At 48.3% G+C, this 1,111,315-nt stretch overlaps 1 protein-coding gene, 1 non-coding gene and 1 pseudogene across 4 annotated transcripts; all 3 read left to right on the top strand.

Moving 5' to 3' along the window:
- Positions 1-226,968: 226,968 nt before the first annotated feature.
- abcc4 (ATP binding cassette subfamily C member 4 (PEL blood group)) lies at positions 226,969-969,653 on the top strand. 3 transcript variants are annotated; one of them, XM_072476236.1, is made up of 31 exons: positions 226,969-227,102; positions 273,421-273,531; positions 289,664-289,784; positions 295,255-295,479; positions 307,555-307,644; positions 312,303-312,466; positions 334,829-334,954; positions 374,115-374,364; positions 400,731-400,835; positions 469,468-469,557; positions 484,159-484,350; positions 518,800-518,894; positions 532,342-532,428; positions 583,132-583,228; positions 589,135-589,341; positions 596,008-596,148; positions 627,516-627,553; positions 634,911-635,008; positions 639,332-639,478; positions 712,867-712,946; positions 762,259-762,409; positions 763,990-764,109; positions 778,410-778,520; positions 798,226-798,326; positions 800,146-800,337; positions 802,019-802,174; positions 864,823-864,912; positions 879,003-879,175; positions 906,363-906,468; positions 914,241-914,375; positions 966,840-969,653. In XM_072476236.1, exons 1-31 carry the CDS (start codon positions 227,029-227,031, stop codon positions 966,945-966,947), a joined length of 3,981 nt encoding a protein of 1,326 aa, XP_072332337.1. In that variant the 5' UTR covers positions 226,969-227,028; the 3' UTR covers positions 966,948-969,653. The 3 variants fall into 3 exon arrangements, with proteins under 3 accessions (XP_072332337.1, XP_072332338.1, XP_072332339.1); XM_072476237.1 differs by lacking the exon at positions 532,342-532,428; XM_072476238.1 differs by lacking the exon at positions 273,421-273,531 and having other exon boundaries at positions 226,994-227,102.
- On the top strand, positions 483,665-483,737 carry trnam-cau (transfer RNA methionine (anticodon CAU)). Its single transcript has one exon. It is a non-coding gene; the product is annotated as a tRNA-Met (tRNA).
- On the top strand, positions 939,041-965,184 carry LOC140391698 (probable ATP-dependent RNA helicase DDX5 pseudogene; annotated as a pseudogene).
- Positions 969,654-1,111,315: the final 141,662 nt, after the last annotated feature.

Genomic DNA, 1,111,315 nt, shown 5'->3' with positions numbered 1-1,111,315 from the left:
TTAAATGGAAATAATGGCACTGCAGACTCAGTTTTCGCAAGGGCATGTGAAGCCCTTACAAAGGGAGAAAGAGGAGGGCTTTCAATAGGAGGGCCTTACCACCTCGGGTCATCTGGGATCACTTCGCCTACACCCACCTGCAAAAAACAGTGGATTTGGCGTTTGCAATTCACCAAAGAGGTGGTCAGAGCGGGACCTCTGCCTGGAACCAGACATGCAACCTCAGACCAGACTGAAGACTGTGATGCAGTGGCCACTGAAGTGACTGTGGCCCAGGTTTTTTTTTCACAAGCAGAACCCCTCCAGATGGAACAAGAGACATAGAAAACATCTCACTTATCCATGATGCAGTGTGCTATCAACTGCACATACGTGACTTTTTAGGGACTGCAACTTAATGGCGAGATGTACCAAAACTGTAAAGTCCAGGATTCATTTAATGTGCAGTTGGACTCTGGTGAATGTCTGTGACCCTGACAGCAGTCATACTTCATTCAGCCTGTGCCAATCCACTGTTCCAGCAATCTGTCAGCCATCACGCTGAACCAGAGGGTGTCTGCATGGCAACAAGGACTATTCATTCTACACCTGACTGGTGAATCCCTCCACGGTATAATGACATGTGGCTGACAGTCACAAAAATGAGGACCATGCTGCCATCACACAAACTCAGTCCATCACACGAACCTGCCTCCCATCCATTGACTCCATCTACACCTCCCGCTGCCTGGGAAAGCGGGCAGCATAATCAAAGACCCTTCCCACCCGGCTTACTCACTCTTCCAACTTCTTCCATATTTAGGAGATACAGAAGTCTGAGAACACGCACGAACAGACTCAAAACCAGCTTCTTCAAAACCCGCTGTTACCAGACTCCAAAATGACCCTCTTATGGACTGACCTCATTAACACTACACCCCTGTATGTTTCACCTAATGCCGGTGCTTATGTAGTTATATTGTGTACCTTGTGTTGCCCTATTATGTATTTTCTTTTATTTCCTTTTCTTTACATGTGCTTAATGATCTGTTGAGCTGCTCGCAGAAAAATACTTTTCACTGTACCTCGGTGCACGTGGCAATAAACAAATCCAATCCAATCCACAAGGAATGTCCTTAAGCTGACCACCCGAAGACTGGAGCAGGGGAATCACGTGATACAGACACAGGAATAGTCATGTTCCCATGAGCTCTGGCACTGCTAATTTTTTTATCCTAATGCACAGCTCATAATAACTGTACATTCCATGTGATGTCCTTGGAACATTTTTAGGGGATTATTGATGACATAGTGTCAAGAAAAGGAGCAATCAATGGGACTCGTGGCAGTGTTGGACCCTCGGCATGGTGTTGAGGAACAGGGTCTGGGCCCTGTGCTCCCAAAGGCATTGCAGGAGATGACTGCAAACATTAGAATCATAGAATCATAGAATATACAGTGCAGAAGGAGGCCATTCGGCCCATCATGTCTGCACCGGCCCTTGGAAAGTGCACCCCACTTAAGCCCACACCTCCCTATGCCTGTAACCCAGTAACCCCACCTATCATCAAAGTTATAGATGATAAATTCAGCACATTGACACAGAATATTAATGTTCACTGGGATGAACTGCAGAACACCAGCAAGAGGCTCAGTGCGGTGGAAGATAGAATGCTACTTCTTCAGTTCAGGCTTGACTGCAATCCTCAGAGAATGAGCTACGTGGCATATCAGGTATCTTGATGGGTCTGGAAACCGGGGCCAGAAAAGAATATCCATGTGATCGGTTTTCCAGAGGGAACTGAAGACAGGATCCCGTTAAATCTTTTGAAGGCTGGACTTCCGGTGGTGGCCATGGAATAGGAGGTCGCAATTTTGGTAGCTCCCGCTTGTGATGGATCTTTTGGACCCTTTTCCCCGACTTTTTTGAATTTTATTTGAAAAATCGGGAGTGGATAGGATAGCGAGGAGGAATCCCACACCAATATATGGAGACGTGGACCAGAAGTGGTTGTATAAGAAGGAAGAATTGAGTAGAGAAGGCATGTGCAAAACCCACAGCAGAGAAAAACATGGCGGAGGGGCAGGGTACTGGCTCAGCGGCCCAATGGTCAACGGAGCAGCTGGTGAAATTTATTCAGGAGGGCTTCGCCAAGCAAAAGGAGGAAGGGTTAGACCCGATCAAGACATCGATAGACCAGGTGGAGCAGGGGCTGGAAGCCCAAGGTCGGGTGATCCAGAAGGTTGAAGAGAAGGTGGTTGTGCGCGAGGAACACCTAACTGAGCTGGAGTTACAGCTGGGACTGATGAGGGATCAGCAGAAAAGGCTGCAAGAGAAGGTGGAGGACCTGGAGAACAGGTCCCGTCGACAAAACTTGAGGATCGCCGGCCCCCCTGAGGGCTGCGAGGGAACGGGCGCAAGGGCCTATGTGGCGAATATGCTCGAGAAGTTATGTGTGATGGGGTGTTTTTTTTTCATAGAATTTACAGTGCAGAAGGAGGCCATTCAGCCCATCGAGTCTGCACCGGCTCGTGGAAAGAGCACCCTACCCAAGGTCAACACCTCCGCCCTATCCCCATAACCCAGTAACCCCACGCAACACTAAGGGCAATTTTGGACACTAAGGGCAATTTAGCATGGCCAATCCACCTAACCTGCACATCTTTGGACTGTGGGAGGAAATCGGAGGACCCGGAGGAAACCCACGTACACACGGGGAGGATGTGCAGACTCTGCACAAACAGTGACCCAAGCCGGAATCGAACCTGGGACCCTGGAGCTGTGAAGCAATTGTGCTATCCACAATGCTACCGTGCTGCCCTTCTCGACCCTTGGAAAGTGGATAGAGCGTACAGAACGCTTGCGATGTGACCGCATGTGAAAGAGCCGCCGAGGGCGATGGTGGTGCAAATGCACCGGTTCCTGGATAAGGAACAGATTTTGCGGTGGGCCAAGCAGACATGGAGCTGCAAGTGGAGAACAGCATGCTGCGTATCTACCAGGACCAGGGTGCGGATCAGGCCAAAAGAAGAGCGGGATTCAACTGAGTAAAATTGGCCCTTTTCAAGAAGAATGTGAAGTTTGGGCTACTACATCCAGCTCGTTTATGGGTCACTCTTGAAGATCAGGAACTCTATTTTGAGTCGCCGGACAAGATGATGGACTTTATTAAAAGTAAAGGGCTGGCAGGTGACTGTGGACACTGAATTCTTGGGATGGGTAATGCTGTATCGATTTTGTTAAAGTTATTCTCGCTTTTGAACTGTATGAGAAATATTGATTCTTGGGCTGTTACTCAGTTTTGTAAGTTAACCTGGTGCTGCTGGAGGAAGGGTGGATGGATCTTCTTGTCAAATACTGCGTGTCCTTGATATGTATTTCCCTGTCAGGCAGGGAGGAAATGGTCGAGTGAGGGAACCATGGTTTACAAAAGAGGTTGAATGTCTTGTCAAGAGGAAGAAGGGGGCTTATGTAAGGATGAGACAACAAGGTTCAGTTAGGGCACTTGAGGGATACAAGATAGCAAGGAAGGAGCTCAAGAAAGGGCTTAGGAGAGCTAGGAGGGGGCATGAGAAGTCCTTGGCGGGTAGGATCAAGGAAAACCCCAAGGCTTTTTACACTTATGTGAGGAATAAAAGAATGACCAAGGTGAAGTTAGGGCCGGTCAAGGACAGTAGTAGGAACGTATGCATGGAGTCTGAAGATGTAGGAGAGGCCCTAAATGAATACTTTTCTTCAGTGTTCACAAAGGAGAGGGGCCATGTTGTTGAGGAGGATAGTGCGATACAGGCTGGTAGGCTGGAGGAGGTAGATATTTAGAAGGAAGATGTGTTAGAAATTTTGAGAAGCCTGAGGATAGATAAGTGCTTTGGGCCTGATGGGATATATCCTAGGATTCTTTGGGAGGCGAGGGATGAGATTGAAGAGCCTTTGGCTTTGATCTTTATGTCCTCACTGTCTACAGGAATAGTGCCAGAAGACTGGAGAGAGGCGAATATTGTCCCCTTGTTCAAGAAAAGGAATAGGTATAACCCTGGGAATTATAGGCCGGCTAGTCTCACTTCAGTCATAGGTCAATTATTGGAAAGGGTCCTGAGGGATAGGATTTATGATCATTTGGAAAGATACAGTTTAATCTAGGATAGTCAGCACGGATTTGAACATAGAAAATAGAACATCGAACATTACAGCGCAGTACAGGCCCTTCGGCCATCGATGTTGCGCCAACCTGTGAAACCACTCTAAAGCCCATCTACACTATTCCCTTATCGTCCATATGTCTATCCAATGACCATTTGAATGCCCTTAGTGTTGGCGAGTCCACTACTGTTGCAGGCAGGGCATTCCACGCCCTTACTACTCTCTGAGTAAAGAACCTTCCTCTGACATCTGTCCTATATCAATCTCCCCTCAATTTAAAGCTATGTCCCCTCGTGCTAGACATCACCATCCGAGGAAATAGGCTCTCACTGTCCACCCTATCCAATCCTCTGATCATCTTGTATGCCTCAATTAGTCACCTCTTAACCTCCTTCTCTCTAATGAAAACAGCCTCAAGTCCCTCAGCCTTTCCTCCATACCAGGCAACATTCTGGTAAATCTCCTCTGCACACTTTCCAATGCTTCCACATCCTTCCTATAATGCGGCGACCAGAATTGCACGCAATATTCCAAATGCGGCCGCACCAGAATTTTGTACAGCTGCAACATGACCTCATGGCTCCAAAACTCAATCCCTCTACCAATAAAAGTTAACACACCGTACGCCTTCTTAACAACCCTCTCCTCCCTAGCTTCCCAGAGAATCCTAAGATCAATCCCATCCAGCCCATGGGACTTATCGATTTTCACACTTTCCAGAATTGCTAACACCTCCTCCTTATGAACCTCAAGCCCTTCTAGTCTAGTAGCCTGAATCTCAGTATTCTCCTCGACAACATTGTCTTTTTCCTGTGTGAATACTGATGAAAAATATTCATTTAGCACCTCTCCTATCTCCTTGGACTCCAAGCACAACTTCCCACTACTATCCTTGACTGGCCCTACTCTTACCCTTGTCATCCGTTTATTCCTGACATTCTATGACGGGCAGCACGGTAGCCTTGTGGATAGCACAATTGCTTCACAGCTCCAGGGTCCCAGGTTCGATTTCGGCTTGGGTCACTGTCTGTGCGGAGTCTGCACATCCTCCCCGTGTGTGCGTGGGTTTCCTCCGGGTGCTCCGGTTTCCTCCCACAGTCCAAAGATGTGCAGGTTAGGTGGATTGGCCATGATAAATTGCCCTTAGTGTCCAAAATTGCCCTTAGTGTTGGGTGGGGTTACTGGGTTATGGGGATAGGGTGGCGGTGTTGATCTTGGGTAGGGTGCTCTTTCCAAGAGCCGGTGCAGACTCGATGGGCCGAATGGCCTCCTTCTGCACTGTAAATTCTATGAAATCTATGAAATCTATCGAAAACTTTAGGGTTATCCTTGATCCTACCTGCCAAAGACTTCTCATGTCCCCTCCTGACTCTTCTTAGCTCTCTCTTTAGTCCTTCCTAGCTAACTTGTAACTCTCGACCACCCTAACTGAACCTTCATGTCTCATCTTTACATAAGCCTCCTTCTTCCTCTTGACAAGTGTTTTGACTGCTTTAGTAAACCACGGTTCCCTTGCTCGACCACTTCCTCCCTGCCTGACAGGTACATACTTATCAAGGACACGCGATAGCTCTTCCTTGAACAAGCTCCACATTTCCATTGTGGCCATCCCATGCAGTTTTCCTCTCCATCCGATGCATCCTAAGTCATGCCTCATCGCATCATAATTGCCTTTCCCCCAGATATAACTCTTGCCCTGCGGCATATACTTATCCCTTTCCACAACTAAAGTAAACGTAATCGAATTGTGGTCACTATCACCAAAGTGCTCACCTACCTCCAAATCTAACACCTGTCCTGGTTCATTACCCAGTACCAAATCCAATATGGCCTTGCATCTCATTTGCCTATCTACATACTGTGTCAGGAAACCCTCCTGCACACATTGGACAAAAACAGACCCATCTAAAGTACTCGAACTATCGCGTTTCCAGTCAATATTTGGAAAGTTAAAGTCCCCCATAATGCTTTCGCTCCTATCCAGAATCATCTTTGCAATCCTTTCCTCTAAATCTCTGCAACCTTTCGGAGGCCCATAGAAAGCCCCTAACAGGGTGACCTCTCCTTTCCTGTTTCTAACATCAGCCCATACTACCTCATCAAATGTTCTTTCTGCCACCGTAATACTGTCCTTGACTAACAATGCCACCCCTCCCCCTCTTTTACCACCTTCCCTGAGCTTACTGAAATACCTAAACCCTGGCACCTGCAACAACCATTCCTGTCCCTGCTCTATCCATGTCTCCGAAATGGCCACAACATCGAAGTCCCAGGTACCAACCCATGCCGCAAGTTCACCCACCTTATTCCGGATGCTCCTGGCATTGAAGAAGACATACTTTAAGCCACCTTCCTGCCTGCCAGTACACTCCTGCAACTTTGAAACCTTACTCATGACCTCACTACTCTCAACCTCCTGTATACTGGAGCTACAATTCAGGTTCTCAAGCCCCTGCTGAACTAGTTTAAACCCTCCCAAAGAGCATTAGCAAATTTCCCCCCCCCCCCCGGATATTGGTACCCCTCTGGTCCAGGTGTAGACCATCCCGTTTGTAGCGGTCCCACCGACCCCAGAATGAGCCCCAATTATCCAGAAATCTGAAACCCTCCCTCCTGCACCATCCCTGTAGCCACGTGGTCAACTCCTCTCTCTCCCTATTCCTCGTCTCACTATCACGTGGCACGGGTAACAACCCAGAGATAATAACTCTGTTTGTCCTTGATCTAAGCTTCCACCCTAGCTCCCTGAATTCCTGCCTTACATCCCTATCCTTCTTCCTATGTCGTTGGTACTCATGTGGACCATGACTTGGGGCTGCTCCCCCTCCCCCTTAAGGATCCCGAAAACACGATCCGAGACATCACGCACCCTGGCACCTGGCAGGCAACACACCAACCGCGAGTCTCTCTCGTTCCCACAGAATCTCCTATCTATCCCCCTAACTATGGAGTCTCCAATGACTAATGCTCTACTCCTCTCCCCCCCTTCCCTTCTGAGCCACAGGGACAGACTCTGTGCCAGAGACTTGTACCCCATGGCTTACCCCGGTAAGTCCCCCCCCCCCACCCCCACAACAGTATCCAAAGCGGTATACTTGTTACTAAGGGGTATGACCACAGGGGATCCCTGTACTGACTGCTTCCTTCTAGCCCCTCTCCCCGTCACCCATCTATCTTTATTCTTCGGAGTAACTACATCCCTGAAACTCCTATCTATGAGAACCTCTGCCTCCCGAATGATCCGAAGTTCATCCAGCTCCAGCTCCAGTTCCCTAACGCGATTTCTCAGGAGCTGGAGATGGGTGCACGTCCCACAGATGAAATTAGCAGGGACACTGACGGTGTCCCTCACCTCAAACATTCTGCAGGAGGAACATTGCACTACCTTCCCTGCCATCCCCTGTAGATGAAAAGAGAAAAAGAAAGAAAGAGCTTACCTGTGGCGATTTTCAGAGTATCGGAAGATCCGGGAGTCCAGGGGGTGAGAGAGGCTGACGTCTTGGCCTTTGCCTCCTTGGTAGCCCGGAGACGGATTGTTATGGGCCAGGGTTTACAGAACCCCAAAGTGTATCATGGAGTTCACCTGATCCACAACTTTTAATAGATTGTGGTATGGGGAGCACATGGCCCACTCTACAGGTGTGGTACAGCAGAAATGGAAAAGTAATTTTTAAAGCAAAACAATGTTTATTCTATGAACTCAAGTTAACCTTTTTGAAACATACAGTGAACATCTTAGCAACCACCAATTCAAATACAACCCCCAAAGAATACAACACTAAGTAATCCTGAAAAACATCCCAAACAACATTCAGAAGACAGAAGAAACACCTTTTAACAGAAGCACATTAGGTTTACATTCACTACTGAGAACATTTATAATTCTGAATTCACCAAATGATCAAGAGATAGTCTTTTCATGGCAGAGAGATCAACAATGCACCTGCTCTGCCTGGCTTCAGCTCCAACTCTGAAAACGAAACGTAAACACACCCTGCAGCAAACAACCTAAAACAAAAGTTAAAAAGCAGACAGACAGCCGAGCTCCACCCACACTCTGACATCACTGAAAAACACCCATTTCCTAAAGGTACATTTCTTAAACACCCATTTCTTAAAGGTACTCTCACATGACATCTCCCCCGCAAGAAAAAATCCCCATCAACTTTAAGATGGTTTCATTTTTCACCTTTTCACTATCCTTTAAGAAATGCACACAGTAAATATACTTTTTCGTTTCAAACAACACACGCCATGCCAGTCGACACGGAAGGGCTTGGCGTCTCGCCAACCGGCACCGAAGGGCTCCCGCCCGCCGGCGCGAGTTGGCGCATGCGTGAGAGCACCAGTGTGTGCTGGCGTCATCCCTGCGCATATGCAGGGGGTTCTTCTCAGCACCGGCCATGGTGGAGGTTGACAGCGGGCGTTGCGGATGGAAAGAGTGCCCCCACGGCACAGGCCCGCCCGTGGATCGGTGGGCGCCGATCACGGGCCAGGCCACCACCCTTCGGGGCCAGATCCCCTCGCTCTCCTCCCCCCCCCCCCCCGAGGCTCTGCAGGCCGCCCGTGGAGCCAGGTCCCGCCGGTAAGGACCTGTTGTGATTTACGCCAGCGGGACCGACCGAAAACAGGCAACCACTCGGCCCATCGCAGGCCAGTGAATCGCCGGGGGGGGGGGGGGGTGCTGCCAATGGCACCCGACCGGCGCGGCGCGATTCTCGCCCCCACCAAAACCCCTGTGCCAGAGTATTCGGCAGCTGGCGGGGGCGGAATTCACGCCGCCTCCCGGCAACTCTCCGACCCAGCGGGGGGTCGGAGAATCCCACCCATAGTCTTTTCATGGCAGAGAGATCAACAGTACACCTGCTCTGTCTGGCTTCAGCTCCAACACTGAAAACAAAACTAAAACACACCCTGCAGCAAACAGCCTAAAATGATGCAGCCCAGCTCCATCCACACTCTGACACCACTGATAAACACCCATTTCTTAAAGGTACATTTCTTAAACACCCATTTCTTAAAGGTACTCTCATTCAACAGGATATTGTTGGTGTGGAGGGACTCGAAGCCCCCGAATTCAGAGATCTGGCTTTGTGTCATGAATTGGTTTCTCAGACAGGAGAAAATAAAGTTCGTCCTGAGAGTATCAATGCTAATGTTCGTCCGTAGGTGGCAGCCGTTTGTCGACTTCTTTGGAGAAAACTAACTGTCAGCAAAAGGTGGGTGGAGGGGGGGAGTTAGATTATTGTTTAGAAGAGGTGGGACTTGCACTATGTTTATATTTGTACTTGTGGTGTTATTATTATAAAATTATAAATGCCTTAATAAAATGTTTTTCAAAAAAAAACAATCTTTTGATTGCTGGCTGCCAAGTTTTTTTTTTAAACCAAGAAAAGAAGACAGGATGGATCAGGCTTGAAGGGGTGCAGCACATTCTATCCTCATGGCCTAGGGACAACCATCATCCATGGCTTATTATCATAAGTTTCCATACCTTCAGGGACCGCCAGAGAGTTTTGGAGACTGCCAGATGGAGCTTGGCTCTATGATGGGGCAAAAGTCTTATTCTTCGAGGACATTTTGGCGGTGAAATCACTAAGGCTTCGATATGTTCAGGAAGTGTTTGAAAGCTGTTGGAATTCAGTATGCCGTGCACTACCCTGATGTCCTGACGGTCATCCTGGTGGGATGAGACTTCAGCATTTTTAGAATTTGTTGAAGTCAGTAATCCTGGACTGTACCCCCTGTAATCACTTCCTTGTGTTGATCCTGTATTTGCTTTTTCATGTTGACGGGGCAATCCTGTGACTGAGCCAGAAGGCGAATTTCATCATATCCTGCAGTTTGTCGTGAATCGTTGAATGTATCCCCTGTAATTACATCTCTTAACTGATCTGGTTATGTGATTTATCACACTGACAGGGGCAATCCTATGAGTGAACATGATAGTGAATCTTCACTGATATCCTGTTATCCTGATATTCTGATGGGTTCAAGAGCACTCGTTCAACCTAACCCCTGTAATATCAACACTTAATTGATCCTGTTACATGATTCATCACATTGACAGTAGCAATCCTGGGGCTGGTTTAGCTCACATTCCATGTGATGTCCTTGGATATATGGTTTGTGATGCAGAGCAAGGCCAACAGTGCTGGTTCAATTCCAGCTCAGTTTCTGATCAATGGTAACCCCCAGGATGTTGATTGTGAGGATTCAGCGATGGTAATGCCATTGAATGGCCGTGGGCGATGGTTATCTCTTGTAGGAGATAGTCATTGACTGGCACTTTTGTGGCATGAATGTAACTTACCATTTGTCAGCCCAAGCCTGGATATTGTCCAGGTCTTGCAGCATTTGGACATAGACTGCTTCATTATCTGAGGAGTCACGAATGGTGCTGAACACTGTGCAGTCATCCGCAAACACCCCCACTTCTGACTTCATGATGGAAGGGAGGTCATTGATGAAGCGGCTGAAGATGGTTGGGCCGAGGTCACTAGCCTGAGGAACTCCTGCAGTGATGTCCTGGAACTGGGATGATTGACCTCCAACCACCACAACCATCTTTGTGCCAGGTGTGACTCCAACCAGCGGAAGTTTTCCCCCTGATTCCCATTGACACCAGTTTTGCTACGGCTCCTTGATGCCACCTTGATGTCAAGGGCAGTCACCCTCAGCTCACCTCTGCCATTCAGCTCTTTTGCTCATGTTTGAACCAAGGCTGTAATGAGGTCAGGAGCTGAGTGATCCTGGTGGAAACTAAACTGAGCATTAGTAAGCAGGTTGTTGCTGAGTAAGTGCCGCTTGATAACACTGTTGATAAATCTTCCATCACTTTGCTGATGATGGAGAGTAGACTGATAGGGCGTAATTGGCTAGATTGGACTTGTTCCCTTTCTTGTGTACAGGACATAACCTGGGCAATTTTCCACATTGCCGGGTAGCTGCCAATGTTGTAGCTGTACTAGAGCAGCTTGGCTAGGGGTGCGGCACGTTCTGGAGCACAAGTCTTCAGTACTATTGCCGGAATATTGTCAGGGCCCATAGTCCTTGCAGTATCCAGTGACTTCAGCCACTTCTTGATATCATGTGGAGTGAATCATATTTGCTGAAGACTGACATCTGTGATGCTGGGGACCTCCGAAGGAGACCGAGATGGATCATCCACTCGGCACTTTCGGCAGAAGATTGTTGCGAATGCCTCAGCCTTGCCTTTTGCACATACGTGCTGGGCTTCTTCATCAATGAGGGTGGGAATATTTGTGGAGCCTCCTCCTCCAGCGAGTTGTTTAAAAGTCCACCACCATTCACGGCTGGATGTGGCAGGACTGCAAAGCTTAGATCTGATGCGTTGGTTGTGGAATAACTTAGCTCTGTCTATTACTTGCTGCTTATGCTGTTTGGCACACAAGTAGTCCTGTGTTGTAGCTTCACCAGGTTGACACCTCATTTTTCGGTATGCTCTCCTGCACTCATCATTGAACCAGAATTGACCCCCTGGCTTGGTGGTAATGGTAAAGTGTGGGCAGCACGGTAGCATAGTGGTTATCACAATTGCTTCACAGGTCCAGGGTTCCAGGTTTGATTCCCGGCTTGGGTCACTGTCTGTGCGGAGTCTGCACGTTCTCTCCGTGTCTGCGTGGGTTTCCTCCGGGTGCTCCGGTTTCCTCCCACAGTCCAAAGATGTGCAGGTTAGGTGGATTGGCCATGATAAATTGCCCTTAGTGTCCAAATTTGTCCTATGTGTTGGGTGGGGTTACTGGGTTATGGGGATAGGGTGGAGGTGTGGGCTTGGGTAGGGTGCTCTTCCAAGAGCCGGTGCAGACTCGATGGGCCGAATGGCCTCCTTCTGCACTGTAAATGCTATGAAATATGTCGGGCCATTAGTTTGCAGATTGTGGTTGAATATAATTCTGCTGCTGTTGATGGCCCACAGCACCTCATGGATGCCCAATTTTGAGTTGGTAGATCACGGTGGTGATCATAGTGATCATGATGGAGGGTATCCTCAGTGTGAAGACAGGACTTTGTCTCCACAAGGACTGTGCGGTGGTCACTTCTACCAATACTGTCATGGACAGATGCATCTGCAGCAGGCAGATTAGTGAGGATGAGGTAAAGTATGTTTTTCCGTCGTGTTTGTTCCCTCACCACCTGCTGCAGTCCCAGTCTAGCAGCTTTAGGACCCAGCCAGCTGTGGTGGTACTTACATTGAAGTTCACCACCCAGAGTATATTCTGCACCCTTGCCACCCTCTGTGCTTCCTCCAAGTGGTGTTCAACATTTCATCAGCTGATGGTGACAGGTAGGTGGTAATCAGCAGGAGGTTTCCTTGCCCATGTTAGACCTGAAGCCATGAGACTTCATGGGGTCCAGAGTTGATGTTGAGGACTCCCCGACTGTATACCACTGTGCCGTCACCTCTGCTGGTCTGTCCTGCCGGTTTCATTCCTTTTTTGTGTTTTTGTCGCAATTGAATACAACTGAGTGGTTTGCTGGCCATTTCAGAGGGCATTTAATAATCAGTAGTTGCTGTAGTATTGCTGTGGGTTTGTCGTTAAATGTCGGCCAGACCAGGTAAGGATGGCAGAGTTTCTTCCCGAAAGGACATTAGTGAACCAGATGGGTTTTTACAATCTACAATGGTTTCACAGTCATGGTGGGATTCAAACCCGGGTCCCCAGACCATAATACTGGGTCTCTGGATTACTAGTCCAGTGACAATACCACTACACCACCGGATCCCCATGATATGTACGTCACCAGAATACCTACTCCAGGTAGTTGTCCTTTGGAAACAATAGCTCGGTCTTGTACATCTGTATCATTTTGCCGATTACATCCTTGTCCTGTTCCTCAAAACTGTAAAAGATATTAGTATACCAGGTATAGACTGCCTTATCAGCTTCAATTAACTGTTCAGATTCTGAAAGTTTGTAATCAATCCAAATTCACTGTGGTGAAAGGATCTTAATAGTTTGACGACGATGTTGGAGTATCACTGTCTTACCATCACACCATATCACTCTACCCAGACTTTCCCCCTCAGTGGAATTCTCCATCGGCGGGATCTTCCGGTCTGCCGGCAGCGCACCCACGCCCACGAGTTTCCCTACAGCGTGAGGCGGCCACAATGGGAAACCCCATTGGCCTCTTGTGGGAACAGAGAATCCCGCTGCCGGAAAGGGAGTGCCGCACCGGAAAACATGGCTGCCGAGCAGAGAATCCCACCCCCTATCTATTATAGTTTATCACAGGAAGTTTTATATCACACCATAAGGCTCACTAAATTTTCAACTAAACATCCAACAATGTCTTCTCCAAAATCTCCAACGTGTTTATTCTAATGGAGTGAAGGAAAACTGGAAGGAGCTGAAGACAGCCATCTTGTCAAGCTGTGACGAAGCCATCAGCTACAAGATCAGGAAACACCAAGACTGGTTCAACGAGAATGACTGCACCATCCAAGACCTCATTGAGAAGAATAGGAAAGCTCTCCGTGCCTAACAAACAACATAAGAGAAGACAAAGAGGAGAGCTTGTCAATTAGCCAAAGCAGAGATACAAAGAAGAAATAGGGAAATCAAGAACCAGTGATGGACTGAGAAAGCTAAGGAGCTGCAACTCCTCATTGACAAGCATAACACGCTTCAGAACCACCAAGGCAATGTATGGACCTCGCACCTTTGGCCTCAAACCAGTGTACAGAAAGGACGGACCTTCTTGAGAGACAGAGAAGACATAGACCATAATACAACCGTAGGTTAAGACGTGTTTCAGGAAATACCACAACTTCCCATCAAAGATGATCCCACTAAGCATGGACTAAGTTAAAGCCACCATTAAACAAGCGAAGAATGGAGTGGATGGGATACCAGCTGAGATTTTCAAACTTGGATGAGAAAAGATCATCCTTCATCTCCATCAGCTGTTTCTGAAAATCTGGGACAGGGAGGAAATTCCGACTGAGCTCAGGGATGCCGTCATTGTCACCATCATCAAGAAACAGTAAGAAGTCTTACAACACCAGGTTAAAGTGCAACAAGTTTGTTTCAAATCACTAACTTTCGGAGCGCAGCTCCTTCCTCAGGTGAATCCACAGGAGCTGTGCTCCGAAAGCTAGTGATTCAAAACAAACCTGTTGGACTTTAACTTGTGCTGTAAGACTTCTTACTGTGCCCACCCCAGTCCAACATCGGCATCTCCACATCTTCAAGAAAGGAGAAAAAGAGGACTCTGGGAACTACTGAGGAATCTCTCCATTGCCAGGAAGATCTTCACCCGAATCCTCGCTAGCTGCCTTCTCCCAGTTTCTGTAGATATCCCTCCGGAAAGCCAGTGTGGCTTCCAACCAAACTGTGGAGCACTGAACATGATTTTCACTGCTTGGCAGCTTCAAGAGAAATGCCAGGAGCTACATCAACCACTCTGCATGGCCTTCATCAAAGTGACCAAAGTTTTTGACTCAGTCATAGAATCACAGAATTTACAGTGCAGAAGGAGGCCATTCAGCCCATCGAGTCTGCACCGGCTTTGGAAAGAGCACCCTACACAAGCCCACACCTCCACCCTATCCCCATAACCCAGTAACCTCTCCCCACACGAAGGGCAATTTTGGACACTAAGGACAATTTATCATGGCCAATCCACCTAACCTGCACATCTTTGGACTGTGGGAGGAAACCGGAGCACCCGGAGGAAACCCACGCACACACAGGGAGAACTTGCAGACTCCGCACAGGCAGTGACCCAAGCCGGAAATCGAACCTGGGACCCTGGAGCTGTTAAGCAATTGTGCTAACCACTATGCTACCGTGCTGCCCTAAATTGGTAAGTGCAATGGAAGGTTCTGTCAAAGGTCGGGTGTTCAGAGAAATTCATCAGCATCAAGATGCCAGTGGCAGTCCTCACTAACGGAAATTAGACAGACACCTTCGAGGTCAAGACAGGAGTCAAGCAGGGACGTAGTATCGCCCCCACCCTTTTCTACATCTTCATCACCAACATCCTTCACCTTGTCAAGAACAAGCTTCCCATTGGAGTGGACATGGTCAACAGGATGGACGGAAAACCTTTCAACTACAACAGGTTGAAATCCAAGAAGAAAATGTACTTGCATCGCTTGTGAAACTTCAGCATGCAGACAACATTGCCATCTCTGCTCTCTCAGAAGAGATTGTTGTCTGTAAATTATCAGACACTTTGACCAGTTTATTACTAAAATGTTTTACCCAGGTGCCCTTATTGGCAAGATGAATAAAGGACAGACACAGGTTCACCAGTTGAACCCAATTTTTTCCCCACAATTTTCTCACTCACACAAAATATGACGCAGACTTATCGCTGAGCTTGAGAAATTATCCACACTGAGTGAAGGAAGCTGGATAGGCTACGATCACTTGATGTGGATATCTTCTCTGGGCCCGGAACTCAGGGTACCTTCTTCTTGTGATGGTTGTGCCTGGGGGACTCCCAGGTTATCATAGAACATAGAACAGTACAGCACAGTACAGACCCTTCCGCCCACAATGTTGTGCCAACCATTTATCCGAATCTAAGATCAACCTAACCTACACCCTTTCAATTTACTGCTGTACATTAGCCTATCCAAGAATCGCTTAATTGTCCCTAATGACTCTGACTCCACCACCTCCGCTTGCAGTGCATTCTACGCACCCACCATTCTCTGTGTGAAGAACCTACCTCTGACATCTCCCCTAAATCTTCCACCAATCACCTTAAAATTATGTCCCCTCGTGACAGCCATTTCCACTGTTATGGGTCTGGGTTTACAGAACCCCAAAGTGTTTCATGGAGTTCAACCAACCAACAACTTTTAATAGATTGTGGTTTGGGAAGCACAGGGCGTGCTCTCCAGGTGTGATACAGCAGAAATGGACAAATGGTTTTTAAAACGAAACAATGTTTATTCTATGAACTCAAGTTAACCTTTTAAAAACAAACATTGAATATCTTAACACCCATTACTTCAAAGATAACCCCAAAAGACTACAACGCTAAATAATCCTTCAAACTGTTCCTTTAAACATCCAAAAGACTTCAAAGCTTCAAAAATAAGAACACACCAGGTTACATTCAATATATTTATAGTCTTTGGATTGCAGACATCAACAGACCAGCTCTGTGTTTCTTCCTGCAGCTCTCAGCAAAACACATAGACACTCCCAGCTTTCTCCTCAAACTGAAACCAAAAGCAGAAGTGAGCTCAGCTCCCCCCACCCTCTGACATCACTTCAGTAATATGATCAGCTCCATTTCTTACAGGTACATTGCTTAAACATCCATTTCTTAAAGGTACTCTGACATGACACCACCCTGGGGAAAAGTCTCTGGCTATCCATTCTATCCATGCTTCTCAACACCTCAAGTCACCTCTCTTGCTTCTTTGCTCCAGTGAGAAATCTTCACTGAAGATCTATTCCGATGTTCCTTCTTTCATATTGGTTCTGCGAGCACTGAGTCATAGGTATATGCCCACACCTGTCCTCTAATACTATTGTCCCATCCAAACTTAAACTCGTTAATTGGTATAAACAGGATACTCCTGTTCAGCAGGTTGATTCAATTAAGAGCAATTGTCCTCTGAAATACTCTTGTCTAACTAACTATTAGCTCATTATGGAGTCTGATGGCCTCTTTGCTTGTCCTGCGACAAAGCTAATCACATTTGTCTGGAGGTAATTACATATTCATAGCATGGTCTTGTTCTTTTGTGTAAATTTGAGTAGGTAATCATGAAGTCCACATAGCGATAATGAGCTTATGTGTTGACTTGAGTGCTCTTGCAGATGGCCAGTATTAATTCCAGCCAGTGCCTCATTTGGCGGTTTCTGTTCTGGGCCTATAGGTCTTATCAGCCTGTTCCTAATTCCACTTTCCCCCCTCTGATCCCATCAGTGTAAACACATGGGAGCACTTGTTTGGACAACCCTATTTCCCAGAGTGATTCAGAAATACATACTTTCTGTACAATATTCAAAGCTTATTCAATTATATTTTTATCTATTTAGAAACCAATTCATATGTCTCATTGCCGATTCCACATTTAATTAATCTTCCATTTGCCTTTTCCCATCTTTTAAACATAATCATCGTAAAAGTTTGATATACTGCAACAAGAACAACAACAATAATATCAAGATGTAATATGCCCTGTATCCACATTAGAGCCCCGATTCCAAATATCGTCCCACCAAGTTGTTTCCTTTATCTGTTTGATGTTATTATTAATCTCATGTTTCCTGTTCCACCTAAATAAATACCTTGTATACCCTTTTTAACCTTTTTTTCAGGGTAGCACAAGTGGCTAGCATTGTGGCTTGACAGCTCCAGGTTTCCAGGTTCGATTCCCCGCTGGGACACTGTCTGTGCAGAGTCTGCACATTCTCCCCGTGTCTGTGTGGGTTTCCTCCGGGTGCTCTGGTTTCCTCCCACAGTCCAAAGACATGCAGGTTAGGTGGATTGACCATGCTAAATTGCCTGCCCTTGGTGTCCAAAAAGGTTGGGAGGAGTTGTTGGGTTGTGGGGCTAGGGTGGAAGTGAGGGCTTGGGTAGGTCTGTGCAGATTTGATGGGCTGAATGGCCTCCTTCTGCACTGTATATTCTATGTTATGTCCTCAATTGTCCAGGCAACAACTTTCTGTAAGATAGTTCTTTTTATATTCTTGCCCTTTCTCTTCCAGTAACGTTCAGCTTGACTTTTGATTATTTAGGTATGCCTATGTCCCATATATCCTGCTTTTTAACATGTTTTGTTTGTGTGACAGCAGTCATTTTAAACCTAAATTCTCAACAGTCATAGCTCAAGCCTTTTGTCTCTGTTAGTATACCCAAGCTAGGTGCCCTGAAGGTTTAACTGACTCAATTCAGGTAAAAGCAACTTAAATTAATTTTCATGCCACCTTAAATTGTAGAGGTGACTCCTCCATTATCTCATCATTGTTCTCGACTCTTCTTTCTTAGTTCATGAGTGGCGTGACCTGCACGAACACTATATTTTATTCCTCTAATGTTTTGACTCCCATTCCGTAACTCCAGATAATTAAGTGATGGAAGAATCCTACCATCTGTTGCAGCTTCATTGACACTCCCAAATTTAACATTATCTCCCCACCTGTAGATCACCTCATTCATGAACACATAAATAGCCCTTATCCTTGTACAGAAGGTCATTAATTTCTAAACTATATTCGCAGTTAAGTACAGAGAATTTAAACAACGGATTTTACATGTTCATGTATTCATTGTAGCATCTACTCAGTATGGGTAATACACAAAATTAAACAAATCTTACATCTATAAAATATCCTAGATTCAAATGGTGACATCGTAAGCTGAAAATGTTTAATGTATCTCTTTTTGAACAACAAAGGGGTTTTGGAACTCAAAAACCCATGCAGACTAACTCCTATTTCCCTTTATTTGTCAAAAATTAAAATTTGTTTATTATCCCCTTTTATATGAGTTGCTATTTTCATTCAATTTATTTAATCAATTAGATCTCAAGAGCAATTATATCCCAGCATGGTAGTTTTAAGGAAACAGTCAAATTATCAGACCTACAATTGGTGTGTAAGTTAAGTGTAACTAATCACAAACACTTTAAGGATGGATTGGATTTGTTTGTTGTCACGTGCACCAAGGTGCAGTGAAAAGTATTTTTCTGCGAGCAGCTCAACAGATCATTAAGTACATGAAAAGAAAAGGAAATAAAAGAAAATACATAATAGGGCAACACCAGGTACACAATGTAACTACATAACTCCAGCATCGGGTGAAGCATACAGGGGTGTAGTGATGTCAGTCCATAAGAGGGTCGATTAGGAGTCTGGTAACAGTGGGGAAGAACCTGTTTTTGAGTCTCTTTGTTGCGTGTTCTCAGACTTTTGTATCTCCTGCCCGATGCAATTAGTTGGAAGAGTGAGTAAGCTGGGTGGGAGAGGTCTTTGATTATTCTGCCCGCTTTCCCCAGGCAGCAGGAGGTGTAGATGGAGTCAATGGATGGGAGGCAGGTTCGTGTGATGGACTGGGCTGTGTTCACAACTCTCTGAAGTTTCTTGCGGTCTTGGGCCGGCCGAGCAATTGCCATACCAGGCTGTGATGCAGCCTTATAAGGGCTGGTTTAGCTCAGTGGGCTAGACAGCTGGTTTGTGATGCCAATTAAGGCCAGCAGCATGGATTCAATTCCCGTACCAGCTTACCCGAACAGGCGCCGGAATGTGGCGACTAGGGGCTTTTCACGTAACTTCATACTTGTGATAATAAAGGCTTATTATTAGATAGGATTCTTTTCAATGGTGCATCTGTAAAAGTTGTTAAGAGTTCATGTGGACATGCCGAATTTCCTTAGTTTCCTGAGGAAGTACAAGCGCTGCTGTGCTTTCTTGGTGGTAGCGTCGATGTGGGTGGACGAGGACAGATTTTTGGAGATGTGCACCCCTAGGAATTTGAAACTGCTAACCATCTCCACCTCGGCCCCGTTGATGCAGACAGGGGTGTGTACAGTACTTTGCTGACTGAAGTCACAGCTCTTTAGTTTTGCTGGCATTGAGGGATAGATTGTTGTCACTGCACCACTCCACTAGGTTCTCTATCTCCCTCCTGTATTCTGACTCGTCATTATTCGAGATCCGGCCCACTATGGTCGTATCGTCAGCAAACTTGTAGATGGAGTTGGAACCAAATTTTGCCACGCAATCGTGTGTGTACAGGGAGTATAGTAGGGGGCTAAGTACGCAGTCTTGTGGGGCCCCGGTATTGAGGACTATTGTGGAGGAGGTGTTGTTTATTCTTACTGATTGAGGTCTGTGGGTTAGGAAGTCTAGGATCCAGTTGCAGAGTGAGGAGCCAAGTCCTAGGTTTTGGAGCTTTGTTATGAGCTTGGCTGGGATTATGGTGTTGAAGGTGGAGCTGTAGTCAATTTACTTAAAGGGGCAAATGCTAAGTCTGAATGAGTTAACTCTTTCCACAAATGGCAAAGCCTTGAGGTCCCGATTGTCACTATGTTGCGATAAATCAATCTTGGGAAGTCTTGAAGCTGCGGTGACACATGATTCGTCTGTATTTAATACCGTGGGCAGCACAGTAGCACAGTGGTTAGCACAGTTGTTTCACAGTTCCAGGGTCTCAGGTTCGATTCCCGGCTCGGTTCACTGTCTGTGCGGAGTCTGCACGTTCTCCCCGTGTCTGCATGGGTTTACTCCGGGTGCTCCGGTTTCCTCCCACAGTCCAAAGATGTGCAGGTTAGGTGGATTGGTCATGCTAAATTGTCCTTAGTGTCCAAAAAGTTTCGGTGGGGTTACTGGGTTACGGAGATTGGGTGGAGGTGTGGGATGTTCTTTCCAAGGGTTGATGCAGACTCGGTAGGCTGAATGTCCTCCTCTGCACTGTAAATTCTATGTAAAAACAAAAGCGCAATGATACACTCAGCTTGGAGCCAAATATGTTAATTTGATCTAGACGTATCTGTCAATTTAAAAGAATATTAAAATCCATAATCTTCACCATATGAAAATTCCCAGTCAGCAAATTAGATGGCCAATGAACTTATAAAGAAAATAGTGAAATCTCTATCAGTTGGAAAAACAGATCCAAAGTTTTCAAATGCAGTTACATCATCACTGCCCTTAACAAAAGAGGGAGCTGAGCACATGGGCTCCTTAAATAAAGAACGCTGTCTTCAAATTCCAATTTAGATTCCTTTTTTTTCAATTTGAGCTAAGAGCACCCAGGATTATGCTAAACTCAAACTAATCATTGTCAAATTCCAATTTATACACTTTGATTTTTTTTTTTACTTTCTGAGAATTGTGTTTCAAGTAAGTTCCACGATGTTGATCATTATTACTCTATTTTAAAGGAATTTCAAAGACTGACCGTGTTTCAAATTATACTTTTAATCCAATTTATTACACCCATTTGATATAAAACTCAGTTTTACAAAATCATAATTTAGGGAAAACAACATTAACACTGTCATGTGAGAGTACATTTAAGACATGGATGTTTAAGCAATGTACCTTTCAGAAAACAGTGATGTCAGAGAGTGGGTGGAGCTGAGGTCAGATCAGCCATTTTGCAGTTTAGTTTTCGAACATAGAACATAGAACATTACAGCGCAGTACAGGCCCTTCGGACCTCAATGTTGCGCCGACCTATGAAACCACTCTAAAGCCCATCTACACTATTCCCTTATCGTCCATGTGTCTATCCAATGACCATTTGAATGCCCTTAGTGTTGGCAAGTCCACTACTGTTGCAGGCAGGGCATTCCACGCCCTTACTACCCTCTGAGTAAAGAACCTACCTCTGACATTTGTCTTATATCTATCTCCCCTCAATTTAAATCTATGTCCCCTCGTGCTAGGCATCACCATCCGAGGAAAAAGACTCTCACTGTCCACCATATCCAATCCTCTGATCATCTTGTATGCCTCAATTAAGTCACCTCTTAACCTTCTTCTCTCTAACAAAAACAGCCTCAAGTCCCTCAGCCTTTCCTCATAAGATCTTCCCTCCATACCAGGCAACATTCTGGTAAATCTCCTCTGCACCCTTTCCAATGCTTCCACATCCTTCCTATAATGCGGTGACCAGAACTGTACGCAATACTCCAAATGCGGCTGCACCAGAGTGTTGTATATCTGCAACATGACCTCATGGCTCCGAAACTCAATCCCTCTACCAATAAAAGCTAACATACCGTACGCCTTCTTAACAACTCTCTCAACCTGGGTGGCAACTTTCAGGGATCTATGTACATGGACACCGAGATCTCTTTGCTCATCCACACTGCCACAAATCTTACCATTAGCCCAGTACTCTGTCTTCCTGTTATTCCTTCCAAAATGAATCACCTCACACTTTGAAGGGAGCTGGATCTCTGCCATGAAAGATTATCTCTGGATCATTTGGGTGATTTAAACTCATAATAGTAAAGCCTTTAACCTGATGTGATTCTGTTTAAACGTGTTAAGTCTCTTGGAAGTTTGAAGGAACATTTTGAGGAATTATTTACTGTTGTAATATTTTCTGAGTTATCTTTGAAGTAAGGGATATTAAGAGATCCAATGTTTATTGAAGATGTTAAGTTGAGTTCATGGAATAAACATTGTTTTGTGTTTAAAAACCCACATGTCGATAATTGTAATCCCACACCGAGGGAACAAGCCGTGGGCGAGGAAAAGCAACAAATACATTAAAGGGAGAGGTTGGTTGAACTCCATGATACATTTTGGGGTTCTGAAAACGCCTCGCCCATAACAAAACATTAAAGTTAGAAACCCAACAAAGGAAATCCACACAATGGGTGGGATTCTCTGATCCGGAGGCGAAGTGTTGACGCCGACGGAAACGCCATCCCATTTCTCGATGGCCTCAGGATCAGCAATTCTGGTCGCGACAGGGCGGCTGATCCTGGTGTTAACTGGGTGCTGCGGGGTCCACGCATGCACAGTGGCACCGGCGCCAATGCATGCATGCACAGTGGCACCGCCGCCAACGTGCACATGCGCAGTGGCTCCCTTCTCCGCGCTGGCGCCGACGCAACATGGCGTAGAGATAAAGGGGCCGGCGTGGAAGAAAAGAGGCTCCCAGCCTGAGGCCAGCCTGCCGATCGGTGGGCCCCGATCGCGGGCCAGGCCACAATGGAGCCCCCCCCCCACCCCCCAGGGTCACTCCCCCCTCCCCCTCCCCCCCACAGACCGCCACCGGACCCTTCCACATCGAGGTCCCGCTGGCTGAGAGCAGATTAGGGGGGTGGGAAAACGAGCTGTCGTCCAGAAGCCAGTGACGTGAGTAGTGAGGTACTGAGGAGGGTATCAAGGTCGCAGGTGTGTACCGGTAGACAGGAAGGTGGGTTGAAGTGTGTCTACTTCAATGCAAGGAGAATCCGGAATAAGGTAGATGAACTTGGAGTGTGGATTGGTACCTGGGACTACGATGTTGTGGGCATTAAGGAGACCTTCTTTGAGAAGGTGACTGAACAGGTAGACAAGGGTAGAGCAGTTGATGTGGTGTATATGGATTTCAGCAAAGCGTTTGATAAGGTTCCCCACGGTAGGCTATTGCAGAAAATACGGAGGCTGGGGATTGAGGGTGATTTAGAGATGTGGATCAGAAATTGGCTAGCTGAAAGAAGACAGAGGGTGGTGGTTGATGGGAAATGTTCAGAATGGAGTTCTGTCACAAGTGGAGTACCACAAGGATCTGTTCTGGGGCCGTTGCTGTTTGTCATTTTTATCAATGACCTAGAGGAAGGCGCAGAAGGGTGGGTGAGTAAATTTGCAGACGATACTAAAGTCGGTGGTGTTGTCGATAGTGTGGAAGGAAGTAGCAGGTTACAGAGGGATATAGATAAGCTGCAGTGCTGGGCTGAGAGGTGGCAAATGGAGTTTAATGTAGAGAAGTGTGAGGTGATTCACTTTGGAAGGAAAAACAGGAATGTGGAATATTTGGCTAATGGAAAAGTTCTTGAAAGTGTGGATGAGCAGAGGGATCTAGGTGTCCATGTACATAGATCCCTGAAAGTTGCCACCCAGGTTGATAGGGTGGTGAAGAAGGCCTATGGAGTGTTGGCCTTTATTGGTAGAGGGATTGAGTTCCGGAGTCAGGAGGTCATGTTGCAGCTGTACAGAACTCTGGGACGGCCGCATTTGGAGTATTGCGTACAGTTCTGGTCACCGCATTATAGGAAGGACGTGGAGGCTTTGGAACGGGTGCAGAGGAGATTTACTAGGATGTTGCCTGGTATGGAGGGAAAATCTTATGAGGAAAGGCTGATGGACTTGAGGTTGTTTTCGTTAGAGAGAAGAAGGTTAAGAGGAGACTTAATAGAGGCATACAAAATGATCAGAGGGATAGATAGGGTGGACAGTGAGAGCCTTCTCCCGCGGATGGAAATGGCTAGCACGAGGGGACATAGCCTTAAACTGAGGGGTAATAGATATAGGACAGAGGTCAGGGGTAGGTTCTTTACGCAAAGAGTAGTGAGGCCGTGGAATGCCCTACCTGCTACAGTAGTGAACTCGCCAACATTGAGGGCATTTAAAAGTTTATTGGATAAACATATGGATGATAATGGTATAGTGTAGGTTAGATGGCTTTTGTTTCGGTGCACATCGTGGGCCGAAGGGCCTATACTGCGCTGTATTGTTCTATGTCTATGTTCTATGTTAGAACAGGGACAGGAATGGTTATTGGAAGTTCCGGGGTCTAGATGTTTCAGTAAGAGCAGGGAAGGTGGTAAAAGAGGTGGAGGAGTAGTATTGTTAATCAAGGATAGTTTAACGGCTGCAGAAAGGCAGTTCGAGGGGGATATACCTACTGAGGTAATATGGGCTGAAGTTAGAAATAGGAAAGGAGCGGTCACGTTGTTAGGAGTTTTCTATAGGCCCCCAAATAGTAATAGAGATGTGGAGGAAGAAATTGCAAAACAGATTATGGATAGGTGTGGAGGTTACAGGGTAGTTGTCATGGGTGACTTTAACTTTCCAAATATTGATTGGAACCTCTATAGGTCGAACAGTTCGGGTGGGCAGTTTTTGTACAGTGTGTGCAGGAGAGTTTCCTGACACAATACGTGGATAGGCCAACAAGAGGTGGGGCCACATTGGATTTGGTACTGGGTAATGAACCAGGCCAAGTGTTAGATTTGTTTGTGGGAGAGCACTTTGGAGATAGTGACCACAATTCGGTGTCTTTCCCTATTGCAATGGAGAGGAATAGGGCCATACGGCAGGGCAAGTTTTATAATTGGGGGAGGGGTAATTATGATGCAATTAGGCAAGAATTAGGGAGCATAAGATGGGAACAGAAACTGTCATGGAAAGGCACAAATGAAAAGTGGAGCTTGTTCAAGGAACAAATACTGCGTGTCCTTGATAGGTATGTCCCTGTCAGGCAGGGAGGAAATGGCTGTGTGAGGGAACCATGGTTCACAAAAGAGGTTGAATGTCTTGTCAAGAGGAAAAAGGAAACTTCTGTAAGGATGAGAAAACAAGGTTCAGTTGGGTCGCTTAAGGGTTACAAGGTAGCAAGGAATGAGCTAAAAAAAGGGCTTAGGAGAGCTGGGGGGGCTGGGGGGGCGGGGGGGGCATGAGAAGTCCTTGGCGGGTCGGATCAAGGAAAACCCCAAGGCTTTTTACTTTTATGTGAGAAATAAAAGAATGACCAGGGTGGGGATAGGACCGGTCAAGGACAGTAGTGGGAACTTGTGCATGGAGTCAGAATAGGTAGGAGAGGTGTTGAATGAATAATTTTCTTCAGTGTTGACCAAGGAGAGGGGCCATGTTTTTGAGGATGAGAATGTGATACAGGCGGGTAGGCTGGAGGAGGTAGATGTTCTGAGGAAGGATATATTAGCAATTTTGAAAAACCTTAGGGTCGACAAGTCCCGTGGGCCAGATGGGATGTATCCTAGGATTCTTTGGGTGGCAAGGGATGGGATTGCAGATCCTTTGGCTTTGATCTTTGGGTCCTCATTGTCCACGGGGATAGTACCAGAGGACTGGAGAGTGGTGAATGTTGTTCCTCTGTTCAAGAAAGGGAATAGGAATGACCCTGGTGATTGTAGGCCGGCTAGTCTTACTTCGGTGGTTGGTAAGTTAATGCAAAAGGACCTGAAGGATAGGATTTATGACCATTTGGAAAGATGCAGCTTAACCCGGGATAGTCAACACGGATTTGTGAAGGGTAAGTCTTGCCTCACAAATTTGATTGAATTCTTTGAGGAGGTTACTAGGTGTGTAGATGAATGTAGAGCAGTTGATGTCGTATACATGGATTTTAGTAAGGCGTTTGACAAGGTTCTCCATGGTCGGCTCATGAAGAAAGTAAGGAGGTGTGGGATAGAGGGAAATTTGGCCAATTGGATAAGGAACTGGCTATCACATGGAAGACAGAGAGTTGTGGTGGATGGAAAATTTTCAGACTGGCGACCAGTTACCAGCGGTGTACCACAGGGATCAGTGCTGGGTCCTCTGCTATTGGTGATTTTTATCAATGACTTGGAGGAGGGGGCTGAAGGGTGGGTCAGTAAATTTGCTGATGACACCAAGATTGGTGGAATAGTGGATGAGGTGGAGGGCTGTTGTAGGCTGCAAAGAGACATTGATAGGATGCAGAGCTGGCCGAAAAATGGCAGATAGAGTTTAACCCTGATAAGTGCGAGGTGATTCATTTTGGTTTAAAAAATTTGAATGCGGATTACAGGGTCAACGGCAGGATTCTGAGGAATGTGGAGGAACAGAGAGATCTTGGGGTTCATGTCCATAGATCTCTGAAGGTTGCCACTCAAGTGGACAGAGCCGTGAAGAAGGCCTATAGTGTGTTAATGTTTATTAACAGGGGGCTTGAGTTTAAGAGCCGTGGGGTTATGCTGCAACTGTACAGGACCCTGGTGAGACCACATTTGGAGTATTGTGTGCAGTTCTGGTCACCTCACTATAGGAAGGATGTGGAAGCATTGGAAAGGGTGCAAAGGAGATTTACCAGGATGCTGCCTGGTTTGCAGGATAGGTCTTATGAGGAAAGGTTGAGGGAGCTAGGGCTTTTCTCTTTGGAGCGGAGGAGGACGAGAGGCGACTTAATAGAGGTTTATAAGATGAGGGGGATAGATAGAGTGGACGTTCATTGACTATTTCCTCAGGTGGATGTAGCTGTTACAAGGGGGCATAACTATAAGGTTCAGGGTGGGAGATATAGGAGGGATGTCCGAGGTAGGTTCTTTACTCAGAGAGTGGTTAGGGCGTGGAATGGACTGCCTGCTGTGATAGTGGAGTCGGACACTTTCGGAACTTTCAAGCGGTTATTGGATAGGCACATGGAGCACACCAGGATGACAGGGAGTGGGATAGCTTGATCTTGGTTTCGAACAAGGCTCGGCACAACATCGAGGGCTGAAGGGCCTGTTCTGTGCTGCACTGTCCTCTGTATGTTCCATGTTACAACGGCGCCGGCGGGACTCGGGTTTTTTGCAACGACCGCTCGGCTCATCCCGGGCAGACAATCAGCAGGGGTGCCGCGTAGAGCTGCCCCCGACCGGCGCCGCGCTGACCATGCCGGTGCCAATGGCAAGAGCGGAGAATCGAGTCCCGGCGTTGGGGTGGCGTGGCGCGATTCGCGCCGGTCACGGGGATTCTCCGTCCCGGCCCCGGGCTGAGAGAATCCCGCCCAATGTCTTTATTAAACACACACACATTCATTCATTCACGGAGGCCTCCGCTCAAACAAAGGGAATTCAAAGCATGTTACTTCCATTCAATCTCAAAAAACTGAAAATCAAACTAGAATTTTCAAAGAAAGCAAAGGAAGCGGATTAAGACAGTCGTCTTCATTCTTCTTTCTTCGAAAACTGTAACTAAACTCAAACAAAAAGGTAAATTTTCTAGCAAATATACATACAGTACGTTTAGCACTCAGCTGCAGCCACAGAGGCTGCCCTTCCATTGCCCTTTCGAACAATTGCCTTAACAACTGCTCTAATCATTTTGTCACAGCTTATACTGCTCCTCAATCAACCTCATTTAAAATCCAACGACATACATGCATTAAACAAGCAACTTTACAATAGCTAGCAAAGTCAGGCGACAGAGGGTTAACTCAATGACTCAGGGTAGGAAAAATCACTCACACTAACAGACAAACAGCATCTTAACAAAAACATTCTTTTTTGTCAGCTGCTCTGAATGAGTTGATTAAAGTCTGCAGATATCTTTTAACCTTCTATTCAGTAAAACCAATCATTTCCCCAATTTCTTTTCAATATGTGTTCAGAATATATAGTAATTCAAACTCTTTTCCAAATTGTTAATTTAGCTTTTCCAAACTCAAAAGCCATGGGCGGGATTCTCCAATGTCCCCATGGCAGCGTCAAAATGCTGGTGAATCACTCTGGACTTTCCTGCAGCGCCCGCCCCGTGGCACATGGTGGACTCACACCGCAGAGTGGCACCAGAAATGTAGGCCCCCTCGAGGTCGCGCGCGCCCGCGGGTCAGTGACACCCAATCGCCCCCCTGGCCGTCCGTGAGGCCCCCCCCCCCCCCCCCCCCCCGGTGATCGATCCCCCCCGCCCTCCACCAGGGTGATCGCGGACTGAGTCCGCAGCCGCCATCGGCCGTTCCCGACAGCCAATATGTGGTTAGAAATATGCCGTCGGGATCTCGGTCAGTTTTGCTCGGAGAATCGCAGGGGGGCCTCTGTCAATTCTCCGTTGAGTGGCGGCGGACCGTATTTCGGCGTAAACGCCCATTCTCCACCCCCGCGCCAATCACGATTTCAGCGCGGAGTTTCGGAGAAATCCAGCCCCATCTCTCCCCAATCCATAGTCCCATTGTCATTATCCGTCTCTTGATTCCTTGAAGCACACTTTAGACTGAGAGTGGAGACTCTCCAGACTGGAAACTTGAACCTCTTTCTCAAACACGTCTGACATTACGGTGCTTCCTGAGCACCGATTTTCACACTGACTTCTCCTAAAACCTATAGACCAAGACTCATGTCTTTCTTTTTTTCCTCGGGATAATCCCTGACTATCTGGAGCACAAATTTCCACACTGACTTCTTGTAAAATTCATAGCCCCCTGTGGTGGTATGTATTAGGGGTAATACGGTACACCACGTGTCGACAGGCTATTGGTGGAGGGATGCCAGGTCCTGATAGGATCTGCCACCTACTGGACTCCACCCAGAAATGCCGGTATAAGAACCCAGTTTTTCCCTCCATTTCCCTCAGCAGCTGCATTCTGTAACCACGCTGCTGGGGATAAAGTTCTGCTTAATAAAGCCTTCAATTGACATTACCTCAACCAGCCTCGCGTCATATTGACGGTGCTACAATTTATTAAGCAGAATTTAAATTGAAGGAAACAACGTGGGAACATGGAGCTCCGAATCACCCCGGAGTACCTGCGCATCGCACCCCAAGCAGCTAACTCGGCCTCTATCTTCAAACACTGGATGGCATGCTTTGAGGGCTACCTCCGAACGGCCCCCGGCACACCGACTGACGAACAAAAGATGCAGGTCCTCTATTCCAGGGTGAGTCCTGACGTCTACTCCCTTATCGAGGACGAGGACGGTTTCACCGATGCCATCGCCGCGCTGAAGGATATCTACATCCGGCCCGCCAACCAGGTTTTTGCTCACTACCAGCTCGCCACACAACGGCAATTTCCGGGGGAATCGCTGAACGAGTTTTATAACGCCCTGCAGATCCTGGGTCGAAACTGCAACTGCCCGGCGGTAACAGCGAGTGAACACACAGAGCTCCTGTCCGCGATGCGTATGTGGCAGGTTTGGCCTCTTCCCAGATCCGGCAGAGGCTTCTGGAGAAAGAATCTCTGGGACTTACAGAAGCTCGGGCCCTGGCGGCATCCCTTGATGTGGCCTCGCGTAACGCCCGCGCCTACGCCCCCGACCGCACTACAGCCCCTTGGGCTCCGTGGACCCCCGCTGCAGTCGACTCTCCGACACCCCCCCCACCCCCGCAAACCTGCACGGCCAAAACACCAGACCAACCGGGGGGGCCCCGCTGCTATTTTTGCGGCCAGCCGAAACACCCTCGGCAGCGATGCCCGGCCCGCGCGGCTACCTGCAAAAGCTGCGGGAAGAAGGGCCACTACGCGACGGCGTGCAAGTCCCGCGGGGTCGCCGCTATCTCCGGGGAAGAAACGGGACCACAGACCCAGCCCCCCCAGCGATCCACGTGTGACCAACGGACGCCGCCATTTTGGATCCCGGACGCCACGAGGGAGAGACGGGCGCCGCCATTTTGTCCACCCCCGACCGCGCTCGACCCGTGGACGCCGCCATCTTGGCTGAAGGACCCCGACACAGACAGCCACATACTGCCTGATTACGATGCTCAACTTCAACAACCACGTCTGGCTTCGACGACCCTCGACCAGTCGCGACCCCGGACGCTCCAGACTGCAACCACTACAGTCCTAGTGAATGGCTATGAGACTCTGGGAGCACGGAGAGCTTCATTCATCCGGACACGGTAAGGCGTTGTTCCCTCGTAATTCGGCCAAGCACCCAGAAAATTTTCCTGGCGGCGGGATCCCACTCCATTCAGATCACGGGGTTCTGCATCGCTAACCTAACGGTGCAGGGGAGGGAGTTCCGAAATTACCGGCTGTATGTCCTCCCCCATCTCTGTGCGCCCACACTCCTAGGGTTAGACTTCCAATGCAACCTCCAGAGTTTAACATTTAAATTTGGCGGCCCTATACCCCCACTGACTGTCTGCGGCCTCACGACCCTCAAGGTTGAACCGCCTTCCTTGTTTGCGAACCTCACCCCGGATTGCAAACCCGTCGCCACAAGAAGCAGACGGTACAGCGCCCAGGACCGAGCATTTATCCGGTCCGAAGTCCAGAGGCTGCTGAAGGAAGGCATCATCCAGGCTAGCAACAGTCCCTGGAGAGCCCAGGTGGTAGTTGTTAAGACCGGGGAGAAACAGAGGATGGTCATCGACTATAGTCAGACCATCAACAGGTACACTCAGCGAGATGCGTACCCTCTCCCCTGCATATCCGAAATGGTCAATCGGATTTTTCCACGGTCTTTTCCACCGTGGACCTCAGGTCCGCCTACCACCAGCTCCCCATCCGTCCCGGTGACCGCAACTATACTGTCTTCGACGCAGACGGGCGGTTATACCACTTTTTAAGGGTTCCATTCGGCGTCACGAACCGAGTCTCGGTCTTCCAACAAGAGATGGACCGAATGGTTGACCAGCACGGTTTACGGGCCACGTCCCCGTATCTCGACAACGTCACCATCTGCGGCCATGACCAGCAGGACCACGACGCCAATCTCCAAAAATTCCTCCAGACCGCTCACGCCCTGAACCTCACTTACAACAAAGAAAAATGCGTGTTCCGCACCGATCGTCTAGCCATCCTGGGCTACGTAGTGCGTAATGGAGTGATAGGCCCCGACTCTGAACGCATGCGCCCCCTCATGGAGTTCCCTCTCCCCCACTGTGCCAAAGCCCTGAAACGTTGCCTGGGCTTCTTTTCTTATTACGCCCAATGGGTCCCCCAGTACGCAGACAAAGCCCGTGCACTAATCCAGTCCACTACTTTTCCCCTGACAACAGAGGCATGCCAGGCCTTTAGCCGCATCAAAACGGATATCGCAAAGGCCACGATGCGCGCCATCGACGAGTACCTCCCCTTCCAGGTCGAGAGCGACGCATCGGATGTAGCTCTGGCGGCCACCCTCAACCAAGCAGGCAGACCCGTGGCCTTCTCTCGAACCCTCCACGCTTCAGAAATCCGCCACTCCTCAGTGGAAAAGGAGGCACAAACAATAGTGGAAGCTGTGCGACACTGGAGGCATTACCTGGCCGGTAGGAGATTCACTCTCCTCACTGACCAACGGTCGGTTGCCTTCATGTTCGATAATGCACAGCGGTGCAAGATCAAGAACGACAAGATCTTGTGGTGGAGGATCGAACTCTCCACCTTCAATTATGAGATCTTGTATCGTCCCGGAAAGCTGAACGAGCCATCCGATGCCCTATCTCGCGGCACATGTGCCAATGTACAAGTGGACCATCTACAAGCCCTCCACGAGGACCTCTGCCACCCGGGGGTCACTCGTTTCTACCACTTCCTTAAGGCCTGCAACCTCCCTTACTCCGTCGAGGACGTCCGAACAGTCACCAGAAACTGCCAGATCTGCACTGAGTGCAAACCGCACTTTTTCAGGCCAGATAGAGCACACCTGGTTAAGGCCTCTCGACCCTTTGAACGCCTCAGTTTGGATTTCAAAGGCCCCCTCCCCTCCACCGATCGCAACGCGTACTTCCTGAACGTCGTTGACGAATACTCCCGTTTCCCTTTCGCCATCCCCTGCCCCGACATGACCGCCTCCACGGTCATTAAAGCCCTCGGTACCATTTTTACACGGTTCGGTTTCCCCGACTATATCCATAGCGACAGGGGGTCCTCCTTCATTTTTAAAAAAAATATATTTTATTCAAGATTTTTTGGCCAAACATAACAGTTCGTAGTGTTTCTGTTCAACAACAATAAAGCAATATAAATAACAGTGGCCAGTTTTAAACAAATAAATATATAATATATGAACAGAAACAAAAACCAAACTAAATGGCAACTGCCTGGTCAAGAATAAATACTCTCCAAAGATGCAATCCAACAGTCCAATATACATTACCTAAAACAAGTGCCTATACATATACAATAACATCCCTGAGAGTCCGTCCGATTCCTCCCCCCCCCCCCCTCCCCCTCCCCCCGGGTTGCTGCAGTTGTCTTCTTCTTTTCCATTCCCTCTATCTTTATGTGAGGTAGTCGACGAACGGTTGCCACCGCCTGGTGAACCCTTGAGCCAAACCCCTTAATACGAACTTAATCTGTTCTAACTTTATAAACCCTGCCATGTCGTTTATCCAGGTCTCCACACCCGGGGGTTTGGCTTCCTTCCACATTAACAATATCCTGCGCCGGGCTACTAGGGACGCAAAGGCCAAAACATCAGCCTCTCTCGCCGCCTGCACTCCCGGCTCTTCTGCAACCCCAAATATAGCCAACCCCCAGCTTGGTTCAACCTGGACCCCCACCACCTTCGAAAGCACCTTTGCCACCCCCACCCAAAACCCCTGTAGTGCCGGGCATGACCAGAACATGTGGGTGTGATTCGCTGGGCCTCTCGAGCATCTCGCACACCTATCCTCTACCCCAAAAAATTTACTGAGCCGTGCTCCAGTCATATGCGCCCTGTGTAACACCTTAAATTGTATCAGGCTTAGCCTGGCACACGAGGACGATGAGTTTACCCTACGTAGGGCATCAGCCCACAGCCCCTCCTCAATCTCCTCCCCCAGCTCTTCTTCCCATTTCCCTTTCAGCTCATCTACCATGATATCCCCCTCGTCCCTCATTTCCCTATATATGTCCGACACCTTACCATCCCCCACCCATGTCTCTGAGATCACTCTATCCTGCACCTCCTGCGTCGGGAGCTGCGGGAATTCCCTCACCTGTTGCCTCGCAAAAGCCCTCAGTTGCATATACCGAAATGCATTCCCTTGGGGCAACCCATATTTTTCCGTCAGCGCTCCCAGACTCGCAAACGTCCCATCTACGAACAGATCTCTCAATTGTGCTACCCCAGCTCTTTGCCATGCTCCAAATCCTCCATCCATTCTCCCCGGAACAAACCTATGGTTATTTCTTATCGGGGACCGCACCGAGGCTCCCATCTTTCCCCTATGCCGTCTCCACTGCCCCCAAATTTTCAATGTAACCACCACCACCGGGCTTGTGGTGTATTTCTTCGGTGAGAACGGCAGCGGCGCCGTCACCATAGCTTGTAGGCTAGTCCCACTGCAGGACGCCCTCTCCAATCTCTTCCACGCCGCTCCCTCCTCTTCTCCCATCCACTTACACACCATTGAAATATTGGCGGCCCAGTAGTACTCACTTAGGCTCGGTAGTGCCTTCCCCCCCCTGTCCCTACTACGCTGCAGATATCCCCTCCTCACTCTCGGGGTCTTCCCGGCCCACACAAAACTCATAATACTCTTCTCGATTCTTTTGAAAAAAGCCTTCGTGACCACCACCGGGAGGCACTGAAACACAAAAAGGAATCTCGGGAGGACCACCATTTTAACCGCCTGCACCCCACCTGCCAGTCACAGGGACACCATGTCCCATCTCTTAAAGTCCTCCTCCATCTGTTCCACCAACCGCGTTAAATTAAGCCTATGTAATGTACCCCAATTCTTGGCTATCTGGATCCCCAAATACCGAAAGTCCCTTGTTACCTTCCTCAACGGTAAATCCTCTATTTCTTTGCTCTGTTCCCCTGGATGCACCACAAACAACTCACTTTTCCCCTTGTTCAATTTATACCCTGAAAAATCCCCAAACTCCCCAAGTATCCGCATTATCTCTGGCATCCCCTCCGCCGGGTCCGCCACATATAGCAACAAATCATCCGCATACAGAGATACCCGGTGTTCTTCTCCTCCCCTGAGTACTCCCCTCCACTTCCTGGAACTCCTCAATGCTATGGCCAGGGGCTCAATCGCCAGTGCAAACAATAACGGGGACAGAGGACATCCCTGCCTCGTCCCTCTATGGAGCCGAAAATAATCAGACCCCCGTCCATTCGTGACCATGCTCGCCATCGGGGCCCTATACAGCAACTGTACCCATCTGACATACCCATCTCCAAAGCCAAATCTCCTCAGCACCTCCCACAAATAATCCCACTCCACTCTATCAAATGCTTTCTCGGCATCCATCGCCACCACTATCTCCGCTTCCCCCTCTGGTGGGGGCATCATCATTACCCCTAGCAGCCTCCGTATATTTGTATTCAGCTGTCTCCCCTTCACAAACCCAGTTTGGTCCTCATGAACCACCCCCGGGACACAATCCTCTATCCTCATTGCCATTACCTTGGCCAGAATCTTAGCGTCCGCATTCAGGAGGGAAATAGGCCTATAGGACCCGCATTGCAGCGGGTCTTTTTCCCTTCTTTAGGAGGAGCGATATCGTTGCCTCTGACATAGTCGGCGGCAGCTGCCCCCTTTCCCTCGCCTCATTAAAGGTTCTCATCAGTAGCGGGGCCAGCAAGTCCATATATTTCCTATAGAATTCAACTGGGAACCCGTCTGGTCCCGGGGCCTTCCCCGCCTGCATGCTCCCAATCCCTTTCACTACTTCCTCCGTCTCAATCTGTGCTCCCAGTCCCGCCCTCTCCTGCTCCTCCACCTTAGGAAATTCCAGCTGATCCAGAAAGCACATCATTCTCTCCTTCCCATCCGGGGGCTGAGCTTCATATAATCTTTCATAAAATGCCTTGAACACTCCATTCACTCTCTCCGCTCCCCGCTCCATCTCTCCCTCCTCATCTCTCACCCCCCCTATCTCCCTCGCTGCTCCCCTTTTCCTCAGTTGGTGGGCCAGCAACCTGCTTGCCTTCTCCCCATATTCGTACTGTACACCCTGTGCCTTCCTCCATTGTGCCTCTGCATTACCCGTAGTCAACAAGTCAAATTCTACATGTAGCCTTTGCCTTTCCCTGTACAGTCCCTCCTCCGGTGCCTCCGCATATTGTCTGTCCACCCTCAGAAGTTCTTTCAACAACCGCTCCCTTTCCCCACCCTCCTGCTTTCCTTTATGTGCCCTAATAGATATCAGCTCCCCTCTAACCACTGCCTTCAGCGCCTCCCAGACCACTCCCACCTGAACCTCCCCATTATCATTGAGTTCCAAGTACCTTTCAATACACCCCCTCACCCTTAAACACACCCCCTCATCTGCCAATAATCCCATGTCCATTCTCCAGGGTGGACGCTGTTCTTTTTCCTCCCCTATCTCCAGGTCCACCCAATGTGGAGCGTGGTCCGAGGTAGCTATAGCCGTGTACTCCGTCCCCGTCACCTTCGGCATCAGTGCCCTTCCCAAAACAAAAAAGTCTATCCGTGAATAAACTTTGTGGACATAGGAGAAAAACGAAAACTCCTTACTCCTAGGTCTACTAAATCTCCAGGGGTCTACTCCTCCCATCTGCTCCATAAAGTCCTTAAGCACCCTAGCTGCAGCCGGCCTCCTTCCGGTCCTGGACCTCGATCTGTCCAGCCCTGGGTCCAGCACCGTGTTAAAATCTCCACCCATTACCCACCTCCCCACCTCTAGGTCCGGGATACGTCCTAACATACGCCTCATAAAGTTGGTGTCATCCCAGTTCGGGGCATATACGTTCATTAAGACCACCGCCTCCCCTTGCAATTTGCCACTCACCATCACGTATCTGCCCCCACTATCCGCCACTATGGTCTTTGCCTCAAACATTACCCGCTTCCCCACTAGTATAGCCACCCCCCTGTTTTTTGCGTCTAGCCCCGAATGAAACACCTGCCCCACCCATCCTTTGCGTAGTCTGACCTGGTCTATCAGTTTCAGATGCGTCTCCTGCAGCATAACCACATCTGCCTTAAGTTTCTTTAGGTGTGCGAGTACCCGTGCCCTCTTTATCGGCCCGTTCAGCCTCACATTCCACGTGATCAGCCGGGTTGGGGGGCTCTTTACCCCCCCCCCCCCCCCCCCCCCCCCCCCCCTTGTCGACTAGCCATCGCCTTTTTCAATCCAGCTCCTCACCCGGTTCACACGTAGCCGTATCTCCCCCCAACGGCGCCATCCCGCCCCGACCACCCCACCCCATACCAGCTCCCCTTTCTCCCCAGCAGCAGCAACCCAGTTAACCCCCCCTTCCCCCGCTAGATCCCTCACTAGCATAATTGCACCCCCCATGTTGCTCCCAGAAGTCAGCAAACTCTCGGCTTCCCCCCGTGACCTCGGCTCCCACTGTGCGAGGCCCCCTCCTTCCTGCTTCCCTGTTCCCGCCATGATTACCATAGCGCGGGAACAAAGCCCGCGCTTCCCATTTGGCCCCGCCCCCAATGGCCGGCGCCCCCAGCTCCTCATCCTCCCTCCCCCCCTATGGGGAAGAGAGAAAAGTTACAGGGTCGCAGGATTGACAACTTGGGAAATCATCTCTTCCCCCTTTTCCCCCTCTTCACCCCACATATTCGCCCCACCACTTTGTCCCAAACGTTCTTTTTCTAGCCCGCTTATTCCAGTTTCTCCTCGACAATAAATGTCCACGCCTCTTCTGCTGTTTCAAAGTAGTGGTGTTTCCCTTGATGTGTGACCCACAGTCTTGCCGGCTGCAGCATTCCAAATTTAACCTTCCTTTTGTGCAGCACCGCCTTGGCCCGATTAAAGCTTGCCTTCCTTCTCGCCACCTCCGCACTCCAATCTTGATATATGCGGATCACCGCGGTCTCCCACCTACTGCTCCGAGTTTTCTTTGCCCATCTGAGGACCATCTCTCTGTCCTTATATCGGTGAAATCTCACCACTATGGCTCGAGGAATTTCTCCAGCCCTCGGTCTTCGCGCCATAACTCGATAGGCTCCCTCCACCTCCAACGGGCCCGTCGGGGCCTCCGATCCCATTAACGAGTGTAGCATCGTGCTCACATATGCCCCGACGTCCGCCCCTTCTGCACCTTCGGGAAGACCAAGAATCCTTAAATTCTTCCTCCTCGCATTATTCTCCAGCACTTCCAGCCTTTCCACACACCTTTTGTGTTGTGCCTCGTGCATCTCTGTCTTCATCACCAGGCCCTGTATGTCGTCCTCATTCTCAGCAGCCTTTGCCTTCACGACCCGAAGCTCCTGCTCCTGGGTCTTTTGCTCCTCCTTTAGCCCTTCAATCGCCTGTAATATCGGGGCCAGCAGCTCCTTCTTCATCTCCTTTTTAAGTTCTTCCACGCAACGCCGCAGGAACTCTTGTTGGTCAGGGCCCCATATTAAACTGCCTCCTTCCGACGCCATCTTGCTTTGTGCCTGCCTTCCTGGCCGCTGCTCTAGAGGATCCACCGCAATCCGGCCACTTTCCTCTCCTTTTTCCATTCGTGTCCAGGGGGGATTCCCTTCTGGTTTACCGCACAGTGTTTTTAGCCGTTAAAATTGCCGTTGGGGCTCCTATTAAGAGCCCAAAAGTCCTTTCCACCGGGAGCTGCCGAAACGTGCGACTTAGCTGGTCATCGCCGCACCCAGGAACTGGGGTCCTCCTTCATGAGTGACGAGCTGCGTCAATTCCTGCTCAGCAGGGGCATAGCCTCGAGCAGGACGACCAGTTACAACCCCCGGGGGAACGGGCAGGTAGAAAGGGAGAATGGGACGGTCTGGAAGGCCGTCCTGCTGGCCCTCCGGTCTAGGAGCCTCCCAATTTCCCGCTGGCAGGAAGTCCTCCCGGATGCTCTTCACTCTATCCGGTCCCTGCTGTGCACCACCACGAATCAAACGCCTCACGTCATGCTTCTTTCCTAGGACGTCATCCTCTGGAACGCCACTTCCGACCTGGCTAGCAGCTCCGGGACCCATTCTGCTCCGGAAACATGTGCAGGCGCACAAGTCAGATCCGTTGGTGGAACGGGTGCATCTCCTTCACGCCAACCCGCAATACGCCTATGTGGAGTACCCCGATGGCCGACAGGACATGGTCTCCCTGCGAGATCTGGCGCCCGCCGGAGCTACCCACACCCCCCCAACGCCAATCACCACCTCCTCACTCCCGCCGGTTCATCCCGCAGCCACCCCCTTCCCGGGGGGGTTCGGTTCTCCTCCCAGACCCGCCCAGGAGTAAGGACAAAGGGGACAGCGCTACGCTCCCAGAGTCGACGGGACTCGAGCCAGCGCCATCACCACCACGCCCGAGACGATCGCAAAGGACGACCAGGGCGCCCATCCGGCTCATCGAATCACTTTAACTCTCAACGTTTTCAGTTATTGTGTCTTGTTATAGTTATGGCATCATGCCGACCCTGTTTGGCCCGTTGGCCCAGTTGAAGCGATAATTTTGTGTTTTGTTCAAAGTTACGGCACAGTACCGACTCTGTAAACCCCCACCACCATGCGAACCACCATCCCGCCGGGGTTTTTTCAACAAGGGGTGAATGTGGTGGTATGTATTAGGGATAATACGGTACACCATGTGTCGACAGGCTATTGGTGGAGGGATGCCAGGTCCTGATAGGATCTGCCACCTACTGGACTCCACCCAGAAATGCCGGTATAAGAACCCAGATTTTCCCTCCATTTCACTCAGCAGCTGCATTCTGTAACCACGCTGCTGGGGATAAAGTTCTGCTTAATAAAGCCTTCAATTGACATTACCTCAACCTGCCTCACATCATATTGACAGTGCTACCCCCCCTCCCCCTTTTGACACATAGGATCCCTCCAAGAGCCTTTTGTCACTGGCCACCTTGCACAAGGTGGTTCAAATATCCTTTCCCTATTCCGAGACTTCTTTGCCTCCCAGACCTTTGCTTTTTTGTTCATTTCTTTGAACTGTTTCTCTGCTAATTCTACCGCTTACTACTTATCAGTACAAGGACGAAAAACATGCCGGATTTACTTAAGTACTAATAAACCTGCTGACTACAGGGCAGTTAACGCTACCAAATAGTACAGGAGGGGTTTGGGTAAACCAGCCACCACCCGATGAGAGGAACATTGATGCAACCATGCTGCGCTTATTAACCTCGAGGGTCCGTACCCTATTATTGACCTTTGTGTCCTGGACCCTTGCTAGTTTACTGTAGTACTTGACCCACGTTGATCATTTCTGATTGAGGTGCCTTCTCAATGTCTCTCTCACTCTGGGTACTCTGCCATTTCTCTACTCTTTACTTATTCTCTCTCCCTAGACTTCGTAGCGCATGTGTGGGAATCGACCAGGGTTGGAGTACAGTTTTCACTAAATTCTGTCCCACAGAGTTTACCCAACTCCCTTGACTATCCTCATTCTGACGACATAGTTTGTTCACCTCATGTTACAGACACCTGGTTTATGGCCCAATTTGTGGTCAGATGCCTGTACTCTCGTCCACCCACTTGAATCCTGGCTATCACATGGGGCAACTGCCCTCTTAATTCAGACTCAGGCTGTATGTTGGAGAATATAAAGTTGGAGGGCTCAAATTCAAAGCAACTAGGTCAATTCTTATCGAAGACCACCCAGAAGGATGCCAATGTCTGGATATTATTCAACACTTTGACCAGTGTATGACTGAAACGTTTTAGCCAAGTCCCCTGAGATGAATAAAGCACAGATACAGCTTCACTGGTTTACCGAAATTTATTCACAATTCTCTCACTCACACAAAATATTACTCAGCTTCACAGCTGAGCTCTAGCTTTACTCGCACTTAGTGAAGATGTTTGACCAGGCTATGTTCACTCGATGTGAATATCTTTTCTGGGCCCAGAATCCAGGGTGTCTTCTTCTTGAGATGGTTGTGCCTGGGAGACTCCCAGGTTATGGCTGAAGATCTGTTTCGATATTCCTTCTTTTATACTGGCTCTGCTAGCATTGAGTCATCGGTATACGCCCACTCCTGGCCTGAACTCTATTGTCCCATCCAGGCTCAAACTCGTTAATGGGAATAAACAGGAAACCCCTGTTCAGCCAGGGTGCTTTAATCAAGATCCATTGTCCTCTGAAACACTCTTGTCTGACCAGCTATTAGTCCATAATGGAGTTGATGGCCTCTTTGTTTGTCCTGCTACAAAGTTGATCACCTGTGTCTGGACGTTTGTTACATATTCATAGGATGGTCTTATTGTTTTGTGTAATCGTGAGTGGGTAATCACAAAATCAATATAGAAATAATGGGTTTATTTGTTGACTTGAGTGCTCCTGCAGATGGCCAGTATTGAATCCAGCCAGGATTAATTTGACAGTTTGAAATTTGAAATTTGACAGTTTCTGTTCTGGGCCAATGGGCCATGGCAGACTGTTCTCAGTATCACAAGACCCTCCAACCATAATTGCCACCTTCACTGAAGCAGACCAAATAATCAGCCTCAACCTCAAGAAGGCTCAAGTCCTTTACCAACCCAGAACAAGGTCCAGTCTCTTCATGATCAATGGAAAAACCCTACCAATCATGAAACATTTTCCCTACCTGGGGAGGCACGTCTCAACTAAGGCTGACATCGATGCAGAGACCCAACATTGTTACAATCCACAAGCTTTAGACACCAAGGACGAGAGTCTTTGATGACTGCAACATTTGTGATGACACCAAGATCCTCGTGTACAAGGCAGTCATCCTCCCAACTCGTCTGTATGGCTCAGAAACTTGGACTACGTACAGACGCCACCTCAAAGCCCTGCAGAGGGATCATCAATGCTGCCTGAGATGGGTTCTCTGCATCGGCTGGGAGGGCAGGAGTACTAACATCAACATCCTTGAAGGAACCAAGAGCGCCAGCATCGAGGCCATGATCATCCAAAACCAACCCCGCTAGGCCGGTCACATGGTTAGGATGTCAGTGTCCTCGACTGTCAAAGCAAATCTTCTTCGCCCAGCTCAAGGAAGGCTCCTGAACAAGAAGAGGACAAAGGAAGTGCTCCAGAGTAACAATTTAAAAAACCCAGACCCAGCCTTGCAACAGACAACCCCCACACACAGAACCCTCCTCGGGGGACCGACCACACTACCCCCCAGCCCGACCGGATCCCTCTTCCTGCTGCAAGCTGATCCGACTCCCCATCCCGGTGCAAGCCAGACCAAGACCCACCCCCTCCCAGTCTGACACCCCCTCCCTTCCGGACTGACACCCCCCTACGGTCCGACCCTCCCCCACCTCTTGGACTTATACACCTCCCCCCCCCCCCCCCCCCCTTCGGGACTGACCCTTCCTCCAATCTGACCATACCTTCCAGTCCTGGAAACCCATCCTTCTGTCCAATGCCCCCACCTCTCCCGGACTGAACCCCGCTATGGTTGACCCGACCCCCCGCCCTCCCGGACTGACACCCCCGCTCCCCCTCTGGTCCGACACCCTCTCCCCCCTATCTGACCCTCTCCGGTTTCACTCCTCCCCTCCTGCTTGACCCCCCAGTCCAACCTCTCCCTATCCACCCCGACTCCCCCATCTCCAGTCCGACCTGACACCTCCCCCTCTTCCCCCCCCCCACTTTTATCACTTACCTTTTAATTGTCCCTTTAATCACCTCCTTTACGGCAGCTAGTGCCATCAAAAGTGGGCATTTTTGACCTCTCAGCGCCCCAGTTACTCCACGCTACCCCTGTCTCACCCAGCTTGAGTGAGGAAGGTTGGGAGAGATAGAGGCTTCGAAATCCCAGGGTGGGTTAGTGCGTCGAAAGTGGCAATCTGACGGAAATTGCCACTCTGAGAAAGGTATGGGCCATTATTTGCAATGTCCTGACTTCTGTCCTTACCTTATATCACTGCAGAAAGACTGAATCTGATTTCCATGTTTCATTGTGCCAATGGAGAACTTACAATGGGACGTGGTGGTGTCCTCCAATACATTTTACCAAAGTCACATTGTTTTCACTTGCCTTTTCGATGTTGTATACTCATTATAAACCACATCTGCATCCTTTTTAAGATTTGTCATCTGTGGCAAGAAGAATAAGAATATTATATGTGACTTAAAGAGAATTTGCTTTTGTCCCTGCGATTCTGATGCCAATAATACTTCTTCAACATGCTGAGTAGAAATATCAGATTTTGCTAAGGCGATGCAATAATGCTTTGATTGGTTGATCTGCAGATCCACTGACTTTCCAAAAAGGGATTCTACAGGGTAGAAGGAAGCCATTCAGCCCATCGTGTCTGCACCAACCCTCTGAAAGAGCACTCTTGCAAGGTCCACTCTCCTACCCACCCCGCCCCATCACCGTAACCTAACCTGCACATCCCTGGTTCTAAAGGGGCAATTTAGCAAGGCCATTCCACCTAACCTGTCCATCTTTGGACTGTGGGAGGAAACCGGAGCACCCAGAGGAAACCTATACAGGCACTGGGGGAAAGTGCAAACTCCACACAGACCGTGACCCAAGGCTGGAATTGAACCCGGGTCCCTGGCGTTGTGAGCTTGCCGTGTTAAACAATTACTTCAGCATATTCCACGTCCAGTTTATTTTGTCTTTTTCAAGGGTATCTCACTAGATCCTCCATATGTACTAATACAATGCTTTACTTCAGCTGCTCTGCATGGAATCTCCTGTCTTTTCAGGGACCTCAATGTATTGTCATCCCTGAATCTGAAATAAATAGAACTCCTTGACTTTATTTCAATCCTTACTACTGACTGATTCGAATGTTATTTATGTTCACTCTGTTCCACACACTGTCAATATCAAATAACATGGCACAATTAAATGAATCCAAGACTGAAACACTCATTTTCAGACTATAACTTCTCGTGACGAGTACAATTCTCCTTCGACTGATCATTTTGAAGTTCCAAATTCTGTGTCATGCGTTGCTTTGAAAACCATGCTGTTCTCTTTGGGCAGTTCATCGCATAATAATATTATTATACCTGAAGCATCTGTTAAATTGTTTCCTGAGGTTTATTCATCTATTAGTGCAACTCCAGCCCTGTTGTCTGCCAGATATACGAAAAGTACTTTCAGCTCCATTCCTTCTGGCTGTAACCTCTCTGTGTATTGATATCCGTGACCTGTATTTGAACGATCTTGCAAGGCTGCAACCATCAAAAGTCCTCTGGCCTTCGTGACACTGCACAAAGTCCCATCAAAGCTGTTGGCAGTGACTCCTTCCCCAGGAATCTTTTAAAGCAGTAGGTATTTGATGCTGAGAACCAAATGTCAGTTAAAGACTAGAAGACTCCTTTTGTGACCATAAGACCAGATGATGTAGGAGCAGAATTAGGCCATTCAGCCCATCATGTCTGCTCCAACATCTGATATGTTTCTCATCCCCATTCTCCTGCCTTCTCCCCATAATCCCGATCTCCTTATTAATCAAGAACCTATCTCTATCTATTTTAAAGACTTCTGTGGCAATGAGTTCCACAGATTCACCAACCTCTGGCTGAAGGAATTCCTACTCATCTCAGTTTTAAAGGATTGTCCCTTCAGCACGGTAGCACAAGTGGCTAGCATTGTGGCTTCACAGCGCCAGGGTCCCAGGTTCGACTCCCCGCTGGGTCACGGTCTGTGCGGAGTCTGCACCTTCTCCCCGTGTCTGTGTGGGTTTCCTCTGGGTGCTCCAGTTTCCTCCCACAGTCCAAAGACGTGCAGGTTAGGTGGATTGGCCATGCTAAATTGCCCTTTGTGTCCAAAAAAGGTTAGGCGGGGTTATTGGGTTACGGGGATAGGGTAGAAGTGAGGGCTTAAGTGGGTCAGTGCAGACTCGATGGGCCGAATGTATGTTTTATGTTCAGTCTGAGTGCCCTCGGGTTCCAGTCTCTCCTACCAGTGGAAACATCCTCTCCATGTCCACTCTATCCAGGCCTCAGTATTCTGTAAGTTTCAATGAGATCCCCCCTCATCCTTCTAAACTCCAATGGGTACAGACCCTGAGTCCTTAACCACTCCTCATACGACAAACCCTTTATTCCAGGGATCATTCTTGTGAACTTCCTCTGACCCTTTCCAAGGCCAGCACATCCTTCCTTAGATCCGGGGCCCAAAACTGCTCACAATACTCCAAATGGGGCCTGACCAGTACATCCATGCTCCTAAATGTGAGTACAGACAGAATATCCAAATTGAATCTCTGCAATCATTTATATTGTCTGTTAAAGTTGAGGATATATCCCTCGATGGTATGACCATCCATCTTTCAATATCTATTAAAGTCTGACCATGCCTTATATTTGTGTAAGAGATGCACCGTTCTTCTAAATGTTATCCGCAACCAATGGATCATATCGAAGCTCTGCAGGCCTTCCACATCCAGTCATGAATGATTGTGGATGCTGAAACAACTCACTGGAGGAGGGGGCTCCACAAATATCCCCATCCTCAATGATGATGGAGCCCAGCACATCAGTGCAAAAGACAAAGCTAAAGCATTTTCAACAATCTTCGGCCGGAAGTGCTGAATGGATGGTCCATCTCTGCCTCCTCCTGAGGTCCTCAGCATCACTGATACCAGTCTTCAGCCAATTCGATTCACTTCATGCAAAAATGGCTGAAGGCATTGGATACTGCAAAGTCTGTGGGCCCTGAAAATATTCCAGGAAAAGTACTGAAGGCTTGTGATTCAGAACTTGCCATGCCCCTAACAAGCTGTTCCAGTACAGCTACAAAATTGGCATCTACCCGGAAATGTAAAGAATTGCCCAGGTATGTCCTGTCCACAAAAAGCAAAACTTATCCGACCCAGCCAACTACCGCCCCATCAGTCTACTCTCAATCATCACAGATGGTTGGGGTCATCAGCAGTACAATAATGGTGCTTAGCAATAACCTGTTCACTGACACTCAGTTTGGGTCATTCACTTAGCTCCTGACCTCAACAGCCTTTGTTCAAACATGGACAGAGTTGCTATTCTTGACATTTGCCGTACCAGCCTCCCTGAACAGGCGCCGGAATGTGGCGACTAGGGGCTTTTCACAGTAACTTAATTGAAGCCTACTTGTGACAATAAGCGATTTATATTATATTATATTAAGGCAGCATTTGACAGTGTTGCATCAAAGAGCCCTAGCAAAGATGGAGTCAATGGAAATCAGGGAAAACTCTCCTCTGGTGGAATCATGCCTGGCACAAAGGAAGATAGTTGTGGTTGTTGGAGATCCATCATGTCAGTTCCACAAAATGGAAAATCCAAACACTCATCAGTATCCAATTGATGATCAGCCAGTCACAAAATTCTGATTTTACTTTGAGGATGATTTTTTTTCTCTTCAAAGGCTTCTTGGGATGTGGAATACTCTTCCCCTGAAACCAGCGAGGCTGGGTTATTGAATTTATTTAAGGCAGGGCTAGACAGATTTTTGATAAACAAAGGAGTCAAAGGTTATGGGGGCAGATGGCAAAGTGAACTTGAGGCTGTATTCAACGGCAGAGCAGACTCAAAGGACTGAAAGGTTTACTTCTGTTCCTAAGTCCTATGTTTGGTAAGGACAAAACATGTGCAGATATCCACTTCATTTATCCACCCATCATAAAGTTTGGATTCGGAGAACATCAATGAGTAATCACACCCTGACAATTTACACTTGCTTTCAACCATTCTTCACAAAAGTCATCAATTGTTTCCATGGCAGATGGAAGTTGAGTTTCCTTGCTCCTGGATTTATAGAATCCATAAAATCCCCACAGTGCGGAAGAAGGCCATTGGCAGGTTAGGGGGCATTTTGGTGCGGTATGGTGTTACATTGGTTTGCACTGCTGCCTCACAGCACCAAGGACCCAGATTCAATTCCGGCCTTGGGTGACTACGTGGTGTTTGCACATTCTCCCCATGTCTGAGTGGGTTTCCTCTGGGTGCTCCGGGTTCCTACCACATTCCAAAGTTGTGCAGGTTAGGTGGATTAGCCATGCTAAATTTCCCTTTGATGTTAAAGATGTGCACGGTGGTGGAGTTACAGGAATAGAGTGGAGGATTGGGAATAGGTAGGGTGCTCTTTCAGAGGGTTGGTGCAGACCCAGTGGGCTGATTGGCCTCCTTGTGCACTGTAAGAATTCTGTGGAATTCTGATTACAAACTTCTGTCTGGAAAAAAAATCTTGTTTCCAATCTTCACCTTTAGGCAACCATCCACCAAATCCCATCACTGCAGATGGTGAAATTTGAATTCAATAAAAATCTGGAATTTTAAAAAGTCTAATGATGACTATGAAACCATTGTCGGTTCACTAATGCCCTTCAGGAAAGGAAATCTGCCGTCCTTACCTGGCCTGGCCTACATGTGACTCCAGACCCACAGCAATGTGGTTGACTCTTAACTGCCCCTTCAAGGGCAATTACGGATGGGCAATAAATGCTGACCCAGCCTGTGACACCCACGTCCCATGAACGAATAAAAAAAACTTAATCAATGATTTCCACCTGTATATCCTGAACAATAATAATGCAAATAATATCCACTTTCTCTTCCATATTTTCTCCTTGCATAAACACCTGTTAAAACATTTAAGGCAACATTCTGTATTTTTTTTCAAAAGACATAACAGAGATGCAGAGCTACAGCTGTGTGTCAATTGTGTTTAGATATTCTTTTTTGGAATTTTCCTCTAATGTTTTTATCAATGCTATAACAACAACTTGTATTTACATAGAACCTTTAACATAATAGACAAGTACATTACAAGAATACGATAAAGCAAAATTTGGCATTGAGTCACATGCGGTGATATTTGGACAGTTGACCAAAAGCTTGGTCAAAGAGGTAAGTTTTAAAGAATACCTTAAATAAGGGAAGAGAAATAAGTGGAAAGGTTTATGGAGGGAATTCCAAAACTTATGGCCCAGGCAGCTGAAGACAAGGAGCAATTCGATTTGGGAATTCTGAAGTGGCCAAATGTAGAATATCACAGAGGGTTGTGACGTTTAAGGGGCATCTTGACAAATGCATGAATAGGATGGGAATAGAGGGATATGGACCCTGGAAGTGCAGAAGGTTTTAGGTTAGACAGGCAGCATGGTCGGCACAGGCTTGGAGGGCCGAACGGCCTGTTCCAGTGCTGTACTTTTCTTTGTTCTTTGGTTGTGGGGCAGATTACAGAGATGGGAAGGAGTGAGGCCATGGAGGGATTTAAAAACAAGGCTGAGAATCTTAAAATAGAGGCATTGCTTGATTGGGAACGAATGTTGGTGAGGAGGCACAGAGGTGATAGGAGAACATGAGTTGCTGCAAGTAAAGACATAGACAGCAGAGTTCTGCCCAGCTGATGTGGAAAAGGAAATCCATTGCAGGATGTGTGGAATTGTTGCTTACTTAGCAGAATATATTAACCCAGAATACATTAACATTGATGCATAAAGCACTATCGTGATTAATGTTTTGAAAATATGTAGCTAACAGAAAGGTTAATCTGTTTTCTACCAGCAAAAATGTCAATGTGCTCTGGGAAGGTCCATTGAACAATTTTATCTCCTGCAGTGCAATGTTAAATAGGTTTGAAACTAAGTTAATAATTCTCACTGGATGACTCTGCAAACAAAATGAAAGATGACCCACATTTTCCTTCACCGGTTAAGGAAAATACAGCTCCTCGTATTTCAGTTTGTTCACAGACTCATCCACACAAAAGTATTAAATTTGTAGCAAAAGTAGGAAAATAATAATAAGTTGAAGCCTTTTGCTACATTCCCTACCAGACAAAGAACAAAGAAAAAAGAACAATACAGCACAGGCCCTTCGGCCATCCAAGCCTGGTCCGACCATGGTACCTGCCTAAACTAAAACCGTATGCACTTACGGAGTCCATATCAATCAAAGAACAAAGAAAAGTACAGCACAGGAACAGGCCCTTCGGCCCTCCAAGCCCATGCCGACCATGCTGCCAGACTAAACTACAATCTTCTACACTTCCTGGGTCCAAATCCCTCTATTCCCGTCCTATTCATGTATTTGTCAAGATGCCCCTTTAATGTCACTATCGTCCCTGCTTCCACCACCTCCTCCGGTAGCGAGTTCCAGGCACCACTACCCTCTGTGTAAAAAACGTGCCTCATACATCTACTCTAAACCTTGCCCCTCTCACCTTAAACCTATGCCCCCTAGTAATTGACCCCTCTACCCTGGGGAAAAGCTTCTGACTATCCACTCTGTCTATGCCCCTCATAATTTTGTAGACCTCTATCAGGTCGGCCCTCAACCTCCGTCGTTCCAGTGAGAACAAACCGAGTTTATTCAACCCCTCCTCATAGCTAATGCCCTCCATCCCAGGCAACATTCTGGTAAATCTCTTCTGCACCCTCTCTAAAGCCTCCACATCCTTCTGGTAGTGTGGCGACCAGAATTGAACACTATACTCCAAGTGTGGCCTAACTAAGGTTCTATACTGCTGCAACATGACTTGCCAATTCTTATACTCAATGCCCCGGCCAATGAAGGCAAGCATGCCGTATGCCTTCTTGACTACCTTCTCCACCTGTGTTGCCCCTTTCAGTGACCTATGGACCTGTACACCTAGATCTCTTTGACTTTCAATACTCTTGAGGGTTCTACCATTCACTGTATATTCCCTACCTGCATTAGACCTTCCAAAATGCATTACCTCACATTTGTCCGGACGAAACTCCATCTGCCATCTCTCCGCCTAAGTCTCCAAACAATCTAAATCCTGCTGTATTCTCTGACAGTCCTCATCGCTATCCGAAATTCCACCAACCTTTGTGTCGTCTGCAAACTTACTAATCAGACCAGTTACATTTTCCTCCAAATCATTTATATATGCTACAAACAGCAAAGGTCCCAGCACTGATCCCTGCGGAACACATTGATTACATAGAATTTACAGTGCAGAAGGAGGCCATTCAGCCCATCGAGCCTGCACCGGCCCCTGGAAAGAGCACCCCCATTTTAAGCCCAGAACTCCGCCCCATACCCGTAACCCAGCAACCCCACCCAACCCCTTTGGACACTAAGGGCAATTTATCATGGCCAATCCACCTAACCTGCACATCTTTGGACTGTGGAGGAAACCGGAGCACCGGAGGAAACCCACGCAGACACGGGGAGAATGTGCAGACTCCGCACAGACAGTGACCCAAGCCGGGAATCGAACCTGGGACCCTGGAGCTGCGAAGTGACAATGCTAACCACTGTGCTGCTAACACCACTAGTCACAGCCCTCCAATTAGAAAAGCATCCTTCCATTGCTACTCTCTGCCTTCTATGACCTAGCCAGTTCTGTATCCACCTTGCCAGCTCACCCCTGATCCCGTGTGACTTCACCTTTTGTACTAGTCTACCATGAGGGACCTTACTGAAGTCCATATAAACAACATCCACTGCCCTACCTGCATCAATCATCTTTGTGACCTCTTCGAAAAACTCTATCAAGTTAGTGAGACACGACCTCCTCTTCACAAAACCATGCTGCCTCTCACTCATATGTCCATTTGCTTCCAAATGGGAGTAGATCCTGTCTCGAAGAATTCTCTCCAGTAATTTCCCTACCACTGTCGTAAGGTTCACCGGCCTGTAGTTCCCTGGATTATCCTTGCTACCCTTCTTAAATAGAGGAACAACATTGGCTATTCTCCAGTCCTCCGGGACATCACCTGAAGACAGTGAGGAGCCAAAGATTTCTGTCAAGGCCTCAGCAATTTCCTCTCCAGCCTCCTTCAGTATTCTGGGGTCGATCCCATCAGGCCCTGGGGACTTATCTACCTTAATATTTTTCAAGATGCCCAACACCTCGTCTTTTTGGATCTCAATGCGACCCAGGCTATCTAGACACCCCTCTCCAGACACAACATCTACCAATTCCTTCTCTTTAGTGAATACTGATGCAAAGTATTAATTTAGTACCTCGCCCATTTCCCCTGGCTCCACACATAGATTCACTTGCCTATGCTTCAGTGGGCCAACCCTTTCCCTGGATACCCTCTTGCTTTTTATGTACGTGTAAAAAGCCTTGGGATTTTCCTTAACCCTATTTGCCAATGACTTTTCGTGACCCCTTCTAGCCCTCCTGACTCCTTGCTTAAGTTCCTTCCTACTTTCCTTATATTCCACACAGGCTTCGTCTGTTCCCAGCCTTTTAGCCCTGACAAATGCCTCCTTTTTCTTTTTGACGAAGCCTACAATATCTCTCGTTATCCAAGGTTCCCGAGAATTGCCGTATTTATCCTTCTTCCTCACAGGAACATGCCAGTCCTGAATTACTTTCAACTGACACTTGAAAGCCTCCCACGTGTCAGATGTTGATTTACCCTCAAACATCCGCCCCCAATCTAGATTCTTCAGTTCCTGCCTAATATTGTTACAATTAGCCTTCCCCCAATTTAGCACATTCACCCTAGGACCACTCTTATCCTTGTCCACCAGTACTTTAAAACTTACTGAATTGTGCTCACTGTTCCCGAAATGCTCCCCACTGAAACTTCTACCACCTGGCCGAGCACATTCCCCAATACCAGGTCCAGTACCACCCCTTCCCTAGTTGGACTGTCTACATATTGTTTTAAGAAGCCCTCCTGGATGCTCCTTACAAACTCTGCCCCGTCTAAGCCCCTGGCACTGAGTGAGTCCCAGTCAATATTGGGGAAGTTGAAGTCTCCCATCACAACAACCCTGTTATTTTTACTCTTTTCCAAAATCTGTCTACCTATCTGCTCCTCTATCTCCCACTGGCTGTTGGGAGGCCTGTAGTAAACCCCCAACATTGTCACTGCAATTCCTGATCTTTACCCATATAGCCTCACTGCCCTCTGAGGTGTCCTCCCGCAGTACAGCTGTGATATCCTCCCTAACCAGTAGCGTAGCTCCGCCACCCCTTTTACAGCCCCCTCTATCCCACCTGAAACATCTAACTCCTGGAACATTTAGCTGCCAATTCTGCCCTTCCCTCAACCAGGTCTCTGGAATGGCAACAACATCATAGTTCAAAGTACTAATACAAGCTCTAAGTTCATCTGCCTTACCCGTAATACTTCTTGCATTAAAACATATGCACTTCACGCCACCAGACCCGCTTTGTTCACCCTGTCTGCTCTGCCTCAGAGCCAGACTGACCCTATTCCCTAGTTCTCCCTCAATGCTCTCACCTTCTGACCTATTGCTCCTGTGCCCACCCCGCTGCCATACTAGTTTAAACCCTCCCTTCTTCTCCCTATCCATTCCCACCCTATTCATATATTTGTCTAGGTGCCCCTTAAATGCCGCTATCGTACCTGCTCCCACCACCTCCCCAGGCAGCGCATTCCATATATTTACCACCCTCTGTGTAAAAAACATGCCTCGCACATCTGTTCGAAACTTTTTCCCACACACTTTAAACCTTTGTTCCCTAGTACTTGACCTCAATTTAATTCTCCCTGCCTCTTCCCCTCATGTAAATGCCAATGGGCCATATTTCCGTGGGGCCCAGCCAATTTCCCACATTATGTTAATTTTGTTCACTGTGTCCACTATTCTGAGGGAACACCATGGTGGTACAGTTAGCACTGCTGCCTCACAGTGCCAGGATCCCAGGTTCAATTTGGATCTTGGGTGGCTGTCTGTGTGGAGATTGTAATTTCTCTCCGTGTCTGCGTGGGTTTCCTCCGGCTGCTCCAGTTTCCCCCCACCGTCCAAAGATGTGGAGGTTAGGTAGATTGGCCATGCCAAATTTTCCCCTTAATGTTCAAAGATGTGCAGGTTAGGTGGGGTTACAGAGACAGGGCAGGGGAGTGGGCCTAGGTAGGGTACTCTTTCAGAGGGTTGGTGCAGACCCGATGGGCCAAATTGCTTTCTTCTGCACTGTAGGGATTCTATGAAAGGTTGCAATAGGCTTTGGGGCAATATCAATTTGTCCATCAATAGAAGAAGTGAATCATAATAATAGATCCTCATCCTCCATAAGAGCCTAAAACGAATGTCTTTGTCAGAGTCATCTGAAACCGAGCCTAAAACAATCCTTTTTCCTTCTTGGGGTTTCTTCTGCCTTAACTGGCTGGCCTCTTCTGAAATGGTGAGCTGGAAGTGGGGATTCAACTGGAAGTTCTCCTGGATAGAAATAGAATCACAGAATTGTTATGGTGCAGAAGGAGGCCATTTGGCACATTGTGTCTGCTCTGGTTCTCCAACTGAGCATTACGACTAAGTGCCATCCCCCTGTCTTTTCCCCGTAACCCGGAATATTGTTTTGATTCAGATAATAATCTAATGCCCACTTCAATGTCTTGACTGAACCTGCATGCACCAAGCTTCCACGCCATGCATTGCAGAACTGAACCATTCACTCTTCTCACATCACGTTTGTTTCTTTTGCAAATCGCTTGAAATCTGTGCCCTCTCGTACTCAATCCTTTTACGAGTGGGAACAACTTCTCCTGTTTACTCTAGAGAACAATCCCAACCTCTCCAGCCTATCCTCATAATTGAAGTGTCTCATCCCTGGAACCATTCTTGCAAATCTCTTGTGTGCTCTCTGCAAAGCATTCACATCCTGCCCAAAATGAAACAGCCAGATCAGTAAACAACACTCCAGCTAAGCTCAGACTAGTGTCTTATACAAATTCAGCATAACCTCCTCGTTCTTGTCGTCTGGGCCACTATTGATAAAGTCCAGGATACTATATTGTTTTTTAACTGCTCTCCACCTGTCCTGCCACCTTCGTTTTTCAAAATATTTTTATTCAAGGCATTTTCATACATACAAACAGAACTAGAAGAACAACCAAACAATTCAGCAAACAACCAACACCCCACTCCCCTCCTGCTCCCCTGACGCCAACCCCCTCCTCAGATCCCACCTCTTCCATTTCAAATCTTCTTCAAGAAATCAATAAACAGCTTCCACCTCCGGGTGAACCCATCCTCGGCCCCCTCAAGGTGAACTTAACCTTCTCCAGCCTCAGGAATTCTGCCAGGTTGCTCACCCAGACACCTGCTTTCGCCAGCTCTGAGACCCGCACAAGAGCAAAACCGTCTCCGAGCTATCAGGGAAACACATCGGCCTCTCTTACCTCTGGACTCCCGGGTCTTCCGGCACCCCAAATATTGCCACCTCTGGACTCGGGACCACCTCCACACCCAGTATCTTGGATATCATGTCCGAGAACCTCTGCCAGAAACCCCTCAGTCTTGGACACACCCAGAACATGTGGATATGATTCGAGCCCCCCCCCCCCCCCCACACCTATCCTCTACCCCCTAAAAGAACTTACCCAACCTCGCCACCGTCATATGAGTCCTATGCACCACTTAGAAGTGGATGAGGCATAACCTCACACATGACAAGGATGCATTCACCCTCTGCAAGTTATAGAATTTTCAATACAGAAGGAGGCCATTTGGCCCATCGAGTCTAAACCGGCCCCTGAAAAAGCACCTCACCTAAGCCCACTCCTCCACCTATCCCCGTAACCCAGCAACCCCACATAACCTTTGGACACTACAGGGCAATTTAGCATGGCCAATCCACCTAACCCACACATCTTTGGACTATGGGAGGAAATCGGAGCACCCGGGCGAAACCCACGCAGACACGGGGAGAACGCGCAGACTCCACACAGGCAGTGACCCAAGCCGGGAATCGAACGCGGGTCCCCGGCGCTGTGAAGCAACAGTGCTAACCACTGTGCTACCGTGCCGCCATACCCACCCACGTCTCAGTCCTCACCTCCCCTCTTAACTCCTCCTCTCATTTCCTCTTAATACCCCCCAGCAAGTCTCCCTCCACTCCATCAACTCCTTCTCGACATCCGACATCTTCCACTCCCCTATTTCATCCTTCAACAGCACCTTATTCTGCATTCCCAGGAAAGGATGGCACCTCTCTTCTTATAAAGCCCTGAACCTGCAGGTACCTAAAGCTATTCCCCCTGGGAAACCCATACACTTCCTCCAGGTCCTCCAACTCTGCAAATTTGTCCCCTATAAACAAATTGCCAAAAAGCTCAATCTCCACCTGCTGCCACCCCCGAAGCCTCATGCCCAGCCGTGCCGCTGCAAACCTGTGGTTATTTCAGATCAGCGCCCGCACCAAGGCTCCCTCCAGCCCCGGATTCCGCCGCCAATTCCCCTACACCCATATGGCCGACACCACCACTGGCTCACTGAGTGCCTGGCTGGCGAGAATGGCAAAGGCGCCAACAGCAAAGCCCTTAAACATGTACCCCTACATGATGCCGCCTCCATCCATCCACACGCTGACCCCTCCCCCACAGCCCATTTCCTATCATAGAAATATTCACCACCCAATAATAATTCATCATATCGGCAATGGCAGCCCCTCCCGTCCCCGCTCCAAGAAAACATTTCTAACCTGCCCAGCCCACAAATACCCAGAGATCAGCCCATCGACCTTCCTAAAAAACTACGTGGGGACAAAGATTGGGAAATTCTGGAATACAAACCAGAAACATTGCCAGAACCATCATTTTTACTGTCTGCAACCCCCACTATTGACGGCGGGAGTACATCCCACCTCTTAAAGACCCCCTTAACCTGCTCCACCAACCGAATCAGGTTCAGTTTATGCAACTGCGTCCAACTTCACATTACCTGGATAGCCAAATACCGAAAACTCACCCCCACCATCCTAAACAGCAGTTCCCCGAGTCTCCTCTCCTCCTCTCTAGCCTCAATCGGGAACACCTCGCTTTTTCCCATATACAATTTGTATCCCGAAAACCAGCCAAATTCCCCAGGACCCCTATGATGCCTTCAATGCTGCCCACCGGGTCTGAACTATACAGTAGCAGATCTTCCACATACAATGAGACCCTGTGCACGAGGCCCTAAGCACCATTGCCAGCAGCTCCAACGCCAAGGCGAAAAGCAACGGGGAGATTGAGTACCCCTGCCTCGTCCCACAATGCAACCCAAAATACCGCAAATGCACTCGGTTCGTCTGCATGCTCGCGACCGGTGCCTTATATAACAGCCAGATCCAATCTACAAACCCCTGCCTAAACCCCAGCACCTCCAAACAATATGCCCTCTTCACCCAATCAAACACCTTCTCCACATCCATCGCCACCACTACCTCCACCTCCTGCGCTGCCAAAGGCATCATGATTAGATTAAGCAGCCTTCTCACATACGCCGACAGCTACCTCCCCTTCACAAAACCCATTTGATCTTCCCCTATCACCCCCGGGGCACAGTCCTCAATTTGCAAAGCCAACACCTTCGCCAATAGCTTGGTTTCCACGTTCAATAGTAATATTGGGCCGTACGACCCACACTGCTCCAGATCCTTAATCTTTTTTAAAATCAAAGAGATGGAAGCCTGCGACCATGTAGGCGGGAGATCCCCCTTCTCCCTTGCTTCATTATACGCCCTCACCAGCAGTAAACCCAGGTCCGTCCCAAATTCTGCCGGGGAACCGTCTGGTCCCCCGGAAGACCCTGGCCTACCCTGCCTGCATCATTCCCACACCATTCATCACCTCCCTCAGCCCAACTAATCCTTCCTCCACTTTGGGAAACACTAACTCAGTTAGGTTCCCCTCCTCCCAGGTTCGGGGCTCCAGCTCGTAGAGCCTCCTACAAAATGCCTCAAACACCCCATTCACCCACTCCGGGTCCATCATCACCTTGTCCTTATCATCCCTTACTCTGCTAATCTCCCTCGCCACCTGTTGCTTTCTCAGTTGAAGGGCCAAGATCCAAATCGGCTTTTCCCCATACTCATACACTGTCTCACCGCCTTCCCCGTAGAAACTAATCTAAACTCCGTCTGCCTCTCCTTCAACAGCCCTGCCTCTGGTGCCTCCGAGTATCTCCTATCTACCTTCAAAATCCCGTCCACCAAACTAGCCCTCTCTTCTTGCCCCGTTTTCTCCCTATGCGTCCAAAATGATATGAACTATCCCGACTACCGCCTTGCCTGATGGCCATGACCTCCCCCATGTCGTTTAGCTCCACATAGCCATGAATGGCTGCCCTCACCTGTTCACACACCTCCTTATCCGCCAGCAATCCCACATTCAGCCTCCACTGCGGGCACTGCCCCCCCCCCCACTTGCCCCGGGTACTGCCCCACCCTACCCCACTCTGGGCCACTCGCAAATCCATGCAATGTGACGCATGGCCAGAAACCACAATAACTGAATACTCCGAGTCGGCCAGCCCCTCCAGCAACGTCTTGTCCAACACAAAAAATTAACTCCGGGAGTACATAAGGTGCACATGAAAGAAATATGAAAACTCCTTTGCCCTCAGCCTCCCAAACTTCCACGGGTCCACCCCTTCCCATGCACACCATAAACCCCCTCAGCTCCTTCACCACTGACTCGACCGGTCCAAGTTTGGATCTATGACTGTATTAAAATCCCCCCCATAATCAACCGATGCTAGTCCAAATGCGGAATCTTCCCAAACACCCGGCTATGAAGTTTACATCATCACAGTTCAGGGCATAGACGTTTACTAGAACCAACGGCATCCCCTCCAACCTCCCATTAACCATCAAAGCTCCAGGAGAATAAGGGGGCCGAGGTGAGTGCAGTGACCATCACTAAGGAGAAGGTTCTGGGGAGACTGGAAGGTCTGAAGGTGGATAAATAACCTGGACCTGATGGACTACACCCCAGGGTTCTAAAAGGGATAGCTGAGGAGATTGTGGAGGCATTAGTGAGGCATTAGGAGTCTGCACATCCTCCCCGTGTGTGCGTGGGTTTCCTCCGGGTGCTCTGGTTTCCTCCCACAGTCCAAAGATGTGCAGGTTAGGTGGATTGGCCATGATAAATTGCCCTTAGTGTCCAAAATTGCCCTTAGTGTCGGGTGGAGGTGTTGACCTTGGGTAGGGTGCTCTTTCCAAGAGCTGGTGCAGACTCAATGGGCCAAATGGCCTCCTTCTGCACTGTAAATTCTATGATAATCTATGATTAATCTAGGACAAAGGTTCGGCACAACGTCGTGGGCCGAAGGGCCTGTTCTGTGCTGTATTTTCCTATGTTCTATGTTCTATTAGTGATGATCTTTCTGGAATCACTGGATGCAGAGGACTGGAAAGTGGCTAATGTAACACCGCGGTTTAAGAAGGGAGGGAGGCAGAAGACAGGAAATTATAGGCCGGTTAGTCTGACTTCGGTCATTGGTAAATTTTTAGAGTCCATTATTAAAGATGAAGTTGCGGAGTACTTGGAAGTTCATGGTAAAATAGGACTGAGTCAGCATGGCTTCGTCAAGGGGAGGACATGCCTGACAAATCTGTTAGAGTTCTTTGAGGAAGTAACAAGGAAGTTAGACAAAGGAGAACCAGTGGATGTGATTTATTTAGATTTCCAAAAGGCCTTTGACAAGGTGCCGCGTAGGAGACTGTTAAATAAGTTAAGAGCCCATGGTGTTAAGGGTAAGATCCTGGCATGGATAGAGGATTGGCTGACTGGCAGAAGGCAGAGAGTGGGGATAAAGGGGTCTTTTTCAGGATGGCAGCCGGTGACTAGTGGTGTGCCTCAGGGGGCTGTCTGGGGCCACAACTTTTCACAATGTACATCAATGATCTGGAAGAAGGTACTGAAGGCACTGTTGCTAAGTTTGCAGATGATACAAAGATCTGTAGAGGGACAGGTAGTATTCAGGAAGCAGGCAGGCAGAAGGATTTGGACAGGCTAGGAGAGTGGGCAAAGAAGTGGCAGATGGAATACAATGTGGAAAAGTGTGAGGTCATGCACTTTGGAAGGAGAAATGGAGGCATAGACTATTTTCTAAATGGGGAAATGCTGAGGAAATCAGAAGCACAAAGCGACTTGGGAGTTCTTGTTCATGATTCTCTTAATGTTAACATGCAAGTTCAGTTGGCAGTTAGGAAGGCAAATGAAATGTTAGCATTCATGTCGAGAGGGCTGGAATACAAGACCAGGGATGTACTTTTGAGGCTATATAAGATTCTGGTCAGACCCCATTTGGAATATTGTGAGCAGTTTTGGGCCCCGTGTCTAAGGAAAGATGGAAAGGGTCCAGAGGAGGTTCACAAGATTGATCCCTGGAATGAAGAGCTTGTCGTGTGAGGAACGGTTGAGGACTCTGGGTCTATATTCGTTGGAGTTTAGAAGGATGAGGGGGGATCTTATTGAAACTTACAGGATACTGCGAGGCCCAGGTAGAGTAGACATGGAGAGGATGTTTCCACTTGTTGGAAAATTTAGAAGTAGAGGACTCAATCTCAGACTAAAGGGACGATCCTTTAAAACAGAGATGAGGAGGAATTTCTTCAGCAAGAGGGTGGTGAACCTGTGGAACTCTTTGCCGCAGAAGGCTGTGGAGGCCAAATTACTGAGTGTCTTTCAGACCGAGATATAGGGCGGGATTCTCCCGTACCCGGCGGGGCGGGGGGTCCCGGTGGGACGGAGTGGCGTGAACCACAGGCCGGCCCGCGGATCAGTGGGCCCCGATCGCGGGCCAGGCCACCATGGAGGCACCCCCCGGAGCCTGATCACCCCAGCGGTCCCCCCAGGACCCTGGAGCCCACCCGTGGCGCCAGGTCCCGCCGGTAAGGGACCAACTCTAATTTACGCCGGCAGGACTTGCATAGAACAAGCGGGACTTTGGCCCATCACGGGTCGGAGAATCGCCGGGGGGGGGGGGCCGCCGACTGGCGCGGCGCGATTCCCGCCCCCGCTGAATCTCTGGCGTCGGAGAATTCGGCAGGGGCGAGATTCACGCCGACCACCGACAATTCTCCGGCCCGGCGGGGGGTCGTAGAATCCCACCCATCTCGTTTCTTGAGCAATAAGGGAATCAGGTGTTATGGGGAGAAGGCAGGAGAATGGGAATGAGAAAACTATCAGCCATGATTGGAATGGCGGAGCAGACTCAATGGGCCGAGTGGCCTAATTCTGCTCCTATGTCTTCTGGTCTTATGGATCCCCCAAAGACTGTCCACCATCTACAAGGTACAAGTCAGGTGTATCATAGAATACTCACCACTTGCCTGGATGAGTGCCGCTCCAACAACATTCAAGAAGCTCAACACCATCCGGGACAAAGCAGACCGCTTGATTTCTCCCCCTTCCACAAACATTCAAACCCTCCACCACTGACGAACAGTGGTCGCCATGTGTACCGTCTACAAGGTAGACTGCAGTAACTCACCAAGGTTCCCCATACCAGCACCTTCCAAACCCATGACCACTACCATCTAGAAGGACAAGAGCAGCAGATACCTGGGAACTCCACCATCTGGAGGCTGCCCTCCAAGCCACTCAACATCCTGACTTGGATATATATCACCTATCCTTCACTATCATTGGGGCAACATCAGGGAACTGCCTCCCTAACAGCACATTAAGTGTACCTACACCTCAGGCAGCAGTTCAAGAAGGCAAACCTTCTGAAGGGCAACTAGGAAAGGGCAATAAATGCTGGCCTGACCAGCGACGTCCACATCCTGTCAATGAATTTTTTAAAATGATCCTCCAGCGAACGGGCACCTGTGATCTAACCGGCTCCCCAGCGAGCAGTCACATGAAGCTAGCGCTATGGCTGCTGTGGGGATTGGAGGAGGTGAGTAACCTTCTTTGAATCCGAGCAATCAGCCCGGGGGTACTGGGGCACCACTCGGGGCTGACTGCTACATCCAGATGCTTGTGATGACCTCAGCATGTGTCCTCTAGTGATCCGAGGCTTGGAAGACCCAAGCCTGATAAGGGCCTAAGCGCCCTTGGTGGCTTATGCTACAAGGGTAGGTGTGGTCAATGGCAGAGGGGACTGTGAGCAGCTCCACACCCATGGGTACTGTGAGTGAAGGCCCCCAAGATGTCCGGATTATGCTCATTCTCCTTGTGCGTGCTTGAAGGCCCCAGCCTGACTCCTGCAGGAGATGGTGCACCTGGATGGAGAGTGTAGCCATCTGGGATGGCCATTTACAACTCGGGACAGAGAAACTCGCAAAGCCTAGCGGGTAAAATGGACAAGGCAAGACTCAGACAGGCTCAGAGCCTGAAATGTATATTTGCAAGCAAGAAGTCCAGACGGTATCGGAACTCCTACCAATTAGCATTTTAATGGGGCCGATTAGCATTTGATGGCCCATCTTCACCAAAACAAAGGACTGGTACTCGTGCAACCGGTACAGTACCAGACATTTCAGGGCCACTCCCTGTTCAGGGGAGGCGTAAACAACAGAGTCAGTGACCGCTTGGGACATGCCCAGCCATCCAGATCCCCGCCCACTTATTGGTTAGGAATCGAACATAGTGATCGGGGATCACCCAATTAGTGGGGTCCAAACTGAAGGACCCCCCAAAAGAGCGCGAAAACCCTCCAAGCATAAGAAGAGAGCCTGCCAAATGTTCGTCCTCTCTTGGATCTGGCGCCCCGGCTACGATCATCTCCAATAGCAGCACCACCAGAAGCAAGTCAAGTTCAACGCTCGCTCTCAGACGGATGAGCCTAGCTGAGCAGCAGTTACATCTCCAGACTCGATAGATCCAGAATCGAACAGCGGCCACTGTTCCCCTGACCTAAGCCGGGTGCATGAAGTTAAATACAGGTTGTCTTAGTCGATAGGTGTAGTTAACTCGTAGTATTTATGTTGCATTACTAATTGTGTGTAAATAAAGTACCCTTGACCTTGAATTAACTAACTCGTGTTTGGCTCTTTGATCGATAGCCGGTTGAACCTTGTGGTGGTATCGTTTGATACCTGGCGACTCTGAGCATTCGGACATAGACATCAAAAGAAAGGAGGGCAAACTCACTGATTGCCATAATTGGAACAGAGCCATAGGAAAAGACAGAGAAAACGAAGCACACAGTTATTGGTGACTCCGACGGGACTCGACCCAGAAGTGACCGTGTCACTCCGAGAGAACCCACAAAAGCATTTGAATTAGAATCCAAATTAGCAAAGTAAAAGAAACCACAAGCGAAACCAGCATCGATCAAACCTCCAGAATTCGGAAGTGTGTAATTTGCATGCGTCCTAACAAAGGGATATAAGGTAAACTCGATAGAGTTTGTTGCCCATTACCACGTAGCGCAGGGTCACCACGGATAGACCAACCAAGTTTTGTGTATACAACCCCATTAACTATCGCCCAGTTAAGGGATGCCCGCGATAAGATAGAGACTTTCCACCCCACATCAGACCCACATCACTTTTTTGAGTTAGTGAAGCAACAGGCCCTCATGTACTGTTTAGACAAAAAGGAAGAGGTAAAGCTCATAGTTATGTGCCTTGACCCGTCAGTTAGTTCAGCCCTTCCCGACCCACAAAATGTAGGAGGAGGTAGCCTCCAAGAGATGAAAACAGCCATTTTAGACGCCATTGGCTACAATCGAGGAGACCCGGTAGAAGAACTCAACAGGTGCAGACAGAAAAAGGAAGAGCATCCAACAGCGTTTGCTGGATGCCTCTGGATCCACTTTACTGTTGTCTTTGGTGAGTTAGCCCACGCCCGTTTATCAGCAGACGATACGGCCAAATGGACCCATACGCTAGTATCCCATGTCACAGAGGCAGGACAGAAGGCATGTGCCAGTTACGTCCTCTCAGACCCGGCACTCAATGAAGTGTGGGTTCTGAAACGCTTGTCGAGAGCTTGGGAACAGTCTGTACATAGAAAGACAGAGCAGGAGAGAACAGACGCCACAATGAATCCAGTAAGGGCACACCAAGACCCCGCATGGGTAAATGAAGGCAGAGGTACAGCGCAGCACCCTAAAGCACAGGAATGATATAATTGTGGACAGAAAGGACATTACGCACGAGAATGTCAAGCCCGCCCGAAGCAGCAAAGGAATCAGCACACAAGCGCCGCCCCCAAGAAACAATGCCAGACCCATCCACAGTGTTAGCGCCCAACCAGATAATTCGGCCATGAATGGCACCAATTGATGGTGTTCGGGCTCCCCAACTTGGGTCTGCGATACCCTTTGGGATAAGTCCTGAAAACCGGTAGTTGCAGGCACAGTCCGGGGACACCCTGTAGAGTTCCTTTGGGACACAGGAGGGTCCCGAATCACATTAAACTCCTCCATCATGTACCAGAGAGAGATATGGCCTGCTACGGACACCATATCCCTTAGTGGCTTTACAGGTCACCTCCAGCAGGGACACATCACAGCCCCTGTGGACGTGCAGATTGGCAATATTCAAACAAAACACTCGGTTGTTTTAGTAGATTTGCCCCAGGCAGCAGAACACATCCTGGACATAGATTTCATGAGTGCACTCAAGCTTTCATTCGACCCAGTTAACAGATGTGTATGGAAAATGGCTAGAGCAGCACAAACCCCTGCCACGCTCACAGTAGGAGACTAGGCACACAGGATTAGCTCAGTAGGACAGTACTGGTTTGATCCACAAACCATTACCACAGACAAATCAGTTAGAGAGGTCTTGAAAAGACATAAAGCAGCATTTGCCCAGCACAAGCACGACTGCGGCAAAATCCCAGGAGTGGTTAACATTACAGGTTCCGATCCTAAGCCCCAGAAACAGTACGACTTCCCCCAGCAAGCCAAGGGAGAGATAGCCAAGTGTCGTAGAAATCATAATAAAGACAAATTCCTCGAGGTTCGATTTAAGGAAATTTATTTACACAAATATATTTGCGGAGAGAGAGCGTTCCAGCTACAAAAGCCATTGCACTGCACTCTGAGATTCGATTGAAGACAGCATGTTTTTATAATCTGAAGTAAACAGGCATGTTTATATTAAATAGACCTTGGAAAGTACAGACGATGAAATACGTAGTATGTATGTTCTTGCTTTGTTATCTTTCAGAGGACAATGTGTTTTCATAATAAGGCCGAAATCAGAATATTTCAGCAGTATTTCATTTATGTTAATTTCCCTTCCACAATTCCCTCCTTGTTGATCTTTTGATCAACACGTTTTAGTAAATTATCGTGTCCTCCTTGGAGAAGGGTGGTTTGTAATGTAAGGGGAACGGACGTATGACAGTTCCCTGCATGTTATGAGCCTGGTAGCAAGGAGGCAAGGTGGCTAGGGCTGTTCCCGTATTCGTACAATAAAAATATCTTGCGCAACATTAAAACAGTAACCATACGACAATCAAGATTACAATGGCGATTATAATCCAGAACACGATCCTCTGTCCTGACGATCCTACCATCCAAACCCAAAGTCCCATCCCTCATTTTCGTGTAATCTTGTCACCTCTCTACAAATGTGATCCACCAGGTTATCAGGGATGTATGTGCAACAGTCACTTCCAATCAGGGTACAAGTGCCTCCCTTTTCAGCTAACAAGGAATTAAGAGCCATTCTATTCTGCAGGGCAACCGCTCTCATAGCAACCATCTCAGTTTCTATCTGGTTTCCAGCTTCTGCAGTGTCATTAGTTGCCTGCTCAAGGATGTCGCGTAGTTCGCGTAGTTCGTATGCATTCGTGGCTATTCCTTATGGTGGTATCATTATTCCCAGCATTTGTGCCCATGTCATAATACTTTGTGTCGTCCTGTGATGGAGATGGTCCTGCAGTTGCTGGACGTGATGTACATAAGGGACTACCTATCCCAAATAGCAGGAGCCTTCCCAATTTTCTGGTAACCTTACGTCCACAGATCAAATACGTGCCGTTATATGCAGTCAGGTTTCCTTTACTATCAGTCATCATTCGTCTAATCGGATCCCCTTCCCAGGAGCCTCCACTAGTTTGATTTTCAACTCCTGACCAATCAAAGTTGAATAGTCCTTTAGCTGTAAGGTGATTGCCAATTCAAGGTCTGATCACACTGACTCGTGCCTACTGAGTGGGTCCCATATGTTTTATGATTCTTAAAGCATATACTTCCTTTTGGGACTCCAGTATAATTGGGAAGGATCAACCAGGGCAGTTGACTTGGTACATTAAACAATGGCCCCCACCATTCCTCAAACATATTCATATCTTAACCAGCTAATCTCCAATCTAACATATTCTGTGTATCTTCACCACGTCCTGTAATATTTTGTCCTAGAGCCCATTCTGCTATCTCTTTACTGGTGAATGGGATCGGTCGCACAGGGAAGGCCTCCCCTGAGCATCTGGGAATTTGTGTACAAACCCAACAAGAAGGGAAGTGAAATTAACATAAATGAAATACTGCTGGAATATTCTGGTTTCGGCCTTATTCTGAAAACACATTGTCCTCCGAAAGATAACAAAGCCAAGGGCAAGAGCATACGTACTACGTATTTCATCGTACGTACTTTCCAAGGTCTATTTAATATAAACATGCCTGTTTACTTCAGATTATAAAAACATGCTGTCTTCAATCGAATCTCAGAGTGCAGTGCACTAGCTTTTGCAGCTGGAACACTCTCTCTCCGCAAATATATTTGCGTAAATAAATTTCCTTAAATCGAACCTCGAGGAATTTGTCTTTATTATGATTTCCATGACAAATTGGCGTAATCATTGCAGCTTCCCTAATTTAATGGGAAGTGAACCCCGAAACGAATCTCTAAACAGGACTCTCTCAGCTGAAAGAGAAAGAGCCATAGCACGACCCTAGCTGAAAGGGGTGTCTGCGGCTCGGCAGCCTTAATTACTGGCCAGTGACTCATGCTAGGAGAGTTATCTTAATGAATAAATGGATGATAGCTGTATGGGAAGAAAAAGGTGCCTTAGAGACTAAAACATTTTTTTTTAAGTCTTTGAGGTTCGTGAAATGATAAACACCAGTGTGTGCTGCCTGTAGTATTTGTACATGATTTCCACGGTCGTTGTTATTTTTATGTATATGTTCTAAAGTATTTTGCAGAAGGAACGATGAGCAATAAACTCGACGCCCCCTCACGGGTCGTCCCGAAGCCTCGGTAAAGAGATCCAGAGCGAGAAAGAAGGTGAACTCTTTAAAGAGGACAGATAAGGGAGTCAAAATTAGTAAGAAAATGAAAAGAAACAATCGTAAAGCAACGGAGTGAGGCATGAAAACCTATATGTCCCGCATAGGAATCTAATGAAGCTGACCCCCTCTCAAAACAAAAAACAGGAGAGTAAAAGTAAATAGAAGATTAAGGTAAAACCATAACAGATGGGTTCCTGTAGAAAAAGGAATTCAGATTTGTGTGTGAGATAAGGCTAATGGTTAACTATGATATTTGTGAGCTGTGAGAATCTGTGTGTTTTGTTTAACCAATTAATTTTAGTCAAACCATGAAGTGCTGAGTGGGTTGTATTTTTTATCGTCTGTCATTGTGAGTCAGAGTCAGAGATTATAACTTTAGTGATTTTTATTGAGATTTCTCTAATGAACGGAAACATTGGAAATTACGATCAGTTAAAAAGAAAGAAAGTGCCTTTACGAATAAAAGTAATTGAAAAGAATACGTTTTTAGATTACGTGAAAAGACGTAAATGGCATCATGCCAAGTTCTCCGCCCCTTAGATTCTGCAGGAAACATTAATCATTTCAGCAGACAGTTGATCTTTTCTGAATTGGCAAAGAAAAAATATACGTCTCTAAGAATAGCTAATGCCTATAAAATCAATCATTGGAAATTGACTTAGCTGTGTGCTATTGATAGCCCCCTCCCAGGGGGTGTTTTGCTGCTTCTAAAATGGTGCATCTTGGTCAGCTTTGAAGAATGGGATTGCAGTCCCACCCAGCATAAATGGGGGCTCGGTTCCCAATAATGATAATCATTTGAATGAAGGAAATGAGCCCCTCAAACAATGGTTAGCAAATAGAGGGAAAGAGGCTATCATGCAAGGGGCCAAGAAGCATTTAACCCCCAGGAAGGATGTACCCCACCTAGCGACAGCTGACCCTATTAGGTAGACAGACACTCTGCAAATTAGGAGCGGTAATACATTGCATTGATAATGGAATGTTTATAGAACTGTATCAAATACGAGCTCACCAGCTGCAAAATTTAATAACTTCTGAGCCTGTGCCCGATCGCTCTGTGTCTGTGTTGTATGCTGACAGCTGAACGTTAACCCTTACAGTACCACTGTTAAAAAAAAATTTAAACTGCAGGAAGTCTTACAAAAGATTAATGACCCTTGGGCATAGCTATTAAAACACCTGATAGAGTCCAGATGAGAGAATATAGTGACCCACTGCACGGCTTGGTATGCTCGTGAGGATGAGCACACAAACAATTTACAAACACAAAGTCACTAAGGAAAGCAGACCTCATATCACTCCTTTTTATTTTTCGGTGTTGTGGGATTAGGAATGTTAGTACAATTGACCTATAGTCAGAGGGACCTTTTTAGGATGGGTTTAACTTCAGAACCCTATTTAACATTGGCCACTAATGCAAAGCAAATAGGAGAAGTGATCAAAGAGGCCAAAGGAAAAAAGTAATACATGGGATTTATATTGAAATGGACGGACGAAATTGCCTGATAGAATTTTATGGCAAACAGGAGGGCAAAGTGACCTGGAAAGAAGAGCAATGGCCCACTACATTTGAAAGACAACAACCTCCCCGAGAGAGCCAGCATTTACTCCCTTCCACAACAAGCTAATCCAAATGTTATTGAATCAAGGAGTGATTCGACCCGTAGCATCGACGAATAATGCCCCGATATGGCCAGTAAGAAAACCAGATGGTTCATGGTGACTGACCATTGACTACAGGGAATTGAACAAAGTGACCCCCTTAGCAGCCCCCACCGTTGCTACGAGTCCCGAGACCATGTTAAAATAGGGACACCAGTTGAAATTTTTCACGGTATTGGGCATCAGCATTGGCTTTTGGTCCATACCACTGGACAAAGCATGCCAGTATAAATTTGCGTTCACTTTCCAGGGACAGCAGTACACATGGACGTGCCTTCCACAAGGCTTCCACAACTCCCCCTCCATCTTTCACAGACAATTGGCGAATGGCGTATCTAAATTTTCCCGCCCTGAATGCTTTGTTCAGTATGTGGACGACTTGCTCCTACAGACTGACACCAAGGAAGAGCACATTTTGCTTCTTTCTGAACTGTTAGGACCACTCACAACAATTAGATGCGAAATTAACCCCAAGAAGGCCCAAATCCTCCAGGAAAAAGTCACATATTTAGGTACGGTCATCACGCATGGGAAGCGTGAAATAGAACATAAACGCATAGATTCCATTGTAAAATTGCCTTTGCCCCAGAACGTTACAGCACTCCGGTCATCTTTAGGACTGGTTGGATATTGTAGAAATCACATCGACGGATTCGCCACAAAAGCAGCCCCGCTTTCCGAGCTCCTAAAGAAACAAGGCCCATGGAAATGGCTCCCACAGCAAACGGATGCAGTAGATGCATTGAAACGCACCCTGAGCACTGCCCCCGCTTTGCAAGCCCCAGATCCACACTCCCCATACGCGACCACCGACCGAACCCTTTTGGCTGTACTCCTGCAGGAAAGGCACGATCATTTAGGATCCGTATCCTATGCCTCACGAGTCTTAGATCCAGTGGAACAAGGATTTTCCGCTTGCGAGAGGCACCTGTTAGCAGTTTTCTGGGCGGTACAGTACTTCTCGTACATAACCGGACTCAACCTTGTAACCATTTTGACCGAGCACAGCTTTTATTGGACGGCAGACTAAAAGACGGCACAGTAAGTCAAATTTGAGCAGCGCGATGGACCCTACTCCTACAGGGACGCGACATTACTGTAAAACGGACAAAAACGCACACGTTTCTGGACGATAATTTGCACTACGCAGGAACCCCACATGAGTGCGAGATCATAGCCCCCAAGCACAGCACAGGCCCCTTTGTTCCCAAGTCTGTACCAAATAAGACAGGTATCCGACCACAGACGACCCAGCCCACAGACAAAGCATTGAGAATTTATGTAGATGGCTCCTCTACAGTCCTTGATGGAAAAAGGATCACAGGATATGGGATTTATGTAGAGGATGCGCAGGGACGCGCTTCAGAAGAAATTGCTTTAAAGTTGCCTGGACACTTAGGTTCGCAGGCAGCCGAGTTAGCGGCCATTGCCTACATTGTCCAGCACCCCGATTCGTTCCCAACCCCAGCAGACATATATTCAGACAGTTTGTACATCTGCAACAGCCTAACAGAATTCCTACCACTGTGGGAATCTAGAGGATGTATTTCCGCCGATGGAAAACCTCTACCCTCGGCCCCATTACTCAAACATATCCTTCAGACAGCTAAAGGCAGGAAATATGGCATAATTAAAGTACAAAGTCACCATCGTTCCTCCCCACCCGGTAACGTGAAAGCTGACGCCCTAGCGAAGGCAGGCTCACGACATGGCCACTTTTGGCAACCCCCCGAGAGTGCCCCAGTACACGCAGTTCAGGTCTCACAGACCAACATCCAAGACTTAGCCCAGGCACAGAAGGAAGACGAGGCATTGAAGGAAATTTTAAAAGGAAACTTCCCAGCTCCCTACGAAAAGTTTAGGAATTCTTTAACGATCCATGAGGGAATCGTTTTAAAAGATGGCATTTATGTAGTCCCCACCCAGGACAGGAATGAGATCATTTGTAAATTCCATGACGGTCATGGACACCAAGGGATAGAATCCACCCTTGCCCACCTCAGACCGCTCTGCTGGTGACCTGATTTAAAAACCGACGTATCCCATTACGTTGTAAATTACTTGATTTGTGCACAGAACAACCCCGATAGGTATGCGAAAAAATCCCAGCTACGACACACCTGCTCTGTAAATGGCCCGTGGACAAACCTTCAGTTAGATTATATTGGTCCCCTCCCCCCTGCAGAAATGGATACAAATATGTGTTGGTGGTAATCGACACATTTACGAAATGGGTAGAAGCTTTCCCCTCGAGAACAAATACAGCCAAGGCCACGGTAAAGATCTTAACCGAGAAAATTTATAATAGATGGGGACTCCCCCGTAGCATTGAGTCGGACCAAGGTTCGCACTTTACAGGGTTTTGGAAAATGTTATGAACCTTTTTGGTATGAAGCAAAAGTTCCACATTGCCTATCACCCGCAGTCCAGCGCCATCGTGGAACGCATCAACTGGACACTGAAGGCCACACTTAGAAAAACGGTGCAGCAGCACAACACAACAGGGGACACTGGTCACCGCCCTACCCGGGGATTCCACCCATTCTTGCCCTGCTGCGGATCATACGCACCCCATTTGGAGAATTGTTTTTGAAACTCTTTTGCTGTTCTTTTTCATCCCTGTGGCTTAAAGAATGCATTTTACCACAACTTTTGCCCCTTTCGCACTGATGTTTATTAGGAACACGGTGTCGAGTTCGACAGGATATACCCCCCATATCCTCATGACCGGACGACCCATGGAGGGTACCGAGTATTAATTTGGACTTGATTTGGCCAGCTGCGCAGTCACCACCCTGACCCATGAGAAAGCAGTCCAGCACATGGTAGAAAATATTAAAGCAGCACAGCTCGCTGCAGTTGTTCAACTAGGCGCTAAACAAAAGCAGAGTAAGGTCTGCTTTGATAAGACAGTACACCCAGCAGAGTATACAGTCGGACAGCAAGTGATGATCACCTTATACGACCGCAGCTCATTCCTCTCCCCTAAATTTGCAACCCTATTCGATCTCGGACAAAGTAAGCCCCTCAGTTTATAAAATCACATATCCGAGCGGAAAATCAGGATGGTTCCATGTAAACCAGCTGACGGTTTATGGAACGCAGTGCAGCCACTCGCACCACCTCTCATTGGCGATGGCAGACCACCCACTGACAACCCAATCCCCCCCTCCCCCAGCAGCGACAGCACGTCCACAGACACGACCTTGACCCCGCCCCCAGAATCAAATTTCACCCTGACGCTTGATTCGGCTGCTAGCGACAGCGACAGCGACTGCATAACTGAAGCCCCTGAGAGACCCGAACACAGCACACACAGACAGTACAACCCCAGAGACCCCGGCCACGATATGTTCAGCCCCTTTGAGACGATTTATTTGCCCACACCGGAACCTGACCCACCATCCGTCGATAGCGACAACCCTCTTGCCCAGACCGCCCGACGGAACATGAAACACTGGCACCGTGATAATTCCTGTCGTCTGACATGGAATGACAAAATGGACCCCACATCGGCATACGCCGCTTAATAGAAAAACCCCATGCACGAGTATGGCACCCGGGAGATGGTGATGACTCCGAGTCTGATTCCCACCATGGTAAGCCCTTTGAAACCCTTTTCGGAATGGAACCTTGAGGTGTCCAGATGATGAGAGTCAGGAACCAATTGAGATTTACGGTGTTCTATACTCTGATGGAACCTGCCCGTTTTTATATTTAGTTTGTTTTAAATGTTGTACGTTCTCTCTTGTACGATTTTGTGTGTCGGCCTCACGGACACTTTCTTAACTACTCTTCTGACGCCACATGGCAGTTAAAGAAACAAGTTTGTTGGAGCCCATATATTTCCAAATTCTTACCGCTCTTGGAAGGTCACTCAGGCAGTGGAGTAACGGCACTGGTCACCGCCCTACCCGGGGATTCCACCCATTCTTGCCCTGCTGCGGATCATACGCACCCCATTTGGAGAATTGTTTTTGAAACTCTTTTGCTGTTCTTTTTCATCCCTGTGGTTTAAAGAATGCATTTTACCACAACTTTTGCCCCTTTCCGGCGACCCTTCGGTTGCTATCCCCCCACCTATTATTTACATGTCAGAAACACTTAGTTGGAAAAGCGAGTTTGCAGAGGACGGAGAAATTGTCCGCCCACTCAGCCCATCAAACACAGGCTGCGAGAGTGCTCGCACTGTGACAGAATTTTTTTCGGATGTCTTGTCTCCAAAATGATTGTTTAAAAGAAAAAAAAAATGAGGGAGTCACATATGGTGAGGATTCTAATGGGAAATTGGCGTAAGGAGAAACAGACAGACAAACGAGATGTGAAGCAACAAGATAATGACAGATATTATGCTTGTTCCCCTAGGAAGATACAAAGATACTTACAGACGGAGAAAAGCCCGAACAACATGAAGACGGACCTGATTGTCATAATATACACCATATATCATGGTGCAGACAGACACTGATGGACACACTTTTCAAATTACCCGGAGGTGATACGGTTGCACGACATCACATCGTCTGCAGTCATCCGTGCCTGTAAGGACACCTTTGCTCGACACAGCATCCCACTCATGGTGATGTTGGACAATGGCCCCTGCTTCAATTTTGCACATGTGACATCCAGTCCCCTGTACCCCCAATCCAACGGCAAAGCAGAGAAGGGCGTCGACATAGTCAAACGGCTCCACTGCAAGGCTGCCGATGCTGGATCCGATTTCTACCTCGCCTTGCTGGCCTATCGCTCCGCCCCACTGTCCACTGGCCTGTCGCCAGCCCAGCTGCTCATGGGTCGCACCCTGAGGACGACGGTGCCATCCATTCATGTCCCAGACCTCGACCATGTTCCGGTCCTTCGACAGATGCAGCTGTCTTGTGCACAGCACAAGGCGGCTCATGGCTCCCGTGCAGCTGGTCTCCCTGCTCTGGCTCCATCTTCCGGATGGTGGCTGGTCTGCAACCGCTGTGGTCCTTCGGCAGGTGGCCCCCCCCGCTCGTTCCTGGTTCGTCTACCGGATGGCTCCATTCTGCACCGCAATCGACGTGCCCTTCGTCTCGTTCCGCGCTCGCTACATGATCCTCCACTGTCACCTTGCCCTCCTGCTGACCCTGCCATGGACTATGCAGTGATCCCTGTCACTCTGCATCCTCCTCACTCTGACGCAGTCCAGCCCACTCCTCAGCCGGCAGCTCCCGACCCACCCTTGAGGCGGTCAACCAGAATTCATCGCCCACCTCAGAGACTTAATTTGTGAACTTTGTGGGCTTATGGACTTTCTGATTTGTTCTGTTCTTCCGTTTACTCGTTTACATGGTTTGTATATAATGTTCATCTCGTTATTCTTGTGACATACTGTTTTTCTGCACCAGGCACCTTCCCATGTAAATGGGTTAGTTATCATGTACATAGTCCTGTAAATATTTCGCACATACGTAGTCAGGGACATTCTCACCATACACTATTTATTGCCACACAGGTACATTTTTTTATAAAAGGGGGGATGTCATAATATACACCATATATCATGGTGCAGACACACACTGATGGACACACACCGGGACCAATCAACACACAACACCGCAGCCAATCACCAGTTAGAGCACACGCACTATAAAGACAGGGGGCATCAGAGTTCCCGTTCATTCGAGCTGCAGCTAGCTAGGAGGACAGAGCTCACAGCCTGCAACACAGACATTCACCATGTGCTGAGTACATCAACTGGTTAGGACAAGGCAAAGGTCTTTAGTTAAAGCTAGCATCGTGTTAACCCACTGTCACGAGTATGTTAAACAGTTAATGATTCAATAAAATAGTGTTGAACTATTTCAAGTGTTGGTGACCTGTATGTGTTCCACGGATCCAGAACACCCAACACAACACTGATGATCTACATCATGATCGTCGCTGGAACAGTACAGTTGCTCGCGTTACCTACCTCTACCTCCCTCACCACACAGGCCCCGAACACGACTACCCAACACAACACCCCCAGCCGGACACTACACCACACATAGACCCAGCCACCGATACCCCCACATGGTGTGAGAATCTCATTAAATGGTACTCCCTGTCATACACAGTGGAAGCCTTACTAGTGATAGCCATATTGTGCAGTGTCATCCAGACAATTAGATTTCGGAAATGGCGAAGGAGAGCCTCCCGCCCTCCTGTATACACATTTAGAGTTCCTTTCCCTGGACTCCAGCAAACCCCACACTCTTTCTGAACCTTTCTCTTTAATAAATTCCGCGGTTGTTGTTTCGTTAATAAACCTTATTTTTCTGTATATGAATGTTAGTGATAAGAAGAAATGTGATGTTGCTATTGGATTATTTGTGTTGTAAGATAAGTTCTTTGATTGTTAAATAGCAGCATGAGTGTAGTCTAGTTACAGACAGTTAGAGGTTCCCTTTTTTATTATTTACAAGGAGAATGGAATATAGGATTGAATGTTAAATGGCCCCCGTAGGAATTTTTAGATATGTGTTCTATTAGGGAAATTTAGGTAAATGTTTTGGCCCATAGGACAGAGTAGGATAGAACCTGCCCTTGATTGAGGGTACCCGGCATTTCAGAGAACAGGAGAAGACCCAGTATTGTGATCCTTCACACTTCGCGTTGAGGGTCAAGAGGATGGAGTGTAGCGATCTGGGATGGCCACCTACAACTAGGGACAGAGAAACTCGCAAAGCCTAGCGGGTAAAATGGACAAGACAAGACTCAGGCAGGCTCAGAGCCTGAAATGTAAATTTGCAAGCAAGAAGTCCAGACGGTATCGAAACTCCGACCAATTAGCATTTTGATGGACCGATTAGCATTTGATGGCCCATCTCCACCAAGACAAAGGACTGGTACTTGAGCGACCGGTACAGTCCCAGACATTTCGGTGCCACTCCCTGTTCAGGGGAAACGTAAACAACAGGGTCAATGACCGCTTGGGACATGCCCAGTCATCCAGATCCCCGCCCACTTATTGGTTAGGAATCGAACAGAGTGATCAAGGATCACCCAATTAGTGGGGCCCAAACTGAAGGACAGCCCAAAAGAGAGCGAAAACCCCCAAGTTTAAGAAGAGAGTCGCCATATGTTCGTCCTCTCTTGGATCTGGCGCCCCGGCTACGACCATTTCCCAAGTGCAGCACCACCAGAAGTAAGTCCAAGTTCAACTCTCGCTCCCAGACGGATGAGCCTAGCTGAGCAGCAGTTACTCCTTCGGACTCGATAGATCCAGAATCGAACAGCGGACACTGTTTCTCTGACCTAAGCCGGATGCCTGAAGTTAAGTACAGGTTGTGTTAGTCGATAGGTGTAGTTAACTTGACCTTGAACTAACTAACTGGTGTTTGGCTCTTTGATCGATAGCTGGTTGAACCTTGTGGTGGTATCATTTGATACCTGGCGACTCTGAGCATTAGAACATAGATATCAAAAGGGGGGCAAACTCACTGATTGCCACAATTGGAACAGAGCCATAGGAATGGACAGAGAAAAAGAAGCACAACAAGGTCAAGGTGCCTCCTCCCCATGTCGGGAAGGTCCTGATGGTGCCTACCAGGATGTTTAGCCCTGGGATGCAGGGCCAAGTGCAAATCTGGCAAGATCAGTTGTACCAAGGTATCAGGGTAGTTGTCAACCTTCCCATAATGACCTTGAGGAGCTTTCATGTTGGAGTCACAATATCAGACAGAATGCAGACAGACTCCTCCATCGTTCGCACTAGTCTGTTGAGAGACTGCTGACTCACTGCCTAATGCTCCGCTGCCTGTCATATCTCCAGCCGCTTCCAGAGTCTCATAATCTGACTGGGACTGAGCAGATGCCTAGAATTCAGCAGCCCTCTGTGTGTTAAGGACCTGGGCTATCCCTGTTTCCAACTGTTGCGGGGACAAGTCAATGAGGTGTTCTCAGGAAAGTGACCCAAGTGTTCTCAGCGCAGCCAACGGCAGGTCCAACGCTAATCTCAGCACAGCCCACTGCAGGCCCACGCTGTTCTCAGCACAGCCCACTGCAGGCCCACGCTGTTCTCAGCACAGCCCACTGCAGGTCCACGCTGTTCTCAGCACAGCCCACTGCAGGCCCACGCTGTTCTCAGCACAGCCCACTGCAGGCCCACGCTGTTCTCAGCACAGGTCCACTGCAGGCTCATGCTGTTCTCAGCACAGGTCCGCTGCAGGCCCACGCTGTTCTCAGCACAGCCCACTGCAGGCTCACGCTGTTCTCAGCACAGGTCCACTGCAGGCCCACGCTGTTCTCAACACAGCCCACTGCAGGCTCACGCTGTTCTCAGCACAGGTCCACTGCAGGCCCACGCTGCACTCAGCACAGCCCACTGCAGGCCCACGCTGCACTCAGCACAGCCCACTGCAGGCCCACGCTGTTCTCAGCACAGGTCCGCTGCAGGCCCACGCTGTTCTCAGCACAGCCCACTGCAGGCCCACACTGTTCTCAGCACAGGTCCACTGCAGGCCCACGCAGCTCTCAGCACAGCCCACTGCAGGCCCACACTGCTCTCAGCACAGCCCACTGCAGGCCCACACTGTTCTCAGCACAGCCCACTGCAGGTCCACGCTGTTCTCAGCACAGCCCACTGCAGGCCCACACTGTTCTCAGCACAGCCCACTGCAGGTCCACGCTGTTCTCAGCACAGCCCACTGCAGGCCCACGCTGTTCTCAGCACAGCCCACTGCAGGCCCCGCTGTTCTCAGTACAGCCCACTGCAGGCCCACGCTGTTCTCAGCACAGCCCACTGCAGGCCCACGCTGTTCTCAGCACAGCCCACTGCAGGTCCACGCTGCTCTCAGTACAGCCCACTGCAGGCCCACACTGTTCTCAGCACAGCCCACTGCAGGCCCACGCTGTTCTCAGCACAGCCCACTGCAGGTCCACGCTGCACTCAGCACAGGTCCACTGCAGGCCCACGCTGCACTCAGCACAGCCCCCTGCAGGCCCACGCTGCACTCAGCACAGGTCCACTGCAGGCCCCGCTGTTCTCAGCACAGCCCACTGCAGGCCCCGCTGTTCTCAGTACAGCCCACTGCAGGCCCACACTGTTCTCAGCACAGCCCACTGCAGGCCCACACTGTTCTCAGCACAGCCCACTGCAGGTCCACGCTGTTCTCAGCACAGCCCACTGCAGGCCCACGCTGTTCTCAGCACAGGTCCACTGCAGGCCCACGCTGTTCACAGCACAGGTTCACTGCAGGCCCACGCTGTTCTCAGCACAGCCCACTGCAGGCCCACGCTGTTCTCAGCACAGGTCCACTGCAGGCCCACGCTGTTCTCAGCACAGGTTCACTGCAGGCCCACGCTGTTCTCAGCACAGGTTCACTACAGGCCCACGCTGTTCTCAGCACAGGTTCACTGCAGGCCCACGCTGTTCTCAGCACAGCCCACTACAGGCCCACGCCGTTCTCAGCACAGCCCACTGCAGGCCCACGCTGTTCTCAGCACAGGTTCACTACAGGCCCACGCTGCACTCAGCACAGCCCACTGCAGGCCCACGCTGCACTCAGCACAGCCCACTGCAGGCCCACGCTGCACTCAGCACAGCCCACTGCAGGCCCATGCTGCACTCAGCACATGTCCACTGCAGGCCCCGCTGTTCTCAGTACAGCCCACTGCAGGCCCCGCTGTTCTCAGCACAGCCCACTGCAGGCCCACGCTGCACTCAGCACAGCCCACTGCAGGCCCACGCTGCACTCAGCACAGCCCACTGCAGGCCCACGCTGCTCTCAGCACAGCCCACTGCAGGCCCACGCTGTTCTCAGCACAGCCCACTGCAGGCCCACGCTGTTCTCAGCACAGCCCACTGCAGGCCCTCGCTGTTCTCAGCACAGCCCACTGCAGGCCCACGCTGCACTCAGCACAGCCCACTGCAGGCCCCGCTGTTCTCAGTACAGCCCACTGCAGGCCCACGCTGTTCTCAGCACAGGTCCACTGCAGGCCCACGCTGCACTCAGCACAGCCCACTGCAGGCCCACGCTGTTCTCAGCACAGCCCACTGCAGGCCCACGCTGTTCTCAGCACAGGTCCACTGCAGGCCCACGCTGCACTCAGCACAGCCCACTGCAGGCCCACGCTGTTCTCAGCACAGCCCCCTGCAGGCCCACGCTGTTCTCAGCACAGCCCACTGCAGGCCCACGCTGCACTCAGCACAGCCCACTGCAGGCCCCGCTGTTCTCAGTACAGCACACTGCAGGCCCACGCTGCACTCAGCACAGCCCACTGCAGGCCCACGCTGTTCTCAGCACAGGTCCACTGCAGGCCCACGCTGTTCTCAGCACAGCCCACGGCAGGTCCACGCCGTTCTCAGCACAGCCCACTGCAGGCCCACGCTGTTCTCAGCACAGCCCACTGCAGGCCCACGCTGCACTCAGCACAGCCCACTGCAGGCCCACGCTGTTCTCAGTACAGCCCACTGCAGGCCCACGCTGCACTCAGCACAGCCCACTGCAGGCCCACGCTGTTCTCAGCACAGCCCACTGCAGGCCCACGCTGCACTCAGCACATGTCCACTGCAGGCCCACGCTGCTCTCAGTACAGCCCACTGCAGGCCCCGCTGTTCTCAGCACATGTCCACTGCAGGCCCACGCTGTTCTCAGCACAGGTCCACTGCAGGCCCACGCTGTTCTCAGCACAGGTCCACTGCAGGCCCACGCTGATCTCAGCACATGTCCACTGCAGGCCCTCGCCGTTCTCAGCACATGTCCACTGCAGGCCCACGCTGCACTCAGCACAGCCCACTGCAGGCCCACGCTGCACTCAGCACAGCCCACTGCAGGCCCACGCTGCACTCAGCACAGCCCACTGCAGGCCCACGCTGCACTCAGCACAGCCCACTGCAGGCCCACGCTGTTCTCAGCACAGCCCACTGCAGGCCCACGCTGTTCTCAGCACAGCCCACTGCAGGCCCACGCTGCACTCAGCACAGCCCACTGCAGGCCCACGCTGTTCTCAGCACAGCCCACTGCAGGCCCACGCTGCACTCAGCACAGCCCACTGCAGGCCCACGCTGTTCTCAGCACAGCCCACTGCAGGCCCACGCTGCACTCAGCACAGCCCACTGCAGGCCCACGCTGCACTCAGCACAGCCCACTGCAGGCCCACGCTGCACTCAGCACAGCCCACTGCAGGCCCCGCTGTTCTCAGCACAGCCCCCTGCAGGCCCACGCTGCACTCAGCACAGCCCACTGCAGGCCCACGCTGTTCTCAGCACAGCCCCCTGCAGGCCCACGCTGCACTCAGCACAGCCCACTGCAGGCCCACGCTGCACTCAGCACAGCCCACTGCAGGCCCACGCTGCACTCAGCACAGCCCACTGCAGGCCCCGCTGTTCTCAGCACAGCCCACTGCAGGCCCTCGCCGTTCTCAGCACATGTCCACTGCAGGCCCTCGCTGTTCTCAGCACATGCCCACTGCAGGCCCACGCTGTTCTCAGCACAGCCCACTGCAGGCCCACGCAGCTCACAGCACAGCCCACTGCAGGCCCACGCTGTTCTCAGCACAGGTTCACTGCAGGCCCACGCTGTTCTCAGCACAGGTCCATTGCAGGTCAATGCTGTTCTCAACACAGGTCCGCTGCAGGCCCACGCTGTTCTCAGCACAGCCCACTGCAGGCCCACGCTGTTCTCAGCACAGCCCTCTGCAGGCCCACGCTGTTGTCAGCACAGCCCACTGTAGGCCCACGCTGTTCTCAGCACAGGTTCACTGCAGGCCCACGCTGATCTCAGCACAGGTTCACTGCAGGCCCACGCTGCACTCAACACAGGTCCGCTGCAGGCCCACGCTGTTCTCAGTACAGCCCACTACTGTCCCACGCTGTTCTCAGCACAGGTCCACTGTAGGCCCACATTGTTCTCAGTACAGCCCACTGCAGGCCCACGCTGCACTCAGCACAGCCCACTGCAGGCCCACGCTGTTCTCAGCACAGGTTCACTGCAGGCCCACGCTGTTCTCAGCACAGGTTCACTGCAGGCCCACGCTGTTCTCAGCAAAGCCCACTGCAGGCCCACGCTGTTCTCAGCACAGGTTCACTGCAGGCCCACGCTGTTCTCAGCACAGGTCCACTGCAGGTCTATGCTGTTCTCAACACAGGTCCGCTGCAGGCCCACACTGCTCTCAGTACAGCCCACTGCAGGCCCACGCTGTTCTCAGTACAGCCCACTGCAGGCCCACGCTGTTCTCAGTACAGCCCACTGCAGGCCCACGCTGTTCTCAGCACAGCCCACTGCAGGCCCCGCTGTTCTCAGCACAGGTTCACTGCAGGCCCCGCTGTTCTCAGTACAGCCCACTGCAGGCCCCGCTGTTCTCAGTACAGGTTCACTGTAGGCCCACGCTGTTCTCAGTACAGCCCACTGCAGGCCCACGCTGTTCTCAGCACAGGTTCACTGCAGGCCCACGCTGTTCTCAGTACAGGCCACTGCAGGCCCACGCTGCACTCAGCACAGCCCACTGCAGGCCCACGCTGTTCTCAGTACAGCCCACTGCAGGCCCACGCTGCACTCAGCACAGCCCACTGCAGGCCCTCGCCGTTCTCAGCACATGTCCACTGCCGGCCCACGCTGTTCTCAGCACAGCCCACTGCAGGCCCACGCTGTTCTCAGCACATGTCCACTGCAGGCCCACGCTGCACTCAGCACAGCCCACTGCAGGCCCTCGCCGTTCTCAGCACATGTCCACTGCAGGCCCACGCTGCTCTCAGTACAGCCCACTGCAGGCCCCGCTGTTCTCAGCACATGTCCACTGCAGGCCCACGCTGTTCTCAGCACAGGTCCACTGCAGGCCCACGCTGTTCTCAGCACAGGTCCACTGCAGGCCCACGCTGATCTCAGCACATGTCCACTGCAGGCCCTCGCCGTTCTCAGCACATGTCCACTGCAGGCCCACGCTGCACTCAGCACAGCCCACTGCAGGCCCACGCTGCACTCAGCACAGCCCACTGCAGGCCCACGCTGCACTCAGCACAGCCCACTGCAGGCCCACGCTGCACTCAGCACAGCCCACTGCAGGCCCACGCTGCACTCAGCACAGCCCACTGCAGGCCCACGCTGCACTCAGCACATGTCCACTGCAGGCCCACGCTGCACTCAGCACAGCCCACTGCAGGCCCACGCTGCACTCAGCACAGCCCACTGCAGGCCCACGCTGCACTCAGCACAGCCCACTGCAGGCCCACGCTGCACTCAGCACAGCCCACTGCAGGCCCACGCTGTTCTCAGCACAGCCCACTGCAGGCCCACGCTGCACTCAGCACAGCCCACTGCAGGCCCACGCTGCACTCAGCACAGCCCACTGCAGGCCCACGCTGCACTCAGCACAGCCCACTGCAGGCCCACGCTGTTCTCAGCACAGCCCACTGCAGGCCCACGCTGTTCTCAGCACAGCCCACTGCAGGCCCACGCTGTTCTCAGCACAGCCCACTGCAGGCCCCGCTGTTCTCAGCACAGCCCACTGCAGGCCCCGCTGTTCTCAGTACAGCACACTGCAGGCCCACGCTGCACTCAGCACAGCCCACTGCAGGCCCACGCTGTTCTCAGCACAGGTCCACTGCAGGCCCACGCTGTTCTCAGCACAGCCCACGGCAGGTCCACGCCGTTCTCAGCACAGCCCACTGCAGGCCCACGCTGTTCTCAGCACAGCCCACTGCAGGCCCACGCTGCACTCAGCACAGCCCACTGCAGGCCCACGCTGTTCTCAGTACAGCCCACTGCAGGCCCACGCTGCACTCAGCACAGCCCACTGCAGGCCCACGCTGTTGTCAGCACAGCCCACTGCAGGCCCACGCTGCACTCAGCACATGTCCACTGCAGGCCCACGCTGCTCTCAGTACAGCCCACTGCAGGCCCCGCTGTTCTCAGCACATGTCCACTGCAGGCCCACGCTGTTCTCAGCACAGGTCCACTGCAGGCCCACGCTGTTCTCAGCACAGGTCCACTGCAGGCCCAGGCTGATCTCAGCACATGTCCACTGCAGGCCCTCGCCGTTCTCAGCACATGTCCACTGCAGGCCCACGCTGCACTCAGCACAGCCCACTGCAGGCCCACGCTGCACTCAGCACAGCCCACTGCAGGCCCACGCTGCACTCAGCACAGCCCACTGCAGGCCCACGCTGCACTCAGCACAGCCCACTGCAGGCCCACGCTGTTCTCAGCACAGCCCACTGCAGGCCCACGCTGTTCTCAGCACAGCCCACTGCAGGCCCACGCTGCACTCAGCACAGCCCACTGCAGGCCCACGCTGTTCTCAGCACAGCCCACTGCAGGCCCACGCTGCACTCAGCACAGCCCACTGCAGGCCCACGCTGTTCTCAGCACAGCCCACTGCAGGCCCACGCTGCACTCAGCACAGCCCACTGCTGGCCCACGCTGCACTCAGCACAGCCCACTGCAGGCCCACGCTGCACTCAGCACAGCCCACTGCAGGCCCCGCTGTTCTCAGCACAGCCCCCTGCAGGCCCACGCTGCACTCAGCACAGCCCACTGCAGGCCCACGCTGTTCTCAGCACAGCCCCCTGCAGGCCCACGCTGCACTCAGCACAGCCCACTGCAGGCACACGCTGCACTCAGAACAGCCCACTGCAGGCCCACGCTGCACTCAGCACAGCCCACTGCAGGCCCCGCTGTTCTCAGCACAGCCCACTGCAGGCCCTCGCCGTTCTCAGCACATGTCCACTGCAGGCCCTCGCTGTTCTGAGCACATGCCCACTGCAGGCCCACGCTGTTCTCAGCACAGCCCACTGCAGGCCCACGCAGCTCACAGCACAGCCCACTGCAGGCCCACGCTGTTCTCAGCACAGGTTCACTGCAGGCCCACGCTGTTCTCAGCACAGGTCCATTGCAGGTCAATGCTGTTCTCAACACAGGTCCGCTGCAGGCCCACGCTGTTCTCAGCACAGCCCACTGCAGGCCCACGCTGTTCTCAGCACAGCCCTCTGCAGGCCCACGCTGTTGTCAGCACAGCCCACTGTAGGCCCACGCTGTTCTCAGCACAGGTTCACTGCAGGCCCACGCTGATCTCAGCACAGGTTCACTGCAGGCCCACGCTGCACTCAACACAGGTCTGCTGCAGGCCCACGCTGTTCTCAGTACAGCCCACTACTGTCCCACGCTGTTCTCAGCACAGGTTCACTGTAGGCCCACATTGTTCTCAGTACAGCCCACTGCAGGCCCACGCTGCACTCAGCACAGCCCACTGCAGGCCCACGCTGTTCTCAGCACAGGTTCACTGCAGGCCCACGCTGTTCTCAGCACAGGTTCACTGCAGGCCCACGCTGTTCTCAGCAAAGCCCACTGCAGGCCCACGCTGTTCTCAGCACAGGTTCACTGCAGGCCCACGCTGTTCTCAGCACAGGTCCACTGCAGGTCTATGCTGTTCTCAACACAGGTCCGCTGCAGGCCCACACTGCTCTCAGTACAGCCCACTGCAGGCCCACGCTGTTCTCAGTACAGCCCACTGCAGGCCCACGCTGTTCTCAGTACAGCCCACTGCAGGCCCACGCTGTTCTCAGCACAGCCGACTGCAGGCCCCGCTGTTCTCAGCACAGGTTCACTGCAGGCCCCGCTGTTCTCAGTACAGCCCACTGCAGGCCCCGCTGTTCTCAGTACAGGTTCACTGTAGGCCCACGCTGTTCTCAGTACAGCCCACTGCAGGCCCACGCTGTTCTCAGCACAGGTTCACTGCAGGCCCACGCTGTTCTCAGTACAGGCCACTGCAGGCCCACGCTGCACTCAGCACAGCCCACTGCAGGCCCACGCTGTTCTCAGTACAGCCCACTGCAGGCCCACGCTGCACTCAGCACAGCCCACTGCAGGCCCTCGCCGTTCTCAGCACATGTCCACTGCAGGCCCACGCTGTTCTCAGCACAGCCCACTGCAGGCCCACGCTGTTCTCAGCACATGTCCACTGCAGGCCCACGCTGCACTCAGCACAGCCCACTGCAGGCCCTCGCCGTTCTCAGCACATGTCCACTGCAGGCCCACGCTGCTCTCAGTACAGCCCACTGCAGGCCCCGCTGTTCTCAGCACATGTCCACTGCAGGCCCACGCTGTTCTCAGCACAGGTCCACTGCAGGCCCACGCTGTTCTCAGCACAGGTCCACTGCAGGCCCACGCTGATCTCAGCACATGTCCACTGCAGGCCCTCGCCGTTCTCAGCACATGTCCACTGCAGGCCCACGCTGCACTCAGCACAGCCCACTGCAGGCCCACGCTGCACTCAGCACAGCCCACTGCAGGCCCACGCTGCACTCAGCACAGCCCACTGCAGGCCCACGCTGCACTCAGCACAGCCCACTGCAGGCCCACGCTGCACTCAGCACAGCCCACTGCAGGCCCACGCTGCACTCAGCACATGTCCACTGCAGGCCCACGCTGCACTCAGCACAGCCCACTGCAGGCCCACGCTGCACTCAGCACAGCCCACTGCAGGCCCACGCTGCACTCAGCACAGCCCACTGCAGGCCCACGCTGCACTCAGCACAGCCCACTGCAGGCCCACGCTGTTCTCAGCACAGCCCACTGCAGGCCCACGCTGCACTCAGCACAGCCCACTGCAGGCCCACGCTGCACTCAGCACAGCCCACTGCAGGCCCACGCTGCACTCAGCACAGCCCACTGCAGGCCCACGCTGTTCTCAGCACAGCCCACTGCAGGCCCACGCTGCACTCTGCACAGCCCACTGCAGGCCCACGCTGTTCTCAGCACAGCCCACTGCAGGCCCACGCTGCACTCTGCACAGCCCACTGCAGGCCCACGCTGTTCTCAGCACAGCCCACTGCAGGCCCACGCTGTTCTCAGCACAGCCCACTGCAGGCCCCGCTGTTCTCAGCACAGCCCACTGCAGGCCCCGCTGTTCTCAGCACAGCCCACTGCAGGCCCACGCTGTTCTCAGCACAGCCCACTGCAGGCCCTCGCCGTTCTCAGCATATGTCCACTGCAGGCCCACGCTGTTCTCAGCACAGCCCACTGCAGGCCCACGCAGCTCTCAGCACAGCCCACTGCAGGCCCACGCTTTTCTCAGCACAGGTTCACTGCAGGCCCACGCTGTTCTCAGCACAGGTCCACTGCAGGTCAATGCTGTTCTCAACACAGGTCCGCTGCAGGCCCACGCTGTTCTCAGCACAGCCCACTGCAGGCCCACGCTGTTCTCAGCACAGCCCTCTGCAGGCCCACGCTGTTCTCAGCACAGCCCACTGTAGGCCCACGCTGTTCTCAGCACAGGTTCACTGCAGGCCCACGCTGCACTCAACACAGGTCCGCTGCAGGCCCACGCTGTTCTCAGTACAGCCCACTACTGTCCCACGCTGTTCTCAGCACAGGTTCACTGTAGGCCCACATTGTTCTCAGTACAGCCCACTGCAGGCCCACGCTGCACTCAGCACAGCCCACTGCAGGCCCACGCTGTTCTCAGCACAGGTTCACTGCAGGCCCACGCTGTTCTCAGCACAGGTTCACTGCAGGCCCACGCTGTTCTCAGCACAGGTTCACTGCAGGCCCACGCTGTTCTCAGCAAAGCCCACTGCAGGCCCACGCTGTTCTCAGCACAGGTTCACTGCAGGCCCACGCTGTTCTCAGCACAGGTCCACTGCAGGTCTATGCTGTTCTCAACACAGGTCCGCTGCAGGCCCACACTGCTCTCAGTACAGCCCACTGCAGGCCCACGCTGTTCTCAGCACAGCCCACTGCAGGCCCCGCTGTTCTCAGCACAGGTTCACTGCAGGCCCCGCTGTTCTCAGTACAGCCCACTGCAGGCCCCGCTGTTCTCAGTACAGGTTCACTGTAGGCCCACGCTGTTCTCAGTACAGCCCACTGCAGGCCCACGCTGTTCTCAGCACAGGTTCACTGCAGGCCCACGCTGTTCTCAGTACAGGCCACTGCAGGCCCACGTTGTTCTCAGTACAGCCCACTGCAGGCCCACGCTGTTCTCAGCACAGGTCCACTGCAGGCCCTCGCTGTTCTCAACACAGGTCCACTGCAGGCCCTCGCTGTTCTCAACACAGGTCCACTGCAGGCCCTCGCTGTTCTCAACACAGGTCCACTGCAGGCCCTCGCTGTTCTCAACACAGGTCCACTGCAGGCCCACGCTGTTCTCAACACAGGTCCACTGCAGGCCCCGCTGTTCTCAGCACAGGACCATGGCAGGCCCACGCTGTTCTCAGCGCAGCACACTGCAGGCCCACGCTGCACTCAACACAGGTCCACTGCAGGCCCACGCTGTTCTCAGCGCAGCACACTGCAGGCCCACGCTGCACTCAACACAGGTCCACTGCAGGCCCACGCTGTTTTCAGCACAGGTCCACTGCAGGCCCACGCTGCACTCAACACAGGTCCACTGCAGGCCCACGCTGTTCTCAACACAGGTCCACTGCAGGCCCTCGCTGTTCTCAACACAGGTCCACTGCAGGCCCCGCTGTTCTCAGCACAGGACCATGGCAGGCCCACGCTGTTCTCAGCGCAGCACACTGCAGGCCCACGCTGCACTCAACACAGGTCCACTGCAGGCCCACGCTGTTTTCAGCACAGGTCCACTGCAGGCCCACGCTGCACTCAACACAGGTCCACTGCAGGCCCACGCTGTTCTCAACACAGGTCCACTGCAGGCCCTCGCTGTTCTCAGCACAGGTCCACTGCAGGCCCACGCTGTTCTCAGCGCAGCACACTGCAGGCCCACGCTGTTCTCAGCACAGGTCCACTGCAGGTCCCGCTGTTCTCAGCACATGTCCACTGCAGGCCCACGCTGTTCTCAGCACAGCCCACTGCAGGCCCACGCTGTTTTCAGCACAAGTCCACTGCAGGCCCTCGCTGTTCTCAACACAGCACACTGCAGGCCCCGCTGTTCTCACTGCAGCCCACTGCAGGCCCACGCTGTTCTCAGCGCAGCCCACTGCAGGCCCACGCTGCACTCAACACAGGTCCACTGCAGGCCCACGCTGTTCTCAGCACAGGTCCACTGCAGGCCCACGCTGCACTCAACACAGGTCCACTGCAGGCCAACGCTGTTTTCAGCACAGGTCCACTGCAGGCCCACGCTGTTTTCAGCACAGGTCCACTGCAGGCCCACGCTGTTCTCAGCGCAGCACACTGCAGGCCCACGCTGCACTCAACACAGGTCCACTGCAGGTCCCGCTGTTCTCAGCACATGTCCACTGCAGGCCCACGCTGTTTTCAGCACAGGTCCACTGCAGGCCCACGCTGTTTTCAGCACAGGTCCACTGCAGGCCCACGCTGTTCTCAGCGCAGCACACTGCAGGCCCACGCTGTTCTCTGCACAGGTTCACTACTTTGCATTGACCACCGCCAGTACCAAGGTAACAAGGAGCAATCTCTGCACTAAAACAGGTCTAAGGCCCACCCAATATTAGACCTCATGTTGTGGATGCTCCATCTTTGATTTCATAGAATTTACAGTGCAGAAGGAGGCCATTTGGCCCATCGAATCTGCACCGGCTCTTGGAAAGAGCACCCTACCCAAGGTCAACACCTCCACCCCCTCCCCATAACCCAGTCACCCCACCCAACACTAAGGGCAATTTTGGACACTAAGGGCAATTTATCATGGCCAATCCACCTAACCTGCACATCTTTGGACTGTGGGAGGAAACCGGAGCACCCGGAGGAAACCCACGCACACACGGGGAGGATGTGCAGACTCCGCACAGACAGTGACGCAAGCCGGAATCGAACCTGGGACCCTGGAGCTGTGAAGCAACTGTGCTATCCACAATGATACCGTGCTGCCCTAAGGAAGAAAAGGAACCCCCAACTAAATGCCCAAAACAGGGCATGGGGAGGACAAATGACAAACGGGGGGATAGGACGGAGAGGACAACACTCACGTGGAAAAAGCAGATTACGGCCCTTTGTAAAGTAAGGGACCCAGGAAAGAACAAATTGAGAGGGGGAGGGGGGGGGGGGGGGGGAGGATGGGGGGAACCAAGGAGGGAGGGGAGAGGAGATCAATACAGAGGAAAATGACTTGTATATTGTAACTGACACAATTATCCTTATTGAATGTTCTGTGTATAAAATGTAAAAACTTCAATAAAAGCATTAAAAAAAAATAATGAATAGTGGAGCAGGCTCGAAGGGCTCAATGGCCGAGTTGGCTGCTGGTATCCTGTTAGACCTTTCAATCTTGCAACTCGCCAGCAGGAAATCACATTGGCATCAAACCTGATTGCTAATTAGTGGTGTTCACAAGGCAGCCCTCAGCTTGCCAGAGACTCCAGGGTGAGAACACCAATGTTCTGCTATAGTGGCGTGCCACTACTGATGTGCTTTACCACTCTGCTGGGGCAGTCCGATTCCTGCCTCCATATCCAAGCTGGTCATCATGGACAACAGTGTGCTGCTGAACCCATGGACCCTCCTGTCTCACCGAGTTGGATCAGTAATGTGCCTGGGGTTGGGAAGGAAGGGGTCTTCTTTCCCCTGGTGCCACACACCTGTGTAAACCTGGACAGCACTGTGCTGTGGGACCCATACAGTCACCACAACAGAGTTCCAGGCTTTGACTGGGGGTGGAGTGCGAGGTGAGGTGAGACCGTGGTGGGTGGGACCTAACAAAGACAAGGGGGTCAATGTGGAAGGAGAGCTGTGCAAGGAGTGGGGACAGCACGTGGGCTCATGATGGCATGCAAAGTGGCAAGGAGTTGATGAAGAAAATGAACACAGGAAGTCAGTGGGAAGACCAAGGGGAGGGAAACTGGACCCCCGACAAGGCTGAACGAAAATCTCACGAACAAGGAGGTCAAAGGGATATCACATAGTTTACTGAAAGGGGTGCACAAAGAATCCAGATGTGTTTGATAGATGTCCAAGTGGGGCATGGACGCCTTACAGGTGGTGGGATTGGGGGAGGGGAGGGTGGTTGAATCAAGGAATGGACTTCTTCCTGAAGCTGCTAACCTTTTCCCTCTGGACTGCTGACATCCTGCATGGTCTGGTGAGAAACGAAGAGAAAATGCTGGAAAATCTCAGCAGGTCTGGCAGCATCTGTAGCAAGAGAAAAGAGACACGAAACATTAGCTCTTTTCTCTCCCGACAGATGCTGCCAGACCTGCTGAGATTTTCCAGCATTTTCTCTTTGTTTCAGATTCCAGCATCCGCAGTAATTTGCTTTTATGGTCTGGTGAGCACAGGTGGGCTGGAGAGAGTGATATGAGTGCTGGATTGGTATCTAAATATAGTCCTGGAAGCATCGAACCCGCCAGCTGACAGCAGGTGGGCCAATCAGCTGCCAGGTGATTCTGAGGAGAACGTGCTTGTGCATAATTAATGATGTTTCAAGTGCAGAATCTGACGTGGGATCCTGCTATTCTGGTCAGAGGAACAGGCGCCACCGGAACCACCCGCCAAAAATGGGAGAATTCTGCCCTAATGTCATATTAGATACAGGGCGAAATTCTCCGGAAACGGCGCGATGTCCGCCGACTGGCACCCAACACGGCGCAAATCAGATGGGCATCGCGCCGCCCCAAAGGTGCGGAATGCTCCGCATCTTTGGGGGCCGAGCCCCAACATTGAGGGGCTAGGTCGGCGCCGGACGAATCTAAGCCCCGCCGGTGGCGGAAAAGGCCTTTGGTGCCCCGCCAGCTGGCGCGGAAATGACATCTCCGGGCGGCGCATGCGCAGGAGCGTTAGCGGCCGCTCACGGCATTCCCGCGCATGCGCAGTGGAGGGAGTCTCTTCCGCCTCCGCCATGGTGGAGACCGTGGCGGAGGCGGAAGGGAAAGAGTGCCCCCACGGCACAGGCCCGCCCGCGGATAGGTGGGCCCCAATCGCGGGCCAGGCCACCGTGGGGGCACACCTCGGGGCCAGATGGGCCCGCACCCCCCCCCAGGACCCCGGAGCCCGCCCACGCCGCCTGGTCCCGCCGGTAAGGTAGGTGGTTTAATTTACGCCGGCGGGACAGGCATTTTAGCGGCGGGACTTCGGCCCATCCGGGCCGGAGAATCGAGCGGGGAGGGCCCGCCAACCGGCGCGGCGCGATACCCGCCCCCGCCGAATATCCGGTGGTGGAGACTTCGGCAACCGGCGGGGGTTTGCTACTGACACACGGGAGGGATTAAACTAGTATGGCAGGGGGGTGAGTACCGGAGAAATAGGCCAGAAGGTGAAAGCATTGAGGGAGAACAAGGGAATAGGGCCATTATGGCTCTGAGGAAGAGCAGACAGGGAGATGTTGCTGAAAACAGCGGGTCTGGTGGCCTGAAGTGCATATGTTTTAATGCAAGAAGTATTACAGGTAAGGCAGATGAGCTTAGATTAGTACTTGGAACTATGATGTTGTTGCCATTATAGAGACCTGGTTGAGGGAAGGACAGGATTGGCAGCTAAACGTTCCAGGATTTAGATGTTTCAGGCGGGATAGAGGGGGATGTAAAAGGGGTGGCGGAGTTGCACTACTGGTTAGGGAGAATATCACAGCTGTACTACGGGAGGACACCTTAGAGGGCAGCGAGGATATATGGGTAGAGATCACGAATAAGAAGGATGCAGTCACAATGTTGGGGGTTTACTACAGGCCTCCCAACATCCAGCGGGAGATGGAGGAGCAGATAGGTAGACAGATTTTGGAAACGAGTAAAAACAACAGGGTTGTTGTGATGGGAGACTTCAACTCCCCTAATATTGACTGGGACTCACTTAGTGCTAGGGGCTTGGACGGGGCAGAGTTTGTAAGGAGCATCCAGGAGGGCTTCTTAAAACGATATGTAGACAGTCCAACTAGGGAAGGGGCTGTACTGGACCTGGTATTGGGGAATGAACCCGGCCAGTTGGAAGAAGTTTCAGTAGGGGAGCATTTCGGGACCAGTGACCACAATTCAGTAAGTTTTAAAGTGCTGGTGGACAAGGATAAGCGTGGTCCTAGGGTGAATGTGCTAAATTGGGGGAAGGCTAATTATAACAATTTTAGGTGGGAACTGAAGAACCTAGATTGGGGGAGGATGTTTGAGGGCAAATCAACATCAGACATGTGGGAGGCTTTCAAATGTCAGTTGAAAGGAATTCAGGACCGGCATGTTCCTGTGTGGAAGAAAGATAAATGCGGCAAATTTCGGGAACCTTGGATAACAAGAGATATTGTTGGCCTCGTCAAAAAGAAAAAGGAGGCATTTGTCAGGGCTAGAAGGCTGGGAACAGACAAAGCCTGTGTGGAATATAAGGAAAGTAGGAAGGAACTGAAGCAAGGAGTCAGGAGGGCTAGAAGGGATCGCGAAAAGTCATTGGCAACTAGGATTAAGGAAAATCCCAAGGCTTTTTACACATACATAAAAAGCAAGAGGGCAGCCAGGGAAAGGGTTGGCCCACTGAAGGATAGGCAAGGGAATCTATGTGTGGAGCCAGAGGAAATGGGTGAGGTACTAAATGAATACTTTGCATCAGTATTCACCAAAGAGAAGGAATTGGTGGATGTTGAGTCTGGAGAAGGGTGTGTAGATAGCCTGGGTCACATTGAGATCCAAAAAGACAAGGTGTTGGGCGTCTTGAAAAATATTAAGGTAGATAAGTCCCCAGGGCCTGATGGGATCTACCCCAGAATACTGAAGGAGGCTAGAGAGGAAATTGCTGAGGCTTTGACAGAAATCTTTGGATCCTCACTGTCTTCAGGTGATGTCCCGGAGGACTGGAGAATAGCCAATGTTGTTCCTCTGTTTAAGGAGGGTAGCAAGGATAATCCAGGGAACTACAGGCCAGTGAGCCTTATGGACGTATTAGTGAGAGGCAGCATAGTTTTGTGAAGGGGAGGTCGTGTCTCACTAACTTGATGGAGTTTTTCGAAGAGGTCACAAAGTTGATTGATGCAGGTATCGCAGTGGATGTTGACAAGGTCCCTCATGGTAGACTGGTACAAAAGGTGAAGTCACACGGTATCAGGGGTGAGCTGGCAAGGTGGATGCAGAACTGGCTAGGTCATAGAAGGCAGGGAGTAGGAATGGAAGGGTGCTTTTCTAATTGGAGAGCAGTGACTAGTGGTGTTCCACAGGGATCAGTGCTGGGACCTTTGCTGTTCGTAGCATATATAAATGATTTGGAGGAAAATGCAACTGATCTGATTAGTAAGTTTGCAGACGGATAGCGATGAGGACTGTCAGAGGATACAGCAGGATTTACATCGTTTGGAGACTTGGGCGGGGAGATGGCAGATGAAGTTTAAACCGGACAAATGTGAGGTAATGCATTTTGGAAGTTCTAATGCAGGTAGGGTAGAACCTACAGTGAATGGTAGAACCCTCAAGAGTATTGAAAGTCAGAGAGATCTAGGTGTACAGGTCCACAGGTCACTGAAAGGGGCAACACAGGTGGAGAAGGTAGTCAAGAAGGCATACGGCTTGCTTGCATTCATTGGCCGGGGCATTGAGTATAAGAATTGTCAAGTCATGTTGCAGCTGTTTCGAACCTTAGTTAAGCCACACTTGGAGTATAGTGTTCAATTCTGGTCGCCACACTACCAGAAGGATGTGGAGGCTTTAGAGAGGGTGCAGAAGAGATTTACCAGGATGTTGCTTGGTATGGAGGGCATTAGCTATGAGGAGCGGTTGAATAAACTCAGTTTGTTCTCACTGGAACAACGGAGGTTGAGGGGCGACCTGATAGAGGTCTACAAAATTATGAAGGGCATAGACAGAGTGGATAGTCAGAGGCTTTTCCCCAGGGTAGAGGGGTCAATTACTAGGAGGCATAGGTTTCAGGTGCGAGGGGCAAGGTTTAGAGTAGATGTACGAGACAAGTTTTTTACACAGAGGGTAGTGGGTACCTGGAACTCGCTATCGGAGGAGGTGGTGGAAGTAGGGACGATAGTGACATTTAAGGGGCATCTTGACAAATACATGAATAGGATAGGAATAGAGGGATACGGACCCAGGAAGTGTAGAAGATTGTAGTTTAGTAAAGGAGGCTGGTCCTGCTCCAGGTGAAAGGCCTGAGCTCCTCTGGGAGGGGGTCCGTCTGCCACTGACCGAACAGGAGTCCGGAACATTTGGCCTCATGGCAGAGGACGCGTCGGAGTACAAAGCTTGGCACTCTCACATCCTCCGCAGGTCAGCAGGGTCGGTGAACATAAGGAGCACGTCATCAGCGTAAGCCGAGAGGACCACCCCAATGCCTGACCCATGCAGAACCAGTCCTGAAAACCTCCGCTGCAGGAGGCGCAGGAAAGGCTCCACGTAAATAGAATAGAGTTGGCCAGACAAAGGGCAGCCCTGACGCACTTCTCTCCCAAAGCGAAGGGCTGCCAAAAGGGACGCATTAACATTAACAAGACACTGTGGCAGTGTGCAGAAGTCAGATCTGGAAAACAAAATGCGGCCCGAACCAGATGCTTGTAGAGTCCCGAATAAATATTTGTGATCCATCCTGTCGAATGCCTTGTCCTGATCAAGGGACAGATCAGCCTTCTGGGAATGATGGACCAGGTCCTAGACCAGATGGATGTTGTCGGGGATTGTGTGGCCCGGGACCGTGTCGGAGTCAGGGTGGATCATGTATTACAGCATGGTGCCAAGGTGCAAACACATCGTCTTGGCAAAGGTCTTGTAGTCCATGCTGAGGAGCGAGAACGGCCACCAGTTTTTAAGGTGGCAGGTCCCGCAGCGCGCCCTTCTTGTAATAATCTTTATTATTGTCACAAGTAGGCTTACATTAACACTGCAATGAAGTTACTGTGAAAAGTCATTAGTCACCATATGCCGGCGCCTGTTCGGAAACACGGAGGGAGAATTCAAAATGGCCAATTCACCTAACAGCATGTCTTTTGGGACTTGTGGGAGGAAACCGGAGCACCCGGAGGAAACCCATGCAGACACGAGGAGAGCGTGCAGACTCTGCAGTTGCAGTGACCCAAGAGGGACGCAAACCTGGGACCCTGGCGTTGTGAAGCAACAGTGCTACCCACTGAGCCACCATGCCTTCAGGAGACATGGACAGAATCCCTTTGTTTTGAAAGAGAAAGAGAAAAAAAGAGAGGATATCCCAGAGGTATAGAAGACCAACAGATTGGTAATATTGGGGGACTTTAATTGTTAAAATATCAATTGGGATAATTGTTAGAGTAAAAGGGAGATAAGGTTGAGGAATTCTTTCAGGAAAGGGCCCCTGACCAGTAATGTTTTTGACCTAACTAGCAATGAGGCATTGCTGAAACCGAGTGCCGGGGAATCAGGTGGGTCAAATGGGCCAAGTGTCTGTGGTGGAACATTTGGGTAAGAATGATTATTGTATTATAAGGTTTAGGTGAGTAGTGGAGGAGAGCAAGGTGCAACTTAATGAAGTACTTCTAAACTGGAAGAGGGCTAACTGCAATCGGAGGAGTAAAACGGAACCAAAGACTGACAGGATAAACAATAGTGCAACAATGGGTGATTTTTAAGGAAGAAATGTTTCAGATATCGCTAGGTATATTCCAATAAATGGGGAAGTTAATAAGTAAATGGGGAAATTAAAATAGGTGCCTTGGCTAACAAGGGAGATAGGTTTTGATGAAACAAAATCACAGGGTGTATGATGCATGCCGCAATTGCTTCAAGCGAGAACCAGGCCGAATGCGATAAGTTGAGAGGGAAGTGAAGAGGAAAATGCAAATGGCAAAAAGTCTAAGAATAGAATGGCGGTTGATATAAAAGGTAACCCAATAATCCCCTCCCAGAATGTAAATAGTAAGTAGGTAGTAAGAGATGGAACAGGGTCTATTAAGGAAAAAGAAGGTGATACATGTTTTGAGGTACAGGGCAAGTCTAGAACATTTAATGAACACTTGGCATCAGTATTTGCTCAGGAAGAGGAAATATCAGCAACTAATGGGGTGAAAATTGATTAGAAGGACGCATTGATTCGAAGGACGCATTGGAAAGGCTGACAGTGCTCGAAGTTGATAAGTCACCTGGTGTGGGTGGTTTGCATCCCAGGTTGCTCCGAGAGGTCAGGGTGGAGATGGCAGAAGGTCGTGCCATAATCTTCCAATCTGCCCTAGATATGGGGGTGGTTTTCTCGAGGTTTAAAAAGTGGTAAATGTGACACTCCTACTCAAGAAGGGTGTAAGAACATTTGTGGTATCTATAGGCTGGTCAGTGGATAAGATTTTAACAACAATAACAAAGGTGGAAAAGTTTTTTTTAAAAATATTTTTATCAGGGTATTTACAAGTTTTTATAATAATAACAATAACAATGACATAAACATGGTATAATGAATGTTTCCCTCCCATCCCAATCTTCAGCATCCCAACCATAAAACAAATCCGCCCCCCCCCCCCACTCCCCCCCCCCCCCTTCTTTGGAATACTGCATCTGCTGACATTTAAATTTTCCCCCAGAAAGTCGACGAACGGCTGCCACCTCCGGGTCAACCCAACCATTGACCCTCTTAAGGCGAACTTTATTTTCTCGAGACTGAGAAACCCAGCCATGTCACTAACCCAGGTCTCCACACTCGGGGGCTTCAAGTTACTCCACATTAATAAGATCCGTCTCCGGGCTACCAGGGAGGCAAAGGCCAAGACATCAGCCTCTTTCGTCCCTGAACTCCCGGATCTTCCGACACTCCAAAGATCGCCACCTCCGGACTCGGCAACACCCGTGTTTTTAGTGCCGTGTGTGGTGATATACATCACTGTAAGTACACAAAGCGTTAATGTACATACACTACACCTAGCTAGACACTAGAGGGAGCACCAGAGACATGACACACAGACAGTCAACCAATAGGTCAGTAAGATAGGACATGACCAATGGTCATTCACGGAACCCACCATCCAGCTTACCCGGTACAAACCGATGATTATTATAAATCGGGGTCCAAACCGATGCTCCCTCCACTCTCTTATATCTCCTCCACTGCCCCCAGATTCTCAAAGCCGCCATCACCACCGGACGTGTGGAGTGTCGGGCCGGCGAGAACGGAAGTGGTGCCGTTATCAGTGCTCCCAAACTGGTGTCTTTCCATGACGCCACCTCCATCTGCTCCAATACCGACCCCTCCCCATTACCCACTTCCTAATCATGGCTATATTAGCCACCCAGTAGTAATTGCAAAAGTTCGGCAGCGCCAACCCACCCTCCCCTGACTTCGCTCCAGCAACACTTTCTTCACTCGCGGGGTTTTACCCGCACAAACAAAGCCCGAAATAATTTTATTCACCCTCTTGAAAAAGGCCTTTGGGATGAAGATGGGGAGGCACTGAAAGACAAACAGAAATCTGGGGAGGACCGTCATTTTCACGGTCTGTGACCCTCCCCGTCAGTGATAGCGGGAGCATGTCCCATCTCTTAAAGTCCCCTTTCATTTGTTCTACCAGCCGGGATAGGTTTAACTTGTGCAGTGCCTCCCATTCCCGGGCCACCCGGATTCCCAGATACCGAAAGCTCTTTCCTACCATTCTAAGTGACATCTCTCCCAGTCTCTTCTCCTGCCCCCTTGCCAGGATCGCGAACATCTCGCTTTTCCCCATGTTCAATTTATACCCCGAAAAATGGCAAATTCCCCCAGGATTGGCATTACTTCCCCCATCCCCTCCAACGGGTCTGAAATATGCAAGAGCAGGTAATTTGCGTAAGGCACACCCGGTGCTCCAACCACCCCTCCCCCCCCCCCCCCCCCCCCCCCGCCGGCCCCGAACCAGCCCTTTCCAGTTCCTAGAGGCTCTTAACGCCATGGCCAATGGCTTTATGGCCAGAGCAAACAATAATGGGGAGAGAGGGCACCCTTGCCTCGTCCCTCGGTGTAGTTTAAAATACCCCGACCTCAGCCGGTTCGTACGCACACTCGCTACTGGTGCCTGAAGAGCAACCGCACCCAGTCAATAAAACCCTCACTAAACCCAAACCTTCCCAGCTCCTCCCACAGGTAATTCCACTCCACCCAATCAAAAGCCTTTTCCGCATCCATCGCTACCACCACCTCCGCCTCCTCTCCTTCTGAGGGCATCATAATAACATTTAAAAGCCTTCCAACATTGGCCTTGAGTTGCCTGCCCTTTACAAATCCCGTCTGGTCTTCCCCTATCACTCCCTATCAGTCCTCTATCCTTGTGGTCAGTATCTTAGCCAGCAGTTTGGCGTCCACATTCAGTAGAGAAATTGGCCTGTATGACACGCATTGCTCCGGATCCTTTTTCCGTTTCAGGATCAATGAAATCGAGGCCTGCGACATTGTTGGGGGGAGGACTCCCTTCTCTCTTGCTTCATTAAATGTCGTCACCAGCAGTGGGCTCAAAATTTCTGATAACTTCTTATAGAATTCCACCGGATAGCCGTCAGGCCCCGGGGCCTTGCCCGACTGCAGGCCCTCCAACCCCTCAATTATTTCTTCAAACTCATTTGGGGCTCCCAGCCCTTCCACCAGGTCCGCCTCCACCCTCGGGAACCTCAACTGATCCAAAAACTGCCTTATCCCCTCCACCCCAGCTGGGGGTTCCGACTCATATAATTTACTGTAAAAGTCCTAAAACACCTCATTCACCCCCGCTGTGTCCAGGACAGTATTCCCGTCTCTACTCTTTACTTTCCCTACCTCCCTGGCCGCCTCCCTTTTCCTGAGCTGGTGTGCCAACATTCTGCTTGCCTTTTCCCTGTACTCATAAATCCCCCCCCCTTGCCTTCCTCAACTGTTCCACCGCTTTCCCTGCAGTCAACAGCCCAAACCCCGCCTGTAACCTCCGCCACTCCCTCAGTAGCCCCGCGTCCGGGGCCTCCGAGTATCTCCTGTCCACCTGCAGTATCTCCTCCACTAATCTATCCCTCTCAGCCCGTTCCGCCTTTCTCTGTGGGCCCGTATAGAGATCAATTCCCCTCTGACCACTGTCTTCAAAGCTTCCCAAACTGTCGCTGCGGAGACCTCCCCTGTATCATTTGTTTCCAGGTAGTTCTGGATGGACTTGTTAACCCGCCCACAAATCGCTTTGTCCGCTAGCAACCCCGTATCCAGTCTCCACAGCGGGCGTTGCCCTCTCTCCACACTAACCCATAGACCCACCCAATGTGGGGGCATGATCCAACACTGCGATTGCCACGTACTCAGTTTCCACCACCTTTGTTATTAGCGCCCTGCTCAGAACAAAAAGTCAATGCGAGAGTATACCTTGTGGACATGGGAGAAAAAGGAAAACTCCTTCGCCCTTGGCCGTGCAAACCTCCATGAGTCTACTCCCCCCATCTGTTCCCTAAACCCCTTTAATTCCTTTGCCGCAGCCAGCCTCCTCCCTGTCCTGGATTTTGACTGGTCCAATTCCGGATCAATGACTGTGTTAAAATCTCCCCCCATAATCAGGTTCTGTGACTCTAAGTCTGGGATCTTACCTAACACCCACCTCATAATTTCCACATCGTCCCAATTCAGAGCATCTATGTTCATGAATACCACCCACAACCCCTCCAGCTTCCCACTCACCATTATGTGCCGACCCCCCTTGTCTGACACGATACTCCCTGTCTCGAATGCCACTCGTTTATTGATCAAGATCGCTACCCCCCTGGTCTTTGAGTCCAGCCCTGAGTGGAATACTTGGCCAACCCACCCCTTTCTCAATCTCGTCTGGTCTGTAACCTTTAGGTATGTCTCTTGTAGCATTTCCACTTCCGCCTTCAGCCCCCTCAAACGCGCGAACATGCGAGCCCTCTTGACCGGCCCATTCAACCCCTGACGTTCCATGTAATCAGCCTGGTCGGGGGGCTTCCACTCCCCCCCCCCCCCCCCCCCCCCCCCGGCGCGCCCCACCCCTCCCCTCCCCCGCCGACAAGCCATCACCCTTTTTAGGACAGCCTCCAGCTCGCGCCCTCCGCCTCCTAGAGCTCCCCTCGGGCATTCGCCGTTCCCGACCTCCCATTTGTCCCCCAGTAACAGTTCCTACCCTGTCAGCAAAGCAGCTCCCTCCTCTCCTAGCAACAGCACTAGAAACCCGAAACCCAAGTCAATCTCCAGCTTAACACCTGATCACCCCCCACTACGTTTCCGAGAGTCAGCTGACCCCTGCTGACTTTTTAAAAATAAATTCAGAATACCCAATTATTTTTTCCAATTAAGGGGCAATTTAGCGTGGCCAATCCACCTACCCTACACATCTTTGGGTTGTGGGGGCGAAACCCATGCAGACACAAGGAGAACGTGCAAACTCCACACGGACAGGGCCGGGATTCGAACCCGGGTCCTCAGCGCCGTAGGCAGCAATGCTAACCACTGTGCCACCATGCTGCCCCGACCCATGCTGACTTGATAGCACCCGCCCATGGCACCAAGCAGTCTGTCTCCCCATTGTTCTCTCCCCTCTCACCCCACTTGGACAAACATATTCAAAGCATCACATTCCCCAGTAAACAAACATCAGAAAAAAACAGTGAAGAAACAGCCACGTTAGAAAGAAAAACACAAAATCCAAACCAGCCCCAAAGACCACCTTCCCTCTAACAAACTCCCTGCAAGACAAAGTTAACTTCAGCCCCTTATTACACATAACACTACTTATACTTATACATCCCAGCACAACAAATCGCCACCACAGTCGTCTCCAAGTCTTCAGTGTCTTTTAGTTCACTTTTTTCTTGAATAAAAGTCTATACTTCGTCTGGTGTTTCAAAGTAGAAGTCCCGTTCCTCATGTGTGACCCACAGATGGGATGGGTACAACATCCCGAACTTCACCCCCTTCTTAAAGAGGGGTGTTTTTGCCCGATTAAACCCAGCTCGCCTCTTGGCCAAATCCGAGCCCAGGTCCTGATAAATGCACAGCTCACAATTCTCCCACTTGCTGCTCCGTTCTTTCTTGGCCCACCGCAGAACGTGTTCCTTGTCCAGGAACCGGTAAAAGCGTACCACCATCGCCATTTGGCGGCTTGTTTGCTCGGAGGTTCTTTGCGAGGGCTCTGTGCGCTCTATCCACTTCCAGGGGCTGAGGGAAGGCCTCAGCCCCCATCAATTTCTCTAACATGTCCATCACATAAGCCCTCGCATCCGATCCCTCACTGCCTTCAGGGAGGCCGACAATTCTAAGATTCTGCCTCCTGGACCTATTCTCCAGGTCCTCCAGCTTCTCCTGCATTCTTCTCGGGCGGTCATTCATCATCTCCACCTTGGTCTCAGTTATGTATTCCTCATGCTCGGACACCTTTTTCTCCACCTCCTGGATCGCTCTTCCGTGGGTCTCTTGATTCTGCACCACTTGATCAATCGAAGCCTTAATCGGGTCTAGCGTGTCCTTCTTCAGCTTGGCGAAGCAATCATTGAAAAACTTCACCAACTGCTCCGTCGACCACTGTGCCGTCTCCCCGCAGCCCTTGCTCTCCGCCATGCTTTCCCGCGTTGCCAGCTCTGCTCATGTCTTCCTTATAGAACTTTGTCTTCTCACACAGACACTTCTGGTCCAATTCTCCATACACCGGAGGGGGATTTCTCCTTACTGTCCCACTCTTCACCGATTTATCCCATAAAATCCCCCCCAAAACGGGGGAAAAAGGTCCAAAGGTCCGTCACAGGCAGGAGCTATCAAATGTGCGACCTACTCCTCCATGGCCACCACCAGAAGTGACAAAGGGGGAAAAGTGAAGCCGTTTGGAGAGGTTTGGATAATTAAGGAGAGTCTGTATAATTTGTTAAAGGCATATTGTGTTTGAATAAGCTAATGTTTTGGTGGTGTGCCAAAGAAGGTTGATGAAAGAAATGTTATCTATATGGATTTAGAATCATAGTATTGTCATGAGAATGTCACTTTAAGAGTGGTTTGGCTGCTCATGTTACTGCAGTGATGTCAGAGTGTGGGTGGAGCTGAGCTCTGGCTCTGCTTTTAGTTTCACTTTGAGAAAAGCTTGTGTGTGCCTGTGTTTATTTGGTTTCTTTTCAGTGTTGGAACTGAGGCCAGCCAAAGCAGGTGTACTGTTGTTCTCTCTGCCATGAAAAGACTATCTCTTGATCAATTGGTGAATTCAGAATTATAAATGTTCTCAGTAGTGAATTGAAACCTGATGTGCTTCTGTTAAAAGGTGTTTCATTTGTCTTCTGGATGTTGTTTGGGAAGTTATTAAGGATAACTTAGTGTTGTATTCTTTGGGGGATGCATTTGAATTAATGATTGCTAAGATGTTCACTGTAAGTTTTAAAAAGGTGTCATGTGAGAGTACCTTTAAGAAATGGATGTTTAATCAATGTACCTTTAAGAAATGGAGCTGATCATATTACTGAAGTGATGTCAGAGGGTGGGGGAGCTGAGCTCACTTCTGCTTTTTGAGTTTCAGTTTGAGAACGCAGATGGGAGTGTCTGTGTGTTTTGCTGTGAGCTGCAGGAAGAAACACAGAGCTGGTCTGTTGATTTCTGCAATCCAAAGACTATAAATATATTTAATGTAACCTAATGTGCTCCTATTTTTGAAGATTTAAAGTCTTTTGGATGTTTAAAGGAACAGTTTGAAGGATTATTTAGTGTTGTAGTCTTTTAGGGTTATCTTTGAAGCAATGGGTGTTAAGATATTCAATGTTTGTTTTAAAAGGTTAATTCGAGTTCATAGGGAACTTCCGGTTGCGGCTATGCCTGGGTAGGTCGCATGGTCGGCAATTCCTGCCAATAACGGACTTTTGGGCCCTTTTAAGGAGCTCCAGTGGCACTTGGACGACGATTCCCGGTGTGGGAAGGAAGCAGTGAGGTTCCCCAGCACTCTATGGAGTGGACCAGGACCGGAGCAGTCAAAAAACTGGCACTAGAGAAGAGAGGAGAAGGGGCGCGAAAAAGCAAGATGGCGGCAGGCGAGGACCAGGCAGCGTGGGCTCAGTGGTCTCGGGAGCAGCAGGAGGTTTTGAGAAGCTGCTTTGCGGAATTGAAGGTGGAGATGTTGGCCCCTATGAAGGCGTCGATTGAAAGGCTGGTGGAGACCCAGAAGATGCAGGGGATGGTGATAAAGGAGGTGCCTCTGATAATGAGGATGAGATCCTGGGCCTGGCTGTCAAAGTGGAAGCGCACGAGGCGCTGCATAAAAAATGGCAGGAGAAGTTCGAGGACCTGGAGAATAGGTCGAGGAGGAAGAACCTGCGGATTCTGGGTCTCCCTGAGGGCGTGGAGGGGTCGGATGCTGGGGCGTATGTGGCTACGATGCTGAGTACGCTGATGGGCACGGGAGCTTTCCCGAGGTCCCTGGAGCTGGATGGGGCCTGGCTCCAAGTGCCACTGGAGCGCACAGGGTCCTGGCGAGGAGGCCGAGCGCGAATAAGCCACCGAGGGCCGTGGTGGTGAGGTTCCACCGCTTCACCGACAGGGAGTGTGTCCTGCGATGGGCGAAGAAGGAACGGAGCAGTCGGTGGGAGAATGCCGAAATCCGCACCTATCAGGACTGGAGTGCAGAGCTGGCCAAGGAGCGGGCAGGGTTCAACCGGGCCAAGGCGGTTCTCCACGGAAAGGGGGTGAAGTTCGGGCTGTTACAGCCGGTGCGGCTGTGGGTCACATATCAGGACCGTCACCACTATTTTGATACGCCAGATGAGGAGTGGACCTTTAGCAAAAATGAGAAGTTGGACTCAAATTAATGGTTTGTAGCATGTTATGGGGGATGCTGGGGAGTGGGAGGGGGCGATGTTTTCTCTTTATGTGGGCTTGTTGGGGGGGGGTTCCCCTGTGTTTTCTTGGGGTTGTGTGGACCTGTGGCCCTGGGCCTTCGGGGATTGGGGTGAGGCTGCAGGTGGAAGGAGCTGCGCCACAGGGGGCGGGAGCGGCCCAGGCAGGGATCGCGGGCTTTTTCCCGCGGAAAGGGGGGGTGGGGCCCGAGGCGGGGGGCGGTACTGGCTTGGTGTCCACATTGGTGTATCGGGGGGTAGAGGGGGGGGACTTTGGCCACCCCACTTTATCATAGAATTTACAGTGCAGAAGGAGGCCATTCGGCCCATCGAGTATGCACCGGCTCTTGGAAAGAGCACCCTACCCAAAGTCAACACCGCCACCCTATCCCCATATCCCAGTAACCCCACCCAACACTAAGGGCAATTTTAGACACTAAGGGCAATTTATCATGGCCAATCCACCTAACCTGCACATCTTTGGACTGTGGGAGGAAACCGGAGCACCCGGAGGAAACCCACGCACACACGGGGAGGATGTGCAGACTCCGCACAGACAGTGACCCAAGCCGGAATCGAACCTGGGACCCTGGAGCTGTGAAGCAATTGTGCTATCCACAATGCTACCGTGCTGCCCCTATCAGGACCCTATTTAGTGGGGGAAGGGCTGGAGACTTCGAGAGGGAATCCAATAGGGGGATCGGAGACAGAGGCGGGAGCGGCCGGGGTCAGCAGGAGTCAGCTGACTTACGGGAGTGCAATGGGGGAGCAGGGGGTTAAGCAGTTGCTTGGCCGGGGGAGGGGTGGGTTAGGGGGGGGGTAACTGGGTTGCTGCTGTGCTGATTGCGGGGGCGTTGAAGGTAAGAGGGAGAGTCGGGGCGGGGAGCCTCCGCCTGGGGGGCTGGAGAGTGCGGGAGGCGCGGTCACTTGGCTGGCCTAAAAAAGGAGATGGCTAGTCAGCAGGGGGGGGGGGGGGAGGGGCGTGTAGTCCCCCAAACCGACTGATCACGTGGAACGTGAGAGGCTTGAATGGGCCGGTCAAGAGGACCCGGGTGTTTGCGCACTTAAAGGGGCTAAAGGCAGACGTAACCATGTTACAGGAGACGCACCTAAAGATCGCGGATCAGACCAGGCTGAGGAAGGGATGGGTGGGGCAGGTTTTTCACTCTGGGCTGGACGTGAAAAACAGGGGGGGTCGCAATCCTGGTGAGCAAGCGGGTGGCATTTGAGGCGGTGGGTATTGTGGCGGATAAAGAGGGTCGATATGTGATGGTGAGTGGCAGGCTGCAGGGGGCCCAGGTGGTGCTGGTGAATATGTATGCCCCAAACTGGGACGATGCAGGGTTCATGAATGTTGAGTCAGATCCCGGATCTGGAGGCAGGTAATCTGATAATGGGGGGACTTCAACACGGTACTGGACCCGGCATTAGATCGGGCTAGGTCGAGGTCGGGTAAGAGGTCGGCAGTGGCCAAGGCCCTGAGGGGTTTATGGATCAGATGGGGGGGAGTGGATCCGTGGAGGTTTGCCAGGCCAAGGGCGAGGGAGTTCTCCTTCTTTCATCGAGAATTAATTTCATAGAATTTACAGTGCAGAAGGAGGCCATTCGGCCCATCGAGTCTGCACTGGCTCTTGGAAAGAGCACCCTACCCAAGGTCAACACCGCCACCCTATCCCCATAACCCAGTAACCCCACCCAACATTAAGGGCAATTTTGGACACGAAGGGCAACTTATCATGGCCAATCCAACTAACCTGCACGTCTTTGGACTGTGGGAGAAAACCGTAGCACCCGGAGGAAACCCACGCACACATGGGAAGGATGTGCAGACTCCGCACAGACAGTGACCCAAGCCGGAATCGAACATGGGAGCCTGGAGCTGTGAAGCAATTGTGCAAACCACAATGCTACCGTGCTTCTTCTCCCATGTGCACAAGGCCTACTCGTGAATATACTTTTTTGTGGTAAGCAGGGCACTGATCCCGAGAGTGGAAGTGGCGGAGTGTTCGGTCATTGCGATTTCGGATCAGGCCCCGCACTGGGTGGTGCTGGAGTTGGGGGAGGAGAGGGGCCAGCGCCCGTTGTGGCGAATGGATGTGGGACTGCTGGCGGACGAGGAGGTTTGTGGGCGGGTTCGGGGGTGCATCCAAAGATATGTGGAGGCCAATGATAATGGGGAGGTGTCGGTGAGTGTGGTCTGGGAGGCGCTGAAGGCAGGGGTCAGGGGGGAGCTAATTTCAATCAGGGCTCACAGGGAGAAGAGGGAGAGGATGGAGAGGGAGAGATTGGTGGGGGAGATACTGAGGGTGGATAGGAGATACGCGGAATCCCCCGAAGAGGGGCTGCTGAGGGAGCGCCGGAGCCTCCAAATGGAGTTTAACTTGCTGACCACGGGGAAAGCTGAGGCCCAGTGGAGGAGGGTACAGGGAGCAGTGTATGAGTATGGGGAGAAGGCGAGTCGGATGTTGGCGCATCAGCTGCAGAGGAGGGAGGCAGCTAGGGAGATTGGGGGAGTCAGAGATAGAGGGGGGAACACGGTGCAGAGTCCAGCTAAAATAAACAAGGTCTTTAGGGACTTTTATGGTAAGTTGTACAAGTCAGAACCCCCGGAGGGGGGGGGAGAATGCGGCAGTTCCTGGACCAACTGAGGTTCCCAAGGGTGGAGGAAGGATGGGTAGAGGGTTTGGGGGCCCCGATCGAGATGGAGGAGCTAGTTAAGGGGTTGGGGAGTATGCAGGCGAACAAGGCCCCGGAACCGGATGGGTTCCCGGTTGAGTTCTACAGGAAGTTCTCGGAGCTGTTGGGCCCGTTGTTGCTGAGAACCTTTAATGAGGCGAAGGAAAAGGGAATCCTTCCCCCGACGATGTCGTAGGCTTTGATCTCGGTATTCCTCAAGCAGGATAAGGACCCGCTGCAGTGTGGCTCTTATAGGCCGATTTCGCTCCTCAAAGTGGATGCCAAGCTGTTGGCAAATATTTTGGCCACCAGGATTGAGGATTGTGTCCCGTAAGTGATACATGAGAACCAGACGGGGTTTGTGAAGGGCAGGCAGCTGAACACGAACGTGCGGAGGCTCCTGAATGTGATTATGATGCCGTCGGAGGGGGGGGATGCAGAAGTGATAGCGGCAATGGACGCGGAGAAGGTCTTTGACCGGGTGGAGTGGGAGTACCTGTGGGAGGTGGTAGGCAGATTTGGGTTCGGGGAGGAGTTCATAAGGTGGGTTAAATTGCTGCACCAGGCCCTGGTGGCAAGTGTATCGACGAACCGGCTGCGGTCAGGGTATTTTAGGTTGTACCGTGGAACGAGGCAGGTGTGCCCTTTGTCTCCCCTGCTCTTTGCCCTGGCGATTGAGCTGCTGGCCATGACGTTGAGGGAGTCCAGAAACTGGAGGGGGTTGGTTTGGCGGGGGGGGGGGGGGGGGGGGGAGCACCGTGTCTCACTATATGCGGATGACCTGCTGCTGTACATTGCGGATCCAATGGAGGGGATGGGGGAGGTCATGCAGACTCTTAGGGTGGGCAGCGAATGTGTCTATGATTCGGAAGTGGGAAATGGAGGGAGAGGGGGCGGCATGGAAAAGGATAGAGGCAGCGTCCTGTATTGGTACTAGCCTGGAGGCATTGGTAACGGAACTGTTGCTGCTTCCGCCGACGCAGAATACCTCGAGCCCGGTGGTGGCAGTGACATTGAGGATTTGGGGCAGTGGAGACGGCATAGTGGGGAGGTAGAGGCCTTAGTCTGGGCTCTGATACAGTACAACCATAGGTTCGTTCCAGGTAGGATAGATGGTGGGTTCCTAAGCTGGCACGGGCGGGAATTAAAAGGATGGGGGATTTATTCATCGATGGGACTTTTGCCAGTCTGAGGGCGCTGGAGGAGAAATTTGGGTTACCTCCGGGAAATGCCTTTAGGTATATGCAGGTTCTGGCGTTTGTGAGAAAGCAGGTAGGGGAATTCCCGCTGCTGCCTGCCCGAAGGATACAGGACAGGGTGGTTTCGGGCGTGAGGGTCGGGGAGGGTAAGATATTGGAGATATACCAGGAGCTGCAGGAGGCAGAGGAAGCCTCGGTGGAGGAGCTGAAGGGCAAGTGGGAGGAGGAGCTGGGTGACGAGCTCGATGAGGGTCTGTGGGCTGACGCCCTGGGCAGGGTCAATTCCTCCTCATCTTGCGCCAGGCTCAGCCTGATCCAGTTTAAAGTGGTGCACTGGGCGCATATGACAGGGGCGAGAATGAGTATGTTTTTTGGGGTAGAAGACATGTGCGTGAGGTGTTCAGGGAGCCCAGCAAACCACGCCCATATGTTTTGGACATGCCCGGCACTTACAGAATTTTGGAAGGGCTTCGCAAAGGCTATGTCCAAGGTCTTGGATATTCGGGTAAAACCGAGCTGGGGGGTAGCGATATTTGGGATATCGGACGATCCGGGAGTGCAGGAGTCGAAAGAGGCCGGAGTTCTGCCTTTGCCTCCTTGGTAGCCCGGAGACGGCTCTTGTTAATGTGGAGGAACGTGAAGCCCGCAAGCATAGAGGCTTGGGTCAGTGACATGGCGGGGTTTCTTAGGTTGGTGAAGATAAAGTTTGCCTTGCGAGGGTCCTTGCAGGGGTTCTCCGGGCGGTGGCAACCGTTCCTTGACTTTCTCGTGGAACGTTAGAACAAAGAACAAAGAAATGTACAGCACAGGAACAGGCCCTTCGGCCCTCCAAGCCCGTGCCGACCATACTGCCCGACTAAACTACAATCTTCTACACTTCCTGGGTCCGTATCCTTCTATTCCCATCCTATTCATATATTTGTCAAGATGCCCCTTAAATGTCCCTATCGTCCCTGCTTCCACTACCTCCTCCGGTAGCGAGTTCCAGGCACCCACTACCCTCTGCGTAAAAAACTTGCCTCGTACATCTACTCTAAACCTTGCCCCTCTCACCTTAAACCTATGCTCCCTAGTAATTGACCCCTCTACCCTGGGGAAAAGCCTCTGACTATCCACTCTGTCTATGCCCCTCATAATTTTGTATACCTTTATCAGGTCTCCCCTCAACCTCCTTCGTTCCAGTGAGAACAAACCGAGTTTATTCAATCGCTCCTCATAGCTTATGCCCTCCATACCAGGCAACATTCTGGTAAATCTCTTCTGCACCCTCTCTAAAGCCTCCACATCCTTCTGGTAGTGTGGCGACCAGAATTGAACACTATACTCCAAGTGTGGCCTAACTAAGGTTCTATACAGCTGCAACATGACTTGCCAATTCTTATACTCAATGCCCCGGCCAATGAAGGCAAGCATGCCGTATGCCTTCTTGACTACCTTCTCCACCTGTGTTGCCCCTTTCAATGACCTGTGGACCTGTACTCCTAGATCTCTTTGACTTTCAGAGGGCAAATCAACATCTGACATGTGGGAGGCTTTCAAGTGTCAGTTGATAGGAATACAGGACAGGCATGTTCCTGTGAGGAAGAAAGACAAATACGGCAATTTTCGGGAACCTTGGATGACGAATGATATTGTAGGCCTCGTCAAAAAGAAAAAGGAGGCATTTGTCAGGGCTAAAAGGCTGGGAACAGACGAAGCCTGTGTGGCATATAAGGAAAGTAGGAAGGAACTTAAGCAGGGAGTCAGGAGGGCTAGAAGGGGTCATGAAAAGTCATTGGCAAATAGGGTTAAGGAAAATCCCAAGGCTTTTTACACTTACATAAAAAGCAAGAGGGTAGCCAGGGAAAGGGTTGGCCCACTGAAGGATAGGCAAGGGAATCTATGTGTGGAGCCAGAGGAAATGGGCGAGGTACTAAATGAATACTTTGCATCAGTATTCACCAAAGAGAAGGAATTGGTAGATGTTGAGTCTGGAGAAGGGGGTGTAGATAGCCTGGGTCACATTGTGATCCAAAAAGACGAGGTGTTGGGTGTCTTAAAAAATATTAAGGTAGATAAGTCCCCAGGGCCGGATGGGATCTACCCCAGAATACTGAAGGAGGCTGGAGAGGAAATTGCTGAGGCCTTGACAGAAATCTTTGGATCCTCGCTGTCTTCAGGGGATGTCCCGGAGGACTGGAGAATAGCCAATGTTGTTCCTCTGTTTAAGAAGGGTGGCAGGGATAATCCCGGGAACTACAGGCCGGTGAGCCTTACTTCAGTGGTAGGGAAATTACTGGAGAGAATTCTTCGAGACAGGATCTACTCCCATTTGGAAGCAAATGGACGTATTAGTGAGAGGCAGCACGGTTTTGTGAAGGGGAGGTCGTGTCTCACTAACTTGATCGAGTTTTTCGAGGAGGTCACTAAGATGATTGATGCAGGTAGGGCAGTAGATGTTGTCTATATGGACTTCAGTAAGGCCTTTGACAAGGTCCCTCATGGTAGACTAGTACAAAAGGTGAAGTCACACGGGATCAGGGGTGAACTGGCAAGGTGGATACAGAACTGGCTAGGCCATAGAAGGCAGAGGGTAGCAATGGAGGGATGCTTTTCTAATTGGAGGGCTGTGACCAGTGGTGTTCCACAGGGATCAGTGCTGGGACCTTTGCTCTTTGTAGTATATATAAATGATTTGGAGGAAAATGTAACTGGTCTGATTAGTAAGTTTGCAGACGACACAAAGGTTGGTGGAATTGCGGATAGCGATGAGGACTGTCTGAGGATACAGCAGGATTTAGATTGTCTGGAGACTTGGGCGGAGAGATGGCAGATGGAGTTTAACCTGGACAAATGTGAGGTAATGCATTTTGGAAGGGCTAATGCAGGTAGGGAATATACAGTGAATGGTAGAACCCTCAAGAGTATTGAAAGTCAAAGAGATCTAGGAGTACAGGTCCACAGATCACTGAAAGGGGCTACACAGGTGGAGAAGGTAGTCAAGAAGGCATACGGCATGCTTGCCTTCATTGGCCGGGGCATTGAGTATAAGAATTGGCAAGTCATGTTGCAGCTGTATAGAACCTTAGTTAGGCCACACTTGGAGTATAGTGTTCAATTCTGGTCGCCACACTACCAGAAGGATGTGGAGGCTTTAGAGAGGGTGCAGAAGAGATTTACCAGAATGTTGCCTGGTATGGAGGGCATAAGCTATGAGGAGCGATTGAATAAACTCGGTTTGTTCTCACTGGAACGAAGGAGGTTGAGGGGCGACCTGATAGAGGTATACAAAATTATGAGGGGCATAGACAGAGTGGATAGTCAGAGGCTTTTCCCCAGGGTAGAGGGGTCAATTACTAGGGGGCATAGGTTTAAGGTGAGAGGGGCAAAGTTTAGAGTAGATGTACGAGGCAAGTTTTTTACGCAGAGGGTAGTGGGTGCCTGGAACTCACTACCGGAGGAGGTAGTGGAGGCAGGGACGATAGGGACATTTAAGGGGCATCTTGACAAATATATGAATAGGATGGGAATAGAAGGATACGGACCCAGGAAGTGTAGAAGATTGTAGTTTAGTCGGGCAGTATGGTCGGCACGGGCTTGGAGGGCCGAAGGGCCTGTTCCTGTGCTGTACATTTCTTTGTTCTTTGTTCTTTGTAATACTCTTGAAAGTTAGGTGGAGGTCAGCAGCAGCAGCAACTCAGAGGTGGGGGGTGGGGGGCTGATTTATTTTTCTTTTTGTAAGGGGCGCATGCCCCATTTTGCTTTGAGATGGGTGTTAAATTGTTAATCGTTTAGAGGGTTAAGTTGTTTTGTTTTGTTGGTATATTGCTCTGTTTTCTTTGTATTATTTTCCTTTTGGAGTGTTTTGTAAACATTATTGAAAAACCTTGAATAAAAACATTTTTTTAAAGAACAACTTGAGTTCATAGAATAAACATTGTTTTGTTTTAAAAACCACTTGTCCATTTTTGCTGTATCACATCTGGAGAGTACGCCGTGTGCTTCCCACACAACAATCTATTAAAAGTTGTGGGTCGGTTGAACTCTATGAAACACTTTGGGGTTCTGTAAACGCGGACCCATAACAAAGGTTAACTTGGGTTCACAGGATAAACATTGTTTTGCTTTAAAAAATACTTTTCCATTTCTGCTGTACCACAGCTGTAGATTAGGCCGTGTGCTCCCCATACCACAATCTATTAAATGTTGTGGGTCAGGTGTGTAGCCATCTGGGATGACCACTTCCAGAATACAAAATGGACATTTGCAAAGATTGCAGGGAAAAATGGACAATGTTAAGAAAGCGGGCAGGCACAGAACCTGTCTGAATATTGGAGCCGTTGCTCCCAGACAAGACCGAAACTGTAGGTCCATTAGCATATGGATGGCCCATCTCCGGGAACAAAGGGAGATACTTAAGTAACTGATCTGGCTCCAGGCCTCGCGACGCCAGTTCCCCAAACCGAAAGCACAAACAAAGCCAGGCCAATGGCCACCTAAGACCAGCCCAGCCATCAGGGCACCCACCCCTTTATTGGTCAAGATCAATACGAGTGATCAAGATACGGCCCAATTAATTGGGGCCAAGTTCAAGGCCCGCCCAGAAGGCCCCTTCAGGTATAAGAAGAAGGGCCCAAGAGAGAATCGCTCTCTTGGACTTGGCGCTCACAGCAGAGAGACCCGTCCACCAGCTGCACCAGAAGCAAATAAGTCCAAGGTCAACGCTCGCTACCAGACGGACGACCTTAGCTCTTTCCCCTCTACCACTTCGACCCCAGCAACCTCAGATCCGAACAACGGCCATTGTTCCTCTGACTGAGTTGGCGCCCAAAGCTAAGTATAGGCTTTAGCAGTAGTGATAGTTTAGTCTGTAGTATTTTGTGCATGAGTAGATATTATTGTGTGTGTAAATAAATAGTATTGACTTTGAACTAACTAACTGGTGTATTGGCTCTTTTGATCAATATTCGGGTTTGAACCTTGTGGCAGTATCGAAAGATACCTGGCGACTCTAGAGGAAACATAATTAGGATTAAGGAAGGCGACCATATTGACCGCCATATTCAGAGCCAACCAAAGAGAGCAACAGGTGAACTCCATGATACACTTTGGGGTTCTCTAAACCCTGGCCCGTAACAGTATTCCTACTGTGCAGAATCGACTGGATTGCTCTATGGCAGGGTTCTTCAAACTTTGTTTCCGAGGACCCATTTTTACCAAATGGCCGACCTTCGGGACTCACGCCGGCTGACCTTCAGGACCCATGCCAGCCGACCTTCGGGACTCACACCGGCCGACCTTCGGGACCCACACCTTCCGACCTGCAGGACCCACGACGGCTGACCTTTGCGACCCACCATTTTCTCTTACCTTGTTTGCTGCTGACAAAATGGAGGAATCACAATCGCGCCCAAAGCCCGTGGTGTCAACGTTCTGGCGGCGTGGCCTGCTCTCTGCCTCCTTACAGGCAGCGACATTACATTAAATTTATTTAAAAACTCTTCTCCTACGTCTCCGATTGCGCAAGTTCGCGCGCAACAGCCGGCTTTTAACAACCTTATTGAGTTCTTTGAGAAGGTGACTGAACAGGTAGACGAGGGTAGAGCAGTTGATGTGGTGTATATGGATTTCAGCAAAGCGTTTGATAAGGTTCCCCACGGTAGGCTATTGCAAAAAATACGGAGGCTGGGGATTAAGGGTGATTTAGAGATGTGGATCAGAAATTGGCTAGCTGAAAGAAGACAGAGGGTGGTGGTTGATGGGAAATGTTCAGAATGGAGTACAGTCACAAGTGGAGTACCACAAGGATCTGTTCTGGGGCCGTTGCTGTTTGTCATTTTTATCAATGACCTAGAGGAAGGCGCAGAAGGGTGGGTGAGTAAATTTGCAGACGATACTAAAGTCGGTGGTGTTGTCGATAGTGTGGAAGGATGTAGAAGGTTACAGAGGGATATAGATAAGCTGCAGAGCTGGGCTGAGAGGTGGCAAATGGAGTTTAATGTAGAGAAGTGTGAGGTGATTCACTTTGGAAGGAATAACAGGAATGCGGAATATTTGGCTAATGGTAAAGTTCTTGAAAGTGTGGATGAGCAGAGGGATCTAGGTGTCCATGTACATAGATCCCTGAAAGTTGCCACCCAGGTTGATAGGGTTGTGAAGAAGGCCTATGGAGTGTTGGCCTTTATTGGTAGAGGGATTGAGTTCCGGAGTCGGGAGGTCATGTTGCAGCTGTACAGAACTCTGGTACGGCCGCATTTGGAGTATTGCGTACAGTTCTGGTCACCGCATTATAGGAAGGACGTGGAGGCTTTGGAGCGGGTGCAGAGGAGATTTACCAGGATGTTGCCTGGTATGGAGGGAAAATCTTATGAGGAAAGGCTGATGGACTTGAGGTTGTTTTCGTTGGAGAGAAGAAGGTTAAGAGGAGACTTAATAGAGGCATACAAAATGATCAGGGGGTTGGATAGGGTGGACAGTGAGAGCCTTCTCCCGCGGATGGATATGGCTGGCACGAGGGGACATAACTTTAAACTGAGGGGTAATAGATATAGGACAGAGGTCAGAGGTAGGTTCTTTACGCAAAGAGTAGTGAGGCCGTGGAATGCCCTACCTGCAACAGTAGTGAACTCGCCAACATTGAGGGCATTTAAAAGTTTATTGGATAAACATATGGATGATAATGGCATAGTGTAGGTTAGATGGCTTTTGTTTCGGTGCAACATCGTGGGCCGAAGGGCCTGTACTGCGCTGTATTGTTCTATGTTCTATGTTCTAATGCTGGCTGCGAGCGGCCATCAAAATGACTGCCGCAACCATATTAAAAAATGCGGGCGCACCGCGCATGCATGCCTGCTCATTGGTGCACATGTGCAGAACCACGATCTGGAAATGAAAAGGCGGTCGATTCTGGACACTCTGACCCCCGGGGCCTCACAAAGGTGAAGACGCTGGAGTCAGAATGGAGAGTCCACCAAACGTCCACCAAGTCAAAGAACTCTACCAGGTTCCTTAACTTCACCACAGCATGAGAGCCGCACTGTGTACCAAGGCGGTCCTTTGTCTCAAGGGTGCAATTAAAATACCACCACCGGACGAAGCCCGCGGCAATGGTGCCAAGATAACTGGACACATGCTCGAAAAGAGCCATCTGCTGCTGGCCAGCCTCGGGAGTAAAGACATTCACAAAGTGAAGTAGCTCCCCCACTTTGCGGACTATCAGGTGCAGCAACCGGCCTGGAACTGGCTCCTTGACCTCCAGGATCTCTGGCTGAAAATGTGGGGCCAACAAAATAGCCACCCCGCCTAAACGTGAGGTCAGGTGACTCATGTAGATCCCCCTTCGCCACTCCAGGTTCTATGTAGCTTTGTCTCCCGGAGTGCTGAGAAGGGCTTCGTGCAGGAAGCACACCACATTCTTGCCTTCCCGGAGGACTGAGAAGTTCTGGAACCTGCGAAGCACGTCCCTGCTGCCGTTGATGTTGAGGCTGGCTATGGTCACCTCCATGTGAGCAGTAAGGTGCCACATCCACCATCTCCTTTTTCATTCTCGGAGGGAGCAGAGGAGCGCGTGCCCCCCCACTTCCTCTGGAGCGCGGCGAGGAAAGATTTTTGCCAGCGCTGCTCAGTCGTGATCGCGTCTCCCGCATCTTTAACTTAGACGCGGGAAGAGTTAATGAGTAGCGCCATGTGCTACCACCGGTCGAAGGCTAGCTGCACTCGGTTTTGGTGACCAAAATGGCGTATTGCATATAGAAAATCCCGGAGATCCTCTCGAGGGATGAGGGGCGACTCGGTGTCAGGCACGAGGGAGTCCACCGCCTCGCTACAGATGGACCCAAAATCATCCCCCGTGTTCCCCACCGAGCAGCTGTTCCCAGGCAGTCACCTTCTGAGACTGAGCCCCCCGGCATATTGAGTGTGGCGGATGGCACGGACCAACCAACTAGCCCTGGTCTGCCTCAAACCCACCCCCCGGATCATCGAGAGATGGGTTCCTCGCAGGCTCCTCTCGGGGAACTGGGCCAGAGGGAGGCGGTGACGCAGACCCCTGCTCCTCTTGCGAAACTGGATATATCCGGGAATAATTCCAGGAAAAGCTCCAGAATGGAGATGGAAGCGCCCAGCGTCAGAGGCTGGGCGGAGAGGGGGGCGCTCCACGCCACCACCGCCCAACGATCCTGAGGTCAGGGAGCTGCTGCTGCCCTCCTGTGTTGTGAGAACGAATGCCTCCGGGGTGCAAACTTGCACCGGGTGGAACGAGCAATCATCTCAGCAGTACGAGTTCTGATTGCTCAGTAAGGTGTTACTAAAAGAGTAACATGACAATGAAACTCAATTCAACTTCAGAGAGGTTAAGGAGTTTGTTGAATAGTATAGCTCATTACCCGAGGCCCACAATTCTATAGAAAGCTATGCCTACTCCCAGTCCCACGCTGCTCCGAGGCATCCTGCCCAGGTGCTGTGACAGCTCACGGGTGAATACATGCTTCTCTTTGTCAGTTTTCTTGTGGGGGCGGGTTGTGATGCTGAGGGGCAGGAGTTAGGGCGCTACCCTCTCCACACCGGGAGGGGTCATGATGTTTTGCTCCCCTGCACCGAGGAAACCTCCTTCCTCGCATCGCCCCCCTCCCCACTTCCCTCAACGCCTGGCTCCCGGGATGTGACTTCGCTGATCTATGCACCAGCTCGGGGTCACGCGCATCACCGCGACCCCACTTGTTCATCCGCGCTGTAGCGACGCCGGGCTCAGTACTTGATACTGTGACGTCAATGGGCCCCAGATGAGGTGGAGTGTCCGCGGAGCACGGTGAGTCAGTAGCCCCCAAGCCGGTGTTCCAGAGCGCGGGTTCTCTAGGGCAATGGGGTCAGGGGTGTCTGGGCCGGTCCCCGCCTCACCTTCTTACAGGCCTTGCGGTCTTGCGGATGCCATCCCTCCTCCACGCCAGCACCTGATTGGTTTGCAGGCACCAGCGTGGTGTCCCTCATGAAGGTGGGGTAGTAAGGTCAATGGAGCGGAAGGGGGTGTCCATGGTGGCCTTAGAGATGAGGCAATTCTTTCACACATGCCCCACCTTCTGGCAGGATTTGAGAGCCACAACAATCATCTCAGCAGTACGAGTTCTGATTGCTCAGTAAGGTGTTACTAAAAGAGTAACATGACAATGAAACTCAATTCAACTTCAGAGAGGTTTAGGAGTTTGTTGAATAGTATAGCTCATTACCCGAGGACCATGATTCTATAGAAAGCTATGCCTAGATGGTCAAGAGAACTGTCATGAAATGTCAAGAGGTAAAGGAATACCCGAATCTTGTCTTTTTGTCACTCTGATCTGTCATGTGAGAGTACCTTTAAGAAATGGTTGTTTAAGCAATGTACCTTTAAGAAAACAGTGATGTCAGAGAGTGGGTGGAGCTGAGCTCAGTTCAAACATTTTGAAGTTTCAGTTTTGAGGAAAAGAGCTGGGTGTCTGTGTTTTGCAGTGAGCTGGATCTGCTGGACCTGCTGTGATCTCTGCCATGAAAGACTATCTCTGAACTCATAATTTAACCCGATGTGTTTCTGTTTAAAGGTGTTAAGTCTCATGGATGTTGAAAGGGATAACTGAAGGATTATTTAGTGGTGTAATATTTCTGGGGTTACCTTTGAAGTAAGGGGTGTTAAGAGATCCAATGTTTATTTAAGAGGTTAAGTTGAGTTCATGAAATAAACATTGTTTTGTGTTTAAAAACCCACGTGTCCATAATTGTAATATCACACCTGGAGAACAAGCCGCGTGCTTCAAAAGCAACAATCCATTAAAGGGAGAGGTTGGTTGAACTCCATGATACATTTTGTGGTTCTGAAAACACCTCGCCCGTGACAGATCTACACATCTCAAGGATGACGTGAATTTCCCCATGGAACTACTCCGTTGCAGGAAGTACGAAACAACTTTACTAAGTAAGATACTCCCTCCGAGTCAGAGGAGACTGTAAGACAGCTGTTCACTCATGCGAAGGAAGTAAAAGTCTTGGGAAGCATGCCAAATCCTTGCTTGAGTTGTTGAGGGAACAAACAGTCCGAGTGTGTGATCTTATCATGAAAAATTGGAACCCAGCAAAAATTGTTTTGGAAGTTGAGATTCCAAGGTCATACTTCATCAAGACTGAAAGCAGAAAAGAGTATAAACAACAGCAGCAGCATCACTAACAAACGGAGACAACATCATCAGTCTCACTAACAGCAGTGCAACATCAACAAAGTCACCAGCAAGTGACATCAAGCACAACTCCAACAACACCAAGGCCAACATTCACAACACCACCAGTACAGCGTACCAACTCACCACTGAGAGTGGTGATTACCATATCCATGAGGCGGAGGCAAAGCATCCTACCACCCAAGTGATATCATGAATAATGCTTTTGAGAAAAGAAAATAAAGTACAAAAGAAACTGGGGTGTTCAGTTTAATTCTAAAAGTCAATTATTAATCCTCTCTAGTTTAGACATAATGACCCATAACATCTGAACTCTGGGTTGTAATAGAAACATAGAAAATAGGAGCGGGAGTAGGCCATTCGGCCCTTTGGGCCTGCTGTACTAATCATACCCCCCCCCCCCCACCCCACCCTGCCCCCCACTATAGGAATGATGTGCAGAGGTGATTTACCAGAATGGTTCCAGGGATGAGGGATTTTAGCTACAAGGTTAGCTTGGAGAAACTGAGGTTGTCTCCTTGGAGCTTGTAACCTGCCAGGGACATGGAAGCAGAGATAACCAATGATTTCAAAAGAAAATTGGATGGACCTGAGGGAAAGCAAACATGAAACGCACAGGGAACAAAGAACAAAGAAAAAGTACAGCAGAGGAACAGGCCCTTCGGCCCTCCAAACCTGTACTGACCATGCTGCCCATTTAACCTAAAACCTTCTACACTTCAGGGGTCCATATCCCTCTATTCCTATCCTATTCATGTCAAGATGCCCCTTAAACATCACTATCGTACCTGCTTCCACCACCTCCTCAGGCAGCGAGTTCCAGGCACCCACTAACCTCTGTGTAAAAAAACATTCCTCGCACATCTCTAAACTTTGCACCTCGCAGCTTAAACCTCTGCCCCCTAGTAATTGATTCTTCTACCCTGGGAAAAAGCTTGTGACTGTCCACTCTGTCCATGCCCCTCATAATTTTGTAGGGAATAGAACTGATGAGATAGTTTTAATGAGCCAGGATTTACATGATGGGCCGAATTGCCTTGTTCTGTACCATACTAGCTCGATGACTTTTGGACTAACACCAATATTATCTTCTTCACAAGAGAGTTATCTGCGTTTAGAATGGAAATCATGGCAGAGTGGGAGAGATATAAACCCTGGAATCATTTAAGAAACAACCAGATACAGCAATCCAGAAAGTATCAGGTCATTCTAGGGTCTTGTGATCTTGGATAATAATAACAGCTGCTATCAACTAAACATTATGAGTATGTTACAAATACACAAATGATTATTTTGAATTATTTTCAATGTCACTGCCAGTCAGCCTTGAATTTCGTCCTGTTTGTTACTACTAGTGCACGACTAAAGTATTAAGTATTTTTAAAAAAATTTTATACAACATTTTAAAACAAGACTATGGCCACGATTCAGTGGCCTCATCGCAAGAACGCAATGGGGCTGGTAAATAGCAGGAGGCACCAAAACCGAGAACCACGCGCGCTGGGCACCAAACCGCTAGCGATGCAACCGGCCCGTTCCCATAGACAAAATCAGGATCACGCTATAGCCTGGCGACAAACCTATAATCACCACTTAAGCCCGATTGTCATACAATTAACGGGAGTCACCCCATATCCAACGCCTCCCGTGATGCAACCGCCTCATCAGCAAGTGGGCATGCTAGCGGTGATTAGGCCTCCTTTTAAAAAATGTGAACTTGACGGGAGGCTGCTGCGAGGACTCTAGGAGGCGAATAGCCACCTTCGCTCACAGGCAGTGAGCCGAGGAACACTGGACTTGCTACCCCTGTGCTCGGAGGCGGCAACTTGTGAGTCCAGCCTCGATTAAGGTGGGCTGCCATGGGGGGTGGGGGGATAGAAGCTGGTATGCAGGGGGTATCTGCTGGAGGAGTGCAACCGCACACGAGTCCACCACCCCTGGATTGTGTGTACCCATTCCATGGCAACCTTAGTCCCTGCCTGTCTGCCCTATCGACCACCTACCGACCATCCATAACCCCAATCGACTGCGGAGGCCTCTGCCTGTGCGGCTGAGGATGTTGCTTCCAAGGAATTGGTAATCATAATTAAGTGAGCATTTCTCACATCCAAAGTATATTCCCATAGATGGGCGTGCCATGTAGCATGTGGGGGTTATTGCCTGGCATCCCAATCAGACCGTGATGCCTGGACATTGTGCCTGGACATTGCAGGATGCAACACCATGGACGCAGCAGCCAACATCTGAACACCCAGGGGATGGACCCCAGCCCCGGGGACATGTCTGTGGCTGGAGGGTGGGCAAGTGAAACGAGGAGGGGACCTGCGTTCGGTCCAGTCAACGTTATATGTGGGTGTCTGGGGTACAGGGTCTGGGGACTGGTGAGCAGAGACCCCGTTGCAGCCGGGTGTTTGTGGGCAAGGTTGCTGGGTGAGGAGGGGAGGGGGGGGGGGGGAGCCAGGGAGTGCCCCATCATCGCCTGCTTCACATAGGAAGTGGCCTAGTCCGTCAGCGCAACCCTCTCTCCTTCCACCCCCCATCTCTCTGCACCTTCACCATCCTCCCCTACCACCACCACCCCCCTCTATTTCCCACAGGGTCTGTGTTACAACAATCCAGGGTTCTGGGACTGTGTTGGCACTGTTAGTGGGTTGCTGCCAAGGGCACGGGGTGGGTGAGGGGGGCGGGTGATGATAACCTGCAGTGAGCTGATCGCTGGAGCTCCTCAATCTGTCTCACAGTCTGACCCCTGCCTGACTGGCGTCGTCAGAGGGGTGGAACTCAGAGGAACCGGTGGCCACCGTTGCAACTCCATTGAATGGGCCCGAGTTGGCAAACAACGCCCCCTGCTCCTGGTCGGTCCACACATGGCCCTGGGATTCACCTCGGAAAGGAGGGGCAGCTGGATTGAGCCCCTGCTGCCCCTGCATCCTCAGGGTCAGCTATCCCTGGCAACTCCCAGATGTCTGCAGCATGGTATCGTCGCCCTCATCAAGGACGTCCTGCAGCACCTCATCAAGGTCCTCCTGGTACTGGGTAACATCCTCCAGCGGGTCGGACATTCTATCGAGGCCCTCAGCATGGCTGACACCAACTGAGCCACACCGTGGACACCTCCACTCATCCTAATGACGTCGGGCAACGAGGCTCTCCATTGGGGTCATTGCCTTGGTGCCATGAATTGCCGGCACCGACCCCTGCGTCCATAGCCTCTGGGACTCCTCCAATCAGCTATGGACCTGCTGGAGACTCGCTGACACTCCTCTCTGAATATAATCTACATCAGCTTCCGGTAAACCTGGTCCAGAGATTCAGCACCTGACTGAGTCCCAGCTGGGTCCTGGGATTCAGCAGGCCTCCAACTGTTGCCCCGCCTGGGCTTTACTGCCTCCAGCTGATGTACATCAGTAACTGAGGTGCTCACCAGGTTGCGCCCTAGAAGCCTGACCAGTATCGTTGCCCACTGAGGTGCGTGTATCTGCACTGGTGGAGGGTGGGGATGACAGCTGTTACGCATCGCCCCAGAGAATTGCGGGGTCTGTAGCCGCGTATGCGCACGGTGGCGGCCTGCAGCGGCCACTCGCAGACCTAGCCTGCAAAATAGTCCTCCTCTTCAGCCGGGTCGCATGCCCTGGACCGCCCCACCACAGTGCCCCCAGCCCTGAATAATGTCCCTGCTGCCTGTAGAACGGCCCTCCCCGACTGTGGCAGCGCTGGACTGAGTCTGCAGGCGCCACGCTGAGTTCCCAACGGATGAGACCACATGTGTCCCACGTCGTCAGGAACGGGCTTGTCAGTGCAGAGAGGGAAGCGCCCTGACCCCTGCTCCTCGGCCGGCAGGGGGCGGAGCATCAGGGGCAGGCCTCAGGCAATGGCCTGAGGCCGTGGATACGTGGCGCGAGATGGTGTAGGAGGGAGGTGTTCAGATCTTTGGGACATGGGAACCGGTTCTGGGGGCGGTGGGACCATTACAAATCAGATGGTCTACACCTGGGCAGGACTGGAACCAATGTCCTAGGGGGTGCTTTTGCTAACACTGTTGGGGAGGTTTTAAACTAATGTGGCAGGGGGATGGGAACCAGATTAAGAAGTTAGAGGTCAGTAAAGAGGCAGCAACTAAAGCCAGCAAGGTACTAGATAATAAACTCAATGTGACTAAGGAGAAGAGTAGACAGGGAAGAGATGATGAAAGTAAAGGGACAGGTGGTCTGAGGTGCATTTGTTTTACTGCGAGAAGTGTAGCAGGTAAGGCAGATGAACTTAGGGCTTGGATTAGTACCTGGGAATATGATGTTATTGGTATTACTGCGACTTGGTTGAGGGAAGGGCAAGACTGGCAACTAAATATCCCAGGGGATAGATGCTTCAGGAGGGATAGAGAGGGAGGTAAAAGGGGTGGAGGAGTTGCATTACTGGCCAGAGATGATATCACAGCTGTGATTAAGGAGGGCACGATGGAGGATTCGAGCAATGAGGCAATATGGGCAGAGCTAAGAAATAGGAACATTGTTGGGACTTTACTACAGGCCTCCCAAAAGCGAGCGTGAAGTAGAGGTACAAATATGTCTACAGATTATAGAAAAATGTAGGAGCAATAGGGTGGTCATGATGGGAGATTTTAACTTCCCCAACATTGAATGGGACTCATGTAGTGTTGGAGGCGTAGATGGAGCAGAATTTGTAAGGAGCATCCAGGAGAGTTTTTTCGAGCAGTATGTAAATAGTCCAACTCGGGAAGGGGCCATACTGGACCTGGTATTGGGGAATGATCCCGGCCAGGTGGTTGAAGTTTCAGTCGGTGATTACTTTGGGAATAGCAATCACAATTCGGTAAGTTTTAGAATACTCATGGACAAAGACGAGAGTGGTCCTAAAGGAAGAGTGCTAAATTGGGGCAAGGCCAAGTGTAACAAAATTCGGCAGGAGCTAGGGAATGTGGATTGGGAGCTGTCATTTAAGGGTAAATCCACATTTGAAATGTGGGAGTCTTTTAAGGAAAGGTTGATTAGAGTGCTGGACAGACATGTCCCTGTGAAAATGAGGGATAGAAATGGCAAGATTAGGGAACCATGGATGATGGGTGGAATTGTGAGACTAGCTAAGATGAAAAAGGAAGCATACATAAGATCTAGGCGACTTAAAACTGATGAAGCTTTGGAGGAATATCGGGAAAGTAGGACAAATCTCAAACGCGCAATAAAGAGGTCGAAAAGGGGGCATGAAATATCTTTGGCTAACAGGGTTAAGGAAACTCCCAAAGCCTTTTATTCGTATATAAGGAGCAAGAGGGTAACGAGAGAAAGGATTGGCCCACTCAAAGACAGAAGTGGGAATTTATGCGTGGAGTCAGAGGAAATGGGTGAGATTCTTAATGAGTACTTTGCATCGGTATTCACCAATGAGAGGGACATGACGGATGTTGACGCTAGGGATGAATGTTTAAATACTCTAGGTCAAGTCGGCATAAGGAATGGGGAGGTTTTGGGTATTCTAAAAGGCATTAAGGTGGACAAGTCCCCAGGTCCGGATGGGATCTATCACAGGTTTCTGAGGGAAGCTAAGGACGAAATAGCTGGGGCCTTAACAGATATCTTTGCAGCATCCTTGAGCACGGGTGAGGTCCCGAAGGACTGGAGAATTGCTAATATTGTCCCTTTGTTTAAGAAGGGTAGCAGGGATAATCGAGGGAATTATAGACCTGTGAGCTTGACGTCAGTGGTAGGCAAACTGTTGGAGAAGATACTGAGGGATAGGATCTATTCACATTTGGAAGAAAATAGACTTATCAGTGATAGGCAGGATGGTTTTGTGTAGGGAAGGTCATGTCTTACAAACCTAATAGAATTCTTTGAGGAAGTGACAAAGTTAATTGATGAGGGAAGGGCTGTAAATGTCATATACATGGACTTCAGTAAGGCGTTTGATAAAGTTTCCCATGGCAGGTTGATGGAAAAAGTGAAGTTGTATGGGGTTCAGGGTGTACTAGCTAGATGGATAAAGAACTAGCTGGGCAACAGGAAACAGAGAGTAGTAGTGGAAGGGAGTGTCTCAAAATGGAGAAAGGTGACTAGTGGTGTTCCACAGGGATCCATGCTCGGACCACTGTTGTTTGTGATATACATAAATGATCTGGACGAAGGAATAGGTGGTCTGATTAGCAAGTTTGCAGATGATACTAAGATTGGTGGAGTTGCAGATAGCGAGGAGGACTGTCAGAGAATACAGCAAAATATAGATAGATTGGAGAGTTGGGCAGAGAAATGGCAGATGGAGTTCAATCCAGGCAAATGCGAGGTGATGCATTTTGGAAGATCTGATTCAAGAGCGGACTATACGGTCAATGGAAGAGTCCTGGGGAAAATTGATGTGCAGAGAGATCTGGGAGTTCGGTCCATTGTAACCTGAAGGTGGCATCGCAGGTCGATAGATTAGTCAAGAAGGCATACAGCATGCTTGCCTTCATCGGACAGGATATTGAGTACAAGAGTCCGCAGGTCATGTTACAGTTGTATAGGACTTTGGTTAGGCCACATTTGGAATACTTTGTGCAGTTCTGGTCGCCACATTACCAGAAGGATGTGGATGCTTTAGAGAGGGTACAGAGGAGGTACACCAGGATGTTGCCTGGTATGGAGGGTGCTAGCTATGAAGAAAGGTTGAGTAGATTAGGATTGTTTTCGTTGGAAAGACGGAGGTTGAGGGGGAACCTGATTGAGGTCTACAAAATTCTGAGAGGTATGGACAGGGTGGATAGCAACAAGCTTTTTCCAAGAGTGGGGGTGTCAATTACAAGGGGTCACGATTTCAAGGTGAGAGGGGGAAAGTTTAAGGGAGATGTGCGTGGAAATCTTTTTACGCAGAGGGTGGTGGGTGCCTGGAACGCTTTGCCAGCGGAGGTGGTAGAGATGGGCACGATAGCATCATTCAAGATGCATCTAGACAGATATATGAACGGGTGGGGAACAGAGGGAAGTAGATCCTTAGAAAATAGGTGACAGGTTTACATAAAGGATCTGGATCGGCGCAGGCTGGGAGGGCCGAAGAGCCTGTTCCTGTGCTGTAAATGTTCTTTGTTCTTTATTCAGATCAGGGAAAAAGATAAAGAGAGAGAGTTTAAACTTCAGAAAATGACCATGAAACATGACAGTCAGTTCAAATTGGCAGACATAAAGGGAAACGTACAGTTGAATAATAGTGATGAGGATAGTGAGTAAGAGCGTCAAAGTCGAAGTCTTGGTGGGGATCTATTTAAATATGTCCAAGCATTGCCAAGGTTTGACGAGAAGGAGGTAGAAGCCTTTTTCATTTCAGTTGAGAAGGTGTCTAAACAAATGAAATGGCCACAGGACATGTGGGTATTACTGATTCAAACAAAGCTGATCGGTAGAGCTGGTGAAGTGTTTGCATCTCTACCGGAAGAGGTATCTGGGATGTATGAGGAGGTGAAAAAATCCATCTTGGGTGCATATGAACTAGTGCCTGAAGCCGACAGACAAAGGTTTAGAAATTTAAGGAAAGAATTTGGTCAAACATACATGGGAGTTTGAAAGTCTCAAACACAGTGATTATGATAGGTGGATAAAGGCTTTGAAAATAGACCAAACATATGAAGCTCTCAGAGAAATTATACTTTTGGAGGAGTTTAAAAATTAAATTCCTGATGTAGTGAGAACTCATGTGGAAGAGCAGAGAGTTAAAACTGCGAGATTAGCAGCAGTAATGGCAGATGGTTATGCATTAGTTCATAAATCAAAGCTTGGTTTCCAACATCAGTTTCAGCCTGTGAGGGATAGAAACTGGGAACATGAGAAATACTCAAGTGGCAAAGGTAAAGGTGATCTGATGGGAGATAATAAGGAGAGTGTACCTCAGACTAAAAAGAAATCCAGGACGGTGGAAAAGAAATGAAAAATTTCAAATATTTTCACTGTAATAAACTAGGCCATGTAAAGTGACAGTGTTGGTGGTTGAAGAAAAGCACTGGGAAGGCTGATGTGGTAAAACAGGTTAAGACAGTGGGGTTTGTTAAAGTGGTAAAGGAAATCCCAAGTGAAGCGAAGGAGGTGCAAAAGATTGTATCGCCCGATCAAGAGGTGATTGATAAGAAGGTGCCAGATCTCTTTGAAGAATTTACTTGTGTGAGTAAAGTTTATTCATGTGTATCAGGAGGAGCAGGTAAAGAAGTCACAATTTTAAGAGATATGGGAGCTAGTCAATCTTTAATGGTAAGAGATGAAGAGTTATGTAGTTTGGGAAGAATATTGCCAGAAAAGGTGGTAATATGTGGAATTCAGAGTGAGAGGAGTAGTGTTCCATTATATAAGGTAAGGTTGGAAAGTCCAGTGAAGAGTGGTGAAGTGGTAGTGGGAGTAATAGAGAAACTATCTTGTACAGGAATACAGTTTATCTTGGGTAATGATCGCTGGATCGCAGGTGGGAGTGATGCCTACTGTGGTTGATAAGCCAGTGGAAAATTAGACAACTGAAGTGTTGAAGAATGAATATCCTGGGTTTTTATCCGGATTGTGTAGTAACAAGGTCGCAAAGTCACAGGTTAAGACAAGAGGAGAGATGAAAGAGTGAAGATGAAGTTGAAGTGCAATTATCAGAAACAATTTTTTTTTCTAAATGTATTTTTTTTCAAAAATATTTTTTTTCTCCTTTTTCACATTTTCTCCTACCTTTACACCCAGCAACAATAAACAATAATCAGTAACAAATATGTCAATCACCATACCAATAAGAATGACCCCATCCTCCCACCAAACCCCAAACATTAGCCCGCATGTTCACATAAACAAATGACACAAAGGAATCACCCATCGTCACCATTAACACACACCGCCCCCTCCCACCAGCCCTCCCAACCACCCCCCCCCCAACTAACGTTCGATGTTATCCAGTTCTTGAAAGTGCAAAATGAATAATACCCATGAATTGTAGAACTCCTCCATCCTTCCCCTCAGTTCAGGCATAACCTTACGAAGAGTCAAGAATTCCAACAGGTCCTCCCGCCACGCCAGGGCACCGCGTTGAGAGGTTGCTCTCCATCCCAACAGGATCCGCCTTCAGGCGATCAACAAGGCGAAGGGTACAACATCTGCCTCCGCACCCGTTTCCAACCCTGGCTGGTCCAACACCACGAATATGGCCAGTTTCACGTGCACACTTTAGAAATTACCCTAAAAACCTTCCAGTAGTCCTCGAGCTTTGGACAGGACCAAAACATATGAACATGATTAGCGGGGCCTCCCCCGCAACGTTCTCATACATCTTCTACTTCTTCAAAGAATCGGTTCATCCTCGCCCTCGTGTGGTGTGCTCTCTATACCACCTTCAGCTGTATCAGCCCCAACTTCACGCACGAGGTCGAGGCATTCACTCTCCGGAGCACCTCACACCAGAACCCCTCCTCCATCTCCTCTCCCAACTCTTCCTCCCACTTTGTTTTGATCCCTTCCAGTGGTGCCTTCTCCTCTTCCAAAATAGCTGACACTACCCCTTTTCCAGTCCCCCTGTCGTCAGCACCTCCTCCAGCAATGTGGAGGCCGGCTCCACCGGGAAGCCCTGTATCTCCTTTCTGGCAAAATCGCGAACCTGCATGTATCTAAACATTTCCCCCTGCTCCAGCCCATACTTCGCTTCCAGCTCCTTCAGTCCTGCAAACCGACCCCTAAGAAACAAATCTTTTAGCGTCTTAACCCCTTTCTCCTCCCATTTCTGAAAATTTCCATCCCACCTCCCTGGCTCAAATCTGTGGTTCCCCCGAATCGGCATTTCCCTTGACCCTGCCCCCAACCCAAAGTGTTGGCGGAACTGCCTCCAAATTCTCAATGAAGCTATTATTACCGGATTCCCTGAGTATTTCCCCGGGGCCATCGGGAGTGGTGCTGTTGCTAGTGCTTTCAATCCCGACCCCCTGCACAAACTCTCCTCCATTCTGACCCACTGGGAATCAACCCCTCCGACCCAGCTGCGCACCTTCTCCGTATCCGCCACCCAGTAGTACTACATCAGGTTCGCAAGACCCAAACCCCCTGCCTGCCTTCCCCTCTGTAGCAGCACCTTTCTAACTCTGGCCACCTTCCCTCCCCATATGAACAAAATAATCCTTCCCTCAATCTCTCTGAAAAAAGCCTTTGGACGGAAAATGAGCAGGCATTGAAAAATAAACAGAAATCGTGGCAACACGTTCATTCGAATCACCTGTACCTGACCCGCCAGTAACAGAGGAAGGCCACCCCACCTTGGCAGATCAGCTTTCACTCTCCCTACCAAACTAGAAATGTTGTACCTGCCGAGCCCCCCCCACTCCCGGGTAACCAGCACCCCCAGGTATCTAAAGTGAGTCCCTGCCCTATGGAATGGCACTCCCCCACCCCTGCCCCCACCCCTGGCCGAGACACAAAATACTCACTCTTGTCGAGATTTAATTTGTATCCCGAGAAAGACCCAAACAGTCGAAGCGATAAATGTATTTTATTGGGTTTTTGAATAAAGTACCATTATGTACACAAAATAGAATGCATGTATATATACATAGAAGAGAACACACACAAAAAACAAAACAAGCAACAACAAACAAAAAAAAAGTTAGAATAAAATAACTGGTCGGGTATTATGTGCTGGCTCAACAACAGCAGCTCTGTACAATTAGCAGTATTATTTTTAGCACATAAGTAGGCATCTGTTTGTGCGGTGGGGGGGGGGGGTGGGAGAGGAACTGGGGGGGTACATATACATTTGGGCGTCGGGGAAACAATTACAGAACAATTACAGAGGGCAATACGCGAATGGATCTGGTGTTGGTGTTGTCGCTTGCTTCTCCTGGATGGTTTTCACTGCTGTTGTCGTCTCGCGGTCCCCTCCGCTTCAGCCGTTCATCCCATCTCTCGCCCAGATTTTCCTTGTTCTCTGCTCCTGTAGATGTCAAGTTTGTTATTGTTTCCCGTGCCCTCCTTCCGGCTGTCATTGCCTTGCACCCCCCCCCCCCACCTCACTGGTTCCCCTCTATTGTTCCCGGTCTCATAAACATAACATAAGAACTAGGAGCAGGAGTAGGCCACCTGGCCCCTCGAGCCTGCTCCACCATTCAATGAGATCATGGCTGATCTTTTGTGGACTCAGCTCCACTTTCCGGCCCGAACACCATAACCCTTAATCCCTTTATTCTTCAAAAAACTATCTATCTTTATCTTAAAACCATTTAATGAAGGAGCTTCTACTGCTTCACTGGGCAAGGAATTCCATAGATTCACAACCCTTTGGGTGAAGAAGTTCCTCCTAAACTCAGTCCTGAATCTAGTTCCCCTTACTTTGAGGCTGTGCCCCCTAGTTCTGCTTTCACCCGCCAGTGGAAACAACCTGCCCGCATCTCTCCTATCTATTCTCTTCATAATCTTATATGTTTCTATAAGATCCCCCCTCATCCTTCTAAATTCCAACGAGTACAGTCCCAGTCTACTCAACCTCTCCTCGTAATCCAACCCCTTCAGCTCTGGGATTAACCTAGTGAATCTCCTCTGCACACCCTCCAGTGCCAGTACGTCCTTTCTCAAGTAAGGAGACCAAAACTGAACACAATACTCCAGGTGTGGCCTCACTAACACCTTATACAATTGCAGCATAACCTCCCTAGTCTTAAACTCCATCCCTCTAGCAATGAAGGACAAAATTCCATTTGCCTTCTTAATCACCTGTTGCACCTGTAAACCAACTTTTTGCGACTCATGCACTAGCACACCCAGGTCTCTCTGCACAGCAGCATGTTTTAATATTTTATCATTTAAATAATAATCCCTTTTGCTGTTATTCCTACCAAAATGGATAATCACACATTTGTCAACATTGTATTCCGTCTGCCAGACCCTAGCCCATTCACTTAGCCTATCAAAATCCCTCTGCAGACTTCCAGTATCCTCTGCACTTTTTGCTTTACCACTTATCTTAGTGGCGTCTGCAAACTTGGACACATTGCCCTTGGTCCCCAACTCCAAATCATCTATGTAAATTGTGAACAGTTGTGGGCCCAACACTGATCCCTGAGGGACACCACTAGCTACGGATTGCCAACCAGAGAAACACCCATTAATCCCCACTCTTTGTTTTCTATTAATTAACCAATCCTCTATCCATGCTACTACTTTCCCCTTAATGCCATGCATCTTTATCTTATGCAGTAACCTTTTGTGTGGCACCTTGTCAAAGGCTTTCTGGAAATCCAGATATACCACATCCATTGGCTCCCCGTTATCTACCGCACTGTTAATGTCCTCAAAAAATTCCACTAAATTAGTGAGGCACGACCTGCCCTTTATGAACCCATGCTGCGTCTGCCCAATGGGATAATTTCCATCCAGATGCCTCGCTATTTCTTCCTTGATGATAGATTCCAGCATCTTCCCTACTACTGAAGTTAAGCTCACTGGCCTATAATTACCCGCTTTCTGCCTACCTCCTTTTTTAAACAGTGGTGTCACGTTTGCTAATTTCCAATCCGCCGGGACCACCCCAGAGTCTAGTGAATTTTGGTAAATTATCATAGTGCATTTGCAATTTCCCTAGTCATCTCTTTTAGCACTCTGGGATGCATTCCATCAGGTCCAGGAGACTTGTCTACCTTTAGCCCCATTAGCTTGCCCATCACTACCTCCTTGGTGATAACAATCCTCTCAAGGTCCTCACCTGTCATAGCCTCATTTCCATCAGTCACTGGCATGTTATTTGTGTCTTCCACTATGAAGACCGACCCAAAAAACCTGTTCAGTTCCTCAGCCATTTCCTCATCTTCCATTATTAAATCTCCCTTCACATCCTCTAAAGGACCAATATTTACCTGAGCCACTCTTTTCTGTTTTATATATTTGTAGAAACTTTTACTATCTGTTTTTATATTCTGAGCAAGTTTACTCTCATAATCTATCTTACTCTTTTTTATAGCTTTTTTAGTAGCTTTCTGTTGCCCCCTAAAGATTTCCCAGTCCTCTAGTCTCCCACTGATCTCTGCTACTTTGTATGTTTTTTCCTTCAATTTGATACTCTCCCTTATTTCCTTAGATATCCACGGTCAATTTCCCCTCTTTTTACCGTCCTTCCTTTTTGTTGGTATAAACCTTTGCTGAGCACTGTGAAAAATCACTTGGAAGGTTCTCCACTGGTCCTCAACTGTTTCACCATAAAGTCTTTGCTCCCAGTCTACCTTAGCTAGTTCTTCTCTCATCCCATTGTAATCTCCTTTGTTTAAGCACAAAACAGGCTCGAAGGGCCAGATGGCCTACTCCTGCTCCTAGTTCTTATGTTTATCTAATTGCAATCTCCTTTGTTTGAGCACAAACCACGAGTTTTTGATTTTACCTTCTCACCCTCCATCTGTATTTTCAATTCCACCATATTGTGATCGCTCCTTCCGAGAGGATCCCGAACTATGAGATCCTGAATCAATCCTGTCTCATTACACAGGACCAGATCTAGGACCGCTTGTTCCCTCATAGGTTCCATTACATACTGTTCTAGGAAACTATCGCGGATACATTCTATAAACTCCTCCTCAAGGCTGCCTTGACCGACCTGGTTAATCCAATCGACATGTAGATTAAAATCCCCCATGATAACTGCTGTACCATTTCTACATGCATCAGTTATTTCTTTGTTTATTACCTGCCCCACCATAATGTTACTATTTGGTGGCCTATAGACTACTCCTATCAGTGACATTTTTGCCTCACTATTCCTGATTTCCACCCAAATGGATTCAACCTTATCCTCCATAGCACCGATGTCATCCCTTACTGTTGCCCGGATGTCATCCTTAAATAACAGAGCTACACCACCTCCCTTACCCTCCACTCTGTCCTTCCGAATAGTTTGATACCCTCGGATATTTAACTCCCAGTCGTGACCATCCTTTAACCATGTTTCAGTAATGATTTGCGCCATCAACTCATTTACCTTATTCCGAATATTACAAGCATTCAGGTAAAGCACACTTATGTTGGCGTTTTTACCTCTATTCTGAATCTTAACACTTCGATCAGTAACCTCTCCTAAGTTATATTTCCACTTAACCTTTCTCCTAATTTTCCTTGTCGTTGAACCCATATCTTCATGTAACAACCTGCCGCGTCGCTTACCATTAATGTTTTCACTTCCCGTTTTATTCCTTTTAGTATTCCTGGTCCTATTCACTGAGCTCCCCTCAGTCACGGTACCTTGCACTGTCGTCCTTTTTGATTTTTGACTATGGCTTCTCTGCCTTACACTTTCCCCCTTACTGCCTTTTGTTTCTGTCCCTGTTTTACTACCTTCCAACTTCCTGCACGGTTCCCATCCCCCTGCCACATTAGTTTAAACTCGCCCCAACAGCTCTAGCAAACACCCCCCCAGGACATCGGTTCCAGTCCTGCATAGGTGCAGACCGTCCGGTTTGTACTGGTCCCACCTCCTCCAGAACCGGTTCCAATGTCCCAGGAATTTGAATCCCTCCCTCTTGCACCATCTCTCGAGCCACGCATTCATCCTATCTATCCTGACATTCCTACTCTGACTAGCTCGTCAGCACTGGTAGCAATCCTGAGATTACTACCTTTGAGGTCCTACTTTTTAGTTTGACTCCTAACTCCCTAAATTCAGCTTGTAGGACCTCGTCCCGTTTTGTACCTCTATCGTTGGTGCCTATGTGCACCACGACAGCTGGCTGTTCACCCTCCCCCCCCCCCAGAATGTCCTGCAACCGCTCCGAGACATCCTTGACCCTTGCACCAGGGAGGCAACATAGCATCCTGTAGTCTCGATTGCGTCCGCAGAACCGCCTGTCTATTCCCCTTACAATTGAGTCCCTATCACTATAGCCCTGCCATTCTTCTTCCTGCCCAGCTGCGCAGCAGAGCCAGCCATGGTGCCATGAACCTGGCTGCTGCTGCCTTCCCCTGGTGAGCCATCTCCCTCAACAGTATCCAAAGCGGTATATCTGTTTTGCAGGGAGATGACCGCAGAGGACACCTGCACTGCCTTCCTACTCTTGCTCTGTCTTTTGGTCACCCATTTTCTATCTTCCTCAGTACCTTTCACCTGCGGTGTGACCAACTCGCTAAACGTGCTATCCACGACGTCCTCAGCATCGCGGATGCTCCAAAGTGAGTCCATCCGCAGCTCCAGAGCCATCAAGCCGTCTAACAGGAGCTGCAACTGGACACACTTCTTGCACGTGAAAGAGCCAGGGACAGTGGACGTGTCCCTTAGCTCCCACATCGCACACGAGGAGCATGACACGGGTCTGAGATCTCCTGCCATGTCTTAAACCTTCGGTTAACTTCAACAATTACAATTTACCAAAAAAAATTAAATAAACAAACAACGAAGAAAAAAATATATATCAATATACCAATGAAAAGAAAAAGAAAACAGAAACACCACTTACCAGCCACTGACCTCCGGCCTTCCTCTTGAACTTCACAGCGGTTGTTTTTTTGGTTAGAGTAGGGGGTAGGGAGGGAAACGGGTTTAAGTGTCACTTGACAACAGCTCCTCCACAAACTACCTTCAAATTAGGGTGCCCACGACGGAGGTATGCAAATTTCCCTTGCAACAAACTCGGTTTGTTCTCACTGGAACGAAGGAGGTTGAGGGGCGACCTGATAGAGGTATACAAAATTATGAGGGGCATAGACAGAGTGGATAGTCAGAGGCTTTTCCCCAGGGTAGAGGGGTCAATTACTAGGGGGCATAGGTTTAAGGTGAGAGGGGCAAAGTTTAGAGTAGATGTACGAGGCAAGTTTTTTACGCAGAGGATAGTGGGTGCCTGGAACTCACTACCGGAGGAGGTAGTGGAAGCAGGGACGATAGGGACATTTAAGGCGCATCTTGACAAATATATGAATAGGATGGGAATAGAAGGATACGGACCCAGGAAGTGTAGAAGATTGTAGTTTAGTCGGGCAGTATGGTCGGCACGGGCTTGGAGGGCCAAAGGGCCTGTTCCTGTGCTGTACATTTCTTTGTTCTTTGTTAACACCAATCAGCAGCTCTGCTCTACTGCCCTCTGCTGGATGCTTGTCTTCACTCGAACAGCTAGGGTCTTTAGCTCAGGTACACCTTCAATTTAGGGTGACCACGACGGAGATATGCAAATTTCCCTTGCAACACCAATCAGCAGCTCTGCTCTACTGCTCTCTGCTGGATGCTTGTCTTCACTCGAACAGCTAGGGTCTTTAGCTCAGGTACACGTTCAATTTAGGGTGACCACGACGGAGGTATGCAAATTTCCCTTGCAACACCAATCAGCAGCTCTGCTCTACTGCCCTCTGCTGGATCCTCCTGTCTCCTCCCTCTTCCACCCCCTCCCCCCCCCCCCCCCCTCCCCCCAACCCCCCTACTCCTGCGGTTCGCATTTCTTTTCTCTTAGGTTTAGCTGCTATCCCCCCCCTCCAAACCCCCCCCCCCCCGGTCTATCCCTCCCTCCCCCACCTTGGCTACTTTCCCCAGATTCTTGGCTACCTGGCTATTCTTCAGCTTGTTCGTTGGCCACAAACAGATCCCGGAACAATTGGGTGAATGGCTCCCACATTCTGTGGAAGCCGTCGTCTGACCCTCGGATGGCGAATTTGACTTTTTCCATTTGGAAAGATTCTGAGAGGTCGGATAACCAGTCTGCAGCTTTGGGTGGTGCTGCTGACCGCCAGCCGAACAGGATTCTACAGCGGGTGATCAGGGAGGCAAAGGCAAGGGCGTCCGCCCTCCTCCCCAGGAATAGATCTGGCTGGTCTGATACCCCGAAGACCGCCACTTTCGGGCATGGCTCCACCCTCATCCCCACCACTTTGGGCATTGCCTCGAAGAAGGCTGTCCAGTACCCCACAAGTCTGGGGCAAGACCAGGCATGGTTAGAAACGATTTTTGATCAGATGGTTGAAAAAGAACAAGAACAGGTGGAGGATGAGGCGGATATTTAAGTTCACGATAATTGGCAGAGTTACAACAGAAAGATATAGAAATAAAACGGATGTATCAGAAAGCATATATGGAAGAGTGTTATTACCGTAAAAGTGATGTCTTGATGAGAAAATGGAGACCTTTATGGAAGCAGACGGATGAAAAGTGGGCAGAAGTTCATCAAGTAGTATTTCCGGTATGGTATAGAAAGGAGGTGTTGCGAGTTGCACATGAGGTACAAGTGGGAGGTCATTTGGGAATAAGGAAAACTCAAGCTAAAATCTAGAAACATTTTTATTGGCCTGGACTACATAAAGATGTAGTTAAATTTTGTCAATCATGTCACACATGTCAAGTGATAGGGAAACCTCAAGCAGGGATAAAACCAGCACCCTTAATACCCATTCCAGCATTTGAGGAACCTTTTACAAGGGTCCTAATTGATTGTGTGGGACCGCTTCCTAAAACGAAAAGTGGAATCAATATCTTTTGACGATAATGGATGTGTCATTCCAGTAGATAATATTACAGCTAAAAAGATTGTGGAGGAGTTACTTAATTATTTACTAGATATGGACTACCCACAGAAATACAATCGGATCAAGGGTCAAATTTTACCTCAAGGTTATTCAAAGAAGTTATGGACAGTTTAGGAATCAAACAATTTAAATCAACTGCGCATCATCCAGAATCGCAGGGAGCGTTAGAAAGGTGGCATCAGACATTAAAGACAATGTTGAGGGCATATTGTCAAGATTATCCAGTTGATTGGGATAAAGGAATTCCATTCGTACTGTTTGCAATGAGGGATGCACCTAATGAGTCAACCAAATTCAGTCCTTTGAAATGAAATGAAAATGAAAATCGCTTATTGTCACAAGTCGGCTTCAAATGAAATTACTGTGAAAAGCCCCTAGTCGCCACATGGAACTAATGTTTGGGCATGAGGTAAGAGGACCACTAAATTTGATTAAGGAAAAATTGGTGAGTGAGAAATCAGAAATTACATTATTGGATTACGTGTCAAATTTTAGGGAACGATTAAATAGAGCAGGTGAATTGGCTAGACAACATTTAAAAGTTGCACAACATGTGACGAAACATGTAGCGGACAAGAAATCCAAAATCCGTAGTTTTGCCATTGGAGATAAAGTTTTAGTGTTGTTACCAGTGGTAGGTGAACCTTTAAAAGCAAGGTTTTGCGGACCTTATCAGATTGAAAGGAAATTAAGTGAGGTGAATTATGTGGTACAAACACCAGGTAGAAGGAAGACTCACCGAGTCTGTCATGTGAATATGCTTAAAAGATACTTTGAAATGGAAGGAGACAAAAAGGAGGAGGTTTTAATGATTTTAACTCAAAGTGACGAATCAAATCCAGATGACGGTGAATTTTACATACCTCAAATTAAATTGGAAAATGAGGATGTTCTTAAAAATTGGGATAAATTGTTGAGTGTGCCTTCCAGAGGAAAACAAACTGACCGGAAAGAATTATTGATATCATGGAATGCTGTTACAATCAAACAACATCCATATAGACTTAACCCCTTAAAATTGGCACAGGTTAACAAAGCGATTGAGAGTATGCTTATGAATGGCATAATTGAAGTGTGTTGCAGCCAATGGAGCTCACCCATAGTGATGGTACCTAAACCGGACGGTAGCCAACGGTTGTGTGTGGACTATAGAAAGGTTAGAATGGACTCTTATCCTAAACCACGTTTGGAGGCTTGCATTGAGAAAGTGGGACAATCAGCTTTTATTTCCAGATTGGATTTACTGAAAGGTTACTGGCAGGTACCTTTATCCGAAAGGGCGAAGGAGATTTCTGCGTTTGTGACTCCAGATGGTATATACCAATTCAAAGTTATGCCATTTGGCATGAAACCCACCCCAGCCACATTTCAACGGTTAACGAACAAAATTGTTTCAGGATTACCCAATTGTGCGGAATACATCGCCGATCTGGTAAATTTCAGCCAGACATGGAAAGAACATTTAAAACATCTGATAGAGTTATTCGATCGACTTCAGGAGGTGGGTTTGGTGGTAATCCTAGCCAAAAGTGAATTTGGAAAGGCCCAAGTCACTTTCTTTGGCCATACAGACGGATAGGGTCGAATGGTCACACGGGATGTGAAACCAACAGTTATTGAGGAGTTTTCAATACCCTCAAGACGAAGGGAAATAATGCGATTTCTTGGCATGAGTGGATTTGATCGAACATTGGTGAAAAGTTTTTGTAGCGTTGTTGCTCCATCTGATAGACTTGCTGAAGAAACGTTGAACATTTCAGTGGTCAGCGGACTTTCAACAGGCATTTGACTGCCCGAAATCTGTGATAACCAATGCTCCAGTGTTGGAGAATTGCAAGGGTCTCTATGATTAGATTGAACTAAAATATCTGACTTTAAAGGGAAATGCCGAGGCGTAGGGAAATGGACGGATGGTGCGAAGACCTTCTTGTCCAAAGACACTGTCAATCGAGAAGGATTTCAGTTGGAGGAAGAACAAAAATGGACTATATTATTATACCTGTTTGCGTGTGTTGTTTTTTTAAATGAAAAAGTATATTTATTGTGTGCATTTCTTAAAGGATAGTGAAAAGGTGAAAAATGAAACCATCTTGAAGTTGATGGTTTATTTATTTTTTTCTTGGGGGGAGGTGTCATGAAAGAGTACCTGAAAGAAATGGGTGTTTAAGAAATGCACCTTTAAGAAATGGGTGTTTATCAGTGATGTCAGAGTGTGGGTGGAGCTGGGCTGTCTGTCAGCTTTTTACTTTCGTTTTAGGCTGCTTGCTGCAGCGTGTGTTTTAGTTTCATTTTCAGAGCTAGATAGCTGCAGTCACAGCCAGAAGGGGTATTAGTCTCTCTCTCTGTAATCTAAAGAATGTAAATCAATCCTTTGATGATTTAAAACAAATAACTGCTCCCAGTAGTGACATTAACCTGATGTGCTTCTGTTCAAAGGATTTTTAAAGTCTTATGGATGTTAAAGTCTTATGGATGGGGCAGCACGGCAGCATTGTGGCTAGCACAATTGCTTCACAGCTCCAGGGTCCCAGGTTCAATTCCCCGCTGGATCAGTGTATGTGCGGAGTCTGCACATCCTCCCCGTGTGTGCGTGGGTTTCCTCCGGGTGCTCCGGTTTCCTCCCACAGTCCAAAGATGTGCAGGTTAGGTGGATTGGCCATGATAAATTGCCCTTAGTGTCCAAAATTGCCCTTAGTGTTGGGTGGAGTTACTGGGTTATGGGGATAGTTGACCTTGGGTAGGGTGCTCTTTCCAAGAGCCGGTGCAGACTCGATGGGCCGAATGGCCTCCTTCTGCACTGTAAATTCTATGATAATCTATGATAAAAGGCAAGCTTAAAGGATAACTTAGTGTTGTATTCTTTGGGGGTTGTATTTGAATTAATGGTTGCTAAGATGTTCTCTGTATGTTTTAAAAAGGTTAACTTGAGTTCATAGAATAAACATTGTTTTGCTTCAAAAAATACTTTTCCATTTCTGCTGTACCACACCTGTAGAGTGGGCCGTGTGCTCCCCATACCACAATCTATTAAAAGATGTGGGTCAGGTGAACTCAATGATACACTTTGGGGTTCTCTAAACCCTGGCCCATAACACAAGTGAAAAGATCCAGAGTCCTAGGGAGGGTGTTTGCAAGTGCTGTTGGGGAGGGTTTAAACTAATGTGGTCGGGGGATGGGAACCAATGCAGGAAGTCGGTGGGAAGTAAAACGGGGCCATAAGCAAAAAGCAGTGAGGGGGAAAGTGTAAGGCAGAGAGGCCACAGTCAAAAATCAAAAAGGGCCACAGTACAGGGTACAGTGACTGAGGGGAGCTCAGTGAATTGGCCCAGTAATACTAAAAGGAATAAAACAGGAAGTAAAAACATGAATGGAAAGCAAAGCAGCAGGTTACATGAAGATATGGGTTCAACGATAAGGAAAATTAGGAGAAAGGTTAAGAGGAAATATAACTTAGGAGAGGTTACTGATCGAGGTGTTAAGATTCAAAACGGAGGTATAAAAGCCAACATAAGAGTCCTTTACCTGAATGCTCATAGTATTCGGAATAAGGTAAATGAGTTGATGGCGCAAATCATCGTGAATGACAATGATTTAGTGGCCATTACTGAAACATGGTTAAAGGATGGTCACGACTTGGATCTACATATCCAAGGGTATCAAACTATTCGGAAGGACAGAGTGGATGGTAAGGGAGGTGGTGTAGCTCTATTATTTAAGGATGAGATCAGTGCTATGGAGGATGAGGTTGAATCCAGTCGGGTGGAAATCAGGACTAGTAAGGGGGAAAAGTCACTGATAAGAGTAGTCTATAGGCCACCAAATAGTAACATTACAGTGTGATAGGCAATAAACAAAGAAATAACTGATGCATGTAGAAATGGTACAGCAGTTAGCATGGGGGATTTTAATCTACATGTCGATTGGTTTAACCAAGTCGGTCAAGGCAGCCTTGAGGAGGGGTTTGTAGAATGTATCTGCAATAGTTTCCTAGAAGGGCAGCCCGGTAGCATTGTGGATAGCACAATTGCTTCACAGCTCCAGGGTCCCAGGTTCGATTCCAGCTTGGATCACTATCTGTGCGGAGTCTGCACATCCTCCCCGTGTGTGCGTTGGTTTCCTCCGGGTGCTCCGGTTTCCTCCCACAGTCCAAAGATGTGCAGGTTAGGTGGATTGGCCATGATAAACTGCCCATAGTGTTCAAAATTGCCCTTAGTGTTGGGTGGGGTTACTGGGTTATGGGGATAGGGTGGCGGTGTTGACCTTGGGTAGGGTGCTCTTTCCAAGAGCCGGTGCAGACTCGATGGGCCGAATGGCCTCCTTCTGCACAGTTGATTCTATGATTCTATGAACAGTATGTAATGGAAGCTACGAGGGAACAAGCAATCCTAGATCTGGTCCTGTGTAATGAGACAGGATTAATTAATGATCTCATAGTTAGGGATCCTCTCGGAAGGAGCGATCACAATATGGTGGAATTTAAAATACAGATGGAGGGTGAGAAGGTAAAATCAAAAACTCGTGGTTTGTGCTCAAACAAAGGAGATTGCAATTAGATAAACATAAGAACTAGGAGCAGGATTAGGCCATCTGGCCCTTCGAGCCTGCTCTGCCATTCAATGAGATTGTGACTGATCGTTTGTGGACTCAGCTCCACTTTCCCACCCGAACACCATAACCGTTTATTCCTTTATTCTTCAAAAAAAATCTATCTTTACCTTGAAAACATTCAATGAAGGAGCCTCAAACGCTTCACTGGGTAGGGAATTTACAACCTTTTGTGTGAAGAAGTTCCTCCTCAGATCAGTCCTAAATCTACTTCCGCTTATTTTGAGGCTATTACCCCTAGTTCTGCTTTCACCCGCCAGTGGAAACAACCTGCCCGCATCTATCCTATCTATTCCCTTCATAATTTTATATGTTTCCATAAGATCCCCCCACATCCTTCTAAATTCGAACAAGTACAGTCCCAGTCTACTCAACCTCTCCTCGTAATCCAACCCCCTCAACTCTGGGATTAACCTAGTGAATCTCCTCTGCACACCCTCCAGTGCCAGTACGTGCTTTCTCAGGTAAGGAGACCAAAACTGAACACAATACTCCAGGTGTGGCCTCACTAACGCCTAACACCTTATATAGTAGCAGCATAACTTCCCTAGTCTTAAACTCTATCCCTCTAGCGATGAAGGACAAAACTCCATTTGGCTTCTTTTTTTAAAAAAATATTTTAAAAAAAAATATTTTATTAAACTTTTCAAACAGAATTTTTCCACTTTACAAATCAACATAAAAATAGCACAATAACTGATCAATAACATTATTTGAATTAAATAGTGAACTAACAAAGTAACAAAAAACAGTGCTCCCATATCGTTTATCCAGGCCTCCACGCCGGGGGGTTTCGCTTTCTTCCACATGAGTAAGATCCTTCGCTGGGCAATCAGGGACGCAAAGGCCAGAATATCGGCCTCTTTCGCCTCCTGCGCTCCCGGCTCTTCCGCTACCCCAAATATAGCCAACCCCCAGCCTGGCTTGACCCGGACCTTCACCACCTTTGAGATCACCTTTGCCACTCCACTCCAGTACTCATCCAGTGCCGGACACGACCAGAACATATGTGTGTGGTTCGCCGAGCTTCCCGAGCACCTCCCACACCTGTCCTCCACTCCGAAGAACCTGCTCAGTCTTGCTCCCATCATATGTGCTCTATGTAGAACCTTAAATTGTATCAGGCTAAGCCTGGCACACAAAGACGAGGAATTTACCCTGCTTAGGGCATCAGCCCCTCCCACAGACCCTCCTCAATCTCCTCTCCCAGCTCTTCTTCCCATTTTCCCTTCAGCTCCTCTACCAGCGCCTCCCCCTCGTCTCTCATCTCCCGGTATATTTCAGACACTTTGCCCTCCCCGACCCATACCCCGGAAATCACTCTATCTTGGATCCCCTGTGTCGGGAGCAGCGGAAATTCCCTCACCTGTTGCCTCGTAAACGCCCTCACTTGCATGTATCTAAAATCATTCCTGGGGGGCAACTCATACTTTTCCTCCAGTGCTCCCAGGCTCGCAAACGTCCCATCTATAAACAAATCTCTCAGTCTCCTAATTCCTGCCCGTTGCCAGCTCTGGAACCCTCCGTCCATCTTTCCTGGGCCAAACCTATGGTTGTTCCTGATCGGGGACCACACCGAGGCACCCGTCACCCCCCTGTGTCGCCTCCACTGCCCCCAGATCCTTAAGGTTGCCACCACCACTGGGTTTGTGGTATACCTTTTCGGGGAGAGCGGCAGCGGCGTTGTCACCAGCGCCTTTAGGCTCGTTCCCTTACAGGACGCCATCTCCAGCCTCTTCCACGCTGCCCCCTCTCCCTCCCTCATCCACTTACAAACCATCGCCACATTGGCGGCCCAATAGTAGTCGTCCAGGTTCGGCAACGCCAGTCCCCCTCTGTCCCTGCTACGCTGCAGGAACCCCCTCCTCACCCTCGGGGTCTTCCCTGCCCACACAAAGCTCATAACGCTTCTGTCTATTTTCTTGAAAAAGGCCTTCGTGATCAGACTGAGGAGACATTGAAACACAAAAAGAAACCTTGGGAGAACCATCATTTTTACCGCCTGCACTCTGCCCGCCAATGAGAGCAGCAGCATATCCCACCTCTTGAAATCCTCCTCCATCTGCTCCACCAGCCGTGTCAGATTAAGTTTGTGTAGAGTTCCCCAGCTCCTAGCTACCTGAATCCCCAAATATCGGAAGCTCCTTAACGGCATGGCGTCTATTCCTCTTCCCTGGTCCCCAGGGGGTATTACAAAAAGCTCACTCTTCCCCATATTTAGCCTGTATCCCGAAAAATCTCCAAACTCCCTCGATATCTGCATAACCTCTGTCATCCCCTCTACAGGATCCGCCACATATAGCCGTAGGTCATCTGCGTAGAGTGACACGCCACATTCCTCTCCCCCTCTAACCACCCCCCTCCATTTCTTAGAGCCTCTCAACGCTATGGCCAGTGGTTCAATTGCCAACGCGAACAGTGATGGGGACAGGGGACACCCCTGCCTTGTTCCCCTATGTAATCGAAAATACCCCGATCTTTGCCGGTTTGTGACTACACTTGCCACTGGGGCCCCATATAGGAGTCTGACCCATCTGACAAACCCCTCCCCGAACCCAAACCTCCTCAACACCTCCCATAAATACTCCCATTCTACCCTATCGAATGCCTTCTCCGCATCCATCGCCACCACTATCTCTGCCTCCCCCTCCGCTGGGGGCATCATTATCACCCCCAACAGCCGTCAAACGTTGACATTCAGTTGTATCCCCTTTACAAACCCTGTCTGGTCTTCATGCACCACCCCCGGGACACAATCCTCAATCCTCGTCGCCAGCACTTTTGCCAGCAGCTTGGCGTCTACATTTAGGAGTGAGATAGGCCTATATGACCCGCATTTCAGCGGATCTTTATCCCGCTTCAGGATTAGTGATATCGTCACCTCCGACATTGTCGGGGGTAGAGTCCCCCCTTCTCTGGCTTCGGTAAAGGTTCTCGCCAGCAGCAAGTCCACATATTTCCTGTAAAATTCCACCGGGAACCCATCTGGTCCCGGGGCCTTCCCTGCCTGCATATTCCCCAGCCCTTTCGTCACCTCATCCACCTCAATTGGCGCCCCCAGACCTGCTACCTCCTGCTCCTCCACCCTCGGAAACCTTAGTTGGTCCAGAAACTGTTGCATTCGCACTTTTCCCTTCGGGGGTTGGGATTTACATAGCCTCTCATAAAAGGTCTTAAACACCTCATTTACCTTCCCTGCTCTCCGTTCCATAGTTCCCGTTTCATCCCTAACTCCCCCAATCTCCCTCGCCGCTATCCTCTTGCGAAGTTGGTGGGCCAGCAGCCGGCTCGCCTTTTCCCCATACTCATATCTCATCCCCTGTGCCTTCCTCCACTGTGCCTCTGCCTTTCCTGTGGTCAGCAGGTCAAACTCCATCTGAAGTCTTCGCCTCTCTCTATATAGTCCTTCATCCGGGGCCTCTGCATATCTTTTATCCACCCTCAAAATCTCCCCAACTAATCTCTCCCTTTCTCTTCCCTCTTGTTCCTCCTTGTGAGCTCTAATGGAGATCAACTCTCCCCTAACCACCGCCTTCAGCGCTTCCCATACTACCCCCACCTGGACCTCACCATCGTCATTAGCCTCCAGGTACTTCTCAATACATCCCCGCACCATTCCACAGACCCCCTCATCCGCCAATAGTCCCACATCCAGTCGCCAGAGTGGGCGCTGCTCCCTCTCCTCTCCTAATTCCAGATCCACCCAGTGCGGGGCATGGTCTGAAACGGTTATGGCCGAGTACTCCGTTCCTGCCACCTTCGAGGTCAGTGCCCTGCTCAAAACAAATAAATCTATCCGGGAGTATACCTTGTGGACATGGGGGAAAAAGGAAAACTCTTTGGCCAATGGCCAAGCAAATCTCTACGGATCAGCCGTGGAGGTTGCTCAAATGCTCCATGAACCCCCTAAGCACCTTGGCCGCTGTCGGTCTTCTTCCGGTCCTGGATCTAGACTGGTCTAGCCCTGGATCCAGCACAGTAATGAAGTCCCCCCCCCCCCATTACCAGGCTTCCCACCTCCAGGTCCGGGATACGTCCCAGCATCCGCTTCATAAATCCCGCGTTATCCCAATTCGGGGCATATACATTTACCAGCACGACCTCCTTTCCCTGCAATCTACCACTCACCATCACGTATCTACCCCTGTTATCCACCACTATATTCCTAGCCTCGAACGACATCCGTTTCCCCACCAATATCGCCACCCCCCTATTTTTCGTGTCCAACCCTGAGTGGAACACCTGTCCCACCCACTTTCCTTAACCTAACCTGATCTGCCACCTTCAGATGCGTCTCCTGAAGCATGACTACATCCGCCTTCATTCTTTTTAAGTGCGCGAACACTAGGGCCCTCTTCATAGGCCCATTCAGGCCCCTCACATTCCACGTAATCAGCCGGATTGGGGGGCCACCCGCCCCCCCTCCCCCCCCCCCCCCCGCCAATGAGCCATCCCCTATTCTAGGCCAGCCCCCCGTCCGGGTCCTGCGCACCCACCCATCCCCCAGGCGGCGCCTTCCCGTCCCGACCACCTCTTCTCTTGCCAGCTTCCCCTTGCTCTCAGCAGCAGCAACCCAGTTAGTCGTCGTCGTCCCCCCCCACCCGCTAGATCCCCATCTAGCATGGTTACTCCCCCCATGATGCTTCCGAAAGTCAGCTAACTCTAACTGACCCCGGCTTCCCCCGTTCTCTCCTTGACCCCCACTGTGCGTGGAACTCTCTTCCTTCCTGCGCCTATCTTCCCACCATCATCTCCATAGCGCGTGAAAAACCCCGCGCTTTCCTATCGGCCCCGCCCCCTATGGCGCAGCTCCCCCATTCCCCATCCTCCCTCTCAGTCCCTTTTTCCACTGTCGCCCACATTTCTCCGTGTCCCCCCACCAAGAGGAGAAAAATTCCCCGTCTATCGTTTCAATACTATAAACCTCCCATTCCCCAATTTACACTTCTGTACCACAACCTCGTTGTCTCCCCCCCAACATCAGTCTCTCAGTTCTAGTCCAGTTTCTCTTCTTGGATGAAGGTCCATGCCTCATCCGACGTTTCGAAGTAGTAGTGCTTGCCCTGGTGCGTGACCCACAATCGCGCCGGCTGCAGCATCCCAAACTTTACTTTCTTCTTGTGAAGCGCCGCCTTGGCCCGATTAAAACTCACTCTCCTTCTCGCCACCTCCACGCTCCAGTCCTGATGCACTCGTATCACCGCATTCTCCCACCTGCTACTCCGTACCTTCTTGGCCCAGCTCAAGACAGCCTCTCTGTCCGTGAAGCGGTGAAATCTCACCACTATCGCCCTTGGTAGTTCTCCAGCCTTTGGTCTTCTCACAAGGACCCGGTGAGCCCCTTCCACCTCCAGGGGGCCCGAGAGGGCCTCAGCTCCCATTAGCGTATGGAGCATCGTGCTCACATAAGCCCCAACGTCAGCTCCCTCCATTCCTTCGGGGAGACCTAGAATCCGGAGGTTCTTCCTCCTTGAGCTGTTCTCCAGGGCTTCGAGCCTTTCGATACACCTCTTATGTAGCGCCTCATGCATCTCCGTTTTTACCACAAGGCCCTGTATCTCATCCTCGTTTTCGGCTGCCTTTGCCTTCACCCCACGGGTAATCCACTGTAAGGATTCTATGATTCTATTCTAACAGGGGAAAGTCATGGAGAGTATCAACTCCACGGAGGCGGGGAAAGTGCCGGGCCCTGATTGATTCCCGGTGGACTTCTACAAAAAATTTGCACCAGCATTGGCCCCATACTTGCGCGAGATGTTCGCAGATTCACTAATAAGAGGCACTGTCTCACGAACACTGGCTTAGGCCTCAATATCGCTGATATCCAAAAAGGACTGAGTGCAGGACCTGCAAAGTTGAAGCCCACTTCCACTCTCCCTCCCACCCGCTGGCAGGGAGAATACAGACAATCAAAATGAACATTCTGCCCAGGTTCCTCTTCCTGTTTAGGTCTCTCCCGATCTACATACCCAAGGCCTGCTTCAACACAGTCGACAAACTAATCATGGCGTTTGTGTCAGGCGGGGGGTGGGGGGTGGAGTGGGGGAGGGGGGTGGGGTTGCCCGAAGACCGAGACCCCGTTTGTGACGCCGAAGGGGACCCAGAGGAAGTGGAAGAGGCGGCCGTCTGCCTCAAAGGCCGTGTAGTGGCGGTCCCCCGGGCGGATTGGGAGCTGGTGGTATGCAGACTTCAGATCCACCGTGGAGAACACCCGGTAGTGTGCGATCTGGTTAATCATGTCTGCGATCTGGGGAAGGGGGTACGCATCGAGGGGAGTGTACCAGTTTATGGTTTGGCTGTAATCTACAAACATCCGGTTCTTTTCCCCGGTCCTGACGACCACCACCTGAGCTCCCAAGGGGCTATTGCTGGCCACGATGCTTCCCTCCGGCAAGAGTCGCTGGACCTTGGACCAGATAAAAGTCCTATCCTGGATCTGGTGGCGACTGGTTTACAGTCGGCGGTGTTGCTCTGTTTCTCTGGTTCTAATATGCCGGTCAATGTGGTCGCCTTCTTTAATGCTAATTATGTTTGCTTTAGAATCGGCAGGTATCTCTCGATACCGCTACAAGGTTCAAACCCGAATACTGATCAAAAGAGCAATACACCAGTTAGTTAGTTCAAAGTCAATACTATTTATTTACACACACAGTAACATCTACACATGCACAAAGTACCACAAACTAAACTATCTCTAACGCCTACGCCTATACTTGGCTTCGGGTGCCCACTCAGTCAGAGGAACAATGGTCATTGTTCAGATCTGAGGTTGTTGGGTTCGAAATGTTCAAGTGAAGACAGGCATCCAGCAGAGGGCAGTAGAGCGGAGCTGCTGATTGGCCGTTGCAGGGGAAATTTGCATACGTCCGTGTGCTCACCCTAACTTGGAGGTGTACCTGAACAAGAGACCCTAGCTGTTCAAGTGAAGACAAGCATCCAGCAGAGGGCAATAGAGCAGAGCTGCTGATTGGCTGTTGCAGGGGAAATTTGCATACGTCCGTGTACACACCCTAACTTGGAGGCGTACCTGAACAAGAGACCCTAGCTGTTCGAGTGAAGACAAGCATCCAGCAGAGGGCAGTAGAGTGGAGCTGCTGATTGGCCGTTGCAGGGGAAATTTGCATACGTCCGTGTGCTCACCCTAACTTGGAGGCGTACCTGAACAAGAGACCCTAGCTGTTCAAGTGAAGACAAGCATCCAGCAGAGGGCAGTAGAGCAGAGCTGCTGATTGGCCGTTGCAGGGGAAATTTGCATACGTCCGTGTGCTCACCCTAACTTGGAGGTGTACCTGAACAAGAGACCCTAGCTGTTCAAGTGAAAACAAGCATCCAGCAGAGGGCAATAGAGCAGAGCTGCTGATTGGCTGTTGCAGGGGAAATTTGCATACGTCCGTGTGCACACCCTAACTTGGAGGCGTACCTGAACAAGAGACCCTAGCTGTTCAAGTGAAGACAAGCATCCAGCAGAGGGCAGTAGAGTGGAGCTGCTGATTGGCCGTTGCAGGGGAAATTTGCATAAGGCCGCGTGCTCACCCTAACTTGGAGGCGAACCTGAATAAGAGACCCTAGCTGTTCAAGTGATGACAAGCATCCAGCAGAGGGCAGTAGAGCGGAGCTGCTGATTAGCCGTTGCAGGGGAAATTTGCATACGTCCGTGTGCTCACCCTAACTTGGAGGTGGTTTGTGGAGGAGCTCTTGTCAAGTGACACTTAAACCCGAAACATTTCTTCAGTGTTTCCCTCCCTATCCCCTCCTCTAACCAAAAAAAACCAACCGCTGTAAGGATCAAGAGGAAGGCTCGAGGGCAGGTAGAAGTGGAAAGTTGAACCATGACGTCACAGCCTGCAGGTAAGGGATTGGCTGGTGACTGGCAAGTAGTTTTTATTTATTTTCCCTCAGGTGTTTCGTGCGGGGCGCAGAGGTTGCTGAGTGAGTGCTTGCTGAGAAGGGGAGTGAATAACAGGGAAGCTCTTTCTTTCTTTCTTTTATCTAGAGGGGATGACAGGGAAGGTAGTGCAATGTTCCTCCTGCAGAATGTTTGAGGTGAGGGACGCCGTCAGTGTCCCTGCTGATTTCATCTGTGGGAAGTGCACCCATCTCCAGCTCCTCAGAAACCGCGTTAGGGAACTGGAGTTGGATGAACTTCGGATCATTCGGGAGGCAGAGGTGGCCATAGATAGAAGCTTCAGGGATGTAGTTACTCCGAAGAATAAAGATAGATGGGTGATGGTGAGAGGGGCTGTGGCCGTTCACCTTAGTAACAAGTATACCGCTTTGGATACTGTTGGGTGGGGGGGACTTACCAGGGTTAAGCCATGGGGTACAGGTCTCTGGCACAGAGTCTGTCCCTGTTGCTCAGATGGGAAGGGGGGAGAGGAGTAGAGCAGTAGTCATTGGAGACTCCATAGTTAGGGGGATAGATAGGAGATTCTGTGGGAACGAGAGAGACTCACGGTTGGTGTGTTGCCTCCCAGGTGCCAGGGTGCGTGATGTCTCGGATCGTGTTTTCGGGATCCTTAAGGGGGAGGGGGAGCAGCCCCAAGTCGTGGTCCACATAGGTACCAACGACATAGGTAGGAAAAGGGATGGGGATGTAAGGCAGGAATTCAGGGAGGTAGGGTGGAAACTTAGATCCAGGACAAACAGAGTTATTACCTCTGGGTTGTTACCCGTGTCACGTGATAGCGAGACGAGGAATACGGAGCGAGAGGAGTTGAACACGTGGCTACAGGGATGGTGCAGGAGGGAGGGTTTCAGATTTCTGGATAATTGGGGCTCATTCTGGGGTCGGTGGGACCTCTACAAACGGGATGGTCTACACCTGGACCTGAGGGGTACCAATATTCTGGGGGGGAAATTTGCTAATGCTCTTTGGGAGGGTTTAAACTAGATCAGCAGGGGCTTGGGAACCTGAATACAGTAGACAGGAGGTTGAGAGTAGTGAGATGATGAGTAGGGTTTCAAAGTTGCAGGAGTGTACCGTCAGGCAGGAAGGTGGTTTAAAGTGTGTCTTCTTCAATGCCAGGAGCATCCGGAATAAGGTGGGTGAACTTGCGGTGTGGGTTGGTACCTGGGTATTCGATGTTGTGGCCATTTCGGAGACATGGAGAGAGCAGGGGCAGGAATGGTTGTTGCAGGTGCCGGATTCAGATATTTCAGCAAGCTCAGGGAAGGTGGTAAAAGAGGGAGAGGGGTGGCATTGTTAGTCAAGGACAGTATTACGGTGGCAGAAAGGACGTTGGATGAGGACTCGTCTACTGAGGGAGTATGGGCTGAGGTTAGAAACAGGGAAGGAGAGGTCACCCTGTTAGGGGTTTTCTATAGGCCTCCGAAAGGTTCCAGAGATGTAGAGGGGAGGATTGCAAAGATGATTATGGATAGGAGCGAAAGCAACAGGTTAGTTGTTATGGGGGACTTTCACTTTCCAAATATTGATTGGAAATGCTATAGTTCGAGTATATTAGATGGGTCCGTTTTTGTCCAATGTGTGCAGGAGGGTTTCCTGACACAGTATGTAGACAGGCCGACGAGAGGCGAGGCCATATTGGATTTGGTACTGGGTAATGAACCAGGACAGGTGTTAGATTTGGAGGTAGGTGAGCACTTTGGTGATAGTGACCACAATTCGATTACGTTTACTTTAGTGATGGAAAGGGATAGGTATATACCACAGGGCAAGAGTTATATCTGGGGAAAGGCAATTATGATGCGATGAGGCAAGACTTAGGATACATCGGATGGAGAGGAAAACTGCAGGGGATGGGCTCAATGGAAATGTGGAGCTTGTTCAAGGAACAGCTACTGCGTGTCCTTGATAAGTATGTACCTGTCAGGCAGGGAGGAAGTGCTCGAGTGAGGGAACCGTGGTTTACTAAAGCAGTCGAAACACTTGTCAAGAGGAAGAAGGAGACTTATGTAAAGATGAGACATGAAGGTTCAGTTAGGGCGCTCGCGCGTTACAAGTTAGCTAGGAAGGACCTAAAGAGAGAGCTAAGAAGAGCCAGGAGGGGACATGAGAAGTCTTTGGCAGGTAGGATCAAGGATAACCCTAAAGCTTTCTATAGATATGTCAGGAATAAAAGAATGACTAGGGTAAGAGTAGGGCCAGTCAAGGACAGTAGTGGGAAGTTGTGCTTGGAGTCCGAGGAGATAGGAGAGGTGCTAAATGAATATTTTTCGACAGTATTCACACAGGAAAAAGACAATGTTGACGAGGAGAATACTGAGATTCAGGCTACTTGACTAGAAGGGCTTGAGGTTCATAAGGAGGAGGTGTTAGCAATTCTGGAAAGTGTGAAAATAGATAAGTCACCTGGGCCGGATGGGATTTATCCTAGGATTCTCTGGGAAGCTAGGGAGGAGATTGCTGAGCCTTTGGCCTTGATCTTTAAGTCATCTTTGTCTTCAGGAATAGTGCCAGAAGACTGGAGGATAGCAAATGTTGTCCCCTTGTTCAAGAAGGGGAGTAGCGATAACCCCGGTAACTATAGACCAGTGAGCCTTACTTCTGTTGTGGGAAAAATCTTGGAAAGGTTTATAAGAGATAGGATGTATAATCATCTGGAAAGGAATAATTTGATTAGAGATAGTCAACACGGTTTTGTGAAGGGTAGGTCGTGCCTCACAAACCTTATATAGAGTTCTTTGAGAAGGTGACCAATCAGGTGGTTGAGGGTAAAGCAGTTGATGCGGTGTATATGGATTTCAGTAAAGCGTTTGATAAGGTTCCCCCTGGTAGGCTACTGCAGAAAATACGGAGGCATGGGATTCAGGGTGATTTAGCAGTTTGGATCAGAAATTGGCTAGCTGGAAGAGGAAGGGTGGTGGTTGATGGGAAATGTTCAGACTGGAGTCCAGTTACTAGTGGTGTACAACAAGGATCTGTTTTGGGGTAACTGCTGTTTGTCGTTTTTATAAATGACCTGGAGGAGGGTGTAGAAGGATGGGTGAGTAAATTTTCAGATGACATTAAAGTCGGTGGAGTTGTGGATAGTGCGGAAGGATGTTACAAGTTACAGAGGGACATAGATAAGCTGCAGCGCTGGGCTGAGAGGTGGCAAATGGAGTTTAATGCAGAAAAGTGTGAGGTGATTCGTTTTGGAAGGAATAACAGGAAGACTGAGTACTGGGCTAATGGTAAGATTCTTGGCAGTGTGGATGAGCAGAGAGATCTCGGTGTCCATGTACATAGATCCCTGAAAGTTGCCACCCAGGTTGAGAGGGTTGTTAAGAAGGCGTACGGTGTTATAGCTGTTATTGGTAGAGGGATCGAGTTTAGGAGCCATGAGGTCATGTTGTAGCTATACAACACTCTGGTGCGGCCGCATTTAGAGTATTGCATGCAATTCTGGTCGCCGCATTATAGGAAGGATGTGGAAGCATTGGAAAGGGTGCAGAGGAGATTTACCAGAATGTTGCCTGGTATGGAGGGAAGATCTTATGAGGAAAGGCTGAGGGACTTGAAGCTGTTTTCGTTAGAGAGAAGAAGGTTAAGAGGTGACTTAATTGAGGCATACAAGATGATCAGAGGATTGGATAGGGTGGGCAGTGAGAGCCTTTTTCCTTGGATGGTGATGTCTAGCACGAGGGGACATAGCTTTAAACTGAGGGGAGATAGATATAAGACAGATGTCAGAGGTAGGTTCTTTACTCAGAGAGTAGTAAGGGCGTGGAATGCCCTGCCTGCAACAGTAGTGGACTCGCCAACACTAAGGGCATTCAAATGGTCATTAGAGAGACATGGACGATAAGGGAATAGTGTAGATGTGCTTTAGAGTGGTTTCACAGGTCGGCGCAACATCGAGGGCCGAAGGGCCTGTATTGCACTGTAATGTTCTATGTTCTATGTTCTAATTAATTAATCTTTATTATTGTCACAAGTAGGCTTGCAATGAAGTTACGTTGAAAAGCCCCTAGTCGCCACACTCCGGCACCTGTTCGAGTACACGGAGGGAGAATTCAGAATGTCTAATTCACCTAACAAGCACATCTTTCGGGACTTGTGGGATGAAACCGGAGCACCCGGAGGAAACCCACGCAGAGACGGGGAGAACGTTCAGACTCCGCACAGACAGTGACCCAAGCCGAGAATCAAACCCGGGTCCCTGGCCCTGTGAGGTAAAGGTGCTACCGTGCTCAGTGGTTGCTTCTCACATCTGTGTTTGTCCTGATATTAATTCCAACTTGATTAAACATGCTTCAAATTCTAAAATATACTCTATCGTATGAAAGATTTTTCCAAAGAACCAGAGTCCAAGAACTACCATTCATACTTTATAGCTTGTTACAAATTGAATCATTTCCAGGAACAAATTTATAGTCATGTTTCTCCATTCATTTTTTTATTGTAAATGCTCACAAAGATAGTTTCTACAATTCGAAGATGGCTCAGGAAACAATGTTAAATCTGCAGTTGGAAAACATCTTGTGGACTTGTTCTTCAGAAAAGTCCCAAGATCACTAACCATCAGTTTAGGAAATTAGGTTGGGTAAAAATTGACTTGGTCGCTTGCACTTTGATATGCTTACATTTTATTTTATTGTAACACCGCCCGCCCCCTTTCTCCACGCATTTACACATGAAATGCTTTGTTCTGATTATTTATTACAACATGCACTTTGCTGGGTTACCCTATTGAACCCAATTCAAAAGCCAAAAAATAGAAAACAGGGATTCAATAATCAGTTAAAGTGTCCTTACAGTTACGCTTTGTTAATTATAATTGTAACTGATGTGTTAGAACAGGATTTCCCAATTTCTGTCATACAGACCCATCTCACTGCTAAACGCAGATGCCAAAATACTGGCAAAAAGCTAAAAGGCGAGAAGACTGCGTACCAGAGGTGGTCGCAGAGGACCAGACGGGCTTTGTCAAAGATAGACAGCCAACATAGAACATAGAACGATACAGCGCAGTACAGGCCCTTCGGCCCACGATGTTGCACCGACATGGGAAGTCAAAAAACAAAAGCCATCTAACCTACACTATGCCATTATCATCCATATGCTTATCCAATAAACTTTTAAATGCCCTCAATGTTGGCGAGTTCACTACTGTTGCAGGTAGGGCATTCCACGGCCTCACCACTCTTTGCGTAAAGAACCTACCTCTGACCTCTGTCCTATATCTATTACCCCTCAGTTTAAAGCTATGTCCCCTCGTGCTAGCCATTTTCATCCGCGGGAGAAGGCTCTCCCTGTCCACCCTATCTAACCCCCTGATCATTTTGTATGCCTCTATTAAGTCTCCTCTTAACCTTCTTCTCTCTAACGAAAACAACCTCAAGTCCATCAGCATTTCCTCATAAGATTTTCCCTCCATACATCCTGGTAAATCTCCTCTGCACCCGCTCCAAAGCTTCCACGTCCTTCCTATAATGCGGTGACCAGAACTGTACGCAATACTCCAAATGCGGCCGTACCAGAGTTTTGTACAGCTGCAACATGGCCTCATGACTCCGGAACTCAATCCCTCTACCAATAAAGGCCAACACTCCATAGGCCTTCTTCACAACCCTATCAACCTGGGTGGCAACTTTCAGGGATCTATGTACATGGACACCGAGATACCTCTGCTCATCCACACTTCCAAGAACTTTACAATTAGCCAAATATTCCGCATTCCTGTTATTCCTTCCAAAGTGAATCACCTCACACTTCTTGACATTAAACTCCATTTGCCACCTCTCAGCCCAGCTCTGCAGCTTATCTATGTCCCTCTGTAACCTGCTACATCCTTCCGCACTGCCGACAACACCACTGACATTAGTGTCATCTGCAAATTTACTCACCCACCCTTCTGCGCCCTCCTCTAGGTCATTGATAAAAATTGCAAACAGAAACGGCCCCAGAACAGATCCTTGTGGTACGCCACTTGTAACTGAACTCCATTCTGAACATTTCCCATCAACCACCACCCTCTGTCTTCTTTCAGCTAGCCAATTTCTGATCCACATCTCTAAATCACCCTCAATCCCCAGCCTCCGTATTTTCTGCAATAGCCTACCGTGGGGAACCTTATCAAACGCTTTACTGAAATCCATATACACCACATCAACAGCTCTACCCTCGTCTACCTGTTCAGTCACCTTCTCAAAGAACTCAATAAGGTTCGTGAGGCATGACCTACCCTTCACAAAGCCATGCTGACTATCCCTAATCATATTATTCCTATCTGGATGATTATAAATCTTGTCTCCTATAATCTCCTCCAAGACTTTACCAACAACAGACGTGAGGCTCACTGGTCTATAGTTGCCGGGGTTGTCTCTACTCCCCTTCTTGAACAAAGGGACCACATTTGCTATCCTCCAGTCCTCTGGCACTATCCCTGTAGCCAATGATGACATAAAAATCAAAGCCAAAGGCCCAGCAATCTCTTCCCTGGCTTCCCAGAGAATCCTAGGATAAATCCAATCAGGCCCCGGGGACTTATCTATTTTAAGCCTGTCCAGAATTGCCAACACCTCTTCCCTACGTACCTCAATGCCATCTATTCTAATAGCCTGGGTCTCAGCATTCTCCTCCACAACATTCTCTTTTTCCTGAGTGAATACTGACGAAAAATATTCATTTAGTATCTCGCCTATCTCTTCAGACACCACACACAACTTCCCATCCCTGTCCTTGACTGGCCCTACTCTTACCCTAGTCATTCTTTTATTCCTGACATACCTATAGAAAGCTTTTGGGTTTTCCTTGATCCTACCTGCCAAATACTTCTCATGTACCCTCCTTGCTCGTCTTAGCTCTCTCTTTAGATCCTTCCTCGCTACCTTGTAACTATCAAGCGCCCCATCTGTAACTTCACTCCTCATCTTCACATAGGCCTCCTTCTTCCTCTTAACAAGAGATTCCACTTCTTTGGTAAACCACGGTTCCCTCGCTCGACGCCTTCCTCCCTGCCTGACCGGTACGTACTTATCAAGAACACGCAGTAGCTGTTCCTTAAACAAGTTCCACATATCCAGTGTGCCCAACACTTGCAGCCTACTTCTCCAACCTATCCCCCCCAAGTCATGTCTAATGGCATCATAATTGCCGTTCCCCCAGCTATAACTCTTGCCCTGCGGGGTATACTTATCCCTTTCCATCACTAACGTAAACGTCACCGAATTGTGGTCACTGTCCCCAAAGTGCTCACCTACCTCCAAATCTAACACCTGGCCTGGTTCATTACCCAAAACCAAATCCAATGTGGCCTCTCCTCTTGTTGGCCTGTCAACATATTGTGTCAGGAAACCCTCCTGCACACATTGTACAAAAAACGACCCATCTAATGTACTTTAACTATATCTTTTCCAGTCAATATTTGGAAAGTTAAAGTCTCACATAATAACTACCCTGTTACTTTCGCTCTTATCCAGAATCATCTTCGCCATCCTTTCCTCTACATCCCTAGAACTATTTGGAGGCCTATAGAAAACTCCCAACAGGGTGACCTCTCCTTTCCTGTTTCTAACCTCAGCCCATACTACCTCGGAAGAAGAGTCCCCATCTAGCATCCTCTCCGCCACTGTAATACTGTTTTTGACTAGCAGAGCCACACCTCTCCCTCTTTTGCCTCCTTCTCTGAGCTTAATAAAACACCTAAACCCCGGAACCTGCAACAACCATTCCTGTCCCTGCTCTATCCATGTCTCCGAAATGGCCACAACATCGATGTCCCAGGTACCAACCCATGCTGACAGTTCCCCTACCTTATTTTGTATACTCCTGGCATTGAAGTAGACACATTTCAAACCACCTACCTGAACACTGGCCCCCTCCTGCGAAGTCAATTCTGTGCTCCTGACCTCTATCCTCTCAATCTCTCGTACACTAAAACTACAATCCAGGTTCCCATGCCCCTGCTGTATTAGTTTAAACCCCCCCAAAGAGCACTAACAAATCCCCCCCCCAGGATATTTGTGCCCCTCAGGTTCAGATGTAGACCATCCTGTCTGTAGAGGTCCCACCTTCCCCAGAAAGAGCTCCAGTTATCCAGAAATCTGAATCCCTCCCGCCTGCACCATCCCTGTAGCCACGTGTTTAATTGCTCTCTCTCCCTATTCCTCATCTCATTATCACGTGGCACGGGCAACAACCCAGAGATAACAACTCTGTTTGTTCTCGTTCTGAGCTTCCATCCTAGCTCCCTGAAAGCCTGCCTGACATCCTTGTCCCCTTTCCTACCTATGTCGTTAGTGCCAATGTGGACCACGACTTGGGGCTGCTCCCCCTCCCCCTTAAGGACCCGGAAAACACGATCCGAGACATCACGTACCTTTGCACCTGGGAGGCAACATACCAAACGTGAGTCTCTCTCGCTCCCACAAAATCTCCTATCTGTGACCCTGACTATCGAGTCCCGAATTACTAATGCTCTGCTCCTCTCCTCCCTTCTCTTCTGAGCAACAGGGACAGACACCGTGCCAGAGGCCCATACCCCATGGCTTACCCCTGGTAAGTCCCCCCCCCCCACAAGTATCCAAAGTGGTATACTTGTTACTCAGGGGAACGACCGCAGGGGATCCCTGCACTGACTGCTTCTTCCCAGTCCCTCTTACAGTTACCCATCTATCTCCAATCTTTGGTGTAACTAATTCCCTGAAGCTGCTATCTATGACCCCCTCTGCCTCCCGAATGATCCGAAGTTCATCCAACTCCAGCTCCAGTTCCCTAACTCGGTCTTGGAGGAGCTGGAGATGGCTGTACTTCCTGCATGTAAAATCAACAGGGACACTAACGGCATCCCTCACCTCAAACATCCTGCAGGAGGAACATTGCACTCCCTTCCCTGCCATCCCTCTAACCTCCAATCAAGATCTAGTTAATAAATAAATAAAAAATATAATAATAATATGGCACTTACCTCACACCAATGGGTCTTATTATTAGGTTAGAGGAGGAGGGTGGGTTGGAGACACTACACGTGTAGTGTCTCGGGTTTGCTCTCCACCAGAATTTATTGGTTGGGGGGGAGGCCTTCCCAGAAGTCCGCGGGTCGAACCTCCGGTTCCCGCCTTATATTAAAAAAAATGTAAGAAAATAAAACAGAAAAAGAAGAACAGAAACGGGACCAGGTAAGTGTTTTTAAAGTAAAAACCTACCTCCCAGAAGTCCCTTGCGCACCGCTCCCGCCGAAATCCAAAGGCCTGCTCCTGCAAAGGTAAGTGCTTTTAAAGTAAAAACCTACCTCCCAGCAGTCCCTTGTGCACCGCTCCCGCCAAAATCCAAAGGCCTGCTCCTGCAAAGGTAAGTGCTTTCAAAGTAAAAACTTACCTCCCAGAAGGCCCTTGCGCACCGCTCCCGCCAAAATCCAAAGGCCTGCTCCTGCAAAGGTAAGTGCTTTTAAAGTAAACCTTGAACATCAGGTGCCTGCTGAACGTGATAATGACCCCATCCGGGGAGAGAACACCAATGGTGATCGTCTCCCTGGACAAAGAAAAGGCCTTCGACAGGGTCGAATGGAAATACCTCATAGAGGTACTGGAGCAGTTCGGGCTTGGAACAGGATTCACCTCCTGGGTAAAGCTCCTATACAATGCTCCCATGGCGAGCGTACGGACAAACAACACCAACTCCCGATACTTCCAGCTGCACAGGGGCACCAGACAAGGATGCCCACTGTCCCCGCTGCTGTTCGCTCTGGCGATCGAGCCATTAGCAATTGCTCTCAGAGCAGCAAAAAGCTGGAGGGGGATCTGAAGGGGCAGCAGAGAGCACAGAGTCTCACTTTATGCAGATGACCTGCTCCTCTACATTTCGGACCCACAAAGCAGCATGGATGGAATCATCGCGCTCCTGAAAGAGTTTGGCCCCTTCTCGAGCTACAAACTCAACATGAGCAAAAGCGAGATCTTCCCGGTACACCCACAAGTAGGGGCAGCACTAATGGAACTGCCGTTTAAACAAGCCCGATACAAATTCCGCTACCTGGGGATCCAAATAGCCCATGACTGGAAAGAGATCCACAAATGGAACCTCACCAGTCGGATAGAGGAAGTAAAAAAGGACCTGCAAAGATGGAACACACTCCCACTCTCCCTCGCGGGGAGAGTCCAGACAATCAAAATGAACGTGCTGCCCAGGTACCTCTTCCTACTTCGATCTATCCTGATCTACATCCCCAAGGCCTTTTTCAAAGCTCTAGACAAACTAATCATGGGGCGTTCGTATGGGAAGGGGGGGGGGAAGAATGCTAGGATCCCAAAGAAGGTCCTACAAAAAACAAAATCCAGCGGGGGGCTAGCCCTCCCAACTCCCAAACCTACAATTCTACCACTGGGCGGCGACGGCCGAGCGAATAAGGGGATAGATCAAGGAGCCAGAAACCGAGTGGATGCGCGCGGAGGAGGCCTCCTGCAAGGGGACCTCCCTCCGGGCCCTCGCCACGGCGGCACTCCCATCCCCACCCAAAAAACACTCCAGCAGCCCGGTGGTGATAGCCACCCTCCAGTCCTGGAACAAACTACGGCAGCAATTTGGCCTGATCAAAATGTCGGACAAAGCTCCCATCTGCAACAAACATAGGTTCACACCAGCGCTGACTGACGCCCCCTTTAAAAAGTGGGGACAGGACGGAGGGACACTGACAGTCAGGGGCCTATACACGGACGGCAGGATCGCAACAATCGACGAACTGACAGAGAAATTCCAGCCAGTCAGGGGGAACAAGCTAAGGTACCTGCAACTCAAAAACTTTCCTACGAAAGGAGACAAGGACGTACCCACAGCCGCCACAACAGACATTACTGGAAGAGTTACTGGATGCAAGCATACTAGATAAAGGGAACAGTAGCAAAATGTATGAACGACTGGTAGAAAGGGCCAACACCGTACTGGACGCAACAAGAAGGAAATGGGAGGAAGACCTGGGGATTGAAATAGGGTGGGGACTCTGGAGCGAAGCACTGCATAGGGTCAACTCCACCTCCACGTACGCATGGCTCAGCCTGATGCAAGTAAAAGTGGTACATAGAGCCCACTTAACAAGAACTCGAATGAGTAGGTTCGTCCCGGAGGTGAAGGACAGATGATAACGGTGCCAAGGAGGCCTGGCCAACCACGCCCACATAGATCATAGAGTTTACAGTGCCTAAGGAGGCCATTTGGCCCTTCGAGTCTGCATTGGCCCTTGGAAAGAGCACCCTACTTAACCCACCTCACCTAACCTCATTTTGGACACTAATGGCAATTTAGCATGGTCGATCCACCTAACCTGCACATCTTTGGACTGTGGGAGGAAACCGGAGCACCCGGAGGAAACCCACGCAGACACCGAGAGGAGGTGCAGACTCCGCACAGACAGTGACCCAGCCGGGAATCAAACCTGGGACCATGGAGCTGTGAAGCAACTGTGCTAACCACTGTGCTACCATATTCTGGCCTTGCCCCAGACTTGATGGGTACTGGACAGCCTTCTTCGAGGCAATGTCCAAAGTGATGGAGCCACGCCCGAAAGTGGCGGTTTCGGGGTATCAGAACAGCCAGATCTATTCATGGGGAGGTGGGCGGACGCCCTTGCCTTTACTTCCCTGATCGCCCGCTCAGCAGCACCACCCAAAGCTGCAGACTGGCTGTCCGACCTCTCAGAATCTCTCCAAATGGAGAAAATTAAATTTGCCATTCGAGGGTCAGAAGACGGTTTCCACAGAACGTGGGAGCCATTCACCCAATTGTTCCGGGACCTATTTGTGGCCAATGAACAAGCAGAAATAGCCAAGTAGCCACGAATCAGGGGAAAGTAGCCAAGGCGTGAGTTGGAGGGAAAGACCCCGGGGGGGTGCAGGAACAGCTAAACCTGGGGGAAAAGAAAGGTGAACCACAGGGGAGGAGGAGAAGGGGGTGGGGGGGTAGAATTGGGGGAAGGGGCTGGAAGTGGGAAGAAGGAGGAGACAGAGAACAATAGAGGGGACCCAGAGAGGGGGGGGAAGCGGGGGAATGATAGCCGGAAGGAGAGCATGGGAAACGACCACAAACTTGGCAAATACTGTAACAGAGAGCAAGAAAATACGGGAGAAAGACGGGACGAACGGCCAAAGCGGAGGTGAACGACAACGGCAGCGAAAACCGTCCGCGAGAAGCAAGTAACAACACCGACACCAGAGCCATTCTCGTCTTGCCCTCTGTGTATTGGACATAACTGGGCAGCACGGTAGCATTGTGGATAGCACAATTGCTTCACAGCACCAGGGTCCCAGGTTCGATTCCAGCTTGGGTCACTGTCTCTGTGGAGTCTGCACATCCTCCCCGTGTGTGCGTGGATTTCCTCCGGGTGCTCCGGTTTCCTCCCACAGTCCAAAGATGTGCAGGTTAGGTGGATTGGCCATGATAAAATTGCCCTTCGTGTCCAAAATTGCCGTTAGTGTTGGGTGGGGTTACTGGGTTATGGGGATCGGGTGGAGATGTTGACCTTGGGTAGGGTGCTCTTTCCAAGAGCCGGTGCAGTCTCGATGGGCCGAATGGCCTCCATCTGCACTGTAAATTCTATGTTAATCTATGTATGTTAATCTATAACTAATGTAATTGTTTCTCCGGCACCCAAATGTATACATACCTCCCCAGTTCCCCCCCCGCAAACATGTGTCTACTTATTTGTTAAACGTAATATTGCTAACTATACAGAGTTGCTGTTTTTGAGCTGGTGTACAATGTCCCACCAGTTTGTTTTTATATATTTCATTCTGTGTACATAACTGTAAATATACTATGTTCAAAAACATAATAAAAAACATTTTTTTTAAACCCCACCCAACCTTTTTGGATATTAAGGGCAATTTAGCATGGTCAATCCAGCTAACTTGCAATCTTTGGACTGTGGGAGGAAACCGGAGCATCCAGAGGAAACTCACACAGCCACGGCGAGAACGTGTAGACTCCACACAGACAGTGACCCAAGCCAGGAATCGAACCTGGGACCCTGGAGCTATGAAGCAACTGTGCTAACCACTGTACTACTGTGCCGCCCTTACAAGCTCAAGTGGCAATTTGGAGTAACTGAAGTCACATTCCTCGGTGACAAGCTCTCATCGCATGGCATCGAATCTGACAAGGCCAAAATCCAAGCAATTCTCAACATGCCAAAACCACACGACAAGAAAGTGATGGGTGTGATCAATTTTATAGGGAAATTCATTCCAAACCAGTCAGCAAAAACAACACATCTACATGATCTCCTGCATAAGACAACGGATTTCGCTGAGACTGAGTAATATGTGCTAGAGTGGAAGAAACTCAAGGCTTCACGAACCACCATGCCAGTTCTCACATTTTTTGACCCATCTAAACAGATTAAAGTGTCAACAGACGCATTGAAAGATGGTCTTGGAGCAGCTCCTCTGCAACTCGAGCATGACAATTGGAAACCAGTCGCATATGCATCACGATCCATGACGACAACACAGCAGAGGTTCGCTCAAATCGAAAAATAATGCCTGGGTTTAGTTGTAGGCTTGGAGAAATTCCATGGCTATGTCTATGGGCTTCAAACTTTCACAGTCGAGACAGATCATCGTCCTTTGGTTAACATCATCACGAAGGATCTCAACCAAATGTCTCCACGCATTCAGAGATTGATGATGAAGTTACAACGCTATACCTTCAATCTCATCTATACGGCAGGCAAATATTTGTTACTAGCAGACTGTTATAACCTGCCTGCTTACCATTGGCTGGGGACTAATGACAATCCCACAATCCTGTGGGAGTATGAGCTTCCTCAATGAGGGGGGCGGAGAAACCATTAGTAAACTCCATGTATAAATAAAGCTGGCCAGTTTGGAACCAGCAAGAAGGAGTGTGCAGCAAGGGAAGTTGCTGCTGCTGTTATATATATATATATATATATGTTATTGTAAATAAATGTTATTACTTTGTATCCTTAAAACTCGTGCCAGATTCTTCGTGGCCCTCACAAAACAGACGCATCATCGAGAGTGCCGATACAAAATACGAAATTGCTGAAGATGTGGATCTGCATGTCAATCTTATTTCCACACTACTACCAGTATCAGATACAAAACTACGTGAGATCCAAGAAGAGACTAGGAAGGATCAAACTCTTCAAGAGGTGATGTAAGGTTTTCGGGCAATTTGGCTTTTTTTTTTGGACTGTTCAAGAGTAAAATCCAGAGACTGGAACATAACCAAATTTCCCAGCAGGCTTGGCCTGCTGAGCTGGGTAGGTGTATGGATACTTACAAACCCCCCCCCCCAGGAGCTACAAGGAAGAAGGAGCCAGACAACTAGATAAGTTTTAAAACACAGAGACAAAGGGGCATGGTAATACAAAGGGGCCTGCCTGCAAGCAGGACAATGGGATGGTCATAGCCCCATGCAGATGTAAATGACTTTGCCTCCACCAGAGCAGAATCCAATCAACAATCAACACCCCATCAACATAGCGAGGTGAGAATAGCAGCGATCTCCGGAGCAGATGGAAGACTTTGAAAATCTGCACAAGAGAGCTTAACCTCGTTATCCCAAAAGGCAGACTGTCTGGGCTTAGTATATTGCGCTGGAAAAGCCCCTTGAAGATAAACGGTAGAAAAAAACAAGTTGGAGGCGGACCTGGGGGAGGTACTCCAATCTTGACAGAAGCCACCGGCAGGAACTCACTGGGTGGAGGGGGCGGAGTTGGCACCAAATTCAAATCGGGACAGGTCTGCCTGGCTGGAAGGAGCGGACCTGCGAGGAGAACTCGGATGTCGACAAGTCTGCCCAGCTCAAAGGGGGCGGGACCAGCGGGAACTTCAAACCTTACCAATTCAATGCATAAGGGGCTGGCCGAACACAGGAAAAAGCCAGGTAAAACAATATAAAAGGGGCTGTGTTTCGATTGAGGGTCTGTTGGCTTGACATCTCCACCTTCAACTTGACCTCCTGCTCCAGCCGCAGCCTTGGACTGTAAGTACCCTGCTGCAGCTTGCAAAACTCCCTTGACTTTGATACTGGTTGAGGCTTTGGGGCAGGGGGCATGATTTGTGTTTTGTACCGTTGCTAAAATTGTGTAACAATAAGATTTTACGTTGTGTCCGTTATAGTACTTCCTGAATAGACATAGTTTGTGTTAGAGCTTAAGATTTTATTATAATTTATTCTGTTTGATGATTTTGACCTGGGTTTTGCAATAAACCTCGATTTGCTGATAATTGGAGTCGTTTAAATTCTTCAATCTCTCACCAGCGATCTCTGACCAAGTCATTGTTAAGATATTCCTCACCTTAATTCCGGGGTTGAGAATCTGGGGTCATCTTGAACGATTCGAACCCGTTCACTCAGGACAGGCTGCTGGTTAGGTAATAAACAGCAGTGTCCTATTCTCTCTCTTGGGAAAGCTACTCCAGCGAAGTAGGAACCGGGTGGGTGTTGTACCACCGGCAAGAGAGAGAATCACCTGGGCATTGGTGGGGGTCTGGATATCTGTGTAATATAAGCCTCAGGCTTCCGGTTAGGGATAAACGGCCGGCTTGATTCATTGCTCTCCCGCGGAGGTGTCCCAGTGCGGCATCCCCTGGCTTCTGAAGTCTCAGTGCCAGCTGGAGGGAGACACACACAGATACTCAAACCCAAGATATCGGCCCAGTAGTGGAGTAGCAAAGATGGAACCCTCTACAATGGCGACCGCGGCAGGAGCCCGGTGGTTTGGAGTATGTGACTTGGCAGAGGGGGTGAGGGAACAAAGTAAAATGGAGGAGAGAATCTCCTCATATATGTGGCAAAAGGTCAACCTCACCAAACCTTGGGTCTCAGAGCTAATCAATGCGGAGCGACCTGTAATGGCGGCGGCCGCATGGACAGAAAGTAAGGCACACAAAAGGCACTTGGAGAAGGCAGTGTGGCTGGTCTGCTTGTCCCAGCAGGTAGCCAAAACAGAGCGAAGGGTCGCAGAATTAGAGCAGGAGTTGGGAGAAGTTAGGGCCAGCGCAGGGGACAGCGCTAGCGCAGCTGAACGACTGCGGGAGGAATTGGCAGAAATGAAACAGGGCAGCCTACAGGAAAGCGAGTCTAACCGGTGCGAGAAGGAATATCCCCACTGCCAGATAGTGGAGGGTAAGACAAAGGAATGGAGGCTCCAGGAACTCTATGCTCGGAGTACAGAGCAGTGTAGGAAGCTGGAGGGGAAGTCCCGGGACATCCAGGCAGCGTACCGAGTGGCTCGCGAGGAAGTAGGGGACTGTGCTCACGGGCCGTGCCAGGCACGGATAACGGAGTTGGAGGAGACCTTGTCCAAGGTCAGGGGACAGGTACACCTGGTAGGTCCAGGGGGGCTCCCAAGGGGCAAGGTGCTCCTCGCAGCGGATGATTCCCCAAAGGCCAAGGGGAATAGACCGCCTCCTGAGGCGCCGGGATTGTGTCCGGGTCGGCAGGGGGGGATCGGACTGCACGTTCAGGGGCAAGTCCAAGGGGGGTCGGCAGGGTACCCCCAGCTGGCGGCGTGCCCGCCTGGTTTCGTATGTGGGTCCCCATGGGATGGGGACAGACCGCTGCCTGGGATGCCGGTGATGGGGCCGGGTCAGCAGGTAGGGTTCGGACCGCCCAGTCAGGGGCAGGTCCAAGGGGGGTCAGTGGTGTATCCCCAGATAGCGGCGTCTCCTATATGGGTAGTTAGCCAGGGGACAGGGGGGCTACCCAATGGGGCAGGAGAGCTGGACGCCTGGGAGACGGAGGAGCAGGAACCCCAGGTAGGGCAGATGTGCCCTGTCAGGCAGAGAAGGTATGGTCCCCCAACGGGGCTGGCAAATAGGGGACTGGTTGAGGGCGACATTATCATTCCTCATGGGGCATCCGCGCTCAGGGGGATGGTGGCCCACGTTCCCAGGCTAACTCCAAAAGGGGATTGGTCGCTTCAGTTTATGGAGGTGGAGCAGGCAGCCAGCATTAATGACTGTGACGAGGGGGAGCAGGTAAGGATGCTCCTGATGACCCTAGATGCACAGCTATGCAGGGCAGTGACCTCCGGGAATGGGGGAAGACCTGACACATGGGCGGCAGCACAGACTGCTGTGCTGGAGGCAATGGGATTGAATCTGGGGAGCCCTTTCATGAGGGTGGGGGAAACCAAGCAGCAACCAGGGGAATCTCCCACTATGTTCGCAGACAGGCTGTGGATTGTCTATGTGGAGGCATGCGGGGTTCCCGCGGATAGACAGAATTTAGGGGAGAGAACAGCCCACTGGCTAAAGACCCCAGTAGCCAACTGTCTCCCTAACGTTAGGGCAAAAGTCGAACACTGGTTCGACCCGCAGACCCCGGCCCTTAATGAGGCAGAGGTCCTTAGGGAACTCACCCTCGCATATCGCAATGGGGAGAAGAGTGAGGAAAAGCCCCTTAAGGGTAAGGTGCATGAAATCGCGCCAGCACCCCCTAAGAGAGAGTGGAAGCATGAGGGCACCTGGACCTCCGACAAGAGACCGGTATGCTACGGGTGTGGTAAGGCCGGGCATTTCAAGGGGGAGTGTGAGAACCCTAGCAAGGAGGAGAGGGCTCCCGTAGTAGAGAGTCAGACCCCGGCGGCAGGAGCAGCTGCCCCGGAAACCATCGATTTAAAAAAACTTTTAGCCTTTTTGCAGAGCCTAGCAGCTGGGTCGGGACAGGTGGCAATGGCAACGGGCCAGGACCTGCCCGCACCCACACCACAAGAACCCGTATGACTACCCAGGGAGCAGCCTCAGGAAAAAGGGAGCGCAGGGGTAGTTCTAGCCCCAGACCCTGGTCCGGTCCAGGTGCAGGGTCCCATTCTGGAGGCTGCCTCAGTGGCTATTTGCAGTTTAAATCCCTTAAGGTGGGACCCATGCGAACGCCACATCAGTCAATTTAAATTGTTCCACCCCATAAGGGCAAGAAAGAGCAAGTTGGAGGGAAGACTGGGGGGTGGTAGTGGAGAAACCCCCCGTAGAATTAACGACGGTGGGGGAGGTCCCTGACTCCACGGTCACACAACCGGTGACAAGGTGCTGTCCCGAAGGGGCAGTCCCAAAGAAACCGACAGTGCTGCAAGCACCCAGCCCAGGGACAGTAATGATTCCCAAGCCCTTACCTGTGGGTCAGGTGGCCTGCCTTAGTATAGAGGCTAGGGAATCACCTTGGGCTTGGGAACCATCCAGGGGACGAAGGAGCAATCGGGTCTCCAAGCCCCCGGTAAGATGGTCCCCAGTAGAAGGGAACGGTGAGGGATGTAGGACATTATCCAGTGCTGCCACAGGTAGCCCAGTCTCCGGAGGGAGCAGAAAGGGATCCCCGAACCCCTTTGGGGAAGGAGAGGCAAGGGGCAGTCCGGACCCCCGGGAGGGGGAGGTCTGGCCCGAGCCGTTGGTCCAAACAGGTGAACAGCCCCAGTATAGCGGGGTCCAGTTTTAATTTGGCCACCCGGAGACGGGTGGCATTGTATATATCATTTTCCCCCTGCTAGTTCTAATTAGTGTTCAGTGGTGTGTGGGTTATTTAGGATCATGGGATCACAGAAGCGCATAATACAGTAATATAATGAATGAACAGCAGGCACTAGGACCCTGGTGGAGCCGGGCTGTGGACACAGAACCACAGACAGGCTGCGGCAATTTCATGTCGATTTCCCAACTTCAAAGCGGGAGCTGCTGCTGCCGCTGGATAGAAGCCATGTACTTTAAGGTAGTGTAGCGCACAAAGACTCCGTGAGACGAATAGAGTGAAGTCGATGAGGCTTTATGAAGCGTGTCTGTTCCCCCGCAGCTCGATAGTAAACTGGCCTGCAGGGGAAGACTCCGGCTTCTTATACTCCGCCTTCAGGGCGGAGCTAGAGGTCAACGGCCAACCAGGACCCGGGATCTGTCAGCCAATGACATTAGGGCTTCCAGTCCCACATGACCCCCAATATATACTACCACATTCACTCCTTGTCAAAAATGAACCCGGCGGGGTGATGCTTCGTATGGTGGTAAGGGTTTACAGGGCTGGTCCTGGGAGGAAAAAAAACATTCACATGGCAATACAGTATTGTACACTTTTGTCCTGTTGCAACTATTTACAGAGGGTATAGGAAGAAAAGCAAAATGTTCTTGTGGAAAGTCCATATTTAGTTTTAGATCGACGCCACGAGTCGGTCGGATGGTCTGGTCGTCCGTGTCGATCGCCTCGGCCCCGGTGGTGGTGGTGCTTGTACCGGTGTTGTCGCCTCCAGGAGCCTTACGGTTTCAGCTTGGGCTTTATTCTTTGTCGGTGCTGAGGGGAGGGGAACCGATCCTCCTGGGAAGGGGGCGGTCGCGGGGTGCGGCGGTGGCAGGAAGGGGGGGGGTTGGGTTGATGGTGTCGGGGGGGTGTGCGTGTTGCCGGCAGGCGCCAGATCCCGCAGGGAGACCGTGTCCTGTCGGCCGTCGGGGTACTCCACGTAGGCGTACTGGGGGTTCGCGTGGAGGAGGTGAACCCTTTCGACCAACGGGTCCGCCTTATGTGCCCGCACATGCTTTCGGAGCAGGATGGGTCCTCGGGCCGCCAGCCAGGTCGGCAGCGACGTTCCAGAGGAGGACCTCCTAGGGAAAACAAGGAGACGCTCATGAGGCGATTGATTAGTGCTCGTACATAATAACGACCGGATGGAGTGGAGAGCGTCCGGGAGGACCTCCTGCCACCGTGAAACTGGGAGGTCCCTGGACCGTAGGGCCAGTAGGACGGCCTTCCAGACCGTGCCGTTCTCCCTCTCTACTTGCCCGTTCTCCCGGGAGTTGTAGCTGGTCGTCCTGCTTGAGGCTATGCCCTTGCTGAGCAGGAACTGGCGCAGCTCGTCACTCATGAAAGAGGACCCCCTGTCGCTGTGGACGTATGCGGGGTAACCGAACAGTGTGAAGATGCTGTTCAGGGCTTTAATGACTGTGGCCGCGGTCATGTCAGAACAGGGAATGGCAAAAGGGAAGCGGGAGTATTCGTCCACCACATTTAGAAAATATGCGTTGCGGTCGGTGGAGGGGAGGGGCCCTTTGAAATCGAGACTGAGGCGTTCAAAGGGGCGGGAAGCCTTAATCAGGTGCGCTCCATCCGGCCTGAAAAAATGCGGCTTGCATTCCGCGCAGATGTGGCAGTCCCTTGTGACTGTACGGACCTCCTCTAAAGAGTATGGGATTGCGGGACTTGATGAAGTGGTAAAACCGAGTGACCCCCGGGTGGCAGAGGTCCTCGTGGAGGGTTTGGAGGCGGTTAATTTGTGCGTTGGCACATGTGCCGCGGGATAGGGCATCGGACGGCTCGTTCAGCTTTCCGGGACAATACAAAATCTCATAGTTGAAGGTGGAGAGCTCGATCCTCCACCTTAAGATCTTGTCGTTTTTGATTTTGCCTCGCTGTGCATTATCGAACATGAAGGCTACCGAGCGTTGGTCAGTGAGGAGAGTGAATCTCCTGCCGGCCAGGTAATGCCTCCAATGTCGCACAGCTTCCACTATGGCTTGCCTTCCTTTTCTACTGAAGAGTGGGGGATTTCTGAGGCGTGGAGGGTCCGGAAGAAAAAGGCCACGGGTCTGCCCGCTTGGTTAAGGGTGGCCGCTAGAGCTACGTCGGAGGCGTCGCTCTCGACCTGGAAGGGGAGGGACTCGTCGATGGCGCACATCGTGGCCTTTGCGACATCCGCTTTGATGCGGCTCAAGGCCTGGCAAGCCTCTGTCGACAGAGGGAAAGTCGTGGCCTGTATTAGGGGGCGGGCCTTGTCTGCGTACTGGGGGACCCACTGGGCGTAGTATGAAAAGAACCCCAGGCAGCGTTTCAGGGCTTTTGGGCAGTGCGGGAGGGGAAATTCCATGAGTGCGCGCATACGTTCGGGGTCGGGGCCTATTATCCCATTGCGCACTACGTAGCCCAGAATGGCTAGCCGATCGGTGCTAAAAACGCACTTGTCCTCGTTGTACGTGAGGTTCAAGGCTTTGGCGGTCTGGAGGAATTTTTGGAGGTTGGCGTCGTGGTCCTGCTGATCGTGGCCGCAGATGGTTACATTGTCGAGACACGGGAATGTGGCCCGCAACCCATGTTGATCAACCATTCGGTCCATCTCCCGTTGGAAGACCGAGACCCAGTTTGTGACGCCAAAAGGGACCCGTAGGAAATGGTATAATCGCCCGTCTGCCTCGAAGGCTGTGTACTTGCGGTCACTTGGGCGGATGGGGAGCTGATGGTAGGCGGACTTGAGGTCCACGGTGGAGAAGACTTTATATTGGGCAATCCGGTTGACCATGTCGGATATGCGGGGGAGAGGGTACGCGTCTAGTTGTGTGTACCTGTTGATGGTCTGGCTATAGTCAATGACCATCCTTTGTTTCTCCCCTGTCTTCACTACTACCACCTGCGCTCTCCAGGGACTATTGCTGGCCTGGATTATGCCCTCCTTTAGTAGCCGCTGGACTTCGGACCGAATGAAGGTCCGGTCCTGGGCGCTGTACCGTCTGCTCCTAGTGGCGACGGGTTTGCAATCTGGGGTGAGGTTCGCAAACAAGGACGGGGGTTGCACCTTGAGGGTTGCGAGGCCGCAGATAGTGAGTGGGGGTATTGGGCCGCCGAATTTGAACGTAAGGCTCTGTAGATTGCATTGGAAATCTAATCCCAGCAAGGTGGGGGTACAGAGTTGGGGAAGGACGTTTAGTTTGTAGTTTTTGAACTCCCTCCCCTGCACCTCTATGCAGAATCCCTGGATCTGTACGGAGTGGGATCCTGCAGCTAGGGAAATCTTTTGTGCGCTGGGATAGGTGGTCAAGGAACAGCGTCTTACCGTGTCGGGGTGTATAAAGCTCTCCGTGCTCCCGGAGTCGACTAGGCATGGCGTCTCGTGGCCGTTTATTAGCACCGTTGTCATCGTCGTCTGGAGTGTCCGGGGCCGAGCTTGATCGAGCGTAATTGAAGCGAGACGTGGTTGTAGTAGTGGAGTGGGGTCCGTTGTTGCCGTCCAAGATGGCGTCGGGGATGGACAAAATGGCCGCCCCCATACATCGCACGTGGCTGGGGGGTCACAAGATGGTGGCGGGGTGGACAAAATGGCCGCCCCCACGCGTCGTACAGGTCTGGGGCGGTCCAAGATGGCGGCGCCCCTCCTCCCCTCGTGGTGGCCGGGACCCAAAATGGCGGCGTCTGTGGGTCGCACATGGTGCGCTGGGGGGGCTGGGGAGCGCTAGGACCGCGAGCGCTAGGACTGCGCGGAGCTCCCTCACCGGGGACAGCGGTGGTCGGGGCCCAAGTAGGTGGCGCCAGCGGGTCAGGCGTTTGGACCGCGCAAGCCTGTGGGGTGTCCGTGGGGGGGTAGGGGGTTTGCCGCGACGGGTACGTACGGGGCCCAATGGGCTGCCGCGCGGTCGGGGCCGTAGGTGCGGGTATTACGCGCGGCCACGTCTAGGGAGGCTGATAGGGCCCGTGCCTCTGAGAGTCCTAGCGACTCTTTTTCTAGAAGTCTTTGGCGGATTTGGGAGGATTGCATACCTGCCACAAAAGCATCGCGCATTAACATGTCCGTGTGTTCGTTTGCGTTCACCGATGGGCAGCTGCAGGCTCGTCCCAAAATCAGCAGCGCGGCATAGAATTCGTCCATCGATTCTCCGGGAGCTTGCCGTCTCGTCGCGAGCTGGTAGCGAGCGTAGATTTGGTTAACTGGGCGGACATAGAGACTTTTCAGTGCTGCGAACGCCGTCTGGAAATCCTCCGCGTCTTCGATGAGGGAGAAAATCTCCGTGCTCACCCTCGAGTGCAGGACCTGCAGTTTTTGGTCTTCTGTGACCCGGCCGGTGGTCGTTCTGAGGTAGGCCTCGAAGCAAGTCTGCCAGTGCTTGAAGGCTGCTGCCGCGTTCACTGCGTGGGGGCTGATCCTCAGGCATTCCGGAATGATCCTGAGCTCCATAGTCCTTTTTAGGCACGCTTAATAAATTGTAGCGCACAAAGACTCGGTGAGACGAATAGAGTGAAGTCGATGAGGCTTTATTAAGCGTGTCTGTTCCCCCGCAGCTCGATAGTAAACTGGCCTGCGGGGGAAGACTCCGGCTTCTTATACTCCGCCTTCAGGGCGGAGCTAGAGGTCAACGGCCAACCAGGACCCGGGATCTGTCAGCCAATGACATTAGGGCTTCCAGTCCCACATGACCCCCAATACATACTACCACAGGTAGGTAGTTCTGTAGAGGCAAGGATGTGTTTTGTCTGTTTTACAGATGGGGCACCCGACGATGTGGAGCTTGCTGATGATCTTGGCGATGGTGGGACCGCGAGAACTCCGCAGAGGCGAGACAGAAGAGTCCTTTGTCTATGGGTGCTCTGGCGGCAGAGCCCCTCTTGTCACTACCGGACAGGGAGACCAGGTGGCCACAGAGCAGACCCGCTACTCACACCTGGGGAGGTGGCCTGGATGGCTGGGGTCGAACTCGACCAGGTACTCCAGCCACCAGAGCTTCACCTATGGAGAGGCCTCTGTACTCTGCGAAGAGATACAGGTGGCGACTGACCGGGTTAGGGTGACTGAGGGCAGGCGGGTGTGTTTAACCTGTAAGGGGGACGTTCCTTTGGGGAGATGGTGGTGGCCCAGGAAGCTGAGCCTGGACATGAGGGATCGGTCCTCGGACTGGGAACGCCTGGACAACAACACCTACCGGACCATCACGGGGTCACCGGGTAGGATCACCGTTTTCTGGGATAAGTGGTGGGCTTATGACCAGGGCATTTATTTGTGTTTATGGGGGTCTGCCAAGGCATGTCCACAAGGGGCATCGATCACTTTTGTAAGGTGGTGGCAGAACCCAGGGAACGGGATGAATTGACCGCAGTGGGGAGGGATGTGTAACGCCCAGGGAAGGGATGACTGTAAAAGCTACCGAACTGCTGGTTCAGGTAAAGAGACCCCTGCCCACAGCCCAACCAATCGACCCTCACAACTGTCCGATCACCACCAGGGGGCCTGAGAATGGTTTAGTGTTTGTCCCCACAAAGAAAATGTTGTACCAGGGGGTACATTATGCTGTCGCCTCAGTTGTATTGAATCTCTTAGCTGCAGGTATCGACGACGGAGGAAAATGAAGAGCCTTCAACGGGCTTTTGGGAAGAAGCGAAGTGCAGCCCAGAAAAGAGGATCATTAGTGTAATAAAGAGATTCAAATGTAAATGGTTGTATGGATTCGCATGTTTCAGTTATTTGATTGTGGTGTATGTACAGGGACCCTTACGTTTGGGGTTCCGGTGAAATGTGTGTGTATGTTACTGTGTGTTTAAATTAAGTATGGTCTTGTCTTTCCCTTTCAATGAAATTAGGGGTAGCCTAGATTAAGGGAACTGTCTTGGGACTTGTAGTTTCGCAGGTTGTTGAGGGGGGTGCCTGCGGTCCACACAAAAGGAAATGATTGCCCTTCACCTGTGTCGATATGGTCCAAGCAGGTAGGGACGTATTGAAGGGGCATCTGTAAGGTTTTCGGGCAAATCGGCCTTTTTTTTGGACTGTTCAAGAGTAAAATCCAGAGACTGGAACATAACCAAATTTCCCAGCAGGCTTGGCCTTCTGAGCTGGGTAGGTGTATGGATACTTACAAACCCCCCCCCCCCAGGAGCTACAAGGAAGAAGGAGCCAGACAACTAGATAAGTTTTAAAACACAGAGACAAAGGGGCATGGTAATACAAAGGGGCCTGCCTGCAAGCAGGACAATGGGATGGTCATAGCCCCATGCAGATGTAAATGACTTTGCCTCCACCAGAGCAGAATCCAATCAACACCCCATCAACATAGCGAGATGAGAATAGCAGCGATATCCGGAGCAGATGGAAGACTTTGAAAATCTTCACAAGAGAGCTTAACCTTATTATCCCAAAAGGCAGACTGTCTGGGCTTAGTATATTGCGCTGGAAAAGCCCCTTGAAGATAAATGGTAGAAAAAACCAAGTTGGAGGCGGACCTGGGGGAGGTACTCCAATCTTGACAGAAGCCACCGGCAGGAACTCACTGGGTGGAGGGGGCGGAGTCGGCGCCAAATTCAAATCGGGACAGGTCTGCCTGGCTGGAAGGAGCGGACCTGCGAGGAGAACCCGGAAGTCGACAAGTCTGCCCGTCTCAAAGGGGGCGAGACCAGCGGGAACTTTAAACCTTACCAATTCAATGCAAAAGGGGCTGGCCGAACACAGGAAAAAGCCAGGTAAAACAATATAAAAGGGGCTGTGTTTCGATTGAGGGTCTGTTGGCTTGACCTCTCCACCTTCAACTTGACCTCCTGCTCCAGCCGCAGCCTTGGACTGTAAGTACCCTGCAGCAGCTTGCAAAACTCCCTTGACTTTGATAGTGGTTGAGGCTTTGGGGCAGGGGGCTTGATTTGTGTTTTGGGCCCTTGCTAAAATTGTGTAACAATAAGATTTTACGTTGTGTCCGTTATAGTACTTCCTGAATAGACATAGTTTGTGTTAGAGCTTAAGATTTTATTATAATTTATTCTGTTTGATGATTTTGACCTGGGTTTTGCAATAAACCTCGATTTGCTGATAATTGGAGTTGTTTAAATTCTTCAATCTCTCACCAGCGATCTCTGACCAAGTCATTGTTAAGATATTCCTCACCTTAATTCCGGGGTCGAGAATCTGGGGTCATCTTGAACGATTCGAACCCGTTCACTCAGGACAGGCTGCTGGTTAGGTAATAAACAGCAGTGTCCTATTCTCTCTCTTGGGAAAGTTACTCCAGCGAAGTAGGAACCGGGTGGGTGTTGTACCACCGGCAAGAGAGAGAATTTCACCCACCGACAGCCCCTGCATGCCGCTCCCGCCAAAAACTCCAAGTGCTGCTCTGCGGAGAGGCGGAATAGACTCGGACTGTTTTTATCAGTACAACGGAGGTTAAGGAGTGACCTGATAGAGGTCTATAAGATTATGAGGGGCATGGTTAGAATGGATGGGCATACACTCTTTCTCAGGGTGGAAGGGTCAGTCACTAGGGAGCATAGGTTTAAGGTCCGTAGGGCAAAGTTTAGAGGAGATGTGCGAGGCAGGTTTTTTACACAGAGGGTGTTGAATACCTGGAACGCGTTGCCAGGGGAGTTTGTAGAAGCAGATACATTAACGTTGTCAAAAAGGCACCTTGACAAATAGAACATAGAACATAGATCAGGGATAGTCAGCATGGCTTTGTGAAGGGTAGGTCATGCCTCACAAACCTTATTGAGTTCTTTGAGAAGGTGACTGAACAGGTAGATGAGGGTAGAGCAGTTGATGTGGTGTATATGGATTTCAGCAAAGCGTTTGATAAGGTTCCCCACGGTGGGCTATTGCAGAAAATACGGAGGCTGGGGATTGAGGGTGATTTAGAGATGTGGATCAGAAATTGGCGAGCTGAAAGAAGACAGAGGGTGGTGGTTGATGGGAAATGTTCAGAATGGAGTACAGTCACAAGTGGAGTACCACAAGAATCTGTTCTGGGGCCGTTGCTGTTTGTCATTTTTATCAATGACCTAGAGGAAGGCGCAGAAGGGTGGGTGAGTAAATTTGCAGACGATACTAAAGTCGGTGGTGTTGTCGATAGTGTGGAAGGATGTAGCAGGTTACAGAGGGATATAGATAAGCTGCAGAGCTGGGCTGAGAGGTGGCAAATGGAGTTTAATGTAGAGAAGTGTGAGATGATTCACTTTGGAAGGAATAACAGGAATGCGGAATATTTGGCTAATGGTAAAGTTCTTGAAAGTGTGGATGAGCAGAGGGATCTAGGTGTCCATGTACATAGATCCCTGAAAGTTGCCACCCAGGTTGATAGGGTTGTGAAGAAGGCCTATGGAGTGTTGGCCTTTATTGATAGAGGGATTGAGTTCCGGAATCGGGAGGTCATGTTGCAGCTGTACAGAACTCTGGTACGGCCGCATTTGGAGTATTGCGTACAGTTCTGGTCACCGCATTATAGGAAGGACGTGGAGGCTTTGGAGCGGGTGCAGAGGAGATTTACCAGGATGTTGCCTGGTATGGAGGGAAAATCTTATGAGGAAAGGCTGATGGACTTGAGGTTGTTTTCGTTGGAGAGAAGAAGGTTAAGAGGAGACTTAATAGAGGCATACAAAATGATCAGGGGGTTGGATAGGGTGGACAGTGAGAGCCTTCTCCCGCGGATGGAAATGGCTGGCACGAGGGGACAAAACTTTAAACTGAGGGGTAATAGATATAGGACAGAGGTCAGAGGTAGGTTCTTTACGCAAAGAGTAGTGAGGCCGTGGAATTCCCTACCTGCTACAGTAGTGAACTCGCCAACATTGAGGGCATTTAAAAGTTTATTGGATAAACATATGGATGATAATGGCATAGTGTAGGTTAGATGGCTTTTGTTTCGGTGCAACATCGTGGGCCGAAGGGCCTGTACTGCGCTGTATTGTTCTATGTTCTATGTTCTATGTAATCACCTGGGCATTGGTGGGGGTCTGGATATCTGTGTGATATAAGCCTCAGGCTTCCGGTTAGGGATAAACGGCCGGCTTGATTCATTGCTCTCTCCCGCGGAGGTGTCCCAGTGCGGCATCCCCTGGCCTCTGAAGTTTCAGTGCCAGCTGGAGGGAGACACACACAGATACTCAAACCCCAGATATCGGCCCAGTAGTGGAGTAGCAAAGATGGAACCCTCTACAGTGATGAGAAACATCAACTCAAAATGGCCCAGTGGTCAATGTATTGAGTTCTGCAATATAAGATCTGAACCCAGTCTCATTAATGGAGTGGTACTTTGTTTAAACACCATAGTTATACCTCAATCTCTTCGCAAGGATGTACTTAAGGGGATACATGAAGGACACCTAGGGATTGAGAAGTGCAAATGGAGAGCCTGTGACTCTTTTTACTGGCCAGGTATAAACCAGGATATTGACAGGATGGTCAGTTGGTGTGACACATGCCAGGTGCATCAAAGAAGAACAAAGAACAATACAGCACAGGAATAGGCCCTTCGGCCCTCCAAGCCTGTACCTGTCATGATACTAACCTTGGTCAAAACCCTCAGCACTTCCTTGTGCTGTATCCCTCTCTGCCCATCCTATCCATGTATTTGTCAAGGCAGGAAGTGCAGCCATCTCCAGCTCCTCCAAGACCGAGTTAGGGAACTGGAGCTGGAGTTGGATGAACTTCAGATCATTCGGGAGGCAGAGGGGGTCATAGACAGCAGCTTCAGGGAATTAGTTACACCAAAGATTGGAGATAGATGGGTAACTGTAAGAGGGACTGGGAAGAAATAGTCAGTGCAGGGATCGCCTACGGTCGTTCCCCTGAGTAACAAGTATACCGCTTTGGATACTTGTGGGGGGGGGACTTACCAGGGGTAAGCCATGGGGTACGGGCTTCTGGCACGGAGTCTGTCCCTGTTGCTCAGAAGGGAAGGGGGGAGAGGAGCAGAGCATTAGTAATTGGGGACTCGATAGTCAGGGGCACAGATAGGAGATTTTGTGGGAGTGAGAGAGACTCACGTTTGGTATGTTGCCTCCCAGGTGCAAGGGTACGTGATGTCTCGGATCGTGTTTTCCGGGTCCTTAAGGGGGAGCGGGAGCAGCCCCAAGTCATGGTCCACATTGGCACGAACGACATAGGTAGGAAAGGGGACAAGGATGCCAGGCAGGCTTTCAGGGAGCTAGGATGGAAGCTCAGAACGAGAACAAACAGAGTTGTTATCTCTGGGTTGTTGCCCGTGCCACGTGATAATGAGATGAGGAATAGGGAGAGAGAGCAATTAAACACGTGGCTACAGGGATGGTGCAGGCGGGAGGGATTCAGATTTCTGGATAACTGGGGTTCTTTCTGGGGAAGGTGGGACCTCTACAGACAGGATGGTCTACATCTGAACCTGAGGGGCACAAATATCCTGGGGGGGAGATTTGTTAGTGCTCTTTGGGGGGGTTTAAACTAATGCAGCAGGGGCATGGGAACCTGGATTGTAGTTTTAGTGTACGGGAGAATGAGAGTATAGAGGTCAGGAGCACAGATTTGACGTCGCAGGAGGGGGCCAGTGTTCAGGGAGGTGGTTTGAAGTGTGTCTACTTCAATGCCAGGAGTATACGAAATAAGGTAGGGGAACTGTCAGCATGGGTTGGTACCTGGGACTTCGATGTTGTGGCCATTTCGGAGACATGGATAGAGCAGGGACAGGAATGGATGTTGCAGGTTCCGGGGTTTAGGTGTTTTAGTAAGCTCAGAGAAGGAGGCAAAAGAGGGGGAGGTGTGGCGCTGCTAGTCAAGAGGAGTATTACGGTGGCGGAGAGGATGCTAGATGGGGACTCTTCTTCCGAGGTAGTATGGGCTGAGGTTAGAAACAGGAAAGGAGAGGTCACCCTGTTGGGAGTTTTCTATAGGCCTCCAAATATTTCTAGGGATGTAGAGGAAAGGATGGCGAAGATGATTCTGGATAAGAGCGAAAGTAACAGGGTAGTTATTATGGGAGACTTTAACTTTCCAAATATTGACTGGAAAAGATATAGTTCAAGTACATTAGATGGGTCGTTTTTTGTACAATGTGTGCAGGAGGGTTTCCTGACACAGTATGTTGACAGGCCAACAAGAGGTGAGGCCACTTTGGATTTGGTTTTGGGTAATGAACCAGGCCAGGTGTTAGATTTGGAGGTAGGTGAGCACTTTGGGGACAGTGACCACAATTCGGTGACGTTTACGTTAGTGATGGAAAGGGATAAGTATACACCGCAGGGCAAGAGTTATAGCTGGGGGAAGGGCAATTATGATGCCATTAGACATGACTTGGGGGGGATAGGTTGGAGAAGTAGGCTGCAAGTGTTGGGCACACTGGATAAGTGGAGCTTGTTCAAGGAACAGCTACTGCGTGTTCTTGATAAGTACGTACCGGTCAGGCAGGGAGGAAGGCGTCAAGCGAGGGAACCGTGGTTTACCAAAGAAGTGGAATCTCTTGTTAAGAGGAAGAAGGAGGCCTATGTGAAGATGAGGTGTGAAGTTTCAGTTGGGGCGATGGATAGTTACAAGGTCGCGAGGAAGGATCTAAAGAGAGGGCTTAGACGAGCAAGGAGGGGACATGAGAAGTATTTGGCAGGTAGGATCAAGGAAAACGCAAAAGCTTTCTATAGGTATGTCAGGAATAAAAGAATGACTAGGGTAAGAGTAGGGCCAGTCAAGGACAGGGATGGGAAGTTGTGTGTGGAGTCTGAAGAGATCGGCGAGATACTAAATGAATATTTTTTGTCAGTATTCATTCAGGAAGACTTCCGGTTGCGGCGGGGATGAGCTCGCCGCACGTTTCGGCGGCTCCAGCTCCGACGGATCTTCGGGCTCTTTTAAGAGCCCCAACGGGTACTTTGCCGGATGAAAAACCCGGTGTGAGGTGCGTGGGAAGGGAGTCCCCCCCGAACGACGGAGGGAAAAACCGGCGGCGGCGGCTGCAGCCCGAAGAATCTTCAACCACAAGGTCAGAGGGAGTGGAGAACAAAATGGCGGCGGAGAAATCGCAGGCGACATGGGGGCTTGAGCAGGATGAAGTAGTGAGACGGTGCGTGGATCTGCTGAAGAAGGAGGTACTGACCCCGATGTTACGATGAGGGGCTTAAGGAGACTTTAAAGACCCAGGAGACTGAGCTTCGCGTGGTGGAGCAGAAGGTGTCAGGTATTGAGGACGAGATCCTGGGCCTGGCGGTTAAGACTCAGACGCACGAGGCACTTCATAAAAAGTGTGCTGACAGAATTGAGGCCCTTGAAAATGGAGCGCGAAGGAAGAACCTTAGGATACTAGGTCTCCCGGAGGGTGTGGAAGGAGTGGACTGTGGAGCGTACGCAAGTAAGATGCTGAGCTCACTGATGGGTGCTGAGGCCCCTGCGGGCCCCATGGAGGTGGAGTGGGCAAATCGGATCCCGGCGAGAAGACCAAAAGCGGGAGAACCACCGAGGGCGATAATCGTGCGATTCTACCGCCTTAAGGACAGAGAAGAGGTCCTGAGATGGGCTAAAAAGGTGCGGAGTAGCAGATGGGAGAATGCTGTGGTAAGGATATACCAGGATTGGAGTGCGGAGGTGGCGAGAAGGAGGGCGAGCTTCAACCGAGCCAAAGAGGTTTTGCACAAAAGGAAGGTGAAGTTTGGGATGCTGCAGCCGGCAAGACTATGGGTTACGTATCAGGAGAGACACTATTATTTCGAGACGGCGGAGGAAGCATGGTCCTTCATCAATGAAGAGAAACTGGACCGGAACTGAGGGACTGATGCTGCAGGGAACTGTTATTGTTGTTATTGTTATTGTTATTGATAATGTGATGGTGAAAGTTAATCGAGAAGTAAACAGGGAAGGGGGGGATACTGGGGAAATGTGGGCGCCGGTGAGGGGGGATAGGCGGGACATAGTCGGAGAATGGGGAAGGAGAGGGGGAGGGGGAAGGGAGCTGCGCCATAAGAGGCGGGTCAGGTAAAGGGATGTTCCCGCGCCAGAAAGAATAAGGCGGGAAAACAGGTGCAAGGCGGATGGGAGTTCCCTCACACCGGGGGGGGGTCGAGGAGCGAGCAGGAGTAGCCGGGGTCAGTTGAAGTCAGCTGACTGACGGAAGTGATATGGGGGGAGCAATCAAGCTAGATAGGGATCTAGCGGGGGGGGGGGGGACAACTGGGTTGCTGCTGCGGAAATCCAAAAGGAAATGGCTAAAGAGTGGGTGGTCGGGGGGGGGGAGTGCGACGCTGGGGGAGCGAGCGGGAGCGCGGAGGCGGGATATGGGACTGGCCTAGAGAAGGTAATGGCTAGTCGACACGGGAGGGGGGCAGGTAGCCCCCCAGTGAGGCTGATCACGTGGAACGTGAGAGGCCTGAATGGACCGATAAAAAGGGCCCGAGCGCTCGCGCATTTGAAAGGACGAAGGGCAGACGTGGTTATGCTCCAAGAGACGCACCAAAAGGTGGCGGACCAAGTTAGGCTAAGGAAAGGATGGGCGGGACAGGTGTTCCACTCAGGACTGGACGCAAAGAACAGAGGGGTGGCCATTTTGGTGGGGAAACGGGTAGCATTCGAAGCAAAGAACATTGTAGCAGATAGTGGAGGTAGATATATAATGGTGAGTGGTAGGCTGGAGGGAATGGAGGTCGTGTTGGTTAATGTGTATGCCCAAATTGGGATGATGCGGGGTTCATGAGACGGATGCTGGGGTGTATTCCGGACCTGGAGGCAGGAAATTTGATTTTAGGAGGGGACTTCAATACGGTGCTGGACCCGGGGCTAGATAGATCCAGCTCAAGGACCGGAAGAAGGCCGGCAGCGGCCAAGGTACTTAAGGGGTTTATGGACCAAATGGGGGGAGTGGATCCATGGCGATTTCTTAGACCCAGGGCTAGGGAGTATTCCTTCTTCTCCCACGTCCATAAAGTGTACTCCCGGATAGATTTTTTTGTTTTAGGAAGGTCGTTGATCTCTAGGGTGGAAGAAGCTGAATACTCAGCCATAGCGGTTTCGGACCATGCCCCACATTGGGTGGACCTGGAAGTAGGAGAGGACAGGGAGCAGAGAACACTCTGGCGATTAGATGTGGGACTGATGGCGGATGAAGGAGTGTGTGCAAGAGTGAGGGGGTGTATTGAGAGATACCTGGAGGTCAATGACGACGGCGAGGTCCCTGTGGGAGTGGTCTGGGAAGCACTAAAAGCGGTGGTCAGAGGAGAGCTGATTTCTATTGGGGCCCACAAAAGGAAAACAGAGGCCAAGGAAAGGGATAGATTACTGGGGGAGATTTTAAGGGTGGACAGGGAATTTGCAGAGACCCCGGAGGAGGAGTTGTACAGGGAGAGGAGACGACTCCAGACCGAGTTTGACCTTCTGACCACCAGAAAGGCGGAGGTACTGTGGAGGAAGGCACAGGGGAGGAGGTATGAATATGGGGAAAAGGCTAGTCGCCTGTTGGCGCACCAACTGCGAAAGAGGGCAGCAGCGAGGGAGATAGGAGGAATTAGGGATGAAAGGGGAGACACTGTGCGAAGGGCAGGAAAGATAAATGAGGTGTTTAAGACCTTTTATGAGGAACTGTATAGGTCTCAGCCCCCAGAGGGAGAGGAGGGGATGCAGCAGTTCCTGGACCAATTGAGGTTCCCGAAAGTGGAGGAGCAGGCGGTGGCAGGCCTGGGGGCGCCGATTGAGGTGAACGAGGTTATTAAGGGACTGGGAAGCATGCAAGCAGGGAAGGCCCCGGGGCCGGACGGGTTCCCGATGGAATTCTACAGAAAATATGTGGACTTGTTGGCCCCGTTGTTGGCGAGGACGTTCAATGAGGCCAGGGAAGGGGGGACTCTACCCCCGACGATGTCGGAGGCGACGATATCGCTAATTTTGAAGAGGGACAAAGATCCGTTGCAGTGCGGGTCCTATAGACCTATTTCACTATTGAACGTGGACGCCAAATTGCTGGCAAAGGTGCTGGCATCGAGGATAGAGGACTGTGTCCCAGGGGTGGTGCACGAAGACCAGACAGGGTTCGTAAAAGGGAGACAATTGAATGTTAACGTGCGACGACTATTAGGGGTGATAATGATGCCCTCAGTGGAGGGGGAGGCAGAGATAGTGGCGGCAATGGACGCAGAGAAGGCATTTGATAGGGTGGAGTGGGAATATTTATGGGAAGTGTTAAGGAGGTTTGGGTTTGGGAACGGGTTTATTCGCTGGGTTAGACTACTTTATGGGGCACCAACGGCAAGCGTAGTTACAGGTCGACATAGATCGGAGTATTTCCGATTATATAGGGGAACAAGACAGGGATGCCCGCTGTCTCCATTGTTGTTTGCATTGGCAATTGAACCTCTGGCCATGGCGTTGAGAGACTCCAGGAAATGGAGAGGGGTGACTAGAGGGGGAGAAGAACACCGAGTCTCGTTATACGCGGATGACCTATTGTTATACGTGTCGGACCCAGTGGGAGGGATGATAGAGGTTATGCGAATTTTGAGGAGGTTCGGGGAATTTTCGGGGTATAGGTTAAACATGGGCAAGAGTGAATTATTTGTGATACATCCAGGGGACCAGAGTAGAGAGATAGAAGGCTTACCGCTAAGGAAAGTGGAAAGAAACTTCCGATACTTGGGGATTCAGATCGCTAGGAGCTGGGGAACCTTGCACAGACTTAATCTGACACGGCTGGTAGAACAAATGGAGGAGGACTTAAAGAGGTGGGACATGCAGCCTTTATCGCTGGCGGGCAGGGTGCAAGCAATTAAGATGATGGTCCTCCCGAGGTTCTTATTTGTATTTCAATGTCTCCCTATTTTAATCACCAGGACCTTTTTTAATAAGATAGGAGCATTACGAGCTTTGTGTGGGCAGGGAAAGTTCCGAGAGTAAGGAGGGGGTTCCTTCAGCGCAGTAGGGACAGAGGAGGACTGGCACTACCGAACTTGGGAGATTACTATTGGGCCGCCAATGTGGCAATGATACGTAGATGGATGATGAGGGAGCGGCGTGGAAAAGGCTGGAGAGAAGGTCCTGTAAAGGGACGAGTCTAGAGGCGCTGGTGACGGCACCGCTACCGTTCTCACCTAAAAAGTACACCACAAACCCAGTGGTGGCGGTAACACTGAACATATGGGGACAGTGGAGGCGACAGAGAGGGGTGCGGGGAGCCCTGGTGGGGTCCCCTATCAGGAACAACCATAGGTTCGCCCCAGGAAGAATGGATGGAGGATTTCAGAGCTGGTACCAGTTGGGAATTAGGAAGGTGGGAGATTTATTCATAGATGGGACTTTTGCGAGCTTAGGAGCACTGGAGGAAAAGTATAAGTTACCCCGGGGAAATTTCTTGAGATATATGCAGGTGAGGGCGTTTACTAGACAACAGGTGAGGGAATTTCCGCGGCTCCTGACACAGGGGATACAGGACAGGGTGCTTTCAGGGGTGTGGGTCGGAGAGGGCAAGGTGTCAGAGATTTACAGAGAGATGAGGGAAGAGGGGGAGGAGTCGGTGGGCGAACTAAAAGAAAAGTGGAAAGAAGAACTAGGGAGGAGATAGAGGAGGGTATGTGGGCTGATGCCCTAAGCAGGGTAAACTCCTCTTCCTCATGCGCCAGGCTTAGCCTGATTCAATTTAAGGTGCTACATAGAGCACACATAACGGGGGCAAGATTGAGCAGGTTCTTTGGAGTGGAGAACAGATGTGGGAGGTGTGGCGGGAGCCCGGCAAACCACGCACATATGTTTTGGGCGTGCCCGGCACTGGTAGGATATTGGAAGGGAGTGACGGGAGTGATCTCGCAGGTGGTGAATGCCCGGGTCAAACCAAGCTGGGGGTTAGCTCTATTTGGAGTTGCGGAAGAGCCGGGAGTGCAGGAGGCGAAAGAGGCCGATGTCGTGGCCTTTGCGTCCCTCGTAGCCCGGCGCAGGATCCTACTCATGTGGAAGGAGGCGAAACCCCCCGGACTGGATGCCTGGGTAAACGATATGGCGGGGTTTATTAAACTGGAGCAGATAAAGTTTGCCCTGAGAGGATCGGCTCAAGGGTTCACCAGGCGGTGGCAGCCATTTCTCGACTACCTAGGGGAACGTTAGAGGGAAGACAGATGACCAGCAGCAGCAACCCAGGGGGAGGGGGGGGGGGGGGGGGGAGGAGGTTTAGTTGAGTATAGGTCAATAGAGTATGAGGTTTTGTTACTTGTGTATTATTATTATTATTGTTAAAAAGTTAAACATTTCTGTTTTGTTATCGTTTCGTTTGTTTTGTAAGCGGGAAAAATGTTGCTCAGGGAAAAAATTTTCAATAAAATATATATTTTTTAAAAAGTATTCACTCAGGAAAAAGATAACGTTGTGGAGGAGAATGCTGAGACCCAGGCTATTAGAATAGATGGCATTCAGGTATGTAGGGAAGAGGTGTTGGCAATTCTGGACAGGCTGAAAATAGATAAGTCCCCGGGGCCTGATGGGATTTATCCTAGGATTCTCTGGGAAGCCAGGGAAGAGATTGCTGGGCCTTTGGCTTTGATTTTTATGTCATCATTGGCTACAGGAATAGTGCCAGAGGACTGGAGGACAGCAAATGTGGTCCCTTTGTTCAAAAAGGGGAGTAGAGACAACCCCGGCAACTATAGACCGGTGAGCCTCACGTCTGTTGTGGGTAAAGTCTTGGAGGGGATTATAAGAGACAAGATTTATAATCATCTAGATAGGAATAATATGATTAGGGATAGTCAGCATGGCTTTGTGAAGGGTAGGTCATGCCTCACAAACCTTATTGAGTTCTTTGAGATGGTGACTGAACAGGTAGATGAGGGTAGAGCAGTTGATGTGGTGTATATGGATTTCAGTAAAGCGTTTGATAAGGTTCCCCGCGGTAGGCTATTGCAGAAAATACGGAGGCTGGGGATTGAGGGTGATTTAGAGATGAGGATCAGAAATTGGCTAGCTGAAAGAAGACAGAGGGTGGTGGTTGATGGGAAATGTTCAGAATGGAGTTCAGTTACAAGTGGCGTACCACAAGGATCTGTTCTGGGGCCGTTGCTGTTTGTCATTTTTATCAATGACCTAGAGGAGGGCGCAGAAGGGTGGGTGAGTAAATTTGCAGACGACACTAAAGTCGGTGGTGTTATCGACAGTGCGGAAGGGTGTAGCAGGTTACAGAGGGACATAGATAAGCTGCAGAGCTGGCCTGAGAGGTGGCAAATGGAGTTTAATGTAGAGAAGTGTGAGGTGATTCACTTTGGAAGGAATAACAGGAATGCGGAATATTTGGCCAATGGTAAAGTTCTTGGAAGTGTGGATGAGCAGAGGGATCTAGGTGTCCATATACATAGATCCCTGAAAGTTGCCACCCAGGTTGATAGGGTTGTGAAGAAGGCCTATGGAGTGTTGGCCTTTATTGGTAGAGGGATTGAGTTCCGGAATCGGGAGGTCATGTTGCAGCTGTACAAAACTCTGGTACGGCCGCATTTGGAGTATCGCGTACAGTTCTGGTCACCGCATTATAGGAAGGACGTGGAAGCTTTGGAGCGGGTGCAGAGGAGATTTACCAGGATGTTGCCTGGTATGGAGGGAAAATCTTATGAGGAAAGGCTGATGGACTTGAGGTTGTTTTCGTTAGAGAGAAGAAGGTTAAGAGGAGACTTAATAGAGGCATACAAAATGATCAGGGGGTAGATAGGGTGGACAGTGAGAGCCTTCTCCCGAGGATGGAAATGGCTAGCACGAGGGGACATAGCTTTAAACTGAGGGGTAATAGATCTCGGACAGAGGTCAGAGGTAGGTTCTTTACGCAAAGAGTGGTGAGGCCGTGGAATGCCCTACCTGCAACAGTAGTGTACTCGCCAACATTGAGGGCATTTAAAAGTTTATTGGATAAGCATATGGATGATAATGGCATAGTGTAGGTTAGATGGCTTTTGTTTCGGTGCAACATCGTGGGCCGAAGGGCCTGTACTGCGCTGTATCGTTCTATGTTCTATAGCTAACATCCTCCAGATCAGGCAACATCCTGGTAAACCTCCTCTGCATCCTCTCCAAAGTCTCCACATCCTTCTGCCAGTGTGGCGACCAGAATTGTGCGCAATATTCCATGTGCAGCCTTACCAAGGTCCTATACAACTGCAGCATTACTTGACAGTTTTTTTTTTGCAAGCAAACAAGAAAATCTATGCAAATATCTGATTTGCCTACAGCACCATGGCAGAAAGTAGCTATGAACCTCTTTCACCTACGAGGGAAAGACTATTTAATTTGCATAACTATTTCTCAAACTATCCTGAAATTGCTTTAATGTCAAGCACAACGGCAAGCAGTGTAATACTGCATACCAAGTCAAATTTTGCTAGACACGGAATTCCTCAATTCACCGTGAGTGACAATGGTCCTTGTTTTAGCTGTAATGCGTGGCAACACTTCACAGTCACATATGATTTCAATCATGTCCCATCAAGTCCATTGTACCCACAAGCCAATGGCAAAGTCGTAAAAGGTGTACATATTGTTCAGCAATTGTTGAAGAAGGCAATGGACAGCCAATTTGATCCATATCTCGCATCATTGAGTTACAGAGCATCACCATTGTTACATGGTAGATTGCCAGCAAAGTTACTCATGAATAGTAGGTTGCGTACCACACTTCAATACTTGGAAAAGAAGGAGGAGAATGCAGTGGTACTGCAAGAAATGCAAAACATTGAAGCAAAACAAAGCAGTTCTATGATAGAGTGTCTAGAACTTTACCACCTCTGGATAGTGATGACATTGTGAAAATAGAAGATTCAGGCAATTGGTCGAGAAAAGCCATTATACTTGAAAAGGTAGCACCTCATTCCAACAATGTACAGACAGAGGGTGGGTTGGTTTTAAGAAGAAATAGTTACGTGCTCTTGAAAACTAGAGAAGACTTTCACAACAAAGTGATGGATGGTGAATCCATGTCAGAGTCAAAGTCAGTTGCAGTGTCAGATAGTTCAGCAGTTGCTAAGCATGAGAATGTCATGAAGAACATTGAATTGACAAATTCTGAGCAGCAAGGTCAAACTTTGAGACAATCAACCAGAGTCAGAAGAAAACCTGATTGACTCAATTTGTCGATTTGGACTATTTGTACATATTATTCTTGCTGTTCTTGTGTGTATGTGGATTATATTTTTTTTAATATATACTGTTTGACTTATAAGCTAACACTATCACATGTAAATATACTGAAGATAATGCATTAATTTATTCCTTCAAAGGAAAGGGAATGCAGTGATAGCATGGTTGTGTTGTAATTCACCGACTGACCACTAGGAGTCTCATTAGTATATAAGTGAATGGTAAAGCCAGCAGCCAAAGCTTACATTGTTAGCCACCCTAACCTGTTCCCACCTCAGCAGACATACACTCAGATAGTAGGTATGTTTGCAACAGTTTAATGGACTTCATGCCCCTATGAGAAGCAAGGGGATTCGTCTCAGCAGATGGGAAACCTCTATTAAGATTCATTTTCCAGGCCGTCCAAGGCTGAGAGTATGACATAATTAAAGTCAAGGCCCACCATCCCAGCTCCCCATTTGCCAATATTAGGGCGGACGAACTAGCCAAATGGGGAACTCGAGAAGAAGACTTTGGCAACCCACGGTTACTGAACATATTGAAGTTGTAACTGTCAGACAGACCAAGGTTGAAGAACTCAAACAGGCCCAAATTAGTGACCAGGATCTGAAGCAGATTCAGGAAGGGGCACGCCCTGCTCCTTTGAAAAATGGCGGAAGACCATCACTGTCCAGGACGGGCGAGTCTTCAAAGACGGCTTACATGTAGTTCTGATCAGAGACCGCAGTCAAATTATTTTTCAAAATCATGATGTCTAGGGCCATCTAGGGGCAGGGACCACAATTGAGTGAGTTAAAGGATTGTGCTGGTGGCCAACTCGAGAACAAGATGTACGACACTATGTCAAAAATTGTATAATATGCACACAGAACAATCCTGACAAGGACACTCACAGAGGGGAACTGAGTCACACCCATCATGTGGAAGGGCCCTGGACGAACTTACAGATTGACTTTACTGGCCCTCTATCACCCGGTGTGGGAGGTTACAAGTACAACCTGGTCGTTGTAGACACTTTTAATGGTGGAGGCCTCTCCCACCCGCACTAATACAGCCAAGATCACGGCTGACATCCTAGTGCAACACATATTCACCAGGTGGGGTCTTCCCCGCAGCATCGACTCTGACCAGGGTACCCATTTCACAGCCTAGGTAATGCAACGAGTGATGGGATTATTTGGGGTAAAACAACAGTTCCACATTGCATACCACCCTCAGTCCAACGGGATTGAGGAAAGGATGAACCGCACCCTTAAAGACATGGGGCGGGATTATCGGCTGGCTGATGCCAAAATCGCGTTTGGGCGGAGAATAATTTCCGATGCTAAAATCACAGCGGGTGCCGTTTTGACGCCAAATCGCAATTCTCCGTCACCTCGACAGTGGCGTCAATTCAGAGTCTGGGGGTGTGCAGGTTAGGTGAATTGCCCCTTAGTCTCCAAAAGGTTAGGTGGGGTTGCTGGGTTACTGGGATAGGGTGGAAGTTTGGGCTTAGGTAGGGTGTTCTTTCCAAGGGCCGGTGCAGAATCGATGGGTCGAATGGCCTCCTTCTGCACTGTAAATTCCATGATTCCAAAGAAATTTCTATTCGTGGAGAATTTGGTTTTCCATGACCAAGTGGTAGGGCGTGATTCTCCAGCCTCATTACGCTCTTGCTCAAGCGAAACGAGGCCGGTGAATAGCGGGAGAGGCCAAAACCGAGAACCACGCCAGGTGCCAAACAGTTTGTGATGCAAGCGGCCCGCTCCCATAGGCGAAATTGGGATCTCGCCGTAGCATGGCGACATACCAATTATCACCACTTAAGCCCTATTTCCATACAATTAATGAGAGCCACCCAGTATCCAACGGCCTTCCGTCATTCATCGGCCACCCCAGCAAGTGGTCACGCTGGCCCTGATTAGTACTCCTTTTGAAAAATGTGAACCTGGAGGAAGGGCTCCATTGGGGACCGGAGGAGGTGAGTAGCCATCTTTGCTCACAGAGAAAGAGCCGGAGGTGCTGGGGAGTGGGCCTAGGTAAGAACAAAGAACAAAGAACAAAGAAATGTACAGCACAAGAACAGGCCCTTCGGCCCTCCAAGCCTGTGCCGACCATGCTGCCCGTCTAAACTAAAATCTTCTACACTTCCGGGGAGCGTATCCCTCTAATCCCATCCTATTCATGTATGTCAAGGTGCCCCTTAAATGTCACTATTGTCCCTGCTTCCACCACCTCATCCGGCAGCGAGTTCCAGGCACCCACTACCCTCTGTGTAAAGAACTTGCCTCGTACATCTCCTCTAAACCTTGCCCCTCGCACCTTAAACCTATGCCCCCTAGTAATTGACCCCTCTACCCTGGGAAAAAGTCTCTGACTATCCACTCTGTCTATGCCCCTCATAATTTTGTAGACGTCTATCAGGTTGTCCCTCAACCTTCTTCGTTCCAGTGAGAAAAAACCAAGTTTATTCAACCTCTCCTCATAGCTAATGCCCTCCATACCAGACAACATTCTGGTAAATCTCTTCTGCACCCTCTCTAAAGCCTCCACATCCTTCTGGTAGTGTGGCAACCAGAATTGAACACTATACTCCAAGTGTGGGCTAACTAAGGTTCAATACAACTGCAACATGACTTGCCAATTTTTATACTCAATGCCCCAGCCAATGAAGGCCGGCATGCCGTATGCCTTCTTGACTACCTTCTCCTCCTGTGTTGCCCCTTTCAGTGACCAGTCAACCTGTACACCAAGATCTCTCTGACTGTCAATACTCTTCAGGGTTCTACCATTCACTGTATATTCCCTACCTGTATTAGACCTTCCAAAATGCATCACCTCACATTTGTCCGAATTAAACTCCATCTGCCATCTCGCCGCCCAAGTCTCCAAACGATCTAAATCCTGCTGTATCCTCTGAAAGTCCTCATCGCGATCCGCAATTCCACCAACCCTTGTGTCGTCCGCAAACTTACTAATCAGACCAGTTACATTTTCCTCCAAATCATTTATATATACTACAAACAGCAAAGGTCCCAGCACTAATCCCTGCGGACCACTAGTCACAGCCCTCCAATCAGAAAAGCACCCTTCCATTGCTACTCTCTGCCTTCTATGACCTAGCCAGTTCTGTATCCATCTTGCCAGCTCACCTCTTATCCTGTGTGACTTCACCTTTTGTACCAGGCTACCATGAGGGAACTTGTCAAAGGCCTTACTGACGTCCATATAGACAACATCCACTGCCCTACCTGCATCAATCGTCTTTGTGACCTCCTCGAAAAACTCTCTGAAGTTAGTGAGACACGACCTCCCCTTCACAAAACCGTGCTGCCTCTCGCTAATACAACCCCTTGCTTCCAAATGGGAATAGATCCTGTCTCGAAGAATTCTCTCCAGTAATTTCCCTACCACTGACGTAAGGCTCAATGGCCTGAAGTTCCCTGGATTATCCTTGCTATCCTTCTTAAACAAAGGAACAACATTGGCTATTCTCCAGTCCTCCGGGACATCACCTGAAGACAGTGAGGATCCAAAGATTTCTGTCAAGGCCTCAGCAATTTCCTCTCCAGCCTCCTTCAGTATTCTGGGGTAGATCCCATCAGGCCCTAGGGGACTTATCTACCATAATATTTTTTAAGACGCCCAATACTTCGTCTTTTTGGATCTCAATGTGACCCAGGCTATCTACACACCCTTCTCCAGACTCAACATCTACCAATTTCTTCTCTTTGGTGAATACTGATGCAAAGTATTCATTTAGTACCTCGCCCATTTCCTCTGGCTCCACACATAGATTCCCTTGCCTATCCTTCAGTGGGCCAACCCTTTCCCTGGCTACCCTCTTGCTTTTTATGTACGTGTAAAAAGCCTTGGGACTTTCCTTAACCCTATTTGCCAATGATTTTTCGTGTCCCCTTCTAGACCTCCCCTTCACAAAACCATGCTGCCTCTCACTAATACGTCCATTTGCTTCCAAATGGGAGTAGATCCTGTCTCGAAGAATTCTCTCCAGTAATTTCCCTACCACTGAAGTAAGGCTCACCGGCCTGTAGTTCCCTGGATTATCCTTGCTCCCCTTCTTAAACAGAGGAACAACATTGGCTATTCTCCAGTCCTCCGGGACATCACCTGAAGACAGTGAGGATCCAAAGATTTCTGTCAAGGCCTCAGCAATTTCCTCTCTTGCTTCCTTCAGTATTCTGGGGTAGATCCCATCAGTGTTAGACGTTTTAGTTGCTGTGAAATGAAGAGTCTAAAATTCTTGATCCTTTTCACCAAACACCATTTATTTCCCTTCCACAGCCTCTTCACAAAACTCTTAACAACACACCACCTGACAGAGGCCACCTGAAGCCCCTTTATATATCAGTGTCAATTAATGGATACTTAACATAAATGAGACAACTAATTGCAATGTCTCTTAACCCATTACTTAACAATCAGGCCCTGGGGACTTATCCACCTTAATATTTTTCAAGATGCCCAACACCGAGTAAGGTGCTCTTTCAGAGGCTTGATGCAGCCTCGATGGGCCGAATGGTTTCCTTCGGCACTGTAGGAATACTATGATTCTATGTACCACCTGGTATGCTAATGTAGTTGGCTACTGGAAGTACAGGAGTGTGTCACCAGCTCAGAGAGATAAGTATATTCTAGGTAAATCCCTCACCAAGTCTGATGGGTCTCACCCCCACAACCCATAAGATGTGCAGGGTAGGTGGATTAGCCACGCTAAATTGCCTCTTAATTGGGTACTCTCAATTTTCTTTTAAATCTTTCAGCCTAGCATTGAGAAGAGACCCAGTCAGTCCCCTTCAAGTCTACATTATCTCATAAAAAAACACAGGGATGGATTGTCCGCTGGCGGGATTCTCCGTTGCGCCGGCAGCACGACCACGCCGGGGGATTTCCCGACGCATGGGGCTGCCCACAATGGGAATCGCCATTGGCTGGCTGGCGGGATGGTGAATCACGTGCCCACTGGGGTGCGCTGGTGCGGCGGGACGGACAATCCCACCCAATGTATTCTGCTTGAGTTAATATTGTTTCTTCCTTTGTGTTATTGCGAGAAGGGATGAATTCAGCAATGACCTCTATTAAAGAAGCCCAGCACCAGGGAAGTAACCTTTTCAGCTTCCCAACATAATAAATATTTTGCCACATTAAGGGTACGATTCTAAGGAAAAGTTTGTGAGTGTGGTAGCGAGCGGGAATTGCCACAAGTTTCCGGGCGCTTGGCCGAACGAGGTCGGCAACGCTATTCAACATTAATTGATCCACGTGACAAAGCTTCACGGGCTTCTCGCCACAAATGAAGGCTCACCAACTGATTCGTCGGTACTATGCTCGCCAGTCACCCACTAACAAGGTCGGCAGCACTTAAGCAGCACTTTCTCAGCCAACCCCAGCCAGCTGGCAATAATGGCTCCAAGGAGACGAGCCCCAAGAGTCAGGGATGCAGATATGGGGAAGCTCCTCGACACAGTGGAGGGCAGGAGGGATGTCCTGCTCCCCCAAGGATCCTGGACAAGGTGGTCAGCTGTCAGAGCGGGGAGTGTGACCAGGAAGTTTGACCTTCAGTGCTGGAAAAAGGTCAACGACCAACACTGGGTAGCACGAGTGAGTAGACACTAATGCGCCCCCCCTCCCCTCAAGGGAGCATCCACCCCCTAACTGCCCTTGTGACTTCCAACCCTCTCTCCACCCCCTCTCCCTTCAACCCTCCCCACCCCAACCCTCCCTTCACCCCCCCTTCCCACCACTATGAATCACGCGTGTGGCTAACGATACCCCCTCTGTGTCTCCTGAGGAGAAGCTCTCACATAATCGTCAGGAGAGGGCCCAGACTGGCAGAGGTGTGCTGGACTTAAGAATCCTCACCTCCTTTGAGGAATGTGCCCTGGAGGTGACCGAGGACAGATCGGTCACCCACACGGAGACTGGCGGCACTGCAGAGGTGAAGAACCCTCAGGGTCCACCCAGGGGACCTATCAAACGTGAGCAGTGATTGCCTTTCTGATTGACCCATCCCTCCCACTGACCACATGTCCATTCTCCAGCAGGTCTTCCAGCCGATGGTGCTGGCCTATCCCAGATGCCCCCTCTCTGACTCCCACGAGACCACCTCGGAAGAGAGCTCCGAGGATGCCACCGTTATAGTCGCGTCACAGCTGTCATCCCCAGCCTCCACCAACGCAAATACACGTAGCTCGTGGGAAATGTGTGTGGACAGGCTTCGAAAGTACAATCTAGTGAGCACCACATTGCTGATGATGCACATCTGGTGGAGGCAGACCCCCAGGCGAGACAGCAATTGGAGGGCTGCTGGATCCCAGGACCCAGCTGGGTCCTAGCCTGATGCCGAGCCTGTGGTACAGAGGTAACCAGAGCTAATGCAGGCGATAGGGAGCAGCTGGGACATTCAGAGGGAGATGTCAGCATTACTCCAGCAGATCCATAGCCGTTTGGAGGACTCCCAGAGGCTATGTGTGCAGGATATATCGGCAGCAATGCGGGGCACCTAGGCTAAGACTGCGAGGGTGGCGCCTGCATTGGAAGGCCTGGTGCATGACATCAACACCATTACTGAAGGCTTCAAGGCGTTGGGCAGTCGGTGACAACCATGGCTGAGGGTCTCGGCAGAATGTCCAACTCGCTGGGGGATGTCACCCAGTACCAGGCTAACCTTAATGAGGTTCCAAGGACATGTCCCGCGCTCAGATGGGCATCGCTGAGGCACTGTGGAGCTTGTACCAGTCGCAGGTGGGCATTGCTGAGGCGCTGCAGAGCATGGCCCAGTCACTGAAGAGCATCGCCTGGTGCATCGACACGATGGTGCAGACCATGAGGAACCACCAGAGCTGGCAGAGCCAAACATGCAGGGCATGAACCCCTCCATCCCAATGTGAACCCCAGGGTCCTATGGGCACTGACCGGGAGAAGGAGGCGCTGGGCACCACCCTAGACCCATCCAATGGAATGGCGACGGTGGCCACCAGCTACCCAGAGTTCCACCCCTCTGCTGAGGCCGCGTCTTGAAGTCAGCGCACGGGACAGGGCGGCACGGCTGTGCATGTGCCACTGACAAGTGAGCCGGGAATCTCCAGCCCCAGAGCCTCCAGAGAACGCCCGCCAGTGCATCGAAGGCCACAGGACGAGGTAGGCAGCTGGCTGGCTCCGCCTCAGGTGTGCATCCTGGGGAAATACCTAGATGTAGTGGTAGAGCTAGGAGGGCCAAGCACGTTGAGGAGCACTGAGGGCACTGGTGGAGGGGGGGGGGGGGGATTGGAGGGGTGGGGGAGTGGCACCATCAAGAGTGGGGAATTGTAAAACACATTCAAAATCCTTGTGCACAACCATCATGATGCCTCTGTCACTTTCTTCCGCAATGCGGGCTGACCTCCAATCCCCAGGCCCATCTCTACAGGCATCACCCCCTCCCCGTGCCCACCCACACTTCGGACACGGCCATGTCCCCGGAACTGTGTCCCATTTCCTGGGTGTTCGGATATTGGCTGCTGCGTGTGTGGTGCTGCCTCCCGCAGTTTTCAGGCACAGTGTCCATGCATCCAGGTGTGATTGGGATATTGGGCAATGACTCTCACATGCTACATGGCCTGCCCACCCACGGGAATCCACTTGGGATGTGTTAAATGCTCACTTAACCACGATTGCCAATTCCCTATTAGCGATAGCCTTCAGCCACACGGTCAGAGGCCACGGCAGTCAGTGGGGGTTATGCGTGGTCGTTGGGGCAGACGGGCAGGGACAAGAGTTGCCACCAGAACGGATAAACGATCCAGGGGTTTGTATAGTAGTGCTGCGAGCGGTTGCCCCTCCCAACGCCTCCCATCCACCCTCCTTTGGCAACCCACTCCTGCGGTGGGTCCCCTATCCCCAGCCGAGGATCCCCAACCCCCCACCAAGCACTGGGTGGCAAGCCCAGCAACCTCCGGCTCTTTCTCGGTGAGCAAAGATGGCTACTCACCTCCTCAGGTCCCCAAAGAAGCCCTTCCACCAGGTTCACATTTTTCAAAAGGAGTACTAATCGGGGCCAGCGTGACAACTTGCTGGGGTGGCCGATGAATGACGGAAGGCTGTTGGATACTGGGTGACTCTCATTAATTGTATGGAAACAGGGCTTAAATGGTGATAATTGGTTTGTCGCCATGCTACGGCGAGATCCCAATTTTGCCTATGGAAGCGGGCCGCTTGCATCACAAACTGTTTGGCACCTGGCATGGTTCTCGTTTTTGGCCTCTCCCGCTATTCACCGACCTCATTTCACTTGAGCAAGAGCATAAATGAGGCTGGAGAATCGCACCCTAAGACTTCGACATGTAAAACCAAATTCTCCACGAATAGAGATTTCTTTGGAATCATAGAATTTACAGTGCAGAAGGAGCCCATTCGGCCCATCGATTCTGCACCGGCCCTTAGAAAGGACACCCTACCTAAGCCCAAACTTCCACCCTATCCCAGTAACCCAGCAACCCCACCTAACCTTTTGGACACTAAGGGGCAATTCACCTAACCTGCACACCCCCAGACTGTGGAAGGAAACCGGAGCACCCGGAGGAAACCTACGCAGACACGGGGAGAAAGTGCAAACTCCACACAGACAGTCACCCGAGGCTGGAATTGAACCCACTTCCCTAGAGCTGTGTGCCACCGTGCCGCCCTATATGTTTTGTCAGTCCCTTCATTTATCATCTCACTGGAACGAAGGAGGTTGAGGGGAGACCTGATAGAGGTATACAAAATTATGAGGGGCATTGACAGAGTGGATAGTCAGAGGCTTTTCCCCAGGGTAGAGGGGTCAATTACTAGGGGGCACAGATTTAAGGTGAGAGGGGCAAGGTTTAGAGTAGATGTACGAGGCAAGTTTTTTACGCAGAGGCTAGTGGGTGCCTGGAACTCGCTACCGGAGGAGGTAGTGGAAGCAGGGACGATAGGGACATTTAAGGGGCATCTTGACAACTATATGAATAGGATGGGAACAGAAGGATACGGACCCAGGAAGTGTAGAAGATTGTAGTTTAGTCGGGCAGCATGGTCGGCACGGGCTTGAAGGGCCTGTTCCTGTGCTGTACATTTCTTTGTCTTTGTTGTTCTTTGTTATCCTATCTGAGGCATAATCACAATACCTAAAATTAGCTATGTATATTGTGAAACAATTATGTGGTCAGAAGTTCACGGTGTAACTTTATTCAATAGGTAGGATGGCAGGGAAAAGATAGTTGAGGGTGCATTCACACATTTCTCCCTTACTCAACATATTGAGAAGTTTGGGATTTAATCAATAGCAGTATTTCTAAGATGACATCCAATTTCCATGTGGGAATTTCATTGCACAGAACCTAGCATTGTAACTTTACAGCACTCAGAAAGCTCTCTCCATGTTGTCCCATTTCCCATACTTCCTTATTTGTTCTTTATTTCTGATAGGAAAAGTATGGGAACATTCCACGTCCTAACAATCCCTCAATTCATATTGTTATGGGCCCGGGTTTAGAGAACCCCAAAGTGTATCATGGAGTTCACCTGACCCATGACTTTTACCAGATTGTGGTATGGGGAGCACACGGCCCACTCTACAGATGTGGTATAGCAGAAATTGAAAAGTATTTTTTAAAGCAAAACAATGTTTATTCTATGAACACAAGTTAACCTTTTTAAGACATAGTGAACATCTTAGCAACCATTAATTCAAATACAACCCCCAAAGAATACAACACTAAGTAATCCTTAAGCTTTCCTTTTAACATCCATAAGACTTTAAAAACACTTTGAACAGAAGCACATCAGGTTTAAATTCACTACTGAGGACAGTTATCACTCTGAATTCACCAAATGATCAAGAGATAGTCTTTACATGGCAGAGAGAATAATATTACACCTTCCATGGCAGACGGCAGCTCCAACACTGAAACAAAACCAAAAAACAGACACACCCAAGCTTTTCTCAAAGTGAAACTAAAAGCTGATAGACAGCCCAGCTCCACCCACACTCTGACATCACTGCAATAATAAACACCCATTCCTTAAAGGTACACCCACTACAGTTATTCTATAAAACATCCATTTCTTAAAGGTACTGTCACATGACACCCTAAAATTTGACACGTCATCCAATAATGTAATTTCCGATTTTTCCTTAATCAATTTAAGTGGTCCTCTTACCTCATGACCAAAAATTAGTTCAAAAGGACTAAATTTGGGAGCCTAAAGGGCAGGGTGGACGACCAGGAAAACCGCTCAAGAAGACAAAATGTCAGGATAGTGGGCCTACCAGAGAGGATCAAGGGTAAAAACCGCACGGCCTACGTGGCCATGATGCTGGGATACATAGTAGGGAGAACAAAGAACAAAGAACAAAGCAAATTACAGAACAGGAACAGTCCTTCGGCCCTCCCAGCCTGCGCCGATCCAGATCCTTTATCTAAACCTGTCACCTATTTTCCAAGGATCTACTTCCCTCTGTTCCCCGCCCATTCATATATCTGTCTAGATGCATCTTGAATGATGCTATCGTGCCCGCCTCTACCACCTCCGCTGGCAAAGCGTTCCAGGCACTCACCACCCTCTGCGTAAAAAACTTTCCACGCACACCTCCCTTAAACTTTCCCCCTCTCACCTTGAAATTGTGACCCCTTGTAATTGACACCCCCACGCCTGGAAAAAGCTTGTTTTTATGCACCCTGTCTATACCTCTCATAATTTTGTAGACCTCAATCAGGTCCCCCCCTCAACCTCCGTCTTTCCAACGAAAACAATCCTAATCTGCTCAACCTTTCTTCATAGCTAGCACCCTCCACACCAGGCAGAATCCTGGTGAACCTCCTCTGCACCCTCTCTTCAGCAGCCACATCTTTCTGGTAATGTGGCGACCAGAACTGCACGCAGTATTCCAAATGTGGCCTAACCAAAGTCCTATACAACTGTAACATGACCTGCCGACTCTTGTAATCAATACCCCGTTCGATGAAGGCAAGCATGCTGTATGCCTTCTTGGCCACTCTATCGACCTGCGTTGCCACCTTCAGGGTACAATGGACCTGAACTCCCAGATCTCTCTGTACATCAATTTTCCCCAGGACTCTTCCATTGACCGTATAGTCCGCTCTTGAATTAGATCTTCCAAAATGCATCACCTCGCATTTGCCTGGATTGAACTCCATCTGCCATTTCTCTGCCCAACTCTCCAATCTATCTATATTTTGCTGCATTCTCTGACAGTCCTCCTCGCTATCTGCAACTCCACCAATCTTAGTATCATCTGCAAACTTGCTCATCAGATCACCTATACCTTCGTCCAGATCATTTATGTGTATCACAAACAACAGTGGTCCGAGCACGGATCCCTGTGGAACACCACTAGTCACCTTTCTCCATTTTGAGACACTCCCTTCCACCACTACTCTCTGTCTCCTGTTGCCCAGCCAGTTCTTTATCCATCTAGCTAGTACACCCTGAACCCCATACGACTTCACTTTTTCCATCAACCTGCCATGGGAAACTTTCCCCAACCCACCAGAAATGGACAGAGCGCACCGGTCGCTGCGCCCGAAACCCAGGGCGGGGGAACACCCGAGGGCAGTTATAGCCAAACTGCACCGGTACAAAGACAGGGAAACAATCCTGCACTGGGCCAGGCAAAACAGAACCTACAAATGGGAAGGACACCTCATTAGAGTGTACGGAGACATTGGGGCAGACCTCGCCAGGAGACGGGCCAAATTCAACAGAGCGAAAGCAGCCCTTCACAGGAACAATGTGCGCTTTGGTATGCTGTACCCAGCGAAACTCTGGGGTCACATACCAAGAAAGAGAGTATTTCTTTACAGCCCCCGCCAACGCAAACAAATTTATCGAGGAACACGGGCTGGAAAACCAACAGTGAGGGTAGAAACACGTGGCCCCTGGCAAGGGGAAACAACACGCCGATGGCGGTGGGTGGGAGTGGGGGATGGGTGGGGGGGGGAAGGGGTGAGGCAATGCCAGGACCCCCCGCCCCCGCCCCCACCATGGTGAGCACACCCTGAACAAAAAGCAAACCACTACCCAACGAACTGCCATAGGTGGGAAACCAGGCTCCAGCATGAGGGTATGAGAGTAGCGGAGAAGGGTGAGCAAACAGGGGAATTGCAGGGTAGGTGGGGGAAGAGCGGGCAGAAACACGTAGACACTGGGCAGGGGAGAAGCGAGACAGTAACTCCCTAGAGTGGGGTCGCCGCACTAGCAAGAAAGCTAGCACCGGGGACATGCAAAAAAGCAGGGCCGCAGCGCGCCCCCAACAGAGGGAACGGCGCCAGGCAGGGGGAGGGGGGGGTGACCACTCAACAGAGGCGGAGAGCAAATGGGATAGGAGCAGGGGAAAGAGGGACAAAGGAGGGATATAAGGGAGAGGGGGAGAAAGGGGGAGGAAAGGGAGAGACGGAGGGGAGAGTGTCACAGGGGGAGGGACGACACAGGGAAGGAGGGACAAACAAGGCTAGAAAAGGAAGAGGGCTACAGAGTGCCACAACCAAGGGCTGGGAACAAGGAATCCCTGCAAGCATCCATCCAGTACGGCCTCTGGGCGAAGGGAGACCCCAGAGTGAAAGGGGCTACCCGCGTGGTGACACAGCTGGCGACCATGGCGGGGGTCCCCTGGACGGAGTGAAACCCCGGAGTGCAGGGACCCGACCGCATGGAGAGAGCAGTGACAGCAGCCATCCTGGACGGCCCCCTAACAAGGGGGAACCTCGGAGGGCAGGGGCGCGTCCACCAGGTGAATATGGTTACGCCCACAGGAGCGAGGGGACAGAAGCCCCCCACCAGGATAGTCACTTGGAACGTAAGGGGACTCAACGACCCAGTGAAAAGATCCAGAGTCCTCAACCACCTAAGAAACATGAAGGCAGACATAATCTTCCTTCAAGAGACGCACCTGAGAGAGCAGGACCGACTGCAGGTAAGAAAGGGCTGGGTGGACAGACCTACCATTCCTGCTATGGAACAAGGGCCAGGGGGTGGCGATATTGATCAGCAAATGGACGATGTTTAGGGCGACAAAGACGGTTACGGACCCAGGGAGATGGTCATGGTTAGCGGGACCCTGGATGGGGCACCGTTAGTACTAGTTAACGTGTATGCGCCCAACTGGAACGACCCGAGCTTCATCAAGTAGACCATGGCACAAATCCCTGACATAGCGATGCACCGTCTAATCATGGCGGAGGTGGGGGGCCTTCAACTGTGTACAGGACCCAACGACTGACAGATCAAATCCCAAGAGGGGGAAAACCTCAAACATGGCAAGAGAACTCAGTCACTTTGTGGAACAGATGGGAGCAGTTGACCCCTGGAGGTTCACCCACCTAGGGGAGAAGGAGTTCTCCTTCTTCTCCCCAGTACACAACGTATACACCAGAATTGACTTCTTTGTGGTGGGGAAAATGGTGCTTCCAGGGATATACAAGGTGGAACACTCTGCAATTGTGATATCAGGCCATGTTCCACACTACATGGACGTGAGGCTGGAGACGGGCAGGGCCCAGCGCCCCACATGGAGGTTGGACATTGCCCTACTAGCAGACAAGGCTTTCAACAAAAAGATATCGCAGGCCATAGCAGAGTACATGGAGAACAACCAGAACAGGGAGGTCTCACCCTCCACGATCTGGGAAGCGCTAAAGGCTGTACTAAGAGGGGAAATCATCGCTTTCAAAACGCGAAGAGATAGGGAGGAAAGGGCGGCTAGGCAGCAGCTGGTCGACTCCATACTGGAGGTAGACCGTAAATACTCCGAGGCCCCGACCGTAGAGCTCCTGGCGGAGAGGAAACAGTTACATAGGAACTTTGATCTGCTTTCCACCAGGAAAGCAGTGCTTCAACTCCGCCAAGCACGTGGGACCTGTACGAACACAGAGACAAGGCCAGCCGCCTGCTGGCACACCAGCTGAGAAAGCAGGCAGCCACCAGAGAAATTGCACAAATCAGGAATACTAGAGGCGCATTACAAACAGAGCCAGAAAAGATCAACAAAGCATTCAGGGCCTTCTACCAAGGGCTGTACACCTCAGAGCCCCCAATGGGGGAGTCCGGGATGAAACAGTTCCTTGATGGACTGGACATTCCAGTCAAGGGGGAGGGCAGAAAACGGGGCCTGGAAGCACCACTAGCACTGGGACAGATCATGGACAGCATAAGCTCCATGCAGGCGGGGAAGGCACCGGGACCAGGCGGATTCCCGGCGGACTTCTACAAAAGATTTGTGACAGCACTGGCCCTGCACCTGCGGGAGATGTTCACAGACTCGCTAGCGAGGGGCACACTGCCACCCACGCTAGCACAGGCCTCAATCTCGCTGATACCGAAGAAAGATAAAGACCCAACGGAATGTGGGTCATACAGACCCATCTCACTGCTGAATGCAGATGCCAAAATACTGGCCAAAATCCTAGCCAAAAGGCTAGAAGACTGAATGCCAGAAGTGGTCGCAGAGGACCAGACGGGCTTTGTCTAAGGTAGACAGCTTACTTTGAACATCAGGCGCCTGCTGGACGGGATAATGACCCCCTCCGAGGAGACAATACCAGAGGTGATCGTCTCCCTAGATGCAAAAAAGACCTTCAACAGGGTTGAATGGAAATACCTCATAGAGGTACTGGAGTGGTTCGGGCTTGGAACAGGATTCACCTCCTGGGTAAAACTCCTATACAACGCTCCCATGACGAGCGTACGGACAAACAACACCAGCCCCCGATACTTCCAGCTGTACAGGGGCACCAGACAAGGCTGCCCACTGTCCCCGCTGCTGTTCGCCCTCGCGATCGAGCCACTAGCAATTGCGCTCAGAGCGGCAAAAAAGCTGGAGGGGGATCCGAAGGCGCTGTGGTAGTCACCACTGTTGTATTATATTGTATATATGGGTATTATAGTAAGGCCCCTGTACTACAGGTACGGGGGTAGATCCCTGCCTGCTGGCTCCGCCCAGGAGGCGGAGTATAAATGTGTGTGCTCTCCGAACTGCAGCCATTTTGTAAGCTGCTGTAGGAGGCCACAGATCCCTGTGTAATAAAGCCTCGATTACATTCTACTCTCGTCTCATGGTAATTGATAGTACATCAGGGGAGGCAGAGAGCACAGAGTCTCACTCTATGCGGATGACCTGCTCCTCTACATCTCGGACCCACAAAGCAGCATGGATGGAATCATCGCGCTCCTGAAAGAGTTTGGCCCCTTCTCTTGCTCCAAACTCAACATGAGCAAAAGCGAGATCTTCCTGGTTCACCCACAATTAGGTGGGACAGCATTAACGGGACTGCCGTTTAAACAAGCCCGACACAAATTCCGCTACCTGGGGATCCAAATAGCCCATGACTGGAAAGGGATCCACAAATGGAACCTCACCAGTCTGACAGAGGAAGAAAAAAAGTCCAGTAAAGATGGAACACACTCCCACTCTCCCTCGCGGGGAGAGTCCAGACAATCAAAATGAACGTGCTGCCCAGGTACCTCTTCCTACTTAGATCTATCCCGATCTACATTCCCAAGGCCTTTTTCAAAGCACTAGACAAACGAATCATGGCATTCGTATGGGGGTGGAAGAATGCTAGGATCCCAAAGAAGGTCCTACAAAAACCAAAATCAAGGGGAGGGCTAGCCCTCCCAAACCTACAATTCTACCACTGGGCGGTGACGGCCGAGCGAATAAGGGGATGGATCAAGGAGCCAGAAGCCGAGTTGAAGAGGCCTCCTGTAAGGGGACCTCCCTCCGGGCCCTCGCCATGGCGGCACTCCCATCCCTACCCAAAAAACACTCCAGCAGCCCGGTGGTGATAGCCACCCTCCAGTCCTGGAACCAACTACGGCAGCAATTTGGCCTGACTAAAATGTCAGACAAAGCTCCCATCTGCAACAAACATAGATTCACACCAGCGCTGACTGACGCCACCTTCAAAAGGTGGAGACAGGACGAGGGGACACTGACAGTCAGGGACCTATACACCGACGGCAGGATCGCGACACCGGACAAACTGACAGAGAAATTCCAGCTAGCCAGGGGGAACGAGCTAAGGTACCTGCAACTCAAAAACTTCCTACGAAAGGAGACAAGGACTTACCCACAACCACCACGACAGACATTACTGGAAGAGTTACTGGACGCAAGCATATTAGAGAGAGGAAACTGTAGCGACATGAACGACCGACTGGTAGAAAAGGCCGACACCGTACTGGACGCACCCAAGAAAGAAATGGGAGGAGGACCTGGGGATCGAGATAGGGTGGGGACTCTGGAGCGAAGCACTGCATACGGCCAACTCCACCTCCACCTGTGCAAGGCTCAGCCTGACGCAACTAAATGTGGTACATAGAGCCCACTTAACAAGAACTCGTATGAGTAGGTTCTTCCCGGAGGTGCAGGATAGATGTGAGCGGTGCCAAGGAGGCCCGGCCAACCACACCCACCTGTTCTGGTCTTGCCCCAGACTTGTGGAGTACTGGACAGCCTTCTTCGAGGCAATGTCCAAGGTGGTGGGGTGAGGGTGGAGCCATGCCCGAAAGTGGCGGTCTTCGGGGTTTCAGACCAGCCAGATCTATTTCTGGGGAGGAGGGCAGACGCCCTTGCCTTTGCCTCCCTGAGCGCCCGCTGCAGAATCCTGTTCGGCTGGCGGTCAGCAGCATCACCCAAAGCTTCAGACTGGCTGTCCGACCTCTCGGAATCTCTCCAAATGGAGAAAATTAAAATTGCCACCCGAGGGTCAGACGACGGCTTCCACAGAACGTGGAAGCCATTCATCCAATTGTTCAGGGACTTGTTTGTGGCCAACAAACAAGTAGAAGTATAGCCAGGCAGCCAGGAACCAGGGGAAAGCAGCCAAAGCATGAGAGGGAGAGATAGACTGAGGGAGAGGGGGCGGGGGACAAATCAATCTAAGACGAAGGAAAGGCGAACCACGGGGGGGGGGGGGGGGGGCGGAAGGAAGAGACAGGGAACAATAGAGGAGAGCCAGGCAGGTGGGGGAGGGGGAGGAGGGGGGAGGCAGAGGCAGGGAAACGTTAACCAACTTGACATCCACAGGAACAGAGAAAAAGGAGAATACAGGCGGAAGACGGGAGGGCCGGCTGAAGCAGCAGCGTGCACGAGAAGACAACGGCGGAGAAATCCGTCCGGGAGAACCGAGGGGCAACACCGACACCAGACCCATTCGTGGATTGCCCTCCGGAATTGTCTCGCCGGCACAAACAAATGCCTACATATATATTTATATATCATATCCTGTGTACATAATGGCAAATATACGCTGTTCAAAAATCCAATAAAAAACATTTATAAAAAAAAGGACTGAATTTGGTTGACCCATTAGGTACATCCCTAATTGCAAACAGTATGAATTAAATTCCTTTATCCCAATCCTCTGGATAATCTTGACAATAAGCCCTCAACATTGTCTTTCATGTCTGATGCCACTTTTCTAACGCTCCCTGCGATTCTGGATGGTACGCAGTTGATTTACATTGTTTTATTCCTAAGCTATCCATAACTTCATTGAATAACCTTGTGGTAAAATTTGATCCTTGATCCGACTGTATTTCTGTGGGTAGTCCATATCTCGTAAAGAATTCAAGTAACTCCTCTACAATCTTTTTAGCTGTAATATTACGTACTGGAATGGCCTCTGGAAACATCCATTAATGGACACATCCATTATCGTCAAAAGATATTGATTCCCACTTATCGTTTTAGGAAGCGGTCCTACGCAATCAATTAGGACCCTTGCAAAAGGTTCCTCAAATGCTGGAATGGGTATTAAGGGCGCTGGTTTTATCACTGCTTGAGGTTCCCTATCACTTGACAAAATGTAACTACATCTTTATGTAGTCCAGGCCAATTAAAATGTTTCTGGATTTTAGCTTGAGTTTTCCTTATTCCCAAACGACCTCCCACTGGTACCTCATGTGCAACTCGCAACACCTCCTTTCTATACCCTACCGGCAATACTACTTGATGAACTTCTGCCTACTTTTCATCCGCCTGCATATGTAAAGGTCTCCATTTTCTCATCAAGACATCACTTTTACGGTATTAACACTTTGGTATACACTCATATTCCTCTTCCGTGTATGCTTTCTGATGCATCCGTTTTATTTCTACATCTTTCTGTTGTAACTCTTCCAATTTTCCTGAACTAAAAATATCCACCTCATCCTCCACCTGTTCTTGTTCTTTTTCAACCATCTGATCAAAAATTGTTTCTGTTAATTGCACTTCCACTTCATCTTCACTCTTTGATTTCTCCTCTTGTCTTAACCTGTGACTTTGCAACATTGTCACTACACAATCTGGAAAAATCCCAGGTTATCGTCCTTCAACACTTCAGTTGTCTGATTTTCCACAGGCTTATCAACCACAGTAGGCATCACTCCCACCTGTGATCCAGCTATATCATTACCCAAGATAAACTGTATTCCTGGACAAGATAGTTTCTCGATTACTCCTACTACCACTTCACCACTCTTCACTGGACTTTTCAACATCACCTTATATAATGGAACACTACTCCTCTCACCCTGAATTCCACATATTACCACCTTTTCTGGCAATATTCTTCCCAAACTATATAACTCCTCATCTCTAACCATTAAAGATTGACTAGCTCCAGTATCTGCTAATATTGTGACTTCTTTACCTACTCATCCTGATACACATGAGTAAACTTTACCCACTGTTATAGGCCAGGGTTTAGAGAACCCCAAAGTAGATCATGGAGTTCACCTGAACCACAAGTTTTAATAGATTGTGGAATGGGGAACACACGGGCCACTCTACAGGTGTGGTACAGCAGAAATGAAAAAGTATTTTTTATAGCAAAACAATGTTTATTCTATGAACTTAAGTTAACCTTTTTCAAACATACAGTGAACATCTTAGCAACCATTAATTCAAATACAACCCCCAAAGAATACAACACTAAGTAATCCTTTGAGCTTTCCTTTTAACGTCCATAAGACTTTAAAAAAACTTTCAACAGAAGCACATCAGGTTTAAATTCACTACTGAGAACAGTTATCACTCTGAATTCACCAAATGATCAAGAGATAGCCTTTACATGGCAGAGAGAACATTACACCTTCTGTGGCTGACTGCAGCTCCAACACTGAAACAAAACCAAAAAAACCAGACACAGTCAAGCTTTTCTCAAAGTGAAACTGAAAGCTGACAGACAGCCCAGCTCCACCCACATTCTGACATCACTGCAGTAATAAACACCCATTTCTTAAAGGTACACCCACTACAGTTATTCTATAAAAACACCCATTTCGTAAAGGTACTCTCACATGACAATATGTCATAGAATCTTAGAATTTACAGTGCAGAAGGAGGCCATTGGGCTCATCGAGTCTGCACCGGCCCTTGGAAAGAGCACCCTACATAAGACCACACCTCCACCCTACCCCGTAACCCCACCTAACCTTTTTGGACACTAAGTGCAATTTAGCACGGCCAATCCACCTAACCTGCACATCTTTGGACTGTAGGAAGAAACCGGAGCACCCGGAGGAAACCCATGCACACACGGGGAGAACGTACAGACTCCGCACAGATAATGAACAAGCCGGGAATCGAACCTGGGACCCTGGAGCTGTGAAGCAACAGTGCTAACCCCTGTGCTATCGTGCCGCCCATCAATATATCAATAGTCATTGTATCATCATTTTTCATTTGGTTGAGAAAAGTATTGCCTCAATTAGTTCCCTGCTATTAAGAATGCGTTCCATTTTCAGATATAACGGTTTCAAAATTGAGACTGGGTTGTGCTGGATGATGGAAATAAGTTACAGTGAAGAAAGATAAAGATAATTGCATATATAAAGCTCACTAACTGTAAATCCGCCTCTGATGTAAGGATCAAACCAGGTCAGAAAAAGTGAAATGTCGCTATATTTACTGAATGAAAATTCTCCCCCAAAAAGCTGATTAAACCGCTTGAACTCCATGGAATAAATTCAGAATTTTAAGACTATTGTCACAAGTTTGGCGAGCTTGTTCGGTTTGATATTAATTCCGGGAAGTTTCACTGATGAACGAACACAGCGGGAGAAACTTGATCAGTGATTAAAACCCGGCTAAAAGGTTCTAGTGCAAGCTGAAATGGTGGGTGCAATTTAACGGGGAAAATTCGAAGTGCCGTGTCCGACACAACTTCCCAGGTGTTTGCCAGCGGCTGAGCTGGCGACACCGCGACCCGTATTTAATGGCACTTAGTGTGGGAAATGAACTCCTAAGATCTTCACGAAGGAAATGGCTGTCCCACCAGCTGAATCGCCTGGACCGGCCCTGGCAACTCCACGCTAACAAGGGAAAGCTGCTCATAACGCTCCCTCTGAACACACTCCAGTTGGCACAAAGCCATGGCACCACATAGACCTGCTCCATGCTTCGGGGATGCCAACCTGGCCAGGCTGCTGGATGCCATGATGGCGAGATGGGACACCCCGTTCCCCCGAGGGGGTTGGAGGATCTGCCACAGGGCCGGCAATGCCGCCCGGGATGCAGTGGCAGCAGCCGTCAGTGCAAGAAGCGTGATCAGGAGGACCATTATCCAGTGCAGGAAGAAGACCAACGACAGCCACCGGGCCGCACGGGTACGTTGACACTGGCCCCCTGGCATCGATCCAGCTTGCCACCGCCTTGACAATCCCCCCTGGCTTTACCCCCCAACAATTCGGCGGCTGGCACCTCGCAACACCCGTGCCCCAGCACACTGTGGCACAATTGCTTCTTGCTGAGAAGCGGTGCCCGCACATAACCTAGATTCCCCCTGATGCATCAAGCGTGCAGTTCAGAATATCCATTCTTTCTGCCCACAGGAAACGTTAGCCCATAATAGGTGGGAAAGGGTCAGAGGGCGGTGAGGTTCCGGATATCAGTGCTCCAACCCACTATGAGAAAAGGGCCCTGGGGATCGTGCAGTTGGCCGAGTATAGAGCAGTCACTGTCAGATAGATTGGCCTGTGCCGCAGAGATGAGGATTCACTGCCCCTCCACCCAGATGATCTGACTCGTCAGTTATTCACGTCAAACAAAGTGGTCCTTCCCTCTCACTGACCACATGTCCATTCTTTCGCAGTGTCTCCATCTGATGGTAAGATGTCTTACAACACCAGGTTAAAGTCCAACAGGTTTGTTTCGATGTCACTAGCTTTCGGAGCGCTGCTCTGGTGTCAACAACCCCCCCCCCCATCACCCCCCCATTCAGAGAACACCTCAGAGAGCTCCAAGGATGCCACCATTGAGGCGTAACAGCTATCACCCCCACCTTCCACCAGCGCAGAGACATATACCTCAGTGGGCAACAGCAATGTACAGGCTCCTGGGAGCACCACACAATTGCTGATGCACATTAGGTAGAGGCAGGTACATCCAAGAGAGTCAGCAGTCGCAAGCCAACACTCAGCTGAGTGGATAAAGTTATTCCGGAGCTAATACAGACACTAGGGCATGGCCATGAGTTACAGGAGGGGATGTCAGCGACACTCCGGTTAGTGCATAGCCATTGGAGGGGTCCTAAAGGCTACGGGTGCAAGAGAAGATGCCAGCAATGCATGGCACTGAGGCGCACCATCTGTAGTTCGGGAAAATGAGGGTTTTGAATGTTCACAATAAAACCATGTGTAGCCATCTCAGTTGGCTACCTGCAAATGACCATGGGAATTATGGCCAACCCAGGACTCAGACAGACTCAGAGCTTGTGTGTGTATTTGCAACCCAGATAGCTAGACGCAATCGAAACCCCCGCTCATTTGCATTCTAATGGCCCATTTCCCCAGAACAAAAGAACTGTAATCAGGTAACCGATACAGATACAGACTAATCGGCGCCACTCCCTATACTCAGGGAGCTCAAACAGCCAAGGTCAATGACCGCTCAGGACACTCCCAGCCATCAAGGCACCCACCCCTTTATTGGCCAAAATCAAAGGCAGTGATCGAAGCCTGTCGAATTATTGGATCCAAGTTAAGGACCGCCCCAAAGAGCGCAAAATCCCAAAGGGATAAGAAGAGACACAGCCATGTGCTCGGTCTCTCTTGGATCCGGCCTATGCCAACCCAAGTGCAGCATAACGACCAGACAGACAAGTTCAAGACCAATGATCGCTACCAGACGGATGAGCCCAGCAGAAACAGAGCCACTTCTTCCACCCAGCCACGCAATAGAGCCGGTTGCCCTGATGTTAAGTATAGGTTATTGTAGTTGTTAGGTGTAGTTTAACTTGTAGTGTTTTGTGTTGCATGTCGAAGTAATCCTTGTGTGTAAATAAACCATCTTTGAACTTGAACTGACTAACTGGTTGTGTGGTCCTTTGATCGACATCCGGTAAAGCCTTGTGGTGGTATCATTTGATACCTGGCGACTCTATAGAGCATCATGCTGAGTGCTGAATTTGGTGCTTTTTGAGTGCGATAGTGAGAGTTTGGTGACCGAGGGAGTATAAGGCTTCATTTTTATCTAAAGTTTAGTCTTTCTTTTATTTAGTTAATTAACTTAAAAGTTGCTGTTTGGTTTAGAAGAAGGTGAATTTTCAATCAGCTTTAAACAGGCTTCTACTTCTAGGCACTTGCAGCTGGAGTTTGTTAATTAGTTAATTGGATTAGGCCAGTTTTTCAGAGGCTAGATTCACAGTATAAAAGTGATCCCCTACAGTGCAGACTTTGTTTGCACTGAGTGCTGAATTTGGTGCTTTTTGAGTGCGATAGTGAGAGTTTGGTGACCGAGGGAGTTAAGTGAGGAGGGAGTAAGGTGCTCCTTTCATTTTGTTTCCGACATTTCCGCAAAGAGTGCGAAGCGAGCCAGGAGTTTACAGGAAGTGTAGCTGACTGGGAGCAGAGTCGGAGGGCGGAGATCTAGTTAGTCCACACAGCAGCTATATTCTTTAAGGTAAGAGGGGATGGAGGCTAGGCCAGTTACATGCTCCTCCTGTAGGATGTGGGTGGTGAGGGATACCACCGGTGTCCCCACTGACTATACCTGCGGGAAGTGCACCCAACTTCAGCTCCTCAAAGACCGTGTTAGGGAACTGGAGCTGAAGCTGGATGAACTTCGGATCATCCGGGAGGCAGAGGGGGTGATTGAGAAGAGTTACAGGGAGGTAACCACACCCAAGGTACAGGACAAGAATAGCTGGGTTACAGTCAGGGGGAAAAAAACAAACAGGCAGACAGTGCAGGGATCCCTCGTGGCCGTTCCCCTTCAAAACAAGTATACCGTTTTGGATGCTGTTGGGGGGGATGACCTACCGGGGGAAGGCCCTAGCGGTCAGGTCTCTGGCACGGAGTCTGGCTCTGGGGCTCAGAAGGGAAGGGGGGAGAATAGAAAAGCAATAGTCGTAGGAGATTCAATGGTTAGGGGAATAGATAGGAGATTCTGTGGTCGCGAGCGAGACTCCCGGAAGGTATGTTGTCTCCCGGGTGCCAGGGCCAGGGATGTCTCAGATCGTGTCTTCAGGATCCTTAAGGGGGAGGGTGAACAGCCAGAAGTCGTGGTGCACATTGGTACCAATGACATAGGTAGGAAAAGGGGTGTGGAGGTAATAAACAAGTTTAGGGAGTTAGGCTGGAAGTTGAAAGCCAGGACAGACAGAGTTGTCATCTCTGGTTTGTTGCCGGTGCCACGTGATAGCGAGGCTAGGAATAGGGAGAGAGTGCAGTTGAACACGTGGCTGCAGGAATGGTGTAGGAGGGAGGGCTTCAGGTATTTGGATAATTGGAGCGCATTCTGGGGAAGGTGGGACCTGTACAAGCAGGACGGGTTGCATCTGAACCAGAGGGGCACCAATATCCTGGGAGGGAGGTTTGCTAGTACTCTTTGGGAGGGTTTAAACTAATTTGGCAGGGGAATGGGAACCGGATTTGTAGTCCAGCAACTAAGGTAGCCGATATTCAGGACGCCAAAGCATGTAATGAGGCAGTGGGGAAGGGAACACTGACAAAGGAGAGTATTTGCAGGCACGGAGATGGGTTGAAGTGTGTATACTTCAACGCAAGAAGCATCAGGAATAAGGTGGGTGAACTTAAGGCATGGATCGGTACATGGGACTACGATGTGGTGGCCATCACGGAAACTTGGATAGAAGAGGGGCAGAAATGGTTGTTGGAGGTCCCTGGTTATAGATGTTTCAATAAGATTAGGGAGGGTGGTAAAAGAGGTGGGGGGGTGGCATTATTAATTAGAGATAGTATAACAGCTGCAGAAAGGCAGTTCGAGGAGTATCACCCTATTGAGGTAGTATGGGTTGAAGTCAGAAATAGGAAAGGAGCAGTCACCTTGTTAGGAGTTTTCTATAGGCCCCCCAATAGTAACAGAGATGTGGAGGAACAGATTGGGAAACAGATTTTGGAAAGGTGCAGAAGTCATAGGGTAGTAGTCATGGGCGACTTTAACTTCCCAAATATTGAGTGGAAACTCCTTAGATCAAATAGTTTGGATGGGGTGGTGTTTGTGCAGTGTGTCCAGGATGCTTTTCTAACACAGTATGTAGATTGTCCGACCAGAGGTGGGGCAATATTGGATTTAGTACTGGGTAATGAACCAGGGCAAGTGATAGATTTGTTAGTGGGGGAGCATTTTGGAGATAGTGACCACAATTCTGTGACTTTCACTTTAGTAATGGAGAGGGATAGGTACTTGCAACAGGGCAAGGTTTACAATTGGGGGAAGGGTAAATACGATGTTGTCAGACAAGAATTGAAGTGCATAAGTTGGGAACATAGGCTGGCAGGGAAGGACACAAGTGAAATGTGGAACTTGTTCAAGGAACAGGTGCTACGTGTCCTTGATATGTATGTCCCTGTCAGGCAGGGAAGAGATGGTCGAGTGAGGGAACCATGGTTGACAAGAGAGGTTGGATGTCTTGTTAAGAGGAAAAAGGTGACTTATGTAAGGCTGAGGAAACAAGGTTCAGACAGGGCATTGGAGGGATACAAGATAGCCAGGAGGGAACTGAAGAAAGGGATTAGGAGAGCTAAGAGAGGGCATGAACAATCTTTGGCGGGTAGGATCAAGGAAAACCCCAAGGCCTTTTACACATATGTGAGAAATATGAGAATGACTAGAGCGAGGGTAGGTCCGATCAAGGACAGTAGCGGGAGATTGTGTATTGAGTCTGAAGAGATAGGAGAGGTCTTGAATGAGTATTTTTCTTCTGTATTTACAAATGAGAGGGGCGATATTGTTGGAGAGGACAGTGTGAAACAGATTGGTAAGCTCGAGGAAATACTTGTCAGGAAGGAAGATGTGTTGGGCATTTTGAAAAACTTGAGGATAGACAAGTCCCCCGGGCCTGACGGGATATATCCAAGGATTCTATGGGAAGCAAGAGATGAAATTGCAGAGCCGTTGGCAATGATCTTTTCGTCCTCACTGTCAACAGGGGTGGTACCAGGGGATTGGAGAGTGGCGAATGTCGTGCCCCTGTTCAAAAAAGGAACTAGGGATAACCCTGGGAATTACAGGCCAGTTAGTCTTACTTCGGTGGTAGGCAAAGTAATGGAAAGGGTACTGAAGGATAGGATTTCTGAGCATCTGGAAAGACACTGCTTGATTAGGGATAGTCAGCACGGATTTGTGAGGGGTAGGTCTTGCCTTACAAATCTTATTGAATTCTTTGAGGAGGTGACCAAGCATGTGGATGAAGGTAAAGCAGTGGATGTAGTGTACATGGATTTTAGTAAGGCATTTGATAAAGTTCCCCATGGTAGGCTTATGCAGAAAGTAAGGAGGCATGGGATAGTGGGAAATTTGGCCAGTTGGATAACGAACTGGCTAACCGATAGAAGTCAGAGAGTGGTGGTGGATGGCAAATATTCAACCTGGATCCCAGTTACCAGTGGCGTACCGCAGGGATCAGTTCTGGGTCCTCTGCTGTTTGTGATTTTCATTAATGACTTGGATGAGGGAGTTGAAGGGTGGGTCAGTAAATTTGCAGACGATACGAAGATTGGTGGAGTTGTGGATAGTAAGGAGGGCTGTTGTCGGCTGCAAAGAGACATAGATAGGATGCAGAGCTGGGCTGAGAAGTGGCAGATGGAGTTTAACCCTGAAAAGTGTGAGGTTGTCCATTTTGGAAGCACAAATATGAATGCGGAATATAGGGTTAACGGTAGAGTTCTTGGCAATGTGGAGGAGCAGAGAGATCTTGGGGTCTATGTTCATACATCTTTGAAAGTTGCCACTCAAGTGGATAGAGCTGTGAAGAAGGCCGATGGTGTGCTCGCGTTCATTTACAGAGGGATTGAATTTAAGAGCCGTGAGGTGATGATGCAGCTGTACAAAACTTTGGTAAGGCCACATTTGGAGTACTGTGTACAGTTCTGGTCGCCTCATTTTAGGAAGGATGTGGAAGCTCTGGAAAAGGTGCAAAGAAGATTTACCAGGATGTTGCCTGGAATGGAGAGTAGATCTTACGAGGAAAGGTTGAGGGTGCTAGGCCTTTTCTCATTAGAGCGGAGAAGGATGAGGGGCGACTTGATAGAGGTTTATAAGATGATCAGGGGAATAGATAGAGTAGACAGTCAGAGACTTTTTCCCCGGGTGGAACACACCATTAAAAGGGGACATAAATTTAAGGTGAAAGGTGGAAGATATAGGAGGGATATCAGAGGTAGGTTCTTTACCCAGAGAGTAGTGGGGGCATGGAATGCACTGCCTGTGGAAGTAGTTGAGTCGGAAACATTAGGGACCTTCAAGCAGCTATTGGATAGGTACATGGATGACGGTAAAATGATATAGTGTAGATTTATTTGTTCTTAAGGGCAGCACGGTAGCATTGTGGATAGCGCAATTGCTTCACAGCTCCATGGTCCCAGGTTCGATTCCGGCTTGGGTCATTGTCTGTGCGGAGTCTGCACGTCCTCCCCGTGTCTGCGTGGGTTTCCTCCGGGTGCTCCGGTTTCCTCCCACAGTCCAAAGATGTGCGGGTTAGGTGAATTGGCCAATGATAAATTGCCCTTAATGTCCAAATTGCCCTTGGTGTTGGGTGGAGGTGTTGAGTTTGGGTATGGTGCTCTTTCCAAGAGCCGGTGCAGACTCAAAGGGCCGAATGGCCTCCTTCTGCACTGTAAATTCAATGATAATCTATGATTAATCTAGGACAAAGGTTCGGCACAACATCGTGGGCCGAAGGGCCTGTTCTGTGCTGTATTTTCTATGTTCTATGTTCATTATTAATTGGCAACATTATTGGTGCCGATTGGCAACACGTTACACCTGATACATGCAAAACATCTGTCATGGTTTTCCTCACAGTGGGCTGGCCTGCACACCCACCCCCTGTTGCCCTCTGCTCCCCCGCCCCTTCCTAGATCAGGAGCTTCCGATGCAGACCACATGCAGGTGGTGGGTGTGATCGTGCTGTCAGCAGAATGACAGGAGTCCTATGGCATGGACCAGTCATTTGTAAGTTTAGGGTTGCTGCGTGTAATGAGGATCACGGAGCGATTGGTCACAGTGAACCCGATTGCGGGAAGAAGTGCCCAATGGCCACGACCGTCTTTTAAAAATGCCGACCGCGACTGGCTTTCAAGAATGCTGGCTGTCCCGTGCACGTGTGCCCCTCAGCCGGATCTAACAGTTTGCAGGGTCAGAGCTCAGCGGGGCAGATTGCTTCTTCCTGATGTCAGCGCACTGTCCCAGGACCAGATTTTTGTTAAATCAAGGGAGTCTTCTCACCAGAAGAAACTAGAGAGAGCAGGCCACGTGCCCTGTACACTGACATCACGTTCTCTGTGTGCAAAATCACGGAGGAGAAATTCCTCCCTTTTGTAGCTGCCAGCAAGCAAGCTCCAGGACTGAGTGAAGAACTGAAGATGGATGATTTTGTAATAAAGAAAGAGACAGCCAGAGCCACAAACAGGTCAGGATCTCACAATTGAATCTGCTGGTGAGAGCTTTTCAGGAGAGTCCATGGCCGACAAAGCAGTGCTGGAGTGAGCTGTATCCATAGCTCCAGGGCCTCGGGTGAACGAACAATTCAGAAGAAACTGAAATCGTGGACAAATGAGGAGAAAGATGAATTCTTGAGGTGTGGCATTGTTAATTTTGCCAATGCCAGTCAGGTTGCAAAGCTCATGTGTATGTTATACGCAGGGAAGTACTGCCAAAGAAAGTTTAAAACCCTCAAAACGTCAAAGGCATTTGAAGACTAAGCCTGGCAAGTTCGAGGACAAAGCTCTTGATTTTTTGCAAAGGATGCAGCGAGAATTAAATCATCAGCGAAGTCCTTAGCAGAAATGTAACATTGAATGACAAAGCAAGTGAGATTGTGAGGACCAAGCAGGCTCATCTGTTGCATTAATGGAAAGCAATAATGGTGCGAAGTTCGGGCGGCGTGGGTCGCAAAGGTCGACCAGCATGGGTCGTGAACGTTGGCCAGCGTGGGTCGTAAAGGTTGGCTGGCGAGCATCTCGCAGGTCGGCCGGTGTGGGTCGCGAAGGTCGGCCGATGTGGGTCGCGAAGGTCGGCCGGTGTGGGTCGCGAAGGTCGGCCGGTGTGGATCGCGAAGGTCGGCCGGTGTGGGTCGCAAAGATCGGCCGGTATGGGTCGCGAAGGTCGGCTGGTATGGGTCGCGAAGGTCGGCCGGTGTGGGTCGCGAAGGTCGGCCGGTGTGGGTCGCGAAGATCGGCCGGTATGGGTCGCGAAGGTCGGCCGGTGTGGGTCGCGAAGGTCGGCCGGTGTGGGTCGCGAAGGTCGGCCGGTGTGGGTCGCGAAGGTCGGCCGGTGTGGGTCTCAAAGGTTGGCCGGTGTGGGTCGCGAAGGTCGGCCGGTGTGGGTCGCGAAGGTCGGCCAGTGTGGGTCGCGAAGGTCGGCCGGTGTGGGTCGCGAAGGTGGGCCGGTGTGGGTCGCAAAGGCCGGCCGGTGTGGGTTACAAAGATCGGCTGGCGAGCGTCCCGAAGGTCGACCGATTGGTAAAAGTGGGTCCTGGGAAAAAAGGTTTGAAAAAGTCGGATAGAACGAGGAGCACTAGAGCTTACCACACGGCACGTTATCGTTATTCTTCTGCCTTTATATTGATCCGCTAACAGTAACAAACAACAAAGAACAAAGAAAATTACAGCACAGGAACAGGCCCTTCGACCCTCCCAGCCTGCGCCAATCCAGATCCTTTATCTCAACCTGTTGCCTATTTTCCAAGGATCTACTTCCCTCTGTTCCCCGCCCGTTCATATATCTGTCTAGATGCATCTTAAATGATGCTATCGTGCCCGCCTCTACCACCTCCGCTGGCAAAGCGTTCCAGGCACCCACCACCCTCTGCGTGAAAAACCTTCCACGCACATCTCCCTTAAACTTTCCCCCTCTCACCTTGAAATCGTGACCCCTTGTAATTGACACCCCAACTCTTGGAAAAAGCTTGTTGCTATCCACGCTGTCCATACCTCTCAGAATTTTGTAGACCTCGATCAGGTCCCCCCTCAATCTCCGTCTTTCCAACGAAAACAATTCTAATCTACTCAACCTTTCTTCATAGCTAGCACCCTCCATACCAGGCAACATCTTGGTGAACCTCCTCTGCACCCTCTCTAAAGCATCCACATCCTTCTGGTAATGTGGCGACCAGAACTGCACGCAGTATTCCAAATGTGGCCTAACCAAAGTCCTATACAACTGTAACATGACCTGCCGACTCTTGGACTCAATACCCCGTCCGATGAAGGCAAGCATGCTGTATGCCTTCTTGACCACTCTATCGACCTGCGTTGCCACCTTCAGGGTACAATGGACCTGAATTCCCAGATCTCTCTGTACATCAATTTTCCCCAGGACTCTTCCATTGACCGTATAGTCCGCTCTGGAATTGGATCTTCCAAAATGCATCACCTCGCATTTGCCTGGATTGAACTCCATCTGCCATTTCTCTGCCCAACTCTCCAATCTATCTATATTTTGCTGTATTCTCTGACAGTCCCCCTTGCTATCTGCAACTCCACCAATCTTAGTATCATCTGCACACTTGATAATCAGACCACCTATACCTTCGTCCAGATCATTCATGTATATCACAAACAGCAGTGGTCCGAGCACGGATCCTTGTGGAACACCACTAGTCACCTTTCTCCATTTTGAGACACTCCCTTCCACCACTACTCTCTGTCTCCTGTTGCCCAGCCAGTTCTTTATCCATCTAGCTAGTACATCACGAACCCCATGCGACTTCACTTTTTCCATTAACCTACCATGGGAAACTTTATCAAACGCCTTACTGAAGTCCATGTATATGACATCTACAGCCCTTCCCTCATCAATCAACTTTGTCACTTCCTCAAAGAATTCTATTGGGTTTGTAAGACTTGAACTTCCCTGCACAAAACCATGCTGCCTATCACTGATAAGTCTATTTTCTTCCAAATGTGAATAGATCCTATCCCTCAGTATCTTCTCCAACAGTTTGCCTACCACTGACGTAACGGCACAGGCCTAGCACCCTGGACTGATGTTACACTGGGAGGGTGGAACAGGGTAGTCTGGGAGTGGGGGGGGGGCAGGGTCTGTGTGTGTGGGAGGGTCAGGGAGGACGTGGAAAGGAGGGTCTGGGGGAAGGGAGGGATCAGGGGGAAGGGAGTGATTTGGACGCTTCCCATGAGCTGACGGATGAAGCCTTGTCCTATGAGAATCAGGCGATGACGTGGGCCTCCCATGTCCTCCGGGCATGTCGGACCCTCGTTGCCACCTGTCCTCCAGCTGCTCACGCAAGTTCTTCCTTGGCTCATCCTCCAACCCTCCTGGTCCGGGCCCTTCTCATCCTCCTCTGATGAGGCTACATGTCCATCCTGCTCCAGCATGTCGCCTTACTGCTTTGGCAGGTTGTGGAGGGTGTAGCAGACCACCACAAAGCTGGTGGGTGTACTGCAGTGCACCACCAGAGTGATCTAGGCATCAGAAGCGCATTTAAAAAGTATCTGGATGAGTATTTGGCAAGTCATAACATTGAAGGATATGGGCCAGGTTGTTGCATTAGCTAGGCAGGTCAGGAGTTTTTCATGCATTGGTGCAGACTCGATGGGCCGAAGTGCCTGTTCTACACTGTATTATTCTGTGGTTCTGTGATTTTGAGCAGTCCGATGCAACGCTCAATGACAGCATGGGTGGCCGGCCGCATGGGCATCGTTATATCGGGTCTCTGCATTGGTCTCTGGCCTCCACACTGGCGTTATCAGCCCTAAGAGTCAACCTGTCATCCTAGGATGATCCTTGAAGACGCTGGGGATCTCCGAGAGTCCCAGGATGTAGCTGTCATGCACGTTCCTGGAAAGCATCCAGAGGAGGTGATGGTTGCACATGAGTCGAACATTCAGCGAGTGGAACGTCTTCCTGTTAATGCATTGTGCTCCCTGGTGTCCTGGTGCACACAAGGCAGCATATGTGCCAAATATCCCCGGACTTGGGGCATCCCAGCAAAGTTAGAGAATCCTGCAGCCCGGGCATCTTGATGGGCATGATCCAGCTCAACGTTTATATCGTCAGCTGCACAAGCATACAAGGCACCTGTGACTTCACGGATGCACTTGTGGGCTGTAGCTTGTGATATGCCGCATTAGTCCCTGCTCGAGCCCTGGAATGAACCGGTCAAATAAAGGTTGAGGGCTGCGATGACCTTCACAGCCACTGGGAGTGGGTGTCCTCCTCCACGGTGTGCCAAGCCTGCAAGGACATGGAAGATGTGCCACACCATCTCTGTGATGAGATGGAGCCTCCTGTGGCACATGCTGTCCGTCATCTTCTCGAACGACCAAGGATGCCTGGCGCCCCCCTCTGGGTCTCTCCCTGGCCTGATGGGCGGCTGGATTAGCTGGGTGTGCGACGGCCCCCTGCACATGGGGTGTCGACGCGAGCCAGCATCGAAACTGCTGCTGACTTCTCTGGCATCTAGCCGCCTGGGCTGACACCAGCACTGTGAAGGCTACCACTGCGGGGTAAATAACACCATCCATTTTGTTATATCTGTAAGGAAGTGGAGAATGTGAGAGACCGACAATGAGTTAGGGCCTCCAACCCAGGACCCTCGAATCCCACAAGCCTCCTCCACCCTTCTGTTCTGTGCCTTCGGTCCGAGTGCCATCCATCAAGCCAGTTGTGCTCACTTTGTACCTCTCACCCCCTCGGCCAGGGCGACCCCCCCGACCGATGGCACCCAGTCTCCCGACAAGGCTCTCCCCTCCCCTGGATGCCCCCCCATTTCAAGTAGGAGTGCTAAATGGCACCCTGTGATCTCTCGCAGAGGAAACAGTTAGTTCTCGGGAGGCTGTTAGATTGGGCTTCCATCTCACTAATGAGATGGAGATTATCCTTAATTGGTGACACAGTAAAAAAGTCTCACAACACCAGGTTAAAGTCCAACAGATTTATTTGAAATCATATGCTTTCGGAGCGGCACTCCTTCATGAGGTGAAGTGGAGGCAGGTTGACAATGACAGCACATATATAGGAGAGACAGAATTGCAAGATAATTACAGATTGGAATGTGAAAAATGGTTGCAATATGGATCTTTATAGGAACAAACAGTGTGAGTGGAGTGAGGGATAATCACAGGTAACTGAGGTATGAATTGTCTCAAGCCAGGACAGTTAGTAAGATTCTGCAAACCCGAGCAGTATGGTGGTGGTTACATGTAATGTGACATGAACCCGAGATCCCGGTTGAGGCCGTCTTCATGTGTGCGGAACTTGGTTACCAGTTTCTGCTCAACGATTCTGCATTGTTGTGTGTCTTGAAAACCACCTTGGAGAATGTTTACCGGAAGATTGGAGGCTGAATGTCTTTGACTGCTGAAATGTACCCTGACTGGAACGGAACACTCCTGCCTGCCGATTGTGGCGCGGTGTCCGGTAATCCATTATCGTAGCGTCTGCATGGTTTCGCCGATGTACCACACCTCATCCTTTCCTGCAGTGTATGAGGTAGACAACGTTGGCATGAGTATGTACCGTGTACCTGGTGGGTGGTGTTCTCACATGTAATGGTGGTATCCACGTCGATCATCCGGCATGTCTTGCAGAGTTTGCCGTGGCAGGGTTGTGTGGTGTCGTGGTCACTGTTCTCCTGAAGATTAGGTAGTTTGCTGCAAACAATCGTTTCTGTTTGAGGTTAGGCGATTGTTTGAATGCAAGTAGTAGAGCTGTGGGGCTGTCCTTGGTGAGATGTTTGCCGTTATCATGTTGACATGTTGAATGCTCTGATGAAGATGTCGTAGTTTCTCCACTCTGGGGAAGTACTGGACGATTAAGTTGTGTCTGTCCCATGGACACTAAGGGCAATTTAGCATGGCCAACCCACCTAACCTGCACATCTGCGCATTTGTTCCGATGATGCCACTTTCCAAAATGGTGCTTCGAAAATGTGTTCCTTCTTCCTCAATCGTGATTTCCCACCTACAGTTTTTGACAGGGCCCTCAACAGTGTGCGGTCCATCTCCTGCGTCACTAAAGGAAACTTTAATTTAAGGGAATCTTCACCTGTCGAACTACGCCAAGTTTGGGGGAAGCTTAGTTGATGAATCAAGTCCTGGCGCAATACGACAAGTTATAAGATTTGTACTATTTGTAGACTGTGTTAAGTTGTTCGATTCCTTGTATTATTCGACTGTGTAAAGTTGAAGGAATTTATATCATCTCTGCTATTCGGTTATCAGTAGCACTTTGCGAATACTGGAACTCAGCAGAAATTTGCAGTATAAACTCCTCAGGTGCCAAAAAGAATTGTTTTATTTGTAGTCGCTTGATTACAATTTGAAAGTCATTTAAAAGGCAATTCGTAGACAATTCGAAGCTTTCAGAGAATTACAGACATTATCTTTCTTTGCTTAGGCAGGCAGCTCGAAAGTAACTTTTAAAAGGTCAAAGTCTGGCAATGAAACATGAAGAGAGAGAGAAAGCTAATCTTCAGCTAAACTCAAACTCAAAGTCAAAAGTGGACTAACATCACTGACACAGACTGTTAGACTGACAACCCCCAAAAGACATAAACCTAAAATCTAAAACTAAACCAAACCTAAAATGGAGACTATAAAGGGCAAAACTGACTAAACTAACAGAAAGACATCTCCTCAACACACACACCCCCAAAGACAATACACTACAGACAACACACTTTCAAAGACAATAAAACCTAAAATGGCGGGGAGGAACTTTTCAGTTATACACTTTCATATCTGTCTTAAATCGTCTAATTACACCCCAATATAATCCTAATTGGTTTGGGTTAGACTCAAACACATTTGATTTGATGGCAAACCGTCCATCTTCAATGTCCAACATCAGCTTTTCTGACCTAGCTGTTATCTGCATTGTGAACAATGGTGCATTCATGTTGCTGTGTATTCAATCCCTTGACCTTGACAATTAGCACAAGACAGTGTCATTATCTTGAAAATATGCATTTGCCAGAACAACGGACTTCAGTAAAAGTGAATTATGCTGTATAAATGGGTATTTAAAACTGGGGCTCAACATTTATGCTTAAACAGCTATCTTTTACCTATACTAGTTGTATTTGAAATACTTGGCTTCTACAGTCACTACCCTCGTCCCTCCCCTCTCTCCCAGAACAAGGATAGAGTCCCCCTCATTCTCACATTTCATTCCACCAGCCTCCGTATGCAAAGCATAATCCTCTGCCACCACCAAACACATCTTCCCTTCACTCCCTCTATCAGCATTCCGCAGAGACCGTTCCCTCCGAGATAATCTAGTCCACTCCTTCACCATACCCAGTACCTCTCCCATGGCACCTTCCCATGCAATCGCAGAAGGTGTAACACCTGCCTCTTTACCTCTTCCATGATTAACATCCGAGGCCCAAAACACTCATTCCAGGTTAAGCAGTGTTTCACTTGCATCTCTTCCAATTTGATCTACTGCATTCACTGCTCCCAATGTAGTCTCCTCTATATCGGAGAGACCAAACGCAGACTGGGTGATCGCTTTGCTGAGCATCTTCGGTCTGTGCGCATTCAGAACCCCGACCTTCCCGTTGCTTGCCATTTTAACAAAAGTCCCTGATCCCATGCCCACATGTCCATTCTTGGCCTGCTGCAATGTTCCAGTGAAGCTCAACGCAAACTGGAGGAACAACATCTCATCTTCCGGTTAGGCACGCTACAGCCTTCCGGCCTGAACATCGAATTCAACAACTTCAGATGATCAGCTCTACCCCACCACGACCCATTTGTTTTCATCCCATTTCATTTTAACTGTCTTTTACCATTTCTTTCTTTCTTAATATATATTTAATCTCCCCCCCCCACCCCGCAATCTTATCCACCTTTCCTTAACCTTTCTCCTCTCTGCTTCCCCCTTCCCCTCCCCCCACATCTACAGTTCACCCTCTGATGTTAGTTTCTCTGCTGTTTGGCCTTTCATATCTTTTGTTCTCTCTGGGGACTGCCATTAGCGCTCTTTCCCCTTGGTTTCTGTGTCCATTAGCATCCGGTTTCCCTGGGTTTCTGTGGCTATGACTCATCTTTCATTCTCACTCCACAGTATAAATATTTCCCACTTTCTCTGTCTGTTAGCTTTGACAAAGAGTCATTGGACTCAAAACTTTCGCTCTTTTCGCTCCCGACAGATGATGCCAGACCTGCTGAGATTTTCCAGCATTTTCTTTTTGGGTTTTTTCTGCACATCTTTGAAATGTGGGAGGAAACCCAGGTACTAACGGTACTATTGGTACTAACGACATAGGCAGGAAGGGGCATGAGGTCCTGCAGCAGGAGTTCAGGGAGCTAGGCAGAAAGTTAAAAGACAGGACCTCGAGGGTTGTAATCTCGGGATTACTCCCTGTGCCACGTGCCAGTGAGGCTAGAAATAGGAAGATAGAGCAGCTAAACACGTGGCTAAACAGCTGGTGTAGGAGGGAGGGTTTCCATTATCTGGACCACTGGGAGCTCTTCCGGGGCAGGTGTGACCTGTATAAGAAGGACCGGTTGCATCTAAACCGGAGAGGCATAAATATCCTGGCCGCGAGGTTTGCTAGTGTCACACAGGAGGGTTTAAACTAGTATGGCAGGGGGGTGGACACGGGAGCAATAGGTCAGAAGGTGAGAGCATTGAGGGAGAACTAGGGAATAGGGACAGTGTGGCTCTGAGGCAGAGCAGACAGGGAGAAGTTGCTGAACACAGCGGGTCTGGTGGCCTGAAGTGCATATGTTTTAATGCAAGAAGTATTACGGGTAAGGCAGATGAACTTAGAGCTTGGATTAGTACTTGGAACTATGATGTTGTTGCCATTACAGAGACCTGGTTGAGGGAAGGGCAGGATTGGCAGCTAAACGTTCCAGGATTTAGATGTTTCAGGCGGGATAGAGGGGGATGTAAAAGGGGAGGCGGAGTTGCGCTACTGGTTCGGGAGAATATCACAGCTGTACTGCGGGAGGACACCTCAGAGGGCAGTGAGGCTATATGAGTAGAGATCAGGAATAAGAAGGGTGCAGTCACAATGTTGGGGGTTTACTACAGGCCTCCCAACAGCCAGCGGGAGATAGAGGAACAGATAGGTAGACAGATTTTGGAAAAGAGTAAAAACAACAGGGTTGTGGTGATGGGAGACTTCAACTTCCCCAATATTGACTGGGACTCACTGAGTGCCAGGGGCTTAGATGGGGCGGAGTTTGTAAGGAGCATCCAGGAGGGCTTCTTAAAACAATATGTAGACAGTCCAACTAGGGGAGGGGCGGTACTGGACCTGGTATTGGGGAATGAGCCCGGCCAGGTGGTAGATGTTTCAGTAGGGGAGCATTTCGGTAACAGTGACCACAATTCAGTAAGTTTTAAAGTACTGGTGGACAAGGATAAGAGTGGTCCTCGGATGAATGTGCTAAATTGGGGGAAGGTTAATTATAACAATATTAGGCGGGAACTGAAGAACATAGATTGGGGGCGGATGTTTGAGGGCAAATCAACATCTGACATGTGGGAGGCTTTCAAGTGGCAGTTGAAAGGAATTCAGGACTGGCATGTTCCTGTGAGGAAGAAGGATAAATACGGCAATTTTCGGGAACCTTGGATGACGAGAGATATTGTAGGCCTCGTCAAAAAGAAAAAGGAGGCATTTGTCAGGGCTAAAAGGCTGGGAACAGACGAAGCCTGCGTGGAATATAAGGAAAGTAGGAAGGAACTTAAGCAAGGAGTCAGGAGGGCTAGAAGGGGTCACGAAAAGTCATTGGCAAATAGGGTTAAGGAAAATCCCAAGGCTTTTTACACGTACATAAAAAGCAAGAGGGTAGCCAGGGAAAGGGTTGGCCCACTGAAGGATAGGCAAGGGAATCTATGTGTGGAGCCAGAGGAAATGGGCGAGGTACTAAATGAATACTTTGCATCAGTATTCACCAAAGAGAAGAAATTGGTAGATGTTGAGTCTGGAGAAGGGTGTGTAGATAGCCTGGGTCACATTGAGATCCAAAAAGACGAGGTGTTGGGTGTCTTAAAAAATATTAAGGTAGATAAGTCTCCAGGGCCTGATGGGATCTACCCCAGAATACTGAAGGAGGCTGGAGAGGAAATTGCTGAGGCCTTGACAGAAATCTTTGGATCCTCGCTGTCTTCAGGGGATGTCCCGGAGGACTGGAGAATAGCCAATGTTGTTCCTCTGTTTAAGAAGGGTAGCAAGGATAATCGCGGGAACTACAGGCCGGTGAGCCTTACTTCAGTGGTAGGGAAATTACTGGAGAGAATTCTTCGAGACAGGATCTACTCCCATTTGGAAGCAAATGGACGTATTAGTGAGAGGCAGCACGGTTTTGTGAAGGGGAGGTCGTGTCTCACTAACTTGATAGAGTTTTTCGAGGAGGTCACTAAGATGATTGATGCAGGTAGGGCAGTGGATGTTGTCTATATGGACTTCAGTAAGGCCTTTGACAAGGTCCCTCATGGTAGACTAGTACAAAAGGTGAAGTCACACGGGATCAGGGGTGAGCTGGCAAGGTGGATACAGAACTGGCTAGGCCATAGAAGGCAGAGAGTAGCAATGGAAGGATGCTTTTCTAATTGGAGGGCTGTGACCAGTGGTGTTCCACAGGGATCAGTGCTGGGACCTTTGCTGTTTGTAGTATATATAAATGATTTGGAGGAAAATATAACTGGTCTGATTAGTAAGTTTGCAGACGACACAAAGGTTGGTGGAATTGCGGATAGCGATGAGGACTGTCGGAGGATACAGCAGGATTTAGATTGTTTGGAGACTTGGGCGGAGAGATGGCAGATGGAGTTTAATCCGGACAAATGTGAGGTAATGCATTTTGGAAGGTCTAATGCAGGTAGGGAATATACAGTGAATGGTAGAACCCTCAAGAGTATTGAAAGTCAAAGAGATCTAGGAGTACATGTCCACAGGTCATTGAAAGGGGCAACACAGGTGGAGAAGGTAGTCAAGAAGGCATACGGCATGCTTGCCTTCATTGGCCGGGGCATTGAGTATAAGAATTGGCAAGTCATGTTGCAGCTGTATAGAACCTTAGTTAGGCCACACTTGGAGTATAGTGTTCAATTCTGGTCGCCACACTACCAGAAGGATGTGGAGGCTTTAGAGAGGGTGCAGAAGAGATTTACCAGAATGTTGCCTGGTATGGAGGGCATTAGCTATGAGGAGCGGTTGAATAAACGCGGTTTGTTCTCACTGGAACGAAGGAGGTTGAGGGGAGACCTGATAGAGGTATACAAAATTATGAGGGGCATAGACAGAGTGGATAGTCAGAGGCATTTTCCCCAGGGTAGAGGGGTCAATTACTAGGGGGCATAGGTTTAAGGTGAGAGGGGCAAGGTTTAGAGTAGATGTACGAGGCAAGTTTTTTACGCAGAGGGTAGTGGGTGCCTGGAACTCGCTACCGGAGGAGGTGGTGGAAGCAGGGACGATAGTGACATTTAAGGGGCATCTTGACAAATACATGAATAGGATGGGAATAGAGGGATATGGTCCCAGGAAGTGTAGAAGATTGTAGTTTAGTCGGGCAGCATGGTCGGCACAGGCTTGGAGGGCCGAAGGGCCTGTTCCTGTGCTGTACATTTCTTTGTTCTTTGTTCTTTGTTCACCCGGAGGAAACCCACACAGACACGGGGAGAATGTGCAGACTTCGCACAGACAGTGGCACAACGTTACCCGCTGTTGTGTTATGTACTCTAGAACCCAGAACATAGAACAGAGAACATTACAGCGCAGTACAGGCCCTTCGGCCCTCGATGTTGCGCCGACCTGTGAAACCACTCTAAAGCCCATCTACACTATTCCCTTATCATCCATATGTCTATCCAATGACCATTTGAATGCCCTTAGTGTTGGCGAGTCCACTACTGTTGCAGGCAGGGCATTCCACACCCTTACCACTCTCTGAGTAAAGAACCTGCCTCTGACATTTGTCCGATATCTATCTCCCCTCAGTTTAAAGTTATGTCCCCTCCTGCTAGACATCACCATCCAAGGAAAAAGGCTCTCAATGTCCACCCTATCCAATCCTCTGTTCATCTTGTATGCCTCAATTAAGTCACCTCTTAACCTTCTTCTCTCTAACAAAAACAGCCTCAAGTCCCTCAGCCTTTCCTCATAAGATCTTCCCTCCATACCAGGCAACATTCTGGTAAATCTCCTCTGCACCCTTTCCAATGCTTCCACATCCTTCCTATAATGCGGCGACCAGAATTGCATGCAATACTCCAAATGCGGCCGCACCAGAGTTTTGTACAGCTGCAACATGACCTCACCTCCGAAACTCAATCCCTCTACCAATAAAAGCTAACATACCATACGCCTTCTTAACAACCCTCTCAACCTGGGTGGCAACTTTCAGGGATCTATGTACATGGACACCGAGATCTCTCTGCTCATCCACATTGCCAAGAATCTTACCATTAACCCAGTACTCAGTCTTCCTGTTATTCCTTCCAAAATGAATCACCTCACACTTTTCTGCATTAAACTCCATTTGCCACCACTCAGCCCAGCGCTGCAGCTTATCTATGTCCCTCTGTAACTTGTAACATCCTTCCGCACTGTCCACAACTCCACCGACTTTAGTGTCATCTGCAAATTTACTCACCCATCCTTCTACGCCCTCCTCCAGGTCATTTATAAAAATGTCCCCAAAACAGATCCTTGTTGTACACCACTAGTAACTGGACTCCAGTCTGAACATTTCCCATCAACCACCACCCTTTGTCTTCTTCCAGCTAGCCAATTTCTGATCCAAACTGCTAAATCACCCTGAATCCCAGTAGCCTACCATGGGGAACCTTATCAAACGCTTTACTGAAATCCATATACACCACATCAACTGCTTTACCCTCATCCACCTGTTTGGTCACCTTCTCAAAGAACTCAATAAAGTTTGTGAGGCACGACCTATCCTTCACAAAACCGTGTTGACTATCTCTAATCACATTATTCCTTTCCAGATGATTATACATCCTATCTCTTATAAACCTTTCCAAGATTTTGCCCACAACAGAAGTACCCTTAACTGGTCTATTGTTACCGGGGTTGTCTCTATTTTCCTTCTTGAACAAGGGGACAACATTTGCTATCCTCCAGTCTTCTGGCACTATTCCTATAGACAAAGATGACATAAAGATCAAAGCCAAAGGCTCAGCAATCTCCTCCCTAGCTTCTCAGAGATTCCTAGGATAAATCCCATCCGGCCCAGGTGACCTATCTATTTTTACACTTTCCAGAATTGCTAACACCTCCTTCTTATGAACCTCAAGCCCTTCTAGTCTAGAAGCCTGAATCTCAGTATTCTCCCCGACAATACTATCTTTTTCCTGTGTGAATACTGACAAAAAATATTCATTTCGCACCTCTCCTATCTCCTCGGACTCCACGCACAACTTCCCGCTACTGTCCTTGACTGGCCCTACTCTTACCCTAGTCATTCTTTTATTCCTGGCATATCTATAGAAAGCTTTAGGGTTATCCTTGATCCTACCTGCCAAAGACTTCTCATGTCCCCTCCTCGCTCTTCTTAGCTCTCTCTTTAGGTCCTTCCTAGCTAACTTGTAACTCTCGAGCGCGCTAACTGAACCTTCATGTCTCATCTTTACATAAGCCTCCTTCTTCCTCTTGACAAGTGTTTTGACTGCTTTAGTAAACCATGGTTCCCTTGCTCGACCACTTCCTCCCTGCCTGACAGGTACATACTTATCAAGGACACGCAGTAGCTGTTCCGTGAACAAGCTCCACATTTCCATTGTGCCCACCCCCTGCAGTTTTCCTCTCCATCCGATGCATCTTGCCTCATCGCATCACAATTGCATTTCCCCCAGATATAACTCTTGCCCTGCGGTACATACCTATCCCTTTCCATCACTAAAGTAAATGTAATCGAATTGTGGTCACTATCACCAAAGTGCTCACCTACCTCCAAATCTAACACCTGTCCTGGTTCATTACCTAGTACCAAATCCAAAATGGCCTCGCCTCTCGTTGGCCTATCTACATACTGTGTCAGGAAACCCTCTTGCACACATTGGACAAAAACGGACCCATCTAAAGTACTCAAACTATAGCGTTTCCAGTCAATATTTGGAAAGTGAAAGTCCCCCATAACAACTACCTTGTTGCTTTCGCTCCTATCCAGAAGCATCTTTGCAATCCTTTCCTCTACATCTCTGGAACTTTTCGGAGGCCTATAGAAAACCCCTAACAGGGTGACCTCTCCTTTCCTGTTTCTAACCTCAGCCCATACTACCTCAGTAGACGAGTCCTCATCAAACGTCCTTTCTGCCACCGTAACACTGTCCTTGACTAACGATGCCACCCCTCCCCCTCTTTTACCACCTTCCCTGAGCTTACTGAAATATCTAAACCCCGGCACCTGCAACAACCATTCCTGTCCCTGCTCTATCCATGTCTCCGAAATGGCCACAACATCGAAGTCCCATGTACCAACCTGTGTGAATACTGACAAAAAATATTCATTTCGCCCCTCTCCTATCTCCTCGTTCACCCACCTCATTCCGGATGCTCCAGGCATTGAAGAAGACACACTTTAAACCACCTTCCTGCCTGCCGGTACACTCCTGCAACTTTGAAACCTTACTCATGACCTCACTACTCTCAACCTCCTGTATACTGGAGCTACAATTCAGGTTCCCAATCCCCTGCTGAACTAGTTTAAACCCTCCCAAAGAGCATTAGCAAATTCCCCCTCCCCCCAGATATTGGTACCCCTCTGGTCCAGGTGTAGACTATCCCGTTTGTAGAGGTCCCACTGACCCCAGAATGAGCCCCAATTATCCAGAAATCTGAAACCCTCCCTCCTGCACCATCCCTGTAGCCACGTGTTCAACTCCTCTCTCTCCCTATTCCTCGTCTCGCTAGCACGTGGCACTGGTAACAATCCAGAGATAATAACTCTGTTTTTCCTAGATCTAAGTTTCCATCCTAGCTCCCTCAATTCCTGCCTTACATCCCTATCCCTTTTCCTACCTATGTCATTGGTACCTATGTGGACCACGACTTGGAGCTGTTCCCCCTCCTCCTTAAGGATACCGAAAACACGATCCGAGACATCACAGACCCTGGCACCTGGGAGGCAACACACCAACCGCGAGTCTCTCTCATTCCCTCTGGGATAACACAGGCTGCAACTCGATGCAGCTTTGACCAAAATATACTCCAGACTTTGAAGTAAGTTCAATGTGATTTATTGAACCATTAGCACAGTTCTCTCTGAGTTCGACTCTCCTGCTAATCTTGCTATAGTAACTCAGTGTAACTAACCAGACTGCTCTAAGCCAAGTGGTGGGTGTGCTGCTTCTGATCTGCCCCTGTCCTACTCTCTAAGTATCGCCTGTGGAAAGAGAGAGGGCATGTGTGCCCTGCCCTTACATCTGGGTTGTGTAATGCCCCCTTGTGATACTGTCACCTCTGGGTGTCCTGACTCCCCATTGGTCGTGTCCTATTCTATGTGTTCATTAGCTGTATGTCTGCATGTCATTATGTCTCTGGTGCTCCCTCTAGTGTTTACTTAGTCGTAGCGTATTTACATTAACCCCTTGTGTATTTACAGTGATGCACATCACCACGCCCGCAAGCCCACGGATAACGTCACGATGCTCCACTTCTCCAGTTTCCATCATGCAGATTGACTCTCCACAGTAGCAAAAAGAGTTTTTGCACCATCTTCGTGGCTGGTTGCCTAGCTTTATTTCTTTGGGAAATGATTGGTTGACAGAGAGCCCACGCAATGTCCCCGCTGCGGGGGGTAACACGCGACAGGTGGACACGCCAGCTCGCGCGCGTTCGGCGCCGCCGGGTCAGAGACGGGAGCGCGCGCTGGGTGATCTTGCAGCCGGAGCGTGTGCCCGCCCCGCGCTCGCGCACAGGGAGCTCACTCGCTGCTCCACACAAACCGCTGGGCCGGCGAACATGGAGCCCGTCCACAGAGAGGAAAACCCAAACCCGCTGGCGACGGCCAACATCTTCTCCAGTGTCTTTTTCTGGTAAGTAAGTTTTGTGGACAGGATAGTTTTGTTTTTTTCTCTCCCACGCCCCGATCAAGGTGCACTATTAATTTCAATGTCGCTTTGTCAGTGTGGTGGCGTTTAGAATGTTTCTTTACCTGAGGGGCGGACTGACAAGTTGTCAGTTGTCATTGTGCCTGGCCCGCTGTATTGTGCCTGGCTCTCGCTGTATTGTGCCTGGCCCGCTGTATTGTGCCTGGCCCGCTGTATTGTGCCCGGCTCTCGCTGTATTGTGCCTGGCCCGCTGTATTGTGCCTGGCCCGCTGTATTGTGCCTGGCCCGCTGTATTGTGCCTGGCCCGCTGTATTGTGCCCGGCTCTCGCTGTATTGTGCCTGGCCCGCTGTATTGTGCCTGGCCCGCTGTATTGTGCCCGGCTCTCGCTGTATTGTGCCCGGCTCTCGCTGTATTGTGCCCGGCTCTCGCTGTATTGTGCCCGGCTCTCGCTGTATTGTGCCTGGCCCGCTGTATTGTGCCCGGCTCTCGCTGTATTGTGCCCGGCTCTCGCTGTATTGTGCCTGGCCCGCTGTATTGTGCCTGGCCCGCTGTATTGTGCCTGGCCCGCTGTATTGTGCCCGGCTCTCGCTGTATTGTGCCTGGCCCGCTGTATTGTGCCCGGCTCTCGCTGTATTGTGCCCGGCTCTCGCTGTATTGTGCCTGGCCCGCTGTATTGTGCCCGGCTCTCGCTGTATTGTGCCTGGCCCGCTGTATTGTGCCTGGCCCGCTGTATTGTGCCCGGCTCTCGCTGTATTGTGCCTGGCTCTCGCTGCCACCTCTTGCTTTCCAGTGACAGGCCCCAGGATCGTGCCCGCTGTCCGCGGCAGTGTTGAGTTTCCCCCCCATCAGGGTCTGTGCCGGGTCTCCTCCGCCTGTCAATCAGGCCGCGGATTCTCACTGAGCAGCATCCTCTCCAGGGTGAAGGAGAGGGGCACCCTCACCCCCCCCCCCTCCCTCCCTCACCTCCCTCCCTCCCCCCTCTCCCTCCCTCACCCCCCCTCCATCCCTCACCCCCCCTCCCCTCCTCACCCCCCCCTCCCTCCCCCCTCCCTCACCCCCCCTCCCCCTCCCTCACCCCCCCTCCCCCTCCCTCACCCCCCCTCCCCCTCCCTCACCCCCCCTCCCCCTCCCTCACCCCCCCTCCCCCTCCCTCACCCCCCCTCCCCCCTCCCTCACCCCCTCCATCCCTCACCCCCCCCTCCCTCCCTCCCTCCCTCCCCCCCCCTCCCCCCCTTACCCCCCTCCCTCCTCCCTTACCCCCCTCCTCCCCTACCCCCCCTCCCCTACCCCCCTCCTGTATGTGAAATTTCTGCCTGATTCCGAAAATTATGAGGGCGTTTTTCATGACTCGTCCTGTGAAATGGGAGCCTTGATCGGACTCTATACTGTGCGGGAGGCCCCATCTTGTAAAGGTGTGCTGTGTTAATAGTTTAGCTGTTGTCTTGGCTGTATTCATTCTCGATGGAAAAGCTTCACCCATTTTGTGAAGGTGTTGATGACGACCGACGCATACTTATAACTATTTCTGCAGGGGGGTAGGGGTCCTATGTAGTCTATCTGCAAATTCGTCCAGGGGCCATTAATGGGGTGGGTGTGACTAAGCTGAGCCTTTCTTGCATATCTGTCCGGATTGTTCTGGGCACAGATCAAGCAATTTTCAATGTAGTGAGTAACATCGGCTTTTAAATCAGGCCACCAGCAGAGCGGTCTGAGGTGGGCTAGGGTGGGTTCAATGCCTTGGTGTCCATGATTGTCATGGACCTGACAAATAATTTGGTTCCTGTCCATGCTGGGAACTACATAAATGCCTTCTTTTAAAATCACACCGTCGTGTGTGGTGGTTGTGTTTTTAAACTTGTCGTACGGGGCTGGGAAGGTTCCTTTTAAAACTTCCCTGAGTTTTTCATTTTCCTTCTGTGCCTTTGCTAGATCCTGAATGTTGGTCTGTGAGACCTGAATCGCGTGTACTGGGGTGCCCTCGGGGAGGGGGTTCCAAAAGTAACCATGTCTGGAACCTGCCTTCGCTAGGGCTTCTGCTTTAACGTTACCGGGGGGGGGGGGGGGGGAAGTACGGTGATGACTGCAAACCTTAACGCTGCCATATTTTCTATTTTTAGCTGTCTCTAGGATATGTCGGAGTAATGGGGCTGAGGGTAGGGGCTTTCCGTCTGCAGAAACAAATCCTCTAGTTTCCCACAGGGATAGGAATTCCGTTAAGCTGTTACAGACATATAAGCTGTCCGAATAGAAGTCTGCTGGGGTCGGAAACGAGTCAGGGTGGTCTACAATGTACGCTCTGGCTGCCAGTTCTGCTGCCTGTGAGCCTAGATGTCCTGGCAACTTTAGTGAAATCTCATCTAGGGCGCATCCCTGCGCGTCCTCTACATAAATACTGCAACCGGTAATTCTCTTTCCGTTCAAAACTGTGGAGGAGCCATCCACATAAATTTTCAGGGGTCTCTGGGGTGTATTACCTGCTTTCCTGGGAGCTGACTTGGGTATAAATGGGCCTGTGTTGTGTTTTGTGGTGATGATCTCACACTCTTGTGGGGTACCTGCATATTGCAAATTATCGGCTCGGAAGACGTGAGTGTTGGTTGTTTTGACTGTAAAGTCCCGTCCCTGCAAAAGAAGGGTCCAACGGGCTGCGCGGATTTGGCTGACTGTGCCATCTTTAAGTCGACCATCTAATAATAGCTGTGTTGGGGTGTGTTCAGTGAGAATGATGATGGGGTTGAGTCCTGTAATGTAGGCGAAGTACTGTACTGCCCAAACAACTGCGAACAGGTGCCTTTTGCAGGCAGAAAATCATCGCTCGACAATATCTAACACGCGTGAGACATATGCCACGGGGTGTAATTGGTCATGGCGTTCCTGGAGGAGTACGGCGAAAGGGTTCGGTCGGTGCTTGCAACTTCAGTTGTGTACGGGGAAAGTGGATCTGGGACCTGTGCTGAGGGCTCTTTTTAAAGCATCCACGGCATCCGTGTGCTGTGGGAGCCATTCCCAAGGTGCAAGCTTCTTGAGAAGGTCGGATCGGGGCGCTGCTTTTGTGGCGAAACCGTCGATATGGTTTCGGCAGTAGCTAACCAGTCCTAAAATTGACCGGAGGGCTGAGACATTATGGGGAAGGGGCAATTTGACGATGGAGTCAATTCTCTTTTGCTCGATCTCGCGTTTACCATGTGTGATTACTGTACCCAAGTAAATCACTTTTTCCTGCAAAATCTGGGCCTTCTTGGGGTTGACTTTACATTCAATTTCTTTTAGGAGTGCTAGGATGTGCTCTCCCTTTGTGTCTGTCTGTAGTAGCAGGTCATCTACATACTGGACCAGGCCATCGGGGCGGGAAAATCTTGCTAGTCCATTTGCCAGCTGTCGGTGGAAAATGGAGGGGTAATTGTGGAAGCTTTGTGGGAAGCACGTCCACGTATTAGTGTCCCTGGAATGTAAATGGCCTGTTTGAGCATGGTCTCGGGACTCGTGGCTACGGTGGGGGCTGCTTCTGGGGTTACTTTGTTTAGTTTCCGGTAATCAATGGTCAGTCGCCATGATCCATCGGGTTTCCTGACGGGCCAAATTGGTGCGTTGTTTGTGGAGGCTACTGATCTGAGTACACCTTGATCAAGAAGACTCTCTATTCTCCCTCTGCCTCTTGGGGAAAACCATACTGCTTTTGGGGTCTGGGGTCGGGACCTGTAATATTCACCAAGCCAGCCATTTTGCCACAGTCATGCTTGTGCTGTGCAAATGCTCCTTTGTGTTGCTGCAGGACTTCCCTAACCTGTTTGTCCTGACTAATGGCTCGCGGGTCGAACCAGAAGTCTCCTACTGAGCTAATCCTGTTTTCATAGTCTCCAACTGTGAGCGTGGCGGGGGCTCGTGCTGCCTTTGCCATTCTCCAAACACATTTATTAACTGGTTCAAAAGAGAGGTTGTGGGAGCTCATAAAATCGATTCATAGGATGTGTTCAGTTGTCTGGGGTAGATCGACCAAAACTACGTGGTGTTTAGTTGTGATGTTCCCTATTTGTATCGCTACAGGGGCTGTGATGTGTTCTTGTCGTAAATGACCTGTAAAGCCGCTGAGTGTGATGGTGTCTGTTGTGGGCCACGTGTCTCGCTGAAACATCGTGGAGGAATAGTGTGGTGCGGGACCCTCCTGTGTCCCAAAGAAATTCTACGGGGTGTCCATGGACTTTGCCTGCTACGACCGGTCTACCGGACTTGTCCCAAAGGGTGTCGCAGACCCAAATTGGGGAGCCCAAATACCTCAGTCGGTGCCGTTCATGTCTATGTTCTCTGAACGGGCGGTAACGCTATGGATTGGCTTTGCCCTATTCTTATTTAGGGTGATTGTCTGCTGCTTTTGGGGCCCATTGCACTCTCATGCAAAGTGTCCTAATTGTCCACAGTTGTAGTATTCCTGGGGTTTTGGCTGTGGTGGGCTGTTCCTGCCCTAATTTACCCATGCGGGGTTCTGGTGCGCTTTAACTGGATTCATGTCTGCCTGCTGTTCCTCGGGTTTTGCAAATGCGGTTTTGCCTTGGACTGATTGTTCCCAAGTGCGGGACAATCTTTTAAAAACCCATTTCTCGTTGTGGGCCTCGGCTGATGGGTCGTAATTTGCGCAAGCTCTCAGTCCTGCCTCTGTCGCATGAGAGACTAGGATTCAAGTCCATTTGGCCATATTATCTGCGGACAAATGGGCACGGGCTAACTCTCCGAAAACACACAGTTAAATATACTCATGCACAAAAACTACAGACTAAACTATCACTGCTGCTAAAGCCTATGCTTAGCTTTGGGCACCCACTCAGTCAGAGGAACAATGGCCGTTGTTAGGTTCTGAGGCTGCTGGGGTTGAAGTGGTGAAGGGGAACAGCTAAGATCGTCTGTCTGGTAGCGTGCGTTGACCTTGGACTTACTTGTTCTGGTGCAGCTGTTGGGCAGGTCTCTCCTTGGTGAGAGCTGGAGCCAAGAGAACGATTCTCTCTTGGGGCATCCTTCTTATACCCAAAAGGGGCTTCGCGTGCTTTTGGGCGGGCCTTGAACTTGGCCCCAATTAATTGGGCCATTTCTGAATAATTCCTATCGATTTCCTCCAATAAAGGGGTGGGTGCCCTGATGGCTGGGCGTGTCCTAGGTGGCCGTTGGCCTTGCTTTGTTCTGGTCTCCGCTGGCGCCGGGGTGTCTGCCTTGGGTATTGTTTACTTAAATGTTACTCTTTTGTCCCCGGAGATGGCTCATTAGTATGGCTTTGCAGTTTTGGTCTTGTCTGGGAGCTGCGGCTCCAATCAACAGACAAACCCTGCACCTGCTTGCTTTCTCAGTATTGTCCATTTTCCCTGCAATCTTTGCAAAGTGTCCTTTTGTAATCGGGAAGTGGCCATCCCAGATGGCTACACCCCCTCACCCATTCCAACCTCCTTCCAACTTTCTGCCCTTCACTCCATCAGGTCTAACCCCGACTTTGTCTTCAGACCTGCCGACAAAGGGGGTGCTATTGTCGCCTGGCGTACTGACCTAAACCTCGCAGAGGCTGAGCGCCAACTCTCAGATATTCCTCCTACCTCCCCCTGGATCATGACCAGATCACTAAACATCAAGCCATTATCTCCAACACCGTTAGTGACCTAATTTCCTCCAGATGCCTTCCCCCTATGACTTCCGTAGGTTTCATAGTTGGCCGCAGAAAAATACTTTTCACTGTACTTCGGTACATGTGACAATAAATCAAATCAAATCTTCTTTTACTTCCCAAATTGTAAAGAGAACAAAAAATATGAACGGCCAAACAGTAGAGAAACTAACATCAGAGGGCGCAACAGATGTAATGTTGTGGCTATTAGCACCTCGTTTCCCTGGGTTTCTGTGGCTATGACTCATCTTTCATTCTCATTCCACAGTATAAATATTTCCCACTTTCTCGGTCTGATAGCTTTGACAAAGGGTCATTTGTTCTCAAAATGTCAACTCTTTTCACTCCCTACAGATGCTGCCAGACCTGCTGAAATTTTCCAGCATTTTCTCTTTGATAGCAAATGAATTTCAAAATAGATAAGTGTGATATTACAATTTGGGAAGTAAAAGAAGATTTGATTTGATTTATTGTCACATGTACCGAAGTACAGTGAAAAGTATTTTTCTGCGACCGAGGAACGTACACAGTACGTACATAGTAGGCACAAGAATAATCAACAGAGATCATTGATAAATGGTACATCGCCTAAACAGTGATTGGTTACAGTGCGGAACAAGGGGTCAAACAAAGCAAATACATGAGCAGGAGCAGCATAGGGCGTTGTGAATAGTGTTCTTACAGGGAACAGGTCAGTCCGAGTGGGGGTCGTTGAGGAGTCTTGTAGCTGTGGGGAAAAAGCTGTTCCTATGTCTGGATGTGCGAGTCTTCAGACTTCTGTACCTTCTGCCTGATGGAAGGGTCTGGAGAAGGCAATGTCTGGGTGGGAGGGGTCTCTGATAATGCTGTCTGCCTTCCTGAGGCAGCGGGAGGTGTATACAGAGTCAATGTGGGGGTGACAGGTTTGTGTGATGCGTTGGGCTGAGTTCACCACAGTCTGCTGTTTCTTGCAATCTTGGACCGAGCAGTTGCCATACCAGGCTGTGATGCAGCTGGATAGGATGCTCTCTATCACACATCTGTAGAGCTTTGTGAGAGTCAATGCAGACATGCCTAATTTCTTTAGCTTCCGTAGGAAGTAGAGACATTGTTGGGCTTTCTTGACTGTTGCATCAACGTGAGTGGACCAGGACAGACTGTTGGTGATGGTGACCACCAGGAACTTAAAGCTATCGACCATCTCCACTTGGGAGCCATTGATGCAGACGGGAGTGTGTGTTGTGCTGCGCTTCCTGAAGTCAATGATCAGTTCCTTGGTCCTTCCAACATTTAGAGAGAGGTTGTTTTCGGTACACCGTGCAATCAAGCAATCCCTTCTGTAGTCTGATTCGTCTTTGTTTGAAGTTCCTCCCTACCTTCCTTTTGCTACTCTCAGTAACGATGAGGTCCTACTTTTTAAACTTACTCCCTAGCTCCTGAAAATCTGATTGTAGGACATAAATATTTGCCCTCTCTATGCCGTTGGTACCAGCGTATACTGCAACTACTGGTTCACTACCGTGCCCTGCAGAATATCTGTACACTTGCTGTAATGTCCTTTGCAAAGCAATGGGATTTGGAGAAGAACAAAGCTAGCTACCACCAGTAATAAAACAACCACCAAGAAATCAGTGATTACTTTTACACTATGTGGGATTCATGCAGGATCATAGATCATAGAATTTACAGTGCAGAATATAATGAGCATCGATGTTCCTCTCAGACCTCCTGTCAAGAATGTGGGAAGTTAATGAGATTATCAGTGAATTTGAGATGAAAATAAAATACAAACTAGTCATAAGACGAGCAGGCATAGAGAAATAATGAGATGCAATTTTCCCAGTAGCAAGATCAGAAGGAGTCTAGGGATATTAAGGTGCTGATGACCATCTCGGAGGTTTTACAAATGCTAACTTTGTTTTAAAAAAAATATTTTTATTAGGGTATTTGCAAGTTTTTATAATAATAACAATAACAACGACAAACATGGTACAATAAGCATTTCCACCCTCATCCCAATCATCACACCACCCAACAATAGAACAACAGTCTTTCTCTCCCCCCCCGCCCCCACTTTTGGAATTCTGCTTCTGCTGACATTTTAATTTTCCCCGAGAAAGTCGACGAACGGCTGCCACCTCCGGGTGAACCCTACCATTGACCCTCTCTTAAGGCAAACTTTATTTTCTCGAGACTGAGAAACCCAGCCATGTCACTAACCCAGGTCTCTGCACACTCGGGGGTTTTGAGCCCCTCCACATTAATAAGATCCGTCTCCGGGCTACCAGGGAGGCAAAGGCCAAGACGTCGGCCTCTTTCGCCCCTAAACTCACGGCTCTTCCGATACTCCAAAGATCGCCACCTCCGGACTCGGCACCAGCCTGATTTGAGTACCGTGGACATTGCCTTAGCGAAACCCTGCCAAAACCCTCTAAGCTTCGGGCATGCCCAAAACATGTGGACATGATTTGCTGGGCTTCCCTCACACCTTGCACACCTGTCCTATACCCAAAAAAAACTTGCTCATCCGGGCCACAGTCATGTGTGCCCGGTGGACTACCTTGAACTGTATCAGGCTAAGCCTGGCACATGATGAGGATGTGTTAACCCTGCTTAGGGCCTCCGCCCACAGATGCATCTCTATTTCTCCTCGTATCTCGTCTTCCCACTTGCCCTGAAGGTCCTCTATCGGAGTTTCCGCCGATTCCTAAAATTCCTGGTAGATATCTGATACCTTCCCCTCTCCCACCCGGGCACTGGAGACGACTCTGTCCTGTATCCCCTGTGACGGCAGCAGCGGGAAGGCCGGAACCTGTCTTTTCAAGAGGTTTCCGCACCTGCAGATACCTAAACCTATTCCCTGCTGGCAGTTCAAATATATCCTCCAAGGCTTTCACGCTGGGGAAGCACCCGTCTATAAATAGATCCCCCATCCTCCTAATTCCTGCCCTCTGCCGTCTCCGGAACCCACCACCCAGCCTACCCGGTGCAAACCCATGATTATTATAAATCGGGGTCCAAACCGATGCTCCCTCCACTCTCTTATATCTCCTCTACTGCCCCCAGATTCTCAGAGCCGCCAACACCACCGGACTTGTGGAGTGTCGGGCCGGCGAGAACGGGACAGGTGCCGTCATCAGTGCTCCCAAACTTGTGTCTTTACATGACGCTGCCTCCATCCGCTCCCACACCGGCCCCTCCCCCACTACTCACTTCCTAATCATGGCTATATTAGCCTCCCAGTAGTCATTGCAAAATTTCATCAGCGCCAACCCACCCTCCCCCCCCCCCCGACTTCACTCCAGCAACATCTTCCTCACTCGCGGCGTTTTACCTCCCCACACGAAGCCCAAAATAACCTTATTTACCCATTTAAAAAAGGCCCTCTGGATGAAGATGGGGAGGCACTGAAAGACAAACAGAAATCTGGGGAGGACCGTCATTTTCACGGTCTGTACCCTCCCCGCCAGTGATAGCAGGAGCATGTCCCATCTCTTAAAGTCCCCTTTCATTTGTTCTACCAGCCGGGATAGGTTTAACTTGTGCAGTGCCTCCCATTCCCGGGCCACCTGGATTCCCAGATACCGAAAGCTCCTTCCTACCATTCTAAACGGCAGCTCTCCCAGTCTTCTCTCTGCCCTCTTGCCTGGATCACGAACACCTCACTTTTCCCCATGTTGAATTTATACCCCGAAAAATGACCAAATTCCCCGAGGATCCGCATAACCTCCCCCATCCCCTCCAACGGGTCTGAAATGTACAAGAGCAGGTCATCTGCGTAAAGCTAAACCCGGTGCGCCAACCCCCCGTACCAGCCCTTTCCAGTTCCTAGAGGCTCTTAACGCCATGGCCAAATGGCTCTATGGCCGGAGCAAACAGTAGCGGAGAGAGGGGCAACCCTGCCTCGTCCCTCGATGTAGTTTAAAATACCCCGACCTCAGCCGGTTCGTACGCAGACGCGCAACTGGTACCTGATAGAACAACCGCACCCAGTCAATGAATCCCTCATCAAACCCAAACCTTCCCAGCACTTCCCACAGGTAATCCCACTCCACCTGATCAAAAGCCTTCTCCGCATTCATCGCTACCACCACCTCCATCTCCCCTCCTTCTGAGGGCATCATAATAACATTTAAAAGCCTTCGAACATTGACCGTGAGTTGCCTTCCCTTTACAAATCCCGTCTGGTCTTCCCCCCATCAGCCCCCGGGACACAATCCTCTATCCTTTTGGCCAGTATCTTATCCAGCAGTTTGGCGTCCACATTCAGTAGAGAAATTGGCCTGTATGACCCGCATTGCTCCAGATCCTTCTCCCGTTTCAGGATCAATGAAATCGAGGCCTGCGACATTGTTGGGGTGAGGACTACCTTCTCCCTTGCTTCATTAAATGTCCTCACCAGCAGTGTGCCCATTATCTGAAAACTTCTTTTAGAATTCCACCGGGTAGCCATCCGGCCCCGGGGCCTTGCCCGACTGCATGCCCTCCAGCCCCTCAATTATTTCCTCAATTTCAATTGGGGCTCCCAGCCCTTCCACCAGATCCTCATCCACCCTCGGGAACCTCAACTGACCCAAAGACTGCCTCATCCCCTCCACCCCAGCCGGGGGTTCCGACTCATATAATTTGCTGTAAAGGTCCTTAAACACCTCATTCACCTCCACTGGGTCCAGGACCGTGATCCCACTCTACGCTTTACTCTCCCTATCTCCCTGGCCGCCTCCCTTTTTCTGAGCTGGTGAGCTAACATTCTGCTTACCTTTTCCCCATACTCATGGATCACCCCCTTTGCCTTCCTCAGCTGTTTCACCGCTTTCCCTGTAGTCAACAGCCCAAACGTCACCTGTAATCTCCACCGCTCCCTCAGTAGCCCCACGTCGATGGCCTCCGAGTATCTCCTGTCCATCTTGACTATCTCCTCAACTAACCTATCCCTCTTAGCCCGTTCCACCGTTTCCCTGTGGGCCCTCTGACCACTGTCTTCGAAGCTTCCCAAACCGTTGTTGCAGAGACCTCCCTGTATCACTTGTTTCCAGGTAGTTTGGGATGGACTTGTTCACCCGCCCACAGATCGCTTCCTCTGCTAACAACCCCACATCCAGCCTCCATAGCGGGAGTTGTCCTCTCTCCAAACTAACCCGTATATCCACCCAATGTGGGGCAAGATCCGACACTGCGATTGCCGAGTGCTCAGTATCCACCACCCCCGGTGTCATAATATGCACCCATGCACATCATGAGATAAAAGCAGGCAGTGACAGACACCCAGGTGAGCCAATCAATATACAGAACAGAACACGACCAATCATAAGACAGGACACCAGAGGGGGACTTCCAACTATAAAACACAGGATGCATCAGCGCTCTGCCTCTTTCCACTGGTGACCACTGTAGTGACAGTCAGGGTGTACAAATCATTCAACACCTTCTACGCGTGGATCAGAGCTCGCCTGGTCTAGATAGTTAATGTTAGTTTACTTTGAGTAGTAGAGAGTCAACCCACAGGCAGCTGTGTGCTTTGTTACTGAAGTTCAATAAATCTTATATTGAACCAACGCCTACGTTTGATGTATACTTGATCAGTTAACTGTATTGTGTACAGACCGTGTTGCCCCAGGGTGAACAACATGACATGATACCAGAAATGGCTACTGCTTCTAAGTAATTTATCTTCGAAAATTCACTGACGACCAGCAACTGCCTTCCAGCGGCATGGAAAAGACCCAGGCACCTCCGCCGCTCCGGATCTCCGGGACCCTTGGCGCCAACTGGCGGGTCTACAAGCAGAAATTCAGTCTATACATTGACGCCTCAGGCCTCGAAACTGCCTCCGATTCCCAAAAAATCGCACTGCTGCTGTCTACCGCGGGGGACCAGGCCATCCAAATCTTTAATTTGCTCACTTTTGCCGACGGTGAAGACAAGACCAAGTTCAAGACCGGTCTTAGCGAAATTCGACAGTCACTATGAGGCCGAGACAAACGAAAGCTTCGAGCGTTATGTCTTCCAGCAGCGCATTCAGGGTAAGGAGGAGCCTTTTCAGTCTTTTCTCACTCATCTTCGCATCCTAGCACAATCCTGCAACTACGGAGACACCGCTGACTCCCTCATCAGGGATCAGATTGTGTTTCGCGACCCTGCCAGTGGCCATTGAGACATACAAAGTCCACGAACAAACGAAAGGTCGCTATTCCTGCCTTAAGTCGCCAGAGCAGGACCAACGTGCCTCCCACGAGGCTGAGTGTGTACAGGCCATCACTCGAATGTGGGGCCTGAGCATCGATGAAGGCGCCCATTTTGCACCCTTTTCCAGGGGTCCCATGCAAGCGCACCACGGTCGGGAAAATGAAGTGGCTGAAGACTACACTGCACAGGTGCTAGCGGCGGCTGACCGCACTGCGCATGTGCGACGACGCGGCACCGCCCATTTAAAGCTGCAATGCCCTGCAAGAGGCAAGCGGTGTCTCAACTGCAAGAAGCTTGGCCATTATGCGGCTTTGTGCAGATCTGTACCTCCAACAGGGGCCAGCGATCCCAGTTTCAACGTAGATGAGTTCGCAGTGTGCAGCAAGGGCTGCTCGACTTGGAACCGGATCCCGTCACCGATCCAGACGACGACTGCTCGGAGCCCCCTTATCGACTGGGCATCATCACCATGCATGACAAGGCCTCCTCGCATTTACCAACACACACACCCATCCTGAACGTGGATTATGCGGACGAGTGGCGTGCCGTAGTACAAGTCAACAATTGTAGCATCCGGTTCAAGCTGGACACCGGTGCTTCGGCCAATCTAATATCCCAAGCATATCTTGCTCTTATCCAAAGGCAGCCTACCATTCTTCCTCTGGCCTGCCAGTTGCTCGACTACAATGGGAATGCCATCATGGCATTAGGGTCCTGTCACCTGCAGGTATCCAACAGGGCGATCAAGGCCACTCTGCGGTTTGAGATCGTCAAGCCCGGTAAGGCTTCTCTGCTTGGTGCCCATGCATGCAAGCTACTCCATCTCGTTCAGCGTGTATATGCCGTGTCCTGTGCCAACAGCACTCTTCAAGCCGACAATGAGGAGCTACTATTGCAATACCCGGATGTGTTCAGTGGGATGGGTACGCTGCTCTACCGCTATAAAATTCTGCTCCGGCCTGATGCGACGCCTGTCATTCATGCGCCATGCCGGGTGCTGGCGCCCATCAAGGACCCTCTGCTGTAGCGGGTCATACATCACCTCACATTGTTTTTCCTTTTTTAGTGGTTTGTAAAAATTATATTTTGAATAAAAACAAATTTAAAAAAGAAATACATCACCTCACAAATGGCTGGCAGAAAGGGCAATGCCCCCAATACTCGAATGTAAAGGATAACATAACTGTTGTTGAGGGGATCCTCCTGAAATTGGATCGCATCATAATTCCGCGCAGCCTCCAGAGCTTGGTGCTGACGCAGATACACAAGGGACACCTGGGTATTGAGAGGTGCAGACGCAGGGCCCGGCAGGCTGTCTACTGGCCCGGCATCAATGAGGATATCTCAAACATGGTCCTCAATTGCATGACCTGCCAGCGCTTCCAGCCCAAAGAAACGCTCCACCAGCATGAGATCGTGACCTCTTCATGGTCTAAGGTCGGAGTGGACCTTTTTCACGCCAACTGGGCGTGACTACGTCCTGATAATTGATTACTTCTCCAGTTACCCCGAGGTAGTGAAACTGTCGGACCTAACATACAGGGCCGTCATCAAGGCTTGCAAAGAGGCATTCGCCAGGCGTGGAATCCCGCTCACGGTCATGAGCGACAACGGTCCCTGTTTCTATAGTCAAGAATGGTCCAACTTCGCAAAGCAATACCACTTCCAGCACATCACCTCGAGCCCGCATTACCCGCAATCTAATGAGCAGGTTGAAAAAGGGGTCCATATCGTGAAGCAAATGCTCTGTAAGGCTGCGGTCTCGGCTTCGGACTTTAATCTTGCTCTTCTGGCATACAGGGCAACCACTCTGTCCAACGGTATGTCTCCGGCACAGCTACTTATCGTAACCTGCTGACGACTGTTCCGGCCATTCATGTACCTGACCTGGATCACCTTCCGGTGCTGCAAAAGATGCAGCAGATCAGAACCTGGCAGAAGCTGACATATGATGCTCCCGCTACGGATCTGCCGGTGCTCTCTGTGAAGGACGCTGTTGGCATCAAGTTGCCTGGTGGAGGCTGGTCAGCTCCAGCTGTTGTTGTTCGACAGGCTGCTCCCAGGTCGTTTGTGATTCGCATGGCTGATGGATCTATTGTGAGGCGTAACAGAAGGGCACTACGCAAACTTGCCTGCCCACCACCGGATCTCACTTTCCCAGATGTCGTTCTGCCCTATCCGGACACCTCGCTCCACGAGGCCACTAATCTGGCTGCATGGCAACTGGTCAAGACACCATCATCTCCGCCTCCACCTCTCAGGCAGTCCACAAGAATCCAACGACAGCCTCAACGACTGGACTTATAAATAGTTCCTTTGTATATATGTTATGTTTCTGCACGCTAGACACCTTACATGTACATATCCATCCACTCACCAATTGCTGTATATAGTTTCTCTTGTAAATGTCGTTTCTGCTCTAAGCAGCCAACAATTTTATAAAAAAGGGGGATGGCATAATATGCACCCATGCACATCATGAGGTAAAAGCAGGCAGTTACAGACACCCAGGTGAGCCAATCAATATACAGAACAAAACACGACCAGTCACAAGACAGGACACCAGAGGGGGGCTTCCAACTATAAAACACACAAGGCATCAGCGCTCTGCCTCTTTCCACTGGTGACCACTTTAGTGACAGTCAGGGTGTACAAATCGTTCAACACCTACTACACGTGGATCAGAGCTAGCGTGGTCTAGATAGTTAATGTTAGTTTACTTCGAGTAGTAGAGTCAACCCACAGGCAGGTGTGTGCTTTGTTACTGAAGTTCAATAAATCTTATTGAAACAATGCCTACGTTTGGTGTATGCTTGATCAGTTAACTGCATCGTGTGCAGTCTGTGTTACCCCAGGGTGAACAACACAACAGCTGGTATTAGAGCCCTGCTCAGAATCAAAAAGTTAGTGCGAGAGTATACCTTGTGGACATAGGAGAAAAATTTCTGGTATCCTTTGCCCTTGGCCGTGCAAACCTCCATGGGTCTACCCCCCCCCCACACACACACACACATCTATTCCATGTTAAAATCTCCCCCCATGATTAAGTTATGTGACTCTGGGATGTTACCTAACACCCGCCTCATTAATTCCACATCGTCCAATTCAGAACATATACGTTTATGAGTACTACCCGCACCCCCTCCAGCTTCCCACTCACCATTATGTACCGACCCCCCGTGTCAACGACACGATTCTCCCTGCCACGAATATCACCTGTTTATTAATCAAAATCGCCCCCCCCCCCCCCCCCCGCTCTTTGAGTCCAGCCCTGAGTGGAATACTTGGCCAACCCCCCCCCCCCCCCCACGTGCCCGGCCTCCTTGAGCCATCCCTCAGGCATTCGCCATTCCCGACCTCCCATTTTCCCCCTGGTAGCAGTTCCTCCCCTGTCAGCAAAGCAGCTCCCCCCCCCCCCTCCGGTAGCCAGAAACCCAACCCCCCATATCAAGCTCAAGCTTAACACCTGCTCGCCCCCCACTGTGCTTCCGTGAGTCGGCTGACCTAGCCGACTTGATAGCTCCCACCCATGGCGCCAAACAGTCTGCCTCCCCTTTGTTCTCTCACCACTCCCCCCGCCCCCCACTGTGCTTCCGTGAGTCAGCTGACCTAGCCGACTTGAAAGCTCCCAGCCATGGCACCAAACAGTCTGCCTCCCCATTGTTCTCTCACCACTCCCCCCCCACCACACACACACACACACACACACGGACATACATATTCAAAGCATCACATTCCCCAGTAAATAAACATCAGAAAAAACAGTGGAAAAACAACCACATAAAAAACAACCACAGAAACCACCCCCCCCTCCACCCAGCTCATAAGACAAAGTTAACTTTAGCCATCGAAACAGACCCTTATTGCACATAACACTACTTATTCAAACCAGCACAAAAGTGATTGTCGATAAATCGCCACTGCAATACTCTCCCCAAGGATTCCGTGTCTTAAGCTCACATCCAGTCTTTTTTCCTTGATGAAAGTCAATGCATTATCTGGTGTTTCGAAATAAAAATCCCGTTCCTCATGTGACTCACAGACACGCTGGGTACAACATCCTGAGCTTCACCCCCTTCTTAAAGAGGGACGATTTTGCCCGATTTAAACCCAACTTGCCTCTTGGCCAAATCCGCGCCCAGGTCTTGATAAATGCGCAGCTCACAGTTCTCTCACTTGCTGCTCCGTTCTTTCTTGGCCCACCGCAGAATGTGTTCCTTGTCCAGGAATCGGTGCAAACGTACCACCATCGCCCGCGGCGGCTCATTCGCTCGGGGCTTCTTCGCGAGGGCTCTGTGCGCCCTATCCACTTCCAGGGGCCGAGGGAATGCCTCAGCCCCATCAGCTTCTCCAGCATATTCGTCACATAGGCTCTCGCATCCGATCCCTCACTGCTCTCAGGGAGGTCGACAGTTCTCAGGTTCTGCCTCCTGTTCTCCAGGTCCTCCAGCTTCTCCTGCATTCTTTTCTGGTGGTTATTCATCATCTCCACCTTGGTCTCCAGCACAGTTAGGTACTCCTCGTGCTCGAACACCTTTTTCTCCATCTCCTGGATCGCACGTCCGTGGGTTTCTTAATTCTGCACCACCTGATCAATCAAAGCCTTGATCGGGTCCAGCGTGTCTTTCTTAAGCTTGGCGAAGCAATCTTCAAAAAACTTCACCAGTTGCTCTGTCGACCACTGCGCCGTCTCCCCGCAGCCCTGCTTCTCCGCCATGCTTTCCCGCGTTGCCAGCTGTGCTCGCGTCTTCTTTGTAGACCTTTGTCTTCTCACACGGCCACTTCTGGTCCACTTCTCCTTACACCGGAGGGGGATTTCGCCTCAACGTCTCACTCTCCCCCGATTTATCCAATAAAATCTGGAAAAAAACAGGAGAGAAAGGTCCAAATGTCCGTCACAGGAGGGAGCTATCAAATGTGTGATCTACTCCTCCATGGCCACCACCGGAAGTCACAAATGGTAACTTCTAAAAGCAAGGAATTTGAATGAGGTAGACTGCAGAATCCACAGAGGGGATTATCAAAGGGACTGAACAGCATAACTGTTTTACCTTTCATTGGGAGGCAGGCTAATTTCAATCCAACAGGTCAACTGGCAGTTTCATCTCTGATCCAAGCCATAGAGCCTACTCTTACTAACATTTAGAGCCATGGAGAATTGACAAAACTCTCTCCTGAAACGTCAGTTTTGTCATTTTCCCAGACTTGGTCATCTAAGCGGTGTTGTATGCAACTATTAACTGGATTTGACCTGTAGTGTTATTAAAATTGGATGTTGTTTTGGAAAAGGGGTAGCTCAGTGAATTCTGGGCATAGGCATATTTTGGGAACAAGAGATAAAACGATGTGCTAGTTATTCATATGTGTTAGTATCATAGTGTCGTATTTTGTCGTGTTTTTTTTCTTTTAATAAATATTCTTTCGTAATTGATTGCACGATTGCCCTGGTTCCTCACTGGACTGTATATTGTTCTGGAGGATAGCAAATGTTGTCCCCTTGTTCAAGAAGGGGAGTAGAGATAACCCTGGTAACTATAGACCAGTGAACCTTACTTCTGTTGTGGGAACAATCTTGGAAAGGTTTATAAGAGATAGGATGTATAATCATCTGGAAAGGAATAATTTGATTAAAGATAGTCAACACGGTTTTGTGTAGGGTAGGTCGTCTCTCACAAACCTTCTAGAGTTCTTTGAGAAGGTGACAAAGCAGTTGATGTGGTGTATATGGATTTCAGTAAAACGTTTGATAAGGTTCCCCACGGTAGGCTACTGCAGAAAATACAGAGGCATGGCATTCAGGGTGATTTAGCAGTTTGGATCAGAAATTGGCTAGCTGGAAGAAGACAAAGGGTGGTGGTTGATGGGAAATGTTCAGACTGGAGTGCAGTTACTAGTGGTGTACCACAAGGATCTGTTTTGGGGCCACTGCTGTTTGTCATTTTTATAAATGACCTGGAGGAGGGCGTAGAAGGATGGGTGAGTAAATTTGCAGATGACACTAATGTCAGTGGAGTTGTGGACAGTGCGGAAGGATGTTACAAAGGGACATAGATAAGCTGCAGCGCTGGGCTGAAAGGTGGCAAATGGAGTTTAATGCAGAAAAGTGTGAGGTGATGCATTTTGGAAGGAATAACAGGAAGACATAATCCCTGAAAGTTGCTACCCAGGTTGAGAGGGTTGTTAAGAAGGCGTACGGTGTGTTGGATTGGATTTGTTTATTGTCACGTGTACCGAGGTACAGTGAAAAGTATTTTTCTGCGAGCAGCTCAACAGATCCTTAAGTACATGAGAAGAAAAGGGAATAAAAGAAAATACATAATAGGGCAACACAACATATACAATGTAACTACAAAAGCACTGGCATCGGATGAAGATAAAAGAGAGAGACGGCTTCCGGGTGCGGCGATGACCAGCTGAGTCGCACGTTTCGGCAGCTCCCAGTGAAACGGACTTTTGGGCTCTTGATAGGAGCCCCAACGGCAATTTTGACGGCTAAAAACACTGTGCGGTAAACCAGAAGGGAATCCCCCCTGGATACGGATGAAAAAAGGAGGAGAAAGTGGCCGGATTGCAGTGGATCCTTTAGAACAGCGGCAAGGAAGGCAAGCAAAAACCAAGATGGCGTCGGAAGGTGGCAGTTTAACATGGGGCCCTGAACAACAAGAGTTCTTGAAATGCTGTGTGGAAGAGCTCAAAAAGGAAATGAAGAAAGAGCTGTTGGCCCCGATACTACAGGCGATCGAAGGGCTAAAGGAGGAACAAAAGACCCAGGAGCGGGAGCTTCGGGTCGTGAAGGCAAAGGCAGCCGAGAATGAGGACGACATACAGGGCCTGGTGGTGAAGACGGAGACGCATGAGGCACATCAGAAACGATGTGTGGAAAGGTTGGAGGCACTGGAGAACAACGCAAGGAGGAACAACCTGAGGATTCTTGGTCTTCCTGAAGGTGCGGAGGGAGCGGACGTCGGGGCATATGTGAGCACGATGCTGCACTCGTTAATGGGAGCGGAGGCCCCGGCGGGTCCGTTGGAGGTGGAGGGAGCATACCGGGTGATGGCGCGAGGACCGAGAGCAGGAGAAATTCCCAGAGCCATAGTGGTGAGATTCCTCCGTTTTAAGGATAGAGAAATGGTCCTTAGATGGGCAAAGAAAACTCGGAGCAGTAAATGGGAGAACGCGGTGATCCGCGTTTATCAAGACTGGAGTGCGGAGGTGGCGAGAAGGAGGGCGAGCTTTAATCGGGCCAAGGCGGTGCTTCATAAAAAGAAGATAAAATTTGGAATGCTGCAACCGGCAAGACTGTGGGTCACATATCGAGGGAGGCACCACTACTTTGAGACGGCGGATGAAGCGTGGACTTTTATTGTGGAAGAAAAACTGGAATGAGCGGGTTATTAAAAAGAACGTTTGAACAAAGTGGTGGGGCGAATGTGGGGGGCGAAGAGGGGGGTTAAAAAGGGGGGAAAGAGGAGTTTTATGTACTAATCCTGCGATGTGGTAACTTTTCTCTCTTCCACAGGTGGTGATGGGGGGAGGTGGAGGAGATGGGGCGTTGGCCATTGGGGGCGGGGCCAAGGGAGAAGGCTTGGTTCCCGCTCTATGATAATCATGGCGGGAATAGAGAAGCAGGAAGGAGGGGGCGTCGCACGGTGCGAGCCGAGGTCACGGGGGGAAGCCGAGGTCGGCCAGAGTTTGCTGACTTCTGGGAGCAACATGGGGGGAGTAATTACGCTAGCGGGGGATCTAGCGGGGGGGGGGGGGTGGGAGGGGGGAATTACTGGGTTGCTGCTGCTGGGGAGAGGGGGGAGCTGGTATGGGAGGGGATGGACGGGGGGGCACCGCCTGGGGGAGATACAGCTGTGTGGGAACCGGGTGAGGAGCTGGAAAAAGGGGATGGCTAATCGACAAGGGGGGGGGGGGGGGGGGGGGAGGGTAGGAAGCCCCCCAACCCGGCTGATCACGTGGAACGTGAGAGGGCTGAACGGGCCGATAAAGAGGGCACGGGTACTCGCACACCTTAAGAAACTTAAGGCAGATGTGGTTATGTTACAGGAAACGCACCTGAAACTGATAGACCAGGTTAGGCTTCGCAAAGGATGGGTGGGGCAGGTGTTCCATTCGGGGCTAGATGCGAAAAACAGGGGGGTGGCTATATTAGTGGGGAAGCGGGTAATGTTCGAGGCAAAGATTATAGTGGCGGATAACGGGGGCAGATACGTGATGGTGAGTGGCAAACTACAGGGGGAGACGGTGGTTTTGGTAAACGTATATGCCCCGAACTGGGATGATACCAATTTTATGAGGCGGATGCTAGGACGCATTCCGGACCGAGAGATGGGAAAGCTGATAATGGGGGGAGATTTTAATACGGTGTTGGAACCAGGGCTGGATAGGTCGAAGTCCAGGACTGGAAGGAGGCCGGCAGCAGCCAAGGTACTTAAAGATTTTATGGAGCAGATGGGAGGTGTAGACCCGTGGAGATTTAGCAGACCTAGGAGTAAGGAGTTCTCGTTTTTCTCCTATGTCCATAAAGTCTACTCGCGAATAGACTTTTTTGTGCTGGGAAGGGCGTTGATCCCGAAGGTGAGGGGAACGGAGTATACGGCTATAGCCATTTCGGATCACGCTCCACACTGGGTAGACTTGGAGATAGGGGAGGAAACAGGAGGGCGCCCACCCTGGAGAATGGACATGGGACTAATGGCAGACGAGGGGGTGTGTCTAAGGGTGAGGGGGTGCATTGAAAAGTACTTGGAACTCAATGATAATGGGGAGGTCCAGGTGGGAGTGGTCTGGGAGGCGCTGAAGGCAGTGGTTAGAGGGGAGCTGATATCAATAAGGGCACATAAAGGGAAGCAGGAGAGTAAGGAACGGGAGCGGTTGCTGCAAGAACTTTTGAGGGTGGACAGACAATATGCGGAAGCACCGGAGGAGGGACTGTACAGGGAAAGGCAAAGGCTACATGTAGAATTTGACTTGCTGACTACGGGCACTGCAGAGGCACAATGGAGGAAGGCACAGGGTGTACAGTACGAATATGGGGAGAAGGCGAGCAGGTTGCTGGCACACCAATTGAGGAAAAGGGGAGCAGCGAGGGAAATAGGGGGAGTGAGGGATGAGGAAGGAGAGATGGAGCGGGGAGCGGAGAGAGTGAATGGAGTGTTCAAGACATTTTATAAAAAATTATATGAAGCTCAACCCCCGGATGGGAGGGAGAGAATGATGGGCTTCTTGGATCGGCTGGAATTTCCCAAGGTGGAAGAGCAGGAAAGGGTGGGACTGGGAGCACAGATCGAGGTAGAAGAAGTGGTGAAAGGAATTAGGAGCATGCAGGCGGGAAAGGCCCCGGGACCGGATGGATTCACAGTCGAATTCTATAGAAAATATGTGGACTTGCTCGCCCCGGTATTGACGAGGACCTTTAATGAGGCAAAGGAAAGGGGACAACTGCCCCCGACTATGTCTGAAGCAACGATATCGCTTCTCTTAAAGAAGGAAAAGGACCCGCTACAATGCGGGTCCTATAGACCTATTTCCCTCCTAAATGTAGATGCCAAGATCCTGGCCAAGGTAATGGCAATGAGAATAGAGGAATGTGTCCCGGGGGTGGTCCACGAGGACCAAACTGGGTTTGTGAAGGGGAGACAGCTGAACACGAATATACGGAGGCTGTTAGGGGTAATGATGATGCCCCCACCAGAGGGGGAAACGGAGATAGTAGTGGCGATGGATGCCGAGAAAGCATTTGATAGAGTGGAGTGGGATTATTTGTGGGAGGTGTTGAGGAGATTTGGTTTTGGAGAGGGGTATGTTAGATGGGTGCAGCTGTTGTATAGGGCCCCGATGGCGAGCGTGGTCACGAATGGACGGGGATCTGCATATTTTCGGCTCCATAGAGGGAAAAGGCAGGGATGCCCTCTGTCCCCATTATTGTTTGCACTGGCGATTGAGCCCCTGGCGATAGCGTTGAGGGGTTCCAAGAAGTGGAGGGGAGTACTTAGAGGAGGAGAAGAACACCGGGTATCTTTGTATGCGGACGATTTGCTACTATACGTGGCAGACCCGGCGGAGGGGATGCCAGAAATAATGCGGATACTTGGGGAGTTGGGGATTTTTCAGGGTATAAATTGAACATGGGGAAAAGTGAGTTGTTTGTGGTGCATCCAGGGGAGCAGAGTAGAGAAATAGAGGACCTACCGTTGAGGAAGGTAACAAGGGACTTTCGTTACCTGGGGATCCAGATAGCCAAGAATTGGGGCACATTGCATAGGTTAAATTTAACGCGGTTGGTGGAACAAATGGAGGAGGATTTCAAGAGATGGGATATGGTATCCCTGTCACTGGCAGGGAGGGTGCAGGCGGTTAAGATGGGGGTCCTCCCGAGATTCCTCTTTGTGTTTCAGTGCCTCCCGGTGGTGATCACGAAGGCTTTTTTAAAAAGGATTGAAAAGAGCATCATGGGTTTTGTGTGGGCCGGGAAGACCCCGAGAGTGAGGAAGGGATTCTTACAGCGTAGCAGGGATAGGGAGGGGGGCTGGCACTACCGAGCCTAAGTGAGTATTATTGGGCCGCTAATATTTCAATGGTGAGTAAGTGGATGGGAGAGGAGGAGGGAGCGGCGTGGAAGAGATTAGAGAGGGCGTCCTGTAGGGGGACTAGCCTACAGGCTATGGTGACAGCCCCTTTGCCGTTCTCACCGAGGAACTACACCACAAGCCCGGTGGTGGTGGCTACACTGAAGATTTGGGGACAGTGGAGACGGCATAGGGGAAAGACTGGAGCCTTGGGGGGGTCCCCGATAAGAAACAACCATAGGTTTGCCCCGGGGGGAATGGATGGGGGATATGGAATGTGGCAAAGAGCAGGAATAACGCAACTGAAAGATCTGTTTGTGGATGGGAAGTTCGCGAGTCTGGGAGCGCTGACCGAGAAATATGGGTTGCCCCAAGGGAATGCATTCAGGTATATGCAACTGAGGGCTTTTGCGAGGCAACAGGTGAGGGAATTCCCGCAGCTCCCGACACAAGAGGTGCAGGACAGAGTGATCTCAAAGACATGGGTGGGGGATGGTAAGGTGTCATATATATATAGGGAAATGAGGGACGAAGGGGAGACTATGGTAGATGAACTAAAAGGGAAATGGGAAGAAGAGCTGGGGGAGGAGATCGAGGAGGGGCTGTGGGCAGATGCCCTAAGCAGGGTAAACTCGTCGTCCTCGTGTGCCAGGCTAAGCCTGATTCAGTTTAAGGTATTACACAGGGCGCATATGACTGGAGCACGGCTCAGTAAATTTTTTGGGGTGGAGGATAGGTGTGCGAGGTGCTCGAGAAGCCCAGCGAATCATACCCATATGTTTTGGTCATGCCCGGCACGACAGGGGTTTTGGATGGGGGTGACAAAGGTGCTTTCAAAAGTAGTGGGGGTCCGAGTCGAACCAAGCTGGGGGTTGGCTATATTTGGGGTTGCACAAGAGCCGGGAGTGCAGGAGGCGAGAGAGGCCGATGTTTTGGCCTTTGCGTCCCTAGTAGCCCGGCGCAGGATATTGTTAATGTGGAAAGAAGCCAAGCCCCCGGGGGTGGAGACCTGGATAAATGACATGGCAGGGTTTATAAAGCTAGAGCGGATTAAGTTCGTTCTAAGGGGGTCGGCTCAAGGGTTCACCAGGCGGTGGCAACCGTTCGTTGAATACCTCGCAGAAAGAGAGATGGAATGGAAAAAAGAAGGCAGCAGCAGCAGCCCAGGATCGGGGGGGAGGGGGGGGGGGGGGGAGGAGGAACCAGAAGGACTCTCAGGGTTGTTAATATATACTGTATAATATGTATAGGTCGTTGCTACAGATAATTATATATTGGACTGTTAAATTATATTTTTGGAGAGTGTTACTTGTGATAAGGCAGTTGCCAATTAGGGTTAGTTTTCATTTTTGTTATTTATTATTTATTCATTTTTTTTTGTTTATAAAATAGGTCATTGTTATAATATTGTGTAAAGGATGCACAATGTACTGTGTTGGTTGACCAAAAATTTTCAATAAAATATTTATCAAAAAAAGAAGATAAAAGAGAGAGGTTAGTAATAATGTTAGGTTTAGAATTAATTTTTAAAAGATTAGAACGAGTATAAGTTAAGTAAAAAGTTGATCTGTTTGTGAGAGTTCGCAGAGAGTTGCCTCGCTCCGGCACCATCTTGGTAAAGCCTTTTAGCTTTTATTGGTAGAGGGATTGAGTTTAGGAGCCGTGAGGTCATGTTGCAGCTACACAACACTCTGGTGCCGCCGCATTTGGAGCATTGCGTGCAATTCTGGTCACGACATTATAGGAAGGATGTGGAAGCATTGGAAAGGGTGCAATTTACCAGAATATTGCCTGGTATGGAGGGAAGATCTTATGAGGAAAGGCTGAGGGACTTGAGGCTGTTTTCGTTAGAGAGAAGAAGGTTAAGAGGTGACTTAATTGAGGCATACAAGATGATCAGAGGATTGGATAGGGTGGACAGTGAGAACCTTTTTCCTCGGATGGTGATGTCTAGCACGAGGGGACATACCTTTAAATTGAGGGGAGATAGATATAAGACAGATGTCAGAGGTAGGTTCTTTACTCCGAGAGTAGTAAGGGCGTGGAATGCCCTGCCTGCAACAGTAGTGGACTCGCCAACACTAAGGACATTCAAATGGTCATTGGATAGACATATGGACAATAAGGGAATAGTGTAGATGGGCTTTAGGGTGGTTTCACAGGTCGGCGCAACATCGAGGGCCGAAGGGCCTGTACTGCGCTGTAATGTTCTATGTTCTCTCACAGTAATTCCAAACAAATATGCACCACTAAGAACCAATGTTTCAAGTTATTCTTCAGGGTTTTGGGACACTCGCAGTAACACCCGTGTTTCAAGTTATCCTTCGGGGTTTTGGGGCACTTGCAGTAACATCATCAGGGCTCTTAACTCTTCCATCTTTCCTCATCTCTTCTCCCACGTGTATCTATTTTGTTCCCTCAATCACTCCCTATGGTAGTAAGTTCCACATTCACAGAAGTTTCTTTTGAACTCCCAAATTGATTTTGTTCTGGTGACCATCTTATATTGGTGGCCTGTGGTTTTGCTCTTCTTCAAGCTATCAATGCTTTACAATGAGATGAGGTTTCCTGATCAGTTCAACATTGGGTTTTAAGGAAGCAAAAGTTTCTAATGCTGTTTTAAGCATTTATTATTTTCTTCACTATCAGAAGGAGAGAAACCTGTGCCAGATAGAAAATACATGCAGTCAAAGAAAATCACTTGCATGTCATAGGCCGGGATTCTCCCCAAACCGGCGGGCGGGCCGCACCGGCGGCAAAGAGTAGCGTGAACCACTCCGGCGTCGGGCCGCCTGGAAGTTGCGGAATCCTGGCCGGCGCTGGAGTGGTTGGTGCCGCGCCAAACGGCCTCCGCCGGCCAGTGTGTACTGGCGCATGCGCAGAACCGCTGGCATGATCCCTGCGCATGCGCAGGGGGTTTCATCTCCGCACTGGCCTTGGTGGAGCTTTACAGAGGCCGGCGCGGAGGGAAAGAGTGCCTCCACGGCACAGGCCCGCCCGCAGATTGGTGGGCCCCGATCGCGGGCCAGGCCACAGTGGGGGCTCCCCCCAGGGCCAAAACCCCCCCCGGTGATTCTCCGACCAGGTGGGGGGTCGGAGAATCCCGCCCATAATCTTCCATCAAGGCTTCATAAGAACATACATAAGAACATAAGAACTAGGAACAGGAGTAGGCCATCTGACCCCTCGAGCCTGCTCCGCCATTCAATGAGATCATGGCTGATCTTTGTGGACTCAGCTCCACTCTCCGGCCCGTACACCATATCCCCGAATCCCTTTATTCTTTAGAAAGATATCTACCTTTTCTTAAAAACGTTTAAAGAAGGAGCCTCAACTGCTTCACTGGACAAGGAATTCCAGAGATTCACAACCCTTTGGGTGAAGAAGTTCCTCCTAAACTCTGTCCTAAATCTACTTCCCCTTATTTTGAGGCTATGCCCCCTAGTTCTGCTTTCCCCAACCAGTGGAAACAACCTGCCTGCATCTATCCTATCTATTCCCTTCATAATTTTATATGTTTCAATAAGATCCCCCCCGCATCCTTCTAAACTCCAATGAGTACAGTCCCAGTCTACTCAACCTCTCGTCATAATCTAATCCCCTCAACTCTGGGATCAACCTAGTGAATCTCCTCTGCACTCCCTCCAGTGCCAATATGTCCTTTCTCAGGTAAGGAGACCAAAACTGAACACAATACTCCAGATGCGGCCTCACCAACACCCTATACAATTGCAGCATAACCTCCCTAGTCTTGAACTCCACCCCTCTAGCAATGAAAGACAAAACTCGATTAGCCTTCTTAATCACCTGTTGCACCTGCACACCAACTTTTTGCGACTCGTGCACCAGCACACCCAGGTCCCTCTGCACAGCAGCCTGTTTTAACATCTTACCGTTTAAATAATAATCCATTCTGCTATTATTCCTCCCAAAATGGATAGCCTCACACTTGGCAATATTGAATTCCATCTGCCAGACCCTAGCCCATTCACCTAACCTATCCAAATCCTTCTGCAGACTTCCGGTATCCTCTGCACTTTTTGCTTTACCACTCATCTTACTGTCGTCTGCAAACTTTGACACATTGCACTTGGTCCCCAACTCCAAATCGTCTATGTAAATTGTGAACAACTGCGGGCCCAACACTGATCCTTGAGGGACCCCAAGGCCTCCTTCGTGATTACAATCATCTCAAGGTCCTCACCTATCATATCTTTATTTCCATCAGTCACTGGCATGTTATTTGTGTCTTCCACTGTGAAGACTGACCCAAAAAACCTGTTCAGCTCCTAAGCCGTTTCTCCGTCTCCTATTATTAAATCTCCCTTCTCATCTTCCAAAGGACCAATATTTACCTTAGCCACTCTTTTTTGTCTTATATATTTGTAGAAGCTTTTACTATCTGCTTTCATGTTCTGAGCCAGTTTACTTTCATAGTCTACCTTACTCATCTTTATAGCTTTTTTGGTAGCTTTCTGTGGTCCCCTAAAGACTTCCCAGTCCTCTAGTCTCCCACTAATTTTTGCCACTTTGTATGTTTTTTCCTTCAATTTGATACTCTCCCTCACCTCCTTAGATATCCACGGTCGATTTTTCCCCTTTCTACCGTCTTTCTTTTTTGTCGGTATGAACCTTTCCTGAACACTGTGAAAGCTCGCTCGGAAGGTTCTCCACTGTTCCTCAACTGCTTCACCATGAAGTCTTTGCTCCCAGTCTACCTTGGCTAGTTCTTCTCTCATCCCATTGTAATCGCCTTTGTTTAAGCACAAAACACTCGTGTTTGATTTTACCTTGTCATCCTCCAACTGTATTTTAAATTCCATCATATTGTGGTCGCTCCTTCCAAGAGGATCCTGAACTATGAGATCATTAATCAATCCTGCCTCATTACACAGGACCAGATCTAGGACCGCTTGTTCCCTTGTAGGTTCCATTACATACTGTTCCAGGAAATTATCCCGGACACATTCTATAAACTCCTCCTCAAGGCTGCCTTTACCAACCTGGTTAAACCAATCGACATGCAGATTAAAATCTCCCTTGATAACAGCTGTACCATTTCTACATGCATCCGTTATTTCTTTGCTTATTGCCTGCCCTACCATCCTGTTACTATTTGGTGGCCAGACTACTCCTATCAGTGACCTTTTCGCCTTACTATTCCTGATTTCCACCCAAATTGATTCAACCTTGTCCTCCATAGCACCAATATCATCCCTTACTATTGCCTGGATGCCATGCTTAAACAACAAAGCTACACCACCGCCCTTACCGTCCATTCTATCCTTTCGTATAGTCTGATACCCTTCGATATTTAACTCCCAGTCGTGACCATCTTTTAACCATGTTTCAGTAATGGCCACTAAATCATAGTCATTCACGATAATTTGCGCCATCAACTCATTCACCTTATTCCGTATACTACGAGCATTCAGGTAAAGTACACTTATGCTGTTTTTTATGTCTTTGTTATGAATCCTAACACCTTGATCAGTAACTTTTCGCAAATTACTTTTCCTCTTACCCTTTCTCCTAATTTTCCTTGTCTTTGAACCCATATCTCTACATAATAACCTGTCACGTAACCTGCTGCCTTGCTCTCCATTAACCATTATACTGTCCATAGCTTTACCCTTCCCTTCACCCTCAACTTGCTAGTTTAAAGTCCTTGTGACCAACCTATTTATCCTATTCGCTAGAACACTGGTCCCAGAATGGTTCAGGTGAAGACCGTCCCAACGGTACAGGTCCCTCCTGCCCCAGTACTGATGCCAATGCCCCATGAAATGGAATCCCTCTTTCCCGCACCACTGCTTTAGCCACGTGTTAACTTCCCTAATTTTCTCAACCCTATGCCAATTGGCACGTGGCTCGGGTAGTAATCCAGAGATTATAACCTGCTCTTTAATTTAGTCCCTAGTGTTTGATAATCCCCAAACAGGTCCTCTTTCCTAGTCTCACCTATGTTGTTAGTCCCAACGTGGACCACAACAACTGGATCCTCCCCCTCCCTCTCCAAAATTCTTTCAAGCCGAGCATAGATGTCCCTCACCCTGGCACCGGGCAGGCAACATACCATGCGGCACTCACGATCTGGCTTACAAAGGATGCCATCAATCCCCCTAATTATAGAATCCCCTACAACTACCACTTGTCTTTTTGCTCCCCCCTCTTGAATGGCTTGAATGACCACGGTGCAGTGGTCAGTCAACGCATCCTCCCTACAGCCCTCTTCCTCATCCACACAGGGAGCAAGTACCTCATACCTGTTGGACAAGGTCAAGGGCTGCGGCTCCTCAACTCCTAAACTCAGGATCCCCCTACCTGCCTCCCTTGCAGTCACACCACTCTGTCCCTGACCACTGACCAAATTAACAGTACTTATTCTACCGGGTGTGACTGCCTCCTGAAACAAAGCGTCCAGGTAATTTTCCCCCTCCCTGATGTGCCGCAGTGTGTGCAGCTCGGTCTCCAGCTCATCAATTCTGAGCTGAAGTTCCTCGAGCAGGCAACACTTGCTGCAGATGTGGTCACTGACGGTCTGAATGGGATCCACCAGTTCCATCATCATACAGCAACAGCACATCACCTGTCCAGCCATATTCAACTAGTTAATTAATTTAAATAATTAAAAAAACATTTTTTTTTATACAACCTCAAGGATAAACCCGAACACCAACAAAAACACAGCCCTCTGTCGCCACTCACCCGAACTCAGTTATTCACCTAAACTCAGATGCACTCTGTTCCAATCAGCACTGCTTGTCTAAAGGCACTCCTGGCACACCTTTTGTACCCTGCCTGATTTCCAATGAGCCAATAGGCCCGCCCCAGGAAGTGAAATCTCCAACTGCCACTCTACCTGTAAACTAAGCACTTTTAAATATGCACTCACCTCGCCCAGCAACTCTGCAGCCTGTGGCCTGCTCCAGGAACTGAAGTCTCTTTTAAATATGCACTCACCTCTCCCAGCAACCCTGTAGCCTGTGGCCTGCTCCAGGAACTGAAGTCTCTTTTAAATATGCACTCACCTCTCCCAGCAACCCTGCAGCCTGTGGCCTGCTCCAGGAACTGAAGTCTCTTTTAAATATGCACTCACCTCTCCCAGCAACCCTGTAGCCTGTGGCCTGCTCCAGGAACTGAAGTCTCTTTTAAATATGCACTCACCTCTCCCAGCAACCCTGCAGCCTGTGGCCTGCTCCAGGAACTGAAGTCTCTTTTAAATATGCACGCACCTCTCCCAGCAACCCTGCAGCCTGTGGCCTGCTCCAGGAACTGAAGTCTCTTTTAAATATGCACTCACCTCTCCCAGCAACCCTGCAGCCTGTGGCCTGCTCCAGGAACTGAAGTCTCTTTTAAATATGCACTCACCTCTCCCAGCAACCCTGCAGCCTGTGGCCTGCTCCAGGAACTGAAGTCTCTTTTAAATATGCACTCACCTCTCCCAGCATCCCTGCAGCCTGTGGCCTGCTCCAGGAACTGAAGTCTCTTTTTCTGCAGATTAGCTCTTGCTTAAAAAGTGGTCTACAATGACATCCCACATCTCACCTCCAACACACATTCACTGAAAGTAACAGCCAGTTCTCCCAGGATAGTTCTAAGAACGAACAACAGGTTTTAAAGCAGCTTTTGAAGAGCAACTGCACTTGATATCCTGACCACACCCCTTGGCCAGCATACTTCCTGCGGAGTATTGCAATTTTATGTAAATGAGATTACCTTGTGTTGTTTATAGCCTGAGGTTAGTTTACTGAAAGGAATGTCATTTGGTGTCTTGAGGGGCAACACACCTTTGCACTGAATCATACACTGGAACAAGTGTATTTTTCCTTTTCAAAAAAAAACTCATTTTTAATGGGTTAAACTATTGAATTAAAGTTATGTATGATTATATCTGCATGAAGGAATTTTATTGATTTTCAAAATCATTTTGTTTGCAGATCAGATTTCTAAGTACCTTTGTTCTAGTTCTTCAGAAGCTTTTAGCCTGGTTGCTTATCATTGTACAATTAAGTTTCAAAGTTCAAGGCGAAGAACCTTTGCATTAATAATGTTAAATTTGTGAGCTGGGGAAAGAACATTAAATCCATGCTTTTAAAAAGATCTTTAATAAAGGAGAATTGTGTTGACGCTTGAACTCAAAGTCTATTTATTTAATTCCCAGTTTCTGAGCTTGGCTGGAAGAGGTTGAGAAGTGCTGCCTAGCAGCAGTTACAAAACAACCTCCCCCTCAGGTACTTGCAAAGATGTTATTGAGAGCATGGTGTACATCAAATCCTCCTTTTCTCTCTACTGTGCCCAAGTAACTGGCCTAAGCCAAGTTTTTCTACTCTATAAAGCAAGTTCCTAAAAATTAGGGAGATGTGTCTCCGCTCCAGTTATTAATAATCAACCTCCGTATTCGCCGCAGCATCTTGCTTACAATGTTCCCTTATTTGCATTCTTTGTTGGTTTACAAGGCCACTTACTTTTCTGGCCAAGTGCATTTGCTTGCCCAGTTCTTCCAGACACTGCCTGATTTTCTTTTTGCTTCCACATTATCACCACTTTTTCTGCCTGCCTCTGGTGTCTGCCTGCCTCTGGTGTCTGGCGTAAGTGGGATGCCTGGGATTAACTTTGAATCCTCACTTTTTTACTCTAATCTTTTGAGCATTGAATACACATCATGTAATCATTATCCCCACAGGAGCAATGGTAGTATGAGCGGTGATCAACATTTGCTCAGGATCACAATGCAGTAACAGCAAACACTCATGCAGCTCTTTATAAATTGTTGCAGCAAGTCTATACTCACAAATGGGGCTGGATTATGGTGAGGGTGGGCTCCCCATGCCCCGATGTAAACATCAGGAGCAAACCTGCCTCCAGTTGGATGGCTTGTCCAGCGAATTCCCGGGGGGCGGGGGTGGAATTCCGGGGAGGGAGGGAAGGGAATTCCCGGGGGGGGGGGGGGGGGGGGAAAGGGAATTCCGGGGGAGGGGTGAAAGCAAATTGAATCCCTCCCCCTCCGGAGAAGGCTGCTCATAACCGCCAGGAGTGGGAGAAGACTGACTGCCAGACCTGCGGCACCTCATCTTGGCCAAGCTGAGGGCCCTGGACGTAGTCGGCAGCCCGGAAAAAGGGAGATCACCGAAGTGGAGCTTGGGCGAAGAAGTGAGACCCCGCTCAGTTGCGGTTCCCCATGATAGGTATGTCAAGCCCCTCACCCCGACGCCACCCTCACCCCGACGTCACTCTCACCCCATGCGCAGTCTAATCATCCAACTTGCCTTGTGTCTTACACCATCTACTGGGGATGGGGCGGGTCCATCAGGCGTCCCCCACCCCCAGCCAGTTCCACAGCCGGAGTTTCCCCATGAGCCGGGCACCAACGGTTAAAGCAGCTCGGACACCAGCCCTCTGACCGAGACTCAGGAGACCCGGGAGCTCGGGTTGGAGGATGATAGTGATTTTCCGTCACTGCTGTCTCCAACAACCTCCACCATCCCAGAGACGCTTGTCTCGTTTGGGCACGTTAGTGAAGAATCTCCTGGGACACTTTCTGGATCCCACCACAAAGCTGATCCAGTACAGCAGGTGGTGATAGGAACTCCCCAGGCGGCGGACAATCGAAGGGAAGGCCGACCCGAGGAACTTGCTGCCATCCAGACGGGTCTCGAGCTTCTGGAACAAACAGTCCCATCTCTTGTGGAGATGCAGAGCCACGGACTGCATGAGGGTTGTCGGCAAACATCCAGCACCTGCAGGTGCAGTTGGAGGAGTTCAACCGAGCGTGGTGGAATAGGAGGTGGTGCCGACCAATCATGCTACCCAGGCCAACACCGCACAGGTGGCGTCCGCGGTGGAGGCATTGGGGGCGAGGTCCAGTCACAGCAGGCCATGGCTGGGAACGTCGACTGCATTGCCCAGGCACTGCCTGACGTGGCGTAGTCACAGAGTGGGGTGGCCCAGTCCCAGAGGAAGCTGGCGTAGTCACTGGTTGATGTGACACATACCCAGAAGGTGGTGGCACAGTTGCAGCATGATGTGGCGCAGTCCCAGACGGAGATGGTCCGCTCCCTGTACTCCATGGCCGCGGGTTTGCAGACCTAGTCAAGACCAGAGCGGACCTCCAGGACTGGCAGCACCAGGTGGTGGGGGAACCTCTGGAGTTAGCTCTGCTCGCACTCCCATCCCATGGAGTAGCCCAGGGGCCATTGGGCACCCTGAGGGAGGAGGAGGAGGTGGTTGGGACTGTGCCGGTGTCTCCCGCAGAGGAGATGCCGGAAGGCCGCAGCACCTCGGACATCCCCCTGGTGCATCTGGTGGGCAGGGGGCAGAATGGGGCAGCATCACACCACCTGAGCAGCAGCCGGCCCCATCCAGGCTGGGTCGCCCCAGAAGATGCGCACCAATGAGGGCCCAGGTCTCAGGGCAGGAATTACAGCAGGAAGCCTCACTCCTGCTGTACCATCTGGAGAACCACCTAGATGTAGTGTTAGGGCCCGTAAGGCCCTAAGGCCCCGTAAGGAGTTTTCTGTTGACCGCCCAATAGCAGCAGAGAGATAGAGGAACAGATCTTAGAAAGGTGCAGAAGTAACAGAGTTGTTTTCATGGTTGACTTCAACTTCCCTAATATTGACTGGAAGCTCCTTACTGCAAATGGTTTGGATGGTGCAGATTTTGTCAGGTGTATACTGGAAGATTTCCTGACTCAATATGTAGATAGACTGACTAGGGGGGAGGCCATATTGGACTTGGTGCTCGGCAACGAACCAGGCCAGGTGTCAGATGTCTCGGTCGGAAAGCATTTTGGTGACGGTGACCACAACTCATAGAATCATAGAATTTACAGTGCAGAAGGAGGCCATTCGGCCCATCGAGTCTGCACCGGCTCTTGGAAAGAGCACCCTACCCAAGGTCCACACCTCCACCCTATCCCAATAACCCAGTAACCCCACCCAACACTAAGGGCAATTTTGGACACTATGGGCAATTTAGCATGGCCAATCCACCTAACCCGCACATCTTTGGACTGTGGGAGGAAACCGGAGCACCCGGAGGAAACCCACGCACACACGGGGAGGATGTGCAGACTCCGCACAGACAGTGACCCAAGCCGGAATCGAACCTGGGACCCTGGAGCTGTGAAGCATTTGTGCTATCCACAATGCTACCGTGCTGCCCACTGTTTGACCTTTACCATAGTCATGGAGAGGGATAGGAAAAGACCGCATGGGAAGGTATTTAATTGGGGGAGGGAAAATTATACTGCCAATAGACAGGAGCTGAGGAGCATAAAGTGGGAACAATTGTTCTTTGGGAAATGCACAACAGTAATGTGGGGATTGTTTAAGGAGCACATGCTGCCAGTGCTGAATAGTTTTGTCCCACTGAGACGAGGAAGGAATGGTAAGGCGAAGGAGCCTTGGATGACGAGAAGTGGAGCTGTTGTGGGCCAGGGTTTGGAGAACCCCAAAGTGTATCATTGAGTTCACCTGACCCACAACTTTTAATAGATTGTGGTATGGGGAGCACACGGCCCACTCTACAGGTGTGGTACAGCAGAAATGGAAAAAGTATTTTTGAAAGCAAAACATATTCTATGAACTCAAGTTAACCTTTTTAAAAATACAGTGAACATCTTGGCAACCATCAATTCAAATACAACCCCCAAAGAATTACAACACTAAGTAATCCGTAAACTGTCCTTTTACCAGAAGACTTTATAAAAAACCTTGAAACAGAAAGACATCAGGTTAAAGTCACTACTGCGAGCAGTTATTAGTTTTAAATCACCAAAGGACCGATGTACATTCTTTAGATTACAGAGGGAAACTCTAATACACCGACTGGCTGTGACTGCAGCTATCCAGCTCTGAAAACGAAACTAAAACACACCCTGCAGCACACGGCCTTCAACTTCAAGATGGTTTCATTTTTCATCTTTTCACCAACCTTTAAGAAATGCACTCAGTAAATATACTTTTTGTTTCAAAAAACAACACACGCAAACAGGTGTAATAATATAGTCCATTTTTCTTTCTGCCTCCAACTGAAACTGCTTCCGTTCATCACATTCGTAACAAAGCAACGGCTATCATGTTCTCTTGTCCTGCCACATGTACTATTTTTAAATGAAATGGCTGTAACAAACTCCAGCGAAACAGCCTTACATTGTTATTCCGGAATCGCTCCAAAAACGTCAATGGATTATGATCTGTATATATAATGGTGTCAGATGGATTGCTGGTCACATCAATGTGAAAATGTTGCAAAGCTAGCACCAAACTCAACGTCTCCTTCTCAATCGTTGAATACCTTTTCTGGTGAGAATTCAATTTCTTTGAAAAATTACCAATAGGCCGCTCTAGCCCTTCGTCGACGTCTTGTAGAAGCACCGCACCTACACCCACATCACTCGCATCAACCGCCATTTTGAATGGTTTGGTATAATTTGGGATGACTATCACAGGAGCAGTAGTTAACACAGCCTTCAGACCATCAAATAAATGCCTGTTGACACTCCGCTGTCCAGTGGAATTTGTTACGCTTCTTGAGCAAGTCCGTCAGTGGAGCGACCACACTACTGAAATTCGGTACAAATTTCCGGTAAAATCCACTCATACCAAGAAATCGCATTATTTCCCGTCATGTCGATGGTATCGGAAACTCTCCAATAACTTTTGCTTTCACATCCCGTGGGACCATTCGACCCCATCCGATTGTATGGCCAAGAAAAGTGACTTGGGCTTTTCCAAATTTACTTTTGACTAGGTTTATCACTAAACCCGCCTCCTGAATTTTAACGAATAACTCCATCAAATGTTTTAAATGTTCTTTCCATGTCTTGCTGAAAATTACCAGATCATCGATGTATACCGCACAATTGGGTAATCCTGAAAAAACTTTGTTAGTTAACCGTTGAAATGTGGCTGGGGCGTTTTTCATGCCAAATGGCACAACTTAGAATTGGTATATACCATCTGGAGTCACAAACGCAGAAATCTCCCTCGCCCTTTCGGATAAAGGTACCTGCCAGTAACCTTTAAGTAAATCCAGTTTGGAAATAAAAGTTGATTGTTCCATTTTCTCAATGCAATCCTCCAAACGTGGGACAGGATAAGAGTCCGTTCTTGTAACTGCATTAACCTTTCTATTGTCCACACATAACCATTGGGTACCGTCTGGTTTAGGTACCATGACTATGGGTGAGCTCCATTGGCTGCAACCCACTTCAATTATGCCATTTTTAAGCATACTCTCAATCTCTTTGTTAACCTGTGCCAATTTTAAAGGATTAAGTCTGTATGGATGTTGTTTGATTGGAACATCATTTCCCACATCTACATCATGTGTTGCATTTTAGTACTTCCCAATTTATCTCTACAAACTTGCCCACGTGATATCAATAACTCTTTCAGGTCAGTCCATTTTTCCTCTGGAAGGTAACTCAACAATTTATCCCAATTTTTATGAACATCCTCATTTTCCAATCCAAATTCACAGTCATCTGGATTTGGTTCGTCACTTTGAGTTAGAATCATTAAAACCTCCTTTTTCTCTCCTTCCCTTTCAAAGGTCCTTTTAAGCATATTCACATGACACACTCGGTGAGCCTTCCTTCTATCTGGTGTTTTTACCACATAATTCACCTCACTTAATTTCCTTTCAATCTGATAAGGTCCACAAAAGGTCCACCTACCACTGGCAACAACACTAAAACTTATCTCCACAGGCAACACTACGAATTTTGGATTACTTGTCCGCTACCCGTTTTATCGCATTTTGTGCACCTTTTAAATGTTGTCTAGCCAATTCACCTGCTCTGTTTAATCGTTCCTTAAAATTTGACATGTAATCCAATAATGCAATTTCCGATTTCTCACTCACCAATTTTTCCTTAATCAATTTAAGTGTTCCTCTTACCTCATGACCAAAAATTAGTTCAAAAGGAGTAAATTTGGTTGATTCATTAGGTGCATCCGTAATTGCAAACAGTACGAATGGAATTCCTTTATCCCAATGCTCTGGATAATCTTGACAATAAGCCCTCAACATTGTCTTTAATGTCTGATGCCACCTTTCTAACGCTCCCTGCGATTCTGGATGGTAAGCAGTTGATTTAAATTGTTTTATTCCTCAGCTATTTATAACTTCTTTGAATAACCTCGAGGTAAAATTTGATCCTTGATCCGATTGTATTTCTGTGGGTAGTCCATATCTAGTAAAGAATTTAAGTAACTTCTCCACAATCTTTTTAGCTGTAATATTATGTACTGGAATGGCCTCTGAAAACCTGGTAGACACATCAATTGTAGTCAAAAGATATTGATTCCCACTTTTTGTTTTAGGAAGCAGACCTATGCAATCAATTAGGACACTTGTAAAAGGTTCCTCAAATGCTGGAATGTATATTAAGGGCGCTGCTTTTATCACTGCTTGAGGTTTGCCTATCACTTGACATGTGTGACATGATTGACAAAATTTAACTACATCTTTATGTAGTCCAGGCCAATAAAAATGTTTCTGGATTTTAGCTTGAGTTTTCCTTATTCCCAAATGACCTCCCACTGGTACCTCATGTGCAATTCGCAACACCTCCTTTCTATACCCGACCTGCGATGCTACTTGATGAACTTCTGCCCACTTTTCATCCGCCTGCATATGTAAAGGTCTCCATTTTCTCATCAAGACATCACTTTTACGGTAATAACACTCTGGTATACACGCAGATTCCTCTTCCGTGTATGCTTTCTGATATATCCGTTTTATGTGTACATCTGTTTGTTGTAACTTCGCCAATTTTCCTAAACTAAAAATATCCGCCACATCCTCCACCTGTTCTTGTTCTTTTTCAACCATCTGATCAAAAATTGTTTCTGATAATTGCACTTCAACGTCACCTTCACTCTTTGATTTTGCCTCTTGTCTTAACCTGTGACTTTGCGACCTTGTTACTACACAATCCGGAAAAATCCCAGGATATTCGTCCTTCAACACTTCTGATTTTCTAACGTTGTCTGATTTTCCACTGGCTTATCAACCACAGTAGGCATCATTCCCACCTGCAATCTAGCTGTATCATTACCCAAGATAAACTGTATTCCTGGACAAGATAGTCCTATTCTCCTTCTCCACTTCACCACTCTTCACTGGACTTTCCAACCTTACCTTATATAATGGAACACTACTCCTCTCACCCTGAATTCCACATATTACCACCTTTTCTGGCAACATTCTTCCCAAACTACATAACTCCTCATCTTTTGCCATTAAAGATTGACTAGCTCCCGTATCTCTTAAAATTGTGACTTCTTTACCTACTCCTACTGATACACATGAGTAAACTTTACCCACACAAGTAAATTATTTGAAGAGATCTGGCACCTTCTTATCAAACACCTCTTGATCAGGCTGTACAATCTTTTGCACCTCCTTCGCTTCACTTGGGCTTTCCTTTACCACTTTAACAAACCCCACTGTCTTATCCTGTTTTGCCACATCAGCCTTCCCAGTGCTTTTCTTCAACCACCAACACTGTGACTTTACATGGCCTAGTTTATTCCAGTGAAAACATTTGAAACTGTTCATTTCTTTTCCACCCTCCTGGATTTTCTTTTTTAATCTGAGGTACACTCTCCTTATTATCTCCCATCAGATCACCTTTACTTTTTCCACTTGAATATTTCTCATGTCCCCAGTTTCTATCCCTCACAGGCTGAAACTGATGTCGGAAACCAAGCTTTGATTTATGAACTAATTCATAATCATCTGCCATTTCTACTGCTAATCTCTGTTTTAACCCTCTGTTCTTCCAGATGAGTTCGCACTACATCAGGAATTGAATTTTTAAATTCCTCCAAAAGTATAATTTCTGTGAGAGCTTCATACATTTTGTATATTTTCAAAGCCCTTATCCACCTATCAAAATTACTCTGTTTGATCCTTTCAAACTCCATGTACGTTTGACCAAATTCTTTACTTTAATTTCTAAACCTTTGTCTGTAGGCTCCAGGCACTAGTTCATATGCACCTAAGATGGATTTTTTCACCTCCTCATATGACCCAGATACCTCTTCTGGTAGTGATGCAAACTAACCCTACCTACCAGCTTTGTCTGAATCAGTAATTGCTGCATGTCCTGTGGCTATTACATTTGTTTAGCGAACTTCTCAAATGAAATGAAGAAGGCTTCTATCTCCTTCTCGTAATACCTTGGCAATGCTTGGACATATTTAAATAGATTGCCACCAAGCCTTCGACTTTGACGCTCTTTCTCACTATCCTCAGCACTATCAGCCAACTGTACGTTTCCCTTTACGTCTGTCAATTTTAACTGACTGTCATGTTTCATGGCCATTTTCTTAAGTTCAAACTCTCTCTCTTTATCCTTTTCCCTGATCTGTATCTCCCTTTCTCTTTCTTTTTGTTCTGCTAGGGCTATTTTTTCCTGTCTCCTTCTCTCTCTTTCCTCTCTCTCTCTCCCTCTTTCTTTTTCCTCTCTCTCTTTCGTATTCATCTGCTTTAATGCTTTCTCATATTCCATTTGTTTAATTTGTAACTGAAGTCTTGCCATTTCCAATGAGTCAAACTGTATCTCAGGCAACTTTAAATGTTTAGCCACCACCATTATTACCTCATCTTTTCACATTTTGTCAGCAATGTTTTTGCCAAATCTAACAGTCTGCTTTTATTCTCTGTCTGTAAGGTACTGCGTGTGACCTTCTCCACCCCATAAACTTCAGAGCCTCTGAAAGAGCCATTATCCACAACACACTCCCTACTTGATACCACATCTGAAAAGCAACCACAATATGCTCATCCCTCACCATCTTTAAGTTCACAAAGCCAATCCAATAGATCGACTTTTATCCCGGACAAGCTCCCAATTTTTTATGGGCCAGGGTTTAGAGAACCCCAAAGTGTATCATGGAGTTCACCTGACCCACAACTTTTAATAGATTGTAGTATGGGGAGCACACGGCCCACTCTACAGCTGTGGTACAGCAGAAATGGAAAAAGTATTTTTTAAAGCAAAACAATATTTATTATATGAATTCAAGTTAACCTTTTAAAACAAACAGTGAACATCTTAGCAACCATTAATTCAAATACAACCCCCAATGGATACAACACTAAGTAATCCGTAAGCTGTCCTTTTGACATCCAGAAGATTTTTAAAAAAACTCCTTTAAACAGAAGCACATCAGGTTAAAGTCACTACTGCGAGCAGTTATTAGTTTTAAATCACCAAAGGATCGATTTACATTCTATTGATTACAGAGGGAGACTCTAATACACCTACTGGCTGTCACTGCAGCTATCCAACTCTGAAAACGAAACTAAAACACATCCTGCAGCAAACTGCCTAAAACAAAAGTAAAAATCTGACAGACAGCACAGCTCCACCCAGTCTCTGACATCACTGCAGTAATAAACACCCATTTCTTAAAGGTACTCTCACTACAGATATTTATATGCACACCCATTTATAAACACCCATTTCTTACAGGTACTCTCACATGACAGAGCTCCTAGTGAAGAGGAAGAGGGAAGCTTACATAAGGTTGAGGAAGCAAGGATCTGACTCTGCTCTAGAGGGTTACAAGGTAGCCAGGAAGGAACTCAAAAATGGACCGAGGAGAGCTAGAAGGGGGCATGAAAAAGCCCTGGCGGGAAGGATTAGGAAAACCCCCAAGACGTTGTACACTTATGTGAGAAATAAAAGGATGATCAGAGTGAGTGTAGGGCCGATCAGGGATAGTAGAGGGAACTTGTGCCTGGTGTCTGAGGAGATGGGGGAGGCCCTAAATGAATACTTTGCTTCACTAGAGAGAGGGACCTTGTTGCCCATGACAACAGTATGAACCAGGTTCATAGACTCAAAACAAGTTGATATTAAGGAGGATGTGCTGGAAATTTTGAAAAACATCAAGATAGATAAGTCCCCTGGGCCAGGCGGGATATACCCAAGGTTAATAACGGGAAGCGAGGGAGGAGATTGCTGCGCCTTTGGTGATTATCTTTGCGTCCTAACTCTCCACTGGAGTAGTACCGGATGATTGGAGGGAGCCGTATGTTGCTCCCCTGTTCAAGAAGGGGAATAGGGAAATTCCTGGGAATTACAGACCCATCAGTGGTGAGCAAAATATTGGAAAGGATTCTGAGAGATAGGATTAATGATTATTTAGAAAAACATAGTTTGATTAAAGATAGTCAGCATAGCTTTGTGAGGGGCAGGTCATGCCTCACAAGCCTCGTTGAATTCTTTGAGGATGTGATGAGACACATTGATGAAGGTCGGGCAATGGATGTGGTGTATATGGATTTCAGTAAAGCATTTGATAAGCTTCCCCATGGTGGGCTCATTCAGAAAGTTAGGGGGCATGGGATACAGGGAAATTTGGCTGTCAGGATCCAGAATTGGCTGGCCGAAAGAAGACAGCGAGTGGTCGTGGATGGAAAGTATTCCGCCTGGAGGTCGGTGACCAGTGGTGTCCCGCAGGGATCTGTTCTGGGACCTCTGCGCTTTGTGGTTTTTATAAATGACTTGAATGAGGAAGTGGAAGAGTGGGTTAATAAGTTTGCCGATGACCCGAAGGTTGGGTGAGTTGTTAGATGTTGTTGAGGGTTGTTGCAGATTACAACAGGACATTGACAGGATGCAGAGCTGGTCTGAGAAGTGGCAGATGGAGTTCAACCTCGATAAATGTGAAGTGATTCATTTTGTAAGGTCAAATTTGAATGCTGAATACAGGGTTAAAGGCAGGATTCTTGGAAGTGTGGAGGAACAGAGGAATCTTGGGGTCGACGGATATAGATCCCTCAAAGTTGCCACCCAGGTTGATAGGGTTGTTAAGAAGGCGTATGGTGTGTTGACTTTCATTAACAGGGGGGTTAGGTTTAAAAGCTGCAAGGTTTTGCTGCAGCTTTATAAAACCCTAGTTAGACCACACTTGGAATATTGTGTCCAGTTCTGGTCGCCTCATTATAGGAAGGATGTGGATGCTTTGGAGAGGGTACAGAGGAGATTTACCAGGATCCTGCCTGGAATGGAGGACATGTCTTATGAAAAAAGATTGCGGGAGCTAGGGCTTTTCTCACTGGAGTGAAGAAGGAAGAGAGGTGACTTGATAGAGGTGTACAAGGTGATGAGAGGCGTGGATAGAGTGGATAGCCAGAGACTTTTCCCCAGGGCGGAAATGGCTGTCACGAGGGAACATAGCTTTTAAGGTGATTGGAGGAAGGTGTAGGGGAGATGTCAGAGGTAGGTTCTTTACACAGAGTGGTGGGTGCGTGGAATGCACTGCCAACAGAGGTGGTGGAGTCATTGTCATTAGGGACATTTAAGCGACTCTTGGACAGGCACATGGACAGCAGTAAATTGAAGGGGTATAGGTTATGTTGACCTTAAATTAGGATAAATAGTCGGCACAATATCATGGGCCGAAGGGCCTGTACTGTACTGTTCTATGTTCTATGTAAAATCCCTTTCGGTTTGTGTAGACCGGCAAGTCATCTGCAGGTGTTCATAGGGAGATGTGCATCCCGTCGATCACCCCCTGGACCCGTGCATTCCCGTGATGGCGGCGAACCCCGCTGCCCGGGCATCCTGGTAGGCTTGGTCCACAAAACAATGGATGTATTGTGCCGCCTGGGAATGTGGGGCCTCCGTGAGGGCGCGGATGCACCTGTAAGATCCCGGAGAGATCCTCTATCGGCGCCTGGAAGGACCTGTGGGGTAAGGGTTCAGGGCAACTGTCACCTTGATTGCAACCAGGAGTGGGTGTCCTCCCCCATAGCCCTACAGTGCCAAGTATGCCATCATCTGGCTGAAATGTCGCACTGTCTCTTTGCTCAGCCGGAGTCTTAAATGGCATGGCCACTGCGGCAGGTCCTCAAACGACGGGCGGTGCCGGCACACGTGAGGCCTCAAGCACCTCCTCATCCTCGGCCTGTTGCGCTGCCGGCTCTCCAACCTGGGCGACTGCCACCTGTCCCTCTGCAGCAGGCTCTGCTGCTGCCTGTTCCGCTGCTGCATGCTCGACTGCTGCAGATTTCTCCTCCTCTCTGAGCAGTGCCCGCTCTTACAGCCACAGGGCATCCCCCAAGGCTGCGGCGACTAGCAGGAAGACCACTATTGCTGGTTGAATTCCAAAACCATTGTCTGCAGGGGGTGAAAGGCTGACATATTAGCATGGTGCAAACCCCGGTGCCCAACCAGGTGCATCAGGCTATATGTTGGCCCCAGTCTGCCCCCTCGTCACTAAGCCCCCCCCCCCCAACCTCCCATCCCCGCTCTCTTGGCACTCTCGAGGTCTCTGGATCTGGCGCCTGCCCAGAATGCCAGGGGTACCATCAGTAGGCACTACCCTTGGCAGGGGTATGCACCGCGTCTCCTGTAAGGGCTACTGTGGGTGTTGCCCTGGGTGGGCCGCCGGCAGGTGGCGGCGTGTGGCGGAGGGTGGGGTGCGGGGTGAGGCACCCATGTGGCTGGTTTCACTGCAGAACTCAGGGACAAGGTGGTTGGTCAGTGGATGCGCAGCAAAATGGCCCCGGTAATGGCGGTCCATGCTTGGACACTGCCCCAGTCTCGTGTGGTGTCCCCCCGGCATCTCGGTCTGTTCCTCCTCTCTCTCTTCCTCACCCCCAACCCACACCCCAGCCAGCATGGCCAGTGTTTGACTCGGCAACCCACAATCACTCCTCTCTGTGTTCCACCTCCTCTCTCTCTCCTTCAACAGCCACTGCCACTTTAATGATTTTTGAAAGCACGAGTGAACCGCGCCGTCAGAAAATTGACCCATCAGAGGAGAAGAATCGTGGAAGTCTTGGAGAATACCTGTCGGGCCCACTAATGATATGCAAACAGTGTTTACTGTATGTGCATTCTGGTATGCATTGACACTGCTGTCGAGGTGGTGGAGAATCCCGATTTGGCATCAAATCGGCGCCCACCACGATTTTGACGTTGGAACCTATTCTCCGCCCGATCGCGTTTCGCGATTTTGGTGTCAGCAAACTGAGAATCGTGCCTGTTAATTTTCTCACTGAGAGACTTGAATTATCACAGGTGAGGCTTCCGCCCTGCTTCAGGAGGGAGTCCCACCTCTTGGAGCTGCTGACCAATCAGAGGCTGACAGCTCTACAATATCAGCAGAGATGCTCTCCAACTTATACACAAGTCCAGGATTTTGCAATGGCCAGTATGGCAGGCCTTGGCGAGGGGGGTCCGGGAGCATGATGGACAAGGGAACCGGGAGGGTGTGGGTGAGGAGAGGAATGGGGAAGTATGGAATGAAAACTGTGACCTGTAGGTCTGGCTATCAATTGGCATTGGGGAGTGGAAAAGAAGCACTTTGTCTTTCACTGGGCAGAGGCGTGCTGGCTCAAACCTTCTGGGCTGCACAATGGGTGCTGACCTATCCTGCACCATGTAACATCTGAGCAACAGTGGGATGAGGTGCTTGTTCACTTAAGATCCTCAGTTGGGCCATGGGCAGAGAGCCTACCTGATGCCTTCCCTGCTGCTTGCTATTTATGGTGGGAACAGGTAGTCTAGTGGCTGTCAGGCTGGCAGTGGGTATGCCACTGATTGTAAAATGCTCTACTTTATGCATCCTACTTTCCTGCCTGTGGGTGGCCCAGAAAGTCCAGCCCATGGACCTATTGCCCTTATTCAGCATTGATGTACAGGAGAACCTACTGAGATCTATATGCTTGCTTGGCTTGGCCCCTTGTTTTCCCTGACTTAATACAAATCCTGATAGCCAAAATGCAGTGGATGCTAGACAGAGACAAAGCATAAAATGCTGAAACACTGAGCTAACCTTTTAAACATTCATTGAAAAATAGAATACTGCAGATGCTGGAAATCTGAAAAAAACACAGAAAATGCTGGAAGGAGAACTCAGCAGGTTAGGCATTTGTGTGGAGATAGTTAATGTTTCCGGTCTCTGATCTTTCAGCAGACCATTAACTCTGTTTCTCTCCTCTCTGATGTTGCCTGACTATTGAGTGTTGTCAACATGTTTTGCTTTTTTACTGCAGATGGTGTTCATGCAGACATGGTGTGCGCCCTTTTAATCACTTTAAATATTTAAATAAATGTTCCTTTGCCTTTCCAGTGTAAAAAGACCTTGCTCTCAGTCCTATCATGATAACAAAGGGCTTTTAAACTAGTGCTAATTGGGTGAACCTTTTTTAGAGCTTATAATTATGTAGCTTGCGGACCAAAACTGGAATGTATTCCAGGTGAGGCCTAACCATGATCTGGTACAAAGACTCTGGGATTCTGTTTATTTTGTATTGGATATGTCTCAACTGACTGACTGGTCGCAGTCCTCCTATCAGACATTCATAAGTCCATACTTCACTCCAAATACTTGGGCCTAAAATATAGGTTGACACTCCAGTTCAGTACTGATTTGTGACCAGCCTTGACGCAGGTGTTGAATTCCATTGAGATTTCAAACCATCTGCCCGTTCAAAAGATGAAATTGAAAAATTCATGGCACGATTCAAAGAAACGATGGGAGGATTTCCCAGCCTTCTAGTTAACATTTATTCCCCAGCCTTCTAGTTAACATTTATTCCCAGCCCCAGTCACCAAAAGAGATCGATCACTCACTAGTACTTTTTGATGTGTAGATGCCAGCGTTGGACTGGGGTGAGCACAGTAAGAAGTCTTATAACACCAGGTTAAAGTCCAACAGGTTTGTTTCAAATCACTAGCTTTCGGAGCACTGCTCCTTCCTCCTACCCATTCACCTGAGGAAGGAGCAGTGCTCCGAAAGCTAGTACTTTTTGGGCATCATGTTGTGCAAAGTTTCTTCATAGCGTCTGCTTATATAACTGCAGTGATTACACTTCAGTAGTCATTCATGGGCTATGAGGAGCTTCGGATGTTGTGGCAATGTAATGGAATGATAAATAAGTATTTGTGTTGTTGCATTGTTCACTTCTGTAGTGTTACGAGAGGATGGTGTTAGGAACTTGGGTCCAGAAATGGGATCGAAGAGGCAGTAAGCAATTTAGGGGTTAACAGGTAAAAACTGCTAGCACGGAGTCAGAGGGGTGCACCCACTCCTGGCCAGAGTTACATTGTTTCATTCAGACTTAAACTTGTTAGTGGGAATACACAGGATGCACCTGTTCAGCCAGAGTGATCCACTTGAGATCCATTGTCCTTCACTCTTGTTTGACCATCCATTAGTTCATTACAGAGTCTGATGACTTCTTTTGTCTGTAAGTGGGAGATTAGTTGCGGATCATAGCATGGCTTTGTTCTTTTGTATAAAAAGTAGTGCAAAATCAGACAGCCAAGGTAATGATAATGGGTTCAAATCTGACACCCCAGGAGAGAACCTTTGTTTGACGGACTGGGCAGAACTCACAGAGAGAAAGAATCCTGTTTCAACAGATAGAGGAGAAGGATTTGAAAAGCCACAGAGAAAGGTCGTGGAAAGCTGTTCCAGAGACGGGTTTCGAATAGGGTTCTGAAGGAACTTCACTAAGAGAAGATAAATTGTTTTCTAAATGCAAGAATCACCTTTGCCTGCCTGAAGTGGAATGGGAGCTGCATGTTCCTTTGAAGTGCTGTTTAATGGGAGCTTGTTTGTTATGGTTAAAAAATTACATTCATCTGTTATTGTCAGGGCTGAAGTTTTAAAGTTTAAATATTGTTTTTCTTTTGTTTTGATGAAGTATGTTTATAAAATAATCAAGTCCTATTTCTTATGTTATCACTCCTGGAACAAATCGATCTTTTAGTGCTGCATTAAAACTAGCTCTGGTCCAGTAGCTTAGCCACTGCTGAGAGCTGACCAGGCGTCCATATCAGAACAATAACTCAACAATATGAAAAGAGCAAGTATGTGATTAAGACAGACATAATTCAATTATATTGCAAGTTGAATCATTTTATTTTTGACTTTGCAGTTGGTTAAATCCACTGTTTCGAATTGGATATAAAAGGAGACTAGAGGAAAATGATTTGTACAAAGTGCTTCCAGAAGATGGATCAGCGAAATTAGGAGAAGAACTCCAGAGGTATTTCTATTTTGTGCTCTACTCCCTTGAATTGCACACATGCACATTCAGCGTCAATATGACCAACACATTTATTAGACTAGGGGTTTGTCATTGTACACAATAACAGATGTGTATTTGTAAGTTTGGATAATAAAATGTGTTCACTTTGGTGGCCATAATGTCTGAGTTCCAGGGCAGTGTAAGAGGGGGGGGACACACCAAAGATGCGATGAGGAACCCTGATCCTTCACTCCTAAATCGTTGGCTTTGAAAGCAGACCAAGGCAGGCCAGCAGCACGGTTCAATTCCCGTACCAGCCTCCCTGAACAGGCGCCGGAATGTGGCGACTAGGGGCTTTTCACAGTAACTTCATTTGAAGCCTACTTGTGAAAATAAGCGATTTTCATTTCATTTCATTTCACCCATGGAAGTTCCCAGGTAAGTTTTGCACAGCCTGGGAACTTCCCCAGGGCAATTGCCTTTCACTGGGAACTATCTGAAAATGTGATTTTTAATCACAATTTGTGGTATGTCAATAGATACCCGGAAAATGTTAGGACTAAAGCCAGGGAACAGACCTACACTGGCCCTCATGGGACTCCACACACACCTCCTGACCACTCCCCTCAAGTCTAACCCATTCACCTTCTCCCTGACCTGTCACCGATCGTTAAACTTAACTTACCTGTTTTACGGCATCTAATGTCAGAAAAAAATGGGGCATGGCCTCCTTGCGTGGAACTGAGCTGCCCTCGACCTTTCACCCGGGGGGGGGGGGGGGGGGGCTGCTGCAGTGCCCAGCTCTTGCCTGGCCTGAGTCAGAATGTTGGGGCGAGATAGGATTGAAAACATTTCAGGTCTTAGTATTGAGTATTAATCATGTCAGACAGTGTTAGTGAAGAGCTTTGTTCAACTATGTTGTGAAGTTGGAGCAGGACTTGACTGTGTGATAGCAGTAGATTTTCCACATGAATTCACGCTGTTAACATACATTTGAAATTTTGGACATATTGCCCTCAAATTTCCATGTGCTGGAGATGTTGGATGGTGATTTCACACATGTATAGTTTTACAACATTACAAAAGTAGTAGTAGCAGCATTTCAGATGGCATGACAATTTCCTGCATTCCAGTCATAACTTAAAATTATTTGTGGTAAGTAATATAAATAAATAACAATTTTTAGCCATTCTGAGTGATATAGGCTGTGTCCATTGTGATTACAACTTTAAAAAAAATCTTTCTTTTGGCATTTCTCATATTTATAAACAGTTGTACATATGCATTACATTGTTCTTGCCCACGCTAATTTACTTTATTGTACAGAGAGGTTCAACTGACCCTATGTACATTTTGTTGCCCTCTGGATTCCACCCCCCTTCCCCATTGTCCCTTTGACTTCAGCTGTGTTTTTCTTTTATTTTCCAGGAAAAGGGGGGAGGTAGCTCCCTGCCCCCCTCCCTCCTCTTCTCTTGAGTTTTACCCACCTTCCTTCCTGCCGTCTCTCTCTATCTCTCTCTCTCTTCCCCCCCCCCCCTCCCGGTTGCACAGTCCTTTGGTTCCTCATCTATCTTGGTTTTTTTATTCTTAGCTTGCTCCTCGTTGCTGGCCTCGAACAGGTTTTGGAACAGGTGGACAAACTGCCCCCAAGTATCCAGGAAGCCTTCCTGTGACCCTCGGATGGCATACTTAATCTTCTCCAGGTGGAAAAATTCGGAAAGGTCAGCGAGCCAGTCTGCAGCCGTGGGTGGTGCTGCTGATCGCCAGCCGAGCAGGATTCTCCGGCGTGCGATAAGGGAAGGGAAAGCAAGGGCGTTAGCCCCATTCCCTCGGTGTAGCTCTGGCTGCTCCAAAACCCCGAAGATTGCCAATAGTGGGCATGGCTTCATCCTCATCCCCACAACCTTGGACATTGCCTCGGACAAGGCTGTCCAGAATCCAGCAAGATTGGGATATGTCCAAAACATGGTGTGGTTGGCCGGGCCCCTCTGCCACCATTCACATTTGTCCTCCACCTCTGGGAAGAACATGCTGCTCATTTGGGTTCTGGTCAGGTGCGCTCTGTGCACCACTTTGAGCTGCATTAGGCTTAGCCTTGCGCAGGAGGAGGTGGAGTTAGCCCTGCTCAGTGCTTCGCTCCAGAGTCCCCATCCTACCTCTGTCCCCAGTTCGTTCTCACATTTTTATCTAGTCTCGTCCAGTGGTGTTCGAGTTCAGTACAGTAGTTGTCTGTATATTTTGCCACATAGCCCCACTTCTCGTTGCTTGTGCCTATCAGGTCCTCTAGTAGTGTGGTTTCTGGGGCGCCGGGGTACCTTACTGTCTCTTTGCGGAGGAAGTGTTTTATTTGGAGGTGTCTCATTTCCTGCCCTTTTGCTAGTTTCCACTTCCTCGTCAGTTCATCCAGTGTCACCAGTCTGCACCCCACGTAGAAGTCCCCGACCGTCAGCGTTCCCCCGCCCCGCCTCCATCTTTTGAAGGTGGTATCTAGCATAGCTGTTGGGAATCTGTTATTGCCACAGATGGGGGCCATGGGGAACATTTTAGTTATCCCAAAGTGTTGTCTCAGCTGGGTCCACGTTCTCAGCGTGGCCGCTACCACTGGGCTCATTGTGTTGAGGATGGGACTGCTGCTGTAGCCAGGGCCTGGAGGGTCGTTCCTTTACAGGATGCCTCCTCCATCTGTACCCAATCTGTGCCGGGTTCTTGTATACATCCCCTCACTCTTTCTGTCGTTGCTGCCCAGTGGTAGTATTGTAGATTTGGTAAAGCCAAGCCCCCTTTGATTTTCCTTCTTTGTAGTGTCGGTTTGGGAATTCTCAGGTTCTTACTCCCCCCACACAAACACCATGATTAGACTGTCTACATTTTGGAAAAAGGCCTTGGGGCTGAAGATCGGTATGGATCTAAACAGGAAGAGGAACCTTGGCAGTATGTTCATCTTGATCATCTGCACTCTCCCCGCCGTGATTACAAATTTTACGCTGACTTTGACTAAGTCGTCACTGTTACAGAACAGTGACAAACTGATCTTGCTAGAGTATTTTCCTGTTTGCACTGGCATATTGTCAATAGAGGTGTCAGTGCGAGATCCATGTGCCGGCAGAGTAGAACATTAATTAGTTAATCCCCTGTATTGAGCCCAACTCCCCTCCACAGAGCAAAGATATTAGGGGGAAATTTTGTCCCTACAATTGGCAGAAGGGGCAGCAGTTAACAGTTAAAAACTAACAAATTCCCCACCCATTTCTAAATAAACTATTTGCATAATGTGTCCGTGCCCTACGCACAAGGGCACCAGACACTACCCACCTTTTAAACATATTCAAATCGGGTCCCATGGTTGGGAAGCTGATTTAAATTAAGCGTTGGTTAACGTTTGATTCCCTAGCATTTTTGGGGAGTTATTTCTGCTTTCTCCTGTGAAGACTGAACTAAACTATTTGTTTAATTACTCCACCATTTCCTTGTTCTTCATCATCAATTCTTCCGTTTCAGACTTTATATGCCTCCTCTTTGGATCTAATACTAGCCCAATTTATTTTGTTAGCCCTGGTGGAGCACTTTACCTGTTGTTATTTTGCACCAGAAAGACATTTATAACTGTTGAAATGCAGTACTGCTGTTCTCTCTGCCATTAAAAGACTATCTCTTGATCATTTGGTGAATTCAGAATTATAAATGTTCTCAGTAGTGAATGTAAAACTAATGTGCTTCTGTTAAAAGATGTTTCTTTTGTCTTGATGTTGTTTGGGAAGTTAATAAGCATTACTTAGTGTTGTATTCTTTGGGGGTTGTATTTGAATTAATGGTTTTTGCAACCATTAATGATGTTCACTATGTTTTAAAAAAGTTAACTTGAGTTCATAGGATAAACATTGTTTTACTTTAAAAATACTTTTCCATTTCTGCTCTACCACACCTGTTGAGTGGGCCATGTGCTCCCCATACCACAATCTATTAAAAGTTGTGAGTCAGGTGAACTCCATGATACACTTTGGGGTTCTCTAAAGCCTGGCCCATAACAAATTGGGGGCTCGTCTGGGATAAAAGTCTATCTATTGGATTGGCTTTGTGAACTTAAAGATGGTGAGGGGTGAGCATATTGTGGGCGCTTTTCAAGTGTGGTATTATAGTTTAAGTAGGGAGTGTGTTGTGGATAATGGCTCTTTCAGAGGCTCTGAAGTTTTTGGGGGTGGAGACAGTCACACGCAGTACCCTACAGACAGAGACAAAAAGCAGACTGTTAGATTTGGCAAAAACATTGCAGTTAACATTATCTGACAAAATGCGAAAAGATGAGGTAATTATGGCAGTGACTAAGCATTTAAAGTTGCCTGAGATACAGTTTGACTCATTGGAAATGGCAAAAATTCAGTTACAAATTAAACAAATGGAACATGAGAAAGAATTAAAGCAGCTAGAATACGAAAGAGATAGAGAGGAAAAAGAAAGAGAGAGAATGGAAAACGAAAAGGAGAGAAAAAGGAGGTTTTAATGATTCTAACTCACAGTGACGAACCAAGTCCAGATGACTGTGAATTTGACATACCTCAAATTAAATTGGAAAATGAGGATGTTCTTAAAAATTGGGATAAATTGTTCAATTGCCTTCCAGAGGAAAAACGGACTGACCTGAAAGAGTTATTGATATCACATAGGCATATTTGTGGAGATAAATTGGGAAATACTAAAATGGCTATCCATGATGTAGATGTGGAAATGCTGTTCCAATCAAACAACATCCATATAGATTTAACTCTTTAAAATTGGCACAGGTTAACAAAGAGATTGAGAGTATGCTTAAAAATGGCATAATTGAAGTGGGTTGCAGCCAATGGAGCTCACCCATAGTGATGGTGCCTAAACCAGACGGTACCCAATGGTTGTGTGTGGATTATAGAAAGGTTAATGCAGTTACAAGAACAGACTCTTATCCTATCCCACGTTTGGAGGACTGCATTGAGATAGTGGGACAATCAGCTTTTATTTCCAAACTGGATTTACTTAAGGTTACTGGCAGGTACCTTTATCCAAAAGGATGAAGGAGATTTCAGCTTTTGTGACTCCAGATGGTTGATACCAATTCAAAGTTATGCCATTTGGCATGAAAAACGCCCCAGCCACATTTCAACGGTTAACTAACAAAATAGTTTCAGGATTACCCAAATGTGCGGTATACATCGACGACCTGGTAAATTTCAGCCAGACTTGGAAAGAACATTTAAAACATCTGATGGAGTTATTCGATCGACTTCAGGAGGCGGGTTTGGTGATAAACCTAGCCAAAAGTGAATTTGGAAAAGCCCAAGTCACTTTCCTTGAGGAGTTTCTGATAACCTCGAGAATAATGGAAATAATGCTATTTCTTGGCATGAGTGGGTTTGATCGAACATTGGTGAAAAATGTTTGTAGCGTGGTTGCTCCACTGATGGACTTGCTGAAGAAACGTCGAAAATTTCAGTGGACAGCGGACTTTCAACAGGCAATTGACTGCCTGAAAGCTGTGATAATCAATGCTCATGTGTTGGAGAATTGCAAGAGACTCTGTGATCAGATTGAACTAAAGTATCTGACTTTAAAGAGAAATGCTGAGGAATCGAGAAATGGAGGAATCGTGCAGAGACCTTTTTGTTCAAAGAGACTGTCAATCGAGAAGGATTCCAGTTGGAGGAAAAACAAAAAATATATTGTTGCACCTGTTTGTGTGTGGTTTTTTTTTAAACAAAAAAGTATATTTACTGTGTGCATTTCTTAAAGGATAGTGAAAACGTGAAAAATGAAACCATCTTGAAGTTGATGGTTTATTTTTTTTCTTGGGGGGAGGTGTCATGTGAGAGTACCTTTAAGAAATGGGTGTGTATATAAATATCTGTAGTGAGAGTACCTTTAAAAATTGGGTGTTTATTACTGCACTGATGTCAGAGAGTGGGTGGAGCTGGCCTGCCTGTCATCTTTTTACTTTACTTTTAGGCTGTTTGCTGCAGGGTGTGTTTTAGTTTCGTTTTCAGAGCTGGATATCTGAAGTCACAGCCAGAAGGGGTATTAATCTCTCTGTAATCTAAAAAACTGTAAATCGATCCTTTGGTGATTTAAAACTAATAACTGCTCTCAGTAGTGACTTTAACCTGATGTGCTTCTGTTAAAGGTTTTGTTTTTAAGTCTTATGGATGTTAAAAGGAAAGCTTAAAGGATTACTTAGTGTTGTATTCTTTGAGGGTTGTATTTGAATTAGTGATTGCTAAGATGTTCACTATGTTTTAAAAAGGTTAACTTGAATTCATAGATTGAACATTGTTTTGCTTTAAAAAATACTTTTTCCATTTCTACTGCACCACACCTGTAGAGTGGGCCGTGTGCTCCCCATACCACAATCTATTAAATGTTGTGGGTCAGGTGAACTCCATGATACACTTTGGGGTTATCTAAACCATGGCCCATAACACCCACCCAGGTACTGGAAACTACTCTATCCTGTATACGCCATGGCGGCAACAGCGGAAAGGCCGGCATCTGTTTTCTCAGGAAGTCTCGCACCTGCAAATACCTAAAACCATTCCCTGCTGGCAATTTAAATTTATCCTCCAAAGCTTTCAAGCTGGGAAAGCTCCCGTCTTTAAATAGATCCCCCATCCTTCTAGTTCCTGCCCTCTGCCAACTCCGGAACCCACCATCTTGCCTACCTGGTACAAACCTGTGGTTATTATAAATCGGGGTCCAAATCAATGCTCCCTCCACTCTTTTATATTTCCTCCATTGCCCCCAGATCCTCAGAGCTGCCACTACCACCAGACTTGTGGAATATCGGACCGGCGAGAACAGCAGAGATGCCGTTACCAGGGACCCCAAACTTGTGTCTTTTCTTGATGCCACCTCCATCCGCTCCCATGCCGAACCCCCCCCCCCCTCCCCACGCCACTATCCAATCCCTAATCATGGCTATATTAGCCGCCCAGTAGTAGTTGCAGAAGTTTGGCAGCGCCAACCCACCCTCCCCCCTACTGCGCTCTAGCAACACTTTCTTCACTCGCGGAGTTTTACTTGCATACACAAAGCCTAAAATAATCTTATTCACCCACTTGAAAAAGGCCTTAGGATTGAAGATAGGGAGGCACTGAAAAACAAACTGAAATCTGGGGAGGACCGTCATTTTCACGGTCTGTACCCTCCCCGCCAGTGATAGCGGGAGCATATCCCATCTCTTAAAGTCCCCTTCCATTTGTTCTACCAACCGGGATAGGTTTAACTTGTGCAGTACCTTCCATTCTTGGGCCACCTGGATTCCCAGATATCGAAAGCTCTTCCCTACCAATCTAAGCGGCAGCTCTCCCAGTCTCCTCTCCTGTCCTCTTGCCTTGATGGCAGACATCTTGCGAATGTCTTGCGAATTAACCCATGGTCAATTTATACCCCAATTTATACCTCAGCCGGTTTGTTCACTACTGGTGCCTGATAGAGCGTTCGCTACTGGTGCCTGATAGAGCAATCGCACCCAGTCACTAAAGCCCTCACCAAACCCAAACCTTCCCAGCGCCTCCCTCAGGCAATTCCACTCCTCCCGATGAAAAGCCTTCTCCGCATCCATCGCTACCACCACCACCGCCTCCTCTCCTTCTGAGGGCATCATAATAACATTGAGAAGCCTTCGAATATTGGCCTTGAGTTGCTTGCCCTGAACAAATCCCGTCTGGTCTTCCCCTATCACCCCCGGGACACAGTACTCTAACCATGTGGCCAGTATCTTAGCCAGCAGTTTGGCATCCACATTCAGTAGAGAAATCGGCCTGTATGACCCGCATTGCTCCGAATCCTTCTCCCGTTTCACGATCGATGACATTGAGGCCTGCGACATTGTTGGGGGGAGGACTCCCTTCTCTCTTGCTTCATTAAATGTCCTCACCAGCAGTGGGCTCAATATCTCTGAAAACTTCTTATAGAATTCCACCGGGTAGCCGTCAGGCCCCAGGACCTTGCCCGACTGCATGCCCTCCAGCCCCTTGATTATTTCCTCAATCTCAATTGGGACTCCGCCCTTCCACCGGGTCCTCCTCCACCCTCGGGAACCACAACTGATCCAAAAACTGCCTCAATCCCTCCACCCCAGCCGGGGGTTCCGTCTCATATAATTTACTGTAAAAGTCCAAAAACACCTCATTCACCCCCACTGTGTCCAGGACAGTATTACCATCTCTATTCGTTACCTATCTCCCTAGCCGACTCTCTTTTCCTGAGCTGGTGCGCCAACATTCTGCATGCCTTTTCCGTGTAGTCATAGATCGCCCCCCCTTGCCTTCCTCAACTGTTCCACTGCTTTCCCTGTGGTCAACAGCCCAAACTCGGCGGAGTAACCTCCGCCGCTCCCTCAGTAGCCCCGCGTCCGGGGCCTCTGAGTATCTCCTGTCCACCTGGAGTATCTCCTCCACTACCCTATCCCTCTCCGCCTGTTCCACCTTTTCTTTGTGGGCCCGTATCAAGATTAATTTCACTCTGACTACTGCCTTCAAGGCTTCCCAAACCGTCGCTGGAGAGACCTCCCCCATATCATTTGTTTCCAAGTAGTTCTGGATGGACTTGTTAACCTGCCCACAAATCGCTTCGTCCGCTTGCAACCCCACATCCAGTCTTCATAGTGGGCGTTGCCCTCTCTCCACACTAACCCGTAGATTCACCCATGTGGGGCATGATCCGACACTGCGATTGCCGAGTGCTCAGTATCCACCAACTTCGGTATTAGCGCCCTGATCAGGACAAAAAAGTCGATGCGAGAGTATACCTTGTAGACATGTGAGAAAAAGGAAAACTCCTTCGTCCTCGGCCGTGCAAACCTCCATGGGCCTACTCCCCCCATCTGTTCCATAAAACCCTTCAATTCCTTTGCTGCAGCCGGCCTCATCCCTGTCCTGGATTTTGACTGGTCCAATTCCAGATCAATGACTTAATTGAAGTCCCCTCCCATAATCAGGTTATGTGACTCTAAGTCTGGGATCTTACATAACACCCGCCTCATAAATTCCACATCGTCCCAATTCGGAGCAGATATGTTCACAAGTACCACTCGCACCCCTTCCAACTTCCCACTCACCATTATGTACCTACCCCCCCTTGTCTGACACGATTCTCCCTGCCTCGAATGCCACTCGGTTGCTGATCAAGATCGCTACCCCCCCTAGTCTTTGAGTCCAGTCCTGAGGGGAACACTTGGCTCACCCACCCCTTCCTCAATCTCGTCTGGTCTGTAACCTTTAGGTGTGTCTCTTGTAGCATTGCCACGACTGCCATGAGCCCCCTCAAATGCGCGAACACGCGAGCCCTCTTGACTGGCCCATTCAGTCCTCTAACATTCCATGTGATCAGCTGGACATGGGGCTTTCAACCCCCCCCCCCCCCCCCCCCCCGCCCCCTCCCGTGCCGACTAGCCATCATCCTTTTTAGGCTAGCCTCGAGCTCGCGGCCTCCGCTTCCTCGAGTCCCCATTCGGGCAGCCGCCGTTTCCGACCTCTCATTTGTCCCCTAGTAACAGTTCCTCCCTGTCAGCAAAGCAGCAACACCACCAGAAACCCAATCCGTCAAGTCAAGCTCCAGCTTAACACCTGCTCACTGCGCCTCCGAGAGTCAGCTGACCCATGCTGACCTGATGGCGCCCGTCCCTGGCACCAAGCAGTCTGTCTCCCTATTGTTCTCTCCCCTCTCCCCCCACATGAATAAACATTTTAAAAGCATCGCATTTCCCAGTAAACAAACATCAGAAAAAAGTGAACATAGAACATAGAAAATACAGCACAGAACAGGCCCTTCGGCCCACGATGTTGTGCCGAACCTTTGTCCTAGATTAATCATAGATTATCATTGAATTTACAGTGCAGAAGGAGGCCATTCGGCCCTTTGAGTCTGCACCGGCTCTTGGAAAGAGCATCCTACCCAAACTCAACACCTCCACCCAACACCAAGGGCAATTTTGGACACTAAGGGCAATTTATCATGGCCAATCCACCTAACCTGCACATCTTTGGACTGTGGGAGGAAACCGGAGCACCCGGAGGAAACCCACGCACACACGGAGAGGATGTGCAGACTCCGCACAGACAGTGACCCAAGCCGGAATCGAACTTGGGACCCTGGAGCTGTGAAGCAATTGTGCTATCCACAATGCTACCGTGCTGCCCTTAAGAATAAAAAAATCTACACTCTATCATTTTACCGTAATCCATGTACCTATCCAATAGATGCTTGAAGGTCCCTAATGTTTCCGACTCAACTACTTCCACAGGCAGTGCATCCCATGCCTCCACTACTCTCTGGGTAAAGAACCTACCTCTGATATCCCTCCTATATCTTCCACCTTTCACCTTAAATTTATGTCCCCTTGTAATGGTTTGTTCCACCCGGGGAAAAAGTCTCTGACTGTCTACTCTATCTATTCCCCTGATCATCTTATAAACCTCTATCAAGTCGCCCCTCATCCTTCTCCGTTCTAATGAGAAAAGGCCTAGCACCCTCAACCTTTCCTCGTAAGACCTACTCTCCATACCAGGCAACATCCTGGTAAATCTTCTTTGCACCTTTTCCAAAGCTTCCACATCCTTCCTAAAATGAGGCGACCAGAACTGTACACAGTACTCCAAATGTGGCCTTACCAAAGTTTTGTACAGCTGCATCATCACTTCACGGCTCTTAAATTCAATCCCTCTGTTAATGAACGTGAGCACACCATAGGCCTTCGTCACAGCTCTATCCACTTGAGTGGCAACTTTCAAAGATGTATGAACATAGACCCCAAGATCTCTCTGCTCCTCCACATTGCCAAGAACTCTACCGTTAACCCTGTATTCCGCATTCATATTTGTCCTTCCAAAATGGACAACCTCACACTTTTCAGGGTTAAACTCCATCTGCCACTTCTCAGCCCAGCTCTGCATCCTATCTATGTCTCTTTGCAGCCGACAACAGCCCTCCTTACTATCCACAACTCCACCAATCTTCGTATCGTCTGCAAATTTGCTGACCCACCCTTCAACTCCCTCATCCAAGTCATTAATGAAAATCACAAACAGCAGAGGACCCAGAACTGATCCCTGCGGTACGCCACTGGTAACTGGGATCCAGGCTGAATATTTGCCATCCAACACCACTCTCTGACTTCTATCGGTTAGCCAGTTCGTTATCCAACTGGCCAAATTTCCCACTATCCCATGCCTCCTTACTTTCTGCAGAAGTCTACCATGGGGAACCTTATCAAATGCCTTACTAAAACCCATGTACACTACATCCACTGCTTTACCTTCATCCACATGCTTGATCACCTCCTCAAAGAATTCAATAAGACTTGTAAGGCAAGACCTACCCCTCACAAATCCGTGCTGACTATCCCTAATCAAGCAGTGTCTTACCAGATGCTCAGTCTGAAGAAACAGTCACTTTAGAAAAATAGTCACCCGAAAAGCAGAACCAAATTAAAAGCCCATCCCCCACTCTAACCAGCTCCCTGCAAGACAAAGCAACCTTTAACCATCCACACAGCGCATTATTTCACATAGCACTACTTAAATTTATACAACCCAGCACAACAAATTGCCGCCATAGTATTTCTTTAATAACGGTCCATACTTCGTCTGGCGTTTCAAAGTAGAAGTCCCATTCCTCATGTGTGACCCACAGACGTGCTGGGTACAGCATCCCAAACTTCACCCCCTTAAAGAGGGTTGTTTTTGCCCGATTGAACCCAGCTCGCCTCTTGGCCAAATCCGCTCCCAGGTCCTGATAGATGCACAACTCCCAGTTCTCCCACTTGCTGCTCCGTTCTTTCTTGGTCCACCGCAAAACGTGTTCCTTGTCCATGAAACAGTGAAAACGTACCACCATCGCCCTCGGCGGCTCATTCGCCCGGGGCTACCTTGCGAGGGCTCTGTGCACCCTGTCCAATTCCAGCGTCCGAGGGAACGCCCCAGCCCCCATCAACTTCGCCAACATGTCCGTCACATAAGCCCGCGCATCCGATCCCTCACTGCCTTCAGGGAGGCCAACAATTCTGAGATTCTGCCTCCTGGACCTATTCTCCAGGTCCTCCAGCTTCTCCTGCATTCTTTTCTGACGATCGTTCATCATCCCCACCTTGTTTTCCAACACGGTTATGTGCTTCTCGTGCTCGGACAACTTTTGTTCGACCTCCTGGATCGCTCTCCCGTGAGTTTCCTGATTCTGAACCACTTGATCAATTGAAGCCTTAATCGGGTCCATTGTGTCCTTCTTCAGCTTGGCGAAGCAATTCTCGAAAAACTTCACCAGCTGCTCCGTCGACCACTGTGCGTCTCCCCATGGCCCTGCTGGCCCGCCATGCTGTCCCGTGTTACCAGCTCTACTTGCGTCTCCCTTATAGGACTTTATCGTCTCACACGGCCATTTCTGGTCCAATTCTCCATACACCGGAGGAGGATTTCTCCTTATTGTCTCACTCTTCACCGATTTATCCCATAACATCCGGAAAAAAACGGGGGAATTATATCCAAAAGACCTTTACAGGCGGGAGCTATCAAATGTCCGACCTACTCCTCCATGGACGCCACCGGTAGTCTTGGCAGTCGTTTTTTAACACCATGTTGGCGATCTTAAGTATTGAGCTGAAGCCCTGTCCTTTAGTGGCTATTTTTGGAGCTTCGGATGTGGCTGAGTTGCCGAAGGGTGCGGGGCCGGATGTCCTTGCCTTCGTCTTGTTGGTGGTGCGGGGACACATCCTGCTGGGTTGGAAGCTAGCCGTGTGCTTCGACATGGTTAGGGGATTTGATGGAATATTTGCACCTCAAAGGTCAAATACACCATGAGGGGGAGTACTGAAAGGTTCTACTGGCGCTGGCAGCGATCTATATTGTGTTTCAGAGTGTTGGTCACTTAGTTGTTAAGGGGGTAGGAGGAAGAAGGAGGGCGTAAAAAAGCCAGGGGAGAGGTGAATGCACGGGGTGGGGGGGGGGGGGGGGGGGGTGGGCTGGTGATGAACGGTCATTTTTTTTGGTTTCTAGTTCAGGGTTGTTGTTTGCATTTTTTGTAATTTTGTATAAAATGTAAAAACTTTAATAAAACATTTTCAAGTAAAACTGTTGAGATTCTTATTTACATCTACTTGAATATGCATAGCAGACATTTACGATTAAGGGTTCACATTTGCAATTCTCCAGTCCTCTGGTATCACCCCGTGTCTAAAAGTGGAAGATTATCCCAGATAAATCAGGAATATAAAGCTCGTCTCAGCAATGGTGACCGTGACACTATCATCGATTGTCATGAAAACCCATTTGGTTCACTAATGTTCTTCAGGGTAGGAAATCTATCATCCTTATCCAGTCTAGCCTACATATGTCTCTAGTTCCATGGTTAGCTCTTGACTGCCTTCTGAAATAGTCTAGCAAGCCACTCAATTCCAGGCCAAGTAGGGATGGGTCGCAGATGTTGCCAGGGACACCCACATCCCATGAAATAATAAAAAAAGTGCTTCAGTTCACAAACTGATTCTGAAATATGAACATTGATTGAAGGCATCAGAAAAATCTCTTTTTCAGTTGTGCTGTTAAGCAGACTTGATGGGCCGAATGGCCTAATTCTGCTCCTATATCTTATGAACTTATAAAGCTGTCTTTGTGCATTTTCTGGGGAATTATTTTGCAACCCACCTTTCTATCATGACCATGGAGATAGAAACATAGAAAATAGGAAGAGGCGGAGTAGGCAGCACGGTAGCACAAGTGGATAGCACTGTGGCTTCACAATGGCAGGGTCCCAGGTTCGATTCCCCATTGGGTCACTGTCTGTGTGGAGTCTGCACGTTCTCCCCGTGTCTGCGTGGGTTTCCTCTGGATGCTCCGGTTTCCTCCCACAGTCCAAAGACGTGCAGGTTAGGTGGATTGGCCATGATAAATTGCCCTTCGTGACCAAAAATGTTAGGAGGGGTTATTGGGTTACCGGGGATAGGGTGGAGGTGAGGGCTTAAGTCGGTTGGTGCAGACTCGATGGGCCGAATGGCCTCCTGCACTGTATGTTCTATGTACTATGCATTATGAGGCCATTCGGCCCTTCGAATCTGTTCCACCATTCATTATGATCATGGCTGTACGTCGAACTCCGTAGCTTAATCCTGCCTTCCCCCCCCAATTGTTGGAATTTCCATATGAGAGGCTGCAGAACACTTTGGATAGTGGAAGGGTGGTGGGGTGGGAGGGAATACTTGGGTCCATTGGGTTTCAGGAACTCTAACGTAGCAATATCTAGATTAATCTGTGTGTCACAAGCTAGTGAGTATATCAGTGGTAGGATAAGTCATGGCTGGAGAAATGGTCCAGGAAGGAGGACTTCAAGTTTCCTGCGGTGGAAACTGAGTCATTAAATGTTTTCAAGAAGGAGATGGATAGATACATTTCGAATTGAAAAAAAAATCAGGTTAAGGGAGTGGGCAACAGGTGGGAAGGTGGATTTGAAGCCAGGAAGAGATCAGGCATGGTCTAATTGAATGGCGGAGCAGCTCAAAGGGCTGAATTGTCTACTTTTGCTCCTAATTCCTATGTACCTATGATCAGAAGGGAAGGGACATTTCAAGTGGACAACTTGCACCTGTCTGCAGTGCTGACTCCAATGCCCCCACAGAACAATTTCTATTGTTGTGGGGGAGGGTTTAAACTGACTTGGTATAGGGACTGCATTAGTATGAAGCATAGAAGAGAAACAAGTTAAACAGAAGACTGGGAGGGACGAACGGCATGAAAGTAAATGAGAATTCAGAAATATGAAGGATCAACTGAGGAAAGGTGCAAGGTCCTCTTAAAGTGAAATAAAAAAAGAAAATTCTAACAAAACTCGGCAGGTCTGGCAGCATCTCTTGAGAGAGAAACTGTGGGGATAGAAAACAGCGTTTCAAGTCTGTATGACTCTTCAGAGATAAAGAGAGGAGAAATGTGATAGATTTTATACTGTTAAGAGAGAGGGGGAGCAAAGTAGATCAGGGATATGTGGGAGCTCAGGAAAAAAATGATAAACCTCCCATGGGCACAAGATAAAGGGATTGTTAATGGTAGTGTTAATGACTAAAGAAGGTACAGAGAGTGGTACAAAGGTAAGATAGCAGAATGTGTTAATCGCAAAACAAAGGTCAGTGCTTTGTAAAAGTAAAACTTAAGAATAAGTAATAGATGGCACGAGTGGGTGGGTCATGCTTGCTGACTAAGTGAAGATGTTCTGCAAAGTGGTCACCCAGTCTGTGTTTAGTCACAGAATCACAGAATAATACAGTGCAGAAGAGGCCCTTCAGCCCATTGAGTCTGCACAGATGCATGAAAGACATCCGACCTGCATCTGACCTGCCTACCTAATCCCATTTGCCAGCACTTGCCCCGTAGCCTTGAATGTTTATGATGGGCCAAGTGCTCATCCAGGTACTTCTTAAGGGATGTGAGACAACCCACCTCTACCGCTCTCACAGGCAGTGCATTCCAGACCGGCACCACCTCTGAGTAAAAAAAGTTTTCCCTCAAATCCCCCCTAAACCTTCTGCCCCTTACCTTTGAACTTGTGTCCCCTGACCCTTCAACTAAAGGGAACAGCTGCTCCCTATGCACCCTGTCCATGCCCCTCATAATCCTGCACACCTCGATTAGTTCCAATATACCAGAAATCTAAAAGCCTCCCTCCTGTATCTTTGTTCCAGCCAAACATTCATCTGCTCTATCCTCCTATTTCTATACTCACTAGTGTGTGACACTGAGCAATCTGGAGACTCCACAATGTAGAGGGGACCGCATTGGGGACAGTGAATACAGCACGCCAAATTGAAAAAGGTGCATGTGGAACTCTGCTTCACCTGAAAGGAGTGTTTGGAGCTTTGAATGTTGATGAGGAGGTAAAGGGGCAGGTGTTCCACTTTCTGCAATTGCATGGAACGGGGATGAAGAGTTGGGGTGATGGAGGAGTGGACCAGGGTGTCCCAGAGGGAACGGTCAAATTTTCACATCTGAGTCCCATGGAGTTTGATGTTACTGGAGACCTTCAACAAATTGTGACAGCAGTTTATATTTTGATTTATTTTCATGCCATAAAATTAAATTTGACATAAAATGTCGAAATGATTTGAGAACTGCAGGTATTATTACTTTTTCTCTCTTTTTTGTTTGTCCAGACATTGGGACAAAGAAGTCCAGAAGGCGAAAAACCAAGCTCGAATCCCCCATCTTACAAAGGCCATTTTAAAATGTTTCTGGAAACCGTATATTATTTTGGGGGCATTCACATTTTTAGAGGTAATTATAAGTCTTTTTGTTGAATAATGTATTTATTTGTTCAGGAGTTACTATGTTGTTCTCCTGGCCTGGTTGGAAAATTAGGTGTCCTGATTTTTAAGGTCAACAGCTTCAAATTATGAGTGCCCCAAAACAGACGTGCTGACTTCTCTGTTTGGTTCAGAAAATTTTGCTATTGTATAACCTTTTATCCATGCTTCTTTAGTTGCTGTTACTGTGTTACAATTTACCAAGTTGCCCCAATGTAATGCTTTCAATAATAGCATTTGGTGAAGAAGCAACGTGATTATTACCAAAAATCTGTGTCTCTTCCAATTTCTTTTCTTGCTTTCAATTTCCCTGCAAAATTACTCTGCTTTTTTCTGCGCTGTACATTCTATTTGACACAACCACACTATCATCGAATCATAGAATTTACAGTGCAGAAGGAGGCCATTCAACCCATCGAGTCTGCACCGACCCTTGGAAAGAGCACCCCACTTAAGCTCACACCTCCACCCCATCGGCGGAACCCAGTAACCCCACCCAACATTTTGGACACGAAGGGGCAATTTAGCATGGCCAATGCACTAAGCCTGCACATCTTTGGACTGTGGGAGGAAACCAGAGCACCCGGAGGAAACCCACGCAGACACGGGGAGAAAGTGCAAACTCCACACAGTCACCTGAGGCCGGAATTGAACCTGGGACCCTGGAGCTGTGAGGCAGCAGTACTAACCACTGTGCCACCGTGCCAAAAACCATGTTAATGCTAATTTCCAAGCAAGCATAATTATCTAAATTATCATCTTTATTTTAGCTCTTATTTTGTTTCACGTTATTTTATAGCATTTTACCCATTTCTGATTTTTTTAAATTTTGAAATAATGAGGAAGGGCATATGGGGCAGGACACCATTGCTAATAAGGGTGACAGAGATGACCGGGTGAATTGGGAAGTAAAAGCTGGATAGAGGCAAGCGATAGGTGGAGAGATTGACAAAGATGTCGTGGACAAAAAGACAAAACAAATGTAAATGGTGGTGAGTATGGCTGAGAAGGATGCTGATAGTGGCATATTAGAAGGTCAGAATGTGTTAATGACAGAACAGAGGCAAATGGTATGTTGGGGGACAACCTGGAATAGGGAACAGATGGTCCTCGAGAGTTGGTTTGGGTGGGAGAAGGGTAGACAATGGTAAGGGAAAAATAAATCGATGAAGGAAATGATAGAGATAAAAATGGGGTGAGGGTGGAAGAGAAAGTTCACAGTGTAACGTTGTTGAACTCAATGTTAATTCCAAAGGCTGTAACTTTCCTAATGGGGAGTTGAGGTGCTTTTCCTCCAGTTTGCACTGGGCTTCACTGGCCATTGCAGCACGTCATGGACAGTCATGTGGACATGAGAGCAAGATGGTGTGTTGAAAAGGCAAGCAACAGGAAGGTCTAGGTTCTGCTTGTGGGTGGACCAAAGGTGTTCTGCGAAGTAGTCACTTAGTCTGTGTTTAGTCTCTTCAATGTAGAGTAGACCACATTAGGAGCTATTGGGAGCAATAGACCAGATTGAAGGAGGTGTATGTGAAGCATTGCCTCACCTGAAAAGAGTGCTGAGGCCCTTGAATGATGAGCAGCAAGGAGATAAAGGGGCAGGTGCAGTGGGAAGATGTTGAGGTGTTGGGGGTGATGGAGGAGTGGACCAGAGTATCCCGAGGGAACGGTCCCTGCGATATGCTGACGGGGAGTTAGGGGACGATGTGTTTGGTGGTGGCATAATGCTGGAGTTGGTGGAACTGGCAGCAGAGGATGATCCTTTGAATGTGTTCCAAATCTCAACCTATTTTCAGGTTGTCTAGAACTTTTTGAAAAGTTATCCAGACTCGAAGCATCACTCTGTTCTCTCCACAGATGCTGTTAGACCTGCTGAGATTGTCCAGTATTTTATTTTGAAAATATTTTAATTGTAATTTATACCAAAAATTCACAACACTATGCAATAATGACACTCAAATCAAAAATTGCAAGCAACAAGAGTAGCATGAATCCCAATGCAGGAATATAACCTCGAATAACAACAATCAACCCCCCCACTAACAGGGACCAGCTCTTTAAGTGCAAAATAACAGCCGCCATCTACGATTGAACCCCTCGATCGGCCCCCTCACTGAAAACCTAACCTTCTTGAGGTACAGAAATTCCAATAAATCACCCAGCCATGCTGCGGCACTGGGTGACGTCACCTGCCTCCGGCTCAACAAGATCCGTCGTTGGGCTAACGCATCGCCCTCACCCCCCGCCCTCAACTCCGGCTGGTTCAACACCCCAAATAAAGCAACTAATCCACATGGTTTTAAGTCAACCTTCAGGATTGCCGATATGGTGCTGAAACAAAACCCCCAAAAACCCACCAGCTTGGGACAGGACCAGAACATGTGCGTGTGGTGAGCAAGCCCCTCTGAGCACCACTCACTTTTATCCTTGACCCCCTCAAAAAATTGACTCATCCTGGCCCTGCTGAGGTGCACCCTAAACACCACCTTGAGTTGTATTGAATTCAGTGTGGCACTGGATGATGTAGCATTCACCCTATGGGTAATCTCGCTCCATACTTCCTCTTCCAGAATAGGTCCCAGCTCCTCCTCCCACCTGACCGTCACTTCTTCCTGCTCTTCGCCCAAAATTCACCCATATATCCTGGAAGTGCAGCCCTCCTCCGACGCCGCACACAAGCGTATCCTGTCCCACAGGATAGACGGTGGCGCCACCAGGAATGTCAAATACCCGCCAGACAAAATGCTGCACCTGAAAATACCTGATCATATTTGATGCCCCCAAACCCTGCTTTCTCCTTCAACTTATACAAACTCGAGAACCGCCTCTCCTGTAACAGGTCTTTCACCCTCACCAGCCCTTTGCCTCCCCATCCCTCGAAGTTGCATCCAATTTCGCCAGCTCAAACAAATGGTTCCTATAGATAGGGGGCGGGATTCTTCCATTCAACAGCAGAGTGTCAATACCGTTGGAAACGGCATCAAGTTTCATGACAGCGTGAACGTGCCACTGGGAGTACCGATTCTGGCCCCTACAGGGGGCCAGCACGGCGCTGGAGCGGTTCACACCGCTCCAGCCTCCCATCCCGGTGCGAACTGTGCAACGCGCCAACCCGCGCATGTGCAGTGGCACCGGCGTCAACGAGGACATGCGCAGTGGTTCACGCCACTCCAGCCTCCCATTCCGGCGCGAACTGTGCGCCGCGGGATCCGTGCATGCGCAGTGGCACCAGCATCAACGAAGACATGCGCAGTGGCGCCGGCGCCAACCTGAGCAGGTGCGGTGGCCTCCCTCAATGCGCCGGCCCCGACGCAACATGGCGCGGGAGTTCAGGGGCCGGTGCATAAGAAAATAGGCCTGGGGAGCGAGAGGACGACCTGCCGATCGGTGGGCCCCGATCGCAGGCCAGGCCCCATCGGAGGCCCCCCCCCACCACCAGGCCCCTCTCTGAACCTAGGAGAGTTCCTGCCGGCTACGACCAGGTGAGGATGGCGCTGGTGGGACTCCGCATTTTTTGAGCAGTCGCTCGGCCCATCCAGGCCGGAGAATCGGCGGCCCGGCCACGTAGAGCGGCCCGCGGAGAATCGCTTGCCAGCGTCGGGACTGGGAGAATCCGGCCTGGCCGCGGGGCTGGGAGAATCCCACTTTGGCACCGCCCTCAGCTTAATGTTGGTGGAATTGCCGCTATATCTATACCGTAAAAACTACCACCGAATTCACAAGAGTATTTCGCTGGAGTATGTGGCAGAGACGCTGTCCAGCGCTTCCACACCTGTCCCTGCTTCTTTTACTTTAAACCCTCCCCAACCGCTCTAACAAATGATCCCCTAAGGACATCAGTCCTGGTCCTGCACTGGTTGTACTGGTCCCACCTCCCCCAGAACTGGTCCCAATGTCCCAGGGATCTGAAACGTTCCCCCTCACACCATCTCTTCAGCTATGTATTCATCGGATATATCCTGCTATTTCTGCTCTGACCAGCATGTGGCACTGGTAGTAATCCTGAAATCGCTACCTTCGAGGTCCTACTTTTCAACTTGCTCCCTAACATCCTATATTCTGCTTTTAGGATCTCATTCTTTTTTTTTTGCCTATGTTGTTTGTACCAATGTGTACCACGACCACTGGCTGTTCCCCCTTCCCCCTCTAGGCGTAACGAGGACCAGGAAAGAGGGACCAGGGACTCTAGGGTAATTGATAAAATTTGATTTTAAGTGACTTCCACTTCCTGGAGTCTTGTTTGCGGCCACAGAAATGCCTTTCTCCTTATGCAATTGAATCCCCTATAAAAGTTGTATTCCCACACTTCTTACTCCTCCCCTATGCAGCAGAGCCAACTGTGGTGCAACAAATTTGGCCGCTTCTGCTTTCCCCTGATAGGCCATTCCGCCCAACAGTATTGAAAGTGATATATCTGTTTTTCAGTGGAATGAGCACAGGAGATTCGTGCACTGCCTGCCTAGTCCTCTTGCTCTGCCTGGTGGTCACCAATTCTTTCCTGCCAGTGGAGTCTTAGCTTGTGGTGTGGCCACATCTCTATATTTGATATCTATGATGCTCTCCGCCTTGCGGATTCTCCACAGTGTCCCCAGTCGCCACTCCAGCTCTAAACCCTAGCCTTTCCAGGAGCTGCACTTGAGACACTTCTTGCTCACATGCTGGCCTGAAATGTTCCTAGCCTCCCACATAGAACAGGAGGAACACATCACAGCTTTGAGCAGTCCTGCCATGACTTACCGCTCTAAATAAAACCTTTTGGAAGTCACTTAAAATCAAACGATATCAATTACCCTAGGGTCCTTCTACCCTGGTCCTCGTTACTACAGATTGTAGACCTTACAGACTGTAGACCACAAAACATAGACTTTACAAATTATAAGTGATAAAAGTCGTAAATACTTACCTGACCGTACTTGCCCAATCAGCTCCTTCCACAAGCCCTTTGTCACTTTTGAATCCTGATATCACTTTCGGAGTTTCAAACTCCAATCTAGCACTCTGCTCCCAGTCTCGCTTTTGCTTGTGCTCTTTTATCCTCCCGGCTTTACTTTCCTCCTCTCTGCTTTGCTCTCCATTTGGAAGAGGTTGGTAATGAAAGAAAATTTATTCGATAGAGAAAAATGAATCTCTATAGTTCTCCTACGTTTTCTTCCAGATACAAGCTGATGGGGATTGAGGAAATGCAAGAAAAATGTTTTGAACATGTTCTCTGAAATTTACAATTCGTGGATTTGACATTACAAATTAAATGTTCATTATCTAACAACACAAACCAATGTCTGTGACAGTATTTGTATATTCAGAAGTAATTCTATTCGGTTTTGCCTTGAGATTTACAAAGAAACTTGAATCTTTGTCATAACTGTATTGGTCGCTTTTTGATTATTTTCCAAAATTTGAGAGTTCATCAAATTGTACTGTTAATTTGATCTTTTCTTTTTTAGGAAATAATAAGAATTGCTCAACCTATTATGTTAGGAAAAATTATTAATTACTTTGAAAACTACAATCCAGAAGATACAGAAGCTTACAAAGTTGCCTTTGGCTATGCTGCTGGTATAACACTTTGCACATTATTTTTGGCAATTCTACATCATCTGTATTTCTTTCATGTACAAAGGACTGGAATGAAACTAAGAGTAGCAATGTGTCATATGATTTACAGAAAGGTAAGTTCATTGCTTTTAATAATTGACGCTCTTTCTGGAGGTGTAAAGCTTGGAAATGTTGAATGTTAGTTCGGCCACACTTGGAATATAGTGTTCCATTCTGGTCGCCACACTAGCAGAATGATGTGGAGGCTTTGGAGAGAGTACCGAAGAGGTTTATCAGGATGTTTCTTGGTATGGAGGGGCATTAGCTATGAGGAGAGATTGGATAAACTGGGCTTGTTCTCACTGGAACGACGGAGGTTGAGTGGTAACCTGATAAAAGTCTACAAAATTATGAGGGGCATGGACAGAGTGGACAGTCAGAAGCATTTTCCCTCGGTGGAAGTCAATTACTACGGGACATAGGTTTAAAGTGCAAGGGGCAAAGTTTAGAAGAGATGTGCGAGGGAAGCTTTTTACACAGAGGGTAGTGGAAACCTGGAACTCGCTACTGGAGGAGGTGGTGGGAGCAGGTACGATAGTGACGCTTGACAAGGGCGTCTTGACAAACACATGGATAGGATGAGAATAGAGGGATACAGACCTCGGAAGTGTAGAAGGTTTTAGGTTAGACAGGCAACACGGTCGGCACAGTCCTGGAGGGCCGAAGGGCCTGTTCCTGTGCTGTATTTTTCTTTGCTGTTTGTTCTTTGTTTGATATATTCATGTGATAGGGATGGGAATACACTGCTACACGAACAACATAAATTTAACTAAGGGGCTATGGAAGGGTGCTGCCTCTTTTTCCTCCCCAGCTCGGATACTTATGCCAGACTTTCTGGCAGATGCTTGAGGTATAACGTAGTCACCTATCACCCTACACAAAGTTTGCCACATTATTTCTGACCTGGGTCTATTGTTTAAACATAACTTTTCTTGTGTTAGTTAATCCTTGGAAATGTTTTTGTTGTCCTTGGACCTTCACAAAATGCATGATGGTGGGATTGGATGTTTTTAAAAAATGTATCCACCTGATAACCCGTAGACACAACAGCTGGAAACATCTGGAAGAATCCACGTGAGGACTGAAAGCTAAAAACCTTTGTGTGCAAAAATATATTTGAAGTTACATTTTTCAAAGCTTTTAATTGATAAGATCATAGTTTCAAAGATTTATACGGGTTCAGTTACTGAGCTGATGCTTGTGGAACCTCGTCTTGTAAAAGTTACTATATCTTGTGTCACAACACCATGGGCCAGTGCACAGTCAATTCCAACCCCACTTGACCCGGGGTCGCAACTGAGGTGAAATAAAAGTTACTTAAATATACAATGTCTTTGGTTTGATCCCAACGTACAACCACCGGGTTGGCAAATTTTAACACAAATAACCTTTTACTATTGAACATTAATTAGTATTAAACAGGCAACAAATTAACTGGTTAACTACAGTCTAATTCTCCACCCCCTTCCTAATGCTCCCCACATATATATAATACATATATTAGAACATAGAACATTACAGCGCAGTACAGGCCCATCGGACCTCGATATTGCATTGACCTGTGAAACCACTCTAAAGCCCATCTACACTATTCCCTTATCGTCCATATGTCTATCCAATGACCATTTGAATGCCCTTAGTGTTGGCGAGTCCACTACTGTTGCAGGTAGGGCATTCCACGCCCTTACTACCCTCTGAGTAAAGAACCTACCTCTGACATCTGTCTTATATCTTTCTCCCCTCAATTTAAAGCTATGTCCCCTCGTTCTAGACATCACCATCCGAGGAAAAAGGCCCTCACTGTCCACCCTATCCAATCCTCTGATCATCTTGTATGCCTCAATTAAGTCACCTCTTAACCTTCTTCTCTCTAATGAAAACAGCCTCAAGTCCCTCAGCCTTCCCTCAAAAGATCCTCCCTCCATACCAGGCAACATTCTGGTAAATCTCCTCTGCACCCTTTCCAATGCTTCCACATCCTTCCTATAATGCGGCGACCAGAATTGCTCGCAATACTCCAAATGCGGCCGCACCAGAGTTCTGTACAGCTGCAACATGACCTCATGGCTCCGAAACTCAATCCCTCTACCAATAAAAGCTAACACACCACACGCCTTCTTAACAACCCTCTCAACCTGGGTGGCAACTTTCAAGGATCTATGTACATGGACACCGAGATCTCTCTGCTCATCCACACTACCAAGAATCTTACCATTAGCCCAGTACTCTGTCTTCCTGTTATTCCTTCCAAAATGAATCACCTCAAACTTTTCTGCATTAAACTCCATTTGCCACCTCTCAGCCCAGCGCTGCAGCTTATCTATATCCCTCTGTAACTTGTAACATCCTTCCGCATTGTCCACAACTCCACCGACTTTAGTGTCATCTGCAAATTTACTCACCCATCCTTCTACGCCCTCCTCCAGGTCATTTATAAAAATGACAAACAGCAGTGGCCCCAAAACAGATCCTTGTGGTACACCACTAGTAACTGGACTCCAGTCTGACCATTTCCCATCAACCACCCATTGTCTTCTTCCATCTAGCCAATTTCTGATCCAAACTGCTAAATCACCCTGAATGCCATGCCTCTGTATTTTCTGCAGTAGCCTACCGTGGGGAACCTTATCAAACGCTTTACTGAAATCCACATACACCACATAAACTGCTTTACCCTCATCCACCTGTTTGGTCACCTTCTCAAAGAACTCAATAAGGTTTGTGAGGCACGACCTACCCTTCACAAAACCGTGTTGACTATCTCTAATCAAATTATTCCTTTCCAGATGATTATACATCCTATCTCTTCTAAACCTTTCCAAGACTTTGCCCACAACAGAAGTAAGGCTCACTGGTCCATAGTTACCGGGGTTGTCTCTACCCCCCTTGAACAAGAGGACAACATTTGCTGTCCTTAGGTCTTCTGGCACTATTCCTGTACACAAAGATGACATCAAAGCCAAATGCTCAGCAATCTCCTCCCTGGCTTCCCAGAGAATCATAGGACAAATCCCATCCGGCCCAGGGGACTTATCTATTTTCACACTTTCCAGAATTGCTAACATCTCCTCCTTATGAAGCTCAAGCCCTTCTAGTCTAGTAGCCTGAATCTCCGTTGTCTCCTCGACACCATTGTCTTTTTCCTGTGTGAATACTGACGAAAAATATTCATTTAGCACCTCTCCTCTCTCCTCGGACTCCACGCACAACTTCCCACTACTGTCTCTGACTGGCCCGACTCTTACCCTCGTCGTTATTTTATTCCTGACTTATCTATAGAAAGCTTTACGGTTATCCTTGATCCTACCTGCCAAAGACTTCTCATGTCCCCTCCTGGCTCTTCTTAGCTCTCTCTTTAGGTCCTTCCTAGCTAACTTGTAACTCTCGAGCGCCCTAACTGAACCTTCATGTCTCATCTTTAAATAAGCCTCCTTCTTCCTCTTGACAAGTGTTTCGACTGCTTTAGTAAACCACGGTTCCCTCGCTCGACCAATTCCTCCCTGCCTGACAGGTACATACTTATCAAGGACACGCAGTAGCTGTTCCTTGAACAAGCTCCACATTTCCATTGTGCCCATCCCCTGCAGTTTTCCTCTCCATCCAATGCATCCTAAGTCTTGCCTCATTGCATCATAATTGCCTTTCCCCCAGATATAACTCTTGCCCTGCGGTATATACCTATGCCTTTCCATCACTAAAGTAAACATAATCGAATTGTGGTCACTATCGCCAAAGTGCTCACCTACCTCCAAATCGAACACCTGTCCTGGTTCATTACCCAGTACCAAATCCAGTATGGCCTCGCCTCTCGTTGGCCTATCTACATACTGTGTCAGGAAACCCTCCTGCACACATTGGACAAAAACGGACCCATCTGAAGTACTTGAACTATAGCGTTTCCAGTCAATGTTTAGAAAGTTAAAGTCCCCCATAACAACTACCCTGTTGCTTTCGCTCCTATCCAGAAGCATATTTGCAATCCTTTCCTCTACATCTCTGGAACGTTTCGGAGGCCTATAGAAAACCCCTAACAGGGTGACCTCTCCTTTCCTGTTTCTAACCTCAGCCCATACTACCTCAGTAGACGAGTCCTCATCAAACGTCCTTTCTGCCACCGTAATACTGTCCTTGACTAACAATGCCACCCCTCCCCCTCTTTTACCACCTTCCCTGAGCTTACTGAAATATCTAAACCCCGGCACCTGCAACAACCATTCCTGTCCCTGCTCTATCCATGTCTCTGAAATGGCCACAACATCGAAGTCCCAGGTACCAACCCATGCCGCAAGTTCACCCACCTCATTCTGGATGCTCCTGGCATTGAAGAAGACACACTTTAAACCACCTTCCTGCCTGCCGGCACACTCCTGCAACTTTGAAACCTTACTCAAGACCTCACTACTCTCAACCTCCTGTATACTGGAGCTACAATTCAGGTTCCCAATCCCCTGCTGAACTAGTTTAAACCCTCCCGAAGAGCATTAGCAAATTTCCCCCTCAGGTTATTGGTACCCCTCTGGTCCAGGTGTAGACCATCCCGTTTGTAGAGGTCCCACCGACCCCAGAATGAGCCCCAATTATCCAGAAATCTGAAACCCTCCCTCCTGCACCATCCCTGTAGCCACGTGTTCAACTCCTCTCTCTCCCTATTCCTCATCACCGCTATCACGTGGCACGGGTAACAACCCAGAGATAATTACTCTGTCCTAGATCTAAGTTTCCACCCTAGCTCCCTGAATTCCTGCCTTACATCCCTATCCCTTTTCCTACCTATGTCGTTGGTACCTATGTGGACCACGACTTGGGGCAGCTCCCCCTCCCCTTAAGGATCCCGAAAACACGATCCGAGACATATTACTTACACATGTACACTCACAAGCCCAGACAACATAGAGGGAAAGGGTGGTGGAGAGGGAAGAAATAATGATAAAAGGTAAAAGATAGGAATCTTTGACTTCAGATGGGATGTATTCCAGTTCGATTCTTTCTCCAGTTTAGGTCTTCAGTTGGATGTTATCTTTTCCTTCTGCTTGTCTTTATTGTAGACTCACAGAGACAGCAGGCAGACAGCAACCAAGGGAAAAGGAGAAACCACCGTTTCTTTCTTCAAAAGTCTTGTGTCTTCCGCTGGGTTTTGTCCGAAAAAACCCCACCTGGCAGGAACCATTCGCTGTCTGTTGTCAGGCAGAACACTGTCCCTGGTCACCCCATTGGGCGCCAGCCTATCAATTGAACCAAATCCCTCCAATCTGCTGAGTGCCAGAATGTCTGGGAATTCCTTTCCCAAATACAAATCTTGACGACACAATGTTCTAGTTGTCAGCGATTTGTAACTTTGAATTCTGTACTTCCTCCGCTCGACTTAAAATTATTAACTATTCCATGACCAAAAAAAAGATAAAATAAAAGCAATGGGAACAAATGGAAATCAAAAGGAAGGACTCAAACACAAAGGAGACCTTAGAGGGATGAAACCTCATTAGAAGGACATTTCGTCAGGTATGTAACACAAATCACAAAACACACATCCTTCCCTTCCCACTATACAAGTTCTCCTGTTCTTATATTTACAATTAAACTGCATTTAACCCCATGAAAATGCATCCGCAATAATATTGTCCCTTCTAGATATCTACAATTTTAACATCAAAAGGTTGCAACACTAAATTCCCTGAGGAACAATTTTGCATTCCGGGTTTTACGTTTTTCTATAAACGCAAGAGGAATATGGTCAGTATAGACTAGTCTATGTTCATTATTGTGCTGCCATAAACTCAAAATGCCAAAGGGTTTGTAGCAATGCTAAGGCTTCCTTCTCGCTGGTGAAGTACTTTCTTTGGCACTGACTTAGTTTTTTTGAAAAGTATCCTACCGGCTTCTCTCTTCCTGCTTCATCATCCTGTAACAACGCTACTTCCACCCCCGGTCACTGACTTCCAGGGCCATTAAAAAAGTTTTGGCATAATCAGGTTCGCTTATCAATCTGGCCCTCAATTTCTCAAACTCTTTTTGGCTTTCTGGAGGTCATACCATCTTTGCTAGCTTCTGCAATATATTGGCAAAGGTACTGCAATAGTACTGAAGTAAGGTACAAATTTTCTATAAAACCTGCACATGCCTAGGAGTCTGTATCTCCCGTTTCATTTTGGGAACTGGGAACACAAGTAACACCCTTTGGCAGTTCTGGGTACCAGCTGTCCCACAATATGTCTTAAGTAGGTCACTTTTGCTTTAAGCAAACTCGCTCTCGGCCAAATTGATAACTAAATTGGCCAACTTCAGTTGTTTAAATAACTCCTCCAAATGTTCTACATGCACTTTTATGTGTCACTGGGCACTATGACGTCCAAATAGACCACACAGTTAGGCACCCTAACCACTACTTGTACATTAGTTGTTGAAATGTGACTGAATCGTAGAAACCCTACAGTGCAGAAGGAGACCATTCTGCCCATCGAGTCTGCACCAATCTTCTGCAAGAACACCCAACTAGGCCGCGCCCCACCCTACCCCCGCACCCCACCTATCCTTTTGGACACTAAGGGCAATTGATCATGGCCAATCCACCTAACCACAGCTTTGGACTGTGGGAGTAAACCAGTGCAGTCGGAGGAAATCTACGCAGACACTGGGAGAATGCGCAAACTCCACACAGTCACCCAAGGTTGGAATTGAACCCGTGACTCTGGTGCTGTGAGGCAGCAGTACCTCATCTCCAGCTTGGAATGTTCTGGACCTGGTATGTTTGTCTTCCCACATCTTTATTCTTAACTTAAAATCTTTAAATGCTCTTGCGCTAGCTGAGTAGCTCCTGTGGGTCTGTTCAGAAATGTGGACATGCAGTCCAATATTGAGGATTTGTCCTTTACTTTTAGTACGTTCCCTTTCATCAATTTTAATGGGCCCTCTATTTCATGGGAATAAACCAATTAAAATGGGCTAAACCCAGTTGATGCATTCAGAGAATCCCTGGCGGCAAATAGTAAAAAATTCATTACCTTGTCCCAATCTCTTGCATATTCATGCAAATAGGCCCTAATCATGGTTCTGAGAGTCTGATGATATCCCTTCAAAGCTTGTGGGTGATGGGTGGTCGACTTTAGTTGCTTAGGACCTCAACTACAAATTACGTCCTGGAAAATTTTAGACATGTTAGAGCCCTGGTCAGATTGTACTTCTCAGGGCAGGCCCTAGCGTGTGAAAAACTGCGTCAACTTTTCCACTACAACCTTAGCTTTAATTCTAAAGGTGTAGCTTCCAGAAATCAGGTAGTCATATCCATAACTGTAAGAATGAACTGATGCCCTGCCTTCGTTTTAGGCAATGCTCCTACACAATCTACAAATACATGACGAAATGGTTCTACAGACACTGGACACTGGTATGGGTTTTAAAGGTGTTGGTTTAATTCCATGTTGTGGTCTACCGACTGCCCGACAAGTATGACCGGTTTTACAGAATTGCACTACATTCCTGTGCATCTGATGAACAACTGCCCATTCATCATCTGTAGATCTATGAGGTTGTCTCCACTTCCTCATCAGTATTCCGCTCCTTACGTAATAGCACTCTGGAACCGCCTCAATTTCAACTTCATGACAGCTGACTGTGCTTGCGATCTGCCTCCTGGACCTCAATTCATGATGTCCTACCAAACAGTTCCTCGGAATTATCCTCATCCTCAAGGATAGTTTTGGTTATTCCACCATGTGATTGGTGAACTATGTTTAGCATTGCCCTGGTCACATCACACATGACGGAAAAATATCTGGAAACCGTTCCTGTATCTGTTGTGTTTCCTTATCTTTCCTCAGACTCTCTGTAATCATGGGTGAAGCTATAACCTTTGCTCCTGCCAAATAATTCCCCCAAAGTAAGTCTTTTCCGTCCACTGGTAACTTCTTATCCACTCTAACGACTACTGGACCTGATCATAAATCACACTCCAATTGTACTTTATTCAATTGGGGCGTCATGGTGGCACAGTGCTTAACACTGCTGCTTCATAGCACCAGGGATCCGGGTTCAATTCTGACCATGGGTCTGTGTGGAGTTTGCAATTTCTCTCCTTGTCTGCGTGGAATTCCTCCGGGTGCTCTAGTTTCCGCTCATAATCCAAAAATATGTGCAGGTTAGGTGGGGTTATAACGATTGGGTGGGGGAGTGGGTCTGGGGAGTGGGCCTCGTTAGCGTGCTCTTTCAGAAAGTTGTTGCAGATTTGATGGGCCGAATAGCCTCCTATACTGTAACAGTTCTGTGGAACTGGGATATAATCTCCACTTATCCCATTCACTGAGCACCTTAGCTATCATTGAACTCCGGAGGGAAAACCTAATCCCTCTCCAGTAGAGTTTACGTAGCACATGTGTCCCTTAAAATAGTTATGGGCTTGGCTACATCACTTGACGAAAATATGGTGATCTTCCCGTTAGATAAAAACTTTGCATATCTTTCATTTACCTCATTCATCACACCTCGGGTCGCCGAGTTCTACTTAGAACTACAGTTTGCCCTGTAGTGTTCTCCACTTTTGTTCCTATTAAGATCCAGGAGGCCGAGCGGTAAGGTGAACAACGGGAAATCAATCAGGGTATCCCTGTGGGCCTCGTGGGGATTATTACAGTTCCCTTTTCATAATCGAACTTGTGAACCCTGACATGTGCCGTGGACTTTCATCGCAACTTCCAACATGCTGAATGAACATGTCTCACCTTATTGCAATGGTAACACCTAGTTTTTCGAGTTTCATCTTCACCCTTAGTACTTCTCTCAGAGCATCAAAGATAGTTTGAACTCTCAATGCTCGTATCCATCTATCAAAATTGTTCTGCTTAACCCTTTCAAATTCAACATGTTGTCATGTGAGGGTACCTTTAAAACATGGATATTTAAGCAATGTATCTTTAAGAAAACAGTGATGTCAGAGAGTGGGTGGAGCTGGGCTTTAGGTCAGCCATTTTGGCAGGTTTTTAGTTTCAGTTTAAAAACAGCTTGTGGGTGTCTGTGTGTTTCCAGAGAGCTGCAAGTTTTAAAAACAGCTTGTGTGTGTCTGTGTTTGCAGTGAGCTGTGGTGTCTGCCATAAAAGACCATCTCTGGGTCATTTGGGTGATTTAAACTTATAATAATGAAGCCTTTAACCTGATGTGATTTTGTTTAAAGGTGTTAAGTCTCTTGGAAGTTTGAAGGAACATTTTAAGGAGTTATTTACTGTTGCAATATTTTCTGTGTTATCTTTGAAGAAAGGGGTGTTAAGAGATCCAATGTTTATTTAAGATGTTAAGTTGAGTTCATGGAATAAACAGTGTTTTGTGTTTAAAAACCCACGTGTCCATAATTGTAATCCCACACCTAGGGAAAAAGCCGTGTGCTAGGAAAAGCAACAAATCCATTAAAGGGACAGGTTGGTTGAACTCCATGATACATTTTGGGGTTCTGAAAACGCCTCACCCATAACAATGCCTATCCCAGCTGTTTCTTTAAATTGCCTAAATGATCCGGAAGTAATTTGTATGCACACAGTATAGCCTTATTTTACCTCGTCGTAATTGTTAGATATCCCGGTCTCTGACAGGCAAGCATCAACTTCCTGTGCCTGTCCCAATTAACTTTGTATGGGTAATCATAGAATCCCTACAGTGCAGAAGAAGACTATTCTGCACATTGAGTCTGCACCGATCTTCTGCAAGAGCACCCAACCAGGCCACGCCGCACCCTATCCCCATAACCCCACCTATCGCTTTAGACACTTAAGGGGCAATTTAGCATGTCCAATCCACGATCCAGCACATCTTTGGACTGTGGGAGTAAACCGGAGCACCCAGAGGAAACCCACGCAGACAATGGGAGAAAGTGCAAACTCCACATAGGCAGTCAACCAAGTTTGGGACCAAACCCGGGCCACTGTTGCTGAGGCAGCAGTGCTAACCACTGTGCCTCCTTGCTGCTTTTCCACTTTTCTTCCCCCACTGCATTTGGGTTTCAATTTTCTCAAATGCCATGAAGAATGCCTCTATTTGGTCAGGCATGTAAGCATATCCCCACTGGGTTCTGTTCCAGGGTTAAATTCCCCTCTAACTCCTGGCAGCTCACTTTTAATTTCCAGTGATTTAAGCTGGAACACTCTCTTCTGTTTTTCCCTCTGAATCCAACTTCTTCATTTTAAATGCTCTTTGGAACTTATTATTTTCTCGCATCTCCAACTCGATTTCCATTTTTTAAAGTATCCTCTCGTGCTAGTACTGTAATCGAATTATCTCCAGCCCGGTTTCCCCATCAGGAAATGTCTCTGATGCTACACTCCTTTGACTGCTTGCTCCTGGTATCTCCTGTGTTTCTAACAGACACATCTCTGCCTTCTTGGCGTTAGTTGGCACCTCTATTTTTAATTCATTTCCCAATTCAATTAAGTTGTCTTTTCAAAATCCTTGTAAATAAACCGCAGGTAGGTCCTCCACCTGAATAAAAGCTTCCAGAGCCATTCTGTTGTGCTATTGGAATGTTGCCGCCTCTTTAATAAATACTGTACCCCAAATTTTTACCGTTCCAAAAATCCCAGGACCAAGCCCCCAAATTATGTCACGGTAGCACAAGTGACTAGCACTGTGGCTTCACAGCGCCAGGGTCTCAGGTTCGATTCACCGCTGGGTCACTATCTGTGCGGAGAATGCACGTTCTCCCCGTGTCTGTGTGGGTTTCCTCGGGTGTTCCGGTTTCATCCCACAGTCCAGAGACATGCAGGTTAGGTGGATTGGCCATGATAAATTGCCCTTCGTGACCAAACGGGTTGGGAGGGGTTGTTGGGTTGCGGAGATAGGGTGGAGGTGAGGGCTTGAGTGGGTCGATGCGGACGTGAAGGGCCGAATGGTCTCCTTCTGCACTGTGTATTCTATGTTCTAACACCATGCTAATGCGTGGATAATTCCAGCTCCACTTGACCCAGTGGTCGCAACACAGGTGCAATTAAAGTGACTTAAATATCCAATGTCTTTGGTTTTATCCTGATTAAGTACATCACCAGGTTTGTAAATGTTAACACAAATAACCTTGTTTTTCAACCGTAATTAGTATTAAGTAGGCAGAAATGCAACTGATTAATTTTTACCGTCTAATTCCCAACCCCCTCTTTCTGATGCACTCCACTCTATTTACATACACACTGACATACACACTGACAACATTGAGCCACGGAGAGGGAAGAAAATAATGATGAAAAATAAAAGATTGGGATCTTTGACTTCAGATGGGATGTCTTCCAGTTAGATTCTTTCTTTACTTTAGGTCTTAAATTGGATGTTTTCTTTTCCTTCAGCTTGTAATAGTTTTGACTGTAGACTTACAGAAACAGAGAGTCAGTAGTCAAGCGAGAGGGAGAAAACACAGCTTCTTTCTTTGAGGGTCTTGTCTTTTCTGCTGGGGTCGCTCCGAAAAAGCCCATTATGATTGGCCATGCTAGGTTGCCACTTAATACCCAGTTTTTGGATAGTGTGGAGTGGCCCAGGGGTGTTTAAGCGGGTAGAGTGTCCATTCGAAGTGTCGGTGCAGACGCAAAGGGCAGAATTACCTCCTTCTGCACTGTAGGGATTCTATGATTATATGATAACCAGTCGCTGTCTGTTGTCAGGCGGAACACTGTCCGTGGCCACCCCATTGGCTGCCAGCCAACCAATCAAACCAAATATCTCTCCAATCTTCTAGGTGCCAGAAAGTCTGGGATTTCCTTTCCCAAATACAAAACTTGAGGACATAACGTTCCAGTTGTCAAGCTACTTGAAACTTTGAATTCTGTACTTCCCCCGCTCGATTGATAGGTATATCTCCATTAACGATCCCCGAAACGAAAGAAGTAGTAACAATAAAATAAATGCAATGGGAACAATGGGAAATCAAAAGGAAGGACTCTTAACAATTACTGGTCGAGGGATACTTGAATTTGTCTCTTGTGCACTCGCAATTGCGAATCACAATTTCCTATCTGATGCCTTTCAATTACACCTCATGGGAGTAGATCTCACAAATAACAATGTGCCAAAATAGGTACATTTGCTGACATTAATGCAAGAAGTAGTGAATGCAACTAAATAACAAAACCCTTGTTATTTACAAACTCTCTGTTGACATTAATTTAGAATAATATCATTGTATATTTCAGGCACTTCGTCTCAGCAATGTTGCACTGGCAAAAACGACGACAGGTCAGATAGTAAATCTGTTGTCCAATGATGTAAACAAGTTTGATCAGGTAATTAGTACTTATGTGATGATTGGGAGTGGGTGGGGAATGTCACCATTCATCATTATTCTATCCTCCCGCATGTCAGTGCAGGCAGTCTTCCTAGTTTGAAAAACAATTACATTTTGGACACTACATATATTATGAATGTTTTGTATAATTAAAGATGAATAAAATAAATAACATACAAACTGAATTGGGGACCTATCAAACGTGCTCTCAACAATATGAGCACAGTAAGAAGTCTTACACCAGGTTAAAGTCCAACAGGTTTGTTTCAGGTGAAGCAGGAGCAGTGCTCTGAAAGCTGGTGATTTGAAACTAACCTGTTGGACTTTAACCTGGTGTTGTAAGACTTCTTACTGTGCTCACCCCAGTCCAATGCTGGCATCTCCACATCATCAACAGTATGTGTAAGACAACTTGTAAAACATAAAGATCTGAATCTTCCGGTTAAGGGCAATTCTGAGCACATTGGTGCATTAATTCTCCTGTGTTGATGCTACTGCGCATTTCTACCGGGAGCTTCTGACCCCGCATGTCAAAGAAATGCACAGTTCAATGTTCTCTGGAGGATTCCGTTGGAGTGGGGTAGAGTTGGAACTCATGGCACTAGCTGCCATATTCTGGAAAGCGGCACAGCCTCACTGCGCCAGGGACCTGGGTTCAATTCTGATCTTGGGTAACTGTCAGTATGGAGTTTGCACATTTTCCCCATGTCTGTGTGGGTTTCCTCCGGGTTCCTCCACAGTCCAAACATGTGCAGGTAAGGTAGATTGGCCAAGCGAAATTGCCTCTTAATGTCCAGGGAGGTGTGGGCTAGGTGGGGTTATGGGTAGAGGGTGGGGAATTAGGCCTAGGTAGGGTGTTCTTTCAGCGGGCTTGTGAAGACTCAATGGAATGAATGACCTCCTGCACTGCAGGGATTCTGTGAATATTAGTAAATTGGTGAGGTGAGTGGTGAACAGTTAGTTGAATTGCCTGTTGGTTAGTCAGGTGGGCGGAGAGATGGCAGATGGAGTTTAACCTGGACAAATGTGAGGTAATGCATTTTGGAAGGGCTAATGCAGGTAGGGAATATACAGTGAATGGTAGAACCCTCAAGAGTATTGAAAGTCAAAGAGATCTAGGAGTACAGGTCCACAGATCACTGAAAGGGGCTACACAGGTGGAGAAGGTAGTCAAGAAGGCATACGGCATGCTTGCCTTCATTGGCCGGGGCATTGAGTATAAGAATTGGCAAGTCATGTTGCAGCTGTATAGAACCTTAGTTAGGCCACACTTGGAGTATAGTGTTCAATTCTGGTCGCCACACTACCAGAAGGATGTGGAGGCTTTAGAGAGGGTGCAGAAGAGATTTACCAGAATGTTGCCTGGTATGGAGGGCATAAGCTATGAGGAGCGATTGAATAAACTCGGTTTGTTCTCACTGGAACGAAGGAGGTTGAGGGGCGACCTGATAGAGGCATACAAAATTATGAGGGGCATAGACAGTGGATAGTCAGAGGCTTTTCCCCAGGGTAGAGGGGTCAATTACTAGGGGGCATAGGTTTAAGGTGAGAGGGGCAAAGTTTAGAGTAGATGTACGAGGCAAGTTTTTTACGCAGAGGGTAGTGGGTGCCTGGAACTCACTACCGGAGGAGGTAGTGGAAGCAGGGACGATAGGGACATTTAAGGGGCATCTTGATAAATATATGAATAGGATGGGAATAGAAGGATACGGACCCAGGAAGTGTAGAAGATTGTAGTTTAGTCGGGCAGTATGGTCGGCACGGGCTTGGAGGGCCGAAGGGCCTGTTCCTGTGCTGTACATTTCTTTGTTCTTTGTTCTTTGTTCTTTGTTCAGGTCTGGTTGGGGGCAGGGGTGGATGGTGGTTGGATCTAGTCATAGATAAGTGGGATAGACCGGTCTGATTAGGGGCTGCAGTATGACCCAGTCAAGGGAAGGGAGGAGCGTGTGTTGGCGGTAGTTGGGGGTTGATATTTTTGGATCGGGGAAGGGGGGTGGGGGTCGGTGGGTGTATTTAGTCCAGCTGTAGGGTGGGGTATGATCAAGTCTGGTCAGGAGGGGTAGTTAGGTGGTGGGGTCGGTTGTAGAATTATCCAGGTCTTAGACTAGGTTTTAACATGTCTAACATTTCCTAGGCAGCTATCCAGGTCTTGTGCATTTAATCCAAGTTTCAGTTGGAGAGATTCACAGAGGATTGTGAGGAGCAGGGAATTTCCCATTGGGAGTTTAAACTTCCCAGGCAATACCCACGGAGATCCATGAGTCAGGACTTGCGTCTTATGTCTGGTCTTTGGATTCGAGACTGGAAAATGTGGGCACACGTCACTGGATCTTGGCGGTTGAATGTTGGTAAAACTGTACATTGCATATTATGTTTTACGAGACTGTAACGCACTTTGTTGCATGAATCTTACCCGACAACAAGTGACTCTTATTAATCGCTCCCATTGTCACTGAACTAGATTAGCTTTGTGTCTCTGACGTGCTGAACTCAAATATGGGCTGCATGATAGCACAGTGGTTAGCACTGTTGCTTCACAGCTCCAGAGTTCCAGGTTTGATTCCCGGCACTGTCTATGTGGAGTTCGCACGCTCTGCCCATGTCTGCATGGGTTTCCTCTGGCTGCTCCGATTTCCTCCCACAGTCCGAAGGTGTGCAGGTTAGGTGGATTGGCCAGGCTGAATTGCCCTTAGTGTCCAAAAAAAAAGTTAGGAGGGGTTAATGGATGACGGGGATAGGGTGGAGGCGTCGGCTTAAGTAGGATGCTCTTCCAACGGCCGGTGCAGACTTGATGGGCCGAATAGTAAACTGCACAGTAAATTCTATGATGATTCAAAGCCCAAGTCAAAGACCATGGGACCCAAGGCAAAGTGAGCCAAAATTGGCTCAGAGCAAGAGCTAATGGTCCGTGCTCATTTTTGTGACTGAATGGCTGTTGCTATTAAGGTTTCACAGGGTTCAGTATCATGCCTTGATTTTTGTGGTAAATATAAATGATATGGACTTGAATGTAGGGGTACGATTAAGACGTTTCTAGCCAGTCGTTAATTGAACATGTCGTTAATAATAAAGAATAAAACTGGACTGCATGAAAATATCAATGGACTAGTCAGGTCAGTGAGACAGTGGCAAAGAGGATTCAATGCTGAGAAGTGTGAAGTCATGCACACGGTAGTACAGTCGCTTCACAGCTCCAGGATCCCAGTTTTGATTCTCGGCTTGGTTCACTGTCTATGTGGAGTTCGCACTTTCTCCCCATGTCTGCGTGGGTTTCCTCCGGGTGCACCGGTTTCCTCCCACAGTCCAAAGTTGTGAAGGTTAGATGGATTGGCCATGCTAAATTGCCCTTAGTGTCAAAAATGATTGGGTGGGCTTATTGGGTTACGGGGATAGGGTGGAGGGTGCCCTTTCCAAGGGCCGGTGCAGACTCGATGGGCCGAATGGCCTCCTGCACTGTAAATTCTATGATTTGGGGCAGCCTAGCAAGGCAAAGAATCCACAATAAACGGTAGCAAATTGAGAAATGAAGAGGAAAAAGATATCTTGTCCACAAATCCCTGAAAGTGGCTGCAAAGGTAGATTACATAGTCGGTACTTATCGTTGTTAGTTGAAGCATCGATTAGAAAAGCTGGAACATTATGGTGGCACTGTATAAAACACTATTTATGCCACAGCTGGAGTATTGCATGAATTTCTAGTCACTGTACTATAGGATAGAGGGCTAGAGGGGAAATTTATGAGCATGTTAACTGGTTTGGAGAATTTTCATTTGAAGGAAAGATTGTATAGACTAGTGTTGTTTTCTTTAGAAGAGAGGAGACTGAGGCAGTCGTAACTGAAGTATATAAAATTATGATGAGAGTGGATAGGAGGTCCTGATCTCCTTGGTTGAGGGGATCCATAACAAGCAGCATAGATTTGAGGACAGAGGGAAGAGGTTTGGAATCGATTCAAGGAATTGGAACTTGATGTTTGAAAGAACGGTAGAAGCAGAAACCCTCATGACATTTAAAAGGTAATTGGATAAACACTCGACATACCGTAACCAAAAGCTGAAAAGTAGGATTAAGCTGGAAGGCTACTTGTGAGCAGCACAGACACGCTGGGCTGAATGACCTCTTTCCATGCTGTAAATATGTATGATTTAGTGATTTCTGCAATTACTAATTGCTCCGCTATCATCTCCAGACTTGTGTAAGGGGGTCAAAGCTGCTTTATTCTAGACATTAATACTTGGTGAATAAATTATCCATGGTGCGAGTGAGCGGGAAATCGGATTTGATTTATTTAAAAGGATGCAACAAATTATCTATCTGAAAATTGGATTTTTTTTCTAAACACAGGGATTTTAGGGACCTTTAACATATTAATCAGGGATTTTTAACATATTAATTCTTAACATAATATTTTGAATCTGTGACTTGAAATATCTACTGCAAACATGAGGGCTTAAATGTTTGTCTAAAATTTATTTTAAGCTTGCTAAGTGCTTGTGTGCTATTATATCAGTGCAATTTTAGTGCCTATGTTGTTAGTTTACCAAATTGGGTGTCTTTATATTATAATATTGTGTGTAATTTTCCTCCTAAATTATAGGTTTTCTAAAATATTCTTAATTTTTAATGCTGCATATATTTTATTCCAACTGTTAAAAGGTAACCATATTCCTGCATTTTCTATGGGTTGGACCATTGCAGGCCATTGCAGTGGTGGCACTACTCTGGCAGGAAATAGGACCATCTTGCATGGCTGGAATGGCTGTATTACTTATCCTGATGCCCACACAAACCATTTTTGGAAAGTGGTTTTCAGTGCTGAGGTATGATCATTTTACAAAAGCCTTCTTTCAAAATTGTGGGTTTTGGAGGGGATTACTGATTGTATATTTTTTGATTTATATCGGAATTTGTTTCTAGATTATTTTCACATTTGAGTAAACTTTTTATACTGCCTCTATTTGCATTGAAGTTTTCATCTTCAAATCACTCTTTTTTTTTTGTATATTCATTCTTGGGATGTGGGTATTTCTGACAAATCCAATATATATTGCTCAGCCCTGTTTTCTCTTGAAGAAGTTGTGATGGGCTTTCTTCTTGAGCTTCTGCAGTCCTTGTAGTGAACGAAGGTGGACCTATGAATTCCATTAAGTACTGAGTTACAGCAAGGAATTTTACAGTCGGTTGTATGAGTCGGAGCCCCCAGCTGTAGTGGAGGGGATGAGGCAATTCTTGGAGGGTTTGGAGTTTCCGAAGGTGGAAGAAGGGTTGTTGGTAGGGTTCTGTGAGCCCTGATCGGGATTATGGAAGTAGTCGAGGGATTGGAGGCCATGCAGTCGGGCAAGGCCCCGGGACCGGACGGATAACCAGTGGAGTTTTACAAGAGGTTTTCTGGGGTGCTGGGTCCGCTGCTGGTGAGGGCATTTAATGAGGCTAGGGAGCGGGGGGTTCTTCCCCCAACAATGTCACCGGTTTCGATCTCATTGATCCTGGAGCGGGAGAAGGACCCAGAACAATGCGGGTCATACAGACCATTCTCCCTCCTAAATGTTGACACCAAATTGCTGGCCAAGATTTTGGCCCCGAGAATAGAGGATTGTGTTCCGGGGGTGATCGGGAGGACCAGGTGAATATGTTAAAGGAAGGCAGCTAATGGTTAATGTTAGAAGGCTCTTGAATGTCATCATGATGTCCTCTGAGGGGAGAGAGGTGGAGGTGGTGGTCGCTGTGGACGTGGAGAAGGCCTTCGACCGGGTGGAATGGAAGTATTTGTTGGCAGTCCTGGGGTGGTTTGGGTTTGGGTGGGGTTTTGTAGACTGGGTCCGGTTGCTGTACCAGGCACCGGCGGTGAGTGTGCGGACGAACCGGGTGAGTTTGGAATGTTTCCGACTGAACCGGGGACGAGGCAGAGTGTCCACTCTCACCACTGTTGTTTGCCTTGGCTACAGAACCATTGAGAGCGTCATAGGATTGGAAGGGGCTAGTCCGAGGGGGAGGCGACGGTGGAACACAGGTCTCTTGTGTGCGGACGACCTATTCCTGTATATTTCTGACCCCTTCAGGGGGATGGGAGAGATTATGAGAGATTAGGGGATTTTGGCTGGTTCTTGGGTTACAAATTGAAAATGGGAAAAAGTGAGTTTTTTATGATACAGTTGAGGGGGCAGGAGAGGAGGTTGGGGGAGTTGCCGTTTAAAGTGGTGGGAGGGAGTTTTCGATACTTGGGAATTCAGGTGGCACGGGGGTGGGAGCAGTTACATAAATTAAATCTGTCCGGTTAGTTGAGCAAATGAAGGAAGACATTCGGAGGTGGGACAGGCTCCCGTTGTCACTGGAGGGGAGGGTACAGACCGTAAAGATGATGGTTCTCCCGAGATTTTTGTTTGTTTTCCAGTGTCTCCCTATTTTTATACCAAAGGCCTTTTTTAAGCTGGTTAATGCGGTGATCTCTGGGTTTGTATGGGCGGCTAAAATCCCGCGAGTCAGGAAAGTGCTGCTGGAGCGGAGCCGAGGTGGGAGGGTTGGCCCTGCCGAACCTTAGGAATTACTACTGCGTGCAAATATACCCATGATCAGGAAGTGGATAGTGGGGGAGGGGTCGGTATGGGAGCGGGTGGAGGCGGCATTATGTAGGGGCACAAGTTTAGGAGCACTGGTAACGGCACCTCTGCTGTTCTCGCCGGCCCGGTACTCTACAAGCCCGGTGGTGGTGGTGGCTCTGAGAGTATGGGGTCGGTGACGGAGTATATGGGAGTGGAGGGAGCGTCGATGTGGGCTCCAATTTGTGGCAATCCCCGGTTTGTCCTGGGGAGATTGGATGGGAGGGTTTCAGAGGTAGCAGAGAGCAGATATTGAGAGGCTGGGGGACCAGTTTATTGGCGGGAGCTTTCCTTATTTGGAGGAGGATATCCAATTGCTGGATGGGAATGGGTTTCGCTATCTGCAGGTAAGGTACTTTGTGCGAAGGCAGGTTTCGACCTTTCCGCTTCTACCACACCGGGGATACAGGATAGGGTAGTTTCTAAAACGGAGGTGGGGGAGGGGAAGGTCTCGGAAATTTATAAAGAGTTTATGGAGTGGGAGGGAACCCTGATAGGGGAGGTAAAGCGCAAATGGGTAAATGAGCTAGAGTGGGTCTGTGGGAGGTTGCTCTGAGTCGAGTCAACATGTCCTAATCAGGTGCCAGGCTCAGCCTGATTCAATTCAAGGTGGTTCACCGGGCACACATGATGGTGGCGCGGATGAGCAGGTTTTTGGGGATGGGGGACAGGTGTGTAGGAGGGCCCGCAAATCATGTCCACGTGTTTTGGGCATGTCCAAAGGTTAGGGGATTGCGGCAGGGCTTTGCGGATGTCATGTCCACGGTGCTAAAAACGAGGGTGACAGCGAGTCCAGAGGTGGTGATTTTTGGAGTGTCGGAAGACCCGGGAGTCCAGGGGGCGAGAGAGGCTGGCGTTTTGGCCTTTGCCTCCTTGGTAGCCCAGAGACAGATCCTATTACCGTGGAGGGACTCAGAGCCCCCAAAGTCAGGGGTATGGGTGAGCGACATGGCGGGGTTTCTCAGGCTTGAGAAAATTAAGTTCGCCCTGAGAGGATCAATGTTAGGGTTCGTTCGGAGGTGGCAGCTGTTTATCGACTTCTTCGGGGAAAATTAAACTGGTATCAGATACAATAAAGGGGGGGTTGAGGGAATGAGGGGGGTAGGGGGAGTTAGTTCAGTTTAGTTTAGGCGGGATCAGCGAGAGGAGATGGAGGGACTTGGGAATTTTGTGTGTTGTTGGTGGGGGGGGGGGGGTGTTACAGATTTATGTTTACATTTGTATTTGTATCTTTTGTTGTTATTAAACCATAAATGCCTTTATAAAATGTTTGTTAAACAAAAAAAGTACTGAGTTCCAGAATTACATCCCAGCAGCCATGAAAGGTATGAATTTATTTAAATTAGTGGACTGGAACAGATGATTGCTTAAACCCGCCCTCCGCTGTGAGCTGACCTCCCAATGCAAAACTGACAAACTAAATTTTGATAGGTTCTGCCAAGAGCTGGAGGATGAACTCCATCCAAGTGAAGTCCCTTCATGAGCTTGCTGTCAGCTTGTTAAGGGCCAGTTTTGAATAATTTGTAAGACACAGGATCCACAGAGTTCTTAGCCAATGATGTTAAGTAATGGGTGAAGAGACATTGCAATTAGTTGTCTCATTTATGTTAAGTATCCATGAATTGACACTGATATGTAAAGGGGCTTCAGGTGGCCTCTGTCAGGTGGTGTGTTGTTGAGAGTTTTGAGCAGAGTCTGTGGAAGTGAAATAAATGATGTTTGGTGAAAAGGAACAAGAACTTTAGACTCTTCATATCACAGCAACTAAAACGTCTCACAATTGGTAGCAGCGGATGATTGCTGTGTAAATGTGAAGGGTTGAAAGATACAACTTTTCCAGATCAAACCAAGGAGTGAGTGAGAAAAGGAAAAAAAAAGGGATATATGATGAACCGAGGATAAAGATGGCTGGATATGACTATCCTCCCTTATTTTCTGAAAGGTAATCGTACGACCAATGGAGATTATGTGGACTAAAGTAACTGCTTTGGGAAAGAGAAAACAAGGTATGGCATTGGCTCTTTCTCTACCATATGGCAGTAAAATCCGAAACAAAGTGCTTTCTGAGCTGGAATTGGAAGAGTTAGACTCAGGAGAAGGTCTGGAGACTTTATTACATTATATGGATAAGATTTATAAGAAAGATGACTTGTTAAGTGCGTATGAAGCATGGTCGGATTTTGATACGTTCTGGAAAATGGAGGATATCTCCATGGAAGACTATATAATGGAATTTGGCAGACTATATAAAAGGCTGAAGAAACACAATCTGGAATTTCTACAGTCTGTGTTGGCCTTTAAATTATTGACTGTGCTAGAGTGAGCAACATGGATAGGCTCCTGGTTTTGACAGGAGTTCAGTTTACTGATAAGGGTACCTTATTCGAACAGATGACAAAAGCTTTACAAAAGTTTCTGGGGAAACATCGATTCTGATGACCCAAATAGGTCCGCCTGCAATAAGGCAGCATATGGAAGATACACTAGTAACAGGATGGCTCAAGACTATAGACGGAGACCGAGACCAGGAAATTATGAAGACAGAAACCCAGTTAGAACCTACAATAGAAAGATGAACCCCAGAAATGCACGGGGCATGATAAATCGATGTTTTCAATGTGACTCTCAATACCATTATGCTTTCAACTGTCCAACTCGTTATGATAGTGTTTGAAGCGACACATGACATGGAAGAGTCAGAAGAGGAAAAAGATAGTGACCAGAAAGAAGGCATTGTCCTATTGGCAAGCAGTTTTACGCCGGTAATGAGGGTGTTGGTTGCAGAATCCTTCAACTGTGCTGTATTGGACAGTGGCTGCATATCTACTGTGTGTGGAATTGACTGGTTAAAATGTTACCTGGACTCTTTGAATGCTGAAAATCGTAACAAGGTTAAGGAATTTGAAAGTTCCACAAGTTTCAGGTTTGGGAATGATAATACTCTGAAGTCGCTGAAAAGAGTGGTGATCCCTTGCAATATTGCCGGAGTGAATCATTTCATTAGCACGGATGTTGTATCAAGTGAGATACCTTTGCTTCTGAGCAGACCGTCAGTAAAGAAAGCACACATGCAACTTGATATGGAGCAGGATAAGGCAACAGTTTTTGGAAAGACGGTGGACTTAAAATTTACACAGTCGGGACACTATTGTATTCCATTACTGACAAATAATTTTTCAAGTGGAGTGGTTAAGGATGTGTTAATGGCAGTTGAAAATGGGACTTTAGCTGATAAAAAGCTTGTGGTATTAAAACTGCATAGGCAATTTGCACATCCGTCTCCTCGGAGGCTGAAAAATTTATTAAAGGATGCAGGGGTAAGGGATGACGACTATATTAAACTGATAGAACAGGTTAGTGACCGCTGTGATGTTTGTAGGAAGTACAGAAGGACACCAGCACGACCGATAGTAACCCTACCTTTGGCCAGGGATTTTAATGACATTGTGGCCATGGACCTTAAGATCTGGGATAAAGGAAATAATATATTTATTTTGCATTTTGTAGATTTAGCAATCAGATTTAGTCAATCAACGATTGTACGAAGTAAAGAAAAGAGAGTAATTCTGGATCAAATCGTGGAAAAATGGATAGGGACAGGAATGGGTCCACCGGCAAAATTCCTGACTGACAATGGGGGAGAATTTGCTAATGATGAGTTTACGGATATGTGTGAAAACATGAATATCAGAGTTATGAATACGGCTGCAGAAAGCCCGTTTAGTAATGGTGTCTGTGAAAGAAATCATGCTGTCATCAATGTCATGCTTCAGAAAATTTTGGCAGATCGACCAAATTGCAGGTTAAATTCAGCTTTAGTGTGGGCAGTACATGCAAAGAATTCATTGCAGATGGTTGGGGGCTATAGTCCTTATCAATTAGTGTTTGGTAGAAATCCTAAAATTCCGTCCATTTTGGATGACCAGCCTCCAGCTTGGGAGGGGACTACAATTAGCTCTGGTTTTGCTGAACATTTAAATGCATGACATCGCAGTAGAAAAGCTTTTTTGGAAGCAGAAGTCTCAAAGAATTCGCAGAGCTTTAAGACATAACGTACGCCATCAGATACCGTTTTTCAGCAATGAGGCATGGTATACGATAAGAGAGACAATTCTAATGAATGGAAAGGCCCAGGGAAGATCATAGGCATAGATGGCAAAACAATTATTTTGCAACATGGTAATCAAACTGTTAGGGTCCATTCATCAAGGATAATGGGTACAGATTACAAATTTTCAAATTTAGACAGAGCAGACAGACATGACGAGGAACCAGAGTCATCTGGTACGCATGTGTTACAGAACTATGAGGACTAATTAACTGATATAGACAGGGTTTCTGTGGAGGAACACACCACTTCTGGTGAATTAAAACAGGCCATTTTTCTGAAAGGGCAACTGCCAAAAGTTGGTACAAAAGTGACATACTTGCCTGAAGGGTCTAGTCAATGGAAGGATGCAACTGTTATTAGTAGAACAGGGAAGGCCATTGGAAAGTATAAACATTGGTTGAATGTACAGCATTCAGGGGAAGGAGTCAAGACAATGGAAAACGAAGTTCAAAAATGGAGGGCACAGAAACGCAGTGCCAGTTCAGATAGTACTGAACTGGTGAGGTAGACAGACTAGACTGGACGTGAGTTTTGATGTCTTAGAGTTGAGTACAAAAATGAATGATCCCAAAGTGGAAGACATAAGAAGAGCAAATAAAGCGTTGGCCGAACTAAAAATGCAGGAGTGTGTTTTGAGGTTCCCGGTTTTAGGTGACCTTAAGCACTTGAAACTCATAGTTTATAGTGATGCGTCCTACGCAAATTTATGTGATAGGGTTTCAAGCGCAGGAGGTTTTATAATTTTCCTTTTGGGGAACAATGGTAAATGTTGCCCACTTCTGTGGGAAACAAAGAAAATAAGGAGAGTGGTAAAAAGCACTTTGGCTGCCGAGTTGTTAAGCCTTGTAGAGGCGCTGGATATGGCCTTTTATATAAGTATGATATTGACAGAAATTTTGGGATTAGGGGATTTGGGTAATATACCTATTGACTGTCACATTGACAATAAATCCCTGTGGGAAAATGTGCACTCTACAAAAAGTGTCAATGAAAAGAGGTTACGGATAGACATCGCAAGTTTGAAGCAGATGTTGGACAGAGGGGAAATAACAAAAAATAAATGGGTCGACAGGAGCTATCAACTGTCAGACTGTTTTACGAAAAGAGGGGCGAGTTCACAGAAACTTTTGGATATTGTTAATGAAGGGCGCTTGTTTCTATGACTTTTTTTTCTTTCTCGTCCAAACAAAAAAAAAGGGGGGAAATCATGTGTGTTTTTGAGTTTCTTGAAATTTTGTTTTCACCTAATTATTTTTTTTTCTCCAAGGAAGGGGCGACTGTTAAGTAATGGATTAAGAGACATTGCAATTAGTTGTCTCATTTATGTTAAGTATCCATTAATTGACACTGATATGTTAAGAGTTAAGAGTTTTGAGTAGAGACTGTGGAAGTGAAATAAATGATGTTTGGTGAAAAGGAACAAGAACTTTAGACTCTTCATATCACAGCAACTAAAATGGCTAACAAATGATAGGGAGGAGCAGGCACAAACATGGAGCGAGCAAGCCAAAACGGAGGGGCAGCAACAAGAGACACCATTCATAGAATCATATAAACCCTACAGTGCAGAAGGAGGCCAAAGCCCATCGATTCGGCACCGACCCTCACGGCCAATCCACCCAAACCTACACATCTTTGGACACTAAGGGACAATTTAGCGTGGCCAATCCACCTACCCTACACATCTTTGGGTTGTGGGGGCGAAACCCACGCAGACACGGGGAGAATGTGCAAACTCCACACGGACAGTGACCCAGAGCCGGGATCGAACCTGGGACCTCAGCGCCATGAGACAGCAGTGCTAACCACTGTGCCACCGTGCTGCCCCTCTGCCAGAAGCTTTACGGTTGGGGTCACTGAGTATCTCTGGTCCATCTCCAGTATGGAGTTGACTAGTTAGACCATAAGACATAGGAGCAGAATTAGGCCACTTGGCCCATCCAGTCAGCTCCATTATTCTATCATGGCTGATATGTTTCTCATCCCCATTCTCCTGCCTTCTTCCCATAACCCCTTAATCATCAATAACCTATCCATCTCTGTCTTGACGACACTGTGATTTGGTCCACAGCCTTCTGCGGCAAAGAGTTCCACAGATTCACCACCCGCTGGCTGAAGAAATTCCTCCTCTTCTCTGTTTTAAAGGATCGTCCCTTCAATCTGAGGCTGTGCCCTCCGGTTCTAGTTTTTCCAACAAGTGGAAACCCCTTCTCCATGTCCACGCTATCCAGGCCTCACAGTATCCTGTAAGTTTCAATAAGGTCCCCCCCTCATCCTTCTAAACTCCAACGAGTACAGACCCAGAGCCCTCAAACCCTCATATGACGAGCTCTTCATTCCAGTTGTTGCATAGCTGCCCTCTCCTTCCTGCTCTGCGTGCTTTGTATGTGATAATCTCTCCTCGAATCACAGCCTTCCGCACCTCCCCCATTCTGGTCATTGTCAACATACCTGCCTACGGCCTGTGATATTGTTTTGCAAAATGCCTTATCGGCCAATAGGACCATGTCCAATCTACATGCAGGGCGATAGGTCCGGCCCATCTCCAGCCTCACATTCATGTAGTGCGGATCATGGTCGGAGATTATGATTGCAGAGTATTCCGCTCTTATTATCCCTGGAAACACCGAATTCCCCACTACAAAGAAATCAATCCTCATGTAGACCCTGTGTACCTGGGAGAAGGAGAACTCTTTCTCCTCTTGGTATGTAAACCTCCATGGGTCTACTGCCCCTATCTATTCCATGAAAGTACCTAGTTCCGTCGCCATGTTTGATGTATTCCCCGATTTGGGGTTTGACCTGTCTGTCCGTGGGTCTCCCCCCATGATGAGTCGATGTGTGTCTGTTTGTCTATATCAGGAATTTCCACTATGGTCTTCACCTATGGAGTGTATTGTTAACAAGGACTACTGGTGCCCCTTCCGCTGACCATGACGTACCGTTCCCCTGGGTCCGTAACCATCCTTGTCACTGTAAACACCGTCCTCTTATTTAGTAGTATGGCTACCCCCCTAGCCCTTGTTCCGTAGCACGAATGGTATGTCTTTCTCACCTTTCTCACCCGCACTCGATCGTTCTCCCTCAGGTGTGTCTCTTGGAGGAATACTATGTCTGCCTGAATACTTTTCAAGCGGGCGAAGACTCTGGATCTTTTGCTCAGCCGTTAAGTCCTCTGACGTTCCAGGTGACTATCCTGATGGGGTGGTTTTGTATCCCCACTCCTGCGGGGTCAACCATACTTACCTTGTGGATGCACTCCGTGGTTTCCCTTTGTTAGGGGGCCATCCAAGGTGGCCACGGTCACCATATTTCTCATGAGGCCGGGCCCCTGCACTCCGGGGTTTCCCTTTGTCCAGGGACCATCCAAGATGGCCATCGACGATGTGTTAGACATGTGGGTGAGCACCTGCACTCCAAACAAACTCCTTTGTTTGTGGACCCTCCAGAGTGGGTGCTTGCGATACCTTTGTGTTCCTTGCTGCCATGTGCGATCTGTCGTAGCCAGCCTAGCACCCCCCCCCACTTGTCCTTTTGTTCTCCCGATGAGTCGCTTCCCCCCCTCCTCGCCCTTTCCACAGCCACCCCCCCCCCCTATTCATGTGAGGTCTTGCCTCACAAATTTGATTGAATTCTTTGAGGAGGTAACTAAGTGTGTAGATGAAGGTAGAGCAGTTGATGTTGTACACATGTATTTTAGTAAGGCGTTTGATAAGGTTCCCCATGGTCGGCTCATGAAGAAAGTAAGGAGGTGTGGGATAGAGGGAAATTTGGCCAATTGGATAAGTAACTGGCTATCACATAGAAGACAGAGGGTGGTGGTGGATGGAAAATTTTCAGACTGGAGACCAGTTACCAGCGGTGTACCACAGGGATCAGTGCTGGGTCCTCTGCTATTTGTGATATTTATCAATGACTTGGAGGAGGGGGCTGAAGGGTGGGTCAGTAAATTTGCTGATGACACCAAGATTGGTGGAGTAGTGGATGAGGTGGAGGGCTGTTGTAGATGCAAAGAGACAGCAGAGCTGGGCCGAAAAATGGCAGATGGGGTTTAACCCTGATAAGTGCGAGGTGATTCATTTTGGTAGAAAAAATTTGAATGCGGATTACAGGGTCATCGGCAGGGTTCTGAGGAATGTGGAGGAACAGAGAGATCTTGGGGTTCATGTCCACAGATCTCTGAAGGTTGCCACTCAAGTGGATAGAGCTGTGAGGAAGGCTTTTTGAGTTTAAGAGCCGCGGGGTTATGCTGCAGCTATACATGACCCTGGTGAGACCACATTTGGAGTATTGTGTGCAGTTCTGGTCACCTCATTATAGGAAGAATGTGGAAGCATTGGAAAGGGTGCAAAGGAGATTTACCAGGATGCTGCCTGGTTTGCAGGATAGGTCTTATGAGGAAAAGTAGAGGGAGCTAGGGCTTTTCTCTTTGGAGCAGAGGAGGATGAGAGGTGACTTAATAGAGGTTTATAAAATAATGAGGGGGATAGATTGAGTGGACGTTCAGAGACTATTTCCTCAGGTGGATGTAGCTGTTACAAGGGGGCATAACTATAAGATTCAGGGTGGGAGATATAGGAGGGATGTCTGAGGTAGGTTCTTTACTCCGAGAGTGGTTAGGTTGTGGAATGGACTGGCTGCTGTGATAGTGGAGTCGGACACTTTAGGAACTTTCAAGCGGTTATTGGATAGGCACATGGAGCACACCAGAATGACAGGGAGTGGGATAGCTTGATCTTGGTTTCGGACAGTCCCCTCGAGGGCTGATGCTGTTCCTACATCCCATTTAAAATTGCGCTGTACTGTTCTATGTTCTATTCTCCCTGTTTGCAGTGTTCTCCCCGCTGTCGCCAGGCGCCCTCTCCCCGGCGGCCACCTCCCCTCACCCATACCTTCTGGCGCTAGCTTACCCGCTAGCTGGGGTCAGTCTAAACCTCCCCTTTGCCACTGCATGTCTGTTTTCCCCCTCCTCTTCCTCACTCCCCTCTTGTGCCTTGTTGGGGGTGGGGGTGGTGGTGGTGGTGGGGGGTGGGGGGGGGGGGGGGGGGAGAGACCTCTGTGTGAGGCCTGGTGGGCCCTCTCGGTCAGGCATCGCCCCGTCTCCTCGATTCATCTGTCCAGGTTTTTGCTGCCTTTTCCATCCTTTTGCCCCCTGGAGTTGCTGTTACTCAGCATATCTAGTCCTGGTGTTGGAAGAGGATGAGGGCTGTTTGCAGGATAATTTGTGCCTAAAGTGCCAAATTCCAACTTTTCAGGAGGAGAGCCACCTTTCGTGTGGCTGCTGAGCACATACCCATCACCGGAACTCATCTTTGAAAGTATGGCGGTGGGACGGGATTCCATCTGGGTTCCCACCTTCCCCGAACTGGGGAGGAGGTGGGGTGGGGTGGTTCCCGGCGTGTTGCTGTAGTGCCTCTTCCTCTCACTGCAGCACTGTGCGTGGAGGGGCTGTACATCTTCAAGGCAGGACTTCCACCCCAGTGAGAATGCAAGTCCAACCTTCTGCGGTCAATGCTGAGCCCCTGCCATTCTAAACATAGATCTTGCTGTTCCTACATCCCATTTGAAGTTGTAGCATTTACTTTATGTTCTCAATATTCCTTCCGAAGTAAATCTCTTTGCACTTCTGCTTTAAATCTACTCTCCCCTGTGGCTATTTCAGCAATTTGTCCTCAAAGCATGTTACCATCCTTCTCATTATTTGCTACAATTCTTAGTTTTGTAGCATCTACTTGCTTTGAACTGAAATCCCCTGCCAGGTCATTCATCAAAAAAGAGAATTGGTCGCAGCATCGACCACTGGAGGAAACCGCTGCATACTTCCTTCTGATCTGGAAAAACAACCATTCAGCACTACTCTGCTTTCTGTTCCTTTGCTAATTTTGCAAAACAGTCTGCTATGTAGTATTTTTATGCTTTTCTGAATGTTCATGTACATATTAAACACAATTCTCTCAGTCAATGTCTACTTTACTCTATAAATGGATGTGTAGGGTACAAAACCAAAGAAGTTCTGTGTTATGATTCCCGTGGAGACCGATAACTTTTAAAAAGGTATTTAAGTTCCCAGTGACCAGCTTAAAGGAATTGCCCAATTGATTTCAACATCGACTAAACATTACAGAGTTAGCAGGTAATATTCTAAATTCCAGAAACGATAACCGTATTAATATCTTAACATGACTAATAGCCCCACACTGCATATCTGCTGTACAGTATGCTTTCCGTATGAATTACAGGCCAGAATTTTTTCAGCCACTCTCACTGGTGAGATAGAACAAAGAACAATACAGCACAGGAACAGGCCCTTTGCCCTTCCAAGCCTGTACCGGTCATGATACCAACCTTTGCCAAAACCCTCAGCACTTCTTTGTGCTGTATCCCTCTATACCCATCCTATCCATGTGTTTGTCAAGATACCTTTTGAATGCCGTTAATGTATCTGCTTTCACAACCTCCCCTGGCAACGCGTTCCAGGTACTCGTCACCCTATGGGAAAAAATCCTGCGTCACAATCTAAACTTTGCCCCACGGACCTTAAACCTATGCCCCCTGGTGACTAACCCTCCATCCTAGGAACGAGTGCCTACCCATCCACTCTATCCATGCCCCTCATAATCTTGTAGACCTCCATCAGGTCACCCCTCAACTTCCAACTTTCTAATGAAAACAGTCCGTCTATTCAGCCTCTCCACATACCTAACACCCTCCAGACCAGGCAACATCCTGGTAAACCTCCTCTGCACCCTCTCCAAGGACTTCACATCATTCTGGTAGTGTGGCATCTAGACTTATGCGCAATATCCCAAGTGCGGCCTTACCAAGGTTGTATACAATTGTAGCATGACTTGCCAGTTTTTGTACTCGATGCCCCATCCAATGAAGGCAAGCATTCCGTATGCTTTCTTAACTGCCTTGTCCACTTGTGTTGCCACCTTCAAAGATCTATGGACCTACGTGCCCAGATCACTCTGACTTTCTATATTCCTAAGAGTTTCGCTATTTTCGGTATATTTCCCTCTATGTTACACCTACCAAAATGCATTACCTCACATTTATCCGGATTAAACTCCATTTGCCATTCCTCTGCCCAAATCTCCAACCTACCTTTGTCCTGCTGTATCTTCTGACAATCCTCAAACACTATCTGCCACTCCACCAACCTTGGTGTCATCCGCGAACTTGCTAATCAGACCAGCTACATTTTCCTCCAAATTGTTTATGTATACTACAAACAACAGAGGCCCCAGCACAGATTCCTGTGGAACACCACTCGTCACAACCTCCATTCAAAAAAACACCCTTCTACTGCTACCCTTTGCCTTCTGTATCCATCTTACCACCTCGCCTCCGATCCCGTGGGACTTCACCTTTTGTATCAGTCTACCATGAGGCACCTTGTCAAAGACTTTACTGAAGTCCATGTAAACACATCCACCGCCCTCCCCTCATCAATCAATCTTTGTCACCTCCTCAAAAAACTCGATCAGGTTAGTGAGGCACGACCTTCCCTTCACAAAACCATGCTGTCTTGCTTATGTGTCCATTTGTTTCCAAATGGGTATAAATCCTGTCCCTCAGAATTCTCTTCAATAATTTACCAACGTGAGACAACTATTATTTCCAGGATTATCCCGGGCATATCGAAGTCGCTGGACATTTGGCTGGCCCAGTGAGGTAGGGCATAAAATTCCCAGCCACAGTTTTTATAGAAAATAATCCACAATCACCCACAGCTTCTAATGAGTTCACATATCCCTATTTCCTGGAATCATCAAGTTGAATCATTGTCAAAAGAAATCCTGAACTAACTGAGCAGTAAGGATCACTCCGGTGACGGGGATGTGCCGAGTAGTCACACATCAGGTGGCTCTCCCCCATAAGATAGGTTTATCCCGGAGGTAGAGGACGAATGAACAGGTTATTCCCGCAGGTAGAGGATGAATGTGAACGGTGCCAGGGAGGCCCGGCCAACCACAGACTTGTCAGGTTTTGGACAGCCGCCCTTGAGGCAATGTCCAAAGTTGTGGGGGTAAGAATGGAGCCATGCCCAAGAGTGGCAATCTTCGGGGTATCGGACCAGCAGAACTATTCACGGGGAAGAGGGCCAACACCCTTGCCTTTCTAATTGCCCTATCGACTGGCGATCAGCAACACCACCCACAGCTGCAGACTGACTGGCAAACCTGTCGGAATTTCTCCACCTAGAGAAGATCAAGTTCACCATCTGAGGGTCAGAATATGGTTTCCACATACATGGACTCCATTCACCAACTTGTCCCAAGACCTGTTAGCCAACAGCCATTAGAGCAGCGGGTCGGGGGGGGGGGGGGGCGCACACAGGAGCCAAAGGGACCACAGGAAAGGTTGTGGGGGTGGAAGCTACGAGAAAAAGGAAGGGGAGGCCGGAAAACGACCGACACAGGGCCTAGAACAAGACCACAAGAAATGGAATCCCCAAGGGAATGCCGAAAATAGGACAGCGAGAGGCGGGGAAGGGGCGTGCTCAAATGACGAGGGGGGGGTGGGAGGGAAGGAAAGGGCACAGCCCACATGTAAATAGCAGATAACTGCCCATTGTACAGTGAAGGGCCCAGTAAAGGACCCTGTAACAACGATTGAAGGGGTGGGGGGGGGGGGTTCGGCAAAATCCAAGGGGGTGGGAGGAGGGGGATCGGCAAAATCCAAGGGGGTGGGAAGGAGGGGAGATCGGCAAAATCCAAGGGGGTGGGGAGGAGGGAAGATCGGCAAAATCCAGGGGAGTGGGGGAGGAGGGGGGATCGGCGCAGAGGTTACCAAATGTATAGTGTATAATATGTGAGAACTTCAATAAAAACACTTTTTAAAAACAGGGTCACTCAGCGATTCTCTCCTCCCAGTCTTACCAGGGCAAATTTGCCATTCATAGATTATCATAGAATCTACAGTGCAGTAGGAGGCCATTTGGCCCATCAAGTCTGCACCGGCCTTTGGAAGCCCACACCTTCACCCTATCCCCGTAACCCAGTAACCCCACCTAAACCTGACGGACACTAAGGGCAATTTAGCACGGCCAATCCACCTAACCTACACATCTTTGGACTGTGGGAGGAAACCGGCGCACCCGGATGAAACCCATGCAGACACGGGGAGAACATGCAGACTCCGCACAGACAGCGACCCAAGACGGGAATCAAACCCGGGTTCCTGGCGCTGTGAGGCAGCAATGCTAACCACTGTGCGACCCTGCCACCCATTCTTTTAAATAAACTTAAATTCTCTTTGACCAGATGCTATCTTCATTCCTATTTCCTGCCTGGTAGCTCGCATTGGACCTGTTCTGCAGAAAAGGGGGCTTTTCTTCTCTGCTGACCACACAAGCTGCATACTTTAGTTTCTGTGAAGTTTCTCTCTCTCTCTCTCTCTCTCTTACTGCCCAAAACTCTGATATAGAAAATCTGTCCACAACCGTTATTGTTACCCCGCCTTTGTTTTCAGGTAGATTGTTCTCCGTAAATGTCAACCTGGGACCCTGGTCTCCATGGTAAACAGGCCATAAGGGCTTGTTGTTCAGCAGGACTCCTAGTAGATCATATGACTCCATTTTCCCTTGAATTGTGGAACCAATCCAAAACGTTATCAACTTATAAATCAATCACTGGTTAGGCCCCAGCTGGGATATTGCGACCAGTTCTGGGCACCACCCTTTCGGAGATGTCAAGGTATTTTAGAGGATGCAAGTTTACCTGAATTATACTAAGGAGGTGGGATTTGAGTTATATGGATAGGCTACAGAAACTGGAGATGTTTCCCTTAGAGCAGACAAGGGCCGATTTGATACAGGTGTTCAAAAGCTTTTTTAAAGATTAGGGGCTGAATTTTCCCCTTCAAGGCGGAAATTCAGGCCATTTGTCAACGTTATGCTTCCACCTCCTAATTCACCCCGCCCAGCACCATATTTTCTCCTCCGAGTCGGGGGCAAGTTGAGTTGGGGTCACTGACTCCCAAAGCAGGCCCAAGGTGGAAAGAGGGGTAGGTGGGTACCAAAGCAGGCAGATTTGATGTAAAGGTTAAAGAACAGTCCTGATGGATTTCATCCTAGATTTTTAAAAGAAGTGGCTGGCGAGATAGTTTTTAAAAAATATTTTTATTCCATAAATTTTCAACATTTCTACAATTTGCAACAACCCAACACACATCCTAACCCACAAGCCCCCCTCCCCCCCCCCACTCCCTCCCCCACCAATCAACGGTATCCAACTCCGCAAAATTAACAAACCCCAACAATTGTAGAACCCATCATCCCTTAAGAGCAAATTTCATTTCTTCCAGTGTCAAAACCCCCAACAGGTACTCGCGCCACATCGAGGTACAGGGTGGAGAAGCTGACCTTCACCCCAACAAGACCCGCTTGCAAGCAATCAACGAGGCGAAGGCTGAAAGATCTTCCCCCGCACCTGCCGCTCCGTCTGGTCCGAAACCCCTAATATGGCTTCCAGTGTCCACCTCACACTGGCTGTCAAACTTGTCCAGGATGGTCTGAAACTTTGTCTTGTCCTGGTCTTCGGCGAAGTGAAATGAGTTGAATATTTCCAAGGCGTGATCACCCGCTGTGGTGAGGAAAAGAGCTATCTACCGTGCATCAGACGCACCATTGAGGTCTGATGCTTCGACGTAAAGCTGAACTTTCTGCGTGAATGTCCGCTAGTTGGCACTGAGATTGCCGGAGGTCCTGAGCTGGTGAGGAGCCTTAATCTTTTCCATTGTGCCGGTATACATTTACTGGTCGTCACGGATCTTGCTGAGTTGAACTAACTATATTGAACAGACTCCTGGTATCATGTTGTGTTATGTAATTTGGAGTAACACAAGCTGCCACTTGATGCAGTTTTGAGTGAAAGATGCTCCAGACTTTGAAGTGAGTTCACTGTGTTTTATTGAACTATTAGCACAGTTCTCAATGAGTTCGACTCTCTGCTAATCTAAATGTAGTAACTCAGTCTAACTGAACCAGCCTTGATCTAAGGCATGTGCTGGGGTGTGATGCTGAGGATACACCCTGTCTCACTCTGTAGATGTTGGTCTGTGGAAAGAGGCGGGGTATGAGTGCCTCATCCCTTTTATAGTGAGATACCACCCCTGAGTGTCCTTACTGCTCATTGATCGTGTCCTATTTTACGTGTTCATTAGCTGCATGTTTGCATATCATGACAGCATCCTCCACCTCTTCGAACAGTCGGCTCATCCTGGACTTTGTAAGGTGTGCCCTGTACACTACCTTCAGATGTATCAGCCCCTGCCTTGCGCATGAAGTTGAGGCATTTGCCCTCTGCAGCACCTCACACCACAATCCCTTATCCAGCGCTGCCCCCAACTCTTCCTCCCACTTCGTCGTAACCCCCTCCATGGACATCCCGACCTCCAACAAAATCCTCACTTAAATCGGCAAAACAACCCCCCTCTCCAATCGCTCGCTGACAGCACCGCCTCCAGCAATGAACAGGCAGGCGCTATCGGGAAGGTCAGGAAGACCTTTCTCACAAAGTCCCGCACCGCATGTACCTGGAACCCTTCGCCCCCACCAGCCCAAACTTCTCGCCTAGCTCCTCCAGACTTACAAATCACACTCCTAGGATCAGATCCTTAATTTCCGTGATCCCCTTCTCTTCCCAATCTTGGAACCTCACATCCACCCTCCCTGCTTAAACCCATGATTTTCCCCTAATCTGCATCCCCCTTGACCCAGCTCCCAACCTAAAATGCTGCCGAAACTTGCCTTGAGATCTTCAGCTTGACAACCACCACTGGACTCGCCGAGTAATTCCCTGGGGCCATTGGGAGTGGCACCATTACCTGCACCCACAACCCTGACCCCCTGCAAGAGCCCACCTCCATCCTCACCCACAAAGCCCTCCCCTCCCTATTCCATCCCTAAATCGTCTCTGCATTTGCCGCACACTAATAATACTCAGTATCCCCTTCCTAATCCTATCCACCCTCCCCGCCCAAACAAACAAGGAGATCAGCCTGTCTACCCACCTAAAAAAACGATAACCAGAATCACGGCAAAACATTCATCTTTACTGTCTGTACCCGGCTCGCCAACGACCGAGGGAGATTGTCCCTCCTCAGTAAGTCAGCCTTCACCCACCCCATCAAGCTAATGAAATTGAACTTCCGGAGCCCTGCCCAACCCGGGGCTATCTGCACCCCCAAATACCTAAAGTGAGTCGCTGCCCCCCGCTCCCACTCCTGGACAGGAGACCGACCTTTTCCTAAATTCCACCTCCTCCATGATAGTCCTCAATACGCAAGGCTGCGTACTTAGCCCCCTACAATACTCCCTATACACATAGACTGCATGGCAAAATGTTCCAACTCCATCTACAAGTTTGCTGACAACACGGCCATAGTGGGTCGGATCTTGAACAATGAAGAGTCAGAATACAGGAGGGAGTTAGAGAACCTAGTGGAGTGGTGTAATGACAAAAGTCGATCCCTTAATGCCAGAAAAACGAAAGAGCTGGTCATTGACTTCAGGAAGCAAAGTACTGTACACACTCCTGGCAGCATCAATGGGGCCGGGATGGAGATGGTTGACAACTTCAAATTCCTAGGTGTGCACATCACCAAAAATCTGTCCTGGTCCACCCACGTCGATGCTACCACCAAGAAAGCACGGTAGCATTGTGGATAGCACAATTGCTTCACAGCTCCAGGGTCCCGGGTTCGATTCCGGCTTGGGTCACTGTCTGTGCGTAGTCTGCACATCCCCGTGTGTGCGTGGGTTTCCTCCGGGTGCTCCGGTTTCATCCCACAGTCCAAAGATGTGCAGGTTAGGTGGATTGCCCTTAGTGTCCAAAATTGCCCTTAGTGTTGGGTGGGGTTACTGGGTTATGGGGATAGGGTGGAGGTGTTGACCTTGGATAGGGTGCTCTTTCCAAGAGCCGGTGCAGACTCGATGGGCCGAATGGCCTCCTGCACTGTAAATTCTATGAAATCTATGAAAGCACAAAAGTGCCTGTACTTCCTCAGGAATCTAAGGAAATTCGGCATGTCCACACTGACTCTTACCAACCTTTACGGATGCACCATAGAAAGCATCCTATCTGGCTGCATCACAGCGTGGTATGGCAACTGCTCGGCCCAGGACCGCAAGAAACTTCAGGGAATCGTGAACACCGCTCAGTCCATCACACAAACCTGCCTCCCATCCACTGACTCTGTCTACACCTGCTGCCTTGGGAAAGCGGGCAGCATAATCAAAGACCCCTCCCACCTGGCTTACTCAAAATTTCTTCCATCGGGTAGGAGATACAAAAGTCTCAGAACATGCATGAACAGATTCAAAAATAGCTTCTTCCCCATTGTTACCAGACTCCTTAACGACCCTCTTATGGACTGACCTGATTAATGCTGCACTCCTGTATGCTTTACCCGATGCCAGTGTCTATGTATTTACATTGTGTACCTTGTGTTGCCATGATATGTATTTTCTTTTCTTTCCATATACTAAATGAACTGTTTGAGCTGCTCGCAGAAAAAATACTTTTCACTGTATCCTGGTACACGTGACAATAAACAAATCTATCCATCAATCCAAATTCAATTTGTGCCCCGAAAACGTCCCAAATCTCTGAAGCAACCCCATTATGCTGCCCACTGAAGAGCTCGGCTCTGAACTATACAACAACAAGTCATGTGCATATAAGGACACCCTCCACCCCCCACTATCCCCTACCACAGCCCTGAGCTCCTCAGCGCAATGGCCAAGGGCTCTATAGCCAATGCAAACAGAAGGGAGGGGGGGCAGGGGGCATCCCTACCTCATACCCCAATGCAATGCAAAGTACCCTGAATTCAGACTATTAGTGCGCACACTAGTCATCGGCTCCTTGTATAACAGCTGCACCCTCACCACAAACTTCGGCCCAAACCCAAATTTCTCCAACACCGTCATCAAATAATTCCACTGTACCCGATCAAATGCCTTCTCCGCATGTAAAGCCACCACCACCTCCGTCTCCCTTCTCTTTGCTGGAGAAAGCACCATATTCAACAGTCTCATATTCAAGGACTACTGTCTGCCCTTTACGAACCCTGTCTGATCCTTCCCAACCATCTTCGGAAGGCATCCCTCCAACTTTAATGCCAACAGCTTTTGCCAATATCTTGGCGTCTACATTCAGCAGACATATGGGCCTGTACGACCCACACTCCACCGGGTCCTTGTCAGTCCTTAAGCAACAACGAGATGGAGGCCATCGTTTGTGGCTAGATATCCCTGTCTTTCGCGTCTTCGAACATTCCCAACGTTCAACAGCGCCAGCCTATCCTTAGATCTTTTCTAAAATTCGACTGGGAACCCATCCGGCCCCGCCCCCTTTCCTCCCTGCATCCTCCCGATTGCCACCTTCACCTCTTCCACCCCCAGTGGCTCCCCAACCGTGTCCTCTCCACCTCCCTCAACCTTGGGCACTCTAACCCACCCAGAAACTCCCTCATCTCCCTCTCCTCCTCAGGAGGTGCTGACTTATAACAAGGCCCTATAGAACTCCACAAACACCTTATTAATCTGTTCCAGAGCCACCACCACCTCCCCCAACCTATCCCTGCACCCAAACTATCTCCCCTCGCCTCCCTACAGAGCTGACCTGCCAACATACTTCTCCCCTTCTCAATTGATGCACCGCTTTCTCCGTGGCCAAAATGTCAAACCTCACCTGCAACTCCTTCCTCTTTGCCAGGAGCCCCATGTCAGGGTCCCCCGCGTACTTCCCATTCGCCTCCAAAATCTCTCTCAGTTGCTGGCGTTTCTTGCTCTCCTCCCTATCCACCTTGGCCTTAAACAAGGTCACCGCCCCCTCACCACCGCCTTCAGAGCCTCCCAAACCACCGACCGTGCAACACCCCCCCCGTGTGATTGAACCCCACATGCTCCTCAATCATCTTCCCTAACTTGAACCCCATATACTCCTCAATCATCTCCCCTATCTTGTCACAGAACCTCCAAACCGCCAACAACCCCACATCCATCCTCCACCCTGGCTTCTGGGCTGCCCCCTTCTCAATGCCACGTCCATCCAATGCAGAGCGTGATCCGAGGTCACAATTGCCAAGTACTCTGTCCTCTTAAATCCGCCCAACACCGGATTAGTGAGATAGTTGATGCGATGGTTTTAATTTTCCAAAATTTCCTAGATACAAAGGAGGTTCCATTAGATTGAAAAATAGTGAATGTAATTCCTTTATTCAAAAAGAGAGGGAAAGAGAAAGCAGTAAACTACAGGCCAGGTCACATAACATCTGTCATAGGCAAAATGTTAGAAGCTGTATAAAATAGTTAAGCAGGGCAGATCAAAAAATTCAAGGTGAAAATGATATTTCACCAATTTATTGGGGTTCTTTGAAGAAGTGACATGTGCTGTGGATAAAGGGGAAAAATAAAATCTCATGGTGTAGGAGGTAACATATGGGCATGGTTAGAAGATTGGCTAGCTAACAGGAAGCAAAGTAGGCATAAATTGGTCTTTTTTTTCTGTTTGGCAAGGTATCCACTGTGCCACTGTCCCTTTGAAGAATAAAGCCCTGTCTTTAATCACTGCATAAAAACATGCTTAAATTAACATAAAGCATCAAATTATAACTTCTGGAGTTGACAACAACTTTTAAATTTAGCTATCAGAAGGGTCTTGATTCATGAACCTCTGACCTGACATGATTGACACTGATTTCAGAAACCCACATACCTCACCGAAAATTTCAATCTCAATGAAATTACAAAATTGAGGTCAGCATCAATTTAGGAGCATAGATTTAGGAACAGAGTGGGCCATTCAGCCCTTCAAGCCTGCTCTGCCATTCAATAAGATGGCTCATCTGGTCTTAACTCCACTTTCCTGTCATGCATGTCCCGAAGTCTGTTTTCGTGATTGGTCAAAATGGCATCCAGCAGGAATCAGATTTTCAGCCCCCTGACTGTTTTCCCCTCACCCAATGTTAGGATGACAAAATCTAACCCGAAATAATGGGGAAATTGTTTCTACTTGTTGAAGGGTCTGCAACCAGATGGCACAGATTTAAGGATACTGGTAAAAGAACCAGAGGTGCCATGAGGAAAAGAGAATTGCAAAGCGAGCTGTTATCAATGGAATGTATGCATGAAAGGATAATGGCAGCAGATTCATTGGTAACGTTCAGAAGAGAATTGGATAAATGCTTGAAGCAATATGTTTTCAGGACTTTGAGGAAAGGGTCGGGTAATAGGATTAAATCAGTCGTGTTTTCTAAGAGCTCGCACAGGCGTGATGGACCAAACTACCTCCTTTGCTGCTTTCTATCATTCAGTTATGAGAAGTATGTTTGTATAAATGTATCAGAACTGTTTCAAGATTCATGTTTTTCTATCATTCCTGAAGATTAATAAGCTATTACAAATAATTTTTAAAATAGATTTGGTTTACTTAAATGTCAACACTTCACTGAACTCTTCGTAGGGGCAAAACTGCAGTACTGACCGATAACAGAATTCGTACCATGAATGAGGTTATATCAGGAATGCGAATCATCAAGATGTATGCGTGGGAAAAGCCCTTTACAAATTTGATTGCTCAAATTCGAAGGTAAGATTTTTTTTACAATATGCACTTTAACCTATTCAGTCCAAATGCATGGGACCAAGTTATTTCTGAATTTCAGAATTTTCAGGGTTATAGAATTAAGTTGGAATTCCTCACCACGAGCACGTTAAACAGAAAACACTTTAGATATAAATGTTTACCTGAAAGAGAAAACAATAATAAAACATTATAAAGTAATAATAAAAGTTGTTTTACCTATCCAAATACTGCATCTTCCATGTTCTACTCCCAAAGTACTGTGCTAAAGTGATTCCATGAGTTGCTTGGATCTGCACAAAAAAAACTCCTGACAACTGGTGTTCCTGATCAAATTATTTCAGGACTGGAGAGTGTAAGATTTTGATAATGGTATTAATTTTTAGGGTTTGTTGTGTAGTATGTAACATCAATGGATTTTTATATTTAAGCACATTCTAAATGAAATGGGCAGGTTGAACTTATATTCGGGGCAATGGTCAGTCAAGGCAGTTGGGATTCTTTACAGGAAGGCTGCTGTTTGTTGTTTTATTACTAAATTAATTAAGAGTTTTTTGTTCATCTTCGAAGAAATGGTAAAAAGGTTGATTGACCTTTGACTAAACCCATGCATTAAACCCATGCATTGATTCAATAGTTATTTCTAGGGAAGAACATCTGTATGAGAGGGAAACTGTTCTTTCAGTTTTGTCATTATGATAGGACATGTTTTTAACATTTGTTCTTAATGGTTTTAGTGTTTGAAGAAATGTGAACATTTTTTCCCCTGGGACCCACTTTTGCCAACTGGCCGACCTTCAGAATCCACGGCGGTCAGTCTTCATGACCCACGCTGGCTGACCTTCGTGACACACACCACGTTCGCTTACATTTAATGCGAAAATGCGAAAGGGGAGCCTGCTGGTCTTCTTGATCTCACTCCAATCAGGTTCACCGGAGGAGAGGGCAATGTGCATACACTAAAAAGATGATTATTATTAGGTGCAGACTTTAGCTAGTTTATTTGTGCCGTTTTCATCTTTATGAGAACGGAAAATCCAACCTCGCATGTAGGTCGCTGTGAATACATACCAACTGGATACTCCTGCAGAGATGCTATCCAGAATGTTGACTTGGTGTGTTTTTAATGTGTTGTCATGGTCAGGTACAACAGCTTAGTCTTTTCATTTGGAGTCATCTGTAGTTAATAATTGGCTCTGGGATCTCAACCTTCAAAGGAATTTTTCACTCACCACTTCTCTTTCAAAATCTGAAACTTCGCCTCTCATTTGCCAGTACTTCCCTGCAAATAACACACATGGGCTTTGTATCCTTATTTGCATTGGCACAATAATTGACAAAACCATACCTCAATAAATCATCTTTATGCTGTCCTGTGTTAAGTTTCTTCCTTGTAGGCTGTTCTCCAGAGGCTCTGGACCTCTGTGCAGAGCGAACACTAGCACTGCTCGTTCCTGCAGTGGATTCTCCTGTGCAGCGCTCTTCGGTTTCAGATGTGAGATCCTGGCCATTAGGTACACTGCCTACTTGTGAGTCTGGCCGTCTCTTTCTTGTAACAAAATTATCCATCTTCATAGTCCTCTTACCTTGCTTGCTAGCAGCTAGAAAATGGACGAAGCTCTCATCTGCGATTCGGCGCCAAAAGCACATACGTACAGGGCCCTTGACGTCAAGTGTACATGCAGGATGTGTGACTTGCTCACTGCTGCCGCTTATGGTCAGAAGACTGCACATTTTGATCTAATTTAAAAGCCGGCAGTGGCCGTGTGGTTTTATAGGTATTACGGTACCTGATAGGCTAAAGCACCATTGGTGGAAACTGTATGCTTTCTATTGGTTAGAATGTATGATAGCTCCGCCCTGATAGGCGGGGTATAAGAACCCGTGCCGCCCCAGCAGCCTTCATTCTGTACCTGAGCTGCTGGGGGAAACATCTAGCTTATTAAAGCCTTCAGTTGGACTACAACCTTGCTTTAGTGGTCATTGATCGTGCATCAATTTAATAAGCTAGTTTTTTTAAGAAGAAAGGATGGAGCTCCGAATCAAGCCGGTGTGTCTGCAACTTAGCCCCCACGCGTCAAACTCAGCGGCTATCTTTAAGCACTGGCTGGCGTGCTTTAAAGGGTAACTCGAGACAGCTGAAAACGCCCCACGGGGGAGTAGAAACTGCACGTTCTGCACTCAAGGGTGAGCCCGGGGATTTACACCCTCATCGAGGAAGCGGAAGACTTCGATGCAGCAATAGAGCTGCTAAAAGGACACTATATTCTCCCGGTAAACCAGGTCTACGCCCGGCATCTGCTTGCAACAAGGCGACAAACCCTTGGGGAATCGCTGGAGGAATTCTACCGTGCACTCCTGGTGTTGGGCAGAAGCTGCGGCTGCCCGCACGTTTCGGCGAGCGAACACACGGAACTCTTAATCCGCTTTCGTGGCAGGTCTGCTAGCGTCACAAATCCGCCAGCGCCTGTTAGAAAAGGACACCCTGGGTCTCAGGGAGGCACGGGCCCTTGCAGGCTCCCTGGACGTGGCCTCCAGGAACGCCCGCGCTTACATTCCCGAACATTCCCGAACGCGCGGCAGCCCCCTGGGCAGCGTGGAACCCCTCCGCAGCCGACCCCGAGACTTCCCCCATTCCCCCCCAGGCCTGCGCTACAAGGCGACCTGGCAACCCCGAGGGGCCCTGCTGCTACTTTTGTGGGTAGGCCACGCACCCCCGCCAGCACTGCCCGGCCTGCGCATCCACCTGCAAGGGATGCGGCAAAAAGGGCCATTTCGTGGAGGTATGTCAGGCCTGGGCGGTTGCCGCGGTCACCGGCGGCGAATGAGGACCGCAACCACTAACTTCTCCACGGGCCCCGTGCGGCCAGCGGTCGCCACCATCTTCATATTCCAGGGCCACGTGCGGGCCCCGGGCACCGCCATCTTGTTCCGCGGACGCCAAGTTGGAGGGATGGGCGCCGCCATTTTGTGCACCCCCAGCCACGTGCGGCCAATGGGAGACGCCATCTTGGATGAACCCCAAGGACCCCAGCTCGGCTGACCACGCACTGCCCGAGAGAACTCTCAACTGCTGCGATTAGCCTCGGTGACTGGATCAGTCTCGGCCTCGAACTCTCTTTACTGCTACGACGACCGCATTCATCAACGGGCACGAGACGTCCTGCCTCATCGACTCTGGGAGCACAGAGAGCTTCATACACCCTGACACGGTAAGGCGCTGTTCTCTCCTCATCCACCCCATTAATCAAAAAATCTCCCTGGCTTCCGGTTCACACTCAGTGGAGATAAAGGGGTTTTGTGTAGCAAACCTCACAGTCCAGGGAAGGGAGTTCAAAAACTTCAGTCTCTACGTCCTTCTCCACCTCTGCGCGGGTACACTCCTGGGTTTAGACTTCCAGTGTAACCTTCAAAGTCTGACCTTCCAATTCGGCAGCCCTATACCCCCCCCTTACTGTCTGCGGCCTCACGACCCTTAAGGTCGACCCGCCTTCCCTGTTTGCGAACCTCACCCCAGATTGCAAACCCATCGCCACCAGGAGCAGACGCTACAGTGCCCAGGACCAGATCTTTATTAGGTCAGAGGTCCAAAGGCTACTGAGGGAAGGGGTCATTGAAGCCAGTAACAGCCCCTGGAGAGCTCAAGTAGTGGTGGTAAAGACTGGGGAGAAGCATAGGATGGTCATCAACTACAGTCAGACCATCAACAGGTTTACGCAGCTGGACGAGTACCCTCTCCCCCGGATATCTGACCTGGTAAACAGGATCATGCATTATAAGGTCTTCTCCACGGTGGATCTCAAGTCCGCCTACCACCCGCTCCTCATCTGCACTAGTGACCGCAAATACACTGCCTTCGAGGCAGATGGGCGGCTCTATCACTTAAGGGTTCCCTTCGGTGTCACCAACGGGGTCTCGGACTTCCAGCGCGAGATGGACCGAACGGTTGACCGGTACGGTTTACGAGCAACATTCCCGTATCTCGATAATGTCACCATCTGCGGCCATGACCAGCAGGACCATGACACCAACCTCTGAAAAATTTTCCAGACCGCTAAAATCCTGAACCTTATATACAACAAGGATAAATTCGTGTTTAGCACCGACCGTCTAGCCATCCTCGGCTACGTAGTGCGAAATGGAGTTATAGGCCCCCTACCCTGAACGCATGCGCCCCATTATGGAGTTCCCCCTCCCTCACTGCTCCAAGGCCTAGGGTTTTTTAGCTGCTACGCCCAGTGGGTTCCCAACTACGCGAACAAGGCCTGTCCCCTGATCCAATCCACAGCTTTTCCCCTGTCGATAGAGGCCCGCCAGGCCTTCAGCCGCATCAAAGCAGACATTGCAAAGGCCACGATGCATGCCATCGACAAATCCCTCCCCTTACAGGTCGGGAGCGATGTGTCCGACGTAGCTCTGGCGGCCACCCTCAACCAAGCGGGCAGACCCGTTGCCTTCTTCTCTTGTACCCTCCATGCTTCCGAAATCCACCTCTCCTCAGTCGAAAAGGAGGCCCAGGCCATAGTAGAAGCTGTACGACATTGGAGGCATTACCTGGCCGGCAGGAGATTCACTCTCCTCACTGACCAACGGTCGGTTGCTTTCATGTTTGAACATGCACAGCGGGCAAGATAAAAAAAACGACAAGATCTTGCGGTGGAGGACCAAACTCTCCACCTACAACTACGAGATCTTGTATCGTCCTGGGAAGCTAAACGAGCCTCCTGATGCCCTGTCCCGCGGCACATGTGCCACCGCACAAGTGGACCGCCTCCGAGCCCTCCACGTGGACCTCTGCCACCCGGGGGTCACTTGCTTTTTCCATTTTGTCAAGACCCGCAACCTGCCCTACTCCATCGAGGAGGTCAGGACAGCCACCAGGGACTGCCAAATCTGCGCGGAGTGCAAACCGCACTTCTACCGACCAGAGAAAGCGCACCTGATAAAGGCTTCCCGTCCCTTTGAACGCCTCAGCATGGACTTCAAAGGCCCCCTCCCCTCCAGCGACCGCAACACGTGATTGACGAGTACTCCCGGTTACCATTCGCCATCCCCTGCCCCGACATGACCGCAACCACCGTCATCAAGGCCCTCCATAGCATCTTTGCACTGTTCGGGTTCCCCACTTACATACACAGTGATAGGGGGTCCTCCTTTATGAGCGACGAACTGCGTCAATTCCTGCTCAGCAAAGGCATTGCCTCGAGCAGGGCGACCAGTTACAACCCCCGGGGTAACGGACAGGTAGAGAGGGAGAACGGAACGGTCTGGAAGACCGTCCTACTAGCCCTACGGTCCAGGAATCTCCCAGTCTCCCGCTGGCAGGACGTCCTCCCGGATGCCCTCCACTCCATCTGGTCACTGCTTTGTACGACCACCAATCCGACACCTCACGAACGTCTCCTTTTCTTCCCCAGGAAGTCCTCCTCTGGGACCTCGCTCCCAACCTGGCTGGCAGCACCCGGACCCATCCTGCTCCGAAAACACGTGCGGGCGCACAAGTCGGACCCGTTGGTCGAGAGGGTCCATCTGCTCCATGCTAACCCCCAGTACTCCTACGGTCTCCTGCCGGAATCCCACGCACATTACAGCCGCCAGTCCCACCCTCCCCTCCACCGCAGCACCTTACAGGAGGATCGGTCCTTCCACCGGCCCCGTCTAGGCCCCCCCACCCACCGATGCACCCCGCAGGCGCTCCCTTCCCAGGTCAACCGTTTTCCCCACCAGCGCCGTCTAGGGATGCCGAAGCTGCCACGGATATCGAAGCCACGCTCCCGGAGTCACAGATGCCCGAGCCTCCACCGGAGGCTCCGACGATCGCAGAGGACGACCAGGGCCCCCGATCGACTGATTGCTTCATTTTAATTGTAATCTGTAAATATAAACCATCGAATGTACATAGCTATCAGAATTGTAAATAGTTACTAAACACTGTACGGAGGTATTATGGTACCTCCATAACTAATTTTAAAATATTGCCATGTTTTGTAGTTTCAGGCCACCACCCCCGCCGGACTCTTTTTTTTTTTTTAACAGGGGGTGAATGTGGTATTATAGGTATTACGGTACCTGATAGGCTAAAGCACCATTGGTGGAAACTGTATGCTTTCTATTGGTTAGTATGTATGATAGCTCCGCCCTGATAGGCGGGGTATAAGAACCCGTGCTGCCCCTTCATTCTGTACCTGAGCTGCTGGGGGAAACATCTAGCTTATGTTGGACTACAACCTCGCTTTAGTGGTCATTTATCGTGCATCAGGCCGTAATTCTCAATTTAACTGCTGTTGGTGGCCGTTGGGCACTTCTCCCATGATTGGGACCACCGTGGGAATGCCGTGATCGATCGCTCCGTGAACTTTCCAACGCCTGGTTGCGACCCTGATCTACATGACTCTAGTTACAGATGTGGGCGTGACATGAGAATGACTCGCAGCCTAAGCCAATGGAAGAGGTGACATTGGACTGTTTCCAAAAAAGGGATTCCAGAATAATAGGAAGTTGGGATAAAAGTTGGAAAATTGGAATCTTTTTTAGCAGTGTGTTACCATGACACCTGGGGTATGACCTTTCTGGCACAGTTCAAAATCACTTTAAAGAGAAGAAAGACATCACGTGTGCTGGCGATACTCAAGACGTTCTTGGAACATGAGGGATAAGAGACTTCTGTGTTGTCTTCACTTTTATTGTTAAGTATGTGTAAAATCGTAATAAATTCTACTTCATTCAGAAATGCTAATTATTTGTACCTTGTTAGGTCAGGCACAATTGAGGTTCCTTTGGTTCAAAATTAGGATTTTGGAACTTGGAAATTTTAATTAGCAGGGTTTTATATCTCAAAATCCTAAAATCTTACAAGGGGATAAAGTGTATTACCATTTACTCATTAATTAAATATTATCAGATAATCCGAGTCATTTTATATCAAAATTGTTTATGAAGGGTATCTTATCTGATAGCTGGTTTATAAAATTAATAGTCTAGGCAATAAACACAGGCTAATGTTATATTATGCATATAATATTTTGTGTGAAACATCTGTTCCAATAACTGGATTTTGCAATTATTAAAAGGCTGTGCGACAATCAGGACAATAGCAGCCATTAGTTCATTCATATGCTTGTTCCTGAAGTTCCTAAAAATGACAAGCGGTGATGTGCGAGTATTGAATCTGAGGTTTATTAATCACCTGACTTCAGATCTGAACAGTTTTATAATCGGTTGGACGATATAACCAATGCTTACTGCTCTTCTGGAAGCTTTTCCAATGTCTTTCAACCTCTCGGCATATCTCATCTTGCTGGAAATAGTACTCCATTTTCAAAGGGCTCTTTCCTTTTCCCCTTTCTCTTCCCCCACATCCCTACCCCCTTTCAACAATGTTCAGTGAACATCTATTTTCGCCGGAAACTTTAGAAGGGACAACACCCAGGGTTACCTTGCAGGGAAAGGGAAGTTTCTGTTACACATTAATAAAAAGGAAGGGAAATTCCATTTTTTTGTCAGTATTTGTATTTTTTCTAGAATACAATCCAAATCCATACTTTGAGATCAGTCTCCTTTTGGAGGTGAAATCTGTGTTTCTGAGAGAGAGCAAAGACCCAAGTTATTGACGTCTTATGAGTACGAGCATCTTTCAAATGAAAAACACAACTCCATATCAACATAATCACGAAAACAAAAGCAAAATACAACCGAAAAATGTCTGGAAACATTTGCGGAGTGAGAAAAAGAGTTAATGTTGCAGTTTATTAACAATCCATTGGCATTGGTTGCCAGTGTAAAGTCTCAAGGAAAGAGACGGGAATGGAAAGCAAGGGAGGAAAGTATAAATGGAAGGTTTGTGGTATGTTAGAAGGCAGAAGTTGAAGAAACCGTTGTCATGGTCTCCGTAGAAATTGTTAAAGTTTAAAGAGAAATTTGAACAGCCAGTTGGTTACTGAAAAAATTAAGCCACAAGATTCCACATTTTAAAACAAATGAATTTAACCATACAAGAATTATGTAAAGCAAAGACTAAATGAACACGCTTCGGTAATTGCGTACACTTTGTATCAAAATGCATAATAAACACAACCATGGATACTTTAGATTAAAACCCTCAACTGGATCTTCCCTTTTAGACTAAGTCCCTCCCTTTCCACAGAGTCTTTTGCAACTTATCGGACTTTTGGAGGTGGTCATCTTTCTTGGGACCAACAACAAACTATTCCACAGCTGACTTGTAAGGTGTGGAACTCCGCCAAAGCCTGAACTTCAAGTTCAATTCCTGCGATTCCAACAAAAGAAAATAGAAACAGCCCTGGTTTCTAATAGCTTTATTCTGTTGGTCTCGTCGGTGAAAAAATCCATCTTAGGTGCATATGAACTAGTGCCTGAAGCCTACAGACAAAGGTTTAGAAATGTAAGGAAAGAACCTGGTCAAACATACAGTGAGTTTGAAAGTATCAAACAGAGTAATTTTGATAGGTGGATAAGGGCTTTGAAAATAGACGTATGAAGCTCTCCGAGAAATTATACTTTTGGAGGAGTTTAAAAATTCAATTCCTGATGTAGTGAGAACTCATGTGGAAGAGCAGAGGGTTAAAACTGCGAGGTTAGCAGCCGAAATGGCAGATGATTATGAATTAGTTCATAAATCAAAGCTTGGTTTCCGACATCAGTTTCAGCCTGTGAAGGATAGAAACGGGGGAAAAGAGAAAAACTCAAGTGGGAGAGATAAAGGAGATCTGATGGGAGATAATAAGGAGAGTATACCTCAGATTAAAAAGGAAATTCAGGAGGGTGGAAGAGAAATGAAATATTTCAAATGTTTTCACTGTAATAATCTAGGCCATGTAAAGTCACAGTGTTGGTGGTTGAAGAAAAGCACTGGGAAGGCTGATGTGATAAAACAGGATAAGTCAGTGTGGTTTGTAAAAGGAGTAGGTAAAGAAGTCACAATTTTAAGAGATACGGGAGCTAGTCAATCTTTGATGGTAAGAGATGAGGAGTTATGTAGTTTGGGAGGAATATTGCCAGAAAAGGTGGACATATGTGGAATTCAGGGTCAGAGTAGTGTTCCATTATATAAGGTAAGGTTGGAAAGTCCAGTGAGTGGTGAGGTGGCAGTAGGAGTAATGGAGAAATTATCTTATCCAGGAATACAGTTTATCTTGGGTAATGATATAGCTGGATCGCAGGTGGGAGTGATGCCTACTGTGGTTGATAAGCCAGTGGAAAATCAGACAACTGAAGTGTTGAAGGATGAATATCCTAGGATTTTTCCAGATTGTGTCACAAAGAAGAGAAATCAAAGAGTAAAGATAAAGTTGAAGTTCAATTATCAGAAACGATTTTTGATCAGATGGTTGGAAAAGAACAGGAACAGGTGGAGGACGCGGCGGGTATTTTTAGTTCAGGAAAAGTGGCGGAGTTACAGAAAGATGTAGAAATAAAATGGATGTATCAGAAAGCATACACGGAAGAGGAATCTGAGTATATACCATAATGTTATTACCGTAAAAATGATGTCTTGATGAGAAAATGGAGACCTTTACATATGCCGAAGAGAGAGAGGGACCGGAACGCAGCGAGTGCAACTTGGGATTCAGGTAGGTGTTTAAACTTGCCCCAGATTCCAGCGGCCTTCATTTTTCGGAGCGGGCGAGAGAGAGGGAGCCCGAGTGCAGCTTGTGATTCAGGTAGGTGTTTAAACTTGCCCCCAGATTCCAGCGGCCTTCATTATTTGGAGAGAGAGAGAGGGAGCCGGAGCGTAGCGAGTGCAGCTTGGGATTCAGGTATGTGTTTAAACTTGCCCCCAGGTTCCAGCGGCCTTCATTTCCGGGAGCGGGAGAGAGAGGGGTAGCCGGAGCGCAGCGAGTGCAGCTTGGGATTCAGGTAGGTGTTTAAACTTGCCCCCAGCTTCCAGCGGCCTTCATTTTTTGGAGCGGGAGAGAGAGAGGGAGCCCGAGTGCAGCTTCGGAATCAGGTAGGTGCTTAAGTGTTTGATTTTTACCTCTGTTTAAGTTGGGCGGTTGCTAAACCCGAGATACTACACTTGTTGTATCTCCCACCCTTCCACCTCCTCTAACCTAAGGGGGTGAGTGAATATCAGGTAAGCTCTCTCTTTTCTTTTTCTTTTATCTGCAAGTTATAGCTTCAGATTTTCGGCGGGAGCAGTGGCCAGGGGTCTGTCGGGAAGGCAAGTTTATCCTTTATAAACTTACCTTGCAGGAGAAGCGGCCTTCAGATTTTCGGCGGGAGCAGTGGCCAGGGGTCTGTCGGGAAGGTAAGTAGCTGGGAGAAATTTAACTCTTCCTGGGTTGGTAAGTATTGTGATTGGGAAGTAAAATCCTTATTCCTTTCACTTATTCATTATTTGATATTATATTTGTAATCTGTTAAGGTAAAGTGTAAAAATAGCAGGAGATCCCAGACCCGTGTTATGCTCCGCGTGCTCAATGTGGGAGTTCAGGGACGCGGCCCATGACCCTGACTCCTTCATGTGCAGGACGTGTGTCCAGCTGCAGCTCCTGTTAGACCGCATGACGGCTCTGGAGCTGCGGATGGACTCACTTTGGAGCATCCGCGATGCTGAGGAGGTCGTGGATAGCACGTTCAGTGAGTTGGTCACACCGCAGATTAGGGTTGGTGAGGGAGACCGGGAATGGGTGACCAAAAGGCAGAGAAAGAGCAGGAAGGCAGTGCAGGTGTCCCCTGCGGTCATCTCCCTCCAAAACAGGTATACCGTTTTGGATACTGTTGGGGCAGATGACTCACCAGGGGAAGGCAGTAGTAGCCAGGCTCATGGCACCATAGCTGGCTCTGCGGCACAGAAGGATGGGAAAAAGACTGGCAGGGCTATAGTCATAGGGGATTCACTCGTAAGGGGAGTAGACAGGCGTTCCTGTGGTCGAAAACGAGATTCCCGAATGGTATATTGCCTCCCGGGTGCACGGGCCAGGGATGTCTCAGATCGGCTGCAGCGGAGGGTGAACAGCCAGTTGTCGTGGTGCATATAGGCACCAACGATATAGGTAAAAAACGGGATGAGGTCCTACAATCAGAATTTAGGGAGTTAGGAGATAAGTTTAAAATGTAGGACCTCAAAGGTAGTAATCTCAGGATTGCTACCAGTGCAACGAGACAGTCAGAGTAGAAATTCAAGAATAGTCAGAATGAATACGTGGCTTGAGAGATGGTGCAGGAGGGAGGGATTCAGATTTTTGGGACATTGGAACCGGTTCTGCGGGCGGTGGGACCATTACAAATCGGATGGTCTACACTTGGGCAGGACTGGAACCAATGTCCTAGGGGGTGCTTTTGCTAACACAGTTGGGGAGGTTTTACACTAATGTGGCAGGGGGATGGGAACCAGATTAGGAAATTAGAGGTCAGTAAAGAGGCAGCAACTAAAGCCAGTAAGGTACTAGATAATAAACTCAATGTGACTAACGGGAAGAGTAGACAGGGAAGAGATGATAAACGCAAAGGGACAGGTGGTCTGAGGTGCATTTGTTTCAATGCGAGAAGTGTAACAGGTAAAGCAGGTGGATTTAGGGCTTGGATTAGTACCTGGGAATATGATATTGGTATTACTGAGACTTGGTTGAGGGAAGGGCAAGACTGGCAACTAAATATCCCAGGGTATAGATGCTTCAGGAGGGATAGAGAGGGGGGTAAAAGGGGTGGAGGAGTTGGATTACTGGTCAGAGATGATATCACAGCTATGATTAAGGAGGGCACGATGGAGGATTCGAGCACTGAGGCAATATGGGTAGAGCTAAGAAATAGGAAGGGTGCAGTAACATTGTTGGGACTTTACTACAGGCCTCCCAAAAGCGAGCGTGAATTAGAGGTACAAATATGTCTACAGATTATAGAAAAATGTAGGAGCAATAGGGTGGTCGTGATGGGAGATTTTAACTTCCCCAGCATTGAATGGGACTCATGTCGTGTTGGAGGCGTCGATGGAGCAGAATTTGTAAGGAGCATCCAGGAGAGTTTTTTAGAGCAGTATGTATATAGTCCAACTCTGGAAGGGACCATACTGGACCTGGTATTGGGGAATGATCCCGGCCAGGTGGTTGAAGTTTCAGTCGGTGATTACTTTGGGAATAGCGATCACAATTCCATAAGTTTTAGAATACTCATGGACAAAGACGAGAGTGGCCCTAAAGAAAGAGTGCTAAATTGGGGAAAGGCCAAGTATAACAAAATTCGGCAGGAGCTAGGGAATGTGGATTGGGAGCAGCTTTTTAAGGGTAAATCCACATTTGAAATGTGGGAGTCTTTTAAGGAAAGGTTGATTAGAGTGCAGGACAGACATCTCCCTATGAAAATGAGGGGTAGAAATGGCAAGATGAGGGAACCATGGATGACGGATGGAATTGTGAGACTAGCTTAGATGAAAAAAGGAAGCAAAAATAAGATCTAGGGGACTTAAACCTGATGAAGCTTTGGAGGCATATCGGGAGAGTAGGACAAATCTCAAACGCGCAATAAAGAGGTCTAAAAGGGGTCATGAAATATCTTTGGCTAACAGGGTTAAGGAAAATCCCAAAGCCTTTTATTCGTATTCATAGAATTTACAGTGCAGAAGGAGCTCCTATGTAAGGAGCAAGAGGGTAACTAGAGAAAGGATTGGCCCACTCAAAGACAAAAGAGGGAATTTATGCGTGGAGTCAGAGGAAATGGGTGAGATTCTTAATGAGTGCTTTGCATCGGTATTCACCAAGGAGAGGGACATGACGGATGTTGAGGCTAAGGATGGATGTTTAAATACTCTAGGTCAAGTCGGCATAAGGGAGGGGGAAGTTTTGGGTATTCTAAAAGGCATTAAGGTGGACAAGTCCCCAGGTCTGGATGGGGTCTATCCCAGGTTACTGAGGGAGGCGAGGGAAGAAATAGCTGGGGCCTTAACAGATATCTTTGCAGCACCCTTGAGCACGGGTGAGGTCCCGGAGGACTGGAGAATTGCTAATGTTGTCCCTTTGTTTAAGAAGGATAGCAGGGATAATCCAGGGAATTATAGACCTGTGAGCTTGACGTCAGTGGTAGGCAAACTGTTGGAGAAGATACTGAGGGATAGGATCTATTCACATTTGGAAGAAAATAGACTTATCAGTGATAGGCAGCATGGTTTTGTGCAGGGAAGGTCATGTCTTACAAACCTAATAGAATTCTTTGAAGAAGTGACAACGTTAATTGATGAGGGAAGGGCTGTAGATGTCATATACATGGACTTCAGTAAGGCGTTTGATAAAGTTTCCCATGGCAGGTTGATGGAAAAAGTGAAGTTGTATGGGGTTCAGGGTGTACTAGATAGATGGATAAAGAACTGGCTGGGCAACAGGAGACGGAGAGTAGTGGTGGAAGGGAGTGTCTCAAAATGGAGAAAGGTGACTCGAGGTGTTCCACAGGGATCTGTGCTCAGACCACTGTTGTTTGTGATATACATAAATGATCTGGATGAAGGTATAGGTGGCCTGATTAGCAAGTTTGCAGATGATACTAAGATTGGTGGAGTTGCAGATAGCGAGTAGGACTGTCAGAGAATACAGCAAAATATGAATAGATTATCAGAGAATTTACAGTGCAGAAGGAGGCCATTCAGCCCATCGAGTCTGCACCGGCTCTTGGAAAGAGCACCCTACCCAAGGTCAACACCTCCACCCTATCCCCACAACCCAGTAACCCCACCCAACACTAAAGGCAATTTTGGACACTAAGGGCAATTTATCATGGCCAATCCACCTAACCTGCACATCTTTGGACTGTGGGAGGAAACCGGAGCACCCGGAGGAAAGCCAGTCACACACGGGGAGGATGTGCTGACTCCGCACAGACAGTGACCCAAGCCGGAATCGAACCTGGGACCCTGGAGCTGTGAAGCAATTGTGTGATCCACAATGCTACCGTGCTGCCCCATATAACATTTAAAATCACAAATAGGGGAAAATAAACACCTTCACCCAAACGCCACCCCAAAAGAAACCCTCCCTCCCCCACCTCCCCTCCCCTGGACTGCTGTTGCTGCTGACCTCCTCCTAACGCTCCGCAAGATAGTGTAGGAACAGTTGCCACCTCCTGAGGAACCCTTGCACAGACCCTCGCCAGGCAAAATTTATCCTCTCCAGCTTGACGAACCCTGCCATGTCATTGATCCAAGCTTCCACACTAGGGGGCTTCGCATTTTTCCATCGTAGCAAAATCCTACGCCGGGCTACCAGGGACGCAAAGGCCAGAATACCGGCCTCTTTCGCCTCCTGCACTCCCAGCTCGTCCGATACCCCAAATAATGCTAATCCCCAGCTCGGCTTGACCCGGGCGTTCACCACCTTGGACATAGTCCTCGCAAAACCCATCCAGCGCCGGGCATGACATATGGATGTGGTTTGCCGGGCTCCCCAAGCACCTCCCACATCTGTCCTCCACCCCAAAGAACCTACTCAACCTCGCCCCTGTCATATGCGCTCTGAGTAACTTTGAACTGTATTAGGCTGAGCCTGGCGCAAGAGGAGGAAGAATTAACCCGACCCAGGGCATCAGCCCACAGACCCTCATCTATCTCCTCCCCAAGCTCCTTCTCCCACTTGCCCTTTAACTCCTCCACCAAGGCCTCCTCCTCTTCCTTCATCTCCTGGTAAATCGCCGAAACCTTGCCTTCTCCAACCCATACACCCGAAATCACCCTGTCCTGAATCCCACGTGCCGGAAGCAGCGGGAATTCCCTCACCTGCTGCCTCACAAACGCCCTCACTTGCATGTACCTGAAAGCGTTTCCCGGGGGTAGTCCAAACTTCTCCTCCAGCGCCCCTAGGCTCGCAGACGTCCCATCGATGAACAGGTCCCCCATTCTTCTAATCCCTGCCCGATGCCCGCTCCAAAACCCCCCATCTATCCTTCCCGTGACGAACCGATGATTCTCCCGAATCGGGGACGAAACAGAGGCTCCCGCCTCACCCCTGTGTCGCCTCCACTGCCCCCAGATCTTCAGCGTCACCGCCACCACCGGACTCGTGGTGTACCTTGTCGGTGAGAGCGGCAGCGGTGCCGTCACCACTGCACTCAGGCTCGTGCCCACACAGGACGCCATCTCTAGCCTCTTCCATGCCGCCCCCTCTCCCTCCAGTACCCACTTACGGATCATCGCCACATTGGCTGCCCAATAATAGCCACACAAATTCGGCAGCGCCAGCCCGCCCCCCTGTCCCTGCTACACTCCAGAAACACTCTCTTCACCCTCGGGGTCTTATTCGCCCACACAAATCCCATGATGCTCCTGCTTACACGTTTGAAAAAGGCCTTGGAGTTCAAAATGGGAAGGCACTGGAACACAAAGAGAAACCTCGGGAGGACCGTCATTTTGACCGACTGCACCTTGCCCGCTGGTGAGAGCATATGGAGAGCAGGGGCAGCATATCCCATCTTTTAAAATCCTCCACCATCTGCTCCACCAACCGTGTCAAATTGAGCTTGTGCAAAGCCCCCCAACACCGAGCTACTTGGATCCTTGGGTATCGAAAGCTCCTTTCCGCCCTCTTCAGCGGTAGCTCGTCTATCCCCCTTCCCTGGTCCCCTGAATGCACTACAAAGAGCTCACTCTTCCCTACGTTGAGTTTATACCCCGAAAAGTCCCCAAACTCCCCAAGGATCTGCATGACCTCCGCCATCCCCTCCACTGGATCCGCAACATACAACAACAAGTCATCGGCATACAACGACACCCGGTGTGTCGCCCCCCCCCCCCCCCCCCCCCCGGACCAATCCCCTCCATTTCCTGGACTCCCTCAGTGCCATGGCTAGGGCTCAATTGCCAGTGCAAACAAGGGGGATAAGGGGTACCCCTGCCTCGTCCCCCGGTACAGCCGAAAGTACTCCGACCTCCGCCGGCTCATAGCCACACTCGCCACCGGGGCTCTATATAGCAGCCTGACCCAACTGATGAAACCCTCCCCGAACCAAAACCTCCGCAACACTTCCCAAAGGTACTCCCACTCCACCTGATCAAAGGCCTTCTCCGCGTCCATAGCTGCCTCTACCTCCACTTCCCCCTCCACCGAGGGCATCATAATCACAGGGAATTTTCCTTCTTTTCCCACGTCCATAGAGCAACACTTCCCTTCGCACATTTGTATTTAGCTGCCTACCCTTCACAAATCCTTCGGCAGCAACTTAGCGTCAACATTGAGGAGCGAGATCGGTCTATACGACCCACATTGCAATGGATCCTTGTCCCGCTTCAAGATCAAAGAAATCAGCGCCCTGGACATTGTCGGGGGCAAGGTCCCCCCCTTCCCTCGCCTTATTAAAAGTCCTCACTAGCAAAGGGCCCAGCAGATCCACGTATTTCCTGCACATTTCAACCGGGAACCCATCCGGCCCCGGGGCCTTCCCCGCCTGCATGCTCCCCAATCCTTTAACCAGCTCCTCTAGCCCAATCGGCGCCCCCAAACCAGCCACCTCCTCCACCCTCGAGAACCTCAGCTGATCTAGGAATCGTCGCATCCCCTCCTCCCCCGCTGGGGGCTCAGACCTGTACAGATCCCCATCGAAGTCCCTAAATACCTCGTTTATTCTCACCGCACTCCGCACCGTATTCCCCCCTTTATCCTTAATTCCACCAATCCCCCTCGCTGCCTCCCTCTTACGAAGCTGATGTGCCAGCATCTGACTTGCCTTCTCCCCATACTCGTACGTCGCCCCCTGCGCTTTCCTCCACTGTGCCTCTGCTTTCCCCGTGGTCAACCGGTCGAATTCCGTCTGGAGGTTCCGTCGCTCCCTAAAGTAGCCCCTCCTCGGGGGCCTCTGCATACCTCCTGTACAGCCTTAAAATCTCCCCCACCAACCTCTCCCTCCCCTCTCTTCTCCCTGTGGTCCCTAATGGAGATTAGCTCTCCCTTGACCACCACCTTCAACGCCTCCCAGACTACCCCCACCTGCACCTCCCCGTTGTCGTTGGCCTCCAAGTATCTTTCAATACACCCCCGCACCTGCCCGCACACCCCCTCATCCGCCAACAGTCCCACATCGAGGCGCCACAGCGGGCGCTGGTCCCTCTCCTCCCCCAAACTCCAGCTCCACCCAATGCGGGGCGTAGTCCGCTTCCTACCTCCAGATCCGAAATCCTACCCAGCATGCGTTTCATAAATCTGGCATCCTCCCAATTCGGGGCATATACATTCACCAGTACCATCCGCACCCCCTGCAACCTACCACTCACCATCACCCTTATCCACGACGATATTCAGTGCCTCGAACGACACCCGCTTCCCCACCAGTATTGCAACCCCACTGTTCTTCACATCCAGCCCTGAATGAAAGAACTGCCCTACCCATCCCTTTCTCAGCCTAACCTGATCTGCCACCTTCAGATGTTCTCCTGGAGCATAATCACGTCTGCCTTCAGTCCCTTTTATTGCGCGAACACCCGGGCCCTGTTGACCGGCCCGTTCAGACCCCTCACATTCCAAGTTATCAGCCGGTTTGGGGGGCTACTGCCGACTAGCCATCTCCTTTTCTAGGCCAGCCACGTGCCTGCGCCTCCCGCACCCTCCAGTCCCCCAGGCGGCGGACTCCCGCCCCGACTACCTCTCCTACTTCCAGCTCCCCTTTGGCCAATGCAGCAGCAACCCAGCCACCCCCCCCCCCCCCCCCCCCCCGCTAGATCCTCATCTAGCTTTTTGCTCCCCCCATGAAACTCCCGTAAGTCAGCTGACTCCTGCTGACCCCGGCCTCTCCCGCCATTCCATCGACCCCACAGTGTGAGAATTCCCCCACCCCTTGGCAGTCAGTGTGCGCTCCTCTCCAGCACCTCCCTTCCCCCTGGCCCCGCCCCCATCCTTCCCTAAAGCGGTTAGTGCGCTTTCCTGAGCCGGCCCCGCCCCCTCTGGTGCAGCTCCTTTTTGCGGCCTTCCCCAACTCCCCATCCACGGGCCTCCACCCCCCCTCTTCCTCCGCGGGGCCCTGCCCCTCCAACACCGACGCCCACACTCTCCCACAGCCCCCACATCAAATCCATTCACCCATCCCCACCCAGCACTCGAAACAAAAAAAACATTCCCCAAACACAGTAAACATCCCCCCACGCCAAACCCTCAGTTTGAGTCCAACTTTTCAATCTGGATAAAGTTCCATGCCTCATCAGGCGTTTCAAAATGGTGGTGCCGATCTTGGAACGTGACCCACAATCGCGCTGGCTGCAGCATCCCGAACTTCACCCCCTTCCGATGGAGAACGCCTTAGCCCGGTTAAAACCAGCCCTCTTTCTCGCCACCTCCGCACTCCAGTCCTGGTAAATTCAGATCTCCGTGTTCTCCCACTTGCTGCTCCGCTCTTTTTTGGCCCATCTCAGGACACACTCTCTGTCCATAAAGCAGTGGAACCTCACCACTACAGCCCTTGGCGGCTCGTTGGCTTTGGGTCTCCTTGCCAGGACCCGATAAGCCCCATCCAGCTCCAGGGGCCTCGGGAAAGCTCCCGCGCCCATCAGCAAATTGAGCATCGTGCTCATATATGCCCCGGCATTGGGCCCCTCCACTCCTTCAGGGAGACCCAGAATCTGAAGATTCTTCCTCCTCGACCTATTCTCCAGGTCCTCAAATTTTTCCGCCCACCTCTTGTGCAGCGCCTCCACCTTCACCGCCAGGCCCAAGATCTCGTCCTCGTTCTCCGAGGCTTTTTGCCTCACCTCCCGGATCGCTGCCCCTTGGGCCTTCTGGGTCTCCACAAGCTTCTCAATCGCCGCCTTCATTGGCGCCAGCATTTCTGTCCTCAGCTCCCCAAAGCAGCGTTTAAGAAACTCCTGCTGCTCCTGCGACCACTGCGCCTACGCTGCTTGGTCTCTACCCGCCGCCATCTTGCTTTTCCTCACTCGCACTTTCCGCTGCACCAGGATCACTTTTATAACCACTCCACTCCTGGTCCAATCCATATAATGTCGGGGGGACCTTGCAGCACGGTAGCATTGTGGATAGCACAATTGCTTCACAGCTCCAGGGTCCCAGGTTCAATTCCCGGCTTGGGTCACTGTCTGTGTGGAGTCTGCACATTCTCCCCGTGTGTGCGTGGGTTTCCTCCGGGTGCTCCGGTTTCCTCCCACAGTCCAAAGATGTGCAGGTTAGGTGGATTGGCCATGATAAATTGCCCTTCGTGTCCAAAATTGCCTTTAGTGTTGGGTGGGGTTGCTGGGTTATGGGGATATGGTGGAGGTGTTGACCTTGGGTAGGGTGCTCTTTCCAAGAGCCGGTGCAGACTCGATGGGCCGAATAGCCTCCTTCTGCACTGTAAATTCTATGAAATTCCCACACTGGAAGCCGCCGAACGATTGCCGTTGGGGCCCCTCTGAAGAGCGCAAAAGTCCGTTCCCGGCAGGAGCTGCCGAACGTGCGACCTACCTAGGCATAGCCGCAACCGGAAGTCTACTGTGGACATTTATTAAAAACATAATAGACAAGTTAATCCTGTTGACAGGGACAGTCTATACTGCATATTGCATTCACAATCACTGCCCATGTTACTAAGCAGCTAACAGCAAGAGACAGGAGTTGGTCAAATATGGACAGTCAGTTTTCTCCTTGAATCTCATCACCTGTTTACCAATTTAGTGTATGTAACAGAATTTTTCATTCTTGTTTAGTTTTTGCTGGTTCATTCTGCTGCACTGGCCCAACTGGGTTGTCAAGATCCAACTTTCTATGTAGTTATTAACTTCTCCCATTACAGTAGGGTTTATTTCCACTTTGTTATGCATATAATAAATCATCAGAGATCTCCAATAATCGGTGTTGTTTTAAGAGTCACAAAAGACTCTTTTAGAAGAGAATAATAAGCCAGTGTAGAATTTGGGGCACCTTGGATGAAACAACATTACAAATGAATTAAAAGCAAGATGCAAAAGTGCTGGAAAATAGTCCTCAACACCAGGCCCCCGCAAGGATGTGTACTCAGTCCTCTACTGCTACACACACACACACACACACACACACACACAACTGTGTGGCAAGATTCAACTTCAATTCAAGCTATACGTTTGCAGATGATACGACTGGTGAGTGGTATCTCAAACAATGATGAATCAGACTACAAAAAAGGAGATAGATCACTTGGTTGCAGCATGATGTACTGAAAACAACCTCTCTCTAAATGTTGGCAAAACCAAGAAACTGATGATCGACTTCAGCAAACGTAGCGCTCCCCCCCACCCCCCCACCCCCAGATCTCAATGGAAACATTTCAACATTATTTTGTGCAGGTTTTTCAGGTAGATTCCCATAGGCTCCCTCTATCCAAATTACACTTTTTTGGGCCCCGAGGAGTTTCTCACCAGTTTAACCCACACTTGAATCTTTTTCAGCACTGGGGAGCTCACTCAAGCGGTCAGGTCACCATTTTCAAAGGTTCCCCTGGTCTCTAAGTGAGCATGTGCCCACCCCCCCCCCCCCCCCCCCAATCCATGTGCTATGACCCCCCTCCTGTGAGGACATACCGCTATGGGTCCCTGGAGCCCCCACCTCTTCAGGCACCCGCCAACCGCCCAGAGGCCCCTACTTACTTGCCCTGCACGCACCCCCACCCTTCAAATACCCCCCCTTCCTTTCATCAGCATAGCCCCCCTCAGGCCCTGACACTTGGCAGTGCCACCCTGGCACCCAGGCATCCTTGCACTGCCACCTTAGCATTGTTCCTGCCAGCTTGGCGACAATTAGGCGACAACTGTTGCCCCTTGACAAAGCCAATCTGGTCCTCAGAGACCTCCTCTGGAACACACCCCTCCATGCGCCTCACCAGGACCTTTGCTATCACCTTCACATCAGTGTTCAGCAAGGATATGGACCCATAACACCCACGTTGCAGTGGATCCTTATCCTTCTTCGGGATCAGGGAGATGGACGCCTGCACCAGCATGGCTGGCAATTCCCCACGCAACAAAGAATCATTGTACATCCTCCTAAATGTGGTGCCAATAATGCAGCAAAATCCTTATAAAATTCCACCAGAAAGTCACCAGACCCAGTGCTTTCCCCAATTGCAAAGAACATTATCTTCATTATCTTCTGCAGTCCCAACGGCACCTCCAACCTTGTTCCCTCTCCTTCTCCACCACCGGAAGATTCAGCCAGCCTACAAATTGCTCCATCGCGGAATCCTCCACAATGGGCTTGGATTTCTATAGCCCCGATAAAGTGCCTCAAATGTTCCATTGATTTTGTCTGGAGCTGTCACACCCCACACCCATAATCTGGGCTCTCAGGCAGCCGCCTGTCTTCTCAACTGGTGAGCTACCGGACTGATGGCCTTCTCTCCATACAGAATACACTCAGTGTGTGACACAGCTGGCTCTGTGCCTTCCCTGTCGATACCAAATCGAACTCCACCTGCAACCTGTTCCTCTCTGTGGTGTTGGGTGTTCTAACACACAGAAGAGCCAACACAGTTGCATATGGTACAACACTTGTTTATTTAAACTCACTATTTACAACTTGGTCTTTGCACTCTGCACGTGGGGGGCTCCCTGCTTGTGGTGTTTCAACAGCTCTTTCATGCTTCCTTCTCCCCAGACCTACTGACCTCCAGGTGTCGTGCTCGTGCTTTTTATGTGGTTGGTGTTCTTGTCTGTGATTGGTTGTGGTGTTGTGTACTCTGATTTGCCTGTTAGTGTGTCCATCATGATGTGTGTGTTTGAATATCATGACATCCCCCCTTTTTACAAAGATATGTGCCTACGTGGTAATAAATATGATCGTGACGTGAGTGCATCTAAGAGTGTGTGTGTGTCGTGTGCAGCATGTGTCTATGACGGAACTATGTACATGGGGCGATGTCGAGTGCGTCACATGAATCCAGTTGTACCATAACATAACAGAAATTCGAACGAGAGAAGAAGAAAAAAAATTTTGAACAGTTGTCCAGTCAGACGACATCTGGAACGATAAACAACAACAGGTTATCATGTAAAATTGTCCAACTTATTAAACATATGAACTGTATTATAAGTCCATTCTAATGGGTTTGCGACGAATTCGGGTTGACCGCCTTAAGGGTGGATCAAGAACCACCGGCTGCTGTGCAGGCATGGCCATGGGTGGCGATGGAAAGGGCGTGATGTGCGGCAGCTCCACAAAGTCATCCTCGGAAGCCTGTTGAGGATCTGGCGTGTTGTGTGGCTGTGAACGTGGAAGTCGGCGAAGGGCGCGCCGATTGCGGCGACGCACGGAACCATCCGGCATGCGAACCAGGAACGAGCGGGGAGCCACTTGTCGGAGGACTTCGGCCGGTGCTGACCAGCCACCATACGGTTGATGGACGCGTACTTTGTCTCCGGAGGACAGGGGGGGCAGGTCCGTCGCTCGTGTGTCGTACCGACCTTTCTGGCGATCACGCTGCAGTTGCATGTCCCGAAGAACCGCCTCATGGTCTGTTGTCGGTGCCAGGACGGAAGGTACCGTCGTCCTGAGGGAGCGACCCATTAGTAGCTGCGCTGGCGAGAGGCCCGTGGATAACGGGGCCGATCGATAGGCCAGCAAGGCAAGGTTAAAGTCCGATCCGGCATCAGCCGCCTTGCACAGGAGCCGCTTTGCGATGTGGACACCCTTTTCAGCCTTCCCGTTCGATTGTGGATGCAGAGGGCTGGATGTCACATGAGTGAAACCATATGCTGCGGCAAAGGACGACCATTCACGGCTGGCAAAACAAGGTCCATTGTCTGACATGACAGTCCTTGGAATGCCATGGCGAGCAAACGTTTCCTTGCAGGCCCCAATGACTGCGGACGACGTCAGATCATGGAGAGGCATGACTTCCGGGTAGTTTGAGAAGTAGTCTATAATAACAATGTAATCTCTGCCGAGCGCGTGAAATAGGTCAACACCCACCTTCGCCCAGGGGGACGTCACCATCTCGTGTGGTAGAAGTGTTTCCGGAGGTTGCGCCGGCTGAAACCTCTGACAGGTTGTGCAGTTGAGCACCATGTTGGCTATGTCTTCATTAATACCCGGCCAATATACCGCCGCCCGGGCCCTTCGTCTGCATTTTTCGACACCCAGGTGGCCTTCGTGTAGTTGACGAAGAATCATCTGGCGCACACTGTGTGGAATGACGATCCTATGCGATTTCATAAGGACCCCGTCTATATTGGTGAGATCATCTCGCACATTGTAAAACTGGGGGCACTGCCCTTTTAGCCACCCTTCCGTCATGTGGCGCATCACTCGCTGCAGCAGAGGGTCAGTCGCCGTCTCTGCGCGTATGTGGGCCAGACAAGGATCATCAGCTGGCATATTTGCTGCTGTCAGAGTCACGTGTGCCTCAATTTGACGCACGAACCCCTCCGCATCTGGTGGTGTGCTCACTGCTCGGGAAAGAGTGTCCGCCACTATGAGTTCCTTCCCCGGAGTGTAGATCAGTTCAAAATCGTACCTCCTGAGTTTGAGTAAGATGCGCTGGAGGCGAGGAGTCATGTCGTTCAGGTCTTTGTTAATGATGTTGACCAGGGGGCGGTGGTCAGTTTCGACCGTGAATCGTGGCAGGCCATACACATAGTCGTGGAACTTGTCCAGTCCAGTTAACAAGCCCAGGCATTCTTTTTCGATTTGCGCGTAGCGCTGTTCGGTAGGGGTCATGGCTCGTGAGGCATACGCAACCGGGGCCCATGATGACGTGCTGTCTTTTTGCAGGAGTACCGCTCCAATACCAGATTGGCTGGCGTCTGTTGAGATCTTTGTAGGGCGAGTCGCGTCAAAGAAGGCCAGCACTGGTGCCGTGACCAGTTTGTGCTTGAGCTCCTCCCATTCCTGCTGATGCGACTGGTGCCAGTTGAATTCCGTCGATTTTTTTACGAGATGGCGCATGTTTGTTGTATGAGAAGCCAGGTTGGGAATGAACTTCCCAAGGAAGTTGACCATGCCCAGGAATCTTAAGACAGCCTTCTTGTCAGCCGGTCGTGGCATGGCTGTGATGGCGCTAACCTTGTCTGCATCGGGACGGACCCCGGACCTTGAGATGTGGTCCCCGAGGAATTTCAGCTCCGTCTGGCCGAAAGCACACTTCGCACGGTTGAGACGCAGGCCATTTTGCCGTATGCGGGTGAAGACACGTCGAAGACGATGCATGTGTTCCTGCGGAGTGGTGGACCAAATGATGATATCGTCCACATATACACGTACCCCTTCGATGCCTTCCATCATCTGCTCCATAATGCGGTGGAATACTTCAGATGCCGAAATGATGCCGAATGGCATCCGGTTGTAGCAGAATCTGCCAAAAGGGGTGTTGAATGTGCATAGTCTTCGGCTGGCCGGGTCCAGTTGGATCTGCCAGAATCCTTTGGACGCATCCAATTTAGTGAATATGTTGGCTCGCGCCATCTCGCTGGTGAGGTCTTCTCGTTTTGGGATGGGATAGTGTTCCCGCATGATGTTGTTGTTCAGATCTTTTGGATCTATACATATACGGAGCTCGCCAGAGGGCTTCTTTACACAGACCATGGAGCTGACCCATGGCGTGGGCTCCGTGACCTTGGATAGGACCCCTTGGTCCTGAAGAATCTGCAGTTGTGCCTTGAGGCGGTCTTTGAGAGGCGCAGGAACCCTGCGAGGTGCGTGAACGACAGGGATGGCGTCCGGTCTGAGTCGAATCTTGTACGTGTGTGGCAATGTCCCCATGCCTTCAAAAACCTCCTGGTTGTGAGCGAGGAGGGAATGGAGATTCGCGTGGAACTCAGCATCCGGGAAGTCGGATATCTCATCTGGAGAGAGAGACATGATGCGCTGTACCAGGTGAAGGACCTTACACGCTTGTGCGCCCAGTAACGAGTCCTTTGATGAGCCCACAACTTCGAAGGGGAGTGTGGCCGTGTACCCCTTGTGAGTCACCTGTAGCTGGCAAGATCCTGCGGACGGGATAACGTTCCCGTTATAGTCAACCATCTTAAGCCGGGATGGTGTGATGAGTGGTTTGACCTTCATGGCCTGGACTGCAGAGTAAGCAATCAGGTTGGCGGATGCGCCGGTGTCCAGACGGAAGGCGACGCGCGATCGGTTGACCGTCAGGGTGGCACACCACTCATCGTCTGGATTGATGGCATTGACCTTGTTGACATCAATGACGGCAACTCTGAAGTCATCCTGGTCATCTGCATCACTTAACTGGAAGTCTTGATGCGTGGGCTGGACGGTCCTGACTCGTGTGCGAGGTTGTCGAGGATGCGCCGGATCCATGGGTTGAGCCGCACGACAGCGGGCTGCGTAGTGGCCTATCATGGCACATCTGTTGCACTGTTGGTATTTTGCAGGACATTGCCCTTTTAAGTGTAGACCTCCACACTTGCTGCACGTCATGACGTCACGGCGTTCGTTGCGCCACTGCGCATGCGCAGTGCGATCTTGCGGTGGGCGCGCCTGCGCAGTGCGTCCCTCGTTGTGGCCGTTATTCTTGGCGCGCACCTGCGCGGGAGACCGCGAAAAGCGCGGGAAGCGGCCGCTGTCGTCCGGGCCGTGGGGCGGGAAGAAATCGACGGCCTGGATGCGTTCAACGTCGTGGGCGGCCTGGCTTGCCGATTCGACGGCTGGGGACCCCCTCCGTGCCAACTCGGACGCCTGAAATCGGGCAAAACGGCAGGTCGCATTTTCATGGAGGACACAGGCTTCCACAGCAGACGCTAAGGTGAGGCTCTTTATTTTAAGAAGCTGCTGGCGTAGGCCACTGGAGGCAACGCCAAAAACAATCTGGTCCCTGATCATGGACTCTGTGGTGGTGCCGTAACCGCAGGACTGCGCTAGAATCCGGAGGTGCGTCAAAAAGGGTTGAAAAAGCTCCTCCTTACCTTGCAGGCGTTGCTGAAAGATGTATCTTTCGAAAGTTTCGTTTACTTCAGTTTGAAAGTGCTGGTCCATTTTGAGGATGACCGTGTCATATTTGGCCTGGTTTTCGCCTTCCTCGAACACCAGTGAATTAAAGACATCATTTGGGTGGGGGCCTGCGTAGAAGAGGAGCATTGCAATCTTCGAATCATCCGAGACATTCTGTTTTTCGGTGGCACGGATGTACAGGTCAAATCGCTGCCTGTAGAGCTTCCAGTTGGTGCCTAGGTTCCCCGTGACTTGCATCGGCTGCGGTTTGCCGGTGTGGTCCATGTCCAGAATGGCAGGTTGGTAGGCAGGTATCGATCCACTCCTGTACCATGTGGTGTTGGGTGTTCTAACACACAGAAGAGCCAACACAGTTGCATATGGTACAACACTTGTTTATTTAAACTCACTATTTACAACTTGGTCTTTGCACTCTGCACGTGGGGGGCTCCCTGCTTGTGGTGTTTCAACAGCTCTTTCATGCTTCCTTCTCCCCAGACCTACTGACCTCCAGGTGTCGTGCTCGTGCTTTTTATGTGGTTGGTGTTCTTGTCTGTGATTGGTTGTGGTGTTGTGTACTCTGATTTGCCTGTTAGTGTGTCCATCATGATGTGTGTGTTTGAATATCATGACACTCTCCACTAACATCTATTTTGTCGGGGCTGCTGGTCCACTTCCAAAATAGAATCGACCAACCTCTGCCTTTTCATCCTCTCAACATGATCCCTGTGGGCCTTATGTGAAACTACCTCCTCTCTGATCACCACCTTCAGTGACTCCCAAAACATGGAGGGCGAAACCTCCCAATTCTGGTTGAAGTCTACATAGCTTTTAAGGCCGAGGCTACCTTTTTAAAAAAAAAAAATATAAATTTAGAGTACCCAATTCATTTTTCCAATTAAGGGGCAATTTAGCGTGGCCAATCCACCTACACTGCACATCTTCGGGTTGTGGGGGCGAAACCCACGCAAACACGGGGAGAATGTGCTAACTCCACACGGACAGTGACCCAGAGCCAGGATCGAACCTGGGACCTCGCCGCCGTGAGGCTGCAGTTCTAACCCACTGCGCCACCATGCTGCCCTCAAGGCTACCTTCTTGCAAAACATCTTGTCTGCCAGGAGCACCAAAGCTAATCTCCACAGAGGACCCTGAGCTCAAGTTGTCTCTAACCTCACATCCACAAATGTTGCACATGGTTCAATTCCGCCTCCACAGTCCCGGGGAGTATCGATTTCTCCACCATGAAAAATCTATTCGGGAGCATACCTGATTGGAGAGTTGGGCAGAGAAATGGCAGATGGAGTTCAATCCACGCAAATGCGAGGTGATGCATTTTGGAAGATCTAATTCAAGAGCGGACTGTATGGTCAATGGAAGAGTCCTGGGAAAAATTGATGTACAGAGAGATCTGGGAGTTCAGGTCCATTGTACCCTGAAGGTGGCAACGCAGGTCGATAGAGTGGTCAAGAAGGCATACAGCATGCTTGCCTTCATCGGACGGGGTATTGTGTACAAGAGTCAGGTCATGTTGCAGTTGTAAAGGACTTTGGTTAGGCCTGCATTGCGCTGGTCAAGGAGACGCAGCCTGAGTGAGTGAGCCACAAACAGGGTGAGAATTTGGTAATTTGGTGCAGTGAGGTAATTCGGTGAAGAGTGGGAGAAGGTGCTTTTTCCCGACTGTTTTGTTCTCTCTCTTTCTTCGGGCCTAATTTTGGGAGCCGTTCGGAGGAGGAGGAGCAGTCTCTGTGAGTATAAAAAACCTAACGGTAACTTCCTGTTTTCCAGTTCTCCCCCCCCCCCCCCCCCCCCCCCCCCAAAGTGACGTCAGAGGGAAGCTGTGATCTGATTGGTTAATAGCAAATCTGCCCCAAATTTAAAAAAAAAAACACCGCTAAACTCGTAAACTTAAATTAAACTAATTAATTAATGAGTGATGGCTGGTCAGGTGATGTGCTTGAGCTGCTTGATGTGGGAGTTGGCAGATCCCATTGCGAGCTGCAGCGACCATATCTGCAATAAGTGTTGGCTGCTCGAAGAGCTCCGGCTCAGAGTTGATGAGCTGGAGTCTGAGCTTCAAACACTGAGGCACATCCGGGAGGGGGAAACTTACCTGGACACTGTGTTTCAGGAGGCAGTCACACCTGTCAGAGTAAGTAGTTTAAATCCTGCCAGTGGCCAGGGACAGCAGGGTGTGACTGCAAATCAGGCAGGTAAAGGGAACCTGCAGTCAGGAACTCAGGAGCCTCAGCCCTTGACCCTGTCCAACAGGTATGAGGCACTTGCTCCCTGTGTGGATGGCGAACAGGGCTGCAGGAAGGATGAGTCAGCTGACCAAGGCATCATGGTTCAGCAGGCCATTCAAGGGGAGGGAGTAAATAGGCAAGTTGTAGGGGATTCTATTATCAGGGGGATAGATAGTATCCTTTGTGAGCAGGATAAAGAGTCCCGCATGGTATGTTGCCTGCCCGGTGCTAGGGTGCGGGACATCGCTGACCGGCTTGAAAGGATACTGGAGTGCGAGGGGGAGGATCCAGTTGTTGTGGTCCATGTCGGTACCAACAACATAGGCAAGTCTAGAAAAGAGGACCTGTTTAGAGATTATAAAGAGCTAGGATTCAAATTAAAAAACAGGTCCTCAAGGGTCATAATCTCCGGATTACTGCCCGAGCCACGTGCAAATTGGCATAGGGAGGCAAGAATAAGGGAAGTTAACACGTGGCTGAAAGATTGGTGTGGGAAAGAGGGGTTCCTTTTCATGGGACACTGGCATCAGTTTTGGGACAGGGGGGACCTATACCGTTGGGATAGTCTCCACCTGAACCGAGCTGGGACCAGTGTTCTGGCGAAAAGAGTAAATAGGGTGGTCAATAGGACTTTAAACTAGAGATTGTGGGGGAAGGGAAAGTCAGGGAACCAAGAGGTGAAGTAATCAGTGGGAAGCATAGCTGCTTAGGAATACAAAAAAGCACGAAAAGACAGAACTCAGGAGAGGTTACGATAGTCCCCATCCCACAAAATATGACACAGTGTATGGAAAGGCTCAGTAAACCAAGGTCCAACACACTAAGAAAACAAAAAGGGACGGTCAATAGAGAATTAAAGGTGCTATATTTAAATGCACGCAGTGTACGGAACAAGGTAGATGAGCTTGTGGCCCAGATTGTGACTGGCAGGTATGATGTGGTAGGCATCACAGAGACGTGGTTACAGGGAGTTCAGGACTGGCATTTAAACATCCAGGGATTCACAACCTATCGAAAAGACAAGAGAGGTGGGCAGAGGGGGTGGGGTTGCCTTGTTAATTAGGAATGAAATTAAATCAATAGCATTAAACAACATAGGGTCAGATGATGTGGAGTCTGTGTGGATAGAGTTGAGGAACCACAAAGGCAAAAAAACCATAATGGGAGTTATGCACAGGCCTCCTAACAGTGGTCAGGACCAGGGGCACAAAATGCACCACGAAATAGAAAGTGCATGTCAGAAAGGCAAGGTCACAGTGATCATGGGGGACTTCAATATGCAGGTGGACTGGGAAAATAATGCTTCCAGTGGACCCAAGGAAAGGGAAAGCCCAGGAGGGCTTTTTGGAACAGCTTGTGATGGAGCCCACAAGGGAACAGGCCATTCTGGACTTAGTGTTATGTAATGAGCCAGACTTGATTAAAGATCTTAAAGTAAGGGAGCACTTAGGAGGCAGTGATCATAATATGGTAGAATTCAATCTCCAATTTGAAAGAAAGAAGGTAGAATCAGATGTAAAGGTGTTACAGTTAAATAAAGGTAACTACAGGGGCATGAGGGAGGAACTGACGAAAATCGACTGGGAGCAGAGCCTAGTGGGAAAGACAGTAGAACAGCAATGGCAGGAGTTTCTGGGAGTAATTGAGGACACAGTACAGAGGTTCATCCCAAAGAAAAGAAAGGTTATCAGAGGGGGGATTAGGCAGCCATGGCTGACAAAGGAAGTTAGGGAATGCATCAAAGCAAAAGAGAGAGCCTATAATGTGGCAAAGAGTAGTGGGAAGTCAGAAGATTGGGAACGCTACAAAAACAAACAGAGGATAACAAAGAGAGAAATAAGGAAAGAGAGGATCAATTATGAAGGTAGGCTAGCCAGTAACATTAGGAATGATAGTAAAAGTTTCTTTAAATACACTAAAAACAAATGGGAGGCAAAAGTAGACATTGGGCCGCTCCAAAATGACGCTGGTAATCTAGTGATGGGAGACAAGGAAATAGCTGAGGAACTAAATAAGTACTTTGCGTCAGTCTTCACAGTAGAAGACATGAGTAATATCCCAACAATTCAGGAGAGTCAGGGGGCAGAGTTGAATATGGTAGCCATTACAAAGGAGAAAGTGCTAGAGAAACTAAGGGGTCTAAAAGTTGATAAATCTCCGGGCCCAGATGGACTACATCCTAGAGTTCTAAAGGAGATAGCTGAAGAAATAGTGGAGGCGTTAGTTATGATCTTTCAAAAGTCACTGGAGTCAGGGAAAGTCTCAGAGGATTGGAAAATCGCAGTTGTAAACCCCCTGTTCAAGAAGGGAACAAGGAAAAAGATGGAAAATTATAGGCCAATTAGCCTAACCTCGGTTGTTGGCAAGATTCCATTGTTAAGGATGAGATTTCTAAATTCTTGGAAGTGCAGGGTCGGATTAGGACAAGTCAGCATGGATTTAGTAAGGGGAGGTTGTGCCTGACAAACCTGTTCGAGTTCTTTGAAGAGATAACAAATAGGTTAGCCCAAGGAGAGCCAATGGATGTTATCTATCTTGACTTCCAAAAGGCCTTTGATAAGGTGCCTCACGGGAGACTGCTGAGTAAAATAAGGGCCCATGGTATTCGAGGCATGGATTGATGATTAGCTGTCAGGCAGAAGGCAGAGAGTTGGGATAAAAGATTCTTTTAAGGAATGGCAACCGGTGACGAGTGGTGTCCCGCAGGGTTCAGTGTTGGGGCCACAGCTGTTCTCTTTATATATTAACGATCTAGATGACGGGACTGGGGGCATTCTGGCTAAGTTTGCCGATGATACAAAGATAGGTGGAGGGGCAGGTAGTATTGAGGAGGTGGGGAGGCTGCAGAAAGATTTAGACAGTTTAGGAGAGTGGTCCAAGAAATGGCTGATGAAATTCAACGTGGGCAAGTGCGAGGTCTTGCACTTTGGAAAAAAGAAAGAATAGAGGCATGGACTATTTTCTAAACGGTGACAAAATTCATAATGCTGAAGTGCAAAAGGACTTGGGAGTCCTAGTCCAGGATTCTCTAAAGGTAAACTTGCAGGTTGAGTCCGTAATTAAGAAAGCAAATGCAATGTTGTCATTTATCTCAAGAGGCTTGGAATATAAAAGCAGAGATGTACTTCTGAAGCTTTATAAAGCATTAGTTAGGCCCCATTTAGAATACTGTGAGCAATTTTGGGCCCCACACCTCAGGAAGGACATACTGGCACTGGAGCGGGTCCAGCGGAGATTCTCACGGATGATCCCAGGAATGGTAGGCCTAACATACGATGAACGTCTGAGGATCCTGGGATTATATTCATTGGAGTTTAGGAGGTCGAGGGGAGATCTAATAGAAACTTACAAGATAATGAATGGCTTAGATAGGGTGGACGTAGGGAAGTTGTTTCCATTAGCAGGGGAGACTAGGACCCGGGGGCACAGCCTTAGAATAAAAGAGAGTCACTTTAGAACAGAGATGAGGAGAAATTTCTTCAGCCAGAGAGTGGTGGGTCTGTGGAATTCATTGCCACAGAGGGCGGGGGAGGCCGGGACGTTGAGTGTCTTTAAGACAGAAGTTGATAAATTCTTGATTTCTCGAGGAATTAAGGGCTATGGAGAGAGAGCGGGTAAATGGAGTTGAAATCAGCCATGATTGAATGGTGGCGTGGACTCGATGGGCCGAATGGCCTTACTTCCGCTCCTCTGTCTTATGGTCTTATGGAATATTGCGCGCAGTTCTGGTCGCCACATTGCCAGAAGGATGTGGATGCTTTAGAGAGGGTGCAGACGAGGTTCACCAGGATGTTGCCTAGTATGAGGGTGCTAGCTATGAAGAAAGGTTGAGTCGATTAGGATTGTTTTCGTTGGAAAGACTGAGGTTGAGGGGGGACCTGACTGAGGTCTACAAAATTATGAGAGGTATGGACAGGGTGGATAGCAACAAGCTTTTTCCAAGAGTGGGGGTGTCATTTACAAGGGGTCACGATTTCAAGGTGAGAGGGGGAAAGTTTAAGGGAGATGTGCATGGAAAGTTTTTTACCCAGAGGGTGGTGGGTGCCTGGAACGCTTTGCCAGCGGAGGTGGTAGAGGCGGGCACAATAGAATAATTTAAGATGCATCTAGACAGATATATGAACGGGCGGGGAACAGAGGGAAGTAGATCCTTGGAAAATAGGTGACAGGTTTAGATAAAGGATCTGGATTGGCGCCGGCTGGGAGGGCCGAAGGGCCTGTTCCTGTGCTGTAATTTTCTTTGTTCTTTGTTATGCAGGCGGATGAAAAGTAGGCAGAAGTTCATCAAGCAGTATTGCCGGTAGGGTACAGAAAGGAGGTGTTGCGAGTTGCACATGAGGTATCAGTGGGAGGTCATTTGGGAGTAAGGACAACTCAAATTAAGATACAAAAACAATTTTTATTGTCTGGACGACATAAAGATGTAGTAAAATTTTGTCGATCATGTCACACATGTCAAGTTATAGGAAAACCTCAAACAGTGATAAAGCCAGCGCCCTTAATACTCATTCCAGCATTTGAGGAACCTTTTACAAGGGTCTTAATTGATTGTGTAGGACTGCTTTTTAAAACAAAAAGTGGGAATCAATATCTTTTGACGATAATGGATGTGTCAACTAGGTTTCTAGAGGCCATTCCAGTATGAAATATTACAGCTAAAACGATTGTGGAGGAGTTACTTACTAGATATGGACGACCTCAAGATTATCCAAAGAAGTTATGGATAGCTTAGGAATAAAACAATTTAAATCAACTGCATATCATCCAGAATCGCAGGGAGCGTTAGAAAGGTGGCATCAGACATTAAAGACAATGTTGAGGGCTTATTGTCAAGATTATCCAGTGGAATACGTGTCAAGTTTTAGAGAACGATTAAATAGAGCAGGGGAATTGGCTAAACAACATTTAAAGGTTGCACAAAATGTGATGAAACGGGTAACGACAAGAAAACAAATTTCGTAGTTTTGCCAGTGAAGATAAAGTTTTAGTATTGTTACCAGTAGTTGGTGAACCTTTTAAAACAAGGATTTGTGGACCTTATCAAATTGAAAGGAAATTAAGTGAGGTGAATTATGTAGTAAGAACGCCAGATAGAAGGAAGGAAGACTCACTGAGTGTGTAATGTGAATATGCTTACAAGGTACTTTGAAAGGGAAGGAGAGCAAAAGGAGGCGGTTTTAATGATTCTAACTCAAAAGCGATGAACCAAATCCAGATGACTTTGAATTTGACATCCCTCAAATTAAATTGGAAAGCGAGGATGTTCGTAAAAAGGATAAATTGTTGAGTTACCTTCCAGAAGAAAAACAAAATGACCTGAAAGAGTTATTGATATCACGTGGGCACGTTTGTAGAGATAAATTGGGAAATACTAAAATGGCTATACATGATGTAGATGTGTGAAATGCTGTTCCAATTAAACAACATCCGTATAGACTTAACCCTTTAAAATTGGCACAGGTTAACCAGGAAATTGAAAGTATGCTTAAAAACGGCATAATTGAAGTGGGTTGCAGCTAATGGAGCTCATCCATCGTGATGGTACCAAAACCGGACGGTACCCAACGGTTGTGTGTGGACTGTAGAAAGGTTAATTCAGTCACAAGAACTGACTCTTATCCTATCCCACATTTGGAGGATTGCATCGAGAAGGTGGGACAATCAGCTTGTATTTCCAAACTGGATTTACTTAAAGGTTACTGGCAGGTACCTTTATCCGAAAGGGCAAAGAAAATTTCAGCTTTTGTGACTCCAGATGGTATATACCAATTCAAAGTTATGCCATTATAACCCCCCAGCCGCATTTCAACGGTTAACTAATAAAGTTGTTTCAGGTTTACCCAAATGTGCGGGATACATCGACGATCTGGTAATTTTCAGTCAGACATGGAAAGAACATTTAAAGCATCTGATGGAGTTATTCGATCGACTTCAGGAGCGGGTTTGGTGGTAAACCTAGCCAACAGTGAATTTGGAAAAGCCCAAGTCACTTTCCTTGGCCACACAATCGGACAGGGTCGAATGGTCTCACGGGATGGGAAAACAAAATTATTGGCGAGTTTCCAATACCCTCGACACGAAGGGAAATAATGCGATTTCTTGGCATGAGTGGGTTTTACCAGAAATTTGTGCCGAACTTTAGCAGTGTTGTTGCTGCACTGATGGACTGGCTGAAGAAACGTAGCAAATTTAAGTGGACAGTGGAGTGTCAACAGGCATTTGACTGTCTGAAGACAGTGTTAACCAATGCTCCTGTGTTGGAGAATTACAAGGGGCTCTGTGATCAGATTGAACTAAAGTATCTGACTTTAAGAGAAATGCCGAGGCTTCGAGAAATGGATGGATCGTGCAGAGACCTTCTTGTCCAAAGAGACTGGCAATCAAGAGGGATTCCAGTTGGAGGAAGAAGAACTAAAATGGACTATGTTATTCTACCTGTTTGCGTGTTTTGTTTTGTGAAACGAAAAAGTATTTCACTGTCCGTATTTCTTAAAGGAACGTGAAATGGTGAAAAATGAAACATCTTAAAGTTGATGGGTTTTTTTTTTCTTGGGGGGAGGTGTCAGATGGATGTACCTTAAAGAAATGGGCATTTATCAAATAGCTGCAGTGATGTCAGTGTGTGGTGGAGCTAGACTGTCTGTCTGGTTTTTACTTTCGTTTTGAGCTGGCAGCTGCAGTGTGTTTAGTTTCGTTTTCAGAGTTGGAGAGCTGTATGTAAACGAAGCAGATGTGTGTATTGATCTTTCTCTCTACTAGTTAAAGAATGTCTCCAAATCACTTGATGATTTCAAAGTAATACCTGTTTATGTAGAGAATTTAAACCTGCTGTCTTCATTTACAAAGGGTTTAACATACGGATGTTGTTTGGGAAGTTATTAAGGGTGATCTATAGAGTACTGTATCTTTTTGGGGGGTGGTCAGGGTTGGTAGCTGAAGAACTGTTTACTGTGTGTTTTTAGAATGTTAACTGGATTCATAGAATAAACATTGTTTTTTAAAAAAAAATTCTTTTAGTTCTCTGTTGCATCACTCCTGTAAAGTGGGCCCTTGTGCTCCGCATAACCAAAATCTATTAAAAGTTGTGGGTCAGGTGAACTCCATAATATACTTTGGTGTTCTCTAAACCCTGGCCCATAATAATATTTACAAGAACCAGCGGTATCCCTTCCAGGGTCCCGCTAACCATCACATGTCATCCCCCTGGATCCGTTACAGTGTTTGTCGCTGTAAAGGCTGTCGTTTAGTTGAACAGTATGGCCAGCCCCTTGTACTCTGTCGAAGTACGCCTGGTACGTCTGCCCGCAGCGTTTCCTTACCCTCAGTTGGTCCTTTTCCTTCAGTTGCGTCTCCGACCAGTTTCCCAAGCATCCTTATGACGTATTCCCTCGGTTCCTGCCCTCTGCATCGTCCGGTAGCCCGACAATATTCAGATTCTGTCAATGGGACCTGTTCTCCTCATCGTTGACATTCCCCTTGAGTGCTTTCAGGGTTGTTACCAACCTTGCCACCTTGACTTCAAATGAGGCAATCCGCTCGACCTGGTTGGTGGTCGTTTTCTGCAGGTCACGCTTTTGGGCCTCCAGACTCCGTTCCGTTCTGTCCATGGCTTCCTTTATGGAGGCCAGTGCGGTTTCTATTGCTGGCTTCATGGCCTATATAAGGTCCTCCTTTATTGAGTCTTGACTGTTATCAAGAGGAGCTCCATCAGTTGCTCCATTGATGGGTAGGCCAGCGTTTTGTGTTAGCGACCCTCAAGATCTGCCATGCTCCGCTTTGTTTCACCCCGTGTATCTCCTCCCTCCTGTCCCGACTTTTGATGTTTCAGCTCTGCGGCTGGTTCGACGGCGTTTCGGTCGGTTGGGTATTAGTTGGGGGTTTGGGGGGGGGGGGGGGGGGGGGGTGAGGCTGGGGGGAGTTCTGTATCCGTGTGACGGGTTAAAAGAGCCTGGTGAGAAGTTCCCAAGAGAGAACCACCTTTCATGCGACCATTCGGCTCCGGGCTGCCACCCAGTGGAAATCAGATTTCCAGCAGTAGTTTTCAAAAGAGATATATATTTGAAAAAGATAAATTGGCAGACCGATGGAAAAAGAGATGGGAAGTGAGACTAACTTCGTAGCTCTCTGTTAGCGAGTACTTTGTGCTGACTTGTCTCTTTCTGTGAAGTTTGATTCTGAATCTATGAAATCGGTTTGGAGTGTTTCCGGTTCAGAATGTGGCATGAATGGGAGGGGGGGCAGGAGATAAGAGATAAAGGGTGATGGGGTTAAGAGGATTGTTCGGAGTGGCATCCAAAATGCACATTCAGAATGAATTTGGAGGGAATTCAGATCACACATTGGTGAAGAGTTGTAGACACCGATTGTGGGTCGTAAGGGAGAATTTCCCTTAATCCAGCTGCCTTCCACCAGATAGATGAAAAAATAGTCAGTCCACTTAATATAATATCTGAGAACCACCTGTTAGCTCGAGGTGCATAGCTTCGCTGAATCAACAACATCACAAAGCACTTAATTATTCAAAGAAAGGTTCATACCTTTAATAAAGGATGTCCTTCTGCCCTTTTATGAAGTGAATCTTCCTTCTGTGGGTCTGGTGCCTAAATAATTGGTAGTCCCTGGTCTGTGCTGATTTCCTCATGTTTTCCAGGGCAAAGATGCCCATCCCATTTCGAACAAGAGTAGTGCTGCACAACATTATGGAGGGTAATTTGGTGTTTGCAAAACAAAAGCAAGGAGTTCATTTTAAATTTATTAGAGGGTTTAGGTCGCAGTTGGAATATTGTTTTGGGCACTTAAAATAGAATGCAGCATAAATTCATTATAACTGGAGCTTGCAGTTTGCCAACTTAATTGATTTATGCTCCTTGCTTTAGTGTACAGGCAGTTGGGCTTTTAAATATTACCAGTTTCAGCCCCGAATATTTCTGGCACTTGATGATCAGACATCCAACCATGGTGTCTTGATTTAGCTTGATCATTATTTTGAGGGTATTAATCCTTTTTTTTCACTTGATGTCGTGATTGCATTCACTGCCTCAGGAAATTCCCTCCACATGACCTGAAACAACTTACGACCCTTCCATTCTAACTGACTTTCCCCTCAAACCCTTAATTCAGATAGTAAGACATCTGTGGATGTATCTGCGAATCTGGGAGACCTTGCTGCTGCCCGCCTCGAGGTTGCTGCTTTCAGTCTTTGTAACCAGCTCTCTGAAAACAGAGGCACTCGCTTTAGCTACACTGGGCGCGATTCTCTGGCTCCCCCGTGGCGTGTTTCTTGGCGACCCACCATTGGCCGGCAGCGGGATCCTTTGGTCCTGTCGCTGTCAACGGGATTTCCCATTGAATCCACCCAACGCTGCCGTGTGCCATTGGCGCGACCGGAAGATCCTGCTGCTGTAAATAGCAGTAAGATCTCGCCCAATATTTTATTCCCACAGCAGCATCTCATAGAATCCCTACAGTGCAGAAGGAGGCCTTTAGCCCATCGGTTCTGCACCGACCCTCTGAAAGAGCACCCCACCTAGCGGCAATTTAACATGTCCAATCTACCTAACTTGCACATCTTTGGACTGTGGGAAGAAACTGGAGCACCTGGAGGAAACCCACGCAGACACGGAGAAAATGTGCCAACTCCACGCAGTCACCTGATGTCGAAATCAAGCCCGGGTCTCTGGCGCTGTGAGACACCAGTGCTAACCACTGTGCCGCTGTGCTGCCCTTTGTGCTTTAATTGATGCTAACCCAATGAAGGACAGATTACTATTCCTAACTCGCCTTGTATCCGTAATTAAGGTCCTTGAGGCTAGTGACAATAGCCTAGGTATAAATCCCACCCCACTATTAATCCACCAATTGGAGTAAAATCCAGGCCACACAGAGGAGGAATGTTTTCCTTTCTTTAAATCTGTTAGCCTTTCACAATGGAAATAACAATTCAATAAGGACAGAGTGGAACGATCAATTATGATTCCTCTTTGATCATGATTCAGTGACCCTTGCTGCTGAAAATGGGTGTTTGATGGGTAGGAACAGAATCAAGTTTGGTTATAATTTCCTACCCACAATGTAGTTTTAAGTTTAGCAGACGGATGAGAAACTGCTATTTAAACAGGATAGCTAGTGCACTTCGTGGAATCATATCTCAGTAAGAGTCATTGGGCGGGATTCTCCCATTCGGCGGCAGAGTCTCCACGCCACCGGAAACACCGTCGCGTTTCACGACGGCGTGAACGGGCCGCTGGGAGTACCGATTCTGGCACCTATAGGGGGCCAGCACGGCGCTGGAGCGGTTCACGCAGCTCCAGCCTCCCATCCCGGCGCGAACTGTGTGACTCGCTAACCCGCGCATGTGCAGTGGCACCGGCGTCAATGAGGACATGTGCAGTGGCGCCGGCGCCAACCCACGTATGCGTGGTGGCTTCCCTCAACGCGCCGGCCCCGACGCAACATGGCGAGGGAGTTCAGGGGCCGCCCCCTGACCCTGCGCGGTGAGTTCCCACCGGCTGTGACCAGCTATGGACGGCACTGGCGGGACTCTGCCTTTTTAGAGCGGCCGCTCGGCCCATACGGGCCGGAGAATCGGCAGCCCAGCCGTGTAGAGCGGCCCCCAACCGGTGCCGCGCCTATGGCGCCTCGCGTGCCGGCATAAGGGTGGCGTGGCACGGTTGCGGGGATTATCCGGCCCGGTGCGGGGCTGGGAGAATCCCGCCCAAAGATTTGTGTTGAGGGAAATTGGAGGAGATAAAGAAGAAAACAGTTTGTAGTTTTGGAGCATTGTAGTATTCAAAATTTAGTGTTATTCTTCTGATAGATAATTTGCAGCATATTAGTAAAGTTGATCATTTGTATTCTCCTTTGTATAATGGCTGGGAAGTATAACCTTTATGTTTTCATAAAAAATGCGAAATACTTACAATTTCATTGGTGTATCTAAACAAGTATTTAAACAAAATAAAACACTAATTCACTGAAACACAAAGCCCAGGTTGTTTACAGTAGAGGACATCAGATGAATAAAACCTTTCATGTGAACTAGCAAACAAATTATTGTGTGAAGAAAACAAATGGTGCTTGTATTCTGCATTTCAGGAAGGAGATTGCCAAGGTTCTGCAAAGTTCTTATCTACGTGCCTTGAACATGGCCTCATTCTTTACTGCTAGCAAGATGATCTTGTTTTTTACCTTCCTGGTGTACGTGCTACTTGGCAACACTATCACAGCAAGTCGTGTGTTTGTCACAGTTTCGTTGTACAGTGCTGTGAGACTCACAGTCACCCTGTTTTTCCCAGCAGCTATTCAAACAGCTTCTGAGGGATTAATCAGCATAAGAAGGATAAAGGTACGTACAAGTATTGAAAAATAATTTTGATGCCAGTTTGATAAATAATTTTGATGCCGGTTTGTTTATTTTGACACCGGAAGTTCTATTACTTCAGTGAATTTTCTTTTTTTTAAAAAATACATTTTGTTGCAAACGCATATTGAAATAAAAAGTTACACCACATAACCAATCTGAGAAACAGGCTTCCCAACAATGAACAATTCGAACAAATTTTTAACCCCAGCGCGCGACGAGCAACTCCTCAAACACAGTCACAACCATCCCCCACCTTACCTCAAACCCCTCTACTGAATCCCTAAGCTCGCACTTTCTTTTTTCCAGATGCAGGAAGTCATGCAAGTCACCCAACTAGGCCCTACCCCTGGTGGCGCTGTTGACCGCCACTCCAGTAAGACTTGTCGCTGGGCAATCTGAAAGGCGAAGGCCACAACATCGGCCTTCCTCCCCTCCATGAGCCCCGGCTTCTCCGAGATCCCAAATATCGCCACCAAAGGATCCGGCTACACATCCCCCCCCCCCCCCCCCCCCCCCCCCCCCGCGCCCCCATCCTTGCTAGGCCGCAAACACTCCCGCCCAGAATCTCTTCAACTTTTTCCTGCCCCAGAACATGGACGTGTGATTCGCTGGCCCCGCCCACACCTCTCACTCATATGCCACCCCCTGGAAGAACACACTCATTCTTGCCCAAGCCATATGTACCCTGTGTACAACCTTAAACTATCAGGCTCATCCTTGACACAAGGAGGTTGCGTTTACCCTGCGCAATGCCTCACTTCATACTCTCCAATTGATCTTCCCTCCCAACTCCTCTTCCCATTTCTCCTTGATCTTCACCACCTGCTCACCTCCCTGCTCTCTCAGCCATCTGTATGTATCTCCAATTATACCCTCCACTTCCACATCCGGAAGCAGCAGTCGTTCTAGCAGGGTGTACCTCGGCAACCTAGGGAACCCCTTCCAAACCTTCTGTGCAAGGTCCCTCACCTGCAGGTACCTGAACTCCCTCCCTCTCGGGTGCTCTTCCTTCTCCCTCAGCTCCTCCAAACTGGCAGACCCTTCCTCCAGATATAAATCCCTAACCTGGCCAGCCCCACTTCCCTCCACCTCCTATACATGCTATACGTGCTCAAGCCCGTGTTTCTCATACAACGGTGTTAACACCGACATCCCGATCATCCTAAGATGCCTCCTCAACTGGTGCCAAATCTTCACCGTGGACTGCACCACTGGGCTCCCTGAATACCTACTTGAGCTATTGGCAATGCTGCCGTCACCATAGCCCTTAAGCTGGACCCCTTACAAGATTCCTTCTCCATCCTATCCCATTGTACTGTCTCTCCTTCCCACTATCGCCACACCTTTTCTGCATTCGCCGGCCATTAAAAATGAAGCTGGTTCGGCAAAGTCACCCCCCGCCCCTGCTGCCTCTGGCTCTGTAACAGGGTCCTCCTTGGCACCTTCCCCACCCATACAAAGTCCAAAATAATCGTGTCCAATTTCTCATAAAAAGGCCTTCGGTATAAAGATCGGGAGTGTCTGGAAAATGAACAGGAAACTCGGCAGAATATTCATCTTTACCACTTGGACCCTCCCCGCCAAAGTCAATTGCAGTGTATCCCACCTCAAGATCATTCTGGCCTCCTCCACTTGTGGAGCATTGTCCATTCCCTCGTTACCTGAATCCCCAGGTATCTGAACCTATCCCTAGCCACCTTAAAAGCCACCCCCCCCCCCCCCCCCCACATTGGCTTGCAGTCCCAACTCATTCACTGGGAACTCTTCGCTTTTCCCTTACATTCAGCTTCCCCGAGAACACCTCAAACCTCCCCAACAGGCCCATGATCCTCGCCAAGCTCCCCAGCGGGTCCAAAACATACAATAGCAGGTCGTCGGCGCAGAGCGACACCCAATGCTCCTTCTGTCCTCTCATAATCCCTGGCCACTCTGCCGACCCCCTAGGAGCTATTGCCAAAGGCTCTATAGCCAGTGCAAACAACAGCGAAGACAGCGGTCACCCCTGCCTTGTTCCCCTGTGCAATTTGAAATTCCATGAGCTCTTGCCTTTCATCCGTACACTCGCCATCAGTGCCACATATAGCAAGCCACAAACCATGGTCCAAATCCAAACTTTCCCAGAACCTCAAACAAGTATCGCCACTCTACCTGATCAAATGCTTTCTCCATGTCTTTCGACATCACTACCTCTGGTACCTGGGTTCCCGACGGATTCATGACTACATTTAAAAACACCCTAGTATTGCTCGAGAGCTGTCTGCCTTTTACGAAGCCTATTTGGTCCTCCGCAACCATCCCCGGGACATGACCCTCCATCCTTCCTGCCAACAGCTTAGCTCTTTCATGTCTGTATTAACAGCGATATGGGCCTATATATCTCACACTCCACTCGGTCCTTCCCCTTTTTTGGGATTAATGTGATCGTTGCTTGCGTCATTGTCTCCGGCAGCTCCCCCTTCTCCAGCGCCTCGTTAAACGTCCCCAGGAGATGCGGTGCTGAGTCCGCCGCAGACTCCTTTTAGAATTCTGCCGGATATCCATCCAGCCCCGGAGCCTTCCCCAACATCATACCCCTTATACTAACCAGTATCTCCCTGAGCGCCAGGGGCTACTCTAGCGCCTGCCTCTTTTCCTCCTCCAGCTGAGGAAACTCCAGTTCATCTAAGAACCGTCCCATGCCCCCCTCTTCTCCCCCTCGAGTCCACCCTGTACAATTCCTTGTAATCATCCCTAAACTCCTCATTTATCATCCGACACTGCATCCCTTGCCCCAGCCTGTATCTTCACTATTTCCCTAGACGTGGCCTGCCTCTGCAGCTGATGGGCTAACTTTCGACTCGCCTTCTCCCTATACTCATACTGCACCTCTCTTGCCCAACTTGGCTGCCCTACCGCCCTCCCCGTTGTCAGCCTATCAATTTGCCCCTGTAACTTTTTCCTTGTCAATCCCTCCATGGTGTGTATTCCCTATCGAGTACTCCCTATCCACCTCCACTATCTCGTTCATTGCACCGTCATATTCCTCCCTCACCCTATCCGCATGAGCCTTGAACGAGATCATTTTCCACCGGTCAACCGGTTTTAGCGCTTCCTAAAAAGTGGCCTCCCATACTGATTCAACTCATAATACTTAATCGGCACCCGAACCTTTTAACAAAAGCCTCTACCTGCCAACAACCCTGAATCAAACCCCCACCCCAGCCTCTGCTCTCGTCGCGGTCTAAGCCGAATCTTGACCCAGTGGAGATCATGGTCTGAAATTACTATCCTTGCGTGCTCTGCCCCGTCCACCCAACCAAAATCGCCCAGCTCACCACAAATAGTCAATTCTGGAATACACCTTATAGACATGTGAAAAAAAGGAATACTTCCTTCCCCCCAGGTACTTAAAGCGCCACGGATCCACCATACCCCATCCTTTCCGTAAATCCACCCAGCTCCTTTGCCATTCGTACCCTACCCATCAACCTGGGGCTCGACCTATCAACCCTCGGCTCTAGGACACAGTTAAAATATCCTCCCGTACTCAACTGGTGCGTGGCCAAGCCCGGGATTGCTGCCAGCAATTCCTTCATAAAACCTTCATCAACCAAATTTGGTGCATGCACATTTACCAACACCACCGATACGCCACTCACAATCACGCACCTCTCACCCGGATCCCTCACTTCCCTCGCACTCACAAACCCCATTATCTTGTTCATAAAAATTGCCACTCCTCGTAACTTTGAATCAAATCCAGAGTCGAAAACCTACCCGATCCAGCTCTTCCTTAAGCTAACCTGGTCTTTCACACGGTGGTGTGTCTCCTGAGAAAGACCGCTTCTGCTTTCAAGCTCTTGAGATGCGGAAACGCCCGTGATCTTTTAACTGGTCCATTGAGCCCACGCACGTTCCACGTTAACAGCCTTAATGGAGGCTTGCGCCTCCATTCCCTCTACCGTCCGTCATCTCCCCGTTTAACTCCAGCCCCGTTAATGCAACCCTCTACCTAACCCATCCAAGATGGCCTCCTTCTCTGCCTCTGACCGTGCCTTTTCTCCCCTCTTGCCACGTCACTTCAACCTCCCCATCGCCCCTCCCACCCCCATGGCCACCTCTCTCGGCCTCCTCTCTTCCCCCCCCCCCCCCCCCCCCCCCCCCTGCTCCTCCACTCAGGGAAGAAGGCTCCTTGCTGACCTTGCCCTCCCCACCCAAGCAGAGACTCATTCTGTACTCTAGGTTACCTTCCCCGAGAGCAAACAAACAAGAGACAAAACATAACCAGCCCCATGAAACAAGTGGGGTGGGGAATTGCGACATCCATCCCTACATAAACTTTTCACCCCTGCCATCCTTTACCAACACAACAGTAAACAACAATCCCGAAAATGAACCCTCTCCAGATCGGAGGAAGAGAAAACCCCCTATCCCTACCCACACTTCAACCATATTCCCAACCTTTACAAAATGGCAGCACCCCAGTTCCCCAGAATTGTTCAACTCAATTCTCCCCCAGTTTATGTTCCTTGATGAAGTCCCCGGCCACTTCTGGGGTCTCAAAATAATACACCCGGCCTTCAAGCGTCACCCATAACTTCGCCGGGTAGAGCACCCTAAACCTGATCTACCGCCGATACAGTACCGCTTTGGCCTTGTTGAACCCTGCACGGCGTTTTGCCAACTCGGCTCCAATGTCCTGATATATTCGGACCTTATTCCCCCCACATTCACCGGTGCGTTTCTCCTTGGCCCAACGCAAGATCTTCTTTCTCCACAAATTTGTGGTGTCTCACGATCATCTAGGCTTCTGTCTCAGAGTCCTGTGTGCTCTGTCCACTTCAGGGGCTTTGTCCAGCAACCCCTCTGCCACCAACACCACCAGCCTCTTTGACACATACCTCGTGGCACTTACACGTTCCACTTCTTCAAGTAGGCCCAGTATCCGCAAGTTCTGTCTCCTCAAACTGTTTTCCTGCTCCTCCACCTTTGCCCACAACGTCTTGCAAAGGTCTCCTAAGAGCCCTACCTCTGCCTCCAGCGCCGCCACCCGATCGCTGTGATCTGAGAACACACTTTCGATCTCTCAGACCTGAGACCTCTGCACCTCCAAACATTTCTCCTCCTGCTCCTTCGAGTTCTTCAGGGGTGCCACAGCCCCTTCGATGGCCTTCGAGTGATCCTCCTGCATCTTCTTCCTCTCAGGGCGCATTCCTCCTTAATAAAGGACATCAACTGCGCCAACTGGGACTTTTGCAACTTGCACATGCAGTTCCCCCTCCGCCATCCTTCTATTGGCTGCTGCGCCACAGGTTTCGTCCAACTCCTTGGCCAGGTTTCTCACCATCTTCTGCCGGGTTTGGTGACCAGCGGACATACCACTCCCGGGGGAAACTACTCCGACCTTCAATTACACCTTTTTGTCAAAATTCCACCCAATATTGGGTAAAAAATGCCCTTTCCTATGCCTTCGAGCAGGAGCTGCCCTGTGTGCGACCACTCATACCATGGCCGCCACCGGAAGTTTAATTCGGTGCATCTTCATGTTCAAGGTTCAGAATATTAATGAAAGGAAATAGAACACTCGTCATTTAAGACATTTGATCCCAACATTTGGTGATTAAAAATATTGGGCTGCAACTTCTGGGCTCTCCAGCATCGGATTTGCGGGGGGCATCCGAAAGATGCGCTGGGGAATCCCTCTCGGAAGTTCCCAAGTAAGCATTTTAATGACAATTATCCAGAAGTGCCAACTTCTTCAGGGCAATTGCGTTGGGCTGGGAACCATCTGACAAAGAGATTTAAATAGCTAACTTTGATTGGTTCCATCAGGGTCACTCAGAAAATGTTAGAAGAAATAAAACCTCTTCTAATTTCTGCAAAACTGTATTAACCAACCTGACAGTTCCCCATTCAGGACTCTCCCCACACCCCCGACCCCGAACTTGTGAGCCCGACTCTCAACCCAAACTTGTGGGTCCGACTGGACTCTGCCTGACCCGACCCCCTCCTCCTCACCGATGTCCAATACACCTCCCTTTTCCTGATGTCCAGCCACACCCAACCCCCCTGATCTGACCCCACCTAGACCTCAAATCCCCCCATCCCCCAAACCCTATCCACTTACCTGAGAGCCTTGCCTTTTCCATCACCTGTCTGTTTCAATCACACCTTTAAACCGGCCTGCTTTATGGCAGCTAGTGCAATGAAAAAGGAGCATGCCCTTTTCACTCCGACTCTGTTAGACTTTGCGATGGGCCTCGGTGAAAGCTGCGTTGCCTGAACCTTGCCTGTCCTGAGCCAGGAATGCTGGGCAACACACACATAGAAGATATTTTGGTGCAACTAACTGGATACAGAGTGGAATCCAACACTGTTGCCACTCCTAGGAGATTATGGCCCATAAAATACTCTGGGAACAAAATGTTATGGGAAGTAATAAAATACCTTTTGGGAACAGGTACTTGACAAGACCATTCAGCTCCTCAAAGCCTATTCCACCACTCTGGCAGATTTTGCCAGATCTGCATCTGAACTCCATTTGCCTACCTTGGTTCGATATTCCTACTACCCTTATTTTAAAATCTTTTTATTCTCCACATTTTCATCAAACAAACAACAAAAGAGAAACAAACAAAGCAACAATCCCAAGAAACAGCCCATCAATATACAGTGTGATACATCAATTTATACATTGCATAAATAAGTTGACAACAAAACAGTGAAAAGCAAACCCAACCTCCCCCCAGTGTTCAATGGCAACAAGTTCCCGAAATGCATGATAAACAATCCCATGGATTGTAGAACCCCTCCTTCGCCCCCCCTTCGCTTACATTTTACCTTTTCCAGGGTCAAGAATTCCAGTAGGTCTCCCCGCCACGCCGAGAAGCTGACCTCCAACCAGCAGGACCCGTCTCCGGGCAATCACCCAGCAGGACCCGTCTCCGGGCAATCACCCAGCAGGACCCGCCTCCGGGCAATCACCCAGCAGGACCCGTCTCTGGGCAATCACCCAGCAGGACCCGTCTCCGGGCAATCAGTGATGCGAAGGCTAAAACATCTGACCCCGCACCCACCTGCAGCTCGGGCCGGTCCAACACCACAAAAATGGGCTTTAAGGGACCTGGTTCCAAGTGCACATGATGCTAACGCCGTCCCTCCAATACCTCTCCAACTTCGGGCAGGACCAAAACATATGTACATGGTTTGTGGGACCCCTCCCACTCTGCTCACAGAAATCCTTCACCCCTCAAAGAGCCGACTCATCCTTGCTTTCGTGAGGTGTGCCCTAAACATGACCTTCAGTTGTATAAGTCCCAACTTCGCGCTGAGGTTGAGGCATTTACCCTTCGTAGCACCTCATACCAGAGACCTTCTTCCATTACCTCTCCCAACTCTTCTTCCCACTTGGACTTAACCCCCTTCCATGGACATTACCCTGCTCCAGAATCATCCCATAAATCGCCGACACCACTCCTTCTCCAACGCCCCTGCCGACGATACCTCCTGCAACAATGAGGGTGCCTGCGTTACAGGGAAGCTCGGAAACTCCTTCCTTACAAAGTCTTGGAGCTGCAGGTACTTAAACCCTCCCCTTGTGCCAGTCCGTACTTTTCCCCCAACTCCTCCAACCTTGCAAAACATCCTCCCAGGAACAGGTCTTATATTACCTTGATCCCCCTCTCCTCCCAACTCCAAAACCTCTCTCCCAGCCTCCCCGGCTCAAACCAGTGATTTCCCCTAACCGGCATCTCCCTTGACCCAGCCCCCAACGTAAAGTGCTATCTCAACTGCCCCCAGATCTTCAGCGTTGCCACCACCAATGGGCCCCCAGAGTACTTGCATGGCGCCATCGGAAGCAGCGCTGTTGACCACGCCCTCAACCCCAAACCCCTGCACAAACCTTCCTCCATCTTAACCCACCGGAACCGGCTGTGGGACTGGCTAGGGTGGGGGACGGCAGATGGATCCACCCCATCTCCTGCAGGTCCTGTAAGACACAAAACAATATGCATGGTTAGATCGCGGGCCGGGGTGGATGATGGAGTGTGGGGGTGCGATGGTGTAAGGTGAGGGTAGGGGTGCGGGTGGTGTAGAGTGAGCATGGTGTGGAGGGGGGGGGGTTGGCACACGTGTCATGGGGAACCACAACTAAGTGGGGTCTCACGTCCTCGCTCGTAGCCGAGCACCACCTTGACGACCTCCCTTTCCCTCGGGCTGCCGGCCCTGTTCAGGGCACTCTGCTCGGCCATAGTGAGTGGTCGCATGTCTGGCAGTCCCTTTCCTGTCTTCTCCCACTCCCGGCAGTTGTGCGTGGCCATCTCCCAGGAGGTGGGGGGGGGGAGGAGAAACAAAAGACGACAGTGTTAGACAGTCCGACGCATGCAGGGGGTGGGCAGCTGGTGGCCTCAGTGGCCAGGGCACCCGGCCATGGGGGTCAGTATGGGTGCCGGCATGTGGGGCAGCTGGGGGTTCGGCCACCCTCCGGGTTGGGGAGGGGTAGCGTTATGGTGTGTGGGATGGGGGTTCGTGCCGGGGTGCACAGTCCTGACTACTCACCCTGGCCACCTTGAGGAGGTTGTGCTGTTACCTCCGGCACTGCTGTCCAGTCCAGATAGTGTTGCTGGTGGCGCTGACCGCCTCTGCCACCTTTGCCCAGGCACAATGAACGGCGGCAGCTGGCAGCCTCCTTCATGGGCTGGGTACAGGATCACCCTCCTCTCCTCCACCGTGTCCATAAGGGTCTCCAGCTCGGCATCGGTGAAAAAGGGTGCCGCTTTCCTTGCTGCCATCTTGTTGGCTGGGATGGTGTGTGTGGAGAGTTAATAGTCTGAAGCTTGTCTGCCTCCTGAGTGTCAATTGCCAATCCGGGACCAGTTTTTCTGTCGTGAATGTCCATGAATTCCGCATTGGTGTCAACAGTCAGTCTCAGAAACGGAGAATCCCACCCGTGATGCTCCATTACATCATTCAAGTTATTAATCGACATAATGAAAAGCTGAGGCCCTGATACCGATCCCTTGGGGACACCATTAATCATGTCATATCAGAAACTAATGTTCAAAATCATTTTTTAAAAAATAAAGTACCCAATTCATTTTTTTTTTCAATTAAGGGGCACTCGAGATGAGTGTTTACTGCAGCGAGTAGTGATGACCTAGAACTTACTGCCTGAAAGGCTGGTGGGAATTGAGTCAATAATAACTTCCATGAAGAGAATTGAATAAATACTTGAGAGGATGAAAGATTTGCAGGGTTGTGGGGATAGGACAGTGAATGGGACTAATTAGATATCTCCCAAGTGCATGCACAATGGGCCAATGGCCATCTCCTGTGCTATATCATTCTATGATTCTATAAGGTGACACAGTGCTGCATTGCTGCCTCACAGCGCCAGAGACCTGGGTGTGATTACGGCCTTGGTTGACTGTTTCCCCAGGTGCAGTCCAAAGATGTGCAAGTTACATGGATTTGCCATGCTAACGTGCCCCTTAGTGTCCAGGGATGTGCAGGTTAGGTGGGATTACAGGGATAAGGTGGGGGAGTTGGCCTCGGTAGGTTGCTCTTTCAGATGACTGCTGCAAACTCGATGGGCCGAATGGCCTCCTTCTGCACTGTAGGGATTCTATGGATAAAACTTATATCAATGTACAGCGCAAAAAATAAAGAAAATGTGACAGGACTATGAGAGAAAAGCAACATCTGGGCATACAGAAAGGTTTGCCCAAATTAAGAGTTTTGTGCATAAATGACTCGTCTAAGAAATAAAATAAATGAGTTGGAAGCACATTCAGCTTAAAGGATATGACAAAATAGTTGTTACATGAACAGTGCATGACTTGGAGCTAAATATTCTAAACAGTAGGATCTTGAGTAAGGAAGTGTGATAGCAATATTGATTTGTTAAAAAGCTCAATTCTAACATTAAAAAGAAAGTGATCTCACAGTGGAACTGCTTTAGGGGGAATTGAGGAATATCAAAGGATGCAATCCCCAGTGGGATTGGTCTGTAGAGCTTCTGATACCATTGATGCAGTGGAAAGGCAGCTAAAAGGCATGAATTTGGTGCTTTCGAGAAATATATATTTTAGAATTTATAGGAGAATAGGTCATACAATATTTAAGCCAGAACTGGTCAACCATTTGATGTATAGAGAATGTCATGTGAATAATTGAATAATGTAAATGATATGATCATAATATTATTGAATTCGACATTGGGTTGGAGGGGGAGAATAGTGAGTCAGAAATTGAGATTTTAAATTTATTAAGGGAAACGCCGAGATTAGCTTTCTGAACATTGAACAATTGATCTGTTGTTGAGGACTATGCTAAACAGCATGCGTGCAACTTCACAATAGTTTTGCAACACAAGTTCACTGATGAATCATCTGACGACAGCTCAAAGGACAGAAACAATATTCCTCTCCTGAGGGAGTTCACGAGGTGCAAACAGATATGCTTTATCCACTTATCACGAAGGGGTGGTATCCATGAACCAAATAGTGCGCACCTTGTATCACATTGAATTGATAACACACAAACAGGCCATTCAGCCCAGGTTCATAAAGTTTGGAGTATCTACAACATATTTAATGCTCTGCATGAGCCTCCTCCCATTCTACTTCTGAACATACCAACATATCCTTCTGTTCCATTCTCTCTCGTGTACTTATCTAGCTTTCCTTTGAATGAAACTATACTATTTACCTCAAGTACTCCGTGGTTGATTAAAGACAAGGTTTCATGTAATTATAACCAGTGACCAGCCATTACTATTTCAGACTGAAATAATAGGGCACTTAAAATGTTTTAATTGGCAACTTTGAAATTCATGTTAATTATAGGATCATAGAATCCCTACAGTGCAGAAGGAGGCCATTCGGCCCATCGGGTCTGAACCATCCCTCTGAAAGAGCACTCCGTTCAAGCCCACTCCCCTGAAGAAAACCCATGCAGTCACTGGAGAATGAGCAAACTCCAGAAAGACTGTGACCCAAGGCCAGAATTGAACTCTGACCCCTGACGCTGTGAGGCAGCAGTGCTAACCATACATGTGTCTGTCTGTTTTTACAGTAGATATTTTAAGTGGTGGGGGGGCTGTACAGAGATTCATTGTTGCCAACCTACTTTGAATTTAAAATAAACTGCCTCCACTTAGGTTAAGTAGCTTAAGAGTACAAAATAGTTGTCTTTTTCATCTGCTAAAGAAGTAGCAATCTTATCCAAACTCGAAGTCACTTAAGTGAACACGTTGAAAACACAAACATATTGCACTAAATAATTTTGGAATCTCAATTAGAGGTGCAATGTTCCCGCGTTACTCAATATATTGGTATATGTAACCCAGTGTTGTATATACAACCTGTATCCCTGCTTCAAATCGCAGGGGATAAGAGTTCCAGCATAAGTAGTTCACTTGGACAATGAACTTGTTAATGGAATTAGATATTGTAAAAGTCTTGAGTAGAGCACGTGCTAGTCAAATAGTGCTTCTACATCAGTGAACCTTACACACCATTGAGTGAGAGTTGATTAAGTGCGACCTCTGGGAAGATAGGGAAAGATAGATAGTCTCTGGCTAGGCGGAGATAACAAGTCCAGCTCCGGGTGAAAGGGATAATGTAAACAAGACTGGAATTTAAGCAAAGTTCTATGTACATAGCTAACAGTGTATAAACATAGTGGAAATCTGTGACTTGATAGAGTGTTGTTTCTGGGGTCTCTCTCTGAGATAGTGCTGTTCATGCATGCTTGAATAAACGATCGGAAACCTGTCCCGGAGTCTCCTATAGTTAATTTGTAGAGGTCCACCACAACAAACTCAACTTTACTGAAAGCTAGCTGCCAAGCTGCTAAAAGACGACCTTTATTGTCAGCGAGGCTCACCAAAAGGCTTGACGCAGTGCTGTATGGAAGCAGCCCTGTTCATCTGACCGGCCCAGTCTTATTAGGACCATCTTTTTAAGAGTTGGGTCCAAGAAACTCATGTTTCCATTCTGCATTAAGGGAACCTAAAAAAGATCATTTTGGTGTATGTGGTGAAGCAGAGTGTTTCAATGTGTTCTGCCCTGGGACAATAGTTTTTTTATTTTGTTCCACACTTGGAGAATTTCAGAACTTGGGTGCTATGTAGTGATCAAGTGTGTTCCTAGAAGGCTTGAGGCTTCCTGGTTGTTGTTGATGTCCTATACCAGTAGTTGTCTTGTCATTTTGGGTGTAAGGCTATGAAAAATTGACTGCTGTTGACAGCAGATCTGTATGCAAAAATTAAAGGTAGGAATGGTAATTTTGGGAGTTGAATGTGGTACCATTAAGGCACTGTTGATGAAGGCAAATTAGTGGAGGACATGAAAAAGATGTAGGCATGACTGTGACTGCAACGGGCAGATTTTCATGAGAAGATTCCCTTGCTGTCTGTGTGTTTAACGTGATATGAAAGGATTTCTCTTGCAATCTCTTGAATTCTGCACGTTTTATGGTCATCTTCCTGAGCTATGTGAGTTTTGTTGAAATGCTTTCTTGTCTGAATTTGACTCGTTACCTTAAACAACAAATCATGCATGCATACATATTGTTGTAACAATGCAGGTATATGTCTTTATTGAGGCACTATACTCGCTCCCACATTTATCGAATGGCAGAGCGACTTGAGTGGCCCTGATCTCCTGGACATTGAGGAATTTGGGTAAATGTAGGCTCATTCCCACATACTTTGGTCTTTATTGAAGTATAGAATAGAACATAGAACAGTACAGCAGAGAACAGGCCCTTCGGCCCTCGATGTTGTGCCGAGCTTTGTCCGAAACCAAGATCAAGCTATCCCACTCCCTGTCATTGTGGTGAGCTCCAAGTGCCTATCCAATAACCGCTTGAAAGTTCCGAAAGTGTCTGACTCCACTAACACAGCAGGCAGTCCATTCCACACCCTAACCACTCTGAGTAAAGAACCTACCTCGGACATCCCTCTGATATTTCCCACCCTGAACCATATAGTTATGCCCCCTTGTAGCAGCTACATCCACCTGAGGAAATAGTCTCTGATCATCCACTCTGTCTATCCCCCTCATCATCTTATAAACCTCTATTCCGTCGCCTCTCATCCTCCTCCGCTCCAAAGAGAAAAGCCCTAGCTCCCTCAACCTTTCCTCATAAGACCTACCCTCCAAACCAGGCAGCATCCTGGTAAATCTCCTTTGCACCCTTTCCAATGCTTCCACATCCTTCCTATAGTGAGGTGACCAGAACTGCAGACAATACTCCAAATGTGGTCTCACCAGGGTCATGTACAGTTGCAGCATAACCCCATGGCTCTTAAACTCAAGCCCCCTGTTAATAAACGCTAACACACTATAGGCCTTCTTCACTGCTCTATCCACTTGAGTGACAACCTTCAGAGATCTGTGGACATGAACCCCAAGATCCCTCTGTTCCTCCACATTCCTCAGAACCCTGCCGTTGACCCTGTAATCCGCATTCTTTCTACCAAAATGAATCACCTCGCACTTATCAGGGTTAAACTCCATCTGCCATTTTTCGGCCCAGCTCTGCATCCTATCAATGTCCCTTTGCAGCCTACAACAGCCCTCCACCTCATCCACTACTCCGCCAATCTTGGTGTCATCAGCAAATTTACTGACCCACTCTTCAGTCCCCTCCTCCAAGTCATTGATAAAAATCACAAATAGCAGAGGACCCAGCACTGATCCCTGTAGTACACCGCTGGTAATTGGTCTCCAGTCTGAAAAATTTCCATCCACCACCACCCTCTGTCTTCTATGTGACAGCCAGTTACTTATCCAATTGGCCAAATTTCCCTCTATCCCACACCTCCTTACTTTCTTCATGAGCCAACCATGGGGAACCTTATCCATGTATACAACATCAACTGCTCTATCTTCATCTACACACCAGTTACCTCCTCAAAGAATTCAATCAAATTTGTGAGGCAAGACTTACCCTTCATGAATCCGTGTTGACTATCCCGGATTAAGCTGCATCTTTCCAAATGGTCATAAATCCTATCCTTCGGCCTTTTCCATTAACTTACCGACAACCGAAGTAAGCCTAACCGGCCTATAATTACCAGGGTCATTCCTATTCCCTTTGTTGAACAGCGGAACAACATTCGCCACTCTCCAATCCTCTGGCACTATCCTCGTGGACAGTGAGGACCCAAAGATCAAAGCCAAAGGCTCTGCAATCCCATCCCTTGCCTCCCAAAGAATCCTAGGATACATCCCATCTGGCCCAGGGGACTTGTTGACCCTAAGGTTTTTCAAAATTGCTAATACATCCTCCCTCAGAACATCTACCTCCTCCAGCCTACCCGCCTGTATCACACTCTCATCCTCAAAAACATGGCCCCTCTCCTTGGTGAACACGGAAGAAAAGTATTCATTCAACGCCTCTCCTATCTCTTCTGATTCCATGCACAAGTTCCCACTACTTCCTTGTATCCTTCCTACAGTTCTCAATATTTGCAGGTTTTGCCCTCTGCAGAATTTGAAATTGTGTCCTGCACCCAAGTCTATGTCAAATTATGGCTGGAAAAGCCGTCGTCTTGGTATTGATTCTTGGAGAACCCCAGTGCCCACACCTACCCGGGGGCTATAGGCTAAACACTGGAAATTTGGATTAGTGTAGTCGGGTCTTTGTTGACCGGCATGGACATGAAGGGCCGAATGGCATCCTTCAGTGCTTTAAATGTCTATGAATCTACGCATACCTTTCTCCAGTCCGATAAACAAAGTTCACCGCTACTCTGTTTCCTTTCACTCCAACACCTTATCAATGCTGCAATTTCCCCTTACCATGGGTGTCAGTTTTGTTGGCAAGTCCATTATGTAGCATTTCATCCAAAGTCTTTTCGAACTCCATATACACCACATTAATCATATTAACCTTACCACCCATCTCTAAGCTTATCAAAAATCTCATCTTTAGGACTTCCGGTGGCGGCCATGGAGTAAGTGGTTGCACATTTGGTGGCTCCTGCTTGAGGCGAATGGTTTAGTCCTTGTTACCTGTTCACGGGGGTGTTTGCTGGTACAAAGTGCAGGAAGTGACAGAGCTAAGGATTCTTTATCCTTTTCTCTTAGGGATAGGGGGTGGGATGCTGACGGAGTTGGTTGGTGCAGTTGTTTAAGGGGTGACGGCGGCGGACATCTTGGGGAAACCCTAGGAAGGCGCCGGCATGGACCTGGGGGAGCTGGTTGAAGCGCAGATGCAGTTGACCAGACGGGAGGGTGGTTGGGACCGAGTATTGGGCGACACGGTGGCACAGTGATTAGCACTGCTGCCTCAAAGCTCCAGGTTCAATTCTGGCCTCGGCTGACTGTGGAGTTTGCACTTCCCGTGTCTGCGTGGGTTTCCTCCGGGTGCTCCGGTCTCCTACAATCAAAAGATGTGCAGGTTAGGTGGATTGGCCATGCTAAATTGCTCCTTAGTGTCCAAAGGTTAGGTGGAGTTATGGGGATAGGGTGGAGGAGTGGGCTTAAGTAGGGTGATCTTTCAGTGGGTGGGTGCAGACTCGATGGGCGGAATGGCCTCCTTCTGCAGTGTAAATTCTATGATTCCGCGATCTTGGTGTCAAACCATGCGCCACACTGGGTGAACTTACAGGTGGAGGGGGAAAGCTCCCGGAGGCGCAGTGGGAATTGGGTGTGGTCAACAAGGAGGTCAGTGAGAAGATAGGAGCGGCTATCCGGAACTATGCGGAGCATAATAAGACAGCGGAGGTCTCTGCGGCTACGCTGTGGTAGGCGTTGAAATGATGTGGAGATGCCGGTGTTGGACTGGGGTGGGCACAGTAAGAAGCCTTACAACACCAGGTTAAAAGGCCAACAGGTTTGTTTCGAATCACTAGCTTTTGGAGCGCAGCTCCTTCCTCAGGTGAATGAAGAGGTGGGTTTCAGAACCACATATATTGACAAATTCAATGATGCAAGACGATACTTTGAATGCGAGACTTTGCAGGTAGTCAAGTCTTTACAGGTCCAGACTGGGATAATAACAGGTTAAAGAGGTGTGAATTGTCTCAAGCCAGGACAGTTGGTGGGATTTCGCAAGCCCAGGCCAGATGGTGGGGGGGGTGAATGTAATGTGACATGAATCGAAGGTCCTGGTTGACGTACTCATGCTTGCGGAACTTGGCTATCAGTTTCTGCTCGGCGATTCTGCATTGTCGCGCATCTTGAATGCCGCCTTGAGGAACGCTTACCCGAAGGTCAGAGTCTGAATGCCCTTTACTGCTGAAGTGTTCCCCGACTGGAAGGGAACATTCCTGCCTGCCGATTGTTGTGTGATATACGTTCATTGGTTGTCGCAGCGTCTGCATGGTCTCGTTAATATATCACAATTCAAGACATCCTTTCCTGCAGCGTATGAGGTAGACAACATTGGCCGAGACACACGAGTATGTACCGCTTACCTGGTGGGTGGTGTCCTCCCATGCAATGGTGGTTCCCATGTCGATTATCGGGCACGTCTTGCAGAGTTTGCCATGGCAGGGTTGTGTGGTGTCGTGTTCTCTGTTCTCCTGAAGGCTGGGTAGTTTGCTGTAAACAATGGTCTGTTTGAGGTTCCGCGGTTGTTTGAAGGCAAGTAGTGGGGGTTTGGGGATGGCCTTAGCAAGATGTTCATCTTCATCGATGATATGTTGAAGGCTACGAAGATGATGTCGTAGTTCCTCCGCTCCGGGGAAGTACTGGACTAAGAAGGGTATTCTGTCGGTTGTGTCCCGTGTTTGTCTTCTGAGGAGGTCGGTGCGGGTTTTTGCTGTGGCGCGTTGGAACTGTCGATTGATGAGTCGTGCGCCACATCCCGTTCTTACGAGGGCGTCTTTCAGTGTCTGTAGATGTCTGTTATGTTCCTCCTCGCCTGTGTAAACGCAGGGCTTATCCATAGGGGATGGCTTCTTTCATGTGTTTTGGAGAAGTGGGGCATTGTGAGGTTATCCGTGGGCTTGCGGTAAAGCGAAGTGCTGAGGTGACCGTCCTTGATGAAAATGAATGTGTCCAAGAATGCAATTGATTCTGGAGAGTAGTCCATGATGAGTCTGATGGTGGGATGGGACTTATTAATGTCATCATGAAAGCAGTGGTTAGAGGGGAGTTTATTTCAATTAGGACACATAAAGTGAGGGCGGAGGGGGCAGAGAGCATGAGGCTGGTGGAGGCCATTCTGGCGATGGACCGCAGATACCCGGCGCCTGAGGAGGCGCAGCTGAAGGAGAGGCAGAAGCCCCAAATGGAGTTTGGGCAAGAGTCGATGGGGGAGGCGGTGGGTTAACTACGCAAGGCCAGAGGGACAGTCTGAGAGTATACCGGAAGGCGAGCAGGATGCTCACTCATCAGCTGAGGAAGCAGGCAGCAGCGAGGGAGATCGGGCGGATGAGGGACGGGGGGAAAGCTGTTAACTGAGCCGTGGGAGGCAAATGGGGTGTTTGAGGCTTTTCAATCAGAAATTGTCCAGTTCGGAGCCTCTGGTGGAGGATGAGGGCATGGCACGGTGTCTGGAGGGGCTGGAGTTCCCGAGGGTGGATGAGGCGAGGGTACTTTTTTCAACAAATATATAAAACAAAAAAGAGTGGCTAAGGTAAATATTGTTCCTTTCGAGGATGAGAAGGGAGATTTAACAATGGGAGATGAGGAAATGGCTGAGGAACTGAACAGGTCTTTTGGGTCAGCTTTCACAGTGGAAGACACAAATAACATGCCAGTGACTGATGGAAATGAGGTTATGACAGGTGAGGACCTTGAGACAAGTGTTATCACTAAGGAGGTAGTGATGGGCAAGCTAATGGGGCTAAAGGTACTATCCCAGGGTACTAAAAGAGATGGCGAGGGAAATTGCAAATGCACGAGTGATAATTTACCAAAATTCACTAGACTCTGGGGTGGTCCCAGCGGATTGGAAAATAGCAAACGTGACACCACTGTTTCAAAAAGGAGGTAGGCAGAAAGCTTGTAATTATAGCTAAACTTCGGTAGTAGGGAAGATGCTGGAATCTATCATCAAGGAAGAAATAGCGAGGCATCTGGATAGAAATTGTCCCATTGGACAGATGCAGCATGGGTTCATAAAGGGCAGGTCATGCCAAACTAATTTAGTGGAATTTTTTGAGGATATTACCAGTGCGGTAGAAAACGGGGAGCCAATGGATGTGGTATATCTGGATTTCCAGAAATCTTTTGACAGGGTGTCACACAAAAGATTGCTGTATAAGATAAAGATGCATGGCATTAAGAGCAAAGTAGTAGCATGGATAGAGGATTGGTTAATTAATAGAAAGCAAAGAGAGGGGATTAATGGGTGTTCCTCTGGTTGGCAATCAGTAGCTAGTGGTGTACCTTAGGGATCACTGTTGGGCCCACAATTGTTCACAACTTACATAGATGATTTGGAGTTGGGGACCAAGTGCAATGTGTCCAAGTTTGCAGACGACACTAAGATGAGTGGTAAAGCAAAAAGTGCAGAGGACACTGGAAGTCTGCAGAGGGATTTGGATAGTTTAAGTGAATGGGCTAGGGTCTGGCAGATGGAATGCAATGTTGACAAATGTGAGGTTATCCATTTTGGTAGGAACTACAGCAGAAGGGATTATTATTTAAATGATAAAATATTAAAACATGCTACTGTGCAGAGGGACCTGGGTGTCCGAGTGCAAGAGTCGTAAAAAGTTGGTTTACAGGTGCAACAGGTGATTAGGAAGGCAAATGAATGGAGGCTTGTCCTTCATTGCTAGAGGGATGGAGTTGAAGACTAGATGTGGGCAGGTTGTTTCCACTGGCGGGTGAAAGCAGAACTAGGGGGCTTAGTCTCAAAATAAGGAGCAGTAGATTTAGGACTGAGTTTAGGAGGAACTTCTTCACCCAAAGGGTTCTGAATCTATGGAATTCCTTGCCCAGTGAAGCAGTTGTGGCTCCTTCATTGAATGTTTTCAAGATTAAGATAAATATTTTTTTGAAGAATAAAGGATTAAAGGGTTATGGTATTCTGGTGGAAAGTTGAGCTGAGTCCACAAAAGATCAGCCATGATCTCATTGAATGATGGAGCAGGCTCGAAAGGCCAGATGGCGCACTCCTGCTCCTAGTTCTTATGTTCTTACAGGGGCTGAGGGCTCCGATTGGACTGGTGGGAGGTGATGGATTGAATGTGGGCAGCACGGTAGCATTGTGGATAGCACAATTGCTTCACAGCTCCAGGGTCCCAGGTTCGATTCCGGCTTGGGTCACTGTCTGTGTGGAGTCTGCACATCCTCCCCATGTGTGCGTGGGTTTCCTCCGGGTGCTCCGGTTTCCTCCCACAGTCCAAAGATGTGCGGGTTAGGTGGATTGGACATGATAAATTGCCCTTTGAAGATTGGAGAGTGGCGAATGTTTGGGGTTGCAGGGGAGCTGGGAGTGCAGGAGGCGAAAGAGGCCGGTATTCTGGCCTTTGCGTCCCTGGTAGCCCGACGAAGGATTCTTCTTCAGTGGAGGGATGCGAGGCCCCCAAGGGTGGAATCCTGGATCAACGATGTCTTGAGAAGTGTGCATATTACAGAGGAGGAGGTGCTGGAAGTCTTAAAGCGCATCAAGGTAGATAAATCCCTGGGACCTGATGAAATGTATCCCGGGATGTTGTGGGAGGCTAGGGAGGAAATTGCGGGTCCCCTAACAGAGATATTTGATTCATCGGCAGCCACAGGTGAGGTGCCTGAAGATTGGAGAGTAGCGAATGTTGTGCCCTTGTTTAAGAAGGGCAGCAGGGAAAAGCCTGGGAACTACAGACCGGTGAGCCTAACGTCTGTAGTAGGTAAGTTGCTAGAAGGTATTCTGAGAGACAGGATCTACAAGCATTTAGAGAGGCAAGGACTGATTCGGGGCAGTCAGCATGGCTTTGTGCGTGGAAAATCATGTCTCACTAATTTGATTGAGTTTTTTTGAGGGGGTGACCAAGAAGGTAGATGAGGGCAGTGCAGTAGACGTTGTCTACATGGACTTTAGCAAAGCCTTTGACAAGGTACCGCATGGTAGGTTGTTGCAGAAGGTTAAAGCTCACGGGATCCAGGGTGAGGTTGCCAATTGGATTCAAAATTGGCTGGACGACAGAAGACAGAGGGTGGTTGTAGAGGGTTGTTTTTCAAACTGGAGGCCTGTGACCAGTGGTGTGCCTCAGGGATCGGTGCTGGGTCCACTGTTATTTGTGATTTATATTAATGATTTGGATGAGAATTTAGGAGGCATGGTTAGTAAGTTTGCAGATGACACCAAGATTGGTGGCACAGTGGATAGTGAAGAAGGTTATCTAGGATTGCAACGGGATCTTGATCAATTAGGCCAGTGGGCCGACGAATGGCAGATGGAGTTTAATTTAGATAAATGTGAGGTGATGCATTTTGGCAGATCGAATCAGGCCAGGACCTACTCAGTTAATGGTATGGCGTTGGGGAGAGTTATAGAACAAAGAGATCTAGGAGTACAGGTTCATAGCTCCTTGAAGGTGGAGTCGCAGGTGGACAGGGTGGTGAAGAAGGCATTCGGCATGCTTGGTTTCATTGGTCAGAACATTGAATACAGGAGTTGGGACGTCTTGTTGAAGTTGTACAAGACATTGGTACGGCCACACTTGGAATACTGTGTGCAGTTCTGGTCACCCTATTATAGAAAGGATATTATTAAACTAGAAAGAGTGCAGAAAAGATTTACTAGGATGTTGCCGGGACTTGATGGTTTGAGTTATAAGGAGAGGCTGGATAGACTGGGACTTTTTTGCCTGGAGCGTAGGAGGCTTAGGGGTGATCTTATAGAGGTCTATAAAATAATGAGGGGCATAGATAAGGTAGACAGTCAACATCTTTTCCCAAAGGTAGGGGAGTCTAAAACTAGAAGGCATAGGTTTAAGGTGAGAGGGGAGAGATTCAGAAGGGCCCAGAGGGGCAATTTCTTCACTCAGAGGGTAGTGAGTGTCTGGAATGGGCTGCCAGAGGTAGTAGTAGAGGCGGGTACAATTGTGTCTTTTAAAAAGCATTTAGATAGTTACATGGGTAAGATGGGTATAGAGGGTTATGGGCCAAGTGCGGGCAACTGGGACTAGCTTAATGGTAAAAACTGGGCGGCATGGACTGGTTGGGCCGAAGGACCTGTTTCCATGCTGTAAACTTCTATGATTCTATAATGCTACCGTGCTCCCGTAGACTCAGGGCCTGAACGAAAGGCCATTTGTTCCATTGACCTGGTGAGCCAGTCCAAAGCTACGTATAGGTCTGTTAGTTATAGAGATAGTTTATTAAGTAGAATTTATGCATGAGTAGCGATTGATTGTGTATAATAAATCTGTTTTGATTTGAATCTTACTAATTGGTGTGTTGAGTTATTGATCATTATTTGAACTTGAACCTCGTGGCGGTATCATAAAGATATCTGGCGACTCTAGAGCAAAGGTTATAAAACAGAGCCAATTGAACCAACCAAAACAAAAACTTTCACCAACTCTTTCCAATCTGACCCAAAGTTGCATCCGTGTTCTCAATTTCAGTGTGATGGCTTATGTTCACGACAACCAGTTGTACTTCTATTTCCATACCATTGGTAGTGGGTGCCTGGAACTTGCTGCCGGAGGAGGTGGTGGAAGCAAGGTCGATAGTGACGTTTAAGGGTGTCTTGACAAATACATGAACAGGATGGGAATAGAGGGATACGGACCCCAGATGTGTAAAAGAGTTTAGTTTAGACGGGCAGCATGGTCGGCACAGGCTTGGAGAGCGGAAGGGCCTGTTCCTGTGCTGTAGTTTTCTTTGTTCTTTGTATGTAAAGGAGCAGTCAGCATAACTGACTATATCCAGTTCTGTGGTGTAGTTGAGAATGGTCATGACCACCATTTACATGAAGCCATGGAGAGAACAGGAAAGTTGGGATTATGCTAAATCCAGGTAAACACAATTGTGAAGGTGACAGAATGCCAGTGGTCGTATGGGAGCTTCCTGAACTACTTTCATTGTTGAAAATAGACATTAAAAAGACTGTTTAGGTGACTGCTGAAGGTTGGGTGACTGTTACAAATTCAACAATACCTGAAAAACTTCTGAAAAGTTCCCAATTGAATGATCCTGGGTGGTGGCGTCCTCTTTGAATGGACACGCCCAATGGAACTCTTCTGTGAAATTCACACCTGCCATTGTTCATGGTTCACTCCAAACTCAACATTAAAAAAAAAAAATTTAGAATACCCAATTAATTTTTTCCAATTAAGGGGCAATATAGCGTGGCCAATTCACCCACTCTGCACATCTTTGGGTTGTGGGGGTGAAACCCACGCAAATACGGGGAGAATGTGCAAACTCCACACAGACAGTGACCCAGAGCCGGGATCGAACCTGGGACCTCAGCGCCGTGAGGCAGCAGGGCTAACCCACTGCACCACCGTGCTGCCCTCCAAACTCAACATTAATGAACTTCCAGACTACATGTCTCCAAGTTTGAAATTTAACAAATTTAACCTGCAGGAAACCAGTTAACTACAAGTGGGTATGAATGGCCATCATCTACCTCCATTGTATGGACAATATTAGTTGATCATGTGACTGAAGCTAGCTTATGATACTAAAACCGTTTATTAGTTGGGGCAGCACGGTGGCACAGTGGTTAACACTGCTGCCTCGCTGCGCCGAGGTCCCAGGTTTGATCCCGGCTGTGGGTCACTGTCCGTGTGGAGTTTGCACATTCTCCCCGTGCCTGCGTGGGTTTCGCCCCCACAACCCAAAGATGTGCAGGTTTGGTGGATTGGCCACGCTAATTTGCCTCTTAATTGGAAAAAATGAATTGTGTACTCTAGATTTAGAAAGAAAACAACCTCTTTAAGTCTAAAAACCAGAGAGAAACAGTCAGTTTGCAAAGAATATCACCTGTCGACCAAGGCAAAAGTAAAGCTTTTTTGTAAATTTGGAGGCTATTGTATGAAAAAGTCTCCCAGACTGATTCCAAGACTCCCTGTGAAGAAGATCCTCAAATGACAAACTTTGTGATCTACTGAACATCCATCTCTTTGAGGGAATCCTCCAATAACCCTGACATTCAACTCCAGATTTTGAAACTGCCTAAACTACTCTTTTGGAGTGAAATGCCTCTTTTCAGGAACCACAATGATTGTTATCCTGCGATGAGCCAAGTATATGAACTCTTCTTTTCTTTATAACTTGTAAAAGTGCATATTCTCTTTAACTGTATCTTTCTCAAATGTGTTCGCATGAGTTAGCGCTGGGTATATGTGTGAATAAATAAGCTTCATTATTTAAACTCAAAAAAGCTTGTTGCTGTTATTCAAATTGTCTATGCACCCTGGGCTATGAGAAACACATATACCTTTTCCTAAAAGCATACTGATTACAGTCAGTAAGGGACACGGTTACAAGGGTTTTTACTGTTCTCTCTCGTCCCTGTCTATAATAGAGACCCTCCCGTACAAGTATTTCTTCTTGGAAAAATGCCATTTTGTCTAATTTATCAAGACACTGGATTTATGTACCGCTCCTGGTTGGTTTGAAGGGAAGGGGCATATAAAATTCCACAGGTGGCGTTCCCATCATCTATCCTGGTGTGTCTGAAATTTTACAGAGGGTGGGGGAGGAATTTGGTCTGCCCTTGGGTCTATTGGGGCTCTTAAGTGGCCAATTAATTCCCCCATGTCATGGGGGAAGCCCAGTAGCTTTAGCTGAGCTGGGGTGCTCCTTTGTGAGCCCACGAGAGGCATCTCCCCTCCCCTCAGGTAATTTCTGTAGCCATCTGGGATGGCCACTTTCAGCATATAAAATGGACACTCGCAGAGCATACAGGGAAAAATGGACAATGCAAATTAACAAGCAGGCACAGAGCCTGAATGTGTATTTAGAAGACAGACTGCAGACAGAACCGAAACTCTTGGCCGATTTGCACATTGATGGCCCTTCTCCGATAAACAAAAGACTAGTGCTCAGGTAGCCGATACCGTCCCAGACATTCCGGCGCCACTACCTCAGCAGGAAGATACAAACAAATCAAGGCCAACGACCACTTAGGACACGCCCAGCCATCAAGGCACCCGCCCCTTTATTGGCTCAGATCGATGGCGGTGATCGAGAAGCTGCCCAATTGATTGAGACCAAGTTTAAGGCCCGCCTAAAAGTGCACGAAGCCCCCCGAGTATAAGAAGGAACCCCGCCATGTGTTCGCTCTCTTGGAATCGGCTCTTAACTGGAGAGACCCCTCCACCTGCACCACCAGAAGCAGGTTCAGGTTCAATGCTCGCTACCAGACGGACGACCATAGCTATACTCCTGCTACCTCTTCGAACCCAACAGCCTCAGATCCGAACAACGGCCACTGTTCCTCTGACCTACCGTGGGCAGCACGGTAGCATTGTGGATAGCACAATTGCTTCACAGCTCCAGGGTCCCAGGTTCAATTCTGGCTTGGGTCACTGTCTGTGCGGAGTCTGCATATCCTCCCCGTGTGTGCGTGGGGTTCCTCCGGGTGCTCCGGTTTCCTCCCACAGTCCAAAGATGTGCAGGTTAGGTGGATTGGACATGATAAATTGCCCTTAGTGTCCAAAATTGCCCTTAGTGTTGGGTTACTGGGTTATGGGGATAGGGTGGAGGTGTTGAACTTGGGTAGGGTGTTCTTTCCAAGAGCCGGTGCAGACTCGATGGGTTGAATGGCCTCCTTCTGCACTGTAAATTCTATGATATAAGTGGGCACCCGAAGTTAAGTATAGGTGTTAGTGATAGACATAGTTTAGCCTGTAGTGTTGTTGTGCATGAGTAAATCATACTGTGTGTAAATAAAATACCATTGACTTTGAACTAACTAACTGGTGTATTGGCTCTTTGATCGGTATTCGGTTGAACCTTGTGGCGGTATCAAGAGATACCTGGAGACTCTGAAAGCATATTCATAATTAAGATTAAGAAAAGCTCCCAGCTAGCACTGCTGAGACGACAGAGTTGTCGGCTGTTATGGGCCAGGGTTTAGAGAACCCCAAAGTGTATCATGGAGTTCACCTGACCCATAACTTTTACTAGATTGTGGTATGGGGAGCATAAGGCCCACTCTACAGGTGTGGTACAGCAGAAATGGAAAAGTATTTTTGAAAGCAAAACCATGTTTATTCTATGAACTCAAGTTAACCATTTTAAAACATACAGTGAACATCTTAGCAACCATTAATTCAAATACAACCCCCAAAGAATACTAAGTAATCCTTTAAGCTTTCCTTTTAACGTCCATAAGACTTAAAACACCTTTTACCAGAAGCACATCAGGTTAAAGTCACTACTGTTATTAGTTTTAAATCACCAGGATCGATTTACATTCTTTAGATTACAGAGAGTGATTCATACACCTTCTGGCTGTGACTGCAGCTATCCAGCTCTGAAAACGAAACTAAAACATACACTGCAGCAAACAGCCTAATACAAAAGTAAAAAGCTGACGGACAGCCCAGCTCTACCCACACTCTGACATCACTGATAAACACCCATTTCTTAAAGGTACATTTCTTACACCCATTTCTTAAAGGTACATTTCTTAAACACCCATTTCTTAAAGGTACTCTCACATGACAGGCCATGCAATTGCTTGGCAGCTCTCTAGAACAGGACTGCCTTCTGAGAAAGAATGGAAGTCTTGCCTTAGAGCAATTAAAGTTGTTCACAGCATTAGCTTGCTGAAGAATAGCAATCGGGATCATGGACAGGCTCTCTTCCAACATTTTAGCCAACTGGGTATGGGGAACATGGCACACCACAAAATTCAACGCAGTGAAATAGAAGGACATTGCATTAAAATATAAGCTGGTGCACAAGGGATACTTTTAATGAATGTAGAGGAAAGAAAAGGTCCTTCATTCTGTCTTGATGGTGACCCAGGTTGAAGAAAGTGAAAATGTGTATCTGTTTGCAATATGTCCCCCATTTTATTAAGCACTGCAAATGAGAATAATGCAAAGCATAAGCTAGTTTAGATACATTAATTCCTACATTATGTTATTGTAACAAAATCAAATTCGGAAAAAGGTTACTTTCGCAGACACTGTTCTTCGGTTTGGTATTTAGAAGATGAGTGAAAAAGAGGTGATAAATTGGCTTCAGGAGAATTAATGGATTTGTGAACTGCAGGCCATGAATTTGTGATTTATGGATTCATGGAATTAATGGATTTGTGAATAAGGGCATGAATTCCAAAACATTGGAAGCTCAGTGACCTGTTAAGTCAGGAGAGCTGAATATTTGGAATGGACCTTTTCAGTTTCAAGTGTTTATTTTGTCAACATTTCTACTTTCCCATTCCATGTATGAAATGGTTTTGTCACAATGTTAATCGATTTTGATTTTATTTTGTTTCTTTGATAGGCATTCTTGATTCTCGAAGAAATTAAAAAACCCAATGAGGATGTGTATACCTGTGAAAGCAATTATTCAGTCCACGTACAGGATCTCACGTGCTTTTGGGACAAGGTAATTTGATTAAATAATATGCAAGCATTTTTTGTCTTAATCTTTTTCATACGCTAAAATATGTTTAATATTGACAATTTCCTTTTTCTTAAGTGAGACACGTTTGGATTACGTGGAGATGATCAAATTTTGCTGCTAGAAAATAACCAAATGAATTAATGTATAGTAAATAAAGTTACACCATTCTCTTTCCTCCCAGAAAAGATTCTCAGCTTGTAGCATCAAATTAGGAAGCAGAAAGGGTTGGAAGTATCGCCAATGCAAAATACTTACTTTTCCAATAATTAAAGATGCTATCTCCTGCCTACATTTACATTGGAACCAAAGTAGCCCTTTGAGCCTGTTCAGCGATTATCTTTTTGTGGCCTCAGCTACACTTTCGCGTCTGCGCTCCCACCTCTCTCCCCACATTTCTTGATTGTCTTGCCTGCCAAAAACTCTGCCTTGAATAAATTCAAAGACCCAGCCTGAACTAATTCCTAGGGAAGAGAATTTCAAATACCAGTGATCCTTTGGAAGAAACAGTTTCTCCTCATCTCCGTCTGAAAAGGGAGACTGCTTTTTAAATTAACATTCCCTAGTTTTAGTCTTCCTCCACAAGAGGAAATATCCTCTGAATATCCACTCGGTAAAATCTCCTCAGAATTTTATATATTTCAGTACAATCACCTCTCATTCTCCTGAACTCCAATGGTAATAGGCCTAATCTGCTTACCCTTTCTTTATAAGACAACCCCTTCATCCCAAGAATGAGTCCAATGAACCCTCCTTGAACTGCTTTCGGGAACCTTGGATGACGAGTGATATTGTAGGTCTCGTCAAAAAGAAAAAGGAGGCATTTGTCAGGGCTAAAAGGCTGGGAACAGACGAAGCCTGTGTGGCATATAAGGAAAGTAGGAAGGAACTTAAGCAAGGAGTCAGGAGGCCTAGAAGGGGTCATGAAAAGTCATTGGCAAATAGGGTTAAGGAAAATCCCAAGGCTTTTTACACGTACATAAAAAGCAAGAGGGTAGCCAGGGAAAGGGTTGGCCCACTGAAGGATAGGCAAGGGAATCTATGTGCGGAGCCAGAGGAAATGGGCGAGGTACTAAATGAATACTTTGCATCAGTATTCACCAAAGAGAAGGAATTGGTAGATGTTGAGTCTGGAGAAGGGGGTGTAGATAGCCTGGGTCACATTGTGATCCAAAAAGACGAGGTGTTGGGTGTCTTAAAAAAATATTAAGGTAGATAAGTCCCCAGGGCCTGATGGGATCTACCCCAGAATACTGAAGGAGGCTGGAGAGGAAATTGCTGAGGCCTTGACAGAAATCTTTGGATCCTCGCTGTCTTCAGGGGATGTCCCGGAGGACTGGAGAATAGCCAATGTTGTTCCTCTGTTTAAGAAGGGTAGCAAGGATAATCCCGGGAACTACAGGCCGGTGAGCCTTACTTCAGTGGTAGGGAAATTACTGGAGAGAATTCTTCGAGACAGGATCTACTCCCATTTGGAAGCAAATGTACGTATTAGTGAGAGGCAGCACGGTTTTGTGAAGGGGAGGTCGTGTCTCACTAACTTGATAGAGTTTTTCGAGGAGGTCACTAAGATGATTGATGCAGGTAGGGCAGTAGATGTTGTCTATATGGACTTCAGTAAGGCCTTTGACAAGGTCCCTCATGGTAGACTAGTACAAAAGGTGAAGTCACACGGGATCAGGGGTGAACTGGCAAGGTGGATACAGACTGGCTAGGCCATAGAAGGCAGAGGGTAGCAATGGAGGGATGCTTTTCTAATTGGAGGGCTGTGACCAGTGGTGTTCCACAGGGATCAGTGTTGGGACCTTTGCTGTTTGTAGTATATATAAATGATTTGGAGGAAAATGTAACTGGTCTGATTAGTAAGTTTGCAGACGACACAAAGGTTGGTGGAATTGCGGATAGCGATGAGGACTGTCTGAGGATACAGCAGGATTTAGATTGTCTGGAGACTTGGGCGGAGAGATGGCAGATGGAGTTTAATCCGGACCAATGTGAGGTAATGCATTTTGGAAGGGCTAATGCAGGTAGGGAATATACAGTGAATGGTAGAACCCTCAAGAGTATTGAAAGTCAAAGAGATCTAGGAGTACAGGTCCACAGGTCATTGAAAGGGGCAACACAGGTGGAGAAGGTAGTCAAGAAGGCATACGGCATGCTTGCCTTCATTGGCCGGGGCATTGAGTATAAGAATTGGCAAGTCATGTTGCAGCTGTATAGAACCTTAGTTAGGCCACACTTGGAGTATAGTGTTCAATTCTGGTCGCCACACTACCAGAAGGATGTGGAGGCTTTAGAGAGGGTGCAGAAGAGATTTACCAGAATGTTGCCTGGTATGGAGGGCATAAGCTATGAGGAGCGATTGAATAAACTCGGTTTGTTCTCACTGGAACGAAGGAGGTTGAGGGGCGACCTGATAGAGGTATACAAAATTATGAGGGGCATAGACAGAGTGGATAGTCAGAGGCTTTTCCCCAGGGTAGAGGGGTCAATTACTAGGGGGCATAGGTTTAAGGTGAGAGGGGCAAGGTTTAGAGTAGATGTACGAGGCAAGTTTTTTACGCAGAGGGTAGTGGGTGCCTGGAACTCGCTACCGGAGGAGGTAGTGGAAGCAGGGACGATAGGTACATTTAAGGGGCATCTTGACAAATATATGAATAGGATGGGAATAGAAGGATACGGACCCAGGAAGTGTAGAAGATTGTAGTTTAGTCGGGCAGTATGGTCGGCACGGGCTTGGAGGGCCGAAGGGCCTGTTCCTGTGCTGTACATTTCTTTGTTCTTTGTTTGCTTCTAAAACAATTGTATCTTTTTTAAATAAGGCGTCAGAACTGCTCACAATAATCAGATGTAGACTCACCAAGACTCTGTACAGCTATAGTAAAGCTTCCCTATTTTTATATGCCATTTTTAATGCAATATGCACGGTAGCACAGTGATTAGCACAGTTGCGTCACAGCTCCAGAGACATGGATTTGATTCCTGGCTTGGGTCACTGTCGGAATGGAGTTTCCTCCGGGTGCTCTGGTTTCCTCCCACAGTCCAAAGATGTGCAGGTTAGGTGTATTGGCCATGCTAAATTGCCCTTAGTGTCCAAAAAGGTTAGGTGGGATTACTGGGTTATGTGGATAGGGTGGAGGCCTGGGTTTAAGTGGGATGCTCTTTCCAAGGGCCAGTGCAGACTCGATGGGCCAATTGGGCACAGGGCTAAATCGCTGGCTTTGAAAGCAGACCAAGGCAGGCCAGCAGCACGGTTCAATTCCCGTACCAGCCTCCCCGAACAGGTGCCGGATGTGGCGACTAGGGGCTTTTCACAGTAACTTCATTTGAAGCCGACTTGTGACAAGCGATTTTCATTTCATTTCATTTTATTTCTGCATTTAAATTCTCTGATTCTATGAAATTCCATTTGGTTTCCCAATAATGTGTTGTATCTGCATACTAATTATGTGATTCATGTACCTGGACACCAACATGCCTCGATAACACCGAATTCTGAAATCTTTCTCCATTTCATTAGCATACTGCTTTTCTATTCTTCCTGCCAAAGTACAATTTAACATTTACTCACCTTGTACTCCATTTGCCAAATTTTTGCTCACTCAAAGAACAAAGAATAATACATCACATGAACAGGCCCTTCGGACCTCCAAGCCTGTACCGGTCATGATACCAACCTTTGCCAAAACCCCCAGCACTTCTTTGTGCCGTATCCCTCTATGCCCATCCTATCCATGTGTTTGTCAAGATGCCATTTGAGTGCCGTTAATGTATCTGCTTCCTCAATCTCCCCTGGCAACATGTTCCAGGCACTCACCACCCTCTGCATAAAGAACCTGCCTTGCACATCTTCTCTAAACGTTACCCCACCCACCTTAAACCTATGTCCCCTGGTGACTGACTCCTCCACCCTGGGAAAGAGTGCCTGCCCATCCACTCTATCCATGCCCCTCATAATCTTGTAGACCTCTACCAGGTCACCCCTCAACCTCCGTCTTTCTAATGAAAACAGTCCGAGTCTATTCAGCCTCTCCACCTAGCTAACACCTTGCAGACCAGGCAACATCCTGGTAAACCTCCTCTGCACCCTCTTCAAAGCTCCACGTCCTTCTGGTATTGTGGCAACCAGAATTGTGCACAATATTCCAAGTGCGGCCTTACCAAGGTTTTATACAACTGTAGCATGACTTGGCAGTTTTTATACTCATTGCCCTGTCCAATGAAGGCAAGCATTCCGTATGCTTTCTTGACTATCTTGTCCACTTGTGTTGGCACCTTCAAAGATTTGTGGACTTGCACGCCCAGATCTCTCTGACTTTCTATATTCCTAAGTGTTTTGCCATTTACGATATATTTGCCCTCTATATTAGACCCACTAAAATGCATGACCTCACATTTGTCCGGATTAAACTTAATTTGCCTTTTCTCTGCCCAAATCTCTAACCTATCTATGTCCTGCTGTATCCTCTGATAATCCTCAAAACCATCTGCCATTCCACCAACCTTCGTGTCATCCGCAAACTTACTCATCAGACTGGCTACATTTTCCTCCAAATCGTTTATGTACACTACAAACAACAGAGGCCCAAGCACCGATCTATGTGGAACACCACTAGTCACAACCTTCCATCCAGAAAAGCACCCTTCTACTGCTACCCTTTGCCTTCTGTGATCGAGCCAATTCTGTAACCATCTTACCATCGCAGCTCTGATCCCGTGTGACTTCACCTTTTGTACCAGTCTGCGATGAGGCACCTTGTCAAAGAATTTACTGAAGTTCATGTAAACAACATCCATCGCCCTCCCCTCATCAATCATCTTTGCCACCTCCTCAAAAAAGTTAGTGATGCACAACCTCCCCTTCACAAAACCATGCTTATGAGTCCATTTGTTTTCAAATGGGTATAAATCCTGTCCCTGAGAATTCTCTCCAATAATTTACCTACTACCAACGTGAGGATCACCGGCCTATAGTTTCCAGGATTATCCCTGCTACCTTTCTTAAACAGCGCATTAGCTATTCTCCAGTCCTCACCTGTAGCCAATGAGGATACAACGATGTCAGTCAAGGCTCTAGCAATTTCCTCCTTTGCTTCTCTCAGAATTCTGGGGTAAATCCCATCCGGCCCAAGAGATTTATCTATCTTAATAACTTTTAAAAGACCCAATACCTCTTTTTCGACATGTACAGACTATCCGCATACCCTACCCAAGAATCATCTTCCACAAAGTTCCTTTCTTTAGTGAACACTGATGAAAGCACTCATTTAGTACCTCGCCCATTTCCTCTTGCTCAACACATTGATTCCCCCCACTGTCCTTAAGTGGTCCAATCCTTTCCCTGGCCACCCTCTTGCTTTTTACATATGAATAAAAAGCTTGGGATTCACCTTAATCCTACTTGCCAAGGACCTTTCATGACCCCTCCCAGCCCTTCTAATTTCCCGCTTCAGTACCGCCCTACTTTCTTTATACTCCTCAAGTGTTTTGACTGTCCCCACCTTCTTGAACGTACAAAAGTCTCCTTTTTCTTTTTGACGAGGCTCACACTATCCCTCATTATCCAAGGCTCCCTAAACTTTCCATACTTCGTTCTCTCAGGAACTTAACTTTCCTGAATCCTAATCAACTGTCGCTTGAAAGACTCCCACATGTCCAATGTTGATTCATCCGCACCCAATCCAAATTCTTCAATTCCTGTCTAATGTTATCGTAATTTGCCTTTCCCCAGTTTAGAACATAGAACATAGAAAATACAGCACAGGCCCTTCGGCCCACGATGTTGTGCCGAACCTTTGTCCTAGATTAATCATAGATTATCATTGAATTTACAGTGCAGAAGGAGGCCATTCGGCCCTTTGAGTCTGCACCGGCTCCTGGAAAGAGCACCCTACCCAAACTCAACACCTCCACCCAACACCAAGGGCAATTTTGGACATTAAGGGCAATTTATCATTGGCCAATTCACCTAACCTGCACATCTTTGGACTGTGGGAGGAAACCGGAGCACCCGGAGGAAACCCACGCAGACACGGGGAGGACGTGCAGACTCCGCACAGACAGTGACCCAAGCCGGAATCGTTCCTGGGACCCTGGAGCTGTGAAGCATTGTGCTATCCACAATGCTACCGTGCTGCCCTTAAGAACAAATAAATCTACACTATATCATTTTACCGTAATCCATGTACCTATCCAATAGCTGCTTGAAGGTCCCTAATGTTTCCGACTCAACTACTTCCACAGGCAGTGCATTCCATGCCCCCACTACTCTCTGGGTAAAGAACCTACCTCTGATATCCCTCCTATATCTTCCACCTTTCACCTTAAATTTATGTCCCCTTGTAATGGTTTGTTCCACCCGGGGAAAAAGTCTCTGACTGTCTACTCTATCTATTCCCCTGATCATTTTATAAACCTCTATCAAGTCGCCCCTCATCCTTCTCCGTTCTAATGAGAAAAGGCCTAGCACCCTCAACCTTTCCTCGTAAGAACTACTCTCCATTCCAGGCAACATCCTGGTAAATCTTCTTTGCACCTTTTCCAAAGCTTCCACATCCTTTGCACCTTAACGTGAGGGTTACCCTCATCCCTGTCCAAAAGTACCCTAAAACTTAAAGAATTGTGGTCACTGCTCCCAAAATATTCCCCTACTGAAACCTCAACCACCTGTCCAGGTTCATTCCCCAATACCAGATCCAGTACTGCCCCTTCCCTAGTTGGACGATCTACACATTGCATCAAGATGGCTTCCTGGATACACCTTACAAACTCTGTCTCATCCAAACCCCTAGCACTAAGTTAATCCCAGTCAATACAGGGGAAATTAAAATCCCCTACCACAACTCTGTTACTTTTGCACCTATCCAAAATCTCTCTATCTATCTGCTCCTCTATCTCTCGCTGGATGTTGGGAGGGCCTGTAATAAACCCCCAACATTGTGATTGCCCCCTTCCTGTTTCTGTGAAAGCCACAACATCGTAATTCCAAATACTAATAAGTGCTCTAAGTTCATCTGCCTTACTCGCTATCCTTCTGGCGTTGAAACAAACCACTGCGTTTGAGCAGACAGGATGATGTTGTTTTCTTATTTTTGTTCTCTATTAACCCTTCAGTTATTACAACTTCTAAGCTAACGCTCTGGTTCCCACCCCCCCTGCCATACTAGTTTAAATCCCCCCGAGTGACCCTGGCAAATCTCCCAGCCAGGTGGTGCCCCTCCAGTTTAGATGCAACCCATCCTTCTTGTACAGGTCATACCTGCCCCGGAAGAGATCCCAGTGGTCCAGAAATCTGAAACCCTCCCTCCTACAGCACCAGTTTAGCTACGTGTTTTGCTGCACTATCCTCCTATTCCTAGCCTCACTAGCACGTGGCACAGGGAGTAATCCTGAGATTACAAACCTAGAGTTCCTGCTTTTTAGCTTACTGCCTAACTCCCTGAACTCCTTCTGCAGGACCTCATCACTCATCCTGCCTATGTTGTTAGTACCTATGTGTACTACTTCCTCTGGCTGTTCACCCTCCCCCTTCAGGATGTCCTGTGTTTGTTCAGAGACATCCTTGACTCTGGCACCAGGGAGGCAACACACCATCCTGGAGTCTCTTTCCCATCCACAGAAGCATTTACCTGTGCCACTTATTATAGAATCCCCTGTAACTATCGCTCTCCTGCACTTTGCTCTCCCCTGCTGAGAAACAGAGCCAGTTGTGGTGCCACTGTTCTGGCTGCTGTTGTTTTCCCCGATAGGCTATCCCCCTCAACAGTATCCAGAACACTATACTTGTTAGAGTGGGGAGCAGCCACAGGGGCCTGCACTGCCTGCCCTTTCTAGCGATCACCTATCTGTCTGCCTGCACCTTAGGTGTGACCACGTCTCTATACTCGTATCGATGATGCTTTCCACCACCTGCATGCTCCTAAGTGCATCCAACTGCTGCTCCAACCGAACCACACGGTCTGTGAGGAGCTGCCATTGGTTACACTTCCTGCAGACGTAGTTGACCGAAACGCTGGAAGCGTCATGGATCTCCCACATCACTTAACCTGTCTATATCTCTTTGTAGACTCTATTTCGCCGTGACATCTTACTTTCCTATCTGTCCTGGTGTCATCGGAAAATTTAGTTGCCATACATTCACTCCCTTCATCCAAGTCATCGAAAGATTGTAAATGTTTGAGGATGCAGCACTAATCCCTGTGGCACTGCATTATTTACAGCTTGGCAATCTGAAGTAATCTGTTTAGCCCTTCTCTCTGCTTCCTGTTAGCCAGCCAATCCTTTATCCTTGCTCATATGTTTACCCCTTACACCATGTGTTCTTATCTTGTGTAGTAATTTTGATGTGGTACCTTATGAAATGGCTTTTGAAAATTCAAATAAAGCATGTCTACTGATTCCCCTTGTATGTTGCTTTGTTAAGAACATTTACAGTTTAGTTAAACACTACTTCCCTCGCCACGTTGGCTGTGCTTGATCAAATCGTGATTATCCCAGTATCCTGCTAGAACCTCCTTAATAATGAATTCTAGCAGACATTTGCTAACTGGCCTATAGTTTCCTGCTTTCTGTCTCCCTTCTCTTTGGAATAACGGTGTTATGTCAGCTATTTTCCAATTTGCTGGAACCTTTCCAGAATGTTAGGAATTTGGGAAGATTTTAACCAATGCAACTGCTATCTGTGCTGCCACTTTTAATACCCTGGGACCCATAAATCTAAAACTGGGGACTTGTCAGTCTTTCGGTCTAATAATTTCTCTCGCACACTTTCCAGTGGTTAGCACTGCTGCCTCACAGCTCCAGTGTCCTGGGTTCAATTCCGGCCTCAGGTGACTGTATGGAGTTTGCACTTTCTCCCCGTGTCTGTGTGGGTTTCCTCCGGGTGCTCAGGTTTCCTCCCACAGTCCAAATATGTGCAGGTTAGGTGGATTGGCCATGCTAAATTGCCCTTAGTGTCCAACAGGTTAGGTGGGGTTATGGGGATGGGGTGAAGACGTGGGCATAACAGGGGTGCTCTTTCCAAGGACCCGTGCTGACTCAATTGGCAGAATGGCCTCCTTCTGCACTGTAAATTCTATGATTCTATCAATCTTTAAGAGACAGTGATTTGAACAGAAATATAGAGATGATTCTGCATATTGGTTTCTTCACTTAGTCAAGACATCATATTTATCATGAACTATGTAGAACCTTTGAATACTGTAAATACATTTGAAGATCCTCAGCAATTTTTAATATCATGCATAATAATTACAAATAAATGTGTACGGGAAATATTGTGGATGCAATAAAAACAGAAAATGCTGTAAATATTCAACATCTGTGGAAGGAGAACCAGGGTTAACATTTCAGTGTGATGACCTTTGATCAGAACTGATGGAAAAGAAAGTTGTCAACTCAAATATTTACATGTCTTGGATGGAGCTGTTTTTTCACAGCTAGGCATAATCATTTAAAAACAATACCAGAATGCAGATAAATGTATGTGTGGGAACAAAGATGAAAAGCTGGCATGACCACCTGTCGTGAAAGAAAATGGTTTGCATTTTAAATAAAAATGAGTACTTTAGAGAAAATTATTTTCAGAAAATTATGTTCTTTAAATATTTTCAATTAAGTAGAAAAAAAACATCATGGTAAAATAATGTTGACTTCCAGTAATTGGAATTATTTTCTTGTGTTTCATAGATAATTATGGATAACTCATTTTAACTATTTAGTCAACTGATTATTTCCGAGGAGAGTCAGTGATTCAGAATACTTTGTTTTCTGTTTTGTGCATTATGAATATAGTCAAGTTTATGAGATGATCAAGTTTACCAAAGAAAGTTATTAAAGTTCTTCTTGTAAGTATTTAACTGTGGTTTTATAGTTAGCCTGATAAAACTTAGACAGGAGTAGACCATTCAGACCCTTCAGTCAGATTGTGGCTGATCCGAACCTCAACTCTTATTTGTTTCATGTTTCTTGATAGGCTCCCTTGATAAAATCCTGGGTCTTAAAAATGTTATTAGTCGCCATCGGTGTCAAGGGAGTCTGCCCCTGGGCTTATGGGGGCAGGGGGTGGGTGGCTGGGTGCCTCAGCATCCAGGGGTTGGCCATGCCACCCCTTGAATCATATGTAAATATAACAGGCGCAACTCCTGCTCCTGCCTGGTCTGTCCCACCGACCACCCATAACTCTGGCCGCGCAGCTGAATGCTATTGCTAATAGAGAATTAGCAACCGTAGTAAAGTGAGCACTTCACAGCTCCCAAGGGCATTCTCATATGTAGGTGTGCTATGTCGCAGGTGGGAGATATTGCCTAGCATCCCAATCGGATGGTGAGGTCTGGACACAGTGCCTGAACATTGGAGGACCCAACACCACGGATTCAGCGGCCAACATCCGAACACCCATGGGCTGGGCCTCAGCACTGGGGACATTTCCATGACCAGGGGGTGGGGGGGTGTACCGGGGAGGGAACCAGCACCCGGTCCAGGTAATGTTATGGATGGGTGTCTGGGCTACTGGGTCTAGGGATATGTGGGCAAGGTGGGTTGGATGGAATGGCACCCTGAGGGATGGAAGGGGATGTTAGGGAGGGTCAGCCATGGCGTCCTGGGTGGAAAACACTGCTGGTTGTTAGTCTCTCACCCTCACTGATTCCTTAAAGATATTACACGAGCTGGTTGAGATCTTGGACCCTGTAGAGGTTGCCTTCACGGTGCTGCTGGCAGGGTACGCAGCCAGACGCCGGAGAAGACAGAGGCAGCAGGGTCGACACACTCTCCAGGCGGCGGCCCATGTGCATGGCCCCGCCCCACACCCCGAGGACGGCTGCGCATCAGGCTACAGTGGGACCCAGAGGGGGAGGCCGGTGACAGCCCAAGGTGTACAGGCATCGCTAGTTTTTGAATAGGTGACAGACTGGGTGTGCTGCAGGAGGCTCTGCCTCAACAAGGGTACTATGCAGCACCTGTGCCATGTCCTTGCAGAGGCGGAGGAGGATACCTGCTCCCAGTGGCCATTAAGGCCACTGCATCCCTTAACTTTTATGCCTCAGGATCATTCCAGGCCTTGAGCAGGGACTTGTGCGGCATTTAATAAGCTGCAGCCCACAAGTGCATCCGTTAGGTCACGGATGCCTTGTTTGCCGAGGAAGTTAACTTTATAAACTTTGACCTGGACCAGGCCCAACAAGATGCCCAGGCAGGAGGATTCTGCACTATCGCAGGGATGCCCCAATTCCAGGGGGTGATAGATGACATGCATGTTGCCGCGCGTGCTGGGGCGCCAGGGAGTGCCCTACATCAACAGGAAAGACTTCAAGTCCCTGAACATCCAATTCATGTGCAACCACAACATGAGGATCATGCACGTGTATGCACACTTCCCAAGAGCGTGCATGACAGCTACATCCTGGGGCAGTCGGAGATCCCCGGACTCTTCGAGGACCAGCCCAGGATGTCCGGTTGATCTCTTGGGGGACAAGGGGTTCGAGCTGAGACCTGGCTGATGACGCCAGAATGGAGGCCGAAGACCGATGCGGAGACCTGATATTACGAGGCCCATGCGGCCGAAGGGCCCTGACCCGCTTGCCAGCAGCACATGCATCGCCGTGCCATCCTATTCTAGCGGCTGACTGCAAGACGCGCTGTTGCCGGAGTGTAGTGGGGAGGGATACTCGAGGGAACTGATAGCCACTGTCGATGCTGGCAGGGTCCAGGGGGTCACCTCAGGATCTAGGGGCAGCTGGATTGAGCACCGGCTCCCCCTGCGACATCTGGCTCTGCCAGCCTTGGCAACTCTCCAAAGTCTGCACTATGGTGTGAACACCCTTGGTGATGCTCCTCAATGACTGGGACATGCTTTGGAGCCCCCTGGCAAGGTCCACCTGAGTTCAGGCATGTTCCCCCAGCGACCAAGATATGCTCTGGAATGCCTCGGCAATGCCCATCTCAGACTGCACATGCTTCGGAAAGGTTCACCTGGGACAGGGACACATACCCCAGTCCCTCGGACATAGTGTTGAGGCCCTCAACCATGGTCGTTAGTCACTGAGCCTTGCCTTGCACACCTCCACTCATGCTGCTAATGTCGTGCACCAGGCATTCCACTGTGGTTGCCCCCCACCCAAACAGCACATCTTGGAGTAAACGGCTGGTATAGGGATACTGAGAGAGCATTGTGAGCCCTACGCCTCTTTCATCATGTAATGGGGGGGGGGGGGGGGGGGGGGTGCAAGCGAGGTAGGTGCCAATTCATCAATGGAGAGGGGGGGAGGGGGGGAACCGGAGGCGGGGTCCCGGCAAGGTGGGGGGGGAACGTGGGGTCCCGGAGAGGGGGGGTAGGCGGGGTCGGGGGAGCTGGAGGCGGGTCTCGGCAAGGGGGGGGAAAGAGCCGGAGGCCGACAAGGGGAAGAGTCAGAGGAGGGGTCCTGGCGAGAGGGGGGGGGGGAGAGCTGGAGGCGGGGTCCCGGCAAGGGGGGGGGAGAAGGGGAGACGGAGGCGGGGTCCTGGCAAGGGGGGTGGGCAGCTGGAGGCGGGGCCCCGGTGAGTGGGGGGGGGGGGGAAGGAGCCGGAGGAGGGGTCCCGGCGATGGTGGGGAGGAGGGGGAGAACCAGAGGAGAGGTTCCGGCGATGGGGGTGGGGGGAGAGTGGGAGGTGGGGTCCCGGCGAGGGGGCGAGAGAGAGCCGGAGGTGGGGTCCTGACGAGGTGTGGGAGGGGGGAGGGAGGAGGAGAGCCGGAGGAGGAGTCCTGGCGAGAGGGGGGGTGGGGGGTGGAGGAGAGCCGGAGGAGGAGTCTCGGTGAGAGGGGGGAGGGAGGACCATGAGGTTCGCACGTGGCTCATTCTCATGTGTCACTCCTGAAATCCGGGGTGGGATTCTCCTGTAACTGGCCGGATGGCCCGATGCCGGCGCCAAGAGCGGCACAAACCACTCCGGCGTTGGGCCAACCAGAAGGTGTGGAGTCCTCCGCACTTCCGGAGGCTAGGTCGCGCCGGAGGTGTTGGCGCCGCGGCAGCTGGCGCCAAAGGGCCGGTGCGAGTTGGCGCATGCACAGAACTGCCAGCGTGTTTCCTGCGCATGTGCAGGGGATTCTTCTCCGCGCCAGCCATGGCGAAATCCTACAGAGGCTAGCGTTGGAAGGAAAGAGTGCCCCCATGGCACAGGCCCGCTCGCAGATCGGTGGGCCCCAACCAACTTCACTTGGCGGCCACTTGTTCCCCCCCACCCGCGAGTATGACACTGGTCATCTTGGTGACATGGGGAGGTACTGAGAGAGTGAGCCGAACCAGAGGGACGGACAGATTGAGGAGTGTGTGTTTGTGTGTGTGGGGGAGAGAGGGGATGGAGAGAGGGGGGAGAGAGGAGGAGAGTGTGCGGGGGAACAGGAGGAGTGGGGTGGGGGGGAACCTCATCCATGCGGCCTGGTGGAGGCAATTGATCATCTTATGGCACTTTCTTAAGACCTTTCTCCTCCTATGTTATTTCAAGTATTTAGCAGATAATACACATTGGCTTCCTCCACCAATTTGCATTTCATTCATTAAGTTTCACTTGCCATTTCTCCATCCACTGATTGAACTGGTAAAGGTCCTTTGGAATTTGTGTGGCTTGCTATTGATTATTTGCTCCCAATTTCATGTGCAAATTTGGACACTTCGGAATAATTTCTTCTTCCAAACTAGTTACGCAGAAGTGTAAACACCAGGAACATCAGCACTGAATTTTGTGGCACTGCATTGATAGCTGGCTGTCATCCAACAATCCTGTGCACTACTACTTGCTGAATCAATCCATTTTAATTCAGCCTTATCCACCCCAGGGCTTCGACTTTATGTGAGACTGTGTTAAAATTTTCTTGAAATCCAGATAGATAACATATCTGCCCTAAACCCTCAGCATGTTCTCTCAAAGAAATCTTTTTTTTTTAATTTAGTGTCCAATTCTATTTTCCAATTGAGGGGCAATTTAGCATGGCCAATCCACCTACCCTGCACATCTTTGGGTTGTGGGGAAAACGGGGAGAATGTGCAAACTCCACAAGGACAGTGACCCAGAGCCGGGATCGAAGTGTGACCTTGGAGCTGTGAGGCAGCAGTACTATCCACTACGCCACTGTGCTGCCCACCTCAAAGAAATCTAATAAATGAGTCAAAAACGACCTGCCTCTCCTAAAATCATGCTGTTTCTGATTAGCTCATGCTCTTCAAGATGCTCCCTTGGCTTACAGGTCAGCAATTTGTTTGTGCATCTCCTAACATTTGTTTTTGGGGATGGTAGTGACATTTTTGATTGCCAACACCCGTTGGCAGCGCCCCCCCCCCCCCGGCGATTCTCCGGCCCCCCGCGATGGGCCTGTTCCGTGGAGGCACTCTATTCCTCCGCGCCAGCCGCTGTAACAGTCCGTGATGACCGGCACGCTGGACACTGCTGTTACAAGGAAGGGACATTACAGTCAAACGTACCAAGACCCACTCATTTCTAGCCGACAATCTCCAATATGCAGGGACCCCACATGAGTGCCAGATCATAGCAGCCCAACACCACACAGGACCCTTTATTCCAAGTATCACTACACCCACGTGCAGGCAGGAAAACACAGGATTCCCAATCTACAGGGAACGCTTAAAAAATTTATGTGGACAGTTTCTCCATGATAGAAAATGGAAAGAGAATAACTGGTTGTGGAATTTATGTAGAAGATGCGCAGGGACACGCATTAGAAGAAATCTGTTTAAAATTGCCCGGCCACCTAGGTTCACAAACAGCAGAACTCGCATCCATAGCATATGTAGTGCAACACCCAAATTATTCCCAACCCCCGCAGACATACATTCGGACAGTCTATATGTATGCAATAATTTGACAGAATTCCTGCTCCTGTGGGAATCTAGAGGATTTGTTTCAGCCGATGGAAAACCCCTACCCTCTGCTCCGTTGTTAAAGCATATTCTTAGGACAGTCTCAGACCACACGTACGGTATAATTAAAGTGAGAAGCCATCATCGTTCCTCCCCACCAGGTAATGTAAAGGCAGGCACCCTAGCCAAGGCAGGGTCACACCATGGTCACTTTTGGCAGCCCCCCGAAAGCGAACTGATACACGCAGTCCAGGTTTCCCAGACCAATATTGAGGATCTAGCCCAGGCCCAAAAGGCAGACGACACACTCAAACAGATTTTAGACGGCAACTTCCCAGCCCCCTACGATAAATGGAAGGACTCAACTGATGGTACAGGACAGCATAGTTTTAAAAGACGGAATTTATGTGGTCCCACCCAGGACAGAAACCAGCTCATTTACCGGTTTCATGACGGACACGGTCATCAGGGGATAGACAATACCATTGTCCATTTAAGACCATTGTGTTGGTGGCCCAATTTAAAAACCGATGTAACACATTATGTAGAGAATTGTATTACCTGCGCACAAAACAATCCAGAACGATACACAAAGAAAGGACAATTACGCCACACCCAACCTGTTAATGGCCCCTGGACAAATTTGCAACTCGACTACATTGGCCCCCTCCCCCCTTGCATAAATGGTTTCAAATATGTGCTAGTTGTAATCGACACCTTTACTAAATGGGTAGAAGCATTTCCCTCACGGACAAACACAGCAAAGGCCACCGCTTAGATATTGACCCAAGAGATATTTACACGCTGGGGTCTCCCCCGCAGCATTGAGTCAGACCAAGGTTCCCACTTCATGTCGACGTAACCCTTGTGTGTAACGAAACCATCTTTGAACTTGAACTGACTAACTGGTTGTGTGGTTATTTGACCGATATACGGGAAAGCCTTGTGGTTCAGTAAGAGAAATAGAAACACCCACAGTATTGGTGACGCTGTTGGGACATAACATCATATCATAAAAAGAGCCTCAGTATCATATTGCGACTCTAAAGAGCAACATTATTGGTGACGCTGGTGGGATAGTATTCCGATTGGCAACAGCACCCTCACCTCGAGGTCAGAAGTTTGCGGACTCTTGCCTGATATTGCATTGCACTACGAAGAGAGTTTTCATAGAATCCCTATAGCGCAGAAGGAGGCCATTCAGCCAATCAAGTCTGCATCAACCATTCAAAACACCACCCTACACAGGCCCAATCCCCACTCTATTCCTGTGGGCAGCACGGTAGCATTGTGGTTAGCACTATGGCTTCATAACACCACGGTCCCAGGTTCAATTCCCTGCTTGGGTCACTGCCTGTGCGGATTCTGCACGTGTCTGCGTGGGTTTCCACTGGATCCTCCCACAAGTCCCGAAAGACGTGCTATTAGGTAATTTGGACATTCTGAATTCTTGCTCTGTGTACTCGAATAGGAGCTGTACTGTGGCGAATAGGGGTTTTTCACAGTAATTTCATTGCAGTGTTAATGTAAGCCTACTTGTGACAATAAAGATTATTATTATAACCCAACCTAGCCTTTGGACACTTAAGGGCAATTTAGCATGGCCAATCCACCTCACCACATCTTTGGACTGTGGGAGAAAAGCAGAGCACCCAGAGGAAACCCATGCTGACATGGGGAGAACTTTTAAATTCCACAAAATCACCCGAGGCCAGAATTGAACTCGGGTCCCTGGCGCTGTGAGGCAGCAGTGCTAACCACTGTTAAACCAATGACTTCCCTGCCTTCAGGGTGGATTAGTTTAGATCTCATTGTTGTCTGTGGGACCCTGTTGTGTGCAAATTGGCGACCAAATTCTCATTCATTACAACAGTGGCCAGGATTCAAAGGTTTTTTGCCGATGGAGTATAAAGAAAGTAGGAAGGTACTTAAGCGGAAAAAAGGGCTGGGAGGGGTCATGAAATGCCCTTGGCAAACAGGATTAAGGTGAATCCCAAAGAGGGTGGCCAAGGAAAGGATTGGACCACTTAAGGACAATGGGGGGGGGGGTCCATTTGTTGTGCCAGAGGAAATGGGCAAGGTACTTTGCATCAGTGTTCACCAAGAAAAGGACTTTGTGGAAGATGATTCTTGGGTATGGTGTGTGGATAGTCTGGATCATGTTGACATCAAAAAGGAGGAGGTATTGGGTGTTTTAAAAGACATTAAGGTAGATAAGCCTCCTGGACCGGATGGGATTTACCCTAGAATGCAGAGGGAAGCAAGGGAGGAAATTGCTGGGGCCTTGACTGACATCTTTGTATCCTCATTGGCTACGTGTGATATCCCAGAGGACTGGGGAATAGCTAATGTGGTACCCTGTTTAAGAAAGGTAGCAGGAATAATACTGGAAACTATAGGACGGTGAGCCTCACGTCGGTAGCAGGTAAATTATTGGAGAGAATTCTCAGGGACAGGATTTGTACCCATTTGGAAACAAATGGACTCATTAGCGATAGACAGCATGGTTTTGTGAAGGGGAGGTCGTGCCTCATTAACTTGATCAAATTTTTTGAGGAGGTGACAAAGCTGATTGATATGGGGCGGGCGGTGGATGTTGCATGGACTTCAGTAAAGTCTTTGACAAGGTGCCTCATGGCAGACAGGTACAAATAGTGAAGTCACACGGGATCACATGTGAGTTGGCAAGATGGATATAGAACTGACTCGGTCACAGAAGTATCATGTGAGAGTACCTTTAAGAAATGGGTGTTTATTACTGCAGTGGTGTCAGAGAGTGGGTGGAGCTGGGCTGTCTGACAGCTTTTGACTTTTATTTTAGGCTGTTTGCTGCAGGGTGTTATTTTAGTTTCGTTTTCTGAGCTGGATAGCTGCAATCACAGCCAGAAGGTGTATTAGAGTCTCCCTCTGTAATCTAAAGAATGTAAATCGTTTCTTTGGTGATTTACAACTAATAACTGCTCGTAGTAGTGACTTTAACCTGATGTGCTTCTGTTTAAAGGTTTTTTTTCTTTAAGTCTTCTGGATGTTAAAAGGACAGCTTACGGATTACTTAGTGTTGAATTCTTTGGGGGTTGTATTTGAATTAATGGTTGCTAAGATGTTCACTGTTTGTTTTAAAAAGGTTAACTTGAATTCATAGAATAAACATTTTTTTGCTTAAAAAAATACTTTTCCATTTCTGCTGTACCACACCTGTAGAGTGGGCCGTGTGCTCCCCAGACCACAATCTATTAAAAGTTGTGGGTCAGATGAACTCCATGATACACTTTGGCCCAATTTATTCTCTATGGGTTCTCTAAACCCTGGCTCATAACAGAAGGCAGAGGGTAGCAGGAGAAGGGTGTTTTTCTGAATTGAAGGTTGTGGCTGGTGGTGTTCCACAGGGATTGGTGCCTGGGCCTCTTGTTGTTTGTAGTATACATAAACGATTTGGAGGAAAATGTAGCTGATCTGATTAGTAAGTTCACGGATGATACCAAAGTTGGTGGAGTGGCAGACGGTATTGAGGATTGTCAGAGGATACAGCAGAACCTAGATAGGTTGGAGACTTGGGCAGCGAAATGGAAAATAGGGTTTGATCTGGACAAATGTGAGGGAATGCCATTTTGATAGGTCGAGCATAGAGGGGAAAAATATAATAAATGGCAAAACTCTTGGGAATATAGAAAGTCCGAGAGATCAGGGCGTGCAGGTCCACAGACCTTTGAAAGTGGCAACATAAGTGGACAAGGTAGTCAAGAAAGCCTATGGAATGCTTGCATTAATTGGACTGGGCATTGAGTATAAAAACTGGCAAGTCATGCTGCAGTTGTACATGCTCACCTGATGAAGGAGCAGTGCTCCGAAAGCTAGTGTTTGAAACAAACCTGTTGGAGTTTAACCTGGTGTTGTAAGACTTCTTACTGTGCTCACTCAAGTCCAACGCCGGCATCTCCACATCACAGTTGTATAGAACCTTGGTAAGACCACACTTGGAATATTGCGCACAATTCTGGTCCAGCGGAAGGATGTGGAGGTTTTGGAGAGGGTACGGAGGAGGTTTACCAGGATGTTGCCTGGTCTGGAGAGTTTTAGCTATGCGGAGAGGCTGAATAGACTCTTTTCATTAGAATGACGGATGTTGAGGGGAGACCTGATCGAGGTTTAAAAGAATATGAGGGACATGGATAGAGTGGATGGGCAGGCCCTCTTTCCCAGGGTGGAGGGGGCAGTCACTCGGGGGCATAGGTTTAAGGTCTGAGGGGAAAAGTTTAGAGGCAGATTTTTTACATAGAGGGTGGTGAGTACCTCGAACGTGCTGCAAGGGGAGGTTGTGGAAGCAGGTACATAAACGGAATTCAAAACGCATCTCGACACATACATGGATAGAATGGGTATAGAGGGATACAACACAAGGAAGTGCTGAGGGATTTGCCAAGGGTGGTATAACAGGTACAGGCCTGATGGGCCGAAGAGCTTGTTGCTTTGCTGTATTGTTCTTTGTTCTTTGAGGGAGAGACCAGGGGCGGGATTCTCCCCTCCCCGGCAGGGCGGGGGGCCCCGGCGGGCAGAGTGGCGTGAACCACTCCGGCGTCGGGCCGCCCCAAAGGTGCGGACACCTCCGCTCCTTCAGGGGCTAGGCCCTCCCCGGAGTGGTTGGCGCCCCGCCGGCCGGCGGGATAGAGGCTCAGTGCCACGCCAACTGGTGCCGAAGGGCCTCCGCCGGCCAGCGCTGGCGTCATCCCGGTGCATGCGCAGAGGGATTCGCTTCCGCATCGGGAATGGCGGAAGACCACAGCCTCTGGTGCGGAACAATAGAGTGCCCCCACTGCACAGGCCCGCCCGCGGATCGTTGGGCCTCGACCGCGGGCCAGGCCACCATGGGGGCACCTCCTGGGGCCAGATCCCCCCTCGACCCCCCTGGGGTCGAGTACCTCGTCGGTAAGGGACCTACTCTAATTTACGCCGGTGGGACCGGCTACAGACGGGCGGCACTTCGGCCCATCGCGGGCCGGAGAATTCAGGCGGCCCAGCGCCCATTGAGTCCTGCCGGACCCCGCCATTCTCCGAGGTGGGCGGCGAGACTCAAGCCGGGTTGGTTTTTGGGGGGCGGGAGAATTGGGAGGATGGTGGGGGCGGGATTCACGCCGACCTCCGGCAATTCTCCCACCCGGCGGGGGCTCGGAGAATCCCGCCACATATCTTGCCTCAGGGGGGAGGTGTTGTAATGGACTTGGTTCTTCTTCAGGTTTAGGCTAAGACCAATTCTTCGGTATGCTCCTGTGAAGGCGTCAAGCATGACTTGGAGATTCTCTTCTGAGAGAATGGAGATGGCAATGTCATCCACATACTGAAGTTTCATGAGTGATGTCAGTGTCGTTTTCTGTCTATTCAGGCAATATCCACTCCAATGGGACCCTTGTTCTTGATGAGGCAAAGGATGGTTGCGATGAAGATGGAGGAAAGGGTGGGTGCGATGGCACATAGCTGGTTGACTCCAGTCTTGACCTCAAGGTCTATCGGGAGGACTGTCCTCGATATCTTGTCATGGAGGATGCATACAGCACAGAAACCGGTCCTTCGGCCCACCATGTCTATGCCGACCATCAAATACCAATCCATACTAATCCCATTTATCAGCACTTGGTCCATAGCCTACTATGCCTTGAAGATTTAAGTGCTCGTTTCCTCAGGTCTCCATTAAACCAGTTACTCCTCACCATAAACCTATGCTGTCTGTTCTTAGACACCTCTGCCTTGGGGAAAAGATTCTTACGATCTACACTATCGATGCCGCTCATAATTTTGTATACCTCTATCAGATTGCCCCTCAGCCTTCTGCACCAGGGAAAACAAACCCAGCCTATTGAGTCTCCTCATAGCTGAAACTTTTCATCCCAGGCAAAATCCTGGTGAATCTCCTCTGCACCCCCTTCAGTGCAATCATGTCCTTCCAATGGTATGGCGACCAGAACTGCACATAATATTCAATCCTAACCAATTGGCCTAACCAATGTTTTATAAAGTTGCACCAAGACCTCCCTGCTCCTATATTCTATGCCCCGGCTATTGAAGGTAGCATTCCGTATGCTTTCTTCACTCCCCTGTCAACCTGTGCTGCCACCTTCAGGGATCCATGAACTTGTACACCAAGGTCCCTATGTGATCACTCCCTGGTTATTTACCTTTCATTGTGTCTATCCTAATTAAACCTCCCAAAATGCATCACATTACATTTATCAGGATTAAATTCCATCTGCTGTTGCTCTGCCCAACTTCTCAGCTGATCAATATCCGTCTGTAGCCTAAGACCACTCCTCACTATCAACAACACCACTAATTTGGAGGATGTTGGGGGATGTTGGTGAATTAAACCGGCCTTTGACAGGGTCTTCCATAGCACTTCCTGATTACCAAAAGCCTTGGTCAGATCGATGAAGTCCATGTAGAGTGGTTAATGTTTCTCCTGGCCTTTCCGTTGAAATTGAAGTTGTCGAACAGTGAAAATCATGTTCATTGTGCCAATTTGGTTTCCACTAGCTTTCTGGAAGAATGTCTGCAGAGATTGGGAGATGGCCGCTAGCATTGATTAGGGTAATGATCTTTGCGGTGATGGAGCACAGTGGTAGCACAGTTGGTTCACAGCGCCAGTGATCCAGGCTTGATTCTGGCCTTGAGTGACAGTCTGTGTGGAGTTTGCCCATTCTCTCTGTGTCTGCCCGGGTTTCCACTGGACTCCGGCTTCCTCCCACAGTCCAAATATGTGAAGGTTAGGTGGATTGGCCATGCAATATTGCCCCTTAGTGTCCAAAGATGTGCAGGTTAGGTGAGGTTACCGGGATAGGGCCGGGAAGGGGACCTGGGTAGGGTGCTCTTTCAGAGATACAGACTTGATGGGCCGAATGGCCTCCTTCTGCACTGCAGGAACTGTATGGATTCTATAGTAGGGAGATTCTTCGGTAGTTCCCACAGTCCAATTTGTCTCCTTTTTTGAAGATGGTGGCGATGATTGGCAAATAAAAAGTAGTATCGAAGTATCACCAATGGCACTTTTCTTTCGTCTGACACTTAAAAAAATAAATTTAGAGTACCAAATTAATTTTTTACAATTAAGGGGTAATTTCGGGTGGCCAATCCACCTACACTGCACATCTTTTGGTTGAGGGGGCAAAACCCTTGCAAACACGGAAAGAAGCATGGTAGCACAGTGGGTAGCACAGTTGCTTCACAGCTCCAGGATTCCAGGTTCGATTTCCAGCTTGTGTCACTGTCTGTGCGGAGTCTGCACATTCTCCCTGTGTCTGCGTGGGTTTTCTCCGGGTGCTCCGTTCCTTCCACAAGTCCCAAAAGGTCTGCAGTTAGGTGAATTGGACATTCTAAATTCTCCCTCTGTGACCCGAACAGTTGCCAAAATGTGGCGACTAGGAGCTTTTCACAGTAACTTCATTGTTAGTGTAAGCCTACTGTGACAATAATAGATTATTATTATGTGCAAACTCCACACGGACAGTAATCCAGAGCCGGGATCGAACCTGGGACCATGGTATCGTGAGGCAGCAATGCTCACCACTACGCCACTTCTGACACTTTCAGAATACTCGCCAGACACCCAAGAATCTACTTGCTGTTTAATAGCATCAGAGTGATGTGCATTCAGAAGAAGCTTTTACTTCCCTTGCATATTATGATGTACAGTTTACTTCCCAACTTCTCTGAGGCTTTTGCTGACCCTGCTGTTCCTTAGTGTCTTACCATAAATTCTTACTCCATTTTCTTGTGTTATGAGATCAGAATGAAAAAACATTGTGCAATATATTTTTCTAATTACTTAGCTTTTTATTTTTATCTGAGACTTGTTCAGTCTTTGGCACCCTTCCCATGATAATTGAAGTAAAGTTGTTTTATGGGATGCTTGGCGTGTTTGGAGAACTCGTTAAGCCAATCTTTCATTAACTTGCAGCTGTTAATCTGCCTCCATAAAAAGACTGACGTTTGTCTAGTTTGCACACTTGTATTGTAGAATCTTCCAATGGATCAACTTCCAACAATGCTGAACAGAGGATAATGCTTCCAACCTGATGTTGAAAAGATTACCTTAAATGTTAAAGCTCCGATGTGATTGCGTTGTTGTGATTATCCATGGGACGCAACATCCCCATAAAAATTGGTGCATGAGATGAAAGGATAATGAACATCCAAATGCCACTATTCAAATGTTATGATCATTCTTAGCTAAGGTTAATATGCAAATAAGATTAATTAAATATATATATCGAGGCGGAGTGTAAAAAGATTGAATTGTGTTCACATTTACGCCTGATCGCAGTTGAATAGAATTGTTATCTTATGCTGTTGTGATTTCTGAAATTTGGAGATATTCGATATGATTCCTTCTTTTGCTATTCTACCATTGTAAACAGAATCTTTAACAATTGAACTGAGCAGTGCATATTGATGTTTGAGAAGTAAATATTTACTCATTTTAACAAATGCAGAAAATGAAACTTGTGCAGCTTTCATAACAAGAAAGATAATCTTAGGAGGTTTTCAGGTGAAGTAAATAGTGGCAGAGAAAGCAGTGCTGGTAAAAGTTGAAGTCCTCTTCACCCTTCCCTATTCCGGCAGTCCAGTGCTTTTGCTCACACTTTTTCTAATATGTTGTTTTGTGGATCTCCATTAAAAATTGAACATATATAAAAATATGAAAGCTGCAGATAATTTTGTATTTGAAAGGAAATCTTTCTACTCAGTGTGATGGCTACATCAGCAGGAAGCAAATTCTAAAATGTGCATTGTTCTCTTATATCAGGCATTAATTTATATCCATCGCTATAAGATGTGAAAAGTTGATTGACGAATTTCATTGTGCCATGACACATACACTGAAATTAACAAATATTTCTGTTTTTGCAGTTCTGCAATAGCGGATTATGGTACAAGTAGGTATGGCCTTGTTTCACTGCTTTACTCACTTTTGCACAGCAGAAATTCCACCAAGAAGTGATGATTGCTTTGAGGGTTTAATGTTATGGACCAGGGTTTAGAGAATCCCAAAGTGTATCATGGAGTTCACCTGACCCACAACTTTGAATAGATTGTGGTATGGGAAGCACACGGCCCACTCTCCACGTATGGTGCAGCAGAAATTTAAAAGTAACTTTTAAAGTAAAACAATGTTTATTCTATGAACTCAGTTACTCTTTTTAAAACATACAGTGAACATCTCAGCAACCATCAATTCAAATACACTCCCCAAAGAATACAACATTCTAAGTAATACTTAAACTTTCCTTTTAACATCCATAAGACAACAAAAACCTTTTAACAGAATCACGTCAGGTTTAAATTCTCTACTGAAAGCAGTTATCACTCTGAATTCGAAATTATACCTTCCTTGGCTGGCTTCAGCTCCAACACTAAAACGAAACCAAACACCCCCCCCCCCAAGCTTTTCCTCAAAGCGAAACTAAAAGCTGACACATAGCCCAGCTCCACCCACACTCTGACATCACTGCAATAACTTAAGCAGACAAACATTTCTTAAAGTGACGTTCACTATTCGATAAACAGCCATTGCTTAAAGATACTCTCAAATGACACCACCCCCAAGAAAAAAAAAATAAACCATCAACTTGAAGATGGTTTCATTTTCACCTTTTCACTTTCCTTTAAGAAATATGGACAGTGAATATACATTTTTTTTTAACAAAACAAAACACGCAAACATTTATAATAATATAGTCCATTTTAGTTCTTCTTCCTCCAACTGGAATCCCTCTCGATTGACAGTCTCTTTGAACAAGAAGGTCTCTGCACTTCTCTATGCCTCGGCATTCCTCTTTAAAGTCAGATACTTTAGTTCAGTCTGATCGCAGAGTCCCTTGTAATTCTCCAACACAGGAGCATTATTTATCACAGCTTTCAGGCAGTCAAATGCCTGTTGAAATTCCACTGTCCACTGAAATTTTCGATGTTTATTCAGGAAGTCCATCAGTGGCGCAATCATGCTCCAAAGATTTGGCACAAATGTTCGATCAAATCCATTCATCCCAAGAGATTCCATTATTTCCCTTCGTCTCGAGGGTATTCAAGACTCCTCAATAACTGTTGATGGAAAATTTTCAGACTGGAGACCAGTTACCAGCGGTGTACCACAGGGATCAGTGCTGGGTCTTCTGCTATTTGTGATTTTTATCAATGACTTGGAGGAGGGGGCTGAAGGGTGGGTCAGTAAATTTGCTGATGATACCAAGATTGGTGGAGTAGTGGATGAGGTGGAGGGCTGTTGTAGGCTGCAAAGAGACATTGATAGGATGCAGAGCTGGGCCGAAAAATGGCAGATGGAGTTTAACCCTGATAAGTGCGAGGTGATTCATTTTGGTAGAAAACATTTGAATGCGGATTACAGGGTCAGGCAGGGTTCTGAGGAATGTGGAGGAACAGAGAGATCTTGGGGTTCGTGTCCACAGATCTCTGAAGGTTGCCACTCAAGTGGATAGAGCCGTGAAGAAGGCTGATAGTGTGTTTGCGTTTATTTACAGAGGGGCTTGAGTTTAAGAGCGGGGGTTATGCTGCAACTATACATGACCCTGGTGAGACCACATTTGGAGTATTGTGTGCAGTTCTGGTCACCTCACTACAGGAAGGATGTGGAAGCATTGGAAAGGGTGCAGATGAGATTAACCAGGATGCTGCCTGGTTTGCATAATAGGTCTTATGAGGAAAGGTTGAGGGAGCTCGGGCTTTTCTCTTTGGAGCGGAGGAGGATGAGAGGCGACTTAATAGAGGTTTATAAGATAATGAGGAGGATAGATAGAGTGGACATTCAGAGACTATTTCCTCGGGTGGATGTAGCTGTTACAAGGGGAAATAACTATAAGATTCAGGGTGGGAGATATAGGAGGGATGTCCGAGGTAGGTTCTTTACTCAGAGAGTGGTTAGGGTGTGAACAAAGAACAAAGAAAAGTACAGCACAGGAACAGGCCCTTCGGCCTTCCAATACCGTGCCGACCATGCTGCCTGACTAAACTACAATCTTCGACACTTCCTGGGTCCGTATCCCTCTTTTCCCATCCTATTCATGTATTTGTCAAGATGTCCCTCAAATGTCACTATCGTCCCTGCTTCCACCACCACCTCCGGTAGCGAGTTCCAGGCACCCACTACCCTCTGTGTAAAAAAACTTGCCTCGTACATCTACTCTAAACCTTGCCCCTCGCACCTTAAACCTATGCCCCCTTGTAATTGACCCCTCTACCCTGGGGAAAAGCCTCTGACTATCCACTCTGTCTATGCCCCTCATAATTTTGTAGACCTCTATCAGGTCGCCCCTCAACCTCCGTCGTTCCAGTGAGAACAAACCGAGTTTACTCAACTGCCCCTCATAGCTAATGCCCTCCATACCAGGCAACATTCTGGTAAATCTCTTCTGCACCCTCTCTAAAGCCTCCACATCCTTCTGGTAGTGTGGCGACCAGAATTGAACACTAAACTCCAAGTGTGGCCTAACTAAGGTTCTATACAGTTGCAACATGACTTGCCAATTCTTATACTCAATGCCCCGGCCAATGGAGGCAAGCATGCCGTATGTCTTCTTGACTACCTTCTCCACCTGTGTTGCCCCTTTCAGTGACCTGTACACCTAGATCTCTCTGACTTTCAATACTCTTGAGGGTTCTCCCATTCACTGCATATTCCCTACCTGCATTAGACCTTCCAAAATGCATTACCTCACATTTGTCCGGACGAAACTCCATCTGCCATCTCTCCGCCCAAGTCTCCAAACAATCTAAATCCTGCTGCATCCTCTGACAGTCCTCATCGCGATTGACGATTCCACCAACCTTTGTGTCGTCTGCAAACTTACTAATCAGACCAGTTACATTTTCCTTCAAATAATTTATATATAGTACAAACAGCAAAGGTCCGAGCACTGATCCCTGCGGAACACCACTAGTCACAGCCCTCCAATTTGAAAAGCATCCTTCAATTGCTACTCTCTGCCTTCTATGACCTAGCCAGTTCTGTATCCACCTTGCCAGCTCACCCCTGATCCCGTGTGACTTCACCTTTTGTACTAGTCTACCATGAGGTACCTTGTCAAAGGCCTTACTGATGTCCATATAGACAACATCCACTGCCCTACCTGCATTAATCATCTTTGTGACCTCCTCGAAAAACTCGATCAAGTTAGTGAGACACGACCTCCCCTTCACAAAACCATGCTGCCTCTCACAAAAACGTCCATTTGCTTCCAAATGGGAGTAGATCCTGTCTCAAAGAATTCTCTCCAGTAATTTCCCGATCACTGAAGTAAGGCTCACCAGCCTGTAGTTCCCTGGATTATGCTTGCTACCCTTCTTAAACAGAGGAACAACATTGGCTATTCTCCAGTCCTCCGGGACATCACCTGAAGACAGTGAGGATCCAAAGATTTCTGTCAAGGCCTCAGCAATTTCCTCTCCAGCCTCCTTCAGTATTCTGGGGTAGATCCCATCAGGCCCTGGGGAACCATCTACCTTAATATTTTTCAAGATGCCCAACACTTCGTCTTTTTGATCTCAATGTGACCCAGGCTATCTACACACCCTTCTCTTGACTCAACATCTACCAATTCCTTCTCTTTAGTGGATACTGATGCAAAGTATTCATTTAGTACCTCGCCCATTTCCTCTGGCTCCACACATAGATTCCCTTGCCTATCCTTCAGTGGGCCAACCCTTTCCCTGGCTACCCTCTTGCTTTTTATGTATGTGTAAAAAGCCTTGGGATTTTCCTTAACCCTATTTTCCAATGACTTTTCGTGACCCCTTCTAGCCCTCCTGACTCCTTGCTTAAGTTCCTTCCTACTTTCCTTATATTCCACACATGCTTCGTCTGTTCCCAGCCTTGTAGCCCTGACAAATGCCTCCTTTTTCTTTTTGACGAGGCCTACAATATCTCTCGTTATCCAAGGTTCCTGAAAATTGCCGTATTTATCCTTCTTCCTCACAGGAACATGCCGGTCCTGAATTCCTTTCAACTGACACTTGAAAGCCTCCCACATGACAGATATTGATTTACCCTCAAACATCCGCCCCCAACTAGGTTCTTCAGTTCCCGCGTAATATTGTTATAATTAGCCTTCCCCCAATTTAGCACATTCACCCTAGGGCACTCTTATCCTTGTCCACCAGCACTTTAAAACCTACTGAATTGTGGTCACTGTTCCCGAAATGCTCCCCTACTGAAACTTCTACCACCTGGCCGGGCTCATTCCCCAATACCAGGTCCAGTACAGCCCTTCCCTAGTTGGACTGTCTACATATTGCTTTCAGAAGCCCTCCTGGATGCTCCTTACAAACTCTGCCCCATCTAAACCCCTGGCACTAAGTGAGTCCCAGTCAATATTGGGGAAGTTTAAGTCTCCCATCACAACAACCCTGTTGGTTTTACTCTTTTCCAAAATCTGTCTACCTATCTGCTCCTCTATCTCCCGCTGGCTGTTGGGAGGCCTGTAGTAAACCCCCAACATTGTGACTGCACCCTTCTTATTCCTGATCTCTACCCATATAGCCTCACTGCCCTCTGAGGTGTCCTCCCGTAGTACAGCTGTGATATTCTCCCGAACCAGTAGCCAACTTCGCCACCCCTTTTACATCCCCCTCTATCCCGCCTGAAACATCTAAATCTTGGAACGTTTAGCTGCCAATCCTGCCCTTCCCTCAACCAGGTCTCTGTAATGGCAACAACATCACAGTTTCAAGTACTAATCCAAGCTCTAAGTTCATCTGCCTTACCCTTAATACTTCTTGCATTAAAACATATGTACTTCAGGCCACCAGACCCGCTGTGTTCAGCAACTTCACCCTGTCTGCTCTGCCTCAGAGCCATACTGGCCCTATTCCCTAGTTCTCCCTCAGTACTCTCACCTTCTGACCTATTGCTCCCGTGCCCACCCCCCTGCCATACTAGTTTAAACCCTCCCGTGTGACACTAGCAAACCTCGCGGCCAGGATATTTATGCCTCTCCAGTTTAGATGCAACCCGTCCTTATATAGGTCACATCTGCCCCGGAAGAGCTCCCAGTGGTCCAGATAACGGAAACCCTCTCTCCTACACCAGCTGTTTAGCCATGTTTTTAGCTGCTCTATCTTCCTATTTCTAGCCTCACTGGCACGTGGCACAGGGAGTAATCCCGAGATTACAACCCTAGAGGTCCTGCCTTTTAACTTTCTGCCTAGCTCCCTGAACTCCTGCTGCAGGACCTCATGCCCCTTCCTGCCTATGTCGTTAGTACCAATATGTACAACGACCTCTGCCTGTTTGCCCTCCCCCTTCAGGATGCCCTCTACCCGTTCGGAGACATCCTGGACCCTGGCACCAGGGAGGCAACATACCATCCTGGAGTCTCTTTCAAGTCCACAGAAGCACCTATCTGTGCCCCTGACTATAGAGTCCCCTGTGACTATTGCTCTTCTGCCCTGTGACCCTCCCTTCTGAACATCAGAGCCAGCTGTGGTGCCGCTGCTCCGGCTGCTGCTGCTTTCCCCTGATAGGCTATCCCCCTCGACAGTATCCAAAGAGGTATACCTGTTCGAGAGGGGGACAACCACAGGGGATTCCTGCACTGACTGCCTGCCCTTTCAGGTGGTCACCCATTTCTCTGCCTGCACCTTGGATGTGACCACATTTATATAACTGCTATCTATGACGCTTTCCGCCACCTGCATGCTCCTAAGTGCATCCAACTGCCGCTCCAACCGAACCATGCGGTCTGTGAGGAGCTCCAGTTGGGTGCATTTTCTGCAGATGAGGCCATCCGGGACGCTGGAAGCCTCCCGGACCTGCCACATCTCATAGTCAGAGCACTGCACCCCTCTCATTGACATTGCGTCAATTAATTAGTAAATTAAATTAAAAAGTTTTTTTTTTAAGTTACTGTTAACTATATGTTTCCTAGCACTAGATTTGTACTATCAATGTGAAAACTAAATACAGTACTCTCCGATCTCTGGCTTAGAAACACCTCTAAATTATAATTAAGTAATTATGTTTAATTAGTTTACCAATGCTTAATTTTTAAAATTTAGTGCAGATTCCCAACCAGCCAATCAGGTCACAGCTTTTCCGTGATGTCACTTCAATTCCCCCCCCCCACACACACACACAATTTGAAAAGGTAATAAAAGTAAAAATCACTTACTTACCTTCTGAGGGTCTCAGATGCTCTCAGGTTCTCTCCCTGCTGATTAAAAGTTACAGGCCAGAAGAAAGAGAGAGAACAAAACAGTGGGGACAAAGCACCTTCTCCCACTCTGCACCGAATTACCCCACTGCACCAAATTACCAAGTTCCAAATTCCCACTCTGGATGTGTCTCACTCAGGCTGTGTCTCTTTGACCTGCGCAATGCGCAGGACTGCCTGCTGTGATAGTGGAGTCGGACACTTTAGGAACTTTCAAGCGGTTATTGGATAAGCACATGGAGGACACCAGAATGACAGGGTGTGGGACAGCTTGATCTTGGTTTCGGCCAATGCTCGGCACAACATCGAGGGCCGACGGGCCTGTTCTGTGCTGTACTGTTCTAAATCTATGTCTATGTCACATCCCGTGGGACCATTTGACCCTGTCCAATTGTGTGGCCAAGGAAAGTGACTTGGGCTTTTCCAAATTCACTTTTGGCTAGATTTACCACCAATCCCCTCCTCCTGAAGTCGATCGAATAACTCCATCAGATGTTTTAAATGTCCGTTCCATGTCTGGCTGAAAATTACCAGATCGTCAATGTATACCGCACAATTGGCTAATACCGAAACAACTTTGTTCGTTAACCATTGAAATGTGGCTGGGGCGTTTTTCATGCTAAATGGCATAACTTTGTATTGGTATGTACCATCTGGAGTCACAAAAGCTGAAATCTCCTTCGCCCTGTCGGATAAAGGTACCTACCAGTAACCTTTAAGTAAATCCAATTTGGAAACAAAATCTGATTGTCCCACTTTCTCAATGCAATCGTCCAAACATGGGATAGGATAAGAGTCCATTCTTGTAACTGCATTAACCTTTCTATAGTCCACACACAACAGTTGGGTACCGTCCGGTTTTGGTACCATCACGATGGGTGAGCTCCATTGGCTGCAACCCACTTCAATTATGCCATTTTTAAGCATACTCTCAATCTCTTTGTTAACCTCTGCCAATTTTAAAGGGTTAAGTCTGTATGGATGTTGTTTTATTGGAACACCATCTCCCACATCTATATCATGTCTCGCCATTTCATCTTCCCAATTTATCTCCACAACTTGCCCATGTGATATCAATAACTCTTTCAGGTCAGTTTGTTTTTCTCCTGGAAGGTAACTCAACAATTTATCCCAATTTTTAAGAACATCCTTGTTTTCCAATTTAATTTGAGGTATGTAAAATTCCAAGTCATCTGGGTTTGATTCATCGCTTTTGAGTTATAATCATTAAAACCTCCTCCTTTTTCTCTCCTTCCCTTTCAAAGTACCATTTAAGCATATTCACATGACACACTCGGTGCTTTTTCCTTTGATCTGGCGTTCTTACCACATAATTCACTTCACTTCATTTCCTTTCAATCTGATTCGGTCCACAAAACCTTGCTTTTAAAGGTTCACCTACCACTGGTAACAACACAAAAACTTTATCTCCACTGGCAAAAGTACGAACTTTGGATTTCTTGTGCGCGACCCGTTTCATCACATGTTGTGCAACTTTTAAATGTTGTCCAGTCAATTCACTTGCTCTGTTTAATCTTTCCCTAAAATTTGACACATAATCCAATTATGTAATTTCCGATTTCTCAATCACCAATTTTTCCTTAATCAATTTAAGTGTCCTCTTACCTCATGACCAAAAATTAGTTCAAAAGGACTGAATTTGGTTGACTCATCAGGTACATCCCTAATTGCAAACAGTACAAACGGAATTCCTTTATCCCAATCCTCTGGATAATCCTGACAATAAGCCTTCAACATTGTCTTTAATGTCTGATGCCACCTTTCTAATGCTCCCTGCAATTCTGGATGGTACGCAGTTGATTTAAATTGTTTTATTCCAAGCTATCCATAACTTCTTTGAATAACCTTGAGGTAAAATTTGATCCTTGATCCGATTGTATTTCTGTGGGTAGTCCATATCTAGTAAAGGATTTAAGTAACTCCTCCACAATCTTTTTTGCTGTAATATTACGTACTGGAATGGCCTTCGGAAACCTAGTAGACAGATCCAATATGGTCAAAAGATATTGATTCCCACTTTTCGTTTTAGGAAGCGGTCCTACGCAATCAATTTAGACCCTTGTAAAAGGTTCCTAAAATGTTGGCATGGGTATTAAGGGTGCTGGTTTTATCACTGCTTGAGGTTTCCTTATCACTTGACATGTGTGACATGATCAATAAAATTTAACTGCATCTTTATGTAGTCTAGGCCAATAAAAATGTTTTTGTATTTTAGCTTGAGTTTTCCTTACTCCCAAAGGACCTCCCATTGGTACCTCATGTGCAACGCAACACCTTTCTATGCCCTACCGGCAATACTACTTGATGAACTTCTGCCCACTTTTCTTCCACCTGCATATGTAAAGGTCTCCATTTTCTCATCAAGACATCACTTTTACGGTAATAACACTCTGGTATACACGCAGATTCCTCTTCCATATATGCTTTCTGATACATCCGTTTTATTTCTATATCTTTCTGTTGTAACTCCGCCAATTTTCCTGAACTAAAAATATCCGCCTCATCCTCCACCTGTTCTTGTACTTTTTGAACCATCTGATCAAAAGTCGTTTCTGATAATTGCACTTCAACTTCATCTTCACTCTTTGATTTCTCCTCTTGTCTTAACCTGTAACTTTGTGACCTTGTCAGTACACAATCCGGAAAAATCCCAGGATATTCGTCCTTCAACACTTCAGTTGTCTGATTTTCCACTGGATTATCAACCACAGTAGGCTTCACTCCCACCTGCGATCCAGCTATATCATTCCCCAAGATAAACTGTATTCCTGGACAAGATAGTTTCTCTATTACTCATACTACCATTTCACCACTCTTCACTGGACTTTCCAACCTTACCTTCTATAATTCTCACTCTGAATTCCACATATTACCACCTTTTCTGGCAACATTCTTCCCAAACTACATAACTCCTCATCTGTTACCATCAAAGATTGACTAGCTCCCATATCTCTTAAAATTGTGACAGATTTACCTGCTCCTCCTGATACACATGAGTAAACTTTACCCACACAAGTAAATTCTTTAAAGAGATCTGGCACCTTCTTATCAATCACCTCTTGATCAGGCTGTACAATCTTTTGCATCTCCTTCGCTTCACTTTGGCTTTCCTTTAGCACTTCATCAAACCCACTGTCTTATCCTGTTTTACCACAGCAGCCTTCCCAGTGCTTTTCTTAACCACCAACACTGTGACTTTACATGGCCCAATTTATTACAGTGAAAACATTTGAAACTTTCCATTTCTTTTCCACCTTCCTGGATTTGCTTTTTAATTAGAGGTACACTCTCCTTATTATCTTCCATCAGATCTCCTTTACCTTTACCACTTGAGTATTTCTCATGTCCCCGGTTTCTATCCCTCACAGGCTGAAACTGATGTCGGAAACCAAACTTAGATTTATGAACTAATTCACAATCATCTGCCATTTCTGCCAAAACCTCGCAGTTTTAACCCTCTGCTTTGGGCTATGGAGACAGCGCGGGTAAATGGAGTTGAAATCAGCCATGATTGAATGGTGGACTGGACTCGATGGGCCAAATGGCCTTACTTCCGCTCCTATGTCTTATGGTCTCTGCTCTTCCACATGAGTTCTTACTACACCAGGAACTGAATTTTTAAACTCCTCCAAAAGTATAATTTCTCTGAGAGCTTCATATGTTTGGTCTATTTTCAAAGCCCTTATCCACCTCTCAAAATTACTCGGTTTGACCCTTTCAAACTCCATATATGTTTGACCATATTCTTTCCTTAAATTTCTAAACCTTTGTCTGTAGGCTTCAGACACTAGTTCATATGCACCTTAGATTGATTTTTTTCACCACCTGATATATCCAGATACCTCCTCCAGTAGTGATGTAAATACTCCACTAGCCCTACCTACCAGCTTTGTTTGATAAGTAATACCCAGATGTCCTGTGGCCCTTTCATTTGTTTTACCACCTTCTGAAATGAAATGAAAAATGTTTCTACCTCTTTCTCATCAAACCTTGGCACTGCGCGACATATTTAAATAGATCCCCACCACACCTTCGACTTTGACGCTCTTTCTCACCATCCTCAACACGTTTCCCTTTACGTCTGCCAATTTTAACTGACTGTCATGTTTCATGGTCATTTTCCGTAGTTCAAACTCTCTCTCTCTCTTTCTATTTCCCTGAACTGTATCTCCCTTTCTCTTTCTTTTTGTTCTGCTGGGGCAATTCTTCCTGGTTTCCTTTCTTCTCTCTTTTTCTTTTTCCGGTCTATCTCTTTCGTATTCAAGGTGATTTAATGCTTTCTCTTTTCCATTTGTTTAATTTGTAACTGAATTTTTGCCATTTCCAATGAGTCAAACTGTATCTCAGGCAATTTTAAATGCTTAGCCACCGTCATAATTACCTCATCTTTTCGCACCTTGGCAAATAATGTTACCTGCAATGTATTTGCCAAATCTAACAGTCTGTTTTTAGTCTCTGTCCCGAAGGTACTGCGTGTGACCGTCTCCACCCCCAAAAACGTCAGAGTCTCTGAAAGAGCCATTGTCCACAACGCACTCTCTACTTAAACTGAAATACCACACCTGAAAAGCCACCACAATATGCTCACCCCTCACTGTCTTTAAGTTCACTAAGCCAATCCAATAGATAGACTTTCATTCCGGTCGAGCCCCCAATTTGTTATGGACCAGGGTTTAGAGAACCCCAAAGTGTATCAAGGAGTTCACCTGACCCACAGCTTTGAATAGATTGTGGTATGGGGAGTACATAGAACATAGAACGATACAGCGCAGTACAGGCCCTTCGGCCCACGATGTTGCACCGAAACAAAAGCCATCTAACCTACACTATGCCATTATCACCCATATGTTTATCCAATAAACTTTTAAATGCCCTCAATGTTGGCGAGTTCACTACTGTAGCAGGTAGGGCATTCCACGGCCTCATTACTCTTTGCGTAAAGAACCTACCTCTGACCTCTGTCCTATATCTATTACTCCTCAGTTTAAAGCTATGTCCCCTCGTGCCAGCCATTTCCATCCGCGGGAGAAGGCTCTCACTGTCCACCCTATCCAACCCCCTGATCATTTGTATGCCTCTATTAAGTCTCCTCTTAACCTTCTTCTCTCCAACAAAGACAACCTCAAGTCCATCAGCCTTTCCTCATACGATTTTCCCTCCATACCAGGCAACATCCTGGTAAATCTCCTCTGCACCCGCTCCAAAGCCTCCACGTCCTTCCTATAATGCGGTGACCAGAACTGTACGCAATACTCCAAATGCGGCCGCACCAGAATTCTGTACAGCTGCAACATGACCTCCTGACTCCGGAACTCAATCCCTCTACCAATAAAGGCCAACACTCCATAGGCCTTCTTCACAACCCTATCAACCTGGGTGGCAACTTTCAGGGATCTATGTACATGGACACGTAGATCCCTCTGCTCATCCACACTTCCAAGAACTTTACCATTAGCCAAATATTCCGCATTCCTGTTATTCCTTCCAAAGTGAATCATCTCACACTTCTCTACATTAAACTCCATTTGCCACCTCTCAGCCCAGCTCTGCAGCTTATCTATATCCCTCTGTAACCTGCTACATCTTTCCACACTATCGACAACACCACCGACTTTAGTATCGTCTGCAAATTTACTCACCCACCCTTCTGCGCCTTCCTCTAGGTCATTGATAAAAATGACAAACAGCAACGGCCCCAGAACAGATCCTTGTGGTACTCCACTTGTAACTGAACTCCATTCTGAACATTTCCCATAAACCACCACCCTCTGACTTCTTTCAGCTAGCCAATTTCTGATCCACATCTCTAAATCACCCTCAATCCCCAGCCTCCGTATTTTCTGCAATAGCCTACCGTGGGAAACCTTATCAAACGCTTTGCTGAAATCCATATACACCACATCAACTGCTCTACCCTCGTCTACCTGTTCAGTCACCTTCTCAAAGAACTCGATAAGGTTTGTGAGGCATGCCCTACCCTTCACAAAGCCATGCTGACTATCCCTGATCATATTATTCCTATCTAGATGATTATAAATCTTGTCTCTTATAATCCCCTCCAAGACTTTACCCACTACAGACGTGAGGTTCACCGGTCTATAGTTGCCGGGGTTGTCTCTGCTCCCCTTTTTGAACAAAGGGACCACATTTGCTATCCTCCAGTCCTCTGGCACTATTCCTGTAGCCAATGATGACATATAAATCAAAGCTAAAGGTCCAGCAATCTGTTCCCTGGCCTCCCAGAGAATCCTAGGATAAATCCCATCAGGACCCGGGGACTTATCTATTTTCAGCCTGTCCAGAATTGCCAACACCTCTTCCCTACGTACATCAATGCCATCTATTCTATTAGCCTGGGTCTCAGCATTCTCCTCCACAACATTATCTTTTTCCTGAGTGAATACTGACGAAAAATATTCATTTAGTATCTCGCCTATCTCTTCAGACTCCACACACAACTTCCCATCCCTGTCCTTGACTGGTCCTACTCTTTCCCTAGTCATTCACTTATTCCTGACATTTCTATAGAAAGCTTTTGGGTTTTCCTTGATCCTACCTGCCAAATACTTCTTATGTCCCCTCCTTGCTCATCTTAGCTCTCTCTTTACCTCGCTACCTTGTAACTATCCATCGCCCCAACTGAAACTTCACACGTCATCTTCACATAGGCTTCCTTCTTCCTCTTAACAAGAGATTCCACTTCTTTGGTAAACCACGGTTCCCTCGCTCGACGCCTTCCTCCCTGCCTGACCGATACATACTTATCAAGAACACGCAGTAGCTGATCCTTGAACAAGCTCCACTTATCCAGTGTGCCCAACACTTGCAGCCTACTTCTCCACCTTATCCCCCCCAAGTCACGTCTAATGGCATCATAATTGCCCTTCCCCCAGCTATAGCTCTTGCCCTGCGGTGTATACTTATCCCTTTCCATCATTAACGTAAACGTCACCGAATTGTGGTCACTGTCCCCAAAGTGCTCTCCTACCTCCAAATCCAACACCTGGCCTGGTTCATTACCCAAAACCAAATCCAACGTGCCCTCGCCTCTTGTTGGCCTGTTTTGTCAGGAAACCCTCCTGCACACACTGTACAAAAAACGACCCATCTAATGTACTCGAACTATATCTTTTCCAGTCAATATTTGGAAAGTTAAAGTCTCCCATAATCACTACCCTGTTACTTTCGCTATTATCCAGGATCATCCTCGCCATCCTTTCCTCTACATCCCTCGAACTATTTGGAGGCCTATAGAAGACTCCCAACAGTGTGACCTCTCCTTTCATGTTTCTAACCTCAGCCCATTCTACCTCGGAAGATGAGTCCCCATCTAGCATCCTCTCCGCCACCGTAATACTGCTCTTGACTAGCAGCGTCACACCTCCCCTCTTTTGCCTCCTTCTCTGAGCTTACTAAAACACCTAAACCCCGGAACCTGCAACATCCATTCCTGTCCCTGCTCTATCCATGTCTCCGAAATGGCCACAACATCGAAGTCCCAGGTACCAACCCATGCTGCCAGTTCCCCTACCTTATTTCGTATACTCCTGGCATTGAAGTAGACACACTTCAAACCACCTACCTGAACACTGGCCCCCTCCTGCGACGTCAAATCTGTGCTCCTGACCTCTATACTCTCATTCTCCCTTACCCTAAAACTACAATCCAGGTTCCCATGCCCCTGCTGCATTAGTTTAAACCCCCATGGTCCACTCTATTTAGTTAATTAACTTAAAAGTTGCTGTTTGGTTTAGAAGAAGGTGAATTTTCAATCAGCTTTAAGTAAGCTTCTACTTGTCGGCACTTGCAGCTGGAGCTTGTTAATTAGTTAATTGGATTAGGCCAGTTTTCAGAGGCTAGATTCACAGTATAAAAGTGATCCCCTACAGTGCAGACTTTGTTTGCACTGAGTGCTGAATTTGGTGCATTTTGAGTGCTATAGTAAGAGTTTGGTGACCGAGGGAGTGCTGAATTTGGTGCATTTTGAGTGCTATAGTAAGAGTTTGGTGACCGAGGGAGTGCTGAATTTGGTGCATTTTGAGTGCTATAGTAAGAGTTTGGTGACCGAGGGAGTGCTGAATTTGGTGCATTTTGAGTGCTATAGTAAGAGTTTGGTGACCGAGGGAGTTAGGTGAGGAGGGAGTAAGGTGCTCCTTTCATTTTGTTTCCGACATTTCCGCAAAGAGTGAGAAGAGAGAAAGGAGTTTACAGAAAGTGTAGCTGACTGGGAGCAGAGTCGGAGGGCGGAGATCTAGTTAGTCTACAGGGCAGCTATATTCTGTAAGGTAAGAGGGGATGGAGGCTAGGCCAGTTACATGCTCCTCCTGTAGGATGTGGGTGGTGAGGGATACCACCGGTGTCCCCGCTGACTATACCTGCGGGAAGTGCACCCAACTTCAGCTCCTCAAAGACCGTGTTAGGGAACTGGAGCTGAAGCTGGATGAACTTCGGATCATCCGGGAGGCAGAGGGGGTGATTGAGAAGAGTTACAGGGAGGTAACCACACCCAAGGCACAGGACAAGAATACCTGGGTTACAGTCAGGGGGAAAAAAACAAACCGGCAGACAGGAGGGAACTGAAGAAAGGGATTAGGAGAGCTAAGAGAGGGCATGAACAATCTTTGGTGGGTAGGATCAAGGAAAACCCCAAGGCCTTTTACACATATGTGAGAAATATGAGAATGACTAAAGCGAGGGTAGGTCCGATCAAGGACAGTAGCGGGAGATTGTGTATTGAGTCTGAAGAGATAGGAGAGGTCTTGAACGAGTACTTTTCTTCTGTATTTACAAATGAGAGGGGCCATATTGTTGGAGAGGACAGTGTGAAACAGACTGGTAAGCTCGAGGAAATACTTGTTAGGAAGGAAGATGTGTTGGGCATTTTGAAAAACTTGAGGATAGACAAGTCCCCCGGGCCTGACGGGATATATCCAAGGATTCTATGGGAAGCAAGAGATGAAATTGCAGATCCGTTGGCAATGATCTTTTCGTCCTCACTGTCAACAGGGGTGGTACCAGGGGATTGGAGAGTGGCAAATGTCGTGCCCCTGTTCAAAAAAGGGACTAGTGATAACCCTGGGAATTACAGGCCAGTTAGTCTTACTTCGGTGGTAGGCAAAGTAATGGAAAGGGTACTGAAGGATAGGATTTCTGAGCATCTGGAAAGACACTGCTTGATTAGGGATAGTCAGCACGGATTTGTGAGGGGTAGGTCTTGCCTTACAAATCTTATTGAATTCTTTGAGGAGGTGACCAAGCATGTGGATGAAGGTAAAGCAGTGGATGTAGTGTACATGGATTTTAGTAAGGCATTTGATAAGCTTCCCCACGGTTGGCTTATGCAGAAAGTAAGGAGGCATGCGATAGTGGGACATTTGGCCAGTTGGATAACGAACTGGCTAACCGATAGAAGTCAGAGAGTGGTGGTGGATGGCAAATATTCAGCCTGGATCCCAGTTACCAGTGGCGTACCGCAGGGATCAGTTCTGGGTCCTCTGCTGTTTGTGATTTTCATTAATGACTTGGATGAGGGAGTTGAAGGGTGGGTCAGTAAATTTGCAGACGATACGAAGATTGGTGGAGTTGTGGATAGTAAGGAGGGCTGTTGTCGGCTGCAAAGAGACATAGATAGGATGCAGAGCTGGGCTGAGAAGTGGCAGATGGAGTTTAACCCTGAAGAGTGTGAGGTTGTCCATTTTGGAAGGACAAATATGAATGCGGAATACAGGGTTAACGGTAGAGTTCTTGGCAATGTGGAGGAGCAGAGAGATCTTGGGGTCTATGTTCATACATCTTTGAAAGTTGCCACTCAAGTGGACAGAGCTGTGAAGAAGGCCTATGGTGTGCTAGTGGGAACGGAATATTCCGCAATTGCTCCGTTCATGCCCCACACTACATGGATGTGAAGCTGGAGACGGGCCGGGCTCAATGCCCCTTATGGAGAGGCTTTTTGTGATCGGGTATTACAAGCCATAGACGGGATGTAACAACAACCAGAATGGGGAGGTCTCTTATATTCTGGGAGGTGCTGAAGGTGGTGATCAAGGGGGAAATTATTTCAGTCTAGTCGCTACGCCAGAAAATATTGGTTGCGGAGGAGCAGAGATGCTTTGTCAAGGGCAGGCAGCTAACATCAAACATCAGGTGATAATGACCCCACCCGGGGAGAGAACACCAGAAGTGATCTTCCTGGATGCAGAAAAGACCTTCAAAAGAGTCGAATGGAAGAACCTCATAGAGGTACTGGAACGGTTTGGGTTTGGGCCAGGGTTCACTTCCTGGAAAAAACTACTGTACAGCGCTCCCATGCATACGGACAACCACCACTAGCTCTAGTACGTCCGGCTAGACAGGTGCACAAGGCAGAGATGCTCACTGTACCCGCTACTGTTTGCTCTGGCAATTGAGCGATCGCACTCAGAGCGGCGAATGGGTGGAGAGGTATCCAAAGGGGAGACGGGGAGCATAGAGTTTCACTCAATGTGGATGACCTGCTCCTCTACATCTCAAACTCCCTGACCAGCATGGAAGGGATAATGAAACTCCTAAATGAGTTTGGAGCTTTCTCAGGTTACAAGCTTTTGAAAAAAAAAAAATTTTAAGTACCCAATTTGTTTTCCAATTAAGGGGCAATCTATCCTGCACATCTTTTTGGGTTGTGGGGGCGAGACCCATGCAGACATGGGGCAAAGTCTAGGCCCAATCTCCCACTGCCTCCACAAAGGCAGTGACTCATGGCCTGGATCGAACCCGGGTCCTCGGCGCCGTGAGACAGCAGTGCAAACCACTGCGCTGCTCCTTCAGATAACGAGCTTAACCTGTGCAAGAGCGAGATCGTCCCAGTGATCTGCAGGGGGAGCGACAGAGCTGGGGGGACTGCCGTGTAAGCATGCTCAAACCAAATTCTGCTATCTGGGGATCCAAATATTCCACGACTAGACATGGATCCACAAATGGAACCTGACAAGGGCAGCATGGTAGCACAGCGGTTAGCACCATTGCTTCACAGCTCCAGGGTCCCAGGTTTGATTCCCAGCTTGGGTCACTGTCTGTGCGGAGTCTGCACATTCTCCCCATGTCTGCGTGGGTTTCCTCCGGGTGCTCCGGTTTCTTCCCACAAACCAAAGATGTGCAGGTTAGGTGGATTGGACACTATAGGATAAATTGCCTACAGTGTCCAAAAAGGTTAGCTGGGGTTACTGGGATACGGGGATAGGGTGGAGGTGTGGGCTTAAGTAGGGTGCTCTTTCCAAGAGCCAGTGCAGACTCCATGGGCCCAATGGCCTTCTTCTCCACTATAAATTCTATGATTCTATGACAAGTGGTGGAGGAAGCAAAAAGGACCTGCTGAGGTGGGGCTCACTCCCACACTTCCTCGCAAGGAAAGTGCAGATGAACAAAATGAATGTGCTGTCCAGATTCCTCTTCCTGTTCAGATACCTCATGATCTACATCCCCAAGGCTTTTCAACACTGTCGACAAGCTAATCATGATGTGTGTTGTGGGGGAAGAGCCTGAGCATCCAAAAGTAGGTCCTACAAAGGAGGAGAAATATGGGAGGCCTAGCCCTCCCAAACCTACAGATCTACCACTGGGTGGTCACGGCAGAAAGTGTACTGGCATGGGTCAAGGAGCCGGGAGCAGAGTGGGTGAGGATGGAAGAGAGTTCCCGCACAGTGACACCCCTCCAAGCCCTCATCACAACTGCGCTTCCATTCCCCCGGCCAAATACTCAAGGGGCCCAGTGATATTAGTCATGTTCCGGACATGGTTCCATATGAGTCAACACTGAGGGCTAACTGAAATGGCCCCTATCTGCAATAACCAAAGGTTCACTCCTGCAATAATGGACTCCACCTTCAAACGGTGGGGAAAGGACAAGGGGACCCTGACGGTGAGTGACATGTATATGGACGATAGAGCAGCGACCCTGGGGGAATGGCCTTGAGGCAGCAAGGTGGCACAGTGGTTATCACTGCTGCTTCACGGTGCCAGGTTCAATCCAGCGTTGAGTGATTGTGTGGTGTTTGTATTTTCTCTCAGTGTCTGCGTGGATTTTCCTCCGGGTGCTCCGTTTTCCTCCCCCAGTCTAGCAGGTGAGATAGATTGGCCAAGCTAAAATATTGCCCCCGAGTGCCCAAAGTTGTGCAGGTTAGTTGGGTTATGAGGATAGGATGGGAGACTGGGCCTAGGTAGGGTGCTCTTTCAGAGGGTTGGTGCAGACTTGATGGGCATAGAGATAGGGGGAGGACTCTGGATCGAAGCACTGCAAAATGCAAACTTCACCTCCACATGCGCAGGGCGAAGCGCAATACAACTAAAGGTGGTGCACAGAGCGTACCTCACTAGAACCCAAATGAGTGGGTTCTTCCCTGAGCTGGAGGACATGCGAATGGTGCCAAGAAGGTCTGGCCAACCACACCGCATGTTCTAGATTTGCCCCAGACTTGTCGGGTACTGGATGACCTTCTTTGAGGCCATGTCCGGGGTTCTGGGAGTGAGGGTGGAACCATGTCCAACGGTGGTGGTCTTCGGGGTATCAGATCAGCCAGAACTCTTCATGAGGAGGGGAGCTGATGCTCTAGCCTTGCCTCTCAGATCACTCGCCGGAGAATCCTGCTCGGCGGGCGATTGACAGAACCACACAAGGCTGCAGACTGGCTGTCTGACCTGGTGGAATTTGTCAGGCTGGAGAAAATAAAATTTGCCATCCAAGGGTCGGAAGAGGGTTTCCACAGCAACTTGTTTCCCGACCTGTTTGAAGCCAACGACCAATAAAGGTGGGTGTGGTGGGCGGGGAGAAGAGACAGGGACGAGCTATTGGGCAGAGAGAAAAAGGAAAGGGAAGGAAGGTGGCCAGGGGGCACGGGGGCGAAAGCACGCAAAAGGAACGCGAGGGACAAGCAGGAGAGACAAAGCCGCAAGGGACCGATCCAATGGCAAGCTGAATTATACATTATCAGAAAAGAAATGTGCAAAAACCAACACACATATTTACAAGCGAGTATCTTCATAACAACAATTTTGGCCATGAGCCCCTTTAACCAGCATACGGATTTACATTCCCCAATATGGCCGAGATACATACTTATAGGCATTTATATACAATTTGTTTCGTGCCTTAGCTTGTCATTGCACCGTTCCTCTCTGCTCTACTAGTTTGTCGGTACCAACAGGTCTTGAAACAAGTTGGTGAAGGGTTTCCACATCCTATGGAAGCTGTCCGATCCAGATATGGCGAATTTTATTTTCTCCAGCCTGAGAAATTCCACCAGGTTGGACAGCCAATCTGCCGATCGTCAGCTGAACAGAATTCTTCGACGGGCAAATAAGGAGGCAAAGTTTGCGTGGTTTTGTAATTTCTAAATTGTTGGATATTAAATACGTAGCACCTCATACTACCTGTATCAATGTTTATTTGCCAGTTACCGAGCCCTTGCTTGTAAGTTTATTGATGTCATCTTGAATTTTGTCGCATTCATCCTCTGTATTAATTATATTTAAGATTGGTGTCATGTGCAAATTGAGTTATATTTATGATTCCTGTGATCAAATAATTCATGTAAATTGTGAACCGTAATGGTCCCAGCGCTGATCCCTGTGAAACATCACTTCCTATTCTTAAATAAAAACTGAAAATGCTGGATAAACTCAGCAGATCTGGCAGCATTAGCGGAGAGTGAAAAATAATTAAGATTTTGAGTCTATACGGCCCTTCTACAGAACTGAAAAGAGGAGAAATATAATGAAATATATAATTGCAAAGGCGGCTGGAGGAGGTGGGACAAAATAGAAGGACAGGGATAGGTCGGAGCAAAGGTGAGATTTCGCAAAGCTGTTATGAAATAGGACAAAGTGGCATCTTAATGATGCCACTCAGAACTGAAGAATGCAAAAGGTAGCAAAAGGTAAGATAGCAGAATGTACTAAGAGGAGAACAAAGGTCAGTGCAAAGCTGAACAGTAAGGTACAGGTAGCCATGTGGAGGAGGACGGGCTTGTGTTGGGGAAAGCCAAGATTGTCTTCCCCAACCCTTTTCTGATCTGAGTAGCTGCACTTAACCCCTACATTCATTTTTCTGTTCTGCAGCCAGCTTACTATTCATTCTGCAACTTGTTCTCTGATTCTATATAGTTTAAAGCTGATTTTCCCCCCCCCCCATATTGTTAAATATTGAATAAGTGCTAAATATTAGTTTTCATCTCTCTAATTATTTTGGAGGAGAAACCCCATTTTATGTAAATAAAACTAAAGGATAATGTTGTGAAGACCTCTTGTATTAAAACAGGCACCATGGTTCAAGTTGGAGTTCCAAATGAAATACAGATTCGTAGTCCATTATCCACTTTAGATAAGGATTCATTTGAGTGGGTGTTTCCTATTTTTTCAGATAAGATCTGCAGAGCACCTGGACTTTTCCAATTGTTAGTAATCTACCCGGTTTCATTTTTGTGGTGTAGTATAATTTGGTGCCACTGTTCAAAGGGTATGTATGCATATGGCAGGCCCTCGTTTGTAATAAGTGTACGTTGAATAACAGCATATATTTATCTCACACTTGATACATTCAAAGTTATTCCGAAGCATTTCACAAACGTGTAAGGCAAACAAATGCTGAGCCAAAGAGAAGGATTACGAGAGGTGACCAGAAATGTGTTTGGTGTCATGTTTCAAGGAGGGCCTTAAATGAGGAGAGTGATTGAACAGTTTACAGAGGGAGCCCCAGAGACCTAGACAGCAGAAGGAGGACCAGTGAGTTTGGTCAATGGGGGAAAGGTGTAGAGAGGTGTGTTGGGTGTAGGGCATATTTCGGACAGGAGGGGAAATAATTGAGACAACCCTAACTTCTCCTCTCACTACCCATTGGTTTTTGATTTCCCCCTTTATTCGTGGTGTTACCTCTGATCCATAACTTTGGAGTGTTCCAATCCTCAATCATAACTTACATAGCAAACTCGGGATAGGATACAAACAAAAGGGTTGATTTATTTCACACACACAGAAAGGGGTTTTGCAATGTCCATCCCTTTTGCACTCCTACAATAAAAGGATAAGGGAAAGAAAGAGATGTGGGGCCAGACCACTGGAGTCCAGAATAAAAAAGTCTAATGGGGGGTTCCTTCTGAAGGTAGGTCAGTGGACTGGTGCAGAGTGATCCATTCTTCTAAAGGTGAGACTCCCACAAGGGAGAAGGCTCATAGGGTTGAATTAGGCTGGAGGGCACCAGTTCTATTGTTCTTGTAGTTCGCAGTGGTAGATGGTAGTGGCAATTGTACCTGGACAGAATTCTTTCTGCTGCTACCTGTTCAATGGTAATCCTCTGCCCAGACGCATATTGAATCTGCTTTTTAGATAATTTCCCTTTCTATTTTTTCGGCAAAATGGATAACCTCACACTTATCCACATTAAACTCCATCTGCCAAATTTTGGCTAATTTTCCTAGCCTACCTGTGTCTGTCTGTAAACGTTTTATCTTTTCTTCACTGCCTGCTTTCCCACCTATTTTAGAATCATCTTCAAATTTTGCTATGTTACATTCTGTCCCTGCTTGTATAGATTATAAACCTATCTGGTCCGAGGACTGACTCCTGTGGCACTCCACTAATTACAGTTCGCCAGCCAGAGAAGGATCCATTTATCCCCACCCTCTGCTTTCTGTCGGTCAGCCAATCCTCAATCCAATTTAGTACTCTACCCCCAATCCCCTGCAATCTCACCTTCTGGATCAGTCTTTTATGCAGCACCCAGACAAACACCTTCTGGAAGTCTAGATATACCACATCCACAGGTTCCCCATTATCCATCTTGCTGGTTACATCCTCAAAAAAACTCGAGCAAGTTTGTCAAGCATGACTTACCCTTCATGAAACCATGCTGACAGTGGTGGATTGAGCTTTGTCTTTCCAAATGTCCAGTCATCTCCTCCTCAATAATTTATTCCAGCAACTTACCCACCACAGAGGTCAAGCTAACTGGTCTATAATTTCCTACTTTTTGAATAGGTGCGTCACATTAGCGTGTTTTCAATCCACCGGGACCTTTCCAGAATCCAGTGAGTTTTGTAATATAACCAATGCATCCACTATCTCTGCTGCCATCTCCTTTAATACCCTAGGGTGCAGGCTATCAGGTTCTGGAGACTCATCTGCCTTTAATCCCATTAGTTTATTTAATACCTTCTCCCTATTGATGGTTATTGCACCAGGTTCCTCTGCAGTTGTTGGAAAATGTTTATTGTCCTTTACTGTGAAGACCGAGGCAAAATATTGTTACAGTGCCTCCGCCATTTCTGTGATCCCCATTATCACCTTACCAGTATCATCCTCTATAAAGGGCCAACATTTACTCTTCCTCTTTATATACTTATAGAAGCTTTTGGTATCTGTTTGTTTTCTGCTTGTTTCCTTTCGTAATTCATCTTGGCTCTTTTGATTTTATTTTCTGTAGCCTTTTGCAGCACCTTAACGTTCTCCTCCAGCTTACCACTGGCTTTTGCAGTGTGGTATACCCTAGTTTTTGCTTTTATGCCCTCTTTGACTTCCTTATTTAGCCACGGACCATTTTTCTCCCTTTTACAATTCCTCTTCCTCTCAGGAATATACTTTAATTGAGAGGTACTTAATATCTGCTTGAACATCTGCCATTGTATCTAAACTGTCCTACCTGCAATTATTTGTCTACTTGGGCCAATTCTTTCCTCAGGCCTGTATAACTACCTCTGCCAATGCTAAAACTCTAGTATGGCACTGTGTCTTCTCCCGCTCAATCTGAATTTGAAATTTTAGCATGTTGTAATCATTCCTTCCAAGAGGATCCTTAACGACAAGACTATTTATTAATTCTTCTTCGATACGTAATACTAAATCTAAAATCTGAAATTCCATTGTTGCAGTCACAGAAGCATTGGTACCTGTTTTAAAAGTAAAAGTTCCCTGCTCATTCTCTGAAGGTTAGAAATTCCGCCAGTATGAATCATGGCTCGTCCACTCAAAAGAAATGCAAAATGCTAATTTTTACAGAGTAGTCAGGGTGAGGTCGAGATGTGTTTGTTTTCCAGCACGTCTTTGTCGGGACAGGTGGGAGGAGGCTATAGAAATTAGGTAGAGTGAGATCATCTTGGGAGACTAGAATATCTGAAATGGTCATGTAGGTTTTTTTTATTCTTACATTGGGTGTGGCTGGCTAAGTCAGCATTTGTTGTCCATCTTTAATTGCTCTTGGACTGAGTGGTTTGCTAGGCCATTTCAGAGGGCATTTAAGGGTCAGCTACAGTGGGTCTGGAGTCATATGTAGGCCAGATCACGTAAGAATGTTTTCTTTTTAATAACAATGGTTTCATTAGACTTTTAATTCCAATTTTTTTTTATTGAATTCAAATTTTACCATCTACCATCATGGGATTTGAACCTGGGTCCCCAAACCATTATGCTGGGTCTCTGGATTACTAGTCCAGTGACAATACCAATACTCCACCACCTCCCCACAATCAGGCCAGTGAGGATGAAGTACTTGATGTGGTAATGATATGAACATTGGAGTTTGAGGTTTACGGGGGATGGAAAGTCAGCCAGGAGTGTAGGCAAGCTAGGGGCTGGGTGTGCAGGTAGCAAAGGCATGAACAATGTTTTCAATAATAGGTTGGCTGAGATAGAGATGGAGGAATGTGATGTAACAGAAGTTGGAAGAAGGTAGATTTTGGGACGGAGAATTTGAGGTCAGAAACTCAGTTTGGGATTCAGTTCCCAATGATTAGGAAGGAAGGTTTGGCACTGTTACTTCACAGCGCCAGGGACCCAGATTCAATTTGTCTGCATGGCTTTTCTCCGGGTGTTCCGGTTTCCTTCTATCGTCCAAAGATGTGTAGGTTAGGTGGATTGGCCATGCTAAATTGCCCCTTGGTGTCCAGGGTTATGTAGATTAGGGGTTAGGGCGGTAGGGTGCTCTTTCAGAGGGTCGGTGCAGACATGATGGGCCAAATGGCCTCCTTTTGCACTGTCGGAATTCTATGGATGCTGTGTATCGTCCAAGACTGGATGTTTGATGAGCAATGGCAATAGCACAGAATCACTGGAGGATTTGAGGGGAGTGACTAGTTTGGTACTGCGTGCCATCCTGTCATCCATAGAATATTACTTCATCTGTTAATCATATCATCAAGGAGCCCAAGATGGATGGAGCAAAGGACCTTGTGAGGTTACTGGTTGTCAGAGAAGCCATTGTTACTGATGTTCTGGCTATTGTCAGACAGATAAGTGTGAAATCAGGCAGGGGCAGTGATGGAATGGTGATGGAGGAGGATAGTCTGATTGACCATGTCAGAGGCTGCAGAGAGGATAAGGAAAGTTAATGCACGAAGACATCACCACAAGGAATGTCATTTGTGACTTTTGTTTTGAATATTTAGATGCTTTTGGACAGGAGAAACCTGCCTGGAGTCTTTCAAATAGAGTTGGGAGATAATTGGGTGCTGATCTGGGAGGTGACTTTAGAGAGAAACGTTAGTTGAAGATGAGGATGATACTTAGCTCGGAGAGGATAGAGGATGGTTTGTTGAAGAGATGACTCTGGAAGATAGTTTCTGAAAATGGCAAATTATTACAATATCAGCTGCTCTAGAGGTTTGAAAGGTAGGTTGGATGGTAAAAGTGTCGCTGAGAAAGTACAGAGTGAGTCTTGTGGATCAGATGAGCTTGGTGGTGACATGGCGGAATAATCTGACCTGCAACACAGCCAGGATGATAACGAGAATTGAGGAAAGCTTGGCTTCGTGGGCATGAGAAAAGGGGGCGGGGTAGAGCCAGCTGATTGGAAGTTCTCTCCCTTGGTGATAAAGAGGTAGGTCAGTGTGGGATCAAGAATTCATGTTTTAGACGGTAATTAGTAATGGAGAAAGGAAGTTTGTCCACCAATATGACCCTAGATTAGTGGGCCTTTTATATAGAGTTTGGTGTGGACAATAATTCGATTATATATGGTAACTCTAAGGTAGCAAAACATCCAAAGTGCTGCACAGGGGCTTTATCAGACAAAATTAGACATCAAGCTATATAGACATATTAGGACTAGGTAACTGAAAGCTTGATTAAATAGGTAGTTATTAAGGAGCAACTTAAGAAGGAAAGAGCAGCAAGGCTACCGGTGACGATGGATTTTGGGGATGCACAAGCAGCTAGAATTTGATGAATGCTGAGATCTTGAAGGGTTGTAAGGCTGGAGTAGGTTATAGAGGTAGAGAAAGGCAAAGTCACGGTGGGATTTGAACACGAATGAGAAGAGATAAGCTAAATTTGATGAAAGGATAAAAAAGGATTATATTCTATTGCGACAAAGAGATAAATAGAGAGAGGGAAAAAGGTGAATTAAGAGTGAGTAAAAGACCAAGAAAAAGTAAAAAATATTTTATAAAATAAGCAGGCGAGAACTTGACCACCCAGTGTGGTGTATGAGAGTTATTGTATTGATCATTGAGAAGTTCAGGAATGAATGGTAGGGTAGGTCTGTGAAACATTCTTTATTAAGTAAAGAACCATCATTTGCCCATGCTGATCAGGAATCGTGCAGCACCCAGTGGACACTATGTTGTAATGCTCTCATAGCAGCTTAGGAATTTCAAGTGTGCAAATGACACAAAACTAGGTGGAAGTGTGAGTTGTGATAGGGATGCAAAGACACTTAAAGGAAATTTGGAGAGGTTAAGTGGGCAGAAAATTTGGCAGATGGAATACAATGAGGAGAAATGTGAGATTACCCACTTTGGTAGGAAAAACAGAAAATAGAGCATTTCTTAAATGGTGAGAGCCCAGGAAGTGTTAAACTTCAAAGGCACCCGAGTGTTCTTATTCATGAATCACTCCGATGTGTGCCAAAACTGGCGCCCGCGCAGAGCGCCCGGCCGCACGGAGGATCGCCGAAAACAACCGTAGCGGTGATTCTCTGATGGAGCTGGGATTTTCCGGGCCGGATGGGCAGCAGCCCCGGTCACGCCGGCGCCATTCTAACATGGTATAAAACAGCGTCAACCAGTCGTGCTGGCTGACGCTGCGGGAGGAGGTGGGTGACAACGTTGGGGGTGGAGAGCCCGGGAGGGGGAGTGGCACGCCCCCCCCCCCCCCCCACCAAACTGGTGGCACCCACCAGCGGGTAGGTCCAGGGCGGCACACGGCAGCTCCCCAGTGAGGGCAGTGCCACCAGACGGTGGCCCTAGCACCAGGCTGCCTGGCAGGTGCCAGGGCACCGAGGGGCAGGGGTGGGGCGAGTGCTGGCAACCGGGCTGGCCATGTAGCCCATGGCACCTGGTTGTGGAGGGGGGTATACTAATGCTGAAACCCTGTCTACTCCCACCCCCTACAGATCGTACAATGTTTAGCCATCTTCCAGAGTTGTTGGCCGCTGTGGCGGGGGCTGCTGCCCTGCATGAGGCCCAGTGGGAGCTGGAGAACGGGCGTGACAGGGAGGTGGCGTAGACTGTTGTCGAGCAGCGGGCTGCAGTGGGGCACATGCAAGCTGCCCAGGCTGCAGGGCCACACGCCCGAGAGGCGCAGGAGGAGCACCACGCCGTGCGGAAGCCACAGCGTGAGGATAACGAGGAGGAGGAGGATAAAATCAAACACGAGTGTTTTGTGCTTAAACAAAGGAGATTACAATGGGATGAGAGAAGAACTAGCTAAGGTAGACTGGGAGCAAAGACTTTATGGTGAAACAGTTGAGGAACAGTGGAGAACCTTCCAAGTGATTTTTCACAGTGCTCAGCAAAGGTTTATACCAACAAAAAGGAAGGACGGTAGAAACAGGGAAAATCGACCGTGGATATCTCTGGAAATAAGGGAGAGTATCAAATTGAAGGAAAGAGCATACGAAGTGGCAAAGATTAGTGGGAGACTAGAGGACTGGGAAATCTTTAAGGGGCAACAGAAAGCTACTAAAAAAAGCTATGAAGAAGAGTAAGATAGATTATGAGAGTAAACTTGCTCAGAATATAAAAACAGATCGTAAAGTTTCTACAAATATATAAACCAAAAAAGAGTGGCGAAGGTAAATATTGGTCCTTTAGAGGATGAGAAGGGAGATTTAATAATGGGAGATGAGGAAATGGCTGAGGAACTGAACAGGTTTTTTGGGTCGGTTTTCACAGTGGAAGACATAAATAACATGCCAGTGACTGATAGAAATGAGGCTATAACAGGAGAGGACCTTAAGATGACTGTTATCACTAAGGAGGTAGTGATGGGCAAGCTAATGGGGTTAACGGTAGACAAGTCTCCTGGCCCTGATAGAATGCATCCACAGTACTAAAAGAGATGGCTAGGGAAATTGCAAATGCACTAGTGATAATTTACCAAATTCACTAGACTCTGGGGTGGTCCCGGCGGATTGGAAATTAGCAAACTGTGACACCATTGTTTAAAAAAGGAGGTAGGCAGAAAGCGGGTAATTATAGGCCAGTAAGCTTAGCTTCGGTAGTAGAGAAGATGCTGGAACCTATCATCAAGGAAGAAATAGCGAGGCATCTGGATAGAAATTGTCCCATTGGGCAGACGCAGCATGGGTTCATAAAGGGCAGGGCGTGTCTAACTAATTTAGTGGAATTTTTTGAGGACATTACCAGTGCGGTAGATAACAGGGAGCCAATGGATGTGGTATATCTGGATTTCCAGAAAGCTTTTGACAAGGTGCCACACAAAAGGTTGCTGCATAAGATAAAGATACATGGCATTAAGGGGAAAGTAGTAGCATGGATAGAGGATTGGTTAATTAATAGATAGCAAAGAGTGGGGATTAATGGGTGTTTCTCTCGTTGGCAATCAGTAGCTAGTGGTGTCCCTCAGGGATCAGTGTTGGGCCCACAATTGTTCACAATTTACATGGATGATTTGGAGTTGGGGATCAAGGGCAATGTGTCCAAGTTTGCAGACGACACTAAGATGACTGGTAAAGCAAAAAGTGCAGAGGATACTGGAAGTCTGCAGAGGGATTTGGATAGGTTAAGTGAATGGGCTAGGGTCTGGCAGATGGAATACAATGTTGACAAATGTGAGGTTATCCATTTTGGTAGGAATAACAGCAAAAGAGATTATTATTTAAATGATAAAATATTAAAACATGCTGCTGTGCAGAGAGACCTGGGTGTGCTAGTGCATGAGTCGCAAAAAGTTGGTTTACAGGTACAACAGGTGATTAAGAAGGCAAATGGAATTTTGTCCTTCATTGCTAGTGGGATGGAGTTTAAGACCAGGGAGTTGTATAAGGTGTTAGTGAGGCCACACCTGGAGTATTGTGTTCAGTTTTGGTCTCCTTACCTGAGAAAGGACGTACTGGCGCTGGAGAGTGTGCAGAAGAGATTCACTAGGTTAATCCCAGAGCTGAAGGGGTTGGATTACAAGGATAGGTTGAGTAGACTGGGACTGTACTCGTTGGAATTTAGAAGGATGAGGGGGGATCTTATAGAAACATATAAATTATAAGAGAATAGCATGGTAGCATTGTGGATAGCACAATTGATTCACAGCTCCAGGGTCCCAGGTTCGATTCCCGGCTTGGCTCGCTGTCTGTGCGGAATCTGCACATCCTCCCCGTCTGTGCGTGGGTTTCCTACGGGTGCTCCGGTTTCCTCCCACAGTCCAAAGATGTGCGGGTTAGGTGGATTAGCCATGATAAATTGCCCTTAGTGTCCAAAATTGCCCTTAGTGGGGTTACTGAGTTATGGGGATAGGGTGGAAGTGTTGACCTTGGGTAGGGTGCTCTTTCCAAGAGCCGGTGCAGACTCGATGGGCCAAATGGCCTCCTTCTGAACTGTAAATTCTATGATAGGATAGATGCGGGTGTCTGGCGGGTGAAAGCAGAACTATTCAGCACTGAGTCCTGAATTTGATGCATTTGAGTGCTGTGGTGTGAGTTTGGTGACTGAGGGAGCGTGGGGCTTCATTTTTGTCTAGGGTCTAGTCTTTCTTTTATTTAGTTAATTAACTTAAAAGTTGCTGTTTGGTTTAGAAGAAGGTGAATTTTGAATCAGCTTTAAACAAAGGTTCTACTTGCAGGTACTTGAAGCTGGAGCTTGTTAATTAGTTAATTGGATTAGGCCAGTTTTCAGAGGCTAGAATCACAGTATAAAAGTGATCCAGCTACAGTGCAGACTTTGTTTGCACTGAGAGCTGAATTTGGTGCATTTGAGTGCTATAGTGAGAGTTTGGTGACTGAGGGAGTGCTGAATTTGGTGCATTTGAGTGCTATAGTGAGAGTTTGGTGACTGAGGGAGTTAAGTGAGGAGGGAGTAAGGTGCTCCTTTCATTTCATTTCCTACATTTCCTCAAAGAGCGTGAAGGGAGCCGGGAGTTTGCAGAGAGTGCAGCTGACTGGGAGCAGAGTCGGAGGGCGGAGATCCAGTTGGTCCATAGGGCAGCTATATTCTGTTAGGTAAGAGGGGTGGAGGCTAGGCCAGTTGCATGCTCCTCCTTTAGGATGTGGGTGGTGAGGGATACCACCAGTGTCCCCGCTGACCATACCTGTGGGAAGTGCACCCAACTCCCGTTCCTCAAAGATCGTGTTAGGGAACTGGAACTGAAGCTGGATGAACTTCGGATCATCCGGGAGGCAGAGGGGGTGATAGAGAAGAGTTACAGGGAGGTAACCACACCCAAGGTGCAAGACAAGAGTAGCTGGGTTACAGTCAGGGGAAAGAAAACAAACAGGCAGACAGTGCAGGGATCCCTCGTGGCCGTTCCCCTTCAAAACAAGTATACCGTTTTGGATACTGTTGGGGGGGGATGACCTACCGGGGGAAGGCCCTAGCGGCCAGGTCTCTGGCACTGAGTCTGGCTCTGGGGCTCAGAAGGGAAGGGGGTAGAATAGAAAAGCAATAGGAAAGTAGTAGGAGATTCAATGGTTAGGGGAATAGATAGGAGATTCTGTGGTCGCGAGCGAGACTCCCGGAAGGTATGTTGCCTCCCGGGTGCCAGGGCCAGGGATGTCTCGGATCGTGTCTTCAGGATCCTTAAGGGGGAGGGGGAGCAGCCAGAGGTCGTGGTGCACATTGGTACCAACGACGTAGGTAGGAAAAGGGGTGTGGAGGTAATAAACGAGTTGAGGGAGTTAGGCTGGAAGTTAAAAGCCAGGACAGACAGAGTTGTCATCTCTGGTTTGTTGCCGGTGCCACGTGATAGCGAGGCTAGGAATAGGGAGAGAGTGCAGCTGAACACGTGGCTGCAGGAATGGTGTAGGAGGGAGGGCTTCAGGTATTTGGATAATTGGAGCGCATTCTGGGGAAAGTGGGACCTGTACAAGCAGGACGGGTTGCATCTGAACCAGAGGGGCACCAATATCCTGGGAGGGTGGTTTTCTAGTACTCTTCGGGAGGGTTTAAACTAATTTGGCAGGGGAATGGGAACCGGATTTGTAGTCCAGCAACTAAGGTAGCCGATATTCAGGACGCCAAAGCGTGTAGTGAGGCAGTGGGGAAGGGAACACTGACAAAGGAGAGTACTTGCAGGCACGGAGATGGGTTGCAGTGTGTATACTTCAACTCAAGAAGCATCGGGAATAAGGTGGGTGAACTTAAGGCATGGATCGGCACTTGGGACTACGATGTGGTGGCCATCACGGAAACTTGGATAGTAGAGGGGCAGAAATGGTTGTTGGAGGTCCCTGATTATAGCTGTTTCAATAAGATTAGGGAGGGTGGTAAAAGAGGTGGGGGGGGGGGTGGCATTGTTAATTAGAGATAGTATAACAGCTGCAGAAAGGCAGTTCGAGGAGTATCTGCCTACTGAGGTAGTATGGGTTGAAGTCAGAAATAGGAAAGGAGCAGTCACCTTGTTAGGAGTTTTCTATAGGCCCCCCCCAATAGTAGCTGAGATGTGGAGGAACAGATTGGGAAACAGATTTTGGAAAGGTGCAGAAGTCACAGGGTAGTAGTCATGGGTGACTTCAACTTCCCAAACATTGAGTGGAAAATCTTTAGATCAAATAGTTTGGATGGGGTGATGTTTGTGCAGTGTGTCCAGGAAGCTTTTCTAACAGAGTATATAGATTGTCCGACCAGACGGGAGGCCATATTGTATTTGGTACTTGGTAATGAACCAGGGCAAGTGATAGTTTTGTTAGTGGGGGAGCATTTTGGAGATAGTGACCACAATTCTGTGAGTTTCACTTTAGTAATGGAGAGAGATAGGTGCGTGCAACAGGACAAGGTTTACAATTGGGAGAAGGGTAAATACGATGCTGTCAGACAAGAACTGAAGTGCATAAGTTGGGACATAGGCTGTCAGGGAAGGACACAAGGGAAATGTGGAACTTGTTCAAGGAACAGGTACTACGTGTCCTTGATATGTATGTCCCTGTCAGGCAGGGAAGAGATGGTCGAGTGAGGTTGACAAGAGAGGTTGAATGTCTTGTTAAGAGGAAAAAGGAGACTTATGTAAGGCTGAGGAAACAAGGTTCAGACAGGGCGCTGGAGGGATGCAAAATAGCCAGGAGGGAACTGAAGAAAGGGATTAGGAGAGCTAAGAGAGGGCATGAACAATCTTTGGTGGGTAGGATCAAGGAAAACCCCAAGGCCCACACATATGTGAGAAATATGAGAATGACTAGAGCGAGGATAGGTCCGATCATGAACAGTAGCGGGAGATTGTGTATTGGGTCTGAAGAGATAGGAGAGGTCTTGAACGAGTACTTTTCTTCTGTATTTACAAATGAGAGGGGCCATATTGTTGGAGAGGACAGTGTGAAACAGACTGGTAAGCTCGAGGAAATAGTTGTTAGGAAGGAAGATGTGTTGGGCATTTTGAAAAACTTGAGGATGGACAAGTCCCCCGGGCCTGACGGGATATATCCAAAGATTCTATGGGAAGCAAGAGATGAAATTGCAGAGCCGTTGGCAATTATCTTTTCGTCCTCACTGTCAACAGGGGTGGTACCAGGGGATTGGAGAGTGGCGAATGTCGTGCCCCTGTTCAAAAAAGGGACTAGGGATAACCCTGGGAATTACAGGCCAGTTAGTCTTACTTCAGTGGTAGGCAAAGTAATGGAAAGGGTACTGAAGGATAGGATTTCTGAGCATCTGGAAAGACACTGCTTGATTAGGGATAGTCAGCACGGATTTGTGAGGGGTAGGTCTTGCCTTACAAGCCTTATTGAATTCTTTGAGGAGGTGACCAAGCATGTGGATGAAGGTAAAACCGTGGATGTAGTGTACATGGATTTTAGTAAGGCATTTGATGAGGTTCCCCATGGTAGGCTTATGCAGAAAGTAAGGAGGCATGGGATAGTGGGAAATTTGGCCAGTTGGAGAACCAACTGGCTAACTGATAGAAGTCAGAGAGTGGTGGTGGATGGCAAATATTCAGCCTGGATCCCAGTTACCAGTGGTGTACCGCAGGGATCAGTTCTGGGTCCTCTGCTGTTTGTGATTTTCATTAATGACTTGGATGAGGGAGTTGAAGGGTGGATCAGTAAATTTGCAGATGACACGAAGATTGGTGGAGTTGTGGATAGTGAGGAGGGCTGTTGTTGACTGCAAAGAGACATAGATAGGATGCAGAGCTGGGCTGAGAAGTGGCAGATGGAGTTTAACCCTGAAAAGTGTGAGGTTGTCCATTTTGGAAGGACAAATATGAATGCGGAATACAGGGTTAACGGTAGAGTTCTTGGCAATGTGGAGGAACAGAGAGATCTTGGGGTCTATGTTCATACATCTTTGAAAGTTGCCACTCAAGTGGATAGAGCTGTGAAGAAGGCCTCTGGTGTGCTAGCGTTCATTAACAGAGGGATTGAATTTAAGAGCCGTGAGGTGATGATGCAGCTGTACAAAACTTTGGTAAGGCCACATTTGGAGTACTGTGTACAGTTCTGGTCGCCTCATTTTAGGAAGGATGTGGAAGCTTTGGAAAAGGTGCAAAGAAGATTTACCAGGATGTTGCCTGGAATGGAGAGTACGTCTTACGAGGAAATGTTGAGGGTGCTCGGTTTTTTCTCATTAGAACGGAGAAGGATGAGGGGCGACTTGATAGAGGTTTATAACATGATCAGGGGAATAGATAGAGTAGACAGTCATAGACTTTTTACCCAGGTGGAACAAACCATTACAAGGGGACATAAATTTAAGGTGAATGGTGGAAGATATAGGGGGGATGTCAGAGGTAGGTTCTTTACCCTGAGAGTAGTGGGGGCATGGAATGCACTGCTTGTGGAAGTAGTTGAGTCGGAAACATTAGGGACCTTCAAGCAGCTATTGGATAGGTACATGGATTACGGTAGAATGATATAGTGTAGATTAATTTGTTCTTAAGGGCAGCACGGTAGCATTGTGGATAGCACAATTGCTTCACAGCTCCAGGGTCCCAGGTTCAATTCCGGCTTGGGTCGCTGTCTGTGCGGAGTCTGCACATCCTCCCCGTGTTTGCGTGGGTTTCCTCCGGGTGCTCCGGTTTCCTCCCACAGTCCAAAGATGTGCAGGTTAGGTGGATTGGCCATGATAAGTTGCCCTTGGTATCCAAAATTGCCCTTCGTGTTGGGTAGAGGTGTTGACCTTGGGTGGGGTGCTCTTTCCAGGAGCCGGTGCAGACTCAATGGTCCGAATGGCCTCCTTCTGCACTGTAAATTCAATGATAATCTATGATTAATCTAGGACAAAGGTTCGGCACAACATCGTCGGTCGAAGGGCCTGTTCTGTGCTGTATTTTTCTATGTTCTATGTTGTTCTATTTGAGGACAAAGCCTGAAAATAAGGGGAAGTAGATTTAGGACCGAGTTTAGGAGGAACTTCTTCACCCAAAGGGTTGTGAATCTATGGAATCCCTTGCCCAATGAAGCAGTTGAGGCTCCTTCATGACACACCATGGCACACCTGGCACCACGTGGGACCGGGGATGGACATGCCCTCCTGGTGGCCGTCAAGGAAGACTGCGGATGAGCCGGGAGACTGTCGCCCACATCTGCCACCTGATGGCACACCTGGCACCACGTGGGACCCCGGGTGGACATGCCCTCCTGGTGGCCGTCAAGGTGACGGTTGCCCTCAACCTCTTCGCGACGGGGTCGTTCCAGTCGCCGAGTGGGGACATGTCCGGCATCTCCCAGCCATCGGTGCACAGGTGCACAGGCCGTCACCGACGCCATGTAAGACATCGCGGACCGGTACATACCGGGCAGCACCGTAGCATTGTGGATAGCACAATTGCTTCACAGCTCCAGGGTCCCAGGTTCGATTGGGTCACTGTCTGTGCGGAGTCTGCACATCCTCCCCATGTGTGCGTGGGTTTTCTCCGGGTGCTCCGGTTTCCTCCCACAGTCCAAAGATGTGCAGGTTAGGTGGATTGGCCATGATAAATTGCCCTTTGTGTCCAAAATTGCCCTTAGTGTTGACCTTGGGTAGGGTGCTCCAAGAGCCGGTGCGGACTCGATGGGCTGAATGGCCTCCTTCTGCACTGTAAATTCTATGATAATCTTTTTTTTTTTTATTAAATATTTTATTGAAAATTTTTGGTCAACCAACACAGTACATTGTGCATCCTTTACACAATATTATAACAACACAAATAACAATGACCTATTTTATAAACAAAAAATGAATAAATAATAAATAACAAAAATGAAAACTCGCCCTAATTGGCAACTGCCTTGTCACAAGTAACACTCTCCAAAAATATAATTTAACAGTCCAATATATAATTATCTGTAGCAACGACCTATACATACTATACAGTATATATTAACAACCCTGAGAGTCCTTCTGGTTCCTCCTCCCCCCCCCCCCCACCTCTTCCCCCCCCCCCCCCCCCCCCCCCCCCCGATCCTGGGCTGCTGCTGCTGCCTTCTTTTTTCCATTCCATCTCTCTTTCTGCGAGGTATAATTTTTTATAAAATGTCTTGAACACTCCATTCACTCTCTCCGCTCCCCGCTCCATCTCTCCTTCCTCATCCCTCACTCCCCCTATTTCCCTCGCCTTCTCCCCATATTCGTACTGTACACCCTGTGCCTTCCTCCATTGTGCCTCTGCAGTGCCTGTAGTCAGCAAGTCAAATTCTACATGTAGCCTTTGCCATTACCTGTACAGTCCCTCCTCCGGTGCTTCCGCATATTGTCTGTCCACCCTCAAAAGTTCTTGCAGCAACCGCTCCCGTTCCTTACTCTCCTGCTTCCCTTTATGTGCCCTTATTGATATCAGCTCCCCTCTAACCACCCGCCTTCAACGCCTCCCAGACCACTCCCACCTGGACCTCCCCATTATCATTGAGTTCCAAGTACTTTTCAATGCACCCCCTCACCCTTAGACACACCCCCTCATCTGCCATTAGTCCCATGTCCATTCTCCAGGGTGGGCGCCCTCCTGTTTCCTCCCCTATCTCCAAGTCCACCCAGTGTGGAGCGTGATCCGAAATGGCTATAGCCGTATACTCCGTTCCCCTCACCTTCGGGATCAATGCCCTACCCAGCACAAAAAAGTCTATTCGCGAGTAGACTTTATGGACATAGGAGAAAAACGAGAACTCCTTACTCCTAGGTCTGCTAAATCTCCACGGGTCTACACCTCCCATCTGCTCCATAAAATCTTTAAGTACCTTGGCTGCTGCCGGCCTCCTTCCAGTCCTGGACTTCGACCTATCCAGCCCTGGTTCCAACACCGTATTAAAATCTCCCCCCATTATCAGCTTTCCCATCTCTAGGTCCGGAATGCGTCCTAGCATCCGCCTCATAAAATTGGCATCATCCCAGTTCGGGGCATATACGTTTACCAAAACCACCGTCTCCCCCTGTAGTTTGCCACTCACCATCACGTATCTGCCCCCGTTATCCGCCACTATAGTCTTTGCCTCGAACATTACCCGCTTCCCCACTAATATAGCCACCCCCCTGTTTTTCGCATCTAGCCCCGAATGGAACACCTGCCCCACCCATCCTTTGCGTAGCCTAACCTGGTCTATCAGTTTCAGGTGCGTTTCCTGTAACATAACCACATCTGCCTTAAGTTTCTTAAGGTGTGCGAGTACCCGTGCCCTCTTTATCGGCCCGTTCAGCCCTCTCACGTTCCACGTGATCAGCCGAGTTGGGGGGCTTCCTACCCCCCCCCCCTTGTCGATTAGCCATCACCTTTTTCCAGCTCCTCACCCGGTTCCCACGCAGCTGTATCTCCCCCAGGCGGTGCCCCCCCGCCCATCCTCTCCCATGCCAGCTCCCCCCTCTCCCCAGCAGCAGCAACCCAGTAATTCCCCCTCCCACCCCCCCCGCTAGATCCCCCGCTAGCGTAATTACTCCCCCCATGTTGCTCCCAGAAGTCAGCAAACTCTGGCTGACCTCGGCTTCCCCCCGTGACCTCGGCTCGCACCGTGCGACGCCCCCTCCTTCCTGCTTCTCTATTCCCGCCATGATTATCATAGCGCGGGAACCAAGCCCGCGCTTCTCCCTTGGCCCCGCCCCCAATTGCCAACGCCCCATCTCCTCCACCTCCCCTCCTCCCCCCATCACCACCTGTGGGAGAGAGAAAAGTTACCACATCGCAGGATTAGTACATAAAACCCCTCTTTGCCCCCCACATTCACCCCACCACTTTGTTCGAACGTTCTTTTTAATAACCCGCTCATTCCAGTTTTTCTTCCACAATAAAAGTCCACGCTTCATCCGCCGTCTCAAAGTAGTGGTGCCTCCCTCGATATGTGACCCACAGTCTTGCCGGTTGCAGCATTCCAAATTTTATCTTCTTTTTATGAAGCACCGCCTTGGCCCGATTAAAGCTCGCCCTCCTTCTCGCCACCTCCGCACTCCAGTCTTGATAAACGCGGATCACCGCGTTCTCCCATTTACTGCTCCGAGTTTTCTTCACCCATCTAAGGACCATTTCTCTATCCTTAAAATGGAGGAATCTCACCACTATGGCTCTGGGAATTTCTCCTGCTCTCGGTCCTCGCGCCATCACTCGGTATGCTCCCTCCACCTCCAACGGACCCGCCGGGGCCTCCGCTCCCATTAACGAGTGCAGCATCGTGCTCACATATGCCCCGACGTCCGCTCCCTCCACACCTTCAGGAAGACCAAGAATCCTCAGGTTGTTCCTCCTTGCGTTGTTTTCCAGTGCCTCCAACCTTTCCACACATCGTTTCTGATGTGCCTCCTGCGTCTCCGTCTTCACCACCAGGCCCTGTCTATCGTCCTCATTCTCGGCTGCCTTTGCCTTCACGACCCGAAGCTCCCGCTCCTGGGTCTTTTGTTCCTCCTTTAGCCCTTCGATCGCCTGTAGTATCGGGGCCAACAGCTCTTTCTTCATTTCCTTTTTGATCTCTTCCACACAGCATTTCAAGAACTCTTGTTGTTCAGGGCCCCATGTTAAACTGCCACCTTCCGACGCCATCTTGGTTTTTGCTTGCCTTCCTTGCCGCTGTTCTAAAGGATCCACTGCAATCTGGCCACTCTCTCCTCCTTTTTCCATCCGTATCCAGGGGGGATTCCCTTCTGGTTTACCGCACAGTGTTTTTAGCCGTCAAAATTGCCGTTGGGGCTCCTATCAAGAGCCCAAAAGTCCGTTTCACAGGGAGCTGCCGAAACGTGCGACTCAGCTGGTCATCGCCGCACCCGGAAGTCCTCTATGATAATCTATGATACAGTTCCCTGTGGACCGTGCCCACCAGGATGCCCACGCAGCGGGGTTTGCCGCTGTTGCCCGGACAACCGTGGGGTGCACCTCGGAGGAAAAGGCCATGTGCCTGAACAGGAAGTGTACATATTCAATGAACGTGCAGGTGGTCTGTGACCACAGGATGACGATCCTGCACGTTTGCGCCAGGTACCCTGGCAGTGTGCATGACTCTTTTATACTGTCCCAATCATTCATCCACGCCATGTTCGAGGGACACCACCCCCGCCTGTGGGGCTGGTTGCTGGGAGACAGGGGTTATCCGTTGCGGTTGTGGCTATCCGGAGGCCTATCTGCAGGCTACAGACCGACGCGGAGTGCCGCTACAATGATCCCCATACAGCAACCAGGAGTGTAGTTGAGAGGTGCTTTGGGCTGCTGAAGATGCGTTTCAGGTGCCTGGACCGCTCTGTGGGGGGGCCCTCCAGTACCCGTCGGAGAGGGTCGGCCGCATCGTCGTGGTCTACTGCGTCCTAGCCCAACAGAGGGGAGATGTGCTGGAGGAGGAGGACGGTCAGGATGAGGGGAACTCGACTCCAAATGAGGGGGATGGCGAGGGGGAAGCTAATGCACGGGACATGAGGGATGGACGTCAACAGGAGGCTGCTCAGCGCCGCCGGCTGGGCCAGCAGGCACGGGTGTCGCTGGTAGCTGCACGTTTCAGCGACCACGGTGGGGGTCAGTAGTGATGGGCATGGGCACAGACAGCAGAGTTCGGCACCCACCACCGACCACCCTCGCCTCCCCCACCACTGACCAACCTCACCTCCCACACCACCACATCACCCTCGCCTCCCCCACCACTGACCACCCTCACCTCCCACACCACCACATCACCCTCACCACCCCCACCACCGACCACCCTCGCCTCCCCCCCCCACTGGCCTCCCTCACCTCCCACACCACCACATCACCCTCACCTCCCCCACCATCGACCGCCCTCACTTCCCCCACCACCACATCACCCGCATGCATACCACCGGCTCCATGACACATTCACCTGCGGCACAACGGGATGGGGGCACATGGTTGATGGTATAAGCGAGTCTGGTACAAGGCATGGAGGATGATGTCAGCCAGCCCTGCGATGGGCTCCGAGCTGCACATTGTTCGACAATGTCTGACTCATGGCCACATCAAGACCCTCCACCCGGGTGGACCCTGCACGCGGCCTAGACACTGCATCCCATGGCCCTGTTGTATGGCCGGGGGCGGGTTGGCGTGGGAGAACCGTGAGGGGGGGGGGGGGGGGGGGGCGCCGGGCAGAGGGGCTGCACGTCACACGCCACCGCAGCTCAACTTCTATCGCAGCCACAGCACCCCTCACACACACTGGCACACAGTCCCCTCCCCACCCCCGCGCGCATTGGACAGAGAACAGAGGCAGCTCACATAGGTGTGGAATGTGTTTAATACCAGACGTCCTGTACATGTGCCCTAGCCCATTTAACTATTCTGTGCCCTGCACCCATGACAACTCACTCATCAGTGTCTACCTTTCTGGCCTTACGGGCCCTATGACTACGTCTTGGTGTTTCCCCAGACGGTACAGGAGAACTGGAGGTGGACTCCTGTGATTCCTGCCCTGTGACTAGGGTCCCCTTTGGCGGCCGTTTCCAGGGGCGGCCCAGCCTGGATAGGCCAGGCTGCGCCTCGGGCGATTGGGATGGCGTGGCACCACGCTGTTCTGCCCGCTGCCCACTAGATGCACCAGGGACGGTAGGGGGGCAGTCCGAGGTGGCGCGGGGTTCCGCCACCCCCCCTGCAGGGGGAGCCGGAACGGGCCCCAGCATCACCTCCTCCCTCGGGGTGTCCGGTGGCCCACCGGGTCTCTCCATGGGATGGGGGTGCGAGCGGATCCAGCACCTGGGGCACCACCATCACCTGGCACTGTCAGTCCTGGAGACCGCGCTGGTATCGACCAGGGTCTGGACGTTCGCAGCCATGGAGCTCAGGGAGTTCGCCATCCCTGTCTGGCTCTGTACATCGCCGTCTATCACCCGGGCAATGGCGCTGATGCTCTCAGCGATGGCCTGCTGGGACTGGGCCATGGCCTGCTGAGACCGCGGCAGGTTGTTGAGCACCTCTGCGATGTTCAGCTGGCCCTGGCTCATGGCTGCCTGTGAGACGGCAGCCCTATCCTGGGCTGCGGAGACCGCGTGCACAGATAGCCCCAGGCCCTGCAAACTCAGTCCCATGCCTGACACCGTCGCCACCATTGCCTCCATTGCGGACGCCACCCGTGCGGCGTTGGCCTGTGTGGCACTCATGACCGGCACCATTTCCTGCTCCTGGACGCGGATGCACTCCTGCACTTGTGTCTGCAGGTGCTGGAAACCGGCCGTCACATTCTCACGCCCCTGCGTCCCTGACTGCATCGGGTCTATGGGTGGGCGGGGGAACTCCAGGAAGCCGGGACCCGTCTGGGCGGCAGGTGTTTGCCGGGGCTGGGCTGCTCTCCGACCGTCCGGCCCCTCGGCTGGACCTACCTCCACCTGCTGTACCGGAGCGGCTGTGTGGTGCGCACCAGGTAGTGTCCCAGAAGCCTCATCACTAAAATGGCCAACGAAGGTGAGAGTATCTGCGGTGGCGGAGGGTGCAGGGACAGCTGTGACGCAAACTCAGTGTCTTCATCTGACGTGCGGCCGGGGGTCCCATGTCCTGTATGTCCGACCCCCCCATGGTGGTGTCGTGTTGTGTTCTTTCATGTCTGTCTGTATCCTGTGTGCTAGTGTCCTGTGGCGTCGTGTCGTGCCTGTCTGTGCCCTGTGTGCTAGTGTCCTGTGTCGTCGTGCCGTGTCTGTCTTGTGTCCTGTGTCATCGTGCCGTGCCTGTCTGCCCTGTGTGCTAGTGTCCTGTGTCATCGTGCCATGCCTGCCTGTGCCCTGTGTGCTGTGTCATCGTGCCGTGCCTGTCTGCCCTGTGTGCTAGTGTCCTGTGTCATCGTGCCATGCCTGCCTGTGCCCTGTGTGCTGTGTCGTCGTGCCGTGCCTGTCTGTGCCCTGTGTGCTAGTGTCCTGTGTCGCCGTGCCGTGCCTGCCTGTGCCCTGTGTGCTAGTGTCCTGTGTCGTCGTGCCATGCCTGCCTGTGCCCTGTGTCCTGTGTCGTCGTGCCGTGCCTGCCTGTGCCCTGTGTCCTGTGTCGTCGTGCCGTGCCTGCCTGTGCCCTGTGTGCTAGTGTCCTGTGTCGTCGTGCCATGCCTGCCTGTGCCCTGTGTCCTGTGTCGTCGTGCCGTGCCTGTCTGTGCCCTGTGTGCTGGTGTCCTGGGTCGTCGTGTCAACACTGAACTGGGTCGGAGGGCTGTTGTTGGAGCTGCCCTCCCCATCGCTGCTAGAGCCCTTGCGGGCTGGCCGCCCAGGCACTGGCCGGAGACGGTCGAAGCCTGATGCGCCCGGTTGGTCTGCATCGGCTGGCCGTCCAGGCGCTGGATGCGGGCGGTGTCTGCTAGGTGCTCCGGGCCGGTCACCGCGTGGACCTGCGACACGCAATACACCATCATGGTTAGGCAGGTGGAGGGGGAGTGTGCTGAGGGGGAGTGTGCTGAGGGGGAGTGTGCTGAGGGGGAGTGTGCTGAGGGGGAGTGTGCTGAGGGGGAGTGTGCTGAGGGGGAGTGTGCTGAGGGGGAGTGTGCTGAGGGGGAGTGTGCTGAGGGGGTGTGCTGAGGCGGGGTGTGCTGAGGGGGAGTGTGCTGAGGGGGAGTGTGCTGAGGGGGAGTGTGCTGAGGGGGAGTGTGCTGAGGGGGAGTGTGCTGAGGGGGAGTGTGCTGAGGGGGAGTGTGCTGAGGGGGAGTGTGCTGAGGGGGAGTGTGCTGAGGGGGAGTGTGCTGAGGGGGAGTGTGCTGAGGGGGAGTGTGCTGAGGGGGAGTGTGCTGAGGGGGAGTGTGCTGAGGGGGAGTGTGCTGAGGGGGAGTGTGCTGAGGGGGAGTGTGCTGAGGGGGAGTGTGCTGAGGGGGAGTGTGCTGAGGGGGAGTGTGCTGAGGGGGAGTGTGCTGAGGGGGAGTGTGCTGAGGGGGTGTGTGCTGAGGGGGAGTGTGCTGAGGGGGAGTGTGCTGAGGGGGAGTGTGCTGAGGGGGAGTGTGCTGAGGGGGAGTGTGCTGAGGGGGAGTGTGCTGAGGGGGAGTGTGCTGAGGGGGAGTGTGCTGAGGGGGAGTGTGCTGAGGGGGAGTGTGCTGAGGGGGAGTGTGCTGAGGGGGAGTGTGCTGAGGGGGAGTGTGCTGAGGGGGAGTGGGGAGGGGGAGTGGGGAGGGCTGAGGGGGGAGGGCTGAGGGGGGAGGGCTGAGGGGGGAGGGCTGAGGGGGGAGGGCTGAGGGGGGAGGGCTGAGGGGGGAGGGCTGAGGGGAGAGGGGAACGGCTGAGGGGGAACGGCTGAGGGGGAACGGCTGAGGGAAGATGGCTGAGGGGAGAGTGCTGAGGGGAAGGGGCCAGGCGGGGGCGGATCTCACTTGGTGGCACGCCCCCAATCACGGCATGGGCAATCTAGATGGGCCGAATGGCCTCCTTCTGCATTGTAAATTCTATGCATCTCCCGGTCCTCGGGTGCACCAGCTATGTCCAGTGCCCTCTGCTCGTGCACGGTGAGTGGCCACAAGTCAAGTTCACCACCTCCAGTTCGGGCACGCTCTCGCTGGTTATGGGTGCACATTGTGGGGTGGGGGTGGAATACCAACATTGTTAGGCGGTCCGATGCATGTGGTTGGATCTATGTTGGCATGGGTGCACATAGCACACGGCCAACGCGGCTTGCACGGGTGGCTGCAGCAATGCGGGTCACAGCTGTGGTTGTACCGTTCCCCTGGGGAGGAGGTGGGTGTTACACGTGGGGGGTAGGGGGGCTGGTGCCATGGTCACATTGCTGGGTACTCACTCTGACTGCCGTCAGTAGGCCGTTGAGCTTTTTGTGACACTGCTCGCCAGTCCTGGGTGTCAACGCGATGGCACTGATGGCCACGTTGCGCCATGTTGCTCCATCGGCGGCCTGTGCACTCGCGTCGCCTTATGTGCGCCGTGTCGATCGCGTGGCGCCATGTCTCCGGCGCTGATATGAGGTCGCGCCCCTGCTAGCCCCGCAGAATGGGCTCCCGGAACGGGCGCGACCGCAGATTGAAACACCAGTGTTTGACGCTGGCGGCGACACTCTGCCGTCGGAGCAGAGAATCGCGCCACTTATCTATTTTGAATGAGTGACCCTCTTCGGAATGTCAAACAATTTTACGTACTGGAAGCTATTGCCTTCTTTCATCAACAGTGATGGTAAGCCTGACACAATAATGCCACCACCGAGATATAAAAATATTTTCAAAAACTTATGGGAACAATTCACTACCTGCTGGAGTGAAGTTCTGCAGTTTTATTGCTCCCTTTTTGGGCCACTGAGTTCAAATATCACAAATCACATTATTAGCGGTCCTATTTATCTGTATATGGAAACACTCAGTTATAAATTTAAGGATTGCCATTATGTTCAGTGGGAATCTCACGGTGTAAAGGGATTTTTATTTGCTACAGCGTTGCGAATGGCAGAACGAAGCAAATTTACAGAAAGGCGTTGCTCATGATGTATTTTTTACCCTGTAAGTTGCTGAATGTCTTTTGAATTAAAGGCAATCATTGTTAATAAGTCATAGAACATAGAACAGTACAGCACAGTACAGGCCCTTCAGCCCACGATGTTGTGCTGACCATTTATCCTAATCTAAGATCAACCTAACCTACACCCCTTCAATTTATGCTGTCCATGTGCCTGACAAGAGTCGCTTAAATGTCTCTAATGACTCTGACTCCACCACCTTCCCTGGCAGTGCATTCCACGCACCCACCACTCTCTGTGTACCTCTGACATCTCCCCTATAACTTTCCTCCAATCACCTTAAAATTATGTCCCCTCGTGACAGCCATTTCCACCCTGGGGAAAAGTCTCAGGCTATCCACTCTATCCATGCCTCTCATCACCTTGTACATCTCTATCAAGTCACCTCTCTTCCTTTATCACTGCAGTGAGAAAAGAACTAGCTCCCTCAACCTTTCTTCATAAGACATGGATGTGGAGGCTTTAGAGAGGGTGCAGAAGGGATTTACCAGGATGTTGCCTATTATGGAGGGCATTAGCTATGAGGAGCGGTTGAATAAACTTGGTTTGTTCTCACTGGAACGACGGAGGTTGAGGGGCGACCTGATAGAGTTCTACAAAATTATGAGGGGCATAGACAGAGTGGATAGTCAGAGGCTTTTCCCCAGGGTAGAGGGGTCAATTACTAGGGGGCATAGGTATAAGGTGCGGGGGCAAGGTTTAGAGGAGATGTACGAGGCAAGTTTTTTGCACAGAGGGTAGTGGGTGCCTGGAACTCGCTGCCGGAGGAGGTGGTGGAAGCAGGGACGATAGTGACATTTAAGGGGCATCTTGACAAATACATGAATAGGATGGGAATAGAGGGATATGGACCCAGGAAGTGTAGAAGATTGTAGTTTAGTCGGGCAGCATGGTCGGCACAGGCTTGGAGGGCCGAAGGGCCTGTTCCTGTGCTGTACTTTTCTTTGTTCTTTTGTTCTTGACATGCCTTCCATTCCAGGCAACATCCTGGTAAATCTCCTCTGCACCCTCTCCAAAGCATCCACATCCTTTACATTATAATAATTCCCAGCCATTTTAGTCCTGAATGTTTAACTACCATCAGTATTACTATTTGTTATTTATAAATTACATGAACACTTTGTGTTGGGAAGAATATCCTCTATTGTTTCAATCGACTAACATATGTAACATTGTAAAACTGCGATAATTGGACTGTTGAATGAATAACAATATGGAAGCATGTTAAGGTAAGCATGACACAGTTTTACCCCATTTAATATATAAAGTGTTTTATGAGTTCCATTCAGGTTGTATTATTTCCTGCTCATTTATTATTTCTTGTTTGTTTAACAGGCAATAGGAACTCCATCGCTGAAAAATATTAGCTTTTCCCTCAAACCAGGACAACTTGTGGCTGTGATTGGACCTGTGGGTGCTGGCAAAGTAAGTTTTGTTTGTGGATTTGTTAAATATTAACTCAGTTCGTTAAGTTATACCTGTATTGTCTGTAGAACCAGATAATTGTGACATTCACCTAAAATTTACATACATGCACAGTCGTTTTTTTTCTTGCATTGTTTACAGTGGTGGCTGCATCATTCTCTCTCTCTCTGCTTCTTTCTCTCCCTCTCTCTATCTCTCGAACTCTCTCTGCTTCTTTCTCTCTCTCTCTGCTTTCTCTCTCACACTCTCTGCATCTTTCTCACTCTCTCTGTGCTTCCTTCTCTCTCACTCTGCTTCTTTCTCTCACTCTGTCTGCTTCTTTCTCTCTCTCTCTGCTTCTCTCTCACTGCTTCTTTCCCTCTCTGCTTCTTTCTCTCTCTCTCTGCTTCTTATTTTCTCTCACTCTCTGCTTCATTCTCTCTCTCTCTCTGCTTCCTTCTCTCTCACTCTCTGCTTCCTTCTCTGTCCTCTGCTTCTTTCTGTCTCTCTCTCTCTCTGCTTTCTCTTCTTTCTCTCTCACTTGCTCTCTCTCTGCTTTCTCTCTCACTCTCTGCTTCTTTCTCTCTCTCTCTGCTTCTTTCTCTACTTCTTTCACTCACTCTCTCTCCCTCTGCTTTCTCTCTCCTTTCTCTCTCACTCTCTCTCTGCTTCCTTCTTTCTCACTCTGCTTCTTTCTCTCTCTCTCTGCTTTCTCTTTCACTCTGTCTGCCTCTCTGTCTCTGCTTCTTTCTCTCTGCTTCTTTCTCTCTCTCTCTCTGCTTCTTTCTCTCTCCTTCTCGCCCTCTCTGCTTTCTCTCTCACTGTCTCTGTGCTTCACTCTCTATCTCTCTCTCTCTCTGCTTCCTTCTTTCTCACTCTGCTCCTTTCTCTCTTTCTCTCTCTCTGCTTTCTGTTATGGGCCAGATTTTAGAGAACCCCAAAGTGTATCATGGTGTTCACCTGACACACAACTTTTAATAGATTGTGGTATGGGGAGCACACAGCCCACTCTACAGGTGTGGTACAGCAGAAATGGAAAAGTATTTTTTAAGCAAAACAATGTTTATTCTATGAACTCAAGTTAACTTTTTTTAAGCGTACAGTGAACATCTTAGCAACCATCAATTCAAATATAACCCCCAAAGAATACAACACTAAGTAATCCTTAATAACTTCCCAAATAACATCCAGAAGACAGAATAGTCACCTTTTAACAGAAGCACATTAGGTTTACATTCACTACTGAGGACATTTATAATTCTGAATTCACCAAATGATTAAGAGATAGTCTTTTCATGGCAGAGAGATCAACAGTACATACCTCCCCCGGTAGTGATGCAAACACTTCACTAGCTCTATCTACCAGCTTTGTTTGCATCAGTAATACCCACATGTCCTGTGGCCATTTCATTTGTTTAGCTACCTTCTCAAATGAAATGAAAAAGGCTTCCACCTCCTTCTCGTCAAACCTTGGCAATGCTTGGACGTATTTAAATAGATCTCCACCAAGCCTTCGACTATGACGCTCTTTCTCACTATCCTCATCACTATTATCCAACTGTACTTTTCCCTTTACGTCTGCCAATTTTACTGTCATGTTTCATGGCCATTTTCCGAAGTTCGAACTCTCTCTCTTTATCTTTTTCCCTGATCTGTACTGTATCTCCCTTTCTCTTTCTTTTTGTTCTGTTCGGGATATTCTTCCTTTTCTCCTTTCTTCTCGCTCCTTTTCTTTTTCCTCTCTCTCTCTTTATTTTTCCTCTCTTTCGTATTCAAGCTGCTTTAATTCTTTCTCATGTTCCATTTGTTTAATTTGTAATTGAATTTTTGCCATTTCCAATGAGTCAAACTGTATCTCAGGCAACTTTAAATGCTGAGCCTCCGCCATAATTACCTCACCTTTTCGCTTTTTGGCAGGTAATGTTAACTGCACTGCATGTGACCATTTCCACCTCAAAAAACTTCAGAACCTCTGAAAGAGCCATTGTCCACAACACACTCCCTACCTAAACTAAAATACCACACCTGAAAAGCAACCACAATATACTCACCCCTCACTGTCTGTAAGTTCACTAAGCCAATCCAATAGATAGACTTTTATCCCGGAAGAGTCCCCAATTTGTTATGGGCCAGGTTTTAGAGAACCCCAAAGTGTATCATGGACTTCACCTGACCCACAACTTTTAATAGATTGTGGTATGCGGAGCACACGGCCCACTCTTACAGGTGTGGTGCAGCAGAAATGGAAAAGTATTGTTTAAAGCAAAACAATGTTTATTCTATGAACTCAAGAAACCTTTTTAAAACATACAGTGAACATCTTAGCAACCAGCAATTCAAATATAACCCCCAAATACAACACTAAGTAATCCTTCATAATTTCCCAAACAACATCTAGAAGACAGAATAATCACCTTTTAACAGAAGCACATTCACTACTGAGAACATTTATAATTCTGAATATTCACTACTGAGAACATTTATAATTCATGGCAGAGAGATCACCAGTATATCTGCTCTGTCTGGCTTCAGCTCCAACACTGAAAACGAAACTAAAATACACCCTGCAGCAAACAGCCTAAAACGAAAGTAAGAAGCTGACAGACAGCCCAGCTCCACCCACACTCTGACATCACTGATAAACGCCCATTTCTTATAGGTACATTTCTTAAACACCCATTTCTTAAAAGGTACTCTCACATGACATTTCTCTCTCACTCTCTCACTGCCTTTTTCTCACTCTCTCTCTGCCTCGTTCTTTACTTCTTTCTCTCTCACTCTCTCTCTCTCTCTCTTTCTGCTTCTCTCCCTCTGTTTCTTTCTTTCTCACTTTCTCTCTCTGCTTTCTCTCTCTGTTTCTTTTTCACTCTCTTTCTCTCTTTGCTTCTTTCTCTCTCACCCTCTCTGCTTCTTTCTCACTCACTCTCTCTCTGCTTCTCTCTCTCTCTCTGCTTCTCTCTGTGTCTCTCTCTCTCTCTCTGTTTCTCTCTCTCTCTCTCTCTCTGTTTCTCTCTCTCTCTCTGTTTCTCTCTCTCTCGACTTCTTACTCTCTTGCTCTCTCACTCTCTCGTTCTCTCTCCTGTTCTTTGACTTCTCAGTTGCTGGTTATAAACAGGTCTTTGATTTGATTTGAATTTGCTTTGATTTATTGGCACATGTACCGAAGTATAGTGAAAAGTATTTTTCTGCGGCTGAGGGAATGTACACAGTACGTACATAGTAGACAAAATAATAATCAACAAAGTACATTGATAAATGGTACATCGACAAACAGTCGATGGCTCACTAGGAACAACCAAGTGAATGGCTCCCAGGTTCTGTGGAAGCCCTCTTCCCACTCTCGGATGGTGAATTTAATTTTCTCCACTTGGAGAAATTCCGATAGTTCGGACAGCCAGTCTACAGCTTTGGGTGGTGCTGCTGACCGCCAGCCGAGCAGGATTCTCCGGCGGGCGATTAAGAAGCCAAGCATCAGTCCTACTCCCCCTGAAGAAATTTGGTTGTTCCGATACCCCGAAGACTGCCACTCTTGGGATTGGCTCCACCCTCACCCCAACCATCTTGGACATTGCCTCGAAGAAGGCTGTCCAGAACCCAACAAGTCTGGGACCCTTTTGCACCGTTCACATCTATCTTCCACCTCCGGGAAGAACCTGCTCATTCGCGTTCTGGTTATGTGGGCTCTATGAACCATCTTTAGATGCATTAGGCTTAGCCTTACGCATGTGGAGGTGGAGTTGACCCTGGGCAGTGCTTCACTCCGGAGTTCCCATCCTATTTCAAACCCCAAGTTGTCCTCCCACTTCTCCCTCATGTCGTCCAGTTGGGTGTTGGCCTCCCTTAGCAGTTGCCCATACATGTCACCACAGGTCCCTTTCTCTAGGATGTCTGCGTCCAGTAGGTCCTCTAGCAGTGATTGTCATGCTGGTCGTGGATAAGTCAATGTTTCCCTTCGTAGGAATCTTTTGATCTGTAGGTATCTTAGTTTGTTTCCCCCCGTCAGCTGGAATCTTTCTGTCAGTTCCTCGAGTGTTGTCAGCCTGTTGTTTGTATAAATTGCCCTAACTGTCAGTGTCTCGGATCGTGTTTTCGGGATCCTTAAGGGGGAGGGGGAGCAGCCCCAAGTCGTGGTCCACATCGGTACCACCGACATATGTAGGGATACGGATGTAAGGCAGGAATTCAGGGAGCTAGGGTGGTAACTTCGATCTAGGACAAACAGAGTTATTATCTCAGGGTTGCTAGTGAGACGAGGAATAGGGAGAGAGAGGAGTTGAACACGTGGGATGGTGCAGGAGGGAGGGTTTCAGATTTCTGGATAATTGGGGCTCATTCTGAGGTCGGTGGGACCTCTACAAACGGGATGGTCTACACCTGGACCAGAGGGGTACCAATATCATGGGGGGGGGGGAATTTGCTAATGCTCTTCGGGAGGGTTTAAACTAGTTCAGCAGGGGATTGGGAACCTGAATTGTAGCTCCAGTATACAGGAGGTTGAGAGTAGTGAGGTCATGAGTAAGGTTTCAAAGTTGCAGGAGTGTACCGGCAGGCAGGAAGGTGGTTTAAAGCATGTCTTCTTCAATGCCAGGCGCATCCGGAATAAGGTGGGTGAACTTGCGGCATGGGTTGGTACCTGGGACTTCGATGTTGTGGCCATTTCGGAGACATGGATAGAGCAGGGACAGGAATGATTGTTGCAGGTGCTGGGGTTTAGATATTTCAGTAAGCTCAGGGAAGGTGGTAAAAGAGGGGGAGGGGTTGCATTGTTAATCAAGGACAGTATTACGGTGGCAGAAAGGACGTTTGATGAGGACTCTTCTACTGACGTAGTATGGGCTGATGTTAGAAACAGGACAGGAGAGGTCACCCTGTTAGGGGTTTTCTATAGGCCTCCGAAAAGTTCCAGAGATGTAGAGGAAAGGATTGCAAAGATGATTCTGGATAGGAGCGAAAGCAACAGGGTAGTTGTTATGGGGGACTTTAACTTTCCAAATTTTGACTGGAAACGCTATAGTTCGAGTACTTTAGATGAGTCCGTTTTTGTCCAATGGAGAGTTTCCTGACACAGTATGTAGATCGGCCGAGAGGCGAGGCCACATTGGATTTGGTACTGGGTAATGAACCAGGACAGGTGTTAGGTTTGGAGGTAGGTGAGCACTTTGGTGATAGTGACCACAATTCGATTACGTTTACTTTAGAGATGGAAAGGGATAGGTATATACCGCAGGGCAAGAGTAATATCTGGGGGAAAGGCAATTATGATGCGATGAGGCAAGACGTAGGATGCATCGGATGGAGAGGAAAACTGCAGGGGGTGGGCACAATGGAAATGTGGAGCTTGTTCAAGGAACAGCTACTGCGTATCCTTGATAGGTATGTACCTGTCAGGCAGGGAGGAAGTGGTCGAGCGAGGGAACCGTGGGTTACTAAAGCAGTCAAAACACTTGTCAAGAGGAAGAAGGAGGCTTATGTAAAGATGAGACATGAAGGTTCAGTTAGGGCGCTCGAGAATTACAAGTTAGCTAGGAAGGACTTAAAGAGAGAGCTAAAGAGAGCCAGGAGGGGACATGAGAAGTTTTTGCCAGGTAGGATCAAGGATAACCCTAAAGCTTTCTATAGATATGTCAGGAATAAAAGAATGACTAGGGTAAGAATAGGGCCAGTCAAGAACAGTAGCGGGAAGTTGTCCGTGGAGTCCGAGGAGATCGAGGTGGTAATTCAATATTTTTCTTCAGTATTCACACAGGAAAAAGACAATGTTGTGGATGGGGAATACTGAGATTCAGGCTACTAGACTAGAAGGGCTTGAGGTTCATAAGGAGGAGGTGTTAGCAATTCTGGAAAGTGTGAAAATAGATAAATCCTCTGGGCCGGATGGGATTTATCCTAGGATTCTCTGGGAATCTAGGGAGGAGATTGCTGAGCCTTTGGTTTTGATCTTTAAGTCATCTTTGTCTACAGGAATAGTGCCAGAAGACTGGAGGATAGCAAATGCTGTCTCCTTGTTCAAGAAGGGGAGTAGAGACAACCCCGGTACTATAGACCAGTGAGCCTTACGTCTGTTGTGGGCAAAGTCTTGGAAAGGTTTATAAGAGATAGGATGTATAATCATCTGGAAAGGAATAATTTGATTAGAGATAGTCAACACGGTTTTGTGAAGGGTAGGTCGTGCCTCACAAACCTTATTGAGTTCTTTGAGAAGGTGACCAAACAGGTGGATGAGGGTAAAGCAGTTGATGTGGTGTATATGGATTTCAGTAAAGCGTTAGATAAGGTTCCCCACGGTAGGCTACTGCAGAAAATACGGAGGCATGGGATTCAGGGTGATTTAGCAGTTTGGATCAGAAATTGGCCAGCTGGAAGAAGACAAAGGGCGGTGGTTGATGGGAAATGTTCAGACTGGAGTCCAGTTACTAGTGGTGTACCACAAGGATCTGTTTTGGGGCCACTGCTGTTTGTAATTTTTATAAATTACCTGGAGGAGGGTGTAGAAGGATGGGTGAGTAAATTTGCAGATGTCACTAAAGTCGGTGGAGTTGTGGACAGTGCGGAAGGATGTTACAAGTTACAGAGGGACATAGATAAGCTGCAGCATTGGACTGAGAGGTGGCAAATGGAGTTTAATGCAGAAAAGTGTGAGGTGATTCATTTTGGAAGGAATAACAGGAGTACTGGGCTAATGGTAAGATTCGTGGCAGTGTGGATGAGCAGAGAGATCTCGGTGTCCATGTACATAGATCTCTGAAAGTTGCCACCCAGATTGAGAGGGTTGTTAAGAAGGCGCACAGTGTGTTAGCTTTTATTGGTAGAGGGATTGAGTTTCTGAGCCATGAGGTCTTGTTTTAGCTGTACAAAACTCTGGTGCGGCCGCATTTGGAGTATTGCATGCAATTCTGGTCGCCACATTTTAGGAAGGATGTTGAAGCATTCGAAAGGGTGCAGAGGAGATTTACCAGAATGTTGCCTGTTGGAGGGAAGATCTTATGAGGAAAGGCTGAGGGACTTGAGTCTGTTTTCGTTAGAGAGAAGAAGGTTAAGAGGTGACTTAATTGAGGCATACAAGATGATCAGAGGATTGGATAGGGTGGACAGTGAGACCCTTTACCTCGGATGGTGATGTCTAGCACGAGGGGACATAGCTTTAAATTGAGGGGAGATAGATATAGGACAGATGTCAGAGATAGGTTCTTTACTCAGAGAGTAGTAAGGGTGTGGAATGCCCTGCCTGCAACAGTCGTGGACTCTCCAACACTAAGGGCATTCAAATGGTCATTGGATAGACATATAGACGATAAGAGAATAGTTTAGATGGGCTTTAGAGTGGTTTCACAGGTCGGCACAACATCGAGGGCCGAAGGGCCTGTACTGCGCTGTAATGTTCTATGTTCTATGTCCCATGTCCTGGATCGACCTTTTGAAGGTGGCGTCCATAGTCGCTGGCGTGAACTTGTGGTTATTTCAGATGGGGGCCTTGTCGGACATTTTGGTTAGCCCGAAATACGTCTCAGTTGGTTTCACGACCGGAGTGTTGCTACCACCACTGGAATATTTATTAGGTGGGGATGGAAGTGCCGCTATGGCTAGGGCCTGGAGGGACGTCCCTCTGCAGGAGCCCTCATCCATAAACACCCATTCGGCTTCTGGCTCCTCTATCCACCCTTTTACCCTCTCCGTTGTTGCTACCCAGTGATAGTATTGCATATTTGAGAGGGCTAGGTCCCCCAAGGATCTTGTTCTCTGCAAACTCTCTTTGGTATCCTAGCGTTCTTCCCTCCCCACACAAACAGCATAATCAGTTTGGCTAGTGAATTGAAATGGGCTTTGGGGATGTAGATTGGGATGGATCTAAACAGGAAGAGGAACCTGGGCAGTACGTTCATCTTGATCATCTGCACTCTCCCTGCCAGGGAGAGTGGGAGTGTGTTCCATCTCTGCAGGTCCTGTTTTACTTCTTCCATCAGGATGGTCAGGTTCCACTTGTGGATCCGTGCCCATCCATGAGCGATTTGGATCCCCAGGTTGCGGAATTTGTCTCGGGCCTGTTTAAAAGGTAACCCTTCCCCCTTGCGGGTTCACCGAGAAGATCTCACTTTTGCTCAGGTTAAATTTGTTGCCCGAGAAGGCTCCAAACTCTTTGAAGAGCGCCATGATTCCCTCTATGCAGCTTTGCGGGTCCGAGATGTAGAGGAGCAGGTCATCTGCATAGAGCAAGACTCTGTGTTCTCTGTCTCCTCTCTGGATTCCTTTTCAGTTCTTTGCCGCCCTGAGCACGATCGCCAGTGGTTCGATCGAGGGGGCGAACGGCAGCGGAACAGCGGGCATCCCTGCCTTGTGCCTTTGTGCAGCTGGAAGTACTTGGAGCTGTTGGAATATGTTCGGACCCTTCAATGGGAGCGCTGCTCAGGGGTTTCACCCTGGCGTGAATCCTGTTCCAAGCCCGAACTGCTCCAGTACCTCTATGAGGTACTTCCATTCAACTCTGCTGAAGGCCTTTTCTGCGTCCAGGAGACGCTCACCTCCGGTGTTCTCTTCCCAGATGGGGTCATGATCACGTTCAGCAGGCGCCTGACACTCGGTGTTAACTGTCTACCCTTGACAAAGCCCGTCTGGTCTTCTGCTACGACATCCGGACACAGTCCTCCAGCCTTTTAGCTAGGATCTTGGCCAGTACTTTTGCATCTCCGTTTAGCAGTGCGATGGGTCTGCAGGAACCGCATTCTGTTGGGTCTTTGTCTTTCTTGGGTATCAGAGAGATTGAGGCTTGTGGTAGCAGAGGCGGCAAGGTGCCCCTAGCTAGCGAGTCTGTGAACATCTCCAGCAGGTGCGGGGCCAGTGCTGTCGCAAATGTTTTGTTGAAGTCCGCCGGGAACCCGTTCGGTCCCGGCACCTTCCCTGCCTGCATGGAGCTGATATTTTCCATGATTCACCCCAGTTATAGCCGTGTTTCCAGGCTACGTCCATCGAAGAACTGCTTCATCCTCAAGTCCCCTGCTGGTGGCTCGAAGGTGTACAGCCCCCGGTAGAAGTTCTCAAATACCTTTTTGACCTTACTGGCTCCGCTACCAAGAGGCCTTTGCTTTTGCTAATCTGGGCTATATCTCTTCTGGCTGAGTGCTTTCTCAGCTGGTGAGCCAGTAGGTGGCTGGCCTTGTCTCCGTGTTCGTGCAGGGTCCCCTCTGTCTGGTTGAGTTGGTGAACTGCTTTCCTCTTGGAGAGCAGGTCAAAGTCCACCTAGCTTTTTCCTCCTCACCAGGAGTTCTACTGTCCGGGTCACGGAGTATTGCCGATCTGCATCCAGTATGGAGTCGACTCTTTTTACATCTCTTACAGTTACTGTCTTCCCCCCACCCCCCCACGCCCCAATATCATGATCAGCCGGTATGTGTCTATGTCGGGGATGTCAGCCAAGGTCTTCTTTACAAACCTGTTTTGTCCCAGTTGGGAGATTGCATGTTCACCAGGACTACCAGTGCTCCATGCAGGACGCTAATGACCGTGATGTACCCCTGGATCCATAACTGTCCTTGTCGCAGTAAGCATCATTATCTTATTTAGCAGTATGGCTACCCCCTTAGCTCTTGTCCTATAGCAGGAATGATAGGCAGGTATGTCCCACCAGCGCTTCCTTACCCGCAGTTGGTCCTTCTCTCTCAGGTGCGTCTCTTGGAGGAAGACAATACCAGCTTTCCAATTTTTCAGGTGGGCGAAGACTCTGGATCTCTTCACTTGGCCATTAAATCCTTTGACCTCCAAGTGGACTACCCTGATGGGGAGTTTTTGTTCCCCCGCTCCTGCAAGATCAACTATTCTTACCTGGTGGACGTGCCCCTGCACTCCGGGGTTTCCCTTTGTTAGAGGGCTGTCCAAGATGGCTGCAGGCACTTTTCTCCCTATGAGGCCGGGTCCCTGTGCTTCAGGGTTTCCCTTTGTGCAGGGGCCACCCAACGTGGCTGCCAACTGTGAGTACGCCATGTGGGTGAGCCCCTGCACTCCGGGATTTCCCTTTGTTCAGGGACCCACCAAGGTGGTTGCTTGCAGTGCCATTTTGTTCCAAGTCTCCACTTATGGCCTGCTGTAGCCAGCCTAATGCCCTCATTCTCTCTTTACCTGTCTCTCTTCTTCCCGCCCCCCCTGTCCTCTTTCCTCCCCTCCCCTTCTCCCTCCACCCGTTTCCTTCCCTGGTTGTTCCCCTATTCCTGATGTCTTACCTGCCCCCCCCTCCCACCTTCCAGGCGCTTTCCCCCTTACAGGAGATGCAATGCGGCCTCCCTCCCTGGTCCTCGCTAGCCTGGTGGCCGTCCTCGCTAGCGTGGTGGCCACCCTCCCGGGGTTGTTGTGCATCCTCCTGAACACTGAGCTTTTTGTCCACTATTCTCCTCGCCTTCTATGGTTTGCTGCACTCGTTCCTCCCTTTTCTCTCTCGTCCCCAGAATGAGGCAGTACAATCCCACGCAAAGTGGTCGATACGGTGATGGTCACAGTTGGCAGTACAGAACGTAAAAAGTAAACATTAAGCACGAAGAGTCTCTTCGTGTGGGCTCTTCATCGCTGACCCTGCTGCCGCTTCTCTAGTACGTTCTCCGAGACAAACTTGTCCGTGTCTACAGGGGCCGTGAAGAAATGCTCCCTGCCTTCGAATGTGACCCAGAACTTGGCTGGGTCCCAAAATTGAACAGTTTATTGGACCGTTTTTGTACAGTACAGCCTTTGCCCTATTAAATTCCACAGTTTTTGCTATGTCTCGTCCAGCGCAGAATTCGTTTCCGGTCCTGATATCAATGTACGTTGACAATTATCGCTCTTGGCTGTTTCCCGGCTTTGGTCGAAGTGACCGGTGCACTCTGTTGATTTCTGGTGGGTTGGGGAAGCTAGGGCTAGTGAAGTATTTGCATCACTACCGGAGGAGGTATCTGGGACGTATGAGGAGGTGAAAAAACCCATCATAGGTGCATATAAACTAGTGCCTGAAGCCTACAGACAAAGGTTTAGAAATTTAAGGAAAGAATTTGGTCAAACATATATGGAGTTTGAACGGCTCAACACAGTAATTTTGATGGGTGGATAAGGGCTTTGAAAATAGACCAAACGTATGAAGCTCTCAGAGAAATTATACTTTTGGAGGAGTTTATAAATTCAATTCCTGATGTAGTGAGAACTCATGTGGAAGAGCAGAGGGTTAAAATTGCGACATTAGCAGCAGAAATTCCACATGATTATGAGTTAGTTCACAAATCAAAGCTTGGTTTCCGACATCAGTTTCAGCCTGTGAGGGATAGAAACTGGGGACATGAGAAATACTCAAGTGGTAACGGTAAAGGTGATCTGATGGGAGATAATACGGAGAGTGTACCTCAGATTAAAAATGAAATCCCGGAGGGTGGAAAAGAAATGAAAAGTTCCAAATGTATTCACTGTAATAGACTAGGCCATGTAAAGTCACAGGTGGTTGAAGAAAAGCACTGGGAAGGCTGATGTGGTAAAACAGGAAAAGACAGTGGGGTTTGTTAAAGTGGTAAAGGAAAGCCCAAGTGAAGCAAAGGAGGTGCAAAAGATTGCACAGCCTGATCAAGAGGTGATTGATAAGAAGGTGCCGGATGTCTTTAAAGAATTTACTTGTGTGGGTAAAGTTTACTCGTGTATCAGGAGGAGCAGGTAAAGAAGTCACAATTTTAAGAGATACGGGACTAGTCAATCTTTAATGGTAAAAGATGAGGAATTATGTAGTTTGGGAAGAATGTTGCCAGAAAAGGTGGTAATTTGTGAAATTCAGGGTGAGAGGAGGAGTGTTCCAATATATAAGGTAAGATTGGAAAGTCCAGTGAAGAGTGGTGAAGTGGTAGTGGGAGTAATAGAGCAATCATCTTGTCCAGAAATACAGTTTATAGCTGGATCGCAGGTGGGTGATGCTTACTGTGGTTGATAAGCTAGTGGAAAATCAGACAACTAAAGGGTTGAAGGATGAATATCCTGGGATTTTTCCGGATTGTGTTGTAACAAGGTCTCAAAGTCACAGGTTAAGACAAGAGGAGAAATCAAAGAGTGAAGATTGAGTTGATGCAATTATCAGAAATGATTTTTGATCAGATGGTTGAAAAAGAATTTGAACAGGTGGAGGATGAGGATATTTTTAGTTCAGGAAAATTGGCGGAGTTACAACAGAAAGATATAGAAATAAAACAGATGTATCAGAAAGCATATACGGAAGAGGAATCTGAGTGTATACCAGAATGTTATTACTGTAAAAGTGATGTCTTGATATGAAAATGGAGACCTTTACATATGCAGGCAGAGGAACAGTGGGCAGAAGTTCATCAAGTAGTATTGCCGGTAGGGTATAGAAAGGAGGTGTTGCGCGTTGCACATGAGGTACCAGTGGGAGGTCATTTGGGAATAAGAAAAACACAAGGTAAAATCCAAAAACATTTTAATTGGCCTGGATTACATAAAGATGTGGCTGAATTTTGTCAATTATGTCACACATCTCAAGTGATAGGGAAACCTTTACAGGGGCTGGTTAGCACAGGGCTAAATCGCTGGCTTTGAAAGCATACCAAGGCAGGCCAGCAGCACGATTCAATTCCCGTACCAGCCTCCCCGAACAGGTGCCGGAATGTGGCGACTAGGGGCTTTTCACAGTAACTTCATTTGAAGCCAACTTGTGACAAGCGATTTTCATTTCATTTCATTTCATTTCAAGCAGTGATGAAACCAGCGCCCTTAATACCCATTCCAGCATTTGAGGAACCTTTTACAAGGGTCCTAATTAATTGCGTAGGACCGCTTCCTGAAACAAAAAGTGGGAATCAATATCTTTTGACGATAATGGATGTGTCTACTAGGTTTCTCAAGGCTATTCCAATATAAAGGAATTCCATTCGTACTGTTTGCAATTAGCGATGCACCAAATTTAGTCCTTTTGAACTACTTTTTGGTCATGAGGTAAGAGGGCCACTTAAATTGATTTAGGATAAATTGGTGAGTGAGAAATTGGAATTTTCATTATTGGATTGCATGTCAAATTTTAGGGAACGATTAAATAGAGCAGGTGAATTGCCTGGACAACATTTAAAAGTTGCATAAAATGTGATGAAACGGATTGCGGACAAGAAATCCAAAGTTCGTAGTTTTGCCATTGGAGATAAAGTTTCAGTGTTGTTACCAGTGGTAGGTGAACCTTTAAAAGCAAGGTTTTGTGGTCCTTTTCAGATTGATAGTAAATTAAGTGAGGTGAATTATGTGGTTAAAACGTCAGATAGAAGGAAAACTCACCGAGTGTGTCATGTGAATATGCTTAAAAGGTACTTTGAAAGGGAAGGAGAGAAAAAGGAGGAGGTTTTAATGATTCTAACTCAAATTGACGAGCCAAATCCAGATGACTGTGAATTCGACATACCTCAAATTAAATTGGAAAACGAGGATGTTCTTAAAAATTGGGATAAGTTGTTGAGTTACCTTCCAGAGGAAAAACGGACTTATCTGAAAGAGTTATTGATATCACATGGGCAAGTTTGTAGAGATAAATTGGGAAGGAGTAAAATGGCTATACATGATGTAGATGTGGGAAATGCTGTTCCAATCAAACAACATCCAGACAGACTTAACCCTTTAAAATTGGCACAGGTTAACAAAGAGATTGAGAGTATGCTTAAAAATGGCATAATTGAAGTAGTTTGCAGCCAATGGAGCTCACCCATAGTGATTGTACCAAAACCAGACAGTACCCAACAGTTGTGTGTGGTCTATAGAAAGGTTAATGCAGTTACAAGAACGGACTCTTATCTTATCCCACGTTTGGTGGATTGCATTGAGAAAGTGGGACAATCTACTTTTATTTCCAAACTGGATTTACTTGTAGGTTCCTGGCAGGTACCTTCATCCGAAAGGGCGAAGGGGATTTCAGTTTTTGTTACTCCAGATGGTATATACTAATTCAAAGTTATGCCATTTGGAATGAAAAATGCACCAGCCACATTTCAACGGTTAACTAACAAAGTCGTTTAAGAGATTTTTCTGAGTATCACTTTTATTTTGCGTTCTCTATTTAGAAAACTGATTGCTTGAATGAAAATTGAGCCATGATTAAAATGTACTTTTCCGGCATCTTGGAAAAGCAATGTTATGATTGGAAACCTTCTTAGCACAGTAGGCAGCGCGTCAGTCTCATAATCTGAAGGTCCTGAGTTCAATCCTCAGAGAGGGCAGGTTTTGGGCAGCACGGTAGCACAAGTGGATAGCACTGTGGCTTCGCAGCACCAGAGTCCCAGGTTCGATTCCCCGCTGGGTCAGTGTCTGTGCAAAGTCTGCACGTTCTCCCCGTGTCTGCGTGGGTTTCCTCCGGGTGCTCCTGTTTCCTCCCACAGTCCAAAGACGTGCAGGTTAGGTGGATTGGTCATGCTAAAATTACCCTTTGTGTCCAAAAAGACTAGATGGGGTTATTGGGTTACGGCGATACAGTGGAAGTGAGAGCTTAAGTGGGTCAGTGCAGACTCGATGGGCCGAATGGCCTCCTTCTGCACTGTATGTTCTCATCCCGGGTTACTGATCATCTATTAAAAATTGAATAGTTTACTAAAATAGAACAACAATTATTTCATAATTATATTGTCAAACTCTTGTTTCCAGTCCTCCATTCTTGCTGCAATACTCGGAGAACTTGCAAAAGAAAACGGTATCCTGGATATAAAGGGAAAAATTGCTTATTGTGCGCAACAGCCATGGGTATTTCCTGGTACAGTTCGGAGCAACATCCTATTTGGCAAAGAATACCAAAGAGCAAAATATGAAAAGGTCATCACCGCTTGTGCTCTGAAGAAAGTGAGTATTGAAAGCTTAACTTGCACTTACTCTCATGCTCAGATAGTGTTTTATTTGTATATCAGTTAATAGTTTGAAGGAGAATTGGCATCATAAACAAGTGTTCGATTCCAGCTGATGTTAGTACTGGACAAGTCAGATCCCAGGATGGTACCTGGCTTGATAGATCCTAACTTTTAATTTCTGTTCAGAAACATGATTGAACAGTCACAGGACTGCCGATGAACTTTTAAAAAGAATGAAAGATTTATAAAAAAATTAACTATAATACTCTATTCCTTCACCCCAATTATACCTTTACAGTTACATAGAGATTTGTAAGGATGATACAAAGAACAAAGAACAAAGAAATGTACAGCACAGGAACAGGCCCTTCGGCCCTCCAAGCCCGTGCCGACCCTGCTGCCCGACGAAACTACAATCTTCTACACTTCCTGGGTCCGTATCCCTCTATTCCCATCCTATTCATGTATTTGTCAAGATGCCCCTTAAATGTCACTATCGTCCCTGCTTCCACCACCTCCTCCGGTAGCGAGTTCCAGGCACCCACTACCCTCTGCGTAAAAAACTTGCCTCGTACATCTACTCTAAACCTTGCCCCTCTCACCTTAAACCTAAACCCCCTAGTAATTGACCCCTCTACCCTGGGGAAAAGCCTCTGACTATCCACTCTGCCTATGCCCCTCATAATTTTGTAGACCTCTATCAGGTCTCCCCTCAACCTCCTTCGTTCCAGTGAGAACAAACCGAGTTTATTCAACCGCTCCTCATAGCTAATGCCCTCCATGCCAGGCAACATTCTGGTAAATCTCTTCTGCACCCTCCCTAAAGCCTCCACATCCTTCTGGTAGTGTGGCGACCAGAATTGAACACTATACTCCAAGTGTGGCCTAACTAAGGTTCTATACAGCTGCAACATGACTTGCCAATTCTTATACTCAATGCCCCGGCCAATGAAGGCAAGCATGCCGTATGCCTTCTTGACTACCTTCTCCACCTGTGTTGCCCCTTTCAATGACCTGTGGACCTGTACTCCTAGATCTCTTTGACTTTCAATACTCTTGAGGGTTCTACCATTCACTGTATATTCCCTACCTGCATTAGACCTTCCAAAATGCATTACCTCACATTTGTCCGGATTAAACTCCATCTGCCATCTCTCCGCCCAAGTCTCCAAACAATCTAAATCCTGCTGTATCCTCTGACAGTCCTCATCGCTATCCGCAATTCCACCAACCTTTGTGTCGTCTGCAAACTTACTCATCAGACCAGTTACATTTTCCTCCAAATCATTTATATATACTACAAAGAGCAAAGGTCCCAGCACTGATCCCTGTGGAACACCACTGGTCACAGCCCTCCAATTAGAAAAGCATCTTTCCATTGCTACTCTCTGCCTTCTATGACCTAGCCAGTTCTGTATCCACCTTGCCAGCTCACCCCTGATCCCGTGTGACTTCACCTTTTGTACTAGTCTACCATGAGGGACCTTGTCAAAGGCCTTACTGAAGTCCATATAGACAACATCCACTGCCCTACCTGCATCAATCATCTTAGTGACCTCCTCGAAAAACTCTTATCAGTTTTTGAGACACGACCTCCCCTTCACAAAACCATGCTGCCTCTCACTAATACGTCCATTTGCTTCCAAATGGGAGTAGATCCTGTCTCGAAGAATTCTCTCCAGTAATTTCCCTACCACTGAAGTAAGGCTCACCGGCCTGTAGTTCCCTGGATTATCCTTGCTACCCTTCTTAAACAGAGGAACAACATTGGCTATTCTCCAGTCCTCCGGGACATCCCCTGAAGACAGTGAGGATCCAAAGATTTCTGTTAAGGCCTCAGCAATTTCCTCTCCAGCCTCCTTCAGTATCCTGGAGTAGATCCCATCAGGCCCTGGAGACTTATCTACCTTAATATTTTTTAAGACACCCAACACCTCGTCTTTTTGGATCTCAATGTGACCCAGGCTATCTACACACCCTTCTCCAGACTCAACATCTACCAATTTCTTCTCTTTGGTGAATACTGATGCAAAGTATTCATTTAGTACTCGCCCATTTCCTCTGGCTCCACACATAGATTCCCTTGCCTATCCTTCAGTGGGCCAACCCTTTCCCTGGCTACCCTCTTGCTTTTTATGTATGTGTAAAAAGCCTTGGGATTTTCCTTAACCCTATTTGCTAATGACTTTTCGTGACCCCTTCTAGCCCTCCTGACTCCTTGCTTAAGTTCCTTCCTACTTTCCTTATATTCCACGCAGGCTTCGTCTGTTCCCAGCCTTTTAGCCCTGACAAATGCCTCCTTTTTATTTTTGACGAGGCCGACAATATCTCTCGTTATCCAAGGTTCCCGAAAATTGCCGTATTTATCCTTCTTCCTCACAGGAACATGCCGGTCCTGAATTCCTTTCAACTGCCACTTGAAAGCCTCCCACATGTCAGATGTTGATTTGCCCTCAAACATCCGCCCCCAATCTATGTTCTTCAGTTCCCGCCTAATATTGTTATAATTAGCCTTCCCCCAATTTAGCACATTCATCCTAGGACCACTCTTATCCTTGTCCACCAGTACTTTAAAACTTACTGAACTGTGGTCACTGTTACCGAAATGCTCCCCTACTGAAACATCTACCACCTGGCCGGGGCCATTCCCCAATACCAGGTCCAGTACCGCCCCTTCCCTAGTTGGACTGTCTACATATTGTTTTAAGAAACCCTCCTGGATGCTCCTTACAAACTCTGCCCCGTCTAAGCCCCTGGCACTAAGTGAGTCCCAGTCAAGATTGGGGAAGTTGAAGTCTCCCATCACCACAACCCTGTTGTTTTTACTCTTTTCCAAAATCTGTCTACCTATCTGCTCCTCTATGTCCCGCTGGCTGTTGGGAGGCCTGTAGTAAACCCCCAACATTGTGACTGCACCCTTCTTATTCCTAACCTCTACCCATATAGCCTCACTGCCCTCTGAGGTGTCCTCCCGCAGTACAGCTGTGATATTCTCCCGAACCAGTAGCGCAACTCCGCCTCCCCTTTTACATCCCCCTCTATCCCGCCTGAAACATCTAAATCCTGGAACGTTTAGCTGCCAATCCTGCCTTTCCCTCAACCAGGCCTCTGTAATGGCAACAACATCATAGTTCCAAGTACTAATCCAAGCTCTAAGTTCATCTGCCTTACCCGTAATACTTCTTGCATTAAAACATATGCACTTCAGGCCAGCAGACCCGCTGTGTTCAGCAACTTCTCCCTGTCTGCTCTGCCTCAGAGCCCCACTGTCCCTATTCCCTAGTTCTCCCTCAACGCTCTCACCTTCTGACCTATTGCTCCCGTGCCCACCCCCGTGCCATACTAGTTTAAACCCTCCCGTGTGACACTAGCAAACCTCGCGGCCAGGATATTTATGCCTCTCCGGTTTAGATGCAACCCGTCCTTCTTATATAGGTCACATCTGCCCCGGAAGAACTCCCAGTGGTCCAGATAACGTAAACCCTCCCTCCTACACCAGCTGTTTAGCCACGTGTTTAGCTGCTCTATCTTCCTATTTCTAGCCTCACTGGCACGTGGCACAGGGAGTAATCCCGAGATTACAACCCTAGAGGTCCTGTCTTTTAACTTTCTGCCTAGCTCCCTGAACTCCTGCTGCAGGACCTCATGCCCCTTCCTGCCTATGTCGTTAGTACCAATATGTACAACGACCTCTGCCTGTTTGCCCTCCACCTTCAGGATGCCCTCTACCTGTTCGGAGACATCCTGGACTCTGGCACCAGGGAGGCAACATACCATCCTGGAGTCTCTTTCACGTTCACAGAAGCGCCTATCTGTGCCCCTGACTATAGAGTCCCCTATTACTATTGCTCTTCTGCGCTTTGACCCTCCCTTCTGAACATCAGAGCCAGCCGTGGTGCCACAGCTCTGGCTGCTGCTGTTTTCCCCTGATAGGCTATCCCCCCCTGACAGTATCCAAATGGGTATACCTGTTCGAGAGAGGGACAACCACAGGGGATTCCTGCACTGACTGCCTGCCCTTTCTGGTGGTCACCCATTTCTCTGCCTGCACCTTGGGTGTGACCACATTTACATAACTGCGATCTATGACGCTTTCCGCCACCTGCATGCTCCTAAGTGCATCCAATTGCTGCTCCAACCGAACCATGCGGTCTGTGAGGAGCTCCAGTTGGGTGCACTTTCTGCAGATGAAGCCATCCGGGACGCTGGAAGCCTCCCGGACCTGCCACATCTCACAGTCAGAGCACTGCACCCCTCTAACTGACATTGCGTCAATTAATTAAAATTTAAATTTAAGAAAATTTTTAAAAAAAAAATATATATTTTAAAAAACATTTCAAAGTTACTGTTAACTATCTGTTTCCTAGCACTAGATTTCTAATAGAAATGCGAAAGCTAAATATAGTACTCTCCGATCTCTGGCTTAGATACCCCTCTAAATTATAATTAAGTAATTATGTTTAATTAGTTACCAATGCTTAATTTTTTTAATTTAGTGTAGATTCTCAACCAGCCACTCAGGCCACAGCTTTTCTGTGATGTCACTTCAGTTTCCCCCCCGACACACACAATTTGAAAGAGGTATTAAAGTAAAAATGAGTAAAAATCACTTACTTACCTCCTTACCTTCTGAGTGTCTTAGATGTTCTCAGGTTCTCTCCCTGACAGAGACTGCTCCTCCACCTCCGAACCTTGACCTGCACAATGCTAATAATATAATATAATAATAATATAATATGGCACTTACCTCACACCAATGGGTCTTATTATTAGGTTAGAGGAGGAGGGCAGTTGGGAGACACTACACGTGTAGTGTCTCGGGTTTGCTCTCCACCAGAATTTATTGGTTGGGGGGTGTTGGTGGGTGGGTGGGGGGGGGGGCTTCCCAGAAGTCCGCGGGTCGAAAAAAATAAAACAGAAAAGAAGTGTTTTTTTTTAAAGGATAAACTTACCTCCCAGAAATCAATTGCGCACCGCTCCCGCTGAAATTGACTGGCCTGTTCCTGTGAAGGTAAGTGTTTTTAAAGGATAAACTTACCTCCCAGAAATCACATGCGCACCGCTCCCGCTGAAATCGACTGGCCTGTTCCTGTGAAGGTAAGTGTTTTTAAAGGATAAACTTACCTCCCAGAAATCACTTGCGCACCGCTCCCGCTGAAATCGACTGGCCTGTTCCTGTGAAGGTAAGTGTTTTTAAAGGATAAACTTACCTCCCAGAAATCAATTGTGCACCGCTCCCGCTGAAATCGACTGGCCTGTTCCTGTGAAGGTAAATGTTTTTAAAGGATAAACTTACCTCCCAGAAATCACTTGCGCACCGCTCCCGCTGAAATCGACTGTTACAAAAAGTTACAAAATCTACTTATATTCTGATGTTTTCAGTAAGTCCACAACCGATAGGTGGTATGTGGGCAGACACTCCACACTCTGAAACCAAGTGACATATGCCACCCAATACAACTTCTGTGGACCTCTTCTCCTCAAATCCTCCTCGACACTGGTCCCACTGTAATACTGACCTTTAAATGAGGGTTTCCAATGTCTGCTCTCGATGAACATGCCTTGGAGTCTTCTCCCAAAGGTTGCTTTCTCTCAGATGTCTTCAACGAGGGTCCACTCCAGGCTTTTGACCTCTCCTTTCGGTATCCCTCTGCCCTGGATCTCCATGTGCATTCAGACATCAGCTCCCACAGACACTCTCAGTTACCCAACCGCGTCAACAGAACACCACTGCTTGAACGGCCTGTAATAAGGAGTCACCACCTTCAGATTGTCTTGGATCTCTGGGTTCATGCAAGCTGACTTGAAAATCTGCTTTGAGCAGTTGTCTCTGTATTTCACAGCCCTTTCTCTGTTCTACTTTAATTTCCCTAGACAGGACGTTCTTCAGCTTCCTGTTATTTGTTCCTTTTTTTTAATAAACATTTTATTGAGGTATTTTTTGGTATTATAACAACGACAGAATAAACAATGTACGTGAAACTATAAACATAGTGCAAAAGCCGTCTCCCTCCCTTACAGGTCCCACCTTTATTAACCCCCTACTCTAAGCTAAACTAACCACCCCCCTCCTTCTGCTGACGATTAATTTTCTACGAAGTCGATAAACGGTTGCCACCTCCGGGCGAACCCTAACAGTGACCCTCTCAAGGCGAACTTGATTTTCTCCAAACAGAGAAAGCCAGCCATGTCCAATAGCCAGGTCTCCAACTTCGGGGGCTTTGACTCCCTCCAAGCTAATAGTATCCATCTCCGGGCTACCAGGGAAGCAAAGGCCAAAACGTCTGCCTCTTTCTCCTCCTGGATTCCTGGGTCTTCCGACACCCCGAAAATCGTCACCTCTGGACTCAGCGTCACCCTTGTTTTAATACCGTGGACATGACATCTGCAAACCCTACCAACATCCCCGAAGCTTCGGACATGCCCAGAACATGTGGACAAGGTTCGCTGGTCCTCCCGCACATTTTACACACCTGTCTTCCACCCCAAAGAATCTGCTCATCTGGGCCACTGTCATGTGAGCCCGGTGAACGACCTTAAATTGTATCAGGCTGAGTAGAGTCAACGCGTCCGCCCATAGACCATCCTCTATCTCTCCTCCCAGCTCCTCCTCCCACTTGCGCTTCAGCTCCTCGGTCGGCGTCTCCTCTGACCCCATAAGTTCCTTGTAAATGTCCGAGACACTCCCTTCTCCTACCCACCCTCTGGAAACTATCCTGTCCTGAATCCCCCTCAGCGGTAGGAGCGGAAAGGTTGACACCTGTTTACGTAGGAAGTCCAGCCCTGCAGATACCTGAATTAGTTCCACCTTGCCAACCCAAACCTCCTCCAGCGCCCTCACACTCGGAAAGCTCCCCTCTATAAACATATCCCCCATCCTCTCAATCCCTGCTCTCCGCCATATCCGGAACCCCCCATCCATCCTTCCCAGGGCAAACCGGTGATTATTACAGATTGGGAACCAGACCGATGCTCCCTCTGCTCCCACATGTCTCCTCCATTGCCCCCAGACTCCCAGGGCCGCCACCACCATGGGGCTGGTGGAGTACCGTGCCGGCGGGAACGGCAGAGGCGCAGTTATCAATGCCCCCAAACTGGTGCCCTTGCATGAAGCCACCTCCATATGCTCCCATGCTGACCCCTCCCCCACCACCCACTTCCTGATCATGGCTATATTCGCCGCCCAGTAATAGTTGCTAAAATTTGGCAGCGTCAGCCCACTCTTTTCCCGACTCAGCTCAAGCATTACCTTCCTTACCCGCGGGGTCTTGCCCGCCCAAACAAAGACAGAGATCACTTTGTTGACCCGTTTAAAAAAGGACCACGGAATCAAGATGCGGAGACATTAAAACATGAACAGGAATCTCGGGAGAACCGTCATCTTCACCGTCTGCACCCTCCCAGCTAATGACAACGGGAGCGCGTCCCATCTCCGAAAATCGTCCTTCATTTGGTCTACTAGCCGGGCCAGATTTAATTTATGCAGCCGGTCCCATTCCCGTGCCACTTGAATGCCTAGGTACCTAAAGCTTCCCTGACTAATCTAAACGGCAGCTCCCCCAAGCGCCTCTCCTGTCCCCTCGCCTGGATCGCAAACATCTCACTTTTCCCCATATTTAGCTTATACCCCGAAAACCGGCCAAATTCCCCGAGAATCCTCATGATTTCTTCCGTCCCCTCTAATGGGTCCGATACATGCAGAAGCAGGTCGTCTGCATAGAGCGAGACTCTGTACTCCACCCCCCCCCCCCCCCCCCCCCCCAAGCCCCTTGAGGCTCTCAGAGCAATTGCTTTATAACTAGCACGAGTGACAGTGGGGAGAGGGGGCATCCCTGTCTCGTCCCCCGGTGCAGTCTAAAATAGTCCAATGTTGTCCTATTCAACTGTACATGTGCCACAGGAGCCTGATACAACAACCTGACCCAATCGATAAATCCCCTCCCAAATCTGAACCGTCCCAGTACCTCCCACAGATAATCCCATTCTACCCTATCAAAAGTCTTTTCTGCATCCATTGCGATCACTACCTCCACCTCACTACATTGTGAGGCATCATGATCACATTTAACAGCCTTCTTACATTGGCCACCAACTGCCTACCATTAACAAACCCCGCCTGGTCTTCCCCAATAACGTCCAGAACACAATCCTCAATCCTGGAGGACAACGTTTTGGCCAGCAGTTTGGCGTCCACATTCAACAAGGATATCGGCCTGTAGGACCCACACAGCTCCGGGTTCTTGTCCCGCTTCAGAATCAGCGAAATTGTGGCCTGTGACAGCGTCAGGGGCAGCACCCCTCTTTCCCTTGCCTCATTGAGCATCCTCATCAATACCGGCCCCAATATCCCAGAGAACGTTTTATAAAACTCCACTAGGTACCCGTCCGGCCCCGGGGCTTTTCCCGCCTGCATGACCTTCAGACCCTCCACTATCTCTTCCAAACCGATCGGGGCCCCAGCCCTTCCACCAGCTCCCTATCCACCTTTGGGAAATTCAGGCCCCCCAAGAAGTGCCTCATCCCCTCCGGCCCCGTAGGGGGTTCCGACCTATACAGCCTACTGTAGAAATCCCTAAACGCCTTATTCACTCCTGCTGAATCTCCAACCAGGTTCCCATATCCGCCATTTACTTTCCCTATCTCCCTGGCTGCCTCCCTCTTTCTGAGCTGCTGTGCAAGCATTCTGCTGGCCTTCTCGCCATACTCATAGATCGCCTCCCTCGCCTTTCTCAGCTGCTCCACCGCCCTCCCTGTTGTTAACAAGCCGAACTCCGCCTGTAGCCTCCGCTGTTCCCTTAAAAGCCCTGCCTCTGAGGTCTCCGCATACCTCCTATCGATCTGTAGTATCTCCTTAACCAGTCGGCCCGTCTCTGCCTTGTCCACCTTCTCCCCATGGCCCATATCGAGATCAGCTCCCCTCTGACCACCGCCTTCAGTGCTTCCCAGACCATTGCTGCTGAAATTTCCCCCGTGTTGTTGACCCGCAGGTAGTTCTGAATACATTTCCTCAGCCGCTCGCACACCCCTTCGTCAGCCAAAGTCCCACATCTAACCTCCAGTGCGGGCGCTGGTTACTGTCTTTACTAACCTGCAGGTCAAACCAGTGCGGATTCATGGTCTGAGATTGTGATCGCCGTGTACCATGTGTCCACCACCCCTGCCAGTAAGGCCCTGCTCAAAATGAAGAAATCGATCCGGGAATACACTTTATGCACGTGTGAATAGAAGGAGAACTCCTTCACCCTCGGCCGCCTAAATCTCCATGGATCCACCCCCCCCCCCCATCTGCTCCAAGAATCTAGTTCTCTTGCCATTGCTGGCACCCTGCCTGTATTCGAGCTTGACCGCTCCAAGCTAGGGTCAATAACTGTGTTGAAGTCCCCTCCCATGACCAACCTGTGCGAGTCCAGGCCTGGTATCTTCCCCAGCATCCTCTTTATAAGCTCCACATCATCCCAATTTGGTGCATACACATTTACTAATACCACCTGCACCCACTCCAGTTTCCCACTGACCATAATATACCGACCTCCCACATCCGAAACTATTCTACCCTTCTCAAACATCACCCGCTTATTGATCAGGATCGCGACCCCTCTAGTCTTTGAATCCAGTCCCGAGTGAAAGACCAGACTGACCCAGCCTTTCCTCAATCTAATCTGGTCAGTTACTCTAGGTACGTCTCCTGCAACATTACCACGTCCGCCTTTAGTCCCCTAAGATGCACGAACACACGTGCCCTCTTGACCGGCCCATTTAATCCTCGAACATTCCAGGTGATCATTCGCCGATCAGCCATCCCCTTTTTTGGGCCCGCCTCCAGCCCATGCTCCGCGCTTCCACCGTCCCGCCCCCAAGCAGCCTCTGCCCCCAACCTCCTCCCTGTCCCTTGGCCCAAGTTCCTCCCTTGTCAGCAGAACATCCACCGCCCCCCCCCCCCCCCCCCAGTAACAACACTCTAACCCTACCCCTTTGATAAATCAAACATATGCACACACCCCACTTCGCTTCCGTGAGGTAGCCCGCCCAGCTAGCTTGGTGGCCCCCATCCCTGGCGCCGGATAGTCTACCACCTATTGTCCCCCCCCCCTCCCGCTCATACAAACATACTCCAACATCAAACAATCCCCACACAATTGCCCGACAGAAAAAAAAGAAAATCTAAACAAGCACACTTCCATCCCCCAACAGTGCAAATGAAAACCATAACTCACTCAGCTCTGCTACTGGTCCCAAATCAATACAGAAGGCATTACAAACAGCTTCCACAAAACAAAAAACGAGAATTTTTTTTTTTTTTAGAAAGAACAGAGAAACAAAAAGAAAAAAAAATGAACGCTGCAGCAAAGATTAAAAGTTCTCAGTCTACCACCAGTCCTTTCCTTTTCACGAAGTCCAGCGCGTCCTCAGACGACTTGAAATAAAAGTGCTGTTCCTCGTACGTGACCCAGAGACGGGCCGGATACAACAGTCCGAACTTCACCTTTTTCTTAAAAAAGATCGACCTAATCTGGTTGAAGCCTGCTCTTCTCCTGGCCACCTCCACACTCAGGTCTTGGTAGATCCGCAGGATACTATTGTCCCACTTACAGATCCATGCCTGCTTGGCCCACTGTAGAATGCGCTCCTTATCCAAGTACCTGTGGAATCTCACCACCATTGCAATCGGGGGGTCTCCCGTTCGCGGCTACCTCGCGAGTGCTCTGTGAGCCCTGTCCACCTCCAAGGGTTGGGAGAATGCCCCATCCCCCAGCAGCTTCTCAAACATATCTGTGATATATGCCCCAGCGTCCGCTCCTTCGGACCGCTCCGGGAGCCCAACGATTCTGAAGTTCTGCCGGCGGGACCTATTCTCTAGGTCCTCCACCTTCTCCAGGAGCTTCTTCTGCTGGTCTTTCAGCATCCCCAACTCCACCGCAGTTTGATGTTCCTCCTGCTCAGCCACGCCTTCTCCACCTTCTGGATCGCCCAATCTTGGGCGTCCAATCTAAGCTCCATCCACTCAATCGACTCTTTTAATCGGGTCCAAGCAGTCCCGTTTCTGCTTAGCAAAGCCTTCCTGAATAACTTGTATCAGCTGCTCCATTGATCGCTTGGTCGACAAACCAGAGGTCCGGTCCTCCGCCATGTTGTCTCCCGCTGCAGCTTCAGCCGAAGCCTCCTCTGTCTTTCTGTTTCTGCCTTTAAGAGCACTTCTAGTCCTTCTCTTCATGCACCGATGTGGGAATTCAGTACACAATTGCCTCTGTCTTCAGTTTTACAGTTCAAGTCCGGTAGAAAATCGGGGGAAAAGGTCCAAAAGTCCGACCCGAGCAGGAGCCACGAAATGTGCGACTTACTCCTTCATAGCCGCCACCGGAAGTTGTTATTTGTTCCTTTGATTTAAATGTCTTCCTTGAACATTCTTTCTCCCCACCCGCTGGTTTCTGGGACTTTCTTTTGGGAAATCTGCTCTCTTCAGTTCCTGTCCTATGTCTGGTTGTTCCTAGTTTACAACTGACTCGAAAGTGGTCCTAGAAGGCAACTCACCACCGTCTTATGAAAGACAGCTAAGGATGGGCAATAAATGCTGCCCTAACCAGTGACAGCCACATCCCGCAAAATTAATTTAAAAAAAAAAGTTTTTGCTGTCACAAGGTGGCCCCTGGTTGATGAGCAGCCCTGGCTCCAAGCTCACGTGTGCTACCCCCGAGATGACCTTGAAAACCTCCCTCCAATACTTCTCCAGCTTCGGGCAGCACCAAAACATATGAACATGGTTTGCGGGGCTCCTCCCACAAGACTAACATACATCCTCCACTCCCTCAAAGAGTCGGCTCATACTTGCCCTCGTGAGGTGCGCCCTATATATGCCCTTCAGCTTTATCAGCCCCAACCTCGCGCACAAGGTTGAGGCGTTCACCCTCCGGAGCATCTCACACTGTCTTCCATATCCTTCCCAAACTCCTCCTACCATATGGTTTTAATCCCTTCCAAGGATACCCTGTCCTCCGCCAGAATCCTCTTGTGGATTGCCGACACTCCCCCTTCCCTGTTCTCCTGTTGTCAATGCCTCTTCCAACAACCAGGGCACCGGCGCTATCGGGAAACTCTGAACCTCCTTCCTCGCAAAGTCCCGGAGCTTGCATGTACCTAAATCCTTCCCCCTGCCCCAGTCCATATTTTCGCCCCCAACTCATCCAACCTCTCAAAACGACAACTCAGGAACAGGTCTTTTAATACCCTGACTCCCCTCTCCTCCCATCTCCGAAACCTGCCGTCCAACTTTCCTGGCTCAAATCTATGGTTTCCCCCTAATCGGCATCTGTCCTGATCCCGCTCCCAGCTTAAAGTGCTGCCTCAACTGCCTTCAAATCTTCAGCGTTGCCACCGCCACCAGACTCCCAGAGTATTTACCTGGGGTCTTCGGGTCCGGTGTTGTTGCCAACGCCCTCAACCCCGACCCCCTGCACAGACACTCCTCCATTCTAACCCACTGGGAGCCCTCCCCACCCTTTAGAATATGCTTTTATTGTTTGTATCCTGCTGTTCTCATATCCAAATAGTTCAGTGAACTAGTTTTTCAGTCAGCACAAAGCAGTAGTATTCGCTGCTGACATTGAAGGAGCCGCCCAAAGACCTTCGCAATCTTTGTGATGTGGACATTCCCTTTTCCATGTTGGAATTAGACTCGAAAAAGTAGACCAGGACCAGGCGTGGTAATTATACATTTTATTGGAGATCTCAAAACGGCCGGAAGATCAGGTCTGCCACTTAAGTGGAATCCTCCACTTAAGGAGTCAGACAAAACACATATCTGCTTACAGACACGAGAGCAAAAGTTATATACATTTTAGAAAGTCCTCATCACTCCTCTTTGCTCCTCCCAATATTCTGTAGCCTGGCATCTTCCTAACAAGTAATGTTTATTCAAGACCCTGAAGAGCTCCATTGTGATGCTATTATCCTTAATGTCCAAGGAGTCTCCCAATATCTTCTAGATATTTGCTAGCCAGAGACTCCTTCATCCTATAGGGAAGGAATTCCTCTCCTCCGATAACGGCTAATGCCAGCAGCTTTGATTCTTGCGAAAACAAAGACTCGGTCTCTCTCTTATCAGCTATTGGCCATGACGCCTCAGCTAGCTTCTTACTGCGAGCCTAAAAAGTTGCACTAGATCATTTTACTTTTAACATAAAGGATAATATGGCCACCGCTCCTAATTCACAGGATATCTTATAATGCTTGGTATAAAAGATTACAATATGAATCATACTTAAGGTTATACAAAGTGTGTCCATAATGTAAGTGTGTCGCCATAATTACCATTTATAAAGGTTATACAGAATGAATTCATGACATAAATGTATGGCATTAATCGCAGTTTATAACGTGACATTCTACATTACTCCTGACATATATGTTTGTTAATATATAATGTTGGATAACAATAGCTAAAACTTGTCATTACAAGTTACAAAGTCCAATATAGAGTTGAAAGTACTTACTTCTTTGTAACACTTATAAGATAGATCATTAAGTTACATCTGTAATTCTACTTCAGGTCTCTGATATCACCGTCCTCTACCCTTTGCTGTTTCTGCAGAGAGCAGAACAGTCCAGTTGCCTTGATGGATTAACACACTTGCGATAATTGTCTTTCTTTCTTTAGCCTGGTCTCAGGCCTTAAATCTATGGGTATCACAAACAGTATTTTGGTTTAATGAATGTCTAATTCAGCTAGGCCATTTGGATAATATGTATCCTGCAAACCCTACAAGTTCTGTTATCTCAAGCGGAGGCTCCTGTCTTTTGCCTCCGAGTTACATCCACTGGCCAACCGGACAAATGTTACTGAGGCAGAAGTTAATGAAGTTTCTGTCGGAAAGCCATAAGTTATTTCTGGAGGCAAATGGAACAACAACTGTTCATGAGCAAGAACCAATGTCAGGTGACCATGAGCTACTCCTGGGAGTGAGCACAGCAGATAAGGGGGTCAGCCTCCTTAGGTTCTTAGGTTATGTCTGGTTTGCATATTTTGTCCAAAAAGTTCAGTTGAATTAATAGACTGTCGGTTCTGTTCTGACCAACACAAAATGGAGGAAAACCCAAATTCTGAATCCTTCACACAACATCAATTTGAATTTGCACCAAGCTAAGGGATTCCCCAGGCATCCAGTAATAATGATGACATCAGCCAATCACATTAAAGTAGTCTCACAGACAGATTTTAAAATGTTACAGCTACCAAATAAATGATTAGATCGTACTTAAGTGATAAGGCAAAAACTATTGTTGCTCTTTTTAGCCTTAGTTTTATTAGCTCTGATTATGTCACCTTTGCTCACGAGTCGCCAGGTATCTTTCTGATACCGCCACATGGTTCAAGCTTGAGTTATGATTAATACGTCAGCACACCGCTTAGTAAGATTGAAATCAACAGTCATTTATTATGTACAGCAATCAATACTTAGACAATAATCCTACTATCTATATTAAAACCTACCACTACTGGCCAATAATTAACTTTTGGGGATGGCCCACCAGGTCAGGGAAACGAATGGTTTATCGAATTGGATCTGGCCTGCGGGATTCAAAAGGCTGATACGGGTCGATGGCTAGGAATCTCGATCGGGTAGTGATCGCTGGAGTCAGACTTACTGTTTCTGGTCGATGTTCTTGCGAAGGTTGCGAGCAGGAGAAGAAGGGAGAGAGAGAGAGATCTGAACTTGGCCCCTCAATTTATAGGGCCCAGGGGCTTCCCGCCTCTTGGGGCGGCCCTTGACCCTGAGTCCCAAGTGATTGGACTTGTTCCCAATCACTGGGTTCGATATGCTCCAATAATGGGTCGTTCACCTGTCTTTGTTTCGGCCACTGCAGGCGCCGAGAGGTCTGGCCCGGCATTCAATTGCTAATATGTTGCAATTGTTCCCAGGGATAGCCGATTAAACTGCAGATGTCTGTGTTGATGTGCTGCTAATAGTCGTAGGTATCGATCTGGGCCGACTTCCCCAGAGCCGAATACGCTATTCTGTCTGCAGCTGTCCGTTTGTGTCCTGTTGGCTGCTTTTCCCATCAGCCTTTTCGGTTATCCATTTTAAATCGGGTTTTGGCCAAATTAATCGGGAATCGGCCATTTTGGGTGGCTACACTATTATACCATGAATTTAATTAAAACTTTTGAACGATATAGGGCGGGATTCTGCGGGAATCGGCAGGGCGGGCAACTCCGGCACCGAGGAGTGGCGTAAACCACTCCGACGTCGGGCCACCCCAAAGGTGCGGAATCCTCCGCACCTTCAGGGGCTAGGCTGGCGCCGGAGTGGTTTGCGCCGTGCCGGCTGGCGGGGAAGGAGCTTGGCGCCACGTTTGATCCCGGCCCTGGGTTACTACCTGTGTGGAGTTTGCGCATTCTCCCCGTGTCTGCATGGGTCTCACCCCCACAACCCAAAGATGTGCAGGCGAGGTGGATTGGCCACGCTAAATTGCCCCTTAATTGTGAAAAAAAAATTTAAAGCTCCTTTCAGAAATGAATTCTTGTAAAACCCAGCTGGTTCATTCACTAATGTCCTTGAGGAAAGGAAATCTGCTGTTCTTGTTAAGCTCCAAAGGTAACTCTGCCAATAAGACGAGACTTCAAATCCAGTTGCAGTAATTACTTCTCCATCAACATACCCAGTGCCTCCTGTATCCCCTTTATTTATATGGTGCAGTCCATCTATTAAATAATACAACCAATCAAAACACCAATTCTAACTCAAATGCAGGGAAATTTAACTCTTTCCTAACAATCCTTACCAGGGAAAACACCCTCTGAAGTGGTGTAGCAAACCAGTTAGTTGTCTTGTTGGGCTACGGCGCGGTCAATTCCTGCTCCCTTTGACTCGGAGTCACAACACAATTGATTTAACCAATAATTGTCGATAAACGCAAGCGGATTATCATCTGTATAAACTAATCTCTGTTTATTGTCATATTGGATATATACTTTAAAGTTCTGAAGAGCTAGCAGCAAAGCTTCCTTTATAATGGTGGAATACTTTATTTGACACAGACTTAGTATTCTTTGAATAATATCCCACTGGCCGCTCTATTCCTGCATCATCATCTTGTAGTAGTCTTTTTAGTGAGGGCACCATGATCAGCACAGGCTTGGAGGGCTAAAGGGCCTGTTCCTGTGCTGTACTTTTCTTTGTTCTTTTGTTCCCCCAGGTCAGTGTCATCTGTGGCCAAAGTCCTAGGTGGCCAGCACTGGTTCATTTATTAAAATTGCCCTCAACTTCTCAAACGTCGTTCGGCAGTCTTCAGACCACACCATTTTCACTTCCTTCCCCAGCACATTGGTTAAAGGTACCGCTGTAGTACTGAACTGGACTAAACCCAATAGATTTGTTCAGAGAATCTCTGGTGGCAAATAGTAGAAAATCCAATCTCCTGTTCCAATCTATTGGATATTCATTTCAGTAGGCCCTAAACATGGTTTTGAGAGTTTGATAACATCTCTCCAAAGCTCCAGGTTTGTGGATGATAAGCAGTTGATTTCAACTGTTTGATACCCAAACTACAAATTTCCTGGAAAATCTTAGACATGAAGTTAGAACCCTGGTCAAATTGTACTTCAAAGAGTACATAGAACATAGAACATAGAAAATACAGCACAGAACAGGCCCTTCGGCCCACGATGTTGTGCCGAACCTTTGTCCTAGATTAATCATAGATTATCATTGAATTTACAGTGCAGAAGGAGGCCATTCGGCCCATTGAGTCTGCACCAGCTCTTGGAAAGAGCACCATACCCAAACTCAACACCTCCACCCAACACCAAGGGCAATTTGGACATTAAGGGCAATTTATCATTGGCCAATTCACCTAACCCGCACATCTTTGGACTGTGGGAGGAAACCGGAGCACCCGGAGGAAACCCACGCAGACACGGGGAGGACGTGCAGACTCCGCACAGACAATGACCCAAGCCGGAATCGAACCTGGGACCATGGAGCTGTGAAGCAATTGCGCTATCCACAATGCTACCGTGCTGCCCTTAAGAACAAATAAATCTACACTATATCATTTTACCGTCATCCATGTACCTATCCAATAGCTGCTTGAAGGTCCCTAATGTTTCCGACTCAACTACTTCCACAGGCAGTGCATTCCATGCCCCCACTACTCTCTGGGTAAAGAACCTACCTCTGATATCCCTCCTATATCTTCCACCTTTCACCTTAAATTTATGTCCCCTTGTAATGGTGTGTTCCACCATTAGAAGAACTAGCTAAGGTAGACTGGGAGCAAAGACATTATGGTGAAACAGTTGAGGAACAGTGGAGAACCTTCCAAGTGATTTTTCACAGTGCTCAGCAAAGGTTTATACCAACAAAAAGGAAGGACGGTAAAAAGAGGGGAAATCGACCGTGGATATCTAAGGAAATAAGGGAGAGTATCCAAATTGAAGGAAAAAACATACAAAGTAGCAAAGATCAGTGGGAGACTAGAGGACTGGGAAATCTTTAGGGGGCAACAGAAAGCTACTAAAAAAACTATAAAGAAGAGTAAGATAGATTATGAGAGTAAACTTGCTCAGAATATAAAAACAAATAGTAAAAGTTACTACAAATATATAAAACAGAAAAGAGTGGCTAAGGTAAATATTGGTCCTTTAGAGGATGATAAGGGAGATTTATAATGGGAGATGAGGAAATGGCTGAGGAACTGAACAGGTTTTTTGGGTCGGACTTCACAGTGGAAGACACAAATAACATGCCAGTGACTGATGGAAATGAGGCTATGACAGGTGAGGACCTTGAGAGGATTGTTATCACCAAGGAGGTAGTGATGGGCAAGCTAATGGGGCTAAAGGTAGACAAGTCTCCTGGACCTGATGGAATGCATCCCAGAGTGCTAAAAGAGATGGCTAGGGAAATTGCAAATGCACTAGTGACAATTTACCAAAATTCACTAGACTCTGGGGTGGTCCCGGCGGATTGGAAATTAGCAAACGTGACACCACTGTTTAAAAAAGTAGGTAGGCAGAAAGTGGGTAATTATAGGCCAGTGAGCTTAACTTCGGTAGTAGGGAAGATACTGGAATCTATCATCAAGGAAGAAATAGCGAGGCATCTGGATGGAAATTGCCCTATTGGGCAGACGCAGCATGGGTTCATAAAGGGCAGGTCGTGCCTCACTAATTTAGTGGAATTTTTTGAGGACATTAACAGTGCGGTAGATAACGGGGAGCCAATGGATGTGGTATATCTGGATTTCCAGAAAGCCTTTGACAAGGTGCCACACAAAAGGTTACTGCATAAGATAAAGATGCATGGCATTAAGGGGAAAGTAGTAGCATGGATAGAGGATTGGTTAATTAATAGAAAGCAAAGAGTGGGGATTAATGGGTGTTTCTCTGGTTGGCAATCAGTAGCTAGTGGTGTCCCTCAGGGATCAGTGTTGGGCCCACAACTGTTCACAATTTACATAGATGATTTGGAGTTGGGGACCAAGGGCAATGTGTCCAAGTTTGCAGATGACACTAAGATAAGTGGTAAAGCAAAAAGTGCAGAGGATACTGGAAGTCTGCAGAGGGATTTGGATAGGCTAAGTGAATGGGCTAGGGTCTGGCAGATGGAATACAATGTTGACAAATGTGAGATTATCCATTTTGGTAGCAATAACAGCAAAAGGGATTATTATTTAAATGATAAAATATTAAAACATGCTGCTGTGCAGAGAGACCTGGGTGTGCTAGTGCATGAGTCGCAAAAAGTTGGTTTGCAGGTGCAACAGGTGATTAAGAAGGCAAATGGAATTTTGTCCTTCATTGCTAGGGGGATGGAGTTTAAGACTAGGGAGGTTATGCTGCAATTGCATAAGGTGTTAGTGAGGCCACACCTGGAGTATTGTGTTCAGTTTTGGTCTCCTTACTTGAGAAAGGACGTACTGGCACTGGAGGGTGTGCAGAGGAGATTCACTAGGTTAACCCCAGAGCTGAAGGGGTTGGATTACGAGGAGAGGTTGAGTAGACTGGGACTGTACTCGTTGGAATTTAGAAGGATGAGGGGGGATCTTGTAGAAACATATAAGATTATGAAGGGAATAGATAGGATAGATGCGGGCAGGTTGTTTCCACTGGTGGGTGAAAGCAGAACTAGGCACAGCCTCAAAATAAGGGGAAGTAGATTTAGGACTGAGTTTAGGAGGAACTTCTTCACCCAAAGGGTTGTGAATCTATGGAATTCCTTGCCCAGTGAAGCAGTAGAGGCTCCTTCATTAAATGTTTTTAAGATAAAGATAGATAGTTTTTTGAAGAATAAAGGGATTAAGGGTTATGGTGTTCGGGCCGGAAAATGGAGCTGAGTCCACCAAAGATCAGCCATGATCTCATTGAATGGTGGAGCAGGCTTGAGGGGCCAGATGGCCTACTCCTGCTCCTAGTTCTTATGTTCTTATGTTCTACCCTTCCAGGTCCATATCCTTCTATTCCCACCCTTTTCATGTATTTGTCAAAACGTTCCTTAAACATCACTAGCGTACCTGCTTCCACCACCTCCTCCGGCAGCGAGTTCCAGGCACCCACTACCCTGTGAAAAAAAGCTTCCCCCGAACATCTGCCCTGAAGTTTGCCCTTCATACCTTAAACGTATGTCCCTGATGTAGGAGCGGTTTCAAGACCTGTCTGTTGGGTTCTTCCACGTGGAGTTAATCCCTGTGGCTCAGCTCAGTACAGAGAGAAACAAAAACACCACAACCTGGAAAAGATGGCTATTTAATCAAGCTTGTTACGTGTACGAAGAGCCGAGGACAGTAATTAGACAACGTTCAAAAATCAATAGCCCACCCCAGTTGAACGAGATCCAATCCCTGATGCTGCTTCTTTTAAACTTATCCAATAGAATTGCAAGCAGTGTTTAAACTTCACCCAATCGAGTCACAAGCATGATTGATCATCATCCTGACAGCTACTTACAATCCCAGCAGCTTGCTGACTGTTTGTGAGAAACAGAACAACAGAAAGACAAGATGTCAGAGGTAATGTCCTTTTGGTCAAGTGAGCTATCCTAAATCCAATTTGAGTACTTATTATTGCTATGTCCTAAAAATACATAATTCATGGTTAATAATGATTACTCAGTCCTATAATTCATCTCAATACTTAATAAAACAACTTATGTAAAACTACTCATGGATTGGTTTCTACTCATGGGCTGGTTTAACACACTGGGCTAAATCGCTGGCTTTTAAAGCAGACCAAGGCAGGCCAGCAGCACGGTTCGATTCCCGTACCAGCCTCCCCGAACAGGCGCTGGAATGGGGCGACTAGGGGCTTTTCACAGTAACTTCATTGAAGCCTACTCGTGACAATAAGCGATTTTCATTTTCATTTAATTTCATGCTAACAATTCAGTTTTAAGAGAAATCACCACCCCCCCACCCCCCTCCCCCGCCTTCAATCCTCCCTCCCCTTCAATCCCCCCTTTTGGCCCTTGGCTAGCCCAAGAATAGGCCATTAAAGAGACATGCTGAATTTACTGGAGTCCGGCTGATGTGTGGAATATTCAACAGGTAAGAGCTGCAACAGTTCCCCTTTAACTAGGGAGCGACAGGCTGTCTGCCATTTCCTAAGTACGAAGTCTTACAACACCAGGTTAAAGTCCAACAGGTTTGTTTCGATGTCACTAGCTTTCGGAGCGCTGCTCCTTCCTCAGGTGAGGAATCTACCTCACCTGAGGAAGGAGCAGCCCTCCGAAAGCTAGTGACATCGAAACAAACCTGTTGGACTTTAACCTGGTGTTGTAAGACTTCGTACTGTGCTCACCCCAGTCCAACGCCTGCATCTCCACATCATGCCATTTCCTAATGCAGCGTCTGAGGCAACAGAGCATAATAAAAAAGACGAACAATCTCAACAGCCACAAAAGTACAACAACATGTGAAATAATACGTATCCATGGATGGATATTGGCATTCAGTCCCCAATTCCACATTGTAGAGAAAATGTTCTGTGTACTGAAACAGTTCCGCAGCCTTCTCAGCGTGAGTCTGGTTGCGCTCCCGCTGCTTGTTCCAGAGCTGGCCAAATGGCGTTGCCGCCTCCTGAAGTCCTTCCCAATCAGCCCGCAAGCGCGGGATGCATGGAAGTCCCTTCTGGCCATATTGATGAATCCGCTGGTCATCGTCAGTTCGCTCGAGGTCATCCGTGTCAACAATGGACACATCCCTGTATGGAGTCAGTTCATGTCGGCCAATGGTAATAGACTCAGATAAATTGGTTAGAACAACATTATGCCCAGGCAATTCGCACACAGTGCCTCGCTTGGTATAGTTGTTATACGACGTAACTCATTAATTGTTGTCTGATATGGCTACAACTGTTTACGTGCCTTCCACACAAGCTGATTGACTTGCTGACTAAGGGCTGTTGCCGTTTTGGCATCCTGGTTTCTATCCTGAACCTTGGCTCTCAATTGCCCTTTCATAACCTCAATCCCTTCACTTATTTCCACAATGTCAAGGGCGTTCAGTTCCACTATGTCTCTCTGTTGTCGCATACGTATTTTCCAGCATCTCCCGTCCAAAATCCCCCTCTCCCAAGGCTACAAACAATCCTAGTCCACAGCAATAGACTGGTAAGTGTAGTTTGGCGACATCAATCATAATTCTTACAGGTCCATATCCTGATACTATCGTCACTGATTCATCATCGTCACTGATTCAGCAGTGAGGGTCAGAACTAACCCGTGTCCCTCAGTGTGGCTAGTGATATGCTCATCACATTCAGACTTGGGGGTTGTCCTTGGATTCGTAGTTGTATTCGAGCCAGAGCTCACCAGTGTCACAGTGGTGGTAGTAGGCTTCGGCCTGGTCCCCACCCATAGCCTGTGGAGTCCTTGCTTCCTACAATATTCCACCCGATTCTCGGACTCCTGCGCTGACTGGCTGCCTACCTCACTTCCCCGATACAAAGCTGTTAATCTATCACATATCATCTCATGATTGTCAGTACGGTTAGGTGCCTGGCAGGGATCTATTCAGTGAATTACCAGACGGTCCCCCATAACTTACTAGTTCATAATCGGGTGATTTGGGCCATCGATGGCATGTAGCGTTCCCTGATCGGTCATTTTAAAAACAATGTCATCTTGCCTGGGGGCAAATGTCCTGCGGCCCAGCTTTCCGTATCACCTGTAACTCCCATGATCCTGGGTTCCCAACTGAAATAGGGCCCAGGTATTTCGGAATTGCACGTAATTCGTATAAGCAGGGACATATAGAGTCCTGTTTGTGCATACATCCTGAGTGTCATCAGAATAAAGACCTATACCACTCCTCCCCTTTGCATCTCTCATAACATTAACAGCATCCCGGTGCACCCGTGTGACATTAGTATACATGCGATCACTGGACTTGACTTCAGCAATGTCCGGCTCCTTCCGCGTCCCTGGCAAGGTGGTCGATATTGATGATTGCAACCAGAGATGAGATGGGATCCAGAGGTGTGCTAGCACTAGAATCCTGTCGGAATAAACAAACACCTTCCGGTGCTCAATTAGTATTATATCATTCACATCATCGCCACTCCTTCCTCGTGTACATCCTCTCCGTGCCTTAGTCCCATATCCTGAGCCACTCTGGTGATCCATCTACAAATCCAGATAAGTCCCATTACAAGTGCCGCAGCTGGCAATGCCATGGCTACCCCCCGCTCCCTGGATCCGCCAATCCACCGGATGGTTCTCTCAATCCTTGTGACTGTGGGATGACTCATGAGGGCATGATTTCAACTGCGTCCAGTGCCGTCACCGTGGACCAGGTTTCACGTCTATTAAGGCACATATTTGTCCACCGATGATTACTGCATAGGGTCCGTTCCATCAAACCCCTGGTCCCTTTTTACCTGTCATGAGTTTGACCATGACCCTGGTGTCAGTAGTTCTGGGGTACCCTTTCCAGTCAGTTTGGTCCAATCTCTATGTTGTTGCTGTGCAATTACCTGATCCTTAAGGGCACGCAGGCGGTTCACCAGATCTTGCATGCATTGGAGTACAGTGCCTTTGCTTATCTCAAGTTCCGCTCCTCCAGTTATCACCTACTCCGGGAGGCGCATTGCTCTTCCTGGCATTAACTCAAAAGGGGTGAGACCCGTTCCCCGGACGGGAATTGCTCTTTGTCGTAACAATATTGCATGCAGGGCCCGTACCCAATTATTCCCTTCCTGCAATATAGCATTGGCTAGGCTATTTTCAAGGACTGTCAACCTAATGTGCTTCTGTTAAAAGGTGTTTCTTTTGTCTTCTGGATGTTGTTTGGGAAGTTATTACGGATTACTTAGTGTTGTCTACTTTGAGGGCTATATTTGAATTGTTGGTTGCTAAGATGTTCACTATGTTTGAAAAAGGTTAACTTGAGTTCATAGAATAAACATTGTTTTGTTTTTAAAAATACTTTTCCATTTCTGCTCTACCACATGGGGAGCAAGCGGCCCACTCTACAGGTATGGTAGAGCAGAAATGGAAAAATATTTTTCAAAGCAAAACAATGTTTATTCTATGAACTCAAGTTAACCTTTTTAAAACATGCAGTGAACATATTAGCAACCGTTAAGTCAAATACAGCCCCCAAAGACTACAACACTAAGTAAACCTTTAAGCTTTTCTTTTAACATCCATAAGACTTAAAACACCTTTTACCAGAAGTGCATCAGGTTAAAGTCACTACTGAGAGCAGTTATTAGTTTCAAATCAACAAAGGATCGAATTACATTCTTTAGATTACAGAGGGAAACTCTAATACACCTAATGTGAGGTAATGCATTTTGGAAGGGCTAATGCAGGTAGGGAATATACAGTGAATGGTAGAACCCTCAAGAGTATTGAAAGTCAAAGAGATCTAGGAGTACAGGTCCACAGATCACTGAAAGGGGCTACACAGGTGGAGAAGGTAGTCAAGAAGGCATACGGCATGCTTGCCTTCATTGGCCGGGGCATTGAGTATAAGAATTGGCAAGTCATGTTGCAGCTGTATAGAACCTTAGTTAGGCCACACTTGGAGTATAGTGTTCAATTCTGGTCGCCACACTACCAGAAGGATGTGGAGGCTTTAGAGAGGGTGCAGAAGAGATTTACCAGAATGTTGCCTGGTATGGAGGGCATAAGCTATGAGGAGCGATTGAATAAACTCGGTTTGTTCTCACTGGAACGAAGGAGGTTGAGGGGCGACCTGATAGAGGTATACAAAATTATGAGGGGCATAGACAGAGTGGATAGTCAGAGGCTTTTCCCCAGGGTAGAGGGGTCAATTACTAGGGGGCATAGGTTTAAGGTGAGAGGGGCAAAGTTTAGAGTAGATGTACGAGGCAAGTTTTTTACGCAGAGGGTAGTGGGTGCCTGGAACTCACTACCGGAGGAGGTAGTGGAGGCAGGGACGATAGGGACATTTAAGGGGCATCTTGACAAATATATGAATAGGATGGGAATAGAAGGATACGGACCCAGGAAGTGTAGAAGATTGTAGTTTAGTCGGGCAGTATGGTCGGCACGGGCTTGGAGGGCCGAAGGGCCTGTTCCTGTGCTGTACATTTCTTTGTTCTTTGTTCTTTGTACTGGCTGCGACTGCAGCTATCCAGCTCTGAAAACAAAACTAAAACACACCCTGCAGCAAACAGCCTAAAACAAAAGTAGAAAGATGACAGACAGCCCAGCTCCACCCACTCTCTGACATCACTGCAGTAATAAACACCCATTTCTTAAAGGTACTCTCACTACAGATATTTATATACACACCCATTTATAAACACCCATTTCTTAAAGGTACTCTCCCATGACACCTCGGCCTCGCCTCGCTCTGTCCCCGGTCTCGACCTCGCCTCGCTCTGTCTCGGCCTCGACCTCGCTTTGTCCCGGCCTCGACCTCGCTGTGTCCCTCGTCCTCGCCTCACTGCCCTCGCCTCGTTCTGTCCCCGGCCTCGCCTCACTCTGTCCTCTGCCTAATTCACTCTGTCCCCGGCCTCGTCCTCACCACGTTCTGCCCTCGCCTTGCTCTGTACTCGTCGTCACATCGCTCTGTCCCCGGTATCGCCTCGATCTCTCCTCGCCTCGCTCTGTCCCCGGCCTCGCTCTGGCCCCATCCTCGCCTCACTCTGTGCGCGGCCTCGTCCTCGCCTCGCTCTGTCCCCGTCCTTGCCTCACTCTGTCCCCGGCCTCGCTCTGACCCCGGCCTCGACTCGCTTTTTCCTCCTCCTCGCCTCGCTCTCGCTCTGTCCTTGTCCTCGCCTCGCTCTGTCCTTGTCCTCGCCTCGCTCTGTCCGTGTCCTCGCCTCGCTCTGTCCTTGTCCTCGCCTCGCTCTGTCCTTGTCCTCGCCTCGCTCTGTCCTTGTCCTCGCCTCGCTCTGTCCTCATCCTTGCCTCATTCTGTCCCCGGCCTCGCCTCGCTCTGGCTCTGCCCTCGCCTCGCTCTGTCCCTGGCCTCGCCTCGCTCTGTCCCCGTCCTTGCCTCGCTCTGGCCCCCGTCCTCCTCTCCTCGCTCTGGCCCCACCCTCGCCTCGCTCTGGCCCCTGCCTCGTTCTGTCCCTGCCCCTCGCCTCGCTCTGTCCCCGCCCCTGCCTCGCTCTGGCCCTCGCCTCGCTCTGTCCCCTGCCCTCGCCTCGCTCTGGTCCCCGCCCTTGCCTCACTCTGGCCCTCGCCTCGCTCTGGCCCCCGCCCTCGCATCGCCCTCTCCTCACTCTGGTCCCTGTTACGACACCAATTCCAGACCCACTTGACCCAGAACATAGAACATAGAAAATACAGCACAGAACAGGCCCTTCGGCCCACGATGTTGTGCCGAACCTTTGTCCTAGATTAATCATAGATTATCATTGAATTTACAGTGCAGAAGGAGGCCATTCGGACCATTGAGTCTGCACCGGCTCCTGGAAAGAGCACCCTTCCCAAACTCAACACCTCCACCCAACACCAAGGGCAATTTGGACATTAAGGGCAATTTATCATTGGCCAATTCACCTCACCCGCACATCTTTGGACTGTGGGAGGAAACCGGAGCACCCGGAGGAAACCCACGCAGACACGGGGAGGACATGCAGACTCCGCACAGACAGTGACCCAAGCCGGAATCGAACCTGGGACCCTGGAGCTGTGAAGCAATTGTGCTATCCACAATGCTACCGTGCTGCCCTTGAGAACAAATAAATCTACACTATATAATTTTACCGTAATCCATGTACCTATCCAATAGCTGCTTGAAGGTCCCTAATGTTTCCGACTCAACTACTTCCGCAGGCAGTGCATTCCATGCCCCCACTACTCTCTGGGTAAAGAACCTACCTCTGATATCCCTCCTATATCTTCCACCTTTCACCTTAAATTTATGTCCCCTTGTAATGGTTTGTTCCACCCGGGGAAAAAGTCTCTGACTGTCTACTCTATCTATTCCCCTGATCATCTTATAAACCTCTATCAAGTCGCCCCTCATCCTTCTCCGTTCTAATGAGAAAAGGCCTAGCACCCTCAACCTTTCCTCGTAAGACCTACTCCATTCCAGGCAACATTCTGGTAAATCTTCTTTGCATCTTTTCCAAAGCTTCCACATCCTTCCTAAAATGAGGCGACCAAAACTGTACACAATACTCCAAATGTGGCCTGACCAAAGTTTTGTACAGCTGCATCATCACCTCACGGCTCTTAAATTCAATCCCTCTGTTAATGAACGCGAGCACACCATAGGCCTTCTTCACAGCTCTATCCACTTGAGTGGCAACTTTCAAAGATGTATGAACATAGACCCCAAGATCTCTCTGCTCCTCCACATTGCCAAGAACTCTACCGTTAACCCTATATTCCGCATTCATATTTGTCCTTCCAAAATGAACAACCTCACACTTTTCAGGGTTAAACTCCATCTGCCACTTCTCAGCCCAGCTCTGCATCCTATCTATGTCTCTTTGCAGCCGACAACAGCCCTCCTTACTATCCACAACTCCACCAATCTTCGTATCGTCTGCAAATTTACTGACCCACCCTTCAACTCCCTCATCTAAGTCATTAATGAAAATCACAAACAGCAGAGGACCCAGAACTGATCCCTGCGGTACGCCACTGGTAACTGGGATCCAGGCTGAATATTTGCCATCCACCACCACTCTCTGACTTCTATCGGTTAGCCTGTTCGTTATCCAACTGGCCAAATTTCCCACTATCCCATGCCTCCTTACTTTCTGCATAAGCCTACCATGGGGAACTTTATCAAATGCCTTACAAAAATCCATGTACACTACATCCACTGCTTTACCTTCATCCACATGCTTGGTCACCTCCTCAAAGAATTCAATAAGATTTGTAAGGCAAGACCTACCCCTCACAAATCCGTGCTGACTATCCCTAATCAAGCAGTGGCTTTCCAGATGCTCAGAAATCCTATCCTTCAGTACCCTTTCCATTACTTTGCCTACCACCGAAGTAAGACTAACTGGCCTGTAATTCCCAGGGTTATCCCTAGTCCCTTTTTTGAACAGGGGCACGACATTCGCCACTCTCCAATCCCCTGGTACCACCCCTGTTCACAGTGAGGACGAAAAGGTCATTGCCAACGGCTCTGTAATTTCATCTCTTGCTTCCCATAGAATCCTTGGATATATCCCGTCAGGCCCGGGGGACTTGTCTATCCTCAAGTTTTTCAAAATGCCCAACACATCTTCCTTCCTAACAAGTATTTCCTCAAGCTTACCAATCTGTTTCACACTGTCCTCTCCAACAATATCGCTCCTCTCATTTGTAAATACAGAAGAAAAGTACTCGTTCAAGACCTCGCCTATCTCTTCAGACTCAATACACAATCTCCCGCTACTGTCCTTGATCGGACCTACCCTCGCTCTAGTCATTCTCATATTCCTCACATATGTGTAAAAGGCCTTGGGGTTTTCCTTGATCCTACCCGCCAAAGATTGTTCATGCCCTCTCTTAGCTCTCCTAATCCCTTTCTTCAGTTCCCTCCTGGCTATCTTGTATCCCTCCAATGCCCTGTCTGAACCTTGTTTCCTCAGCCTTACATAAGTCACCTTTTTCCTCTGAACAAGACATTCAACCTCTCTTGTCAACCATGGTTCCCTCACTCGACCATCTCTTCCCTGCCTGACAGGGACATACATATCAAGGACACGTAGCACCTTTCCACATTTCACTTGTGTCCTTACCTGCCAGCCTATGTTCCCAACTTATGCACTTCAATTCTTGTCTGACAACATCGTTTTTACCCTTCCCCCCAATTGTAAACCTTGCCCTGTTGCACGTACCTATCCCTCTCCATTACTAAAGTGAAAGTCACAGAATTGTGGTCACTATCTCCAAAATGCTCCCCCACTAACAAACCTATCACTTGCCCTGGTTCATTACCCAGTACTAAATCCAATATTGCCCCTCCTCTGGTCGGACAATCTACATACTGTGTTAGAAAAGCTTCCTGGACACACTGCACAAACACCACCCCATCCAAACTATTTGATCTAAAGAGTTTCCACTCAATATTTGGGAAGTTAAAGTCGCCCATGACTACTACCCTATGACTTCTGCACCTTTCCAAAATCTGTTTCCCAATCTGTTCTTCCACATCTCTGCTACTATTGGGGGGCCTATAGAAAACTCCTAACAAGGTGACTGCTCCTTTCCTATTTCTGACTTCAACCCATACTACCTCAATAGGGTGATACTCCTCGAACTGCCTTTGTGCAGCTGTTATACTATCTCTAATTAATAATGCCACCCCCCCACCTCTTTTACCACCCTCCCTAATCTTATTGAAACACGTATAACCAGGGACCTCCAACAACCATTTCTGCCCCTCTTCTATCCAAGTTTCCGTGATGGCCACCACATTGTAGTCCCAAGTACCGATCCATGCCTTAAGTTCACCCACCTTATTCCTGATGCTTCTTGCGTTGAAGTATACACACTTCAACCCATCTCCGTGCCTGCAAGTACTCTCCTTTGTCAGTGTTCCCTTCCCCACTGCCTCATTACACGCTTTGGCGTCCTGAATATCGGCTACCTTAGTTGCTGGACTACAAATCCGGTTCCCATTCCCCTGCCAAATTAGTTTAAACCCTCCCGAAGAGTACTAGAAAACCTCCCTCCCAGGATATTGGTGCCCCTCTGGTTCAGATGCAACCCGTCCTGCTTGTACAGGTCCCACCTTCCGCAGAATGCGCTCCAATTATCCAAATACCTGAAGCCCTCCCTCCTACACCATTCCTGCAGCCACGTGTTCAACTGCACTCTCTCCCTATTCCTAGCCTCGCTATCACGTGGCACCGGCAACAAACCAGAGATGACAACTCTGTCTGTCCTGGCTTTTAACTTCCAGCCTAACTCCCTAAACTTGTTTATTACCTCCACACCCCTTTTCCTACCTATGTCGTTGGTACCAATGTGCACCACGACTTCTGGCTGCTCACCCTCCCCCTTAAGGATCCTGAAGACACGATCCGAGACTTCCCTGGCCCTGGCACCCGGGAGGCAACATACCTTCCGGGAGTCTCGCTCGCGACCACAGAATCTCCTATCTATTCCCCTAACCATTGAATCTCCTACAACTATTGCTTTTCTATTCTCCCCCCTTCCCTTCTGAGCCCCAGAGCCAGACTCAGTGCCAGAGACCTGGCCGCTCGGGCCTTCCCCCGGTAGGTCATCCCCCCCAACAGCATCCAAAACGGTTTACTTGTTTTGAAGGGGAACGGCCACGAGGGATCCCTGCACTTTCTGCCTGTTTGTTTTTTTCCCCCTGACTGTAACCCAGCTATTCTTGTCCTGTACCTTGGGTGTGGTTATCTCCTTGTAACTCTTCTCAATCACCCCCTCTGCCTCCCGGATGATCCGAAGTTCATCCAGCTTCAGCTCCAGTTCCCTAACACGGTCTTTGAGGAGCTGAAGTTGGGTGCACTTCCCGCAGGTATAGTCAGTGGGGACACCGGTGGTATCCCTCACCATCCACATCCTACAGGAGGAGCATGTAACTGGCCTAGCCTCCATCCCCTCTTACCTGACAGAATATAGCTGCCCTGTGGACTAACTAGATCTCCGCCCTCCGACCTGCTCCCAGTCAGCTACACTTTCTGTAAACTCCTGGCTCTCTTCTCACTCTTTGTGGAAATGTCGGAAACAAAATGAAAGGAGCACCTTACTCCCTCCTCACCTAACTCCCTCGGTCACCAAACTCACACTATCGCACTCAAAATGCACCAAATTCAGCACTCCCTCGGTCACCAAACTCTTACTATAGCACTCAGAATGCACCAAATTCAGCACTCAGTGCAAACAAAGTCTGCACTGTCGGGGATCACTTTTATACTGTGAATCTAGCCTCTGAAAACTGGCCTAATCCAATTAACTAATTAACAAGCTCCAGCTGCAAGTGCCTACAAGTAGAAGCCTGTTTAAAGCTTATTGAAAATTCACCTTCTTCTAAACCAAACAGCAACTTTTAAGTTAAGTAACTAAATAAAAGAAAGACTAAACTTTAGATAAAAATGAAGCCTTATACTCCCTCGGTCACCAAACTCTCACTATCGCACTCAAATGCACCAAATTCAGCACTCAGTGCAATCACAACACAGGTGAATTAACCAATAATTCTCAGAAATATTCCCAAAATCTTTGGCCCTTGGCTGCCCAATAATTACTGTCACCAGGTTTGTAAGTTGAAACACAATTACTGTTTACTATAACAAGATTAATGGTGAAATACGTAGCAGATACAGATGGTAAAATAGTTATAAGTACCTCACTCCTACTGTAACTTGCCTCCCCACCCTCCATATAAACGCTCACACACAAGACAGACGTGGGGGAGGGTGCGTGATTATTGCTTTGCAGGCTTTCTCCACTGTTGCTTGAGAATCACAATCATTGCTTTACAGCCTGTACTCTCAATTTTCCTGGTGATAGACTCCCTGTTTCATCAGGCTTTGCTCTCTGTTCATGGATCATCTTCAGGTTCTGTTTTCAGAAATCCAGCCCTCACAAGCTTATTGGGGAGAGAGAATTAGCTGGATCATTTTTGAAGAGGCTTAGCAACTGTTTTCTGGATCTTTCACGTCCTTTGCCAGAACCAAAAGTGAAACTAGAATGGAACCTCATGCCTCTGGCACACATTCCAGTGTGATAATATCTAATCACCACCTGTTACTGGACAGAGCACAGCCTTTTGGCCTAATTCATTGGCCACCAGCAACACCAATCAAACTGAGTCATCGCTGAAGCCAGCAAATCTGCAGCACAGCCTTCTGGATCCTACAGTTTGAAATAAAGGCACAGACCATGGCCGCCTTCTGCTTGAATTAAAATGGCAGGCTGCCTTAAAGACACATGTCTATAAATCATCCAAATATCAAAATGAAATGGCAAAAATAAAAGAAAGGGGAAAACAAGGGAATAGACCGGGATTAAACAAGAAGCAAAAGAAAGGGTAATTACAACGGCAGTTGATGACAATGACGTTAGTTGATAACTATCTTAGTCTGGGGTCTATGTAAAAATGGTTTAAATGGTCAGTTCTGTGAGAAAACAAAATAGAATGATAGCTACGTGACTACCTGTGAGTACAAGTGATTTCAAATGATGACAATATGATAGCATTTGAGGACAATTGGTGTGAAATGATTGCAAAATGATTTCAGTTGAGAGCAGTTGATGCCAAATGAAAGGTATAAAAAAGATTGTGTCAAATGATGTGAAACATTTTGCGTAGGGAATGGTGATGTTCCTGCCCATCTGCTGTCTTTGTCCTTCTAGATGGTGGAGGTCATGGGTTTGGAAGGTGCTGTCTAAGGAGCCTTGGCGAGCTGGCACAGTGCATTTTGTAGATGGTACGCCCTGCTGGTGCTATGTATTGGTAACGGAAAGAGTGAATATTTATGAATGGGGTGCATATCAAGCAGGCCGCTTTGTCCTGGATGGTGGTGTTGGAGTTGCACACATCCAGGCAAGTACAGAGTATTCGATTACATTCCTGACTGGCAGCACGGTGGCACACTGCAGCTTCACAGTGCCAGAGACCCGGCATCAATTCTGGCCTTGGGTGACTCTCTGTGTGGAGTTTGCACATTCTCCCTGTGTCTGCGTGGGTTTCCTCCGGGTGCTCTGGTTTCCTAACACAGTCCAAAGATGTGCAGGTTTGGTGGATTGGCCATCACCAATGTGCGGGGGAGTGGGCCTAGGTAGGGTGCTCTTTCAGAGGGTCGGTGCAGACAAAATTGGCCAAATGACTGCCTTCTGAACTGAAGGGGTTCTATGGACTTGTAGATCGTGGACGGACTTTGGGAGTAAGGAGATGAATAACTCGCTGCAGAAATTCGAGCCTCCATCTGCTTTTACAGCCGCAGTACTTGCAGCAGTGCTGTTCAATTTCCGGTCCATGGGAACCCACAGGTCATTGATAACCGGTTCTTTTTCCAAGTGGCAGACAATGACTCGTGGGTAACGCAGGGATCAGTGCTAGGACCCCAGCTACTCACTCTGTATATTAATGATTCAGATGAAGGAACTAAATGTATTATCTCCAAATTTGCAGATGGCACAAAGTTGGGTCAAATTGTGAGCTGTGAGGGGGATCCACAAATGCTTCAGTGTGATTTGGACAATCCGCATGTGTGGGGAAATGCATAGCAGGTGTAGTATAATGTGGATAAATGTGAGGTTATACACTTTGCTCTCGAAAACAGGAAGGCCGATTGTTATCTGAATGGTTATTGAGAGGTCAATGAGGAGTGAGACCTGGGTGTCCTTGTACACCAGTCGCTGAAAATAAACATGTAGGTGTAGCAGGCAGAGAAGAAGGCAAATGGCATGTTGGCTTTCATAGCAATGGATTTAAGTACAGGAACAGGGATGTCAACACAGGCCTAAATATTGTCCAAGTCTTTCTGCATTTGGACATATTCTGTTTCAGTATCTGAAGATTTGTGAATGATGCTGAACATGGTGCAATCGCTTCACCATTCCCACTTCTGACCTTGAGATTGGGGGAAGGAAGGGCAGCACGGTGGCACAGTGGGTTAGCCCTGCTCCTCACAGCGCCGAGGCCCCAGGCTCGATCCCGGCTCTGGGTCACTGTCCGTGTGGAGTTTGCACATTCTCCCTGTGTTTGCGTGGGTTTCGCCCCCACAACCTAAAGATGTGCAGGGTAAGTGGATTGAACATGCTAAATTGCCCCTTAATTGGAAAAAAAATGAATTGGGTACACTAAATTTAATAAAAAAGAAAAAAAAGAGATTGGGGGAAGGCCATTGATGAAGCAGTTGAAGATGGTTGGGCTGAGAACACTGCCCTGAAGAACTCCTGAAGTAGTGTCCTGTGACTGGGATTTTGCACCGGTCGGTGAAGAACTTTCTCCAATTCCCATTGACTGCAATTTTTCCAGGACTCATTGATGCCACACTCAGCAAAATGCTGCCTTGATGTCAATGTTAATCACTTTCGCCTCACTTCCTGAGTTCAGCTCAATTCTTTTTAGGCAATGGAATCAAAGTTTATCGGGGTCGATTGGAATGTAGAACTTGAAACATAAACAGATCAACCGTGATCTCACTCAATGGCAGAGCAGACCAAAAGGGATGAATGGCCTACTTCTGCCCATCTATTTAAATGTTCCCTTTTGAAATACAACAGCCACTTCAAGCCTTCTGTTTCTTTGCCTTATGTTAATTCTCCTGGCACCCTCGGATCATCAATATGTCAAACCTTCACACCTTTTGTATTGATGTTTGTCCTTTGCAGGCTTTTTGTCTTTAATCCAATTAAACTGGTCAGACCCCATAAAGAATATACAATATGATAGTCCAAAAACAAAACATTGTAAAACCTATTTTTTCTGACGCAGTAATGAGGCCCGGGGCCGAGTGGCCCAGTTGGAACCCAAACTGAGCATCAGTGAGCAGATTATTGCAGAGCAAGTGCTGAAAGCAGCGGCAAAGACGCTTCCCTGATGATCTAGACTGCTAGGGCTGTAATTGGCCGGGTTGGATTTGCCCAATGTTTTTAGTAAGGGCATACATGGGAAACTTTCCTCATTGCTGCGTAGATGTCAGTGTTATAGCCGTACTGGAACGGTTTGGTTAGAAGCGCTGCTAATTCTGGAGCACAAATCTTCAGCACTATTGCCAGGGTCATAACTTTGCAGTATCCATTGCCTTCAGATCTCTGGAATACGAGCCTATGCTGAAACAATTAGAAAACGTGCGCATGAGGTTTTGGGTAAATAAGTTATAATACTATCAGGTCAAATCTGTAAACCACATTTTAGCTGCACTGGAAGGAGAGCCTCCCAAAATGACCTGTGTTTTGTATTTACAACCCCTGGAGGTTTTGAATATATGAGGTAATCTTTTGGTCAAATCAAGCCTTGTTGATACCAATTTAAATTGAACATTTAGAACTGCTTAAAAAAACATTGAAAACTTTCTTTATTTTGTATGTGACTTTGATAGGATTTTGAACTGCTTCAGGATGGTGACCTGACCCAGATTGGAGACCGTGGAGTCACACTCAGTGGAGGACAAAAATCTCGAGTGAATTTGGCTAGGTAAATGAGGTTTCCATTATATTAGACTTTGGCTGGTGTCTATAACTCTGTACTTATTGTCATGTGAGAGTACCTTTAAGAAATGGGTGTGTATAAATGGGTGTGTATGTAAATAGCTGTAGTGAGAGTACCTTTAAGAAATGGGGGTTTATTACTGCAGTGATGTCAGAGTGGGTGGAGCTGGGCTGTCTCAGCGTTTTACTTTCGCTTTAGGCTTTTTGCTGCAGGGTGGGTTTGGTTTCATTTTAGTTTTGGAGAAGCTGCAATCACAGCCAGATGTGTGTGAATCTCTGCAAGCTTATGAATGTCCATTTGCTGATTTCAACGTGGTAACTTCTCAGTAGTGAAGTTAAACCTGATGTCTTTCTGTTAAAAGGTGTTTTTAAGTCTTATGGATGTTAAAAGGAAAGTAAGAATTACTTAGTGTTGTATTCTTTGGGGGTTATATTGAATTGATGGTTGCTAAGATGTTCACTGTATGTTGTAAAAAGGTTAACTTGAGTTCATGGAATAAACATTGTTTTGCTTTAAAAAATACTTTTCCATTTCTGCTGTATCACACCTGCAGAGTGGGCCGAGTGCTCCCCATACCACAATCTATTAAAAGTTGTGGGTCAGGTGAACTCCATGATACACTTTGGAGTTCTTTAAACCCTGGCCCATAACATTATTTAGAAAATTGTTCTGGGCAAGGCTTTTCAGAACCCCAAATTGTATCATGGAGTTCAACCAACCTCTCCCTTTAATGGATTTGTTGCTTTTGCGAGCACACGGCTTTTTCCCTCGGTGTGGGATTACAATTATGGACACGTGGGTTTTTAAACACAAAACACGGTTTATTCTATGAACTCAACTTAACATCTTAAATAAACATTGGATCTCTTAACACCCCTTACTTCAAAGATAACTCATAAAATATTGCAACAGTAAATACTTCCTTAAAATGTTCCTTCAAACTTCCAAGAGACTTAACACCTTTAAACAGTATCACATCAAGTTAAAGGATATGTATATATATATATATATTGTAGAATGGCAGAGACTGTCGCAAACTGGCTTTCTACTTTTAAACTGCTCTCAGCAAAACCAAACTGCAAAACTTGCAGCTCTCTGGAAACACACAGACACTGCTTTTGAAACTGAAACTAAAAATCTGCGAAATGGCTGACCTAAAGCCCAGCCCCACCCACTCTATGACATCACTGTTTTCTTAAAGGCGCATTGCTTAAACATCCAGTTCTTAAAGGCATTCTCACATGACAAAATGCCTTTGAAGAAAATAATGCAAACTGTTTTTATTTTGCCAACATTGTTTCAGGATTGTAGCTATTACAAGAGCAACTTTGATTTTTGATGAAAAATCTATTAATGGCCAATTGGCTGAGATCGACATAAATAAGTCTCATATGGAGTCACCTCTTAAGTAACAACAGTAAATTTCTATTCAGAGTAGTGCACCACTCTGATGATATCTACCCTGACCAACTCCCTGGATAAACATTTAACCGAGCAAATATGAACATTTCTCCCTGTGACAATTAAGGATGTCTTTTCATAGTGTATTTAGGTAGTGCATTAAAATACAGTACCGTCTCACATCCACAACATACACCAATGGCCTCTGCTTATCTACATTTGCACTTCACAGGAATGTAGCCATTTATAGAGTGCAGGCAGAGATGACATACTATGACGAGGAACCAGCCAAATCATCTTGCTCCCAACGTTATTCAAAGTATTATGGTGGCTCTTCAGTTACAAATGCAATTGCTCTGAAACAGAGACTTATATTCAAAATATTCCCACGCAAAGTCCTAACCCTTCAGATGGCTAGCCTGGCTTTAGATATCTTGCTATGCATGTCACCCTGAAATGTGCTGCCCTTTACATGGAAACTTACCACCCCATTCTCTCCAGGATATATGCCAGCTAACCTGATGGAATAATGTGCTGTCTTCTGATATCACTCTGGGTAGAGTGAACCTAGTGTCACACTGGCACTGAAATTCATTCACCACATAATTCATTTGTGTTATAGGCAGAACATCTTGACGGTTGCATCCTGTTAGTGGTAGGTACCACTTCTGCTGCGGCTCAAAGTAGCAGCATGGATCAGTTAGCTCCATCTGTTGTTCAAATCTTTGCGATACCTTGCCCTTCCAGGGTAATTGGAGGTAGACTGCTTTATTTTCAGGACCAAAAGTGGTGGCCTTGGACCTGCTTATAAGTTTGTGTGATATACATGTGAAATGATTTCACCAGGATAGCAATTATTCCACAGACTGCCTTTGATGCCTCCTGTTCAATCATCAAGCTTGCATGGTGAGCAAGTAGCTTCGACCCTATTTGCAAGGTTGCTGATAAAACTAAACTTCTAGCACATGGAACTGTAAAAATTCCAATGTGTGTATTGACCAGTGAAGGTAAGCTTGCTGTAGATCGTGGCAGAGCACCCCCTGGCAGATTTCTCAATTTGCACATCAAGGAAGGGAAGTTCAGTGGACTGCTAGATTTCAAATGTGAATTTGAGCATAGGATTGAGCTCATTAAGACATGCAAGGAAATTATTACATTCAGCTATGGATTGAAATATAGCAAACATATCATCCACATATCGGAAATATACAAAGGATGGGAGGCTAGGTGTCATTCCATTGAAGACACTTTTTCATGGAACCCAATAAAGATGTTTGCAGGAGCTGGTCCTCGATGAAATCACATGGCCACACCATTTATTTGGGCATACATGATGTTATTAATACTGAACTCCACACACTATAAGATTGGTCTTATCGGCAACTTTGTAAATAGGGTCCAAGCCATTTGCTCACCATTCAAGCTTGATGCTGAAATAGATATCGCAGGTATCCTGCCTGATAATGGCTACCCTGACCAGATTATTTTGCTGTTTCCTCTCTTACTCCATTTTTAAAGAATGTGCTTACATTTACTACCTTCCAATCCATAGAAACCCTACAGTGCAGAAGGAGGCCATTTGGCCCTTCGAGTATGCACCGACACTTTGAAAAGAACATCCCAACTAGGCCCCCATCCTATCCCATATCTTTGGACAAGAAAAGGCAACTTCTGCATGCCTAATCCACCTAACCTGCACATCTTTGGACTGTGGGAGCACCTGAAGGAAACCCACGCAGACACTGGGAAAACGTGCAAACTCCAAGGCTGGAATTGAACCAGGGTCACTGGCGTTGTGAGGCAGCACTGCTTGCCACTGTGCTGCCCTTAAATCCACAGCCACTGTTCCAGAATCTATAGAGTATTGAAAGATGATCACCAATGCCTCCATTACCTTTACTGGCATCTCTTTCAGCACTCTAGCATGTAGATCATCAGATTCAGGGGTTTATCAACTTTTAGTCACATTAATTCCTCCAACTCTGCTTTTTTTTAAACAATACCAATTTCCTTCGGTCCTCAATCCCTTGGCTCCCTAATACTTCAGGGAGGCTTTTTGTATCTTACTCTGTGAAAACGGATATAAAGGCCGGGATTTTCTGGCCCTGCCCACCCCTGGGGAGCTTCCGGTCCCACCAAAAATCAAGGACTTTTGGCTGGCTTGTGGCGGGTCCTTCCACGACAGGGCCAGAAAATCCCAGCCAAAGTTCTTGTTTAGTTTCTCTGCCATTTCTTTAGTCCACATTATAAATTTCCCATTCTCTGCCTGTAATGGGCCCACATTTACATTTACTAGCCTTTTCCTTTTCACATACCAGTAGAAGCTGTCACAGTCCATTTTTATGTTCTTTGCTAGATTTCTTTCATATTCCATTGTTTCTTTATCAGTTTCTTGGTTCTCCTTTGCTGAATTTTAAAATGCTCCCAATCCTCACTTTCTGCTGGTTTTGGAAACTTTATGTGCTCCTTCCTTTGACATTGCTTGTTAGCCATGGTTGGATCACTTATCTATCAGGCTTTTTGTCACTTAAAGGACTGCAAATTTGTGGCAAATCATGTATTAATGCTAGCCACTGCCTGTCCATCGTCATATCTTTGAATGTAGTTACCCAACTTTCCCCTCATGCCTTTGTGGCTTTCATTGGTTACACTAAAGACCCTAGTTTCAATGGAAATACATCACTTTCAAACTCCATCATATTATGGTACTTTTTCCTGAAAGCTGCTTTCCAACGAAATATTAATTGGCCCTTTCTCATTGCACAATACTAGATGTAAAATATCCTGTTCTCCAGTTGGTTACTCAACATACTCTTCTGGAAAACTATTGCATGGACATTCCAGGAATTCATGCTCCTCAGCATTGGTGCCAATTAAAGGTAAAGTCACTATAGTCCCAGATGACCATAGAGTGCTTTCCCCTTTGAGGGAGAGAGCTCACTGGTGGTGATTTAACCTGAGCATCACCACACCTCAGGCGAGGGGCAAGGTTCAGAAGGTTCATGAATAACCTCAGCTATCTAGCCAAGTGAGCTTAATTAGGTTCACGCTGTCTATATGTAAACATAGACATAACATAGAACATACAGTGCAGAAGGAGGCCATTCGGCCCATCAAGTCTGCACCACCCTATCCCCGTAACCCCTCCTAACCTTTTTGTTCACTAAGGGCAACTTATCATGGCCAATCCACCTAACCTGCCGCCTTTGGACTGTGGGAGGAAACCAGAGCACCCGGAGGAAACCCACGCAAACACGGGGAGAACGTGCAGACTACACACAGACAGTGACGCAGCGGGGAATCGAACCTGGGACCCTGGCGCTGTGAAGCCACAGTGCTATCCACTTGTGCTACCGTGCTGCTCAAAATGTACATTGAAAACTCCCATGATTACTGTGTTACCCTTGCTACATGCTCCTCTAATTTTCTGATTTATGCATGCCGTACATACCACTATTATTTAGTGGCTTCTAAACAACTGCAGCCAAAGTTTAAGAACAAAATATTACAGGTGCCGGAGATCTGAAATGAAAACAGAAAATGCTGGAAAATATCAGCAGGTGTAACAACATCTGTGGAGAGAGAAACAGAGCTCGTGTTTCAAGTCCAACCTTTCTTCTGCTCTGATTTGTGCCATCATTTCATCTAACTTGTCAATAAGAATAAACTTAAGAATAATCTTTATTGTCACATGTAGGCTTACATTAACACTGCAATGAAGTAACTGTGAAAAGCCCCTAGTCGCCACATTCCGGCGCCTGTTCGGGTACACTGAGGGAGAATTCAGAATGTCCAAATTACCTAACAGTACGTCTTTCGGGACTTGTGGGAAGGAAACCGGAGCACCTGGAAGAAACCCATGCAGACACGGGGAGAATGTGCAGACTCCACACAGACAGTGACCCAAGCTGGGAATCGAACCTGGGACCCTGGAGCTGTGAAGCAGCAGTGCTGCCCACTGTGCTACCATGCTGGCCCTGTTGCGAATGCTGCATGCATTCAGATTGAGTACCTTTAATGCTACCTTATTATTTTGAACATCCAGCATTAACTGCTGGTGCACTCTCCTGCTTGCACACTCTGTCACTTCCTGCCACACTCTGATAACCATTTCCATTATTATTATCCTGCCCTCTTACCTTTTCCTCTCTCTTTAGTTTATCGCATCTTATCTCCCCATCCACCCTCTCTACTGCCCTAGTTATAAGACTTGCCAGAACACTGGTTCCAGCATGGTTGAGGTGAAGACTGTCCCAGCAATGCAGCTGGCACTTCTGCCAATGCTGATTGAATCTTCATCTAACCCTTTCTTTCCATTTGACCGCCTTGTTTGTGAACTTTGTGTGCAGCCATACCGGGGTCCAGTTTCCTGCCCTTCAGTTTTCCTTCTGCTTTCCATTGTTTATCTTCCTCATCCGCTTCCTTGCCCTTCTCCATGCCATCATGAACCCTCACCCTTCCACCCCCCACATTTGCACAGCCCTGCTTCCACATTGCCCCCCCTTGTCTTTGCCCCAGCAGAGTGATGAATAGTGTATCAGGAGCAGAGCAGATTATGGCTGAAGGTTGTTGCTCTCACCCTGAAATCTCTGGCGAACCGTGGGCTGCCTTGTGCACGCCACTCGTTAACAATTGGGTTTGACACTGACTTAAATTCCCACTGGTATGATGCAAGATTGAAAGGCCTGACGGGATGCTGGCGGGCAGCTGTTCTTTTAAAAAATATATATTTTATTAAAGTTTTTCGGTCAAAAAGAATTTTCCATTTTTACAACTTTGTAACAAAATGTACATTGACCGTTATTTAAACAATATATTAAACTAACAACAAGTGCAGAAAAAGAACAAGAAAAGAGAAATAATGATACTGAAAAAATAAATATAAACAACTAGGTTGGAAAGAAAAAAAAAAACCCAAACACCGAAAGAAACCCCCCCTCCCTCCCCCCTGGGTTGCTGCTGCTGTCTTTCCTGTTTTCCCTTATCGCTCTGCGAGATAGTCAAGGAACGGTTGCCACCGCCTGGTGAACCCTTGAGCCGAACCTCTTGGGGCGTATTTTATTTGCTCCAATTTTATAAACCCTGCCATGTCGTTTATCCAGGCCTCCACGCCCGGGGGTTTGGCTTCTTTCCACATAAGTAGAATCCTTCGCCGGGCTACTAGGGAGGCAAAGGCCAAAACATCGGCCTCTCTCGCCTCCTGCAACCCCAAATATAGCTAACCCCCAGCTCGGTTCGACCTGGACCCCCACCACCTTTGAGATCACTCTTGCCACACCCACCCAGAACCCATGCAATACCGGACATGACCAAGACATGTGAGTGTGGTTCGCCGGGCTTCCCGCGCACCTCCCGCACCTATCCTCCACTCCAAAAAATCTACTCAGCCTTGCTCCCGTCATATGCGCCCTGTGTAGAACCTTGAATTGGATCAGACTAAGCCTGGCATACGAGGACGAGGAATTTACCCTACTTAGGGCATCTGCCCACAGCCCCTCCTCAATCTCTTCCCCCAGCTCCTCCTCCCATTTACCCTTTAGCTCCTCTACCATCGTCTCCCCCTCGTCTCTCATTTCCCTGTATATATCGGACACTTTACCTTCACCGACCCATGCCCCCGAAATAACTCTGTCCTGTATCCCTTGCGCCGGGAGCTGCGGAAATTCCCTCACCTGTTGCCTCGCAAATGCCCTCACTTGCATATATCGGAAGGCATTCCCAGGTGGCAACCCGTATTTTTCTACCAATGCTCCCAAACTCGCGAACGTCCCGTCCAAGAACAAGTCCTTCAACTTCCCAATTCCTGCTCGCTGCCAAGATTGGAATCCCCCATCTATCCTCCCCGGGATGAACCTGTGATTGTTCTTTATCGGGTACCACACCGAGGCACCCGTCACTCCCCTATGTCGTCTCCACTGCCCCCAAATCTTCAAAGTCGCCCCCACTACTGGGTTTGTGGTGTATTTTTTCGGGGGGAACGGTAACGGTGCCGTCGCCAGTGCTTTTAAACTTGTTCCCTTACAGGACGCCATCTCCAGCCTTTTCCACGCCGCCCCTTCTTCTTCCCTCATCCACTTACATATCATGGACACGTTGGCAGCCCAATAATAGTCACTCGGACTCGGCAGTGCCAGTCCCCCTCTGTCCCTACTGCGCTGCAGGAACCCCCTCTTTACCCTCGGGGTCTTTCCAGCCCACACAAAGCTCATAATACTCCTGTCCACTTTCTTGAAAAAGGCCTTTGTAATCAGTATGGGGAGGCACTGAAACATGAAAAGAAACCTCGGGAGGACCACCATTTTAACCGCCTGTACTCTGCCCGCCAATGACAGGGGCACCATGCCCCACCTCTTAAAGTCCTCCTCCATCTGCTCTACCAGTCGCATCAAGTTAAGTTTATGCAAGGTTCCCCAGTTCCTGGCCACCTGGATCCCTAGATATCGAAAATCCCTTGCTACTCTCCTCAGCGGCAGACCGTCTATCCCCCTGCCCTGTTCCCCGGAGTGCATCACAAAAAGTTCACTCTTTCCCATATTCAATTTATATCCCGAGAACTCTCCAAACTCCCTGAGTGTCTGCATTATCTCTGGCATCCCCTCCACTGGGTCTGCCACATATAGCAGCAAATCATCCGCATATAATGACACCCGATGTTCCTCTCCTCCTCTGAGCACCCCCCTCCACTTCTTAGAGCCCCTCAGCGCTATGGCCAATGGCTCGATTGCCAACGCGAACAGTAACGGGGACAGGGGGCACCCCTGTCTTGTGCCCCTATGTAATCGGAAATAGTCGGATCGTTGCCTGTTTGTAACCACGCTTGCCACCGGGGCCCCGTACAGGAGCTGAACCCATCTGATGAACCCCTCTCCAAATCCAAATCTCTTCAGTACCTCCCACAGGTAGTCCCACTCCACTCTATCAAATGCCTTCTCTGCATCCATCGCCACCACTATCTCCGCCTCCCCCTCCGGTGGGGGCATCATCATCACCCTCAGCAACCTTCATATATTGGCATTCAATTGCCTCCCTTTAACAAACCCTGTCTGGTCGCCATGTACCACCCCTGGGACACAGTCCTCTATCCTTGTCGCCATCACTTTGGCTAGTAACTTGGCATCTACATTTAGGAGGGAGAAGGGCCTGTATGACCCGCACTGCAGCGGGTCTTTGTCTCGTTTCAGGATCAACGATATCGTCGCCTCCGACATTGTCGGGGGTAGTGTCCCCCTTTCCTTAGCCTCATTGAAGGTTCTCGTCAGGAGTGGAGCCAGTAGGTCCACATATTTCCTGTAAAATTCCACCGGGAACCCATCTGGTCCCGGGGCCTTTCCTGCCTGCATGTTCCCAATTCCTTTAATCACCTCCTCCACCTCAATCTGCCCTCCCAAACCTGCCACCTCCTGCTCCTCGACCCTCGGGAACTCCAGCTGGTCCAGGAAGTGTATCATTCCCTCTTTCCCCTCCGGGGGTTGGGACTTATACAGCCTCTCATAAAATGACTTAAACACCCCGTTCACCCTCCCCGCTCTCTGCTCCATCCTTCCCTCCCCGTCCCTAACTCCTCCGATCACACCCGCCGCCCCCCTCTTCCTAAGTTGTTGGGCCAGCAATCGGCTCGCCTTTTCCCCATATTCGTATTGTATTCCCTGTGCCTTCCTCCACTGCGTCTCCGCCTTACACGTGGTCAGCAGGTCAAACTCCGTCTGTAGTCTCCATCTTTCCCTGTATAGCCCTTCATCCGGGGCCTCCGCATATTGCCTATCCACCCTCAGAATCTCCCCAATCAGTCTCTCCCTTTCTTTACCCTCTTGTTTCCCCCTGTGGGCTCTTATGGAAATCAGCTCCCCACTAACCACCGCCTTCAGCGCCTCCCATACTACTCCCACCTGGACCGCTCCATCATCATTGACCTCTAGGTATCTTTCAATACATCCCCTCACCCTTCCACATACCCCCTCGTCCGCCAACAGTCCCATGTCTAATCTCCAAAGTGGGCGCTGCACCTTCTCTCCTAGATCCAGATCCACCCAATGTGGGGCGTGATCTGAAACGGCTATAGCCGAATATTCCGTTCCTACCACTTTCGGGATCAGCGCCCTTCCTAGGACAAAAAAGTCTATCCGGGAGTATACTTTATCGACGTGGGAGAAGAAGGAAAACTCTTTACTCCTCGGTCGAGCAAATCTCCAGGGATCTGCTCCTCCCATCTGCTCCATAAACCCCTTAAGCACCTTGGCCGCTGCCGGCCTCCTCCCGGTCCTAGATCTGGACCGGTCCAGCCCTGGGTCCAGCACCGTGTTGAAGTCCCCCTCCATTACCAAATTTCCCATCTCTACGTCCGGGATGCGCACCAACATACGCTTCATAAAACCCGCGTCATCCCAGTTCGGGGCATATACGTTCACCAGCACCACCGCCTCACCTTGCAATCTGCCACTCACCATCACGTACCTGCCCCCACTGTCCACCACTATGGTCTTAGCCTCAAACGATACCCGTTTCCCCACCAGTATTGCCACCTCTCTATTTTTTGTATATAAGCCTGAGTGGAATACCTGTCCCACCCATCCTTTCCTTAATCTGCCCTGATCCACCAATTTCAGGTGCGTCTCCTGAATCATAACCACATCCGCCTTCAGTCTCTTTAGGTGCGCAAATACCCTTGCCCTCTTAATCGGCCCATTCAGCCCTCTCACGTTCCACGTGATCAACCGGGGTGGGGGGCCCTTTACCCCCCCCCCCCATTGTCGACTAGCCATCCCCTTTTTTAAACCAGCTCCTCACCCTGGTCCCACGCAACCGTTTGTCCCCCAGACGGCGACCTCCCGTCCCGACCATCCCGTCCCGTATCAGCTCCCCCTTACCCTCAGCAACAGCAACCCAGTTAGTCCCCCCCCCCCCCCCCCCGCCGCTAGATTCCCTTCTAGCTTGATTGCTCCCCCCATATTGCTTCCGGGAGTCAGCAAACTCTGGCTGACCTCGGCTTCCCCCGTTTACCCTTGGCCTCCCTGCGTGTGAGGCCCCCTTCCTTCCTGCGCCCACTTTTCCCGCCGGAATTTCCATAGCGCGGGAAAAAAAAATGCGCTTCCCTCTCGGCCCCGCCCCTAGTGGCGCAGCTCCCTCTCCCCTTCCCTGTCCCCTTCCCCACCGGCGCCCACATTTCTTCGTGTCCCCCCCCTTAGGGGGGGTGGGGGGGGGGGAGAAAAAAATTCTCCCGTCTTACATTTTTACAGAAAACCCCTCCCCCCTCTCCCCCCTTTGCATTTCTTTGCCACCACCTCGCTACTTCTTTCCAAACATCAATTCCTCAAAACTAGTCCAACTTGAATAAATGTCCACGCCTCCTCTGCCGTCTCAAAGTAGTGGTGTTTGCTCTGGTGTGTAACCCACAGTCTTGCCGGCTGCAGCATTCCAAATGTTACTTTCGTCCTGTGGAGCACCGCCTTGCCCCGATTGAAACTCGCCCTCCTTCTCGCCACCTCCGCACTCCAATCTTGATATACGCGGATCACCGCATTCTCCCACCTGCTACTCCGTGTCTTCTTAGCCCATCTCAGGACCATCTCCCTGGCGCGGTGGAACCTCACCACTATTGCTCGCGGTATTTCCCCTGCCTTTGGTCTTCTCATGAGGACCCGGTATGCTCCCTCCACTTCCAGGGGGCCCGTCGGGGCCTCAGCTCCCATTAAAGTATGGAGCATCGTACTCACATACGCCCCAACAACCGCTCCCTCTGACCCTTTGGGAAGACTCAAAATCCTTAGATTCTTCCTCCTCGAGCTATTTTCCAGGGCTTCCAGCCTTTCTATGTACCTCTTATGTAGTGCCTCGTGCATCTCCGTCTTCACCACCAAGCCCTGTATCTCGTCTTCATTCTCGGCTGCCTTTGCCTTCACTCCACGGAGCTCCATCGCCTGGGTCTTTTGCGTCTCCTTCAATCCCTCAATCGCCAGCAACATCGGCGCCAGCACCTCCTTCTTGAGCTCCTCCACACATCGTCGGAGGAACTCCTGCTGTTCCGGGCCCCATACCATCTGGGCTCCCTCAGCCGCCATCTTGCTTCTCCCTTCTCTTCTCTGCCGTTGCTCCAGAGGATCCTCCGCAATCTGGCCACTACTATCGCTTCTTTCCATCCACACCCGGGGGGACTCCTTCCTTTGTCGCCTCACACTGGGTTTGGCCGTAAAAAATTTCCGTTGGGGCTCCCGATAAGAGCCCAAAAGTCCGTTGAAACGGGAGGTGCCAAAACGTGCGGCTTAGCTGGTCATTGCCGCAACCCGCGGCAGCTGTTTTGAGCATTCGTGAGATGCAAATTTCATTTGCGCCACCTGCCAGTGGGAAGAGCGACTTGTCATTAACCCACCAATGAGAGAATTGAAATGTGATTTAACACTGCTGAGTTTTCCGACTTCATGACTCGCCAGATTCATCTTGCCTACCCGCTGCATGCTGATCTTCCCCCTCAGGTGTACATAAAAGATTCCATGATGCTATTTCAAAGAAGAACCAAGGGAGTTGGCTCCAAAGTCCCCAATATTTATCCTTCAATCAACATCATTGTTTTTTAAAATCTGGTCATTATAAAGTTTGCTTTGCACAAATTAACTGTTGTTTTTCCGAGTACATAAGAACATACGAACTAGGAGCAGGAGTAGGCCATCTGGCCCCTCGAGCCTGCTCCACCATTCAATGAGATCATGGCTGATCTTTTGTGGACTCAGCTCCACTTTCCGGCCCGAACCCGATAACCCTTAATCCCTTTATTCTTCAAAAAAATATCTATCTTTATCTTAAAAACATTTAATGAAGGAGCCTCTACTGCTTCACTGGGCAAGGAATTCCATAGATTCACAACCCTTTGGGTGAAAAAGTTCCTCCTGAACTCAGTCCTAAATCTACTTCCCCTTATTTTGAGGCTGTGCCCCCTAGTTCTGCTTTTACCCACCAGTGGAAACAACCTGCCCGCATCTATCCTATCTATTCCCTTCATAATCTTATATGTTTCTATAAGATCCCCCCTCATCCTTCTAAATTCTAACGAGTACAGTCCCAGTCTACTCAACCTCTCCTCGTAATCCAACCCCTTCAGCTCTGGGATTAACCTAGTGAATCTCCTCTGCACACCCTCCAGTGCCAGTACGTCCTTTCTCAAGTAAGGAGACCAAAACTGAACACAATACTCCAGATGTGGCCTCACTAACACCTTATACAAGTGCAGCATAACCTCCCTTGTCTTAAACTCCATCCCTCTAGCAATGAAGGACAAACTTCCATTTGCCTTCTTAATCACCTGTTGCACCTGTAAACCAACTTTTTGCGACTCATGCACTAGCACACCCAGGTCTCTCTGCACAGCAGCATGTTTTAATATTTTATCATTTAAATAATAATCCCTTTTGCTATTATTCCTACCAAAATGGATAATCTCACATTTGTCAACATTGTATTCCATCTGCCAGACCCTAGCCCATTCACTTAGCCTATCCAAATCCCTCTGCAGACTTCCAGTATCCTCTGCACTTTTTGCTTTACCACTTATCTTGGTGTCGTATGCAAACTTGGACACATTGCCCTTGGTCCCCAACTCCAAATCATCTATGTAAATTGTGAACAGTTGTGGGCCCAACACTGATCCCTGAGGGACATCACTAGCTGACCAGAGAAATACTCGTTAATCCCCACTCTTTGCTTTCTATTAATTAACCAATCCTCTATCCATGCTACTACTTTCCCCTTAATGCCATGCATCTTTATCTTGTGCAACAACCTTTTGTGTGGCACTTTGTCAAAGGCTTTCTGGAAATCCAGATATACCACATCCATTGGCTCCCCGTTATCTACCGCACTGTTAATATCCTCAAACAATTCCACTAAATTAGTGAGGCACTGTTTTAAAGATTTTAAAAAGAGTTGCTCACTAAATTGACCTTGTGACTCGTGAAGAATTTGTGGCTTGCATATTCATATATGGGCTGAGAAGGAAAATGGTGATTTTCTAATACTTTCAACTTCAATCTTGCTTTTCCTAAAGATCTGTGTATCAGGATGCTGATATCTACTTGCTTGATGACCCCCTCAGTGCAGTTGATGCTGAAGTTGGGAGACACCTGTTTGAACAGTGAGTGGCTTCGGAAAACTAATTGTTTTGCAGAAAAGCAATTTAATCTCCCTGATTAATTTTTAGTTATTTTTAAATAAAGAACTTTAGATACATTTTTCTGAGTATATTCAGCTTTATAAAGCTTGTGGAAATAATTGGCCTTAATTTAAGAAACGATACATAAACTTTGACATTTTGATTACACAAATGTGATCCATGCTACCTTTTGTTCAGGGTATTGCTAAATTTGGTTTACAAATATTTAAATGACACTGTTACTGGAATTTTCCACAGGATCATTGAGGACCAAAAGCCCCTCCATTATCCTGATACACGAAACGGCTTTGGGGACTTTCTGGCCGAGACTTTGCAGGCCTTGTACCATCATCACATATTAGAATTTGTGCAAATTAAGAAGCTCTTTAACATAAATTTTATCTGTCAGCTTGATATGGTTTTAAAACACTTTGCCAGTTATGTGAGTTACTTTAGACTTCTGAAACATATATGTGAACATCTAAAGAATATTTTGAGGTTAAATTGAACGATACAGGGCCAGTGATTGTTGGAAAGTTGCATCATTATGATGCATCGAACTCAAAGGTGATCATCAAATTTAAAAAATCATTACAAATAATTCCAGCCGCAGCCGTATAGGAATAGAAGTAGGCCATTGGGTGACTTCAGCCCTTTTCATCATTCAGGGAGAATTCAGTCCACCGAGCCTGCTCTGCTATATAGTAAGATCATGACTGATTTGATTGTGGCTGTAACTCCACTTTCTTGCCTAGCCCCTGATTCCCTGTGGATCAAAAATCTATCCAACTGAGCCCTAAATATATTCAGTGACCACTGTTCTTTGTGAAAGAGAATTCCAAAGACACTGAGAGAATAAAGTTCTCCTCTTCTCCATCTTAATTGGGAAACCCCTTGGGCTGGAATCTCTGCTCCCCGCCGCCAAAATCGTGTTCGGCGACGGGACAGAGAATCCATTTTGGCTCCAAAATCTGGAGCGGCGCCGATTTTTTAATTCTCCGCCCTCTGAAAGCGGTGTACTCTAGCCCGGCGATGCTCCGTCCCCGACAGGCCGAGTTCCCGATGGTGTCTGTTACGTGTGCTCACACCGTTCGTGCACTCGGCGTAGCGGCTGCGGACTCAGTCCGGGGCCGCCACAGTCGGGGAGGGCCGGGTCACAGGCTTCATTCGGGGCTGGGGGCACTGGGCGGACTGTCCGGGGTGCGCAAGCGGCCAAAGTGGGGCACTACTTTGAGTCCGCCATGGAGGGCGGCGTGGCCTTTGCAAGCTGCCGCCATGCGCCTACGCGGTCTCGGAACCAGAAGGGTTGAGGGCCGTATCGGCAGCTAGAGCTGCGAGCTCTACACTGCCTCCCTGCTAATCCCCAGCAAAACGGGGATTTGGTGGTCGTTTTACGGCAGTTTTCTTGGCGTAAAAGACCACCGTTTTCACACCGGCGTGGGGACTTAGTCTCCAAAACAGAGAATCCAGCCCCATATCTTTAAACTGTGCCCCGAGCTCTAGATTATCCCATGAGGGGAAACATGCTTTCCACATCCACCCTACCAAGCTTCCTCAGAACTTTACATGTTTCTATACGATCATTCCTCTTTCTTCTTTCTTTTTAATTGTTTTTATTGAATTATCATTGGCAAGTAAAGTTGTATTTTTACAATTTTCCATCGGGGAGTGGGGGTGTTGTCTCTGCCCCCCCCCCCCCCCCCCACCACCACCTCAAAATCCCTCACTCTATTGGCTGCTGGCTACGAACAGGTCTTGGAACAAGTTGGTGAATGGCTTCCACATCTTGTGGAAGTCCTCTTCCCACCCACGGATGGTGATTTTTTTATTTTCCCCAGTTGGAGGAATTCTGTCAGATCTGACAGCCATTCTGAAGCTTTGGTTGATGCTGCCTATCGCCAGCCAAGCAGGATTCGTCAGTGGACGATTAGGGAGACAAAGGCTAAGGCGTGACCCTCCTTCCATGAAGAATTCTGTCTGGTCTGAGACCCAGAAGGCCAACACTTTTGTGTATGGCTCCACCCCCACAACCTTGGACATTGCCCCAAAGAAGGTTGTCTGGAATACGACAAGTCTTGAGCAGGCCCAAAACATGGTTGGCTGGGCCACTCTGGCACCGTGCACATTTGTCCTCCACCTCCGGGTAGAACCTGCTCATTCGTGCTATGGTTAGGTGTGTTCTGTGCACCACTTTCAGCTGCATTAGGCTCATGCCTTGCTCATGGGGAGGTGGAGTTTGCCCTTTTCAGTGCTTCGGTCCAGAGTCCCCACCCTATTTCTACCCCTAGTTCTTCCTCCCATTTTTACCTTGTTTCTTCCAGCAGGGAGCATGCCTCCTCCAACAGTCACAAATACAGGTCCCCACAGTTCCCCCATACAGGTCCCCACAGTTCCCCCTCCCTAACTCGCATGCTTCCAAAAACCCATCTACCAGTGAGTGCCCCGGCATCCGTGGATACTTTGTTGTTTCCCTATGGAGGAAGTTTTTGATCTGTATGTATCGTAGCTCATTTCCTTTGGGCAGTTGAGACCTCTCCGTCAGTTCTTCTAACGTCGATAGCCTCTGTGCAGCTTGAAGTATTTGGAGTGGTGGTGTTAATCCACACGCTCGCCATGGAGCTTTGTATAAAAGTTTCACCCATGCAGTGAACCCTAATCCAAGACAAACTGCTCCAGTACCTCTATGAATTATTCCAGCAGTCGATTTCAGCGGGAGCGGAGCTGGTTAGTCAATTTCAGCGGGAGCAGTGCGGAAGTGATTTCTGGGAGGTAAGTCTCTCCTTTAAAAACACTTGTCTTTGCAGGGGCAGGCCAGTCGATTTCAGCGGGAGCGGAGCTGGTTAGTCAATTTCAGCGGGAGCAGTGCGGAAGTGATTTCTGGGAGGTAAGTCTCTCCTTTAAAAACACTTACCTGGTCCCGTTTTCGGTCCCTCTTTGCTGGTTTTTTTTTTTAAATTTTAGTGTTTAAGGCGGGAACAGGAAGTTCGACCCGCGGACTTCTGGGAAGACCCTCACCAATAAATTCTAGTGGAGAGGAAACCCGAGACACTACACGTGTAGTGTCTCCCACCCGCCCTCCTCCTCTAACCTAATAATAAAACCCATTGGTGTGAGGTAAGTACCATATTTTATTATTATTATTTTTTTTTAAAAAAAATTTAATTTAGTTGTTAGCCAGATCTTGGTAGAAAGTTAGAGGGATGGCAGGGAAGGGAGTGCAATGTTCCTCCTACAGGATGTTTGAGGTGAGGGATGCCGTTAGTGTCCCTGCTGATTTTACCTGCAGGAAGTGCTGCCATCTCCAGCTCCTCCAAGACCGAGTTAGGGAACTGGAGCTGGAGTTGGAAGAACTTCGGATCATTCGGGAGGCAGAGGGGGTCATAGATAGCAGCTTCAGGGAATTAGTTACACCAAAGATTGGAGATAGATGGGTAACTGTAAGAGGGACTGGGAAAAAGCAGTCAGTGCAGGGATCCCCTGCGGCCGTTCCCCTGAGAAACAAGTATACCGCTTTGGAAACTTGTGGGGGGGGGAACTTACCAGGGGTAAGCCATGGGGTACGGGCCTCTGGCACGGAGTCTGTCCCTGTTGCTCAGAAGGGAAGGGAGGAGAGGAGCAGAGCATTAGTAATTGGGGACTCGATAGTCAGGGGCACAGATAGGAGATTTTGTGGGAGCGTGAGAGACTCACGTTTAGTATGTTGCCTCCCAGGTGCAAGGGTACGTGATGTCTCGGATCGTGTTTTCCGGGTCCTTAGGGGGGAGGGGGAGCAGCCCCAAGTCGTGGTCCACATTGGCACTAACGACATAGGTAGGAAAGGGGACAAGGATGTCAGGCAGACTTTCAGGGAGCTAGGATGGAAGCTCAGAACTAGAACAAACAGAGCTGTTATCTCTGGGTTGTTGCCCGTGCCACGTGATAATGAGATGAGGAATAGGGAGAGAGCAATTAAACACGTGGGTACAGGGATGGTGCAGGCGGGAGGGATTCAGATTTCTGGATAACTGGGGATCTTTCTGGGGAAGGTGGGACCTCTACAGACAGGATGGTCTACATCTGAATCTGAGGGGCACAAATATCCTGGGGGGGAGATTTGTTAGTGCTCTTTGGGGGGTTTAAACTAATGCAGCAGGGGCATGGGAACCTGGATTGTAGTTTTAGGGTAAGGGAGAATGAGAGTATAGAGGTCAGGAGCTCAGATTTGACGTCGCAGGAGGGGGCCAGTGTTCAGGTAGGTGGTTTGAAGTGTGTCTACATCAATGCCAGGAGTATACGAAATAAGGTAGGGGAACTGGCAGCATGGGTTGGTACCTGGGACTTCAATGTTGTGGCCATTTAGGAGACATGGATAGAGCAGGGACAGGAATGGATGTTGCAGTTTCCGGGGTTTAGGTGTTTTAGTAAGCTCAGAGAAGGAGGCAAAAGAGGGGGAGGTGTGGCGCTGCTAGTCAAGAGCAGTATTACAGTGGCGGAGAGGATGCTAGATGGGGACTCATCTTCCGAGGTAGTATGGGCTGAGGTTAGAAACATGAAAGGAGAGGTCACACTGTTGGGAGTCTTCTATCGGCCTCCAAATAGTTCTAGGGATGTAGAGGAAAGGATGGCGAGGATGATCCTGGATAAGAGCGAAAGTAACAGGGTAGTTATCATGGGAGAATTTAACTTTCCAAATATTGACTGGAAAAGATATAGTTTAAGTACATTAGATGTGTCGTTTTTTGTACAGTGTGTGCAGGAGGGTTTCCTGACACAATATGTTGACTGGCCAACAAGAGGCGAGGCCACGTTGGATTTGGTTTTGGGTAATGAACCAGGCCAGGTGTTGGATTTGGAGGTAGGAGAGCACTTTGGGGACAGTGACCACGATTCGGTGACGTTTACGTTAATGGTGGAAAGGGATAAGTATACACCGCAGGGCAAAAGTTATAGCTGGGGGAAGGGCAATTATGATGCCATTAGACGTGACTTGGGGGGGATAAGGTGGAGAAGTAGGCTGCAAGTGTTGGGCACACTGGATAAGTGGAGCTTGTTCAAGGATCAGCTACTGCGTGTTCTTGATAAGTATGTACCGGTCAGGCAGGGAGGAAGGCGTCGAGCGAGGGAACCGTGGTTTACCAAAGAAGTGGAATCTCTTGTTAAGAGGAAGAAGGAGGCCTATGTGAAGATGAGGTGTGAAGTTTCAGTTGGGGCGATGGATAGTTACAAGGCAGCGAGGAAGGATCTAAAGAGAGAGCTAAGACGAGCAAGGAGGGGACATGAGAAGCATTTGGCAGGTAGGATCAAGGAAAACCCAAAAGCTTTCAAGAGGTATGTCAGGAATAAGCAAATGACTAGGGAAAGAGTAGGACCAGTCAAGGACAGGGATGGGAAGTTGTGTGTGGAATCTGAAGAGATAGGCGAGATACTAAATGAATATTTATCGTCAGTATTCACTCAGGAAAAAGATAATGTTGTGGAGGAGAATGCTGAGCCCCAGGCTAATAGAATAGATGGCATTGAGGTACGTAGGGAAGAGGTGTTGGCAATTCTGGACAGGCTGAAAATAGATAAGTCCCCGGGACCTGATGGGATTTATCCTAGGATTCTCTGGGAGGCCAGGGAAGAGATTGCTGGACCTTTGGCTTTGATTTTTATGTCATCATTGGCTACAGGAATAGTGCCAGAGGACTGGAGGATAGCAAATGTGGTCCCTTTGTTCAAAAAGGGGAGTAGAGACAACCCCGGCAACTATAGACCAGTGAGCCTCACGTCTGTAGTGGGTAAAGTCTTGGAGGGGATTATAAGAGACAAGATTTATAATCATCTAGATAGGAATAATATGATCAGGGATAGTCAGCATGGCTTTGTGAAGGGTAGGTCATGCCTCACAAACCTTATCGAGTTCTTTGAGAAGGTGACTGAACAGGTAGACGAGGGTAGAGCAGTTGATGTGGCGTATATGGATTTCAGCAAAGCGTTTGATAAGGTTCCCCACGGTAGGCTATTGCAGAAAATACGGAGGCTGGGGATTGAGGGTGATTTAGAGATGTGGATCAGAAATTGGCTAGCTGAAAGAAGACAGAGGGTGGTGGTTGATGGGAAATGTTCAGAATGGAGTTCAGTTACAAGTGGAGTACCACAAGGATCTGTTCTGGGGCCGTTGCTGTTTGTCATTTTTATCAATGACCTAGAGGAAGGCGCAGAAGGGTGGGTGAGTAAATTTGCAGACGATACTAAAGTCGGTGGTGTTGTCGATAGTGTGGAAGGATGTAGCAGGTTACAGAGGGATATAGATAAGCTGCAGAGCTGGGCTGAGAGGTGGCAAATGGAGTTTAATGTAGAGAAGTGTGAGGTGATTCACTTTGGAAGGAATAACAGGAATGCAGAATATTTGGCTAATGGTAAAGTTCTTGGAAGTGTGGATGAGCAGAGGGATCTAGGTGTCCATGTACATAGATCCCTGAAAGTTGCCACCCAGGTTGATAGGGTTGTGAAGAAGGCCTATGGAGTGTTGGCCTTTATTGGTAGAGGGATTGAGTTCCGGAGTCAGGAGGTCATGTTGCAGCTGTACAGAACTCTGGTACGGCCGCATTTGGAGTATTGCGTACAGTTCTGGTCACCGCATTATAGGAAGGACGTGGAGGCTTTGGAGCGGGTGCAGAGGAGATTTCCCAGGATGTTGCCTGGTATGGAGGGAAAATCTTATGAGGAAAGACTGGTGGACTTGAGGTTGTTTTCGTTGGAGAGAAGAAGGTTAAGAGGAGACTTAATAGAGGCATACAAAATGATCAGGGTGTTGGATAGGATGGACAGTGAGAGCCTTCTCCCGTGGATGGAAATGGCTGGCATGAGGGAACATAGCTTTAAACTGAGGGGTAATAGATATAGGACAGAGGTCAGAGGTAGGTTCTTTACGCAAAGAGTAGTGAGGCCGTGGAATGCCCTACCTGCTACAGTAGTGAACTCGCCAACATTGAGGGCATTTAAAAGTTTATTGGATCAACATATGGATGATAATGGCATAGTGTAGGTTAGATGGCTTTTGTTTCGGTGCAACATTGAGGGCTGAAGGGCCTGTACTGTGCTGTATTGTTCTATGTTCTATGTTCTATGTAATTACTTCTGCTTGATTCAGGCAGCACTGTGACACAGTGTTAACACTGCTGCCTCATAGCACCAGGGACCCAGGTTCGATTCCTACCTCAGATGATGGTGTGGAGTTTACACTTTCTCCTCGTGTCTGAGTGGGTTTCCTCTGGGTGCTCCGATTTCCTCCCAAAGGCCAAAGATGTGCAGATTAGGTGAATTGACCATGCTAATATTGCCAAAAACGTAGGTGGGGTTAGGGTGATATGAGCAGAGGATTGGGCCTAGGTAGGGTGCTCTATCGGAGCAAGGGCCAGTGCAGACTCTGCGGGCCGAATGGTCTCCTTTGGCACTGTAGGTATTCTGTGATACATGATTCTTTCAAAGGCCTTTTATGCGTCCAGGGAGATGATCACTTAGAACATAGAACGATACAGCGCAGTACAGGCCCTTCGGCCCACGATGTTGCACCAAAACAAAAGCCATCTAACCTACACTATGCCATTATCATCCATATGCTTATCCAATAAACTTTTAAATGCCCTCAATGTTGGCGAGTTCACTACTGTTGCAGGTAGGGCATTCCACGGCCTCACCACTCTTTGCGTAAAGAACCTACCTCTGACCTCTGTCCTATATCTCTTACCCCTCAGTTTAAAGCTATGTCCCCTCATGCCAGCCATTTCCATCCGCGGGAGAAGGCTCTCACTGTCCACCCTATCTAACCCCCTGATCATTTTGTATGCCTCTATTAAGTCTCCTCTTAACCTTCTTCTCTCCAACGAAAACAACCTCAAGTCCATCAGCCTTTCCTCATAAGATTTTCCCTCCATACCAGGCAACATCCTGGGAAATCTCCTCTGCACCCGCTCCAAAGCCTCCACGTCCTTCCTATAATGCGGTGACCAGAACTGTACGCAATACTCCAAATGCGGCCGTACCAGAGTTTTGAACAGTTGCAACATGACCTCCTGACTCCGGCACTCAATCCCTCTACCAATAAAGGCCAACACTCCATAGGCCTTCTTCACAACCCTATCAACCTGGGTGGCAACTTTCAGGGATCTATGTACATGGACACCTAGATCCCTCTGCTCATCCACACTTCCAAGAACTTTACCATTAGCCAAATATTCTGCATTCCTGTTATTCCTTCCAAAGTGAATCACCTCACACTTCTCTACATTAAACTCCATTTGCCACCTCTCAGCCCAGCTCTGCAGCTTATCTATGTCCCTCTGTAACCTGCTACATCCTTCCACACTGTCGACAACACCACCGACTTTAGTGTCGTCTGCAAATTTACTCACCCACCCTTCTGCGCCTTCCTTAAGGTCATTGATAAAAATGACAAACAGCAACGGCCCCAGAACAGATCCTTGTGGTACGCCACTTGTAACTGAACTCCATTCTGAACATTTCCCATCAACCACCACCCTCTGTCTTCTTTCAGCTAGCCAATTTCTAATCCACATCTCTAAATCACCCTCAATCCCCAGCCTCCGTATTTTCTGCAATAGCCTACCGTGGGGAACCTTATCAAACGCTTTACTGAAATCCATATACACCACATCAACTGCTCTACCCTCGTCTACCTGTTCAGTCACCTTCTCAAAGAACTCGATAAGGTTTGTGAGGCATGACCTACCCTTTACAAAGCCATGCTGACTATCCCTGATCATATTATTCCTATCTAGATGATTATAAATCTTGTCTCTTATAATCCCCTCCAAGACTTTACCCACTATAGACGTGAGGCTCACCGGTCTATAGTTGCCGGGGTTGTCTCTGCTCCCCTTTTTGAACAAAGGGACCACATTTGCTATCCTCCAGTCCTCTGGCACTATTCATGTAGCCAATGATGACATAAAAATCAAAGCCAAAGGTCCAGCAATCTCTTCCCTGGCCTCCCAGAGAATCCTAGGATAAATCCCATCAGGCCCCGGGAACTTATCTATTTTCAGCCTGTCCAGAATTGCCAACACCTCTTCCCTACGTACCTCAATGCCATCTATTCTAATAGCCTGGGTCTTAGCATTCTCCTCCACAACATTATCTTTTTCCTGAGTGAATACTGACAAAAAATATTCATTTAGTATCTCGCCTATCTCTTCAGACTCCACACACAACTTCCCATCCCTGTCCTTGACTGGTCCTACTCTTACCCTAGTCATTCGCTTATTCCTGACATACCTATAGAAAGCTTTTGGGTTTTCCGTGATCCTACCTGCCACATACTTCTCATGTCCCCTCCTTGCTCGTCTTAGCTCTCTCTTTAGATCCTTCCTCGCTACCTTGTAACTATCCATCGCCCCAACTGAAATTTCACACCTCATTTTCACATAGGCCTCCTTCTTCCTCTTAACAAGAGATTCCACTTCTTTGGTAAACCACGGTTCCCTCGCTCTGAGCCTTCCTCCCTGCCTGACCGGTACGTACTTATCAAGAACACGCAGTAGCTGATCCTTGAACAAGCTCCACTTATCCAGTGTGCCCAACACTTGCAGTCTACTTCTCCAACCTATCCCCCCCAAGTCACGTCTAATGGCATCATAATTGCCCTTCCCCCAGCTATACCTCTTGCCCTGCGGTGTATACTTATCCCTTTCCCTCACTAACGTAAACGTCACCGAATTGTGGTCACTGTCCCCAAAGTGCTCTCCTACCTCCAAATCCATCACCTGGCCAGGTTCATTACCCAAAACCAAATCCGACGTGGCCTCTCCTCTTGTTGGCCTGTCAACATATTGTGTCAGGAAACCCTCCTGCACACACTGTACAAAAAACGACACATCTAATGCACTCGAACTATATATTTTCCAGTCAATATTTGGAAAGTTAAAGTCTCCCATAATAACTACCCTGTTACTTTTGCTCTTATCCAGGATCATCCTCGCCATCCTTTCCTCTACATCCCTAGAACTATTTGGAGGCCTATAGAAAACTCCCAACAGGGTGACCTCTCCTTTCCTGTTTCTAACCTCAGCCCATACTACCTTGGAAGATGAGTCCCCATCTAGCATCCTCTCTGCCACCGTAATACTGCTCTTGACTAGCAGCGCCACACCTCCCCCTCTTTTGCCTCCTACTCTGAGCTTACTAAAACATCTAAACCCCGGAACCTGCAACATCCATTCCTGTCCCTGCTCTATCCATGTCTCCGAAATGGCCACCACATCGAAGTCCCAGGTACCAACCCATGCTGCCAGTTCCCCTACCTTATTTCGTATACTCCTGGCATTGAAGTAGACACACTTCAAACCACCTACCTGAACACTGGCCCCCGCCTGCGACGTCAAATTTGTGCTCCTGACCGCTATACTCTCATTCTCCCGTACCCTAAAACTACAATCCAGGTTCCCATGCCCCTGCTGCATTAGTTTAAACCCCCCCAGAGAGCACTAACAAATCTCCCCCCCAGGATATTTGTGCCCCTCAGGTTCAGATGTAGACCATCCTGTCTGTAGAGGTCCCACCTTCCCCAGAAAGAGCCCCAGTTATCCAGAAATCTGAATCCCTCCCGCCTGCACCATCCCTGTAGCCACGTGTTTAATTGCTCTCTCTCCCTATTCCTCATCTCACTATCACGTGGCACGGGCAACAACCCAGAGATAACAACTCTGTTTGTTCTCGTTCTGAGCTTCCATCCTAGCTCCCTGAAAGCCTGCCTGACATCCTTATCCCCTTTCCTACCTATGTCGTTAGTGCCAATGTGAACCACGACTTGGGGCTGCTCCCCCTCCCCCTTAAGGACCCGGAAAACACGATCCGAGACATCACGTACCCTTGCACCTGGGAGGCAACATCTGGTGTTTCTCATTCTGGTGTTCTCTTCCCGAATGGGGTCATTATCGCGTTCAGCGGACGCCTGGGGCGCGATTCTCCGAGCGCCGTGCCGGGCCGGATAATCGCCGCAACCGTGCCACGATGCCCTGACCCCGGCACGCGATTCTCCGAGGTGCGGCCGGCGTGCTTGACGTGGCGCCGTCCGCGAGCCACTGGAATTCTCCGGCCCAGATGAGCCGAGCCGCAGCGCTTATACGACAGAGTCCTGCCGGCGCCGTTCACCCCTGGTCGATGCCGGTAATAACTGCGCGAAGGGTTGGGGGGCGGCCTGTGGGGCGGGGAAAAGCGCTCCTTCACCAGGGGAGGGCCTGAGTCGGGGCCGGCGCGCTGAATAAGTCCCCCACACATGCGCGGGTTGGTACGGCACCCATTTGGCGCCGGGAAGGGTGGCTTGAGCGGCATGAACCGCTCCAGCGCCGTGCTGGCCCCGGGACAGAATCGGTCGTGCCTTTCCGGCGTTCACGACGGCACGAACACTTTGTCTCCATTTTGGAGAATCGCTCCCCTGAGGTTCGATTTGATTTGATTTGATTTATTATTGTCACATGTATTAGTATACAGTGAAAAGTATTGTTTCTTGCATGCTGTACAAACAATGCATACCGTACATGGGGAAGGAAGGAGAGACTGCAGAATATAGTATTACAGTTATAGCAAGGTGTAGAGAAAAGATCAACTTAATAAGAGGTAGGTCCATTCAAAAGTCTGATGTCAGTAGGGAAGAAGCTGTTCTTGAGTCGGTTGGTACGTGACCTCAAACTTTGGTATCTTTTTCTTGATGGAAGAAGGTGGAAGAGAGTATGTCCGGGGTGCGTGGGTCCTTAATTATGCTGGCTGTCTTTCCGAGGCAGCGAGAATTGTAGACCGAGTCAGTGGATGGGAGGCTGGTTTGCGTGATGGATTGGGCTACATTCACAACCTTTTGTAGTTTCCTGCGGTCTTGGGCAGAGCAGGATCCATACCAAGCTGTGTTACAACCAGAAAGAATAATTTCTATGGTGCATGTGTAGAAGTTGGTGAGAGTCGTAGGTGACATGCCAAATGTCCTTAGTCTTCTGAGAAAGAAGAGTCGTTGGTGGGCTTTCTTCACTATAGTGTCAGCATCGGAGGACTAGGACAGGTTGTTGGTGATCTGCACACCTAAAAACTTGAAGCTCTCGATCCTTTCTACTTTGTTCCCATTGATGTTTTACAGGGGCATGTTCTCCACTACGCTTCCTGAAGTCGATGACATTCTTCTTTGTTTTGTTGACATTGTGGGAGAGATTATTGTCGTCCCACCAGTTCACCAGATTCTCTATCTCATTCCTGTATTCTGTCTCGTCATTGTTTGAAATCTGACCCACTACTGTGGTGTCATCAGCAAATTTGAAAATCGAGTTGGAGGGGAATAGTCGTAGGTGTATAAGGAGTATAGTAGGGGGCTGAGTGTCATGATATTCAAACACACACATCATGATGGACACACTAACAGGCAAATCAGAGTACACAACACCACAACCAATCACAGACAAGAACACCAACCACATAAAAAGCACGAGCACGACACCTGGAGGTCAGTAGGTCTGGGGAGAAGGAAGCATGAAAGAGCTGTTGAAACACCACAAGCAGGGAGCCCCCCACGTGCAGAGTGCAAAGACCAAGTTGTAAATAGTGAGTTTAAATAAACAAGTGTTGTACCATATGTAACTGTGTTGGCTCTTCTGTGTGTTAGAACACCCAACACCACATGGTACAGGAGTGGATCGATACCTGCCTACCAACCTGCCATTCTGGACATGGACCACACCGGCAAACCGCAGCCGATGCAAGTCACGGGGAACCTAGGCACCAACTGGAAGCTCTACAGGCAGCGATTTGACCTGTACATCCGTGCCACCGAAAAACAGAATGTCTCGGATGATTCGAAGATTGCAATGCTCCTCTTCTACGCAGGCCCCCACCCAAATGATGTTTTTAATTCACTGGTGTTCGAGGAAGGCGAAAACCAGGCCAAATATGACACGGTCATCCTCAAAATGGACCAGCACTTTCAAACTGAAGTAAACGAAACTTTCGAAAGATACATCTTTCAGCAACGCCTGCAAGGTAAGGAGGAGCTTTTTCAACCCTTTTTGACGCACCTCCGGATTCTAGCGCAGTCCTGCGGTTACGGCACCACCACAGAGTCCATGATCAGGGACCAGATTGTTTTTGGCGTTGCCTCCAGTGGCCTACGCCAGCAGCTTCTTAAAATAAAGAGCCTCACCTTAGCGTCTGCTGTGGAAGCCTGTGTCCTCCATGAAAATGCGACCTGCCGTTTTGCCCGATTCCAGGCGTCCGAGTTGGCACGGAGGGGGTCCCCAGCCGTCGAATCGGCAAGCCAGGCCGCCCACGACGTTGAACGCATCCAGGCCGTCGATTTCTTCCCGCCCCACGGCCCGGACGACAGCGGCCGCTTCCCGCGCTTTTCGCGGTCTCCCGCGCAGGTGCGCGCCAAGAATAACGGCCACAACGAGGGACGCACTGCGCAGGCGCGCCCACCGCAAGATCGCACTGCGCATGCGCAGTGGCGCAACGAACGCCGTGACGTCATGACGTGCAGCAAGTGTGGAGGTCTACACTTAAAAGGGCAATGTCCTGCAAAATACCAACAGTGCAACAGATGTGCCATGATAGGCCACTACGCAGCCCGCTGTCGTGCGGCTCAACCCATGGATCCGGCGCATCCTCGACAACCTCGCACACGAGTCAGGACCGTCCAGCCCACGCATCAAGACTTCCAGTTAAGTGATGCAGATGACCAGGATGACTTCAGAGTTGCCGTCATTGATGTCAACAAGGTCAATGCCATCAATCCAGACGATGAGTGGTGTGCCACCCTGACGGTCAACCGATCGCGCGTCGCCTTCCGTCTGGACACCGGCGCATCCGCCAACCTGATTGCTTACTCTGCAGTCCAGGCCATGAAGGTCAAACCACTCATCACACCATCCCGGCTTAAGATGGTTGACTATAACGGGAACGTTATCCCGTCCGTAGGATCTTGCCAGCTACAGGTGACTCACAAGGGGTACACGGCCACACTCCCCTTCGAAGTTGTGGGCTCATCAAAGGACTCGTTACTGGGCGCACAAGCGTGTAAGGTCCTTCACCTGGTACAGCGCATCATGTCTCTCTCTCCAGATGAGATATCCGACTTCCCGGATGCTGAGTTCCACGCGAATCTCCATTCCCTCCTCGCTCACAACCAGGAGGTTTTTGAAGGCATGGGGACATTGCCACACACGTACAAGATTCGACTCAGACCGGACGCCATCCCTGTCGTTCACGCACCTCGCAGGGTTCCTGCGCCTCTCAAAGACCGCCTCAAGGCACAACTGCAGATTCTTCAGGACCAAGGGGTCCTATCCAAGGTCACGGAGCCCACGCCATGGGTCAGCTCCATGGTCTGTGTAAAGAAGCCCTCTGGCGAGCTCCGTATATGTATAGATCCAAAAGATCTGAACAACAACATCATGCGGGAACACTATCCCATCCCAAAACGAGAAGACCTCACCAGCGAGATGGCGCGAGCCAACATATTCACTAAATTGGATGCGTCCAAAGGATTCTGGCAGATCCAACTGGACCCGGCCAGCCGAAGACTATGCACATTCAACACCCCTTTTGGCAGATTCTGCTACAACCGGATGCCATTCGGCATCATTTCGGCATCTGAAGTATTCCACCGCATTATGGAGCAGATGATGGAAGGCATCGAAGGGGTACGTGTATATGTGGACGATATCATCATTTGGTCCACCACTCCGCAGGAACACATGCATCGTCTTCGACGTGTCTTCACCCGCATACGGCAAAATGGCCTGCGTCTCAACCGTGCGAAGTGTGCTTTCGGCCAGACGGAGCTGAAATTCCTCGGGGACCACATCTCAAGGTCCGGGGTCCGTCCCGATGCAGACAAGGTTAGCGCCATCACAGCCATGCCACGACCGGCTGACAAGAAGGCTGTCTTAAGATTCCTGGGCATGGTCAACTTCCTTGGGAAGTTCATTCCCAACCTGGCTTCTCATACAACAAACATGCGCCATCTCGTAAAAAAATCGACGGAATTCAACTGGCACCAGTCGCATCAGCAGGAATGGGAGGAGCTCAAGCACAAACTGGTCACGGCACCAGTGCTGGCCTTCTTTGACGCGACTCGCCCTACAAAGATCTCAACAGACGCCAGCCAATCTGGTATTGGAGCGGTACTCCTGCAAAAAGACAGCACGTCATCATGGGCCCCGGTTGCGTATGCCTCACGAGCCATGACCCCTACCGAACAGCGCTACGCGCAAATCGAAAAAGAATGCCTGGGCTTGTTAACTGGACTGGACAAGTTCCACGACTATGTGTACGGCCTGCCACGATTCACGGTCGAAACTGACCACCGCCCCCTGGTCAACATCATTAACAAAGACCTGAACGACATGACTCCTCGCCTCCAGCGCATCTTACTCAAACTCAGGAGGTACGATTTTGAACTGATCTACACTCCGGGGAAGGAACTCATAGTGGCGGACACTCTTTCCCGAGCAGTGAGCACACCACCAGATGCGGAGGGGTTCGTGCGTCAAATTGAGGCACACGTGACTCTGACAGCAGCAAATATGCCAGCTGATGATCCTTGTCTGGCCCACATACGCGCAGAGACGGCGACTGACCCTCTGCTGCAGCGAGTGATGCGCCACATGACGGAAGGGTGGCTAAAAGGGCAGTGCCCCCAGTTTTACAATGTGCGAGATGATCTCACCAATATAGACGGGGTCCTTATGAAATCGCATAGGATCGTCATTCCACACAGTGTGCGCCAGATGATTCTTCGTCAACTACACGAAGGCCACTTGGGTGTCGAAAAATGCAGACGAAGGGCCCGGGCGGCGGTATATTGGCCGGGTATTAATGAAGACATAGCCAACATGGTGCTCAACTGCACAACCTGTCAGAGGTTTCAGCCGGCGCAACCTCCGGAAACACTTCTACCACACGAGATGGTGACGTCCCCCTGGGCGAAGGTGGGTGTTGACCTATTTCACGCGCTCGGCAGAGATTACATTGTTATTATAGACTACTTCTCAAACTACCCGGAAGTCATGCCTCTCCATGATCTGACGTCGTCCGCAGTCATTGGGGCCTGCAAGGAAACGTTTGCTCGCCATGGCATTCCAAGGACTGTCATGTCAGACAATGGACCTTGTTTTGCCAGCCGTGAATGGTCGTCCTTTGCCGCAGCATATGGTTTCACTCATGTGACATCCAGCCCTCTGCATCCACAATCGAACGGGAAGGCTGAAAAGGGTGTCCACATCGCAAAGCGGCTCCTGTGCAAGGCGGCTGATGCCGGATCGGACTTTAACCTTGCCTTGCTGGCCTATCGATCGGCCCCGTTATCCACGGGCCTCTCGCCAGCGCAGCTACTAATGGGTCGCTCCCTCAGGACGACGGTACCTTCCGTCCTGGCACCGACAACAGACCATGAGGCGGTTCTTCGGGACATGCAACTGCAGCGTGATCGCCAGAAAGGTCGGTACGACACACGAGCGACGGACCTGCCCCCCCTGTCCTCCGGAGACAAAGTACGCGTCCATCAACCGTATGGTGGCTGGTCAGCACCGGCCGAAGTCCTCCGACAAGTGGCTCCCCGCTCGTTCCTGGTTCGCATGCCGGATGGTTCCGTGCGTCGCCGCAATCGGCGCGCCCTTCGCCGACTTCCACGTTCACAGCCACACAACACGCCAGATCCTCAACAGGCTTCCGAGGATGACTTTGTGGAGCTGCCGCACATCACGCCCTTTCCATCGCCACCCATGGCCATGCCTGCACAGCAGCCGGTGGTTCTTGATCCACCCTTAAGGCGGTCAACCCGAATTCGTCGCAAACCCATTAGAATGGACTTATAATACAGTTCATATGTTTAATAAGTTGGACAATTTTACATGATAACCTGTTGTTGTTTATCGTTCCAGATGTCGTCTGACTGGACAACTGTTCAAAATTTTTTTTCTTCTTCTCTCGTTCGCATTTCTGTTATGTTATGGTACAACTGGATTCATGTGACGCACTCGACATCGCCCCATGTACATAGTTCCGTCATAGACACATGCTGCACACGACACACACACACTCTTAGATGCACTCACGTCACGATCATATTTATTACCACGTAGGCACATATCTTTGTAAAAAGGGGGGATGTCATGATATTCAAACACACACATCATGATGGACACACTAACAGGCAAATCAGAGTACACAACACCACAACCAATCACAGACAAGAACACCAACCACATAAAAAGCACGAGCACGACACCTGGAGGTCAGTAGGTCTGGGGAGAAGGAAGCATGAAAGAGCTGTTGAAACACCACAAGCAGGGAGCCCCCCACGTGCAGAGTGCAAAGACCAAGTTGTAAATAGTGAGTTTAAATAAACAAGTGTTGTACCATATGTAACTGTGTTGGCTCTTCTGTGTGTTAGAACACCCAACACCACACTGAGGACACAGCCTTATGGGGCACCGGTGTTCAGGATGATTGTGGAGGAGGTGTTGTTGCCTATCTTTACTGATTGTGGCCTGTGGGTTAGAAATTTCAGGATCCAGTCGCCGAGGTAGGAGCCGAGGCCAAGGCCACGGAGTTTGGAGATGAGTTTTGTAGGAATGATGGTGTTGAAGGTAGTCGATAAATAGGAGTCTGACATAGGTGTCTTTGTTATCTAGGTGTTCCAGGGTAGAGTGCAGGGCCATGGAGATAGCGGCTGCTATGGACCTGTTGCAGCAGTAGGCGAACTGTAGTAGACCAAGGAAATCTGGGAGGCTGGAGTTGATTCATGCCATGACTAACCTTTCGAAGTACTTCATGATGATGAATGTCAGGGCCACTGGACGATAGTCATTAAGGCACGCTGCTTGGCATTTTTCTGGTACAGGGATGATGGTCGTCTTTTTGAAACAGACAGGGACCTCATTTTGTTGTAAAGATAGGTTGAAGATGTCTGCGAATACCCCCGCCAGCTGATCCGCGCAAGACCTGAGTGCCCGTCCGGGTACCCCATCCGGGCCAGTGGCTTTCCATGGGTTGACCTTCGAGAAGGCTATTCTGACGTCTGCAATGGTGATCTCAGATACAAGTTCATCCGAGACTTCTGGGGTGGAGGGCTTGCTCTCGTTGACCTCTTGTTCAAAGTGTGCATTGGAGCCGTTGATTTTACATTCATCTTGTAGCCCGTTATGTCTTGCGGACCTTGCCATAGTCCGCGGGGGTCTTTGTGGCTAGCCTGGGTCTCGAGTTTGGTCCGGTACTGTCTTTTGGCATCATTGATGGATTTCCTCAGATCATATCTGGCTTTCTTGTATAGGTCAGGTCACCTGATTTGAACGCCTCAGACCTAGACTTCAGAAAGAAGTGGGGAAGCTCGGTAGCCTTGTGGATAGCACAATTGCTTCACAGCTCCAGGGTCCCAGGTTCGATTCCGGCTTGGGTCACTGTGTGCGGAGTCTGCACATCCTCCCCGTGTGTGCGTGGGTTTCCTCCGGGTGCTCCAGTTTCCCCCCACAGTCCAAGGATGTTCAGGTTAGGTGGATTGGCCATGATAAATTGCCCTTAGTGTCCAAAATTTCCCTTAGTGTTGGGTGGGGTTACTGGGTTATGGGGATAGGGTGACGGTGTTGACCTTGGGTAGGGTGCTCTTTCCAAGAGCTGGTGCAGACTCTATGGGCCAAATGGCCTCCTTCTGCACTGTAAAGTCTAGGATAATCTATGATATTCCTGTTTATCCAGGGTTTCCGGTTGGGAAACGCGTGGATTTGTTTCTTTGGCACACAGTCTTCTACACACTTACTAATGAAGTCAGTTACTATAGTAGCGTACTCGTATAGGCTGGTCGCAGAGTTTTTAAATACTGACCAGTCCACTGACTCGAAGCAGTTCCATAGGAGATCATCCGATTCCTCAGACCAATGTCATGTGGGAGTACCTTTAAGACATGGATGTTTCAGCAATGTACCTTTAAGAAAACAGTGATGTCAGAGAGTGGGTGGAGCTGAGGTCAGATCAGCCGTTTTTGATCAACAGTTTAGTTTTGCAGTTTGGAGAAAAAGAGCTTGGGGAGTGTCTGTGTTTGCAGTGAGCTGGATCTCTGCCATGAAAGACTATCTCTGGATCATTTGGGTGATTTAAACTCATAATAGCAAAGCCTTTAACCTGATGTGATTCTGTTTAAAGGTGTTAAGTCTCTTGGAAGTTTGAAGGAACATTTTGAGGAATGATTTACTGTTGCAATATTTTCTGAGTTATCTTTGAAGTAAGGGGCGTTAAGAGATCCAATGTTTATTTAAGATGTTAAGTTGAGTTCATGGAATAAACATTGTTTTGTGTTTAAAAACCCACGTGTCCATAATTGTAATCCCACGCCTAGGGAACAAGCCGTGTGCTAGGAAAAGCAACAAATACATTAAAGGGAGAGGTTGGTTGAACTCCATGATACCTTTTGGGGTTCTGTAAAGGCCTCGCCCATAACACCAACAATGCACGACTTTCTTTGACGGATTCTCCCGCTTCAGTTTTTGCTTATAAGCCGGAAGCAGGAGCACAGCCTTGTGGTCAGATTTGCCAAATTGTGGATTGGTGATAGAGCGGTAGGCATGTTTGATATTTGTGTAGCAGTGGCCCAGGATGTTTGGGCCTGTGGTGGAACATGACGTATTGGTGGTAACTTGGTAGTATGCTCTTGATCTTGGCCTGGTTGAAGTCCCCAGCTACAATGAACAAGGCCTCGGGATGTTTCGTTTCAAGGCTATTTGTGGTGGTGAATATTTTGTCCAGTGCGATTTTTCACGTTCACATGGGGTGGGATGTAAACTGCAGTCAGGATAATGGAGCTGAACTCCCGCGGAAGGTAGTATGGGTGGCATTGTAGCGTCAGGTATTCTAGGTCCGGGGAGCAAAAACTCGCCAGTGTTGCTACATCTAGGCACCAGGAAGTGTTGATTAGGAGGCAGCCCCACCTCCCCTCGCCTTGCCTGAGGCCGCCGTATGGTCCATATGGTGGATTGAGAAGCCCTCTGGTTGTAGGGCACAGCCCGGTGAAGCAGGAGTGAGCCATTTCTCCGTGAAACAGAGCACACAGCAGTCCCTCCGTTCTCTTTGAAGAGTGAGTCTGGCTTTAATTTTGTCTAGCTTGTTTTCTAGAGATTGGACATTAGCTAGGAGTAAGCTAGGCAGAGGGGCTTTGGGGCTGTGTTGTTTCACTCTCACCTGCAGGCTTGCACATTTTCCATGTTTCCTGCAGTGACTGCTTCTTTTCGAGCCGAGGAGACGGTGAGAGTATGCAGTGTTCAGGGAATAGTTGTGTCTGGGGGCTAGCAATATTTGGAGTAGTGGATGAGCCGGGAGTGCAGGAGGCGAAAGAGGCCGGTATTCTGGCCTTTGCGTTCCTAGTAGCCCGGCGAAGGATCTTGCTAATGTGGAAGGAGGCGAAGCCCCCCAGCGTGGAGGCCTGGATAAACGGCATGGCTGGGTTCATTAAGCTGGAGAGGATAAAATTTGCCTTGAGAGGGTCTGCGCAGGGGTTCTACAAGCGGTGGCAACCGTTCCTAGACTATCTCGCGGAGCATTAGAGGAAGGTCGGTCAGCAGCAGCAGCAGGCGGGGGGGGGGCGTCCTTTGAAAGGGGGAGGGGGGGAAGGGGGGTTTGCCTGGGGTGGGGGGTGGGGGGGAGGGGGGGGGCGTCCTTTGAAAGGGGGAGGGGGGGAAGGGGGGTTTGCCTGGGGTGGGGGGGAGGGAGGGGGGGTTTGCCTGGGGGGTGGTTGAGCAAGAGAACACATGAAGGACTTGGGGAAACTGGCACGTACGGGAGAGAGCCAGTGTACAAAGCTATGTAACATATCGTTTTGCCATGTATATATCTTGCTATGTGCGATTTCTTGCTATTTTGTTACGGGGCGGGGGGGGTTTATTGTTTGTAAGGGTGAAAAATTGTGTTAAAAAACTTTAATAAATATATTTTTTTTAAAAAAGGGAATAGTTGTGTCCAATGAGGTTATTCACTCTGGTCGGTGTGTGGATGGAGGATTGGATGCCTTGCTTGCGGTTCCTGCGTCGGTAGGTAGGTCTGAAATGTGGTGATGTGCATCACTGTAAATACATGTAAGCTAGACAGACACTATAGGGAGCACCAGAAACTTCACACACACACACAACCAATAGATAAGTTAGATGGGAGGCGACCAATGGACATTCACGATACACAAGGAGGTGACTCGACCACAGGGGGGCATTACACCAGCCCATACATAAAGGACACCACACACATGACCAGCCCCTTCGGCCAGTGGAGACAGTCAGTGAGGAGAGGCACAGGGTTGATTCATTATCACACCCACCACGTGGAAGACAGCAGCTGGTCAGTCAGTTTAGGTAGCTACAATAGGATTAGCAGTAGTGTCGAACTCATAGTGTAAATAAATGAGTTGAAGTTATTTACACGTCTCGACCTTCCTTGACAAATACAAAACAAGGAAGCAGCTTATGTTACGAAGGAAACATAACAAAACATGGTACCACGAGTGAACTGCTTAAAATCCAGATAGCCATACCTCAGCGTACAGTGACAACCAGCAATACCCAGGCAAGATGTACGGGCTCCCGATTCCGCAGCCGCTCCAGTGCCACGGCGATCTCCGCAAAAACTGGCAGCGAATCCGGCAAACGTTTGAATTCTACCTGGTGGCAGCCAAACTTAAAGACCTGGCCGATAAAGAAAAAGTAGAGTTTCTCCTCACCATTGCCGGTGCAAGAGCAGAAGAAATCTTTTAAAAATTCAAGTTCTCCAAGGGGCAAAACAGGTACGACTTCCAGGCGGTCCTGGGCAAATACTGTGAGGAAAACACACTCCAATCGGCAAGGAAAGGTAAGAGAAGCGCCAGTACTCACCTCGAGGCCGAAATCCCGGAGCACAGAGCGATTTGGGTTGAGGTCGGCGGCCATCTTGCTAAAGGGACTACACTAGCGCAGTTGCGCAAGAAGTGCGCAGAACCGGAAGGTCCGTTTGCGCATGTGCGAGACGTCGTGCATGCGCAATCAAGAAAATGGCCATCGGTAAAGGTACAGCGATCTGCACATGCGCAATCGCTTCCTGCGTGCTACGTCACGCGCGTCATGACGTCAGAGGCCCCAGACCGCACCAATTTAAAGGGGAAACGTCCCAAATCCAATTTAAAGGGGAAACGTCCCAACTCAAAGAAAAAATCTTTTAAAGCTGTAAAACCACCTTCCTTCACCTGGAATGACAGCACAATGCCTCAAATTGAACCAGGAAATGAATTTAATCTCCTGCAACAAGCAGTTACCTACGCACAAACCGATGATTCCGACCTCGAATACTTTGATACCGACCTTTACATTTTTTCTGGACCTCGCGAGCCCAATGACAGCTCCATGGTCCTAGACGACTACGACTCGGACGAACCTTTCGTGTTGCACATTGGCGACCCCCGCATTGAATCCGACGCAGATGCGGATTCATTTTTCGGATTTGAGGATCTTCAACCCAGCAGATATGACGTTCCAACTCATCAGTGCAGGATGATGCTGCAGCCTGAAATTTAAGAGACAGAAAGCGGTACAAGCCCACAGAGAGCGGCCTGCTGCCACACAGAGCGTGGTCCACGCCCCGCTCAGGGTTCCCGACTCTACGAAAGAAGACATGCAAGACTCCACACCACAGTCCTTACAGGAACAAGACGTGACTCCAGTGTCACAAGACTCCACAGCAAGCTCGTGGACAGACTCCACAATTGCAGAAACGCATAACTCCGATGCGCAGTCCTTGCAGGAACAAGACCATGAGGGTCTAGCAACCTCCTCTGACCAACTAGCGGCACACGATGCAAGACTGCCATGCTCACGTAAACAGCAAGAAGGCTATAACAGTCTACCACGCTCCACTGCACAGCAGGACGACCATGCACAGCAGGACGACCATGATGGTCTATCATGCTACAATGAAGGGCACAGCACTGATGACTGTTCAAGCCCAAATGAAGACAAGCCAAAGGAATCGCCTCTTCCAAGTCCGAAGAAAAAAGGATTATGCGCTGACCTTCAGGATCATTCTAGCCGAAGAGATATTAATAATGCTGCACAGTCACAGAAGGATGCTGAGGATTTGCTAAAGATATTGCTTGTGTGTCTAACTTGCAAGGAGCAGACGGAAAATTGCCATTGCTTTAGCACGGATCGAAAAAATGGACAAGACATTGATCCTCATTCAATGGAAATAACACAACCTGAATCATATCTACAGCAGGGACAACTGTATCCCTTCAACACAAAACTGCAAAGTCACAACTACAGAGACCAGCAGTTAGTCAGTAATGACTCTTCAACCCCTGATGGGAATATTAATCGCATTGAACCTCTGCACACTCCACTGATAAATGAGCAGAACATTGGAGCAAGAATCCTGAGGATACCGACATCGAGTAGCCAGATAAAGCACTTAAAACCCACATCAGTTTCAAGTGAACCAATTGTGCTTTCCAGTGATGGTGAAGATGCAGATAAGGTCGACCCGATTATCCATTGTACCACATTAACTCCAGAGATTAAGCATTTATGTCTGGGGAGTAGAATGTGGACAATTGAGAACAGTAAAAGAGAGACTGTGACTGTGCCAGTCCCAGCAAAATCAGAGCCAGAGACTATGAAGGCATGTACATTAGAAAAGGATGCATATGAAGTAACTGAGAAGAAAATTGAAACGGACTGTTCTTTGGAAACTGGTACAATGACAAAAGAAACATTGGATCTAACATTTGATGCCCTACATATGGGAGAAATTGAGGGAAATGAACAAGGTTCTGTAATGTCTGGGGGGAGATTTAAAATTCCAAAGAAGAAAAGCCCAAATGAAGGGCAACGGCAAGACAATGACAGTCCACCAACATTGTTTGCACCACCAGATGAAGACTCTGACAATTTACCCAACCCTAGTGAACAGCAAGCAGCTACTGAGGATCTACCCACGGTATGTGAAACGAGTGACGACAGCATCCCACTTCCCATGCAAAAGGTGCAAAGTGACAGACCTCAGCTAGTGCATACAGAGGCACTCGACGATCACGGTGAGACCACTGGTGACTCCGGTGACACCACACTACTTACACCCTCAATTGCTCTTGAACCTCTCCACTAGTCAATGCATTCCTGCATGTTCCGACTCCAGACGTGCAGTTTCAAGAAATCTCAGCTGACTCCAGTGAACCTGCTAAGACTCCGGACGGGGAGCATCAACAAAAAACAGACCAGACTCCAGATGGGGAGCAACCAAACGCCGACTCTGATTCACGTAAGCCAGACTTTACTCCAGACAGGCAGTGTCGCAACCTCAGTGATGGCACGCTCAGCGTGACAGCAGATGCCACAACGACAGGAGATGGATCACGTGACAAATCACACTGGGTCAGCAATAACAAGCAGCATCTACAGTCCAAGAGGAATACACCAATTTTCACCACAGCTATGTCCACACATTTGTTCCACACCGACAGTACGGCCAATGACAGCTCATGCTGGACAAACCCAGTATTCAAGCCTGCAGCAGCCAGCAGTCTATGCAGCATATTCTCAAACAGGCCAGCACTACGGATTGCCCACTAATGGAATCAAGACCGAAGGAGGACTACCGCCAGCGCAATCTGCACTACAGACTGGATGCCTTAGTTACTGCCCAGGATTTGCTGCACCACAGCCTGGCCAGACAGCATATTCCTATCAGATGCAAGGTTCTAGTTTCACACCATCACCAGACATTGATGCGAGTCGCAATTCTGTCTCCAAATCGACATGCTTCTCAGCAGAATCACCCTTCCAGCACAGCATGTGGCCAGAACCAGTATGCACAGTCTCATCCGACTTCAACATCTGGCACATCCATGACCTCGAATGATACTGTTGATGGTACCTCTTCAATGTCAACGACCTATCAGCTACAAGATGCCATCCAACAGCACCACCACAAACATGAAAAGAAAAAAAGAAAAAGACTCCAAAGCGGACAGCGCAGTGATTCGACCACTTCTTGGTTCCTGTTGATGGCGTTCATAACCAAGAGAGACATTTGACCATGATGATTGATGGTTTATGGACTCACATGAGTGATTTGGACTTATTGTTTAATCACCGTTCCCATGACTTGTATATACCTTACCTTCTCGACCTGTTCTTTGTTCAGTTTTTCTTAAAGTGTACAGAAAATATGAACATATAAAAAGGGGAGGATGTGGTGATGTGCATCACTGTAAATACATGTAAGCTAGACAGACACTAGAGGGAGCACCAGAAACTTCACACACACACACATACACACCCAATAGATAAGTTAGATGGGAGGCGACCAATGGACATTCACGATACACAAGGAGGTGACACGACCACTGGGGGGCATTACACCAGCCCATACATAAAGGACACCACACACATGATCAGCCCCTTCAGCCAGTGGAGACAGTCAGTGAGGAGAGGCACAGGGTTGATTCATTATCACACCCACCACGTGGAAGACAGCAGCTGGTCAGTCAGTTTAGGTAGCTACAATAGGATTAGCAGTAGTGTCGAAGTTCAAGTTATAAAAGTGTACATAGTGTAAATAAATGAGTTGAAGTTACACGTCTCGACCTTCCTTGACAAATGCAAAACAAGGAAGATCGCCAAATCTGTATGTAATTGAATTAGAACATTGTTAGAGAGCTTAAAAGAGTGAGAATGAAGTTTTAGAAGCATAGAACGAGAGTAAAAGATAGAATTAGAGGGTATGCTGGGCGCAGCTTGCAAGAAGTCGCTTCGCTCCAGCGCCATCTTGGAAGTGCTTAGCTGCCTACGTTAGCTGCTTACCCTTGCCGATGTTAGCTGCCGACCCTTGACAACGCCCGTCTGGTTCCCTGCAACCACCTCAGGTACGCAGCTCTCCAATCGCCTAGCTTGGAATTTGGCCAGTATTTTCGCGTCTACATTGAGCAACGAGATGGGTCTGTAGGACCCACATTCGGTGGGGTCTTTGTCTTTCTTGTGTAACAGCGAGATTGAGGCTTGTGCTGGCATTGGTGGCAGCATGTCCCCTGCTAGCAAGTCTGCAAACATTTCCCGCAAGTGTGGGGCCAGTGCTGTCCCAAATGTTATGTAGACGTCCGCCGGGGATCCATCTAGTCCCGGTGCTTTCCCTGCCTGTAGGGAATTGATGCTCTCCGTGACTTGCCCCAGTTCTAGCGATGCTTCCAGCCCCCATTTCTTATCCTCCCCTACAACTGGCATGTCCAGTTCGTCACGGAACTGCTTCAGTGGTGTTCCTCCTTCTCCCACCTAACAACCACCTAACCATTCTAATCCCATTTTCCAGCACTTGGTCCTGTGTGCCCTAGGATCACAAGTGCATTTCTCAATACTTCTTAAATGTTATGATGGTTTCTGCCTCCACATCCTTTCAGGCAGTGAATTCCAGAACTGCGCACAATACTCTTAACTGTGGCCTAAACAACATTTCATACAGTTTCTGCAAATCCTCCCTGTTCTTAAACTCTATGCCTTGGCTAATAAAGGCAAGTATACCATATGCCTTCTTAATCACTGTATCCACCTGCTCTGCTACTTTAAGGGATCGGTGTACATGCACCCAAAGATCTATCTGATCCTCTGTGCCTCCCAGGGTCCTGCCGCTTATCATGTGTTTACCACCCCACCAATTTTCGTGTCTTCGGCATACTTACTGTTGAATCCTCCTACATTCATTTCTAAATAATTTATAAAAAACAACAAATAGCAAGGGCATAACAATGATTCCTGCAGGACCTCGCTGGACACAGACTTCCAGTCAGGAAAATAGCCTTCGATCATCACCCTTGCGTCCTGCCATGCATCCAATTTGCCAAATTCTCTTGGATCCCATCGACTCTTACCTTCGCTATCAGTCTCCTATGTGGGACCTTATCAAAAGCCTTGCTGAAGTCCAAGTAGACTACTCCAAATGCATTTCCCTCATCTACTCACCTGGTCACCTCTTCGAAAAATCCAATCAAGTTGGTCAGACATGACCTCCCCTTACCAAAACCATGCTGACTGTTCTTGATTAATCCCTGTCTCTCCAAATGCAGATTCATTCTGTCTCTCAGAATTTCTTCCATTAGTTTTCCACCACTGAGGTTAGGCTGTCTGGCCTGTAGTTTCCTGGTTTATCCCTTCCTCCCTTCCTGAATAATGGCACCACATTGGCTATCCTCCAGTCCTCCTGTGGCCAGAGAGGAATTGAAAATTTTGCCGGCGCCCCTGTTATTTCCTCCCTTGCCTCACTCAGCAGCCTGCGATACATTTCGTTTGGCCCTGATGTTTTGTTTACTTTTAAGTAGACCAGACCATTCAGAACCTCCTCTCTCTCTCTATGTTAATCTCTTTAATTTTATTACAATTCTTCTCCCTGATTTCGATACCCACACCATCCCTCTCACGAGTAAACATCGACACATAGTTTTCATTTAGAACCGGATCCACACACAAATTACCACTGTGGTCCTTAATGGGCCCTACTCTTTATATACTTATCCTTTACCCTTAATGTACTTGTAAAACAACTTAGGATTTTCCTTAACCTCGATATTTGCCGGAAACCTCCCTTTGCGCCTTATCCAATGCGGGATATCCCTCGATATCCAGTGTTCACTGGATTTATAGGACCCACCCTTTTGCTTGTTTGGAATATTGGGCGGGATTCTGTGATCCTGAGGGTAAGTGTTGATGCCGTCGGAAACGCCGTCGCGTTTCTCGACGGCGTGAACACGGCCTCAGGATCAGCAATTCTGACCCCTACAGATAGGGGCCGCGGGATCCGCGCAGTGGCACCGGCGCCAACGCGCACATGCGTAGTGGTGTCCCTCAACACACCGGCCCCAACGCAACATGGCGCAGGACTACAGGGGCCAGTGCGGAAGAAATGAGGCCCCCAGCCAGAGAGGCCGGCCAGCCGATTGGTGGGCCCCAATCGCGGGCCAGGCCACATCGGAGGCACCACCCCCCCCCCACACACACACACACAGGCCGCCCCCAACCCTTCCACTCCCACGCCGAGTTCCCGCCGGCTGAGAGCAGGAGTGGACGGCACCGGCGGGACTCGCCATTTTTACGACGGCCGAACGGCCAATCCCGATCCGAGAATCGGCGGGCCGGACGCGTAGAGCAGCCCCTGACTGGTGCCGCACCAATGGCGACGATTCTCCGTTCTGCGGAGAATCACGTGCCGACAGCATGGCGCGGTTCACGCCGGTTGCAGGGATTCTCCGGCACAGCCCCGGGCTGAGAGAATCCCGCCCGTGTTACCCCTGTACTCTCCCTATTTACTTCTTAAATGCGCCCCACTGTTCTGTCACAGGTTTACCTGAAAGTGTGATGCACAGTATGAAAGTGATCCCCTACAGTGCAGACTTTATTTGCACTGAGTGCTGAATTTGGTGCATTTTGAGTGCTATAGTAAGAGTTTGGTGACCGAGGGAGTATAAGGCTTCATTTTTATCTAAAGTTTAGTCTTTCTTTTATTAAGTTAATTAACTTAAAAGTTGCTGTTTGGTTTAGAAGAAGGTGAATTTTCAATCAGCTTTAAACAAGCTTCTACTTGTAGGCACTTGCAGCTGGAGCTTGATAATTCGTAAATTGGATTAGGCCAATTTTCAGAGGCTAGATTCACAGTATAAAAGTGATCCCCTGCACTGAGTGCTGAATTTGGTCCATATTGAGTGCTATAATAAGAGTTTGGTGACCGAGGGAGTATAAGGCTTCATTTTTATCTAAAGTTTAGTCTTTCTTTTATTTAGTTAATTAACTTAAAAGTTGCTGTTTGGTTTAGAAGAAGGTGAATTTTCAATCAGCTTTAAACAGGCTTCTACTTGTAGGCACTTGCAGCTGGAGCTTGTTAATTAGTTAATTGGATTAGGCCAGTTTTCAGAGGCTAGATTCACAGTATAAAAGTGATCCCCTACAGTGCAGACTTTGTCTGCACTGAGTGCTGAATTTGGTGCATTCTGAGTGCTATAGTAAGAGTTTGGTGACCGAGGGAGTGCTGAATTTGGTGCATTTTGAGTGCGATAGTGTGAGTTTGGTGACCGAGGGAGTTAGGTGAGGAGGGAGTAAGGTGCTCCTTTCATTTTGTTTCCGACATTTCCGCAAAGAGTGAGAAGAGAGCCAGGAGTTTACAAAAAGTGTAGCTGACTGGGAGCAGAGTCGGAGGGCAGAGATCTAGTTAGTCCACAGGGCAGCTATATTCTGTCAGGTAAGAGGGGATGGAGGCTAGGCCAGTTGCATGCTCCTCCTGTAGGATGTGGGTGGTGAGGGACACCACCGGTGTCCCCGCTGACTATACCTGCGGGAAGTGCACCCAACTTCAGCTCCTCAAAGAACGTGTTAGGGAACTGGAGCTGAAGATGGATGAACTTCGGATCATCCGGGAGGCAGAGGGGGTGATTGAGAAGAGTTACAGGGCGGTAACCACACCCGAGGTACAGGACAAGAATAGCTGGGTTACAGTCATGGGGGAAAAAACAAACAGGCAGACAGTGCAGGGATCCCTCGTGGCCGTTCCTCTTCAAAACAAGTATACCATTTTGGATGCTGTTGGGGGTGATGACCTACCGGGGGAAGGCCCTAGCGGCCAGGTCTCTGGCACTGAGTCTGGCTCTGGGGCTCAGAAGGGAAGGGGGGAGAATAGAAAAGCAATAGTTGTAGGAGATTCAATGGTTAGGCGAATAGATAGGAGATTCTGTGGTCGCGAGCGAGACTCCCGGAAGATATGTTGCCTCCCGGGTGCCAGGGCCAGGGATGTCTCGGATCGTGTCTTCAGGATCCTTAAGGGGGAGGGGGAGCAGCCAGTAGTCGTGGTGCACATTGGTACCAACGACATAGGTAGGAAAAGGGGTGTGGAGGTAATAAACAAGTTTAGGGAGTTAGGCTGGAAGTTGAAAGCCAGGACAGACAGAGTTGTCATCTCTGGTTTGTTGCCGGTGCCACGTGATAGCGAGGCTAGGAATAGGGAGAGAGTGCAGTTGAACACGTGGCTGCAGGAATGGTGTAGGAGGGAGGGCTTCAGGTATTTGGATAATTGGAGCGCATTCTGGGGAAGGGGGGACCTGTACAAGCAGGACGGGTTGCATCTGAACCAGAGGGCCACCAATATCCTGGGAGGGAGGTTTTCTAGTACTCTTCGGGAGGGTTTAAACTAATTTGGCAGGGGAATGGGAACCGGATTTGTAGTCCAGCAACTAAGGTAGCCGATATTCAGGATGCCAAAGAGTGTAATGAGGCAGTGGGGCAGGGAGCACTGACAAAGGAGAGTACTTGCAGGCACGGAGGTGGGTTGAAGTGCGTATACTTCAACGCAGGAAGCATCAGGAATAAGGTGGGTGAACTTAAGGCATGGATCGGTACTTGGGACTACGATGTGGTGGCCATCACGGAAACTTGGATAGAAGAGGGGCAGAAATGGTTGTTGGAGGTCCCTGGTTATAGATGTTTCAATAAGATTAGAGAGGGTGGTAAAAGAGGTGGGGGGTGGCATTGTTAATTAGAGATAGTATAACAGCTGCAGAAAGGCAGTTCGAGGAGTATCACCCTAATGAGGTAGTATGGGTTGAAGTCAGAAATAGGAAAGGAGCAGTCACCTTGTTAGGAGTTTTCTATAGGCCCCCCAATAGTAGCAGAGATGTGGAGGAACAGATTGGGAAACAGATTTTGGAAAGGTGCAGAAGTCACAGGGTAATAGTCATGGGTGACTTTAACTTCCCAAATATTGAGTGGAAACTCTTTAGATCAAATAGTTTGGGTGGGGTGGTGTTTGTGCAGTGTGTCCAGGAAGCTTTTCTAACACAGTATGTAGATTGTCCGACCAGAGGAGGGGCAATATTGGATTTAGTACTTGGTAATGAACCAGGGCAAGTGATAGATTTGTTAGTGGGGAGCATTTTGGAGATAGTGACCACAATTCTGTGACTTTCACTTTAGTAATGGAGAGGGATAGGTGCGTGCAACAGGGCAAGGTTTACAATTGGGGGAAGGGTAAATACGATGTTGTCAGACAAGAATTGAAGTGCATAAGTTGGGAACATAGGCTGTCAGGGAAGGACACAAGGGAAATGTGGAACTTGTTCAAGGAACAGGCACTACGTGTCCTTGATATGTATGTCCCTGTCAGGCAGGGAAGAGATGGTCGAGTGAGGGAACCATGGTTGACAAGAGAGGTTGAATGTCTTGTTAAGAGGAAAAAGGAGACTTATGTAAGGCTGAGGAAACAAGGTTCAGACAGGGCATTGGAGGGATACAAGATAGCCAGGAGGGAACTGAAGAAAGGGATTAGGAGAGCTAAGAGAGTGCATGAACAATCTTTGGCGGGTAGGATCAAGGAAAACCCCACGGCCTTTTACACATATGTGAGAAATATGAGAATGACTAGAGCGAGGGTGGGTCCGATCAAGGACAGTAGCGGGACATTGTGTATTGAGTCTGAAGAGATAGGAGAGGTCTTGAACGAGTACTTTTCTTCTGTATTTATAAATGAGAGGGGCGATATTGTGGGAGAGGACAGTGTGAAACAGATTGGTAAGCTTGAGGAAATACTTGTTGGGAAGGAAGATGTGTTGAGCATTTTGAAAAACTTGAGGATAGACAAGTCCCCCGGGCCTGACGGGATATATCCAAGGATTCTATGGGAAGCAAAAGATGAAATTGCAGAACTGTTGGCAATGATCGTTTCGTCCTCACTGTCAACAGGGGTGGTACCAGGGCATTGGAGAGTGGCGAATGTCGTGCCCCTGTTCAAAAAAGGGACTCGGGATAACCCTGGGAATTACAGGCCAGTTAGTCTTACTTCGGTGGTCGGCAAAGTAATGGAAAGGGTACTGAAGGATAGGATTTCTGAGCATCTGGAAAGACACTGCTTGATTAGGGATAGTCAGCACGGATTTGTGAGGAGTAGGTCTTGCCTTACAAGTCTTATTGAATTCTTTGAGGAGGTGACCAAGCATGTGGATGAAGGTAAAGCAGTGGATGTAGTGTACATGGATTTTAGTAAGGCATTTGATAAGGTTCCCCATGGTAGGCTTCTGCAGAAAGTAAGGAGGCATGGGATAGTGGGAAATTTGGCCAGTTGGATAACGAACTGGCTAACCGATAGAAGTCAGAGAGTGGTGGTGGATGGCAAATATTCAGCCTGGATCCCAGTTACCAGTGGCGTACCACAGGGATCAGTTCTGGGTCCTCTGCTGTTTGTGATTTTCATTAATGACTTGGATGAGGGAGTTGAAGGGTGGGTCAGTAAATTTGCAGACGATACGAAGATTGGTGGAGTTGTGGATAGTAAGGAGGGCTGTTGTCGGCTGCAAAGAGACATAGATAGGATGCAGAGCTGGGCTGAGAAGTGGCAGATGGAGTTTAACCCTGAAAAGTGTGAGGTTGTCCATTTTGGAAGGACAAATATGAATGAGGAATACAGGGTTAACGGTAGAGTTCTTGGCAATGTGGAGGAGCAGAGAGATCTTGGAGTCTATGTTCATACATCTTTGAAAGTTGCCACTCAAGTGGATAGAGCTGTGAAGAAGGCCTATGGTGTGCTCGCGTTCATTAACAGAGGGATTGAATTTAAGAGCCGTGAGGTGATGATGCAGCTGTACAAAACTTTGGTAAGGCCACATTTGGAGTACTGTGTACAGTTCTGGTCGCCTCATTTTAGGAAGGATGTGGAAGCTTTGGAAAAGGTGCAAAGAAGATTTACCAGGATGTTGCCTGGAATGGAGAGTAGGTCTTACGAGGAAAGGTTGGGGGTGCTAGTGACAAATCCCAAATTTCTTTACCCGTCAGTCTGGCCTCAATAAAAGTCGAGATGGATTTGCAGGTACAGCATTAGTTATTTTATTTGGCGTGCAAGCTTGATACATTTCACAGAGGCATAAGACACATCCAGTCTCCTACACCCCGGAAAGCGAATGAACAAAGAGACAAAGGGATCTCTGCAAATCAATTCAAATGGCATCAAGTTTCACATACACGATTCCCATAGGTCATCCTAGACCCCTCCTGACCTAGTCAGACATTCTGATTGGCTCCAATCCCTTCCTCTGGCCCCTATTACCCAGCATCCTTTTCTCCTCCTTTGGTGGACACACCTCCTCCTTGCTTTGCCATGCGGTCTGAAATCCTTTGTCTGTGAACTCACCAGAATGAGACTGGCCTATCTCTACATTACAGTAACTAATATCTCTAAAGTAACTATTTTATATCACATTCGTCACTAGGCCTTTTCTCATTAGAACGGAGAAGGATGAGGGGCGACTTGATAGAGGTTTATAAGATGATCAGGGGAATAGATAGAGTAGACAGTCAGAGACTTTTTCCCCGGGTGGAACAAACCATTACAAGGGGACATAAATTTAAGGTGAAAGGTGGAAGATATAGGCGGGATATCAGAGGTAGGTTCTTTACCCTGAGAGTAGTGGGGGCATGGAATGCACTGCCTGTGGAAGTAGTTGAGTCGGAAACATTAGGGACCTTCAAGCAGCTATTGGATAGGTACATGGATTACGGTAAAATGATATAGTGTAGATTTATTTGTTCTTAAGGGCAGCACGGTAGCATTGTGGATAGCACAATTGCTTCACAGCTCCAGGGTCCCAGGTTCGATTCCAGCTTGGGTCACTGTCTGTGCGGAGTCTGCACCTCCTCCCCGTGTCTGCGTGGGTTTCCTCCGGGTGCTCCGGTTTCCTCCCACAGTCCAAAGATGTGCAGGTTAGGTGGATTGGCCATGATAAATTGCCCTTAGTGTCCAAAATTGCCCTTGGTGTTGGGTGGAGGCGTTGAGTTTGGGTAGGGTGCTCTTTCCAAGAGCCGGTGCAGACTCAAAGGGCCGAATGGCCTCCTTCTGCCCTGTAAATTCAATGATAATCTATGATTAATCTAGGACAAAGGTTCGGCACAACATCGTGGGCCGAAGGGCCTGTTCTGTGCTGTATTTTCTATGTTCTATGTCTGCTCCCAGTCCACTCTGGCCAAATCATATCTGATCTTATTAAAATCGGCCTTCCCTCAGTTTAGAACTTTGTCATGAGAATGTCACTTTAAGAAATGTTTGGCTGCTCATGTTACCGCAGTGATGTCAGAGTGGATGTCAGATGGATCTGAGCTCTGGCTCTGTTTTTCAGTTTCACTTTGAGAAAAGCTTGGGTGTGCCTGTGTTTATTTGGTTCTTTGTTTATCTGTGTCTTTTTGGTTTCGATTTCAGTGTTGGAGCTGAAGCCAGACAAATGAAATGAAATGAAATGAAAATCGCTTATTGTCACAAGTAGGCTTCAATGAAGTTACTGTGAAAAGCCCCTAGTCGCCACATTCCGGCGCCTGTTCGGGGAGGCTGTTACGGGAATTGAACCATGCTGCTGGCCTGCCTTAGTCTGCTTTCAAAGCCAGCGATTTAGCCCAAGCAGGTGCACTGCTGTTCTCTCTGCCATGAAAAGACTATCTCTTGATCATTTGGTGAATTCAGAATTACAAATGTTCTGAGTAGCGACTTCAACCTGGTGTGCTTCTGTTAAAGGTTATGTTTTTTGTAAGTCTTCTGGATGTTAAAGGGACAGCGTATGCATTACTTAGTGTTGTATTCTTTGGGGGTTGTATTTGAATTAATGGTTGCTAAGATGTTTACTGTATGTTTTAAAAAGGTTAACTTGAGTTCATTTTTTTGCTTTAAAAAATACTTTTTCCATTTCTGCTGTACCACCCTGTAGAGTGGGCCGTGTGCTCCCCATACCACAATCTATTAAAAGTTGTGGGTCAGGTGAACTCCATGATACACTTTGGGGTTCTCTAAACCCTGGCCCATAACAACTTTGATCTCAGGCCCATCCTTGTCCTTTCCATAACAATCTTCAATCTAACTGAGTTATAATCGCTGTCTGCAAAATGCTCCCCCATTGATAATTCAACCACTTGCCCAGCTTTGTTACCGAGAATTAAATCCAGGACCAGCCCCCCTCTTGTAGGTCCTTCTACGTTTCGGCTTAAAATGTTCTCCGGGATGCATTTTAAGAATCCCCCCCCCCTCTAAACATTTCGTACTATGGTTACCCCAGTTAACATTGGGAAAGTTGAAATCGCCACAATCATTACCCTATTACTTTTACACTTCTGTGAAATTTGGCTGCATTTCTTCTCTTCTATTTCTCTCGGACTGTTAGGGGGCCTATAGAACACTCCCAGCAATATGATTGCCCCTTGTTCGTTTTTAAGTACTACCCATATGGCTTCGGTTGAAGAACCTTCTAAGATGTCGTCCCTCCTTACTGCTGTAATGGATTCCCTGATCAAAATTGCGACACCCTCTCCTTTTTACCTCCTTCCCTATCTCGACTGAAGATCCTGTATCCTGGAATATTGAGCTTCCAATCCTGCCCCTCTCTCAACCACGAAAGAGAAAATGCTGGAAAATCTCAGCAGGTCTGGCAGCATCTGTAGGGAGAGAAAAGAGCCAACGTTTCGAGTCTGATGACTCTTTGTCAAACCTCTCAACCATGTCGCAAAGAAAGCAATGACATCATATCCCCATATTTTAATTTGTGCCCTCAATTCATCATCTTGTTTGTCAGATTCCTCGCATTAAAATAAATACCATCCAATCTTGCCAAACTCCCTTGTGACTTAACTGGTCCAGACATTCTATGCCTTCCTGACTCACTTGATGTCTCCTCTCATTTTGGCTGTGCACCTATCCTCGCTGAATCTTCTCTGAGGATCCAAGACCCCTGCCAAGTTAGTTTAAACCCTCCCAAATAGCACTAGCAAACCTCTCTGCAAGGACTTGCTGGGACCTTTGCAGAATCTCTCCAGTTCGGGAGATTACAACCGATGCATCCACTACCACTGCAGCCACTTGTTTTAGGACACTAGGATGCAGGCCATCATGTCAACCCTTAGTCCCAATAGTTTTCCAAGTACTTTTTCTCTTGGATTGTTATTATTTCATTTTCCTCCCTCCTTTGTGGCATTTGATTTTTTTTTACTAATCGGATGCTTTTGGTGTGTTTTGTAAGGACAGATACAAAATACATGTTGAAAGTGTCTGCCATTTCCTTGTTTTCTATTATTAATTCCTGAGTCATGCCCTCGAAGAGGCCAAAGCTGGCTTCAGCTAATCTTTATCATTTTATACACTCTTAGCTTTCTCTGAATTTCTTGGTAGTTTTCTCTCGCACTCTAATTTCTCCCTCTTAAGTATTGTTTTAGTAATCCTTTGCTGGTTTCTAAAGTTTTTCCAATCCTCTGGCCTACCACCAGTCTTTGCAGCATTGTATGCTTTTTCATTCAATTTGATATCACCCTTAATTTAGCTACAGTTGACAATTCCTTCTCATAGTCTTTTACTCAAGGGAATATACCACCGGCCGACCTTCGCTGCCCCCGCCGGCCGACCTTCGCTGCCCGTGCCGGCCGACCTCCGCTGCCCACGCTGGCCGACCTTCGCTGCCCACGCTGGCCGACCTTCGCTGCCCCCACCAGCCGACCTTCGCTGCCAGCGCCGGCCGACCTCCGCTGCCCCTGCCGGCCGACCTCCGCTGCCCCCGCCGGCCGACCTTCGCTGCCCCCGCCGGCCGACCTTAGCTGCCCCCGCCGGCCGACCTTCGCTGCCCCCGCCGGCCGACCTTCGCTGCCCCCGCCGGCCGACCTTCGCTGCCCCCGCCGGCCGACCTCCGCTGCCCCCGCCGGCTGACCTTCGCTGCCCCCGCCGGCCGACCTTCGCTGCCCCCGCCGGCCGACCTTCGCTGCCCCCGCCGGCCGACCTTCGCTGCCCCCGCCGGCCGACCTTCGCTGCCCCCGCCGGCCGACCTTCGCTGCCCCCGCCGGCCGACCTTCGCTGCCCCCGCCGACCGACCTTCGCGGCCCCCGCAGGCCGACCTTCGCGGCCCACGCCGGCCGACCTTCGCGACACACCATTTTCACTTACCTTTAATGCGACAGGTGAGCCTGCTTGATCCTCAATATCTCACTTGCTTTGTCATTCAGTGTTATATTTCTGTTAAGGGCTTCAGCTAACGATTTAAGTTTTCCATGCATCTTTTGAAAAAAAGTCAAGAGGTTTGTCCTTGAACTCGCATGCCGTTGAAGTTTTGAGGGTTTTAAACTTTCATGTGCAAGCACTTCCCTGCATATAACACACATGGGCTTTGCATCCTGATTTGCATTGGCAAAATTAAGTGTCATACCGCAAGCAATCATCTTTCTACTGCTTTGTTCTCCATTTCAGTTTCTTCTCAATGAGTTGTTCACCATAGGCCCTGGAGCTGTGAATACAGCTCACACCAGCGCAGCTTTGTGCTGCCATGAACTCTCCTACAAGTTTGCTGACGATACGACCATAGTGGGCCGGATCTCGAATAACGACGAGTCAGAATACAGGCGGGAGATAGAGAACCTAGTGGAGTGGTGCAGCGACAACAATCTCTCCCTCAATGCCAGCAAAACTAAAGAGCTGGTCATTGACTTCAGGAAGCAAAGCACTGTACACACCCCTGTCAGCATCAACAGGGCCGAGGTGGAGATGGTTAGCAGTTTCAAATTCCTAGGGGTGTACATCTCCAAAAATCTGTCCTGGTCCACCCACGTCGACGCTACCACCAAGAAAGCACAACAGTGCCAAAATTTCCTCAGGAAACTAAGGAAATTCGGCATGTCCACATTAACCCTTACCATCTTTTACAGATGCACCATAGAAAGCATCCTATTGGGCTGCATCACAGCCTGTTATGGCAATTGCTCGGCCCAGGACCGCAAGAAACCTTAGAGAGTCGTGAACACCGCCCAGTCCATCACACAAACCTGCCTCCCATCCATTGACTCCATCTACACCTTCCGCTGCCTGGGGAAAGCGAACACCATAATGAAAGATCCCTCCCACCCGGCTTACTCACTCTTCCAACTTCTTCCATCGGGCAGGAGATACAGAAGTCTGAGAACACGCACGAACAGACTCAAAAACAACTTCTTCCCCACTGTCAACGGGGGCGAAATTCTCCATTATCGGCGGAAAGTCCGCCGATCGGCGCAAAAAACGGCGCAAATCCCACTTGCGTCACGTCATAAAAATGGGCCGATAGTCTGCGGCCCGAAATGGGCTAGCAGCGACGTAACGGGATCCGCGCTTGCGCAGTGGTTCACGCCGTGCAGCGTCATACGCGCTGCACGGCGTGACGGCTCATAAGGCCGCGCAGCTCCCCCCCACCCGACCGGAACAGCCGACCGCAACACCCGACTTGATGGCTGGCCGTCGCTCAGCCCCGAGGTTCGAGTCACGCGATGTGGAGGCGCTCCTGGACGCGGTGGAGCAGAGGAGGGACGCCCTGTATCCCGGGCACGGCCGCAGAGTTGCCCCACGCCACAGCCGGCGTCTGTGGAGGGAAGTGGCAGAGGCCGTCACCGCTGTGGCCCTGACACCACGGACAGGCACCCAGTGCCACAAGAAGGTGAACAACCTCGTCAGAGCAGGCAGGGTGAGCCTCCCCCATATCCCCCCTCCCCCATATCCCCCCTCCCCCATATCCCCCCCTCCCCCATATCCCCCCCTCCCCCATATCCCCCTCCCCCATATACCCCCTACCCCATATCCACCCCTCCCCCATATCCCCCCTCCCCCATATCCCCCCTCCCCCATATCCCCCCTCCCCCATATCCCCCCTCCCCCATATCCCCCCTCCCCCATATCCCCCCCATATCCCCCCCATATCCCCCTCCCCCATATCCCCCTCCCCCATATCCCCCTCCCCCATATCCCCCCTCCCCCATATCCCCCCATATCCCCCTCCCCCATATCCCCCCTCCCCATATCCCCCCTCCCCCATATCCCCCCATATCCCCCCTCCCCCATATCCCCCCATATCCCCCCTCCCCCATATCCCCCCTCCCCCATATCCCCCCTCCCCCATATCCCCCTCCCCATATCCCCCCTCCCCCATATCCCCCCTCCCCCCATATCCCCCCTCCCCCATATCCCCCCTCCCCATATCCCCCCTCCCCCATATCCCCCCCATATCCCATATCCCCCCCATATCCCCCCTCCCCCATATCCCCCCTCCCCCATATCCCCCCTCCCCCATATCCCCCCTCCCCCATATCCCCCCTCCCCCATATCCCCCTTCCCCCATATCCCCCCTCCCCCATATCCCCCCATATCCCCCCTCCCCCATATCCCCCCCTCCCCCATATCCCCCTCCCCCATATCCCCCCTCCCCATACCCCCCCTCCCCATATCCCCCCTCCCCCATATCCCCCCTCCCCCATATCCCCCCCCATATCCCCCCTCCCCCATATCCCCCCTCCCCATATCCCCCCTCCCCCATATCCCCCCTCCCCCATATCCCCCCTCCCCCATATCCCCCCTCCCCCATATACCCCCCCATATCCCCCCTCCCCCATATCCCCCCTCCCCCATATCCCCCTCCCCCATATCCCCCCTCACCCATATCCCCCCATATCCCCCCCATATCCCCCCTCCCCCATATCCCCCTCCCCCATATCCCCTCTCCCCCATATCCCCCTCCCCCATATCCCCCCTCCCCCATATCCCCCCATATCCCCCCTCCCCCATATCCCCCCTCCCCCATTTCCCCCCTCCCCATATCCCCCCTCCCCCATATCCCCCCTCCCCCATATCCCCCCTCCCCCATATCCCCCCTCCCCCATATCCCCCCTCCCCCATATCCCCCCTCCCCATATCCCCCCTCCCCATATCCCCCCTCCCCCATATCCCCCCTCCCCCATATCCCCCCACCCCCATATCCCCCCATCCCCCATATCCCCAAGTGAATCCAGCCCTAACCTTAACCTCTGCAATGCACGCGCAACCGATGGCATGCATTCATATACCTGCCTAACACTGTGCCTTTTACCCCTGCCACCACCCCCCCCCCCCCCCACAGGAGAAGCGCGTACACAACAATAGGGAGCATGTGAGGACTGGAGGAGGGCCCGCTGATGAGAGGCCACTGACCGTACACGAGGAAAGGGCCCTGGAACTGGCTGGCGGACCTGAGGACCGGGAGGTTGCTGATGCAGAGGTCGGGGGCCCACGAGCAAGTGAGCCATCAACAGCCCGTCCCCATATCCCCCCTCCCTATATCCCCCTCCCCCGTATCACCTGATCACTGCCTGATGTCTAACCATGCATGCTTCATTGTGTATCGCAGGACCAAACGTCCAGGCACCCATCCCCGCAGATGCACACCGCCGGCAGGATGCCCCTCGGAGACCACAGGAGACGGAGAGACCCGCACCCTCCAGCATGCGACGCCCGCAGGATGCCCCTCGCACACCACGGGAGACGGAGAGACCCGGACCCTCCAGCATGCAACGCCCGCAGGATGCCCCTCGCACACCACGGGAGACGGAGAGACCCGGACCCTCCAGTATGCGACGCCCGCAGGATGCCCCTCGCACACCACGGCAGACGGAGAGACCCGGACCCTCCAGCATGCGACGCCCGCAGGATGCCCCTCGCACACCACGGCAGACGGAGAGACCTGGAGCAACAGGGAGACGACACCCCCGTCACGTGCGGGAGCGACCACCCAGCGATGAGGGGGGCAGCCACAGGCCCCCGTCACATCCGAGCCAGGACACCACTACCCAGGACACCACTATCCAGGACACCCCTACCCGGGACACCATTCCCAGGACACCCCTACCCGGGACACCACTACCCAGGACACCCCTACCCGGGACAGCACTACCCAGGACACCCCTACCCGGGACAGCACTACCCGGGACAGCACTACCCGGGACAGCACTACCCAGGACACCCCTACCCGGGAAGACGAAATACCGGACAGTGACTCAGAGTGGATGGGTGGAGACGAACCCCCACCCCAAAGTGCCATGGAGTCAGAGTGGGACGAAGAGCACGACACAACGCCACTGCTGTCACCAACACCCTCCACCATCGCAGAAACACTCACCACGGTTGGGCACTTTAGTGATGAGGCGTCTGGTACACTCACTGGTGCACACAACACAGCCGTCCCGGTACAGCAGGTGGAGGTAGGAGCAGCAGAGGGACCGGGCGGTCGGAGGGCAGCCCAGGCCAAGCGAACATCTGCCGCCCAGATGGATCCCGGGTTCCTGCAGTTACCACACCCACACATAGATCCGATGCAACCACCGACACGGAGACGAGCGAATAGGGTGACGGGTGGCTTGCGGCGGCTGCGGTCGCAGGTGGAGGAGTCCACCCGCGTCCAGGAGCTGGGAGTGGTCCCGGTCATGCGTGCCACCCAGGCTGACACCGCACGGGTGGCGTCCGCGGTGGAGGCAATGGGTGCGACGGTGTCAGACATGGGGAACGGTTTGCGAGGCCTGGGGCCTTCCGTGCAGGCGGCGTCTGTGGCCCAGGAAATGGCTGCCCTCTCACAGGAGGCCATGAGCCAGTGCCAGCGCCAGGTGGCAGAGGCGCTCAACGCCATAGCCCAGTCTCAGCAGGCCATGGCCCAGTCTCAGCAGGCCATAGCCCAGTCTCTGCAGGCCATGGCCCAGTCTCAGCAGGCCATGGCCCAGTCTCAGCAGGCCATCGCTGAGGGCATCGGCGCCAGTGGCCATGTGCGAGCCAGCGTCGCACTGTCACAGACAGGGTTTGACAACCCCCTGGGCTCCATGGCTGCAAACCTGCAGACCCCTGTCGATACCAGCACGGGCCTCCAGGACTGGCAGCGCCAGATGTCGGGGGCGCGTCGGATGGCCAGTCCGTTCGCATCCCCCACCCATGTAGAGGCCTGGGGGCCATCGGGCACCCCGAGGGCGGAGGAGGTGGTGTGGTCCGTCCCGGCTCCCTCTGTAGGGGAGGTCCCGGTACACCGCGACACCTCGGACTCCCCCCCCTTCCGTCCCAGGTGCATCGGGTGGGCAACGGGCAGGACAGGCTGGCAGCTCGCCATCCCAGTCGCCCGGGCCGCAGCCTGGCCCATCTAGGCCAGGACGCCCCAGGAAACGGCCGCCAAAGGGATCCAGTGTCAGAGGGCAGGAATCACAGGAGTCCACCTCCAGTTCTGCTGTACCGTCTGGGGAACCACGTAGACGTAGTCAGGCCAAACAATTAGACACTGAGTAAGTTGGCACGGGTGCAGGGCACAGATGAGTTTTAGGGGCTAGGGCATGTGCATGAACTCCTTTGGTTATTAAAGTCAATGTTACACCTACCGAAGCTGCCTTTGTGCTCTGTCCAAAGTGTGCGGGCGTGTCATGTACGTTGAGCGCAAGTGTGTGTGTGACGGGTGGTCTTACCTCAGCCCCAGGTGAGTCTGCCCCCTTCCCCCTGGGCCGCCATCAACATCCCCCGGGCAGAGGACGGGACCGTGCGCTGCAGTGTCACAGCCGCATGCAGGGATGGTCCGGGTGGATGGTGGTACTGTGGCCATGGGTCAGACATAGTCCAACGATGTAGAGCCAGGAGCTCATCGGAGGCGGGTTGTCATCATCCTCCATGGCCTGCGATAGACACGCGTCCACCCGCAACTGGGTGAGCCCGGCCCGTTGTGCCGCCGGTGGATCGGCAATTGGGGGGGGGGGGGGTGGTGTGCATGCGGGTGGGGTGTGTGGGGTTGGGGAGGGGGGTGAGGGTGCTGGGTGGGTGGATGGGTGGGGGGTGTGGGTGGTCGGCTGTTGCCATGGTGTGCGGTCTGTGGCCATACTACCCGATTCCCACGCCCATCTAGTCAGTGAAGCGGGCGTCTATCAGTCTGTCCCGTGCCCGCTGAGCCAGCCGGTAACGGTGGACAGCCACCCGCCTGTGTCTACCCCGTCTGCCCTGACCATTGCCCCCATCCCCCTCATCTGGGGAGGACTGCGCCTCTTCCTGCTGCTCCTCCACTCCGCCCTCCTCTGCCTGCGGCACATCGCCCCTCTGCTGGGCTATGTTGTGCAGGACGCAGCACACCACAATGATGCGGCCGACCCTATCTGACCGATACTGGAGGGCGCCCCCAGAGAGGTCCAGGCACCTGAAACGCATCTTCAGCACGCCAAAGCACCTCTCGATCACTCCCCTTGTCGCTACATGGGCATCATTGTAGCGGTTCTCCGCCTCATTGCGTGGCCTCCGTATAGGCGTCATCAGCCACGATCGCAATGGGTAGCCCCTGTCGCCCAGCAACCAGCCCCTCAGCCGGAGATGGCGTCCCTCGTACATGCCGGGGATGGATGACCGCGACAACACGAATGAGTCGTGTACACTGCCTGGGTGACGGGCGCAGACGTGCAGGATCATCATGCGGTGGTCGCAGACCACCTGTACGTTCATCGAATAGGTCCCCTTCCTATTAGTGAACACGGCCCTGTTCTCTGCAGGTGGCCGCACCGCGACGTGCATCCCATCCATCGCGCCCTGGACCATGGGGAACCCGGCAACAGCAGAGAAGCCCACGGCCCAGGCATCTTGGCTGGCCCGGTCCACGGGGAAGCGGATGTAGCGGTGCGCCATGGCATAAAGGGCATCTGTCACTGCCTGGATGCACCGATGTCTGCGATATGCCGGACAGGTCCCCACTCGGTGCCTGGAATGACCCCGTTGCATAAAAGTTCAGGGCCACCGTAACCTTGACGGACACGGGGAGAGGGTGTCCCCCGCCAGTGCCACGCGGTGACAGGTGTGCCAGCAGGTGGCAGATGTGTGCCACGGTTTCCCGGCTCATCCGGAGTCTCCTCCTGCATTCCCGGTCCGTGAGGTCCTGGTATGACTGCCGGGGCCGGTACACACGGGGCGCCCTCGGGTGCCTCCGTTGCCGTGGGGCCGCGACGTCCTCCTCCCCCTCCTCGTCCTGTCGGTCAGGTGTCCCTCCAGCCTGGGCGGCTGCCGCCTGCCCCTCTGCGGCAGCCTGCGCCGCCTCTCTGGCACGCTCCTCCTCCTCCTCCTCATCCATGGCAACAGACACATGAGCGGCTGCCACCACGGCGGCCAACATCGCTGGATGGTCTGAAAACATGACGGCCTGGTGGGGGGGGGAGGGGAACGACGACATGTCATCATTGCCCATATCCCCTCCTCCCCCCAGCCAGGTGGCATGGACCGCATGGGTCCAACTGTTGGAGGCTGGCACCTGGCCAGGTGGACCAACTCATTTGCCCTCCCATCACCCACCCCGGCACGGACCCCCCCCAACCCCCAACCTCCACCCCAGCACGGACCCCCCCCCCCCAACCTCCACCCCAGCACGGACCCCCCCCAACCCCCAACCTCCACCCCAGCACGGACCCCCCCCCCCCCAACCTCCACCCCAGCACGGACCCCCCCCCCAACCTCCACCCCAGCACGGACCCCCCCCCCAACCTCCACCCCGGCACGGACCCCCCCCAACCCCCAACCTCCACCCCAGCACGGACACCCCCCCCCAACCTCCACCCCAGCACGGACCCCCTCCCCAACCTCCACCCCAGCACGGACCCCCCCCAACCCCCAACCTCCACCCCAGCACGGACCCCCCCCCCAACCTCCACCCCGGCACGGACCCCCTCCCCAACCTCCACCCCAGCACGGACCCCCCCCAACCCCCAACCTCCACCACAGCACGGATCCCCCCCCAACCTCCACCCCCGTACGGACCCCCCCCCAACCTCCACCCCAGCACGGACCCCCCCCCAACCTCCACCCCGGCACGGACCCCCTCCCCAACCTCCACCCCAGCACGGACCCCCCTAACCCCCAACCTCCACCCCAGCATGGACCCCCCCCCAACCTCCACCCCTGCACGGACCCCCTCCCCAACCTCCACCCCAGCACGGACCCCCCCCAACCTCCACCCCAGCACGGACCCCCTCCCCAACCTCCACCCCAGCACGGACCCTCTCCCCAACCTCCACCCCAGCACGGACCCAACCCCCAACCTCCACCCCGGCACGGACCCCCTCCCCAACCTCCACCCCAGCACGGACCCCCCCCAACCCCCAACCTCCACTCCAGCACAGACCCCCCCAACCCCCAACCTCCAACCCGGCACGGACCCCCCCCCCAACCCCCAACCTCCACCCCGGCACGGACCCCCTCCCGGCACTCCCCCGGAGCCCAGCCTACTCTAACCACCCCCCCCGCCGCACACACACACACAAGCCGAGACACACCTCTCCTCACGCCAATCAGTCTGCGGCCACGCCATTTCCTGCCCAGAGCCAACCCCCCAGGCCGTCACTCACCTCCTCGCTGGTCGGCGTGAGCCTGGAGCACCGGGTCACGCCGATGAAAAGGAGGTTTGATTGACGTCGACGTGAACGGTCATCACGTCGACGGGACTTCGGCCCATCCGGGAGGGAGAATATCGGCAGGCCGAAAATCGGCTGCCTTGCGCAGACCCGTGACATTCTCCGCGGCAGCGGCGCCATTAACGCCCCGCCGACTTTTCTCCCTTCGGAGACTTCGGCGGGGGCAGGGGCGGGATTCACGGCGGCCAACGGCCATTCTCCGACCCGGCGGGGGGTCGGAGAATGACGCCCCAGAATCCTAAATGACCCTCTTATGGACTGACCTCATTAACACAACACCCTGTATGCTTCATCCGATGCCAGTGCTTATGTAGTTACATTGTATATGTTGTGTTGTACTATTATGTATTTTCTTTTCTTTCCTTTTCATCTATTTAATGATCTGTTGAGCTGCTCGCAGAAAAATACTTTTTAGTGTACCTCGGTACACGGGACAATAAACAAATCCAATCCAATCCAATCCAATCCTGAGAAGCTCTCTGCAGCAGATTCAACTGTGAGATTTTGGCCTGTTTGTGCCTTGGGTTTTCACTTCCTTATTACAAAATGACCCATCTTCAGTTCTTCACACAGTCCTATTGCTTGCTTGCTGGCAGCTATGAAATGGAGAAATATCTCCTCCATGATTTTGTGCCCAAAGCACAAACCTATAAGGGAGGGATTCAGATTTCTGGATAACTGGGGCGCTTTCTGGGGAAGGTGGGACCTCTACAGACAGGATGGTCTACATCTGAACCTGCGGGGCACAAATATCCTGGGGGGGAGATTTGTTAGTGCTCTTTGGGGGGGTTTAAACTAATGCAGCAGGGGCATGGGAACCTGGATTGTAGTTTTAGGGTAAGGGAGAATGAGAGTATAGAGGTCAGGAGCTCAGATTTGACGTCGGAGGAGGGGGCCAGTGTTCAGGTAGGTGGTTTGAAGTGTGTCTACTTCAATGCCAGGAGTATACGAAATAAGGTAGGGGAACTGGCAGCATGGGTTGGTACCTGGGACTTCGATGTTGTGGCCATTTCGGAGACGTGGATAGAGCAGGGACAGGAATGGATGTTGCAGGTTCCGGGGTTTAGGTGTTTTAGTAAGCTCAGGGAAGGAGGCAAAAGAGGGGGAGGTGTGGCGCTGCTAGTCAAGAGCAGTATTACGGTGGCGGAGAGGATGCTAGATGGGGACTCATCTTCCGAGGTAGTATGGGCTGAGGTTAGAAACAGGAAAGGAGAGGTCACCCTGTTGGGAGTTTTCTATAGGCCTCCAAATAGTTCTAGGGATGTAGAGGAAAGGATGGCGAAGATGATCCTGGATATGAGCGAAAGTAACAGGGTAGTTATTATGGGAGACTTTAACTTTCCAAATATTGACTGGAAAAGATATAGTTCGAGTACATTAGATGGGTCGTTTTTTGTTCAGTGTGTGCAGGAGGGTTTCCTGACACAGTTTGTTGACAGGCCAACAAGAGGTGAGGCCACATTGGATTTGGTTTTGGGTAATGAACCAGGCCAGGTGTTGGATTTGGAGGTAGGTGAGCACTTTGGGGACAGTGACCACAATTCGGTGACGTTTACGTTAAGGATGGAAAGGGATAAGTATACACCGCAGGGCAAGAGTTATAGCTGGGGGAAGGGAAATTATGATGCCATTAGACGTGACTTGGGGGGGATAAGGTGGAGAAGTAGGCTGCAAGTTTTGGACACACTGGATAAGTGGAGCTTGTTCAAGGATCAGCTATTGCGTGTTCTTGATAAGTATGTACCGGTCAGGCAGGGAGGAAGGTGCCAAGCGAGGGAACCGTGGTTTACCAAAGAAGTGGAATCTCTTGTTAAGAGGAAGAAGGAGGCCTATGTGAAGATGAGGTGTGAAGTTTCAGTTGGGGCGATGGATAGTTACAAGGTAGCGAGGAAGGATCTAAAGAGAGAGCTAAGACGAGCAAGGAGGGGACATGAGAAGTATTTGGCAGGAAGGATCAAGGAAAACCCAAAAGCTTTCTATAGGTATGTCAGGAATAAGCGAATGACTAGGGACAGAGTAGGACCAGTCAAGGACAGGGATGGGAAGTTGTGTGTAGAGTCTGAAGAGATAGGCGAGATACTAAATGAATATTTTTCGTCAGTATTCACTCAGGAAAAAGATAATGTTGTGGAGGAGAATGCTGAGCTCCAGGTAAATAGATTAGATGGCATTGAGGTAAGTAGGGAAGAGGTGTTGGCAATTCTGGACAGGCTGAAAATAGATAAGTCCCCGGGGCCTGATGGGATTTATCCTAGGATTCTCTGGGAGGCCAGGGAAGAGATTGCTGGACCATTGGCTTTGATTTTTATGTCATCATTGGATACAGGAATAGTGCCAGAGGACTGGAGGATAGCAAATGTGGTCCCTTTGTTCAAAAAGGGGAGCAGAGACAACCCCGGCAACTATAGACCGGTGAGCCTCACGTCTGTAGTGGGTAAAGTCTTGGAGGGCATTATAAGAGACAAGATTTATAATCATCTAGATAGGAATAATATGATCAGGGATAGTCAGCATGGCTTTGTGAAGGGTAGGTCATGCCTCACAAACCTTATCGAGTTCTTTGAAAAGGTGACTGAACAGGTAGACGAGGGTAGAGCAGTTGATGTGGTGTATATGGATTTCAGCAAAGCGTTTGATAAGGTTCCCCACGGTAGGCTATTGCAGAAAATACGGAGGCTGGGGATTGAGGGTGATTTAGAGATGTGGATCAGAAATTGGCTAGCTGAAAGAAGACAGAGGGTGGTGGTTGATGGGAAATGTTCAGAATGGAGTTCTGTCACAAGTGGAGTACCACAAGGATCTGTTCTGGGGCCGTTGCTGTTTGTCATTTTTATCAATGACCTAGAGGAAGGCGCAGAAGGGTGGGTGAGTAAATTTGCAGACGATACTAAAGTCGGTGGTGTTGTCGATAGTGAGGAAGGAAGTAGCAGGTTACAGAGGGATATAGATAAGCTGCAGTGCTGGGCTGAGAGGTGGCAAATGGAGTTTAATGTAGAGAAGTGTGAGGTGATTCACTTTGGAAGGAAAAACAGGAATGTGGAATATGTGGCTAATGGAAAAGTTCTTGAAAGTGTGGATGAGCAGAGGGATCTAGGTGTCCATGTACATAGATCCCTGAAAGTTGCCACCCAGGTTGATAGGGTGGTGAAGAAGGCCTATGGAGTGTTGGCCTTTATTGGTAGAGGGATTGAGTTCCGGAGTCAGGAGGTCATGTTGCAGCTGTACAGAACTCTGGTACGGCCGCATTTGGAGTATTGCGTACAGTTCTGGTCACCGCATTATAGGAAGGACGTGGAGGCTTTGGAACGGGTGCAGAGGAGATTTACCAGGATGTTGCCTGGAATGGAGGGAAAATCTTATGAGGAAAGGCTGATGGACTTGAGGTTGTTTTCGTTAGAGAGAAGAAGGTTAAGAGGAGACTTGATAGAGGCATACAAAATGATCAGAGGGTTAGATAGGGTGGACAGTGAGAGCCTTCTCCCGCGGATGGAAATGGCTAGCACGAGGGGACATAGCCTTAAACTGAGGGGTAATAGATATAGGACAGAGGTCAGGGGTAGGTTCTTTACGCAAAGAGTAGTGAGGCCGTGGAATGCCCTACCTGCTACAGTAGTGAACTCGCCAACATTAAGGGCATTTAAAAGTTTATTGGATAAACATATGGATGATAATGGTATAGTGTAGGTTAGATGGCTTTTGTTTCGGTGCAACATCGTGGGCCGAAGGGCCTGTACTGCGCTGTATTGTTCTATGTTCTATGTTCTATAAGGCGTGTAACGTCCGTGTCGGGCATGCCCTGCTCTCTGCCGCCGCTTCTGGTGGGAAGACTACAGTGTTCGCATTTAAAGGCCAGCTGCGGCTGGCATTCTCAACTTAAACTGGTCATGGCTGGCATTCTGAATAGCCAGTTGCGGCCGATGGGTGCTTCTCCCATGATTGGGAATGCCACGACCGATCGCTCCGCGACCCTTGAGTTTGAAATGCCCTGTTCCAGGCTAACGTAACAATTTGATTTGTTCAATCTATATGAGGACTATTGCAGTTACTTTTGTACAAACCCACATTATTTCTTCTTTTTCTGTCACGAGACTTAGACTGCCTCCAATGCACCTGTTGCCTTCTCCATCTTTGACTCTTTATTTTCTGTCCTTTTCTTTAATTTATATTCATAACGTCCTGCCTTGACTTTCCAGCAGTTTGTGGTGCAAATATAGTGAGATGCCAAAACAAATGTATTCCCTGATCAGAGAAAAGGCCTATTGTCATGGGAATGTCACTTTAAGAAATGTTTGTCTGCTCAGGTGGCTGCAGTGATGTCAGAGTGTGGGTGGAGCTGAGCTCTGGCTCTGCTTTTTAGTTTCGCTTTGAGGAAAAGCTTGAGTGTGTCGGTGTTTTTTAGTTTTGTTTTAGTTTTGGAGAAGCTGCAATCACAGCGGGATGTGTGTGAATCTCTGCAACCAGGGGCTGGTTTAGCACAGTGGGCTAAATAGCTGGCTTGCAATGCAGAACAATGCCAGCAGCGCGAGTTCAATTCCCATACCGGCCTCCCGAACAGGTGCCGGAATGTGGCATCTAGGGGCTTTTCACAGTAACTTCATTGAAGCCTACTTGTGACAATAAGCGATTATTATTGTTATGAATGTCCATTTGGTGATTTCAACGTGGTAATTGTTCTCAGTAGTGAAGTTAAGTCTGATGTCTTTCTGTAAAGAGGGTCCTTTTTGTCTTATGGATATTAAAAGGAAAGTAAGTATTACTTGGTGTTGTATTCTTTGGGGGGTGCATTTGAATTGATGGTTGCTAAAGTGTTCACTGTATGTTTTAAAAAGATTAACTGAGTTTATGGAGTAAACATTGTTTTGCTTTAAAAATTACTTTTAAATTTCCGCTGCACCACATCTGTAGAGTGGGCTGTGTGCTCCCCATACCACAATCTAGTAAAAGTCGTGGGTCAGGTGATCTCCATGATATACTTTGGAGTTCTCTAAACCCTGGCCCATAACACTATTCTAAGCTAATCCTTTAATAAACATATACTCATGGCCGTCTCAGGCTTTGAGACTTTTCAAGGCTGTCCAGATATCTCTATGTCCACGGGTAGTGATGTAGCACATGGGCAACTCTACACGCAGTAATCTGGAAGAAATAGTGAGGTAGAGGGCCAGTTTCTTCCACACGGTAGAATGAAAGTTTTCTCCACATGATTATTTTTAAGGTCCTATACTTTTTGAACCATGCCTCTAGAGCTTCTTCAGGTTAATTGATTGACACTCCCTTTTTCCATTGTCATTTTGGGATATCACTTATGACGTGGATCTTCTCTGGACCTAAAGGTCTTCAGTTGATCTAGAGCCAAGTTAGCATCCCAAAATCTACCCTGAGACAGATATGGTCCAAAGTCACGCATAGCAATAAATTGAACAACTGAGAAATTGATAATTTTTATTCCCTTTAGGTGTATAACTGGGATTTTGAAAAATAAAGCTCGTATTCTGGTGACGCATCAACTTCAATATCTAAGTGCTGCTAGCGCGATTCTGATATTAAAAGAGGTAAGTTTTGTTTTTGGAAAAGAAGGTGCAGAAAATGAGAATCATGTACTTATGAGTATCAGATACTGTTCTAAATTTGCTTTTCATATTGAATGGTCAATTACTTACAGCCTGGGTTCTTTTTCTATGATATCATTTTGTAAATTAGAAACTTGAATAGTCGTGGCACAGAAGGAAACTCTTGCCCATCCTGTCCTTGCTGACTCTCTGCAAGAACAACTCATTAAGTTCCACTCTCCTGCCTTGTCTCCATTGCCCTAAAAAATCTTTTCACTTCAGATAAAAATTCAATTCTCTTATGATGGCTTCAATTGAATCTACTTCCACCATACTCTCATGCATTACAGATTCTAAGCATTTTGATTGTAAAAATTTGTTTCCTCGTGTCGACATTGCTTTTTTTTGCCAATATCCTTAAACCTTATTCTCGATTCTTCTGCCAACAGAACAGTTACTCCCTATCTACTCTGGATCCCTCATGATTTTAAACACATCTATCAAATCTCCTCTTGCTCTTATCTTCAAGAAGAATAGCTCGTCTCTTCAATCTATCCATGTAACACGAGTTCCTCATCCTTGGAACCATTTTGGTGAATCCAATATTTTTATATCCTTCCGAAGTGTGGTAACCGGAACTGGTACTCCACTTGAGGCCAAAGCAGTCTCTTGTACAGGTGTATAATGCCTTCTTGCCTTTGTACTCTATGGCCTTATTCATAAAGTCCAGGCTCCTGTATGCTTTATAAAGCATTTTCGCAATCTGTCCCTTCACCTTCAATGATTTGTGCACCAGGTATACCCCAGGCCATTCTGTCCCTACACCCACTTTGGAATTGTATCCTGATACAGACAGGAGGGGGATTAATTTTAACCCTGATTTCTCTCACTACTGTCCGCAAACGGAAAGGTGTCTTCGATTTTCTATTTCATCTTTATAAGTGGTGGGGTATTTCCTCAACCCTTCAGTTTAGAGTGATCTGATCCTCCATTAATAACTCGACAATAAACTCAAGATGCGGTAAAATAAGAGGACTAGCAAGTGACTGCCTTTGACATCAAGGAAAAAATGACCTAATATGGCATCAAAGAGCCTTTGCAAAACTGATGCCAATGGAAATTGTGAAGGAAAACATTCCACTAGTTGGAGTCATACCTACCTACATAATGCCTAAAGGAAGGTGGTTGTAGTTGTTGGAGGTCAATGATCTCAATCCCAGGACATCTTTGCAGAAGTTGCTCAGGATAATGTCCTAAGCCCAGCCATCTTCAGCTACTTCATTAATGACCTTCCCACCATCATGTGTCAGAAATGGGGCTATTCATGGATGATCACACATTACCATTCACGAATGCTCAGATACTGAAGAAATTCATGTCCATATGCAGCAAGACCTGGACAATATCCAGGCTTTGACTGATAAGTGACAAGTAAAATTGGTGCCACACAAGTGTCAGATAATAGTCATCTCCAACAAGAGAGAATCGACTAGAAACGTAACTGGACTAGCCATATAAATACTGTGATCACAAAGGTCAGTGAGAGGGTGGGAACTCTGCAGCGAGTGGTATACTCCTGCTGCTAATCTGCACATAAGTATGTATGTTCGTACCTACAGTGCTGTTAGAAAGGGAGTTCCCAGCGACACTTAAAGAATTTTTAAAATATAAATTTAGAGTACCCAATTCTTTTTTTCCAATTAAGGAGCAATTTAGCGTGGCCAATCCACCTCACCTGCACATCTTTGGGTTGTGGGGGTGAAACCCACCCAGATATGGGGGAAATGTGCAAACACCACACGGACAGTGACCCGGGCCAGGATCGAACCCAGGCCCCTAGGCACTGTGAGGAAGCAGTGCTAACCACTGTGCCACCGTACTGCCCTTCCAATACTTAAAGAATAGCAATATAGCTCCAACATATTGCATCTGCTGCCCTTGCATTATAGGTGGTAGAAGCTGGCGGTTTGGAAGATGCTGTCGAAGGAGCCTTGGTGAGTTGCTACAGTGCAGCTCGCAGATGGTACACGTATAAGTTCTATAATTTTACAGCCCCTCACACTCTAGTAACATTGCCATTTGAAATGAAAAAATGAAATGAAAATCGCTGATTGTCACAAGTAGGCTTCAAATGAAGTTACTATGAAAAGCCCCTAGTCGCCACATTCCGGCGCCTGTCAGGGAGGCTGGTATGGGAATTGAACCGTGCTGCTGGCCTGCCTTGGTCTGCTTTAAAAGCCAGCTATTTAGCCAAACCAGCCCCTGATTTTTGCAACAAATCACCCCATAAGGATATTGGTCCCTGCTCTGTTCAGGTGTACTTTTGGTCTCTACAGTTCCCATCTTCCTGTCACAATGTCCCAGAAATCTAATGTCCTCCCTCCTGTACCATCCCTCCATCAACATATTCATCTGCTTATCTTGAGCAGCACGTGATACCTGGAGTAATTTAGTTTGCATCTTTTGAGATCCTGCTTGCTAAATTTCTTGCCTAGCTCCCTAAACAGGATCTCATCCCCCTTTCTGCCGATGACTTTGATATTGATGTGGGCCATGACCAAGGTTTTTTTCTCCTTCTCTCAGTGGCTGAGATACTCGGTGACATCCTCGACCCTGGCACGAGGAAGGAAATATACCATCTTGGATTCCATCTGCAGCTACAGAAACACCTACCTGTTCCCTAACTATCACATTTCCTGTTACACTAGCTTTTCTGTTCTTTGTCTTACATCCCTTTACAGCAAAGCCAACTATGAAGTAATGGAATTCACTCTGGTTATATTCCACAGAGGAGCCATCACTCCCTCCAGTATTCAGACCAGAATACTGGTTAAAGAATGAGACGCAATCAGGGAACTTTTGCACTACCTGCTTGGTCTTTCTTTCTTGCCTGCAAGTCACCCATTCCCTCTCTGCCTGCATACCCTTATACATGTAATGATTACATCTATAAGTATGCTATCTATGAAATTCTTAGCCTCACATATACGCCACTGTGAAACAACAAGCACAGGCTGCTGCAGCTGCGCCACTTCTTGCAGTTCTCCAGGACAGGAGAAGCAGCCTGGAGTTCCCATGAGGAATGGGTTGGTTACTGCACGGACCTGAGCTGCTCTGCCACACCTCTATTGATATTATATCCTCACTTCATGCTTCTCCACTTAACAATGTTTCATTTTAACTTTGCTTATTTTTTATTTGGGAATAGAGACGGAGACGGAGTGGGAAAGAGGCTGGAGACGGAGTGAGAAAGAGGCTGGAGACGGAGTGGGAAAGGGGATGGCGACGGAGTGAGAAAGGGGACGGAGATGGAATGGGAAAGGGGACAGAGACAGAGCGGGAAAGGGGATGCAGACGGAGCGGGAAAGGAGATGGAGACGGAGCGGGAAAGGGGACGGAGGAGGATTATGAAAGGGGATGGAGGCGGAGTGGGAAATGGGACGGATCGGAGTGGGAAATGGGACGGATCGGAGTGGGAAAGGGGACGGAGACGGAACAGGAAAGGGGACGGAGACGGAACAGGAAAGGGGACGGAGACAGAGTGGGAAAGGGAGAAGGCAGAGGGTAGCAATGGAAGGATGCTTTTCTGATTGGAGGGCTGTGTTCCGCAGGGATCAGTGCTGGGACCTTTGCTGTTCGTAGTACATATAAATGATTTGGAGGAAAATGTAACTGGTCTGATTAGTAAGTTTGCGGACTGCACAAAGGTTGGTGGAATTGCGGATAGCGATGAGGACTGTCAGACGATACAGCAGGATTTAGATTGTTTGGAGACTTGAGCGGAGAGATGGCAGATGGAGTTTAATCCGGACAAATGTGAGGTTATGCATTTTAGAAGGTCTAATACAGGTAGGGAATATACAGTGAATGGTAGAACCCTCAAGAGTATTGAAAGTCAGAGAAATCTAGGTGTACAGGTCCACAGGTCACTGAAAGTGGCATCACGGGTGAAGAAGATAGTCAAGAAGGCATACGGCATGCTTGCCTTCATTGGCCGGGGCATTGAGTATAAAAATTGGCAAGTCATGTTGCAGCTGTATTGAACCTTAGTTGGGCCACACTTGGAGTATAGTGTTCAATTCTGGTCTCCACACTACCAGAAGGATATGGAGGCTTTAGAGAGGGTGCAGAAGTGATTTACCAGGATGTTGCCTGGTATGGAGGGCATTAGCTATGAGGAGAGGTTGAATAAACTCGGTTTGTTTTCACTGGAACGGCGGAGGTTGAGGGGCGACCTGATAGAGGTCTACAAAATTATGAGGGACATAGACAGAGTGGATCGTCAGATACTTTTTCCCAGGGTAGAGGAGTCAATTACTAGGGGGCATAGGTTTAAGGTGCGAAGGGCAAGGTATAGAGGAAATGTGCAAGGCATGTTTTTCACACAGAGGGTAGTGGGTGCCTGGAACTCGCTGCCTGAGGAGGTGGTGGAAGCAGGGACGATAGTGACGTTTAAGGGGCATCTTGACAAATACATGAATAGGATGGGAATAGAGGGATACGGACCCCGGAAGTGTGGACGATTTTAGTTTCGACGGGCAGCATGGTCGGCACAGGCTTGGGGGGGCCGAGGGGCCTGTTCCTGTGCTGTACTTTTTTTTTGTTCTTTGTTGAGACAGAGTGAGAAAGGGGAGGCATGGAGCGGGAAAGGAGACGGAGTGGGAAAGGGGACGGAGACGGAGCAGGAAAGGGGATGGAGACAGAGTGGGAAAGGGGACGGAGACGGAGCGGGAAAGGGGTCGGAGGCGGAGTGGGAAAGGGGACGGAGCGGGAAAGGGGGCGGAGACAGAGCGGGAAAGGGGGCGGAGACAGAGTGGGAAAGGGGACGGAGACAGAGCGGGAAAGGGGACGGAGACGGAGCAAGAAAGGGGACGGAGGCGGAGCGGGAAAAGGGACGGCGACGGAGTGGGAAAAGGGACGGAGACGGAGTGGGAAAGGGGACGGATCGGAGTGGGAAAGGGGACGAGTCGGAGTGGGGGAGTGGGAAAGGGGACGGTGGCGGAGTGGGAAAGGGGACGGAGTGATGTGGGAAAGGGGAGGGAGACGGAGCGGGAAAGGGAACGGAAGCAGTGTGGGGACAGAGACAGAGGTGGAGCAGGAAAGGTGAGAGGTTGTTGGATGAGAATTGGCCTGAAGCCTCCTCAGTGAGGCGGAAATTCTTAATAGAAAGATTTATTGTCAGCTTTGCAGTTATGGAGACTCAACGAGGCAGGAAAAAGACTCAAACTGTATAATTATAATAACGTAGCGAAGATATTTGCTCGTATCTTCTTCACATGTTTAATCTGGATCTACGCAGGACAATGTAATGACATCACTGACAAATCCCTGCTCATCCACACCTCCCCTCCTCCACCACCCCCTCCCCGCCCCCCCAACAAAAAATGAGTGAAGAAATTCTCATCATTGATATCCTAGTTTCTGAAGTTGTATAACTCCATTAGTTCATACAGCTTCATTGTTTTCTTGCTTTCAAGCTATACCTGCTATAGAGGAAGGTTTCCAAGTGCACTGTTTGAAAAATATTTAATGCAGATGAAGAATTCCTTCATATTTACTGTACAGGAGTAATTTCAGTAAATCAGCTAGCCTCCAGCGATGCTTATCTGGATTTGGGGTATGTGTTTCCTTAAATTTGCATGCACTGAAATAAATGGCTGAATAATTGTGGAGGTTTGGTTCAAATTCCCAACCAATACTCTTGTTGGGCATGGCTTTATGCTGAAGAGCATGTTTTTCTAAAAATTATTTGCATATATACTCTCAATGGGATATTACAAAGTTGTTTTAAAAATATTGCACACCAATAATAAAAGACAGAAAATAACTGTACTCTCTATAAATGTGATGCGAATTATTCAATAATTCACTCTTGTTTGATTAAATTACTGATTGGAAATTTATTTCAGGGTCAGGTGGTTGAAAAGGGAAACTTCAAGCAACTATTAAATTCTGGAGTTGATTTTTCTTCTCTCCTGAAACAAGATGAAGAAGATGAACAGACAGATTCTCATTCTGCCACAAAAATAATTAAGGAACGCACGCTTTCTCAGACTTCAGTTTTGTCATTGGGTTCTTCAACACAATCACATAAAGAAGGTTCATTTGAACCAATGGTAAGTGAAACTTAGATGGAACATCAGACAAATATCAATAAGAGTATAGTCAGAGTTTGAAATTAGGAGGGTTATTTTCTCATCATTTACTATAGAAGGTAAAGGTAAAGGCGCCATCGTCCCAGATGACCGTAGGCTGCTTTCCCCTTTGAGGGGGAGGGCTAACTGGTGGTGATTTAACTTGCGGATCACCACACCTCAGGTGAGGTGCAAGGTTGAGAAGGCAGGCCTTCATAGAGTCACAGAATTATACAGCACAGTAAAGGCTCTTCAGCCCATCGTGTCACCACCGGTCAAAAACAACCACCTAACCTTTTTTATTTGTTTCTTTTAAATTTTTTCCAATTAAGGGGCAATTTAGCATGGCCAATCCACCTACCCTGCACATCTTTGGGTTGTGGGGGGCGAAACCCACACAAACACGGGGAGAATGTGTAAACTCCACACGGACAGTGACCCACAGCCGTGATCAAACCTGGGACCTCGGCGCCGTGAGGCAGCAATGCTAACCACTGCGTCACCGTGCTGCCCGCAACCTAACCATTTTAATCCCATTTGAGGAACATAGGAATTAGGAGCAGAAGTAGGTCATTCAGCCCTTCTAGCCTGCTCCGCCATTCAATCAGATCATGGCTGATCTCTTATGGTCTCAAATCCACCTTCCCACCTGTTTCCCATATCCCTATAACCCTGTTTTGTATCTGAAACATATCTCCTTCTTGAAACCATTTAATGACTCTGATTCCACTGCGCTATGAGGAGATTCCACTGCGCTATGAGGCAGCAAGTTCCACAAATTCACCACCCTCTGCGAAAAGTAGTTCTCCCTCATCTCAGTTCCAAATCTACCGCCTCTCAGCCTATACCTGTGACCTCTCATTCTAGATTGCCCTACATTTGGTCTACATTTACTTTATCAATCCTTTTTAGTATTTTATACCTCAATCAGATCCCCTTTCATCCTTCTAAACACCAGCAAGTACAAGCACAAACTGTTTAATCTCTCCTCATACATCAACCCTTTCATCCCCGGAATCAATCTGGTGAACCTCCTCTGAACTGCGTCCAATGCCACCACATCCTTCCTCAAATAAGGAGACTAAAACTGGAAACAACACTCCAGATGTGGTCTCACCAACTCCCTATACAATTGCAACAACATTTCTCTTCAAATTTCAACAGATTACAATTGGAACAACATTTCTTTCCAACAGTTGGCCCATGGCCTTTTATGCCCTTGGATCACAAGTGCACACCTACATACTTTGAAAATGTTATGAGGGTCTCTGCCTCCATCACCCTTTCAGACAGCGAATTCCAAACTCCCACCACCCTCTGGGTAAAAAAGGTTTTCCTCACATCCCCTCTAAACCTCTTACCCCTTACCTTAAATCTATGCCCCCTGGTCATTGATCCTCCACCAAGGGGAAAAGTTTGTTCCTGTCTACTCTATCTATGCCCCTCATAATTTTATACATCTCAATCATGTCCCCCCCTCAGTCTCCTCTTCTTCAAGGAAAACAATCCAAGTCTATTCAATCTCTCTTCATAACTAACACTCTCCAGCCCAGGAAACATCCTGGTAAATCTGCACTCTTTCCAATGCTATCACATCCCTCATGTAATGTGGATAAATAAAATACCTTTATTGTCACAGGTAGGCTTACATAACACTGCAATGAAGTTACTGTAAAAAGCCCCTAGTCGCCACATTCCGGCGCCTGTTCGGGTACACAGAGGGAGAATTCAGAATTCTCAGCTGGTACGGGAATTGAACCGGCGTTGCTGGCCTTGTGCTGCATCACAAACCAGCTGTCTAGCCCACTGAGCTAAACCAGCCCCATACTGCACAATATTCCAGCTGTGGCCGAACCAACATTTTGTACAGTTCCAGCATAACCTCCCTGCCCTTAAACTCTGTGCCTCGATAGCTACGAGGAGAAATTAAATAGGTTGGGGTTATTTTCCTTCGAACAAAGAAGGCTGAGGGATGACTTAATTGAGGTGTACAAAACTATGAGGAGAAGAGATGAAGTGAACAGGATATAATTGTTTCCCTTGAAATTACACAACGTTTTGACCTCAACTACTTTCTGTGGTAGCGAATTCCACAGATTCACCAATCTCTGGGTGAAGAAATTTCTCCTCATCTCAGTCCTTAAAGATTTGCCCTTATCCTCTGTAGCCACTTAAAATGGCCAACTCACGATTCAAAATGGCGAACGGCAAAGGCTGATGGGAAAGTCAGCCAACAAGACAAAAACCACCGGCTGCAGGTTGGCTGTGTATTTACCTCTGGAAAGGCCAGACAATATCGATACCAGCAACCATCAGCATAACAAAGCAACAGCCATCTGCATACTAATGAGCAATCCCCAGGAACAATAAGCAACGTTTAGACACACAAAGCAAAACGAGACTCTTCGGCACCAGCAGGAGCCTACACAAAGGGAGGTGAACGAGCACCTCAAGACTGCCCATCGATCAGGGAACCACTCCAGCATTGGAGAAAATCGAACCAAGCGATTGGGACAAAGTCCAATCACTTGGGACCAGGTACAGGGTCCGCCCCGAAAGGCGGGAAGCCCCTGGGGACTATAAGAATTGAGCCCCAAGTTCAAATCACTCTCTTCTCCACCTCGTCGCTCTCATCACGCTCTTCTTCCTGCCCATGTCACCCAGCAACAACAAACCAACATTGACCGTGACCGGTGCAGTGACTCCAGTGATCATCGAACTCGTAAGTCTTAATTCAACGCTCGCTACGAGATGGGCGCTCCTAGCTACCAATCTGTACCAACTTCGAATCCCGCAGGCTCAGAACCCGAACGAAAGGCCACTTGTTTCCCTGACCTGGTGGGCCAGTTCAAAGTCAAGTATAGGCCTGTTAGTTGTAGAAGTAGCTTAGACGTAGAATTTGTGCATGAGTAGCGATTACTGTGTAAAATAAATGTGCTTTGATTTAAATCTTACTAATCGGTGTATTGGATTATTGATCATTACTCGGACTTGAATCTCGTGGCGGTATCATCAAGATACCTGGCTCCCTATTTTTGCTACCAAAGCGGATAACCTCACATTTATCCACATTATACTGCATCTGTCATTCATGTGCCCACTCACTCAGCCTGTTCAAATCATGCTGAAGCACCTCTGCATCCTCCTCACAGCTCACCCTCCCACAGAAGTTTGTATCATCTGCAAATTTGGAGATAATACATTTAGTTCCCTTATCCAAATCATTATTATATAATGTGAACAGTTGGGGTCCTGGCAAAGATCCCTGCAGTACCCCACTAGTCACTGCCTGCCAATCAGAAAAAGATATATTTATTCCAACGTTTTTGCTTCCTGTCTGCTAATCAGCTTTTTATCCATCTCAAGACACTACCCATAATCCCATGCGCTTTAACTTTACGTATTAGTCTGCTATGTGAGCCCTTGTCGAAAGCCTTCTGAAAGTCTAAATAAACCACATCCACCGGTTCTCCCTGGTCAACTCTACTAGTTACATCTTCAAAGAATTCTATTAGATTGGCCATGCTGACTTTGTCTGATTACACCATTGCTTTCCAAATGCTGTGCTATAAAATCCTTGATAATGGACTCCAGCAACTTCCCTACTCCTGACATTAGGCTCACTGGTCTATAGTTCCCTGTTTTCTCTCTACCACCCTTTTTAAATAACGGGGTTACATTCACCATCCTCCAATCTGTAGGAACCATTCCAGAGTCAAAAGATGTGGAGATGCCAGCGTTGGACTCGGGTGGGCACAGTAAGAAGTCAAAAGAGTTTTGGATAATGACCAATGAATCTACTATTTCTCGGGCCACTTCCTTAAGTACTCTGCCTTGAAGATTTGTCTGCCTTCAATCCCATTAATTTCCCCTAAACCATTTATTTACTAATACTAATTTCCTGCAGCTCCTCATTACACCTTGTGAACTTCTGGTACATTGTTCATGTCTTCCTTTGTGAAGACAGAAGCAAAGTACGAATTTAGTTCTTCAGCCATTTCTTTGTTCCCTGTTATGAATTCCTCCGTTTAAGTGCTCTAAGCTACTATGGATCAGGGGCAGGAAGGTGGGATTAGAAAGGGCATCTGGGTGTCCTCGGGCTGGCATGGACAAGATGAGCCGAATGGCCTCCTGTGTAACTTTTTTATGATTCTCTGACTAAAGGCAAGTATACCATATGCAAGATTACCATGTCATGAATAATATTATGAAATTGAACGAAATCAAAAACCTTCGCAGAAATGCACAATTCATATTAGTGCTATATGTGTATGGATGAAAAATGAGTCTTAATACTTTACTCAAGATCCTGAGTTAAACCCTCAACCTTCTCAGCAACATCCTGCAATCCAGGGAAAGCCAAAATCTCCAGAAGATTTGCAAGGGCGAAGCATGGAATCGGATTAAGTGAGCAGACTCCAAATATGAAAGACTTTACACTCACATCGAAAATTTAAAATTTCTCAGTCAGATTGGTGTCATACACTGTTCCTGAGAATAGTTCACTAACTCCTGTGATTCTGTAGAACTAGTGAAACTTTCTGATTTCCTAACTCCCAATACCGACCCACTCGACACTACCATATGAAAACCCTTTGCTAAGGTAGGGAATATAGTGGAACATAATGACAGAGATTGGATGGTGAAATCATGGTGAGTGGCTGCAGCAAAGCCATCGTCTTCATTGCCTTCATATCATTTTAGCAGCTAGTTATCTCCCTCACCATCTGTTCTTCCTTATAGGTAACATTATCATTCTCATCCTCCTCCTCCTCATCCTTGCCATCATGGTCCTCTTTGGTCCCATGCTGATCTTTGCCTTACTTCCCTCATCCTGGCCCTTTTCCCACGTCCTCACCCCTCGCGCCTCCTGGTTGTTACCCTTGTTTCCCCTTCCAACCGCTATATTCTCTTCTTTGGCAGCTGTAGTTTCGGCTTTGATGCATATTTACCTGCAGAGGTAAAGTCGCCGTCATCCCAGATGATCATAGGCTACTTTCCCCTTTGAGTGGTTTTAACCTGAGGATCACCACGCCTCAGGTGAGGGGCAAGGTTGAGTAGGCAGGGCCTTCCATGAATGACCTCAGCCTGTACGGGAATTGAACCCGCTCTGCATCATGAACCAGCCAACTGAGCTATACCGGCCTGCAGTAGAAGACCTGAGATCTGTATAACCTATAAATATTTACCTGTAGAAGGTCACCGAATCACTGAGTGGGTGTGTGGTTGGGTAGTGTGTATTGGTGATCCCTCTTGTAAGAGTTTGGGGCGGGGGGAGATGGGTAAGGATGTCACTGTCATCGACTCTGCAAGTAGCCCTGGTGACTGCATCTGGCTGCACACCTGCTGTAGCCCAGAAGCTGTTTTTCTTCGAGCATACTTTATCCAAGAAGATCTATGCTGCCAAGAAACTCTGGCTCACCTGTTTCTGCCGCCACTTATAGAATGTCGCAATACAAAAAGAGGCCATTTGACCCATCGTGTCCATGTCTCTTAATGCTCCGATCTGCCCTGCACTTGCGTCTATCTCCCCTCAGGCACTCTCCATACTTACTTAATCCATGGGACCCATCTGCTCCCTCAATCTTCGTCCTGCTAAACTGCTGATCATTCAACTTCCCGTCTGGTCCCCACTATTGTTCATGGTTCTCTCTCTTCAGGTGTTGTCCATCATTTCTTTATAATTGTCCTAATTCACCTTTTCCTCAAAAAAAACAACGCCTTCCCTGCAAACTACCACCCCATCTCCAACTTCCATTTCCCTACAAAGTAGAAGGCCTTACCTGCCATCCACTGCGTGATGAGCAGAAGTTTCTTCCAATTAAATATTTTCAGTCCCCACACCAAACTCCATTCTATAATATTATCCTCAATCCTCATTTAGCGGCTAGTTTAGCGCAGTGGGCTAAACAGCTGGCTTGTAATGCGGAACAAGGTCAGCAGAATGGGTTCAATTCCCGTACCAGCCTCCCCGAACAGGCGGCGGAATGTGGCGACTAGGGGCTTTTCACAGTAACTTCATTGAAGCCTACTTGTAACAATAAGCGATTATTATTATTACTGCCATCTCTCTTCCTTTCTTTCCTTAATTATCCTTTCTGATTGTCTTTATTTAGGAATACTTGGTACATTTTTTAAAGCAGCTCTCCATTGTTGTCACAACATCATTATCCTTTATAGCTATCTGCCTGCAGCTCAAAACATCATTTACAACACACTTTGTATTCACAGTAAAATATACTTGTCTGAGGAATTCATTTTCAGCTCACCATATGTGACGTAGAACTCAGATGAGGCTTTGAGATATCACAAGAGAATTATTTGATTGAGATATTGCTGCAGTTGAGCATTTTGATAAAACATGCATCACCTGTCTGCGCCCCCCCTCCCACATCCCGCAAACCACACCAGTCGTTCCGTCCTCTTGTGATGCGTGAGCTTACTGTAGCTCCCAGTATGGGAATAACTTGAGCCAATGGTCAGCACTGCAATTCCCTGGTTGGCTGACTGTTCAGAAGTGATGTTAGATTCTTTTTCGCACTCTTGTCAAGTTATTTTGTGAGATTGTGATGTGGCTTACAGACATTATGAAGATCTGAAAGTTGTAATCTGTGGTTCCTGACGTTTTACGACTTGTGTGTCTGACAGGGAGAGCCCGTTCTCTCGACAGTGCCAGAGGAGAGTCGTTCTGAGGGATCAATTGGTTTTAAAGTTTATAAGAAGTATTTTCTAGCAGGTGCCAATGGCCTTATGGTGGTGATTGTCATCATTCTCAATTTGTTGGCACAAGTAAGTGATTATACAAATGCAAGTTGTACTATTTATAAATATCACAAATGAAGTTTATAAAATAGTGATATGTCTTCTGAATTGTATGTGTGATATTTTTCTTGTGGTTTAAGCAGTTAGTTCTTTTGAAAGATGATGTGTTGCTGCTGTAACTTAAAACCTTTCTTCCCACCTCTGCTCATGCACCTTTGGAGTTCCTCAAATATCTGTCCATGGCTCCTTATCATCTTGCTATTGTTGGGTGGCACAGTGGTTAGCATTGCTGCCTCACGTCGCCTTGGTCCCACGTTCGATCCAGACTCTGGGTCATTGTCCGTGTGGAGTTTGCACATTCTCCCCGTGTTTACGTGGGTTTCGTCCCCACAACCCAAAGATGTGCAGGGTAGGTGGATTGGCCACACAAAATTGCCCCTCAATTGGAAAAAATGAATTGGGTACACTAAATTTTTTTAAAATTAACATGCTATTGTTAATGACACAGACATGGGTCAATTACAATTACCATATGTTCCACAGACCTTGTCCTTGTTTAATGAGCATTTACATCTACTCTTTTTAAGAAAAAAACATAAGTCATACATTGTGCAACAAGATCCTTGCTCCAGCAAAAATGTGGTCTGTTTGAATTCATCATTGAGTTCAAATTGCCCAAATTGTTCAGGTATCCCACATGTCAAAGTCATATCCTGTAAATCTTCCCCTGCCGGGAACAATAGGATCCGCTGGCAAATATAATATCTGTTGGATGATTGGGGTCAGACTTCCGGATCCTGCTTCCCAGCACCATTTAGGATACGTTGTGGAGTCACAAAAACTAGACCGACGTGTCAGTTAGCTGGGGAAATGCTAGAACCCCTTACTGAGGACATGCTATGATAGGGCATTTGGAAACATGATTTATTAGTATTAGTATCCACTAGTAATTCTTTTGTATTTTTTTGAAGATGTAATTAGCAGGATAGATAAAGGAAAACTCAACATTCAATAAATTGCCACGTAAGAGGTATTACGAGATCATGGTTCATGGGATTTGGGGTCATACATTGGGGTCACTGTCTGTGCGGAGTCTGCACGTTCTCCCCGTGTCTGCGTGGGCTCCCTCCGGGTGCTCCGGTTTCCTCCCACAAACCCCGATGGATGTGCTGTTAGGTAATTTGGACATTCTGAATTCTCCCTCCGTGTACCCGAACAGATGCCGGAATATGGCGATTAGGGGCTTTTCACAGTAACTTCATTGCAGTGTTAATGTAAGCCAACTTGTGACAGTAAAGATTAGTATTACATTAGCATCGATTGAGGACAAAAGGGGTCATTTTCAGTATAGGATGTAACTAACAGAGGTAGCAAACGGATGTAGACAGATTAAGTGATTGGACAGAATGTTGGTTGATAGAGTATAACATGGGGAAGTGTGAAGTTATCCACTTCGGATGAAAGAATGGAAGAGCAAAACATTTTTAAAAGGTATGAGCCTAGTTAATGTGGTATTCAAAGGGACATGATGTCATTGTCATGCCAGGACTGCAAGCAATTAGGAAAACAAATAGTATGTTTATTTTTATTGCAAGGGGCTTGGAGTTTAAAAGTGAGGAAGTCTTGCTGAAATTATACCTTGAGTTTTGTTCTCCTTCCCCTAGTAACAATATACTTGCTTTAGAAGGATGAAACTGTATGCTGATGAAAGCAGTGCTCAGATCCATTCACAGACTCTCAGATAAGGTAGCAGTTCTTTTGAGTGAGTGGTAAAATCTGGGCAATTTCCAGGCTTGGGCTGATAACTGTAGAAGGTTAGCTAGATTAATTCCCAGGATTAAAGAGTTATCCTATGAGGTTGCTTGAGTAAAATAGGTATATTATTCGCTGGAGATTCAAAGAATAAGAAGGAATTTCATTGCTATTGAAGCTGTTTCCCTTCGATGGAGAGTCTACGGAATCATAGTCTCAGGATAAACAGTTAACCACTTGGGGCTGAGATGAGGAGAAATGTCTTCACTCAATTGGTTTTAAATATTTGTAATCCCAGAGAACTGTGGATGCTTTTACAAACTGGAGAGAGACCAGTAAATTGCACTGATTTCCTCTCGCGCGTGTCCGTAAGCAAAGAAGGTGTTTTGAATTATTTTTAAAGTATGTGTTTTCCCAAACCCTTGATTTGCATGATCCAGTTTATTAATGACCTCCAGCAAAGTTGTGTTATGAATAAATCATAAGGTTAATTCATATTGCATTGAAAACCTTGGGAGGTGTGGATTTATCCGTTCTCAAAGGCATATAGAGGTTTCAAAATGGTCAGTCAAGTCGTGTGACCTTTTTCCACAAAGACTTTCAAAAGGGATGTTTATCCAATGTGTAGAACTGGCTTCAATTTCCAGACTGATAATGTCCCAGTCATTAGGTGTTGAAGAGGGCAGCACGGTAGCCTTGTGGATAGCACAATTGCTTCACAGCTCCAGGGTCCCAGGTTTGATTCCGGCTTGGGTCGCTGTCTGTGCGGAGTCTGCACATCCTCCCCGTCTGTGCGTGGGTTTCCTCCGTGTGCTCCGGTTTCCTCCCACATTCCAAAGATGTGCAGGTTAGGTGGATTGGCCATGGTAAATTGCCCTTAGTGTCCAAAATTGCCCTTAGTGTTGGGTGGGATTACTGGGTTATGGGGATAGGGTGGCGGTGTTGACCTTGGGTAGGGTGCTCTTTCCAAGAGCCGGTGCTGACTCGATGGGCCGAATGGCCTCCTTCTGCACTGTAAATTCTATGATAAGAGGGATTGAGGGTCTGATGTCAGGAAGCCAGATCTAGTCAGATCCAACTGATTCCAATAGCAAGGTGAGCTTATCAGATGCAAGTTATGGTTACCTTTGGTTACCTTTTGAAATGGGCCTGGACAGTCTCACATGTGATATATGGGTAAGTTAGTGCTCTGCAAGTATGATGAGTTTCAATGAGTCTCCAGATTTTCCTGATTACACAGGTTAGTACAATAAGGTATTGATACCACCAGCTGAGGAAATAACTTTTTAGTTCTTGTAACTCCGGGGTAGCTCACAGTCAAAGGGCCAACCCTGTGGTCATATAATTTGTAGCAGCCATCTTTTTGGTTCAGCAGGAAATCCATTTTAAAATAAAATAGCGATAAGAATAATGTTATAGATGTCTCTTCATGCCCAGAGATCTAACAATGCTCAGTTCATGAGTATATTCAGCACTGAGATTGATAGATTTTGTGTACTAAAGGGCATCAAGGTATATTATGGGTGTGTCGGAAAATTGAGTTCGTCTGGGTATTTAGCCATTATCTTATTGAATAGCAAAGCCCCCACCCCCCGCCACAAGCACATGCACACGCAATTGCATTTACTCAGTGTCTCTACTTCTTGTCATGTGAGAGTACCTTTAAGAAATGGGTGTTTATCAGTGATGTCAGAGTATGGGTGGAGCTGGGCTGTCTGTCAGCTTTTTACTTTCGTTTTAGGCTGTTTGCTGCAGGGTGTGTTTTAGTTTTGTTTTCAGTGTTGGAGCTGAAGCCAGACAGAGCAGGTGTACTGTTGATCTCTCTGCCATGAAAAGACTATCTCTTGATCATGTGGTGAATTCAGAATTATAAATGTTCTCCGTAGTGAATGTAAACCTAATGTGCTTCTGTTAAAAGGTGACTATTCTGTCTTCTGGATGTTGTTTGGGAAGTTATTAAGGATTACTTAGTGTTGTATTCTTTGGGGGTTGTATTTGAATTGATGGTTGCGAAGATGTTCACTATGTTTTAAAAAGGTTAACTTGAGTTCATAGAATAAACATTGTTTTGCTTTAAAATCTACTTTTCCATTTCTGCTGTACCACACCTGTAGAGTGGGCCGTGTGCTCCCCATACCGCAATCTATTAAAAGTTGTGGGTCAGGTGAACTCCATGATACACTTTGGGGTTCTCTAAATCCTCGCCCATAACATTCTTCTGTCTAATTTTTTGCCCTGGATTTACTTCTCTCCCATAACTTTCTTTTTTTTAAATGTTTTTATCAGAAGTTTTTCTTTTTATAGAGCAAAGATGAGGGTGAACTGATGAAAGAAAATATATACATTGGTTAACATTCATTATAGTCATCAGTTGCTATTTCTTGTTTTTTAGCCGATGCTTAGTTTTAGCTAGATCTCCTGTTCACCTCTTTTCCCCCCTTTCCTCCCCTTCTTGTTATCTGGCGTGCCTTCGTTGTTCATCGGGTCTTCCAACCTATACCAGTGGGGTGGCATGGTGCTGCATATGTTATTTTGTGTTGGGTATGGTTGGATTCTATTCTTATCGTTCCCCCCGCTCCCCTCCTCTCCTCCTCCCATCCCTTTCTTTTTGTCTGTGTCTGTGTTTCTTCTGTGACCCCCCCGTCCCGCCCCACCTTCCCTCTGGCTTATTGGCTGTTGGCGACAAACAGGTTTTGGAACAAATTGGTGAGTGGCTCCCACATCTTGTGGCAGCCCTCTTCCTCTCCAGGTGAATTTGATTTTCTCCATTTGGAGAAATTCCAACAGGTCAGATGGTGGTGCTGATCGCTAGCCGGGCAGGATTCTTTGGCTGGCGATTAGAGATGCAAAGGCAAGGGCATCGGTGGTCCTCCCCATAAAGAGTTCTGGCTGTTCTGATATCCCGAAGACTGCCACTCTCAGGCATGGCTCAACCCTCATTCTCACAACCTTGGACATTACCTCGAAGAAGGCTGCCCAGAACCCGCCAAATCTGGGGTATGACCAGAACATGTGGGCGTGGTTGGCCGGGCCTCCTTGGCACCGTTCACAGTTGTCCTCCATGTCAGGGAAGAACCTACTCATTCGGGTTCTGGTTAAGTGAGCTCTGCGTACCACTTTCAGCTGCATTAGGCTTTGCCTTGCGCATGTGGTGGTGGAGTTGACCCTGTGCGGTGCTTCGCTCCAGAGTCCTCACCCTATTTCAAACGCTAGGTCTTCCTCTCATTTTCCCCTTGTCCCGTCCAGTGATGTGCATGTCCTTCCCAGTAGTCACCCGTACAGGTCATCACAGTCTCCCCTTCCTAGGATGTCCGTGTCCAGTAGGTCCTCGAATACCAATGGTTGCAGTAGCTGTGGGTATGTCATTGTTTCCCTACGTAAAAAGCTTTTCACCTGCATATATCTTAATTTGTTTTCCCCAGTCAGTTGGAACTTCTCTGTCAGTTCCTCTAGTGTTGACAGACTGTTGTCTGTGTACAAGTCCCTAAATGTCAGTGTCCCCCCATCCAAGGGCAGCATGGTAGCATTGTGGTTAGCACTTTTGCTTTGATTCCCCGCTGGGTCACTGTCTGTGCGGAGTCTGCACGTTCTCCCTGTGTCTGCGTGGATTTCCTCCAGGTGCTCCGATTTCCTCCCACAAGTCCCGAAAGACGTGCTATTAGGTAATTTGGACATTCTGAATTCTCCCTCTGTGTCCCCGAACAGGCGCCGGAATGTGGCAACATGGGGATTTTCGCAGTAGAATTTACAGTGCAGAAGGAGGCCATTCGGCCTGTCGAGTCTGCACCGGCTCTTGGAAAGAGCACCCTACCCAAGGTCAACACCTCCACCCTATCCCCATAACCCAGCAACCCCACCCAACACTAAGTAACTTCATTGCAGTGTTAATGTAAGCCTATTTGTGACAAAAAAATTTTGATTCTTTCTTTTCTTTCTTTCCTGATTCCACCTGTTGAAAATGGCATCCATTTTGACTGGCGCAAACCTGTGGTTGTTGCAGATGGGGGCCTCAATGGATATCTCGATTAAACCGAAGTGCTGTCACAGTGGTTCCACGACTGGAGTGTGGCTATCACCCTGGGCTCGTTGAGTGCCTGGTCGGTGGGGATGGGAAAGCTCCCGTGGCCAGGGCCCAGAGGAAGGTCCGCGTGCACAGCCCCCTCCATTCCTACCCATTCGGCCTCGGCTCTTTTATCCATCCTTTTTCGTTGTTTCTGCCCAGTGATAATGTTGCAGGTTTTTAGATCCTAGGATTCTCTCTCTCTCCCTCTTCTCCCCGCCCCCATCCTCCCCATCCTTGAAAACACACACACACGCTGATTGGTATGGATCTGAACAGGAAGAGGAAATAGGGAAGTATATTCATCTTGACCAGCTGCACCCTCTCTGGCAGAGAGAGTGGGAATGTGTCCCACCTCTGCGGGTACTTTTTGACTTGCTCCTTCAGTGTCCAGTAATGGGCGATTTGAATCCCCAGGTAGCAGAATTTGTGTTGGGCCTGTTTAAATGACAGTCCCTCCAGCTCTGCACTTCCCTCTTGTGTGATCACCGGGAAGATCTCATTTTTGCTCAGGTTGAGTTTGTAGCCCAAGAAGGTTCAAAATGCTTTCACGAGTGCCATGATTGCCTCCAGTCTGCTTTGTGGGTCCAAGATGTAGAGGAGCAGGTCATCTACATGGAGCAAGACTCTATGCTCTCTGGATCCCCTTTCAATTCTTTGCCGCCCTGAATGCAATCGCTAATGGTTCGATCGCTAGGGCGAACAGCAGCATGGACAGCGGGCATCCCTGCCTTGTACCTGTGTGCAGCTAGAAGTATTTAGAGCTGGTGGTATTTGTCCATACGCTCGCCATGGAAGCGCTGTGCACGAGTTTCACCCAGGCGGTGAACCCTGTTCCAAGCCCGAATTGCTCCAGTACCTCTGAGGTCCTTCAATTCGACTCTGTCAAAGGCCTTCTCTGCGTCGAAGAGTTGATCACCTCTGGTATTTTCTCCCTGGGTGGGGTCATTATGACTTCCAGCAGGCGCCTGATGTTCGATGTTAGCTGTCTACCTTTGACGAAGCTTATCTGATCCCCTGCTACCACCTCTGGTATGCAGTTCTCCAGCCACTTGGTTAGGATCTTGGCCAGCAGTTTTGCGTTTACGTTTACAGCGAAATGGGTCCGTAGGACCTGCATTCTGTTGGGTCTTTGTTTTTCTTGGGTATCAGCGAGATTGAGGCTTCCCCTGATAGCATAGGTGGCAGTGTGCCCCTTGCTGGCAAGTCTGTGAACATCTCCCGTAACTGCGGGGCCAGTGCTGTCGCGAATGTTTAATAGAGGTCCTCCAGGAATCCGACTGGTCCCGGCTCCTTCCCAGTTGATGCTCTCCATGACTTCTCCCAGTTCTTTTTTTTTTGAAACATATTTTATTAAAGTTTTTCGATCAAAAAGAATTTTCCATTTTTACAACTTTGTAACAAAATGTACATTGACCGTTATTTAAACATTATATTAAACTAACAACAAGTGCAGAAAAAGAACAAGAAAAGAGAAATAATGATACTGAAAAAATAAATATAAACAACTAGGATGGAAAAAAAAACCCAAACACCGAATACACCCCCCCGCCCCCTCCCCCCCTCCCCCCTGGGTTGCTGCTGCTGTCTTTCCTGTTTTCTCTTATCACTCTGTGAGATAGTCAAGGAATGGTTGCCACCGCCTGGTGAACCCCTGAGCCGAACTGCTTCGTGCGTACTTTATTCGCTCCAATTTTATAAACCCTGCCATGTCGTTTATCCAGGCCTCCATGCCCGGGGGTTTAGTTTCTTTCCACATTAGTAGAATCCTTCGCCGGGCTACTAGGGACGCAAAGGCCAAAACATCGGCCTCTCTCGCCTCCTGCACTCCCGGCTCTTCTGCAACCCCAAATATAGCCAACCCCCAGCTTGGTTCGACCCGGACCCCCACCACCTTTGAGATCACTCTTGCCACACCCACCCAGAACCCATGCAATACCGGACATGACCAAAACATGTGGGTGTGGTTCGCCGGGCTTCCCGCGCACTCCAAAAATTCTACTCAGCCTTGCTCCCGTCATATGCGCCCTGTGTGGAACCTTGAATTGGATCAGGCTGAGCCTGGCACACGAGGACGAGGAATTTACCCTACTTAGGGCATCTGCCCACAGCCCCTCCTCAATCTCTTCCCCCAGCTCCTCCTCCCATTTACCCTTTAGCTCCTCTACCATCGTCTCCCCCTCGTCTCTCATTTCCCTGTATATATCGGACACTTTACCATCACCGACCCATGCCCCCGAGATCACTCTGTCCTGGATCCCCTGCGCCGGGAGCGGTGGAAATTCCCTCCCCTGTTGCCTTGCAAATGCCCTCACTTGCATATATCGAAAGGCATTCCCAGGTGGCAACTCGTATTTTTCGACCAGTGCTCCCAGACTCGCGAACGTCCCGTCCAAGATCAAGTCCTTCAATTTCACAATTCCTGCTCGTTGCCAAGATTGGAATCCCCCATCTATCCTTCCCGGGACGAACCTGTGGTTGTTCCTTATCGGGGACCACACCGAGGCACCCGTCACACCCCTATGTCGTCTCCACTGCCCCCAAATCTTCAAAGTCGCCAACACCACTGGGTTTGTGGTGTATTTTTTCGGGGGAAACGGTAGCGGTGTCGTCGCCAGCGCTTTTAAACTTGTTCCCCTACAGGACGCCATCTCCAGCCTTTTCCACGCCGCTCCTTCTTCTTCCCTCATCCACTTACATATCATAGACACGTTGGCGGCCCAATAGTAATCACTCAGGCTCAGCAGTGCCAGTCCCCCTCTGTCCCTCCTACACGGCAGGAACTCCCTCTTTACCCTTGGGGACTTTCCTGCCCACACAAAGCTCATAATACTCCTATCCACTTTCTTGAAGAAGGCCTTTGCAATCAGTATGGGGAGGCACTGAAACACGAAAAGAAACCTCGGGAGGACCACCATTTTGACCGCCTGTACCCTACCCGCCAATGACAGGGGCACCATGTCTCATCTTTTAAAGTCCTCCTCCATCAGCTCTACCTGTCGTGTCGTTCCCCAGTTCCTAGCCACCTGGATCCCTAGATATCGAAAGTCCCTTGCTACTCTCCTCAGCGGCAGATCGTCTATTCCCCTGCCCTGTTCCCCGGGGTGCATCACAAATAGTTCACTCTTTCCCATGTTCAATTTGTATCCCGAGAACTCTCCAAACTCCCTGAGTGTCTGCATTATCTCAGGCATCCCCTCCACTGGGTCCGCCACATATAGCAGCAGATCATCCGCATATAATGACACCCGATGTTCCTCTCCTCCTCTAAGCACCCCTCTCCACTTCCTAGAGCCCCTCAGCGCTATGGCCAATGGCTCGATTGCCAACGCGAACAGTAACGGGGACAAGTTACACCCCGGTCTTGTGCCCCTATGTAATCGGAAATAGTCGGATCGTTGCTTGTTTGTAACCACGCTTGCCACCGGGGCCCCGTACAGGAGCTGAACCCATCTGATGAACCCCTCTCCAAATCCAAATCTCTTCAGTACCTCCCACAGGTAGTCCCACTCCACTCTATCGAATGCCTTCTCTGCATCCATTGCCACCACTATCTCCGCCTCCCCCTCCGGTGGGGGCATCATCATTACCCCCAGCAACCTTCGTATGTTGGCATTCAATTGCCTCCCTTTAACAAACCCTGTCTGGTCGTCGTGTACCACCCCTGGGACACAGTCCTCTATCCTAGTCGCCATCACCTTGGCCAGTAACTTGCCGTCTACATTTAGGAGGGAGATGGGCCTGTATGACCCGCACTGCAGCGGGTCTTTGTCTCGTTTCAGGATCAACGATATCGTCGCCTCCGACATCGTCGGGGGTAGTGTCCCCCTTTCCTTAGCCTCATTGAAGGTTCTCGCCAGGAGTGGGGCCAGTAGGTCCACATATTTCCTGTAAAATTCCACCGGGAACCCATCTGGTCCCGGGGCCTTTCCTGCCTGCATGTTCCCGATTCCTTTTACCACCTCCTCCACCTCAATCTGCGCTCCCAGACCTGTCACCTCCTGCTCCTCAACCCTCGGGAACTCCAACTGGTCCAAGAAGAGCATCATTCCCTCTTTCCCCTCCTGGGGTTGGGACTTATACAGCCTCTCATAGAATGACTTAAACACCCCGTTCACCCTCTCCGCCCTCTGTTCCATCCTTCCCTCCCCGTCCCTAACTCCTCCGATCTCTCTCGCCGCCCCCCTCTTCCTAAGTTGTTGGGCCAGCAGTCGACTCGCCTTTTCCCCATACTCGTATTGTATTCCCTGTGCCTTCCTCCGCTGCGTCTCCACCTTACCCGTGGTCAGCAGGTCAAACTCCGCCTGTAGTCTCCGCCTTTCCCTGTATAACCCTTCATCCGGGGCCTCCGCATATTGCCTATCCACCCTCAGAATCTCCCCGATCAGTCTCTCCCTTTCCTTACCCTCTTCTTTCCCCCTGTGGGCTCCCCCCCCTAACCACCGCTTTCAGCGCCTCCCATACTACTCCCACCTGGACCTCTCCATCATCGTTGACCTCTAGGTACCTTTCAATACATCCCCTCACCCTTCCACATACCCCCTCATCTGCCAACAGTCCATGTCTAATCTCCAAAGTGGGCGCTGCTCCTTCTCCTCTCCTAGATCCAGATCCACCCAGTGTGGGGCGTGATCTGAAACAGCTATAGCCGAATATTCCGTTCCTGCCACTTTCGGAATCAGTGCCCTTCCCAGGACAAAAAAGTCTATCCGGGAGTATACTTTATGGACGTGGGAGAAGAAGGAAAACTCCTTACTCCTCGGTCTAGCAAATCTCCAGGGATCTACTCCTCCCATCTGCCCCATAAACCCCTTAAGCACCTTGGCCGCTGCCGGCCTCCTCCCGGTCCTAGATCTGGACCGGTCCAGCCCTGGGTCCAGCACCGTGTTGAAGTCCCCCCCCCCCCAATACCAAATTTCCCATCTCTAGGTCCGGGATGCGCCCAACAGACGCTTCATAAAACCCACGTCATCCCAGTTCGGGGCATATACGTTCACCAGCACCACCGCCTCACCTTGCAATCTGCCACTCACCATCACGTACCTGCCCCCACTGTCCGCCACTATGGTCTTAGCCTCAAACAGTACCCGTTTCCCCACCAGTATTGCCACCCCTCTATTTTTCGCATCTAATCCTGAGTGGAAAACCTGTCCCACCCATCATTTCCTTATTCTGACCTGATCCGCCACTTTCAGGTGCGTCTCTTGAAGCATAACCACATCCGCCTTCAGCCTCTTTAGGTGCGCAAGTACCCTTGCCCTCTTAATCGGCCCGTTCAACCCTCTCACGTTCCACGTGATCAACCGGGTTGGGGGGCCCTTTACCCCCCCCATTGTCGACTAGCCATCCCCTTTTTTAAACCAGCTCCTCACCCGTGTCCCACGCACCCGTTTGTCCCCCAGACAGCGCCCTCCCGTCCCGATCATCCCATCCCATATCAGCTCCCCCTTACCCTCAGCAGCAGCAACCCAGTTAATCCCCCCCCCCCCCCCCGCTAGATTCCCTTCTAGCTTGATTGTTCCCCCCATATTGCTTCTGGGAGTCAGCAAACTCTGGCTGACCTCGGCTTCCCCCGTTTACCCTTGGCCTCCCTGCGTGTGGGGCCCCCTTCCTTCCTGCGCCCACTTTTCCCGCCACAATTTCCTGCGCCCACTTTTCCCGACACAATTTCCCGCGCTTCCCTCTCGGCCCCGCCCCTAATGGCGCAGTTCCCTCTCCCCTTCCCTGTCCCCCTCCCCACCGGCGCCCACATTTCTTCGTGTCCCCCCCTCTGGGGGTGGGGGAGAAAGATCTCTCCCGTCCAACATTTTTACAGATAAACCCTCCCCCCCTCCCCCCTTTACAATTCCTTGCCACCACCTCGCTACTTCTTTCCAAACATCCAGTCCTCAAATCTAGTCCAACTTCTCTTCTTGAATAAATGCCCACGCCTCCTCCGCCGTCTCGAAGTAGTGGTGTTTGCCCTGGTGCGTAACCCACAGTCTTGCCGGCTGCAACATTCCAAATTTCGCTTTTTTCCTGTGGAGCACCGCCTTGGCCCGATTGAAACTCGCCCTCCTTCTCGCCACCTCTGCACTCCAATCTTGATACACGCGGATCACCGCGTTCTCCCACCTGCTACTCCGTGTCTTCTTAGCCCATCTCAGGACCATCTCTCTGTCTTTGTAGCGGTGGAACCTCACCACTATTGCTGTATTTCCCCTGCCTTCGGTCTTCTCACGAGGACCCGGTATGCTCCCTCCACTTCCAGGGGGCCCGTCTGGGCCTCAGCTCCCATTAAAGTATGGAGCACCGTACTCACATACGCCCCAACATCCGTTCCCTCTGACCCTTCGGGAAGACCCAAAATCCTTAAATTCTTCCTCCTCAAGCTATTTTCCAGGGCTTCCAGCCTTTCTATGCACCTCTTATGTAGTGCCTCGTGCGTCTCCGTCTTCACCACCAAGCCCTGTATCTCGTCTTCATTCTCGGCTGCCTTTGCCTTCACTCCACGGAGCTCCGTCTCCTGGGTCTTTTGCGTCTCCTTCAATCCCTCAATCGCCAGCAACATCGGCGCCAGCACCTCCTTCTTGAGCTCCTCCACACATCGCCGGAGGAACTCCTGCTGTTCCGGGCCCCATACCATCTGGGCTCCCTCAGCCGCCATCTTGCTTCTCCCTTCTCTTCTCTGCCGCTGCTCCAGAGGATCCTCCGCAATCTGGCCACTACTATCGCTTCTTTCCATCCACACCCGGGGGGACTCCTTCCTTTATCGCCTCACACTGAGTTTGGCTGTGAAAAACTTCCGTTGGGGCTGCCGATAAGAGCCCAAAAGTCCGTTAAAACGGGAGGTGCCGAAACGTGCGACTCAGCTGGTCATCGCCGCAACCGGAAGTCCGACTTCTCCCAGATCTAATGATGCTTCCAGCCTCCGTTTCCTGTCCTCCCCTGCAACTGGCATGTCCAGTCCATTGAAGTAACGTTAATCCCCAAGTCCCTGCGGGCGGCTCAGAGGTGTACAGCCTCCAGTAGAAGGCCTTGAATCTTTCGTTGACCTTTTCCGGCTCCGGTACTAGTTTGCATCTGCTGTCTCTAATCTAGGCTATTTCCCGCTTGTCTGCCTGCTTTTTTAGCTGGTGAGCCAGCAAGCGGCCTACCTTTTCTCTGTGTTTGTACAGAGTCCCTCGTGCCTGGCTGAGAGCAGGTCACGGTCCATTTGCAGCTTCGTCCTCTCCACCAGGAGCTCTACGGCTGGGGCCTTGGAGTATCGCCGGTCTACCTCCAGTATGGAGTCGACTAGCTGTTGCCTAGCCACCTCTCTCCCCTATCTCTTCATGCTTTGTAAGCAATAATTTCACCCCTGATCACAGCCTGCAACGCCTCACTCCCAGAACATGAATTGCGAGACCTCCCCATTCCGGTTATTAGTAATATACTTGTCTCCAGCCTGTGATATTTTCTCGCAGAAGGCCTTATTGGCCAGGAGGGCCATGTCAAACCTGCATGGGGCCTTTGGGCACATCCCATCTCCAACCCGATATCCATGTAATGTGGAGCGTGGTTGGAGATCACGATCGCAGAGTATTCTGCTCTTCCAAGCCCTGGAAGAACCAATTTTCCCCACTGCATAGAAGTCAATCCGCATGTATATGACATGTACCTGGGAGAAGAACTACTTCTCACCTGGTGGGTGAACCGCCATGGGTCCACTACCTCATCTGCTCCATGAATGTGCCGAGTTCTTTCACCATGTTAGAGGTCTTCCCTGTTTTGGGGTTCAATGTCTGTCCGTGGGTCCTGTACACAGTTAAAATCCCCCCCTCATGATCACTCGATGCATGTCGACGTTGGGGATTTCTGCCATGGTCTTTTTTATAAACTCCGTGCTGTTCCAGTTGGGTACACGTTCACCAGGGCACCGCTGACCATTGCGTACCGTCCTCTGGGTCCGTAACCATCCTCGTTACAGTAAACATCGTCCTCGTTTTAACAGTATAGCTACCCCCATGGCCCTTGTCCCGTAACAGGAATGGTAGGTTTCTCCCACCCAGCCCTTCCTTACCTGTAGTCAGTCCTTCTCCTTCAGGTGTGTCTCTTGGAGAAAGACTATGTCATCTTTCTTATTTTTCAGGTGGGCGAAGACTCTGAATCTTTTCACTGGGCCGTTAAGTCCCCTGACGTCCCAGGTAACTATCCTGGTGGGAGGGTGGGGGTCCTGCGGGATCACTGACTTACATCGTGATGCGCCCCTGCCATCCAGGGTTTCCCTTTCTTAGGGGGCCATCCAAAATGGTCACCATTCTCACCATGAGGCCGGGCCCCTGAGCTCCGAGGTTTCTCTTTGTCCAGGGTCCACTCAACATGGCCGCCAACTGTCTGTACGCCATAGAACAATACAGCGCAGTACAGGCCCTTCGGCCCACGATGTTGCACCGAAACAAAAGCCATCTAACCTACACTATGCCATTATCATCCATATGTTTATCCAATAAACTTTTAAATGCCCTCAATGTTGGCGAGTTCACTACTGTAGCAGGTAGGGCATTCCACGGCCTCACTACTCTTTGCGTAAAGAACCTACCTCTGACCTCTGTCCTATATCTATTACCCCTCAGTTTAAAGTTATGTCCCCTCGTGCCAGCCATATCCATCCGCGGGAGAAGGCTCTCACTGTCCACCCTATCTAACCCCCTGATCATTTTGTATGCCTCTATTAAGTCTCCTCTTAACCTTCTTTTCTCCAACGAAAACAACCTCAAGTCCATCAGCCTTTCCTCATAAGATTTTCCCTCCATACCAGGCAACATCCTGGTAAATCTCCTCTGCACCCGCTCCAAAGCCTCCACATCCTTCCTATAATGCGGTGACCAGAACTGTACGCAATACTCCAAATGCGGCCGTACCAGAGTTCTGTACAGCTGCAACATGACCTCCTCACTCCGGAACTCAATCCCTCTACCAATAAAGGCCAACACTCCATAGGGCTTCTTCACAACCCTATCAACCTGGGTGGCAACTTTCAGGGATCTATGTACATGGACACCTAGATCCCTCTGCTCATCCACACTTTCAAGAACTTTACCATTAGCCAAATATTCCGCATTCCTGTTATTCCTTCCAAAGTGAATCACCTCACACTTCTCTACATTAAACTCCATTTGCCACCTCTCAGCCCAGCTCTGCAGCTTATCTATATCCCTCTGTAACCTGCTACATCCTTCCACACTATCGACAACACCACCAACTTTAGTATCGTCTGCAAAGTTGAATAGCAATGTTCCAAGAAGTAGTCACTCAGTCTGCTTTTGGCTTCCCCACTGTAGAGGTGGCCACACTATAAGAAGCAATACAGATACTGAATTGAAAGAAATATATACAAATCACTGCTTCACCTGGAAGGTGAGGGGGGAAGAGGAAAAGGGTAGATATTATATCTCTTGTATTTGCATGGAAAGGTACCATGAAAAGGAACAGGCTGTTGGTGGTGATTGAGGAGTGGACGATCATGGAGGGAATGGGAAGGGAGGGGAAGATGTGATTGGTGGTGACATCATGCTAGTAGTGCTAGAAATGTTGGAAAATGATGAATTAAATACAGAGGCTGGTGGGGTGGAATCCTATTGTTACTTGGGGGGGGGTGGGGAAGGGGTGAGAGCAGAAGTGTGGGAGATGTTGTGGACACAGTCGACGGTCCTGTCAACCATGGTGGTTCTGGCGTGTTCTTCGGTTGAGGAAACAAAAGAAGATATCTCCAAAAAGCTGTTGTGGAAGGATGCATCATCGGAATAGAGGCCACGATATATTTTGATCATTGAATCTTGACTAAAATGCACTGCAATTTAATAAGTTTATCGGTGGAAAAAGTTCAGTTAAATTCAGCATTGATTAGCTTCAAGGTTGGGTTGGAGAAACTGGAGTTGTTTACTTTGGAGCAAAAAAGATCGCGGGACCGCATGGTAGGTTATTGCATAAGGTTAAATCTCATGGGATCCAGGGAGAGGTAGCCCATTGGATACAAACAGCTTTCCTAAAACTAGAGGGCACAGGTTTAAGGTGAGAGGGGAGAGATACAAAAGGGTCCAGAGGGGAAATTTTATCACAGGGTGGTGAGTGTCTGGAACAAGCTGCCAGAGGCAGTAATTAGGCGGGTACAATTTTGCCTTTTAAAAAGCATTGAGACAATTATATGGGTAAGATGAGTACAGAGGGATATGGGCCAAATGCGGACAATTGGTACTAGCTTAGTGGTAAAAACCGGGCAGCATGGACAAGTTGGGCTGAAGGGCCTGTTTCCATCCTGTAAACCTCTAAGACTTTAATAAAGCAGGGAAATGTGATTGATTGGATTGCACTACAGAGAGCCAGCACAGACTTGATGGGTCAAGCAGCCTCTTTCTTGGCTGTTTTGGCACGATCCAATTGTCACGCTGCACCTGAAGTCAGCTCGCCGTGGCACAGCGTGGCAGCTACAAGCCGGAGACCTCGCTACCCGTTTTGATGTAAATCCCGCCCATTGTGGCGCGGATGACTTTTTGGCAAATCTGCACATAGAAGCCAGACAGCTAATCTCACTTCAATGTGCAGATTCCCAAGGTACCTGAGGTGTTAGGATTCATTCCCTTCACGTCGGAGACCTAGGGCGAGCGCTGTTCAGCACAGGTCTCCACCAATGGGGACCAGATGGAACGGCACTCGTGGGGGTCTCCCAAGGGATCAGAGGCCCCTAGCTGCATGCCCTTCGGGCAAGGTGGTTCCCTTGCACTGCTGGTGCCACCTGGGCATCCTACCAGTGACACCTGGGTTCTAGCCTACCACTGCAAAGATGCCCAGGTTGGCACTGCAAGCTGGCATGCCACTGCCAGGTTTGCACTGCCAAGGTGCCAAGCTGGCATTTTTGCCTGAGTGCAATTGGGCTGGTTGCCCTGCGCGGGTGTTTGAAATGAAAAATGAAATGAAAATCGCTTATTGTCACAAGTAGGCTTCAAATGAAGTTACTGTGAAAAGCCCCTAGTCGCCACATTCCAGCGCCTGTTCGGGGAGGCTGTTACGGGAATTGAACCGTGCTGCTGGCCTGCCTTGGTCTGCTTTCAAAGCCAGCGATTTAGCCCTGTGCTAAACAGCCCCTTTGTGTGCAGTTCTGGTCACCTCACTATAGGAAGGATGTGGAAGCATTGGAAAGGGTGCAGATGAGATTTACCAGGATGCTGCCTGGTTTGCATAATAGGTCTTATGAGGAAAGGTTGAGGGAGCTCGGGCTTTTCTCTTTGGAGTGGAGGAGGATGAGAGGCGACTTAATAGAGGTTTATAAGATAATGAGGGGGGTAGATAGAGTGGACATTCAGAGACTATTTCCTCGGGTGGATGTAGCTGTTTAAAGGGGGCATAACTATAAGATTCAGGGTGGGCGATATAGGAGGGATGTCCGAGTAGGTTCTTTACTCAGAGAGTGGTTAGGGTGTGAACAAAGAACAAAGAAAAGTACAGCACAGGAACAGGCCCTTCGGCCCTCCAATCCCATGCCGACCATGCTGCCCGACTAAACTACAATCTTCTACACTTCTGGGGCCGTATCCCTCTATTCCCATCCTATTCATGTATTTGTCAAGATGCCCCTTAAATGTCATTATCCTCCCTGCTTCCACCACCACCTCCGGTAGCGAGTTCCAGGCACCCACTACCCTCTGTGTAAAAAACTTGCCTCGTACATCTACTCTAAACCTTGCCCCTCGCACCTTAAACCTATGCCCCTTGTAATTGACCCCTCTACCCTGGGGAAAAGCCTCTGACTATCCACTCTGTCTATGCCCCTTATACTTTTGTAGACCTCTATCAGGTCGCCCCTCAACCTCCGTCGTTCCAGTGAGAACAAACCGAGTTTATTCAACCGTTCCTCACAGCTAATGCCCTCCATACCAGGCAACATTCTGGTAAATCTCTTCTGCACCCTCTCTAAAGCCTCCACATCCTTCTGGTAGTGTGGCAACCAGAATTGAACACTATACTCCAAGTGTGGCCTGACTAAGGTTCTATACAGCTGCAACATGACTTGCCAATTCTTATACTCAATGCCCCGGCCAATGGAGGCAAGCATGCCGTATGCCTTCTTAACTACCTTCTCCACCTGTGTTGCCCCTTTCAGTGACCTGTACACCTAGATCTCTCTGACTTTCAATGCTCTTGAGGGTTCTACCATTCACTGCATATTCCCTACTTGCATTAGACCTTCCAAAATGCATTACCTCACATTTGTCCGGACTAAACTCCATCTGCCATCTCTCCGCCCAAGTCTCCAAACAATCTAAATCCTGCTGTATCCTCTGACAGTCCTCATCGCGATCCGCTATTCCAACAACCTTTTTGTCGTCTGCAAACTTACTAATCAGACCAGTTACATTTTCCTCCAAATCATTTATATATACTACAAACAGCAAAGGTCCCAGCACTGATCCCTGCGGAACACCACTAGTCACAGCCCCCCAATTTGAAAAGCATCCTTCCATTGCTACTCTCTGCCTTCTATGACCTAGCCAGTTCTGTATCCACCTTGCCAGCTCACCCCTGATTACATAGAACATACAGTGCAGAAGGAGGCCATTCGGCCCATCGAGTCTGCACCGACCCACATTAATCCCTCACCTCCACCCTATCCCCGCAACCCAATAACCCCTCCCAACCCTTATGGACACTACGGGCAATTTTTAGCATGGCCAATCCACCTAACCTGCACGTCTTTGGACTGTGGGAGGAAACCGGAGCACCCGGAGGAAACCCACGCAGACACGGGGAGAACGTGCAGACTCCGCACAGACAGTGACCCAGCGGGGAATCGAACCTGGGACCCTGGCGCTGTGAAGCCACAGTGCTATCCACTTGTGCTACCGTGCTGCCCCAAAATATCGCTTGACCAACAGAAAACCTTGCAAAGGGCTCGTCCGGGATCCCGTGTGACTTCACCTTTTGCACTAGTCTACCATGAGGGACCTTGTCAAAGGCCTTACTGAAGTCCATAAAGACAACATCCACTGCCCTCCCTGCATCAATCATCTTTGTGACCTCTTCGAAAAACTCTATCAAGTTAGTGAGACATGACCTCCCCTTCACAAAACCATGCTGCCTCACTAATACGTCCATTTGCTTCCAAATGGGAGTAGATCCTGTCTCGAAGAATTCTCTCCAGTAATTTCCTTACCACTGACGTAAGGCTCACCGGCCTGTAGTTTCCTGGATTATCCTTGCTACCCTTCTTAAACCAAGGAACAACATTGGCTATTCTCCAGTCCTCCGGGACATCACCTGAAGACAGTGAGCATCCAAAGATTTGTGTCAAGGCCTCAGCAATTTCCTCTCTAGCCTCCTTCAGTATTCTGGGGTAGATCCCATCAGGCCCTGGGGACTAATCTACCTTAATATTTTTCAAGATGCCCAACACTTCGTCTTTTTGGATCTCGATGTGACCCAGGCTATCTACATACCCTTCTCCAGACTCAACATCTACCAATTCCTTCTCTTTGGTGAATACTGATGCAAAGTATTCATTTAGTACCTCGCCCACACATAGATTCCCTTGCCTATCCTTCAGTGGGCCAACCCTTTCCCTGGCTACCCTCTTGGTTTTTATGTACGTGTAAAAAGCCTTGGGATTTTCCTTAACCTTATTTGCCAATGACTTTTTGTGACCCCTTCTAGCCCTCCTGACTCCTTGCTTTAGTTCCTTCCTGCTTTCCTTATATTCCACACAGGCTTTGTCTGTTCCCAGCCTTTTAGCCCTGACAAATGCCTCCTTTTTCTTTTTGATGAGGCCCACAATATCTCTCGTTATCCAAGGTTCCCGAAAATTGCCATATTTATCCTTCCTCACAGGAACATGCCGGTCCTGAATTCCTTTCAACTGACACTTGAAAGCCTCCCACATGTCAGATATGTCAGATATTGATTTACCCTCAAACATCCACCCCCAATCTAGGTTCTTCAGTTCCCGCCTAATATTGTTATAATGAGCCTTCCCCCAATTTAGCACATTCACCGTAGGACCACTCTTATCCTTGTCCACCAGCACTTTAAAACTTACTGAATTGTGGTCACTGTTCCCGAAATGCTCCCCGACTGAAACTTCTACCAACTGGCCGGGCTCATTCCCCAATACCAGGTCCAGTACAGCCCCTTCATTAGTTGGACTGTCTACATATTGTTTTAAGAAGCCCTCCTGGATGCTCCTTACAAACTCTGCCCTGTCTAAGCCCCTGGCACTAAGTGAGTCCCAGTCAATATTGGGGAAGTTGAAGTCTCCCATCACAACAACCCTGTTGTTTTTACTCTTTTCCAAAATCAGTCTACCTATCTGCTCCTCTATCTCCCGCTGGCTGTTGGGAGGCCTGTAGTAAACCTCCAACATTGTGACTGCACCCTTCTTATTCCTGATCTCTACCCATATAGCCTCACTGCCCTCTGAGGTGTCCTCCCGTAGTACAGCTGTGATATTCTCCCTAACCAGTAACGCAACTCCGCCACCCCTTCATCCCGCCTGAAACATCTAAATCCTGGAACGTTTAGCTGCCAATCCTGCCCTTCCCTCAACCAGGTCTCTGTAATGGCAACAACATCACAGTTTCAAGTACTAATCCAAGCTCTAAGTTCATCTGCCTTACCCTTAATACTTCTTGCATTAAAACATATGCACTTCAGGCCACCAGACCCGCTGTGTTCAGCAACTTCACCCTGTCTGCTCTGCCTCAGAGCCATACTGGCCCTATTCCCTAGTTCTCCCTCAATACTCTCCCCTTCTGACCTATTGCTCCCGTGCCCACCCTCCTGCCATACTAGTTTAAACGCTCCCGTGTGACACTAGCAAACCTCGCGGCCAGTTTATGACTCTCCAGTTTAGATGCAACCCGTCCTTATATAGGCCACACCTGCCCCGGTAGAGCTCCCAGTGGTCCAGATAACGGAAACCCTCTCTCCTACACCAGCTGTTTAGCCACGTGTTTAGCTGCTCTATCTTCCTATTTCTAGCCTCACTGGCACGTGGCACAGGGAGTAATCCCGAGATTACAACCCTAGAGGGCCTGTCTTTTAACTTTCTGCCTAGCTCCCTGAACTCCTGCTGCAGGACCTCATGCCCCTTCCTGCCTATGTCGTTAGTACCAATATGTACAACAACCTCTGCCTGTTTGCCCTCCCCCTTCAGGATGCCCTCTACCCGTTTGGAGACATCCTGGACCCTGGCACCAGGGAGGCAAAATACCATCCTGGAGCCTCTTTCATGTCCACATAAGCACCTATCTGTGCCCCTGACTATAGAGTCCCCTATGACTATTACTCTTCTGCCCTGTGACCCTCCCTTCTGAACATCAGAGCCAGCCGTGGTGCCGCTGCTCTGCCTGCTGCTGCTTTCCCCTGATAGGCTATCCCCCTCGACAGTATCCAAAGGGGTATACCTGTTCGAGAGGGGGACAACCACAGGGGATTCCTGCACTGACTGCCTGCCCTTTCTGGTGGTCAGCCATTTCTCTGCCTGCACCTTGGGTGTGACCACATTTATATAACTGCGATCTATGACGCTTTCCGCCACCTGCATGCTCCTAAGTGCATCCAACTGCCGCTCCAACCGAACCATGCGGTCTGTGAGGAGCTCCAGTTGGGTGCATTTTCTGCAGATGAAGCCATCCGGGACGCTGGAAGCCTCCCGGACCTGCCACATCTCACAGTCAGAGCACTGCACCCCTCTAATTGACATTGCGTCAATTAATTAGTAAATTAAATTTAAACGTTTTTTTAAAAAAGTTACTGTTAACTATATGTTACCTCGCACTAGATTTCTACTATCAATGTGAAAGCTAAATATAGTACTCTCCGATCTCTGGCTTAGATACCCCTCTAAATTATAATCAAGTAATTATGTTTAATTAGTTTACCAGTGCTTAATTTTTTTAATTTTGTGTAGATTCCCAACCAGCCAATCAGGTCACAGCTTTTCTGTTATGTCACTTCAGTTCCCCCCCCCCCCTCCCCCTTTAAACACAATTTGAAAAGGCAATAAAAGTAAAAATGAGTAAAAATCACTTACTTACCTTCTGAGGGTCTCAGATGCTCTCAGGTTCTCTCCCTGCTGATTAAAAGTTACAGGCCAGAAGAAAGAGAGAGAACAAAACAGTAGGGACAAAGCACCTTCTCCCACTCTGCACCGAATTACCTCACTGCACCAAATTACCAACTTCCAAATTCCCACTCTGAATGTGTCTCACTCAGGCTGTGTCTCTTGACTGCCTGCTGTGATAGTGGAGTCGGATACTTGAGGCACTTTCAAGTGTTATTGGATAGGCACATGGAGCACACCAGAATGACAGGGTGTGGGACAGCTTGATCTTGGTTTCAGCCAATGCTCAGCACAACATTGAGTGCCGAAGGGCCTGTTCTGTGCTGTACTGTTCTAAATCTATGTCTATGTCACATCCCGTGGGACCATTTGGCCCTGTCCAATTGTGTGGCCAAGGAAAGTGACTTGGGCTTTTCCAAATTCACTTTTGGCTAGATTTACCACCAAACCCACCTCCTGAAGTCGATCGAATAACTCCATCAGATGTTTTAAATGTTCGTTCCATGTCTGGCTGAAAATTACCAGATCGTCGATGTATACCGCACAATTGGATAATACTGAAACAACTTTGTTAGTTAACCATTAAAATGTGGCTGGCGCGTTTTTCATTCTAAATGGCATAACTTTGTATTGGTATATACCATCTGGAGTCACAAAAGCTGAAATCTCCTTCGCCCTGTCGGATAAAGGTACCTTTAAGTAAATCCAATTTTGGGAATAAAAACTGATTGTCCCACTTTCTCAATGCAATCCTCCAAACATGGGATAGGATAAGAGTCCATTCTTGTAACTGCATTAACCTTTCTATAGTCCACACACAACCGTTGGGTACCGTTCGGTTTTGGTACCATCAGGATGGGTGAGCTCCATTGACTGCAACCCACTTCAATTATGCCATTTTTAAGCATCCTCTCAATCTCTTTGTTAACCTGTGCCAATTTTAAAGGGTTAAGTCTGTATGGATGTTGTTTTATTGGAACAGCATCTCCCACATCTACATCATGTATAGCCATTTTAGTACTTCCCAATTTATCTCCACAAACTTGCCCATGTGATATCAATAACTCTTTCAGGCCAGTTCGTTTTTCTCCTGGAAGGTAATTCAACAATTTATCCCAATTTTTAAGAACATCCTCGTTTTCCAATTTAATTTGAGGTATGTCAAATTCCAAGTCATCTGGGTTTGGTTCATCGCTTTTGAGTTATAATCATTAAAACCTCCTCCCTTTTCGATCCTTCCCTTTCAAAGTACCATTTTAGCATATTCACATGACACACTCGGTGCGTTTTCCTTCTATCTGGCGTTCTTACCACATAATTCACTTCACTTAATTTCCTTTCAATCTGATTCGGTCCACAAAACCTTGCTTTTAAAGGTTCACCTACCACTGGTAACAACACTAAAACTTTATCTCCACTGGCAAAAGTACGATTTCTTGTGCGCGACCCGTTTCATCACATGTTGTGCAACTTTTAAATGTTGTCTAGCCAATTCACCTGCTCTATTTAATCCTTCCCTAAAATTTGACACATAATCCAATAATGTAATTTCCGATTTCTCACTCACCAATTTTTCCTTAATCAATTTAATTGTCCTCTTACCTCATGACCAAAAATTAGTTCAAAAGGACTGAATTTGGTTGACTCATTAGGTACATCCCTAATTGCAAACAGTACAAACGGAATTCCTTTATCCCAATCCTCTGGATAATCCTGACAATCAGCCTTCAACATTGTCTTTAATGTCTGATGCCACCTTTCTAATGCTCCCTGCAATTCTGGATGGTACGCAGTTGATTTAAATTGTTTTATTCCTAAGCTACCCATAACTTCTTTGAATAACCTTGACGTAAAATTTGATCCTTGATCCGATTTTATTTCTGTCGGTAGTCCATATCTAGGAAAGAATTTAAGTAACTCCTCCACAATCTTTTTTGCTGTAATATTACGTACTGGAATGGCCTTTGGAAACCTAGTAGACACATCCATTATGGTCAAAAGATATTGATTCCCTCTTTTCGTTTTAGCAAGCGGTCCTACGCAATCAATTTAGACCCTTGTAAAAGGTTCCTCAAATGCTGGCATGGGTATTACGGGTGCTGGTTTTATCACTGCTTGAGGTTTCCTTATCACTTGGCATGTGTGACATGATCAACAAAATTTAACTGCATCTTTATGTAGTCTAGGCCAATAAATATGTTTTTGTATTTTAGCTTGAGTTTTCCTTCCTCCCAAATGACCTCCCATTGGTACCTCATGTGCAATGCAACACCTCCTTTCTATGCCCTATCGGCAAAGCTACTTGATGAACTTCTGCCCACTTTTCTTCCGCCGGCATACGTAAAGGTCTCCATTTTCTCATCAAGACATCATTTTTACGGTAATAACACTCCGGTATACACTCAGATTCCTCTTCCGTGTTTGCTTTCTGATACATCTGTTTTATTTTTATATCTTTCTGTTGTAACTCCGCCAATTTTCCTGAACTAAAAATATCCGCCTCATCCTCCACCTGTTCTTGGTCCTTTTCAACCATCTGATCAAAAGTCGTTTCTGATAATTGCACTTCAACTTCATCTTCACTCTTTGATTTCTCCTCTTGTCTTAACCTGTGACTTTGTGACCTTGTTAGTACACAATCCGGAAAAATCCCAGGATATTCGTCCTTCAACCCTTTAGTTGTCTGATTTTCCACTGGATTATCAACTACACTAGGCATCACTCCCATCTGCGATCCAGCTCTATCATTACCCAAGATAAACTGCATTCATGGACAACATAGTTTATCTATTTCTCCTACTACCACTTCACCACTCTTCACTGGACTTCCAACCCTACCTTCTATAATGGAACACTCCTCTTCTCACCCTGAATTCCACATATTACCACCTTTTCTGGCAACATTCTTCCCAAACTACATAACTCCTCATCTGTTACCATCAAAGATTGACTAGCTCCCGTATCTCTTAAAATTGTGACTTCTTTACCTGCTCCTCCTGATACACATGAATAAACCTTACCCACACAAGTAAATTTTTTAAAGAGATCTGGCACCTTCTTATCAATCACCTCTTGATCAGGCTGTACAATCTTTTGCATCTCCTTCGCTTCACTTGGTCTTTCCTTTAGCACTTCATCAAACCCACTGTCTTATCCTGTTTTACCACATCAGCCTTCTCAGTGCTTTTCTTAACCACCAACACTGTGACTTTACATGGTCCAATTTATTACAGTGAAAACATTTGAAACCTTTCATTTATTTTCCACCCTCCTGGATTTCCTTTTTAATCAGAGGTACACTCTCCTTATTATCTTCCATCATATCTCCTTTACCTTTACCACTTGAGTATTTCTCATGTCCCTGGTTTCTAACTCTCACAGGCTGAAACTGATGTCGGAAACCAAACTTTGATTTATGAACTAATTCATAATCATCTGCCATTTCTGCTGCTAACCTCGCAGTTTTAACCCTCTGCTTTGGGCTATGGAGAGAGAGAGCGGGTAAATAGTGTTGAAATCAGCCATGATTGAATGGTGGAGTGGACTCGATGGGCCGAATGGCCTTACTTCCGCTCCCATGTCTTATGGTCTTATGGTCTCTGCTCTTCCACATGAGTTCTCACTATATCAGGAACTGAATTTTTAAACTCCTCCAAAAGTATAATTTCTCTGAGAGCTTCATACGTTTGGTCTATTTTCAAAGCCCTTATCCACCTCTCAAAATTACTCGGTTTGATCCTTTCAAACTCCATATATGTTTGACCAAATTCTTTCCTTACATTTCTAAACCTTTGTCTGTAGGCTTCAGGCACTAGTTCATATGCACCTCAGATGGATTTTTTTACCTCCTGATATATCCCAGATACCTCCTCCGGTAGTGATGCAAACACTTCACTAGCCCTACCTACCAGCTTTGTTTGAATAAGTAATACCCAGATGTCCTGTGGCCCTTTCATTTGTTTTACCACCTTCTCAAATGAAATGAAAAAGGTTTCTACCTCTTTCTCATCAAACCTTGGCACTGCGTGGACATATTTAAATAGATCCCCACCACGCCTTCGACTTTGACGCTCTTTCTCATGATCCTCAACACGTTTCCCTTTACGCCTGCCAATTTTAACTGGTCATTTTTAACTCATGGTCATTTTCCGTAGTTCAAACTCTCTCTCTCTCTTTCTATTTCCCTGAACTGTATCTCCCTTACTCTTTCTTTTTGTTCTGCTGGGGCAATTCTTCCTGGTTTCCTTTCTTCTCTCTTTTTCTTTTTCCGGTCTATCTCTTTCGTATTCAAGGTGATTTAATTCTTTCTCTTTTCCATTTGTTTAATTTGTAACTGAACTTTTGCCATTTCCAATGAGTCAAAAACTGTATCTCAGGCAATTTTAAATGCTTAGCCACCGCCATAATTACCTCATCTTTTCGCACCTTGGCAGATAATGTTACTTGCAATGTATTTGCCAAATCTAACAGTCTGTTTTTAGTCTCTGTCCCTAAGGTACTGCGTGTGACCGTCTCCACCCCCAAAAACTTCAGAGCCTCTGAAAGAGCCATTGTCCACAACACACTCTCTACTTAAACTGAAATACCACACCTGAAAAGCCACCACAATATGCTCACCCCTCACTGTCTTTACGTTCACTAAGCCAATCCAATAGATGGACTTTTATTCCGGTCGAGCCCCCAATTTGTTATGGACCAGGGTTTAGAGAACCCCAAAGTGTATCAAGGAGTTCACCTGACCCACAACTTTGAATAGATTGTGGTATGGGAAGTACACGGTCCACTCTACAGGAATGGAGCAGCAGAAATTTGAAAGTAATTTTTAAAGCAAAACAATGTTTATTCTATGAACTCAGTTACCCTTTTTAAAGCATACAGTGAACATCTTAGCAACCGTCAATTCAAATACCCTCCCCAAAGAATACAACATTCTAAGTAATACTTAAACTTTCCTTTAAACATCCATAAGACAACAAAAACCTTTTAGCAGAAGCACATCAGGTTTAAATTCTCTACTGAAAGCAGGCATCACTCTGAATTCACCAAATGATCTAGAGATAGTCTTTGTTTTGCAGAGAGATCGAAATTACACCTTTGGCTGGCTTCAGCTCCAACAGCGGGTGCAGAGGAGTTTTACCAGGATGTTGCCTGGTATGGAGGGAAAATCTTATGAGGAAAGGCTGATGGACTTGAGGTTGTTTTCGTTGGAGAGAAGAAGGTTAAGAGGAGACTTAATAGAGGCATACAAACTGATCAGGGGGTTGGATAGGGTGGACAGTGAGAGCCTTCTCCCGCGGATGGAAATGGCTGGCACGAGGGGACATAGCTTTAAACTGAGGGGTAATAGATATAGGACAGAGGTCAGAGGTAGGTTCTTTACGCAAAGAGTAGTGAGGCCGTGGAATGCCCTACCTGCTACAGTAGTGAACTCGCCAACATTGAGGGCATTTAAAAGTTTATTGGATAAACATATGGATGATAGGTTAGATGGCTTTTGTTTCGGTGCAACATCGTGGGCTGAAGGGCCTGTACTGCGCTGTATCGTTCTATGTTCTATGTAATACTAAAACGAAACCAAAAAAACACACACACCCAAGCTTTTCCTCAAAGCCAAACTAAAAGCTGACACACAGCCCAGCTCCACCCACACTCTGACATCACTGCAATAACTTGAGCAGACAAACATTTCTTAAAGTGACATTCACTATTCGATAAACACCCATTTCTTAAAGGTACTCTCACATGAGATTAAGAATATAATTCTTTGAATAATAATTTGACTTTCCACTAGATTGCAGACTTTCATTCTGACATCAAGAGGATCTTAATCTGTAGTCGCTGTTGCTTGAGCTGAAGCAAATAAAGTTATGAAAGACTAAATAGACAAAATTGAGGAACTATTTTTATCTTTTTTATGAACGGGAGTGGATTATTCCACTCCTGGAAGCTATTATGTCACTTAACTGAATCATGGCTTATGTGTTTCCAACGAGTCGCATTCTGTTTGTGTTCCATTGAGAGTTTCTTTTTTTTTTAAATTAGAGTACCCAATCATTTTTTCCAATTAAGGGGCAATTTAGCATGGCCAATCCACCTAGTTTGCACATTTTTGGGTTGTGGGGGCGAAACCCACGCAAACACGGGGAGAATGTGCGTACTCCACACGGACAGTGACCCAGAGCCAGGATCGAACCTGGGACCTCGGCGCCGTGAGGCCGCAGTGCTAACCCACTGCACCACCGTGCTGCCCCTCCATTGAGAGTTTCTTAACACAACATAATTCAGTTCAGTTAGGGCGCTCGAGAGTTACAAGTTAGCTAGGAAGGACCTAAAGAGAGAGCTAAGAAGAGCCAGGAGGGGACATGAGAAGTCTTTGGCAGGTAGGATCAAGGGTAACCCTAAAGGTTTCTGTAGATATGTCAGGAGTAAACGAATGACTAGGGTAAGCGTAGGGCCAGTCAAGGACAGTAGTTGGAAGTTGTGCTTGGGGTCCGAGGAGATAGGAGAGGTGCTAAATGAATATTTTTCATCAGTATTCACACAGGAAAAAGACAATATTGTCGAGGAGAATACTGAGATTCAGGCTACTAGACTAGAAGGGCTTGAGGTTCATAAGGAGGAGGTGTTAGCAATTCTGGAAAGTGTGAAAATAGATTAGTCCCCTGGGCCGGATGGGATTTATCCTAGGATTCTCTGGGAAGCTAGGGAGGAGTTTGCTGAGCCTTTGGCTTTAATCTTTAAGTCATCTTTGTCTACAGGAATAGTGCCAGAAGACTGGAGGATAGCAAATGTAGTCCCCTTGTTCAAGAAGGGGAGTAGAGACAAACCCCGGTAACTACAGACCAGTGAGCCTTACTTCTGTTGTGGGCAAAATCCTGGAAAGGTTTATAAGAGATAGGATGTATAATCATCTGGAAAGGAATAATTTGATTAGAGATAGTCAACACGGTTTTGTGAAGGTAGAACGTGCCTCACAAACCTTATTGAGTTCTTTGAGAAGGTGACCAAACAGGTGGATGAGGGTAAAGCAGTTGATGTGGTGTATATGGATTTCAGTAAAGCGTTTGATAAGGTTCCCCACGGTAGGCTACTGCAGAAAATACAGAGACAGGGATTCAGGGTGATTTATCAGTTTGGATCAGAAATTGGCTAGCTGGAAGAAGACAAAGGGTGGTGGTTGATGGGAAATGTTCAGCCTAGAGTCCAGTTACTAGTGGTGTACCACAAGGATCTGTTTTGGGGCCACTGGTGTTTGTCATTTTTATAAATGACCTGGAGGAGGGCGTAGAAGGATGGGTGAGTAAATTTGCAGATGACACTAAAGTCGGTGGAGTTGTGGACAGGGCGGACGGATGTTACAAGTTACAGAAGGACATAGATAAGCTGCAGCGCTGGGCTGAGAGGTGGCAAATGGAGTTTAATGCAGAAAAGTGTGAGGTGATTCATTTTGGAAGGAATAACAGGAAGACAGAGTACTGGGCTAATGGTAAGATTCTTGGCAGTGTGAATGAGCAGAGCGATCTCGGTGTCCATGTACATAGATCCCTGAAAGTTGCCACCCAGGTTGAGAGGGTTGTTAAGAAGGTGTACGGTGTGTTCGCTTTTATTGATAGAGGGATTGCGTTTAGGAGCCATGAGGTCATGTTGCAGCTGTACAAAACTCTGGTGCGGCCGCATTTGGAGTATTGCATGCAATCCTGGTCACCGCATTATAGGAAGGATGTGGAAGCATTGGAAAGGGTGCAGAGGAGATTTACCAGAATGTTGCCTGGTATGGAGGGAAGATCTTATGAGGAAAGTCTGAGGGACTTGAGGCTGTTTTCGTTAGAGAGAAGAAGGTTAAGAGGTGACTTAATTGAGGCATACAAGATGATCAGAGGATTGGATAGGGTGGACAGTGAGATCCTTTTTCCTCGGATGGTGATGTCTAGCACAAGGGGACATAGCTTTAAATTGAGGGGAGATAGATATAAGACGGATGTCAGAGGTAGGTTCTTTACTCAGAGAGTAGTAAGAGCGTGGAATGTCCTGCCTGCAACAGTAGTGGACTCGCCAAACACTAAGGGCATTCAAATGGTCATTGGATAGACATATGGACGATAAGCGAATAGTGTAGATGGGCTTTAGAGTGGTTTCACAGGTTGGCGTAACATCGAAGACCGAAGGGCCTGTACTGTGCTGTTATGTTCCATGTTCTAATGTTTTAATGTAGTCTAAAAGGTCAGCAAAAAACTTATAGCTACCCTTCGGTACACAGAGGGTGATGATGTGATGATTTCTCAAAGCTTTCATTATATCCCTTGCCAAACGTTCAGTTCTGTCCATGATTAAACAATGAGGAATATATACTCTCTCCAGATCATTTTGAGTAATGTTTAGGCATGCAAAACAGATAGAGGTCATAGCCTCAAGGAAATCAAGGTCACGCAGTCAGCCGCCGCCATGCCGCTATTGCACTTTGTCCCCGAGTTCAGGTCCCAACACTCCCGGGCCGCATGCGCACTGATGAGCGGACACGCATGTGCAGTGTGCCCTTTATTTTTTTAGCTGGTCACGGTCGTCATTTTCAAAGTCGTTCACAGCCGGCATTGTTAAAAGCCAGCTGCTGCGGCTGTTGCGCGTGAATGTCCGCAATCAGGAACGCTGCGATGGACGGCTCCACTCTCCTCCCGACACCCGCCTGCGACCCACCCGCGGGTCACGACCCCCACTTTGAAAATACCTGCTCTACGGTATTAACAACTTCACTTTTGGTTATCTTGTACCTTTGTCTAACTGTTCAATTTGCCCTAATACAAACAACTGTCGCTGTCATGTTTTAAAATGGATAAAAACTATGGGCTGGTATAGAGATAGATCACTTGTATTGTGCAAGATCGCTGTTCTCAGCATTCATTATTGGAAATCAAGTTTAAGCAAATGAGCTTTTTTTATAGATCATAGAATTTACAGTGCAGAAGGAGCCCGCCCAGCCCACCGGGTCTGCACCAGCCCTTGGAAAGAGCACCCCACCCCACACCTCCATCCCATCCCAGCAACCCCACCCAACCTTTTTGCTTTGTTTTTTTGGACACTGAGGGCAATTTAGCATGGCCAATCCACCTAACCTCAAGTCCCGAAAGACGTGTTGTTAGGTGAATTGGACATTCTGAATTCTGTGTACTTGAATAGGCGCTGGAATGTGGCGACTAGGGGCTTTTCACAGTAACTTCATTGCAGTGTTAATGTAAGCCTACTTGTGACAATAAAGAGCATTATTATTATCAACCTGCACATCTTTGGACTGTGGGAGGAAACCGGAGCACCCGGAATAAACCCACGCAGACACGGGGAGAACGTGCAGACTCCGTACAGACAGTGACCCAAGCCGGGAATCGAACCTGGGACCCTGGAGATGTGAAGCAACTGTGCTAACCACTGTGTTACCGTGCTGCCCACGGTAAATTTGGTTAAATCTAATAATTTACCTGTTCAACGCTGATCTCTAAGTTTCCTTTTTCTTTGCTGCAGGTATCTTACGTACTTCAGGATTGGTGGCTGTCTTACTGGTAAGACTGGTTCTTTTCAGATTTTGTAGTCTGTTTTGAATTGAGGTGATCCTGAATAGTATCTGGCAGGTTGTTCATAACTTTGTCTCTACTTTTGAGTGCCTTTTCAAAGTTTGTGAAACCAAAAATTAGGTAAAATGAAAGGTTCACACAATGAAAGGATATCCTTCCATTGTGTGAACCTTTCATTTTACCTAACTTTTAACATATATTTTCTGTCTTTCCACAAGTTTATTCGCCCTCTGTTGTGTACTTTATGTTGACTTTATCAACATCTTTTAGCACAGACAGCTGTAGATTATGTTACCTGTCGAATTACAAACTTCTCTCAATACTAATATGCGTCTGTTCTTCCAAATCACATTATTACCTTCTCCAAGGGCAGCCTTTGTCCAGTTGTGGCTGTCATTGTTTATTTAGTCTTTGTCAAAGATGTCGATCTGACCAGTCCAGACCCACAAAATGTTCTTTTGATACATCATGCTGTGGGTGGTCAATCATTGGTGTACAAATGGTGCAGGACTGATGAATATTGCAGCAACTGGAAGAACAAAATGGTGGTTTCAGAAACAAGACTTGTGGGCCGGGATCTCTGAGCCTGAAGAATCCTGGAGAATCGGAGACGACGAATGGGCCGAGACGCGATTCTCCAGCAACCGGAGAATTGCCGCCAGCCATGCGCGGCCGACGCAGTGCTGGTCGGGGGCCGATGAAAGAAGTCCCCGCGGCGATTCTCCGCAGTCGACCGGCCGAGTTCCCGTTGCCGTGGTTCTAACATGGTTCCACCCGGCGGGAGCTCTGACCTGCGGCTGTGGTGGCCGACCTGGTTTGGGGGGGGGGATCAGACTCCGGAGAGGGCCTCCATGGCGGTCAGGCCCGGGACCAGGGGGGGGGGCCTACCTTCTTCCACACATGGCCGGCTGTGTGGCTCCGCCATGTTGTGCGGCGCCAGCGCGGAAGCGGCCGTCACGCGCATGCGTGGACCTGCGGCTGTGCGCAGACCCACAGCGGGCAGTGCAGGGCTGCGTACAGCAGCTGGAGCAGCACAGAGCACTCCAGCGCCGTACTGGCCCCCTGCGAGCAACAGAAACGCTGGGCCAAGAGGCCCGTTGACGCCGACGTGAAACACTCCGGTGTTTACGCCGGCGTCAACGCTTAGCTGCGTTTTCAGAGAATCCCGGCCATGATGTATGCAGCATGTGTGTTGGGATATACTCGGGAGAATAGATTGTTATGTGTTGTGGCTTTCAAGCAGAGGCATACTACACTTAAGGACACTGCCACATATGTAAGGAACGAAGATTTTTGGCAAATATATTCCAGAAGCTGGTCACCCCAAAAGTGAAAAGTGACAGTTAAACTTAGTGATAGGATACCCTTCTGCAAATAGTATCAAACGTTCAACATCCACCTGAAAGAGTAGACATGTTTAATGTTCCATTTGAACGTAGCTCAGGGACTCCCGGTGGCAGCCGTGGCGTGAGTGGTCGCTCATTTGGGAGCTCCAGCTCGAAGTAGAATTTTCCTGGTTCTTTTGGCCAGATTTGGGAGGTGTTTTGCAGCTGGAATAATAATAATCTTTATTAGTGTCATAAGTAGGCTTACATTAACACTGCAATGAAGTTACTGTGCAAATCCCCTAGTCACCACACTCCGGCACCTGTTCGGGTACACGGAGGGAGAATTCAGAATGTCCAATTCACCTAACAAGCATGTCTTTCGGGACTTGTGGGAGGAAACCGGAGCACCTGGAGGAAACCCACGGAGAAACGGGGAGAACATACAGACTCCACACAGACAGTGACCCAAGCCGGGAATCAAACCTTAGAACCCTGATGCTGTGAAGCAACAGTGTCAACCACTGTGCTACCATGACGCCCACAGTGTTTAAGCATAAAGGACTAAGAATTCTCCTTCGGTAGGGCATGTCTGGGGCCTATCAAACGAGGGGTGCAACAAGTAAGAGGCAACAGTCAAACCAGGGGATCTCGCACTCTGACAGAGGGAAAGATGGCGGAGAGCTCTGTGGCGTCATTGTCTGCACAGTGGTCCATGGGACAGTTGGTGAAGTTCCTGACAGCTACGTTTGAGCAGCAGAGGAAGGAGGCCTCTGAGGACCTGGCCACAGTGGCCGGGCACATCTGGGCAGCCTTTGAGAGAGTGGAGCAAAGGCTGAAGGCGCAGCATGTTTCGCTCCAGAAGATGGAGGGGTCTGTGGCTGACCACGAGGATCGGTTTGTCTCATTGGAGGCGGAAATCGTGTTGGTGGCAGGAGGGCCAGAAGAAGTTTTTTTTTTTTGATTTACAGTACCCAATTCAATTTTTTTCCAATTAAGGGGCAATTTAGCATGGCCAATCCACCTACCCTGCACATCTTTGGGTTGTGGGGGTGAGACCCATGCCAACAAGGGGTGAATGTGCAAACTCCACACGGACAGTGACTCGGGCCGGGATCAAACCCGGGTCCTCAGCGCCTTGATACAGTAGTGTTAACTACTGTGCCACCCTACTGTCCCTGAGCCAGAAAAAGCTAAGAGAAAAGATGGACGACTTGGAGAAGCGCTCCAGAAGGCAGAATCTCTGGATTGTGGTCTGCCTGAGGGGATAGAACATAGAACAATACAGCGCAGTACAGGCCCTTCGGCCCACGATGTTGCACCGAAACAAAAGCCATCTAACCTACACTATGCCATTATCATCCATATGTTTATCCAATAAACTTTTAAATGCCCTCAATGTTGGCGAGTTCACTACTGTAGCAGGTAGGGTATTCCACGGCCTCACTACTCTTTGCGTAAAGAACCTACCTCTGACCTCTGTCTTATATCTATTACCCCTCAGTTTAAAGTTATGTCCCCTCGTGCCAGCCATTTCCATCCGCGGGAGAAGGCTCTCACTGTCCACCCTATCCAACCCCCTGATCATTTTGTATGCCTCTATTAAGTCTCCTCTTAACCTTCTTCTCTCCAACGAAAACAACCTCAAGTCCATCAGCCTTTCCTCATAAGATTTTCCCTCCATACCAGGCAACATCCTGGTAAATCTCCTCTTCTCCTCTGCACCCGCTCCAAAGCCTCCACGTCCTTCCTATAATGCGGTGACCAGAACTGTACGCAATACTCCAAATGCGGCCGTACCAGAGTTCTGTACAGCTGCAACATGACCTCCCGACTCCGGAACTCACTCCCTCTACCAATAAAGGCCAACACTCCATAGGCCTTCTTCACAACCCTATCAACCTGGGTGGCAACTTTCAGGGATCTATGTACATGGACACCTAGATCCCTCTGCTCATCCACACTTTCAAGAACTTTACCATTCGCCAAATATTCCGCATTCCTGTTATTCCTTCCAAAGTGAATCACCTCACACTTCTCTACATTAAACTCCATTTGCCACCTCTCAGCCCAGCTCTGCAGCTTATCTATATCCCTCTGTAACCTGCTACATCCTTCCACACTATCGACAACACCACCGACTTTAGTATCGGCTGCAAATTTACTCACCCACCCTTCTGCGCCTTCCTCTAGGTCATTGATAAAAATGACAAACAGCAACGGCCCCAGAACAGATCCTTGTGGTACTCCACTTGTGACTGTACTCCATTCTGAACATTTCCCATCAACCACCACCCTCTGTCTTCTTTCAGCTAGCCAATTTCTGATCCACATCTCTAAATCACCCTCAATCCCCAGCCTCCGTATTTTTTGCAATAGCCTACCGTGGGGAACCTTACCAAACGCTTTACTTAAATCCATATACACCACATCAACTGCTCTACCCTCATCTACCTGTTCAGTCACCTTCTCAAAGAACTCAATAAGGTTTGTGAGGCATGACCTGCCCTTCGCAAAGCCATGCTGACTATCCCTGATCATATTATTCCTATCTAGATGATTATAAATCTTGTCTCTTATAATCCCCTCCAAGACTTTACCCACTACAGACGTGAGGCTCACCGGTCTATAGTTGCCGGGGTTGTCTCTGCTCCCCTTTTTGAACAAAGGGACCACATTTGCTGTCCTCCAGTCCTCTGGCATTGTTCCTGTAGCCAATGATGACATAAAAATCAAAGCCAAAGGTCCAGCAATCTCTTCCCTGGCCTCCCAGAGAATCCTAGGATAAATCCCATCAGGTCCCGGGGACGTATCTATTTTCAGCCTGTCCAGAATTGCCAACACCTCTTCCCTACGTACCTCAATGCCATCTATTCTATTAGCCTGGGGCTCAGCATTCTCCTCCACAACATTATCTTTTTCCTGAGTGAATACTGACGAAAAATATTCATTTAGTATCTCGCCTATCTCTTCAGACTCCACACACAATTTCCCAACCCTGTCCTTGACTGGTCCTATTCTTTCCCTAGTCATTCGCTTATTCCTGACATACCTATAGAAAGCTTTTGGGTTTTCCTTGATCCTTCCTGCCAAATACTTCTCATGTCCCCTCCTTGCTCGTCTTAGCTCTCTCTTTAGATCCTTCCTCGCTACCTTGTAACTATCCATCGTCCCAACTGAAACTTCACACCTCATCTTCACATAGGCCTCCTTCTTCCTCTTAACAAGAGATTCCACTTTCTTGGTAAACCACGGTTCCCTCGCTCGACGCCTTCCTCCCTGCCTGACCGGTACATACTTATCAAGAACACGCAGTAGCTGATCCTTGAACAAGCCCCACTTATCCAGTGTGCCCAACCCTTGCAGTCTACTTCTCCACCTTATCCCCCCCCCAAGTCACGTCTAATGGCATCATAATTGCCCTTCCCCCAGCTATAACTCTTGCCCTGCGGTGTATACTTATCCCTTTCCATCATTAACGTAAACGTCACCGAATTGTGGTCACTGTCCCCAAAGTGCTCTCCTACCTCCAAATCCAACACCTGGCCTGGTTCATTACCCAAAACCAAATCCAACGTGGCCTCGCCTCTTGTTGGCCTGTCAACATATTGTTTCAGGAAACCCTCCTGCACACACTGTACAAAAAACGACCCATCTATTGTACTCGAACTATATATTTTCCAGTCAATATTTGGAAAGTTAAAGTCTCCCATAATAACTACCCTGTTACTTTCGCTCTTATCCAGAATCATCTTCGCCATCCTTTCCTCTACATCCCTAGAACTATTAGGAGGCCTATAAAAAACTCCCAACAGGGTGACCTCTCCTTTCCTGTTTCTAACTTCAGCCCATACTACCTCGGAAGAAGAGTCCCCATCTAGCATCCTCTCCGCCACCGTAATACTGCTCTTGACTAGCAGCGCCACACCTCCCCCTCTTTTGCCTCCTTCCCTGAGCTTTACTAAAACACCTAAACCCCGGAACCTGCAACATCCATTCCTGTCCCTGCTCTATCCATGTCTCCGAAATGGCCACAACATCGAAGTCCCATGTACCAACCCATGCTGCCAGTTCCCCTACCTTGTTTCGTATACTCCTGGCATTGAAGTAGACACACTTCAAACCACCTACCTGAACACTGGCCCCCTCCTGCGACGTCAAATCTGTGCTCCTGACCTCTATTCTCTCATTCTCCCTTACCCTAAAACTGCAATCCAGGTTCCCATGCCCCTGCTGCATTAGTTTAAACCCACCCAAAGAGCACTAACAAATCTCCCCCCCAGGATATTTGTGCCCCTCAGGTTCAGATGTAGACCATCCTGTCTGTAGAGGTCCCACCTTCCCCAGAAAGAGCCCCAGTTATCCAGAAATCTGAATCCCTCCCGCCTGCACCATCCCTGTAGCCACGTGTTTAAATGCTCTCTCTCCCTATTCCTCATCTCACTATCACGTGGCACGGGCAACAACCCAGAGATAACAACTCTGTTTGTTCTAGTTCTGAGCTTCCATCCTAGCTCCCTGACTTGGCCTTCCTGAGCTTGCCAGGTCATTGAGCCCTTTCTGACATTGCACCCAAGAGTTATGCACTCCCCCAATACTGCTGACCTCCATCCACTGCAGCCTCCTCCCAGGCAGCACGTCTAACTGAGGGAACTCTGCTCTTCCTCTCAGCTGGCATGGTCCTGTTGAAGGGGCTGCAAACACCAGCGTCACCAAGAAGTCCTTCCAAGAAGCAGACCTTATCCTGTGGGAAAAGTTTATAGTCAGTTGCTAAAGCACCTGCAGCTGTCAGTGTCAGTGCCTTCACCGGCTGCATTTCTCCCAGGCGACAATGCTGTCTCTATGTGAGATGTTGGCAGGGGGGATTGGTTCAAAATGCTGGAGGCCAGCTGATATCTGTAGCTCTGAAGTTGACCGTAGCTTTGAATATTATGCTTTGGGCTGCTTCCAGGCAGCAGCCAGACATATGTGCTACATTTCACAAACTGCGCATCATCCCTGCATCAAACTAGTAACTGGTGCATTTGCAGGAGAGCAGGTGACTTCATCAACCACACAATGGGTGAGGTCAGTCAGGTAGAGAGAGCCAGGGGGTTAAAGTGTCATTGCTGCGTTTTCCAAAGTGCAGGATATTGCACACATGGGGACATAATAATAATCGCTTTTGGTCACAAGTAGGCTTCAATAAGTTACTGTGCAAAGCCCCTAGTCGCCACATTCCGGCGCCTGCTCGGGGGAGGCCGGTATAGGAATTGAACCTGCGCTGCTGGCATTGTTCTGCATTACAAGCCAGCTGTTTAGCCCATTGTGCTAAACCAGCCAACCTCCCAGCTTTCCAGCGGGCATTCTTAAACCACAAGGGATTTCTCTCCCTGAATGTACAAATTGTGTGTGTACACCATATGGAAGACATGCAGATCTGTGCGGAGTACGCTGGGAGTTGCCATAATACTTATATCCTCGGGTAGTCCCAGTTCCCATGGCTATTCTCCCTCGCGTGGCTATTGGAGGGATGGATACTTGCCGATAAAGTGTATCTACTAAGAACTGGCTCATGATCCCGGTAAGGATTCCACAAACAGAAGCTCAGCACCAATCTAAACTGCAGGTTACAAACTCTTTTGGTCCAAGCACATCCATGGTTGAGTTTCAGTGTGCTTCTTCTCTAGCCATTTGCAAACTTTTCTTTGTGAGAGAAACTTAAAAATATTTACACGTCTTTTGAATCCACTGCAAATATTAGCACACCTTTGGACCCCGATAACTATTAACACACACCTGGACACTCCCCAGAAATAGGGATAGTTCTACGAAAGTAACAAATCATACTTGTGTAATTTTTAAAGGAAAATGATTGATCGTACAATAGGAAAAAGTTCTGCACAGTATCATTAGTTCTCCGACTGAAATCAGGATTATTGAGTTAAAGAACTCAGCACAAGCTTAGTAAGGTGAACATTGCACCTGACAAATGCACATGAAGGTATTTTCCATGACATGCTGTGTTTTCTGTTTTGCAGGGCAACAAGTCAAGAGCGGTTGAATAATACTCAAATAAATGGCTCAAGTAACAAAATGCGACAACTGGATACTGACTTTTATTTAGGCATATATGCAGGTATGGATCAGATGGTGTCTGTTTTATTTGCATCATTAATTCAGTACTATTCCTTCACCAACTTTACAAAAAGATGCCGTGCCAATCCCACTCTGAAGGGACAGAAGAAATGCAGGCTTACTTGCCCATGAATAATTATCCCCCCCGGCAAAGTGTTTGCATAGATACCTGACACTTAAATGCCTCACATATTATTGTGAACTTGCAGAAATGAATCCACATTTTGTATAATTAGCAGCAGTGAAGTCAAATATTGAAAAACATACGCGAAATAAATGTTCTCAGCAATGCGGATAAAAAGAGAGACTATGATCTATGTTGTTTGTGCTTTACAACATTCCCTCAGGACTTCCTAAATTGCTTCTCAATCATTGAATTCGTTTTGAAGTGTTATTCATGTTGTTTGAAGGACGAATGTTGGCTGGGACACCAGAAGAATTCCTTGGTCTTCCGAATGGGATCATTATGTTTAATTGAACTGTCATATAAGGATCTGGCATATATAGGGGGTAATGTAGGACTGAGTACATAAACCATACCCAGGATCAGTCTTGTGTTGGACCACTCCTTGTGCCCGTGCTTGCCTCAAAAAGAATAAAATATTAATTAACTAATTTGGTAGAATAGTGACTAAAGAATCAGCTTTAAATACCAGCAAAGGCCGGGAATTAACTCTTTTGCGACCCTAAAACACAGCGGTGAAATGTAGAGGTTTGCAGCCAGTCAATCCAAGTAGCCATTGTTGAATGATTTTTCAAGCTGAGCATGATCGCCATTGTAGAGGAGCCCACCAAATCCGACAAGTGCGGGAAATCCCTATGTCTCCAATTGAACGGCGATGCCATCTTGAAATTCAGAAGGTTTTTAAAACAGAACCTACACTTCTCAAACCATGGATGAGAACTCCACTCATCCAGAACAATTTGTATTTATCCAAGTGCCAAACCAGACCCAAACGTGGGTGTCATGACAAAGAATATTGTTGATGAGATGAGTACACCAGGATTAAGTCAGAATTCAGAAAAAGCACAAGTTAACATGCTTTTATGCTTCTTTGGTGTACTTGTGGATGAATTAATACTATTTATTGAAGGCATTGCTGAATCTTCAATCATCCTCAATGAAATATTAAGAGCCTTTGACGAGTATTTTAATCTTCAAATTGTGGAGCTCATAAGAGCTTAAAAAGAGGAATAGAAAACTCCCAATAAAGCTATGGAAGAAAAAAGATATTACTCAACAAAACCACATGAGGGTGCCAGAGAGGCAATTAGCTTTCATGAAATACCCAAAATGTATCTCTTTGGAAACCCCTGACACATTACCCGAACTACACGAGCAGGCACTAGTGCGGAATAAGCAGCTGACCGAATTGAAGGAACATAGAATCCCTACAATGCAGAAGGAGGCCATTTGGCCCATTGAGTCTGCACTGACCCTCTGAAAGAGCTTCCTCCCTAGGCCCAATCCTCCACCCTATCGCTCGAACCACACCTAGGGGCAATTTAGCATAACCAATTTAACCTAACCTGTACATCTTTGGACCGTGGGTGGAAACCAGAGCGCCCGGAGGGAATCCACGCGGACACGGGAACAATGTGCAAACTCCACACAGACATCCACTCGAGGTCGGAATCGAACCTGGGTCCCTGGCGCTGTGAGGCAGCAGTGCTATCCACTACAAGGCAGCTGTGCTAACCAGTGTAAGGCAGCAGTGCTAACCACTGTTATGCAGCAGTGTGATGCACCAGTGCTAACCACAGATGCCACAGTGCTAACCAGTGATGCAGCAGTGCTAACCACTGAGGCAGCAGTGCTAACCACTGTGAGGCAGCTGTGTTAACCACTGTGAGACAGCAGTGTTAACCACTGTGAGGCAGCATTGCTAACCACTGTGAGACAGCAGCGCTAACCACTGTGAGGCAACAGTGTTAACCACTGTGAGGCAGCAGTGCTAACCACTGTGAAGCAGCAGTGTTAACCACTGTGGGGCAGCAGTGCTAACCACTGTGAGACAGCAGTGTTAACCACTGAGACAGCAGTGTTAACCACTGTGAGGCAGCAGTGTTAACCACTGTGAGGCAGCAGTGCTAACCATTGTGAGACAGCAGTGTTAACCACTGTGAGACAGCAGTGTTAACCACTGCGAGGCAGCAGTGCTAACCACTGAGGCAGCAGTGCTAACCACTGAGACAGCAGTGTTAACCACTGTGAGGCAGCAGTGTTAACCGCTGCGAGGCAGCAGTGCTAACCACTGAGGCAGCAGTGCTAACCACTGAGACAGCAGTGTTAACCACTGTGAGGCAGCAGTGCTAACCACTGTGAGGCAGCAGTGCTAACCACTGTGAGGCAGCAGTGCTAACCACTGTGAGGCAGCAGTGCTAACCACTGTGAGACGGCAGTGCTAACCACTGTGAGGCAGCAGTGTTAACCACTGTGAGGCAGCAGTGTTAACCACTGTGATGCAGCAGTGCTAACCACTGAGACAGGTGTGCTAACCACTGTGAGGCAGCAGTGCTAACCACTGTGAGACAGCAGTGCTAACCACTGTCTGGCAGCAGTGCTAACCACTGTGAGGCAGCAGTGCTAACCACTGTGAGGCAGCTGTGTTATCCACTGTGAGACAGCAGTGCTAACCACTGCGAGGCAGCAGTGCTAACCACTGTGAGACAGCAGTGCTAACCACTGTGAGACAGCAGTGTTAACCACTGTGAGACAGCAGTGCTAACCACTGTGATGCAGCAGTGCTAACCACTGTGAGGCAGCAGTGTTAACCACTGTGAGGCAGCAGTGTTAACCACTGTGAGGCAGCAGTGTTAACCACTGTGAGACAGCAGTGTTAACCGCTGTGAGACAGCAGTGCTAACCACTGTGAGACAGCAGTGTTAACCACTGTGAGGCAGCAGTGCTATCCACTGTGAGGCAGCAGTGCTAACCACTGTGAGACACGTGTGCTAACCACTGTGAGACACGTGTGCTAACCACTGTGAGGCAGCAGTGTTAACCACAGACAGCAGTGCTAACCACTGAGGCAACGGTGTTAACCACTGTGAGGCAGCAGTGTTAACAACTGTGAGGCAGCAGTGCTAACCACTGTGAGGCAGCAGTGCTAACCACTATAAGGCAGCAGTGCTAAGCACTGTGAGACAACAGTGTTAACCACTGAGGCAGCAGTGCTAACCACTGTGGGGCAGCAGTGCTAACCCCTGTGATGCAGCAGTGCTAACCACTATAAGGCAGCAGTGCTAACCACTGTGATGCAGCTGTGTTAACCACTGTTAGGCAGCTCTGTTAACCACTATAAGGCAGCAGTGCTGACCACTGTGTCACCATGCCGCCCCTACCATTGACCATTGAAGAAAAATTCAAAAGAAAACTGAGGTGAAGTTGTCGATCTTATACAATAGTTCCACAGATAACTCTGAAACAAAGACAACTCAACTTAATCAGAGTAGTTCCTGAGCTGAACAAAAAGATTCATAAGCCTGAAAAACAACTGGAAAACAAGAAAGTACTCAGAAATTTGAGTACAATTGTGAAACAAGTGGGTATGAGGGTTCAGATTTTGAAACCGCAGCACAGTGGTTAGCACTGTGGCTTCACAGCGCCAGGGTCCCAGGTTTGATTCCCCGCTGGGTCACTATCTGTGTGGAGTCTGCACGTTCTCCCCGTGTCTGCGTGGGTTTTCTCCGGATACTCTGGTTTCCTCCCACAGTCCAATGACATGTAGTTTAGGTGGATTGGCCACGCTAAATTGCCTTTAGTGTTCAAAAAGGTTAGATGGAGTTATTGGGTTATGCGGAATGGTGGAAGTGAGGGCTTAAGTAAGTCGGTGCAGACTCGATGGGCCGAATGGCCTCCTGCACTGTGTGTTCTATGTTCCATCTCATTGGAATAAGAAACAAGACAAAGAACAGAAGAGAGATGGACCACAGCAATGCAGCACACCCTAAATATGCTAATGAAGTGTTAGTCTAAATTATAACGCCCACGGTCTGTGTATGGCTGAAATTTACAACATTTTGATTCCGATACAGGAATGGTGATTGTATTTTGGCTCTCATCTTTCTTTCCTTATCTAAATATTGAAATACAGTTAAATTGTAGAATTCATGCTCGCAACCTACAATTACACACAGGATAAAATTATTGAATGGAAAATCCTGAGAAGGCTTCTGAACCCAAGTTGCACACTTAACGAATGTGAATTATAATTCAATATCTTATTTGGTGTATTCAAGCCAAATTGCTGCAATCTCATATTAAAACATGATTGATTTTAGAATCCGTTGACAAACTGACCAAGTTTTGTTTCTCCTCCAGGTTTAACAATAGCTGTGATTACTTTTGGAATTACCAGAAGTTTGATCATTTTCAAAGTATTGGTTAAAGCATCACAGGAGTTGCATAACAGAATGTTTACGTCCATAATAAGAGCTCCTGTTTTATTCTTTGATAGAAATCCTATTGGTAAGTGTGGAATGGTATATATTTTAAATTGAGTAGTAAATGTCGGACATTCTAGTTCACATAATGTAATACAGTAGTGATTCAGAACTAAGGATTTATGTCCGTAATAATGCACAGGACCACTGGGGGGCAGTGTTCTCTAACTGTCTGTTGAGAATCGTTAATGTCTTGCAGTCCATATGGTCGGACATATGGCCCAAGATGCGCATCAGAACCCCATGAAAGTCCTGACGTGCTGACCTCCAAGGGAAGACTACTGAGAAGTTTAAAGTTAAGACGGGCAATTGCCCTGCTCTGAGAAAACCTCTGTGAAATTTCTGGAGACTTTGGACATTTCTGGCATGCTTACCTGGATAGTTCCCAAGAAATGTTAGTCAGAAAAATCCAAGTCTAACACCTGTGTAACTATAGAACTGATCCCCCCCACCCCCACCCGCTCCTGAATGACTCTCACTGCACGCCAAACTGATCTGACTACCCCCACCTCCCGATCATGCTAAACCCTGACCACCTGAATACCCCTCCTGACCCAACCTGACTACCCACCAACCTGATCTGACTACCCTTCACCACCTGACTAGTTCTGACCCACCTGCCACTTCACCCTTCTCATCACCTTACCAATTTAACCATTCTACATATTCACTCCTTCATTGGGTCACCCATTCACTAACATTCACTGACATTTAACTTGCTTTACAGCAGCTCGTGCAGTAAGGAGGGGCGCGTCCAGTCTTTCCCCTCAATGCTACTCCACTGTGATGGAGTTCACAGATGGACTGTACGTGCGGCATTTCTGGAGAAGCCAGGCTCTGAAGACCCGGTCAGAAATGCGGAGCTGCAGTGGAGTGGAGTGCAAAAAGGCACTGTCGGAGTGGCAATCTGACAGTGATTGGTGCTTCGCGGAAGATCTGGGTCAATAGGTTTTGTGTAATGAAACCAGAAAATGCTGGAAATACTTTGGTCTGACAGAATCCGTGGAGAGAGAAGCAGTTAATGTTTCAGGTGGATGGCCCTTCGTCAGAACTGCTCTTGTGGCAGAAGCTTCAAATTCTTTTCCACAAATGACACCAGACCGATGTTTATTTTGTATCATTTGTGGAAAGGGGGAAACTAAAGCTTGAATAGTTACTTTCCTAACCCCATTGATCTTTAAAGTGTTCATCTCTTTTTATATATTTTGACATAATGGCTACCTTCTGCCAGTGTCCCCAGAAATTGAACTGTACTGAATCTTATGTGCTGGACCAGGCCTGTGAAACTGCATTTATGTGGAGTGAAATTTAGTCATTTTGGAATTCAAAATGTAATCCCCATTGAAAGATATAAAATACTAAATGAAAGTAGAAACCAAAAGTAAACACAGTTCCAATTTTTTTAATGGGTCTGACTAATTCATTTTGAACATAGAAATCTCAGTCTTATCTTTTCCCTGGTGTTGATAACTCTGGCTGTAAACATTTGATATATTCTAATCCAGATAAAATACAGAAATGGTGCTAATGGAAACCTACAGCATTCAGTGTTATCACTCACCTGTATCTATTTGTTCAGATATTTGTCAAGCCACCTTGAGTGGTCCAAGAAGAGTTTTATATATTTTTTCGGACATTTGGTTGAGGGCTTTGGTTTCTCACACAGGACAACAACATATTTGAAAAGAGTAAAATATAAGGTATGATAAATTATATAATGTCAAGCTTGGGTCTGAAAAGCCTAAAAATGGACTCTAATAGAGGAGCCAACTAGATAAGCCCAGATGGCCCTTACTCCATCCTGAGGTTATCAAATCAGGAAGGTCTGCGATTCGACCCTCACTCTGCACTGAGTTTGATCTCGATCAAAACTGTATTTTTCTTGAGCTTCACAAGTTAAGTCGTTGGAGGTGCAGATGCAAAGGTCTCGCAAAACTGGATCAGACTAGCCTGAGATACCTTTCTCACTCTTATATAGCTTGTTGATATTGTTTACAATAATGTTTTAAGGCAATGTACAGAAATGAATCCATTTCTGTCCATCCCCAATAGGGAAGGGAAAATAATAAAATGGCAAAGAAACAAATTGTAGTGGGATTGGAGAAGGTGAGGAGTTGCATATTTTTGAGAACATGGAGCAAATTATTTCGCATAATAGTCATGATTTCAAAGTATTTGCATGTGTAGCACCGTCAATATGACGCGAGGCAGGTTGAGGTAATGTCAATTGAAGGCTTTATTAAGCAGAACTTTATCCCCAGCAGCGTGGTTACAGAATGCAACTGCTGAGGGAAATGGAGGGAAAAACTGGGTTCTTATACCGGCATTTCGGGGTGGAGTCCAGTAGGTGGCAGATCGTATCAGGACCTGGCATCCCTCCACCAATAGCCTGTCGACACGTGGTGTACCGTATTACCCCTAATACATACCACCACAGCATGTTTATTGAGGAGGAAGAGTATGCAGATGATATATGATAGTAGTGTTGAGCATGAAAACAGAAATTACATTTTTTTGAGTCCACTTTAAGCAGTGGCAGTGATGTGGAAATTCTGCTTACGGCAAGAAAAGATGGTAAGAAAGGGCAGCACGGTAGCATTGTGGATAGCACAATTGCTTCACAGCTCCAGGGTCCCAGGTTCGATTCTGGCTTGGGTCACTGTCTGTGCGGAGTCTGCACATCCTCCCCGTGTGTGCGTGGGTTTCCTCCGGGTGCTCCGGTTTCCTCCCACAGTCCAAAGATGTGCAGGTTAGGTGGATTGGCCATGATAAATTGCCCTTAGTATCCAAAATTGCCCTTAGTGTTGGGTAGGGTTACTGGGTTATGGGGATAGGGTGGAGGTGTTGACCTTGGGTAGAGTGCTCTTTCCAAGAGCCGGTGCAGACTCGATGGGCCGAATGGCCTCCTTCTGCACTGTAAATTCTATGAAATACTGTGTCTATGAAATAATAAGCATGTTGATTTGACTGAAGGACTAACTACAGCATATGTTACAACATAGACCGCATGTCAAAAGTATTTCGATGGAATTGCTTTGGACCATCCTGTGGTCAGAAAGGCATTATATAAATGCTGGTCTTTTCTTTTGGGGTGAAGCCATTGATAGTGAAAGGAATTGGTTAGATGTGAGAAATATAAAAGGGGTACTCAGAATGATGGGTGGAGGCAGGCTAAACTACAGAGGTCCAATGTTCCTGTCCCACCAGGAGGTCTGACAGAAGTAATTTTTATAAAACATAGCTTCATCTCTTCTGTCCAGCCAGCACCTCCCACTGTGGTTTTGCTGCAGGACGTCAGGTATTTGCTGGATATTGCCAGCCTTCAGCAAGAATCCTGGTCATCTTAAAAGTCAGCAATGATTTAATTGTGCCGGGCCAATAAGTCAAAATCTTAATTCCTACTATCATTAGTCATAGAGGTCTACAACACAACAAAGACCCTTCAGCCCATCACGTCTGCGCCCAACTATTCTAATCATATTTTCCAGCAGTTGGCTCATAGCCTTGTGTAGGAATCTACCGTGCGGTTTAAGTGTAGTCTTGTATACACTTCAAAACTCAGTAGAATTTAAGTTACACTTCTCGGATGCAAAATAAAAATCTTTTATTGTGTCTATTGATTATAATTGAGAGACTAAGATCTTCTTGTGGTTACAAATCAAATGTTCTCAATAAAGCCCTTGCCAGCAAAAGACTTTAAGAGAAATAATTGGATTAATGGTTTACAACAGATTTCACTTTCAAAATACAGTAATGGTTCTTGCTCAAAGTTCAAGAGTTAGAGTAGAAATATGAAAATACGAAATAAGGATAACGAGTAGTCAGGTAAAAGGTATAGAGTGATCCTGGATGAAAAATGTCTGCCCCTCTATGTTTAAAGAGAATGTTATCAATCTGACTCCATCTGTCCCTACCCCTGCAATGTGCTGATTGGCTTGGATGGGTTTCAAATGCATTTGGTTGGATGGTTAGTTGTCAATCATCAATGTGCAACATATATTCGGATATGTTGCATTTCTAGATGTTTGTGTGTGTTGGAATGTGATATATTCGTTTAATCAATTCTAGCTTTCACTGGTTTTATTGCTGACTGCACTATTATCTGTATTCTGAACAATGGTGGGTTCATGTAGTCATGGCGACCTTGATCAGATTGTGATATGGCTGCATAACTTTTGCAATTCTGTTCATTAGAACAATGGACAGTTTATAATATCAATTTGACTTTTCAGTAAAATGTTGCATAAACTTTAGCTAGCTTTTTGGATGTTTCAAATTCTGTGCTTTGCCACTGCAAATTCTGCAAGCTGTGTGTATTTGTAATCTAAGTTATGCTTGAAGTTATATGATGAAATCCATTTTAAAATGGGCTTTAATATTTACATTAAAATGGCTAAATCAATTACCTTTTTACCTATCCGAAATAGCCAGTTCCCTTCACCTTGTATGCCTTAGCATTGCAAGTGCACATCTAAATTCTTCTTAAATATTAGGAGAGCCTCTGCCTCCACCACCCTTCAGGCAGTGAGTTCCAGACCCCCACCTCCCTCGGGGTGAAAAGGTTTTTCCTCACATTGTAGTGATCTGCATCACTGTATATACACAAGGAGTTAATGTAAATACACTACAACTAAGTAAGCACTAGAGGGAGCACTAGAGATATATAAATAAACAGACAGGAAGTCAGGAGGTCACTCTTCACAGGAACGGCAGCTAGTGAGCAGGACATAGACAGACAGCTCAGATATGACATGTAGTATAAGCTCTGCAGAGAGAACAAACTTACACAATAAAGCATTTACTTCAACTGCAAGACTACAAGCTTTATTCAAACATAAGGAATATGATACACATCTAAACTCCTGCCCCTTATCTAAAATCGATGCCTGGTCATTGATCCCTCCACCAAGGGGAATATTTTTTTTCCTGTTTACTCTATCTATGCCCCTCATAATTTTATGCATCTCAGTCATGTCCCCACTCAGTCACCCCTGCTCCAAAGAAAACAACTCTGGCCTACCCAATCTCTTTTCATAATTAAAACTCTCCAGTCTAGGCAACATCCTGGTAAATCTCCTCTGCACCCTTTCCAGTACTATCACATCCCTCCTATAATGTGGATTTCAAAACTACACAATGTTCTGGCTGTGGCCTAACCAACACTTTATACAATTCTAAAATACGTTCCCTGCTCTTGAACTCTATGCCTCAGCTAAGAAAGGCAAGTATAACATATGCCATCTTGACCACTGTATCCACTTGCTCCGCTACCTTAAGCTGTACATGCACACCAAGGTCCCTCTGATCCTCAATGCATCCAGGGTCCAACCGTTCATCATCATGCATGAAAGCTCATCCTTTCCTTCCTTGTCCTGCTCAAATGCACAATCTTGGATTGAATTCCATTTGCCACTGACCAGCCCATCTATATTCTGTGCAATCTCAGGCAGTTGTTCACTATTTACCACCAGACCAATTTCCGTGTCATCCACGAACATACTGATCAACCCTCCTACACTCAAGTCTAAATAATTTATATAAACCACAAACAGCAAGGGCCCAACACTGATGCCTATGGGACCCCACTGGACACAGGCTTCCAGTCAGAAAAACACCCCTCAACCATTACCTTCTGCTTCCTGCCACTCAGGCAATTCTGGATCCAATTTGTCAAATTTCCTTGTATCTTATGGGCTCGTACCTTCGCTATCAGTCTCCCATGTGGGACATTATCAAAAGCCTTGCTGAAGTTCAAGTAGTCCAAATGCATTGTCCTCATCCACACCTGGTCGCCTCTTCGAAAAATTCAGTCACGTCGATCAGACATGACCTCCCCTTAACAAAACCACGCTGACTGTTCTTGATTAATCCCTGCCTCTCCAACTGCAGAATAATTCAGTCTCTCAGAATTGCTTCAAATCGTTTCCCCACCACTGAGGTTAGACTGACTGTTCTGTAGTTTCCTGGTTTATCCCTCCCTTCTTTCTTGAATAATGGTACCACATTGGTTATCCCACACTCCTGTGGCCAGAGTGGAATTGAAAATTATTGCAAGCCCCCCTGCTATTACCTCCCTTGCAATTCTCACTGAGCCAAGGCTTGAGGCCAAAGTTCTCAAAACAAACAAGATACCCATTTGCATTTTGGAAGCTCATACAGAAGATGAAGCTATTGTGAGCTGGATATTCCCTGGCAGTCCCACCTGCAAGTGAGTAGAAGTGGTTAAAAATGGTTGAAGATTGCGCACTGAAACCTCCTGCAGCATTCCTGCCCTGAACTCAATTTCACTCTAACTACCTTCACCACAAACCAACACCTTTCTTGCCCATTGTGTGTTTTGTGAGGGTCACAAAGAATCTAACACGAGTTTGTAGAGTCGAATAAAAAGTAACTTTATTAACAACAATATGTACACAGGGCCAATAGTTCACTGCTGGTTCCCTCTCTACCCAGTACCACACTGGCCAGCTCAATTTATACAGCTGTGCTGCTAATGATTGCCCCACCCCCCTCTCATCGGGGGAACTCATGGGTTGGATTCTCCACAGCCGCGCACTGCAATTGCATTTGGAGCGGGGGCGGCGAATTGACGTTCACGACCGAATCGTGCCCGGCACCACTCCGGCGATTCTCCAGGCCCCAGAGAATCGCTCGTCTGTGAATCACGCCGTGTGGCTGGGGGGCCATTGCCAGAGGCCTTCCCAGCGATACTCCACTCCCCAGCCGATTTCCCGACGGCGTGCTTCTCACCACGTATGGCCGGTCGGAACTCTCACGCAAGTCCGCAGCCGCCCTGGTGGGGGGGCCTTATGGGCGGCTGGGGCAGCGATTGGTCCGGTACAGGGGCGCAGGGCCGATCGGGTGGACCTTGTTTCTCCCTGATGGTCTGCAGTCCGCCACGGCGCTCGCCGCTGTGCGCGGACTCGGACCTGGAAGTGCGGGGGCCCGTATCCGCAGCCAAAGTGAAGCTCCCCGGGTCCTAGCTAGCCCCCTGCAGGTAAATGAATAGTTCTTTATTTTTTGCAAGAAACTGGGGAGTGAAACGCCAGTGTTTCTACGCCGGCGTTAGCCCCATTTTTGGAGAATCCAGCCCCATTTTCCTCAAGTACCAGAGGTAACCAGCCAATATAATTCGGGCAGGTTATGACAGTGTGCAACTGCGTGAGGGGTGAGGGGTGAGGAGGGCCTTGCTTGTCAGCTGATACTGCACTCTCAGCTGATCCCTGTGATTGGCCTGAGAAGGATGGTGATAGGCCAAGGTGGCAATAGCAAGGCTTCAGAATACTTTAAATGGAAGGACAGAGCTCAGTTGAAACTTCCTGTTCCATACCATTGTAGCCCTCCATTGAATCCTTCACATAGAAAACATTTTTGAAATCTCTGGGATTCTTCTGTCCCCTTTAAATGGTCAACTTCCAGTGGTCTAACTATAGCACTCTAGGATTATGCATGTTGGCAGCCAGATTATGTATGTTGGCAACAGCATCCGGGCTTAGTGGCTGCGAGCCTACGCTGTATGAAAAGACCTGACTTGGGAAAATAGGGTCAGATTAATGGGCAGACTGACCCATAATGGTAGCACCTAAAACATGAGAATCCAGGCCAAATCATTCAGCTATGCACACTGAGAATGCAGTCTGAAGGAAGTTAACAATAGGACCATGGGATTATCAGTAAAATTGACACAATACGATGATGATCCAAAGAGGTAACAGTGAGGAAAGAGCCTGGGGGATGCCTGAGATAAAGGAAAGTGTGTCCGAGAATGCACCATGAACTCCAGTGCAGTTTGAGCAATCCAAAAAAAATTAGACAGTGACAAATTTGGTTTCTTGACCTTCATTTAAGCTGAACATGCTAAATGTTTACTCAACTGGCATACCTGTTTGAAATGCTGTGTTGGTGGGGTGTTACTTCATGAGGTGTAAGAAATGAGCAAGCTTTTATCAAACCTTGATTGTTCCTTAAACGACAGTAAGGACCTTTCAGCTGGTTCAAAGGCACAGTTTGGAACAGGGAAAGAAATGAATGAGGAAGTAGTATCTGTTTATAAATTGAAAGCAAGTATATTTGAGGAGTCCTTTTTAAGCTGACTACCTTTATTCTCCAGCCCCTCTGCAATTGATTGGAAAAATAAAACAGTCAACTGAAATTTTGACAGTCCCCAGGTATCTCATCAACTTATCTTTTTATTTTATAGCAAACAACAAATGCTTAGGAATGTGTTTGCAAGACTATAAAACACGTAACAAGTTAGATGGTTCAATAGATCGAAAGAGTGAGTGATTTATGCAATGAAGTCTGTCAGGAGGGTAAAAGGAAAAGGTCAAATAATGACGTAGCATCAGTCATGCCAATGTTAGTTTTTATCTATAAAACACCAATGAATTATTTGAGGCCAACCACTATATTTACATAATTTCCTTCTATACACCTTCAGACAGTGACTTTGGGTGCGATCCGACGGCCACGCTGCGCCGGTAAGTTAGCTTGCCGTGGCGCAGCATGCCTGATGAAAGCCGGGAGACCCCGGTTTGTGACGCCTCAGAGGTTTCAACGCAATCTCACAATGTTTTTTAGCAAATCTACATATTGAAGCGAGGCAATAAGCCTCACTCTGATGTGCCGATTCCCGAGGTACCTGAGGATTTGGGATTCAACCCCTTCGCCTTGGAGACCTCGGGCGAGAGCCATTCAGCATTGGTCCCCACAAACGAGTACCAAGACTGGAAGGCACTCGGGGTCTCCCAAGGGATCAAAGACCCCCAGCTGCATGCCCATTGGGCAGGGTGGTGCACTGGCACTGGCAGTGCCAGCCTGGCACCCTAGCAGTGCCCATGCCAGGTGGCGCTGTGAGCTGGCATGGGCACTGTCAGGGTGCCCGGTTGGCACACAATGGGACGGGTTGCCCAGCGTGGGTGTTGGGGGTGTGTGGAGGGAGTGGCCGGGGATCCTCCCCTATTGCGTTTGGGCTTGGGTGGAGATGGGGGATTGTTTTGGCGGCCTTGGAGATTGGAACGCCATTTTTTAATATTCCGGCGAGCGGAGCACCCCACTGTACAAAACGGGGCTCTGTGCGGCCTCGGCCATGCGTTCCCCATTCAGGACCCTTAATCAACACAGCCAAGTGTTTCTCGTCACTGCGAGTGCCAGGAAACAAGTGGCTACATGCGCTCGCTAGGCTACTTTATTTCCTTTTGAGAGAATCACAGCCGTTTTTTTCACAAATGTAGCAAGCATGCCGTATGCCTTTTGACCACTCTATCAACCTGCGTTGCCACCTTCAGGGTACAATGGACCTGAACGCCCAGATCTCTCTGTACATCAATTTTCCCCAGGACTCTTCCATTGACCGTATAGTCCGCTCTTGAATTAGATCTTCCAAAATGCATCACCTCGCATTTGCCTGGATTGAATTCCATCTGCGATTTCTCTGCCCAACTCTCCAATCTATTTATATTTTGCTGTATTCTCTGACAGTCGTCCTCACTATCTGCAACTCCACCAATCTTAGTATCATCTGCAAACTTGCTAATCAGACCACCTATACCTTCGTCCAGATCATTTATGTATATCACAAACAACAGTGGTCCAAGCACGGATCCCTGTGGAACACCACTAGTCACCTTTCTCCATTTTGAGACACTCCCTTCCACCACGACTCTCTGTCTCCTGTTGCCCAGCCAGTTCTTTATCCATCTAGCTAGTACACCCTGAACCCCATACGACTTCACTTTTTCCATCAAACTGCCATGGGAAACTTTATCAAACGCCTTACTGAAGTCCATGTTTATGACATCTACAGCCCTTCCCTCATCAATTTACATTGTCACTGCCTCAAAGAATTCTATTAGGTTTGTAAGACATGACCTCCCCTGCACAAAACCATGCTGCCTATCACTGATAAGTCTATTTTCTTCCAAATGTGAATAGATCCTATCCCTCAGTATCTTCTCTAACAGTTTTCCTACCACTGACGTCAAGCTCACAGGTCTATAATTCCCTGGATTATCCCTGCTACACTTCTTAAACAAAGGGACAACATTAGCAATTGTTCAGACCTCCGGGACCTCACCCGTGCTCAAGGATGCTGCAAAGATATCTGTTAAGTCCCCAGCTATTTCTTCCCTTGCTTCCCTCAGTAACCTGGGATAGATCCCATCCGGACCTGGGGACTTGTCCACCTTAATGCCGTTTAGAATACCCAAAACTATCCCCTTTCTTATGCCGACTTGACCTAGAGTATTCAAACATACATCCTTAGCCTCAACATCCGTCATGTCCCTCTCCTTGGTGAATATCAATGCAAAGTTGCAGCCCATGCAGAGCTGGGCTGAGAGGTGGCAAATGGAGTTTAATGTAGAGAAGTGTGAGGTTTGGAAGGAATAACAGGAATGCGAAATATTTGGCTGATGGTAAAATTCTTGGAAGTGTGGATGAGCAGAGGGATCTTGGTGTCCATGTACATAGATCCCTGAAAGTTGCCACCCAGGTTGATAGGGTTGTGAAGAAGGCCTATGGTGTGTTGGCCTTTATTGGTAGAGGGATTGAGTTCCGGAGTCATGAGGTCATGTTGCAGCTGTACAAAACTCTGGTACGGCCGCATTTGGAGTATTGCGTACAGTTCTGGTCACCTCATTATAGGAAGGACGTGGAAGCTTTGGAACGGGTGCAGAGGAGATTTACCAGGATGTTGCCTGGTATGGAGGGAAAATCTTATGAGGAAAGGCTGATGGACTTGAGGTTGTTTTCGTTAGAGAGAAGAAGGTTAAGAGGAGACTTAATAGAGGCATACAAAATAATCAGAGGGTTAGATAGGGTGGACAGTGAGAGCCTTCTCCCACGGATGGAAATGGCTAGCACGAGGGGACATAGCCTTAACCTGAGGGTTAATAGATATAGGACAGAGGTCAAAGGTAGGTTCTTTACGCAAAGAGTGGTGAGGCCGTGGAATGCACTACCTGCAACAGTAGTGAACTCACCAACATTGAGGGCATTTAAAAGTTTATTGGATAAGCATATGGATGATAATGGCATAGTGTAGGTTAGATGGCTTTTGTTTTTTGACTTCCCATGTCGGTGCAACATCGTGGGCCGAAGGGCCTGTACTGCGCTGTATCGTTCTATGTTCTAAAGTACTCATTAAGAATCTCACCCATTTCCTCTGACTCCACGCATAAATTCCCTCTTTTGTCTTTGAGTGGGCCAATCCTTTCTCTAGTTACCCTCTTGCTCCTTATATACGAATAAGAGGCTTTGGGATTTTCCTTAACCCTGTGAGTCAAACATATTTCATGACCCCTTTTAGCCCTCTTTATTGCGCGTTTGAGATTTATCCTACTTTCCCGATATTCCTCCAAAGCTTTCTGGAAGTTCATATAAACAATATCCTTGAATGTTTTAAATACAACCTGCTCAAAAATAAAGGCGATTTCTCAGATAACATCTTCCCATTTTAACTTCATATGCTGGCCTTTTATTTTTTTTTTTATTTTTTTATTCTCCTTTTTCACATTTTCTCCCAAATTTACACCCAACAATAAGCAATAATCAGTAATGAATGTAATGTCAATCCCCATATCAATAACAACGATCCCATTCTCCCACCAAACCCTAGACATTGGCCCACATGATAACATAAACAAATGACAAAAAGGAATCAGGAATCACCCATTGTCACTATTAAGACATACAGTCCCCTCCCCCCAACCCTTCCAGCCCCCAATGTTCGATGTAATCCAATTCTCAAAAGTGCATAATGAATAACGCCCATGAATTGTAGAACCCTTCCATCCTTCCCCTCAGTTCAAATTTGACCTTTTCAAGCTTTAAGCATTCCAGCAGGTTCCCCGCCATGCCAGTGCACAGGGTGGAGAGGCTGATCTCCACCGTAACAGGATCCACCTTTAGGCAGTCAATGAGGCGAAGGCTACAACATCTGCCTCCGCGCCCGTTTCCAACCCCGGCTGGTCCGACACCCCGAATATGGCCTCCTGAGGGCCCGGGTCCAGTTCAACGTGCACCACTTTAGAGATTACTGTAAACACCTCCTTCCAGTAATCCTCCAGCTTTGGACAGGACCAAAACATATGAACGTGGTTTGCGGGGCCTCCCCCGCAACGTTCTCACACATCGTCTACCCCTTCAAAGAGCTGGCTCATCCACGCCCTTGTAAGTTGCACTCTATACACCACCTTCATCTGTATCAGCCCCAACCTCGCACACGAGGTGGAGGCGGTCACCCTCCGGAGCACCTCACACCAGAGCCCCTCCTCCATACCCTCTCCCAACTCATCCTCCCACTTTGCCTTGATCCCTTCTAGCGGCGCCTTCTCCTCCTCCAAAATAGCCCCATAAACCGCCGATACTACCCCCTTCTCCAATCCCCCTGTCGTCAGCACCTCCTCCAGCAATGTGGAAGTCGGCTCTACTGGGAAGCTCTGTATCGCCTTTCTGGCAAAGTCTCGAACCTGCATGTAACTAAATATTTCCCCCTGCTCCATCCCATACTTCGCTCCTAGCGCCTTCAATCCCGCAAAACGACGCCAAGAAATAAATCTTTTAGTGTCCTACTTCCTTTCTCCCCCCATCTCCGAAAATTTCCATCCCACTTCCCTGGCTCAAATCTGTGGTTCCCCCAAATCGGCATTTCCCTTGACCCTGCCCCCAATCCGAAGTGCTGTCGAAACTGCCTCCAAGTTCTCAACGAAGCTATTACTACCTGAGCATCTCCCTGGGGCAGTCGGGAGCGGCGCTGTCGCTAGCGCCTTAAATCCCGACCCCCTACCCAAACTCTCCTCCATTATGGCCCATTGGGAGTCAACCCTTCTGACCCAGCTCCGTATCTTCTCCACATTCGCCGCCCAATAATAACATGCTGGCCTTTTATTGTGCAGCTTTGCCTCCCAGCCTGTCCATTTTTCCGTTGTTTACCTGTTACTGATGTATACTTTAATCACCCTCAGCTGTGTGGGTCAGTTGCTGAATTGGTGGAAGGACACCTGCACTAATCTTGTCCTGCAGCGATTTAATTTAATCTGAAGTATCAAAACTTTCAACGGGAAAGTTCTATCTTGAAACAATGACAAAATATAAAACGGGCAGAATTCTATATTACCTCGTCTGTGAAAGCACTATGATTGTTTAATTTGGGTCTGGATATGTTTTACCACTAAATCTTAAACATTTGCTAACCTAGTGCTCATTAATTTTTCCATTGATGATTTGGAAAGAATTAGTGGCGCTGTAAATGCACATTGTTGCTGATGGCTGCAGTTACCTGGTCAATGGAGTTGAAGGCGGAGAGGAAAAGGTGAAGGAAGAAGTATTACCTCCCAGAATAAGGACCAGTGCCATTATTCAGTTTGAACCTTGGATTACCTTGCTAATTTTACAATCTGTGAACCAGAATTCGTAGCTGAAAGTCACCTGGTTCTGCCCGCAGCATAAAAGTAATCAGTTAACCTGCGATAGATGATTTCTTTAAGTTTCAATGATGGAGTGAACTCTTACTCATATTTGCATTGTACGAAGAGTTGTTTATTTTGCATTGTTTTAAAGTTTATTCATCAATATGACTCACCCAATTATGTAACTTTCCCCAATAAATACAGGGTGTTCGAAGTACAATAACTATTTATTACAGTGCCTAGAATAGGTGTGGTTAGGCTTGTTTGGACTTTTAAAACATCGTATCATTTTTACAGTTGTAGGTAGACTTTATCTGTTATCAGGGTGTGATGCTTTAGAATAGCTTTAAGGGTGCTGTACTTGAACTGCAAATAATGTCATAGACTTCATATATTATAATAATGCAATTATAGTTATTGTTATCTGGTTGCTGTTATGTTGCTATCAGTATCCACGATAAAACAAACTGCTGTTAGGGAATACATTTCAGTATTTATGCTGACAACTATGGAATATCACTTTGACATTTCACTTATCAGCACAGATCTTTGAGTAAATTTTCATATCGTGGTCTTGATAGTTATGGGTTAAAATGACAAACATTCTTTTAATTGTGATTCAGAACTTTAATAATTGAAAGTAAACTTTGTTTGTGACTAGCATTTGGTAAAAGCAGTTCTCCCTGCTTAAATTTTGGTGCTTTATTATTAACAATAGTTTGACATGATGTTAAAGTTTATTTTTTAAGTTACATTTAAAAAGGATATCGACTACGGCGCTGAGGACCCGGGTTTGAATCCCAGCCCTAGGTCACTGTCCGTGTGCAGTTTGCACATTCTCCTTGTGTCTGCGTGGGTTTTAGCCCAGCAACCCAAAGATGTGCAGGTGAGGTGGATTGGCCACGCTAAAGTGCCCTTAATTGGAAAAGAAATAATTGGGTACTCTAAATTTCTATTAAAAAATTTATTTTAAAAAAGGATAGTGACAGATTGCTCTTTTGAACATTTTGGCCCAAGGCGAAGTAAGAGACTTGGCAGGGGTGAATCTGAAGAATGGGGGGGGTGTTGGAAAAGCCTTCAGCAGTTGGTAAAGCCGGTAAACTGGGTCTAGCAGGTCAGTGGAAACACTTAGTCCATCAGTGCTCGCTTCTCTTTAGCTGCAGGGTGTCTCGAGGCCTGGAAAGCTCACCTGGCCTGGGTTAAATTAAAAATTCTGGTTAAAGAACAAAGAAATGTACAGCACAGGAACAGGCCCTTCGGCCCTCCAAGCCCGTGCCGACCATGCTGCCCGACTAAACTACAATCTTCTACACTTCCTGGGTCCGTATCCCTCTATTCCCATCCTATTCATATATTTGTCAAGATGCCCCTTAAATGTCACTATCCTCCCTGCTTCCACTACCTCCTCCGGTAGCGGGTTCCAGGCACCCACTACCCTCTGCGTAAAAAACCTGCCTCGTACATCTACTCTAAACCTTGCCCCTCTCACCTTAATCCTATGCCCCCTAGTAATTGACCCCTCTACCCTGGGGAAAAGCCTCTGACTATCCACTCTGTCTATGCCCCTCATAATTTTATATACCTTTATCAGGTCTCCCCTCAACCTCCTTCGTTCCAGTGAGAACAAACCGAGTTTATTCAATCGCTCCTCATAGCTAATGCCCTCCATACCAGGCAACATTCTGGTAAATCTCTTCTGCACCCTCTCTAAAGCCTCCACATCCTTCTGGTAGTGTGGCGACCAGAATTGAACACTATACTCTAAGTGTGGCCTAACTAAGGTTCTATACAGCTGCAACATGACTTGCCAATTCTTATACTCAATGCCCCGGCCAATGAAGGCAAGCATGCCGTATGCCTTCTTGACTACCTTCTCCACCTGTGTTGCCCCTTTCAATGACCTGTGGACCTGTACTCCTAGATCTCTTTGACTTTCAATACTCTTGAGGGTTCTACCATTCACTGTATATTCCCTACCTGCATTAGACCTTCCAAAATGCATTACCTCACATGTGTCCGGATTAAACTCCATCTGCCATCTCTCCGCCCAAGTCTCCAGACAATCTAAATCCTGCTGTATCCTCCAACAGTCCTCATCGCTATCCGCAATTCCACCAACCTTTGTGTCGTCTGCAAACTTACTAATCAGACCAGTTACATTTTCCTCCAAATCATTTATATATACTACAAAGAGCAAAGGTCCCAGCACTGATCCCTGTGGAACACCACTGGTCACAGCCCTCCAATTAGAAAAGCATCCCTCCATTGCTACTCTCTGCCTTCTATGGCCTAGCCAGTTCTGTATCCACCTTGCCAGCTCACCTCTGATCCCGTGTGACTTCACCTTTTGTACTAGTCTACCATGAGGGACCTTGTCAAAGGCCTTACTGAAGTCCATATAGACAACATCTACTGCCCTACCTGCATCAATCATCTTAGTGACCTCCTCGAAAAACTCTATCAAGTTAGTGAGACACGACCTCCCCTTCACAAAACCGTGCTGCCTCTCACTAATACGTCCATTTGCTTCCAAATAAGAGGCATCCAGACTCATTGCACTATTTAAATTGCCACATGCTCTTCCCAAGGGCTGGTGCAGACACAATGGGCCGAATGGCCTCCTGCACTGTAAATTCTATGATCTATGCTCCCTCGGAAGCAGGTTGATTGCTGTGCCACCTCCATTAAAACTGGAAGTGAAGGGGTGTTTTGAGGTGATTTCGTTAGTAAGATTCGCATTTGTTGCCCATCACTAATTGTCCTTGAGAAGGATATGGTTAACCAAATTTTTAGCCACTGCAGTCCATCTGATATAGGTACACCCACAGAACTATTGGGAGGGTGTTCTAGGACTTTGACCCAATGACCATGAAGGTGCAGCAATATAGTTCCAAGTCAGTGTTGTGTGCCAAGGAGAGGAGTTTGCTGCCCTTGCCTATCCAAGTGGTGAAGCTGTGGGTTTGGAAGTTACTGTCAAACAAAGCTTTGCGGGTTTCTAATAATAATAATCTTTATTAGTGTCACAAGTAGGCTTACATCAACACTGCAGTGAAGTTACCGTGAAAAACCCCCAGTCGCCACACTCCGGCACCTGTTCGGGTACACAGAGGGAGAATTCAGAATGTCCAATTCACCTAACAGCACGTCTTTCAGGACAAAATGAGTGGCCGTGGTCTACTCCATCACTCTGGTGGGGCAGGGCCTGATGGGACCGATAACCGGCTCCACAGAGATTGGGGTGCCATCTTTAAAGGGCGCCCCAATCAGCACTGCAACCGAATGGCCCCTTACCCCCCATCGCGGAGGCATTGCGGGCTTCCCATCCCTTTCCGCTGACAATCTTTGATGGCATTCTACTCTTTCTGCCTGCCCCCCCATCCAACATTCACCACTGTGTTGCTAACCTTTGGTTGGTTCAATTGGCTCTGTTTTATAACCTTTGCTCGAGAGTCGCCAGGTATCTTTATGATACCGCCACGAGGTTCAAGTTCAAGTAATGATCAATAACTCAATACACCAATTAGTAAGATTCAAATCAAAGCACATTTATTATACACAGTAAATCGCTACTCCTGCATAAACTCTACTTTCTAAGCTATTTCTATCACTAACAGGCCAATACTTAGCTTCGGACTGGCCTACCAGGTCAGGGGAACAAATGGCCTTTCTTTCGGGTTCTGAGTCTGCGGGATTCAAAGCTGGTATGGACTGGTAGCTAGGAGCACCTATCTCGTAGCGCGCGTTGACTTGAGACTTACATTCTTTGGAGGCAGCTGGACAGGTCACTGTCAAGGGTTGGTTCGCGTTGCTGAGTGACCCTGTCAAGAAGGACGATTTGAACTTGGGGGCTTTACTTTATAGTCTCCAGGGTCTTCCCGCCTTTCGGGGCGGACCCTGTACCTGGTTTCAAGTGATTGGACTTCGTTCCAATCGCTTGGTTCGATTTCTCCAATACTGGAGAAGTTCCCTGATCGATGGGTGGTCTTTAGGTGTCCGTTAACCTCTTTTGTGTTGGCTCCTGCTGGCGCTGAGGAGTCTGGCTTGGCCTTGTTTATCTCAAATGTTTCGATTGTTCCCGGGGATCGCTCATTAGTATGTAGATGGCCGCTACATTATTATGCAGATTGTTGGCTGAATTTCCTTCAGCCTTTGCTGTTCTCCATTTTACGTCGGGAATTGGCCAACCCAGGTGGCTACAACTGGCATTCCACCCCTCCAACCCCGCCCCTCTGTAAGTGCTATTTCCCCCCTACCACCAGCACACATAACTGCACTCCTCCCAACCCCCCCCCCCCTTCCAAATAGGGTTTCCAGTATGGCACGCTTCTAGCACTGCCCCCGGTAGGAACTGCCAGGTTGAAATTGTGTGGTGTGAATCTGAATTGGTGTCAATTTTAATAGCTAACATTTTAAGATCCCACTTAATTCATATCTGTCTGTTTTAGGGGCTTAAAATTCCCCATTATCTTTTCCCCCCACCACAAACTTCATTCCGTAGCCACTAATTTCATCCTCCTCCTTGATTACTGTCTGAGACTGAACTGGACTGAATCTCAACACTCTATTTGACTTTGAGCTGAACTTTCAACCTTTCCCTTCAAAATTGCCCATTTCCAACACTGTTGTCTCTGCCCCACCTATGTCTGTCTGCTAGTGAAGCCCTCATCAATGCCTTTATCTCCTCTAGATTTGTTTTTCCAATGCTCTCTTGAGAAGCCTCCTATTTTCTGCACTCCATAATGTTGTGGTTGGGAGGAGATGGTTTGGGGACGGTGGGATAATGGGTCGGGTTTTTTACCCCTTTGGTGTTTAACATGTTTGCTTGTTTAGAAGAGCTGGATATGTTTGTTGTTTTTTGTGATAGGTATGTGGGAGGAAGAGCTCTAATGGGGGCCACCTCCCTCGCAAACTTAAGTTGGCTAGTGAAAGGGAGAGAGGTGGGGGGAGGGGCCACGGCTGACCGAGCCTGTGGACAGGTTTCGACAGGCCGAGCGAGCATGCTGAGAGGAGTGGTTTCGAGAGGAAGTGCTTGGGGGTTTCTGTGATGGGGGAAGGTGGAGGGTTAGTTGGCTGACTGACTGGAGCAGGGCTTGCTCTCATTCATGGGGCAGGGCCGGGGGCCATTTTGGGTGGGCGGTGGGCCTAAGAGGTTTGGGGGGGTGGGGCGAGGGGGGAGGTGTTTATGGGGGTGAGTGACCCAGTCCGAATGGTAACATGGAATGTGTGGGGGTTGGGTGGACCGGTGAAGTGGGCGAGAGTCTCTTCATATTTAAAGAGCTTGGGAGTTGATATAGTGCTGTCGCAGGAGACCCTTTTGAAGATAAAGCACCAGGCTAGGCTAAGGAAAGGTTAGGTGAGTCAGGTGTTTCACTTGGGCTTTGATAGCAGGGTCTGGGGTGTAGCGGTACTGGAGGGTAAGAGAGATAGGTTTCAGATGGAGAAGGTGGTGGCAGATCAGGGGAGCAGATATGTTATTGCAATGGGCGCTTTGGAGAGGAGGTTGGTGGTGTTCGTTTGGGTGTATGCACCAAATTGGGATGATGTACGGTTTAAGAAGAGGATGATGGCAGCCATCCCGAGCCTGGACACGCATAAGTTAATTTTAGGGGAGGATTTACAGTGTTGCATACGAAGATGGATGAGCCACGCTCATTGACCCCTTCGGCACGGTTCTTGCATCCAGAGGGTAGAGAGTATTCCTTTTTCTCACCAGTGCATGATGTTCGACGTTTTAGTTGCTGTGATATGAAGAGTCTAAAGTTCTGTTCCTTTTTCACAAACACACATTTATTTCCTTCCAACAGCCTTTGCACAAAACTCACTATACATCACCTGACAGAGGCCACCTGAAACCCCTTTACATATCACTGCCAATTAATGGATATTTAACATAAATGAGAACTAATTGCAATGTCTCTTAACCCATTACTTAACAGTCTCCCCTTCCTTGGAAAACAAAAATTAGGTGAAAACAAAATTTCAAGAAACTCAAAAACACACACATGATTTCCCCCACCCCCTTTTTTATGTTTGGACGAGAAAGAAAACAAAAACAGTCACAGAAACAAGCGCCCTTAATTAACAATATCCAAAAGTTTCTGTGAACTCGCCCCTCTTTTCGTAAAACAGTCTGACAGTTGATAGCTCCTGTCGACCCATTTAATTTTTGTTATTTCCCCTCTGTCCAACATCTGCTTCAAACTTGCGATGTCTATCCGTAACCTCTTTTCATTGACACTTTTTGTAGAGTGCACATTTTCCCACAGGGATTTATTGTCAATGTGACAGTCAATAGGTATATTACTCAAATCCCCTAATCCCAAAATTTCTGTCAATATCCTACTTATATAAAAGGCCATATCCATCGCCTCTACAAGGCTTAACGTCTCAGCAGCCAAAGTGCTTTTTTCCACTCTCCTTATTTTCTTTGCTTCCCACACAAGCGGGCACCATTTACCATTGTTCCCCAAAAGGAAAATTATAAAACGTCCTGCGTTTGAAACCCCAGCACATAAATTTGCGTAGGACGCATCACTATAAACTATGAGTATCAAGTGCCTAAGGTCACCAAAACCGGGAACTTCAAAACACACTCCTGCATTTTTAGTTTGGCCAACGCTTTATTTGCTCTTATTATGTCTTCCACTTTGGGATCATTAATTTTTGTACTCAACTCTAAGACATCAAAACTCACGTCCGGTCTAGTCTGTCTACCTAGCCAGTTCAGTTGCCCAATTAAACTTCGCAGTTGCTCTTTTTCTATCTTTGAAACCATTGCGTCTTTTTGTGAAACTCGGCCACGATTAATTGCTATTGGGCTGATGCTTTCCAAATAAGATTGCTGACGTAAAGTTGCCCCTAACTTAGTCTGTCCAATTTCCAGTCCAATATATTTAAATGCACCGGAAGCCTGACTGCCAACCCTGAATTCTTTCCTCAAACCAGAGATTACAAAAGCTTCAAAATCACGAGTCCCATCCCACAAAAAATCAGCGACCTGCATTATAAAAATGCCAGAAAGATTTCCTTTCTAGTGCCAGTAAAACATTGCAGGATCTGCTTTCAACTGGCAACAGCCTAACTTTAACAAAACTGACCTTACCGAAAAATACCAGACTCTAGATGCATCATTTAATCCAAATACACATTTGTTCAACTTCCAGAGTACCCCTTCTGTGTTAGCTGCTTCGCTAGGAGGACGGAGAAAAATGTCTCTCTGGAGCTGATGCCCCTGCAAAAAGGCAGCTTTTAGATCTATAGATTTGCATTCCCATGCCTTTGTGGCTAATAGAGCCAAGAAGATCTTTAAAATAACCTTTCCTGCTGTAGGTGAATCCTGATCTTCTAAGTTTTCTTCAAATCCCATTGCCTCAAGCCTGGCCTTTGCCTTATAAGTTCCATCCGGAAGAACCTTTTCCGTGCAAATCCATCTGTGGGATAGAGCTCTTTGTCCCCTATCCGGTACTTCCGTGTATACCCCAAATTCACTCCAACTATGCAATTCTTGCTGTTTAGCTTCTTTAATAACTTTTTCATCTAATTTATTTGAAGCCACCAAAATCTCACGTGCATGTGGGCTTCTACTCCTATTAGTATTCGTAGTCTTACTCATGTCCCGAGATCTTGATAAACTACGTCCCCTCTCCCGCTTGGTATCTCGTTCTGTACTGCTACTGCTTGATCTTTCCCTTCTGCTGTGGGATGTCCTTTCAATAGTTCTCGACCTTTTCCTGCGGACATGTTCACTATCCGATGTACTATCTGAACTGGCACTGCGTTTCTGTGCCCTCCATTTTTGAACTTCGTTTTCCCAATCCATTGTCTTGACTCCTTCCCCTGAATGCTGTACATTCAACCAATGTTTATACTTTCCAGTGGCCTTCCTTGCTCTACTAATAACAGTTGCATCCTTCCATTGACTAGACCCTTCAGGCAAGTATGTCACTTTTGTACCAAGGGCAGTTGCTCTTTCGGAAAAATGGCCTGTTCTAATTCATCAGAAGTGTTGTGTTCCTCCACAGAAACCCTCTCTATATCAGTTAATTGGTCCTCATAGTTCTGTAACACATGCAGACTAGATGACTCTGGTTCCTCGTCATGTCTGTCTGCTCTGTCTAAATTTCAAAATTTGTAATCTGTACCCATTATCCTCGATGAATGGACCCTAACAGTTTGATTACCATGTGGCAAAGTAATTGTTTTGCCATCTATGCCTATGATTTTCCCAGGGCCTTTTCATTCATTAGAATTGTCTCTCTTATACTATACCATGCCCCCTTGCTGAAAAACGGCATCTGATGGCCATACGTTATGTCTTAAAGCTCTGCGAATTCTTTCAGAAACTTCTGCTTCCAAAAAAGCTTTTCTACTGCTATGTAAAGCATTTAAATGTTCAGCAAAACCAGAGCTAATTGTAGTCCCCTCCCAAGCTGGAGGCTGGTCATCCAAAATGGAGGGAATTTTAGGATTTCTACCAAACACTAATTAATAAGGACTACAGCCCCCCAACCATCTGCAATGAATTCTTTGCATGTACTGCCCATGATAAAGCTGAATTTAGCCTGCAATTTGGTCGATCTGCCAAAATTTTCCGAAGCATGCCATCGATGACAGCATGATTTCTTTCACAGACACCATTACTAAATGGGCTTTCTGCAGCCGTATTCATAACTCTGATATTCATGTTTTCACACATATCCCTAAACTCATCATTAGCAAATTCTCCCCCATTATCCGTAAGGAAGTTTGCCAGTGGACCCATTCCTGTCCCTATCCATTTTTCCACGATTTTATCCAGAATTACTCTCTTTTCTGATTGACTAAATCTGGTTGCTAAATCTACAAAATGCAAAATAAATATTTCATTTGCTTTATCCCAGATCTTAAGGTCCATGGCCACAATGTCGTTAAAATCCCTGGCCAAAGGTAGGGTTACTATCGGTCGTGCTGGTGTCCTTCTGTACTTCCTACAAACTTCACAGCGATCACTAACCTGTTCTATCAGTTTAGTATTGTCATCATCCCTTACCCCTGCATCCTTTAATATATTTTTCAGCCTCCGAGGAGACGGATGTGCAAATTGCCTATGCAGTTTTAATACCACAAGCTTTTTATCAGCTAAAGTCCCATTTTCAACTGCCATTAACACATCCTTAACCACTCTACTTGAAATATTATTTGTCAGTAATGGAATACAATAGTGTCCCGACTGTGTAAATTGTAAATCCGCCGTCTTTCCAAAAACTGTTGCCTTATCCTGTTCCATATCCAGTTCCATGTGTGCTTTCTTCATCGACGGTCTGCTCAGAAGCAAAGGTATCTCACTTGATACAACATCCGTGCTAATAAAATGATTCACTCCGGCAATATTGCAAGGGATCACCACGACTTCAGAGTATTATCATCCCCAAACCTGAAACTTGTGGAACTTTCAAATTCCTTAACCTTGTTACAATTTTCAGCACTCAAAGAGTCCAGGTAACATTTTAACCAGTCAATTCCACACACAGTAGATGTGCAGCCACTGTCAATACAGCACAGTTGAAGGATTCTGCAACCAACACCCTCATTACCGGCGTAAAACTGCTCGTCAATAGGACAATGCCTTCTTTCTGGTCACTATCTTTTTCCTCTTCTGACTCTTCCATGTCATGTGTCACTTCAAACACTCTATCATAACGAGTTGGACAGTTGAAAGCATAATGGTATTGAGAGTCACATCGAAAACATTGATTTATCATGCCCCGTGCATTTCTGGGGTTCATCTTCCTATTGTAGGTTCTTACTGGGTTTCTGTCTTCGTAATTTCCTTGTCTCGGTCTCCTTCTATAGTCTTGAGCCCTGTGCGTAGCCATACAATTTCGCCATCCTGTCACGTACATAAAAAGCAAGAGGGTAGCCAGGGAAAGGGTTGGCCCACTGAAGGATAGGCAAGGGAATCTATGTGTGGAGCCAGAGGAAATGGGCGAGGTACTAAATGAATACTTTGCATCAGTATTCACCAAAGAAAAGGAATTGGTAGAGGTTGAGTCTGGAGAAGGGGGTGTAGATAGCCTGGGTCACATTGTGATCCAAAAAGACGAGGTGTTGGGTGTCTTAAAAAATATTAAGGTAGATAAGTCCCCAGGGCCGGATGGGATCTACCCCAGAATACTGAAGGAGGCTGGAGAGGAAATTGCTGAGGCCTTGACAGAAATCTTTGGATCCTCGCTGTCTTCAGGGGATGTCCCGGAGGACTGGAGAATAGCCAATGTTGTTCCTCTGTTTAAGAAGGGTGGCAGGGATAATCCCGGGAACTACAGGCCGGTGAGCCTTACTTCAGTGGTAGGGAAATTACTGGAGAGAATTCTTCGAGACAGGATCTACTCCCATTTGGAAGCAAATGGACGTATTAGTGAGAGGCAGCACGGTTTTGTGAAGGGGAGGTCGTGTCTCACTAACTTGATAGAGTTTTTCGAGGAGGTCACTAAGATGATTGATGCAGGTAGGGCAGTAGATGTTGTCTATATGGACTTTAGTAAGGCCTTTGACAAGGTCCCTCATGGTAGACTAGTACAAAAGGTGAAGTCACACGGGATCAGGGGTGAACTGGCAAGGTGGATACAGAACTGGCTAGGCCATAGAAGGCAGAGGGTAGCAATGGAGGGATGCTTTTCTAATTGGAGGGCTGTGACCAGTGGTGTTCCACAGGGATCAGTGCTGGGACCTTTGCTCTTTGTAGTATATATAAATGATTTGGAGGAAAATGTAACTGGTCTGATTAGTAAGTTTGCAGACGACACAAAGGTTGGTGGAATTGCGGATAGCGATGAGGACTGTCTGAGGATACAGCAGGATTTAGATTGTCTGGAGACTTGGGCGGAGAGATGGCAGATGGAGTTTAACCTGGACAAATGTGAGGTAATGCATTTTGGAAGGGCTAATGCAGGTAGGGAATATACAGTGAATGGTAGAACCCTCAAGAGTATTGAAAGTCAAAGAGATCTAGGAGTACAGGTCCACAGATCACTGAAAGGGGCTACACAGGTGGAGAAGGTAGTCAAGAAGGCATACGGCATGCTTGCCTTCATTGGCCGGGGCATTGAGTATAAGAATTGGCAAGTCATGTTGCAGCTGTATAGAACCTTAGTTAGGCCACACTTGGAGTATAGTGTTCAATTCTGGTCGCCACACTACCAGAAGGATGTGGAGGCTTTAGAGAGGGTGCAGAAGAGATTTACCAGAATGTTGCCTGGTATGGAGGGCATAAGCTATGAGGAGCGATTGAATAAACTCGGTTTGTTCTCACTGGAACGAAGGAGGTTGAGGGGCGACCTGATAGAGGTATACAAAATTATGAGGGGCATAGACAGAGTGGATAGTCAGAGGCTTTTCCCCAGGGTAGAGGGGTCAATTACTAGGGGGCATAGGTTTAAGGTGAGAGGGGCAAAGTTTAGAGTAGATGTACGAGGCAAGTTTTTTACGCAGAGGGTAGTGGGTGCCTGGAACTCACTACCGGAGGAGGTAGTGGAAGCAGGGACGATAGGGACATTTAAGGGGCATCTTGACAAATATATGAATAGGATGGGAATAGAAGGATACGGACCCAGGAAGTGTAGAAGATTGTAGTTTAGTCGGGCAGTATGGTCGGCACGGGCTTGGAGGGCCGAAGGGCCTGTTCCTGTGCTGTACATTTCTTTGTTCTTTGTTCTTTGTTCTTTAGTGTATCTTCCATATTCTGCCTTATTGCAGGCTGACCTATTTGGGTCATCAGAGCCATCGGAATCAAATGTTTCCCCAGAAACATTTGTAAAGCTTTTGTCATCTGTTCGAATAAGGTATCCTTATCAGTAAACTGAACTCCTGTCAAAACCAGGAGCCTATCCATGTTGCTCACTCTAGCACAGTCAAGTAATTTAAAGACCAACACAGACTGGAAATTCCAGGTTGTGTTCCTGCAGTCTTTTATATTATCTGCCAAATTCCATTATATAATCTTCCATGGAGGTATCCTCCATTTTCCGGAACTTATCAAAATCCGACCATGTTTCATACGCACTTAACAAGTCATCTTTCTTATAAATCTTATCCATATAATGTAATAAAGTCTCCAGACCTTCTTCAGAGTCTAACTCTTCCAATTCCAGCTCAGAAAGCACTTTGTTTTGGATTTTACTGCCATATGGTAGAGAAAGAGGCAATGCCATACCTTGTTTTCTCTTTCCCAAAGCAGTTACTTTAGTCCACATAACTACTGCACTTCTCCATTGGTCGTACGATTCCCTTTGAGAAAATAAGGGAGGATAGTCATATCCAGCCATCTTTATCCTCGGTTCAGCCATATATCCCCCCTTTTTTTTTTCTTTTCTCATTCACTCCTTGGTTTGATCTGGAAAAGTTGTATCTTACAACCCTTCACATTTACACAGCAACCATCCTCTGCTACCAATTGTTAGATGTTTTAGTTGCTGTGATATGAAGAGTCTAAAGTTCTGTTCCTTTTTCACAAACACATTTATTTCCTTCCAACAGCCTTTGCACAAAACTCTCACTATACATCACCTGACAGAGGCCACCTGAAGCCCCTTCACATATCAGTGTCAATTAATGGATACTTAACATAAGTGAGACAACTAATTGCAATGTCTCTTAACCCATTACTTAACACATGATGTATATTCGCGGATTGATTTGTTTATTATGGGGAGGTCATTGTTGTCGAGGGTGAAGAAAGTGGAATACTCAGGGATCATTATTTCAGATCATGCTCTGCACTTGGTGGATGTGGTCTTGGAGAAGGGACGGGCGTGGAGGTTGGATATGGAGCTGCTTGTGGATCTGAGTTTTTGTGTGAGGCTCTGAAGGCAGTGGTAAGGGCGAGATTATCTTGTTTAAGGTACAGCTGGATAGGGAGAGGAGAGGAGCAGCAGCGATTGGTGGATAACATTTCGGAAGTGGATGGGAAGTATGTGGAAGATTCCACTCCGGAATCTTTGGCCAGTAGAAAGGAACCGCAGACGCAGTTGGACCTTTTGTTTAGAACATAGAACATACAGTTCAGAAGGAGGCCATTCGGCCCATTGAGTCTGCACCGACCCACTTAAGCCCTCACTTCCACCCTATCCCAATAACCCCTCCTAACCTTTTTGGACACTAAGGGCAATTTATCGTGGCCAATCCACCTAACCTGCACTTCCTTGGACTGTGGGAGGAAACAGGAGCACCCGGAGAAAACCCACGCAGACACGGGGAGAACGTACAGACTCTGCACAGCACTGACCCAGCGGGGAATCGAACCTGGGGCCCTGGCACTGTGAAGCCACAGTGCTAACCACTTGTGCTACCGTGCTGCCCAAGCACTATGGGAAAGCAGTGTGCCCGTTGAGGCGGGCGAAGGATGTGATATACGAATAAGGGGAGAAGGCCAGTCGCTTGACTACGGGGTAGGTCCACCAACAGGCGGCCTCCTGGGAGATTGTTCACGTTTGGGACGGGGTGAGGGGCCTGGTGGCTACGCCGGAACAGGTGAATAGGGCATTATCGACCAGTGTCCCTGTTAAATGTAGATGCCAAGATTCTTGCCACCAGTGTTGGCGCTTATGTTGGCCTTCCGTATGTGGTTGGGGAGGATCAAATGTGGTTTGTAAAGTGTAGGCAATTGCCTTTGAATGTGCAGCGCTTGTTTAACGTGGTACTCACCCCATCAGAAGGGGGGAAGCAGGAGGTGGTGGTGACGCTGGATGAGGAGAAGGCGTTTGATCGAAGAGTGGAGTTATTCATTTGCGGTGTTGGAACAGTTTGGGATTGGGCCTAAGTTTGTGGCATGGGTCAAATTGTTGTATGAGGAATCAAAGGTGATTGTTCGTACAAATGAGGTGAATGGGAAGTGGGATATTTTCAGCTGCACAGGGGAACGTGGCAGGAGTGCCCCATGCCCCTCTTTTGTTTGAGCCGGCGATAGAGCCCTTGGCTATTATGCTGTTGAGCTCAGATAAGTGGAGGGGAATAGTGACGGGATGGGTGGATGAATGGAGCACAGGGTGTCCCTGTATGCTGATGACTTTTTGTTGTATATTTCCAACCTGATTCCCACGGTGGGGGATAAAGAACAAAGAACAAAGAAATGTACAGCACAGGAACAGGCCCTTCGGCCCTCCAAGCCCGTGCCGACCATGCTGCCCGACTAAACTACAATCTTCTACACTTCCTGGGTCCGTATCCCTCTATTCCCATCCTATTCATGTATTTGTCAAGATGCCCCTTAAATGTCACTATCGTCCCTGCTTCCACCACCTCCTCCGGTAGCGAGTTCCAGGCACCCACTACCCTCTGCGTAAAAAACTTGCCTCGTACATCTACTCTAAACCTTGCCCCTCTCACCTTAAACCTATGCCCCCTAGTAATTGACCCCTCTACCCTGGGGAAAAGCCTCTGACTATCCACTCTGTCTATGCCCCTCATAATTTTGTATACCTCTATCAGGTCTCCCCTCAACCTCCTTCGTTCCAGTGAGAACAAACCGAGTTTATTCAACCGCTCCTCATAGCTAATGCCCTCCATACCAGGCAACATTCTGGTAAATCTCTTCTGCACCCTCTCTAAAGCCTCCACATCCTTCTGGTAGTGTGGCGACCAGAATTGAACACTATTCCTTCTGGTAGTGTGGCGACCAGAATTGAACACTATACAATGGGGCTACTTTGGCTTTTGGAAAAGAGCAAGCGCTCTTTGGTCTCTGCCAAAGACAGGAGCTGGCTTGGGGGGGGATTGCTGTTTCGTGTGGCAATTGCTCACTTCAGGTATCTGGGGGTGCAGATGGCTCGGGATTGTGCCCGGCTCTGTAAATTGAATTTTACGAGCCTGGTGGGCAGGGTCAAAGCGGATTTGTTGAGGTTGGACAGCGCCCCCTATCATTGGCAGGTAAAGATGGATGTTTTGCTGCGTTTTTTATTTCTATTCCAGTGTTTACTGGCCCTCTTGCCAAAATGTTTTTTATGAGAGTGGAACAGTTGATTTTGTCGTTTGTCTGGGCAGGTAAGGTAGCAAGGATTCGGAAGACAGTGTTGTGTTATGTATTTTGGAATAACACAAGCTGCCACTTGGTGCAGTTTTAAGTAAAAGATGCTCCAGGCTTTGAAATGAGTTCAATGTGTTCATTGAATTATTAGCACTGTTCTCAATGAGTTCGGCTCTCTGCTAATCTAATTGTAGTAACTCAGTCTAACTGAACCAGCCTGCTCTAAGCCATGTGCTGGGGTGTGATGCTGAAGATACACCCTGTCTCACTCTGTAGATGTTGGTCTGTGGAAAAAGGTGGGGTGTGAGTGCCTCATCCCTCTTATAGTGAGATACCACCCCTGAGTGTCCTGACTGCTCATTGGTCATGTCCTATTCTAAGTGTTCATTAGCTGCATGTTTGCATATCATGACATCATCTCTTTTTTTTAATGGTTTGTTGGTGTATGTGAAGGTATGTACATGTGAATGAGTCTGTCTAACGTGACTGACTGAGGAATACAGAACAGAGCAAACAAAACAAATGTTCATAAGTCCAGTCTCTGAGGCTTGCAGTTGATCCTGGTCGACCGCCGGGGAGGTGGTGGAAAGGATGACGGCGCCTTGACAGGCGGGATGGAAGCCTGACTGGTGGCCTCGTGGTTCGAGGTATCTGCAGGTGGCAATTCAACATGTGGAAATGGAGGGGAAAGTGGTTGTGGGCAAGCAACTTTGCGCAGTGACCATCGATTCCTTTGCACGATAGAGCCATCAGCCATACGTACAACATAAGAGAGGGGTATGGCCTGCCGAACAATGACAGCGGGGGCAGACCACCCACCGTCCGGTATCTTGATCCTGACAGTGTCTGCCGGAGATAGCACGGCTAGATCGGTGGCAAGGGCATCATAGCCCTGCTTTTGACGGTCTCGAAGCTGCTGCATCTTCTGCAGCACCGGGAGGTGATCAAGGTTGGGCAGGTGTATGGCTGGATGCGTCGTCCGCAGGTCTGGTAGCTTCAGCACCTCGGTAGTTCGATGATCATTCGCGACCATTCGCATGGAAGAGGTCGATGCCAACCTAGAGAGATCTCTAGGTCATGCGGTTGGAGCGTCTCCTTGCTCTGCGCTGGTTGGAACCGCTGACAGGTAGCACAGTTCAGGACCATATTCGCGATGTCCTGGCTGATGCCGGGCCAGTAGACAGCTTGCCGGGCTCTGCGTCTGTACTTCTCAATGCCCAGATGTCCCTCATGTATCTGGCTCAGCACCAAGCTCCGGAGACTGAGAGGAATGACAATCCTGTCCAGCTTGAGGAGGATGCCATCGATCACCGCCAGGTCGTCCTTAACATTGTAAAATTGTGGGCATTGCCCTTTCTGCCAGCCATTGGTGAGGTTGTGGATGACTCGCTGCAACAGGGGGTCTTTGGCTGTCTCATCTCAGATGAGAACGATCTTCTGATCTGATGCCGGGAGAGTGCTTGCACACAGTTGCACCTGCGATTCAATGTGCAGGATAATCTCCAGCGGCTCACTGGGCGAGTTGACAGAGCGGGACAATGCATCAGCGATGATGAGCTCCTTGCCAGATGTGTACACCAAGTTGAAGTCATACCTCCTAGGTTTAAGCAGGATTCTCTGCAACCGAGGCGTCATGTCGTTCAGGTCCTTCTGGATGATGTGGACCAGAGGCCTATGATCCGTCTCGACAGTGAATGTCGGCAGGCCATAGACATAATCATGAAATTTGAGGATGCCGTTGAGAAGACCTAAGCACTCCTTCTCAATCTGTGCATATCTGGTTTCAGTGGGTGTCATTGCCTGTGACGCGTAAGCTGCTGGTGCCCAGGATGATGTGCCATCTCATTGAAGTAACACCACACCAATGCCTTCCTGACTCTCATCTGCAGATATCTTTGTCTCCCGGTCTGGTTCGAAGAATGCTAAGTCAGGTGCAGTGGTGAGCTTGGCTTTCAGCTCCTGCCACTCTGTCTGGTGTTCCGTTTTCCACTCAACGGCAGTTGATTTTTTTAACCAGGTTCTGTAGGGCCGTGGTGTGTGGCCAAGTTCGGGATGAACTTGCCAAGGAATTTTTTTTTTTTTTTTAATTTCTTTATTCTCCTCCTTTTTCACATTTTCTCCCAAATTTACACCCACCAACAACAAACAATAATCAGTAACAAATATGTCAATCCCCATATCAATAACAACGATCCCATCCTCCCACCAAACCCCAAACATTGGCCCGCATGTTCACATAAACAAATAACAAAAGGAATCAGGAATCACCCATAGTCACCATTAACACACACCGCCCCCCCCCTCCCCCCTACCCTCCCACCCAACCCCCCCCAACTAATGTTAGATGTTATCCAGTTCTTGAAAGTGCATGATGAATAATGCCCATGAATTGTAGAACCCCTCCATCCTTCCCCTCAGTTCAAACTTAACCTTCTCAAGAATCAAGAATTCCAATAAGTCCCCCCGCCACGCCAGGGCACAGGATGGAGAGGCTTCCCTCCAATACATGAGGATCCGCCTTCGGGCGATCAACGAGGCAAAGGCTACAACATCTGCCTCCGCACCCGTTTCTAACCCTGGCTGGTCTGCCACCCCGAATATGGCTACCCAGGGGCCCGGGTCCAGTTTCACGTGCACCACTTTAGAAATTACCCTAAAACCCTCCTTCCAGTAATCCTCTAGCTTTGGACAGGACCAAAACATATGAACGTGATTAGCAGGGCCCTCCCCCGCAACGTTCACACACATCGTCTACTCCTTCAAAGAATTGGCTAATCCTCGCCCTCGTGAGGTAGCGAAGTACTCTGTTGGCCTTGTGCCCTTTGTCCCTTCGGGCAAGCCCACAATTCTCAGATTGTGCCGTCTCGAGCGGTTCTCCAAGTCCTCGAGCTTTGCTCGGAGTCCTCTGTTGACCTCCACCACTCTCCGCAGCTCGTCCCCCATCGAGGTGAGCAGGTCGCTGTGCTGTGACACGGCCTCCTCCACTTCCTTCATCTTTTCACTCTGTTCTCTCACCTCGGCCGATGTCTTTGCCACAGCTACCCTCACCGGGGCGATTGCCTCCTCCACCAGTGATTTCAATGCGACCGCCATCTCCTTCCTCAAAGTCTCCATATGCCTCGCAAACTGCTTTTCCAGCTCCACCGCCATCACCTCGGTCATCTTTTCCACCTTAAGTAGTGCGGCCCCACCGTGCGGTCCGGCATCCGCCATCTTGTCAGCGCTTTTGCTGGCCTTCTCATTCAACGGCGAACCCGGGTTTTCTTCCTTCTTCCCAGCTGCTTTTCGCATTCTCTAACAACTTATTAATTTTTCTTTCTTTCTTCAATCCGAAAATAAATAAATATATATTTTTTAAATTTCCAGAAATTCCAAAATCAAAAAATCTCTTCTCCCGGGACCGAACTTCAAACTCCTCAAAGATTCATTTTCAGTGGGAGCCACCCAATGTGCTCTAGTCCCCCTCTACATCGCTTTCTGGACTCGGGCCTGCCACTTCGATTGCCTCGCCTCGTGTCAAGTTTCGCCCACGCGTTCGACCTCTGGATCGATGCCTCCCGCTCTGGCTGCTGGACACTCCCGTGGGGCTCCTCACCGGCTCCAAACCGGACCAACCCGACGCCTGTCCCTCAGGCCCCAAAGGCCGAAGAAACCCGGGAAGAAAGAACCACTAGGAAACCCAAAAAAAAGTCCGAAATATCGCGGACCGGCGGGAGCCTCTTCTCGACGCTCGCGAGCGCCACCAGAAGTCACTTGCCAAGTAAATTGACCATACCCAGGAAGCGCAGTACAGCCTTCTTGTCCTCAGGGACTTTCATTGCCTCGTTGGCTTTGATTTTGTCTGTGTCCGGGCGCACACCATGTTGCGAGATCTGGACGCCTAGGAACTTGAGCGTGGATGTTCCGAAACAGCACTTGGACCGGTTTAACTTTAGGCCGTGGTCATGTACACGGCAGAATACCTTCTGGAGACGGGACATATGTTCTTCAGGGGTCGTGGACCAGATGATAATATCGTCCACGTACACACGAACCCCTTCAATGCCCTCCATCATCTGTTCCATGATGCAATGGAATATCTCCGATGCCGAGATGATGCCAAATGGCATGCGATTGTAGCAGTATCTGCCACAATGCATGTTGAAGGTGCAGAGCCTTCTGCTGGACTCATCCAGTTGGATTTGCCAAAATCCCTGGGATGCGTCCAATTTTGTGAAGAAGCGCGTGTGTGCCATCTCACGTTGTGCTGTAAACCCTTTGAATGAAGTTCAGCTGCTTGCAGGCGTGCGCACCTAGTAGGGATGCCCTGTCTGGCTTAACAATTTTGAAACGTGACCGTGTTTGTGTGTGTCGGTTGGATACTTTCAGCTGGAAGGACCCCAGTACCGTGATGGCATTCCCATTGTAATCCAGGAGACCGTGGGGGGACTTCTTGATTCTTTTAAAGTTCGCCTGTGAGAATAGGTTGGCAGAGGCACCTGTGTCCAGCTTGAACTGGATGGGGCAGTAGTTGACCTTCATCACTGCATGCCATTCATCCTCGGAATCCACAGCTAGGATTGATTGGACTTGCGATGTGTCTGGTGTGGTATATTCACACTTTGTAATAATGCCCACACGGTAAGTGTTATCCAGGCATTCATCATCTGGATGCGTTGCACTGCCGGGATCAGAATCTTGTAGGCTGTGTTGCACACTCCGGATGCGCAGTTGTTGGAATTGGGAGCGCTGGCTCCTGACTGGTGGTGCAGGGCTGCATAGTGGCCTGGCTTCCCGCAGTTTAAACAGCATCTGCCTCTTGCAGGGCAGTGTTTCTTTAAATGGGTGGTGCCACAGTTCGCACACGTCATGATGTCGGCGTCATGACGCTCCGCTGGGGGCCATATTTGAGGTGTCGGACCTGCCGGAGCTCCAGATGGGGGCGGATGTTTTAGCCTTCGCCTCACTGATTGCTCGCAGGCTGGTCGTGTTGGGGTGGAGGTCAGCTTCTCCACCCTGTGCCTCAGTGAGACTGGGGGCCGAATGGAGTTCCTGTATTTTCAGAAGGTGAAGTTCACCTTGAAGAGGATGATTAAGGGGTTCCATAATAGATGGCAGCTATTTAAAAAGCTAGTTTCTGTCAGCTGCCAGGGGGGCTTAGTGGTACATAGTGGGGGAGGTAATTTGTCAAGTTTTATGTAGGTTGGATGGTGGAGTCGGAAGGGGGGGGGGTTCTTCTGTTTTCGTTTTGTGTTAATATATTTTATGTATAGAATGTTATAAACCTGTCAAGTCCCCTCAGGATCCTATATGTTTCAGTAAGGTCACCTATCCTCCAAACTCCAATGGATACAGGCCCAATAAGCTTTCCTCATAAGATAACCCCTTCATCCCAGGAATTAGCCGAGTGAACCCTCCCTGAACTGCTTCTAATGTAATTGTCACCTTAAAGAAGGAGACCAAGGCAGCACAGTGGTTAGCACTGCAGCCTCACAGCTCCAGGGACCCGGGTTCAATTCCCGCCTCGGTGGAGTTTGCACTTTCTCCCCGTTTCTGCATAGGTTTCCGCCGGGTGCTCCGGTTTTCTCCCACAGTCCAAAGATGTCCAGGTTAGGTGGATTGGCCATGATCAATTGCCCCTTAGTGTCCTAGAGGTTAGGTTAGGTGGGATTATTGGGTTAGGGGGATAGGGTGGGGGCCTGAACCTCGGTCGGGTACCCTTTCAAAGGGTCGGTGCAGACTTGATGGGCCGAATGACCTCCTTCTAGAACATAGAACAGTACAGCACTGAACAGGCCCTTTGGCCCTCGATGTTGTGCCGAGCATTGTCCGAAATGAAGATCAAGCTATCCCACTCCCTGTCATTCTGGTGTGCTCCATGTGCCTATCCAATAACCGCTTGAAAGTTCCTAAAGTGTCCGACTCCACTATCACAACAGGCAGTCCATTCCACACCCTAACCACTCTCTGAGTAAAGAACCTACCTCGGACAACCCTCCGATATCTCCCACCCTGTATCTCTTAGTTATGCCCACTTGTAACAGCTAAATCCACCCGAGGAAATAGTCTCTGAACGTCCACTCTATCTATCCCCCTCATTATCTTATAAACCTCTATTAGGTCGCCTCTCATCCTCCTCCGCTCCAAAGAGAAAAGCCCTAGCTCCCTCAACCTTTCCCCATAAGACCTATCCTGCAAGCCAGGCAGCATCCTGGTAAATCTCCTTTGCATCCTTTCCAATGCTTCCACATCCTTTCTATAATGATGTGACCAGAACTGCACACAATACTCCAAATGTGGTCTCAACAGGGTCATGTACAGTTGCAGCATAACCCCGCGGCTCTTAAACTCAAGCCCCCTGTTAATAAACGCTGACACACTATAAGCCTTCTTCACGGCTCTATCCACTTGAGTGGCAACCTTCAGAGATCTGTGGACATGAACCCCAAGATCTCTCTGTTCCTCCACATTCCTCAGAACCCTGCCGTTGACCCTGCAACCTGCATTCAAATTTTTTTCCACCAAAATGAATCAGCTCGCACTTATCAGGGTTAAACTCCATCTGCCATTTTTCGGCCCAGCTCTGCATCCTATCAATGTCTCTTTGCAGCCGACAACAGCCCTCCACCTCATCCACTACTCCACCAATCTTGGTGTCATCAGCAAATTTACTGACCCACCCTTCAGCCCCCTCTAAGTCATTGATAAAAATCACAAATAGCAGAGGACCCAGCATAGATCCCTGTGGTACACCGCTGGTAACTGGTCTCCAGTCTGAAAATTTTCCATCCACCACCATCCTCTGTCTTCTATGTGATAGCCAGTTACTTATCCAATTGGCCAAATTTCCCTCTATCCCACACGTCCTTACTTTCTTCATGAGCCGACCATGGGGAATCTTATCAAACGCCTTACTAAAATCCATGTATGCAACATCAACTGCTCTACCTTCATCTACACACTTAGTTACCTCAAAGAATCCAATCAAATTTGTGAGGCAAGACCTACTCTTCACGAATCCATGTTGACTATCCCGGATAAAGCTGCATCTTTCCAAATGGTCATAAATCCTATCCTTCAGGACCTTTTCCATTATCTTCCCGACCACCGAAGTGAGACTAACTGGCCTATAATTACCAGGGTCATTCCTATTCCCTTTCTTGAACAGAGGAACAACATTTGCCACTCTCCAGTCCTCTGGCACTATCCCCGTGGACAACGAGGACCCAAAGATCAAAGCCAAAGGCTATGCAGTCTCATCCCTTGCCTCCCAAAGAATCCTTGGGTATATCCCATCTGGCCCAGGGGACTTGTCGACCCTCAAGTTTTTCAAAATTGCTAATACATCCTTCCTCAGAACATCTACTTCCTCCAGCCTACCTGCCTGAATCACACGCTCATCCTCAAAAACATGGCCCCTCTCCTTTGTGAACACTGAAGAAAAATATTCATTTTTCTCTCCTATTTCTTCTGACTCCATGCACAAGTTCCCACTACCGTCCTTCACCGGCCCTACCCTCACCCTGGTCATTCTTTTATTTCTCACATCGTAAAAAGCCTTGGGGTTTTCCTTGATCCGACCCGCCAAGGACTTCTCATGCCCCTCCTAGCTCTCCGAAGCCCTTTTTTCAGCTCATTCCTTGCTACCTTGTAACCCTCAAGCGACCCTACTGAACCTTGTTTTCTCATCCTTACATACTCTTCCTTTTTCCTCTTGACAAGTCATTCAACCTCTTTTGTGAACCATGGTTCCCTCACACGGCCATTTCCTCCCTGCCTGACAGGGACATGCCTATCAAGGACATGCAGTATTTGTTCCTGAAACAAGCTCCACTTTTCATTTGTGCCTTTCCCTGACAGTTTCTATTCCCATCTTATGCTACCTAATTCTTGCCCAATCGCATCATAATTACTCCTCCCCCAATTATAAACCTTGCCCTACCGTATGGCCCTATCCCTCTCCATTGCAATAGTGAAAGACACTGAATTGTGGTCACTATCTCCAAAGTGCTCTCCCACAAACAAATCTAACACTTGACCCGGTTCATTACCCAGCACCAAATCCAATGTGGCCTTGTCGGCCTATCCAGATATTGTGTCAGGAAACCGTCCTGCACACACTGTACAAAAACTGCCTCAACCGAACTGTTCGACCGATAGAGGTTCCAATCAATATTTGGAAAGTTAAAGTCACCCATGACAACTACCCTGAGACCTCCACACCTATCCATAATCTGTTTTGCAATTTCTTCCTCCACACCTCTATTACTATTTGGGGGCCTATGGAAAACTCCTAACAATGTGACCACTCCTTTCCTATTTCTAACTTCGGCCCATATTACCCCAGTCGGCAGATCCCCTTCAAGCTGCCTTTCTGCAGCCGTTAAACTATCCTTGATTAACAATGCTACTCCTCCACCTCTGTTTACCATCTTCCCTACTCTTACTGAAACATCTATACCCCGGAACGTCCAACAACCATTCCTATCCCTGTTCTAACCATGTCTCCGTAATGGCCACAACATCGTAGTCCCAAGTACCAATCCACGCTCCAAGTTCACCTACCTTATTCCGGATGCTCCTTGCATTGAAGTAGACACACTTGAACCCACCTTTCTGTCTGCCGGTACACTCCTGCGACCTTGATACCCTCCTCAGTACCTCACTACTCTCGACACTGGCTTCTGGGCTACAGCTCGTTTTCCCAGCCCCCTGACAAATCAGTTTAAATCAGCCCCCCGAAGAGCCGTAGCAAATTTCCCTCCCAGGATATTGGTGCCCCTCTAGTTCAGGTGCAAACCGTCCTGTCTGTACAGGTCCCACCTTCCCCAGAATGTGCTCCAATTATCCACGTACCTGAAACCCTCCCTCCTACACCATCCCTGCAGCCACGTGTTTATCTGCACTCTCTCACTGTTCCTCACCTCACTAGCACATGGCACCGGCAACAAACCAGAGATGACAACGTGGTTTGTCCTGGCTTTCAGCTTCCACCCTAGCTCCCTAAATTCCTGTTTTGAATCCCCGTCCCGAGACGTCACGGACCCTGACACCCGGGAGGCAACATACCATCCGTGAGTCTCTTTCCCTGCCACAAAACCGTCTATCTGTCCCTCTAACTGTCGAGTCCCCAATAACTATTTCTCTCCTGCTCTCCCTCCTTCCCTTCTGAGCCACAGGGATGGACTCAGTGCTGGAGATCCGTTCACCGTGGCTTACCCCTGGTAGGTCGTCCCCCTCAACAGTATCCAAAACGGTATACTTGTTACTGAGGGGAATGACCACAGAGGATCCCTGCACTAACTGCTTCCTCCCTGCCCCTCTCACCGTCACCCATCTATCTTGATTCTTCGGAGTAACTACATCCCTGAAGCTACTATCTATGACCACCTCTGCCTCCTGAATGATCCAAAGTTTATCTAGCTCCAGCTCCAGTTCCCTAACGCGGTTTCTGAGGAGCTGCAGATGGGTGCACTTCCCACAGGTGAAATCAGCAGGGACACTGACGGCGTCCCTCACCTCAAACATTCTGCAGGAGGAACATTGCACTGCCTTCCCTGCCATCCCCTCTAGATAAAAAAAGAAAAAGAAAGAAAGAGCTTACCTGTTATTCACTCTACCCCTTAGGTTAAAGGAGGTGGAAGGGTGGGGGACACTACAAGTGTAGTGTCTAGGGTTTAGAAACTGCCCAACTTAAATCCAGGTAAAAATAAAACACTTAACCAGCAACCACTGCGCCCCACACGAGAACAGCAACCAGCTGTTATGGGCCTGCGCAAACAATTTAAATCTTTACTACTTACCCAGCAGTCATTCAGTCCTCACTCCGACCGGATTCAGCTGGAAACTCCCAACAGTAAGTTTTGCACTTACTGTAAGTCCTTCTGCACTGTAGTGATTCTAAGACTTTACACAATACTCTTGATGTAGTCTCACCAAAGCCATATTGAACTGTGGCAAAACTCCCTATTTTTGTATTCCATTCCCCTTGCAATAAACACCAGCCTTCCATTTGCCGTCCTCATCACTTGCTGTATTTGCAGACAAACATTTTATGATTCATATACTAGGACATTCTGATCCCTCTGCACCACAGAGTTCTGCAGTCTCTCTCCATGCTTTTCTATTCTTCCAGCAAAAGTTGTCAAGTTGCTATTTTCCCACATTAGACTCCATCTGCCAATGTTTGCCGACTTTATCTATTTCCCTTAGCAGACTACTTATTGTCCTACCAATCTTTGTCATTGACCAATTTGGCAACCATATATTTGTTCCCTTTTTCCAAGTCATTGACATAGATTATAAATAGTGGAAGCTCCAGCACCAACCCTGTGACACTCTACAGGTTGCATATGACCAACCTGCAAAAGACCCATTTAAGCCGACTCTCTGACTTCTGTTTGGTTACCAATCCTCTGACCTCTTATTTTGTGTATTAACCTTTGATGTGTGGTACCTTATCAAATGCCTCCTTGAAATCCAAGTGTGCAGCATCTGCAGATTCCATAGAAAACAGGAGTAGGCTGTTCAGCCCTTCGAGCCTGCTCCACCATTAATTATGATCATGGTTGATCATCCAAAGCAATAGCCTGATCCCGCCACCCCCCCCCCCCCCCCCCCCCACCAAATCTTTGATCCCCTTTGCCCCAAAAGTTATATCTGGCTCTGTCTTGAAAACATACAATGTTTTGGCAGTGAATTCCACAGGCTCACCACTCTGAGTGAAAACATTTCTCCTCACCTCAGTCCTGAAAGGTTTACCCCATATCCTTACACGATGACCTGGTTCTGGACACCTGCACTATTGGGAACACCCTTCCTGCGTCTACCCTGTTCAGCCCTGTTAGAAATGTATGGATTTCTATGAGATCCTCTCTCATGTGATAGTGGAGTCGGACACTTTAGGAACTTTCAAGCGGTTATTGGATAGGCACATGGAGCACACCAGAATGTCAGGAAGTGGGATAGCTTGATCTTGGTTTCGGACAATGCTCGGCACAACATCGAGGGCCGAAGGGCCTGTTCTGTGCTGTACTTCTATGTTCTTCTGAACTCCAGCGAATATAATCCTAACCGACTTTATCTCTCCTCAAACATCAGTCCCGCCATCCCAGGAATCAGTCTGGTAAACTTTCTCTGCACTCAATCTATAGCAAGAACATCCTTCCTCAGATAAGGAGAGCGAATCTGCATATTTACATATTTCTTTTTCTTAATTGATAGCCCTTGATCCACGTTGTTTGTTCTTTCCTCACAGAACTCTGGGAGCTGGTTTAGCCACAGACGGGCTGGTTTAGCACACTGGGCTAAATAGCTGGCTTGTAATGCAGAATAAGGCAGCAGCGCGGGTTCAGTTCCCGTACCGGCCTCCCCGAACAGGCACCGGAATGTGGCGACTAGCGACTTTTCACAGTAACTTCATTGAAGCCTACTTGTGACAATAAGCGATTATTATTATTAATAGATTAATCAAACAGATTTCCCTTTCACAAAACTATGTTAACCCTCCCTGATTACATTGAGGTTTTTCTAATTGCGCCACTATAGCCTCCTTAATAATAGATTCCAACATTTTCCCAATGACAGATGTCAAGCTAACTGGCCTGCAATTTCCTGCTTCTGTTTCCCTTATTTCTTGAATTAGGGAGTTACATTTCTTTTCCAATCTGATGGGACTTTTCCAGAATCTAGGGAATTTTGGAAACTTAAAACCAATGCATCGACTATCTCCGCAACCACTTCTTTTTTTTTAATAAACATTTTATTGAGGCATTTTTGGTACAGTAACAACAAAATAAACAATATACATGAAACCATAAACATAGTGCAAAAGCCATTTACCTCTCGTACAGGTCCCACCCTTATTAATCCCCATCTCTAATCTAAACTGCTTCCCCCTCCCCCCATCTGTTGACGATTAATTTTCCGCAAAGAAGTCGATGAACGGTTGCCAACTCCGGGTGAACCCTAACAGTGACCCTCTCAAGGCAAACTTGATTTTCTCCAAGCAGAGAAAGCTAGCCATGTCCAATAGCCAGGTCTCCGACTTCGGGGACTTTGAGTCCCTCCATGCTAATAGTATCCGTCGCCGGGCTGCCAGGGAAGCAAAGGCCAGAACGTCTGCCTCTTTCTCCTCCTGGATTCCCGGGTCTTCTGACACCCTGAAAATCGCCACCTCTGGACTCAGCGCCACCCTTGTTTTTAACATCGTGGACATGATGTCCGCAAACCCTTGCCAAAATCCCCTAAGCTTCGGATATGTCCGAAACATGTGGACATGGTTCGCCGGTCCTCCCGCACATTTTGCGCACCCCAAAGAATCTGCTCATCCGGGCCACTGTCATGTGAGCCCGGTGAACAACCTTAAATTGTTGCGGACGCGTTGACTCTACTCAACGCGTCTGCCCATAGACCATCCTCTATCTCACCTCCCAGCTCCTCCTACCACTTGCGCTTCAGCTCCTCGGTCTGCCTCTCCTCCGACCCCATACGCTCCTTATAAATATCCGAGACACTCCCTTCTCCTACCCACCCCCTGGAAACTACCCTGTCCTGAATCCCCCTTAGCGGTAGGAGCGGGAAGGTTGACACCTGTTTACGAAGGAAGTCCCGCACCTGCAGATATCTGAATTTGTTTCCCCTCGCTAACTCAAACTTTTCCTCCAATGCCCTCATACCCGGAAAGCTCCCCTCTATGAACATATCCCCCGCAACCACTTCTTTTAAGACCCTAGAATGAAGATCGTCGATACCTGGGAAACTTGTCAGCTTTTAGCTCCAATAATTTTCTCACTACACAGTCCCTGGTAATTGTAATTGTTTTAAGTTCCTCCTCCCTTTCACCTCTTGATTTACAATTATTTCTGGGATGTTATTTGTGTCTTCTATACTGAAGACAGACACAAATATCTGTTCAATTCACCTGCTATTTCCTTATTTTCCATTATTAATTCCCCAGACTCATTCCCTAGATGGACCAACACTCTTGTTCCTAGTTTCCTGTCTAAACATCTCACTATCTGTTTTTGTATTTTTAGCTGGCTCTCATACTCTGATTTCTCCCTCATCTTTTTTTGCATTCTTAGCTGTTTATTGTATTCTGCCCAATCACCTGACATGGCACTAATTTGGGTGGAATTGTTAATTTTTCTTTCAATTTGATTGTATCTTTAACTTCTTTTATTAGCCACGGATACTGTGTCCTTCCCCTAGGGTCTTCCTTTCTGACTGAAATGTATTGTTGCTGAATATTATGAACTATCTGCTTAAGTGCCTGCCACACATCTCTATTGACCTATCACTTAACCTAATTTCCTAGTTCACTTTAGCCAGGCTTCATGCCGTGTTAATTGCCATTACTTAAGTTCAAAATACTAAACTCACTCTTCTCTTCCACAAACCGTTTGTGCAATTCAATCATCTTATGATCAATGCTATCTCGGGGTGTGTGGTGATTGTCCCTTTAAGGGCAACACAGCAGGGTAGGGGTCACATGGGCTGTTGCCCTGAAAGGGGCCTTTACTACGAGTTCTTTAATTGATCCTGTCTCATTTTGCATTACCAGGTCTAGAATAGCCTGGACTTTGTTTGGTAGAACTTACTGCTCCAAGAAACTGTCCCGAAAACACTCAACTTTACAGGCTACCTTTTGCCAACCTGATTTACCCAACCTGTATGTTGAAATCACCCATGATTATCATTGTATCTTTCTCACAAGCCCTGATTATTTTTTCCTGTATACTCCATCCTATGTTGTAGTTACTCTTCAGGGGCCTATAAATTATTTACACAGGTGGCTTCTTCCCTTTTCTATTTCTCATCTCATTTTTTTTTCCTTTATAAATTGGAGTATCCAATTCATTTTTTCCAATTAAGGGGCAATTTAGTGTGGCCAATCCACCTACCCTGCACATCTTTGGGTTGTGGGGGTGAAACTCACACAGACACGGGGAGAATGTGCAAACTCCACACGACCAGTGACCCAGAGCCGGAATCGAACCTGGGGCCTCGGCGCCGGGAGGCAGTAATGTTAACCACTGCGCCACCGTGCTGCCCATTATTTCTCATCTCTATCCAAACTGATTCTACATCCTGAAATTTAGGTCATCTCTTAATTGTACTGATGTCATCTTGAATTTACAGAGCTTCCCCTTCACCTTTTTCCAGTTTCCTGTCCTTCAAAAACATCATGTATCCTTGAATATTCAGGTTCCAGTCTTTGCTATCTAGTCTTTCCTCCTGCAGTCCAAAGATGTGTGGGTTAGGTGGATTGGCCATGATAAATTGCCCCTTAGTGCAGTGTTTTTTAAACTTTTTCCCACTTTTACCAAACAGGGTTGGCCGGTCTTGGCGGCCCACACCGGCCAACCCTCGTGGGCCATGCCGGCCGACCCTCACGACACAAACGGTGAGCCTGCTTGGTCCTCTTGCTTTGTCATTCAATGTTACATTCGACGCAGGACTTCAACTGACGATTTAAGTTCTCACTACATCTTTTGAGAAAAATCAAGAGATTGGTTCTCAAACTCGCCATGCCTTCGTCTTCAAATGCCTTTAAAATATTGAGGATTTTAAACTACCATTTGCCAGTACTTCCCTGCATATAAGACACATGAGCTTTGCATCCTGATTTGCACTGGCAAAATTAACAATGCCATGCCTCATGAAATCATCTTTATACTGCTTTGTTCCCGATTTCAGTTTCTTCTTAATTAGTTGTTCAGCAGAAGCCCTGATACAGCTCCCACCAGCACTGCTTCGTGCTGCCATGAACTCTCCTGTGAAGCTCTCTCCAGCAGATTCAACTGTGAGATTTTGGCCGTTTGTGTCTCTGGCCCTCTCTTCCTTATTGCAAAATAATCCATCTTCAGTTGTTCTCACACTCCTGCTGCTTGCTTGCTGGCAGCTACAAAATGGAGGAATCTCTCGCCCATAATTTTACTCCCAAAGCATGATGTCCGTGTATGTGCTAGGTGGGTGACTTGCTCTCTACCTGGCGGGAAGACTCCAGAGTTCGCATTTAAAGGCCAATTGCGGCTGGCATTCTCAACTCAAAAGCCGGTCGGGGCCGTTGGGCTCTTCTCCTGCGATGGGGAACGCCACGACGGATCTCTCCTGACACCCACCCCTGACCCACCCGCTGGTCGCAATCTTGAGTTTAAAAAACCCTGCCTTAGGGTGTCCAAAGGTTAGGCAGGGTTATGGGGATAGGGCAGGAGAGTGGGCCTCGGTAGGGTGCTCTTTCAGTGAGTTGATGCAGACTCGATGGGCTGAATGGCCTCCTTCTGCACTGAACAACAAAAAGAACAAAGAAATGTACAGCACAGGAACAGGCCCTTCGGCCCTCCAAGCCCGCGCCGACCATACTGCCCGACTAAACTACAATCTTCTACACTTCCTGGGTCCGTATCCTTCTATTCCCATCCTATTCATATATTTGTCAAGGTGCCCCTTAAATGTCCCTATCGTCCCTGCTTCCACTACCTCCTCCGGTAGCGAGTTCCAGGTACCCACTACCCTCTGCGTAAAAAACTTGCCTCGTACATCTACTCTAAACCTTGCCCCTCTCACCTTAAACCTATGCCCCCTAGTAATTGACCCCTCTACCCTGGGGAAAAGCCTCTGACTATCCACTCTGTCTATGCCCCTCATAATTTTGTATACCTCTATCAGGTCTCCCCTCAACCTCCTTCGTTCCAGTGAGAACAAACCGAGTTTATTCAATCGCTCCTCATAGCTTATGCCCTCCATACCAGGCAACATTCTGGTAAATCTCTTCTGCTCTTCTGCACCCTCTCTAAAGCCTCCACATCCTTCTGGTAGTGTGGCGACCAGAATTGAACACTATACTCCAAGTGTGGCCTAACTAAGGTTCTATACAGCTGCAACATGACTTACCAATTCTTAAACTCAATGCCCCGGCCAATGAAGGCAAGCATGCCGTATGCCTTCTTGACTACCTTCTCCACCTGTGTTGCCCCTTTCAATGACCTGTGGACCTGTACTCCTAGATCTCTTTGACTTTCAATACTCTTGAGGGTTCTACCATTCACTGTATATTCCCTACCTGCATTAGACCTTCCAAAATGCATTACCTCACATTTGTCCGGATTAAACTCCATCTGCCATCTCTCCGCCCAAGCCTCCAGACAATCTAAATCCTTCTGTATCCTCAGACAGTCCTCATCGCTATCCGCAATTCCACCAACCTTTGTGTCGTCTGCAAACTTACTAATCAGACCAGTTACATTTTCCTCCAAATCATTTATATATACTACAAAGAGCAAAGGTCCCAGCACTGATCCCTGTGGAACACCACTGGTCACAGCCCTCCAATTAGAAAAGCATCCCTCCATTGCTACCCTCTGCCTTCTATGGACTAGCCAGTTCTGTATCCACCTTGCCAGTTCACCCCTGATCCCGTGTGACTTCACCTTTTGTACTAGTCTACCATGAGGGACCTTGTCAAAGGCCTTACTGAAGTCCATATAGACAACATCTACTGCCCTACCTGCATCAATCATCTTAGTGACCTCCTCGAAAAACTCTATCAAGTTAGTGAGACACGACCTCCCCTTCACAAAACCGTGCTGCCTCTCACTAATACGTCCATTTGCTTCCAAATGGGAGTAGATCCTGTCTCGAAGAATTCTCTCCAGTAATTTCCCTACCACTGAAGTAAGGCTCACCGGCCTGTAGTTCCCGGGATTATCCTTGCTACCCTTCTTAAACAGAGGAACAACATTGGCTATTCTCCAGTCCTCCGGGACATCCCCTGAAGACAGCGAGGATCCAAAGATTTCTGTCAAGGCCTCAGCAATTTCCTCTCCAGCCTCCTTCAGTATTCTGGGGTAGATCCCATCAGGCCCTGGGGACTTATCTACCTTAATATTTTTTAAGACATCCAACACCTCATCTTTTTGGATCACAATGTGACCCAGGCTATCTACACCCCCTTCTCCAGACTCAACATCTACCAATTCCTTCTCTTTGGTGAATACTGATGCAAAGTATTCATTTAGTACCTCGCCCATTTCCTCTGGCTCCACACATAGATTCCCTTGCCTATCCTTCAGTGGGCCAACCCTTTCCCTGGCTACCCTCTTGCTTTTTATGTACGTGTAAAAAGCCTTGGGATTTTCCTTAACCCTATTTGCCAATGACTTTTCGTGACCCCTTCTAGCCCTCCTGACTCCTTGCTTAAGTTCCTTCCTACTTTCCTTATATGCCACACAGGCTTTGTCTGTTCCCAGCCTTTTAGCCCTGACAAATGCCTCCTTTTTCTTTTTGACGAGGCCTACAATATCACTCGTCATCCAAGGTTCCCGAAAATTGCCGTACTTATCTTTCTTCCTCACAGGAACATGCCGGTCCTGTATTCCTTTCAACTGACACTTGAAAGCCTCCCACATGTCAGATGTTGATTTGCCCTCAAACATCCGCCCCCAATCTATGTTCTTCAGTTCCCGCCTAATATTGTTATAATTAGCCTTCCCCCAATTTAGCACATTCATCCTCGGACCACTCTTATCCTTGTCCACCAGTACTTTAAAACTTACTGAATTGTGGTCACTGTTACCGAAATGCTCCCCTACTGAAACATCTACCACCTGGCCGGGCTCATTCCCCAATACCAGGTCCAGTACCGCCCCTTCCCTAGTTGGACTGTTTACATATTGTTTTAAGAAGCCCTCCTGGATGCTCCTTACAAACTCCGCCCCGTCTAAGCCCCTGGCACTAAGTGAGTCCCAGTCAATATTGGGGAAGTTGAAGTCTCCCATCACCACAACCCTGTTGTTTTTACTCTTTTCCAAAATCTGTCTACCTATCTGCTCCTCTATCTCCCGCTGGCTGTTGGGAGGCCTGTAGTATACCCCCAACATTGTGACTGCACCCTTCTTATTCCTGATCTCTACCCATATAGCCTCACTGCCCTCTGAGGTGTCCTCTCGCAGTATAGCTGTGATATTCTCCCGAACAAGTAGCGCAACTCCGCCTCCCCTTTTACATCCCCCTCTATCCCGCCTGAAACATCTAAATCCTGGAACGTTTAGCTGCCAATCCTGCCCTTCCCTCAACCAGGTCTCTGTAATGGCAACAACATCATAGTTCCAAGTAGTAATCCAAGCTCTAAGTTCATCTGCCTTACGCGTAATGCTCCTTGCATTAAAACATATGCACTTCAGGCCACCAGACCCGCTGTGTTCAGCAACTTCTCCCCGTCTGCTCTGCCTCAGAGCCACACTGTCCCTATTCCCTAGTTCTCCCTCAATGCTCTCACCTTCTGACCTATTGCTCCCGTGCCCACGCCCCTGCCATACTAGTTTAAACCCTCCCGTGTGACACTAGCAAACCTCGCGGCCAGGATATTTATGCCTCTCCGGTTTAGATGCAACCCGTCCATCTTATACAGGTCACACCTGCCCCGGAAGAGCTCCCAGTGGTCCAGATAACGGAAACCCTCCCTCCTACACCAGCTGTTTAGCCACGTGTTTATCTGCTCTATCTTCCTATTTCTAGCCTCACTGGCACGTGGCACAGGGAGTAATCCCGAGATTACAACCCTCGAGGTCCTGTCTTTTAACTTTCTGCCTAGCTCCCTGAACTCCTGCTGCAGGACCTCATGCCCCTTCCTGCCTATGTCGTTAGTACCAATATGTACAACGACCTCTGCCTGTTTGCCCTCCCCCTTCAGGATTCCCTCTACCCGTTCGGAGACATCCTGGACCCTGGCACCAGGGAGGCAACATACCATCCTGGAGTCTCTTTCACGTCCACAGAAGCGCCTATCTGTGCCCCTGACTATAGAGTCCCCTATTACTATTACTCTTCTGCGCTTTGACCCTCCCTTCTGAACATCAGAGCCAGCCGTGGTGCCACTGCTCTGGCTGCTGCTGATTTCCCCTGATAGGCTATCCCCCCCGACAGTATCATAGAACATAGAACAATACAGCGCAGTACAGGCCCTTCGGCCCACGATATTGCACCGAAACAAAAGCCATCTAACCCACACTATGCCATTATCATCCATATGTTTATCCAATAAACTTTTAAATGCCCTCAATGTTGGCGAGTTCACTACTGTAGCAGGTAGGGCATTCCACGGCCTCACTACTCTTTGCGTAAAGAACCTACCTCTGACCTCTGTCCTATATCTATTACCCCTCAGTTTAAAGTTATGTCCCCTCGTGCCAGCCATATCCATCCGCGGGAGAAGGCTCTCACTGTCCACCCTATCCAACCCCCTGATCATTTTGTATGCCTCTATTAAGTCTCCTCTTAACCTTCTTCTCTCCAACGAAAACAACCTCAAGTCCATCAGCCTTTCCTCATAAGATTTTCCCTCCATACCAGGCAACATCCTGGTAAATCTCCTCTGCACCCGCTCCAAAGCCTCCATGTCCTTCCTATAATGCGGTGACCAGAACTGTACGCAATACTCCAAATGCGGCCGTACCAGTGTTCTGTACAGCTGCAACATGACCTCCCGACTCCGGAACTCAATCCCTCTACCAATAAAGGCCAACACTCCATAGGCCTTCTTCACAACCCTATCAACCTGGGTGGCAACTTTCAGGGATCTATGTACATGGACACCTAGATCCCTCTGCTCATCCACACTTTCAAGAACTTTACCATTAGCCAAATATTCCGCATTCCTGTTATTCCTTCCAAAGTGAATCACCTCACACTTCTCTACATTAAACTCCATTTGCCACCTCTCAGCCCAGCTCTGCAGCTTATCTATATCCCTCTGTCACCTGCTACATCCTTCCACACTATCGACAACACCACCGACTTTAGTATCGTCTGCAAATTTACTCACCCACCCTTCTGCGCCTTCCTCTAGGTCATTGATAAAAATGACAAACAGCAACGGCCCCAGAACAGATCCTTGTGGTACTCCACTTGTGACTGTGCTCCATTCTGAACATTTCCCATCAACCACCACCCTCTGTCTTCTTTCAGTTAGCCAATTTCTGATCCACATCTCTAAATCACCCTCAATCCCTAGCCTCCGTATTTTTTGCAATAGCCTACCGTGGGGAACCTTATCAAACGCTTTGCTGAAATCCATATACACCACATCAACTGCTCTACCCTCGTCTACCTGTTCAGTCACCTTCTCAAAGAACTCAATAAGGTTTGTGAGGCATGACCTACCCTTCACAAAGCCATGCTAACTATCCCTGATCATATTATTCCTATCTAGATGATTATAAATCTTGTCTCTTATAATCCCCTCCAAGACTTTACCCACTACAGACGTGAGGCTCACCGGTCTATCGTTGCCGGGGTTGTCTCTGCTCCCCTTTTTGAACAAAGGGACCACATTTGCTGTCCTCCAGTCCTCTGGCACTATTCCTGTAGCCAATGATTGCATAAAAATCAAAGCCAAAGGTCCAGCAATCGCTTCCCTGGCCTCCCAGAGAATCCTAGGATAAATCCCATCAGGTCCCGGGGACTTATCTATTTTCAGCCTGTCCAGAATTGCCAACACCTCTTCCCTACGTACCTCAATGCCATCTATTCTATTAGCCTGGGGCTCAGCATTCTCCTCCACAACATTATCTTTTTCCTGAGTGAATACTGACGAAAAATATTCATTTAGTATCTCGCCTATCTCTTCAGACTCCACACACAATTTCCCATCCCTGTCCTTGTATCCAAAGGGGTATATCTGTTCGAGAGGGGGACAACCACAGGGGATTCCTACACTGACTGCCTGCCCTTTCTGGTGGTCACCCATTTCTCTGCCTGCACCTTGGGTGTGACCACATTTACATAACTGCGATCTATGACGCTTTCCGCCACCTGCATGCTCCTAAGTGCATCCAATTGCTGCTCCAACCGAACCATGCGGCCTGTGAGGAGCTCCAGTTGGGTGCACTCCCAACTGGAGTCACTGTAGTGATTATGATTCCTTTGAGGTTCATATTTTGAATTTAACTCTTAGCTGCTCATACTTCCTAAGAAGAACCTCTTTCCTAGTCCTACTTATGTTGTTAATACCTATGTGGATTACACAACTGGATCCACATAGATGTTCTGACCTCTTGCACATCCCTGGTTTCCTTGGCTGTTCAGCTGACTGGGCCTGAAGTTCTGCAATTCCCTCTCTAAGCCATTCTGCTTCTCTACCGTGCCTCTTTTAAGACATTAAACAAATAAAAATATTGGAGCTATGAGAGTGAAATCAGAACGCACTTATCACACAATAAGTAGTTTGGTAGTACAGAACTTGAATATTTCTTTAAAAGAAGCTTTTTGTCTTGCACTTATTCAGATAGCCACACAAGATGAACCAACAATCAAGGGAACAATAATTTGACCTGCATGAGAAGAGAAAGCTGATTGTTTGACAAGTGGATTATGAATGGTAGAGGCATTGCCTTGGAGAATGCAGCACAGAATAGTTAACTGTCAAGCTTTTGTTTCAAATTCAAACCAGGCGGGTTGATTCTGATTTTTTTATTATTCGTTCATGGGATGTGGGCTTCGCTGGCTGGGCCAGCATTTATTGCCCATCCCTAATTGACTGAACTGAGTGGTTTGCCATTTCAGAGGGCACTTAAGAGTCAACCACATTGCTGTGGGTCTAGAGTCACATGCAGGTCAGACCAGGTAAGGGTGGCAGATTTCCATCCCTAAAGGCAAACCACTCAGTTCAAGGGCAATTAGTGAACCAGGTGGGTTTTTACGACATTGGACAATGGTTTTCATGATCATCATTAGACTTATAATTCCAGATTTTTATTGAATTCAAATTTCACCATCTGCCATGCTGGAATTCGAAACCGTGTCTCCAGAGCATTACCCTAGTTTCTGGATTACTAATCCAGAGACAATGCCAATACACCACCTCCCAAGGCGTTGCCATGGGAATTAACCAGGAAATGGCAATCCCCCAAATTTTTGATTCGTTGGGAAAGGCATAATGCGTGGGCATGCTCTTTCTGTCTGCAAAGTACCGTGATCAGTCAGAGACAACCTATCCAGTTTAGCATTTGAAACAAAAGTTTGGCAGTTAATTGTTCTCTGCTGCATTCACCATAGTAATACCTATACCAATTAAGATTCACTTGCCAACCAATCAACTCTCTTCATCTTGTGCAGCTGTTGGTTTATCTTGTGCAGCTGTGTTGATGAGTACAGGATGAAACACTTTGATAGAGCGTCTCTTTATTTCACCAAAGCAACAATTATTGGAAATATGGCACTCAGACCCCAACAGTCTGTGGATGCTGGGTCAGTTAATGTGTGACTTGCCGTAACTGATTTATTAATGGCGTTATTGACTAGCATTCTGAAATTGTGCCATAAATGAAGTCTACAGAAATATTTGTTGTGCCTGTATGCCTTAATAATCTGATTAATACAGAATTATGGATGTCACCGCAATACTTTCTTTCGGGCAATGACTATTATTATGATCAAAGTAAACAATAAATTCATCCAGAGAGCCCTTGAAGGCAGCCTCCAAATTACCATGTATACTATTCTGCTTCTCTTGGTATATAGTAACAGAAATTAAAATATGATGTCTCAACACAATGCAAAGGATATAATTGGGATAATTTTCTAATTACGTAAGGAATAATCAGATTTAAACAGGTGTGGTAAAGTCATTGTATATATGATTGTTAGCCAAAAGAGAACAAAGTACACGTAACACCTGTAAACCAAACGCCAGGGTCAAAACACTTCAATGTTTCTTTTATACATTTAATCTAATTGAGACCAATTCTCAGGAAACAGTCATTACCTATTGTAGACTACAGATGTTTTCCTTGCACAACAAAAGCACATATATACATTCACTGTAGTTAGGAACTGATTGTAGAAATAAAAGCAAAGTAATGATTCATTATTTAAATTAGATAAAGCAAAGTGTTTATCCACCTAATAGTGTCTATTGTCGACAGGGCACTTCAATTTGCAGCTTTTATGAGACGATGAGTAATTGCTTTTAAATTGATGTATGATTATGTTTAATAGTATTTGATGAATACATGCTCTGATTAGCAGGTATTAGTGTACAAAACCTTTCCAGCATCTGATCCTGAGCAAATACAATTCCTCAAAGTTCTTTTTATTTTGACTATTTAACTACAGGATTACTGGGGTAAATAGAAAGGTATTGATTGTAAGATTGGGGAAGAATACTGCAGCTTCTTTAAATAAGGGTTAACAATGTTCTGAAGTAGTTCAAGAGCACATTTAGCAAAGGATGTTGATAATTGCTATACCCCACTTGCATTAAAGGTCTCACTGGCATTCGGATGTCTATGGGCCTCCATTTTCCCCTCTTCCAAATTGTAATTTTGACGATTTATAGCATGAAATGTTGGTTTCTTGACCAGCATCAATTTTCTCCTGTCCTCTGCTGCCATACTTCTCAAGGATTTATTTATTTTTGCTATTCCCTATACTGCCATCATTGGCCTCCTCTCTTTCATCAGTCTTATGTTTGTTTGCTCCATTCCCTGTACTTCAGCTCTACTTTTGAAATGTTTTTGGAGGCAGTCTGCCTTTTTCAGTTCTCTATGTATGTATATTTTTCTGGAACACAATGACTTCTGTTTTGTTATGTTCTTGACGTAGCATAAGCTGCTTCCTTGTGTTGCACTCTGACAAAGGAAGGTTCAGACTTGGAGATAGCTTTAACACATTTATTAAACTGTTAACGATTCTCCTACTTGGATTCGACTCTCCTGTTAATCCTGCTATAGCTACTCAGACTAACTAACCAGTCTGCTACAATCCACGTGGTGGGTGTGATGTGTTTCAATCAACCCTGTGTACTTACTAAGTGTCTCCACTGGAAAGAAGAAGATCATGTGTGCTGTGTCTCATATATGGGTTGGTGTAATGCCCCCCTGTGGTAGTGTCACCTCTGTGTGTGTCGTGACTGCCCATTGGTCGTGTCCTATCTTACTGACCTATTGGTTGAATGTCTGTGTGTCATGATGTCTCTGGTGCTCCCACTGGTGTTTATCTAGCCTAAGTGTATTTACATTAACCCCTTGTGTACTTACAGTGATGCATATCACTACAATTTCAGTGTCTCTCGGGGGTTGGTTTGGTCCTTAGTGACACTGTTTCTTCTGATATGCTCGAAGGTGAAAGTGGTGAGACGATAGTCCAACAAGAGAAAGAACAACATTAAAGGCAGAAGATCAAAACAATTGATAGAAGTCAGAAAGCTGAAATAAGAACAAAGTGAAAAATTTAAAGATAATTAGGGGAGAAGGAAAGCACGGTTGCGCAGTGGTTAGCACTGCTGCCTCACAGAACTGAGGACGCGGGTTTGATCTTGGCACCGGGTCACAGTCTGTGTGGAGTTTGCACATTCTCCCTGTGTCTGCGTGGGTCTCACCCCCACAACCCAAAAAATGTGCTGGGTAGCTGGATTGGCCACGCTTCAGTGCCCCTTAATTCAAAAAAAGAATTGGCTACTTTATCTTTTTGTTAATAAATTTAATTTGAGGAGAAAAGCAATGAAAGAAGTAAAGAGAATTGGGAAATACAAAGATTACGAGGCAAACATCAAGAAATAGGAAACAAAGTATTTGGGGGGTGGTAGAGTATGAGTAATATGTAGTAAACAGGGAAAACAAGTGGGAGTTCGATACAGTGACACTTTCATATTGTTGCAAGTTGTTCATTAACTTTGAAAGTGCAAGTCTGATTATTCCACTCCACATTCCTGCTTCTCACATGTTGAATATGGCAATAGTTTGATGCCGGCTACGTTTGATCAGAATCTGTGCTTGTAATAGCCATCTGTTAGTGTTCATCTTTTGTAATATTTCTAATCTTTCCGAATAGTGATCAAGAGCTTGCCGAAATATCAGATTGCTGACTGTGTTAGCCAGATCTTAGCTTAAGATTGTTTGGTGCGCTGTATTCAACTGACTTCTACTCAGTCAAAAATTTAATGTAATAAAATAAGATCTGAAGAAGAGTCTTACAGACTCGAAATGCTGGGGGCAATCTACCCGACTGGAGACAGAGTCAGGAGCTCTGCTTGCCGGAGCTCTTCAGTGTAGCGAAAGATCAGGCCGCCATTTGTAAATGGTGTCCCGATCTCTCAAGCCCCTAACGCGATCCCTGAGCTTCCTCCCCAAGCCCCAGCTGTACCCAGTCCCCACCGCAGCCTTCCCCCTTCCCCCTCCCCGCGCAGGGCACATCCGGGCCCGATCACTGCCGCGCAAAAAGCTGGCTGTGTCACCTGGGCATCTTGGCAGTGACAAGTTGGCATCCAGGTGGCACTGCCAGGCTGGCAGTGGCAGAGGGCACCAGCAGTGCCAGGGTACCACTCTGCCCAGAGGACATGCACCTGAGAGCCTCCAATCCCCTGGGAGGTGCCCATGAGTGTTGTTCCATCTGATCCCTGTTTGTGCAGATCAGCACTGAATGGCGCTTGCTCGAGGGTTCCAAGGCAAGGGTGTTAGATCCCACGCCTTGGGTAGATCTCGGGAATGCATATTAGAGTGTAACTAGCTGGCTCATTCTAATATGCAGATTTTCTAGAAAGTGATCCTGCCCATAATGGGTGGGATTCACATCGCAACGTCTCGCGAGGAGTGGCGAGCCAGGTAGTGGGACCTCCTGGCATCTACTGGTCGGGTCGCTTTTCGAGCACTATCTCAGTTTCTCTCCATAGATTGTGCTGGACCTGCTGAGTTTTTCCAGCAATTTTTGGTTTTTATTAAAGATTAAATGTAGGTTTCTGCAGTGGAATGAAATGGTGGTCCATGCCCTCGACTTGGCAGTGAGAAGCATGGATTTTGTGTATTTCTCTGCCAATTGGAATTTAGTGTACTAACAGCTACCTCTTGGTAAAGTCTTTTTTGTGAGGGCAGGCAGAGGAAGACCTGGAATGATTTAAGAAAAGTCAACAAGAAATGGAGGTATCTCTTTTTTTTTAAATCTTTTTATTCTCCACATTTTCATCAAATAAACAACAAAGGAAAAGCAACAAAAAAACCAAAGAAAATAACAATCCCCCAGAAACAACAGCCCCCTCAATATACAGACCTCAACATACATCTACTTGTGCATTACAGGTAAAAATTAACAGTCAATTAGTAAGCAGTGCAACAATCCAACAATAATCCCCCCTCCCCCCCTAATGTTCAATTGCAACCAGTTTTTGAAAGTGCACAATAAGCAGTCCCCAAGAATTGTAGAAGCCCTCTTTCATCCCCATCAGTCAAATTTCACCTTTTCGAGAGTCAAGAATTAAAGTAAGGACCCCTGCCACACTGAGGCACAGGGTGGAGAAGCTGACTTCCACCCCCGATCAGTGAGGTGAAGGCTGAAACACCTGCCCCGCACCCGCCTGCAGCCCGGGCAGGTCCGACACCCTGCAAATGGCTTCTAGGGGATCCAGTTCAAAGTTCACACCTAGTATCCGTGAGATGACACTGACAACCTCCCTCTGATACCTCTCCAGTTCACCAGGAACAAAACAAATGTACAGGTTTTGCAGAGCCCCTCCCAAAGCGCTCACATACATCCTCCACTCCCTCAAAGAGTCGTCTCATCCTCACCCACGTGAGGTGCACCCCATACATGACCTTCAGCTGTATCAGCCCCAACCTTGTGCATGAGGTTGAGACGTGCAACCTTCTCAGCACCTCGCACCATAGACCTTCTTCTTCCAAGACCTCCCCCTTCTTCCCACTTGGCTTTAATCCCTTCCATAGACACCCCGCCCCCCAAAATCTTCCCATAAATCGACAACACCACCCTGCTGCAGGTACCTAAACCCGTCCTCTTGCCCCAGTCCATATTTCCCCCCCAACTCTTCCAACCTCACAAAGCATCCCCCAGGAAGAAGTCTTTTAATTCCCCAATTCCCATCTCTGAAACTTCCCCCCCCCCCCACCCCCCGACCCAACTCACCTTTTCTGTATTCGTCGCCCAATTATATATAATAAATTCGGGAGGCCGCCTTCATGACCCTGGCTAACATTCCCCCCACAAGTAAACGAGGTGATCGACTTGTCCACTTCCTTAAAGAATGTCTTGGTTAAAAAGGCCGGCAGGAACTGATATTAAAACAAAAATCGCGGCAGCACATTTATTTTAATCGCTAGCACCCGACCTGCCAGTTGGCAAGGGGAGGCTGTGCCACCTTGCCAAGTCTTGCCAAGTCTGCATTTACCCTCTACACCATAATAAAAATACTGTACCGACAGATCCCCCCCCCAATCCCGTGACACCTGCACTTGAACTGAGTTGCTGCCCTGCGAAATGGCAGCCCTCCCTGTCCCGCCCCCACTCCTGGCCAGGACACCACAAAATATTCACTCTTCTCCGGGTTCAATTTATATCCTGAAAAAGACGCAAATCTTCGGAGAAATCCCATTTATGTTCCCCACCGACGTACTCCGCACTGATATATATCACAATAAATGGTTCACGTAAAAAGACGAGGTGTTGGGTGTCTTGAAAAATATTATGGTAGATAAGTCCCCAGGGCCTGATGGGATGTACCCCAGAATACTGAAGGAGGCTGGAGAGGAAATTGCTGAGGCCTTGACAGAAATCTTTGGATCCTCAGTGTCTTCAGGGGATGTCCCGGAGGACTGGAGAATAGCCAATGTTGTTCCTCTGTTTAAGAAGGGTAGCAAGGATAATCCAGGGAACTACAGGCCGGTGAGCCTTACTTCAGTGGTGGGGAAATTACTGGAGAGAATTCTTCGAGACAGGATCTACTCCCATTTGGAAGCAAATGGACGTATTAGCGAGAGGCAGCATGGTTTTGTGAAGGGGAGGTCGTGTCTCACTAACTTGATAGAGTTTTTTGAGGAGGTCACTAAGATGATGGATGCAGGTAGGGCAGTGGATGTTGTCTATATGGACTTCGGTAAGGCCTTTGACAAGGTCCCTCATGGTAGACTAGTACAAAAGGTGAAGTCACACGGGATCAGGGGGGAGCTGGCAAGGTGGATACAGAACTGGCTAGGTCATAGAAGGCAGAGAGTAGCAATGGAAGGATGCTTTTCTAATTGGAGGGCTGTGACCAGTGGTGTTCCACAGGGATCAGTGCTGGGACCTTTGCTCTTTGTAGTATATATAAATGATTTGGAGGAAAATGTAACTGGTCTGATTAGTAAGTTTGCAGACGACACAAAGGTTAGTGGATTTGCGGATAGCGATGAGGACTGTCAGAGGATACAGCAGGATTTAGATTGTTTGGAGACTTGGGCGGAGAGATGGCAGATGGAGTTTAATCCGGACAAACGTGAGGTAATGCATTTTGGAAGGTCTAATGCAGGTAGGGAATATACAGTGAATGGTAGAACCCTCAAGAGTATTGAAAGTCAAAGAGATCTAGGAGTACAGGTCCACAGGTCATTGAAAGGGGCAACACAGGAGGAGAAGGTAGTCAAGAAGGCATACGGCATGCTTGCCTTCATTGGCCGGGGCATTGAGTATAAAAATTGGCAAGTCATGTTGCAGCTGTATAGAACCTTAGTTAGGCCACACTTGGAGTATAGTGTTCAAATCTGGTCGCCACACTACCAGAAGGATGTGGAGGCTTTAGAGAGGGTGCAGAAGTGATTTACCAGAATATTGCCTGGTATGGAGGGCATTAGCTATGAGGAGCGGTTGAATAAACTCGGTTTGTTCTCACTGGAACGAAGGAGGTTGAGGGGAGACCTGATAGAGGTCTACAAAAGTATGAGGGGTATAGACAGAGTGGATAGTCAGAGGCTTTTCCCCAGGGTAGAGGGGTCAATTACTAGGGGGCATAGGTTTAAGGTGAGAGGGGCAAGGTTTAGAGTAGATGTACGAGGCAAGTTTTTTACACAGAGGGTAGTGGGTGCCTGGAACTCGCTACCGGAGGAGGTGGTGGAAGCAGGGGCGATAGTGACATTTAAGGGGCATCTTGACAAATACATGAATAGGATGGGAATAGAGGGATACGGACCCAGGAAGTGTAGAAGATTGTAGTTTAGTCGGGCAGCATGGTCGGCACGGGCTTGGAGGGCCGAAGGGCCTGTTCCTGTGCTGTACATTTCTTTGTTCTTTGTACAAGGATACCCTCTGTTCCATTCCCTCCCCCTCCTCCCGTACTATTCCCTTCCAGAGTCCCAAACTCCTTAAAGCGGTGGCCAAAGATTCTATCGCTAATGCAAATAGCAGAAGGGACATAGGACACCCCTGCCTAGTACGCTGGTGCAGAGCAAAGTACCCTGAACTCATGCTATTCGTGCGGACACTCGCCAATGGTCCCTTATATAGTAGCCGTACCCATTCCGGAAATCTCGGTCCAATCCCAAACCTCTCTAGAGCCGCCATCAAGTACCCCCATTCTACCCGATCAAACACCTTTCCTACATCTAGCGCAACCACCGTCTCCTTTCCCTCAGCCTGCGCCGTGATTATATTTAGTAACCTCCTGATAGGAGCAGCACGGTAGCATTGTGGATAGCACAATTGCTTCAGAGCTCCAGGGTCCCAGGTTCGATTCCCGGCTTGGGTCACTGTCTGTGCAGAGTCGGCACATTCTCCCCGTGTGTGCGTGGGTTTCCTCCGGGTGCTCCGGTTTCCTCCCACAGTCCAAAGATGTGCGGGTTCGGTGGATTGGCCATGCTAAATTGCCCATTGTGTCCAAAATTGCCCTTCGTGTTGGGTGGGGTTACTGGGTTATGGGGATAGGGTGGAGATGTGGACCTTGGGTAGGGTGCTCTTTCCAGGAGCCGGTGTAGACTCGATGGGCCAAATGGCCTCCTTCTGCACTGTAAATTCTATGATATTCAAAACTAGCTGCCCTCCTTTCACAAACCCTGCCTGGTCTTCCTCTATCACCTTCGGGAGGCGCCCCACCAACCTAGCTGCCAGTACCTTGGCGTCTACATTTATTAGCGATCTAAGCCTATATGACCCACTCTCCTTTGGGTACTTATCTTTCTTTAACAACAGGCAGATCGAATCCTGCCCCAATGTTTGTGATAGCAGCCCCTTCCCTATCGCGTCCTCAAACATCCCCACCATCAGTGGTGCCAATTTGTCTTTAAATTTCTTGTAAGACTCCACTGGGAATCCATTTGACCCTGCCACCTTCCCGATTGCATCCTCCCAGTTGCCTCCTTTACCTCCTGTTCCCCCATTGACCTCTCCAGTCAGGCCCTATCTTCCTCCTCCAGCCTCGGAAAGTACAATCCTTCCAGGAACTCCCTCAACACCTGATCCTCCCCCAGTGGCTCTGACCTATACAATTTTTCATAAAACTCCTCAAAAACCTTATTAATCTGGTCCGGAGCCAACACCAATTTCCCCGTCCTACCCCACACCAGGACTACTTCCCTCGGCAGTATGCTCCCCATATTATTCCCATATTCGTAAACCGCTCTCCTTGCACACCTCAGTTGGCGCACCACCTTCCCAGTGGACATCCGATCAAAGCTAGCCTGAAGCTCCCTTCTTCTATCCAAAAAGGCCGGATCTATATACCTCCTGTCCACTTCCAGCATCTCCCCTATCAGCCTTTGATGCTATTCCCTCTCCACTTTATCCACCTTGGCCTTAAACGATACCACCTCCCCCCTCACTAACGCCTTCAGGGGCTCCCATACTACCGCCTGTGATACTTCCTGATGCACTATCAATTACGATGAGATGAGAGTAGAGAGTAATCGAGGCTTTATTACACAGAGATGTGTGGCCTCCTACAGCTGCTGCCGAAATGGCTGCAGTTCGGAGAGCACACACATTTATACTCTGCCTAATTGGCGGAGCCAGCAGGCAGGGATCTACCCCCGTACCTGTAGTACAGGGACCTTACCGTAATACCCTCGTATGCAGTGCAGTATATACAATATAATGCAACAGTGGTGACTACCATATTTACCCCTGTTAAAATGAATCCAGCAGGGGTGGTGGAAAACTATTTACATACAGGTTGACATTAACATTTCAGAGAAGGTTACAAATTTAGACGGTCGGGCGCCTTGTTCCGTCGTTGAGAGCGCCGCAGTGCTGGTGGCGAGTCAGGCGTCGGCTCGGTCGTCAGTGGCTCCGGGAGCGTGTCGATATCCTCTTCATTCCCGGGTGGGACCAAGGGGAGGACGGATTGTCCTGGAGCGGGGTCTGTGGTGGGGTGCGCTGGGGGAAGGGAGGGTGGCGCCGGGGCAGAGGGCGGGGGGGGGGGGTGGATCCTGCAGGTGCCAGGTCCCTGACGGAGGCTGTGTCTTGGCGGCCATCGGGGTACAGCGGGTTTGCATAGAGTAGCTGTACCCTCTCAACCAATGGATCCACCTTGTGGAGCTGCACGTGCTTGCAGAGGAGAACGAGTCCTGGAGCTGCCAGCCACGTTGGGAGGAAACCCCGGAGGTGGACTTCCTGGGGAAGGCAAAGAGACGTTCATGGGGGGTTTCATTAGTCACCGTGCACAGGAACGACCAAATGGAGTGAAGTGCGTCGGAGAGGACCTCCTGCCAGCGGGAGGCTGGGAGATTTCTGGACCGTAGGGCCAGCTGGACGGCCTTACAGACCGTCCCATTACATAAGAACTAGGAGCAGGAGTAGGCCATCTGGCCCCTTGAGCCTGCTCCACCATTCAATTAGATCATGGCTGATCTTTTTTGGACTCAGCTCCACTTTCCGGCCCGAACCCCATAAACCCGTAATCCCTTTATTCTTCAAAACAACTATCTATCTTTATCTTAAAAACATTTAATGAAGGAGCCTCTACTGCTTCACTGGGCAAGGAATTCCATAGATTCACAACCCTTTTGGTGAAGAAGTTCCTCCTAAACTCAGTCCTAAATCTAGTTCCCCTTACTTTGAGGCTGTGCCCCCTAGTTCTGCTTTCACCCGCCAGTGGAAACAACCTGCCTGCATCTATCCTATCTATTCCCTTCATAATTTTATATGTTTCTATAAGATCCCCCCTCATCCTTCTAAATTCCAATGAGTACAGTCCCAGTCCACTCAACCTCTCCTCGTAATCCAAACCCTTCAGCTCTGGGATTAACCTAGTGAATCTCCACTGCACACCCTCCAGTGCCAGTATGTCCTTTCTCAAGTAAGGAGACCAAAACTGAACACAATCCTCCAGGTGTGACCTCACTAACACCTTATACAATTGCAGCATAACCTCCCTAGTCTTAAACTCCATCCCTCTAGCAATGAAGGACAAAATTCCATTTGCCTCCTTAATCACCTGTTGCACTTGTAAACCAACTTTTTGCGACTCATGCACTAGCACACCCAGGTCTCTCTGCACAGCAATATGTTTTAATATTTTATCATTTAAATAATAATCCCTTTTGCTGTTATTCCTACCAAAATGGATAACCTCACATTTGTCAACATTGTATTCCATCTGCCAGACCCCAGCCCATTCACTTAGCCTATCCAAATCCCTCTGCAGACTTCCAGTATCCTCTGCACTTTTTGCTTTACGACTCATCTTAGTGTCATCTGCAAACTTGGACACATTGCCCTTGGTCCCCAACTCCAAATCATCCATGTAAATTGTGAACAAATGTGGGCCCAACACTGATCCCTGAGGGACACCACTAGCTACTGATTGCCAACCAGAGAAACACCCATTAATCCCCACTCTTTGCTTTCTATTAATTAACCAATCCTCTATCCATGCTACTACTTTCCCCTTAATGCCATGCATCTTTATCTTATGCAGCAACCTTTTGTGTGGCACCTTGTCAAAGGCTTTCTGGAAATCCAGATATACCACATCCATTGGCTCCCCGTTATCTACCGCACTGGTAATGTCCTCAAAAAATTCCACTAAATTAGTTAGGCACGACCTGCCCTTTATGAACCCATGCTGCGTCTGTCCAATGGGACAATTTCCATCCAGATGCCTCGCTATTTCTTCCTTGATGATAGATTCCAGCATCTTCCCTACTACCGAAGTTAAGCTCACTGGCCTCTAATTACCCGCTTTCTGCCTACCTCCTTTTTTAAGCAGTGGTGTCACGTTTGCTAATTTCCAATCCGCCGGCACCACCCAGAGTCTAGTGAATTTTGGTAAATTATCACTAGTGCATTTGCAATTTCCCTAGCCATGTCTTTCAGCACTCTGGGATGCATTCCATCAGGTCCAGGAGATGTTGTCTACCTTTAGCCCCATTAGCTTGCCCATCACTACCGCCTTAGTGATAACAATCCTCTCAAGGTCCTCACCTGTCATAGCCTCATTTCCATCAATCACTGGCATGTTATTTGTGTCTTCCACTGTGAAGACCGACCCAAAAAACCTGTTCAGTTCCTCAGCCATTTCCTCATCCCCTATTACTAAATCTCCCTTCTCATCCTCTGAAGGACCAATATTTACCTTAGCCACTCTTTTTTGTTTTATATATTTGTAGACACTTTTACTATCTGTTTTTATATTCTGAGCAAGTTTACTCTCATAATCTATCTTACTCTTCTTTATAGCGTTTTTTGTAGTATTCTGTTGTCCCCTAAAGATTTTCCAGTCCTCTAGTCTCCCACTCATCTTTGCTACTTTGTATGCTTTTTACTTCAATTTGATATTCTCCCTTATTTCCTAAGATATCCACGGTCGATTTTCCCTCCTTCCTTTTTGTTGGTATAAACCTTTGCTGAGCACTGTGAAAAATTGCTTGGAAGGTTCTCCACTGTTCCTCAACTGTTTCAACATAAAGTCTTTGCTCCCAGTCTACCTTAGCTAGTTCTTCTTTCATCCCATTGTAATCTCCTTTGTTTAAGCACAAAACACTGGTGTTTGATTTTACCTTCTCACCCTCCATCTGTATTTTAAATTCCACCATATTGTGATCGCTCCTTCCAAGAGGATCCCTAACTATGAAATCCTGAATCAATCCTGTCTCATTACACAGGACCAGATCTAATAACGCTTGTTCCCTCGTAGGTTCCATTACATACTGTTCTAGGAAACTATCACGGATACATTCTATAAACTCCTCAAGGCTGCCTTGACCGGTACCTGGTTAAACCAATCGACATGTAGATTAAAATCCCCCATGATAACTGCTGTACCATTTCTACATACATCAGTTATTTCTTTGTTTATTGCCTGCCCCACCATAATGTTACTATTTGGTGGCCTATAGACTACTCCTATCAGTGACCTTTTCGCCTTACTATTCCTGATTTCCACCCAAATGGATTCAACCTTATCCTCCATAGCACCGATGTCATCCCTTACTATTGCCCAGATGTCATCCTTAATTAACAGAGCTACACCACCTCCCTTACTATCCACTCTGTCCTTCCGAATAGTTTGATACCCTTGGATATTTAACTCCCAGTCGTGACCATCCTTTAACCATGTTTCAGTAATGGCCACTAAATCATAGTCATTCACGATGATTTGCGCCATCAACTCATTTACCTTATTCCGAATACTACGGGCATTCAGGTAAAGTACACTTATAGAACATACATAGAACATAGAAAATACAGCACAGAACAGGCCCTTCGGCCCACGATGTTGTGCCGAACCTTTGTCCTAGATTAATCATAGATTATCATTGAAATGTCTGGGGGCTTGTGCCAGAATTGGGAGATCTAATAGACTAGTCAAACTGCAGCTTGACATTGTCTGTAAGGTATGATTCTGTGAGAATGGCAATGTCTCAGACACCACCATCATGGTTACAGATTGTGGTTGAGTCCATTTCTGCGCCTGCTGATACAGCACCTCATGGATGCACAGTTTTGAGTTGCTACATCTGTTCAAAATCTATCTAATTTAGCATGGTGATAGTACCACACAACAATGGATGATTTCCTCAATGTGAGATGGGAGACTTTGTCTCCACAGGACTGTGCGGTGGTCACTTGTACTGACACAGTCATGGACAGATGCACCAACAGCAGGCAGATGATGAGGTCAAGTATGTTTTTCCTCTTGGTTCCCTTATCACCTGCCTTAGACCCAGTCTGTTCTTTAGTACTTGACCAGCTCAGTCAGTGATGGTGCTACCGAATCGCACTTGGTGATGGACATTTAAGTTCCCCACTCAGAGTACATTCTTTATCCTTGCCAAACTCAGTGCTTCCTCCAACTTGTGTTCAAAATGGAGGCGCACTGATTCATCAGCTATTGCGGGTTGGTGGGGTGGGGGGGGGGGGGAGGGAGAGAAATGGTTACATGGTAAGCAGCTGACGATTACCAGGCCCATGTTTGACCTGATGCCATGCGACTTCACCGGTTCCCGAGTCGATATTGAAGACTCCCAGGGCAGCTTCCTCCTGACTGTATCCCATTGTACTGCCACCTATGCTGGGTCTTTCCTGCTGGTGGGTCAGACCATCATATCCCTCACTTTACCATTACCACCAAGCCAGGGGATCACCTTTGGTTCAAAGAAGAGTGCAGGAGAGCATATCAGGAGTAACACCAGCAAACCTAAAAATGAGGTGTCAACCTGGTGAAGCTACACCACAGGACTGAACAGTGTTGGACAATTAACAACTGACAGGAGGAGATTCAACAAATATCCCCAACCTCAATGATGAAGGAGCCCAGCTCATCAGTGCAAAAGAGAAGGCTGACGTATTTGAATCAATCTTCAGCCAGAAATACCAAGTGGATGATCCATCTTGGCATCCTCCGGAGGAAGAAGTTGAAGAAAGTCATATTCAAACTGCAGAGTGCTCTGTCAAAATAACAAAACTTCTTTTAAATCTCTGGATGAGGACATTGCTGGCAAGGCCAGCATTTATTGCGCATTACAGATGCCAGTCTTCAGCCAATTTGATTCACTCCACGTGATATCAAGAAACAACTGAAGGCACTGGATACTGCAAAAGCTATGGGCCTTGACAATATTCCAGCAATAATGTTGAAGACCTGTGCTCCAAAACATGTCACGCCCATCACGGCACAAGTCAGGAGAGCGATGGAATACTCTCCACTTCCCTGGAAGAATGCAGTACCAACAGCACTCAAGTTGTTCAATATCATCCAGGACAAAGAAGCCCACTTGACTGGCACTCCTTCCACAAATATGTTTTTTTTTTTTACCTCTGTTCTGAATCTTAACACCTCGATCAGTAACCTCTCCTAAATTATATTTCCTCTTAACCTTTCTCCTAATTTTCCTTGTCGTTGAACCCATATCTTCATGTAACAACCTACCGCGTAGCTTACCATTAATGTTTTTACTTCCAGTTTTATTCCTTTTAATATTCCTGGTACTATTCACTGAGCTCCCCTCAGTCACTGTACCTTGTACTGTCGCCCTTTTTGATTTTTGACTATGGCCTCTCTGCCTTACACTTTCCCCCTTACTGCCTTTTGTTTCTGTCCCTGTTTTACTACCTTCCAACTTCCTGCATCGGTTCCCATCCCCGTGCCACATTAGTTTAAACTCTCCCCAACAGCTCTAGCAAACACCACCCCTAGGACATTGGTTCTAGTCCTGCCCAGGTGCAGACCGTCTGGTTTGTACTGGTCCCACTTCCCCCAGAACCGGTTCCAATGCCCCAGGAATTTGAATCCCTCGCTCTTGTACCATCTCTCGAGCCACGCATTCATCTATCCTGACATTCCTACTCTGACTAGCTCGTGGCACTGGCAGTAATCCTGAGATTACTACCTTTGAGGTCCTACTTTTTAGTTTAACTCCTAACTCCCTGAATTCAGCTTGTAGGACCTCGTCCCGATTTTTACCTATATTGTTGGTGCCTATGTGCACCACGACAGCTAGCTGTTCATCTTCTTCCCCCCCCCCCCCAAAGAATGTCCTGCAGCCGCTCCGAGACATCCTTGACCCTTGCACCAGGGAGGCAACATACCATCCTCGAGTCTCGATTGTGTCGGAAGAACCGCCTGTCTATTCCCCATACCCCATTGAGTCCCCTATCATTATAGCCCTGCCATTCTTCTTCCTGCCCAGCTGCGCAGTAGAGCCAGCCACGGTGCCATGAACCTGGCTGCTGCTGCCTTCCCCTGGTGAGCCATCTCCCTCAACAGTATCCAAAGTGGTATATCTGTTTTGCAGGGAGATGACCGCAGGGGACACCTTCACTGCCTTCCTATTCTTGCTCTGTCTTTTGGTCACCCATTTTCTATCTCCCTCAGTACCTTTCACCGGCGGTGTGACCAACTCGCTAAACGTGCTATCCACGACGTCCTCAGCATCGCGGATGCTTCAAAGTGAGTCCATCCGCAGCTCCAGAGCCGTCACGCGGTCTAACAGGAGCTGCAACTGGACACACTTCTTGCACGTGAAGGAGCCAGGGACAGTGGACGTGTCCCTGAGCTCCCACATCGCACACAAGGAGCATGACACGGGTCTGAGATCTCCTGCCATGTCTTAAACCTTTGGTTGACTTCAACAACTACAATTTCCCCCCCCAAAAAAAAAACAACGAAGAAAAAATAAATAGAGATTATAAAGAGCTAGGATTCAAATTAAAAAACAGGTCCTCAAGGGTCATAATCTCCAGATTACTGCCCGAGCCACGTGCAAATTGGCATAGGGAGGCAAGAATAAGGGATGTTAACACGTGGCTGAAAGAGTGGTGTGGGAAAGAGGGGTTCCTTTTCATGGGACACTGGCATCAGTTTTGGGACAGGGGGGACTTATACCGTTGGGATGGTCTCCACCTGAACCGAGCTGGGACCAGTGATCTGGCGAAAAGAGTAAATAGGGTGGTCAATAGGACTTTAAACTAGAGATTGGGGGGAAGGGAAAGTCAGGGAACCAAGAGGTGAAGTAATCAGTGGGAAGCGTAGCTGCTTAGGAATACAAAAAAGCACAAAAAGACAGAACTCCGGAGAGGTTACGATAGTCCCCATCCCACAAAATATGACACAGTGGATGGAAAGGCTCAGTAAACCAAGGGCCACCACACTAAGAAAACAAAAAGGGACGGACAATAGAGAATTAAAGGTGCTATATTTAAATGCGCACAGTGTACGGAACAAGGTAGATGAGCTTGTGGCCCAGATTGTGATTGGCAGGTATGATGTGGTAGGCATCACAGAGACGTGGTTGCAGGGGCATTTAAACATCCAGGGATTCACAACCTATCGAAAAGACAGAGAGGTGGGCAGAGGGTGCGGGGTTGCCTTGTTAATTAGGAATGAAATTAAATCAATAGCACTAAACAACATAGGGTCAGATGATGTGGAGTCTGTGTGGGTAGAGTTGAGGAACCACAAAGGCAAAAAAAACTTAATGGGAGTTATGTACAGGCCTCCTAACAGTGGTCAGGACCAGTGGCACAAAATGCACCACGAAATAGAAAGTGCATGTCAGAAAGGCAAGGTCACAGTGATCATGGGGGATTTCAATATGCAAGTGGACTGGGTAAATAATGCTGCCAGTAGACCCAAGGAAAGGGAATTCATTGAATGTTTGCAGGAGGGCTTTTTGGAACAGCTTGTGATGGAGCCCACAAGGGAACAGGCCATTCTGGACTTAGTGTTATGTAATGAGCCAGACTTGATTAAAGATCTTAAAGTAAGGGAACACTTAGGAGGCAGTGATCATAATATGATAGAATTCAATCTCCAATTTGAAAGAAATAAGGTAGAATCAGATGTAAAGGTGTTACAGTTAAATAAAGGTAACTACAGGGGCATGAGGGAGGAACTGACGAAAATCGACTGGGAGCAGAGCCTAGTGGGAAAGACAGTAGAACAGCAATCGAGAGAAATAAGGAAAGAGAGGATCAAATATGAAGGTAGGGTAGCCAGCAACATTAGGAATGATAGTAAAAGTTTCTTTAAATACATTAAAAACAAACGGGAGGCAAAAGTAGACATTGGGCTGCTCCAAAATGACGCTGGTAATCTAGTGATGGGAGACAAGGAAATAGCTGAGGAACTAAATAAGTACTTTGCGTCAGTCTTCACAGTAGAAGACATGAGTAATATCCCAACAATTCCGGAGAGTCAGGGGGCAGAGTTGAATATGGTAGCCATCACAAACGAGAAAGTGCTAGAGAAACTAAGAGGTCTAAAAATTGATAAATCTCCAGGCCCAGATGGGCTACATTCTAGAGTTCTAAAGGAGATAGCTGAAGAAATAGTGGAGGCTTTAGTTATGATCTTTCAAAAGTCACTGGAGTCAGGGAAAGCCCCAGAGGATTGGAAAATCGCTGTTGTAACCCCCCTGTTCAAGAAGGGAACAAGGAAAAAGATGGAAAATTATAGGTCAATTAGCCTAACCTCGGTTTTTGGCAAGATTCTAGAATCCATTGTTAAGGATGAGATGTCTAAATTCTTGGAAGTGCAGGGTCGGGTTAGAACAAGTCAGCATGAATTTAGTAAGGGGAGGTTGTGCCTGACAAACCTGTTAGAGTTCTTTGAAGAGATAACAAATTACATAGATTACATAGGTTAGACCAAGGAGAGCCAATGGATGTTATCTATCTTGACTTCCAAAAGGCCTTTGATAAGGTGCCTCACGGGAGACTGCTGAGTAAAATAAGGGCCCATGGTATTCGAGGCAAGGTACTAACATGGATTGACGATTGGCTGTCAGGCAGAAGGCAGAGAGTTGGGATAAAAGGTTCTTTTTCGGAATGGCAACCGGTGACGAGTGGTGTCCCGCAGGGTTCAGTGTTGGGGCCACAGCTGTTCTCTTTATATATTAACGATCTAGATGACGGGACTGGGGGCATTCTGGCTAATTTTGCCGATGATACAAAGATAGGTGGAGGGGCAGGTAGTATGGAGGAGGTGGGGAGGCTGCAGAAAGATTTAGACAGTTTAGGAGAGTGGTCCAAGAAATGGCTGATGAAATTCAACGTGGGCAAGTGCGAGGTCTTGCACTTTGAAGAAAAGAATAGAGGCATGGACTATTTTCTAAACGGTGACAAAATTCATAATGCTGAAGTGCAAAGGGACTTGGGAGTCCTAGTCCAGGATGCTCTAAAGGTAAACTTGCAGGTTGAGTCCGTAATTAAGAAAGCAAATGCAATGTTGTCATTTATCTCAAGAGGCTTAGAATATAAAAGCAGGGATGTACTTCTGAAGCTTTATAAAGCATTAGTTAGGCCCCATTTAGAATACTGTGAGCAATTTAGGGCCCCACACCTCAGGAAGGATATACTGGCACTGGAGCGGGTCCAGCGGAGATTCACACGGATGATCCCAGGAATGGTAGGCCTAACATACGATGAACGTCTGAGGATCCTGGGATTATATTCATTGGAGTTTAGGAGGTTGAGGGGAGATCTAATAGAAACTTACAAGATAATGAATGGCTTAGATAGGGTGGACGTAGGGAAGTTGTTTCCATTAGCAGGGGAGACTAGGACCCGGGGGCACAGCCTGAGAATAAAATTGAGTCACTTTAGAACAGAGATGAGGAGAAATCTCTTCAGCCAGAGAGTGGTGGGTCTGTGGAATTCATTGCCACAGAGGGCGGTGGAGGCCGGGACGTTGAGTAGACACTCAAGACAGAAGTTGATAAATTCTTGATTTCTCGAGGAATTAAGGGCTATGGAGAGAGAGCGGGTAAATGGAGTTGAAATCAGCCATGATTGAATGGTGGAGTTTACTCGATGGGCTGAATGGCCTTGCGTCCGCTCCTATGTTTTATGGTCTAAATATGCCAAGGCTCACCATTCTCCCACTCCACCTGCCCGTTTCCCCGGGGGTTGTAGCTGGTCGTCCTGCTCGAGGCAATGCCCCTGTTGAGCAGGTACTGGCGCAGCTCATGGACGTAGGCGGGGAAACCGAACAGAGCGAAGATGGTGTCGAGGGCTTTGATGACGGTGGCAGACATCATATCGGGGCATGGGATGGAGAAGGGGAATCTGGAATATTCGTCGACCACATTGAGAAAATACGTGTTGTGGTCGGTGGAGGGGAGGGGCCCTTTAAAGTCCACGCTGAGGCGTTCAAAGGGGCGGGAGCCCTTCAGGCGCGCACGGTCTGGCCGGTAGAAGTGCGGTTTACACTCCGCGCAGACCCGGCAGTCTCTGGTGACAGTCCTGACTTCCTCGATGGATTAGGGCAGATTGCGGGCCTTAATGAAGTGATAAAAGCGGGTGACCCCTGGGTGACAGAGAACACGTCGAGCTGCGTGTACTGATTGACGGTCTGACTGTAGTCAACGACCGTCCTGTTTTCTCCCCCGTTTTCACCACTACTACTTGGGCTCTCCAGGGGCTGTTGCTGGCCTCGATGATACCTTCCCGCAGCAGCCGCTGGACCTCAGACCTGATGAAGGTCCTGTCCTAGCTGCTGTACCGTCTGCTCCTGGTGGCGACGTTTTGCAATCCAGGGTGAGGTTGGCAAACAGAGAAGGCGGGTCGACCTTAAGGGTCGTGAGGCCGCATACAGTAAGGGGTGGTAGGGGCCTGCCAAATTTCAGGGTTAGACTCTGGAGGTTGCACTGGAAGTCCAGGCCGAGTAGCAAGGCAGCGCAGAGGTTTGGGAGGACGTAGAGCCGGAAGCCGCTGAACTCTACGCCCTGGATGGTGAGGGTGGCGATGCAGTACCCCCGGATCGCCACGGAGTGGGATCCGGAGGCCAGTGAAATTCTTTGGTTAATGGGGGGTACCGTGAGGGAGCAGCGCCTTACCGCATCGGGGTGGATGAAGCTCTCAGTGCTCCCAGAGTCCAGAAGGCAGATATCTCATGCCCTTCGACCTTCACCTTTGTCGGCGCGATTGCGAGGTTGTGCGGTCGGGACTGGTCGATCGTGACGGAGGCGAGACGCGGCTGGTCGTCGGCAGTTGCAGGCGATGAGCGGCCCGATGAGGTGCCCGACGGGCAGGGGACCTGAGGTGGGGAAGATGGCGGCGCCCTCGGGCCGCACGTGTCCTGGGGCAGGCAAGATGGCTCCGCCCATTGGTTGTGAGGGGTGCAGGGACAATAGCGGCGATTGAGCGGGCGAAATGTCCTTTCTTGCCGCAGGCCTTGAAGAGCGCGCTCCGCGCCGGCAGCGCTGCCGGGGGTGTTTCGTCTGTCCGCAGAAGTAGCACTTGGGTCCCCCAGGGTTGGTTGGCTGCCGCGCGGCGCAGGCGTGGGGTTGGGTGGGGGCGGTCGCTGATGGGGTCCACGATGGGGTGGCCGCTGGCGGGGTCCACGATGCACAGGAGGGGTGGGCCGTGCTGTCGGTGGCATACGCCTGTACGTTGCGTGAGGCGACTGTGAGCAAGAGCGCTAGTTTCTTGGTCACCGCGAGGTCAAGCGTAGCCCCTTCTCAGAGGCGGCGGCGGATGTAGGCCGACTCTGTGCCCATAATGAACACGTCTCTCATTAGCAGGTTAGAATGTTCAGTGGCCGAAACGGCCTGGCAATCACAGTCTCTCACCAGGGCGAGCAAGGCACGCCAGAAATCTTCCACAGACTCCTGGGAAGTTGGTGCCGCGGGGACAGGAGGTGCCTCGCTTGTTGGTCTTGTTGGTCTGCTGAGTGTAGTTTTCCTTCAGTAGCGCCATGGCCTCTGCCTGGATGAGAGGAAACACATTGGAGCTTCTGTGCTTCTGGGATTGGGTCTGTCGCAGATCCGATGTATGCTTCAAAGCAAGAGATGTGTGGCCTCCTGCAGCTACTGCCGAAATGGCTACAGTTCGGAGAGCACACACATTTATACTCCGCCTACTGGGCGAAGTCAGCAGGCAGGGATCTACCCCCGTACCTGTAGTACAGGGGCCTTACCTCGCATGCAGTGCAGTATATACAATATAATACAACAGTGGTGACTACCACACTTCCTCTGTACAGTTGCTTCCCCTGCGCACTACTGTTGAACCCTGAATGAAATACTTGGCTCACCCAGCCCTGTCTGAGCCTCACCTGGACTTTCACCTTCAGGTGAGTCTCGTGTAGCATGACTACATCGGCCTTTAAACGTTTTAGGTGCGCAAACACTCTCGACCTCTTCACTGGCCCCCACAAACCCCTCACGTTCCATGTAACTATTCTGACCAAGGGTCTCTCCTCCCTCCCCCCGACCCCTTCTATTCATCATCATCATAACTCCGGGCCTTGCCCACTGGGCCTGGCACGCCCTTTGTTGCTATCCAACCCCTCCCCCACACCTCCCTCCCAAAATCCACCCATCCCTTCCTCACGAAAACACCTCTCCCAGTATCGGTCCCCTCTCTACTTTTCACCCCTCCTAGGTCCATCGAAACCTGTTTGACCAGGTTCCAATATCCGCAGCCCCACCACACACCCTTTCACGAGCCAGCTTTAGCTTGCTAGTGTGGAGGCCCTTGCGCCCCTCCAATCCCCTCCCCCATACTTAGTCCCAGGCAAACAAAAGAATTTGCTTCAAACAAACAAACCCAGTGTAGCACACACACCCCATAAAACTGCCATTGCAAAAAATTCCAACTCCTACCTTACCCAACCAGGCAACATCACCCCATTTAACACATATAACAATACGAAATAAAACTGTATACAAACTTCAACCTCCCCCGCCCCCTAACCTCAGTCCAAGACCAATCCTCAGTCCCATTTCTCACTTCCGCCCCAGTCCTTCTACCTTCACAAACACGTCCGCCGCTTTCACCATCTTGAAGTCTTTGTGGTTGTATATCACTCTCAACTTAGCTGGATACACCATGCCGAAACGTACTCCGCTGTTGTACAGTGCTGTCTTCACTTCCCCGAAGACTGCTCGCCAACTCCACGGTTAAGTCCTGGTATATGCATGCACCAGCTCCAGCCCACTGCACCTCCCGGTTCTGCTTCGCCCAACTCAGAACCTTCTCCTTCACATGTACCTGTGAAAACAAATAATTACCACTCTTGGCGGCTCATTCACCTTCGGTTTAGGCCTTAACAACTGATGAGCCCGATCCAGTTCGAACCAGGAGGGGTATTCCCCATCCACCAACAGTTCCGCTAACATCTTGGCAAAGTACTCCTCCGGCCTTGAACCCTCCACCCTTCAGGCAGGCCCACGATTCTCACATTTTGCTGCCTAGATATGTTTTCCAGGTCTTCCACCTTCACTCTCAGACCTATGTTGGTCTCCATCACCCGCTGCAGCTTGCCACCCATCGAGGTGAGCTGATCACTGTGTTGCGACAAGGCCTCCTCCACTCCCTTCAGTTTCTCACCCTGCTCCCAAATCTCGACTGATGTTTTCGACACCGCCACCTTCTCCAGGGCAATCGGCTCCTCCACCAAAACCTTCAGTGCTGTCATCATCTCCTTCCCCATCACCTCCATGTATTTAGCAAACTGTTTTACAAATTCCATGGCCATCACTCAGTCATCTTTTCTGCCGTGAACAGTGCGGCCCCACCCAGGGACTCAGCCCCCGCCATCTTTCCAGTTCCCGGGCTGACCCTTTCTCTCGATGGCGAACCTTCACTCGGCCCCTTCTTCACAGCGGCTTTCTTCTGATTTTTGGACATCCCCCTCCTTCCTTATGCGTCAAAATTATTCGTCGAAAAATTGCCCCTGGGACCGGGCATTAAGTTCCAAATAATCCAGCCTCAAGCAGGTGCGACTTCCTCCTACATGCAGCCACTGGAAGTCCAACGTGGATGTATCTCACTGGTGGATATTAAAACTGGAATCCCGTTGAACAGCTTTTTCTCTCAACTAACTGGTTAGGGTAATACCCAGAGCACCCACTATATAGTTTCCCAATACTGCTCAGAGTTTTCAAATATTGTATTTCAATGCATTTCCTTTTTGGAGATACTTCATCATTGAGCTGCCTTCAAACTTATTTTCACATCCCCAAATGTTTTACATTATTCATTTTAAATTATGAATTCAGTCAGTATTTTAAAATACAGCATTGAGATTAACCATTGTGCTTTCCAAGGCCTGACTGTTAATGCCCATTTGTAGGAAATCTTTCTAAGAGACACCACCAATATATAACCAGGTATAAGCCAGATTGCATCTTCAGCAGCTACTGAAAATTCTCAGCTGGGCATGTTCCTAAAGTGTTGTTAAGTCTCTTGCCAAAAGATGTTTTTTTTTAAAACATCTTGAGAATGATTTTCTATTGGGCTATATGAAAATCTTAAGAGGGATGAGCCATACAGTAAAGAGTATTGTAACTGTTAAATTATTCTAAGTTTTCAACATTTTATATTCTTTGTAAGGTCGGATCTTGAACCGTTTTTCAAAAGACATTGGCCACCTGGATGACTTGCTGCCCTATACCTGCATGGACTTTTTACAGGTAAATCAGTAATCAGAGCTCATGAATTGCACATTGTGTGATCATTTTATGGGCCACTGAGTACTCTCTGTTGCTAAAGTACTGTGATCACAAAACAATTACTTTCCAAGCAATAACTCTCCTCACAAAGTTAAACGCTGGTTTAATAAAAGTGTCTGCCCATCAGAGGAGGGTGTGGTTGTAATCTTATGATCCACCAAAGCAACAATGAAAATCTAATGCCAGGAATAATTGCTGTATAGGAGTGGCCACAGTCCTTTTGCTATCATGTCATGTCCACAGTATCTGCATACTTTGTAGCGTGGTGTTCTTTTGCCTTCAGTAATTTGGAGCACATCCAGATAATGTTATGAAATGTGGCCACAGTAGCACAACAATCAGCTGTCACGCAGGACTGTGAAGACAAGCCAAATCATGAGTGTTACGATCACAAAGGAGCAAAAGTTTACTGACTGGAAGGAGTGAGCTATGGTAGCTTTAGGAAGAAGAAAGGATGGTGTGTGGTAATTAAATAAGCAGTCTGATGTTACTGCAAGGGTAAAGTTTATTTGAAAGCAAGAAAAACCTAATTCTCTTAATACTTGATAATGCAGTAAGATTTTTAGCTAGTGCATGAACTGTTCCTTTATGACAGGCCATAATTTCAATAGTTTTTGTTAAGCAATTAACCAATGTACAATAATGGTGACCGAACGATTTCCAAACCTCCATTTATGCTGGATGTGGTTTCCCAATATGACTGCAAGTCATGACAAGCCTAAAACATTAGGCAATCAACTTGCTAAATACTGCAGACCTGTTAAAATTATAAAATGCAAGAGTATAAATGCAATTTATTGCTGTTATATTTTCTATCTGTTATTCTAGTCAAGTGGAAGTCAGCTCCTCAGCACCATAATTCATGATGAAAGGAGCTGGTTTATTCTTCCATGAGGCGTTCACTCATCTGGGCACAGCCAGAATAGGAACACAACAACACAATAGGTGGTGTGCTATTCTCCTGAAAGTAGTGGTAGTGCGGCTGTCAGTAAAAATGAGGCAAGATGATGCGCCAAACAGATAGCAGCAAGCAATCACTGCTCCAATAGATTAATTAAATTTGAATGCAAATCTTTGGGTGTCACTTTAGAAACATACAGCTCTCATCAAATCATTGTTTATATTATAACTCACAGTACAAATGGTGATGACTGTGGTAAAGTATTTTCTTTTCAGCTGCACCTTTATTCTCCTCGCCCTGAAAAATGTTACCTTATAATGGCCTAGAATTCTCAAATCACTAGCTAGAAATGTAATTTTCAAGTCAGATTTCCAAGGCAAATTTTTTGTAAATTAGCCTCTTGGAAAACATTTTATTTTGCCAGATTCCCCCAATGTCAACCACTTTTCCCCTGCTTCCACTGGAGCACTGCATGATGGGCATCAGTCACTCTTCCAGTACCTTGTCTCTGTCACCATTAGCAGTCTGCTGAACTGTGACTTTTAAGAAAGCTAACTTTGAAGACTAAAAGAAGTGAAGTGGGGGAGAATTCTTGAAAAGAATCTCAATTGAAAAGAATTGAAGATAAGGCTAGTACATGGAATAACCATAAGTTGTGGAAAGTGATGTTGAGAGTTTCATGGTTAGCACATTTTTGGATGTGTTCACCCAACTGTTGAAGGGTATCCAGGCAAGTGCTTGAATACTGATCAGAGTGATGGGGCGGGATTCTCCCAGCCCGGGGCCGGATAATCCCCGCATCTGGGCCATGCCACCCCGACGCCGACACGCGAATCGGCGCCATGGTTCCTCCCGGGAACACAACCAGAACCAAATCCAACCATTGTCGGCTCGGCTGTTTTTTTCTTTATTTCATGGGATAAGGTTATCGTGAATGTGGGAGGAAGGTTGGGGAAACAATAGTATTAGAGATCCGATAATTTTTTTTTTTGTTAAATACATTTAGAGTACCCAATTCATTTTTTCCAATTAAGGGACAATTTAGCATGGCCAATCCACTACCCTGCTCATCTTTGCGTTGTGGGGGCGAAACCCACGCAAACGTGGGGAGAATGTGCAAACTCCACACGGCCAGTGACCCAGAGCCGGGGTCGAACCTAAGACCTCGGCATCGTGAGGCAGCAGTGCTCACCACTGCGCCACTTAGCTGCCTGAGATCCTATAATTAGGGAAACAAATAGATATTTCTGCACCTTTGGGCATGAATCCATGATTCTTTGTTGCTTCCGTGAGTCGAGGATGTCACTGAGCAGTTACGAAACACTCTAACAAGGGGAGGATGAGTGGTCATGGTTGTGGTCCATATCAGTACCAATGACATAGGTAGAAATAGTGTTGGAGTCCTGTAGGCAGATTTTAGGAAGTTAGAAAGGAGACGAGCAAATGGGGCGACAAAGGTAGTAATCTCCAGATTGCTCACAGTGTCACACACCAGTGAGTATAGAAATAGGAGGATAGAGTAGATGAATGCTTGGCTGGAGCAATGGTATCGGAGGGAGGCTTTTAGATTTCTGATACATTGGGACCATTCATGGTGTACAAGATTATGATGGGCATAGACAAGGTGGATAGGGAGCAGCTATTTCCCTCAGTTGAAGGATCAGTTACGAGGGGTACACACGTTCAAGGTAAGGGGCAGAAGGTTGAGGGGGGGATTTGAGGAAAAACCTTTTTACCCAGAGGGTGGTGCTGGCCTGGAATGCGCTGCCTGTCAGGGTGGTAGAGGCGGGTTGCCTCGCATCCTTTAAAAAGTACCTGGAGGAGCACGTCATAACGTTCAAGGCTATGGGCCAAGTGCTGGCAAATGGGATTAGCTGAAATGCCTTTCATGCATCTGTGCAGGCACAATGGGTGGAAGGGCCTCTTCTGCACTATATTATTCTGTGATTCTGGGAGAGATAGGACCCGCACAGGCTGAGTGGGTTGTACTGAACAGAGCCAGATCAATGTACGATTAATTAGTAATGCTAATAGAGAGGTTTTAAACTAATTTGATAGGGGGATGAGAACTAGGTGCTAATATTAGAGAGAAAAAACAAGGTGCGCAGAAACTGGGAGAGACAGATAGCATCAGAATAAGAAATAGTAAGCTATTAGCTGGGGTCAAAGAAAGAGATAATGCAATTGCAATAAGGTCTAAATTAGGTTAGCAGTGCATGAATGTGAATGCATGGAGTGTGGAGATAAGGTTGATGAGCTGCAGACGCAGATAGTCATGAGGATGTCTGATGCTGTGACAATAATGTAGATCTGGCTGAAAAAAGGACAACACTGGGTTCTAAATATTCCTGGGTACAAGGTGTTCAGGAAAGAAAAGGATCAGTTACGAGGGGTACACACGTTCAAGGTAAGGGGCAGAAGGTTGAGGGGGGGATTTGAGCATGGTAGCACAAGTGGATAGCACAGTGGATTCACAGCGCCAGGGTCCAGGTTTGATTCCCCGCTGGGTCACTGTCTGCACGTTCTCCCCGTGTCTGCGTTGGTTTCCTCCGGGTGCTCCGGTTTCCTCCCACAGTCCAAAGATGTGCAGGTTACGTGGATTAGCCATGATAGTGACCAAAAAGGTTAGGAGGTGTTATTGGGTTACGGTGATAGGGTGGAAGTGAGGGCTTAAGTGGGTCGGTGCAGACTCGATGGGTCGAATGGCCTCCTTCTGCACTGTATGCTCTATGTTCGATGTAAAGGTAGCAGTATTGATTAAAGATAATATTACAGTTGTCGAGAGAGGGGCCAAAGACAGAACCTGTTTAGTCAGAGCTAATAAACAATAGAGGTACCATTACTGGGTGTATTCTATGAGCCACCAACTAGTGAATTTGTTAAAGACAAATCATGTGTGGCCAGCTTGATTGAGCTCTTCGGTGAATTAAAGAAAAAGGGTTGATGAGGGTGATAGGGTTGACATGGTGTACACGGATTTCCAAAAGACTTTTGATAAACATAGAAACAAAGACAAGAGGAACAGGAGTAGGCCATTCGGCCCTTTGAGTCAGCTCCGCCATTCATTATGATCATGGCTGATAATCAACTCAATAGCCTGATCCCACCTTCTGCCTATATCCTTTGATCCCCTTCACCCCAAGTGCTATATCTAACTCCTTCTTGAAAACATACAATGTTTTTGCCTCAACTGCTTCCTGTGGTAGGGAGAGGCTCACCACTCTCTCTGGGTGGAGACATTTCTCCTCATCTCAGACCTTAAAGGTTTACCCCGTATCCTTAGACTATTGGCCCTGATTCGGGATATCCCCACTTTCGGGAACATTCTTCTGCATCTATCCTATCTAGTCCTGTTAGAACTTTACAGGTTTCAGTGAGATTCCCCCTTCATTCTTCTGAACTCCAGCGAATGTAAACCTAACCAACTCAATCTCTCTTCATACATCAGTCCTGCCATCCCAGGAATCAGCCTGTCAAATCTTCTAATCTTCTCTGTGCTCCCTGTAAAGCAGGAACACCCTTCCTCGGATAAGGTGACCAACACTGCACACAATATTTCACTTGTGGCCTCAGCAACGCCCTGTGCAATTGCAGCAAGCATCCCTGCTGGTGTATTCAAATCATCTCGCAATGAAGGGCAACATACAATTTGCCTTTACCACCTGCTGCACCTGCATGCTTACCTTTAGCGACTCGCTAAATTTATAGCAATTCAGATACTAATCTACCTTCCTGTTTTTGCTACCGAAGTGGAGACCATTTATCCATGATGTATTGCATCTGCCATGCATTTGCCCACTCAATCTGCTTGTCCAAATCACACTGAAGCATCTCTGCATCCTCCTCACAGCTCCCCGCCCACACAGCTTTGTGTCATCCGCAATTTGGAGATACTACATTTAGTTCCCTCATCTAAATCATTAATATATATATTGTGAACAGCTGGGATCCTAGCACCAATCCCTGCAGTACCCCACTAGTCACTGCTTGCCATTCGGAAAAAGACTTGCTTCTTCCTACTCTTCTTTTCTAGTCTGCCAAACTGTTTTCTATCTATACCCCTAATCCCATGTGCTTTAATTTTACAAGCTAATCTCTTTGTCAAAAGCTCCCTGAAAGTCCAAATAAATCACATTCACTAGCTCCCCCTCATCAATCTACTAGTGATGGTCGAGTGAGGGAACCATGGTTGACAAGAGAGGTTGAATGTCTTGTTAAGAGGAAAAAGGTGACTTATGTAAGGCTGAGGAAACAAGGTTCAGACAGAGCATTGGAGGGATACAAGATAGCCAGGAGGGAACTGAAGAAAGGGATTAGGAGAGCTAAGAGAGGGCATGAACAATCTTTGGCGGGTAGGATCAAGGAAAACCCCAAGGCCTTTTACACATATGTGAGAAATATGAGAATGACTAGAGCGAGGGTAGGTCCGATCAAGGACAGTAGCGGGAGATTGTGTATTGAGTCTGAAGAGATAGGAGAGGTCTTGAACGAGTACTTTTCTTCTGTATTTACAAATGAGAGGGGCGATATTGTTGGAGAGGACAGTGTGAAACAGATTGGTAAGCTCGAGGAAATACTTGTTAAGAAGGAAGATGTGTTGGGCATTTTGAAAAACTTGAGGACAGACAAGTCCCCCGGGCCTGACGGGATATATCCAAGGATTCTATGGGAAGCAAGAGATGAAATTGCAGAGCCGTTGGCAATGATCTTTTCTTCCTCACTGTCAACAGGGGTGGTACCAGGGGATTGGAGAGTGGCGAATGTCGTGCCCCTGTTCAAAAAAGGGACTAGGGATAACCCTGGGAATTACAGGCCAGTTAGCCTTACTTCGGTGGTAGGCAAAGTAATGGAAAGGGTACTGAAGGATAGGATTTCTGAGCATCTGGAAAGACACTGCTTGATTAGGGATAGTCAGCACGGATTTGTGAGGGGTAGGTCTTGCCTTACAAATCTTATTGAATTCTTTGAGGAGGTGACCAAGCATGTGGATGAAGGTAAAGCAGTGGATGTAATGTACATGGATTTTAGTAAGGCATTTGATAAAGTTCCCCATGGTAGGCTTATGCAGAAAGTAAGGAGGCATGGGATAGTGGGAAATTTGGCCAGTTGGATAACGAACTGGCTAACCGATAGAAGTCAGAGAGTGGTGGTGGATGGCAAATATTCAGCCTGGATCCCAGTTACCAGTGGCGTACCGCAGGGATAAGTTCTGGGTCCTCTGCTGTTTGTGATTTTCATTAATGACTTGGATGAGGGAGTTGAAGGGTGGGTCAGTAAATTTGCAGACGATACGAAGATTGGTGGAGTTGTGGATAGTAAGGAGGGCTGTTGTCGGCTGCAAAGAGACATAGATAGGATGCAGAGCTGGGCTGAGCAGTGGCAGATGGAGTTTAACCCTGAAAAGTGTGAGGTTGTCCATTTTGGAAGGACAAATATGAATGCGGAATACAGGGTTAACGGTAGAGTTCTTGGCAATGTGGAGGAGCAGAGAGATCTTGGGGTCTATGTTCATACATCTTTGAAAGTTGCCACTCAAGTGGATAGAGCTGTGAAGAAGGCCTATGGTGTGCCCGCGTTCATTAACAGAGGGATTGAATTTAAGAGCCGTGAGGTGATGATGCAGCTGTACAAAACTTTGGTAAGGCCACATTTGGAGTACTGTGTACAGTTCTGGTCGCCTCATTTTAGGAAGGATGTGGAAGCTTTGGAAAAGGTGCAAAGAAGATTTACCAGGATGTTGCCTGGAATGGAGAGTAGGTCTTACGAGGAAAGGTTGAGGGTGCTAGGCCTTTTCTCATTAGAACGGAGAAGGATGAGGGGCGACTTGATAGAGGTTTATAAGATGATCAGGGGAATAGATAGAGTAGACAGTCAGAGACTTTTTCCCCGGGTGGAACAAACCATTACAAGGGGACATAAATTTAAGGTGAAAGGTGGAAGATATAGGAGGGATATCAGAGGTAGGTTCTTTACCCAGAGAGTAGTGGGGGCATGGAATGCACTGCCTGTGGAAGTAGTTGAGTCGGAAACATTAGGGACCTTCAAGCAGCTATTGGATAGGTACATGGATTACGGTTAAATGATATAGTGTAGATTTATTTGTTCTCAAGGGCAGCACGGTAGCATTGTGGATAGCACAATTGCTTCACAGCTCCAGGGTCCCAGGTTCGATTCCGGCTTGGGTCACTGTCTGTGCGGAGTCTGCACGTCCTCCTCGTGTCTGCGTGGGTTTCCTCCGGGTGCTCCGGTTTCCTCCCACAATCCAAAGATGTGCGGGTTAGGTGAATTGGCCAATGATAAATTGCCCTTAATGTCCAAATTGGCCTTGGTGTTGGGTGGAGGTGTTGAGTTTGGGTATGGTGCTCTTTCCAAGAGCCGGTGCAGACTCAAAGGGCCAAATGGCCTCCTGCACTGTAAATTCAATGATAATCTATGATTAATCTAGGACAAAGGTTCGGCACAACATCGTGGGCCGAAGGGCCTGTTCTGTGCTGTATTTTCTATGTTCTATGTACGTTCTCAAAGAAATCCAGCAGATTTATTTAGCATGATTCCCCTTCCGTAAATCCATGCTGACTAAATCCATGTCGATGTCCGATTCTACCACTGTTTTCCAAATGCTCTACTATAAAATCTTTGATCATCGACTCTAGAATTTTTCCCACTATCGATGTCAGGCTGATTGGTCTATAATTCCCTATTTTCTCTCTATCTCTCTTTTTAAGTAGTGGGGTTACATTAGCTAGCTTCTAATCTGTAGGAACTGTTCCAAAGTCTATAGAATCTTGGAAAATTAAGACCACCCACTATTTGTAGAGTGTGGTGGTATGTATTAGGGGTAATACGGTACACCATGAATGCCGAGGAGCAATTGGAGGACAGATGCTGGGTCCCGATTGGATCTGCTGCCTACTGGGCTCCACCCAGATAGGCGGGGTACAAGAACCCATTCTGTGACTGAGCTGCTGGGGAACAAGTCTGAACAAGTCTGCTCAATAAAGCCTCGATTGAAGTTCTCTACGTCTCGCTTCGTGTGTGATCGATGGTGCTACAATTTATTGAGCAGACTTGAAAAGGAATATGGAGCTCCGGATCGCCCCGGAGTGCCTGCGAATCGGCCCCCAAGCAGCTAACGCAACATCGGCGTTTAAACACTGGCTGGCGTGCTTTGAGGCGTACCTCCGAACGGGCCCCGGCAGACCAACAGAAGACCAGAAGATGCAGGTCCTGCATTGCAGAGTGAGTCCCGAAATCTACGCACTCATCAAGGACACGGAAGAATTCCCAGCGGCGATCAACTTGCTGAATCAGACCTACATTAGACCCGTCAACCAGGTCTACGCACGCTACCAGCTCCCGACGAGACAACAAATCCCCAGGGAATCGCTGGACGAATTCTTCAATGCGCTGACGATCCTGGGAAGAAACTGCGACTGCCCAGTGGTAACGGCGAATGAACATACAGACCTCCTGATCAGAGACGCTTACGTAGCAGGTTTGGCATCGTCGCAAATTCGCCAAAGACTTTTAAAGAAAGACTCTCTCGGACTCACAGAGGCACGGGCCCTTGCAGCCTCCCTTGACGTGGCCTCACAAAACGCCCGCGCCTATGCCCCCGACCGCACTACAGCCCCTTGGGCTCCGTGGACCCCCGCCGCGATCGACCCCCCCGGCACCCCCCACCCCTCCGCAAGCGTGCGCAGCCAGAATCCCAGACCACCCCGGGGGGCCCCGCTGCTACTTTTGCGGGCAGCCGAAACACCCCCGCCAGCGCTGCCCGGCCTGCTCGGCCACCTGTAAAAGCTGCAGCAAAAAGGGGCACTACGCAGCGGTGTGCCAGTCCCGTGGGGCCGCCGCTATCTCCGGGGAACAAACGGGACCACGGGCTCAACCCCCCCAGCGACCCACGGGAGGCCAACGGGCGCCGCCATTTTGGACCACGGACACCACGAGGGGGGGACAGGCGCCGCCATCTTCCTACCCACGGGCCGCATGCGATCCATGGGTGTGGCCATTTTGTCCACCCCCGGCCGCGTGCGACCCATGGGAGCGGCCATTTTGTCCACCCCCGGCAGTGTGCGATCCATGGACGCCGCCATCTTGGCTGACAGGCAAGGACCCCAGCGTGGACGGCTCCACACTGCCTGAAGACAACGATCTGATGCACCAACCACGTTTGGCATCGGTGACCCTCGAACAGTCGCGGCCCCGGACACTCCAGACGACAACGACAAAGGTGCTGGTGAACGGGCACGAGACGCCGTGTTTGATTGACTCGAGGAGCACGGAGAGTTTTATTCATCCGGACACGGTAAGACGCTGTTCCCTTGTAATTCGGCCAAGCACCAAAAAAATTTTCCTGGCGGCAGGGTCCCACTCCGTTGCAATCAAAGGGTTCTGCATCGCAAACCTAACGGTGCAGGGGAGAGAGTTCAAAAATTACCGGCTGTATGTCCTCCCCCATCTCTGCGCTCCTACTCTCCTGGGGTTGGACTTCCAATGCAACCTCCAGAGATTAACATTTAAATTTGGCGGCCCTATACCCCCACTGACTATCTGCAGCCTCGTGACACTCAAGGTCGAACCGCCCTCCTTGTTTGCGAACCTCACCCCGGATTGCAAACCCGTCGCCACTAGGAGCAGATGGTACAGCATCCAGGACCGGACGTTTATCAGGTCCGAAGTCCAGCGGCTGCTGAAGGAAGGCATAATCCAGGCCAGCAATAGTCCCTGGAGAGCTCAGGTGGTAGTAGTGAAGACAGGGGAGAAGCAGAGGATGGTTGTAGACTACAGTCAGACCATCAACAGGTACACGCAGCTAGATGCGTACCCTCTTCCCCGCATATCCGACATGGTCAATCGGATTGCACAGTACAAGGTCTTCTCCACCGTGGACCTTAAGTCCGCCTGCCACCAGCTCCCCATTCGCCCCGGTGATCGCAAGTACACTGCCTTCGAAGCAGACGGGCGGCTATACCACTTCTTAAGGGTTCCATTCGGCGTCACGAACGGAGTCTCGGTCTTCCAACGGGAGATGGACCGAATGGTTGACCAGCACGGTTTACGGGCCACGTTCCCGTACCTCGACAATGTCACCATCTGCGGCCACGACCAGCAGGACCACGACGCCAACCTCCACAAATTCCTCCAGACCGCTAACGCCCTCAACCTCACCTACAACGAGGAAAAATGCATATTTAGCACCGACCGTCTAGCCATCTTGGGCTACGTAGTGCGTAATGGAGTGATAGGCCCCGACCCTGAACGCATGCGCCCCCTCATGGAGTTCCCTCTTCCCCACTGTGCCAAAGCCCTGAAATGCTGCCAGAGCTTCTTTTCTTATTACGCCCAGTGGGTCCCCCAGTACGCAGACAAGGCCCGCCCACTAATCCAGTCCACTACTTTTCCCCTGTCGACAGAGGCCCGCCAGGCCTTCAGCCGCATCAAAGCGGATATCGCAAAGGCCACGATGCGCGCCATCGACGAAGCCCTCCCCTTCCAAGTCGAGAGCGACGCATCCGACGTAGCTCTGGCGGCCACTCTCAACCAAGCGGGCAGACCCGTGGCCTTTTTCTCCCGGACCCTCCACGCTTCAGAAATTTGCCACTCCGCAGTAGAAAAGGAGGCCCAAGCCATAGTGGAAGCTGTGCGACATTGGAGGCATTACCTGGCCGGTAGGAGATTCACTCTCCTCACTGACCAACGGTCGGTAGCCTTCATGTTCGATAATGCACAGCGGGGCAAGATAAAGAACGACAAGATCCTGCGGTGGAGGATCGAACTCTCCACCTATAACTATGAGATCTTGTACCGTCCCGGAAAGCTGAATGAGCTGTCCGATGCCCTATCTCGCGGCACATGTGCCAACGCACAAGTGGACCGCCTCCAAGCCCTCCACGAGGACCTCTGCCACCCGGGGTTCACTCGCTTCTACCACTTTATAAAGGCCCGCAACCTCCCGTACTCCGTCGAGGAGGTCCGAACAGTCACCAGGAACTACCAAATCTGCGCAGAATGCAAACCGCATTTTTTCAGGCCAGATAGAGCGCACCTGATAAAGGGTTCCCGTCCCTTTGACCGCCTCAATCTGGATTTCAAAGGCCCCCTCCCCTCCACCGATCGCAACACGTACTTTCTTAACGTCGTTGATGAATACTCCCGTTTCCCCTTCGCCATCCCCTGCCGCGACATGACCGCGGCCACGGTCATTAAAGCCCTCTGCACCATCTTTACCCTGTTCGGTTTCCCCGCCTACATCCATAGCGATAGGGGGTCCTCCTTCATGAGTGACGAGCTGCGTCAATTCCTGCTCAGCAAGGGCATAGCCTCGAGCAGGACGACCAGCTGCAACCCCCGGGGGAACGGGCAGGTAGAGAGGGAGAACGGAACGGTCTGGAAGACCGTCCTACTGGCCCTACGGTCTAGGAGTCTCCACCACGAACCAAACGCCTCACGAGCGCCTCCTTGTCTTCCCTAGGAAGTCCGCTTCTGGAACGTCACTTCCGACCTGGCTGGCAGCCCCGGGACCCATCCTGCTCCGGAAACATGTGCGGGCGCACAAATCAGACCCACTGATGGAAAAGGTACACCTACTCCACGCCAACCCGCAGTACGCCTACGTGGCGTTCCCAGACGGCCGACAGGACACGGTCTCTCTGCGGGACCTGGCGCCCGCCGGAGCTCCCCACACACCCCCAACACCAATCACCACCCCCTCACTCCCGCCGGTGCACCCCACAGCCACCCCCTTTCCGGGGGGGATCGGTTCTCCTCCCAGGCCCGCCCAGGAGTAAGGAAACAGAGAGGGACAACACGATGCTCCCAGAGTCGACCGGACCCGAGCCAGCACCACCACCACCACCACCCGGGCTGAGACGATCGGAGAGGGCGACCAGAGCACCATCTCGACTCATCGAGTTGACTTAAGATGTATATAATTCAGTGGCCCAGTAAAGTGGCATTGTTGTAAATAGTTAACGCTGCTAATCGGGTAAAATGTGAATAATTCAGTGGCCCAGTAAAAGCGGCATGGTTGTATATAGTTCAATGGTTAAGGCACCGACCCTGTAAACCCTAACCACCATACCACCCACCACCCCGCCGGGTTCCTTTTTAACAAGGGGAGAATGTGGTGGTATGTATTAGGGGGTAATACGGTACACCATGAATGCTGAGGAGCTATTGGAGGACAGATGCTGGGTCCCGATTGGATCTGCCGCCTACTGGGCTCCACCCAGATAGGCGGGGTATAAGAACCCGGTTTACTCCCCGCAGCTGCATTCTGTGACTGAGCTGCTGGGGAACAAGTCTGAACAAGCCTGCTCAATAAAGCCTCGATTGAAGTTCTCGACGTCTCGCCTCGTGTGTGATCGATGGTGCTTCATAGAGCTACTTCCTTAAGTACTCTGGGATGTAGATTATCAAGCTCTGGGGATTTATCGGCCTTCAATCCCATCAATTTCTCAACGCTGTTTCTCTACTAATACTGATTTCCTTCAGTTCCTCCCTCTCACTAAACGTGCTCCCCAACGTTTCTGATATGATTTTTGTGTCCTCCTTTGTGAAGACAGAATCAAAGTATGTATTTAGTTGCCATTTCTTTGTTCCCCATTATAAATTCCCCTGTTTATGACTGTAAGGGGCCTACATTTCTCTTAGCAATCTTTTTGTCTTCACATACCTATATAAACTTTTACAATCAGTTTTGATGTTCCCTGCAAGCTTAATCTCATTCTCTATTTCCCCCATAATCAATTTTTTGGTCCTCGCTGAATTCTAAACTGCTCACAATCCTAAAGTCTGTTGTTTTTCTTGGCCAATTTGGGTGGCACGGTGACACAGCTGCGCCTTGGCGCCAGGGACCCGGGTTCAATTCCGACATTGGGTGACTGTCTGTGTGGAGTTTGTACGTTCTCCCCGTATCTGCTTGGGATTCCTCCAGGTGCTCCGGTTTCCTCCCACAGTCCAAAGATGTGCAGGTTAGGTGGATTGGCCATGCTAAATTGACAAATGGTTAGGTAGTCATAGAGGCAGGGGATTGGGCCTAGGTAGGGTGCTCTATCGGAGAAAGGGCTGGTGCAGACACGAAGGGTCGCATGGCCTCCTTTCACACTGTAGGAATTCTGTGAATCTATGAATTTGGATCTCTTCCTTGGGTCGAATACTATTTCTAATTTCCCTTAGAAGCCACCTTTACGGTTTTACTTTTGCACCAGACAGAAATGAACAACTGTTGTAGTTCACCCACACGCTCTTTGAATCTTTGCCATTGCCGATCCACCGTCATCCATTTAAGTAACGATTCCCAATCCATCATAGCCAACTTGCACATCATAACATCGTATTTCCTTTATTAAGATTCAGAACCCTAATCCCAGAATCAAGTACATCACTCGCCATCTTGATGGAAAATTCTATTATCCCCAAGTGGTCTCACAAAACTATATTTCCAATTATTCCAGGGCGACACAGTGGCGCAGTGGTTAGCACTGCTGCCTCATGCCGCTGAGGACCCAGGTTTGATCCCAGCCCCGGGTCACTGTCCATGTGGAGTTTGCCCATTTTCCCCGTGTCTTCGTGGGGGTCTCCCCCACAATCCAAAGATGTGCAGGCTAGGTGAATTGGCCACGCTAAACTGCCGCTGAATTGGAAAAAAATAATTGGGTCCTCTCAATTGATCTTAAAAAAAAAAAGATTTCCACTTATCCCTGTCTCATTACAGGATACCCAGTGTCATGTGAGAGTACCTTTAAGAAATGGGTGTTTATCAGTGATGTAAGGGCTGGAGCTGGGCTGTCTGTTAGATTTTTACTTTCATTTTAGGCTGTTTGCAGGGTGTGTTTTAGTTTCGTTTTCAGTGAGCTGAAGGCAGACAGAGCAGGTGTACTGCTGTTCTCTCTGCCATGAAAAGACTATCTCTTGATCATTTGGTGAATTCAGAATTATAAATGTTCTCAGTAGTGAATGTAAACCAAATGTGCTTCTGCAAAAAGGTGTTTCTTTTGTCTTCTGGATGTTGTTTGGGAAGTTATTAAGGATTACTTAGTGTTGTATTCTTTGGGGGTTGTATTTGAATTGATGGTTGCTAAGATCTTCACTATGTTTTAAAAAGGTTAACTTGAGTTCATAGAATAAACATTGTTTTGCTTTAAAATCTACTTTTCCATTTCTGCTGTACCACGCCTGTAGAGTGGGCCGTGTGCTCCCCATACCACAATCTATTAAAAGTTGTGGGTCAGGTGAACTCCACGATACACTTTGGGGTTCTCTAAACCCTGGCCCATAACAAATTGGGGGCTCGAGGGGGATAAAAGTCTATCTATTGGATTGGCTTAGTGAACTTTAAAGACAGTGAGGGGTGAGCATATTGTGGTTGCTTTTCAGGTGTGGTATTCTAGTTTAAGTGGGGAGTGTGTTGTGGACAATGGCTCTTTCAGAGGCTCTGAAGTTTTTGGGAGTGGAGACGGTCACACGCAGTACCTTACGGACAGAGACTAAGAGCAGACTGATCTGGCAAAAACATTACAGTTAACGTTACCTGACAAAATGCGAAAAGACAAGGGGCGGGAATCTCCGACCCCCCACCGGGTGGGAGAATAGCCGGGGATCGGCGTGAATCCTGCCCCCGCCGGCTGCCGAATTCTCCGGCGGCGGATATTTGGCGAGGGTGGGAATCGCGCCGGTCGGCGGGCCCACCCCCGGCAATTCTCCGGCCCGCAATGGGCCGAAGTCCCGCCCGTTCTATGCAGGCCCCGCTGGCGTAAATTGGAGTTAGTCCTTACCCGCGGGAACTGGCAGCGTGGGGAGGGCTCCGGAGTCCGGGGGGGTGCGGGGCGGGGCCTGGCCCGCGATCGGAGCCCATCGATCCGTGGGCGGGCCTGTGCCGTGGGGGCACTCTATTCCTCCGCGCCGGCTCTGTAAGCCTCCGCGATCGCCGGTGCAAAGGTGAAACCCCCCCTGCGTATGCGCGGTGATGACGTCAACAGCCGCTGATGCTCCCGCGCATGCGCGGACCTGTGCCGGCCGGCGGAGACCCTTCGGTCCCGGCTGGCGCAGCGCCAAAGGCCTTCCACACCGGCCGGCGGGGCGCAAACCACTCCGGCGCCGGCCTAGCCCCTGAAGGTGCAGTGGACTCCGCACCTTTGGGACGGCCCGACGCCGGAGTGGTTCCCACCACTCCACTGCGCCGTTTCTGCCCGCCCCGCCACTTCCCGGAGAATCCCTCCCAAGATAATTATGGCGGTGGCTAAGCATTTAAAATTGCCTGAGATACGGTTTGACTCATTGGAAATGGCAAAACTTCAGTTACAAATTAAACAAATGGAACATGAGAAAGAATTAAAGCAGCTTGAATACGAAAGAGATAGGGAGGAAAAAGAAAGAGAGAGAGGAAAAAGAAAGGGAGATACAGATCAGGGAAAAGGATAGAGAGTTTGAACTTCAGAAAATGGCCATGAAACATGACTGTCAGTTAAAATTGGCAGGCGTAAAGGGAAACGTACAGTTGGATGATAGTGATGAGGATAGTGAGAAAGAGCGTCATAGTCGAAAGCTTGGTGGGGATCTATTTAAATATGCCCAAGCATTGCCAAGGTTTGATGAGATGGAGGTGGTAGCTTTTTTCATTTCATTTGAGAAGGTAGCTGAACAAATGAAATGGCCACAGGACATATGGGTATTACTGATTCAAACAAAACTGGTAGGTAGGGCTAGTGAAGTGTTTGCATCACTATCAGAGGAGGTATCTGAGACGTATGAGGAGGTGAAAAAATCCATCTTAGGTGCATATGAACAGAAATTTAAGGAAAGAACCTGGTCAAACATACATGGAGTTTGAAAGGCTCAAACAGAGTAATTTTGATAGGTGGATAAGGGCTTTGAAAATAGACCAAACGTATGAAGCTCTCAGAGAAATTATACTTTTGGAGGAGTTTAAAAATTCAATTCCTGATGCAGTGAGAACTCATGTGGAAAAACAGAGGGTTAAAACTGTGAGATTAGCAGCAGAAATGGCAGATGATTGTGAATTAGTTCATAAATCAAAGCTTGGTTTCCGACATCAGTTTCAGCCTGTGAGGGATAGAAACTGGGGTCATGAGAAATACTCAAGTGGTAAAGGTAAAGGTGATCTGATGGGAGATAATAAGGTGAGTGTACCTCAGATTAAAAAAGAAATCCAGGAGGGTGGAAGAGACATGAAAAGTTTCAAATGTTTCACTGTAATAAACTAGGCCATGTAAAGTCACAGTGTTGGTGGTTGAAGAAAAGCACTGGGAAGGCTGATGTGGTAAAACAGGATAAGACAGTGGGGTTTGTTAGTGATAAAGGAAAGCCGAAGGGAAGCAAAGGAGGTGCAAAAGATTGTACAGCCTGATCAAGAGGTGATTGATAAGAAGGTGCCAGATCTCTTTAAAGAATTTACTTGCGTGGGTAAAGTTTACTCATATGCATCAGGAGGAGCAGGTAAAGAAGTCACAATTTTAAGAGACACGGGAGCTAGTCAATCTTTAATGGTAAGAGATGAGGAGTTATGTAGTTTGGGAAGAATGTTGCCAGAAAAGGTGGTAATATGTGGAATTCAGGGTGCGAGGAGTAGTGTTCCATTACATAAGATAAGATTGGAAAGCCCAGTGAAGAGTGGTGAAGTGATAGTCGGAGTTAGAGAAACTATCTTGTCCAGGAATACAGTTTATCTTGGGTAATGATATAGCTGGATCGCAGGTGGGAGTGATGCCTACTGTGGTTGATAAGCCAGTGGAAAATCAGACAACTGAAGTGTTGAAGGGCGAATATCCTGGAATTTATCCAGATTGTGTAGTAACAAGGTCGCAAAGTCACAGGTTAAGACACGAGGAGAAGCAGAGAGTGAAGGTAAAGGTGAAGTGCAATTATCAGAAACGATTTTTGATCAGCTGGTTGGAAAAGAACAGGTCGAGGGTGAGGCGGATATTTTTAGTTCAGGAAAATTGGCGGAGTTACAATAGAAAGTTGTAGAAATAAACCGGATGTATCAGAAAGCATACACAGAAGAGGAATCTGCGTGTATACCAGAGTGTTTTTACCGTAAAAATAATGTCTTGATGAGAAAATGGAGACCTTTACATATGCAAGCGGCTGAAAAGTAGGCAGAAGTTCATCAAGTAGTATTGCCGAGTTGCACATGAGGTACCAGTGGGAGGTCATTTGGGAATAAGGAAAACTTGAGCTAAAATCCAAAAGCATTTTTATTGGCCTGGACTACATAAAGATGTCGTTAAATTGTGTCAATCATGTCACACATGTCAAGTGATAGTGAAACCACAAGCAGTGATAAAACCAGCGCCCGTAATATGCATTCCAGCATTTGAGGAACCTTTTACAAGGGTCCTAATTGATTGCGTAGGACCGCTTCCTAAATCAAAAAGTGGGAATCAATATCTTTTGACTATAATGGATGTGTCTACTAGGTTTTCAGAGGCCATTCCAGTACGTAATATTGCAGCTAAAAAGATTGTGGCGGAATTACTTAAATTCTTTATTAGATATGGACTACCCACAGAAATACAATCGGATCAAGGATCAAATTTTACCTCGAGGTTATTCAAAGAAATTATGGATAGCATAGGAATAAAACAATTTAAATCAACTGCGTGCCATACAGAATCTCAGGGAGCGTTAGAAAGGTGGCATCAGACATTAAAAATAATGTTGAGGGCTTATTGTCACGATTATCCAGAGGATTGGATTAAAGGTTAAATTTGAGTTGTTAGCAATCAGGGATGCACCTCATGAGTCAACCAAATTTAGTCCTTTTGAACTAATTTTTGGTCTTGAGGTAAGAGGACCACTTAAATTGGTTAAGGAAAAATTGGTGAGTGAGAAATCAGAAATTACATTATTGGATTACGTGTCAAATTTTAGGGAACGATTAAATAGAGCAGGTAAATTGGCTAGACAACATTTAAAAGTTACACAAAATGTGATGAAATGGGTAGCGGACAAGAAATCCAAAGTTCATAGTTTTGCCATTGGAGATAAAGTTTTAGAGTTGTTACCAGTGGTAGGTGAGCCTTTAAAAGCTAGGTTTCGTGGACCTTATCAGATTGAAAGGAAATTAAGTGAGGTGAATTACGTGGTTAAAAACACCAGATAGAAGGAAGACTCATCAAGTGTGTCATGTGAATATGCTTAAAAGGTACTTTGAAAGGGAAGGAGAGAAAAAGGATGAGGTTTTAATGATTCTAACTCAGTGACAAACCAAATCCAGATGACTCTGAATTTGACACACCTCAGATTAAACTGGAAAATGAGGATGTTCTTAAAAATTGGGATACATTGTTGAGTTACCTTCCAGAGGAATAACGGACTGACCTGAAAGAGTTATTGATATCACGTGGGCAAGTTTGTAGAGATAAATTGGGAAGTACTAAAATGGCTATACATGATGTCGATGTGGGAAATGCTGTTCGAATCAAACAACATCCAGACAGACTTAACCTTTTAAAATTGGCACAGGTTAACAAAGAGATTGAGAGTATGCTTAAAAATGGCATAATTGAAGTGGGTTGCAGCCAATGGAGGTCACCCATAGTGATGGTACCTAAACCAGATGGTACCCAACGGTTGTGTGTGGACTATAGAAAGGTTAATGCAGTTACAAGAATGGACTCTTATCCTATCCCACATTTGGAGGATTGCATTGAGAAAGTGGATTTACTTAAAAGGGTATTGGCAGGTACCTTTATCCGAAAGGGCGAAGGAGATTTCAGCTTTTGTGTCTCCAGATGGTATATACCAATTCAAAGTTATGCCACCTGGCATGAGAAACGCCCCAGCCACATTTCAATTGTTATCTAACAAAGTTGTTTCAGGATTACCCAATTGTGCGGTCTCCATCGACAATCTGGTAATTTTCAGCCAGACATGGAAAGAACATTTAAAACATCTGATGGAGTTATTTGATCGACTTCAGGAGGCGGGTTTGGTGATAAACCTAGCCAAAAGTGAATTTGGAAAAGCCCAAGTCACTTTCCTTGAGGAGACGAAGGGAAGTAATACGATTTCTTGGCATGAGTGGATTTGATCGAACATTTGTGCAAACGTTTTGTAGCGTGATTGCTCCACTGATGGACTTGCTGAAGAAACGTCGCAAATTTCAGTGGACAGTGGACTTTCAACAGGCATTTGACTGCCTGAAACCAATGCTCCTGTGTTGGAGAATTACAAGGGACTCTGTGATCAGACTGAACTAAAGTATCTGACTTTAAAGAAAAATGCCAAGGCGTAGAGAAATGGACGGATCGTGCAGGGACCTTCTTGTTCAAAGCGGCTGTCAATCGAGAAGGATTTCAGTTGGAGTATATTATTATACCTGTTTGCGTGTGTTAGTTTTTGAAACAAAAAAGTATATTTACTGTGTGCATTTGTTAAAGGATAGTGAAAAGGTGAAAAATGAAACCATCTTGAAGTTCATGGGGTTTTTTTTCTTGGGGGGAGGTGTCATGTGAGAGTACCTTTAAGAAATGGGTGTTTATCAGTGATGTCAGAGTGTGGGCAGAGCTGGGCTGTCTGTCAGCTTTTAACTTTTGTTTTAGGCTGTTTGCTGCAGGGTGTGTTTTAGTTTCGTTTTCAGTGTTGGAGCTGAAGTCAGACAAAGCAGCTGTACTGCTGTTCTCTCTGCCATGAAAAGACTATCTCTTGATCATTTGGTGAATTCAGAATTATTAATGTTCTCAGTCGTGAATGTAAACCTAATGTGCTTCTGCTAAAAGGTGTTTCTTTTGTCTTCTGGATGTTTGGGAAGTTATTAAGGATTACTTAGTGTTGTATTCTTTGGGGTTGTATTTGAATTGATGGTTGCTAAGATGTTCACTGTTTGTTTTAAAAAGGTTAACTTGAGTTCATAGAATAAACATTGTTTTGCTTTAAAACTTACTTTTCCATTTCTGCTGTACCACACCTGTAGAGTGGGCCGTGTGCTCCCCATAACCACAATCTATTAAATGTTGTGGGTCAGGTGAACTCCATGATACACTTTGGGGTTCTCTAAACCCTGGCCCATAACACCAGTTTAGGATGGCCTGCTATGTGGTTGGTTCCTCAATATATTTACCCAGAAAACTATCCCATATACACTCCAGGAATTCCTCCTCTATGTATTGTGACTAATTTATTTTATTAATAATAACCTTTATTGTCACAAATAGGCTTACATTAACACTGCAATGAAGTTACTGTGAAAATCTCCTCGTTGCCAAATTCCGCCGCCTGTTCGGGTACACGGAGGGAGAATTCAGAATGTACAAATTACCTAACAGCACATCTTTCGAGACTTGTGGGAGGAAACCCACAGAGACACAGGGAGAATGTGCAGACTCCGCACAGACAGTGACCCAAGCAGAGAATCTAACCTGGGACCCAGGCGCTGTGAAGCAACAGTACTAACCACTGTGCTACCGTGCTGCCCATGATTTTCCAATCTATATGCAGATTTTTTAAAAATGTATATTTTATTAAAGTTTTCAAACACAATTTTTTCCCTTACAAAGCAACAAAAATGGCAGCATGATACCTGCTATATAACATTGTTTAAATAATATAGTAAACTAACCAAATAACACGAAGTAATGCTTCCCCCAACACCTCTCCCCATCTAGAACACAAACAATTCCCCCCCCCCCCCCCCCCCCCCCCCGGCTGCTGCTGCTGGCTATCTATCTTCCCCCTAACGTTCCGCTAGATAGTCGAGGAACGGTTGCCACCCCCTGGTGAACCCTTGAGCCGATCCTCTCAGCGCAAACTTCATCCGCTCCAGTGTTATGAACCCCGCCATATCATTTATCCAGGTCTCCAGGCCGGGGGGGGTTTCGCTTCCTTCCACATGAGTAAAATCCTACGCCGGGCTACCAGGCCACAGCATTGGCCTCTTTCGCCTCCTGCACTCCCGGCTCATCCGCTACCCCAAATATAGCTAACCCCCAGCCTGGCTTGACCCGGACCTTCACCACCTTCGAGATCACTCCCGTCACTCCCCTCCAATACCCCTCCAGTGCCGGACACGACCAAAACATATGTGTGTGGTTCGCCGGGCTTCCCCCGCACCTCCCACACTTGTCCTCCACTCCGAAGAACCTGCTCAACCTTGCTCCCATTATGTGTGGGAACACCTTAAATTGGATCAGGCTAAGCCTGGCACACGAGGAAGAGGAATTTACCCTGCTTAGGGCATCAGCCCACAAACCCTCCTCAATCTCCTCCCCGAGCTCTTCATCCCATTGTCCCTTCAGTTCGTCCACCAGCTCCTCCCCCTCTTCTCTCATTTCCCGGTATATCTCGGACACTTTGCCCTCCCCGACCCACCCCCCCAAAAGCACCCTGTCCTGGATCCCTTGTGTCGGGAGCAGCGGAAATTCCCTCACCAGTTGTCTCGTGAACGCTCTCACCTGCATATACCTAAAGGTATTTCCCCGGGGCAGCTCATACTTTTCCTCAAGCGCTCCCAAACTCGAAACGTCCCATCTATAAATAAGTCTCCCACTCTCCTGATTCCTGCCCGGTGACAGCTCTGGGATCCTCCGTGCAGCCTCCCTGGGGCAAACCTATGGTTGTTCCTGATCGGGGACCACACCGAGGCTCCCAGCACACCCCTCTGTCGCCTCCATTGCCCCCAGATACTTAATGTTGCCGCCACCACTGGGTTCGTGGTAAACTTTTTCGGGGAGATCGGTAATGGCGCCGTCACCAGCGCCTTCAAGCACGTCCCTTTGCAGGAATTCATCTCCAACCTTTTCCACGCCGCTCCCTCTCCCTCTATCATCCATTTACGAATCATCGCCACGTTGGCGACCCAATAGTAGTCGCCCAAATTCGGCAATGCCAGTCCCCCTCTGTCTCTGCTACGTTGTAGGAACCCCCTCCTTACCCTCGGGGCCTTCCCTGCCCACACAAAGCTCGTGATGCTCCTATCTATTTTTTTAAAGAAGGCCTTAGTGATCAGTATAGGGAGACATTGGAACACAAATAGGAACCTCGGGAGGACCATCATCTTAATTGCCTGCACTCTGCCCGCCAGTGACAGCGGCTGCATGTCCCACCTTTTGAAATCCTCTTCCATTTGTTCCACCAGCCGTGTCAGATTGAGTCTGTGTGAGGTTCCCCAGCTCCTGGCTATCTGAATCCCCAGGTATCGGAAGTTTCTTTCCACTCTCCTTAGCGGTAGGCCATCTATCCCTCTACTCTGGTCCCCAGGGTGTATCACGAAAAGCTCACTCTTTCCCATGTTAAGCCTATATCCCGAGAAATCTCCAAACTCCCTCAATATCTGCATGACCTCTGTCATTCCCCCCCACTGGACCCATCACATACAGCAGTAGGTCATCCGCATAGAGTGACACTCGGTGTTCCTCTCCCCCACTAACCACCCCTCTCCATTTCCTGGAGTCTCTCAGCACTATGGCCAGTGGTTCAATTGCCAGCGCGAACAGTAATGGGGACAGCGGGCATCCCTGTCTTGTTCCCCTGTGTAGTCGAAAATACTCCAACCTTTGCTGATTTGTGACCACACTTGCCGTTGGGGCCCCATAGAGGAGTTTAACCCAGCTGACAAACCCCTCCCCGAACCCGAACCTCCTCAGCACCTCCCATAGATACTCCCACTCCACCCTATCAAATGCCTTCTCTGCGTCCATTGCCGCCACTATCTCTGCCTCCCCCTCTGCTGGGGGCATCATTATCACCCCTAATAGCCGCCGCACGTTGACATTCAATTGTCTCCCCTTTACGAACCCTGTCTGGTCTTCGTGCACCACCCCCGGGACACAATCCTCCATCCTCGTTGCCAGCACCTTTGCCAGCAACTTGGCGTCCACATTTAGCAATGAGATAGGCCTATAGGACCCGCACTGCAGCAAATCTTTATCTCGCTTCAAGATTAGTGATATCGTCGCCTCCGACATTGTCGGGGATAGGGTAGGGTCTGGCCTCGTTAAAGGTTCTTACCAGCAGCGGGGCCAACAAGTCCACATATTTTCTATAGAATTCCACCGGGAACCCATCTGGTCCCGGGGCCTTCCCTGCCTGCATGTTCCCCAGCCCTGTGGTCACCTCGTCCACCCCAATTGGCGCCCCCAGGCCTGCCACCTCCTGCTCCTCCACCTTCGGGAACCTTAGTTGGTCCAGAAACTGCTGCATCCCCTCTTTTCCCTCCGGGGGTTGGGACCTATATAGCCCCTCGTAAAAGGTCTTAAACACCTTGTTAATCTTCCCTGCTCTCCGCACCATAGCTCCCGTTTCATCCCTAACTCCCCCTATCTCCTTCGCCGCTGTCCTCTTTCGCAGCTGGTGGGCCAACAGGCGACACGCCTTTTCCCCATATTCATATCTCATCCCCTGTGCCTTCCTCCAGTGTGCCTCTGCCCTCCCTGTGGTGAGCAGATCGAACTCCGTCTGGAGTCGTCGCCTCTCCCTGTATAGTCCTTCATCCGGGGCCTCCGCATATTTTTTATCTACCCTCAAAATCTCCCCCAGTAGTCTTCCCCTTTCTTTGGCCTCCGTTTTCCCCTTGTGAGTCCTGATGGAGATCAACTCTCCCCTGACCACCGCTTTTAGTGCTTCCCATACTACCCCCACTCGGACCTCCCCATCATCGTTGGCCTCCAGGTATCTTTCGATACATCCCCGCACCCTTCCGCAGACTCCCTCATCCGCCAATAATCCCACATCCAGTCGCCAGAGTGGACGCTGCTCCCTCTCCTCGCCTAGTTCCAGGTCCACCCAGTGTGGGGCATGATCTGAAACAGCTATGGCTGAGTACTCTGTTCCTTCCACCCTCGAAATCAGTGACCTTCCCAAAACAAAGAAATCTATCCGGGAGTACACCTTATGGACATGGGAGAAAAAGGAGAATTCTTTTGCCATTGGCCTAACAAATCGCCACGGATCCACTCCCCCCATTTGGTCCATAAACCCCCTAAGCACCTTGGCCGCTGCCGGCCTTCTTCCGGTCCTAGATCTAGATCTATCTAACCCTGGGTCCAGCACGGTGTTGAAGTCCCCCCCCCCCATTATCAGGTTTCCTACCTCCAGGTACGGGATACGTCCCAGCATCCGCTTCATAAATCCCGCATCATCCCAATTCGGGGCATATACATTAACCAACACGACCTCCATTCCCTGCAGTCTGCCGCTCACCATCACATATCTGCCATCGCTGTCCGCTACAATGTTCCTAGCCTCGAATGACACCCGTTTCCCCACCAATATGGCCACCCCCCTATTCTTTGCGTCCAGCCCCGAGTGGAACACCTGTCCCACCCATCCTTTCCTTAACCTAACCTGGTCCGTCACCTTCAGGTGCGTCTCCTGAAGCATGGCCACATCTGCCTTCAGTCCTTCTAAGTGCGCGAACACTCGGGCCCTCTTAATCGGCCCATTTAGGCCTCTCACGTTCCACGTGATCAGCCGGACTGAGGGGCTGCCCGCCCCCCCTCCCCTGTCGACTAGCCATTACCCTCTCTGGGCCAGTCCCACGTCCCGGTTTCGCGCACCCACCCGTCCCCCAGGTGGCGCATTCCTGCCCCGCCCACCTTTTCTTTTACCAGTTCCTTCTCGATCTCCGCAGCAGCAACGCAGTTATTTCCCCCCCCCCCCGCCGCTAGACCCCCATCTAGCATGGTTACTCCCCCCATATTGCTTCCGAAAGTCAGCTGACTTCAACTGACCCCGGCTTCTCCCGCTCTCTCCTTGACCCCCCCCCCCCCATGTGAGGAACTCCCATCCACCTTGCGCCTATCTTCCCGCCATCATCTTTCTGACGCAGGAACAAGAAAAAGAAACCTTGTGTTCTCTAGAGCCGTCCCGCCCCTCGTGGCGCAGCTCCCTCTGCCGCCCCACTCCCAGTCCCCATCCCCCGCCTGAGTCTCTTCTTCCCCCCCACCGGCGCCCACATTTCTCAATGTCCCCCCCCCTCCCCAATTTACATTTATATATACATCAGCATTGTCGTTTTCCCTCCAAAATCAGTCCCTCAGTTCTGATCCAGTTTCTCGTTTTTAATGAAGGTCCATGCTTCTTCCGCCGTTTCGAAGTAGTAATGCCTCTCCTGCAACATCCCGAACTTCACTTTCTTCTTGTGCAGCACCTCCTTGGCTCGATTGAAGCTCGCCCTCCTTCTCGCCACCTCCGCACTCCAATCCTGATACACTCATACCACCGCATTCTCCCATCTACTACTCCGTACCTTCCTGGCCCATCTCAGAACCGCCTCTCTATCATTGAAGCGGTGAAATCGCACGATCATCGTCCTAGGTGGTTCTCCCGCCTTTGGTCTCCTCCACTTCCAAGGGGCCCGAGGGGGCCTCAGCTCCCATTAGCGAGCGTAGCATCGTACTCACGTAAGCCCCGCCGTCAGCTCCTTCCACTCCCTCGGGGAGACCCAGGATCCGGAGGTTCTTTCTCCGTGATGTGTTTTCTAGGACTTCAATCCTTGCGATGCACTTCTTATGGAGCACCTCGTGCGTCTGCATTTTGACCGCCAGGCCCAGGATCTCGTCCTCGTCAGTCACCTTCTGCTCCACCACACGGAGCTCTATCTCCTGGGTCTTTTGTGTCTCCTTAAGCCCCTCATTGCTTGTAGCATCGGGGCCAGCACCTCCTTTTTTAGCAGCTCCACACACCGTCTTAAAAATTCATCCTGGTCCGGTCCCCATGTCGCCTGGGCTCCCTCCGCCCCCATCTTGCTCCTTTCTTCCTTCTGCCGCTGCCCTCGAGGACTCTCCGAGATCTGGCCGCCGCCGCCGCCGATATTTTTCTTTTCCGCTGGGGGGGGACTCCCTGTTGTCTCACCCCACACTGGGTTTTGTCCAGAAAAAATTCCCCGTTGGGGCTCTTAAAAGAGCCCGAAGGTCTGTTCGAGCTGGAGCCGCCGAAACGTGCGGCTTAGCTGGTCATCGCCGCAACCGGAAGTCATCTATATGCAGATTAATGCACCCATAATTACAAATGTTCCTTTATCGCGTGCAATCTCTTATTTCCTGTTTATGCCATTCCCAACGTCACCACTACAGGTTGGGGTCTATATACAACCCTGCTAATGTTACTTGCCCCTTGGTGTTTGTCAGCTCTACCATACAGATTCCACATCGTCGGAGGTAATATCCTTCCTCACTATTGCATTAATTTCTCTTGAACCAACGATGCAACTCCACCGCCTTTTCCTTTTGCCCTTCCTAAATACTGAATACCCTGAGACGTTCAATTCTTATCCTGGTCACCCTGCAGCCATATCTTTGTAATTCCGTTTACATCTATTTGCACGATTAATTCATCCACGCATTAAGGCACAAATCCTTAAAGCTTGTCTTTTTAGCATTCTTTGATGCATTCCCATTATTTTTCACTGTGGCCATTTGATTTTGGCCCTTGGTTTCTCTGCCTATCACTTTTCTCATTCTCCTTTCTGTCTTTTGTTCTTGTCCATGTTTTCCCCTCCTCAGACTCCTTGCATAGGTTTCCTCCCCCATGCCATTTTACTTCAAAACCCTCCCCAACCACTCTAGCAAATACTCCCTTGGGGCATCAGTCCCGGTCCTGTATAATGTGTCCAGTTTGTTACTGGTCCTACCCCCCCCCCCCCCCCCCCCCCGGAACCGGTCCCAATGTCCCAGGCATCTGAAACCCTCCCCTTCACACCGTCTGTTCAGTCACGTATTCATCTGATCCGGAGATCACTACCTTTGAGGTCCGACTTCTCAACTTTCTTCCTAACTCACGATATTCTGCTTTTCGGACCTCATTCCCTTTTTTGCCTATGTCGTTTGTACCAATGTATACTACAACCATTGGCTGTTCGCCCTCCCCACCAGAATGTTTTGTAACCACTCCGAGACATCCTTGACCCTAGCACCAGAGAGGCAACATACCTTCCTTGAGTCTTGTTTGCGGCCACAGAAACACATTTCTAGTCCCTTTACAATTGAATCCCCAGTATCTACAACGGTATATCTGTTTTGTAGGGGGATGACCACAATACATTCCTGCACTGCCTGACTAGTCCTCTTGCTCTGTCTGGTGGCCACCCTTTCCCTTCCTGCCTGTGAGGTCTGAGCCTGCGGTGTGACCACCTCTCTCTACATGCTATCCACCATACTCTGCCCCCTCGCAGATGCTCCACACTGTCACCAGCCGCTGCTCCAATTCCAAAACCCGGTCTCCCTGGAGCTGCAGCTGGAGACACTTCATGCACACATGTTGTCCCTGGGCACTGGAGCACAACACGGCTTGAGCTCTCCTGCCATGCCTTACCTATTTAAATTAAACCTTTGGATTTTTCTCAATATCAGATAATATAAATTACTCTAATACCCTTCTTTCCTAGTCCTCGTTACTGCAGAATATAACCCTTACAAACTTTCAACCAAGGCATTTACAAACTGTAAGCGATAAAAGTAGTAAATACTTAACTGACCTTACCCACTACTTAATCATCACCTCTATCCCTTGTAGCCTCTACTGCTGCAGCAAGGCAAGACCACTCTCTGAAGATTTTAAAGTTAGAAAGCAAAGAACCAAAAACAAAAAATACCACTTTCCCCTTTGCACCCAATTCCCACTGTTCAGATTCCCAATACCCACACTCTGTGTCTCACTCAGGATGCTATACAAGTGCTATACAACAGGCTTGTCAGAAAAGTTGGAATAAATTGGAAAATGATAGCCTGGACACGAAGTTGGCCGAGTGACTGGAAATCAAGTAGTGGTGATCAGTTATTTTTATAACTGGAAGGAGGTATATAGTGTGATGCCTCCGAGATCAGTATTAGGGTGACCAAAATGATCTGTATTAGTGACCCAGACTTGGGTGTGGAGGTCACATTATCAAAATTTGCAGAATTCAAAAAATGTGTGCATATTATGAACTATGGGAAGGGCTTCCAAGAGAATATAAACAGGCTGGTCGAATGGACAGACACATGGCTGCTGCTTATAGCTACTCCTACCAGATCTTCTGTCACAGTATGTCACACATGTCGTCTGGCTTGAGCATTCCTCACAAATCCACTGCAGCTCATTTGCAGCCACTCCTGCAACAGTCATCCAACAATCTAGGTCAGCTCCACTTTCTGCTGCCCTCCAGAAGAGATCTCTGTAGCTTTTCAGCTCTGATTAAATGGCTGAAATACTGGCATTTTTTTTTTTGCATGTCACTTTTTAGCGTTCTTTTCATTCTTGCAATTTTAAGTATATTTTTATTTGTCTTATGATCTGCATGACCATAGCAAACAAGCTTGAAACTGCCAAGTTAGGCCCTGCAGTAGCATTATTTAATGAGCCAGGCAGGAATGTTTTGGAACTTTCTCAGTTGTAAAGTATTTGGAATGTTTTCAAAAGTGTTTCAGTTAGTTCCTGGATTTGCCAAAGACGGTTGGCACATTCTCCAGTGTGGGGAAGAAGGGAGGAGTGAGGGGGTGGAGGAATAAGTGACCTTTCTGGGCAAAGACTGCAGAGAGGGGTAACTCTGTGCCATCTGCTCACGCAAGTTAATACTGGACTCCTCCATGCTACTTGATATTGACAGGAAGCTACCTGACAGGCCAATCAGTGCACCCAGCATCACAGTGTGCATGCCTTTGTGGTTCTCTACTGTATGCCATCTTAGCCAAATCTTCATCAAAGTCCTCTGCAGCAGGATTTGTTTACCAACTTGTCCTCCAGTGTGCTGGCAAACAAACCATTCTTTTTCCCCTGGCCTGGCTGTCAATCCCTCGCCGTGTACAGATTCCAACTCTGCACTAACCTCCAAAGTAATACCATGCCAGTATCTGAGCTGATGGCTGCAAATGTCAGAACAAGTAATGGAGCTTCTTCATCGTGCTATACTATGGCTCTCCTCTTCATTCTGGAGCTGCAATGGTTGTGCAGGTGACGGTTCTTGAGAATCCAAAAACAAGAAACCAGAAGGAGAAATTGATGTGAGAGAAGTAGGGAGACAGTGGGAAGCAAGAGATTCTTGATCACACCATCATGCATTCATATACAGGGACCGTTCTCTGCAAACAATAGGAATATGTTGCTTTCTTCATGGCAATGCCTCAGCCAATCAAAGTCAAATTGCCAACCAATCGTCTCCTTCTTCCCCTCCAGAATACATTTTGTAATCATTTGAAATTTGGCATTCCTGCTTTTGTCCTGATGAATACGAGATGAAAAACTTTGGAAACATTTCTCTTTTCTGCAATACTCAAATATAAAGTTTGCAAGATTGTTATTGTCATGATATTCAAACACACACATCATGATGGACACACTAACAGGCAAATCAGAGTACACAACACCACAACCAATCACAGACAAGAACACCAACCACATAAAAAGCACGAGCACGACACCTGGAGGTCAGTAGGTCTGGGGAGAGGGGAACAAGAAAGAGCTGTTAAAACACCACAAGCAGGGAGCCCCCCACGTGCAGAGTGCAAAGACCAAACTGTAAATAGTAAGTTTAAATAAAGAAGCGTTGTACCATATGCAACTGTGTTGGCTCATCTGTGTGTCAGAACACCCAACACCACATGGTACAGGAGTGGATCGATACCTGCCTACTAACCTGCCATTCTGGACATGGACCACACCGGCAAACCGCAGCCGATGCAAGTCACGGGGAACCTAGGCACCAACTGGAAGCTCTACAGGCAGCGATTTGACCTGTACATCCGTGCCACCGAAAAACAGAATGTCTCGGATGACTCGAAGATTGCAATGCTCCTCTTCTACGCAGGCCCGCACGCAACCGATGTCTTTAACTCACTGGTGTTCGAAGAAGGCGAAAACCAGGCCAAATATGACACGGTCATCCTCAAACTGGACCAGCACTTTCAAGTTGAAGTAAATGAAAGTTTTGAAAGATACATCTTTCAGCAACGCCTGCAAGGTAAGGAGGAGCTTTTTCAACCCTTTTTGACGCACCTCCGGATTCTAGCGCAGTCCTGCGGTTACGGCACCACTACAGAGTCCATGATCAGGGACCAGATTGTTTTTGGCGTTGCCTCTAGTGGCCTACGCCAGCAGCTTCTTAAAATGAAAAGCCTCACCTTAGCGTCTGCTGTGGAAGCCTGTGTCCTCCATGAAAATGCTACCTGCCGTTTTGCCCGATTTCAGGCGTCCGAGTTGTCACTGAGGGGGTCCCCAGCCGTCGAATCGGCAAGCCAGGCCGCCCACGACGTCGAACGCATCCAGGCCGTCGATTACTTCCCAACCCACGGCCCGGACGCCCGCGCTTTTCGCTGTCTCCCGCGCAGATGCGCGCCAAAAATAACGGCCACAACGAGGGACGCACTGCGCAGGCGTGCCCACCGCAAGATCGCACTGCGCATGCGCAGTGGCGCAACGAACGCCGTGACGTCATGACGTGCGGCAATTGTGGAGGTCTACACTTAAAAGGGCAATGTCCTGCAAAAAACCGACAGTGCCACAGATGTGCCACGATGGGCCACTACGCAGCCCACTGTCGTGCGGCTCAACCCATGGATCCGGCGCATCCTCGACAACCTCGCAGACGAGTCAGGACCGTCCAGCCCACGCATCAAGACTTCCAGTTAAGTGATGCAGATGACCAGGATGCCTTCCGAGTTTCCGTCATTGATGTCAACAAGGTCAATGCCATCAATCCAGCCGATGAGTGGTGTGCCACCCTGACGGTCAACCCGAATTCGTCGCAAGCCCATTAGACTGGACTTATAATACAGTTCATATGTTTAACAAGTTGCACAATTTTACATGATAACCTGTTGTTGTTTATCGTTCCAGATGTCGTCTGACTGGACAACTGTTCAAGTTTTTTTTTTTCTTCTTCTCTCGTTCGCATTTCTGTTATGTTATGGTACAACTTGATTCATGTGACGCACCCGACATCGCCCCATGTACATAGTTCCGTCATATGCACATGCTGCACACGGCACACACACACACTCTTAGATGCACTCACGTCACGATCATATTTATTACCACGTAGGCACATATCTTTGTAAAAAGGGGGGATGTCATGATATTCAAACACACACATCATGATGGACACACTAACAGGCAAATCAGAGTACACAACACCACAACCAATCACAGACAAGAACACCAACCACATAAAAAGCACGAGCACGACACCTGGAGGTCAGTAGGTCTGGGGAGAGGGGAACAAGAAAGAGCTGTTAAAACACCACAAGCAGGGAGCCCCCCACGTGCAGAGTGCAAAGACCAAACTGTAAATAGTAAGTTTAAATAAAGAAGCGTTGTACCATATGCAACTGTGTTGGCTCATCTGTGTGTCAGAACACCCAACACCACAGTTATGTTTTAGAGTAAAATGGAGAAATGAAGGGGATCATGTGACTTGTTCTGAATTCTGCCCGACAACACACTTGGTGGCTTGTTAAAGGGGGCCTAGATTGACTTACTGGCAGAGGGTGCAAGATATTTACATCTGTCAACAATGGGAAGAACATTTGTGTTGACTTTATGTAGACTTAGCCAAGTCTCACATGAAGTTGTTCAGAATGTCAGGTTTTGTAAAGAGTTGTATGTTAAACTCAGTTTAATTTGAAGATAGAATGGATTTGAGGATCTAAAATGCAGCTAATTAGATCTGTATCTGGATACAGGGGCTGGATCCTTTGCCCCGCCGCGCCACATTTCTGTTTCACCCCGCCGGTGGGATGCTCCGTTATGCCGGCTGGTCAATGGGGTTTCCCATTGTGGGTTTCCCGTTGAGAAACCCCCGGGCTGCCGGCAAAACAGAGCATCCCACTGGCGGAAAATCCAGCCTAAGGCCCGTGTGATTAACTTAGCCATGGAGATGGGTTTTGAGAAGGGAAGAAGTCTTTACAGTATCGTGTCACAGGGTTTTTCTTAAGATATCCTTGAAATTCACAGACAGGTCAGCCGTGAGAATGTGTGTGTGAGAGAGGGAGTGTGGAAAGATAAAAGCCATCCTCCATTGTTCACTGTGCGGAATGCAGGTGGGAGCTTGCACTTTGATTGAAGAGACCAAATTTCTGAGGATCCAAAACATAGCTGGCAGATTCGTCCAGCTTTGGCTAGAGGGAAGGTTCCATGAAACTCAGTTTGGTTATTCAAAGTCATCTAGCTGTAAAAGTAAGCAGGCCAACAGGAGCTGAAGATAAGCTTTAGACTGGTTCGTGAAGAGTGGTATCCACATAAGGGACTGAGTAAAATTTAATCATAGAGGGCTTTTCAGTCAGTTTAAAAGTTAAATTGGAGACCTTTTCCACAAGTTTCCTTTAAAATAGTGTTAGTCAATGTTTCTTTTACTTTGTTAACGTCAAATCTTCATGTGCAATCTTTTCCATGGTCACTAGAATTCTTTTTTTCAAAGTTAGCAGTCTGGAGGGAACTGTAACATTATCTCCATAATGTCCAAATCCGGATGCAACCAACAACATGTCCATTGCATTGATTTATTTGTCCTTACCATTAACACACAAGCTGTCATCCAAATAAATCACAAAGCGCAATTAACCTGTGCTTACAGCCCCTCCTATAGGGTTCTCCCACTGTGGCTGGGAATGAGGTGTAGGCAGCCTGCTCACTTGTTTCTGCGACTGAGCTGCTGCCCTTGGTAGACACCCTCATCGTGGAGGTGCCACTGGTGATACCTCCATAGGTTGCTGCACCAGCGTCAATGCAGGGTCTCCAGCGTCATCCTCTGTCAAGAATTTTGCCAAATGTCATCTCATTCGGAGAGGTCAGTAAGGTGACTTATAATGATTGCGCCTCATGAGGGGTGGCTGTGCATCATGTGAGACTTCCTCAGCCCTTTTATGACATGCTTGACCATTGGAGGGAACCACCAGTTGGGGCACTGCTTATATTCAGGTATCTTTGTGCCATTGGAGACATTGACTAACTCATATATTCTGTGCTGTTCCTGTATCTACTCTTGAGTGATGCTGCATATGGTTGTCCAAGAGGTCAGCCAAATATTTAATGGAGTAGCTCCTGGATTCAGCAACACCATCATTCATGCAGAAGCTAACTGTGCCTATGGTTAATATAGAATCATAGAATAATACAGAACCCAAGAGGCCCTTTGGCCCATCAAGCCAACACCAACAAAAAAAATGACTAATCTACACTTCCCAGCACTCGGCCTAGAACCTTGAATATTATGACATTTCAAATCAACGTCCAAGGATATTTTAAAGATTATGAGGCTTCCAGCCTCAACTACCCTGCCAAATATTGCTACCAGATTCCCACTGCACTCTAGGTGAAAAAGTGTTTCCACAAAACCACTTTTACCTTAAAATTATGCCCCCTTGTTATTGACCCTTCAACTAAGGGGAACAACCTTCTCTGCTCCAAAGAAAACAACCAGTTCTTATCCAGCCACTCTTCATAGCTAAAATGCTCCATCACAGGTAACATCCTGGTGAATCTCACCTGAACCTTCTCTGGTGCAATCATATCATTCCTATTGTGCGGTGACCAGGACCGAACACAGCACTCCAGCTGTGGCCTAACCAAAGTCTTGTACAGCTCCAACATAACCTTCTTGCTCTTATCATCTATGCCAGGACTGGTAAAGGCAAGCATCCCATATGCCTTAACTATGCTATTAGTCTGTCCTGTCACCTTCAGATATTTGTGGACAAACACCCCAAGATTATCTGTTCCTCTGAGTTTCCTAGAGTCCTGCCATTCATTGAGTACTTCCTTGTTGTGTTACTCCTTTCAAAGTGCATCACTACACACTTTTCAGGGTTAAATTCCATCTGCCACTGCCCATCTGACCAATCCATCTATATTCTTCTGTAACCTAAGACCTTCTTCTTCACTGTCAACCACCTGGTTAATCTTTGTGTCATCGGCAAATTTATCATCCCTCCCACACACATCATCTTCTATATCATGGTTAGAAAGAGAAACCATACTGAAGAAATTCACATGGAGTGACAGGAGAAAAAACACCACTTCCTGTTACTCTTTGTGTACTGTAACCCCTCTTTTTCTGAAGATGTGCGGTTTAGGCAGATTGGCCATGCTAAATTGCCCCTTGGGAGTCCAAAGATGTGCAATTTAGATGGGGTAACGGGAATAGGATGGGGGAGTGGGCCTAGGTGGGGTGCTCTTTCAGAGGGTCGGTGCAAACTTGATGGGTCAAATGGCTTCCTTCTGCACTGTAGAAATTCAATTTTCTATGTCTCTTTGTACAATTCAGTTTGATGGTGTTCACATTACTTTATTATTCTTTTTTGTAATGTTAACCTGTTTTGTTTGAAGGGAATTTTGACACCTGGTCAGGGGAGCATACAATTAATTGAATTGGCATGAGATGTTTTCAGCCGATATCTGGGAAACTGGGGCGTCATTCTCCGACCCCCCGCCGGGTCGGAGAATGGCCGTTGGCCGCTGTCAATCCCGCCGAAGTCTCCGGTACCGGAGATTGGGCGGGGGCGGGAATCGGGCCGCACCGGTTGGCGGGACACCCCGCTCAATTCTCCGGCCCGGATGGGCCGAAGTCCCGCCCAGAAATTGCCTGTCCCGCCGGCGTAAATCAAAGCTGGTATTTACCGGCGGGACCAGGCGGCGTGGGCGGGCTCCGGGGTCCTGGGGGGGGGGTGCGGGGCGATCTGACCCCGGGGGGTGCCCCCACGGTGGCCTGGCCCACGATCGGGGCCCACCGATCCGCGGGCGGGCCTGTGCCGTGGGGGCACTCTTTCCCTTCCGCCTCCGCCACGGCCTCCACCATGGCGGAGGTGGAAGAGACTCTCCCCACTGCGCATACGCGGGAAACTGTCGGCGGCTGCTGACGCTCCCACGCATGCGCCGCATTTCCGCGCCAGCTGGCGCGGCACCAAACGCCATTTCCGCCAGCTGGCGGGGCGGAAATCCCTCCGGCGCCGGCCTAGCCCCTCAATGTTGGGGCTCGGCCCCCAAAGATGCGGAGTATTCCGCACCTTTGGGCTGGCGCGATGCCCGTCTGATTGGCGCCGTTTTTGGCACCAGTCGGCGGACATCGCGCCGTTGGGGGAGAATTTCGCCCCTGGTAACTGCTGTGCAGTCACGTTAGAATATTCTGGGATTCTTGGCAATGTTGCTTGAGGGAGGGGAGGAAAATGATGTCAGATCATGTATTTCTCCACTGTTGCACAGTATGAGACATTGATCAAGGTTGTGAAGATGTTGTTAGACTATGTTCTCTCACACAGCAAGATTTTTGTTTGGGGGTTAAAGGGGAATGAGAGAGGTATTAATTCAGGAAACTTATTGTAAACTGGAAACAAAGTAAAAATAATCAACAACTTTTTCACAATTTGTACGTCAACTAAATATTTTCCTTAACAAAATAGGGAGAAAATAACGCTGCCATGCAAAATAGATTAATTTTACCAAGCTCTAAAATCAATGTTTTGATCAATTAACATGAACCCAGATCAAGACATTTCCGAAACCAGTGGTTTCTCCAAGTGCTTAACTAGTTTACATCATTCATCATGTTCTGTTCTAGCCAGGATTTTTAGAAGACTTTATTGCTAAAGCAGAAATTAAATTATTAATAAAATCTAGATTGTTTACCTTTCTTGCTAGCTTCTCTCCAGAAATGTTATCGTAATGAACTTAGTACAATAAATATAGAGATAGTCAAAACATCAGTGTCCATCTTATAAATATTCTCTTGTGTGTGGGTGAGGAGAAGGGTGGGGTGGAAAGCAGGGATAAATAGAGCAACAAAACATGAAAAACAAATGGGAGAACTATTTTTCCATGCTCTCGGGAGAACCTCTTGTTTTGTTTTATTTATGCTACTTAGAATTTTCATAAGTTTAAAAATAAACGGAGTTAACCATTTATTTCCCATTGTTGTTAAAAGTACATTATTTGTATGGACCCAAGTTTATTATCTACTGTGAAGTATCACAGGTCTAAAATATATTCTAGTTTCTCAAGTATAAACACTGCATGAATGGTGTTGCAGCTGTGCTGTAGAGAGGGCTATGATTTATAGAGGAAAAAGTGAATTGCAGAACTATTCTATTTCGAAATCAGCAGCTTGACTGAGTTCAAATAACTGACTTTTAATATCTTTTCATCCAACACAAAGGCTTAATCCTGCAACTACTTGAACCACCAGTGTAGGTAGACTCTGAGACCACCACTGAATGTGTCATTCCCTCCTCACCGCACACAAAACACATTGACTGCAGCTTTATGAAGTGAAAATACTGAAGAAAAGGGAAAAGTGATGGAGGCGTCCACAGTCAGTTGTCTGAATGAATAGCAGCTGCATCTGGATGCAATACACAAAAGATTCTAAGTCAGGGATAATAGTATGGGTCAGTCACTTTCATTAGTGCAAAGGAGTGGAACTGCCTTTCCTTGTTTCAGTATTACTGACCCTTGCAGTTTATTGTTTGGTGGTGTCAGGGAAAGTGTGTGGAATGAATTCTGCTATGTTGTATTATTTTAAAAACTGAGTCATGGAAATGTGAATTTAGAAGCTAATTCCCCAAATACTGGTCGCAATTATCTGTACAAATGGCAGTTCCATTATGATTTTATTGTTTATACAGTTAATTGTTAAAAGTATGTTTATGTTGGTTTAGAAGTGACTTTTCATATCCACTTATAACAAAAACATTGTAATTTACTCCAATCTTCTAATTTTGTTTAAACATCAAAGAAAAGATGGTATCATTAAAAAATATGGCTAAAAGATTTCAATCTTGACATTATAGGATAACAGGAATGTGCCATTAGCTTGGTTGTTCACACAATTGTAAGTTTGCAGTTGCATTTCATTAAAGCGGGAATACAATTAACATTAACTTTTTATTTAGAAGCTTTGTTTATAAAGATTTTATTTTTCATGTTGGACAATCGGTGGAGAAATTCATGGCCTGACATCATTTTACTCCCCCTTCCTCCAGCAACTTTTCAGTGCACTAGGCTTCAGGTTTGTTTCTGCTTGTTTACTGTAATCAATATTGTCTGTTATGAGCTGAGGGAGGGATCAGACATTTTGTGATCTTGACATGATAGCTTGTGCAACAGGCAAATTGATCACATCAAGCAGAAGCATGGCGACATTTCGGCACTCGGGATTTGGATGTTTGTATTTCTTTATTTGCAGCCAGAGAAATAGTTCATCACACAGTCAAGCTCTTAATTTACTTGTATGTACTTTTAACAAAAGAATATTCTGTGATATTCATAGAATCCCTACAGTGCAGAAGGAGGCCGTTCAGAGCTTGGACCGACCCTCCGAAAGAGCACCCTACCTAAGCCCAATCCCCTGCAACCTCACCTAACCTTTAGACACAAAGGCACAATTTAGCATGGCCAATCCACCTAACCTGCACATCTTTGGACTGTGGTAGAAAATCAGAGCACCCGTAGGAATCCCACGCAGACATGGGGAGAACGTACAAACTCCACAGACAGTCACCCGAGGACAGAATCAAACCTGAGCACCTGGCGCAGTGAGGCATCAGTTCTAACCACTGCCACTGTGCCGCCCTGAGGTATTGACCTGAGGTAATTGTGTAGGTAGCAAATTAATTTTAATGTAGATGTGTGAGATGGTGCATTTTGGTAGGAGGCCACAAATGTCATGGAAAATAAGAATCTGAATTGGATAGAGGAACAATATAATATAGCAGTACACATTCACAAATCATTAAGAGTAGCAATGTAAATGCATGTAATGCAAACAAAGCACTAAGGTTCATTTCCAGAGAAAATGAATTGAGACCCATGAAATAAAATACTGCCCACATGATTATGAAGTTAACTGAGTGACAGGAAACAGAGTAACATTAAATTTGGACTATGAGGAAGGTACTGATAGACTTCAAGAGGACATAGACAGATTGGTGGAATGGGCAGACATAAGGCACTTAAATTTAATGCAAAGAAATGTGAAATGCTACATTTTGCAGTGAAGCACGCGAAGAGGCAACATAAACTAAAGGGTACAATTCTAGTGAGAGTGCAGGAACAGAGTTGCCTGGGGTTATCTGTATACAAACCATTGAAGGTTGCAGGGTCGCTTGAAGAAATGGCTAAGAGCGTTAATGGAATTTTTGGCTTCATTAATAAGAGTACCAAAGCAAAGAACGTATGATGAGCTTTTACAAAACTCTGATGTGGTCTTAACTGTAGTATCATCTAAATCTGGATGCCGCCTTTTAAAAAGATTACGAAGGCTACAAAGAGGGTGCAGAAAAGATTTGTGAGAATGGTTCCAGGGATGAGGTCTTCAAGCAGGTGGAATGGTTGGAGAAACTGGGGCTGCTCTTCTAAGAGAATCATGAGAGGTCTAAACAGAGTAGAAAAAGAGAAACTTCCCTTTTGCAGAAGAACCAGAGGGGACAAGAATTAAGATTTTCAAAAAGGAATTGAATCCACACTTGAAGAGAAAAGATTTGTAGAACCACAGGGAAAAGGCGGCAGAGTCTATCTGAATTGCTCTTGCGGAGAGTTGGCATTGACTTGATGGGCTCATTGGCCTCCTGTGTTGTAACCATTCTCTGATTCTTATTGCTGTTAATGAGAAGTTAGATAAATTAATGAGAGGAAAAGCAATAGGGTTCGGTGAAACAGCATGGGAGAAGACTCATGTGGAGTTTGCAATGAACCAATTGGATTGAATGGACATTTTCTGTGCAGTATATTCCATGGGCAGAATTTTGCACTTCACGCACTAGAGGTGCCTTGGTGGGCAATCGTGGGTTTTCACACCGTACTGAACGCTGCAGAGTTCATGCTGTATCGCTGGAGGGCAGCCTCTGATTCACCAACCACACCGTGACCTTACCGCTGCCTCGCCATGCACTCTATTTAAACTGTACCAGTTCTGCTGCACAGTACGAAGATGGCCCCAAAATCAAAGAAGACTGCAACCCTAAGTTCAGCTATGCCTCCCTGAACTGTCTACTGGACGCAGTTAAGGTCCACCGCAATGTCCTCTCAGCCTGCTTTGGCTGCAGGCCCACCAACTTCACCACTCTCGCTTCAGGGGCAGTGGCAGTGAGTGCCAACTCACCATCCAAGAGGTCCACTAGTCAATGCAGAAAGAGGATGAATGATCTCATCTGTGATGCCAGTGGATGTCCATTATGCCATCTGTCTTACCTCGGAATTATCAGTCCATCGCACATTCACATTGAACTCACACTTTGCCACTTCAAGGGTCATCACCGCTCACTCTCGCACATGTCATCACATTCAATCAACCTCCTATCCTCTTCAGCTCACATCCTCATCTCATGACTCCACTACCACAAACGCCAGACATCTTTATCACCTGGCTTGGCATATATCCTGATCACACACACATTCTGTCTGTCTTCAGCGAGAGGTCCCAGAATGGGAGAGGAATGTCAAATATCGTGATTCTTACTCCCTTTGAGGAACCTGCCATTGTGCTGGCTGGCAAGGACATGGAGCATGCTAGTAGAAATGGAGAAATGGGCAGCGCACACTCAAGTGAGGATCCTGCACTAGCTGATCCCACAGATGACACTTTGAGTGCTTTATCCACCTCTCACGTCCTCTGCCATGCTCCAATTTTCTCTACTCTCATTCATAACAACATCTGCCCTAACAGACCCGCAAGCCTGCCACTCAGCTCCGGGTGCAAGGGTACTTTGGATGAGAAAACTATAATAAGCCACTTTAAGACCGATCACATCACTCACCCACACTCTTCACCACACATGGTCGAACTTCAGAGGGACCTAGGTCTAGAACAGAGGGACCTAGGTCTCGAGGCCACAATTGCTGATCACCACGCACAAACTGGTCCACAACAGGGTTAAGAGGTCGCCAGCACTACTGGAACCCATGATTCTGCTGAGTTTAAGCCAGATGATGAGCTCAGGACTCTGTGTAAAATCAGTTGCAGGAGCTGCAACAACAGTCAAGAGAATATCAGGAAGGGATGTCAGCTGCACTGCTCAGATTACAGCGAATGATGGGGAAGTCTCTCTGCATTCAGTATAAGTGATAGTGCCAGCATGCCAATGCAGTGAAGTCAACTCTGGCTGCCATGGAAATCTTGAACCATGACATCGGTCCTGCACTGCTGCAGGAGCAGTGCTCCATCACTGTAGCTCTTGATGGCATCCATCAGCGGCTACACGAGAGGAGGGTGAAGCAGCTAGATCCCACTCCAGCTGCCCCTTCTCAAGGAATCATCCAGGGGCCCTTGGAACACAGAGGGAGGAGGATCAGCAGGTGCACGCTCCAGGGCCATCTACCCAGGTGAATCAGCAGTGTCCACCCAGTCCCAATCCCCTCTTCCTGTTTACCCATCAGCTCCAGTTCCACAACAGGACACCAAAAGGACTCGGGGGCTCTCCAGCTCTCAGTCCTGCAGGGGACATCTGCTGAAGTCAGAACAGACGATAAGGCGTAGCAGTCAGCAGGCTGCCTTCACCTCCGCTGTGGATATTGGACAAACACTAAGACGTAGCGGTAGGGTTAAGAATGCTAAGAAATAGTAGGAGCTCTGCAGTGTCACTAGTGTTAACTAAATGGTTATAATGTTCACCAATGTAAACACGATGTAGTGCATTTCATATCTACTTCTGTATGCCTCCTGTTTATCTTGAGCTGCTTCGCTGTCGATCAAATGTGCTACCATGGTCTCTCTCTCTCTCTCTCTCTCTCTCTCTCTCTCTTCCCCCCCCCCCCCCCCAACACACACACACACACACACACACACACACACTTCTCGCAAATGGTACCTCTTGTCTATGTGGTCTGCTTCCATCATCCAACAGTGTTTACCCATTCACACATCATTACGGACATCGTTGATGCATCATCCTTCATGTAATGTTTACCCATGGGAGAACCTGCGTCATGTGGTCATGCATTGCTAATTCTTGCTAGTCTAAGATTGAGGGTGATGTTTTTTCCCGGCTCGTTTGTTTTGAGGAACGGTCATGGTCTAATATAGAAGAAGAGATGTTGAAACATAGAGAAAGGTTGAGTATACTGGAACTCCACGTACTGTCATGAGAATGTCACTTTTAAGAAATGTTAGGCTGCTCATGTTACTGCAGTGATGTCAGAGTGTGGGTGGAGCTGAGCTCTGGCTCTGCTTTTTAGTTTCACTTTGGGAAAAGCTTGGGTGTGCCTGTGTTTGTTTTGGTTTTGTTTCAGTGTTGGAGCTGACGCCAGACAAAACAGGTGTACTGTTCTCTCTTGACATGAAAAGACTACCTCGTGATCACCTGGTGAATTCAGAATTATAAATGTTCTCTGTAGTGAATTTAAACCTGATGTGCTTCTGTTAAAAGGTGTTTCTTTTGGCTTCTAGATGTTGTTTGGGAAGTTATTAAGGATTACTTAGTGTTGAAGTTTTTGGGGGTTATATTTGAATTAATGGTTGCTAAGATGTTCACTGTATGTTTTAAAAAAGTTAACTTGAGTTCATAGAATAAACATTGTTTTGCTTTAAAAAATACTTTGCGATTTCTGCTGTACCACACCTGTAGAGTGGGCCGTGTGCTCCCCATACCACAATCTATTAAAAGTTGTGGGTCAGGTGAACTCCATGATACACTTTGGGGTTCTCTAAACCCTGGCCCATAACAGTACTCTCTGCATTTGTAGTCGTAGAAATTCACAGCATGGTAACAGCAGGGGACCACTTCGCCATGTAATGGAACTTCAGTCCGCTTAGGCTGTCGGATCTGAAGCTGTTCAGGGAATTATGCTACAACTGCCTCCTCAGCGCTCATGTGCACTCCTGTATGCCAACCGTGTTCCCGCATACAAAGGCTCTATTCACAATGTAGTGATTCAGCGATATGTGTAGCCTGACCTCAACACTCACCAAAGTCGTGATGATGATTGCAAATGGTGAATGCACTCAGTGAAGCCTTAGAGCAAGCTTTGGAGGCACACAAGGTAAATTGGACCTATGCTGAGGGAAGCCATTGGATAGGAGCAAGGATGAAATGAGTCTGATATGTACTCTTTACCATCAAGTGAAGGCATCCTTGAGTGCTTCATGATGTCTGAGCCTTCTACAGATCACTCGAGATCACTGGTATTTTCTAAATGGGGAAATGTTTCGGAAATCAGAAGCAGAAAGGAACTTGGGAGTCCTTGTTCACGATTCTCTTCAGGTTAACGTGCAGGTTCAGTCGGCAGTTAGGAAGGCAAATGCAATGTTAGCATTCATGTCGAGAGGGCTAGAATATGAGAGCAAGGATGTACTTCTGAGGCTGTATAAGGCTCTTGTCAGACCCCATTTGGAGTATTGTGAGCAGTTCTGGGCCCCGTATCTAAGGAAGGATGTGCTGGCCTTGGAAAGGGTCCAGAGGAGGTTCACAAGAATGATCCCTGGAATGAGCAGCTTGTCGTATGAGGAACAGTTGAGGACTCTGGATCTGTTCTCATTGGAGTTTAGAAGGATGAGGGGGGATCTTATTGAAACTTACAGGATACTGTGAGGCATGGATACAGCGAATGTGGAGAGGATGTTTCCACGTGTAGGACTAGACGCCGTCTCAGACTAAAGGGACGATCCTTTAAAACAGAGATAAGGAGGAATTTCTTCAGCCAGAGGATGGTGAATCTGTGGAACTCTTTGCCGCAGAATGCTGTAGAAGCCAAATCACTGAGTGTCTTTAAGACAGAGATGGATAGATTCTTGATTAATAAGGGAATCAGGGGTTATGGGGAGAAGGCAGGAGAATGGGGATGAGAAAAATATCAGCCATGATTGAATGGCGGAGCAGACTCAATGGGCCAAGTGGCATAATTCTACTCTTTTGTCCATGGTCTTTCTCAGGCTTCTTTTCCTGACTTCCTCTTGCTAAAGGGAGTTCTCGAAGAATTGTGTCCCTTCAATCGGGAAGTTCCTCCAAGTAGGTCTCTTCTGAGTCAGGGTCTCCCAGGTGTTGATGTCAATGTTGCATTTCTTGAGATAAGCCTTTCGGGTGTCTGAAGCGCTCCCTTTCTCTTGCTCCTTCTCTGAGCTGGGCGAAGAAGATTTGCTTTGGCAGTTAGGGCTCTGACATCCTAAGCACATGGCCGGCCAGCGGACTTGGTTTCAGATAATCATGGCCTCAATGCTGGTGCTGTTGGCTCCTTCAAGGACACTGATGTTAGTACACCTGCCCTCCTAGCTGATGTGGAGAATCCGTCTCAGACAGAGTTGATGGTACCTTTTCAGGGCCTTGAGGTGGTGTATGTACGTAGTCTAAGTTTCAAAGCCATATAGATGAGTACTTCTTGAGTTAATGTCACTTCTTTATTTATTCTCTGGAAAAAGAAAAGACTTTACACGGGGACAGATGGTTATTACCGCTATCTGATAACTGTAGTGGCTACTGGTGCAGGATGTATATCTCTTGCATAATACCTCCCAATGTTGCACAAAATATATGAATGTGTGATTTATAGCACTACATTGTGTGACAACCATTAATGCACCCCAAGTTACAGAACAATGTAAAACTTAGGTGCGGCAGAAATGGATACAGTTGTCAAGCCAGAAAATTGAAGCAATAAGATTTTGCCATTGGTATTGGTGTAATAAGCAGACTTTTTTTTAGTATTTAACACAGGCATAAGCTTTGAACTGTCATAATACATCGTCATGACTCCTAGACAATAAATTAAGCAGTCAGCCCATGATGGCTCCAAGTAGTTGAAACAGACTGATAATGCCCTGAGGATGGTTGAAATTAGAGTGCAGGATTAAATTCTGCCTCTTTAGGAAATGCCAATCTCTCTGACAGTCTCTGAAGACTGTTTAGAACCTTTAGCTAAGGTTTACACAACTGGACCCATTGCAAAAATAGCTGCGTGAAATTCACGATCAATCTGCACTTTGCCCATTGATTTAATTTGAACTTCCTGAAACGTTCAAGAGAGTGTACTGCGCTGTATTGTTCTATGTTCTACGTTCTATGTTTGTGCATTAAATTGTAGTTCACCATCAAAAACCTTTTATTCAGTCTATGCAAGTCTAAAGCCATTTGGTGAAAATGTGAGAGTATACAACATTGTCTTTTTACTACCTGAGGGCAGGAAAACTAGAGAGTAAAAAGCTGAATTGTCTTGTTTCTCGCCAGGAGCAAATCTACAAAACTAGCAGATGTTAGAAAGTTTATAAGAATGATTTAGGCTAACAATAAGAAATATGCCTGGTAATCAAACCTGGCTAGTTGAGATCCTATGAATGAACAATAATAGCACCTGTCACTAAAGTTCACTTTTTCCCCCCTCCTTGACATTTGAAACTTAGTTTCAGGATCTAGTCCTTATGGTTTTCATCACTAACATGAGATGCACTTTGCAGTTCAGTGTTACCTTTGATTATCAGGGGCGTCATTCTCTGACCCCCCACTGGGTTGGAGAATCGCCGGGGGCTGCCGTGAATCCCGCCCCCGCCGGTTGCCGAAGTCTCCGGTACCGGATATTCGGTGGGGGCGGGAATCGGGCTGCGCCGGTTGGCGGGCGCCCCCGCTGGATTCTCCGGCCCGAATGGGCCGATGTCCCGCCGATAAATTGCCTGTCCCGCCGGCGTGGATTAAACCACCTTTTGAACGGCGGACAAGGCGGCGCGGGCGGGATCCGGGGTCCTGGGGGGGGCGCGGGGCGATCTGACCCCGGGGGGTGCCCCCACGGTGGCCTGGCCCGCGATCGGGACCCACCGATCCCACCATGGCGGAGGTGGAAGAAACTCCCTCCACTGCGCATGCGTGGGAAACTGTCAGCTGACGCTCCTGCGCATGCGCCGCCCGGGGATGTCATTTCTGCGCCAGCTGGCGGGGCAACAAATGCCGTTTCCGCCAGCTGGCAGGGCGGAAATTCCTCCGGCGTCGGCCTAGCCCCTCAATGTTGGGGCTAGGCCCCCAAAGATGCGGAGCATTCCGCACCTTTGGGGCAGCGCGATGCCCGTCTGATTGGCGCCGTTTTGGGCGCCAGTCGGCGGACATCGCGCCGTTTCGGGAGAATTCCGCCCCTGTGTTCCATTATCTGCATTCTTGCTCACCTACGACAATTTTTACGGAAGTTAATTGCAAATCATAACACATTGTAAGAGAGCAGAGAAAGATCGGGATGCACTGACTACAAGGAGCAGAGAGCTTTTCACTACTTTTGTGTGCTGATTGGTGTTGCTGCAGAAGAAAGAATAGTTTCAATTTAAAGGTCTGTAGTTAAATGCCTCCCACTGATTGGTGGTGTTTTAGGCGAGACTGCAGTTGGCAGTGCCCCAACTCCAGATGATATTATCGATGGGGTAAATGGCGGTAGAGGGAACAATGCAGGGCAACAACGCATAAGCAAAGATGGATTCCAATTGGCAGGAGATAAAGGGTCCAAAAGTGGATCCCAACCTCACTGGTGATGCCTGGCTGACTGCATTCGTGATCTTCTGTGAACACCATCCAATTAGGAACAGTGGGTGAAACAGGAATGTCTCATCAGCAGCACCACCAGGAAAGGCATGCTCGAAGGATGCATGAAATTATTAAAATATTTTGTAGCCTTAGCCAGGGCCAGAGTAAGAAGTCATGGGCTCTGATGCTTCTCCTGTTTCCTTGTACCTTAATCCCTTCTATCCACTTTAACCCTTCCCATCAGTTGTCTCCTCTTCCCCCAACTCATCGCGTCTATCCAGAAGGATATTCAAACATAGATATTTGGCCACGAGAGCCTGCTCTGTCATTCATAAACATTGCTGACATCACACCAGTGACCACAACGCAAAAGTATTTAATTAACTCTAATTTGATTTGTGACATTGTGAAAGGTATTATACAAATGTAGGTTTTTTAATTTTTTTCCCAATTAACGGGCAATTTAGCGTGGCCAATCCACCTACCCAGCACATCTTTGGGTTGTGGATATGAGACCCACATAGACAGAATGTGAAAACTCCACATGGACAGTGACCCGGGATCGGAACCGGGTCCTCAGCGCCATTAGGAAACAGTGCTAACCACTGCGCCACCATGCCACCCGATATAAATGTCGGTTTTGGCTTTCTTTGGAGGCTCAGTTGGAAGCCCAATGCTGAGACTCTAAGGGTAACTAATCACACAGCAACCAACTGGTGTTAGGAGAATGGCTACAAAGAATTCACTGCATTTACAAAACAGTTTAACTAAGTAGCTAATGCAACCTTACCATTCTGACTCCTGGCACCAACTTGCTGTCATACAATTGTGTTGTCCACTGCCAATTTACAACCTACAGGTTCTATCTAATGTTGAATTACATAGTTTCTTTTAAGTTCTAATTGTTGTTTGAGGTGTATGAGAAAAAGGCAAATTAAGTGGGAAATGTAATTAATAAATAAGAAACTCTCACAGCAAAAAAACATTGTGACAGCAAAATCCAGGCAGAGATCCTTTTGAAGAGGTAGGGTGAACTTCTCCATGTCCAGTTCCAACTAGCCCACACCTCCCTCTGATCTTGCCCCACCAACCTCCTGTACAACGTCCCTTCCCACCCAGCCAACCTCCCCACCCCTTTCCAATCTCCCACCCACCTGACCTTCCACACACCCCCCAACCACCCCCTCCAACTCTGTGTATGGGCGAGTACGGTGATGAAGAAATGAGGCCTCGCTGAGCCCTGGACTTGCCACCAGGAAACCACCTCCAGGATTTACCAGGCTTCAATTGCAGCTTGGGCCCTGTGCACCACCAGTAAAATCCCAGAGGTGTCCTCAACCTGGCTCCAAGTAGCCAGTTAATTTCCACTCATTGCTTATCCATTGTTCTTGGCCTTCTGTTACTCACTCACCTCCAGAAAAATCAGATGAAGCTAGGAACCCTGCTATCCCAGTGACAACCTTTCAGATTTCTCTTCCAGACCAGTCTCCAGCCCCATCTCCCTCAGTCTCATAATATTCTACGTGCAATATTTAGTTGGAGGTATGTGCTTTGTACTCAGTGAGATAAAATTTGTTGTGCTCACAGCTGAATACCACCTGCCCCGAGTTCTAAATATAAATCTTTACAGCAACTTACACTTGCAGCGTGTTTTTCAAGAAATAAATGACTGAAATTGCTTTACTGAAGTTAATGACATTGAGTCCTATGGAGGGAGATTAATGGAGATGATCAAAGTGACAATTAAAGGAGTAGGCTTTAGAGGAGGCTTTTGGTGTTGGCAGGTTACTAGGTAAGTTAGTTCAGGAAGATTCTTCAGAGTCCCAGGATCTTGCGGCAACAGGAGGGCGGGGAGGGGGGGCGGGGGGAGGAGGAGGGGGGGGGGGGGGGGGGGGAGAACCTGTGGGGGCAAGTATGCAGATGACAAAGACCAAAAACACAGTGCAGTTCTAAGTCTTAATGGGTTTGATTACTGCCTTTTTTACTGCCTTTTTCCTTACATAGATCTTTGTGTCATCTGCCAACTTATTTACCGTATTCCAACCCCACTGATCTTAAGAACATACGAACTAGGAGCAGGAGTAGGCCATCTGGCCCTTCGAGCCTGCTCTGCCATTCAGTGAGATCATGGTTGATCTTTTGTGGACTCAGCTCCACTTTCCCACCCTTTATTCTTCAAAAAACTATCTATCTTTATCTTAAATTATTTCTAAAGACAGTGAACTCACGGACTCCGGCGCCGAGAACCCAGGTTCGATCCCGGCCCCAGGTCACGTCCGTGTGGAGTTTATACATTCTCCTTGGGTCTCACCCCCACAACCCAAAGATGTGCAGGGTCGGTGGATTGGCCACGCTAAATTGCCCCTAGAGAATTGGGCACTTTAAATTTTAAAAATAAATAAATAAAGACAATGAACAGTCATAACCTACGATTGTTTCCTGGGAAGCATTTCTTCAGGTTGAAAGACATCTGTATTTATGACTGAGATTCCGAATCCAAGTTTTCAGATTCCTACCAATATCACCAGTTTCTATCTTGTGACGCAACCTTGTATGAGGCATTTATCAAAGATTTCTTGAATCTCCATGTTGATAATGTCTGCAGGATTCCCTCATCCATTATCCTCGTGAGTTCTTGAAAACTATCAAATTTGTACAAGATGACCTTTTTTGTTTTTGGAAAAAAGTTTTAATTTTTTTCCCAATTGAGGGGCAATTTAGCGTGGCCAATCCACCTACCCTGCACATCTTTGGGTTGTGGGGGTGAAACCCATGCAGACATGGGGAGAATGTGCAAACTCCATGCTGACAGTGGATTGAACCCGGGTTCTTGGTGCCGTGAGGCAGCAGTGCTAGCCAATGTGTCACCGTGCCACCCTTTAATTTGTGATGGTCTCTTCCATAATTCAGCTATTATAATAGGGCATCTCTTATGAACCCTTTTGGCCTCTTGTCAAAAATGGAAGCTAAACTGATAGACCTGTAGCTTCCTGGCTCTGAGTTATCTTTTTTTTAAACATGGGGAAAATATATGCTAGCCTGCAGTCGAAACAAGCTATCCCTGACTCTGAACGAATGAAGATATGAACGAATGAAAATATGTCCTATTTTTGTGCAACATTACATAAATACCACCCCACTGCACCATGCTTGGGGAAGATAGAGAATTGTAGGCACATGGAAATGTTAACAAAGTCAATTCCCCCAACATTTCCACTGCTGCAGCAACTGGGTTTTTCTTTACACAGCAGAGCCAGTACAAGGGATACCTACCTTGAGAAGGTTTGCGGGTGGGGCGGGGGGGGGGGGGGGGGGGGGGGCGGGTACTGAGATAATTTTACCTAGCAGTTTAAAAAAGTGACTTTCATCTTTGAGGACCTAAAATTGATCATTTAATGATTCTTAAACTATTTTTTCACTGACAATAGCATTAATCTGAATGCACAGTTAACTTTGATAACGATGAAATAATTGTCCCAGATGAGACTTTGCGATAAAATAGGTAACTACTGTATTATAATTTCACTTTAAGGGCAGCACTGTGGCACAGTGGCACACTGCAGTCTAACGGCGCTGAGGTCGCTGGTTTGATCCCGGCTCTGGGTCACTGTCCGTGTGGAGTTTGCACATTCTCCCCATGTTTACGTGGGTTTCGCCCCCACAATCCAAAGATGTGCAGGCTAGGTGGATTGAACACGCTAAATTGCCCCTTAATTGGAAAAAAATGAATTGGGGACACTAAATTTGTTTAAAAGAATAATAATTTCACTTCAAATGAACAGAATAGATATTATTTAAAAACTGGGAACACTACAAATTTAAAACGATCAATAATTAATAAAAAGATGAGAGTGATATATCCGTAAGCACCTGTTAACAACAAATCCGTGTGGCCTTATTCTGGTGGACCCCTGACCATTTGCAATGGGATCCCTTCAAGTCGGAGTTCCACTATATTGTCATATAATAATTGAACTGGTTGTTCATGAGATAGTAACAGTAAATACTTTTTGTCTCAAAGACTTTTCTACAGATCTTGGGTGTGGTAGCTGTGGCAGTATCTGTTATTCCTTGGATACTTATTCCAATCGCTCCACTTGTCATTGTGTTCTATTTCCTCCGGCGCTATTTCTTGGAAACATCACGTGACATTAAACGCATGGAATCAACCAGTAAGTAGGACACTGAAAATTAAATTACAGGCAGTGACCTTTTTAAACTGTGTTCAAGACAGCTTTTCATATGTTAACTAGGGGAGGGAAAAGGAGGAGAGAAGGCAAGACGGGGAGGTGGGACAGGGAGGAAAGGGGAGAAGAGATTATATTGTCAGACTTTTTTTTACATCTTCCAAGGTTGATCACTGCAAAGAAGAATATTTATGCAATTTCCGCTGTTTCCTTTCATACTTTTGGCAGTTATATGATTAAAGATTTGTTCCCATGTACTGTTTTGCTGGCGACATTGAATTTACTTAACCATTGCAAGTTGTGTCAGTGAGGGCTCTGCTTTGATCACCATTTTTAGCCAGTTAATGGTTGATTTTCAGCTTGTTCTGAAAGCTTGCTGTTTGTTTTTTCACATTAATCATGTTGCACAGAACTTTTTAAATTTTGTTTTAAGGTTGGTTTAATTGTAGCTACTGTAGGAAGTCCTTGCACATAATGTTAGTAGTGTAATACTTGTGGAAGACTGTGACTACACTATTTTTAAAATACAATCGATCTAAAGTGCTTCTGCCACTTTACGTCTCTCATTCAATTTTGAGGTGCTGTAGTGGCGTCCCTGCTGCAGTTTCCTAGCTGGTACGAGAGGTTTGTTAAATTCATTTACAGATGTGGGCGTCGCTGGCTGAGCCAGCATTTATTTCCCTTCACTAGTCTTTGAGAGGGTGGTGGCTAGCTGCCTTCTTGAAATGCTGCAGCCCCTGAGGTGTAGGTACATCTCCAGTGCTATTAGGGAGGGAATTCCAGGATTTTGACCCAGCGACAGTGAAGGAACGGCTATATATTTCCAAGTCAGGATGGTGAATGGCTTGGAGGGGAACCTCCTGGTGGCGATGTTCCCAGCTATTAGCTGCTCTTGTCCTTCTAGATGGTAGTGGTCGTGGGTTTGGAAGGTGCTGCTAAGGAACCTTGGTGAGCTCCAGCAGTGCATCTTGTAGAAGGTACACATGGCTGCCACTGTTCGTCGGTGGTGGAGGGATTGAATATTTGCGGAAGGAATAGAAATCAAGCGTTCTGCTTTGTCCTGAATGCCGTCAAATTTCTTGTGTTGTTGGAGCTGCACTCTGTCTTGGAGTCCCACCCCAGAAAATGATTTGGGTCTACACACTTGTGACCTTTAAGACTTATCTGGATAGGCACATGAACAGATGGGGCATAGAAGGATACAGGCGGTTAGTCTAGATAGGACACGTGATCGGCACAGGCTTGGATGGCTGAAGGGCCTGTTACTGCGCTGTGTAGTTCTTTGTTTCTATGATAAGTGATGGAAGTATGTCCCCTGTCAGATCACTAACCTCCACCAAACCTCTACCTTGTCCCCACCAAAACAAAAGTAAAAATGAATGTGAGATTATGCTGTACCAAGAATAATGGAAAATGGCAACACAAAATTTGATGAAACATCATAACAAGCACATAAGCAATGATTTAAAAATATATACAAGGAAAATGTTAATAATTGCCATAGATGATAATATTTAAAATGAATACCAAAAGTTATTAAAATATGTATTGATTTTGTAATTCAGCTAGAAGCCCAGTTTTCTCCCATCTATCTTCATCCCTTCAAGGAGTTTGGACGATTCGTGCCACAAAAACAGAGCCACAGTTTCAAGCAAAATTTGATGAACATCAAGATCTTCATTCAGGTGATTTTTATTATTGTCACAGTTCCTTAACAATTTGCATGCTGTCATGAATATCCTTTAAAAAGCGAAGCAAAAATTTCAGGGGCGGAATTTTCCGGTCGCCCACGCCGAAATTGCAGATCGGCCGGAGAATCCGCGTTCACGACCAAACCGGGGCATCGCCGCTTTCGTGATGCTCGGCCCCCTCCAAAGCAGCGTACTATAGGAGTATGCTGCGCGCCGTACCGACGGCCTCTGGACGTTGCCTGAGGCCCACCCCCTGATGCTCCGCCCCCGACCGGCCGAGTTCCCGACGGCGTGGGTCTCTCATGGTCTCACCCGTCAGGAAGTCGGTGTGGCGTCAACAGACTCAGTCCAGCGCCGCCACAGTCGGGGAGGGCCGATCCGCGGGCAGGGGGGACTTTGCCAGTGGGGTAGTCTGGGGCTCGCAAGCCGGCCAAAGGGGGGGCACTATTTCGCAGGCCGGGTCCGCAAGTGGCCGGTGCCATGTTCCGTGGCGCGGCCACTGCAGGCCGCCGCCGTGCGCATGCGCGGCCACGAACCCGGAAATTCTAAGGGCCGTATCGGCAGCTAGAGCTGGGTGCTCTACGCTGCCAGAATTCTAGCCCCCAGCTGCATGGAGGACGGGTGGCCATTTGGTGGACCATAGCTACAGAGAGGATGGAAGCCCAAGAGGCGACCATCAAAGACATGGAACAGGCCGCAACTGACCAGAGCAATCAGATCAAGGCGCTGGAGAAAGAGGTGGCGAGGTTGGTCACGACACAGGGCAGTTTGAAGGGCAAAGTAGAGGATCAGGAGAACCGCTCGAGAAGGCAAAACCTGCGGATTGTGGGCCTACCAGAGGGGATCGAAGACAGGGACCCACGATATATGTGACCGAGATGCTGGGCAACTTAGTGGGGAGAGGAATTTTCCCCAACCCACCAGAAATGGACAGGGCACACCCTGTGCCCGAAACCCAAAGCCGGGGTGCAACCGAGGGCTGTAATAGCCAATCTGCACCGGTACCAGGACCGAGAATCCTGCGCTGGGCCAGACAGACCAAGAACTACCACTGGGAAGGACATAGTATTAGGATGTACCAAGACATTGGGGCAGAACTGGCCAGGAAACAGACTGAGTTCAACAGGGCAAAAGCAGCCCTGTAGAAGAACGGCATGTGCTTTGGTACGCTGTACCCAGAGAAGCTGTGCGTCACACATCAAGGCAAAGAACATTTCTTTCCAGCCGCCAACGAGGCAAACAAGTTTGTGTTGGAATGCGGGCTGGAGCAGTGACAGCAACACGTCGACGAACCGACAAGCGGGGTGGGGGTGGGAGATGAGGAAACACCTCTTCCCCCCACGCCCCCACAAAACACACCCTGAACCACAAAAGGCAAATCACTACCTGAGAGACGCTTCACATGGGAAATCGTGACCTTGTACGAGCGCAGCGGAGAAGGGAAAGCGAAGTGGTAAGCGAAAAGAGTGCAGGGTAAGACGGGAATGAATGGGCAATAACTACAGAGAGTGGGCGAGGGGGGACAGTAACTCCCGGGAGTGGGGCCACCGCACTAGCGGGAAAGCTAGCGCCGGGGATATGCAGCAGAACAAGGCCATGGCGCACCCCCAACAGGGGTGATGGTGGCAGGGGGCACAACACAAGAAGGGCGGGGGAGCAAACGGGGATAGGAGGTGGGGGAAGGGGGACAAAAAATGGGAATACGGGAAAGCGGAGGTAAGTGGGGTGAAGGGAGGTATGCGGGGAGGGGGGTGGTGGGTGCGTAATAGGACAAGAGCAGCAATAAGGCTATAAAGGGCCGCAACCAGGGGCCTGGAGCAAAGAAGCACTGCAAGTAACCACCAAGTACGGTCTCTGGGCGAAGGGAGACCCCGGAGTGCAGGGGCCTACCCACGTGGTGGATGCACAGTGGGCGGCCATTTTGGGTGCCCCCTGGCCAAAGGGAAATCCCGGGGTGCAGGGGCAGATCCACATGGTGGGCGCACTGTTGACGGCCATGTTGGGTGCCTCCTGGACAAGGGGAAACCCTGGAGCGTAGGGACCCGACCGCATGGGGAGAGCAGTGACTGCGGCCCCCCTGGACGGCCCCCTCACAAAGGGAAACCCCGGAGTGCAGGGGCGTGTCCACCAGGTAAGTATGGTTAATCCCACAGGAGCGAGGGGACAGAAGCCCCCCACCAGGATAGTCACCTGGAACGTAAGGGGACTCAATGGCCCAGTGAAGAATACATACTCAATGGGCGCGATTCTCCGGGCCCCGCGCCGGGCCGGAGAATCGCCGCAACCGTGCCCCGACGCTGGCGCGCGATTCTCCGAGGAGCGGAGAATGTCCCAGTCCGCATCTTCAATATTTCCCTGGACGCAGCCTGCTTACGCAGCTGTGCACCAGCATGCGGCTCGCCTTCTCTCCAGACTCATATTGCACCCCTCTTGCCCTACGCAGTTGCCCTACAGCCCTCCTCATTGTCAGCCTGTCAAACTGCCCTGCAACCTTTTCCTCCTCGCCAATCCCTCCACAAAGAACAAAGAAAATTACAGCACAGGAACAGGCCCTTCGGCCCTCCCAGCCTGCGCCGATCCAGATCCTTTATCTAAACCTGTCACCTATTTTCCAAGGATCTACTTCCCTCTGTTTCCCGCCCGTTCATATATCTGTCTAGATGCATCTTTAATGATGCCATCGTGCCCGCCTCTACCACCTTTGCTGGCAAAGCGTTCCAGGCACCCACCACCCTCTGCGTAAAAAACTTTCCACGCACATCTCCCTTAAACTTTCCCCCTCTCACCTTGAAATCGTGACCCCTTGTAATTGACACCCCCACTCTTGGAAAAAGCTTCTTGCTATCCACCCTGTCCATACCTCTCATAATTTTGTAGACGGTGGGCACTCTCGAATATTCCCTGTCCACCTCCACTATCTCGCTCACTCGACGGTCATGTTCCGCCCTCCTTATCCGCACAAACTGAAAACAAAATAATTTCTCCCCGGACCAGTGCTTACCAAAAAATACACGCTGCCACCTCACCATTCTGACTCAACTGCACATAATCCCTAATCGCCGACTGCACCTTATTACAAAAACCTCCATCCACCAACAACCCTGAGTCAAACCTCCACCCGGCCTCTGCTCTCGTCCCGTTCTGAACCGAATTTCCAGCCAGTGGGGTGCATGGTCCGAGATAACTATCCCCACATACTCTGCCCCCTCCACCCCAAACAAAATCTCCCGACTCACCACAAAGTAGTCAATCCTCGAATACCTTATGGACGTATGAAAAGTAGGAATACTCCCTTCCCCCTGGGTTCTGAAAGCGCCTTTGGTCCACCATACCCATCCTCTCCATAAACCCCCCCCCCCAGCTCCCTCGCCATTCGTAGCCTACCCATCGATCTCGGGCTCGATCTATCCACCCTTGGCTCGAGGACACAGTTAAAATCTCCTCCCATGTTAAACTGGTGTGTGGCCAAATCCGGGATCGCTGCCAGAAACCCCCTCATAAAACCCACATCATCCCAATTTGGGGCAGACACATTTACCAACATTATTGGTGCCCCTTCCAATACCCCACTCACAATCCCATATCTCCCACCTCCTTCATACTCACAAATCCCATTTTTTTGCTCATTAAAATCGCCACACCCCTCGATTTCAAATCAAACCCCGAGTGAAAAACCTGCCCGACCCACCCCTTCCTTAACCTAATCTGGTCCTTCAAACAGGTGCGTCTCCTGCAGAAAGACGACACCAGCTTTCAAGCTCCTAAGGTGCACGAACACCAGTGACTTTTTAACCGGCCCATTCAGTCCCTGGACATTCCACATTACCAACCTTACCGGAGGCTTGCGACTCCAATCCCCTCTACTGTCCATCATCTTCCCTACTTAACTCCCACTCCCTTAATTCCACCCTATACCTAGCACATCCCAGATGGCCCCTTTCTCCGCCCTTGACCATGTCATCTCTCACCCCCTGCCACGCCGCAGAAACCACCCCCCTTTCCCCACTACCCCCCCCGGCCACCCCTCTTGACCTTCTCCCCCACCACCTCACTTACGGCTAGCGTGGCTGCCCTTGCCCAAAGGCACCTCCTAATGCCCTCCCGCTCCCGCTCCCCCCACTCCACAGCTCAAGGAAGAAGGCTCCTTGCTGAGCTTACCCTCCCCCACCCAAGCAAGGACTTCTCCTGAATTCCAGACAGCCATCTCCAAAAGCAAACAAACCAATGTTAAACACAAACAGTCCCATAAAACAGGAGGGGGGATGGGAACATCCATCTCCACATAAACTGTTCACCCCTACAACATTGAACACACCCCCCCCAAAAAAGGCGAAAATTCCCCAATCCCTACACCCACTTCAAACATGCTCCCAACCATTACAATGTGCCAGCACCCCGGTTCCCAAGCATTGTCCACTCAGTTCTCTCCCAGTTTATGCTCCTTAATGAAGTATTCGGCCGCTTCTGGGGTCTCGAAATTATACTCCCGGTCTCCAAACGTCACCCATAATTTCACCGAGTAGAGCACCCCAAACCTGATTTGCCGCCGGTACAGCACTACCTTGGCCTCGTTGCAACCTGCCCACCGCTTTGCCAAGTCGGCTCCGATGACCTGATAAATTTGAACGTTATTCCGCTGCCAATCGCAGGTACGCTTCTCCCTGGCCCACCGTAGAATTTTCTCTTTCTCCACAAATTTATGGAGTCTCAAGATCACCGCCCACGGCGGCTCCCCAGCTCTAGGCTTCTGCCTCAGGGACCGATGCACTCGTTCCACTTCAGGCGCCTTATCTAGCACCCCTGCTGCCCCCAGCCCCGCCAGCATCTTCGAGACGTACCTCGTGGCACTCACACCTTCCACTCCTTCAGGCAGGCCCACTATTCGCAGGTTCTGTCTTCACGAGGCATTCTTCTGCTCCGTAACCTTTGAGCTCAATGTTTTACAAAGGTCCCCTAGGAGCCCCACTTCCGCCTCCAGAGCCACCACACGATCACTGTGGTCCGAGATCACTCCTTCAATCTCCAAAATCTGTGAGCCCTGCACCTCCAAACACCTTTCCACGTGTTCCTGAGAAAGTTTTGGGGTGCCACAGCGTCTTCAATGGCCTTTACATGATCCTCATGCATTTCTTTCCTCTGTTTATGGAATTCTTCCTTGATAAAAGCCATCAGTTCCTGTATCTAGGGCCTTCCAGCTTGCCCTTCCCCGCCTGCATGTCGGAAGAGGCTGTTGCTGCAGCACAAGACTGTTTAAACTTTCCAGCCAAATCTCTCACTGTTTTCTGCCGGGTCTGGTGATCAGCAGACATACCACGTCCGGGGTAAACTACTTCTCTAACATTCATCTCTCCCTTTTCACCCAGTTCTGTGTATAAAGAGCTCTTTTCTGTGACTTTAAGCTGGAGCAGCCCTGTATGTGACCATTCACTCCATGGTCACAAACGGAAGTCTGATTACTTGATTTAAGACCTGAAGATAAGTTTAATTACTACTTACCGCCTTATAATTCACCATTTGAACTCCCTGTTTTTCATCCAATGCCAAAGCACTCTCGTCCAGCCAAGTAGCACTCTCACTGTAGACATTATTAGATATTTTAGGGGACGTAAAGGTACATAAATCCCCAGGGCCAGGTGAGATGTATCCCAGACTGATATGGGAGGCAAGGGAGGAGTTTGCTGGGACACTGACGGAGATATTTAAATCTTTGCTGCCCACAGTTGACTGGAGGATAGTTAATGTGATACCTTCATTCAAGAAGGGAAGCAGGGATAAACCAGGTAATTACAGGCCATATAATCCAATGTCAGTGGAAGGGAAATTATTGGAAAAAATTCTGAGGGGTAGGATCAATCAACACAGGGAAAGGCAGGGATTGGTCAGGGATAGTCCACATGGATTTGTTGGTGGAAATACACTACGACTCAGTAAACACTAGAGGGAGCACAAGAGACATCATGACTTGCAGACATACAGCTAATGAACACATAGAATAGGACACAGACCAATGGGCAGTCAAGACACCCAGAGGTGGCATTACCACAAGGGGGCATTACACAACCCATATAAAAGGACAGGGCACACATGCTCTTTCTCTTTCCACAGGCGACACTTAGAGAGTAGGACAGGGGCAGATCAGAAGCATCACACCTACCACGTAGCTTAGAGCAGACTGGTTAGTTAGACTGAGTTACTACAGCAAGATTAGCAGGAGAGTCAAACTCATAGAGAACTGTGTTAATGGTTCAATAAATCACATTGAACTTACTTCAAAGTCTGGAGTATCTTTTGGTCAAAGCTGCATCGAGTTGCAGCCTGTGTTATCCCAGAGTACATAACACAACATGGTAGCAGTAGTGCCTGTTGAATCTATATAGTTCAACTCAGCAAGATCCGTGACTACCAGCAACAGCACCCAGGCAAGATGATCGAGATTCTGGTTCCTCAGCAGCTCAGGTACCACGGCAATCTCAGTGCCAACTGGCGTGCATTCAAGCAGAGCTTTGAGATCTATATGGTAGCATCCGACCTAGATGGCGTGGCCGATGCTGAGAAGATAGATCTTCTACTCACCATTGTGGGTGAAAGTGCAACAGAAATCTTCAACTCCTTCAAGTACTCCAAAGGGCAGGACAAGAGAGACTTCCAGACAGTCCTGGACAAGTTTGAAAACGACTGCGAGGTAAACTCAAAAGAAATCGGTAAAACTGGAGCCTATACTCACCACGGGGCAAAGGTAGGCTTTCAGCAGAGGCAAACGGCAGTTTTGATTGGCAGCCATCTTGTGAAAGGACATGCGCAGTTCCCGAGAAGACACGAACCGGCAAAACAGTGTTTTGCGCAGGCGCAGCTTCGCGCATGCGCAGTTGCAAAAAGAGCGCACAGTAAAGGAAAAGCGATTTGCGCATGTGCAATCCATTCCCACAGTCTACGTCACAAGCGTCAAGATGTCAGAGGCTCCGGACCACGCCCACTTCAAGGGGAAATGTCCGAAAATAGTGGAAAAAAGATTTTAACGCCAGAAAACACAATTCTTTCACCTGGAACGACAGCACAATGTCTGAACTTCGACCAGTAGCTGAAAGTAACCTCTGCTGAACCCTGCAGCAAGCAGTTAGCACCGCCCTAAGAGATGATTTAGTCCTTGAAGACTACGACTCAGACGATGATTTCATCATTGGAGGTGGCGACCTCAGTACTAAATCCGAACCGCAACGAGATGTGTTGTACATTGAAGCATCCGACACGGTCATGGCCAAGTTCTTCGGATTTGAGGATCCTCAGCCCAGCATAGATGACATCCCGACCCATGAGTACAGGATTCTGCTGCGGCTTGACGCCAAGAGACAGAGAGCAGTACAAGCCCACAGAGAGCGGCCTGACGCCAAGAGAGTGGTCCACGCACCACAAAGAGTTCCCGACTCCGCACAGAAAGCGATGAAAGACTCCACAGCGAGACCACTGCACGACTCTGTTGAGAGCGCACAGATCAACTCCACAGCGAGACCACTGCATGACTCCACACAGAGAACGATGCCAGACTCCCCAGAGAGAGCAGTACAATCCTCCACACCAAGCTCGTTGACAGACTCCACGATGGAAGCAAAGCAAGACTCCAGAACATAGATTTTGCATGAACAAGACCATGAAGAGAGAGCTAAGAAGAGCCAGGAGGGGACATGAGAAGTCTTTGGCAGGTAGGATCAAGGATAACCCTAAAGCTTTCTATAGATATGTCAGGAATAAACGAATGATGAGGGTAAGAGTAGGGCCAGTCAAGGACAGTAGTGGGAAGTTGTGCTTGGAGTCCGAGGAGATAGGAGAGGTGCTAAATGAATATTTTTCGTCAGTGTTCACACAGGAAAAAGACAATGTTGTCGAGGAGAATACTGAGATTCAGGCTACTAGACTAGAAGGGCTTGAGGTTCATAAGGAGGAGGTGTTAGCAATTCTGGAAAGCGTGGAAATAGATAAGTCCCCTGGGCCGGATGGGATTTATCCTAGGATTCTCTGGGAAGCTAGGGAGGAGATTGCTGAGCCTTTGGTTTTGATTTTTAAGTCATCTTTGTCTACAGGAATAGTGCCAGAAGACTGAGGGATAGCAAATGTTATCCCCTTGTTCAAGAAGGGAAGTAGAGACAATCCCGGTAACTATAGACCAGTGAGCCTTACTTCTGTTGTGGGCAAAATCTTGGAAAGGTTTATAAGAGATAGGATGCATAATCACCTGGAAAGGAATAATTTGATTTGAGATAGTCAACACGGTTTTGTGAAGGGTTGGTCGTGCCTCACAAACCTCATTGAGTTCTTTGAGAAGGTGACCAAACAGGTGGATGAGGGTAAAGCAGTTGATGTGGTGTATATGGATTTCAGTAAAGCGTTTGATAAGGTTCCCCGCAGTAGGCTACTACAGAAAATACGGAGGCATGGGATTCAGGGTGATTTAGCAGTTTGGATCAGAAATTGGCTAGCTGGAAGAAGACAAAGGGTGTTGGTTGATGGGAAATGTTCAGACTGGAGTCCAGTTACTAGTGGTGTACCACAAGGATCTGTTTTGGGGCCACTGGTGTTTGTCATTTTTATAAATGACCTGGAGGAGGGCGTAGAAGGATGGGTGAGTAAATTTGCAGATGACACTAAAGTCGGTGGAATTGTGGACAGTGCGGAAGGATGTTACAAGTTACAGAGGGACATAGATAAGCTGCAGCACTGGGCTGAGAGGTGGAAAATGGAGTTTAATGCAGAAAAATGTAAGGTGATTCATTTTGGAAGGAATAACAGGAGTACTGGGCTAATGGTAAGATTCTTGGCAGTGTGGATGAGCAGAGAGATCTCGGTGTCCATGTACATAGATCCCTGAAAGTTGCCACCCAGGTTGAGAGGGTTGTTAAGAAGGCGTACGGTGTGTTAGCTTTTATTGGTAGAGGGATTGAGTTTCTGAGCCATGAGGTCATGTTGCAGCTGTACAAAACTCTGGTGCGGCCGCATTTGGAGTATTGCGTGCAATTCTGGTCGCCGCATTTTAGGAAGGATGTGGAAGCATTGGAAAGGGTCAGAGGATATTTACCAGAATGTTGCCTGGTATGGCGGGAAGATTTTATGAGGAAAGGCTGAGGGACTTGAGGCTATTTTCGTTAGAGAGAAGAAGGTTAAGAGGTAACTTAATTGAGGCATACAAGATGATCAGAGGATTGGATAGGGTGGACAGTGAGAGCCTTTTTCCTCGGATGGTGATGTCTAGCACGATGGGACATAGCTTTAAATTGATGGGAGATCGATATGAGACAGATGTCAGAGGTAGGTTCTTTACTCAGAGAGTAGTAAGGGTGTGGAATGCCCTACCTGCAACAGTAGTGGACTCGCCAACACTAAGAGCATTCAAATGGTCATTTTATAGACATATGGACGATAAGTGTAGATGAGTGGTTTCACAGGTCGGCGCAATATCGAGGGCCGAAGGGCCTATACTGCGCTGTAATATTCTATGTTCTAGCAACCTTATCTGAGCAACCAGCAGCAGACAATGCAAGTCTGCCACGCTCAAGTGCACAGCAAAACGACTATGACAGTCTACCACGCTCACGTGAACAACAAAAAGACTATGACAGTTTACCCAGGTTATTTGAGACACCAGAAGAAGACTCTGACAGTCTACCCAGCTCATCTAACCGATAAGAAGACACTGAAGGTCTACCCACTGTATGTATGACAATTGACAAAGGCTTCACAATTCCCGTACAAGATGTGCGACATCTCAGCGAGACTGACAGATCTCAGCTAGTATGTACAGAGGCACTCGACAATCAAAGTGAGGCTACTAATGACTCCAGTGACACCATGTTAATTCAAATCTCATCTACTCGAGCCTCTCCACAAGAACCTGAAATGACTCCAGGCGGGGAGCATCAAGAAACCAAAGGTGATTCAGGTGAACCAGAAAGGGCTCCAGATGGGGAGCATCGACAAGCCAAAGATGATTCAAGTGAACCGGACATGACTCCAGACGGGGAGCGCCGAGGAATCAGAGACGGCACGCTCAATGAAACAGCAAATGCCACAAAGGACACTTAACAAGTAACTTTGTGAAGGACTCGAATTCTCCACTGGTGTGGTCATTGAGCGCAACAAACACAACAACAAAACCTACAAAAACAACAACAAAGACAACAACAAGAAGCGTACTAGAGGCAACAAACACAACAACAAGCACGTCAATAACAAGAATAACAATAGAACAACTGGTACGACATGGTACAACTCTGCCCATGAAGGACAATGTTACTGCTCAGCTCAGAACAATGGCGAGAGTGCAAACATACCATGGCATGATAACGCATCTTACAAATTCACGTTTGCTACACTACAAACAAGCAGACCAGCTTTCAAGGCAGCTGACATATGGTATCAATACTGCGAACACAGACACCAGTCCAGGTCAGACAGGAAAGTTGACATCAAGAATCGCTACCACAAGCATAGAAAAAAAAAAGAGTCCACCCCAGACAATGAAGTGATTTGACCATTTGAACACCTCCTGATGTCTTCTTGGATACGTAAACACCAAGGACGGGATTCTCCGATCCCCCGCCGGGTCGGAGAATCGCCGGGGGCTGGCGTGAATCCCGCCCCCGCCAGTTGCCGAATTCTCCGGCACCGGATATTCGGCGGGGGCGGGAATCGCCACGTGCTGGTCGGCGGGCCCCCGCTTGGCGATTCACCAGCCCGTGATGGGCTGAAGTCCCGCTGCTGGAATGCCTGTCCCGCCAGTGAGGATCAAACCACCTCTCTTCCCGGTGGGACTAGGCGGCGCGGGCGGGCTCCAGAGTCCTGGGGGGGGGGGGGGGGGGTGCGGGGCGATCTGGCCCTGGGGGGTGCCCCCACGGTGGCCTGGCCCACGATCGGGGCCCACCGATCCGCGGGCGGGCCTGTGCTGTGGGGGCACTCTTTTTCCGCCGCCTCGGCCACAGTCTTCACCATGGCCGACGCGGAAGTGACATCCCCCCCCCTGCGCATGCACGGGGATCACGTCAGCAGCCGTTGACGCTCCCGCGCATGCGCGGACTTAGGCTACCCAGCGAAGTCCTTTTGGCCCCGGCTGGCGTGGCGCCAAAGGCCTTTCTGGCTGGCGGCGCGCCAATCACTCTGGCGCGGGGCTAGCCCCTCAAGGTGAGGGCTTGGCCCCTAAAGGTGCAGAGAAATCCGCACCATTAGAGGCGGCCCGACGCCGGAGTGGTTCACGCCACTCCATCGCGCCGGGACCCCCCGCCCCGCCGGGTAGGGGAGAATCCCGCCCCAGGACACTGACGTCGTTCACAAGGGAATGACAACATCAACATCGACACTTCCATAACAGCACAAGAAAGCCACTCGACCATGTAAATTCATGAATTTTGGACTATAACTATTATTTGGTATTGTATAGTCATCACAGTCGTCATAATTTGTACATGTCATCACTTATTTACCTGTTTTTGTTCAATTTTTCTTTAACACTGTACAGAAAATATGTAACACGAAAAAGGGGGGATGTGGTGATATGCATCACTGTAAATACACAAGGGGTTAATGTAAATATACTATGACTAAGTAAACACTAGAGCGAGCACAAGAGACATCATGACATGCAGACATACAGCTAATGAACACAGAATAGGACACGACCAGGGGCAGTCAAGACACCCAGAGATGGCATTACCACAAGGGGACATTACACAACCCATATATAAGGACAGGGCACACATGCTCGGCCTCTTTCCACAGGCGATACTTAGAGAGTAGGACAGGGCAGATCAGAAGCATCACACCCACCACGTGGCTTAGAGCAGACTGGTTAGTTAGACTGAGTTACAATAGCAAGATTAGCAGGAGAGTCGAACTCATAGAGAACTGTGTTAATGGTTCAATAAATCACATTGAACTTACTTCAAAGTCTGGAGTATCTTTTGGTCAAAGCTGCATCAAGTTGCAGCCTGTGTTATCCCAGAGTACATAACACAACAGTAACTAAATATATTGATGAGGGTAGCACAGTTGATGTGGTTCACATGGACCTCAGTAAGGCCTTTGACAAGGTCTCACATGGAAGGCTTGTCCAAAAGCTTAAGAGCTCATGGGTTCCAAAGCAAGTTGACAAATTGGGTCCAACATTAGCTTGTTGATAGATGGTGCCGAGCCCAGTTTCGACAACAGTGGGGTACTCCGCCAGTACTGCGTGGGGGTCGCCCATCTGGAACACCTGCTGCCACTCAAGGTGGCGGTGCTGCAACCAACCATGATTAAGCAAACTGGGGTTGTTGGGTCGCACTATGACCAGTGTAAGACAGGTGGACTGCTGTCCATAAACCACTGGGGTCATGGTTCCAGCTTTCACCAGCAGCTCCCCGTGTGGCCAACCGAACCTCAGAGTCCCATAACAACAGGAGCTTGAAGTTTCTCGGAAGTGCCAAAATGTTATACTTTTGGTTGATATGTTCAAGGCCTGGCTACTCAGCTTCATGGTTTGTAGCCAGACTTGCTCAATTTGGCCCAACTCCAAATCAAAAGTAAAATATTGCAGATGCTTGAAATCATAATAACAGACAGAAAATGCTGGAAACACTCAGCAGGTCAGGCAGCATTTATGGAGAGTAAGAAAGTTCATATTTCATATCAATTACCTTTCATGCCTCCACTTTATTTCCGAGAGGCAAGTCTTAACTGTTTCATGTGCAAAAGCTGTAGTGTTGTACTATTGCTTAACAAAATTTGTTATCCAAAGGTATTTCAGAGTTTTGTCCGATAATATTTGTGTTTTATGTGAATGCATGTGTGCCTGAGTATGTAAATGCTTTTGTAATGTTTGAAGCAATCGCATTGGTGTTCATTTAGATTTTTTTGTTTTGCTGAACAATATAAACCAAAATTGAGAAGAAACAGAAACATTGTTTGTGTTAACTCTCAATCAACTAAATAAAAAGTAAGAAAATGCATTAGTGCATCTTAAATTTCTGATATTGGGTTTGGCTGATTATCCACCCTTTTATTGTGCTGCTGTCACCCTTTCCTGTCTCTGATTTCAATCTTTCTTTTCTGTAGGGGAGATGGTTACCTTCTAAGATTATAATTGCTGCCATCATTTGTCTTAACTTGTATTGAAAGAAAACGGTTCAGCTTTCTAATTGCATAGCTGCTGTGTAGAACTGTCGAGGTGTCCATATCTTTGCATGTATGTGGGTGATTAATTTGCCGGCAAAACTTGCTTGCATTAAGAAGTTAACGTATGGTTGCCAGTTTCACTCCTCCCCAGAAATTGATTGGCTGTGGTGAAATGGTGAAACACATTTTCATTCAGCTATTAATACTGTAATTTAGTGGACACCTGTACTTTAGTGTTCAATTGTGTACTTATTTGACATCAAATTTAAGATTTTGCCTTCCTCGCCTCAATTTAAGTGTATTTAAAACATGTTCACCAAAGAATGCAGTTTTGGACATGGAAGTGAAGAAATATTTCTTTTTTCTCAAAAAATATACTTTGTTTAATAATATTTGTAAAAGTACATTTCAAAACAATTCACATTGAATATTACAGAAAATGTAATAGAAGTTAACTTTTCTCCGTACAGCATATTCCACTCTGAGGTGGAAGCCTAGCAATAATCTGTCTGCCCCTCTCTCGCTGACTGAAAATTATGGGGTATGTGGTAAATTTGCTGTTAGTTTGTGGTAGCCACATGCTGGTCTGTGTAGAAGAAAGTTTTGCAAACCCATTTGCGTAGAAGCTGCGCATTTCTCGAGGTGAACTAATGCCCTTACTACATTGCTCACCCTATGGTGGGTTGCAGGGATATGTTTGTTTGAAATTTAGATCTATCAAGTAGCAACACAAAGCCTAGAGCCCTGCTCAGCTGTCAAGTTGTGAAACTTGTGGATTGAGAGTATGACAGAGTGTGACTAAGAGTGCCAGCAGTTACTTTAGTGGGAATATACTCCCTCCTTCTCGCAGCCTGCTGTGCATTTCAGTTGGGGAGACGTATGCTACTTCTATTCCTTTATTAGAACATTTCTGATGCTGCAAGTGTAATGGCTGGGTGGCTAGTGATAGCTGATAATATCAAACAGAGACAGCAAAAGCATTGGGCTCTTTTTACAGAATCAAAACTTTTAATAACATTGGAAATGTTTGCAACTTCAATTATCTTAAATAAATCCTAGCCCAAATTTATTTATTGAGCCTAATGGTGTATTCTGAACTGTCATGATAAAGTTGTAAAGTGTGATTTTCTTTAGTTTTATTTCTTCTTTTCTATCTGTAGAGACGTGGTTTCTTTTTCTATCCACTTCACGGTGGCTTGCTGTTCGTTTAGATGCCCTCTGTGCAATTTTTGTTAGCGCTGTTGCTTTTGGATGTATTATAATTGCAAACCGTAAGTAGGAATTTCAGCTTTTTCTTTACAATGTATTATAATTTATGGATATAATTATAAGTGCACAGTTTTGCTATTTAATTGAAATTCTTCAGGAAAAATGACTATTAAACTAGCTTTCCATTGTTAAAGTTATTTATTTATTTCTTTTCTTTATACTCCATTTGTTTTGCATTACTTAAGGAAGGGTAGCAGGTAAGTTTACATTCAATATGGAAATACATGGAGTGCTCAAATATTTTTCTGGTTGATATGACCACTAACAGTGAACTTCAGTGCTTTTAACCTACAAGCTTTGAACAAGATCTTGATTTCATGCTGTGGTACTGACAGATTAGACCAGGCATTGTATTGTGTTTATTTACACAGAGAATTGCTTTTTTTTAAAACTTAGTAAAGGGCCATGGTCTAGACTGCAGAACATCGAGGCTGAAAAGGATAAAAAAGAAGACAAGATAATTCTGTATGTAATGGATTGGTGACACCAAGCTTACTGTGCGATATTCACATAGGCCGTTAAAAATGTTAAGTTTTGCTCAGGGTTCACAGCAAGGTACGTACTACCTTGCACAAACAAAAAAATAATCCAAGTTATATAATCCAAGGAAGGAGAGAAGTGGATTTCTATTTTGGACTTCCTACCCAGTCAGTATTGAGCACTAGAACTCATATTTATATTGAAATTGAACTCGACAATCACATCCAACTGGGCAAATTGTTCGAACTCTCTTTAGACTACACTCAGTTACATAGTGTGTGTTCATTTCATTTAGTTTTAATTTGCATGTTGGTTTTGCATGCATACAAAGCAAGCATGTGCCCACATGTGCAGACTTCTTTGAAGAAAAATCCAAGGAATTGGAAATGTGGGCTGGAAAGAGGGAGGGGATATGGTGATAGTATGATTAAGGAGTATTTAGAGCTTGTGTAGGTAGATGGGAGTCAGACATGGCGCTGCACTTTCCTGAGCCTTCATTTGAGTTGACCAAACTAACAAAGCAGAACTTTCTTCTTTCAGCAATCAAAAGCTAACTAGACTCAGCATGTTTCTACTAGAACTTGTAACATGAAAGATGCGTTCATTGGTGCAATAAGCATGACTGCAACCCATTCATTTGTGACATTCTAACTTACTGAAAATCATGCTTTCCTCATAGTTTATTATCAAGACCTCAGTTTATTTAGGAGTTTCCAATGGGAAATTAATTAGAACACAGTCATATTAAATTTTATACGTTTGGAAAGCCATCGTCTTCATTTAGCAGTTAATGTCTGCCTTGATTTGATTTGATTTATCATCATGTGTACCGAGGTACAGTGAAAAGTATTGCTCTGCGTACAGTCCAGACAGATCGTTCCATACATGAAAAATCATAGGACATACATAAATACATAATGTAAATACATAGACACAGGCATCGGGTGAAGCATATGGAGTGTAGTACTAAGTAGAGAAGATATTTAACGGTCAGAGGGTCATTCAGGATAACAGTGGGGAGGAAGCTGTTTTTGAACCTGTTAGTGCGCGTTCTCAGACTTTTATATCTCCTGCCCAGTGGAAAAGGTTGGAAGAAAGAATCACCCAGGTGGAATGCGTCTTTGATTCTGCTGCCCTCTTTCTCAAGGCACCGGGAGGTGTAGATAGAGTAAATGGATGGGAGACGGTTTTGCGTGATGGACTGGGCTATGTTCATGACTCTTTGTAGTTTCTTACGGCCTTGAGCCAAGCAGTTGCCATACCATGCTATGATACAGCCAGATTGGATGCTTTCTATCTCAGTCTTAAATGGGAGAACTCTAATTTTTAAACTGTGTCTCTTGATTTTAGATTACCCCACCAGGGTAGATCCTCTCGGCATCTACCATGTCAAGTCCCCATAGATCTTTAATAAAAGCAAAATATGGCAGATGCTGGAATCTGAAACATAAACAGAGAAAGCAGGAAACAGTCAGCAGGACTGGCAGCATACATAGGGAGAGAAAACACAGTTAATGTCTAAAGTCCGTATAACTTCTTCAGAGCTGAAGAGAAGGAGAAATGCATTGGATGATATACTGTATCAGAGGGGGTGGAACAGCTGGAACTGAGTACAAGGTCAGTGATTAGTGGGAACTGGGAGACATTGCAACATAGATGTAGCAAAACTTAATGAGTGACAAATGGCCCCTTCGGGGAGGGGAAGGGGGGTTTTTGCAGAAGAAAGAAAATGTTTAGGATATTAAAAAAAGGTTACAGTGGAGGAGAAAGGTCACAAAATAAAGTTGTTGAAGTACCATGCCTAATTGGAAGTCTACTGTATTCAGTGACTAATCGCAGACTGGGTGACCGCTTTGCAGAACACCGTCGGCTCAGCCTGCCGACCTGATCCCTGATTCCTGGTGCTTACTATTTCAACTCAGCATTTTGCTGTCTTGCTCACATATTCGTCCTTGGCCTACTGCATTGCCCCAGTGAAACCCAACACAAACGGATGTTAAGAAAGAGTTAATGTTCCCTAGTACTTCAGTTGGAATTGGGGTTTTAATTGTTTAATTGACTGACCAAATATAAAGGGTAAACTGTAGTATTATTGGAGAAGTGATTGTTGAACATAACAAGTTGAAGAAGTCAAGACCTGCTTTCCAGTTATTATAGAGTTACCATCAGAGCTTAACAATGGGAGGAGCAGCACCTCATCTTTGATTATTTCCAAGACAGAAAAGCAAAGTCACAGACTCTCCCTCCTCACACACTCGTGAGTTAACTGATATCTTAACCCTTCCCCAAATGCGGACAAATTTGCTTAATTACGAATTTAAAACATGCATTTCATTGCAAAACAAATTAAACATTAACAGATTCCTTTTTTTAAGGCAAGAGAAAAATAAAAATACGGAAGATAGAAAAATAAATCAAAATTTTCAAAAATAAAGTCAGATTCTGAGTCGTCCTTTTTTAAATACCCCCCAACAATCTTTCACTACAAGCATGCCTTTTGGTGAAATCTGGTAACTAAAGACTTTTCTCAACCCATTGGAACATAGAGTTGCTTTCTCTCCACCATTTGTTTTAGACTTGCAATATCAACTAATAATCTTTATTCACTCAAACTCTTTGTGGAGTGTGCGTTATCCTGAAGGAATCGATTGTCAATATAACATTCTACTGGGACATTTCCTTCATCATTTCCCCCATTTAGTAATTCTGTAACTTTTTTAATTAAAAAAAATGCTATTTCAACCACTTCTACTAATATGAAAGTCTCTGCAGCCAGGGTGCTTTTTACAACTCGCCTTATTTTCATGGCTTCCCAAGCCAAAGGACAACGCCGCCTTTTTTCACCCACAAGAAATAATATAAAACCCGCTGTAATTGAAAACCCATCATCAAGGTTTTCATGAGAGTCATCACTGAATACATTCAATTTTTTATTCAGTTTTTGTGGCACTGGATGTGCAAATTGTCTATTGCAACTTCCAAATAATCTTTTTGTCCACCAAACCTTTATCCTGAAGCTAACAAGACTGCTTGAACACTTTGAAGAGAAATATTTGGCTCCCTTAATGGCAGGCAGTAATGGTTGAGTAAAATGGAGATCCACAGTTTTACCAAACACAGTCGCCCTGTCATTCTCCACGTCTGCGCTTTTTTTCATCTGCGTTTTTTTCATCGAGGATCTGCTTAACAATAAAGGAATCTTGCTAGAGTCCACTTCAGTACTGATGAAGAGACTGATCTTGGCTATCCTGCAAGAGAGGACTATTTTGGAAGAAGTTAGCATGTTACCATCCAAAACCCTGACACAGGTAGAGCATTCATACCCCTTAACACCGGAAGTCCTTTATTCCATTTTGTACAGTAAAACTTTAATTTTCCTAGAACTAAACAGTACCTCTAAAATAATAACATGAACCATGAACTAGATGTTCATCAGAAATGCCTTTCCTATCTTTGGGACATCCATGGTCAACACAGTGGTTAGCACTGTTGCTTCACAGTGCCACGGACCCAGCTTCACTTCCCGGCTTGGGTCACTGTCTGTGCGGAGTCTGTATGTTCTCTCCCTGTCTGCGCGGGTTTCCTCCGGGCGCTCCGATTTCCTCCCATAAGTCCCGGAAGACCTGCATGTTAGGTGAATTGGACATTCTGAATTCTCCCTCAGGTGCCAAACAGGCACCGGAGTGTAGCGACTAGTGGATTTTCACAGTAACATCATTGCAGTGTTAATGTAAGCCTACCTGTGACACTAATAAAGATTATTATCATTAACCTTCCGCCAATTTGCCCCACTAAAGAACACTAGGTAGTAGTTAAACCAGTCCACCCTGTGGAAGTCCCACTGCTATCTAAAACTGCACAGTTGAATGAATCATCATGAATCAAAATATCATCACCAGATTCACATTCCCAGTAGACAACACATTTCCTTCATGGTAGTCTCCATCATCAATTTCAGCCTCTGAATTATCTGCTTCATGCCTTATTTTAAATACACGATTCATTCACTGCGAGCAATTCATTGTGTAATGATACTTAGTATAACACTGGTTAACCATTCTTTGTGCATTTCTCGGGCTCCAGTGCCTGTGATTGATATCTAAGACAGCTTTTTGTCCAACTTCAAACTCTAAAAGTACAACCATCTTGGTCTATCAGCGACCCTGTCTTTGTACTGGAATTTCCCTTTAATATTATGTTGATATTGAAATGTGGCCACCATGGAATCCTCCATCCTTTGCTTTACTGCCGAGTTGCCTGTATTTGAGGGAAAGTAGCTGGAAATTACTGTTTTCCCAAAAAGATATTTAGGGTAACAGCCATTTGGTCGAGGAGAATCTTTCCCATGGAATTGAACTCCCATCAATACCAAAATTCTATCAACATGAGAAACGCGTGCACAATTAAGTAATTTAAATGCCAATACAGACTCCTGGATTTCAAGGTTAAACCTTTTCAGACCCTTATACCACTTCTTAAAGCCCTGGACTGATCATCTGGTTTCTTAAACCTATCAAAGATTGACCATGCTTCATATGCTTCCAACACATCATCCTTTCTGTAAAACTTATCCAAAAACTGTATTAGAAGAGGCAATCCCTCTTCAGTGTCCAAGTTATTGGGATCCAATTCTGAAAATACTTCACTTCTAATCGTACTTCACTTCTAATCGTTTTGCTGGTAATGACAAAGCCAAAGACATGGCTTACTTTGTTACCCCAAAAGAAGTAAGTTATGTCCATATGTTAACATCATTTTTCCATTGCTGATGTAGTTCCGCCTCAAAACCATCAATAGATGAGACTTCCGGTGGCATGTGCGAGCGGAGCAGTCACGCTGGAGAGGGGCTCCTGCCGCTCGGCGTCATTTCGGCGTTTTCTGGGGGTTTTCCCGTGGTTTCGCCGGTCGTAATTTCTTCGGCCATTGGGGCTTGAGGGACGGGCGCCGGGTCGGGCCGGTTTGGAGCCGGTGGGGAGCCCCGTGACCGGAGGAACAGGGGCATCGAGCCCGAAGCAAGCGGCGGGGAAGGAGCATGGCCTGAGACGAGGCCGTAATCCAGCACAGATGTAGAGGGGGAGCAGCGCACACCGGGTATGAACTGGACCGAGCTCATCGGTCGTGAAGGCCGAAACCCAAAGTAAATGAGCCGCCGAGAGCAGTCCCACTGCTTCCATAAATACCACATGAAGGAGAAGGTGTTAAACTGGGCGAAGCAGAAGCGGGAGGAGCAGTGGGATGGTGCTAGGGTTCGGAGTGACCAGGACTTGACGGTAGAGTTGGCAAAGAGACTGGTGGCGTTCAGCCGAGTGAAGGCAGCACTGTACAACAAGGGACTGTGATTTGGTATGGTATACCCGGCAAAGCTGAGGATGACGTACAACGACAAAGATTTTTATTTTGAAATGGTGGAGGCGGCTGAGGCGTTCATGAAGACAGAAGGCTTGGGACAGAAGTGAGGAGTGGAGCTGGAAGAGCGATTGTGGACTGTGATTGGGGAGCTGGAAAATGTATAAATGTTTTAACTTTATTTTCACTGACATGTATTGTAACTTACTTGATTTCACATTGTTATAACGTTTAAGGTTTTGTTTGGTTTGATTGGCATTTTTGTTCTTTTTTTTGTTGCAACGGTTATATGTTATTTCGTTGAATTGCATGGGTTAGATTGTTTTTCTTTTTCTTCTGGGACTGGGCGGGAGGGTACAGTATGCATTTTAGCGGGGGAGGGGGACCACCCGCGCTATCTAACTAAAGTCGGCTAGTGAACGGAGGTGAGGTGAGAGGAGGGCTGCGGACATTGGAGTAGGTTTTGATGGGCCTACGAGGCGAGCAAGTGGGGTGGGGGGTGGGGGGAGAGGATCAACACTGGGTGAGATTTTTTTTGAGGGGAAGTGTAGGGAGGGATTCTGGGAGGGGGGAGGGGGTTCGATGTTAATAATGGAAAGGGACGGGTCAGGCTCATGGGGCAGGGCCCGGTGGGATGATGATGGTGGATAAAAAGGGGGGGAGTGAGAGACCCCCAGTTAAGATAGTCACGTGGAACGTGAGGGGGCTGGGAGGCCCAGTCAAGAGGTCAAGGGTGCTTGCGCCTCTTAAAGGTTTGAAGGCCGATGTAGCAGTGCTGCAGGAGACTCACCTGAGGGTGAAGGACCAAGTGAGACTTAAAAAGGTGTTTCATTCTGGATTTACGGAAGGGCTCGAGGGGTAGCGGTATTGGTCAGCAAAAGGCTACGCTTCCAGATGGAGAATGTGGTTGCAGATCAGGGGGGTAGGTATGTGATTGTGACAGGCGCGCTAGAGGGGAGACTAATGGCACTGGTAAGTGTATATGGTCCCAATTGGGACAATGTGGGATTCGCGAAGAAGGTGTGTGGGGCCACCCCGACTTGGACACACACAAAATAATAGTGGGGGGGACTGGAACTTGGTGCAGGAGCCAAAATTGGACAGGTCACGGCCGCGCTCGCTGGTCCCGTCGGGTGGCGAAGGTGCTGGCTGGGCTAATGATGGAAATGGGAGGGGTGGACCCTTGCAGGTTTCTTCACCTGAGGGAGCGGGAGTACTCGTTTTTCTCAGCGGTCCATAAGGTGTACTCGCGGATTGACTTTTTCATGGTGGGGAAGGCGCTGCTGGCTAAGGTCGGATTACTCGGCAATTGCAATATTAGATCATGCTCCGCATTGGGCGGATATGGTACTGGAGAATGGGATGGTACAGAGACCAGGGTGGAAGTTAGATATGGGATTGTTGGGGGACCGAGGGTTCTGTGACAAAATTTAAAAAGTAATCGAGGAATATGTAGGTTTCAACTGCACGGGTGAGGTGTCGAGTTGTTTGGGAGGTTTTAACGGTGGTGGTGAGGTGATCTCATTTAAGGCTAGGCTAGACAAAGAGGCGCGATTGAAACGTCAGAGGGTAATAGATGAGAGCTGGAGGTAGACAGGGGGTATGCAGAAGATGGGGACCCAGCGTAGTTGGAAAAGAGGAAGGAACTCCAGGCGCGCTTTGTCCGACTATCTACCAGGAAGGCGGTACGCCAATTGAGGCGAGCAAGGGGGGCAGTTTACGAGTATGGAGAGAAGGCGGTATGTTATGTTGGCGGTCAGCTCCGTAGGGAGGCTGCAGCAAGGGAAATTGTCCAGGTGTGGGACAGGGCTGGGAAGTTGGTGGTAGCTCCAGATCAGATTAACAAGGTCTTCAAGGAATTCTATGAGAGGTTGTACAGGTCACAGCCACCTGTGGGAGTCCGGGAGATGCAGGAATTTCTAGATGGGCTGGAGTACCCGATGTTAGGGGAGGGGGACAGGGCTACATTAGAGGGGGTGATAGTGGAGCAGGAGATAAAAGATGCAATTGGGAGGATGCAGTCGGGGAAGGTGGCAGGGCCGGATGGGTTTCCGGTGGAATATTATTAAAAATTCAAAAATAAACTGGTGCCACTGACGTTGGGAATGTTTGAGGAGGCGATAGGGAAGGGGGTGTTACCACAAACTTTGGGGCAGGCATCGATTTCCCTGTTACTTATGAGAGATAATGATCCGACGGAGTGTGGGTCATATAGGCCCATATCACTTTTAAACGTGGAAGCAAAGATATTGGCGAAGGTACTGGCAGATAGGCTAGAGGAGTGCCTCCCAAAGGTGATCAGACGGGGCTTGTGAGAGGGAGGCAGCTGTTCTCGAACATTAGGAAGATATTGAACGTGGTTATGGTACTGGTGGAGGGGAAGTAAACAGAGGTGGTTGTGGCATTGGACGCCGAGAAAGCGTTCAACCTGGTAGAATGGAGGTACTTGATGGCAGTTCTAGAGCGGTTTGGAATTGGACCCAGATTTGTGGACTGGGTTGGGGGGAGAGGGACTGTATGTGTTAATGGTGACTATGGGTGATTCCTGATTCCTTTTTGTCATTTGTTTATGTTAACATGCGGGCTAACGTCTGGGGTTTGGTGGGAGGATGGGATCGTTATTATTGATAATGGGGATTGACATTACATTCGTTACTGATTATTGTTCATTGTTGGGTGTAAATTTGGGAGAAATGTGAAAAAGGTGGAGAATAAAAAATATATTTTTTCAAAAAAACATCAGTAGATAGCCAAAGCCTGATATTTTGCAAAGTCCTTCTGCAACTGAGTTTGTCAGCAAAGTATGTTTATCTTTCCCTTGAGGATAGAGACAAAATCTTTTTCAGCAATCAATCACGAAACTTTAATGTTCGTCCTCTGCCACTGTTATGATTCCAATAGTTCTTACATTGAGGAAGAATGAGTCAGAAGCTAGCTTGTGCCTTAAAGCAGATTTATTTCCAAGACAGGAAAGCAAAGTCACAGACTCTCCTAATTCCTTTCTCAGACACTCAGTGAACTTTATTTTTCCTCTTGCAATGATTGCCTAATCCTTCGCTTATTATGGACAGATGTGCTTAAATACCAATTTAAAACATGCATTTTGTTGCAAAACAAATTCAACAGTAACATAAGGTCACTTTAGTTACTCTTTTCCTTTTTAAGTATTTGTCGTAATTCTTACTATCTGTTTTAAAATTTCTACTTGGCTTTCTTTCATACTCTAATTTCTCCCTCTTTTTTGAGTAATTCTTTGCTAATTTCAAAGATCTGTCCAATTTTCTGACCTGCCAATCTTTTTAGCATTGTCCACTTTTAGTTTCAATTTGACATCCTTAACTTCCTTTATTCGGTGTTCTTTCTTCATTTAATATACCTTTGCTGAGTGTCATAACGTGTCTCCTTAAGTGCTTCTGTACCTGTGTCTTACCTATTTTCCCAGTCCACTTTCACCAACTCTGTCTTCATACCCTTGTCATTGCCTTTATTGACTTCTGGTTGCGGCTATGCGGTGCTAAGTCGCACATTCGGCAGCTCCCGCTAAAAACTGACTTTTGGGCTCTTTTAGAGCCCCAAACGGAATTTTTTCGACGTTTCCCAGAGTAGGAAGGAGATTGCAATAGTTCCCCGACAGTTTATGGCTTGGACCAGGAGCGGGGCGACAAAAAAAGTGGTGGTGAACCCAAAGAAGGTGCGAGGGAAGAAGAGCAAAATGGCGACGGGCAGGGACCAGGCAGCGTGGATGCAGTGGGTGCAGGAGCAGCAGGAGGTTACACAGCGCTGCTTCAGGGAGATTAAAGCGGACCTGCTTGAGCCGATGAAGGCTTCTATCGACAAGCTGCTGGAGACCCAGACGGCCCAGGGGGGTGGCGATCCGCGAGGTCTGACAAAAGGTCTCCGACAACGAGGACGAGATCTTAGGCCTTGCAGTAAGGGTGGAGGCGCTCCACAAGAAATGGCAGGAACGGTTCGAGGCGGAAGAATTTGCGGATTCTGGGCCTGCTGGAGGGGTCGGGCGTGGGGGCCTATGTGGTCACCATGCTAAACTCGCTGATGGGAGCGGGGTCCTTCCAGGGACCCCTGGAGCTGGAAGGGGCCCATAGAGTGCTGGCGAGGAGGCCCAAGGCGAATGAGCCGCAGTGTGTTTTCATCGGTTCGCTGATCGGGAGTGCGTGCTCAGGTGGGCCAAGAAAGAGAGGAGCAGCAGGTGGGAGAATACGGAGGTACAAATATACCAGGACTGGAGTGCGGAGGTGGCAAAGAAGAGGACCGGAAACAATCGGGCGAAGGCGGTGCTGCACAGAAAGGGGGTGAAGTTTGGCATGTTGCAGCCGGCGCGACTGTGGGTCACCTACATGCACCGGCACCATTATTGTGAGTCTCCGGAGGAGGCGTGGGCCTTTGTCCAGGCCGAGAAACTGGACACAAACTGAGGGTCGGGATGGGTGGCCGGGGATTGCTGTTGGGGTGCTGCACTTTGAGGGGGGGTTCTTTGCTCTTATTTCTGTTTAGTTCGATGAGGGTGGGTTGGGCACTGTTTTGGTTGGGTCTGTCGGGTGGGCTCTTGGAGTGGGGTTAGTAAATGGAGTAGGGGTGAATGGCCGGTAGGGGGGATGGGGCCCCGCGGGGGAGGGTGAGGCCCGAGTTGGGAGTGAGGGGACTGGGCCTGTAAAAGGAGCAGCGTCAGAGGTGGCGGGGCCGGGCAGGTAGAAAGCGCGGGCTTTTTCCCGCGCTGAAGGCTGTAGGGGGTGGGGCCGGGGCGGGGAAGCGAGGGTTGTTTCCGGCGCTTGGGATGGAAGTAGGAGGCGGAGAGCCTGTGGATGGGTAATGGAGGAGGAAGGTATGTCCCACAATGGGAGGAGTCGAAGGAGAGGTAGCCGGGGTCAGCAGGAGCCAGCTGACTTGCGGGAGTGCAATGGGGGGAGTAAAGCAGCCAGGAGGGGTCCTAGCTGGGGGGTGGGGGGGGTGGAGGGGGGGGGGGGGGGGGGGGGGGGGACCGGGTTGCTGCCGGTATCGTCAAGGGGGAGCTGGAGCGAGTAGAGGGGGTTGGGACGGGGATCTGCCGCCGTGGGGAACGGGCCGGGCGTGGGGTGCGGGCGAGTGGCTGGCCAAGGAGGGGTTATGGCTAGTCGGCGGGGGAGGGGGGCGGGTAGCCCCCCGATCCGGCTGATAACCTGGAATGTAAAGGGACTGAACGGGCCAGCCAAGCGGGCCTGCGAGTTCGCGCACCTGAAGGGGCTGAAGGCGGATGTGGTCATGCTCCAGGAGACACACCTGAAGGTGGCAGACCAGGTAAGATTGAGGAAGGGGTGGGTAGGTCAGGTGTTTCACTCAGTGTTGGATGCCAAAAATCGGGGGTTGGCGATCTTGGTGGGAAAGAGGGTGTCGTTCGAGGTGTTGAGTATTGTGACAGACAATGGTGGCAGGTATGTAATGGTAAGTGGTAAGCTGCAAGGGATGAGGGTGGTGCTAGTTAATGTGTCTGCCCCGAGCTGGGATGATGCGGGTTTTATGCGGCGCATGTTGGGTCGGATCCCGGACCTGGAAGTGGGGGGCCTCCTAATGGGGGGGGACTTTAAATCGGTGTTGGATCCGGCACTGGATCGCACCAAGTCTAGGACGGGTAGGAAGCCGGCGGCGGCTAAGGTGCTGAGGGGGTTTATGAACCAGATGGGAGGGATGGACCCTTGGAGATTTGCAAGGCCGGGTGCTAGGGAATTTTCATTCTTCTCGCATGTTCATAAGGCTTATTCCCGGATCGACGACTTTATTATGAGTAGGGCGCTGATAGCGAGAGTAGAGGATACCGAATACTCGGCGATAGCCATTTCAGATCACGCCCCGCATTTTGTAGACCTAGAGCTGGGGGAGGAGAGGGACCAGCGCCCGTTGTGGCGCTTGGAGGTGGGGCTGTTGTCAGACGAGGAGGTGAGTGAGCGGGTCCGAGGAAGCATAGAGAGATACCTGGAGGCCAACAATAACGGGGAGGTCCAAGTGGGGATGGTATGGGAGGCACTGAAGGCGGTGGTTAGGGGAGAGCTGATCTCCATTAGGGCCCGAGAGGAGAGAGCAGAGGGAGAGGGAGAGGCTGGTGGGGGAGGTGGTGAGGGTAGACAGGAGGTATGCGGAGGTGCCGGAGGAGGGACTGTTGAGGGAGAGGCGTAGCCTCCAGGCCGAATTCGACCTGTTGACCACCAGGAAGGCGGAGGTTCAGTGGAGGAAGGCCCAGGGGGCGATTTATGAATATGGGGAAAAGGCAAGTCGGATGCTGGCACATCAACTTCGGAAGCGGGACGCAGCTAGAGAGATCGGGGGAGTTAAGGACAGGGGAGGGAGTGGGGTTGACATCAATGGGGTCTTCAGGGACTTTTATGAGGAACTGTATCGGTCTGAGCCCCCACGGGAGGAGGGAGGGATGGGCCGCTTGCTGGACCAAGTGAGGTTTCCGAAGGTGGAGGAGGGACTGGTAATGGGATTGCGGGCCTCGATTGGGCTGGAGGAGTTGGCCAAAGGGACAGGGAACATGCAGGCGGGGAAGGCACCGGGGCCGGACGGTTTCCCGGTCGAATTCTACAAGAAATATGTGGACCTGTTGGGCCCGTTGCTAGGTATGACCTTCAATGAGGCAAGGTGTCCCGACGATGTCCCGGGCACTGATTTCCATGATCCTGAAACGGGACAAGGATCCCCTGCAGTGTGGGTCTTGCAGGCCGATTTTGTTGTTAAATGTAGAGGCCAAGGTGCTGGCGAGGTCTTAGCCGTGAGGATTGAGTGCCACAGGTGATCCACGATGACCAGACAGGATTTGTGAAGGGGAGGCAGTTGAACGCGAATGTGTGGAGGCTCCTGAACATTATGATGATGCCGGCGAGGGAGGGGGAGGCGGAGATAGTGGTGGCGATGGACGCTGAGAAGGCCTTCGATAGGGTAGAGTGGGGGTACTTGTGGGAGGTGCTGAAGAGGTTCGGGTTTGGGAAGGGATTTGTCAGGTGGGTTAGGTTGTTGTACGAGGTCCCGATGGTGAGTGTGGCCACGAACAAGAGGAGGTCTGAGTACTTTCGGTTGCATCGAGGGACGAGGCAGGGGTGTCCCCTGTCCCCCTTGCTCTTCGCACTGGCGATTGATCCCCTGGCTATGGCACTGAGGGAGTCGAGGAACTGGAGGGGGTTGGGGCGGGGAGGAGCATAGGGTGTCGCTCTATGCGGACGACTTGCTGCTATATGTGGCAGATCTGGTGGGGGAAATGCCGGAGGTCCTCAGGGAGTTCGGGGATTTCTCAGGATACAAGCTCAACATGGGGAAGAGCGAGTTGTTCGTGGTTCACCCAGGGGACCAGGAGAGGGGGAGTTGCGAGCTCCCACTAAAAAGGGCGGAGAGGAGCTTCAGGTACTTGGGGGTCCAGGTGGCCAGGAGCCGGGGGAACCTGCACAGACTTAATTTCACGAGGCTGGTGGAGCAAATGGAGGAGGAGTTCAAGAGATGGAACGCGTTGCCGCTGTCCCTGGCGGGTAGGGTGCAATCAGTTAAGATGACGGTGCTCCCAAGGTTTTTGTTCCTGTTCCAGTGCCTCCCCATGTTTATCCCGAAGGCCTTCTTTAGGCAGGTTAACAGGAGCATAACGGGGTTTGTGTGGGCGGGAGGGACTCCGAGGGCGAGAAGGGTGTACCTGGAGCGGAGTAGGGATGGGAGGGTGCTGGCACTGCCCAACCTCTGTGGGTACTACTGGGCCATCAATGGGGCAATGGTGCGCAAGTCGGTGATGGAGAGGGGAGGGGCTGCATGGAAGAGGCTGGAGACGACGTCTTGTGAGGGTACGAGTCTGGAGGCGCTGGCAACGGCACCGCTGCCGCTCCCTCCAATGAGGTATACCCCGAGCCCGGTCGTGGCGGCTAACCTCAAAATGTGGGGGCAGTGGAAGCGTCACAGGGGGGGAAGATGGCGCCTCGGTGTGAACCCCAATATGGGGGGGACCACCGGTTTGTCCCAGGGAGAATAGATGGAGGGTTTTCGGGGTGGCACAGGGCAGGGATAAGAATGTTGGGGGACCTGTTTGTGGACGGCAAGTTCGCGAGCCTGGGTGAGCTGGAGGAGAAGTATGTGCTCCCCCCGGGGAACACCTTCAGATATTTACAGGTAAGTGCGTTTGCCAGGTGGCAAGTGGTGGAATTCCCGCGGCTGTTGCCACGCACAGTACAGGACAGGGTGCTCTCGGGGGGGATGGGTTGGAGTGGGTAAGATCTCGGAAACGTACCAGGTGATGCAGGAGGAGGAGAATTCCTCGGTGGTGGAGTTGAAAGGTAAGTGGGAGGAGGAGTTGGGAGAGGAGATCGAAGAGGGGACGTGGGCAGATGCCCTAGCGAAGGTGAACTCTTCCTCTTTGTGCGCGAGGCTCAGCCTCATACAGTTTAAGGTGCTGCACAGGGCACACATGACCGGGACAAGGATGAGCCAGTTCTTTGGGGGCGAGGACAGGTGTGTTAGGTGCTCAGGGAGCCCAGCAAATCACACCCATATGTTCTGGACATGCCCAGCGCAGGAGGAATTTTGGAAGGGCGTGGCGAGGACGGTGTCGGGGGTGGTAGGATCCAGGGTCAAGCCGGGCTGGGGGCTCGCAATATTTGGGGTTGCAGGGGAGCCGGGAGTGCAGGAGGCGAATGAGGCCGGTATTCTGGCCTTTGCGTCCCTGGCAGCCCGGCGAAGGATTCTTCTTCAGTGGAGGGATACGAGGCCCCCAAGCGTGGAATCCTGGATCAATGATATGGCGGGGTTTATTAAATTGGAGAGGGTGAAATTCGCCTTAAGGGGATCGATACAAGGGTTCTTTTGGCAGTGGCAACCGTTCTTGGACTTCCTGGCAGAATGGTAGACAATGGTCAGCAGCAGCAGCAACCCGGGGGGCGGGGGGGGGGGGGGGGGGGGGTTCTATTTTATTTCAGTTTATTTACCCCGGGGGATCTGAGGGGGTGTATATATTTGCTATGTTTGCTTTGTGTTAACTCGGGGTCTTCATTTATTATTTATGTATAAGGGGGAGGGGGGCACGGGGGTTGTTTTACTTTGTTCTGTATTTAATTCTATTGGATTTCTTTTTCATTCTGTTGTTCATATTTTGTGAAAACCCTAATAAAAAATTTTTTTTTTGAAAAGTAATTGCCTTTATTTAAATTTAAGGTGCTAGTCTTAGACCCACAATTCTTGCCCTCAAGCTGAATGTGAAATTTTAGCATGTTATGACCACTGTTGCCTGAAAGCTCCTTTCCTACAAGTGCAGCAATTAATCCAAACTCATTGCACATTACCAGGTGCAATATAGCCTGTTCCTTGGTTGGCACGAGAAAAAACTGTCCCAAATAAACTCATCTTCCAGAGTATCTTTGCCAATGTGATTTGCCCAATCTATATACAATCACCCATGATTATTGCAGCACCTTTCTTCCAATCCCCCATCATTCTTTAGTTAGAGTTAGGGGGCCTGTAAGCAAATCTTACAAGTGAGTTCTCACCTTTGTATTTCTTATTTTTACCCAAACTGATTCTACATCTTGATCTTCTAAAATCAAGTCATCTATCATTATTGTACTAATATCCTTAATTAAAGAAGCTACCCCACACCTTTTCCTAGTTTGTCATCGTTCCAAAATGTCAATTATCCATGAATATTTAGGTCCCAGCCTTGGTCACCTTGCAGCTACTTCTCTGAAATGACTATCAGGTCATATGTATTTATTTTTATTTGTGCTATCAATTCATCTGTTTTGTTGCGAATGCTGCACACCATTAGAAAGCGAGCCTTTAATTCTGTTTTTTTTTACCATTCTTGCAGGCTCTGTTCAGATGCTTATAATGTGTATATGCTCTGTCTCTTCCTGCCACACCCTGGTTATCATTACTTGTATCATTGCCAAATACATACCTAGGCCGAAATTCTCTGGTCATTGCAATTCACTTTTCCTGTTGGCAGCACAACCCGCCAGCGCGTTTCCTGGCGGCGTCGGTTGGCTGCAATGGGAAATGACAAGCGGCGGGAGTATAGAATCCCATCACCACTGAACGGCGTGCCGCCAAAAAACCTGCGGCCGGCAGACCAGAGAATTCCACCCCTAATATCTATTACCTTATCCATTTTCTTTAATTTACCACATTTTCCTCATGTGATCATTCCACCGCCCCGCACCCCACTATTTAGTGTAAAGACGTCTCTCCACCCTAGTAATACAAGTTGCCAGGACACAGATCTCAGATCAGTTGATGTGAAGTCTGTCTCATTTTCCCCACTCCTAGAATCCATTTCTCTCACGCCAATCTTTGAGGCATGTATTTGGCTCTAATATTATTCACCCAATGCAATTTGCATAATACATCTTACAGTAATATAGAAATTATTACCTTTGTGGTTCAGCTTTTTGATTTATCCCGAGCTGCTCTGATATCTCAGCATAGTCCTATCTATGTTATTGTTATCCACTTAAATGGCTCACTGTGGTGCCACAGTCAGTTAGCTTATCTACTCTGCAGCCCCCACTCTTATCCACACAAGCTGCAAAAACCTCAAACCTCTTGGACAATTGCAAGGCCTGAGGCTCCTTTACTCCTACTTTCTCAAACCCCGTACCCAGCTCACTCGCAGTCACACCCTCCTGTCCCTGACCAGACCAGATCAGAAGAATTGAACCTGAGGGATGTGATGCCTCCTGAAGCCAAGTGTCCAAGTAAAATTCCTCCTCGCTGATACATTGCAGTATCTTAAGCTCGGACCCCAGCGTATCAGCACTAAGCCAAAATTCTTTGAGCCGCAGACACATATTGCAACCTATCACATTTGATTGCCAAATGCATCACCTTTTTGCATTATCGGTCCGATGCCACCAAGGAAAGTTAGAGCCTGTTTCTTTATGCTATGTTTCTACAGGCATGGAACTGACGTTAAAAAAGTTTAATTTGTTTTAATTTGAGATTTCCAGATTCTGCAATATTTTGTTTTTGTATGAGTTTATTAACTGGCAGCTGCTATGGCGCAGCGGTGATCCAATGTTCAAACATATACCAGCTTACCCATCCCAAGTGGATGGTGTAAGGCTTGGGTGAGGTGCCTCAATGTTCAGGTTGAATTTTCCTCCCTCTTGGAGAGACCAGGTGTGTTATAAATTTGATCTTTAAAAATTATTTTCTATTCATCAGTCACCTACAAAGAACAAACAAAGAAATGTACAGCACAGGAACAGGCCCTTCGGCCCTCCAAGCCCGTGCCGACCATACTGCCCGACTAAACTACAATCTTCTACACTTCCTGGGTCCGTATCCTTCTATTCCCATCCTATTCATATATTTGTCAAGATGCCCCTTAAATGTCCCTATCGTCCCTGCCTCCACTACCTCCTCCGGTAGTGAGTTCCAGGCACCCACTACCCTCTGCGTAAAAAACTTGCCTCGTACATCTACTCTAAACTTTGCCCCTCTCACCTTAAACCTATGCCCCCTAGTAATTGACCCCTCTACCCTGGGGAAAAGCCTCTGACTATCCACTCTGTCTATGCCCCTCATAATTTTGTATACCTCTATCAGGTCGCCCCTCAATGATGCAGAGGTTTCTCCAAACTGGTGTTGGCTGAGCCACAAATAGATGCGAATGTCCTGTCAAAAACTAAATCTCACTTCAACATTCCTTCCATCCAAGAAATTTGTTTTCCCAGATCCTTAGGGCTGGGTTTTTACACAGTCTGAAAGATTCAGTGGACCTTTGCGGGCAGAAGTCTGAGTGAAGAAATCTGTTTCCGACAGATCCAGTATTCTCCAGATGGAGGAAGAGGGCAAGCATAACTTGGTGCTGAGTTCAAATAGGCCCCTTGATGACTGGCTCAACTTAACCTGCAGTGGGAGTCACAAATTTAAGGAGTAGACATAAAAACTCTTGAAGGATGGATAAGGTCTGTTTAAGTGTCATGATCTGAATTTCTTTTAAAATCCGATGCTGTTTATACTTGTAAAAAACAGTCTCAAGCTGGTAGCGAGAATTTAAAAAACAGCATCTGCTGAGCTGCTTTGATTGACAGTTCATTCACCTGGTGTAGATTATGAAAAAAAAGTCACAATCTGTTCTTGCAGTTTCAACAGAATGCTTTGTTGAAATTTCCAAAGGCCATTATTATTTCATTATGAAATCAGTACTGAGTTTTAAAATCTACATTTATCTCAGCAGGGGGTTCTGAGTTCATAGTTTAATTGACAATTTAAATAGGCTATTAAAGGGTTGGCTCCATTGATATGGGGTCTGAATTTAAGTTTGTTTTATAAGAGATAGAATACTTAAAATCTAACTACATTGACTGAATTTCATGAATAAATAGAAGGTGTTTGAGTGAGAGTTGTATTATATTGTTAGTTTATAATTTTCAAGCGTTGGGTGGAGAGTCAATGAGAGGTAACGGCCAAACAGTTTCTAAAACAACTGGGACAAACTCCTATAGAATAGAGGCAGGCTTTCTTTTTTTTAAATATTTTTAGTAAAGGTATGTGTACATAAAAATATCAGAAAACCAGAAATTCACAGGGATAAGAACACAGGCTCACAACAACACCTGACACCACTTCCACAACTCTCCCCGCCCCCCCTTAGTTCACCCCTTGTCTCTACCCCCTCCTCAGAAAAAAAACAATCCCCTAAACACCCCCCCCCCCCCCCCCCGAGCTGGCACCTAATCCCTTGAAGAAATTGATAAACGGCTTCCACCTCCGGCTGAACCCCTCCTACGCCCCCCCGCAAGGCAAACCTGACCTTGAGTGCAGGAATTCTTCCAGTCGCTCACCCAGACCCCCGCCTTTGACAGTTCCGAGGCCCACCAGCTCAACAAAATCCATCTCCAGGCTATTAGGGAGGCAAAGGCCAAGACATTGGACTCTCTCCCCACCTGGACTCCCGGGTCTTCCGACACTCCAAATATTGCCACTCCTACACTCAGAATCTCGGAAATGACATCCAAGAACCCCTGCCAAAATCTCCTCAGTTTTGGGCACGCCCAGAACATATGGACATGATGTGAGGGGCCCCTCCCGCACGCCGTCCACACCTGTCCTCCACCCTGCAAATAAAATACGCTCTCAGCCTCTCTACCCCCTTCATCATAACTTTCACTAATCCACCCACCCTGTGTGCCCACATTTTATACAAAACTCCACTCCAAATTTCAATGTCCTCATACTCCTCTCAGTCCGTGGTCTCTCATCCTGGTCTCACACATGGACATGATTTTAATTCTGTACAAGTGGTTGAGTTTTCATTGAGTTAAATCTTGCTCACAATCGGTCAATACACTAATGCTCTGCAATACCTGTATGTTCCCTTCTCACTGTGAAGTGCCACTTTAATATAAGTCAAGCAGGCATTCGTGGGATTTTTTTGATTAATCTTTATTGTCACAAGTAGGCTTACATTAACACTGCAATGAAGTTACTGTGAAAAGCTCCTAGTCGTCACATTCCGGCACCTGTTCGGGTACACAGAGGGAGAATTCAGAATGTCTAATTCACCTAACAATCACGTCTTTCGGGACTTGTGGGAGGAAACCGGAACACCCGGAGGAAAGCCATGCATACACGGGGAGAACGTGAAGACTCTGCAAAGATAGTGACCCAAGCCGGGAATCGAACCTGGGACCCTGGCGCTGTGAAGCAACTGTGCTAACCACTGTGCTACCATCTTCTATGGATGGATTTGTAACAAACTGCCTGCAAATTATCGGAAAATTAGAATCAGGCAAAATGCTGCAAAACAAAATCATTCCTGAGAACAAGCATATTTTCTTATTGTTTCTTTTATTAATTTTTGGGTTATTTTAATGGTATTGTTCAATACTTCTTCATATCACTTCTTAACCACTTTTGCAGAGCTAGATGCAGGGCAAGTTGGATTGGCACTTTCTTATGCTATCACACTGATGGGCATGTTCCAGTGGGGAGTACGGCAAAGTGCTGAAGTTGAAAATCTGGTAAGAGTGTTCTTAAAATGTTTTATTTGGTCAGTAACAAGAGTCTTAATGAGTTAAGTGTCTGGCGGTAGAGTTTCTGCTTTGGGTGCAATCAGTGGTCCAGGAGAAAATTGCACCAAATTTCAGAAGTGTTTCTTTTCTCCCAACTGTTAAAAAAAAATTAATTTAGAGTACCCAATCATTTTTTCCAATTAAGGGGCAATTTAGCGTGGCCAGTCCACCTACCCTGCACATCTTTGGGTTGTGGGGGCGAAACCCACGCAGACACAGGGAAAATGTGCAAACTCCACACAGACAGTGACCCAGAGCCGGGATCGAACCTGGGACCTCGGCGCCGTGAGACAGCAGTGCTAACCACTGCGCCACCGTGCTGCCCTTTCTCCCAACTTTTTATTCAAACTTATTTTTATATCGTTGAATGCAAAATTTGTCATGAATCGGTGCAGTTGGGCATCTTTTGAAACATTCAATTTTGCTTTAACAAGTATTTCTTGGTATATATTTAAAGAGTTACTTGATTTGATAATTGCAGATGAAAATGGGATTATCACAAAAAAAATAAGCATTATTAATCACAGCTTTAATTCACCACTTGTGAGTACCATAGAGCCCCTACAGTGCTGAAGGAGGCCATTCGACCCATCGAGTTTGCACCAACCCTCTGAAAGAGCATTCTACCTAGGCCAACTGCCCTTCCCTATCCCTGTAACCCCACTTAACCTGCATATCCCTGGACACTAAGGAGACATTTTAGTATGACCAATCCACCTAACCTGCACATCATTGGACTGTGGAAGGAAACCATGCAGACAGGGGGAGAACATGCAAACTCCACACACAGTCTCACAGCCAGAATTGAACCCAGGTCCCTGGCGTTGTGAGGCAGCAGTGCTTACCATCATGCCGCCCCTGATTTTAAATCTCAGGAATTATTTTCCAAAAGTTACAACCATTTGTTACTTATAAACAATTACAGTAGTTAGCTTCTTAATTTTTAAAACTAATTGCATTCAAAATCTTTTTAAAACATGCCAGTTAGCTTAATCAATTTAATTTTTAGAGCCACATTAAAACCTGCGATCGAGTGCAATTAGCAGTGATTCATTCAACCAGAATTAGGGATGGTTTTGTGGGTGGGCCTTTAGGAGTACTTTACAAAGACAGACTTTCAAATCTATATGATGTATGTCGATCTGTATTATGCAAATTTTAACAAAAACATTTTGAATGATCCTCTGCTGATTTATTACTCTTTTGTTTTTGCTGAAGTCTTGGGTCATGTTCATTTTCAAGAATTATTGTTTTATATGTATTCATTTATGGGATGTGGGCATCGCTGCCAAGGGCAGTCTTTGTTGCCCACCCCCAATTGCCCTTGAGAAGATGGTGGTGGGTTAGAATGGGATCACATTGGAAAATAATTTGTGAAGCAGTGCAAAGTCGATTGCTTTGCTCCTCATGTACATAATCCAGCAAGGTGATGTTCTGTTAGAATGGACTTCATCTTGTATAACATTTACTAACTATGTTAACTGCTGAAGTCACTTGGACAAAATCTAATATTTCTACCTACCCATTTGAAATGGCCCAGAAGGATATACATTTCACTGCAGATCACAATAATTACATAATCCATGTCACAAGAAATTTTCAAACCTTCTGTCTTCTATCCCTGTGTAGATGCGCTGGATTATGAGTTAATTTATTTCTTGCCCAAGTGAAGTGGATCAAGTTAAACCTTGTGTGAAAGGAAATGTTCTAACACATTTTGTTCTTCAGATTCCTCATCACACTTTTAAATTTTGTCTTATTCTTGTAGATGACCTCAGTGGAAAGAGTACTGGACTACACTGAACTTGAAAGTGAAGCGCCATGGGAATCATATAAGCCCCCACCCAATGGCTGGCCAGACCACGGTGCTGTCGTATTTGAAAATGTCAACTTTGGCTACAGCCCAGATTGTGAACCTGTTCTAAAGGACCTGAATTTAGTAATTCGATCAAAAGAAAAAGTAAGCAAAACCAGCTACTTTTTAAACAATTAATCACTTTAACTTTTATTATATGAGAAATCTGATTTTAGCGAATTCTTAATGTTAGTATTGTGCGATGCATTTTTGAAAATAAATATCTGAACAAAAGAGGAAAACCAGACGACCGTACAGTTTCCAAGTCGGGTATCTCATGGCTGGATTTTGCATTCCCCACTGCCAGGTGTGCTTTGGGCGAAGGAGTATGGAAAATATATCAGGTGACTAGCCCATCACCTTCCCACCTACCCTGCCCCAGTCTCCATAATACGGAGGTGAGTAAAATACCCGCTAGCCTGCCTGCCCTTAGGCCTGTTGAGGACATTAAGTGGCCGATTATTGCTCTCAATCCACCTTCACTACAATAATACACTGGGAAATGGCAGACTGGCTAGAGTGGAAAAGTCTTCTTTCTTTAACAAATTTGTTGAAAAGGCAGGAAGGGGGCGGCACAGTGGTAAGCACTGGGATTACGGCACTGAGGACCTGGGTTTGAATCCCGGCCCTGGGTCACTGTCTGTGTGGAGTTTGTACATTCTCCCTGTGTTTACGTGGGTTTCACCCACACAACCCAAAGATGTGCAGGTTAGGTGGATTGGCCATGTTGAATTGCCCCTTAATTGGAATAAGAAATTATTGGGTACTCTAAATTTATTTTTAAAAAGGCAGGAATGTGCACATCGGGGACACCCCTTCCAAATGTTACCCCTCCTCTCACTTTGTGCCTCCCCACTTGGCCTTCAAAACCCACTCCCTCACCCCACTCAACCCTCCTCCTTAGGGTGCCCGATCCCTCCCTCCCTAAAAGCTTGGACTTACCTGGGTCCAATGTCCATCATCAATCTATGTGGAACTGCTTGGAATCCCACCAGTACCCAATACTGGCAGTTCTCCAGGGTGGGACTTCCCCTGAAGGGCAGAAGTCTGCTACGGTCTGTTTAAAGTTGGTCAATTTGGCACTTCCTCCTGTAAAATCCAACTGCATAAAAATCATTGCAAACATAACTTGTCACCAAAAGGATCAAGGAAATAGCTGCAAAACTTTCATTCCAGCTTGTAACTTGCAAATAAATGATGTGAGGAAAATCTTCATTTAACATTTAAGTGCTTGTGTGGGTGTTGTACCTGTGCAATGAACATCTTTAAAATTAAATGAGTTGGCTTCTCCTTGAAGCAATTTAGAAACTCTGAGAATCTATCGATATCAAGAGATTTGTGCGGAAGGTAATAATGGCTTATCAACTGTACAATTCTGAATAGCAAAACACTAAAATAATACTTCATCACATCCAAGGAACTGAATTATATATACCTAGACAAATAGAACCACGGTAAAGAGGAAAGCCATTCAGCCCATTGTCGCCGCTGGCTCTTTGTTAGAACAATGTGAAACTAATTCCCCTATCATGCTTTCTTGCCATTACCCTGTATATTTTGCTGCTTCAAATAATCATCAGCTTTTCCTTTTAAAATATGCAATTGTCTCTGTCTCTGTGGCTCCTTTGTGGCAAAGCAATCCCAAAACTCTGAATAAAGTTCTCCTAAGTATGCAACTCTTAAAACTGTGCGCAGTGCTCTAACTTATAACTTGTATGCCCTCTCTCTGTACAAAATCCAAAATATACCATGAACAATAAATTAATTTAGGTGCATATTTTTGCAGATTGGGCTTGTTGGAAGGACAGGTGCTGGGAAGAGCTCTCTAATCTCAGCCTTGTTTCGCCTTGCTGAACCAGAAGGGAAAGTCATGATTGATGGCCTTGTGACCTCAGAACTAGGTTTACATGACCTGCGAAATAGCATGTCCATCATTCCTCAGGTACAGTATGAGCTGATTCAAAACAAATTTATCCCAGTATCATTAGCCTTATTAGCTGGCATCACGACTCTTCATCGGGATATACCAATTATTTTATATCTTAACCATAAACCTATTGTGCGGAATAGAGTTAATGATGCTTTTTTGGTTCTTTCAGCTGTTATAAATAGTTAACGTATGGCCACCACATTTATACTAAATGTGAACTTGCCTTCAGTTTTTTTTTATAAGCGTTTTATTGAATTATCAAATATAAACAGTAGTATGCATATACACAAAAATATACACATACTATAAATTTCATAAACAACAAAATAAAATAGAAAAGAAACAACCAAATCAAAAGTAGGAAGGCAGTTAATGAGTGCAATTGAACAAGGAACCCCTATTACTAACCTTCCCCCCCCCCCCCCCCACTAACTCATACCACCCTAACCCTCAAACCTGTCCAGATCTTTAAAGAAAGAAATGAATGGCCACCATTTCTGGTAGAACCCCCACCCGCCCCCCACCCACCAAGCCTCTGATATCTCCAGATGCAGGACCAATATCGCATCTTGCACCCATGAGGATGCCTTAGGTGGTGAGGGAGGTCTCCAGTTGAGTAATATTCATCTCCTGGCTATTAAGGAAGCAAAGACAAGAACATCCGCCTTCACCCCCGAGTAGAAAAAGAGGAGTCCGAAACCCCAAATATTGCAATCAGCTGGCAAGATTTAGGATTGTCTGCAAAATCTTGGATATTGTGTTGAAAAGGAAGGTCCAATATCTAGCAAGCTTGGGACCTAAACGCATGCATGTGGTTAGCCAGTGTAAGTGAACAGCGGTCACACTTGTTCTCCACATCTCGAAAGAATCTACTTGTCTTTGCTTTTGTCCAGTGCATTCCTTAGAACACTTTGAACTGAACCAAACTCAGTCTGGCATATGATGAAGTGGAGTTCACCTGGTAGAGAGCTTCCCTCCAAACCTCCTCAGTAAGTACGGGGCCTAGCTCTCCACCCAATTACCATATACTCTATCCAAAGGGGCAGGATCCGAAGATAGAATGTGGCTGTACAGATTTGAATTTGACCATCTCACCTGATGTGCCAAGGCCAATACCTATTCCAGCAGAGAAGAAGGAGGAGCCAGGGGGAAAGAGGGGAAGGAACAAAAGAACTTATGTTAGAAATCCCGAATTTGAAAAAAAACAACTAGATTTGTAAATGTTTGCGATTTTTCAAGGCTGGCAAAACCTCCACCTAGAAATAAGCCCCAAAGTATACCAGGCCTCCTGTTCTCAAGGACCTGAACGATGGGTCCAAGCTCAAGGGCACAAAGAGGTAATTGTCACATATCGAGGCAAGTGAGGACAGTGAGAGAAGATTGAAGTTCTGCCGAAACTGCTTCCAAATCATGAGCGAGAAGATCACCACAGATTTCAAGGAAAAACCTACCGGGGAAAAGGGCAGTGGCGCGGTAATTATGGTGTGTAGGGAGGCGGCTGCAACACAAGACTGTGCCTCCAATCTACTCCAGTTCGACTTTGGGTCACTGAGCCATTGTAGAATTTTCTGTATGTAGGCAGGAGATTCGGGAGGGCTAAGCCTCCCGATCCTGTCACTCTGAAGCAGAGCGCTGCGGATTCTGGGACTCTTACCTGGAACTTGCCTTTAGTTGATTGACAAATTAAAATGAACTAATTCCTTTGCCTTTCACATCAAAATATCTCAATATTTTTTGTCCAATTATTTTTTATTGTAGTGCATTGGCAGTTGTATAAGCAAACTACTTCATAATTTTGTAAAATATGTGGAGGGAACAAAGAACAAAGAAAAATTACAGCACAGGAACAGGCCCTTCGACCCTCCAAGCCTGCGCCGATCCAGATCCTCTATCTAAAACTGTGGCCTATTTCCTAAGAATCTGTATCCCTCTGCTCCCTGCCCATTCATGTATCTGTCTAGATACAACTTAAATGACGCTATCGTGCCCACCTCTACCACCTCCGCCAGCAATGTGTTCCAGGCACCCACCACCCTCTGCGTAAAGAACTTTCCACGCATATCTCCCTGAATCTTTTCCCCTCTCACCTTGAACTCGTGACCCCTAGTAATTGAGTCCCCCACTCTGGGAAAAAGCTTCTTGCTATCCACCCTGTCTATACCTCTTATGATTTTGTCGACCTCAATGAGGTCCCCCCTCAACCTCCGTCTTTCTAATGAAAATAATCCTAATCTACTCAACCTCTCTTCATAGGTAGCACCCTCCATACCAGGCAACATCCTGGTGAACCACCCCTGCACCTTCTCCAAAGCATCCACAGTGCCCTCCATACCAGGCAACATCCTGGTGTACCACCCCTGCACCTTCTCCAAAGCATCCACATCCTTTTGGTAATGTGGCGACCAGAACTGTACGCAGTATTCCAAATGTGGCCGAACCAAAGTCTTATACAACTGTAACATGACCTGCCAACTCTTGTACTCCGTACTCCTTCCGATGAAGGAAAGCATGCCTTATGCCTTCTTGACCACTCAATCGACCTGCGCAGCCACCTTCAGGGTACAATGGACCTGAACCACCCAGATCTCTCTGTACATCAATTTTCCCCAGGGCTTCTTCATTTACCGTATAGTTCGCTCTTGAATTGGATCTTCCAAAATGCATCACCTCGCATTTGCCCGGATTGAACTCCATCTGCCATTTCTCCACCCAACTCTCCAATCTATCTATATTCTGCTGTATTCTCTGACAGTCCCCTTCACTATCTGCTACTCCACCAATCTTAGTGTCATCTGCAAACCTGCTAATCAGACCACCTATACCTTCCTCCAGATCATTTATGTACATCACAAACAACAGTGGTCCCAGCACGGATCCCTGTGGAACACCACTGGTCACAGTTCTCCATTTTCAGAAACTCCCTTCCACTACTATTCTCTGTCTCCTGTTGCCCAGCCAGTTCTTTATCCATCTAGCTAGTACACCCTGGACCCCATGAGACTTCACTTTCTCCATCAGCCTACCATGGGGAACCTTATCAAATGCCTTACTGAAGTCCATGTATATGACACCTGCGGCCCTTCCCTCATCAATCAACTTTGTCACTTCCTCAAAGAATTCTATTAAGTTGGTAAGACATGACCTTCCCTGCACAAAACCATGTTGCCTATCACTGATAAGCCCATTTTCTTCCAAATGTGAATAGATCCTATCCCTCAGTATCTTACCCAGCAGCTTCCCTACCACTGACGTCAGGCTCACCGGTCTACAATTACCTAGATTATCCCTGCTACCCTTCTTAAACAAGGGGACAACATTAGCAATTCTCCAGTCCTCCGGTATCTCACCCGTGTTCAAGGATACTGCAAAGATATCTGTTAAGGCCCCAGCTATTTCCTCTCTCACTTCCCTCAGTAACCTGGGATAGATCCCATCCGAACCTGGGGACTTGTCCACCTTAATGCCTTTTAGAATACCCAACACATCCTCCCTCCTTATGCGGACTTGACCTAGAGTAATCAAACATCTATCCCTGACCTCAACATCCGTCATGTCCCTTTCCTCGGTGAATACCGATGCAAAGTACTCGTTAAGAATCTCACCCATTTTCTCTGACTCCACGCGTAACTTTCCTCCTTTGTCCTTGAGTGGGCCAACCCTTTCTCTAGTTACCCTTTTGCTCCTGAGATATGAATAAAAGGCTTTGGGATTTTCCTTAACCCTGTTTGCTAAAGATATTTCATGACCCTTTTTAGCCCTCTTAATTCCTCGTTTCAGATTGGTCTTACATTCCCGATATTCTTCCAAAGTTTCGTCTGTCTTCAGTCGCCTAGACCTTATGTATGCTTCCTACTTCCTCTTTGCTAGTCTCACAATTTCACCTGGTTCCCTAATCTTGCCATTTCTATCCCTCATTTTCACAGGGACACGTCTGTCCTGCACTCTAATCAACCTCTCTTTAAAAGCCTCCCACACATCAAATGTGGATTTACCTTCAAACAGCTGCTCCCAATCCACATTGCCCAGCTCCTGCCGAATTTTCGTATAGTTGGCCTTCCCCCAATTTAGCACTCTTCCTTTGGGACCACTCTCGTCTTTGTCCATGAGTATTCTATAACTTACGGAATTCTGATCACTATTCCCAAAGTAATCCCCGACTGAAACGTCAACCACCTGGCCAGGCTCATTCCCCAACACCAGGTCCAGTATGGCCCCTTCCCGAGTTGGACTATTTACATACTGCTCTAGAAAACCCTCCTGGATGCTCCTTACAAATTCTGCTCCATCTAGACCCCTGACACTATGTGTATCCCAGTCAATGTTGGGAAAATTAAAATCCCCTATCACCACCACCCTGTTGCTCCTACATCTTTCCATAATCTGTTTACATATTTGTACCTCTATCTCACGCTTGCTGTTGGGAGGGCTGTAGTACAGCCCCAACATTGTTACGGCACACTTCCTATTTCTGAGCTCTGCCCATATCACCTCACTGCTCAAGTCCTCCATAGTGCCCTCCTTCAGCACAGCTGTGATATCCTCTCTGACCAGTAATGCAACTCCTCCACCCCTTTTACCTCCCTCGCTATCCCGCCTGAAGCATCGATATCCTGGGATATTTAATTGCCAATCATGCCCTTCCCTCAACCAAGTCTCAGTAATAGCAATAACATCATACTCCCAAGTACTAATCCAAGTCCTAAGTTCATCTGCCTTACCTACTATACTTCTTGCATTAAAACAAATGCACCTCAGACCACCAGTCCCTTTGCGTTCATCATCTGCTCCCTGCCTACTCTTCCCCTTAGTCACGCTGACTTCATGATCTAGTTCCTTACAGGCTTTAGTTACTACCTCCTTACTGTCCACTAACCTCCTCATTTGGTTCCCATTCCCCTGCCACATTAGTTTAAATCCTCCCCAACAGCATTAGCAAAAGCACCCCAAGGACATTGGTTCCAGTCCGGCCCAGGTGTAGACCATTCAATTTGTAGTAGTCCCACCTCCCCCAGAACCGGTCCCAATGTCCCCAAAATCTGAACCCCTCCCTCCTGCACCATCTCTCAAGCCACGCATTCATCCTGCCTATTCTTTCATTTCTACTCTGCCGACCAGGTGGCACTGATAGCAATCCTGAGATTACTACCTCTGAAGTCCGACTTTTTAACTTGGCTCCTAACTCCCTAAATTCTGCTTGTAGGACCTCATCCCGTTTTTTACCTATATCATTGGTGCCTATATGCACCACGACAACTGGCTGTTCACCCTCCCCCTTCAGTATGTTCTGCAGCCGATCTGTGACATCCCTGACCCGTGCACCTGGGAGGCAACATACCATTCGGGAGTCTCGTTTTCGACCACAGAACCGCCTATCTACTCCCCTTACAATTGAATCCCCTATGACTATAGCCCTTCCACTCTTTTTCCTGCCCTTCTGTACAGCAGAGCCAGCCACGGTGCCATGAACCTGGCTACTGCTACCTTCCCCAACTGGGCTGAATGACCTTCTCCTATGTTGTACCTTTCTCGGATTCTGTGTGTGCTCATTCTATGGCACAAGCTTAGCAGCAATGATTAAAACATTTAGATGAGGCATAAATTGATTAGTTATAATTTCATTTGCATAGTTTGGAAATTGTTTACAGTTCATTTTTAAAATAAAGTACAATATGACTTTGTCCTTCAGTTGTGTTGGAGCTTAAATAATGTTTACTGGTATTTGGTACCTTAATTAGCTGACTCTAATTATGTTGTTTAGAACTAAGTATGCTCATACTGCTTAATCATTGCTGAAATTAAATTGATTTTATTAATTAAGATGAACAAACAAACTTTCCTCTACATTAAAGAAGTTGCACCTCTGTTTTTTACCTGAGGAAGGAGCTGCGCTCCGAAAGCTAGTGACTCGAAACAAACCTGTTGGACTTAAACCTGGTGTTGTAAGACTTCTTACTGTTTTTTAATGTGAGAGAAAATTAGTCCTTGCTCATGTAAAAAATACATTTATCTGAAACCAGTTTATTTGTGAATAACGTTTTATGGAATTAACAAAGGAGAAAAGGAATAAAAGGAACAAAGAAAAAACATCACCCAGGCTTTCAATATAAAGAGTGTCCCAGCAAAGACTGGCATTCTTTTCTACTAAGAAAAATTCCTTTGGAATTTACACAGTGATGTCAAGCTCTAAGACCTAGGGCAAGGTTTTTAGTTCTGTCTGGGAATGAACACAGGGGCAGGCAGATGCAAAAATCTGTGCCACAATCCAGTTTGTCGGCACTATCCTGCCCTCGGGCAGGGTCAAAGGTTTGTTGTCAGAGACCGACTGGAACTATCCAGTCAGCAAACAAACCACTACAAGGTGTTGGGACTAGGCAAGCTGCCTGGAGTTGACCTCCCAATGGAAAACTGGGGAACCAGTGCTCCAGGCAGGCTTTGAGCCCCCTCACACTTGCCTGGTCACAGCCAGAGAGGTTCCCCCTTCAAAATGGTGATCCAGCTGTTGATTCTATTTTAAATGTAAAAGTTTAAGATGTTGGGGAGAGGGCGGGAGGATTTTTCCATTCCAGAGATGAAAGCGATCGGGGAGAGAATCAACCCCGAAATCAGGGCCAGCGGCAGTTTAACGCCGGTCAGCCATGATCCACCCCCTCCGAAATGGCATCATTTTTCCGCGCGTCATCGAACAGCCCTGTCGCGACTCTCCGCCCCCAATGGGCCGAGTTTCCGACTGCGCAGGACACGTGTGGTCTCAGCCATGCGGGAACCCAGTGTGCCAGCTGCGGACTGTGTCCAGCGCCGACACACTCGGCCAGGATCCATGCAGTTGGCTGCGGGAGCTTCTGCGAGGGCTGGGGGGGGTGGTGGCCGGTGTGGGCTGTGGGGTCACGGATGGCGGGTCGGGTCCGCGCAAGGCCGGCGCCATGTTGTACGGCGCGGCCGCTGCAGGCCGTCAGCCGTGCACATGCGCAGCCAGGGATCCAGCCATTCTCCGGCTGTTTTCAACACAGGAGCCGGGAGTTTCACCTGGCGCCGGTGCTAGCACCTCACTGGTGCCAAAATCGGTGAGGATTTCTCGCAGATTCTTTGGTTGTATAAGACCACACATGCTCCGCTGGCGTCAGTACTTAGCCACTGAAACGGAGAATCCAGCCGTAAGTGTGGTGGCGGGTGGGATTATAATCATAGAATCCCTACAGTGCAAAAGGAGGCCATTTGGCCCATTGAGTCTGCACTGACCCGCTGAAAGAGTACCCCACCTAGGCCACCTCTCAATCCTAGTAACCCTACCTAACCTTTAGACACTAAGGGGCAATTTATCATGGCCAATCCACCTAACCTGTACATCTTTGGACTGTGGGACGAAACCGGAGCACCCGGAGGTAACCCACGCAGGCACGGGGGAACGTACAAACTCCATACAGACAGTTACCCAAGGCTGGGATCGAACCTGGGTCCCTGGCGCTGTGAGGCAGCAGTGCTAACCACTATGCCATCGTGGCAAGTTTCCAGCTGATTGGCTGATTCTCACACCCAAACTTCTGCGTGAAACCTCATTAATTATGCATAGATGAGCTGCTCGCTGAACCACTTGGTGGGACGGGCAGAGGCGGACTTACAATAAAAATACTCAGCGCTGCAGCGTGGGGCCCCAGCCAATGGGTAGGGCCCATACTGAAAGGTGACTGTGGTGTGGGAGCACCAATCAAAGCCTGGTAGCTTTGAATGTGCTGATCTTGAGCCTATCAGCAGGTAATACAAACAATTTCAGATTCCGATTGGTGGACTCTCCTTTAAGTGGGAAAACAGTTTGCCAAGTGTTGAGAAGTGGTGGAGACTTAGAGTAGTTCTGACAGATGTCCTGAATTGGTGTGAGGTTTTAAACTTTCATTGAGTGAAGCAGTAACCAAGTTTCTGACATTCAGCCCAGTGAGCAGCCTGAGGCAAAAGTGAGGTCGCCGAGCTAACTTCAGGGTGCGAGCATGCAAGGTATTCAGTGAGACGAGGAGGAGGCACTGGCCAACGACCGTTGAGTGGAGCAACTTTCAACCGCAAGGCCAAGGGGAGGGCAGACGGGCAGCCACCAAAGAACAGAGGCCAGGCCAGATAGAGCCAGCAGCAGCCAGCCAGGATTACACCTGGTCATCAAGGCTCAAAGCTCTGCTACCCGAGCGAGAGGTGAGCAGTCGGGAGTTGCGAAAGCCAGTTGAGCGCCGGCACCATGGTTTTCAGGGAGCAGCAACTCAACCCGAGGCAGAGATCAGTGATGAGAGTGACCGGGCTGGGCAGTGACCGGGCGGTGAGAGCGAGAGAGCAGAGGTCGGCCAGATAGCCATCCAGGAGCACACGTGGTCATTGAGGCTCGAGGCTTGGCGTGAGAGGTAAGGAGGTGCTAGAGCCATTACCTCGGCACTCACCCAGGCAGGCGCTAGCACCGTGGTTTTCGGGGAGCAGAGGCCAGTGATGAGAGTGGATGGGCTGGGTGGCAACCGATTGCACTTTGGAATATTGACGTGGAAGTTAGTTATGCTGTGATCCAATTCAGTGAATTCTCCTATTTGGGGTTCTGCAGGGAAAGATTTAATGGGCCATTCTATCTTAGCATTTTGATAAAGACCTTCCAGTTTTTTGTCAAGGTGATAATTCCTCTGAGGTGTTGATCTGAAGTTCCATCTCCTGGGGGTTAACTATCCCAGGCTTATTTAGAGGCGGTGGTTATCTTGAGAGGAGCTGGAGGATCCAACTTTAGAAATTGGTCAGGAAATACCATTCCTGATCCAGCAGGTTTACTGTTGACCATTCAATTTTTGACTGGTGATTGTATTGCTTTGAATTCACACTCGGATTGTTGAGGCTGCTGGTTTTCAAATTGGCTCTCTGTTCCATGCTAGTTCAGTGGTGGATTTCATCTGCTGCTCTTTGCCCGAGAGTCTACTGTTTGAAAAGCAAGGGGGATTTTCACTTTTTGGGACTTGTCTGAGAATTCTGCAATTTGAGAGTGAAAGCCAGATTCTATTACCAGGCAGTCGACAGGAAATTCCAGTATTGTTTCCGGCCCTGTTTCTTCCCCAACAAACAATCCATCCTCCTGGGAGTCAACTTGCAATTCCATTTGCCATTCCTCAAGTTTGCAGTTGGATGGGGATTCCCATGGTTTTGTTTCTGCTGTGTGCTCCATGACCTCAGCACTCACCAAATGACGCTCAATTGGTGTGGGCCCAGCTTGAGAGTCAATAATAGATGGCCCAGTCCATTCGGATATTTGAACTGGAAGTTTCATTTCACAAGATTTAAATTCTTTGGAATACTTTGGGTTTGAATACACACAGTCTGTTTGCATGATGACACAGTGGGGGTGTATTTTTCTTAAGACGTTTTGAAACCTCTCTGAATTTGTCAATACTTTTTCTGTGCTTATTATGGAGGTCAGTTCTCCTTCTGCAGCTCTGTTGGATTTCTGGATAGATGTAGCTTGCTTGTTTTTGCTGGGATGCCTCTTGAAACCTGTACTTGGCACACCTTTAGAGAGTCGTTTGCAATGCTGGTGCGGAACTATCAAAATCTTCATTTGATTTTTCATGTTGAATTTACTGCCTTTTGGATGGATGGATCCCCCATCTCACTCAATACTGATCTTCAGAAAGTCTCTTCTGGACAAAGAACGGAATCCTGCCAGATCCACTGTTATTAGACTTGGACTGGACATTCACTTAATTGGAGTATTTGCTCCTGCACTGGACATTTTCTAGCTCATTCTGTCCTGCACTGCGCTGTGCTGTGCTGAGGTCACACCATCGGCTGATTTCTCCATCCTGTTGCTCATCAGCAAGTTCATGTTTGCTCACCTCATGACACAGGGATCGCAATATTTACCATCATTACCATCATGCTGACAACAGGTAGACTTGGATTATCAATTACAGTCCAGGCTTGATGTCATACATCAAAGAGCACTACAGCAATTAAGTAGTGATTTGGGGTTTCTGTGCCTTGCATTGTGTGAGCTGAGGGTGGGTGGGGCCAGGAGAGCATTGAGGATGGGACTTGATGTAATTGGGCGGTGCTTGTTGGCACTGGGGATGAGCCGCCAATTCACCAGGGGGAGTGTATTATGTAGGGCCCCCCCAAAAGTGTAAGTCTGCCTCTGGAGACATGCACTAAGTCATCCGCCTGCCATCACCTGGTGGGTTTGAAGTTCTTGATGCCATCTTTAACCACAACCTGAACACAAGCATACTCTCTGCAGCCCAGCTGTGTGGGTAGAAATTCCGGAGATGGACCCGAGAAACAAACGGTTTTACTTACGGCCCCCTGGAGGCCATAGTTAGGGGCTGGTTTAGCACAGTGCGCTAAACAGCTGGCTTGTAATGCAGATCAAGGCAGCAGTGCTGGTTCAATTCCCGTACCGACCTCCCCAAGCAGATGCCGGAATGTGGCGACTAGGGGCTTTTCACAGTAACTTCATTGAAGCCTACTTGTGACAATAAGTTATTATTATTATTCAAGGCATCTGCCAGTACTGGGAGGTTCTTTTCCTATGGATGGATCCAGGAGGTCCACAAATCTCACCCTTCAAAGCAATTGAGCACACCCAACGTGAAACATCAGAGAGATTTGCTATTGAAGATGACTGCAGTATGAACTTTTATTCCTTACAAGACATGTGTATCCGGTTGCCTTGAAGGGCCACCAGTAATGTTGACTCATCATCCAAGGCCCAATGTTGACCTTGCTCTCGATGTGATTGATTTAAAGGCCTTTCAGATCACTAGCATGCCACTAAGGGACAAGGAACGTACACTTGTCTGCACCTTACTCCTGGAACCATGTGACTTTCAGTGACTATCAGTGACTGGTTGGGCCGAAGGGCCTGTTTCCATGCTGTAAACTTCTACGATTCTATTCTATGACTCATGGACACAACTTCTGAGTCGAGCAATTCGATGACATCCTCTCAGGGAAGTTCACCATTATCTTCCTCCATAGCACATGTCCTTCTAGGTCCTAGCCTCCTCCATGTCTCCCACAGGCAAGTTATCTCCCTTTTGAAGTGGCAGGTTGTGCAGTGTGCTAGATACCTTTTGTGCAGAATACTGCAGAGCTCTACTTGAATGGTTGAAGCATCAGAAGTGCACCTTTAGGAATCCTGTGATCTGCTCGATGATGGATCTTGTTGGGTTATGTACGGCATTGTATCTCTCCTCTGAGCACTTTGAGGATAACACATGGGTGTCAGGAGCCAGCTTTTCAGCAGGTAGCCCTTATCACCAGCAACCAGCCCTGTAAGCGCTGCATCCCCTCGAATATTTGAGGCAGCTGGAGTGACTCAGGATTTTGGAGTCCTGGGAACTAACATGGAACCTGGCACAGCCGTGCATTATGCGTTTTTGCTGATCGCACACCAGCTGAACATTGATGGAGCAAAACTCTTTCCTATTGATGAATATCAGGGGCTTCTACCATTTAGCTCTCAAAGCCAATGTGTGAAATCAATTGTACCCTGTGCACTAGAGAAGTCTGAGTTAGCCACACAGTCCAGGAATTTTGCAACCTGAATGGCTTAATCCAGTATGAACCTCTTCCTGCTGGCAACTATAATGGAAAAAGGAGAGAATGAGTGACTGCTTGGGCTGCCTCCTCCATTGCACCAAGCATCACCCTCTAGTTTCTCTGCAGAGATTAAGCATTCTTCCTCACTGGATGGCTGGAGGAGGCCGGCCTTGCCTTTACCACAGGAAAGGTGGTCCTCCGCCACTAGCTTGGCAGCCTACAATAGAAGAGGGTTTGTGAACACTTGTGATGCAGGTGATGTTCTCATGCTGCCAATCTTCACTACCAACCCATTGGCAACTGTGTGCCATATGATAAATGCTCTGATGCATGTTCGAAAGGTACTTTGGCACCACCCTCCACACCTACGAACTTCAGCAGCTAGAAGGAAAAGGCCAACAGAGTCATGGCAGCGTCTGCAGTTTCCCTCAGCACCAACCAGCACCACCACCCAGCCCAAACCTTGTCCCTTCAGTGTGGCTGGGTCAGCGATCTGCAGCCGCCTCACAACCTGCAGACCACATGGACTGCAGTGGGGCTGTGAGGCAGCAACCCAGCAACTTGAAAGTTTTATGCATGGGCAGCACAGATGGTGGCCTTGTCATTGAGGGTCATGTTTCTGTTCCCATTCAATGAGGTGATTATGGAAGTAGAGACGGCAAGGCGGAAGTCATTCATTCTTTTCCTATACTGTAGTGCAGTGCTGCTATGAGTTGAATTGGCACTTGCCATCCTCGCGATGACCTCCCATGCAGGTCTGATGAGAAGACTTGGCCTCCTCCTCCCATCCCTCAGTGCAAAAGGAGGCCATTCGACCCATCAAGTCCACACCGGTCCCTGAAGGAGCACCCTACCTCACCCCACACCTCCACCCTAGCCCCATAACCCAGTAACCTCACCTTACATTTGGACTCTACAGGGCAATTTAGCGTGACCAATCCACCTAACCCACACATCTTTGGTCTGTGGGAGGAAACCGGAGCACCCAGAGGAAACTCACGCAGACACGGAGAGAACATGCAAAGTCTGCACAGACAGTGACCTAAGCTGGGAATCAAAATCGGATCCCTGGTGGCGTGAAGCAACAGTGCTAACCACTGTGCTACCGTGCCACCCATAATGTCCACTTAATGCCTAAATTACACCTATTTTCTACAACAGTAATTAGACAGATGGAATAACCAATGCTCCAGAAAGGGTTTAGTATTGATCTCTATTGGGACAGTTTGCTATTTCAACTGTTCATAGATATAGGCGCAATGTGCAGTTTCTGGATTGTTGGAGTCCAAATGTACGACCCGGACCCTGTGAAGTCCCGACACACTGACCCTGACCTCCTGGAAATTGCTCAGTGTGGCGCACAAAGACTCCGTGAGACGAATAGAGTGAAGTCGATGAGGCTTTATTAAGCGTGTCTGTTCCCCAGCAGCCCGATAGTAAACTGGCCTGCGGGGGAAGGCACAGGCTTCTTATACTTCGCCTTCAGGGCGGAGTATGAGGTCAACGGCCAACCAGGACCCGGGATCTGTCAGCCAATGACATTAGGGCTTCCAGTCCCACATGACCCCCAATACATACTACCACATTCACCCCTTGTCAAAAATGAACCCGGCGGGGTGATGCTTCGTATGGTGGTAAGGGTTTACATGGCTGGTCCTGAGAGGATAGAACAGATACATGGTAGTACAGTATTGGACAGTATCGTCCTGTTACAACTATTTACAGAGGATATAGGAAAAACAAAATGTTCATTGGACAGTCCATCTTTGTTTTACATCGATGCCACGAGTCGGTCGGGCGGTCTGGTCGTCCGTGTCGATCGCCTCGGCCCCGGCGGTGGTGGTGGTGCTTGTACCAGCGTTGTCGCCTCCGGGAGCCGCACGGTTTCAGCTGTCGGTGCAAAGGGGAGGGGGACTGATCCTCCTGGGAAGGGGGCGGTCGCGGGGTGCGGCGGTGGCAGGAAGGGGGGCGGTTGGGTTGATGGTGTCGGGGGGGTGTGCGTGGTGCCGGCGGGCGCCAGATCCCGCAGGGAGACCGTGTCCTGTCAGCCGTCGGGGTACTCCACGTAGGCGTACTGGGGGTTTGTGTGGAGGAGGTGAACCCTTTCGACCAACGGGTCCGCCTTATGTGCCCGCACGTGCTTTCGGAGCAGGATGGGTCCTGGGGCCGCCAGCCAGGTCGGCAGCGACGTTCCAGAGGAGGACCTCCTAGGGAAGACAAGGAGACGCTCGTGAGGCGTTTGATTAGTGCTCGTACATAATAACGACCGGATGGAATGGAGAGCGTCCGGGAGGACCTCCTGCCACCGTGAAACTGGGAGATCCCTGGACCGTAGGGCCAGTAGGACGGCCTTCCAGACCGTGCCGTTCTCCCTTTCTACTTGCCCGTTCCCCCGGGGGTTGTAGCTGGTCGTCCTGCTTGAAGCTATGCCCTTGCTGAGCAGGAACTGGCGCAGCTATCACTCATGAAAGAGGACCCCCTGTCGCTGTGGACGTATGCGGGGTAACCGAACAGCGTGAAGATGCTGGTCAGGGCTTTAATGACTGTGGCCGCGGTCATGTCGGAGCAGGGAATGGCAAAAGGGAAGCGGGAGTATTCGTCCACTACATTAAGGAAATACGCGTTGCGGTCGGTGGAGGGGAGGGGCCCTTTGAAATCGAGACTGAGGCGTTCAAAGGGGCGGGAAGCCTTAATCAGGTGCGCTCCATCTGGCCTGAAAAAATGCGGTTTGCATTCTGCGCAGATGTGGCAGTCTCTTGTGACTGTACGGACCTCCTCTAAGGAGTATGGGAGATTGCGGGACTTGATGAAGTGGTAAAACCGAGTGACCCCCGGATGGCAGAGGTCCTCGTGGAGGGCTTGGAGGCGGTCAATTTGTGCGTTGGCACATGTCCCGCGGGATAGGGCATCGGACGGCTCGTTCAGCTTTCCGGGCCGGTACAAGATCTCATAGTTGAAGGTGGAGAGTTCGATCCTCCACCGCAAGATCTCGTCGTTCTTGATCTTGCCCCGCTGTGCATTATCGAACATGAAGGCTACCGACCGTTGGTCAGTGAGGAGAGTGAATCTCCTGCCGGCTAGGTAATGCCTCCAATGTCGCACAGCTTCCACTATGGCTTGGGCTTCCTTTTCCACTGAGGAGTGGCGGATTTCTGAGGCGTGGAGGGAGAAGAAGGCCACGGGTCTGCCCGCTTGGTTAAGGGTAGCCGCTAGAGCTACGTCAGAGGCGTCGCTCTCGACTTGGAAGGGGAGGGACTCGTCGATGGCGCGCATCGTGGCCTTTGCGATGTCCGCTTTGATGCGGCTGAAAGCCTGGCAAGCCTCTGTCGACAGCGGGAAAGTCGTGGTCTGTATTAGGGGGCGGGCCTTGTCTGCGTACTGGGGGACCCACTGGGCGTAGTATGAAAAGAACCCCAGGCAGCGTTTCAGGGCTTTTGGGCAGTGCGGGAGGGGACATTCCATGAGTGCGCGCATACGTTCGGGGTCGGGGCCTATTATCCCATTGCGCACTATGTAGCCCAGAATGGCTAGCCGATCGGTGCTAAAAACGCACTTGTCCTCGTTGTACGTGAGGTTCAAGGCTTTGGCAGTCTGGAGGAATTTTTGGAGGTTGGCGTCGTGGTCCTGCTGATCGTGGCCGCAGATGGTTACATTGTCGAGGTACGGGAACGTGGCCCGTAACCCATGTTGATCAACCATTCGGTCCATTTCCCGTTGGAAGACCGAGACGCCGTTTGTGACGCCAAAAGGGACCCGTAGGAAATGGTATAACCGCCCGTCTGCCTCGAAGGCTGTGTACTTGCGGTCACTTGGGCGGATGGGGAGCTGATGGTAGGCGGACTTGAGGTCCACGGTGGAGAAGACTTTATACTGGGCAATCCGATTGACCATGTCGGATATGCGGGGGAGAGGGTACGCGTCTAGTTGTGTGTACCTGTTGATGGTCTGGCTATAGTCAATGACCATCCTTTGTTTCTCCCCTGTCTTCACTACTACCACCTGCGCTCTCCAGGGACTATTGCTGGCCTGGATTATGCCCTCCTTTAGCAGCCGCTGGACTTCGGAGCGAATGAAGGTCCGGTCCTGGGCGCTGTACCGTCTGCTCCTAGTGGCGACGGGTTTGCAATCCGGGGTGAGGTTCGCAAACAAGGATGGGGGTTGCACCTTGAGGGTGGCGAGGCCGCAGATAGTGAGTGGGGGTATGGGGCCGCCGAATTTAAACGTAAGGCTCTGTAGGTTACATTGAAAATCTAAGCCCAGCAAGGTGGGGGCACAGAGTTGGGGAAGGACGTTAAGTTTGTAGTTTGTGAATTCCCTCCCCTGTACCGTTAGGGTAACTATGCAGAATCCCTGGATCTGTACGGAGTGGGATCCTGCAGCTAGGCAAATCTTTTGTGCGCTGGGGAAGGTAGTTAAGGAACAGCGTCTTACCGTGTCGGGATGTATAAAACTTTCCGTGCTCCCGGAGTCGACTAGGCATGGCGTCTCGTGGCCGTTAATTAGGACCGTTGTCGTTGTCGTCTGGAGAGTCCGGGGCCGAGCCTGATCGAGTGTAACCGAAGCGAGCCGTGGTTGTAGTAGTGGGGTGGGGTCCGTTGTTGCCGTCCAAGATGGAGTCGGGGATGGACAAAATGGCCACCCCCATACATCGCCCGTGGCTGAGGGGTCACAAGATGGCGTCGGGGGTGGACAAAATGGCCGCCCCCATGCGTCGTACAGGTCGGGGGCGGTCCAAGATGGCGGGGCCCCTCCTCCCCTCGTGGTGGTCGGGACCCAAAATGGCGGCGTCTGCGGGTCGCACATGGTGTGCTGGGGGGTCTGGGGGGCGCTAGGACCGCGCGGAGTTCCTGCATTGCGAGCGCCCGGGCCGCGGGCGCTAGGACCGCGCGGAGTTCCTTGACTGCGAGCGCCAGGGCCGCGGGCGTTAGGACCGCGCGGAGCTCCCTCGCCGGGGACAGCGGTGATCGGGGCCCAGGCCGGCGGGTCAGTACCACGAGCGCTGGGACCGTGAGGAGCTCCCTCGCCGGGGACAGCGGTGATCGGGGTCCAGGTAAGTTGCGCCGGCGGGTCAGGCCTGGGGCGCGGGACGGGGGTGAGGGCCCAGGTCGGCGGCGCCGGCGGGTCGGGCGCGGGACGGGGGTGAGGGCCCAGGTCGGCGGCGCTGGCGGGTCAGGCGTGGTGCGCGGGACGGGGGTGAGGGCCCAGGTCGGCGGCGCCGGCGGGTCAGGCGTGGGGCGCGGGACGGGGGTGAGGACCTAGGTCGGCGGCGCCGGCGGGTCAGTCGTGGGGCCGCGAGCGCTGGGACCGCACAGAGCTCCCTCGCCGGGGACAGCGGTGGTCGGGGCCCAGGCCGGCGGGTCAGGCGTGGGGCGCGCGGGACGGGGGTGAGGGCCCAAGTCGGCGGCGCCGGCGGGTCAGTCGTGGGGCCGCGAGCGCCTGGACCGTGCGGAGCTCCCTCGCCGGGGACAGCGGTGGTCGGGGTCAAGGTAGGTGGCGCCGGCGGGTCAGGCGTGGGGCGCGGGACGGGGGTGAGGGTGGCGTTCGTGATGCCAAAAACCCCCTCCTCTCCGTGGAGAGTGTTGGCCGGCACCCAAATCGGGAGCGCCGGCGGCGGGTCGTACATGGACTGCGGGGAGGGGGGTTGGGGAGCGTAGGCGGCGTGCAGGGCTCCCAGCTCTCCCGGGACCGCGGTGGTCGGGACCCAAAATGGCGGCGCCTGCGGGTCGCACAAGCCGTGCTGGGGGGGTTGGGACGCATAGGCTGCCTGTAGGGCTCCCTGTTCTCCCGGGACGGCGGCGACCACGCGGGATCGGCACACCACCGCATAGTGGCCCTTTTTCCCGCAGCTTTTGCAGATGGCTGCGCGGGCCGGACAGCGTTGTCGGGGGTGCTTCGCCTGGCCGCAGAAATAACAGCGGGCGCCCCCGGTGCGACTCGGCGTTTGGACTGCGCAAGCCTGTGGGGTGTCCGGGGGGGAGGGGGTAGGGGGTTTGCCGCGGCGGGTACGTACGGGGCCCAATGGCCTGCCGCGCGGTCGGGGCCGTAGGCGCGGGTATTACGCGCGGCTACGTCCAGCGAGGCTGCCAGGGCCCGTGCCTCTGAGAGTCCTAGCGACTCTTTTTCTAGAAGTCTTTGGCGGATTTGGGAGGATTGCATACCTGCCACAAAAGCATCGCGCATTAACATGTCCGTATGTTCATTTGCATTCACCGACGGGCAGCTGCAGGCTCTTCCCAAAATCAGCAGCGCGGCGTTGAACTCATCCATCGATTCTCCGGGAGCTTGCCGTCTTGTCGCGAGCTGGTAGCGAGCGTAGATTTGGTTAACTGGGCGAACGTAGAGACTTCTCAGTGCTGTGAACGCCGTCTGGAAATCGTGGGTGTCTTCAATGAGGGTGAAAATCTCCGTGCTCACCCTCGAGTGCAGGACCTGCAGTTTTTGTTCGTCTGAGACTCGGCCTGTGGTCGATGTGATGTAGGCCTCAAAGCAAGTCTGCCAGTGTTTGAAGGCTGCTGCCGCATTCACTGCGTGGGGGCTGATCCTCAGGCATTCTGGAATGATCCTGAGCTCCATAGTCCTTTTTAGGCACGCTTAATAAATTACAGCACAGGAACAGGCCCTTCGGCCCTCCAAGCCCGTGCCGACCATACTGCCCGACTAAACTACAATCTTCTACACTTCCTGGGTCCGTATCCTTCTATTCCCATCCTATTCATATATTTGTCAAGATGCCCCTTAAATGTCCCTATCGTCCCTGCTTCCACTACCTCCTCCGGTAGTGAGTTCCAGGCACCCACTACCCTCTGCGTAAAAAACTTGCCTCGTACATCTACTCTAAACCTTGCCCCTCTCACCTTAAACCTATGCCCCCGAGTAATTGACCCCTCTACCCTGGGGAAAAGCCTCTGACTATCCACTCTGTCTATGCCCCTCATAATTTTGTATGCCTCTATCAGGTCGCCCCTCAACCTCCTTCGTTCCAGTGAGAACAAACCGAGTTTATTCAATCGCTCCTCATAGCTTATGCCCTCCATACCAGGCAACATTCTGGTAAATCTCTTCTGCACCCTCTCTAAAGCCTCCACATCCTTCTGGTAGTGTGGCGACCAGAATTGAACACTATAGTCCAAGTGTGGCCTAACTAAGGTTCTATACAGCTGCAACATGACTTCCCAATTCTTATACTCAATGCCCCGGCCAATGAAGGCAAGCATGCCGTATGCCTTCTTGACTACCTTCTCCACCTGTATTGCCCCTTTCAATGACCTGTGGACCTGTACTCCTAGATCTCTTTGACTTTCAATACTCTTGAGGGTTCTACCATTCACTGTATATTCCCTACCTGCATTAGCCCTTCCAAAATGCATTACCTCACATTTGTCCGGATTAAACTCCATCTGCCATCTCTCCGCCCAAGTCTCCAGACAATCTAAATCCTGCTGTATCCTCAGACAGTCCTCATCGCTATCCGCAATTCCACCAACCTTTGTGTCGTCTGCAAACTTACTAATCAGACCAGTTACATTTTCCTCCAAATCATTTATATATACTACAAAGAGCAAAGGTCCCAGCACTGATCCCTGTGGAACACCACTGGTCACAGCCCTCCAATTAGAAAAGCATCCCTCCATTGCTACCCTCTGCCTTCTATGGCCTAGCCAGTTCTGTATCCACCTTGCCAGTTCACCCCTGATCCCGTGTGACTTCACCTTTTGTACTAGTCTACCATGAGGGACCTTGTCAACGGCCTTACTGAAGTCCATATAGACAACATCTACTGCCCTACCTGCATCAATCATCTTAGTGACCTCCTCGAAAAACTCTATCAAGTTAGTGAGACACAACCTCCCCTTCACAAAACCGTGCTGCCTCTCACTAATACGTCCATTTGCTTCCAAATGGGAGTAGATCCTGTCTCGAAGAATTCTCTCCAGTAATTTCCCTACCACTGAAGTAAGGCTCACCGGCCTGTAGTTCCCGAGATTATCCTTGCTACCCTTCTTAAACAGAGGAACAACATTGGCTATTCTCCAGTCCTCTGGGACATCCCCTGAAGACAGCGAGGATCCAAAGATTTCTGTCAAGGCCTCAGCAATTTCCTCTCCAGCCTCCTTCAGTATTCTGGGGTAGATCCCATCAGGCCCTGGGGACTTATCTACCTTAATATTTTTTAAGACACCCAACACCTCGCCTTTTTGGATCACAATGTGACCCAGGCTATCTACACCCCCTTCTCCAGACTCAACATCTACCAATTCCTTCTCTTTGGTGAATACTGATGCAAAGTATTCATTTAGTACCTCGCCCATTTCCTCTGGCTCCACACATAGATTCCCTTGCCTATCCTTCAGTGGGCCAACCCTTTCCCTGGCTACCCTCTTGCTTTTTATGTACGTGTAAAAAGCCTTGGGATTTTCCTTAACCCTATTTGCCAATGACTTTTCATGACCCCTTCTAGCCCTCCTGACTCCTTGCTTAAGTTCCTTCCTACTTTCCTTATATGCCACACAGGCTTCGTCTGTTCCCAGCCTTTTAGCCCTGACAAATGCCTCCTTTTTCTTTTTGACGAGGCCTACAATATCACTCGTCATCCAAGGTTCCCGAAAATTGCCGTATTTATCTTTCTTCCTCACAGGAACATGCCTGTCCTGTATTCCTTTCAACTGACACTTGAAAGCCTCCCACATGTCAGATGTTGATTTGCCCTCAAACATCCGCCCCCAATCTATGTTCTTCAGTTCCCGCCTAATATTGTTATAATTAGCCTTCCCCCAATTTAGCACATTCATCCTCGGACCACTCTTATCCTTGTCCACCAGTACTTTAAAACTTACTGAATTGTGGTCACTGTTACCGAAATGCTCCCCTACTGAAACATCTACCACCTGGCCGTGCTCATTCCCCAATACCAGGTCCAGTACCGCCCCTTCCCTAGTTGGACTGTTTACATATTGTTTTAAGAAGCCCACCTGGATGCTCCTTACAAACTCCGCCCCGTCTAAGCCCCTGGCACTAAGTAAGTCCCAGTCAATATTGGGGAAGTTGAAGTCTCCCATCACCACAACCCTGTTGTTTTTACTCTTTTCCAAAATCTGTCTACCTATCTGCTCCTCTATCTCCCGCTGGCTGTTGGGAGGCCTGTAGTATACCCCCAACATTGTGACTGCACCCTTCTTATTCCTGATCTCTACCCATATAGCCTCACTGCCCTCTGAGGTGTCCTCTCGCAGTATAGCTGTGATATTCTCCCGAACAAGTAGCGCAACTCCGCCTCCCCTTTTACATCCCCCTCTATCCTGCCTGAAACATCTAAATCCTGGAACGTTTAGCTGCCAATCCTGCCCTTCCCTCAACCAGGTCTCTGTAATGGCAACAACATCATAGTTCCAAGTAGTAATCCAAGCTCTAAGTTCATCTGCCTTACCCGTAATGCTCCTTGCATTAAAACATATGCACTTCAGGCCACCAGACCCGCTGTGTTCAGCAACTTCTCCCCGTCTGCTCTGCCTCAGAGCCACACTGTCCCTATTCCCTAGTTCTCCCTCAATGCTCTCACCTTCTGACCTATTGCTCCCGTGCCCACCCCCCTGCCATACTAGGCATACAATGATGCACAAAGAAAACTGTAGACTGATCAGAGAAGTTAACATGGCTTTATGCAAAGAAAATAGGTTTTGACAAATTTATTAGAATTTTTTGATAATGTAATTAGTAAGATAGGTAAAATGTAACTTGGAGATGCAGTATACTTAGATTTCCAGAGGGTATTTAATAAGGTGCTACACAAAAAGTTAATGCACAAGATAAGAGCTCATGAAATTGGGGGTAATATCCTGGCATGGATGGACGATTCTTTAACAGACACAAAGCAAAGAGTAAGGATGAAAGGAGCATTCTCATGTTCGGCTGTGACTTGTAAAGTGCCACAAAAGCCACTTGTGGAGATGCATACTGGGGCCTCAATTATTTGCAACCTATATTGATATAAGAGACCGATATAAGCTAGATGGGATGAAAACTATGAGGAGGATACAGAGGCTGCAAAGGGATACAGGCAGGTTAAGTGAGGTGGCAAAGTTACAGATAGAATATAATATAGGTAAATATGAGGTTATTTAACTTGGCAATATATTGAAATGCAGAGTATTTTTGAAGGGACATGGAGCTTGCAAATGATATTCAGAGGGCCTTGGGCGTACTGATACAAGGAACACAAAGTTTGCAAGCAATTAGGAAAACAAATGGCACGTTCACGCCTATTGCAAAGGGATTGGAGTACAGGAATAATAAAGTCTCTCCATGTCGTGTTGGGTGTCCTGATACACAAATGAGCCAACACGGCTGTAGATGGTACAACTTGATTTTATTATGTTAACTAACAGATGCAACTAACTATAGACTTGGGTACGTTCGCTACCAGCTAACCTATGGACCTAGCCCTATCACTAATGTTGGTGAGGCACTCAGCACATGGTCTACGTCTGAGTGCCACGCTACAAGCTCTGTTTCCCGAGCTGTCTCCTACCAGAATAAGCCGGAACTCTCGTGTTCCCCTTTTTATAGTGCGTGTGCTCTTACTAGTGATTGGCTGCGATGTTGTGTGTGTGTTGGTTGGTCCAAATGCCTGTCCTTCAGTGTGTGTGTGATTGCACCATGATATGCTGATCTGGATATCATGACATCCACCCTTTTCACAAGAAATATGTGCCTGCATGATAATAAATAAGAGTGTGTACTGTGTGCAACTAAATATGTGTGTGTGAGATTAACTACAAAATGTACAGGAGGCTAACTATATACATAGGAAGATGTCAGGTGCAACATAAGAACAAAAGTGTACCAAGAACGGAACAAATACAAACTGTCGAACACAGAACGATAATAGAAACATGTCAACAGTACTGTAAACCAGTTCAGTAAGTCCAATGGAACAAAAGAAACCAAAACAGGCTCATAAGTTCAGTCTCTCAGGTGGGCGACGAATTCGGGTTGACCGCCTCAAGGGTGGGTCAGGAGCCACCGGCTGAGGAATGGGCCTATCGACGGGCGAGAGAGGAAAATGCATCGTGGCAGGAAGCTCAACAAAGTCGACATCAGGGGCAACAGAAGGGCATGGCACCGGTGCAGAGTGTCGTAGCGAGCGCGGAGTCAAACGAAGGGCCCGCTGATTGCGGCGGCGAACAGAGCCATCAGGCATGCGAACAACAAATGATCGGGGAGCTACCTGGCGGAGAACCTCAGCCGTTGCTGACCAGCCACCGTCCGGAAGGTGTATGCGGACATTGTCGCCAGGCTCCAGGGCAGGAAGATCAGTCGCCCGAGCATCATGTGCCACCTTCTGCTGATCGCGCTGTTGCTGCATCTTCCGCAAGACCGGGGCATGATCGAGGTCAGGAACATGAATGGACGGAACAGTTGTCCTGATGGTGCAACCCATCAACAGCTGAGCCGGCGACAGGCCCGTGGACAGTGGGGCCGAGCGATAGGCCAGCAAGGCTAGAAAGAAGCCAGACCCGGCATCAGCAGCCTTGCAGAGAAGCCTCTTAACAATATGGACGCCCTTCTCCATCTTGCCATTCGATTAAGGATACAATGGACTGGACGTCACATGCGTGAAGTTGTAGGCAGTAGCAAAGGAAGACCATTCCTGACTCGCAAAGCAGGGTCCGTTGTCAGACATGACGGTGAGCGGAATGCCATGGCGAGCGAAGGCCTCCTTGCATACCCGGATGACAGCAGATAATGAAGTGTCGTGCAGGCGTATGACCTCTGGGTACCTCGAGAAATAGTCAATGATAATAACGTAGTCCCTGCCGAGCGCGTGAAAGAGGTCGACACCGACCTTCGACCAGGGAGAAGTGACCAACTCGTAGGGCTGAAGAGTCTCACGGGGTTGCGCCGGCTGAAACCTCTGGCAGGTGGGGCAGTTGAGCACCATGTTGGCGATGTCGTCGCTGATGCCCGGCCAGTACACAGCCTCTCGGGGCCCTCCGTCTGCACTTCGCGACTCCGAGATGGCCTCCGTGCAGTTGCTCGAGGCCAAGCTGGTGCATACTGTGTGGTATCACAATCCGATCCAATTTTAAGAGCATGCCATCAACGACGGCCAGGTCGTCCCGGACATTGTAAAATTGTGGGCACTGCCCCTTTAGCCACCCTTCTGTCATGTGGCACATCACACGTTGTAGCAGGGGGTCAGCCACAGTCTCACGTCGAATGTGGGCTAGACGTGCATCAGTGGCCGGCAGATTGGCCGATGTGAAGGCTACCTGTGCCTCGACCTAGCACACAAACCCCTCGGGGTCGGACAGTGTGTTGACCGCCCTAGACAGAGCATCTGCGATGATAAGCTCCTTCCCCGGGGTGTAGACAAGCTGAAAGTCGTACTTCCGGAGCTTGAGCAGAATGTGCTGGAGGCGAGGGATCATGTCGTTTAGATCCTTCTGGATAATGCCGACCAGGGGGCGATGGGCGGTCTATACAGTGAACTGCGGAAGACCAGCCACATAGTCATGAAACTTGTCAATCCCCGTCAACAATCCTAGGCACCCCTTCTCGATCTGCGCATAGCGCTGTTCTGTGGGGGTCATGGCCCGCGAGGCATAGGCAACCAGAGCCCATGATGAGGTGTCGTCCCGTTGCAGGAGGACCACACCAATACCCGATTGGCTGGCATCCGTGGAGATCTTTGTCTCCCGTGTGGTGTCGAAAAACGCCAATACCAGGGTGGTGGTGAGCTTGACCTTGAGCTCCTCCCATTCACTCTGGTGTGCAGGCAGCCACTGGAACTCCGTGGTCTTCCTGACCAGGTGGCGAAGAGCAGTCGTGTGTGAAGCAAGGTTGGGAATGAACTTCCCCAGGAAGTTGACCATCCCGAGAAAGCGTAGCACTGCCTTCTTGTCTGACGGCCGCTGCATGGCCGTGATGGCTGCCACCTTGTCGGCATCCGGCCGGACACCCGACCGGGAGATGTGGTCCCCCAAAAACATCAGTTCAGTCTGGCCAAAAGAGCATTTAGCTCGGTTAAGGCGCAGGCCCTGATCTCAGATATGTGCAAAGACATGCTGAAGACGACTGATGTGCTCCTGTGGTGTTGTTGACCAGATGATAATATCGTCTACGTAGACGCGTACCCCTTTGATGCCCTCCATCATCTGTTCCATGATGCGATGGAACACTTCGGAACCAGAAATAATACCGAATGGCATTCTGTTATAGCAGAACCTGCCATATGGAGTGTTGAAAGTGCAGAGCTTCCGGCTGGACGGATCCAGTTGAATCTGCCAAAAGCCCTATTAAGGCATCAAGCTTGGTAAATATTTTTGCCCGAGCCATTTCGCTCGTGACCTCTTCCCGCTTAGGTATAGGGTAGTGCTCCCTCATGATGTTGGAATTCAAGTCTTTCGGGTCAATGCAGATCCGGAGCTCGCCTGATGGCTTCTTCACACACACCATGGAGCTGACCCATGGCGTTGGTTCCGTGACCTGGGAAAGCACTCCTTGGTCCTGCAGGTCCTGCAGCTGTTGCTTGAGGCGGTCCTTGAGGGGTGCTGGGACCCTACGAGGGGCGTGAATGACTGGGTGGCATCCGGTTTGAGCCGTATTTTGTTTGTGTAGGGCAGTGTGCCCATGCCCTCGAACACCTCCTGGTTGTGCGCAAGGAGTGAGTGGAGCTGCGCCGTAAAGTCTACATCTGGAAAGTCCGATGTGCCGTCAGGAGACAAAGTATGGACTCGCCGAACGAGGTGGAGAATCTTGCACGCCTGTGCGCCTAACAGAGAGTCCTTCGAGGATCCTACAATCTCAAATGACAGCTTGGCCGTGCGCGAGTTGTGGGTGACTTCCAGCTGGCAGGACCCAGTGGCCGGGATGACGTTTCCATTGTCTTCCACCAATTGACAGTGGGAAGGTAGAATGGGTGGTTTGACCTTTAATGCCTGGAAAGCTGACCATGCGAGCAGATTGGCGGAGGCACCAGTGTCCAGGCGAAATGTGACTTGGGATCGGTTGACCGTCAAGGTGGCACACCACTCATCATCCGGATCAATGTTGTGGACTGGCAGCTGCTGGTGGTGCCTACTTGGGGACAGCCTGTTCTTATGGATGACCGCAACGCGGAAGGGCTCGCTGTCGTCGGTGTCGCCGGCCTGCAAGGTGTCTGGAGGTGAGCCAGTGAATGTAGGCTGAATGGCCCGCACGGTCCTGCGAGACTGGCGGAATTGTTGTGAGTTGGCAGGTTGAGGTGCTCGACAACAGGCAGCATAGTGGCCCAACCTGCCACAGCGTAGGCAGTGTCGGGTTCTAGCAGGACATTGCCGCTTTAAATGTGCGGATCCACAGTTGCTGCACGTCGTGACGTCATTACGTTCGTAACGTTCGTTGCGCCACCGCGCATGCGCGGTGCGGTCCTGCATAGTGCGCGCCTGCGCATCACATTCCTCTGCCTCTTTTGGCACGTACAAGCACGGGAGGCCTTGGAAAGCGCGCAAAATGGTCGCCCTCGCCGGGCCACGGGCCGGGAGGCACTCAATCGACTGGACCTGCTCCGCCTCGGGGGCCCCGTGCCGCGCCACTTCGGCCGCCTGGATATGGGAGTACCGGCTGGTCGCGTTTTCATGGAGTACACAGGTCTCTATTGCAGTCGCTAGGGTGATTTTCACTTTAAGGAGCTGCTGGCGTAGAGTGTCTGACACAACCACAAAAAATATCTGATCCCTTATCATGGAGTCGGTGGCCCCGTAGCCGCAAGGATGCGGAGGTGTGTTAGGTATGATTGAAAAGGTTCGTCCTTGCCCTGCAGGCGCTGCTGAAATAGGTACCGTTCAAAGCTCTCATATACTTCCAAGCTGAAGTGTTCATCGAACTTGAGCAGCACCGTTTTGTTTTGTTTTTTGTCCTCGCCTTCCACGAATGCCAGGGAGTTAAAGACGTGGATGGCGTGTTGCCCTGCCGTGGAGAGGAGAAGGGCTATCTTCCTGGTGTCCAATGCATTCTCCCTGTCTGTGGCCTCGAGGAATAGCTGGAAGCGCTGTTTGAAAAACTTCCAGTTTACACCTAGATTTCAAGCAATTCAGAGCGGCTGCGGCGGGCTGATGCTTTCCATGGATCAGGATGGCGGATGGCTGAAATGGTGCAGGTAGGTCTCACAGTCGCTGGTCTGCGTCCACTCGTGGTATCATGTCGTGTTGGGTGTCCTGATACACAAATGAGATGGTACAACTTGATTTTATTATGTTAACTAACAGATGCAACTAACTATAGACTTGGGTATGTTCGCTACCAGCTAACCTATGGACCTAGCCCTATCACTAATGTTGGTGAGGCACTCAGCACATGGTCTATGTCTGAGTGTCACGGTGCAAGCTCTGTGTCCCGAGCTGTCTCCTACCAGAATGAGCGGAACTCTCATGTTCCCCCTTTTATAGTGCGTGTGCTCTTACTAGTGATTGGCTGCAATGTTGTGAGTGTGTGTTGGTTGGTCCAAATGCCTGTCCATCAGTGTGTGTGTGATTGCACCATGATATGCTGATCTGGATATCATGACATTCCATACCTTAAGTATGTGTGCCATTTTGATCTTTTTTTAATGGAATTACATACTTGCATTGGAAGCAGCATATCAATGCTTCACAAGATTAGGATCCACGGATGGGAGGATTGTCCCATTATGAGAGGCTGATATTCTCTGGAATTTAGTTCTCATTGAAACATAGAAGATTCTGAAGGGGCTTGACAGCAGACACCGAGAAGTTTTCTTCCCCGACTGGGGAATGTGGCAGTCAGTCTCAAGATAAGGGAATTTAAAACTGAGATGAGGAGAAATTTGTTAACTTAAAGGTGAATCTTTGCAAATTCTCTAACCCAGAGAAATGCTCTTTGTTGAACATATTTAAGGCTGAGATAGACTTTTGGTCTCCCAAGGAATCTAGTGAAATTGGAACAAGTAGGAAAGAGAAGCAGAGTCCAATCATGATCGTATTGAATTATGGACCAGGCTCCAGGGACTGTATGGTCTATAACTGCAAATTTCTTGCATTCTAATATAAAGATCAGTGCTTGTGTCGCAGCTATCTATAATTAAAGAATTATATAATGTACCATAAAGAAGGAGGCAAATTAGCCCATCATGCCTCTGCTGGGTCTTTAAATGGACAGTCATCCTTAGTCTCACACACCAGATTTTTGTTTGTGCATGCTCATTTTCAAGTACCTCTCCAAATCTCTTTTAAAATTACATATGGAATCTTCTTCCACCATCTTTCCAGGTGGAGCTTCCTGATCCTGACAACAGAATGAAAAGACTTTCCCCTCAACAACGCTCCAAACCTTTTTCCCAATGATTTTGAGTCTATGGCGTTTAGTTATTGACCCACTCGCCAGAGGGCTCATTTTTCTCTATTGGCACTATCAAAACTTCTCATCATTTTGAAAATCCCCACTAGACCAACTCTTGCTTTCCCTGTTTCAAGGATATAATCCTCCCTTTTCCAATCTTTCTTCATACCTAAGTCCCTCATCATTGATAGCATCCTGATAAACCTCCTCTGTGCCATTTATAGTGTAGTGTCTTGCGATATTAGCCCGTGCATCGGCCATTTCACCCTCCAGTGATGAAGTGTAAATATCCTCATACGATCATTGTATCGTAAGGTTGACGATGATGACAGAAAGTATAATAGGCAGTCCAGAGTAAAAGTAATTAATTGGGAAGAGCCAATTTCAATGGGACAAGAACAGAGCTGAGCCAGTTAGACTGGAATGAAAGGTTGTCAGGAAAAACTGTAGTTGAACAATGGGCTACCTTCAAAACATAATGGGCCAGACGCACATAATGGGCCAGACACAGTCAAGTTATATTCATTTAAAATGAAAGGTAAGGCAAACAAATCCCGAGCTCCCTAGATGAAAAAGGAGATAGAAATTAAGATAAGGAAGGAAATTTGTGCTGATATCAGGCGTCAGGTAGAAAACACAGAATCAGCTGGAATACAGAAGGTTCAGAGCAGAGGTGAAAAAGCACATTAGAGAAACAAAGAGGGATTATGAGAAAAGACTGGCAGCCAGCATAAAGGGGGCTCAAACTCTGCTGCGGGCTTGGGAACCTGAACCAGTATACAGGAGGTTGAGAGTAGTGAGGTCATGAGTAAGATTTCAAAGTTGCAGGAGTGTACCGGCAGGCAGGAAGATGGTTTAAAGTGTGTCTTCTTCAATGCCAGGAGTATCCGGAATAAGGTGGGTGAACTTGCGGCATGGGTTGGTACATGGGACTTTGATGTTGTGGCCATTTCGGAGACATGGATAGAGCAGGGACAGGAATGGTTGTTGCAGATGCCAGGGTTTAGATATTTCAGTAAGCTCAGGGAAGGTGGTAAAAGAGGGGGTGGGGTGGCATTGTTAGTCAAGGACAGTATTACGGAGAATGAAAGGATGTTTGATGAGGACTCGTCTACTGAGGTAGTATGGGCTGAGGTTAGAAACAGGAAAGGAGAGGTCACCCTGTTAGGGGTTTTCAATAGGCCTCCGAAAAGTTCCAGAGATGTAGAGGAAAGGATTGCAAAGATGCTTCTGGATAGGAGCGAAAGCAACAGGGTAGTTGTTATGGGGGACTTTAACTTTCCAAATATTGACTGGAAACGCTATAGTTCGAGTACTTTAGATGGGTCCGTTTTTGTCCAATGTGTGCAGGAGGGTTTCCTGACACAGTATGTAGATAGGCCAACGAGAGGCGAGTCCATTTTGGATTTGGTACTGGGTAATGAACCAGGACAGGTGTTAGATTTGGAGGTAGGTGAGCACTTTGGTGATAGTGACCACAATTCGATTACGTTTACTTTAGTAATGGAAAGGGAAAGGTATATACTGAAGAGCAAGAGTTATATCTGGGGGAAAGGCAATTATGATGCGATGAGGCAAGACTTAGGATGCAACGGATGGAGAGGAAAACTGCAGGGGATGGGCACAATGGAAATGTGGAACTTGTTCAAGGAACAGCTACTGCGTGTCCTTGCTAAGTATGTACCTGTCAGGCAGGGAGGAAGTGGTCGAGCAAGGGAACCGTGGTTTACTAAAGCAGTCAAAACACTTGTCAAGAGGAAGAAGGAGGCTTATGTAAAGATGAGACATGAAGCTTCAGTTAGGGCGCTCGAGAGTTACAAGTTAGCTAGGAAGGAACTAAAGAGAGAGCGAAGAAGAGCCAGGAGGGGACATGAGAAGTCTTTGGCAGCTAGGATCAAGGATAACCCTAAAGCTTTCTATAGATATGTCAGGAATAAAAGAATGACTAGGGTAAGAGTAGGGCCAGTCAAGAACAGTAGCGGGAAGTTGAGCGTGGAGTCCGAGGAGATAGGAGAGGTGCTGAATGAATATTTTTCGTCAGTATTCACACAGGAAAAAGATAGTGTTGTCGAGGAGAATACTGAGATTCAGGCTACTAGAGTAGAAGGGCTTGAGGTTAATAAGGAGGAGGTGTTAGCAATTCTGGAAAGTGTGAAAATAGATAAGTCCCCAGGGCCGGATGGGATTTATCCTAGGATTGTCTGGGAATCTAGGGAGGAGATTGCTGAGCCTTTGGCTTTGATCTTTAAGTCATCTTTGGCTACAGGAATAGTGCCAGAAGACTGGAGGATCGCAAATATTGTCCCCTTGTTCAAGAAAGGAAGTAGAGACAACCCCGGTAACTATTGACCAGTGAGCCTTACTTATGTTGTGGGCAAAATCTTGGAAAGGTTTATAAGAGATAGGATGTATAATCATCTGGAAAGGAATAATTTGATTAGAGATAGTCAACACGGTTTTGTGAAGGGTAGGTCGTGCCTCACAAACCTTATTGAGTTCTTTGAGAAGATGACCAAACAGGTGGATGAGGGTAAAGCAGTTGATGTGGTGTATATGGATTTCAGTAAAGCGTTTGATAAGGTTCCCCACGGTAGGCTACTGCAGAAAATACGGAGGCATGGGATTCAGGGTGATTCGCAGTTTGGATCAGAAATTGGCTAGCTGGAAGAAGACAAAACGTGGTGGTTGATGGGAAATGTTCAGTCTGGAGTCCCGTTACTAATGGTGTACCACAAGGATCTGTTTGGGGGCCACTGGTGTTTGTCATTTTTATAAATGACCTGGAGTAGAAGGATGGGTGAGTAAATTTGCAGATGACACTAAAGTCGGTGGAGTTGTGGACTATGCGGAAGGATGTTACAAGTTACGAGGGACATAGATAAGCTGCAGCGCTGGGCTGAGAGGTGGCAAATGGAGTTTAATGCAGAAAAGTGTGAGGTGATTCATTTTGGAAGGAATAACAGGAAGGATGTGGAAGCATTGGAAAGGGTGCAGAGGAGATTTACCAGAATGTTGCCTGGTATGGAGGGAAGATCTTATGAGGAAAGGCTGGGGGACATGAGGCTGTTTTCGTTAGAGAGAAGTAGGTTAAGAGGTGACTTAATTGAGGCATACAAGATGATCAGAGGATTAGATAGGGTGGACAGTGAGAGCCTTTTTCCTCGGATGGTGATGTCTAGCACGAGGGGACATAGCTTTAGATTGAGGGGAGATAGATATAGGACAGATGTTAGAGGTAGGTTCTTTACTCAGAGAGTAGTAAGGGCGTGGAATGCCCTGCCTGCAACAGTAGTGGACTCGCCAACACTAAGGGCATTCAAATGGTCATTGGATAGACATATGGACGATCAGGGAATAGTGTAGATTGGCTTTAGAGTGGTTTCACAGGTCGGCGCAATATCGAGAGCCGAAGGGCCTGTACTGCGCTGTAATGTTCTATGTTCTATGGCACATAAATAAAAATAGGGTGGTAAAAGGAGCAGTAGGGGTGATTAGGGACCAAAAAGGGAATTTACACATGGACTGTGGGGCATGGCTGAGATATTAACTGAATACTTTGCATCCATCTCTACCAAGGAGCGAGATGCTACCAAGGGCATGGTGACAGATGAGGAAAATCTGTCCCGAGAAGGATTCAAAATTGATGAGGAGGAAATGTTGAATTGACCGTTGATTCCTAAAGCAAATGTGCACCAGGACCATGTATCCAAGGATATTGAAGGAAGTGAGAATGGGAATTTCAGGGGCACTGGCCATAGTCTTCCAGGCTTCTGTACACTCCGGGGAGGTGTCAGAGGACTGGGGAATTGCAAATGTTACATATGCCCTTGTTCAAAAAAGCTTGCAAGGAAAATCCCAGCAATTATAGACCAATCAGTTTAACATCAGTGGTGAGCAAGCTTTTAGAAACAATTATTTGGGATAAGATTAGTAGTCATGTGGAAAAATGTGAGTAATTAGGAATAGTCAGCATGGAGCAAATAGGAAAGCAAACAGTTTGTAATCCTTCATTACAAAGGAATTCAAGAACAAGAGTAAAGAAACCTTGCTTCAGTTATATTGAACAGTTTTGGTCTCCTTCCCCAAGGAGTGTTCCTGGGATAACAAGAGATTGTGTGCACTGCACCTTTATTCTCTAGAGTTTAGATGAATGAGAGGTGATCTCATTGAAACATGTAAAATTCTCCAGGGACTTGACTGGGTAGGTGCTGGGAGAATGTTACCCCTGCTTGGAGAACCGAGAGCTGGAGGTCAAAGTCCCAGAATAGGCGGTCGGCCATAAAGGGAGAAATTTCTTCATTCAAAGGATTGAGTGTCTTTGGAATTTTCGAACCCAGAGCTGTGGGTGCTAATTTGGTGAATTAATTTATAAATTACAGCACCTTGAATTAACAAAGCACACTTAGTGTAGTACACAAAGGGGAGTTTAGTCCATGAGGTGGATTGAAGGAGCATCTTAGAGGAAGGAAGAAAGGTAGCAAAGTTTAGGTATGTTTTAGGGGGACTTCCGGTTGCGGCTATGCAGAGCTGAGTCGCACGTTCAGCAGCTCCCGCTTGGAACGGACTTTTGGGCTCTTTTCAGGGCCCCCAACCGCATTTCATCAACATTTCCCGGTGTGGGAAGGAGATTGCAATAGTTTCCCGACAGTGTATGGCTTGGACCAGGAGCGGGGCGACTAAAAAAAGTGGTGGTGAACCCAAAGAATGTGCGAGGGAAGAGGAGCAAGATGGAGGCGGCGTGGATGCAGTGGGCGCAGGAGCAGCAGGAGGCTATCCAGCGCTGCTTCAGGGAGATCCAAGCGGACCTCTAGGAGCCGATGAAGGCTTCTATCGACAAGCTGCTGGAGACCCAGGCGGTGGCGATCCGTGAGGTCCGACAAAAGGTCTCCAACAACGAGGACGAGATCTTAGGCCTTGCAGTAAAGGTGGAGGCGCACGAGGCACTCCACAAGAAATGGCAGGAACGGTTTGATGAGATGGAGAATCGGTCGAGGCGGAAGAATTTGCGGATTCTGGGCCTCCCGGAGGGGCTGGAGGGGTCGGACGTGGGGGCCTATGTGGTCACCATGTTAAACTCGCTGATGGGAGCGGGGTCCTTCCGGTGGCCCCTGGAGCTGGAAGGGGCCCATAGAGTGCTGGCGAGAAGTCCCAAGGCTAACAAGCCTCCGCGGGCGGTGCTGGTGCGGTTTCATCGGTTCGCTGATCGGGAGTGCGTGCTCAGGTGGGCCAAGAAAGAGAGGAGCAGCAGGTGGGAGAACGCGGAGGTTCAAATATACCAGGACTGGAGTACGAAGGTGGCGAAGAAGAGGGCCGGGTACAACCGAGCAAAGGCGGTGCTGCACAGGAAGGGGGTGAAGTTTGGCATGCTGCAGCCGGCGGGTCTGTGGGTCACCGACAAGGACTGGCACCATTATTTTGTGTCTCCGGAGGAGTCGTGGGCCTTTGTTCAGGCCGAGAAGCTGGACACAAACTGAGGGTCGGGATGGGTGGTCGGGGATTGCTGTTGGTGTGTTACATTTTGGGGGGGGTTCATTGCTCTTGTTTCTTTTTGGTTCGTTGTGGGTGGTTAGGGTGGGTTGGGCCCTGTTTTGGTTGGGTTGGTCGGGTGGGCTCTTGGAGGGGGGTAAGTAAATGGAGTAGGGGTGGATGGCCGGTAGGGGGGGATGGGGCCCCGCGGGGGAGAGGGAGGCCCGAGTCGGGGGTGAGGGGACTGAGCCTGTAAAAGGAGCTGCGTCAGAGGTGGCGGGGCCGGGCAGGTGGAAGGCTTTTTCCCGCGCTGAAGTCTGGAGGGGGCGGGGCCAGGGCAGGGAAGCGAGGGTTGTTTCCCACGCTTGGGATGGAAGGGGGAGGCTGAGAGCCTGCTGATGGGTAATGGAGGAGGAGGGTATGTCCTCAATGGGACGAGTCGAAGGAGAGGCGGGAGTGTCCGGAGTCAGCTGACTTGCGGGTGTTCAATGGGGGGAGTAAAGCAGCTAGGAGGGGTCCTAGCTGGTGGGGGGGGTTGGGGGTGGGGGGGCGGTGACCGGGTTGCTGCTGCTATGGTCAAGGGGGTGCTGGAGCGAGTAGAGGGGATTGGGACGGGGGTCTGCCGCCGTGAGGAACAGACCAGGCTTGGGGTGCAGGCGGGTGGCTGGCCAAGGAGGGGTTATGGCTAGTCGGCGGGGGAGGGGGGCGGGGAATGTAAGGGGACTGAACGGGCCGGTCAAGCAGGCCCGCGTGTTCGTGCACCTGAAGGCGGATGTGGTCATGCACCAGGAGACACACCTGAAGGTGGCAGACCAGGTAAGATTGAGGAAGGGGTGGGTATGTCAGGTGTTTCATTCGGGGCTGGATGCCAAAAATCGGGGGGTGGCGATCTTGGTGGGAAAGAGGGTGTCGTTCGAAGCGTCGAGCATTGTGACAGACAATGGCGGCAGGTACGTAATGGTAAGTGGTAAGCTGCAAGGGGAGTGGGTGATGCTGGTCAACGTGTATGCCCCGAACTGGGACAATACGGGTTTTATGCGGCGCATGTTGGGTCAGATCCCGGACTTGGAAGTGGAGGGCCTGATAATTGGTGCGGACTTTAATACGGTGTTGGATCCGGCACTGGATCGCTCCAGGTCTAGGACGGGTAGGAAGCCGGCGGCGGCTAAAGTGCTGAGGGGGTTTATGGACCAGATGGGAGGGGTGGACCCTTGGATATTTGCAAGGCCGGGGGCTCGGGAATTTTCATTCTTCTCGCATGTTCATAAAGCTTATTCCCGGATCGACTTTTTAAATTATGTGTAGGGCGCTGATAGCGAGGGTAGAGGATACCGCGTATTCGGCGATAACCATTTCGGATCACGCCCCGCATTGGGTAGACCTGGAGCTGGGGGAGGAGGGGGACCAGCGCCCGTTGTGGCGCTTGGAGGTGGGGCTGTTGGCGGACAAGGAGGTGAGTGAGCAGGTCCGAAGAAGCATAGAGAGATACCTGGAGGCCAACGATAACGGGGAGGTCCGAGTGGGGATGGTATGGGAGACGCTGAAGGCGGTGGTTAGGGGAGAGCTGATCTCCATTAGGGCCCACAAGGAGAGGAGAGAGCAGAGGGAGAGGGAGAGGCTGGTGGGGGAGATGGTGAGGGTAGACAGGAGTTATGCGGAGGTACCTGAGGAGGGACTGTTGAGGGAGAGGCGTAGCCTCCAGGCCGAATTCGACCTGTTGACCATCAGGAAGGCGGAGGCGCAGTGGAGGAAGGCCCAGGGGACGATTTATGAGTATGGGGAAAAGGCAAGTCGGATGCTGGCGCATCAGCTTCAGAAGCGGGACACAGCTAGGGAGATCGGGGGAGTTAAGGATAGGGGAGGGGAGGGAGTGTGGTGCGGAGTGGGGTTGGCATCAATGGGGTCTTCAGGGACTTTTATGAGGTACTGTATCGGTCCGAGCCCCCACTGGAGGAGGGAGGGATGTGCCGCTTGCTGGATCAATTGAGGTTTCCGAAGGTGGAGGAGGGACTGGTGGCGGGATTGGGGGCCCCGATTGGGCTGGAGGAGCTGACCAAAGGGATAGGGAGCATGCAGGCGGGGAAGGCACCGGGGCCGGACGGTTTCCCGGTCGAATTCTACAAGAAATATGTGGACCTGTTGGGACCGTTGCAAGTTAGGACCTTCAATGAGGCAAGGGAGGGGGGGGGCTTTGGCCCCGACGATGTCCCGGGCACTGATCTCCTTGATCCTGGAGTGGGACAAGGATCCCCTGCAGTGTGGGTCTTACAGGCCGATTTCATTGTTAAGCGTAGATGCCAAGGTGCTGGCGAAGGTCTTAGCCACGAGAATTGAGGATTGTGTGCCGCAGGTGATCCACGAAGACCAGACGGGGTTCGTGAAGGGGAGGCAGTTGAATGCGAATGTGCGGAGGCTCCTGAACGTTATTATGATGCCGGCGAGGGAGGGGGAGGCGGAGATAGTGGTGGCAATGGACGCTGAGAAGGCCTTCGATAGGGTAGAGTGGGGGTACTTGTGGGAGGTGCTGAAGAGGTTCGAGTTTGAGGAGGGATTTGCTCGGTAGGTGAGGCTGTTGTACGAGGTCCCGATGGCGAGTGTGGCCACGAACAAGAGGAGGTCTGAGTACGTTCGGTTGCATCGAGGGATGAGGCAGAGGTGTCCCCTGTCCTCCCTGCTCTTCGCACTGGCGATTGAACCCCTGGCTATGGCACTGAGGGAGTCGAGGAACTGGAGGGGGTTGGTGCGGGTGGGGAGGAGCATAGGGTGTCGCTCTATGCGGACGACTTGCTGCTGTATGTTGCGGACCCGGTGGGGGAAATGCCGGAGGTAATGAGGATCCTCCAGGAGTTCGGGGATTTCTCAGGGTACAAGCTCAACATGGGGAAGAGCGAGTTTTTCGTGGTTCACCCAGGGGACCAGGAAAGGGGGATTGGCAAGCTCCCACTAAAAAGGGTGGAGAGGAGCTTCAGGTGTTTGGGGGTCCAGGTGGCCAGGAGGTGGGGGGCCCTGCATAGACTTAATTTCACTAGGCTGGTGGAGCAAATGGAGGAGGAGTTCAAGAGGTGGGACGCGTTGCCGCTGTCCCTGGCGGGTAGGGTACAGTCAGTTAAGAGGATGGTGCCCACAAGGTTTTTGTTCCTGTTCCAGTGCCTCCCCATTTTTATCCCGAAGGCCTTCTTTCGGCGGGTCAACAGGAGCATAACGGGGTTTGTGTGGGCGCGAGGGTCTCCGAAGGTGAAAAGGGTATTCCTGGAGCGGAGTAGGAATGGGGGGGGGCTGGCACTGCCCAACCTCTGTGGGTACTACTGGGCCGCTAATGGGCCGATGGTGCGCAAGTGGGTGATGGAGGGTAGGGGGCTGCATGGAAGAGGCTGGAGACGGCGTCTTGTGAGGGTACGAGTCTGGAGGCGCTGCCGCTCCCTCCAATGAGGTATACCACGAGCCCGGTAGTGGCGGCTACCCTCAAAATCTGAGAGCAGTGGAGGCGTCACGGGGGGGAAGTTGGGGCCTCGGTGTGGACCCCAATACGGGGGAACCACCGGTTTGTCCCAGGGAGAATAGATGGAGGGTTTTCGGGGTGGCACAGGGCAGGGATAAGAAGGTTGGGGGACCTGTTTGTGGATGGGAAGTTTGCGAGCCTGAGTGAGCTGGAGGAGAAGTATGGGCTTCTCCCGGGGAACACCTTTAGATATTTACAGGTAAGGGCGTTTGCCAGGCACAGCACAGGACAGGGTGCTCTCGCGGGGGTGGGTTGGAGAGGGGAAGATCTCGGATACCTACCAGGTGATGCAGGAGAAGGCCTCGGTGGTGGAGTTGAAAGGTAAGTGGGAGGAGGAGTTGGGAGAGGGGATCGAGGAGGGGACGTGGGCAGATACCCTTGGGAGGGTGAACTCTTCCTCTTCGTGCGCGAGGCTCAGCCTCATACAGTTTAAGGTGCTGCACAGGGCACACATAACCAGGACAAGGATGAGCCGTTTTTTTGGGGGTGAGGACAGGTGTGTTAGGTGCTCAGGGAGCCCCGCAAACTACACCAATATGTTCTGGGTATGCCCAGCGCTGGAGGAATTTTGGAAGGGCGTAGTGAGGACGGTGTCGAGGGTGGTAGGATCCAGGGTCAAACCGGGCTGGGGGCCCGCAATATTTGGGGTTGCAGGGGAGCCGGGAGTGCAGGAGGCGAAAGAGGCCGGAATTCTGGCCTTTGCGTCCCTGGTAGCCCAGCGAAGGATTCTTCTTCAGTGGAAGGATGCGAGGCCCCCAAGCGTGGAATCCTGGATCAACGATATGGCGGGGTTTATTAAATTGGAGAAGGTGAAATTTGCCTTAAGGGGATCGGTACAAGGGTTCTTTAGGCGGTGGCAACCATTCCTAGACTTCCTGGCAGAACGGTAGACAATGGTCAGCAGGGTTCTATTTTATTTTTGTTTGTTTACACTGGGGGATCTGAGGGGTGTCATGATATTCATATAAACATATCAGGTGCAAACACAAACACACTGATGGACAGATCAACGGACCAATCAACACACACGCAACATCACAGCCAATCACCAGTGAGAGCACATGCACTATAAAACGGGGAACACCACAGTTCCCGCTCATTCCAGCAGGAGATAGCTCAGAGCACAGAGCTCACAGCGTGCCACTCAGACATACACCATGTGCTGAGTGCCTCTCTAAGATAGTGCAAGGGCTGGGTCCACAGGTTAACTGGTAAAGTACGAACCACAGCCAGAAGTATACAGTAGATGTTATCAAGAATAATAGAGTTGTACCATCTACAACCGTGTTGGTTCGTTTGGATAGTGGAACATCCAACATGACATAGTACCAGGATTGGAACCCAGCAACTGTGAGACCTACCTGCACATCTTCAGCGATCCGCCATCCTGCGCCATGGATACCATCAGCCCGCCGCAGCCGCTCCAAATCGCTGGAAACCTCGGCGTCAACGGGAAGCTGTTGAAATAGCGCTTCCAGCTCTTCCTGGAAGCCACAGACAGGGAGAATGCATCGGACACCAGGAAGATCGCCCTCCTCCTCTCCACGGCAGAGCAACACGCCATCCACATCTACAGCTCCCTGGCATTCGCGGAAGGCAAGGACAAGACGAAGTACAAGACAGTCCTTCTAAAACTTGAGCAACACTTCAGCGTCAAAGTGAATGAGAGCTTCGAGAGGTACCTCTTCCAGCAGCGGCTGCAGGGTAAGGATGAGCCTTTTCAATCTTTTTTGACACACCTCCGTATCCTCGCGCAGTCCTGCGGCTATGAGGCCACCTCCGATTCCATGATTCGGGACCAGATAGTTTTTGGAGTCACCTCGGGCACCCTACGCCAGCAGCTCCTTAAAATAAAGGGCCTCACCCTAGCCACCGCCATCGAAACCTGCGTCCTCCACGAAAACGCGACCAGCCGGTACTCCCAATTCCAGGCGGCCGAATCGGCACGGCAGGGATCCCACAAGGCCGAGCGGGTCCACTCCATCGAGTTCCTCCCGGCCCGCGGCCCGGACGAGGGCGGCCATATCGCGCGCTTTCGGCGGCCTCCCGCGCTTCTACGCGCCAAAAGAGACGTCGACGCAGAGGGACATGACGCGCCAGCGCGCTCTACACACGACCGAACTGCGCATGCGCGGTAGTGCAACGAACGCCATGACGTCACGACGTGCGACAACTGTGGATCCGCACATTTAAAGCGGCAATGTCCAGCGAAAAATCGACAATTCCTCCGCTGTGGCAAGATGGGCCACTACGCTGCCTGCTGTCGAGCAGCTCAACCTGCCAACGCTCCCCAATTCTGCCAGCCTCGCAGGGACGTGCAGGCCATTCAGCCTCCATACACCGAGTCATACCCTGACGACGTACAGACCGGTGATACCGACGACCGGGAAGCCTTCCGCCTTGCGATAATTGACAGAAATCGGATGTCCCCAAGTAGGACCCACCAGCCGATGCCAGTGCACAGCGTCAATCCAGGTGATGAATGGTGTGTCACCCTAACGGTCAACCGATCACCAATCACATTCCGTTTAGACACTGGTGCCTCCGCCAATCTCATTGCATGGTCAGCCTTCTACGCCTTGAAGGTCAAACCACCGATTCGGCCATCCCGCTGTCAGTTGGTCGATTACAACGGTAATGTTATCCCAGCCATGGGATCCTGCCAGCTCGAGGTTACACACAATTCATACACAGCCACACTGTCTTTTGAGATAGTCAAAGGACTCCCTGCTAGGCGCACAGGCGTGCAAGGTTCTCCAGCTCGTTCAGCGGGTACACACTCTGTCTCCAGAAGGCACGTCTGATTTCCCCGATGCATACTTTAGGGCACAGCTCCGCTCACTCCTCGCCCACAACCAGGAGGCTTTCGAAGGCATGGGCACACTGCCCTACACTTACAGAATACGGCTCAAACCGGACGCCACCCCGGTCATTCATGCATCTCGTAGAGTCCCAGCACCACTCAAGGACCGCCTCACGCAGCAGCTGCAGGATCTCCAGGACCAAGGAGTGCTTTCCCGGGTCACGGAGCCCACGCCATGGGTCAGCTCCATGGTGTGCGTAAAAAAGCCCTCTGGCGAACTCCGGATCTGCATCGACCCGAAAGACCTGAACAATAACATCATGAGGGAACACTACCCCATACCCAAACGGGAAGAGATCACAAGCGAAATGGCCCGGGCTAAAATTTTTGCAAAGCTTGATGCCTCAAAGGGTTTTGGGCAGATTCAACTGGATCAGTCCAGCAGGAAGCTGTGCACCTTCAACACTCCCTTTCGCAGGTACTGCTACAATAGGATGCCGTTTGGCATCATCTCGGCATCCGAGGTTTCATCGAATCATGGAACAGATGATGGAGGGCAACGAAGGGGTGCGCGTCTATGTTGACGACGTCATCATCTGGTCCACCATACCACAGGAGCACATTAGTCGTCTCCAGCGCGTCTTTGCTCGGATACGAGAACACGGCCTGCGCCTCAACCGAGCCAAGTGTTCTTTTGGCCAAACTGAGCTAAAGTTTCTGGGTGACCACATATCCCGGTCAGGGGTGCGTCCGGATGCAGACAAAGTGACAGCTATTACAGCCATGCCACAGCCGGCAAACAAGAAGGCAGTGCTACGCTTTCTCGGGATGGTCAACTTCCTGGGGAAGTTCATTCCCAACGTTGCCTCCCACACAACGGCTCTTCGCCACCTAATGAAGAAGACTACGGAGTTCCAGTGGTTGCCCGCACACCAGAAGGAATGGGAGGAGCTCAAGATCAAGCTCACCACAGCCCCGGCATTGGCGTTCTTCGACACTACTCGAGATACAAAGACCTCGACTGATGCCAGCCAGTCCGGCATTGGGGCGGTACTCCTGCAACGGGACGACACTGCATCATGGGCCCTGGTCGCCTATGCCTCGCGGGCCATGACCCCCACAGAACAGCACTATGCGCAGATTGAGAATGCGTGCCTGCGTTTGTTAACCGGCATAGATAAATTCCACGACTATGTGTATGGTCTCCCTCAGTTCACCGTGGTAACCGACAATCGCCCCCTGGTCAGCATCATACACAAGGGCCTGAATGAGATGACCACTCGCCTCCAGCGCATTCTGCTCAAGCTCCGGAGGTACGACTTCCAACTGGTCTACACCCCGGGAAAGGACCTCATCATCGCGGATGCCCTGTCCAGAGCAATGAGCACACCGCCCGAATCGGGGGGGTTCGTCTGACAGGTCGAAGCACATGTGGCCTTCACATCGGCCAATCTGCCAGCTAATGATGCAAGTCTGGCCCGTATTCGCCGGGAGACTGCGGCTGACCCCCTTCTAGAACGTGTAATGCGCCACATGACGGGAGGGTGGCTCAAAGGACAGTGCCCACAATTCTACAATGTCCGGGACGACTTGGCCGTCATTGACTGTGTCCTCCTAAATTTGGACCGGATTGTGATTCCACACAGCATGCACAGGCTGGTCCTCGAACAATTACACGAAGGCCATCTCGGGGTTGAGAAGTGCAGGCGGAGGGCCCGAGAAGCTGTATACTGGCCGGGCATCAGCGACGACATCGCCAACATGGTGCTCAACTGCCCCACCTGCAAAAGGTTTCAGCCGGCGCAACCCCCTGAGACGCTTCAGCCCCATGAGTTGGTAACTTCCCCCTGGGCGAAGGTGGGTGTGGACCTTTTTCATGCGCTCGGCAGGGACTACGTCATCATAATTGACTATTTTTCAAATTATCCGGAGGTCATACGCCTGCATGATTTGACATCAGCTGTAATCAGAGCATGCAAGGAAACCTTCGCTCGCCATGGCATTCCGCTTACTGTCAGGTCGGACAATGGGCCCTGTTTTGCGAGCCAAGAATGGTCTTCTTTTGCCGCTTCGTATGGCTTCACACACGTGATGTCCAGCCCTCTGCATCCCCAGTCAAATGGCAAGGCGGAAAAGGGTGTCCATATCGTGAAGCGGCTCCGCTGCAAGGCTGCTGATGCCGGATCTGATTTCTGTTTAGCCCTGCTGGCCTATTGCTCAGCCCCACTGTCCACAGGCCTCTCACCAGCCCAGCTGTTGATGGGTCACGCCCTCAGGACCACTGTACCGTCCATTCATGTTCCTAAACCCGACCATGCTCCAGTACTGCAAAGGATGCGACAGCAGCGCGCTCAGCAGAAGGTGGCACATGACACTCGGGCAACTGATCATCGTGCCTTGGCGCCTGGAGACAACGTCCGCATACACCTACCAGAGGGTGGCTAGTCGGCAACTGGCGAAGTTCTCTGCCGCGTGGCTCCCCGCTCGTTCCTGGTTCGCATGCCTGATGGCTCCATTCACCGGCGTAATCGGCGGGCCCTTCGGCTGCTTCCGCGCTCGCTACGTGATCATACACCGGTGCCATGCCCTCCTGTTGTCCCTGATGTCGACTTTGTGGAGCTTCCTGCCACTATGCCTATTCCTCTATCGCCCGTGGCCAGGCCCATTCCTCAGCCGGTGGATCCTGACCCACCCTTGAGGCGGTCAACCCGAATTCGTCGCCCACCTACTAGGCTGGACTTAGGAGCCTGTTTGCACATTGGACTCACTGTATTGTTATGCAACAATGTTAATGTATTTCTCTGTTTTGTCGTTCCAGGAGTTCTCTTTCGATATTTGATGATTGCACTCGTTTTGTTTATGGTACAACCTCGTTGCTATGTTGCACCTGACACCTTCCTATGTATATAGTTTAACCTCATGTACATGTTGTAGATATTGCTCACACATGTTCAGCTGCACTCAGTACACACCAATATTTATTACCATATAAGCACATATTCTTGTAAAAAGGGAGGATGTCATGATATTCATATAAACCTATCATGGTGCAAACACACACACATACTGATGGACAGGTAGACGGACCAATCAACACACACGCAACATCACAGCCAATCACCAGTGAGAGCACGCACACTATAAAACGGGGAACACCACAGTTCCCGCTCATTCCAGCAGGAGATAGCTCAGAGCACAGAGCTCACAGCGTGCCACTCAGACATACACCATGTGCTGAGTGCCTCTCTAAGATAGTGCAAGGGCTGGGTCCACAGGTTAACTGGTAAAGTACGAACCACAACCAGAGGTATACAGTAGTTGTTATCAAGAATAATAAAACAGCGTTGTACCATCTACAACCGTGTTGGTTCGTTTGTATAGCAGAACACCCAACACGACAAGGGGGTGTATATATTTGCTATGTTTGCTTTGTGTTAATTCGGGGTGTTAATTTATTATTTATGTACAGGGGGGAGGGGGGCACGGGGGTTGTTTTATTTTGTTCTGTATTTAATTCTATTGGGTTCCTTTTTCATTCTGTTGTTGATATTTTGTGAAAACCTCAATAAAAATTATTTTTTTTAAAAAGCTAAGTTTTAGGGCTACTGAAGGCATGGCTTCAATATCAAAAGAACAAAAATTGTGAAAGCACAAGTGGGCAAAATTAGAGATCTGTTGAGATCTCAACGGTTTGCAGGACTAGAGAAATTTGCAGCCCAGGAAACTGCTGTGTTTGAGCTCTGCACTCTGCTGAGACTGGGCAGCATTTGGCTTCATATTCCTGGACTATGGTAATATGTGGTGTAAGAATTCAGCCAATGTTCCAGTTTCCGATAGTTATTCTGTGTGTCCAGCTGGGAGATATGACTGTGCGGTGTTCAGGAGGTAAACTATGTTGTAAAGATATTATAAAAATGAATGTTCAATTTGCTTTGACGAGGGAGGACCTAGTTTTCACTGCATCATGGTGGCCGGCAGATATTTATAAAAAGTTTTGCTAAAACCACAAATTGAGACATGAGCCGTGTTATGATTGAGGATACATTTCTAATGTTGAAAGAAATGTGTGAAACAAAACATTTTATATTCTATATTTTCAGACTCAAAGTGAGAGAGTACATTCCCCCCCGCCCCCCTTATGATGCAGGAATGTTACTACAGACACCAGTGTTTAAACCTAATGTGGTGTTCCTTTTGTTTCTGCATTTTCTCTGTGCTTCAGTTGTGTACAATGGTGCTACTCACTGGAGTCCATGACCTTTTGGATTGAAAGAGGATTTTACATAGACTTAAGTTCTTTCCATTGTCCGAGTACAATGTCTTCCTCTCCCAACAGCTGCTGGTGAACAGTTGATTTAAGGATTTTGGTCTTAGAAAGCAATTTGAAGCGATTTCCGCATTTTGCAAATGTGATCCCATTTTTAAAAAATGCTGCTTTCAGGGATTAGTGCAGGAAACTCCACTCGCTGAACTAAGACACCATACCTTTCTATAATCACTACTTAGTCAGGAATCATTTTTTGTGCTCGATATAGTTGCATTGTCTGCCCCATGTCTGAATGCTCTTTTATCTAAAGTTACTTTTAATTTCAATGTTATGAGGATTATGAACAAGTTCATTTTGGCTGTTCAGGTTTCCTTGTCAGGGGTTGACAGGTAAGGTTTCCCTTGGATATAAAAGAAGACTTATGTTTAGTGAATACTTCAGATAAGTTTAGTTTCACTTTTCCTCTTTGTACCTTCGCCTCCCTGGAATTTGTTAACTACATACTCTTATGCATGTCCTGTCAAGAAGTTGAGTTGTTACCTGGAAATTGCTATTAATGTTAAAATTTAATTTTGTGCATGTAAGACAATATAGGCATATATTAACTGACTTAAAGATTCATCATATTTAATTGGAAAGAAGGACATATCACTATAATATGATCCTCTCGAGAATGGCAAGGACTTGCTTGAGACCATGTCTAAATCTTGGAAATAGATTGTTTCTGTGCTAATAGAGGCCAAGTACAGTCTTATCAGTGGCATGCTGTAACTGCAACTATTGTGTTGGCTGACCTCCGTTTAGGTAATCATTAATTATTTAAAGATCTGATTGGTTGATCTTTGCTTAACTAAATATTTCAGGGGTAAACAAGCACAGAATGAGATGGGTGTGCCAGTTTGGCCAGATTGTAGTTTGATTGTAGTTCCAAGAAACTCGAGAATGAGTTCGGGTCTATTCAATTATCAAATCTCAAGACTGTTGAGCTTTGATAATGCAATAGGCCTACATTAATTCTTGTGTTGTAAAGCACAAACTATTTTATCAAAAGTATAAAGTGAAGTATTTCTGTTAAAAATAAACTAAATTGGGTGAAAAAGAACTTTCCTTATTGTCTGTTTTTTTTTAAAAGGGTGTGACATATTGTGCTGGAGAAGTATTCTATCAGATGGCAAAATATCTAAAATTATTTGTTAATTTGTATGAAAACGTTTTTTGGGTGGTTTGATAAGTATCTATATTCTGTATCCTTTTTTTTATAAATTTAAATATCCAATTTTTTTCCAATAAAGGGGCAATTTAGCGTGGCCAACCCACCGACCATGCTCATCTTTTTGGGTTGTGGGGTGAGACCCCCGCAGACACTGGGAGAATGTGCAAAGTCCACACGAACAGTGACCTAGGGCTGAGATCGAACCCAGATCCTCGACAATGTGAGGCAGCAGTGCTAGCCACTGCACCACCGTGCTGCCCTATCTATATTCTGTACTTTTTTTTTAGCTGATACCCATTTCCACTAACCATGCTTGTACTTGGATAGCTAACAGCATATACATTTTAGATATTGCTTAATAGATAAAAGCCGATCTGCATCCTCCGAATGGTTGACCTTGTTCAAATCATCTTTGAGACTTTTTTCCCATTGTTTCAAAATAAGGAATTTCATTTTTGCACATCACATTTCTAGTGTTTGATAATCTTTCCTCTGACCATCGTTCTACCACTAGAATCGGTTTAGGCTTATTTAATTTATCAAAATTATTCATGATTTAGAACATCTCTATTGAATCTCCTCTTGGCATTCTCTGCTCTAAGGAGAATAACTCCAGCTTCCCCATTCTCTTCACATAACTGAGATCCCTCCTCCTTCATACCATTCTAGTAAATCTGTGCATCCTCAATTAATACATCCTTTCTAAAATGTGGTTCCCACGAATTGGATACAGTACTTTCTAAATGTTTAACATAACTAGTCATTTGGTAGTACAGAACTTGAGTATTACTGGAAAAAAAAATGTCGAACCTTTTTGGCTTAAACTCATCAGGTCATCTCATCTCAAGAATACCAATGTAAGGGGAAAGCAACAATTTATACTGTGTAGAAGAAAGTGCTGATTAGTTGTTAAGTAGATTCTGATTGGTAGAGACATTGCCATGCACAAGGTGACTGACAGTTAACTGCCAAGCATGAAGCCTATTGGCACATATCTGGGAAGATCGTCGCCCTGAGGATCAAGAGCAAGTGAGACCCAAGGAATGGGTTGGCATCCAGTGCTGGTGCTCTTCAGGATACTGCCACACTCAATGACAATGGGGCAAGAAAAGATACAGTAACAAAAGATGTGCCCAGAGCATGTGCGCTCTTAACTGAAAGCAAAATAAGACCAGTAACAAATGGGCGGTACGGCAGCACTGTGGTTAGCACAGTTGCTTCACAGCGTCAGGGTCCCAGGTTCAATTCCCTCTTGGGTCACTGTCTGTATGGAATCTGCACGTTGTCCCCTTGTGTGCATGGGTTTCCTCCGGGTGCTCCGGTTTCCTCCCACAAGTCCCGAAAGACATGCTTGTTAGGTGAATTGGACATTCTGAATTCTCCCTCCGTGTACCCGAACAGGCGACAAAGTGTGGCGACTAGGAGAGTTTCACAGCAACTTTGTTGCAGTGTTAATGTAAGCCTACTTGTAACAAGAATAAAGATTATTATTAATATCAAGGGAGAATAATCCCAGTTAATTCAATCTTTCCTCATAGCTAATACCTTCCTTACCAGGCAACAACCTGATAAACCTTTTCTGTACTCTCTCCAAAACCTCCACAACTTTCGGGTAGTGTGGTGACCAGAATTGGACACGGTGTTCCAAATGTAGCCTAACCAACATTCTACGTAACTGTAATATAATTTGCGAAGTTTTATGCTCGATGCCCCATCCGATGAAGGCAAGCATGCCATATGCTCCTTTACCACCATTTACACCTGTGCTGCCACGTTTAAGGATCTGTGGACCCGCACTCCCAGATCTCTGTGTGTGTCTATGCTCCTGACGGTTCCATTTACCAAATTGGTCGACCCAATTCAGGTGGGAGCTGTAAAATAAATGGCAGAACCATCAGGAGAGATTGAATAAACTGGGATTAAGACCATAAGACATAGGAGCGGAAGTAAGGCCATTCGGCCCATCGAGTCCACTCCACCATTCAATCATGGCTAATTTCAACTCCATTTACCCGCTCTCTCTCCATAGCCCTTAATTCCTCGAGAAATCAAGAATTTATCAACTCCTGTCTTAAAGACACTCAACGTCCTGGCCTCCACCGCCCTCTGTGGCAATGAATTCCACAGACCCACCACTCTCTGGCTGAAGAAATTTCTCCTCATCTCTGTTCTAAAGTGACTCCCTTTTATTCTAAGGCTGGGCCCCCGGGTCCTAGTCTCCCCTGCTAATGGAAACAACTTCCCGACATCCACCCTATCTAAGCCATTCATTATCTTGTAAGTTTCTATTAGATCTCCCCTCAACCTCCTAAACTCCAATGAATATAATCCCAGGATCCTCAGACGTTCATCGTATGTTAGGCCTACCATTCCTGGGATCATCCGTGTGAATCTCTGCTGGACCCGCTCCAGTGCCAGTATGTCCTTCCTGAGGTGTGGGGCCCAAAATTGCTCACCGTATTCGAAATGGGGCCTAACTAATGCTTTATAAAGCTTCAGAAGTACATCCCTGCTTTTATATTCCAAGCCTCTTGAGATGAATGACAACATTGCATTTGCTTTCTTAATTACGGACTCAACCTGCAAGTTTACCTTTAGAGAATCCTGGACTAGGACTCGCAAGTCCCTTTGCACTTCAGCATTATGAATTTTGTCACCGTTTAGAAAATAGTCCATGCCTCTATTCTTTTTTCCAAAGTGCAAGACCTCGCACTTGCCCACGTTGAATTTCATCAGCCGTTTCTTGGACCACTCTCCTAAACTGTCTAAATCTTTCTGCAGCCTCCCCACCTCCTCAATACTACCTGCCCCTCCACCTATCTTTGTATCATCGGCAAACTTAGCCAGAATGCCCCCAGTCCCGTCATCTAGATCGTTAATATATAAAGAGAACAGCTGTGGCCCCAACACTGAACCCTGCGGGACACCACTCGTCACCGGTTGCCATTCCGAAAAAGAACCTTTTATCCCAACTCTCTGCCTTCTGCCTGACAGCCAATCGTCAATCCATGTTAGTACCTTGCCTCGAATACCATGGGCCCTTATTTTACTCAGCAGTCTCCCGTGAGGCACCTTATCAAAGGCCTTTTGGAAGTCAAGATAGATAACATCCATTGGCTCTCCTTGGTCTAACCTATTTGTTATCTCTTCAAAGAACTCTAACAGGTTTGTCAGACACGACCTCCCCTTACTAAATCCATGCTGACTTGTCCTAATCTGACCCTGCACTTCCAAGAATTTAGAAATCTCATCCTTAACAATGGATTCTAGAATCTTGCCAACAACCGAGGTTAGGCTAATTGGCCTATAATTTTCCATCTTTTTCCTTGTTCCCTTCTTGAATAGGGGGGTTACAACAGCGATTTTCCAATCCTCTGGGACTTTCCCTGACTCCAGTGACTTTTGAAAGATCATAACTAACGCCTCCACTATTTCTTCAGCTATCTCCTTTAGAACTCTAGGATGTAGTCCATCTGGGCCCGGAGATTTATCAATTTTTAGACCTCTTAGTTTCTCTAGCACTTTCTCCTTTGTGATGGCTACCATATTCAACTCTGCCCCCTGACTCTCCGGAATTGTTGGGATATTACTCATGTCTTCTACTGTGAAGACTGACGCAAAGTACTTATTTAGTTCCTCAGCTATTTCCTTATCTCCCATCACAAAATTACCAGCGTCATTTTGGAGCGGCCCAATGTCAACTTTTGCATCCCGTTTGTTTTTAATGTATTTAAAGAAACTTTTACTATCATTCCTAATGTTACTGGCTAGCCTACCTTCATATTTGATCCTCTCTTTCCTTATTTCTCTCTTTGTTATCCTCTGTTTGTTTTTGTAGCCTTCCCAATCTTCTGACTTCCCACTACTCTTTGCCACATTATAGGCTTTCTCTTTTGCTTTGATGCATTCCCTAACTTCCTTTGTCAGCCATGGCTGCCTAATCCCCCCTCTGATAACCTTTCTTTTCTTTGGGATGAACCTCTGTACTGTGTCCTCAATTACTCCCAGAAACTCCTGCCATTGCTGTTCTACTGTCTTTCCCACTAGGCTCTGCTCCCAGTCGATTTTCGTCAGTTCCTCCCTCATGCCCCTGTAGTTACCTTTATTTAACTGTAACACCTTTACATCTGATTCTACCTTCTTTCTTTCAAATTGGAGATTGAATTCTACCATATTATGATCACTGCCTCCTAAGTGCTCCCTTACTTTAAGATCTTTAATCAAGTCTAGCTCATTACATAACACTAAGTCCAGAATGGCCTGTTCCCTCGTGGGCTCCATCACAAGCTGTTCCAAAAAGCCCTCCTGTAAACATTCAATTAATTCCCTTTCCTTGGGTCCACTGGCAGCATTATTTACCCAGTCCACCTGCATATTGAAGTCCCCCATGATCACTGTGACCTTGCCTTTCTGACATGCACTTTCTATTTCGTGGTGCATTTTGTGCCCCCGGTCCTGACCACTGTTAGAAGGCCTGTACATAACTCCCATTATGGTTTTTTTGCCTTTGTGGTTCCTCAACTCTACCCACACAGACTCCACATCATCTGACCCTATGTCGTTTAGTGCTATTGATTTAATTTCATTCCTAATTAACAAGGCAACCCCGCCCCCTCTGCCCACCTCTCTGTCTTTTCGATAGGTTGTGAATCCCTGGATGTTTAAATGCCAGTCCTGAACCCCCTGCAATCATGTCTCTGTGATGCCTACCACATCATACCTGCCAGTCACGATCTGGGCCACAAGCTCATCTACCTTGTTCCGTACACTGCGCGCATTTAAATATAGCACCTTTAATTCTCTATTGACCGTCCCTTTTTGTTTTCTTAGTGTAGTGGACCTTGGTTTACTGAGCCTTTCCATACACTGTGTCATATTTTGTGAGATGGGGACTATCGTAACCTCTCCTGAGTTTTGTCTTTTCGTGCTTTTTTGTATTCCTAAGCAGCTACGCTTCCCACTGATTACTTCACCTCTTGGTTCCCTTTCCCTTCCCCCCAATCTTTAGTTTAAAGTCCTATTGACCACCCTATTTACTCTTTTCGACAGAACACTGGTCCCAGCTCGGTTCAGGTGGAGACCATCCCAACGGTATAGGTCCCCCCTGTCCCAAAACTGATGCCAGTGTCCCATGAAAAGGAACCCCTCTTTCCCACACCACTCTTTCAGCCACGTGTTAACTTCCCTTATTCTTGCCTCCCTCTGCCAATTTGCACGTGGCTCGGGCAGTAATCCGGAGATTATGACCCTTGAGGACCTGTTTTTTAATTTGAATCCTAGCTCTTTATAATCCCTAAACAGGTCCTCTTTCCTAGACTTGCCTATGTTGTTGGTACCGACATGGACCACAACAACTGGATCCTCCCCCTCCCTCTCCAGTATCCTTTCAAGCCGGTCAGAGCACCCTAGCACCGGGCAGGCAACATACCATGCAGGACTCTTTATCCTGCTCACAAAGGATACTATCTATCCCCCTGATAATAGAATCCTCTACAACTACAACTTGCCTATTTACTCCCTCCCCTTGAATGGCCTGCTGAACCATGGTGCCTTAGTCAGCTGACTCATCCTTCCTGCAGCCCTGTTCGCCATCCACACAGGGAGCAAGTGCCTCATACCTGTTGGACAGGGTCAAGGGCTGAGGCTCCTGAGTTCCTGACTGCTGGTTCCCTTTACCTGCCTGACTTGCAGTCACACCCTGCTGTCCCTGGCCACTGGCAGGATTCAAACTACTTACTCTGACAGGTGTGACTGCCTCCTGAAACACAGTGTCCAGGTAAGTCTTCCCCCTCCCGGATGTGCCTCAGTGTTTGAAGCTCAGACTCCAGCTCATCAACTCTGAGCCGGAGCTCTTCGAGCAGCCAACACTTACTGCAGATGTGGTCACTGCAGCTCGCAATGGGATCTGCCAGCTCCCACATCAAGCAGCTCAAGCACATCATCTGACCAGCCATCACTAATTAATTAATTTAATTTAAGTTTACGAGTTTAGCTGTGTTTTTTTTTAATTTGGGGCAGATTTGCTATCAGCCAATCAGATCACAGCTTCCCTCTGACGTCACTTTTGGAAAAAAACAAAAACTGGAAAACAGGAAGGTACCGTTAGATTTTTATACTCACAGAGACTGCTCCTCCACCTCCGAACGGCTCCCGAAATTAGGCCCGAAGAAAGAGAACAAAACAGTCGGGAAAAAGCACCTTCTCCCACTCTTCACTGAATTACCTCACTGCACCAAATTACCAAATTCTCACTCTGTCTGTGTCTCACTCACTCAGGCTGTGTCTCCTTGACCTGCGCAATGCTTACTAATGTGCGCTTTCTGTCTGTCTTTGATACAGACTTTAGGATGACTCATACTAAAACTTCAAAGAGAAGAATACAATGTGTACCTTTGTGCCCCTTAACAGGCCTCAGGTGACTGCCAGATAACTGCCTCTCAGCAATTAGGGTGGTGGCAGCTTCAGCCAATCAGACACTAATATACACTGCACTTTTAACTGAAAATCAGCAAAATTAGATTAACCACTTACCTTTCCTGGTTACCTCACTGCACCAAATTACCAAATTCTCACTCTGTTTGTGTCTCACTCACTCAGGCTGTGTCTCCTTGACCTGAGCAATGCTTACTAATGTGGCTACTAGGGTGGCTTACTAATGTGGCTACTAGGGTGGGTAGTAATACTAATGTATTACTTGAATCGTAATTTGCTCTGTTTAACCTTTGCTCTAGAGTCGCCAGGTATCTTTATGATACCGCCACAAGGTTCAAGTTCAAGTAATGATCAATACCTCAACACACCAATTAGTAAGATTCAAATCAAAGCACATTCATTATACACAGTAAATCACTACTCATGCATAAACTCTACTTTCTAGGCTATTCCTATCACTAAAAGGCCTATACTTAGCTTCGGACTGGCACACCAGGTCAGTGGAACAAATGGCCTTTTGTTCAGGTCCTGAGTCTGCAGGATTCAAAAGCTGGTATGGACTGGTAGCTAGGAGCGCCTATCTTGTAGCGAGCATTGACTTGAGACTTACTTGGTTGGCGGCAGCGAGGCAGGTCACTGTCAAGGGTTGGTTCAAGCTGCTGAGTGACCCTGCCAAAGAAGAACGATTTGAACTTGGGGGCTTTACTTTATAGTCCCCAGGGGCTTCCCGCTCTTCGGGGCGGACCCCGTACCTGGTTCCAAGTGATTGGACTACTTTCCGATCACTTGGATCGATTTCTCCAATCCTGGAGTCGTTCCCTGATCGTTGGGAATTCCCTAAATTCCCTGATTCCCTAAATGTCTGTTGGTCTTCCTTTGTCTTGGCTCCTGCTGGCGCCGAGGAGTCTGGCTTGGCTTTATTCACCTCAACTGTGCCCTGGAATCGCTCATTACTATGCAGATGGCTGCTGTATTACTATGCAGATGGCTGCTGGTTTCAGTGCTGTCTGGTTCCTTACAGGTTCCAATACACATGATTTCTGTATTTGCTAGTCTTTGCCTGTGTTGGCTGAATTTCCCTTCAGCCTTTGCGGTTCTCCATTTTAAGTCGGGAAGTGGCCAACTCAGGTGGCTACAAATTGGAATCTGTATCACCTTTCAATTATAGAAAGGGTGATTTGATTCAAAAGTAAATAAACAGTGAACTCAGTGAACCTAACTGTTCAGTTCTGGGCACTGCACCTCAGGATTCATACGTTCACCTCGGAGGGGGTACCAGAAATATACCTAAACTAATATGGTTAAAATGATGGAGGCGGAGTTTCATTGACTAAGCTTGTATTGCTGAATGTGGAAAATGAAGGGATGATTTAATTGAGGTGTTCAGGATGATTAAAGGAATTGGTAGAGTAGAGAGGTCATTTTTTCTGGTGGCGAAGCCAGCTCAGCCGAGACCTTAAAATTAGAGCCAGGCCTTTGGTTTTTAATCTATTATTTCACGGAAATTGTGTGTCACAAGCAAGGCCATTATTTGCTAGCCATCCTTAACTGTCCTTGAACATTTCTGAGGGCAGTTGAGAGTCAACCACATTGCTGTGTGTCTGGAGTCACATGTAGACCAGACCAGATAAGGAAGGCAGATTTCCTTCCTTGAAGTATTATGACAATCAATTTTAGTTTCATGGTCACCATTATTAAGACTAGCTTTCAATTACAGATTAATAAAATTAATTTAAATCCCACCAGCTGCCGTGATGGGATTCAAACCATTATCTGGATAACTAGTCCAGTGACATTACCAACTCACTACCATGTCCCCATATTTGGGAGTGATGTCCTTACACAAAGGGGAATGGAAATCTGGAACACTAAACCTATCAGGCTGTTGGAGCTAAATCAGTTGAAGGTTTCACAACTTAGATTGACAGATTTTTGTTGGGAATGTGTTAGAACCAAGGCAGGTAGAGATGGGAGTTAAGATATGAATCAGCTTTGATCTAATTGAATGGGGGAAAAGTTTGAGGGCATGAATGGCCTGTTCCTTTTGTTGTGTAAACTTTATGCAACTTTTATATGCCAAGGTAGTGTCACCCTGTGCATTGACCTAAAACGGCAAAACATGCAAATGTGCACCTATCTTCTAGTGAATTATTGGAAGTGCAAAAGCCTACTACTAAAAATAAATTAGAAACCGCCCTGCTTGTGTGAATGGTACTGAGCTACACAGAACCCAGAAAAAACACCGTTGAAAGGAACTTTGGCAATCTGTTTTACAGTCACTTCCAGAATGACTTTTTTAAAAGATATTTTTAGTTATTAATGATCATACCAGCATGAACTGAGCTTGGTTTTGTAAACTACTTGGCGAAGCAAGTATGAAGTATAAATTTAAATTATGCAACTCCTATTTAAGCTACGAAAGTGGCATTTTCTATGTAATATTAAAATGCTGTCACAGTCCGTGTGGAGTTTGCACATTCTCCCGTGTCTGTGTGGGTTTCACCCTCACAAACCAAAGATGTGCAGGGTAGGTAAATTGGCGATGCTAAATTACCCCTTAATTGGGAAAAAAATGAATTGGATACATTAAATTTATTTTTAAAAGTTCCATGGGAACTGAGGGGCGATGGTGGGGAACTGTTTTAAAAATGAATATTTTCAGCAATATTTCTGTAAAAGTATAAATAAACTTGACAAGTATTAGATTAGTGGAACAACCCATAATAATAAATCATGTTTGGGTGGGAGTAAAATGAAGGACTAGATGGCTACAGTAAGCTGACCTTACATCTCTGAGACCTGGATTCAAATTCAGCTTTCTGTCTCTGTAACAAATGTGAATAAACAAGTCTCGTCCCTATCTGATAGCAGTAAGGGTCATGTGTGAAATGGATTTGAGCACTCGGTATCAGCTCCAGAGACTAATAGCAGACTTCAGGAGGCCACAGACAGACTGATGAAATGAGCAGATACAAGGCAGATGCAATTCAACACATCAAAGTGTAAAGTGATGGATTTTAAAAGGAAAGATTTTGATAAACTAAATGGTTCAATTGTAAATGAGATGCGGAGTGGTGGTGCATGTACAAAAATCTTTGAACGTGACTGGACAATTTATAAAGCATGTTAAGAAAGCAACCATGATCTTTGGCTTTTAAACAGAGCTATAGGGCTCGATTCAACCAAATAGGAACAAAGTCCCAGAGCAAGCGCATTTAGCCACGTGTTTCCTGGCGCTCGCAGTGCCGAGAAACACATGGCTATTCAACACGACTCGCAATGTAGAAGGGCCCTCAACAGGGAACGCTCGGCCGAGGCTGCACATAGCCCCGTTTTCAACATTGTGGAGAACCGCTCGCTGCTCCACTCCACTTCCCACCCATGTAGGGCACCCCAGGCCAGATCGCGCATGGGCAGAAGCCCTGGCACCTTGGCACTGCCAACCTGGCATCCTGGCAGTGCCCATGCCAGCTGGCAAGAAACTTGGGAAAATGGCAGGTTGCCATTGTCAAGGTGCCAGGGCACTTTCATTCCCAAAGGGCAAGCAGAGGGCTTCCAATCCCCTGGAGTGCTGTTCCCGCTTGTAGGGACCAGTGGCCGTGAGGTTTGCTAGTGTCACACGGGAGGGTTTAAACTAGTATGGCAGGGGGGTGGGCACCGGAGCAATAGGTCAAAAGGTGAAAGCATTGAGGGAGAACTAGGGAATAGGGCCAGTATGGCTCTGAGGCAGAGCAGACAGGGAGATGTTGCTGAACACAGCGGGTCTGGTGGCCTGAAGTGCATATGTTTTAATGCAAGAAGTATTACAGGTAAGGCAGATGAACGTAGAGGTTGGATTAGTACTTGGAACTATGATGTTGTTGCCATTACAGAGACCTGGTTGAAGGAAGGACAGGATTAGCAGCTAAACATTGCAGGATTTAGATGTTTCAGGCGGGATAGAGGGGGATGTAAAAGGGGTGGTGGAGTTGCGCTACTGGTTAGGGAGAATATCACAGCTGTACTACGGGAGGACACCTCAGAGGGCAGTGAGGCTATATGGGTAGAGATCAGGAATAAGAAGGGTGCAGTCACAATGTCGGGGGTTTACTACAGGCCTCCCAACAGCCAGCGGGAAATCGAGGAGCAGATAGGTAGACAGATTTTGGAAAAGAAAAGATTTTTGAAAACAACAGGGTTGTTATGATGGGAGAATTCAACTTCCCCAATATTGACTGGGACTCACTTAGAGCTAGGAGCTTAGGCGGGGCAGAGTTTGTAAGGAGCATCCAGGAGGGCTTCTTAAAACAATATGTAGACTGACCAACTAGGAAAGGGACTGTACTAGACCTGGTATTGGGGAATGAGCCCGGCCAGGTGGTAGAAGTTTCAGTAAGGGAGCATTTCGGGAACAGTGACCACAATTCAGTACGTTTTAAAGTGCTGGTGGACAAGGATAAGAGTGGTCCTAGGGTGAATGTGCTAAATTGGGGGAAGGCTATTGATAACAATATTAGACGGGAACTGAAGAACCTAGATTGGGGGCGGATGCTTGAGGGTAAATCAACATCTGACATGTGGGAGACTTTCAAGTGTCAGTTGGAAGGAATTCAGGACCGGCATGTTCCTGTGAGGAAGAAGGATGAATACGGCAAATTTCGGGTACCTTGGGTAACGAGAGATATTGTAGGCCTTGTCAAAAAGAAAAAGGAAGCATTTGTCAGGGCTGGAAGGCTGGGAACTGACAAAGCCTGTGTGGGATATAAGGAAAATAGGAAGGAACGTAAGCAAGGAGTCAGGAGGGCTAGAAGGGGTCACGAAAAGTCATTGGCAAATAGGGCTAAGGAAAATCCCAAGGCTTTGTACACGTACGTAAAAAGCAAGAGGGTAGCCAGGGAAAGGGTTGGCCCACTGAAGGATAGGCAAGGGAATCCATGTGTGGAGACAGAGGAAATGGGCGAAGTACTAAATGAATACTTTGCATCAGTATTCACCAAAGAGAAGGAATTGGTAGATGTTGAGTCTGGAGAAGGGTGTGTAGATAGCCTGGGTCACATTGAGATCCAAAAAGATGAGGTGTTGGGCGTCTTGAAAAATATTAAGGTAGATAAGTCCCCAGGGCCTGATGGGATCCTACCCCAGAATACTGAAGGAGGCTAGAGAGGAAATTGCTGAGGCCTTGACAAAAATCTTTGGATCCTCACTGTCTTCAGGTGATGTCCCGGAGGACTGGAGGGTAGCCAATGTCGTTCCTTTGTTTAAGAAGGGTAGCAAGGATAATCCAGGGAACTACAGGCCGGTCAGTGGTAGGGAAATTACTGGAGAGAATTCTTCGAGACAGGATCTACTCCCATTTGGAAGCAAATGGACGTATTAGTGAGAGGCAGCATAGTTTTGTGAAGGGGAGGCCGTGTCTCACTAACTTGATAGAGTTTTTCGAAGAAGGCACAAAGATGATTGATGCAGGTAGGGCAGTGGATGTTGTCTATATGGACTTCAGTAAAGCCTTTGACAAGGTCCCTCATGATAGACTGGTACAAAAGGTGAAGTCACACGGGATCAGGGGTGAGCTGGCAAGGTGGATACAGAACTGGCTAGGTCATAGAAGGCAGAGAGTAGCAATGGAAGGGTGCTTTTCTGATTGGAGGGCTCTGACTAGTGGTGTTCCGCAGGGATCAGTGCTGGGAACTTTGCTGTTCGTAGTATATACAAATGATTTGGAGGAAAATGTAACTGGTCTGATTAGTAAGTTTGCAGACGCCACAAAGGTTGGTGGAATTGCGGATAGCGATGAGGACTGAAGGAGGATACAGCAGGATTTAGATTGTTTGCAGACTTGGCGGAGAGATGGCAGTTTAGTCCGGACAAATGTGAGGTAATGCATTTTTAAGGTCTAATGCAGGTAGGGAATATACAGCGAATGGTAGAACCCTCAAGAGTATTGAAAGTCAGAGAGATCTAGGTGTACAGGCCCACAGGTCACTGAAAGGGGCAACACAGGTGGAGAAGGTAGTCAAGAAGACATACGGCATGCTTGCCTTCATTGGCCGGGGCATTGAGTATAAGAATTGGCAAGTCATGTTGCAGCTGTATAGAACCTTAGTTAGCCCACACTTGGAGTATAGTGTTCAATTCTGGTCGCCACACTACCAGAAGGATGTGGAGGCGTTCGGGTGCAGAAGAGATTTACCAGGATGTTGCCTGGTATGGAGGGCATTGGCAATGAGGAGCGGTTGAATAAACTCGGTTTGTTCTCACTGGAACGAAGGAGGTTGAGGGGCGACCTGAAAGAGGTCTACAAAATTATGAGGGGCAAAGACAGAGTGGATGGTCAGAGGCTTTTCCCCAGGGTAGAGGGGTCAATTACTCAGGCATAGGTTTAAGGTGCGAGGGGCAAGGTTTAGATTAGATGTACGAGGCAAGTTTTTTACACAGAGGGTAGTGGGTGCCTGGAACTCGCTGCCAGAGGAGGTACTGGAAGCAGGGACGATAGTGACATTTAAGGGGCAACTTGACAAATACATGAATAGGTTGGGAATAGATGGATACGGACCCAGGAAGTGTAGAAGATTGTAGTTTAGTTGGGCAGCATGGCCGGCGCGGGCTTGGAGGGCCGAAGGGCCTGTTCCTGTGCTGTACTTTTCTTTGTTCTTTGCCGAACAGCGCTCACCTGAGATCTCCAAGGCGAAGGGGATCTGCACAGTAGAGTGAGACTTACTGTCTCGCTCGAATATGCAGATTTGCCAAAAAACTATTGTGGGCGGAATTTATATCGCAACATCTCACAAGGTCGCGTTGGATTTCAAGAGGTGTTGGGAGCTGGGTAGATCCTGGGAACGGGGTCTCCCGGCTTTTATCGGCCATGCTGCGCTTTGGTGAGCTGCTTTTCAGGTGCAGCCGTTAGATTGTGCCATAGCGTACAAAAGTAAGGAAGTTGCACTAGGGCGCGATCTACCGGCGGGGGGGGGGGGGGGGGGGGGGGGCAACGAGGCCAGTAGATGCCGAGAGAGGCCTCTTCGGGATCTAACCAACTCGATCTAACTGGATCTTCTTTTGTTGTGCTCTTGACGTAGCATAAGCTGCTTCCTTGATGTGCACTCTGACAAAGGAAGGTTCAGACTTGGAGATAGCTTCAACACGTTTATTGAACTATTAACAATTCTCCTGCTTGGATTGAATGCTACCGTTAATCCTGCTATAGCTACTCAGACTGACTAACCAGTCTGCTACAATCCACGTGGTGGGAGTGTTGTGTTTCAATCAACCCTGTATCTGTGCTCACTGAGAGTTTCCACTGGAAAGAGGAAGATCATGTGTGCAGTGTCCTTATATATGGGTTGGTGTAATGCCCCGCTGTGGTAGTGTCACCTCTGTGTGTAAAGTGAATGCCCATTGGTCGTGTCCTATCTTACTGACCTATTGGTTGACTGCCTGTGTGTCATCTCTCTGGTGTTCCCTCTAGTGTCTAGCTAGGTGTGTATATTCATTAACCCTTTGTGTACTTACAGTGATGTATATCACCACATATCTCACGATCCAAACCACGCCCATTGTGGGCAGGATTAGTATTTGACAAATCTACATATTATCATAGAATTTACTGTGAGAAGGAGGCCATTCGGCCCATCAAGTTTGTACCAGCTCTTGGAACGTGCACCCTACTTAAACCCACATCGCCACCCTATCATCAAAACCCAACCTAACCTTTTGCACACGAAGGGGCAATTTAGCCAGTCCACCTAACCTGCCCATCTTTGGACTGTGGGAGGAAACCGGAGGATCCGGTGGCTACCCACGCAGACATGGGGAGAAAGTTCAAACTCCATGCAGACAGTCATCCGAGGCGGGAATTGAACCCAGGTCCCTGGAGCTGTGAGGCAGCAGATCTTAAAAACTGTGTCACCGTGCCGGTGAGTAGCTACTCTCACTCGAATATGCAGCTCGACTGATCTGCCCAAGGCGTTGGGATCTAACGTCTTTGCCTCGGAGACCCTAGGTGAGCATTGTTCAGTACTGTTCCCCAAAAACGGGGCACTTGAGGGGTTCTTCCATGCGATCAGAGGCCCCCAGGTGGTTGCCCTCTGGGCAGGGTGGCACCTTGACATTGCTCATGTGAAGTGGGTGGACCCCCTTATAGGTGAGTAGGAGCTTTGGGGGGGTTCGGGGAATTGTGCCGGGGGGGGGGGGGGGGGTCAAGAGATTGGTATGCCATTTAATAATGGCATCCTGACCTCCTGCACCAAGGAGTTCTGGTGAGTGGAGCTTCACAGTGCAGGAAATGGAACTAAGTACATCCTCAGCAGGGCATTCCCTGCTGAGGCTCCGGATTGTAACAGAGTCCTGTTCGATAGCATGGTCTTTCTTGGCGCTGCAAGTACCGAGAAATACCCGGCTAAACGCGCTCGACATGAGATTCTGTTGAAATTCAGTTAGATCACGCCCAACGTCTTTAGAAATCACCCCCCTGTTAGGCCCCATCTGGAGTATTGTGCCCAGTGCGGGATACCACAATTTAGGAAGAATATCAAGGCCTTGGAGAAGTTGCGGAGGAACCTTTCTAGAATGCTACCAGGAATGTGGTGAGACTAGAGAAGCTGGCTTTGTTGATGTCAGAACAGAGAGGAGATTGAATCGAGGTGTTCAAAATCATACTAAGAAGTCTTACAACACCAGGTTAAAGTCCAACAGGTTTGTTTCGAATCACTAACTTTTGGAGCGCAGCTCCTTCATCAGGTGAGTCAAAATCATGATTGAGTAAAGACAGAGTAACTGTTTCCAGTGGTAGAAGGACATTGATCTAAGGTTATTGATGAGAGAAGCCGAGGCCATATTCATTTCTACACCTTTGTGATTTGGGATGCATTTCACTTGGTGAAAACCAATTCCACAACAGTTTTAACAAGGGAATTAGAATTATAGAATCTCAACAGTGCAGAAGGAAGCCATTTGGCCCATCAAGTCTGCACTGACCCTAGGAAAGAGTACCCTACCTTTGCCCACACCCGGCCGTATCCCAGTAACCCCACCTAATCATTTGGACACTAAGGAGCAGTTTTAGCATGGCCAATCCTCCTAACCTGCACATTTTTGGACTGGAGGAAACTGGAGCACTCGAAGGAAACCCACGCAGACATGAGGAAAGGTGCAAATTCCACGCGCACAGTCGCTCAAGGTCGGAATCGAACCCGGGTCCCTGACACTGAGAAGCTGTAATGCTAACCACTGTGCCACCGTGTCACTGAAGTATGACTCCTATCCCTTGTATCCTAGCTATAAAGGCAATAATCATAGAATTTACAGTGCAGAAGAAGGCCATTTGGCCCATCGAGTCTGTACCGGCTATTGGAAAGAGCACCCTACCTAAGCCCACACCTCCACCCTATCCCCGTAACCCCGCCTAAACTTTTTGTGGACTCTAAGGTCAAATTAGTACAGCCAATCCACCTAACCTGCACATCTTTGGATTGTGGGAGGAAACCGGAGCACCCGGCGGAAACCCATGCAAACACGGGGAGAACGTGCAGACTCCGCACAGGCAGTGACCCAAGCTGGGAATCGAACCTGGGACCCTGGAGCTGTGAAGCAACTGTGCTAACCACTGTGCTACCGTGCTGCCTTGTCTTTTTTAATTCTGTTCTATAGGTGACATCTTGATGATATGGGCACTGAAATATCTATTGTTTCCAGACTTTTACCAGTTAGAAAGTACCCTGTTCTACACTTTTTGGCCCGAACATAAAGAGCTCACTTTTTCCCACGCTGAAATCGGTTTGCTACAGTTTTGCCCATTCTACTATCACTTATAATTTGAGGTCTCTATCTAAACTGCTTACAATGCCACCTATCTTTGGATCATTGGCGAATTTGGAAAATCAACTTTATATCCCGTCACCTCAGTCAAATGCAGTGAATAGTTGACGCCTGATCATAAGTCATTGCAGGTCACCACTAGTAACGAACCTGCTGACTATCCTAAACCTGTTCAGCATCTACATGACGCAGTGCAGCAACTGGCCAAGCCTCCTCAGACGGCACCTTCCAAATCCACAAGCTTTCCTAGCTAGAAGAACAAAGGCAGCAGACCAAGTTGACGGAGGGCCCCGAGCCACAAACTATCTTGTCTTGGAACTATATAGCTGTTCCTTCACTGTCAAGAGCCTAGAACCCCCTTCCTAACATGACTGGGGTGTATCTATAATCACACGGACTGTAGCGGTTCATGAATGTAACTCGCCACAACCTTCTCAAGGAAAGTTAAGGACGGGAGATGAATGCTAGCCTTGCCAGCGATGCTCCCATCCCATGAATGAATGAAAAAAATCCTGCTGAGTTCCTAGCTTACCATTTACGAAATGTTCTAATCTAACTTCTTTAGGTTCAAACCTTGCACTATCCGACATTGAATTCTATCTGCCACATTTTTGTCCACTTACATTTATAATTTTTGCTTCTCTTCACTCAACTGCCACCTAACTTGTCATCAGCACAAAACTGCTCAGACTTGACACATATGCATAAAATCGTCAGTCTCTCTGGGACAACTAGAAAAACCAGGTGCAATAAATAGGAAAAATATGCACATCAGTATCGGAACAATTGTTTTTCTGTGAAAGGAGTTGATACACCTAACCTGGATCAATTTATGCTGCTTATCGTAATGTACTAAATCTAATCATGGGTGTTCTTAATGCTGACTTTGCTATCCACCCTCCAGGAACATAAAATTACAATTAACACGTTTAAATATTAGCTTTTCCAATCAGTGTAGTCTTTTAAATGAGTAATATGTGGAAATTGAAATATTTGGAAAATAAACTGACAAAGATATGGCTAGGATTTTGCACCTGTGGCAAAAGAGGGCACAAATGACAGTGTGGGTTCAAAATCTCACACATGCCAAAAACGCAAATCTAGTCAGCGGTATCTCGCTGATGCTGACCCCTCCCCTTGCCATTCAGTCTTGTAAACTTTCATTTAGACTTAACAGTCAGTATTTCTGTGCAGGAATTGAAAGTTTGAGATTCCAAATTACTTGAGAACTTTATAGAAACCAGGGAAAATACCGATTGATTCCATTAATGGAAAATACAAAAATGTTAACTTTTCTTTTTGCATTCAGGACCCTGTTTTATTTACTGGTACCATGAAGAAGAACCTGGATCCCTTTGATGAACACACCGATGAAGCACTATGGAATGCATTGGACGAGGTAGGAACTGGATTGGAAAACCTTAATATACTTTACAGACAGTAGGGTTTTATAATTCCTTACACGTTATTTTAAAATGTACTTGCCCCCTACATTTTAAAAATTTGTTCTTGAAATGTGAGAGTCGCTGGCTGGGCCAGCATTATTGCCCATCCCTAATTGCCCTTGAACTGAGTGGTTTGAAAGATCTATTTCAGTGGGGGTCAGTTAATAGTCAACCGCATCGCTGTGTGTGTCTGGAGTCACATGTAGACCAGAACAGGTAAGGACGGCAGATTTCTTCCCTGAAGGACATTCGTGAACCAGATGGGATTTTACGACAATTGGCAATGATTCCATGGGGCGGGATTCTCCAATCCCCCGCCGGGTCGGAGAATTTCCGGGGGGCGGCGTGACCCCGCCGCCCACCGAATTCTCCGGCACCGTCGATTCGGCGGGGGTGGGAATCGCGCCGTACCGGTCGGCGGGCCTCCCCCCCGGCGATTCTACGACCCGCGATGGGCCGAAGTCCCGCTGCTGTAATGCCGGTCCCGCCGGCGTGAATTAAACCACCTCCCTTACCGGCAGGACCAGATCATTACCTCTTCGGGTCTCTGGATGACATTTCCAGTGACAATACCACTATGCCACCGCCTCCGCATGTTTGCAGTATGCAAGTTATTAAAAATGCCACCAGTGCATTCTGTAGAGAAATATAGAAGGTTGTCTGCCTTTTGGGTGCTAAACAGTCTCAACCCTCAATATGGCAGGCAAGAAGCATACATTTGTTATGTGCCAGGGAAATGCACCGACTGCATTAATGAAAACTAACAGTCCAAAGATGTGCAGGTTAGGTGGATTGGACATGCTAAATTGCCCCTTAGTATCCAAAAGGTTAGGTGGGGTTACTGAGTTGGATAGGGTGGAGCTATGGGCTTGGGTGGGGTGCTATTTCCAAGGGCCAGTGCTTACTCGATGGGCCTAATGGTCTCCTTCTGCACTATTGGGATTCTATGATTCTAGAACAACAAGTGCCTCTTAAAGGGGCGACTGCAGGATGCCGCTGCAATGTTTTTAAAAAACACTTCGTTGAATGTGGAGTCAGCAAGTGCAGCATTGCTTGTTCTCATGCCACGACTGCCCCTCTCTTCTACACCATTACTGCACCTGTTTCTCTCTCCCTCTTTCGCCCTGTCTTTCTGGCATTTCCAAAGGCAGAGAATAATATGGCGCACACACATACCTGCCTACACTTACAAGCAATAATGCACTGAAGTGGAAGGACTCAAGATATTATTAAATTGAACTCTTGCAGATCTCTCTGTGAATAGCACATTTCAGAATTTTAAAACCTTTTCAGTTCTTCTAGTAGTTCATGAATGTAAGTTTGTGAATATTACATGGGAGGTGATCCTCATGCATACTTTTAGCTTCCTCACAAATTAAACCGAATAAAACAGTAAATGTACTTTCACGTTTCAAAACAACAACACACCCAAACAGGTATAATAATATAGTCCATTTTTGTTCTTCTTCCTCCAACTGGAATCCCTCTCGATTGACAGTCTCTTTGAACAAAAGGTCTCTGCACGATCCATCCATTTCTCTACGCCTCGGCATGTCTCTTTAAAGTCAGATACTTTAGTTCAATCTGATCACAGAGTCCCTTGTAATTCTCCAACACAGGAGCATTGGTTATCACAGCTTTCAGCTTTCAGGCTGTCCACGGAAATTTTCAACGTTTCTTCAGCAAGTCTATCAGTGGAGCAATCACGCTACTAAACCTTCGCACAAATGTTCGATCAAATCCACTCATGCCAAGAAATTGCATTATTTCCCATTGTGTCGATGGTATTGGAAACTCCTCAATAACTGTTGTCTTCACATCCCGTGTGACCATTCGACCCTGTCCGTTTGTATGGCCAAGGAAAGTGACTTGGGCCTTTCCAAACTCACTTTTGGCTAGGTTTATCACCAAACCCACCTCCTGAAGTCGATCAAATAACTCCATCAGATGTTTTAAATGTTCTTTCCATGTCTTGCTGAAAATTACAAGATCTTCGATATATACCGCACAATTGGGTAATCCTGAAACAACTTTGTTAGTTAACCGTTGAAATGTGGCTGGGACGTTTTTCATGGCAAATGGCATCACTTTGAATTGGTATATACCATCTGGAGTCACAAAAGCTGAAATCTCCTTCGCCCTTTCGGATAAAGGTATCTGCGAGTAACCTTTAAGTAAATCCAGCTTGGAAATAAAAACTGATTGTCCCACTTTCTCAATGCAATCCTCCAAACGTGGGATAGGATAAGAGTCCGTTCTTGTAACTGCATTAACCTTTCTATAGTCCACACACAACCGTTGGGTACCGTCTGGTTTAGGTACCATCACTATGGGTGAGCTCCATTGGCTGCAACCCACTTCAATTATGCCATTTTTAAGCATACTCTCAATCTCTTTGTTAACCTGTGCCAATTTTAAATGGCTCAGTCTATATGGATGTTGTTTGATTGGAACAGCATTTCCCACATCTACATCATGTACAGCCATTTTAGTACTTCCCAATTTATCTCCACAAACTTGCCCATGTGATATCAATAACTCTTTCAGGTCAGTCTGTTTTTCCTCTGGAAGGTAACTCAACAATTTATCCCAATTTTTAAGAACATCCTCATTTTCCAATTTAATTTGAGGTATGTCAATTCACAGTCATCTGGATTTGGTTCGTCACTTTGAGTTAGAATCATTAAAACCTCCTCCTTTTTCTCTTCTTCCCTTTCAAAGTACCTTTTAAGCATATTCACATGACACACTCGGTGAGTCTTCTTTCTATCTGGTGTTTGTACCACATAATTCACCTCACTTAATTTCCTTTCAATCTGATAAGGTCCACAAAACCTAGCTTTTCATGGTTCACCTACCACTGGTAACAACACTAAATCTCTGTCTCCGCTGGCAAAACTACAAACTTTGGATTTCTCGTCCGCTACCCGTTTCATCACATTATGTGCAATTTTTAAATGTTGTCTAGCCAATTCACCTGCTCTATTTAATCGTTCCCTAAAATTTGACATGTAATTCAATAATGTAATTTCTGATTTCTCACTCATCAATTTTTCCTTAATCAATTTAAGTGGTCCTCTTACCTCATGACCAAAAATTAGTTCAAAAGGACTGAATTTGGTTGACCCATCAGGGGCATTGCTAATTGCAAACAGTACGAATGGAATTTCTTTATCCCAATCTTCTGGATAATCTTGACAATAAGCCCTCAACATTGTCTTTAATGTCTGATGCCACCTTTCTAACACTCCCTGCGATTCTGGATGATACGTAGTTGATTGAAATTGTTTTATTCGTCAGCTATCCATAACGTCTTTGAATAACCTTGAGGCAAAATTCGATCATTGATCCGATTGTATTTCTGTGGGTAGTCCATATCGAGTAAAGAATTTAAGTAACGCCTCCACAATCTTTTTAGCTGTAATATTACGTACTGGAATGGCCTCTGGAAACCTAGTAGACATATCCATTATAGTCAAAAGGTATTGATTCCCACTTTATGTTTTAGTAAGCGGTCCTACGCAATCAATTAGGACCCTTGTAATAGGTTCCTCAAATGCTGGAATGGGTATTAAGGGCGCTGGTTTTATCACTGCTTTAGGTTTCCCTATCACTTGACATGTGTGACATGATTGACAAAATTTAACTACATCTTTATGTAGTCCAGGCTAATAACAATGTTTTTGGATTTTAGCTTGAGTTTTCTTTACTCCCAAATGACCTCCCACGGGTACCTCATGTGCAACTCGCAACACCACCTTTCTAACTATACCCTACCGGCAATATTACTTGATGAACTTCTGCCTACTTTTCATCCGCCTGCATATGTAAAGGTCTCCATTTTCTCATCAAGACATCACTTTTATGTTAATAACACTCTGGTATACACTCAGATTCCTCATCCGTGTATGTTTTCTGATATATCCGTTTTATTTTTACACCTTTCTGTTGTAACTCCGCCAATTTTCTTGAACTAAAAATATCCACCTCATCCTCCACCTGTTCTTGTTCTTTTTCAACCATCTGATCAAAAATCGTATCTGATAATTGCACTTCCACGTCATCTTCACTCTTTAATTTCTCCTCTTCTCTTAACCTGTGACTTTGCGACCTTGTTACTACACAATCCGGAAAAATCCCAGAATATTCGTCCTTCAACACTTCAGTTGTCTGATTTTCCACTGGCTTATCAACCACAGTAGGCATCATTCCCACCTGTGATCCAGTTATATCATTACCCAAAATAAACTGCATTCCTGGACAAGATAGTTTCTCTATTACTCCTACTACCACTTCACCTCTCTTCACTGGACTTTCCAATCTTACCTTATATCATGGAACACTACTCCTCTCACCCTGAATTCCACATATTACCACCTTTTCTGGCAACATTCTTCCCAAACTACATAACTCCTCATCTCTTACCATTAAAGATTGACTTGCTCCCGTATCTCTTAAAATTGTGACGACTTTACCTGCTCCTCCTGATACAAATGAGTAAACTTCACCCACACCAGTAAATTCTTTAAAGACATCTAGCACCTTCTTATCAATCACAGCTTGATCAGGCTGTACAATCTTTTGCACCTCCTTCACTTCACTTGGTCTTTCCTTTACCACTTTAATAAACCACACTGTCTTATCCTGTTTTACCACATCAGTCTTCCCAGTGCTTTTCTTCAACCACCAACACTGTGACTTTACATGGCCTAGTTTGAAAACATTTGAAACTTTTCATGTCTTTTCCACCTTCCTGGGTTTCTTTTTTAGTCTGAGGTACACTCCCCTTATTATCGCCTATCCGATCATCTTTGCCTCTACCACTTGAGTATTTCTCATGTCCCCAGTTTCTATCCCTCACAGGCTGAAACTCATGTCAGAAACCAAGCTTTGATTTATGAACTAATTCAGAATCATCTGCCATTTCTGCTGCTAATCTCGCAGTTTTAACCCTCTGCTCTTCCACATGAGTTTCTCACTACATCAGGAATTGAATTTTTAAACTCCTCCAAAAGTATAATTTCTCTGAGAGCTTCACATGTTTGGCCTATTTTCAAAGCCCTTATCCACCTGTCAAAATTACTCGATTTGAACCTTTCAAACTCCATGTATGTTTGACCAAATTATTTCCTTAAATTTCTAAACCCTTGTCTGTAGGCTTCAGGCACTAGTTCATTTGCACCTAAGTTGGATATATGAAACATAAGAAAACACAGACACACCCAAGCTTTTATCGAAGTGAAACTAAAAAGCAGAGCCAGAGCTCAGCTCCACCCACACTCTGACATCACTACAGTAAAGTGAGCAGCCATACATTTCTTAAAGTGACATTCTCATGACATTAGTTAAACACATACCTGTTCTAGAACATAGAACATTACAACGCAGTACAGGCCCTTCAGCCCTCAATGTTACGCCGACCTGTGAAACCACTCTAAAGCCCATCTGTTCTATTATAGAACATACCCTTATCAATGGTGGCATCACAGAACACAACATGGTACCAGGGGTGTTGAACATTTAAAGGTAACAGCAGACAAGACGAAATGAAACCAGCCAAAGAACAAGAAAAAGGGAACATTCTTCAACTGACCTGGTGAACTACAGCGAATCGCAACTCAATGCAGCAAACGACAGTGAAGTTCGAGATGGAAGGTTTAAAGGGACCCCACCAGCTTCACGTCTCGTGTAACGTAGACAAAAACTGGCGCGTCTTCAAACAGCAGTTTGGACTCTATGTGTTAGCCCTCGGCATCCAGGCGCAGCCTGACGAGAGGCGCATTGCTTTGCTGCTCACGGTAGCAGGTCATCAAGCAATTGCAATCTACAATACCTTCGCTTTTGATAGCGAAGAGGAAAGCAGGAGCTACGATGAGGTGATATAACACTTTGATCGGCAGTGCTCTCCGAAAAAAATAAAACATTTGAAAATACCTATTTCGTACATGTACCAAAAAAGCAAGTGAATCGTTTAATAGTTTTGCGACAGATTTGAGGTTGAAAGCCCAATCTTGCAATTTTGATCATCTGCAATCCTTGATGAACCGGGACCAAATACTCTTTGGCCCATCGAGTAATAGATTTGAAAGATTGTTGCAGAAGGCAACCTCACATTAGAAAATGCCATCAAGGTCTGCCTGACGAATGAGGTGGCTGCATAGCAGATCAGTAGGCGCAGCTTACAAAATGTTGGCGTTAATCCCGACGAGGACGCTAGCGCCATAAGCACTGTGACGCAGTCGAAAAAGAAATGTGCTCTCAGTGTAGCTGGCCATTTTAAAACACTGTGACGCAGTCGAAAATGAAACGCGGTCTCGGTGTGGGCAGCCATTCTGAGTGCATCATTACGCAGCCTCAGACGAAACATGGTCTCAATGCGGCCGGCCATTATGGTCTGCTGACCGGATCCGCCATTTTGTGCCAGAAGTGCGGCAACAGACATTTGCCACAACGATGCATTGCACTTGGAAAAGTTTGTTAAGAGTGTAGCAGGACGGGTCATTAAGTTTGTTACGAGTGTAGCAGGACGGGTCATTTTACAAGGCGAAGCATCCGACAGTTGACCAAACAGAATTGATGAGTGTGGGTAAGGATAAATTCACCAACGACCGGACTGATGTGCGCACGACCTCAGAAAAGGACACAGAGTTTGACCTGCCAAAGCAAAAAAAATTCTCTCACAATCTGCAGCCACAGTGAGGTGAATGAGGGGACCATAGAGGACAGATGGACAATCCCACTAATGATTAATGGCATGCCAATCAACTATAAGCTCGACACGGGAGCAAGGGCCAATCTGATCCCATTGTCAGCGGTGGAACGACAAAATGTCAAGCCAACAAAGCCCACGAGCAGTACTCCTGAAGGATTACAACGGTCATCAGATCACAACCTTAGGAGCATGTGAGCTCGAAGTCACGGTCAAGGACAGAACGGGTAGGATAATGTTCTCCATAGTGGAGACGGAGCGCGAGTAGCTCATTGGAGTGGAGGCCTGTGAACAGCTTGGGCTCACTAGTCGGATGTACACGGCAGAAAGCATGGTACCCCGACGATATATCTCCGTTGAGTCAATCATGAAGGACTATCCGGAAGTGTTTCAAGGATTTGGCTCTCTGCCTTTCATCAGCTGAAGGAGCATGCGACCCTGGTCGTGTACGAGCCCAGACATGTGCCTGTTCCGCTGAAGGACACGCTGAAGGCCGAGCTGCAAAGAATGACGGCGCATAGAGGAACCCACCGACTGAAACAACTCAATGGTGTGTGTATAAAAGAGGAAAGGCGACCCGAGGATGTGCGTGGATCTCAAAGATCTCAATCTGAACATGAAAAGGGAGCATTACCCAATCCCGAAGTGGGAAGAGATAGCGTGCGAAATGGCAGGTGCGACGTGTTTCAGCAAGTTGGATGCGTCGTAAGGCTTCTGGCAGCAGAAGCTCAACAACGTGAGCACCTTCGGGCGCTACTGCCTCCTGCGAATGCCGTTTGGTAGAATTTCGGCATCTGAAATTTTCCATCGTGCCCTGGAGCACGTCGTAAAAGGATTACTGGGTGTCCGTGTCTATGTTGATGATATCAATCATCTTGGAGTTCCACACGTGAGGAGCATGATGAAAGGCTGCTGCAAGTTCTACAAAGGATGAGAAAAAATGGCCTCCAGCTTAATCAGGCCAAGTGCCAAATCGGATGGATACCATCACCTTTTTTAGGGGATAGGCTATCGGCAAAAGGTGTGCAGCCAGATGATGAAAAGATCAAGGCCATTCAACCGATGCTACAACCCACAGACAAAAAAGGGATGTGAGGCGTACTTGGGATGATAAACTTTGTGGGCAAATTTATTCCTAACCTGGCCTCCAAAACGTCTCAGTTGCGAGACTCAATAATGAAGGACGAAGTCTTGAAGTGGCCTCCCAAACACGATCAGGAGTGGTAAGCGCTGCGTATCTCGCTAACGACAGAGCCAGTCCTTACCTTCTTTGACCCAACAAAAAAGTCAAAGATCTTGACTGATCTAGGGTGGCCTTGGAGCGGTGCTTCTGCAGCAGGGTGCAGACGATAGCTTGCTGCAGGTGGCATGCGCGCCAAGAGCGATGACCGAAACAGAGCGCAAGTATGCGCAGATTGAAAAGGAATGTCTTGGGCTTGTCACGGGTCTAAAAAAATTTCATGATTACGTGTATGGGCTGCCTACATTCCTGGTGGAGACTGACCCACAGACCACTTGTTTGCATAGTGCAAAATCATTTGTTTCAAATGTCCCCAAGAATACAACTCCTTATGATGAAGCCCCAGCGCTATGACCTTGACCTCATCTTTACGCCAGGCAAGTACCTTGCAGTCGCTGATACGCTGTCTTGAGCCACAGGCATTAATGAGGTACGCCTGGTGGATGACGATATTTAGCTTCATGGCGACCTCGTTGCTGCATCGCTTCTGGTCTCAGACGAGAAATCACGCCTGATAAAGGCAGAAACAGCTAAGGGCGTAGTCCTGCAGAAGATGCTGAAATGTCACATAGCGGGTTGACCCAAAGGCTCCTGCTCTGGGTACTACAATCATAGAATCATAGAATTTTCAGTGCAGAAGGACCATTCGGCCCATTGAGTCTGCACTGGCCCTTGGAACGAGCACCCTACCTAAGCTCACACCTCCACCCCATCCCCTTAACCCAGCAACCCCACCCAACCTTTTTGAACACTAAGGGGCAATTTAGCATGGCCAATCCACCTAACCTGCACATCTTTGGACTGTGGGAGGAAACCGGAGCACCCGGAGGAAACCCACGCAGGCACGGGGAGAACGTGCAGACTCTGCACAGACAGTGACCCGAGCCGGGAATCAAACCTGGGATTCTGGAGCTGTGAAGCAACTGTGCGAACCACTATGCTACCGTGCCCCCAATGTACAGACAGAACTCAGTGAGACGAATGGTCTTCTCCCAAGGAAACACAGACTCGTCATCCCACATTCTTTGAGGTCACTTATGCTTAAGAAACGTCATGAAGGGCATCTGGGCATTGAGAAATGGAAGCGAAGGGCCAGGGAGACAATCTATTAGCCAGGCATCACGCAAACATTACAGCTATGGTCGACCACTGTGACATGTGTCAGAAATTCCACTGCAAGCAGACCAAAGAATCGATGCAGATGGGTGACATCATTGCAAGTCCATGGCAGAAAGTGGGAATGGGTCTGTTCCATTTCAAACTATCCGTAAGTTGCACAGTTGGCGAACTCGACTGCTCGGTGTGTCATACAACATGCTAACGCGATTATTGCCCGACATGGCATACCATCCATTACAATGTCGGACAATGGTCCGTTTTTCAAAAATCATGAATGGACTGAATTTGTCTGTCACTATGACCTCAGGCACATCACCTCTAGTACCCTATATTCCCAGTCGAACGGGAAGGTGGAAAAGGGTGTGCACATCGTGAAACACCTGCACAACAGAGCCAGTGATCAATGACGAATCCACAGCGGTAAATGTGGAAAGAACAGGAACACCACCAGATGAAGGTGGGGCACGTTCACCCATTCAGCAACACTCAGAAGGTCGACCAGAGTCCGGCGCAAGCCTGACCGACTGAACTTATAACAACGTGTGTTTAAAACCATCATGCATTTGTAAATATCAATACAAATAATGTTTCTGTATATTACAAATAATGTTTCTGTATATTACAATAATGTTTCTGTATATAAATGTTAACATCTCCAAAGGAAGGGGGATGTGGTGACATGTCTGTGAATAGTATTGTACATAGTTAGCAATGCGACCTCCAACCAGGTGGTGGCATCAGACCTTGGGACATTTGGCAGTTGATGATTGGATGTATAACAGGACAGTCGCACTTAGAGTAGCTCCCAAGGAATTCAAATAACTTAGTCTGGATATTATTCTGTTAGTTATCCTTCCACGTGTTTGACAATAAATCATCGGGTTAGTTAAACACATACATGTTCTGTGTGTATCTCTTATCAACGGTGGCACCACAGAACACAACACTCACCATCCCCTAATCTCCCACCATGAGTTTGAAATTACATTCCAAATATCTGTCCCATCAACTGAGGAGGCACTGCTAGTAACAGCTCAATGCAAAATGAAATGAGTTCTTTGAAGGTGAGTCAGACAAATAATTACCATGCAACAACAGAAGAAAGGAATTTCCTGGGGGGGCGGGGGGAACTGTTCATTTTCTTTTTAATTTGTCTATAGCCTGATTATCTAAAACCTTTCGAAATATGGACAGAAAACTCAGTTTCTGTCACAGCCACCACCCAACTAATCATGTTGGCATTCATTATTTATATGAATCTATCCACAGTAAAAAACAGAAATAATTAAAAAGATCCTAATTTTGTTATGTTTTGTATTACTTCTAAACATGGTACTGTTGTTGATGCTGTAAATATTCATGCTGGACTACAGTCATAGCAGAATTACTTTGTGTTGCTCAAATATTGATGCAGAGAAAGATAATGATGATACCAAAATCATGGTTGTGTGAGTTTCAGTATATATATTCTTACAGTAGGAAACGGAACAATGCTGCAATTCTTGGGCTCAATTTAAAGAGTAGAAGAGACTATTCAAATAAAATGATGATTGCACCAAAACTTCACTGAATAGCCTGTCCTTTCTTCTCATTCTCACAAAAGTCTATTTGTAGCTTTGTAATGAACAGCAAACAACAGTTACTCAACATCATTTCGATTTTTTGGTAATAATTTAAGAATGTTTTGCCGACATCACATGAAAGGCTAATGTCATCCAATTTGATTTTTAAAGAACACATTGAATTTTGAAATTTAATGCGCAATTTTCCCCAACAAAGTCAATTTGGTAGTGCAACATGGTAGAATTTTGCTCTTTCAACTTTTTAGTGCATATTTAATGTCCGGCTGCGTGAGAAAATAAAGGGAATTTAACAGCTGTTGACCGTTCCAAGTAAAGCAAATGTTTGTTCTCGACCTATTTTGCGCTGAAACAATCTCAATCAGTGTTGAATTGATATAGGCCTTCCCTACATGTGGGTTTTCATATTTCCAGATTTGAAGTGTGAGGGATGATCGAATGCGTCTAGCAAAAAAGACTGAATGAGAGCACAGGATGGAGAATTGGAGCTATAGGGCGCGATCTATCGGCTGCACCCGACTCGGGACAAGACGAGACCGGTAAATCGTGCGAGAGGCCTCTCGTGCTATTTACTGGCCTTGTCACGCCTGATGAGATCTCGAGGCATCGTTATCCGGATCCCCGCCCATTGAGCTTGGGACACAGATTTGCATATTCAAGTGAGCAATAAGTCTCACTTAAATTAAGTCATTAGTCCCAGGCGATTAAGGGCCCCTGGATGGGCGGGCCCTGGGCAGGCTGGTACTTTGGTACCCCGGATGCCACCTTGACACAGTAAGCCTGGCACTCTGACCGTGCCACCTGGGCACACTGGCAGTGCCACACAGGTGGCACCATGGCAGTGCTAAGGTGCCCATATGGCATTGTTAGGCTGGCTAGGGCATTGCCATGGTAGCAGTGCAAAGATGTTCAACTGGCATATGCTTGTGCCGGGGATCAGGTCAGTGGGTGCCCTGACTTTGAGGTGCAGTGTGGGTGGCTCGAGGACCCTCTTATTGGTGAGTTGGGGCCTTGGTGGGGTCCAGAGGCCACGGGTCTAGTAAGCTGGGTGCCATTTAAAAATGGTGCCCCAACTCTTCCTGCACTGCCGAGCAGAGCCCATTAGTGAAGGAAATGGGACTAAGTGTGGCCTTGGTGGGGCATTCCTTGCTGAGGCTCCAAAATTAAGCAATTATAATAATATGTAATAATAATATTTTAATATTGTGATACTTAATAGCAGGGTCATTCTCGGGCTGCCGGGATACATCCCGCTAAACGCGTTCGATATGGGACTCTTTCATTTCCGTTAAATCACGCCCATTGTGTTGTAGCCCCAGTTCATGCTGTGCTCATATTGGATGAGTTTCCTGCTGGAAATGCAGAATCCTGTCTTGATTGAAATCCAACCCCTCCCCGATGCACATGATAAGGTTGAGAGTGGTGGAAGTCCTAAAAATCAGATCCCGCCTCTAAGCCACTACATTTCTGGCTGTCATATGTGAGCCGGGTGGGGAGTGTGAATGCTCCCCACTGGCCTACAAGGAGTTCTGTGGCTGGTCCCCACCCCACTTTGCTGATTTTTGAGAAATTCCTAGCACCAGCAGCCCAGAACCTTTCGGGGATTCGCCCTCAAAAGTCTTCTGACTGTTGCATTAAAAACGTATTCCTTGTCCTCTCACAAAACCATAATTCAACGGAATCCTTTTGAGTCATTTATTGTTGGGATCATCCCTACAGTAGCCAATTTTCCACTGCAATCCTGACTGGGTGTCAAGCTGGACGTTGTTGTGATTTATTTAAATGAGACTGTCAATATGACCACTAGGGCCTCCAAATCCATACCTTGCTGGCTTCATTTCCCCATACCAGGGAAGTGATTAGGCGAAAGGTAGTTTCTAGTGGATGCTATCCCCCCATTTGTCGCATGTGTGACCATTCCCATCACTGGCCCAGACCTACTGGCATGGTTTATCTGAGAATTACAGGAAACAATGAGAAGAGGGGCAGCACGGTGGCACAAGTGATTAGCACTGTGGCTTCACAGCGCCAGGGTCCCAGGTTCGATTCCCAGCTGGGTCACTGTCTGTGCGGAGTCTGCACGTTCTCCCCGTGTCTGCGTGGGTTTCCTCCGGATGCTCCGGTTTCCTCCCACAGTCCAAAGACGTGCAGGTTAGGTGGATTGGCCATGCTAAATTGCCCTTAGTGACCAAAAAAGGTTGGGCGGGTTTATTGGGTTACGAGGATAGGGTAGAAGTGGGTCGGTGCAGACTCAATGGGCCGAATGGCCTCCTTCTACACTGTATGTTCTATGTTAAAAAACAGGAACAGAAGTGAGGGAAATGAGTTTACAATCCACCCCTTCATCTTTCCAGCATCTGTATGCAGTGAAGGGGTTTCAGTGAGCAGCTAGCAGCTGGGGAACGAAAATTGAGATTGACACTGTGAGGCAGTAGTAGACCTCATAACCTGCACACACCTACCCCCACCCCAAACTCTGTACTCTCATTTTGCCACATGCAAAATGTCTGCTTCCGTTCATATTATTGCTTTGATAGGTAAACCCTCGCAGTCCAAGATAGTGATTGGAATGGCCCCCAGGTGACAAATTGAGGAATTGGATCCTTTATAGAGTACCTTTTATCTGATACTGCACTATGGTTTGTTTGATGTCAGATATTGCTCTTTCACTGAGGACACAGGTTGCTGACCATTGTAGCAACTAAAGTTCAGGAAAGGAACAGTGGTGCAGACCTTTAATTTCATGAACATTGATTGAAGAAGTGCACTGGGCTCACGTTTAATCTAATTCACTGGACTATATAGGGCATAAAGCTGCTCCTATTTTTAGTCCTATTTTATTGAGATAAAAGGTTATTTTGATTTTTGTTATTGTTAAAGCAAGGGATTATTTATGAACTAGCAGCATTCTGTGTTGCCTGTGTTCATAATAACTATTATTTAATGTGACAGAAATGAAAAATAAATCCCACTACTTCAGTATTGGGAACTCGGACCTTAAGGGACCAGATGAAAATGAAATGAAAATCGCTCATTGTCACAAGTAGGCTTCAAATGAAGTTACTGTGAAAAGCCCCTAGTCGCCACATTCCGGCGCCTGTTCGGGGAGGCTGGTGCGGGAATTGAACCGTGCTGCTGGCCTGCCTTGGTCTGATTTAAAAGCCAGCTCTTTAGCCCTGTGCTAAACCAGCCCCTATGTAAGCAATTACTTCATTGCAATGTTAATGTAAGCCTACTTGTGACACTAATATAGATTTTTATTATTTTATTGCATTTCAAATTCAGGGAGTTGTGAACACACTAAACATAAACTGCATTGCAAATATTCTTTGACCTTCTTTAAATTGATGTAAGATATTAATATTATGATATTACATTGTATGGTTCACTTTGTAGGTGCAGCTAAAGGAGGTGGTTGAAGAATTGCCAAGTAAAATGATGGCAGAACTAGCTGAAGCTGGTTCCAATTTCAGCGTTGGACAAAGACAACTAGTGTGCCTCGCCAGAGCAGTTCTCAGAAAAAGTAAAATACTTATCATTGATGAAGCAACGGCAAATGTGGATCCTAGGTAATGACCTGTACTTCAAGTGCAATGATCTCATACAGGTGATCATACACTGGTATTATAACGGCACTGAAATGCTGCTAAGATAGTGTATTGACAGCAATACCATCAAAATCGGCGTTTTTGATAAGGACACAGTTAAAGGCTGCAGTGTTTTAATTTGAGTTGAATTACTCTAATATTTGATTTTAACCTTCGTGAAACACTACATACTGGACAGAAAAGCAGTGACATCTTTGTAATCTCCACCATTACTTAAACTTGCCTGGAAGTACAGTGTATTTTAACCTATTCTAACAGTGGATTAGCAGACTTTTTAAAAGAAGTAGATGCTGGAATAAATCCTATAAGTCTCCACTGGTGTCATTCAACACCACAGTGGAAATTTATAGAGCCGGTAACTGTCCGTCAGGATTTCACAGAGTATTTCCTTGAATTCTTGTAACGTTTTAGCAGTATGAACAATGCTCCAGTTTAATTGACAATGAGCAGTAGAGTGATAAAGATGATTAATTATAACCTATTTACATAACAAAGTCATAGGAATTTGAAGACGTAGGGGATTGGAAAATTCCACTCGGCCCATGAAATTTATTCTAACTTTACTTTTAACTCATTTCTACCAGCTGAAGTGAGTATCACAAAGGTTCTTTCTTTAGTCAACATGGGAGTTGAATGGATACTATGTAAACTAGTTCCTCACTATAGCACATTGTGCATTGCTTTTTTTTAAATGAAAGAGCTATATAAAAATCCTATAAAATGTTAGATAGGACTTCCAAAAGGATCTTTAAAGAAAGGGTGTAATCTATTTATTTATTCTCAACATTTTCTTGATCATCTCTTGAAGGCGTTGATTCTTAGCTGAGGTTTGGTTTCAACGTTCTCAGCACCAAGAAACATTATTAATGCTTATGCCTTGACTGAATTAGTGCCACACCAAGGACTATTACCATCTGGCCTGATTGCATTTCTATCCAGTAAACACACAAACATTACCGATGAAGATTACTCCACAACAACCAGAGTAAGGACTATTTCCCCTTCTCTAGCCCACAGGCACTGCAGTCATATCCTAATCATCATCCAGGTTGAGATCAGCATGCACAATGCAGGCCAGAAATAAAACCTAGGAAAATCATTCTTTATGGTTCTGTGAAATATTTCCTTTATTCGCACATATTGGACAACCTGATTATTTTTAATCATATTAATCAAAGTTAAAAGCATTTCATGGAGTTAAGGTTAGATCACGAAATGAAGGGTTTCTGAAGCCTGTAAATGAGAAAGATCTCACAAGGCCAAAGTCTTCTGTAATGTATATTAAGTATTTTAGTTGTCATTTATAGTAAATGTAGAATATGTTTCAGCTAAAGTTTGACATTTTGCAATCTGAAAACAGCCCCCAGGACCCACCTCTTTCCCTCTCTCTCTCTCTCGCTCACTGGGCGTGTGGTAGCGAGCGGGAACTGCCGCAATCCTCCCAGCGCTCGGCCCAGCGAGACCGTCATTGCAATACAACATTAGTGGTCCACTTAAGGTGACCCCACGGGCTTCATGCCACAAATAAAGGCTCGCCAGCTGATTCTGCACTCAACTCGCAGTCATGACGATAAGACAACTGGCCCCACGATCCGGAGTGCAGATCTGGGGAGGCTCCTAGAGGAGGTCGAGGCCAGGAGGTAGGTCTTGTTCCCCTGAGGTTCGGAGGGTCAGCTACAAGCAGACAGTGCCACCTGGCACGAAGGGGCACATCCTGGTGAGTACTACACAGTTGCAGATGTACCTCGGGTGAAGGACACCCAGGCGAGATGGCGGTCGGAGGTCTGCTGGATCCCAGGACCCAGCTGGGCCCCAGTCAGATGCTGAGCCTCTGGAACAGGTTTACCGGGAGCTGATGCAGACGTTAAGGTGAGGCCATGACATTCAGAGGGGGATGTCAGCAATCCTCCAGCAGGCCCATAGCCAATTGGAGGAGCCCCAGAGGCTATGGGCACAGGAGATGCCGCCGGCAATGCGTGGCACCGAGGCCAACACTGCTAGGGTGGCGACCGCAGTGGAGAGCCTGGTGGGGCAGTGTTGGACACTGGGGATAGCACCATCAACAGAGTGGGGCAGTGTTGGACACTTACGTGAAACATTAGAAACCCATCACCACAACCAGTAGCAGGCCTCTGGCACTTTCTCCCACAATAGTGGCCCTTCACGGGGTGTACTGCAGGGCCCCACCGGAGCACTCGAGGCATCAGAACCTCATTTTGAGCATTAGCACCGCTCAATGGCAGCCCGGGTGTATCGGGTCTCTGGCCTCCATTATTAATAATAATCTTTATTATTGTCACAAGTAGGCATACATTAACACTGCAATGAAGTTACTGAGAAAATCGCATTGTCGCCACGTTCCAGCGCCTGTTCGGGTACACGGAGGGAGAATTCAGAATGTCCAATCCCTAACAAGCACGTCTTTAGGGACTTGTGGGAGGAAACTGGAGCACCCGGAGGAAACCCACGCAGACACGGGGAGAACGTGCAGACATCGCACAGACAGTGACCCAAGCCAGGAATTGAACCCGGGTCCCTGGCGCTGCCAAGCAACAGTGTTACCCACTCCTTGAGTGTTGTTGGAGCTGCACTCATCCAGGAAAGCAGGGAGTATTCCATCACACACCTGACTTGTGCCTTGTAGGTGGTGGACCGGCTTTGTGGAGTCAGAAGGTGAGTTACTCGCTGCAGGATTCCTAGTCTCTGACCTGCTCTTGTAGCCACAGTATTTATATGGCTAGTCCAGTTCAAATTCTGGTCAAGGCAATCCCCAGGATGTTGATAGTGGGGGATTCAGTGATGGTAATGTCAAGGGACGATGGTTTGATTCTGTCTTGTTGGAGGTCGTCATTGCCTGGCATTTGTGTGAGGAGAATGTTACTTGCCACTTGTCAGCCCAAGTGTGGATATTGTTGAGGTCATGCTGCATTTGGCCATGGACTGCTTCAGTGTCTGAGAAGTCGCAAATGGTGCTGAACATTGTGCAATCATCAGTGAACATCCCCACATCTGACCTTATGTTGGAAGGCAGGTCATTGATGAAGCAGCTGAGGATGGTTGGGCCTAGGACACTACCCTGAGGAACTCCTGCAGTAATGTCACGGACCGCGAGGACTGATCTCCAACAACCACAACCATCTTCCTTTGTGCCAGGTATAATTCCAACTTGTCCCATATCCTTGAATGTGATGGTGTTTCATCCAAGTGCCTTTTAAAGATTGTACCGTTTCCAACCTCCATGGTCTTCCCGGACAGTGCAGATCCCAGTTCCCAGATTCTCACCATGCTGAGTGGATTTTTGTTTTTCTAAAATCTCCTTGGAATCGTCCACCCCTCCCCTCACCCTAAAACTATGTGATTAGCCCCTCAACCAAAGGGAACAGCGGCTTCCTATTTACCCAGTCCAAAACCATCATAATCTTATACACCTCAATCATTTTTCCCCACAGCTCCTTCCTCAGGTGAGGTGACCAGAATTGAGTACTCGAGCTGTGGCCTAACCACGTTCTGTACAGCTCCAACATAACCTCCTTGCTCTTATATTCTATGCCACGACTGATATTGACATAAGCCTTCTTAACTACCCTATCACCTGCTCTGCTGCCTTCAGGGATCTGGGAACAAGAACCTCAAGATCCAGGTGTTCCTCTGAGCTTCCTACTGCCCTGCCATTTATTACATACTCCCTTGTTCTTCTTCCAAAGTCCATCACGTCGCACTTATCAGGATTAAATATCATCTGTTCAGCTGGGGCGGCACAGTGGTTAGCACTGCTGCCTTAAAGCGCCAGGGACCCAAGTTCAATTCCAGCCTTGGGTGACTGTCACATGTGGAGTTTGCATTTCTCCTTGTGTCTGTGTGGGTTTCCTCTGGGTGCTCCGGTTCCCTCCCACAGTCCAAAGAAGTGCAGTTTAGGTGGATTGGCCAAGCTAAATTGCACCTTAGTGTCTAAAGATGTGCAGGTTAGGTGGGGTCATTGCGATTGGGCGGAGGAATGGACCTAGGTAGGGTGCTCTTTCAGAGGTCTGGTGCAGACTCCATGGGCCGAATGGCCTCCTGCATTGTAAGAATTCTATGGTTCTATTCTATGCCACTGCTCTGCCCATCTGAACATCCCAACTGTATCTTCCTGTAACATACGGCCCTCTTCTTCACAGTTAACCACCTTACCAATCATGGTGGCGTCTGCAAACTTAATTATCATTCCCCCCACGTCCCAATCTATGTAATGTCTATATATAACAAACAGTAAGGGACCCAGCACTGATCCGTGTCGTACGCCACTGAACACCGGCCTCCAGTTACTCAAACAGCCTTCTACCACCACCCTTTGTGTCGTATTACTCAGCCAGTTTTTAGTTCCATCTCGCCAAGTTTCCTTCAATTCCACGTGCTTCAATCTTTAAAATAAGTCTACCGTGTTTTTTAAATTAATTTATGGGATGTGGGTGTCGCTGGTTACACCAGCATTTATTGACCATCCTTAATTGCCCTTCAGAAGGTGATGGTGAGTTGCCTTCTTGAACTGATGCAGTCCTTGAAGTGTAGATACACCCACTGTGCTTTAGGGAGAGAGTTCGAGGATGTTGCTCCAGCGACAGTGAAGGAACAGCGATATATTTCCAAGTCAGGGTGGTGAGTGACTTGGAGGAGAACCTCTGCTGCACTTGTCCTTCCGGATGTAGTGGTCGTGGGTTTGGAAAGTGCTGTCTAAGAAACCTTAGTGAGTTCCTGCAGCACATCTTTTAGATGGTACACACGGCTGCCACTGTTCGTCGGTGGTGGAGAGTTTGAATGTTTGTGGAAGGGGGAGCAATCAAACGGACTGCTTTGTCCTGGGTGGTGTTGAAGCTTTTTGAGTGTTATTGGAGCAGCACTCATCCAGGCAAGTGGAGAGTATGCCATTACATTCCTGACTCGTGCCTTGTAGATGGTGGACCGGCTTTGGAGGGTCAGGAGGTGAGTTACGCGCCGTAGGATTCCTAGCCTTTGACCTGCCCTGGTAGCCACAGTATTAATATGGCTAGTCTAGTTCAGTTTCTGATCAATGATAACCCCCAGAATGTTGATTATGGAGGATTCTGTGATGGTAATGCCATTGAATGTCAAGGGGCAGTGGCTAGATCGTCTCTTGTAGGAGATAGTCATTGCCTTGCACTTGTGGGACTTTGTCGAAGGCTTTGCTAAAATCCATATAAAGTACTTCCTTCATCCACCTACTCGGTCACTTTACCAAAAGATTTTACCAAATTTGTTAGGCATGACCTCCCTCTGACAGAGCCATTCTTTTTTTTTTAAATTTAGAGTACCCAATTATTTTTCTTTTCCAATTAAGGGGCAATTTAGCGTGGCCAATCCACCTAACCTGCACATCTTTGGGTTGTGAGGGTGAAACCCGCGCAGACATGGGGAGAATGTGCAAACTCCACACGGACGGTGACCCAAGGCCGAGATTCGAACCCGAGTCCTCAGCACCGCAGTCCCAGTGCTAACCACTGCGCCAGATGCCGCCATCTGACAAAACCATTCTGACTATTCCTAGCCAATCCAGGCCTTTCCAAGTGGAGATTAATTCTCTCCTTCAGAATTTTCTCCAATAATTTCCCTGCCACTGATGTGAGACTCACCAGTCTGTGATTCCCTGGTTTATCTCTACCACCCTTCTTGAAAAGTGGAACAACATTAGATGTTCTTCAGTCCACTGATACTTCCCCAGTGGCCAGAGAGGAATTCAAAACTTATGTCAGAGCCCCTGCAGTTTCCTGCCTCACCTCGCACACCAGCCTGGGGTGCAGTTCATCCGGCATGGGAATTTGTCTATTTTTAAGCCATTCAAAGCCTCCAATACCTCCTCACCTCCCATGTCAACTGCTCAAGGATCTCACAGTCCCATTTCTATATTCTGTACCTAAGTCGTCCTCCTCCTGAGTGAAGACCGATGAGAAGTATTCATTTAACACCCTAACAATGTCCTGCTGCTTCTCACTCATATTGCCCCTTTGGCCTCTAATGGGCCCTACAATTTCCCTGGTTAACCTCTTCCCCTTATTGTATTTATAAACTAACTTAGGATTCTCTTGAATCTTATTTGCAAGTCCTTTCTCACGCCCCTTTTTGCTCTTCTATTGGTTTCTTAAGCTCCACTTGCACTTCCTGTACTCCTCTCGGGCCAAAGTTGAATTTCTCCCTTTGGACTTGCTAAAATCCTTTCTCTTCCTCCTTATCCAGTCCTGGATTGTCCTAGACATCCAGGTTCCCTAAACTTAACATGTTGGACCTGTACTCTCCCCATTTCCTTTTTGAATGCCCTCCACTGCTCCGCTGTCGATTTTCCCGCAAGAAGCTGTTCCCAGTCAACTTTGGCCAGATCCTGCCTTATTTTAGTAAAATCGTCCTCCCCCAATCCAAAACCATCTTTTTCAGGTCATCTTTTTCCTTTTCCATCACAAACTTAAACCGTACCATGTTTTGGTCGCTATCACTAAAATGCTCCCCACTGCCACATTTGAACACCTTTCTGGGTTTGTTCCCTAGAACCAGATCCAGCACTGCTCCATCTCCTATTGGACCTTCTACATATTGATACAAAAAACTCCCCTGAATGCATTTTAAGAAATTCATCCCCTCTAGACCCTCTACACTATGACTATCCTAATTTATGTTGGGGAAGTTGAAATCCTCTGGCATAATTACCCGATTATTATTCTTACACATGTCAGTGAATTGCCTGTATATCTGCTATTCTCTTTCCCACTGACTCTTTGGGGGTCTATAATACACTCACAGTAATACACCCTTTGTATTCCTAAGTTCTACCCATAAAGCCTTGTTTGAAGACCCTTCCAAGATATCATGGGCTGGATTCTCCGTCCCGCCGCGCCACATTTCGGTTTCATCCCGCCAGCGGGATGCTCCGTTACGCCGGCTGGTCAATGGGGTTTCCCATTGTGGGGCAGCCACACGCCGTCGGGAATCTCCCGGGCTGCCGGCAAAATGGAGCATCCCGCCAGCAGAGAATCCAGCCCCATATCTCCTCATTGTAGTAATTGATTTCTTAATTAATAGTGCACTTTTTACACCCTCCTGTCTTGCCTAAAGATCCGATACCCAGGAATGTTAAGTTGTTCATTTGTTAGAAGTGAGTCACCATATCCCTTGATAAGTGCAGGTATCTACTGCACTCTTTCATTTATATAGAACATAGAACAATACAGCGCAGTACAGGCCCTTCGGCCCACGATGTTGCACCGAAACAAAAGCCATCTAACCTACACTATGCCATTATCATCCATATGTTTATCCAATAAACTTTTAAATGCCCTCAATGTTGGCGAGTTCACTACTGTAGCAGGTAGGGCATTCCACGGCCTCACTACTCTTTGCGTAAAGAACCTACCTCTGACCTCTGTCCTATATCTATTACCCCTCAGTTTAAAGTTATGTCCCCTCGTGCCAGCCATATCCATCCGCGGGAGAAGGCTCTCACTGTCCACCCTATCCAACCCCCTGATCATTTTGTATGCCTCTATTAAGTCTCCTCTTAACCTTCTTCTCTCCAACGAAAACAACCTCAAGTCCATCAGCCTTTCCTCATAAGATTTTCCCTCCATACCAAGCAACATCCTGGTAAATCTCCTCTGCACCCGCTCCAAAGCCTCCACGTCCTTCCTATAATGCGGTGACCAGAACTGTACGCAATACTCCAAATGCGGCCGTACCAGAGTTCTGTACAGCTGCAACATGACCTCCCGACTCCGGAACTCACTCCCTCTACCAATAAAGGCCAACACTCCATAGGCCTTCTTCACAACCCTATCAACCTGGGTGGCAACTTTCAGGGATCTATGTACATGGACACCTAGATCCCTCTGCTCATCCACACTTTCAAGAACTTTACCATTAGCCAAATATTCCGCATTCCTGTTATTCCTTCCAAAGTGAATCACCTCACACTTCTCTACATTAAACTCCATTTGCCACCTCTCAGCCCAGCTCTGCAGCTTATCTATATCCCTCTGTAACCTGCTACATCCTTCCACACTATCGACAACACCACCGACTTTAGTATCGTCTGCAAATTTACTCACCCACCCTTCTGCGCCTTCCTCTCGGTCATTGATAAAAATGACAAACAGCAACGGCCCCAGAACAGATCCTTGTGGTACTCCACTTGTGACTGTACTCCATTCTGAACATTTCCCATCAACCACTACCCTCTGTCTTCTTTCAGCTAGCCAATTTCTGATCCACATCTCTAAATCACCCTCAATCCCCAGCCTCCGTATTTTTTGCAATAGCCTACCGTGGGGAACCTTATCAAACGCTTTGCTGAAATCCATATACACCACATCAACTGCTCTACCCTCGTCTACCTGTTCTCAGTCACCTTCTCAAAGAACTCAATAAGATTTGTGAGGCATGACCTACCCTTCACAAAGCCATGCTGACTATCCCTGATCATATTATTCCTATCTAGATGATTATAAATCTTGTCTCTTATAATCCCCTCCAAGACTTTACCCACTACAGACGTGAGGCTCACCGGTCTATAGTTGCCGGGGTTGTCTCTGCTCCCCTTTTTGAACAAAGGGACCACATTTGCTGTCCTCCAGTCCTCTGGCACTATTCCTGTAGCCAATGATGACATAAAAATCAAAGCCAAAGGTCCAGCAATCTCTTCCCTGGCCTCCCAGAGAATCCTAGGATAAATCCCATCAGGTCCCGGGGACTTTTCTATTTTCAGCCTGTCCAGAATTGCCAACACCTCTTCCCTACGTACCTCAATGCCATCTATTCTATTAGCCTGGGGCTCAGCATTCTCCTCCACAACATTATCTTTTTCCTGAGTGAATACTGACGAAAAATATTCAGTTAGTATCTCGCCTATCTCTTCAGACTCCACACACAATTTCCCATCCCTGTCCTTGACTGGTCCTACTCTTTCCCTAGTCATTCGCTTATTCCTGACATACCTATAGAAAGCTTTTGGGTTTTGCTTGATCCTTCCTGCCAAATACTTCTCATGTCCCCTCCTTGCTCGTCTTAGCTCTCTCTTTAGATCCTTCCTCGCTACCTTGTAACTATCCATCGCCCCAACCGAAACTTCACACTTCATCTTCACATAGGCCTCCTTCTTCCTCTTAACAAGAGATTCCACTTCCTTGGTAAACCACGGTTCCCTCGCTCGACGCCTTCCTCCCTGTCTGACCGCTACATACTTATCAAGAACACGCAGTAGCTGATCCTTGAACAAGCCCCACTTATCCAGTGTGCCCAACACTTGCAGCCTACTTCTCCACCTTATCCCCCCCAAGTCACGTCTAATGGCATCATAATTGCCCTTCCCCCAGCTATAACTCTTGCCCTGCGGTGTATACTTATCCCTTTCCATCATTAACGTAAACGTCACCGAATTGTGGTCACTGTCCCCAGTGAACGGGCCGTGCGGGGTGGGCGCGGGCACGTGGCTGGCCTAGGAAGGGCTATGGCTAGTCGGCGGGGGAGAGGGGCGAGTAGCTGATAACCTGGAAAGTAAGGGGACTGAACGGGCCGGTCAAACGGGCCCGGGTGTTCGTGCACCTGAAGGGGCTGAAGGCAGATGTGGCCATGCTTCAGGAGACGCACCTGATGGTGGCGGATCAGGTAAGGTTGAGAAAGGGGTTGGTGGAGCAGGTGTTTCACTCGGGGTTTGGATGCAAAAAATCGGGGGGGGGGTGGCGATCTTGGTGGGGAAGAGAGTGTCGTTCGAGGCGTCGAGCATTGTGGCAGACAGTGGCGGTAGGTATGTGATGGTAAGTGGCAAGCTGCAGGGGGAGCGGGTGGTGTTGGTCAATGTATACGCCCCGAATTGGGATGGTGCGGGGTTCATGCGGCGTATGCTGGGCCGGATTCCAGACCTGGAGACGGGGCCTGATAATGGGGGGAGATTTCAACACTGTGCTAGACCCGGCATTGAATCGCTCTAGGTCTAGGACGGGCAGGAGGCCAGTGGCGGCCAAGATGCTGAGGATATTCATGGACCAGATGGGAGGGGTGGATCCATGGAGGTTTGCGAGGCCGGGGGCCAGGGAATTTTCATTCTTTTCCCATGTCCACAAGGCCTACTCCCGGATTGACTTTTTTGTCATGAGCAGGGCGCTGATTCAGAGGGTGGAGGATACGGAGTATTCGGCGATAGCTATTTCTGATCATGCTCCGCACTGGGTGGACCTCGAGTTGGGGGAGGAGAGGGACCAGCGCCCGCTGTGGCACCTAGTTGCTGGCGGACAAGGAGGTGAGCGGGCGGGTCCGGAAGTGTATAGAGAGTTACCTGGAGGCTAATGACAATGGGGAGGTGCAAGTAGGGGTGGTCTGGGAGGCGCTGAAGGCGGTGGTCAGAGGAGAGCTGATCTCCATTAGGGCACACAAGGAGAGGGGGGAGAGGAGAGAGAGGGAGAGGTTGGTGGGGGAGATGGTGAGGGTGGATAGGAGGTGGTGAGGGTGGATAGGAGGTACGCGGAGGCCCCGGAGGAGGGATTGCTTAGGGAGCGGCGTAGCCTCCAGGTTGAGTTTGATTTGTTGACCACCAGGAAGGCGGAGGCGCAGGGGAGGAAGGCGCAGGGGGCGGTATATGAATAGGGAGGAAAGGCAAGCCGGATGCTGGCGCACCAGCTTCGGAGGCGAGAGTCAGCTAGGGAGATCGGGGGAGTTAGGGATGGAGGAGGGAACACGGTGCGAAGTGCGGTGTGGGTATCAATGGGATCTTCAGGGACTTCTACGAGGAGCTGTACCGGTCTGAGCCCCCACTGGAAGAGGGAGGGATGGGTCACTTCCTGGACCGGCTGAGGTTTCCGAGGGTGGAGGAGGGGCAGGTAGCGGGGTTGGGGACGCCGATTGGGTTGGAGGAATTGGTCAAAGGGATAGGGAACACACAGGTGGCGAAGGCACCAGGGCCGTGTGGGTTCCCGGTTGAATTTTACAAGAACTATGTAGACCTGCTGGGCCCGCTATTGGTAAGGACTTTCAACGAGGCAAGGGAAGGGGGGGGGGCTCTGCCCCCGGCGATGTCGAGAGCGCTGATTTCCCTGATCCTGAAGCAGGACAAGGATCCCCTACAGTGTGGGTCATATAGGCCGATCTCACTCTTAAATGTAGATGCAAAGTTGCTGGCAAAGATTTTGGGCATGAGGATAGAGGACTGTGTGCCGCAGGTCATACACGAGGATCAGACGGGGTTCGTGAAAGGGAGGCAGTTGAATACTAATGTCCGGATGCTCTTCGATGTTATAATGATGCCAGCGATGGAAGGGGAGGCGGAGATAGTGGCGGCGATGGATGCGGAGAAGGCCTTTGATAGGGTGGAGTGGGGGTACCTGTGGGAGGTGTTGGAAAGGTTTGGGTTCGGGGAGGGGTTTGTCAGGTGGGTGAGGCTGCTGTATGAGGCCCCGATGGCGAGTGTGGCCACGAACAGAAGGAGGTCAGAGTATTTCCGGCTATACCAGGGGACGAGGCAGGGGTGTCCCCTGTCCCCCCTGCTCTTTGCACTGGCAATTGAAGCCCTGGCCATGGCGTTGAGGGAGTCGAGGAACTGGAGGGGGCTGGTGCGGGGTGGGGAGGAGCATCAGGTGTCGCTCTATGCGGATGATTTGCTGCTATATGTGGCGGACCCGGTGGGGGGAATGCCGGAGGTGATGAGAATCCTTAGGGAGTTTGGAGATTTCTCCGGGTACAAGCTTAATATGGGGAAGAGCGAGTTGTTCGTAGTGCATCCGAGAGACCAGGAGAGGGGGATTGGTGAGCTCCCGCTAAAAAGAGCGGAGAGGAGTTTCAGGGAGCTGGGGGGCCCTACATAAGCTTAACTTCATGAGGCTGGTGGAGCAGATGGAGGAGGAGTTTAAGAGGTGGGACGTGCTGCCACTCTCCCTGACGGGTAGGGTGCAGTCAGTTAAAATGTTGGTGCTCCCGAGGTTTTTGTTCCTGTTCCAATGCCTCCCCATCCTGATCCCTAGGGCCTTCTTCAGGCGGGTTAACAGGAGCGTTATGGGGTTTGTGTGGGCGCAGAAGACCCCGAGGGTGAGAAGGGTGTTTCTGGAGTGGTGCAGGGATGGGGGAGGGTTGGCGCTGCCTAACCTCTGTGGGTATTATTGGGCCACCAACGTGGCGATGGTGCGTAAGTGGGTGATGGAGGGGGACGAGGCGGCATGGAAGAGGCTAGAGATGTGTGGGCACGAGCCTGGAGGCGCTGGTGACGACGCCGCTGCCGCTTCCTCCAACGAGGTATACCACGAGCCCGGTGATGGCGGCTACCCTCAAAACTTTGGGCAATAGAGACGTCACAGGGGGGAGGTGGGGGCCTCGGTGTGGTCCCCGATTCGGGGGAACCACCGGTTCGTCCCAGGGAGGATGGACGGAGGGTTTCTGAGCTGGCACAGGGTAGGTATTAGAAGGATGGGGGACCTGTTTGTTGACGGGAAGTTCGCGAGCCTGGGTGAGCTGGAGGAGAGGTTTGTGCTCCCCCCGGGGAACACCTTCAGATATATGCAGGTAAGGGCGTTTGTTCGGCGGCAGGTGGTGGAGTTCCCACTGTTGCTGCCATGCGGGGTCCAGGACAGGGTGCTGTCGGTGTGGGCTGGAGAGGGAAGGATCTCGGCAACGTATCAGGTGATGCAGGAGGAGGAGGCCTCGGTGGAGGAGCTAAAGGGTAAGTGGGAGGCGGAGTTGTGTGAGGAGGTTGGCGAGGGGATGTGGACGGATGCCCTGGGGAGGGTGAACTCTTCCTCCTCTTGCGCAAGGCTCAGCCTCATACAATTTAAGGTGCTGCATAGGGCTCACATGACCGGGGCACGGATAAGCCGGTTCTTTGGGGGCGAGGACAGGTGTGTTAGGTGCTCAGGGAGCCCAGCAAATCACACCCACATGTTCTGGGCTTGCCCAGCGCTGGAGGACTTTTGGAAGGGTGTAACGAGGACGGTGTCGAGGGTGGTAGATTCAAGGGTCAAGCCGGGCTGGGGGCTCGCAATATTTGGGGTGGAAGGATGTGAGGCCCCCAAGTGTGGAATCCTGGATCAGCAATATGGCGGGGTTTATTAAATTGGAGAGGGTGAAATTCCCCTTAAGGGGATCGGTGCAAGGGTTCTTCAGGCGGTGGCAACCGTTCCTAGACTTCCTGCCAGAATGTTAGAAGATGGTCAGCAGCGGCAGCAACCGGGAGTGGGGGGGGTCATTTTTCTTGAGTGGGCGTGTATTTTGGCCTTTGTGTTGATGAAAGCTGTTAATTTATTATTTATGTATATGGAGGGGGGTTCTTTTATTTTCTTTCTGTACTTTGTTGTTGATATTTTGTGAAAATTTGAATAAAATTTTTTTTTTTTCAACTAAAATCTTCTGCACTTCCGGGGTCCGAACCCTGCTATTCCCATCCTATTCATGTATTTGTCAAGATGGCGCTTAAATGTCACTATCGTCCCTGCTTCCACCACCTCCTCCGGCAGCGAGTTCCAGGCACCCACTACCCTCTGTGTAAAATACTTGCCTCGTACATCTCCTCTAAACCTTGCCCCTCGCTCCTTAAACCTATGCCCCCTAGTAATTGACCCCTCTATCCTGGGAAAAAGCCTCTGACTCTGTCTATGCCCCTCATAATTTTGTAGACCTCTATCAGATCGCCCCTCAACCTCCATCGTTCCAGTGAGAACAAACCGAGCTTATTCAACCTCTCCTAATAGCACATGCCCTCCATACCAGGCAACATCCTGGTAAATCTCTTCTGCACCCTCTCTAAAGCCTCCACATCCTTCTGGCAGTGTGGCGACCAGAATTGAACACTATACTCCAAGTGTGGCCTAACTAAGGCTCTATATAGCTGCAACATGACTTGCCAATTTTTATATTCAAAAAAACCCATGTCTGGTTTCAACCTCCCTGCAACCTCTCTCTCCCCCCCGCCCCCCCCCCCCCCCGAGTCATGCATGACCCCACCAGCTCCTCTGTCTTGTCTAACTCTTGCCCCCTCCTCTCGTCAAGCGTGTGCCTTGCAAAGATCTCCCTCACTCTCCTTCCTGCTGGCCTTGCCTGAGCAGCTTTCGTAGTCAGAGCGGCTGCACACACACCTCTCAAAGTTGCGATTAAGTGAATTTTGTCAGGTGCACATCTGTTATATCTGGTCGTGATTCACCGAAGTCCAATTAATAATAATAATAATAATAATATTCGCTTATTGTCACAAGTAGGCTTAAAGTTACTGTGAAAAGCCCCCAGTCACCACATTCCGGCGCCTGTTCGAGAAGGCCGGTACGGGAATTGAACCCGCGCTGCTGGCATTGTTCTGCATTACAAAACAGCAGTTTAGCCCACTGTGCTAAACCAGCCCCGAATTAGCCATCGATGTGGCCATTGGATTTGGAGTGGGGGCGTGATTCCAGCGAGCTGGAATGAGTATTCATGAGATGCAAAGACATGCAAAAGTAATTCCCGACATGGCATAACCCGACCCACACAGAAAATGTGGAAAATTGCAAATCGTTTTCACACCAGCTGGAAACTGACCTTTTGCAGCGCTATGTGTTTTCCAGTCCAACCTACCGTGATGCCTGTTGCTGATGGGAATGGAAAATCCCATCCTGAGTTTTACTACTGGGGCACAGTAGTTCAAAAAATTATATTACCACTCAGTGATGCCATTTTAGTTTCTAACATAAGAAAATTGGCATTTTTATAAAAGAGAAATCATAGTTTTTTTTTTAGAAATTTAGAGTACCCAATTTATTTCTCCAATTAAGGGGCAATTTCGCGTGGCCAATCCACCTAGCCTGCACGTCTTTGGGTTGTGGGGGCGAAACCCACACAAACACGGGGAGAATGTGCAAACTCCACACGGACAGTGACCCAGAGCCAGTATCGAACCTGGGATCTCGGCACCGTGAGGCAGCTGTGCTAACCACTACACCATCATGTTGCCCTGGAAATCATACTTTTATGAGTACATAATGGAGCCTATCCTGTGGATGTGGAATCTTGCTTGATGAGAATATGGATAGGAAAATCAGGGTCAAAATGAGTGCTGGAAAGTTGGGAATACTGACCTGAATGCTTGATTCCCAATCAGAGCTTGGAGCCTAGCCTCACAAAACAGCCTCTACAAAATAGGGAAATACTTGGAATAAAAAATACTTCCCCTAACCAATCCTTCAACTAAAAGAACTTAAAAACTTCGCAACCTAGTAACTCCTAGATATGTGCCTATCATTCTCGACATTGCACTGCAGGCCAAAGTCGTAATGTTGCACAACATTTAACGAAATTAGCAGGAATCAGTGGTTGATGATGCAGCTGGTTATATGCATTGTGTGCAGTGACTTAAACTATAATATCTTGCTAATCATATGATGGTAAATACGTCACAAAGTGTTGTAAGTTGACCCCAGAGAATTACCAACCTGATCATGCTTCTGTTGCATTCTTGAATGAGTCCAATGTCCTGATTTGACCACCCTTCCTGGCAATTAGTTGCAGCGATTGATTGTCCTGCATTTAAAGAAATAAACCCTGCTGTGTGCCCTAAACCTACTCTTTACAATCCTGAACATCTGTCCCCTGATTATCTGCAATCTTTCTCTGCTGTCTTTTCCCAATTGTTCTCAGGAGCAGGTTCATTTACTACCCTTCTCCCTTTGCCCTTAACTGCTGGTTTCATCTTGAACTGCTGTGGTCCTTGTGTTGTTGTCACTCCCTCAGTGGTGGTACGTCGAGAATTCTAGTAACACTGAAGTCAGGATGGTGTGTGTCTTGGAGGGAACTTTGTGACTTGTCATCCTCAATCCTTCAAGTGTACTGAACATCACATTCAAAATTGCCCGTATCCTACTTTGCGCCAAGGCCTCTTTGCCAATCATCCCTGTTTTTATAATTGCCATTGGCTCCAAGTCCCTGAATTCAAAATACCCATTTATGTTTAAATAATTTGATAGAATTTTTTGAAGGTGTAACCAAGAAGGTAGATGAGGGCAGTGCAGTCAACTTTGTTTACATGGACTTTAGCAAGGCCTTTGACAAAGTACCGCATGATAGGTTGTGAAAAAGGTTAAATCTCATGGAATCCGGGGTGAGGTAGCCAATTAGATACGAAATTAGCTTGCCGACATAAGCCAAAGGGTGGTTGTGGAGGGTTGTTTTTCAAAATGGACGCCTGTGACCAGCGGTGTGCCTCATGGATCGGTGCTGGGTCCACTGTTATTTGTTATATATATTAATGGTTTGGATGAGAATGTAGGAGGCATGGTTAGTAAGTTTGCAGATGACACCAAGATTGGTGGCATAGTGGATAGTGAAGAAGGTTACATAAGATTGCAACAGGATCTTGACCAATTGGGCCAGTGTGCCGTTGAATGGCAGATGGAGTTTAATTTGGATAAATGTGAGGTGATGCATTTTGGTAGATCAAATCAGGACAGGACCTACTCAGTTAATGGTAGGGAGTTGGGGTGAGTTACAGAACAAAGAGATCTCAGGGTACAGGTTCATAGCTCCTTGATGGTGGAGCCGCAGATAGACAGGGTGGTGAAGAAGGCATTCAGCATGCTAGGTTTTATTGGTCAGAATATTGAATAGAGGAGTTGGGACGTCTTTTTGAAGTTGTACAAGACATTAGTAAGATGCCTATCGAATAACCGCTTGAAAATTCCTAATCACATGGAATACTGTGTTCAGTTCTGGTCCTCCTATTATAGGAAGGATATTGTTAAACTAGAAAGAGTGCAGAAGGGATTTGCGAGGATGCTACCAGGACATGATGGTCTGAGCTATAAGGAGAGGCTGGATAGGCTGGGACCTTTTTCCCTGGAGCGAAGAAGGCTTAGGGGTGATCTTATAGAGGTCTATAAAATAATGAGAAGCATAGATAAGGAAGATAGTCAACATCTTTTCCCAAAGGTAGAGGAGTCTAGAACTAGAGGGCATAGATTTAAGGTAAGAGGGGAGAGATACAAAAGAGACCCAAGGGGAAATTTCTTCACACAGGGTGGGTATAGAAGGATATGGGTCTGCTTTTTACTTTCGATTTGAGCTGGAAACTGTTTTGTAGCTGAGTTTTAGTTTTGTTTTCAGTTGGAGAGCTACATTCAAACCAAGGAGGTGTATTTGGTCTCTCTCTCTGCATGCTAAAGAATGTCTCCAGATCACTTGATGATTTCAAAGTAATACCTGTTTCTGAATGCAAACCTTTGTTAAAAAGAGTCTTTGACTTATGGATGTTGTTAGGAAAGTTACTACGGGTTACCTATAGAGTACTGTATCTTTGGGGGGGTATGAGTGTTGGTAGTTGATAAGATATTTACTGTGTCTTTATAAAATGTTAACTGGATTCATAGAATAAACATTGTTTTGTTTAAAAATACTTTAGATCTCTGTTGCATCACACCTGTAAAGTGGTCCCTTGTGCTCCCCATAACCAAAATCTATCAAAAGTCGTGGGTCAGGTGAACTCCATGATATGCTTTGGTGTTCTCTAAACCCTGGCCCATAATACCAGCAAGTTCTCAAATTCACTTTGGTCGTAAGAATAGAAACACAGAATATATTTGAAAAGGTGTGAAACTTGTAAATGTCGAAGTTCAGTAGGACTTGGGTATAGAACATAGAACTGTACAGCACAGTACAGGCCCTTCGGCCCACGATGTTATGCCGAACTAGTCTGAAACTAAGATCAAATCAACCTACTCCCAATCATTCTAGTGCACTCCATATGCCTATCCAATAACCGCTTGAAAGCTCCTCAAGTGTCCGACTCCACTACCATAGCTGGGAGTGTGTTCCACACCCTAAACACTCTCTGAGTAAAGAACCTACCTCTGACATCCCTCCTATATCTTCCAACATGAACCTTATAGTTATGCCACCTTGTCACAGCTACATCCACCCGAGGAAAAAGTAACTGAACGTCATCTCTATCTACCCCTCTCATCATCTCATACATCTCAATTAAGTCACCTCATTCTCCTTTGCTCCAATGAGAAAAGCGCTAGCTCCCTCAACCTTTCTTCATAAGATCTATGCTCCAATCCAGGCAGCATCCTGGTAAATCTCCTTTGCACCCTTTCCAATGCTTCCACATCCTTCCTATAATGAGGTGACCAGAACTGCACACAATACTCCAAATGTGGTCTAACCAAGGTCTTGTACAGTTGCAGCACAACCTCATGGCTCTTAAACTCAATCCCCCTGTTAATAAATGCTAACACACTATAGGCTTTCTTCACGGCTCTATCGACTTGGGTGGCAACTTTCAGAGAACTATGGACATGAACTCCGAGATCGCTCTGCTCCTCCACATTCTTTAGAACCCGGCTGTTAACTGTGTAATCCGCATTCAAATTTGTCCTACCAAAATGAATCACCTCACACTTCTCAGGGTTAAACTCCATCTGCCACTTTTCAGCCCAGCTCTGTATCCTATCAATGTCTCTTTGCAGCCTACAACAGCCCTCCACATTATCCACTACTCCACCAATCTTGGTGTCATCAGCAAATTTACTAACCCAACCTTCAACTCCATCATCCAAGTCATTGATAAAAATCACAAATAGCAGAGGACCCAGCACTGATCCCTGTGGTACACCGCTGGTGACTGGGCTCCAGGATGAAAATTTACCATCTACCACCACCCTCTGTCTTCTATGTGATAGCCAGTTACTGATCCAATCGGCCAAATTTCCCTCTATGCCATGCCTCCTTACTTGCTGCATGAGCCGACCATGGGGCACCTTATCAAACGCCTTACCATTATTCCTCACATAAGTGTAAAAAGCCTTGGGGTTTTCCTTGATCCTATCCGCCAAGGACTTCTCATGCCCCCTCCTAGCTCTCCTAAGCCCTTTCTTGAGCTCCTTCCGAGCTATCTTGTATCCCTCAAGTGCCCTAACTGAACCTTGTTTTCTCATCCTTACATAAGCCCCCTTCTTCCTCTTGACAAGAGAAAGACAACTCTTTTGTAAACCATGGTTCCCTCACTCAACCATTTCCTCCCTGCATGACAGGGACATACATATCAAGGACACGCAGTATTTGCTCCTTGAACAAGCTCCACATCTCAATTGTGCCTATCCCTGACAGTTCCTGTTTCCATCTTATGCTCCCCAATTCTTGTCATCGTAATTACCCTTCCCCCAGTTATAAACCTTGCCCTGCCGTATGTTCGTATCCCTCTCCATGGCTATAGTGAAAGTCACCGAATTGTGGTCACTATCTCCAAAGTGCTCTCCCAAAACCAAATCTAATACTTGGCCCTGTTCATTACCCAGTACCAAATGCAATGTGGCCCCGCCTCTTGTCGGTCTATCCACATATTGTGTGAGGAAACCCTCCTGCACACACTGGATAAAAACAGCCCCATCCAAACTATTCGAATTATAGTGGTTCCAATCAATATTTGGAAAGTTAAAGTCACCCATGACAACTACCCTGTGACTACTGCGCCTATCCAAAATCTGCATTGCAATCTTTTCCTCCACATCTCTGTTACTGTTTTTACTGTAGAAAACTCTTACAAGGTATGCTCATACAAGGAACACAGAATGTTAGCATGCAGGTACAACAACCAATTGGGAAGGCAAAGGGGATGCAAGGGGATTGGAGGACAGAAATAAAAAAATCTCACTTCACTTGTACAGGGCTTTGGTGAGACCACGGCTTGAACACCGTGTGCAGTTTTGGTTTACATGTTTAAGGAAGAATATACTTTCATCGAACAACAAATCTTCACAAAGTTGGCCCCTGAGATGAGGGAGTTGTCTTATGATGGAAGGTTCAGCATTTGGAGCTATACTCGCTGGAGTTTAGAAGAATGAGAGGACATCTCATTGAAACCTACAAAATTCTGAATGGCCTCCATAGGGTGGACGCTGAGAGATTGTTTCCACCAGTCAGAGAATCTAAAAATGGAGGCACAGTCTTGGGATAGGGGATCAATTGATTAGGACTGTGATGAGGAGAAATTACTTCACTCAAAGGGCAGTGAATCTTTGGAATTCTCTACCCCAGAGAGTTGTGCATGCTGCATTGTTGGTCACATTTAAGGCTGGGCTAGACAGATTTTTGGTCTCCCAGGGAATCGAGGGATATGAGGAGTGGGCAGGAAAATGAAGTTGAAGCTCGAGATCAGCCAGGCTCATATTGAATGGTAGAGCAGGCTCAGTGGGCAATATTTTTTTTTCATAGAATTTACAGTGCAGAAGGAGGCCATTCGGCCCATCGAGTCTGCACGGGCTCTTTGAAAGAGCACCCTACCCAAGCCCACACCTATATGATCTAGGCCTTTTCCTATTTCTTGTATTCCTTTGTCTTACAGCCACTTAGCACAATTTTTTCCAGGGATTTTAGTTTCAGTGCTTTCAGTGAAATGATGGCACCCAGGTTGCAAACCTGGGGCGAAATTCTCCGTTATCGGCGGAAAGTCCGCCAATAGGCGCAAAAAACGGCGCAAATCCGACTTGCGTCACGTCGGAAAAATGGGTCAATAGTCTCCGGCCCGAAATGGGCTAGCAGCGACGTAACGGGATCCGCGCTTGCGCAGTGGTTCACACCGTGCAGCGTCATACGCGCTGCATGGCGTGACGGCTCATAAGGCCGCGCTGCTCCCCCCCCACCCGACCGGAACACCCGACCGCAACACCCGACTGGAGGGCTGGCCGTCGCTCAGCCCCGAGGTTCGAGTCACGCGATGTGGAGGCGCTCCTGGACGCGGTGGAGCAGAGGAGGGACGCCCTGTATCCCGGGCACGGCCGCAGAGTTGCCCCACGCCACAGCCGGCGTCTGTGGAGGAAAGTGGCAGAGGCCGTCACCGCTGTGGCCCTGACACCACGGACAGGCACCCAGTGCCACAAGAAGGTGAACGACCTCGTCAGAGCAGGCAGGGTGAGCCTCCCCATAACCCCCCCTCCCCCATATCCCCCCCTCCCCCATATCCCCCCCTCCCCCATATCCCCATATCCCCCCTCCCCCATATCCCCCCTCCCCATATCCTCCATATCCCCCCTCCCCCATTTCCCCCCCTCCCCCATTTCCCCCCCTCCCCCATATCCCCCATAATCCCCCCTCCCCCATATCCCCCCCTCCCCCATATCCCCAAGTGAATCCAGCCCTAACCTTAACCTCTGCAATGCACGCGCAACCGATGGCGTGCATTCATATACCTGCCTAACACTGTTGCCTTTTACCCCTGCCCCCCCCCCCCCACAGGAGAAGCGCGCACACAACAATAGGGAGCATGTGAGGACTGGAGGAGGGCCCGCTGATGAGAGGCCACTGACCGTACACGAGGAAAGGGCCCTGGAACTGGCTGGCGGACCTGAGGACCGGGAGGTTGCTGATGCAGAGGTCGGGGGCGTACTAGTGAGTGAGCCACCGACAGCCCGTCCCCATATCCCCCCTCCCCTATATCCCCCTCCCCCGTATCACCTGATCACTGCCTGATGTCTAACCATGCATGCTTCATTGTGTATCGCAGGACCAAACGTCCAGGCACCCATCCCCGCAGATGCCCCTCGGAGACCACAGGAGACGGAGAGACCCGCACCCTCAAGCATGCGACGCCCGCAGGATGCCCCTCGGAGACCACAGGAGACGGAGAGACCCGCACCCTCCAGCATGCGACGCCCGCAGGATGCCCCTCGGAGACCACGGGAGACAGAGAGACCCGGACCCTCCAGCATGCGACGCCCGCAGGATGCCCCTCGGAGACCACAGGAGACGGAGAGACCCGCACCCTCCAGCATGCGACGCCCGCAGGATGCCCCTCGGAGACCACAGGAGACGGAGAGACCCGCACCCTCCAGCATGCGACGCCCGCAGGATGCCCCTCGCACACCACGGGAGACGGAGAGACCGGGAGCAACAGGGAGACGACACCCCCGTCACGTGCGGGAGCGACCACCCAGCGACGAGGGCGGCAGCCACAGGCCCCCGTCACATCCGAGCCAGGACACCACTACCCAGGACACCACTACCCAGGACACCACTACCCAGGACACCACTACCCAGGACACCACTACCCAGGACACCCCTACCCGGGACAGCACTACCCAGGACACCCCTACCCGGGACAGCACTACCCAGGAAGACAAAATACCGGACAGTGACTCAGAGTGGATGGGTGGAGACGAACCCCCACCCCTAAGTGCCATGGACTCAGAGTGGGACGAAGAGCACGACACAACGCCACTGCTGTCACCAACACCCTCCACCATCGCAGAAACACTCACCACGGTTGGGCACTTTAGTGATGAGGCGTCTGGTACACTCACTGGTGCGCACAACACAGCCGTCACGGTACAGCAGGTGGAGGTAGGAGCAGCAGAGGGACCGGGCGGTCGGAGGGCAGCCCAGCCCAAGCGAACATCTGCCGCCCAGATGGATCCCGGGTTCCTGCAGTTACCACACCCACACATAGATCCGATGCAACCACCGACCCGGAGACGAGCGAAGAGGGTGACGGGCGGCTTGCGGCGGCTGCGGTCGCAGGTGGAGGAGTCCACCCGCGTCCAGGAGCTGGGAGTGGTGCCGGTCATGCGTGCCACCCAGGCTGACACCGCACGGGTGGCGTCCGTGGTGGAGGCAATGGGTGCGACGGTGTCAGACATGGGGAACGGTTTGCGAGGCCTGGGGCCTTCCGTGCAGGCGGCGTCTGTGGCCCAGGAAATGGCTGCCCTCTCACAGGAGGCCATGAGCCAGTGCCAGCGCCAGATGGCAGAGGCGCTCAACGCCATAGCCCAGTCTCTGCAGGCCATGGCCCAGCCTCAGCAGGCCATGGCCCAGTCTCTGCAGGCCATCGCTGAGGGCATCGGCGCCAGTGGCCATGTGCGAGCCGGCGTCGCACTGTCACAGACAGGGTTTGCCAACCCCCTGGGCTCCATGGCTGCAAACCTGCAGACCCCTGTCGATACCAGCACGGGCCTCCAGGACTGGCAGCGCCAGATGTCGGGGGGGCGTCGGATGGCCAGTCCGTTCGCATCCCCCACCCATGTAGAGGCCTGGGGGTCATCGGGCACCCCGAGGGAGGAGGAGGTGGTGTGGTCCGTCCCGGCTCCCTCTGTAGGGGAGATCCCGGTACACTGCGACACCTCGGACTCCCCCCCTTCCGTCCCAGGTGCATTGGGTGGGCAACGGGCAGGACAGGCTGGCAGCTCGCCATCCCAGTCGCCCGGGCCGCAGCCTGGCCCATCTAGGCCAGGACGCCCCAGGAAACGGCCGCCAAAGGGATCCAGTGTCAGAGGGCAGGAATCACAGGAGTCCACCTCCAGTTCTGCTGTACCGTCTGGGGAACCACGTAGACGTAGTCAAAGGGCCCGTAAGGCCAAACAATTAGACACTGAGTAAGTTGGCACGGGTGCAGGGCACAGATGAGTTTTAGGGGCTAGGGCACGTGCATGAACTCCTTTGGTTATTAAAGTCAATGTTACACCTACCGAAGCTGCCTTTGTGCTCTGTCCAAAGTGTGCGGGGGTGTCATGTACGTTGAGCGCAAGTGTGTGTGTGAGGGGTGGTCTTACCTCAGACCCAGGTGAGTCTGCCCCCTTCCCCCTGTGCCGCCATCAACATCCCCCGGGCAGAGGACGGGACCGTGCGCTGCAGTGTCACAGCCGCATGCAGGGATGGTCCGGGTGGATGGTGGTACTGTGGCCATGGGTCAGACATAGTCCAACGATGTAGAGCCAGGAGCTCATCGCAGGGCGGGTTGTCATCATCCTCCATGGCCTGCGATAGACACGCGTCCACCCGCAACTGTGTGAGCCCGGCCCGTTGTGCCGCAGGTGGATCAGCAATGGGGGGGGGGTGTGCATGCGGGTGGGGTGGGTGGGGTTGGGGAAGGGAGTGAGGGTGCTGGGTGGGTGGATGGGTGGGGGGTGTGGGTGGTCGGCTGTTGCCATGGTGTGCGGTCTGTGGCCATACTACCCGATTCCCACGCCCATCTAGTCAGTGAAGCGGGCATCTATCAGTCTGTCCCGTGCCCACTGGGCCAGCCGGTAACGGTGGACAGCCACCCGCCTGTGTCTACCCCGTCTGCCCTGACCATTGCCCCCATCCCCCTCATCTGGGGAGGACTGGGCCTCTTCCTGCTGCTCCTCCACTCCGCCCTCCTCTGCCTGCGGCACATCGCCCCTCTGCTGGGCTATGTTGTGCAGGACGCAGCACACCACAATGATGCGGCCGACCCTATCTGACCGATACTGGAGGGCGCCCCCAGAGAGGTCCAGGCACCTGAAACGCATCTTCAGCACGCCAAAGCACCTCTCGATCACTCCCCTTGTCGCTACATGGGCATCATTGTAGCGGTTCTCCGCCTCATTGCGTGGCCTCCGTATAGGCGTCATCAGCCACGATCGCAATGGGTAGCCCCTGTCGCCCAGCAACCAGCCCCTCAGCCGGGGATGGCGTCCCTCGTACATGCCGGGGATGGATGACCGCGACAACACGAATGAGTCGTGTACACTGCCTGGGTGACGGGCGCAGACGTGCAGGATCATCATGCGGTGGTCGCAGACCACCTGTACGTTCATCGAATAGGTCCCCTTCCTATTAGTGAACACGGCCCTGTTATCTGCAGGTGGCCGCACGGCGACGTGCATCCCATCGATCGCGCCCTGGACCATGGGGAACCCGGCCACGGCAGAGAAGCCCACGGCCCGGGCATCTTGGCTGGCCCGGTCCACGGGGAAGCGGATGTAGCGGTGCGCCATGGCATATAGGGCATCTGTCACTGCCCGGATGCACAGGTGCACCGATGTCTGCGATATGCCGGACAGGTCCCCACTCAGTGCCTGGAATGACCCCGTTGCATAAAAGTTCAGGGCCACCGTAACCTTGACGGACACGGGGAGAGGGTGTCCCCCGCCAGTGCCACGCGGTGACAGGTGTGCCAGCAGGTGGCAGATGTGTGCCACGGTTTCCCGGCTCATCCGGAGTCTCCTCCTGCATTCCCGGTCCGTGAGGTCCTGGTATGACTGCCGGGGCCGGTACACACGGGGCGCCCTCGGGTGCCTCCGTTGCCGTGGGGCCGCGACGTCCTCTTCCCCCTCCTCGTCCTGTCGGTCAGGTGTCCCTCCAGCCTGGGCGGCTGCCGCCTGCCCCTCTGCGGCAGCCTGCGCCGCCTCTCTGGCACGCTCCTCCTCCTCCTCCTCCTCCTCATCCAGTGCAACATAGACATGAGCGCCTGCCACCACAGCGGCCAACATCGCTGGATGATCTGAAAACATGACGGCCTGGTGGGGGGGAGGGGAACAACGACATGTCATCATTGCCCATATCCCCTCCTCCCCCCAGCCAGGTGGCATGGACCGCATGGGTCCAACTGTTGGAAGCTGGCACCTGGCCAGGTGGACCAACTCACTTGCCCTCCCATCCCCCTCCTCGGCACGGACCCCCCCCCCCAACCTCCACCCCAGCACGGACCCCCCCCCAACCTCCAACCCAGCACGGACCCCCCCCCCCCCCAACCTCCACCCCAGCACGGACCACCCCCCAACCCCCAACCTCCACCCCAGCACGGACCCAACCCCCAACCTCCACCCCGGCACGGCACGGACCCCCCCCAACCTCCACCCCAGCACGGACCCCCCCCAACCTCCACCCCAGGACGGACCCCCCCCCCAACCCCCAGCCTCCACCCCGGCACGGCACGGACCCCCCCCAACCTCCACCCCAGCACGGACCCAACCCCCAACCTCCACCCCAGCACGGACCCCCCCCCAACCTCCACCCCGGCACGGACTCCCCCCCAACCCCCAACCTCCACCCCGGCACGGCACGGACCCCCCCCAACCTCCACCCCAGCAGGGACCCCCCCCAACCTCCACCCCAGCACGGACCCCCCCCCCAACCCCCAAACTCCACCCCGGCACGGCACGGACCCCCCCCAACCTCCACCCCAGCACGGACCCCCCCAACCCCCAACCTCCACCCCAGCACGGCCCCCCCCCCAACCTCCACCCCGGCTCGGACCCCCCCCAACCTCCACCCCGGCACGGCACGGACCCCCCCCCAACCTCCACCCCAGCACGGACCCCCCCCAACCTCCACCCCAGCACGGACCCCCCCCCAAACTCCACCCCGGCACGGCACGGACCCCCCCCCAACCTCCACCCCAGCACGGACCCCCCCAACCCCCAACCTCCACCCCAGCACGGCCCCCCCCCAACCTCCACCCCGGCACGGACCCCCCCCCAACCTCCACCCCGGCACGGCACGGACCACCCCCAACCTCCACCCCAGCACGGACCCCCCCCCCGGCACGGACCCCCCCCTCCCAACCTCCACCCCGGCACGGACCCCCTCCCGGCACTCCCCCGGAGCCCAGCCTACTCTAACCACCCCCCCCCCCCCCCCGCCGCACACACACACACACAACCCGAGACACACCTCTCCTCATGCAATCAGACTGCGGCCACGCCATTGCCTGCCCAGAGCCAACCCCCCCAGGCCGTCATTCACCTCCACGCTGGTCGGCGTGAGCCTGGAGCACCGGGTCACGTCGATGAAAAGGAGGTTTGATTCACGTCGACGTGAACGGTCATCACGTCAACGGGACTTCGGCCCATCCGGAAGGGAGAATATCGGCAGGCCGAAAATCGGCTGCCTTGCGCAGACCCGTGACATTCTCCGCGGCAGCGGCGCCATTAACGCCCCGCCGACTTTTCTCCCTTCGGAGACTTCGGCAACCGGCGGGGGCGGGATTCACGGCGGCCAACGGCCATTCTCCGACCCTCTGGGGGGTCGGAGAATGACGCCCCTGGTTCCCATAGGGAACTAACTTTTTAAGAATAGAACAGAGCATAATTAATCACATTTTCAAATTAATATTGGTAATCGGCTAGCTGTCACACCCAATGACTGGCACGTGGCAATTCTCCATTTAAAAAGTGCAACTAGTCCAAATGTTGGAATGAACCACTTAGTCTTTTTGTGTTATATGTTTCTGAATTTAAAAGTCCAAAGTGGTACGGAATCATGTGCAGTTTACTGTTATCAATAACCATTGCTATTGGCTGCAATGAAAAGTTTCCATTTACATGACTTGAAAACGTAATGTACAAAGTGGGGGTTTGTCACTCTCGTTTGATCTCTAAACACTAAATGCCAGATTCAGATTTTCACTGCATCACTTCCCTTTTTCTCTTTCTTTAAGAACGGATGAATTAATACAGAAGACAATTCGAGAGAAATTTGAACAATGTACGGTTCTGACAATTGCACATCGGCTTAATACTATCATCGACAGTGATAGAATTCTGGTAAGGTGCAATAGCACAAACTTCCTTTTAGTTCCCATTATAAGCCTGGATCTTAGTTACATTTGTCATTGTCATGCATTTGGATGTGGATAGATTCTTCCTATTCGTTTCACTTGGGGCTCACATTCAATCTGTGCAATTGTGACATTTTGGTCAGTGTGTATGAAATAATAATGGCATTGAGATGCTACCAATGACACTGCCAGACAAGTACTTTTACTGCCCACAGATATACTGGTCCTCTGCACTCCGAGTCTTTTTTAAAAACAATCTGGCTGGTTATCTTGATACTGCTTGCCGCACAAAACCTGCATTGGAGGTAGAGGCTGAAGGGCAATGTAAAAACAGCTTTCCTTACCTCTTCCTGAAAGTATAATTGTGCCTGTAGGTTAAGGTATTTATTTTCTTCTTCTTTTGTTTAACATCCTCCAAAACAAATTTAACTTCATTTTCAACTTAACTTGGTGCTTCATTGCACAAAGTGAGCACAGAACAAATACAAATTTTCAGATATATTTTTAAACACTTAGCCTCTGTTTCCAATTTTAATTTTAACGCTTTCACTGATGCTGCCGGCAAATGTTTGCAGCAGCAATCTAATTTAATGTTTTATTGAAGTAAACATGCAATAATACGTTTTTTTTTAAGTAGTTCACAATGTGAAGGAATTTCCTCAGTTGCAGCTGTGCTCTTTGTCCTGTTGACATTGTGGAGTTTTCAAAAGCTGAAAAAAATGACTGACAATTGTGTGGTAATGAAGTGTAGCATGGGAGTTAAAAGTGCAAATAATTAAAACCAGTTAATGCAGTTGCTAACTTAAGCCATTGCAGGGGAAATTTTCCACTTATTTATGTTGCCTAAAGTGTTGGGACATGCACCCTAACCTTTAATGAATCAAAGAATGAGCTGTAACTTGATCTTCATGGGTAAATCACATGCATTACATTTGTTCATTTGATTGCCTTTGTTTCTGAAATGTGAAAAAGACATCTGTTGTGAGAACAATAACCTGTTATTCATTCTATCATGAAGAAGGACTTTTCTCTCTAAATGCTGTTCTTCTCCTCTGCAACTGCTTGACATCTATGGGCATGATTTGCCGGCTTTGTCACACCCAACTTGGCGTCGCAATGAGGCCGGTGAATGTCGCAAGAAGCCCCTTAATAGATTTGCAACGCTTGAGACGTCTTGAATCTTGCCAGATGTCTCAAGAATTTCACGAGACATCACAATCTGGACCTCGCCCTCACCATTAGGCTCATTTTAATATGTCTGTGCTGTATTCCACCGAGTCCAGGAACGAACAGCCTCCCTAGTGAGGCCTCAACCGAGCGGCGTTTAGTATTGGTCCACACAAACGTGGACCAGTCGTGGCGGCACGTGCGGGGTCTCCCAGGCCATTGGAGACCCTCGAGTGGTCGGGTTCTGGGCAGCGTGGTAACCTGGAACTCCCATTGGCACCTGGGCACCTTGCAACTGCCAGCCTGGCACCTTGGCACTGCTAAGCTGCCCGGGTGCCAGGCTGCCCTTGCCAGGGATCAGTCCCGGGATGCCTTGCCCTTGTGAGGTGAGGGGGTGCTTGAGGACCCTGGATGAGGTAAGTTGGGTACAGCAGGGGGTCTGGACGCTGCAGTGGGGATGCTGAGTGGGGTCGAAAGTTTGGGGCTGCCTTTAAAAATGGCGCCCACATCCACGAGTACTTGTCAGTGCAGGAAATGATGCAAGTGCAGCCTTGACGGGATGTTCCCCGCCGAGGTAAAAAAAAACAGCAAAGTGCCGTTGAATAGCAGGATGTCTCTCGGGTTCCAGCCGCTAAACGCGCCCAAAAGCTATTCTGATTTTTTTTTCCCGTTAAATTGCGAATAATATATTTGAAAGGTTTTATCGGTAAGATTGTTCAACAGTTGAAATGCAATGAACAAAATGGTCCGAGTCATCAATTTCCCGATAACTATTTTGCACTGCACTGAGCTTCCATTAGCATGCAAGAGAATTTTATCTCCAAATAACTCTGTTAACTAATAATGACTAGATTTAAGATAAACAGTGTACCTGTCATTCTGTCCAAATATTAACTGGTTTTGAGTATGAAACTAAAACCTTTTTTTACCTATGATAACCTCAAGTATGATTCTTCATTTTCTATCTTGCTGATAGAAATACACTTGCAGTATATATTTATTTATTTATTTTTATTAAGGGGCTATTTAGCGTGGCCAATCCACCTACCCTGCACATCTTTTGGGTTGTGGGGGTGAGAGCCACGCAGACACAGGAAGAATGTGCAAACTCCACACAGACAGTGATCCGGGGCCGGAATCGAATCTGGGTCCTCAGCGCTGTGATGCAGCAGTGCTAACCACTGCGCCGCCCACTTGCAATCCTAAGTGTGATTTCAGAGACATGCAAAAAAAAAACTGAATGAGCAACAAAGCACTGATGATACTTTGTGGAATTTTTCTGTTCACTTTCATAGACAAATCACAGCACCTGCAATATTTCTATAATGATGAAGTAAGTTTAGGTGTTCCGCAGTTGCAGCGCTCAAATATAGCACAGCAGAGACATTAGGGCTGAGTGGAGGAGAGCATGTGAAGAAAAATAGATGTGAAACACCATGTGGCTTTGAAAATGAAGAAATGGTTTTATCTCTGATGTATCATAGTTTTGGCTTCTTTCCATCGATAGCTGTCCACAATCTGGTGAAATTATTTTTATTCATTCACAGGATGTAAATAGCACTCCCTAATTTAGAGTTTTCACTGTGTTAGTCACGCATTGTATCCTCAATCCCCTCAGCTACTTATTACCCCTGCGTTCCCCTTCACTATCTCCAAATGTATCCCCTGAGTATCACCAGCTCTCCAAAACATCCGCAGTTACCAATTTTTAACAGTACTACACTGTGAGTGCTGCTCGGCTAGATGAGAGTGCTTTGGAGTTGGGTGAAAACAGGGAGTGCACGAGATAAGCCGTAAGAGGTAAGTAGTAATTAAACTTAATTTCAGGGCTCGGGCAGCAAGGTGGCACAGTGAGTAGCACTGCTGCCTCACGACGCCAAGGTCCCAGGTTCGATCCCGGCTCTGGGTCACTGTCCATGTGGAGTTTGCACATTCTCCCCGTGTCTGCGTGGGTTTCGCCCCCATAACCCAAAGATGTGCAGGGTAGGTGGATTGGCCATGCTAAATTGCCCCTTAATTAGAAAAATGAATTGGGTACTCTAATTTTATTTTTAAAAACTTAATTTCAGGGCTACTTTCAAGCTAAATTAGTTCATTAATCCGGTAATTAAAAGCTGCTCTTTTTGATTGGGTGTAAGTTTAGTTGCATTTCCGAAACTTGAGTCAGTTGAGTCACTCTCAGCTGAAGCTGGTTAATGTTCAGTAATCCCGTTTCAAAAGCATGATTTTTGGCACCCATGAAAAGGAGGCAGCATCAGTGCTGCTTTACTGCACTGTGACTGCTGCTTGGCTAGGCGAGAGTTTTTGGAGTTGGGTGAATTTTTTCCACCCAGAGGGTGGTGGAAATATGGAACACACTGCCTGAGAGGGTGTTGGAGGCAACATTCAGGAAGCATCTTGATGTGCACTTAAATTGCTAAGGCATAGTAGGCTATGGACCAAGTGCTGGTCAGTGTGATTAATATAGAGTCATAGAATCATACAGTGCAGAAGGAGGCCATTTGGCCCTTGGAAAGAGCCTACTTAATATAGATTGGTATTTGATGGTCGGCATAGACATGATGGGCGGAAGGGCCTGTTTTTGTGCTGTATGACTCTATGAATACTCATTCACCCTCCCACTCGCTTCTTAAACCTCAGAGACCATTTGTGTTGAAAAGCAAAGCTGTCTCACGTACCACAACCAATCATTTGGCATATGCACGTTCTTAAAATAAAACACTCCTCTGACTCCCTGAGGACCATACAAAGAACAAAGAAACGTACAGCACAGGAACAGGCCCTTCGGCCCTCCAAGCCTGCGCTGACCATGCTGCCCGTCTAAACTAAAGTCTTCTACACTTCCGGGGTCCGTATCCCTCTATTCCCATCCTATTCATGTATTTTTCAAGATGCCCCTTAAACATCACTATCGTCCCTGCTTCCACCACCTCCTCCGGCAGCGGGTTCCAGGCACCCACTACCCTCTGTGTAAAAAAACTTGCCTCGTACATCTCCTCTAAACCTTGCCCCGCGCACCTTAAACCTGTGCCTCCTAGTAATTGACCCCTCTACCCTGGGAAAAATTCTCTGACTATCCACTCTGTTGATGCCCCTCATAATTTTGGAGACCTCTCGCAGGTCACCCCTCAACCTCCTTCGTTCCAGTGAGAACAAACAGTTTATTCAACCTCTCCTCATAGCTAATGCCCGCCATACCAGGCAACATCCTGGTAAATCTTTTCTGCACCCTCTCCAAGCCTCCACATCCTTCTGGTAGTGTGGCGACCAGAATTGAACACTATACTGCAAGTGTGGCCTAACTAAGGTTCTATACAGCTGCAATATGACTTGCCAATTTTTATACTCAATGCCCCTTAGTGAGACACAACCTCCCCTTCACAAAACCGTGCTGCCTCTCGCTAATATGACCCCTTGCTTCCAAATGGGAGTACATCCTGTCTCGAAGAATTCTCTCCAGTAATTTCCCTACCATTGATGTAAGGCTCACCGGCCTGTAGTTCCCTGGATTATCCTTGCTACCCTTCTTAAACAAAGGAACAATATTGGCTATTCTCCAGTCCTCCGGGACATCACCTGAAGACCGTGAGGATACAAAGATTTCTGTCAAGTCTTCAGCAATTTCCTCTTGTGCCTCCTTCAGTATTCTGGGATAGATCCCATCAGGCCCTGGGGACTTATCCAGCTTAATATTTTTCAACACGCGCAACACTTTGTATTTTTGGATCACAATGTGACCCAGGCTAGCTACACACCCTTCTCCAGACTCAACATACACCAATTCCTTCTCTTTAGTGAATACTGATGCAAAGTATTCATTTAATACCTCGCCCATTTCCTCTGGCTCCAGACATAGATTCCCTCCCCTGTCCTTCAGTGGGCCCTTTCCCTGGCTACCCTCTTGCTTTTTATGTACGTGTAAAAAGCCTTGGGATATTCCTTAACACTATGTGCCAGTGACTTTTTGTGACCCCTTTTGGCCCTCCTGACTCCTTGCTTAAGTTCCTTCCTACTTTCCTTATATTCCACACAGGCTTCGTATGTTCCCAGCCTTCTCGCCCTGACAAATGCCTCCTTTTTCTTTTTGATGAGGCCTCCAATATCTCGTTATCCAAGGCTCGCGAAATTTGCCATATTTATCCTTCTTCCTCACAGGAACATGCCGGTCATGAATTCCTTTCAACTGACATTTGAAAGCCTCCCACAGTCAGATGTTGATTTACCCTCAAACATCCGCCCCCAATCTAGGTTCTTCAGTTCCCGCCTAATATTGTTATAATTCGCCTTCCTCCAATTTAGCACATTCACCCTAGGACCACTCTTATCCTTGTCACCAGCACTTTAAAACTTACTAAATTGTGGTCACTGTTCCCGAAATGCTCCCCTACTGCAACTTCTACCACCTGGCCGGGCTCATTCCCCAATACCAGGTCCAGTACAGCCCCTTCCCTAGTTGGACTATCTACAAATTGTTTTAAGAAGCCCTCCTGGATGCTCCTTACAAACTCTGCCCCGTCCAAGCCCCTAGCATTAAGTGAGTCAATATTGGGGAATTTAAAGTCTCCCATCACAACAACCCTGTTGCTTTAACTCCTTTCCAAAATCTGTCTACCTATCTGCTCCTCTATCTCCCGCTGGCTGTTGGGAGGCCTGTAGTAAACCCCCAACAAGATGCCCTCGTACGAACGGCATATGGCAGTCGACTCATCGATCGACAGTTCCAACGCGCCACAGCGAAAAACCGGACCAACCTCCTCAGAAGACAAACATGGGACACAACCGACAGAATACCCTTCGTCGTCCAGTACTTCCCCGGAGCAGAGAAACTACGTCATCTTCTTCACAGCCTTCAACACGTCATTGATGACGATGAACATCTTGCCAAGGTCATCCCCACACCCCCACTACTTGCCTTCAAAGACTGCGCAACCTCAAACGAACCATTGTTTGCAGCAAACTACCCAGTCTTCAGAACAGTGACCACGACACCACACAACCCTGTCATGGCAATCTCTGCAAGACGTGCCAGATCATCGACATGGATACCACTATTACACGTGAGAACACCACCCACCAGGTACGCGGTACATACTCGTGCGACTCGGCCAACGTTGTCTACCTCATACGCTGCAGGAAAGGATGTCCCGAAGCATGGTACATTGGCGAGACCATGCAGACGCTGCGACAACGAATGAATGGACATCGCGCAACAATCACCAGGCAGGACTGTTCCCTTCCAGTCGGGGAACACTTCAGCAGTCAAGGGCATTCAGCCTCTGATCTCCGGGTAAACGTTCTCAGGACCCGCGACAACGCAGAATCGCCAAGCAGAAACTTATAGCCAAGTTCCGCACACATGAGTGCGGCCTCAACCGGGACCTGGGATTCATGTAGCATTACATTCATCCCCCACCATCTGGCCTGCGAAATCCTACCAACTGTCCTGGCTTGATACAATTCACACCTCTTTAACCTGGGGTTACCCCATCTCTGGATCTGTAAAGATTTAATCACCTGCTAATGGTCGCATTCCTAGCATTGTTTGGCATCTTTGAATTTGTCTATATCTGTGTTTCTGGAACAGACCTCTTCATTCACCTGAGGAAGGAGCAGCGCTCCGAAAGCTAGTGACATCGAAACAAACCTGTTGGACTTTAACCTGGTGTTGTAAGACTTCGTACTGAGTTCACATCAGACATGAAGTCCAGCCTCCCAACATAAATTGAATGGCATTCAAAAAACAATTACCAAAAATATTCAATTTTTGAGTCTTTCTTCCTATCGAGGGTGGATTTTATACTCTCCCTGCAGGTGTGTTTGAAGGCAAGCGGCACTTAAGATCCAGCTGGTGGTCTTCCCACCACCTATCCACACGCACCCGAACTGTCTGAAATTTTACTGGAGTTAGGGAAGGCATCACCTGGCCTTGGGCCTATTCAGGCCCATAAGTGACCAATCAATGGCCACCGAGCCTCATCGTGCCATCACCAGTGTTTCAGCCAGGGGGATGTATCGAGACGTCTGTGTTATTGGAGGAAGCCTGACAGTTTTAGGTGTGTAGGTTGGTGTTGGGAAAGGCAGGGGAACCTTCTTTGCGGGTCCCCTAGGCCCATCAGTGGCACAACCCACCCACCAGGTTATCTCCCCATTAACTATGAACTCTGCATCCAGCCTCATGAATTTAGCTTCCCACCTATTCACCCAATCCTTTACTGAGACCCCTGACCTCAGGCTTACCTCTCCAGCATGGGAAGAATGTCTGTATTCCCCACAGTGACCACTCTGCCCATCAGGCACTGTTGGGACTACAGAATCGCCCAACATCCGATTGGCCAACAGTTCTCGAAGGCAGACCTTCTTCCCGAGATAGGAGTCGAAGTCTCGCCTTAAAGCAATTAACGCTGCTACCAGACCCCCAACGTTTTTGCCGAGGTGGGCAGGAATTCAGCCTTCTATCTCGCCCTTACTCATGCTGTGTGTCACTTCCTGGGTTTAATAGTCTCTCGAACCCAAAAGCACAGTTTGGAAATGAAGAATATTTTGGTGAACGATGCAAGTTGATCATTTTTCTATTTAAAATGTTAACTATAGGTACTGGATGCAGGAAGAGTTGCAGAGTACGCAGAACCCTACATTCTTCTTGAGGACAAAGATAGTTTATTCTACAAGATGGTGCAACACTTAGGCAAGGCTGAAGCAACTGCTCTGATCAAGATAGCCAAAGAGGTATGGTTGTACATGAAAAATCAGCAGATCTTGTATATCCTTCACAAATTTAAGTTACATATGAACATTAATTGTAGCTCTTTTCATACTTATTTTCAAATCAATAATGTAACTTGTAATTTATAACTATCCTCAATTTCACGCCAGTATTTTGTCTTTTTTTTTAGAAAATATTTTATTGAGTTATTTATAATTTTAACATTTTAACATTTAACATTTTAACATTCTAAACAACAGAGTGGTCCGACACAAGCAAAAACCTCACAATACACAACTACCCAACTTCCCCCCGACCTGACTCCTAGCTACCCATATATTAGACAGATGGCATCCTGTCGGAGAGAAGAGTTAGAACATAGAACATTACAGCGCAGTACAGGTCCTTCGGCCTTCGATGTTGCGCCGACCTGTGAAACCACTCTAAAGCCCATCTATACTATTCCCTTATTGTCCATATGTCTATCCAATGACCATTTGAATGTCCTTAGTGTTGGTGAGTCCACTACTGTTGCAGGCAGGGCATTCCACGCCCTTACTACTCTCTGAGTAAAGAACCTACCTCTGACATCTGTCCTATATCTATCTCCCCTCAATTTAAAGGTATGTCCCCTCGTGCTAGACATCACCATCCGAGGAAAAAGGCTCTCACTATCCACCCTATCCAATCCTCTGATCATCTTGTATGCCTCAATTAACTCACCTCTTAACCTTCTTCTCTCTAACGAAAACAGCCTCAAGTCCCTCAGCCTTTCCTCATAAGATCTTCCCTCCATTCCAGGCAACATTCTGGTAAATCTCCTCTGCACCCTTTCCAATGCTTCCACATCCTTCCTATAATGCGGCGACCAGAATTGCACGCAATACTCCAAATGCGGCCGCACCAGAGTGTTGTATCGCTGCAACATGACCTCATGGCTCCTAAACTCAATCCCTCTACCAATAAAAGCTAACACACCGTACGCGTTCTTAACAACACTCTCAACCTGGTTGGCAACTTTCAGGGATCTATGTACATGGACACCGAGATCTCTCTGCTCATCCACACTGCCAAGAATCTTACCATTAGTCCAGTACTCAGTCTTCCTGTTATTCCTTCCAAAATGAATCACCTCACACTTTTCTGCTTTAAACTCCATTTGCCACCTCTCAGCCCAGCGCTGCAGCTTATCTATGTCCCTCTGTAACTTGTAACATCCTTCCGCACTGTCCACAACTCCACCGACTTTAGTGTCATCTGCAAATTTACTCACCCATCCTTCTACGCCCTCCTCCAGGTCATTTATAAAAATGACAAACAGCAGTGGCCCCAAAACAGATCCTTGTGGTACACCACTAGTAACTGCACTCCAGTCTGAACATTTCCCATCAACCACCACCCTTTGTCTTCTTCCAGCTAGCCAATTTCTGATCCAAACTGCTAAATCACCCTGAATCCCATGCCTCCGTATTTTCTGCAGTAGCCTACCATGGGGAACCTTATCAAACGCTTTACTGAAATCCATATACACCACATCAACTGCTTTACCCTCATCCACCTGTTTGGTCACCTTCTCAAAGAACTCTATAAGGTTTGTGAGGCACGACCTACCCTACACAAAACCGTGTTGACTATCTCTAATCAAATTATTCATAGATCATAGATTCCTTTCCAGATGATTATACATCCTGTCTCTTATAAACCTTTCCAAGATTTTTCCCACAACAGAAGTAAGGCTCACTGGTCTATAGTTACCGGGGTTATCTCTACTCCCCTTCTTGAACAAGGGGACAACATTTGCTATCCTCCAGTCTTCTGGCACTATTCCTGTAGACAAAGATGACTTAAAGATCAAGGCCAAAGGCTCAGCAATCTCCTCCCTAGCTTCCCAGAGAATCCTAGGATAAATCCCAACCGGCCCAGGTGACTTATCTATTTTCACACTTTCCAGAATTGCTAACACCTCCTCCTTATGAACCTCAAGCCCTTCTAGTCTAGTAGCCTGAATCTCAGTATTCTCCTCGACAACATTGTCTTTTTCCTGTGTGAATACTGACGAAAAATATTCATTTAGCACCTCTCCTATCTCTTCGGACTCCAAGCACGGTAGCCTTGTGGATAGCACAATTGCTTCACAGCTCCAGGGTCCCAGGTTCGATTCCAGCTTGGGTCACTGTCTGTGCGGAGTCTGCACATCCTCCCCGTGTGTGCGTGGGTTTCCTCCGGGTGCTCCGGTTTCCTCCCACAGTCCAAAGATGTGCAGGTTAGGTGGATTGGCCATGATAAATTGCCCTTAGTGTCCAAAATTGCCCTTAGTGTTGGGTGGGGTTACTGGGTTATGGGGATAGGGTGGTGGTGTTGACCTTGGGTAGGGTGCTCTTTCCAAGAGCCGGTGCAGACTCGATGGGCCGAATGGCCTCCTTCTGCACTGTAAATTCTATGAAAAAAACAACTTCCCACTACTGTCCTTGACTGGCCCTACTCGTACCCTAGTCATTCTTTTATTCCTGACATATCTATAGAAAGCTTTAGGGTTATCCTTGATCCTACCTGCCAAAGACTTCTCATGTCCCCTCCTGGCTCTTCTTAGCTCTCTCTTTAGGTCCTTCCTAGCTAACTTGTAACTCTCGAGCGCCCTAACTGAACCTTCATGTCTCATCTTTACATAAGTCTCCTTCTTCCTCTTAGTTTTACTTCTTAGCTTTGACAAAGACTCATCAGACTCGAAACGTTAGCTCTTTTCTCTCCCTACAGATGCTGCCAGACCTGCTGAGATTTTCCAGCATTTTCTCTTTCGTTACCCATATATTAGATTCCCTGCCCTTATTCTTCACTTCCATGCCTCCCCCCGCCCCTCCTGTTGATGGTCAGTTTTCCTTCAAGAAGTCGATGAACGGCTGGCACTGCCGAGCGAACCTCTGTATTGACCCCTTCAGGTGAACTTAATCTTCTCTAGCCTGAGAAACCCTGCCATGTCACTGACCCACACCCCCGACTTTGGAGGTTCCGAGCCCCGCCATCCCAGCAAAATCCGTCTCCGGGCCATCAGGGAGGCAAAGGCCAAAACGTTGGCCTTTCTTGCCCCCGAGTCATATCAGCCCTGTGGACCACCTTGAATTGGATCAGGCTGAGCCTGGCACACGACGAGGATGCGTTGACTCTCCTCAGGGCCTTCTCCCATAGCCCGACTTCCAACACCCCTCCCAACTCGTCCTCCCACTTCCTCTTCACTTCCCCGATTGGGACCCCTTTCCACTCCATCAATTCCTTATATATTTCCGAGACCCTCCACTCCCCAACCCCTGTTTTAGATATCACCTTATCCTGTAGCCCCCTTAGAGGGTGGAGAGGGAAGCTTGAAACCTGCCTCCAGACAAAACCCCGTACCTGCAGGTACCGAAATCCGTTCCCACCCGGCAACTCAATCTCCTCCTCTCGCTCCTCCAGGCTCGGCAAACCCTCCTCAAAGAAGAGATCCCCAAATCGCTCAATTCCTGCCCGCTGCCACCTCCTAAAGCCCCCGTCCAGCCCCCCCGGAGCGAAACGTTGATTGTCACAAATCGGTGACCACGCCAACACCCCCTCCAGTCTCATGTGCTGCCTCCATTGCCCCCACATTCTCAGGGCTGCCACAACCACTGGGCTTGTGGAGTACCGAGCCGGCGAGAATGGCAGAGGTGCCGTTAACAGAGCCTCCAGACTCGTGCCCTTGCAAGATGCCACCTCCACTCGCTCTCACACCGACCCCTCCCCCACTACCCATTTTCTTACCATCGAAGTATTGGCCGCCCAGTAGTAGTTAATAAAGTTCGGAAGGGCCAAGCCTCCCTCCCCACGCCCCCGTTCAAGAAGGACCTTCTTCACCCGCGGGGCTCTGCCGGCCCATATAAAACCCAAGATCGCCGCGTTTATCTTCCTAAAAAATGCCTTGGGGATGAAGATCGGAAGGCACTGCTGTATGTATTTCAATCTTGGGAGGACTGTCATCTTCACAGTCTGTACCCTTCCCGCCAATGACAGCGGGAGCACGTCCGACCTACGGAAGTCCCCTTTCATTTGCTCAGTCACCCTGCCCAAATTTAGTTTATGAAGCTGGCCCCAGTCCCTTGCCACCTGAATCCCGAGGTACCTAAAACTCAGTCCCACCACTTTGAACGGCATTTGCCTCAGTCTCCTCTCCTGCCCCCTTGCCTGGATCGTGAAGACCTCGTTTTTGCTCCTGTTCAGTTTGTAACCTGAGAACCGGCCAGATTCCTCCAATATTCCCATAATTCCTGCAATTCCCCCCAACGGGTCTGTTATATAAAGGAGCAAATCATCCGCAAAGAGCGATACCCTATGCTTCACTATCCCCCGCCAAATGTTCGATGCCTTCAGTGCCATTGCCAAAGGCTCTATGGGCATGAAAAACAGTAGTGGGGAGAGTGGACACCCCTGCCTTGTCCCCCTGCACAGACTTAAATACTCTGATCGAACCCGGTTGGTCCTTACATTCACCACCGGTGCCTGGTATAACAACCGGACCTAATCCACAAATCCCTGGCCAAACCCAAACGTTCCCAGGCCATCCCACAGGTACTTCCACTTCACCCAATCAAAGGCCTTTTCTGCATCCATGGCCACCACCACCTCGACCTCGCGCCCCTCCGCAGGCATCATTATCACATTAAGGAGCCGTCTAATATTGGACGTCAGGTGTCGTCCCTTCACAACTCCCGTCTGGTCCTCCCCTATAACACCCGGAACATAATCCTCTAAGCATGTAGCCAAGATCCTTGCCAGCAATTTCACATCCACATTCAACAGGGAGATCCTATATGACCCACAACTCTCCGGATCCTTATCCCACTTCAAAATAAGGGGAATCGATGCCTGCGATAACGTTGGGGGGAGCACTCCCTGCTCCTTGGACTCATTAAAAGCCTTTACCAGGAGCGGCCCCATCAGCCTGGAAAACGTTTTATAAAACTCAACTGGGTTGAGTCAGGTCCCGAGGCCTTACTCGATTGAATGCTCCCAGCCCGTCTATAACCTCCCCTTGCTCAATTGGGGCTCCCACCAACTCCTCATCTATTCTCGGGACCCCAGCCCCCCCAGGAATTGCCGATTTATACAATCTACTGTAAAATTCCCGAAACACATCATTCACCCCCGCCGGATCCAAAACCACCTTCCCCCCCTGTATCTTTTACTGTCCCAATCTCTCTCGCCGCCTCCTGTTTTCTTAGCTGATGCGGCAGAATCCTGCTGGCTTTTTCCCCATATTCATACACCGCCCCCTTTACGCTCCTAAGTTGTCCCTCCGCCTTACCTGTGGACAGGAGCCCAAATTCTAGCTGCAGTCTCTGACGCTCCTTCAAAAGCCCGTCATCCGGAGACTCCGCATACCTCCTGACCGCCTGTAAAATTTCGCCTATCAGCCTGTCCAACCCCACCTTCTCCTTATGGGCCCGAATTGAGATGAGTTCCCCCCTAATAACCGCCTTCAATGCCTCCCGCACTACCCCAGACGAGACCTCACCTGTGCCATTGATCTTTACATATCTCCGAATGGCATCCCTTACCCACACCTCCGCCTCCGCTTACAACCCCACATCTAACCTCCATTGCAGCCGCAGGGCCTTTCCTTTGTTAACTTGCAGGTCTACCCAGTATGGGGCGTGGTCTGACACCACAATTGCTGAATATTCAGCATCTACCACCTCAGCCAGCTGTGTTTTGTCCAACACAAAGAAGTCTATCCGGGAATACACCTTGTGCACGTGGAGTAGAATGAGAACTCCTTACTCCTTGGCAATCTCCACGGATCCCCCACCCCCATGCGCACCATAAACCCCCGCAGCTTCTTTGCCATAGCCGATACCTTCCCAGACCTGGAACTCGACCGGCCCAACCTCGGATCCAGGACCGTGTTGAAATCTCCCCCATAATCAGTCGATGTAAATCCAGGTCCGGGATCTTCCCCAGCACCCGTTTAACAAACTCAACATCATCCCAGTTTGGGGCAGAAATATTTACCAATACCATGGCCATTCACTCCAGTTTCCCACTAACCATAATATATCTACCCTCCGGGTCCACTTCTATATTCCCTACCTCGAATGCCACCCGTTTATTGACCAGGATTGCCATCCCCCTCGTTTTAAAGTCTAATCCCGAATGGGACACCTGCCCAACCCATCCCTTCCTTGACCTAATCTGATTCCCTACCTTCAAGAGTGTATCCTGTAACATGGCCACGTCCACCTTCAGTTGCCTCAAGTGCACAAACTTGAGTGGCCCATTCAGTCCCGAACGTTCCACGTGACCAGCCTGGTTGGGTGGCACCCTGTGCCCACCCCCTGCCGATCAATCATAGCCTCTCCTAGGCCAGACTGCGACCCATGTCTCCCACCTCCCCTGGCCCGCCCTCGGGAAACTACTGACATCAATCCTCCACATCGCTCTTCAGTTCACCCCCTACTTTGCTTCCATGAACCAGACCTCCCAGCAAGCCTGGCAGCCCCCGCCCATAGCGCCTAGCATCTTATCCCTACTGGTTTCCCCCCGCCCCCGCTCTTAGTACAAACAGTCGAAACAAAGGCAAGAAGCAAAAACAAACAAACAAACAATCCCTCCCAAGGTCTGAGTACAGAGGCCCACCCCTCCTCCCTTAACAAATTACTATATAACCCCAAAGAGAACCGAAAAAACGGAAAGAAACAAGAAAAAAACCCAAAATAAGTCCGAACAAGGCAAACCCAAAGTTTTACAAGACATAGTTCAGTTCTCCTCAGTCAAAGTTCAAGGTCCTCCTCCTCCTGTCAGTCTATTCTCCTTCATAGGGAGGCTGGTTTAGCTCAGTGGGCTAGACAGCTGGTTTGTGATGCACGAACAGGCGTCGGAATGTGGCGACTAGGGGCTTTTCACAGTAACTTCATTGCAGTGTTAATGTAAGCCTACTTGTGACAATAAAGGTTATTTATCATTTATTATTAACGTCCGCTACCTCCTCCGACGAGCCAAAGTACAACTCCCGGCCCCCATAAGTCACCCATAGGTGGGCTGGGTACAGTAGTCTGAACTTTATGCCCTTCTTGTACAGGGCCGACCTGACCTTATTAAAGCTCGCCCTCCTCTTCGCGATCTGCTCCCAGGTCTTGGGACACCCGAATCTTGACATCTTCCCACATACATCGCCTCGTCTGCCTTGCGCACCTCATGATACGTTCCTTGTCCAGGAACCAATGTAATCACACCACCATCGCCCTCGGCGGCTCACCCCCCTGGGGCTTGTGCATCAGTGCCCTGTGGGCCCGATCCACCTCCAACGGGCGATCAAATGCACCTTCCCCAAACAACTTCTCCACACCTTCCCCACATACACCCCAGCACCCGATCTTTCGACTCCCTCCAATAGATCCACGATCCGAATGTTCTGCCTCCGTAAACAATTTTCCAGGTACTCCACTTTCTCCAGCAGTCTCTTCTGCTGGTCACGCAGCATCCCAATCTCTGCTGCCATCGAGGTGGACTGTTCCTCCTGCTCCCCCACCTGCTCCTCCAATCTCTGGTTCGCCTGTCCCTGGGCTGCCAGTCTCGTCTCCATGAAATCAACCACCGCCTTGATCAAATCCACCGCCTGGGCCAGGTCCTCCGCACTCTCCTTCCATTGTTGTATGAACTTCTCATTTGAGAAGCTCACCAACTGGTCCATCAACACCGAGCTGACGGGGTCCGACCCTATTCGTCCGCCGTCACCACGCGCGTTGTCCGCTCCTCACTCGCCACCACCACCTTGTTCATTCTTTTCCGGTTACTTCTGGACTGCAGCTCCATAAACTAGGGGCCCCTTTCTTCTGTTCTTCTACATCTTTCCTCTACAAAACTCCTGCAACAATCCGGCGTAAAGGCCACAAAAAGACCACCATGAGCGGGAGCTGCCAAATGTGCGACTGTTCACTCCATGGTTGCCACAGGATGTCCAGTATCTTGTCTTTGCAGTGCCTCGGCAATAAGGGATGAAAACAATTAATAAAGATATTTTTAGAGAACTACTGCCACTCGGGATAAAACCAGAGAAGACTTTGTATGTAGTAAATGTTCTTTCGCTCTCAAATCTGGTAATCAAAGCCTGTAACACCTATACGACTGAATTTGAAATCTCCTTTTAATCCCAAGTCCTGAGGGTGTCATCCTGAGGGAGCATGCAGATATGGGTCACGCACCGGGAGCGCAGTAAGGCCATTGGACACCAGGAGGAGCCTCCTGTGGGCTTTCTGGCTAGTACCCCTCGCAAGATCTACCCGGTCTTCGTGAGGCAGCACGATCAGGACACTGCTCACAATGGTCGTAACCAAACCATGCACGCCTAAGTAGGTTTCAAACCTACTATGACATACTCACCCAGGATCTATCTGTCTCCCGGCATCTAACGGCCTCCTCAGAGAGTCCCCAGCTTGTTCCGTTCAGTACTGGTCCACACAAACGTGGACCATCGGAGGACACTGTTCCCATTTGGTTAGATCAGGCCCTAAGTGTGGGCTAAACCTGTGAGAAACTCCCCAGGGCCCAAACAACTGACTAATGTGGTTAGATAGCAGTGAGGATCTCGCCGACAGAGCCGGCGGGACTCTCCAACCAGAGATAGAGCTGGATAATTAGACTGACTGGATTGTTCTACAGAGAGCTGATATGGATTTGATGGGCCAATTGGCTTTCTTCTGCGTTGCAATTACTCTGAGTCTCTGCATTATGAAGCAGGTTTTGGTGTTTCACTGAATATTCCAGTAAGGGAGCTCCTGATTATCACCTCATTCGAATAACACATGGTACCATCTGTGATTTTTGTATATTTCCCAAGGACACTGTAAGATATAAAACTTGAAGGAAGAGCAACCCACTTCATTTTTTATGTTGCTTTATATATCAGAAATGGCTCAAAGCATTTCACATACTTTCTGTGCCCCGCGGCATGTTACATGGCCTATCATTGACCAGCGGCGGAATCTTTAATAGGGTTTACTGTTCTATACACCCCACGCCACATCCCCAGCCGCCAGGAAACCTGCAGCGGGGGTTCGCCATCAATGGGACGAAGATCTCACCAGTGACAACAGCTGGGAAGCTCCAGCCAGCGGGTTTCTTTAAAATGGTGTTTGTTGTTATTTAGGTGCAAAACGTGCAACACAGAAGGAGTTATTTGACCAATCCATGTCCCTGCTGGTCGATAATGCTTTGCCCAACCTTATCCCAACCTCCTACACTAAGCACTGCAAGATCATGGCTCTTCAGACAGCCAAAAATAATTTGAAATCAAACAGATGTCCCATGGGGTGCCTGAAGGGTGTTATTTTAGCTGGCAGAGTCTCAGTATTGCAGCCTATGGAATGGCAAAGAGATTGTAGATCTTTATCGATATTGAGTAAAAATAATGCTTGTTGCTTCATTATGAATGTAATGGTCTAAATGTGACATTCCTAAATGCGATTTGGAGGAAAAAAATCCATCGGAATGTTAATCCATAAAAAAACTAAGATGAAGTAGGGCCGATCAGGAATAGTGGAGGGAACCTGGGCCCAGAGTCTGAGCAGATGGGTTAGGCCCTAAATGAATATTTTGCTTCAGTATTCACGAGAGAGAGGGACCTTGTTGCTCATGAGAACAGTATGAACCAGGTCAATAGACTCGGAACAGGAGGAGGATGTGCTGGAAATTTTAAAAAGCTTCAGGATAGATAAGTCCCATGGGCCTGACGGGATATACCCAAGATTACTATGGGAAGCGAGGGAGGAGATTGCTGCGCCGTTGGCGATGATCTTTGCGTCCTCACTCTCCACTGGAGTAGTACCAGATGATTGGAGGGAGGCGAATGTTATTCCCCTCTTCAAGAAAGGGAATAGTGAAATCCCTGGGACTGACCCATCTTACATCTGTCTTACATCTTTGGTGAGCAAAATATTGGAACGGATTCTGAGAGATAGGATTTATGATTATTTAGAAAAACATAGTTTGATTAAAGATAGTCAGCATGGCTTTGTGAGGGGCAGGTCATGCCTCACAAGCCTTATTGAATTCTTTGAGGATGTGACGAGACACATTGATGAAGGTCAGGCAGTGGATGTGGTGTGTATGGATTTCAGTAAGGCATTTGATATGGTTCCCCATGGTAGGCTCATTCAGATAGTTAGGGCCATGGGATGCAGGGAAATCTGGCTGTCTGGATACAGAATTGACTGGCCGAAAGAAGACAGTGAGTAGTAGTGGATGGAAAGTATTCCACCTGGAGGTCGGTGACCTGTGGTTTCCCGCAAGGATCTGTTCTGGGTCCTCTGCTCATTGTGTTTTTTATAAATGACTTGGATGAGGAAGTGGAAGGGTGGGTTAGTAAATTTGCCGATTACGCGAAGGTTGGTGGAGTTGTAGATAGTGTTGAGGGTTGTTGCAGGTTACAACAGGATATTGACAGGATGCAGATCTGGGCTGAGAAGTGGCAGATGGAGTTCAACCTTGATAAATGTGAAGTGATTCATTTTGGAAGGTCGAATTTGAATTCTGAATACAGGGTTAAAGGCAGGATTCTTGGAAGTGTGGAGGAACAGAGGGATCTTGGAGTCCACGTAACTAGATTCCCCCAAAGTTGCCACCCAGGTTGATAGGGTTGTTAAGAAGGTATATGGTGTGTTGGCTTTCATTAACAAGGAGATTGAGCTTAAGAGCCACGAGGTTTTGCTGCAGCTTTATAAAACCCTAGTTAGACCACACTTGGAATATTGTGTCCCGTTCTGGTCGCCTCATTATAGGAAGGATGTTGATGCTTTGGAGAGGGTACAGAGGAGATTGACCAGGATGCTGCCTGGACTGGAGGGCATGTCTTATGAAGAAAGGTTGAGGGAGCTAGGGCTTTTCTCACTGGAGCGAAGAAGACAGGGAGGTGACTTGATAGAGGTGTACAAGGCGATGAGAGGCATGGATAGAGTGGGTAGCCAGAGACTTTTCCCCAGGGTGGAAATGGCTATCATGAGGGGACATAATTTTAAGGTGATTGGAGGAAGGTATAGGGGAGATGTCAGAGGTAGGTTCTCTACCGGCAGCACGGTAGCATTGTGGATAGCACAATTGCTTAACAGCTCCAGGGTCCCAGGTTCAATTCCAGCTTGGGCCACTGTCTGTGCGGAGTCTGCACATCCTCCCCGTGTGTGCGTGGGTTTCCTCCGGGTGCTCCGGTTTCCTCCCACAGTCCAAAGATATGCAGGTTAGGTGGATTGGCCATGATAAATTACCCTTAGTGTCCAAAATTGCCCTTAGTGTCGGGTGGGGTTACTGGGTTATTGGGATAGGGTGGAGGTGTTGACCTTGGGTAGGGAGCTCTTTCCAAGAGACGGTGCAGACTCGATGGGCCGAATGGCCTCCTTCTGCACTGTAAATTCTATGATACACAGAGAGTGGTGGGTGTGTGGAATGCACTGCCAGCAGAGGTGGTGGAGTCGGAGTCATTAGGAACATTTAAGCGACTCTTAGACAGGCACATGGACAGCAGTAAATTGAACGGGTGCAGGTTAGGTTGATCTTAGATTAAGATAAATGGTCGGCACAACATCGTGGGCTGAAGGGCCTGTACTGTTCTATGTTCTATGAAGTGGCAAAAGGAGAAAAAGCAGACAATGATTTAAATTGGATATTAATATTTTGAGATATTATTGATATAAGTGCTCATAACTAGAAGGAATTTGCTCTGCTCCAACATTTCATAATGAGAAATGTAATTTCTCTGATTGTGAAATTTGTGCTAGCTTGAGGATGCAAACCTTTGCTATATTTTTGCATAATCCAATCAATAATGGAAACTAAAAACTGCTTGCCTGAATTTACCTCATTGAAATCTTCTCCAAAAGAAGATATTTTAATACTTGCCTAAATTTAATTTATTTATTTCACTTGGCATAAATGTATTTCCTATAGACCAGTAATATTATCTTGCTCCTAAGTCTCTTCTGGCTTTTGTTAGATATAATGTTGATGATTAATCACCCTCATGGAATTTAGGCAAGCATTGTGAGAATGTAACAACTGCAGTAGAACTGAAATAATTGTCACAAAATCTTTTTAAATGGCCTAAGGCAGCCACATTCTGGAGTAAGTCCCATTATTATAATATTTAATGATGCCCCACAATAGGAAAATGCTGGAAATGCTGAACAGCATCTGTGAAGAGAGAAGTAGTTAACATTTTAGGTCAGTGTTCTTTCGCACACCCCTCTTGATTCAAAGTTTATTGTATGCCTCAAAACCCTTCATTTCAAAGCTGTATTCAAACGCGACCTGTGCAGACAAAGATCAGATTAATTCTGGAACTTGATGGTCATTTTTTTTAGCAGACTGGCTTATCCCTAAACCTCGACAAAAAAGATTTTGTTTGTGTAAATACATATTTTATTAATGTATTCTTGCACTTGAATATACTTCAGATAAAGCTGAATTAGCATGACATCAGTTCATTTTTGTTATGTTTACTTGTCAAAGAACAGAGATACCAAGGAAGTGTGAAAAATGGCTGGAATGTTGTCGTTATAGGACAGTAAAAACTGATAGCATTTCATTTCCTTTTTATTCAGTTCTTAATGTTTATCAGAAGACTTGCATCTGTCTTGGCACAAGAAGAATTTGATAGACTATAATAATTCAAGGGCTCAGAATATGACTACCTTATTACTTCAGTATCACTTTTTTACATTTTCAAGATGTTGCTTGGTCCAGTCATTGTCAGGCTGCTTTTTTCCATTGTAGTGGTTCTCTCCATAGCCCTGATTTACCAACTCAAATAATTGCTTTACGCACCAAATTCAATGCTGAGATTTAATACAAATAATAGTGAAGTATCTACGCTTGTCAGTCATGCTTCTGACAATGTTATGGTTCTAATCTGATATTACTGTCCAAACCTATTTTGTTCATTTCATGTTAGAAAATGAGAAATCCTTGTGCAGGAACTAGATTTACTTACCTTTTGTTACCCAGTTTTTTCATTTTTCTTTCAATTTCAACTGCATGAAATGATTTTGCTTATCGTAGCAATACTTTTTTTGTCTCATTTGATACTGATAAAGCATTAAAATGTATCAGCATGTATGATCAATAATTATTACAATTATAGTGTCACGAAAAATGTTAAGATGTATGCTTTAAATTCTCCTGTGCATTACTTTTCCAGTATAAGAAGTTTGGTAAACAATTGGAGCCTTGCATCTTAGGATTATGTTCAAAATTGATCTAAAATACAAGTCTGCCATGTGCTGTAGTTAGTGCAAATGTGTTTTAGGAGGAAATTGTACCTTATCTGATGAACAGTGTCACATTTTGTGATGTTTTGAACCATTTTTCCAAAGAAAGATTTGGGGAAACATGTTACTTTAAATGTTGTGTTTTAAGCCTTGCAAGCAAGCAGGAAAAGGAGCCAGACTTTCTTCATAAACTGTAAATAATAAGAAATGTGTTAGCTTGTGTCGTTAATCAATAAACACTTCACATCCAAATGTGCTGGAGAGTAGCTGATCCTAAGTAGTAAGGATGAGGACTGCTAGACCTTTCCTTTCTGGCTGTCAATAGTGTGATGGTGAAACATTGATGCAGGCACTTACGGAGTTTTTAAAAAATCAGAATAGTGAAGTTAAATGCGACAAGAAGGTTGGAGTGTTGATGAAAATCATCCAAAACCATTTATTTTGTCAGATAAGACAAAAGACTGGTGCCGTGAAATGTGGCCTCTTCTTTGTTTTAGCTCATTGCCTGAATATTAGTTTTAATGTTTGAATTGAGTGAGTCCAGTCATAATTTATCTTACTGTTAACCTATCAGGCCTTGATCCACCTTCAGTGAGACTGAAGAAATATTTGCGTAAAGTCAGGAATATCTGCTTCAGGTCACAAGAGGGTACTATTGTTGTATCCTTGGGTTATGCTAGCATGCATATGCATGTATGGAGTTGCATTCACATAAAAGTGAAATGTCATACCACTCTTGCGGCAACTGACTAACACCACTAAACCCCAAAAGGTACACACAGCAGATCCAAATCTGTATGTAACAGTGTTGTGATTGTTTCTGATATGAATCCAAAAATTGTTTTGACTTCCTTACCCAAATTAAATATATTTTTTTTGTTGCCTGCTAAAATAAACCTTTTTCCAGTTGCTTTGATCCAATTTCTATCATATAGACAGGTTGGTAGTTATTATTGATATTGTGCCTCGTGTACATTGGACGGAGACTGGAAAAATATCTGTTATACTTTATAGATACCATTTTTGTTTGTCTCTTTCATTCTGTCAAAACTATGAACATTGGTGTTGTATTTTTGAATTCCTTCTAATGAATCTAGTACAAAATATTGCCGTGTTTTTCCTTGCCCTTGATTGATTGAAATGTATTGTACTTTTTAAAAAAAATATGTTTATTCAAATTTTCCAACAAAATTTTTAACAAACCCCTCCCGCCAATATCAAAAAGAAAGAAACACAAACACAACAGTCAAAAATTATACAAAACTTATACATTGGGTTTCCCCATATACAGTAACCCTCCCATATGACATTCAAAGGTACCCGTAGGGAAGCCTCCCCCACCCACCCGGATTCCCCCCCCCCCGAAAGAGACCCTCCCCCCCTACCACCCTTGGGTTGCTGCTGCTGCTGACCTCCTCTTAACGCTCCGCGAGATAGTCTAGGAACGGTTGCCACTGCCTGAAGAACCCCTGCACAGACCCTCGTAAGGCAAACTTTATCCTCTCCAGCTTAATGAACCCTGCCATGTCATTTATCCAGGCTTCCACACTGGGGGGCTTCGCGTCGTTCCATAATAGCAAGATCCTCCGCCGGGCTACCAGGGACGCAAAGGCCAGGATACCGGCCTCTTTCGCCTCCTGCACTCCCGGCTCGTCCGTTACCCCAAATAATGCCAACCCCCAACTCGGCTTGACCTGGACTTTCAACACCTTGGACATAGTCCTCGCGAAACCCCTCCAAAACCCATCCAGTGCCGGGCACGATCAGAACATGCGGACGTGATTCGCCGGGCTTCCCAAGCACCTCCTGTGGTGTTGGGTGCTCTGAGGTACAGATGAACCAACACGGTTGCGATTGGTACAACGCAGTTTTATTCCAACTTGTTATTTACAGATCTGTCTTGGTACTCAGCACGTGGTTACTGTGTGAGTGTCTTGTCCTGTCTCCGGATGGACTGTCCACCAGGTGTCGTGTTTCTTGTCTTATACTGTGTCTGCCCTTGTCTGTGATTGGCTGTCGTGTTATGTGTGCTAATTGGTCTGTTGGTCTGTCTATCACGATGTGTGTGTTTGAATATCATGACATCCCCCCCCTTTTTTACAAGATTATGTGCCTACGTGGTTATAAATATGAATGTGTCCTGAGTGCAGCTAAAGGTGTGTGTGCGTGATATTTATAGCATGTTCATGTGGCGTAACTATATACATGGGACGATGTCAGGTGTGGCATGCTAACGAGGTTGTACCATAACAAAAGAAGAAAAACTTTGAAGTGTGGTCCGGTCAAACGAGATCTGGAACGATAAAACAGTAACATGTTACAATACAATAGTTGCTAAACTTTGACGTGTGAACAGTCTCATAAGTCCAGTCTAGTAGGTGGGCGACAAATTCGGGTTGACCGCCTCAAGGGTGGGTCGAAAACCACCAGCTGAGGTGCGAGCCTGGCCACGGGTGGCGACAGAAGTGGCATGGTATATGGCAGCTCCACAAAGTCACTATCAGGAACCATTGGAGGACGCGGCGTCTGTGTGTGGTTCCGTTGCGAGCGTGGAAGTAGGTGAAGGGCTCGCCGATTGCGCCTACGCACCGATCCATCCGTCATGCGTACCAGGAATGAGGTGGAGTCTTTTTCTTTTTATGTTTGTGGTGGTGCTGTCGGATGGCATCTTGTAGCTGATGGGTCGTTGACATTGAAGAGGTACCATCAACAATATCATTCAAGGTCATGGATGTGCCAGATGTTGAAGTCGGATGAGACTGTGCATACTGGTTCTGGCCACATGCTGTGCTGGAAGGGTGATTCTGCTGAGAAGCGTTGAAGCATGTCGCTTTGGAGACAGAATTGCAGCTCGCATCAATGTCTGGTGATGGTGTGAAACTAGAACCTTGCATCTGATAGGAATATGCTGTCTGGCCAGGCTGTGGTGCAGCAAATCCTGGGCAGTAACTAAGGCATCCAGTCTGTAGTGCAGATTGCGCTGGCGGTAGTCCTCCTTCGGTCTTGATTCCATTAGTGGGCAATGCGTAGTGCTGGCCTGTTTGAGAATATGCTGCATAGACTGCTGGCTGCTGCAGGCTTGAATACTGGGTTTGTCCAGCATGAGCTGTCATTGGCCGCACTGTCGGTGTGGAACAAATGTGTGGACATAGCTGTGGTGAAAATTGGTGTATTCCTCTTGGACTGTAGATGCTGCTTGTTATTGCTGACCCAGTGTGATTGTCACGTGATCCATCTCCTGTCATTGTGGCATCTGCTGTCACCCTGAGCGTGCCATCACTGAGGTTACGACACTGCCTGTCTGGAGTAAAGTCTGGCTTACGTGAATCAGAGTCGGCGTTTGGTTGCTGTCTGTTTGGTCTGGAGTCTGGACTGTTTTTTGTTGATGCTCCCCGTCCGGAGTCTTAGCTGGTTCACTGGAGTCAGCTGAGATTTCTTGAAGCTGCACTTCTGGAGTCGGAACATGCAGGAATGCATTGACTAGTGGAGAGGTTCGAGCAACTGAGGGTGGAAGTAGTGTGATCGTCGAGTGCCTCTGTACGCACTAGCTGAGGTCTGTCACTTTGCACCTTTTGCATGGGAAGTGGGATGCTGTCGTCACTCGTTGCACATACCGTGGATAGATCCTCAGTAGCTGCTTGCTGTTCACTAGGGTTGGGTAAATTGTCAGAGTTTTCATCTGGTGGTGCAAACCATGTGGGTGGACTGTCATTGTCTTGCCTTTGTCCTTCATTTGGGCTTTTCTTCTTTGGAATTTTAAATCTTCCCCCAGGCATTACAGAACCTTGTTCATTTCCCTCAATTTCTCCCGTCTGTAGGGCATCAAATGTTGGATCCAATGTTTCTTTCGTCATTGTACTAGTTTCCAAAGAACAGTCTGTTTCAATTTTCTTCTCAGTTACTTCATATATATCCTTTTCTAATGTACATGCCTTCATAGTCTCTGGGTCTGATTTTGCTGGGACTGGCATAGTCACAGTCTCTCTTTTACTGTTCTCAATTGCCCACATTCTACTCCCCAGACATAAATGCTTAATCTCTGGAGTTAATGTGGTACAATGGATAATCAGGTCGACCTTATCTGCATCTTCACCATCACTGGAAAGCACAATTGGTTCACTTGAAACTGCTGCGGGTTTTAAGTGCTTTATCTGGCTACTCGATGTCGGTGTCCTCAGGATTCTTGCTCCAATGTTCTGCTCATTTATCAGTGGAGTGTGCATAGGTTCAATGCGATTAATATTCCCATCAGGGTTTGAAGAGTCATTACTGACTAACTGCTGGTCTCTGAAGTTGGGACTTTGCGGTTTTGTGTTGAAGGGAGTGTCTGCCCTTGTCTGTAATTGGCTGTCGTGTTATGTGTGCTAATTGGTCTGTTGGTCTGTCTATCATGATGTGTGTGTTTGAATATCATGACACCTCCCACATCTATCCTCCACCCCAAAGAACCTACTCAACCTCGCCCCTGTCATATGCGCTCTGTGAGTAACCTTGAATTGTGTTAGGCTGAGCCTGGCGCAAGAGGAGGAAGAATTAACCCTACTCAGGGCCTCAGCCCACAGACCCTCATCTATCTCCTCCCCAAGCTCCTCCTCCCACTTGCCCTGTAACTCCTCTACCGAGGCCTCCTCTTCTTTCAGCTCCTGGTAGATCGCCAAAACCCTGCCTTCTCCAATCCATACACCCAAAATCACCCTGTCCTGAGTCCCCTGTGCCGGGAGCAGCGGGAATTCCCTCACCTGCCGCCTCACAAACGCCCTCACTGGAAATATACCTGAAAGCATTTCCCAAGGGTAACCCAAACTTCTCCAGCGCCCCTAGGGTCGCAAACGTCCCACCTATAAACAGGTCCCCCATTCTTCTAATCCCTGCCCGATGCCAGCTCCGAAACCCCCCATCCATCCTTCCCGGGACGAACCGATGGTTCTCCCGAATCGGGGACCAAACCGAGGCTCCCACCTCGCCCCTGTGTCGTCTCCACTGCCCCCAGATCTTCAATGTCGCCGCCACCACCGGACTCGTGGTGTACCTTGTTGGCGAGAGCGGCAGCGGTGCCGTCACCAGCGCCCTCAGGCTCGTGCCCACACAGGACGCCATTTCCAATCTCTTCCACGCCACCCCCGCTCCCTCCATTACCCACTTACAGATCATCGCCACATTGGCAGCCCAATAATAGCCGCACAAATTCGGCAGAGCCAGCCCTCCCCTGTCCCTACTATGCTCCAGAAACACCCTCTTTACCCTCGGGGTCTTATTTGCCCACACAAAACCCATGATGCTCCTACCTACCCATTTGAAAAAGGCCTTGGGAATCATAATGGGAAGGCACTGGAACACAAAGAGAAACCTCAGGAGGACCATCATTTTAACCGACTGCACCCTGCCTGCTAGCGAGAGTGGCAGCACATCCCATCTTTTGAAATCCTCCTCCATCTGCTCCACCAACCATGTCAAATTGAGCTTGTGCAGGGCCCCCCAACTCCCAGCCACCTGGATCCCTAAGTACCGAAAGCTCCTTTCCGCCCTCTTCAACGGCAGGTCGTCTATCCCCTTTCCCTGGTCCCCTGGATGCACCACAAAGAGCTCACTTTTCCCTATATTGAGCTTATAGCCCGAGAAGTCCCCAAACTTCCTTAGGATCCGCATGACCTCCGCCATCCCCTCCACTGGATCTGCCACATACAGATCGTCCGCATACAGCGACACCCGATGTTCCTCTCACCCTCGGACCAGTCCTCTCCATTTCCTGGACTCCCTTAGTGCCATGGCCAGAGGCTCAATTGCCAATGCAAACAACAAGGGGGACAGGGGGCATCCCTGCCTCGTCCCTCGGTACAGCCAAAAGTACTCCGACCTCCGCCGATTCGTAGCCACACTCGCCACCGGGGCTCTATATAGCAACCTGACCCAGCTGATGAACCCCTCCCCGAACCCAAACCTCCGCAGCACTTCCCAAAGATACTCCCACTCCGGCCTTCTCCGCGTCCATAGCTGCCACTACCTCCACTTCTCCCTCCACCGAGGGCATCATAATCACATTGAGGAGCCTCCGCACATTAGTGTTTAGCTGCCTGCCCCTTACAAATCCCGTCTGGCCCTCATGAATCACCCCCGGGGCACCATCCTTAATTCTCGGAGCCAGCACTTTTGCCAGCAACTTAGCATCCACATTGAGGAGCGAGATCGGTCTATACGACCCACATTGCAGTGGGTCCTTGTCCCGCTTCAGGATCAGAGAGATCAGCGCCCAGGACATTGTCGGGGGCAAGGTCCCCCCCTCCCTTGCCTTACTGAAAGTCCTCACTAGCAACAGGCCCAGCAGGTCCACGTATTTCCTGTAAAACTCGACCGGGAACCCATCTGGCCCCGGGGTCTTCCCCACCTGCATGTTCCCCAATCCTTTAACCATCTCCTCCAGCCCAATTGGCACCCCTAAACCAGCCACCTCCTGCTCCTCCACCCTCGGGAACCTCAGCTGATCCAAAAATCGGCGCATCCCCTCTCCCCCCGCTGGGATCTCAGATCTGTACAGACCCCCATAGAAGTCCCTAAATACCTTGTTTATTCTCACCGCACTCCGCACCGTATTCCCCCCGCTATCCTTAACTCCACCTATCTCCCTCGCTGCCTTACGAAGCTGGTGTGCCAGCATCCGACTTGCCTTCTCCCCATACTCATACGTCGCCCCCTGCGTTTTCCTCCACAGTGCCTCTGCTTTCCCTGTGGTCAACAGGTCGAACTCCGTCTGGAGGTTCTGCCGCTCCCTGAGTAGTCCTTCCTCGGGGGCCTCCACATATCTCCTGTCCACCCTTAAGATCTCCCCCACCAACCTCTCCCTCTCCCTGCCCTCTCACTTCTCCCTGTGGGCCCTGATGGAGATTAACTCTCCCCTGACCACCGCCTTCAGCGCCTCCCAGACTACCCCCTCCTGCACCTCCCCGTTGTCATTGGCCTCCAAATATCTTTCAATGCACCCCCGCACCCGCCCACACACCTCCTCATCCGCCAATAATCCCACATCTAGATGCCAAAGGGGGCACTGGTCCCTCTCCTCTCCTAAATCCAGCTCCATCATGTGCGGGGCGTGGTCTGAGATGGCTATGGCCGAATACTCCGTTCCCTCCATTTTCGGGATTAGCGCCCTACTCAAAATAAAAAAGTCTATCCGGGAGTAGGCTCTATGGACGTGGGAAAAGAATGAAAATTCCCTGGCCTGGGGCCTGACAAACCTCCATGGATCCACTCCCCCCATCTGGTCCATAAACACCTTGGCCGCAGCCGACCTCTTACCCATCCTGGACCTAGAGCGATCCAGTGCTGGGTCCAGCACCGTGTTGAAATCCCCCCCCCCCCCATTATCAAGCTTCCTACCTCCAGGTCCGGAATCCGACCCAGCATGCGTTTCATAAATCCGGCATCATCCCAGTTCGGGGCATCTACGTTTACCAGTACCACCCGCACCCCCTGCAACCTACCGCTCACCATCACATATCGACCTCCATTATCCACTACAATATTCATTGCCTCAAACGACACCCGCTTCCCCACCAGTATTGCAACCCCTCTGTTCTTTGCATCCAGCCCTGAATGGAATACCTGTCCTACCCATCCCTTTCTCAGCCTAAGCTGATCTGCCACCTTCAAATGTGTCTCCTGGAGCATAACCACGTCTGCCTTTAGTCCCTTTAAGTGCGCGAACACCCGGGCCCTCTTGACCGGCCCGTTCAGGCCCCTCACACAATCAGCCGGAATGGGGGGCTGCTCACCCCCCCCCCCCCCCCCCCCCCCCCCCGGCCGACTAGCCATCTCCTTTTCTAGGCCAGCCACGTGCCCGCACCTCCCGCACCTTCCAGTCCCCCAGACGGCAGACCCCCGCCCCGACCACCTCTCCTACTTCCAGCTCTCCTTTGGTCAATGCAGCAGCAGCCCTATGCCCCCCCCCTCTTCCCCCCCCCCCCCACCTCTCCCTGCTAGATCCACATCTAGCCCTTTTGCTCCCCCCATAACACTCCCGTAAGTCAGCTGACTCCTGCTGACCCCGGCCTCTCCCGCCATTCCATCGACCCCCCCCCCAGTGTGAGAATACCCCCTCCCCCTCCCTGGCAGTCAGTGTGCGCTCCTCTCGAGCACCGCCCATCCCCCCCAGCCCCCACCCCCGTCCTTCCCTAGCGCGGGAAAAAGCCCGCGCTTTCCTGAGCCGGTCCCGCCCTCTCTGGCGCAGCTCCTTTTGCGGCCTTACCCCAAGTTCCCCATCCCCGGGCCTCCACTCCCCCTCTTCCTTCGTGGGGGTCTGCCCCTCCAACACCGACGCCCACACTCTCCCACAGTCTCCCCATCAAATCCCTTCACCCATCCCCATCCAGCACCCAAACCAAAGGAACATTCCTTAAACGTAATAAACACCATATACACAGTAAACATCCCCCCACAACAAACCCTCAATTTGAGTCCAACTTTTCAGTCCGTAGAAAGCTCCATGCCTCATCAGGCGTTTCGAAATAGTGGTGCCGATCCTGGAACGTGACCCACAATCGCGCTGGCTGCAGCATACCAAACTTCACCCCCTTTCGATGGAGCACCGCCTTAGCCCGATTGAAACCAGCTCTCTTCTTAGCCACCTCCGCACTCCAGTCCTGATAAATTCGGATCTCCATGTTCTCCCACCTGCTGCTCCGCTCTTTCTTGGCCCATCTCAGGACACCCTCTCTGTCCATAAAGCGGTGAAACCTCACCACTACAGCCCTTGGCGGCTCGTTGGCCTTGGGTCTCCTTGCTAGGAACCAGTGAGCTCCATCTAGCTCCAGAGGCCTCGGGAAGGCTCCCGTGTCAATCAGCGAATTGAGCATCGTGCTCACATATGCCCCAGCATCGGGCCCCTCCACGGGGAGACCCAGAATCCGAAGATTCTTCCTCCTCGACCTATTCTCCAGGTCCTCAAATCTTTCTGCCCACCTCTTGTGCAGCGCCTCGTGCCCCTCCACCTTCACCGCCAGGCCCAAGATCTCGTCCTCGTTCTCCAAGGCTTTTTGCCACACCTCCCGGATCGCCGCCTCTTGGGCCTTCTGGGTCTCCACTAGCTTCTCAATCGCCGCCTTCATTGGCGCCAGCATTTCGGTTTTCAGCTCTTCAAAGCAGCGTTTAAGAAACCCCTGCTGCTCCTGCAACCACTGCGCCCATGCTGCTTGGTCTCCACCCGCCGCCATCTTGTTTTTTCTCCCTCTCACTTTTCGCTGCTGCAAGATCACTTTTTTCACCGCTCCACTCCTGGTCCAATCCATATAATGTCGGGGGGACCTTGCTGTCACCTTCCCACACTGGAAGCCGTCGATCAATTGCCGTTGGGGCCTCTCTAGAGAGCCCAAATGTCCGTTCCCGGCGGGAGCTGCCGAACGTGCGACCTACCTAGGCATAGCCGCAACCAGAAGTCCCCAAATGTATTGTACTTATGACGGTAAATTTGATTGACTCATTTTCTCAACAGAGAATATTTGAAGGAAATGTAGGTCCCAGGGAATCTCCACTGCATTGTTCAAAGCATGCTCCCTTCAAGCACAGTTGTCCACTGGAAACACAGAATCGTGAACCTTTGGTGCTGGTTAATTTTAACATCAATTTGTGAGTTGATGAGTTGATGCTGCCAATGCAGAATAGCAAATTGGGTGCACTGACATTTGCTATTTCCAGTCTGATATGACCTTCCCAAAATCTAGGGAATTCAGGGTCTTTTCCTTGCTCCTTTACTTCACCGTGGGTGGTTGTTCAATGTTTATCTGCGGCAGTGCTGTTGCTCAATAATAATGCTGATGAACCACAAGCCTTCCCTTATATCGATCAAATGACCACACAACCAGTTAGTTAGTTCAAAATATGGTTAATTTACATACACAAGAGTTATCTCGACATGCAAACAAAATATCTACTACGAGTTAAGCTACACCTATCAGCTACAAGAACCTATACTTAACTTCAGGGCGACCGGCACTGTGCAAATGGATAAGGCCTTTATCTAGATTTCACTTGGCTGGTTCGAAGAAAGTGGCTCTGTCTCTGCTGGGCTTTTCCATCGGGTGCCGATCGTTCGTCTTGAACTTGGCTGGCTGTTCCTGCTACGATTGGGTTGGCACAGGCCAGATCCAAAAGAGACAGAACACATTGCTGCGCTCTCTTTTATCCCTCTGGGATTTCGCGCTCTTTGGAGTGGTCCTTAACCTTGGACCCAATAGTTCGACAGGGCTCTGAGCACTCTCTTCGATTTTGGCCAAAAAAGGGGCGGGTGCCTTGGAGGCTGGGCAGGTCCTTAACGGTCATTGACCTTGGCAGTTGTGCTTTCTGAGTAAGGGGAGTGGGACCGATTGCTTGATTGGAGTTCTAGTGTCCTCGGAAAATGGGCCATTAAAATGCAAATGAGCGGGGGTTTCGATCAGGTCTGGTTACCTGTGTTTCAGATACACAGGCTCTGTATCTGTCTGAGTCCTGGGTTGGCCATAATTCCCATGGTCCTTTGCAGGTGGCCATCTTAGATGGCTACATTCCATCCTCTTGATCCTGAACGCGAAGCGTGGTGGATCGCACTATTGATCCTTGTTCATCCTTGGTGGCCCGGTCACCCTTGGTCAAGGCAAGGTTCTACTCTACTCTAACTTATGATTTGGGACATTTACCTAATATTTCATTGATACATTCATAAATTAATTCATCTCTAACGGTCACTATAATTTAGGTCACTATAAAACATTTAATTTATCTGCACAGTAGATCTCTAGCTAACGCTATCTAAGCTACTCTCATGCTCAGCAAAGGTTTATAACAACAAAAAGGAAGGGCGGTAGAAAGAGGGAAAATCGACCGTGGATATCTAAGGAAATAAGGGAGAGTATCAAATTGAAGGAAAATCATAGATTATCATAGAATTTACAGTGCAGAAGGAGGCCATTCGGCCCATCGAGTCTGCACCGGCTCTTGGAAAGAGCACGCTACCCAAGGTCAACACTCCACCCTATCCCCATAACCCAGTAACCCCACCCAACACTAAGGGCATATAAAGCATACAAAGTGGCAAAGATTAGTGGCCCAAATCATAAGATAGAGTAGAGTAGAACCTTGCCTTGACCAAGGGTGACCGGGCCACCAAGGATGAACGAGAGGACTGGGAAATCTTTAGGGGCCAACAGAAAGCTACTAAAAAAGCTATAAAGATGAGTAAGATAGATTATGAGAGTAAACTTGCTCAGAATATAAAAACAGACATTTCTAAAAATATATAAAACAAAAAATGAGTGGCTGAGGTAAATATTGGTCCTTTAGAGGATGAGGAGAGAGATTTAATAATGGGAGATGAGGCAATGGCTGAGGAACTGAACAGGCTTTTTGGGTCGGTCTTCGCAGTGGAAGCCACAAATAACTTGCCAGTGACTGATGGAAATGAGGCAATGACAGGTGAGGATCTTGAAATGATTGGAGGTAGGTAGTGATGGGCAAGCTAATGGGGCTAAAGGTAGACAAGTCTCCTGGCCCTGATGGAATGCATCCCAGTGTGCGAAAAGAGATGGCTAGGGTAATTGCAAATGCACTAATGATAATTTAGACTCTGGGGTGGTCCCGGCGGATTGGAAATTAGCAAACGTGACACCACTGTTTAAAAAAGGAGGTAGGCAGAAAGCGGTTAATTATAGGCCAGTTAGCTTAACTTTGGTAGTCGGGAAGATGCTGGAATCTATCATGAAGGAAGAAATAGCGAGGCACCTGGGTGGAAATTGTCCCATTGGGCAGACGCAGCATGGGTTCACAAAGGGCAGGTCGTGCCTAACTAATTTAGTGGAATTTTTTGAGGACATTACCAGTGCGGTAGATAACGGGGAGCCAATAGATGTGGTATATCTGGATTTCCAGAAAGCTTTTGACAAGGTGCCACACAAAAGGTTGCTGCATAAGATAAAGATGCATGGCATTAAGGGTAAAGTAGTAGCATGGATAGAGGATTGGTTAATTAATAGAAAGCAAAGAGTGGGGATTAATGGGTGTCTCTCTGGTTGGCAATCAGTAGTTAGTGGTGTCCCACAGGGATCAGTGTTGGGCCCACAATTGTTCACAATTTACATAGATGATTTGGAGTTGGGGACCAAGTGCAATGTGTCCAGGTTAGCAGACGACACTAAGATGAGTGGTAAAACAAAACGTGCAGAGGATAACGGAAGTCTGCAGAGGGATTTGGATAGTTTAAGTGAATGGGCTCGGGTCTGGCAGATGGAATATAATGTTGACAAATGTGAGGTTATCCATTTTGGTAGGAATAACAGCAAAAGGGATTATTATTTAAATGATAAAATATTAAAACATGTTGCAGTGCAGAGAGACCTGGGTGTGCTCATACATGAGTCACAAAAAGTTGGTTTACAGGTGCAACAGGGGATTGAGAAGGCAAATGGAGTTTTGTCCTTCATTGCTAGAGGGATGGAGTTTAAGACTAGGGAGGTTATGCTGCAATTGTATAGTGAGGCCACACCTGGAGTATTGTGTTCAGTTTTGGTCTCCTTACTTGAGAAAGGACGTACTGGTGCTGGAGGGTGTGCAGAGGAGATTCACTAGGTTAATCCCAGAGTTGAAGGGATTGGATTACAAGGAGAGGTTGAGTAAACTGGGACTGTACTCGGAATTTAGAAGGATGCGGGGAGATATTATAGAAACATATTAAATTATGAAGGGAAGAGATAGGATAGATGCAGGCAGGTTGTTTCCACTGGCGGGTGAAAGCAGAACTAGGGGGCATAGCCTTAAAATAAGGGGATTTAGGACTGAGTTTAGGAGGAACTTCTTCACCCAAAGGGTTGTGAATCTATGGACTTCCTTGCCCAGTGAAGCAGTTGATTCTCCTTCATTAAATATTTTTAAGATAAAGGTAGATAGTTTTTTGAAGAATAAAGGGATTAAGGGTTATGGTGTTCGGGCCGGAAAGTGGAGCTGAGTCCACAAAAGATCAGCCATGATCTCATTGAATGGCGGAGCAGGCTCGAGGGGCCAGATGGCCTACTCCTGCTCCTAGTTCATATGTTCTTATGTTGCTGGTGGATATCAAAGAACTTATATACAGTACAAAATTTAAAACAGCAGCATCACATTTCTACTTAATGCTAATGAAGTTAAAGATGTACATGGTTTATCTTTAGCAGCGATAGTTACATGAGTTTAATTTTGTTGAATTCCAAAGAAATGGGATCGGATTGTATATATCAGGGAGCGGGAGGCTTTTGCTCGCAATATATGGAGTCGGAGTGTCTGAATGACACTGCAGGTTATTGCAATTACTAGAAGGCCTCTACTATGTATGAAAGGGGGTTCCATTTGGAAATGTTTTCGCACCAAGTGGGGGTTTCGATGTCTGTCTTTATGTGTGGTGTAGTGTCTGGGCTGGTGGTGGTCTGTTGTGTTGTAGTGTTCGGGGCTGGTGTGGGGTTTATTAAAACAGCCCGTTGCGCGCACAGTTGCAGAAGTCCAGCGATGATCCAAATGAATGTCAGCAGTCCTTGCTTCATCCTGTGATTTCTGTTTTACGTATAATCCTGGGGGTGCAAGCATAGTATCTGTTATTATCTTTGGTTAATATCTTGTTTTAATAGTCTTTCTCTCCTTGCTCCAATTACCCATTATGATTGTCACCATGTGTGACTCCCTCATTTTTTTTTAAAATACCATTTTGGAGAGACAAGAAATGCAAATTTTTTAAGTACAGAGACTCTCGCAGCTTGTGGTCGATGCTTGGAGTGGGTGCACAATTTCTTCGACAAGTCTTTTCTTTACTTGCAACCAGTGGTGGTTGAGGCTTATCTTAACCAGCCGAATTTCAGGGCGGCCAGTTATGTATATTTGTTAGCCGCAATCACATTTGGCCTGGGGTGTAACTAGCATATGGAGTCGGTGTAGTGTGACCGAAGAAGAGAGGAGAGAAACAAAAATGAAGTGGCATTGCTGAGGTATCGCTGCCATGAGAAGTAGTGGATAAGCGCTCACAGTTTGCATGGGGCAGCTGGGACCTTGTAGCTGCTGTGGGTGGTGTTCTCGTCCATATCTGGGGGCTAGTCTAGCTGGTGGTTGGGGTCTCCTGCAATCTCAGGCGAAGTGTCCTGACTGCCCACAGTTGTAACAAGACCTCCGGGGCATGTAAGGTGGAGAAGGCTCTCTGGTGTATTGCTCCCTTGGATATGGTTCCCTGGGATATTGGACTTCTCCTCTCCCCTCGTTTATCCATGCGGGTCCCTGACTAGTCCTAACTGGATGCATGGTGGCTTCTTGGCCATTCTGTTGTATCTGTTCCTGCAGTGACTGTTCCCATGCTCTAGATAAATGTTTCAGTACCCATGCTTCATTGTATGCCTGTTCTGTGGGATCGAAGTTTACGCAAGCCTTTTTACCTGCTTCTGTGGCGTGGGAGACTAAAGTGTGGGTCCATTTGGTAGTGTCTTCATCATCTAGGTTTGCGCGGTTTAAATCCCCAAATACTGCCTTAAAATGTACCAGAGGCGACCGGCAAAGGCAGTCGGATGTTCACCCTTCTTTTGCCATGATTTAAACCCTCAACTGGATCTCCTTTGTTATACCCGATGGCATCCAATATGGCTGTTTTCATTTCCTGTAGGGTTCCTCCTGCTACATTTTGGGGTTTAGGCAAAGCTGATCTTACAGACTGGCTAAGGCTCATAACTATTAGTTTTACTTCCTCCCTCTCATCTAGGCCGTACATAACTTTTTGTTGGCGCACCACCTCAAAGAAGCTGTGCGGGTCTGCGGTGGGCTGGAATGGACTAATTTTAATGCAAGCTTCTCTGAATTGGGTTATGGATAGTGGGGTGGTGTAAACGATATCAGGCTCATCCTGATCCGATGACTTGCGTTGTGTGGTAACCGGATTCATGGGGGTCGAATTGTGAGTGGGGGTGTGTGCTGCCTGTGCAGTTGGTGTTGCGGGTGCTTTTCTTTTTGGGGCGTGGGGGCTCGATTTTGATTTCCTGTGGCCTCTACGTATCTTTGGGCACTTTCGTTTAACTCTTGGCAATCGGGAACATCTTTCTCATCTAAATCCTGCCCGAAAGTATACCTGAAGCCATTCTGTACTGAGAGTAGCGACTGTAACTTTTCTATCTTCTATCGGCATTTGGCATGGTCAACGGTACTCTGCCTCTGTTCCTTAGTGGAGCGCTCCCAAAGCTGTTTTTAAATCTGCGCATTTGCTAGTTAGCTGGGGGACCTGTTGTTCTGTTTCTTCTCTTACCAGGACTGCGCGCTGTGCATCTTGGTAGGCTTTATCGTACTGAGTCTGGAAGCTACTAAGGTGCACGTTTTACATCGGCCATTTCCTTATCCTTAGCTGCTAACTGTTCCCGGAGTTGCTCAATTATCTTCTCGCTTTCGTTACTGTTTCCCTCGTTCTTTTCTTCCTTCTCAATTAACTGCCTACAGAGCGTCTTCGCGACCTCCTCTGTGCCTCGCAACTGTGCCAAACAGGACACTATTGCCATTGGCTTTCTGACTTTCCCCACATTTTTCTTGTGGACCTCGCTTAGGTACTCCCACCAAGTCTGTCCTATCTTTCCTGGACTTGACTCATAATTAGCGCAAAAATTCGACCATCCTTTCCCCTTTAAGTATTTCCTTAACTCTTCCTTCCATATGTGGCATTGTTCTGCTCTGTTGGTCGTTGCGACCTCGGGTTCCTGTGGATTCATCAATCTTTCCATTGTTTTTGTGCCCATTACTTCTCTTATCTCTTTCTCTACTTTTAATTTGGGACAGGGGAATAAGGCGGTGATTTGAACACCGGGTATGGCTTAAGTAATTTTTCGGCTCACAATCCCTCGATAGTTGCACACAATTCTAACAAGTTTATCTTACTCTTCCTGTTAGGTACGCATGCGGGTTAGTACACACTTCCAAAATTCGGTTATTTGGTCGATATGGGACTTGCACTTGTGGTTCTTTCTCTTTTTCGCAATTGGATTCAAAGTTTGTGGGTTCTCTCGGAATGACAAAGTCACTTCTAATCGAGTCCTGTCAGAGTTCGCCAATAATGTTGCTCTATCATAATGTTGGTGAACCACAAGCCTTCCCTTATATCGATCAAATGACCATACAACCAGTTAGTTAGTTCAAAAGATGGTTTATTTACATACACAAGAGTTATCTCGACATGCAAACACAATATTTACTACGAATTAAACTACACCTATCAGCTACAATAACCTATACTTAACTTCAGGGCGACCGGCACTGTGCAAATGGATAAGGCCTTTATCTGGATTTCACTTGGCTGGTTCGAAGAAAGTGGCTCTGTCTCTGCTGGGCTTTTCCGTCAGGTAGCGATCGTTGGTCTTGAACTTGGCTGGCTGTTCCTGCTACGATTGGGTTGGCACAGCCGGATCCAAAAGAGACAGAACACATGGCTGTGCTCTCTTTTATCCCTCTGGGATATCGCGCTCTTTGGGGCGGTCCTTAACCTTGGACCCAATAGTTCGACAGGGCTCTGATCACTGTCTTCGATTTCGGCCAATAAAGGGGCAGGTGCCTTGGTAGCTGGGCTTGTCCTTAACGGTCATTGACCTTGGCAGTTGTGCTTTCTGATAAAGGGAGTGGCGCCGATCAGTCTGTGTCTGTACCGGTTGCTTGACTGGAGTTCTATTGTCCTGGGAAAATGGGCCATTAAAATGCAAACGAGCGGGGTTTCGATCAGGTCTGGTTACCTGTGTTTCAGATACACATAGGCTCTGTATATGTCTGAGTCCTGGGTTCGCCATAATTCCCATGGTCCTTTGCAGGTGGCCATCTTAGATGGCTACAGTGCCCTCCTTCTCCCTTCCCTTCCATGTCACTTGGCCTCCGTCCCTTCTTCTCTCAGCTTCCCATCCTGTTGTCAGCCTGCTTTTGGGGGTCTCTTTTGTGTGGCCTTGTGTTGGGCCCTCTGGTCCCTGTGCCTGCCGCTTTCTGGCCTCCTCCTTGTTGTTTCCTCTGGGCCCCCCACACCCCCTCATTCCTATCTGCTCCCTGTCATCGCGGTGGCTCCTGTGCCCTCCCCACCCCCCCCCCACCCCCCAACTCTATGAATTGTTGGCTTTGACCAGGTCTTGGAACAAGTTAGTGAATGGCCCCCAAGCTTTGCAGAAGCCATCCTCCGACCCTGGGATGGTGAACTTTACCTTCTCCAGGTGGAGAAATTCAGATTGGTCTGCCAGCCAGTCTGCAGCTGTGGGTGGTGCTGCTGATCGCCAGCCGAGCAGGATTCTCCGGCAGACGATTAGGAATGCAAAAGCCAGGGTGGCGGCCCTTTTCCCCATATGTAGCTCTGGCTGGTCCGATACCCCGAAAACTGCCATAATCGGGCACGGCTCCACTGTCACCCCAACCTTGGACATTGCCTCGAAGAATGCTGTCCAAATCCCGACAAGTCTGGGGCAGGCCCAGGACACGTGGGTGTGGGTGACGGGTGTCCCTGGCACCGTTCACAATTGTCCTCCTCCGGGAAGAACCTGTTCATTCGGGTTCTTGTCAGCTATGCTCTGTGCACCACTTTCAGCTACATGAGGCTTAGCCTTGCGCATGAGGAGATGGAGTTGGCCCTGTATCGTGCTTCGCTCCAGAGTCCCCACCCCATTTCCATCCCTAGCTCTTCCTCCCATTTTTCCCTTGTTTCATCCAGTGAGGAATGTGTCCTCTCTAAAAGTCATCCGTATATGTCCCCGCAGGTCCCCCTTCCCCCTGCGTCCATAACTGTTCCAACAATGTGACTCTTGGGTCCTTGGGTACATTGTTGTCTCATTGCGGAGAAAGTTTTTGACTTGCAAATGTTGGAGTCCCTGTCCATTCGGCAGTTCCAGTCTCTCCGTCAGCTCCTCTAGGGTCTCTAGTCTGTCTCCCGTGTAAAAGTCCCTACCCGTCAGTGCCCCCCCCCCCCACTCTGTCTTCACCTCTTAAAGGTGGCGTCGAGCATAGCTGGTGGAAACCTGTGGTTGTCACAGATGTGGGCCATGGTGGACACCTCGGTCAGACCAAAGTGGTGCCCCATCTGGTTCAAGGTTCTCAGGGTTGCAACCACCACTGGGCTTGTTGAGTGTTTTGCTGGCACGGATGGGAGTGCTGTCATGACAAGAGCCCGGAGGGTCGTTCCTGTGCAGGAGGACTCCATCCTCACCCATTCCATATTTGGTTCCTTCACCCATCCCCTCACTCTGTTGGCCTGCCCTGTGGTAGTATTGAAAGTTTGGGAGGGCCAGGCCTCCCATGCTTCTTCACCTTTGCAGTACTGTTTTGGGGATTCTTGGATTTTTCCCTCCTCAGACAAACACCATAATCATTTTGTCTATTGCTTAGAAAAATATCCTTGAGGATGTATATTGGTAAGGATCTGAACAGGAAGTGGAACCTGGGCAGTACGTGTATCTTGATCGCCTGCACCCTCCCACCAGGGAAGGCAGGAGTGCATCCCATCTCAGTAGGTCCTTTTTCACTTCCTCCGCCAGACTGGTCAGGTTCCACTTGTAGATCTGTGTCCAGTCGTGGGTTATCTGAATCCTCAGGGAGCGGAATTTGCTTTGGGCTATTTTAAACGGTAGACCATCCAGCTCTGCTCCCCCCCGCCGCCCCCTCTCAGGTACACCGGAACTCTTTGCAATTTGTAGCCCGAGAAGGCTCCGAACTCTCCAAGAAGCTTTGTGATTTCTTTCATGCCGTTTTGCGTGTCCGAGATGTATTATTTGTTCTTTTTTTTTTTAGAAAATATTTTATTGAAGCATTTGTAATTTTCACAATTTAACATGTTGACATTTCTAAAACAACCGCGCGGGTCGACGCATAAAATATCCCCTAAAAGAACAACAAACAATAAACCACGTCCCCCACTTCTCCGGCCCTGTCCCAATTATCTGTATACTAAGTTCCCTGTCCTTATTTAACATTACCATGCCTCCTGTTTTCCTCCCCCCCACCCCCTCCTTTTCCCTTTCCCCACTTACTGCTGACGTTCAATTTTTGTTAAAGAAATCGATGAACGGCTGCCAACTCCGGGCGAATCCCTGTATTGATCCTCTCAGAGCGAACTTGATTTTCTCCAGACTGAGAAACCCTACCATATTGCTGACCCACACTCCTTATTCTTTGTTCTTTCGGCACTAGGAAGTGCTGAGGGTTTTGGGCAAGGTTGGTATCATGACTGGTCCAGGCTTGGAGCAGGTTCTTAGGGACAGGTCATCCGCAGGTCATTTTCCTCTTCATATTGCCAGGACGAACAAGCGTGGGAAGAAGGGCATCCCTGCCTTCTGCCTCTGTGCAGCTGGATGTATTTGGAGCTGGCGGTGTCGGTCGATATGCTGGTTGAGGGCATTATACAGGAATTTCACCCATGAGGTGAACCCTGTCCCGAGCCCAAACCGCTCTAGTACCTCAATGAGGTACTTCCACTCGACTGTCGAAGGCTTTTTCTGCGTCCAGGGAGACGATCACCTCTGGTGTTCTTTCGCCGGATGGAGTCAGCGTCACATTTTTTTAAAATATAAATTTAGAGTGCCCAATTATCTTTTTTCCAATTAAGGGGCAGTTTAGCATGTCCAATCCACCTAATCTGCTCATTTTTGGGGTTGTGGGGGTGAAACCCACTCAGACATGGGGAGAATGTGCAAACTCCACACGGACAGTGGCCCAGGGCTAGGATTCGAACCCGGGTCCTCAGCGCCTCAGTCCCAGTGCTAACCACTGTGCCACATGTCGCCCTATCACATTCAACAGTCGATCAGCGATATGATGGCCTGTATTAGCGTTGGAGGCAGGGTGCCCCTCGTGAGTGAGTCAGCGAATATCTCCCACAGATGCGGAGCGAGTGCCGACGCAAATTCTTTGTAGTAGTCCGCCAGGAAGATGTCATCAACAGTACTTTGAAGTGGCACTTACTCAGCAATAACCTGCTCACGGACGCTCAGTTTGGGTTCCTGGGCCACTCAGCTCCTAACCTCATTATAGCCTTGGTTCAAACATGACAAAAGAGCTGAATGACAGAGGTGAGGTGAGAGTGACTGCCCTTGACATCAAAGCAGCAATTGACTGAGTATGGCATCAAGGAGCCTCAGCAAAACTGGAGTCAATGGGAATCAGGAGAAAACTCTGCTGACTGGAGTCATACCTGGCACAAAGAACAAAGAACAGAGATAAGTACAGCACAGGAACAGGCCCTTCGGCCCTCCAAGCCTGTGCCGACCATGCTGCCCGTTTAAACTAAAATCTTCTACACTTCCGGGGCCTGTATCCCTCTATTCCCATCCTATTCATGGATTTGTCAAGATGCCCCTTAAACGTCACTATCGTCCCTGCTTCCACCACCTCTTCCGGCAGCGAGTTCCAGGCACCCGATACCCTCTGTAAAAAAAACTTACCTCGTACATCTACTCTAAACCTTGCCCCTCACACCTTAAACCTATGCCCCCTAGTAATTGACCCCTCTACCCTGGGAAAAAGTCTCTGACTGTCCACTCTGTCTATGCCCCTCATAATTTTGTAGATCTCTATCAGGTCGCCCCTTCAACCTCTTTCGTTCCAGTGAGAACAAACCAAGTTTATTCTATCTTTCACTTGCGCTTTTTCCCTCTTGGCTGCCTGCTTTCTCAGCTGCCCAGCCTTCTCTCCATGCTCATAAAAGGTCCCCCGTGCCTGGTGGAGTTGGCACACCGCTTTCCTGGTGGATAGAAGGTTACAGTCCATTTGTAGCTTTTCCTCTCCGCCAGAAGCTCTACGGTTGGTGCCTCGGAGTATCCGCCTGTCGACCTCCACGCTGAACTCGATCAGTTGTGGCGTAGCTGCCCTCTCTTCCCTATCTCTACAAACCTTGTAGGCAATAATATCTCCCCTAATCACAGTCTTCAGATTTCCCCGTTCTGGTTGTTCGTAACATACTCGCCTATGGCCTATTGTTATGGGCCAGGGTTTAGAAAACTCCAAAGTATATCATGGAGTTCACCTGACCTACAAAAGTTTATTGATTTTGGTTACGATGAGCAGAAGGACCTGCCTATCAGGTGTTATTCAACACAGGCCTTAAGCACTTTTAATCTACAAATTTAGTTAACATTTTTATAAACACACACAGTAAGCATTTTATCAACTACTAACATAAATACCCGACACAGCTACAGTATTCCATGTGTAACTCTTAATAAATTCCCCGTTTAGTTGTTCCAATTTAATAACAAGATCCCTTAAACCAGAAAACCCTTTTCAAAGGGGCGGCCCAGCACACAGCACTCAAGACCTGGTATGGATGCTCCTGTTTCCTTTCCAAAACAGCAGGTTTGAATTTCTTCCAGAAAACTTTTCAAGTTATCAGGCAGTCTGGAAACAGCTTTTAAAATGCAGATAAAGAAAAAAACATCTTTTAACCTGTGCAGAACAAAATCAGTTCAAACGCAAAGCGAAAGTAAAACCAACTCCCAAAGCCACAGCCCAGCTCCACCCACACAATGACATCACTGAAGCCATGTGAGAAGACAAAAACATTTCTTAAAGGAACACTCCCATGACACTGTGATGTTTTCTGGCAGAAGACCTTGTCGGCCAAGAGGTCCGTGTCCAACCTCCATATGGGGCATTGGACATGCCCGTCTCCAACTTCATATCCATGTAATGTGGAGCATGGTTGGAGATGACTATCGTGGAATATTCCGCTCTGACTATCTCTGGAAGCACCGATTTCTCCACTACAAAGTAGTCGATGCAGGGATAGACCTTGTGTACTGGTGAGAAGAACAAGAATTCCTTCTCACCTGGGTGCATGAACCACCATGGGTCCACTGCCCCCATCTGTTCCATAAATATTCCCAGCCAAGCTTGTCTTTTTCCCCATTCTGGGGATTGATCTGTCCGTCAGTGGGTGCTGTACACAGTTAAAGTGTGTGTCCCGTTCAACCCCCCCCCCCCCCCCCCCCCCATGATCAGTCGGAGCGTGTCTACATCGGGGATTTCCGCCATGGTCTTCTTTATAAATTCTGTGTCATCCCAGTTGGGTGCATACACATTCACCAGGACTACCAGTGCCCTGTCCACAACACCACTGACGATGACATACCATCCCTTGGTCCATAACTGTCTTTGTTGCCGTAATCACAGTCCTCTTGCTTATTAAAATTGCTACCCCCTGGCTCTCACCCCTTGGCATGAATAGTAAGTCTTTCCCATCCAGCCCTTCCTTATCCGCAGTTGGTCCTTCTCTCTCAACCGCCTCTCTTGAAGGAAGACCATGTCAGCTTTCATGCTTACCAGGCATGAAAGACTCTGGATCTTTTCACTGGGCCGTTAAGTCCCCTAACATTCCAGGTGACTAGCATAGTGGAGGGTTTCTGTTCCCCCCCCCCCCCCCCACTTCCTGCAAGATCAACCATACTTACCAAGTGCGCCCCTGCACTCTGGGGTTTCCCTTTGTTAGGGAAATGGCCGCAGTAACCGTTCTGACCATGAGGCCAGCCCTCTGAGCTCCGGGGTTTCCCTTTGTCCAGGGGACACCCAACATGGCCGTGAACTGTGTATATGCCATGTGGGTGAGCCCCTGCATCCCAGGATTTCCCTTTGTTTAGGGACCCTCCAAAGTGGCTGCTTACGGTGCCATTTTTGTTCCATCTTTCCGAACTTGACCTGCTGAAGCCAGTCTAGAGCCCTTCCATTCCTTATCGTTGTGTTCCCCCCATGGTCTCGATTCCCCCTTCTATGCCCCTCGCTTCCCTCCCCTGAACTTGTCCGCCTCTGCCGGGGTAGTAAGATCGTGCTCCTTATTGTGGTACGTCACCCAAAACCTGGTTCGGAATAACATCCCGAATTTAACATTGTTTTTGTATAGTGCTGACTTTGCATGATTGAATTTGCCCCTGTGCTTTGCCAGGTCTGCCCCAATGTCCGAGTATATAGAACATAGAACATTGCAGCGCAGTACAGGCCCTTCGGCCCTCGATGTTGCGCCGACCTGTGAAACCACTCTAAAGCCCATCTACACTATTCCCTTATCGTCCATATGTCTATCCAATGACCATTTGAATGCCCTTAGTGTTGGCGAGTCCACTACTGTTGCAGGCAGGACATTCCACGCCCTTACTACTCTTTGAGTAAAGAACCTACCTCTGACATCTGTCCTATATCTATCTCCCCTCAATTTAAAGCTATGTCACCTCGTGCTAGACACCACCATCCGAGGAAAAAGGCTCTCACTGTCCACCCTATCCAATCCTCTGATCATCTTGTATGCCTCAATTAAGTCACCTCTTAACCTACTTCTCTCTAACGAAAACAGCCTCATGTCCCCCAGCCTTTCCTCATAAGACCTTCCCTCCATACCAGGCAACATTCTGGTAAATTTCCTCTGCACCCTTTCCAATGCTTCCACATCCTTCCTATAATGCGGCAACCAGAATTGCACGCAATATTCCAAATGCGGCCGCACCAGAGTTTTGTACAGCTGCAACATGACCTCATGGCTCCGAAACTCAATCCCTCTACCAATAAAAGCTAACACACCGTGCGCCTTCTTAACAACCCTCTCAACCTGAGTGGCAACTTTCAGGGATCTATGTACATGGACACCAAGATCTCTCTGCTCATCCACACTGCCAAGAATCTTACCATTAGCCCAGTACTCTGTCTTCCTGTTATTCCTTCCAAAATGAATCACCTCACACTTTTCTGCATTAAACTCCATTTGCCACCTCTCAGCCCAGCGCTGCAGCTTATCTATGTCACTCTGTAACTTGTAGCATCCTTCCGCACTGTCCACAACTCCACCGACTTTAGTGTCATCTGCAAATTTACTCACCCATCCTTCTACGCCCTCCTCCAGGTCATTTATAAAAATGACAAACAGCAGTGGCCCCAAAACAGATCCTTGTGGTACACCACTAGTAACTGCACTCCAGTCTGAACATTTCCCATCAACCACCACCCTTTGTCTTCTTCCAGCGAGCCAATTCCTGATTCAAACTGTTAAATCACCCTGAATCCCATGCCTCCGTATTTTCTGCAGTAGCCTACCGTGGGGAACCTTATCAAACGCTTTACTGAAATCCATATACACCACATCAACTGCTTTACCCTCATCCACCTGTTTGGTCACCTTCTCAAAGAACTGAATAAGGTTTGTGAGGCACGACCTACTCTTCATAAAACCGTGTTGACGATCTCTAATCAAATTATTCCTTTCCAGATGATTATATATCCTATCTCTTATAAACCGTTCCAAGATTTTGCCCACAACAGAAGTAAAACTCACTGGTCTATAGTTACCGGGGTTGTCTCTACTCCCCTTCTTGAACAAGGGGACAACATTTGCTATCCTCCAGTCTTCTGGCACTATTCCTGTAGACAAAGATGACTTAAAGATCAAAGCCAAAGGCTCAGCAATCTCCTCCTTAGCTTCCCAGAGAATCATAGGATAAATCCCATCCGGCCCAGGGGACTTATCTATTTTCACACATCCCAGAATTGCTAACACCTCCTCCTTATGAACCTCAAGCCCTTCTACTCTAGTAGCCTGAATCCCAGTATTCTCCTCGACAACGTTGTCTTTTTCCTGTGTGAATACTGACAAAAAATATTTAATTTAGCACCTCTCCTATCTCCTCGGACTCCAAGCACAACTTCCCACTATTGTCCTTGACTGGCCCTACTCTTACCCTAGTCATTCCTGACATATCTATAGAAAGTTTTAGGGTTATCCTTGATCCTACCTGCCAAAGACTTCTCATGTTCCCTCCTGGCTCTTCTTAGCTCTCTCCTTAGGTCCTTTCTAGCTAACTTGTAACTCTCGAGCGCCCTAACTGAACCTTCATGTCTCATCTTTATATAAGCCTCCTTTCTTCCTCTTGACAAGTGTTTCGACTGCTTTAGTAAACCACGGTTCCCTTGCTCGACCATTTCCTCCCTGCCTGACAGGTACATACTTATCAAGGACACACAGTAGCTGTTCCTTGAACAAGCTCCACACTTCCACTGTGCCCATCCCCTGCAGTTTTCCTCTCCATCCGATGCAGCCTAAGTCTTGCCTCATCGCATCATAATTGTCTTTCCCCCAGATATAACTCTTGCCCTGCGGTATATACCTCTCTCTTTCCATCACTAAAGTAAACTTAATCGAATTGTGGTCACTATCACCAAAGTGCTCACCTACTTCCAAATCTAACACCTGTCCTGGTTCATTACACAGTACCAAATCCAATATGGCCTTGCCTCTCGTTGGCCTATCTACATACTGTGTCAGGAAACCCTCCTGCACACATTGGACAAAAACAAACCCATCTAAAGTACTCGAACTATAGCGTTTCCAGTCAATATTTGGAAAGTTAAAGTCCCCCATAACAACTACCCTGTTGCTTTCGCTCCTATCCAAAATCATCTTTGCAATCCTTTCCTCTACATCTCTGGAACTTTTCGGAGGCCTATAGAAAACCCCTAACAGGGTGACCTCGCCTTTCCTGTTTCTAACCTCAGCCCATACTACCTCAGTCGACGAGTCCTCATCAAACGTCCTTTCTGCCACCGTAATACTGTCCTTGACTAACAATGCCACTCCTCCCCCTCTTTTACCACCTTCCCTGAGCTTACTGAAATATCTAAACCCCGGCACCTGCAACAACCATTCCTGTCCCTGCTCTATCCATGTCTCCGAAATGGCCACAACATCGAAGTCCCAGGTACCAACCCATGCCGCAAGTTCACCCACCTTATTCCGGATGCTCCTGGCATTGAAGAAGACACACTTTAAACCACCTTCCTGCCTGCCGGTACACTCCTGCAACTTTGAAACCTTACTCATGACCTCACTACTCTCAACCTCCTGTATACTGGAGCTACAATTCAGGTTCCCAAGCCCCCGTTGAACTAGTTTAAACCCTATATATACAAGACACAAGATATATACCCATATCTTGTGTCCTTCCCAACTGCTTGCCTTTGTCTGCCGTGCCCACGCAGGATCCTCTCCCGATCCTGGTATCTGTGCAGCTTGGCTATTATCGCCTTCGGCTGCTCCCCACTTGGGCTTTTGTCAGAGTCTCTGTGGGCTCTGTCGATCTCAGGCCGTTTGGGGAAGCTGTCCCTTCCAACCAGGTCGGTTGGGTCTCTGCCCTCAATTCCCTCTGACAGGTCCACTATTTGAATATTCTGTCATCTGAATCAGTTCTCTTGGCCATCAACCTGCCCTTTCAGGCTCCCCTGGTTCACCACCAACCTCTTTAGTGTAGAAGTGATTCCTAACATCTCTCCTGACAGGTCTAGCCCTAATTTTTACACTATGCTCCCTAGTTCTAGAATCTCCAACCAGTGGGAACAGTTTATCTTTATCTGCCCTGTCTTTTTCTGGTAATATTTTGAAGACTTCATAGAATTTACAGAGCAGAAGGAGACCATTCGGCCCATCGAGTCTGCACTGGCTCTTGGAAAGAGCACCCTACCCAACCGCACACCTCCCCCCTATCCCCATAACCAAGTAACCCCACCCAACACTAAGGGCAATTTTGGACACAAAGGACAATTTAGCATGGCCAATCTACCTTACCTGCACATCTTTGGACTGTGGGAGGAAACCGGAGCACCCGGAGGAAACCCACGCACACACGAGGAGGATGTGCAGACTCCGCACAGACAATGATCCAAGACTTCGATCAGATCACCCCTTAACCTGCTAAATTCCAGAGAAAAGGTGCCTAATTTGTATAATTTCTCCTCATAACTTAACCCCTGATGTCTGTGGTGTTGGGTGTTCTAACACACAGAAGAGCCAACACAGTTGCATATGGTACAACGCTTGTTTATTTAAACTCACTATTTACAACTTGGTCTTTGCACTCTGCACGTGGGGGGCTCCCTGCTTGTGGTGTTTCAACAGCTCTTTCATGCTTCCTTCTCCCCAGACCTACTGACCTCCAGGTGTCGTGCTCGTGCTTTTTATGTGGTTGGTGTTCTTGTCTGTGATTGGTTGTGGTGTTGTGTACTCTGATTTGCCTGTTAGTGTGTCCATCATGATGTGTGTGTTTGAATATCATGACATCCCCCCTTTTTACAAAGATATGTGCCTACGTGGTAATAAATATGATCGTGACGTGAGTGCATCTAAGAGTGTGTGTGTGTCGTGTGCAGCATGTGTCTATGACGGAACTATGTACATGGGGCGATGTCGAGTGCGTCACATGAATCCAGTTGTACCATAACATAACAGAAATGCGAACGAGAGAAGAAGAAAAAAAATTTTGAACCGTTGTCCAGTCAGACGACATCTGGAACGATAAACAACAACAGGTTATCATGTAAAATTGTCCAACTTATTAAACATATGAACTGTATTATAAGTCCATTCTAATGGGTTTGCGACGAATTCGGGTTGACCGCCTTAAGGGTGGATCAAGAACCACCGGCTGCTGTGCAGGCATGGCCATGGGTGGCGATGGAAAGGGCGTGATGTGCGGCAGCTCCACAAAGTCATCCTCGGAAGCCTGTTGAGGATCTGGCGTGTTGTGTGGCTGTGAACGTGGAAGTCGGCGAAGGGCGCGCCGATTGCGGCGACGCACGGAACCATCCGGCATGCGAACCAGGAACGAGCGGGGAGCCACTTGTCGGAGGACTTCGGCCGGTGCTGACCAGCCACCATACGGTTGATGGACGCGTACATTGTCTCCGGAGGACAGGGGGGGCAGGTCCGTCGCTCGTGTGTCGTACCGACCTTTCTGGCGATCACGCTGCAGTTGCATGTCCCGAAGAACCGCCTCATGGTCTGTTGTCGGTGCCAGGACGGAAGGTACCGTCGTCCTGAGGGAGCGACCCATTAGTAGCTGCGCTGGCGAGAGGCCCGTGGATAACGGGGCCGATCGATAGGCCAGCAAGGCAAGGTTAAAGTCCGATCCGGCATCAGCCGCCTTGCACAGGAGCCGCTTTGCGATGTGGACACCCTTTTCAGCCTTCCCGTTCGATTGTGGATGCAGAGGGCTGGATGTCACATGAGTGAAACCATATGCTGCGGCAAAGGACGACCATTCACGGCTGGCAAAACAAGGTCCATTGTCTGACATGACAGTCCTTGGAATGCCATGGCGAGCAAACGTTTCCTTGCAGGCCCCAATGACTGCGGACGACGTCAGATCATGGAGAGGCATGACTTCCGGGTAGTTTGAGAAGTAGTCTATAATAACAATGTAATCTCTGCCGAGCGCGTGAAATAGGTCAACACCCACCTTCGCCCAGGGGGACGTCACCATCTCGTGTGGTAGAAGTGTTTCCGGAGGTTGCGCCGGCTGAAACCTCTGACAGGTTGTGCAGTTGAGCACCATGTTGGCTATGTCTTCATTAATACCCGGCCAATATACCGCCGCCCGGGCCCTTCGTCTGCATTTTTCGACACCCAAGTGGCCTTCGTGTAGTTGACGAAGAATCATCTGGCGCACACTGTGTGGAATGACGATCCTATGCGATTTCATAAGGACCCCGTCTATATTGGTGAGATCATCTCGCACATTATAAAACTGGGGGCACTGCCCTTTTAGCCACCCTTCCGTCATGTGGCGCATCACTCGCTGCAGCAGAGGGTCAGTCGCCGTCTCTGCGCGTATGTGGGCCAGACAAGGATCATCAGCTGGCATATTTGCTGCTGTCAGAGTCACGTGTGCCTCAATTTGACGCACGAACCCCTCCGCATCTGGTGGTGTGCTCACTGCTCGGGAAAGAGTGTCCGCCACTATGAGTTCCTTCCCCGGAGTGTAGATCAGTTCAAAATCGTACCTCCTGAGTTTGAGTAAGATGCGCTGGAGGCGAGGAGTCATGTCGTTCAGGTCTTTGTTAATGATGTTGACCAGGGGGCGGTGGTCAGTTTCGACCGTGAATCGTGGCAGGCCATACACATAGTCGTGGAACTTGTCCAGTCCAGTTAACAAGCCCAGGCATTCTTTTTCGATTTGCGCGTAGCGCTGTTCGGTAGGGGTCATGGCTCGTGAGGCATACGCAACCGGGGCCCATGATGACGTGCTGTCTTTTTGCAGGAGTACCGCTCCAATACCAGATTGGCTGGCGTCTGTTGAGATCTTTGTAGGGCGAGTCGCGTCAAAGAAGGCCAGCACTGGTGCCGTGACCAGTTTGTGCTTGAGCTCCTCCCATTCCTGCTGATGCGACTGGTGCCAGTTGAATTCCGTCGATTTTTTTACGAGATGGCGCATGTTTGTTGTATGAGAAGCCAGGTTGGGAATGAACTTCCCAAGGAAGTTGACCATGCCCAGGAATCTTAAGACAGCCTTCTTGTCAGCCGGTCGTGGCATGGCTGTGATGGCGCTAACCTTGTCTGCATCGGGACGGACCCCGGACCTTGAGATGTGGTCCCCGAGGAATTTCAGCTCCGTCTGGCCGAAAGCACACTTCGCACGGTTGAGACGCAGGCCATTTTGCCGTATGCGGGTGAAGACACGTCGAAGACGATGCATGTGTTCCTGCGGAGTGGTGGACCAAATGATGATATCGTCCACATATACACGTACCCCTTCGATGCCTTCCATCATCTGCTCCATAATGCGGTGGAATACTTCAGATGCCGAAATGATGCCGAATGGCATCCGGTTGTAGCAGAATCTGCCAAAAGGGGTGTTGAATGTGCATAGTCTTCGGCTGGCCGGGTCCAGTTGGATCTGCCAGAATCCTTTGGACGCATCCAATTTAGTGAATATGTTGGCTCGCGCCATCTCGCTGGTGAGGTCTTCTCGTTTCGGGATGGGATAGTGTTCCCGCATGATGTTGTTGTTCAGATCTTTTGGATCTATACATATACGGAGCTCGCCAGAGGGCTTCTTTACACAGACCATGGAGCTGACCCATGGCGTGGGCTCCGTGACCTTGGATAGGACCCCTTGGTCCTGAAGAATCTGCAGTTGTGCCTTGAGGCGGTCTTTGAGAGGCGCAGGAACCCTGCGAGGTGCGTGAACGACAGGGATGGCGTCCGGTCTGAGTCGAATCTTGTACGTGTGTGGCAATGTCCCCATGCCTTCAAAAACCTCCTGGTTGTGAGCGAGGAGGGAATGGAGATTCGCGTGGAACTCAGCATCCGGGAAGTCGGATATCTCATCTGGAGAGAGAGACATGATGCGCTGTACCAGGTGAAGGACCTTACACGCTTGTGCGCCCAGTAACGAGTCCTTTGATGAGCCCACAACTTCGAAGGGGAGTGTGGCCGTGTACCTCTTGTGAGTCACCTGTAGCTGGCAAGATCCTACGGACGGGATAACGTTCCCGTTATAGTCAACCATCTTAAGCCGGGATGGTGTGATGAGTGGTTTGACCTTCATGGCCTGGACTGCAGAGTAAGCAATCAGGTTGGCGGATGCGCCGGTGTCCAGACGGAAGGCGACGCGCGATCGGTTGACCGTCAGGGTGGCACACCACTCATCGTCTGGATTGATGGCATTGACCTTGTTGACATCAATGACGGCAACTCTGAAGTCATCCTGGTCATCTGCATCACTTAACTGGAAGTCTTGATGCGTGGGCTGGACGGTCCTGACTCGTGTGCGAGGTTGTCGAGGATGCGCCGGATCCATGGGTTGAGCCGCACGACAGCGGGCTGCGTAGTGGCCTATCATGGCACATCTGTTGCACTGTTGGTATTTTGCAGGACATTGCCCTTTTAAGTGTAGACCTCCACACTTGCTGCACGTCATGACGTCACGGCGTTCGTTGCGCCACTGCGCATGCGCAGTGCGATCTTGCGGTGGGCGCGCCTGCGCAGTGCGTCCCTCGTTGTGGCCGTTATTCTTGGCGCGCACCTGCGCGGGAGACCGCGAAAAGCGCGGGAAGCGGCCGCTGTCGTCCGGGCCGTGGGGCGGGAAGAAATCGACGGCCTGGATGCGTTCAACGTCGTGGGCGGCCTGGCTTGCCGATTCGACGGCTGGGGACCCCCTCCGTGCCAACTCGGACGCCTGAAATCGGGCAAAACGGCAGGCAGCATTCTCATGGAGGACACAGGCTTCCACAGCAGACGCTAAGGTGAGGCTCTTTATTTTAAGAAGCTGCTGGCGTAGGCCACTGGAGGCAACGCCAAAAACAATCTGGTCCCTGATCATGGACTCTGTGGTGGTGCCGTAACCGCAGGACTGCGCCAGAATCCGGAGGTGCGTCAAAAAGGGTTGAAAAAGCTCCTCCTTACCTTGCAGGCGTTGCTGAAAGATGTATCTTTCGAAAGTTTCGTTTACTTCAGTTTGAAAGTGCTGGTCCATTTTGAGGATGACCGTGTCATATTTGGCCTGGTTTTCGCCTTCCTCGAACACCAGTGAATTAAAGACATCATTTGGGTGGGGGCCTGCGTAGAAGAGGAGCATTGCAATCTTCGAATCATCCGAGACATTCTGTTTTTCGGTGGCACGGATGTACAGGTCAAATCGCTGCCTGTAGAGCTTCCAGTTGGTGCCTAGGTTCCCCGTGACTTGCATCGGCTGCGGTTTGCCGGTGTGGTCCATGTCCAGAATGGCAGGTTGGTAGGCAGGTATCGATCCACTCCTGTACCATGTGGTGTTGGGTGTTCTAACACACAGAAGAGCCAACACAGTTGCATATGGTACAACGCTTGTTTATTTAAACTCACTATTTACAACTTGGTCTTTGCACTCTGCACGTGGGGGGCTCCCTGCTTGTGGTGTTTCAACAGCTCTTTCATGCTTCCTTCTCCCCAGACCTACTGACCTCCAGGTGTCGTGCTCGTGCTTTTTATGTGGTTGGTGTTCTTGTCTGTGATTGGTTGTGGTGTTGTGTACTCTGATTTGCCTGTTAGTGTGTCCATCATGATGTGTGTGTTTGAATATCATGACAATGTCCAGGTATCATTCTTGTAAACCTACATTGCACTCCCTCCAAAGCCAAAATATCCTTCTTGAGGTGTGGCGCTCACAGTGCTCCAAGTGAGGACTAACCATGGTTTTGTAAAGCTGCAGTATAACTTCTGTGACCTTATACTCCAGTCTTATGAAGTCCAGCATTCCGCTAGCCTTCTTCATTACGTTCTGTGCTTGTTCATGGCATTTTAACGATCTATGCACCTGAATCCCCAGGTCTCTTTGGACGTTCACTGAATTTAGCTTCATGCTACCTAAAAAATACCCTGATTTATCCTTTTGGGTCCAAAATGGATAACCTCACACTTGCTTACATTGAAATCCATCTGCCACAGTTTTGCCTGTTCACTTTGCCCATCAATATCCCTTAGTAATTTTATGCTATCATCTACCATGTCCACAATGCCATCCAACTTTGTCATCAGCAAATTTTAATGTGTGACTTTCTATGTCATTATCCAAGTTATTAATGAATAATGTGAATAATTGAGGCCCTAACACAGATCCCTGTGGGACACCACTAGGCATATCCTGCCAATGTGAGTACCTGCTCATTATCCCAACTTTCTGTCGTCTGCCACTCAACCAATTTCCCAGCAATGTCAGTAATTTGCCCTCAATTCCGTCGGCTTCTACCTTAGTTAACAGTCTCTTATGTGGGACCTTATGAAATGCCTTCTGGAAGTCCACATAAACAACATCCAATGACATTCCCCTGTCCACTACCTTAGACGTCTCTTCAAAAAATTTAATGAGGTTTGTCAGGCATGACCTGTCATGTTTTAAGACCCTCCCTCCCTTTCAGCTCTTGATTTACAGTTATTTCTGAGATGATATTTGTGTCGTTACAGTGGAGGCAGGCACAGAATACCTGTTCATTCATCTGCCATATCCTTATTTCCCATTATTAATTCCATAGACTTGCTCTCTCGAGGACCAATAGTTACTCATTCCCTTTTTAAACAGCTGTAGAAACGTTTACTATTCGTTCTTATATTCCTAGCTAGATTTTACTCATGCTCTAATTTCTCCCTCATTATTTTTATAGTCATTCTTTGCTGGTTTTTGTATTCTGTTCAATCTTCTAATTTTCTGTCACTAATCTTCACAGAATTGTGCACGTTCACTTTCAATTTGATACCAAAGGTGAGATTCTCTGGAAAAAAAATTCTAAGTTAATTTGTGGCGCGTTTTTCAGGGAGTTCCCCACCATTATTCAATTACACTTAGTCACTTTTTGGGGGCCCTGGGGAGTTTCTCACCTGTTTAGCCCACACTTAGAATTTCTTTAGCATTGGGGAGCTGAACTCCGAGATCGGGCCGCCATTTTGAAATGGTAGCCAATCTCTTAAGTCCCCCACCCATGCAAAATGTCACCCCCACACACATGGGCACTAACCCCCAAGACCCCTTACAGAACCCCCTCCCTTCCAAGACCCCCACCCATAAACCCCCAACCTCCCGGAGGCCCCTACTTACCTGCCCTGTACACCCCCACCGTTCGAACCCTCCTTCCACCCTCATTTAATGCGCATGGCTCTACCTGCCCATGACCCTTGGCAGTGCCACCTTGGCACTTGGGCACCCTTGCACTGGCACCCAGGCAGCGCTCCTGCTGGCTTGGCTGTGCCACCTAGACACGTTGGCAGTTGGACAGTGTCAAGGTGCCCGCGTTCCAGGGGAGGGCCAGGGAGCCACCCTGCACTTATCCTGACCACCCAGGGGACTCCGATTGCCCGGGAGACCCCCTGAGTGCTGTTCCGCCTAGTCCGCATTTGTGTGGACTAGTGCTGAACAGTTCTATCCTTTACTATTTTTTCACAATCTGACCTTAACTGCTAGTGCACTCTTAACTTTGAATATTCTGTCCAGCCTGCCATGCTGTGATTATCATTATACTTATTGCTACCTTGCTTTCTTGCCTTGCCCGCTAAAACCCTGTTAAACAACTCACCATAACACAGATCCCAGCATGGTTCAGACCATCCCAATAGCACAGCTCCTACTTTCCCTAGTACTTGTGGCTCAGCCCCATGAATCGAAACCAATTCTCCCACACAAATCTTTGAGCTTGGCATTTAATTCTCTAATCTTATTTACTTTATGCCAGTTTGCTGGTGACTGAGATAATAATCCAAAAACATAGAATCCCTACAGTGTGGAAGGAGGCTATTCAGCCCATTGAATCTGCATCAACCCTCTGAAGGTGCCCCTACCTAGGCGCTCCCACGCCCTATCCCCGTAACCCCACCTGACCTTTGGATACTAATGGCCGACCCACATAAACTGCCATCTTTGGACTGTGGAGGAAACCCACCCAGACACGGAGAGAAAGTGCAAACTCCACACAGACAGTCACCCAAGATCAGAATCGAACCTGGGTCCCTGGCGTTGTGAGACAGCAATACTAACCACTGTGCTGCCATGCCATACATTACCTTTGTCATTCTATTTCTTACTTTAGACAGTAGCTGCTCAGATTTCCTAAGCATAGCCTGTTTCCTAGTCCTACCTATGCAATGGTACCAATGGAGACCACTACTGAATCCTCCCCCTCCCACTTCCTCTTAAGCCCAGAGAACTTGTCCCAAACCCTGGCACTGGGTAGGCAACGCAGCCTCCTGGGCTCATGCACTCAGCTACAAAGAATTGTGTCTATACTCCGACTATACTGTCCCCTACACCCACCACATTCTCATTTACTACCCCCTGCTTGAGTGGCCCCCTGTGCCATGATGCCATGATCAGTTTGCTCATCCACCTTGCAGACCCCTACTTTCATCCATAAACACTGCAAGAACCTCGATCTTGGGGACAATTGCAAGGCCTGAGGCTCATCCACTTAAATCTACTCAATCCCCATACCTGCCTCACTTGTAGTCACACCTTGACCATGGACCAAATCAGACCACACTAACCACAGGGGTGAACTGACTTCTGGAACAAAGTGTCCAGGTAACTTACCTCAATGCATCACAGTATTTGCAGCTTGGCGTGCAACTCAGTAGCTCTGAACCAAACTTCCTCAAACTGACCAAAGTTCTTCAAGCTAGCCATTGAATCCTATCCATTCAATACACAACCTGGAGTCAACTTTGGCCAAATGGGTAAAAAATAAATGCCCTTTCTTATGAATGCTCTGAATTTATTACAAATTAGCTGTTCAATCAGAGGGGGCCCAGAAGCCTGGTAGTTTTAGGAAATAGAATTGTCACTATTGAGGTTGGACAAAGCAAAGCCGAGTAGAATCATAGAATTTACAGTGCAGAAGGAGGCCATTCAGTCATCGAGTCTGCACCGGCCCTTGGAAAGAACACCCTACTTAGGCCCACGCCTCCACCCTATCCCCGTAACCCAGCAACCCCACCCAACCTTTTTGGGCACTAAGAGCAATTTATCATGGCCAATCCACCTAACCTGCACATCTTTGGACAGTGGGAGGAAACCGGAGCACCCGGAGGAAACCCACGCAGACACGGGGAGAACGTGCAGACTCCGCACAGACAGTGACACAAGCCGGGAATCGAACCTGAGACCCTGGAGCTGTGAAGCATCTGTGCTAACCACTGTGCTACCGTGCTGCCCTCCTGCAACAGCACACCCCTCCCCATTGAACTCAATGCATTCTATGCTCGTTTCAAGCAGGAATTCAACAACCTATAATCAACTGCTCCAGCAGCCTCGGACACACCCATACCAACCGTCGCAGCCTCAGAATTCAGATTGGCTTCCTTGAAATGGAACCCTTGGGAAGCAACAGGGTCTGACGGAATCCCTAATCGTGCACTCATGTTCTGCGCGGAACAACTGGCAGGTTTCAGTTGGACATCTTCAACCTCTCCCTACTCCGTTCCGAGGTTCCCACCTGCTTCAAAAAGACCACAGTCATACCAGTAGCAAAGAAGAACCAGGCAACGTGCCTCAATTACTCCCGTCCAGTGGCCTTGACATCCATCATTCTGAAGTGCTTCGAGAGGTTGGACATGAGACACATCAATTCCCCAAATGGCTTGATCCACTGCAATTCGCATACCGCCACAACCGGTCCACAGCAGACGATATCTCCCTGACTCTACACTCATCCCTGAAGCATCTCGATAACAAGGACTCCTAAGTCAGACTCCGATTCATTGACTATAGCTCCACTTTCAACACCATAAACCCAGCCCAGCTCATATTAAAACTCCAAAACCTAGGACTTGGCTCCACCCTCTGCAACTGGATCCTCAACTTCTTGACCCAGAGACCCTAATCAGTAAGGATAAATAATGGCACATCGTCCACGATGGTCCTCAATGCCAGCGCCCCGTAAGACTGCGTACTTAGCCCCCTCCTATATCCCCTATACACATACGACTGAGTGGCAAAATCTGGCTGCAACTGCTTTTCACAGTAACATCATTGAAGCCTACTTGTGACAATAAGCGACTTATTATTATTATTATCTACAAGTTTGCTGATGACACGACCGTAGTGGATCAGATCTCGAACAACGATGAGTCAGAGTGCAGGAGGGAGATAGAGAACCTAGTGGCTTAATGCAACAACAACAATCTCTCCCTCACACAACATCCTGCAGATTATAGATGTGTGCCAAGAGGTTGAGAAAGACGATAAATTGCTGAGGTTAATGGAGGAAATAATGAGTGAAAAAGAAAACAAAACTATCATTTTTGTGGAGACCAAACGGAGATGCGATGAACTTACAAGGCGAATGAGGAGAGATGGATGGCCGGCAATGTGTATTCATGGTGACAAGAGTCAGCCAGAGCGTGACTGGGTTCTAAATGAGTTTCGGTCAGGCAAAGCACCAATCCTTATTGCCACAGATGCTGCATTTAGAGGTTTAGATGTTGAAGATGTGAAATTTGTCATCAATTATGACTACCCTAACTCCACTGAAGACTATATTCACCGCATTGGGCGAACTGCCCGCAGTTCCAAAACTGGCACCGCTTACACGTTCTTTACTCCTGGCAACATAAAGCAAGCAAATGACCTTATCTCTGTGCTTCGTGAAGCACATCAGGCTATCAACCACAAAACTAATACAGATGGTAGAAGACAGAGGTTCAGGTCGTTCCAGGGGTAGAGGTGGCTATAAAGATGATCGCTGTGATGATAGGGGTGGGGGTTATAATGGGTTTAGGAATAGGGAGAGCTTGAACAGGGTATATGGACCCAGGAGCAAGGGAGAATGGTTTCAACACTCAAAGCTACACCTCAGCCGGCCAAAATGCCTTTGCTTCTGGGAAATTGGGCTCCACGAACAATTTCGGAAGTATGTCTCGGTTTGGAAATTCCTCCAGTTATCCAGGATCTGTGAGCCAGGGAGCTGATTCATATGGCAGTCAGAATCAAAATGGTTACAAGGCTATCGGTGGCAAAGTGCAGCAGTTTGGAAGTGGTCATTCTGATCCTAATGCCATGCAGAGCAATGGCATTGGTCAGCAGCCACCTGTTGGAGCTCAGTATCAGTATCCACCCCCACCTATAATGGGGATGGGTTTCCAGGCACAAACTGGTTACCCTATGCCCCTTGCATATGGAGGAATTCAGAAGTAACTTATTGAACTAGATGTTGAGTTTTTTTCATTCTCTTCTGACTTGTACTGTACCTTTTCTGTTTGAGGAGAGGATGAGAAAGTTCTTTAAGATTAGAAACCATTGATATTCCAGGAAAGACTGCAGTGCAGCAGTAGGATTGGTGCACTTTCCCCACTGTTGTAGTCAGTATTAGATGTATTACGGTACTCTATAATGCCGGAAGACCATTGGTGTAGAAGGTACTCTGTTCTCATTGGTTAAGCCTGTCTGTTGGCTCCGCCCAGCAAGGCGGGGTCTAAGAGCCTGTGTCGCCCCAGCAGCTGCCTTCTGTACCTGCGCTGCTGGGGGAAACATCTAGTGTAATAAAGCCTTCAATTGTCTCCAATCTCGCTTCTGGAGTTATTGACCGAGCATCACCCACTATTTAATTTTTTGTTACTCTACATTCCTTGGAAATTATTTGTCAGTGTTTTCTATTAGAATGGCAGATTAATATTCTTAAAGTTTAACTGATGCATAAAAGTACAACAACGTATGTAAAGATGCATGTCCATCCAATAAGAAAGTTCGAAAGTCTTGGAGTTCTGTATGTATGTAACTGTCATTTAAATTTTAAAAATTTAAAACTGGATAAAAAAACAATCTCTCCCTCAATGTAAGCAAAACTAAGGAGCTGGTCATTGACTTCAGGAAGCAAAGTACCATATGCACCCCTGTCTGCATCAATGGTGGAGATAGTTGACAGCTTTAAATTCCTAGGTGTACACATCACCAACAATCTGTCCTGGTCCACCCACGTCAACGCTACGACCAAGGAAGCACAACAGGGCCTATATTTCCTCAGGAAACTAAGGAAATTTGGCATGTCCATGTTGACTCTTACCAATTTTACAGATACATCATAGAACACATCCTACCTGGCTGCATCACAACCTGGTTGGCAACTGTTCGGTCCAAGACTGGAGGAACTACAGAGTCGTGAACACAGCCCAGTCCATCACGCGAACCCGCCTCCCATCAGACTCTGTCTACACCTCCCACTGCCTTGGGAAAGTGGGCAGCATAATCAAAGACCCCTTCCCACCCAGGTTACTCTTTCTTCCAACCCCTTCCATTGGGCAGGCAATAAAAAAGTCTAAGAACGCGCACTAACAGATTCAAAAACAGCTATTGCCAGTCTCCTGAATGACCCTCTCATGGACTGAACTGATCTCTCCACGCATATTCTCTACTGAGTAACACTACACTGTTTAGCACAGGGCTAAATCACTGGCTTTGAAAGCAGACCAAGGCAGGCCAGCAGCATGGTTCGATTCCTGTAACAGCCTCCCCGAACAGGTGCCGGAATGTGGCGACTAGGGGCTTTTCACAGTAACTTCATTTGAAGCCTACTTGTGACAATAAGCGATTTTCATTGATTGTATGTCCTATATTTTTCATGTGAGGAGCGATCTGCCTGGACTGTATGCAGAACAATGCTTTTCGCTGTACATCGGTGCATGTGACAATAAATCTAAATCAAATCAAATTTAGGCATACTGTTGAGGTTCTGTAAATGGTAATTAACCTGCAAGTGAGCTGAGAAATGTTTGGGGCTAATACTTTGTTGAAACATCAGGCAAATATTCCATCCTGCGGTGTACACAATGAGGCAAGAAAATAGGTTCCAGTTAGAGGGTTTTGTGTATCAGTTCCACATATCAACGGTTGAACAACTAGGAATTAATGATATTGGAAACTCTTTTTAAAATTATACTTGAATTAAATTGTTTATGAGAAGCTGCTAGAATATGTTCAATCACCCACTTCTGTTTCTTCCTTTACACAGATACACCTGAAAAAGAAATCTGCAGAAGGAGCACAGACGGAGCAAATACTCACCAATGGTTTGGCAATTGTATCCCCTAACAATGTTGTCTTTGAAACATCGCTATGAACACAAGAAACAGTGCAATGGAACACCTGTAACAACAGGAACAAAAACAGCGTACAGCATAATATTTCACTGGAAGGATTGTGGATTAAGATTTGCACAAAAGAAATCCATCTTTCCATTATTGGACCTGATTTTATTGCAGTCCATAGAACTTGGCAGTATTAAATGTGAATTTAAACTTGAAATCAAACAAAAATGTACTTATTCTGTTGCCTAAAATGGACTCTTGTCTCCAAAAAGATATTATCAGATACACCAGATGTTTTTTTAAACCGGTGAACTGTGAAAACTTTGGAGGGAGAGAAATTTCCCTTTAATAATTGAAGTGCATTAACTCAATGATTACTTCTTGTCGCGGTGGACTAGGTGATCCAAGTCAAGTTTGTGTGGAATTATCAGGGGACTTTTGCTGTAGTTTGAGCCTAGCCCCCATACCACTAACCCCCCCCCCCCCCCCCCAACCCAAGCTCCCTGCATAAATGTTCACAATATTGAGACTAAGGCCGAACAGTGAACTCATGCCTGGTTTATTCCTTGTACCTGGTCTATTAATTCAGTTCATGCAGACCATGGATATTGTACAAGTGCTTCACTTGTTACTTTTACCATAGTGGATGCTTCTTTTCAGCAATTCACTCATGAAAATTAAAAATCTCAGATAGTGTAAAGTTTATATTCTGTTCTTTATTGATGGTTTTTCTTACATTTAATAGTCGGAAGCAATAAACTACTTTTGTTTAATTGTCAATTTGATTGTGTCACATATCTACGTTTTTCAGGTTTTATTTCAGATGGCGATTGTGTTGGACATTAATAAATTCAGTAGTTAGAGAAAATTGTGCTATATAATTTTCAGAAATATGTCATGACTTGGCTACAAGTGAAATAAATCGAATGCAAAGGGAGGATGTTTTTGTGAGGTTTCTCACCTTGAAGATCATCTAGATGCTGCCGCAATGGGGCAACCTTATCCAAAACGTGACTAGAGTAATAAGCCTTCAAACTTTTGTTGTTTGAGTCTATGATAGCTTTTGTCCTCCTACTGCCAGTTAGTCCTTGAAAATGTCAACATGAATTTAGTATCAATGCAAGTTTTTTTAATGATTATTACTATTTTATAATTTTGATAAACACCAGTTAGGCTGGTTTGTTTAGTCTTCAATTGGAAGAGCTTTATATGTTTTGAAGTATTCGGTGCCTTAGTAGCAATAATAAAAGTTACCAAAGTTGTTCAAATAGAAGGGCCACAGTACTTCATTTTACTGTTCTTTAGTACAGTAGAGGTTATTACACCTCATAAGGAAAGTAAATAATAACGTGCGATAAAGAATCTTGAAATAATACTCCCCAATTTATTTCCCAAAATTCTACTTTTGTGTTGAGGGAATAAGATTAATAAATAAACTGCATTTATTTTGGATGAAATTATAAGATATATGTTTAAATAGCAAACTGTGTTTCAACAGTTTCCCCAATGCCTTCAAATGACACTTCTTCTATTTAGATATTTAAGAGTAATAAATGCATTGAAACATTTCATGGAAAATGTTATTATGTTAATTAATTAAAATCCTATTAGAAATGCAATAGGATGCGGATTTATGTGAATGTTTGTTTTCATTGCTCAGGATTACTATGAGTCCAAAGGTTATTTTGGTTAAGATTTCAAGGCATCGTTGAGTACAGTAACTTTGCGTGGGTTGATTCGGATTGTGTTTAGGTCCAGCCTGAAAATACACCAGGAGTATGTAAATGTGTATTAATATGAACAACAACTAGTAAAGCACTGAAAAAAATCATTAAAGGAGTCTTGCACTTTTTAACATGAACTATTTTCCTTTATGTAAAACTGAGCCTTTGTAAATGCTGTATTATGCAGGTGGTTAATTACTCAAACCAACTTGCCCTGCTCCTACCCACATCTTTTTTTTTAAATTTAGAATACCCAATTATTATTTTTCCAATTAAGGGACAATTTAACGTGTCCAATCCACCTACCCTGCACATCTTTGTGTTATGGCGGTGAAATCCACGCAGATACAGGGAGAATGTGCAAACTCCACACAGAGAGTGACCCAGCGCCGCAGTCCCAATGCTAACCACTGTGCCACCGTGCTGCCCCTACCCACATCTATTCACAAATCAAAGGTTGATTCAGCTCAGGATGTATATATCTATATTAAAGTTCATACAAAATCATAGTGCATTTTAAACTGGATGCACTCGAACTCCATTTATAGGGCCACTATTAGTTGATTTTATTACGTTTCTACTTTATACATAGAGGTGTGAGCTGCGAATTATTACTGTTTTAAAATTGACGAGCATATTAAATGTAGTTGTAAATTTTTGCCTGACTCAATCAAACTGAGTTACACAGATTTCCGGAATGAACAGTAAGTTTTCTGTTTGAATCATAATATCTGTGTATGTTAATTTTACTGTTTATTTTTTGTTTGTGTGAAAAGTTTGCCTTATGCCTTCATAATCTGTACAAATAATTCAGTAGAAATCCTGTCGGCACTACGATCTATTAAATAACATTTATTAATATTCTGTTTCCACATAGTGGATTCATGCCTTGTCAGTTAACCGGTCAACATCTGATAGGGGGATGATGCAGAAATTTATGTACCTTTTTGCCTTGTACATGAGACTGAACATTCTGTCATAACCATTAAACTTCTATACGCTGACTTACAAAAACATTTTCTCAGTTGTGATGGTGTTAATATAGCACACCAAAAACTGATATTTTTAAAAGAATTATCCTTATTCATAGAATTGCTACAATGCCGAAGGAGACCATTCGGCCCATCGAGTCTGCACCGACCCTCTGAAAGAGCATCCCACCTAATCCCGTGCCCCCAACCTATCTCAGTAACCCCACCTAACCTTTGGCACTAAGGGACAATTTAGCAAGGCCAATCCACCTAGCGTGCACATCTTTGGACTGTGCAAGGAATCTGGAGCACCTGGAGGAAACCCACGCAGACACAGGAAGGAAGTGCAAACTCCACACAGACATTCACTCAAGGCTGGAATTGAACCCACATCCCTGGCGCTGTGATGCAGTACCGTGCCACCCGTATGTTATATGTAACAAGTTTTTCACTGAATTTTGAATCCTTGGTGAACTTGATTATAGTCAGTTCCTTCAGATAAAGAGTGTAATGAAGTAGGAGTGGGGGAACGTACAAAGAACACTGTGCAAGAGACAGCTTTTCGACAACCTAATCCAGGGAATGTCACCATTAAATCTTCACATCATGGTCCAAATTTCGAGGTGGCAATGTTGGCAAAGCTGTTGGCTTTACTGTCATTACAACATTGAGATGTCGAGTCTGCAGATATTCAGGATAAGGTGGGAATCCAAATGTTGCTGTCAGTCATTCTGTACTCCCCAGAAAGTGCGATGTTGAGGTCTCCCCAGACTGCAATCCCCAAGCACTATCATCCATGAAAAATACTAAAACCAGTTCCTCATCACCACAACAGAGATTTTCCAACCGCTAGATCATTCAGGATTCTTTCATGGTGATCTGTTATGAGGAAACTGAAATATGGGGGCTAGATTTTGCTGTCACTGAGCGAAGTCATCCCTTCAACCAATTGATTGATTCAATGAGAACTTCCACTTTTATGCTGTTAGTCTCACTATTAAAACACTGCATTAAAACATCAGTGCAGGACTTCCGGTAGCGTGGGCGAGCAGGGCGGCCGCAATAATAAGAGCTCCCGCCGGTGGCCGCGATTCGCGGTGATTTCGGGGAAATCTCCGAGTCCTCACGCACTCCCCGACTACCGTCGGCCTTTGGGGCCGCCACGAGCAGCCAGCGGGGCCGGTTTAAAAACCGGCGAGGAACCCCGCGCGGGTGTCGGGCGGCGGGGGCTGAGGCGCCGGGCCCGGCAGGTCAGAGCAGCGGGGGCGGAGCTACGAGGAGGCCGAGGCAGCGGGCCCGAGGCCAGGGTGCCATGTAGGGAGGGTGCTCCACGTCGGATGGTTCCCACCTAGGAAGAAGAAAGAAGGTTGAAGCCTGGTCCCAGGGGAATGTAGAGGAGAAAGAAAGAAGCTTTAAGGAAATTTGGTAAAAAGTTTTTTTTTCAAAAAAGAAGAATGTCAGATTGATGAAGGGCAGGAGGGTGAAGGGGAGAGAGGAGAAAGGAAAGAAGATAAAAAACAATAAGCCGCTAAAGGATGCGAAAAGCAGCGTCGAAGAAAGGAGAAACGCGGGTTCGCCGCCGAAGGAGAAGACGAGCAAAAGCAAAAGTGTTGACAGGATGGCGGAAGCCGAACTGCAAGGCGGGACCGCACTACTTACGGTGGAGAAGATGACCGAGGTGATGGTGGTGGAGCTGGAAAAACGTTTGGTGAGGCACATGGAGGTCCTGAGGAAAGAGATGGCGGTCGTGTTGAGGTCATTGTTGGAGGAGGCAATCGGCCTGATGAGGGTGGAGGTGGCAAAGGCATTGGCCGAGGTGAGAGAGCAGGGCGAGAAGATGAAGGAGGTGGAGGAGGCCGTGACACGACACAGCGACCAGGTCACCTTTTTTTAAAAATATATTTTATTCAAATTTTTATGGCCAGACATAACAGTACATAGTTTTTCTTTTAAACAACAATAAAGCAATATAAATAACAGTGGCCAATTTTAAACAAATAAATAAATTATATATAAACAGAAACAAAAACAAAACTAAATGGCAACTGCCTTGTCAAAAATAGTTACTCTCCAAAGATACAATCCAACAGTCCAATATTCATTACCTATAACCAATGTCTATACATATACAATGACATCCCTGAGAGCCCGCCCGGATCTCCCCCACCACCCCCCCCCCCCCCCCCCCCCACCCTGGGTTGCTGCTGTTGTCTTTCTTCCTTTTCATTCCCTCTATCGTTCTGTGAGGTAGTTGACGAACGGTTGCCACCGCCTGGTGAACCCTTGAGCCGAACCCCTTAATACGAACTTGATCCGTTCTAACTTTATAAACCCTGCCATGTCGTTTATCCAGGTCTCCACGCCCGGGGGTTTGGCTTCCTTCCACATAAGCAATATCCTGCGCCGGGCTGCTAGGGACGCAAAGACCAAAACATCAGCCTCTCTCGCCTCCTGCACTCCCGGCTCTTCTGCAACCCCGAATATAGCCAACTCCCAGCTTGGCTCGACCCGGAGCCCCACCACTTTCAAAAGCACCTTCGCCACCCCCACCCAGAACCCCTGTAATGCCGGACATGACCAAAACATGTGGGTGTGATTCGCTGGGCTTCTCGAGCATCTCCCACACCTATCCTCTACCCCGAAAAATTTACTGAGCCGTGCTCCAGTCATATGCGCCCTGTGCAGAACCTTGAATTGTATCAGGCTTAGCCTGGCACACGAGGACGACGAGTTTACCCTACGTAGGGCATCAGCCCACAGCCCCTCCTCAATCTCCTCCCCCAGTTCTTCTTCCCATTTCCCTTTCACCTCATCTACCATGATCTCCCCCTCGTCCCTCATCTCCCTGTATATGTCCGACACCCTACCATCCCCCACCCACGTCTCTGAGATCACTCTATCCTGCACCTCCTGCGTCGGGAGCTGCGGGAATTCCCTCACCTGTTGCCTCGCAAAAGCCCTCAGTTGCATATATCGAAATGCATTCCCTTGGGGCAACCCATATTTTTCCGTCAGCGCTCCCAGTCTCGCAAACGTCCCATCGACGAACAGATCTCTCAATTGCACTACCCCAGCTCTTTGCCATGCTCCAAATCCCCCATCCATTCTCCCCGGAACAAACCTATGGTTATTTCTTATCGGGGACCGCACCGAGGCTCCCGTCCTTCCCCTATGCCGTCTCCACTGCCCCCAAATTTTTAATGTTGCCACCACCACCGGGCTTGTGGTGTATTTCTTCGGTGAGAACGGCAACGGTGCCGTCACCATTGCTTGTAAACTGGTCCCCTTGCAGGACGCCCTCTCCACTCTCTTCCACGCCGCTCCCTCCCCTTCTCCCATCCACTTGCACACCATTGAAATATTGGCGGCCCAGTAATAATCATTTAGGCTCGGTAGTGCCAGCCCCCCCCTATCCCTACTACGCTGCAAGAACCCCCTCCTCACTCTCGGGGTCTTCCCGGCCCACACAAAACTCATAATGCTTTTCTCGATTCTCTTAAAAAAAGCCTTCGTGACCATCACCGGGAGGCACTGAAACACAAAGAGGAATCTCGGGAGAACCACCATTTTAACTGCCTGCACCCTACGTGCCAGTGACAGGGACACCATGTCCCATCTCTTGAAGTCCTCCTCCATCTGTTCCACCAATCTTGTTAAATTAAGCCGGTGTAAGGTTCCCCAATTCTTGGCTATCTGAAACCCCAAGTACCGGAAGTCTCTTGTTACTTTCCTCAGCGGTAAATCCTCTATTTCCCTGCTCTGCTCCCCCGGATGCACCACAAACAACTCACTTTTCCCCATGTTCAATTTATACCCCGAAAAATCCCCAAACTCCCCAAGTATCCGCATTATCTCTGGCATCCCCTCCACCAGGTCCGCCACATACAACAACAAATCATCCGCATACAAAGATACCCGGTGTTCTTCTCCTCCCCTGAACACTCCCCTCCACTTCCTGGAACCCCTCAGTGCTATGGCCAGGGGCTCAATCGCCAGTGCAAACAATAACGGAGACAGGGGACACCCCTGCCTCGTCCCTCTGTAAAGCCAGAAATAATCAAACCCCCGTCCATTCGTAACCACACTCGCCATCGGTGCCCTATACAGCAACTGTACCCATCCGATATACCCATCTCCAAAGCCAAATCTCCTCAGCACCTCCCACAGATAATTGCACTCCACTCTTAGCAAATGCTTTCTCGGCATCCATCGCCACCACTATCTCCGCTTCCCCCTTTGGCGGGGGCATCATCATTACCCCTAGCAACCTCCGTATGTTCGTGTTCAGCTGTCTCCGCTTCACAAACCCAGTTTGGTCCTCATGAACCACCCCCGGGACACAGTCCTCTATCCTCGTCGCCATTACCTTGGCCAGAATCTTAGCATCCACATTTAAAAGAGAAATGGGCCTATAGGACCCGCATTGCAGCGCGTCTTTTTCCTTCTTTAGGAGGAGCAATATCGTTGCCTCTGACATAGTCGGGGGCAGCTGCCCCCTTTCCCTAGCCTCATTAAAGGTTCTCGTCAGAAGCAGGGCCAGCAAGTCCATATACTTCCTATAAAATTCCACCGGGAATCCGTCTGGTCCCGGGGCCTTCCCCGCCTGCATGCTCCCAATCCCTTTCACTACTTCCTCCATCTCAATCTGTGCTCCCAGTCCCACCCTCTCCTGCTCCTCCACCTTAGGGAATTCCAGCTGATCCAGAAAACCCATCAGTCTCTCCTTCCCTTCCGGGGGCTGAGCTTTGTATAATCTTTCATAGAATGCCTTGAACACCCCATTCACTCTCTCCGCTCCCCGCTCCATCTCTCCCTCCTCATCTCTCACCCCCCCTATCTCCCTCGCTGCTCCCCTCTTCCTCAGTTGGTGGGCCAGCAACCGGCTCGCCTTCTCCCCATATTCGTACTGTACACCCTGTGCCTACCTCCATTGTGCCTCTGCATTACCCGTAGTCAACAAGTCAAATTCTACATGTAGCCTTTCCCTGTACAGTCCCTCCTCCGGTGCCTCCGCATATTGTCTGTCCATCCTCAAAAGTTCTTTCAGCAACCGCTCCCTTTCCTTACCCTCTTGCTTTCCTTTATGTGCCCTGATAGATATCAGCTCCCCTCTAACCACTGCCTTCAACGCCTCCCAGACCACTCCCACCTGAACCTCCCCATTGTCATTGAGCTCCAAGTACCTTTCAATACACCCCCTCACCCTTAAACATACCCCCTCATCTGCCAATAATCCCATGTCCATTCTCCAGGGCGGGTGCTGTTCTTTTTCCTCCCCTATCTCCAGGTCCACCCAATGTGGAGCGTGGTCCGAGATAGCTATAGCCGTGTACTCCGTCCCTGTCACCTTCGGGATCAGCGCCCTTCCCAAAACAAAAAAGTCTATCCGTGAATATACTCTATGGACATAGGAGAAAAACGAGAACTCCTTACTCCTAGGCCTGCTAATTCTCCAGGGGTCTACTCCTCCCATCTGCTCCATAAAGTCCTTGAGCACCCTAGCTGCAGCCGGCCTCCTCCCAGTCCTGGACCTCAATCTGTCCAGCCCTGGGTCCAGCACCGTATTGATGTCTCCCCCCATTACCAACTTTCCTGCCTCTAGGTCCGGGATACGTCCCAACATATGCCTCATAAAATTGGCATCATCCCAGTTCGGGGCATACACGTTCACTAGGACCACCGCCTCCCCTTGCAATCTGCCACTCACCATCACGTATCTACCCCCACTATCCGCCACTATGGTCTTTGCCTCAAACAGTACCCGTTTCCCCACTAATATAGCCACCCCCCTGTTCTTTGCGTCTAACCCCGAATGAAACACCTGCCCCACCCATCCTTTGCGTAGTCTGACCTGGTCTATCAGTTTCAAATGCGTCTCCTGCAACATAACCACATCTGCCTTTAATTTCTTTAGGTGTGCGAGTACCCGTGCCCTTTTAATCGGCCCGTTCAGTCCTCTCACATTCCACGTGATCAGCCGGGTTGGGGAGCTCTTTACCCCCTTGTCGACGAGCCATCCCCTTTTTTAATCCAGCTCCCACGTAGCCGTATCTCCCCCCGATAGCGCCCTCCCGCCTCGACCACCCCACCCCGTACCAGCTCCCCCTTCTCCCAGCAGCAGCAACCCAGTTAACTCCCCCCCCCCCCCCCGCTAGATCCTTTTCTAGCGTAATTGCACCCCCCATGTTACTCCCAGAAGTCAGCAAACCCTGGCTGACCTCAGCTTCCCCCCGTGACCTCGGCCCCCACTGTGCGAGGCCCCCTCCTTCCTGTTTCCCTGTTCCCGCCATGATTGCCATAGCGCGGGAACAAAGCCCACGTTTCCCACTTGGCCCCACCCCTAATGGCCAGCGCCCACAATTCCTCATCCTCCCTCCCCCCTCTCCCCCACGACATGGGGAAGAGAGAAAAGTTACAGGGTCGCAAGATTAACAACTTGAGAGATCATCCCTTCCCCCTTTTTCCCCCCCTTCACCCCACGTAATCACCCCACCACTTTGTCCCAAACGTTATTTTTCTGGCCCGCCTATTCCAGCTTCTCCTCCACAATAAATGTCCACGCCTCTTCTGCCGTCTCAAAGTAGTGGTGCTTCCCTTGGTGTGTGACCCACAGTCTTGCCGGCTGCAACATTCCAAATTTGACCTTCCTTTTGTGAAGCACCGCCTTGGCTCGATTAAAACTTGCCCTCCTTCTCGCCACCTCCGCACTCCAATCTTGATATACGCGGATCGCTGCGTTCTCCCACTTACTGCTCCGAGTTTTCTTCGCCCATCTGAGGACCATCTCTCTGTCATTATATCGGAGAAATCTCACCACTATGGCTCGAGGTATTTCTCCAGCCCTCGGTCTTTGCGTCATAACTCGATAAGCACCCTCCACCTCCAACGGGCCCGTCGGGGCCTCCGATCCCATTAACAAGTGTAGCATCGTGCTCACATATGCCCCGACGTCCGCCCCTTCTGCACGTTCGGGAAGACCAAGAATCCTTAAATTCTTCCTCCTCGCATTATTCTCCAGCACCTCCAGCCTTTCCACACACCTTTTGTGTTGTGCCTCGTGCATCTCTGTCTTCACCACCAGGCCCTGTATTTCGTCTTCATTTTCAGCGGCCTTTGCCTTCACGACCCGAAGCTCCTGCTCCTGGGTCTTTTGCTCCTCCTTTAGCCCTTCAATCGCCTGTAATATCAGGGCCAGCAGCTCCTTCTTCATCTCCTTTTTAAGTTCTTCCACACAGCATCGCAGGACCTCTTGTTGGTCAGGGCCCCATACTAGACGGCCACCTTCCGACGCCATCTTGCTTTGTGCTTGCCTTCCTTGCCGCTGCTCTAGAGGATCCTCTGCAATCCGGCCACTTTCCTCTCCTTTTTCCATCCGTGTCCAGGGGGAATTCCCTTCTGGTTTGCCGCACAGTGTTTAAATAGCCGTTAAAATTGCCGTTGGGGCTCCTATTAAGAGCCCAAAAGTCCGTTCCACCGGGAGCTGCCGAAACGTGCGACTTAGCTGGTCATCGCCGCACCCAGAAGTCGCGACCAGGTCACCTTGATGGGGGACGAGCTGTGGAGGGTGGTGGAGGTTAACAGAGGACTCCGAGCAAAGCTGGAAGGCGGCACAATTTGAGAATTGTGGGCTTGCCCAAAGGGACAGAGGGCCCAAAGCCAACGCAATACTTCGCTAAGAAGTTGGTGGAGCTGATGGGAGAGGGTGAGAGCCCCACCCTGTACGAGCTAGACCGAGCTCATCGGTCATTAAGGCCGAAGCCCAAAGTGAACGAGCCGCCAAGGGCAGTAATTATCTGCTTCCATAAGTTTTGCATGAAGAAGAAAGTATGAAGCTGGGCGAAGCAGGAGCGTGAGGTGCTGTGGGATGGTACTGCGGGTCGGATCTACCAGGACTGGACGGTGGAGTTGGCAAAAAGACGAGCGGCGTTTGGGCGAGTGAAGGCGGCTTTGTACAAGAAGGGGGTGCGATTTGGTGTGGTGTACCCGGCGAAGTTGAGAGCAACATATAACGCCAAAGACTTTTATTTTGAGACAGCGGAGGCGGCTGAGCCGTTCGTGAGGGCAGAAGGCTTGGGACAGACGTGAAGAGCAGAACTGGAAGAGAGACTGGACTGTGTTTGAGCGGCTGGAAAATGTACAAATGTTACAACTTTCTTTTTACTGATTTGTATTGAAATTTACTTCTCTTTGCATTATTACAGAGTTCAAGTTAATGGCGTTCTGTGTTGCGACGGTTAAATGTTATGTTAGTGACTTGTAGGGATTGGATTGTTGGGTTTGTTTTGGTGTTTCTTTTTCTGGGACTGGGCGGAAGGGGGCGAGAGGTCTTGGCGGGGGGAGCCACCCGCGCTAGCTAACTAAAGTCAGTTAGTGAACGGGGGTGAGGTGAGAGGAGGACTGCGGACGTTGGAGCCTGGATAGCAGGCTTCAATGGGCCTACGAGGCGAGCAAGAGGGGGTGGAGGGATGGATGTTGGGGGATGTTTTTGTAGGGGGGGTTGTTGGGAGGGGGGGGAAGGGGTTCGATGTTAACAATGGACAGGGGCGGGTCAGGCTTATGGCAGGGCCCGGTGGTATGGTGATGGTGGATAAGAAAGGTGGGGGGGGCGGGGGGGTTGAGAGACCCCCAGTAAGGATAATCACGTGGAACGTGAGAGGGCTAGGAGGCACATCTTAAAAGTTTGAAAGCCGATGTAGCAATGCTGCAGAGACTCACTTAAAGGCGAAGGACCAGGTGAGACTTAAAAAGGGCTGGGTTAGTCAGGTGTTTCACTCCAGATTTGATGGATGGGCTCGAGGGGTAGCGGTGCTGGTCAGCAAAAGGGTACGCTTCCAGATGGAGAAGGTGGTGGCGGATCAGGGGGATAGATATGTGATTGTGACAGGGGTGCTGGAGGGGAGATTAGTGGCGCTGTTAAGTGTATACGGTCCCAATTGGGACGATGTGGGATTCACGAGGAAGGTGTTTGGGGCTATTCCCGACTTGGACACGCATGAGCTGATTGTGGGGGGGGGACTGGAACTTGGTGCAGGAGCCAAGGTTGGACAGATCACGGCAGCGCTCGCTGGTCCCATCAGGGGGGACGAAGGCGCTGGCTGGGCTAATGGTGGAAATGGGAGGGGTGGACCCTTGGAGATTCCTGCACCCAAGGGAACGGGAGCATACATTTTTCTCAGCGGTCCATAAGGTATACTCGCGGATCAACCTTTTTGTGGTGGGGAAGGCTTTGCTGGCTGGAGTCAAGGGGTTGAAATACTCTGCAATTGCAGTGTCCGGTCACGCTCCACATTGGGTGGATATGGTGCTCGAGAAGGGGGCAGCGCAGAGACCGGGGTGGAAACTGGATGTGGGACTTTTGGGGAACCAAGTATCCTGTGAGAAAATTGAAAAGGCAATTAAGGAATATGTAGGTTTCAATTGTACGGGTGAGGTGTCGAAGGCAGTCGTCTGGGAGGCTCTAAAGGCGGTGGTGAGAGGTGAGGTAATTTCGTTTAAGGCCAGGGTGGATAAAGAGGGAGAGGTTGGAGCGGCAGAGGGCAATAGATGAGATGTTGGAGGTAGATAGGAGGTATGCAGAGGATGGGGACCCGGCGAAGCTGGAAAAGAGGAAGGAACTACAGGCGAGCTTCGACCGACTGTCCACCAGGAAGGTGGTGCGCCAACTGAGACGAGCAAGTGGTGCAGTTTATGAACATGGAGATAAGGCAGGTATGTTAGGAGGTCAGCTCCGGAGGGAGGCAGCGGCAAGGGAAATTCTTCAGGTGAAGGATAGGGCAGGGAAGTTAGTGGCCCCAGTGCTGATTAACAAGGTTTTTGAGGAGTTTTATGAGAGGTTGTACAAGTCAGAGCCACTCGGGGGAGACCGTGAGATGCAGGAATTTCTAGATGGGTTGGAGTACCCGAGGCTAGGGGAGGGGGACAGGGCTACATTAGAAGGAGCAATAGTGGAGCAGGAGATAAAGGATGCGATTGGGAGGATGCAGTCGGGGAAGGCGGCAGGGCCGGATGGGTTTCCGGTGGAATATTATAAAAAATTTAAGGATAGGTTGGCACCCCTGATGGTGGGGATGTTTGAGGAGACGATAGGGAAGGGGGTGTTGCCACAAACCTTGGGGCAGGCATCGATTTCCCTGTTACTAAAAAAAGATAAGGATCCGACAGAGTGTGGGTCGTATCGGACCACATCCCTTCTGAATGTGGACGTAAAAGTGTTGGCGAAGGTACTGTCGGGTAGGCTGGAGGAGTGCCTTCCGAAGGTAATAGGGGAGGATCAGACGGTGTTCGTGAAAGGGAGACAGCTGTTTTCGAACATTGGGAGGGTTTTGAACGTTGTTATGGCACCGGCGGAAAGAAAGGAAACAGAGGTAGTTGTGGCATTGGACGCCGAGAAGGCGTTTGATCGGGTAGAATGGGGGTACCTGATGGCAGTGCTGGAGTGGTTTGGGATTGGACCAAGGTTTGTGAACTGGGTAAAGCTATTATATAAGGAACCGAAGGCGAGTGTCCGCACAAATAATATCAGTTCGAGATACTTTTCTCTCCACCGTGGGACGAGACAGGGATGTCCTGTGTCCCCCCTGCTGTTTGCACTTGCGATTGAGCCGTTGGCCATTGCATTGAGAAGTTCGGGAGCATGGAAAGGAATAGTGCAGGGGGGGAATAGAGCATAGGGTGTCCTTATATGCCGACGACTTGCTGCTGTATGTGTCGGAGCCGAATGCATCAATAGGAGGAATATTGGAGCTAGAGCGGGTATTTGAGTCTTTCTCGGGGTACAAGTTGAACCTGGACAAGAGTGAGTACTTTGTGGTGTCTCGGCTTGGGGTGGGGGCAGGGTGGGGGGGGGGCTGCCATTCCGTAGAGAAGGGACTCATTTTAGGTATCTGTGGGTGCAGGTTGCCCGGGAGTGGGGTAGGCTTCGCAGGTAGAACATCACTAGTTTGGTGGGGAGAGTGAAAGCCGATCTGGCAAGGTGGGATGGCCTTCCTCTGTCACTGGCGGGTCGGGTACAGGCGGTTAGAATTAATGTGTTGCCGTGATTCCTGTTTATTTTTCAATGCCTACCGATTTTCCTGCCAAAGTCTTTTTTCAGGGAGATTGAGGGAAGGATTGCCTCATTCATCGGGGGAGGGAAGGTGGCCAGAGTGAGAAAGGTGCTGCTACAGAGGGGAAGGCAGGCAGGGGATTTGGGTCTCCCGAACCTGTTGTACTACTACTGGGCGGCGAATGTGGAGAAAGTGCAGAGCTGGGTCAGAGGGGTTGATTCTCAGTGGGTCAGAATGGAGGAGAGTTTGTGCAGGGAGTCGGGGCTGAAGGCACTTGCAACAGCGCCGCTCCCGATAGCTCCGTGGAAATATTCAGGGAGTCCTGTAATAATAGCTTCATTGAAAATCTGGAGGCAGTTTCGCCAACACTTCGGGTTGGGTCTAGGGTCAAGGGAAATGCCGATTCGGGGGAACCACAGATTTGAGCCAGGGTGGTGGGATGGAAGTTTTCGGAAATGGGAAGAGAAGGGGATTAAGACGCTAAAAGATTTGTTTCTTCGGGGTCGGTTTGCAGGATTGAGGGAGCTGGAAGCGAAGTATGGGTTAGAGCAGGGGGAAGTGTTTAGGTACATGCAGGTTCGCGATTTTGCCAGGAAGGAGATACAGAGCTTCCCAGAGGAACCGGCCTCCACATTGCTGGAGGAGGTATTGACGACAAGGGGACTGGAGAAGGGGGCAGTGTCAGCGGTGTACGGAGTTATTTTGGAAGAGGATAAGGCACCACTGAAAGGGATCAAAGCAAACTGGGAGGAAGAGCTGGGAGAGGTTATAGAGGAGGGGGTCTGGTGTGAGGTGCTCCGGAGAGTGAATGCCTCCACCTCATGTGCAAGGTTGGGGCTGATACAGCTGGAGGTTGTATATAGAGAGCACCTCACGAGGGCGAGGCTGAGCCGATTTTTTGAAGGAGTAGAGGATGTGTGTGAGCGTTGCGGGGGGGGGGGGGGGGGGGGGGCGGAGGGGCGCGAATCACGTTCATATGTTTTGGTCCTGTCCAAAGCTAGGGGAGTACTGGAAGGAGAAGGAGGTGTTTAGGGTAATTTCCAAGGTGGTGCGTGTGAAACTGGACCCGGGTCCCCAGAAGGCCATATTCGGGGTGTCGGACCAGCCAGGGTTGGAAACTGGAGCGGAGGCAGAAGGTTTAAGTTTGAACTGAGGGGAAGCTCGGAGGGGTTCTACAAGTCATGGGCACTATTTATTATGCACTTTCAAGAACTGGACAACACCGAACATTAGTTGGGGTAGTGGGTGGGGGAGGGGGGCTGTGTAGATTAAGGGTGACTACGGGTAATCCCTGATTCCTTTTTGTCATTTGTTTATGTAAACATGCGGGCTGATGTTTGGGGGTTGGTGGGTGGATGGGATCGTTGTTATTATGGGGATTGACATATCTTGCTGATTATTGTTTATTGTTGATGGGTGTAAATGTGGGAGAAAATGTGAAAAAGGAGGAGAATAAAAATATTTTTTGAAAAAAACAAAAAGAAATCATAGTTACTGCTAAACACGCTCACTGGCCCGGAAAAGCATTAGAATGTCAAATGTTGCCATTGCAATAAAGATTCCATATTTAAAGTTTTTGTTTTGTGTTTTAGTTTCTATCCTAATGTAATCATTCACATTTATTGTGCCATCTGAAAGCTTAAGTAAAGGAACTTGCTGTCTCTGCAAATACTTCAGTGTAATTGTCTTGCTGACATTGCTGCATGGTTCTTGGAGAGTCCTTTGACTTGGCACCATGTTTGAACTGGCATCGAGAAAGGGGAAATACACGTCACAGAGGTTGTTAGCTCTCTAATTTTACAATGTTATGAGGGGAAGAGATAGAGTGAACAGGATAAAATTGTTTCCCTTGGAGAATTCTAGAACCGGGGACATCGATTCAAGATAAATGGCAGAAGATGTAGCGGAAGGACTTTTTTACGCAGAGGAATCTGCTTCCCGAGTTGGTGGTGGAGGCAGAGACCCTAAACTCTTTTTAAAAAAAGTACCTGGATCTGCATCTTAAGAGCCGTAAGATACAGGGCTAAGGACCTATAAAAGGTGGGATTAGAAAGGGCACCTGGATGTCCGTGGGTTGGCTTGGGCAAGATGGGCCGAATGGTCTTGTGGAAAGTTTTCTTTGAAATCAAGACAACAAAATCCAACCCCAGGGGCAGAATCTTAGCATATTTTTCTTAAAACGTTGGTTCTGGTGAGAAGACCGGTGAGAATCAGCGGAAAAACTCGACGAATATTGATCCTCTTCAGCAATTTTTTTCCCCGTGATTCACGCCGCACTCGTGGCAGCTTGCCTCTGATTCACTCGCCCTGCGAAAACCTAATCTCTGTAATCAGTGGGGGGCTCCTTTTAAATGCCTCCCCAGCACTCCCATGCATTTATCTCATCCAGGATGGGGGATGACTGCCAGGAAGACAAAGAACAAAGAAAAGTACAGCACAGGTACAGGCCCTTCAGCCCTCCAAGCCTGTGCCGATCATGATGCCTTTCTCGGTCCGTATCCCTCTATTTCCTCCCTATTCGTGTACCCATCCAGGTGCCTCTTAAATGTTGCTAATGCGCCTGCTTCCACCACATCCTCTGGCAGCCCGTTCCAGGCACCCACCACTCTCTGCGTGGGAAAGCTTACCCCGCACATCCCCCTTAGATGTTTCCCCTCTTACCTTGAAGCTGTGCCCCCTTGTAATTGACACTTTCACCTTTGGAAAAAGCCTCTATCCACCCTGTCTATGCCTCTTGTATCTGTCCAATTCAGATACTTCAACCAGCTCCTTAATTAAAGTTTACCCATGGCGCAGTGGGTTAGCCCTGTTGCCTCACCGCGCCAAGGTCCCAGGTTCGATCCTGGCTCTGGGTCACTGTTCGTGTGGAGTTTGCACATTCTCCCTGTGTTTGTGTGGGTTTTGCCCCCACAACCCAAAGATGTGCAGGGTAGGTGGATTGGCCTTGCTAAATTTCCCCTTAAAAATGAATTGGGGACTCTACATTTATTGGGGGAAAAAAATTAAAGTTTACCCAGATGTCTTTATTTATGAGTAGAACAAAGTATGGACACGGATATAATGCAACACACTTTATTAAATATAGTTAACCCGTAAATGACCCACTATACAAGCAAGAAACGCCCAAGATTCATCTATACTCCCCGTAAAGGTGGTTTGGTAAGTTGTAGATCCGAGCCCTGAGTCCCTCTGGTTCCTCTTTGCAAAGGTGATTCTCGTTGGCTGTTTCTTGTTTGCTTGCTTCCTTCTGGTCTGGTCAGGGTCACCACAAACACCGAGTCTTTGCTTTCAGTCTTTGCTTCTTCAGCTTGCTCTGCTTCTTCTTCATCTGGTGTCTCTGAGATGCCTACTTTTATCCCCCTCCACTCGCTTTTCCAGAACTTCTCTGGCTTCCGGCCAATGAGGTCTCGGGAGGGGGAATCCTAGCAGCCAATGGTCCAGTTGATGACTGTTTGACAGGCCACCTGAGCCCGCCCAGGTGTCGCATCTTTGGGGGTGTGGGCTGCACATGACCTGTCCCCATATAAGGCAACAGTAGATACTCTTGGTGGCGAAAAGTCTGGCTCGATCTGGATGATGGACAACAGACTTCCTCAGGTTTGACTGCAGTATGATTTTAAAATGACCACACTCTCATCATTTTGTAGATCTCTATCACGTCTCCCCTCAGTCTCTGTCTTTCCAGTAAAAACAATCCTAGTTTATTCAACTTCTCCTCATAGCTAACACCCTTGAGACCAGGCAACTTTCTTGTGAACCTTCTTTGCACTTTCTGCAAAGCTTCCACGTCCTGATAATGTGGTGACCAGAACTGCATGTAATTCTCCAAATGCGGCTTAACCAAGGTTTTATATAGCTACAACATGATTTCCCAACTCTTATACTAAATGCCCTGACCGATGAATGCAAGCATGTCATATGCTTTCTTAATCACCTTGACCACCTGTGTTGCCACTTTTAGGGATCTGTGGACCTGCACACCCAGATCCCTCTGTATGCTAATGTTCCTAAGGGTTCCGCCATTTACAATATAATTCATACCTTGATTTGATCCTCCAAAATGCATCACCTCACATTTGTCTGGATTAAACTCTATCTGCCATTTCTGTGCCCAAGTCTCCAATCTATCTATAACCTGTTGTATCCTCTGACAATCCTCGGCACTATCAGCAACTCCACCAATTTTCGTGTCATCCGCAAACTTATGCATATCCGCAGACCACCCACATTTTCCTCCAAATCATTTATATATCCTACAAACAACAGAGGTTCCAGCACTGATCCCTGCCAAACACCACTAGCTGCAGATCTCCATTCAGAAAAACACCCACCGCTACTCTCTGTCTTCTGTAACCAAGCCAGTTCTGTATCCATCTCGCCAATCCACCCCAAATCACATGTGATTTTAGTTTTTGTACCAGTCTGCCATGTGGGACCTTGTCAAACGCCTTATTAAAGTCCATATAAACTACATCCACAGCCCATCCCTCATCAATTTTCTTTGTCACCTCTTCAAAAAACTCAAATCAAGTTGGTGAGACATTGATCTTCCCTGTAAAAAACCATGCTAACTGTCACTAACTAGTCCATTTTCCTCCGAATGTGCATATATCCTGTCCCTCAGTATCTTTTCCAAAAGCTTCCCACCATTGATATCAGGCTCACCGGCCTATAATTTGCTGGATTGTTCCTGCTTCCTTTCTGAAACAAGGGAATAACATTGGCTATTCTCCAGTCCTCTGGAACCTCACCTGTGGTCAAAGAGAATGTGAAGATATCTGTTAAGGCCACAACTATTTTTCCCCTTGCCTCCCGCAGTAACCTAGAATAGATCCCATCCTGCCCCGGGGACTTGTCTACCTTAATGCAATTTAGGATACTCAACACTTTGATATATTGATGTTCTCCAGGGCATTCACACACCTATCCCTGACCTCAACATCCAGCATGTCCTTGTCCCTGGTGAATACCGAGTACTCATTGAGGATTTCACCCACTTCCTGTGGTTCCACGCATAACTTCCCTCCATTGTCCTTAAGTGGGCCTATTCTTTCTCTTTCCACCCTCTTGCTCCTAATATGTGCATAAAAAGCCTTGGGATCCTCCTTGACCATGTTTGCTAAAGACATTTCATGGCCCCTTTTCGCCCTCCGAATTCCACATTTAAGTTCCTTCCTACTTTTGCTGTACTCCTCAAGGCTTTGTCCGTTTTTAGATGCTTAGAGCTATCGTATACTTCCTTTTTCCTTTTGACTGAGCTTGTCATCCATGGTTCCCGAATCCTGCCATTTCTATCCTTCATTTTTGTGGGTCATACCTCTCCTGTACTTCAATCAACTGGCATTTAAAACCCATCCACGTGTCAGATGTGGATTTGCCCTTAAATCGCCACTCCTAATCCACATTCCCCAGTTCCTGCCGAATTTGGATGTAATTGGCCATCAGCAATTAAGCACCCTCACCCAAGACAGAACCAAGATTTTCAAAGGAGCTCTTCCCAAACACCTAGATGGTGTGGAGCAGAGGCACCACACTCTCTACCCATGTTCCCACAGACGTCCATCAACCAAGATCACCACCCCTGCCTGGGAGGCAGTGACCACGACTGTGAGTGCCAGTTTAGCTGCTTTAGAGGACGGGGCAACAGTGCCGGAAGAAGATGAATGACCTTCATGTAGCCAGGGTAACTCTGCCTCCTGATGTACACCACTGCACCCCTTCACGCACCCTTCGCAACTCCACAGTGATCTCTCACCCAGACACCTCACGGATTCCCAACACTTCTCATGGCCCCCTCGCCCTGCTCCCCATGTTCCCCCAGTAGATAATCTGTCCCTCCCACTCACGTTCCATACATGCCAGACTTCATTGCCATCTGACCTGCCAGGACTCTTGCCTACACTCTCCCCATCTGCCTCATTACAGGACAATCTCAAGCACAACCGACATGAGCGGACAACCTGAAGGAGTCGTGCCAGAGCCGAGATGCCTAACGCCCTTTGAGGAGAGAGACCTTGAGCTGGCCGACAATGAGCAGGACCACACCTGTGCAGAGGGCAAGGTGGGGGCTAGGTGAAAATGAGAACCATGAAAACATGTTTCCATGGTACAAGCCTCATGTGAGTTAAATTTCTCAATCATTTATCCCCCCTATGATGCACTAAGGCCATCTCGCTTCCCTTGCAGATCAATCAGCAATCAGTCCATCCTCGCGCCCTTTGGACACCACAGACCCAAGCATCTCTAAGGGAAGCAGCTCAGAGACAAGGGTCTGGCGGTGTCACAGCTGTCACCCGCACCCTCCACCAGTAAGTACAGCTATTAAACCTCGGTGGGATTGGCAGGCCTCTGGGTCACTGACTGGTGAGCACCTCTCAGCTGCAGATCCAAAGCAGGTGGAGGAAGGATCGACCCAGGGATCCGGCACCCAGGAGTTCAGGACTCGGCTGAGCCCCTGGCCGATGACGTGCCCCTGGGTCCGGTCATCCCAGAGCAGCTGGAACTGCAAAGGTAGAATCGCAAGAATCAGAAAGGGATAACAGCACCTCTCCTCGGAGTGCAAGTCCGACTGGAGAGTCACATTGCCTTCTGTCCCAGGAGATGATGCTGTCACTCCAATGCAATCACTACGCGAGTGGTGTGCACAGTGGAGACCTTGGCGCTGGAGGTGCACTCCATGGTGGGGGATGTCCGCCCCATGGCTCAGCTCATGTCGTCCATGGCTGAGGGTATGAGCTCCATGGTGCAGGACATCAACTATAATGCAGGCACTGGTGGGAATCCATGAATGTCAGCACCAGAGAATGGGGAGCTTCTGGATCTGACTCCAGCTGCCCTATCCCGTGGAGGGGCCCCCGGGCACCTGAAGGGAAGAGGATCGGCAGGAGCTCCGACCCCCTCCTCCCTATGAGTGACACAACTCCAGCCCAGCACACCAAGGAGGACAGCAATGCAGCACTCGTGCTGCCTGAAAGTAGGCTCGCACCCTCGAGGTCCTGGCCCTGCAGGGGACGCCCGCTAAGGTAAATTCAGGAAACTGGGCGTGGAAGGCAACGGGCCGCCTAATGGGAGGGTGAGGAAGAGTAAGAAACTATAGGCAGCTGGTGGGCATTCATTTCAGAGATGCGTCGTTCCTCCATCTTCTCCTTGTCTAGTTGGTCTCCTCTCTGCAGCACCAAGTTGTGGAGAGTGCAGCAGACCAATTATGCAGGACACTCTCTGGGGGCTGTACTGGGAGTATTTCCCCCCCTCCCCCCAGTGGTCTAAGCACCAGAACCTCATCATCGCAGTCTTAATTCCTGCTCAACTAGCATGTGCATTCATGCATAAACTTTGTTGTAGCGAGGTCCCGCAGGCTTTTGTGGCCTTTGCACTGGCGTCAGCAGCCACCTCCTGAGTGAGTACCCTCTGTCCCCGAGGAGTCATCCCTCCAGATGCTGCTCTCCCTCAAAATTGTCTGGGATTTGTGAGTGCCCCAAGATGTAACTGTCATGGGCACTTCCTGTGAAACGGGCACACACCTGCATCATGTGGTCACAAATGAGTTGGGCATTGAGAGAGTGTTATCCCTTGTGGTTCATGAATGGCGCATGATGGCATGGAGACCGCAGGGCCACATGGATGAACTCTATCACACCCTGCACCTGGGGCATGCCTGCACAGCAGGCGAAGCCCATGGCCCTGGTGTCCTAGCTTTCCTGGTCCTGATCCAAGTTTATATACATGTAAGTGTGGTGTTGGGTGCTCTGATGCACAGATGAACCAACACAGTTGTATTTGGTACAACTCTATTTTATTTCAACTGCTATATACAATTCGGTCTGGATACTCTGCACGTGGTGTCTCCCTGAGTGTGTAGTGTAACAGGTCCTGTCCTTGTCCTGGTCTCCAGCTCTACTGGCCACCAGGTGTCGTGTTTGTCCTTTTATACTGTCCCTGTCCTTGTCTGTGATTGGTTGTGGTGTTGTGTGTTCTGATTTGTCTGTTGGTGTGTCCATCATGATGTGTGTGTTTGAATATCATGACAGTGAGCACTCGCATAAAGGGCATCTGTTACCTCATTTATGCATTTGTGTGCGGCTGACTGGGAAATGCCACACAGATCATCAGTACTGCCCTGAAACGAGTCATTTGCATAGATGTTCAGAGCGGCAGTAACTTTAAAGGCCCCAGGCATTGATGTCCTCGCATTTCGTGTGGTGCCAGCTCTTGCACTACAGGTAAAGGTGATCCCCCATCTCCCGAGACAGATGCAGTCTTCTCCAGCACTGAAGCTCTGATATCTCTCGGTAGGATGTCCGATGTCGGGAGACCCTTTGCCAGTAGTGTCTGCTATGAGGCTCCACTGTCTGTAATGCTTCTCCCGGAACAGCTGTGGGCCTGGCCTCCTCAACACCCGACCCTCTGCAGGGTGCTGGTCAATGCCATGTGCAGTGACACATCATTGTCTCTGCTGCTGCTCAATCACTATGAGTATAATCGCCAACTCAACTGGCTCCATGATTCTCCAGAATCATGCACTGATAAGAAGTGAGCGTTGAAGATTCCTGACAGACCACTGATCCTCAGCTCTCAATTGAGACACCCACCCATGTGCATTTCCCCTTAGTGGGTGCCTTTCCACGAAGCCTCACATCTTCCTCCTCACAATACAGCCACTTCCCCACAGTTATCCCTCTCAACTCCACCTTGATAAAGTGCTTGGACCCTCAAGAGCCTCAATGGCAACTTAGCGCCGACCATTCCCCCAGCCCCAAACTTGGCGATAGGTGAAATGGCGGTGCAGTGGATGCATGGGACCAGCGTCTGCATCCTCACATAGGAACCTCAAAGATGCCCCCCCCCTCAAACAGGGTGAGTAATGATAGACATCAGCATCACGCCTTGCAGAGGGGTACACATCAGTGTTATCTGTGTAATGTTTATGCTTAAATGAGCATTGGAGTTCAATGTTTGGAGTCAATGCTTCCAATGGGATAAGAACTTGGCTCCAATCAGTGGCACTGATGTTTAGCTCTGCAGATCTCATTGGCACAGTTGGTGAGTAAAGGAAGGGTGAGGTCGCATATCAGGTAAATGACTGCTCTTGTGGCAGATGAGGCACAGCAGATTGGTGTGAATCCTGCAATTAGCATGACAAGCACATCCCTAGAGAGCACCCTTATTTTCCCAGCTCACAAGGGCTGCAGAGTTGACGAGCCTTTCATCAGCCACATCCATCCACCCCAAAACTAATTCTTGATAGTCAAACTTCCCTGACAAATAGATATGAACTTCCACGCAGCTGAACCCATTTTTCCTCACAGTGCTGCTTGTGTGGGGTTCAACTCAAATTGTAATCATCGCCCCACAGTGAGAGGGTCTTCGTGCCTCATGAGACAAAGATGTATCCCATTCCAGAGTCCCCACTCTGCCCTTTCAGCCTGGCCTCTCATAGAACAACACCCAATAACCTCGCAGCCGCCACCAGTGCTAGACCCTCTGTATTCATCTGCTCCCACCCACAATCCAATTCCCAGTGTATAAGGGCACTCCCTCAGCGGTGAATTGGGCACAAGTCCAGCAAAGAGGACACAGGAAGTACTGCCTTCAAACCCCTTTAAAGCAAGGATTGCCACGACATGAAGAGTAGGTAAAGACTGCAAGCGACCCCTGCCCCAGATTCGTGATACTGAAACCCACCCCTGTGCCGCTGGTGACCTTTCCGCTGCCCCCTGAACTTTCAACACCCTGGACAGTGATGACTACCTGAGCGGTCAACTGCAAAATCCCCCTCACAGATGGTATCGGCAAGTTGACGTTTATGTAAAGCTGGTGGACGGGGTGCCACAGTGCCGCCTGATGAATATTAAGTGAGGGGAGGGGGGACTGGAGTGGGGGTGGGGGTGGGGAAGATTCCCAGAGTGAGTTCTTGCTAACGATGTATTAATGTATTTGAATGAGGTTCCTGGGCTCCCGCAGCATGTTTAGCATTACACCGCCAGTTGGAAATCTGAAAGCACGATCTGGCCGGAGCGATTCACAACGCGGACCATGTAAAGGTCCATTGACCTCAGGCCGGAATTGCCAGTCACCAAGCGGATGCGGCCAAATGCCCTCAGACTTTTGTTGAATTACTCCGTTCCGAGGTTCTCACCTGCTTCAAGGCGACCACCAGTCCTCTGCAGCCGCCAACTCCCTGGCACTGCACTCATCCCTGGAGCATCTCAACAACAAGTACACCTACATCAGACTCCTATTTATTGACTACAGCTCTGCCTTCAACATCATAATCCCAGCCAAGCTCATATCAAAGCTCCAAAACCTAGGACTAGGATCCAGTTGCCTCGACTTTCTGACCCACAGACCACAATCTGCAAAGATAAACAATAACACTTCCTCCGCGATAATCCTCAATACCGGAGCCCCGCAAGGCTGCGTACTTAGCCCCCCACGTTACTCACTATACACACACGACTGCGTGCCAAAATTTGGCTCCAACTCCATCTACAAGTTTGCTGACGACACAACCATAATGGGTCGGATCTTGAACAATGACGAGTCAGAATACAGGAGGGAGATAGAGAACCTAGTGGAGTGGTGCAGCGGCAAGAATCTCTCCCTCAATGTCAGCAAAACTAAAGAGCTGGTCATTGACTTCAGGAAGCAAAGTACTGTTCACACCCCTGTCTGCATCAACGGTGGAGATGGTTGACAGCTTCAAATTCCTAGGTGTGCACATCACCAAAAATCTGTCCTGATCCACCCACGTCGACACTACCACCAAGAAAGCACAGCAGCACCTTTATGTCCTCAGGAAACTAAGGAAGTCCACACTAATTCTTACCAATTTTTACAGATGTACCATAGAAAGTATCCTATCTGTCTGCATCATAGCCTGGTATGGCAACTGCTCGGCCCAAGACTGTAAGGAACTACAGAGAGTCGTGAACACAGCCCTGTCCATCACACGAACCCGCCTCCCATCCATTGACTCTTGGCTGGGATTATAGTGTTGAAGGCGGAGCTGTAGTCAAGGGAGGTGTTCAATGCAGGACTGAGGGTATTGTACCTTAATACGCGCAGTATACGGAACAAGGTAAATGAGCTTGTTGCGAAAATTGAAATTGGCCGGTACGATGTTGTGGGCATCGCAGAGATGTGCCTGCAAGGGGATCAGGGTTGGGATCTAAATATACAAGGATATGTGTCCTAGCGAAAGGGCAGACAGATGGGCAAAGGGGGCGGGGTTGCATTGTTAGTAAGGAATGAAGTTAAATCGATAGCAAGGAGCAATATAGAATCAGAAAGCATAGAATCTCTATGAGTAGAGTTGAGGAATCGTAAAGGTAAAAAGACCCAAATGTGAGTAATGTACAGGCACCCTAGCAGTAGTCAGGATGTGGGGCAGAAAATAAATCAGGAGATAGAGAAAGTTTGTAAAAAAGGCAATATCACAATAATCATGGGGGACTTCAACATGCACGTGGACTGGGAAAATCACGTTGGTAGTGGATCCCAAGAAAAGGAATTTGTGGAATGTTTAAGAGATGTTTTTTTGGAGCAGCTTGTGGTAGAGCCCACTAAGGAACAGGCAATTCTGGATTTGGTGATGTGTAATGAGGCAGACTTGATTAGGGATCTTAAGGTGAAGGAACCCTTAGGGAGCAGTGACCACAATATGATAGACTTTACCCTGCAGTGTGAGAGGGAGAAGCTGGAATCAGATGTAACGGTGTCATAATTAAATAAGGGTAACTACAAAGACATGAGGGAGGAGCTGCCCAGTGTTGATTGGAAAAGGAGATGAGCAGGGAAGACAGTGGAACAGCAATGGCAGGAGTTTTGGGGGGTTATTCGGGAGGCACAGCAGAAATTCATCCCAAGGAGGAGGAAACATGCTAAGGGGAGGACAAGGCATCCGTGGTTGTCGAGGGAAGTCAAGGACAGCATAAAGCAAAAGAAAAAGCATACAAAGTGGCAAGGATTAGTGGGAAGCCAGAGGATTGGGGATCCTTCAAAACTGAGCAGAGAACAACTAAAAAAGCAATAAGGGGGGAGAAGATGAAATGAGTGCAAGCTAACTGGTAATATAAAAGAAGATAGGAAGAGTTTCTTTCAATATATAAAAGGTAAGAGAGAGGCAAAAATAGACATTGGACCACTGGAAAATGTGGCTGGTGAAGTAATAATAGGAAACAAAGAAATGGCAGACAAACTGAATAGTTACTTTGCATCAGTCTTCACAGTGGAAGACACCAGTGGGATGCCAGAGCTCCAGGAGAATCAAGGGGTAGAGGTGAGTGTCGTGGCCATCACTAAGGAGAAGGTTCTGGGAAAACTGAAAGGTCTGAAGGTGGATAAGTCACCTGGACTGGATGGACTATACCCCAGGGTCCTAAAGAGATAGCTGAGGAAATTGTGGAGGCATTGGTGATGATCTTTCAGGAATCACTAGAGGCAGGAAGGGTTCCAGAGGACTGGAAGGTGGCTAATGTAACACCGCTGTTTAAGAAGGGAGGGAGGCAGAAGACAGGAAATTATAGGCCGGTTAGCCTGACTTCGGTCATTGGTAAGATTTTAGAGTCCGTTATTAAAGATGAGATCGCGGAGTACTTGGAAGTGCATGGTAAAATAAGACTGAGTCAGCATGACGTTTTGAGGAGGTAACAAGGAAGTTAGACAAAGGAGAACCAGTGGACGTGATTTATTTAGATTTCCAGAAGGCCTTTGACAAGGTGCCGCATAGGAGATTGTTAAATAAGTTAAGAGCCCATGGTGTTAAGGGTAAGATCTTGGCATGGATAGAGGATTGGCAGACTGGCAGAAGGCAGAGAGTGGGAATAAAGGGGTCTTTTTCAGGATGGCCGCCGGTGATTAGTGGTGTGCCTCAGGGGTCTGTGCTGGGACCACAACTTTTCACAATATACATTAATGATCTGGAAGAAGGAACTGAAGGCACTGTTGCTAAGTTTGCAGATGATACAAAGATCTGTAGAGGGACAGGTAATATTGAGGAAGCAAGGGGGCTGCAGAAGGACTTGGACAGGCTAGGAGAGTGGGCAATGAAGTGGCAGATGAAATACAATGTGGAAAGTGTTAGGTTATGCACTTTGGAAGGAGGAATTTAGACATAGACTATTTTCTAAATGGGGAATGGCTTAGGAAATCAGAAGCACAAAGGGACTTGGGAGTCCTTGTTCACGATTCACTTAAGGTTAATGTGCAGGTTCAGTCGGCAGGTAAGAAGGCAAATGCAATGTTAGCATTCATGTCAAGACGGCAAGAGTACTAGACCAGGGATGTACTTCTGAGGCTGTAAAGAACATAGAACATAGAATTTACAGTGCAGAATACAGTGCAGAAGGAAGCCATTCGACCCATCGAGTCTGCACTGGCTCTTGGAAAGAGCACCCCACTTAATTCCCACACCTCCACCCGATCCCCGTAACTCAGTCACCCCACCTAACCTTTTTTGGACAGTAAGGGCAATTTAGCATGGCCAATCCACCTAACTTGCACATCTTTGGACTGTGGAAGGAAACCGGAGCACCCGGAGGAAATCCATACAGGCACGGGGAGAACGTGCAGACTCCGCACAGACAGTGACCCAAGCTGGGAATCGAACCTGGGACCCTGCCGCTGTGAAGCAACCGTGCTAACCATTGTGCTGCCCCCATTTGGTCAGACCCCATTTGGAGTATTGTGAGCAGTTTTGGGCCCCATATCGAAGGAAGGATGTGCTGGCCTTGGAAAGGGTCCAGAGGAGGTTCACAAGAATGATCGGTGGAATGAAGAGCTTGTCGTATGAGGAACGGTTGAGGACTCTGGATCTGTACTCGTTGGAGCTTAGAAGGATGAGGGTGGATCTTATTGAAACTTACAGGACACTGCGAGGCCTGGATAGAGTGGACGTGGAGAGGGTGTTTCCACTTGTAGGAAAAACTAGAACCAGAGGACACCATCTCAGACCAAAGGGACAATCCTTTAAAACAGAGAGGAGGAGGAATTTCTTCAGCCAGAGGGTGGTGAATCTGTGGAACTCTTTGCTGCAGAAGGCTGTGGAGGCCAAATCACTGAGTGTTTTTAAGAGAGAGATAGTTCTTGATTAATAAGGAGATCAAGGGTTATGGGAGAAGGCAGGAGAAGCGGATGAGAAAAATATCAGCCATGTTTGAATAGCCGAGCAGACTCGATGGGCCGAGTGGTCTTATTCTGCTCCTATGTCTTATGGTCTTATGGTCATACACCTCCCGCTGCCTTGGGGAAGCGGACAGCATAATCAAAGGCCCCTCCCACCCAGGTTATTCGCTCTTCAACCTCTTCCATCGGGCAGGAGACACAAAAGTCTGAGAACACGCTCTAACACATTCAAAAACTGCTGTTACCAGACTCCTGAATGCCCCTCTTATGGACTGAACTGATCTCTCCACATATATTCTCTACTGAGTAGTACTACACTCCGTATGCTTCATCCGATGTCTATGTAATTACATTGTGTTTCTCTCATATGTCCCCTGTTTTTCATGTTTGGAACGATCTGTCTGGACTGTACGCAGAACAATACTTTTCACTGTACCTTCGTACACATGACAATAAACCCGAATCCAATCCAATCTAATTACTGAAGTCTTCATCACATGGTTCTGAAAATGCTTCCTGATATGACTGCAACTATAATGAGTAGGAAATCTGAAACGGGCACCTTCACAATACAGACTTGGTTCGAGCAAAACTGTGTGATAGCCCCATACTATTCATAATCTACCTGAGGATGACTATTTACTTCATCAAAGATCAGTATTAAATTCCATCTAGATAGACCCCAGTCACGTCCTTGCCAAAATTAAACTGACTACCACAGATATAAATAATTTAGAACTTGTGAGTGACGCAATGCTGTTCCCCATTCTGCAAGAGATTTGCAAGCCATGTCAGTCTCTTCAGTTCTACAGACAAGAAACTCCTTGAATGTTGCCAAAACACACATTCACCTGAGGAAGGAGATGTGCTCCGAAAGCTAGTGATTCGAAACAAACCTGTTGGACTTTAACCTGGTGTTGTAAAACTACTTACTCTGCTCACCCCAGTCCAACGCCGGCATCTCCACATCAGGGTTGCAGATGAAAGGCCAAAGGAGATGGTATTGGGACAAGTATAAAGCAAAAGGTGAGTCTGGAGGAGGTGTGAATAGGATTACCAGAATCATCATCAACAGCTGCCTTCCAGAAAAGCAATGATGATCTGAAATTGTTGAACTCACTGTTGAGTTTGGAAAGCAAAAGATGCTGTTCCTCAAGCTTATATTAATCTTCACAAGAACAAAGAATGAGGCCACTGTGAGGGTGGTTGTGGGACAGGAAATTAAATGACAGGTGGCCAGAAGCCAGGGGTTATGCTTGAGGAGTTGAGCAGAAGTGTTCCGCAAAGCAGTCGTCAAATCTGCATTGGCTCTCCCAATGTAGCGGAGAGCACATTGTGAGCAGCAAATACAATATACTAAGTTGAAAGAAGTACAAGTAAATTGTTGTTTTAGCTGGAAAGTGTCTGGGGCCCTTTACAATCAGAGGAGGTGGAAGGAGAACGATTGCATCTCCTATACCTCCTTGGAAGCTGGTGATTGAGGATTGGACAAGGATGTTGCAGAAAGAATACCCAACAGAGGGTTTACCCCACCGAGGCTGACAGGAACCTCCACTGTAGCTGACAGGACCCTCCACTGTGACTGACAGGACCCTCCACTGTGACTGACACGGCCCTCCACTGTGGCTGACAGGACCCTCCACTGTGACTGACAGGGCCCTCCACTGTGACTGACAGGGCCCTCCACTGTGGCTGACAGGACCCTCCACTGTGGCTGACAGGACCCTCCACTGTGGCTGACAGGACCCTCCACTGTGGCTGACAGGACCCTCCACTGTGGCTGACAGGACCCTCCACTGTGGCTGACAGGACCCTCCACTGTGGCTGACAGGACCCTCCACTGTGGCTGACAGGACCCTCCACTGTGGCTGACAGGACCCTCCACTGTGGCTGACAGGGCCTCCACTGCGACTGACAGGACCCTTCACTGTGGCTGACAGGGCCCTCCACTGTGGCTGACAGGGCCCTCCACTGTGACTGACAGGGCCCTGCACTGTGGCTGACAGGGCCCTCCACTGTGGCTGACAGGACCCTCCACTGTGGCTGACAGGACCCTCCACTGTGGCTGACAGGACCCTCCACTGTGGCAGACAGGGCCCTCCACTGTGGCTGACAGGGCCCTCCACTGTGACTGACAGGGCCCTCCACTGTGGCTGACAGGGCCCTCCACTGTGACTGACAGGGCCCTCCACTGTGACTGACAGGGCCCTCCACTGTGACTGACAGGGCCCTCCACTGTGGCTGACAGGGCCCTCCACTGTGACTGACAGGGCCCTCCACTGTGGCTGACAGGGCCCTCCACTGTGACTGACAGGGCCCTCCACTGTGGCTGACAGGGCCCTCCACTGTGGCTGACAGGGCCCTCCACTGTGGCTGACAGGGCCCTCCACTGTGGCAGACAGGGCCTTCCACTGTGGCTGACAGGGCCCTCCACTGTAGCTGACAGGACCCTCCACTGTGGCTGACAGGGCCCTCCACTGTGACTGACAGGGCCCTCCACTGTGGCTGACAGGGCCCTCCACTGTGACTGACAGGGCCCTCCACTGTGACTGACAGGGTCCTCCACTGTGGCTGACAGCGCCCCACTGTGGCTGACAGGGCCCTCCACTGTGGCTGACAGGGCCCTCCACTGTGACTGACAGGGCCCTCCACTGTGACTGACAGGACCCTCCACTGTGACTGACAGGGCCCTCCACTGTGGCTGACAGGACCCTCCACTGTGGCTGACAGGACCCTCCACTGTGGCAGACAGGGCCCTCCACTGTGGCTGACAGGGCCCTCCACTGTGACTGACAGGGCCCTCCACTGTGGCTGACAGGGCCCTCCACTGTGACTGACAGGGCCCTCCACTGTGACTGACAGGGCCCTCCACTGTGACTGACAGGGCCCTCCACTGTGGCTGACAGGGCCCTCCACTGTGACTGACAGGGCCCTCCACTGTGGCTGACAGGGCCCTCCACTGTGACTGACAGGGCCCTCCACTGTGGCTGACAGCGCCCCACTGTGGCTGACAGGGCCCTCCACTGTGGCTGACAGGGCCCTCCACTGTGACTGACAGGGCCCTCCACTGTGACTGACAGGACCCTCCACTGTGACTGACAGGGCCCTCCACTGTGGCTGACAGGAGCCTCCACTGTGGCTGACAGGACCCTCCACTGTGGCAGACAGGGCCCTCCACTGTGGCTGACAGGGCCCTCCACTGTGACTGACAGGGCCCTCCACTGTGGCTGACAGGGCCCTCCACTGTGACTGACAGGGCCCTCCACTGTGACTGACAGGGCCCTCCACTGTGACTGACAGGGCCCTCCACTGTGGCTGACAGGGACCTCCACTGTGACTGACAGGGCCCTCCACTGTGGCTGACAGGGCCCTCCACTGTGACTGACAGGGCCCTCCACTGTGGCTGACAGGGCCCTCCACTGTGGCTGACAGGGCCCTCCACTGTGGCTGACAGGGCCCTCCACTGTGGCAGACAGGGCCTTCCACTGTGGCTGACAGGGCCCTCCACTGTAGCTGACAGGACCCTCCACTGTGGCTGACAGGGCCCTCCACTGTGACTGACAGGGCCCTCCACTGTGGCTGACAGGGCCCTCCACTGTGACTGACAGGGCCCTCCACTGTGGCTGACAGCGCCCCACTGTGGCTGACAGGGCCCTCCACTGTGGCTGACAGGGCCCTCCACTGTGACTGACAGGGCCCTCCACTGTGACTGACAGGACCCTCCACTGTGACTGACAGGGCCCTCCACTGTGGCTGACAGGACCCTCCACTGTGGCTGACAGGACCCTCCACTGTGGCTGACAGGACCCTCCACTGTGGCTGACAGGACCCTCCACTGTGACTGACAGGGCCCTCCACTGTGACTGACAGGACCCTCCACTGTGACTGACAGGGCCCTCCACTGTGGCTGACAGGACCCTCCACTGTGGCTGACAGGACCCTCCACTGTGGCAGACAGGGCCCTCCACTGTGGCTGACAGGGCCCTCCACTGTGACTGACAGGGCCCTCCACTGTGGCTGACAGGGCCCTCCACTGTGACTGACAGGGCCCTCCACTGTGACTGACAGGGCCCTCCACTGTGACTGACAGGGCCCTCCACTGTGGCTGACAGGGCCCTCCACTGTGACTGACAGGGCCCTCCACTGTGGCTGACAGGGCCCTCCACTGTGACTGACAGGGCCCTCCACTGTGGCTGACAGGGCCCTCCACTGTGGCTGACAGGGCCCTCCACTGTGGCAGACAGGGCCTTCCACTGTGGCTGACAGGGCCCTCCACTGTAGCTGACAGGACCCTCCACTGTGGCTGACAGGGCCCTCCACTGTGACTGACAGGGCCCTCCACTGTGGCTGACAGGGCCCTCCACTGTGACTGACAGGGCCCTCCACTGTGACTGACAGGGCCCTCCACTGTGGCTGACAGCGCCCCACTGTGGCTGACAGGGCCCTCCACTGTGGCTGACAGGGCCCTCCACTGTGACTGACAGGGCCCTCCACTGTGACTGACAGGACCCTCCACTGTGACTGACAGGGCCCTCCACTGTGGCTAACAGGACCCTCCACTGTGGCTGACAGGACCCTCCACTGTGGCTGACAGGACCCTCCACTGTGGCTGACAGGACCCTCCACTGTGGCTGACAGGACCCTCCACTGTGGCTGACAGGACCCTCCACTGTGGCTGACAGGACCCTCCACTGTGACTGACAGTGCCCTCCACTGTGGCTGACAGGGCCCTCCACTGTGACTGACAGGGCCCTCCACTGTGACTGACAGGGCCCTCCACTGTGGCTGACAGCGCCCCACTGTGGCTGACAGGGCCCTCCACTGTGGCTGACAGGGCCCTCCACTGTGACTGACAGGGCCCTCCACTGTGACTGACAGGACCCTCCACTGTGACTGACAGGGCCCTCCACTGTGGCTAACAGGACCCTCCACTGTGGCTGACAGGGCCCTCCACTGTGGCTGACAGGGCCCTCCACTGTGGCTGACAGGGCCCTCCACTGTGGCAGACAGGGCCTTCCACTGTGGCTGACAGGGCCCTCCACTGTAGCTGACAGGACCCTCCACTGTGGCTGACAGGGCCCTCCACTGTGACTGACAGGGCCCTCCACTGTGGCTGACAGGGCCCTCCACTGTGACTGACAGGGCCCTCCACTGTGACTGACAGGGCCCTCCACTGTGGCTGACAGCGCCCCACTGTGGCTGACAGGGCCCTCCACTGTGGCTGACAGGGCCCTCCACTGTGACTGACAGGGCCCTCCACTGTGACTGACAGGACCCTCCACTGTGACTGACAGGGCCCTCCACTGTGGCTGACAGGACCCTCCACTGTGGCTGACAGGACCCTCCACTGTGGCAGACAGGGCCCTCCACTGTGGCTGACAGGGCCCTCCACTGTGACTGACAGGGCCCTCCACTGTGGCTGACAGGGCCCTCCACTGTGACTGACAGGGCCCTCCACTGTGACTGACAGGGCCCTCCACTGTGACTGACAGGGCCCTCCACTGTGGCTGACAGGGCCCTCCACTGTGGCTGACAGGGCCCTCCACTGTGGCTGACAGGGCCCTCCACTGTGGCTGACAGGGCCCTCCACTGTGACTGACAGGGCCCTCCACTGTAGCTGACAGGACCCTCCACTGTGGCTGACAGGGCCCTCCACTGTGACTGACAGGGCCCTCCACTGTGACTGACAGGGCCCTCCACTGTGGCTGACAGCGCCCCACTGTGGCTGACAGGACGCTCCACTGTGGCTGACAGGACCCTCCACTGTGGCAGACAGGGCCCTCCACTGTGGCTGACAGGGCCCTCCACTGTGACTGACAGGGCCCTCCACTGTGGCTGACAGGGCCCTCCACTGTGACTGACAGGGCCCTCCACTGTGACTGACAGGGCCCTCCACTGTGACTGACAGGGCCCTCCACTGTGGCTGACAGGGCCCTCCACTGTGACTGACAGGGCCCTCCACTGTGGCTGACAGGGCCCTCCACTGTGACTGACAGGGCCCTCCACTGTGGCTGACAGGGCCCTCCACTGTGGCTGACAGGGCCCTCCACTGTGGCTGACAGGGCCCTCCACTGTGGCAGACAGGGCCTTCCACTGTGGCTGACAGGGCCTCCACTGTAGCTGACAGGACCCTCCACTGTGGCTGACAGGGCCCTCCACTGTGACTGACAGGGCCCTCCACTGTGGCTGACAGGGCCCTCCACTGTGACTGACAGGGCCCTCCACTGTGACTGACAGGGCCCTCCACTGTGGCTGACAGCGCCCCACTGTGGCTGACAGGGCCCTCCACTGTGGCTGACAGGGCCCTCCACTGTGACTGACAGGGCCCTCCACTGTGACTGACAGGACCCTCCACTGTGACTGACAGGGCCCTCCACTGTGGCTGACAGGACCCTCCACTGTGGCTGACAGGGCCCTCCACTGTGGCTGACAGGGCCCTCCACTGTGGCTGACAGGGCCCTCCACTGTGGCAGACAGGGCCCTCCACTGTGGCAGACAGGGCCTTCCACTGTGGCTGACAAGGCCCTCCACTGTAGCTGACAGGACCCTCCACTGTGGCTGACAGGGCCCTCCACTGTGACTGACAGGGCCCTCCACTGTGGCTGACAGGGCCCTCCACTGTGACTGACAGGGCCCTCCACTGTGACTGACAGGGCCCTCCACTGTGGCTGACAGCGCCCCACTGTGGCTGACAGGGCCCTCCACTGTGGCTGACAGGGCCCTCCACTGTGACTGACAGGGCCCTCCACTGTGACTGACAGGACCCTCCACTGTGACTGACAGGGTCCTCCACTGTGGCTGACAGGACCCTCCACTGTGGCTGACAGGACCCTCCACTGTGGCAGACAGGGCCCTCCACTGTGGCTGACAGGGCCCTCCACTGTGACTGACAGGGCCCTCCACTGTGGCTGACAGGGCCCTCCACTGTGACTGACAGGGCCCTCCACTGTGACTGACAGGGCCCTCCACTGTGACTGACAGGGCCCTCCACTGTGGCTGACAGGGCCCTCCACTGTGACTGACAGGGCCCTCCACTGTGGCTGACAGGGCCCTCCACTGTGACTGACAGGGCCCTCCACTGTGGCTGACAGGGCCCTCCACTGTGGCTGACAGGGCCCTCCACTGTGGCTGACAGGGCCCTCCACTGTGGCAGACAGGGCCTTCCACTGTGGCTGACAGGGCCCTCCACTGTAGCTGACAGGACCCTCCACTGTGGCTGACAGGGCCCTCCACTGTGACTGACAGGGCCCTCCACAGTGGCTGACAGGGCCCTCCACTGTGACTGACAGGGCCCTCCACTGTGACTGACAGGGCCCTCCACTGTGGCTGACAGCGCCCCACTGTGGCTGACAGGGCCCTCCACTGTGGCTGACAGGGCCCTCCACTGTGACTGACAGGGCCCTCCACTGTGACTGACAGGACCCTCCACTGTGACTGACAGGGCCCTCCACTGTGGCTAACAGGACCCTCCACTGTGGCTGACAGGACCCTCCACTGTAGCTGACAGGGCCCTCCACTGTGACTGACAGGAGCCTCCACTGTGGCTAACAGGAGCCTCCACTGTGGCTAACAGGACCCTCCACTGTGGCTGATAGGGCCTCCACTATGGCTGACAGGGCCCCACTGTGGCTGATGGGCCCTCCACTGTCACTGACAGGACCCTCCACTGCGGCTGACAGGGCCCTCCACTGTGGCTGATAGGGCCTCCACTATGGCTGACAGGGCCCCACTGTGGCTGATGGGCCCTCCACTGTCACTGACAGGACCCTCCACTATGGCTGACAGGGCCCCACTGTGACTGATGGGCCCTCCACTGTCACTGACAGGGCCCTCCACTGTGGCTGACAGGACCCTCCACTGTGGCTGACAGGACCCTCCACTGTGGCAGACAGGGCCCTCCACTGTGGCTGACAGGGCCCTCCACTGTGACTGACAGGGCCCTCCACTGTGGCTGACAGGGCCCTCCACTGTGACTGACAGGGCCCTCCACTGTGACTGACAGGGCCCTCCACTGTGACTGACAGGGCCCTCCACTGTGGCTGACAGGGCCCTCCACTGTGACTGACAGGGCCCTCCACTGTGGCTGACAGGGCCCTCCACTGTGACTGACAGGGCCCTCCACTGTGGCTGACAGCGCCCCACTGTGGCTGACAGGGCCCTCCACTGTGGCTGACAGGGCCCTCCACTGTGACTGACAGGGCCCTTCACTGTGACTGACAGGACCCTCCACTGTGACTGACAGGGCCCTCCACTGTGGCTGACAGGACCCTCCACTGTGGCTGACAGGACCCTCCACTGTGGCAGACAGGGCCCTCCACTGTGGCTGACAGGGCCCTCCACTGTGACTGACAGGGCCCTCCACTGTGGCTGACAGGGCCCTCCACTGTGACTGACAGGGCCCTCCACTGTGACTGACAGGGCCCTCCACTGTGACTGACAGGGCCCTCCACTGTGGCTGACAGGGACCTCCACTGTGACTGACAGGGCCCTCCACTGTGGCTGACAGGGCCCTCCACTGTGACTGACAGGGCCCTCCACTGTGGCTGACAGGGCCCTCCACTGTGGCTGACAGGGCCCTCCACTGTGGCTGACAGGGCCCTCCACTGTGGCAGACAGGGCCTTCCACTGTGGCTGACAGGGCCCTCCACTGTAGCTGACAGGACCCTCCACTGTGGCTGACAGGGCCCTCCACTGTGACTGACAGGGCCCTCCACTGTGGCTGACAGGGCCCTCCACTGTGACTGACAGGGCCCTCCACTGTGGCTGACAGCGCCCCACTGTGGCTGACAGGGCCCTCCACTGTGGCTGACAGGGCCCTCCACTGTGACTGACAGGGCCCTCCACTGTGACTGACAGGACCCTCCACTGTGACTGACAGGGCCCTCCACTGTGGCTGACAGGACCCTCCACTGTGGCTGACAGGACCCTCCACTGTGGCTGACAGGACCCTCCACTGTGGCTGACAGGACCCTCCACTGTGGCTGACAGGACCCTCCACTGTGACTGACAGGGCCCTCCACTGTGACTGACAGGACCCTCCACTGTGACTGACAGGGCCCTCCACTGTGGCTGACAGGACCCTCCACTGTGGCTGACAGGACCCTCCACTGTGGCAGACAGGGCCCTCCACTGTGGCTGACAGGGCCCTCCACTGTGACTGACAGGGCCCTCCACTGTGACTGACAGGGCCCTCCACTGTGACTGACAGGGCCCTCCACTGTGACTGACAGGGCCCTCCACTGTGGCTGACAGGGCCCTCCACTGTGACTGACAGGGCCCTCCACTGTGGCTGACAGGGCCCTCCACTGTGACTGACAGGGCCCTCCACTGTGGCTGACAGGGCCCTCCACTGTGGCTGACAGGGCCCTCCACTGTGGCAGACAGGGCCTTCCACTGTGGCTGACAGGGCCCTCCACTGTAGCTGACAGGACCCTCCACTGTGGCTGACAGGGCCCTCCACTGTGACTGACAGGGCCCTCCACTGTGGCTGACAGGGCCCTCCACTGTGACTGACAGGGCCCTCCACTGTGACTGACAGGGCCCTCCACTGTGGCTGACAGCGCCCCACTGTGGCTGACAGGGCCCTCCACTGTGGCTGACAGGGCCCTCCACTGTGACTGACAGGGCCCTCCACTGTGACTGACAGGACCCTCCACTGTGACTGACAGGGCCCTCCACTGTGGCTAACAGGACCCTCCACTGTGGCTGACAGGACCCTCCACTGTGGCTGACAGGACCCTCCACTGTGGCTGAAAGGACCCTCCACTGTGGCTGACAGGACCCTCCACTGTGGCTGACAGGACCCTCCACTGTGGCTGACAGGACCCTCCACTGTGGCTGACAGGGCCTCCACTGCGACTGACAGGACCCTTCACTGTGGCTGACAGGGCCCTCCACTGTGGCTGACAGGACCCTCCACTGTGGCTGACAGGACCCTCCACTGTGGCTGACAGGGCCCTCCACCGAGGCTGACAGGACCCTCCACTGTGGCTGACAGGACACTCCACTGTGGCTGACAGGGCCCTCCACTGTGGCTGACAGGGCCCTCCACTGTGGCTGACAGGGCCCTCCACTGTGGCTGACAGGGCCCTCCACTGTGACTGACAGGGCCCTGCACTGTGGCTGACAGGGCCCTCCACTGTGGCTGACAGGACCCTCCACTGTGGCTAACAGGACCCTCCACTGTGGCTGACAGGACCCTCCACTGTGGCAGACAGGGCCCTCCACTGTGGCTGACAGGGCCCTCCACTGTGACTGACAGGGCCCTCCACTGTGGCTGACAGGGCCCTCCACTGTGACTGACAGGGCCCTCCACTGTGACTGACAGGGCCCTCCACTGTGACTGACAGGGCCCTCCACTGTGGCTGACAGGGCCCTCCACTGTGACTGACAGGGCCCTCCACTGTGACTGACAGGGCCCTCCACTGTGGCTGACAGGGCCCTCCACTGTGACTGACCGGGCCCTCCACTGTGGCTGACAGGGCCCTCCACTGTGGCTGACAGGGCCCTCCACTGTGGCTGACAGGGCCCTCCACTGTGGCAGACAGGGCCTTCCACTGTGGCTGACAGGGCCCTCCACTGTAGCTGACAGGACCCTCCACTGTGGCTGACAGGGCCCTCCACTGTGACTGACAGGGCCCTCCACTGTGGCTGACAGGGCCCTCCACTGTGACTGACAGGGCCCTCCACTGTGACTGACAGGGCCCTCCACTGTGGCTGACAGCGCCCCACTGTGGCTGACAGGGCCCTCCACTGTGGCTGACAGGGCCCTCCACTGTGACTGACAGGGCCCTCCACTGTGACTGACAGGACCCTCCACTGTGACTGACAGGGCCCTCCACTGTGGCTGACAGGACCCTCCACTGTGGCTGACAGGACACTCCACTGTGGCAGACAGGGCCCTCCACTGTGGCTGACAGGGCCCTCCACTGTGACTGACAGGGCCCTCCACTGTGGCTGACAGGGCCCTCCACTGTGACTGACAGGGCCCTCCACTGTGACTGACAGGGCCCTCCACTGTGACTGACAGGGCCCTCCACTGTGGCTGACAGGGCCCTCCACTGTGACTGACAGGGCCCTCCACTGTGGCTGACAGGGCCCTCCACTGTGACTGACAGGGCCCTCCACTGTGGCTGACAGGGCCCTCCACTGTGGCTGACAGGGCCCTCCACTGTGGCAGACAGGGCCTTCCACTGTGGCTGACAGGGCCTCCACTGTAGCTGACAGGACCCTCCACTGTGGCTGACAGGGCCCTCCACTGTGACTGACAGTGCCCTCCACTGTGGCTGACAGGGCCCTCCACTGTGACTGACAGGGCCCTCCACTGTGACTGACAGGGCCCTCCACTGTGGCTGACAGCGCCCCACTGTGGCTGACAGGGCCCTCCACTGTGGCTGACAGGGCCCTCCACTGTGACTGACAGGGCCCTCCACTGTGACTGACAGGACCCTCCACTGTGACTGACAGGGCCCTCCACTGTGGCTAACAGGACCCTCCACTGTGGCTGACAGGGCCCTCCACTGTGGCTGACAGGGCCCTCCACTGTGGCTGACAGGGCCCTCCACTGTGGCAGACAGGGCCTTCCACTGTGGCTGACAGGGCCCTCCACTGTAGCTGACAGGACCCTCCACTGTGGCTGACAGGGCCCTCCACTGTGACTGACAGGGCCCTCCACTGTGGCTGACAGGGCCCTCCACTGTGACTGACAGGGCCCTCCACTGTGACTGACAGGGCCCTCCACTGTGGCTGACAGCGCCCCACTGTGGCTGACAGGGCCCTCCACTGTGGCTGACAGGGCCCTCCACTGTGACTGACAGGGCCCTCCACTGTGACTGACAGGACCCTCCACTGTGACTGACAGGGCCCTCCACTGTGGCTGACAGGACCCTCCACTGTGGCTGACAGGACCCTCCACTGTGGCAGACAGGGCCCTCCACTGTGGCTGACAGGGCCCTCCACTGTGACTGACAGGGCCCTCCACTGTGACTGACAGGGCCCTCCACTGTGACTGACAGGGCCCTCCACTGTGGCTGACAGGGCCCTCCACTGTGGCTGACAGGGCCCTCCACTGTGGCTGACAGGGCCCTCCACTGTGGCTGACAGGGCCCTCCACTGTGACTGACAGGGCCCTCCACTGTAGCTGACAGGACCCTCCACTGTGGCTGACAGGGCCCTCCACTGTGACTGACAGGGCCCTCCACTGTGACTGACAGGGCCCTCCACTGTGGCTGACAGCGCCCCACTGTGGCTGACAGGACCCTCCACTGTGGCTGACAGGACCCTCCACTGTGGCAGACAGGGCCCTCCACTGTGGCTGACAGGGCCCTCCACTGTGACTGACAGGGCCCTCCACTGTGGCTGACAGGGCCCTCCACTGTGACTGACAGGGCCCTCCACTGTGACTGACAGGGCCCTCCACTGTGACTGACAGGGCCCTCCACTGTGGCTGACAGGGCCCTCCACTGTGACTGACAGGGCCCTCCACTGTGGCTGACAGGGCCCTCCACTGTGACTGACAGGGCCCTCCACTGTGACTGACAGGGCCCTCCACTGTGACTGACAGGGCCCTCCACTGTGGCTGACAGGGCCCTCCACTGTGACTGACAGGGCCCTCCACTGTGGCTGACAGGGCCCTCCACTGTGACTGACAGGGCCCTCCACTGTGGCTGACAGGGCCCTCCACTGTGGCTGACAGGGCCCTCCACTGTGGCAGACAGGGCCTTCCACTGTGGCTGACAGGGCCTCCACTGTAGCTGACAGGACCCTCCACTGTGGCTGACAGGGCCCTCCACTGTGACTGACAGTGCCCTCCACTGTGGCTGACAGGGCCCTCCACTGTGACTGACAGGGCCCTCCACTGTGACTGACAGGGCCCTCCACTGTGGCTGACAGCGCCCCACTGTGGCTGACAGGGCCCTCCACTGTGGCTGACAGGGCCCTCCACTGTGACTGACAGGGCCCTCCACTGTGACTGACAGGACCCTCCACTGTGACTGACAGGGCCCTCCACTGTGGCTAACAGGACCCTCCACTGTGGCTGACAGGGCCCTCCACTGTGGCTGACAGGGCCCTCCACTGTGGCTGACAGGGCCCTCCACTGTGGCAGACAGGGCCTTCCACTGTGGCTGACAGGGCCCTCCACTGTAGCTGACAGGACCCTCCACTGTGGCTGACAGGGCCCTCCACTGTGACTGACAGGGCCCTCCACTGTGGCTGACAGGGCCCTCCACTGTGACTGACAGGGCCCTCCACTGTGACTGACAGGGCCCTCCACTGTGGCTGACAGCGCCCCACTGTGGCTGACAGGGCCCTCCACTGTGGCTGACAGGGCCCTCCACTGTGACTGACAGGGCCCTCCACTGTGACTGACAGGACCCTCCACTGTGACTGACAGGGCCCTCCACTGTGGCTGACAGGACCCTCCACTGTGGCTGACAGGACCCTCCACTGTGGCAGACAGGGCCCTCCACTGTGGCTGACAGGGCCCTCCACTGTGACTGACAGGGCCCTCCACTGTGGCTGACAGGGCCCTCCACTGTGACTGACAGGGCCCTCCACTGTGACTGACAGGGCCCTCCACTGTGACTGACAGGGCCCTCCACTGTGGCTGACAGGGCCCTCCACTGTGGCTGACAGGGCCCTCCACTGTGGCTGACAGGGCCCTCCACTGTGGCTGACAGGGCCCTCCACTGTGACTGACAGGGCCCTCCACTGTAGCTGACAGGACCCTCCACTGTGGCTGACAGGGCCCTCCACTGTGACTGACAGGGCCCTCCACTGTGACTGACAGGGCCCTCCACTGTGGCTGACAGCGCCCCACTGTGGCTGACAGGACCCTCCACTGTGGCTGACAGGACCCTCCACTGTGGCAGACAGGGCCCTCCACTGTGGCTGACAGGGCCCTCCACTGTGACTGACAGGGCCCTCCACTGTGGCTGACAGGGCCCTCCACTGTGACTGACAGGGCCCTCCACTGTGACTGACAGGGCCCTCCACTGTGACTGACAGGGCCCTCCACTGTGGCTGACAGGGCCCTCCACTGTGACTGACAGGGCCCTCCACTGTGGCTGACAGGGCCCTCCACTGTGACTGACAGGGCCCTCCACTGTGGCTGACAGGGCCCTCCACTGTGGCTGACAGGGCCCTCCACTGTGGCTGACAGGGCCCTCCACTGTGGCAGACAGGGCCTTCCACTGTGGCTGACAGGGCCTCCACTGTAGCTGACAGGACCCTCCACTGTGGCTGACAGGGCCCTCCACTGTGACTGACAGGGCCCTCCACTGTGGCTGACAGGGCCCTCCACTGTGACTGACAGGGCCCTCCACTGTGACTGACAGGGCCCTCCACTGTGGCTGACAGCGCCCCACTGTGGCTGACAGGGCCCTCCACTGTGGCTGACAGGGCCCTCCACTGTGACTGACAGGGCCCTCCACTGTGACTGACAGGACCCTCCACTGTGACTGACAGGGCCCTCCACTGTGGCTGACAGGACCCTCCACTGTGGCTGACAGGGCCCTCCACTGTGGCTGACAGGGCCCTCCACTGTGGCTGACAGGGCCCTCCACTGTGGCAGACAGGGCCCTCCACTGTGGCAGACAGGGCCTTCCACTGTGGCTGACAAGGCCCTCCACTGTAGCTGACAGGACCCTCCACTGTGGCTGACAGGGCCCTCCACTGTGACTGACAGGGCCCTCCACTGTGGCTGACAGGGCCCTCCACTGTGACTGACAGGGCCCTCCACTGTGACTGACAGGGCCCTCCACTGTGGCTGACAGCGCCCCACTGTGGCTGACAGGGCCCTCCACTGTGGCTGACAGGGCCCTCCACTGTGACTGACAGGGCCCTCCACTGTGACTGACAGGACCCTCCACTGTGACTGACAGGGTCCTCCACTGTGGCTGACAGGACCCTCCACTGTGGCTGACAGGACCCTCCACTGTGGCAGACAGGGCCCTCCACTGTGGCTGACAGGGCCCTCCACTGTGACTGACAGGGCCCTCCACTGTGGCTGACAGGGCCCTCCACTGTGACTGACAGGGCCCTCCACTGTGACTGACAGGGCCCTCCACTGTGACTGACAGGGCCCTCCACTGTGGCTGACAGGGCCCTCCACTGTGACTGACAGGGCCCTCCACTGTGGCTGACAGGGCCCTCCACTGTGACTGACAGGGCCCTCCACTGTGGCTGACAGGGCCCTCCACTGTGGCTGACAGGGCCCTCCACTGTGGCTGACAGGGCCCTCCACTGTGGCAGACAGGGCCTTCCACTGTGGCTGACAGGGCCCTCCACTGTAGCTGACAGGACCCTCCACTGTGGCTGACAGGGCCCTCCACTGTGACTGACAGGGCCCTCCACAGTGGCTGACAGGGCCCTCCACTGTGACTGACAGGGCCCTCCACTGTGACTGACAGGGCCCTCCACTGTGGCTGACAGCGCCCCACTGTGGCTGACAGGGCCCTCCACTGTGGCTGACAGGGCCCTCCACTGTGACTGACAGGGCCCTCCACTGTGACTGACAGGACCCTCCACTGTGACTGACAGGGCCCTCCACTGTGGCTAACAGGACCCTCCACTGTGGCTGACAGGACCCTCCACTGTAGCTGACAGGGCCCTCCACTGTGACTGACAGGAGCCTCCACTGTGGCTAACAGGAGCCTCCACTGTGGCTAACAGGACCCTCCACTGTGGCTGATAGGGCCTCCACTATGGCTGACAGGGCCCCACTGTGGCTGATGGGCCCTCCACTGTCACTGACAGGACCCTCCACTGCGGCTGACAGGGCCCTCCACTGTGGCTGATAGGGCCTCCACTATGGCTGACAGGGCCCCACTGTGGCTGATGGGCCCTCCACTGTCACTGACAGGACCCTCCACTATGGCTGACAGGGCCCCACTGTGACTGATGGGCCCTCCACTGTCACTGACAGGACCCTCCACTGCGGCTGACAGGGCCCTCCATGCGACTGACAGGACTCTCCACTGTGACTGACAGGGCCCTCCATTGTCACTGACATGGCCACCACTATGGCTGACAGGGCCCTCCACTGTGACTGAAGGACTCTCCACTGTGGCTCCACTGTGACTGACAGGGCCCTCCACTGTGACTGACAGGGCCTTCCACTGTCGCTGACAGTGCCCTCCACTGTGATGGATGGGCTCTCCACTGTGACTGACAGGACACTCCATTGTGGCAGATGGACCCTCCACTGTGACTGACAGGACACTCCATTGTGGCAGATGGACCCTCCACTGTGACTGACAGGACACTCCATTGTGGCAGATGGACCCTCCACTGTGACTGATGCGCCCTCCACTGTCCCTGACAGGACCCTCCACTGTCACTGACAGGGCCCTCCACTGTGGCTGATGGACACTCCACTGTCACGGACACGGCCCTCCACTGTCGCTGACAGGACCCTCCACTGTCGCTGACAGGGCCCTCCACTGTGGCTGACAGGACCCTCCACTGTGGCTGTCAGGGCCCTCCACTGTGGCTGACAGGACCCTCCACTGTGGCTGTCAGGGCCCTCCACTGTAGCTAACAGGAGCCTCCACTGTGGCTAACAGGAGCCTCCACTGTGGCTAACAAGAGACTCCACTGTGGCTAACAGGAGCCTCCACTGTGGCTGACAGGACCCTCCACTGTGGCTGTCAGGGCCCTCCACTGTGGCTAACAGGAGCCTCCACTGTGGCTAACAGGAGCCTCCACTGTGGCTAACAGGAGCCTCCACTGTGGCTAACAGGAGCCTCCACTGTGGCTAACAGGAGCCTCCACTGTGGCTAACAGGACCTTCCACTGTGGCTAACAGGAGCCTCCACTGTGGCTAACAGGACCCTCCACTATGGCTGACAGGGCCCCACTGTGGCTGATGGGCCCTCCACTGTCACTGACAGGACCCTCCACTGCGGCTGACAGGGCCCTCCATGCGACTGTCAGGACTCTCCACTGTGACTGACAGAACACTCCACTGTCGCTGACAGGGCCTCCACTGTGAAGGATGGGCCCTCCATTGTCACTGACATGGCCACCACTATGGCTGACAGGGCCCTCCACTGTGACTGAAGGACTCTCCACTGTGACTGACAGGGCCCTCCACTGTCGCTGACAGGGCCCTCCACTGTGAAGGATGGGCTCTCCACTGTGACTGACAGGACACTCCATTGTGGCAGATGGACCCTCCACTGTGACTGATGGGCCCTCCACTGTGACTGACAGGACCCTCCACTGTGGCTGATGGGCCCTCCACTGTCCCTGACTGTGTCCCCCACTGTCCCTGACCAGGCCCTCCACTGTCATTGACAGGGCCCTCCACTGCCACTGACAGGGCCCTCTACTGTGGCTGATGGACACTCCACTGTCACGATCAGGTCCCTCCACAGTCACGGACACGGCCCTCCACTGTCGCTGACAGGGCCCTCCACTGTGACGGACAGGGCCCTCCACTGTGACCGATGAGCCCTTCACTGTGACTTACAGGGCCCTCCACTGTGGCTGACAGGGCCCTCCACTGTGACTGATGGGCCCTCCACTGTGACTGACAGGGCCCTGCACTGTGGCTGACAGGGCCCTCCACTGTCGCTGACTGGGCCCTCCACTGTGACTGACAGGGCCCTCCACTGTCACTGACAGGGCCCTCCACTGTGACTGACAGGGCCTCCACTGTGACTGACAGGGCCCTGCACTGTGGCTGACAGGGCCCTCCACTGTGACTGATGGGCCCTCCACTGTGACTGACAGGGCCCTGCACTGTGGCTGACAGGGCCCTCCACTGTCGCTGACTGGGCCCTCCACTGTGACTGACAGGGCCCTCCACTGTCACTGACAGGGCCCTCCACTGTGACTGACAGGGCCCTCCACTGTGACTGATTGGCCCTCCACTGTGACTGACAAGGCCTCCACTGTGGCTGACAGGGCCTCCACTGTGACTGACAGGGCCCTGCACTGTGGCTGACAGGGCCCTCCACTGTGACTGATGGGCCCTCCACTGTGACTGACAGGGCCCTGCACTGTGGCTGACAGGGCCCTGCACTGTGGCTGACAGGGCCCTCCACTGTGACTGACAGGGCCCTCCACTGTGACTGACAGGGCCCTCCACTGTGGCTGACAGGGCCCTCCACTGTGGCTGACAGGGCCTCCACTGTGGCTGACAGGGCCCTCCACTGTGGCTGACAGGGCCCTGCACTGCCACTGACAGGGCCTCCACTGTGACTGAGAGGGCCCTGCACTGTGACTGATGGACACTCCACTGTGACTGATGGACACTCCACTGTGACTGACGGGGCCCTCCACTGTGGCTGACAGGGCCCTCCACTGTGACTGACAGGGCCTCCACTGCCACTGACAGGGCCCTCCACTGCCACTGACAGGACCCTGCACTGTGACTGAGAGGGCCCTGCACTGTGACTGATGGACACTCCACTGTGACTGTGGACCCTCCACTGTGACTGACAGGGCCTCCACTGTGACTGAGAGGGCCTCCACTGTGACTGACAGGGCCTCCACTGTGACTGACAGGGCCTCCACTGTGACTGACAGGGCCTCCACTGTGACTGAGAGGGCCCTGCACTGTGACTGATGGACACTCCACTGTGGCTGATGGACACTCCACTGTGACTGACAGGGCCCTCCACTGTGACTGACAGGGCCTCCACTGTGACTGACAGGGCCTCCACTGTGACTGACAGGGCCCTCCACTGGCACTGACAGGACCCTCCACTGTGACTGACAGGGCCCTGCACTGTGGCTGACTGGGCCCTCCACTGTGACTGGGCCCTCAACTGCGACTGACCGGGCCCTACACTGTGGCTGACTGGGCCCTCCACTGTGACTGACAAGGCCTCCACTGTGACTGACAGGGCCTCCACTGTGACTGACAAGGCCTCCACTGTGACTGACAGGGCCTCCACTGTGACTGACAGGGCCCTCCACTGGCACTGACAGGGCCCTCCACTGTGACTGACAGGGCCTCCACTGTGACTGACAGGGCCTCCACTGTGACTGACAGGGCCTCCACTGTGACTGACAAGGCCTCCACTGTGACTGACAGGGCCTCCACTGTGACTGACAGGGCCTCCATTGTGACTGACAAGGCCTCCACTGTGACTGACAGGGCCTCCACTGTGACTGACAGGGCCCTCCACTGGCACTGACAGGGCCCTCCACTGTGACTGACAGGGCCTCCACTGTGACTGACAAGGTCCTCCACTGGCACTGACAGGGCCCTGCACTGTGGCCGATGGGCCCTCCACTGTGACTGGGCCCTCCACTGCGACTGACCGGGCCCTCCACTGTGGCTGACTGGGACCTCCACTGTGGCTGACAGGGCCCTCCACTGTGGCTGACACTGACCTCCGCTGTGACTGATGGGCCCTCCACTGTGACTGACAGGGCCCTCCGCTGTGACTGACAGGGCCTAAGGTGTAGCTGACAGGTCCTAAGGTGTGGCTGACAGGGCACTCCACTGTGACTGACAGGCCCTCCACTGTGACTGACAGGGCTCTCCAGTGTGACTGATGGGCCCTCCACTGCGGCTGACAGGGCCGTCCACTGTGGCCGATGGGCCCTCCACTGTGGCTGACAGGGCCCTGCACTGTGGCTGACAGGGCCCTCCACTGTGATATGCCATCAATTAAGATGGAAAACGCAGAGCAAATTAATCTATGACTTACAACAGAGCTGGCATCGTGCCCCAGAATAAGGCCATGTGAGAGGTCGGCAGCTTATATACCCAGGCCCTAGAACAAACAAAAGAACAAAGAAACGTACAGCACAGGAACAGGCCTTTCGGCCCTCCAAGTCCATGCCAACATGCTGCCCAACTAAACTACAATCTTCTACACTTCCTGGGTCCATATCCCTCTATTCCCATCCTATTCATGTATTTGTCAAGATGCCCCTGAAATGTCACTATCGTCCCTGCTTCCACCACCTCCTCCGGCAGCGAGTTCCAGGCACCCACTACCCTCTGCGTAAAAAACGTGCCTCATACATCTCCTCTAAACCTTGCCCCTCGCACCTTAAACCTATGCCCTCTGGTAATTGACCCCTCTACCCTGGGGAAAAGCCTCTGACTATCCACTCTGTCTACGCCCCTCATAAATTTGTAGGCCTCTATCAGGTCACCCCTCAACCCCTGTCGTTCCAGTGAGAACAAACCGAATTTATTCAACCGCTCCTCACAGCTAATGCCCTCCATACCAGGCAACATTCTGGTGAATCTCTTCTGCACCCTCTCTAAAGCCTCCACATCCTTCTGGTAGTGTGGCGACCAAAATTGAACACTATACTCTAAGTGTGGCCTAACTAAGGTTCTATACAGCTGCAACATGACTTGCCAATTCTTATATTCAATGCCCCGGCCAATGAAGGCAAGCATGCCGTATACCTTCTTGACTACCTTCTCCACCTGTGTTGCCCCTTTAAGTGACCTGTGGACCTGTACACCTCGATCTCTCTGACTTTCAATATTCTTGAGGGTTCTACCATTCACTGTATATTCCCTACCTGCATTAGACCTTCTAAAATGCATTACCTCACATTTGTCCGGATTAAACTCCATCTGCCATCTCTCTGCTCAAGTCTCCAAACAATCTAAATCCTGCTGTATCCAATGACTGTCCTCATCGCTATCCGCAATTCCACCAAAGTTTGTGTCATCTGCAAACTTACTAATCAGATCAGTTACATTTTCCTCCAAATCATTTGTATGTACTACAAACAGCAAAGGTCCCAGCACTGATCCCTGTGGAACACCACTAGTCACAGCCCTCCAATTAGCAAAGCACCCTTCCATTGCTACTCTCTGCCTTCTAAAATTTTATTTTATTATATTATTATTATTTTTTATAAAAATTTAATTTAGTTGTTAGCCAGATCTTGGTAGAAAGTTAGAGAAATGGCAGGGAAGGGAGTGCAATGTTCCTCCTGTAGGATGTTTGAGGTGAGGGATGCAGTTAGTGTCCCTGCTGATTTTACCTGCAGGAAGTGCTGCCATCTCCAGCTCCTCCAAGACCGAGTTAGGGAACTGGAGCTGGAGTTGGAAGAACTTCGGATCATTCGGGAGGCAGAAGGGGTCATAGATAGCAGCTTCAGGGAATTAGTTACACCAAAGATTGGAGATAGGTGGGTAGCTGTAAGAGGGACTGGGAAAAAGCAGTCAGTGCAGGGATCCCCTGCGGTCGTTCCCCTGAGAAACAAGTATACCGCTTTGGATACTTGTGGGGGGGGGGACTTACCAGGGGTAAGCCATGGGGTACGGGCCTCTGGCACGGAGTCTGTCCCTGTTGCTCAGAAAGGAAGGGGGGAGAGGAGCAGAGCATTAGTAATTGGGGACTCTATAGTCAGGGGCACAGATAGGAGATTTTGTGGGAGCGTGAGAGACTCACGTTTGGTATGTTGCCTCCCAGGTGCAAGGGTACGTGATGTCTCGGATCGTGTTTTCCGGGTCCTTAGGGGGGAGGGGGAGCAGCCCCAAGTCGTGGTCCACATTGGCACTAACGACATAGGTAGGAAAGGGGACAAGGATGTCAGGCAGGCTTTCAGGGAGCTAGGATGGAAGCTCAGAACTAGAACAAACAGAGTTGTTATCTCTGGGTTGTTGCCCGTGCCACGTGATAGTGAGATGAGGAATAGGGAGAGAGAGCATTTAAACACGTGGCTACAGGGATGGTGCAGGCGGGAGGGATTCAGATTTCTGGATAACTGGGGCTCTTTCTGGGGAAGGTGGGACCTCTACAGACAGGATGGTCTACATCTGAACCTGAGGGGCACAAATATCCTGGGGGGGAGATTTGTTAGTGCTCTTTGGGGGGGCTTTAAACTAATGCAGCAGGGGCATGGGAACCTGGATTGTAGTTTTAGGGTAAGGGAGAATGAGAGTATAGAGGTCAGGAGCACAGATTTGACGTCGCAGGAGGGGGCCAGTGTTCAGGTAGGTGGTTTGAAGTGTGTCTACTTCAATGCCAGGAGTATACGAAACAAGGTAGGGGAACTGGCAGCATGGGTTGGTACCTGGGACTTCGATGTTGTGGCCATTTCGAAGACATGGATAGAGCAGGGACAGGAATGGATGTTGCAGGTTCCGGGGTTTAGGTGTTTTAGTAAGCTCAGAGAAGGAGGTAAAAGAGGGGGAGGTGTGGCGCTGCTAGTCAAGAGCAGTATTACGGTGGCGGAGAGGATGCTAGATGGGGACTCTTCTTCTGGGGTAGTATGGGCTGAAGTTAGAAACAGGAAAGGAGAGGTCACCCTGTTGGGAGTTTTTTATAGGCCTCCTAATAGTTCTAGGGATGTAGAGGAAAGGATGGCGAAGATGATTCTGGATATGAGCGAAAGTAACAGGGTAGTTATTATGGGAGACTTTAACTTTCCAAATATTGACTGGAAAAAATATAGTTTGAGTACAATAGATGGGTCGTTTTTTGTACAGTGTGTGCAGGAGGGTTTCCTGAAACAATATGGTGACAGGCCAACAAGAGGCGAGGCCACGTTGGATTTGGTTTTGGGTAATGAACCAGGCCAGGTGTTGGATTTGGAGGTAGGAGAGCACTTTGGGGACAGTGACCACAATTCGGTGACGTTTACGTTAATGATGGAAAGGGATAAGTATACACCGCAGGGCAAGAGTTATAGCTGGGGGAAGGGCAATTATGATGCCATTAGACGTGACTTGGGGGGGATAAGGTGGAGAAGTAGGCTGCAAGTGTTGGGCACACTGGATAAGTGGGGCTTGTTCAAGGATCAGCTACTGCGTGTTCTTGATAAGTATGTAGCGGTCAGACAGGGAGGAAGGCGTCGAGCGAGGGAACCGTGGTTTACCAAGGAAGTGGAATCTCTTGTTAAGAGGAAGAAGGAGGCCTATGTGAAGATGAAGTGTGAAGTTTCGGTTGGGGCGATGGATAGTTACAAGGTAGCGAGGAAGGATCTAAAGAGAGAGCTAAGACGAGCAAGGAGGGGACATGAGAAGTATTTGGCAGGAAGGATCAAGGAAAACCCAAAAGCTTTCTATAGGTATGTCAGGAATAAGCGAATGACTAGGGAAAGAGTAGGACCAGTCAAGGACAGGGATGGGAAATTGTGTGTGGAGTCTGAAGAGATAGGCGAGATACTAAATGAATATTTTTCGTCAGTATTCACTCAGGAAAAAGATAATGTTGTGGAGGAGAATGCTGAGCCCCAGGCTAATAGAATAGATGGCATTGAGGTACGTAGGGAAGAGGTGTTGGCAATTCTGGACAGGCTGAAAATAGATAAGTCCCCGGGACCTGATGGGATTTATCCTAGGATTCTCTGGGAGGCCAGGGAAGAGATTGCTGGACCTTTGGCTTTGATTTTTATGTCATCATTGGCTACAGGAATAGTGCCAGAGGACTGGAGGACAGCAAATGTGGTCCCTTTGTTCAAAAAGGGGAGCAGAGACAACCCCGGCAACTATAGACCGGTGAGCCTCACGTCTGTAGTGGGTAAAGTCTTGGAGGGGATTATAAGAAACAAGATTTATAATCATCTAGATAGGAATAATATGATCAGGGATAGTCAGCATGGCTTTGTGAAGGGTAGGTCATGCCTCACAAACCTTATTGAGTTCTTTGAGAAGGTGACTGAACAGGTAGACGAGGGTAGAGCAGTTGATGTGGTGTATATGGATTTCAGCAAAGCGTTTGATAAGGTTCCCCACGGTAGGCTATTGCAAAAAATACGGAGGCTGGGGATTGAGGGTGATTTAGAGATGTGGATCAGAAATTGGCTAGCTGAAAGAAGACAGAGGGTGGTGGTTGATGGGAAATGTTCAGAATGGAGTACAGTCACAAGTGGAGTACCACAAGGATCTGTTCTGAGGCCGTTGCTGTTTGTCATTTTTATCAATGACCTAGAGGAAGGCGCAGAAGGGTGGGTGAGTAAATTTGCAGACGATACTAAAGTCGGTGGTGTTGTCGACAGTGTGGAAGGATGTAGCAGGGTACAGAGGGATATAGATAAGCTGCAGAGCTGGGCTGAGAGGTGGCAAATGGAGTTTAATGTAGAGAAGTGTGAGGTGATTCACTTTGGAAGGAATAACAGGAATGCGGAATATTTGGCTAATGGTAAAGTTCTTGAAAGTGTGGATGAGCAGAGGGATCTAGGTGTCCATGTACATAGATCCCTGAAAGTTGCCACCCAGGTTGATAGGGTTGTGAAGAAGGCCTATGGAGTGTTGGCCTTTATTGGCAGAGGGATTGAGTTCTGGAGTCGGGAGGTCATGTTGCAGCTGTACAGAACTCTGGTACGGCCGCATTTGGAGTATTGCGTACAGTTCTGGTCACCGCATTATAGGAAGGACGTGGAGGCTTTGGAGCGGGTGCAGAGGAGATTTACCAGGATGTTGCCTGGTATGGAGGGAAAATCTTATGAGGAAAGGCTGATGGACTTGAGGTTGTTTTCGTTGGAGAGAAGAAGGTTAAGAGGAGACTTAATAGAGGCATACAAAATGATCAGGGGGTTGGATAGGGTGGACAGTGAGAGCCTTCTCCCGCGGATGGATATGGCTGGCACGAGGGGACATAACTTTAAACTGAGGGGTAATAGATATAGGACAGAGGTCAGAGGTAGGTTCTTTACGCAAAGAGTAGTGAGGCCGTGGAATGCCCTACCTGCTACAGTAGTGAACTCGCCAACATTGAGGGCATTTAAAAGTTTATTGGATAAACATATGGATGATAATGGCATAGTGTAGGTTAGATGGCTTTTGTTTCGGTGCAACATTGTGAGCCGAAGGGCCTGTACTGCGCTGTATTGTTCTATGTTCTATGTTCTATGTTCTATGACCTAGCCAGTTCTGTATCCACCTTGCCAGCTCACTCCTGATCCCGTGTGACTTCACCTTTTGTACCAGTCTACCAAGAGGGACCTTATCAAAGGCCTTACTGAAGTCCATATAGACAACATCGCATTGTGGATAGCACAATTGCTTCACAGCTCCAGGGTCCCAGGTTCGATTCCGGCTTGGGTCACTGTCTGTGCGGAGTCTGCACGTCCTCCCCGTGTCTTTGTGGGTTTCCTCCGGGTGTTCCGGTTTCCTCCCACAGTCCAAAGATGTGCAGGGTAGGTGGATTGGCCATGATAAATTGCCCTTAGTGTCCAAAATTGCCCTTGGTGTTGGGTGGAGGTGTTGAGTTTGGGTGGGGTGCTCTTTCCAAGAGCCGGTGCAGACTCAGGGGGCCGAATGGCCTCCTTCTGCACTGTAAATTCAATGATAATCTATGATTAATCTAGGACAAAGGTTCGGCACAACATCGTGGGCCGAAGGGCCTGTTCTGTGCTGTATTTTCTATGTTCTATGTTCTACCTGCATCAATCATCTTTGTGACTTCTTCGAAAAACTCTATCAAGTTAGTGAGACACGACCTCCCCTTCACAAAACCATGCTGCCTCTCACTAATACGTCCATTTGCTTCCAAATGGGAGTAGATCCTGTCTCGAAGAATTCTCTCCAGTAATTTCACTACCACTGAAGTAAGGCTCACCGGCCTGTAGTTCCCTGGATTATCCTTGCTACCCTTCTTAAACAAAAGAACAACATTGGCTATTCTCCAGTCCTCCGGGACATCACCTGAAGGCAGTAAGGATCCAAAGAGGCCTCAGCAATTTCCTCTCGTGCCTCCTTCAGTATTCTGGGGTAGATCCCATCAGGCCCTGGGGACTTAACCACCTTAATATTTTTCAAGACGCCCAACACCTCGTCTTTTTGGATCTCAATGTGACCCAGGCTATCTACACACCCTTCTCCAAACTCAAGATCCACCAATTCCTTCTCTTTGGTGGATACTGATGCAAAGTATTCATTTAGTACCTCACCTATTTCCTCTGGCTCCACACATAGATTCCCTTGCCTATCCTTCAGTGGGCCAACCCTTTCCCTGGCTTCCCTCTTGCTTTTTATGTACATGTAAAAAGCTTTGGGATTTTCCTTAGCCCTATTTGCCAATGACTTTTTGTGACCCCTTCTAGCCCTCCTGACTCCTTACTTAAGTTCCTTCCTACTTTCCTTATATTCCACACAGGCTTCGTCTGTTCCCAACCTTCTAGCCCTGACAAATGCCTCCTTTTTCTTTTTGACGAGGCCTACAATATCTCTCGTTATCCAAGGTTCCCGAAATTTGCTGTATTTATCCTTCTTCCTCACAGGAACATGCCGGTCCTGAATTCCTTTCATCTGTCACTTGAAATCCTCCCACATGTCAGATGTTGATTTACCCTCAAACATCCACCCCCAATCTAGGTTCTTCAGTTCCTGCCTAATATTGTTATAATTAGCCTTCCCCCAATTTAGTGGTCCCCCTAGGACCACTCTTATCCTTGTCCACCAGCACATTAAAACTTACTGAATTGTGGTCACTCTTCCCTAAATGCTCCCCTCCTGAAACTTCTACCACCTGGCTGGGCTCATTCCCCAATACCAGGTCCAGTACAGCCCCTTCCCTAGTTGGACTGTCTACATATTATTTTAAGAAGCCCTCCTGGATGCTCCTGACAAACTCTGCCCCATCTAAGCCCCTGGCACTAAGTGAGTCCCAGTCAATATTGGGGAAGTTGAAGTCTCCCATCACAACAACCCTGTTGTTTTTACTCTTTTCCAAAATCTGTCTACCTATCTGCTCCTCTATCTCCTGCTGGCTGTTGGGAGGCCTGTAGTAAACCCACAACATTGTGACTGCACCCTTCTTATTCCTGATCTCTACCCATATAGCCTCACTACCCTCTGAGGTGTCCTCCCGCAGTACAGCTGTGATATTCTCCCTAACCAGTAGCGTAACTCCACCACCCCTTTTACATCCCCCTCTATCCCGCCTGAAACATCTAAACCCTGGAACGTTTACCTGCCAATCCTGTCCTTCCCTCAACCAGGTCTCTGTAATGGCAACAACATCATAGTTCCAAGTACTAATCCAAGCTCTAAGTTCATCTGCCTTACCAGTAATACTCCTTGCATTAAAATAAATGCACTTCAGGCCACCAGACCCATTGTCTGCTCTGCCTCAGAGCCATACTGGCCCTCTTCCCTGGTTCTCCCTCAATGCTTTCACCTTCTGACCTATTGCTCCGGTACCCACCCCCCTGCCATACTAGTTTAAACCCTCCCGTGTGACACTAGCAAACCTCGCGACCAGGATATTTATGCCTCTCCAGTTTAGATGCAACCCGTCCTTCTTATACAGGTCACACCTGCCCTGGAAGAGCTCCCAGTGGTCCAGATAACGGAAACCCTCCCTCCTACACCTGCTGTTTAGCCACGTGTTTAGCTTCTCTATCTTCCTATTTTGAGCCTCTCTGGCACGTGGCACAGGGAGTAATCTCGAGATTACAACCCTAGACGTCCTGTCTTTTAACTTCCTGCCTAGCTCCCTGAAGTCCTGCTGCAGGACCTCATGCCCCTTCCTGCCTATGCCGTTAGTACCAATATGTACAATGACCTCGGCCTGTTTGCCCTCCCCCTTCAGGATGCGCGCTACCCGTTCGGAGACATCCTGGACCCTGGCACCAGGGAGACAACATACCATCCTGGAGTCTCTTTTACGTCCACAGAAGCACCTATCTGTGCCCCCGACTATAGAGTCCCCTGTGACTATTGCTCTTCTGCGTTTTGACTCTCCCTTCTGAACATCTGAGCCAGCCATGCTGCCAGTGCTCTGGCTGCTGCTGTTTTCCCCTGATAGTCTATACTCCCCGACAGTATCCAAAGTGGTATACCTGTTTGAGAGGAAGACAACCACAGGGGATTCCTGCACTGACTGACTGCCCTTTCTCGTGGTCACCCATTTCTCTGCCTGCACCTTGGGTATGACCGCATTGATATAACTGCTATCTATGACGCTTTCCGCCACCTGCATGCTCCTAAGTGCATCCAACTGCTTCTCCAACTGAACCATGCGGTCTGTGACGAGCTCCAGTTGGGTGCACTTTCTGCAGATGAAGCCATCCGGGACGCTGGAAGCCTCCCGGACCTGCCACATCTCACAGTCAGAGCACTGCACCCCTCTAACTGCCATTGTGTCAATTAATTAGTAAATTAAATTTAAAAGTTTTTTAAAAAGTTATTGTTAACTATATGTTTCCTAGCACTAGATTTCTACTATAAATGTGAAAGCTAAATACAGTACTCTCCGATCTCTGGCTTAGATACCCCTCTAAATTATAATTAAGTAATAAGTAATTATGTTTAATTAGTTTAACAATGCTTAATTGTTTTAATTTAGTGTCGATTCCCAACCAGTCAATCAGGTCACAGCTTTACTGTGATGTCACTTCAGTTTCCCCCCCCCCCCCCCCCCCCACACACACACACAATTTGAAAAGGTAATAAAAATAAAAATGAATAAAAATCACTTACTTACCTTCCAAGGGTCTCAGATGGTCTCTGGTTCTCTCCCACTTAGCTTTCCTGATTACCTCACTGCACCAAATTACCAATTTCCAAATTCCCACTCTGGATGTGTCTCACTTTGGCTGTGTCTCCTTCACTTGCGCAACGCAAGTTGGTGCGCTTAAACAATTGCTTTAGGCGCACAATATGCTCTTCTCTGGTTGTCGGCCAAATAATGATGTCGTCAACGTCTACCCTCACATCTTCAATTCCTTCTGTCATTTTTTCCATGATCCTGTGGAATATCTCAGATGCCGATATGATACCAAACGGCATACGATTGAAACAAAATCTTCGAAAAGGAGTGTTAAATGTGCAGAGTTGTCTGCTTGAGTTGTCGAGTTTCATTTGTCAAAATCCCTGTGATGTGTCTAACTTCGTGAAGATGCGTGCATTCGCCATCTCATTGGTGAAGTCCTCGCGTTTTGGTATGGGATATTGTTCCCTTCTTATGTTCTTATTGAGATCCTTGGGATCAATGCAGATGCGAAGGTCACCAGACATATTGTTTACACAAACCAGTGAACTGACCCAATCAGTCGGGTTAGTGACTCGTGAGATTATCCCTTGGTTTTGAAGTCAATTGAGTTCTTGCTTTAACCTCTCTCGCAAAGGAACAGGAATTCTCCTAGGCGGATGTACCACTGGCTTGGCATCCTTCTTTAGTAGAATTTTATATTGGAATGGTAATGTACCCATGCCTCTGAAAACATCAGGGTATTGGTTCAAAATGCACTGGATATCATCATCCAACATTGGTGTATATTCAGTCGCTGTACAAACACGCTGTACGAGCTACAATTCTTTATATGCTTGTGCTCCTAAAGTGAAGATTTGCCACTGTTGACAATCTCAAATCTTAAGATTTTGTCAATTTGTTTATTAGAGACTTTTAAATGGCATGACCCTATTGAAGAGATCATGTTGCCGTTATAGTCCTTCAGCCTGCAGGCTGCTGCAAGTATCTCAGGTTCACCTGGAATCTTGCTGAGATCTAGTCTTGAAAGCAGATTTGCTGAAGCTCCAGTGTCAAGATTAAACAAAATTAGGCAGTTGTTAACTTGGATGACTGTGTTCCATTCATTATAAGTATTGCCTGAATTAATTTGCTGAGGGTTGATTGTTGTTTTAATTGATTCCTCACACTTTTCTATGATGCCAACGGAAAAGGTATTCTCCAGTGAGAAATTGTCAGTGTCTGATGAATAGTAGTGTTCGTTTTCTTTTTCTATTGATTCGACATTCCGAACATTAATTTACCCGTAGTTTTGTTTTGCAGGTTTAAATGGGAGAAAAGATCTGCATTGAGCAGCAAAATTATTACGTTTTCCACATTTAGAGCATTGTTTTCCATTTGCTGGACATTTCTTCTTTAAATGGCCGGTTCCACATCTATAACACGTCATGACGTTGACGTTGTGACGCAAGACACACCTTCGTGCATGCGCAGATTGGCTTTCGTCCGTCTCACATTTTTTGACGAAGTGTGCATGTGCAGGGTTCGAATGCACGCGCGCAAGATGGCTGCCATTTGAAATGTGCTTCTTCATCGATTGCGACATCATTTTTACACACTCAACCTCGTGGTGAATTTTCACACCTTTTTCACGGGTTTAATATTCATGATATTGATTCTTGCTCTGCTTATGTGCTCGGCATTTTTCAATCGCTATTTCTAACGTCATGTCTTGTCCCAAAAGCCTTTCTTTTAGATGTTCATCATTTATCCCAAATACAATCTGGTCACGAATTAACGAATCATGATGTGCTGCAAACTTGCAGGATTGAGCTAGAAGTTTTAAGTCTGTCACAAAGCAAGTAAACGATTCCCCTGTTTTTGGCAATCTCTTGTGGAAAATGAAAAGTTCAAATGTCTCATTTGTTTGGATCTTGCAGTGGTCATCGAATTTACTTAAAATCACATCAAATTATGCGTTGTCCTCGCCAGCAGAGTACTGAAAGGAGTTACACATTTCGATTGCATGCTGTCCTGCCATTGATAATGCAATGTAATTTTTCTAGCATCAGTCGCTGTAGTTAAATCTGTAGCTTCCAAATATATTTGAAATTGTTGCTTAAACAGCTTCCAATTAGAGTTCAAATTACCAGTCACCTTGAGGTGACGTGGAACATGTGTGTGATCCATCAAGGCAGTTGTCTTCGATGGATTTGTTTTGCTGCAACACTTCTCCAGTCGAAAAGCTGCTACGGATTTCTTCTGTTTCTGATCTAACAAAATCACTTTATCTAGTTTTTTCGAAGCCGAAACCTGGTACCATGTTATATTACATAATTATAATACATTGTTACTCTTTGCTTACTCCCAGAATGGTCTAATGGTTGTAGTTCACTGAAACTATCAGTCTTCAATTTAAAGCAAATAACATTTAATGAATAACGAATACAAATACTAATAAGTTTATTCACTCTTCACAACTATAACTGATGATAAAGTAAATCAGAAGAAGTATTAACTATGTTTAACTACACGTGCCAACTAGGCTATATCTCTCTAACACTCTGCTATCTAGTCTCTGCTGCTTCGAAAAGGCGGGAAGATCCTCTGAGTTCAGTTTATATACCTGGAACTAGTGCTGCCATCTAGTGGTTGTCTAACATTATGATACAGTTGTTAACCCTTTACATACTAGCAGATATACAGATCACTACAAAGACCACTTCCTTGTCGTGCACAATAAGGTGGAACTTGACCAGAGGGAGAAACTCTTTTTTTTTTTAAATTTAGTGTACCCATTTATTTTTTTCCAATTAAGGGGCAATTTAGCATGCCCAATCCACCTATCCTACACCGGAGGAGGAAACTCTGAACCATTTGTGTGGACTGGCACAACTACATGTTCTCACTCCGATGAAGGAATGAGTGTTTGCTTCATTGGAGCAACCATGGCGGGGATTCTCCCCTACCCGGTGGGGCGAGGGGTCCCAGCGGGATGGAGTGGCGTGAACCACTCTGGCCTCGGGCCGCCCCAAAGGTGCGGATTTCTCAGCACCTTTAGGGGCCAAGCCCTCACCTTGAGGGGCTAGGCCCGCGCCAGAGTGGTTGGCGCACCACCGGCCGGCGGGAAAGGCCTTTGGCGCCACGCCAGCCGGGGCCGAAGGGACTCGGAAATCCGCGCATGCGCGGGAGTGTCAGCGGCTGCTGACGTCATCCCCGCGCATGCGCGGGGGGGGGTAGGGTCACTTCCGCACCGGCCATCACGGAGGCTATGGCTGTGGCGGAAGAAAAAGAGTGCCCCCATGGCACAGGCCCACCCGCGGATCGGTGGGCCCAGATCGCGGGCCAGGCCACCGTGAGGGCACCCCCTCCGGGGCCAGATCACCCCACGCCCGCCCCCCCCAGGACCCCGGAGCCCGCCCGCGCCACCAGTCCCGCCAGTAAGGTAGGTGGTTTGAATCACGCCGGTGGGACTGGGATGACAACAGCGAGACTTCGGCCCAGCGCGGGCCGGAGAGTCGCTGGGTGGGCCCGCCGACCGGCGTGGCGCGATTCCCGCCCCCGCCGAATTTTCGGTGCCGGAGAATTCGGCAGCCAGCGGGTGCGTGAATCCCGCCCCGTGACTGAGGCCATTGCAAGTAGCAAGGCTGAAACCATAGAGGATGATGGTATATTCCTACCCAATATCCACCTTCTCATATTCCATTTCCCGACATCTCATAATGTCTTCCCATTTACAAGCTGCACATGGCGCAAAACATACACATCTTGCTTTCCTCTCCTTCGTTCACTGCAACCCTACACTTCTGACTTTCTATAATAATAATCTTTATTATTGTCATAAGTAGATTTACATCAACACTGCAATGAAGTTACTGTGTAAATCCCTAGTTTCCACATTCCGGCACCTGTTCGAGTACACTGAGGGAGAATTCCGAATGTCCCAATTACCTAACAGCACGTCTTTCGGGAATTGTGGGAGGAAACCGGAGCACCCGGAGGAAACCCACGCAGACACGGGGAGAATGTGCAGACTCCACACAGACAGTGACCCAAGCGGGAATCGAACCTGGGAGCCTGGTGCTGTGAAGGACCAGTGCTAACCACTGTGCTACTGTGCCGCCCCTCTTAGATATCAAGTAACTGCCACAAGATCAAACCCTGCACAGTAGCGTGATCCAAGAGGGGCAGGGTACCAAGTACGAAGAATGTTTTGTCATTCACAGCCCAACTCAAATGTGGGCATGCTTGTAGTTTAGAGGCTGCCACAGAGATGGGGTCTGTACATGGTGAATCACTGGACAGCAGCCTGCAGCCAGAGCAGTGTCAATGGATGTGCGTGCACCAGCTTCTCAGAGGGCAAGCTTACAAACAGGTTTTGCTGCAGACGACTCAGATTGGCACTATGACGGAGCGCTGCACAGAAAAAGACCGAAAGTTATCTGCGGTGAAATGCTTGATGAATTGGCAGGTCTGCTCGAAAGTCTGCCTTCACTGTTGGAGTGTATGTTGGAGTCTGGTATTAACTTAGCACAGAGCCTTGCACAGGACTTGAAGTCAAGTCATTCCAGCATGGAAGTGCTGGCCAAATCCATGACAGCATTTGTAGACTCTGCCACACAACACAGCTGCTCCCACAAAGCCATGAGTGTGCATTCTGTGGCACACTGCACCATGGAGAAGCTGGCTATCCTGACAAAGCAATGTGAATACTCCATCTGCTTCCCTTTAATCAAAAACACGTGGCAGCACGGTAGCATTGTGGATAGCACAATTGCTTCACAGCTCCAGGGTCCCAGGTTCGATTCCGGCTTGGGTCACTGTCTGTGTGGTGTCTGCACATCCTCCCCGTGTGTGCGTGGATTTCCTCCGGGTGCTCCGGTTTCCTCCCACAGTCCAAAGATGTGCAGGTTAGGTGGATTGGCCATGATAAATTGCCCTTAGTGTCCAAAATTGCACTTGGTGTTGGGTGAGGTTACTGGGTTATGGGGATAGAATGGAGGTGTTGACCTTGGGTAGGGTGCTCTTTCCAAGAGCCGGTGCAGACCCGATGGGCCGAATGGCCTCCTTCTGCACTGTAAATTCTATGATAAACACAATAACCCTCTGTCTTCTGGCAAAAAGAGCATCAGTCACCTCCCTTATGCAGCAGTGGACACCAAACTGCTCCAGACTCCAGAACAGTCTCAATGTGAAGAGATTCATGGCCACAACCAACTTCACAACCATTGGCAACACCTCGCCCTGCTCTAGGGCTGCGCACCTGCTTGAAAGATGTGGTATATTTCCACAAGCACCTCCTTCGCAACCTGGAGACGGTGCACACACTGTTCCTGCCTTAGGTTGATTAAGAGAAATGCTCTTGGAAAACCCTGCATGAATATAGTCTGCTGCTGAGAGCACTTCCTATCCTAGTCCTCCAACTTCGGCAAGCAGCTTTTCCTCTCTTTGCAACCTCTGTTCAAATCTCTCTTGTTACTTTTTAGGCTTAGGGGAATGGTGACTGCTGCGACAATGACTGGGAGTGTGTGGTCTGACCTGAATCCTTGAATCAAGGACTTCACTCACATGTAGCACCACTCCCCGTCAACTCCACCAATTTTAAGCAACTCTGCAAACCACCAATTACTTCCACGCACTAAGACAGAGCCAGTGGAAATTCATCAGAACCTACCTTGAGAGTGGTTAATGATCCCTTTAAATAGTCTGGTGGGGGTTGGGATCATTCCTGTTGCTCTGGTTACAACTGCTACTGTGTTTAACTGTGGATGTTTTAAGAAAAGGTGTTAACTGATATGTTGGGTGTCCTGGATCACATACAGGTCACCAACACTTGAAATAGTGCAACACTATTTTATTGAATCATTAACTGTTTAAACTTACTTACTGTGAGTTAATACGATACTAGCTTTAACTAAATACCTTTGCCTTGTCCTAACCAGTTGATGCACTCAGCACATGGTGAATGTCTATGTTGCAGGCTGTGAGCTCTGTCCTCCTAGCTAGCTGCAACTCGATTGAGCGGGAACTCTGATGCCCCAGTCTTTATTGTGCGTGTGCTCTCACTGGTGATTGGCTGCGGTGTTGTGTGTGTTGATTGGTCCCACTGTGTGTCCATCAGTGTGTGTCTGCACCATGATATACTGGCGTATATTATGACATTAACTTGGTTCTTTCATGCCGCGACATAATTGTGCATAGATGTACGGATGCCATTTTGGAACCAAAATGCCACCCATGCATTTTGGAAACTACAGGTGCAATGGAGCCACACAACATTGGCTTGTCAATACTCCAGCAGAAGTCACTGAAAAGCAATGAAAAATCTATTTAACTCCTCTTCACTTGCCCAGAGATGATGAAACCGGTTGCAGTGCCCCATTTGATGCCTCGGGCATTAAATTCTTACAACAAATGCTGGATGTAAAAGTTAGTTTCAATTTCAAGAACGCAAACTAACTTTGTGCAGATTGAAATGTCTTTAACTCTTACCAGCTTCTTTAAAAATACAGGTATTGGGGGTAATTTAATATCACAGCAAAGTCAGATACGACTTAAAATGGGATGTGCATCTCTTTGTATTTTGCTTTCCCTCCAGGTATAGTGGCAATTTAGTGTCAACCTGCAGCCAATGAAATGCATTTGTAATTTGGTTCAAACTGTACAGACTCCTTTTATAAACCTATGTAAAAGTATTATTCAACAGAGATATAAGGTGGACTTAAAGATATCTAAGATAAGATATTTTATCTATTTTTAAATTTATATTGTGCTTTTTTACACAGTAAAACACCCAAGGAGCTTTCCAGGATAATTGGCAGGCAAACTTTGACATTGAGCTACTGAGAGGTGATGAAAAGCTTAATCAAAGAGAGAGTTTAGTTAGCCACCAATCACACAAAAACCTGCTGTACAAGAAAGACCATTTAAAATGAGTTTCTAATGCTTCTGATATTCATATAAAACTTACATAGCCAAACAAAAATGACTCAGCCTTTTCGGAGAATTTTGCATACATAGCATGACTTAGCCTAAGTTAGACATGACAGATTGCATTGAAATTAACAATCCCTTTATAAGCGGCGCTTGAATTGCAAAACCTCCGGCTATATTTGTTGCTTTTAATTGTTAAACATATTTGAACATTTTTTGCTGGCATCCCCCTTCAAGGGGGCGGGTTCTCAGAAGGTCATGTGGCCTGATCAGCCAATAGGATCAGAGTACGTGAACCCTGGTAACAGGTTTCCCAGTTAGTTAGGGATTTGGAATCTTGGAACATGGTAACTTTTAACTCATTCTCTGAATCGTTTCTTACTTTGAATTTTTTTTAAAAATTCCAATTAGGGGTCAGTTAGCGTGGCCAATCCACCAACCCTGCACATCTTTGGGTTGTGGGGGTGAGACACACCAGACACGGGGAGAATGCGCAAACTCCACACGGACAGTGACCCAGGGCCAGGATCGAACCTGGATCCTTGGCGCTGTGAGGCAGCAATGCTAACCACTGCGCCACCATGCTACCCCCATAACCTTATTTTAGTAAACCGTTCATTTGTTAACCTACCTGGAGGTTGTCTGTCCGTCAGGACACTGCAGTTATTTACCCATCTTGTTTGTAAATGATCATGAATCGTGTGTTTAGTAGAATTTGCCCATGTCAGTTGTAGTATAATTAGCAATATGGAGTGACTTCTTTCGTTTAATCCACATATCTTAAGATCAACTTTGCCCCAACACATCTCTATGTTCTTCTGCTAGTCTGTGCATGACATAGGCCAAGATTTTCCCCCCCCCCCACCCCCCGCGCCGCCGTGATGGATTTTCCTGCAGCTGGTGCAGTGGATGCAGCAGGTCATTCGCCGCTGATGGGATTTTTCGGTCCTGCTAGACTCCATGGGATTTTGCGTGGCTATTCCGCCCCACCACTGGGGTGCCTGACACAAGGTGTCAACCTTTGCTGGACTGGAAGATTCTGCCAGTGGGAGGGACCAGAAACCTTGGTGCTATTTGCATTTATAAATATTTGCTTGCATAATAGGGGTCCAATCAGCTCTTAACATTTTCATGGGAATTTTGTGGAATCAACAGTGAATTATTCATATTCTAACGGATAATAATGATTGAGGGAGCACTGACAGTTTGGGATAACTGTTCTTTTCTGAACACAGCCCTGAAGAATCCAGACTTGTATTTAAACCTGTGTAAATGAATTGAATGAGTTAGAATCTCACCCCAGGTTTCTACCGGTAGTTAATCTGGTTAGTCAGCTACAATCAATTACAGAAAGCCAGATTAGAGATCGGCCAATTTAGCAGGTATCTTGTTGCTTTGCTGCACAGGAATGTCTACTAGAAATGAAGGCTGGAGTCTGGGTGAAGACAGGATCAGAAATGTGTGTGACATCCTCCTCAGTTGTATAACCCACAAATACTCACGTTCAAATCTCAGGCAAGATAGTGGCTGATGGCTGGGCCTATGAAACTGTGCTCCACTGAGAGTACTGAAATCTTGAAGTGATGGCGAGGAGGGGGGAATGAGTGGGGAGAGGCATTGAGGCTAATATTTTTATAACAAGCTGAGCAAATGCTTCAGTAACAACCACTGAATACTGATATAATTATGATCCATATCAGCCTCCTCTGGAGGTTCCCAGTATCACAGATGTCAGTCTTCAACCAATACGATTCACTCCATGTGATATCAAGAAACAGCCGAAGGCACTGGATACTGCAAAGGCTATGGGTCCTGACAATATCTCAGCAATAGTACTGAAGACTTGTGCTCCGGAACTTGCCATGCCCCTGGCCAAGCTGTTCCAGTATAGCTGCAATACTGGCACCCACCCAACAATATGGAAAATTGCCCAGGTGTTACCTGTCCACATCAGGCAGGACAAATTCAACCCGGCCAATTACCACCCCATCAGTCTACTCTTGATCATCAGTAAAATGAGGGAAGGGGTTATCACCACTGCTATCATGTGACACTTACTTCGCAACAACCTGCTCACTGACGCTCAGTTTGGGTTCAGCCAGGGTCAGCTCCTGGCCTCATTACAGCCTTGGTTCAAACATGGATGAAGGGGCTGAACTTAAGAGTTCAGGTGAGAGTAACTGCCCTTAACATCAAGACAGCATTTAGCCAAGTATGGCATCAAGGAGCCCAAGAAAAACTGGAAGTCAATGGGAACCGGGAAAATTCTCCAATGTTTGGAGTCATACCGAGCACAAAGGAAGATGGTTGTGGTAATTGCTGGAGGTCATCTCCATTCCAGGACATGACTATAGGAGTTCCTCAGGGTAATGTCCACGGCCTAACCATCGTCAGCTGCTTCATCAATAACCTTCATCCACTAAGGTGGAGATGTTTGTGGATGACCATTTGCGACCTACTAGATACTGAAGCAATCCATGACCAAGTACAGAAAGACCTGGACAATATCCAGACTTGGACTAACAAGCAGCAAAAAACATTTGTGCCATCCAATTGCCAGGCAATGACCATCTCCAACAAGGCAGAATGTAACCATCTCCCCATGACATTCAATGGCATTACAATCGCTGAATCCCCCACTATAAACATCCTTGGGGTAACCATTAGCAAGAAACTGAACTGGACTAGCCATATAAATAACGTGGCTACAAGATCAGGTCAGAGGCTCGGAATCCTGCAGCGAGGAACTCACCTCCTGGCTCCTAAAAGCCTGCCCACCGCCAAGTTCCTTGCCAAGCCACTCACCATCGTGCCTGGGCAAAAGGGTGGCATGGTAGCACAGTGGTTAGCACTGTTGCTTCATAGCGCCAGGGTCCCAGGTCCGATTCCCAGCTTGGGTCACTGTCTGTGCGGAGTCTGCACTTTCTCCCCGTGTCTGCGTGGGTTTCCTCCGGGTGCTCCGGTTTCCTCCCACACGTCCTGAAAGATGTGCTTGTTAGGTAATTTAGACATTCTGAATACTCCCTCTGTGTACCCGAATAGGCTCCGGAGTGTGGCGGCTAGAGGCTTTTCACAGTAACTTCATTGCAGTGTTAATGTGAGCCTACCTGTGACAATAAAGATTGTTATTATTATCTCTGTTTCTTCACTGTTGCTGTGTTAAAATTCTGAAATTCTCTCTGTAACAGCACCATGGGTGTACCGACACCACATGGACTGCAAAGGTTCAAGAAGGCAGCTCACCACCACCTTCTCAAGGGCAATTAGGGATGGGCAGTAAATGCTGGCCCAGCCAGCGAAGCCCACATCCCATGAATGAATTAAAAAATTTACTTTGGTAACTTGTCCAGCTCAATGTACAGTTCCCGGTGTTTTGATTTATTGCATGATTAATGCATATATATATACTGAGTTGTTAATGGTACAGTCCATTAATCAATTAAACAATGCATTAATTGAAATCCCTTCATAGGATAACAGAATCATCTTGCACCCATGGAAGGACTAAAATGCAAAAGCAAATATTGAACAGTTCATCAATGTCACTTTCAAATCCAGATGGGTCACTGTACCGAGCACACTGCGGAATGTATTTTCCTTATAGCACAGTGCCTTATGTTACAACAGTGACTAAAGATTTTGACGTAATCTTTTCACCGTGAAATGCTTTGGAACATTTTGAGGTTGTGAGAATGCTACAAAAATCATATAGTAAGACCATTTGGCACATAGTGTTCATGGCAACTCTCACACCACACCGCCTTTTACTCATCGCCATTTAAATCCTTCTCTTCAGATAATTATCCAATTCTCTTATGACAACCAAGATTTAATCTGTTTCCACCACACTCTCAGGCAGTACGTTCCACGTCCTATCCTGTCCTGAGCAAAAACCCTCGTGTGTCTTTGAATCCTTTACCAATCACCTTAAATCAGTGTCCTATGAGGGCAGTACGGTGGTGCAATGGTTAGCTCTGCTGCCTCACGGTGCTGAGGTCCCAGGTTCGATCCTGGCTCTGGGTCAGTGTCCGTGTGGCGTTTGCACATTCTCCCCGTGTTGGCGTGGGTTTCGCCCCCACAACCCAAAAATGTGGAGGGTAGGTGGATTAGCCACACTAAATTGCCCCTTAATTGGAAAAAATGAATTGGATACTCTAAATTTATAAAACAAAAATCAGTGTCCTGTGGTTCTGAACCCTTCTACTAACAGGAGCAATTTCTCTTTTTTACTCAGAACCACCCTCCCTTCACCCCACCCATTATTTTGAACATCTCCATCAAACCTCTTCTCAATCCTCCTTCTAAGGAGATCAATCCCGCTTCTCCAGTCTAATCATATTAATTGAAAGTCCCTCATCCCTGGAACCATTATCCTCAATGCTTTCTTCTCTCTCTTTAATGCCCTCACATCATTACTGATGCCCAAAACGGGACACAATATTCCAGCTGAGGCCGAGCATGTGTTCTATAAAGTTCATCATAATTTCCTTGCTTTTGAACTTTATGCCCCTGTATAAACAGTCCAGAATGCCTTATGCTCTATTAGCTGCTTTATCAACCTGCCGTATCATCTTTAATAACTTGGGCAAAGATTGTCCTGAACTCCCTCTAGAATTGTACCTTTATTTTGTAGGGCGGTACAGTAACACAGTGGAACGCACCAAGGACCTATTCGATTCCCGGCTTGGGTCACTGTCTGTGCGGAGTCTGCATGTTCTCTCCGTGCCTGTGTGGATTTCTTCCGGGTGCTCTGGTTTCCTCCCACAGGTCCCAAAACACATGCTTGTGAGGTGAATTGGACATTCTGAATTCTCCCTCAGTGTACCCGAACGGAGTGTGGCGACTAGGGGATTTTCACAATAACTTCATTGCAGTGTTAACGTAAGCCTACTTGTGACACTAATAAAGATTATTATTTTCTTTCCTCTCCCTATTATTCCTGCCAAAATGTATCTTCACACTTTTCTACATTAAATTTCTCCACCACATGACGACCCATCCCACCCATTCTATGTCTTCTTGAAATTTATTGCTGACCTCCTTACAGTTCATAATACTTTCAAATTTTGTGTCATCTGCAAATTTAGAAATTGTGCCCTGCACTCTCAAATTTAAGTTGCTAATATAGCCCAAGAAAAGCATTGGTCCTACACTAGCCCCCAGGGGACTACATGCTTTCCTCCACTCTGAAAAACAACATTCTGCTGCCATTGTCCCTTTTATTTGAAAGACTTTAATTTTACAAGCCTGTTCTATGGCACTTTTCAAATATATTTTGGAAGTCAATGTATACCACATCAACCATATTATTTTCATCATCCCTTTCTGTTACCTCATTCAAAAACTCAGTCAAGTTAGTTCAACATGATTTTCTCTTAAGAAATCTATGCAAATTTCCTTAATTAAGTCACACTTCTTCAAAGAAATGTTAATTTTATCCAGGAAAATATCTTCTAAAAACGCCTTCACCGCTGAGGTTAAACGGTCTGGTCGAGAGTTGTTCAGCTCATCCTTGCACCTTTTTTTGAACAAGGAGTGTAACATTTGCAATTCTCCAGTCCTGTGGCACCACCCCTGGATCTAAGGAGGATTGGATGATAATGCCCACTACCTTTGCGATTTCCACCATTACTTTCCTCAGTATCATTGGGTGCACCTGATCCAATCTTGGTGAGTTATCACTACACCAACCTATCTAATACCTCTTCTTTATTATTTTTAGTCTATCCAGTCCCGCCCAAGCTGGTTCAGACACTGAACAAAGAACAAAGAACAAAGAAATGTACAGCACTGGAACAGGCCCTTCGGCCCTCCAAGCCCGTGCCGACCATACTGCCCGACTAAACTACAATCTTCTACACTTCCTGGGTCCGTATCCCTCTATTCCCATCCTATTGACAAATATATGAATAGGATGGGAATAGAAGGATACGGACCCAGGAAGTGTAGAATATTGTAGTTTAGTCGGGCAGTATGGTCGGCACGGGCTTGGAGGGCCGAAGGGCCTGTTCCTGTGCTGTACATTTCTTTGTTCTTTGTTCTTTGTTCAGTGTCTGAACCAGCTTGGGCGGGACTCTCCATTTTGAGACTAAGTGTTGACGCCGGGTCAGGGTACATGGACTTTCCCAACAGCAAAACTGGAAATTAAGCTGGATCAATTCAGCAACTGCAGAGGGGCCAGCACCGGCGCCACGTGGGAAACAATCGATTCCAATGAAAAACGGTGCGGGATTTAACCCTCAAGAGTATTGACAGTCAGAGAGATCAAGAGTACAGGTCCACAGGTCACTGAAAGAGGCAACACAGGTGGAGAAGGTAGTCAAGAAGGCATACGGCATGCTTGCCTTCATTGGCCGGGGCATTGAGTGTAAGAATTGGCAAGTCATGTTGCAGCTGTATAGAACCTTAGTTAGGCCACACTTGGAGTATAGTGTTCAATTCTGGTCGCCACACTACCAGAAGGATGTGGAGGCTTTAGAGAGGGTGCAGAAGAGATTTACCAGAATGTTGCCTGGTATGGAGGGCATTAGCTATGAGGAGCGATTGAATAAACTCGGTTTGTTCTCACTGGAACGACGGAGGGTCAGGGGGCGACCTGATAGAAGTCTACAATATTATGAGGGGCATAGACAGAATGGATAGTCAGAGGCTTTTCCCCAGGGTAGAGGGGTCAATTACTAGGGGGCATAGGTTTAACGTGCGAGGGGCAAGGTTTAGAGTAGATGTACGAGGCAAGTTTTTTACACAGAGGGTAGTGGGTGCCTGGAACTCGCTGCCGGTGGAGGTGGTGGAAGCAGGGACGATAGTGACATTTAAGGGGCATCTTGACAAATACATGAATAGGATGGGAATAGAAGGATACGGACCCAGGAAGTGTAGAAGATTTTAGTTTAAACGGGCAGCATGGTCGGCACGGGCTTGGAGGGCCGAAGGCCCTGTTCCTGTGCTGTACTTTTCTTTGTTCTTTGTTCTTTGATTTGGCCCGTCTGTGATTCGCACTCGGGAGACTGACAAGCTGCAGCCGCATATATACATTATAATCCCCACACACACTACTCCCAGCTAACCAGATGGCACTGGTTGTGCTGGAGCATGCACACACAGCTGATGGGTTGGCTGGGGCCACAGGGCATTTAGGGGGTTGCTCTGCATTCACAGTGGGAAGTCAGTGACATGCTCAGCTGCAAGGCTGTCTTTCCGCTGCGGCAATGGTCAGTGGCATGCTCAGCTGCATGGCTGTTCCTTGTCCGTCCACCCTGTCCCCACAGCCCACCTCCTGGCCACCCCCCCCCCCACCTCCACCCCCGCTACTCCCCCTGGCCCTGGCAAAAGCCTCCCAATCAGCGGCACAACTGTCAGCAAACTATGGTGATGTTGGACACTATCCATACCCCCTCTCTCCCTCGGCAGCCACGATGCTGGTTTCACGATTTTTCCAAGCACAAGTGAACCTCACCGTCAGGAACTCGGTCCATCGGACGTGGAGAATCGTGGAGGCCCCGGAGAATGCTGGATCAGGCCCGCAATGATGTGTAAACCGTACGTGCGTTCCTGACCGTATTGACGCCACTGTTGAGGTGACAGAAAAGAGTGATTTGTTGTCAAATCGGTGCCCGCTGTGACCCTATTCTCCGCCCAATCGCGTTTCACAATTGCGGCATCAGCCAATGGAAAATCCTGCCCCTTGTCTTTCATAATGACTTTGGCAACATCTTCTTCCACGGTGAAGACAGATGCACAATATTAATTTCCTACCTCGGTCATAGCCTCTGCCTCCAGGTATAAATTCCCATTTTGGTTCCTAATCCCACTTCTCCTTTTACCACCCTTTATCAGCTCATACGTATTGTTTTATACCTCTAGAAGGCTTTTTGATTCTGGTTTATGTGAGCTCGCAGTCTCTTCTCAAACTCTTTTTCCCTTTTCACTTCCCTTGCATCACCTGTATTGTCAATTTGACATCCATCATATGCTTACGGCGTATGATCTGATGAAGTGTCATATTCGACTCTCTTTCTTTCTCCACGGATGCTGTCCAACCTTCGGAGTATTTCCATCACTTTGTGTTTTTCTTTCAGATTTCCAGCATCCAGCATTTAAGGAGCGATGGTGCCTTAGTAGTAATATCACTCGACCAGCAATCTAGACACCAAAGCTAAAGGCACAGGGGCATCGATTCAAATCCACAATGGCAGCTGGTGGAATTGAAATGAATGAATCTGAAACATAAAGTCAGTAATAGGAGCCAAGAAACTTTCACAGTAAGAAGTCTTACAACACCAGGTTAAAGTCCAACAGGTTTGTTTCGAATCACTAGCTTTCGGAGCACAGCTCCTTCCTCGGGAGAATGAAGAGGTCGGTTCCAGAAACATTTTCTAGACAAAGTCAAAGATGCAAGACGATACTTTGAATACGAGTCTTTGCAGGTAATTAAGTGTACAGGTCCAGATGGAGCAACTGGCAATCTCTGCAAGACGTGGCAGATCATCGACATGGGTACCACCATTACACGAAGCGTGGTACATTGACGAGACCATGCAGGTGCTGCGGCAACAGATGAACGGACATCACGCGACAATCGCCAGGCAGGAATGTTCCCTTCCAGTCGGAGAACACTTCAACAGTCAAGGGCATTCAGCCTCTGATCTTTGGGTAAGCGTTCTCCAAGGCGGCCTTCAGGACGTGCGACAACGCAGAATCGCCGAGCAGAAACTGATAGCCAAGTTCCGCACACATGAGTACAGCCTCAACCGGGACCTTGAATTCATGTTGCATTACATTCACCCCCCCACCATCTGGCCTGGGCTTGAAAAATCCCATCAACTGTCCTGGCTTGAGACAATTCACACCTCTTTAACCTGTGATTATCCCTCTCTCCAGTTGCTCCGGGATTCCTAATTAGATTAGGAATCCAATTAATTAGTTTTATCTCTTATTCAAAATAGATCTCTCAATTTCTTATTTGCCCTTTAGTGTCATAAAAAGTGTTGGCTAATAGGACAGAGGCAAGCAGCCAATTACATGGCTGATTTAATAGGCAGCAATTAACATAACTAATTATAGCAGAATAATCCAACCTGGTCACTTCTGGAACATTCTATAGATAACAAAAATTATGATTTGATATTCTAATACAAGTGAAGACATTGTCACAAGTGCTGTCCTTCAAGATCCTGGTTCTTCGTTTTGTTAGAAGCTAGAGATGGTGACAGGAGATCAAATATTTCTTCTGAGGTGCGGGTCCACACGATACCCAGGCCTCTCAATACTTATCACAAACGATTTAACGGAACCTTTGTCTAATCGGCGGTCGTGCTGTGCACAAATGGTTGTCCATTTGTCCATAACAGTCACTGAGTTCAAAGTAATTAATTGTCTGTGAGGCGCTTTGAAAGTTTCTGAGGGAGATGATAAAGTGCTCAGTCAATGCGAGTCTTTCTTGACCAGGCGGGAGTTCCAAACTGCAGTTCAATCTCCAACAGTTAGCGCTGTTTACAAATTGCACAGACCTTATCACAACTTTGATTCTCAGACCCCTCACCTCACCGTTAAATTGCAGTCTTGCCATTCACGCCCATTCATATCTTTGCTCTAGATAGACCTGTTATATAATCATTTAAATCTATCTGAAGAGTGGGAGAAATATTGCTTCAGTGATGTTAAATTCAAGGACCACGGCTATGCCACTCGCCAACCTGCTGTGTGTGTCGAGGGGTTTGGCAGTTTGGTGAAAGGCAGAAGTAATCGTGACTTTGACACCTGACAGTTGGGAAGCACGAGTCTCCCTTTTCTCTTTTGCTTTCTCTGCTGTACCGAATTTTGGGTTTAGCGGGAGGGACGGCAGCTGGCCCTTCCATGAAACTCTTCTCTGTGTTAGCTTTCATTTAAATTCATGTTGTCTAGACGAATAAAGCAACGCAAAGGACGGAGTAAAAACGGATGTAAAATGTGTACATGAAGCACTGATTTTAAATTGGTGTTGGTCGCAGGTGAGTGTCAATGGTCTGTGTGTGTTTGTTTGTGTCTGTGCTTGTGTGTGAGTTTGTGTGTGTGTTTGTTCGCGTGTGAGTTTGTATGTGTCTGTGGGTGTTTGTGTGTGAGTTTGTATATATTTGTGTGTGTTTGTGTGTTTTTGTGTATGTGCTTGGGTGTGCGTTTGTGTATGTGTTTGTGTGTGTATATGTGTCTGTATGTTTTGTGTGTATATGTATTTTGTGTGTTTGTTTGTGTTTTGTGTGTGTTTGTATGTCTGTGTTTGTATGTGTTTGTGTGTCTGTGTTTGTGTGTTTTGTGTTTGTATGTGTGTTTTGTGTGTGTATATGTGTTTGTGTGTTTTGTGTGTGTTTGTATGTCTGTGTTTGTATGTGAGTGTGCGTGTTGTGTGTCTGTGTTTGTGTTTTGTGTTTGTATGTGTGTTTGTGTGTTTTGTGTGTACATGTGTTTGTGTGTTTTGTGTGTATATGTATTTTGTGTGTTTGTTTGTGTTTTGTGTGTGTTTGTATGTCTGTTTGTATGTGAGTGTGTTTGTGTGTCTGCGTTTGTGTGTTTTGTGTTTGTATGTGTGTTTGTGTGTTTTGTGTGTGTATATGTGTTTGTGTGTTTTTGTGTGTTTATATGTGTGTGTGTGTTTTGTGTGTGTATATTCACGTGTCAAAACAATCTCAAATGATCCATTATGTCACTTGTTTAAAAAACCTTGTAGAGGAATCTGCAGCAGGTAGATGACACAAAGAAATATCACTGGGTTGTTCAGAAACCATTTGAAAACGCCTCCAATAATTGGAAATATCTAAATTCTTGTGGGAAAAGTGCATGCTCAGATATTTAAAATTGCCGCATAGCAGGTTGAAAAGCAGACAAAACATCTGCCCGAATGGACCGAAATAATTACAAGATGGATAAAAGTGATGAATGGGTTGAGGGGGAAGGGAAAAGTGTACAAAACAAACATTATTTGGCACTGCCGAAATTCTGTGTCAGGTAGCTGTCTGTTTTATTTAATTACAGAAGCAGATATGTGTTTTAAAAGTCCCTAATGATAGTGTTTAGCTACCCACTCCAGTCATCTGTCTGACTCAGAAATAGCTTGAGGGCTTTAGAATGACAAAAATACCAACTATTCCCCACAATCAAGTTCCGAACAATATCAGGCAGCAGGGCAAATGTTGACGCTGCAATGTTTAAAAATACCTGACTAGGAACAGAAACTATTTGAATACCGTGTTTATTAGACCTCTATTAGGAGGCATGGGGTTTAGATAATGAGAGTCTAATTACTGTGAGAGATAATAGTATCCTGACTACAGTAGAGGCCAACATTGACATGTCTGTGTTTCAATCTCCGCTATTGATTGAAAGGGGAAACTTGAAGCTGACAAACAACCCGGACCTCTCATTCACATACAGTGTCCTGGTGCACACGAGACCCATACATTTCAGGCTCAGCATCATAAAGTGCTCAATCTGGACGAGAAGCAACAACAAAAAGTTATTTCTCAATTGCAGTTTAGTAACCGATTCCTCCACCTATCCCCTCCAAACGCTTGCCAATTTCTTTCTGCAGGTTTCCCTTGCATGTTGCAGGTTTTAGGACAATAATGGGGATGCTCTTTTGAGCTTTTGCAGATCAAAGTAGTCAACGACAAGAGTCGTTTTGGCAATTTGACGGGAAGTTGGCAATGTGGTCGCCGCGTTAGTGAAAATTATTTCCAAAATTATCTCTGAAATATGTTGGAATATCTCACATATGAACGGCCTCCCTGTCCGCCTCCTTTTCCGCTTCTGCATTCAAAGCGCACGCCGCAATGTTCATTCATTGTTTTAAAATCAAAGATAATAAATTAAATCTGACATTTTTCATTTTTCCTCCCACCGAGACACATCGAAGATGGCAGCGGTTTATTGACAAGGTGACTCCGAGTGCCCCATGTCTGAGCAGGGAAGGCGGCAATGGAAAATGAATCTCACAGATTAATAAATAAACTAGATTGTTGTGAAAATCACACTCGATGTTGTGTCTAAATCGAAGTCGGGTTCATGTAACTGCACTTTCGAAACCTTTGCCATTAAAAAAAAACCTTTCAAAACGTGTGTTATTTTTGTCCTCTGGAACTTCAGACATGGTTTCTATTTGAGAAAGACAAGTCCAATATCACGATGGTCATTTTTGAATGATTCCCCATGCCGCCTGACCTCGTGTTCACTGGAGCCCTGCCCCCTAATTACAGCCCAGACTGGGAGTTCGACTTTCTTGTCGTTCATTCACCAATTACACCGCGGAAAGGAAACATCTCTGCCATCTGTGTACGAGTGGGAGACACACACACTACTGGATGTGCCGTTTGCAAAGTCCTGGCATAAATATTCTGTATTTGGTGCAGAAAGGAGTTTAGATTGTACCTGTGTAACACAAAGGGAGTTGCTTCCGTATTGTATTTTAACAAGATGGAAAATGAGATGCCATCTTCTGAATGAAATGAATGAAAATCGCTTATTGTCACAAGTAGGCTTCAAATGAAGTTACTGTGAAAAGCCCCTAGTCGCCACATTCCGGCGCCTGTTCGGGGAGGCTGGTGCGAGAGCATGACTGCAGTCTATATTTATCATAAAAATAGGCAAGGCATTACTATTTGGAATATGTGCTAAGTAATAGGAATATGCAGCACTAATTTACTGTGGAGAACATATTCATGTTTGAATTTAAACATATTCTGTATTCCCGGAGCACCTTATAATCTGTGACATTAGCATATGCTATGTAGACAGAAATTACAAAGTGCTTGTATGAAGCTCGGGTTAAATAGCGTAACATAAATAACATCAAAGTATGCGCCGTAGACGTAGAGGAACTGGGACGTTGTTTAGGACATGTATTGTGTGATATATGTTTATACATCATGGAATGCATTGGTGTGGGATATAGGCATCCTTAGTGCCGAATGCATCTTAAACAATTTGTTGCATTGACAGGTTCCAGGTACTCGAATTAGTCAGAGGATAACACTTCCGTGTGTGACATCACAGGGGGAAAGAATAGCGATTCCAAATATTAATGGTTAAGAACCCCGAGCCAGGAATCGGGAGAATTTAATATCTTTTTTAAAAAACTCTACTGAATCAGGTTGTAACTAACGAAAATATACTGTAAACAATCAGTCTACGTGCAGATATGAAAATGTGCATTTGTGTGTACATATTTCTATCTTGTTTTTAGTAACTTAATTTAATTCGAAATATCTCCGAACGATGGGATGTACAGACTTTTTAAATGATTAGTTCTAAATAATTCTGTCAGAAATTCCGCTAAATAAATGTAACTCCCACCCTGTTAATATTTTGGCTCACATCTGTATGGGAACGGTCCCCCTTGCGATTAAGTAAAGGTGATTACAGTTTATCACTCGGTGTAGCGATGGATTTATTTTAAGTGGAAATTGTGAAATAAAACCAAAGTTAGCAAGATCCATTTTAGTTCTTGTTAACATTGATTTGTATTTATTTGCCTTCAATGTAATCAGGTTTAACTTTGTATCCCACTCATCCTTTTGCCTGGAAATAATTAAAGCTACGAGACAGCAGATTAATTTCACATAAAGAGACTCCTTAAAATGAAAATGTCAGCTCTCAACGATTTCTTTTAAATCATAACTCGTGTGTAAATTTCTGAAATTAACCGTGTAATTACGATGTCTATCAACTTTGCCCTGTGAGGTTGCTGGAGCTTTGAGTCTGTTCAATCTTCCATTCTTTTCATGAATAGGCATTTTGAAATTAAAAATTGCTCCTCATTACACACGACCTGCTATAATAGAGTTTTTATCATATTTGCTCTATTAAAACTTTGTACTTTGTAATTATCCACAAGCAAAGCTCCATCAGGCAGCCCTTTGCCAAAAATATGAAATTGAAGTCATAGGTGCGTTAGAGCTGGTTGATTTATGCAATTTATTTAGGGCACTGCTTTGCCAGTTACCATCAGATTAAATGGTTACTTACTTGCAAATAGCCCACAGGGAGTTATATTGCTGGGAAGAAAACAGATTAAAGTTTGCATTCAAACAGAAATTGAATTCAAAGGTAATCAATAGCATAATGGGGCAGTAAATGCAGCCTGCTGCCTGAAATGAAATTACCATATTTTTAATCTTAATTTTCCACTCTGTTTATCTGACACTGTCGATGCGAAATACAAACAGATAATGACATAGCATGTTATTGACACTGCTGTCGTCTCTGGAGTGAGGGTTTCAATGATTAAATTGCCGGGATCTTTGATTACTTTGTGCTGGGTGGGGGCAGACGATGGTTCGAGAGTGGGAGGGACACCAACCGATCAACAGGGCTTCCGAGTGGTCCTGCCGAGCACCGTCAGCAGAACATCCTTTCGGTTTTACCACAACTGCACAATGGCTGCTTTTATATTGAGTTGCAGAGCGTCATTTTAATGCTATCTTTTTTAACGTGGCTTCGCTTTGCGCATCAGGGGCGCACAAATAGTTTCCTAGCTGCAGTGTATAACTAGTGTTACCTTCACCTGAGTTCTTTATTTTGTATTTCAGGCTCTGGCCTTGCTTTTATACTTTTTTTAAACATGGTTTTAAAAGATGACTTGAGATGATTCAAACACAAGGAAGTGCCAGATTGTTTCAAAATGCCCAAACCCCGTTGTAATCATCCTTTTCACAGAATGACAAAATCCACATATTTTCATCTTTTAGATTTAAAAAAAAAATCTTGTGCAGCTGAAAAACAAACATTTTTAAAAACGTATTAGGCCTGGGTAAGGCCAAAACACTGGGGCGTGGTCCAGTAAGTGATACACTGGGATTTAGATAATAGAGGAGAGTAGGACCCAGCAGAAACCTCTGTCTCCTGTCACTGTGAACCAGGAGTATGTTAGTGCCTTGCTCATCTTCACCCCCACTTTACTTCATCAGCTCCGAATCCTTCAGGAAGAAGTGGAATCTTAAGATAAAAGAAAGACATAAGATAACTCGCTGTATGGGATCGGTCTTTTCTTTTTTGAAGACGAATTGGATACTGAAACTTTCTGTGGACTCTGTAAAAGACGCACCTTTCCTGTGGTTAGCACATTAAACGAGGACTGGAAGCGACTTTAATGAAATGTCAAAGAGCTAAAGCGATCAGAGCAAATTCCTGACAGACCCATTTTCAGCCCCCCAGCTACAACCCTTTCCTAACCCATTGCCGACAAGATTCCCCTGCACTTACCGTTCTGTTTTCTCTTTCTCTAATCCTAGAACTGGCAGGTTAAATGGCAGTGCTACAATACCGTTTCTGGATGGTTACTGTCAGCCTGTTGAAATGATGCTTCCTGTTCATTAAGCCTCCTTTCATCTCCCAACAATGACTTTGCTTTGCGGCAACAGTGAGGACGCCCATCTCTTCAATCGCATATGAATAACATTAAATAGTGTTTATGCTAGCCATTGTAGTCTTTTGTACTCTTCGTCTAGTGGCCGGAGAAAGGCCTGCTTTTGTAGTCTGGGATTTAGGCTAGCTTCTCATACAGACAGCATGGGCGCGGATATGTAGAAAGCTACGAATGAAAACAAGCCCGAGAGCATTGAGTTGCTGCACTCAGAGGTATTCTGCTTCGGGGAGACATTGATAGGTGGCAATGTGAAGCGTTTCGAGTGGTTAAGTACCCCTCCCGAATTCTCCCCATTTTGACAAAAACAGCCACAAGAAGAGCAAAAAAAGCAAAAGAAAGACTAAAGTTGCCGCAGCTCCTAAACACAAATAGACAGCACTGCAGACCCTCAGCTGCGGGTGAGTGTTCCAGGTCTAGCTCTTCTGATGACTCCATTAAGGTCATCACAGAAATAGAGGTCATAAAAGCAACATTTCAAAATCTGCTCCAGATCTGTGCAAAGTGATCATTTTTGTTTCTTTGAATGGGGATGAGTGAGTGGAAAGCCTCGGGTTCCCTGGCAGCCATTTTAAACAAGTTTGGAACAGTTCAGATTGTTCACCAGAATGGTGATGCAGATGATGCTGAATGATATAACTGCCCATCAGGAATCATTACATATAAAAGGATGTCCCATTGTTGACAGGCAGATCAATAGAGAGATGGCAGTTCAATGGAAGTATTACTGGACAAGTGGTACAGAAGCCAAAACTGATGTTCTGGAGACCGGAATTTAAATCCATCACCATTTTAATTGAATTTAAATTCAATTTTTTACTAAGTCTGGAATAAAATGCTGGCCGCATGATATTTCCCACCTGGTTCACTAATGTCCGAAAGGGGAGGAAATCCATCATTCTTCCCTTGATTTGAGACCAGGAAGAGATCAGCCATGATCTGATTGAATGGTGGAGCAGGCTCAAAGGGCTGAATTGCCTACATCTGCTCCTAATTCCTATGTTCCCCTATATATAACCCCAGACTCACAACAAGTTGCAAAGTTGTATCAAACTGTAAAAGAAGGATCTGGTACCTAAAGGTTTAACATGGGACTGAGTACAGTATTACAACATGTTGATGTAAGAAGGGACATGACCAACAGCTAAGGGCAGTTTAGAGAGAGCTAACAACATGTAAAGACCTAGTATAGGTCCCCTTTAGTGATGAAAATAATATCAACAAAACTGCTTCATGGTGTCAAAGCAGTACACATCACAGGGAGCAGCAACACAACAGATCACAAACCACTATAATAACATTTAATTATATAACTGGACAAACTATCTGGCACAACCTAAGCACTGGAAATCAAAGGCCCAGATGACCCTGCAAAGTCCACCTTATTAGCATCTGGGGACCTGTGTCAAAACTGGAAGAGCTGCCCCAGTCAAGGAAAAGGCCAACAGAATCATACTTAGCAAATCAATACCTCAGCCAGTTCCAAAGTGCAGTGTTCCTTGTCCAACCATCTTCAACCGTGTCTTCAACCTACCCTTCAACTCAAGGTCAGAAGTGGGATGGTTGCTGATGATTGAGAAGAGCTATAACTTCTCTTGGAATGGCAATTGAGTCAGATTGTCACTCCTCTTGACATTACTTACCTGGAAAGGGGATCGGGATTATGGGGAGAAGGCAGGAGAATGGGGATGAGAAAAATAAAAACCATGATTGAATGGCGGAGCAGACTCGATGGGCCAAGTGACCTAATTCTGCTCCTATTTTTTATGGTCTTATGGAAATCCAAGCCATCAATCCATGCCCGGCCTTTTGGCTCTTGCCGGGTGCGATCTGAGGCCTGCAGCGTGCTCCTGGGTGTACAGTCAATGGCAGCTCAGTCACAGGTAAGTAAGCCAGATTGGATTGGATTGGATTGGATTTGTTTATTGTTACGTGTACCGAGGTACAGTAAAAAGTATTTTTCTGCGAGCAGCTCAACAGATCATTAAGTACATGGGAAGAAAAGGGGATAAAAGAAAATACATAATAGGGCAACACAACATATACAATGTAACTACATAAGCACTGACATCGGATGAAGCATACAGGGCGTAGTGTTAATGAGGTCAATCCATAAGAGGGTCATTTAGGAGTCTGGTGACAGTGGGGAAGAAGCTGTTTTTGAGTCTGTTCGTGCGTGTTCTCAGACTTCTGTATCTCCTGCCCGATGGAAGAAGCTGGAAGAGTGAGTAAGCCGGGTGGGAGGGGTCTTTGATTATGCTACCCGCTTTCCCCAGGCAGCGGGAGGTGTAAATGGAGTCAATGGATGGGAGGCAGGTTTGTGTGATGGACTGGGCGGTGTTCATCCATGTTACACAGCACGAGCTGCTGTATACCAGGTAGATTTAAATGTCCAACCAAGTTTGAAGATCCCTGGCAAGCCAGAGAGTGGGTAAGTGTGAAAGGTAAGTGTGAAGGATTGGCAAGGGGAGTTGAGAGTCAGGAGTTCAGCCTGGGGAAAGGGGTGGATTGGGAGTCAATCCTCTGGGGTGCACGGTCAGAAGTTGGACCTGGGTGGAGGGCAAAGATTTGGGCATGGGATGGGGGGAGGGGGGAGGTTAGTTAGGGAGAGGGGTGTGGGGTGTGCTCGGGGGGTTGTCTTGGGTGGTGTGGGGAGAATCCCATGGTGGATCGGGGTAGTCTTGGGGAACCTAGCAGGTAGTCATGTGGGAGGGGTCAGGGCTGTGGAGGGAACCCCATGGGGATCGGGTGGGTCAGTACAATAGTTATCCAGAATCTCAACATGGTTTTAATTCTTCAAATATTTTCTGCATAACTATTGCTATTTTCTGCATGACTATTGCTGTAACACAGTTTAACACAGCTGAAGTTTACAATTACATAGAAAATACAGCACAGAACAGGCCCTTCGGCCCACGATGTTGTGCCGAACCTTTGTCCTAGATTAATCATAGATTATCATTGAATTTACAGTGCAGAAGGAGGCCATTCGGCCCTTTGAGTCTGCACCGGCTCTTGGAAAGAGCACCCTACCCAAACTCAACACCTTCACCCAACACCAAGGTCAATTTGGACATTAAGGGCAATTTATCATTGGCCAATTCACCTAACCTGCACATCTTTGGATTGTGGGAGGAAACCGGAGCACCCGGAGGAAACCCACGCAGACACGGGGAGGACGTGCAGACTCCGCACAGTCAGTGACCCAAGCCGGAATCGAACCTGGGACCCTGGAGCTGTGAAGCAATTGTGCTATCCACAATGCTACCGTGCTGCCCTTGAGAACAAATAAATCTACACTATATCATTTAACCGTAATCCATGTACCTATCCAATAGCTGCTTGAAGGTCCCTAATGTTTCCGACTCAACTACTTCCACAGGCAGTGCATTCCATGCCCCCACTACTCTCTGGGTAAAGAACCTACCTCTGATATCCCTCCTATATCTTCCACCTTTCACCTTAAATTTATGTCCCCTTGTAATGGTTTGTTCCACCTGGGGAAAAAGTCTCTGACTGTCTACTCTATCTATTCCCCTGATCATCTTATAAACCTCTATCAAGTCGCCCCTCATCCTTCTCCGTTCTAATGAGAAAAGGCCTAGCACCCTCAACCTTTCCTCGTAAGACCTACTCTCCATTCCAGGCAACATCCTGGTAAATCTTCTTTGCACCTTTTCCAAAGCTTCCACATCCTTCCTAAAATGAGGCGACCAGAACTGTACACAGTACTCCAAATGTGGCCTTACCAAAGTTTTGTACAGTTGCATCATCACCTCACGGCTCTTAAATTCAATCCCTCTGTTAATGAACGCGAGCACACCATAGGCCTTCTTCACAGCTCTATCCACTTGAGTGGCAACTTTCAAAGATGTATGAACATAGACCCCAAGATCTCTCTGCTCCTCCACATTGCCAAGAACTCTACCGTTAACCCTGTATTCCGCATTCATATTTGTCCTTCCAAAATGGACAACCTCACACTTTTCAGGGTTAAACTCCATCTGCCACTTCTCAGCCCAGCTCTGCATCCTATCTATGTCTCTTTGCAGCCGACAACAGCCCTCCTTACTATCCACAACTCCACCAATCTTCGTATCATCTGCAAATTTACTGACCCACCCTTCAACTCCCTCATCCAAGTCATTAATGAAAATCACAAACAGCAGAGGACCCAGAACTGATCCCTGCGGTACGCCACTGGTAACTGGGATCCAGGCTGAATATTTGCCATCCACCACCACTCTCTGACTTCTATCGGTTAGCCAGTTCGTTATCCAACTGGCCAAATTTCCCACTATCCCATGCCTCCTTACTTTCTGCATAAGCCTACCATGGGGAACTTTATCAAATGCCTTACTAAAATCCATGTACACTACATCCACTGCTTTACCTTCATCCACATGCTTGGTCACCTCCTCAAAGAATTCAATAAGATTTGTAAGGCAAGACCTACCCCTCACAAATCCGTGCTGACTATCCCTAATCAAGCAGTGTCTTTCCAGATGCTCAGAAATCCTATCCTTCAGTACCCTTTCCATTACTTTGCCTACCACCGAAGTAAGACTAACTGGCCTGTAATTCCCAGGGTTATCCCTAGTCCCTTTTTTGAACAGGGGCACGACATTCGCCACTCTCCAATCCCCTGGTACCACCCCTGTTGACAGTGAGGACGAAAAGATCATTGCCAACGGCTCTGCAATTTCATCTCTTGCTTCCCATAGAATCCTTGGATATATCCCGTCAGGCCCGGGGGACTTGTCTATCCTCAAGTTTTTCAAAATGCCCAACACATCTTCCTTCCTAACAAGTATTTCCTCGAGCTTACCAATCTGTTTCACACTGTCCTCTCCAACAATATCGCCCCTCTCATTTGTAAATACAGAAGAAAAGTACTCGTTCAAGACCTCTCCTATCTCTTCAGACTCAATACACAATCTCCCGCTACTGTCCTTGATCGGACCTACCCTCGCTCTAGTCATTCTCATATTTCTCACAATTTCAATCCCATTTTTGGATGCTTTCCAATGCAGGATAATTGCGCCAAGGAAATTCTTACCTTGGAATCTCCAGGAGGCTGGGGTTCCCCAGCACGTCTTTGGGGTACCCCTCTGATACACTGTCCTGGAGCTTAGCCGTTAGGGGCGACGATGCTCATTTCCATTAACAGATACTGAAGCAGTACCTGTCTGCAAGCAACAAGATCTGAACAGCATTCAGGCCTGGGAAGAGAAATGGTAAGTAACAGTGGTATCACACAAATGCCAGGCATTAACCGTCTCCAACACAATAAAGTCGAACCATTCCCTATGGTGGGTCACATTATACAAACATATTCTAAGCTGTTATCTTTGCTGAATCATGATACTGTGGTGTTACCATTGACCATAAACCTAACTGGACCAGTCATATAAATAATGTTGCTGGAAGAGTAGGTAAGAGGCTGGGAAGTCCATGAAGACTAACAAGAACAAACAAAGATAAAAGAAAAGTACAGCACAGGAACAGGCCCTTCGGCCCTCCAAGCCTGTGCCGACCATACTGCCCGACTAAACTACAATCTTCTACACTTCCTGGGTCCGTATCCTTCTATTCCCATCCTATTGACAAATATATGAATAGGATGGGAATAGAAGGATACGGACCCAGGAAGTGTAGAAGATTGCAGTTTAGTCGGGCAGTATGGTCGGCACGGGCTTGGAGGGCCGAAGGGCCTGTTCCTGTGCTGTACATTTCTTTGTTCTTTGTTCTTTGTTCAGTGTCTGAACCAGCTTGGGCGGGACTCTCCATTTTGAGACTAAGTGTTGACGCCGGGTCAGGGTACATGGACTTTCCCAACAGCAAAACTGGCACTTAAGCTGGATCAATTCAGCAACTGCAGAGGGGCCAGCACCGGCGCCACGTGGGAAACAATCGATTCCAATGAAAAACGGTGCGGGATTTAACCCTCAAGAGTATTGACAGTCAGAGCGATCTAGGAGTACAGGTCCACAGGTCACTGAAAGGGTCCGTATCCCTCTATTCCCATCCTATTCATGTATTTGTCAAGATGCCCCTTAAATGTCACTATCGTTCCTGCTTCCACCACCTCCTCCGGCAGCGAGTTCCAGACACCCACTACCCTCTGTATAAAAAACTTGCCTCGTACATCTCCTCTAAACCTTGCCCCTCGCACCTTAAACCTATGCCCCAAAGTAATTGACCCCTCTACCCTGGGGAAAAGCCTCTGACTATCCACTCTGTCTATGCCCCTCATGATTTTGTATACCTCTATCAGGTCGCCCCTCAACCTCCTTCGTTCCAGTGATTGAAGTTTATTCAATCGCTCCTCATAGCTTATGCCCTCCATACCAGGCAACATCCTGGTAAATCTCTTTTGCACCCTCTCTAAAGCCTCCACATCCTTCTGGTAGTGTGGCGACCAGAATTGAACACTATACTCCAAGTGTGGCCTAACTAAGGTTCTATACAGCTGCAACATGACTTGCCAATTCTTATACTCAATGCCCTGGCCAATGAAGGCAAGCACCCACCTCGTGGCTCCCCAAAGTCAATCCACCATCTACAAGGCACAAGTCAGGAGTGTGATGGAATACCCTCCATTTGCATGGATGAGCGCAGCTCCAACAATACTCAAGAAGCACGACAACAGCCAAGCCAAAGCAGCCCATTCATCAGCACTGCATCCAACTCCTCAAACATTCATTCTCTCTACCACCAATGAACAGTCGTAGCAGGGTGTAACATAAACAAAATGTACTGCCGCAACTCACCAAGTTTCCTTTGACAGCACCTTCCAAATTCACAACGTCTATCACCTGGAAGGAGAAACGCAATAGATGCATGAGAAGCATCATCACCTGTAGTTCCCCTTCAAGTCACACACCATCCTGGCCTGGAGCTAGTCTATATTGCCCTTTCTTCTCTGGCACGGGGACAAAACCCTGGGACTCCCTTCGTAACTGTGGTGTTCCTACACCACATGGACTGCAACAGTTCAAGAAGGCAGTTTGACACCACCTTCTCAAGTGCAACTAATGAAGGGCAATAAATACTAGCCTTGCCAAAGACTTTCACTACCCATGAACATATAAAAAAAGACGATTCAAAACACGATAGCTGTATCAGTTTGGTACAGTTATAATAGGTTCACTTCTCAGTTCAGCAAGATATAGGTTGCTTGGAGGCCTGGGCCGAGTGTTGGCAGATGGAGTTGAATCCAGACAAATGTAAGGTAATGCATTTTGGAAGGCTTAATACAGGTAGGAAATAGTAAATGGCAGAACCCTTAAGAATATTGGCAGGCAGAGCGATCTGGGAATACAGGTCCACAGGTGACTGAAAGTGGCAATGCAGACGAAGAAGTCAGTCAAGAAGGCATACAACATACTTGCCTTTATCGGCCGCGGCATTCAGTATAAAAGTTGGCAAGTCATGCTTCAGCTGTACAGAACCTTAGTTAGGCCATACTTGGAATATTGGCACCGGTCCCACTGCCCATGCAGCATTGGCGCCGGTCCCACTGCCCATGCAGCATTGGCGCTGGTCCCACTGCCCATGCAGCATTGGCGCCGGTCCCACTGCCCATGCAGCATTGGCGCCGGTCCCACTGCCCATGCAGCATTGGCGCCGGTCCCACTGCCCATGCAGCATTGGCGCCGGTCCCACTGCCCATGCAGCATTGGCTCCAGTCCCACTGCGCATGCGCAGACCCGCGGTGCCCATCTGACGCCGGTATCGCTGCCCCCCTGTAGGGGTCAGAATCGCTGCCCCTGAGGGCACGTTGATGCCATTGAGAAACGCGGCGGCGTTTACGATGGCATCAACACTTAGCCTCAGGATCAGAGAATCCCGCCCAAAATATCAAACAATACATAAAAATGCCGAACACATGGCAAAAGTCATTAAACATAAAGAAATCACTTTAACACAAACAGACAGATAGATGATTCAAGAATTCAGGAACAAAGACCTTGATTACGAGGTCCTACTTTTAAAGGGAATTCTTATCTCTGGTTTAACCCCTCATCATTTACTCTCATTGGTTTCTAATTCTCAGCTGAGACCTCCTGTTTTATCCAAATGAATGTCTGTTATTAAGAGGACGAACATTAAACAAACATTGAACATTACTTAAGATTGACTGGTGCCTATCAAAACTAGCTCAGAACCTGCGTGCTCAGTCTCAGGAATATTGTTGGATATGTTTCTCACGTGTTCCATGTTTCACAGCTGGGCCAGGAGACCTTGCTGTAACTGATTAGTTGATTAGACCAAGAACATCCTTAGTGCTGAATACACTGGAATACAATGGCTAATTCATTATGTGAAACAATGACTGAAACATTGACTGCATTTCCACAGTCAAGGCACTGGAATACAATGGACTGGATTCGCCACTGTCGGGATTCTCCATTTCGCCGGCAGCCCAGGGATTTCCCAATGGTACGGGGCTGCCCAAAATGGGAAACCCCACACAACTGTCAATAATCACCTGTCCCCTTCAGTATCACACCCACATCTGTCAATAATCACCTGTCCCCTTCAGTATCACACCCACATCTGTCAATAATCACCTGTCCCCTTCAGTATTCCACCCACATCTGTCAATAATCACCCGTCCCCTTCAGTATTACACCCTCATCTGTCAATAATCACCTGTCCCCTTCAGTATTCCACCCACATCTGTCATAATCACCTGCCCCTTCAGTATTACACCCACATCTGTCAATAATCACCTGTCCCCTTCAGTATTACACACACATCTGTCAATATTCACCTGTCCCCTTCAGTATTACACCCGTATTTGTCAATAATCACCTATCCCCTTCAGTATTACACCCACATCTGTCAATTCTCACCTCTCCCCTTCAGTATTACACCCGTATTTGTCAATAATCACCTGTCCCCTTCAGTATTACACCCACATCTGTCAATAATCAACTATCCCCTTCAGTATTACACCCGCATCTGTCAATAATCAACTGTCCCCTTCAGTATTACACTCACATCAGTCAATAATCACCTGTCCCCTTCAGTATTACACCGTATTTGTCAATAATCACTATCCCCTTTAGAATTACACCCACATCTGTCAATAATCACCTGCCCCCTTCAGTATTACACCCACATCTATCAATAACCACCTACCCCCTTCAGTATTACACCCGTATTTGTCAATAATCACCTATCCCCTTCAGCATTACACCCACATCTGTCAATAATCACCTATCCCCTTCAGTATTACACTCACATCTGCCAACCAATAATCACTTGTCCCCTTCAGTATTACACCCACATCTGTCAATAATCACCTATCTTCTTCAGTATTACACCCACATGTGTCAATAATCACCTATCCCTGCTGTTGAACGGGTGCACAATACCCTACCAGTTATTCTATTTTACTTTTTATTATCACTTTTTTTTTGTTATGTTTGGGTGTGCCCTTCTCTTCTATATATGTATATATATATATATATGTATTTCTTATTCTGTGTACATAATTTGTAAGTAGCATCCAGGAGAGTTTTCTAGATCAGTATGTAAATAGTCCAACTCGGGAAGGGGCCATGCTGAATCTGGTGTTGGGGAATGAGCCCGGACAGGTGGTTGAAGTTTCAGTCGGGGATTACTTTGGGAATAGTGATCACAATTCCGTAAATTTTAGAATACTCATGGACAAAGACGAGAGTGGTCCTAAAGGAAGAGTGCTAAATTGGGGGAAGGCCAACTATACCAAAATTCGTCAGGAGTTAGGGAATGTGGATTGGGAGCAGCTCTTTGAAGGTAAATCTACATTTGATATGTGGGAGGCTTATAAAGAGAGGTTGATTTGAGTGCAGGACAGACATGTCCCTGTGAAAATGAGGGATAGAAATGGCAAGATTAGAGAACCATGGATGAGAGGTGACATTGTGAGACTAGCTAAGAGGAAAAAGGAAGCATACATAAGGTCTAGGCGACTGAAGACAGACAAAGCTTTGGAAGAATATCAGGAATGTAGGACCAATCTGAAACAAGGAACCAAGAGAGCTAAAAGGGGTCATGAAATATTTTTAGCAAACAGTGTTAAGGAAAATCCCAAAGCCTTTTATTCATATATAAGGAGCAAGAGGGTAACTAGAGAAAGGATTGGCCCACTCAAGGACAAAGGAGGAAAGTTATGCGTGGAGTCAGAGAAAATGGGTAAGAATCTTAACGAATACTTTGTATCGGTATTCACCAAGGAGAGGGACATGACGGATGTTGAGGTTAGGGATAGATGTTTGATTACTCTAGGTCAAGTTGGCATAAGGAGGGAGGATGTGGTGGGTATTCTAAAAGGCATTAAGATGGACAAGTCCCCAGGTCCGGATGGGATCTATCCCAGGTTACTGAGGGAAGTGAGAGAGGAAATAGCTGGGGCCTTAACAGATATCTTTGCAGCATCCTTGAACACGGGTGAGATACCGGAGGACTGGAGAATTGCTAATGTTGTCCCCTTGTTTAAGAAGGGTAGCAGGTATAATTCAGATAATTATAGACCGGTGAGCCTGACATCAGTGGTAGGGAAGCTGCTGGAGAAGATACTGAGGGATAGGATCTATTCCCATTTGGAAGAAAATGGGCTTATCAGTGATAGGCAACATGGTTTTGTGCAGGGAAGGCCATGTCTTACCAACTTAATAGAATTCTTTGAGGAAGTGACAAAGTTGATTGATGTGGGAAGGGCTGTAGGTGTCATATACATGGACTTCAGTAAGGCATTTGATAAGGTTCCCCATGGTAGGCTATTGGAGAAAGTGAAGTCTCATGAGTTCTAGGGTGTACGAGCTAGGTGGATAAAGAACTGGCTGGGCAACAGGAGACAGAGAGTAGTAGTGGAAGGGAGTTTCTCAAAATGGAGAACTGTGACCAGTGGTGTTCCACAGGGATCCGTGCTGGGACCACTGTTGCTGGTGATATACATAAATGATAAATGGAGGAAGGTATAAGTGGTCTGATTAGCAAGTTTGCAGATGACACTAAGATTGGTGGAGTAGCAGATAGTGAAGGGGACTGTCAGAGAAAACAGCAGAATACAGATAGATTGGAGAGTTGGGCGGAGAAATGGCAGATGGAGTTCAATCTGGGCAAATGCGAGGTGATGCATTTTGGAAGATCCAATTCAAGAGTGAACTATATGGTAAATAGAAAAGCCCTGGGGAAAATTGATGTACAGAGAGATCTGGCTGTTCAGGTCCATTTTACCCTGAAGGTGGCTGCGCAGGTCAATAGAGTGGTTAAGAAGGCATACGGCATGCTTTCCTTCTTCGGAAGGGGTATTGAGTATAAGAGTTGGCAGGTCATGTTACAGTTGTATAAGACTTTGGTTTGGCCAGATTTGGAATACTGCGTACAGTTCTGGTCGCCACATTACCAAAAGGATGTTGATGCTTTGGAGAAGGTGCAGAGGTGGTTCACCAGGAAATTGCCTGGTATTGAGGGCACTAGCTATGAAGAGAGGTTGAGTAGATTAGGATTATTTTCATTAGAAAGACGGAGATTGAGGGGGGACCTCATTGAGGTCTACCAAATCATGAGCGGTATAGACAGGGTGGATAGCAAGAAGCTTTTTCCCAGAGTGGGGGACTCAATTACTAGGGGTCACGAGCTCAAGGTGAGAGGGGAAAAGTTTAAGGGAGATATGCATGGAAAGTTCTTTACGCAGAGGGTGGTGGGTGCCTGGAACGCATTGCCGACGGAGATGGTAGAGACGGGCACGATAGCGTCATTTAAGATGTATCTAGACAGATATATGAGTGGGCAGGGAGCAGAGGGATACAGATCCTTAGAAAATAGGCAACAGTTTTAGATAGAGGATCTGGATCGGCGCAGGCTTGGAGGGCCGAAGGGCCTGTTCCTGTGCTGTAATTTTTCTGTTCTTTGTTCTTTATTCTGTAACGGTAAATATACTTTGTTCAAAAACCCAATAAAAACATTTATTAAAAATAGTTTTTCAATAATCACCTATCCCCTTCAGTATTACACCCACATCTGTCAATAATCACCTGTTCCCTTCAGTATTACACCTACATCTGTCATAATCACCTGTCCCCTTCAGTATTACACCCACATCTGTCAATAATCACCTGTCCCCTTCAGTATTACACCCACATCTGTCATAATCACCTGTCCCCTTCAGTATTACGCCCACATGTGTCATAATCACCTGTCCCCTTCAGTATTACACCCACATCTGTCAATAATCACCTGTCCCCTTCAGTATTACACCCGTATTTGTCAATAATCACCTATCCCCTTCAGTATTACACCCACATCTGTAAATAATCAACTGTCCCCTTCAGTATTACACCCACATCTGTCATAATCACCTGTCCCCTTCAATATTACACCCACATCTGTCAATAATCACCTGTCCCCTTCAGTATTACACCCGTATTTGTCAATAATCACCTGTCCCCTTCAGTATTGCACCCACATCTGTCAATAATCACCTATCCCCTTCAGTATTACACCCACATCTGTCATAATCACCTGTCCCCTTCAGTATTACACCCGTATTTGTCAATAATCACCTATCCCCTTCAGTATTACACCCACATCTGTCATAATCACCTGTCCCCTTCAGTATTACACCCGTATTTGTCAATAATCACCTATCCCCTTCAGTATTACACCCACATCTGTCATAATCACCTGTCCCCTTCAGTATTACACCCGTATTTGTCAATAATCACCTATCCCCTTCAGTATTACACCCACATCTGTCAATAATCACCTGTCCCCTTCAGTATTACACCCACATCTGTCAATAATCACCTGTCCCCTTCAGTATTACACCCACATCTGTCAATAATCACCTGTCCCCTTCAGTATTACATCCGTATTTGTCAATAATCACCTGTCCCCTTCAGTATTACATCCGTATTTGTCAATAATCACCTATGCCCTTCAGTATTACACCCACATCTGTCAATAATCACCACAACCTTTCATAATATACATTAACGATCTGGAACAAGTCACTGAAGGCACTGTTGCTAAGTTTGCAGATGACACAAAGGTCTGTAGAGGGACAGGTAGTACTGAGGAAGCAAGGGGGCTGCAGAAGGACTTGGACAGGCTCGGAGTGTGGGCAATGAATTGGCAGATGGAGTACAATGTGGAAAAGTGTGAGCTTATGCACTTTGGAAGGAAAAATGGGGGCATAGACTATTTTCGAAATGGCAAAATGCTTCGGAAATCAGAAGCACAAAGGAACTTGGGAGTCCTTGTTCACGATTCTCTTCAGGTTAACATGCAGGTTCAGTCGGCAGTTCGGAAGGCAAATGCAATATTAGCATTCATGTCGAGAGGGCTAGAATACAAAAGCTGAGGCTGTACAAGGTTCTGGTCAGGCCCCATTTGGAGTATTGTGAGCAGTTTTGGACCCCGTATCTAAGGAAGATGTGCTGGCCTTGGAAAGGGTCCAGAGGAGGTTCACAAGAATGATCCCTGGAATGAAAAGCTTGTCATATGAGGAACGGTTGAGGACTCTGGATCTGTACTCGTTGGATTTTAGAAAGATGAGGGGGTTCTTATTGAAACTGACAGGATACTGCGAGGCCTGGATAGAGTGGACGTGGAGAGGATGTTTCCACTTGTCGGAAAAACTAGAACCAGAGGACACAATCACAGACTAAAGGGACGATCCTTTAAAACAGAGAGGAGGAGGAATTTCTTCAGCCAGAGCGTGGTGAATCTGTGGAACTCTTTGCCACAGAAGGCTGTGGAGGCCAAATCACTGAGTGTCTTTAAGACAGAGGTAGATAGGTTCTTGATTAATAAGGGGATCAGGAGTTTTTGGGGAGACGACAGGAGAATGGGGATGAAAAAAATATCAGCCATGATTGAATGGCGGAGCAGACTCGATGGGCCGAATGGCCAAATTCTGCACCTATGTCTTATAGTCTCACACACCAGCCTGGTGGCCCCCGCACAAGGCCCACAAATACCCCGAACCCGTCAAATCACCCAAACCCGAGTCCAGACAAATAAAAAAGAAAAGTACCCGAGCAAGCAGATTCCTCCCCCCCTCACCCCATCCCCCCAGCTCATGAGCACCAGTCCCACCTCCAAAATAACGAAGAAGAAAATCGATAGGAGAGTGATGAATGGAGGAACTTTGTAACAGTATTGGAATACACAACAATCAAACTAATAATACAGTCACCTACAACTGGGAACAAGAACATTTTAATAGTTTAACATATTTACAAGTTCCCAATCCCTTGGTCTTTAAGAAACTTGTCTGCCTCCTGGATCCAGAGTGTCCAAGAAGTATTCCCTTTTACGGAAGATGATCCACATGCAGGCCGGATACAGCATACCAAATCTCACACCTTCCTTGTGGAGAACTGCCGTGACTTTATTAAAACCGCACGCCGTTTAGCCAATTCCGCACCCCAATTAGGGTATATCCTGATGATGCTCCCACCCATGTGCTTTTCTTCGCCTGCCTAGCCCATCTCAGGACTTTTTCCTTGTCCAGGGATCTATGCAGACCTACCACAATCGCCCTTGGTTGTTCACCTGCCTTCAGTTTCCTTCTCAGCATCCTGTATGTGTGGTCCACCTCTGGAGGACGATTAAAAACTTCCGCCCCTACCAGCTTCCGTAGCATCTGTGCCACATCCTCTGAAGGTTGCGAACCTTCCACTCCCTCCGGGAGACCCACTATCTGGACATTCAGCCGCCGCTCACGGTTCTCTAGTTCGTCCACTGTATCCCGCACCTTTTTAAAACTGCCGGCAATCAGGGAAAGCTCTGCTTCCACCACGGACAGCCGGTCCTCGTGATCGGCGGCAGACTCCTCCATTTTTTGGAGTGAAGCACCCTGGAACTCCAACCGCTGCTCGACCCTCTGGAGACAGCTGCTTTTATCAAGTCGATGGCCCTTACCAGGTTCTCATGATAGATTATATTGACTGGGATGTAAAGGGTTAACACGTTAATGACAACGATTCACACCACTAAAGGGAACCACAGAACAGCCATATATATATCATGTGACTTCAGGGATTCTGGGAGTTCAGAGTTAGGAGAGAGCTGGAAGATGGTCAGGCATGGAGAGGAGTTGTATACTTGAGAGTTCTGTAAGTTAGAGATAACATCGTTTTATATAATAACCTTCTACTTTAGGAATGCGAACAAATCTTAGTAGTGCAAATAAATTTAGTTAGTAGTGCAAATAAATTTATAGTTTTGTTTGTTAACAAAGCTTTGTGTTCTTTGTTAACACTACGCATCTGAGCCATCCAGGTAAAGCAGAATTGAGAATACAACACAGGTCTTCGGATGTTTCCATCCTCTTTTTCCGGAATTGTGTGGTTATGAAGTCCACTAATTGGGCCGTAGACCATTGGGCTGGCAGCAGAGGCTCCATGCCCGCCGCCATCGCACCTTCGACCGCGCTCTCCAGAGCCTCGTGGCCAACCTGCTGCCGTTTTTTTCTTCCACCATTACCATTTACTGAATGCATGCTGTATCTTTTGAGAAAAAAAAAACGATAAAAAAAAAACAGCCGCCACTTTCACAGAGCCAAAGTCGCTCTTTGGGACTGAAATAGCAAGTCCGATCGGGACTATAGACAGGAAAATCCCCCACCAGATTCACGGTCGTCTACAGCATGGCCGCCACTGGAAGTCGCAAATACTCCAATTTCTGACTGGCAGGGAGCTTAAATTTTGGTGGCGAACCTTTTAGTGAAAATGTGATATGTCAGGACATGCTAAAGGGCTTTCATAGATAGAATTTACAGTGCAGAAGGAGGCCATTCGGCCCATCGAGTCTGCACCGGCTCTTGGAAAGAGCACCCTACCCAAGGTCAACACCTCCACCCTACCCCCATAACCCAGTAACCCCACCCAACACTAAGGGCAACTGGCACTGGTTGTTGAGAAACTTGACCCACTTTTAAAGTCCTCAGAACAGAATAGTAAAAGTTCATCCCGCCATCGTGAAACTAATTTCCGGTCTCACGCCAAATTACGATCCTCACCCGCCAAGTTTGTTGCTGCTGGTGGGACCCAGAAGATTCTGCCCTGTGTGAGTGAATTCTCAACATATTTTTTAAAGTTCCGATGTTACTGGGCAAGGTGAACAGTCAAAGGTTATTTCTACTGGTTAAGCTTTCGGTGAAGAGAAGTGATCAATTTAAAATGAGGAGAAATGTGAAGAGAATTTTTTTCAATCTATAATGCAGTTGGATCATGCGATGTATTGATACAGAAGTAAGGTCAAAGGTAAAGTCACCATAGTCGCAGATGACCAGAGGCCGCTTTCCCCTTTGAGGGGAGAGCTGACTGCTGGTGATTTAACCTGAGGATCACCACACCTCAGGTGAGGGGCAAGGTTGAGAACGTGAGCCTTCATGAATATCCTGAGCCGGTATGGGAATTGAACACGCGCTGCTGGCCTTGCTCTGCATTCCGAACCAGCTGTCTAGCCAAGTGAGCTAGACCTGCCCCCAGACAGGAAGTAGTTGAGTCAGAGATCATCGCATATTTTTAAGGGGAACTGGATAAATATTTTAAGCAAAGGAATATACATTAATGGTTTTGGATTGCTCTATGCAGTCAGCCTAGGCACAATAGGCCAAGTTGCCTCTCTCTGTGCTGTAAACCATGGTTTTATAAATCGTTTAATTCTGTTCAAAGTGTAATTCACATTGTTTATCCAAAAACCATGGGTGGGGTTGACCGTTCCACGACGCCGATTTCCTAATCGGCGATCGTCTGGAGAATCCCTTCTGACGCCGAAACTTGGGGCACCGCCTGTTTGACGCAGGTTTTGTATCTTCCGCCCCCTCCGAAATGGCGTCATCGCTTCACACGCCGCACGCTGTTGGAACGGCATTAGTGCGTCATCTGAAGGCTCTCCCCGATACTCCGCCCCCGATGGGCCGAGTTCCCGACTGCGTGGTTGACGTGTGGTCTCAGCGGTCGGAAACCTGGCATGGTGGCTGCAGACTGTGTCTAGCACTGCCACAGTCATAGATGTTTACAGCATGGAAACAGGTCCTTCGGCCCAGCTGATCCATGCCACCTAGTTTCCATCACTAAATGGTTCCACTTGCCCACATTTGGCCCATATCCCTCTATACCCACCCTGCCCATGTAACTGTCTGCTTTTTAAAGGAACAAATTGTACCCGCTTCTACCACCGACTCTGGCAGCTTGTTCCAGATGCTCACCACATGCTGTGTGAAGGAATTTCCCCTCTGCCCTCTTTTGTATCCCCTCTCACCTTAATCTATGCCCTCTAGTTCTGGACTCCTCTACCTTGAGGAAAAGATGTCGACTATATACCTTATCTATGCCCCTCATTATTTTATAGACCTCTATAAGTTCAACCCTAAGCCTCTTACGCTCCAGGGAAAAAAGTTCCAGCCTATCCAGCCTCTCCTTATAACTCAGACCATCAAGTCCTGGTAGCATCCTCATAAATCTCTTCTGCACTCTTTCTAATTTAACAATATCCTTCCTATAATAGGGTGACCAGAACTGAACACAATATTCCATGTGTGGTCTTACCAATGTCTTGTACAACTTCAACAAGGTGTCCCAACTCCTGTATTCAATATTATGACCAATGAAACCAAGCATGCTGAATGCCTTCTTCACCACTCTGTCCACCTTTGACTCCACCTTCAAGGAGCTATGAACCTATACCCTGAGATCTCTTTGTTCTTTAACTCTCCCCAACTCCCTACTATTAACTTTTTAAAAATACATTTAGAGTATCAATTATTTTTTTTCCAATCAAGGGGAAATTTAGCGTGGCCAATTCACCTAACCTGCACATCTTTGGGTTGTGGGGGTGAAACTCACACAGACACGGGGAGAATGTGCAAACTCCACATGGGCAGTGAATCAGTGCTGGGATTCGAACCCAGGTCCAGCTCCCTTCCATTCCTTGACCTCTCTGTCTCCATTTCCGACGAGAGACTGACCACCAATATTCATTACAAACCCACCGACTCCCACAGCTACCACAGCTACAGCTCCTCATACCCTACTCCATGTAAGCACTCCATCCCATTCTCCCAGTTTCTCCTCCTCCGTCGCACCTTTTCCAATGATGCCACCTTTGAAAACAGCACTTATGTCATGTCTTCATCTTTTCTGAACCGAGTCCCCCCTTTCCTCCACCACTATGTTTGACAGTGCACTCAACCGAGTTTGACCCATTTCCCGCAACTGTGCCCTCACCTCTTCCCCTCCCCCAAGAACCAAGATAGGGCCCCCCCCCACCCCCACCCCATGTGCTCACCTTTTGCCCCACTCACCTCTGTAGTCAAAGGATCATCATCCGATTGTGACGGGGGGGCATCCGCTCCTTGATGATGGGTTTGAGTTGCCCTTCTTGTCAGCGGGGAAGGTCAAGATTTGCATTGAGCGGGAGAGGGACCTGCCACTGGGTGCTGCTATCAAGCCACCCGCCAAAATGGTGGTCCGATACCACATTTGGATGGATACTGGCATGCTCCTCGCCATGCATAGATTTGCATTGCCAAGGACTGTGACTCACACCTGGGTGCCACTCCTAGTGCCAGGGGAGACCAGCCCTGATTCTCCGCTGGTATGTGCACTTAGACTCCGGAACAGAGAATCCCGGCCTCATCCGTAAGCATGACCCTGACCTTCCTGTCGCTGCCATTCCAACTCACCATCCTGCTCTCATGTCCACATGTCTATCCTTGGCCTGCTGCCATGTTCCAGTGATGCCCCACGCAAACTGGGGGAGCAGCACCTCATCTTCCGATTAGGCACATTACTGCCCTCTGGACTCAACAGTGGGTTCAACAACTTTAGACCATGAAATATCTCCACCACCTTGACCCCCTTTTTTTATCACATCCATTTTGTCCCAATTCCCCACTCCCTTCTGCTTTAAAGGACCATATTCTGCTATCCTATCACTTTCAGCGCCTTCTTTAATGTTTAACTCTGCCATTAACACTCACTTTGTCTTGGAAGTATAACATTTTTATCAAATCTCTTCTGAGCTCCCACCTATCCCAGACCTTCTATTTTGCTCCACCTGCTCCATGTGGGGAAGAGGGCCGGCACCCTAACTTTTGCTTCCTTAATCGCACGCCGGAGAACCCCGCTCAGCTGGCGATCAGCAGCACCACCCACAGCTGCAGACTGGCTGGCAGACCTGGCGGAATTTCTCTATCAGTAGAAAATTAAGTACACCATCAGAAGGCCGGAGGAGGGCTTCCACAAAGCATGGGGGCCATTCATCAGCCTGTTTAAAGACCTGTCCGAAGCCAATAATGATTAGGAAGAAAGGGGGGACCGATGAGGGCAGAGAAGAGTGCACGAAACAGAGAGGAAATGAGGGTGGAGAGCAAAGAACAAAGAAATGTACAGCACAGCAACAGGCCCTTTAGCCCTCCAAGCCCGTGCCGACCATGCTGCCCGTCTAAACTAAAATCTTCTATACTTCCAGGGTACGTATCCCTCTGTTCCCATCAAATATTCATGTATTTGTCAAGATGCCCCTTAAACGTCACTATCGTCCCTGCTTCTACCACCCCCTCCGGCAGCGAGTTCCAGGCACCCACTACCCTCTGTGTAAAAAACGTGCCTCATACATCTACTCTAAACCTTGCCCCTCTCACCTTAAACCTATGCCCCCTAGTAATTGACCCCTCTACCCTGGGAAAAAGAAGGAGGCAGGAAGGAACCCAGGGGAATAGCAGAGAGTGAGACGTGGGAAAAAGAGGGAGGAGAGGAAGGAGCCGGGAGACCCCCCTTTGCCCCCAATCCCAGCGAGCCCATGAGGATAACAACAGGAGTCACAACATAAGAAAAGAATGAAGTACAGCCAGGGCGAATTGACACCCAGGGCGAAAGGGGTGCCAGGAAGGAGCCCGATTATCAATGGGGGAGAAGGGGGAGGCGGGAGCAGGGAGGGGGAGGGCTGATAGAAGGGATGTTTGTAAAATTGTACAAGAAACATCATAATTTGTAAATATTATGTGTCTTATATGTTAAACTGTCATTCTGTTAAAATTGGAAAATGCCAATAAAAATATATTTTTTTAAACTGTGTTTCTCGATCCACAAATGCTGCTCGATCTGCCACGTTTCCCCAGCATTCCATGCTTTTATTTCAGATTTCCAGCATCCGCAGTATTTTGCTTTTATTGATTGTTGGTTATAGTTTGTTAATGTAATAGGAACAGTTCTTTAATGCAGTGTTTGCACACGGTGTTCATGCTTTACCAAACCTGCAGGCCAGTGCTATTCACATTGGCTGGAAGAATTGATTTTCCTCAAGCTTTCTTTCATTCCGAGATTCCGTAAGGATTTCTATCGGGAAAACGTACATGTTGCTGGATTTAGTGAGCTTGCCACCGTTTCTGAGCAGGACTTAAAAGTGACCAGTCTGAGAGTACATCTCGTTTGGGGAACTGCAATGTGACTCTGTTGATTTGATTGATATCACAGTTAATGGGTTTAAATTTGCATTTTTCACACAACTTTGGGAACAGTTTCTGATGGTGGAAAATACATTGAAACTCAATGTTGGTCCTTGCCCAGTATAACGTGAATAAGTATGAAGTTATCCACTTCAGTAGGAAAAACAGAATGACAGGACATTATTTAAATGATGACGTACACAGGGACCTGTGAGTCCTAGTACACCAGTCACTGAAAGCAAGCATGGAGGTACAGCAAGCAGTTAGGAAGGCAAATAGTATTTTGGTCACCGTTGCAAGAGGACTTGAAGACAGGAGCAAGGATGTCTTACTGCAGCCGTACAGGGCCTTGGTGAGACCACACCTGGAGTATGGTGTGCAGTTTTGGTCTCCTTATCTAAGAGGGAATGCAGTGGAGGTTCACCAAACTGATTCCTTGGATGGAAGGATCGTCATATGAGGAGAGATTGGGTCAAAAAGGCCTGTATCCACCTGTGTTTCGAAGAATGGGAAGGGATCTGATTGAAACATATAAAACTCTGACAGAGCTGGACACACTGGATGTTTCCTCTTGCTGGGGGTGGGGGAGGGGGGGGGGGTCTAGAACAAGGAGTCACAGGCTCAGGATACCAGGTAGGCCATTTAGGACTGAGATGAGGAGAAATATCTTCACTCAAAGACAGGTGAACCTATGGAATTCTCTACTACGGAAGGCTGAATATATTTAAGAGCGAAACCAATAGATTTTTAGACACTAAAGGCATCGAGGGGAGAGTGTGGAGTATAGAGCAGAGACAGAGGATCAGCCATGTTCACATTGAATGACAGATCAGTCCTGTTGGGCCAAATGGTCATCTCCTGCTCCAATGTTCTATGCTATAGTTCAGGATCCTCCCAACCCCTTCATGTTTGCAGCTGGATGTCTGTTTTTTTAAAGTAGACTGAGCAAGTCTACTTGGGGGTGTCACAGTGGTTAGCACTGCTGCCTCACAGCTCCAGGATCTCGGGTTCAATTCCAGCCTTGGGTGACTGCCTGTGTGGCGTTTGCATGTTCTCCCCTGTGTCTGCATGGGTTTCCTCCGGGTGCTCTGGTTTTCTCCTTGAGTCCAAAGAAGTGCAGGTTAGATGGATTGGCCATGCTAAATTGCCCTTAGTGTTCAAAAAAGTTGGGTGGGGTTACTGGGTTACAGAGATAGGGTGGAGGTGTGGCCCAACCTGTCCAGATCTTGCTGTAGGATCCCTGCATCCTCGTCACAATTCACCCTCCCACCTAATTTGGTATCATCTGCAAACTTTGAGATGTTACATTTTGTTCCATCATCCAAATCATTAATATATATTGTGAAAAGCTGGGATCCCAGCACCGAGCCGTGTGGTACCCCACTAGTAGTGCCTGCCAATTTGAAAAGGACCCATTAATCCCTACTCTTTGTTTCCTCTCTGCCAACCAGTTTTCTATCCACCTCAATACATTTCCCCCAATCCCATGCGCTTTAATTTTGCACAACAATCTCTTATGCGAGACTTTGTCAAACGCCTTCTGAAAGTCCAAATATACCACATCGACTGGCTCCCCCTTGTCGACTGTACTGGTTACCTCTTCAAAGAATTCCAACAGATTTGTCACGCATGATTTTCCCTTCATAAATCCATGCTGACTCTGACTGATCCTGCCACTGCTTTCTAAATGTTCCGCTATAAAGTCCTTGATAATGCGTTCAAGCACTTTTCCCACTACAGATGTTAGGCTTACTGGTCTATAATTCCCTGCTTTCTCTCTGGCTCCCTTTTTGAATATCGGAGTGACGTGAGCTACCCTCCAATCTACAGGGACAGTTCCAGAGTCTATAGAATCCCGGAAGATGACCACCAATGCATCCACTATTTCCAGAGACACCTCCTTAAGCACTCTGGGATGCAGATTCTCAGGCCCTGGGGATTTATCCGCCTTCAATCCCATCAGTTTTCTCAGCACCATTTCTCTACTAATGTTGCTCTCCCTCAGTTCTTCCCTCTCACTAAACCTTTCATTCTTCAACATTTCTGGGATCTGATTTGTGTCCACATTTGTGAAGACAGAACCAAAGTATGTATTCAATTGCTCAGCCATTTCTTTGTCACTTATTATGCATTCCCCTGTTTCTGTAGGGGACCTACATTTCTGTTCACCAATCTCTTTCTCTTCACATATCTACAGAAACTCTTAGTGTTAGTCTTTATGTTCCCTGCAATCTTCCTTTCGTACTGTACTTTCCCCTTCTTCATCAATCCCTTCGTCCTTCTTTGCTGAATTCCAAACTGCTCCCAATCCTCAGACCTATTATTTTTCTTGGCCAATCTGTTTGCTTCTTCCTTGGATCGGATACTATATCTAATTTCCTACGTAAGCCATGGATTGGCCCTCTTACCCCCTTTGCTTTTGTGCCAGACAGGAATGAACAGTTGCTGTTGTCCCTCCATGCATTCCTTGAATGTTTGCCATTGTCTATCCACTGTCATCCCTTTAAGTAACTCTCCCCAATCTATCTAGGCCAACTGAAGCCTCATATCTTCATAGTTCTCTTTATTAAGATTCAGCACCCTAGTCTCTGAATCAACTACTTCACTCTCCATCTTGATAAAAAATGCTATTGTGTTATGGTCGCTCATCCCCAAGGGGTCTCGTGCAGCCAGATTGGCAATAATTCACTTCTCATTACACAGTACCCAGTCTAAGATTGCCTGCTCTCTAGTTGGTTCCTCCACGTATTGGTCAAGAAAACCACCCCGTATACACTCCAGGAATTCCTCCTCTATGTCATTGTGGCTAATTCTATGATTCTGTGATTCTAAGTGAACTCTGCATCTTTATTCTCTGCTCAAAGTATTCGGGTTTAACAATTAACATTGAATTCACTGGTAGTCACTTACTAGAGAAACCTCAGAAGTTGGAAAATAACACATTGCCAGACCAACGTGTGAAGACTAAACTACTTCAAATTTATTTACAAATGAAATAATAAAGAAGCAAAAAAGTAGTCTTTTAAGATTCAATGACCAGCTTTGCAATGTTTATAAATGAGAAGCCAAAATTAATGTTTTTTTTGCAGATTTACCCAACAAGTTCTTGAAGAAGTCCCGCACTCTGGAGCTCCCAGCCAATTGGATTGGCTGGCAGCTCCATCAGTCCTGGCAGCGCCAGGATGATGCCAGTGGCTGGTGCTGGGACTGCAGAAGAAGACCACAAAGGCCCATGGATCCCCAGAGCAGGTTTCGTTTGAGGTCTTGGGCCGGGAAGGTTTGGACGGATTAGAGAGAGGGTCAAGAGGGGATAGGGGTGGGTTTAAAGGATGGAGTGGGTAAGAAGGAAGAGAGTCTTTGACGCAAGGTGCCCTGCGATCAGCAAAGGCCAGCTCCTGAAGAGCAACCTCTCTCCCTTCCTGCCCTTTAGGCATTGCAGTGAAAAAAGTGGCCATCCGTTCCCCCTGCTACCCACGCCAAGCATTTTATGGCTTGGGCAGTGTATTATCAGGATCAATTTTCTTGATAACAAACCTAATTGACCTTTGATTATTCATTTAAATATGGCAGGTAGGCTGCCAATTTTGGGTGAGTTCAGTGGTGGGTAGGAAGGTGATGGGATGGGCACCCCCATATTTTATGTGCCCCCCCCGGGAAACACATCTGCTGGGGGAATGTAAAATCCAGCCCATAGATTTTGGTGGTAAATTATAAGGGGTGATGTCTTACAGTTCTACTTTTGGCATATATTAATACTGAGTTGAATAGGGAATTGAGATTCTAAGACCATTTGTGGGTCAATAGGTGTTCTTTTCCTTTGAAGATCAAATAATTTATTCTCAATAGTTAGCCAAAGTGGGTAGACAAGCTGGAAATGACCTGAACTGAGACTTCAGGGTACTGCAGAGATTTCTTTTCATCTTCTTAAATAAATTTAGAGTACGCAATTCATTTTTTCTAATTAAGGGGCAATTTAGCATGGCCAATCCACATACCCAGCACATCTTTGGTTTGTGGGGGCGAAGCCCACGCAAACACAGGGGGAATGTGCAAACTCCACAGACAGTGACCCAAAGTCAGGATCAACCTTGGGACTTCGGCGCCGTGAGGCAGCAGTGCTAACCACTGTGCTACCGTGCTTCCCCGGGTGGCCCAATAGAATAATTACACGGCCAACAACAATTGGAAACTGCTATGTTGATAGGGTGAGATGAAGTAAGGTGGATGAGGCATGAGTGGAATAAGAGGTGTTGGACAGAGTGCCCTGTTTTTTGTGTTGAAAACTCTATGTAATATTTCTTCATCCATGTGGGTGAAAGAAGTTAACATTTGAGATACCATTTGTCTTTCAAATAAATATTCAAATAATAAAATTGTCAAGCATCAATGGCTTAAAGGGGCTTTGAACTAAGAAAACTGGTCCTGATTTTCTTGTAACACAAGCCAGTAAAGTCCAAGGTTATAAAATCTAGGATGTTAACATTTTTCCTTTCTCCACTGACCTGCGTTTCAGGACATTTGTTTTAGATTCAGTTTCAGTAGCGACAATATTTTGCTTTTGCCCTCCTCCCCCACCCCAATTTTTCTTGGGTGAGGTCTTGGTCCACACCTGCAGAAAAAGACCATGAAAATGTAGGCCAAGACCTGTATGGCTAGATCATCATTCATTCCCCTTACATTACTCAGCATTTTAGGGGCTTCCCCAAATGGTGGAATAGGGTTCATACCTGCAATGGGGATGAGGTGAAGTATATTCTTGGTCTACCTGCATTAATTTCCTGTGGTTAGTGTTCTATTGCCATCCATTTTAATTGCTACCCCAAGACTTTCTCTTGCAGGGTCTCTCTGGATTTCGGGCCAGCCAACGTTCTCTTCACCAATGATTACACCCTTAAAGCCTTAGCAGGGAACGAAACCCACCACAGCTATTGCCTGTTCATGGTAAAGATCTGGTTCACCAACATTTTGATGTATCGTAGACTGGAAAAAGGGCCCACTAGGATAATTGATCTCTATGTTTTTCAGCAGTCTTTACAGTTTTCCATGTGAGTTGATTTAAGTCTGCAACGGATGAACATGTTAATTAATGCTTCACGACCATTTCCAGATGTCACTTTGCTGCAGTGACAGCCACCTCTGAATCACCAAGTTCCGGGTTTAAGTCCCACTCCAGGGCTTAAGCACAAAACTCAATGCCGACACTCCAGTGCCATGCTGATGGAGTGCTGCACTGCTCGAGGTGCCATCTTTCAGGCCAGCTGTTAAATTGAGGCCCCATCTGGCTATTTGGGAGAATGTAAAAGATCCCTTTGCATTATTTTGAAGGAGGGGGTTATCACTGATGTCCTGGTCAACATTTACCTTTCAATCAAGATCTCCAGAAAGGATGATCCGGTCATTATCATATTGCCGTTGTGGAAGCTTAGTGAGCTACAAATTGACTGTCCTATTGTGACTACACTTTAGGAGTAATCCAGTTGCTGTCGAGCACTTTGAGATGCCCGATTGTTGTGAAAGTGTGATATCAATGTAAGTTTTCCTGTTTCTCTTTGGCTGTCAGGAAAATTCTAACACTGAAATTTCACTCACACTGTGATTCTGAATGAATTTGTGACTAATCAACATTTCTGCAGTTCAGATCATTTCAGGTGTGGTATGGTGGGTTCTGAGTGGGTAAATGCACTAAGCAATTTCCGAAATTAGCATCAGTGTCCCTGGATTGGGTGAATCACATAAGAAATTCTTCCCAAATGCGACATCTTCATTCCTATCGCGAGCCTTCCAAAACCTGTAAGTGCTATTGCCAATTGACAGTCAGTATGCTCTCAGTTATGGACAGATTTAGTCTGTGAGCTTGCACTATTAGAAATAGGTGCGATGAACCAGAGCAGGAAGGAGAGACCATTGTTCCATTTTGTCTGGATTAGATTTAAACTCGGCAACAGTTGCTAACCTCGTGTATCACTTTGATGCCACATCCAGACCACAAGTGTTTGATATTTTATGTAAATGTACTTTTCTCCAATTAAGTAACTCAAAGGTGTGATTTATAATGTTATCAGTAGCTGAAAGCCTAGTTTGGTTCTTAATGTGTGCAGTGAATTTTAACAGTTCTCAACAGGAACAGGAGATGCAACACTTTGTTCGGCAAACAAAGAACTGACATGGGCAAGCTGCTGGTGATCCATAAATTAGGAAGTGGAAATTGCTCTCCCACTTTTAGCAGAAAGCATGGGTTGTGGAGAACCTTATATTGTTGACAATTAACCACTTCACTGCTCAAGCTACGTTTGTCAATTTCTTATTTTTAAATACAACATTTATAGACAGTCTTTAATAGACTGTTTGGTACCAAAGATTGATGTATGTTTTTTTATTCATGTGTTCACAGACTAAGGAACATGATTTCCCTCCAGTTTTTGATTTTAATTGGAGGAGTATCTTTCATTGAGGGGCAGAGGAACACTTGTATATTGTTATTGGAGGTGAGAATAGTTACATTTTAATACACCGAACCATAAGTTGTGCCATTGCTGCCCTCTTCCTCACAGCTGCTACTGAAGCTTAGTTCTTTTGAAACTGGTGTTTTGCGTGTGGCTGAATGGACTGGTGACATTGTCCTTTCATCTGTCTGTGTACTGCCGTGTCTAGACTGACAAGTCATATTACCTCAACTGGTATAGATGCAATTATGTGAACTTCTATAGTAATATGAATAGCATTTTAAATGTCAAGTAATTCTGACTTAAGGGGCATTACAAATTACTTCAACTTTGTCTTTTATAATTCTTCAGATAACTTCAGCAAACTTGTCTTTGCAATGTAATAATGCAAACAAAGGGTGTGTGGGCAATTGTGATGCAATTAGCACAACAATATGGAACACATTAAAACAAAGTAACATGGAATGACCTATTTATTATAAGGCGAGAGGAGAGAGCTAGGGCGCGATCTCCCCAAAAGGGAACAAAGTCTCAAAGCGAGCGCATTTAGTCACATGCTGCCCGGCACTCGCAGTTGAATAAGGGGCCTGAACGGGGAATGCGCGTCCAAGGCCGCACATAGCCCCGTTTTTTATAACGGGGAGCTCTGCCCATTGCAGCGAGAGATCGGGACACCATTTTTAAACAACGTCCTGATCTCCGTGGCCCACAAATAAAATCACCGACCCCGCCCCAGCCCGAATGCATCATGGGACAGTCCCAGCAATCCACTCTGCATCCTCTGACACCCACAAGTGGGCAACCCCAGCCTGATCACACGTGCACAAAAATGCTAACTTGGCACTATGGCAGTGCCCCTGCCAGCTGGCAGTGTTACCTGTGGCCACCTTGACAGTGTCAGGGTGCCACAAGGTGGCACTGCCATGGTGCCAGGATGGCACTGCCAAGATATCAGGCTGGCATGGCCAGGGCACCCAAGTACCCAAGGCACCACCCTGCCCAAAAGGCATGCAGCTGGGGGCCTCTGATCCTCTTGGAGCCCCTCCCCCACCGGTCTGGCCCCCGTTTGACCAGTGCTGAATGGTACTCACCCCAAGGTCTCCGAGGTGAAGGGATTGAATCCCAAAGCCTCAGGTACCTCTGGAATTTGCATATTAGAGTCAGGCTTACTGCCTCGCTCTAATATATGCAGACTTTCCAAAAAATGATTCCGCCCATTGTGGGCGGGATTCTCCTTGTAACGTCTCGTGCGATTGCATTGAATCTCGCGAGGCGTTGTGAGCCGGTGGATCCCAGGAGCGGGTCTCTTGGCTTTCAGCGGCCAATGTACACCGCAGCGTAATGCTTTTCCGGCAAAGTGTGGGCGGAAAATTGCGCCCTAGTTTTGAGCCTGGTCGACTCTTTGTCAAGTCAGCTTTGACAAAGAGCCACCCTGACTCGAAATGTTAGCTCCCGTCTCTCTCCACAGATGCTGTCAGACCTGTTGAGATTGTCCAGTATTTTCTGTTTTTGTTTCAGATTCCAGCATCCACAGCAATTTGCTTTTATGACTTATTATGAGTTCTTTGTTTCAGCAACAATGAGTGACACGATGATATCATTGATTTTAAAAGGAATACAGGCCTAAGACCATATGCAGCAATCGGAAAATATAATAAAGATAAAACCAGGGAAGATATTAATTCAATCAGAATGAAGTCTCCCAGTCCAACACAATCCTTTTCATTCACATCCAATCCCATTTCAACAGTTTTGTCATGGTTTCTTCTCTATCATTTTAGAACCATTAATTTTTGTTTCTATTTTTAGATAAATGCAGTCAGTCTCACAAATGATCAATAACTCTCATGAATTTATTAATATATTTGGGCCATTTCCATATTGAATAAAAATGGCACATACAATGCTCTTATCTTGTTACCTTGTTACCTGAAGACCAACTCCCCTTTCTGAAATCAATCTTATCTAATTGTACAGATTAACCATTGGATTGGATTGGATTGGTTTGTAGTCACGTGTACCGAGGTACAGTGAAAAGTATTTTTCTGCGAGCAGCTCAACAGGTTCGTCGGGGATAAAACAATGGGAAATTTCAAAACATGCAGAAGACCATCCTGACTTTATCACTCGATCTTCATCAGTGCTGGGTCAAAATCCTGATGTCCCCGTCATAACAGCACTGTGGGAGCAGGATGAACACACATGGAGTGCAGTGGTTCAAGAAGGTGGTGCTTTTTCTGATTTATATAAATGGGTGGTGAGGGCAAACTCTCTACATTTCCAGATGATACTAAGCTAGGGGGAATAGTGAATTGTGAAGATGACACTGAGAGACTTCAGAGGGACATTGACAAGTTGGCCAAATGGGCAGACACCGGGCAGATGAACTTCAGTGCAGCGAAATGTGAGGTAAGGCATTTTGGTCGAAGAAACATGGGGTGGTAATCTAGGCTCAATGGTATAACTTTGAGGGGAGTACAGGAACAGAGGGACCTCGGCGTTCAAGTGTATATTTCACTGAAGGTGGCAAGGCAAGTTGAAATAGTTGGTAAGAAGGCCGGGGACTTCTGGTGGTGGCTATGGTGTGAGCGGTTGCACATTTGGTAGCTCCCGTTCAAGGTGGATTTTTTCAGTCTTTTCCCCGTTTGAAGGGTGGAAGTTTGGATGGGAAAAGTTAGACGAGTGCCAGGAGAAAGTGCGATTCCTCCGGTGTGGCTGGTGGATGGATCCCCGGACTAGAAGTGGGTCAAGAAGAAGGGAGCTGGTGGAGCAGGAGAATCTTTGTGTGCTACAGGTCAAGATGGCAGAGGGCAAAGGGCCTGTTCTGCCTGCCCAATGGTCGATGGAACAGCTGGTGGACTTCTTAAATGGGTAAAGCGGACAAGATTAGATCACAAAAGGGATGATAGTACAAGGCAAATTGGGGGGAATTGTCCCTTTGGAATGCTGAAAGGGTAGGGGGGGAGGTTTGTAATATCACATTGATAGCATCAAAAATGACAAAGGAGCTTTTGTTGAATTTTTTAATGTAACTGTAGAGTGCCCAATTCTTTTTTTTCAATTAAGGGGCAATTTCACGAGGCCAATTCACCTACTCTGCAGATCTTTTAGGGTAGTGGGGGTGAGACCCACGCAGACAAGGGGAGAATGTGAAAACTCCACACGTGCAGTGACCCTGGGCCAGGATCGAACCTGGGACCTTGGTGCTGTGAGGCATTTTGTGTTGAATATGGAAGCTGGTGGAGCAGTAGGTGAGGGCAAGGGGAACATCTTACGTCTGGGAGAGAGGGCAGGTAGTGAGGAGCAGAAGTCCAGGAAATGGACAAGATTGACAACGTTGTTGTGAGAGAATCCTCAGTTGAGGATGATGTGTTATCTATGTTGGATTAACGCGGACTGCAACTCGATGCAGTATCACTTGAAAACAGGCTTCCAACGCTGTAGATGGTTCAACACTGCTTTATTGAACTTGCCGAGTAATGTACATAGTTCGCTGTGAGTCGACACTCTATTAATCTAAGCTTGCTAACCTTGGTCTGGCTTGCCCAGACTTGCCCTGTACCATGTGTAGTGGGTGCTGACTGTACATTGCACCCTGACTGCTGCTACAGCTATCACCGGTACGAAGAGGCCGAGCCTTCCTGCCTCGTGTGTTTTATACTGGTAATGTACCCTGTAGTGTCCTGCCTGGTGATTGGTTGTTCTGTATTCTGTGTGGTGATTGGTTCCTGTGTGTGTCCATCACTGCCTGTCTGTATCTCATTATGAACATGAGTGCAGATTATGACAGAGGAAACAGGAAGACATGTCCGAAGCACCAGCGTAGAAAGTAGCACTGTCAGAACAGATGGAATGAATTCATGTGGCCAGACACTGGACAAAGGCAGTAAAAAGGATTGAGATAAAAAAAGTCAATTCCATGGGCAAAGGACAGGCTGAGACAATGGGCATCCATGCCTGCGGATCTGGGAAAGAAGTAGAAGCAGGTTGTGTGGCGTTGGGTGTCTATGAGTTTTGAGGCCTTTCATTATTTTATGAAAAGGAAATTGTGTTTGACAAATTTATTAGAATTCTTTGGCATTGTAACAAGCAGTGTTGATAAAGAGGAACAAGTACTCTTGCCAGAAAGTTTTATGATTATGTTCAAGTTGTAATGATGAATGGAGTGCTACAGGTTTGGGGGAAGGTAGGTGAGTGAGAGAGAGTGAAGGGAGCAGAAACCTTGAGACGGTCAATATTACATTGGCAGTTACCAATGGAAAGATGGGGAGAGGTTAAGAGGCCTAAGGGGGAGGGGTCCAGGTGAAACCAGAATTGTGAAGGTGGGAGAAAGGGCTCGCTGTGGACGAAGCGCTCCTGGCCAACGAAGTGGGTACAGAGGCGAAGGCAATGAAAGTAAACATCCACACGATGGGCTCAAAATTCACCGAGTAAAGCTGAGGCCTTTGGTTAAAGTGATTGGGATCAGAGGGAGGGAGAGGAGGTTCTGAGTGGTCTGGCAGGCTTACAAGTAAACAAAGCTCCACGGCCAAATGAAATGTATCGCAGGCTGGTGAGTGAGGCAAGGGAGGGAATAGCAGGGGCGCTGGGAATAATTTTCAATTCCTCTCTGGCCACAGGAGAGGTGTCGGAGGACTGGAGGATAGCCAATGTGGTACTATTATTCAGGAAAGGAGGAAGGAATAAACCAGAAAACAACAGGCCAGTCTGCCTAACCTCAGTGGTGGGAAACTTTTAGAAACAATTCTATCGTCAGAATGAATCTGCATTTGGCGAGGCAGGGATTAATCAAGAACAGTCAGCATGGTTTTGTTGAGGGCAAGTCATGTCTGGTCAACCTGATTGAGTTTTTCAAAGAGGTGACCAGGTGTGTAGACCAGCGAAATGTATTTTACATTGTCTATTTGGACTTCAGCAAGGCTTTTAATAAGGTTCCACATGGGACACTGAAAGCGAAGGTAAGAGCTCAACGGGTCCAAGCAAATTCGCCAAATTGGATCTAGAATTGGCTGAGCATGGTAGCACAGTGGTTAGCACTATGGCTTCACAGCGCCAGGGTCCCAGGTTTGATTCCCGGCTTGAGTCACTGTCTGTGCGGAGTCTGTACGTTCTCCCCGTGTCTGTGTGGGTTTCTTCCGGGTGCTGCAGTTTCCTCCCACGAGTCCTGAAAGACGTGCTGTTAGGTAATTTGGACATTCTGAATTCTCCCCGTTACCCAAACAGGCGCCGGAATGTGGCGACTAGGGGCTTTTCACAGTAACTTCATTGCAGTGTTGATGCAAGCCTACTTGTGACACTAATGATTATTATTATTGAATGGCAGGACGAGAGGGTGATGGTTGACGGGTGTTTTTCTGACTGGAAGCCTGTGTCCAGTGGGGTTCCACAGGCGTCAGTGTTGGGGCCCTTGCTGTTTGTGGGTTACATAAATGATTTAGACATGAATGTAGGAAGGTTGATCTGTAAGTTTGTGGATGATTTGAAAATTGGTGGGTGGTAAATAGTGAGGAGGATAGCCTTCAATTGTAGGAGGATAGAGATGGGCTGGTCAGATGGGCTGATCAGTGACAAATGAAATTCAATCCCGATAAGTGTAAAGTGATACACTTGGGCAGGACAATCAAGGCAAAGGACTATATGTGTCAATCACTGCCTCTCTGCATCTCATTATATACATGAGTGGATATTATGACAAACGACAGGACTGTGGGAAGCACCGAGCATCAGAGGAACCTTGGTGTGCAAGTACATCGGTCCCTTAAGCAGAGCAGGTGGATACAGTGGTTAAGGAGGCAGATGGTATACTTGCCTTTATTAGTTGAGGCATAGAGTTTAAGAGCAGGGAGGTTATGCTAGAACTGTGTAAAAAGTTGGTTAGGGGGCAGCACGGTGGCGCAGTGGTTAGCACTGGGACTACGGCGCCGAGGACCCGGGTTCGAATCCCGGCCCTGGGTCACTGTCCATGTGGAGTTTGCATATTCTCCCCTGCGTGGGTTTCGCCCCCACAACCCAAAGATGTGTTGGTTGGTGGATTGACCACACTAAATTGCCTCTTAATTGGAAAAAAATAAACGGGTACTCTAAATTTATTTTAAAAAAAGTTGGTTAAGTCACAGCTAGAGCATTGTGTGCCGTTCTGGAATCCAAATTAGAGGAGGGATATGATAGCACAGGAAAGTATGCAGAGGAGATTGGCCCTCCTCTGGGTAAATGTTGCCCGGGCTGGAGAGTGTTAGTTATGAAGAGAGATTGGATAGACTGGGATTGTTTATCTTGGAGCAGAGGAGACTAGGGGTGTGGGCAGGGGGTGTGTGTGTGGGGGGTGGGGGGGGAGTAAAAGCAAATTACTGTGGATGCTGGAATCTGCAACAAAAATAAAATACTGGAAAATCACAGCAGGTCTGACAGCATCTATGGAGAAAGAAGGGAGCTAACGTTTGAGTCTGGATGACTCTTTGTCAAAGCTAGAGAGGACAGAGGGGGGACATGATTGAGTTGTATAAAACTATAAGGGGCATAGATAGAGTAGACAGGAACAAACGTTTCCCCTTGGTGGAGGGGTCAATGACCAGGGGGCATAGATTTAAGGTAAAGGGCAGGAGGTTTAGAGGGGATGAGAGGAAAACCTTTTTACCCAGAGGCTGGTGGGAGTCTGTAACTCGTTGTCTGACAGGGTGGTGGAGGCAGAGACTCTCATAACTTTTAGGAAGTATTTAGATGTGCAATTGTGATCCCAGGGGATACACGTGCTGGAAAATGGGATTAGAATGGTTAGGTGGCTGTTCTTGACAGATGCGATGGGCCGAAGGGCTTTTTCTGTGCTGTATGACTCTATGACTCTAGATAGGAAAACATCAGAGAAGATAGTTGTGGTAGCTTGAGACAACATTCGGGGAGCTTCTTGGAGACAAAAGGGGTTTATTGAGAACAGCAAATTATACGGGCACAGAGGTCTCTCAAACAGGTCTTCACTCTATGACTCCAGGGCCACACTGCCAGAGCCCCTGGTCCCAGGGCCCTGCACTTTCTCCCCATTGGTCGGTGCTCATACACAATCGGTTTAGAGCCAGTCACGTGGCCCACGAGGGATCGTCCCTTAAAGGGGCCACGCTACCACATCCCTCCACCCTTAAGTCCTTCAGTGACATATATACATCACAGGCCATTCACTGTAAATTATGTACAATAAAGACTGAGACATGAAAAAGGGGAAGTCAAAAACAGTCCTTCATAGGATTAATCTGTCAGGAGACGTCTTAGGCCTAAGGACCTCCTCAGTTCCCTGAGCGGTTCGTCCACCAGTGAGGTAGTGTCTTTGTCAACAGTAGGAGATTGCTTCGAGGACTTGGCCAGTAGTTTGGGAGCACCCCCCTCTCCAGCTCCCTCAGGGGTCATAGGCGGAACTCCCCAGTTCCCTCAATTCAGTTTCCGCTGGGGTGGGGGGGGGGGCTGATGTCTGCTGGTTCCACCTGTTCAGTTGTTGGAGTTGTGGCCCCTCTGCTTCTTACATGGTCTGTGTGCTTCTGCGCTTGTCTACCCTGCAAGTTCACCAGGTAAGGGACTGGACTAGGCTTTGCCAGGTAATCATAGTTTCTTACAGAGACCAGGTTGCCAGTTTTAAATAATCTGTTTCCTTTCACCGAATTGTGTGCTGTCTTCCAAAGGAAAGTATAGATTTTTAAATGTTGCCAAATTACATTATTTGATGAAGGATCACATAGCAGTAACTTAATGCTGGCAAACCTTCCCAAGTCACATCCGATTGAATTGAGATTCTCAAAAAGCCTCAGGGACTGATTTTTAGATGTTGCATACAGAACCCTTGCCCTGCCATTAATGTTTTTACCACCCATCTATCAGGGTATCAGCATCCAATGTATCTTGTTCATTATCCTCACACTGTCATTGCAGAAAAGTTGCGGCTGAGGGAGCAGGCCAGCAGGGCCATGGGCGCTGGGGAACACACCATGCCATACTGGAGTGAAGCCAACAATTGCCAGACCACCCAGTATTCCGGCTACTTCTCCTCCACTGCCCAGCACCAGCACCACCAACATTAGTCTGTGCTCAACTAGACAATCAGGTATCTGCCTGTGAACAGACACAGGGTGTGTTGCACCGCACAACCTGAGAAACTTTACTTACTCATACGCTTCCTTCATGTCAGAGTGTCAGTGAGGAGGGCTGCTGCAGAAGGTCCAGGAGGTCAGGACCCTGGTTCTCGGCTAGAACCTAGAACTCCTGGTCCACAGGTTGAAATGGCCGGTGGAAACTCTCTGTTCACGAGGAAGAGGAGCGCCCCCAGTACCACACATTGAGCATGATGGGAGACAACAGCCATGGTGAGCACAGCAGGGGAATAACATCAACCATTGATTCAATGGTGCCAGTGATTGACAACCTGCTGTGAGTTGTTTAGCAGAAGCACACAGTGCAGCCTGAAGGGAGTCACCTCCTGGGTGCAGTGGGAATCCCCTCCAGCTACGTCTGTGTGACCAGTGCTATATTGGGTCAGCAGGCAGCTCCTGGATTGGATTGGATTTGTTTATTGTCATGTGTACCGAGCTACAGTGAAAAGTATTTTTCTGCGAGCAGCTCAACAGATCATTAAGTACATGAGAAGAAAAGGGAATAAAAGAAAATACATAATCGGGCAACACAACATATACGATGTAACTACATAAGCACTGGCATCGGATGAAGCATACAGGCTGTAGTGTTCATGAGGTCAGTCCATAAGAGGGTCATTTAGGAGTCTGGTGACAGTGGGGAAGAAGCTGTTTTTGAGTCTGTTCGTGCGTGTTCTCAGACTTCTGTATCTCCTGCCCGATGGAAGAAGTTGGAAGAGTGAGTAAGCCGGGTGGGAGAGATCTTTGATTATACTGCCCGCTTTCCCCAGGCAGTGGGAGGTGTAGATGGAGTCAACGGATGGGAGGCAGGTTCGTGTGATGGACTGGGCGGTGTTCACGACTCTCTGAAGTTTCTTGCGGTCCTGGGCCGAGCAGTTGCCATACCAGGCTGTGATGCAGCCTGATAGGATGCTTTCTATGGTGCATCTGTAAAAGTTGGTAAGAGTCAATGTGGACATGCCGAATTTCCTTAGTTTCCTGAGGAAGTATAGGCGCTGTTGTGCTTTCTTGGTGGTAGCGTCGACGTGGGTGGACCAGGACAGACTTTTGGAGATGTGCACCCCTAGGAATTTGAAACTGCTAACCATCTCCACCTCGGCCCCGTTGATGCTGACAGGGGTGTGTACAGTACTTTGCTTCCTGAAGTCAATTACCAGCTCTTTAGTTTTGCTGGCATTGAGGGAGAGATTGATGTCGCTACACCACTCCACTAGGTTCTCTATCTCCCTCCTGTATTCGGACTCATCGTTATTCGAGATCCGGCCCACTATGGTCGTATCGTCAGCAAACTTGTAGATGGAGTTGGAACCAAGTTTTGTCACGCAGTCGTGTGTGTACAGGGCGTAGAGTAGGGGGCTAAGTACGCCGCCTTGCGGGGCGCCGGTGTTGAGGACTATTGTGGAGGAGGTGTTGTTGTTCATTCTTACTGATTGTGGTCTGTTGGTCAGAAAATCGAGGATCCAGTTGCAGAGTGGGGAGCCAAGTCCTAGATTTTGGAGCTTTGATATGAGCTTGGCTGGGATTATGGTGTTGAAGGCGGAGCTGTAGTCAATAAATAGGAGTCTAATGTAGGAGTCCTTGTTTTCGAGATGCTCTAGGGATGAGTGTAGGGCCAGGGAAATGGTGTCTGATGTGGACCGGTTGCAGCGGTATGCGAATTGCAGTGGATCAAGGCGTTCTGGGAGTATGGAGGTGATGCGCTTCATGATCAACCTCTCGAAGCACTTCATTACGACTGAAGTCAGGGCCACCGGATGGTAGTCATTGAGGCACGTTGCCTGGTTCTTCTTTGGCACCGGTATGATGGTGGTCTTCTTGAAGCAGGTGGGGACCTCGGAGTGGAGTAGGGACAGGTTAAAGATGTCCGTGAATACCTCTGCCAGCTGGTCCCCGCAGGCTCTGAGTGCACGACCAGGGATCCCGTCTGGGCCCGTCGCCTTCCGAGGGTTCACTTTCAGGAAGGCCAATCTGACTTCGGAAGCTGTGATGGTGGGTATGGGTGAATTATGGGCTGCTGGGGCACTCGCCAGCGGATCGAACCGAGCATAGAATGCATTGAGTTCATCAGGGAGTGGTGCGCTGCTACCAGAGATACTGTTCGGCTTCACTTTGTAGCCTATGGAGATAACTGTCCTGGTCCAGGCGACTGAGTGTGCCTTGTACCCTGCGCAGAATCTCTCGCTGCCCATGCACTCCAGATGCTGCCACATGTGGCACTCTAGAGATTGGCCAGTTTCTCACTGAAGGAGCCCATGTGCTTGAGTTCCCCAAGCTCATCTGTGCCATGGACTCCTTCACTCGCCGAGCATGAACTTGCATCCGCTGGAAGGCCATACATCAACTGTTGCTATTTCAAGTTTTGAGCCCCAAACGGTGACTACTCAGGTCCTTCCTGATATGTGTGCTGGGGCATCAGCATCACTGCCCTCCCTCTTCCAAGGAGATCAGTCTGAATATGTCCCTCTGAGAGTCAGAATGGTGAGGTTGTATTAGCTACAGAGTTGAACTGTTTTGTAAATGTAGCGATTCTTTGTAGCTACTTTCCTAACATCAGTTGATTGCTCTGTTCTTAGAGGCTCAGCTTCGGGCCTTCAATTTCACCAATTGTCACTTTGCTTACTATATTCAAGTGTAATGAAAGAAAGACAAAACCTACATTTATACAGCACCTTTCACAATGCCTCAAATCGCTTTACAATCAACTTAAATACTTTAGAGTTGTAGTAGACACCTATATAGGCAATGTTATCAAATGGCAGAGCAAGCTTGAGGGGCCAAATGAGTCTGCTTGGATAATCAGGTGACAATTTGTGTGGGATGCTGACAATTGATGCTGGGCTAGCTACGTGCCAATGGGTGGCATTGCTGTTACTGTCTACATGGCAAGAGAGCATAACAATAATAACAAGTGTCTTTAGGAGTGTGATAATGGCGTGAGCTGCCAGGTGGCTCAACATTGGTGTCGAACAAAGAACAAAGAACAATACTGCACAGGAACATGCCCTTCGGCCCTCCAAGCCTGTACAGGTCATGATACCACCCTTGGCCAAAACCCTCAGCACTTCCTAGTGCTGTACCCCTCTACACCCAGCCTATCCATGTATTTGTTGAGATGCCTTTTTGAACGCCGTTAATGTATCTGCTGCCACAACCTTCCCAGGCAGCGCGTTTATATTGGGCCAACAAAGCTAATTGCCCACCTTCACATCCTGGCCAATTTCGGGCTCCTTGGAGCCTACAGAGTCAGCAGGCTCATCTCTATCATGATCCCATCTCCCCAACATGAAAATAGGATGGGTGGGCTCTTCCACTATGGAAACATGATTGTGGGGTCAGGAAAATTCCTGACTCCCAATCCCATCTCGACAATGAAAATCTAGCCTAAGGAGGGGATGAGGAAACAAAAGGATTCGAATATAGGAAAGAAAGATTTGTACTTTTATTGAGTCTTTCACAACCACAATATTCTAAAGCATTTTATAACTATTGAAGTACATTTGCAATGTATTCACTGTTGCAATGTAGGAACATGGCAGCTGTTGTGTGCACAGCAAGCCCCCACCAACAGCAAGAGCAACCGGCTAATCTGTTTTTGTGATGCTGACTGAGGGCTAAGTATTGCCCAGGACACCAGGCTGAACCTTCCCTGCTCTTCAAAATAGCACCATGGGATCAGTTCCATCCACCGGAGTGATCAGATGGGACTTTGTTCAATGTCTCAATGGAAAGAAGACACCTTCAACAATGCAACACTCCCTCGGTACTGCACTGAAGTGTCATAACGATGAGAATAATAAATGTGAGGATTGGTGGACAGGGCGTCAATGTAAATCAGTGAGTCAGGGATAATGGGACTTTAATCACCATTGAGTAGCTTTGAAATCTGTCTCATAATTTTTCCCCATTGATATTAAGCAATATATATTTCAATATAATGAATACAATTCTTTTTTACAAAAAAGTTAGGGTACCCAATTCATTTTTTCGAATTAAGGGGCAATTTAGCGTGGCCAGTCCACCTACCTTGCATATCTTTAAGTTGTGGGGGCGAAACCCACGCAAACACAGGGAGAATGTGCAAACTCTACATGGACAGTGACCCAGAGCCTGGTATTGAACCTGGGACCTCGACGGTGTGAGGCAGCAGTACTAACCACTTTGCTGCCCATAAGAAATACAATCCTATATATTTTACATAAATGTTAAATATTAAATGAAGGTCTTGCAGCATCTAGACCAGAAAGATCAATGCGTTTATTATTGTTTTGTTCTGAATTGGCTGTACACAGCTGGAGAACTGGACTTTGATATCCTTGTGCTAAAGAGGGAAAAATCAGTCAGTGTTCTGTAGTATAAAAGGTCAATGTAAAATCTATCAATATATGGTTGACATCATCAGTAACAAGATCACATGACAACAGAGCATGGAGAGAGATAGAACCATAGATCCACAGAACTGATACAGCACAGAAGGGGGGCATTCAGCCCATCTTGTCCATGCCAATCCAAAGATAGTTATATATAGAGCCTTGTGCTCAGTCTACATTGTAAATAGTTATTATAATGTTCAAAGAAATATTGAGTTTGCTAACAGACTTGCTTCCAGCATTATCTATAAGTCCAGACTTACCACATCTAAGACCTACAACAATGAAAACCAATGTTGACAGCAGTAAATCTGTGAAGAGCCCAACGACTGGAAGGAGCAGCAAAAGAAATAACTGCAGGCGAGGACAGTGTAGGAAAATCTTCAACCAAACTCCAGAGAAGGCATGGAAAAAATCCTCCCTTTATAGAATGCTTTGAATCCATGGCAAGCCATGGTGAAGCTGAGAACTGGTGTTGCTGTTTTACAAGGTACAGAACTGTTCGGGGGCTAGCAGAGAAGACTAGCGAGGAGCAGGACAGTACCTTACTCTATGACATAGGCAGTAGTTTAGATGGTGTAATGATGAGACAGGACTTAAGGATGTGCAGGTTAGGTGGATTGGCCTTGCTAAAATTGCCCTTTAGTGTCCAAAGATGTTCAGGTTCGGTGTGGTTGCAGGGATAGGGCAGGGGACTGGGCCTAGGTAGGATGTTCTTTCAGAGGGTTGACGCAGACTGGATGGGCCAAACGGCCTCCTTCTGCACTGTAGGTATTCTGTGGATTCTATGATTTGAAGGAAAGACAATATATGAAAAATTTATCAAAGCCTTTGATATTTATTTTAGTCTTCAGAAAAAGAACACCATTATAGAGCGAGCAAAATTAAATATGCAAAGACTGGGAGAGAGCATGGCTCCCTTTATTAATGAGCTTCACTGATTTGCTTAAAATTGTGAATACGGAGCCCTGAAAGACAAATTAATTCAGATTGCATTGTTGTGGGAGTCTTAGAAAAGACACTGTCGGATGTTCTGCAGTTTAGGTAAGATTTAACCCTATCAAAGACTGTACAGTTAACAAGGCGGACAGAGAGAGAAAGTAAAACAGAATTCTTATTCAAGGAGGAGAAAAATCTTGTGGCGAAAATCTGCTGATAAAGTTCAGCTCATAACATCGAACCCAAACAGGGAAAAAGAGAAAATGGTAGCTGCCATTATTCAGTATTCTTGTTGTGGCAGGAAAAGGTTGCAATAGCATGAAGAACGTCCCACCAAATATGCAGAGTGCCATTCCTGCAAGAAGAGGGGCCATTTTAAATTAGTTTGCTGCAGCAAACCGCTCTTGACAAAACAACTGAAGGAGAAACACACAAGATCAAGAAACTGAAGGTATTCAAGAAGAAGCGAAAGAAACATCAGCACCATTCTTAGTAAAAATTACAGGAGCAAATGGAACCGATTGGACTGCAGATATTATGGTCAACAAACATAAAACAAACTTCAAGTTAGACACTGGAGCAGGAGTTTCAATTTTTCAGACAAGGGAGTGGGGTTAAAGCCAGACTTCCTCCAGCCATCGACCAGAAGACTCCACAGTCCAGGAGGCATTCAACTGAAAGTTGGCTGCTAAACTCCAGCATGAAGGAAGAGAAATGTCAGAAATTTTGTATATGATCCACAATCAACAATGTTCACTGTCAAATCGAAAAGCTTGCACAGATTAACAATTGATCGACAAAGTTGGTGAACTTGGAAGCTCAGAAAAATCAACTAAATTCGGGGCTGAAGTCCGAAAGCTATTCAGAGGTCATGGGAAGCTGAAAACAACTTGCTGTTTCACATTATTACTCGATACAAAACCAATGTGCTTGTTCACCCCAAAGAAGGTTCCCCATCCACTTTCACAGAAAGTGATACAAGAAATTGAGTCAATGCTGCATCAGGGAGTCATCTCACCTGTCTGCAAACCCACAAAATGGTATTCAGGCATGGTTCATATATCTGAACTGAATGGCTTGATATACATCTGTGTTGACCTCACAGTGGAAAGGGAGATGCCAATGGCATCATGGATGAGAGACTGGCAAAGCAAGCAAAAAGAACCATTTTTACAAAGGTAGATGCAAATAATTGCTTCTGGCAACTATCTTTGCTTGAGGAGTCCAAACTGTATCTTGCCCTGTGAGGGATTTGTTTTAATTGCCTGCCCTTTGGAATTACGCCGGCTGCAGAAATATTTCAGAGAAGAATAACAGCCATTTTGGAGGAACCTGGAGGGTCGTCTGCCACACGGATGACATTCTGACACACAGGCCTACCCCACCGCAATGTGATACAAGAGTGAATGTTTGGAAGAAACAGGACTAACTCTCAGCAAAACGTGTGAGAGCAATTTTCCCAGATACTGGCAAAGGTAAAGCAATGCTGGCTTTCTCTGCCGTATAATCCCACACTTAGAGCAAAACACGTGCCACAACACCAACCTCTGATTCACCCGATCCATCAGCAATTTGGTCTCGTGAAAATTAGTGCGCCATTTTAAAATGTCGTCCCAGCACAAAGGACTTAACCTGGAACGTCCCCCCCTGCACCTTCTCCCTGACATTGCCCCATGGCACTACCCTCTGATTGCCTCTTGGCACTGCCTCCAGAACTGGCCCATAACATTGCACCTGGCATTGTCCAGGCACTGCCCTCGACATTGCCCAGGCATTGAACCTGGCACTGCCCAGGTATGACCTTACCCTTGAGTGATGCACTCATCTGGACCCCTCTTGGATGCATGCTCCCCAGGCACGCCTTGGGAAACCAGTTGTGATTCACATTGTTTACCTGTATGCCGAAGTTAATGGATTTTCTGATGGGGTGTGGGGATGATTCTGATGCAGAGGCCTGATAATTAGATGCTAATACACTCAAATTACATTTCTGACGTTGAATGTCAATGATGGGGGAGGGGACAGTTGTGTCACACATTTATGTTGGCGTGAAACACAATTTTGGAGTTCTAGCAAGAGTTTTACTTCTGTCACCAAACCTGTCTGATGAAAACAGGAGTGGAAACTCGTGCTCACAAGCCACTATAAAGTTCCTGGTCCACAGAGTTCATGAAACAGACATTAGATAAATCCCCAAAAGACCATGGTAACCAAGGATTTCACTGACAATGTTAATGAGCTCCAGAGTTTCCTGGGGACGGTCAATCAGAACTTGGCACATGTGAACAAGCCACTAAGGCAATTGCTCAGACAAGAACTGGCATTAGGGTGAACACCAACAAATCTCATACCAGAATATCAATAATATGCTTATCTCACCAGAGATATTTGAAAACTATGACCTAGAATTGCCCGCAATTGTTTGATTTGATTTGATTTGATTTATTATTGTCACATGTATTAGTATACGGTGAAAAGTATTGTTTCTTGCATGCTCTACAAACAATGCATATCGTACATAGAGAAGGAAGGATAGACTGCAGAATATAGTATTACAGTTATAGCAAGGTGTATCGAAAAGATCAACTTAATACGAGGTAGGTCCATTCAAAAGTCTGATGTCAGGAGGGAAGAAGATGTTCTTAAGTCGGTTGGTACATGACCTCAAACTTTGGTATCTTTTTCCTGACGGAAGAAGGTAGAAGAGAGTATGTCCGGTGTGCGAAGGGGTCCTTAATTATGCTGGCTGCCTTTCTGAGGCAGCGGGAATTATAGATAGAGTCAGTGGATGGGAGGCTGGTTTGCGTGGTGGACTGGGCTACATTCACCACCTTTTGTAGTTTCCTGCGGTCTTGGGCAGAGCAGGCTCCATGCCAAGTTGTGATACAACCAGAAAGAATGCTTTCTATAGTGCATCTGGAGAAGTTGGTGAGGGTCGTAGTTGACATGCCAAATTTCCTTAGTCTTCTGAGAAAGTAGAGTCGTTGGTGGGCTTTCGTAACTATATTGTCGGCATAGGGGGACCGGACAGGCTGTTGGTGATCTGTACACCTAAAAACTTGAAAACTTGAATAATAGTTTCTGTAGATGCATCAATAACTGAACTCAGAGAAGTAATCTTCCAAATTCAGAATGATGGATTCCTCAGACCAGTATTGCATTGCCCGAAATGGAACAAAATACGCTATAATCGAAAAAGAGGCAAGGGTAGCCACATGGGTTGCCGACTCCATCTTAGACCTACAGTTTACAATCAGAAGGGGCTGTTTAGCACAGGGCTAAATCGCTGGCTTTGAAAGCAGACCAAGGCAGGCCAGCAGCACGGTTCAATTCCCGTAACAGCCTCCCCGAACAAGCGCTGGAATGTGGCGACTAGGGGCTTTTCACAGTAACTTCATTTGAAGCCTACTTGTGACAATAAGCAATTTTCATTTCATTTTTTCAAATGGACCAGAAACCATTGGCTACTTGATTAAATACTGAGCAACTAGTAAAAATGCCACCTGGAGATCAGAGATTCTGACTAAGACTCAAAAAGTTTGATGCCACGACAAGGCAAAGAACAAACATGGTTAGATGCATCGTCACACATTCCCGCTGGGAAGCTTGTACCAGAGGACATAAATCTTGTTGAGGAGGTTGAATCATACAACATTACTACTAGCAACTTCATAGAGGCTGAACAAAATACAGTAAGCACAAAAACAGGTGAAGTATGTGCTAAATGAGAGAATACTGCAAAAAAGGATGGCCAGAATATGTTCCAAACAGTTTCATCCTGAAACAGTACTTCGAGTAACACAGGCATCTCAGTATTATGGATGATCTATTACCCTACGATGAGAGATTGGTCATAATGAGAATCCTCAGGACTGGATTCCATCCACAAATACACCAGGGGCACATGCTATGGTGTAAAAGTCAGTCTGTTGGCCAGGAATCTTAGTCACTGGAGGATGTGATTTTGAGCCGCATGTCAAGAGCAAACAGAACCATTGAAGACATCTCACTTTCATTCAGACTCTGGGAACATCTCAGACTAGACATTTTCAAACTCCAAGGGAAAGACATTCCTCATAGTTGGTGACTATTACTCCAGATGGATTAAGGTTAAACGTCTTCATATAACAATCTTCAATGCAGTCATCAATTGCCATTCCAGATCTGTCTTTTCAGACTTTGGCCCAAATTTTGTGATTTAAGGGTTCGAGAGATTTACAGAGGACTATGGATTTGTCCGTACAATTAGTTCACCCAGGTACCACATGCAAATGATGAGGCTGAGCGAGGAGTAAGAAAGATTTGTTGAAAAAGAATGATGATATCAACTTCGTACTGTTGAGCCATTCCACATCACTTCAGAATGGGTTGCTCCATCAGAACTTCTGATGGGAAGAAGACTATGGACGCAACTTCCGCACATTCTTATGCTATGTCTAAAAACAACAGATATGGATAGAGTAAGGGAGAAGGAGAATGACTATCATGCAAATCAGACCAAAAATTACAAGCACTACCATAGAATCATCGAATCTACGTCATGGAGGCAGGCCCTTCAGCCCAAATTGTTCATGCCAACCAAAAAGCCCAACCCAAAAAAACTAAGCTAACCCCATTATCCTGCATTTGGCCCATATCCCTCTAAACCTTCCCTATCCATGCACCTGACCAAATGCCTTTTAAATGTTGTCAATGTCCCTGCCTCAACCACTTCCTCTGGCAGCTCATTCCACATACGTACCACCCTCTGTGTCAGAAAAATTGCTCCTCAGGTTCCATTATATCTGTCCCCTCTTGATGGTGGCTCGTGGCGCAGTGGTTAGCACTGGGACTGCGGCGCTGAGCACCTGGGCTCGAATCTCGGCCCTGGGTCACTGTCCGTGTGGAGTTTGCACATTCCCCCGTGTCTGCGTGGGTTTCACCCCTACAACCCAAAGATGTGCGGGCTGGGGGAATTGGCCACGCTAAATTGCCCCTTAATTGGAAAAAAAAATAATTGGGTACTCTGAATTTATTAAAAAAAATAAAAATTCTTTCCCCTCGTAACTTAAACCTATGCCCTCTAGTTCTCGATTCTCCAGCCCTGTGAAAAAGAATGAGTATATTCATCCTATCCATGCCTCTTATGATCTATATGCCTTTATAAGAACACCCTTCAGTCTCCTACCCTCCAAAGAAAAAAGTCCTAGCCTGTCCAATAACTCAATCACTTGAGTCCTGGCAACATCCTTGTAAATCTCTTCTGCACCCTCTCCAGTTTAAAAAAACCTTTCCAATAGCAAGGTGACCAAAACTGAATACAATACTCCAGGTGCGGCCTCACCAACATCCTGTACAACTGCAACTTAACTTGAAAATGAAAATCGCTTATTGTCACAAGTAGGCTTCAATGAAGTTACTGTGAAAAGCCCCTAGTCGCCACATTCCGGCACCTGTTCGGGGAGGCTGTTACCCAATTTGTATACACAATGCCCTGACTGATGAAGGCCAGCATGTCAAAAGCCTTCGTCACTGCCCTATCCACCTTTGACTCTACCTTTAGAGAACCATATGCATGAACTCCAAGGTCCCTCTGTTCCACGGTACTCCCGAAGCTCCTACCATTCAACGTGAAAGCCCTACCTTGATTTGACATTCTAAAATGCAACACCTCACACTTTTCTGTATTGAACTCCATTTGCCATTTCACGGCCCACTTCCCCAGCTGATCAAGATCCTGCTGTAATTTTTGATAACTGTAGCCACCTATATTGGCCAACTCCCGATTTAAAATGGCGAACGGCAAAGGCTAATGGGAAAGTCAGCCAACATAGACAGAAGCCAGCAGCTGCAGGTTTGCTGTGTATTTACCTCTGAAAAGGCCAGACAACATCGATACCAGCGACCATCAGCTTAACAATGTAGCAGCCATCTGCATACTGATGAGCAATCCCCGGGAACAATAAGTAACATTTTGGACACACAAAGCAAAGCCAGACTCCTCGGCGCCAGCAGGAGCCAACACAAAGGAGGTGAATGAGCACCTCAAGACCGCCCATCAATCAGGGAACTGCTCCAGTATTGGAGAAAATCGAACCAAGCGATTGGGACAAAGTCCAATCACTTGGGACTAGGTACAGGGTCCGCCCCGAAAGGCGGGAAGCCCCTGGGGACTATAAGAGTTAAGCCCCAAGTTCAAATCGCTCTCTTCAGCTCGCTTAACCTCTGCGTCCTGCCCGGGTCACCCAGCAACACGAACCAACATTGACCGTGACCGGTGCAGTGACTCCCGACAGAAGTAAGTCTTAATTCAACACTCGCTACGAGATAGGCGCTCCCAGCTACCAATCCGTACCAACTTTGAATCCCGCAGACTCAGAACCCGACCGAAAGGCCATTTGTTCCCCTGACCTGATGGGCCAGTCCGAAGTTAAATATAGGCCTGTTAGTTGTAGAAGTAGCTTAGACGTAGAATTTGTGCATGAGTAGCAATTACTGTGTATAATATATGTGCTTTGATTTGAACCTTACTAATCGGTGTATTGGGTTATTGATCATTACTCGGACTTGAACCTCGTGGCGGTATCATAAAGATACCTGTCGACTCGAGAGCAAAGGTAATAAAACAGGGCAATTGAACCAAGGAGAAAATCAGCAACATTATTTGGCGACATCTGACGGGACCCGATCTAGAAGTGGCAAAACCACTCTGGGAGAACCCAAGAATTTGAATTAGAGATCCAAATGGGAACAGAAAACAACAAGCGTTCAAGCAGTTCTGATCAATACTCATAATTCGGAAGTGTGTGTATGCATGCGTAAGTAACAGGGCGATAAGGTAAAACTGATAGATTTTTTTGTTGCGACAAAACTGTCGGGAGTTTGTTTTTCGGAAAGTAGCGAAAGCCGTACCCGTATTTACAGCACCGCCTTAATACCTCTATCCCAAATTTGAAGAGCAGCATTCGGATAGGAAAGATGGCAATGCAGGCAATGCAACGCCTCATGAACCCCGAGGAATTTGCGGTCGCAGCGACCAGCAGCAGTAGAGTGGGCCAATGGCCCATTTGGGAGGAAGAGATCAGGAAATATCTCAAAGGGAAAGGATGGCCCCTTTGGAATTAATTCTGTAACAACGAGGAAACAGGTCCCGGGAGTATAGGACATACTTGGTGGGAGAACCTGAGCGAGATCCACAAAAAGAGCTTAGGGAAAGCTTGCAAGCCGATGGCAATCGTGTCCTGCTTGGCACAATTGCGAGGCATAGAGGAGGCTGTTAGGCCGCTCCGGAAAGAAGTAGAGGGCATACATCGAATGAGTAAGGTCGATGTAAGCGAGGTAGAGCGAGAGAATTTAGAATTGAGAAGGAAATTGGCAGCAAAAGATGGAGAGGTGGAGGATGCCAAAAGGGCTCACCAGTCTTGTCTGGCGCACTTAAGCAGCTTCCAGTCTCAATACGAAAAGGCCTATCAGGACATGCAACGTGCAGTCCTGGTACGTGAAGAAACAGAAAAGCAGGTAGAAGCGTTGCAGAGACAGTGCAGCGACCTAAAGGCAGCATTAAGAGCACTCCATGCTGCCACCACAGAACAAAGACAAAGCACACTAGATCACGCAAAGTGCCGGAAGCAGATTGCAGAGCTGCAATCGCTGCTTTCAGTTCAGAAAGGCTTCCAGGAAACATTTGGAGCAAAGTTAGAAGAGGAAGACTGCCCTGATTGGGAAGAATTAAATGAGACAGTGCAGAGATATGTCCAGGGAACATGTGCGCAGGGAAAGCCCCAGAAGAGAAAAGCGCCCCAACCCCCCACAGAGCAGATAGTTCAGGCTCCAATGAACCCAGTCACCACCCACCGCACAGCCACATCGGACGATGCGGAATTTCTATACTTCACCCCCTTAACAGCGACCCAATTACGGGATGCGTGCGAGAAGATCACACCATTCCTCCCCACCTCAGACCCCCACCATTTCTTTGCCACAGTAAAGCATCAGATGACCATGTATGGCCTGGATGAGCGAGAGCACGTAAAGCTCACAGTTTTAAGTTTAGATCCTTCAGTCGCAGCAGCCCTTCCCGACCCACAGAATGTAGGAGGAGGCACCCTTGCAGAAATGCATACTGCGATCCTAGATGCGATCGGGTATAACCGGGGTGACCCCGTGGACGGCCTCAACAAATGCAGGCAAAAGAAATCTGAGCACCCCACAGCGTTTGCTGGATGCCTGTGGATCCACTTTGCAGCAGTCTTTGGAGACTTAGACCGCGCCCATTTGTCCCCAGACAACATGGCCAAATGGACCCGCACCCTTATCTCCCATGCCACAGAAACAGGACAGAAAGCTTGCGCGAGTTATGATCCCTCAGAGGAGGCCCATAACGAGACGTGGGTAGTGAAAAGATTGTCCCGCGCTTGGGAGCAATCTATACAAAGCAAACCTGCAGTCAAGAATCCTGAGGAAAAGCAGGCCGCCGCAGACATACAGGCAGTTACCACACACCAGAACCCCACATGGGTAAATGAAGGAAAGAACAGCCCCCCACCCAAGTCACAGGAGTGTTACAACTGTGGACAGTTGGGACTCTTCGCAAGAGAGTGCAATGCCCCTAGAAAGCCACAGAGAGCCCAGCAGACGGGCACTCTGACTAAGAAGAAGACAGAGCCCATTCATAGTGTTAGGACCTGTTCAGATCAGACGGACCTGACCGGAACGGACTGACGGTGTTCGGGCTCCCCCAGTTGGGTCTGCGGCACCCTTTGGGATAGGTCCGGATGACCGGTAGTTGCAGCGAACATTCGGGGACTGCCCATCAAATTTCTCTGGGACACAGGAGGGTCCCGCACCACAATAAATTCCTCCACCATCTTACAAAAGGACACGTGGCCCACTACAGCCACCATCACCCTCAGCGGCTTTACAGGCCACTCACAGCAGGGGCACATCACAGCCCCTGTACCCATTCAAATCAGTAACATCACCACCAAGCACCCCGTAGTTTTAGTTGACCTGCCCCACACAGCAGAACACATTCTGGGAATCGACTTCATGAATTCCCACAATCTATCATTTGATCCAGTCAACCAGTGTGTCTGGAAAATGGCAAAGTCTGCAAGAGCCCCCGCATCGCTCAACATAGGAGAATACGCAAACATGATTAGCGCCGTAGGCGAATTTTGGTTCAACCCGACCACGCTTGGTACGGACAAGCAGGTTAGGGCAGTTCTGCAAAAGAACAGGGCAGCATTCGCGACCCACAAGCACTACTGTGAACGGATGACTGGCTCCATACAAATAACAGGACCTGACCCTAGACCCCAAAACAGTAAGGATTTCCCCAAGAGGCAGAGGGAGAAATCTCAAAGGTAATAGAGAGCTTATTAGAGCAGGGCGTACTTAGATCAATAGCCTCCACTAATAATGGCCCGATCTGGCCAGTGAGAAAGCCCGATGGATCATGGCGACTGACCATCGATTACCGGGAACTCAACAAAATCACCCCCACAGTAGCAACAAGTCCCGAGGCCATGCTCAAGCAGGGACTCAATTCCCGATTCTTTATGGTTTTGGATGTCAGTCATGGATTCTGGTCCATTCCATTGGCAAAAGCGTGCCAGTACAAATTTGCCTTCACCTTTAAAGCACAGCAGTACACGTGGACATGCCTGCCACAAGGCTTCCACAACTCCCCCTCCTTTTCCCACCGACAGCTGGCAAATGGTTCAGCCAAATTCTCTCGCCCCGAATGTCTGGTTCAGTACGTAGACGACCTACTACTGCAGACAGACACCAAGGAAGAGCACATTGAGCTTCTGTCCGAACTCCTGGAACTCTTACATTCAATTGGTTGTAAAGTTAACCCCAAAAAGGCCCAGATTTTGGAAGATAAGGTGATATACTTGGGAACAATTATCATAAGAACATAAGAACATAAGAACTAGGAGCAGGAGTAGGCCATCTGGCCCCTCGAGCCTGCTCCACCATTCAATGAGATCATGGCTGATCTTTTGTGGACTCAGCTCCACTTTCCGGCCCGAACACCATAACCCTTAATCCCTTTATTCTTCAAAAAACTATCTATCTTTATCTTAAAAACATTTAATGAAGGAGCCTCTACTGCTTCACTGGGCAAGGAATTCCATAGATTCACAACCCTTTGGGTGAAGAAGTTCCTCCTAAACTCAGTCCTAAATCTACTTCCCCTTATTTTGAGGCAATGCCCCCTAGTTCTGCTTTCACCCGCCAGTGGAAACAACCTGCCCGCATCTATCCTATCTATTCCCTTCATAATCATATATGTTTCTATAAGATCCCCCCTCATCCTTCCAAATTCCAACGAGTACAGTCCCAGTCTACTCAACCTCTCCTCGTAATCCAACCCCTTCAGCTCTGGGATTAACCTCGTGAATCTCCTCTGCACACCCTCCAGTGCCAGTACGTCCTTTCTCAAGTAAGGAGACCAAAACTGAACACAATACTCCAGGTGTGGCCTCACTAACACCTTATACAATTGCAGCAGAACCTCCCTAGTCTTAAACTCCATCCCTCTAGCAATGAAGAACAAAATTCCATTTGCCTTCTTAATCACCTGTTGCACCTGAAAACCAACTTTTTGCGACTCATGCACCAGCACACCCAGGTCTCTCTGCACAGCAGCATGTTTTAATATTTTATTATTTAAATAATAATCCCTTTTGCTGTTATTCCTACCAAAATGGATAACCTCACATTTGTCAACATTGTATTCCATCTGCCAGACCCTAGCCCATTCACTTAGCCTATCCAAATCCCTCTGCAGACTTCCAGTATCCTCTGCACTTTTGGCTTTACCACTTATCTTAGTGTTGTCTGCAAACTTGGACACATTGCCCTTGGTCCCCAACTCCAAAACATCTATGTAAATTGTGAACAGTTGTGGGCCCAACACTGATCCCTGAGGGACACCACTAGCTACTGATTGCCAACCAGAGAAACACCCATTAATCCCCACTCTTTGCTTTCTATTCATTAACCAATCCGCTATCCATGCTCTTACTTTCCCCTTAATGCCATGCATCTTTATCTTATGCAACAACCTTTTGTGTGGCACCTTGTCAAAGGCTTTCTGGAAATCCAGATATACCACATCCATTGGCTCCCCGTTATCTACCGCACTGTTAATGTCCTCAAAAAATTCCACTAAATTAGTTAGGCATGACCTGCCCTTTATGAACACATGCTGCGTCTGTCCAATGGGACAATTTCCATCCAGATGCCTCGCTATTGCTTCCTTGGTGATAGATTCTAGCATCTTCCCTACTACCGAAGTTAAGCTCATTGGCCTATAATTACCCGCTTTCTGCCTTCCTCCTTTTTTAAACAGTGGTGTCACGTTTGCTAATTTCCAATCCGCCGGGACCACCCCAGAGTCTAGTGAATTTTGGTAAATTATCACTAGTGCATTTGCAATTTCCCTAGCCATCTCTTTTAGCACTCTGGGATGCATTCCATCAGGTCCAGGAGACTTTTCTACCTTTAGCCCCATTAGCTTGCCCATCACTACCTCCTTGGTGATAACAATCCTCTCAAGGTCCTCACCTGTCATAGCCTCATTTCCATCAGTCACTGGCATGTTATTTGTGTCTTCCACTGTGAAGACCGACCCAAAAAACCTGTTCAGTTCCTCAGCCATTTCCTCATCTCCCATTATTAAATCTCCCTTCTCATCCTCTAAAGGACCAATATTTACCTTAGCCACTCTTTTTTGTTTTATGTATTTGTAGAAACTTTTACTATCTGTTTTTATATTCTGAGCAAGTTTACTCTCATAATCTATCTTACTCTTCTTTATAGCTTTTTTAGTAGCTTTCTGTTGCCCCCTATAGATTTCCCAGTCCTCTAGCCTCCCACTAATCTTTGCTACTTTGTATGTTTTTTCCTTCAATTTGATACTCTCCCTTATTTCCTTAGATATCCACGGTCGATTTTCCCTCTTTTTACCGTCCTTCCCTTTTGTTGGTATAAACCTTTGCTGAGCACTGTGAAAAATCACTTGGAAGGTTCTCCACTGTTCCTCAACTGTTTCACCATAAAGTCTTTGCTCCCAGTCTACCTTAGCTAGTTCTTCTCTCATCCCATTGTAATCTCCTTTGTTTAAGCACAAAACACTAGTGCTTGATTTTACCTTCTCACCCTACACATCTGTATTTTAAATTCCACCATATTGTGATCGCTCCTTCCGAGAGGATCCCTAACTATGAGATCCTGAATCAATCCTGTCTCATTACACAGGACCAGATCTAGGACTGCTTGTTCCCTCGTAGGTTCCATTACATACTGTTCTAGAAAACTATCGCGGATACATTCTATAAACTCCTCCTCAAGGCTGCCTTGACCGACCTGGTTAAGCCAATCAACGTGTAGATTAAAATCCCCCATGATAACTGCTGTACCATTTCTACATGCATCTGTTATTTCTTTGTTTATTGCCTGCCCCACCATAATGTTACTATTTGGTGGCCTCTAGATTACTCCTATCAGTGACTTTTTCGCCTTACTATTCCTGATTTCCACCCAAATGGATTCAACCTTATCCTTCATAGCACCGATGTCATCCCTTACTGTTGCCCGGATGTCATCCTTAAATAACAGAGCTACACCACCTCCCTTACCATCCACTCTGTCCTTCCAAAAGGTTTGATACCCTCGGATATTTAACTCCCAGTCGTGACCATCCTTTAACCATGTTTCAGTAATGGCCACTAAATCATAGTCATTCACGATGATTTGCGCCATCAACTCATTTACCTTATTCCGAATACTACGAGCATTCAGGTAAAGTACACTTATGTTGGCTTTTTTACCTCTGTTCTTAATCTTAACACCTCGATCAGTAACCTCTCCTAAGTTATATTTCCTCTTAACCTTTCTCCTAATTTTCCTTGTCGTCGAACCCATATCTTCATGTAACAACCTGCCGCATCGCTTACCATTAATGTTTTCACTTTCCGTTTTATTTCTTTTAGTATTCCTGGTCCTATTCACTGAGCTCCCCTCAGTCACTGTACCTTGCACTGTCGCCCTTTTTGATTTTTGACTATGGCGTCTCTGCCTTACACTTTCCCCCTTACTGCCTTTTATTTCTGTCCCTGTTTTACTACCTTCCAACTTCCTGCATCGGTTCCCATCCCCCTGCCACATTAGTTTAAACTCTCCCCAACTGCTCTAGCAAACACCCCCCCTAGGACATCGGTTCCAGTCCTGCCCAGGTGCAGACCGTCCGGTTTGTACTGGTCCCACCTCCCCCAGAACCGGTTCCAATGTCTCAGGAATTTGAATCTCTCCCTCTTGTGCCATCTCTCGAGCCACGTATTCATCCTCTCTATCCTGACATTCCTTCTCTGACTAGCTCGTGGCACTGGTAGCAATCCTGAGATTACTACCTTTGAGGTCCTACTTTTTAGTTTAACTCCTAGCTCCCTAAATTCAGCTTGTAGGACCTCATCCCGTTTTTTACCTATATCGTTGGTGCCTATGAGCACCACGACAGCTGGCTGTTCACCCTCCCCCCACAGAATGTCCTGCAGCCGCTCCGAGACATCCTTGACGCTTGCACCAGGCAGGCAACATACCATCCTGGAGTCTCGATTGCGTCCGCAGAACAAGCCTGTCTATTCCCTTTACAATTGAGTCCCCTATCACTATAGCCCTGCCATTCTTCTTCCTGCCCAGCTGCGCAGCAGAGCCAGCCATGGTGCCATGAACCTGGCTGCTGCTGCCTTCCCCTGGTGAGCCATCTCCCTCAACAGTATCCAAAGCGGTATATCTGTTTTGCAGGGAGATGACCGCAGAGGACACCTGCACTGCCTTCCTACTCTTGCTCTGTCTTTTGGTCACCCATTTACTATCTCCCTCCGTACCTTTCACCTGCGGTGTGACCAACTCGCTAAACGTGCTATCCACGACGTCCTCAGCATCGCGGATGCTCCAAAGTGAGTCCATCCGCAGCTCCAGAGCCGTCAAGCTGTGGTACACATGGTAAACACGAGATCGAGCATAAAAGGATTGACTCGATTGCTAAATTGCCCCTTTCCCAGAAAGTTTCAGCCCTCCGGTCGTTTTTAGGACTGGTTGGCTACTGCCGAAACCACATTGACGGTTTCGCCAGAAAGGCCTCTCAGACCTCCTAAAGAAAGGAGCCCCCTGGGAATGGCTTCCGCAGCATATGGATGCTGCGGATGCGTTGAAGCAATCACTCACAGCAGCCCCCGCACTACAAGTTCCAGACCCGCTTTCCCCTTACGCTATAGAGGTAGCAATCACAGACTGCACCCTTTCGGCCGTGCTCCTCCAGGAACGGCATGAACAGTTAAGGCCCATAGCTTACGCCTCCAGAATTTTAGATGCTGTGGAGCAGGGATTTTCAGCCTGTGAGAGGCACCTGCTCGCAGTATTTTGGGCAGTTCAGTATTTTTCGTACATTACCGGACTGAACCCCATCACAATTCTCACCGAACACACACCGACCCAACTTTTACTGGACGGACGACTCAAGGACGGTACAGTAAGCCAGATTTGAGCAGCTAGATGGACCCTTCTCTTGTAGGGACGGGACATCACTGTTAAACGGACAAAGACGCACACCTTTTTAGCCGACAACTTACAGTACCCCGGAACCCCCCATGAATGTGAAATTATCTCTCCACACCACAACACAGGCCCTTTATCGCGAAAACCCCCCCCAGAAAGATGGGTAGTTCAATCCAGAGCTCCCAGCACACAGACACGTGCGAGCCCAGAAGGATATATGTGGATGGATCTTCCACAGTATTGGATGGGAAGAGCATAACAGGTTGCGGTATTTATGTTGAGGACGCGCAGGGACGCGCCCTCGAAGAAATAGCAATAAAACTTCCAGGACACTTAGGCGCGCAGGCAGCAGAGCTTGCGGCCATCGCATATATAGTGGAACACCCAGATTCCTTCCCCAGCCCAGCAGACATATACTCGGACAGCCTCAATGTCTGCAACAGCCTCACGGAATTCCTGCCCCTGTGGAAAGCAAGAGGAATTGTTTCCGCAGACAGGAAACCCCTCCCTTCAGCCCCATTGCTCCGTCACATTTTAGAGAGAGCACAGAACAGGACTTTTGGAATAGTCAAAGTTCGTAGTCACCATCGTTCCTCCCCCCCTGGAAATGTGAAAGCCGACGCACTGGCTAAAGCAGGTTCCAGGCATGGATATTTTTGGACACCCCCGAAAGCGCACCAGTGAATGCAGTTCAGGTCTCGCAGACTAGTATCGAGGATTTAGTGCAGGCCCAGAAGCAGGACAGCAATCTCAGGGAGATTGTAAAAGGAAACTATCCAGCACCCTATGAGAGGTTTAAAACTGCTCTGACCACACATGACGGTGTGGTGTTAAAAGACACCCTTTATGTCGTTCCTGTACAGGACAGGAACCAACTGATTTGTTTATTCCATGACAGTGATGGACATCAGGGAATCGATCCCACTACAGCCCACCTCAAGCAGCTTTGTTGGTGGCCGAATTTAAAGGGCGATGTTAATCACTACATCGAGAATTATCTTATCTGTGCCCAGAATAATCCGGACAGATATGCCAAAAAGGCTCAACTCAGCCACACCTGCCCCGTTAATGGCCCCTGGACTAACCTCCAGATCGATTTTATAGGACCATTGCCCCCTTGCAGGAATGGTTATAAATATGTACTCGTGATAGACACGTTTACAAAATGGGTGGAAGCATTCCCATCCAGGACAAACACTGCAAAAACCACAGCCAAGATTTTGACCCACCACATCTTTATAAGATGGGGACTCCCCCGCAGCATTGAATGCGACCAAGGTTCCCATTTTACGGGACATGTCATGCAGAACGTCCTCACGATATTTGGCATCACCCAAAAATTTCACATAGCATACCACCCACAGTCGAGTGGTATCGTGGAGCGCATGAATCGGACCCTAAAATCCACCCTCAGAAAAATGGTCCAGCAAAACAACACCACTTGGGACTCAGTCCTCCCTTTTGCGCTGATGTTTTTGCGTAATACAATTTCAACTTCCACAGGTTACACCCCACACACCCTCATGACCGGACGCCCCATGAAAGGCACAGAATTTTTATTAGGTTTAGACTTGACCAGCTCCGAAGTGACGGCCCTCCCACACGAGAAAGCAGTAGAGCAATTAGTGGAAAATGTTAAAATGGCTCAGCTAGCAGCCGCAGTGAAATTGGGCACAAGAAAGAAACAGAGCAAGGCTTGTTTCGACAAGACAGTGCATGCGACTGAGTGCAGTGTAGGACAGCAAGTCATGCTCTCCGTATACAACCCTAGCACATTCCTGTCACCAAAGTACTCGGGTCCGTACTCCATTGCGGACAAAGTAAGCCCTTCCGTATACAAGATAAAGGGCAGCACGGTAGCATTGTGGATAGCACAATTGCTTCACAGCTCCAGGGTCCCGGGTTCGATTCCTGACTTGGGTCACTGTCTGTGCGGAGTCTGCACATCCTCCCCGTGTGTGCGTGGGTTTCCTCTGGGTGCTCCGGTTTCCTCCCACAGTCCAAAGATGTGCGGGTTCGGTGGATTGGCCACACTAAATTGCCCATAGTGTCCAAAATTGCCCTTAGTGTTGGGTGGGGTTACTGGGTTATGGGGATAGGGTGGAGGTGTGGACCTTGGGTAGGGTGCTCTTTCCAAGAGCCGGTGCAGACTCGATGGGCCGAATGGCCTCCTTCTGCACTGTAAATTCTATGATCTATGATCTATGATAAAGTATCCCGACGGAAAGACTGCGTGGCTCCATATCAAGCAGCTGAAGGCATATGGAACACAGTCTAACCACTCACACCACATCATGCTCGACGCAGCACACACACCCCGCCCACAGCCAACGTAACCCTACCATCCCCCAACATGTCCAGCCCAGCCATGGACTCGACCTCGGCTCCACCCCCGAAATATACACTCCGCCCCGGAACGCCCACCGACTGCAGCAGCAGAGACAGCAACTGTGACTCGGACAACAGCCACAGCATGCCTCCCTACTATCCCCATGCAATAGGACCCACACCCAGCGAATCCGACTACCATTCGAATGATCCCTTCATGATCACGTTCCTAAACAAACCCCACCACCGATCACCGACCTACAATGGCGACCCCGATTCCGTCCCCACACAACTAGACACCACCTATTGGCACAGAGACAACTCGCTCAGACTCGTCCGAAACGACAAGAGTGACCCCAAATCACACCATGCAGCCCTATCAACCTTAATACATTCAAGAGTTTGGCATCCGGGAGAAGATGACGACCTTGAGTCTGACTCCCAAAACGAGAACCCCTTTACGACCCTGTTCGTAACCGATAACTGAGGTGTCCAGATGATGTTTTAAAATGAACCGCTTGGGAGAAACGGTGTCCTTTCTGATGGAACCTGCAGCATGTTTTATGTTATTTGTAAGTTTGTTAAATGTTGTTTGTCAGACCGCAAAAATTTTTTTTCACGGCCCCACGCCTTTTCGGCCGAAACCTCTGAGGACTTGCCCACAAAGACTCGCTATTGGCCAGACACTAGTTCAGAGGAACTAGTTTGTCTGCAGAGACTTGTTAATGTACCAGGCGTCTGTTCATAACTGCCCTTCTGGTTCGAGGGAAAAACTCTACGGCAGCCCCACCACGATGACGACATTTCTTGCCCGTTCTTGTCGGTTGCCCAGGCAGTGGAGAAACGGCTTGCGACCCGCCCTGCCTGGGAACCCCCCTTTGGTCGACTACACTCGGGTAGGGGAGACACGGCATTGGTAGCCGTCCTACCCGGGGACTCCATCCAGCTCTTACCCGTCGGGGGCCCATACGCACCTCATTTTGGAAATCTTAGTTCAAAAAGTTTTAGTTTGTTTCAGGTAACCCTTAGGTTGCCAACCACATGCTATTTACATCCTGAAACATTTGGATGGTAAATTGCACAGTCTGCGAGACGGCTTGCACAGGTTCATTATTTGAAAGTGTGTCTTGTCCTAAAATTCGGTTTTTGAAACAAAATGAGGGAGTCACACATAGTGACCAATTATAAAGGGAGTAATTGGCACTAAAGGACAGACAGACTATCATACGAGATGTTAAACCAAGATAGTTACAGACACTATGCTTGATTCCACAGAACTCCAGAAGCTCCAGGACCGGAGAAGAGAAGAGAGGAGAAGGGAAAGAAGAAGCACCATGAGGACATCCTTCGGATGGCTCATCATCACAATAGACATTTGGTTGCGCGTGAACGCGAACCCCATGACCTCAAGCCCCCCCCAGCCATTAATGATTCACTACCCCACAGTATCCAGAGGCCAGTCACCAGCGACACCACACCATCTTGGTGTGACAGGGTTATAACCTGGTACTCCCTGTCCTACGTAATAGAAACCTTACTGGTATTAGCGATACTCTGCTGCATCGTGCAGACTATGAGAAAATGGAGAAGGAGAGCCTACCTCGCACCCCTGATATAGGATCAGATCCCCTATTTTCGGATACGACAAGACCCCCGACCCCCGCGATCTATAATAAAGAGCATTAATTTGCGGTTTTATTGTGAATAAATGTAAAGAAATGTTCATGAGCAATTGTACGATCCTGAGCTTGACTGCCAAGCCAGGACAAATGTGTATAAACTGCTATGATTTTGTTTGTATGGTTGAGGAAGTTAGAGTGATGAAATGGTTAAGTGAGTGTAGTGTATTAAGAATAGTTAGAGGTTCCCGTTTTTTTTGTTTTAGAATGCAGGTGTCCCTGTTTGACATAGCGCCCCTTAGAGTCGTCAGTTAATTTTTTTTTGCATAGTTATGGTCAGTCTAGAGGCCATGAAAGAAGTGCTCCCCAGGTCAGGGAATGGAAAGCAACGTAGTTCTGTGATCCGTCACGCTTTGCGTTAGGATCACAAGGAGGGTGTGTAGCCACCTAAATTGGCCAACTCCCGATTTAAAACGGCGAATGGCAAAGGCTGATGGGAAAGTCAGCCAACATAGACAGAAACCAGCAGCTGCAGGTTTGCTGTGTATTTAACTCTGCAAAAGGCCAGACATCGATACCAGCGACCATCAGTATAACAATGTAGCAGGCATCTACATACTGATGAGCAATCCCCGGGAACAATAAGTAACATTTTGGACACACAAAGCAAAGCCAGACTCCTTGGCGCCAGCAGGAGCCAACACAAAGGAGGTGAACGAGCACCTCAAGACCACCCATCGATCAGGGAACCGCTCCAGTATTGGAGAAAATCGAACTAAGCGATTGGGACAAAGTCAAATCACTTGGGGCCAGGTACAGGATCTGCCCCGAAAGGCGGGAGCCCCTGGGGACTATAAGAGTTAAGCCCCAAGTTCAAATCACTCTCTTCAGCTCTCTTCACCTCTGTGTCCTGCCCGGGTCACCCAGCAACACGAACCAACATTGACCGTGACCGGTGCAGTGACTCCCGACAGAAGTAAGTCTTAATTCAACGCTCGCTACTAGATAGATGCTCCCAGCTACCAATCCATACCAACTTCAAATCCTGCAGACTCAGAACCCGAACGAAAGGCCATTTGTTCCCCTGGGCTGGTGGGCCAGTCCAAAGTTAAGTATAGGCCTGTTAGTTGTAGAAGTTGCTTAGACATAGAATTTGTGCATGAGTAGCAATTACTGTGTATAATAAATGTGCTTTGATTTGAATCTTTCTATTCGGTGTATTGGGTTATTGATCATTACTCGGACTTGAACCTCGTGGCGGTATCATAAAGATACCTGGCGACTCGAGAGCAAAGGTAATAAAACAGAGCAATTGAATCAAGGAGAAAATCAGCAAAATAACTTTCCTCACTTTCTACAATACCACCTATTTTCGTGTCATCTGCAAACTTGCAGATCATGCCTTGTTCATTCTCATCCAAATTGTTGATATAGATAACAAACAGCAATTGGCCCAGCACTGACCCCTGAGACACACCACTAGTCACAGGCCTCCAGTCCGACAAGCATCCTTCCACCATTACTCTCTGCTTCTGACCATCAAGCCAATTGTATATGCAATTTGCCAGCTCTCCCTGGATTCCATGTGATCTACCCTTCCAGAGCAGCCTACCATGTGGAACTTTATCAAAGGCCTTACTGAAGTCCATATAGACTACGTCTACAACCCTGCCCTCATCAGCCTTCCTTCATCAAAGAACTCCAACAAATTTCTAAGGCATGCGGCAGGATTCTCCGACCCCCCTGCCGGGTCGGAGAATCCGTGGGGGAGGCTTGCATCCCGCCATGCTGCCCCGATGCCGGCTGCCATATTCTCCGGCGACGGTTTTCAGGCGGGGACGGGGTCCACGCCACGCCGGTCGGGAGCTGTTGGCAGTGGCCCCCCCCCCCCAGCAATTCTCTGGGCCCCGATGGGCTCGGCCGTCGGTTTCTGGCCAGTCCTGCCTGCATGAAATGGACATGGTCCCACACAGTGGGACCTGGCTGGTAGGCCGGCTGGTGCAGTCCTCGGGAGGGTGCGGGGGGGATCCGGCCGCAGGGGGCCGGAGGGTTGTTCACTTTCCCCCTCCGGAATGTCTTGCAGTCTCTCTTCACCCTAGCACAGGGAGGCAACATACCATCCTGGAGACTCATTTGCGGCCTATTTATTCCCCTTACATTTGAATCCCCTCTCAATATTGCATTCCCACACTGTTTACTCCTCCCCTATGCAGCAGAGCCAACTGTGGTACAACAAATTCGGCTGTTGCTGCTTCCCCCTGAGAGGACATTCCCCTCAACAGTATCAAAAATGATATATCTGTTTTGCTGGGGAATGTTTAAGGATAGATCAGCACAAAAAAACTATAAAATTCCAGCCACCCTTCATTCTATTTTCACCCTGGAACATTAAAATACAATGTGTGTAAGTAAAATGTGAATGGATCCTTATCAACCTTGCAATGTATTATGATGGTCCCTCACCCAAACCAGAATGACTGTCTCAAACTTGTAACATTATGTTGCTCTTTTTAACCTTAGTCTATTTGCTCTGTTTAGGTCACCTTTGCTCATGAGTCGCCAGGTATCTTTATGATACCGCCACGTGGTTCAAGTTGAGGTTATGATTAATAACACAGCACACCGCTTAGTAAGGATTAAACCAACGGTCATTTATTATATACAACAAGCAATATTAATACCCTAATACTACTTTCTATATAACAAACCTATCACTACTGGCCAATACTTAACTTAGGAAGAGCCCACCAGGTCAGGGAAACAAATGGCTTGTCCAATCAAATCTGGCCCGCGGGATTTAAAAGGCTGCTACAGGTCGGTGGCTAGGTGTCTCTACCGGATAGCGATCGTTGGATTCAAACTTACACTTGCCGGTGGCTGGTCTTGCGAAGGTCTCGAGCAGGCGAAGAGGAGAGAGAGAGAGATCTAAACTTGGACCTTCACTTTTATAGGGCCATGGGGCTTCCCGCCTCCCGGGGCGGCCCTTGACCCTGAGTCCCAAGTGATTGGATTCTGTCCCCAGTCTCTGGGGTCGATGTGTCCAATGGTGAGGCGATTCCTCGATCGGGGGGTGGTCGCTCACCTGTCTTTGTTTCGGCCACTGCAGGCGCCGTCAGATCTGGCCCGGTATTCAATTGCTAATATGTTGCAATTGTTCCCGGGGATAGCCGATTTAACTGTGGATGTCTGAATAGATTAAGTGTAAACAGTCCTGAATGCAACTGCGGATACCTGGATTGATGGGCTGTTGATAGCCCTGAGTATCGATCTGGGCTACCTTCCCAGAGCTGAATATGCAAACCTGTCTGCAGCTGCCTGCTTGTGTCTTCTTGGTTGTTTTTCCCAGCAGTCTTTCGGGTTAGCCATTTTAAACTGGGTTTTGGCCAGATTAATCAGAACGCAGCCATTTTACATGGCTACATTCCCGCCTTGTGATCCTAACGCGAAGCGTGAAGGATCACGTAAATTTTGTCCTCTTCGTTTCCCGACTGGGGGGGGGGCACCTCCCACATGGCCACTACTCTGACCCTAGCTATGCACAAAGATTTACCTAAACAATTCTTGATGGTGCTATGTCAGGCAGGGGCATGTGTCTGGAAAAAAATAAACTGGGAACCTCTAATTTTACCTAAACAATTCTTCAAACTTACAGTCTTATCTCTCTATACAATGGCAATTACAACATTCAATATATTCTTTCCTGGCTTGGCAGTCAAGCTCAGGATCATACATTTCCACACATTCTCTTTTTATTTACAGGAAAAACAAACAAACCGCCAGTGCATGTTTTATTATTCATATGTCGCGGGGGGTCTGGGGTCTGGTCATAGCCGAATATCGGGGATCGGATCCGATAGACCGGGGTTCGAGCGCGGTACGCTCTCCTTTTCCACTTGCGGAGGCGCATGGTCTGTACTGCACAACCGAGTATAGCCAATGCCAACAGTGCCTCAATGATGTACGATAAGGAGTACCAAGTTATGAACTTGGCACACCAGGATAATGCAGCGTGGTTGGTGACTGGGCCCTCGGTACTACGGGGCAGTGAAGCGTTAACGGCAGGGGGGTTTGGAGTAATGGGGTCCGCGTTCCCGTGCAACAAAAAGTCCATAACAAGCATGTTGAGCACGAAGAAAGGAGTCCTCATGGCTGTCTTCTTTCTTTCCTTTTCCTGTGTTTGCTGGTTTTCTCCGGACTTGGAGCTTCTGGAGTTCTGTAAGACAAGCGTAGTGTGTGTAAATACTTTGGTTTAATATCTGGTGTGTTAGTGTGTCTGTCCTTCTTGGGGCCAATCAAACCCTTATAATTGGTCACAGTATGTGACTCTCCCCCTATTTTTTTTTTTTCAAAACAAATGTTTGGACACGGCACACTTCCCAATGGTGGACCAGTGCTAAGTTTATCATCCAAATGCTCTAGGATGTAAATAGCATGTGGCAGCAACCCAAAGGTTGCCTAAATAAAATTAACGGTTTTTGAAAGAAAAGTTCGAATGAGGTGCGTATGGGCCGCGATGGGTACGATTTGGGTGGAGTCCCCGGGTAGGACGGCTACCAATACCGTATCTTCCCTACCCGAGCGTTTTTGACCAACGGGGGGGTCCCCAGGCAGGGCGGGTCTCACGCCATTTCTCCACTGCCTGAGCGACCAAAGAACGGACAAAAATGTAGTCATCATGGTGGGGTTACTGTTCTGATTCTACAATCAAATCAGAAGAGTAGCTACGATCGGGTGTCTGAGGCAAGTCCTCAGAGATTTCAGCAGAATGGGCGTGTGGCCGCGGTGGGGGTCAGTGGGAAAAGTTAAAAGTTTAGGTGAATGGGTGTGGGGCGGTGAGAGAATTCTCCTGTAGGACGAACAACATTTAACAAACAGACAGACAACATAAAACATTCTGCAGGTTCCATCAGGAAGGACAACACTTTTCACCAAGTGTCTCCTTTAAATCATCATGTGGACACCTCAGTTCTCGGCCGCTACGGGCTCTGCCTTTTTCTTATCGAGAGTGCCTGTCGGTTGGGCACTCTGTGGTTTCTTAGGGCCATTGCATTCTCTAGCAAAATGTCCCAATTTTCCGCAATTGTAGCACTCTTGCGGTTTGGCTGGGGGGCTGTTCTTTCCCTCGTTTACCCAGGTGGGGTTGTGAAGAGTGGTTCTTACTGCCTGCACGTCTGCGGCGGCTTGGTTTTCCTCGGGTGTTCTAGTGGCTGATTTACCGTGAGCCGCTTTTTCCCAAACGCGGGACAATCTCTTGACAACCCACTTCTCATTATGAGCCTCCTCCGAGGGGGTCATAATTGCTACAGGCATTCTGTCCTGCTTCCGTGGCATGGGAGATAAGGGTGCGGGTCCACTTGGCCATATTGTCTGCGGACAAATGGGCGCGATCTACGTTGCCGAAAACGGCTTCAAATGAATCCACAAGCGTCCTGCGAACGCTGTGGGGTGTTCAGACTTTTTCTGTCTGCATTTATTCAGACCGTCTACGGGGTCGCCCCGGTTGTACCCGATTGCATCCAGGATCGCGGTATGCATTTCTGCAAGGGTGCCTCCTCCAACATTCTGTGGGTCGGGAAGGGCTGCTGCGACCGATGGGTCTAAGCTGAGGACCGTGAGCTTTACCTGCTCTTTCTCATCCAGGCCGGACATGGTCGCCTGGTGTTTGACGGTGGCAAAGAAATGGTGTGGGTCTGAAGCGGGGAGGAACGGTATGATTTTGGCACACGCGTCCCGTAATTGGGTCACTGTGAGGGAGGTGGAATATAAGACGTCCGCCGCGTCTGCTGTGGCGGTGCGGTGGGTTGTTACAGGGTTCATGGGAGCCTGTATTATCTGTTGTGTGGGGGGTGGGGGTGCTTTCCTCCTTTGGGGTTTTCCCTGCGCACATGCTCCCTGAACATATCTCTGCGCTGTCTCTTGCAATTCTTCCCAATCAGGGCCGTCTTCCTGGTCTAAACTTTCCCCAAAGGTTTCTTGAAATCCCTTTTGGACAGAAAGCAGTGCTTTCAAGTCTGCAATCTGCTTTCGGCACTTTGCATGGTCTAAAATACTCTGCCTTTGTTCCGTTGTTGTGGTGTGGAGCGCTCTCAAGGCTGCCTTGAGATCACTGCGTTGTTTCTGGAGCGTCTCTAACTGGTTTTCTGTTTCTTTCTTTACCAGGACTGCACGCTGCAGGTCCTGATAAGCCTTCTCATATTGTGACTGGAAACTACTCAAGTGCGCCAGACAAGATTGGTGACCCCGTTTGGCGTCAGCCACCTCTTGGTCCTTTCCTGTTAATTTCCCTTTCAATTCCAGGTTCTCTTTCTCAATTTTGCATATATCGGTTTTACTTATCCGATGTATGCCTTCTATTTCCTTGCAGAGCGTCCTGACGACCTCCTCTGTGCCTCGCAATTGTGCCAGACAGGACACAATTGCCATCGGCTTGCGCGCTTTTGCTAAACTCTTTCTGTGAATCTCACTCAGGTTTTCCCACCAAGTATGCCCTATACTTCCAGGACCTGAGTCGTCGTTACTGCAGAAACCCTTCCACACGGGCCATCCTTTGCCCTGCAGAATTTTGCGGACTTCCACTTCCCAAACGGGACACTGTCCCGCTCCTACACTGCTGACTGGTGCGACAGCAAACTCTTCGGAGTTCATGAGGCGCTGCATCGCTTGCATTGCCTGCATGGCTCTCTCTTATCTGCTCGTTACGTTCGAATTTGGAACAGGGGGCTAAGGTGGTGTAGATGCGGGTACGGCTTGCGCTAATTTCCGAAATACCGACTGCCGATAGTTTTGACGCAACAAAAGTCTATCAGTTTTGCCTTATAACCCTGTTAGTTACGCATGCATATACACACTTCCGAATTGTGAATTATTAACCAGAACCACTTGAACACTTGTGTTTTTTTTTGTTTCCGATTGTATTCTAATTCAAAATGTTGGGGTTCTCCCGGAGTGGTTTTCCACTTCTAAGTCGTGTCCCGTCAGGATGTCACCAATTATGTTGCTCTTTTTAACCTAAGTCTATTTGCTCTGTTTAGGTCAC

Source organism: Scyliorhinus torazame, chromosome 15 (genome assembly GCF_047496885.1).
Source record: "Scyliorhinus torazame isolate Kashiwa2021f chromosome 15, sScyTor2.1, whole genome shotgun sequence".
NCBI lineage: Eukaryota > Metazoa > Chordata > Chondrichthyes > Carcharhiniformes > Scyliorhinidae > Scyliorhinus > Scyliorhinus torazame.
The sequence above is the reverse complement of the archived record's forward strand: the minus strand, read 5'-3'. Positions and strand labels throughout refer to the sequence as shown.

Excerpts from the sequence above, each read along its gene's own strand:
- abcc4 (XM_072476236.1), top strand. The coding sequence starts at position 227,029 with ATGGAGCCCGTCCACAGAGAGGAAAACCCAAACCCGCTGGCGACGGCC. Across the intron at positions 374,365-400,730 it reads TCAGCATAAGAAGGATAAAG|GCATTCTTGATTCTCGAAGA; the intron begins GTACGTACAAGT and ends TTTCTTTGATAG. Across the intron at positions 906,469-914,240 it reads TCGACAGTGATAGAATTCTG|GTACTGGATGCAGGAAGAGT; the intron begins GTAAGGTGCAAT and ends TGTTAACTATAG.